Source organism: Vulpes lagopus, chromosome 2 (genome assembly GCF_018345385.1).
Source record: "Vulpes lagopus strain Blue_001 chromosome 2, ASM1834538v1, whole genome shotgun sequence".
Taxonomy (NCBI): domain Eukaryota; kingdom Metazoa; phylum Chordata; class Mammalia; order Carnivora; family Canidae; genus Vulpes; species Vulpes lagopus.
Window position 1 is genome coordinate 55,469,895 of NC_054825.1, and position 1,065,340 is coordinate 56,535,234.

The 1,065,340-nt window shown below is 41.0% G+C and overlaps 2 protein-coding genes and 1 pseudogene across 6 annotated transcripts; 2 read left to right on the forward strand and 1 right to left on the reverse strand.

The window, feature by feature from the left end:
* Positions 1–149,808: 149,808 nt before the first annotated feature.
* On the reverse strand, positions 149,809–150,943 carry LOC121485553 (annotated as a pseudogene).
* Positions 150,944–263,851: 112,908 nt separating this feature from the next.
* On the forward strand, positions 263,852–966,048 carry RORA (RAR related orphan receptor A). Of its 2 annotated transcripts, XM_041741549.1 has the most exons (11): positions 263,852–264,090; positions 791,153–791,182; positions 930,778–930,863; positions 949,118–949,259; positions 952,440–952,835; positions 958,778–958,899; positions 960,268–960,400; positions 961,071–961,178; positions 962,894–963,004; positions 963,934–964,046; positions 965,687–966,048. In XM_041741549.1, the coding sequence occupies exons 1-11, from the start codon at positions 263,925–263,927 to the stop codon at positions 965,849–965,851; spliced, it is 1,572 nt and encodes a 523-aa protein (XP_041597483.1). In that variant the 5' UTR covers positions 263,852–263,924; the 3' UTR covers positions 965,852–966,048. The 2 variants fall into 2 exon arrangements, with proteins under 2 accessions (XP_041597483.1, XP_041597491.1); XM_041741557.1 differs by lacking the exons at positions 263,852–264,090; positions 791,153–791,182 and adding an exon at positions 875,147–875,349.
* Positions 966,049–981,589: 15,541 nt separating this feature from the next.
* Positions 981,590–1,044,617, forward strand: ICE2 (interactor of little elongation complex ELL subunit 2). 4 transcript variants are annotated; one of them, XM_041744810.1, is made up of 17 exons: positions 981,599–981,714; positions 982,281–982,380; positions 982,727–982,852; positions 984,611–984,715; positions 991,067–991,328; positions 992,473–992,592; positions 1,004,664–1,004,801; positions 1,005,373–1,005,489; positions 1,005,654–1,005,813; positions 1,006,671–1,006,852; positions 1,014,582–1,015,572; positions 1,016,281–1,016,456; positions 1,021,097–1,021,226; positions 1,034,582–1,034,666; positions 1,035,923–1,035,973; positions 1,039,247–1,039,505; positions 1,043,470–1,044,617. In XM_041744810.1, exons 3-17 carry the CDS (start codon positions 982,812–982,814, stop codon positions 1,043,590–1,043,592), a joined length of 2,940 nt encoding a protein of 979 aa, XP_041600744.1. In that variant the 5' UTR covers positions 981,599–981,714; positions 982,281–982,380; positions 982,727–982,811; the 3' UTR covers positions 1,043,593–1,044,617. The 4 variants fall into 4 exon arrangements, with proteins under 4 accessions (XP_041600745.1, XP_041600744.1, XP_041600746.1 ...); XM_041744811.1 differs by lacking the exon at positions 982,281–982,380 and having other exon boundaries at positions 981,590–981,714; XM_041744812.1 differs by lacking the exon at positions 984,611–984,715 and having other exon boundaries at positions 991,227–991,328.
* Positions 1,044,618–1,065,340: the final 20,723 nt, after the last annotated feature.

Consider the following 1,065,340-nt stretch of genomic DNA (forward strand, 5'->3'; position numbering starts at 1 on the left):
CTTATTGACGCGATCTATCACGTTGATTGTTTTACGAGCATTGAACCAGCCTTGCATCCTGGGGATAAATCCCACTTGGTCATGGTGAATAATCCTCTTAATGCACTGTTGGATCCTATTGGCTAGTATCTAGGTAAGAATTTTTGTATCCATGTTCATCAGGGATATTGGTCTATAATTATCCTTTTTGGTGGGGTCTTTGTCTGGTTTTGGAATCAAGATAATACTGGCCTCATAAAACGAGTTTGGAAGTATTCCCTCCCTTTCTATCCTTTGAAACAGCTGTAGTAGAATAGATATTATTTCTTCTTTAAATGTTTGGTAGTATTCCCTATTTTGATCTTTCATCTTGGGATTTCTGAATATTTAGAATGTTATTCTGATGGTGGCGTGCTAGGCCCAAAATGTGTCCAATGAAAAGTCAGGAAACAAAGATGTGGTTTCCTACCAGTCAGATTCCAAAGAGAAGGCTGACTGGCTGTGAGTGTTCTCTAAAATTCCTCTACATCCTGGAGGTTTATGGTAAATAGCCAAGACCGTGATAGAAGGAGGTGAGTGATAGAAGGAGGCTGAGACTGACTTCTGGTGTTTCCAACCAAGCACCATGGGAACTGCATTTTCTGTCCCTCTTTTGCCTGCTTCCAAACAATAAGTGTCTCAAGGTCAAGTTGTTTTCTTTATTTATTGTGCTAATATTTAATTGAGCCCTTACCATATATCAGATACAGCTTCACTTTCATTATCTTACCCTCAACCCTACAACAAGGTAGATACTATTATTATTATTATTATTCCCATCTTACAGGTGAGTAAAATGAAGCTCAGAAGGATCAAACAGTCTCAAGGACACACAGCTCCTTTGAGTCAAAGCAGGATTGGAAAGTGGTGTGTTGCTCCAGCATCCTTTGCCTAATCAGTAAACTAAGTGACCTCCCAATTAAAGACCCAACTCCTCCTAAAGCCCCTTGTAACAACCCCATCCACAGTTCGGTCTCTGTCCTCTGGGTTTCTTTTAAGTTACTGTCTGCAGCACCTATCTGGAAACTTTCTATTGTCAAGTTAAGTATTGTATAATTTTGACAGTTTTTCTTGTTATCTTTAATTACTATTTAACTCTTGTGTTTTATTTGTGAATTTTCTTCTAAAATATATTTTAAATTATGGTAAGTGCAGACTGTATCTTCAGTAGCTTTATACTTGTCATAGCCATTCAAATAACATAAGAACCCAGGGGTGACATGCAGATGGCAGGCCTTCCTTATTATCAGCAGCAGCTGGTCACTTGCTATAGTGAAACCATGTGGCCATGTTGAAGCTAAGCTCATGTGGAGTCTAGCTCCTGAAGTCCTTCCCTCCACTTGGGGAGTGTGGGAATGGGTGCTCTGAAACATCGCAGTTCTGCTCAGAAATGTGAGGCTCTGAGTTAGGGGTGAGATTTACCCACTCCTTCATAATAGCTGGAACACTGGACAAGTTTGGAAGGCTGGAGACATTTTTTTGACTTGAATGTTGGCATCTTAGTAAGACCTCCCTCCCTGGAGTGTTAAGTGGGGGCCCGAGAAGTGGGTAGGCAGCCAGTGTACAAGTGTATAAGACTTCTTTTCTGGAGATTACACAGAAAATGCAAGCAAAACTTGCAAAGTGGTTTCTATGTTCTTGGAGTTGTCATTTTTGTCACTTTATTTGGCTGTGAAGCTGATTTTCACACAGGCCTGGTGGTTGTTAAAGTACACACAAGTATAGTATTAATATCCCCTGCATATATTTAGGTAAAATTGACATCCAGTTGAAGTCAGGAACTGGTTTGCTTACTCATGGTTCTTGGAAACTGTACACATACTGATTTAATACTTATGTTCTCCACATATACTTCCTGACTAACAGTATCTTCTCCTCAACTTTTACAAAATTTTACAAATTTAAGCATACAAAATATGCTTAAAATATCAAGTGAGTATTTTGCAGCCACTATACTTTGAGAATCTGCCAGGCCTACACTCAGAACATGATTCTGAAATATTTTGCTTTGAAGCTTTGGGAATTCATTCATTTCTTTGGATTCATAAGTTATTGACTGCTATTAAGTAGACATATATTTCTTCTATTAGTCACTCCTATTTTGCAAGAATCCTCATTGGACAATGGAACTGACCTCAGCTCCTTGTCAGCTCTAGCATATGTTAGGAATGAGGTGATGTGTCAGCCAATGTGATATTCAGGAGTAATTGGTCTAGCTAAGAAAAGGCTTCTTCTAACCTGGAACTATTGTTGGCATGCAGATTGCTCTGGTGGCCCCCAAGTCTGGCTTCCTTAACTGTGACTAATGGTATTTTATTTTATTCTATAGTGATGCTCTAATGACCCTTTTGTGATCTATCTCTGTATCACTGCCCAGTTCCCCATAGTTGACTACTGTGCATTAAGCATTCAGTTCAAAGCTATATAGACCTAGTCTTTGGCTTCAGAGAGTTTACAATCTATTTGGGAGAGAATAATTAAAGACCCAGTAATGTAAATTAACTAAAAATTCAATGTAAAATAGACCTGCCAAAAACCTACAGTAACTGCCAAATGAATGATAATTATAGGAATTAAAGGAAGACAGATCACCATAGTCTGAAGCATCAGAATTTTGCTGAGCAGCAAGAGAAAGTGAGCTAGCATTTATTAAGCACCTACTGTATGCCAAGCTCCAGACTGTTTATTTTCTCGCATTTAGTCTTCAAATAGACTTCAAATCGTTTCATTAAAAAAATTCAGTAGTATTTTTTATTGGGATTGCATTAAGCCTAATCTGGAGCACTTCTCAAATTATGATATTCAGCCCATTCTTCTAGAACAGTTGTGTTTCTCCATATATTGAACTCTTCTTTTATATCACCTAGTAAAGTATTTGACTTTTCTTCATGTAGATCGCACTTCTTACAAGGTTGTTTACAGGTGCTTTATATGTTTAGCATTACTATGTATTTATTTATTTTTCCTACCATATTTACTGCAATAGATATTGCTGAAAAGTTTATTTCTATATATTGATCTTGTGTCTGACCACTATCCTGAGCCCTCTTCTTGAATCTAGGAGGCCTGTTTCTGAGGAAATGTTTTGATTTTCTTCCCTTTTCTATGTTAACGAAAGGTCACATGCAAATAGTTAATTTATCTCATTTATCTATAGTTACACCTCTCACTTCTGATTCATGACTATTGCATTACCTATATCTTTCAGAACAATAGTCAACAATTTAGTGATACTTTATATTCTATTAATTCTAATTTTACAAGGAGCATCTCTCATTTAATGATTTTAACATTTGATATATGTTAGAATGACCTGGGAGAAAACCCCCAGGCATGTGTATTTGAGGTGTAGCAGAGAATAATCTCCATAAGTAAATTTGGAAGTACATCAATTTTACTACTATCCTTACTATTACATATTATCATCATCCTGGAATTTGGTATACAAATTTTATTACAAATTTACTGACTATTACTAAGTTCCAAGTACTACACTACACACTTAACATGTACACTTTAATTATACTCACACCAATCCTATGAGGTACAAAATTATTATGCCCATTTTACAGACAGAACTGAAGCAAAAAGAGTAAATAATTTACTGAAAGCTTAGCAGGCATAAAATGATATAGCCAGAATTTAACCTAAGTCAGAATGATTTCAGAGCACATTACTCATAACCAACATTTTATATAGCTAGGTGTAATGATCAATGATCATATTAAGGACCTTTTTTTCTCTAGTTTTATGAAATATACTTTAAAAATTTTACCTACTCCTCGTTTAGTACTCACTAAGATGTTTTTTCTCCTTTGCCCTATTGGTGTTATTCATTACAGTGATAGTTTTCCTAATATTAAATCACTTTTTCATTCCTAGGATAATTTTCTAATTATAGAAAACAATTCTTTGAGATGCTAATGAATTTGATTGAGTAGTATCTTATTTAATATTTTTCTGCCTATGTTGATTAGTGTCATTGATCTGTAGATGGTGTGTGTGTGTGTGTGTGTGTGTGTGTGTGTGTATTCACCAGGTTTGTGTTTCAGGGTTATGCTTCCTTCATTAAAAAACAAAACTGTAGCTTTTCAGCTTTTCCTATCCTCTGGAGCAAATTAGGTGGCAGCAGAATGATGTGATGTAGTTCCTGCAGCATTTGAAGGAATTTACCGATAAAGCCTTCTGGCCTCTTGACATGGTTTGTAGATAATTCTTTAATAACTTATAACATTTCTTCCATGGTGATTGATCTGTTGGAAAGCATTCCTTACAGGTGAAAAAGGTGTCATTGTTATTTTCTGCAACCTGCTCGTTACTGAAAACTTAGAAAACGCAAAAAGTCGAGAGAAGCAGAAAAATAATCACCAGAGTCTCATACCCGGGATTCACTGCATTATCATTAAATGGATTTCCTTCCACGTTTTTCAAACTCACAATTTTTGAATTTATGCTGCACACAAAATTTTGTATCCTGCTCTTCTCAATTACAGTGATAGCATAAACATTTTACTTTTATTATAAAGATTGTGTGAAGTCACTTAATAATATTTTGTCACTTTCAAGGTGCTCTATCCTGATTTAAGTTCTGCACACTTAGTTAATGATTGCATTCCAACTCAGCTAGCTGTAGAACAAAGGAACAAAGGAAAGAGAATATACAAATGAATTATCATTAAAAATGATCCTGAACATTAAAAACCATGTTCCCTGGCAGTCAAGTGCAAGAGAAAGCCAGGGTAAATTTCTATGCCCTCCAGTTTAACTCATTTTTAATCTTAAATATTCAGTTACTTGATAGTTGTAGCACTCTATACTAGGAAACAGCAATAATCAGAGTGGTAAATGACTCCATTGGTGTAGGGGAATGAGGTAAGAGTATTACTGGAAGAAGGGACAGCTTTAATATGTTTTTGAGGGATAAATAGAAATTTCTAGGACAGTAGCAAATAGAAAAGTCAAAGATGTAGAGGTATGAAACAAGGAGGTGAAAAAAAAAAAAAAAAAAAAAAGGGATCCCTGGGTGGCGCAGCGGTTTGGCGCCTGCCTTTGGCCCAGGGCGCGATCCTGGAGACCCGGGATCGAATCCCACATCAGGCTCCCGGTGCATGGAGCCTGCTTCTCCCTCCGCCTGTGTCTCTGCCTCTCTCTCTCTCTCTGTGACTATCATAAATAAATAAAAAATTAAAAAAAAAAAAAAAAGAAACAAGGAGGTGTGTTGAGGAAATTATAAGTATTGTCTGAAACACCAAGAGTGGAGGACAGGTGGCAGAAAGTAGGCCCAGAGAGGTGGGTGCAGTTGAGATCCACGAGCAGCAATGCTCAATAGCTGGTGATCTGGAAGCCAATGGCAGTTAGACACTCTAATTTAGCCGTGCCTATTGGTATCATTCCAGCCTGCAGGTGCTGTCAGATTGCCAAGTTTTAAAAAATATTTTTACATAGATGCTTTTTTTAATCCTGATTTCATCAAACTTTGATTTATTAGGTAATTATTTTCTGCTTAGTTGGCAATAATCGGAATCTTAGTTTGTGTTCTCCCAGAGGCAGACCCTAAGACAAGGCTTTGAGTACAAGTAATTTGTTTGTGAAATGAGCCCTACCTAGGAAGTATGAGTAGGAGAGTGGGGAAGGGAAAAGGGGTAGCAAAGACAGTCAATATAATTATTATTGTGAAAAACCAGAGATTCATTCCACATGGGAATTCCAGGAGTATAAAACATGCCCCCTAGGGGGCAAGGGAGCCATTGTACATACACACCAACTCCTGTTGATCAGTGGTCAAGGATTGCCGGGGGACAGCAGGTAGTTAGTTCCCTGCCTATCTGTCCTGCTATGGATGCAAGCAGAGTGTGCTCTGGAGGCCAGACGAAGGCCTCAGATAAAGAGGTGCAGATGGAATTTAGGCCATTATGCACGAAATAAGACTCAAGGGGGTAGGGGTGGGTGTGGATGCTGACAGTTTCTGCTACTGCTGGACATTTTGTACTCTAGACATAATATAATGAGATATTTCAAAGCTGCTTTGTATCTATAGGCACTTCTTTCTTTTGACAAATTCCATAGAATCATAAAAATTGCAGAGTCCAACAACCATTCTTACACAAACCTTTAAGATTTCATGCTTACAAACTGTTCTTGGAGCCCCATTTGAAACTCCCAATGATGCAGTACTCCCTCCCTTCTTCCCAAGACAGCCCATTGAATCTCCTGACTCTTCTGTGTATTAAAATGCATCTCCTAATAGTCTGCAAAGACCTGTCTCCTATCCATTGGCTCTTGGCTGCATGCTGAAAAAATCTAATTTCTCATTTATGTGGGGCTTCTCAACTCTGGTTGTGTGTCAGAATCACCAAGGGGACCTTTTAAATGTACAGATTTAGGGAGGGAGAGTTCCCTCCAGGGCACCTTGAATAAGAATCTCTTGGGAGTGGGACTGAGGAATACATAGAATGATCTCAGGACATTCATACAGAGCCAGTCTAGCCCCTGTCTATGGGTTAGAGTTTGGGACCATTGCTGTATATATTATCTTTCAGTAAACTGTCACAGCCATCACAGCCATCTCAAGAGTTCCCCTCCCCACAGAAAAGCTTCCCGTTCCCTGCAAACATCCCTAATACGACATGGCTTACAGTCCCTTAAACATCCTCTCCCCTCTTCTGACTATAATTGTATCTATTTTTACATTAAAATATGCTACCAAGAACCAAATATAATTGTGATCTGAGAGTGTAGAACACAGCAAAATTATCCCCTCTTGTCTTCTGAACAGTATAATTTAATTAATACAGCCTCAGGTCACATTAACACTTTTTGAGGCCAATTAAACTATGGATTCATGATGCACTCACCATTGACTGAAGCCTCTAAATCTGCCTTCTTTACCTTGGAAGTTGGAGTTTTAGTTTAATTTGGTTTTGACTCCATTGTTTTCCCTTTTCTTCAGTGTTTTTTTTTTTCTTTTTATATAATAGACATTAAGGGAATGGAGTCAATAAGATTTGGTGATAAAGTATATGTTTAAGTGTAATTAAAATAAAGGGCCAAGGAAGCCTCCAAGAATTCTAGCTTTCGAAGCTACCATTTATTAAGAATTTTGGAGGTGAAGTAGTTAAGCATGGAGTAGAGATGAGAAATTTGGCTTTAGCCATGTTGAGTTTTGGGTGCATCAGGCAGGGATGTCTAATGAATATGAAACTCAGACTGCAGGCTAGACACATGAGTTTGGATCCCATATGTTTCTAGGTGTTAGAGCTGTAAAACTATTTTTCTTAGCATGGGTTATTATTCACAAATTTTATCAATCTGTTTTTGTTACAATACAGTATTGAAAAAATAAAGGACTGCAATATGGTTCTAAAGACCTTCCTTTCACCACCACTGATCACCCAGAACATACCTCTATATTAAACCTAGTTGGACACTGTAAGAAATCTTGTCAAATCTCTAAACGAAGTTCAGATATATTATGTCTTTGTCATTTCCTTGGTGCCCCAGATCAGTAACCAGGTAAAGGGAGTGAGGTCTGACTTCAGGAAGGAGCCATTAGCAAATTGTTTCTGCTTGCAATTCTGGTCACAAAGTTACTTGTTCATTGCGTAAGTAATGCTTTTTGGCTTGATCAAAAGTCTTTGCATAAGAACTGAATTCCAGGCCTGGCTCTCTTTAAATTTTTGTAAATTGTTTAAAAATATTTGACGAACCAAACATAGTTTCAATTAATGAACACTCTTTCTCCAACGAGAAACTTTTAGGAAAAAAAAAAAAAAAAACCAATGGATTAATTTAGAAAGTAAAAGTAAGCCAAAATGATCTTAACAAAGGTGCGAACTGTTTCTCAGCAGTCAGGTCTCAGGTTGTGAAATGGTTAAAACAAAAAGCATTTTGGGGTTTTGTTGGAGAAACGGTCCCTGGGATTAAATTCTCCTTTGACTTGACTTCAAACAAAACAGACAACAGGATGGGGGTTCTTCGTGCTTTCGGTATGTATGTGATCACTTCCTTGTTATGAATTGCTTTTAAATTATTCCCTTTGCTCCTGTTTACCTCATTATTCTTTGAGCATAAATCTTACCCTCAAATAATTTATGCGTAAAGGAATCTGATAGAGGAACAGAACAGGCTCACCAAGTGTCTCCTGCTCATTACAAGTGAATAAATAAATAGGAATACCAAACAATCATTCTCATCAAAAGAACGTGGTTGGTTTTTTTTTTTTTTTCCTAGACATCTCTAATAATTACTGAGGGATTAGGGGAATCTATCCACTGTGAAACTTAGCAGAGGCATATGAAATCAACACAGTCGAATATCTGGGATTCAGCCTTGGTGTCATTATTTTCTGCCATGATAAGCCTCTTCATGATTAATCAGAGATTTTTATGCTGTTGGGAGCCCAATTCCCTGTGGAATAGTGTGGGCTTAGGGGTAAGGTGTGTTTTATTGGGAGAAGGGGTGGTTGAAGTAAAACACTTTTCTTTTAAAATGATACAATTCAGGGAATTGATATAATCTCTTGCCTCAGATTATCTGCTAATGTATACTAACCGTGAGTTAATCGTGAACAAAGGAATAAATCTCTTTGGCCCACATGGGTGTTATGTATACACTTTTGTTCTCATTAGCACACCACACCAACCAATTATTCTTACTTCTTACTTCTTCTCTTTCACCTTCCTCTTCTATCAAATCTAGGAGTCAAACGTCCGGTCCAGTGTCACCCTTTATGACCACATATAAGTTGTTCACTTAAGGTCTCTTAGATTGGAAAAGCTACCCTCCTGACTCTTCTTTGGCATCCAAGAGCTCATACTAATAGTGAGTTTATGGAGGGCAAACGATGCTGAATTTCATCCTAGACTAGAAATAAATGAATCCCATCTGAAGTTTAACCCCACTGTGGTGGATGCTGGGCCCTTCTGCCCAGATTCCCTTGGGCAGAATAAAGGACTTCTCGCTCCAAGTGCTAGGAGTGCTCATCAGCTGTAGGCCCTATTTTGGCCTTTCCTTTACTGATGGAAACTGCTTCACCAAAGGTCACATGTCTCTGCATGGCAGCCCACATTCAATTCAATGACTGACTGATAAAAGGGTACAGCTCCCTGTAGTGACTCAGGACAACTTTAGAGGACCATCCCAGCTCTGGAGCTCCCCGTTGGGTCCCATGGAGCTTGCAGTGAGACTTCATCACAGCTGGCATCTCCTTCTGCCCAGTCCAGATTGTTTCCACTCCCTTCCACAGGTACTTTCCCCAGGAATTTTCCCTGATAAAAGCCCTGCATGCTAATTTCCATCTCAGAATCTGTTCCCGGGAAACCATTCAATTTTGATGCATGTAAATTCAGTGTATCTTATGTTATTTCATTGGTTATACCCCAGATTGTTCTAAAAAGAGTTTAATTTAGATCAAGAAAGAATCTGAGTAGGCAAAATTCAGTGGCTATTGGGGCTACTTTGGGAACTGGGCTTTTGGCTGATATATAAATGGTAGGGCATGCGAATGATTGAGGGTGATGAGTAAGGGTTTTACTGTAGAGGTTCCCAAGCTGTCTTCCTTAATAGAACTCTCCAGGAGTGAGACCTGGGGAACTCATATTTGTTCAAAGATCTCCTGGGATTCTGAAACGCAGTCTTGTTTCACAATCATGGCTTTAGGCCATCCTGGAATCCTGACTTATTACAAAGAACTCAAAGTACCAAGCCCCCAAAGTGGCACTTCCGTTGCCCTGACAGAAATGTGGCAGTTATTAATAAGTTCAAAATGGATCACTTGTGTTTTCTTCTTGGCTCTGGGAAAAATGTATCTCTGGGAAAGTTTCCAGGGTGTCTTTAGGTCTGCTGTCTACCAGATATTTAGGTCTAGCCAACAACTGATACATACTACAGACCTAGGAGCCCAAGTATCCAGCTTGACTCTGCTGTACTTGCAGGAGAACACAATAATTCGGCCCCTAGAGACTGACAAGCTCAAAGCTTTGTGTCCAGGTTTTCCAGCAATTGACTCAGTGAGCTAAAGGACACACATAAGCTCTTGGAAACTTTGTGCCACTTTGGGGAGGTCTTACCAAACTTTGCCAACATGAAGCTGTCCCTGGGAGACCACTGGAGAGAATGCCTGGACACCTTCTTAGGTCTTAAAAGCATACTTCTTCCCCTGTCAAAGACATGTCTTTTTTTGGTGAAGATTAGTCAATTTCTCACTCTGGTACTCTTTTGGGAAAAGCAATGGAGTTTGCAGCTGTCTTTTTAGGGCTCACGCAGGGGTCTTTCTCCATATGACTGTATTCCCATCCTATAATACCACCCCCACTACCGTCACCACTTCACCCACCCTCCCATCTTGATCTGGTGCTCAGTTGCATAAGTTCTTTATCTTGGAAGCTATGAAATTAATCCTTTCCTAAGAAGACTATGAAGACCTTTGGAGAGAAATTCCCAATGGTAGAATTTTGGTCATTTTGGCAGGACACGGGGAGGTGTTTTTGCGCACACGAATTCCATGTTCACCTTCAAGTCATAGAAGAAAAGAGAAGATTGCCTCCTGTGTTTAATTCTGAAGTTGTCCCAAGGAGGGCAAGAGGTTGTGCAAGAGACTGACTTGAGATAGCCAAGAGAATTCATCTGACAAGTCTCTAGTACAGGGGTGCAATTGCGTAAGGGCCAAGCTGCACCATTTTGAAAGCCTTCCCTGCATTTGCATTGATGCCATGCCTTTTATGTGTTTCTCTCAGTCATGGCTTAGGGAGGATACTTAGGCAGGCATATCTGGAAGACCAAATTCTACGGACAGCCAGCTTTGGCAAAGTACCCCCAACAGCCTTATAGAACCTCCCCTAACCCACACGTCAGTCTGGGATGCTTCCACCCAATCTCTCTCTCTCCTTTTCACAAAGTAACCAGATGTGCATGGCAGTCTGACAGATCTTCCAGATCTTCCACCTTTGCCCCATTTTATCTCACAGGCATATTCTATAATAAAATTCTCATACATTTAACTCCTTCTTGCTTTCTACTTCTCTGATACCAAGATCAATGAACTAGGCTTCTATCTTAGCTGCAATATTTGACTATTTACTAATTGACTTTTTCCACCACTACCATCCCCCATATCAAAAAAGGTAGAAAAGCCCCTTTCCATTAGGACAAAGAGTTGTAGATTCAGGGGACCTTAGAGAAAACTAAGAGAAAGGAATCACAACCAAATAATAAAAGTAATAATAACAACAATAATACCTTTAAAGATTAAAAAGAACATTTCTATCATTAATTTAATCTCCCTAACTACTCCATAAGAGAAAAGGTAAGTATAACTACTGTTTATGTTTATTGAGTGCCTACTACATGCCATGCATTTGCTCCAAACTTTCATAAGAGGAATATGAATATCAACCCAGGTGAACAGATGAGGACTCCAAGGCATGGAAAGGCAACGCAATTAATCCATGATACCAGTGTTAGCAGGAGATGAGTCGGTATTCAAACATAGCATTGTAGGACCTCAGAATCTCTGTAGTGCCAAACAAGTGCTCATTTGGTGTGAGTAAAATAAGGATTTCTACTCTAGCCTTTTGACTGTAGGATAGAGAAATGGAGTTGGCTGCCTTTGCTGCTAACAGGCACTAGGGTGATTTCATGGTTGTGTTGATAAGCCAGGACTAATGGCAAAGCCTAGGGGAGAAATAAGGAATATGAAGAACTGCCTTATATACCAGGAAAGTCCAAGACAAAGAAACAACAAAACATTTCCCTGGGAGGCAAAGCAGAGGTGCATCTTCAGTAATAATCACAACATCCTACAGCAGTTCCCTCATCCTATCCCTCCTGGTCTTTTGTCAGCCACTTTCCTCTTATGTTTACTCAGATGCTAATTTGAATTTGATTCAAAAAGTTTGAGGTAGGGGGAATTTGGGAAGAGGTATACAATTTTAATTGTCCCAGGCCCTACTCTACCAGGGGATGGCTCTGGCTTTCCATTGGGCTGCTCATTTAACCCAATGGAAAATTTGGTTCCCTGGAGAAACTGGCTTCCAGAGATTTGGAGAAAGTTTAAATTTCCTTATCCAGTTCAATCCAATTCAAGAAGTGAAGGCACTTTTATAAAAAAAAAAAAAAAAAAAAAAAGTGAAGGCACTTAGGAATGACTTAGGAATGTCTTCTACCTTCTTTATAGAGCCAAAAATTGTTCTGTAACAACAAAATTATGATATAGAAACTCTTAGGAAGGTTCTACTTTTGCTATTACTAGAGAGAGCTTAGAATGAGAAGGAAATTATAGCAATGTCTTTTGCATCCTGGAATCCTTCCAATTCCCAGGATATCATATCAGTCTAGTCTTTGGAACAGGGATAGGAATATGTATCTCCCAAAGTTAAGCAAATTGAACGATGATCCACAATTTTATTTCTCTACTTATATGTATATATATTTGTAAATTATATGAATATACTATTCTCATTTGCTAATATTTCAGGACACAACATATATAACTGCATTAAGGCTTATACTTCATGAGAGTAGATACAAATCTATATTTCAGATAGTCTTTTATCATTTCTCATTTTCTTATTCTAATTGGATCATCATTGTTTATATCTTTTATAAAAGGCCTGGCTCCTTCTTGGACTAGAAGTATAAGCTTGGATATTTTCCTATTTTCTTTTGTACTTCATTGATTCATAATATCTTCGGTGAGATCCATCTTCATGGATCTCTCACTTTTTCTGTGTGTCTTGAGAGCAGAAGCTCTGACAGCTTTCATTCTGGGCTGTCTTTCCAAGGATGTTTGTATGGCAAACAGCCTTGAAACATAAAAATAGTGGCTCCCACTGGAGCAGAGAGCAAGTTTGTTTTCTGTCCAGTATTACAAAGATAATGTCTTTCTCTGGGGCAAGGTTTGGGCAGGTTTTCTAGCAGTCCCATTATAAAATATTTGGGTTTCCTTCACTCAGGTTTTTCAGCTAAGATACAAGCACACTGAATGTGCAATATCTACCCAGGCTGTCTGTGTTGGCCCTTTGGGACTTGAGGGCCAAAGGTAGCCTGAACAAACACGAGGTTCCTGCTGCCTGTCATACCATGAGTAATAAAGTGCTTTATCTCTGACACAGTAGTCTTGCATCTTCCGACAGCATCTATGACATGTGGCAGACAAGTTTGTTGGCTTGCAAGTGGGTTAAAACCTCAGATCCTCCACAATTATTACAATATCTTTATATTACTTCTTTTAAGTAAAGCAGGAATTTTTTTAGTCATTTGTCTATTTTATGAGGGCTAATTTTGTGAAAACTACAATTCCTTGAATAACAGGTTTGAACTATGCAGGTCCCCATATATGCAGATAGTTTGGTAAATGCAGTACAGTTATTGTAAATTGATTTTATTTTCTATTTTATTTTATTTTATTTTTTAAGTATTTTTTTAATTTTTATTTATTTATGATAGTCAGAGAGAGAGAGAGAGAGAGAGAGAGAGAGAGTCAGAGACATAGGCAGAGGGAGAAGCAGGCTCCATGCACCGGGAGCCCAACGTGGGATTCGATCCCGGGTCTCTAGGATCACGCCCTGCACCAAAGGCAGGCGCTAAACCGCTGCGCCACCCAGGGATCCCCTCCATTTGATTTTAATTATATTTTCTTTCTTCTACCTTATTTTATTATGAGGATTCAATATATAAACATATATCATACAAGATAGGTGACAATTCAGTATATAAACATATAACATACAAGGTATGTTATCAGTTAGGCTTCCAGTCAATTGTAGGTTGACTATTGCCAATTAAGTATTTGGGGAGTCAAAAGTGATAACAGATTTTTGACTGCATGGGGTGGGGTTGACCCTCCTAACACCTGTGTTGTTCAAGGGTCAACTATATATATATATAGTTATATATATATATATATATATAGTTATATTATTGTATATATTATTATATATATGTATATAATATTATTGTATATAAGTTTATATATTGTATATATTATTATATATGTATATATGTATATAATATTATTGTATATATATTATATATATAATATACATAATTTTGTCAAACTCACTCAACTACACACACCCTAATTCATCTCGACACACTAACATGAAGATGAGTGCCAGGCCCCCACTATCCATTTGTCCTTGTTCTGACAAGCCCACTTCTTCCTTAGGGTAGCTTGTCTGCCAACAATGTTATGTTGCTTGGACACTCTGACACATAGACTGAGGGAAGTTACAGGTTGACTCATATCTTAAGCATTAATGAAGCTACTATCTTTCCTTTGTAGATAAAATACAAGTATCAAAAGAAATAAAATCTTTTTTTAAAGCTCATGAATCTTTTTTATTCATGAGAGAGAGAGAGAGAGAGAGAGAGAGAGAGAGAGAGGCAGAGACACAGGCAGAGGGAGAAGCAGGCTCCATGCAGGGATCCTGACGTGGGACTCGATCCCGGGTCTCCAGGATCATGCCCTGGGCTGAAGGTGGCACTAAATCCAATCTTTTTATGCTCCCAAAGGATGACCTTGGTACTTCCTTTGGAGACCACTGCCTCTAAATGTGTCTTCCTTAACCTTACATTAGTAAAATTAAGGAATATCTATTGTGCCCATAATATCTATTGAGCACTTTTGGTGGACCAGTCCCTGAGCTAAGCATTTCAAATGAATTGTTTTATCTACTTCATTTTATATCTGAGCCCTATCATATCTGTTTTACATGTGAGTTACCTATGGCTTAGATACAGGAAGTAACTTTTACATAAACTTTTGGGTAAAAGCCTCTGTGGCTACAGCCTGAGCTCCAGTACTGTCTCTCTCTATTACCAAGATTGAAAGCTGAGGTGACAGACTGCCTAGTTCCTACCCAGCACCACTTTATACTATGCTGGTGCCTTCCTTGTTTAGATGGTATAGGATCGGGTCTGTCTTTGTTAAATGACTTGTGATTATGAGTAAAACTTGATTATTTTCCGTTAAATGAATTCAATCTTGTTCTGAAATAATATTAGAAGAAGGCATTTAAGTATTGCTCCTTGTTTGTGTTTTGAACATACAGACTAAAATTTTTACCTTGTGGATTTGGGGGGGAAAGAGATTAGGTGGATTTAAGGTAAAAAAGATTCATTTTGGAAACAAAAGGAGAGAATGGCCTGCAAATGACTCTGTCATACTCAGGGACATATGCAGGATCAAATACACACATGCATGGGAAACGATTAATTCTACTGGTTCCACGGTTAAGATATGATAAATTATCCTCCTCAAACAGAGACTCCAGCAAGTCAGACACATTGGATCTGAGCACTTGAGCATGTCACACTTCATGCCCGCTGGTCTTTAAAAAGATTGATTATCCTTGACATGCTCTGAGAAGACCACCACCATCCTCCACCAGTATTTTCTGTCTTCTGAAAACAGTATTTCAATTTAATGGAAAGTTTCAAAAACCGCCAGGATAACTCCACTTCTGAAGTTTTAGAGGGAAAGTCATTCGAGCTTCCAGAAGTAGTAAGAGTGCTGGCATTTGTGGACATGGGGAAACAGGGAAATAAGGAGGAAGGCTGAAAGGGGGGGAGGAGGAGCTACGTGTTTCCACAGGACTGTAAACAGTGTGGCAGTTTGTTGTACTACCTTACCATAAAACCCTGCTCAGGTGCCCCATTTGTATTCTGTGGAAACCTTTCTGGGAATTACTAAATATGTATCTGTTAGAGGCTGCAAAGGCATGTGGCAGGAAAAGTTTCTGAGGGTGGATAATGGTTGAGGAAAGAGGGTGAGCAAGAGGCAGGACATGGGCTGGGCAGTGGCAGTCCGATTACTTGAGGTGCAAGTTTTTCTTTCCTGTCTTTGGAAAGCTCTGTTATAGTCACTGGCTAAACCTGTCTTTGCCATCCTCTAGATGATTCTGGTTCACAATCATTTTCTGGCTCATGATAGTCTTATAAATGAAAAAGCAGTAGATACTCGTTTGTCTCCTGAGACTGTGTTTCAAAAGGGGATACTGCATATTTCTGGGCCTTTTGTGGAGAAGGAAGCAGAACATGAAAAAAAGATATCAAGATAAATAAACCAATTTACCTGTAATCTAGGGAAGTATGTCAACAGTTTTTCTTAGCAACTGATTAGGAAATTTTGAAATTAGTGAATAGAGTAGCTAGGAATTTTGAAAATTTTTTGTCCTTAGGATAAAGTATTTTTTTATTTTTTAGATCCCTGATTATATATCAAAATGTTCCAGTCTTAAATTAGAGACAGGCATAATGAGATCATAGGACTGGCATCTAGCCCATCCTTCTCATTTTACAGAAGAAGAAATTTACGCTCAGAGACATGAAGGGACTTATCTGAGGTCACATGGCATGCCAGTGTTGAAACTAGGTCTGGAACCCAGGGGCCAGGATGAACCATCAGCCCTTCTTCTAAAATGCAAAATTTCCTGGAAGGATCAGGAATAATTCTCTAATATCTCACTTCACAGATGAGTTTTCCCCTCAGAAGAAGAAGATGGATGGCTGAAAATCTTTGGGTTCTAAAGAGGTGGAGAACATGGACATGGTCAGCAAAAATCCTAAAGACAAACTATTATTTAATATCATTGTCCAGAAGCATTCCACCCACAAAGTTATTTTCTTAAAATCCTGCTGTCATCTGGTCATTCTTCTGTTCCAACATCTTCCATAGGCTCTATCATCATCTATAGAATAAAAACCAAACTTTTAATCTGCACAAAAACAGCTCCAGCTTGGGGCACCTGGGTGGCTCAGTCAGTTAAGTGTTTGGCTCTTGATTTTGGCTCAGGTCATGATCTCAGGGCCATGAGATAGAGCCCTGCATAGGGCTCTGTGCTGAGAGCTAAGAGCTGAGTGCTGGGCATGGAGCGTGCTTAAGATTCTCTCTCCCTCTGCCCTACCCCCATCCCTGTGCATGTGCACATACTTTTTCTCTAAAAACAAAACAAAACAGCTCCAGCTTTCACAGCCATTCCTCTCCTGTAATGACTCCATACCTGAACAGGTACCTACTTGGTGTACCACATTGTGAAGACATGGGAGACACAATAGTAATGGCAAAACAAGATCCTTTTCCTCACAGGGCTTATATTCAATAGGGAAGATAGTGACCAAATAGAGAAATGAATGAACAAAATAATTATGGCTTATGTTGAATTTTGAGGACAGCAAACAGGGGAAGTGGTAAAGCGTAGTTGGTGGTAGTGAGGGAGGGAAGGGATAAGTGATTGCCTAACTCCTTTATCTGGAAATGACATGTGACTTGAGATCTGAAGGTATTGATGAGCCAGCCTTTTGAAGAGCTAAGGAAAGAACTATCTAGAGAGAGGGAATTGTAGTTGCCCCAACTCAATGGCCAGCTAGTACCTGCCTTCATTTCTTCATTAATGCCATTTCTGCTACTGGAAATGCCTTTCTCCCACTGGCCTATCTTGGCTAATCCCATTTGAACCAGTACCAAATAGTGCTTACAAGTGCGGGTTCTGAGTTAGAGGTGGGTTTGGTTCTCTCTTCACCACCTGTAAGCCTCGTGACATTGGGCAAGTCACCTCATCTTTATGAGCCTCATTTTCCTTATCTTTAAAGTGGAGATGGTGATAAAACCTATGTTGAGGGATTAATATGAAGATTAAGTGAAATATTTCATATAAAACACTTAACATAGTAAAACTCAATAATCAAGAAATCAATAAATGTTGGTTATTGTCTACTCTTCAAGACCCAGTTCAAACCATAGCTTCCCTGTAAACTTTGTGGACGACAGCAGCCTAAGTAGTATTTGTTTCATTGGGCTTCTTATGTTTCTGGACCTGAATTCCCTCCGACCCCTGTGGGGGTTTTTGTAGCAACCTTCTCTTTTTATCTATTTTGTGTATCTCTTTTATTCATCTTCCCTAGTAGATTGTGTGCTCCTTCTCTGTGATCATGGTGTATTTTCACATTGTCCTGCTTATAATAAGTTGCACTGCATGATAAATTACTACTGTTCAGAGTGCATATGTATGGATGGCCAAGGAGGAGGAAGAATGGAGAGGCAATGCTTACGTAGTTATGTAAGTTAGGATAAATGGGTTGTAGTTCTACTTTTACCCTCTTGATTATGGTGGCTCACCTCTAAGACAGCCCCCCAATGATGTGCTCCTGCTGTTCATCTCTTGCATAAACTTCCTCACTTCAGTGCAGGTAAGACTTGTGATCTGCTTCTATTCCAAAGAATATGGATAAGCTGATGGGATGTTGCTTTCATGATTAGGTTGTGTAAGAGTGTGACTTCCATCTTCCTAGAAGACTCTCCATTTGATAAAGCAAGTGACCATATTTTGGAGAGGCCTGTGTGCAAGGAACTGAGGGTGGGCCTCTGGCCAATAGTATGCAGAAAACTAAATCCTGCTAACAAGCAAGTAGGAGAACTTGGAAGAGGGTCTTTCCCTAAGTGAACCTTCAGATGAGATGCAGCCCTAGCTGATACCTTGATTTTAGCTTGTGGGAGACTCTAGAACAGAGAACCCAGGTAAGTTGTACTTGTATTTCTGATTCACAGAATCTATGGGGTAATAAATGTGTGTTGTTCTGAGCTCTTGTGGTAATTTTTAATGACATGGTAGTAATTTGTTCTGTAGCAACAGACAACAAATACACTTGATGAGTTCTCTGGGAAAGGTAACTTCACCTCCCCGAACTGTTCCTCATTAGAGATCTTTGTGTCAAGTACTAGAGTGGGCACCTGGTCTACAGTAGCAACCAGGACAGGCAGCATCCTGCCCATGGGGCCGCTCTTCTAGCTGCAGCCCCCATGGGATATTGCTTTCACCCTGCTGGTTGCCCAGGGAGCATAGCAGCTTCAGGCCTTTCCATTAGAAGGTCAACCCAACTACTAGATAGAGACAAAAGGCAGCCATTCTGGAAGCCCTTTAAAAGGAAAATCAAATTAAACAAATGGGAACTTTCAACATAAGCAGATGCATTTAGGCTTTTCTTTGTTTTGTTTTTGTTTTTTTTTTTAAATTACTAAGCTTTTAAAATGATGGCAAATGTGGAGCTCCTTCTAAGAAATAAGTATGTGACATGGAAAGCCATGCTGTAACCGAAGCACATTCTGTTTACTTCCAGTTCAGACCAAAGCCTTCCTACTTTTTCACAGAGAGAAACATGATTACCAGTATCATTCGATGCAAGGAATACTAAGACATTACTGGGTGATAGGGTCAATTCTGGGCTAGAAAAATGTGTCCCTGTAAGAGGCTTTGTTCCTTTCAACTATCTCCACATAGACCCTGAGACACCTGTCAAAAAGGAAGGCCCAACGTCCCAACCTCTGGACTCCTGAGCCACCCCCTCACCACCATCCTTCAAATCTCTTGCCCCAGCCTCCTCCTCTAAGCAACATTCTCTCTACCCCATTTCTGTAGGCACAACTTTTAAACTTACCCACAATTCTGAAGTCTACCTCTTAATTTCTTCATTACTACTCAATGGCCTATGTGAAATCACTCTCTGAAAGGATTCTTAGCCCTTAAAGAAACAAAATGTGGTTTATCTTCTTAAGCCTAAGTGAAGTCCTCAAAAATAAATGCCTGTTGGCCCTCCCTGGATAAAAGCATTCAAGTGCTTTCTCTCTTTGTTAAGATACACATCCACATGTGCTCTTCACCCTTATAAACAATGGGCAGAACGTTGTCTTTAAGAGTAAAACTCATTTACTGGGTTCAGTATATTAGCTCAGCCACTTAGAGCTGTGTGGCCTATGGCAAATTATTTAACCTCTCTGGTCTGTTTTTTAAATGGAGACAATAATACACATACCTCACAGATAGGGTGTGAAGTGCTTAGAATGATGCCTGGTACAGGGCAAGCACTCAGTAACTGTTAGCTGTTGCTATTAAGGTAGCAAAAAGAACAAACAAAACAGTTTTCATTTCTGATTATATTGAGTTTGATCAGGATACAACTAGAAAAAAACTAGAAAGATAGGCAATATTTGTCCTCAGAGCTTTTACACTTTTGTGTAAAAGCTCTACCCCTGTCTTTTCTCGGCTCCCCTCCTCTGTTCCCTTCTTGGCCAGACCCCCTCGAGGTGGGACCACCTCCCCCAAGCTTCAGATTTTGCTGTCCCACTTCCTTCTTCATCACATCTCTCCTTTCCTCTGTCCTTGTCCTTAGGCCTTTTGCTAGCATCTGATCAACTAATTTGTGCCAAAATGTTAATCACTCTTGGTTTAAATCAATCGTTCTGAGTTTTTTTTTTTTTTAATATCCCCACACCATGCACATGAAATGCATAATAAATCCCCCTTTGTAATAACATCCTTCACCTCCCCAGTGACTTCAGCTCAATGCAGGAAGGGAGGATGTCCTCTGGAAGCATCCCCACCACCACAGGGTCTCCCCACAACCCCTCATGATGCTAAGAATCACAGCAAGTGCTGCCTCCCAGATTTGTCTTTTGGCAGATACCTACAATGACTTAACCCAAGTAATACATGATAATGAAAGTTTTCACCAGCAGAACCATATTTAAGGCTTGGGAGGGGTTGCTGGGTGGACTGGGAGAAGGCATATTTGATCACTTTTCTAATCACTCATGTAACTGTCCTCTCCATCTGTCTCCAAAAAACCAAGTAACTGTGGGCTCTTCACCTCATTTTCCTCTGGCTTGCAAATAAACTGTTAGACTAGTTCTTCAAGGCCATCCTCTACTAGTGTCTTCAGAGCTGGCCCTAGGAAAAGGGCAACATCTTTGTTTAGAAGTAGGAATGATATAGAAATTTGGCTCTGTGCTTATTCAAAGTAATGTATTAACTGTTTAATAGGGGAAGCCTTCTTAATGCTGAAGGTTCTGGCTGGTCTGGAGGACAAGATTGGCTGGGAAAAACTAGCTGGGCTCTGCTTCTATTCCTTAGGCCAGCCAGGCCATAGTAACTATGTACACCTTGATACTGGTGTCCCAGTCCAGGAAGTCCTTGATGTCAACAAATCCCAGTCCTCATCAGATGGTCCTAAAAATGCAAGTTTCTCCAGGAGGAGATACACTTCATGCTATTGTCCCCATCTAGGTTGAATTGGGAAAAAACATCATCAGAGTTGTATCTCACTGTTTGAAATGAGTAAAAATCACCATATCAGATATACCTTCAAGTATTTAAATCTCTTTCCATAAAACCAACTAAGATATTTAATATTTTATCATCCAAACAAAATCTTCGAATTTGATCTGGGTGATGGTTGCATGGGTTTCGCTTTAAAATATCCTATAAATGGTATAAATTTTGTGTATGTATATATATGTTTACATGTTTGGATGGATCTAGTAGAACAGTGGTTCTCAGACATTGCTGTATATCAGAATCAGGTTTATCCTGGGCCAATTACATGACACTCCCTCGGGCATTAGTATTTTCCAAGTTTCCCAGCTGATTTCAATGTGCTCAAAGAAAGGGATCCATTGAAAACAAAACAAAACAAAAAAAGATTTCTTCCCAAATGAAGGCTTATCTGTAAGATCCTTTTCAGCTCTAAGTTTCTCAGATTAAATAAATATTTGTTGCTTTACAAAAGGAAAAGTACTGCCAGACTATCTCCTGCACCTGGCAGTTGCAGGAGTGTGAACAAACAAAAAAAAAATTTGGTTCAGAAAACCTAGTCCCTAGACTGGAAACTTTGAGACTTGCCAAATAGAAGTTCTGAGAATTTCCCAGTTTTCCAATGAGCTGGCCCTATCTAGTCTCATGAAGGCATTCTTAGATGTACGTTTGATTCCTCCTGGGAAAGATGCCCTGACATGGACAAGTGAAGACTAAAAATCTAGAGGTTAGTTGGAAACCAAGTTCCCTGGCTAAGTGTTGAGTCCTGCCTGTTGGGTTTGTGTAGATGGAGGTCTAGGGACTCTATCTAGGCTGCTGGAGACATCATTAATTTCAATTAGGTGGAAAGTCTTTGGAGTGGATTGCTCCAGTGACAGTCATTTCAGGGTGTCCTGCTAGCATGCATGTTTTGGTTTTGTTTTTTGTTTTTTGTTTTCCCCCAAGGATACTGCTAATGGAGTTAGCAGTATCCTTGGGATACTTTCATCTCTACAGAGGCTTTATTAAGTCTCCTCACGTCTGTGAGTACCTGTAGCTGCCCCGTTCCCTCTTAATTCATTTTCTGTGCTGCATTCAAGAGTATTTGGAATCTCTGCAAGAACAAATAAACCTCTGAACTCTGATACACGTGTAATCTGCCAAGGTCCACCCCACAACTCCAGACTGTCCCCAAGCACCACTGAAACAATATCAAAAAGCATCAGTGTTCTCTGTAATCCATTTGCCAAAGACAATGCACCAGACGTGTCACCTTTCCTATTTCAGCTGTGCCTGGCATTGCGTTCCCTCCGGTAACTGGGGCAAGGGGTCAGGGGAGACTCTCAAGGTGACAGATTTGTTAAAGAAAAAAATGCAGTCACTTTAGCTCCCAGGGCTCAGCATTAACCACTTCTTATCTACTTTCCTTGTTCTTCTTTTGTTTTACTCAATGGATGAGTGAAGACCTTGTGTACGATGGGAAGCACAACTGAAAATTCTTACATGAACCAGCTGTGTGACCTTGGGCCTCAGAGACTGCCTTTGTGAAATAAAAAGTCCTCTGCATGCTCTCAATTTCCCTGTTTCTATCCTAATAAGCAGAGGAAATAAAAATGGGGTTATTTTTATGATCACAGGCACTCTTCAGGCTCAACTACCTCTTGACAGCAAGGTTATGGTCCTCAAGACATGTAGACAGCCTTCCAAACACTGGACAGAGGACTTAGCCAGCCTTACCAGGGAGCCTAGAAGCCAGCCCTACCAGGGACTCAGTAGATGGGTACAATGCCGTCCTCCCAGTTTCTGTATAAAACCATCAGGAACCAGAAACACTGGGGACACTTCTCCCTCTCGTAATTACTTGGGAAGGAATGTCATAGCCTCAAGCGTAATTAACAGCATTTTAATTCATTCTCTCTTTTTAGGCTGTTCACATTCTTGCTGTTGCTAGAATGAACACCGCATTATGGTGTGTTAACTGTTTAAAATGAGGCCACAGATGCTGAACTATGGCCATCCTCATAAGGAACCTCGCTCTCTCAGCTTAAACACAGGTTGGGAAAAAGCATTGTGTGGCTGCCGAGAAACACACACAGGCCTGCAGTGGTCCTGTGCTCCCCAAATGAGCTACAAACAGCATTTAGCTCTGCTTATCCAAGGGAGCGCCCGCTCATTATCTGGCCAGCAGGGAAAGATTCCACAAATACACCGCCCACTGACAAGTTACACAATTAGCCACAAGACTGTGATGGTGCATCTGCGGGCTTGCCCTCCCTCTCCACATCCTCCTTATCACTAGGCCAGCATACCTCCCTAGCTGCCACCGCAGCCATACTCACCCTCTTCAGCCCAAATTTTAATGAAGAGAAAGGTTCCTGTGTATTTGCTTGGGAAAGACAGTGCATGTTGTCTCATCAAGTGGGGTGTGATGATCTCCTTTCTCGAAATGTTTTCAACTCTCGTGGGTATCTTTCCTTACTTTGACACACACCAAGACACAAACCTATCCACGCATATATGCACACCGACTTCACCAAAGTGACTAGTTCTGCCCATCTTTTAATTTCATACTTAATGGTAATGAGTTCTTTCAAACAGAACCAGTAAAATGTGAAGCTGACATTGGTTGAAATTTAGGGCATCCTGCTTTCCTATACATTATTCCTTGCTTCTAAAATATTCATAACCACTTAAAGATGATTTATAGATGCATATCTAGAATTGTATCCTGATAATAAGAGCTTTACATATTTTTATTTCTCAGAGTATGGATATGTTTGGTAGCAATTGGAGACCAAAATGCAGTAAAATATTTGTATGTGTTTAATTATGTAATATAAATATACATGTAATACATGTACATATATATTGGCCAAAGCTCTACAATGAGAGATACCATGTCAAAAAGCAGTAAACTGTCAGGAATCTATGAATATAAATAGTTTTTAGCAATAGCATATTATCAAGGCATTCTTAACTACATTTGGCATTTTTGGAGCAAGAAAAATGCTGGGGTTTCATTAAACTGCAGTGCAAAGGAAATAGAGAATTTGGATCCTATACGGGAATGTCCTTGAAATGAATAGATTGCATAGAAAAGCGGAAAGATTTGTTCATGCAAAAGCACTCCCACCCCCCACAAAGGAAATCTCAATTCATTTTTAAGTGACCAGAAATTAACAGAAAAAAATGTAGTAAATAATTAAGAGTATGTTTAAATGTCATATACGACATTATTCATGATGAAAATGAAGTTCATAAAAGATTCATTTGTTTTCTTATTCATGTAAGAGAGCAAAATCAAAGAGAGTGAAAAACTATATTTTTGTGATCCATCTCAATTGTGTACATTCTTATTTGATTCTGAGAAAATTGCAGATGATGTTTAGTGATTTACTGCTAGGAAAATATGGTTTTTTTCTTGTGATGTATGCTAAGGGTAAATAGCGAATTGAAGTTATAAATGATTCTTAGTATGAAACACCCAGGCGATATTTTTACTGTATTTTGGGTGCCAGGATATCACCCCAGGTACCTCGTTTAAGCCATCCAATCTGTGCTGTTCTCAGAAAAGAAGAATGCATTTCTGGGAAATTCGCCATTTGAAATTCCAATGGTTGCTTATCCCCTTCTGAGGCTAATGGTGCCAGTTGCTAAGAAAACAGGGCTTCTTGGCTGGCCAGAGGAACATAGCTCTTTCTCTGTGTTGCTGCAGGATCAGGGATCAACTCTGAGACACTCATTGTCCTGGAAAATTAGTGTATTGTGAGCCTCCTCAAACTTGGCATCCAAGAGTGTAATCCATATTGCTTGTTTTTTGATCCCAGGGAAGGCACTGATAACAATTTTGAAGTCAATGTGTGCTTGCTCCCAAGATGCTCATATTGTAAAGAACTTGAGGTCTGGCTGGCTTGTGGAAAAGACTTAGGGGAAGAATTTCTTAAGGCAGAGCCAAAGAAGAGGGGCTGGCTTTTAGTTATATTTTAAATCCCTAGCCTTCTTTCTCTCCCAACCACAGTGATAAGGTACATTAGTTTTGGGGTATGCTCTCTATCTCTTTATGTTCTGTTGGGCTCAGTGCTGGGCCCCTGATGACGCTGCTGGAAATGCGCTCTTAAGGAGGGGAACCTTAGTTTCTGTGCCTGCACGGCATGCTGAATTAGGCCAGAAACAAAATGGCTTACTCTCTCAAGATGAGACTCCATTATATGTAACAGTCAGGCTGCCAGAAGTAGTAGTCAGAACTGTAGACAGCATCTTGAATCAAATTTTCTCTAGAACCCAAGACCTCATTTTCATGTATGAGCTAGATTTTTTTCTCCAGATCCTTCTGAATGTGAAATTCAAAGCCTATCTATATACCTAGAATTACTTGAAGTAGAGAATATGCTAACTGGCGGAAGTTCAGTTGGAGGGAGAAAGGTTTTAGAGGAAAGCAATGATTTAGAAAGATCTGTGGAGTGAATAGTGAAGGAAAGCAGTGTTGACCAACCTTCCCCCCCTCCCCGAAGATTGGTATCTATTCCCTGACAGTAAACTCTAACCTACTCCATGACCGCCACTAACGTCTCCCTTCCTCTGGCAGTGATGTTTCTCCTTTACCCTTTGTCCCCCTTCATGAAATAATACAAATGTTTTGACTACTACTAACCATTTATTATCTAGTATGTTCCAGGCCACATATGTATGCTATCAATAATCCTTACATAGACGGCTCAAGGGAAATTAAATTTTCATCATTTTACAGATAAAAAAACAGACTGAGAGAAGTTATGAAATGTACCTAAGACCACAGAGCTGGTAGGTGGCATAACTGGTTTCAAATCAAGTTGGTTTTAAATCCAGCCTGTCAGAAGCCAGCCTGCTCTTTTACCTACTGTACCACACTCATGCCACTCTAGTGGTGTACATGGAACCTTCTTTATTTTTGCTTCCTCTGTCTAGCTCTGCTCAATAGCAGCAGCTTAGGTTCCCTCCCGAACCTGAGACCCCAAATCCAAATCTATCTGATGCCAGAGCCTCACCATTTTCCACTAAATCTGCACTGTGCAATACTGTGGCCACTAACTGTATGTGGCTATTAAGTTATTAATAACTTAGAATGTAGCTACTCCAAATTGAGATGTGGTCTATGTATAAAATACACACAGATCTTGAAGACTCCTACTGAGACTCATACTAAAAAACAATGAATTTAAAATATCTCATTAATAATTTTTATATTGAGTGCATGTTGAAATGAAAATATTTTAAATATATTGGGTTAAATAAAATACCTTATTTAAATGAATATTACCTGCTTCTTTTACATTTTATCATGTGACTCCTAGACAATTTAAAATTAATATGGTTCTCAGCATTTTTTCTATTGGGTGGCATAAGATAGGATCAGATAGTGTCTGTATGGAACTGTATAGTGAGAAGCTGCTGCCAACCTGATCAGGAACTTTACTATTTCCACTTTTCCAAGCCCTCAGCTCCCTGCCTCAATATCTTGTAAGTAACTGCTTCCCATAGAAACACTGGTGAATCCTGGAATAACAGAATTTTAAGGTTAGAGGGAAACTTACAAGTCATCTAGCCTAAACCACCAAAGCAGTACTTTTATCACCTCTCCTTATGGCACCGACATCGTAGTAGATTATGTCGCTGTTCCAGAGGTTTGCTGCCTTTCATACTTCTTCACCCCATTGATGTGAAGGTTGGCCAGAGGATTTACTATGCCCCTTCCTGGTGGAGGACTATATCTCTCCCCTCTTTCTAATGTGGGAGTAGCTTGTCACTTGTTTTAGTCAATGAAATATGGATAGCAATGTCACTTCTGAGCCAAGACTTTAAGAAACAATTCAGGATTTGCCATGACTCTTTTTCCTCTGACATGAGACCTACAATGTCCCAGGTAGGGGCTGCTTTGTCAGCCTTGGCCTCCAAGGGAGGAGGATACAGAAGAGATTCATGGGAACCATGATGGATGTGTAACCTGAGTGACAAGTTAAGTGAATTGTTGCAAGCCCCTGAGGTTTTGGGAGTCTTTGTTACTGCATCAAAACTTAGGTATAGATGCTATCTCCACCACCAAATTGTCAAACAATTACATTTGAATCCCTCCAGTGGCAGAAATCATTGCGTCTTTGGATGGTCCTAACTACTAGAAAGATCTTCCTCATATTGTACCGTAATCTGCTTCCTGGGACAAGCCTTTTCTTGTACAACAGATTGGGCTCCCTTCTAGCTGTCAGCACAAGTGAAGGAGTAACAAGCCAAATCCAGAAGTTGGCTGGGGTCAGACATCAACAAAAGCAGAGGAGGTCACTGCAGCTTCCTTTAAGAGAAAGAAGAAGAGGAGGGTGAGCCAGGGGACCATATTTATAGCTGGAGGGGAGAACAAGAAAAGCTGAGCCCAAGATACAGATGAGCTCAGATCCATGGAGCAGATGAAGAGGAAAAGCAGGGGGAAGCAGGAAATTCATTCACAGCTGGTCTGCTGGAAGTTGTCAGGAGGCCTGTAGCACGACAGGCTCTTAGGAACACTCTGCCCCATTGCACATGCTCTGGTAATGTAAGAGACTGGAACTCTGAACTTGACATTGGCACCCTCAGTCATTTGCCTACTTGTTTCACCCTTAGAATAAAGTTTTCTTCTGCCACAGGACAGTCCTCTGTCTATTCATAGACATAGGTACATTTGTGGCCTGAGCAGACTAACATCAATATTTTGTAATTCAGCTAGAAGTGTGGTGAAGTTTAGAACTTGCATTTCAGAGTCAAATTGGATCCTTTTTTAAAAAGATTTTATTTATTTATTCATGATAGACATAGAGGGAGAGAGAGAGAGAGAGAGAGGCAGAGACACAGGCAGAGGGAGAAGCAGGCTCCACACAGGGAGCCCGACACGGGACTTGATCCCGTGACTCCAGGATCACGCCTGGGCCAAAGGCAGGCGCTAAACTGCTGAACCACCCAGGGATCCCCAGTCAAATTGGATCTAATTCTTAATCTTGACCCCCATTAGTTGATAATGGCATGGCTTTCAGCAATTTTTAACCGCAGTAAGCTTCATTTATCTGTTAAATGGGAATACTTCCAGGTTTGAAGGGCTATTGCTCTAAGGATTAAATGAAATAATATAAACTACATGCTACTATATCTGTATCTGCTCTTCAGTAAATGGCAGTTATATATTTTCCTCTGGTAAAGCCAAAGGAAATGCTTTTTAAAAGATCCACTATAAGGTAGTAGCCACATTGATAACGCATTATACCTTTAGGGACTCATTTAGAGTCTTGCAAATTGCTCAGTAACTATATCGGTCCTTATATTTTAGGACAGAATCATCTGCTATTGAAGTTTTGCCACATGACCCCTTGAAGGTTCATTTGAGGTAATTCAGAAAAAGGATGCATTCCTTATTTCTATTTGCGTCCTATTTTCTGTTGTATTTCCTTATCTAATTTCTCCCTTCATTGAAGTCAATGCTGAGAACCAGCACCTTACAGGAGCATTACAACAAGGAAGTGTAGGAATTCCACAGCCAATTTTATATAAATATTTGAAAGCACAAGAGAAGAAAAAGGTGAAGAGAACACTTATCATGCACCGTGCAGTCACAAAAGCTTCAGAAATATTGCAACAGAACTGGTCTAGCCGTCCAGCCAGCTCAAGATACTATTCCTTGCACCCAAGGTGTCCTTCCCCAAGTCACCTTAAGGAGTTTGAGTCTGCCACAAACAACTTTGCTTTACCTTTATATCCTAGTAAACCCATTAATGAAGCATAATACATGGTTTTTAAAAATTCCTACTTCAAAAAAAAATTCCTACTTCAGTGTGTGTGTGTGTGTGTATGGAGAGAGACAGAGAAGGAGGGACAGTGGGACAGAGGATGGGGGATAAGGAGAGAGGAGGAATGAATGAATGAATGAATGAATGAGAATATACTTTGGCCCGCTTGAAATCACTATGTGTCATTAGAACTTACCATCCCTTTTCACCAGGTCTTCCCCAATCCCGTGAGCAGGAGGTCTGGTTGTCTCTTCTTTCAGTCACTTCACATGTCCTTCTCCAACCTTTTTCAGGGTGCTGACATTTTAGTGAGGCCCAGTGACCAGAACTGCTTTGGGTAATGGGACACATTGTGGTACCTGATTTTCCCTGTCAAACTTTGATGCCCTGTTGATGATATTCAGGATGCAGACCTCCTTTGGGGTGCTAGTGTATCCATCTTATGACTCTAGTCTACAATAATTTGTATACAAATTACACAAATATTATAGCTTATAAATAATACAAACTTGAGTCCTATAGTTCTAGAAATACTCTGAGGATCTTATATTTACATAACCCATCTGAGGGTCTTATATTTATGTGATCAATTTGTAGTTTATTTCCAAATTTCTAACCTGATTTAAACTGTTATAGCTATTCTCCATCTGTTAACGGAACTTAGTCCTCAATTACATTGTGCTTACTTACCTTCGGGGGCTACAATAAAATAAAGTGCCTACATTTTTGTACAATTAGGGTTTTTAATTCCCTTGTACCATCTTCAATTAGCCCATTTTCTGTCTTTATTCATTACAGACTTTAAACTCTGATACACGTATATTATATATGTGAGATTTTGAAAATGTACTTATGACTCTCAACTTCTGAGTCGTCATAGTGGTAAATTGGATGTGCCCTGTAAACCTTCCCCCAATTTCCTATTAAAATGCTCCAAAAAACATGTGAAAAGATAGATACTAGTAAAAGAATTATCAACTAAACTTGCCATGGTCAGAGATTTACATTAACTGAGTCATTGGTGAAAATGGATTGAGAAGCCTACTGTGGGACCAGATACCACAAACTACACATCCCACCCTGTGAACTAAAGCAAGGTGGGTACTTAGCAAGAAGGCTGTGCTCATACCCACTGTCCAGGCTCACTGCCCTGCCCTTGAAATAAGGGAGGTGCAACCCTATTCAACACTGGCCTCTTAGCCCAGAGCGCTACTCTGCCCCACCCCGATGAGTTGTTTTCCTACATACATTCAGTTACTGTAACTCAAAGCTTACAACATGAAGTAAAGTGAAGTAATAGCACTTAGTTATCTAAGGAAAAATCTCACAGGAGTAATGACAGAAGGAGATTTGTGGATGCTGGATGTTGTTTCAAACTGCACTATTGTCTAGGTCATGTCCAAAAAGCAAATATCAGATCAAGGTTCAACTGAACATACCCTTACACTAGAAGAAGCCTGTCTGTGGCAAACTGAGCAAGGGCACTGCATATCAAACTGAACTGAGGAGCAGGAACTGCCAAGTGAGCAGCAGGGAGAGCTAAGGGCACCCTCTTTTTTGGTGATGAGACACTAGCCCGAGAGAGCATTTTCTCTGTGTGGATGAATAAAGAAAGATGGATGAAAGGATAGATGGAGGGATGGAAAATGGAGGGAAGGGAGGGAGAGAGGGAGGAAAAAAACAAGGGAGAGATGGAGACAAATGGAGGTATAGATATAGGTGTAGACATAGACACAGATATGAATATATGTATTATGAACTGATAGTAAGACATAAAAGGACATTTTCTGAAGACTTGGAGGAAGAGATTATCTTTAAAAACAGAACAAGAACAGGCTGTCACAACAGAAAATGACTAAGGTGGGGATAAATATGCCAAAAGGATCCAGTCGAAACAAGAAATAACTACAAAGCAATACAAATTTCAAGATTAGCTTAAAAATTCTTATGGGAAGACACCAAGCACGGCAGACTATACAACATTCTGGTACTACGCAAATAAATGGAATCAGCGGTGTAGAGACAAATACAAATAAATAAACCATCCCAAATACATATGGAAAGTTCAAGATAAAAATCAATGACTGAGAAGCTGTTCAAGAGGAGGTCAGAAACTGACTTTACAGTAAAAGAACTATAAGTGATTTTGAGGGTTAAACCCAAACAATAGAAACAGAGATAGTAATCCGAGATATGATAGAAGGTAATTTTTCTGTGCTAAGTAATGAATTGAAAGAACATAAATCAACAAATAAAAAGAAATTCACACATTTGGCTTATCTAGTTAGCTAGCTAGCTAGCTAGCTTAACCTCCTAGCAATGTTTCCAAATTTTGAACAAAAAGACCTCACACACATCAAGGAAGTAAAACAAGATTACCTTTAAGTTAGGTTTACCTCAGACTCCACCTTCAAATAAATTTTTTTTTTTAATTTTTATTTATTTATGATAGTCACAGAGAGAGAGAGAGAGGCAGAGACATAGGCAGAGGGAGAAGCAGGCTCCATGCACCGGGAGCCTGATGTGGGATTCGATCCCGGGTCTCCAGGATCGCGCCCTGGGCCAAAGACAAGCGCCAAACCGCTGCGCCACCCAGGGATCCCTCCACCTTCAAATAAAGCAAAACAAGTGAAAAGCCAGAAAACAATGGGGAAATGCCTATAGATTTTTAAAAAGGAAATTTTGTGGTACATTCAGAACTCTTAACATTTATAAATGAAAGCATATAAAGAAAATTCTAGAGATACCTCAACAAATAAAATATACCATTTTCATCAAAATGAAACCAAGAATTGGGAAGTTATAAGACGTAATTGTGCTGGGCATTGAAACCCCTGAAAAATAAGGGGAATAAGTGATCTCACTATGAGTCTATCTTTTTGAAATTGTTAAACAGGTTCTTGCTCTCACTTCTCATCTCCTAAAGCAGAATCTTTGAGAGATGGAATCTAGACATTTGTGTTTTCTAAGGGCTTCACAAAAGATTGAGATATGCAGGCAAATTCGGGAATCCTTGTAGTAAAGAGGCAATATTTTTGCTTGGACTTCCCTTCTTAACCAGTAATAAAGTTATACTTGTAAGTATTTATTAGCTATTTTCATTGCTTCTTTTGTGAATTATTTGTGTCTTTGACAATGTTTCTTCGAGCATGTCAATATTTTTTCTTACTATTTTGAATTTTTTATTGTATATTAAGAAAATTAAGCATTTGCCATAAAAGGTGCAGATGTTTTTCACAGTTTATCATTGCCTTTGAACTTTTGCTTGAAAGTATGTCTGGTCATTCACTTCATAATCATGGATTTTAACTATTCTACAGTCTCTGGATCTGTATAACATTTTTAAGTTCTTACACATCTTTTTTGAGTGCCTGGCATTCTACATCAAGAAAAATAAGTACAGAAAACATGTGCTTCTATCAGAGAGCCATAGCACTATATGTAGAGGAAGGGCAGTAAGTAGCAGAGATTTTTAGAAGTAATTGTAACAACAGGAAAATCTCTGCACACATTTGGCCTTTTAAGGCCATTCCATGTTGAGGAATCCTAGTTCAAACATAGAAAGAAGAAGAGGTAATGACTTTTCAGGCCATGATTTCACACAACTCACTCAGTTCTAATTAAGAACGTTTTTTCTAAACCCTCAGAGGAAGACCGTCTTGTCTTTTCCTCTTTGCTTTTTTTCTTTGTTGCATGTTTAGAAAAGCCTATCCCACCTAAAGGTTTTTTTTTTTTTAATTGACCTATACTTCTTCTAGCCTTATGGATTCACTTTTCACCTTTAACTTATAAAAAATGTGCAATTGGTGGATTATTTCCCATTTTTTAGGTGACAATATGAAAGCTCAGAAGTGATTTTAAAAACTTGGCTCAGAGTCAGGTCTTCTGATTCTATATCGGTTTATTTTCAGCAACCCTAGGATGTGAACTTGATTTTCAACCATGATAGTCTCATACAACTCCTGCCATCGTAGGAACTGTGTTAAAGAACATGATCTAGAATGGGCCAAAGACACAGGTGGAATAATGTCTGGCTCATCAAGCCCCTACCCCATTCAGTGCAATAAGAGTGATGGGAGAGATGCCTTGATAGTGCACAAGGCAATGAGGTGTCATTGACTGGTCTTTGGACCAAGTGGGAGCCACCATCATGAGTGTTCAAAGTTCAGCCATCAGAGCCTTTTCCAGAAGGGACCTCTGGAGCCTTCTTATATTTTGGCCCTATTATTTTTCTCCATATCTTTTCAAGAAACTATAGGACTAGGGTTTTCTTTAAATATTTTTTTATTGAAGTTCTCTTTGGGGACTACTGTTTTTTTAATGATAAAAACAAAATTGCTTCTCTATATAGTAGGTACAAATCAATCAGTCTCAGTGGTATGAGTTGAACATTTTATCCCAGTGTTTGTTTTAGCCTATTAAATGAAAAATAATTACTGTGATCTTTCAGAAATGTGCTTGTTTCAGCTTGGGGAATTATTGAGAAACATTATAACATCGGAGAAAAATATGCTAGATAGTATCACAAATTTACTTCTACTTTTCTGACACCTCTTCAGTTACTCTAACTCTGAAATGTAGGCACCCACTCAAGTCATTTTGAGCTAAGGTTAAATATTAAATACATTAGTTTATTAATACAGAGATTTACAAAAGGACTGAGAAAGAATTTCTGTATATTGTTTGAAAAGTAAAATTCAAGATTCTAGTTAATAAATCCCTACTTAGTAGAATGGATTTTTTATTGAGAAGAAAAGTAATGCCAATGTACAGTCTTAATTAAAACTCAGTTTGGCAATTGTTCTTTCTTTAGAAAGACAATGAGAAGTAATTTAATAAAAAGATTCTGGTTTATGAACATCCATGTCTTTTATTGATATCTCATTGATAAGAATACATGGTTTTCAGAGTATAAACTACTCACCTTTCCTTTCCTTGTTTTTATTTTTTTATGGTAGGGATAAATTGCAAGCACACTTTTCTGAGATTGCTAAGATAATTAAATGAGTTAAATGTAATTTAACACACCATGGCCAGTGTGGCATAAATACTTAGATAAGTTGGGCGTTCTACTAGATACTTGGAACACAAAATGAGGACCTCAAAGAGCTCACAGGCTAAAAGGGACTCTGGTGAGTGACATCATTGCAATATGATGTGATAAATGCTAAACAGAAGCATGTGTAAAGTATTAATGCAGAATAGAGGAGGAAGAGGCCAATCACCCATAGGAATTAGGGAAGGCTTCACAGAGATGGTAATATTTGGATTGAGTCTTAAAGAAAGGAAGTTTGCCACACAAACAATGTGCTCAGAAATAAGTGATCCTAAAGAACAATGAATGTTATGTGTAGAATATAGTTAAGAAAATCAGTCTGGGGACGCCTGGGTGGCTCAGTGGTTGAGTGTCTGCCTTCGGCTCGGGACATGATCCTGGAGTCCCAGGATCGAGTCCCACATCAGGCTCCCTGCATGGAGCCTGCTTCTCCCTCTGCCTCTCTCTCTCTCTCTCTCTCTCTGTATCTCTCATGAATAAATAAATAAAATCTTAAAAAAGAAAAGAAAATCAGTCTGATTTTAGAATATGGGGAAATAATGTTGGGGGCAGTTAGGAAAGGAAACCGAAAAACTGGCTTGAGGCCTAGATCTGAGTCAGCAGTTTCTTTTGTAAATATAGTAAACATTTACGGCTTAGGGGAGACTTACTCAACTCTATTCTTGTCATGTGAATGCAATTGTAGACAATATGTAAATGAACGGGCATGGCTATGTCCCCATAAAACCTTACCTGTACTTACAAAAAGAGTTGGTGGACAAGATTTGGCCCAGGGGCCATACTTTGACAACCCATAGACTAACATGTGAAGGGTATTTTAATGTCATATTATAGATTTGAACCCCATGCAATTGGCATCTTTAGGCATGGCATGATCAGACTTTTTCCAGGGAGGCTGTTTTGTCATCATACAGCACAGTGGGAGTAGAGATGGACATTTGGAAAATGGTCTGGGTGCTGAGGGAGAAAAAGAAGGGCCAGATATTTGAAGTAGTTCCAAAGTCAGATGGACAGGAACTTAAAGGTAGAGTGGGAGGGAGAGGCTGGAATTAACTTTACTCTGAAGTCTCCCCTATGAGTCTTGATAATCAATACAGAAAAGATGGGATTTTCCACTTCTGTAGCCCAGATATCCTTTTGTCTGTTTTGAAAATGAAACTAGAAGATAAGACAAAAAGATCTGTATCTAAGGTAGGAATTGTCTTATTTTAGGTCTCAGGTCTCCAGTTCTCAAACTCTAAGTAATAAAATTCTTAGAATTGGCCTCAGACCTGGCTATACCCAAGATCAGCAGATCAGTTCTCCCACTGAATGCCTGATAGTAAATGCCGTTTTTTTTTTTTTTCTAAAGAATCCTTGGAGATCTTAAAATCTAAATATGCAGTACAAGGAATAAACAGAATGATGAAAAATGCATTTTTTTTTATTTACATCTTGTTTTACATTCTCTTCATGGATGTTAAATGTTCCAAATGGTTGTATCTTGACTATGAAATGTCCAAAGTGCATTGGAACTTAAAAATAAATCACTGCCATGACTCAGAATTGAAATAACCATATCATAAATTTCTTAGTAATCTGTCTATCCCTGGGCACCTGGCCTTGTCATCATGTGTTTAAATCCTGTGATTTACTCCTCACCCCTCCTTTGCTCTCCCACCCCCATGTTGGCTGTAATAGACCAGAGTCAACTCTTCTAGACAGAACATTATTGCTCACCATTAGTGGTTTGGCTTAGCCTTATAGACATAGATCAAGTCAGAGGTCTCCTGAAGCAGCTTTTAAAAACTGAGATACTTGACTTTGTTTGGTCATTGTATTTAAAGCATGACTTATCAGTGAAGCTCATTTGAACACTTTTTTTCTATATCCTTATGACTGATTGCTGGCTTTCAGAACTCAGTCTTCCCTTGTGCTGGGTTGCATTGTGGGGCCATCTTGCTTTGTGGGATTGTTGAGAACCCAAGACTTCTCTGCCTCCTCAAAGTATTGCCTGGTAACCCTGAAATTTCCATTGCTGCAGGTGGATGTGTTTGACTGGCTTGTCTTTTGTTCCTTGGGAAGTATAGGTAATCTCACATCTCCAACATAAGTTAAAAACACAAAGTGATAAATGAATATGGGTAGAATTTCTACTCCAGAGATATTCCTTCTGAACATTGTCTGCATGTTAATAAGGAAATCGCAGCTCATTTTAACGTGTGTTCTGGTTTCCTGATTGGACATATGGGCAAGCCAAGTACTTTTTTCCCAGGGATTTTGCTTTTAAAATGAAGGAAAAAATCAAACACATTCTAGGCTTTTTAAAATTTTTTTAAAGGATTTTATTTATTTATTCATGAGAGACACAGAAAGAGAGAGAGGCAGAGACACAAGCAGAGGGAGAAGCAGGCTCCATGCAGGGAGCCTAACATGAGACTTGATTCCAGGTCTCCAGGATCAGACCCTGGGCTGAAGGTGGCACTAAACCACTGAGCCACCAGAGCTGCCCCATTCTAGGCTTTTAAAAAATAGTTTAGCTTGGGCAGCCCAGGTGGCTCAGCAGTTTAGCGCCATTTTCGGCCCAGGGTGTGATCCTGGAGACCTGGGATCGAGTCCCACGTCGGGCTCCCTGTGGGCAGCCTGCTTCTCCCTCTGCCTGTGTCTCTGCCTCTCTCTCTCTCTCTCTGTCTCTCATGAATATATAAATTAAAAAAATTTTTAAAAATAGTGTAACTTGATTCAAAATAGTATGTATTAGGATGACTTTTAGAATGCCATATATTAAAAATATTTTCTAGAGAAAGAGCCTTATGTAATTAAAGCCCAGTTAAGACTTAAGTAGGTTCTTGTTTGGATCACAACCAGTAATTGTGTGCTATGACCAATTAAGTGATTATTTATTTATTTATTTATTTATTCATGAGAGACACACAGAGAGAGGCAGAGACATAGGCAGAGGGAGAAGCAGGCTCCCTACAGGGAGCCCGATGTGGGACTCAATCCCAAGACCCCAGGATTAAGACCTGAGCCAAAGCAGACACTCAACCACTGAGCCACCCAGGTGCCGCCAATTAAGTAATTTCTTATTTATAAAATAATGAAGTTGTATTAGGTGCTTCATGTCCCAATCAACTTTAAAAACATTGTATGTGCTTCTTTTGGCTCAAAATGAGATGCTTGACAGTTTGGCATACCTCTTATGACACTATGTCATCTTTCTAAAGAAGGAGCTCTGTCTGGGAATTGGGATATAGCTTCTGAGGCTGGCTCCGCCATTATGTTATTGTATGCAGGGATAGGATTGCTGTTCTCTCCCATCTGTGGAAAGGAGAAGATGAGCCCTAATGCCCTCAGAGAATCTTTACTTCCCTTTCTTTGCTGGATCTAGAGTGGAGAGCACACAGGAAATTCTGGATTATGCCAACTCTTTCCCTGTTCTCACTTTCTTCTCCTTCATCTGGAAACAAGAGAGATGGATGCTGTGGTCTCTTGGGCCTTTTCAAGTCCTGAAGTTGAAAGCTAGCATATAATTTACTGGTTTTGAATCATAACGTTTAAAAACTTAGAGATAAGATTTGCATGACATTCAGTGACATACGATCTCTGTGGAAACTGGTGAAGCAGAGAGAATCAGAATGATTTGGGAATATTGGAAAATAACATCCAGTTTTGTAGATCAGCAAGCCTCATTTCAGTCCGCATGTTTCAGCTGGCCTAAAATACTGTTGTGACAATATGACTAGATATAGCTGTGTTGTGCCATATAATAATACAGCAATGCCAGGGAATGGTTTGGGGTTTTGGTGGGAGGAGGTTGTTTGTTTTTCTTAGCAATAATTTAGTCAGGGAACTTGACATTGAGATTTGTTCAATGTTTTGGGTTGGGGCTCCCTAGAAGCAGGTTCAGAGATGTGGTTTCTTGTCAAAGTGATTTATTGAGGAGGATTGCTCTCACTTGAAACTTGCAAGTGAGTGAGAGGATCAGCAGAGGGCAGGGGAAGCAGTGAGGCAAAGATATGGACTGAGCTGACACCTAGCCACAGTCTGATGCCACCAGGATCTCTGGAAAATACTGGCACCTTCCAGTTGTCCTGCCTAGATGCAACATGGCCTGCCTTTTCTAAAGATCAGTCAGTCAGTCATTAGCTATGGGTCACCATCCCTGTCCCCACCCTTGTCTTATTCTTGACCTAAAAGTATTTCATCACTAAAATGTTTGCACTACGTTGTTTTTTTTTTTTTAAGATTTAATTAATTAATTAATTTATTTTAATTAATTAATTTATTTATTTATTAGAGAGAGAGGGGTATAGAGGGGCAAAGGGAGAGGGAGAAGCACATTCCCTGCTGAGCAAGGAGCCCAACATGGACTCCATCCTAGGATGTTACGATCATGACCTGTGCCAAAGGCAGATGCTTAGCTGACTGAGCTACCCAAGTGCCCCTGCCCTACGTTTTTGATAACTTTTTAAAGTTGATGGTATTTTTCCTTTGTTCCTACTTTCCTAAGAATTTTATCACTAAGTATTCAGAATTTTATAAAATGCATTTTTATACATATTAAGACAATTACATATCTTTTTTCCTTTAAGCTGTTAATGGAAATTAATAGTTTTTCTCCTACTAAACCACCCTTGCATTTTAAAAATAATCCCTTCTTAGGTAGAGTATATTATTTTAAATCATACATGGTTGTATTCAGGATGCTTATATTCTGTTTGGTATTTATGTATCTATTGTCATAACTGAATTTAGCTTATTTGTTATCAAAGTTTTACCAGGTTCATACAATGAACTGCAAGCTTCCTCTTTTTTTCTCTATCATTTAGAATGTTTTTCATAATATTGGGATTGTCTATGTATTAGTTTCTTGAGGCTACTATTATTGGGTACTACAAATTTGGTGAGTTAAAACAACAGAAATTTGTCCTCTTATAGTTCTAGAAGCTGGAAGTCTAACATCAGGTTGTCAGCAGGGCCATACTCCTGCCAGAGACCCTAGGAAAGACTCTTGTCTCTTCCAGCTTCTGCTGGCTATTGCTCTATTACTCCAATCTGCTTCTGTGGTCACATGTCCTCCTCCTATTCTGTGTGTCCCTCCTCCTTGTGTCTTTTGTAAGGACACATCATTGGATTTAGGGCCCATCTAATCTAGAACAATCTTCTCATTTCAGGATCTTTAATTATACCTATAAAGGACCTTTGTTTTCACATTCCCAGGTGCCAGTGATTTGATGTAGGCATACCTTGGAGGGAGGCTACCATTCAACCTGCTACTATCCATTTCTTAAAAGTTTAGTAGATTTCATCTCTAAAATAATTTGCCTCAGGAGAGGGATTTGGGGTTAAATTTTTAAATACCATTTCAACTTCTTTAATGATTTTAGGCCTATTCATTATTTCTTCTTGAGTCTTTTTGGGCACTTACTTTTTTTTTTTTTCTAAAAACATATCACTTTGACTGTTTTCAGATTTACTGGCATGAAGTTGTACATTGAATTCTCTTAAGATTTTCTAATCAAAATATATTGTAATGTACTTATGTACCAGAAGCTGGAACAGACAAGAAAGAATCTTTCCTAGAGCCTCTGGCAGGAGTGTGACCCTGCTGATATCTTGATGTTAGATTTCCAGCTCCTAAAATTATAAAAGGATAAATTTCTGTGCTTTCCCAATATTGTTTATAGCTTATTACCATGAATATATATTCACAGAGATATAATCTATTTTATTACTATATAAATACTTATCTATTATAGTGCTAATATTATTTCAGTGTGCTCTGTTGCTCTCCTTTTATTAATTTTTGATCATATTTTCTAGCGGTATCTAGTTCCATTCATTTTTAAAAGAACAGAAGGCATTTTCTTTGAGATTTTCTGGAGCCATCCCCTCTAAGATTTTTACCTCTTAGGCCCCATGCAATTTCATATTTTTTAAAGATTTATTTATTTATTTGAGAGAGACAGAGAACATGGGAAGGAGTAGAGGGAGAGAGAGAGCCAAAATCTCAAGCAGACTCCCCGCTGAGCAGGGAGCCTGATGCAGAGTTTGATCTCAGGACCCCAAGATCATGACCCCAGCTGAAATCAAGTGTTGGATGCTCCACCTACTGAGCCATTCAGGCACACCCATCCCCCCATGCAATTACTGTGTACAGCTTCCTTTCTTTATTTTTTCTCCTTAATACACATCACCATCTAGCATACTATACATTTTGTTTGTTCACTTTGTTTATTGTCTATCTGCCAAGTAGAATATAATTTCTATATGAGCAGAGATTTTTATCCATTTGGATCACTACTGAATCCTTAATATCTATAATAGTTAATAAATGTTCTTTGAATGAATGAGCAAAAACTTAAGTGTGTTAATCTCTGTCATTGCTTTGTTTTCTGGTCATTAATTTCTGCTCTTTATCAGTTATCCTTTTTCCTCCTTATGTTTCAATACTTTTTATTTGTTCTTATTCCAACTTCTTGAGTTGAATATGTAGATCATTAATTTTTTATCTTTCTTCTTTTCTAATTAAGCACTGAGGATAGGGATTTTTTTTCTCTTGGTACCTCCCTTAGCAGTATGCTAGAGTTTTTATTTGGAGTATTTTCATTGCCATTCAGTTCTATATGTTTTATTGTTTCTTTATGATTTCCTCTTTCACCCATGAATAATTTAATAAACTGTGGGTTATTTTGAAGGCTCTTAAAGAGAAACAGCTCTCTCCTTTTTAAATATTTTATTTATTTAGAGAGAGAAAGAGAAAGAGATAGTATGTGAGTGGACAGACAGCAGAGGGAGAGAAAGCATCTCAAGCAGACTCTGAGCTGAGCAGGGAACCTGTCATGGGGCTCAATCTCTCTACCCTGAGATCATGAGCTGAGCCGAAATTGAGTCTGACACATAACCAACTGAGCCTCCCAGGTGCCCCCCAAAAAATAGCTCTTATTCTGTTATTAATTTATAATTTTATTGTACTTCGGTGGAAAAAAATACTCCTTGTAATATGAATTCACTGAAATTTGCTGAGATTTGCCATATGGCCTACAAACATAGAAATTTTTGTGAATGTGCCATTTGTGTTTGTGATATTACAGATATGATAAATTCTTCTATTACTTTTACACTTCCTTGACCTCAGGCATATGATTCTCCTTAGTAAAAAGTCTTGAACTTCAAACCCTATGAACACTTCCATTAACTCATAGATTTGTCTTCCTGACACTCTGGTCACTGTGTTGCAACTATCAAAATCCATTTCCTTTAATAAAAACAATATTTTTTGCAAATACACAAAGGGAAGTTAAGTTGTAGTTGGACATTGCTCATCTGATTATTAAAATCAGCAGTATTATATATTACTCCAAAGTGTCAGACTTAAATTTCAGGACAAAAGTGTCTTAACATTTTTCAAAAAATAATGTGAAATATCCACATTGGCTTTCCTTACTATATCAATTGGAAACATTCTCATAAACTTTATTTCCTCTATTCTGTAAAACCAGGAACTGAAATTTTTTTTTAAATTGGCTCTTCCTGTATGTACATAGTTCCCTACCTTTTAAAAAGTTTGTTTTCAACAGAGTCCACTTTTTTTTTTACATTAAAAAGTTTATTCTTTTCTGGGAGAAAGATATTGTCATGCCAAAATGAGAATTTTTAAACTTAAAGAATGTCTCCTTCAACTTGAAAAATATTTTTGTCAGTGTAAGAGTTAAAATGAAATGTCAAAAAAATTAAACATCAAAATGTCACCAGCATCTCCTGACCCAAAATGTGGGTATTTGAATATATATGTCATGTATTATAATATCCAAGATAGTATAGGAAGCCTCAGCTCACACTAAAAGGTACCTTATAAAAATGTTCCTTTATAAGTCAGTTTTTGGAACTTGAACCACAGTGGTCCTCAAGTAGTGTTAAAGGAAAAGAATGAAATCCTAGCCTACCCCCATTCCTAATGATTTACTAAATCCAAATGTACTAGGAATACGGTATAATATCACTTAATCGCTGATGAAATAATGTTCTCCCCCAAAAAACAAAAACATGTTTAGGGTTCTAGCTTAGTGGGTCAGGCACCCATTCTGCTATTCAGTAAAGAGTAAAGACTCCCCTTCTCCTGCCCCCCTCAGCCTCAAGCAGCCAGTGAGGGACTGATGAAAATGCTTACAGGATCAGAGTTTGCTTGGGAGCTTCGGCACATTGCTGGTAAAATGAATTAATGCAAAAGCACAAGACTGAAAATAGTAGTAAAGACCAGGAGAAGTGCAACATTGCCTCGTGATTGGAATCTTTCCTCTGCTCCTTGCCTTTTGTCCAATCTTGGTTTTCAGTGCTTGCTCTGAAGCCAGCTTTCTCTTTGAACAGACTGCTGCACTATACTTGGATCAGATGCTTTCCGGGCCTATACTAGCTCTTTGAACCGTAATTCTCTTCCCATGACTCCACTTCTACCAGCTTGTTTTTGTGAGCCCTTGATTGCCAGATTTGTGAGATTCAGATTTCATCCAATTCCTGATGCCCTTGACTCTTGGATCTAACCAAATACGAGCAGCTAGTAGTCCGTACATTAGTCAAGGCACTGAAATAATACTGTTTTGTTCAACTTTGAATGAAAATTTCTTTTTTTAAAAAGATTTTATTTATTTATTTGATGGAGAGAGAGAGAATGAGAGAACGAGCAGGGGGAGAGATAGGTAGAGGAAGAGAGAGAGGGAGAAGCAGGCTCTCTGTGGAGTGGAATGGGGAGCTGGATCCCAGGACCTCAGGATCATGACCTGAGCCAGAGGCAGATGCTTAACCGACTGAATCATCCAGGTGCCCTGAATGAAAATGTCTTAACTATAGACCACATCAAGACTCAGAACAAAGCAGAGATTTCTAGATTCTCCTAATACCAGTGCCTGACACAAAATAGTGGTTGCATCAGTTGACAATGTGTTGGCCTCTAGTAATAGAAAATCTGACTGCAGTTGCTTTCACAAATAGGGGTTTATTTTTCTCAGATAAGCAGTCCAGGGGTAAGCATCTGTCTGTGTTGATTCAGCTGCTCACCATTGGGAATCCAAGCTTTCTTTCCTCCATTTTCCATAGCATATTGGAGTTTTGTCCTCATGCTTAACCACGTTTGCAAATGCCACCCCCCGCAAAGCCCAGGTATATCAAGGCAACATGATTGTCCAAGTTCACCCTCATCTCCCTCCTGATATGTTGCCACAATCTCCAACCCATCTCTCTGCTTTCACTCTGCCATTACCCCCAAACCCATTTGCAATGTAACAGCCAAGATGATCTTTTTGAAAATAAAATTAGGTTGTATTTTTCCCCCTTACTTAAAACACTCTTATGTTCCTAAGAGATTTAAAGGAAACTCCAGACTTGTGCCCTCGGCCTGCAAGGTTCTAGTGATCCAACCACTGCCCCCCTTTGCACCTCATCTGCTGCCATTAGACCTCTCTGTCATTATACTTGACTGCGCTGCATTCTTGTTGTTCCTCAGAAGTATGCTTACTCTAGGCCCTCTGCACTTGCTCTTCATGGAATGGAATGTTTTGCTGCTTCTTTTTATCTGCATCTCAGCTCAAAGGCCATATATTCAGTGAAACCTTCTCTGACCATACACAGTAAATAGCCCTGCCCTCTGCTTTACACCTCCCCCCTTTCCCAGGCAGTCCCTTTTTCTGTTATACCATGGCTACTTGGCAGTTCCCACTCCAGACTGCATGTCTGAATCACCTGGAATACTTTTTCAAAATATTGCATTGCATTCAGCTCCTATTCCATAGATTCAAATTTAATTGATCTGGGATGGGCCCCAAGCACTGGTATTACCTTTAAAACACTCTGTATGATTGTGTTGTATAGCTAATATTGAGAACTACTGAAATACATGGTTAGAGGTAAGAAACCAGGAACAATAATTTTGGATAATCCTATAACACTGACTTTTTTTTTCTTGATATGATTTAACTTGATAAGGAGTCATTAAGAAGATATTCATTCTCAGTATATATTCCCTACAGCATCTAGTGGGTATTTGTGTTAAATCAAAACTTATAGTAAAGAATGATTTTCTTAGAAGAAGGTGATCCAAATGAGATAACAGTGTTTGCTGTGTATGTGTGTGTTCCCAGACAGAACATGGTTTCTTGGGGTGCCTGGGTGGCTCAACAGTTGAGCATCTGCCTTTGGTTCAGGGTATGATCCCACGATCCTGGGATCAAGTCCCACATCGGGTTCCCGGTGGGGAGTCTGCTTCTCTCTCTGTCTATGTTTCCATTTCTCTCTCTGTCTCTCATGAATAAATAAATAAAATTTAAAAAAAAACAACAAAAAACCATGGTTTCTCAGTTTAGCTCACCCTCTGCACCCCTCTAGTCTGATTGCGTGGGAGTTGTCAGTTTTAGGGAGAGGGACTGTGGAGGCAGGGACCTCAGGGGGCTCTCAGCAAGCCTGGAGCTGGCCCGAGTGGTCTGTGAGAGGGAAAGCACGGGTCAGAGCCTGACAGATGGTCTTTCTGCCACACGGACTGCAGGCAGATGGCTCTGACAGTTTGGACAAGGCCACAACTTTGGGTCGCTAAGGCAGAGCTCTGAAAAGATGCTTGAAGAAGCTTCCGATGACATCCCTCTTTCTTGCCCTGAGGTTGAAGATGCAGAAGAGGTGGGGAGGAGGAGGAGAAGCAGGAGGAATAGGAGAATGAGGAAGAGAGAGAGATAGAGAGAGGGAGACCCTGCCACTTGCTTGCTCAATGGACGCAACTCTTCCACTCACCCTCTCCCTCCATGCTGCAGAAAGCCAGGGGAGAGCCAAGCACCCAGGCTGGGAGGCGGGAAGAGTAGTGGTTAAGTTCATGGGCTATCACCATGCACAGCTGCCCTACCTTCCAACTCTGCTGCTCACTGTACAACTTTCAGAGGTTATCCCAACATCTTGTAATTCCAGTTTCCTCTTAATAATTGAATCTAACTCAAGGAATTGTTTTGTGGAGGCAACATTTGTAAAATACTTGGCATAGGGCCCACATGAACTACTCCTGGCCAGTGGGCTCTGACTTGGGTGCCCCAAGGCCTAAAAGAAAGTAAACCCAAATGGTGGCCTTAGTATTAACACATCCAACATTTTTTCTTCTGCTATGTGACACCAGCCTTCTCTTTTCCTACCATATGCTCTTGTTTTAATTTACCAATAAGGTCCATTTTTACTGAAAGCAGGGAGATGAAGTGTAATTAGAAAGGAGCTCCATGAGGAGAAGGAAGCCTAATCTCACTTCTATCTCTTTTTAGCAGGAGGCCCAGGCACCTTACTTAATCCTGTGCAACAATTGTTGCCATCTTGTAGGATTACTTTGATTCCAGTCATCTCTTTCAAAGTTCAGGTGAAGGTTTTTATGACTCTCCCACTTTGGTCTGTAGACATCTGGGCCCTGCGGTAATCACGCCTGTCCTCTTTTCCCCATGCACCAGATTTTGCAAAGCCTCCTGGCACAGAACTACAGTAGACATTTAATTAACATAAAACACTCTATAACACCATTAAGACAGCTAGATTGGGAAGCTGGCAATTCCCCAACCCCATGCAGCCAAGTTCCCAGACACAGGTATGTCCTTCAGCTTGCTCACAGTAGTTGAAGTTGCAGGACGTCTTTCCCATTCCAGATCTATCACCTCTGAAGCTTCACCACCAACATTTTCTGGTGTACCCATTTGGGGCGGCAGTTAGGGGGCACTGCTTCATCCCCTTCTCCCATCTATCTTTTGGGATCATTCCTTTGTGGTCATTGGGTCACCACAGCTGTATGCTGAATAACCTCTGAAAACCCACAACTCCAATTCAGGACACTTGGGGAATTCAGAGTCCCATCATTTTTCCTTGCTTATGCCAATTTGCCTTCTTCACAGCTCGTTCCCAAGACCCCACCTTACAGCTTCCACCCATAATGTGACCAGGGCCTTGAGGTCCCCTGGGAGGCTTTTATCTCTCACCTAACTTTGTGCCACACCTTCTTCTCCAATTAATTGTATCATCCTCATTTTAACTCCTGTCACGTGTAAAAAAAAGGAATTTGTCCAACTGCTCAACAAACTGTAATTGAGCCCTTGCTGTGTGTCCAGCAACTAAAAGCATAAGGCTGAATAAGATGTGTCCCTTGACACTGAGAGGGCGTGTGGTCTGATGGCTAGGGCCACACATGCATCTCACTTTAACGTGATGTGAGAACGAAACGCTGCTGAAGGGGAGACAAAGGACAGTCAGACTAACCCCCAAGGCTGGAGTGGCATGGAGAAGTCAGAAGACACCAAAGGATTTGTTTTAGCCAAGTTTCTATGATGGCCACACCCAGCCTTCTTCCTTGTTCCAGGCACAGCTCTCAGGTCTTACAAACACATCCAGTTGGATGATTAGGGATGTCAGAAGACCTCCCTCTGGGGCCTGGTCTACATCTGAGATGTCAGTGTTGGAGATTTTTTTTTGTTAATTGACATCCTTTAGGGAGCAAACACTCCTTGAAGAGGGAGCACATCAAGCCTAGAAGATGCTGTCCTTTTGAATTAATTGAGCCTACTTTTCTTATTTTGTTCCTCTTTGGTTATTCTTTATTCCTAGAAGGAGAGAGTGACAACATGTGATTGGAAGGTAGAAGTGTGCGTAGAGGTTCCCTTAGGGTTGGGCCTTCAGGTGGGTAAGTTTCCTCTTCTTAGTGTAGCCAAGAACACTATATGATTTTCCAAAAGTTACTTTCTGAGGAATTGGGTGACTGGGATGGGGGAGGCAGTGGTGCATAAGGGAGGAAACAGCAGATGAAAGCATATAGCCCAAACCAGAAATAGTAGCATTTACAAAGACAATCTGATGTGGTAGGGCACTGGTGGTTTGTGTGTTAGGAGGCCTGGACTCAGGTCCGAGGGTAACTACTTTTTGGTTTGCAACTATCTTTGAACTTTAGTTTCCTCCCCTACACTTGTCTACCTTTCAGGTTTATTTTGCATGTCACATTCCACACTGTTACGTGAGTGGCCACAGCATGGTTGGATAGGCACAGCTTATTTCACATGGATCCCCTTCAAAGTGTGTTCCTTGAACCAACAGTATCAGCCTTACCTGGATACTTGCAAGAAATGCAGACTTTTAGGCCCCGGCCCCAACCTAATGACTTAGAATCTGTATTTTAACAAGATTCCCCAGTGATTCATTTTCATACAATAAAGTTTGAAAAGTCCTGGTCTAGACCACTAGTTCTCAAATGTGGTTTCACATTAGAATCACGTAGGGAACTTTAAAAATACTGGAGGTTGAAGTGTCTTTCTCAGAGATCTTCATGTAACTGGTATAGCAGCCAGCCTGGCCCTAGAGGTTTCTAAAAGCTCCCCAAGGTGATTTTAACATGAAATGGTTTTTGAGGACCACTGTTCTCAACCAGTGTTTCTCAAACCATCTCTGGGAAATGATCATTTTGCTTGTACATTTCCAGTCCATCTGGTTGTAAAATTAAAAAGTGCTACCAGCTTTGCATATTGCAGTAAAGTCAAATTGGTATAAAGGTTAATAAATAATTACTCTCAATTTGTTCTTCTGCCTGTCATAAACTTGTAACAAAAAGTTCTCAGACCAACAACGGTCCTTGGGGAACACTTGAATTGAGTTGCACTATAGTGCAGGGCACCTGTCACCCCAACCAGGAAACCAGTCCCACCCCACCTCATCCCCATTGGCTCCCCTCTTCTAGGTCAGAAGTTAGAGTAGACTTTATTTTACTGAACACACACTTACATAGCACCTATCTTCTATCAGTGCTGTTCTAAGTGTTTTACAAGTCTTTACTAATACTAGTATTAAACTGATATATCATTACCCCTTTCTTTTTATGGGAGCAGAAATGGAGGTCCCAAGAAGTTAAGTTACTGGCCCAAAGTCAGAGTATGTGGCAGAGGCAGGATTCTGAACCTAGGTCATCTGGCTCTTAAACAATAAATAGGCTGCCTTACCCACTAGTGCTTGTGGGAGAAAGGACTAGTCTCCCACATACGCTACATCTATTTTTTTTTCAAGATTTATTTATATATTTGATAAAGAAAGAAATAGAGAGAGTAGGCAAGGGCAGAGGGAAACGGAGATAGTCTTAAGCAGACTCAATGCTGAGTACAAGGTCTGACACGGGGCTCAGTCCCACAACCCTGAGATCACAACCTAGGCTGAAACCCAGAGTCAGTCACTTAAATGACTGTGCCACCCAAGTGCCCTTGCTGTATCTCTTTTACCCCTAAATGTTTCTCAGTGCAATCCCTCCATCTCCATCCCTTTGTCCTCTTCCCACCTGCTGCCTCCATCCAGGCAGTCTCCCATTGTTTCCTGAACCATTGCAATAATCTCATCTCTCCCTTCTAATATACCTTTTGAAACTTTATCAGTATGATCTTTTTAAAATGCAAAGCAGGCCAGGTTCTAAATCCTTTAATGGCTCTAAATCAGTAATATTCCTTAGCACTGCAGAGCAGCCTCTGTGCAATGGAGCTTTACCTTTCTTGTTCCTTCTCCTCCCCTCCAGCCATACAGAACCAACCACACCTGCCATGGACTTTGCCTCAGCCACTCTTGCATCATATCCTTTGTGCATGAGGCTTCCTGGATGATGGAGGTCCTCCGGCTAAAGTGAAGCTTTAACTCAAGCACTGCCTCCTTCACAAAGTCTTTCCTGAATACCCTCTACTGAACCCACATCTACTGATAGCCTACTGGCTTCTCATTCCTGCTTAAGCTTCTCCCATTGCATTTGCAATGCTGCTTCACGGTTTCTAGTTTCTGTGTTAGAATCTCTCTTGACTGTGAGCTCCTTGCAGCAGTGACAATGTTTTAATCAACTTTATATCCTTAAAACTAGTACAAATCCAGGATCATAGCAATTATTCGCTATTTATTTGGAAAGATTGAGTGAGTGAATGAATGCAAGCAGACTATTATACCACTTTAGAGACACAGTAGATGCCTTGTTGCTTTCTTCCTTCCCTCGCCCCATTCCCTTAAAACCCCTGCCACCCACTGCCTTTGAACAGGATACCTATGTGTCATCTTTTGACTGTGCTGAAGCTCTTTAACTGTCAGGTTAGGGAATGTACCCCTTTCCCCTAAGAGTGTCAACTGTTAGGCAGCCAGCACCAAACAGTGGTCTAGCTTCCTCTTATCACTTCCTTGCTCTGTGTGCCCTGGAGAGAATATTAAATGTGTCCACAAAGTACATGCTAAAATATTCATGAATATATTCAGAAGGTTTTTACTTAAGCCCCCTTTGTCTGAAAATAGAGCAGAAGAGACAAATAGGCAAACGTGACACACACAAGCGTGGAGAGAAATATATAATAAGCAGTTTTGCAACCGATCACTTTGCACTAGGCTACCTAAAGGCCAGTCTTGAAACATACTTGAACATCAAAGGAGAGATATCCCCCCATTGTTGGAAGAATATGCTTTTTTTTAAAATGCATGCCTTCTTTCTGTCTTTATGACCCTGTGATCTGTCACAGTATTGTTCTGCCTCCCCCACCCCCCAGCTTTTTAACATCTGCTCCATTTCTTGAGACCAAGCCCTAATGAGCATGGAGAATTGGATCGGTCTGGATGGCCTTGCCTCAACTTGCCTGGAGTTGTGCAGGGATGGACTGGGGAGAGACCTTGGGGTAGGCAGCCGGATGGTGATCCTGGGTGGTGACTACAGCTGGTGTTGTCAAGTAATCTTAGACAGAAGCAAGAATGAGTAGCCTTACTGGAATGTGGGGTCGAGGGCTCTCTGTCCTTAAAGGTCTCACACCTGTGTTCCCATCTCACTGGTTTGTATAGAGAGGCCCAGTTCCTTCACCAATGCCTTGCCAATCAGCCTTGTCCCTGGGCATGTCCCACACTCTGATGTATAATGTTTTACCATTACCCTTTTACCATTCATTTTCTTCCATTTCTCTTTCCTTTCCTCCTTCCCTTCTTTCCCTTCCTTCCTTTTCATTTTTTCCTACTTTCCTCTGGCTCTCTTTTCCTCTGAAGAATCATCTTCCTGTCACTACCAAACCTGGAACAGTAGATATTTAGTAAGTGCTATTTTAACATTTAGTACATGATTTGGAAGTTAAGCTTCAGCAAAGAGTCTCAAAGCCCACTGTCCACTAAGATACAGCTTCTTTTAGGGGCTAATATGATGGTACTTGTATAAAAAGATGACTGTGCTAACATCAGACTCAGGCTTTGGGAAATGCCTGGTGTCAGACTTAGACTGAGCAAGTGGCCAGGGTGTGAGAGAAAGGCCAAACTCTAGGAGTGGAGAAATAAATGTGTTTCGTTATTGTTGTTGTTGTTGTTGTTATTGTTGTTATTGTTTTTCCCCAAAGAGCATGAATTTTTTTCTATGTCACTTCCTGGAAGGACAGTGCTAAGGTGGGAAATGAGAACTTGAGAGACTGGACTCAGGCTGAAATAAAAGAAGATCAAAAATGTCCCCTTTGCCTAGCACAGGGGTTGGCTCAGCCCTTAGGCCTAGGGTGGTTTTGCACTGGGAAGCTATCCTCCTGGCCTGGGGAAGCAAGCAGTAGGTCCCATGAGAAGTCTCAATGTTTGTGATACTGCTTTGTGTTCAGTATATCTGTTTTCCTAATCTTTTGTTCAATTCTCACTTGAGCTACTGTTTGTGGTGTGTGGGGAGCTAGGGAGAAACTAGTGTCCACCCCTGTGGAAAAGGAGTATTGTGGGAACAGGGTCCTCTCCCTGAGGCCAGGAGTGGGGGTAAAGCAGCTTCATCATGCTCAGGCAGGGCCAGGTCTCAGCAGGGCCATGGGAAGCCGGTTGGTGGGTGGTGAGGTGTCATAACCAGGAGATCCAGATAAAGAATTTAAGTGCTTACATCCTGAGCAATGAGAGGTGGGGGCCTGGACTAAACTCTTCAATACAGCTGAAGGCTTTTGAGAGTGCTGACTTCCAGCCTAGTGTCAGCAGGGGCTGTGCCTCCATCATTGGTGGCCAGTGTCAATTTGAACTCGGATAACAATAGCTCCAGCTTAAAGGAAGACAGAGCCTGATCTGCTGAATGAAACGAGGGTCTTTATGTTAGACAAAGCAGGGTTGGAATTCCAGGTCCACTACCTTAACTTAAATTCTAATACCTTAATAACAATTTCTACCATTTTCAAAGTGCCTCTCAGAGCCAGTATATTATCAGTAACAATAGGGATTAGTCAATGAGTCTGCTTGGAACTCACAAAAATAAAATCAAAGTGGAATAACCACAGTGCCTTGTGTGTATTGTTAGATGATCTAGATTATCATGAAAGGTTCTTTTCCCCTATATCTAGGGTTTTTATCAGCATTTTCACTTGACAGTGGGAGCTTGCACAGCTACTGGTAACCTGGCACTTTCATTCTCATTCTGTTCTTGTATCATGTGTGAATAACATTCTCAGGGTAGGGAGTGAAGGAAAGTGGGGAAGATTGATTATTGGGAAAGGATATAATTGTTCCTGGGTCTCTGGTAAAAAATCACATTGTAGTGGACAAAACTCTATTGTAATGCTTAATGATTATAAAAAGGAAATTGATCCAAGTAAGGATGAAGACCACTGTGGAAACTTGATCTAGACCTGAGATTTAGGGTTCCAACTTTCCTTTCGGATCAGAGACTATAACCCTTCTTCGTATGTTCAGTTATTTATCATTCTCACCTTGGCCTGTGAAGTCCCAGGTCGTATGCTGCCCAATACTGTGTTCTACCTTGAAACCATTTTATTCAAAGGAATTATGTTGGGGGGCCAGATGTGATGGCCAATCCTAACTATTTTGTTAGGGCCTAAGGTTAATACAAGTTATGTTCTGCTCAAATCCTTTGAGGGAAAGAAAGCAGTAAACTATGTATGAGTAAAATGGGGTGTTTGATGTTCAAGGGAAAAAAGAATTATTGGAAATTATTGCACATTGCAAGGCACCATGCTGATGTCAAGTACTCCGATTACAGTAGAGGGGAAAGCATGGGTTCTAGTGGGAAAGACTCAAGTTTAAATCCCAGCTCTGTCCCTACCAGTGATGCAACCTTGAGCCACTTCCTCTTCTTTCTGGATATCTGCATCTTCATACATAAAAAACAAAACAGGGAATGACTGTATCCATCATGCCTGAGATAATATATGGAAAAGAATTTTATAAACCAGATCACAACGAGGCATTTTAGAACACAGACAATGTTAATTGAGGGTCCTATGTATGTTTGTTGTTGGGGATTGGACTTGCCCTGTGAACTGACATGTGGAGAAGGGGTCCATGAGGAGAGCCCACACAGAACTATGAAAACAGCAGGGTCCTCAGATGATTCCTCTAAGTGTTTTCAACTGTAAGTGAGTGCCCTGGCTTCTAAGCTCCAGATTTTGCTAAGTCATTTAGAAGTTACATGCCTGCCAAGGTGCCAGAAGAGCGTAACTTGCTACACTGCTCTTGTGAGTGTGAACTACACTTCTCAGGTACGACAGGGCTGGCAGGACTATTATAATATTTGGTGTGATGTTGCCTTCTATTATCACCACCTTATCCTCTCCTCTTTTCCCAAGCTGTGAGAATGGGAGAGGTGCTATATGGTTCATATGACTGGGCTGTATTTGGGGGTTTGGAGAAAAGATCTACACATGCATTGTACCTCAAAAAAATTATTATTCATGCTGTTAGGGTCCTTTACATAGAATTTGGTGGTACTGGGACCACCCACAATTTACCAGAAACTTGAATATATATTTGTTTGGGATTTTTTTTCTCACCTCAAGACAAGTACTATATCTTTTCTCTTCAATAGATATTCAATAAATGTTGACTAAGTTATCTCTCAGTTGGACTTAGCCAGTTCACAATTGAAACAGCTATTCAAATGCTTAAGAACTGAACCCACCGTCATAGAAAATCACCAGTAGGTATTGGCAATACTGAGTGTGGTGGTCAATATCAATAGAAGGCCTAAAACCAGTGGTTCTCATCCCTATAAACACATTTGAATATTCATTCCAGAAGATTCTTGTTTAATTGGTCTAGAAAGGACTGTAACTAAGCCTTGACATTTCTAGTAATCCACTGATACTGAGGTTTGGTTTTACTTTCAGTAGAGGATCTCAACATTGACTATATGTTAGAATCACCTGGGAAACTTTAAAAAGTGCTGATGACCACCAGGGTTTGACTATCAGAGATTCTGATTTGATTGGACTTGTATGGCCTGGGCATCAAGACTTTATAAAGCTCTGTACATACTTCATGGAGCCATGATTGAGAAACAATGACTTAGAGGGAGAAGCAACTATGTCTTTTTCTGACAAAATTACAACTCATACTTAAAACAGCCAAATTTAAATAATAAGATGTATAGGACTACCATTACACTGTTGTTCCTTATTCAGTGTTCACTCAAGTACATTTTACAGAAAACATTTTAAAAAGTCAAATACCTTAACCTTTTTGCATAAATCTTAGCTGTGAATATAACCTGAGACTTGAATAAATTACCTCTTTCTTAAATCTTGGTTCAGACTCCTGCTGAGATGACTCATGACGTTTAGGCCAGTTTGTTGTCAAAAATTTCTGGGAATTTATTCTCAACCTCCTGGCCCCTTTCTCTCACCTTAGCCATAAAGAGACTACTGCCCTCTAACCAAATGGATTTATAGAGTTATTCAAAGGCACCACTTTCTGTCTGAGCAACAGTTAGGAAAATCACCTACTCCTCTGACTTCCCAGAGTTCCCATACTCTGTACAGCTAGAACACAGTTGCCAACCATATACATTGTAGTATCAACTTTAAAGTTCAACCCCAAATCCTGTCTGGATTTCAATTGGGAGGCATTGAATATATTGATCAAAATGGGAGAGGATTAATATATTTGTTGTATTAAGTGTTCCAATATATGGAGACCATTTTTTATTTAGGTATTCTTCAGTGTCATTCAATAAAGTTTTATAATCTTCTCTGAAGGATCTTGATATATATTTTCATCATGTATATTCCTAAGTTGTTGAGGCATTAATTGTATCTTTTAAAAATTTATTTGTTGCTAGTATATGATTTTGGAATATTGATTTTTTTTAATCTGGCAAACTTACTGTACTCTCTTATGAATTCATATAAATTTTCCATGGATTTTTTTGGGATTTTCCAAATATAGAATCACATGATCTACAACAATGACAAAAAATTTTATTTCTTCTTTACCAAAAACTGTGTTTGTTGTTTCTTTTTCTTCTCTAACTCCGTTAGCTAAGATCTCTGGTGTCTCTGGTGATATTTGAAAATATCAAATGAAAGTGGTCATGGAGGCATCTTTATGTCCTCCAGTCTTAAAGGGAAAATGTTTTCATGTTATAGTTAATATGGTATGTTCTGTAGGTTTCTGTTAATTTTTTGAACACATCTTTCATCTGTTAAAAAAATCCCTTTTTTTTTCTAATGTGATAAGCTGCATTATTATTCCTAATTTTCCACTTTTCCCTGCATCCATGCTTTCTGTCATGTGACATTGCAGTTCTTCCCACTTAAAATGGCATCTGTTTCCCTACCCCCATTGATAATTGGGCTTGCCAATGACCGTGACCAACAGAATGGTGATAGAAATGACTGCTAGTTCCATACCTAGGCATGAAGTGATATCCTATGTTTCCACTCACTCTTTTGTTGTTTCTGCTGTGACCACAAGAAAAACACATCCCTAATGCCCTATCCTAATCTCCAAATATGGACAGACTTGAACTTAACCTAAAATTTCAAACCAAGCCCAGACAAAACTGAAGTAGATCAGCCAACCACGAACTGACCTGGCATTGCGTTACATTGCATTATTGCGTCATTAGCTCACAAATACATCTAATTTGCTAATAATGTCTTTAATCATGAATGAATTTTTTGTTGTTGTTTTGTTTTTGTTTTTGTTTTTGTTTTTAAATTATATCAAATGTCATCACCTCCTCTATTGAGATGAGCATTTTCTCCTTTTAATCTGTTAATATGATGATTACATTAATTTAATTTGTTTTCCTGATGTAAATAAGTCTTGCTTTTCTAGAATAAATCCTACTTGGTTATGATGCATTCTCGTTTTTATAAATTACTTTATTTGGTTGGTTAATTTTGTTTTGGACTTTTACATCAATGTTTATGACTGAAATTCCTTGCCATTTTCTTTTCTTGAATTGTCCTTATCAAGCTGGGTAGCAAGGCTATGGTAGTCTTATACAATAAAAAATGAGGATCACTCCCTTTTATTCTGTTATTTGGAAGAGATCACATAAAACTTGTATTTATTTTCTCCTTGAATATTTTTAGAACTTGCCAATAAAGAAACTAGACCTAAAATTTTCTTTTTGGGAAAATTTTTTTTTACTTCTGCTTTACTTTTATTTATGGCTCTGAAATAGTCAGGTTTTATGCTTATTCTTAAATCAGTTTTAATATAGTTTTTCTAGGAATTTGCCTATTTTATAAAAATTATTAATAATATCTACTATTATTTATTTAATGTCTGCAGTGATTATTATGTTCTCCATTTCATTCCAGATAATGGTTATTTGTGCCTTCTCTCTCTTTCAGTAAATATTGATCAATCTCACCAGTTTTAAAGTTTTTAAAATCATCATCTTTTTAAAGAACTAACTTTTGGTCTTGTCGGTATTCTCATTTTTTCTCAGTTTTATTAATTTCTATTCATCTTATTTCTTTCCTTCTACTATAGCTACATAATTTCAGTACTTTGAAATCAGCTGGGAATTGCTTTGTGGCTCAAAATAGAGTAAACTGTTAATATTTTACCTGTCTTTAAGGAATGTATGGTATGCAGTGGTTGGGTGTTGTGTTCTCTCTTTGTCAATTAGACCAAGTCTGTCAATCACATCATTCAAATCTCTTCTGTCTTTACCCATAATTTTGTTGTTGCTTTTGCCACCAGTTACTTTTACAAGGACTGTAGATTTTTCCCTTTCTTCTGGTAGTTCTGTCAATTTTTGCTTTACATAGACACAAGTTTCACATTGTTGTTCCTTCCTGGTCAATGGAATCTTTATCATTATGAAAATTTCCTCTGTCTTCAGCATTTTTCTTCTTGACTTTAGGTTCATTTGGTCTAATGTTAATATGGTTACACCAGCTGTCTTTCAGTTAGAATTTACTTGGTCTATCATTTTCTATCCTTTTACTTTTAACCATTCATTAGTTATATGGTATAGATGCAATTATAAGTTGTTAGCTTTTTAAAACTCATTCTGACACTTTTATCTTTTATTTGGAACATTTATCCACTTATATTTAACGCAGTTGCATATATATATATGTATATATTTTACCATCATATTTTGTACTTTATGTTTGACTCTTGTTTATGACCTTCTCTTCCATTAGTTATTTATATTTTATTCAAGTTTTCTCTACTACTCTTTTGGATTTGTGTTCTGTTTCTATCTTCTGTGACTACCTGGGATATTACAGTGTATTTGTGTTATCTCTCAGAAGCTAAAAATAATACCTGTATCTTTCCCCAAGACAAGAAAAGAAACTAAGAAAAGTTAAACTTCCTATCTACCCACTCCCCAATTTATATGCTATCTCTGTAGTGTGTTCTAATTCAACCTTTTTAAAATAAAGCCCTTAGTAAAGATATTAGTTACATAGCGCTAAGCATTATAACAAATAAATCCAGGGATCTTAGTGATTGTACTATGAAAGTTTATTTCATACTCATATTCCAGTCCCATAGGGGATGTTTCTGATGGGACATTCTTCCATGGAGTCATTCAAGGATCTAGGTTCCTTCCATTCTGTGGCTCCACCCTCCTTTTAGTTTTTGGACCATTCTCCATTAAGCCACCAAATGGGGAAAGAGACTTTGGGAGAAGATATGGTGATTTCCTTACCAGTTTATTCTAGAAGTTACCCATATCACTTTTACTCAAGCACTAACAGCCAAAATGCAGCCACATGCCCATACGTAATTGCACTTAACTCAGATTCCTCATGATGAAATGGAGAGAACAGTGGTAACTACCTGACAGCATTTTATGAGCGTGCAGGTGAGCATATGGATGAGTATCTAGTTAAGCGCTCACCATGTGGCAGGTACTGGGCTAAGCACATAATCTTGTGTAATCTTCACAACTTGCAATTGAGGAGAGTTTATCTCCATCCTCAGAGAAGGCAATCAAGGCTTCAGGTGAAGGGACTCTCCCATCTAGAAAGTGGTCTGTAGCTACTTCTCTCCTATGGCAGTCTCCTCACAGCAGGAGAATCCTTCAAGGCTGAGTACTCCAGGAAGCCTCTTCTGATTCCTCCAGACCTTATGTATTTTCTCCTCTTTTCACATCTCAACTATGCCATTTGTATTTACATGAGCCACCATGCGTGATTCTATTGGTTCTGTGTCAATCAATGTTGTTTCCTCAATTAAATGGTAACTTCGTTGATGACATGTACCATGTTTAATGTCTCATTTATCATCTCCAAAACTGAAAGCACAGAACCCTGCACATAGTAGGGTCTTAATGCCTGTTGTTGATAATGCCTAACACCCTTTTTTAAAAATCCTTTACAATTCTTAACACAGTACTGAGCACATAAAGGCTACTACATAAATTGTGTTGATTGACAGATATGTGTATCTTTAAGGGCAGGATTATAAATGTCAAGGTGGCCACAAATAGAATGGACTAGAAGCCATTAACTAACTGTGTGATTTTGGATTTTAATTCCCTGGGCTTCACCTTTCTAATTTGTGAAATCAGGTATCTGAGCTCAATATCATAAGTTTAACTCTAAGATTCCATAATTTTGTGGCATTTGGGGATGACAAAATTTTTAAGTTCTTACATAATTAATTCATTTAATACTCACAACAAATCTATATGGCAAATAATAATTATCCCAGCTTTATAGATGGAGAAACTAAGCCCAGAGAAGCTGAATAACTTGCCTAAGGTCACACAGTCACCAAGTAGAAGACTAAGGATTCATGCCTGAGTCCCACAGAAAGCAAAGCACACATTCTCCCTACTTCACCACTCAGCCACCTAAAAACTTCTGCCTTAGCAGTAATGGAAGATTTTTATCAAATTTCCTTTAACTGCTTTTCCTCTAAACAGACTGTCTCAAGCTTAACTATGTCAGAGAAAATCCTAAGCCTATTAGATCAGCAATCAGTCTCTGGAAGCCCCTCCTTGCAAGATGCATGTTTGGCTCACTTCAATTTGTCATTCATTAGGCCTGGAGGAATGGAAGGAGAGACATCTTTGACTTTGCAGGAGCCAGAAGAACAAAGTTATTACCCAAACTCAACATAAGCACTTGGGTATCATTTGGGTTTGAGATTTTGGCAAAGGTTCAGAGCTTTCCATTTCCTATGAAGCCATTGCCCATTCCTGTCAGGAGATCAGTAAATTTTGAAAGAGATTCCAGAGCTGACGGATGAGTCACAGACGTCCAGACTCCATACAGCCTTGCTTGCACAAATGAAATGACCAGATAAGGCTTCTTTGTGTTGCATGGACATTTGCCATCAAACATGATATAGGACTGGATTTGTAATGCCAGTGGACGAGAGGACAGAAAATTATAAATGGCCACTTAGAGGAGTGTCCAGAGGATCTCCTGAGACTTCAGTCTGATTATATCTTAAGATACTGTCAAGTGCTGTAGAATCATCAAAGGTGCATCAGGTACAGTGCAGAGCAGTGGGTGAAGATGTGGAATTTGGAATGGGCTGGCCTGGAGTTGAATGCCAACTCTGCCAAATATTCTGGAACTTGACAAGTTACCTCACCTCTCTGAGCCTCCGCTTTCTCATCTACGAAATAGGAATGATATCAGTAGAATGAGCTATTGTACAAATAACAAGAAATAACGTATATGAAGAAGTTAGCACAATCCCCAGCACACAGTAAGTACTCTAGAAGTTGTAGTGTCTTTGACATTAAAATATCAGGTGTGCAAAGGCTTAGAGACCATGTGGTTCACTATCTTTTTGGAGAACCAAGGAAACTGAGGCCCAGACAGATGAAACAAACAGCACTTCACTTAATCAGTCATGCAGAGGCAGGGTGAGAACCTATGTTTCTTGACATAGAAAGTATTTCCCCCTATTGCTTGACTGAGCTACCTGGAGAAAGCTTCTGGAATGTCTTCTTTACCAGTTCATCTGGCCCAAGGTGAGCAGGGAGCAGGAGGGTAAGAAAAGCAGGACAGCCCTGGGTGTCTATGAGTGTTTGGAGGTCTCTATCAGGCTAGGCAGGTCAGACTCTGTGCTTATTATACTCAGCAGGACTTCAGTTTCCAACTTCATACTGTTCATTTGTTATTGCTTGATCCATGTAGAAAGCTGGGCTCTAAAAAAGTCTCAGAGGACATTTTGGAAGAGAAAAAGTCTCTTTCTGGTCGGGCCTTAGCCTTTAGCGGTCTGGCTAGGACCTTCAGGTGCCTGACATTTTCAACCTGGGATAGAGCTGAAAGGCAGGTTGCATTTGCATTGGGAGAAATTGGCTTCCATTGTCAAGGCTTCCCAGAAAACTGGAAACTGAATCAACGTTTCATCTAAGTAGCAGAGAAAATGTCATTGGAATCCAAATCCTAAGATAATAATAATGAAGAAATCTCATGTGTTGGATTTGTTTTCAGACTTTTTCATTACAGCCTGGGGCATCAGCTGAGTAGATGTCCATGGCTAGAAGTACTAGCTCTTTGACCTCAAGTTTCACTGCAAAGAAGGGTACCACTGATAGCCATAAAGAAATTCCGTCTTCTCATAAAAGACCTCTCACGTCAGTACCCCCTTCATCTTACACTCAGTGTCCAGGATGCCCAATAACTATAACAATAGAACTAGGCGGTTTATAAATTTGATCAGTCAAAACATTTTCCCCATGAACTAGAAGAAATGCAGTGACGATCTATATTACAACTTGTATTTTATATTAGATTTAGAGGGTTTTTATTGGTTGTTATATCCCTGTGTGTATATGTTTGTACCACAATGTTCACTTCAAATTGATGCATTATGCATTCAATAAATATGTATTGAAGGCTTACTATATGCCAGGCACTCTTCTATTCCATTTTGTTGCTGTCTTTGTTTTATAGATAATCGTGACCCTAAAATTTCTTCCACACCATTAATTGACAGAGAAATTGAGAATATTAAACTCATTTTAAATAAATGTGGTAGAAGTAAAGTCTGCTGAAAGCTAATATTTCTATTTCTCAAGATATGTTCCTTCAGATGATAAGAACAGTATGTCCGGGGCACCTGGGTGGCTTAGTCAGTTAAGTGGCTGCCTTAGGCTCAGTCCTGATCCTATAGTACCTAGATGGAGCTCTGCGTCAGGCTCCCTGCTCAGCAAGGAGTCTGCTTCTCCTTCTCCCTCAGCCTCTTACTATACTGGCTCACTCTCTGTCTCTCAAATAAATAAATACAATCTTTAAAAAATATAAATAAAGTTATTTTTTTAAAAAAAGAACATTATGTCCAAAGCCTGATCCTTCATAAAGAGGGATTTCTTAAAAAATCTAACTGTTCAAGGGAGCAACTACTAGATTTCTAATGATTAGTCAAAAGGTATTCAGGTCATGATACTGTAATTTCTTCAAAGAAAATCACTTCTCCAAATATCTGAAGCTTCTATGAATTCATTTAGTTTTAAGGGGACTTGACCAACAAAATGAAGTGATAAATAGTTCTTTTTAATGCAACTATAACTTATATACCAAAATATGTATCCACTACTAAAATAACCCCCAAACCACAACATTTTTATGCTCAATTAAATTTAAGTTTTTTTTTTTTTTTTAAAGAAAACTACCAAACATTCTTGACCTTAAAAGAACACTATGGGATAAAAGATACATAGAGGATACTGGTTTATGTGCTTTCAAAAGTATATTAATAGGGACGTCTGGGTGGCTCAGCAGTTGAGCACCTGCCTTTGGCGCAGTGTGTGATCTCCGTCCCGGGATCGAGTCCCACGTTGGGCTCCCTGCATGGAGTCTGCTTCTCCCTCTGCCTACGTTTCTGCCTCTCTCTCTGTGTCACTCATGAATAAATAACTAAAATCTTTAAAAAAATAAAAGTATATTAATAGTTATTAAAATTTTTGAGCACTTATTATGTGCCAGGCACTGTCTGGAATTCCTTGCATCCACTACTTCGTTTGTTTAATCCTCACAAATCACAATGAAATAGATTCTATTCTTACTCCTTTTTAGCAGATGAGGAAAATAAGAGTAGAGAAGATAAGTAACTTGCCCAGGGTCATGGAGCTTATCAAGTGATAAAGCCAGGCAGTCTGTCTCCTGAGCCTGCCCTCCTTAGAAGCCACAATAGAGCAGAGGAACATGGACCTTGAAGATAGAGACTACCTGGGGATAAAATCTAGACTCTACCACTAACAGACTGTGTCACCTTGGGCCACACTATGTATTCAGAATTGCTATGTTGCAGACTGCTTGGCTGGTAGACAACACTATATTGATTAGGAATTATGCCAACTGAGTCACTGTGTGTTGCTGCATATCAGATACCTATAATAACTCATCAATAAGGCCAGGGATGTTCTGGTAAATGTTTAATTCAGGCCCTGCAAAGGAAAAGATTTTCCTGATTGATAATGTTTGCTGATTTCCGTGGTGTAAATTCTACTCCCATGGCTGATTTCAGTGTGCTGTAACTAAATACTGATTTGGAAAGATATGCACTTAATCAGCTTTTCCAAGCTGACCTAGCTGGCTCCAGCACACCACCAAGGAGACTCATTCTCATATTCAGCAAGTGAGTATCTTGAGTGGATAGTTCAGGTCTTGAGGGCTAGATAGAACATCTGGACATCAGTCAAGTTACTCTGTGATTGTGATCCAATTTACTTATAAACTGACTAGGATATTCATCACAATGTTGCTCAAAATAGCAACAAAGCAAAACAAAACCCTTAGACACAATTTAGTCACACAAAGTATGGGATTAGGAGGTACTACATACAATGCAATGTAGAAGTGCTTAAAATATTCATGAGAGTGTTGTCAAATTTAGATCAATGCATACAGTTATATTTCTGATGCAATTGAGGGAAATACTATTATGGATACATTCAACAGCTGGAATGTTGTATTGGATGGCCACCTGAAATAGGAATAGAAAGGTACAACAAGGGATGCCTACATGGCTCAGTGGTTGAGCCTCTCTGCCTTTGGCTTAGTCATGATCTTGGGGTCCAGGCATCAAGTCCCAAATTGGGCTCCCTACAGGGAGGCTGCTTCTCCCTCTGCCTGTGTTTCTGCCTCTGTGTGTCTCTCGTGAATAAATAAATAAAATATTTAAAAAGGGTGGGGGGGGGGGATGCCTGGGTAGCTCAGCAGTTAAGCATCTGCCCTTGGCTCAGGGCATGAGCCCGGGGTCCTAGGATCGAGTCCCACATCGAGCTTTCTGCATGGAGCCTGCTTCTCCCTCTGCCTACATCTCTGCCTCTCTTTCTCTCTCTGTGTCTCTCATGGATACATACATAAAATCTTTAAATAATAAAATAAAATAAATAAAAATAAATTTAAAAATAGGTACAATTTTAGGTAGGAGGTAGGAGGAGTAGCATAATGCCAAACTGATGCCAAAGAAAGACTTAGAGTTCACTGTAAAATATGAAAACTTGGTCTGTTGGCAATATAAAAGAATGTTGTAATGGCAATTGATATTGTTAAGTACTTTCAAAGTGATGAAGGCTGACCAATTCCCTTCATCATTAATGCAAAGCTCTTAGCACAGTGCCTGGTACATAATAACTGTTTGACATACATTGGCTGTGATTATTATTGTAAAAAACAACAGCATCCCATATGATCTAATGGTCATTAGATATATTTTATAGAAGATATATTAACATGAAAAGAAATTCACAATGCATTTTAAGATAAAAAATAAATTTTATTCTATTTTTATAAAATATGCATGCCCAGTTTTGGTAAAAGAAAAATATCCAAACTATCTAATGTGGTTTTTTATGGATGGCATGATATTGGGTAATTTAAATTTCTTTGTTGTGTTTATGAAGCTATCCAAGTTTTTCTACAATGAATATGTATCATTTTTATTATTCAAAACAATTTTTTAAATTAAATACAAACACCTATATAAATATTTCCTTATTTTCCTGGAAGGAGATTCATGACCTGTTTATATGGTTCAACACCAGACAGCTAGCAAGCCTTGTCTTTGTTAATTTTGTTGAAAAAGAGAGACTGAATTATATTTTAAATGTTGTACTACCCCATGAACCTGGATGACTAAAATCCACAGCAGGCCCAGAGAATGGGAAATGAAGCTAGAAAAAAAAATAAAGAACACATCAAGAGTAACCTCATATCTTTTTTCCTTTCTTTAAACTTTAAACTATATCTTTATATTTAAAGTAGATTTCTTTAGACCACACATAATTGCTCATTTATCCAGTATGTCAATCTCTGTCTTTCATTTGGAATGTTAAGAGCATTTTCATTTAATAAAATTATTAGTATGTTTAGGTATAAATATATTATCTTGCTATTTCATTTCTGTTTGTCCTATTTGTTCTTTGTACCTTTTTACTTTTTCTACCTTCTTTTGCACTGAATAGTTTAATAATCTATTTTGTGTCCGCTATTGGCTGATTAGCTATACCTCTTTTTCTATTTTTTTATTTTAGTGGTTGCTCTAGGATTTACAATACACATTTTAACTTACCAATGTAATTTATTCTTCATTAAAGCTGGAAGCAAACACCTCATCACTTTTGTAGCATAGGTAGTATATAAGTCAACTAAAATTAAGGAGTAAGACATGTAAGACAGTAAGACATGTAACAGTAAGACAATTAAAAATACAATCATGAATCTGATATAGATTGTAGGAGTACCTATATTGTCTGTGAGTAGATTTTATGCACAGTTTGAGTTTTCCTCCTTTGCCTCTTTCTACAGGGTTCTAAAGATGCAGCACAATGTAATAGAAAGAGCATGTGCTTTGGAATTAGGATATCTAAAGTTAGATACTCTGTGTTACCACTTTGTTTTGTGACTTTAGATTACTTAAAATCCTGAGCCTCATTTATAAAAAGGACATAATAATATTTATTCTTCAGGGGCTTTATGAAAATAAAATGGTATTATGTATGTAAGCATTTTGGGAAGGGAGAACACATACTTAGTGAATGACAGTAGTTTTCAAATAGCAAGATAGGTACATCCTCATTTCATAATTTTTAAATAACTTCTTTTAATCAAACTTATCTTGGAGTCATAATGAATTTTTATTTTTCTGCAGCTCAACCCTATCACCTCCCTGCCCCCTGCCAAAAAAAAAAAAAAAAAAAAAAAAAAAAGGCAGGCTTTTTTTTTTTTTTTTTTCACATCTATTTATTTTATTTTTTTTTTAATTAACTTTTATTGGTGTTCAATTTACCAACATACAGAAAAACACCCAGTGCTCATCCCGTCAAGTGTCCACCTCAGTGCCCGTCACCCATTCCCCTCCAACACCCGCCCTCCTCCCCTTCCACCACCCCTAGTTCGTTTCCCCGAGTTAGGAGTCTTTATGTTCTGTCTCCCTTCCTGGCTTTAAATCTTGGCTCTCACACTTACTATATGAAGCTCGGTAAATGACAAACTTTCAAATTTTTGCTTCCTTCTCCATAAAATGGAGATTATTTTGTCATAACTTTTTCAAAAAAGCAAGTGTTAGATTGACTAGGACTCTCTTTTATAAATAATCCTACCACCAATAGTATGTTACTATCCAAATGTATAGTAATAATTGCTAATAATGCTTTTAATAAAGATGATAGTGATAATAAATACTGGAGTTTTTTTTACCACGAATTTATCCAAAACATATGACATGGGTTCTTTTCCCAGTGAACTTGCAGTCTAGCTGGAGGGAGATGGATGACAATTCATGAGATCATGTTAAGCATAATGGGTAGTGTGTCATCACCAAATGAGTAGTGGAAACACCAATGCTAAAACATTTCAGGGAAAGGAGAGTTCATGGACCCAAAAGATAAGAAAAGACTTGCATCTTAGGGAAGGGGAACATGAGTAATCATAAAAATGGGGAGGAGTCATATGAGTGTGGGGGGGAGGGGAAGGCCAGATGGAGGACATGAGACACACCAAAGGGTCAGGATGAGAAACACAAAGGCTGATGTGCTTACACCCAAAACAGAATATCCACTGTGAAATGGTTTTGTGGTGGTAACTAGAGCCAGACAGGGATACCAAGGTCTTGAATTTATCTGTGAGGAATCTAAACATTTTTCTGTAAGCCAAATGCATTAGGAAGGGAGTAGGCTGGAGTGGTATTGGGACTATATATGGAAAGAGGTCTTAAATTTAGTCAGACCCTATATTTGCTATTCTGTCAAACTAACATCTAGCGATCTACAAACATACTTTTCTAAATGTAGAAATTTGTCAAGAATATTGCAAAACAATTTTATATAACCCTATTTATCTGGAATAGTCAACTAGTTTCAAAACTAAGTGTGCATATTTTATATAAAATAAGACAAGAGAATGTTTATGCAGAAAACAATATTTGTTCCACTTCATGGAAACCTTATGTAAGGGCCACACACTCTTTCGAGTTAGAATATGGAAGCTGAGGAAACTTTACAGGCTGCTCTCTGTAAATGATCCACTTTGGAAGCAGATTACTTTAGGACAGGATTTGAACTTGATTTAAAAGACAATGTGCAGACTTTCTTTTCGACTTTTTCCTTTCCACAGCTTTTTTGTCCATTCTTTATTGACTAGTTTTTTCTTCATAAGGGAAAATGTGGGTAGCAAAGTTTTGCAGGTGAAGTAAAAGTTATTTTTAGCCTTTTTTTTTTTATATATAAGCTACTGTGGGAAATTGCATTTCATTTACCATATGTCATAATGGCTCTAGATAGAATGAAAAACGGTTAGACCTGAGCAATTGGAAGATCCAGGCCAGTAATACACATTTTGTCGATTCAAAAAAACTCTAGGATAGTACTCACTAGAATAACTATTTTACTTAGGCTATAACTAGTTCAGTTAACTTGGCAGGCTTGGATTCAGTTGAAATCCAATTCGGTTTTAAAAACACTCAGGCTGGCTGATGGAATTAACTAATTATTTGACTAAATTGACTCACAGTGTGAAATGACTAGTCAGTTTAATCAAAAATGTTCCTACTAGTTGTGCATGTTGATGTAAAAGTAGACATTTCAACATTCTCTCCCGGCTATTCTTTATTCAACAAAATGACAAATGTACAGAGTTTTATTAAGTATAACATGAATAGCAGATTATGCAAAATGGTCCAGAAAGCCAGCAGTTTTTGCCCTGGGATTAGCAGTCAGCAATCTCACAGAGTTTGGATCCTCTATGTGCTGGATTCCTGCTTAAACTCACATCCCATTCTCAGCTTTCCTTACTATCCCTATGATACTTCTGTTCATTCTCTGGACAAATAAAATGTTTTGAGGATCTGTTCTGTTCTTTATACACTGTTATACTTTACTCTTTATGCATACAAAAATTACATTTTCTATTTGAGCGGAAAAAACAGATCAAATCATCTATAACATGTTCTAACAATGGACCAAAACATTTTCTGCCTGGGATGTGTAATTGCCAAATTGCGTGTCACAGGAAGAAAGACAAGTAGGGAAGAAAGAAGGGAGAGATGGAGGGAGAATGGAAGGAAGGAAGGAAAAAGAAAATTCATTGCATATTAGAGAAAAAATATTAAATGGAGTCAACATATAAAATGGGTAAGTAATTGAACCAAATTAAAGTATGGAATCAACTACCTTCTAACTCTAAGAACCTCTCGGTCTTTAAAACAAAATCATTCCTTAGCACAATTCATCCTTTTTGCCAATATTTTATTAAGATGCAGTGGTGCTTCTTTTTAAAGAAAAGGACAGATTTTAAAGATACAGCATATATTCAACAGCATGCAGGACTCTGGAAATTGGAGTTCTGAGTGCTGAGCCTGAATGTTACTGTCTTTTGGGAAATGGGTTCAGTAGATAAGTCCTCCTTATTGTGGAGAAAGAAAAGTTGAACAGTTTGAACACTTCTTAGCAGTGAAACCTCACTCTGAAGAGCCTTTGAGGTGAGTGAAATGAATCAGAAACATATGGATTACATTTTGCTTCAAGTGCCTCAGGGCTCAGAGTGTTTGGCTAAGTACATTTTAGGTTTTTCCCATTACAGAATTGAAAAAAATACTATTGCCTGAAGCACTTTCCCAAGCCCAACTTGTACTAGGATTCAGCTGAAGGAACGTCCTGCCCCTCTTCCATTAGAAATGCAAATGAGCCCAAAGCTTGAGTTTTTTCAGAATGCTCTCCGGGAATGCAAGCCTGATCTATAGGAGGCATCTGCATAGATGGCATTATTTATGAGGGAAAAAAGGGAAGGGCGGGGAGAAAGAGAAGGAAAAGGAAAAGAAAAGAAAAGGGAAAAGAAAAAAAAAAAAAGACCTCAGATCCTCCCAAAGAGGGGTGAGTAGTACTTTTGCTAAAATGGATATAAACATATATATTACCTTCCTACTGCAAGGGCAGTAATCTTTTGGTAGTAGATTTCACTTGATTCACCTAAGATTCAAATAATAAAGGTTAAAATGATGCCAGATATTTATTTTATATGGATAATCTTATTTCAACAAATTTTGTGATCCCATCTCTAAATTCTGTTTTAATTTTCTGGGATAGAGTATGGATATTTAGTGTCCAACAGAGAACATGTGCACCAGGAAATGTGTTTCAAGACTGGAGTAGTATTCTTTCTGTAATTGAAAGAACAAAAAACCTGAAAACAGCCCAAATGTTCCTTAAACAGCAATATGGAAAAATAAACTACTCTATTGCCACACAATGGAAATTCTCTACAGCTGTACAATAGACTATGGACAAAAGCTTTGAACACATAAACATGGCAACATCTTAGAAGCACATGGAGGGGACACTCCCACTGGAGCAGCCACTCCTCTTGACGCTGAAGACCAGATGTGGCTGCCATTGCTGCCACCTCCCATTGTCAACACAGATGTTTGCTGTCCCTGGGGGTGATGGTATCTGACTGGCACACCTGGCCACTGCTTCCAAGACAGCCTGGTATAGCAAGTATCTGTTACTTTCTAATTCTTTAGTGGTACGTAGATTAAGGTCTAAATCATCAGGTAGGAAATTTCTAAAATAGAGGAAGAGAGATTGGATAGGCAGCTGAAAAAAATAGGAAACATTATTATAAACCTCACGAAAAAAATATTAGATACAAGAAGCAGGAGTGAATCAAGAAACCAAATTCATAACTCTTTATTAAGTCTAAATAAGCTGTACTTAGTAAAATTTAAAAACGCTAACAATAATCTAGAGTTTAACTCCCAGATAGTATCTAATGGGAGATGAAGACATAGGGAATTAAACATATGCTAAGCTTTTTGTTCACTGATTTGGAGAATAATATAGATAATAATTAACTCTAGGCATTCACAGAAAAATATGTTTAAATAATTACACTAAAAATATAAGGACGGGGGAGAGGGATGAATAGGTGGAACACAGAGGATTTTTAGTGCAGTGAAAATAGTATAATACTAAAATGATGGATACATGTCATTATACATGTGTCGAAACCTATAGCATGTACAGCACCAAGTGTAAACTGTCATGTGTCATGGACTTTGAGTGATAATGATGTGTCAGTGTAGGTTCATCAGTTATAACAAATGTATCACTCTAGCAGGGGATATTGATAGTGAGGGAGGCTATGTATGTGTAGGGGGGACAGGGGACATATGGGAAATCTCTGCATCTTCCTAAGTTTTCTGTGACCTTGCAACTGTTCTAAAATAAAAAGTCTTCTAAAAATTGTAAGGGTAAAGTCTTGGGCAGTAATAATTGGAGTGGACTGCAAGAAGGATTTCAGAGGTACTGGTAATGTTATTTATGGGATTATATCAGTGTGAAAATATAGCATGCTGTACATTTGTGACATATGCACTTTTCATATCTATATTATACTTCAATAAAAAGCTTTTCAGATTTTATGGGTTCATCCTAAAAAAAACTTTTTTGGAAAGTATAGAAAGACATAGAGTAAATAGTAGGTCTCCCTCATACTTCACACCCACAATCTCCTGATTCCTACCTAGAAGCAATACTGTAATAATTTCTTCTAAATCCTTCCAGAGATATTTTAGGATTATATATTGATGTTTATGTGTGTTTACATTTATGAAAAAATGTATAGACATATATATTTACATATATATGCACACATATATGTTCATGTATATTCCCCCTTTATTACATAATCAGTATGCCAGTACACTATCCATATTGTTCTGCATCTTGCTGATTATGTTGTCTCTTCCTTTTCAAGGGCTACACAGAAATCAGGGGTTCTATTGTATAATTACTACACCACAGTTTATTTAGTCTATGGCTACTCAAAGTAGTGCAGCAAAAAATATCTGTTTAAGGATTTCATTGCATAATACATGTATGAATGTATTTTATATAAATTATACATGAAGGTATGAATATATATACATGAACATATGGAATTTCTAGGACAAATGGCATATGCCTTTCTAATTTTGATAGATATCACTGAATTGCTCTCTGAAAAGACTGTACCCTTTATGTTCCACCAATAGTGAATGAAAGTACTATTCCTCCTTGTCTTTACCAGCACAATATGTTAACAAACTTTTTTAATATGGATAGTCTGATAGGTGAAAAGTGCCACTTGTTCATTTTAATTTGCATTTCTCTAGTCAGCTGATTTATTTATTAGGATTCCTTTCATATGTTTAATATCCATTTGTATTCATTTTTCTGTATGTTCTTGTTTTGCTCATTTTTATAGCGAGTTGACATTTCTTTATTATTTCTATTGTGGCAAAATATACATAATATAACATTTACCATTTTAACTATTTTTAAGTGTACAATTCAGTGATATTGTAATTTCACATTGTTATGGAACCAGTGGCACTACCCAGCTTCAGAACTCTGTCCTCATCTTAAATTAAAACTGTACCTGCTTTAGTTATTCCTTATTAGTTTTATGAGCTCTTAATGTGATTTTTTAAAAAGATTTTATTTATTCATGGGAGACAGAGAGAGGCGGAGACATAAGCAGAGAGAGAAGCAGGCTCCTCGCAGGGAGCCCAATGTGGGACTCGATCCCAGGACCCTGGGATTACACTCTGAGCCGAAGGTAGATGCTCAACCACTGAGCCACATAGGTGTCCCTGAGCTCTTAATGTATTAATGTAATTCATGATTTTGTTACTTAAATCCTGACAGTAATCCTGTGAAATAGGCAATCCTTTTATGATTCACTCTAGTTGGACTTTACCCTCAGCACTCAACTAAAACTGCTCTTGCCGTGGTTATCAATGACCTACATATTGCTAAATCCAATCATCCATTGCAGTTTTCATCTTATTTGCCATATCAGCAGAATTTGATAAAATTTATAATTTCTTTTTTGGATCCTTTCTTATAGTGCAACTTTTTCCATCTCAGTCTCCTTTGTCAACTCTTCTTCAAGTTTCCTAAACTTTGGAGAGATCCAAGTCTCTGTACTTGCATTACTTTTCTTCTTTTTCTATACTCCTTTGATGATTTCTTCCAGCCTTACAGCTTTAAATAGTATCTATATGCTAAGGACTACCAAATTCATAACTCTAGCCCAGATCCCTCCCCTGAACTCCACACTTGTGTAACACTTGTGTTTTTAACTGCCTCTTCAATGTTTTCACATAAATATGTAATAAATATATCAAGACTAACAATTTCAAAATTTATTTCCTGGATTACATCTTCTAGTAATAGTAAAACAATTTGGTTGTACTGTCCCTCTTATGAAAGGCAACTATAAAATATGGGAAAATATTTTAAAACACACTTGAAAACAAATGAAGAAAGAAACTGTAGAGAGATTGATCCTTAAAGATAGGAATTATACATGGCAATGTGTGCATTCTTGTGGCATTTGCCTGAAGGCACTCACTGAATAACATGAGGCAGAGCTAGAGAAAATCATAGATTTATGGAATTGAGGTGTCAGAAGGCAGGCACATGAGCTGGCAGAGTTACCTGAAAATAAAAGAAGGGGAGTAATACCAGAGATGAGGGAGCTACAGAGGGGTCAGACCCCAAAATTATGAATATGACTCTTTAAACTATTGAGTAATCATTGAATTGTGTATGTTCTGGAGATATCCCAGAAGTCATCCAGAAATGGCATATGGAAAGTTCAAAGAACTGAGAGGGAATCTCAGCTGCTTCCCACTGCAAGAAAGACAGAGTTTTGAGTTTTGTCAATATTCTTCATGGTTAGATAATGGACTCAAGAGTCTCTACAACATATTTCATAATGTCTAGCATTTAGTAAAAAATTACTAGATAGATGAAGAAACAGAAAAGAGATCTAACTCAAGAAAAAAAACTATCAATAGAAATGACCCAAAGATTTTTCAGATGTTAGAATCGGCAGATAATAACCTTAAAGCTGCTTTGTATACAGTGTAAGGAATTAAAGGAATAATGAATAATGATGAAAAATCTGGCAAAGTAATGAAAACTATTAAAAAGAATACAATAAGTGAAATAAAAATTTTATGAGTTTAGAAGCATATTGTAGATGGCAGAAAAAGAGCCAGTGAACCTGATGATGGATCAATAGAAATTAACCAACTTTAAAAATGGAGGAAAAATATGTAAGTATTATGCTCATCAACCTATGAGAATATTTTAAGCAGTTTACTATACTTACAAACTGAGTTCCCAAAGTGAAATAGAGAATAGTGCAGAAAAAACAATTTTTGGAAGAAACAATAGCAGAAAATTTCCAAAATGTGGTGAAAAATACTAAATTTTCAGATCCAATAAGCTTAGTAAACCTCATGATAAACACTATACCCAAACACATTATAGGAAAACTGCTGAAAGACAAAGAAAAATATTGAAGTCAGGAATAATTAAACAATACATTACAAATGACAAACTGATTTTAAATAAAAAATAAGACAAAGAAGATGATGGGATAATATTTTTAAGAAAAGGGCTATCAATTCAAATTTTTATATTCAGCAAAGCTACTCTTTGCAATGAACACAACAGAAATACACTTTTAGAGTAATGAAAACTGAATTTGTTGTCAGCAGCTTTGCCACTATAGGAAATGTTAACGAAAATTCTTCTAAATGGAGAGAAATGACACCTGATGGATAATGGGTAGAAAGGAAGAACATCATAAATGATAGACATGAGAGTAAATATATAAATATAAATATGGAGTAATTACATACCTATATATATGGTGTTTTTATTTTTAAGAGATATATGACAATTTAAAAGAAACAGCTATTTAAAACAAAAATTATGATACTATATAACGAAATTCACAATAAATATAGATGTTTTATATATTATAGCAATAATGCAAAGGATGGGGGATAAATGAAACTACACTATTGCAAAATTTATATATTTCATGTGAGGTAGTACATTATAAACTCTAACACTTTCCTAAATTAAAGATACATATTATGTTTCCTGAAGGAACTATTAAAAATAATGCAAAAAGGTATAGTTGAAATTTTAATAGAAGAATTAAAATGGAATACTAATACAATTCTATTAATCTAAACAAAGACAGAAAAAGAGAAGAAACAAAATTAGATAGAACAAATGAAAAATACATGACAAAATGGTAGACCTAAATCTAACTATATTGATAATTATATTACAGGTAAATTGGTAAAACACTACGATTAAGAAGCAACACTACGATTGTTGCATTGTTTTTTTTAAAAGCAGGACCTAGTTGTATGATGTCTACAAATGATACACTTTAGGTACGAAGATACATATGATTTGAGAGTGAAAAGAAAGAAAAAGACATAACTTGCAACAAAATAGACTTCAAGATAAGGGGCATTATTAATGATAAAGAGGAACATTTTACAATAATAAAATGATTAGCTTATTAAGATGACATAACAATTATGAATATACTGTAGTGACAAATATACACTTTGGTGCTTCAAAACATATGAAGCAAAAAGTGACAAAAGTAAAAGGACAAATAGATTAATGCTCAATCACAATCATAATTAGAGATTCTCTCAGCAATTGAGAGAACAAGGGAAAAAACCCAGTTATTAGTATATAAAAGATCTTTACAACAGAATTAAACACATTGACATCATTGATATTTATATAGTAACTACATTCAACAACTATAGAATACATTATTTTTTCAAATGTACACTCAACATTCATCAAAAAAGACAATATGCTAAGACATAAATAATATTTCAAAAGATTTCCAAAGTATGTCATGTGATCACAGAGGAATTAAATTAGAAATCAACAATAAGATGTTGAGAAAAGCCCCCAAATATTTGCAAATTAAACAATATAGTTTTAAATATTGCATGAGTCAAAGAAGAAAATAAAAATGAAAGTTAGAAAATATTTTGAAGTTAATGTTCATAAAAATACAACATGCAAAATTTGTGAGATGCAGTTAAAACAGTGATTGGAGGGTAATCTAGAGCTTTAAATGTTTATATATTTTTAAAGTGTTTAAAATCAGTGATCTGAGTTTACACTTTAATAAGCTACAAAAATAAAAGCAAATTAAACCCAATAGAGTAGAATGAAGGAAATAATGAAGAGCAGAGATTAATGAATTGATAAACAGAGAAAAGATTTGAAGTCAGTTGTGTTTCTGTATAGTAGCAACAAATTAGCATTATTCATTTAGAATATCTTCAAAAATAACATATTCAAGAATATTTTTGTTTATGTAAGACTAATATCCTGAAGACTACAGAACACAGCAGAGAGAAATTATGGAAGATCAAAATTAGTGGTGAGATAGTTATGCCATGTTTATCGATCAGAAGACTCAATATTGTAAAAATGTCCATTCTCCCCTCTCCGTATTGATCTACATAGATATAAGAATTCCAGGCATAATTCCACCAGGCTTTCTTATAGGAATTAAGAAGCTAATCTTAAAATTTATATGACAATGAAAAGAACAGAGATTAGTCAAAGTAAAGGAAGACCTGACCTCAAGACATTTTATAAAGCTACAGTAATCGAGACAATGTGATGTTTAAGTATAGATTAGCAAATAGGTCTATTAAAAAAAGAGAGAATCCAGGGATCCCTGGGTGGCGCAGCGGTTTGGCGCCTGCCTTTGGCCCAGGGCGCGATCCTGGAGACCCGGGATCGAATCCCACGTCGGGCTCCCTGCATGGAGCCTGCTTCTCCCTCTGCCTGTGTCTCTGCCTTGTCTCTGCCTCTCTCTGTATGACTATCATAAATAAATAATAATAAAAAAAATTAAAAAAAAAAAAGAGAGAATCCTAAACATTTTCTCATATCAAACACAAAGATCCATTTGAGAAAGATTATTAGCCAAAATAGAAAAGCTAAAAACTATGAAGACTTAGACTAAATTATGGGAGAATATGTTTGTTACTTAGGATTAGTCAAAGATTCCTTAGAAAAGGTGAGAAAGGAAGTTTACCATAAAACAAACAGAAAGATAAATTAGACCTCATCAGAATTTAAAACATTTGATAATCATGAAGTAATATTAAGAAAATTAGTAAATAAGCCAGAGATTGAGAAAATACTTGTAAAAATATATATGATAAAAAGAACTCTATAATCAAAAGACAAACTAATTCAAGTATGTAAAAGACTTGATTAGACAATACACTAAAGACAATATAGGAATGGTAAAACACACAAAAAAGTGATTAACACCATTAATCATTAAGAAAACGCAAATCCACATGACTTAAGCATTTCAGACCATTAACATGGCAAAACATGGCAAGGTTAAAAAGATTGTCACTCTTCTTGTTGAGAATATAAATTGATATGCCACTTTAAAAAAATCTGATAATTTCTTATAAAAGTAAACATATGTGACCTTGACCTGGCAATTCCTCTCCTAATACTTACCTAAGAACCAAAAGTCTCCTAGAGACTTGTGGAAGAATGTTTACAGCATCTTCATTTATTATAGCTCCAAACTAGAAACAGCCCCATTTTTCGTAGGCCGAATAATGATATACCAAGTGTGATATGTTTACACAGTGAAACACTACAGAGCAATAAAATGTGGTATATTCATATCATGGAATACTATTTAGCAATAAAATGGAACAAATTAATGATTGATGTAACAGCATGGATGATTCTCAAAAGCATTATGCTGAATGAAAGAAGCCTTGCACAAAAGAGTACATAGTGTATGAATCTCACAGATATCATGCTGAGCAAATGAAGCCAGACAAAAAAAGAGAGACACAAATGATTCCATTCATGCAAGCAAAATAAATCTATTCTGGAAAAAAAAATGCAGAGAAATGGTTGCCTGTGGTAACTGAGAAGGGACAGGGGGACTCTTGGGTGATGGAAATGTTTCATGTCTTGACAGGAATGTAGTTTAACAGGTGTGTTCTTTTGTCACATCTCATCAAGTTGTAGAGTTTAGATTTATGCATTTGAGTGTATGTAAATTTTAGATTAAGAAAAAACTGTAAACTAATAATTGAACTCAAATTAGTAGATTTCCTTTTTCACTGCCTTTTGTGTATTTCAGGCTTCAGCAAATGAGGAAATATGTAAAGGATGAAGAAAGTCAGGTTTCTCACTGTTTGGGAAAGGAGTTACAATAAAAGGAGGGAAAGGCAAGAACGTACCCAGTGCTTCTGGATGGAATTGGAGATACCAGTATGAACTCATGGATATTAAGGTAGGTAGGCAGACGAATAGATGGAGAGATGAAGAGAGAAGGAGAAAGATTTTATATATGCCATATGAAACATATGGTATATAGACACATTGGTACTTATGTGTGTATACACACATGTATATACAGTTAATGTTTGTATATCATACACACACATATCTATATGCCATAGCTATGTGATCCATATTATCAGGCATTGTTTGCTGCAGGGCTCAGAAGCAATGACATGCCCATAGGAATAAATAGGAATAAAGGTACCTAGGGTCCAGATCGTGGTTTATGCCTGGACTATATCCATATGGCTTATCCCCTTAAACCCTTCAAGTATTTTCTTAAATGTCGTCTCAGTGATGCCTAGGCTAATCTATTTGATTTAAAATTACAACCCTTCACCCAATCTGTACCCATCAGCCATTTTTGCTTTTTGTCCCTGGTGCTTATATCACTTTCTATCATGCTATATAGTTAATTATTTATATATTTTCTCTCTCCCTGCTAGGGAGTGAGTTTTTGGAGGGCAGAGATTTTTGATTCATTGATGATTTGTCAGCCCTTAGAACAGGGTCTGGTGCATAATAGGTACTCAGTATAAGTATTTGTTGAATAAATGAGTGACTGACATTGTTATAGATAAGGAAACTGAGGTTTGAATTCATGGCAAGTAAGTGACACAGGTGGGGTGTATACCCATCTCCTGAACTCCAAAATTCATTTCACAAAATGCCTTTATAATGTGAAAGATTGTGATGTGGGACCAAACCTGACTCCAGAACCTAAGCACTACACCCTCTATGACAGTGAAGATAAATTTTGCTGGCTTCCTAGATGGGCCCAGGCTAAGTCAAGGCCAGTGCAGTGATTATACTCAAGGTCCCTTTGTCTGGAATGCCCATCAGACCAGGCCTTTGAAGTAGGTATGGTGGTGCCTACCAAGTGAGCCCACCCTGGGGACAATGCTTTTCTCAGCTCCAGAATTTCCTGGGGCCTCAGGTCACATGTATCCTGTCTCTTTATTCTCACTCTCACCCAATAGCCTTGTAAGAGTATGCATGTAAATTCCTAAGAATTTGTCTATCTAGGGGGAAAAGGAATTGAAAATAAGAAAGATGTCACATTTAGAGAGTTATCTGTCAAGAGAAACAAAAATTAACATCAGAAGAAGCAGCTATTAGAGGCTAAAGGGTAACTGTTCAAGAGAAAGAAAAGACTGGGTTTCTCCTTAGTAGAACCACAAAGCTAAAGTCAACAATAAGCAGCTAAACCAACAAAACAGGGAAAGCTATGTCTGGAAATTTTGGTTCAGAGCAATTGGAGGCTGGAAGAGGAAAAAGAGAATATGACCATTTAAGCATCATTCAAGTTTGTGGAATTGCGAATACAGATCTAAAGGTGCAGTTACCTTAGGTTTGGTTCCTCAGCCTGTTGGGTTCTGAAGGGGCTGCTAATTACATGATTTACCCCTTTGGTCATAGGGAAAAAACCATATTATTCTTGCCTGGTTGATCTTAATACCTAGAATCCTTGGTCGTGGTGATTGGCTGAGAAATGATCTTATGCCTACATAGGCAGGATTTTTTTTTTCCAGATTTCATGTAGAAACTGAGATAAGGGGATCCCTGGGTGGCGCAGCGGTTTGACGCCTGCCTTTGGCCCAGGGCGCGATCCTGGAGACCCGGGATCGAATCCCACATCGGGCTCCCTGCATGGAGCCTGCTTCTCCCTCTGCCTATGTCTCTGCTTCTCTCTCTCTCTGTGTGACTATCATGAATAAATAAATAAAATCTTTAAAAAAAAAAAAAAAAGAAACTGAGATAAGCCCTCACTTTCTCCTGGGTTTTCTAAGGTGGAATGGTAGAAACTTGACCTTGTTAGTGTCCCTGCTTCACTTCTCATGCCAATAGAAAAGTCCATGGACAGGAAAAAACAAATGAAGCCAAAACCCAGTACTAACAAGACAGAGGGAATAAGAGAAGCATGGTTAGCACTGTCTGAATTCCTGGTAGCCTTCATAACTAATCCTATTCCTGGACTTTCCAGTTGTTTGAGTTGTTTCTAGCTACTTCCAGCAAAGAGAGTCCTGGCCAACAAACACACCCCTCAAAAATCTCATTTGTCTTTTTGTCAAATGTTTCATGATACCATTCTAAGCAGTGTAAAGAGGGGAAAACTGCCATGAAGCCAGTACTCTGAAAGTTGAAAATATAAAGCATGCAGTAATGGCTATTTGGATTCTAACAGTCCCTCATTGTGCTTTAGTAAAAATCAGATGGGCTCACAGGGATCTAAGCAGCATTGATGAGGGGGACATTTTGATGAGACCAAGTTCAAGAGGGACTTATGTAACAATAGGATGGACTGTGAGGAAAGCACTCAGAAGATCATATAAGAGCTAGATTTGGGCCAGTCTCAACATCAAGGGAGATCCAATATAGGAGTGAGACAAATGGACAGAAGCATAAATAGTGGATGAATCTGTGAGTCAGAAGAGATAGGAGAATTGTGGTTCCAGGCAATTAATCAACGGGAGGGAGAGATAGTGTTAGCCAGAGGCTGGAAGTGTGAGAGGTGGTGCCAAGATCCAATTGGCCAGAATTCAGCAGAGTGCCAAATAGGCTGTAGTTCTTTGGAGATTTGTTTTGCCTTTTCTGTGTGGACAAGACACTAGCCAAGTAGTCAAATTTCATTGTGAGAACTGAGAGCTTAGAATTCATAGAGGGCTCTGAGTCTTCACTGTAGGGGGTGAACCAATGATGAGTATGCACAATCATCGAAAGGGTCAAAGCATGAGCCAGAAACTGAAGTTGGACATTCGTATCCAACGGCTTGTGAAAAATCTAGAACTGGAAATGAGAGACCAAGCAAAGTGGTCCAAAGCTAAAGAACCAAAGGAACAGAGCATGAGGCAAGAGAAGGGATGAGAACAAAGTGAATGCTTCTAAAAATTTTTCCCAAAGGAGATTGAGGTTCACCCAGCATGTTTTTATTAAAGGACTGCTAGGTGAGATGTGGGTAGGTCAGCCTGTTTTAAAAGTGTAAGGGCTGGTGGACATCAAAGGATAAGGAGATCGAAGGTAGATGTCAATGATGCAGAATGAGCAAACAGTGAGGCTCTGGGAAAGGCAGCATATCAGTAGGTATGCCGGATGCCTGGCTTCTTCCCTGGACAGTATTGGGGTGGAATAGTGACATTATTTACTGGATTCTGAGTCGGGGTCCCAACAATGGCAGAGTCCTGCTCTGCCATCCACCCCGTTCGCTCCAATAGAAGAGCATAGTATAATCTGCACGAGCAGACTGCTTGAGTTCAAAGGCAAGGTTTGCTATTAACTACCTCTGTGACCTTTAACAGGCTATGTATTACCCTAGTCTTCGTTTTCCTCATCTGTATAAAGGAGAATGTTTTGGTACCACCACATAAGATTATTAAAATAGTAACATTAATAAATACACATGAAGCACTCAGCACTGTCCCTAGCAAGTATTAAGCGCTCAGTGTTAGCAATTAATACTGTCTCTCAAGAGAGAAATACAGGGGAACAGTAAGCATATAGGAAACAAAGGACCACTTTGCTGTTAGCTTTCAAGAGTGCCTAAGAAGCCCAATGCAGAGCTCTTTAAAAAAAAAAAAAAAAAGATTTTATTTATTTATTATGAGAGACACACAGAGAGAGAGACAGAGACATGGGCAGAGGAGAAGCAGGCTCCATGCAGGAGCCCCATATGGGACTCGTTTCTGGATCCCGGGATCCCGACCTGAGCCGAAGGCAGCCCCCCAACTGTTGAGCCACCCAGGGGTCTCTCAGTGTAGAGGTCTTAAGAACAAATGACTTGGCTCAAAGTCAAGGGATTTTCACCGTTCTCTAAAGCTTCAATCCAAATCTTGGATCTTAAACAGTGTCTGGCCTGGCTCATTATTAAAAACTAAAGGAATGAGCATCGTATTTGGGAATATGTGAGAAGAAAAAGGGCAAAACCTAAGTCTACTTATTCACCAGTTGAAGTAAAGAGAGGACAGCAAAACAGGAAGTGAGCCTGGGGTTATAACACTGAGTGACAATGCTCCTAGTAAATGCAGTCCAGCAAATTCCCCAGGCAGCTACACAATCATATTAGCAGCCTATTTTCCTATTTAGGCAGAGGTAGTAGGAAATGGGAGTGGGGTGAATGCAGGCAGTAGAACCAGGTCTCTGTCAAGAGAATAGAAGTATATACATCTACTTTCATAGGTAGACATCTAGCCAATTGTAATAAAGCTACTTCCAGAATCCACAGTCTGGTGGGTCTGAGCTAATTTCAAAAAATCCTTTCATTTTTAGGATTTGCTCAAGACCGGCCTCATAAGAAGCAACTCATCATAGGCCAAATGGGCACTCTGGCAATTCACGGAAACTCTACCCTTGACCATACATGTCTAATTTCTAATGAAGAGTGTACAAACTAGGATTGATACTTTCTATAATGATGAGTTCATATTTACAACATTCTCTCCCCCATCTTTTAAAAAAGCTTTTTTTTTTTTTTTTTTTTTTTTTTTTTTACTACTAATTGGCTCAGTTAAAGCAATTGAAGAAGTGGGCTCTTTCAGTGAGTGTCCTGCAGTGCTCTCCAACTCTTTTATAGCCTATAGCACTACTGCAGGCTGCTTTCAAATTTATGGTTCCTGATTCTGAGGGCAGCCCCCAAAGCAAAAACCATACAGAGATAAGACACCTCCTTGGTGTGCACCCCAATTGGAAAGGATGAATACACACAGGAGGAAATCTGTAAGAGAATATTAAGAAATGTATACAATTAATATTTCTGTCATTATGAGACAAGGGCATCTACTAGAATGTGATGATTGCATCTGAGCAGGGTAGTTACCTTCAAATCCAAGTCTCTCTTCATTTTTGGTAGATTGGATTCTATAGAGAAGATTTGTGGCAAACCTCCTACAGTGAAATATTGTTGCTAAATCTAGAAGAGCAGAAATTTTATTTTCCCTCTATTGCTTTTTTCTTACTCCAAAATAGTCTCTTTTGATTAGGTACAGACAGATTTCACAGAATCACATAGTCTTTCAGATCTGGAAGCAATTTCTTTGGTCATTGTTTTTTTTTTTTTTTTTGGATACATATATCCTTTCCAGGATCATCTTTCTTTTACTTAAAGTACATGCTTTAAATATTCCTTGAGGATAAATCTGTTGTTGGTAAACTCCAAGTTTGCTTATCTGAAAATGTTTTGTTTCATCTTCATTTTGAAAAGATATTTCCCCTCGGTAAATAGAGGCAGTTATTTTTCCTCATAATTTTGAAAGTAATATTTTCCTGAATTTTGATTTTCATGTTGCGATAAGGAACCTGATATGGATAGAATTGTTATTTCTTTGAAGGTAATCTTTTTTAAAAAACTACTTTTGGTGTTTTTATTTATCTTCCTTATCCTATGACTTTATTTAGAGATACATATTTCTTTTGTGTTTCATATTTGTTATGGTTCCTGAATGAGACTGTGATTTTCGTTATTTCTGGAAGTTTTTCATTATTTTTTCAAATGTTACTTTTTCTACTTTTTCTAGTCTTTTCTTCTGGAACTATTAAAAAGTGTTTCCTAGATTTTTTTTCTCTTTTGATCTTCCATGTTTCTTTAAATTATCCCAGCACATTTTCATCTTTTTCTGTAAACATTAATTGTTTCAGTATACAGCAAAGTATGTAAGTGATTTCTTTAGTGCTATTTTCGAGTTGAATAATTCTTCCTTTAACTCTATCTATTCTGCTCTCTAGTCCATCCACTGAGTTTTTAATTTTAAGAGTTATAGAACTTTTTTATTCCTAGGTGTCTATTTGTTTGTTTTTTCAAGATTTCCTGGTGTTTTTTGCAAAACACATTGTTCCTTGATCATATTTTCAATTCTTTTTATTTCTTTTACAAGTTTTAAACATACCAATTGTTTATTATTTTTTTCTGAGAGTTTTTCCCTAAATTCCATAGGAATGTAAATCTTTGTAGTTTGGGTTTGTTAGTGATTTTGTTTGTGGTTCTTACTCATTTTGGTTTGATTCTCAAAATTTTATACTCTTGCTATGTGAATTCTACAAAGTCCACTTTGAGAGTGGTGCTTTATAGGAAGAATTTACTTTTGTTTCTGCCCAGAACTTGTTACATGATCATTGTAAATTAATATTTTTGGCTTAGGCTTCCTAGATCACCTAAAGGTATAGGAATAAACCTGAAACCCATGTGAGCACAGACCTGTGTTCACAAATTCTCAAAAGAGACATTTTTTCCTCTCAAGAGCTTACACCCAGATTAACAAGTTTATCATCTTGCCAGTAGGCTAGTGTTGACTACCTTTCCCTAAAATTAGACTGCTTTTAAAGCTCTTTATTCTGTATAGGAGTTTTAAATTTAATTCTATACCTTGCACAGTCCCAGGACTTATCTCTTGTCCTCATATGCAGCCATTAAACCCCACTGTGTTCCAAGGACAAGCAAAGGCCAATAGCCTAAGCTTCAGTCATTCTTGATTTCTTTTCCCTTTGAGGGTTTGACCCCTTAGGATTTCCCTTACTTTGTTATAAACTTAGCCAAACCTATAAAAAGTCTTTATAAAACTTATATTTTATCCTATTTTTCTAGGTATTATTAAGCAGGTAGGGTTTTTCAAGATATTTAACTAAAAATTCCCTGATATGGATCATAAGTTTAATTAACCTAGGTCTGTTTGTTTGTATCTTTGTTTTAACAACACCGGAACTCTGACTTCAAATGATTTGCAGAACCTCAATATGTTAAGATAAACAACAAACTAGAATAGAATAGAATACTAGAGAATGGAGTCAGTGTTTCTCTGGCTATAGCTGGGCAAGCCCAGAATTCTGTTTATTTGGAGTTTTTCTTGTTCTTCATGACAGCACCCAAGATACCTGCTGGGACCTGTAGGACTATACAGGTCATACCTTGAGGAAAAGTTCAATGTTGACCAAAGCCCTGATTTTCAAAAGAAAAAAATCCCATATTCATATAGCTTGCCATAGGCCAACTTCTCTCCGGACTGAGTCCATCCACAGATGGAAATGAGGAAAGATGATAAATTCAGGATAGCATCTCTGCTATTGAGGCATTTGTTTTCCTATTTGGTTTTTTTTATTTTTTTAATTTTTATTTATTTATTATAGTCACAGAGAGAGAGAGAGAGAGAGAGGCAGAGACACAGGCAGAGGGAGAAGCAGGCTCCATGCACCGGGAGCCCGACGTGGGACTTGATCCCAGGTCTCCAGGATCGTGCCCTGGGCCAAAGGCAGGCACTAAACCGCTGCACCACTGAGGGATCCCTTGTTTTCCTATTTGTAAATACAAATAAGGCCTAAACATAACCTTAAGGCTGATGTATTTATATAGCTCTCTTGTTTAAATGCACAGTAACCTTGATTTCTAAAATAGCTACACTCTTGGGAGCCTGGGTGGCTCAGTTGGTTAAGTGACCAATCCTTGATTTTGGCTTATGTCATGATCTCAGGGTTGTGAGATCAAGCCCTGTATCAGGCTCTGCACTGGACATGGAGCCTGCTTAAGATTCTTTCCCTCTACCTCTGTCCTTCCCTACATTCTCTCTCTCTCTTAAAACAAACAAACAAATAAAAACAAAAAACCAAAACAAAATAACTAAATAAAATAAATAATAAAAAGTAAAATAGCTGCACCCATGAAACATTCAATATAAACCAAATCCTGTTTTCCTACTTACTTTCATTGTAGTATCAGAGCTCTCTTCCTGTGAGAAAAACAGTATGGCCCCAGGATGCAAAATTACCTTAAAGAATGCAGAAAATCTAATATAAGTGCATGTTAATTTCTATAAATCCCTTATTATAAAATATTATCTCTTAATAAAATATTAAGCAAAAAAAGGAACATTGTAAATTAGATTATAAATGAAATATAGAAGAAAGAAGCCTCATTTCATTAATCAAGCACTCCAGTCTTTAAAATATTTTATTTATTATATCCACCAACCCCATCACACTCAAAGATGGCTGCACTGAGCATATCTTGTCTGATTGTTCACTGAGAGTTTCTGGTTCATGCTTTTCCAAGTGTGTTTGGACAGATGAAAATGTAGTAGAGTAAAAAGCTGATCGTAGACACTTAGTCTTGGATTTCTGCAACAAGAACCTTTATCATTGTGAAGCCTTCACCCTTTTTTTTCTGGCCACAGATACAAGCCAATACCTTGTAGTAGCTCATTTCAGAAGTCAGAGCCAGAAAGATTTGTGATTGAAAAGTTTGGAAAAGTGGGATTGGGTAAAATGGCCACATGGTTTAGAGGTTGGTTTGTTTCCTCAGCAGGATAACAAGAACAAAAACAAAAACATAAAAGTGAGGGGGATCCCTGGGTGGCTCAGGCACCTGGTTTGGCACTTGCCTTTGGCCCAGGGTGTGATCCTGGAGTCCAGGGATCGAGTCCCACATCAGGCTTCCTGCATGGAGACTGCTTCTCCTCTGTCTGTGTCTCTGCCTCTCTTTCTCTCCACCACCCCCCCCCCCGTCTCTCATGAATAAATAAATAAAATCTGAAAACAAAAACAAAAACAAAAACAAAAACAAAAAACAAAGAAAAAACATAAAAGTGAGGCAGAAAAGGAGGAAGAAAGACCAAAGGAAAACACAAAGCGAGAAACAAAAAAGAGTGCCTTTCCTCAGATGAGCAGAGTCAGATTAAAGAAAGGGCATTTGCACCCTTCAGCTCCTCTCAAATCCCTCACTCAGTGGCCAGTATTCTCCACATTTTGTGGTATGGCTTGTTTTCTTGACTTTAAATTTCTTAAGAGCAGGGCATAAATAATAATTATTATATTTTTGTAACACTTCAAAGTTTATAATGAGATTGCCTCTTATATCATCTCACTTATTCAAATTAGGAAGGCATTTATTAAGATTATCTGCATTTTACAACTAAGAAAATTGAGTTTTAAAAAGTTAGGACATTTGCCAAGGGTCACATATCTAGTAAATAACAAAGCCAGGAGTTGCACAAAGTTCTTGACCAATGTTCCTGTGTTCTTCCTACCAAAGCAATACCTATGTTATATTTCTGTGTCAATCATCACATCTTCCATAGGATTTTAAGCATAGCAGATGTTTATTGGGTGAAGGAATAAATATTTTTGGAAGATAACAAACTTCACATTGAAGAGTCTTATAGGAATCATTTCAAGTGAGTCATGATAAACACTGTCCTATCCAATTTGACTCTCCATTTATACTTCATCTAATGTGTTATATGTGGTTAATCTGTGTCACATTGATTTTCCAAATGTTTCCAGACCTTTCTCCCATATAGTTGGAGCCAATTATAGGAGTAGAGCCTTTATATAATAGCTTACATTTCATGGTCTCTTCTAGAGGCTGGAGTAGGCTTCTGCCATTGAGAGTGATGGTCAAACTGCTAGAACTAACTAACATTTGTAAGCCATCCATCAGAGGCCAGGACAGTGGTTAGCATTTTGATTCTATCATATAATTTAATCCACTTAAATATGATTTTGTGAGATAGGATTATAACCAACAAGACTTAGAGGCATTTCTCAGATTAAGTAACTTTCCTGAGATGATTGTGCTGGTAAGTGGGAGAGTAGGGATGCAAATTGAGGTTGATGTCATTCAGCAACATCTATACCAAACCCACTCTGTTCCAGTGAATTTTTAATTGAGCAGAGGAAGCAGATAGGCAAGATTGTAATCCTGTGTGATAAGGGCTATTTGAGAACCAAAAGCAATGTACCATAGCAGAGGATTTTAAGGAATAGCAAAATGAGATTTGGGGGTCAGAAGGCTTCTGGGAGAAAATGACCTTGAACTGAGTCTCTAGGGATGTTTGGAATTTAATCATATGCAAAAAGGGAACTAAACACATTAAAGACGGGTGCTGTATTATGCATTAGATATAGGAAAGCAAAACATTGTAGGTCTTTGGACATGATGAATAGTCAATAGTAATTTCATAAAAGAATGAGCAAGTGAATAGATGGATGGTTGGTCTTCTCAGAGAACTGTCAAAAAGCCAAAACTGAGAGTGTGCAATGGAACTTTGGAAGTAATGAAAGTTTTGCATCAAGCTAAATAGTTTGAACTTTGTCCTGGAGGTAATAGGAAAACCACAGGAAAATTTTGAGCAGGGTAGTGATATGATATTTATGTTTGGGAAACACCACTCTTGCAACAGGTAGTGTATATTGTGAAAGTGAAGCGAGCCCAAACTCTTTGCAAAGAAAAGAGAGAGGAAGCTCCCATGATAATACAAGATGTTGTAAGAGGTTAGACTAAAGCAGTAATGGTGGAAAGGGATGGAACAAGACTAACTTGAGGAGACTCTTAGGACAAAGAACCTATAGGACTTGGGAATGATTGGATTTGCAGATGACTTGGCAGTGCTATTTCCTTTTAATGATGATGATAGTGACAGTAGAAAATTTGTGTAAGGGGAGTAGATAGTGTTAAATTTGGTGAACACCTTGAATTTGAGACCCCTATGAAAACATTGGAGGACACCTAGTTGACTATGCAAGCTTGCAGTTCATGAGAGAAATAGACTCAGAAAATGGACTTGGGAGTTACCAGCTTATAAGTGGAATTTTAATCATGAATTAGAATAAGATCACCAGGAGATAAGAAAGGGGAATCCAAGGATACAACCCCAAAGAACACTGAATATAAGAGGCAAAAAGAAGAAGAGCCCAAAATGAGCCTGTGAAGGATAACCCAAAAGAGGAAGAAAACCAGGAATATAGGAGGGGAAAGTTGATATGGACACCAAGACTAAGAGGCAATGGTCACTTTTCCCAAAGGTCAGAGAGAAGACACTTGAAATAAGGACAAAAAGTTGTTCCGTGGATTTCATAACAAGGAGACCCTGGAAGGAATGATATCTGGGTGGAGTCATGAACCACAGTGTGAGGGCTGTAAGACTGTGTGAGGAGTGAGACAACAGTACACATTCTTTCAAGAAGCATGTCTGTGGAGGGACGAACTGAGATAGGACAGTACCTGAAGAATGATCAGATAAATGTGTCGGGAATATTTTCTCCTAACCTGAGGATTACTAGTTAATATTTGTATAAGCATGTCTCTTAATGAACATTGTTTTGTTTTTGTTTTTTTAATGATTTTAGTTATTTAGAAAGAATGGCCATAAGGGGCAGAGGGAGAAGGACAAGCAAATTTCCCACTGAGCAGGGAGCCTGACATAGGGCTCAATCCTAGGACCCTTCGTTCATGATCAGAGCCAAAGGCAGATGCTTAACTGACTGAGCCATCCAGCCACCCTAAGCAGTTTTTTAAAATTTTGATGGAGTTCAGTTCATCTTTCCTTTATGGTCAGGGCTTTCTGTGACTGCTCACTGAAATCACTACCAACCTCTTAGGTCATGAAGATATTCTCCTATGTTTACTTCTAGAAGCTTTCTAGTTTTAGCCCGATGTTTAAATCTATCATCCATCATAAATTAATTTTTGTATATAGTGTGAGTGAGGAGTTGAGGTTCATTTTTCATATGGATGGCTATCCAGTGGTTCTAGCACCATATTTGGAAATACTTTCCTCATTGGGTTTCTTTGGTCAAAGCAAAAATTATCAAAAATTATTTGACTGCCTAAATGTGGGGTTTTCTTTCTAGCTTCTAAATTCTCTTCTGTTATTCTATTTGCTTACCCATTTGTCCATACTTTATTGTCTTGATGACTGCAGCCATTCTAACATGGTTCCAATTATTCAGTTTTTAAGTAACTAGTAGTTCAATTGACTCACCATAATTATAGAGACATTTGCCATTGTTTCATTCATTCATTTTTTCATTTATTCAATACATGTTTATTGAATGCCAGCCTTATGATAGATGCTGTGGTTGGTACTGGGAAATAGCAATGGATAAGGTAAATGTAATTCCTATCTTAAGGAGCTACCATAGTAAGGGACACACTCACACAAACAAGTAACTATTATACAATGTGCTAAAAGAGATCGCTCAGTCAATAAATATTTATTGAGCATATGCTATCAGCTTGGCAATGTGGAATCCTGAGCCCATGTCAAATTTCAGCTTTGCTAACACAAGTGTGAGCTTCTCTTCCTAACCTCAGGTCGCCCACATAATATGTTTTCTAAGCTACACACTCTCTGCTAATTAGTTAGATCCTTCTCTTTTGAACATTTCCCACCACAAAAGCACAATAATATGAATAATAATACCTTGTATTAGCATACTGCTTTCAACTTTTCAAAGTGGTTTTACATCCATTATCTTGTTTTTTCTTTTCACATTTCTCCTGTGCATTAGGAAAAGCAAACATTATTATTTTTATTTGACAGAGACAAGTAGATCACAGAAGCGGTAAGTGATTTGCTCACTGTCACACAGCGAGGGCCCCAGCCTTCCCCTTTCCCGCCCCTCACCCCAACTCCCTTCCATCTTCCTTGCCCATTATTCTCTCTCTTCGGCATCTTATCAGTACATACTGTACCTGGAAGGCTTCCAATTTCAGGTACCACTCCTGGGCTCCCAGTTAAGCTGCCACAATGGTACCTTATGTTGAAAGACTACAATAGATTGTCAGTGTTATCTTCAAGTGCTGACGGAGATTTATGAATGGGGATGGAGAAAAGAATCATGATCATTTTCACCATTACAACTGCCTGCAGAAGATTCATAAAATTTCTGACACTTTCTTCATCCTTTTTGCCAGGCATCAGCTGTCAGGGGAAGGTCGCCCCTTCCCATCCAGCTTTGGAATGAAGTGATAAATGTGTCAGAAAGCTCATGCCGGGTGCAATTCTCTGCCTTGTAAACAGTTTTCATTGATACATACATTAAAGTTTGCTTTCTTTTTTTAAGCCTCCATAAAAGTGCTTGGAAAAGGGAGTGCTGTCACTGATAAATGTCTCGCTTATTGTGGGACTTTTAAGGATGTGGGTTTGTTTAAAAAATATAAAGATGTGTAAGTGGCTGGATATCTGGAGTCTTGTTTGACAGCAGGCCAACCGGGGTGTCAAGGTTGGTGCTTTTACATGAGGAAATTTATACCAGAGTTCTGAATTTTCATGAGCTCATTCTCTTCTGCTAGCCCCTCTTTTCCACCTCCAATATCTTACAAAAAAAAAAAAAAACCTTATCAAGTCTCTAAAGACATGGAAATATTGAATGCATTTTTTAAAAGGATTTGTAGGTCAGTTTTTTTTTTTTTCAGTGTTTAATGCAGAAAAGGGCCCCATTTTGCATTCCCATAGGCAATGTAGACAGAGTGAGGAGTGTGTAATTGGGATCACGGCAGGAAGTGTGCTAGGGACTGAGAGAAAGTTTTGCAAAATTAGACTATCAAGAGGGTACAGTGGGGAAAAAGGAAGAATATCTCTTTGGGCAGAATACAGGATATAGCATGTGCCCATTTTTCAACAGAAGATGAAAGGGATGTGCTGTCCCTACCAAGTCAGAAAACAAATAAAGCTAGCAAAAACAGAACATGAAAATGATCCGTCTAGCTCCTAGGTCTTCAACTCCTATTATTCTTGTTATTATTAAATCATATATTACCCAACCAAGCTTCAAGGTAAAGAGAATAAAGTCAAAATTGGATCAGAATGTTTGATCAAGGGACGCCTGGGTGGCTCAGTGGTTTGGCGCCTGGCTTCAGCCCGGAGCGTGATCCTGAAGTCCTGTGATTGGGTCCTGCATCGGGCTCCCTGAGAGGAGTCTGCTTCTCCCTCTACCTGTATCTCTCCTGTCTCTCCCTCTCTGTGTCTCTCATGAATAAATAAATAAATAAATAACTTAAAAAAAAAAAAAGAATGTTGGATCAAGCATACATCTACAGGACTCTCCTTTTCTTAGTCACCCAAACTCATCATCTTGGGCCCCACTGATGGATGAAGTCAAGAGAAACAGAGAGACTAAATGGTTTTCCTAAGGTCACACAGCTAGGACACCATTCCAGCAAGAAACTGAGTCTTTTTGAGTTAGTCCTCCTCTTCCCCATTCTTACCCAGTCTGTTAGAGTGCCCTGATGGTTTTTCTGCTTTTCTCCTTTCATGTCATTTCTGCTGCCTCCCTGGTCACCCAGTCTCTCAGCACTTTATCAAAGGTCCTTCACTCCAGGCTCCTCCTGTCTTACATGTCTTAGACTCTGACCTTCAGAAGCATGGCTGTCACCATGTCATTCCCAGGCAGGTCTGCTCTCCTTCAGCTTTCTCAGTGCCCGTCAGAATCCCTCTAACCCATGCCCTTCTGTATTCATTTCCTACAACTGCCATAACAAAGTACTAAAAGCTGAGGGGTTGAAAACAACAGAAATGTATTGGCTTACAGTTCTGGAGGCTGCATGTCCAAAAATAAAGATGCCAGTACGGCCATGTTTCCTCTGACTCTTTCCTTGACTCTTCTTGGCATTTGGTGACTTACCATCAATCTTCGGTGTCCCTTGGCTTGCACCTACATAGTTCTAATCTCTGCCTTCTTCATCATTTGGTGCTCTTCCTATATGTCTCTGTCTTCACATGGCCCTCTTCTTATAAGGATAGCAGTTATGTTGGATTAGGGGCTCACCCAACTCCAACAGGACCTCATCTTGACTAAGAGATCTGCAATAACTCTATATCCAAATAAGGTCTCATTCTTACGTACCAGGAGTTACAACGTCATCATATCGTTTTTTTGCAGGGGTGTACTTATCAGCTTCTAAGATCTTCCTAAAGTGACCACACCTGACCTAGCTAATTTTAAATCCCAAGCTTCCAACATGTAGCTTCAGTCTGGTTCTACCTGTGCAAGCCCAGAGATAGCATCACCGTGAAGAAGGGCTCAGTCCGGAGAAGCAGGTCTACTTGGGAAGGAGGTTTATGCAAGACTCCTAAGGTGTAACAGCTAAAGGGAATTATGGTCAAGGTGAGCATAAAAGTTGCTGGGTAGGACTCCATACTCTGCCTTGTCCAGAACCCACCATATTCATTCCCATTTCTGGGGCTCAAGTTATTTTGTTTCTTCCCACCCCCAGAAAACATCCACTCTGCTTATTCTTCTAAGTCCTGCCATTCTGTGAAGTAATTTGAACAGAATGAATAGCAATTTGAATAGAATTCCCTATTTTCTGGGAATCTTCTAGACAACTATACAACTTGCATTGTTTTCATTGGACAACTATCCAGTTTTCATTGTTTTCATTCTCCAACCCTAATGATATCTACAGCTTGCATACCACAACTTTGCACTTACTTGTGTACTGCCCACCCTCTCTGCACCAGATGTGACCATTCATTCTCTGTCCCCAGAGGGTAAAGACCTAGATGAACAGTTGGATTGCTGGAGTTCTTTAGAGCTAGATGGAGCTTAGACACCATCTATTACATGATTTCTTAAAGTATGCTCAGGGGAGCCATGTGGATGAGCACAGTGAGAGGGGATGTGAGCCTGGAAGTGAGAGGGGATGGAGCTTTGAGCTTCAAAGCCAGCAACCCCTCTGCAATCAGAGGGGACCTGTATAAAACATCATTTGGGTTTTAAAGAGTTCTTCGGCTAAAGAAAAGTTTGAAAACACTAATCTAATTTAGTTTCCTCATTTTACAGACAGCTAAACTGCAACGCAGGCAGGCTAAATGTCTCATTCACCACGACACAGCTAGTTTGAGAACCAGAGCATATTTTCCACATCTTCTGCTTTCTACTTTCTTCTAGAAGTATATCTATTTCATCTTGTATAATTCTCTTGACAAATTTTTAGAACAGGCACTCTTATTTCTCTTTTAAAATTATCAAAGTTTAATGCAAAATAAAATTCACATGGTTTGCTTGAGCTATGCCAGTTAGCAGGGGTGAGAATGCATCCTAAATTGCCTGCTTATTCTCCTGGACCACACTGAATCAGAAGAATCCGAAACTCTTGGAGCTAAAGCATGGAGATAATTTAGTTGAACTACTCTCATGATGTTTGTGGTAGGAAAAGAACCCGGACCTCTAATCAGAAACTCATTCCACATTGGCCATCTCATGGCAGGTGATACACATTAGGGGTTCGGTGAAAATTGATTTCAATAAGGCTGTCATTTGGTCATATTTTAAATATAGACTCCCCCTGAAATTCATGTATTCAACTTTGTAATAAAAGTAGTATTCTGTTTCTCTATACCCCCAGTAAGATTGAGATATAATAGATTCTTATTTAATGTATGCTCCTGCTGAAATTGCATCATAGGGAGGCATTTACTCTATTGGTATCTTCTTTAGTGCATTATACGGTAAGACTTTAGTTTTCCTTCATATTCCCTCTCCTTTGTGCCTCTTTTCATTTCCAGACAGGCTGACTTCTTCTAGAAGCACAGCCATAACTGCTTTTGGAAAAGTACTTCAGTTCTTCTGTGAAAGCCCACTTACAATCCACAGAGACTGAGTGAGGCCATATTAAACTGAGAGTCTACAAAGGTCCTGGTTTTTTTTCTGGCCTCGGGCAAGAGGTCTTCTTTGAAAACAAATAAGGATTTCTAAACTCTCCCCCTGAAACCAAGGTGCTATAGAAAGTTAGTATATAAGAAAGCTGAGGAAGATATCTTTCAAGTTTCAAATAGTTGTTCAATATTTTATTTTTGCACACCTTTAAAGTTGCCACAGCAGTGACTAGTGTCTCTCTGTGTTAGTTATGGGGGACACAGAACTGGCCAATGAAAATTTAAAAAGGATACTTTCACTCTTGTCTGCTCTAGATGGTATTTCTTCTCAGGAGGGTAGGCATAGTGGAATTTCTGAATTCCGATGATATGTTGTGGTATTTTAATATAGGGAGAGTTAGAAAATTGTCCCCAAAGTAAGCATCCATTTAGAAAAAGAGTTAAGAGTAAGATGGGCCCTATAGTGTTGTTGGATTATAATGAGAGGTATCAGTATGAACTCATGGTTTTATCATATATACACAAAATGATAGATATGGATATAATTATAGATGTGTACGTATGTATATATACATGACTATATACAAATACATATACATATATGTATTTCCTGGCTCTGTCCAGTGAGAGGATCTAGAAGAAATGGCATTCCAGCAGGAACAAGCACACCTGGTGCCCAGATCTTGGTTTCTAAATACCATTCCCCAATAAAAGGAAGAACTTGGACTCCTTGGAAAAGTGGTTGAGTATAGAATTGGGGCAGGGAAGACACAAGAAGAGCCTGGAGTATCTGGGGTGCCAAAAAGTAAGTGTTAAAAACAGGATGGGGATGTGCTGAAAGGTCAAGAAGTTCTCAGTGGCCAAAGTCAGAATAATTTGAACAATAAAAAATAATGATAATATTGAATGATAGCCCATAAAATGAAATAAATATTCATAAGTCTATGCTACTGTAAATGAATAATTGAATAAATAAATACATGGAAAAGAAGGGACAATTTCTCCTTACAAAGGAGTTCCAATTAATCATTGTAAATGAAATATGCAAAAGACAAAATCAACATTAGAACACCATAGTAATAATTGTTTCAGACAGGATATACCAGTGGATGCTAAAATTAGTGGGCAGAAGTTTGAGATGGAGTAGGATATTTGCATAGTCTAAGAGTATCTCTCTCAGGATTTTTATTTATTAGAGAAGGGATAATGATAATAATTTTACAGTAGTGAAATCCTGCAGGGCACCATCTTCACCCAAGTGATCGAGGTCAGCTTTGATGTCATGCAGCTATGATGCATGGTGATGCACTTGCCAAGTTGGCAAGTTTTAGCATTTTTTGCCAGAAATGTATGACCCCAGTCTCATCACGATAGAACATCAAAAAAAAAAAAATCCAATTTGAGAGACAGTCTACACACTAGCTGACCACTACCCTTTACAAGTGTCAAAGTTGTGAAAGACAAGGATAGTCTGAGGAATTGTCATAGATGGAGGGAGGCTAAGAAGGCATGATAACTAAAAGCAACGTGGGATCCTGGGCTGGATTCTGAAACAGAGAAAGGTTATTAGAGGAAATACTGGTGAAATTTGAATGAAGTCTGGAGTTAGTTAAAAGTACTCTGCCAGTGTTAATTTCCTAGGTTCAATCATTGTACAGTAATTATTTAAGATGTTAACATTATAAAACTGGGTGAAGTGTATACGGGAGCTCCCTGTACTATTTTTGCAAATGCTCTGAAAATATATAATTATTTCAAAATAAAAAAAATTAATTGTAAGTAAGCATCCAGCTAGGACATTTTCTTTCACAGTGGAATTTGATTAATTGCAACTCAACTAACTGGAACCTGAAAGCATTGGAAATGTTTTTCTCTATACTTCTGCATTAAACAGAAAACCTTGCAAATAAGCTGTTACGTGGGATTTATTCAGAAATTTCATTTCTAAGGGGAAGTCTGGGGTTAGTGTAGATCCAGTATAGTCCACAGTTCAAAATTCTGAGGTGAGCCCCACCCAACCTGTCTGTCCAGCATCTTCATACCTGGGTAGCATACTCTCCAACTGGTTTCTGAACCGAGCAGGCACTTCCACATCCCTGTATTGTCCACGGTCTTTCTTCAGCCAGAAAGTGATTTTTCCTTCATCTATGCACTGGCTTTGGAATCAGCCAGGGCATGGTTTAAATGATGGGTTGTCCTGCTGGCAAAAATTAGTTATATGAGTGTAAGTGAGTGACTTTATTCTCTGAATCTCGGTTTCCTTGTCTGTAAAAAACAGGCACTAATCTTTACCCTACATAAGTTTTGAGGCATTTAGCACAGTGGCTGATCCACATAGACACTCTGTAAATGGTAGCTCTGCAGTTGGTATTCATTAATGATGGAAAGCTCAGCTGTGCCACCTTTTCTGAGAAATCCTTAATTGACTAATTCATTTACGTATTAATTCAACAAAAGTCTACTGAAATCTTCCTTGGGCCAGGCTCTGTGCTAGAGCTTAGAAATACAGCAGTCGGCAATGCAGACTCGTTCCTGCCCTGGCACAGCTTACAAAGGTTAATACAGGACATAGGTATTAAGTCATTCCCAATGAGAGCAGTGCTGGAAAAGGGGAAATGTTGGTTTTGAAACCCGGTATACTCTAACTGATTAGAATCAATTACTCCTCCCTCTGCTTTCAGATAGCAAAGACAAATTCCTGATATTCACTGATTTCCTCTGGTTAAACAGGAGGAAGAGCAGGCAAAATTAAGATTATTTATGACTAGATATAAGAAATATCGAGTTTTGGGGAAAACTTCATTTAAATAGAAAGTGCCACTTTCCATTCACTGAGTGTCCTAGTTAACTGCAAATTAAGTCTAATTCTTTATCAGTGCTACTCCATCTATGCATTCAGGTGAAATCTGCAAGGACTTAGTTTTGGCCAAGTATTTTGTCAGACTTTGGCTTCACTGGAGACATCAGGATACCTAAATATTATAATGCAGTGTTAAAACCCAAAGGTGGGAGCATTAAAATCTGTCTTGAGGGAGAGGTCAGCGAAAACTTAACTAAGGAGGTGATAATTCATCAGGGTCTAAAGGAAAACAAGAGCACTTTTTTGAGAAGGACAGTGATATCCTTATACAGAAGAGCAGAGAAGAATAAAATAATTTATTAACTACACAGTAGTATGTTCCCAGATCAAAAAGCTAGTTATGTTGTTTCTGCCCCACTGGATTTTCTAGGCTAGGAGGCAAGGACCAGTTAGAACTCTGAGAAGGAATACACTTGATGCTCTTTGCTGACTGTCCTGAGTGCCAAACTTGGGCTAGGTTTGGTTATGTTCACCGAGCTGGCACCAGTTCTGGGTGATTTTGTTCTTTTTTCAAGTGTTAAAATTCTTTTGATTAATATCTGCATATGAGTCACTCCCTAAGCTCTATCTTTCATACTCGTCATACCTCTTGCAGTCATTTTCAGACACCTCCCCTCCTCTCAAACGCTTCTCTGCTGTGGGTGTTTTTGCAGAGAGCAGATCCTCCCCCAGAAGCCCCGGGCTCCCATGTCTGTCACCAAATATACCAGCAGTCTATCCACAGTGAAGGTGGAAATTCCTGTCCTGGAGGGCACCATCTAACCCTCAGGGATGTTTGCCAGAGGTTCCATAAACTTGGTTTCTCAGAAGAGTCAGGCAATGAGATGTGCCAGAATGGGCATGCATATACTGCACCTGGAATCTTCTTCAGAGTCTACTTTTATTTTCAGAGCATACAATGGGGATGCTACAGCTGGGGTTATAGAAAGAGCTTTAACCTAGGAGTCGGGTGATTTGGATTCAGCTCCAGTTGTATCTCTTATGAGCCACTGTGAGTAAGCTTTAACCTCTCTAAATTTTAATGTCCTTTTCTGTTAAATGGGGAGAATGATAATCGAACATGCCCATCTTCTTGTGAAAGCCATACGAGATAATGAACAGGAGAGTGCTCCATAAACTATAAAGAACTGTACAAATTTGAGCAAGGTATTATTAATTTTGATGATAACCTTAAATAATCCTGAATATGATGAAATTATTCTCTGTTGACATTTTCAGATTTTTAAATTAATCAGCACCATTTTCCTAAGACAGATTATTATGATTATCACACATTATTAGAAGAAATAAGTTGTCATTTATCTGAGCTTTTCTAGATACATCACTTTTTACTACGTATGTTCAGTTTGTCATATACTTCTAAACTCTTACCAAACTGCAAAGTTTTAGCATGAGGTGATGCATTTGGACAATATCCCTCCCACCAGAGTTTGCCTGTGAGGTCAGAGGGAGAAAAAGACTGAGAAAGCATATCCAGTGCTAAGAGCTCAAGCAGGGGGGTGACCAGACACCTAAAGTTTGGGTCCTGGCTCAGCTGGGTCAGAGCTGGCTGACCTGGGCACCTTACTTGACTTCTCTGAGCTTCAGCTCCTCGCAGGAATAATTACACATCCTTGTTAGGTTAGAATAAATATTAAATAAGAGAATGCATGTGAAGAATTCTTTGTAAACTCTTCAGTGCTTCAGAGAAATTGTAGTTCCTGTCATTAGGTGAGAGATCTTGTATTCTTCTCTAGCTTGACACAAATCAGTCATGCCTCTGGGCAGCCATGCGTGTGGAACAGTGCTCCACATAATAATGCATTAGAAGGTAATGGAGAAGATGGTAAACAACAGTCAGTCTTCTTGAGTTCAAATCCTATCTGGCTCTACTCTGACCAGCTCAGTGACTTGGGGCAAGTTCTTGAACCTGTCTGTGCCACAGCTTCTCTTTTCTAAAATGGAAATGACAACTGCTTTGGCTTCATAGGGGTCTTAGGCAGAGAAAATGAGCAAGAGAATGAATGAAGGGCTTGGCATGTAACGGTGAATTCTTTTTAAGACTACGTTTTTTGTCTGTCTAGTATTTCAAAAAAGCCTCTTCTTTCATGTTCAGAGTACAGACCTGCCAAAGGAAACACTTAAATACTGTCAGTGGGCAGCAGCCCTTCTATCTCAGAAGTCATTTTTCCATCAGCTAGTTTATTTATGCAGGGTTTCCATTTGAGAAGACCTGTTTTTCCTCATCTTTCTGCCTATGCCCTAACTGGCTGCAATATCCAAAAGCAAGATTGGCATTTTCTTGGAAACCTGCTGTCATGGGGTGCATCCTCAACTCAAAAGGCTTGTTTGGGTTTTGCTTATCATGATTTAGATGCTGCTGTGTGGGAGATGGGACGCTGGTCGGGGAGCTGCCATGTTCTGACCCCAGCTCTGCCACCAACTTGCTGTGGCCTTGAGCAAGTTGTTTCAACTCTGTAGCTCCCTGTGTCCTCCTGTGTGCACTGAAGAAGAGATACTCCATTTACAGAAATGCTCTAGTTACCAAAATACCTTCTGTCTACACTTGTGTAAAAAATATGTTATTATTATTATTTTTATTTCCAAAACAACACACACAAAAAAAGATGGTGGGGGCAGTTGAGTTATTTGGAGATTGTTTATTTTTTCCTTCAAGTTTTTTATTTAAATTCCAGTTAGCATACAGTGTAATATTAGTTTCAGGTTTAGAATTTAGTGATTCATCACTTACATGCAACACCTGGTGTTTATCACAAGTGCTCTCCTTAATACCCATCATGCATTTCACCAACCCCCCCCCCCACTACTTCCCGTCCAGTAACCATCAGTATATTTTCTACAGTTAAGAGTCTGTTTCTTGGCTTTCATCTTTTTTTCCCCTATGTCTTTGTCTTGTTTCTTACATTCCACATATTAGTGAAAGTGTATGGTATTTGGCTTTCTCTTACTGACTTATTTCGCTTAGCATAGTACTTCTAGCTCCATGTCATTGGAAATGGCAAAGTTTCATTCTTTTTCATAGCTGAGTAATATTCCATCGTGTGTTTATACCACGTCTTCTTTATCCATTCATCAGTAAATGTACATTTAAGCTCTCTCCATAGTTTGGCTGTTGTAAATAATGCTGCAAAAAACATTAGGGTGCATGTATCCTTTGAAAAGATTGTTTTTATGACCATTTTGAGGCAGAAGTAAAGCTGGTAATTCTCCATTGCTATGCATATGTACTTTTTAAACCCCAATTTGAAAGCAACTGCACTAGTTTAGTTTTGGAGGCCTGCACTAGTCCCTCAGTGCTGACTGCCTGATAACTGAGCCCCTGCTTCCTCACCTTGCCCACTGGAAGGAAAGACTTTGGGCGTTCCACCTTCCCATCATTCATTAGGAATAATGGGCTACACTCCTGAGTGTGTTTCAGAGTTATTATTCCCTGGGAGCAAAGTAAACAAGTACAAGGTGTTTAATGAACAGTCACAAGAATGGATAGTCACTTTCCATTTTTCTTTTTCGTTTCTCCCAGCACCATATCCCTCATCATCTCCTAGTGCATTAATCTGTCTCCTCTTTCTCCTCTTTAGACCAGAAGCACCTTCCTTTGTGGAGGGTTTTTTTTTTTAAATCTTATTCTTCTTTGTGTCTTTGGTGACTAGGACCTGACTCCACACATCCTAAACACTTAATAAACATTAGTTAAATGAATGAGTGATAAATGATGGGTGTGTGATTTCTAAGGTCCTCCCAGCTTGCACATTTTGATACCTAAACTAAAATAGTGGCTAGTTTATTTCAAACAGTCTTTTCCCATTATTTCTAGCATAGCCCCCTTGTCTATGAGGACAGCACTAAAGTATAATTTATTAAATATGGAAGCATGTCCTTTCTCCTTGCCTTCCTTTGATCTATAACAAACACTGTTAAGTACAATTGAACGGACATAATCCCTGCCTTCACAGACCTTACAGTCTTATAGTTAAGGAGATGATTGTTAAACAGATAACCCCAAAATAGAGAATCAATTACAGTTGAGGATGATAGGAAAGCAGAGGAGAAGGCATGAGGGCAAGGGAAAGTGCATGCTTCCTAAAGTAGAAAACTCTGGAAATCCAGCTGAGATCTTTCTGTTGGCATTTCAAGAGTTAAAGTAAGCTATGTCATAGATTGACTAAAGTGCTTCTCCTGAGACCATCCCTACTTAAATTCATCTCTGCCAATCATAATGTCCTACTTACACGAGCTTGCTCGGGTATTATCTCTGTCTGAGTAACGTAATCTTTTACCCTCTCCTACCTACCTGTGCTGCCATCTTATTTTTATCCTAATGGATCACATTTCCTTCTCTGTGTGACTCAACATAATATTGTTTAACTCCTTCACTGGTCAACACTCTCATTTCCCTCTCTCTGTTTTCCAGTGTTGATATTATCTGCTTTGTAGCTAGTCTTTCTACTACTTGCCCTATTAGCTAATGGGAAGTGAAGGATTATAGAGAAGAGAGTCTAGAGTCTGGGCTTTGAAGGCAGACAGACTTGAGTTCAAAGTCCAGCTTTACTAATTAGCAGTTATGTAACCTTGGGCAAGTGGTCAGTAGTTCCAAATGCTCAGAGATGTCAAGTAAGATGAGGAAATTCAAAAAAATGTCTCCCTAATAATTTCATTTAATCTTGATTGGCTGAATGCCTTTTATAATAATACTTCTAATGGTGTGTTAGGCACTTTTATAAATGCCTTACACATATTCATTCATAAACCCTTCATAATGCTCCTAGGAGATGAAATAATAAACCAATAAAAACCTTCAATCTCATCTCTATTCCCATGTTACACACAGAACACAGAAACACAGGAAGTTGAGGTGTGTGCCCAAGCTGTGACAGCTATGAATATCAGAAGTCTGCTCTCAACACTGACATCTCAGTTCACACCCATGCACTGTGGTGCCTCTCTGTCCCTAGTACACCTCTCAGTTCTCTCATCTGTAAAGTGAGACTAATAACATACACCTCTTGGAATTGTCATGAGAATTAAACAAGATAATGTATAAAAAACCCCTAATGCTCTGCTTGCCATTTCGTAGACAGTAGACAAATGTCCATTCTGCCTCCCTCCTTTATTAAAAACAAATACATTCTGTGATTTTCCATTTGTCTTCATTTTGTTAACATGTGCTCACTATGTGTTACCTATTCTTCATTCTGCATAGAAATGTATCATGATTTTTCTTTTATAAATATTATCTTTTATATATTCATCCATTATTAAATTTTCTGACATTCTATAGCCTTTATTTAACAAAAATTATCTGTATCAATGTAACCACGTATGTAGTTCAAAAAGGCAAACAGTAATAAAAGATTTATCCTGAATGATATCAGTGCTCTAACCACTGATATCATACCAAGTTCTGTTCTTAAGAGGTAGTTACTTTCATCTCTTTTAGCCTATTTATAGAGTTTAATTTTATATTTTTAAGAAACATACATATGCTATGTATCTTGGCTCTTCAATTTTTTTGAAAAATAACTTTTCTATTGACATCTTACCATGGGGGTTAAAGAGCCACCATTCTTGGCCATATGCACAACAGCCACCATTCCTAGCCATATGCACAACTGCCCCACAACATCCTTGTCTTTAAATGTTATCACAATTTTGAAAAAAAGTAATGTTTTATCTCTGTGTCATTATAAATACAGTTAAATATATTAATGTATGTATATACATAGGTGGAAAATGTGTGTACGTGTATACATATATATTGTTTATAGCCTAATATAGTAGGTTACTATGATTACATTTAATTTATCATTCATATTTTCGTTTTTCTTAGAGTTAATAACTACCTTTAGTTTTCTGAGTCCTATCATTAAATAATCTGACATAAGGGAGATGCCAAACTTCTGACAGAAAGGAATATTTACTCTTAGCAGACCCAGGGCAAGAGTACAAATGGAAGCCCACATACCGTATGTTTATATAGTTAAGAGTTATCAATAAAGCTAGTAAACTGTCACATAATTTCCTATGACCTCCTGCATTGAAAAATAATAAAAACAAAATATGTGTAACACAGCCAGTTTGTTTCAAATACTTGAAAAACAGTAACAAATTAGTTTAATTTTCTGTCCAAGAGCAGCAGAGGTGGCCATTCCAAGGTTAAAGGAGGGAATAGAAAGAATTTCTTCTCACTTGCTGCTTTTCTTGAGCTGGCATCGCACATGTCCTCTTCCAACCCTTGAGAAATCTATAGGGTCAGTACACACTTTTTTTTTCTTTTTCTCCTGTTGGAGGCTCAGTGGCTTGCCCATCCATCTCTCCTTGGGCAGCTTCCCCATCCTGAACAGAGAAAGAGAGCTGGGATTCTGTATGTAGACCTCCTCTCCCGTCTTGCTTTCAGTAAAGTGCCTCACCCCTCCCTTTTCAGTGCTTCCTGTTCCCAGGTCTGGGGCTTTTCTGTTCCACAATATTCATAGAATAAACCTCTAGTTCCTTTTTGGGTAGAAAACAATAGAGTGCCCCTAAAGGGATGTTTGGCAACATCTAGAGACATTTTTAGTTGTCACAACTGGAAAGGGAGGACTATTAACATCTGGGGCATAGCGGCCAGGGATGCTGCTAAATCTACAGTGCCAGATATCGCCCCACACAGAGAATTCTCCTGTCCAAAATGTCAGTAGGGACAAGGTTGAGAAACTCTGCTTTAGACAGAATTTCCAGCAGTCATCCTGTTTGCAGTCCCTCTGTTGTCTCCAGAGGAACCTGGCATCTCTGATCCCTAAGCTTTTCCAAAGCACTAAAGCGTGAATCAGCTGGCTTTACACGAGTACCTCTCTATGCAGGCATTCATGTCCCAATTATCCTTCATCCACAACTTTTCTACCTTCCAAAATACTTTTTAGCATCTCTGGTCCATTGTTATCTCCTGTCCTATTCTTCTTGTCCTTGTAGGCTTAAAACAGTTTTATTCTTTTACTATCTTTTAACTGAGTTTTGATAGAGAGCCAATATATATATATATATATATATATATATATATATATATATATTCAATCTGTCAGGTTTGACCGGCAGTCTAGAACCTTCCCAAAACTCCAAGAACTATTTTCTTACTTTTTCTTTACAATCCAGTGTCATGAACTACAAATTGTTCCTGTGTTTATCAAATAAAGATTCTTGGAGCCATAGAGCCAGGTGAATTGTCATATAAGGAGGATGGATGAGAGATGTCTAGTTCTTCTCTGTAAATGTGTCTGCATTATCAATGGAAACAGCCTTCAGTGGGCTGGGTGAGAATGCCCAGATTCGAGTGCTGCAGAAGCTGTTGGTGGCATCAGACTAGGGTTTTCTACCTCCAGTCATTCTGTCTATATCTATTTGCCTCTTGTATGAATAAAAATACTCATTAGACATACTTCTAAAATGTAAAATTTTATTTATTTTCAAAGAAAGCATTGTGTTACTAATATTACCAGAATACCAGGATTACCTGCCATCATTAGAAAGTGACTTCAAATTCAAATACCATTGGCAGGAGCAGAGGGGCTATGATATTTAAACTCTAGCTAGATATTGCTGCCTGCCAAAGGTTCTGAGCTTTGGGTTTGTTTTGAAAGAAAGAAAGAAAGAAAGAAAGAAAGAAAGAAAGAAAGAGAAAATAGGTAATTTGGTAAAAAATCAGAGAAGTGTTAAAGATATATCAGCACCAAACTGAGGTCTTCTCCATGATGTAATGCAAAAAAGAAAAAAAAATACTGAAAGAAAGTTACAAAAGAGATTAACATTTTTATTACGTAATGCAACATTACCAAATGTCACCCCAATCCCAGATCAGCTGTGTTAGGCCTCTGCTCCATTGGGAAGCCCTGGCCTAGTCTAATCATTCTCTTCATTCCTCAGATGATGAGGGGGAAACACCCTTCACCAAGGTCCCCAGCTAGGTGACAATAGTGCTGGGACTCAGGTCCAGGACTTCAGACTCCCTAGCCTGTGTTCTCTTTCCTGTATACCACCAATTTCCTGCGGAAGTATAAATGTGAATGAGGCAGTGTGGAAAGAACTGAGTGACAAAATAAGAAATCAGAAAAAGTGAGGCCTGTGTCTCTTCCCCCCTCTTTCTGTCAAATAAGGATGGTTAAATTTACGTGAATATGTCACGAAAGCTCTCTTTGTTCCCCTCTTCCTTTGGATCATTTTTCAGTTAAGGATTGTTTTTCTTTTGAAAATATGTTTTAGCTACTCTTTCACAACATTACCCACACTCTACAGAAAGGAAGCTTATTAAAAGTTAAAAAGGAGCACAGAAAATAGCACCTACGTTTCCGCTGAACAAAAGAATGCATATGGCGGAAAACTGAAAACTCCTGCCTTTATTAATTAAATGACAGGATCACAAGTTCTGTTTTCATATACATTTTTAACCAGACAGATTTAGAAATAGATATTGAACAGTCATGGTCCTGAAAATATGAATCATATTTTGACTTGGAGTTTTAAGACATGTAAAGAGAGGAAGGCAGATATTGGGCATAATTAATCTGCAATAGAGTTTCTTACAAAGAAACAAAGTAATTCCCACAGATTCCTGGGCTCTTTTATTTCTCCAGTCTTTATTCCTAGATGCATTTCAAAGCCGACTTTCCCTTCCAATTAAGCTATTTTTGCCCTCTTAGAATGCCCCCGTAATATGGGATGCTGGGGAATCTAACAATTGCTGAACACAGTTTTGTGTAATGCAGGGGGGCATTTTTTGTAATGAGGTGGGGTTCATCTAAACATATTACCCCCTACATGTTTTACATGTCTTATTTTATTTGCTACCATCATAACAGCATAATATCAACCCTAATAGATAAAGTATTGGCATGTTAGTCTTTTCCTCCCTGGAACCCTTTTTATCTTAACACATGGAGCCCCCTCTGGCCAGGAAAGCAGGGTTGTGCTGCTCTTTGTACAGAAGTGGTCCTTGACTGAGGCAAGATAGTCACTTGACCCAAGAAAGGCCTCCAGTAGTGGTCAGCAACCAAAGACCTGGTAGGAAAAGCTTTCTCCAAATGCGTTGACAATAATGAGATAATCCAACCAGACTATCTCCTTTCTCAGGTTGACACTGATAAAACAGAACTGCAGTCAACACACGGCAATGGAAATGCTATGCAAAAGAAATAATTTGGATCATAGAAAAGTGCAAAGATCTGTAGGCTTCATTCTGAACAGCTTCCTACTTTCAGATTAATCTGCTTGCATTTTTGCAATAATTTCTTTTTTCTTAAGGTGGTTCAAGGGAAGTCTATTGCCTCACTCGCAGAAGTAGGTAATAATAGGCCCACTTTATAGATGAGGATGCTAAGGCTATGAGATAGTCTATAAAAATCACTCCTATAGTTCAAAGTCAGGCCTGCCTTTGTCTCAAGCCAATTTACCATGCCATGCCACTTCCCTAGAATCAGCATCAAAGATCCTCTTATCCTAGGATCTCACACAAGTCCAGGAACATTCAGAAGAAATGAAAGGAGTCATTGTCAGACATACCATTAAAATACATCCCCCATTCTTCTACTTTGCTTCCTCTCCTCTTTTTACTCCCTCAGTTAGGACCTGGCTCCATCATCTTGCAGTTGAAACAGGTGGACCTAAATGGACTCTTACCTCTGGCTTTTGCCTGCCAAACCCCTCTCCACTAGTTGCCAGTGATTTGCCTAAAATATCAATTGATGTTCAACTGATGTTCTGCTTCAAGATGGTGGATTGAGTATACCTCTTAAACTACCTGTCACCTACCCCACTTTCTAAATCCACTGGGTTTAGGCCAGATTGGCCTACCAATGGCCAATGGCCTAACCATTGGCTAGAATGAAGCACATTTTTTCAAGTGTTGAGAATGGGAAGTTGGGGAGATATATCTATAGTAGAGATTTTTATAAACTTCTGGAGGCTATAAGGGGGATGGAATTGTGTTTACTGGTAAACTGGTGAGAAGGGTGATCCAAGTCAGAAAGGCTGCAGGGAAGGCAAGAGTGCTCTTTGTGTGGAGTCCCCCAAAGTGGCTCTGGGATAGGAGGCAGCAGGCCAGAATTCTTCCTGAGGACAGAAGCCCAGAGAGAACATTGTTCCTAATAAGTCAGTGTTTAGTGCTGTTTCAGGTCAGATGCTCAGCATGATCCTTCATTTGTAAATATGGAAGAATGACCAAAGGCCACCAGACAGCTGAGGCAATACAAAAGCAAGAAGGTCAACATTCGCAACAAATCACCTAGGAGGTAGGTACAGAGAGAATCCACGGAAGACAAAGAGCCTTTTAAAAAATTCTTATTAGAAAAAAATAATAATAAAAAAAATTTAAAAAGTTCTTATTAGTATCCTCAAAGAGACTTAAGAATATATTTCCCCTATAAAGCAAAAAACAGGCCATTATGAAGAAGAAGCAGTCAAAAAACAAGAAAGAATTCATGGAAAGGAAAAATACATATGCTTGCCAACAAATTCATTTAAAGAGCTACTAGAAAACACTTATGAATTTCCCTACATGTGGAACAAAAACCACAAAAATAGAAAAAGAGAAGGGGAAAAAGGTTGAGACACAGAAAATCAATCTATAAGGGCCAACATCTATCAAAGAAAGAACAGAGAAATGGAAGATAAATAATAAAAGAATAATAGGAAAATCTTCCCAGTACTAGAAAAACTCAAGTCTTCAGAATGAAAGACTTCACTGAGTGTCAATCAGAAAGAGTAAAAAAAGAACCCCACCTAGACTCATCCTCATGCAATTTCAGAACATTAAGAATAAAAAGGAGATCCAAAAAAGGGGTAAAGACTTTCAAGAAAAAAATATAAACATATAATACACACAGGAAGATGATAGGTAGGTAGGTGGATGGATAGATTGATGGGTAGATGGATGGTTGGATGAATAGATAGGAATCTAGTTATAAGATTCTAAGTACTTTCAAATGGAAATATGAATACAGCCAGGCATACATCTGTGCTCACACACACAAAAAAAGAAATATCGGATTAGCATCAGACTTATTAGCAACATTTAGTCTCATCTGGCCCTTATTATAACTGTGAGTTATAAATGAATATAAAAAGCTAACTCCCTAACAAGGTAACCTGTATCTCTAATTACAGTGACAATGGAAAATCACATCTGAGTAATACTTTCTTCTCCAGATACATACCTTTAACAAATACAGTTGAAAATCAAGAAATTAAAAGGTCAGGGCTGGATTAGAGAATTCAGTGTTTCTGTGAACCAGAAACAGAAGAGAAAATCCAAGTGACGATCAGAGAGTGAGGCTGAGACTAAATTACTCCATGTCAAGAAGGGGACCAATGCCAATTTCCCTTCTTGAAGCCTGATTAGCAGCTGCCCTACTCATGATGATCCTGAAAAAAAATGCTTTTGACCACCAGCTAGGGCTTTTTTGCCTTTAACAAGCTACAAGTTTTTGAAAGCAGGATGGCATGGAGATTGTTAACAAACAGGATCCGACCCAAGTATCTCCATCACTTGATCTGTAGTGACCTGAATAGCACCTTGAGAAAGGAGCCCTAAAATGTCATAAAACAAGTCTAAACTGAGGCACACAGTGTTCTAAGAATGAGCCATAGGATAAAAAGAAATGTGCACAGAGGGAGAAAGAGGAAGAAGAAATATATGAACTAGAAACCCCATTTAAACTGAGCCTACCCACTTAAGTTCAAAAACCAACAAAGAAATGTAAGAGTCAACAAGATCAGTAGCCAGCTATCAAAATACTTCATTCTGTATAGAATTAATCATATAATCCGCCAAGACTTTTTAAAAAAGGGATATTTAGAATGCCCAAAGACAAAGCAGAAATTTTTAAGAAAGAAAATTAAAACTCAATAGATGAGATAAATTTTAGATTGAACGGTTTAAGGAAGAATTAACAAAAGAGAATAACAAAAGGGCACTAAGATTAAAAGATGCTCAACTTCTGTAGTTATCAGGGATTCACAAATTAAGGCAATGGGATACTATTTCATATCCATTCTGTTGGCAAAAATCTTAAAGTCTTAAAACACTAAATATGGTTGAAGATATGAATATAAATGGGAAATCTCATATACTGCTGAAGAGTATAGATTAGCACCACCCAGCTATTAAATATTTAGCAAGATCTAGTAATGATAAAGATGCACACATCCAACAAACTAGCAGTTCCACTAGTTAGTATCCTAGAGGGAATTTCACACATGAACATATTTGTAAGGAGATATTTGTAAGGTCTATTGCAGCCCTGTTCATGGTAACTAAAAATTGAAAACAACTTTAATATACATCAACATAAGAGATAAATTTAGATAGGGCTATGCTATTGAATACTTCATATTACCTAAAAAATAATGAACTACAGTATCCATGTATCAACATGAATAAATCTCAAAAATTCTGTTGAAATATGCATTATGATACTATTTATATAAATTTGGAAAAAATGTGCAAACCAATTCTATATATTGTTTTGGACATATATGTGTACTAAAACTACAAAGTTTTGGAAGAGAGTGGAAAACACAATATTCAGAATGGCAGCTACCATTCTAGGGAGGAAGAGAGGAAGATGGGATTAGAGAAAGTTACATCGGAAGCTTCAACGATATCTACAGTTTAAAAAGATATTATAGAAAATCTCAAATATACACAAAAGTAGAAAAAACTGTAAAATGTACGTCCACATACCTAATATTCAACTTCAATAATTAGCAAACACTTTGCTAATCATATTTCATGTATTTTCCCTCTACACATATCTACTTATTTTTCTGGAATTGTTTTCTTTTTTCTTCTTTTTTTTTCTGGAATTGTAAAGGCAAATATCAGACATCGTATTATTTCATCCATAAATATTTCGGCAAACATTTGTAACAAATGAAACCATTTAAAAAACAATAAATGTACTATCATCATATTTACCAAAATTATCAGTGACTTGTGGTGAGCTGAATGATGGTCCCCCGTCCAAACCCCTGAACCTGTGTATCTGTTACCTTATATGGTAAAAGGAACTTTGCAAGTGTAATTAAGCCAAGGATCTTGAGATGGAGAGATTATCCTGCATCAGCCAGTACAAGAGTACTTAAACAGGGTAGGCAGGAGTTCAGAGTAGGAGGTGTGATGAGGAGAGTCAAGTGAATTTTGAAGACAGAGGAAGGGACTGCAGGGAATTCAGGTCACCTCTAGACCTGGAATGATCAAGGACACAGATTCTCTCCTAGAGCCTCTAGGAGGAACAGAGTCCTTGCTGACATCTTGATTTTAGCCAACTGAAATCCATTTCAGACTTCCAAGTTCTAGAAATGTAAGAAAATAAATCCATGTTGTTTTAAGCCACTGAATTTGTGGTAATTTGTTATAGCAGAAATAGGAAAATAATATAATTCTTTACTACCATCTGATGTATAATGAATACTTAAATTTTCTCATTTGTCTCATAAGTATCTCTTTACAGTGCTTGTGCCTACTCTTTCAACAGAAGTAAATTAGATATCAGAGGCTAAGATTTCTTATTATTTGACTTTGGGCAATTTGCTTGCCCTCAGTGCTGTTTCTGGGGTGTTCTTTTTAAGTTGTGTAATGGAAGTTTTTTAATTAGCATCCCTGTCACAGGGAATGAATTAGCAAGTGTAAACATTTTTAAAGAGGTTAAAATACTATGCAACAATAAGGTAATTGGTTTATAATCCCAATTGACCAAATATTTATTGAGCAACTTTTTTTTTTAAGATTTTATTTATTTATTTATTTATTTATTTATTTATTTATTTATTTATTTATGGGAGACACAGAAAGGCAGAGACACAGGCAGAGGGAGAAGCAGGCTTCCCGCAGGGAGCCCAATGTGGGACTCAATCCTGGAACCCAGGGATCATGCCCCGAGCCAAAGGCAGAGGCTCAACTATTGAGCTACCCAGGCGTCCCTATTGAGCAACTATTATGTGCAGGACATTTCCAAGCAGAGAAGGGACCTGATTCCTGACCACAAGAGGCTTGCCATTTAATTGTGAGAAGCATCCTAATGTTAGAGAAGGCAGTATACATAGTAGGAACACCAAGGTGTGAGAATCAAACAGAGCTGGGTCCAAGCCAAGTCACATTTCAAGCTTGACCAAGCCAGGAACTCTTTGAAAAGTTATTTATGTTCCAAGAGTTGTTGGGTCCTTTATAGGGTTGATAGGATGAGTAAAGGTGTAAAAGCCTTATAGAGCTATGGACAGATAAAATGTGTTCCAGGTGAGCTGATTTCCCTTCCAGGTGTTTTAGCAGTAGATAAACGTTACTCAGTCTAGATTCATGACTTAGCAGGATGACATTATTTAAAGGATGTACAAACCCAAGGTGTTACCAGTGCAGAGAGGGTGGGGCCACTGTCAGGTAGAGACTGAGGAAGCCAGTGGCTTAAAGGAGACAGTAGGCTTTGAGCCAAGCCTTGCCAAGTGTGGCCTAGGTGGGTTGGGAGAAAGCAGAGAGGAAGATATCCCAGGTGGGAAAGGACAGGGAAGGAAGAGTGGACCGGTGTTAGCTGTCAGACAGCAAGGAGATGGTCTTAGTGGCAGGGAAGGTTCCCAAAGGGCAATAGCAGAAGAGACGATGAGGATGGAAGCTCACAGCCAGATCATAGGAAGTTCTTTATTAAATATTCCTCATTTGTTACGTGTAAGTCCTAGCACCTCCATGTGCCATTATGACTCCTTCCCTTTCTGGCTGCTACAGCTTCTACAGAGAACCTTGAACCCCTGGTTTGTCTTGTCTTTTGGAATTCTGTAGCTTAAAAAAGAAATAAATAAGCCCAGTACAAGCAAAATTCATAAATCCCAGACAATGGCATCATGACAGAGAGCAGAGTATCTTGAGGCTGCTGCCAGGAGCCATTTCACAATTTCTGCTCTGAACCTTTCATTAATCCTTACTGTTTCATTTAATTTGAAGGCCTGAACAGAATGTCCCACACAGAATTGCTTGCTGTCTTTTTCACCTTCATCTCTGAGTTCCTGTTTGACCCTTACATTAGCATATATTACCAGTCCCATACCCTTCATGGTTTTCCATTTGAGGGACTGACTCTGAGTAAAGCCCTTCCTGGGACATGTGCCCAAAAGGAGTCGAGTGGGCAAATGTAGGAAGGGGGAATTGCCTCAATGTTAAATACATGTTTCCTTTCCCCTTGCTGGCTGTAGGTTAGGAGGCTGGATAGGGAGTAGGCCCCCTAGTATTGAGAACAGCAAGCAGAAATTCCCTATGTATTTCCAGCAGAACAAAATTCAATAGAGGGAATTGACTTAGAGTTGAGAGGGTGGGAGGAGTGGACTCTAGGCTGACTCCTCCCTGCCAATGACTCCCAGAACATGGCAGAAGTGACCCACCAGGGTGCCACCTTCTCTGCTCCAATCAGGAGGCTGCGTCTGGAGCTGAGAACCACTCCAAGATCACTGAGATCCAGGGATAGAAAGCCACTGCCACCACCACTGAAATTTGAAGCCCCTCAACAATCTAGGATGGACTGCACATCCTCTATCGTTGTTTATCAGTAGAAAGCACCCAAACTGCCTCACTTCCTCCTTCTAAATCTTTTACAAATGTGAACAATTGATAGAACTAGGCAAAACCCTAGCTGCAAAGGATCTGAATATTGTACTACAGTTTCCAGCCTCTGTAGTGCAGAAAGATATATCAGAAGAAGGTGGGAATGGGTACTACAGGCCATTCAACTTGATCTGATATGAGAAGGGGTCCAGAAAATGTCCTCAGTCAGAGATAGTGAAATAGGCAAAGGTTAAGGTCTGGATGTCTAAGTCTGTAACTAATTCGCAGCTCAACTCCTAGCCAGTGTGTGATGCTGGGCAACATACATAGTTCTCTGAGCCTCCATTTTTCTCCTCTGAAAGATGTATATAAAAATCCAATCAGGATGGTGTTGGGAAACTGGACCTCTTTCTTATACTATATACAAAAATGAACTCAAAATGGGTAGAGGACCTAAATGTGAAACTTGAAATGATAAAAATCCTAGAAGAGAGTACAGGCAATAATTAATTTCTCTGGCATTGGCCATGGCAACACTTTTCTAGATATGTCTCCTGAGGCAAGGAAAATAAAAGCAATAATAAACTATTGGGACTGACCTGGGAGCCAAAAGGTCAGGATGAGGGGCAGGGACATAACCATCTGAACAACAGCAAGTTTCCTGACACCCAGAAATGGTGCCATCAGCACACTTAGACCAGAAAGATTCAGGTGCAGCTCAGTGGACAACAGAGCAGGAGCCCGAAGCACAACATGCAATGTCACATGTCCTCTCATGGGGGAATCAGGGTAGAGAATCCAGAAAAGCAGGTGCACTACCTCCTGTATTCTGGTGCCATAGAAGAAGGAGATTGGGACAGTCTGTTTGAAAGGAGGGAAAAGTACAGATAGGGAGTTTGAACTTTGAACATTTATCAAATGAGAAGCTATTTTAAGTCATAGAGTCACTTAAGTGGGAATGCAAAGTTTTTTTTGTTTTTTTGTTTTTTTATCACCATCACTTGGAATCAAGGCTCCAGAGCAAGGTAAAGACAGTTATAGTAGGTTTTGAAATTTCTGTATTAGCAGAACATCTTATTTGTGAGCATAGATTTTATACCCATTACAGATATAAATATAACTATAGATTTGGGTAAGAATGGAAAGAAATTGACCTAAATGTCAATACTAGATATCCCTGTTTTGTGAGAGTAAATATTTTAACTTAATTTTTTGAAATTTTCTCTCTTCCAATTTTTCAACAATGAGCATATATGACTTAGAATAACACAGTTAACATTTTTTGAGAGTTCAGGAGTCTCTTCATCTGATTCCAAAGGCAAGCCCTAAGAGCTCCTTTCCTGCTTTCCCATTACCCATGGCCCCCTTAGAGCACTTTCCATGCTGTATTCTAATTATCTGGCTTCCTCACAAGGCCAAGAACTCTTCAGAACAGGGGCAGTGTCTTTTCATCTATATATTCTCAGTGCCAGCCCAAGACATATAACCACTGGAATAAAAGATTAAGAATCTTGAATGAGAGAGTCATTCTTTCAGCTTCAGACATTGTATTTTAAGGACACTTTTGCTCAGTTGCTAATTTCCAAGAGGAGAACAAATCCTTTGTCAGCAATTAACATGCAGTATGGATTAACTGAATAGAGCCTAGAAAAACAACACAGCAGTTAGTAAATTGGAATTGTCAAGGAGGAAACAGAGACCGAGTCATGGGCCAGTATGCCTGGTGAAATGATACAAGGTGGGGTGATGGCAAGACAAGGACAGGGTGAATCACTGGCCTTGAGTGCACAATTTCAGAGGGCTCAGAAAACTCAGTGATCAAGATAAATCATATTTTAGTATAACATTTTAAAAAATGGAATTTTTGCAAAAAAATCCATGATGAACAAAATATCAAAATTTTTTAATAAAAATAGGATCAGTATACTAATTTTTCTTTTTGCCTCAGGCTCCAGTGTGGCTCAGCAGAGCACTGCCACTGATCTTGTCTATGCTGAAAAATTTGGTATTTTGTTCATCCTGGATTTTTTTCATTAACTTTAATATTTTTTTTCAGTATTGCATGGGAATATTTATCTTGATGACTGAGTTTTTGTCACCACCTTAAATTTCTCACACTCTTCCCCTTGTCCCAGCCCTAAGTACTACCAGCTATGGGGAATATATGAGCAGGTCCACACTCTAGGGCAGAAGAAGGGATCTTGCCTGGCTCAACACTAAATGTCTTAGTCTGCTGAGGCTGCCACAACAAGATATCACAAACTGAAAGGCTTCAACAACAGAAGTGTATTTCTCACAGTTCTGGAGGCTGGAAGTCTGAAATCAGGGTACCAACATGATCAGTAAGGACTGTTTTCCAGGCTGGCAGACAGCTGCCTTCCCCTGTGTCCTCACATGGTGGACACAGAGAAAGAGCAAACTCTCTGACGTCTCTTCTTATAAGGGCACTAACCAATGTGGGGGAGCACCCTCCTGATCTTATCTAACTAACCTTCATTATCTTCCAAAGGCCCCTTCTCCAAATACCATCCCATTGGTGCCAGGGTTCAATGTATAGATTTGGGGCAATACAAACATTCCATCCATGGCATTAAGGATCAGCATTGCTTCTGATAATAGTGCCTATAACAACAATAAGACGATTAAGAATATTAGTAATGTCTAACTTAAACCATATCCCAGGTTTGCTTCCATTGTCCACTGATCTTCACAAGAAGTCTGTGAAGGGTGAGACATTGTCCACACACTTACAGAATGAGGGAACTGAACAAAGGCAAATTGTACATCAATAACAGAGGTGTTATTTGAAGCACAAGTTCTGGTTCCAAAGGAATATTCTTCTTAGCACTACAGTATCCTCTCCCTCTTCTGTGACCTGTGAAGGACATTTTATTTACCATGGAATTTAACCTCTATTGACTCCTTAATGATTCTAAGAACAACTCTGTGAAGTAGGCAGGATGGAGATTCTTATCCCCACTTTACAGATGAGTGTGCTGAGTCCAAAAAGTACTGTGCTGGTTTAAACCATATAGCACCTAAATAGGAGAGTCAGCTTTCAACCTCAGGTTCTCCGACCATGCCTCCTCCCTGGTGGGGAAGCACTCACGCCCCCACCCTTTCCCATTATGAGGTATGGGATCTCACCTGCTTGCTGAGCCCAATCTTACTCTAATAACAGAGGGCCTTGCAAACCCACTAAGTCTTCCTGCTAAGGCATCATGCAATAGCATCTGGCTTCCTGGGATAATGGAATGTGTGGGTACACAGGCAAGTTGTTCACATACCACTCCAGCATTTACTGGAGGTCCTGCCAGTGCCTGTGATCTTCACAATCATCCTGCGGATGATGGCAGGTCCCAGACTCACAATATGCAGAAGATCCCCAGAGCAGACTGTGAGGGGCGGGAGAGGAGCCAGACTTGGGTCCCTCAGTTCAGCAGCACTGGTCAACAAGTAGGATAGGGGCTTCTAGGGGCTTCCACAAACCATAGTTTCCTTAAAACAGGAGGCAGAACAAAGACCTAGAGCCCAGTTAAGGACTGTAAAAATACCATCCCCTGGCAAGTAGACCACAAATCTTAAACTTCAATTACAGTGACAGGAGAAAAATACTGGGAAGAGAAATTTGATCCCAGAGAAAGACATTGAATCAAAGAGGAACAAAAGGAAACCTCCTTAGGAAGAACTCAAGGGGTACCCTATACAAAACCCAGCTCTTTGAAACCCAGGGAATCAATCACCAAAGACCATCATGAGCTTAGTGGATTGATGATGAGTCTTTAAAAAGAAGGATGTGAAATTAATGTGTTTGTGACTCAGAATTAAGAATTAATAAGTGTCCAAAGGTCCAGTGGCCATAACATTAAATATGAATGATTGAGAATAAAAATGTCAGAGGCTGGTGGTGTGTTGGAAGCTGCCAATGGGACCAGAACCCAAGGAAATTTTTATCTTCCTTAGAAAGCATCTATCATGTAAGAATCTAGAGTAGACATGTTTAATCTGAAAACACCAGGTGTTTGCCTCTTCCTCCTCCTCTCAATTCCTCCTCCTCCTCCTCCTCCTCCTCTTCTCTTTCTCTTCTCTTTCCTTCTTCTTCACTTTCTCTTTTCCCTTTCTCATCTTCTTTCTCCCTTCCTTCTCTTTTTCCTTCCTCTCTCCCTTTATCTCTCCTTCCCTCTTCTTTTAATCTTTCTCTTTCATTATTTATTCCTTTTCCCACTTTGACTTTTTCCATCCTTTTCAGGAAGATTATTCTGCTCCCAGATGCCTTTGTCTATGTGATCTGGGGCCACCTGAAAAATTTAGAAATCCTCCTGGAAATAAAAAGGCTATACAAGAGGCTTCTTGGCACAAGAATGGAGAGCATGTGTGTTGCTTGTAAGTTTTCCAAACTGGAATGTTATACAGCCATTAAAAATGATGGCCCCAGAAACTATGAAATGGCATGAAAACCGCTTATCCATTATATTTAAATGAAAAATTCAGGATGCAAAATTGTATGTGTAGCATGATTATGATTTTGTTCAAAAACGAGCCAAAATCTATGCACAGGCAAAGCCTAGAAGGAAATATGCCAAAACGTTAAGAGCCATTTTCTTGTAGTAGGGAGACTGTAGTAGGATTGTTTTCCATTTTTTACTCCTTTCCAGGTTTTATTTAGTAAGCACATATTGTCTTTATAATGATAAAATAAGCACTAAAATGGTCTTGCCAGACACTTGCTGTCAAGGCACAGCCATTCTGCAGCTTGAGGCTACACTCTGTAATGGGCAGTGCTTGGTGCCAACTGAGTGAGAGGCAGCTATTAACAAAACTTCATACCAACCCCCTCACATTGAAAATTCATGGAACCCCTACTTGGCTTTTCAGCCTTGGGACAGGAAGCTCATATTCATTGGTTCCCTCTACTAAGGAGCAGGCATTGTTTTGGAAGCTTCACATGCTGTGTCATAGCTCACTATAGCCCTAAGGGAGAGGGGCTACCATCATTCCCATTGTACAGATGAGAATGGGATTTCCCATTCCCAAAACTTAGAAATGGTAAGTGATTCATTCGGCATCACACAGACAATCATAAAATAAGTTTTACCTCAGTTTGGTCTGAATTCTCCATGACCCAAAATGATTATTCCCCAGGGAGTTCAAGGTTCCGAAAGAACCAGAGGAGAAAGCATCGAGAAAAGCATCTAGAAAGTGAAAAATTATAGAAACCAGTAAGGTTTGGGTTGAGAAAGGAGCTAGCTCAGACTCCAGAGCTCCTTGGCCCTGAGTATTAAATGTTAACAACCTGTGTCAGTTGTTATCACTACTGGCTTCTGAAAATATCTTTTCTCTTGACATCTTAGCTCAAAATGTTTCTATATGTGACCACACTATTTATATTAAGGACCCTAAGAGTTCTGCATTCAGTGCACATTTCCATGTACTACAAAAGGTAGATTTTAAAAATATTTTTCAGTCGGTGTCATTAGTTATTTTCACTTACTCTCAAGACAACTTTACAATATTCAAAAAGAAAAATTAGGATATAATCTGGCCACCCACTGCATTAACTATTCACATTTTTCATTGATTTATATAGCTTTTCATACATTATATGTGTTTATGTAGTTGCAATTATACTTGAATACAGTTTTTGCCTCAGTTTTTTCCCTAACATTTCATATGCTCTTTTCTGTATTCTATACCTAGTCCTTTCTTTATTGAGGTATAATTGATACTATATTAGTTTCAGGTGTGCGAGGTAATGATTCAATATTTGTATACATTGCAAAATGTATTTTCCCCACACTACATCCAGTTAACACCCATAATGTGCTTAGTCTTGATCATTTTCAGTATGTCTCTAGTGTTCTTGGAATGAACATGCCACAATTATCTTAATTCCCCTATCATTGGGCATTCAGGTTTTTTTTAACCATTACAAATAATGCTGCTATAAATATGTTTTACATACCACTTTTTTTTCATCTGAGTTATTACCTTAGGACAAATTCCCAAGAGTCAGATTAGTGGTACAAAACATGTAAAAATAGTAATGACTCTAAATATGTACTGCTGAATTATAATCCAAAAGGATAGGCCAATATATAGTACCCAGATCTCAGTAGGTACTTAATAAATGTTTAATGAATACATGAACAAATGCCATCAGCAACATATGTAAATCTTCTTTTGAATATATAAACTGTTTGAGAAAAAAAGACTTAGCCTTACTTTATTAAATGCATGTATTCTAGTCACAATGAAACCAGAATTTCTGAGAAACAAATATTCTTCTCATTTATTTTAGTTTTTCTAACTGCAAATTTTCAAGAAAGGAGGGTCCTTCAGGACACTAACTTGGAGACCTCTGTTAGGGAAAGGGGGAAGGTAAGCCCCATCATTGTGACCACTGAGAGTCTGGATCTCAATGGGAAACATCTGGTTTCCATGGTCCCTCCACTCTCCAACCTTTTCCACATCCCCTTAGGCTCCCAGATCTGTGAATATTTCTTCTACCTCTTAGCATCTCTTGAGTCTAAAGCCCCAGTGTTTTCAGTTCTCCTTTTTTGATTCTCAACTCGAGCACAGTCTTAAAGAGTAAATATACCACAATCCGCCCACATGAAGACACATGAAATGAAGAAATGCACCAAACAGAATGCAGAATCTAAGCCCTGAAACCAATGTGTAAATTTGTGGAAAGTAGGAAGCAGTCTTTGATGAAGCAAACTCATATTACAACTCCAGAGAGGAATAGAAAGCCAACAAGAACACATAGAAGACACCAAGGATGGCAGAGTCTCCCTAAAGGCAGCAACAAACATCTGATCATAGCCCCTTTGATAGATAATAGGAAAAAGAAAAACTGCAAGTGGAAGCTTGCAGGAATAGCAAAAGACAGAACTGAACTTGTAAATGTGATAACAGAACCAAGGGCATCTATGGAGACCTTCCCATTGGAGTAAAGTATTGGCTGTAGAACCCTACACATACCCAACCAAAATGTCACACAATGTACAGACATTTGATGCACTGCAGGTGAATGAGAGACCTGGGCAAAAGAATGAGGAGAGTTATAGCAAATGGATTAAAAAAAAACCCAAGACCAAAAGGGCCCATGATGAAGAATGTAAAAGCTGGGGGCTGGGGGTGAGTTCAAGCAAAATGTCTGGTATGTGTGCTAAGAGAGTATCTCTCAACAGCTATCCTTAAAGATAGATTCCCCAGAAAGTGACCTGTCAGAATTGAAACTGAAGGACAAAGGCAAGCTCTATTAAGTAATCAGATGCAAAAATAAGAATTATGTCACACTTCACCCATCCACATTTGGCCCAGAGCGAGGGCCCTTGGAGGGACATCCACCCGGAGCTAAGAGAAATCACGCTAGTACACACACAGCTTCTTGCCAAGATTATTGTTCTCCTTGTAAGCACAAAGAGAATGTTCCAAGACCCACCCACAGGACGTGAAATGATTTGTTAACAAAGTCTCACAGACACAAAGATCACTTCGGGAGGTAATGAAGATTTAAAGCTCAGCAGAGTATAACTTTTTTTTCCCTTAAAGTTATCTACTAGCAATTAATATTCATTTTACCAAAATTTGCTATCTCGTGAGTGATGTTCTGTAGCAAAAGTGCTTCTTGAGTTTACAGCTCTGGTTAACACACAAAGAAGTGTTGACCCTTCTTTTTCAACTTATCTTGTAAGGTCAAAGCTTTGAACTTCATAAGATGAATTTATTTTAAATGATGCTTTCTTCCAACTTTAGAAGCAGTACTTAATGCACTGCTCTGCAAATTTTGTACATTTTGTGAGTGTTAGTAATAATAAAATGACCTGTGTCAAAGCTGGGAAAAAATTGTTTTCAAAGGGGTTGTATCATCTTGCTCACTGAACTTGGATTTTTTAAATTAATATTTATTTTATCAAAATAATACATGCACATACTTTAAAATTCAAAAAGTCTTTAAAAGCTTAAACAATTTCTTAATAATTCCCTGTCCCATCATTCCACAATCTTTCCAGTCTTCCTCTTCAGAGGCAACTATTTTGTTTCTTTTAGTTTTATTTCTGGCATTTAAGCATAAGCAATAAGCATTTTTAAATTATACACATATATTACTCTCTTTGGATTAATGAGTTTTAAACATTTTCTTCTGATTTTCTGTTATCGTAGATAAGGTCTTAGCTCTTTCTTCTCTGTTTCTCCTTCCCCATCATATTTGTTTAAATCAATAGTCAGTCATTATCACAGATTCCTATGCAAATATTTCCAGCATTATACTGTGGAGTACTGTTTGCTTTCTTCCTTATCTTTTTTTTCTGAAGTGGATTGGTGTGTGTGTGTGTTTTCATATTATTAGTCATCTTTTTATATAATGCTAATTTTCCCTACAATTTTCTTTCTTTACTCCCACAATATTCAAAAGTTTTTCAATATAGTTTTCTACAAGTCAACTACATCAAAAAAATTATCTTTTTCATTTCTTTTTCTTTGGTATATCCATATGGAAAACCTCCATCCTTCTTCTATCTCAGCTGAGTGCTATCGAAACCAGTGGAACAGTGCCATGCTGGAATTTTCCATTGGTTTTCTCCTAGTTTGGATTCCCTGCTCTCTAGTTTTTTGTGATGCTGTTTAGAAATCTGAACTTATTCTGCTTCTTCTTTTTGTGCACCTGTTCATTCTTATTGTCAGCTTGTAGTATTTTTTTCTTTCAGCCAAGCACTCTGAAATTTCATAATATTGATGATAGACTGTTTTCTCCCCCTGCACCCTCAATGGGCCCTTTCAATCTGGAAACTCAACGTTCTTCAATTGTAGGAAACATGCTTGAATCATCTTATTGATTATTTCCTCTCTTACACTTATTCTATTCTCTCTAGAACCACTATGTTTTTTAGATGTTGAGAAAAGTTATTTCAGTCTCTGATCTGAAATCTTTTTAAAAATACTTTTACTGAGATTTTTATTTCTGCTATCATATTTTAACTTCCTTAAGTATGGTGTGTGTGTGTGTGTGTGTGTGTGTGTGTGTGTGTGTGTTCTGTTCCTTTTTCGCTGCGTTCTACTTTAGTTTAATGGATATACTGTCTTTCCTTATTTCTGAGCATAATGATGGCTGATTATATATTTGTTTTTCTATTTTACCTGTAGAATCCCCATCACCTCTTATTTGCATGTTCTGCTTCTTTCTTTTGGCCTCTATCTCCCGTGGTAGAGGCAGTCCTCAGATATCAGGCAATCCTTATTTCATGATTAAAGAGAATGGGATAGTTGATTAAATTTGAGACCCATGAGAGTATTTTTGGGGTGAGCTGTTTGACCTTGTATGTGATTATTTTTATGCCTCTTTCCTTGGGCTTTTCATGTACCCATGGAGTAGTCTTCTAATACCCAGCCCGGAGGGCAGAAATCTGGCTGCCAGCATCCTGGAAGCTGAAGTACAAAAATTGGTTGGAAGTTCTTAGCATTGGGTATGTGATTAACCATTCAGTGCCATCAATTATACCTATCTACTCCGTGTTCAAAAGCCCTTTCTTATCTTCTCTAAAGTATAAAGCTCCAAACTTTTCATGAGATGGGGAAGGGACAGTCATCCAAGAATGAATGGGGGTGGAGAACTCCTTCAAAGGAGTCCTTTTACCAATCATTTTGATTTTTACTTTGCTACTTCTTCATTCCCAGTTCCAGAAGTTCTTCTGCTGATAGCTCCTGAGCCTTTTGAAGACTATGCAGTGCAACTTTGGTCGATCCTCAGATTTCTTCACTTCATTTTATAGTTTTATCCCACTTGCTAGATTTGTTATCACTTACCTGCCTGCTTTTGAGCTTCCAACATTTTGTAATTGTTGTTGCCTCTCCTGTTTTCCTTTCTTTGTAGGCTTATATTTTTAAAACAATCTGTTTTCCTTGTTTTAGCAGGATTTTAGGAGTGAGTAGAATTACTATAGGTGTTCAAGTATTTGCTTTTTTAGATTTGAACCACATAAAGCTGCCATCTTTTATAGGCTAAAAATTGATTGGAAATCAATAATTTCATATAATTCACATTATGTATGCTTCTTTTCTGTGCCCATTTGAAGACTTCTTTTCATTGGATGAGAGAAATCACAGTGTATTTATTTTTAAGTGTTGCTACACAAGCATAGGATCACACTGAGAAATCAACCTGAGTATTTTTGACTGAGTAATACCTGCCCACATTCTTACCCCTCACATTAATTGCTCTTTTTCCAGCTAGATAATTTCAGTGTACCTTGCCAGGGCAAAATAAGCCAAGCTTTGATATATTGAAATGAGCAATGGTGTTGACATTAAAAGGCCCATTTCTTACCTCCAGTATTTATTCTCTGTGTAATATGGGATTCTCTGACCCTCAGTGTTTTCTTTAATAAAGTCCTCTGTTTTTGGCATTAGACAGCACTGGTTTTAGAAATTGATTAGCTAGGTGATCTTGGAGAAACTTGTTAGTTAGGTGGCCTTCATCTCTAAATGAGAATGATTGCATACATCTTAGGAGAACTAAATGAGATAATGAAAGTAAAGGTCTTAGCATGGTACCTGACATGCAATAAAGGTCTCAATAAATGTTAGTATTATCATTATTAATTATTACCAATACTAACAACAGTGTTACTTATATGACAGCTGTTAAGTTATAAAAATCAAATATATGTTCATTTCCTCTAGATCACTGCTCTGTAAGATGTAAGAATCAAGTGAAACAACTTTCTGCTATCTTTAGTGTGCTTTATTTGCAGACCACTGATCAATACCTTCCTTTGAACTGGATAATCAAAGGAAGCTGCACAATGTGGAAGGGGACTGCCTAGTGCCCCTGCCCATCAGACAGATATATCTTCTGTTGCTCTTGTGCCTCTCTGCAGTGGCCCCCCAAACCACTGAGATCCAAATGGCAGAAGTGACAAAAGTCAGGCAAACCAAATCCTTTCTACATCCAAATATATTTTAGTTTTCAAAATTTAAATTGGTCTCAAAGAATAATCCTTTCAACTAAAACTTTCAAGAAATGTAATAATTAAGGGAAAAATAAAGATTAGGCTTTCTTTTCCAAATGTGATCTTTCCTCTTTGTTTTTGATATGAGACCTATATGACTGACCAAAGCATGACTGCTTAGTGTGGCTTTTAGTTACACTCTGTGAAACCTACTGTGATCTTGTACAATTTCATGAGACGTGAGTACATGAAGAAACTGTAGAGGGATCAAAGAACTAAAAAAAATTCCAAGGTTATCTTCCCATTGGTTCGATATGATTTCTCTGGAAATGTCTCCAAAAAGGATATAAGTCTTTGGACAATTTGAAAGACTGGAGTATGAGAGGGGGAAAGTCATAAAACAAATTGATTTATGATTGCTAGTGACTTGTTAGGAGGAAATGACTTACAGAATAAAAGGATTGTTCAAATCATTCAGTAGTCTAGTTTTTGGAATTATGGAATACTATGGTTACAAAACAATAAAAATGGAGGAGCAAATTAAGTTATTGAGCACCCACTTGGTCCTCTGGAGAAGGAAAGGTGGAGATTATTAGCTCTCTACTAAAAATATGAGTAAACACAGGCTCAGTAAGATTAAATAATATGCCCAAGAACTCCCAGCTCTTTATATTGATGCATAACTAGAACTCAGGACTGTCCTGTTCTAAAGTATTAGCTTTTTATTCTCTACTTGACAGATGAGAAAGCTAAGATTCAGAAAGGGGAAGTAGTAAGGTTGAGGTTTCACTGCTATCACAAAATGATGAGCAAAACACAGGTCTCTCAACTCAGTTCAGTTCACCATCCCCTACTGTGTATTGCCTTTTTCACAAGTCACCCACAGACTGTTTTTGGATAAATAATTCTCTCATGTTAAGAAGTGATAATGGATTTTCCATGGTCTCAGACTTTAACAGAAGGTTAGTAGAGAGAATAGAGATGAGACTTGCTGTACCTAATGATGGTACTGAGTCCCACCTTGGGAAGAATTCATAGATGGCCAGGGGCCTGATCAGCAGAGACTCTTCGTAGTTTCTTGACTTGGTCAGATAGTGGCTGTTGAGATTAATTGTCTCATTACTTCTCAGAAGATGTCTAAGTAATTGAGAACTAGTAAGACCCCTTTACAAGAATGATAGTGGGGCAAAATTATGAGAACTTACTTTGTTTGACTTTGCATAAGGGAAAGTTCATTTGTCTACAGGAATAATCCCTTTAAGCATGATGATTCAGGCCATCATTTCTCTAAATCCACTCTAGTAATTACAGATCCCACAGGCCTGGTGTGGCAGAAGGACTTTAAATGAACCCTCTGGAAATGTTTTAAAGGGATATCTTGATAGCTAATTTCTGTACTTAATGCTAGGATGTTAGAAAATTTTGTTTTAAGTAATAGAATGTTTTCATGCAGTGAAAGAATTGCCTTACTAATGAGCTCCATGTTAAAATATATTGAATACCAACTCTAGATGTATGATATATATATGTATATATATATCATATATATATGACAAGAAAAATTATCATCATAAAAGCTACTGTCAACCTAGAATATTATAAAGGCAAAGAATAAATGAAAGAATATATTGAAGAGATCTGTGGAGATTATTAGCAAATAGTAACATGCAATGAAATTAGGATTGTTTTTCATTTTCACTTTTAACTTTATTGAATTATTAAAGTATTTGTCAAATATAACATATGTTTGCATGTATACTCTGTATAAAGATTAACAGGAATGCAGGAGGATATTTTGGTGAATTCTGATCTCATGACAGAATGATGTCAGATTTGAAACCACACAGACCCTTAGTAAGAGATGTAAATATTTTGAACTGTCTATAGAATCAAGATAACAATTCCTACCCATTAAGCATAAAGCTCTTAGATGAGTGCTTAGCACATTTTATAGATTGCATTATTGCCTCAAATTCTTCAACCTTTCCTGTGTTCACACTCTTTGCTATGTGCCTTTATACTGCTCTGAGTAGGAGATGACTAGACGGGATGAGCTAGATGAGCTAGATGACTAGATGACTTGACGGGATGAGCACTGGGTGTTTTTCTGTATGTTGGTAAATTGAACACCAATAAAAATTAATTTAAAAAAATCTTTTCTAATAAAATCTATAGTTGAAAAAACATAACACATGAATCTCTCAGCCACATTGCCTGTTTGTACCAGTTTGGTTTCTTAACACAGCTCTTTGTGCATCCATGACTAAGGCTATAGGCACCCCAAAAAAGAAGTGTTTGAAGATTCCCTCTAGCAACTCAGAGTTGATCTCTAGTCCTCCTTTTATCTGATAAAATATCCTCAGATTCCATTATTTAGTACCTAGATTCTTGCTCTTGGCCCAGGTAAGCAGATTTTCATCGTGGTCATTCCAACAACTTCACTTTTTTTTTTCTTCACTTTTTATTTTGATTGCAGCTGGATACTCTGTCATCTGATACTCAGTTTTATGCCTGTAGCTCAAGGTGTCTGTCTTACCACATCTCCATACTCAGCCCAAACCCTGAGAAATGAGTTCTAACTTTCCTTAAAGGAAAGTTAGTTAGTTTTTCTTCTAGGAAGAAAAACTAAGCAAGAATTACCCAATATGATAATGGCTTAAGCAGCACTCTCATTGTAACCTTTTTTGGATTCAGTTGGCTAAACAATTCTTATTGTAGTGTGAGAGCAAAATAAGGTGTTTAGCTGAATTTTGTCAAAATTCTCCTCTCAGATAAGTGGGAATCCCGAACACTGGAATCCCAGAAGCCTGCTCTAGGCAGAGGGTTTAGGGAACCAATATTTGGGTCCATAGAGAATAGAAATAAACAAAGCCCAAGAGACAACATCCACAATTAAAATCAATATCAAAAGCCAAGTAGACAGTTCAACCAAAGTGCCAGTACAAAGGACTTATACAAAGAGGAATAATAATAATCAATACACAAAGGAATAATAATAATTCTTATACAAAGAACAATAATAATCAGAATAATAATCTGTGAGGCAACAGATCAGAAACCAGGAACCCTAGTCCATGTGCAAGTGAAATGATTTCCACTAGAGAAGGAAAGGGGTCCTGGAGAACATCCATAAACTTTTCAGAGAGTACCTGAGAGGTCAACAATGGCAGGGGATAAAGCTCTCCATGTCACCTGCCAACTCCAACAGCACCCTCAATGAACTATAAACCAACTAATCATTACTGTCAGAAGACCTCTAGTGGTTCTTGGACTGTGTATACAATACACATTCAAAAAGTGAGTCTCAGCCAACCATCTTTCTCCCAATTGCTCTCAATCATTCCACAATAGGAAAGGGAACAAAACAATTGCCCTCACCCACCACACCCTGGAGACAGTTCAACTTTCTTATTTCCCAGGAATCCCATCGGTGCAGGGAGGTGTAGTTGACAGAGGGGAGAACTGCTGTCTGTATATGAAGGAAATTGTTCATATCTGTCCATGGGCCATGGACACGTTAGATTAATAGAATTTTAACAAAAAAGTAGGGAGAAAAAAAAAAAAAAAAGAAAGCTATACAACCAGGAAGGGATCAATCTCTCAATAGCTTGAATTAGTGGAGACCTAGGTATGAATGTAATTTCAAATGTCTAGTAAATCCTATTGCCCTTCAAAAATATCTCTGCCTGAAACTGTGTCATTAGAGATTCATTTCCTGGGTTAAAAGAATACCTTAAATATTTCTCCCATCATACTCTTTTATAATATAGTGGTCCTTGGGAGAAGTAAGAATCCACTAGTCATTTAAGCCCTAGTAGCAATTAGCTTAATAAAAGGAGGTTGGGGATAAGCAGGCAGATCTATTGGAATTCCACAGTGGCTATTGTAAGACCCTGATCACCTGGCTGTGAAAGTGATGGTAGGGTAGGGATAGGAGACAAAGAATAGAAAAGTAAGAAGAAACACAAGAAATGAGTAAAACTTCACACATTATAATAATTAAAATGTTGGGAACAAATAGAAAGAAAAAGGACAAGCCAGTGTTCTAATGTTAGCATCTTCCTCAGGGGACTGTCTGGAGGACCAGCCAAAATAATGCATGTAAAACATCTAGCATAATACTTGATATACACCAGGCACCCAAAAAGCAACAACTATCATACTGTTATTTTAAGTTTCATTTCCCTAAGGAGATGTCTGTGTTCTTAAAACAAGTGCCAGTCTTTGAGGTCAGATCCTGAATCTCATAACCTCATCCACACCCACTCTTCAATCCTTATTCAATGCAATTCTCCTACTAACATATCAGCTACTCGGTTCCCATATAAGCCTTTCCCTTCCCTTCCATTTGGATGTACCATCTGGTCCCATGGTCCTTCCTTCTTACCTATTCTCCTTTTACTTCCTTGTTCAGTGTTTACATGGACCTAACTTCCTTTCTAGAGTAAACCATTCTCCAGATTCTCCTCCTATATACTGTTCCCCTTATGAAGAGCTTTCTAGTCTGTCTTGGATTCATAGACACAACCTTATAGAAATAAACTAATACTTTTAGTAAACCTGAATGTCAGACCTAGTGTTGCCCTTGGTCACTGTGTGACTGTGAAAAAGTTATTTATCATCTCTGAGCCTCAATTTTCTTATCTAAAAAACATTTCTTCTCCTTTCTATTCATTTGGTATTCGACCCACATATACTGAACAGTGAAATAAGTACACTGTAGTGAATGAAAAATAGACATGGTCATTCTCTCCACAGAGCTTATAGTCCAGAATATGAGGAAACTATTTCAGACATTCAAATAATGTAAATAAATATAAAATAATAAATGAGATTTTAAATAAAAGTAAAATAGGAACTGCAGCAGGTGCTATAAATAAAGGATGTTGGGCATATAAGAGAAGAATTTTACATAGTTATGGGATCAGGGAAGATTGACTTTCCCTGAAGAAGTGAATCTTCAGCTAGGGTTTAAAGAACTAGTATGAGTAAACTAGACAAAAAGAATAGAAATTATTCTGGAAAAATGGAACAGCGTTTTGAAAGGTTCTTTATTTATGTGGCACATTGATAAGACTTGGTATTGGATTATATAAAAAGTTGGAGGAAATGAAAATTTGATAATGGCCTCTTTGCTTTCTAGTGGACAAATGGCAGCCATGTGACTGTCAAAAACTTAAATCCTTAAAACTTCTAAGATTTTACCCTACCGGAAGCTAACAAGTTAGTCTACTACAGCATCTTTTTTTGGAGGCTGGCGGCAGACATAAGGCTCCTGGGTCAGAGACAAAGGACTTTCCTCTCATGGAATAGGCAGTTTCATGTTTGCATCAGTTTCCCTTGCCTCTAAATGCCATGGGGGTACATGGAGTGGCCCAGGTGAGTGCTGAGCACACCTTGATTCCTATCCCAGCTGAGGACCTCAAAGCCTAAGAAATGCAAATCCTTCATAATAGGTTGACACAAATCTTCCCTTTGCCCTGAGAAGAGACATTCTTTATTTTACTGGATAATAAGCGAATCTGCTCTTTGTTCTGGAGGTTGACACTCAGTATAGAAACATCCTTAATAAGACTGTCCACAAAAAGGACTGCAGTGCCCCTGCTCACAAGATGTGCAAAAACACAAGAGACCCAGAGGGAATTGCTTTCCTACAGTGGTAAACCCTGGAAAAGAACTTGAGGTTCTATGGCTGAGGTTTTCTGAGGATCAAACAACACCACGTAAGCTAAACTGACCGCAAAACTACAAAGAAAGAAGCCACCCACTGAGCCACCCAGGCGTCCCCAACCCCAGGTCTTGACTACACTCACATAATATGCCATTTTGCTACATTGATCTTCACACAGACTTTATAGGGTTGGATTATCATCTTCATCTTTCACAAAAGAAATCTGAGAGCTTGAGATGTTGAGTAATTACCTTGACTTCACATTTGGTGAGATGCAAAGATCTGATGGGCCCACCTTCCTGAGTCTCACCGATAAAAGTGCCAGTAAGCAAAGAAGGGTCATGGTAGGGGCTGCCTGTCCTCTGTCAATAAAGGCAGAATTGGCATCTGTATTGGTTCATTATCGGCTACTTTTTAATCTATGATAGTCCTGTGTAAGTTTTAAGTGAGTCTACTAGAAATGATGCTTTCCCTGATATTCTTGGAAAATAGATAGAAAAGTCTTTCTTAGGATTTTTGTTACAATAAAGCATTGTAAATACGTCAAATATCATCATTAAGGTACTAGCTAAACAAACTACGGGATATCCATGCTATGGGATACTATGTTTTTTTTTTTTTTAAGATTTTATTTATTTATTCACGAGAGACACAGAGACACAGGCAGAGGGAGAAGTAGGCTCCCTGCAGGGAGCCCGATGTGAGACTCGATCCCAGGACTCCAGGATTATGCCCTGGGCCAAAGATAGGTGATAAACCGCTGAGCCACCCAGGGATATGTTAACATATGAGATACTATGTTAGCCTCGTATGTATGTATGTTATGGCATCCATAGGGATCTTTACATTTCATTTTTTAGACTTTAGTACTGTTTGAATCTTCTACAGTAAGAATGCTTTTCTATGTCACTTACACAACTGAATGTAAAGAAGAAAAAATCTCAATCACCACTTATATTTGTCACTTCCAAGTGTCTTCCTAGTACACAGTTTGTGTCACAAAGACACATTTCCATTTATTACCACATGATCTACATTTAAACCAAGTGCCTGAATTTTGCATGGCCCAAGTACTTTTTAACATTGCCCATGGAAGGATTGTCATTTAAAATATGTTTTGTACTGCTTTTGAAACACATTTAATCTTTTCTCCATTAATCTGCTTTCCCTAAACCTTTCCCTAATTCTTCTCAAGGATTTCCCACCTGCTGTGCAGGATATACAACAGAGTGACTCTAATCATGTTTGGAATTATTTTTATCAATTTAATCCATATTTGGCAGTTATTTTCATTCTAAAGTCTTAGACATTTTAGGCTGTATGCTGATCAATTTCTCAGTGTTACGTGACATTGGCAACAGATAAGATAATAAATGGATAATTATCTTCTGAAAAATATGTTAGCTCTTCACATAGGCTAAGCTAAGCTTAGATCTATCCACTGAATATGTTTTCAACCTTCCAGTTGTGGAGGTTCTCTACAACCCAAAATAATATCTTTTCACCAGTTATATACAGACTGCATATGTTTTGAAGTCTTTTTTCATGCAGGCTTACAGGTTCATTTTTTGCTGGTTTATGGGTTACTTTCTGATGCAAAATCCAGTTTGAGACTTTAAATAGAGTCGGAAGGTCAGATGGATCATTTGAGACTCCACCTCCTTAGATTTGGCCAGGATTCTCTTTTGTCTTTGAAGGAAGACACAGTCAGTTTCTCCTGGGATGGCCACCCCTATTAGCTGCAGATGCTGGGTCTTCCTCCTAACATTGCATTCTATTGGTGGCATGCCCCTCACTATCTTTTCATTTTCACAGAATAGCAGCCTTTGGGAATGTGTGGGTAAAGCAATGAGACTGGCATCAGAGAACACAGCCACTGGGCACCAGGTGAGCACAGAGCTGCCAGGGGACAAAGCAGGCACCATTGGATTCATTGTTTGATTTTGTTTGTTTGTTTATTGTTCTTTTGTCATGAGTGGAAACCCATGAAATGATACCTGGTAGCTGTGATAGGAAGGTCTGTGTTTTGAGCTATTACAGGCTTCATTTCCAATATTCTGACCTTCATAAAATGGAAATTATACCCATATACGGTTCAAATGGTGTCATAAAACATGAAAAAATCCTTTACAAAAGTGAAATCTCACCAAATTATAGTATTTAGTTACTTTCTGTACCTAAGGCTTTATGAGTTTGACCCTGGCTCTGCTACTTATCAGCTTGTATGACAAATGACTTAACCCCCCCAAAGCCTCAGCTTTTCCATGGATATGCCCTGGACTTCCCTCGTGAAATTTTCATGAGAATTAAGTGAAATAAAAGTAATCAACCTTGAACCCACCCTACTTCTGGACTTCTCAGCATGTGAAATAATTAATGTCATTACTGTTTAAGACACATTACCTGGGGATTCTTCTGCTCAAAATCAAGAGCATCCTACTCAGTGTGCCACACTTGATTTTGCTGCTTCCAGCCCCTAGAGTTAGTTATATACTTCAACAGCTGCTGCCTTGTCCTCAGGATTCTCCTGTGGCACAGTGGCCATCCATGGGTCCTTGTTCCCTTATATCCTTATGATAAAACATCTAGCAGAAACTGGAACTTTTCTTTTTTAAATTTTTCCTTTAATCACCCAGTGCTCATCACAGCGAGTACACTCCTTAATCCCCGTCATCTATTTCACCCATCCCTCATCCCCCCTTCTTTGTCATAACCATCAGTCTGTTCTCTACAGTAAAAAGTGTTTCTCAGTTGGTTTTCCTCTCTCTCTCTTTCATTTTTTTTCACTTTACTCGTTTGTTTTGTTTCTTAATCTCCACATATGAGTGAAATTATATGTCATTCTCTGACTGACTTATTTCATTAGCATTATACTCTCTAGCTCCATCCACATCATTGCAAATGGCAGGATTTCATTCCTTGTATGGCTGAGTAATGTTCCATCGTGTATACATACCACTTCTTTATGTGTTCATCAATTGATGGACACTTTGGGCTGCTTCTATATCTTGGCCATTGTAAATAATGCTGCTATAAACATAGGAGTGCATGTATCCCTTTAAATTAGAATTTAAGTTAGAAATTAAATTTTGTATTCTTTGGGTAAATCCCGGTAACGTGATTACTGGATTGTAAGGTATTTCTATTTTTAACTTTTTGAGGAAGCTGTATACTGTTTTCTAGAGTGGCTGCGCAAATTTGCATCCCCACCATAGTGCACAACAGTTCCCTTTTCTGCACATCCTCTCCAACCCCTATTGTTTCTTGTGAGTTTGATTTTAGCCATGATGATAGGTGTGTGGTGTTATCTCATTGTAGCTTGATTTGCATTTCCCTGATGGTTAGTGATGATGAGCATCTTTTCATGTGTCTGTTGGCCATCTGTATATCTTCTTTGGAGAAATTTCTGTTGACATCTTCTGCTCATTTTTATTTTTTTAAAGATTTTATTTATTTATTCATGAGAGACACAGAGAGAGAACAGTAGAGACCTAGGCAGAGAGAGAAGCAGGCTCCATGCAGGGAGCCCAAAGTGGGACTCGATCCTGGGACCCCAGGATTATGCCCTGGGCCGAAGGCAGATGCTCAACTGCTGAGCCACCCAGGCGTCCCTTCTGCTCATTGTTAAATTGGATTATTTGTGTTGAGATGTTGAGTTTTTTTAAGTTCTTTATATAATCCGGAACTTTTCTTTCTAATTCTTAGATATTAATTTCCTGAATTCTTACCCTATATTCTTTTTAATTGCCCCAAAGAGGCAAGTCCTTGGCTCCTTTCTCTTAACTATTCCACTTGGAATCTGAATCCTGGGGCCGAGTGCCTACCTTATGTTTGTCTCAGACCTGCCATTAGCATGAAGTTTCTGTCCCGTGATTTCCATCATACCTGCTGCTGGTTGACTTTCCTGGTGAAGATCCTCTGCCTGCTACACTTCCTTTCTCAGCAAATAGGACAAAGCCTCTAAATGCCAAGTTTTACAATTTCTCCAGAAAGGTGCATATACCCAGGGAAAAATTTATTTATTTATTTATTTATTTATTTATTTATTTATTTATTTATAGATTTTATTTATTCATGAGAGACAGAGAGAGAGACAGGCAGAGACATAGGCAGAGGGAGAAGCAGACTCCTTGCAAGGAGCCCAATGTGGGCCTTGATCCCAGGACCCTGGGATCATTCCCTGAGCCAAAGGCATATGCTGAACCACTGAGCCACCCAGGTGCCCCACAGGGAAAAATTTAACAAACGATTATTTTTCCTTTCCAGTTTCTTTTTCTTATATTCTTTTTCTCTTTCCAGTTATATATTAATACAATAACATTGATATATATGAAACACCTAGACTTCAATTTTCTCAGATTTCAAAGCTATTTTGTTGAATTTCTTCAAAGTTGCACTCCTTTATCATCAATACCTCATTCACCTGGATATTGTGTGAAATTGTCTTATCCTGATGAATATGCTCTAAACCACTATATTTACTTAGAGCAAGACTAGGTTTCCTGACTATTGAATAGATGAGTACATTTCTTTTGCCTGATATGATAGCTACAGCCACATGTGATTTTTAAATATAAATTCACTGAAACTAGACACAATTTAAAATTCAGTTCCTCAGGGGTGCCTGGGTGGCTCAGTTGGTTAAGTGTCCAACTCTTGATTTTTGGCTCAGGTCATGATCTCAGGGTCATGAGATGAGCCCTGTGTTTGGCTCTGCACTGGGCATAGAGCCTACTTAAGATTTTCTCTCTCTTTTTCTTCCTCTCCTACTCTCTGCCCCTCTCCTACTCTCTCTATAAAACAAATAAATAAATACATAAATAAATAAAATTCAGTTCTTCAGTCACACTAGCCACTTTGCAAATGCTCAGTAGCCACATGTGGCTAGTGGCCACCATATTGGACAGTACAGGTTATAGAATATTACCATCATTACAGAGTTCAGTTATATAGCACTGCTCTAGGTTATAAAGTGTCAAATTTTAAAAGCTGAGTGTCAATATTCCAATTTTGGAAGGGATATAAGCTTAAATATGGTGGTTAATTATTGACCCTCAGATTCATACCTCTGCTCTACCACCTAACTAACCATGTGACTCTGGACAAATTAGTTTACTTCCCTGAAATGTATTTATTTCAGATCTATAAAATGTATTACCCATTTCCCTCAGCTATTGTATATGAAAGTGCTTTGTAACTAAAAAAGTCACATTGAGTTTGGTTGGAGATTACAGGTAGGGCATGTTAGTACAAGTGATCACCATGTGTCTATTGCCAACACAATAAAATGGGGGAAAGTATTTCAGGGTTGACCTTCATGACAGGTAAGAAAAGAGATATGGTAGTGGCAACAGCTCCACCAACCCCTGGTATTGGCCACATGCTGTTCTTGGCAGGTATATCAAACTCTTCTCACGACCCAGCTTCACTCAGGAACATATACTGATTGCTTGACTGTGTTTGGCATATTTCATCCAGGGCCCACAGCCTTTAGGGACAATTCCCACCCACCTTTTCACCAGTGAGGATCTTATTAACACAAAGCGGCTCTGGTTCTAATTGGTGGCTGTCATTGACCTTCTTGAGACCAAGTGTAGAGATTCCATTCTACTTTTTGATGCAAGTGCAGAGGTCTACCACTCACCCTATGATATTGCTGTTGTATAGCATTACTGAGATTACTCAAATAATCTCATCACAAACAATGTGTAAGCCATTTGCAAACTCCCACATTTTAAGCCATTTTCCCATAGAGGAGGACATTAGAAACTCAGCCCCATCTCATTATCCATTTGAATAACTTTTTCAATTTTGAGTTTGCTGCCTAACCATGAAGGCCGAATTATGACTAGATTCTCCTTTTCTCTCTCTCTCCCTCTCTCTTTCTCTCTTCCTTGCCTGTTGAGAGCACTAAATAGATAAATAAAAATCTCTGCAGATTAATTGTAGGTACTGTGGGCTAGAAGCCAGACTGGGCTGATCTGCAGCGTCTGAGCTTTGTCTGTCTGTGTCTTTTTTTTTTTTGGCTCGTCATTATAGGGGATTCAATTATAATCTTTCTCCATAAGCACAGTAGAGGTTTGCATACACCAGCCCTGGGGCATTATTCATCATAATGCATTTTGAGAGTGAAAGAAAAAGAAGATGTCTCTGGTTTCCCCTAAAGCTGTATTTTTCATTTGGAGACTTGGTCAAATTTTAGTATTTTTATCCCTCCCATAAGTCCCTTTCTCAAGCATAAGCTATTCTCAGAGTATTCTCATGAAAATGCTAGAGGATACTTAAGTATAAAGGCAGGGCTTGTTGGCATTTGCTTGGGAGGTCTCTCAAAAAAAAAAAAAAAGACAAAGAAGTATAAAGAAATTTAAGCTTGGAAATTTGTCTCCTTCCTTCCATGCAGACTTTTGAGACTTGGGATAATCTTGGGGAAGTTTCCACTGAAAGAGAATCAACCAGACCTATAAGAGTCTGTTTTCTGTGACCCACAGCCTCTCCTGATAATGACAGCTACCGCTGAATGCTTCCTCTGGGCCAGGCACTATTCTGAGTGCTCTACAGGCATTAACCCATTTAAAATCTACAGAACTCCTTTGAGGAATATAGCATAATTATTCTCATTTTGCAGAGACAAATGTAGAGAATTTTTTTTTCTTTTGAAAACTTAGTTCTGTTCACAGAACCAGTAAATGGCAGAGATGGGATTCAAAATCTAGATAGCCAGAGCCTATGCTTTTAGCCTTTTATGTACACAAATAGTTTAATTTCAAAATAAGGAAAAAATACTCAAAACTACTACAGTCTTCACATAGTCAGGTGGCTGTGGCTGCTATTTATAACTATTTTCTTCATTAATCATTCTGTATTACATTCAGCAATTGTGTTGACTGGCATGGTTCCTTGCCTGGTGGAGTGACCCAAACCTCTGTTCCTGAGGGATGTTGACCATAATCAGTCCTGTCTATATTGGGTTGTTATAGTTTTTTTTTAAATTAATTTTTATTGGTGTTCAATTTACCAACATACAGAATAGTTTTAATCATAGGACTGGGGAGTGTTAAAACGCTCCAGAGGATTTCTTGCATTACAAACATATTCCTCCTTTCCCTCAGGTGGCAGCAAACCAATTTCCCCCCAGAAATTAGGTTCAGTCACCCTAGTTAGTAGGAATAAAACCTCTTTTTTGCCTCTTCATTCAGTGACTTGAAGATCCCCAAATGACCAGGTGGAAGTTTCAGCTTCCATTTTCAGAGAACTATTGCTGTGTCCCATGGTAGAAGCATTCCTCCTTTGGAAAGTGTAACCTCTAGCAGAGTATATCCCACAGTTGTGGGGATTGATGAAAAAATATTTCTAGTGGATATCTAATGAGAGGAGTCTCTGCATTTTCATTCCTGATCACAATGCCATGAAACCTATCTATGGGAAAAGCAGCACTACATATCATTTGCTGATTTAAAGCACATACTGTCTCCTGGAATACAGTGTCCCAAACCTACAAGGTCTTGTTACCCATATGTCAGTGCATCTGTGCCTTAAAAAGCCATGCCACCATTCTATCAGGCCAGCCATTTTAGGGGCCCATTGGGCCCATTGTTATACTGCACTTGCTATATACTGCACATTCTATGTGTTCTTTGATCAGAAGCTAGGCTATGTAAGTTATTATATTAGTGAGTGTGGCATTCACCAGTCAATGGGTGGTGGGTTTGCCAGAAATATTACAGATATGGGAAACAAATCTATATTCAGCATAAGTGTCTATTCCAGTGAGAATAAAGCTCTCTGTTCCTTCCATGGTGGAAGTGTTCCAGTGTAAACAACCTGCCACCAGGTAGTTGGATGATACCCTTCGGGAATGATGCCATATCAGGAGCTCAGCAGGTTGTTGGCAGATTAGGCACTCTGTAAGTGTAAAAGCCAGCTTGGACCTCATGAATAGTCTGTGTGAAGGAGCTCATGCTTATCCTCTATCTATGTCGCCATGGCTACTTTGTAAGTTCAGTGGGCAAGAATAGGGGTGGCTGAGGAAGGAGATTCCCTGAGGTCCACATGGCACTTCATCTTATCCACCTGATTAAGTTTATGATAATCCACAGTTATTCTAAGATATATATATCTTCTGCATTGGTGAATGAAAATGTGGTAGGAATCATCTTCAAGTCCTCGATGGTGTCACTAATCTCTATAATCCATTTAGAAATATGGTTTTGCTTTTGACTCACTATTTTGATAGATAGAGACAGTTTTAGTGGCTTCTACTTGGCTTTTAGTGGCTTCCTACCATATCTCTCATTTAATGGGTCAATGAGCCAACATGGAAATTCTCCCAGTTTCTTAGTATTTTTATTCCAGTTATGCATTCTAGGTCTCCTTTAGTACTCAATATTATTAATGGCCTTTAGAGAACAACCACCACAGATCTCTTAGAGGAAGATGAAGCCTACTAACCTGGCAAATGTATTTTTCATAGCCTTAACAAATAGAGTGTATTTATAACTCTGCAAGGGACATGATGGGGGAGTGGGTGAGCATGTCTTACCTTAACATGATAAATCCATTCTGGCATTCCAGTCCAAGACTTTAGACACTTTCCTCTACAACATACTAAGGAAGTTCTGGCATTCCAACTTCATTTAGTGTTGGCTGCCTTAACATCCAGTTTTCATTTAACCAATTAAGCAAATTGTTAAAGCTATCCACAGTGACCCAATCCTGCACTTGTACAACTCTGAAGTTTTATGTCTAGGTGCCTTGCTTAACTCACCCTAGTCCTGAACCCAGTAGAACTGAAGAACAAAAAGAATTTTTCAGTAATCTAAAAAGGTGTGTGCAAAGGTGTGGGCTACTAAGCAAAGGTGCAAAGGTGTGGGCTGCTAAGCAAAGAAATGCTTCTTTAGAAGTATTCAGAAAGCTGGAATGTTGGATGTAAAGCATAAAGAGCTCATCAGAAAGCTGGAACTTTATAAAGCATAGGCCAGAAACTCTAGGCCTTGCTGAAAGGAAACTCCTGGTTTTGCTCTCAAAATAATGCTGGTGGTAATCTGAATCTAACTAATGCTGTATCAAATTATAGAGCCATATAAACTACTTAAGAGATTAAAGAAGTTTCCTCAACTAGTAGTTTTAATGGAAAAGAGGCATGCTCTTTTCTGAGAGTAAATATTGTTTAATTAATTCTCTATAGGGTTTTTATATACAATATCTGGCATATGATAATAATAATAAAGATACTGGCAAAGAAGCAACGAAGTGTGAGCTAGGATAAAAAGAGGAGATGGTCAAAAAAACATTGCTAGAGATGGTCAAAATGTTGGAATTCTCAACAAGGACAATAAAATAACTACAATAAATATATTAAAGGAAAATATTGGCAATACATATTAACAGATGAGAAGTCTTTGCAGAAATGTGAAAACTTAGAAAGAAACAATATGGAAATATTAAAAATAAACATGATACAAGAAAAGAAGAATTTTTTTTCATTTGATTATTTTATTAAAAAATTTTTTAATAATAAATTTATTTTTTATTGGTGTTCAATTTCCCAACATACAGAATAACACCCAGTGCTCATCCCATCAAGTGCCCCCCTCAGTGCTCGTCACCCAGTCACCCCCACCCCCCGCCCTCCTCCCCTTCCACCACCCCTAGTTCGTTTCCCAGAGTTAGGAGTCTTCATGTTCTGTCTCCCTTTCTGATATTTCCTACCCATTTCTTCTCCCTTCCCTTCTATTCCCTGTTTATAGCAACTGGAAAATCAGAGGTAGTAATCAGTAAACTTGAAGAGAGGTCAGTAGAAATTAACCAAACTGAAATGTAGAGAGAAAAAAAAGAATGAAAAAAAAAGAGAAAGAAACAAAGCAAATAAGAACTAAGAAACAGTATCAAATGATCTATACATCTGTATTTAAGATTCTAGAAGTGAATGAGATAGAGGACAGAGAAGTATGTGAAGAGACAATGGCTGACGAACTAAATTGTCCCAAATTGATGCTTTATAAAGCACAAGCAAGAGAAAGAATTACAGCAAACCTAAACACATCATACTCAAACTGATATAAACTAACATTAAAAAGAAAATCTTTAAAATGACCAAATTGGAAATACACACACACACACACACACACACACACACACACCACAACACATTACATCCTCAAGAACAATTATAACACTTATGACTGACTTCCCATCAGAAATAGTAGAGGCCAAAAAACAATGGGGAGACATCTTTGAAAGTGCTGAAAGGGGGGAAAATCTGTCAAACTAGAATCTCATATCCCACAAATAATACATACCTTAAAAATAAAGACAAAATAAAGACATTTTTAAGTATACAAAAGATGAGAGAAATAACTACAGCATACCTACATTACAAGAAGTGCTAAAATAAGTTCATCAAGCTAAATGAGAAATTATGCCATATGGAAGCTCAGATCTACAGGAAGGAATGAAAACCATCATAGGGGATAAATATAAATTTCTTAATTTATATTTGTACGTGTATTTTCATATCTTTAAAAGGCCATTAACATTTAAGCAAAAATAACAGCAGTGCTTTGTGGCATTCATAGTATATGAATAAAGTAAAATATATGATGAGACCATAAAGAATAGTAAGACAGTAACATGAATTATACTGTATTAATAGTCTTATATTGTTTGGAAAGAAGTGTAGGTACATTGTTATGAATTAAAGATGCATATTGAATCTCTAGAGAAGCAACGAAAAAAAAACCACAAAGAGATATATCTAAAAAAATTAATAAAGAAGATAAATTGGAATACCTAGAGTCATTCAGTATACTCAAAGTAGGCAGGAAAGACCTAACAAAGGAAAAGAGGAACAGAAAAGACAAATAGAAAATATATACTGATATGATAGGCTTACCCAACCCTATCAGCAATTAAATTAAATGTAAATATACTAAACACTTCACTAAAAGGTAGAGACTGTCATACTAAATTAAAACACAAGACCAAATTTATGTCTTTTGTATGGATTAAAATCAAGCAAAAGAAAATAAAAAATAAAATAATAAGAAATAAATTGGATAAATATTAACCATCAAAAAGCTTTAGCAGTTACATTAATATATGGCAAATATTAATAAAAGTATTATTATAGATAGAGACATATAATAATCATAAAAGGATAAATTCATCAAGAAGACATAATAATCTTACATGTGTTGGTCCCTAATAACTGTGTTTCAAAATACATAAGGAAAAATTTTATTACTAAACAGAGAAGTAGATTAAATCTCTTTCATAGTTGGAAGTTTCAACATTCCTTCTCAGTAATTAATAGAATAAGTAGTCAAATTATAAGTAAGTCTGTAGAAGATTTGACAATATTAATCATCCAATCGACCTAGTTGATATTATAGAATAACATATTCAACAACTGTATAGTACACATCCTTTTCAAAGGTTGATCAATAAAATAAGTTTCAATATATTTCAAAGGATATAAATCATAATATGTTTTCTGACCATAAGAATATTAAATTAAAAGTCAACAATTACACGATATCTAAAATTTGGAATATTTACAAATAGAGCAACACTTTTAAATGCCTTATGGATTAAAAAAAGACAGCACAAAAGAAATTAGAATTGCAAAATGAATTATAATGAAAATATAATATATCAAAATTTATGACATGCTGCTAAAGTAGTGTTGAGAGGAAAATTATGGGTTTAAGTGGATATATTAGAACTGGAGAAAGGTATAAAAACAACAATCTAAGTTTCCTCCTTAGAAAGCAAGAAAAGAAAAGGCAAATTAAAACAAAATAAATAGAAGAAACTAAAAATTCCCCAAAACAAATGAAATATAAAACAAATAATAGAGAAAATCAACAAAGTTTAGGCTTGTAAATGACTGTGCATAGTACCTTTATTCATAATAGCCAAAAATTGGAAGCAATGTCAATTTCCATCAACAGATAAATAAACAAATTGTGTTATATTCATACAATGACATATGGAGTGAACTACTGATACATGCAACAATATAGATAAATCCCCAAAACATTATGCTGAATGATAAAATCAAAACAAAAGAGAAAATATTGTATGATTTCATTTATATGAGCTTTAGAATAGGGAAAACCAATCAATTGGGGTTTGCCTAAACCAGAGGATGAATAGGGATTGACTAGGAAGGAACACAACGGAGCTTTCAGGAGTGAGGAAAATGCCTATATCATGATCTGTTTATTCACTTTTAACTATTTCATTGAAGTGGAAATACCATATAGTTCTTCCGTTAGCAATGTTAACATGTTGTCATTTACAATTTGAAAATTTTGTTTTTATTTATTCATGACAGAGAGAGAGAGAGAGAGACAGAGACAGAGACACAGGCAGAGGGAGATGCAGGCTCCACGCAGGGAGCCTGACCCAGGACCCGATCCCGGGACCCCAGGACTGCGCCCTGGGCCAAAGGCAGGCGCTGAACCGCTGAGCCATCCAGGGAACCGGTCATTTACAGTTTGATAATTTTTAGTAAATTGAACAGCTATGCAACCATCATCACAATCCAGTTTTAGAACAATTCCATCACCCTAAAAGAATTCCCTTTCCTATTTGTAGTTTTTCCCCACTTACATCCCTATCCCTCGTAAGTTACTGATCAGATTTTTATTTCTACAGTTTCGCCTTTTCTTGAAATGCCCTATCAATGCAATCATAGAATACATAGTCTTTTATACCTGACTTCTTTTAATCATCATATTTTTGAGGTTCATCCATGTTTTTGTACATATTAGTAGTACCTACCTTTTTACTGCTAAGTAGTATTCTATTACATGAATACACTACATTTTACTTATCTCTTCATCTAATGATTGACATTTGAAATGTTTCCACATCTTGACTATAACAAATCAGCTGCTGTTAATATTTGTATGTAAGCCTTCATGTGAATATGTGCTTTCTCTTGGGTATATAGGAGAGGAATTGGTGAGTCACAGAATGACTCCACATTTAACTTCCATTTGCAAACTTCTTAAGAGACATTTTAAGAAACTGCTTTTTGGGGCTCCTGCATGCTTCAGTCAGTTCAGTCAGTTGAACATCTGCCTTTGGCTCAGGTCATGATCCCAAGGTCTTGCTTCTCCCTCTCCCTTTTTGCCTCCCTCCCCACAACTCATGCTCTCTCTCGCAAATAAATCAATAAAATCTTTTTAAAAAGAAAGAAATTGCTTTTAAAGAAGCATCATTGAATTGGAAAATGTTTAGATTAGAGGCCAATAAACTTGCACTAACATCCTGTCCCTGGTTTGTAGCAGCTGAGTGACTATGGATAAGTCATTTAAGCCCTGTGTTTCCTCATACTCCAAATAGTAGTAGGAGATAATGCCTCAAATACTTTGTTATTTGGGGAATTGAGTTAGCATAAGCAAAGTCCACTGATCATTCTCAAACTTCCAACCAGATCAAACAACAGGTATATGTTGTTTGAAGTATTTGCAGATATTTATTTTCATTCTTCCTTCTTTTTCTAAGCTTCACTTGGCATAGGATCAGTAAACCCACCCAAATGCAAGGCAGCAGATAATGTTGTTGACAGGAGAGAAACTAGAAGGCAGGAGAGTACAAACCAGAAAAACATTAGTAATCTTCTAATTGTGGCTAAGAAAAACTTTCTCAGTGGCTCAAGACCTCAAGGGCTATCATACAGGAGAAATGAGGCTGAAGAAAGACTGTTTCTTTACCTAAATCTGTGCAGTGCAAAAAATTTGTCTCTCTACCTAATGTGTGCTTAGCAATAGGTTGTTAGGGGCTCATGGCATTTGGAGGAATACAAACATTCTTTGGCTTCAAGAAAATTGCCATCTAGTTAAGAGAATAAGGCCAACATCCAAGAAAGAGTCAAAAAGTGTAATGAGTTGCTCTGTCATGTGGTCCAGATTCACTTACTATGGGAGTCAGGAAGGGAAAGAGATTTACACAGATATGATGGAAATCTTCTTGAATGATATAGGGTTTGAGATGGGTGCAAATCTTTCCTCTTTTAAGTTACAGAACTTTAATAAGGATTCAGAAAAAAAGTAAATACAGAAACTATAGGCAGATGTTTGGAGGACAAAAGGTAGATGAAATGGACATACTGTGAAATGGCCACTCAATTCATATAAACTGACACTTCTGAGACAGATGGATACTAATATGGCCATTAAAATTTAATGTTCATAAATCAAATAGAAATGCCCCTTACATTCAACAATTTTGAGGTGAAGTACCCAGGAAATAGTCATCTTGCAAAAGAGAAGATGGCAAAATATCTTATTACAGTTATATACAATCTACAGAATTTCACAATTATGTCCAATTTACCATAGGATATATCCTGATCATGTGGTAAATGCAGTGTGCACTCTGGGAACTTTGAAAGACACAGACACATACACATACACAAACATACAAAGGAAACTCATTTGGCCACAATCCAACCCTCCAGAGAATCTCCTTGCTAACATGTTGTCATTATCTTTTCACAACTGTCTATATGTGTGATTGAAAGTGTGCAGTCTCACAGAGCACATTAAAGCTCACTCATCCTCCCCCTCAGATAAAAACCAAGTCACCTCAGATAAAGAGAAGTCCTTCAGTCACTCTAGGTCACAGAACAGTTTAGGTCAGTAATTAATGTCCATCCCAGAGTAATAATATAAACTTCAATCTTCACTTAAAGGCCAAGCCCCTCCCACATTCTTTGCCTTTTAGTTGATCCACTACCTGCAGTGGTTAGGGGGCCCTTTCTTCTTCTTTCATCTTTCCTTCTTTCTGCACTTCTACTTCTCCTCTGACCTGCCCACTTGGTTTCTGATCCCACATAGCTGGAGTGTTAGGAGTGAGAAGGGGAGGGGGACACAGCAGAATTCTTACTTGACTGATGCTGGTAAGTTGGCCTCAGCTCTATCTGGTCCTGGCAAGTATTTAAGCTCATTCTTTCAGTCATAGAGCATTTCTATGGGTTATTTGGATATCCCCATACCGTCCTTTTGTTGGGAGTATCTCACTTGGTACAGGTGGATGCATTCTTCTGGCCGGTCACTTAAGATGCTTCTCTGAGCCTCTAAGATCTGACAGCCATCTCCAGCTTGCTTCGCTGCAAGTCTCGTGTTTGGACAGCATCTGAGACAACTGCTCACCAGTTCTCCCTGGCATATGGCCCTCAAACCTCACCCACAAGAAACAAATCTTTTTGTGGAGGGAGTGAAGTTACTCCCTATGCTGTAACCCCAGCCCTCCTTTGTCAGCTCCTTACTCCAGTGTTTTTCTTTTTAGGCTTCTCAAGCATGAGTCAGACACATTCAGGAGGACATAAATTAAGTTCTCCAAGTTGTCTCATTGGAATCTCTTTCCTAAGCTTAAAATTGGGGAGGAGAGGGATGGGCCTCAGAGAACATCAATAGCTCTCTTCTGTCTCAATAAATCCTCTTTGCATCTGTAACTTAAGATTCTTTTTATACGAGAGGTTGAGTTGCAAGATTGTTTTGTGAACCCTTTCTTTGCAGATTCTACATGGTGCTTTCACCTCTGCTGTCTTAGGGTGATGGCTTAAATTGAGACTAATCTAGTTTTGTTTGTTTATGTGTGTGTGTGGATGTATATAAAGGAAATTTGGCTCCTATAAGACATGTCATTTGACTGTGACAGAGACTAGATACATGTTCACCAACCATTTCCTCTTTTTCCTAGACACACAGCTATATAATATTTTTAGTTTCCTTGCACTTAATTATTCCCACGTGAGCATGACTTAGTTTTAACCAACAGAATATAAGTAAACATGACATGTGTTCTTTCAGGCCAGGCCTACAAAAACTCCCATACATGAACCCTCTAGATTTTGCCTCTTCCATTGGTTGGTACCCTGGAATGCAACGATCTTGGAAGCCACGTGTTGAAAATAACAGAGCCACAAGTGGAAAAAACTTGGGCTCTGAGTCTTTACAGGGAGAAAAGCTTTCCACCAATGAGGAATATTTACATGTGTTAGACTTTATGAGAGTAAGGAAGAATTTCTATTGTAATAAGCCACCGATATTTTGCTGTTCCGACTGCGAGCATTACCCTAATTAATATAACTTTGTTAGGTTAGAGTATTGGATTTTTCTTATTGATTTGTAAGATCCCTGTATTTATTATTTAATATATAATCTGCAATCTTGTCATGAATTTTGCAAAAAAAAATTCCCAGCTTTAGTTTACATTTTACAGTTGTTTTCACGGCATTTTTACTACAAAATAATGAAGTTTTTCACAGTGAGATCTGGCAGTCATTACTTTGATGGCTTGATTTTTTTTCCCTCATGTTTTAGAAAGGTATTTTTGGTATGTTGATAATTATAAATTTTGTTGCCAACCTCTCCACTGATAGATATGCTGGTATAGTCAATAGCTCTTAATTCCTGGTTTGGAGGCTTCTCATCTAGATTCTACACTAAGATTTTGAAAGGGTCATTTGAAACTTACTTTGAGATACTGAGTGGAAGGATCCTCAACCAAAGAGGAAAAAATATATATGTAATAAGTCCTGGTGAATAAGATCAATCACAATGAAGAAAAACATCGTCAAAATTCACATTAATTCAGCTTTAGAGTTTTGCTAGTCCATCTCCTGCCTGACACTCAACACTCCCAGGATAATTCCTCGCTGGTTAGGAATCTTTAAGAAATCTTTTGTTATTCCTAGCCTTTGAGCCATGATTCATTCACCCAAGTTTTATGATGCCACCCTCTACTTTGTCTCCCACATAAAAGCTGTTTTGACCTATAATCTATTTCTTAGGGCAATGGAAAACAGAATCTGATTTAATATGAGCTCAAATTATGCACATTAACATTACATATACCACAACCAAAGCAGAGAATGGGAGAACTCATGCAGCCTTAGGGAAAGAATCTCCAAAATCCTGCTACTTTAGGCATTGCCACTCCATTTAGGAGTAGTGCTGACCTTAAGTCAGACAGTGATCAATATAATTATTTAGCCTCTGATTTGGTCACATACAAAACACCTCCAGTGTTTAATAATCTGATTTCCAGCATTAGTTTACTCATGATTTCAGTGAAATACAAGGTGTTATTAGGGAAAAATTACATGTCAAATGTGTCTTTCTTCCCAGAACTTAATCCAGTACCTGGAATATAAATCATCCAAAACATATGTATTGAATGTGTGAAAACTTTTGTCATCCTAGGACACAGAAATGGTTTGAAGGTATGATGCACAAGTGTACCTAAGAAACAAGAGAAACTGGAGGAAGAAAAATCGTGCTTTGCCATTATTTATATCTATTGTCCGAGGGCATGGGAACCTGAAGAGAATGTAAGCCCCAAGAAGAAGAAATAGTGAGCCCTGGGTGTGATCAGGAATTTCTTTTTTTTTTTTTAACTTAAGTTTTCAGTACTTAGCATACAATGCAATATTGGTTTCTGGAGTAGAATTAAATGATTCATTACTTATATACAACACACAGTGATCATCGTAACAAATGCCCATCACCCATCTAGCCCATCCCCCACCCACATCCTTCTATCAACCCTCAGTTTGTTCTCTATGATTGAATCTCTTATGGCTTGTTTCCCTCTATCCTTTTTTCTTTCCCCCTTCCCATATGTTCATCTGTTTTCTTTCTTAAATTCCACATATGAGTGAGATCATATGGTATTTCTTTCCCTGACTGACTTCACTTAGCATAATACACTCTTGCTCCATCCATGTCATTGCAAATGACAGGATTTTATTCTTTTTGATTGCTGTGTGGGGTATATATCTATCTATATCTATATCTATATCTATATCTATATCTATCTTTATATATATATATATCTTCCTTATCCATTCATTAGTCTATGGACATTTGGGCTCCATCCATAGTTTGGCTATGTTGATAATGCTGCTGTAATCACCAGGACACATGTATCCCTTTTTTAAATGTGTATTTTTGTATCTTTTGGGTAAATACCCAGTAGTACAATTAATTGCTGGATTGTAGGGTAGTACTATTTTTTAACATATTGAGGACCTCCATACTGTTCTCCAGGGTAGCTACACCAATTTGTATTCCCACCAATAGTGCAAGAATGTTCTCCTTTCTCTGTATTCTCACCAGAGAATCTGTTGCTTCTTGTGTTGTTAATTTTAGCCATCCTGACAGGTATGAGATGGTATCTCATCATGCTTTTATGATTTGTATTTCCCTGATGATGAGTGATGTTGAGCATCTTTTCATGTGTCTGCTGGCCATCTGAATGTCTTTTTTGGAAAAGTGTCTATTCATGTCTTCTACCCATTTTTAACTGGGTTATTTGTTTCTTGGGTATTGAGTTTGAAAAGTTCTTTGTAGATTTTGGATACTAACCCTTTATCAGATATGCCATTTGCAAATATCTTCTCCCATTCTGTAGGATGCCTGTGATCAGGAATTTCTATATGTACAAGGGGACAAGGGCTGTCCAAGAAAATGGCACCAATTTGGAGAACTCCCATGTGTGAGAAACCAAGAGAAAGTTCCAAGGGAGAAAGAACCTAGGAGAGAAGCATATGGCAGAGAGCCATTCCAGAAGCCTCATAGAACAGAGACAGGAAGATCCCCACCCCCTCTTTATTTCAGGGACTGAGTACCTTGTTGGTGAGCTACATGAAGAGAATGTGAAAGTATTATTTTATAGCTGAGTTCAGCCTTTGACAGAATGGAATGACGGGCCCTATATTTGGGAAGAAAAGGAAAGCCCCTAGCATTGTCATTTGTCAGTAGACTTTTGCTGTCTTAATGGAGGCAATGAGAAGTTGAGGAGTCATCCAGGAGGGAGAACAGGAGACAACATACTTACTTGCTCTTAATTCCTTAGGCAAATAAGGAATTAAGAGGCAATACTTACTTGCCTCTCCAACTTTTTCAAAGAACCACAGAGCATCACTACTATTATAGAGAGCTTTACACAGACAACTGTGGTTTGTCCTCTAAAATAGAGCTTCTCAGACTGTAATATGCATATAAATTGCCTCACAAGCTTGTTAAAATGCAGATTCTGACTCAGTGCATCTGGAGTGGGGCCCTAGATTCTCATTTTTATCCAGCTTCCAGTGATATTGCAGGTCAGTCAGCCGTTGAAAAGCAAGGATCCAGAAGATGTGTTCAGGATATGACACTAAATTGGCTTAATGTTGAGTGGAAGGTGGAGCTGTTTAAAAAAGTGAGGAACACCTGGAACTAATTGAACAATAATGACAAATGGAGGCATCAAAAGCACAGAAGGAGAAAATATATTAGCTATAATTAGCAAACTGTAACCTGTCACCTGTTTTTGTAAATAAAGTTGTATTGGAATACATGCCCATTCATTTGCTCTGTGTAAAACTTTATTGGAAACAGAGATCTCATGGTCTACTATCTGGCTTTTTGTAGAAAAAGTGTATTAACCCCTGAGCTAGAGACATCTGCTTCACTCCCCTGGATCATAAGATACTCTTAAAAGAAAGAGGCCTGTTTGTTTCTTCATTGATGTTCAGTCCTACACTATGTAAGAATTAGAACCAGGGCCAAGGAAGATGAATAGAGTGTGCATTTGATAATCATAGTTGTGTTTACTGTGTGCCCAGTCCAAGTTAGGCTCTTTTGGAAGTGTAAAAAAAGTCAGAGCAATATCTTAGTTTTAGGAAGCTTAACATCTCATTGAAGGTGATTTTCCCTTCCTCCTTTTGAGTTTTCTGTAGATCCTTTTTCAGAAGTTCAGGCATACCAAGCAATTTGACTAAATGGCCAATCCCCAGGTACTCATGAAAAAATAGTTCCTCCATTATTTTACCATTTAAATAGGATGCATTTTATCATGTTTATTTAAACTTTCTTTTAATATAAACATTTTAAAATCAGTAACAAAGCATATATGTAATTTGGTATTATAATATGTACCATAAATATTTCTCCATGTTACTCTGCAGCTTTTATAATCTTCACTTTTATGGCTGCATAATATTTTACTAATTGAATATCATAAATTTACTTAAACTTTGATGTATTATTGGTAACATATGATATCTCTAAGAGCTTACACATTTAATACCTGAAATAATTTTTGGATATATAGCTTTTTCTAAGTTTTGGACTTTTCTCTTAGGATAATTTCTCAGAAGAACAGTTATGATACCAAAAAATATAAATACCTTTAAGGCATGCTATATGTATTTCTGAATTACTTTCTAGAAGGATTATATCAATTTACATTTCTATCAGCAGTGAAAAAGCCTTCTAGTTTGCCCATACACTTACTAGAATAGGATATCATTATTTTTGGCTAGTTTGGCAAGTATTACAGGACAATTATGGTACAAATACAGAGGTAATTTAATCCTCATGCCTGAACAGAAATTTCTATTATCTCTTCCTTCCTTGTACTTGAAAATAGAAAAAGAGTTGACATTGCTCATTCCCTTCATGGAACTAGAGACTGGAACCTTCTTATGATACTATTTGCTCAGGAGTCTGAATAAACCATCTCTGATTTGAATCACGTCTAAGAGTTTAGTTAATTTGGTTCTAAAAAGAACTCTTAATAACAACACCACATAGAAGGTGCTATCAAGGTATGATCCCTGAAGTGTTAAATTGAGGTTTCAATATGAAAAGAAGAAAAGAAATAAGAAAAGATAGAGTAAGCCACGTTCAGTGTTTATAATTGCTCATATTTATATAAGCTTTTTTACTAAGAACTTTTACATTAATTATTTCATTGATGTAAAAGCATCATAAATTCATCTATAGGTAGAATAAGCACTGTTACTCTAAGTGTGAAAAAGCTAAATAAAACAAATCTTAGGAAGCTTAAGTGACTTGCCTAAGGTTACAGAACTACTTATGACAGAGATTAGCCAAAACCTAGAATATCTATTCATTAACCCATCCATCCATTTATTAATTAAATACTTATTGAGCATGCTGTATTTTAGTGCTAAGCCATAACATGAGAAAATTGACCAAAATAGAATAGTTCTTGCCCACACAGAGGTTATTGTCAGACAACAGGAAACAGACAGGAAAGTACTTACTGACATAACACCTAAATCCACCAACTGTATAAATTAAATTGTAGTCAATATTATAGAGGAAGGAAACAGGGAGAGAATAATGGAAAGCTATTTTTTTAATTTTTTTTAAATAAAACCAAACATTTATTTACACCAAAGAATTCTAACACTGGATATTTCTTTTTTTTTTTTTAAGATTTTTATTTATTTATTCTTAAGAGAGAGAGAGAGAGAGAGAGTCAGTCACAGACACAGGCAGAGGGAGAAGCAGGCTCCATCCTGGGAGCCCGACGCAGGACTCGATCCCAGGTCCCCAGGATCATGTCCCGGGCCGAAGGCAGGCGCCAAACCACTGAGCAACCCCGGGATCCCCCTGGATCTTTCATATACAAAGGACAAAGTATTATATATGTATATACACACACAGCAAGGGGTGGCAGGGCTGTAACAATAGAGTTTATAGTTTTCCCACAATTACAGGTCTACCATTTCAGTTCCACTGGAGATAGTGGCTCTGCTCCTACCTCTCAGATACATTTACAAGACTGAACGGCAGGTCTTCTCACTGGATGGCATGTGAAGGAAGGGGAAGAAAGGAAGAAAAGAAGGTAGAAAGCTTGAGATGAAATTCAGTGTGGCCATATCTTCCATTAGCTCTTATTAAAGAGTTGCTAACATGAAACCTATATAGACAATGTTTTTCTTTTGTAAAAAGCAGTAAGTTAAGCCCAGTAAATAACTGAATTCAAAATGGCCAAGTCAAAGAAAACTCAAAAAAGATTTTCGCTCCCTCCCCTTCCTCACCAGCCCAAGGAATAGAGCATGTGGGGAGATGAAAGGGGAGAGAACCAAGGTAAGGAGCCTGGGAAGGAAGGTGTTCTAATTTTAAACTGAACTGAAACTAAAAGTAGAAGTGAGCTGGGTTAGGGTTAGTTCAGTAAGACATGATTCATATTGAACAGAAGTTTTTAGGACCTGTCTGCACTTTGGGTAGATTTTCAGCATCTCAATGAAACTAAGACATATTTCCACTATTTCAACAGAACAACCCCACTGAAGCACTTGGCATAAAGTGAGAAAAGTGACCAGCAGTACACTACTCTTATAGGTTGGGTCCTCCTTCCTCCCTCCTTTCCACCTTCTTGAAGAAGCTACATTTTTATAATTTATGGAGAAGAGCATAAGATATAAACCCCACAAAGTGCGTGATGGTGGGGGAGCAGTGGTGCACATGGGAAGGTATCTCTACCCAAATGCAGCAGCCAGGATTGAGGCTGGTTCTTTGGTTCATCTTTGTTCTTTAGTGATGAGAAACTGGATTTGAAAGGGGGGAAAGTTATGTCCTTGAAATATTCCACCTGCAGGTAATTTTACAGGGAATCCCCAAGTTGTGAAAAGTTTGAGTTAAAAGAAAAAAATCAGCCCCACTATAAATTTTTTTTTATGACTGAACTACTATAAATCCACAAGCAATGGTTCCAACATGGTACTTCTAAGTATTTCAACTAACCCTGCCAGGCACAAGCTGCATCAAGGAGGGTGCAGACTCCCCCACCTCTGCTTAGGCATCAGGAGACAGAAGAGGCCATTACTGCTGAGCACCAGCAGCAGCTGGAACAGGCATCCCAAGGGGATTGGCAGCAGCAATCACTGGTGAGCTGCCAGAGGTCCAAGGGGTGATGGGGTTGGCACTGGTGCCGCTGACATACTGCCCCCTGGCATATTAGATGAGCCCATTTGAGACTAGTCCTTCACAACAGTATAGAAATAGGGGTATTTCATGGCCTCTGTTGCAGCAAGTCGTGACTGGTGATCATATTGCAGCAACTTATCCATGAAATCCAAGGCTTCAGGGCTGACAAGGTGCAGGTTTTCACTGTGGACAAAGTGTTCCCATTGCTTCTGGGAGTGTCTGCCCAAGATACAGTTGAAATGTGGATCTAATTCAATGTTGTATTTGTCAGTAGAGTCCTATAAATCTTCTGTTCCCGAACCTTGGCTATCCACACCAATTGATCATAATTGTCATGTCCGTGGAAAAATGGCTCTTTCCAGAAGATCATACTTGCCAGCATACAACCCAATTTCCACATATCCAAACTATAATCATACATCTGATAGTCTACAAGTAGCTCAGGACCTCTGACGTATGGTGAAGCAACTCTGACATTATATTCTTGGCCATGATGGTAAAACTCAGCCATATCCCAATCTTTTAGTCATAGCTTTCTGTGCTCATGATCAATCATGATGACATTACGGGACTTCACATCTCTGTGCAAAATTCCTATGCTGTGACAATAATCCCGGGCCTTCAGAATCTCATACATGTAAAATAGAATATCATAGCCTGTTAACATCCGGTACAATTGCTCAAAGTCTGTGTTGTTTATGTGTTCAAAAACCAAGGTGAGAGTTCATGACACAGGTCTTTAACAATATCTGCCATTGTGATGATATTGGGACTGCCTCGTAAATTCTCCAAAATCTTTATTTCACCTTTCTTTAACTGGCTTGTGAATTTTAACAACTTTTTCATTATTTGTGATGTTGATGGCTTCAAATACTTCCTTGTATTTATCCCAGCTGAATTTTCGAACCAGCTAGTAGTTATCCTGATTACCCTACTCCACCACATGTGACTCATAGTCCCAGTACTCTCGGAGTCTATGTGTGTTAATATCTATTTTAATGCTGGTCCTGCTTGGCACAGATCCTGACATGTCAAACAGGTTGGCGAATGAAGGTGGACTTGATATTTGGAGATGTGGTGGTCACTGGGTTCAAAAGTGTTTGTGGGTAAGACCTTGTTTCAGACCTGTTTCCTTTAAACTGTAGTGGAAGCAGCAATGACAGCAGCTATCCTCTCTCCTCACACAGAAAATACAGTGTTGGCAGAAGAGACGCAGGGTTCAGCAGCCTGGAAAGCTATTTTATTTAGTTAAGATGGTCAGAGAAAGGGACACCTTGGTGGCTCAGTAGTTGAGTGTCTGCCTGTGGCTCAGGGTGTGATCCTAGGATCTGGGATCTGGGATCGAGTCCCACATCGGGCTCCCTGCGAGGAGTCCACTTCTCCCTCTGCCTGTGTCTCTGCCTCTCTCTCTCTCTCTGTGTCTCTCATGAATAAACAAACAAATAAATAAATAAATATGGTCAGAGAAAGCCTCTATGAAGAAGTGCTATATAAGCCAAGATCTAAAGGCTAAGAAGGCTTCAGATGAGAGTGTGTGTGTGTGCATTCTAAATAGATCCTGATGTCCAGAGCTTCTGAGATGGAAAAGATCTTGACAGATAGCAGGAATTGAAAAAAAAAAAAAAAAGTCAGGCTGTTGCAAGTTGTAACAAAATACACCAACTGATAAGCCCCGCCAAGCTCACAGAGCTTACAAACAGCTTTTATGAACTGTCTTTTGAGTATAAATAAGCAAAAAAAAGCAGACATCTTAGTAACATCTCCAAAATGAAAGAAAAGAACAATTTTTTTTTTAAAAAGGAGAAGGTGGAAAAATACCCCCAAAGTCAAATGATAATATTCTTAGAATGGTAAGAAGTGATACGATATCCATAAAACAAGGACAGGATGTTATGAAAAAGGAACAGGAAATCAAGAAGAATTTTTGAAGATTATAATCTAACAATCAAATTTTTAAAAACAATAGAACAGTTGGAGGATGAAATAGGGCAATCTTATAGATCGTATAAAAGCAATACTAAAGATAGATAATAAACAAGAAAAGATAATCAGAAGATTAATACAAGAAACAACCATCCAACTAATCTGTTTCAATAAAAAAAACAAATTAAAAGACACATTTCTTCATTTCTTAAAAAGATTTTATTCATTTATTCATGAGAGATACAGAGAGAGGGGCAGAGACATGGGCAGAAGGAGAAGCAGGCTCCCCATGGGGAGCTCACTATGGGACTCAATCCCAGGACTCTGGGATCATGCCCTGAGCTGAAAGCTCAACCACCGAGCCACCAGGCGTCCCCACATTTCTTTATTTTAAAAGGGATCATCGTGTGTTCAGCACAATGAATGAAAGAAGACCTGGTACTTTCCATTGTGAAATTTAGAGCCCATATATAGAAGATCCTAAAAGTTTCTAGGTAGAAAGGAAAAATGACACACAAAGTAAAAATAATCAAGGTGACATCAGACTTTTCAACAGCAACACTGAAAATTAGAAGAAAATGGGCCACTGGTTCAAAATTCTGATTGGATGTGATTTTTAACGTAGAATTATATTCTATGTAAATTGTGAACCAAAAGAATAAAGATACAATAAGTATATTTTCATAATTGCAAGGACTCAAATGGGTGTACTCTTCCTTAAAAAGGTATTGTATGTTGTCAACTACACTTCAGTAAAAGAAAAAAAAGCTATTGAAGAATGGTCCTCAGCAAAGTAAGATTGTAAACCAAGAAAGAGAAAGGGATCCAGTCAGGAAAGATTTCACATAGCACAGGAGAGTGGTGAAGGGGAGTCATGAGATGTCAGTGGTGCTGGAGAACCAGGTTGAATTGATGCAGTAGGGCAGACATTAAGGAGGTAAAGACTCCAGTAAAAGATATGGAACTGTCAGGTTTTCTGATATGTTTGATTTGGGGAGAATAATGCCACTAGACATTTACCAGTGTTCTTTGATTTTAAAACTCTGTGCTTAGGCTTCTTTGATAAAAATGAAAACCAGTTTTAAAAAACCACAAGCCACTGGACTGGATGAGATTGTTCAGGACAAGAGAAGAGCAGCTAAGATTGAATTCTGAGAACAGTGTAACTAAGAGGCCAGAGAAAGGGAAGAACGAGAATCATGTGAGTCAGAGAGAGAACATAGGAAGGGGTGCTGCTACAGAGAAACTGAACGACAGGAGGATTGAAGGTTGTCCATCTGATTTGGCATCCTATAGGTCTTTGGAAACTTTGGCATGCATGTTTCCAGTGGAAATCATTGGTGTGGGGATAGGGTCAAAAGCCAAGTTCAAGTGGGGAAAGTTAGCGTGAGGCCAATGTGTGGACAACTATATTTATGAAGCATTTGGCTCTGGACTCAAGAAATGAGGTTATTCATTAAAAGCACTATGGGACAGCAGAGACTTTTTCTTTTGTTTTGCTTTTCATAAAACACAATAAAGCATGTTTGTTTTTTGGTAGGGCTGATCCAGTCAAGAGAGAGAAAGACTGACAATGTGCAAAGGGGGAACAACCAAAGGGACGGTATTTGAGGGGATGAAATCCAGGCTGTGTGTAGATGAGATTGGACTTTGGGAGGCTGAAAGGCACCTTTTCCATTTTAACCAGAGCAAAGAAAGAGAAAATGGGCTCCAGTGAAGATTGCAGGTTTGGTGAAAGGAAGATGATTTTTCAATTTTATCCATGAAATGAGAAGTCATCACCGGAGAGTAGAGAGGAAGGAATGTAGGAGGCTTCAGGAGAGAAAAGAAGGTATAAAATAGCCCTCTCAGGGAAGAGGTAAGTAAGCCAACAAGAGAAAAATATAAGGCCTGCTGGGCAGTTTTGAGTGCCCATTTGAAGCTGGAGATCATGTATTTAAATTGAATCTTCGAGCTCCATTGCACTTTTCTATGCACTTTCAGCAATCGGGAATCAGATGGGGGAAGGAGAAAGTAGAGCTCACCAGGAGCTGAGGTTTTATCTGATGAATAAGGTGGAGGGAGTGAGAAGTGGAAGGTTTTGCAAAAGAAAAGGAATACTGAGGGAATAGTGGAAGGCAGATGGCCAAAGGGCAAGAACTGACCCAGTGAGAAAACCCTATGCAGGAAACCTCTCGCCCTGGGGATGTGGTCTTGAGGGAAAGTAGGTATTTGCACAATGTAATTATTTTTTCTGGGGTAGTAATTAGTAGAACAGGGTTGCATGCTTGTCAAGAGAAACTGTGGGGCTTTCTTTAAGACTGATGTTCCAGGGCAAGACTAAAAGTGCCAACATCTGAGTTACTGCCATCTTCCTTCTTCAGACCCCCCAAGGGAAATAATTCATTTTAATAAGAGTTGATTTAAAGCTGACCCCTCCCCCAGTATTTTCCAGTTCTAATACTCCATGTGCTGTAGAAGGAAAGGTCTAGGCTATGGAAAAACTGGTGTTTCAAATTCTGCAGCTTCCACTTCAAAGGCTTTGGCTTCAGAGACTATTTGCCAGAATATCTGTTGTTTTTCATGTATTTCTTAGAGATCTGATATCCATTCTGAATAAGCAGAATGCACGTGTCCTGCTATAGCAAAGAGAAAGTCATGCATCATCTTAAGCATAAATGATAGGGTTTTATTATGTCAAACGAGGAGTGTCCAACTGGCCTTGCTGAATAATTATTGTAAAGAGGAAGAGCTATGGATCAATTACTCTGAAATCAATTATTTTGGTTGACATTTCTAGGCATAACTGCATGGTAAATACCGAACCCATAAGATGTGACCATTTTAGTTGCGTATCGCCTGTTCTTCTAACTAGCATGCGTTCTCTAGCTTTAAGAATTTCGTGTTCAGAATGCTCTTTCCCTGATCCACCCATATTTAGAGCTTCTCATCCTGTTGATCTCATTTGAATCCCACCTTTTTGAAGACACCTTCCCTGACCTTGTATACCATCCCCATCCTTATTCTCTATCATAGATACACTCTGTTACCTTCCTCCTGGCACTTAGCACCTTTTATAACTATGTATTTTTGTGTGTGTCATTCAGTATCATATCCCCTATATGGAAACCACAAATTTATATGGAATGTTTGAAAAAAACTGGAGAAGGATGCCTGGGTGGTTCAGTAGGTTAAATGTCCAACCCTTGGTTTCGGCTCAGGTCACGATCTTAGGGTGGTGAAGTCGAGCCCCACGTTCAGCTCAGTGCTGGGAGTGGAGCCTGCTTAAGATTCTCTCTCTCTCTTCCACTGCCCCACCCACACTCTAAAAGAAAAAGAAAAAGCTGCAGAATCTTAGTATCTTGGGCATGAAGACTTGTTGTGGGATCAGGTGGTTATGCGATTGTTCGGTCTCCCATACTGGTCTTCCACCTCCATTTGGACAGTGACTTCATTTTTCTCTCAAAAGGATACCCAGTATATGACAGGTGTCCTTAAATATGCATTCGTCCAATAAATGAATGGATGGGCAGACAAATGGTATATGTTTCACAATTTTTTAGAAGAAATAAGTGCCCTAATATAAGTATTCTGTAGATGTCTTATTGAGATTTTCTTTTAACTGAGTGAAGGCAAGTTACAATGGCCTTAAAACTTTTCCAAGTAAAAATATTTTATCCTTTTTATGGCTGGATAATATTTGATTGTATGTATATATACCACATCTTTATCCGCTCATCTATCCATGGACACTATGGCTGCTTCCTTGCTATGTGAAGTATAACTTAAGGCCTCAATCATTCATCTATCTGGATTCAGAAGAGCATTTTTGGAAAAGAATCCTGTTCCTACTCAGAATGTTCCCTGAGGTTTACTCATCCCATACCGGGGTTGGGGTGGATTTTATTCAAGTTGTGTCCTTGTTATGCAACTGTGCCCAGTTTTGTTAACTTATTTGGGTCTACACTCAACCGCTATTCCCTGCCATTTGAACAATGTGTAACTCACTATTACTTAGCATCTTCTATAACTGAGCTAGGAAAATGACACTAAAGGATGACAATGGAGAAGGGGGACTTATTGAAATATACAGCACTTCCATTTCTCCAAGTTTTCCAAGCTGTGGTTCTGAACCAAACTGGAGCAGCCAGATGCTAGGTACTAGACCATGTCACATTTGTCCCAAAAAGACTGCATTTCTGAATATGCTTGGTTTTGATGCATCAGCCTCCACTGGGGACCATTGTAAACACAACCTGGGAAAAGCCATCCTTAAGTCCATTGTGAGTAATTGTTGAGAAAGTCATTCATTACCAGAGCATACCATATCTTCTGTAGGAAAGGCCACAGGAGATATCCTCATATGCTCTGGGTGTGAACAGAGGTTTGAAAATTGATTTTATAATTACATTAACATTGTGAATTGCTCACCTGATCAGATTCCTCTTTTCTTCTTGGCTTCTGGAAAGTTGATAACTAAGTATGGCTTGCCCCTGCAGGCATGCAGTCCTTGGATGCTCATTGAGAACCACATTCCTGGCTTGACTTTGTCTGCACCCAGATTTTTCTTCTTGTGCCTGCATTTAAACCCATGCCTTCGTGTCCTATGTTAGATATTCTTGGACATTGCTTTAGATTATTTTATTGGAAAGTAGAATATGTATATAACAAAGTATTTATAATCCCTTTCTTGCTGAACTTCTTTAAGAATTACCTATAAGGTGTATGCAGAACTTAAAATATAAAAGGTACTCAATTATTGATTCTACTGCTGCAGCTCCATGATGGCACCTTAAATATTCTTACCTTGCCAGCCAAGTGTTGTCTGTAGCTTTAAATAGACCCTGGTTAGATTATTGTTTTAGCTTCAACTCTCAGCTCTCCCACACAATTACCCTAATGGCACATCCTGGATAACAGCTGGAGAGTATTAGAGATGTCAGTCTGGTTTTAATTTCATTAAGAATTACTTGGGACTGCTTCGCAGATCTGGCTACTAACTACTTACTGAGAGAAGGGAAGGTACTGAGCTTTGGAAAGAGGTCCTATTCATAACCCAGTGAGTAATTTGGAAGGGCCAGGTGTCAGCTAGGATTTTGCTACTCCAAGTGTGGTCAGCAAACCAGCAGCATCGGCAGTACCTGAGCACTCGTTTCTCAGGCCCCACTGCCCACCTCCTGAATAAGCCTCTGCAATTTAACAATAGCCCCAGGTGATTTGTATGCGCTTTGATGTTTGAGAGGCACTGAACTGGGACAAACTGTGAGGACAGCGGTGCAGGCAGCCTGCAGTAGCTGAGGGAGAAGTGCCTTGCTGCCAGCTCACTTGGCAGAATTTCCATGGGATTATGGGAAGAGGATGCACGCTGTAATCTGATGAGTGGTTCAGATCCCAGCTCCACTACTTGTGTGTCGTGTGACCTTGGACAGTTTGCCTCACCTTTCACAACCTTAGTTTCTTCATTTGGTAAGTAATCACACACCCCTCAAAAGATTGCTCTGAGGATGGAATGAAATGATGTATGATAAAATGACCCACAAAGAAATACAACAAAGTCTGGCAATTTCTAAGCAATGACTTATGACAACTGGCTGTAGTCTTTGCCTGAAGGACACCGGTTGTCATGGACATCTCTAGATCACAGGGCCTGGAGGGTGGATATCTATGGACCAGATGCCAGAGTCACCACACACTCTGTCTCTAAGAGCCCATGGCTCTCCAAAATGTGAACATCTACCACTGAAACTTCTCTACAAGCAAAAAGGAGCCAGGACTTCCTTGCCTGATTCTACCTCGGGGGAAACCAACTGGGAGACAGTAGCCCATCCTATAGAGTAGGAATTATGAGTTAGGGATCCCTGGGTGGCGCAGCGGTTTGGCGCCTGCCTTTGGCCCAGGGCGCGATCCTGGAGACCCGGGATCGAATCCCACGTCGGGCTCCCGGTGCATGGAGCCTGCTTCTCCCTCTGCCTGTGTCTCTGCTTCTCTCTCTCTCACTGTGTGCCTATCATAAAATAAATAAAATTAAAAAAAAAAATCTTTAAAAAAAAAAAAAAAAAAAAAAGGAATTATGAGTTAGACAAAGAAAGGGGAATTAATTGACTCATAGCCCACAGCTGACATTCATGGACTTGGTGTTTGGACACAGCTCTTTCAAATCTGTGCTTCTTTTTTTTTCTATATGGTAGTTATTGAGGATACATTAAGATACCCATCATTGTAATTAGGAGTTTAATGATACAAATCTAATAATATCAATCCTGGGGTGAGGTACCCTCCTATTTAATGCATATCTAGGTCCATTCACCAAAATAGGGAGTTTCTTGTTTAAGCATTTTTGTAAATATAAATGATGTCTCCTTAATTACAACTCCCTTCTATGCCACTGGCCTTGGGGCTCTAATATGGTTTTATGATCCTGCTCATTGCAATTAGGATCTCATCTCACATTGAATGATCTTTTTTCCTTAAGGACAGTGACCAGTGGCTTACTCTACATGATTAACTTGGTAGTATTTCACCCACATCTTCCTGGGCTAGAAAGTGTCAACATTTCACATCAGGACCTTGATTTACTAGCCATCTGCTTAGAAGTCTGTCATCCACAGGGATGATTTCTTACTCCCTCCAGACTGCAAGACTTTGCCAAGGTTCTAGTGAGTCAAGGCCTGACCTTGAAGGCAAAAGGCATACCGTCCCTCACTCTTTAATTGGTTTAATTGTCTGCCTGTAAAGGTAGGCAGCACGCCACTGGTTTTTCTTGCCAAAATTTTTACACATTGGAGATGTGACTTAAAGGAAACCTCATATGGGATCTCTGAGGAATTTCTTTATTGAGACTTCAGTGTTAGGATCTTTGAAACAGTAATCTTTTAGTTGGAAGAAACAGAGATTTGTTCAGGTGCCTCTGGGAGGAAAAAATAAGAGATTAAATGGAAAGATACAGGTGTATGCTAACACAGGAAAAGTTGGAGAACTGGGCAATAGCAAAGTCACGAACTGTGCTATTTTGGGGAATAGCGTTTCTTCACCATTCAATGACTCTTTCATGAGGATGCCCACTGTTTTTATTGCCATCACGTTTAGTTGTGACTTCTTTTTTTTTTTTTAATTTATGATAGTCACACAGAGAGAGAGAGACAGAGAGAGGCAGAGACACAGGCAGAGGGAGAAGCAGGCTCCATGCACCGGGAGCCCGACGTGGGATTCGATCCCTGGTCTCCAGGATCGCGCCCTGGGCCAAAGGCAGGCGCCAAACCGCTGCGCCACCCAGGGATCCCTAGTTGTGACTTCTTAATAATTTTATCCCACTTGCTACATCAAAGGCTGACAGGTCCCTCCACTCTGTGGAAAATCTTTTATACTCAGGCCTCATTAACAGTCTCTCAGTCTCTAAATGGTAGACCTATTGAAGAATAACTCTGATTGGCCCAGTTTGTTTTTTAAAGATCATGTATTAAATTGGTTTTAGGTCAAGTGCCCACCCTCGGTCCATTCTGATCATGACTCCCAGTCTTTTTCTTTCAGGAGGGACCATGGGTGTCTCCCCTGGGAGATGTCATGGGCAGGGCATGAATTTGTAATTCCAGGGCACATCCTAATAATTCCAGTTCTCTGACCCATGCTTTAAGCAGGACAGAACAAATAGTTACTGGAGTCATAAGAACCACCAGTTAAACAACCCCACCCCCTGGTGACCTCAGGAGCACCCAAACATAGCAAGACGACTGAATGAGAGAAAGATAGCAAACACCCTCTCCAGAAGGATGTCTAACCGTATAAGTTTGCCTTCGCTGAATCACTAGGGCATTCCAGGCCCCTTTTTGACCCTCTGGGTCTTGTGTATTCCTCACTTCCTGGCTCTCAGGCTTTCCCTGCCTCTAGTTAGCCCTAGACTCTGACTCTGTAGACTCAGCCCAGAATTCTTGGTGCCCAGGTTTTGATCTGCAATTGCTGGCCTCTGAAGTTTGCCCTTTTACCTAATTTGTTTTCCTTTTCATCTTCTCATTTTGAAAATCCAACATGAGGACAAGATGCTATAGTGTCTCCCTCCATTATGAGCATCTAGCACAAGTATAGTTAATAAAATAGTGTGCATTTAATACGGTGACTCTCCTCTAGAAACAATGTGATTGGGCCATCAACTGTGTGGAGTATAAAGTAGCCATTAACACTGAGATAAAAATTATAATTTTTGAATAAAATTAAATTATAATCTTCATAATCTATGAAGAAAGATTCTAAAACAGAATACTAAATAGAAATAGTGTAAAATTATTCTTACATTATGAGTATTCTTATATAAAATATGAGATAATATGGATAAAGAGAGTCAGAAAATTTTTTAAATGGAAACCTAGGGTGCTCACTTTGCACTTTTTCTAAAAATGATTTTGAGTTTTGGTTGCTATGTTTTTACATTTAATTTTACATTTAGTTTAAAAAGGCTGGGGGAATGAAAATGGTGTGAACCTAAAAAAATAAGGAATCAGGAGAAGGAGGTTCATTTTAATTAGCCAGGCCCAACTGGTCATGCAGAGAGGCCCTGCTGCTCCCTCTCTCTGTCTTGAAAACAGTAGAAATGTTTTAAGGTGCATTGCCAAAAGTGATCAATAATTCTTCTTTCAAATCTTCTTTGCTGGGCTGATCTGAATAGTGGAGAGTGCTGACCAGAAGCATAGAGGCAGAATGGGAGAAAATGGAGTTTGGGACTTGACTTAAAAGGACAGAAGCACGCATTCTGGGCTAAAAGCACCAATAGGACGAAGCAGAATGGTCTCCCAGGATGATGTGTTTGGTGGTTACTGAGATACCCAGAGAAAATCAGAAGATCTCAGTTGATTTTCATTAGTGCAAGGGACTGACATCACAGAGGCCTATGTGTTACCCAAGATTCCAAGGCCCAGGTGACTAAATGCTGGGGGACACTCGGGATGGGGAAATCAACTTTCTCAAGCTAATGTCTGTGCAGCTACTAGAGTTATTAAAGCAGAATTGTCCATCTGTTTGTGGCACCAGGTCTCATTACATCAGCATCTCCACACATGAGCTGTGGCTTCTGGTGGTCTGGCTGCACTGCACTGAATAGGAGTTAACACAGGGACACTTGTGTTTAGTTTTGTGTTTAGAGATGAAACTGGCCTTTATCATATGTAAGTGACATTAGGCTTCCAAATAGGCAGCCTTTCTGTTGATGAATGTCATTTGTCAGAATCCCAGGGAGCATGCTTATATCACTAGGGATTTCAGATGGAACGTTCTAGATCTTGAGTGTATTCCTTTGCATTGGAAGCCCAATAGGCGATAGATAGTGGCTCTTAGGAAGAGGATCTTAGTAAATCTAAATGAGTTCCATTATTCCATAGATGCCAAAGAAGCATGGATGGAAAGTAGTGTGCTAGAGTAGCAAGCGTGTTGAGATAAATGTCCAGGAACGGTATTCTCTTAGCAGCTCCACAGCTCACTTGTACACCTTTGGAAAGGTCTTCTAGGAGCTGAGTTTCTCTTCTATCATATGAGAATAGAGCTATTTCAAATTTGTTTTAAGTTATCTTAATTATTACCTGATTCAGTCCTATTACTCTACACCAGTCAACCCATTCCAGGTTTCTGAGCCAGAACCCAAAAATAATAAAACCCTGAGTCTTTTGTCTAACTCAGAGTCACATCCCGAACTGTTTCATTTTGTCCAAGCTTGCTTCTTAGCTGCTCACAGCTCAGGACCTCTTAGCTGAAGTGTCTTATCAACAGTGAGATGAGCTTCCTGGGGAAGAAGCCTATGACTCCAGTCTGCCCCTTCCCACACACTCTCTTCTTGGACTTGACATTCTTCTAGACCCTCCCATAACAGGCTGGCCCACTGGACCCTCCCTGGAAACATTCCACTGCATCTCCCTGCCCCCAGCAGTAAGAACTACATAGTCATTGCTTAGTGCTCTGTGATTTTATTCTGAGCCCTGCACTTAATCAGATAAAGCATGTTAGTATAAGATAGGGGATGGGCCTTGCTTCTTCTTCTCTTGCTGATTGAGAAATATTTAATATTTCATATAGTTGTCCTGACTTGGGAGCTGAGTATATTTTTAAAATATAGGTGACAGTAACAACCAAAAACATGCAAACAAGCAAAAAAAAAATCTTGAATAAACCTGAGAATACTCTGTTCCAGAGTTCATTACATATAAAATGAGCCCTGAGAGTCATGAAAAGGTACCTTATAAATGAAAGAATTTTATGAACAATAAGTTTAGAAGATCCTGTACCATGCATGAAAGTATATTAAAAGCTCTGAGAAGTCCTATGTTAAAGAAACGTATTTAAATTTGCCCAACTCAATATTTGCCACATTAATTCAAACCAGAATCCTTTGTTAATGGGTGCATATGCATATATATCATGGCATTGGAGTTACATGGAGTACATTTAGGGAAACACCCCTTTAGAGAATCAAGATATCTGTAATGTTCTCTATCTATCTTCACCTCTATCTCTCTCTTATCATCATAGTTATTATCATTTAATAAATCTCCAGTTGCCTGCAGGTTATAACACACTAATGATCAGAAAAACAGCTGATGCAGTGCTGTACAAATATTGTGTTTATATACTGAGAGTAGCTTTATGGTGATACATTCCTTGTGTCACTTAGAAATAACTTAGTAGTTACCTGCAGGCATCAAGTTCTAGATATGTGAAATGTATTAGATACTCTGGGAAAATGATCAAAGCAAAAAAGAAAAGACTTTAACAGCCTTATAATCAAGTTGGAAGAAAATCTATCATATTACATACGAAATAATTTGAAAATAACTTTGAAGAAACCCATTAATACCTGAAAAATAGTAAAATAAGGTCTATGGAGCTATCTAAGAAAATAATGGTTAGAGTAAAGTGAAATTGATATCAAAAGTAACCTGGAGACAAATACAGGGGTGAATAATCAGAGAGCAATAGAATTCTGGAAGCTGGAAAACTCTTAAGCAAGGCATAAAAAACACCAGATCTGAGAAAACTCATTCTAAAATTGAAAAGGAAATGGCCAAAAATCTTTCCGATTTCACAGAATCTCAAAAAGACTCAAGCACTGATCCCATCAGTAGCCTCAGGAAGTGAGGATAGAGAGGTTAAAATTAAGGACGTTGGGTTGGAAGTCTAAGGAACATATGATCTCCAGATCTCCTTCCTTACTTCTGACAGCCCAGTAACTGCCCTTCCTTCCCCCCCAGTAAAAGATTTAAAAAGGTGAAACATTCTCTGGTTTGGAGGAAGTCAGCACAGTTGAGAATAGGACTACTGAACTGAAACTGGGGCAATTAAGAAAACAGACATAGGGACGCCTGGGTAGTAGTCAGTTAAGCATCTGACTGTTGACTTCGGCATAGGTCCCGTTCTCAAGGTTGTAAGATCGAGCCCTGCATCATGCTCTGTGCTCAGTAAGTCTGCCTAAGACTCTCTCTCCTTCTCCCTCTGCCCCTCCCCCACTAAAATAAATAAATAAATCTTTTAAAAGAAAAAAAAGCAGACATATTCAATGCCAAGAACTCTAATACTCCCACCTGTACTGCAGTCTTTTCCCAAAACAGTGGAGGGCAGTCAGGCAGGTATAATCTAGACAGAGATTAGAAAAGTCAATTCTCAAGGATCTGAACTACCCAAGAGGAAACATGTAAACATAAAAGCAAGATGACAACAAAGATGAAAGATGTCTTGGGAAAGCCTCTAAAATGGAAGATGAAGACCCAAATAAACAGAAATTAGCAACTTGAAGGAAATAGAGACTAAACAGGAAGAAGGAACTTCCAGAATATCATCATCACTGTCCTAAGAGATTTTAGAATATCCTTCAACCATAAAACAAGAACAGTGTACTATTAAAGGATCATTCAAAGAACAACCACCACCATCACTACCTCTTGGAAATTCACATTGAATAGAAAAAAAAACAAAACAATTGATAAGAATTTTCAAAGATAAATACAGGAAAATTCCTAGAAACATAGGCAAAAACAAAGAGAAGAGAAAAATTTGAAAATTAGATAGCCAGCTCAAGAGGTGCAACATCTAAAAATTTTAGAAAGATGGAATAGTAAAAAGGCATGGAAAGAAATAATCAAAGAAGATTTCCTGGAGATGAAAAACCTGAGTTGTCTGTTCAAAAAAGGTTATCAAGTGCCCAGAAGAGTGGATATAAATACACCCAATACAAAGAAACATCATTCTGAAATTCCAGAACACACTCAGCTTAAAAAGAAAAACGTGTAAACTTCTAGGATGGAAAAAACAGGTCACATAGGAAGGGTTAGGAATCAGAATAGCTTCAGATCTTTCAGAATTAACGTTGGAAAATATTAGGTAATTGAGCAAAATTCTAAGGAAATGTTTCAAATCTGGAATTCTATAATAAGCCAAATTAGCATTCAAGGAATAGATGTGAGATGTAATATCTCAAAACATTTGTTCACTACGAGAAGTAGAAAATGTGAGATACAGGAAATGGTAACTCCAATAGAGCAAAGGAGCAAAGGAAATCTCCAAGATGATGGAGAAGGAAAATCCCAGCATAAAAGCTGTCTACAGGGTATGGAGAGCAACCAGTCTACTGTGGAGTGGGTCAGGAGTCTACCAAGAGACTTCTTCGGAAGATAAAATTGGTAGAATGCCTACTGCATCTGAGTGTCCTGAAAAGAGATGTAGACAATTGATAAGGAGTTTAGTTTGTGGCTGAAGTAGTGACAAAACATAGAAACTAAGCAAAGAAGCAAAACAAATAAGAACACAATCATTTATTTTAGGCAAAACAAACATGATGCAGGAAAGGAAAAATGTCTCCGTATTGAATAGCACTTACACAGTTTGCATAATAAAACACTGGTGAGGTCACTTCTAACCAAAATTATAACGTGACTCCATTGGAAAGTGGATGGAGAGGAGGAGTATCTATGTCTGTAGGAGCAGAAGAAGTAAAGAAAGATAAATCCTTATCTTTCATAGTGGGAAATCAATACTTATTACTAAAACTGAAGAATCAAGAGGTAGCAATGCAAGTGTATTTTCCAAAAATCTTGATCTAAATATCAAGATAGCTAAAAGATTTTGGACCTAGGGAGAGAAAAATGATAAGGGGAACATGCAAAAGGTGAGGGAAGTCTTTTTTGGGTTCTGTGTTTTTTGTCATGGTTTTTGTAGCAAACCTTAAAGAAATTATTTTACTCTTTAAGATGTGCATTTATAACTTTGATATAAAGCAAAAAAAATCTGGAAGCAAAGAAATCTATGAAAGAAAAAATGAGGGAAGCTTTTACAACTCATTTTTAAGGTTATTATAACCTTGATCTATATGAAAATGAATTTATAAACCAATCTCAAACATAGGTGCAGGAATCTTGTATAAAATATTAACACATATTAACACATCTAATTTAGCAGCATCTAAAAAAATAATATGCCAACCCAAATGGATTTAGTCCCATAAGTTCAAAGATCAAACAAGCATTTAAAAATTGATCAATTTAACACACTGAACTAGCTAATTAAAGGGAAAAACATCATCATCTTAATAGATTAGGAAAATAATTTGATAAAATTTGATATCTATTCAGGAAATAGATCCTTAGAAAACCAAATTTTGGAGACAACTTCCTTCATTTGATGATAGGTATCTATTAAAAATCTATGTTATACTTTGTATTTAATGAGATATTTTAGATGCAGTTCCACTAAATTAAGAAACATAATAAGAATACCCATTATCACCACTTCTAAAAGTCCAGCTACTGCATTAAGAAAAATAATTGTAAGCATTATACAGGAAAGAGAAATGTCCTTATTTATTAGGATTGTTTTTATAGGAAGTCCACCAAAATTGATCAAAAGTTTTCATAATTAATAAGAAAATTCAATATGAGAGCTGGTATCATTTTACTATTAAAAATCAATAGTGAAAAATAAAAATAAAAAATAAAATAAAAAAATCAATAGTGGCGCAGCCCAGGTGGCTCAGCGGTTTAGCGCCGACTTTGGCCCAGGGTCTGATCCTGGAGACCCGGGATCAAGTCCCACGTCGGGCTCCCTGCATGGAGCCTGCTTCTCCCTCTGCCTCTGTCTCTGCCTCTCTCTCTCTCTCTCTGTGTCTCTCATGAATAAATAAATAAAATCTTTTAAAAATAAAAAAAATCCGTAGTAAAAATATATTTTTATATATATCAAGAATAAACTATTTCAAACTGAAATGGAAATAAAACTTTTATTCACAAAATAACTATAAATGTCTCAGGTAATTAGTACTATATATTAAATGCGTATTGCTCTGGAGAAGATTTTAAAACATTATTGAATAACATAAAAAGTATCTGAATTAGTAGAAAAATATACTGTGATCATCAACTGGGAAAGTCAGTATCACGTATATGTCAGTGCTCTCCACATTAATCTATAAATGCAATTTATAAATGCAAAGAGTGTCAATCAAAATCCCAAGGAAGTTCTTAGAACTTGACAAGCTGATCCTAAATTTCATGTGTACAAGAAAAAAAGGCTAAAGTGGCCAATTCAGTTTTGGAAAAAAAAGAACAGGATTGAGGTTATCAGTGCTGCTTGCCCTGTCAGATACTAAGATTTTTTATAAAGGTATACTAAATAAAACAAGCATTACAGACATAAAGATAAGAAAATAAACCAATAAAACAAACAGGAACAGCTATCAAAATGGATGACTGATATATAACAAAAATGGTATTACTAAGTAGGGGAAAGCAAATGGACTATTAAAACATAATATGTGGGGACAATTGGCTATCTATATGGAAAAAGATAAAATTAGATCCCTATCTCATTCCATACATACATAAGTTCCAAGTGAATTAAAGACTTAAGTATGGGGGCAGGGCACCTGACTGGCTTAGAGGTTAAATGTCTGCCTTCGGCTTTGAGATTTGTTATCCCAGCGTCCTGGGATAGAGCCACATTCAGGCTCCCTGCTCAGTGGGGAGTCTGCTTCTCCCTCTCCATCTGCCCAGCCCCCCTCCCACTCACATCATGCACACACACTATCTTTCTCAAATAAATAAAAAAAATTAAAAATATGTCTTTAAAAAAGACTTAAATATGGAGGAAAACTTTAGGTCTTCTATAAGAAAATATAGAAGAACATCATTATGACTTAGGGTAGAGAAGGATTATATGAACAAGACACAAAATATGACTACACAAAAATCATAATATTCTGTTCAACTACAGACACAATAAAAAAAATTAAGAAAATAAATCCTAGGCTGAGAGATGGTACTCATCATGCACATACTTAACAAAGGATTGATTTCCAGAATCTATAAAGAACTCTAGAAATAATATGGAGCACAACCCAAGGTGAAAAATGGCAAAAAAAAAAAAAAAAGAAGTTCAGAGAAGAGAAACCTCAAATGAGAAACAAGCAAATGTAATCATGTTAGCCCTACTACTAATCAGAGAAATATGAAACAGGACAGTTTGGAGACCACTTCACACCAACCAGATTGGCAAACATTAAAGGGACTGACAACATCAAATGTTAATAAAAATGTGGAGATATGGGGCTCCCAAGAACTGCTGGCAATGGTATAAATGAATACTGCCTTCGTAGAGGGCAATTTGAAAATACCTAGAAAAGTTGAAACATGCGCCTTACAATTCAGCTCTTCTATGTTTAGTATGAACCCTAGGGAAACAACAACAAATGTGCACAAAGAGCCATACAGAAAAATGTACAGTAGCATTGTTTGTAATGGAAAAAAAAACCTTGAAATATGATCACAGCTAACAATGAGTATTACCCTTTGGACAGAAACATTAATACTGTAACGTACGCTATGTAGCTGCATTAAATCTCATCAGTGTAGCAGGTCAGAAGTTTTCCGGCCAGCCATTTCAGGTCCAGTACCATGTAAGCTACATACATTCGGGGAAAAAAAGAAAAAACCTTCCCACTCTGTGTCACATGATCAAAAGGGCAAAGGTGTATCATTATTTAGAATAGAGTTCAGATGCCTTGGTAGGGACTAGTCCAAAGTTCTTCTTTTTTTTTTTTTTTTTTTCCTGATTTAAGAGAATACAAATGTAATATTTTGGAATATGAACTAGCAAAGATTGACAGCTACGCTAATCAAATATTTATTTGTCAGTTGTAAAAATGCCTTTTAATTTTGTGCATTTGCACTTAGTGAAAGCTACAGGTTCTACAAGTGTAAATGTGGTTGGAAAGAATCGATATAAGCCAATTCCCTGATGATTAGTGGGCTCCCCTGAGTGGTCCCTAGTGACACATTCTCCTTTGAACACTCAGTACTTTTGGCAAGAGCCACCACTTGGACTGGGCAGCTGTGATTTCCAGAGGCTCTGAACATCTGTCCAAATTGTGGCACAAAACCTTCCTGTCCCAAATTGACCTCATTACTCATTTATAAACATACAAATAGATGATGGGGGAAAATCATCTTTGTGCTCCACAAGGGACTGCTCATTATACTCCTCTTCAGCTCTGCTGCTGGCTTGCATTTCTGGGGAGACCTGGAGAGCCTTTCAAAGGGCAGTCTTAACAAACACCACATTACCACTTTGGATGCAGCATGGACATAACAAGCCTGGAAAGAAAGCACAGTCTTTGTCCCTCCTATTCAGAGATGATTCATGTATGTAACGTGAACACATCGTCCAGAGAGCTCATTCTTTGATGCTTATTTCCTGTTTCCTCTTTTAATGAGCAGCCCAGGTTTCCCTGTGTACTGTGGGCTTTGTGAGCCCCTAAATGGTTTCTAGGGAGCTGCCAGTAGCATTAGCTGGTTTGGTAAAGCATTTGGATACTCTCCCAGTTTCCACTTCACCTTTAGATGAGGAAGAACCCAGTTGAAAGCCCTGATCAGACTCTGTGCTCCCTGCAGTTTTTGTAAAAGCCCAAGGGCAGCTCGAGAAGGATGAATCTTTTCAATTTTCAGATCCAACCCAAGTAAGAGGAAATTAGTAATATTCCCTATTAAGCGCGAGCTCCTTTTTTGTGCGGAAGATTCTTTATTTTAGAGTTATTTTTTTTGTTCTGTTTAAGACAAAGTCAATCGACCCATTAATAAGTGTTAAAACATTTATAGATTACCTAGCACGGACCACTTACAGTCAGTGGTCAAGTGTGTGGACAAGCCTGCGTTTGAACCCTACCCCTCATACCTCCTAGCTGTGTGGTCTTGAGCAAAACCCTGAGTCTCCCTAAGCCTTGCTTTGCTCTTCTGTAGACTAAGGATAACAGTAGCAGCTACCTCACAGGGTAGTTGTGAGGATTAAATGGGTTAATACACACAAAGAGCTTAGAATAGTGCCAAGTATGTGACAAATGTTCAATAAATGTTGGCTACTGTGAAAACCTAGCACTATGTTACACATTTGGGGATAAAGGAAATTATACAGCACTGTTGCTTCCCTCAAAGGTATTTAATTGAAAGAGACAAGTACTATTCATATGAGATAATTAGGGTACAAAACATTTTCTTTGTCAGCAGCATATGCTGAGGTCAATTCCTAAGCAGAGTGATGCAGACTATTAGGAAATTGATGGCATCCATTCTGCCAGTTCCGAAAGAGTTAACAGGGTGACTAGATGGAAGAGCAAGAGAAACATGAAAGGAGCCTCCCAGAAAAGGGAGAACTTGAGCTGGCCCTTGAAGGGCCAGCAACATAGAGATCTCTGGAAGGCCATTTTAGAAGTAAGAGCCATGTGAGAGAAGAGACAGATGATGTAAATGTGGCATGGAAGGAAATGGGAAGGCAACCCCAAAAATGGGCACCTCTGACTCTTTGCAGCATCGCTTCTGAACTGTGCACCTGTGGTGACCTCGTTCATTGCTTTTCCAAACAGACACCCTAGTTTCTGTCCATGTTATGTTTTCCCCTTAGCCCCTTTCCTTTACCCAGCAGTTCAGACAACTTCCCCTCATGACTACTGGTGGAACCTTCCCTCAGCTGAACTGCCTCTGGACATTCTTGTGGAAGTGTCTCCCACCTCAACATGGGGCCTGGTATCTATTCCCCAGGATAGTAGTCTTGTTGGATTAGATCCAGATGAATGTACAGTAAATAGACATGCTAATCAATGAGATTTGTTGTCAGCTGCTTTGTGAATGCATTTTTTCATGTGAAACCTATCAAAAGTCTTTGTAGTCTTCCATTTAGCTGGAGATATAGCCAAATTATTGCTTAGAATCAGTATTACAAAAAAAGAATCAGTATTACAAAATCTCTTACGGAATTGATAGATATTATTTTGTAATTTCCTCACCAAATCTCCAGGTAAAAGGTTAAAGAAATTATCTAGAATACTTTTCTCCCCAAAATGCTTTATCTGAACAAAACTAACCTGAGCTTCCTTCAAAGTTTTCTCCCCCTGCCCTCCTATTGTCCTTTAATTGGAAATTTCATGTTCATTATCCATCTTAAGTGAAAACAAAAACCAGCTCGATGCATGCATGCAAGGAGAGAAAATGGTACAACAAAGGAGTGAAAGACTTGCTGGTACTCTAAGAAATGAGCTGGACGTTTGGTTCTTGGTAAGCCTAAGAATGATTCTCCATCTCTAAGTGGGGCTTTTCAACACTTGCCTCACATCTCTCTTTAGAGATTTCCAGGAGAATCACAAATCTTGAGCCCTCTGACACTCACCAACAGTAAGACCTCCATGTAATAGGCCCATTGCACTTGGTCTGCAGCTGAGTGAGGTAGACTGCATTCCTAGAGCCTGTTCATATTGGAGCATGTTCCTTCCAGACTGGTCCACAGCTTCTGAGCTCCAGGATTATGCTTTCATAGGAAAGGGTGCTGGGGAGAGAAAATTCTCATAGGGGAGATTTCCTATCCAAAGCCCAAGCTTTTCTCAACCCTTGACAAGGTAATCTCTTAAACAGTGCTCCTTCCCCCTCTAAAATGCCAGCATCTAGCAAGAGACCTTTGAATCAGAACACAATAATTCTGCACAATTGTATGGCAATTGCTGGCTTACTCTTTGGGAATCCACTGGCATACAATGCACTGGTGACTGGCCCAGAAAAGAAACACAGTCAAGGCAACAATAAAAGGGAAGAAATTTTGCCTTTCTATGTTACAAGTCAAAGAATTTGATATATTGGGTGAAGCAAACCACAAACATGGCTTTAAGCTAAATGTGCATGTGAAGCATCTAGATGATGGAAATAACTCTGAACTGGTCAGAACACCTCAGACGTACTAGATGGAATCTCCTCCAGTCCATAGATCTTTTATCAGTGTCTTACTACCTGCTAGGATTCGTGCGGTGCCTGGCACAGGTAAGTATTTAATAAGTGAACAAAAACTACACATTAATGACTCAGAGCATCTCAACAGAATCAATCAGAAGAGTGAGAGATTGGGGAATCAGGTAGGTTAATGGGGTTATGATTGTTTGTCTAGTCCGTAGGGGAGAAGACCTGAAGCATTCATGATTTAACAGGTCAGTTTCATCTATGCAGGAGAGAGCTCAGTGGTCCACGGTGTAGGGAATTTTCATTTTACTCTGGCACTAATTTGTATTGCACGTGCTGGTGGGTTAATGTGTGTGATCCCATCAGATGGCTCCTGAGTGAGCCTAGCAGACAGCTGGAATCTACACTTGAAACAGATTTTTGTTCTCTACTAGCATCTATGCGTGCGTTTTATGGGAGAAATTGTGTGGGCAAATTTAAAATTTCAAAGTCCTCAAGGGTCTCCTGGGATTAAAGACTTGTCATACAGAAGAGGAAAGAGCATCAAATCTAATAAATGGGCCGATGAGGACCAAAGGGCAAAAAACATAGGGAGGAAATTTCAATACTAGAATAAGTTTCCTTCCAGGGCAGCTTAATGACTTCTAGGGAGTCTTAAATAGCCAGTTTCTCCATGGTTTTGTGGTCAAGGGAACTGAGGACATTTATCTTCATATATCCAGTACTCAGCACAGTAGCTGGCACATTAAAAGGTTCTTGTGAAATCACAGAACATTAGAGCTTTCTCATCCAAGCACACCACTAACTGGCGAGGAAAACAAGCCCCAAAAGGCTAACTGACTTGCTCAGCATCTCACACTACAAAATGGCAGAGCTGGTACTAGGGCCCAGGTCTTTTAGTACCATTTCGGTGCTATTCCTGATAGAGAAACACTTCACATTTATGTTCATCAAAATACTCTTGAGTGCTAGATATGCTACACATATTAAGTGGTTTCTCAAGCTATTTCTAGAATTTCCTTGAAAGGAAAGGTTGTTTGAGGACATGGGGAATTGAGCTTTCCCTTCACCCCAGCTTCATCATTGTTCCACCATCTCCTCCCCCACAGAGAATTATTGGGAAGGACACAATAAAGGAGCACAGGGAATTCACAGCTTCTGAAGGGTTAGACTCTCATCTAAGAATTAAAACTTCAATATCTCAGTTGAGGGAGGGTCACTTCTCAATTCACCCTCCTTTGTTTGACTCTGGCAATGGAGGAACCTCAACCATTCATTCAACAGGCATTGATAGCTTCATTTATGTTCCAGGCACGGGACACTGTGTTGGGTGCTGGACGGATGCAGAGAAATGCTGAATACTAGTCCAAAGGAGACATGAGACCACTGCTTTCAGGCATGGTACATGTATGGAGGGACAAATGAAGTGCTGGGGATGCTCCAGAGAAGGAAAGACCTCATCTCTTGGGAGGTAATCAGAAGTCTTTCTGGTCTTTGAAGGAGTAGGATTTGCAGATGTGATTAAAAGGTCATTCTAGGCAGAGGGAACCAAGTGGGTGGAGCATAGAAGCTGGAAAATATGTATGTATGTATGTATGGAAAATACTAAATCAGTCTGCCAGAAATGGCAAGCATGGGTAAGCGGTTGGTGCTAAATTACTGAGACTTTGATGTAGTTAAAGAGCTTAGAGACTTTTGGAAGTCATTAATGGTTGCTAAGTAAAGGATGATTGAGTAGTAATATGGCAGTATTTTGCTGGCAGTATAGTGGAAGTCAGTGTAGTGGACACTGTCAATGCTCTGGCAAGTGCCCATGTCCCCTCAGATCCCTTTTACTATTTCTTGTGCCCCTCTTCCCAGCTTGTGTGTGCTTCTAACAGCTCACACCTGTGACTTTATTCAGCTGCCTGCCTGCCTGCCTGCCTGCCTTTGGGCAACAAGAAGCACTTTGACAAAACAAGCAGAGTGCTGAGAATGCTAGGGAATTGACATCCCTTGGGGAGCCCTTAGCCAGTGATAGACAGTGTGGAGATATGAAAACCCAGCTCCCCCCCACCCTCCAGTTGGTACAAACTTAGAGGTGTGATTTATACTCCTGAGTTCCCTGTATGATCAGGCGGGAGCTGGGATTTTGTGAGAAAGCTCATCTTGTCTTCTTTTCTTCTCCTTCCCTATCCTGCTTCCTGGAATCCTACCAGTTTCTCCCAGAAGCACTTCTGGAACACAGTAGTTGCTCATTAATCCTTATATCAGGATCTGCTTCTGACAAATGGGTTGTAGCCAGTTAGGAAGCTACTGCAAAATCCAGGCAAGAAATCACAGAGCCCAGTGCCAAGACAGTAGTGATGTGACAAAGGCAGGGAAGGGACAGGTAAAATATTCCAGAAACAAATAGACAAAACTTTTAGAGCATATGGGGAGGAAGAAGTAAGAGTCAAACAAGATTCTTTAATTTCAAGCTAGATAACATGATTCTGTGAAAGAGTTGGAGAACCCAAAAGGAAGAGTGTATTTAGGCAGGGAGACAGATTCAGTTTGGAGATGTTGCTTTGCAGTAATAGGAGAAGAATGCCATATGAATGCTGAACAGCTTGCAGAAGGGGTCAGGATTAGGGATCTCCTTTTGGCAGTCATTAAGCATTGAACTATTCAAAGAAACCATGATTTAGAGGAAAAACATCCAGAGAGAATCTGGGCTTTGTGTTCACCTGTGGGAGTCCCCAAAGAGGATATCACTGTAAAGGTCTTAGCCTTTGGGAAAAAAAAAAACAAGTCCTATCCTGCAGTGGGCATGACAAGGTCTGGGATGGATCTGACTTCAATACCAATGTCTACTTATAAAAACACTCCCAGTGAGAACTCTGCCTAAGTACTAACCTCTACTCTCAAAGCTTCTTCTTCAGAAAGGTGTCTGGAAGGCATGCCTTGATGCCCACTGGAGAATAAACTGTGACAGTTCTTGAGGATGCCTTTCTAAAGCAACATTGCCTTTGAAGAGTTAATTGGGGAATTGTTGATGAATCTGTTATTTTCACCTAAAGACCTTCTCACAGAATTTTAAAGCTGGAAGAGACTTGAGGGTCTCATTTGACAGATACAAAAACTTGAGCCTAACAGTTGTGTGGTCAGTCATGGTGGGATCATGACCAAAGAACCCATGCCTCCTAAGTCTACCTCTGGGCTCTTTCTTCACCCAATGTAGTGCCCAACCTCCTACCATGCTCTCCCTCCCTGTCCTGGACTGCCATTTCACATCCTGGTCATGTGCAAAAGGCTTTCTGTATGGAATCATTCTTTCTTGTGAAATAATGAGTTATACATATATATTGCAGCTCCTTAGTATGTCACTGTATTATTTTTAAGGATTTACTATGGTAAGGATGTGAAAATGTTTTTACATAGAAGAATACTATTCAAATGTACAACAATGTGAAATGTATCTATTCTCTGGTGTGGTTCCTCTATAATGAGTATAGATGTATATTGGGATCCTGGCATAAAATGAAGCCACTAGACCTATGTTGGACTAAACACCTTTCTATCATTTTCACTCGCACTGGCCTCCAAGCAACCAAATGAACATCATTTGTATCCATTAGAGGGAATTCATGTTTAAACCCAAGCTTCTCATTAATTAAGTCAAGAAAATGTCCCTGCTATGAAATAATGAATCTCACAGATATATACTGATTAGCAAACATGGGCCAGATATGATATGAGGTTCTAGAGTTAGAGAAATGCAGCACATTATATGCCCTCCAGAAGTAAGGTCTACCAGAGGGAAGAAATAGAAAGTTGGTGCTTGACACTGAACAGGGATGAGTTGGAAGTGAGCCAGACCGGAAAGGCAGGAATGGAGGACATTATTTCAGAAAAGTCAATGATAGCAAAGGCAAGGAAGTAGATAGGAGGGCTTTGTTGCTTTCAAGAACTATAAGCGATTTAGTATCAGGCACATATGTGCTAATTGAGTAAAGGAATGAAAGACTGAGTGAATGTCAGTATATGATAGCAATAGATTAAAAGGATGGGACAGGAGGAAAGGGCCAAATGTTTAAGGGCATTCTACGGACATCTAGGGGCTCAGTCAATTAAGCATCTGACTCTTGATTGTGGCTTAGGTCATGATCTCAGGCCTGTGAGATGGAGCCCCACATTGGGCTCCGTGCTGGGCATGGAGCCTACTTAGGATTCTCTCTCTCCCTCTCCCATTACTACTCCATCCCTCTTAAAAAAAAAAAAAAAAAAAGCATTCTATACCATCATGGCTTGTCTGGCTTTATATACTCCAGCCCAGTGGCTCTCATAGTGTGTATCTGGACCAGCAGCAACATCATCTCTTGGGAAATTGTTAGCTGCAAATCATTATGTCTAACCCAGGCTTATTGAATCAGGAACCCTGGAGATAGGACCCAAGAATCTGTGTTTTTAAAAGACTGTCCATTCTGATGGATGCTGAACCACTGCTCTAGGCATAGGGAGAAAGTAAAAGTTGAAGGAATATTTTATGGGACAAAGAACCACATTTATTTATTGGGACTAAAAGGGAAAATGAAAGCATTTGCTTCTCTCTACAAAAATGCTAGCTTAATCCTCCAGAAGTGCTCAGCCAGAGTCATCTGGGGTCCTGCCTGGGTCTTTTCAATTGAGTCCTCCTGTCTCATCAGGTAAGTAATCTTGTAGAAACAGCACCTCATTACCCTCCATCAAATGAGCAGTGAGGAAGCACTTTTCATTTGAGAGCAAGATGACTGAAAAGATTTGTCTGGGGCAATCGCAGTAGATGGCAGTGATTTAAGCTAAATTCAGTGCTGGAAGACAGCTGAGCTATGGGACAACTTGTGTAAAGTTTAGGCTAAGGTATCAGCAGGAATGTCTAACAGAGCACTCAAACCCAAAATAGCAAGAATTAAATTCACTCATGGATACTCTTTCAAACCAATTTATATATTGAATAAAATGGAAGTTTGCACCTGGCCTCTGATCTGTAAGTGAAGTCAGACAGCCCACGGCTTGGTTGACTGAAAAAGCAAGCAATCAACCATCACTATCACCCTCCCCCAATAAAACTAATGAAAGAGAATGGAAAAATCAGTAGAGAAGCCAAATGATTCATAAAAATCAATTTTAAGCAGCATGAGATAAGCAGAAAGCTTAAATTTTTAAAAATGCAGTTAGGGCATCAGACAATTCCAAATGAAAATAAATATCTTTAAACAGAATTCTGAATAATTTTGGTAATTGTATTGAGCAGGATTTGACTGCAAAATCCATGGTTTAAATCCAGAGCAGTACCCTTGGCAAGGGAGGGACACATAATAGACCAAAGAAAAGGTAAAAGAAGCAGTTTGAGGATCAGCAGTCTAAACAAGGGTGTAGGAATAATGGACTAATGGACAGAGAGGCTCAGAAGCTAGTTGTATGTACGTGTTGGGAGCTTCCCGTTTCACCATGACATGAGCTGCCCACCACCACTCCCTATCCCGACCGCTGGAGCTGGTGTGGAAGCCGGCAGAGCACATAGTCAATAGGCAATTACAGTAATCGAATCTTGGAGGAAGTGACACAAGTGTAAATAGCCTACTCCCAGTTGGCCTGTGATTAACGTGACAACAGCTTGGATGTGATTCCCTCCATGGAAGCAAGGACAGCCTAGTCACTTGGAGTAAAATTGATAAAAGAGTATCCTACTCTATCCATTATGCCCAAACTCTGTATCAACTAGAAAGGAAGCCTTTGATGAAAGGAATAGGTGGGTGCACTTAAAATAAGAGAAGCATGTTTTGAAAGTACCAAATTTTTACAAGACCTCATATGTCCATTAATTCATTCAATTATTTATGAAGCAGGTGTTAGAATGAGCCCTATTTTATCCCTTTCTGACAAGGACTTGGATGCAGGATAGTAAAACAATCCTTCTAAACCAAGTGGCAGCACTCCGATTTGAACTCAAGGGCTTTCTGAATCTAGATCCTAAGCTCTTCCAACCATAAGAAGAATGAGATAATTAACTGGGGCTGTGGGTGAGGCAGTGGGATGCAAGGGTGTATAACAGAGGAGATCAATGAAAATCTTAGTAGATCCAACCTTAGGTGTTACATGGCCCCAAAGTCAACAACACCAACTCAATTGCTATGGCTGTGTGCTCATGTGGGTACTCAAAAACATCCAGACCCTTCAGACCTTGGCTGTTAATGTACCCTCAGAGAGAAAAAGACCTTTGCCTTCATTTTGAGATTCAAGAGACAGTAGCACCGGGGAGGGGCAAGACGGCGGAAGAGCAGGGTCTCCAGGTCACCTGTCCTCAACAAATTACCTAGAAAACATTCAAATCATCCTGAAAATCTACGAATTCGGCCTGAGATTTAAAGAGAGACCAGCTGGAACGCTGCAGTGAGAAGAGTTCGCGCTTCTATCAAGGTAGGAAGACGGGGAAAAAGAAATAAAGGAACAAAAGGCCTCCAAGGGGGAGGGGCCCCGCGAGGAGCCGGGCTGAGGCCGGGGCGAGTGTCCCCAGGACAGGAGAGCCCCGTCCCGGAGGAGCAGGAGCTGCACCGACCTTCCCGGGTGGAAAGGGGCTCCCGGGGACTTGGAGCAGGATCCCCAGAAAGGCGGGGACGCCCTCGGGCTCCCTGGGACAGTAACAGAGGAACTGCGCCCCGGGGAGATGCGCCGAGCTCCCTAAGGGCTGCAGCGCTCGGCGGGACCCGGAGCAGCTCGGAGGGGCTGGGGCGGCGGCTCCGTGGAGGGGGTGGCGCGGCTCCGGGAACAGCTCAGAGGGGCTCGGGCGGCGGCTCCGCGGAGGGGGCTGCGGGGCTCCGGAAACAGCGCGGCGGCGGCTCGGGCGGAGGAAGAAGCTCCACGGAGGGGGCGGCGCAGCTCCGGGAACAGCTCGGAGGGGCTCGGGCGGCGGCTCCGCGGAGGGGGCTGCACCGCCCCAGAGCACAGGGCGCCGGGACACAGCCCAGGATCCGGCCTCCCCCGGGACAGGCAGAGGCCGGGAGGGCCCAGGACAGCGAGGACGCTCCTGCCCCGAGCTGAGCAGATCAGCGGCCCCGCCCGGGAGCCCCCAGGCCCTGCAGACGGAGAGCCCTGGAGCTACTGCGGGAGCTGACTCCAGGGTCCCAGAGCTGCCCCGGCCACTGTGGCTTCCTCCCGGGGCCTCACGGGGTGAACAACCCCCACCGAGCCCTGCACCAGGCGGGGGCAGAGCAGCTCCCCCAAGTGCTAACACCTGAGAATCAGCACAGCAGGCCCCTCCCCCAGAAGACCAAGGAGACGGACCAGTTCCAGGGGAAGTCAAGGGACTTAAAGTATACAGAATCGGAAGATACTCCCCTGTGTTTTTTCTGTTTTTTTGTTTTTGTTTTTTTTCTGTTTTTGTTTTGTTTTGTGCTTTTTTTTCTTTCTTCTTGATTTCGGATTGCTTCCCCCACCCCACCCCACCCCACCCTTTTTTTTCTCCTTTCTTTCTTTTTCTTTCTCTTTTTCTTCCTTTTCCCCTTTTTTTTTCTTCTTTCTCTTTTTTCTTTTTCTCTTTTCTTTCCTTCTCTCTCTTTTTCTCCTTTTCCCAATACAACTTGTTTTTGGCCACTCTGCACTGAGCAAAATGACTAGAAGGAAAACCTCACCTCAAAAAAAAGAATCAGAAACAGCCCTCTCTCCCACAGAGTTACAAAATCTGGATTACAATTCAATGTCAGAAAGCCAATTCAGAAGCACTATTTTACAGCTACTGGTGGCTCTAGAAAAAACCATAAAGGACTCAAGAGACTTCATGACTGCAGAATTTAGATCCAATCAGGCAGAAATTAAAAATCAATTAAATGAGATACAATCCAAGCTAGAAGTCCTAACGACGAGGCTTGACGAGGTGGAAGAACGAGTGAGTGACATAGAAGACAAGTTGATGGCAAAGAGGGAAACTGAGGAAAAAAGAGACAGGCAATTAAAAGACCATGAGGATAGATTAAGGGAAATAAATGACAGCCTGAGGAAGAAAAACCTACGTTTAATTGGGGTTCCCGAGGGCGCCGAAAGGGCCAGAGGGCCAGAATATGTATTTGAACAAATCCTAGCTGAAAACTTTCCGAATCTGGGAAGGGAAACAGGCATTCAGATCCAGGAAATAGAGAGATCCCCCCCTAAAATCAACAAAACCCGATCAACACCTCGACATTTAATAGTGAAGCTTGCAAATTCCAAAGATAAGGAGAAGATCCTTAAAGCAGCAAGAGAAAAAAAGTCCCTGACTTTTATGGGGAGGAATATTAGGGTAACAGCAGACCTCTCCCCAGAGACCTGGCAGGCCAGAAAGGGCTGGCAGGATATATTCAGGGTCCTAAATGAGAAGAACATGCAACCAAGAATACTCTATCCAGCAAGGCTCTCATTCAAAATGGAAGGAGAGATAAAGAGCTTCCAAGACAGGCAGGAACTGAAAGAATATGTAACCTCCAAACCAGCTCTGCAAGAAATTTTAAGGGGCCTCTTAAAATTCCCCTTTAAGAAGAAGTTCAGTGGAACAATCCACAAAAACAAGGACTGAATAGATATGATGACACTAAACTCATATCTCTCAATAGTAACTCTGAACGTGAACGGGCTTAATGACCCCATCAAAAGGCGCAGGGTTTCAGACTGGATAAAAAAGCAGGACCCATCTATTTGCTGTCTACAAGAGACTCATTTTAGACAGAAGGACACCTACAACCTGAAAATAAAAGGTTGGAGGACCATTTACCATTCAAATGGTCCTCAAAAGAAAGCAGGGGTAGCCATCCTTATATCAGATAAATTAAAATTTACCCTGAAGACTATAGTGAGAGATGAAGAGGGACACTATCTCATACTCAAAGGATCTATCCAACAAGAGGACTTAACAATCCTCAATATATATGCCCCGAATGCGGGAGCTGCCAAATATTTAAACCAATTAATAACCAAACTGAAGAAATACTTTGATAATAATACACTTATACTTGGTGACTTCAATCTAGCTCTTTCTATATTAGATAGGTCTTCTAAGCACAACATATCCAAAGAAACGAGAGCTTTAAATGATACACTGGACCAGATGGATTTCACAGATATCTACAGAACTCCATCCAAACTCCATCCAAACTCAACTGAATACACATTCTTCTCAAGTGCACATGGAACTTTCTCCAGAATAGACCACATACTGGGTCACAAATCGGGTCTGAACCGATACCAAAAGATCGGGATAGTCCCCTGTATATTCTCAGACCATAATGCCTTGAAATTAGAACTTAATCACAACAAGAAGTTTGGAAGGACCACAAACACATGGAGGTTAAGGACCATCCTGCTAAAAGATGAAAAGGTCAACCAGGAAATTAAGGAAGAATTGAGAAGATTCATGGAAACTAATGAGAATGAAGATACAACCGTTCAAAATCTTTGGGACGCAGCAAAAGCAGTCCTGAGGGGGAAATACATCGCAATACAAGCATCCATTCAAAAACTGGAAAGAACTCAAATTCAAAAGCTCACCTTACACATAAAGGAACTAGAGAAAAAGCAACAAATGGACCCCACCCCCAGCAGAAGAAGACAGTTAATTAAAATTCGAGCAGAACTAAATGATATCGAGACCAAAAGAACTGTGGAACAGATCAACAGAACCAGGAGTTGGTTCTTTGAAAGAATTAATAAGATAGATAAACCATTAGCGAACCTTATTAAAAAGAAGAGAGAGAAGACTCAAATTAATAAAATCATGAATGAGAAAGGAGAGATCACTACCAACACCAAGGAAATACAAACGATTCTAAAAACATGTTATGAACAGCTGTATGCCAATAAATTAGGAAATCTAGAAGAAATGGATGCATTCCTGGAAAGCCACAAACTACCAAAACTGGAGCAGGAAGAAATAGAAAACCTGAACAGGCCAATAACCAGGGAGGAAATTGAAGCAGTCATCAAAAACCTCCCAAGACACAAGAGTCCAGGGCCAGATGGCTTCCCAGGGGAATTCTATCAAACGTTTAAAGAAGAAATCATACCTATTCTACTAAAGCTGTTTGGAAAGATAGAAAGAGATGGAGTACTTCCAAATTCATTCTATGAGGCCAGCATCACCTTAATTCCGAAACCAGACAAAGACCCCACCAAAAAGGAGAATTACAGACCAATATCCCTGATGAACATGGATGCAAAAATTCTCAACAAGATACTAGCCAATAGGATCCAACAACACATTAAGAAAATTATTCACCATGACCAAGTAGGATTCATCCCTGGGACACAAGGCTGGTTCAACACTCGTAAAACAATCAATGTGATTCATCATATCACCAAGAGAAAAACCAAGAACCATATGATCCTCTCATTGGATGCAGAGAAAGCATTTGACAAAATACAGCATCCATTCCTGATCAAAACACTTCAGAGTGTTGGGATAGAGGGAACTTTCCTCGACATCTTAAAAGCCATCTACGAAAAGCCCACAGCAAATATCATTCTCAATGGGGAAGCACTGGGAGCCTTTCCCCTAAGATCAGGAACAAGATAGGGATGTCCACTCTCACCACTGCTGTTCAACATAGTTCTGGAAGTCCTCGCCTTAGCAATCAGACAACAAAGAGACATTAAAGGCATTCAAATTGGCAAAGAAGAAGTCAAACTCTCCCTCTTCGCCGATGACATGATACTCTACATAGAAAACCCAAAAGCCTCCACCCCAAGATTGCTAGAACTCATACAGCAATTTGGTAACGTGGCAGGATACAAAATCAATGCCCAGAAATCAATGGCATTTCTATACACTAACAATGAGACTGAAGAAAGAGAAATTAAGGAGTCAATCCCATTTACAATTGCACCCAAAAGCATAAGATACCTAGGAATAAACCTAACCAAAGAGGTGAAGGATCTATACCCTAAAAACTATAGAACACTTCTGAAAGAAATTGAGGAAGACACAAAGAGATGGAAAAATATTCCATGCTCATGGATTGGCAGAATTAATATTGTGAAAATGTCAATGTTACCCAGGGCAATTTACACGTTTAATGCAATCCCTATCAAAATACCATGGACTTTCTTCAGAGAGTTAGAACAAATTATTTTAAGATTTGTGTGGAATCAGAAAAGACCCCGAATAGCCAGGGGAATTTTAAAAAAGAAAACCATAGCTGGGGGCATCACAATGCCAGATTTCAGGTTGTACTACAAAGCTGTGGTCATTAAGACAGTGTGGTACTGGCACAAAAACAGACACATAGATCAATGGAACAGAATAGAGAACCCAGAAGTGGACCCTGAAATGTATGGTCATCTAATATTCGATAAAGGAGGAAAGACTATCCATTGGAAGAAAGACAGTCTCTTCAATAAATGGTGTTGGGAAAATTGGACATCCACATGCAGAAGAATGAAACTGGACCACTCTCTTTCACCATACACAAAGATAAACTCAAAATGGATGAGAGATCTAAATGTGAGACAAGATTCCATCAAAATCCTAGAGGAGAACACAGGCAACACCCTTTTTGAACTCGGCCACAGTAACTTCTTGCAAGATACATCCACAAAGGCAAAAGAAACAAAAGCAAAAATGAACTATTGGGACTTCATCAAGATAAGAAGCTTTTGCACAGCAAAGGATACAGTCAACAACAACAACAACAAAAAAAAAAGGATACAGTCAACAAAACTAAAAGACAACCTACAGAATGGGAGAAGATATTTGCAAACGACATATCAGATAAAGGGCTAGTTTCCAAAATCTATAAAGAACTTATTAAACTCAACACCAAAGAAACAAACAATCCAATCATGAAATGGGCAAAAGACATGAAGAGAAATCTCACAGAGGAAGACATGGACATGGCCAACATGCACATGAGAAAATGCTCTGCATCACTTGCCATCAGGGAAATACAAATCAAAACCACAATGAGATACCACCTCACACCAGTGAGAATGGGGAAAATTAACAAGGCAGGAAACAACAAATGTTGGAGAGGATGCGGAGAAAAGGGAACCCTCTTACACTGTTGGTGGGAATGTGAACTGGTGCAGCCACTCTGGAAAACTGTGTGGAGGTTCCTCAAAGAGTTAAAAATAGACCTGCCCTACGACCCAGCAATTGCACTGTTGGGGATTACCCCAAAGATTCAGATGCAATGAAACGTCGGGACACCTGCACCCCGATGTTTCTAGCAGCAATGGCCACAATAGCCAAACTGTGGAAGGAGCCTCGGTGTCCATCAAAAGATGAATGGATAAAGAAGATGTGGTTTATGTATACAATGGAATATTACTCAGCCATTAGAAACGACAAATACCCACCATTTGCTTCAACGTGGATGGAACTGGAGGGTATTATGCTGAGTGAAATAAGTCAATCGGAGAAGGACAAGCAGTGTATGTTCTCATTCATTTGGGGAATATAAATAATAGTGAAAGGGAATATAAAGGAAGGGAGAAGAAATGTGTGGGAAATATCAGGAAGGGAGACAGAACATAAAGACTCCTAATTCGGGGAAACGAACTAGGGGTGGTGGAAGGGGGGAGGAGGGCGGGTGTGGGAGGGGAATGGGTGACGGGCACTGAGGTGGACACTTGACGGGATGAGCACTGGGTGTTTTTCTGTATGTTGGTAAATTGAACACCAATAAAAATTAATTAAAAAAAAAAAAGAGACAGTAGCACCAAATGAAGAGACATGGAGACTTTATTTATTTATTTATTTATTTATTTATTTATTTATTTATTTATTTTTGACATGGAGACTTTAATTGTGGTTTGAACAATGAGGTTTGGTGGAGTAAGTTAGAAGGCAAGCTGTTGATGACAAACATGTCACTTCCCAGTGGGGTGGGGATCAGGAACTCCCAAGGTCTTGCTTTTAGTAGAGCTGACTTTAAAGAGAAAAGGGAACGTGATAATGAGAGCTCTCAGAGGATAAGATCAAGTGTAGTGGAACCAGAGATCCATATCAGATAAAAGGGAAAGGATAGAAAATCAAGCTATTCTAAGGGGTGGGGGGATGTCTTGGTAGGCAGGAGAATCTCATTTTCTTGATAGAGGATGAGGTACTAGAGAGACATAAGCATTTTCTTGGCACAGGGATAAGAGACCCAGGGGTGGGCTCTAGTTCTGTGGGAGAGGGAACGTAGGAGAAGCCTGACTGGTGGTGGGTTCAATCTTCCAGGAGGGAGTTTGCAATAGTACCATGGGAAGCCCAAAATGCCACTCAGTTCTGCAGCAGGTGATCTGTTGACGCCTAAATGTTTGACAGGGTTGGAGGTGTCAGCAAGAAAGGTGAAGGCCACTCTTCACCCATAAGCAATCAGATCCAGGGAGAAATATCTCAAAAGAAGTGTCAGAAGCAGATGCTTTCAGATCCCTTAGGAGAAGATAGGGGAGGCTGTGCTTGAGTCTGAGGAGACCTGGGTGCCACTGCTTATTTTGCCTCTTTCGTAAACCATCACTGCCTTGAGAGAACAGTCATATAATAGTTTGGAAGGGAACAAGGAAGACATTTTATTCTTTTCATTGAGATGGGGAGGCACTCTAATAAGCGGCTCATGATGCAGGCTAAGAGACCAAAAGCAAGCTTGAGAGACAAGGGTGCTCCTACTTAGAAGCCCTTGGTTTACAAGTATCATGGCAGGTTTGGGCATGAACATGCAGGGAGAATTGAGACAAGAGTCCAATGACACTTGTGAACTACATAATATCTGGGTTGAGGATAAAAGGACATGGCCAAGAAGCCAAAGGGATGTTGGGAGAGCAGCAATGTTGAAGGAGGGATTTCACAGTGTTGCCCATAGGGTGATGTAATCCTCCTCTTCTGTGTCCTGTACAAAATCTTTACTAGACTGTAGTTGTTTATTGATGCTTTTCCACAAGTGAATTATTATTGGGGGTCAAGGTCATCTAGAAAATGAGCTAGGTCTGCCATTTGCAGAAACAAAGGAGCTTGAAGATTAGGAAAACAGCCTCTTGGGCTATACATGGATGTCTCATTTAACATTTTCAGTGACTCTGTGAAATAGATATTATCATCATTTGGAAGTAAGGAAGTTGAACCTCCCAGAAGTCTAGTAATTTGTCAAGAAGCTGAGCCAAAGTTGCACCAAAATCCTAGTGATGTTAAAGCTAACTTACTTTACTTCCGTATTAATGGTTCTCAAAGTGTGGTTCTCTCAGCCAGCAGCATTAGCATCACCTGGTAACTTGTTAGAAATGCAGTCTCAGACCCACCCTTAGATCTACTGAACCAGAAACTGGAGAGGGAAGAGGGGGGTGGGGACCAGCGTCTGTGCTTTAATAGACCTTCCAGATGATTCCAATGCATGCCAAAGTTTGAGGACCATTGATTTCCACTATAGTGTCTCTCAGAAAGCATGCATAGCATTTCAGGTCTGATGGCTCTGTGACTCACTGCCAGGAGATGACATGCCACTTGACAGTTCGAGGTGCCTGGATGAGCAAAACTTGCAGAGACACAAAATTCAGTCACTTGGCTATCAAATGAGATACAACCCAAAACCTCAGAGGAACTGAAGGGATCCCATGGGTGGGGATTGTGTAGACATAATTATAGCCAGTTTGAAAGTCAAGGCAATGATGTTAAAAGGAAATTTAACCAGCTTGCTCCAACATCACTGTGCCTTGAGGCCACCTTTGCAGGATCTATCTTTGGGCATGATTGTCTACTTTTTGTTTTGTCATGTCTATAAACCATCTTGGAAACTGGGGGAAATGGGTCTGTCAATTTTTTTTCATAAAATATATATATGGTCTAGGAAAACTGAACTGTGTGCTGAGCCATAGAGGTTGGGAATGTGCCTGTGGGAGGTGAGGGCACCTGTCCTGGGCAGTGACAATGAGCAAGCCTCTCCCCTTGGTGCTGATGCAGGCTATTCTTCTGCACCATTTGTATGTGACCAAAACCTACTCCTGGACAGAGCTTTTCCTAATTATATTGTATGGCCAAAGAGTCTGCTGGAGTACAAGTCAATATAGGGCCAGGGAGGAAAATAGATATTCAAGAGAAAGAAATATTTGAATGCAGTGTGTTTAGAATATATTTATAATTTCTGAGAGGAATAGCATGGTGGTAGAAAGAGTGCTGGCCACAGAAAAATGAAGAAAGTATGGATTTAAATATGATTCATAACAATACTACTACTAGTTAATTGACACTTGTTGGGTTCTTACCAAGTAGTGGGTATTATGCTATCGCCTTGTATGGATTATCTCATTTTGTCCTTCAAAGAATTCAGTGGATTTGATAGGAATATCATCCCCATTTCAAAGGTGAGAACACTGAAGCATGGTTATGTGATTTGCCCAAGGTCAGATGCATTTGAGAGAAATCAAACAGTCAAACTCCAGAGCTTGAAACTATTTTGCTCAGTTCGCTGTGCCATCTGCAACAGCCATTCCTTACAAGCTGGGTGACATGGGCCGAATTACTCATCTCCCTGACTGTCATCTGAAAACGTTCAAATCATAATAAGCCAGCAGGCCTCACAGAGTTGTTATGAAGACCAAAAAAAAAAAAAAAAGAAAGAAAATCAAAAAGCACTTTAACATACTACACATAAAACTAATTACTATTATTGCTAGCTTACTTACAAAAAGAACAAAGTACACATTTATTGTAGGGCAATTAAAATGGGAATAAGAGCAGTACCACAAGGCTAGGCTAATGTGAGTTACTGCAACTGAGCCCTGAATGCATTAGCTTGGAGCTTCCCATAAGTCAAGGCAAGAAAAACCAAAAAAAGAAAGAAAACAATACCTTTCATAGTTCTCACCAGCTTTTATCAAAGGAGGAATATGCCATATTATCAGGAAAGACCAACTTCTTGCCCTAATTCTGAGGACGATTCATTCCCTTATTATCCTATAAAGGATAGTTAAGAACACAGTAGAGGTTGCTTATGTGATGATTTTTTTAAAACTTCAGGGAAATTTTTTGAGTGACCTTCCTTGTAAAAACTGAGGGCTTACCTGTCATTCTTGGAATGTGTTGCAATGAGTTAAAACAATACAGTCAATGCATATTTTGGCTTTCTGCTGCCTTCTTAGAGAAATAGTATCCACCTGATGAAGAGTTTATTTATTCTCAGCAACAGGGAAGGATTTTAAATATAGAGTCTTTTCCTTTGGGGAATAGGAGTCCAAAATTTCTCTAAGATTATTCCTCCTGCTGCCTTCCACTGTGTAAATAGAAAAGGACTCCTCACCCAAAGAGCTGCCAAGTGGAAGAGGGCACAGGCATGGTTTCTGCATCCCTGTGGAGCAGACCTAAGATGAGTGTGGAAACTGTCCACAGATCCACTGATTCTATCACAGCATACAGTAGCAGTTATCCCTGCCTGACATGGAACTCTTAGGTGTAGCCTCGGAGGAGTTAACCTGTGCTGATTTTCATGGCTGTGACATCTCTGGGAGTTGGAGGTAGGAGGGGAAGAGGAAATGGAATATTTTCTCCCCTTTCCACCTTCAGTGTGAAATGCCTTTGGAAAGCAGCATAGCATGGTGTTGGAGGAAGGACTTCTGCTACGAAATTCTCTGGGTTCAAATCTAGCTGCTGCTATTTACTGAGGATGCTGGTGATAATACTTAGCTCTTGAGATTGAACTGGCTGTTCATCTACCATGTGAGATCCATTTTCACCCCTCTTTGCTCTGACCAGTACCCAAGAGGTTAAAATGTGTGGACTGTATCACCCAGCTCCCAGGCCCTCTGACTTCCACTAGTCTTTGGCCAACAGAAGGTGGGAAGAGAAGGGTCAGGGTACTTACTACTTTCTAGTCCCTCCACATACTCTGCATTCCCTGAGATCTTAATTTGGGCAGTGGATGCCCTCAACACCCAGACAGCCATGGCTCCTATGGGGAGGCCACAGGTCTCAGCTCTAGATTCTAAGTACACTGTTACTGCCCCTTGTCCTTTCTCATTGCTATGATGGGCACTAAGGATTCCCATTATCTGTAGCCTGTGGGCACAGCACTATCCCTAGTTGGTTCTCTTAATCCAAACTACACATCTAGAAGAGTAAATAACTCTTTTACTAAACTCTCTTCAATTAGACCCTTTGGACTATGACATTGTTTTGGCAGGGACACTGACTGATCCAGATTTGTAGGGAAGTTAATGTGCTTAGCACCTGACACATAGTAAGTGCTCAATAAATGCTGGGGATTGTTCTGAGCAGCAGCAGTGGTTGTGGTAATGGTGGTAGTATAGGCGGGACCCTCCTTAGCCCCAGGGGAAGTAGACAAGCTTTCTTTCCTTTTTTTTTTTTTTTTTTTTTTAAAGAGAGAGAAAAGGAAAGGGGGGTGCAGGGTGAAAGAAGGACAGAGGGAGAGGGGGAGAGAGAGAATCTTAAGCAGGCTCCACACCCAGCTTGGAGCTCCATGCAGTGCTCTATCTCCCAACCCTGAGATCATGACCTGAGCCTAAATCAAGAGTGGGATGCTTAACCAGTTGAGCCACTCAGGTACCCTGATAAGCTTGCTTGCTTTTATTAACTGATTGATTGATTGATTCATTCATTCATTCATTCATTCATTCATTTTAATCTCTATTGTCTGAGCCATTCCAGAGCATGAAGCTCTGCCTAATGAACCACTGGGTTCTCTGGTGGGAACAGACAGGCTGAAAACACTCATTTGATTTGGAGGAACCCAGAAATGAGGGAGCTGATTTTGAAGGGAGAAAAAGGACAGCTCAGAGTGGAAATCTCCTAAGATGGGGGCCGCCACCCTACAGCAAGTGCTGGAGCCAGAGGATGGGGAGAAGGCTGCTCAGAGGGAGCCCTCTGGATCAGTGGCTCTGAAAGGAGCCATCCCAGACCCAGACAGAGGAGACTCCCTGGGCAGCCGCCTATGCTTCGGGATGTGATTTGTCCACCATGGATTCAAGGGCAGCACGAATCCACCTCAGAACACCCTAGGTCACTTATGAGGAAAGACTTCTAATGGGGGAGGGAGGAGTTCAAGTATCTGTACTTTGGAAGCAAACTGGGTGCAAGGTGGAAGAACCAGGAAGAGGAATGCCTATTACTTGTGGAAGAACCTCTGTTGGAATCTGCCCAGGAGTAACTGCTTCTGTGGAGATGGTCCCCTCTCATTTTAAGTGTTTAAGTACACAACTCCCCCCATTTCAGAGGGTTGTGTCAACCAAGGTCCTGAGAGGAAGCAGATGACCCAGTGAAAATGGATCAAGTGCAGAATTGAATATGGAAGCTATTTACAAAGGTGTGGGTAGCCTGCAGAAAAAGCAGTGGTGCACTCAGAGTGACCTATGACAGTTGATTGTGTGTGCCCCCTCCCAGCTCCATCTGCCGTGGGCGACCACGCTGGGAGCTGAAAATTGGCCGTGATGGAGTATTTGTGTAATGTAAACCAGCAAACATGACAAATCAGGCTTTTGTTTTCGTTACATGTTTTGTGTTTTTGTTTTTTGGAGGGCCAGTTTATCAGCACATCATGGAAAAGAAGCATCCCAGGGCTATTAAGAGGGTTCGAAGGAACTAGGGGAGACAGAAGTTACCAAAACCTCTAGGCAAAGAGTTTCATGGTTAGGCCTCCCGAGAGGAGCCTGGTCTTTGTTGAAGAGACTGGCATAACCCATGGCAACTCTACAGGGAAGAAGCCAGAGGAGCATTTACCAAACTTCACCTTCTTTCCTGCAGGGCTCCCATTGGCCAAACCCAATGAATGAGAACCACAAGGCCAGGAAGCCAGTGTATAGAATTATAGAGGCCAGCTCCTGGGCCTAAGGATAAGGGCTAGAGGGCAGACCCAGAGAGCAAGCAGCAGTCGTGCAACTCCCATGCTAGAGAAAATTCAAGCATTGTGAAGGAGAGGGGAATTTTGAACCTCTGGCAACTCAGTCTAGAATAACAGGGCAGACTTTTCAAGGGTCTAAGCAGATGTTTAGATGTTTGAGGTGAAAGGCATGTTATCATGAAAGACAATTAGGGACTCTGGTTGTATGGAGACCACTTTGCCTCCTTGGTTTGGTCTAGTCCAGCCCAGCATCCAAACTGGAATTTGACTAAGGACTTTTCCAGAAACCTGGCCCTTGAGCCCTTGGAATTCATCATGAATCCCTTTTCTTTGGTTTCTGTTATTTAGCACATTTCAGACTAGAAAAGAAACACAAACATTTCCATGCCACATCTAATACAATTATAAGGTCATTACACATTCTGTAGCACAAAACAGCTGTTTCAAAGATCCTTATTAGAATTTAACAGAGTTTTATTTGTTTGGGGCAGAAAAAGCAATCTTTTAAATTATGATTTAATGAGACTGTTAAATGTTCATCACTAAGTGGTTACTTATTAAAGCTGCATGGAGCTTGGCTATTTGGGTTCATAGGAGGTTAACTGAACCTTTCTTCTGACCCCAGTCCTGTACACACACACACACAACAACAACAACAACAACAACAACAACAAATCAACATGTTTTTTTTTTTTTTAGATTTTATTTATTTATTCATGAGAGACACAGAGAGAGAGAGAGAGAGAGAGAGAGGCAGAGACACAGAAAGAGAGAGAAGCATGCTCCATGCAGGGAGCCTGATGTGGGACTCGATCCCAAGACTCCAGGACTTAGCCCTGGGCCAAAGGCAGGCGCTAAACCGCTGAGCCATCCAGGGATCCCCAAATCTACATGTTTTTATCTAAACCCTCTTTTCTCCCAAATTATGGCCTGTTCTTTCAAAGACAAACTTCATAAAGTTAAATGGGTCTAAGCCCCAAATTTTTATAGCTGAGTTGGCTTTTATGTTGAATTTATGAGTCTGTATAAAGATAACCTTGCCTTCTAAAAATCTTCCCAGCACCTTTGAAGAGGGAAATGTTTGCATTGGAACTCACCCAATGAAAGGCACCTGGGAGGCTCAATCAGTTAAGCATCCAACTCTTAGTTTTGGCTCAGGTCACAATCTCATGGGTTTTGAGATTGAGCCCTCATGTTGGGCTCTGTGCTCGGGGGGGGGGGGGGAGTCTGCTTGAGATTCTCTTCCTCTGCCTCTCTCCCAAGTAAATAAGTCTCTCTTTCTTTCAAGTAAATAAGTCCTTCTCTCAAGTAAATCTTTAAAAAGAAAAAAAATGGGAAGTCGTTTAATGATAAAATGTCTGTGATCAGCACCAATATTTGGGGTTCTACAAATACAGGTTCTTGTGAGTTTTACATTATTTCTTACTGGATTAAGAAACTTTTCTCATGGGCCTATTTTCCAGGGTGAGAGTTGGGGTGTAGGAGGAGGAAGGATTATGCTTGATGACCTACCAGTGATCTAATACAGATGTGTCATTTTGTCAGGCTGCAATGCTGGAGCAGTTAATCCACCAGCATTTCTAATAATTGTGGTATCCTGAGAAGTCGTACTGCGACACAATGTATCCCTGGAATTCATAAGTAGGTTGTTTAAATGCAAAATAATTATTAAGCACTCATTCTTGGAATTCATCCTGAGATAAGTAGCCCTTAAGAAAATGTCTAATACAAAATGACATTTGGGTTTTAGAATATATAACCTTTTGTATTAATGGTATCCCAAGGTGTTTTACATAGTAATTGGATGGTAGTGTGGTAAGTATTTCAGTAAATGAAATGGCTCTTGGGACTGAAGTAGAGGTTTAGCTATTCTTGGATTTCAAGTTGGATTTCATTGACTATGGGGAGGTGAGGTGGAATGCCAGGCTGTTTAAAAGTAGCCCAAGGCCTTCTTAAAACTTCACTGAAAACATCAGGAAAGAGAAGTGGTCTCAGAGGTAAAGAGTACAAACCCCTCTGGGATAGATGAAGGACCTGGGTATAAACGTGAGTTAGTAACCTGCACAGGGCTTGGACACCGGGTCTCCTAACTAAGAGGACCTGCAGTGTGATACTCATTCAGTGTTCATATTTCAGCTCTCCCAGGTCCTAGCTGGTTAACTTAGAGCAAGGTACTTAATACTGCTAGGCCTCCATTTTGACATCTGCAAAATGAAAAATAATAATATCTTCCAGAGTCAGGGGAGAGATAAAAATAATATACATATAAACTAACAAGTACAGTTCCTGGAACATAATAGGTGCTTCCTAAATGACGATTATTATTATAAATCCATGTTGCCATAAATCTTTCCTGCTTGAACATTTGCAGTATCGATTTGCATCACTTATTGTATTAATGCTGTTCTGTTTTACAATTACAAGTTATAATTAGGCAAATATGACTCATCCAGCTTTCCGTGTCCAATTCTCAGCACTCCACCCGCACATCAAGAAACAAATCAAAATGCAATTAGATGCCGACTGGATGCTAAATAGAAAGTTTATAATGTATTGTCTCATAGAAGATTACATTGTGAAAGTGAATTGATCTCATGTCAGTAACGGAAGGGTTGAGACTAGATCTGTGTCAAGCATGAAGAAGATTAATGTAGATGCCGACTTGACATGTTTTGTGGGGGAATGTCTTAAATTGCAATGGATGGGTGTTAAAAAGTACAACCACACAGCAACAGGCTGAGAGGGAGACTCTGTCTGGCATATTTGAACGGATAATATTCTGCATTTTCTCTATGTGATAATACGTATAAATGACCTTGAGTGTAGACCACTGCCACCCAATTCAGATCCATAGTTCATATCTAAACCCTCCAGAAAATTAAGAGTAATTATTAATTTTACCAAAGGAGTCACAACCAGAGGGTTCTTGAAAGTGGCTCATCTCCCTAGTGTGAGTAAAGTATGATTTGACTCGTTTTAAAATCAATTTACAAGTAAAATTTTCAGGAACACATCTGCTAGGTAAAGCAAGTTCTGCCAGTATCCTGCAATGAAAGTGACAGTGATATGTTCAGTTTTTTTAATGGATAAAATTATGTGAGCAGAGAACATAATTATATATTTTAGAAAGAGCTTAGAAATACTTATAAACCTGGTCTTTTAGAAAAATCACTTTTTAAATTTCTAAACCAGTATATGAAACTGTTCAGCATTTACCAGTTTCTCCAGATAGGCCATCCTTGAGACACAGGGTAGGTCAGTCCACAAATAATATGAAAAACCTACTAACGGCTAAACCCTGGGAGCTATTAGATAAGGTGCAGCATTTGCACACTAGTAACAAAATTTAATCCCTTGACAAGCTGTGGCCAGGAATGTTCTTATTCCCATTCTGTGGCCAGGAATGTTCTTATTCCCATTCTACAGATGAGGAACTTAAGGCTCAGAAAATGAACCAATTTATACAAGCTGACAAGGTCAATAATACATGGCAAAGCTGGAATTCTGGGCTGACCTTCTATGTATTTCTTAAAACTCGTCACTCCCCCCCCTTCTCCTCCCACTTCCCAGTTCATCACAGCACCATGGCTCACCCCAACCATCACGCAGCCTCCTCTTCCTTGTCTCTGCCTCTAGCCTTGTTCCCATCCACATATCACAAGTCTGACCTTACCATACTCTCTGCTCAAAACCATCAGGGGCTTCTCATTACCAGTGGGTAGAGTCCACAGTCTCTACCATCTGCTCTCCATATATGTCTCTACTTTATTTTCATTCTTCCCTGATTTACGTGTTTTAATTCCAGCCACGTGGTCTGATTGCAGGTCTCTACAAATGGTACATATGTCACCTCCACTAGCTTGCTCACGCTCTCTTCTCTCTGAAATGCCTTCTTCCCTTCTTCACCTGGCTCCTCCTTACCTTTCAAGAATTTGTTTGGATATCACTTCCAAGGACCTTTCTCTGCCCACTTGCATCTCACCTTGGCTGGCCTTCTGGGCCTCCCCAGAGCTTTCCTAATCCTCCATTATTGCCCTTGATATATCATCTCATGAAAATGTGATTGACTGGACATGTCACCAGTCAATGGTTCCTTCACAGCAGAAACTCTGTTACCATCTTTGTCCCCCCAGAGCCTAGCTTGGAGCCTCATTCACATTAGGTACTTGATAAACATTTGCTGGGTTGATAGATGTATACTTGAATAAGTAATAAACACAGTGCAATACTCTTAAATTTAAGTCCAATTCTCTTTCCAATATACCAAAGTTCAGTAACAAAAAAAGATAACAAGGCCTCTGGACTTCATGCTCAAGAAACTCAGACCAAACAGGCCTAGACACACAGATCTAGAGTTTGTGGGGCATGGCAGCAAATGGTGCTGCACTGAATGTTCAGGGATTCTGTGCGGCACTGTTCCCCCCAAAGGCCCCCCTGGTCTCTTCCTCGTTCCTGGGGGCTCCCAGAAATCCTTGGTTTGTGGCTGCATCATTGCAGTCTCTGCATCACTGCAGTCTCTGCCTCTATCACCATGTGGTCTTCTCTGTGTCTTCATGTTGCCTTCTTTTTATAAGGACACTAGCAATTTAATATAGGCCCAACCCTAATCCAGTATGACCTTACCTTAGCTAATTATATCAGCAAAGACCCTTATTTCCAAATAAGGTTACATTCTGATGTTCTAGTAGACTTGAATTTGGAAGGGGGAACACCATTCAACCCAGTATAATAAATATCTCTCAATCTTTTCTATAGATAGTATAGTTTACAAAGCAGTTACCAAGACCCATCCTTACCCTCTTCCCCAGGCTAGGTTGGAATGTCTGTAGAACTTAGACTGGATGTCTTATCCTTGGACCTCCAGTTTTCCCATGATTTGGATCCCAGTAACCAGTGCCAGACTTCCTTGTTATCAGCCTCTCCTTTGCTGGACCCCAGTCAACTTCTGTTGGTTGATAACGCTGAACCAGAATAGGCTCACTCTGGGCTTTTGTCTAATGGCACTCTGCATCCTTCTGATATTCCTCTCACAGACTGGCTCCCATATTCAGAGCAACCACAGACTCCTATCTCTCCGTGTGTGCTCCCAAGCCCTGCCCTAGCTTCCACACTCTGACTTCTGGCCTTGCCTAGGCCTGCAGCTATGATGGATTCCCGGTCCTGACATTCTGGGCTGGCCCATCTCACCCCTCACAAAGACTTGATTCTAACAAAGAAATATCTTTTCCCTGAAATAATTTTTCTCTTCCTAAAATCCCCTGTGACTGTTGCAGCTCTCATTTATAAACTGAAATAGTCCAGATGACAAGTTCCAAATGTACTAACACTTTAGCATCATAACCTGTTACAAGGGAAAATATCCTCGGTTGTCTTCCTCTCTTTAAGATGTTTTCTGTTGATCAATCTGCATGCTTCCCTCTAGGGCACCTCTTTAAAATACCTATGAAGGCAAAAGCAGAGTATACAGCTATATTTGGCCAAACATTGCTGGCGTGCTATATGGGAGACAGATGTGAATTTCATCTTTTATTAGCACAGTACCTATAGTCTTTTAAAAATGGACTTGCTTATGAATGTGAGGTATGAAATCCATCTGAATATACTCTTCACCTTAAAAAAAAAAACAGCAAATTTCACACCAGTAACTTCCTCCTGTATCAGGCAATGGGGTGAGATGAGGTTTTGACAAAAATGGTAGGTATTACATAACACTCCCGTCTCCTTACAGATGCGTGCGCAGCTTTAAAATAGAAACGGGAAAGCGGTGCATTGTCTGCAGAAGCAAACTATTTGAGGGAGGATAGCAACTTTCCCATTGCCCATAATATGAACAAATTAGAAGGGGAGAAAGAAGATCCCCTGCTGGGCATCTTGGAGTGATCTCAGAGAAATGATGTTGGTTAGACATTATTCAAGAGAGTTTCAGTGGTCACAGGAAGGATTTCCATCCCCTTGAGGGGCCAGCTGTCTTTGTATCAGCAGAATCTGTCCCTGTGTCGGGAAGCAGGGTCTTGGTAGCCGCTCTGTAAATTGTGCCATTGATAGGATGTACTAAGTTAAATAATGTCCTAAAAAGTCATGTCCACCTGGAACCTCAGGATGTGACCTTATTTGGAAATAGAGTCTTTGCAGATGTAAGTGGTTAAGATGAGGTCATAGTGGGTAGAATAGGTCCTAAAGCTGGCCAGTCGTGTCCTTATATGAAGAGAAGCTGTGTGAAGACACACAGGGAAGGCCATGGGATGACAAGAAAGAGATCAGAGTGAGGTAGCTACAAACCAAGAAACACCAAGGATCACTGGGAGCCACTGGATGCTGGGGAGGGACCAGGAAGGATGCTCTGGTGTTCTAAGCGCCCAGCTGATGATAATTTGTTACTGCAACCCTGAGGAAACAAACACACCACCCCATCCAGTTTCACAACAAGAAGGAACAGTCGCTCTGTCTTGCTCCTACCCCTCATGAAGATACCGCCCAAGTTACACAAGTACCTTCTCTGTCCACCAGTCCGCCTTGCTTGTTCCTGCCTTTAGGCTTCAGCTTGTGCTCTTGAAATTGCCTTTTCTCCACACCCACCACCAAGCTTGTTCCCTCAAGACCTCACTCCAGGCTCCAGACCTCATAAGACTCAAACTAATTATTTTGGGGTATCCTTCTGCTCCATTAGTTATATAGGTCAATTATTTGGGTCCACCTCTGTCACCTTGAGTCCTCTTCAAATTCCATGCTCCTGTCATTCCTCCAGACATCCCCAGCCCTGGAAGGCCCTGCATATACAAGAGACAGTCACTAAATTGGTGCTGAAGGTGTGTTATGTGCCAGGTGGGTCGATACCCCAACAAGAAATTGTGTAGCTTTTCATATGGGGCTTGCTCCAGCGCTGCACTGCAGATCCAAACATGCTGCGCATGTTAAGCTAGATTTCAAGGGTGCTTCGGCATGGCAGAAAGAGAAGTCCCCTTGAAGACGTAAGGTGGAAACCCAAAGCCTTTGCTGCTTATTAGGTATTTTCAACAAATTAGAAGGCAAGCGACTTCATCCACAAATTGGCAGTTCTTTGTTTGAGGCCCTCTTTGTGCTCAGATCCCCAGTTAGAGCACAGGCTCCATCCGGTGCACACACTGCATGAGCAAGGGGAGGGTCAGACGTGCAGCTGAGGCTCACCTCTGGGATGTTTTCCAGTGGAAGCGTGGAGGAGGGAGCGCAGCACAGGGCACAGAACCTGTGAAGCTGATCAGGGAGTGATGTTCTCTGCCTGCCATGGGGTGCCCTGTCACGTGTCTCAGATCCAGTTCCCCACGAGCCCTGCTCCGGCCCAGAGGCTCCCCACCCTCAACCAGTGCTGCCTGCCAAGAGAGAGGAGGGGACGTACAGAAAGTCAGCAGCCTGGCTGCTCCCACTAACCAGCCTGCTGGCATTCCTGGGCCCCAGCTAGGGCACCACCATGCCCAGAGATAGAGCACTCCACATCCCAGACCTTCATCAGAGAGCTCTACCAGAGGACTTACTCTTCAGTCAAGATTCTACTGCTTTCTTTCTAGTATTTCTCATCATTTCTTCTAGTCTGTCATTAGTTTCAAAATGTTGCTATGATTTGTTCTTTTTCTTTTTAAAGCTTTTTCTTTCATTTCTAAGGGTTTAGTCAGGAAGGGGAGTCCATAGGGTGTGATCAATCTACCGCCTTGAACAGGAAGCTCCCAGCAAATTATTTAACTTCTCTATGCTTTGTTATTTCTATCTATAAAATTAGAAAAACAATAGTAGCTATCTCATAAACTTGCTACATGGATTAAAAGAAGTAAAATGCACAGAAAGTACTTAGGGCAATGCCCGCACACAGAAGGGGCATAGACATTATGTATAAATGCATGACCTTTGATGAATCACCTAACTTCTCTGAGCCTCAGGTTCCTCCTCTATAAAATGGAGTCACAATAATGACTTCATATCTGACACCAGTCAATGTTTTTGTTCTACTTTCCTCCTGAAAAGCCTATGCTCCAGCCACAGGGGCCCATTTGAAATTTCCCACATGATTCATTGTTTCCGGGCTTCTGTGCTTTTATTGAATTATTCTTTTTGCCTCCAGTATTCATACTGGGCCACACTTCTCTGTCAATGGAAACACTACTCGTCGTCAGGCTTACTCAATTCTCACTTTCTCTGGTAAACCTTCTCCTTAATTCAGGCAGAGGTCCTTCAGTCCTTTCAATAATTATTTACAGAGCATCACACTAGGCTAAGAGCAAAGTATTCATCAAGATAAACAAGGCCGCTGCTCTCACGAAGCTAAATTTTTTTTATTAGACTTTATTTTGGGAGGCACCTGAGTGGCTCAATCGGTTAAGTGTCTGACTCTTGGTTTCAGCTCAAATCTCAGGGTTGTGGGATTGAGCCCCACATCGGGCTCTGCATGGAGTCTGCTTGTCCTTCTTCCTCTGTTCATCCCCATTCTCTCTCTCTCTCTCTCTCTATACAATAATAAATAAATAAAATCTTTTTTTAAATAGACTTTATTTTGTACAGCTATCCCAGGTTCACATAAAAATTGAGAGCAGAATTACAAAGATTTCCAATATATGTCACCTGCACCCACACAGAAATAGCCTCCCGATTTTCAGTGTCTCCCACCAGAGCATTAAATTTGTTGCAGTTGATGAACCTATACTAATGTTCCTTACCACTCCAAGTCCTTAGTTTGCGTTAGGGTTCACTCTTGGTGTTACACATTCTATAGATTTCAATAAGAGTATAATGCATGTATCCATTATGGTAACATACTAGTATTTTTCACTGCTCTAAAAATCCTCTGTGCTCTACCTATTTATTCCTTCCTCCCCACTAACCCTTGGTAACCATTGATCTTTTCCCTGTCTGCACAGTTTTACCTTTTCCAGATGTCATATTGTTGGAATCACACAGTATGTAGCCTTTTCAGATGGGCTTCTTTCACTTAGCAATATGCATTTAAGGTTCCTTCATGTCTTTCTGTGGCTCAATAGCTCATTTCTTTTTAGCATTGAATACTATTCCATTGTCTGGATGTACCACAATTTGTCTCTTCACTGACTGAAGGACATCTTGGTCGCTTCAAAGTCTTATAAATAAAGCTGCTGTATAAGCCTCCTCCCATGTGCAGGTTTTCATGTGGAAACAAAATTTCAACTCCTCTGAGTAAATATCAAAGGCCATAATTGCCAGAATGTATGGTAAGAATATGTTTAGTTTTGTAAGAAACTTCGGAACCATCTTCCCATGTGGCTATACCAGTTTGCATTACCAGCAAACAATGAATGAGAATTCCTGTTGCTCCACATCCTTTCCAGCATTTGGTGTTGTCAGTGTTCTGGATTTCGGCCATTCTAATAGGTGTGTGGTGGTATGTCACTGTTGTTTTAACTTGCAAGTCCCTAATGAGGTGTGAGGTGGAGCGTCTTCTCAGGTCAGCTAATACTGTAAGCCCGGCAACTTAGACTCTCCTCTCTGTAGCCCCCAGCTCCAGAGCACAGCTCTCTCCAGAAGCACCCATCTGCCACTATGTCATTGCTATCTCCTGCATCCTGGGAGGCTTTAAATAAGCAGGCCCCGTTAACTCTCATTTGTTTTATTTCCCAGAACATTTGACACATGGTAGGTGCTCAACAAATGTATGTGAGATATCTACATGTTGTATGACTAGTTGAAAATTTGAGCCATAGACTGATTTAGAGAACTTATGGCTCTGGGAAAGAGTAAAAAGACATGTAGCAGCATTTACAAAGTAATATGCAACAGGCATGTTCTGTCAGCGTCCAAATCAAGTGCTGCTCTCAAAAATTGCAAATTGACTTCTGGCCAGAGCCCTCTTGGAAGTTTCCTTATTTTGCAAGTGCAGCTCTTTTCCTCTGCTTGACAAGGGAATGTATTGAACACTCCCAGATGGGCCTTTCCCCAAGCAGGGCCCACTGGGGCCCAAATGAATCAAGCTGAAAGAGAGTGAGCAGAGTCAGCAGTGAGAGAAAGACTTAGCACAAGGTCAAACCCCATCTGAAAATAGGCATGATGGAAGACAGAAAGATTTTCTTGGATCATTGTACAAGGAAAAGGGATGTTTCATTACTTTGCTGGTGAATACCTTCTCCCTGTATGACTAAATAATGCTGTCATGATTGATTCGGTATCTCTTACCTAAGATGAGACCAGGAGAACTGTGGCAAATCCCAGTGTTAGAAGACCCGGGTTCCAGCTCTCGCACCACCCTAGACAACTGGAGTGATCTGGACTCCTCACTGCTGTACATCTCAGTTTCCAGAAAAAAAATACAATAGGTATGGTGAAAGTACAACAGTTAATATAAAATATATTGAAAAATTATAAAGCACTCTACAAAAGCAAAGCATTTATATTTCCCTCTTAGAAGCAAGTTCTTAAAGTAACTCCTTGCCTAATCAACATCCTTTTCTCTGTACCTACTATAGGAAGCAGCATCTAAAAAATAGAGAAAAGAGCAGAGAATGCAGAATTCAGAGAACCGATGGCTTCTAAGCAAGGAAATAAGCAGAGACCAAAGCAGCCAGCAGTGGATACAAGGGCACCAAGTCATAGCTGGCTTCTTTATGATGCTTTGCATTATTCAAAACACATTTACTATCTTATTCTGTTCTCACAACAGCTGGTTGAGTCTGTCCAAGTAGGATAGATATTCTGTTCCATTTGAGTAATAAGCAAACTGAGGCCTACAGAGAGTAGGTGACTTGTTTGAAGTTCATGGAAGTTCAGAGTATGGCCAGAACTAGAATAAACGTCTCCTAAATCCCAGCCTGACACTTTTTCCAATATAGCACACTATGCCGCAGGATCAGACACAGATGAGTGCACCTTGGTGCTGTTGTCCCTGAACCGAAAATGATCCAGAAGACAGGTATTAGCTTCTTGAGTCTTAAGAAACTGCTTTGATATTCTGATTAATAGCTCAGTAAAATTAGCTTCCAGGAAAATGCATGCACCTCACTTGTGATTTTAGAACACAAGTTCAAGGGCTTGCTTGAAGCCAGTTTGCAGATCTGGAATCGAATCCCTCTTCTAGGGTATACTTAGAAGCATGTTCTAGGGTTGCCTGGGTGGCTCAATCGATTAAGCAACTGGCTCTTATTTCAGCTCAGGTCACGTTCTCAGGGTCTGGGATCAAGCCCCTCGTAAAGCCCCGTGTGGGGCTCTGTGCACGCTGGGGAGTGAGGAGTCTGCTTGTCCCTCTCCCCTTACTTCTCCCCGTCTCCCCAACCCCAACTTGCATGAGCACTCTCTTGCTCTTGCTCTCTTTAAATAAATAAATAAATAAAATATTTTTAAAAGAAGCATGTTTTAGGCAAAGGGGTAAAACATTACTGAATATTTAGGGGATAACTGATATGTCATTTGTTTTTGGTTTTGTTTTACACATAATACCTAAATAACTCACAAAGTTTCCAAAAGGAGTTGAGTTTGAAAACATGAAAATAAAAGTAGACTAAGCATCCGTTGAATCCAAGCACCTATTCCAAGAACTGCCAAAACTTTAGAGATACAATCCAGCCTTTAAAAGGCTTCAAGGAGGCCCACTAGGTTATTACCTTTAGAAATGACTGCTGTGTTACTGTTGTTTTTTAAAATTATTCTTACCGTTTCTGCAGTTCTAGTCATTTTTCCCTCCAGATCAAAGATGTTACCGAAGTAATACTAGATAGGGAAGCTAAATGTGCAACACTGAAATTTTCAAACCTCTGCTCAGGAAAGCATCAGCAGGTGGCTCAGAAGGTCAGCAAGTACTAACAAGAATAGTTGAGTCTCCTGTTTGTAAATGGAAATCATGACAAGTTTGGAAAAAACTACAGTTGAGGCATTTTTTTTTTCTACAATGCAGTGTCAATTCCCACAGCAATCCCTTTAAGCCTTGAGTCTCATTTCTGTATCATTTTTTTGTGTGTATATCCTAAAATCTTAGTTCTGTGGGGTTTGAGCTCCATAATCAAAGTGCTTGGTTCTATCCAAATGTGAGATGGTTTCACTGATCAGAAATTCTTCAAAAACCAGCTATTTAAGACAATCTCATCCAAGGCAAGCTCAACTGCTCTCACTGCTAATACACAGCCCCTCTAGAGTCTTGCCAGGGCGTGGGTCCTTCTACATATTCCCTTGAACCCTGGAAGTGCCCTCGAATTCCTCATTGAAAATATTTGAGGCTCAAGTGTCTTTTCCTCTTGAGACGTTCCTCCTCTCCCAATTCCCCTGGCAAGGGGGTGGTGCATGATCCCCCTGGTACGCAGGCCAGAGACCGCAAAGCCACCTGGGCTGCTCCCGTGCCTGTTCCCCATGCATCCCATTCATTTCAGCCAGGTGCCCGGTCCTGAGTTGTCTATCTTCACAGCAGCTCCCAGCTGCTTCTCTGTCTTCCTTCTCTCACAGGTTGCCTTCTTGCCACCTCTCTGGATAGAGCTTGCTCATTTTGCCCCAACTAACGTCGATGTGCTCCTTCTCACTGCTGGGCTTTCAAGAAAGCCAAGAACTACACAAACACACAAAACAGCTCTAACCAAGTCATTCCTGTGCTCAAAACCTCCAAAGGCTTTCCAGAATATGTCCAAATGACTTAGTATGGGATTTGGAAGCTCTCCAGGACCTGGCTTTTACTAATCTTTCTAGACTTCTCTTCTCTTCCCAACCCAAATTACACTGTCTAGACTCCAGCCAGAGCTCACTATTCTCTACTCCTTGCTTCTGCTTTGCTTCATAAGAGAAAGAGAGTTCTGGAGCTTCACTGCTTGGTTTCCTCCACTCAGCCCATCACAGCTGTTGTGCTGGGAAAGACACATGACTTCTCCATGCCCCTTGGTTGTCAGGGGATAGTAACACAGGCACTGTGAGGGTGACATGATTTAAGTATGGAAAATGCTTAGCAAAACACGGGGAGATAGAAATAATTGTCAAGTATTGGGATTATTGTGTCTAAAACGCAGTTTTTTCTGATTTATTTCTATCCAAATTCTTGTCATTTTTCAAGGCCAAATACAGATGTCACCAATTGTTTGAAGTCTTCTCTTGTCCTCTCAATTCAAAGGACAACTTTTCTCCTATAAGCCGTCCCACTGCATCCACCTCCACCTTCTTATGATATATACCATTTTCTAACAGTTATTTGTGTTTATTGTCTCTGTTACCACATTACAAACTCCTTTTTAAAGCAGGATGTATTCATTCAGTTAGTAGCATTCCAGAGCCTGCTATGTGCCAGGCACTGTGCTGAGCATAAGATGTATCTTTTCCCTCTTTCTTTGCTTGCCAGCATCCAGCACAGAGAGACATGTTAAGCTGGCACTTACCAAACATTTCTGTCAAAATAAATGGATTATTATTCCCATTCCATTTATGATTTGGCAAGAACATAAATCATCTCTTTTCCCCAAAATTGGGAGGGTGTTTAAGGCCCAATATGGTGAAATTAGCAACCTCAGACTATTTTAAGTGAACACTTAAAAATCCTACAATCTTGAGAGCTTTCACCTCTTAAAAAATATTTTAAAAGTCAATATTTTTAGGGGCACCTGGGTGGCTCAGTTGGTTAAGCATCTGGCTCTTGATCTCAGCTTGGGTCTTGATCCCAGGGTCTTGAATTCAGGCCCTGCATTGTGCTGGGAGTAGGGCCTACTTTATTTAAAAAAAAAAAAAAAAAAAGCTAATATTTTATTTGACAAAATTCCTAGCTTTTCTTCAAATTAAGAAACATGTGCCAGTTTATGGAATAATACTTAGCTATAAAAACAAATGAACTGATAATACATGCAACACCTGGGCTGGATCTCAAGGCCATCATGCTAAGTGAAAGAGCCAGATCTGAAAAGGCAACATTCTTTATGATTCCATTTATACAGCATTCTCAAACTGACAAAATTATTAGGATGGGAGGAGATCAGTGTCCATCAGGGGTTAGGTATGGTGAGGGGAGGGAGCGTGTGTTGTGTGACTCTATGAAGGGTGGCAGCAGGGAGATCTCTGTGGTGATGAGACGGTTCTGCATCTGCCTGGAGTGGTGAGTGCAGGAATGTATACATGTACTAAAATGACAGAACTATACACACACACTGCAGCCTTGTCGGTTTCCAGGTTTTACTATTCTGCTATCGTTACATAAAAGTATGAGCGCTGGAGGGAAGCGTTTGCCACTTGCTGTGAATCTGTAATTATTTCAAGATTAAGAGGTGAAACTTGAGGCACCTGGATGGCTCAGTTTGTTAAATGTCTGACTTCAGCTGAGGTCATGACCTCAGGGTCTTGGGATTGAACTCCATCCACATTGGGTTCCACACTCAGCAGAGAGTCTGCTTCTCCCTCTCCGTCTGCCCCTCCCCCTGCTTGTGTAGGTTCTCCCTCTCTCAAATAAATAAATAAAATCTTTTTTTTAAAAAAAAAAGGTAAAAACTTCACAGCTCTCACTTAGGAAATGATCTGAGCTCTTCTAATAAATGGAAAGGAATCACCAAATTTACCAGAAATTCATAAGGGCTGGTACTTGCTTGGAAGTATAGGCAACTTCATAGTAGACTCCTCTTGTGGGTCCTGGTGTCCCTGTTCATCAGGGTCTTGTCATCAAGCAATATCCCTCTTTCTCCCGGTCGCTGCTTCCTTCTGGCACATACTTGCCTGCTATATGCATTTTCTTTATCCTTTAATTTTCAACCTTGTGTTTCAGGTGTTTCTCATCAAGAGCAGTTTTATTTGATCTTAATGCAAGTTTGAGGATTTATGCATGTGAATATTGAGTTGAAGCCATTTACATAGTGTATGTACCAGTGAGCATTCAACTGGAGAAATAAGACCAGTAGGAGATAGAGATTTGTTGCAAGGCATTGGATCATACTAACCAGTGCTGGCTGGGCAAGTCTGAAACTGTAGGGCAGACCATCAGAAACGTCAGTCTGAACCTCTCAGGCATGGACTGAAGCTGCTGTCCATGGCCTGATTTCCTCCTCTTCAAGGGAAGACTCAGCTCTGCTTTTAAGACCTTTCTCTGATTGACTCAGACCCTCGCAGATTTTTCTAGGATCATCTCCGTTACTTAAAGTCAACTGATTATGGGCTTTAATCACACCTACAAAATACCTTCACAGCAACATCTCCATTACTGTTTGAGTAACCGGGTACTGTAGCCTAGTCAAGTGGGTAAATAAAACTGACCGTCACAAATCGTATATTGTTACCATTAACATATTTGGATCAATTCCTATCAATTTACCTGGATTTTCATTTTACTGTTTTTCAGTTGATGTTCCTGCTACTTCTCTCCTTCCCATCTCCCCCACCTCCCTTCCTTCTTTCTTAATTTCCTGCCTTCTGTTGAACTAGGAGTTTCTCAGTTACCTTTTAGCGATTTTCTAGTTTGCAAGTTATGAGTTTCCCTCTTGACTCTTTATGTGATTGCCCTTAAACTTTTTAAGTCTCTGTTTTTCCAGCAAAGTCTAAAGTTAATCACCTTCATTTACCCAGACAGCACAGGAAAATCAAATTTTCTAATCCTATCTGAACTACTCCCCACTAACAAAATAATTCATTTTGCATATTTTAACTCTGACATCACTTATTATTTTTTCACTTCAACCCTTGTTTTTATGTAGGAACTTGCTTACTAATGTTTTCTCATCACTGCTACTTGGTTTCTATTCCTTCCTTCTAGATTCCATTTCCCTCATCAGAAAGTTCTTTCAATGAATAATAAACTCTCTTTGAATATCTTAAAATACTTTTATTTCATCCTCATTTTGTTTAAAGAAGGCTCCATGGAGCCCAATGTGGGGCTTGAACTCACGATCCTGAGATCAAGACTGAGCTGAGATCAAGAGTCTGATACTTAGCCAACTGAGCCACCCAGGTGCCCCAATTTCACCCTCATTCTTGAGTGATAATTTGGCTTAGCACAGGATTCTGGATTGGGTGTTATATTTGACTCTTCAGACTATGAAGGCATTATTACATTTTCTTTTAGAATACTTCCTTACTGATGAGAATTCCATTATCAATCTAATTGTTTTTACTCACAGGTTATCTATCTTATCACTTCTAGTGGTTTTTAAAATTTCTTCCTTGGATCGGATAGACTATAGTCTCTCATTCTCTGTCTCTATGTTTTCTTCAGCTGGGATTTGGTGTGTAGCCTTTCAATCTGAGAATTCATATCATATTAGAAGATTCCCATCAGGGAGCCGAGTGACTTGGTGGGTTGAGTGTCTGACTTCGTTTCCACTCAGGTCATGTCTCAGGGATGTGAAATCGAGTCCCAAGTTGAGCTCCATGCTCTGCAGGGAGTCTGCTTGGGATTCTCTCCCTCTACTCCTGCCCCGTGCACAATGCTCAGACTCTCTCTCAAATTAATTAATTAATTAATTAATTAATTAATTAATTTCTTCATCAACATATTTCCATGTTACTACTCCCACATTCTTTCCCCTTCTGGAATTCTTTTAGACACATTTGAGTTTTTAATTCTATTCTTCACATCTCTCATTGACTTTCTTATATATCTTTTTAGATCTCTAGTTGTATTTTTAAGTTCACCTTCCAATTTATTAATTCTTGCTTTGGTTTACTTTGACATGTTATGTTGAATTTTACAATTGTGACAGCAGTATTTTTCATTTCTAGAATATATATCTGTTTTCAAGTCTGCTTACTCCGTTTTTACAATGTCTTCTTCTGACATGAGTTCAGTTGATTCCTTTATGTCTTTGAATGTTTTTGAAACCACTTATTTTGAAGCTTTTTTGGAAACTGCTCTATTTTCTTTAGTTTCTCAACTGGAAATTCTCTCATTTGTTGTGTCTGCTGACTCTCTCTTAGGGGAATGGATTTCCTGATGTGCTTCATATCTCTTTACTATTAGCTTACTTTCAACAGTGGTCTTCCATGGTAGTTTCTCAGTGGTGTCCTGGATTGTGGAGGTGATCTCTTCCAGCAGGTTAGTGTTTGCTTCTGACAGTGCCTTCTACATTTACCAATTCTGGACCCCTTCAAAATTGTTTTATATTAAAATATTTCAGAAATACAAAAAAGTATAAAGAATAGTATAGTGGATACCTCTGTAACCATTAACCAGTTTAAAAAAATAAAATGTTACAAGTACTTTTGAGGCCTCTGTGTATCTTTTTTCATTTGCAATTTCTTCTTGCCTCCCACCTCCAGAGATAAACACTGTGCTGAATTTGGTGGGATTTGTATTTTTTTGCTACTGTCATTTTTAATTAAAATTTTTATTTAGTCATGTTAATACAGAAGTCTCTATTTTCAATTTGGTATTATATTCAGTGGCATGAATATATTATAATTTCATTATAGATTCTGTTTATACATATTTAGTTTTTCCTAGTTTTTGTAACTACCAAAAATGCTGCTGACCACTTTCTTCTGTTTGCCAATTTGTGCACATGTGCAAGAATTTTTCTAGAGAAAATCTCCAGGAAAGGAATCATTAGACAATAGGGAATCTGTGTAGCTAAATTAATAAGTTTTGTCAAACTGCTCTCCAAGTTGCAAACAATTTACCTCCCACAAGTTACAAAAGTCACCTGCCTTTTCTTCAATTCCTAGAATTATCTGCATTTTGATAGTTGTCATTCTAATGGATTTAAAATCATATTTTCTTGTGATTTCCATTTGTGTTTTATTTCTGTGGTCCCCAGTAAGATGAAGCATCTTTTCATGCACTGACCCTTTGCCATTTGAGTTTCCTCCCTTTTATCCCTATTCTTTTTCAAGTTCCTTTTCTTCTTGATGTGTGGAGTGCTTTAAAATTAGCAGAATGCTAATTCCCAGGAGGATGTATTTTCCCAGTCTGACTTATCTTTCACTTTTTTAAATGATGACTCTTGGTTTACAGAAGTTTTCATTGTAATAGAATCAAAGCTTTCAAACTATTACTTTAACATTTGTGCTTATTTGCTTTGTTAAAAGAATCCTTCCATTAATTACCAAAACAAAACAAAAAATCCGTTCACACTGAGTCCTAAAAATATTTTCCTATTTTTTTTTAATTTTAAAGTTTTGCTACCTAAATTAGCACTTAAACCCACCTGGAATTTATTTTGAGTATGCTATAAGATAGGATTCAATTTTATTTTTGTACACGAATAATTAATTAGACCTGTAACTTTTATTAAATTTTCTTTTTTCTAATTACTCTACAATTTCACCTCTATTCCATATCAATTTAGTATTCATGTATAGGTCTGCTTCTTGTCTTTTATTCTGTCCCATTGCTTTATCTTTACACCCTGTGCTAAGTCCACACCATTTTGATTATTAAAGTTTTATAAAAAGACTTGACTTTCAATAGGGTAAACCCCATTTAGACTTACTCTTCTTCAAAGTTGCCTTAGCTATTTGTAGCACATTACTTTTCTCTATAAATTTTAGGATCAATTTGTCAAGTCCCACCAAAGAACTGTCCACTTTACTTAGAATTGTATTGAGATATCAGTGTAAATTATGCATTTTACACTAGTTATATTATGTAATTTTGTAAATTAATGTAAATTATTATATTGAATCTTCTAAATTTGTGATGCTCAAAGTGTGATTTGTGGACCAGCATCGTGTGGGAGCTTATTAGAAATCCAGAATCTAAAGAGTACCTAGCTAGCTCAGTCCAAAGAGTATGTGACTCTTGATCTTGGGGTCATGAGTTTGAGCCCTATGTTAGGTGTGGAGATTATTTAAATTTTTTTGAAAACGTTTTAAAAAGTAATATATAGAAATGCGGAATCTAGAACTCCACTCCAGGCTTACTAAATCAGAATCTGCATTTGAGCAAGATCCCAGAGCCTTCATAATCACATTAAAGTTTGGGATGTCCTGGTGGAATCCATAAACACAGAAGCCATCTACAATTATTTAAATCTTTATAAATTTGTTTGTAGAGGTCTTGTACCTCTTTTATTAGATTTATTGATAGATACTGTGTTATTAACCATGCTTTATATTCTGTAGGTATTATAGATATATAGAAATGTAGTTTGTGTTTGTATATTGAACTTACATGAGTTTTTTTTTTACCGACATCTTACAATTCACTAATCTTTTCTCCTACTGTGTCTAATCCACTATTAATCTATTAAATTCTTAATATTTGTCGTTATACTTTAATGTGTAAGTTTTCTATTTGATTGTTTTTTAGAGTCTCTGATGCATCCTCTAAGGAAACACTCCATCTTTCCTTCCATTTTCTTGAGTGTATAATGGTATTATGATCACCCATGAGACAGTTTCTATTTTCTTATATTTATAACTTTGCTTTTGGTCATTTGATTCTCTTTCTGCCTCTTTATGCTAGTTTTTACTGAATGTTGAACAATGTGTTTAACAATAGAGAACTGTAAAGGCTCTGGATGGTGTTCAGAGAGGATGTATATTTTTTCTGGCATGTGCACAGAGTGCAGACAGATCACACTGATGCAGTCAAGGCAGGTTTCTGGCTTTTTTCGGGACAGGGGTCTCTATTTTCAGCTTGCCTTTGCTCCAGGATACAGTCCTGATGCCTAGGGCATCTGCTTCAGATGTCTCATGTGAAGACCTGGGATGTTAACCAAGGCTTCTCCTCTTTGGTCAGTCCCAGCTCCAACCTCTTTCTCTCCAACCAAAGCCTCTCATCAAGCTCTTTAGCCTCACAGAAGCTGCTTTCCACTTATATTGTTGTCACCTTGCCCTGTGGTTATGGACCTTAGGGGCTGAAAAAAAGCTTTAAGGAGAAGTACACATCAAATTTGAAGCTCGCTTTTTAGCATCTCCCTATTCTCTGAGACCTGGGCCTCTCAGGTCAAGCGGCCTTGGCTACCTGAACTCTAGCTTCTATCTCTCCAGCTCAGTGAGACTACTGCAGACCTCATGCTGCTTATTTTTTCTTCTCTTCCTTGTTCCATAAATTGGCAAAACCCCTCAGGGAAACAAATGGAGGCAAATGTGATGTTGCCCTCAGTGGACTTTACCTACTCTCTAAGATCTTGGATTCTTAAGTCCTGTTTACTTGGGTTGATCTCTGATGCCTTCAAACAGTTCTTTTTAAAATTTTACCCAGTTTGTATAGTTATTCTCGGTAGTGTGGTTAGTGTTATGTAATCTTTTTCATCATAGACAAGAATAGAAGTCACTTTATACATAATTTTAGTTTATTCTATTTTCCAGATTTTGAGTGGATCCTTGGCTCATTGGTTCTCAATTTTTTTTAATAGAAGCATTTAAGGCATGATGTTCTTTATACACCATTGTAGCTGCACCCAACAAGTTTGTATATATCATGGTTCCATTAGTATTTGGTTCTGAATATTTTTAATTGTCCACTATGATTTATTATTTGACCTATGAGTTATTTGGAAGTGGGGTTTTAAGTTCTCAAATATTTGGGCTTGTTTGGTTTTCTTTTCCTTATTGATTTCTAAGTTACTTACCCTTTGTCCAGAAATGTGATCTGTATGATATCATTTCTTTGGAATTTCCTGGGACTCACTTTATGGCCTTGCTTTACAGAGCAAGCTTCATGGTCAGTTTTTACTGAAGATCTACAAATGCCTGAGAAGAATGTGTATTCTCCTGTTGTTGGGCACAAGATTATATCTCCATCCATGATGTCCAGCATGTTGATTGTATTGTTCAAATATTCCATATTCTTACCAATTTCTAATTTTTGGAGTTATTATAGTGAGTTGTATATTAAAACCTCCAGCAAAGATTATGAATAATTCAGTTTTTCTGTGTAATTCTGTCAGTTTTTGCTTTTCTTTATTTTTGGGTATTCAAATTTAGAATTACTATATCTTTCTGGCGAATTACATTTTTTATCATTATGTAGATAGCATCTTTATCTCTGATAATGCTTTTTGGTTTTAACATATCTTCTTTTTGTTTTTAATAAAATTTTTATTAAGGTTTTATTAGGTCAGTGTTTTCTTTATAAATAAACTTTTATTGCATGTACTATATGTATTATGTTATTACATATATATTATTATATCATATCAAATAATATAAATTATATATTAAATATATTTATTTCTATTAATATGTATTACTTTTTATTTTTATTCTTTGATTTTCAACTTTTTAGTACTTATAGGTTTTAGATATACTCAGTTTTTATTTTCTTAACTAATCTGGCAATCACTATGTTGTTTTTCTTTTTAAAGACATTATTTATTCATGAGAGATACAGAGAGAGGCAGAGACATAGGCTGAGGGAGAAACAGGCTCCATGCAAGGAGCCTGGTGTGGGTCTCTATCCCGGGACCCCGGGATCACAACCTGAGCCAAAGGCAGACGCTCAACCACTGAGCCACCAGCCAGGTGTCCCAATCACTATGTTTAACTACTGTATTTAGACCATTTATAGTTATAACACATATATTTGGACAGATTTATTATTACGTATTTTATTTACCTTTTCTTTTTGTCTGTTTCCTGTGAATTTTTTAATTGGTCAAGGTTTCAGAGTTTTTGTTTTTTTTTTCCCTCTCCCATTTTTCCCTCTACTGTTTGGGAAATTATATGTTCTATATTCTTTTAGCGATTCCCTTACAATTTTAGTAATGGAACATTTTAATTTTGAATTCTCAAAAGAGGGATCCCTGGGTGGTGCAGCGGCTTAGCGCCTGCCTATGGCCCAGGGCGCGATCCTGGGGACCTGGGATCGAATCCCACGTCGGGCTCCCGGTGCATGGAGCCTGCTTCTCCCTCTGCCTGTGTCTCTGCCTCTCTCTTTCTCTCTCTCTCTCTCTCTCTCTCTGTGACTATCATAAATAAATTTTAAAAAAATTGAATTCTCAAAAGAGATACCCTCCAATAATTTTAAGTGTAGGCCCCCATGACTCCTGGTTATATGAATTTGGCCACCATGGGCATATTGCACATAGCACCTTACATGGGATTCCAGTTTCTTTCTTGGGCAATTGTGTTATCACTAATAGCCCAACATGATTTGCGTGCCACCATGTCACTTCTCAGGCTACTGATCTGAGTTTTTCAGAACAGCATCCACTTGCCCCGTACCAGCTTCCTGAGTCTCAGACTCTGCCCTAAGTCAGACATTTTATTCCCTGTCTGAAGGCACTTTGCAGGTTCTGCTAATTTAGTTGTATGGCCTTTCGTCAAGTTCTCGTGGCTTTAGTTTTGAGTGTCCTCCTTATTTATGCCATCTTGACATTTTCATTTCTTGCTTTCATACTTAGTTACATATTTTAATTTTAAAAATCCTATTTATAATTTATTATTTTTGGGGATCCCTGGGTGGCGCAGCGGTTTAGCGCCTGCCTTTGGCCCAGGGCGCGATCCTGGAGACCCGGGATCGAGTCCCACATCGGGCTCCCGGTGCATGGAGCCTGCTTCTCCCTCTGCCTGTGTCTCTGCCTCTCTCTCTCTCTCTGTGTGTGACTATCATAAAAAAAAAAATTTATAATTTATTATTTTTGGAGTGGAATGGTGGCAACCAAGTTTAGTTCATTATACCCAGTTCAATTTGCTCTATATATTGAGAAAACTTGTAAAATATAGAAAATTTTCTATTCTAGTTTGAAAGATCCTAAGATCTGAATCTCCTTACCATTACAGAACATTTCTACTACCAGATGGGGGAGGTGGCAGTGTGATATACTAGAAATTCAGTTAGTAGGTAGACTGCTTTATTATGTGTCAAGAAGTTCATGTCTGAGTTCTGGTTCTACATCTAACATTGTGACAGATTTAAATTCTTAAATCTCTCTGAGATAAACTTTTTGCCATTGTATAATGTAGATTATAATGTTTCCATCTACCACCTACCTCAAAGAATTGCCCTTAATATTAAATGGAAGAATAAAAGAGTATTACATAAATTAAAGTCCTTAATTTTTTTTTAGAAATGTCTATAGACAGGTAATTATTTCTGTTACTGTCATAATCAATAACTAGCTAATACCATAAAGGATAAAAGAGTTGAAACTTCTGGAGGGTGGAAACTATATTTCAGCTACCCTTTGCTTTGAGCATAGTGCCCTGAACAGAATAGATACTTAGGCATTATGGATGGATCAATGTCCAGCAGAGAATCCAGTGAAATTTATAGTCTTTTTATTTGTGTTTGAAAGTTAATACATGTAGCTTTAGCTCCTATGCCATAATTTGAGGTATTAGGTCAGGAAACACTGTCAGAGTATTGCTCCCTAGAGTAGAATTGAAGCAAATCCAAACATACTTTCAGTTATTGGTAAACACTTAAGCTTTTAATAATGAGCCAAAAAAAAAAAAAAAAAAAAAAAGAAAGAAAAAGAAAACATTTTACTCAGAAAGAATGATTGCCCTTGATAGTTGAAGTGTAGTAAAGTCTTAAATAATACATTAAGTAATTGCTTGTTCTCTCTGCTGTTTGCTGTTAATGTTTTTTAATTGTAACATATGAATTTTAATTAATTTTCTCCCAGAAACTGGAAAAAAAGTGAAGGTAAACATGGTGACTGCTACCCCCTCCCAGGAGCTAGTTAGGTACACTCCATGTTTCACCTATTTGGATGATATAAATTGAATTCTCTGCATGAGTCCTTCAGACAAGTTCTTTACGATGGAAACCCAAAGTGAGAAAGTTGATTGCACCAGCCACCCTGGGCAGAGTCTTTCTGAACAAGCTATTGCCCACCATTGTCAAAAAATGTACTTGTCAATCTCGGTGTGGCTTTGGTCCCAGTGGGATATCATAGGTACAAGGTTTGCCAGCAGTACAGGAGGACAATATTAAGATCCCTCCATTATATTTATAGATCGACCAAATGTGGGAAGCCATCAGGATGGCGGAGTCTCTAGCCATAGCTAGTTTGAGTTCACCAGTCACTCCTGGATAGGGATGGCAGCATTGCCATTGCCTGGAGAGTGAAGGAGTGTGTTTACTCACCTCTTGCCTTACTCCATTTGTTTAAGCTCCCTCTGGTGAGGCTTAGCTTAATTCACTTAGCTTAATTTTCTGGACTGAAAAGGTCCAGCAAATCTTGCTAGTTATCCTCTGCCTTGGTGTTAGAACACCATCTTTTCGTACGAATCTCCTACTCAAACATATGCAATGCCTCCCCATTGTTGAGCCTCTAAATTCTCTTTTCTGCATTCAGAGCCATCTGCAGAGCCATCCATTGCATGGTTTTGGTTCTGGTTTGGGTTCTGATTCTGGTTCATCTCTCCCTTTATCTACTACTGCAGGCCCTTGCTCTGACAGCCTAATTTATACAGGGGTTTCTATATGTTCTACTCATTCCCTCTGTGTGCCTGGACTCCTGTAGCAAAAGAAGCTTCTCTCACACCTCCATTTATCTGAATCCTATTTTCTGACTAAAGACAGGTGCTCCTCTATTTGGAAGGCTTTCCCTTTTGACCAAATTCTCAGCTTTTGAAGGGCTCTACTTGGAACAATGTGAGATGAAGGACACCCGTTAGCCATCCAGGTGAGCCAAATCAATCTAGAATCACCTGGTTGGGGAGTGTTGTAGCCAGATGTCACTCACATTCTGAATTCTGCATCTTTTTCAAAGCTAGTCCAAATTCCACCTTTCCCAGCCCATCTTAATGGGATCTCCTTTTCCTCTCAGTGGTTATAAATCTTGTAGATTTAAGATAAAACACATAAAAGATAAAAACTTGCCTGTATCAGTATTTTTCCAAACCTGAAAACCGTATCAACCCCTCAGGTGGAAAAAAATCCTTTCATATCCCTAATGTTAACTTAAATTATTTTTATGATGATACTTAAAATACCCAGTCATAAAGTAAGGCACAAATCTTTTATAATTTTATATCTTATAAAAAGTTATAAATTAAATAAAACAAAACTTCATAACCAAAATCAAGTTCACAGCATGTCATAGACAATGTCCTTTTGCTGAAATTAATTCTGACAGATGATGTCATTTTGCTGAAATTAATCAGCAACAAAAAAAATGAATGTGGTTCTGAGTACCGTAGTGCAAGTTCTTCTGGCTTCAGCCAGTCTGTTACTTTTTAGCAGTTGTAACCATGAGCATATAACCTCTCTGAGCCTCAGTTTCCTCATCTGTAAAATAGATCAGTGGCTGCATTGTAAAGTTATTATGAGGTTGAATATATCTGGAAAGTGTTTAACCATAGGACAATTATGAAGAATTAAGTTAAACATGCAAGTAAATTAAAAATTAAGTAAATTCCTCTGCAGAGTGTCTAACACATGATAGGCATTCACAACTTGTTACTGTTTATTATTATCATTGTTGTAGTTATACCACTGATCTCATTTTTAATGAAAAATAAAAACAGATTCTAATCAATTAAGTAACTTTCCATAGGCAACACAAGATTCTTGCTCTCAAGATGCTCTGGTAAGAGCATGCAATATAGAGAGGAGACATTACAAACTTAAACTTCGTTCTGGTCATAGATTGAGTCAATTTGAACAAAATTCCAAATACTCCAGAGCATAATGTCAGTGTTACAAGAGTATTTCATTTCATGCTATTAATTAATTTACTCTCAACCTTGTTCCTGAAAGGATTTGAGGCAACCTTTGTATGTGTAATGCAAAAACATGATAAAATAATCTGGAAGAGAAAACAAAAAGTAAATAGAGTAACTAGTAAGAAAGTCAGGCTTAATATCAGTTGGACATGTTATATGTTTCAATAAAGTCGCTATAGGTAATGCAAAAGTTTCCAGCTTTTTCAGGAACCAAAGCATGAGGGATTTTTCCTCCTATGAGTTCTCAAACAAGAATGCTATTTGACAAAGAGGCTTTAATTTCTTTCTTTCTTTTTCTTTTCTTTTCTTCTTTTTTTTTTTTTTTGAGTGGCTTTAATTTCAACACTACTTTTGCTTAAACTCATTTGTGAGTTTCATGGAAGTGGTAGCTGCCGTGTTCCCCAATACAACTGAATAATGTAATACCAAAGATATAGGCAGTAAAAATCTACTTTCACTCTAGGATGGCCCACTGTCACTCTTCATGAAACTTTTCATAGGCATTACTTCTTTCAACTTGGTCTTTGGCAAATATTGAGTAACAGATATTTTTAGGCTGATAAAGATTAAAGTAGCTATATTTTGAGTGACTCCTATGGTAAAATCATCAAAAGTTTTGTATTACTTATCTCTTAATAGTAATGGCTGCCATGTATTTGGTGCTTTCTATGTGGCAGGTTCTGTGAGACTATGACTAGTTATTGATTTGTATCTTACAAGTATCCTGTATTACCTTGAGGAAAACAAGGTTCAGAGAAGTTATTTAACTTGTCTAAAGTCACAGAGCTCCCAAATAACAAAGCCAGGATTCCAATCCAGGTTTGTTTGAGCACAAAGTCAATGTTCTTTAATCACCATCTTGTGGCTACAGAGTACAAGCTCTTTTCAGAGCTGCTGAGAGAAGACAGGAGGCAGGACCAGGCAGTTCAGTCCTGTTTTTGTATCTTTGTCTGCTGGATCATATTATAGTAATAATTGCAAACATTTACTGAGCCCATTATGCACCGCACTTTAATTGCAATAGCTTATATAATCGACTACACCTGTAAATTAGGTACCAATATTATTATCTCCATTTATAGATCAAGAAACCGGATTTGAAAGATTAAGTGACTTAGAGTCACAGAGGTGGCAGTGCCAGAGTTTAAACCCAGGCCTAGCTGTTTTCAGGGCTAGTCCTATTATGTTGTACCACTGCTCAGAAATGTGCAGAAGGCCGTGGGAAGGTATTATCATTATAGATCTTCCTATCTATATCTCAGATCATACGGCCATGCAGCTGTGGGTACTCAGAAACCATTCACTGACTGGCTGAGCTGCCAGGAACACCATCCCGCAGGAGTTGCTTGCTGATGGCTCTATACTAATGATGTACGTAGAAGGAGGTAAAAAGCCATGGATGCAATGATGCCCGGTGATAGATGATACATAGATAGATTTTCCAGTACATCTTGATGCAGAGATCCTGTTCACAGGTGTGTCATCTTCTAAAAATTTGCCCATCATAACTCTAGCCCAATGTGCCAAAACAGGATGCTCTTGTGGTAAAGCTAAAGAGTCCGAATTTTATGTCAGTGATTTTGAACTGGGGCCTTTTTCTTTTCCCTGAATAATATAATTTTTTAACCCAATATTTTTAAACAATGAAGTCAGATGGTAAAAAATTACGTTTGGTGCTCATTTTATCAGGAAATGAGTCCCAATTCTCCACTTCTCTTAGTAAGTATAGACCTGGCCAAGTTGTCCTCAAACATCCTTTCCCAGCCCTGAATGCTAGCCAAGCTCCAGGGCAGAAGGTAACAGATTTCCAGAATGAAACCTTTCAGCACCAGCAGCCAATCATGTGGGAGTGAAGGAGGCTGTCTCCTACAACTGAAACCACAAGGGAGTTAGAACAGGAGGCAAGATAATTACCTACCTGGACAGCAGCCAGGGAAGCAGCCCGGGCCTCTTGTGAAAATGCCATGGGAAATGTAATGACCACATGTGGTAAGAAGGACCTGGGTTTCCTACCTGATCTGATAAGCAAGGTCAAGGCAGGACGCTGATCCCAGGAACAGAAGGGACTGGTATTTATTATTTATCCAACACTAGCAGCCGGGCAAGCTCTGCACAATTTGAAGATCAGTCTGAGCACCTACCGTAGGGCTTAACATTTTTCTCTGGGGACCTAAGTTTCTGGAGTCCTAACGTTCCCCAATTTCTGAAGCCTAACCCTTGAAGTCCAGGGGTCCTCAGTGATGTGCATCAGAGCCGGGGGCGGGGGTGGCTTCACAGATACTAGAAATTCACCCTGTATCCTCACATGTCAATTCCCTGGGCTTCTATTCCTCTCTCCCTCCCATCTTTCTGTTGCTCATCCTTCAGGACATGGCTTAAGTGTCCCTTTCCTGATCCCGCAAGAGTGGGTAGGGCACTACCTTGGGGGGATGGGTCTTTTGCTCTAGCACTCATGGCACTGAACTGTGAACTGTCTCCCCCAGACTGGAAGTTTTTTACAGTCAGAGACTGTTTAGTACTTTATTCAAAGGTGGTATCCCCAGTACAATCTGTCTTCTACAACACGTGGCTTCCGTGATACAAATTAACTTGTACACAAGTCCTAGGTAGGGATACGATGCCTGCATAATGTGCAAGTCTCACTGTTTTGCAGACAGTTTTCTCTAACACTTTACTCTCTTGTTTCACCAAAAAGCAGCTGATGCAGACTAACACAGCACTTGAGCAAGTCACGAAGGAAGACAGTACTGAACCCAAGGCCCAGTACCATCCCCATTTACCCACTCACAGACCTTTAGGTTCCTGCCCCGATCCTTTCAGCCCACCCACTTCTATTGGGGTTGCTTGCAGAAGATTTCAGGACCTGTCAGTCACTTTCTACCTCTTTCTGACTGAGGGTATTCTCTGGCTTCCAAGAAAAAGGTTGCTTGGTTTGCATACAAGCAAGAAGTGCCAAGGAATTAGAGGCCCAGGAATAATCTGCAACCTGATTTTTTTTTAAGATTTTATTTATTTATTCATGAGAGACACACACAGAGAGAGAGAGAGAGAGAGAGAGAGAGAGAGAGAGAGAGAGAGAAGGGCAGAGACACAGGCAGAGAGAGAAGCAGGCTCCATGCAGGGAGCCCGATGTGGGACTTGACCCTGGGACTCCAGGATCAGGCCTTGGACTGAAGGCAGCGCTAAACCGCTGAGCCACCAGGGCTGCCCTGCAACCTGATATTTAACCCCAATCTCACTTGGAGTTAAATCCCAGTTACGCAGGGTGGTTCTGCTCATTGATGCTACTGAGTAAGGTGAAGTGACTTTCCTCTCTCCCTTGTCTCACTATTCTGCTCCCTCATTGTGCTTCCTGGGATCACCTCCTCATAAACAACTTGCACCAAAATCCTGATCTCAAGGTCCGTTTTGCGGGAAAGTTAAATGAATACATCTCACTCTTTCTTTTGATTTTTTTTCTTCGTGCTATCTTGGAAGTGCTCCAGTTCCAAAACTGCCTAGGTTTTGAGTGGTCTGATCCAGCATTATTTTACCTCCAAGTCCTGTTATCCTTTTAGTTATGAGTTTACAGAATATTGAGGTTTTTTGGGAATACAAATATTGTACTGTGCCATAATCATCTGTGTTTAGCAATGTATTTGACATTCATAAGTTGATCAATAAATATTTGGTGAATTAATGAATAGCTAAGTTGCTGAATAAGAATTCTAGTTGTCCCACTTCACTTTAGAGAAGCCTCAATTTTCCATGTGACATTTGTAACTAAAACACCAATTCCTATGTCCATCAGAATTTAACAATGTTTTCATTACAATGCTTACCCATCTTCCTGGATTTAATTATGTATCATCAAGATATTGGGAGAAACTTTTAAATGCTTAAGGAGGGAAAATATTCAAACATAAACTTCTCCAGAATTTAAATCTGTGAATTCGTTATCTCTAGCTACATATTTATTTCTGTAGAAGTACCACAACCTATAAATTAGATGGCAACTATTTTGCTGTCTGCATGTAAGTTGTCCTTATTCCTGCTATTTCTAAATTTTAAAGATGTCATTCAATGATGACATGCTATTATAAAGAGTATGATCAATTTATTCAACTTAAAAAATAAATTTCAGCCAACAAGATTAAAATGAGCCACTTAAGTCCATGGCATAGTCAGTTAATCAGCACGAATGGAACTGACCAAACACATTTTACATGGAAAGGACTATGCTATAAATCAAGGAAAGATACAGAAAAGTAGAAAAGAATTGTAATTTAGGTTTTTCATGGTGACCTTCAAATATTCTGCTCTCTTGTGCCCAGAAGTACATGAGCCCTATTTTGGGGTTTGAATGATGTGGTTGAATGATGTGATTGAATAATAATAATAATTTAATAATAATATATAATATTCTCTACTTTCAAAGGGCTTTCATTTACTTGGGAAGATGGACACATATGGGAAGAAAACAAACTGATATGATGATAGAAGTGGGACAGATCAGTTCCCTTCCAAACCCTGTGCCCTGTGTGTTCTAAAGGTTTTTTGGGAGAGAGGAGGAGTGCCGAATGTGGAGGCATAGGACATCCCAGAGTTCCATTTGTTTTTTCAAATTGGATTTATACATAATTACATAATATTTATTTTTCTTTTCTTTCTTTCTTTTTTTTTTAGGGTCCACTTCTTGCAGAAATGTTGAGAACCACAGACAGAATCAATAGGTCAATAGGAACAGTGAATTGTGTGGAGGGACTGGGGCCGGGGCATCTCTGTGAGCTATGATTATGTAGGAAAACCTTTCAAGGAGGAACAAGGAGAGTCTTGGGTGGGTCTTGAAAGAAGAGTGAAATTAAGACAAGTGAAGAGCAGGGAAATGATAGGCCATTAATGAGGCACATCCTTATATATACTCACAAGGACAAGGGCATGGAATTGCAATTAGTAAGTTAATGCTTCCCCCCTCGAAAATACCACACCAAACCAAAACAAAACTACCTGCCAACTGAAATATCTAGAGATCCAAGGCCAAGTGTGCTTAACCTGAATTTTCCAAAAGTTTTCAAAAATTACAAATCATTTCACTCAGCTTATAATCACTGCGTACTTGAAGGCAGAGGGCAAAAAGCATAGGTTTGGGGAGTTAGACGTTCCTGGGTTGAAATCCTTACCTTTGAAACTTACAAGTCTTTCAACCTTTTAAGACATTAGTTTCCTCATTTGCAAAATGCAGAAATACCATCTAATGTGTGCTATACTTATGCATATAAGGGATGTGAGTCCCTGCACAATAAATACCAGCTTTTCAAACATGAGTGAAAGTAAGTTAGTATGTTGTAGCTTTTATGTCTCTAAAGTTTTAACCATTCTTCAGTATGTAATTCCTGCTAAGTGAAAGTGATGCAGGCCTTCACGCTTTCTGTAATGGGGAGAAAAATAAAAATATATGCAAAAAATAAAGTGCGAGGTAGTGTTAATGCTATGTGTAAGAGAGGATCAAACGAGTGATTGATTTTTCATAAGGAGCCCGCCATTCTATTTTGGGTCACTGTGCATTTATTTGCACTTGCCATTTCTTTTATTTGCTCTTCTCTTTTCCACCTAGACCAGGGCTTCTCAGATGTTAATGTGCATATGAATCACTGGAAATCTTGTTAAAATGCAGATTCTGGTTCTGTAGGTCTGGATAGTGCCCTACCTTCTGAATTTCCAGCAAGCTCCCACATGATGCCATGTTATTGGTCTGTAAATCACACTCTGAATAACTAGGACCTAGGTACTAATTTCCAGACCTCCTTTTAAGAGGGTTTCTAACTTGGCATTATCTCAATCTTGGGTAAAACACTAAACAGTTAAAACTTCAAGACAAGTCCTCTACCACTAGGGTCGCCAAGTCAAATCTAAGATCCTCAGGTACATTTGAATTTCAGATAAATAGCCAAAAACTTTTAGTATATTGCATGGAACATACTTATGCTAAAAGAATATTTGCTGTTTATCTGAAATTCAAATTTATCTTGATATCCTTTAGTTTTATTTGCTAAATCTGGCAACCCTACAGGTACCCTACCAGGTACCCTGGCAACCCTACCTCTCCCACCCCACTCCAGCGCTTGCAATTGGATTGTTACTCCTCCACTTCTTTTAAACAGAAATCCCAGAGCAGGTATTGCTTTACAGTCCCTTGTCCATGCCACCATGGTAACTTGGGGGTACTTCTAAGTTTTCAATTAGTGCACAAAGATAAGCCCAGTGTTCCTGTACATTCGTCTTCCTGCAAGCCCCTTAAGCATAAATAGATCTTCACCTGTTTCTCCCCAGTTTCTGGCAAGATGAAAGATGCACAATAAATACTTGCCAAATTTAAGTGAGCTGAATGAACTCAGTTCCTGATTAAACTGCTTTGGTTGATGGTAGAAAATGGTTTTGGCAGAGGTTAGAGGGCTCTGAGGATTTGGGGTCAGCGCAGGGCCATGGTTCAAAAAGAAACACATCAATCCTCTTTTTAACAAATATCTCTGTTCCCCTGCCCCCCCAAAAACCAATCTTGATTAATTCAATCAAAGAATATCTGTCTACATATTAGAACCAAGCTTTCTCTTAATTCCAACTAGACTATGTACACACTCTACCACACCCAAAATAAATTGTCCCCACCTCTCCACTTCACCTTTCTCCTGAAGGCCCCTCTGCTCATCATCCCCTTACTCCCTCTTTACTTGCTGGATGGATAAAATCACACTCACTTGTATAATTATTGTATGACACTTATTTTTTGCCCCCTTAGTGATCTGCAGTGGAGATCGGCCCGGCCTTATCAAATTGAACCAAATTGAAGGATGAGGGACCTTTGAGCACCTTCTGATGGATATTGGCTAACGTGGCTTTCCCAGACCCGTTCCACATGTGCGTCTGAAAGCTTCTTTGCTAAATACGAAAAGCCCTTGAGTGTGTCCGAAGAGATGTAACCATTTCCAATCTGTGCTGTCAGCATTCAGCAGCTATGCCTCCCAGATCTGAGCGTACCTCTGAGGACCTTGTCCTTGTGACAGCTTCTCCCATCCCAGGGCCACAATTTGGACAGCCCATGTCTGCAGGAAGGGAAAGCTCGGAAAGGAATAGTCACTGCTTATCTCTAGGGCTGTCTCTGTCCCCCCACCAAATGGGGCTGTGACGATTGGTGCTCTGTGGCGATTCTGGCCTTCTTCACATAAGTTGACACAGTGACCATTTGCCTCCAAAACCACACGAAGCCACGGAAAGCCCGTCACAAGCAGCAATTTCATTTTAATTCATTATTCAACATTTACACAAGCTTAGGTTCATTTGGTATATATAATAGCTAGCAAGCCAAGTTTCTTTTATGAAAACCGGGAATCCAAACACAGAGTAATTACTCTGAGGAGGGAAAAACCACCGCCAGTCAAATAGTGCCACTCTAAATATTGACACTATATACTTTCTGCTCCAGGTTAACCATTTGGATCCCACTGGCCTCCACGTGTAACACCAGCCCTGTGTGCAGAAGAGAAAGGCATTACATGTAGGGAAATGATAAGGTGAAGGTTGGAAGTCTGAGCAGTGACTCAGGAGGCAGGAATGAAATGTTCAGGATGGTAAGTGGGAAGAAAAAATAATGTAGATCGCATTTACAAGCTACCATGGTCATAGCCACCGTTTACTGAGAATAGGAAATACCCTCTGGTTATCAGTTCCTATGCTATGTGCTTTATATATGTTCACTTCTTCACTACTCACAAAAAGTCTTCTGGAAAATTGTACTGTACCCATTTTACCCATCACCCCTGATGTCTACATGAGCAGACCATGCAAGCTACTGTGACAGAGTAGAACACTTTATGTCCTAGGGAATGAACTTCTAACATCCCCTTGCTCTGGACATCTCTATCAGCCCATCTCCTAAAGTGAATCTCTGTTAACATTTGCTTTGTATCTTGTTTTTCCCTCATAACAATTTATGTTGAGTGTCTCTCAAGTCAAGAATGTTCATGTGAGAACTTCAGACCCTGGCTGAACCCTGGGTGGAAGTACTGGTTGCCTGTTCTTAAGGCAGGAATGCTTTCTGATCCCAGAGAGGCAGTGACTTTGGGTGAAAACAGTCATCTTCTAAAACAATCAGTTCTGCTTTTTTTGCTTTAAGAAGTCAGATCCCCAAGGGGACATCACAGTTGAAAGAGAATCTCAAAAACATTTATTCCAAGAAAAAACTCAGTGATCACATCCCCTCATTATATCAATGAAAATTCAGGCTCGGAGTTGTGAAAAGCAAGCCCAAGTCCACATAATCAGTTAGCCTGAAACCTAACCTGTCCTGTGCTCCACCAGTCTGCTACCTGGCTTCTCTCCTGAAGCCAGTGGTAAGTGGAGAACCAAACTAATTTGAGTCTCAAGACCCAGTGATTATATATTAGTCCTACCCTGGGAAGAACCGAAGACTTAGCATGCTCTGCACTTAATCCCATACAGATGTGAAAACCCAAACAACAGCCTCAGAGCCTGAGTGCTGTCTGCTTCCTACTGAACAAATATATATATATATATCTTTCTCCTCATTACTTAATTTCAGGGTTACCCGTCCATAAAGATGTAGTGTCCCCCATTGCCAGCCACGTGGGGCTATTGATTTCTTTTTCTTAATTTTTATTTATTTATGATAGTCAGAGAGAGGAGAGAGAGAGAGAGAGAGAGAGAGAGAGAGAGAGAGGCAGAGACACAGGCAGAGGGAGAAGCAGGCTCCATGCACCGGGAGCCTGATGTGGGATTCGATCTCGGGTCTCCAGGATCGCGCCCTGGGCCAAAGGCAGGCGCCAAACCACTGCGCCACTCAGGGATCCCTCACGTGGGGCTATTGAAACGTGTGACATTGATATAGAGAAAATAAGAGTGTTTCTTTTTTCATCTACCAGCATAAACTTTTATTGGAAGACATGGATGGTTATTATCTAAATTAAGAAGATAAGGATAGTAAAATAAAATTTAAAGACATCAAATTCTTACCACTCAGAGACCAGTACTGTCAATATTTTATCTATCTTCCTAAGTATTTTTCTTTGGATATTTGTGCGTATCTATGCTTCTCTGTACTTAAATATATTTCTCCTATATTAGTAATAAAACCCCAAGATAGTGTTTTATTTACTATTTAATCATTTTTCAGTTAATAATAGCAAATGTATCCCCATGTCAAGAAATACATTTCTATAACCTGTTTTGATGACTTTAGAACATTTTATTACTATTATTATCATTATTATCATCATTATGTGTTAAGTTCATGTGGTAATCATTTACTGAGTGCCTACTTTGCCCCAAATACTATCCTGGGTACCAGGGACACACAGGTGAATAAGGCAGTCAGCCTCCCAGCCCTATTGAAGTCACATCCTACACAATACTCCCAGCTTGCTTCCTACACCAGTTGGAGTTCGAAGGACTGAATTCTTAGACCTGTGGAGTAGGGACAGTAGCTGGCACCTAAGATGCTGTGACAGAAGCCTGAGGGCACAGTTACCAAAGGCCCAGAGATCTTTAGAATTGGTTTCCAGAAAACATAAGACTGTCTCACGCCTCACCTCCTCTTATGATCCTTTTCTTACCATAAAATCTGATGCAGAGCAAGTACCCAGTAAATTTTGTAGATTGATTGAATGCCAATTATTGTTATTTGATACATAAATCTGCAATCTGCTTTTTAAAAGTGTATTTTAAAATATCTTACTCCCCAGCAGTTTCATGTCAGCAAGCAGAGAACACTACAGAGATTTCCTTATTATATTTTATACTATACTAGTCTATTCTATACTGTGCTATGCTATAATTGGAACCATGTGAATAGCTTGTCACATAATTGGTATACTTTTGCCCCAGCATCAGGTCTACAAAAAAATGTTTTTCTATTCACTACCCTGGGTGGGTAAGATAGCATTAGTCCCCTTTTAAATATGGGAAAGCCAAGTCCAGAAGCATAAGGCAACGCGATGATTATCCCAAACTAGTAGTGTTAGATTAGAGCCTGAGCCAGAATACAGGCTACTGCTTTGCTTGTTACTTTAGCTACAAAGCATGAGCAACAAAGCAGTTAAATTAAATAAAAACAAAGCAAACATGCTAAAGTGGAAAAATGAGTGATAGCAGAACTTTCTCAGTTCAGAGTGTGACAGAAAGAATGGGAGTTTCATTTTTTTTTTAAATTTTTACTTATTTACTTATTTATTTAGAGAGAACACTTGAGCAGGGGGAGGGGCAAAGGGAGAGGGAGAGAGGGAATCTGAAATAGACACCCCACTGACCGGGGAGCCTAATGGGAGCTCAATCCCACGACCCTGAGATCATGACCAGAGCTGAAATCAAGAGTCAGACACCTAATGGACTGAGCTGCTCAGATGCCCCAAAGTAAGAGTTTTAGAATCATAGGGAAATGGGTTCAGCTGCACCACTTACAAGCTCTGTTACTGTAATAAATCTTAACTTCTGGGACTCAGTTTCATCATCTGTAAGTAGGGACTTGCAAAGTTACGGTGAGGATTAAAGATAATGTATGTAAAAGTGACTTACATGGGGCCTGTGCATAATAATGCTCAAAAAGAAGATGGTATTGTTGATAGCATCTGCATCATTATTGCTGTTATTAATAATTTCCAAAGAGGGAAGATATTCCCTTCCACAATCCTTTATTAGAATATTCAGAAGCTGAAGAAGTTTAGTACTGCTCATCTGCCATGGGGCTCTGTTTACATCTTGAATTACTCAAATGAAATGTAAAAACAGCTTCACTGCATCTTAAAGTGCTCATTACTTTAATTCAAATAGCACAGAGTTCCCCTCAAAATAAATGACTCTGTCCATCTGTTTATTTCCCTCTGCTAAACTGATTTCCTGCTTTTCTTGGGCTGGTGAGAAACACTTTCAAAGACAGCTGATGTAAACTAAGTAGGGAAGTCTACAGCCCACATCCCTGGGCTCTGGAGAGCCTCAGCCAGCCTGAGAGGCGCAGGCGTCAGCACATTACCCAGTCTGTGCATGTCACGATGTCCACAGTCCAGGGGCTGTGTCACCCTGAAGGTCCACTTTAGGGAAAAATTTGTTTGGATGCCAGTTTTGCCAGCTTTTGCATCAATTTCATTTTGTATGCTTGAATGTAATTTTGTTTTATTTTTGTAATCCTTTACATTATTAGTGGCACAGGACACAATTTAAATCAGAATCTCTATGGTAACACATGATTAAATGATTTTGTATGAAGGCCAGAAAAATAAATTTTATGAAATTGATGCATAATAATTTATGGAATGTGTGTGTCAATATTTTATTACTCTTCTGAGCCCTGAAAGCCCATCAACAGATCACATAAACATGTACAATAATTAAATTAGTTGTCTTCAGTAATTTTCTTATTTTTAGACATATGAAACCATACATTTTCATATATTTTTAAGTGATGTCATTATTTGTCAAAATGTACTTGATTTAACTGTTTGTTAAACAAATTGATCCCTTTCATTTTTTTTTTTTTTTGAAGATTTTATTTTTTTTCGAGAGAGAGAGAGAGAACAAGCAGGGGTAGTGGGAGACGCAGGCTCCTCAATGAGCAGGGAGCCTGACATGGGGCAGGATCCCAGGACCCTGGGATCATGACCTGAGCCAAAGGCAGACATTTAACCAACTGAACCGCCCAGGCACCCCACAATTGATTTCTTTAAATACAGATAGTCCCCAGCTTTAGCCATGGTTCAAGTTATAATTTTTTGACTTGACTATAGTGCGAAAGTGAGACATATTCAGCAAAAACCATACTTCAGATTTTGAATTTGGATCCTTTCCTGAGTTGGTAAGATATGTAGGATCCTCTTGGTGATGTTGGGTGGGGTGGCCACAGTTTTCCAGCAGCCATGCTCTCACAAGGATCAACAACCCTTACACTTAAAACCATTCTGTCCTCAGACAACTACTCTGTTTTTAATTTCAGTACAGTATTCAGTAAATGACAGGAGACATTCAACATGTTCTTATCATAGGCTTGTATTGGAGGATTTTGCCCAACTGTAGGCTAAACTAAGTGTTCTGTTTCACGCAGGTGAGGCGAAAGCTATGATGTCCAGTAAGTTAGATGTACTAAAGGCATTTTGACTTAAAATATTTCAACTTAAAATGTGTTTATCAGGAGGTAACTCCATCTAAGTTGAGGAATATCTGTATTTAAGCTTGTTATATATGGGCTTCTAGTTGTATTTTTGCCCCAGTCCCAGCAAATGTTAGGGACTGGTGTCTAACAGTGATGACAGTGATTATATAAGTCCAAGAGTCTGATGAGGCAAGGGTTTGACTGACCAGGAAGACTGAGAGGTTCTGACAGATTAATTGCTTCTTTTCTGATTTTTACAGAGAATTGGCTCTTTTATTCTGAATTGTAAATCTCAGTAAAAAGTACACGGTTCTCATACTGCTAAATTCTTAAGTGTGGCATTGCTCTATTTGATTTTTAGGCAACCTTAAGTTCACTATCATCCTGGGTCATTCCTAAACACTTTTATAACATGTAGATTTTCCTGTTTGAATTAGGATAATAATTACCTAAAATCATACCATATCTACAAGTTACTTATTTTTATTTTTTTGTTATGCTACCTTACTCCGTATCATTTGCATTACTGAAAATAATAGTACATTTTAAATTCTCACCTAGTTAGAATTTTTATATTCTTTTTTCTGCTTAACATTAGGTGTAAGTAATTTTTCATGTTGTTACACAATCACAAGTGACTACAGAAATTTTATCAACTGGTAGATTCTATTTTATTCAATCCTTTTCCTACTGCAAGTTTTAGTTGTTTCAAATCTTTGCAATTAAAAAGCGTTGCGATATATTATTCTCCCTTTCTTTGGCTTGCTCTATTTTGGGGATTACTTAGTAGAACTGGTAGTAACGTAGTAGTAGAAGAAGTATTCCACAATCCATCATAGAGAACCTTGCAATCATTACTTTCTGGAATTCAGAATCACTTAGATTTTAGAAAGGTCATATGGTGAGTGCACCACATATCATGTTTCAGTGTCTGAAAGCAACACCCCGTAACCAATCCCCTTGATATTTCAATAGTGAGATGTATGAATATTTGCTCTAAGTAGGAGAAATAAAAACTATAAATAGCCTCTCATCAGTGTAGTCAGGTTTTGCTATCAAATGAGTTCAGATCAGGCCAGTTATTGCTACCAGATGAGTTACAGAAAAACTTTTCAGAGCTTTTTGGATTTGGAGTTGATATAAGAGGTTGGAGAATAATAGTAACTACAATCCACACTAACTACTATGAATTTAGAATTTATTATTAAGAACCAGGTGCTATGTGAACCTCCTTTAAAACACCGTAGACTTGGATTTTACTTCATGTGAAAATTTGTAAACCTTTTTCTATTAATTAGCAAGAAAAGTCTACTCATATTTATTTTTATGAATGTAGCTTTTGGTCTCAGTGCTATGATATCATCTTATTTGTAATTATTGGGTGTATTTTGTTGTAGTTACTAAGTTCCTCTTATAGAGGTATCCTCTTTGTTTTTTTTTTCAAAAATTTTATTCTAGTATTTCAGAAGGACAATATATTACTATATTTTTAAAGAGTATTTATTTGATAGAGAGTGTGTGAGGATAAGTGGGGGGGTTGGGCAATGGAAGAGGGAGAAGGAGATACAATGTTTGCATCATATTCTTCAACCTATGATGCCATTCTCCTTCCAGTCTTAGATCTACAGCTAGCTATGTGAAACATTCACCATCCGTTCCTCTGCAACGTTTTCTATTTATCATTTGGGTTGGATGATATGCATCTTTAAAATCAGATGTTAGTAGAAATTTTCTATATGTTATGGACAGAGAGTAAATATTTTAGGCTTTTTAAGCCCTATAGTCTCTGTCATAACTACTAAACTATGCCAATGTGTCACAAAAGCAGCCATGGATGATATATAGATAAATGGGTATGGCTGTGCCCCAGTACAACTTTATTTTTAAAAATGGGTGGTGGGCTGAATTTGGCCCATAGGCTATAGTTTGACCTCTGTTCTGAATACACAGGAACAAAATATGTGTCCAGTATTCTGAGCACTGGCACATTGAAAACTATTTTCATATGGCCTTGATATTAGAAGGACAGCATAGCTGGATACAATAGCCTTGGTTTGAACTTTCTTCCTCATGCTTAGAGAAAATGTTGATTTACTGTTGCCCAGGCTCATAGTTTTACGAAATATGATAGCATCCTGTTACTCTTGCCTTTGTAATTTATTTTATATTTTTGCCTGAAGGCCTTAAAGAATTGTTTTTATCTTTACAACCTAATAGTTTTACTGAGGTCTTTCTCAGACCTGTAAATCATTCTCCAAGGTACTCAATGAACCCTGATTCAGGTCTTCTTTTACTTATGGAAGTTTTCTTGGGTTTTAGTATTAAATATTACATCTGATCTATTGTTTCAAGTTTCTTCTTCAGGGACACTAGTTATGCTTACATTCAACCTCCGTTGCCTGATCTATTTCAACCACTTCCTCTCTTTACTATTTCACTTCTTAATCTTATTTTCATCCTCATTGTTCTTTACCAGATTATTTCATTGCCCTTTATTAAGTTCTTATTTTTGGTTAGTTTTTGCTTTTTTTTCTCCTATTTCTTTCCTGCATTGCAATAATTCATATTTCATTCTTCCTCTTTCTGTCCATTTGTGTTCCTAGTTTTTGTATTTTGGATTCAAGTTGGGCTATTTTTTTTCATATCTCTGAATCTTGTGTGATGTTACTTAATTCCATTTAGAATGATGTGTTAAAGTTTTATTCAGCTTCATGGCTCATTGAGGGAAAGAAGTTTCATCAACAGCAGTTTTATTCACATCATCTGACTTTTTGCAGTAAATCTGTGTAGATGTGGTATGATTTTTGGTTGGTCATATGAATATCACTGACAGAGTTCCTACTTTGAGAAAAATTCTTCCTGTTAGTTTTGTCTTCTTTGAAGTAGGTTGATTTAATGATGATTTTGTTGTTGGTCAGAGGAAGGACAGGAGTTGTGTGTTTTGTTTCTCTTTTATTTCATCAGAATCCTTAACTTTCCTCTCTTCCTTCTTTCTCTTCACTGCACTATCACCAAGGGATACCATCTTTTCTCTGTTTATCTGATTCTCCCCCAGAAGCACCATTTCTCCAAGTCTGATACTTCTGGTCCTCCGCTTTAAGTCCCTTCCCTGTAGCCAGGGCTGTGAACAACCAATTCCTGACCTATGTTCATGTTGTTATGCTCTCTTTTTCTGCAAATGATTTTGTCAGACCTTCCCAGAAATCATTCACTCCCTCTGCTTTTATGACCATGTCTTTTAAGTCTCTCCTCCCCCACTCTGCATCTACAGACTTGAAGCAGTGGATGGGCACCAAAATCCCTGTTGGAATTTCTTTGTTTTTCTAATCACAATTCATTTGAAATTTGTAGAGTTCTCTTTTTCCTACTAATGCAGAAGATGCGTTTTTGTGTATTTTTGTTTCTTCTCTTTGTTGATTTTCTGTTTGAGGCTGAAGAAGGAAAAGAAGATTTATAATCAGGTATTTAACATTGTTCTGCAAACCTCCAAGTCCTACCTACTCATTAGGACACTCTTGAAAGTGTAACACATTTTTAATTCACCCAACAATGAAGCTCAGAGAGGTTCTTAAAGAGATAATTCTGTATATCCTGGGTTCATAGTTATGGATATTTTCTTAAATATTCATTCCCAATGATATGAAACACCTACTAGCCAACCCTATTTTCCTTTAGATAGAGTTGCTGGCATGATTTAACATAAATTTGTTTATGATGTAATGGAGTATCATACTCCATTCTTGTTTGCTTTTGTTATTCAGCTAAATACATTAATTTCTAATTTACTAGCTTTATAAGGACTTACTGGATTTTTATACTTGAATATATTTGTGCAAGTTACAAAATCACAGTGTTACCCTAGCAATTCAGAGGAAGAGCAAACAATCTGATGGAGTTGCTTCAATTCTTATAGGCTCCAAATTTCCCCCATGCTGCCTCACCAATAATTAATGGTATTAAAGGTTAATGTTCTTAATTTTTTATATTAATGATATTAAATATATCTGTTATAAATATATTATCAGGAGAAGAGGCACCATAAGTTATTAATATCAGTAAACACTCCAACTCCCAAGCAAAGCCTCAAGAAAAATGAGGCTCAGGACTAGTAAGGCTGTTCTGCTAAAAGGAAAACATTGAAGGGACTAAAACCAATAGCAAAACAATGGCAAATAGCAGTAGCAACAGCAATAGTATTGGCTGACTGCATTAGGTACCTACTAGAGGCAGAAGCTATATTAACCACTTTATAGAATCCCATCCCTTTGACATTCCTATGAGGTAATTAGTATCATTCCTATTTTACATATATGAAAACAGAACTTTAAAGAAACAAAATCACTTTTCTAAGACATAAAAGAAATGTAGAATTGATGGCTATAAATTATCTCATTTAAAGGTCCCTGGGTAGTTCACTCAGTTAAGCATCTGACTCGATTTCAGCTAAGGTTATGATCTCAGAGTCCTGAGATTGAGCCCCGTGTCAGGCTCCATGCTGGGTGTGCAGCCTGCTTGAGATTCTCTCTCTCCTTTGCCCTCTGTCCTGGCCCCCCACTCACACCCTCATACTCTCTTTCTCTCTCTCTCACAAAAATATCTCATTTAGTTCTCATAATACTACTATGAAGAAATTACTATTATTATTCCCATTTTACAGATTAAAAAATGGAAACTCAGATGATAAAATGTCCAATTTGAGAAATTTTAGAGTTAATTAAAAACACAACAAAACAAATAGCACAAAGGCATGTTATAAAAGGAAAATTTTTAAATCACTCATATTTCCACCATCCCGTGGTTACTATTGTCAATATTTTGCTGTCTCTCCATCCAGTAAATACACAAATGTGCACATGGGACCATACTAAAGGCAGTTCGTAGACTGTTATAAAAACTATGTGAAAATTATATGTGCATGGGTTAGTCCTACAGTCTTCCATTGTTGATCACTCAGGTTGTTTCTTTTCTATTTGTTTGTTTTTAAATAATTCTGCAATGAATATCATAGGAGACAAAATTTTTACACATTCCTAATTATCTCCCCTGGATTTCATCCTGAAAGTTTCTTTCTTATTCAAAAACTATTGCAGCATTTAAGATATTTATTATCTAATACTTAAATTGCCTTTCTAATAATCTAACATGTTCCAGATCAGGATGATGCCACTTTATATCAAAGTTTTGAACTTCACCCAATATATTGAGATGTGTTGTTATCAGAGAAATCTATATATGCTTGCACATTCTTATTCCAAATGCATAACAGTGGTTGATAATATATTTCCATTGAAATAATTTAAAAAGACCTACCACTTAAAAATTAGACCAACATTTCTGTAGATCAGAAACATCCAAAGGCAAATGGGAGCTGAAACCGTAGTCCTATTGGACTTCCAGAATAGAAGCAGACAAAGGGAGCCTAGGATCTGTTGCAGGAGAAAGGAATCAAACACACCATTCATGGTGATAGATCATATTTGGACTCATTTTATGAAAAAGATTCTAGGATAAGGCTTTCCCAGTGAACTGAGATTGAAAGGGGTTTAAACTCCTACCTGCATCTGCTAAAGGCTAAGTAATTAAGGATATAGTCCCATGGAATTAAGGGGTTCCAACTATGAGATCTGTTTCTGAACTAGGAACTCTATGTTGGGGACACCTATGAGGGCAACCAAAAAAAACTTCCAGTAGAGTAGGTTGAGTGCAGAGAGAGACGTAACAAAACTGCCACACAAAACAAACTTGCTTGGAGAATGTCAAAGATAATGTGGTAGGTTGAGGTGTGAAGGGTGCCTCATCAACCAGAAATGATTTAACTTCAAGGAGATGGATGCAATAAAGGATTCTGAAAGCAATTTCCAAATAAATATGTGTAAGGTCTATGAAAAGATTAAGGAAGCACAACGATCATAAATATAGTAAATAAGTCACAGAGGACTGTAAAAGACCCAACTAGAAATCCTGGAAATGAAAAATACAGCCACGGAAAGGAAGAACACACAAGGTAGAATAAACACCACACTCACAGAAAAGAGAATTAATGACTGGAAAGAGAATACTGGGAAATTAGTCCAGACTGCGGAGAGGAAAGATAAAGAAAAGAAAAATAAATGAAAGAAAACTTAGGAGTCACAGATAACAAAAAAGGAGGCTGTAATATACATGAGCAGTTCAAGAAATAAAGGACAGAATCACAGAAAGGCGGTGCTGACAGATGTTAACTGAGATTTTGTAGAATTAAAGGAAAACTTCACTTATCAGATAAAGATTACTAAACTGTACTGAGGACAAATAAAAATATGATGGACACATTGGTGGGAAACTAAGGAACTTGAGGTTTTATATTATATTGTGGAGTATTTATTTTATGACAAATTTACATGCTTTATTCTAATACCTTGATTACTATGATTAGTGTTGCTTCTCTTGAAACAATTATAAAGTTTACATGGCTAAATAATGCGGGGGCGGGGAGGGAGTGCCTTGTGATACTCCCAATACAACGAACTATATGATGTAGAAATTTTTCCTCATGAAACATCAAGAACTTCAGCATTTGGCTTAATTTCTCCAATTTTTGGCCATCAAGTACCACTTAAAGGCTATTTTTCATATATAAAGACAATCAATGTGGGGATGAGCACTGGCTGCTGTATGGAAGTGTTAAATCACTATATTGTACCCCTGAAACTAATATTACACTATATGTTAACTAACTGGAATTTAAATAAAAACGTTTAAGAAAACAACCAATGTTAAGTTAATTTTTAAAAGATTTACCATAAATTTTATAATAAAATATTAACATTTACAATTAAAACAGTAATGATATTTTTATGTCTGTCCACTTTATGTCAACTGTGTATTTACAATATATCAACAACTTATCTGTATCAGGCTCACCACAAACTTTCCCAGATCTATCCATTCCCACTTACAGTGGCCACTTGCCTTCCCTCCTGGCCAAAGCTGCTCTATCCACACCATATTCTGCTCCCAAGATTTTAAAGCCTAGCTTCTGCCGCCAAGTCCACAATTAAGGGCACAATTAATTATGCCCTATGTATGGTATCAACTGAGAAAGAGAGGACTGCATATCCATATACTGGCCTGAGTGGAGCCATGAAGACTTTGGCTAAGGCAAAGTTTCCATCTTTCACGTGGACTTTTTGGAGAGACAAAGGGAACCAGAAGCTAAATTTGTCAACATCTCTCCCCACTCCATTCCTCTTGACCTCCTTCCACCCAGCGTTGCTCTGAAACACCAAAGTTTCATATGGCCTCAATGATACCTCTCTAAGAACAGTGTTCTGGAATTCAGTCATCTCAGTTATATATTCCTTTGTATTGGATCTCTTGCCTTCTCTTAATTAATTCCCCTTTTCCCTCATTGTTAATTCCTTGGAATTGTACTTCCCAATAAAATGTTAGCAGATAATCTTTTGCCTTGGGCTCTTTTTCCTAGGGAACCTGGGCTAAGACCGTTAATTAATATCTGACAGATAACTAGATAACTTGAGCCATAAGCCATGTTCTGTAACCAGTCGATTTCTCTCTTTGCTTTCTATTCACTATATTAGAAACTCCAAATGTACAGTCACAGGTTGTCAGGAATGGCAGCAAGTTTTTGGTGGCTCTGACAAATGGTTCTGGATTGAATATGGACATAGAAATTATGAAGAGATTTCCCACTGAAGACTACTTTTATCATTCAGTCGGATGCTAAATCAATGAGCATATCCTATTCAAAAGCTAGAAGGTTGAATATTTCAACTTGAGACATAGCAGCAAATGGATTCCCAATTTTGCTCTTACTGCATTTGATTTTGGAGAGTATTTCTGCACATCCTTATGGTTCTCATTCTCTGATGAATGAGAAATTCATTTGATTTGTAGAAAATCAAATGATGGGAAATGTCAAATTCTTGGTGATTCTGTTATTTGCACCACCCTCTGGTTTTTGTAACATATCATCCTAACTTTTATCCTTGACATTAAAAAGCATTTTTTTAAAACCCTGAAATAATATGTTTCTCTTATTTAAAAAACTTAAATTAGTGCTAAGAAATGCCACATTATTAAACACCTGAAATCATAGAAATGGGTCTCTTTTTTTAAGATGGATTTATTTTTGAAAGAGAGAGAGAGTGGGAGTGAGTGGAGTGGGGGGAAGAGCAGAGGCAGAAGGAAAGAGAGAATCTCCAACAGATTCCTGCTAAGTGCAGAACGCATTGAGGAGCTCACTGCCAAGACCCTGAGATCATGACCTGAACTGAAAGCGAGAGCCAGACACTTAACCAACCGAGCCACTCAGCTTCTCCAAAAACAGTCTTTATAAGCATTATGAAAACAATTATTTTATTTATTTTATGACATATTTTTAATATTTTATCATGAAAATTTTCATACAGAGAAGTTGCAGATTGTACTGTGAGTACTCATATATTACCTAGATTCTATAGTTAAACATTTTACTGTATCTGCTTTATCGTCTATCTTCCCATCTACCCATACTTCTATCCATCCACTAATTCATCTCATTTTTGATACATTTCAAGGTAAATTACAACATGCTTATCATTAACTAGAGTTCAAAATATTTTACAGTCCCTTGTAAAAATCAAATGCATCATATATACCAAATGCAAAAATCTTAAGTGTACTGCTCTATGAGCTTTGACAACTTTAAACATTTATGCTACTCAAACTCCTATTGCTATTTAGGAAAGAACCATCATCCTAAGAAATTCCTTCATATCTCTTTCTGACAATTCCATCCCTATCTTCCAGAGATAATCGCATTCTGATTTTTTTAAAGATATTATTTATTTATTTATTCATGAGAGAGAGAGAGAGAGGCAGGGACATAGGCAGAGGGAGAAGCAGGCTCCATGCAGGGAGCCCTATGTGGGACCCAATCCTGGGACTCCAGGGTCACGCCCAGGGAGAAAGACAGGCACTAAACCATTGAGCCACCCGGGCGTCCCTCATTGTGACTTTTTTTTCACTATATGTGAACTTTGCCTGTTCTAGAACTTCATATAAGTGGAATCATAGAGTATATACTATGATTTTTTTGTAAGAACTTTTTCACTCAGCATAATGTTTTAAATATTCATCCCAACCATTGGGTATATCAGTAGTCCATTTCTTCATATTACTGTGCTCTATTACATTACACAAGTATACCACAGTTTAATTAGTTATTCTTCTGTTGATGAACACCTGTGCTGTTTCCAGTTTCCGAGTATTATGAACAAAGCTACTATGAAAAATTTTGTATAAGTCTTTTTGTGGGCGTGTATTTTTGCTTTTCTTGGGTAAATACCCAGGAATAGAATTTCTGAGACGTAAGGTCAATGTATATTTACTTTTATAAGAAACTGCCAGACTATTTTCCCAAATGATAAAAGCCCTTTACAGTCCATCAACAATACATGAGGGTTTCTGTTGCTTCACAGCCTTGCCAATATTTTGTGTTGTCAGTCCCTTTAGTTTTAGCCATGTTAGTTGGTGTGCAGTGGTATTTCATTATGACTTTAATTTGCATTTACCTGATGATGGTGAGCATATTTTCATGTGCTTATTAGACATTTAATATATATATCTTCCTATGTGGAATATTTGCTCAAATATTTTACTCATTTTATACTGAGTGGATTGTCCTTTTTTTATGAGGTTGTGGAAGTTCTTTCTATTTACTGACTACCGATTTTCTGACAGATATATTTGTGAATATTTTATCCTAGTTTATGTCTTATCTATTCATTTTCTTTATAGTGTCTATTGTGGAACAGAATTATTTTTATTGCAATCAAATCTAATATATCCTTTTTTTTTCTTTTATGGTTATTACGTTCTGTGACTTTCCTAAGAGAATTTTGCCAATCCCCAAGTAACAAAAATACCATTTTATATTTTCTACTATAACTTTTAAAGTTTTAGCTTTTACATGAAGCTTATGATCTACCTTGAATTAATTTTCATGTATTGTGTAAGGGAGAGATAGAAATTCATCTTTTCTGTATGAATATCTAATTTTTCTACCATCATTTGTTGAAAAGACTTTGTTTTCTTTATTGAGTCACTTTGGTACCTTTGTAAAAAATCATTGTAACCTCTATAGAGCATTCCATCCAACAGTAGCAATATACATTTTTCTCTACTGCACGTGGAATATTTTCCAGGATAGACCATATGTTAAACCACTACTAGTCTCCGTAAATGTTAAAATGTGAAAATCATACAAAGTAAAGTCTCTAATAACAGTGTAATTAAATCATAAGTCAATTTAAAAAGGAAATTTGGAGAGTTTACAAATATGTGGAAATCAAACACAATTCTAAACAACCAGTGGATCAGCGAAAGAAACTATGAGAAAAATTAGAAGATACTTTGATACAATTTAAAACAAAAACACAGCATACCAAAACTTATGAGATGTAGTAAAAACAGTACTCAGAGGGAAATTTATAGCTATAAAGGCCTATATTAAAATAAGATCTCAAGTCAATAATCTGCTTTCCATTTTAGGAAGTAGGAAAAGAAGAGCAAACTAAACCCAGAGCAATAAAAAGGAATGAATAGTCAAGATTAAAGATAAACAAAATAGAAAACAGAAAAAAAATTTTCAGAAAATCAACAAAGCCAAAAGCTGGCTCTTTGAAAATATCAACAAGATTGGCAAACCCTTAGCTACACTTCATTAGACGGAAAGAAATTACTAAAATTAGGACCAAAAGAGGGATCCTACTGCTGAACTTACAGAAATAAAAAGGCTTCAAAAAAATCACTATGAACAACTGTATGCCAACATACTAGATAACCTAGATGAAATGGACAAGTTCCTAGAGACATACAAACTACCAAAGCTAACTTTAAAAAAAGAGGAAGGGGAAGAAAACTTGATTAGACCAATAAGTACAGAGATTGGCTTAGTAACAAAAAAATTTCCAACAAAGAAAAGTCTTTGACCAGATGCTTTCACTGGTGAATTCAAATTCAACCAAACATTTACAGAGGAACAAACACCAATTCTTCTCAAACTCTACTACAAAAACAGAAGAGGAAGGAATACTTCCCAATTTGTTCTGTGAGGCCAGTACTATCTTAACATCAAACCCAGACAAACACATCATATTAACAGAAAACTAAAGACCATTATCCTTTGTGAATGTAAATGGAAAATCTTCAACAAAAATATTAGGAAACTGAATCCAGCAGCATATTTTTAAAATTTTATTTATTTATTTATTCATGAGAGGCAGAGAGAGAGAGAGAGAGAGAGAGAGAGAGGCAGAGACACAGGCAGAGGGAGAAGCAGGCTCCCTACAGGGAGCCTGACTCCGGACTTGATCCCTGGGTCTCCAGGATCAGGCCCTGGGCAGAAGGTAGGCACTAAATTGCTGAGCCACCCAGGCTGCCCAATCCAGGAGCATATTAAAAGGATTATACACCATGAGCATGCAGGATTTATCCTAGGAATACATGGTTGATTCAACATACAAAAATCAATCAGTATAATTCATCATATAAAAGAATAAAGAAAAAAAGATCATCTCATTAGATGCGGGAAAAAGCACTTGAGAAAATGCAATTCCCTTTCATGACAAAACACTGAACAAACTGGGAATAGAAGGGAACTTCCTCAATCTGACAAAAGCTTACAAAGAAAGATCCACAGCTAACATCATACTTAATGCTGAAAGACGTAACATTTCCCTCTAATAAAAATAATACAAGGATGTCAGCTCTTGATATTTCTATCTGAAATTATACTGGAAGTTCTAGCCCAAGCAATTAAGTAAGAAAAGGCAATAAAAGGCATCCATATTAGAAAGGAAGAAGTAAAATGATTTTTAATTGTAAATGGCAAGATCTTATATATAGAAAAGCCCAAAGAATCCACTAAAAAATATACTAGCACTAATGAATAAGTTCAGCAAAGTTGCAGGCTACAAGATCCATATAAAATATCAGTTGTTTTTCTATATGCTTGCAGTAAACAATAAAAAAATGAAGTCAAGAAACAATTTCATTTACAATGCCATCAAAAATAATGTAATACTTAGGAATAAGTTGAACCAAGGAGATACAAAACTTGTACGCTGAGAACTACAAAACATTGCTCAAAGAAGTTGTAGAAGACCAAAATAAATGGAATTATAACCTATATTCATGAATTGGAAGGCTTAATATTGTTAACATGGCAATATTTCCCCAAACTGATCTGAAAATTCAATGCAATCTCTTATCAAAATTCCAACTACATTTTTTTGCACGAATGGATAGGCTGATTTTAAAATTCATATAGAAATGCAAGGAATCCCAAATGACCAAAATAATCCTGAAAAAGATTAGAGGACTCATTAGAGGATTCACATTATCTGGTTTCAAAATTTCCTTGAAAGCTACAGTAAACAAGACAGTGCATTATTGGCAGAAGGATAGATAAATAGATCAATGGATAAAAGCGAGAGTCAAAAACTAAACCCAGATATCTATGGCCAGTTGGTATTTGACAAGAGTGTCAAGATCATTCAAATAGCCTTTTTAACTAATGGTGTTAAGACAATTGGACATCGGCATGCAAAGATGACTTTGGACCTCAACCTCACACGATAATAAAAAATTATCTCAAAAAATCAGAAGACCTGAAGAGCTAAAATAATACAATTCTTAAAAGGAAACATAGATGAAATCCTTGAAATCCTTGGATTAGGCAATAGTTTCTTAGGTGACACTAACAGTATAAACAACCAAACTAAAAATAGAAATTAGACTTCATCAAAATTTAAAACTTTGTGCATCAAAAGACACTATCCCAAAAATTAAAGATGCCTACAAAACAGAAGTATTTGTAACTCATGTATCTGATAAGGGTTTAATATCTAGAACATTTAAAGAATCCTTATAACTCAACAATAAAGAGACAAATAACCTAATTAAAAATGATCAAAGAACTTGAATAGACATTTCTTCACAGGAATAGCCAACAGTCACATGAAAATATGCTCAATGTCACTAGCCATTAGGGAAATGAGTATCAAACCTATAATGACATGCCTCTTTATGCCCACTAGGATGGCTGTAATCATAATAATTTTTTAATGGAAAATGAGAAGTATCAGCAAGGATTTGGAGAAATTGGAGCTCTTATACCTTGCTACTGGAAATGTAAAATGGTACAGCTGGAAACGGAAAATGGAAAACAGTTTGGCAGGTCCTCAAAATGTTAAACTTAGAGTTCCCATATGATCCAGGAATTTTCTCCTTAGGTATGTAACACAAGAAAATTGAAAACATATGTTCATATAAAAACAAATGTTTATAGCACCATTATTCATAATAACCACATGATGGAAACAACCCAAATGTCCATCACTAGATGAACAGATTAAACAAGCATGGTACGTCCATAAAGTGGAATATTATCAGCCATAAAAAAGGAATGGAGAAGCACTAATATATGCTAAAACATGAATCAGCTTGGAGGACATTACACTAATTGAAAGAAGCCAGGCACTAAAGTCCACGTATTATATGATTCCATTTATATGAAATATACAGAATAGGCAAATCCTTGGAGATAGAGCCTAGATTAGTGGTTACTAGGGGGTGAAGGAGAAGGGAATGAGTAGTGACTGCTAACAGGTTAAATTTTGTTTTGGAATGATGGAAATGTTCTGGAATTAGGTAATGGAGATAGTTGCACAACATTGCAAATATACCCCCCCCCAAAAAAATCATACGTGTTAAATTGTACCCTTTAAAACAACGAATTTTATATTACATAAATGTTACCTCAATACAAAAATGTTTTTTAAAACATCAGTTGATGGCATAAGAGTGAGTCTATTTCTGGGCTTTCTAGTCTGCCCCACTGATCTATTTGTTCCTTACTACAGCACCACGCTGTCTTGATTATTGTAGCTTTATTGTAAGCTTTGAAGTCAGAGTAAGCCCTCTCCCTTTACTCTTCTTTTTCAAGAGTGCTTTGGATAGTGTAAGTTATACCCTTTGCTTTTAAAAACATGGGTGCATGCCTTTTCCTTTAACATCAAGCATACATCAGCATAGAAGAGCATTCTTTTACCTACTGCCATGTCTTAACATAGCAAATTGGAAGACTGAAATAGGCAGAATGGGCATTGATGGCTCTGATTTGCTTATATTCACAGAAGTCAATATTTCCTTCAGGATTTAATCAAGGTCAAAAGGAATAGTGTTTGTTCCTAATTGCCTTTTTAAAATAAATTGGTCTCTGGATTGGTGTTCAGATAACATGTCATTGTGTGTATATAGGAGTGCCTTTTTTGGTTATTTCCATGTGTGGTCCTCCGTCAGTATTTATCATACTGCACCTTTTCCATATTTATCATAGTTCAAAAATGCTATGATCTAAATTCCTATGTGCATTTTTTAGTGATCAACAAGCAAAAGCTCATCAAGCACTTGTCCCTCCTACATATACCATAACATTGGCAAGCCCTGATCTGTGCACTACATATTGCCAGTTTTTTTCCAATCGTAAGCCTGACTGTGGGAGTGATTGCTTTTTCACCTTGTATGCTATAGTTGTTAGGCTATGTCCATCCATATCATTTGGTAAAGGAATTTTACCAAGAGCTGTTCTTGATATTTTTTATATTGAGGATCATTTTACAAGGTTTTTGGGAGTGACATTTTTTTTTACGTGTAAGGAATGTGACTTGAAGGAGTTTCTATGGTTTTTGCCTCTTCCTGGCCCTTAGCAACAGTGTTATCAATTTTGTGCCAGAAAACATCATTTTGTGTTTATTATGGAGAATCTAAATGTATTGACTAGAGAAGTCACTGTATTGAAAGAGATTTTTTTTTTTAATGTGGTGGTTTCATACCACTATTTGACAGTTTCTTATCAGGAAAACACTTAGAATTGAGAGTGAATGACTGGCTGGCTCAATAAAATTTAATTTTCAGATTTATCACAATTCCTTCTATCACCTTTTTTCTTTTTTGACCGTGAAAAATCATCGCACTTGTACCTACATGTGTCCTAGCACACAGAGACTCACAGTTTGTGTTTGCACTGGAGCTGCTCACTCTTGATCTTTTAGACATTATTTTGAATTATGTCATTTTATCAACACTCATATACTTTAGTCAGTGACTTCTGATTTAGTGACCCTTTCAATTTATTGAGAATATAATCTAACAATAGAGTGACAACAATAAATGCAAATTTCTCAAACAAAAATAACATACAAGAGACATAAACATTTTAGCCGACATTAACTACACTGGTTATCTGAGATTAGCCAAGACGGAATAACTAATTCTAGTACTGAACAACCAGCATTTAAGAATATAAAGATTATCAAGATTACAACCAGATTTCTCAAAAATGATAACTCAGCTCCTATTTCAAACATGTATAAACAGGATTGTTTTTGAATGTTTTCCTCTGAAACCATGAAAAGACTAGGAGAATATTTGATAGATTATCAGAGACTGCCAATATACCCAAGACCAATTAGGGGAAATTCTGGTTTATAATCCTCTTTGTTGAGATACATAACCAAAATGTTTAAATATAGCCAACTAACAAGCCTATCTTCTTGAAATGCTTCACTAATTTGTTACCCAACTTTGCCAACAATCTGTCCCCTTGCTTGTTGAACAAGCTACAGTTCTCAAACACCTCCTGGGCTGTCGAACTTCATGCATTGCCAAATTACCATCAAGAAAGCTTTTATCAACTTATATTTCCCACCAGCTGTGTGTGAGAAAGTCTGTCTCCCAAGCTCCTCATCAGTTCTGAATAAAGAGAAGTTGCATTGCATATGATGTTTAGATTTTAAAGATAGCACTTAGAGCAGAAAATCAGATAGGACCCTGACTCTGGCAAATCCCTTACATTGTCCACGAAGTACAGAGAGATAGGTCCATGTGTCTTAAGCGCAGTCTCGGGTTCAGGCTCACTGAGTGGGCTGGTGGACAAAATCACCCCAACTGTTTTCATTGTCATTTTTCTCTCACTTTACATTTGTTTATTTCTTTTTGTCTGAATTATGTTTGAACTCATGTAAATTAAATATAATTGCTCTGCAAATTACCTTTGTCATTTTTAGTTTTTTTAATTTTTATTTTTTAAAGATTTTATTTATTCAGGAGAGACAGAGAAAAAGGCAGAGACACAGTAGAGGGAGAAACGGGCTCTCCACAGGAGCCCAATATGGGACTCCATCCTGGACCCCGGGATCACTCCCTGAGTCAAAGGCAGACGCTCGACCACTGAGCCACCCAGGCGTCCCAGTCTTTGTCATTTTTTAATTTGGAGTGGTCATCTTTCTTTTTTTTGTTTTCATTAAGGGTATGATTAAAAAGAAGGGGGGATATGATTATATTTTATTATATATATTTTTTAAATATTATATTAAAAATTATATATTTTAAAAATATGTTTTCTAATATGCCATCTTTGTGCTGTTGTATGTGTTTGTGTGTGTGCGTGTGTGTGTTCTCTTTACGGCCCTCCCCACTCGATTAAGTATGTGACATCTTAAATTAATTGTAGAATACTTCCTGATTTTATGTTTGAATTTTTAATCTTTATGGAAGTCCTTTTTATATACTGCATGAAGTAAGCATCTGAGTTTATTTTTCCTCAAGAGCTTGACAATTAGCTCCTGGAGGGACATCCTTGAAAGTTCTCTGATATGTTTATGTTTTCCCATTCTGGTTTTCATACAAGACTTTCAGCTGTTAGTAATCTGAAAGACAGGAAGAAAATTGAGACAACTTTTTCCTGTCACACACTTGTGCCCAGGGCTTTTCCTTCCTCTTGGAAAAGAACGGTGCTACTTCAGTGATTTGGTTATAAATAAGGCAATGGAAAACGCAAGCCAGCTCCTTAATCCTGTGGCAAAAGCTGCTAATTGTACCTCAATATCATTTTTTGCTTTCCTCCTTAGAAACACAACCCTCACTTCTTAGTTGGGTACAGGATCAACCAGAATAAAGACTATATAATTATGAGCTTCCTTGAAGCTGGGAAGTATCTGGTTCTTGTGAAATGTCCTCAGAGGAGGAAGGCATGATCTTTCTTTCCTTACTTTTTTTGTGTGTGGCTCAGCTGTGGAACACGTAGCCAGAGCTAACACAGCCATTGTGGACTATATAGCATTATGTTAAAGAGGCTAGAGCAACGAGACAGATGTCCTTGATTTTGTTGGGCTGGCATGCCAGTTGTGGACTTACATGTAACTGAGCTTGATTGATACAGAGGCACAGGGAGGGCTTATGTTTTATTCAGCATTATATTCACAGGACTTGACACTGGACCTAGAACGTGGTACATTTTCAATACGTATTTGTAGGAGGCATGTATTTCCATTTCTAGGTGAGATGGTGGTAATTCTGAGAATTTCAGGCACATGCACATTGATACTTATTCATTCCACATCTCATCTTTTGACTTTGGACCTGTGAGCTGGAAACCTTAAACAACGAACACATCATACCTTCTCAATTATGTTTTCCATAGCTATCATCTTTCATAGGCAACTCTTTTGACGGACCTCTTTTACTTGACTTTCATTTGTTAAGAATACACAAATCTGAGAACGCTCCTCATCATTTTGATGCACGTTCCCCTGGACCACACCGTGAGTGGGGGATGGTGACTTATCTAGAATAGGTCCCAGCCAAGCTCTGCCCCTGAGGTGACAGCTCTCTGCAAGGTTTATGCTCCTATTTAATTGCAGTTACATCCTTCTCCATCCCCTGGGGGCCCATCTTTATGGAGAAATAGGCAGTTGGCTGAGAATGTTGGAACTGAACATTCCTTGCTAATTATTTAATTTTCATCTGGCACAAAGTGAATCCTCTTAAGTTTAGTGGAACTGTAAGTCAATTACCTTCCTTTGCTACCAAGGAGCTTACCACGTATCACTAAAAACAAACACATAGCTCTATTCTTGCCCTCGTCCTCAACCCTGGCCAGTAAAACTGCTTTTCTCTTCCACTTGCTGTTCATGGAGTAATGACAGCAAGCATCTCATTCTTCCCATTATAAAACTGAGGCATCGGTAAAAATGGAGTACAGACAAAAGCCCTGGCATCTCGCACCCCTATTCCTTGCACGTGCTCTGAGCCTTCCTTTATTTCATTTACAATTTATCGAGTCCTGGCTTGGAATGCAATACCCAGCACAACCCAATGAAGAAGGTGTCAGAAAACCGGGGCCTGGCAAGGTAAAGCTACTCCCCCAAGGCCACACAGCAAACAAAGGGCAAAGCGGAGGTTTGAACCCAGCTCTGCCCTGGTTATGATTTAGGTCCCAGACTATAGGTATTAGCTTTACTGCTAAGAGGGTCTTTAACCTTCTTGCTTCTTTAATGAACTGCTATTCACCTTTCATACGCAGTGCAGTTGCCATTTTCTCAGGAAATGATCTCTACTGCCCTGCACCGAGGCCCCTCTGGGTTCCTGCAACATTCTGCTTCCTTATTCCAATAAAATGTTTATTTTGAGTATTGCATTTACTATGTGCTATAAATGTTTTACATGGATTACCTACTTCAGTGCCCACAAGCCTTCCCAGGGAAGCTGCTATGATTAGGGACAGTCTGTGGAGAGGGACCTTGAGTAAATAGAACCCGGGGTGCAAATTCAGTTTTTTGGCTGCTGAAGGCCCCACACCTAATCATTATGGCATAATGCATTCCAATGCCTTTCTTTTTTAATTGGACGGTGTCCTTCTTAGACTCCAAATTCTTCAATACCAGAGAGTTTCAGACTCATTTCATACTCTCAGCAGGTAGTACAGGATGACACATAACAAGTACCCATTCATCTGATTTAAATCTCCCTTCCCCTCTGTTGGTCCTTGCATGGGTTACTGCCACGTGAGATGGGAATATTAATTTTTTGGAATGGACACAGTTCCAAAAAAATACACATATTATCAACTTGACAACTGTAGATTCATCTCCGTGTGGCATACACAGGACTCACAATTGGACTGAACTTTTTTTCCGGAGACTTCCAAATATATAATGTGTAATGAAAAATATCTTTCAAAGAAGTTAACACCCAGGAATGTTCTTTATGATATGGTCATCATTAGTGCTGATTTACCATGTTCCCTTCTGGGAACGTGTTAGGATTTCCTTTCTCTGCCCCCTTGAGTCAGGTAAGACCATGACTTGCTTTGGCTCATGCAGTGTGGGCACAGTGGCAAATGGTACCTCCAGGTAGAAGCTGTAAGCATGATTTCTCACTGGTCCAGTGACAAACAGGGTTTGAAATATAAATATGGCTGTGAAGACAGAGCCCCCACTTCTGACCTGCAATGAGCAGCAAAGTAAATAGGACACAAAGGTTAGTTATTCTAAGCTACTAAGACTGGGTGGTTGATTGTTAGCACAGTATAACAGTCTATCCTGCCTGAGATGCTCCTGACAGTCTCCGGTGGACTGATTCTTGGCATTTTTCTTTTCTTTTACCCCGCAAAATGAGGAGAGTCATTAAACTGAGGCTTAACCTCAAAAGCTCTAAACCCACTAGAAGCTTAATAACTATCATCACACTTAAGAAAGTTCTGATTGGGACGGTGCTACTGATTGTCCTCCATCCCCACTGGAGACAGAGAAGGTTGAAATGAGCCCCAATGAGCACTGAAGGGACTTAATTAGATGCTCAAAAATATTCTGAAGGTCAAAGAGTGGGATGGCATTCCAGAATCTCCCTCCTGATGTTCTTTTGAAATCAGCAGAGCTGTCACACTTGCCTGAGACTGTGTAGTGAGAGTGTGCCAGGAGGGTGGGAGTGAACCTGTTGCTCCCAGGGAGTGCCTTCTGGCTTTATGATTTTATATCTTCAATCTTGGCTGGTTAGAAGATTCATTTATACACTTAACCAGATTTTCCCAGGGTGTAAATTCCCCCCAGAGATAAATTAAACACTTTTAGGGATACAATCAGTCTGTGAGGCCACCAGGGTACCATTCACTGCTTCGCGGCAGCAATTTACCAAATGGTACCCTGGTGACTTAGGGAGTGAGCGCACATCTGTAAAAGGACTTCCTTCGCATCCAGGGATGCACTCTCAGAATTCTCCCTGCAATGCATGGACAGCCAAGGGTGGAAAATGGAGAGAGTGAGGCCCCTAGTTGCTCCTCTGTTCCCATCATGCTCTCAGCTGAGCTGCTGTGTCAGTGGAAGAGAAGGCACGGTAAATTAGTGAGGGAGGGGAACTTAGCTCCTGAGCACATGCCATTTCCCCTTGGTTAGAGCCAGCTCCCTTGGGGATGCCCACCTCCCTCCCCCACTCCCCGCCCACCCCTGGGGGCCTGCTGTGTTGCCCAGGATGCCAAGTGTCAAGGGCTTTTCCTGGACCACCTTTCCATGCTTTAGTCCTCCCTTGTCTCGCTTGCCTCATCAACATATAATTTATTTTTTCTTCTTTTAGGGTATTAAATGTATTCATCCATTCACTCAAAAAACAATTAGCAACCACTTATATTCAGGATCAAGGTTTTGTTAATCACACCAGTTCTTGGCTTAGATGGATCTGAGTTCAAATCTAGCTCCACTATTTGTTGGCCTTCTGCCTCTATGCCTCACTTTATCCATCTGTATAATAGAGGTAATAAAAGTCCCTCCCTCATAGTGTTACAGTAAGAATTAAATGAATATATGTAGCAGGTTTAATTAAAGTGCTGAGCACACAATAAATATTAGCTAGTATTCTTTACCAGCTACTGTATATTCCAGGCACTAAAGTGCTAGAAATATAAGTAAGACCTGGTTCTTATCCTTAAGACATTCATAGTCTAGAGCAGTGATTCTCAAAATGTGGTTCCTGATCACCATCAGCAGCGTTACCTGGGAACTTGTTAGATGAATTCTCACCCTCCACCCAGACTTCCTGCATCAGAAACTCTGGAGCCTACCAGTCTGTGTTAACAAGCCCTCCAGGGAACTCTGACCCTCACTCAGTTTGAGAGCCTCTGCTTTACAGTAGAGGAATACTGGCATCTTACCTCTGCAGGAGACCTAAAGTGTACAAAATATTGCTATATGATTTTATTTCTTACAGTAGCCCTGGGAAGAAGGAACAGTTATTTCCTTCATTGGAAATGGAAAGATTTGTAGGAAGGAATGGAAGACTTTGTAGCATAAATGGCTTATTCACCAACAGGACTGCTCTTGTGCTTGGGTATTCACCTCCTCAGGGAAAGTGACCATCCAATAATTTAAAATAGGTCTCACTTAGTGTAAACCAATTCTGGTCATCCCAATCCCTTCTTAAGTGGTTGGTTTAGGAGTGGACTTGTGACTCAGTCTGACCAACAGGCATGAAGAAGATCTGTTGAGGTATTTCTAGGAATTTTCTCTCTTAAAAAAAATCGAGAAAGAGCACACAGACAAGATGGCCTTCTCTTGCTGGACATGATACCAAGAGCAGCAGCAGCCACCTTGTCACCATGAGGAAGGAAGCACAGGCCCAGGCCGACATTCAGAGAATGTGGAGTAGGGAGTTCAGAAGGCCCTTGCTGAGATCATTGAAACGTGGTATCAGGCAACCCCAGTACCATCCTATCATAGGACCTCCTGTTTTATAACAAATTCTCCTTTTTGTTTAAGCCACTTTGAGTTGGGTTTTCAGTTCCTTGAAATGAAACATAACCACATGACAAAAGATAATAGAGCTAGCCATGTGAACTCATGTTCTGAGGTTCTGAACTCCTGTTCTTTTCACAATGTAACTTTCTGATTGATGATGGTTCTGATGGATGGGGCAAACTAAATACCTCATAATATCCCACACCCCTTCTACCACCTACTCTATATGCTATTTTCTTGAAAGAAAACTCTAGGCTATCACATCTTTATCCCCAGTACCTAGCAACATGCCTAGACCATATTAAGTGGTAACTAATATTACTTTTACAATAAAAATAGAAAGAAATAAATACAGATTTTTAAATGTTTGTTAATGGATGGAACGACCACATAATTGCATGAATACTGAGGGGTTGATGGCATATATACATTTAATGTACTCCCACTCTATAAAAGTTTCACGGTAGTCTTACATGCCTTAAATCAGACTGTAAAATGTCAGAGTTCAGGGGAAGCCATATGGGAGAGGAGAGAGGCCTAAAGTTTCCACAGAATCTCTTTCTGTAAGACTAGTAAGGGACTTTGTGGTTACTGAGACTATTATTTTAGAAATAAGGAAACCGAGAAACTCCTCTTCCTCTCCTTTCCCTTCTTACTCTAGTTTCTTTCCACTTATACATTTTCTTCAGTCTTCCTTTCTCGCACTGAATCAGCAGATTTTAGATTTGGGAAGGACCCTATGAATCATCTGGTCTAGCCTCCTTGTTTGATTGATGCAGAAGCTGATGTCCAGAGAGAGGAAGGTGACTATCTAAAGACTCTGAACAGTTCTAGCAGATTGCACTGGCAGGTGATGGACAGGTTTGGAAGTGGGGAGTGTTGTCCCTTATCGGCTCTGCCATCATCATAAGTTGCATGATCTTGGCCATGTTACATATTCTCTCTCCATGCTTCAGTTTCCTCAACCAGAACATGAGAATGCTAGCAGTAGCTGCTCATTGCGTTGTCACAGGAAATACGTGTACCATTCAGGAAGTATGTTTAAAGTACTTGAAGTGTATGTGCTCGGTAGCTGTTGATTATATAATATCTAATATGTGCTAATGAGGAGAATGGGATGATGACCAAAAAGAAAGACCTGGAATTTGGACTCAAATTTCCCAATTCCTATGTATTTCTACTAGCCTGTCCCTCTTTTTTCCCCCTTTTCTCTTCTCCCTAGCCAGAAATTTAAGTTTCATTTTTGTTTTCCACTTTATTACTGTCTGCAATAGAGAGGAAATGTGTCATAGAAAGAATATGGTCCCTGGAACTAGACCTCAGTTGAGAGCTTGTATTTGCTGGATGTTAATATAGAGCTTTGGTCAAACCCCTTACTAATCTGGGCTACGTTTAGAGATGCCATCACCCAGTTCCTAGCACTGTGATAAAGTAATACTCCATACGTATAGTTCAAGACCAAGACATGTTGACTTTTTCCCAAAACCCACAACCCAGTAAGCATGTAAAAGTTCCAAGTCTTAACTGTATCTCCTCTGGGACACTCCCCAAATTGAATAGTGACACTATTTACCCAAATGAGCCAAGTCCCAATTAAGTCGAGTCCAGCCTGATCCTTCGGTTTAGGCTGAGGCTGATTGCTGACCATGCAGAATCATGTGGTTAAGGTGTGGCTGACAATGAATATCAAATATTGACCACACTTGGGGCCACATTCATTGGGGTAGTATTGTCTCCCATCTTAAAGACTAGGTTTGTCCCCAAAGATCCTTTTGGTCACACTAAAACAAATAGTGCTTTAAAGTGACCTTTCTGTCAGCCAAATGAGGAGAGCTGCCAGTAAAGTTCCGGGCTGCTAAACTTGGTCCAGTGAAACAGCCTGGGGCAGAGGAAGGGCACTAAATGGGGAGTTGGGAGTCCCGGGTCCTTCTTTCATTCCGCTGCCAACTCTCTGAGTGACTTTGGCCAAGTCTTCACTGACCTCTCTAGTTGCCTCATGATGGCTAAGGCCCTTCCGGTTCTCTGAGTCCACAGTGTTGTTTCTCTGTTTAATGAACTTCAGCAACAGAAGGCTACTATACATCATCCATGCTGGACATCTGCTTTTTATCCAGCTCTTGTAACACAAGCTCCCTCCAACACCATGTCCTTTGTAGTGACAAGTTTTCTTTTTCTTCTTTCTTTCTTTCTTTCTTTCTTTCTTTCTTTCTTTCTTTCTTTCTTTCTTTTTCTTTCTTTCTTTCTTCTTCTTTCTTTCTTTCCTTCTTTCTTCTTTTTTTTTCTTTTTCTTTCTTCTAGTAGGCTCCACACCCAGCATGGAAGCCAATGAGGGGCTCAAAACCAAGACCCTGAGATCAAGACCTGAGCCAAGATCAAGAGTCGAACAGTCAACCTACTGAGCCACTCAGGTGCCCCATTGTGCCAAGTATTCTTTAGGCACTTAAATGGAATTGCAGAGGGACCTTGAAAATGATTTGGTTATCAGATGAGAAAACTGAAACCCAGAGAGGATAAGCAACCTCTCCAAAGTCACACAGCTTTTTTGGCAGCTGTCCTAAGACTCCTGCCTTCTGCCCTTGCAATGAAACGGTGGTTGCTGCATGATGATGCATCCTTTTTGGTCATATTATCATGGAATAAATGTTAAGAGTAACAGCTGTGTAGACCCAAGGCTTTATTTTCTTTATTATGACAACATGTCCCTGGGAAGAAAATATTTGTAGATCTAACGTTTGGATGTGAAGTAAGTGTCAAACCGAAATGTTATTGACTCAATGATGCTTCCTACTCTGATAAATGTATCCAATATGTTCCCAGTGACTCATCTGCAAGGGCGAATGTATCTTTTTTCCTTCTTCCACACTGACATTTTTGTTCTTCTACACAATGCTGCCCCTAAAATCTGCATATGCAGCATTATACAATTTCACCCCAAAATTAATAATCTTATTGGTTATTCAAAATCTCAAGCATCCTGACAACCAGCATTCGAGGGGGGAATAATATGCAAACTGATGATTTATCTTTGTCCTTTCCCCAACAGATGAGCTCTCTCTAAGCCAGACAACTTACTGGAAAATCATGAGAGGATGTTTTACTTAAGCACTAGATCTAGAAGATCTCTAAAAGAAATGAAGGATTTTCTAAAACATAGGTAGGTCCTTGAAATATTATCTTTTTTACAGAAAAATAAATCAGAAAGGGGCCTACAATGCAATAGCTTTATTTTCACAGTATCAAAAGAGATTTAGAAAGTTTCAAAAATGAACACTGTGAAATAAAATTAGTGATGGAATAAATGAAATGAGAGTTTTAAGATTAAAAGTATGCTGAGATGGAGTGCTTGGGTGACACTGTTAGTTGCGCAGTTGAGTGATTGACTCTTGATTTCAGCTCAGGTCATGATCTCAGAGCTCAGGGTGGTGTGATTGAGCCCTGCTTTGGGCTCTGCATTCAGAATGGAGTCTGCTTAAGATTCTCACTGCCTCTCCCTCTGCCCTCTCCCCCAACATGTGCATGTGCTCTCTCTCTCTCTCTCTCTCTCTCTCAAATCAATCATCAATCAATCAATCTTAAAAAAAAATCTGAGACACTTAAGTGGAAAACTCTATGCTGGGAAGAAACATGGTGTACAAAAAAAGTAGGGTTGCTGATTTTATTTTATTTTATTTTATTTTATTTTATTTTATTTTATTTATTTTATTATTTTTTGGCTGCTGATTTTAAATAGCCTCAGGTATCCTTTTCCCAAAGTGTATGACAGAAAAGAAATCCCCTAGAACAGATCTTTGTAAGAACCATTATAAGGTCCTTTATAACTTCTATGTATTTATAGAACATTTCAAGGGGGGAAATAGTATGCAAACTGATGATTTATCTTTGTCCTTTCCCCAACAGATGAGCTCTTTCTGAGCCAGACAAGTTATTGGAAAATCATGAGAGGATGTTTTACTTAAGCTCTGGATCTAGAAGATCTCTAAAAGAAATGAAGGATTTTCTAAAACATAGGTAGGTCCTTGAAATATTATCTTTCTTACAGAAAAAAAAAAATCAAAAAGGGGGCCAGAAGGCACACACACACACACACACACACACACACACAAAACAGGAACTCTTTCTTGATGTACATATATACAGAAAATATGAAAATAAATGAAATGCAAAATAAATATGTACATTATCTTTGCAAGTGTCCTATGCCTTGAGACAGTAGATCTTAACTTCTAATAACACCAGAATTCTATACCCCTAATACACAGGTTCTCCAGAAATGCAGACATTTTGCAATTAGCACATATGCCAGTGTTTTTACTTTAATGATAGATAAGTAACAAACAGAATCACCAGCAATTCATTAGCTTTCAACACTACAAAAATCTCTGATGATACCTTTTTATGAATTTGACCTGAGGCTGCTCACTGGAGGGAACAGAAATTGCATCTGACACAGTAATGGGCTTTAACTATAAAAGGTCTTAAAAGATAGGGAGTTCCCAAAATGAATAGGAAAAGGACCTCCCCAAAACAGTGGTCAAAATTTTGTGCATGCTTAATCAATGGCATTTGGTTTAACATCAGTAGTTCTAAGACTTGGAGGCTCATTAGAATCACCTGGAGAGCTTTTACTGCTCCCAGCCTGGGCTGTACCCCAAACCAATTAAACCAGAATCTCTAGGGGTGGGACTCAGGCATCTGTCTGGGAGATGACGATGCACAGCCAAGCTTGAGAACCTTTGGTCTACAGATAAACCACCCCTGATGACTGTATTAATGGTGTCAATTGTTCACCCTCTTGTGTTAGAGCTACACATTCACATCCTTGAGCTACTCACTTAGTGGGCAAGGGTGCTTACCCACACCTTGACTTTGGATTTGGTCACATGACTTGTTGACATGCCAATGTCAACAACACATTGACATGCCAATGGGATGTTAGCACATGTGATATGTGCAAAGGCTTGACATGTTCTTGTTTGATGGGCTTGCTCCCTTGTGCACCTATCTGCCTTTGGCTGTGAGCAGAGTAGGCCTCAGTCAACTCCTGTCTCAAGAAGAATAGGGCACTCAGCTACCTGGAGCCAAGACCAGCTGAATCCTCACTTGCTTACAGACATAAAAATTGGAGAGAAATGTTTGTTGTATACACCACTGATTTTTGGGATGGTCTGTTAGGCAGCATTTTTGTATAGTAGGTAACGAGTTATGTAAAATAGAAAAATGTTTAGTGAGGCCAACTACATTTGGGGGCCACCTGTGTTTCTTCTGGCATGAGAGAGAGGGACAACTCAGAACTATTTCTAAAGGTAAAGTTTGACCCATAATATCTACTATGATGTAGCTTTTTGGAACAGCACTACTGTCTTTGTCACCCTTCTGATCTGCTAAGCATAAAATATTTCCTGCTGATTTCTTACTCAGTTTCACACAGCCCTTCCATCTAAATATCTATCTTCACCAGGGCAGAACTGGCACTCTGAATCATCAGTGCCCCAGGCTAGTTTGACAGCATTTTTTTTTTATTTTGCTTTTTCTTTTTTCTTATGTTTAATTTTTAAATTTAAGCTCTATCCAAGTTTTTATGGAAGAACAGAAAAACACTCCATGTAACTACCACCCAAATAGTGAGACAAGCATAGACTTAGGTATGGTAAGGTTCCTTAGTTGGGGCTGGGAACCCAACCACTGGGTTGGGTTGTACTGGAGTCATAGGCCAGGTTAGGCACACAGGGGTCTGGGTCTCTTCTCCCATAAGAAGAGTCCTCCTTTAAGATTCATAGTTGTTCATCTCTGTGCATTCATAAATTAGTTGGGCTTGAATTTAGGACAGTGGTCCTCAAGTTGAGAGTGTATCAGAATCACAAGGAAGGCTTGTTATAACACAAATTGCTGGACTGTACTCCCGAAGATTCTGACTGCATGTGAGACCAGAGATTTGTAGTTCTAACAAGTTCCCAGTGATGCTATGCTTATAATCTGGGTACCACACTTTGAGAATCACTGACTACAATGAAAAGTATGTATGTGTGAGATGTCTTCCATCTGGGACATTGCCTTGCATCAGGAAGATTCTTATGTTCTTCCTTAGTGGAAAAATGTCTGCACACAACATTAAGAATAGGTCTACCTGGACAATATAAATGTAGTCAGGGACCTTATCTCTCTTGCAAAAAGCTCGCCTACTCTCACAACCACTTCCCAAATGTGTATCTTTATTCCTAACTGCAGGAAAAACAACTCATGAAATACCTTTTTTTTTGTGTGAAGCTTTCCTTGATTTCTCCAACACTGGCTCTTTTCTCTGAAGTTCTAGAACTTTATCTGAACCTGTCCTAAGGCATTCGACACTTAATATCTAAAGTATAGGTACTGGGGATCCCTGGGTGGCTCAGCGGTTCAGCGCCTGCCTTCGGCCCAGGGCGCGATCCTGGAGTCCTGGGATCGAGTCTCACGTCGGGCTCCCTGCATGGAGCCTGCTTTTCCCTCTGCTTGTGTCTCTGCCTCTCTGTCTCTCTATGTCTATCATGAATAAATAAGTAAAATCTTAAATAAAATAAAGTATAGGTACTGATGGATTTGTCTCAGCTCCTTACAGAGGATGTACAATCTATCTGATTCATCTTAGAATCTCTTGCAGCATTTTTCCTAGCAGGAAAATAAATATTTGTAGAATCAAATCAGATCTCTGTGTGAATATCATGTGAGGGTCTCTTGGAAGTTCAAAAGATTAAAATTTGAAATGAAAAGCCTACACCATCAACATGATAACCATTAGCTACACATGGCTATTTCAGTTAATTGATGTTAAATAAAATTAAAAATCCAGTCCCAAGTTATAGTAATCAGGACAGTGTGGTATTGGCAAAAGAGCAGACAAATAGATCAATGGAACAGAACAGAGAACCCAGAAATAGACCCACATAAATTTCAACTGATCCTTAACAAAGGAGCAAAGGCAATACAATGGAGAAAACATAGTCTTTTCAATAAATGGTGCTGGAACAGTTGGTTTTTACACAGACCTTACAACCTTTCACAAAAATTAACTCAAAATGGATCATATGCCTAAATGTATAACATAAAACTATCAAAGTCCTATAGTATAACAAGAGAAAATCTAGATGACTTTCAGCATGGCAATGTCTTTTTAGATACATCATAGGCATGATCCATGAAAGAAATAATTGACAAGCTGGATTTGATTAAAATTGAACATTTCTGCTTCGCAAAAGATAGTATCAAGAGAATGAGAAGACAAGCCACAGATTGGAAGAAAATACTTACAAAAGACGTATCAGATAAAGAACTGTTATCCAAAATATAAAAATAATACTTCAAAATCAATAATCAGAAAACAAATGACCCAATTTAAAAATGGGCAAAAGACCTGAACAGACACCTCACCAAAGAAGATATACAGATAGCAAATAAGCATATGAAAAGGTGTTCCACATCAGATGCCATTAGGGAAATGCATGTTAAAACAATATTGAGATACTACTATACATCTATTGGAATGGGCAAAATTCAAAACACCAACATAACCAAATGCTGGCAAGGAAGTGGAGTAATGGGAATCCTCATTCACTGCTGGTGGGAATGCAAAATGGCACAGCCTCTTTGGAGGGAGTTTGGTAGTTTCTTATAAAACTCAACATACTCTTACTATGTAACCCAGCAATTAGGCTCCCTGGTATTTATGCGAAGGAATTGGAAACTAATGTCCATGCAAAAACCTGCACATGGTTATTTATAGCAGCTTTATTAATAACTGCCAAAACTTGAAAACAACCAAGATGTCCTTCAGCTGATGAATAGATAAACTGTGGAATATCCAGACAATGGAATATTATTTTATGCTAAAAAGAAATGAGCTATTAAGTTATGAAACTACTTGGAGGAAATTTACATGCATATTAATTACCAAGTGAAAGAAGGCCACCTGAAAGGGCTACATTCTGTGTGTTGTTCTGGAAAAGGCAAAACTATGGAGCCAGTGAAAAGATCAGTGGTCGCTAGAGGTTAAGGAGAGGGAGAGATGAGTAGGAGAAGCACAGAGTACTTTTAGGGCAGTGAAACTCCTCTGTTTGGTAATATAAAGATGACTATATGTCTTTTATACATTATCAGAACCCAAAGAATGTACAACACCAAGAGTGAACCTTAATGTAAACTACGGACTTTGTGTGTGTCAATGTAAGTGCATCAGTTGTAACAAATGTACCACTCTGGTGGGGGATGTCATGGCAGGGGAGGTAGTGAACATGTAGGGGGGGGGGAGGAGATATATGGGAAATCCCTGTACCTCCTGCTCAATTTTGCTGAAGCTGCTCTAAAAAGATAAAGTCTACCTAAAAGGGAAAAACACAGTTTTGTAATCACATTAGCCATATCTCAAGTGTTCAGTAGTCACATGTGGCTAGTGGAAATCATATTGGACAACACAAATATGATTCTCAGGGAGACTCTCCTAAGAATTTCCATGTCACTTTAGTCTATGTGATCTGATCTTCACCAACTCTCCTGTGAAGTAAGTAGTTGAAAATAAAAAGGTCATCATGTCCATTCTACTTAACTTTAAGGAAGTGAAGTAAGTTGTTTCACGGCAATGTAGAGGAATCTAATCTGTAAAATAGCCATGAGACAAGAGAAAGTATCTAGAATCTAACAATAAATTGTACTCCTTTCTTTGTTGATGTATTCAGTTTCCTTTTTTTTTTCTGAGCCATGTCTCATCCATTTAATTGACAAAAATTGCATTTATCGTGTTGCTGGACACAGTGCTTGCATAGATGAACAAGTGCCACAGAGTTGCTGCTTTCAAACAAGCTTACAATCTAGCCTTCTTTACCCTTATGTTTGTCAAAGCCAGCCAAAAATATTTGTGAGCCCAGTATCAGTAGGATCATGATGGTTCCGTGAAGGACATGGAGCCCAGCACATCACCTCTCTTCACCCAGGCGAATCTTACATGTTTCAGGATGAAAACACTGGGCTGCAGGAGACCTGTTCCATAGACATTTGCATGTTGTCAAATGCCTTCCTCTGATTGGAGTCCACAGACTCAGTCTGTTATGTCAGAAGCTAACAAAGGGACCAGCAGCTGCCCAGGGCAGGGCCCCCTGCCTTCCCTTCCCTGAGAAAGACTTTTAGCAACTTAGATACTGGTCTCTATGGCAGTTGAAGGCTTATCACTGAATGCCACTTGGTTTTGATGTGTACTTCTTACTTTCTCCTGAGGGATAATAGTTTTTTGTCTCTATTTTCCCTAGAATGCAGCTCAATACCATGCAAATAATAGGAGCACAATTAAGATTTTGTAAAATGGTGAGATAGATGTTATTTAACTCATGACCCAGTGGTACCCTGGATGAATCCTCGCAATTACTCTAATTAAATCGTCATAATACCAACTATGTGCCATATATGTTCTATGTTAACACTATGCAATAGATGTATTAAGTAAAGCACATACTAAATTTATATCTTCAGTTGTCAGATTTTCTTAAAGTTAAATGAGATGAAATTAACTTTCACAGTATATTTTATTTAACTCAGTAGATACGAACTATTGTCATTTCAACATGCAATCAGTATAAGATTATTAATAAGACACTACATGTTTGTTGTGTACTGTCTTTGAAGTCTAATGTGCGTTTTAATGTATGTCATATATTTCAGTTTGGATTAGCCATAGTCCAAGTACTCAATAGCCACCTGTAGCTAGTGGTTACTGTACTGGACAGGGCAGTTCTATACAGTTTTTTATTAAACCCTACAAGATGATTAAGAATAATAGCAAAATTCTGGGTGGCAAGCATTCTAGAGGAATCATCGCATCTACCCTCCTATCAGCCCTCATCTATAGATGAGGAAACAGACCTAGAATTGATTAGCGACTTATTGTCGACCCCCTGCTCTTATGCGGCAGAGCTGGGTCTGGAATCCTTGCTCTGAGGCTACCAGGACAGGCCCCTGATTAACTGGGTGGTCTTGAGCAAGGCAGTTCTCTGCATTTTAGTTTCCTCCTTCACAAAATGGGAAGAGAGTCGCAATGGATCATCCAAAGTGAATCTTCCTCCTTATTTCCTGGCGTCCAACAAACCTGGCTCTCCTGTTCCCACCCAAGAGGACCTTGGGTTTACATGGTTCCTGCTCTGATCTCAACAGCAGGCTCTTCCTGGCCTGGACTTTCCTGGCTGGGGCTGGCCTGATGCCGAACCTATAAACCTTGCAGCAGGTTGGAGCCCCTCCCATACCCAAAGCAGTGCTGCGTTTTCATTGGAGTTTCTTCTATTTCCAGCGTAGAGTTCAGCTTCAGCTTCTGGATGTTTTTGTGAAAGAAAAGAAACTTGTTGTCTGGGCACTCGGTTTTAATTTTCTGTCCTCTTTGTTCTTAGGCATGTTGTAGATAGCTCCCCTCTCCCAAGGATATTCTACTATACATTTCCATAATTTTCCTGCTTTCCCTCTCCACGAAATGCAAAGAAAATAACTGTCAACTTTTTTGCATATATAAATTTTAACAGCCCATACATGTCAACTAATCTTTTATCCAGGAAGGAAAGGCTTATTTCAAGTGATTGAAAGTTGAAATGCTTAGGTTTTTATTCTTGTTGTGTAATGGAACACTGTGTGGACATGCCACGTTATGATTAGTTTATCAGTTCCATTCTCCAAATCCACTAACTCTAGTGAGTGCCTACTATGTGCAAGGGAAGAATCCCTACTTTCAAGAAATGTATCTTTTACCAGGAAGAGTAAGGCAAATGTTCAACCAAGGACAGCACAAAGTAGATAAAGTATGCCAAGGGCCTTAAGAGGGGTACCAAGTACAGCTGACCCTTGAACAACACAGGTTTCAACAACACAGGTCCACTTATCTGTGGATTTTTTTTTTTGATAAATGTAGTACAGTACTCTAAATATATTTTCTCTTCCTTATGATTTTCTTAATAACGTTTTCTCTAGCATGCTTTATTCTAAGAACACAGCATATGAAACATATACAGATTAAGTGTTAATTGACTGCTTATGTTATCGGTAAGGCTTCCAGTCAACAGTGGGCTATCAGTAAAGTTTTTGGGGAGTCAAAAGTTATACGTGGATTTTCGACTGCACGGTGGGTCAGTGCCCCTAACCTTTGAGTTGTTCAAGGGTCAACAGTACTAAGTTCAAATATTTGGTTTGGGGTAAATCAGAGAAGGTTCTACAGAAGAGTTGCCTTTTAGAATGGACCTTGAAAGAAAGGTAGGGTTTCAGTAAACAGAGAAGGCAAGAAGAGCATTTTGGGAGACGAGGCAGAGGCGACTGTCCCTGTCTCCTGCACGACAAGCAGGAGGAAGCGTAGGAAGCAGCACGTGGCATGGTCTGAGGATTACACATGGATTGCAGGGATTATGTAAGGATGTAAGGCAGTTTGGCAAACTCTGCATGAGTGTCACACTCCCAATCCTCCACCCATGGAAGACAGCATTAATTAATCACAGCCCACACCTTTCCAACCAACCTCAGGAGTTCCTTCATGAGATGAGATCGATTTGCCATCCCTGGTGCAGGAGTGCAGAGATAAGTGAGGTAGAGCCTTGAATACCGTGTTGACTAGTTAGTAGTTAATTGGATAGGCAATGGGGAGCCATTAAAGTCTTGTAAGCAGGGGAGTGACATGGTGGGAAATGAGAGCTGTAGTTCAGGGTAATTAACTTGGCAGTGTTATCTGGGATGGATGAGAACGGTTGTAAGACTGAGGGCCAGTTATTTGGAAGGTTACTTTAATGGTGTAGGTGAGCCATGCTGTCTGGAATTGGAGTGGTGGCTGGAGAAAGGAGGGGCACAGGTCACAGAGTAGAACTTAAAGCCCTTGGCAAGTAGGTGAAGATGTGGAGAGCTAGGGCCAGTGGTGAGAGTCAAAGCTCACTCTGAGGTTCCCAGTAATTACCTTGGACTAAGAGAACACCAACTAGTGTTACCATCAACAGGGGAGCCTGGGACTGGCAAGAAGGTAGGGAGAGTCCTGGCCAAATTGGGGAGGGAGAGAACAGTCTGCAAAAAGTGGATTTAGGCTTGTCTCTTCTACATAGCAGAGATTTTCCAAGCCATCCTTTGACAGAGAACTCAGTAGTGCAAAAGTAAAATAACCATTTTTAAGCAAACACTGTTGCCCTTTGTCAACCAGCAGATCTAAAGAAGGCTTCCATCTTTCCAAATATTTGAAAAATTGGAAAGCCTTAATTAGTAAGCAGGCAAGGGGCACGAGGGAAGGAAAATATATAAGCCTAATCACTGTGCTTTCCAGGTTTCAAATGCTTCCCCAATCCGGGTAATTTACACTTTAGTAACAGTGATTGACAGTCAAGGAATGTATCTAACTCACTTTTATTTTTCCCTTGGGGAAAGCACTTTCGGTCCCAATTGTTTTAAATTGCAGAAGCAGTAATTGTTTTAGAGAGTTGGGAGGAATGGCTTTTTGGAGCTGGAATTTACCGCTGAAGGGAATATGGATTCTACCTTAATTGACTAAGGTCACTAGGGCCATTTTCAGGAAGGTCTTCCCAGGGTGAACAAATACCAGCTCAGTCAAAGGAGAACAGCAAAGGAACCAATTGAAGGCAGGCTCAGGGGACTAGACCTAAGCAGAAAAATGTTAATGCGTTACTACTGGTACCTGAGAAGGAGCCAGGGGTATTTTTTTTAGAGGCACTTGTATCCCAAATAGAACTGTTGGTGAAATTAATACGAAAAATTGCTGTAAAATGTTTTAGAATAAATATGGAGCAGTGGATATATTTTGAGATACTCACTTCCCCAGAGGCACTCGCTTATTTATTAAACTATGCACTTTGATATATTTGTTTACTTAGGAAAGTCAAGAGTGACAAGCTAGGTCAATTGCATCAAGAACATTATTAACAGGCTAACCAATTGTAAATGGTGTGAAGGCTGTTCTGGAAATCTGTGCTTTGATGTATGGGGAGACCCACACATCTGATTTGGGATGGAGGAGACAATCGTGGCATTGTTTGTAGGCGCCAACAGACAGGCTAAAGCCAGGGATCCTTGCAGAGACTGGATTAAGGTATCAGAACCGTTCACATCTCATTTACATCACTCCGAAGAGTGGACCACAGGTTTTGCTGATTAACACGCAGACCATGGCAAATAGCATTGTGTATTTGAAATCAGACCAAGATCAGTAACATTAACACAAACCATGTGTGAAGTTTGGCATATGGAGGTTCCACTTAAGCAATTATCTAACTAGGTTCTCCCCCACCCTTGTTTTCAAAAAGCATTTTTCCAAACTAGGAAGGTAGAGAAAGCAAAACGTTCCCTACTTCTTTTTCCCATCCCAACCCCCTAAATACACATATTTATGCCACCTTCTGGTATGTAATAATATTTTTTATTGTCAAAATTTGTGAGCTTTCTGAAAGGAAGGTGGGAGTGTGTGTTACAAATGTACTGATTTCATCGGTGTCTGGGCAGGCAAAAAGAACTGGTGAGTTGAGTACCGAGGCAGAGGAGGCAGGCTACTACCCCCGGAATGTTTTCCACTCACCCAATTTTTTGTCCCTTCATACTGGAGTTTGGGGTCAAGGTAACAGGGATGCAACTCTCTACTGTCCCTGGGTTTCATTAAACACCTACTATGTGATGGTTGTCTTTCCATGGAAGGGAGGTGTAGAATGACGTCTACAACGATGTCACTTATTAGGAGCTGTTAATTATCTGGATTTTATCGTCGAGGCATTATTAATGCCTCTGCAGCGTATCTTTTTACGGACGAGACTGTACATTTAGTAGCAAAATTACCGGTGGGAATTGACAATTAGCAGCCGCACATGAACTAGCTGCCGAGTGGCATATTTCAACCCGCTTAGACAGTCACCAACCCAACGGGCCAAAGTTTTCTTGGGTGGAAACTGCCCTGCCAAGTGGTTTCTGGATCCTTCTCCGAGGAAACAGCGAAGAAAGCGGAGAGCCACCTCTTTCAACCACACCAGAAATTGCCCGTCCAAGGCGGTTCTAGTCCCCAAATGGGTTTCAGACACAGAAGTCTCTCAAAGCACGTCTGGAAACCCGCTGGCCGTCCCAATCCCCGAAGTAAGAAGTGCCACGTCCCCCGTCCCCCCTCCCCCCTCCCCCTGCACCTCCCCCTGCACCTCCACCTGCACCTGCACCTCCACCCCACTCCATCCTCCTCTTCCTTCGTGTACCGGCCCAGGTCGGATTCCTTTTTAGGCTCATCCTCAGTCCCGGGCGGGCCGGCAGGGAGCTCCCTGCGGTTCCCCCAACGTGGATGATCCCAGGCGGCTGTTCCCGGGCTGGCTGCGTGCGGAGGGGCGCGAGTTCTGTTCCCGAGAGAGAGTCTCAGAAGTAGGCACGCAATCAGCTCGCCGGTCTCCATCTCGGTCCCGGGCCCGGGGCGGGGGCCGGGGCGGGGGCCGGGAGGACCGGGGCCCGGGAGGACCGGGGCAGCGAGCGGAGCCTCTCCCGCGCTGCGCCCTCCCCCCTGGCAGCCAGTCTGCGGCTCCCGCCTGGGGTCCGGAGGGTGGGGGCGTGGGTGTGGGGGCCGGCCGGGGAGGCTCTCGCTAGCGCTGCCTGTGGCCAGACCCGCCTCCCAGCCCCTCGCGGGCGCACACGGCCGCCCGCCCGGACACACTCCGCGCGCTCCCCCGCGCTCCCGCCGCCGCCGCCGCCGCCGCCGCCGCCGCCGGCTCTCTCGCTCCTGCTCTCCCCGGTCTCTTTCTCCCCCCTCTTTTTTTTTTTTTTTTTTTTGGTACCATAGAGTTGCTCTGAAAACAGAAGATAGAGGGAGTCTCGGAGCTCGCCATCTCCAGCGATCTCTACATTGGGAAAAAACATGGAGTCAGCTCCGGCAGCCCCCGACCCCGCCGCCAGCGAGCCGGGCAGCAGCGGCGCGGACGCGGCCGCCGGCGCCAGGGAGACCCCGCTGAACCAGGAATCCGCCCGCAAGAGCGAGCCGCCCGCCCCGGTGCGCAGACAGAGCTATTCCAGCACCAGCAGAGGTAGGCGGCTGCGAGAGGGGCTGGGGAGGGGGCGGCGGGCGCCCGGAGCGGAGCGGGGGCCGGCCGGGAGCGGGCGCCCGGAGCGCGGGGGCCGGGGCCGCGCGCGAGCCTGCGGCGGCGCCCCGAGCGCGGGGAGCCCCCCTCCCCTCCCCCCTCCGCCCCCCGAAAATGTTGCAAACTTTTGCAGCCCGTCCTCGGGTCTGCGGGAGCAGAGGGGGGCGGGGGCGGCGGCCAGGAGCGTTGACAGCCGGCGGGCTCACCCCCTGGCTCGGATTTTTCTGCAAAGAGAGGAGGAAAGCCGCGTAGCCCGAATGAAACACGCTCCCCCGAAATACGGAGGACCGGGGAGCGGGGGCCCGGGAAAGAAACTTTTAAAGCGGCAGTGTCCTTTTAAGAAGGAAGGAGGCAAAAAAAAAAAAAAAAAAGAAAGGAAAAGAAAAAAAAAATGCGTTCATGGCCACCCTCCTCCCGCTTTACCTCTTCTCCTCTTGACAGTTTCGGCCCCGGCTGCCCCAGACCGGGTGTGTTTTGGGCGCCCCCCGCCCCCCGCCCGCCGCGGAGCTGGGGGTGCGGGGGGAGGGAGCGACCCGGGGAGTCCCGAGGGTGGAGAGGGGGCGCTCCTGGATCTGGGGGCGACGAGGGCACCTCCTCCGGGACGCGGCGGGTTTGGGTGGGTTTGGGGTTGGGAGGAAGGGCCGGAGAAGGCGGGGAGCGGGCGCGTGAGGCGCTCGCCCAAGTTGTCCGGCGGGCGCGGCGAGGGCAGATGCGCGAGTTTGCAGCCCCCGGGGTCCGCAGCCCCGCGCCCGGGCCGGCGGGGGGCGTGTGCGCGGCAGCGCGCGGAGGGCGGCGGCGCCGAGGGGCGCTCCACGCGCCTCCCGAGTGAGCGTCTGCAAAAGCAAACAAGCAGACACGGAAAGACCGAAATGCACCCAAACTTATTTCTGCCCTGGGAATCCTTCCCTCTCCGAGGTTCCAGCGTTTCTGCAAGAACCTGGGAATGGTCAGCGGAGAGTTGAACGCTGGTTGGATAGATAGTGCGAGAGATGCGCCCCCCCTCGCCTCCCCCCCCCCAGCCTCGCCTCCCAGCGAGCTTTACACTTCATTTTGGAGAGTATGAGCCGGGGTAGGGGTGGGGTGGAGGGGGGGCTCCACTGCCCCCTCCTTGCTTTTTCCTAAAGTCGAGTTACTGGGGGGGGGAAAGCTCACTCTCTGTCTTTCTTAAAGGTGTCAGAACCTGATGTAGGGTTTTTTTTTTCTTCTTTTTTTTCTTGGAGGTGGCGGTGGGGGATTATTTATTTGATTGCGCCTGGAAGTTTGCAAAGAACAGGAGGAAGCTACGGCTTTAATTACTGTTGTAAATAATGTATAAATCACGCCTGTCACTCCGGAGGAAGCGGGCCCGCGCGAGCAGCCCGGGGCTGGGGATCCGGGGATGGAGGATCTCCGGCCCGGGCTTGGGCACCGGCCCCGCGCGCCCCCTGCTCCTGCCTCTCGGCTCCTGGCGGCGATGGGGGGGGGGGGGGCCGGGGAGCCGCTCCCTGCCTCTCGGCGTTACCGTTGGAGGTAGGAATATGGCTGATCATGTGCTGGCTGTTTTACAGTATTCCCCCCCCCCTTTAGCCACACCCCCTGTCCGGGCGCTTTCCCATTCACGGAATTCGAGTACAGTAAAAGCCATCAGGATGACACACACGAAAAACATTTAATTAAAGGCGATTTCCGAGGAGTGAACACGCCGAACCGGGCTTCAGCGGGAGGGGGTGCAGTCAGGGCCGGGAAGGGAGGAAGGGGGGGATCAAGGCTGGGGGCCGGGTCCTGCCGCCAGCTCGGTGAGTTTGTGTGTGGAGAGCTTTTGGCTGCAAAGAGTATATTTAGACCCTGAGACGGTGGATTTGGAATGCGAGCGGGTTATGTAACAGGGTTAATCAGAAACACTGGAGAAAATCCCCTTCATGTGTTTTCTGAGTTTTTTTTTTTTTAAAGGGGGGGGTAACATAGTATATAGGAAGCCACATTAATTTCTAGTTTGTGCTGTCACCCCCCTCTCTCTTAACCTCCCCCTTCCTGTGTGTTATTAGCATCTTCAGGTGTCATTCTTGCCAGGAGGTGTTCTTGCAAGAGATCAGGGTGGCAGGCTGCAGAACCGACTAACAAATCCGTAACTTGCTGTTCTTGCAAATTATGTAACGCTGGGGCATTCAGTACCACTAGCCCCCTAGGCTTAGCAAAAAGGGGAGAGGGACAAAGTAGAGGTGGAATGCATCTTGCCCAGCTGACCTGTTGACCTTTGTCCCCTTGCCCCCTACAGAGTCACCCTCCACTCACTCTTCTTTGAACCAACCCGTGCCCCATCTCTCCAGAGATTTACTAGGGGGAGGGAGAAGAGGTAAGGCCCAAACACTCAACTCACATCCTGCACGCAGGCAGTAGGTTATGTAACAGTCTGAATGGAAAAAGGAAGGTCAGAGATGGAGGCATCCTTTAGCTAACACAGCAGTAGTAATAGCTTCCAGAAATTATGTGCATTTGCAGACTTTAACCTCAGATGTAGTGTCTGCTCCTCAGGGATACCAATCTGTGCGTGTGTGTGTGTGTGTGTGTGTGTGTGTGTGTGTGTGAGTGACCTAGGGAGAAGAAGAGAGAATGTGTAAGTATGCCTGGTAGATGAGAGTGATTTGAAAATGGGAAATGTTTGGGTTTTCAGATGATGTAATGGTGTTGGCAGAAAGTCGGCTCCCAGAGTGTAAGCAGCAAGAAAATTGGAGCTGGCATCCAGTATTAATGTCGCATAAATTACAATATCGGAAAGAAATTAACCTACACACTAGGTGATTACGCCTTTTTAATACTTAAAACATAAAGGCACACAACTCAAAAGGAAAAGCAAACATCATCACCTCATAATTAGCATTTTCAACCTCAAGGAGGATTGAATGGAGTTCTTGGCATTGGGTGAAGTGGGAAGCTTTTGGATTTGGGAGATGCTTTCCAGAGAGGTAGAGGGGTTAGCTTCCAGCCAGCCGGTGTTTGCAGTCCGCAGAAATTGTGGTCTGGATTCTCATGACATTGAGGTGACCTCATGAGACATTACCTGGGTAGACTCGAAGCTGTTATCGAATGCCAGACTCCTGGGAATCCCCGTGTGAATGGGCCGCGTACCCTTAGTGCCTGCGTTGCCAAAAATCAGTTGCGAGACTTTGTGATCTGAAAGACACGCCTTCCTTCCCCCTGTCCTTAAGGCTAGCAGGGAATGGTTAGCGGTGGTCAGGAAACCGTCCCGTTTTCTAGGTGGTATTAATGATGGCTGGTGTCATTCAGTACCAACTTTACAGCACAATGAAAGGCAAGAAAGGCAGGAGGCAACACGGGAAGTAAGAATGAAACGGAAAAAAACCACAGCGAATCTTTAATTTAACAAGGCTTACAGGGACTTCAGGGAGCCATAAGCATTGTGACATAACTGTTGTTAAAAACCCTTTTCCAGAATCTCGTTATTATATGCATGCCAGAAGCTTACATATTTCACTTCCCTAAAGTTATCCTCACAGGGCTGCGTGGCACGCAGTTGGCTTGGAACACCAGGGTTGTAGGTTGAAGGCTTTTAGGGCAGGCCGACCTCAGGGAAAAATCGAATCCAAAAGATGGGATTAACACTGAAAAGCTCGGCTGGGTTGAGATTGAACCCCCTGGAAGCTCAGTTTAGATTGACTTAAAATCAGTTAACAAGGCCTGTAGTTTTTTGTTGCCCTGTGAGGACTTCTAGAGTCACGTAACCAAAGTGCTTTGCCTCCACGCCCCCCCTTCCAGTCTTGGCTGATTCGCTTTCTGGTAGGTACCCTTCTTGCCTGGCAATTTGTAGCCTTTTCTAGAGATTGATTCTCAGATCAACTTTTCTAACATAGGCCTGGCTCTCCACAGTGAACAAGTGATGCCCCATAGTTTGAAAAGAGCTACTGGCTGGGATAAAATCCTTTGCCAGAGGAACTGAATAATTATTTTTTAAACTGAGGGACTTTAATTTTCCGGTAAATTGCTCATAAAAACATTTGTAATTATACCCTCAAAAAAATGTAATGGAATAATTTTAGGAAATGCATTTGGTGATAGTTATGATAACCTCTTCTGTTGCTTCCCCCTTATTTCTTAAGAAGAATTGTGTTCTTAATCCAGAAGTCAAATCCTGAGTAGCTAAAAACATGTACAGCAGACTCCTTATATGTTAGTCACCTGCTGGAATTTTCCAGAACCTACTAGCGTCATGAGGAGCCTTGGCTTTAGAGAATGTCTCCATTTCCAAAACTGAAATATGGAGTCTTCATGGAAGCCCTCACCATGAGACCCTTCAGCATGTGTTTTCAAGGCAGCAGAGGTGGTGGTGTTGGTAAGGGGTGTAGCACACGCTGCTAGTTCCACACCAGGCTCCTAAGTGGGATGTAGGGAGGTGTGAGGACATTATTTGTTGTAGTTGTGCCTCCAGGTGAAACGTTCTGGGGATTTTTGGTGACAGCCCAATTGCTTTTGGAAGCCATCTGACCCCTGTCCAGAGCTAACCTTTGGAATGCAAGTGAGACAAGTCCGTGGGTGCTTCTCCTTGGGCTATACTCTTGTCACTTCTGACTTAAGATGCACATTTTTCTCTACATTTTCCCATTTCTGATTCCAGAAAGTTGTGTGTTGTTGGAAGGGCAGACTGAGTTGGATGTCACTGGAAATTCTGTTTGTGTGGTCTCTTACAGCAGATGCCATTTTTTCTTTTCTTTTCTTTTTTCTTTTCTTTTCTTTTCTTTTCTTTTCTTTTCTTTTCTTTTCTTTTCTTTTCTTTTCTTCTCTTCTCTTCTCTTCTCTTCTCTTCTCTTCTCTCTCTTCTTTCTCTTCTCTTTCTTTCTTTCTTTCTTCTTTCTTTCTTTCTTTCTTTCTTTCTTTCAAGATTTTATTTATTTATTCATGAGACACACACACACACACACACAGAGGCAGAGACACAGACAGGGGGAGAAGCAGGCTCCATGTGGGGAGCTTAATGTGGAACTCAAACCTAGGACTCCAGGATTGCGTCCTGGGCTGAAGGCGGCACTAAACCGCTGAGCCGCCCAGGGATCCCCAGATGCCACTTTTTCTGAGAGCACTCTTCCTCTCTGCCCTCATCTTCTTAGTCTACTTGATGAATTGTGCTTCTTAGGTTACATGTGTCCTTATGTGTTTATGGAAGCGAAATACATAATGACATTTCAGGTGTCTGGGGACGGATTGTAATGTGACCGCCATGTGTGCAGAAGACTAAATTTGGTAGAAAATCCAGCTCTCTTCATATGACTTAACGTGCTGCTGCTTCCCCTCTTTGTCTTCCGTGAGCCATTGTTCAGGTACTTTGAGGTAGACGTCATCTACTCCCTTGAGGAGATTCCTGACCAGTTATCCCAGATTAGTGATAGATTCTTCTAGAGCAACAAGAGTCTGCTTTGAAAGGCCTTCAGGTACCAGAGTGAATACTAACCTAGAATGTAGAATATCTTTCTGAATGTGAAGACTGTCATCCTGTTGAGAATATTAGAAACAGTCTCTCTCTCTCTCTTTCTTTTTCTCTATATGGTTCTCTCTTCTACCATTAAAAAAAAAAAATGTTTTGTTTTTTTTAGGGGAGGTGCTGATTGTGTGTGTGTGTGTGTGTGTGTGAGATTCATAATCGGAAATGTTGGTTTGGAAACGAGCTGTTCCATTTTTCACCCACCTTACTAAACCGTATGTTAAGAGAAATAAAAGTGAATCATTTTGAATTAATGCTTTGAAAAAAATTCTCCAGATAATCAGTGTTCAAGTGTTGATTAATATACAGTAAATCATGATTTTTCTATAAGGGTACCAAGGCATTACTAATGAATTAGTTTTTCTGGCTAACAGTAGATTAACCAGAAATCTCTTCTGTCTTTCTCTTTTTGAATTTTTTTTTATTAATGTGCTAGTCCCCTTTCCTACCCTAGAAAGAACATTGGGAATGTAATTGAATCTTTCTTTGAGGTTTGAGGATCTTACAGTGCCACAGGGTCACTGTTCTGAGGATGAATTCTGATTGTACATTATAGAACTGTGAATGGAGACAGTGCCAGAGATTGGACTAAATCTGCCCTGATCCCAGCTTGGAAATTGTTTTCTTTTTCTGTTAAATCCTCGATGTCAGTATGTTTTGTTAGTTGCCTTCCTTGGCCTCTGACTTGCAAGGAGCAAGGCAGACATTCACTTTTAATTAGTTGACTCTAGTTACTTGAGGTTTGTACTTTCTAGGAAAATTTCAACCTGAATCGAGAACCTTAATTTTTTCCCTGCAGTTATGGTGGATGTAAAATCACTCTCAGATGTTTAGGAAGGCTGTTTTATTTACAAAGAAGTTATGTAAGGTATTACCGTAGCATTATGTAACTTCTCCCCCTACTTGTAATAATGGCAAATAGAAATATCGGCTAATTTTGCCTCTTCCTTAGATATGTTGAGAGGGTATCACAAATCCTAAAAACTAACATATTCTAGGGTTTGAGGGAAGACTTTCAAGAATATCAATAAAGAACGTTTAAATTCCCCCAAAGGAAATTCTCCTTTCAAGTTTGGGCCTTTGTTCACTGGGCCAGTGTGGGAAGCATGCCCAGGAGGGCACCATCAGAGGCTGACTTTCTCAGGGCCCTCCCACTTGACTTAATGATAGTCTGCGGTTATCTTCTGGCATCTTTGATGTCACAGCATTGCAAATTCATCTTAGGAGTCGTGGCGTTCTTTTGTGACAGCCCAGTTATTATTATTATGATTATTTTGTTTTTGGAGTAAGGACATCAAGGAGATTGTCTAGAGAAGTCCATAGGAGAGGAGGACGGGGCGTGATGAGGAATAAATGTGCCACGTCTTGTGGCTCGCTTTTTGCTCCCCCTTTAAATGCCGATGTGAAAAGGAGTCACAGGTACCAATTTCCATGTGTTGGTAGAAGAACGGTCTCTTGTTGTTTTTTCCTAACAGACGTTTATGACCTGCATTGACAGGTCATTATTACAGACTGTCCTAGCACCTTCCGTGCTATGGCACATTGACAGTGGCGTGGCCCTGTGGTTTCCTGGTGATTGTCTCGTCCACAGAAGTGAGGCCCTCGTGGCCAGCTGCAGGGCCCTCTGCAGTGTCCACCACCAGTGGAGAGTACAGGTCTCCCACGCCCTGAAAGGTGCCAGAGGACTGCAGGCTGTGCCAGGAAGTTTCTGTACCAGCACCATTTGCCCTGAAGCTCAATCAGAGGCTGGAACTGAGTAGGAACCCTTATGGCATAGAGGATTTATAGTCTCCCAGCCTCGAATCATCTCTAGCAACATTATTGGGCATTTGAGTTTTGATTATGAACTATCTTAAAGTTGTTGTTGTTGTTGTTGTTGTTTTTTGAATAATCAGGAAGTTCCTCCATCCATGAACGGACCGTAATAGATGAAACTCTTCTGGGGTGCAAGGAAGGGTGCCACTTAGTACAGGATCCTCAAGCCTGTGAAAGAGGCAGCGCACTGTTAAAAATACCTAGCTTACTTCGGGGGAGGATTTGGCTGAATGCTGATGAAGTTTATGAAATATGAATGTAGTGAAGTTGCTGTACGTAAGTGGTAGGCGTGTGTGAAAGAAGTAAGAAGAAATAAAATTGTGTATAAATGACACTCTGAAACTTGATGGAATTGTATACGTGACAGGAATGGTGACGTTTGGGTCTGTGCTTAATGGGGGAAAATAAACTGGCTTGAAGTCTATATGTCAAACTAGATGGGGGGCTAAAAATTATAGAAGATAAAATTATTGGACTTATTTTATGAGCAAAGGATGCTACCAAGGATAAATAGGCAGATTGCAAGTGGTAGAGGTGAAGCAGAATAGGGGGAAAAAATGAGGAATCAACACTGGAATTTATAACGAGCTATGGTAATCACCGTTTTAAATAATCCCAACCATTAACTACTGTGCTGCTAGGTAGAGAATTAGTTATAGCCAAACAAAAGGCATAAATATGAGTTTTAGGTTGTGTGGGAGAAATCCTCTTGATCCCCAAAGCATAAATGCATGTACTGAGAAGCAAAGCTACACACGATGTAATTTTTTCTGTCTTATCCCAATTAATTGACAGGCAACTGTATGCCTCTTTCCTGAAGGTGACTTTACAATCTCCAGACACAGACATTTCTCTCAGAAGTGGAGTGAAGGAAGGAGAACCACAAGCTAAAGTGTGTGTCACTGGGTGAAGTATTTTGGGGGGGGAGAGATAAGAAGGGTACAGTAGGGGATCGGAGCAGTGCATACAGGGATGAAGAATGCCTGTTTGGGGCTGGGGAGTGGGGGCTGTGAACGAGGAAGGGAATCTCTAGAGGGAAGGAGACTTCTGTGCAAAGGAAAATGAAATTAGCATTGACTCTGAAATGGCTCGGAATGTGACTTTCTAATTTTAAATTATCTTTAACAAGGGCAATGAAAAGAGGAAAAGTTGACACTTTGAGAAGTTATGACGAACTTGTCGAGAATGCCAATTGACAAAGGCAGGTAAGGGAATACTTGGAAAAACAGAACAAGAACAGGTCTGAAGGGCATGATGATCTGCTTCCTAGCGTGTTAAGGGAATTGGCGGGCATGTTTATTGACTCTTCCAATTAGTTTTAAAGAAACCTGAAGAAATGGACAAAGACGGAGAAAAGACAACCAGATGTGATTCTGCTCTTCCAGAAGCAGAGAAGCTTTTCTCATCCCATATGATCGATGCCAGTCCTGGGGAAGACTCACTGTATAGCAGTTAATGGATTTTCAACATACCAATCACAGAAGAAACAAGGGTATATTTAGCAAGTCTAAAAACTCTTCAATAAACTGCATTGCTTTTCATTTTCACTGTACAGTCATAAAGCCAGGGGATGGTAAGAAGGCCATGGTAATGATACAGCGTGTACTCCCAGGAACGTTTGTATGATGGGGATATTACGTCTGAAAGGACAGGGCATCTGGGAGGATGAACTGCCCATAACTCTCAATTGTCCAGGTAATGAAGCATTGGAAAGCAAACGCAAATGAAATACTTTGATAATCAAAAGTGATTCTTCTTTTAGTGATCATATTAGTTGACTGATGGTGACAGGTATGAAATTGCGAGTTGCGTGTAGCCATTTCTGGCACTCGTGGTCCACTTCTGATGAGCATGTTGATGTGGAAAGTGGGAACCTGGACGGTTTCTATAGACCGGGCTGTGAACCCAGAAGATGTAAAATTTCACAGCGTGAAGGACAAAGGTTGAAGATTAGTGAGGCCCTAAAATTTCTTGAGGCCTTACAGAGAATCAGTTGGAGAACTGACGCTACACTGAGAGGCTCTAGCAAGTCCTAAAGCTCGTTTTTCTCACCTCGAGCTTGAGGGTGTGTGCTAGGTGTGTGCTACGAGTGTGGTGCTCACTCACCATGCTGGTGCCAGTGCTGTTTTATTAGCCCAAGACCTGTTAGACACAGAAGCGGCCTTCTAAATCATCTAGGCTGGCCCTTCTCCTTTAAACTGACGCTCACAGAGATCTAATAATGTGCCTGAGTTCCCATTCCTAGTAAGTGGCAAGACTGTGACAAGAGTACGGGTCATCTACTTTGTAGAAGTGTTCCAGTGTTCCTTGCCTTTGTGTGCTGTGCCGAGATACTCGGAAATTCCAGCAGGTACAGAATCAATTTCCTGAACCCCTCTCCCTGTCCTGCCAGGTAACCCCCCTGAGGATATTATGATGCATACACAGGTTAATCCAGTATGAGGTAGCTGACATCTCTGAAACTCAATGCATGTGACGTTGGTTGTGCGTCAGTAATGGAGCATTATCAGTAATTGTTATGTTTTCATATCCCACTTTGAATATTATATAAAAATTAGCTCATGAACTGGTGGCCGTGTCAGTAAAAGCATTCTGAAGCATAGTAAAAATAGTGCCTGTATCTTATGCACTGCTGATTCTGTAGAAAGTAAAATAGAGGCTCTGGAAGGGAGCGTCTTGTCATCGGTGCCAGCCTGAGCGGTTATGCTCGCTAGAGCTGGATGCAGCCAGAGGGTGGAATGGAGAGGCTGGCTCTCAGCAACTGCCCTTTTTCCTCAAGGCAGAGGAAAGGCTGTGTCTTTTATAAGAGATGCTCAAGAGGAAGTCCACCTGTGGAATACTATGTAGCTAGTAAAAATCCTATTCCAGTAGAAAAGTATCTCTTGATAGGGGAAAATGTTTGTCATCTATTAGTGAAAAGTAATAATCTTCATAGCAGTGTGCCCAGAATGACATCATTTCTGTAAAAAACTATAGTGTGTGTATTAATATGGACCCACGTACACCTTAATAATGAAATGATAAAATGGTTATTTTTAGTGTGAGTTTCTTTTTTTTTTTTTGTGCCCTTCTGTATTTTTGACTTTCCTGCATTATACATGTATTACTTTTGTAACTAGAAAAAAATAAATCTTATTTTTTTTCTAAAAAAAGATTGTTTGTATGTTGTGAAACTGGGGGTGCATTGAAGGAACTAATTCTGGGCTTCGTATGTCCCACAGAATTGCTCAGTATTTCAGGATGGGCCAAGTTTACTGGCCCCAAGAGCAGTACCTCTGACAGTCGCATTCAGCCAGGATCGTCAGGAAAACAAGGTTCATTTAGCTTGCGTGTGAAAAGAAGCGTCCAATATTGGAATTTATTGCCCTTTAGGACAATATCTTTGAGGTGTTTATACTGTGATCTACAATGAGAAAAACATACTACATTGTGACCCAGTACACACACACGTGTGCACACACACATGCATGCGCATACATACCACAAGTGCATGCGATAAACTTTTCATGTAAAATATTTATCCTTTACTTGTGATGCACTGTTATTTTTGCTCTATTATTTAAAGACAAGATATAAATCATGAGCCACCAAATTGGTTTCATGATCTATTTATGGGCTGTCTCTCACAGTTTTAAAAACCCCGTTGTGGACATGAGGTAGAAGCAGCCTTTTTGTGAGCCATGGCCTGGTGGTAGGAGGGAGGGAGGGGAGGGGGAGAACGGGAGGTAGAGGGGGGATGGAGTGTTTCCACAGTAACTGATGTTGGACTCCAGGTGTTACTCATTATGATTTCAGGGAGGAGGTGGGGGATGGAAAATAATGTAAATACTTATTATTTGTAATCATACGGTATCTTTATACTACTTTTAGCACATGCTCATTAATACCCTGTTACCTTTAGACATGCATCTGCCAAGACTGGCTCAGAATGTAGATTCTGGGATCCCCATTGCTTGGATTTGATGTCACTGTGTAAAAGCCCAAGGATGGCGTTCTGGACAGAGGTTTGCCGAGCACTTTGTGTGTGAACACAGCAAACGAGATTGAGGGCCGATCCCTGCCTTCCTGGATCTTGCATTCTAGGGGTAGCATCTCTCAATGAAGCCCACGGTCTGGAGGTTCTCTTCTAAGTGCCTGTTGGACGTGGCCATCCTTAGCCGTCTTCCTCATACATGCTTTCACCCTTCCCCTCTTCTTCTTTCCAACCCAGTGCTCCCATCTTCTGTCCCAATCTCTCTTTGCTTCTTGAAAGCGTGCAGTGGCTTTAGATAAGGCTACGAGATAAGACTCACCCTCTCCCTCCTGCAGTTCTCGTGATCCCTGTCTTCTTCAGTTGTCAGGTGGGCCTGGCTCATGCAGTAAGCACGTAACCTCTTCCTTTGCCGGGTTGCTTTATACTGTCTTACAGTGTTATTTCCTGGCTAGGTGTCTAGTCTCCCCAAGAGGACTGGCACCGTGGTTTATCCTGTTACTCCTGCGCAGTGCTTTGCGAAAAGTCAGTGCTCATTAACTGTGTAGAGCATCTCTTTCACATTGCCCTGCCAAGCCGGTCACTTTTTCAGTAGATTCAGCGCTCTACTTCCCAACTCTGCAAGCACAGCTTCTACTCACTCAGACTTCCAGCTGGGCCTTGGGTATGGACCCAGCTGCCCTTCTTTGTCCCATTTCTGTCTCTCTCAGATCTACCAGTCGTCCCCTCCATGGCAGGTTCAGGCCTGCTCCAGTCTTGAGCAACTCAGATGAAGGCCAAACATGTTGGGAAACAGCATGTATGCGTGTTATGAGCCAGCCGGGAGTCAGGCAGACCTGGGCCAGAGGCCCAGGTGTGCTGGGTGCTGGCTGTGTGACTTAGGTAAGTGCATTCATCACTCATTCTGTTTCTTTCATCACCTGAAAACTAGAGATGTGTATGATGCTGGCTTCCCAAGATGGTTGAGGGTGACCTGTGATTAGGCACGCATGGCACCTCGCAGGGTGCCCATTAGGCCTAGACTGTAGCTCCAGTGATGGTGGTGATTATGGAGCACATACAGATACAGGAGCTTCTGTTGCCTGTCTCCTCCTCAGGTCTGTGACTCCCTTTCCTCAGATCATTCCTCTCTGGTTCTGATTGGTTGCTCTATGGAACAAGCCAGGCTATCTGAAGGCATTGGAAGCCTTACCTTTTACTGCTAGTTCCCTTTCCTGACTGGATCTGCCCTAGTCACTCAGCTCAGCCACCATGGGCTGAATCTTTGTGAAGACAAATCACTTAAGCTCAACCTCATCACTCACTTGGGCTTCCTGAACTTCCACCTCACACCTTCCACTGAACCTGAACAGGGCCCATTTCTGCCTGTCTCCTCCCCCCACTTTTACTCTTCCTTTTGCCCTGCTGGCTACCCCCTCCAGCTATTGAGGCTGTGGAGTGCCCTCCTTCCCACTGAGCTCCAGAGCTCTCTCTCCCGCCTCATTTTTCAGCAACCCATCATCATTCCTTGCCCTCCCTTCCCCTTTACTCACTTTCTCCTCCCTGCCAAAAATCACATTGGAGAAGCTTGTCTGCGAGGGTTCCATTCAACTTGTTCTACATTAATGCTCCACTACGGTGACCCACTGCTGAGTCTTTCACTTGTAATGTAATCTAATAATTTACATGCACTTTGCAAGCAATACTCTCAGAGACTCACAACCTGCTTGAAATTGCTCTGCTGTTACAGTAGTTGAGCTGATGAGAGAGAGCAGTGTGAGAAAGAGTAGTTATGGGTACCACAGTGGTACTGGGTAAACCCAGGAAAATAATGTTAGCATAAGGTGAGAGTGTGCTGATGGATTATAATATCCTTTCTTAGAGAATCAATTAAGCTTGCTGAGGGTCTTGTATTGATTTTGGCTTATAATTGGACGAGGCTGGGTCAAAGTATAGTAGGTAGAAGCATTAGCAAGGAAGAGGAAATGAAGCAAGAGTGGAAACCTGTCTTTCTGGGATGCTGTGAAAATATTTTAGTTTCAATATCTTATATGACTTTTACAGAATTAATTGACACTCTGATTAGGTTGTTTTATTTCTTTACTCAGAGATGTTGGAAGCCAGTTCTAATATCCAGTAGTCATGAAAATAGAGTAATGCTGTAGTAATAGTGCCATTGTAAAGTGAATTACACCATTAATTACGCATCTATTTTGTCTAATTTGTATTGTGATTGTGTGGGTAATACACACATTTACAGGCATAGAGTAGCTGGTTTTTAAGAAACAGACTCTAGCTGAGAAGCCCCAATCCTATAATATTGAACAGTTAGTGAAAATAAGCCATTGTTCAGTGAAGAAGTTCATCTTTATATATATATTTTTAAAGATTTTATTTATTCATGAGAGAGAGAAAGAGGCAGAGACACAGGTAGAGGGAGGAGCAGGCTCCATGCAGGGAGCCCAATGTGGGACACGATCTTGGGACCCCAGGATCACACCCTAAGCCAAGGGCAGACACTCAACCACCCAGGTGTCCCGACATCTTTATATATTTAAATGTGAATGTATGTCTATGTATATACACACACATACACACGTGTCCATATACATATATGCACAGGCACACACATATATTGTGCCAGTCAAGCAAATCAAGAAAATACATGATAGGGGATCCCTGGGTGGCTCAGCAGTTCAGCGCCTGTCTTTGGCCCCAGGTGTGATCCTGGGGTCCCGGGATCTAGTTCCGCGTTGGGCTCCTGGCATCATGGAGCCTGCTTCTCCCTCTGCCTGTGTCTCTGCCTCTCTCTCTCTCTATCTCTCTCTCTGTCTATCATGGATAAATAAAATCTTAAAAAAAAAAAAGAAAATACATGATGACTGTGGCATAAAAATGTTTGCCTTCATTTGTCTTTTAGCAAGTTGACTAGCCTGCATGGGGAGAGATGTCAGTTATGGCAGGCCAAGTCTATGGTATCAAGGACAGGGTTTGAAAACAAGGGTTTGTGCATTTGTTTCAAAATCTTGGTCGTTATTACCATGCCCAAGAACCTCTGTTAATTGATATCTCTCAGGTTAGGGGAAGAACCATTAAAATCCAGGAATTAGAGTCATTTTATTTTGTCACTTGTCTCCCAGGGAAGGATACTGGAAGGATACAAAGGACTTCTTCCACAGCACAAAGATAGAGACATATTTTTATTCCTCAAGTCATTAGCTAACCCTAGAGCAGAGACAGGATCTAAGAAGGCAGCATTCAGTGTGGGTGCTCCCAGTGGAACATGTAAATTAGAAAGTCCATGACTCTGTTACACTTTGCCATGGTACCAGTGACTTTATCCCTTCACTCCTGGAAGCGCTGATATGGGGTGGGGTTGTTTGGCATTATGTGTGAGTTTCTAACTATTAGAGTAGTATTTCCAGGGAACTTCTGAAGACTTAACCTGGGGCATCTCAGGCTGAATTGCTGCCTCCAAGACTTTGTTCCCATATTTTTATGCAGTGGCCATCTGGAAGGGATTTTATTGTAGTCTCCATGTCTCCCCTCCCCCTGCTCCAAAGTTTTGCTTTTGTAGCATTGTCAATTAGTACCACCATCTGGTAATCTAGAACCTTGGAAGGACTTCATCCAAAGAGGTGAGATTATATTAAGTTTAGAATATATTTAACTTTCATATATATAATGCTTCCTCTGATGACTAAAATGTTGAAAGTAAATCTGCGTCATAAACAACTGTGCCCTGCTGTAGTATAGATCAACAAAATTGTCTTTAAACTTTGAGTGAGCATTTGAAGAGAGAGCACACAGTGTCAATGCCTGCCATGTGGATTAAGAATATATTTAGTGAAAAAAAAAAGAATATATTTAGTGGAGAAATTTTATTGCAAACCTCAATGAAAAAAAAATCAGTATCATATTGTGCCTAAAAATATGTTACAGTGAAAATTACCATGGTGTTTGACAACATGCCTTTATTAATTAGTTTTTTCTATTATTTTTTAGTAGCAAACACACTCTGGTTTGATCACTCATTAGTTACAGTCCTTACTGAATTCATATTTTGCCACTTCGGTGTATTTATCTTTCCACTGGTCTTCAGTTCCTGGAGGGACGTTGTCGTAGATTGTCTTGAGTCTTTTGTCCCATTTCTCTGTCACTTGGGCATTCAGCGAGTGCCCTCGGGATGCTAGTGACCGTGCAGTTTAGAATCAATATGTGGAAGACGAGCCAGCTGAGCAAAGACTGGGATAAGGTAAGAAAATCTAATATTCTTTGAAAGCTTCAGATGTTTAAAGGTGAAGCAGTACATTGCCTCCTTTCATTCATTCATCAAGTATTTATTGAGCACTTGCTGTGTGCCAGGTCATGTGCTGATCAGTGGAGGAACAAACTGAGTTAGGGAATTGATAGGCAGGAGAGATGCAGTAATTTCAGAAAATGTGGAGAGTGCTGTAACAGAGATGCTTACAAAATATATAGCGCACAGAAGAAGGAGAACACTCCTTGTGAGGAGGCAGGGAAGGCTCACTGAGGAAGATAGCCTTGCCTAGTTTTGGGGAAAATGAGGAGAGACTTACCTAGAAGACAAAAAGTGAGAGAGAGGGTGTTGTGGGCCAGGATACACGAGATGGGAGTTCACAGCACATTCAGGTAGGGTGAATGAGGTGTAGCTCGGCTGAGGCATGAAGTCTGTTGGCAAGGCCCAGGAGATGAAGCTGGACAAAGCAGGCAGGGACCAGGTGAGCCCTTTGGACACTTTTCCTCTGCAAAATTTTGAGCAAGTAAAAAATACCTGATTTCTTTGCAATAAGGTCCTTAAGCATAAGAATGTTTGAAGGTTGGGGTGGAAAATTGACAGTGTAGGTAAGGGGCGGAGTTAGGAGAGCTCTGTGACAACTTTGAAGAGGGACTGCGGGCCAGGACTGGGGTTGAGGAAGGGGTGGCCTCTGAGGTAGCATTTCCCAAGAGGTGAAATGGAAGGCTCACAAGGGAGGTAATGGCAGGAGTCCCTATCTGAGGTGGGTGCAATTATTGGCTGGGACAGACTGGAGTGGGATGTAAAAGGGGAGGGGATCTGGGTCCCTGAACTTAGTTCAAGGTCCTGGGGAAGTGTGTCAGGGGCAGCTGGAAATCTGGGGCCGGCAGTGAGCATGTTAGCCAGGGAATCAGGAGAAACAGTATTTGAACAAGGGCCTGAAGCTCAGGGGGTACAGCTGGGCTGGAGGCGTTATGGAACAGTGTTTTTAACAGGGGATTGGAAGGTGAAATTTTTATACCAGGACATGTGTACATGTTTACATCAAGAGAAGTTATGGGGATCCCTGGGTGGCTCAGCGGTTTGGCACCTGCCTTCAGCGGGATCGAGTCCTGCGTCAGGCTCCATGCATGGAGCCTGCTTCTCCCTCTGTGTCTCTGCCTCTCTCTTTCTCTCTCTCATAAATGAATAAATAAAATCTTAAAAAAGAAAAAAAGATATTAAGCCTAAGGTCCAAGTGGGTGTAGCTGAGAAAGGAAAAGGGATGTATTAATCGATGCTGCGACAGAGAAGAGTATCTCAAAAAACTGGCTTTAGACTTGGAGATTTTACATTTACTAAAGGCATTTAAAACAACAACAACAATCCACCAAGAACATCTCTAAAGTCAGAGTGAGGTTCTAATGCACCCTGCTGCTGCAGGTTGCATTTGAGTTTTATCTGCCTTGATGGTGGTCTCCTTCCCATCATGTCTAATTGATGATTGTAGAGTTGTTGCCCACCCCCCCTCCCCCGCCTTTTTTTTTTTTTTTTTAACTTTCTACACAGCTCAGCATTGATTTATCCTGTCTAAAGGGAATCTGCCTCACACTTGGCAGAACCTCAAGGTTGGGAGAAATGGAATGAATAGTAGCTGTGGAGAGGTCTCCACATTACCCTGGGAGAAAGGCTTCGTGGGAGAGAAAGTTGAAAGAGGGTCTTGAGAAAGGGTGTGGGATCCTCAAAGGATGGGTCTGGCCATGGAAAACTAAATGGGAGATTTTTCCCCCCTTGTAGTTGAGCAAGACCCAGAAAGGCACAAGTGTTTGTTGGCGGGGCAGACGATGGTGTCGATTATGGTGACAGTGGGACAGCCGCCCTGTGTGTATGGCGCTTGGTGTTTCCAGGGGGGCTTGCACACAGGGCACACGCCCCTGGAGGTCCTGGAAAGGGAATGAGTCGATGATGTCTCCGGCTGAGGAGGGACTAGAGAAGTGCTGGGTAATTAGGGAGACCTGTTGACTTAAAACAACTCGGGTGCTAATAGGCTGAACTTACCTTTGACTCCCTTGAATGTGACTGCGGGGGGGGGGTGTTGCTCTGCCTGTTGAAAGGGTCATTCCTTCGCCTTCTGAGGTGGTCGCTGGGCTCCACATTGTCTTCCATGAGCTCTGACTAAATGCTTTGCCTGTAGAAATTCCACTAATATGTCATATGAATTATTTGTGTTATCTCTGTGCTGTGAAATTAGAGGCCTTCACCCACAGTGTGGTAAGTAGATTAAAATGAAAGCCTGTTTTTTATGGTATGGGGGAAACTGGGCAAATATCAGGGAGCCATTTTGTGCGTGTTTGATCTGACAGTGGGGAGGCCTTGGGATGCCAGCGCCTTCTAAAATCTGAAAGCTGAGCTCCGGCTGGAGTTTTCTTCAAAGAGGTTTATATTTTATCCGTTGGCACTTCTAAGGGAGAAGGAGGGTTTGGAGTGGGTGATTTTGTGATGATTCTTTTCTTGCTGCTGTTTTTTTTTTTTTTTTCTTCTCCGTCTTTTTAACTTTTCAGAAAGCCCTTCCAGTTCTACGGTCAGACCCCGTTCAGGACGTTGGTGGCCAAACAGTCCCCTTTTGTTAAACGAGCGTCCTATTTTTGTTTCTCTTGAAAGGTGCCCTTCAGGACAGCAGAGCCTTTATTTGGGCTGTTTAGTACTGAGCCCTGAAGAAACCTAAACAGAAATCGTTCGAAGCCCAGGCCAAGTGCCTCCTTTTGCTAGCGAGGCAAAGCTGACCCCACAAGATGAAATCTAACCAGCCGGTTACCTGAGAACCACCGTGGGGAGTTCTCCAGCTTGACTTCTCTTGCTCTGGCCTCCATCCCAAGAGTGAAAGTGGAGGGTCAGGGCTTTTCTGCACAGAGATGCAAGAAGAGAGTTCTGGCCCTTGGTGAGGCTAATGTTTTCAGGGGCCCCGTGTCTGCCTGCAAAACATTGAGGATTAACGTTGATTCAATGAACGTTTGTTTATTTGTTTGTTTTTCTTTTTCCAAAGGGAAAGGTATCTGTAGCTTTATTTAGCCTACTGCAGGTAGTTCTGTGATTGCCGGTTCTGCCTTTTTCTTCCACAGATGAGGTAAACTGAGTTATTTGAGAAAATTGAGGTCTGTGTGGGATTTGATCATTTAGAGGTTGTGCATATGAAGTGATTTTATTCTCTTCTAACAGTCACGGGCTTAATTAACCTCTGCAATTTGAAACAGAGTATTTGTTTCTTAACCAAACCGAAGATCCTCTGGCTGAGAGCTCAGACAGGCCTCACTGCACATGTATTGCCTTCAGTTGTGAAATTTTTCTACCCACTTTAGATATCACCTGGGTCATTCAGGTGGACCGGAGAAGAGTGTTGGTCTTTGTTAGAGAAAGAAAGACTGGCTGGACAAGTTTGATCCCTAGAGGCATTTTGGAGCCTCTTGAGTGTGAGGTCATCGGTATATTTAAATTTTGAGCTTCCACACACATTGGTCAGTGAAGCTCTGCCCCTCCTCGTTAACTGCATGTTTTCCCCTGTGCTTCCAGAGGAAGAGACTTTTGCCTGTTGGGGAACCCCCAGCCTCCTGGGAGTGTCCGTGGGACTGGCCCCTGTATATACAGACAACTAAAAAGTGAAGCGGTTCAGAGCTAGGCGTCATTTTAAGGCTAAAGTCATACATTTTAGAAAGTTGAGGGCTGGTTCTGTGACAGGGAAGTTGAGCTAAATATGCAGTTCTATTTTAATTTTCACTTTATGCCAAGGCAAAAGCATTGGGAGATAGGCTATAAATGTATAAGTAAGTCACTGCAAGAATAGCCCTTGCAAAATGCAGATTTAGGAAGGCTAAATATTTTCTCACATACTTTAATGCACACGAATAACTAACCCCTGATCCAGTTCCTGAGAAAGGGATGTTGTATAACCACTTAACCTTGATCGCTGTAATGAATAGTACAGAAGTCTGCATAACTGTAACGTAAGTATTTGATTGTCTTCCCTCCAGCTGCAATAACAAAATACCATAGGCTGGGTAGATGAAGCGGCAGAACTTTATTTTCGCATGGTTCTAGAGATTGGAAATTTCTAGATTCATGTGCTGGCAGATTTGATGCTTGGTGAGGGGACCTCTTCCTAGCTTGCTGGTAGCCGGCTTTTTATTATATCCTCACATGGCAGAAAGAAGAAGTTTTGGCGTCTCTTCCTCTTCTGAGGGCACTAATCTCATCGAGGGGACCCCAACCTCCTGATCTCATGTAAATTTAATTACCTTCCAAATGGCATCACGTTGGGGCTAAGGGCTTCAATGTATGAATTTTTATGAATACGTAAAAACAGCAGGGAACACCATACACACAATCCATAAAATCAGTTGATGCTTAAAGCCTACTAAAAATTTTTCAGGGTGGTCAACTTATCTCTGAAAAGTTGTTTAAAATCCTTAACTTGTTCATTTGTTTGTTTAAGTAGAATCCTATTTTTCTTTGTATGTTTTATCTTAGGCATGGCTGTGTCTCCTCATATTCCGGTACTGTTTGAAAGCTACAGTAGTAAAAACCCAAGGTAATTAAGGCTATGGTATCATTGTTTTAAATTAGTGTGTGATTTTTTTTTTTTAATTCAACAAGTTCCTTCAGATTCTGCATAATTGGATCACATTTTAATTTTGTGGCAAATAAAGATCTATTTTACATTTCTATTAGAAAGACAAGCCCCTGTGGCTAGGTCTGAATTAGAATGTTTGCTGTTGGTTGTACTGAAGCAGTAAGACTTTCAGAGTTGATTCAGCTTCTGAAAAACTCATCTATGCATCTTTTGGGTAAGAAAAGAATCTTTGATTTAAAGATATACACAGGCATAGAGTTCAGGTAAAAGACAAATACTAGGACAACAAGAAAATGAAATATATAAGCATTAAATGCAGGCAAAGAATAACTAAATCATGGATTATCCAGTGTGGTATATACTCCCAGAAACATATCAATCTTTGACTCAAGGACACGTGTTCATGAATACATTTTATTATCTGTGTGGTTAATACCCTGGGAGTTTGCATAGAACACAATAATAAAGATCTCAAACCAGAGAGTGCACTGGACAAGTAATTAAGAGGCCTAGGTTCTGATCCTAGTTCCACTATTAATTATGTAAGCAGCTTTGAGGAACTGGCTGTGGCTCACCCCCCACACCTTGCCTCACCTTTTTCAGGTGAACTCCAGGTGTAGTTCAGGGACACACTGAGCTACAAGGTCCTACCATCTCTGTCATTCTGTGACCTTATGACAAAGACCGAACTTTCTAAAGGAGCTAGCAAGGAATACACTTTCCTTAGTGTTTCTACCATTTTTAAAAGTTGAGGCATAATTGACATCTCATAAAATTCACCCTTCTTGTACAATTCAGTGATTTTAGTAAATTTATGGAGTTGTACAACCAACATCACAATCTAGTCATAACGCATTTCTGTCATTCCAAAAGAAGCTCTCATGCCCGTTTGCTGTTACTGCCCCTTCCATCTGCTAGTCTAAGATAGCCATTAATCTACTCCCTGTCTCTGCAGACTTGCCTTTTCCGGACATTTATTTAAATAAATCGTATAATATATGGTCTTTTGTGTCTGTGTTCTTTCGCTTAGAATCATGTCTTTGAGGTTCATCAAAGTTGGGGCAGGTTTGGTACCTCAGTCCTTTTTTTTTATTGCTGAGTACCTTTCTATTGTATGGATATACCCTATTTTGTTGATCTGATCATCAGCTGATGGGCTCCTTTTTCTTTCACTCTTATTTTTTTTCCCTGCGGGGTACTTCTCATGGTAGCCTACTCCATATGGGGGAAAAAAACGGGTCTTTTTTTAGAGAAATGCTAATTCTTTATCTCATGCCTTTCTTTGTCGAGGAGGCTGGAGTCTTGTGTTTTAAACCATTTGAAACCTCCCAAGTCAGTGGACTTAGCTTCTGGGTCAGTGAACGTGTGGTTAAGCAGTATGGAGTAACTATCAGTAAATGTGAAAGCACTCGCCATACAGCCTGTTCTGTGATATATAACTACCATAAATGTGAGGCTGCCCCATTAGGGAGCTCAACTCAAGAGCTTTCCCAATGATGGCAGGCTTGTTGTTTTGCATTTGTTTTACGCATTGGGTGATGAACTACTTGGAAGCAAGAGTTAAGGATACTGGCTCTTAGCCAGACTTTAGTAGTGTTACTTTCAGCGTTTTCCTCTGGAAGTCATCAGAACCCTTATGGGTGGCAACAAATCCAGAGAGGGAAATACTTGCAGAGAAGTCTGTGCTTTGCTTTTCAGCTGTGTATCAAAAAGACTACTAAATATTATTGTGAAGAAAAGGTAGGTAGCAGGAGGAGAGGACTAATCTAAGTGTTCAGGCTGTTGACTTCTTAAAAGAGATGCCATAGGCTACACAACTCTAGTAATTTCGCTATTTGCTGTTCTTTTTTGTGTGGGGAGTGAAGATGGGCTGTGCATTTCCATTTGGTAAGCTCTCAGCTAATGGAGGGTAGCAACTTAGTGTTCTGGATGCTCCTCAAATGGTTCTCCAGTTTAGATTTTACTCTGGAAATGTGGTGAACCTGCAATATGTTTCCATCTTCATCTGCTCCCAGGTCCATTCAATTTCCTGGAATTTGTCCTTGGCTAGTGTGTTATGCAGAGTGAAGGAGAAAGGCTATTCTTTTTGCCTTCCTCATCTACGTGTGGTAAACGTGTTTTGTAACTGTGCTCTATTCTACATTTTGGAAAGGTTTGAATCACAAGAAATGTGTGTGTGCTTGTGCGTATGTACATATGTGTCTACACATACGCATGTACACACACACACACACACACACACAGATTCTTCCAACTGCATAATAGGGGTGGACCTATGAAAGCCAGCAAGTTGACTCGTTTTATTTAGCATGAAAATTATAAATGGCATCAGTAATATCTTTTGGAATTTAGATGTTAGACTGACTGTTTCCTATTCCCAGTGATGGAAGTTATGTTTAGAGCATCACACCCCGCCTCTTGGGTCCTGGGAAAGCTTTGCCTTGGTTGAATCCATATTGTAGGCTGTTGTACAGAAAGATAAACTAGGACATTCTGTAGTAGACCCCAGACTCTCCTTTGTTCAGAGCTTCAGATATGGTAGCTGTAGGCAGAGAGGGCTGCCCAGGGCTCTGCCTCCAGGCCTTTCAGAAAATGAGCAAGCTGCATCCAGATGTGCCCACATTCTCATCCTTCTCTCCCATAGCTTTAAAGAGGGAAGATTTTCCTTTTCTCAGTCAAGAAGAAACCAGTTTGGAAAAAAGCATCCTGTTTCTTTCTTTGGTGGTGTGATGGGGCAGGCAGGGAAGACCAGCCTTCCTTACTTGGAACTGTGTTACAGTATGATCATGTTGATCATTACTACGATGTTTACATATGAGTCTTCATCTAACTTGTGAAATCCTTGAGAATGGGATGCAGTGGAGTAAGTTTTGTGTTTACAGGAAACTCAGCACAGTGGTTTGCATGCAACAAGCCCTCAACCATAGTTTTGTGAATAAGCAGATGACGAATAAATACTTTCTGTACAGTGAGCAGTATTTGTGAATATGTTGGTATTCCCAATAAGTGCCTAGCACGGTTGCTAGGTGCCAAAGACAGAAATGAAAGACAGAGCCCCTGACTCTTTCCCACTCTGCCTCCCTTGCTCCCCCATCCCTTCCTTACACAACCACATATTCCGTTCCTGTGCTTGCCAGGCACTGTGCTAGGGGCTGAGGTTAACAAAATAATAAAAATAGCATGTGTATCTTCCATGCCTTTGCAAGAACTGTTCTCCTGGAAAGTGGGATGTAATTTGAGAGGAGTTCACAGTAGTTAGAAGCTTCTACTTACTTACGCCGTTCCAGGCACTAGACACATTGACCTCATCCTTAAAATTCTCTGCATCCCTAGGAGGTCAAGAGTTATGACCCCGTGTTGCAGATGATAAGACTGAGGCCCCAAATAGTCAGTTAGTCAGAGTCTAGAATGCTGTACCACACCGATCACCACAGCCTCCCCTCCCGTCCCCTCCTCCTAACCTAGATAAGTGTGTCTACCTAACAGCCCTCGTGCCCTGGGGTCCCTTCCTATCTCTGTTTGTGCTCTTCTCCATTTGCGGAGGCGGGTGATTGTACTAGGCAAAGGCAGCTCCGTGGAGTTGTGCAGTGTTCAGCCAAGTCAGCTGACTACGGCTGCCCCTGGAGACTGCCTGTTTGTTTTGTTGTGTGTGTACGTGTGTGTGTGTGTGTGTGTGTGTGTGTGTGTATTTTAACTTTCTTTTGCCCCCTGTAGCAGCTTCTTTATCCTTCCGGTTGCAAGCTTTCCTTTCATTCCTTAGGTATCCTGTTGCCCTTCCCAGTCCTGAGATGGTCATGCCAGAGAACTCCTTGAGATTTCACAGTCTTCCTTACTGTCTTAGCTGACTTCCGGCTGACTAGACAAAGTGAAACCCCGATCTTGCTGGAGGAACTCCTGCGTGCAACTCTGACAAGTAACTTTAACCGATTGTTGAAAGAAAAGCAACCTGTGCTTGCAGCTTGGCAGATGTGTGTGCCGTGGATGATGAGTATTAAAGATGTGGATTTTGCCACACGGCAGAACCATGAACACAAGGTCGACACATCCTCAGAGCTTCCCCAGCTCCCCGGTGTTTTGTAGCCCTAATAGGAGCTGCCAGCAGAGAAGTTGCTGAACTTGGCATTGGCTGGGGCATTGGTTTTATTCAGCCAAACTCTTATGGGCTTGCTGCCCCTTTTAGGAGACCGTCCTCACGGGGAGAGTCATAATTATTACCATGGACACTTCTCTGGTTCATTGACTTTTTTCTGCAAGAAGTGGGGAAACTCTAACTTCATAAAAGTTAGTAAGCCTTGCCTAGGCCCACATGTGACATGTAGATATTTTGGGGCAAGGCTTGGCCCAGTGTAGGGCAAACAACACGAAACAGCCACGGTGCCGACCAACACACTGAAGTTTTCAGATTGAAAAGCCTGAACAGAATGTTCAGCTGGAGCTGGGGACATATTCCTTTCCTATTTTATCTCTGCCATAAGCCTCGGGGCTGATTGGAAAACACACCCACTGCAGGATTTGGATAGCCAGGATTTTATGTTTATTTCTTAGACCTGCTCACGCAGTCTCTCTCCTTCCCTCCCTCTGTTCCTTCTCTCTCTCTCTCTCTCTCTCTCTCTCTCTCTCTCCCTCTCTCCCCCACCTCCTTCCTCCCTACCTCTCTCTCCAGCTCTTTTGAGTAGAAATCTGAAAGCTGCTCATCATATTACTGGCGAGGAAGTATTCTTTCTCTTTATAGAACAGTGCTAACTTCTCTGACATTGACACTAGGACCCAAGTGATTTTTGCAAATGCAAATCTAATATATCTCTTCCTTGCTTAAATCCTTCATTGAATTCTTAGTGCTCTTAGAAAGAAAAGCAGCCCCTTTAATGTAGCCTAAATTGGCCCTTGTCGAGCTTTCCAGCCTTATCTTTCACCTGTCCTCTCCGGGCTTACCTGCATACTCTGTCCTCTAGCCATATGAACTGCGCTGCTCAAACACACTGTGCTTCCCCTCCACCTCCACATGTGTTCTCTTACACCTATGTTCTAGCCACTCCATTCATTCATTCATTCACTCATTCAGCATTGATCAAGCACCTCCTGGGTGTCAGCTACTGTTCTGAATCTTAGGGATACAGTTGTGCACAGACAAGCCCCTGCTGTCCCAGGGAGTTTACAGTCTCAACTTGCTAATCCTGTTCATCTGACAGATCTCCGCTTGGATTTTCTTCCTCCTGGAAGCTTTCCCTGACCTCTCTCCTCTGGGGTAGACACCTTTCCTCTGCCTCCTGGAGCTTCTATATTTCCCCCTTACACAGCACTTAGAGTTTACCGGGATTCAGCCTTTGGGGCTTTTAAAGAACAGGAAAGTTCCTTCACCAGGCTGGCACACAGTGGGTGCTCAGGAAAGACCTGTTGAGGATTGAAAGATGGTGCATTTAACAGAGAAGGCCTTAGTGGAAAAAAAAAATAACATTCTGTATGCAATCATTTCAAACAAAACCCATTCTCCACATTTTCAACAGCTTTGCAGTGGCCTTTGACCAATAGGAGGCACTGAGTGTGCAGATGATAAGTTTGCTGTCAGCACATCACTGCTCCTTTATAGGTAATTTGTCTTCCTGGTTGCTTTTAAGATTTTCTTTCTCTGGTGTTCTGCAGGGTCATTATGATATGTTTAGGTGTGGATTTATGTATGCATTCTGCTCAGGATTTGGTGTGCTTATTCATTCTGATAACTCATGCTTCCCTTTCGTTCTAGAAAATTCTCTGATGTTGTCTTTTAATCTCTCTTTTTGAAACTCCTTATGGATATATGAGTGTTCTTATTTTATTTTCTATTTCTCGTCTCTGTCATAGCTATTCTGTTTCTGTCTGTTCAACATTCTGGACGATTTCTTTGTTTTTTTTCTTCAAGTTCACTCACGAATCCTCTCCATCTAATTTGCTACATAAACTTCCCATTGAATTTTAAAAATAGTGGTTTAGTATACATGCAGTGCAGTAATGATGGCTTTTCATGTGAACACACTTGTGAAACCATCACCCGAGTGAAGACAGAGGACATTGCCTGCTCCCCCGAACAGTCCCTCCCAGGTGGTACCCTACCAGAGCTAAATGCTTTTCTGACTTCCGATATCATGGACTAGTTTTGCCTCTTATTGGATTTCATATGAATGAAAACATACTAAATGCATTCTTTTGTGTCACACCCTTAATTTTAAATGACTAATATGTGTCTTTTATAGGATTTTTTCCCCAAATTTGCCTATTTTTTCCATAGTGTTCTGATACTCTATTATGTATCCTTATTGCTTCTTTATTTTAATCTCTTTAATAATTTTAGAGTTGCTTATTTTATAGAGCCTTCCATAATATTGTACTGTGTATCAAGATCGTGTGGTGCTGATTTTTGTTATTTGTGCCCTGTTATATTGGTCTTTTCCTTATGTGACTCTAATTTTTGACTGCAAATTAGTCTTCATCAGGATCGTTTTTCCCCAGGGAGTCCTGTACAGCTTGAATTTGGAAGTGTCTTCATCCTGCAGCACAAGGATAGTGTAAATTCAGAACCTGGATACATTTGAACGTTGCATAGGTTCAGGATTTCAACTTCCTAGGGGAGACTTTTTTCTTTTGTCCTTATCTGGAATTCTAGGTAGATGATAAGTTTCTTTGTTGTTTATTTCCTCTAGTAAAGAATAGAGGTTTTTTGGTGTTGCTTTCACGAAGGGGGCAGCCTTTGGTGGATCTCCATTTCAGTAGGGATCTTGATTCTAGCTTCTGGCCTAGCAAACATGCATCTCACATCTCTGTTCCCTGTGAGGGGTATTAGCACCCCAGCCCCACCACGCCCCTCCCCTGGGTATGGACAGTTAGGGTGTGTTCCCCTCTGCCCCCAGGTCATTTTTGCATCATGAAGCCATCACTTTTCTGACTCTCACGTTTTTGCTTTGCTTCGGGCCTCTGTGTTTTATCCTCAGCTTTGGCCTCCATGAGTTTGTGCAAAAGAATAGATTACTGCGGCGCAGCCTCAACCTACTAAATTTAAGACTCTACAAGAAAGAACCTAAAACCCAGTGTGTTTACGAAACAGGTAGCTATTGAAATGAGGCAAGTTTGAGAAATATCACATATGGTAAACCTTTGAGGTTCCATTTCGGCCGTGATGTTGTGAGGACCTAGTGGTTCTTTCTCTGTTCCTGTCTCTCTTCCTTTATCCTACCTCTCACATCACATCCCTACAAAAGTGGGCATTGAAATGTCTAATCTGGCCATTCAGGCAAAAATGAGTTGGTCTCATTCTATTCTGAGTTCCATTAATCTTCCCTGGCCCGTGGCTGGAGGAGGCCCTCTGAGACAGTGGCTCGCTACTTTCTGTCTCTGTCTCATCAGAAATCCAGTGATAACCAAGTGGTGTGCAAATTTCTGAAGAACAATAGAAAGAATTACTGAACACTTTAGTTAATCCAGAAATATTTCTTGGAAAATTTCGAGTTAACGTGCAGCGTTTGGGAAATCTTGCACAGTTAAGTACCCATGGGACCGAATCTGACTGGAGGAATGTCACCCAGTTATTGGCAGGGATTGAAATCGTGTTTACAGAGATTCCTTCAGAATCCCACCTGCCTCTATTTCATTTCTTTACCTCTTTTTTTGTTTGCAGCATGACTGTGTTGCTTTTGGGGCCCGGTTCCAGATTTCTCTCTCTGTAGATGGTTTCACTTGCCTCCCTACGCCCAGCCTTTCCAACAACCATGACTACCGTGGGATACAAAAACTGCCTGTGATTCTTTCCCTTTATTTTGAATAAGCAGCAGGTTCATGGTTGTGCCAACAAATTCACAGGGACTTTGACATTCACAACATTTAATAAGATTGGTCAACCCAGTCTGACCTTGCGTGGGTACATGGGTCTGAAAACGGTAGCTACCCATCCCTTGGGTTTGTGTGAGGTGTTTCTGCAAGATGCCTCAACTTTCAGAACAAAAACCCAAATGTAAATTTTGAGGGTGGCATGGAAGATAATAATTGTTGTGAAGCCTAATTTAGAAAAATCATTTACTGAGCCACTCTATCACTGTGAAAATATATGTAGTCTCTTGCATTTGTTAAAACAAGTTGGCTTCTGCTTTCTGGGCTCAAAACACACTTTGCATTTTTTTTTCCCTGGGACCGTCAATTTAATTCAGGAATGATCTAATTATGAGGAAGTGAATCCAGTCCTCTGGATGATAAGTGTTGACTACCCCGGGAGAAGCCCTGGCAGATGGTTAGTTCAGAGTGAATTTACCCTGGGATTGGGGCTTTAGACTGACAGCTTTTTTCACTCAATTAAGTGCAACAACTGCCAAAAGGACAGCATTGTACATGATGCAAATCACTACTGTCGCTGGCGTTGATAAAGTTTAAGCCTGGGCCCTGAGTCAGCCAAGAACTTGTGAGGGTGTTTCGAGGCACCACACTGTGAACGGAGAAACAAAACCCAGTGATGCACAGAGGACTATGAGGCCCCGCCTTTAAAATGCAGGTATTTATTTCCTTTTCCAGGTCAGTTGCTTTATTTAGGGCCTCTATTTTGGTGTCCTGTCTGTCAGTGATTCATGAGGTATCTCCAGCAGTTTGCTTTTTGCTCTGGGCCCCACGGATCCTGCAGTGACTCTACGTTCCAAAAAGTTAATTTATTACTCTTTTATTTGGGGTACAGAATGACCCCACTCCGCATGCCCTGCCTACCTATCCTGGATGGCCAGCAAAACAGAGCTGGCCTGAGAGCTCAGGAAGCCCTACATCGCTTTCTGGGCCACTCCTCAGAAAGTCACTTTACACCAGAAACTGTGCAGGGCACCTCTTCCCTGACTCTTCTCCTGGGGTAGAGTTCTGATCATCTCCAGTCCTCACCGCAACGTGCAACTTTGACTCTGGTCTGTCTCTTTCTGCTCCCAGAAGATTCTCCTGCCTTAGTGCTATATTTCTGTGGTGTCCGAGGTCAGGACCCATTAAGATGTTTTTGAATGATGTAATGAGAAATGGCTTCTTGCAAAACAAGGTCCGCGAGGCAGGCCTTTCAGAGAGGCTCCTTCACTCTCCCCTGTGCCAGGCTTTCCTCACCCTCCATCCTTGGCCCCAGAGGCGCCCAGGTGCCTGGCGGTGCTGCGTGGCTTGTTCTGGGTTGTTATTTCTGTTTTACAAGCCTGGGGAATCTGAGCCTGAAATTTCTCAGTCAGGTATATGCCGTTGTCAGCCTGTTATCAGTTTCCTGATTTACTGTGTAAGCAGTTTTGATAATCCCTGTCATATGTGATTACATTTCCCCCCCTTCCCAGAACATCTCGGTGTAATTGGTTTGATAAACTCGACCTCAGTCCAGTAGTTTGCTTGGAATATACTTTCACCTTGTATCTGTGTGACTAAGATGGTTTTGAATTGCTCTGCTCTGGGAAAATCAGAGTGCTCTGCCTTGAGCACCAGGCCCTTAGCGGCAGAAGCAAATCACCCTGGGCAGGCGGCACAGGCCTGGGAGAGCTGGGGGCTCCAGTTAAGGTTCTGGAGTAGAAATGAAGTATTTTTTTCCTCCCTGCATGGGCCAAGGAGTGGCGTGTGTTTCCATGTGTGCGTTCTTCAGGATCCAGAGAATATTCATCTTGGATCTATATCTGGGGCTGTTGGATGGACCTACTTTCCATGCTTGGTCTTTATTGGAAGTTGGATGTGTTTATTTATTCTTTTATGGAATGCCTACTTTGTCCCAGGAAGAGTCTGTGAGCAAAAGGAGCTTTAATTGTGCCAATGTTTCCTTTCCTTCCCTTCTTTCAATGTCACTGCTCCTGAGGACAGTCAAGGGTTAATCAGTGTTTGACATGGGGATATCTTTTGGTAAATTCACTGTTTTGGTTAATTTGGGGTTAAACTGAAATGTTAAAGCCACTTAGAGCCATTTCTTAACATTAATTTGTCCTATAATTTAGTACCCAACAGAGCTCCGAGGCTTTGTGGAGAAGGCAGTTTTAGAATGGAGACTGGAAGAATGAGAAAGATTTGGAAGAGGAGAGATGAGTTGGGACATATGGGAGAAGAGCCTTCCTTCTCTTAGCAGGAGGAGCAGCCTCAGCAAAGGCAGGAGATCTGGAAAGCCCAACTGGGGGTGGGGTGTGGGGGAAAGCCTGCTGGCATGTGAGTGGAGGAAGAGGAAATAAAGCAGACCTGGCTTAGTGCAGAGAGCAAGGCTCCTCGTTGCTGGGCTTTGGAATTTGAATTCAAGTCTGTAGGCAGTCAGGAGCCACATAAGGTTTTTGAAGCGAGGGGTGGCATTGTCCCTCCAGAAAATAGACATATGGTAGTACCTAGAATCATCTTTTTAGAGGAAAATATGATGTAGGCCAAGGCTTTATCACTACTCACATTGTAATTATTTTAAAGAATACATTCTAGAATTAAAAAAATCTTTTTTCAGACAATATTTCCTTCTAGGAAACGAACTTTTCTGAGGGTATCCCTCAGAAACTCTGCCCAGATTGGTCTTTGAAGATGGAAACCAGACATACTCCCATTGGCCTGTCCCACTGTGGGATTCCACAGTGGTAGTGCACTCTCCTGAATATCCACGACTGAGATGTTTAACAAGTGCAGATGTGAATGTGACCAGGATGAGAACATGGATAAGTCTTCCACATGAACTTATCCTGGTTATTTTCCTAGATCTAAATTTAAAGTGGGATCAGAAGATATTCTGATGGTTTACTTCACACAAAACAGACCTACTCTTTTGAAAGCACCAAGCTGTCTGGTCATTCCCAAACTGCAGCTCTTTCTCTTTAAAATTTTGATATTTTACTGATCATGGCTTTTTTTGCATTAACATTAACTTTTGAAATATTGTATTAAAATATGATTTATCTTGATTACTGAATTTTGGGGCACCTTTAATTATGTGCCTAAGCTGAGTGCCTTTTTTGCCTTGTACAGTCTAGTCCTGTTGAGTTCAAAACAGAGTGGAAAATCTTCTTGATGGGGTAGGTTTTTTTTTTTTAAATTCCTCCTTCCAATCTACTTGCATCCTTGTAAAATATGTCTCTCACACCACACAAGACAAACAGCAAACAAGCCGAAGCAACTCTCAAGCCTCCCTTGAGCTCACTGGGGGTGTCTTGCCTGCACATGTGGTGGTGGGCTCTTCCCGGGATGTACCCCTTACCATAAGGTTTTGAGCTGTGCATGGTGAGCACATCTTATGAATGGGAACCTCCTTGTCGAGTCTGACTTCACCAAGTTTTGTTTGGATGGGGTCCAGGACAAACCTGCTTCATAATGAGTTCTGCTGGGGAGTGAAAAGGATTGGAAACATGGTCCAGTGGATTTATGTTTTTTGACATCTTGACAGTTCCCAGTGAATGTCCTTCTCTTAGCCTCACCTGACATAGCCCAGTTTAGAATGAGAGGTTCCCTGCAGAGTTATTCCTTGTCTGTAATGAATAAAGATCTGCCGATAAATGCAGAAGGAGAAATGATGGATTTGGAAGGGCCTCTCGGAGAGTTAACCCTTGTCCCTTATTTTGCACCAGGCACATCTGAGGCACAGGGAGATGAGGGGTCCTGAGCCTTGGGGTCTGCCGTGCAGGGGCAGGCCTAGAACCCAGGACACAGCCCTGCTCTCTGCAGGCTGTACCACGCCAGGGCACGTTAGAGCCCTCGCCTCGAGAACACTGGCATCCGCTCTGTCCCCACCATAAAGTGGCCTGTTACTAAAGCCTCCCTCTGATTCTAGGCTTCAGCGCCTTCCCTTCAGAGCCACATTAGGCCCCCGAAGTGCCTTTATTGCCATGTAGGGAGAGGGGAAATGCAGACAGCTCTGTAATTGAACAACCATGCTCTTGTCAGTACCCATTGTTTTCAAACCAGCTCTTACAGGGGGCTGATGCCCTGGCCCGCTGCACAGGCAAGCCGAGGTGGCCGTCTCCACCTCTCTGTCTGAAACAAGCTCCCAGACCACTTTCTTCCTGTGGTCCGTGGGGCGATGTGTCTTTAAATTTTCGTTGTTTCCTAAGTTCTGCTCTGGCAAGCCAGCTCTGCCTTAAACCTGCAGAGTTAAATTTACCCAGACTGACAACTGTATATGCAGGGTTGAGTTACATAACGGCAGTTGCTGCTTTTCACTTTGTGCTAATCCAAACACCGTGCTCAAAGAGACCATGAAAAGGCAACCTTCCGTTTGGTACGCTACATGGGTGACTGGATTGTGTGTCTTTAATTTTTTTTTTTTAAACACTGTAACAATTATCCCATTATCCTGACTTTGGTGCCATTAGGTGACTTTTTAAATATCTTAATTATTGGGTTAGCAGATGCTGCGTGCACATGTGCAATTTGTTAATTTATGCCGTTTGAAATGAAATCCAGTTGTTTTCGATGTATTTCATAATATTATGGCTAGCTGAATCGTAGTGCTACTGGAATTGTGAAGCTGTTAGCAGGGAAAATGTGCGGGTGAGCCTGCACACTCTCACTGGTAGTCGTCTTGCGTGCAGCTCATGTAACTTCTATCATTGTTGCCTCCCCAGTGTTCATCTGGGAAGATCTTCAGATTCTTGTGAGCTGCAGTGGCCTGACTGGCCAGGCCTAGTGGATTCAGAGCTGCCTCAGCTGGGAAAAGGCTTTTCCGTCTTTAAGGAGCCCTACCTTGTTGGGTGGACTGCTGAGCTGCCCAAGGTGTCACACAGAGAATCAGGGGATCTGAGGATTAGTGACACATGTAGCTGGTTGGTTGATGGTCTAATATTGCAGATGATCAGTGCAAACTGCCCCTTAACTATTCAAGCAATACTTTAAAACCTATTGAAGAGGTAGTACATGTGATGTTAAATAGATAGGCTTTAATGGGGTAAAAATCCATGATCTTTGTGGTCTGACTTGGTTTTGAATTCTGGCTTTTGGTTTATCCGCAGTTAGGCCTTGGCTCGATAATCTTATATCCTTAAGGCTCAATTTCTACAAATGGAGAAGTAACCAACTAATAGGACTATTGATGGAGATTATAAAGTGAACAGCTATGTGCTTGACACATATCAGATGCTCAGTAAATGGTCAGGGCTCCCTTTTATCCATCTTGTATACTCCTATGGGACAGAAACATATAAGTAGCTTCAGGAGACCACAGTGTAAATGGAGAGGCAAAACATCAGTAAGTGCTGAGTCAAAGAAAGATACAAAGTGATAATGCGAAATATGTCACAATCAGTCTGGAACTCATTGACTAGTTATTGGTACAGATGTAAAATTCAATGAGTTCAGAAGAAGAGCTGGATTACTAGTAAGGTTGAAATGCAGACAGTGCTTTGTACAAAGGAGGACTTTGAGCAGTCTTCGAAAGATGGAAGGAATTTAGGTAGATACAAAGACTGTTGGAGAGTGTGTGCATGTTTGTGTGCGTGTGCAAGTGCATGTGTGCAGGAGGTGTCAGTTGCTTATCAGCGGGGGCAAATTATGGAAAGGCACAGAGATAAAGAGGCTGACGGCCCATTTAGGTAACAATAAGAATACGTTTTTGTTTGAGACTGATGGTTTGTGTATGGTAAATGGTGGAATACGAGGTTCTAAATATAGATCTGAACCCCACTGTAGAGAGCTTGGAGTACCAGGTTAAGGAAATCATTGAGTTATGTCATGTGGTTTGGTTTATTAAAACATGGAGCTCTGGAGAGACCAGCAGGCTTCTGGGCAGCCCCACACAGCAGTGAACCCATGAATGAGCGGTAGACCTCTGGTGGTGGAGAGAGTTACTGCAAAGCTCAATGGTATGAGTCTTGTTTAATGCATAATTCTCACGAGCTTGGCTATATTATAATTGGAAGCAGAATGTAAATAATGTCCAGGCTGACAGCAGTAATGGCTCACAGCCGGAAAACTTAGAGTCAAAGGAGCTACAGAAAGCAGGAAAAAATGGTGAAACAGCCTGGGGCCGGTTAGGGATAGAGTAAACCTCTGCATACCACTTTAGATCCCAAAGAAGTCACTGTCTTACAAAACAATAATTGATGACCTGAAAATAGCAACACTAACAGTATTATGTATAACAACAAAAAGAGCACTAATATTTTTTGGCCCACGCAGTGCTAAGCATTTTATATCATTATCTTATTTAATTCTCACAGCACTTCCATGAGAACTGTCTTGTTCAATTGTCCCTGTACACAGATGTAGAAAATGTAGCTTAAAGAGGTTAACTTGCCCAAGTCACAACAGTTGCAAAATCGTATGACTGGGGATACAAATCCAAGCAGCATGGCTCTGCCTTTTAAAAAATACTCCATATTCCCTAATAATCCTCTTGCCTTAGGTTATGATGAGCTAATGTTCAGGAAACCCTTTGACAACACACTGAAATGTCCAGTGTTTCATTCAAAATTACTTACAGTGAAAAAAATAAACAGTTCTTGTTATCTGTGAAATCACTTATGTGGAATACCGCCTTCTCCAACAACATGGTTGAAGTGAAAAATTATTGCACATTTATGTCAATAGAAAGAATACGTGTTGGCTTGTGCCTAACCTCCCCCCTCACTGCTCTGCCCTGCCCTGCCCTGTGTGTTTTCTTTCTTCTCTGGGACCTTGGAAGAGCATAGAGTCACACATCTCTGGAAGGCATTCAGTTTACCTTCTGCTCTAGAACTTGAAGCAATTTCATTAGTGCTTTCATTGATTCACATTGGACTTTAGCGCACTTCCCACTGGCCATTCATTATGAGTCTTGGTCTTGCTGCAAGGGTGCATGAAGGGCAGCGAGAGGTACATTTTGTAGAGGTGCGCTTCTCTGGGCTATAGGAAAGAATTATATCCGTTCTTGAATATGGGGCCATTGTAAGACCAGCAAGTCTTCTTCCTACATGGCCCCCAAAACCATCCACTAAGGTTAGTGTCTCTGGGTGGCTTAGAGTGGAAATGAAGTATTAAGCTGGGGGTCTTGACACTTGACATTGTCACTAGTTGTGTGACCCTGGGAAAATTCTTGAACCTATCTGGGTCTCAATAGACTTACAACCGTAGAAGTGAAGAATTGAAAAATGTTATATATATAAAGCAATTAACATAATGTAATTCATACTCAAATGGAATTGCCATTAATATTGGTATTGGTTATAATTATTTGGTGTTCAAATGAGAAAAACAAACTCAACCAGCAAAAACAAAAATGGGAATTAATGGGCTTACATAGCTAGAAAGCTTCAGGGGAAGAGCAAGAGAGCCAGAGAGTTTCTGAGTTGGCCTTTCTTCTCAGGCAGCTCCTCCCCAGCAAGAGATCCAAGGGCCTCTCCCCTGGGCCCTAGATGAATCCTGTGACCCCCCACACCACCTTGCACTCTTAACCATGTGAAGGAGGGGGCATCTGGTACCCAGTGGCCAGCTTGGGGCTTGTGCCAGTCCTTGTGGAGCACATAGTAGAGTGTAAAAATATATTATTGGTTTTCAAGTGAATAGAATTTAGATAGGCCAAGCTGAGATGAAAACAGGGGTATTTCAGAATGATATAAATACAAGCTTAAGGGGTGGGAATTGGCATAATGTGTTCAAGGGTGAGTAAAAAGTGTATGTTTGGAATGGATGGTTCATCCTGGGAGGCAGGAAGACGGGAGGGAATATGGGCTGGGGTGGGTTCTGATAGCAGGGCTTGAGTCTGGTCGTTATTCTCTTGGCAATAGAGAGTTGTTGAAGGTTTCAGTGCTAAGAGGTTATAAGATGATAGTAATAACAAGTAACTGATATTTGGGAAACCTGTTCCATTTGCCAGTCACTGCCGTAGATACCTTGTCTGCTTGATCTCACAGCAGCCCTGGGAGGCGGGTGTTAGCTCTTTTACAGACATGAAAATACGTACTCTGAGGTTTTAAGGGGCTTGCTGGAGCTCTCTGATAGGCAGAGTCGCAGAGCTGAGAGGTGGACTGGTCTCTGCTCACCAGATCACACACTCTGGGTGGGAACATGGTGGGTTTGGATGCGAACTGGCAGCTGGGCATCAATCATTGATTCATTCCCTAAATCACTGAGTGCTAAGCACTAGACTCATTGCCTGACTGTCTTTGGGTCTCAGGCAGGTGAAGAGCCACTTTACATCATGGCAGACACCTGTATTTGGGGTGCTTCCAGGTAGATGAGGTTGGGCCTAGCATTGAGCCGCAGACGAGGCCCCGGGAACTGGGCATGTTTCCCCTTACTCTGTAGCAGGTTTGCCTTTGGTGGTAAATGGGATACGAGGGCCTCAGAAAAGGATGGTAGATTTTTTTTTTCATTTTTGTGTTACCCATTTAGATTTTCTCCTCTCTCTTGGGTGGAGCAGGCTGGATCCCTCGTAATGGGTTGGGAAGCCAGCTGTCCAGAGTCGTTCCCCTTACAGCACAAGCCAGTACAGCATGTCACTTTTAAAATAAAACACACTAATTTACAGAATGACTGTTTTATGGTGAAGAGCAGCCTGTCTAAATGAGAGGAATTAAAGGCCAGTGGTCAAGTCCTCCACATTATTCACACCACCCTCCTCAATAAATCACAATTGCTAAAACTGCAGGTTAGCACTCAAACAGCAATGTGTTAGTTAAGGACAACGTGTGCTGACATGACCTCCGTTTGCACACGACACCGCTCTGTGGCAAGCGAACCCCCCAAGGTCCCCGTGCATCCCTTGGCCATCAAAGGTAGTACCTTGTACACCATTAAGCAAGGTTTAGATTGGGCCTGGGCCGCAGCTGAAATCTTCATTCTAGGCAGCCTTTTCTGAGAGAAGCGAAGCTTGAATGGCAATAGTGTTTGGCATTCAGACCTTATAGTGCTGTGCAGACCTGATTTTTAAATATTCCTGTTGCCACTAGGTTTTCAGAGCAGATGCAGGATTGCAGAATGTGGGGAAGTAGAATTCATAGACCACCATCTCTCCCCCACCCCCTAACCCCATTGGCACCTTGGGTCTTGCCGAAGCTGCCTTGATGGACCTGGTTGTACTTGAGTTAGCAGGGTGCATCCTTGGGTTACTGCGTGTGTAATGTCTGCCTGAGTGGCACTTTATTGTTTTTATTGTTTAGAGAAAGCCCAGATAAGCAGTCACCCTGTCAGTACCACTGGAAGGGAGGATGGAAGGGGAAGATGAATATTTTAAGGGCTGACAGTGTGTTCATCTGCAAAGCGTAGGTTTCTACTAAAATGGTTTGGACACAGCCTCAGAAATACAGTAGCCCGCCTTTTAGTCCTCCTCGGACACATCTAAATGAAAGAGGAAGGGGCGGCCTCGTGGCATCATCTTCCCCTTTCACTTTTCACGTTCGACTACGAGGTGTGTCCTTGATCAGAACTGATTTCTGTGTTTTTGCTACGGTGAGAAAGATGCAGAACCGATGTGCTTTCCTTTAAGAAATTTCAATTTGTGAAATCATAATGTAGGTGGCAATTACCGTGTGCGTGCTCTGTGCCCAGGGTTGTACCAGAGGCTTCTCGTATAGGGTTTGCATCCTGCATGGTGATTGTGCAAAGCAAGTGCTGCTGTGCCTATTTTTAGATGAAGAAACAGAGGTTCAGAGCTTTGCCCAGAGCCACAGCAGTAGAGCCAGCTTTTCCACAAAGGTCTCTGCGACTCTAAAGATTATGTTCTTTCTACTACGCAACACTGCTTCCCAAATGAAAACCCGGACATACAGGATATTTCCCCGATGCATTTAGTCTTTGTTTATAGACCATTAATTTATCAGCTGAAAGGCTAAGAATCTCAAAACCACACTGTTATAAGCTATCAGGTGTTGTTGTTTTTTTAAGGGAGCCAGTGAGGAAAAAAAAGATTCCTATGTACAAATGAAAGTATTTATAATTGGGGCACCTGGCTGGCTCAGTGGTTCAGCGTCTGCCTTCGGCTCAGGGCGTGATCTCAGGATCCGGGATCAAGTCCCATACAGGGCTCCCTGCGGGGAGGCTGCTTCTCCCTCTGCCTGTGTCTCCGCCTCTTTCTGTTTCTCTTCATGAATAAATAAATAAAATCATAGAAAAGCAAAACAAAAAAAGTATTTATACTTTATATAAACTATATATAAAATTATGTACACACAAACATATATATGCAAGCATTCTGCAATATACCCATTGGGTGATGTACAGGTTCTAACTTGAATTGTTTATTTAAACTATCTTTCATGGTTTTATTTTGCAGTGAAAGCATCTTCTGATATTTAAAGGTGAGCTTCACTGTGTGCAGACAATGTCTCTGTAAAGTTTGTGTCCGTTTAGTTTCCATGAGGAGATATCATGCTTCCCACATCCTCTGTAAAACATTCCATTTCAGGGAATCCATTGGTGTCCTTTCTGTGGATGGGAAAGCACTCTTTGTAAAGTAAGGAGTTACAGCTAGTTTTTTGTCTGTGTCTCCTAATTTTAGGTCTGAGTATACCAATGTTCTAAAAGCAGGGCACACTAATTTGTTTTTTCTGGACCCAAGTACTAAGTGATGCAGAAAATAATTTTTATTGATGTGTGAGAATTTGCCTTAACAGGCTTTTGGGGTGAGGAACAGATAAACTTTAGAATGTATCACCGAGGGTGCTTGGGTGGATCAGTCAGGTAATTATCTGACTTTGGCTCTGGTCATGATCCTGGGGTTCTGGGATGGAGCCTCACTTGGGCTCCCTGCTCAGTGGGGAGTTTGCTTCTCCCTCTCTCTCAGCCCCTCCCCCGCTTATGCTCTCTCTCAAAGAAATAAATAAAATCTTTTTTTTTTTAAGTAAAATCTTAAGTAAAATGTATCATAGACTTCAAGTCAAGATATAAATCTAATTTATTCGTTTTAGTAAGAATTGCAAAATTTCCCATGGTATGGACATACATTAATTTATTCATCTCTATTGATGAATATGTACATGGTTTACAGTGGTTTTTTTTAGTACAAACAATGCTGGAGTAATTATAGATATCAATTCTATCTTTAGTGTCTGGGGCCCCTTTAAGGCAGTAGCTCTTCTTACTGGGTCATTGACATTGTGCTGGCCCCATATGGCTCTATCTTCCACCGTCCTTTTTTCCAACCTTTTTTTTTTTCTTTTTTTATTTACTTAAGAGAATTAAGAGAGAGAGAGAGTATGAGTGTGAGTGGGGAAAGGGACAGAGGGAGAGAATCTCAAGCAGACTCCCTGCTGAGCAGAGAGCTGATGGGGCTCAATCTCATGATGCATGAGATCATGACCTGAGCTGAAACCACAAGTCTGCTGCTTAACTGACTGAGCCACCCAGACTTTATTTTTATTTTTAAAAAAGATTTTATTTATTTATTTGAGTGAGTGAACTAAGAGAGAGAAAGAGAGAGAGAGTGTGCATGAGCAGGAGGGAGGGGGAGAGGGAGAGGGGGAAGCAGACTTCCTGCTGAGCAGAGAGCCTGACACAGTGCTCCCTTCTATGGGGCTCCATCCCAGGACCCTGAGATCATGACCTAAGCAGAAGACAGACACTTGACTGACCGAGCCACCCAGGCGCCCCTCCAGCAGCCTTTAAAACCATGTACTACAGATCTGTTAGGAGCTGGAACACCAGATAAGCAAACTGGCGAGGATCCTTGAGAGGCCATGGATGCTGAGTGGGAACCTGCCAATAGAGTGGCTGCATATAAATGCTGTGTATTATTTATGTCTTTGTCCTTTTATGTTCCCCATTATTAGGCCATTAACCCTAGGAAAGCAAAGATCATCTTATATTCATTTTTAATCTTTTATAACATCAGGCATGGATGTAAAAATTCATTTAGTCAAGAAACATTTAAGTACTACTGTGTTAACACTATAAAGACAAAGATGAAGAAGATAGAGTTTTTAGAGCCTGTGGTTTGCCACCTGTCACCCAGCAAGTCACCCAGAGAACCAAAGTGTCCTTGCTTTTGTTTTCTTTCCCCAGGGCTGTGCATTTTTTTTTTTTTTTAAATCTTGTTCTGGAAAATCTGAGACTGGGTTCGTAGTGCCTTTAGTTCTGAGGGGTTTGTAAAATATTTCCCTTCCCAGTGAGTACTTCAAATATTAGTTCTTAATAGTGATAATAATGGTAAGGCTTTTTCACACTGACTTATGTTACTCATGTGTTGGGAGATGATGTCCTACTTCATTAAAAAGTATTTTGAGCTACTTGAGGGAGTCTTCTATAGAAACACGGGATGCTTTTGAGACGCACTGTTAGCTCACAAATAGGAAGGTCATTTTTATTACTTGCCATCTCCCCATCATGGACCTCATGTTTTCAAAGATTTTGATCATCCAGCTGTATTTGTTAATGATTATTTCCCAATTTTTGTTACTCAGACAATATGAGGTAGTTCCTGTCAAAACAAGTAGCTGATACGATTCCTGCTGAGAGATTTGGGTTAACCTGTGCTAGTGTAGTAAAAGCAAATGCACCTTTTCTGTCAGAATTTTTGAAATATTTCATGCAGTTTTACAGAACTCATTAGTACTTGGGATCTTGGATTGGGCAAAGCTGCATTAGAATAAGAGTCAGCTGACTACAACCCAGTGGTCAAACCTGCCTACCTACTGCCTGAAGTTTTCTGGAGAGAGAAAGTTCTCTTAAAACAGTCACACCCATTTGTTTACATATTGCCCATGGCTGCTTTCCAACTACAAGGGCCCAGTTAAATAGTTGCCTCAGGGACCTTAGGGCCTATGGAAGCCTAAAATATTTACTCTCTGGCCCTTGGCAGAAAGCATTCCCCCATCTCTGGTCTGGTCTAGAGGAATGCCGCTATGGTACGTGGAATGGGAAACCCTCTTCAAAGCAAAACAGCTTGGGGTTGGGTTATAGTGGAGTTGGGGGGCACCACAGGGAATGTGCTGAAAGCTACTGAAAGGTGTAGGAAGTCAGGCTTCGCCCAGAGCCTGCCAGGATCTTTGCAAGGGGCAAAGGAGGAAGGTCTGCTAGGCCTTAAGGCAAGGAGTAGGGCTGAGTTAGTAGAGCCTTGTGAGAGAGGATGTTGGGGAATTTCCTTTGAATTCTTTCCTTAGGACCAGCGTGAAAAGAAGCAGAAACATTGACAAAGTGAGACATTGGGCAGTTCTGTCTTCTTCCTCACAGAATGTTCTCCGGAGCCCCCCAGGGTGCTTCTGGGGAAGCAACCAGATAAACAGCGGCTCTTGCCAACAGCGCAGGCTTGTAAACTTTTTTCCCCCCTTCCTTTTTATGCCTGTGGTGACAAACATATGCTTTGAAGCATGAGATTTGATTATCCTGTCTTAGCGCTTATAAATACAAATGTGATTAATGGTCATAAAAAAACAGGTTGACAGTGTAAGACTAATTCTCAGCAAAGTAGCCCTGTGCTGCTCTCTTGAAGTGCCCATTACTGGCAGAGGCCTGTTGATCTGTGTGGGCAATGCCTGGCCCCCTCGCTATCCCCACCGTCTCTTCCCCTCCTGTTCTTGGGTCTTCCTCTGCTCTTCCCATCCTCCCCTCCCTGATAATTAAAATTGGTGGATTTTCCCCTAGAGAGCTACCTGAGGTAAGAATCCTAGTCTCTTTGTCATACCATTAAATAGTCCGGAACTCTGCAGAAAGGCGTTTGGCTGCAGCCTCCATTCCCCACTTGGGCCTGGCGGGCCGCCTGTACATGTTGGGGAACAACACAACCTAAATCCGGACAATTTGTATTTTAGTAGTGACGGGGATATTCGCTCTCTCCCTCTGTCATTTTGCATTAAAGACCTGCCACTAATAAAACTAATTAATAACTGCTGGCTCGGTGTGGAATAGTTGGACTTCTTAAACCTGGCAGGCTGCCACTGCTGCTTTTGAAAGAAGCACTTCATCTCTGTCATGGACAGGATGAATATTTCTCCACACTTCTAATTGGACAAAGTGCCTTTCAAACTCACTGGCATTTCGGAGAGAGCAGATAAGTAGTTTGTGTGCTCTCTAGATACAATCACCTCTCAGCTGCCTCCGACATGGGAAGCCTGCTTGGAGGACCTTGAACTTTCTCTTGCTTAGCGATCACTTCTGATTTTACCTCTGACCTCTGACCCCAGGAGGAGAGGGCAGGGAAGGGCACACCCAGGACCAGAGTGTCTCAAGCCCTCAGTGTGTGGGAGCAGGTCTCATGTTTGGGAGCAGGACAGTTAATGGACAAGAGTGGGGAAACTTAGTGGAAAATACAGATTTCTAGAACTCTCTCCAGTCCTTTGAGTCCAAATCAGCAGGGGCAGAGGTAGGGCATCTGCGTTTTTAACAGTCTTCCCAACAGATTCTGATGCACACCAGGGACTAAGAACCATGGATAGAATCTGGGTGCTTAAAAAAAAAAAAAAGAATCTGGGTGCTTTCATTTTCTGGAATAGGGCAGATTTTCTCTTCAGCCATTCACCAAGACATCTTTTTAAATGACCCAAGTATGCAGGGAGCTGTGCTAGGAGAGAGGAGGGAGGGTGGAGCTTGTAGTACAGTGAAAGACGCAACACAAACGCACGTGAAAACTTAGATGGTAAGAGTTCAACAAACAAATTATGCTCTGCAGAGGGGTCATGTGTGGACAGTTCTCCCCCTTCTAGTAGGCACCAGCCCTAGGGAGAACTTTAGTATTGAGTACTAAGCAATGTAGTATATTTGTCTTTCCTCTGGGGAAGGTTAACCTGTGCACTTTAAAGCTGGGAGATGAAGGATGTGTAGGAGTTTACTGGGTGGAGAAAGAGAATGGGCATGTCCAGGTGCTTGTGTGGTAAGAGATCAGAGGGAGGGAGTGACTGCAGACCACCCTCTTTGGTGGGGCCATCAGAGCTGCGATGAGGAACGGAGTTGCAGATCCGGATGGCCCAGAGCTAGGACAGCCATCAAGACCTTTGTCCCAGCCTAGGCAGGAGATGGCAAAGGCTGGGTTTTGGGTCCTGCTGCAGTCTGGACAGGAGCATTAGTTTTGGTTATTTCAGTTGCTCATCATGCCATTTTCACTTGGGTATATGGGCTGAGAGAGGGAGAAGCAAGGACAACTGTAAGGTTTCTAGTTTGGGGACCAGAGAGATAGTAGTGCAGCAGCCAAAACATAGGAGCTATCATAACACATGCCAACAGGGGAATAGAGGAGAACCACTCTGAGCACAGACTTGGCTGATATAGAGTTTCTGATGAGAACATTCTGGGCAGATTTCACTTCTTTATACCACAGCTGCCCTGGTTTCATGAGAGACCCTTCCGGTCTGGTTGCCCCAACTCCTTTCCTATGAAGTGTTAATGCTCATAGGGAAATAAAGATCAGATCAGCAGGTCAGGAGGCTCACTACCATTCCGTTTGCTGCAGAGTGTCAGTGAAGTGTTGGTAGTGATGATGACTTTATGGTTCCTTGGAGCCTGCGAGCTCACTGCAGGGACCAAAAGACGTGTGGAATGTTTTTGCAACCTGTGTTTGCTTGTTGCAGGTAATGCTTGCATGTTCCCTGTGGCTGCCACCTCAGTAAGTTCCTGAGCAGTAGGAGCCAGAGAGTGAGAACACTCATTCTTTGATTTAGCAAACATCCATTGTATCACTGACTACGTGCCAAGTACTGTCCTTTGGGCTAAGGATACATAAAGCAAAGTTACTGCTCTCAGGGAGCTCCTGTTACATGGTTGGATCGGGAGATGGATTTGTAAATAGATAATTAAAATAGAGTGTTACAAGTACTGAAGCAGAATTATGTACCAGGGACATGGGTACAACAGAGCAGGAAGTGATTAAGCCTGAGGAGGAGGTTTGTCAAAGGAAGAGGCTGAGGGGTGTCCAGGGTAGGCTTCCTGGAGGAGGTGATATAATTTATGAAGTTTGGAAGGATGACTGAACACTTGGTCTAGTCAAAGAGCACAGGGAATACTGAACGGCATGCGCTTCTTAAGTGTTTAGTGGGTGAGGGCAGCATGCTGTGTTAGATGCTGTGAAGACACCGAAAAGTGACTTTGAATACAGCTGGTATGTTTTCACTTACAGAATGGGCAATTTGAGGCAAAATCATGAGATGCAACAGAATACATATAACATATCCGTGGGAAGCAGGTGCATTCTAACATCACCTGTTCAGAGATGTGTTTGTGAGTTCTGTGGAGGTGGGGATGGGGCTTTAGTAGGAGATGCTCTGTGTCTGTTCTACCCCAGAGGAGAGTCATTGTGTCAGGGAGAGCGGTGTGGGAGCACCGGAATCCTTCCCTTCTCCGTGAATTCCAAGGATAGGCAGGTTTATTTATTTATTTTTATTTTTAAAAAAGACTTTAGTTATTTCTTCATGAGAGACACACAGAGAGAGGCAGAGACATAGGCAGAGGTTGAAGCAGACTCCCTGCAGGGAGCTTGATGCAGGACTTGATCCCAGGACCCTGAGATCACGAACTGAGCCAAAGGCAAATGCTCAGCCGCTGAGCCACCCAGGTATCCCAGATAGACGTGGGTCTGACATGCATGCAAGGAGAGGTATGGAAAGAGAGCATGGGTTATTGAGTATCTCTTATTCATGTAGCTGACTCCCCCCACCCCCAGTCTAATTGAGATGTATTTGACTTATAGCCCTGTGTAAGTGTAAGGTGTGCAGCCTAATGACTTATATTTATTGTGCAATGACTAACACAATAAGTTTAGATAACATCCATCAGTTCATATAGATGGAAAAAAAGAAAAAAAAAGCCCATTTCCTTGTAATGAGAACTCTCTTAACAACTTTCAGATAGACCAAATGGCAGTGTTACCTGCAGTCACTGTGCTGTACCTTACATCCCTAGCAGTACTAATTTATCTTATAACTAGAAGTTTGTACCTTTTGACCATCTTCCTCCAACCCCTCCCCCTGATAACCACAAATCTGATCTCTTTTTCTGTGACTATGTTTTATTTATTTTTAGATTCCACTTCTAAATGAGATCATACAGTATTTATCTTTTTCTGTCAGCATAATGCCATCAAGGTCTATCCATATTGGTGCAAATGGCAGGATTTCTTTCTTTTTTATGGCTGAATAATATTCCAGTGTATATGTACAACTTATTTATCCATTTGTCCATCAGTGGACACTTAGATTGTTTCCATGTCTTGGTATTGCCCACTTTTTAAGTGAGGACTTATTTTGTGAATAACATAGGATGAGGTCCTCTTAGCAGTGATGAAGATTCTTTCTGGTCTCTGCCCTTCAAACTGTCATTTTTAAAAGACACACAAATAATCAGAATAAGTGAGAAACAAAAGAGCTTGTGTCATGTGCTTTTGAAAGGAAGAGGGAAAAGTTGATTTTAACAAGGAGCTGAACAGGGACTAGAAAGTCTTCAGCTATATGACTCCTGCCCACCATGAGCCACTTAAATTTTTTTTAAGTTTTGAAATAATTGTAGACTTGGAGAACCATGGCAAAGATAGTACAAAGAGCTCCTGCTCACTCCTCAACCAGCTCACTCAAGTTAATCTTCCACACAGTATCCCCATGGGACAGTTATCAAAACCAAGAAATCAACATTGGCACAATGTTGCCACCCAGACTATAGAACTCATTCAGATTTTATCTGTCTTCCCATCAGTATCCTTTTTCTGTCCAAAATCCGGTCTAGGATCCCACATTACATTTGGTGGCCTTATCTCCTGGTCTCCTCCAACCTGTGATAGTTCCTTGATTGTTCTTTGTTTTCGTGATCTTGACCTTGGGAAGAGCACTAGTCAGGTGCTTCACGGACTGTCCCTCAGCGTGGGTTAGCTGGTGTTTTCTCATGGCTAAATGGAGGCCAGGACTTGGAGGAAGACCAAGAGGTGAAGTGCCCTCTGTAGCATATTATGTCAGGGGGATGGGATGTCGATTTGTCCCGTTTCCGGGGATGTGAACCTTGATCCCCTAGGTAAGGTGGTGTCTGCCAGCCTCTCCACTATAGAGTCACTGTTCTTTTCCTTTGTAAACAACTGATACTTTGGGGAAACACTTGGAGGTGAGGCGAGGATCCTGTTTCTCCTTAGACTTCAGCAGGGGCCACTTTCAAGTCTGTGCCTTGGCTCCCTCCAACTCCTCTCCTTCCAGAGTCAGCAGTGCTGCTTCATGGCAATGCTCTTTCATCTTCCCACGGTCAGCTGGAGGGAATAAACATGCACACCATGGATGTTCCCGGGGTGACGGTGGCAGGTGGAAAGCATTGCTTTTATTTATGTAGGGAGGAAATGGTGCTCAGGGCTAGCAATTTGTCCAAATGCACTTTTCCAAATGAGCATCTATATTTCTTTGCTTTGGTATCGTGGAAACAGCACTGAACTGGAGGAAGGAAGACTGAGGCCCTGTCTGCTTCGAACAGTCCTTGGCTGTGTGACCCCAGGCAAGGAACTTCAGTTCTCTGGGCCTCGGTTTTCCTAAAGGTGAGGGGGTTATATTAGACAGTTCCTGGCATCACTGTCAGCTCTAACATTCTGCGGTCCCATAGTGGGATTTCCCCCTGGGCTAAGACTCTAGCTCTAATGAGGAAAACGGAGTTATAATAGAATCAAGAAAACAGATATGGAGAGCATCTGGGTGTTATATGACCTTGGAGTCTCTGATAATTGAGACATCTGATAAGGGTGGTTTGAAATCAGACTAATGAATGAGAAATAAATTGCTATTTTCAAAGTCTAACAAAAGGATACACATCCAATTATATTGGATGGTTGTAAGAATAGACAAGCCCTTTATGCTTCAAGACCTTTGCTTTCTGTAGCTTTTCGGAAGATTAGATTGCCTGTAGCTACCCAATCTCAAATTTTCACTTCATTGCTACTTGTGATGTTCCCTTCCTTTGGAGGTGTGTAGATACCTCTTCCATAGCAGATTCTGGGCAACATGTTCATCCCTATCATATGGCCATATTCTTAAAGCTAAATATGGAAACGACTTACTTTACCTATTTCTTTGCCAAAGCTAACCCAAGGCATACAAATTCTTTCTTTGCTCTGCTAATGAAAATGTATGTTCTTTGCTGATGGGCATGTCACTTGAAAGATGGCAACAAAGTCTGATTGATTTTAGAGCATGACTTTCCAACCTTCTTTGATGTCGTCTAAGTATTATGAGGTTGTTAGCTTTTCCCTTTTCCAGTCCTTTTCTTGTAATTTACTGCTTTTCACTTTAGTGTTACTTTTGGCCTTGTGAGTTTTTACCTTGGTTTAATTTATTATTCAATAGTACTTGCCTATATCATTTGCAATTTGTATCATTTCAGAAGGACGAAAAGAGCTAAATGTTCCTACAGGTTTTCTTGTTTTGTTTTTCCTTTGAGAGGGCTCTCTTTAAATGGGCTGCTCTTCATTCTCAAACAGGGCAAGACTAATTCACCATCACTAAGAGACAGGTGCTGGGTTGCTAGCCAGGCTGGAAACAAATGAAATTTCACCACTTGCTTATTATTCTTTGGCATTTTATTTAATTCTGGTAATTCTCCTATGTGCCTGTTAGATGACTGGCTGGAGTTCGAGTGGGTTTTTGAAGTGGCTCCCATATTTTGGCACTGCAGTGGGTACTGGAACAGAAAGGGAGACAGTGCACGGAACTTCCATCCTCCAGGTGCTCACATTCTACCAAGGAAGACAGTGCAAATAAAGAATTTCAATAGCCACGTGCTACATGCTGCCACAGCCATAGGCACAAAATACAGAGGTAAGACAGAGGGAACCTTCTCTGGGAAAGAACTCGAAGATTTCTGGAGGATGTATTATCCAAGAATTGGATTTTGTATGATAAAGATAATATCACCAGTGTTCTTAAAATCATGCTGTAAGCAAGTGCAGAGGACCTGAAGAAAGTCATCCAAGGGTGTATTATCCAAGAATTGGATTTTGTATGATAAAGATAATATCACCAGTGTTCTTAAAATCATGCTGTAAGCAAGTGCAGAGGACCTGAAGAAAGTCATCCAAGGGTCTTTACTGGCTATATCCATTTATTGAACTCTTGACATCTCTTGCACATTTAAAAATCATCATTAAATCCCGTTAATCAGACAGTTCACCCACATGCATTGAACATTTACTGTATGTCAGGCATTGTGCTAAATCACTTGTCAAACTTCCTGGTTTCAGTTCTTAAAAATTATTGAGGCCCTTCAAGAGCTTTTGTTTGTGTAAATTATATTTATTGATATTTGCCATATTAGAACTGAAAATGGAGAAAAACACTTAAAATATATTTATTTTAAAAATAATAATAAATCCCTCACATTCTTACACAAATAACATATTGTAATGAAAACAATAACTGTTTTCCAAGATGAAAACAAAAGAGCAGCATTCTTTTTTCTTTTCTTTCTTTCTTTTTTTTTTTTTGCATATAATCTCTTTTATGTCGGCTTAATAGAAGACAGCTGGATCCTCAGCTCTGCTTCTGCATTGGGTATGTTGCCATACCACACATCATGAAGCCTCTGGAAAACTCTGCTTCTTGTGATAAGTATTATTATGAAAATAGTTTTGACCTCCTAGATTTCCTTGCGAGAGTCATGGGGGCTGCCAGGGGTCCAGAGGCCATACTTCCGGGAACTGCTGTGCTCTCCCCCCACCATAGAATGGAGATGCTAAAACACCAGGGATGGCTTGAAAGGAGCCCGAGGATGCAGAACTGCAGACTGCTGACCTCCCGTCAACGTTGCACTCCAGAAGATCAGTACACAGATGTTTCACGTGGCTATGTTTCTTTAGGTTTGAGTCCACATAAGAAGAGAGACTGCCTATGTGTAGGTTTTCTTCTGCCAAAGGAAAAAGTATGTGGATGAGGGAGGGTCATGGAAAAACACTAAATGATGGGAGATACCAATGTATTTTTGTCCCATCTAAAGATATTTCAAAAGTTGTATGTATTCTATACAGTTAGACATTCAAGGACTGTGTTGGTGTGATGTTTCTGTTTAACAGATTATCTCTTGGTAGTTCTTTGTCAGCTATATGAAGGCTTGTTTTCTATTTTTACCAACTCATAAACTGTTTTTTCCTGTTTCTTTGTGTGTGTGTGTGTGTGTGTGTGTGTGTGTGTGTGTATGTGTGTGTCTGTGTGTTGGTAAAGTGTTGTCACTGTTTGTAGTTTCTTCATAGAGAGTGCCTGTTATCTTTAAGAAGTATTTTGGGGTAATGATTATAAATTCTAGAGTTAAACTAATCAAATGATCAAAAAGCTCTTTCCAGTGGTACTTCACAAGCATTTCAGTAGACACTGTACTGTCATTATTTAACCAATATGTATGAGAAAAATGGGTATGAGTATTCTAGATAAAATTGATATATTTATCTGTACTCTCTAGCTCATAAAGTGGAATTTGATCACTCTTGGATTATATTTTAAAATATTTAGGGCAAGGTATTTAAAATGTTTTAAAAGTTAACTAGGGAGAAAAGATGAAAGACTTAATTTCCTTGGACTGAATAATTCAAGTTGAAAGCCTCTGTATTCAATTTTCCTTGACTTCTGTTGGTTAGTTTGGGGTTTTTCTTGGCTTGGGACTGAATATTCTACGTCACTTTAGGAAAGTCAGGATGTATCTAGTTTTTGAAGTAATAACCCAGATTTATAGTTGAATGGATTTAGAATCAAAGGATTTTGAAAAACACACATTAGGTCTGTTGCTCTTTTTTTCTTTTCTTTTCTTCTTTTTTTAAAAATACCATTAGCAGAGAATCAGAGTATTCTAAACACACTTTCCAGTGGAGCTCTTGGAAGTCCTCCTTAAGGCTATAAATAAGAAAATGAGGGGAAGATTTTTTTTCCACCCTTACTCTTTCCCCTCCCGTCTTCCTTCTTTCTCTCACTTTCTTATTCCTTCCTTGTTTTTTCTTTTTAAATTTCTTCACGCTTTCCCTGTCAGATTTGCAATAATCAAATGCCCATTAAAATGCAAAAGCAATGATGTGATGGAAAGCGGGCCCTGGTGCTGACAGCAGTATTTTTCACATGGTTGTGAACATGTGTGCAACCACAAATTAGTCTTTGGCTCAACTATCTGTAGTAATGATACAGTGATTTATACAGTTCCCCTTTCAAAACAAAGTCTGGAGTGTGCTGACCACAAAAATGACAAACATATTCAAAGATGTAGGGTGAAAAACCCAAGCCTATCAGCATTTTTAAAGACATATTTCTGGAAACACGTGTCTCCACTTACCTGCTTTTCTAAGTACTTTTTCCTCGAAGCCCTCTTGTGCTGTCTTAGAGCAGCAAATCTTCTTCCTCTGCTGGAAGGAGCAGTATTGGTGGCTGCTGAAATGTTCTAGACATAAACATCAAAGCTCCTTCCATCATTTCACAGAAGGTGGGTTATAAACACTGAATGGTCATGTGGGGATTATCTCTAAAGTGTCTTTTAAATTTTCAACTGCCAAGATCCATCTAAGGCCTACCAACCAACCCTCTGCCCCCTCACCTGAGGCAACAGGCATTCCATAGATACAGGGTGATGACTATTCCAGATGCTGGTAACACGTTAACAGGTCAAGACCTATAAAGCATGTGCCGTCCTATCAAAACCTGTGTTCTCTTTTGACCATTTGTGGATGCCAGCCATCATTTCAGAAATAGCAGTAATAATAGTAGCCATTGCTACTGAATGCTGTTGTGTGCCAGACATCATGTTAGCCACTGTATATTAGCTCATTTAATTATGAATTGCACAAGTCCATGAGGTAAGTACTGTCATTTTTCCATTGTACAGATGAAGAAACATCAGCTTGCCCAAGTTCATGGCACCGAGCAGGTAAAAATATTTCATTTTCATAGACTGGTTTACTTGAAGTGTTAGCCTTCTGATGTGCTAGGGAATGGAACCAACTCTCTGAAAACCAATTATTTCCCTAGTCACTCCATTTAGACTGGGTTTTCATTTTGATCCAAGTGAAACTAAATGAGTAAGAGTCCCCCCACCACCCTAGTATTGGCAGAGCTCATTACTTAAACGGGATTAGGGTGCTGAGCAGAAGGCGAGCCTGGCAGTCAGACCATCCACCAATAAGGGAACGTGTGAGTATAATTGTGCAGCCTCTAGACCGTGGGGCCTTGGGCCTCACTGACCTGGGAATGTATTCAGCATATGTTAAGTGCCAAAAGTTTCAGAAATGGGTAAGTGTGTGTGTTTATTCCATTTTTGTTAAAGAGTGTGTGTATGTGTGTGTGTGTGTGTGTGTGAGAGAGAGAGAGAGAGAGAGAGAGAGAGAGACAGAGAAACAGAGATATTAGGAAATACTGTGATGACATACGACTTGTACAAACCCAGACATTAACATTGGTGGTCTCTGGAAGGCAGGGCCTAGGGTCAGAGCGAGACAAGAGGACAGTTTTTTCTTTGTGTAAGCCTTTGTTTTACTGCTACAGTGATTCTGTTTTCTTTTGTGATTGAAAAACCAATTAAGGAGGGGTGCCTGGTTGGCTCAGTTGGTTAAACAGGTAAGCATCTGCCTTTGGCTCAGGTCATGATCCCAGGACCCTGGGATGGAGCCCCACATCTCTGGCTCTCTGCTCAGCAGGGAGCCTGCTTCTCCCTCTCCTTCTGCTCCTTCCCCTGCTTGTGTATTTTCTCTCAAATAAATAAATAAAATCTTAAAAAACAAAAAAACAAGTTGAGGAAAAAAAGACAAGCCTGACTCAGCAAGTAATGTGGGTTTAAGCCTCCACATCGTGGCCAATGGACTGTAGGACCTGGATGACACTTAATTCCTGTGGGTTTTGGTTTCCTCATCTTAAAAATGAGAGAATGAGACCAGGGGTGTCCCAAGTCTCCCTGGCCCTTCTGTTTTGTGAAACCCCATGAGATGCTGTGCTGGCGAAGCAGCCAGGCACCTGTGCTCACTGAGGCCTAGGCATCCGGTTCCCATGAGCCCAGCATTCTCAGGACTGAGGGGACGGCTCTGCTGGTGCCTCCAGTTAGAAGTGCCCCCTTAAGGCAGGCTCCAGCTTTTGCCCCGTGAGCAAAACAGTACAGATCTTATTAAAAAATTAACAGAGTAGTTAAGAACATGGGCTTTGCAGTCAGGGCCATTTGAATTCAAATTCTGGCATTGCTGTGTCACTGTAGACAAGTTATTTAACCTCTCTAGGCTCAGTTTTCTCATCTACAAAATGGCGATAATCATACCTCAGGGGGCTATTGGGAGAATTAGATATTATGTGTAAAAATAGAGGCTTCAGGGATCCCTGGGTGGCGCAGCGGTTTGGCGCCTGCCTTTGGCCCAGGGCGCGATCCTGGAGACCCGGGATCGAATCCCACATCAGGCTCCCGGTGCATGGAGCCTGCTTCTCCCTCTGTCTGTGTCTCTGCCTCTCTCTCTCTCTCTCTGTGACTATCATAAATAAATAAAAAATTAAAAAAAAATAAAAAAGAAAATATCTCTAAGTATTGCAAAGCTGCAAAAAAAAAAAAAAAAAATAGAGGCTTCAGTGCCTGAACATAGTAGGTGCTCAATGAACATTAGCCATTCATCAGTAAAATTCTATTCTCCTGGGGAATTGATGCAACTAGAAAATGTGGAGTAGGGTGGCTGAGGCTTACCTGGGAAAGTACAGTCAAGTACAGGAAATAGTTGCTCCATTTCTGGTGTGGTTGAAGTTGGTTGATAATGATGATAGATGCAAATATTAACACTTTATGTCAGAGTTTATTACAGAAATTTTTGATCATCAGTAAAATACTGGTTCCTAAGAATCATTTGTGGATTCTTAACTCTGGCTCATTTAAGGGAAAAATGAACCATCATTTGTTTTTCTTTGTTTTGTTCTTATATGAGCACCTCTTTCCTTTCCCTCCCCCCACCTCCTTCCAGCCAGTGAGGGGGAGAAGTCTGTTTCCAGTACAGTAGCTACTCCTGGTCTCTTCTGGCAAATGAGACCTGCTAATCCTTATTAAGAACCTTCTATGGCCAGTGCCTGTATTAAGAGCAAGGGGAGCAAAGAAGGTCAGTCTGAACTTGTCCTCTTCTTCTTTTTTTTTTTTTAAGATTTTATTTATTTATTCATGAGAGACACACACACACAGAGTGAGAGAGAGAGAGAGAGGCAGAGACACAGGCAGAGGGAGAAGCAGGCTCCATGCAGGGAGCCTGACTTGGAACTTGATCCCAGGTCTCCAGGATCACGCCCTGGGCCGAAGGCAGGCGCTAAACTGCTGAGCCACCGAGGCTGCCCAACTTGTCCTCTTCTTAAAGAACTTACTGTCTACTGGGTCAGACAAGGGGACAGCTCAGCTCACCACAAGAGAAGGAAGAATGTAAGCAGGGGGCCGTGGGGGCGTCCGAGACATGACAAATCCTAACAGTAGACAGCCAGCACGGCTTCCCAGAGGAGGCCTTTGAGTTGGGCCTGGGGGAAAGGGTGAGATCTGCATTGCAGGCTGGGAATAGTCAGGAGCAAATAGCACAAGGGCTGAGAGAGTAGGTCGTGTGCTTAGTAAGCGGTGAGTTGCCCTAGATGATTAGAGTTACCAGGTCTGAAGAGCCATGATTAGGACGGAAATCATTTTCAGTCTTACCTGCCGATGAAGATCTCTAGGAGAGCTTGCTAACGGTTTGGATTCCCTGGCCTCCCACCTATTGACTCAGATTCAATGAGAATAATGCAGTTCTGGAGGATGGATTTGAAAAGCTCCGGAGGGCCAGTTTAAGAAGAGCCTTGAATGTCATTTAGAGTTTTGATTGTATCTGACTTTGTATCCCAGGGCATCCGACAATATTTTTAACTAACTATTTTTGTGCAGACCTAGAAGGTTCACATTGCAAATGCTATCCGGGTGGTTCTAGGTCAGTGGTTCCTAATGTGAGGTCTGGAATAGTTTGGGGTCCATGAAGACTCTAATGGATCTCTTCAAGCTATCTTGGGTGTTTCTTAAAACTCAGTGCAGGGGGATCCCTGGGTGGCTCAGAGGTTTAGCGCCTGCTTTCAGCCCAGGGCGTGATCCTGGAGTCCCGGGATCGAGTCCCACGTGGCTCCCTGCATGGAACCTGCTTCTCCCTCTGCCTCTCTCTCTCTCTCTCTCATGAATAAATAAATAAATAAAATCTTTAAAAAAAAACCCTCAGTGCAAGTTATGCATTGATCTATTCTTCCTAAGTTCATAACTGGCTGAACTAGTCCTTTTTTTGGTGTGAAACTGTATTAACATAGTGTGGTAACATGGATAAGGTAAGATAGCACAGTGCACTAGTTAAAAGCATGGATTTGGGAGGCAAATCTGAATTTTTAGATTTATGTCATGCCCTTTCAACTGTAAAATCTCAAGTGACTTCACCTGTGTGATCCTGTTTCCCGTATGTAAATGAGGATAATACTAGTACCCAACTCACAGGATTGTGTTGAGGATTCCAGGGGAGATACATGTACAGTGCCTGACATGAATAAAATGCTCAAGACATGTCATTCTCATTAAGCTGTTTCGTGGAAAAATAATCATATATCACTATGTTTAATTTTGCTTGGGAGCAAGACTCAGAGGAATAGTAATAACAATAAAGGAGGCTTGCAAGTGAAATCTTGGAAAGCTTCTCAAAGGGCTTCTTTTGGACATGCATCTAGAGCAGAGAGCAGACATGCCTTTCCTTAGCTTCCCCTAGTCTAGAATAGATGCTCCTTGGAGGACTCTCACGCTTAAGCTCTGCCTCTGGAGTGTGATTTATCCTGGAAATGGTTCTAATGGAAAATAATAGAAAATTACTTGCCAGGAGAAGAATCAAATGAGACTGTGTATTTACTTTGGGCGATTTTCCCATTGCACTGTGTTAGACTGCCAGGAAGTTAAAAATAGTGGTGATAAGCAATCTGTGAATCAGTCCCTCTTGGGGTGGCAAGGGTCAACTGAAAGTAGAATTGTTCCTCCGGGCCCCTGAGAACTCCACTTTATCCCCCTTTAACTGTTCCAGAGCCCCTCTTACGGCTTCTGTTGGCTGCTCTCCTGCGATCCACATATCCTGCCCAGCTTCCCCCACCGGGCCCATCCATTCCTCAGACTTGTGCTAGGCAGCCTATGCTAAACTGACTGGTTTTGGATGGCCTCATGCTTTATATACACTATTTATAACCAGTAATTTATGTTTTCATGATGCTTCATGTGGCAGCTGGTCTTTGTGGCACTGTAATAAGGGAATAATGAAATACATGGTATTTATACCGGTTGCTGTAGTGTTTGTCACTTTGTCTACGGATTGCAATTGTAGGAAGCATGTAAAATTCCAAAGGGTATTTTTTTTTCTCTTAAAGATAAGCCCTGGTGTATTAAATATTCATCTCCCGTGTAAGAACACTATACTATCTTTTTGTTTCCTTCATCCTTATTTTCTCATGGAAATATATTCAGATGTCTACAATATGTATTGTTCTCATAAAATGCTCCTCATTACAACTAGTCCCCTGAGCAAAACTTAAAAATCCTCATCAACAGCTGTTCTAAAAATACGCTAATAGGCGTGCCCTTCAGCCTATGGGGTCATGTCTAAAGAATACCACAGAAGCACAGTTGTGCACCTGAATTCCTTGAACCCTGGTAAAATTCATGACTTGGGGCTATGGGTGAGGTCTTGAGGACTGGAGGCCTGAGGAACTACTCTTTTAAAGATTTGATCTTCTTCCCGGCTGCCTTACTTCCAAAGATGATGTTTGGTGTCTTGTGTTGTTTCTCATTGTTCGGCCCAGGTGCAGAGACTGGGAGGACAGGTGATCCAGGCCTCTCTTCTGAAGACATGATAAAGCCAAGGCTTCTGTTGGAGGTCACCAGGAGGAGCAGTGGGGGAAAGTGAGCCATGAGTTGTAGCTTTCGTGAAGAGGTCCCCTCTACCTTCTGCTCTACTGGGCAGTGTTAGTCAAATGACCCAAGCAGCTCTGTGGAAATCAGAAAGTGGGAAGCGTGGGTGGGGACCACTGAACACTGATACCACACATCTGAGCAATGTGTTGTGTTCTCATAAATTTGCCTATGTATTGCTTTAGAATAATGGTTCTCAAAGTGTGGGCCCAGATAAGCAGCAGCAGGAACTCCTGGGTGCTTCCTCGAAATGCAAATTAAGACCTCCTGAAGTCTGGGGCCTAGGGTGAGTTCTTTGGCCTTGCAGGTGATTCTGATTTTTGCTCAGGGTTGAGAGGCACTTACTAATCTCGACTGGGCTCTCTGGTTCCTTGCAAAATAACAAGGGCATCATGGCCTACGTCCTGCATGCCCACCGATGGGTGTGGAGCTCTGGTGGATAAAGAGAGTCACGATCCTGCTTCCTGTCCTGAGAGGGTGTGCTGCTGACAGTGGGGCAGCGTTGGTACGGTTCTGATGGCCTGGGTGCAGAGGAACTGGTATGTTGCTGTGTCCTGGTGCTTGGAAGGAGGATTGGCTCTTGAGTTGGACAGAAGTGGGATCAAATCTTGCCCTTGCTTGTCACTAGCTGTATGAGCCAAATGAACTGTGTAACCTAAGTCTTACTATGAGGAATGAAAAGTAGTGCCTAGGGGCTGCCCCAGTGTTTTAAAAAATATTGAGGGTATAAAACTATGAAGGATGTCTCTGGGTTTTAGCCCCAGTAATACTTTCTTTTGCTCCCATTAAAATGTGAACCACATGACCTCAGTTTACCTCAGTAAGCATTACCATCCACTCCTCTTACCATTGCCAGTGCTACTATACTGCTGTAATCATGTCCGATATATCTTGAGCTTTTTCAGTGTGCCAGGCAGTGTTCTGAGGACTATACCTGTGCTCTTCTTATACTTTCATAACTCCGGGTGGTATGGCAAAATTATGCCCTTCTATGTCCCCACCCTAATCCTGGAACCTGTAAATATGTTACTTCCAGATGGGGTAAACTAAAGTCAAGATGGGAGATTATCCTAGATGATCTGGGTGGGCCCAGTGTAACATGGACCTTATAAGGAGGAGGCCTCTCAGAGGTAGTGGAGAGTTCTCCTGGGGGAAGCAGAGGGCAGGTTGGGGGGAAGAGGTGGCTGAGTAAGAAACTTGAAGCTGCTGCCCTACTGACTTTGAGGATAGAAGGAAGGGCCATGAGGCACGGATTGCAGGTAGCCTCAGAAAGCTGGGAAGGGAAGAAGATGCATTTTCTCCAGAGCCTCTGGAAGGAACACGGCCGGCCAACACCTTGATTTGAGGGCTTCTGATCTCCAGAACTGTAAGTAATACATCTATGCTGATTTAAGCCACTGAGTTTGTGGCGATTTGTTTCACTGGCATTGAAAAGTGATATAGAAAGTCTTAGACTGTCCCCATTTGACAGGTGGGGGAACTGGTGTTTGGAAAGACCGGAGCCACTCCCCTAAGGTCACTCACTCAGCTAGGAAGAGGCACCACAGGGAACCTGCCCAAGTCTGGCTCCACAGCCCGGCTTGGAATTATTATGATACTCAGCACCTTTCCAGGAGTAGTGTCTGGCTTAGTACACTGCCTTCCGGACTTTTCTGTTTTACTGTCCTAGCAGAGTCGGCAGAAAGGTTCACATCAGACTGAATGTTGTGGTGAAATCAGGTGAATTTTTCTTCCCAAGGGTACTGTATCCTTAATGTGAGCTGTTTGCGGTTTTTTTTTTTTTTCTTTAAGAGAGGGCGAGGGGGAGAGAGAGAGAATCTTTTTTTTTTTTTTAATTTTTATTTATTTATGATAGAGAGAGAGAGAGAGAGAGGCAGAGACACAGGCAGAGGGAGAAGCAGGCTCCATGCACCGGGAGCCCGACGTGGGATTCGATCCCGGGTCTCCAGAATCGCGCCCTGGGCCAAAGGCAGGCGCCAAACCACTGTGCCACCCAGGGATCCCGAGAGAGAGTATCTTAAGCTGGCTCCACGCCCAGCACAGAACCCAACACGGGGCTCGATCTCACGACCCTGAGATCATGACCTGAGCTGAAATCAAGAGTGGGACGCTTAGCCAACTGAACCACCCAGGCTCCTCTGTTTACTTTTCTCAAAGGCAGTTTGTAAGAAAGGCAGTTTCTAGGGGTGGTGTTGAGGGGAAAACAGGAAGTGGTTTTAGTATCCAATACAGATCCATCAGCTGATTGAAAAAGAGCCAAAAAGAAAGTGTGTTTTCATGAAAAGGGGGTGGAAAAAACAATAAGAAACACTGAGGTCAAGAAAGCCTTACAAGGCTGAAGAAAGCCTTAGAGTGGTTTAGCTCCCTACCAAAGTTTCCTGGTGCAAGAGCCAGGCAGAGAGGAGATGCTGTTCTCCCTCTCACTTTGCAGGCCTGTCCTCTGGGATCAGAGAGACTAGGAGTCTTGAGAAGAGGCAGCAGGACTGGCTGCCAGGAGAGAAGCTGCTGGGCTGGTGGGGGGAGGATGATGCCCAGCATGGAGGCACTGTCAGGAGCCAAGCACCAGACTGTTTTAATATTAAGTCAAGGCCAGGCCCCAAAGAATCCCAGTCGTTCTTTGAAGGTTTGCTTGGAAATGTAAGAGGGAAGAGCCTAGAATGGTGGTATTTAAGGTAAAACAAGACCCAGTGCAGGGAACACCTACAGGGTATGAGCTTTGTGCTAGGGGTTACAGGAGCCAGTGGAGGAATCTAACCAGGCCCACCCTCAAGAATTGTCTTATGCCGTGGTAGGAGGGTACAGCATGTTCAAATTTCTTCTACAGTAAGAACCAGGAAGATAGAGTCCCAGGGAGGCATAAAGAATAGTGGAAGTTGGAAGTATAACGAAATCACACTAAGGGATGCCTAGGTGGCTCGGTGGTTGAGCATCTGCCTTCAGCCCAGGTCATGATCCCAGGGTCCTGGGATGGAGTCCTGCATCAGGCTCTCCTCGAGGAGCCTGCTTCTCCCCCTGCCTAGGTCTCTGCCTCTCTCTGTCTGTATGTCTCATGAATAAAAAGGATCTTTAAAAAAAATCACACTAAGGTGAAGAGGAAAAAAATGAATAATTGAGGGTCACTCTGAGGCTGGTTCCCTGCTAGACATAGTCACATAAATTCTCTCCTATAGGCAGCCAGAGACTGAGGTAAACATTGCGTTGTCATGTAGGAGGCGGCTCAGAGAGGTTAAATAACTTGCCCAAACACCGCAAGTACATGTCAAAACCAGCACTGAAACTCCGTGTGTTGGTTTCAAGCCCAGCGTACTTTCCACCACTCTGCATTGCCTCCTGGGGAGAAGGAATCCTAACATGCCTCATGTGTTTTTAATGACATGGAAAGATGTTCAAAAGATATAGCTAAGTGGATAAAGCAGGTTAGGTGACCCAGTTCTTATTAACACACACACGCTTACCTTAAAATGCCAAGATAAATAGATAATATACCCTAATACCATCAAGTGGCTATCTCTGAGTCTTGAAGCTGCAGGCATTTTGTTAAAATTCTTTTGGCTAATCTATAGTTTACAAATTATCTACAGAGAACAACGCTTAATGTATTCACAAAGCTAACAGAACGCTGGGCTTTACCATCCGTTTGGAGGAGTTTTGTCTAAGCCAAGATTTCGGAGTACTTTCTTGGTGCCTGAAAGGATGGGGTGGCTGTCAGGGCACTTGTGAACACTTGAGAAGAGCAAGAGCAAATGCATAGAAGCACGAAGTGTTAGGAACGTTCTTGAGTCTGTGTGTATGCACAGCAGCCTGGACTCAGGCATGGCTGTGATAGGAAGACTCTGTAGGAAAGTAGTGGGGGCTGAGTGTGGTGTGGGCGGCGTCACTTTGGAGTATCCAGAGTGCCAGGCTTAAGACTTGATGCTGAATTCTACAGATGGAGGAACCTAATGCAGAGGTGGATTTTTGAAATGCTGTACTCAGAGAAGTAACACTTCAAATGTGGTAGGGGATTGGGCGCCTGGATGCCTCAGTGGTTGAGCATCTGCCTTCGGCTCAGGGCATGATCCCGGGGTCCTGGGATCAAGTCCTGCATCATGCTCCCCGCAGGGAGCCCATTTCTTCCTCTGCCTAGGTCTCTACCTCTGTGCGTGTGTGTCTCATGTAGAAATAAATAAAATCTAGAATGAATGAATCAATGAACAAATGTGGTAGGGGATTCCTGAGGACTTTAAGAGGTGGTTTTTGTTTGGATACTGGAAACCAGGAAACTACTGAGCCTAGCTGGGTTCATTCTGGGTTGTGGCACACTATCGCCACCTAGTGCTCCCCCAGCCAAATTGTAGGGCTAGTTGACTGGGAGTCTTGGTTGTAGACTTTCAACTTTCCAAGCTAAAAAAGATAGCTGAGTAATCTACGCCTCCAAAGACCTCTAAAGGTTTATAAATATCTGGAAAAGGAAGTGAATATCTTTGTGTTAAACTAGACCTCTCAAATGATGTGGACACTGCTTCTTTGAGTACCTCAAAATTGTGAAAATCCTGTAGACTGAGAAAGAACATTTATAGCCTCTGGAATACACAAATACCTGGTTTCAGCTGGAGATTGAGAGCACTCATAGCTTTGAGACTTGTAATGAAGAAGAAAATTTTCTTAATTCCTACCAGGTTGGCATTTAAGAGACTTAACTGCTGAGTACGGAATGAGCAGTGATTTTTACAGAAGCCCACATTTCAGCTGATTCCACAGCCTGATTAGATGTCATTATAACAAAGACTGGATTTTGAATGGAAGAAGAGTTGGAGATGGAGCCGATTCTGTGTGTGTGTGTGTGTGTGTGTGTGTGTGTGTGTGTGTTGAGGGGGGGTTGGCTAAGGTGATCCCTGCAGCCAATTCGAGACATCTTCTGGCAAATAAGACTTTTTCATTCTCTGTAATTCTAAGGAGGGCTTAGAAGAGGTGAACATACCTTGGCTCAGATAACTGTTGGTAAGGAGGGTGTGGGGGAATCAATCTGGTCATGGAGATGTGAGAGAAAACATCCTTTATGACTGTGTTAGCTTTTGGCAGACAGTAACTGTGGATAACAACTTCTCCAAGTTTTAATCTTGTGTTTTCACTCTCAGGGTTCTGTACCTCTGTGGCTAGTGATCCATAGAACCCTAGGGTTCTCCAAGGTCGGGGCTGTTGGTGGGATCCCAGTCCCAGCTCTGCTCTAATCAAGCAGCCTGCCTTTGATCTGTTTTGAATATTGGAGTTGGGAATGGTATTTCCCTGGGGTCAGGGTTGTTTTAGAAAAGAGAATTTGGAAACACCAGCCATTCGCCTTGGTTTAGGATAAAAACATCAAATCAAAAGAATGAATGAGACAGAGATCTAGACTCTGAGCGGTAGCAGCTATAAAATCACAGAAGTGCTCTGAGAATAAGAGTAGACCTAGATACACACAGCTGGTTTTGAACTGTTTGAGAAGATGAGGCTATAATTCCCGCAAGAAATAACCCTAAAGGATGACCATTGGAGTTACATCCATAATCAGTTTGTGATTGAAAGCCCTCCCGAAGCTGGTGGAAAACTGACTGCTATCCCTGGGTGCCTGGGGTGGTGTTGACATGGGGATGCTGCTCTCTTCCACCCCCCCTCACCCCTGCCCCCGCAGAAGCAGCAGGAAGGTGAAAAGAAATGAAACTGTGCTTTCTACCACACACAAATGCTGTGTTCACAATTAAATACCGTTACTCTTTGGGGTTTGTGAGGAGGACCTGGGAAGAGAAAGAGAAATGGGAAGCCTATCTCTCTGTGGGAGCTTGGGGGTGGATGTGAAGGCACTGTGGGAGGTGGAGGCCGTACAGAGTGCAGGGTGACATGGGGCAGGGCTCCGAGTCTGTCTTGGAAAAGCTTCTCTGCTGTACAGGAAGTAGCACAGTAGTCTTTATATTGAGCACTCAGGACTTTGTGGTGCTTCTTTGGAAAGCACTTCATAATTGCCTGCAACAATGGTATTTTTCTGTTACCCCTCCATACCTCTGCTCATTTTTCAGGAATCAGTCTTTCAGCTTCCAGATCTTTAGCCCTTAACAGGAAACCTCTATATAATCTGCAGATCTGGTAAGGGGGGAAAAATGTGTGAATTGAGGCTTTACTGATGCAGAATTGGTGATAACTGTGTGAGAGGTAGAGCCAAGTGTCACTAGCTCTGCTCAAGAGGAAAGCGCCCCCCCCCCCCCCCACCAAAGCAGGTGCACGGGAGCAAAGTGCTAGCAGGTATTTAAGTGTGTGCAAAGTGATGTGCTAATTACAAATCCTTCTTGCCTTTTCATTAAAGCAGGACCTCTGCAAGGCAAGGCTGTGTTATCTGGGTTTGTATTCTTGATAAAAAGAGTGACACCTGATGGTTCAGGAAAAAGCAAACTTTTTTTTTTCTTGTAATCTGCTGATCTTCCACCCCCTTACTGCCTAATTAGTCTAAAGTAGAGAGGATTTACTCCATATGAAAATCAGCGGCCTGCCAGCAACTCTGGCAATTTCTGGGTTTGGAGACTACAGAAAGACAACAAATGTGGGGAATATCTTTAAGATGCTGAGGAAACCTTCTACTCTGTCAGGAAAAAGCACATGTTAATATATTAATGATAATTAAGAATGTACTTTCCACATGTTTCTGATCTGAGAAAGGTCACTGAGCCACGGCAAGCACATCGGCTGTTGCAGTAACAGGGACATCTGTACTTTCTTGAGAGATGAGATCTCCCATCGTAAGAATTTTTTTGGGGGGGTGGGGGGGCTTACTTTGGTATCTATGTACTTAGATAATATAGCAGTTAATTGAGCCCAGCCTCTAATCCTACTCATTTGGATCAAGTTAGTCTGTGTCACCTTGAACAAGTCATTTTTCTCTCCATATAAATGGAGAGAAATTTCTCGATATAAATCATGAGATAGCAACGCCTTTTTGGAAAGAGCCGATCTGTAAGGAGCTCAGGGCAGTCCTTTGCATATCAAAGGTTGTCCATTAATGTTAGATATGGTGGTAGGCCAGCTGTGTGAGGTTTTGAGACGAGATGAGGACAACCGATTTCCTGTGAGAAACTCTGTAGAAGTCATCTTTGCTTCAGATCAAACGAGTAGCTGTGATTGCTCTACTTCCTTGCCAGCTGCCATTGCTTTCATGTCTCACCTGTGTATCCTGCTTGCCACACATTTGGTCCCTATTTCCTCCTGTCTCTTCCCTTAGTCTCCCTTCTCTAGCAGGAAGTGCAAAGGACGAGTTGCTTTCACTTGAACGTTAGGCTTGTGTCTATGTGTTGGTTGCTGGTGCCATTTTCTTTCTTTGTATATTGTCAGATTGTACAGCCTTCTGCATGTCCTGCTCTTCCTGGCTTTTGGAATGCTGACTTGCCTCCGAACAGAGTCTTAAGTGCCCTGTCCTGTCATGGCACTGGTCTTCAGCCTCTGACAGCCTGACCAGCTGGTGTGTCCTGGAACACTAATCCCCGTGGTTTCTCTTCGAGGACCCAGGACCCTGGACTGTTGAATTCCTAGGTAGCCTTCCATGCTTTGGTATACTGATATTGAAGCAATGGATATATATGAACATACAAATAAATGGAGAAACAGATAATTGGAAAACATTAAGTAGAATTTTGATAAAACCATTGGACTAGAAGAAATCACGAAGTGGAACTACGTTGAATGTGTTTCTCGAGCTATCTGCAGTCATTTGTTCATTGGCTGACCATCATCTGTTGGGTCCGTGCACTCTAGGAGTATTCCACTGGGTGTATTAAGTGACACATAGATTGGAAGGCCTGTTCAGACCCTATTGAATGAAGCATAAGACCATTCTGTGTTCTGTCATATTCCTCAATAATAGTGGCCTTGTTTCTGGTGTTAGGTTGAAGAATTGGAAGGTAGATTTCAATAGCTGGAAACTAGCAACAGAAAGCCCAGCTATGGAGCTGGCCAGAGTAGCCTGTATGCAGCTGAAGAAGGACTGGATTATGTGTCTGGAGACCTTGTTTATGGTTTCTGCTCTTTCACTAATGGTGGGACCATAGATAAAACACTTAACTTTCATCTTGGACCTCTGTTTCTTAAGCCATAAAAACGGTACCTGGCCTAGGTGAGCCAACCCTTGAATTCTGTTCATTTAAAAAATTTTGAGAGGTGCTTGGGTGGCTCAGTTGGTTAAGCGTTGGACTCTTGACTTCAGCTCAGGTCATGATCTCAGGGTCATGAGATCGAGCCCTGTGTCGGGCTCCACGCTCATAGTGGAGTCTGCTTGAGATTGTCTCTTTCCCTCTGTCCTTCCCGCCCCCTCCAGCTCATGCTAGCACTCTTACAATAAACAAATAAAATCTTTTTAAAAAGCCATCCTTAATTTCTTTCTGCTTATAGATAAATCATATTCTCATCTTGGAATATAACAAAATATCCTAGCAATGAGCACTTCTAATATTTGTATATATAAATATATGCATTTCTGTGTTTGTGTATTTATATTCTGCCCTTTGCATTACATATTCTAGCTTAAGCATTTCCCATATAGTTAAAAATAGGTCAAAAGAATGATTTTTCACTGGCTGTGTATACAATCCATACTGGTGGTACTATAATCTTAGTGTTACCACAGTTTATCACTGTGGTCTTATTCGGACCTCAGGAGTTGTTTCTTGTTTTCAAGTGGCCTTAGTAGGTTGGAGAGCCGAATTTGTCTTTGGACTAACAGATTTGAAGTTCATATTTGGTTGTGAGAAAAGAATCCTATCTAATTTGCGTATTCAGTTTTTCTATTCTAGCCACAATCTAAGATGTTTAATGTTTAAAGATTCAAGTAATACTTACGGACTTCTTTTGGAGATTCTATTTTTGTACTTTTGTGTGACCAAACCCAATAGTAGAGACCAAAAACCGTTAAAACAATGAAACGTGAAGAGAAGACAGGAAAGGATGGAAACTGATATTTATGGAGCACATGCTATGTGAATTCACATACATTATCTCATTAAGGTCTCAAAACCAATCTGCGAGATAAATGTTACTTATCCTTACTTCACAAAAGGCAAGCTGAGCTCAGAGAGGTTTTTGTACTTGCCCAGGGTAATCTAGCTGGAAATTGGCAGGCCCAACTTCTGAACCCAGATCTGTTAAATTCAGAAATCCAATTTCTTCTTCTGTTATACCATGCTGCCTAAATACAATTAAATGCTGGTTTGAGGTAGTTGCTGCCTGCCTCTCTGCACCTTATCACTATAAATCAGTAAGAGAAATTCAGAAAGATAACCGTTGCTCTTGCAGATTTCTTATTCCCTGGAACTACTAAGGGCCTGGGAGGGTGGGGGTTCCTAGGAAATCCACAGTCCCCTTAGTCCTTAGCACCTACTCTCTTGCTTCAGCCAGAACAACTCCTCTTTTCCCAGTTATACAGATTGGACTTCCGAGTAAGAAGTTGACCCCCATGTTTGCAGCCCCCCAATATAGCAAAATGTATACCTTGTTGTTTCTTTGGAATGCACTGGCTTTTTGTAGGAACTTGGTTCAAAGCAGATCTGTGCTTTCCCCAGTACAAAGTGCCTTGTTAGCTTGGTATATTTCCCAGAAACGTCCTTTCCAGATTTCCAGTGGAAATATTCACTCATTGAACAACTCATTGCTCTGGTTGGGCCTCAATGAAAAAATAATTTTCTTTGTACTAACTGACTTTTATGTCTTCATTTATGATGACCATTCTCTTCATAACCCCCTAAGACTTCTCACTCAGAATTGTCTTTGCTATGATCAATTATGATAGCTCTAAAATAGCATGCAGTTCTGAAATTCTCCATTTGCCACTGTTTCTTATCACCTCTGCAGTGCATGCACTCATCCATTTATTCATCAAGCCGTCACTGAGTACCAGCAGTGGACCAAGCACGAGGCCTCTGCATCCTCTCCAGTGTGCCTTTCTCAGCATTTGTAGAATGCCGGGGCTTTTTTGCAGAGACTTTTGTTTTCTTTTTTTTTTTTTTTACATTTGTTTGAAGTACTAAGAACAAGCTTATTTACTGAATATTAAAGCTCATAAAGATACTATAGTGTGAAATCTGGTTCAGTATTAAAACAACAATGCTGTGAAAATATGTAATGTAACATGAACTTGTAAATTATAAAAAAGTTATCTTTCTCACCTCCTAGTTACTTTACATATGTTACCTTAGGCTAAAGACCTAACAAGCTAATGTCTATAAACAGGGAACAGTTTTTCCTCGCATTGGTAATTGGAGGCAGGTTTGTTACTTGGCTGTTGTTTTTTGTTTGTTTGAAGTAGGTTTTGTCTCTTCTTGGATAAGTGAGCCCTATCAGTAAGAGTAGAGCATATGCTTTGAGAGAGCACTTTCACTTCTTTTTTTAAAAAAAGATCTTCCCAACAACCTTCTGATGTAGGTCCGTATTTGTTCGCATTTCATAATTAAGCTGAAGAGAAGGGATAGAACAAATAATTTTGAGTCCATTACATCATTGTTTGATCTCTCCCCTTCCCCTAGAATTATGTAGGAATTGTGTCTTTTATCATTTGGGTGTACCCATCCTCAGAGCCTGAAATGAAAATGGAAAATTCTGTGAACATAGTACGTATTCCTGCACTTTTCATTGACAATAGAAAACAGCCTCACAAAATGAATTTGGTAATAGCTGGTCCCTGCTTATGGCCTGCTGCCCAAATAGGTAAAACACCCATAATGTATACACCTTATTGTCATGACACATTCAAAATGCATTAGGATTGATGTGAAGGTGCATTATTATCCTGTCAATATGTTGCCTAAATGTATGGATGCAATACAGCGTGGTATTTTGGAACACAACGTTAGGTTTCCTGATTGGAAGTGTTCTTGAACTAAAATATCCTCTGTGAAAAAGCTTTTTTTTTTTTTTCCTGTGGTTATAAAAAGAGATCAGCATCTCGCAGGTTCCCCGATTTGCTAATTACTTAGAATTCAGATCAGGTATTTGTGGGGAAATTAGCATGCAATAGCTATCAGCTTTTGACAAGGGCTTCTGATGGAAGAAAGGGATGGCTCTAGGTGATAAAGGGATCAGAAAGTAGCAAGTAGATTTTCAGGGTTAAATTTGATCACCTCAGTTAGATGATGGCTTAATGTTTTAATGTTCAGCAAGAGTGGCTGGATAAATAGAAAAAAGGCAAAGCCACCTTTGAGGAGATGTGTCACAAAAGGTGTGGCCTTTTCTTCGAAAAGGCTAATAACTGGAACTCTTAATGTGAGCTGAGTTACCCCCCTCTCATTCTGCGTAGGAGGACCTGTAAGAGCTGGTTATTTTCCAATTAACGAAAGGTAGGAGGTTCTTAATAGATCAAACAGGGCCTCTGTGTAAATATATCTATTTCTATCTATATATCTCTCTGCCTATTCGTATATCTATCTGTTCCTCTATGCTCGCAGCATACCAAGGTCTACTTCTGGAATGACTTAGGCTGAATCAGCCAAGAACCCCTACTATGTTTGGGTCCCGTGCTTGCCTTTGTATCCTCTGTCCTCGGCTAAAGATGCTGATAATAATGCAAATACAATATTAACAATGTACTTTATTCCTGTGGTCCTCCCCTGTCCAGCCCTGCCACCATCCTCTAAATGCCATAGAGAATTTCAGAATGACTCACCCCTAAACAGAAATGGAGCTATTTTATTCTCCAGACTTGAATCAAACATTGCTTCAGCTGACACGGCAGTTCCCACCACCATCCAGACCATGAGCTGTTCCTTAGCCTCTTTGGGCCTCAGTTATTGTGTCTGCCCACTGGGAGAAGCAGTAGTACCTACCTCAAAGGATTGGATGAGGAGTAAGTAAGTGGATATGTGTACAGCCCTAGAAAAGTGGTTGGTACATAGCAAAGGTCCAAAAAGTGTTGATTTAATAAAGGCAAAGATTGTTGCCCAGGAAGTAATGAGGGACCTAGCCATCAAGTAGGTCAGAAAAAGGTGCCTTTGAGAAGTATTGGCTACCCTCAAGAAGGAATGCAGACCTAATGTCCCGGTCTGCAGCTTGTCCATCCCCCACCAGTTCTAGAAAGTGGAGGACCCAGGACTGGCAAAAACATCCTGGCTCATCTCCAGTAGAGATGACCCTGCCAGGGAAGAGACTGTCAGACCTTCCTTTAAGCCAGGTCATCTCAGCACGTATTTTCCTGCTGTCTAGAGGAGTGGAAAAGTCCACACTGTCACTTGAAGCACTCTGGAGATCACATCTGTCAGGATGGGATTGCTCATCCCACACTCCCGTGGACAAGGACTTGGCGTCCAAGTCTGACATGTGATCAACACCCCATTAGGGAGAGTAGTCATGGCAAACTCTTTTTTGGAAGGGGACTGGGTGAGTTTTCCTACAAGTCGATGTGCAGCTGGGTTAGGGCTTTGGCATGGCCTCCCACGAATTGAACTGTGGCTCTCCTGCTCTCCAGGGGATGGGATTTGGCTCCAGGCAAGGAACATACACATGCCTCCGAGGCCTGACATTGTTGTTCTCTGCAGCTCCACGGATCATGGAATTTTACTGATGTGGGTGTGAGGCATGGGGTGACTGGCCCAGTGCTGCTTTCATTTTCATCTATTCTTCCATGCATGCCTTTCTAGGTCCACTTATTCAAGAGCTGTTTAAGCATGGCCCAGCATGTGGCAGTCATTAGGCTAAGGCTACTCGCTGTATACACCAGTGGCACAGATCTATGTAAAATCAGTCACAAAGACCTCTTATTTCGTGTGGGGATGCCTAATGCCCATAGTGCATAGCATGTGGTCTGGAGAGGGGGATCCCTTCTGTCCTGGCTATTTGAGAATGACGGGGTAAGTGGTAAAATGAAGCTGGTACAAAGTGCCAGGAGAACCAAATGGTATTTGTGTAGCACAGATACCTAGTTCTTTCTGGTATTCATTTTACAATTTGTTTTCATAATCACCAATTGCTTAGTTGCCACATATAACATTAAAAATACTTTTCGTATTGATAGGTAAAACAGAGTGGTGTCAATTCCCCAGCATCACACAATTCTTTAACTGTGCCCATCATGGAACTTCTCTGAACTCGTCTCTTTCTATATTCACGGCATTGCCTGGATCCTCTGATGCCAAAGGGGCGCTTCCCCCTCCCCCCCAGAGGTGGTTAAAACCTGATGTTTCAGATGATATAATGTATTGCCTTCTGACCAAAGCATTTGGTTTTGGTCATTTATCACACCAACGTAATGAGCACCTACCATGTACCAGGCCCTAACTTAAGTATTCTGTTTAAGATTTACTATGTGTGTTCTATGGAGTTTTTGTTTGTTTGTTGTTTTTCTGAAGCCTGAGAAAAAGGATCAATTTTACCTTGAAACTGTATTGATCATACTATTGGTCGGGTGATTTAGAAGGGACTTGAAGCTCTGACAGTCCCTGGATTCCTCACTATGAATGTCCTTCTTATCGTTTATTACAAAAGATGGATGGTGTTGGACTCAATATGCACTGGTGGTATTTTACGTTCTGGAAAAATCCTTCTCTTAAAAAGCAAAGCCTTGATAAGGGCCAGTGCAAAATCCTCGAAATGTGATCTTGAACAAGCTTATTTAATCTCTTTTCATCTCCTCCTTAGCATCCTATGTAAAGTGGACAAATCTGGAGAAGTTGATCCCTGAGGGTCTTCACAGTTCCAAGCCTCAGCCATATTTCCTGGCCCTAATATAAACGATAGCCTCTTAGAATGCCATCGTTACCCAGATTTTCCTCCTTCCCAGACCCGCCTCTACCTCCTGGGGGCTCAGGCTTCCTGTTTGCCTTTCACGCCCACAGATTCCTGCTGGGCTGTTCTCTGGCGCCACCTCTCCCGTCTCTGGGGAAGATAATAGAGAAGAGCTGAGGAGACTTCATGGAGCTGCCTCTTCCATGAAGCTATTTTATGACTCATGTACTGTAGGGGGTGCTGGCCTGTGATGAGTAGGGGGGAAGAAGGCAAACTTCCCCTTGATTTCTTTTGCATTAAAGAAACACTCAAGGAACCTATTTTCTCCAGCCAACTCCTCTTCCCCATATAGTATTGGGTCATTCTCAAGAATAACAAAACTCTAGAATTATCTTAAAAATGGTAACAGATATTTAAATGTTAATACCTCTCTTCTGACTCCTTACCCCCCTCACCTTGTTTTATCCTGTTTCCTTTGCTTCATACTCTTAACAAAAAACAAAAACAAAACAAAACCCCAGGAAACTGGCTTCTCACCCAATAAAGAGTAGGAACAGCCCTTTGGCTTTTGAGTAGCTTATGAGATTTTTAAAAATCAAATGTTTAAGGGAATTTGTTCCAAAAAAGTCATAGGTAAGGAGGGTGAATAGTTGCAACTGGATTAACACCCTGCCTGTTGGGTTCTAAGGCATCAATAGCGTCTTTCTCTGTATAATTAACCTCAGTTTCCAGAAAAACGAAGCCCAGAAGGCACGCTTGCCCATTTGTACTTTGCCTTGATGGAAATGCTAGGGTCTCCCTTCGCCTTGAGTACGAGAAGAAGAAACAGCTGCTTTTGTGAGGTGTTTGAATCCTTGAAGCTGTGCCCAGTGATTCACTACATTTGCTGTATCTAAACACATCATCAACCTTTGTCAAGTTTCTGCTGTGGTTGGGCAATTAATGTTATTGGAGGAAACTAGGAATTTTTCCCTTCATAGCTGAAGAGGAGACAAATTGTCAGGAATCCTACACAAGTGTATTTTGTTTCATCTTACCCATTGGAATGATTTCAGTCACCTTGTAGCCCAAGGACTGCCTCCAAAGCTAAATTGCCAGGATCCATTTAAAGAAAAACTATTGTGGCTTTGATCTTTACCTTCTCTCTCTCTCTCTCTCTCTCTCTCTCTCTCTCTGCCTCTCAATGTGGAAACACTTGGTACCTTCATTTGAATTTGGGTGTGTTAGAGGCCTAAAATATTTCTTCCAACATTTTGAACCAGGGAAGTGATAGTGTCTGCATCATTGATTTGCCCAAAGATCTCTGTGCCTAGGGTGGATACTCCCTTCATAATACGTAAAGCAGGACCATCATTTTTCACATTTCTCAGATCACTCTCTACTTCCAGCCAGCCAAAGGTCTCAACATGTATTTTCTGCTGTAATACATGGCAGACATAAGAACATAACCAATGACCTTTTCATGTTGCATACTCATGCACATGGAGGCCTAGATACAGTGGGTGACCTAGCTCTAAAACCACCATTTTCTTTCCCATTTGAGGAAACCTAACAGAATATAGGACTGAGAAGAGCTTTATTAGGTAATGACCTTCAATCCCTCTAATTTATTTTGGAATCTTTAATTATTTGAAAACTTTAGAAGGCATACTATTTCTAGCCATGAATGACTCATGACATGCCTGGAATGACCAGTCTTCTAGAGTCACTGAGAACCACTTCTTTCCATTCCAGATACTGTCCATAGACCTTTTGCACAGAGGTTTGGTTAGTAATGGAGTACTGTGGTTTGCAGTTTCTTGTTAATGGGATTTTTTTCACCTGGAAAACTAGGGGGTGAGAAGGCTTATGGGTCTGACAGAGGAGCAACCTGTTTGGTTGCAGATGGTCTTAGGGATAGGGATGTCTGGTATATAACTATTAAAACAGCTTATTTGTGGGTCCTACCTGTATTTCCTTTTCCTTTTGTACCCCTTCCCATTCTATAAACAGGATATGCTAAGAGGAAGAGTATCCTTCAAAGACTCCAAAGAATAAAGCCAAATGTTTGCAGGGAGCAATATCTTCAAAATTAGTTATGGGCTTTGGGGAAGTGGAAGGGTAAGTTGGGTGAGAGAGGGGGCAGGCTAAGGCCTTAGTATTGGGAAAGGTGGGAGAAATGGAGAGTCTTATTTAGCAACTGTAGGATGTAAGCATTTGAAATCTGCCTATTGAGCAGAACTACCTGCTTTCTGTCAATAGATTATATGAGTGAGCCCACTATGGGCAAGATGTCCAAGTGGCTGGAAGTGGCTTGGTCCTACAAAATCTCCTCTACTATGAAGAGACCACTAAATGTTAGCCAACCTGAGTGATAAAGGCTGAGTCCCACTCCAGCCTAGGCCTCCATGTCATTGTGTGTCCTTGTATACCATGTTACTCCTGAGGGTTCTGAGCAATTGAAGAGGGAGCCCATGCATGAAGAAAACTGCAATTCAGAATACCCAAGGTCATTACTGATGCGTGTAGCCATAGAGCAGAGTCATGGAGTTTAGAGCCAGAAGAAAATTTAGAGTATGACATGCCCAAATCCCCTCATGAAAATCAATTAACAAAAATTATATAGCCAAACATTCACATCGGTGCCCTGTAATTAGTAACTGGAGTTTGAGGTACTCAACAAGGTAATAAAGCCTATTAACAGCCGTCAGATCCATGGAGTCTCTCTGGCACAGCTAGTGAGTTAGCAGCTGCTCACTGGGTGAAGTGGTTGAAAGGAAGGAAATACTGTGGCTCTGAGTCTGTTGGGCCCCATCCAGCCTGGGCCAGTCACACCCACATTTCCCTTTCTGGTAAAATTGAGCAGAATTTCTCTCATTCATCTGGGGATTGAAGGAGAATCAAATATTGAGGGACAAATCACCCCATTCCATTTAAGAAGTAAGAGCATAAGCTTATTTGAATATTAACCAGAGATGGGTTCATCATGCCATTCGCCCAGATTAGTGAGCAAACCACCTGGACATAGCATTGAGACCCAGCCCTTTGAAACTTCAGGCTGTCTTCCAGAATCCTTTCCTCCAGATTTCCACCCATGCCCCAGTGGGTCTTCCAACCCTCTCTGTGCTCAGGAACTCTTTTTCTGATGTGGTTCTCTGTCAGGAAGCCTTTTTTCTGTAGTCTACTACTTCCATAGTATATTCTATTCATCCTTCAAAAGCCAGTTCAGCAGGGACTTGTTTTCTAAAATACAAGGAACATTGATCACTCCTTTGCCCATAGTTCTGTTAAAGCAGCCCATTATTCTGTAGTGAATTGCTTGTTTATCTGTAAGTGCGTGCATGTTAGGATCTCGTGGGGGGTTTTGGGGTTTTTTTGGGGGGGGGAGGGGGTTTCCTCCCACCTTCACATAGAGCCTGGTATGAAGTAGTTACCTAACAAATATCCCTGAGTATATGGATAGACAGATGCATAGACAGATGTCCCAAAAAGCTGCTCTCCTGGTCTTTTATGTAAATGTAAACTCTGTAAGGGCAGAGATGTTAGTCTGTTTTGTTCACTGCTGAATGCCCTAGCACCTTGAATAGTACTTAGCACATAATAGGTTTCAATAAATACTTGAATGAAACACAATTTTTTCAAAGTTTTAGGAAGCTATTGGACTTGTGCTCACCAAGTGTGGTTAAGAAGAAAGTAACCCTTCACATCCATGATGATTCTTTACTTTGCAGTGGGTTGGCAACGTTGTCACCTTCAGAACTTGCCTATTGTGACTTTCTTCTGGTCCCTTCTTATCAGTGAGAGTTGGTAGGAGCTCAGTTATTTCTCCAGTTCAAGAAATAGGGAATTTTTAAGCGAATGTGAGTTTTAGGTGTCAACATCAGAACAGATGTCAGTTTAAAATGTGTTTATAGGGGCTCCTACATGGCTCAGTTAATCATGATCCCAGGGTCCTAGGATGGAGCCTCACACTGGGCTCCTTGTTCAAGGTGAGACTGCTTCTCTCTCTCCCTCTCCTGTGGCTTGTGCATGTGCTGTCTCTGCGTCTCTCTCTGTGTCTCTAATCTTAAAACTTAAAAAATATAAAATTTGTCGATAGCATTTACTTTTCCTCAGCTGTCTTTCCTGGTGTATCATTCGCTACCAGGAAATTGTGGCGAGGGGCGAGGAGGTGCAGTTGTTTGTTTTTAGTTTGCACAGAAAGGAGAGAAACTGTTGAGTTGCAGAGAGTGTTTGAAATAGTACTGGGATTTTTCCCAAGCTACTCTGACTGACAGCTTGATGGAGAAAGATGAACAGTTCTTTTTGCCAACTCCAAAGCAAACCAGGCCTTGTTTACGATGAGTGTGGCAAGTGGCAGGACAAAGCTTGTGCTAATAGTGGACACAAGAAATGGAGGGGAGTGTCCCTGTTTTGTTTAATGATCTTTGCCTTGTACCTATCAGCGCTCTGCTTACAGTAGGCTATTAAATGCTGGTGGTGCATTTAAATGTTTAAATGTTTGATGAATTGTATCATCAAAAAAGGTGGTAGAGACCAGATCTTTGAACCTCTCCATTTAACACTGAAAATGACAGTTCCTGGAAGGGGAACATTCAGCTTCAGGTGCCTATAGTAGCAATGTCCGGACTGGTGTGCAATGTGGATCCTGTGGGGTTTAACTTGTGGGATATTGGGATTGGTCATCATGAGATGTGTTAAAGTGGGATTTTCAGTATTTTTGAATCCAGGAGTAGGTTTTAGTACTTATTGTTTGTCTACTGAGCTTCATTTGGTACCCAAATATATGACTTAATAACAATTAGGATTATTGGTCCATACATGTCTTCTGAAAGAAAAGTGGAAGGCACTAAAGAACACAAGGGACATGTTGATTTATTCACTTGTTCCACTTAGAGATTGCATATTAAGCGTACAGTGCTGCACTTGGTGTCTAGTGGAAGAGCACTGTGTAAAAAATATAGCATTTGGAGTATAATCCTGGCTCCTTGCTTAACTACTCTGCATTTAATGAACTAGGAGTTTTGTGTCTTCACCTCAACATTAGACTTGGAGAACATCACAGAATGCAGAAAGCATTCACCTAGTGTGCTATTGATATTAACTGCCTGAAGTGCTCTGTTGAGAAGAAATGAAGCCACATTGAAGGCATAGAGTAGATCAGTGCTATCTGTGATTGGCTGTTGATGTCTGTTATTGGACAATGGGTTGAAGGTTATGGTGTGTGTGCAATTTAATTGCCATCCTGGGCCAGATGATCTGGGAAGTTCCACTGCCTGTATACTATTGCTCCATAAGGTTGAGTCTTTGCCTTCTAAGAAGTTAAAACTTCTGCAGATGGGTATTCTGTGTCATTTAATTTAAAAAACATTGAATGGCAACTGAAGCAACATAATGATTTTGGATCCCTCTTTAAGTGGAGAAATGGCAGATTTCCTGCAAGCACCTCCCCTCCCCCAGGTCACTGGCCTTAAACAGAACAAAACAAAGGTATGGTTCTCCTAATCAATCTTGTTTCCATGTATTTTGATGAAGGGTACTGACACTAATCCCAGCGCACCAGTAAGATTCTTCCTGAGTTACTATTTAGCCTAAATGGAAGTTTAGTCATCTATGCCTCATTTCAGTGAAAACCTTGAATCTTTAAATAAGTCACATGAAGTTTAAAAATATAAGCAAGAGCCTTTTTGTATATTTTGGTCTAGGAGACAGATTTAACTCTAATTTGAAATTGTGTTTCATTAGGGATGTTTTCTTTTGACTGTGGGGTTTAAATTAAGGTTGTTATACATAATAGTGTTAGCCTAGGGAGGGCTGGGAAAGGTCGTTAAATATGGACCAAATTTATAAGATGATCTGTTTGTATGCATATATGCAATCAAATGATGGCTCTAGAATAATTATTTTTAAATTGTGCATTCCATTTTAAAGAATGGCAATTGATACAGAGCTTTAGAAGCCTAAACAGAATCAACCAAATGAGGCCAGTGGATGCTTAACAAGTGATTCTCTAAAGTGTTTTACTTCTAATAAATGTGATAGAATGCCCCTTGTCACATGTGCCTTATTGTGACCCAGAAGTACACTCTTAAGTCATATGATACCTCTAAAAACATAAAAGCGGGGTTAATTGAAGAGGGGAATTTAGTCCTGTTTCTCCACATATAGAGGGGTTTCACCATGTGTGATATTCCTAAACTCTCTAAAAACAAATGATAAAAAACCATGTCCAATTGGAACTAGAAAGTTTCTATGTGGTTCTTGCCTCTTGTTTTATACTGGAAAGGTGAGGCTGTTTGTCGTAAGGATCCCTGGTGAGTCATGGCAGAACTAGGCATCCCATCAGGAACTCTTGACTCTTAGTCAAATGCCTGTTCTTTCCCCAGATAATTAAGAGAGTAGTATATAAAACAGGATGAAGTCATGTGAATGTCACAGAAGAAATGGGAGTTCTTAATGATTTGGCTTTTGGAGTCCATGTCCTTTTAAAGCTGTTGTGAAATCTTCTCTGGGATATTGATATGTTGCATCATTTCTGACCCTAAGAAATAGATGATTTTTCCCTTCTAGTTCTTTCCCTTCTGTTGCGGCTACCCAAAAGCTCCTGGCTAATGCTCATGTGGAGTCTCTACAGTTGTATTGATCAGTATGGGTTCAGTATATTGGCTTCCTCTTTTCTTCAGAACTGACTTTTTTTTTTATGGCATATCTGCCCTTTGCTGTAAGTTTCTTCAAATCCTCTCTGGAGGAAAGTAGGAGAAATTAATAAGCACAAACATATTATTTTAGAGCAAACAGTATCTTCCTAGCAGCTGGAATAACTTCTTATCTAGAGGTGGTGGTGGCATTCTTTCAATGAACTTCATCTGATGAGCTCTCTAGATGAGAGGATGAACCCTTTGGAGGACCCAGGGTTCAAACTGAAGATAAGATCTCTGTGTAGATGAAGTGGGACAAGGAGGACCATAAGATAATTAAGCTGAGCACAGATGGGGGAGGAGGTGGTCTAATGGGGACTCTTCCCTCTGGCTCCACAGATTGTCTATAATATGAATGATCAAGAGAGAGTGAGGATGGTAGAATTTCTCATGGAAGTCAGTGAGAAATTGGGGCTGGTGAAAATAGGGCTGTCTTTTCTGTAGGTGATAGCACAGGAACAGAGTCAGCTGACTAGATGAAGTCCCAAACACTGGAGTTACACGTGCTTAACAAACCACACCTCAGCATTTGGAAACCCCAGATGGAGCTTCTGTTCATGTGTTGGAAGCATCAAGGGGAACAGAGCAAGTTACCTAATGTAAATCCCAGCAGAGCTAGCAAGGGGGAAGTCTCCATCTAACAAGCCCTTCCGAAAGATCATCCAGGCCTCTTTCCCTCTTGGACTAGTCAGACTATGTGCTTGCCATCATAATCTGATTTTAAGTTAACTACTGAGTAGAGTTATAAGGACCTTTTAATGATACTGAACATTGGGTTCAGGGTATTATCTATTCCACTTTCTGACCTGAATGAATCGGCCATGAAATTGCAAGAATACTATAAGATATTTAGGCTATGCCTCCCCATCCTGTTTCTCTTGTTCTCTTTTCATTTTTGGGAGAGGAGAGGTGGTTTTAAATAGTTTCTTAGGTCTTTGAACAATGTTCCATAGGAGCGGATCCACTGTATTTCATGCCTTGGATGTGTTTACAGAGGCTAGTGACCAGCTTCCTGATAGTGAGCAGAGTGATTTGATAACTAGGTAACAGATCACCCTTGTTTGCCTTTGTAGTTGAGTGGACTATATAGTATCTGGGAAAGTCAAACTAGGAGCCAGAAGCCCAGCACTGGCTTCCAAACACTTGTGTTTGGATGTACGTTAGGCACGTGAAACCCAACGCGTGCAAAGCAGAGCTTGTGACTCCCCTCAGGTCTCCTCCCCCCACCCCCTCTACTCTTCTGTTTACCCCCAACCCTTAGAGACCAGCGTCCTCTTCTCCCATGCTGTCATGGCCTGATCACTTCAAACCTTGGTCCTCCCCTCGCCGGTCACTTCACTCCATCCCCACTGCTATAGCCTTGGGCCACACCTTTGGCTCTTCTCATCTAGATTGATGTGACCTCCTTGTGCATCTCCATCCCATTCATATCACCTTGTTGCCAGAGTGATGGCTCCAGGAAGCAGATCAGACCCTGTCTCTCTTTGTTTGAAGTCCCTCGGCAGCTTTCCTTAACCTTCCTGATAAACTGCATATTTCTTAGGGTGATGGTGAATGAACTGCCCTTGTTTCTGCCCTGTCCTTGTTCTCATCATATCCTCCACATGATTCCCAGGCTGGAAGCAGGATGAGCTTAAAATGAAGCAGGCAGCTTATTAAAAAAAAAAAAAAAAGTGGAGACACACACTTGCTACTGACTAGGAACTCCTATGTGAGAACTGAAATTGTGGGTGCCTCCCTCACTTGGGCTTAGGAATAGGAAAGGGGGGTCACCTGGTTAAGAAAGCCTCCCTGTCTCTTTACTCTCAGTACCTTCCTTTCTAATAGAATAAGAAGTTACTAATAGAAGGCCCCTTTTTTCAAATAATTTCATCTTTTTTCTTGATATCCAACTGTTCTGTTTTCTGGGAGGCTAGAGCCAGGATTTCCTGATCCAGAATCTTCCAGCTTCTAGCCAGGGCTAGAAACTTCCATGCTCTGTGTCTAGTGTCCTTTTGTTCCTGTCAGGTGTAACCTTCCTCTCTCTTCCTGGAACACTAGGGAGGGTGGCTACGACTTGCTGTACCTGAGCAACTTGGTGTCCAGGAGGACCTGGAAGAGGCAAGCTCAGGTGGTCTGGTCAAATACCATGGAGGGCCAGAGTCCTAGCTACCCAGCTCGTGGGCTCCTTAAGTGCCCCTCCCCCCCATTTCCCTCAGGTGGTGAAAATGTCTGCTTCAGGCCATGGCTTTGTGGTTGACTCATCTGAAAGTTCTGGGGAATAAAATAAGACAGCCTGAAAATGGCCAGAATGCATGAGGCATCTGCCAAGATTGGACCTATTGTGATGTTTGGCCTGGTTGCCTCTCTCGAGTGCTCAGGGGTGGTAGAGGAAATGGAATCCATTTAGTTCCCCCGTGACTGCCCCCCACCATGAATAGCCTGAAGAGGGTTTTCTTGTGAAAATGTCTGCTTCAACCTTCTGTTTCCAGCTCGTGTTTTATTGTCTCCCCCCTCTTCTGCTGCTGCTATTTTACTGCCTCTACCCTGACAAAGCACCAGGTTTATTCTCTCGCTCTGTGTGTTGGCCCGCTTGGGTGTCTAACCAATGTATCAGCCTCAGCTAATACATTAGAATTTGAATAAATGTATAACAGCAGGTAGCAAGTGACTGGTGACAGGGTGACATATTGACTTAATATCTTGTGTAATGTGATATGAAGGATGTGCCTTTTGGTGTGTATTTTCATTTTAATTATTTTTTGTTGCTTTTCTTAGGCAGACACTTGTAGGCAGTTTTGAGTAATTGTCTGAAATCATTAACATGTTTATTAAATAAGGAAGCAGAGTGCATTATCTAGCGAATCAATTATGTAAATGCACAAAAAGCATAAGAAATTAGTCTTTAACTGTTGCTGAACTGCATCCATTTTCTAAATTATAGATGAAAGTTGCTGTGTGCCTGTGCCCGCATTGGGGCGGGGGGTGGCAGTGAGAAGGGAAGGATATTTAGATGCATTCCCCTTTCTCCAAGTTTTAAAGCCTCAACAATTATGTTTTTTTGGTTTTGTATTTTTTTTTTTTTTTGAGAGGGGGTATTCCTGAGGTACAACAACTAGTAGGGATTTATGTAGATCCTTGGTGTAGATGACAACAGATGGTCGACAGTGAGAAACAGAGCAGTCTCCATTGAAGGGTCTGGGTGAAATGATAAAAACAGTGAAGCAGAAGCAATAGCATCGTTCCTCTGGATAACAACAAAACTATCTAGGTTCAGAATTCTCAATATATTTTTGTAAGACAAACCATTGTTCATTCTGAAGACTTATAATTAAAATCTTTAAAAAAAAATTCCTGTTTTCTCAAGTCAAATGTTTGGTAGCATTGGCATTTTTCATTAGGGAAGCAGTTGCCCCAGATAATTGGGAACACACTCAAAGTACCCCCTCGCCCCCTAACTCAGACAAATAAATTATCTCAACATTTAAGAGAAGCATCATCCTTTACTTTATCTTTTTATTATATGGTTTTCTTTTTTTTCTTCTTTCTTTCTTTCTTTTTTTTTTGTCTCACAATTTTGTCTCTCCCCCTGACAGAGTCAAATAGTCACCCAAACATACACAGGCTTCCATTTTTTTGATCTTGAGTTTAAATGACTAAAACAAAAGTACTGAACTCCTACCTCTGCTCTTGGCTGAACAGATTTCTTCTGAGACTCATGATGGAAATCCAAAGAGGAAGACTGGCGCAGAGATCTCACCTGCTTTGAATTCTTTGGGAAAGGTTTAGGATCAGATTAAAGCCTCCTCAAAAGGAGATGGTAGGTAGATGAAGGCTAGAGTATCTAGTATGTGAGACTTTAGCTTTCTGAGCTAGGGAGAGACATTTGCCTGTTACTATTACTGTGTCGACTTTAAAATGGAAATCAGGGCACGTGGCTGGCTTGGTCAGTGGAGCTTGCTACTCTTGATTTTGGGGTTGTGAATTTGAGCCCCATGTTGGGTATAGAGATTATTTAAAAATAAAATCTTAAAAAAATAATAAAAGGAAATCCTACCACTTAGACTTAATTACACCAGCCATTTAGGTTACCAGGCGTTGCTGACAAAATACTTTGGAAGCCAAAAGAAATATAATGGGAGGCAGAAGGATCTTTTAGAAAGAGGTAAACACAGATAATGGACTGGCCATGGCTACTTTTAAGTAGTATTACATATTACTGGTCATTTAACCTTTGTGTACTCTGTTGGCATATTGGTAATCTGGAATAAGACGTAACTCCTAGGGTTTTGGAATTAAATTAGAATCTATATCAGGGTCTCTATGAGCCCTCAATATAATTCATACAACAGTAATTCAGTAGTTCAGTTTCCTTTCCAAAAATGTTAATAACTGCTAGGATTTAAGTTAAATTGGTGTAGTCTTCTCTGCAGAAGACATACATCTAGAGACTTGATACAGATTTATGCATGTAGGAGTATGTTTATGATACTATAAGAGAATCCAGAAGATAGTCTAGCGATAGTAGAATGCAAACAAGAAAGTTCTTCTCAATACAGAAAATATCTTAAGGCATAGGCTATAAACCTAACGTTATGGGGAGATATTTTGACTTCAGGTTTTCTTTTCGGCCACTATTAAAAAGTAATACATATACATGGTAAAAAAAAAATCATCACAGTTTTTAAAAGGATGAATGAATGACAATGAAACATGTGACCTATCCATTCACTTCCAGATTGACTCCAAAGAAATAACTGGTGGTAATAGGCTTTGTGACTATTTTGGGTATGCATAAGAATTATTCCTATAGATTCAGGATGTAACGGATGCTGGGCCAAAGGGTATAGGCACTTTCAATTTAGAAATATAAGCAAATTGTCTTCCAAAGAGGTCTTAAGGATTGGAATTCCTCAACAATGTATGAGTATCAATATTAACAATGCTGTGAGAAAAAAAAAAGAACAATGCTGCGTTGGCAATCATTTTTATCTAACAGGACAAATGGTACTTACTGTTGTTTTTAATTTGGGTTTTGTAAATTGCAAATGGAGTTGAACATCTTTTGTGTGTGTTCATTAGCCATTTGCTTTTCTTTTTCTCTGAATCTGGTCTTACTAACCACTGAGGCTGCTAAGCTGTGCTACCCAGATTCCCTTCAAGAAAGAAGTTCCCTTGGGAAGCCTGGTGGCTCAGTGGTTTAGCACCACCTTTGGCTCAGGGCATGATCCTGGAGACCTGGGATCGAGTCCCACATTGGGCTCCCTGCATGGAGCCTGCTTCTCCCTCTGCCTGTCTCTGCCTCTCTCTCTCTGTGTCTCACGAATAAATAAAATCTTAAAAAAAGAAAGAAAGAAGTTCCCATTCCCTATGCTGCTGCATAGTCTCTAGCAGAAGGAGCTCCATGACCAGAGCCCCTTTTGGGATCTTCAGCTGAAGAGAACCTGCTGCCCTCAAGTCTTGCTCCTTTCCAGAGAATATCCTTGTGCAACTATTAGGCCATTTGGGACTCTAAGGGCTCATCTCCTTGCTACCAGTGTGTCAATGCCTGTCTCTGCCCCAATTCCTGAACTCTTTGTTGTGATTTCATTGCTGTGTCCCCAATTTTGTGCAGCCCTGGCTCTTTCTCTCCCCATGGGGCTTGACCCTCAGAAACTCCTGCCCCCCCTCTCCTGCATCTCTAATTCTGTTTCCTGGAGAGCCTCATGTGCAAAACCAACCTCGCTCATTTTGACACCAGGGTTTTTTGGTCCTTTCCTAAATGACTTGAAGGCCTCTGTTTGAGAGAAATTCACCTTTTGTCTCACTTAGGAACTGCAAATATTTTTCCCCTTTCTCATTTGTTTTTCACTTTGTCATTGGTACTCTTTGCCTTTCAAATGTTTCAACGGCGAAAGCGAATTTATCAGCTCTCCTTCCTTGTATTTTATATTTTAATTTATGGCATTTGGTTTTTGTCCCTTGCCTTGTAGGGCCTTCCTTTTGGGAAGATTTTTTGTTTCCTTTTTCTTTTTTTTTTTTTTTTTTTGTTCTAACAACTTTATTTTTTACATTTAAATTTTTGAGCCATCTGGGATTTATTTTGATGTAGGACATGAGAATAGAACCCGCATTATTTCCCCCCCTCATAACTGGCCAATTGTACCAACATATTTATTAGACAATCCATCATCCTCCCACATCTGAAATGCCAACTTTTATTATATAATAAATTTCTGTGTGTATTATGTCTATTTCTGAAATAAATTACCCCATTTTTCTCACTATTCTTTTGATAGTAACAAACTGTTTTAATTACCTTAGCTTTATAATATGATTTTATATCATATATAACATATGTTCTATATATATATGTTTAACAACCCCATATTTCTTGACCATTCCCAAAGGTTAATTTCCCAGGCACATTTTAATTTTTTTTTTCATACACGTTTTAGAATTAACTTCCCCAGTTTCAAAAATACTCTAGTTGGCATTTTTATTGGGATCACACTAAATTTACAAAGTATTGTGGTGGGGGATAACCTGTTTAGTTTGTCTGATCTGTGAACAAAGTGCATCATTCCATTAATTTGTCACTTTTTATGGCTCACTGTAGAATCTTAAGGTTTTTTAATTCTATATGCTTTAAAATTTTTCTTGAAAAATGTATGTCCTTCTGCTCTTGTGAATTGTACCTTCCCTATACTTAGTTGGCTTTGGTTTGTATAAGTAAAGCTATTGCAGAGGAGTTTTGTGACCCTCTACTTCAAATTTCTTAGTGTTTTCATTCATTTAATAGTTGATTCTTTTTGGTTTCCTAGGTTGATACAGGTATCCTCTGCAAAAAATAATAATTTTGCCTTTCCCCAATTTTTTAATTTGTGACTGTATGGACTCCTTGGGCTGCCATAACAAAATACGATAGACCGGGGAAGGGCTTCATAACAGAAATTTATTTCTCAGTTTTGGAGGCTGGGAGTCCTAGCTGAGGTGGGGGAGACAAGGGAAAGTAGGAACTCTTCCTTATCCTTCTGTGTGGACTATTCTTGTAAGGGCAGGGCCTCACCCTTATGACCTCTTTTAATTTTAATTACTTTCTTCAAACACAGCCACACTGGGAGGGTTAGGGCTTCAATGTATGAATTTTGGGGGTGGCGGGGCACAAATACTCAGTTCATAACAAAGACTTTCTCCTAACTGCATTGGCTGGTGCTAATCGGAAGGTGTAAAATTGTAGTGTTGGTAGCACCCACTCTTGTCCTGATGACAGTGCTGCTTATGTGGTACCATGAAGCCTGATTCTGGCTTTTGAGCTAAGATCCAGATATATCAATATATTTGCCATAGTTAGCAGTATTCATAGATTTCTATTTTAACACATTAAATCATAGTAGACTTTATCAGTTGCTTTTTTAGCATATATGAAGATCATAATGTCTTTCTTATTTAGCCTATTAATGTTATGAGTCATAGAAGTAGAATTTCTGTTTTCAAATGATCATGGTATCCCTGAAATTAGTCCTGGTTTGTTGCTGTATCTTAATGCTCTTAATGTGCTGCCGGATTATTTGTTAACGTTTGAGTTAATATTTTTACATCATTGTTTATAAGCTAGATGGATCTGAATTTTCTTTCTTGAGTTATTTTTGTCAGGTTTGAAATCAGTGTTAAAGCTGTTTCAAAAAAATAACTTGGAAGTTTTATTTCCTGAATACATATATAAGCATTTCAATGTGAATCAGTATAAAACAGCTTATTGTCGGTGTCTTTCTTGGTGTTGCCCTAAATGTTTTTGGAGGAAAATATTTGAATTAACAATAATTTTCAGGGTTGGGCCTGCCCTCTTGGAGCTGAAAAAGAAAGATGGAGAGAATAATAGATATATTCCCGAGGAACTGAGAATTGTGCCTGCAGGTGCTATGAGAAGGTGGGGAGCTGTAGACTTCAGCTAGAACACTGGGAATCCACAGAAAAATCTTGGAGATATTTAGGGTAAGAACAAAAACAAAAATCCTTTATAAATTCGTCTATATTGTATGTAGTCTGAGATGATGAATCTGGATGTATTCACACAGTTATCCTGTAGCACAACATGAGAAGGGTAAATGCTGTCCTAGTTCCTTGTGCTTCCCTCTTTGAATCTTATGTTCCTTGGTCTTAGCTTCCTGTCCCTGCACCTTCCCCACAGAGCCCAGGCAGGATCCACCTGTTGGCACTTACTGGCTGAGCACCAGGACTCTTATTTCTCCTTCCCTCAAAGGCCCACCCTTGGTACGGCAGCTCCTTGCTAAGAAAGTGTTAGGTTGATCCGAGCTCAAGTGGAAATAGGTGATGATGGTTTGTTTCTCTGCCTCCAGAAGGGGATCCATTTGTATTTTTCAGGGTGATTTGACCACCCTTAAAGCAAAGGAGTGGGTGGTGGTGACCTACTAGGCAGGCCTGCACAGTCTGTGTGTGTGTCTGATGGAGCCACACTTCTAGCTTTGGCTGTTATGGGTAGGGTTGATTTTATACTAAAGACATGAAGCCATGATACTACCTGATTCAGCCTTAGCAGTCTTAATCTTTAAAGGCGTCTGCTTTTGTAAAGTCTTTTTCTGGTTTCTCCTTTGGTAATTTTTTTTTAAAGATTTATGTATGTGAGAGTGAGAGCAGTAATGTGTGCCTATGTGGGCACGGGGAGGGGCAGAGGGGGGCAGGCAGAGAGAATCTCAGGTCATCTCTGTTCTGAGCACAGAGCCCAATGCTGTGGATTCCACAACCCTGAAATCATGACCTGAGCTGAAACCAAGAGTTGGACGCTTAACTGACTGAGCCACCCAGGCACCTCACCTCTAGTAGATTTCTAAAATTGAAGGCCTTTTTTTTTTTTTTTTCCTAGTTTCTCTTTCCCTCTTTCCCATGCTGGACAGTGAGATTAAATTGGATCATTCTTCTGCCTCCCCCCCCCCCCCTTCTCTTTCTGGGTCTCTCTCTGCTAGTCCTGAGCAATTTTGTTAGAATTTTTAAAAGGGTGGAAGATTATGTAATATGTGTATTGGTTTAAAACCATCCCAGTCACAAATTACTGTGATTAAATTCTTCCAAATTCTACATTCATTTCCAACTTGTCTGAAAAATTTACTTCTAATGACCTAGACTGAAGAACATTGTGCATAAGACCAATCTGTGAATACTGCTTCGACCCTGGAAGTCAATATGCCTCTCCTTTCTAAAATATATATAAGTCTCTAAAATATGAATATAGCCTTGTGAAGTATGGACGGAAGTACTTGATCAGTTTTTTGGCTTTAAAAATAGGGTTTTTTTGGGTCCAATTTCCACTTTCCCGTTGCGATACTAACAGATAAGAGGACTGCAAATAGAAGGAAGTTCGTAGGATTTAGGGTTCTGAAAGGAGGTTTCTTGTGTGAAAAACAGCTTTTCTTGACAAGCTGCTTGTCAAGGTTTTCAGCAGCCTCTCTTCTCATTTATTTATTTGGTTTGAGGGAGTTAGGAAGGTGTTTGGTGTATTTTGTGCTGGCAGCTCACACGTCAAAAACACAAGACTAAAATTATCCTCCACATATGAATATACAGTAGTTTCTTCTTCCTTTCCCCCTCCCCCTAGAGCACCAGTGCTAAGCCCTAGAAAAAGGACTGACCCCTGGGAAAACTGCCCTGAGGTGAACCCCTGTGCTTCTGCTCTGGATTTCCTGTGCTCCTGCTGGCTATTCCTTAGGAGATTGCCCATGGGGGTTCCCTGCCTCACCAGCCCCCTCCCCAGTGGTTTCTCACCTCTGCTGTCAGCCATTGGAACTTCTCTTTCCTGGTTCCATTGCTTTCTAGCATTGAAAGAGTTTGGGCAAAAATTGTTTTGCGTCTGGCAGTGCTAAACTGGAAGTAGTTAGGAGCTCCTGGTTGATGGGAACTAGGATGAAGACCTATAGAGAAAGTGTGGAAATAGAGAAAGAAAACTCCAGTTGGCTGTCACTTAAAGCCTAATGGTCTATTGGTGATTGGTTGTCCTTATTATTGGTGGCTTTAAAAAAAAATATATTTGAGAGAGTGTACATGAGCTGGGGGAGGGGCAACGAGAGACAGACTCTCAAGCAGACTTCCTGCTGAGGGGTAGAGCCTGGTATAGAGCTCTGTCTCATGATCCTGAGGTCATGACCTGAGCCAAAACCAAGAGTCAGACACTTCACCAACTGAGCCACCCAGGCACCCCTAGCATTTTCATTTCTTAACCTTGAGGCATTTACACACTTAGATGTTGGTTTGTTTAGTAGACTGACCACTGCATTAAAGCGATGTCAGTCTAATGGCCTCTTTATTTAACTTAACACTTTCAGGGCATTGTCTGGGAGTTCTAGCAGAGAACCATTAGAGCATAAAGTGTTAGAGATGACACTTAAGCAGGATCTTTAAGAGGAGTAGAATTTTGACAGGAAGTTATCAGGCACGCACACCTATTTGTGCTGGTCAGTTAAGTTACCTACCAGGTAACAGAATTCTTAATTTACTTGAAAAGCACCTATACACACAGGCCTTAAAGGAATCACGGTATTGCTGAAAATTTTAGGCACTGTGGCCTTTTCCCAAAACCTAAAGCAAGTGAAGTCAAAATTGACGCCCCCCCCCCCGCCGTCTTTGCATTTTTGGAAGTGAACAGACATGAGCAAAATGAGACAATTGACATGTCAGGGAGAAATTTTTTCTCAAAAAATAAGTTCAACATTGTACATTCAGTGTACTGTGAATGTATATGCATACCAGTGGTTTCATTTATAGCAATACAACTGAAAATGTGCAAATGAAATCTGGGAAGTGCTAAATGGTGTCCTCTAGCATCTAGCAGAACTTTTCTGGTCTGAGAAACTTCCATTCAGGTAACTGTTCCATTTGGTCCAATTTATCTAACTATATTTTTAAAGAAAATGTAGGAAAAGAAGCTAAAATGATGGGAAAACAAAATGAAAAGCTTCTGAGAAAACATGTTTGTATTTTTTTGTGATTTATTTTTAGATTATTTTTTCCCCATCAGATCTTAGGCTCACTCTGTCCCATCTGGCCCCTGGCACCAGCCACTGAGGGTAGGACAGAAGGTGAGTGCTGTCCTGTGGTCGGGTTTCTGGATTTCATCAGAGATTGAGGAACAAGGGGATTCACCTGAAATCTCCTTGCAGACTCCTCTGCAAAGTGCTCTGCTTCTGCTAACAAGAATGCAGTCCCTTAAAAGCCACAGGGTTACTGTCCAGCTATGACGTTAGGTGGCCCCTGGGTTGACTTGATCACACTTTCCCCTGAAAATCAGAAACCTTTCTGTGAATCTATCCACAAGTTGACATCCTCAGATCCTCCTCATACCTTTGTCCCGGTCTGACTTGTATTGAATAGATTGTTCATATGTTGGCATGTTTCTGTTTAAGAAAGTAAACAGGAATTTGGGTCTTTGTAGGCAAAATGTTCTAATATAGACTATTTTTTTAAAAGATTTTATTTATTCATGAGAGAGAGAGAGAGAGAGAGAGAGAAAGGCAGAGACACAGGCAGAGGGAGAAGCAGGCTCCTTGCAGGGAGCCCGACGTGGGACTTGATCCTGGGACTAGAGGATCATGACCCGAGCCGTAGGCAGACGCCCAACCTCTGAGCCACCCAGGCGTCCCTAATCTATATTACTTCTTATCTGTTAAGTTAGACAAGTGTTTCCAAACTGATCTCTGTGGAACATTGCTGATTGGTGAGGGCGTTGTAGTTGTTCTGTAGAAAATCTTGCCCTGGTCAGTTGAGTTTGGCAAAACACTACCTGCTGTATCTGCCCTTGGTTGCTTTCCTGTGAACACTGGCATATTAAAGACCAAGAAATGTATCCTTAGAACAAAGTTTTTAACTTGTCTGCAAAAACTTTTTCTGCTTAGAATGACTTCCCCACCCCCTCAGTACCTCTTAACATCTGAGGGACACGGGTATTCCACAGAACAGTCTAGACGATGCAAAACCCGGCCTTCCCCTGCTTCTTGTAGGAGTTTCTCTTTCTGTGGCTCATGAGCTTTTTGCTGATGGTAGTAGTTTGATCTTGAGTCATGAGGGGACTGGGATTTCTTGCTGTAGAAAAGCTCACACATTTTGCAGAAGGGTTTCCAAAGATCTGTGCTTAAAACAAGCAACTGTTGCAATTGGAGCATTTTCAGAGTGGTCTTCTTTGCCCCAGGGGAGTAATGACAGCCAACCTGAAGCAGTAAGTTTTCATATTGTGTAAAGTCTGCTCTCTGAATATTTTTATTCATACATCACTCAGCATACACAGAACCATCTAGCTCCATCCCACGTCTACGTGAGTCACTTTTTTTAAGTACTTCTTTTTTAAAAAGTGTCTCATGCACATAGATAATTAGAGAAGAAAAAAATGAGTAAAAATAAATCATGTTGTTTAATTTTAAAAACTCAAATGGAGCTTAAGAACTGAATACATATGTTTCTCACTTTCTTGGATTACCAAGAATTACCACCTTTGTTCTGGTCCTATTCCAAGCTTGGGAGTTAGCTTTTTTTTTTTTTTTTTACCATAAAAATGAATGATAGGAAAACAGCATGTCAAAATAGAGGCGATACTGTATTAAAATCTCTTGAACAACTCAATATAAATAAAGCATGTAAAAGTGTGTTACAACCATATGCTTCAGGTTAACGGCCCCTTGTATTTCTCTTTCCAGGGTAATTATGTTGTCTGGATGGACAATAACTTTTCAGTTTATATGCTCCTCTTTCAAGATTGTTGCCCAGGAAATGGAATGTTTAAAGTTATTCATTATTGTTGAGTGGATTTACTGATTGTGTGATATTTGTTAGAATTGTAACTTGTTACCAATTATTTCATCATTAAATTTAATACACGAAATGTGTAATTTTATAGCTGTCCATTACTGCATTAATTTAATCAGCAAGAGTGGCACTCATCTATGCACACATTTTATATGATAAAATGCTAAATGTAGTTTAGCACTGTTCTGAGTGCTGAGAGAGGAGGTGCATTTTGTGAATTTGGAGAATGTCTGTATTTGGGAAGACCCAGCCCGCTAACTGAAGCACAGTGATTCACGGCTGCATGCTTATGCCACTTTAACTGTGAACTCTATCTAGCTTCGGGCATACGGTGCCTAGGAAGGGGACGTGTTACAAATGAGGACAAGTGTGTGTGATGAATTAATGTGACAGGAAAGAGCTTAAGATCTATTTAAGAAAGGTTAAAATTCAAAAACACAAAAGACAATTGACCCTCAATGTCCAAGTACGGGCTTGCTTTATCTATTGAGAGAGAACATCTTTGACAGACCAGTAACTGCTGTAGTTGATATTTTGTGTTGTATGTGCTGAACATTAATGAATGATGATGGGCAGCCCAGGTGGTTCAGTGGTTGGTTTAGCGCCGCCTTCAGCCCAGGGTGTGATCCTGGAGACCCAGGATCGAGTCCCACGTTGGGCTCCCTGCATGGAGCCTGCTTCTCCCTCTGCCTGTGTCTCTGCCTCTCTCTCTCTCTCTCTCTGTCTCTCTGTCTCTCATGAATAAATAAATCTTTTTTTTTAAATGAATGAAGAAGAGTCTGCAGAGAAATGAAACCTGTTGGGAGTCCGTAGTATTCGGAAGTTTTAGAGTAAATCTAGATTTTGCTAGAATCTTACATTTTATTTGTATTAGGAAATGTTGGTCTTGTTTATTTGGTTCTAGAGAGAGAACTGCTCCTCCTTCATTGACTCTTGGTCACTTTGGTCTCCAGTCATTGGATATTGGACCATGCCTCCTTGGAATAGGGTAGATGCCGACATGGCATATCCTAAGAACTATCATATGCAAAGCGGAGGCCATCTTATCTTTGGACTTAAAATTCATAAATACCACATTTATTTTAATAGCACAAACTTGAGGAAGGGTTGATAACCTGTATGTGAAAGCACTGAACAAAGTTTCAAGTACTTTATAGGGACATTGGGTTAAAATTGCCATTATTGTGATCACCATCCTCAGCGTCAGTCTTGGGTTGGTTCATCATTCCTAGTTGTCTCTGAATTGTGTTATTTGGAAGTCATTAATTTAGAGAAATGCTCTGTTCCATGCCATGAGTGATTTATTTATTTTCTGTTTTATTGAGCTATAATTGACATACAGCATTGTTTAAGGTATACATGTAATGATTCACATATGTTGTGAAAGGTCTAATGCAGTAAGTTCAGTTAACATGTATCATCTCCTATAGATACAAAAAAGGAAAACTTTTTCCTTGTGATGAGAATCCTCTGGATTAAGTTAGCAATTTTTGGATATACCATACAGCAATGTTAACTATAGTCATCAGTTGGGACATTACATCTCCAGTATCTACTTCTCTTGTAACTAGGAATTTGTACCTTCTGAACACCATCCTATTTCCCTCTTTCTTCTGCCTCTGGTAACCACAAATCTGAACTCTTTTTAAAATAGGTTTATTTATTTTTAAATTTCACATAATGTGAGAGCATAAAGTATTTGATTTATTTCACCTAGCATAATGCCTTCAAGGTCCATCCATGTTGTTGTAAATGGCAGGATTTCCTTTTTTTATAGTTGAATAATCATTATATATGTGTGTACACAAACCCACAACTTCTTTATCTTGTCATCCATCAATATACGCTTAGGTTGTTTTCATGTCTTGGCTCTTGTAAATAATGCTGCTATGAATGTAGGAGTGCAGATACCTCTTCAACATAATGTTTTTGTTTCTTCCTGATGTATTCCCAGAAGTAGAATTGCTGGATGAAATGCTAGTTCTATTTTTAATTTTTTGAGACCTCTCCTTACTGTTTTCCATGGTGGCTGCATAGCTTACATTCTCACCAACAAGGTGTACAAGGGTTCTCTTTTTTCTACATTCTTGCTGGCATATTATCTCCTCTCTTTTTTGAGAATAGACACTCTAACAGGTATGATATGATATCTCAAGGTGGTTTTGATTTTCTTTTTCCTGATTCATGATGATCATGTTTCCAGGTACCTGTTGGCCATCATCAGTATGTCATTCTTCAGAAAAAACGTCTATTCAGAATCTGTGCTCATTTTTTTAAAGATTTTTATTTATTCACGAGAGACACAGAGAGAGGCAGAGGGAGAAGCAGGCTCCATGCAGGGAACCCCATACGGGACTCGATCCCGGAACTCGGATCATGCCTTGAGCCAAAGGCAGAAGTGTTCAACCGCTAAGCCACCCAGGCATCCCTCTGTGCTCATTTTTTTTTAATTTATTTTTTTAAAAGATTTTATTTATTCATGAGAGAGAGAGAGGCAGAGACACAGGCAGAGGGAGAAGCAGGCTCCATGCAGGGAGCCCAATGTGGGACTTGATCCCTGGTCTCCAGGATCACACCCTGGGCTGAAGGCCGTGCTAAACTGCTGAGCCACCTGGGCTGCCCTCTGCTCATTTTTTGTTTTGTTTTGGTTTTGCTGTTGACTTGCATGAATTTTTGATGTATTTTAGATGTTTACTCTGTATCAGATATATGGTTTCCAAATATTTCCTCCCATTCAGTAAGTTCCTTTTCATTTATGCTTTCCGAAAGCTTTTTAGTGGATGTAGTTACATTTATTTATTTATTTATTTATTTATTTATTTATTTATTTATTTATTTATTTTATTGCTTATGCTTTGGCTGTCCTATCTTTTAAAAAAAATTGTTCCTGGGATCCCTGGGTGGCGCAGTGGTTTGGCGCTTGCCTTTGGCCCAGGGCGCGATCCTGGAGACCCGGGATCGAATCCCACATCAGGCTCCCGGTGCATGGAGCCTGCTTCTCCCTCTGCCTATGTCTCTGCCTCTCTCTCTCTCTCTCTCTCTGTGACTATCATAAATAAATAAAAATTAAAAAAAAATTAAAAAAAATTGTTCCTAAGACCCATGTCAAGAAGCTTTTTTTCCTATGTTTTCTTCTGGGAGTCTTACGGTTTTAGTTCTTATATTTAAGTAATCCATTTCAAGTTGATTTGTGTGAGTGATATAATGTGGACTAGTTTCATTGTTGTACATGTGAATATCCAATATCCCTGGTACCATTTATGGAAGAGACTGTCTTTTCTCCATTGAGTATTCCTGGCTCCCTTGTCAAATATTAGTTGACCATATGTGCATTGGTTTATTTTGGAGCTCTCAGTTCTGTTCCGTTGATCAGTGTGTCTGGTTGTATCCCATACCATACCCTTTTGATTATATAACTTTATAATATAACCTGAAATCAGAGGAATGATGCCTCTTGCTTCGTTCTTTTTCAGTATTGCTTTGGCTTTTTAGCATCTTGCGTCGTTCCATATAAATTTTGAGATTGTTTTCTACTGTGAAAAATGCCATTGGAATCCTGGTAAGGATTGCATTGAATCTATTGATGGCCTTGGGTAATATGAACATCTTAATATTCCCCAGTCCATACACATGGGATACCAATGATTTGTGTCATCTTGGATTTCTTTCATTAGTATCTCACAGCTTTCAGTGTAGAGATCTTTTACCTTCTTGGTTAAATTTATTCCTAAGTATTTTTTTTTTGATGCTGTTATAAGTGAGAATGCTTTATTTCTTTTTCAGATAATTTATTGGGGGAACTGCCCTTTTACTGTGTGTTCATTTATTGTTTATAAGAAATAAAATCTCTTTGCATCCCCAAATCTGCATTGTGATGACAAGGTCTCATTCTTTTGTCTCCTTTTAGTCTATTGCATGCTTTTCCCCCTTAAACTAGTAACCACATTTAAGAAAAGTACTTAAATAATGTTGCTTGAATTGTTGATCATAACTGTGATTGAACCTCAAGCATTAGATACTGGCTATACATTTACTCAACTATGAGCTTTACAATCACCAAAATTGGTCATGTCTAGTGTCAAGTGTTAGAGCTGGTTAACAGTGCCCATCAGCATCACATAACCATCTAAGGAAGTGGAGGGGAGTTGGGGAATGGTATACTGGAGCGTGACAGGGAGAGTAGGATTTCTTAGAATGGTGTTGTGGACAAATCTTTCTGGAGGGAGTCAGATTCTGGGGAGAGGGAAACAATAATGAGCCATAAACTCTGAGCTTGTTTGACTAGGAAATACACAGTACTCCTTCAAAAATAGTCGAGGGGAAAAAAAAGAATCGGGAGAATAAATTCTGCAAGTGGTACACTACATTGAAGTCCTAAAAAGGATGACCGGTGCATAAGTTCGAAACAAATACTACTCAGACCATATGGTGGTCTTTTTCCTTGAACTTTTGAGGACCTAACAGCTAGTCCCCTCTTTCCTGTTCTAGCTTTCAGTTGGTCACTTCTTCACTCAACCTGTATACACACAACCATGGGATGGCTTTGCTGATGTTTCAGAGGTAGCTGATCGGGTCAAGATCACGATACTGGTTTATCTTCTTGGCTCTATTATTTAATCAGAGCTGATGTATTGGGTCTGGCTCCCAATGTCTTGGCATCTGAGGTTTTCCAGTGGACCAGTTAATCACTTTCACCTGCCTCTTAGTTTACCACCTGTTGTTGTAATTGCCCTGTTCTGTGTTCCTGGTGCTTGGCAAAGCAGTAGGGCCTAGAGATATACTGGTATTTTGTAGCTACATGGTTTTAGGATTTGGTGGTAGGCTTTAATTTATTTTTTGAAATGTGGAAATACATTGACGTTACAAATGTGAGAATAACATCAAAGTGTGAGAAAAGCTCTCACATTTAGATATTACTCTCACACTCTAGAGAACAAAATAGGCTTTATTGGTAGGTTGTGTCTGCACTTGCTGTATGTGGAATATATCTTATCCCTCCAAAGTTATGATATAAACAGATAACACCAAAGTTTGGTTAAAGCAAACAGTTAACTATTAACATCTGCCAGGAACAAAACATTGTAAGGAAGGAAATGAACTTGTTACTGTAGGCGCGGGGAAGGGGGCTGGGAGGCGGATTGGGTACTTTTTGGGGATTGATGAGACATTCTTAGGCTGAAGCAATGGGAGGCACTGTCGTAAATTCTGACTGAACTAAGGAAGTAGTGACTTAGATCAAGGTGCTCTCAATGTGGTTCATTCCAGATTAAAAAGGAATGAAGATACTAATTTTGTTTATGTCTTTAAAAGTTGGGTATTAAGTTTGAAGAAATGACTTTAGGCTCATTTCACAAATGGATGCGTATCTCCTCGCCAATTTACTTTCTCATCTGATTACCAGTTTTGGTGTCCATATTTCTGTTCATATGAAGGGTTCCCATCTTTATAAGGAAGCTAATGGCTGATGGAATATTTTACTTTCATGTGTAGCCTCCAAAGCCAAGGAGGGAATTAAATAATTATACAGATACCTAAGAATGAAAACACATCCACCCTGATAGAACCAGGTAGTTAAAACCAAAAGAAGAATCATTTTTATGTGCTTTTTCTTATAGACCAAATAATTGTTTAAATTTTCAACTTTATTACCCTAGGAAAAAAATAACCCTACATAGTGAGTTTTCCTGAAATCTTGCAGGACAGCGCTACATTGGCAGGGGCCATGTTTCTTGAGGCAATCATCAGTGAGGGATAGGGTTTGGTGGAGTAAGATACTGATGAAGGAAAAATGCCTGCTTTCCAGAAGGCCCGTAGAACTCTGAAAAGTCTCAAGGTGTGACCACACCCGTCAGACACTTATGTTTTGTTTGTTGGGTCAAGGACAATCAGAACAGGTCTGAATTAGTTTGAAAATTGTGTGTGTGTGGTAATCCGAAATGAGATGTACAGTGACGTTTTTATAAATCAAACTTGGGCCATGGCATAGTTTTGTATTATTTCTACCCAAGGGTTTAAAATAGGTATTTTTGCTGAATTCCTTATTGGTTAATTATAAAAGCCAGTATTTACTGAGCACCTGCTCTGTTCTGGCACTCTTCTAAGTGCTTTACATGTATTCTTTTGGTCTTATAGAGTGTTTGAGGTACTACTTACTATCCTCTGGTCTTGTAGAGGAGAAACTGAGGCACAGGAAGTTATTCACACAGGATGCTGGGAATAAAACCCTGGTGCTAGGCTGCAGAATCCATGCTCTTTCCTAACAAGAGACTAGCTATTCTTATGGGGAAAGGAAATCTGTTTTGTTTTTAAGACAAACTGATCAAGAAACTGTACATAGGGTGTACTGATGATTAATAGTGTTCAACATACTTACAGCCCAACAGACCATGCTGCATTTTCAGACTGACTCAGTCAAGCCAATTCTCAGACTTTGGAAGGTATTTAAGGGCAGGATGTAAAACTTCAATGAGGTATCAATGGTTAAGTAAGGGTGGTTAAATCATTTAAATGAGGGTGCCAAGTAGGAGTTCTGTTGCTGAAGGAAAGAGCCCCATTGCTGCTTACTTAGCCACCTGGGGTTCCAGCAATCCATGACCAACCTGCCTGAGCCTGCAAGAAATCAGACCTGTTACAAAAGAAACCAGACAATGGGTTCAAAAAAACCACCCTAGCTTTTCCTCTCTGTTGCATTTTGGTAAGATGTTTTGGAGAATATGCCTTCCTGTGAGGGAACTGAGGTCTATTTTCCTGGAGTCAGAGAATTATTTTCATTGAATGTAATGATGCAGTAGGAAGAAGGGTGGGTGTAGAAAAGATGGAGGGGGCGGGGGTGGCATCAAGGCAAATGTTCCCAGATTCCTGGAACTAAAAGGGAACCTTAAATATGATGCCAGAGCACCCAGTCCATTTCAACAAAAGCCTGGTTTATTTCAGGTTGGAGAAGAGCAGAGACTGTAAGTTTACAGAGGGAATGTGGCTGTAGATGAAGTCATGGCCCAAGTACCTCCCTGGGAGCTGAGGAGCTGTTTGTGTGTCGGGGCTCTCCTTGGCCACTCTGACTTTGAGTCCACCCCTTGCCTGGCTGGCAGGGCCTCCCTGTCTGCTGGCCCTCTCTTCCTCTCATCACTCAGCATGCTTCAGCTTTTTGGTTTCTCGATCTTCACATAGGCTGCTCAGAGTCTTTTTGTTCTGTCATTCTTGTTTGAGTTTGTTTTTCACAATAAGATTGTAATAAAAACCGGCCGAGAGAGTACATTTAACTTATCTTGCTGTTACTACAATGATTACCTTAAGTCTTGTGAGAATTATGCAATGCAAGTGTGTGGCTATCTATTGTGAAAAGATTCAGGATGATGTTCAAACTGCTACCTCTTTATACTCTGAGAGTTCATAGTCACTGTGCAGAGCCTTACATATTCTCTGGTTGATTTTAGGTAATGGATCCGTTCATCACTTGGCGAGTACTTCCTTTAAAAAGAGAACTTTTGGGACTCCTGGGTGGCTCAGTGGTTGAGCGTCTGCCTTTGGCTCAGGGCGTGATCCTGGGATCCAGGAGCGAGTCCTGCATTGGGCTCTTTGCCGGGAGCCTGCTTCTTCTGCCCCAACCCTCACTTCTCTCTCTTTCTCTCTCTTGAATAAATAAATAAATAAAATCTAAAAATAAATAATAAAAATAGAACTTTTGTTTGGAGATGAGAAACAAAGCTATGGTTTCTTCTGTACATCTTCTAGTATTGACTGACTTGTGAAGAGTTTACCTTTGGAAGCATACTTAGTTACTATTAAACTGTTCTGTTTCCATAGTTGGAGGAATCTAATAAAAAGCAGGTTATTTTTATTAACTGCCAGATTTCACAACAGTGGAGTGTTCCGTTTTGATACAGAAAGATATATAACAGGATTTATTCAGCAAGTTCTTTATATTTATAAAAGTGTCGACAGTGAAAACAGTATACATTTATATGGGTCAGTCATATAAATGTACCAAACAAATGGTGGTACCAAGCTTCTGGGCTGTGTCTCCCCGGCTACCAGTACAGTTTGACCTTATTTATAGAACAGTAGGTAAAGTCGGTGTGTGTTCTTTCACTTGTTTGCGTTTCTGACAGCAGTACTGTTACAACAGAATGTACCCAAAAGCCAAAGGAAATTCTATTTATGTTTATAATTGCTAAAGAACAAGCCCTTAATTATTGCACTTCATTTTTTTAGAATTATAATTATAGCACATTGAAATTTACATTTTCATTATTCATCTTTGACATTATTTATTGCAGTCTCATGAGATTATTAAGGATAACATTGGAAAGAAGGAAAAAGGTCGGAACTAGGATATCCGATGCCTATAAAATAGGAACAAGAATGATTATAGTTCATTGTGGGGGGAGGGGAATTTTAAACAGTGATAACTATCTAACCTGAGATACTTGGCTGAATCGTCTTTGTTTGCCATGATAGAGGTCATGGTTTACTGATCATGGAAACATGGGTTAAGATCTAAAATAATAATATTAATTTTTCTGTTGACATATATGCTAGCATGTAATGTGGTTATACTTTGGGAAAATTAAGATGAATTGAATTTATTTCTCCAGAATGGCATGGTTTCTGTAAACCAGTCTGAATTATGCATTTCAATGTATTTTTACTTCTATTTTATATTGAGAATAGATAGATTAATGGCAAATTGCTTCTTTTTTTAAGGACTTGAATGCAAATCTGATTTCTCTCTTAAGAAGAGGAGAGAGGGCAGAAAGGAGAAAGAAAGGGAGGTGATGAGGAATGCCCAGAGGGACAGAAGGCTACAAATGTTCCAGATCCCCAAGGAATCTGGGTCTCTGCGTCCAAACCCAGTGCCAGTTGAGTGCTATTTTCCTAATGGCATTTTCTTGATTTGCCAATGATGAAACTTTACAAAAGAAAAGTGACTGGCCTAGAAACTTTTGGTGGCAGAGCTGAGGAGTCAGTTCTCCGGTTTTTTTCACTCCTTCTCCTTGACTCCCTTGCCAGGACTGGGACCTCTGCTCGATGTGTTTCCACTGTACCAAATCAGTGTTCAGATTTTATTTTTTCTAAGGATATTATTTTCATGAGAGGCTCAGAGAGAAGGCAGAGACATAGGCAGAGGGAGAAGCAGGCTCCCTGCAGGGAACGTGGTAGGACTCAATTCCAGCACCCCGGGATCAAGCCCTGAGCCGAAGGCAGACGCTCAACCATTGAGCCACCTAGGCGTCCCCAGTGTTCAGATTTTAGACTGTTAGCTTTCATATTTTATGAATTGATACATGAAAAGTGCTTTGGATACCAACACTAAATAGTAGAGCACATTTGCCATTAGTAATATTATTTTACTAATATATTCTTATATATACTATATAGTATATTATTCAAAGTGTATATTACTTTGAATAGAAGTAATTTGATTCTAGTTTCTCCAGCTTTCCAGTGAGTGGCTACTGTGCCCGTAATCTCCCTCCAGCCTTGCTCAGTAAGCTCTCAGCCCCACTGCACCCAACATATTCACAGCTTCCAAAGATACTGGCCCTGTGTTGTCTGCAAAGTGCTGCTTAAGACTGTACAAGTCTCTTGGACAAAGAGTCTAGTCTCCTTTTTTTCCACAGATGAATCAAAAACTTTCAAGACATGTATTTATTTTTAATGGGTAAATATGCAAATAGCAGAAATATTTTGCTGAGACATGAGCAAGATTGGCTCATTGGGAGAGTTACTGAAATTGGCCCCGGTAAAAGCAAGGATAGGAGTGTTCGTCATTGTCATATTAACACCTGATGTTCAAAAATGGTATGACCTTGCTGACCGAGCATAGCATATTAATTCTTCACTCAAACACAGTAGTGAACTAGCTCTTTAGTGATGTGTGTTTTTACCTCATTGGATACTACAGAAGGGGTAAATGGTGGGCACATCCTAGGAACTAAATACATATACTCAGGTTATTGTTATCTATGGCATATTGGGGAAACGTGTATTTTTGAGGTCAGGATATGTGGGTTTCAGCTACTACTGATGAACTGAGCCTCAGTGATACCATAATTATATTGTGAAGATGACCAGCTTTCTCTGCTTTGTTTCTTCTTGAAGCCCTGACTTGTTTTTGTTTGTTTGCTTGTTTAAGCATTTCCTGACATTTCATTATGAACTGGTTGAAACGCACAAAGTAGTTGAAAGAGATTTATAAGGAAAACCTATAGAAATCTATAGCCTAGATTGGATTTCAATAGTTTGCATGGCTTGACAACTATCACATACTGAGTACTTAGGTCCAAGTTCTGTGCTAAACGTTTCACCTGTAGTGTCTTCATTTAATCCTCTCAGTGACATTACAGGTGAATAGACTTATCTCTGTTTTATAGATGAGGAAATAACGGCCAAAAGAGAAGAAATGATTATTCCTAGTACTTTCCTCTATTAAGCGGCAAAAGCAATTTGAACCCAAGTCTGGTAACTATAAATTCTAAGTGTCTAGCCACCACCCTGTTGCCAAAACCTCTTATGCTGCTAAGGACAAAGCTTTTACTTGATTCTTGCATTTTTACAGAATCGAAATTTTCAAAGCCCACCATAATTTACTGTCTTTTCAGATTTTCAGGGGCCTTACTTTATCTCCCTGGGCTCTTTTTCCACCTGTGAGATGAGAGGATCACAGAGGGTTTTGAAGCCCCTTCCAGCTCTAAGATCACGTGTTAAGATCAACGACCATTACCAGTAATCAGATGTGTCTATAGGTCATCCCTTCCAAAACAAATCGAGCTACTTCCTTTTTATGGATGGAAAGCCCAGTACAATGTTGTTATAACCAATATCATTAGATCTCTTCACATCAGTGAAAAAATATTAGTCACTCAGGGTTCAAGAGAAGATTTCTACAGATGACGTCCTCTCTTCTCCTCTCCATCATCTTTCTGCTTCTTTTGCTCCCTTCGTGTTGTTCTCCTTCCTTCTTGATGAGGGAGATAGGATCAGGATGTAACTGTCCAGAGCATTTTGGAGTTGATAAGCCGTCATCTTTAATTTCCTATTGTTTGCAGATACTCTTAAGAGACAATACTTCTGAAACTTTGTTAGCTGACTGTGGGTTGATCATCTGCTTAGTTGGACTCTGCTTATCACTTGGACTGTTTGTCCAAGAGGGGAGGGGAAATAATCTGTCTCCTCTTCACTCTTCTCTCAGTCCTGCTTCTTTTGGATGCAGGCAGACCTCAGGATGAGGAGTTTAGAGCAGGGAAGCAGGTAGATGGAGGCCTTTCCTTCTGGAACCCTTCATGAAGACAGGTGAGCAAAGTGCCCGCAGTGTCTGATCCTTCAATTCATTTGACATTCGTTTAACCCACATTTCAAATTTTACCACATAAGACCTCAATTTTTAAATTTGTTACCATGAAATTTTACCTATTTATCCATTTACATACCTGTAATTTGGTGGTATTAGGTACACCCAAAGTGTTGTGTGAGACGCTACAGTCTAGTTGCCGAACTTTTTCACCTACCCAGATAGAAACCTTGTGCCCAGTGGCTGTCACTCCCCGTAAACCCCTTCCCCTCCACTACCTAAGCCCCTGGCAACCACCAGTTGCACTATTTTCTATGTGCTTTGGACGTTTCACATAAATGGAATTACACAGTATGTGGCTATTTCCATTTAACCTATCTTTTCAAGAAAACATTGACCTTTTAAGTCATCAGGTATTTTATTTATTTTTTGCCCTCAAATCACAAATGGTACCTGACTTTTTCTTAGCTTCTTCAAATACCTTCTGTAACGGACAGTGAAGGAAAATCTCTAGAAGTGAAGATTATCTAGAAATAGGAGATCAAATAAAGAGTAGACATATTTCCATAATGACTTGTAAAACTGCCAAATACAGATTTTGATTTTCTGCCCAGCTGGAAAGTCATTTACTGTTAACGAGACATGTGAATTCTTAAATTATTCATTTTAAAAAAAAATTATTTTCAGCTATTTTAATTCGTGATACTAAATTATTCTAAAGGGTTGGGGGCATTCACAAAGGGAATGGGACTTAGGCAGAGACATAGTCCAGGCCAGTGTTTCTTCTTTGGTGGCATGTAAGTTATTGTGTAGGACTACCTGGGTTGGTCTCATTCCTGGGGTCATGGTGTGCTCATGCCAATTGGACTCTGCTTATCACTTGATTTCCTTTCTCTCTGAATACACGCTCGATGATGTTGGATACTGCCCTGAGAGAATAGGTCCCTTGTGATCTTTTACGACCCTGGGAGGAAATTCAGAAGTAGTTTCCCTCTCTCCTTCCCTGACAGATATCACAACATTCATATGTGTTCCTGGCAGTTGAGAAGGAGAGAAAGAACATTTCAACCCTTCCGTAAAGCTGGAAAGGCCAAGGGAGTATATGTGACAAAATCGATTGCACACCCCAGGATTTCTCTCTCCCTGTATCCCTCAGTTATCTAACATAATCAACAGCTTCATAGGTCTGTGCTCATGGTATCTGTAATTATATTCATTTGTACAGGTGCCCAGGGAATTCCAGTGATGAGCCCTGTGAGTGGTTAACTACAAACAGGAACCTGCTGGAATTATAGCATCATTTGGGGTCTTGCACATTTCATGTGATGAATCTTAAGTTTAGGTAGTATTTGGGTTTATTTTTTTCTTTTTTTTTCAATTGAGAAAATAAAGGTAGGTCAGTCATTCTCAGGTCAGTTTATCGTTTTTTTTCTTAGTGCTTTTTAAGTATACCGCTGGAGGTGGGTGTGTGTGTGGGAACTCATAGCAATTGGGATATAGGGGAAATAGAGGAATCAATCCAACTTAAGCAGAAATGACAAGTAAGCTGACTCCTGAAATTGTTTCAGTGTGAAACCAAAAACATTTTCCCTCTGTTCCCCTTCCCTTTTTTCTTCCAGATTTAGAATCCTATGGGTAAGCCTTTTCTACTGATTGCATAATTAGGTAGATTAATTAGCACCTGTCCGATAGCTGGTGCATACAGTGTAGACTTGTAGTCTCTGCCAGACCACTTAAAAAGAAACCGGTGGGGGGGGGGGGGTCTGATGTCTGGCCCTTAGACATTTTCATAAATTAAAAATATGGAGAACCAGCCCTAGTCCTGTCTTCTTATGGAGAGCCGGAGGGATGAGTGGAGTTGTGCTGGGTGACCTGTCTGAATGGCCCATGTTAACGATGACAAATGAACTTAAAGCCAACTGTTGAAAAATACTGGAAGCCTGAGTTCTGTAGCTGAAATGTTCTGTCAAATTAAAGAAAATCAGCTTAAACGCCAGCAGTGTGAATCTTGTAGAAAGCAACTGGGAGGAAATTCCTGGATCATCAGATATTCAGCATATTTGACATTGCCATTAATTAGGTTTGTGAATCATGAGATAAGAAAATCTTGGGTAGTGGGGAAATGACTACCCATTCCTTTGGATAAATATTTGCTAAATATTGCAAGTCAGTGAAATAACAAGTTGTTTAAACAAAGGGCTTAAAGGGTGTGAAGGTCACACGTGGACCATTTGTAGTGGCCCTGTTCCCTGACCTCACACAAATTCCATCTCTTGAATCCCACCAATTTAAGTGCTGTGTTTAATTTGTTTAATAATCTGCATGGGGAAAGACTTAATATTCCTCACTTGTCATCCTCGGAAATAAATTGGTAATAATGTTGTTATTAAAGTTACTCCATCATGAGAAAGAAACCAAGTCCTTTTCTTCTCAGAGAAAGGCTGCTAGGCATTGTTCAACACACACTCAAGGTCAGAGGGCACAGTCAGAAGTACACATGGCAGCAGTTTGAAGATTGTGACACACTGCCTTTCAGAGAAGGTCCCCTGCTGGATCTTTCCTGGGTAGGTGTCTAATATCGTAATATATTTATAATTGGATTTTAATTGCAATCTGATTTTCACGTCTGTGTTTCAGTTTGCTGCTACAGAAGGACAGTGCTCCAAATGAAATTACACAATACCTCTCCCAGGGCAATTTATTCTCCGCCAAAAATATATCGGAAGAATAAAATGAACGCAGTGTTGTTTGCCTTCGTTTATTGACTTAACAACCTAAGCGCCTTTATTCTTGGGTGTTTTATCTTGCTTTGTGGTTCAGCCCAGCAGCAGCGTGGCATGGTGTTGGGAGCATGGCTGTGCGGTTCCGGTAGTGACTCTGCCCTTTCCTTGTCTTAAGTCCCTGCACGAGTTACTTGGCCTCCTGAAGTTTCCATTTGCTCATCTGTAAGATGGGAATACAGTCTTTACCAGGTGTGTGTGCTGGCCAGGGGGGTGTTGAGTAAATCAGATAAGGCATGTGAAGAGGATCTGGCATCTAGAATAGAAGGTGACTTTTCTTAACAAGTAGTAACTTGTTAATAACAACTGGATAATTTCTCATTTAATATTCTTCACTGTCCCCATGTGTTAATCATGAAAAAATTCTCCTGAGAGCCTTTGTTGATTCAGTGGATATGGAGAATCAGGGTCTGATTGTTGACCAGAGGAGTGGCTAATGATAGCCAAAGATAATTTTTTAGGGCCTCAGAAGAGAAACTCTCTGAAGGAAAGTGACCAGAAATCCTCCCAACTCTATTTAGCTGCAAAACTATAATTTAAGGTAATTTGAGACTTCAGAAGGATCATAATATTAATACTTGGGTCAACTGATAGTGTAGTATGGCTTCTCAACGTGAAATTTAGCTTTTCTGGCTCCTCTACCACAGTTCCTGTGGCTCTAATAGTGCTCACAGTAAACATGACAGTTTTTCACTACCTTCTAGCTAGTTGACTTCTAAAAATTTACTAATGGCACTGGTTTTATTCAAATAAAGAGCATTTGATAGCACAGTTTCGGTGGAAAATAGAAATTTTAAGTTCAACCTTGTAGGCAGTTTTGATTCAGTTGGGAAGAGAAATGGGGAAGGAGTGAAAACAAGCAAAATTGTAACAAACACATTTGCCAAACAAAGGAAATTAGAAGCTTTGCCAATTTAAAAAAAAATGCGTTCACAGAAAGATCACTGAAATAGTATACTAAAGATACTTTGATCTAACCTAATTTTTAGAATATTTGGGATCAATAATACTGTCTCACATTCCTGATATCCTAACCAACAGAATGATTCGATATCATTAAAATAAGCATGAATTCAAACGAAACTAGTAGACCTTCTGTGCCCTGTTGTTTGAACACCATTCAGAATAGTAGAGCGTACATATTTTGTGATCTGATAGTACCAATAAAACAACTGTTCTGCAAGTAAACAATAGCAGAGGTCCCCTATTGTGTAAATTGATAAAGCCTGTCTTCCTGCAATATCAAGAATACACCAAGCTCCATTAGTTTACATAAATATACATACGGTGTCAAATGTCACATTTTATAGTATTCCTCATCCCCTTTTGTCCTCAAAAGGTGTGCTTTTTTTGCAATAATGGGATAATTGGCTTTTGATATGAATACTAATGGTAACAGATGTAAAATAGGACATTTAGTGTGGGAAAAGGCAGTGTTATATTTTATAGCTAATTTATTTTCATGCCACCAGTGTTGCAATAGTAGGAAGCGTTGATAATGATTTTTTTTTAATTTTTGAAATATTTTGATCCTTTCTCTCCCACCAACACAAGCAGATACCATTTTTCAAGGATGGGCAGGGATGGAAAGATAATAATGCTAATGCTTGCTATGGATTAGATGCTGGAAAGACCTAAAGATTAGAAAGGAATAAAAAGGGATGACAGTCTTAGAGTCACATGAGGTCAGAATGAAGATGAGCAATCCTCTAATGAAGTGTGATCTCCTTACTGCATAGGAAGACTTGAGAAATTCAGGGTTACTCAGTTATGAGGCTCATTAGCAGCAGGTCCTGGGTTAGGATCGAGGTTTTCCTGTAGTCAGGCTAGATTTGAAAAGTTAGGAGCATTAGGGGGAAATGGTGCTGAGGAAAAACAAAAGTTTAAAAACTGGTCCAATACAGACAAGGCCTTGCTTTCAACTTGCGTCAGCTGAAGGGTTATTCTTGAGATGGTCCAACCAAAAAGCCATGTTCAGGTTCGGCCTTGTGCTGTTGCTCCTTCTGAGCTGCCTTGTGAGAAGCCAGACCTGTGAGGCCGGTCCACGCTCTGCTCTTAATGGGACAGAGGGTGCTGGATGGGCATTGAGCACCAGCAGGAGCCTCTGGCTGCCTCCAGCTGTATCCGTTTTGTTCCTGCCTGGAGGTAGACTGCAGTCGGGACCCGAATACACGGGAAACAAAACCTACCAGCATGAATTATTATAAGCTGCACCCGCTAGAATATAGAAACAGCATTTTCCTAGTGATTGCATTATCCCTGAGCCCAGATAAGAGAATGGCTTAAAGGAAAAGAAGCCGATACCTTAATGGTGTTGGGGAGGGGGGCGGGTGTGCCAGGCTGCATCATGGGCCAGGAGGCGGGAGGCTGGCCTTGGGGAGCAGTGAGGGAGCTGTGCTTTGAAGGGAGTCAGCAGAGGCCGCCTGCTGCTGGGCTCCTGGAGGTGAGGAGCCTCCAGAGGCCTCCTACGGTTTTTGCCTGTACTCAGGGGAGTCTGAAGCCTGATAAGCATTTTAGTTAGTACAATGAGAGACTTGGAGGACTTTGAAGCAGTCATGAGTACGTTGTTCCGGGTTGCTCCTCAGCATCCTACTTGGAGCCTTCCAGTGCCCGGAAAGGTTGGGAGGAGGGGGAGACAGGCTTCCCTCTTCCGTGGTAGGGGTGGATGTGGATGGAGGGAAGACATGTGAGGTCCTCAGCAAGCCGGGAGATCTCCCTTAGGTCCAGGCTGGAGCTGTGCTTCTCAAACCTGCCTGTGTATTACAACCTCCAGGAAGGAGAGGAAGGGGCACTTAGCATCCCAAAGCCTAGGGGCCCCCTGGGTGGCTCAGTAGTTTAAGTGTCTGATTCTGGATTTTTGCTCAGGTCATGATCTCAAGGTTATGAGATGGAGCACTGCATGGGGCTCCACGCTTAGCAGGGAGTCTGCTTGAGGGTTCTTTTTCCACCTCTCTCTGCCCCCCTGCTCCCCCACCCCCCAGCCCAGCTTCGCTTCCCCCTTCCTGTGCTTGCTCTTGCACATGCATATTTTCTCTTTCTCTCTCTCTCTCTCTCAAAAAAAAAAAAAAAAAAAAAAAACACCCAACCCCTAAACTGCACCCCAGACCAACCCCATCAGACTCTGGTAGGACTAGGGAAGTTCAACCTATTTTGTTTTTGTTTTTGTTTTTGTTTTTGACTACCAGGGTGCTTTTAGTATGGATCTAAGTTTAAGAATCACGGTAACTCGGGCAGCCTGGGTGGCTCAGAGGTTTAGCATCGCCTTTGGCCCAGGGCATGATCCTGGAGACCTGAGATCGAGTCCCATGTCGGGCTCCCTGCATGGAGCTTGCTTCTTCCTCTGCATGTGTCTCTGACCTCCCCTCCCCCCTCTCTCTGTGTCTCTCATAAATAAATAATAAAATCTTTTAAAAAAAGAATCAGGGTGATTGGGAGGGGGGCGCTGGACGGGATGAGCACTGAATGTTATACTATACATTGGCAAATTGAACTCCAATAAAAATATATATATATATATACAGGGAAAAAAAGAATCAGGGTGGGTTGAACATTCCCAATCTGTAAATAGTTCTGAGGAGGGAGTTTTGGGGAGATTCATTGTCTGGGTCTACAGGAAACTCCTTAAAGGCTCTGCATATGCCCCCCACATTGGATTAGACACCCTGATTTAGCCCAGGGGAAGGAAGAGGAGGAAGAGACAGACGAGAGGACACCTGCTTTTGTATTATTTGGGATGATGCATTAGCTGCTTTGTTTTGACATAACTGGGCTGTGAGTCAGTGAAAGCTTTGTCTCTACCCGAAGCTCTGTGTACACACGCGCGCACACACATCCCAACAGTTAAGTCAGCCTCTGGTGTATTAAGAAAAATCCTCACTATCTGTGCAGGGAGCACCATCCCCCGTGAGAATAGGGCAGGGCCGAGACAGAGGAGTGGAGCCCCAGGAAAGAAGCCTCATCATGAGTCGATTAAAACCCCAGCCTCCTGACCTCCAATCATAAGTTCCTGGCCCTGGGAAATAGCTCTCTAATGGGCTTTAGGCGATAAAGCAACAAGGTTGAAATTGAGGTTACATTAAAGCCTAATTTTCTTATGAGGAAAAATGTGCAAATGAATATGAAAGTGATGTACCTTTGTAATACAGCTTCTTGCCGGCGCCCAAACACCCGTAGCCTTTGTCTCCGTTTTCTCAGTACAGCATGTGCCTGCAGCTGCCCGAATAGATTTTACCCAATCATGCAGTCTCCCTTAAGTGGGCTGTGAGCAGAGGACAGTGGCTCGGCTCCATTTGGGGTGAATCAGGACTAACAAAGCCTGGTATGGGGATGGACGTCTGCCTGCAGCCTTACCCCTCACAGGCAGCCCTCTGGGTATCAGAGGTGCCACACACCTGGCTTGAAGAAACAGCCCTTACTAGTTGTATAAGCTCAGGCAAAACTCATATTTCCTTCACCTCAGTTTTTCAATTAGGGGAAAAAAAGGGGTATGTTCATGAGATCCTATCTGGGAAAGGGCTTGAAGAATTCTGGAACCATATATTAAATGTATGTTAGGGCTTTATTAGTCCCAGTTCTGCCAGACGAGCTCCGTAACCTCAGGCAAATCCCTTTGGTGCCCTAAGCTTGGTTTCTTCCTTTTTCAGATCAGTCTGGAGCGGACACCTTAAATATACCCCAGTTCTGTAATTCCCATGTTGGCACATACCTCCTTTCCTTAGTATGCACTTGGCCAAAAGCACCTCTTTGCAAGTGCTTCTCTTAGCTCCCAACCCCTCTTCCCCACTCTGTTACCCATTGTGAGATCTTAGAATAGGGAGGGAAGGAATAACGGGGAACAGACCACCAGAACTTCTCGGCTCGACAGCAGAGCTTGGTTTGAGAGAGGAGTGGTGTGAGTGCCAAGAACTGCTGAGGTGCCATCCGGAAACCCTGTTTACTCCCTTGCAAGCACCGAGAAAGGTGATCAAGAAACTCCAAGTGAATATTTTTCTTCTTACGTGCAGTTCTTATTTCCCTGGTGTTTCTAGGCAGTATTAGCCTTTATGCTTAAGCAACCCATCTTATATTGTCCGGGATTTCATACACACTAGGTGACATTACGCTCTCACCACTTTTAATGCTGCAGTAATTTTCATCGCATGCAGTACGTATATGGAGCCTTATTATAACTTCTGCTTGGGCCCTTTTTTTTTAATAAGGAGTCATTTTTTCTTTTGGCAGCTACATTGCTAAGGGCTTTGAGGATTTCCTTAATGCCGTCACTCTATGGGTGTGTGTTCTGAATAGTCCATTTTTGCTTCTGTGCAGATTTTTTCTGTTGTTATCTGCTCACGAAGAATATGGCTCTTAGGAAGTTGGGGAAGGCAGGCAGCCCTAGTGATGCTCAGAGTGTTGGGAGGGCATTTCTTCTTGCCCTTGGCATACAGATCTGAGATTCTGGTATAGACTGAAGCTGAAATGAATTACTAAATACTACAAAGACCAAGAGATGCAAGTGGCACGGGGCTTTAAGGGGGCAGCATAATCATTGCTGACTTCAGGCTTGCTGGTTTGCAGAAATCATTCTGGTAGCAAAAAGCTCTGACTTTGAGAAATTGTTAGAGATTGAGCAAGAGAGGTAGTGGGCTCTCAGAGTCATTGGGTGGTATTTAGTAATTCCCTTCTGAAAGGATGCGTGGGTTACTCAGGAGAAACATGCATCCCTGCACTACCCACACCTGCAGTGTTCGGCTTCTTACTAGCTGTGTAGAATAACCTTGGGCTAGAGAACAACCTCTCTGCCTCTGTTTCCATGTCTGTAAAATGGGCATCCTAGAACCTAGTTTATTTTACCAGGTGGTGCTAAAGGATTAGAGATAATGCTTGTTCCAATAAAGGTCAATAACAGGTCCCCTGTAAACTTATTTTTATTAAATTTTCCCTGGCAGATACTGGAATATAAAGCTTTGATTCTTGTTAAAAAAAATTTTTTTTTGGCTTTAAGTGGAGCATTTTTTTTTTTTTAATGCTCTGCATAGGACAATGGTCTTTAGTCTTCCTTATTAGATTGACTTAGTTGGTCTGGAGTGGGGCCTGAGGACTAATATTTTAACTTTTTTGAGGTGTAATTTAAGACAGTTAAGTACACATAACATTGGTGTATGGTTTAATTTTTTACGTAGGAATATATTCCTATAATCACCACCCCTGTCAACATGTAGGATATTTGGCATCTGGGTGTGTGGGTGTGTTTTCTCCAGGTGTTTCAAATGGGTAGCCAGGGCTGATAACCACAGCCCTATCAGGTGGGCACCCACCCAGGATCTGACACTGGCTTTTCCTCCTTCCTTCAAATGTACAGGGTGTTTACATAGCCCTGTGCCATGTTCTCTCCTACCATCAGCTCTTGTTCCTAAATCTCTTGTCCCTGCCCAGTGGCATGCCCCCCAGCATGTGTACTTACCTCTTGTTGCCTTGGCACTGCAGAGGGAGTGGGTTAGGTGTCCATCTTGGTGCTAGGAACTTCTCCAGTACCAAGACCACATTTCTCTGGCTTCTCATATTCCCAGGGTGAGCACATTGAGCATGCATAGAATAAATGAGTCCTTTCTGGGGCATGTCTACCACCTATTGCCTTTTGCTTCATTCATAAGAATGAATTATGAGAGGAATACAGGAAACGGGTGTGCTTAAGTCTTTTTTTTTTTTTTTTTTTTTTTGCTTGTGGCCATTGTGGCCAACCTGTGGAGCAGTCTCGGGGCAAGCTGATTGCACATTATCTTCAAGGACGTCTCTAGGAAGTTGTCCTTTCTCCAAGCAGGCCCGTGACTGTCCCTGCACCCTATCTCCTATCTGTTCTCCCTTGTGGTTATCCTTCCTCATCTGTGGATGGGATCTTCCCAGACCTCAACAGGCAGTTTGTGCCGACATTGCTTCTTTACAGTGTCTTCCAAGGATGCCAAGCCCCATAGGACTCCTTTTTAAAATTTTTCTCTTTATTTTTCTCTTGTGCTTAAAGTCCTTAGAATCACTCATGACAAGCTTTGTCAGTACCACCCTCAGTTCACGTGAGAGATGAATTGAGCCTTAATACCTGCTCTGTCTGCGTTGGAAAGAAGTGGAGAAAAAAATGTTTTGAAAATATTTTGAAAGTTTTAAATGTTGATTTTGTTTCCTTACTGACTTGTTTTTATGAAGGAAAAAAAAAATCACCAAGAGAAAATCAATGCTTCTGTTTATGGCAGGAGGAGAGTGTAATGGAAAGAAAATACTCTCCCACCATCCGGACACTGGGTGAGCTTCTCTGGGATCTCTAGCTGAGGCTTCCCCCCCCCCCCACCCCCACCCCCGCACAGGAGAGTCTTCTCTGTCTGGGCCCTATGTCTAAATCTTCCTCATCTGTGAAATGGAGATCTACACCCCTTTCATTTTAAGACCTCTGTAAATACAAATAAGCTTGAGAAAATAAGCTGAAACTGTTTTTTTTTTTTTTAAGATTTTATTTACTCACAAGAGACAGAGAGAGGCAGAGACACAGGCAGAGGGAGAAGTGGGCTCCCTGTGGGGAGCCTGATGTAGGACTCGATCCCAGAACCCTGGGATCATGACATGAGCCCAAGGCAGACGCTCAACCACTGAGCCACCCAGGTGACCCTGAAACTGGGTTCTCAAAAACCCTCCTCCAAATCATGTTTGGATGTTTTTCTCCGTAACCAGAGATGCAGAAGAACTCGCTTTGTGCTGCAGCTTCCTTCTCACTGTGGAAAATCACTCCAGGCCATCTCCTGGTGCTTTCATTCATGAGGTCCTTTTCCAAACTCGACCTTAGGAGAGCCCCATAACTGGTCCGTGAAACCAAGACAGGTGCTAAGACTCTGGAGAGGCATCACCTTCTTTAAGAAACCTTGAAACCCTGACCTTGCCCCCCATCACCCTCACCCGTTTTTATTCCTAATGCTCTTTGTCAGCACACTCCTGGTGTTGGATTATCTACCACTGTGGATCTTTCTCCCCTGATCTGTGGGCTCTGTGAGAGCAGAAACTGTCTTCTACCACCGGTCTGTAACCAGTGCTCAGCACAGTACCTTGCTGTCAAATTCACTATGTCCTTTATGGAATTAAACAATGAATAAAAGAATCAGTAAGATTACCAGGTAATGGAGTGGAAGAGGGACTAGACTACTGTGTCCTGAGTCCACTCAATTTGAGGGCATTGAACCTAATTCTTTTATGATCTTCTGTTGTGAACTTTTGAAATCTTAATTTTTTATGTTAATCTCTGTGATGGTATAATATCAGTAACTAAGAATACATATATTCTTATTTTGAGGGGTTATAGGATGCCTCAAAATAGAAAATAAGAATTTTGGAAGCCACCAGTACAGTAGATGAACTGAAATTACTGACTCGATTTCTTTTGTCAGGGAATGACTTTGAAAGATTCAGGCAGTTTCAAAACCCAGGTTCCCGATATCGGAGACAAAATATTTCAAACATGTTTGACAGTCAAAACAATTCTATAGGGTTTAAGAGATGAAATAATAGTATTTCTATTTCAAAGTAAAGTTTGTTAATTCTATGAATGAGGAAAACCTGGGTAACTGGTAGCAAAGTCTTTTCAGCAGGAAGGCATTTACCTTGGGAGGTAGTTAGGCATATTGTACTAATATTAATGTACAACAAATTCAGCAACTCCTAGGAAAAGAAAGGATGTGAATTAAAGCAAACAAAAATTTTTTCCTCTATTAATACCTACATGTTAAAGAGAAGGAAAATCTGTGAATATGAACTTAACCAAATCATGGTAGATAAACAGTTATGAGAATAGAATCACTGAACGGTTTTATTTTTGGATTTACTTACTGCCATTAACAGAATCTTTGTGCCTGCAACCCAGTGGAGTTTTATTTTGTTTTAATCGGATTTGTTGACTGAGGCAGTTATGTTGTTAAAAAGAAAATGTAACTTTTAACATCCAGCTGCTTTTCTGAGAATTACCCATCTATGAAAAAAAAAAGTGGCACCATTAACATTTATGAGAAACAGATTTAACATTATCATAAATTATACAGTAAACTATCTTGGCCTTGGATTGAAAGGTGTGTGTTTGTCTTTGAAGCTGATGTATTTTGACAGCACACCAGGAGGCAGCTCACTCTGAATAATGGGCAAGATGAGAGCCTCAGAGGAAAGAAATCACTCCCTTAAGTGAGCGTAAACCAGATAGGGGGTAAATGAACTTCCCCACCTGGACACATCGCAATTTTAGAAGCATTGATCACACAAGAAGTTAGTGCTAGCAGGGACCTAGAAGCCATTTAGTTATATCTTTTCTATTTACAATGCAGAATCTGGGGCTCAGGAAAAAAATAAATTCTCTTAGCTTTATCCAGTGTTTCAGCAGAAAAGCCAGGAATGGAGCTCACTGAGCATCACTGGATCCAGCTCTCAGGGACTGGGGAAACCATAGCCGCTTGCTCAGCTTCTGCCTCAGCCTCCATAAAATGAGCACATTGTTTGAGCTTTACATCCTCTCCAATTTGAAAATCTCATGTTTCAGTGATACTGGTAATTATCTGGGTGATTTGACTATTTTACTACCTTGTCCTATCAGTTCACCTTCAAGGAGTAACTGCTTGGTATGAGATGAGATGTCCGGGGATAGCTGATTGGGCTGTGAGGTCATTAGGAGAAGGAAAGTGAGGGTCCTCCACCTGCCCCTCTACTCTAATTTTAGGGTACCAGTAGGTCCAATTTCAGGCCAGTGGTGCACATGATCAACCTGTGTCCTGTTTAGTCTATACCTAAATTCTGAAATTGTACCCCCCCCCAGTTGACCAGTAGACCAGTTCGCCAGTAGGAGACCATCCCTCAGCTGCTTCCATTAATTTACATCTCCTTTCTAATGCCATATCTGCATCACACTTGAAAGATTACCACCAGTTTATATGTAGGCATCTTGCCTTCTCAGTTCCCCTTTCCCATCATTGCTAAAATGGCTCATCCTCCATCCATCATGATGGCTTTTTGAGAAAGTATTGAAGGACCCACAGTGGATTCTTGTGAGTCGCCTCTACATTGCCTGCACTATAAAAGGCTATTTCTCTAGCGTTGGGTCTTTGAGCCCACCAGGGTACCTTGTATCCCAGACATGTGGCTCGCTATTTCCCACCCTACCCAAGTAACTTCCCTCTGCTACTGAGAACTTCCCTCGGCTTCCCTTAGAATTGAGCTTATGATGCCTACCATCAAGGAAGCCCACCTGTTCATTGGCTACATCCTAGATTTCTGGCCCTTGGGTGCTCCTTGTAGAACAATGACTAGATTGTTCAGTTTTGTACCCCAGTTGTCCAGGTCTTCCTGGCTTCAGGAAAGTTGGGGCCCTGAAATGGTTTCTTCTTTCCTAACGCTCTTGGGGGTCAACTTAAGTGTCCCAAACCAAGTGGTACCTTAACACAGGCACTTCCCTTCCTGATGTGTTTCTATGGGGAGGCTGACTGAGACTGGCATTCTACGAGGGGAAAAGGAGTCCAATGCCATCTCTCTCTAATAAAGAGAAACCTCACCTCACTCTGAAGCCACAAAAATGTACTCTTGGCTTTGTTGGAGAGAGTCTGTTTTGGAAATTCCATGGTCAGAACCAGCAGGACTGTGGTGGGGGGCCGTGTGGAGCAGCATGTCCAGGATCAAGTGTCCTGTCTCTCAAGTCAGCCAAGCTCCCTTTAAAATTTTAAAACCAGTGGTTTGCTGAGAGATCTTGTGTGGGTTTTCATTTTAAATGGTGCCCTTGAGGGTGGCTTGTATTTGCATTTCGTTGAATATCCGTTACAAAGCCTTCATAGTGGAGCACCTCCCAGTAAAAGGGACAAAATTAAAAGACTTGAAAGCCAGCTCCTTCGTGCTTTCTGGAGATATGAAAGAGAGCAGTGTCTTCATTGGGCCAGACCCAAGATTCCAAACCTGTGGGTGCTGGATCCCCACGGACCTCTGACTCTTCTGTTGGGGTGTGGAATCCACATACCTCCCACCATCAAATATCGCCTGGCCGTTTTACACGTAATGTCTTCTATACTGCTCTTTTGCAAATAAATTTAGATGACTTTGGGACTTAGAAACAAATATTTGTTTTAAAACACTGCTAAATAATTTTTTATTAATGGGCTCAAATTGTAAGTTGAGTAATGTGGGAGTTGACATATTTTTTTGTTACAAAGGAGTTCTCACACCCTCCAGGCAAAGAGCCAGTGCACAAAGACCCTGGGGCTTGTCTATGGCCATGTGTGTGGACAAATATTGGCCAGGACTCTCTATCAGAAGGGGTGAGGAAGCTTTGGGGGATTTTCATGACAAGGGCAAGGTGTAGGGATAGCTGTCCTCACCGAAAAGCCAGTTATGTAAGTAGCTTCTGACCCGAAGCTTGTGAAATCATTTTGCAGGTGTAGCATTTGTCTATAGGATTTTTTGCTGGTGGAAACACAGGTAAGTTCTGTCAGGCAACAGAAGTAAATGTCAATGCCCAATTTCATTTAGTCCACAGCAACAGACACTTCGGTAAATAGACCTAGTTCTTCTCAAATTTCTTACTGCACTCCTAACAGTGGATTTTTTTTTCTGCTAAAAATCATATTAATTTCCTCCCTTTCATGGAATGGATGCTGAAGGAACAAGTGGTCTAACCTTTATTTTTATAAATTTTTTTAAAGCTGAAACTCACCTAAGTATTAAATGCTTTGAAGCATGTGCCACCCGTGTTGTTAAAGCTGAAATTTAAGCCCTTTGTTACTTTCTCCAGAGTTCCTTTGGGTTTCAGGGAGAGGGAAGTAGCTACATGGGATAGAGCAATGACATCAGTCTCCAGGGTTGCTGGTTGTTTGTTTGTTTGTGTGTTTTAAGTCTCTCCAGTCGTCTCTGTGGTGAGCCAAATTTTGAGTCTCACAGTTAAGTTTAAACCCAAAGCTGTGTTGGCTGAAATAAGAACTTTTTGGAGTGACATTTCTGTTTTAAGAGCTTCTGTTGAGACTTTATTGCTGGCATAGGAATTCAGCTTCATGGGGCAGGAAACAGTTTTCAGGCCCTAGTGAGTAATGTTCCCCTATTTTGAATGGAAAAACATTGAAAATCTTGATTTTTTTTTTTTTTTTGGCCCTCAAAGAACAGCTCTTCGTGGCTGCCATGGTGAACTCTGTCTCCAGTTTGGCTTTGGCAATGTCAGCCAATTTACCAGGAAAACGGGGACTTTGATTTTACGGTGCTTGACATCTTAAAAGTTGTCGAAGTGCCTCACCAACTAGTAAATAGACAAGACCAAATATGCCTCCTCGTGTGCAGGATCTTAAGGATAGTCCACCTCCAGCTGGAGTTGTATTTATGTGTGCTTATGTGTGTATATATTTTTAATATTACAAATTATATATTATAAAATATACAATGCATAAATTTTTAAAAGTTTCAGGAGCTCTCTAGCTAGACGTTTTAAGACCCTGCCTGTATGATGTGGACTTGGGTTTAACTGGAGATCCTGTAGGCACCTGGTTTAGAAAGAGCTGACTTGGTTATTTCAGCACCCCCTCTCCTTTTTTTTTTTTCCCCTCAAGAGGATCAGTGACTTAGGTCCACTTGAATAACTTTCTCATTTGCTGTAGTATCTTCCTGTTAAGCCAAAGAATGTTCTCTGGGAAGGTAAAGAGCCTCCCATAGGATTTTTATGCCCCATCCATCTGCATTAGCCCACTACTGTCTTTCGGCTCCAAGCCCACATCCCGAGCCCAGAGCTGGGCCTCCAGGTGTCTGTTGGCCTCCACCCACCATGCCAGCTTTACTTCCTGCCTCCCCAGAGGCAGCCAGGCCTGAGTTCGAGTCATCTGTATAAATCACATTACACTTAAAAGCAAATGCAGAGGGATCCCTGGGTGGCTCAGCGGTTTGGTGCGTGCCTTCAGCTCAGGGCATGGTCCTGGAGTCCCGAGATCAAGTCCCACATTGGGCTCTCTGCATGGAGCCTGCTTCTCCCTCCGCCTGTGTCTCTGACTCACTCTTTCTCTTTCTGTGTCTCTCATGAATAAATAAATAAAAAATCTTAAAAAAAAAAAAAAGCAAATGCAGAATTTCTGTACCAACTGGTAAGAGCAGAACACACATCTCCTAAGATGAGATGAAGGTCTATATTTAATTATAAAATCTTACCAAGTCCAGGTGGCAGGAACCAGATGTACCCAGCTCAGTGGGACTCTCCCTAGTGCACTCAAAAGGGATGTGCAGCAAAGGGGGCCTTTTCAGACCTAAGAAGCTCATGCTTGTTGCTCACCTGCTCATTCTTCCTTTGGCTCACATCACCATTCTAAACCTCCAGGACCCCTTTCAGTCTTCAATTTAAATAGATTATTTATAAGCCCGCCTCAGTCCCACACCCTCATCCTGGAGGAGACAGTCAGTGCCGCTCTTTCTGTGAATGACATTTGTTTCCTGCCTTCCCTGGGTGCACCCTCACCTCTGATTTGAGAGCCACATCTGTCTGGGAACTGTGTTCACAAATCCATGTCCCTGCAGATAGTTGGAAGAAACCAATAATTTCCACCATCTTCTCAGCACAGAGCCAGGCTTACAGTAAGTATCAGATGTTAGTCACATTGTTACTCGCCTGCCCCTTTGCTTTACAGACACTGAAACAATGCTATAGCCTATCTGACCCTTTCTTTCTGGCCTCCTCGATTCCCTTGGCCTCCAAAGGCCCTTTCTCCTGTCCTTGCCTCCAGATTCTGCTCTCTTACCTGTTTTTGTGTAAATGCCACTCCCTCCAAGAAACCTTTTTGGACTATTCCCTACTTCCCTTTTCTGCTTGAAATGCACTTGCTCCCTGGCTCGCTAGCTCTCCTGGGCTTTATGCTGCTTTTTTCTTGCTTCTGGTGAGGCTCCTCAGACTCCCTTTGTGTTTGAGTCCACTGTGGATGAATACTTTCATAAGATACAATGAAAAAGAAAAAAGCAACTTAAAAATACAAGCCCTCATTTTTTTTAAAATTGAAGTTGAGACCTAAAATAATAATGTCAAGTATACCTGAGAGGTTTTAAAGGCTTACTCTTAGTTCCTGAACTTCTCTTGCTCCACACCAGTAATGACCAGTTGAGGATCATCTTGGTCCACGAAGTGTGCTCTGAAAAGCACAGGGTTATGTCACCCCGTTTGGCACAGTTGCTTGGGTACATGTTGATGCCAGTGACCTCAATCTTATATACCTGGCAGGAGACTTACACAGAGAGGGTTCTTGATAAATTAGTTGAGCTGAATGAATGAATAAATGGATGCACAACAAATATTAGTTGAATTGAGTGAATGAATACATGATTGAATGTGCAGAGCATATTTAAAACTCATAATCCCTAGGAAGAATTTTCTTAATGAATGGCATGCCAAAGGGATTATAATTTTTTATCTTTGGCTTTTATAAAATTTACTCATTTGCATTGCATATTAAGACTCATTCTTTTTCCTTAGTTTTTAAAATTTTCCATCTCCAATAGCTAAATCAAGATAAGGTTTATGCCTTCCCCAGAATATGGGCATCCTTGATCATATCCTGAGAAGTTAAGACAGATGCGACTCCATAGAGACCGCATACTTATGCTTCAGTGAGAATCAGAATTTCTGAATTTAATAATTGCTAATTAGAGAGCAGAAGGAGGAGAGTATATATACTTCTAGGTATATGAACTTGACAAGAGAAGTTAGGACTCAAGAACCATATATGAAATACCAGAGGTAAAAGTTTATTTTGTAGTACTGCTTCCAATCACCAAATCAACATTGAAAAGATGAAAAGCAAATCTCCTTACCAACGTTTTCTTCCTTCTTGAGGAATGCACTCTGGTAGTTCTCAGAGACATTAAAAGGAACCAGTGAACAAGCTAGCAGGATGCTTTCCAGTAATCTCTGCTTCTGTCTGAACAGAGACAAACCCAACTTGACCTCCTCCATAACCACTTAAAGGAGGTTTTGAGATTTGAGGATAAGCTGTATACATCCTTCTCTAGATATAACATCTCATTGTTGTTTCTTACCTTAAAATATATATATATGTATATATATATATATATATATATATATATATATATATATATATATATAAAGACCTGCAAACCATTCAGCTTTCTTCATTTTATTCCTGCACTACCTCTGGTCTTAGACTTTTCAAGGCCATAGAAATCTCTCCTTTACTCAGGGCCCACACTGTGTGATCATTCAGTCCACAGACATGTATGGAGGTCTCCTATGTATAAGGCAGAGAAGCAAACAGCTACACACAGGTAGTTGACGTTCTGTTGCATAAGTGATTCCAGGAGTGATGCTATCTATAGATAGGAAATACAGAGTATAGGACGTATGGTGTTTGTACAGTGGATCCTGACCCAGTGGGAGAAGGGATTGATCAGGGAAGTAGCATTTAAGTTCAGACATGAAAAGGCATGAAAGATGGGTAGAAATTAACCAAGAAATGTATTGGGGGAACAGTATTCTAGGACTTAGATGATTCTTTTCTCTGACCATCAGCCCTGGCAACACATTGGGTTATAAAATAGGATATTGTGTTTCTCACTCATAAGACCATTTCTTATTTTTTCCAATCATAGAATTGAATAAATATGTCACTGTGTGTATGTCTATATATAAAAAGTACTCACCATGTGACAAGTACCATAACTGCAGCTGCCCTCTCCGCTAGATACTATGGTCATCTTCATTTACAGACAGAGAAACTGAGGCAACCAGAAGGTTAAATGCCAAACTTCACATAGCCAATAAGTGATTGAGTCAGGATGTGAACATTGGGAAGTCTTTCAGCGCGCATGCTTTTAACACTTGCACCATTCCGCATGTGCCACAGGCAAAATGCGTCTTCTGTTTCTTTTTTGAGATTTGTGATTTCTAATACAGTACTAAGTTAATCACCCCCCCATAAGTGCTTACCATTTAATCAGGTTAGATTTAGTTACCCCTTTGCCAAAGGGTCTTTTATATAATTTGAAAAGGAGATGGGCTGGAGGAGGGCTTGCTTATTGAACCACGTATTAACAGGAGTGGTGAGGTATTAAGAGATTGAGGCCACCTGGTTTCAAATCTCTCTTTTGCTACTTGGCCTAATACGGGACGAACCCTGTGGCATTTTTATGAGGACTGCCTTGCCTTCATTCCTCAAATATTTATTGGGTAACTCTAAAATGCTCCTCACTGTTCTGAGCATAGAGGATTCAGCAGTGAATGAACAAACAAAACTCAGTCCTTGCAGAGCTTACATCCTGGTTACATGATAATGTGTGTAACATGCTTAGCACAGGGCTGTGGTATCGGTTAATTCTATTATATGGTGCTGCTGTTTAGTGCTTTTTATGGGCAGTATTGGGCACATTCCTAATCTGATGAGGCACGTCGAATGAGATGGTAAGAACAGGATTTGTAGATGCTGATGGCAAACTGGATCGTAGGACAAGGTGATTATGGAGGTCTGCTAATGATCACTGTTGACTTAATCATATAGCCATTGGCCTCAGTTTTTGAGATAAGCAAAGTGTTCTTTTGGGGTATTAGACTAGTGTTTTTGATACTGTGCATTGTGGCTGTACTGTTTTGATGGTAACAAAGGTGTTACCTTTGTTAGTAACAAAGAATATATGTAAATGGTTGGATAGTGAACATTATAGGATTTATGGGCAATGTGGTCTTTGTTACAGCTACTCAGCTCTGCTGCCCCTGCAGGAAGAACGCAGCCACGATGATATGTCAAGGAATAGGCATAGCTGTGTTCCAGTGCAGCGTTATTTATAAAAGCAGGCATTCAGCCCATAGGTCATAGTTAGCCAACCTCTGTTCTGGAAGACAGTAGAAATTCTGTTACTAAGAACACAGCACACAGCACTAGCATTTTAAGAGACAAGAAAATGTGAACTGATGCAGCAAAATGGCATTGACTCACTTCACACCTTAGGCACTTTGAAGTTTGCACTGGATTTTTCTTGATGATTTAAATTTCCCATTTTGTATGACCTTTCCTGATTGGTTCAAGACCAGTGCAGAGAAGTTTCAAGAACTTGGAAAGGGCATCTTTCCTTGAATAGAATCAGAGTTAAATTGTCCCATGGGATTTATGTTGGGTGCAAGGAAGACTTTTCAGCAGTGAGGGCTTAGCACTATCGAAATAGATTACTGAGGAGGGTTCTTGCTGAAAAAGCACCTTCCATCTTCTAGGCATTTTAAATTCTACATAGGACTCACTCTGGCGGCTAATCAGTCATTGAGGTGCTCAGTTCCTGAACCGGACAGAAGGCTGAGGGTGGATGAACTTAATGGACTGTATGCTCTCCCTGGGTTTGGGTGATCAGCTTTACAATATTAGCCAACTGGAATGAAGCCTCACCAAATTACAGTAAAGGGAGAAGAAGCCACTCTGAAATAGAGAAAAAGAAGCATTTCCAATGTCTTTCAAGAATGAAATTTGATTCAAGAGGCCAAAAAGAAAAAAAAAGAAACCAGTTTGAGTCATGTGACCAGGACTCAAAAACACCTATCCTAGATAAAAGTAAAGCTAATTAACATATCAATAGTTTGTAGATCTTAGGTGCTTCCAAAGTGCTTGAGGGTGTTTGACAACTTTTTCTTCCCTTAAGCTCTTTTGCTTTCTCTTTGAAGAATTATTTTAAACAAAGAGAACCCCTGTTCGGATCTATTTTAATCTCAAGGATGTCTGATTTAATATAATTTTTTCACGTTCCTATCAACTTGCCAAGGTGAGGAATAATTTACTTTGCTCGAGCAAAAGAACAAAGAACTTTGGGGGAATTGGAGAAGAGTGGACTTCCTTAAAAAAAAAAAAAAGTACTGTATTTCAGTCCATTCGGACAAAACTGCCACTCATTTTTAAACCTCTACATTTTTAGATGGTCTTGTGTTGCGAGGCCTCTGTGAATTCATTCACATAGGCAGTCATGCAAAAATAGCTGTGTTCTCCATCCCTGGTCTCCAATGTATTTCGACGTGGTTGATGGGTATATTAGGAACAAGCAGAGCAGAGGTGATTCCAGCTCATTGGATACAGCAAATAATTACTTCTGTGATTCTGGAAACCATTAAGTACACGCCCACCCGAGAAATGAATGTTGCCAGGGCCAAGGTGGTCAGGTGCTGGCTGTTCAGTGACCATGCTCAGGAAGATGTGTGTAGGAGTGAAAGAACGGTTCTGGGAAGACTCAGTACTCTCTCCTAGGATTATTAAGTCTTAAATGAGTCTGAGGAAAGGACCCAGCATATAGCTAGTTTTCCAGAGAGGTTGCCTGACATTCTCACTCCCTCTCCACTTTCATTTGCTTTCAGAAAGACATACTGTAATTCAAATAAAAATATATTTGTTGTAAATCTGCAGAAGATGGAACGGCCACGGCCTCCTAGAGTTAATAACCAGATGGAGGAAAGAGATGCTGAGAAAAAGTGCAACGAGAGCCATGCTATAAAAGATGGCCGGTGGACAACACAGACCTTGCCAATATTGAGTTGTAAAATCGAATCCAGTATAGAAAATTCTTTTAAAGGGGTAGATGGAGTGCTCGCTTTCACAGCACATATAAAGGGGTAGATGGAGGAAAGTGAAATGGGTCTAGAATGGTTAAAGAAGGCTTCATAGGGGAGGTGTGATTTGACCAAGGCCTTGATGGGTGAGCCTGGATTTGGATGGATGGGGAGGAAGGGATCACAGGTTGTGAGAGTCTCCCCCCGCCCCCCCCCGGATATACTTAGTCCTAGTGGGAGTGAAGCTCTATATTTGTTATTAGGGTCTCCATGCCACTTAATGGAAATAACCCTTGAGTTTCCTGGCAACTAATTCTGCGTTTGAACTTGACCCAAGCTATTTCTACAGTAGGGATGTGTACTTTGGTTTACAGTGGTCTAACTTGAAGAATGGAAGTGTTCTCTTCATACTGTATAGGGAGCTAATTATTACCTAGTCTCTACCATGTGCTGGGAGACATGTTCAGTGCTTGAACATACCATTTTATTGAATTTCCACAATGGCCTTGGAGATAGTGCTTTTCCATTTTGAGAGAAGCTCAGAGCTCTGACGTGGCTTGGCCATGGTTATGCAAACAGTAAACAGTGAAGGTTGAATTTGAATCTAGGACTCTAGTTCAGAGTTATATGCTTCCCACTGGATTATGCTGCTTTCTGTGTAACTACACTTTCATGGGTGATTAGGTGTGAAGAGGTGGAGGGGAGAGAAGAGATCATTTCAGATGAGGTGCAGTGATCGAGGCTGTGACCTTGGCAGGAGAGAAGAATACTTGGGGTGGAGGGGAGTGAATAATAAATAATCTTGAATTATTAAAAATTGGCAGGATGACAGAGGATTCTGAAAAGCTTAAGACTTCATGAAATGTCCTGGAAACCACTGGAAAATTTTTTACTAGAGGAATGACATGATAAAATAACCACTTACTGAACACGTATTATGTGCCATGTTCTGTGTTGAAGCAAATTATACATTGTTTCTGCTCTCATGAAACTTTTAATCTGGGGGGAGAAGATTAGACCTTAAATAACCCTATAATGCTATATATAATTACCAACTGTGGAACATGCCTCAAAATGTGTAAGAGCTATGAGAGGGTAAATGGGAGGTCTTCAGGTGACACTTGAGTTGAGACCCAAAGGGATCAGAAAGGGTTAACTAAGTGAGAAAGAGGGCTCCATGCAGAGGAATAGTATATGCAAAGGCCCTGTGGCAGATGGAACTTGAGAGTTTGAAGAATTGAGGAGACATCCTTTGGTGGGGCAGAGTAGAATGAGGGAGGGAGAGTGGGGGGAGGATATGGATGGAGAAGCAGACAGAGCTAAATGTGTTCAGGATCTTACAGGTAATTGAAAGATGCCAGTATTAAAAAAAAAAAAAAAGAAAGATGCCAGTATTTATTCAGTAAGGTGGCAGCATGCTCCTTAGGTGGCAGTGGGTGATATGCAGGGAGACGAAGATAAATGTGAAAGCGGCTAGCAACCGGAATGCTGATACTTCATCTATTTCCAAAGAACAGGTAAAACTCAGAGGCGCCCTCCTCCTGTTGTGTTTGCAAGCTGTTGACACACCTGGAAAGGTGAAGAGTTTTCTGCAGACTTGTCAGAGTTTGTGTTCTATGGAAACTGACAGAGCCTACAGGCTGAGGGGCTAATTTTAATAGAAATAACCTACGTGGGTTTGTTAATTTTCTTCATTCCCTCGATGACCTGTCTGCATAGCGTGAAGGTGCTTTGATGTGACTAGGAGAACAGAAGGATATTTTGTGCATAGCCAACCGTGAGAGGAGTGCTGGTTTTGCAACAAGGAAGTGCATGATGATGACAGGTGAGTTATGTGGAAGGGGGAGATCCGAACAGGTGTGGCTTTTCCCACCTTCCCAAATGCAACCTTGTTTATCAGAGATTCATCTTTCTTCCAGCACAGAATTAACTTTTACGAACTTGGAGTGTTCAGAGTTCCAAGGAAATGAAACAACCTGGCAAATTATTGGGTAACTGGCACAGCACGAACATCAGAGGAGGGGAAGAAGCCCCGCCCTTTTGCTGTCACTGCCTGAGTTTGTTGTTGTTCCCCTGGGGTTCCATAAAAGTTGTGGTGCTTGTAGAGAGCCTTTTAGGTTCAAGGCCCAGGGCACATTCTGCCTGTGTAAATGGCCGGGGCTGGGGGTAGCCTCTCCCTTGCATGCAAATGATCTTGGTGTTGCCTTTGTGGAGTTCTTGGCTGCCTCTGGGATCTGTTCTGGGGGACGAGTTGCCAGGCCAGTGTGAATGCCATGGGAATTAGAATGGATCCCTGAGCCATCTGTACCCACTGCCTTTGGGTATTTGAACAGTGGCAGGCAGTCTCCATAGGGTGGACAGGGCCAGACACTGAGGGAGATATAGGTGCTGACAGCCGCCTTGGTGGTCCTTCTTGCAGTCCTGGTGTCTGTGTTGTAGAGGTGATCAGCTGGAAATGGAGAGGACTGTGCTTCTGGGTGTACCATCCTCCCTTTGAGGGCTTGGACAGAGCCCTCCACCTATGGTTTGTGTCCTACGAGTACAAGTCCTTGGAGTCTCAGCCCTCAGTGTACAGGGATTGAGGGAGGGGATGGGACAGAACAGGGCCTGGATAGCGCCAAGTTGGCATGCAGTTAACTCTGAGTTGTCAGGCTGCTGATTACCCATGCAATCATGGTTCTGCCCCCCTGCTGTGATGCTCACTGCTGGTCCCATACTGCCAGATTACCCAGCCCTGCCCCCAAGGGGAGGGCAGCTCACATCCTTCTGTGCCTGCCTGTGGTTAGCCAGCATGCTGCTTACTCCTGCTCCAGAGCGTGCTGTCACAAGTTAACCACCTAAAATCAGGGGGAGGACTTCAGAGAACAGACTGGATCGGAAATAGAGGAATGGGGTCTTACCCTGAAGCTTCGAAAAGTGACTGGTGGTCCCTCCTAGGAAAGCATCTGGTCCGTTCACCGGAAGTATCTCCTTGTGTAGAACCCTGCCATGGAGGGGAGCTAGTGGTCCAGCAAGGAGAGAGAGAGAGAGAGAGAGAGAGAGAGAGAGAGAGAGGGAGAGAGAGAGGGAGAGAGAGAGAGAACTGTTTGGCATTAACAGAAGGAAAAGTGGATGCGTCTTACGCAGTAGGAGGTGGCCCTGGGGAAAGAGCAGTTTGGAGGACTTGGGTGTGGGGAAGTAGGAGCAGAACCAAGCAGAGGTGGTGCACAGCCAAAGAATTTGGATTGGTCCTCTGGTGAGAAAACAAAACTGTGCTTTTGACAGTAGGGGCCGTATAAAAGGGAAATTGGATATGAAAGGATGTTTTAAGAAGAGCTTTGGATGTCAGGGGGATGGAGCAGAGGGAATACAGAGCAGAAACGAAAAGCCTGGGAGGCCAGAGGTCCTCAGCTATGGCCCTGACAGTTGGGGCAGCCGGGGCCAGAGCTCACAGTGGGAAGCAGAGCTTTTATTTTGTTATTTTAAAGGAAGGATGTTTACAGGCCGCTGAAGGAAGAGGAGAGATGCGATTTCACCGCCTGTGTGACATTTCATAGTCTGTCAGGGCAACACTGAGCATGTCAGGTTTGGTCGGGTTGAGGAGGGGGCTTCTCCTGTGGAAACCCCAGGCATCGAGTTGGGCACCCTCCTTCACAACTATTGACAAGGATGAGTGGTTCTTTCAAGCAGCCATTCTTCAATGAGGTCAGGACCTGGACCAGAGTCTAGAACCTTGTGACGAAGCCTGGGAAACATGTGTATGGGCAGACTGTGCCAGGACTGAGATCCAAGAGGACGATCTGGGGCTTGTTGTTTGTTATGGAGCATTCTCAGCTGAAGCTCCTCTCCCAGATGTGTGTCTGGGAGATGGTTTGAGAGTTGGGCCTGCTACCACTTGCCTGGTGGGCTAGGTTAGCTGTGAGAATGCGTAAACCCAGAGACACACATTGCCCTTCTGTCTCACTGCCATTTCAAATCTGTCACCCAAGACTTTGAGGGTTACCTCCAACATACCTAGTGAGCCTGTCCATCATCTCCAGTCTGGCCCAGACCCCAAGGACTTCCGTGACCCTCTGGCCAGCCTCTTGCTGTTGCTCTTACTCCCTACCTTTTCTTCCACTGAGACGAACAGCAGGGAGAATGTTCTTTTTGGAAATGCTGATCTGGTTCTATCACTTTCCTGCTTGGAAGGCTTGCTTTTAATCTGAAGATAAAATTTAAAACCATTAACAGGTCTGCAAAAGCTGTGTGGTTTTGTTAGTTTAAAGAAAGAATACATACTGGACACTAAGGAAAAGGGAAAGAGGACATTTCCAGTTAGTCCTGCGTTACCTTTTTATCGCTAAATTTTAGCCACATTGATCTATCCATTTCTTGAATGCGTCAAGCTCTTTCCCACCCCTGGGTCTTTGCACATGTTGTTCCCACTGCCGAGAAAATGGTCGTCTCGTTCTTTCTACTTTCTCCCTCCTCTCTTCCCCTGGCTAATTCGTAGTCATCTCTCCAGTCTCAGAGTAAATAGGATTCTTTCCTCAGTTGTCTCAGTCTCTCATGACTCTTACTTACCCTTCCATTCTCTCTGTTGCATTTTGCAATTGACTGTTCATTTGCATAGTTACTCAGTGTGTCTTTTCCATTAAGTATAAACATCCTGAGAGCAGGGGCCTACAGGTTTTTGTCATCTCAGATGCATCTAGTGCACTTTAAATACTGATTGAATAAAAGAATGATTGAAGGGATACATTACAGCATGTTACTGTGTTCCTGTTTGTGCTTCCATGTAGACAAATTGAAACTTTTATTCATTATCTACTTAATTTTTTCATACTGCCAGCATTTAATGTGTGGTGAGTAAGGTGCAAGCCCAGGATAAGGCATTTTTCCTGTCTTCAAGGAGACTGGTGGAAGTAACAGTCTTAAAATAAGCTGGTATCCCACACTGTAGAGATTTCTAGGGATGCTAGGAGACTTATAGATGAGGCTTGGGTTCACAGTCTTTGTCCTGATATTCCAGGTGGGTTATTAAGTATAATTTTCTGGAATTAAAGCTGGTACTGACTTGTACCAGAAAAGTGATCAACCACTGCCACATCTCTTCAGAAAGACATTAGCCTAAACTGTAAGGAGTGTAAGATAAGCTGTGATATAGTTAGTTGTAACATGAAGGCATGTACTGGTGACAGATTACATGGTGGCTGATAAGGAATATTGAAAACCAGAGCCTGGGAGAGCAGGAATGTGTCCTTGACCTCTCACCCTCTGGAGAGGTGGAGACTCTCCCTCCAAGTGAATGGTGCCCCACTCTCTGGGTATAGATAGCCCTGGAGTAGAGAAGGACAAGCCATTCTGCTTCCTTCACATGGAACCTCAGTTCTTTTTTTTTTTAAAGATTTTATTTATTTATTCATGAGAGACAGAGAGAGAGAGAGGGGGGGGGGGTAGAGGGAGAAATAGGTTCTACGCAGGGAGCCCGACGTGGGACTCAGTCCTGGGTCTCTAGGATCACACCCTGGGCCGAAGACGGCGCTAAACCACTGAGCCACCCGGGCTGCCCGAACCTTGGTTCTTTGAGCTTTTCAAAATGCTGTTACAAATTGGGAGACATTTAAAAACTAACCACTCATAACATATGATGGGGAGAAGAAAGAGCGTGGCTTCTGGCTCTTTTGAATTTTGCCTGTAACTTAACAGGCAAAATTCTGGTCTGATTGATGACTTTATTGGAGTTCGTAAATGCAATGTGATTCTTCTTTTTAAGTCATGTATGGCAAGAGATAATAGTACTGAATCCAAGTTTACTATTTCTAGAATTCTGTTCACTAACTCTAGAAAAATGACCTTGAGATAGTTAACCTGAGAGTGTCCTCCAAACAAGTTCCCTTCACCTAAGGGTAGAAGGCTTTGAACTTTATTTCCTGACTTGATGAGTATTTCATGATAAACCAGTTCTGGCCCATTAACTTCATTTCTCAAAACACAGGTTTTAAAAGACTGTTTCCTAAAGGAGTTGCCACTGAAAAGGGAATGAATCAGACTTGATGGAAATAAGAACGGTCAGAGCCGAACATGGTACACAATCTTGATGAAAAAAAAATTTTTTTTCCTTGTAGGAAAAAAATTTTTTTTCCAGGAGTGTGTTTTGGTTTTCAATAACATTATATAAATAACAGGCAACATATGTCTGATTAACAGCCCAATGTCCAATAACTATTAAGAATTCCTGTTAAGTACGAGCCTGCCCTCCTGTTCTCCTTGTATCTTTTCTAATTTATCTAGAAAATTAAACTAGCGAGGTAATGTTCCAAGAAAGCTGTCCCCTCCCTGCTGGGGATTTAGTGGAGGACATGATAGACTGTCCTTTTGGAGAAAACTGTAACTCACACTTACAGGGGCCTATGTGCAGACAGTCCCCAACTTCTGATGGTTCAACTTAGCATTTTCCACTACCGTGGTGTGAAAATGATACACATTCAGTAGAAACTCAATTTTGAGTTCTGTTCTTCATTTTCAGTACAGCCTTTAATAAATTACATGAGATACTCAACAGTTTGTTGTAGAACAGGCATTGTGTTAGATATTTGCCCCAACTGTAGGCTAAAGTAAGTGTCTTTATGTTCTGTCTCCCTTCCTGATATTTCCCAACATTTCTTTTCCCTTCCCTTATATTCCCTTTCACTATTATTCATATTCCCCAAATGAATGAGAACATACACTGTTTGTCCTTCTCCGATTGACTCCTAACTCGGGGAAACGAACTAGGGGTGGTGGAAGGGGAGGAGGGCGGGTGTTGGAGGGGAATGGGTGATGGGCACTGAGGTGGACACTTGATGGGATGAGCACTGGTTGTTTTTCTGTATGTTGGTAAATTGAACACCAATAAAAATTAATTAAAAAAAAAATAAAGTAAGTGTGGTGAGCACCTTTGGGACAGGCTAGGCTAAGCTATCATGTTCAGTAGGTTACGTGCCTTAAATGCATTTTTGACTTGAGATACTTTCAGCTTACTGTGAGTTTGTGGGGATATAAGCCATCATAAGTTGAGGAAGATCTGTATGGATACATGTATGTAAAATGAATATGCCCAAACCCAGAGCTGGCAGGTTATGAACTAGATCTACATCATGGCATTTCCTGTTGTGGGGCATGATCTCATTCAAGGAATGTTTGTAGCTCCCACTTCCATTTGAGTAAACAGGCAAAGATGAGTAGTCACTTGAGTAAATCACAGTTAGGTGTGTTCTTGAGAGTTTTGGAGAGATCCTTTCAGACCTTTTTAAAATCCACAATATATGAAAGATAAATTCTCCCCGCAGTTGTTTCAGCTAATTGTTCCTTCTAGGTAAAGAATGGCCCCATTTCTTGGTCTGATGATGACTTTTCATTTTCTGCCATAAACTAACCTAATTTGCAAATGAAAAATTTCACCAAAGCACAGGTTGCCTGCAAGGGAATTATAGCCCTGCACCTTTGGAAGTGTTCAGAAGAATACACGATTGCATTTTAAACAAAAGACTTATGATCTTAATTCACAATTAAAATAACAATTGCTCCTAAGTGGTACTTAGTATTTTAAAAAGTTTAGACATTCCAATAACAGTAATCAAGTGGAGTTATGTTCACTTAAAAGCAAAGCAAATGAGGAGTAATTGAGAAAACTTGCTTAGTATTTCCTGTTTGTAGGAGGGAGGTTTTCCTCAAGTCACGCCATATTCCTTCCTTGATACATTTCACTGATGTTTTTTTTAGATCGTTGGTGATTGGAAGCACAGGAGTACCAATGGTCTTCCAAGTCCAGCGTGTCCATGGGGCTAAGTGAAAGCAAATAGGATTTACACCAAAGGACTTGCGTTTGAGTGTTAATTTTTGTATTTACTGACTTTGTGACTACCTAGAAGGTTGTTTGCTTTTTGTGGATCATTTTTCTCAACTGTGAAGAACTAAATGTGGTGGCTTTGGGGTGCTTGGGTGGCTCAGTCAGTTAAGCATCTGCCTTCAGCTCAGGTATTAATCTCAGGATTCTGGGATCCGGCTCTCCCCTCAGGCGGGTGTCTGCTGCTGCTGCTTCCTCTCCCTCTGCCCCTAACCCCACTCATGCTTGCTCACACACTCTCTCAGATAAATGAATAAAATCTTTAAAAAATGTGGAGGCTTTTTGTGTGGATTCCAGGGCCACAACAGAACCAGACAAATGAAAGGTAATGGTGTATTATGCTTAATACTTATTAAAGCCCTTGTGGTTTAGGGCAAGTGAAATGATTAATAGCCCAGATAGATTTATTTAAAATGAAAAAAAAAATCCAAGTGAGTTATACAAAGAGAGCTTCTACTTTTGTTGGCTCTTTTCTACTTTAGAACTTTATTTTCTCTATTTATTCCAAAGGTATTTATGGAACTCTGATTTATTGACTGCCTGTGTGCTGGGCACTGAGGATAAAGTGTAAAGGAAGAGACAGAGGCTCTGCTGAAGGAGTTCACTGTCAGATCAGAGGGGAAGACAGTGTGTGGGAAGTCTTGGAGAAGCTGGGAGGGCTGGGTGGCCTTAGTGGAGGGGGAGTGGGTGGTCAGCTCTGAGGTCTGAGAAAGAGAGAACAAGCGGGCCTTACGATTTAGCCAAAAGTGTTTGGATTTTTTTTTTTTTTTTTTTAGATTTTATTTATTTGACAGAGAAAGAGAAAACAAGCAGGGGGAGGAGCAGAGGGAGAGGGGACAATCAGACATCACGCTCAGCACGGAGCCCAATGTGGGGGCTCAATCCCACATCCCTGAGATCATGACCGAGCCAAAATCGAGGCTCAGATGCCCAACCGACTGGGCCACTCAGGCGCCTCAAGGGTTTGGATTTTATTCCCAGTCTGTGGCATTTGCTTTTATTTACTTAGCATGCAGAAAGTCCTTTGCAATGGTATTGAGATGCAACTCCAGTGTGCCTGAGCAGCGTACAGCACAAGGCAGGAGCCTCTCTCATTCGTTTCCTGTCTGTCCCCACTTCCGAGTTTTGCCCATCTTTCTGGACCCTGACCCAGACCAGAGGATCCACCAGGCTTTTCTGTAACATTCTCCCTCCTGTATGCCTTTGACTTTGTGTTGCTTCTTACATTCCTCCTTGCTTTACATTCTTAGTGTTGGCCCCCTCTGGTAGAGGAGCAGCCTTGGGATGCTGGGGCCTTATGTTACTCACGTGTTCTCTTGCATCTATTGCCACGCACAGGTGCCTTCTACATGGGAGATGCCCAATAAATATTTATTGAGTTGAGATAACTCAAATCCGGATGTGAGGCTAGCAGGGAATGGTTTTCCAAAGCATTGCATGGGAGAGAGGCTGATCTGAGAGCACGATGGGAAACGTGTCATCAGCACTGGCAAAGTGGTTTCGTTCTTTTATTTGTTTTCACTTTCCAAGGAACTTAATGGGTCCACTATAGATTGTTTCATTTACTTAGATGGATTGGATTGAGAGGATTGTCAACCTGTACACTTTTAGAATTAAATTCCACTTCAAAGGAGGGCGTTTTACTCATTTAAAAAAATTCTACATAAAGCATGATTACAAAAATTCAAACAATTAAGAAAATAGTTAAAGTAAAAAAAAAAAAAAAAAGTAAAAGCCTCTCGTCCTCCCAGTAGCACTTTCCCTTAGAGGTAATTATTGCTAATTATTCCTTGTTTATTCAAGAATTTCTCATCTGATCCATTTCCCTTTGTCCATGTCTGTATCTATAGATCTGCTGCCTTTTATTAATGATTGCATAGTCTTCCCTAATGTGGTATTTCATCTACATTTCCCTTTTTGAGATCTGTTGAGATTGTTTCCAGTTTCTTGCTATTACAGTGATCTGTGTACATCATTACACCACCCAAATGGCACGTTTAGCTTAGTCCAAATATGAGCGCCTTCTCCATTTTTAATGTTTCTGACTACCTACTGTTTGTCTGGTACTTAGCTTCCATGGTTTTCTAGATGACACAAAACTAGATATTGCCTGTGCTGTCAAGGAGCTCATAGTCTGGTGGGGACAGCTGACTCTACATACCTAACTATTCACAGTAGTGGAAGCTAGACTTGAGAGATGTGTGAGGTATCATGGTTACCAAGTGAGAATCTGAGATGGGCTGGTAAGTGTCAGAAAAGGCTTGGTCAAAGAGTGGCTGGGCTTGAAGACCGGGCTAGTGGTCAAGAGAAGGGCCTCCCGGGACAGAGGAAAGCACCAGCCAGTTTGTAGGATGGAGCAGCCAGTACAGAGGATCTTGAGAGAGAGGGGGGAAAGAGGAGAAGATGGGTCCAGTGTTGGGCCAGGACCAAATCACAAAGGCCTTTGTGCTATACAAACGGATTGAAAGAAACCTCTGCATAGGAAAGAGTTGGAAATCACTTTCCTGAGTGGCTTTCTCACTCTGCTGCATTTAATGCAAGTATGCGAGACATGCTGCATATTCAAATCCATGGCATAATGAGCTGTTTTGAGAAAGAGTTCCTTGGTATTTCAAAGAAGCCCTGCTAATAAGCCATTTGGAAAGTAGAGTTGCGTGCAGTATACTGTGCTTTTCAGCAGGACAGCCCCTGGGTTCTGGTGACCTTGCAGCTGGGCTAACATCTTTCTTGCTCTCTCCCCACTCCCGCCTTCCTCTACCTCTGTGTGGAGACTGTGCAGAAGGGCCGAGCATCTTTTGTGGATTCTGCACATAAATGGATAGGATTGGTCCCCAAGGATGTCAGCCTGGCAACCTTTAGAGTGTGAAATCCATTTAAAAAGGGATCAGGAAAAGAAAATCAGAAAGAACGGGAGAAGACTGTTTAGATGGGGTGGTTTATACAGTTAGTGGGTTTAATTTTTATTTCCTGGAAAGGGTTTGAGAGAAAGACATGTAAGGTAAATTCTCCTGTGAAGTGCTTATAGAATTGCTCCTCCATCAGCAAGGAAACCGCAGACCAGGGCATAAGTACTGTGAATTTAAAGCAACCTTGGATTAAATTCCTCAGGTAAGCCTGCTAGTCATGTCTCCCCAGTGCATATTTATCCAGATGTCCTTTTGGGATGGGACAGGACCGATTGCTAATGACTCTGAACCGCCTTCCCCAGGCACTGGAGGCTGCGTTTTGCTGAGTGTGAAAGCTCTTTGTGTGAGCTCACAGGCTGCTGTGTGTAAGAAAGAGTCTGCTCTCCCCTTGTCCCTGTGAGCTTGCATATGTCAGTTTCTCCATCTCTGAAATGGGGATTAGAACCTCGCACCAGGCCTTTGTTGCAACAGATAATTTTGTTAAGAAAAATAAAGATTTATGGTTTTAAAATATGCATGTCTAAAATAGCTTCTGGTGCTATTTGGCTGTCTTTGCCTGAATTTCTCTATGCCTGTAAGTGAGATTCAGCATTTTCTTGTGGACTGTGAATTGTTGCTACTAAATGAGCTTGTCAGTCTCTGCTAAAGAACAAAATGTCCTTGGATTTACCCCACACTGCATTGCTTTGTGCACTTATACCGGAGTGCTAAATACGGAATGTGCCCAATTCTGATTTTTCCCCAGAAGGCTGCATCCATTAGGGACACTGGTATACACAGCCACTCCCCAGAGCCCTGTAGAAGCCTGGGGAGCCTTGGGACCTGGCTCTGCTGCTTCAGACTCCCCCCGACCCCCCAACTTGAGTGTGGGCCTGGGCGAGATGCTGCCCACTGGTCTTGCTTTCTCAGCTGTAAAATCTCAGCTCTGGGACTCGTCAAGAAGAGCCGATCTTTTGCTGTTACCTTCTCTCACTTGGCATTGCATTTTTGGAGTTTTTCTTTGCGGCTCGTGATTCATAATTCCAGACCTTCTGGTTATTATAAAATAGGCAGCAGGGACAATCTAGATGCCTTTGGGGTATAACTCCTCATTCTGAGGAATAGATCTTTTGGTATGAAAGGTGGAAGTTCCCCTGACTTTTGGATAATACTTTGTGTCCCAGAAACTACTGGGGGTTCAGGACCTCGCTGGGCTGCCTTCAGGAATGAGGAAGAGACAGAAAATAATAGACCCTGGGTCCCCGAGCCCCTAAAACTTCATTCAAGCAAGCACCCTTATTTGTTAACTGATTTGCTTGCAGGATTTTGCATATGATTTAAGAAAAGTGCTCTGCTGCCTAAAAAAAAAAAAAGTTTAAAACTTCTAGATCATGCACTCTGGGGTTTCATATCCTTGCACAGCCTTGACCCAGTCTTATCTCATTCTTCATGAAATTGGAAAAAGCATTTGTCACCGGGGCCTGGACTGAGTTGATATTTACAAAGTTGCCAGGATTCCATAGATGGGTAGCCATTGTGTTGTTTAGTTGTGTGCAAAGTCTTTTTATGAGCGGTTTTGTTTATGGCCTCCTTTAAAATTATTAGTATATGTCATTAAAAGCTCTTTTCAGAAAATAAGGCTTTAAAAGGTGTTCTCTTTTTTTAAAAAAAACAATTTATGAAAAGTGTTTTCATGGTAAACAAATTCCTATTACAAGTGTCTAATAATAGCTATTGCTTGGAAACTGCCTCTTAGGATGATCTCTGCATACCCAGGTCTTCCCTGCTCTTTAGATCCGTACAGCATTCTTCTACTGGGCACTCTGACAGATCCTTGGGTAAGCCAGTTCAGTTCCCTTCTCCAGACTCCTGGAAAAAAATCATCTGGCAATGAGGAGCTGACCATTGACTCCCCTGATCAGAGCTTCATGCCAAAAGGGCCGTCTGTCCATGCTCTGAATTCTCTGTTTCCTTCAGTAACCTTTATTCAATGCCTGTAGTGTTCAGGCATTGTGCTAGGCCCTCAAGAATCAAGGTTCATGGAGGAAAAAAAATAAGAGTGCCAAGGGGCACGTAGTGCCTTCTCCCTGGAATCCACTTCTCTGCTTGGAGAAATATGAGCTCATTATTCAATAACCAGCTCAAATAGTACCTCTTGTGAATTCTTCACTTAGGCAAAGGAGCACCTTTTTCTTGTCTGGCAGATTCTTTACCCATTTCTCCATTCCTCTACATCAGGATTATGGTAGCTAGTTGTCTATTGGTGAACTGTGCCCCCACAGGGCATCAGCAGCATCCTACTGGTCATTGTATCCCCAGCATCTGGTCTAGCTCCAGATACCTCCTCGTTGTTCAAAGAATATTTCCTTTTTCTTCCTGAATCTTTTCTATTTGTGCTGGAAACGATTTATTCCTCCTCTTATGACATTTATTTCTTTTAAACTAGCTGTTTATGTAGCAGTCTTCTCTTTCTCACTGGAGTGTGAGCTCCCAGAGCCTGGTCTCTCGTCTGATTCACCTCTGTCTTCCTCACAGACCCATAAACCTAAACTGTGCTTGGTATGTTTTATGGGCCTGGGCACATCTTGTTTCAGAGAGCTGGTGTGACTGCGGGGGAGGCTCCTTCTCTGCAAATGTGAGCTACATTCTTGATTTGTCCTATCTCCAGTGGATGGACATCATCTGAGGATGAAGCAGAGAAAAAGCTTGACCCTGTCCTGGTGACTCTTAGACTAGGTGCTGGCAGCTGGAATATCTGCTATATGATTCTGCTTGTTTATATCTTGTGGGCATATTTGATTAGAGTGGGTCAAAGGAAAATACCACTCTGAGGTCAATTTAGTGGTCTAGATCTTCCTATAACTGAAGGGTGAATATCTGACTCATAAATCTGTAGGTGTTTTGCGGGGGGGGGGCAAGAATTCTCAGTATCCTGAGATCTCCTTGGAATCTGTAGAAATCTCAGTATTTTTGTGCACTGACTTAAAACAGTAATCACCCTAGGAATGGATGTCTCTTGATTCTTTAACCTTAGGAGAAAAGGCTAGGTCTTTTTAATGAATATCATACGGTGACCTGCCAAGTTCATCAGCATGAGGCTTTCTGCTGTGCCCAAGCCCCACAGGTGAGAGGCATGGCCCTGGGCCATGGTGAACTGTGGTAAGGATCTCAGGCCACTATGTGCGTCATAGGACTTGGCAGTGGAACCAGGGAAGTGTGTTGTTCTCCTCCTGAAACAATCTCTGTCCTCTGTCGGCCCGTGAGTGTGATAGACATGGTTTCACTTTCATTTAGTGCCTCTCTGCTCAAACCCCATTTCATGGAGCTCTGCATTTCTGTCGACTGTGAGTGAAGGATAACCATACACAGACTGCTTGTAAACCTTGTGGAAAAGAGAAGGATAATGCCTTGCTCCTTCCTTGCCTTCTGAGTCTGTTAGCTCCAGAGATGGCTGTCAGGTTATTGGTCATGACGAGAATAGCTTTGCTATAGCCACTACCTCCCGGAGGTTGATAGGAAATGTGCTTTCCTCCAGAAAAGCCCCAAGTCCAAATGAGCACTCTGCCTTACTGTCGACCCACCGGTCATCACCACCATATCATGGATTTTGTTATGTGTGGATCACTCTCCCACATGGTTCTCTATGTCCCCACTGTCCAAGAGAAACTCTGGTCATAAGAACAACAAAAAAATCAACAGCTTGGCCATTGGTGGAGAGAGAGAATTGTGTTGTTTGCCTGCATCTCCAGGCTTAGGGGATAATGTCCAGATAATCTGTCATGTGGCTTCGTGCCTACATCATTTGTTTGACTGATGCCCTTGGCAAACCCATATGTGATGGACGCCTAGTGCAGTACCTGAAGCCATGTTTGAGGAAGCGCTCAGTCCAGACTGGGCTCCAGTGGCACCCTTTGTATTCATACTGAAAGGAACCTAGTCATGGGAAAGGAAGCTTTTCTGTCTAATTGGAATTTAAGAAGAACCAGAGAGTCAAAGAAAAAAGCAAGAGTAGTATATCCTTGGAAAGGTGTCTAAGAGAATTAGGCAGCAGTGTTCACAGCAAGCGAAGGAGGAGGCAGAGAGGGGTGGATCTGAAGGTGGAGAGTGCTTAAACAGCAAGGGGGTTGGGGGTAAATGTTCCAGTAGATCTGCACCTACTTCATTCACCTACACAGTCACTTAGTTTCGTCTGTAGTCTATCTGGAGAGAAGAGCTGTGGAGAAGCCCCCAAATCTCTAGTTTGAATTCCCTTAGCACATTGATTCCAAACCTCAGATGGTATCTGTTGACTGGAAGGAAAGGAGGTTTTGACTGTGGTTAGTACTCACCATTCTTTGCTCGGTGCCAGCACCACCCAGGACGATTCGTGACGTTTTACTTGCCACCTAAAATGTGCTTTGATTTCATTTTGCAATATATAAGCTCATCTGACTGTAGAGATTTAAGTAAATGGGGAATGTTACTTAAGTGGAATCTCATGAAAGACACACCCAGAGATCCCTTTCATTCATATTTTTTCATTTCTTTTGGCAGCAGCAATGCAGTATTTCTGTGTTTCATTATTGTGTAGTGTTATGGGGCATATTCTTTGTGGGTTTAGATTCCAGAGTAGCATAACTGATTTCTACTTGATAAAGCAAGTGTTTGCCAAGTAATTTTGCTGAAAAGCAGCCGCTTCAGAAGAAAGGGAAAAGCCTCCTGTAAAAAGAACAGAGCATATTATTAAGCTGCCCTGGAGTTCTTTGGGACCAAGAGATGTTGGCTACCAAGGGTCTGGAGACTAAAAGTTTACTTGATTTAAGTTTCAATTTGATTTCACTTTCTTTTTGGGACAGCTCTCAAACTTTGAGTTTCATGTTTGCTCATCACCAAGACATTTGATCCCTTCTTCCCTGTAGGACTGGCCACACCGAGCTAAACTGTATAGGTGACTGTGTATCATAACCATGGAAACTGTTGTTGATGACTTACTAAGCATTCTTTCCCCTGATCCCAAACACTACACTGTATTGGCCCAAGTTCCCTGGAGGGTTGGCTTTTCCCTTACAATATAGACCAAATTTAGCCTTATTTTCTCTCTTGGTCATTTCTATTGTTGGACAATGCTGTTGGCTTCTTGAACCATAAAAGCCAGTCTTGGGACCACCATTAAATGTTTAGAAGTCTTTTAAAAATGAGTTTCAAAGACCATTTTAATATGTGCCATTTTATTACAAATCACGAAAAACTGAATTTTCCTCGAGTCCTTTTTTTCTTTCTATTGAATATGGATCCATAGAAACAGTGCCTGCATTTCTAATGACAGATGGGTCTGGTGGCCCTCAGCAGTCCAGGGTACCACTAGACACTCAGCAAGGGTGTGTCGACTTGTCCTGGTGGTGGTTTCTTCATGTGAAGTTGCTGGTAGGTCAGCAGAGAACATCTTAGGAATGCTTCCAATAGTTAGTTTTAAGGCTGTCAGACTGAAGAAGCTGGCTGGGGGTAAGTGTCTCAGTCTGGGTACCCTCCCAGGGAGCTTTGTGGTGTCCTTTGTTGGAGTATCATATGCAGGCCTGCCCCTGGGCAGAGGAAGTCTTTGTGCAAGGAGCCCAGCGGCCTTGGGCCTCCTTCATTCAGCAAGCCCTTGAATCGGGCTCAGGCAGCGGCAGTTGTAGCGGTGCTAACGGACGCCCATTTTGATGGCAATTTGGCAGGGAGTCAAACTTTGGCCTCGAAGCAGAGGTGGTGCAATTAGACAGCTGAGATGCATTCTCTAAACGCACACTTTTAATTGATTTCAGCTTGTTCGGTTCACAAAGATAGAGCTCTGACACACAGCAGCCGCCTTAGAGAGGCTTATTTTTACTTTTCCTTTATTCAGCAGCGTAATTCAACAGCAACAGAAGCAACAATAATACAGAAGCTCTAAAGAGTGCGTATTTGGCATGGCTGGGATACAAAAAGTATTATTAAGAACTAATGAGTGAGATAGTTAGATGTTAACCGGAAAAGCATTAATGAGCAGAAGAGAATTCTGGCATAAACATCTGTTTCTGAAGCAGATGTTTGTTACCTTGTAAATCTGCTGCAGAAAAGCAGTAAATGGAACAGTGGACTGTTTTAGGTAATAGGAGGGACCGAAGGATACTGTGAGGTTTGCAGATGCTGTTTGTGGCTATTCTGAAACTCACAGATGACTGTGTTGAGGCAGTGAATTTGGGGGGGGGGCACGCACCATGGGGTGACAAAAGATATCAGACAGAGATGAATGATAGTAGTTGATGACAATGAGCAGGACGGATTCCTGCTTCACAGGGAGAGATTTTGGATTCTCAGTGAATAGCTTGACTCCTGTTCCATCTCGTCTAGGGCTCCATAGTCATTTCAGTACATATGGACTGTGGCTGTTGTCATCTTCTTGGGCTAGAGATTTAAGATCTGTTCTGGCCCTAACAAAAATTATCTAACCTTTGGCTGACTTACTGGTAGTTTAATTTATGTAAATGATGAAATGGCTGGTAATGAGTTAATGGTCACATATTCCAAGATTACACAATGAGTATGCTTCAGCAGCTTTCAATCCTTCATCCAAGAGTCACTAGTTGGCAAGATTTTCAGGGATCCCCAACGGAGGCTTGGGTATTTTTTCAGAGCCTTCAAATGATCTGTTGGCAACTGCCTCATTCACATCTACACAGGGATAACTTGATACGGGTTATGTTCACTTAGTATCATAGAACAAATATTGAGCTGAAAGGAAGCTTTAGGATTGCCTAGTTGCCCAAACCCCCCAGGGATCAGACTGAAAAAAATGGGAGGCCCTAAAAGTGATTCCACCAGCATCATTCAGCAGTTGGTGAGAGGGTTGGTTCCCAGAACCCAGGGTCATGTCTAGAGCTTGTTCCACTGTACCTCATTCTAGAACAAAACTCCTTCATCCTTCTCTCGCCTACTTAAGGTCAACCATGGAGGCAGTTTCTTTAGGGGGAAAAGTCTCTTGGGAGAAAACCCTGGCTTGTTCCATTTGATAGTTTGAAAGAAGTAGGGGCTAGAGCTGAAGTGAATTCTAATCCTCAGACCATATAGTTGGGGTTGCCTTTCTGAGGCCTCAGAATGGTCATAGGCATGGATGTTGTTGTTGTTGTTCTGTTAAATTTGAGAAAGCTGTGTTGACCAGCAGTGTGACAAGGCAATTTGCTCCCTCAGTGGCATTCTTGGAGCCCATTGTGGGCTGCAGAGGAACCCAGCAAACCAATCCCAATGTCAGGAACCCAGAGCCTGCAGTAGTGGTTTTGTTGCTGATGGATGGTTCTACTTTCTGCCATGAAAAAGGGTAGCTCTAAAGTTTTTCCGGAGAATTTCTTACTTAGGGGGATCTTACCCATTTGCGGCTGTCCTGGGACTCCCTTCCTGAGGCCCAGGGGCTTCTGCCTAAAGACTGTTTATTTGTAAGAACTCTACAAGGATGGCCTGCATCCCTTTTACCATGTTATCATCTTTATGAGAGAGATAGGCCTCAAATATGCATATGTGAGGATTCCTTTCTCCCCCCTGTGGGATGTGTGTGTGTGTATGTTGCTCATGCAAGGAAAAGCATGAACAAAGCCATAATGGCATGAAACGGGATGATTTCCCAAGTTAGCAAGGCCTGTATTTTTCCGTGGAATTCCCTCTCACACAGAATTAAAGAAGACCCTAGTGAAGAATAGTCACTAATACATGACTTTTTCCCAGAGCACAAGCATTTACTCCTCATTGTCAGGGGCTTTTTATCCTCCCAAGGAGGAACCAAAAAAGCCCCTGTTCACAGGATATTCTAAATTAATTCCTTTTGTTAGGCTTGAGGTGCTGATTCATTTCTCTTGAAAGAACCTTTGCATCTGTCATGTAGCTCCTGGCAAGTCAGAAGTGGATTTTGTGTTACTTCAAGGGGAAGTCTGTTTGACACCTCGGATGGTCTGGGGGACACATGACGCGAGCAGAGCTTGTGTTGAGCTGACATTGCGAGGGTGCTCATGGGGCTGCCATTTTGAACAGCGTCAGTTGTATTGGTGATTCATCGTCTCCCTGACAGCATTTCTTTCACCTGCATGACGGTGACACAGGAAAATGGGAGATGTGAGCAGTGTTGCTGCACCTTTGAGTTCCTCTCTTGAATGACTCTTCCCATCATTATTCAGTGCTGAGGGAAGAGGCCACGGATAGAATACCTTAAGAAAAAAAAAAGAAGAAAAGAAAAAAAATCTTTTCCTGTTCTTGAGCATGGGTGTGCTTCCTCTGGTGGTTTTGTTGTTCATTAGTTTACTAGCTCCCTTGCTCCCAGCACCTAGCCATTACCTCCCTTGATCCTCATATCAACCACTGAGGTATGTATTACTAATGAGTACTTGGAAGGGGAAATTCTAGAAGGTACCCAAGGTCACACTGCTAGTCAGTGATACATTACAACCCGAACCAAACTCCAGCCTCTGCCCAAGCCCATACTCTTTTCACACTCCACAGTTGTGTCCCTCAACCCCCACCACATGAGGCTTGACCTGTGGAAAGCTTTGTGAACATTCCGGAACAAATCATCTTGGCTCTTGCAACTGTGGCTTTGTTCATGCTTTTCTCTCATGAACAACACACGTGCTTACACAGAGGCACATACACAAACCCATAGAGCTTGCTTTGCTTAGATTCCTTGTACTGATCTTTCAATTCTTGGCTCATGCATGACCTCCTGCAAGCAAGCTTCTATGAGCTGCCCTCTTTACCCCTACTGTTCTTCTATGGCACTCTGCATAGCTCTGTTCCAGCACTTAGCATGTCCTGTTGTGTGTAGGGCCTGTCACCCTGGCCAACATGTGAGTGCCTGCAGGTCAAGGGCCTTGTCTCAGATCCTAGCCCGGAACTTGGTACATGTAGGCCTTGCTAACTCTCTGTATATCTGAAGTGAACCAAGTCAATAGTGGGAGGTTTCAAACCTATGTGGCATTGATAATACAGATAACCTGAACTTGAGGAAGTGGCATAGCCTGTATACTTGAGCAGGTCTAGAAATGGCGGCCTAACAGCAGACATCTGTGTCTTTCTACTTTCCAAGCAGTGTGAAAATCTCCACAAGCAAAAGGTTTGAAGAACTATAACATTTATGGCTCCCTAGCCATAAATTCACTGAAGAACACATAAAAAACGCCATTCCCACAGGGTTATGGCAAAGATTCAGTATTGCAAACATCTGCATGTGAGCAGTAAAGCTAACCTCTGGTGTGCAGTGCTCGACTGTTATCAACATATATTAACATTAGTGACAATCAGATGTGATTATCTGAGATGGCATTTTATCTGCCAAGTGCAGACTTATGGCTTCTAAAAACCCAATTTGCCCCCTTTCTCATATGTTGTTTTTATTTGACTCAAATCACATGCAGAAATTCGTGATTAGTGTGGCTCTGCTTTTATTTTGAATATGGGGTGTGTACAAATTTTCAGTATTTAAATTGATTTTTTAGCATCCTGGATCAAATAGGCTCTCAAAAGTTTGTTAAACAGCTCAGTAAATTTTAAAGCATTATTACCTTACATTTGAAGATACTACTGAGAGCCAGGACAAAAGAGATGGATGCTGATAGGGTTTTGGATGCAACAGGTTTGTAATTTACAAGGTAATTGGTTGGAGAATATACATTACAAACACATCTTAAGGTTTCAATCATTGTTATTTTTTTCCTCTTTATTATTTAAAGCAGGGTTTGGCAGAATTTTTCTGTTGAGACCTAGATAGTAAATATTTTAGGCTTTGAGAATCCTGTGTTCTCTGTAATAACTACCATCTCTGCCATTGTAAGGTGAGCATAGACAATGCATAAACAAATGAGGGTAGCTTTGGTCCAGCAACATTTACTGATTAAAAATAGGCAATGAGCTATAGTCTGCTAACCTCTGCTTCAAACAGTATTTTTTTCTAGAAGCTATTGGGTTAGGAAAAAAAACATTTTAGACCTTTGGCAAATGGACCTTTTATCTGGCTCCCTCCATTTGGCAATGTCTAATGTGGCCAAATTAGATTTTAAGTTTAAATATAAAACTTGAAATCAAAAATTTATTCTCCATGCTAGCACAATGATTCTTAATACTTATTTGATTTTAGTTCATCTAATGCATATAATGCATTTCTAGTAACAATGACTCACTATAGCAAATGTCTTCAGAGGAGAAGGGCTAAGAAACACTGGTTTGGTGGCAATGCTCTAAGTTCTTTTCTCTAAATTCCCTTTTAAAACGGTTTTGCATGAACCGGTAGCATTCAAATAAGTAGAATTTCAGATGGGAAGAAACATTTAGGTGTCAGAAAGCAAGAGCTTAGACGCAGAATTCCTTCTGAGACATAATCCCAGCATCACTGACGAAGTGCTTTCTCCATTTCACACCGAGCCACGGAACTCCCTGAATAGACGTAGGTAGGCAAGAGCTTGCAAATATCTCCTAGGTGATGGTCAGATTTCTGGATGGCAGAAAGGTTTCTGGTTTCACAGTTGGGAAAGGATTATAGAGGTAGGAGCAAGGGAAATATCTGAGAGTGTACCTTATAATACTTGTGTTTCTCTTGGTTTGAGGTTATTGTTTTATGCCTCTCCAAACAGTGCACGAGACCATCAAATGTGCGTGGCACTATTCCAGGTCACTTCGGGAGTTGGCAAAACTGTGTCCCAGGGTCACAACCTAGGCAAGTGGAGTCTATGTCAATAGTTCTTACTCCTTATTTGTTACTTCAAAGCAGCATTTCCACTTCGTAATTTGGAGTGGTTTTCAAGACATCCTCACAGGTGTAGCAACTGCTGACAGCTGAAAGTTAAGCCACTGGCCCTCCCCACCAGATCTTTGCTGCCTGTCTTTGCAAATGGGTGAGCAGAAGTTGGGGCCAAGAGAAACACTCTGTGATTGTGGGAGAGGCCTGTGATTTGTGTAGCCCTTTATGGAATTCTTCATATGGTCAGGGCCAGGCAGTTGACTTGTCATGTGATCAGTGTGGGGCTGCAGCAGAGGGATATTTGGAGTGGAAGATACCTTCTGCTAGTGGTTTTCCACGTGTAGCCCTCACATATGCAGCATCAGCTTTTTAGAGATGCGATTTCTCGGGCCCTATGGCCATCCTACTAAATGCAGAATCTTTGCACGGGGGCCTAGGAATCTGTTTTAACCCTGCCTCGAGTTGATTCTCCTGACTAGTAAAGTTCGAGAAGCACTGCTTGATTTACCAGCCAGTTAGCTCTAATACGTTTTTATGGTTGTGAAAACTGAGGGCAAGTGACTTGTCCAACATCAACCAGCCTCTTGGGGGTAGGGACCCGGTGGTCTGACTCCCAGCCCAGAGTCCCGTGGGACCAGTGTCTGTGCACTCTGTCATTCATGCTGTGGTGGGGAGGCCTGGTTGGAGGAAAAATGGAAGAGCCTGTGGCTGCCAGTTCTCCTCCTACCCTGGGCAGCCTGTCTCCATTGAAAAGCCTGGTGACCCTGCTGTTGAACTTCCTCTTTTCAATAAACAGCTCCCTAGAGCATCTTTGGCTGAGCTTAGCAACAGGGGAGGAGGGAGCGAGGAGGGGCGGGCGTAGAACAGGCTCCCCCGTTATCATCATGTCCGTGCAATCACTGGGAATTACGGTTGAGGATTAAGAGTCACTTGGGGATAATTCAGCCAGGCTGGAGAGAAATACACACGCACACACCCGCACAAACACACACACACACACACACACACACACACCCCGTAAACATATTGCTAAAACTCATGGCAGAAAACAAACAGCATAGGAAAACAAGTATGGGCAGAACTGAAAGGGCCTGAATTTTGAATAGGTGGTATAGGCTCCAGAATGATCTGTTTCCCAAACACTTTTGGTGAAGTTGTATACACAGTGACTAGAGCAGAGCAGCTGCTTCCCCAGCTCTGTGCATTGCTCTGTTTCAGAACTAGCATCCCTCTCCTCCGGGCATCTGTTCCTGAGAACACTTGAAGGTTCTGCCAAGAGAACTCAAACTGGCAATAGAATCCTTGAAATGTAGAAAATGAGAGACACACACACACACACACACACACACACACACTCTTCTAAAAAGATACAGCAAGTACCAAGGGGAAGTATTGCCTATTTCCCACTATCTAGATACCTCTGAAAAAGGTCAAATACACCATTCATCTCTTGGGATTATCCTTGGGCTTGACCAGGAGACCTCAGCAAATTAGTGTTTGGCTTTTCCCAGAGAGGCAGTAGAATCTGCTCGCACTTTCTGACTGGGTCTATATGACTAGTACCTAGAACGTCTTTTCTCTCCCTGTAAGGCGAATGTCCAGCCTGATGGGATTTCCCAAGCATGGTTAATGGAATCTAGAAGAATCCTGTGCTTTTCCAATCAACCTTGAAAGAGCTAAATAGACCAGAGCAATCTAAAGTAGCAAGGGGAAATAATTTGTTCCTGCTCACTGAGAGGCTTGACAGAAAATTCCAGTGAGGGGCATGGCCTGGACCTCATGGGGCCCACTTAAGATGAGAGCTCCCTTCAACCCTTGGGTGGGTTTCTTCAGGTTGCCTGCAGGGTAATTATCTCCAAGGTAGAGGCCTCTTACCTCTTTTGCCCAACTAAGTCCTGGGCCATCAACACGGATTAAACCAGGAAGGAAACAGCCCCACCCCAAGCTTTCCATGTGTGGGTGCTCTCAGTATCACTCTGAGCCAAATAGGAGTGATTCTTAAGTTATTCCTTATTTTTGTATTATTTCTCCAGTCATCTTTATGCTTTTGGACTCGACCACTGAGAGAGATCTGGGTACTCCCATCTTCTATTTGTGCATAATGAGACTGCATTTTATTTCCTGGGGAGAAGTGAGAGGGTGAGGGGAGTTGCAGGCCAAGGGGGCTTCCTCTCTCTTTCCAAATTCTCTGTTAGCGTGAGAGCACTACAGGATCCCTTTGCAGATGAACAAACGCTGCAACAGATGTGTCAGCAGCCACGTATTCTGGGATTATTTGGGTTTGTTTTAGATTGAGCTTTCCCTGCACCAAAGGATTTTGTGGAAATAATGTTGTGGTTTTTGGACACGGAGAGATTTTCAGCCTCAGATGTGAAGGGGCTAAGAGATTAACGACCCCATTCCAGAATGTCCTCAGCAAGTTAGTGTTGCAATGTCCGAGACCGTGCATGGCTTTGTCTTGGGGAATTACTGCTTCAAGGCCAAAAAAGCTAAAGGAACACCTCTCCTCTTTTCTTTGATACCTACTGGCACTAGGCATCATGTAATCTTGATCTTCTTGCTCAGGATTCTGTGTGGGGTCTTACTGACACAGTCACCATCAGTGAGGCTAATGTGACCCATTCAGATGTTCTCAGAGTTGGGGGGGGGCGGCGTGTTGGGCCTTGGGAAAGGGGCACCTGTCGCATCTTCTTGTTGTGGGAGGTACAGAGGAAGGACCCTGCAGTGAAGAGTCAGGCATCACCCTCAACTACCAGACGCTGCTTTCACAGCAATTCCCTACCTCTGTGACAGGAATGCTTTTGTGGTCTCAGATGCTGGCTCCACGTGGAAAGCTGAAAAGGAAGGGTTTTGTGGCACGTGGAGCACTAAAGATTTGGAGCACTGTAGGAGTCAGGATACCTTCCATCTAAACCTGGTTCTGAAGGGTACCTGGGTGGCTCAGTGGTTGAGCACCTGCCTTTGGCCCAGGGCATTATCCTGGAGTCCCAGGATCGAGTCCCACATCTGGGTCCCTACATGGGAGCCTCCCTCTGTGTCTCTCATGAATAAATAAAATCTTTAAAAAAAAAACAACAACAACAACCTGGTTCTGGGATTCTCTGTGTCATCTTAAAGAATTCCTTCAGCCTTTCTCCGCTTCCCTTTTCTCCATTAATGAGATTGGATTAGGGTGAGATGCTCTGTCAGCATCTGCTGATGACAACACCTTCTAATTGTTTGACTCCCTATTACACTGTTCAAGTGCAGGATTCATACTCTGCCCTCTCTTAGGATCCTCGAAGGTCCTCGCCAGAAGAAACCAAAGAAATAATTGATGGAAATTGACTTATAAATGGGATTTAACATTAGACAGAGATCTTGTCATTCTTGCCCTGCAAGAGCAACCCCATTGGCATATGCCCTTCAGCCTTGATGAGGAGCTAGAAAGACCTCAGTTACTAGGGAGAAGTACAGCACTTGACAAAATTCTTTGACCTATGATCCTCACAGCTAACCTGTGAAGTGTCTGTGTGTTATCCCGTGTTTTGGGAAATGTAGTAAGTGGTAAAGCTGAAACCCAAATACGGTTCTTCTGTCTCCCAGTTTTCATTTTATTTTAAAGATTTTATCTATTCATGAGAGAAAGAGGCAGAGGCACAGGCAGAGGGAGAAAAGCAGGCTCCATGCAGGGAGCCCAATTTTGGATTCAATCCCTGGACCCCGGGATCCCACCCTGAACCAAAGGCAGGTGCTCAACCGCTGAGACACCCCGGTGCCCCTATCTCCCAATTTTCTAGAATTCTAGTTATCCTAGATTATATCCAGTGCTAATTCTAACTAATTACAGATGATAAATCCTGGTTACTCTACTAATAGAGTAAGTTTTTAGCACCTGCTATGGACTCCCGCCTCCCTCCACCCCCTGCTCAGTTTTCTTTGGAAAGTAAAATATAACCGGGGAAAGATATATATGGTGAGAAATGATTAATAAGACTGGTTTATATTCAGTGTCTGCAAATATATATATTTTTTGGTCCCGAGCTTGTAAATAATTTTATAAATGAGTCACTCTCTTGCCTTTTTATAAGCTTTATCTAGTTCATTTCCCTCTTCCAAATATAAATCCCTAAAGGTTAAGAGTACTCTTATTTTTAAGGCAATAAGGAACAGACAAAGTTAGCCTTTTCAGGTATTTTCATGTAGTCAGGGAAGCTCGCCAAGGGAGTGAGGCTAAGATGGCCCAGTGCCCTTGGGCCTTTAGAAACTGTCTCATGGGGGTAGATGCTTTGATTCCCAGCAGTGCAGGAGGTAACAGATGTGAGGCTCTCCATGGTGCTTACCAGAAATATGTATGTACTGTGGGACAGAACAAGGTACTTTGAAGATTGGAGAATTTGTCGGCCGTGTGACTGTTCACTTTATTGCTTTCTTCCTGTGCAAAATGTCTCCAGACCCAGAGGGAGAGGCACCATCCAGACAGTGAGTCAAATGACAAGTTGACAAAATGGTTGTAATTCTAGAAGCTGCAGTCCCATCCCACTCTTTTTATGTAGGGGTGGGATGAAGCCAAAATCTGAAACAGCTCCCAGGAGAGCAAGAAGATATTGTTACTAATGGTTGGACTGACCTGAATTCTTCCCACATTTATTTATGCCAGTCGTTGGAATAAACATCTGAATCGCATTCACATTGACACCCTTATCTAGCAACCATGTTCTTATTAAGAGAGAGTCAGCCAAGCCTCGCAACATACTCTACCCACTGTGTGCAGGACAAGCAGTTGATGTCATGGTAGAAAGGCCTCAGAGTGACACCATAAATATCTCTGCTCCTTATCCAGAGATTTAATGACACCAGGAGCAAGATGGGACAGCAGAATTTGATGCCCCATTTGAGCCATGTACTTTTTATTAAGGGCAGATTTGTGCAGGTTTAGACATGGTATCTATTTGTGTTCATTCATTCCTCTTCTAAACAAATAGGTACTGAACACCTGCTACTATCCATTATTGTACTAGAAGCTATGGGGAGAGCACTGGCACATGGTCCTGCCTTCCTCTTTCTTACACTCTGGTAGGAAGTATAGATTTTTTTTTTTTTAAAGGACTTTGAAATGGAGCGGCAGGTCTGAGCTAGAGGTAACCTTAGGTGTTTTGGGAGCATGTGGGATGAATCCTCAGTCTTTTTTGGGGGGGATTGGGGTATGGAAGAAATGGGAATGGAGAATTAGGTTAGGTAAAGGTGATAGAGGTGCACCAGGTAAAGTTTGCACAGAGTTCAGAGGTAGAGAAGTGGAAGTTGCAGCCAAGTGAAGGAGTGCAAAGACCTGGGAGGTAAGAGGGGGAAATTGTGAAGAGCTGATGGCTTCCCGAGCTGCCTGTCATGTGAGAGAGCAAGCTAGCCCCCTCTTGCACAGCAGCCTGCTGTCTGTGACTCTACTCATTCTTATTTGGTGCTGGTCACGTGCTTGCCTCATGATAGACAGGATTTGTTTACTCCTTGCCTATAAGAAGTATTACTGCCTCCATTTAAAAATACAAAACCGGAGTCCTCAGGAGGTTAAATAATGTGCTCATAGTTGCACAGTAAATGAAGCAATAGAGCCAGGTTTCAAACCAGGCCTAATTGAAAACATGAGCACTTCACCACCGCCACCCAGGGGTGTGCAGGCCAGAGAGTGCAGTTTATGGAACCTGATAATCAGTTTTGTCTTCTCTGGGTATCTCCCTGCCTCAGCTCCCTGCCAGCTCTTTGAAGATGAGCAAGGTGGTTCAGGTAGCACTATGGTGCCTGTGACCGAGCAGGTATATTGTACTGTCTCAGCAAACACTTGCTAACTCAAGCACCACTCGACCACGTACTCCCTTTCCATCCTTGTAAGAGTTTAGAAGGAATTCAGTGCCCACCAACATTTGGACTTAGGTACTTCTTACACAATTCTTTGAAACTGGGTAGGTGACTTAGCAGAAGATGAACTCATGGACGTATGAGAGATTTAGCTATTATTAAGGGACCCTTGAAATCCTCACATGCTCCTTGGTTATGCATGTGGGATTATTACTGCTCAAGAGGAAGAGAGCATATCCTGCCTGCTAGCAGAGAAATAAAGTCAGGCTTATGGCATGGAGAAAGTTTTATAAACTGGATGAGCAATGTAGAACTGCATCAAAGATCTGCTAATGAAATCAGTCATTTAGATCTCTTTAAATGATATATTAACATGTTTCAATTTTATTGCTTTTTTTTTTAAGTGAGCACTTTTTAAATAACTTGAAGATAATGTCTCAATGAACTGGTGCCATCATTTCTTATGCTCAGATTATATAAAATCTTCAAGGATATGGTTTTAGAATAGTATGAATTAAAGTTAGTATTTTTTTTTACTGGTTAGAAGGAGGATAATAACAATTGCTTAATAAGGGGATATGGACAAATGGTGCCAGTAAGGCAGAATGGGAAGCATGTGGGCTTTTTAATTCAATCTCCTGTACCTACCTATGGAAATGGAGGTGAGTTAGTCTCCTGAATACTAGGTTTTCTTGTTAAGTGAGGACAAAATAGCTTGCCTTTTAGAGTTATTATAAGGTTTTGGAGTAGTACATAAAGAACAATCAGTTCATTACTCAACCCGTAGTAGAGATTAAAGCCCCTAATTCTATGAAGTAAGTGCAAACCCTTGCCTTCCTTCAGTTTATCCCTGTGTAGGATATGGCCTGATTGTAGCATGGCTTCAGACCATAAATAGAGCAGAAGAACTTGGGCACTGAACTCAGAAAGATGGGTGCTCAAATGGCTTTAATACTATCGCTTTGACTTGTGCAACTTTTTCTCTATGCATCATTTTTTTTGTCCTCTGTAAAATGTGGAACATGATAGTATCTACCTAGCAGGGTTATTGTTGGGATTGAATGAGAGGAGCTGTTGAAAGCCCTTAATATGGACTTGGTGCATAATAAATACTCAACAGATGCTAATTATCATCAGCTACCTATTATCCAGTGTTGCTTTACTAGGAAGTGGGTATCAGGCTCCCCCTAGAAAAGGGCTTGCTCTCTTCACTGAGGCTTGCTCTACAAATAAGCTTGCAGTTCAGTATTACTGAGGGTGTGAAAGCTACTCTGGGAGGGGAACAGAAGTGGGAGCCTTGCTCTACACCCCTCCCCCCCCATTCAGAGGCTGTAGGGCACTAAGAGAAGAGGCCAGATCTGCATGGGAGGTTATAGAAATGGAAGAATTATCCACCTAGGGCACTACCACAAATGGGGGTTAAAGAAGAGATTCCTCCATATGGAGTGGGATTGGAGACTTCAGAGAAGTGCTGGGCATTTATTTTTATTTCAGGGGCCTGAAATAATAGCACAGAATTAAGAAAGCACATTTGTGAAAAGGAGATCTCTTTGGAAGACCTGCATCCTTCTTAAATGCAGAGAGAAGTGTTGACAGAAAACACGTAGCTGGCAGTACACTTCCCAGAGCAGAGCAGGTATCCCTTTCTTATGCCAGTGCTGCCCAGGATAGAGGTGGCCATGACTTAGCACAGAATAGCTGGGGCATCGAGCAGTATGGGCAGTTTCTGCCTCCCACAGTCTGTAACCCTTCCCAGGTACAGGCAGCCTAGACTGAAGGAAATGATTCAGCCTTCCAAGAGGTAATCATTTACCTGGGATGTGGATGTAGAAAGATGATAGGTAGCAGTTGACCAAATATAGAATTCTTCAGTGTCTTCAAACGGGATCCTCTTCATGAGGAATGTGAATCAGCTATGTCATCCATAGAGGGCTATCCTTCTGAGATGAGTTCTTACTCTCCATTTGTTACTCCCTCTCACCTCCTCCCCACTTAAAAAAAATAGATCCCCCTTGATCACACCTGGTATCATCTACAATTAAAGATTACTTTAAATGCTGACAATGCCCCAAGCTGTTCTTCAAGACGATCTCATTCTACTTAGCAGTGCCCTGTGCCTGCTGATCCCACCGCAGTGTTTTCTCCGTTGAAGACATTGCCTCAACAAAAATCTGTTTTAGAGTTTTCCTTGCTTCTCCATGCTGAATTACAGTCACAGTCAATGGCCCACTTGTGTGTAGTTCAAGAAGCAATTAAGGGCTCTTTTCTTCGAACAAGCAAGGGAGGGGGTAGAGAGAAAAATGATCATTACCCTGATGAGTCCTCTGCACAACTGAACAGTTCACAGATCTTTGATAGCACGAGTTCCCCCACGCTGAAACCCATCTCTGTAACTGCCTTCTGCAGCCTCTCTTGCTGTCAGATACTCAAGGGTGGGTCAAGAACTCATATGTCATACAGTTGGAGCAGCCCAGCCTGACTTAGGATTCTGATGAAATACAGTTGTACCAGCTTCACAGTAATCCACAGCAGGATGATGGTGTCATTGGAAACTTAAAAAGTGGCAACTTCAGAGACCCCCCAAGTAACCTTGCAGCCTCTATTGTAAGCCTTTTGTTTTATCCCAGGGAATTTATTATAATCAGAATATGGTTGTCTTAACTTTCTGTGCTTGTCTATGTGAATTGTGTCTATCTTTAGCTTGTGTGTTCGTAGAGGGCAGAGATCTTTATCTATTTTCTATCATACCATGTCTAACATAGAGCTGAATATAGATATTTTTGTTAAGGTGATCAGTGGATCCCCTCCTTGATGTTTCTTAACAAATATCTGCTATGTGTGGAATAGTATGCCAGGCCCTGGGAAAAGACAAGCCATCACGTGTCAGTGGTTTTTGAAGAACAGGCACCACTCAGCTAGTAGCATTATCATCACTTGGTAATGTGTTTGAAATGTATGTCTCTTGGCCCTCCTCTCAGAAACTCTAGAGGTCACACCCAGCAACTGGTGCTTGCATAAGCCTTCAGGCACATTCTGACATGTGTTCATGTTTGAGAAACACTGATCTAATAAACCCCTTCTGGTCCTCTGGCACCTATGAAGACTGTTCAATGAAGAGGAGACCTTGGGTCCTAGCAAGACTACAGAAGTGGGGACTGAGCTGCTTTGAGGTGAGGATAGGCTTTAACACAACCTCCCAGCTGCCTCCACAGGGTAACAATATGGCAATTTCCTGCCTTCAAGGAGCCAAAGAGTTCACACAATCTCATGATGTGATAGAGCCATTCTTGCCTTGAAGAGCATATCTCCCTCTTCTGTTAAGATAGAAGGGCACTGACTCTTGATCAAAATCTAAGCAGCTATGGTATGAAGAGAAGTTTAGATATGGAAGACTTGGGTCAAGGCACAGGTCTGTTGCAGTAGCTTTGGGACTCTGGGAAAATCCATTAACCTCGCTAAACTTAGATGGACCTGAGTTTCCCCATCTCAAAAACTGAGTTAATTATATTTGCCCTATCTATTTCATAGGACGTTCTGCTCAGTGGAGATAGGGGTCAAGATAGGATTTTGCCCAAACTCACTTCTCCACTCAGATTTCTGGATGAAGGTGCCCTACCAACAAGACTATCTCAATAGGGACATAGTATAGTTACTCTATTAATCCGATGCATTTATATTTGTGTGTGTACAAGTGCACATGCACTAGATTGCTTCTCTGATAAGGGAAGATAAAACATAAGGCCAAGCCATGTCAACCTAAATGAGACCTTCCATCTCCACCTGTGGCCAGACTCTATGTCCAGGCATGAGCAGCTGGGTCCCCAAGCATGACAAAGGTCAGAGTGTGATGACCACAGGAACCCGAATTGAGCCTGCCCTCTACAAATGCCAGAACAAGAGAGGGTTGGGAATCTAGAAGCCTGCATGAGAGGAAAGTAATTCTGTCAGCTGTGATCATGATCCAGAGATGGTCGGGCTACAGTGTATTGAGCATGCTCCCTCCTGTGGGAGGAGCTAGCAAGGAGTGGAAGGTAGAGATGCAGGTCTGAACTAATCCCTACAAGACTCCCCTCAAACATGAGCATGCTCAAACTCTACTTTCTAGGGTAGGAATTCTTCCTTAAAGTACAAACACTGGGAGAAAACAGAAGTTCTCTTCTTCCTCATTAGCTAAACAATCATTCTGAAAATGTTAGCAATTCATATGTGTGAGATACTGTATTTATTAATTCTTTTCTCCAGTTCCCCTGTGCCATGACACCCAGTGGACCCTGAGGACCGTCATTAGCAGGTTTGGCCCTTCGCTGCTTAGTGGGCAGTGATGGAGATTGGTGGCAGGAGTAGGTAGAAAGCTAGCTCAGCTTGATTGGACTCTTGCTGCTGAGGGAATTCAATGGATTGGGCAGAAAGGAAGATAGAGTGGAAAGACTGGAGGTCAAGAGGAGATTTAAGTCATAGGAAAAGACTCCATCAGTACAAGATGGGAGGGAGCCTATGAATGAATGCTTCAAACAGTGGCTGGTATTTGTGACTTATGTTGTAGACTCAGGTCTGTTGAATGGGTAGATTTGCTAATTCTAAGATGTGGAGATAGGACACATTTTGGCCTAACCCTGTAGCACATCAGAAACCCTAATGCCACCACTACTATGTGGGACCTGATTGTGTGTCTTCATGCTACCCTGTCCCTCCTCTTCCTCCCCAGCCTGCAAACTGTAGCCACCCAACGCTATGTATGTGCCCGGTCCCCACAACCACCCTTTTTAAAAAAACTCTAGTGCTCTGCCACCTGCCAGGGCTGGAGCTTCCTCCACCCCAACATACCAGAGCGAGATCCTGAGAGCCCTTTCCCATGGTGGTTAAACTCTCTGTTCTCTCATTGCATATTACATTTTTATAATTTCTCCAGTGCTAACACTCACCCATTAATAAACATAACCTTTGACTGGAGACGCTCATCACTCTGTTCCATCTATTGACAGAATTATAGGTATTCTGAGCAGGGCAGCAGCATCAGGTTGTACAGATATTGCGTCTAGACAACTTGAAAGGGTGCCTTCTACATGGTGATCTATGCATGTAATATGTGAACACACCTGACAGCCCTGAGTTCCATGGATACGATATTATTTGGTCACACTTATTTGCTTATTGTAACTTAGACTGACAAATTCAACTTTGCTCAGCTCCATGGCTCCTTGCAACAATTGGCTTTTAGGGTGAAAGTGAGAAAAGAATAAGTTCAGACATAGTGCATAGTTTAAGTCAACAACTAAGTCTGGGTGGAGTTCATAATGACAACCATTACTCTCCCATCCCACCTCACACCACTAATACTTGCTTATTGAGCACCTGCTATATGCTGGTCACATACATGGTTGAAGGACATTCCAAGACTTTCTCTAACTGCAATTTGGCAGGACCGTTGCTTTTTTCTAAATTCAAAGTGACATGTTACACAAAGATGAAATCTAAGCAGCTCCCTTAAAGGTGGCCTTGAGGAGTAGACTTAGGCCTGCTGAGGACATTAAGATCTAATAGAGAAAGCCCCCCCCCCCAATTTCTAAGGTTCCCACACTTGCTCAGCTCACAGTACCTTTGTGCATCAGTAAATTTTTCACCCCCTAGGCCAAGAAAAATACCTAACATTTATTAATAGTTCCAAAAACTCAGTATTTGTAGTCTGTGCTCCCTAACAGAGGTCACTGTGTGACCCTGGAAATTTAAAAATACCTGTGGCTTTCTAAGAGTTTGCCACAGCCCACAGTTTGGGAACCAAGACTTTAAGCACACCTGAGACAAAGGAGGTGGAGCTTAAACACTTGAGTCTACCAGAAGTCTGCCACTGTCATGACATTTTCCCCTGGAGTAGTCCAGTAAAATAATGAAAAAAACTTTTATCCAGTCCATTGGGAAGGAAGACAGTTTTGGGGAAAGAAGGTGATTTTGATAAGTTTTAGGGAACTGGTAGACATTGTCTGTTTCCTTACAAGCATTTCAGTATCAGGATCAATTTCGGGCCGGGAGACAGAGTTTCTGGCTAAGAATCCCTTTGTGCCTCCTTGCAGATGTGTTGCCTACAATTCAGTTTAGAAGCAATATTCTCTATTCTGGAACAACAGAATCATTGCCAAGTCTGTTTCTGAGTCTGTATCACTCAGTAGACCTTTGGCTACTTTAGGTTAGGGTCCAATATACAGTAAGTGTTTAATGTATGACCTTGAATCATATAACTCCTTTATGGCTTCTGTATATTTTTATTCCTCAAGTGGTTTCCCTAATGAACATCACTACTATCATTCTTTGGTCTTGTTTTTCTAGGGTTGAAGATAAAAGGTAGCATGAATACATCAAGCCTTGCAGTTAAGGCTGCATTTAAAGGCACAGGCTTATTCTTTCAAGAGCTCCCAAAGAGAAGTGGCATCAAGTGTACTGGCATGGCTGTGAAGGTCCTGATGTTCCTCATGATAAATAGCAAGCACACCATTCCTAAAATGTCCCTAGGCTCTGTTCTGTAATTACCATTGTTCTAGAGTAGGAAGTCTTTTAAGACTTAATGGCATCCTACATTTTATAGTTAAGTTCAATTCTGAGTAGAAAGGCAAAGTTTTGGTTTAGGAAACCAAGAAACAGTATCTTGTGTTCATTGAAATGGACTGCTTGATATTTTGGAAAATGAGTGCATTGTATACCATTGAAATTTAGCAATGAACTTAGCAACAGTTGTCATTTGTGGTGGGAAAACACAGTTGGGAAATTGAGGAACTCTAGCAAACCCCTCTTCTTTTAAAGTAGGTCTACCATGGAATGTCTGTCCCTAATCTAAAGATGGGTGAAGCATAATTATATTGACGTAGGAGGTAGCTTGAGGAGGCAATACAGGACAGCTTCTATTTAATATTTACTGTAAGTCTGTACCTGATGAGATGAGAACTTCAGCTTTGGGATTTTTTTTTTTTTCCTGATTCTCTCCACAAGTCCATTTCTCTTTATCCCCTAGGCCAACATCATCAAAAATCCTTTGGGCTGAGGCAAGTCACAGCCCTGCAATATAAGCAGTGGTGCTATTGCTAGGCAGTTCATGCCATCTGAGAAATTGGAACCACTGAGCAATGAGTGATAGTGCTGAGAGGAAGTCGGCCCGGACAACCTTTAATAACCATTCCAACCCTGAGAGAGTCCATGCTTTTGAGATGTGAGCTGTTAATAATCCCACAGGGTCGTTGAGTGTCTTGGTTTTAAATAAAACAGGAGCAGTAAGGCAGCTTGTTGTGACAAATAGTACACCTGCTCACTGCCCTCTACCTTGCCTCACAATCAAACAAAAGCCCTTTAGCATATGAATCTTACCAAGCTGCTCAGAGGAGCCATTTATAGCACAGACGCAAGAGAGAAAAGAGCATTTCCAAGCCTTTGCCAGTTGTAGTTCAGAGCAGATATGGACTCTCTACTCTAGGTCTACTTCTTTTTTGCAATGAGTTGAGAAAAGATGCATATGGTGATAGTAAGGAGTGGATAGGAAGCCATACCTTTATAAGAGTCTTTTCCTTATTTGCTATAAACCACCTTGGGTCTGTCCAGACCGAAATACCTGGAACTCCCTTTTCCTTGAACTCTGAAATGAAAACACTGACTTTGAACACTTACCACTGTCCCAACACTTCTATGATCTGTGTCCTGTTCTGAATGCTTTCCTTGTAGTAAAAATTCATTTAATCCTCAAAAACAGTATTAGAACTGAGAAAGGGGCAGCCCAGGTGGCTCAGCGGTTTAGCGCCACCTTCAGCCCAGGGCCTGATCCTGGAGACCAGGGATCAAGTCCCACGTCGGGCTCTCTGCACAGAGCCTGCTTCTCCCTTTGCCTGTGTCTGTGCCTCTCTCTCTGTGTGTGTGTCTCTCATGAATAAATAAATTAAATCTTTAAAAAAAAAAAAAAAACCTGAGGAAATTACCGTCATTGTGATCCCTCAGTCCTCATTAGGGTCATATGATAGCCTGAGATGTCTATCTTGATCATTAGTTCACAAAAATGCTATTCCCAGGGGGCGGGGGAGCTAGGCTTTATAAGGTAGAAATTGTTTATAAAAAGATAAAATATAGCTTACATGACTTCCTAAAGATTTTATTTTAGAAAGAGGAAGAGGGAGGAGCAGAGGGGGAGAGGGACAAACTGACTCTGTGCTGATTGGAGCCAGACTCGGGGGCTCAATTTCACAACCCCAAGATAATGACCTGAGCAGAAATCAAGAGTGGGACATCAGCTGACTGAGCCACCCAGGCACCCCACAGTGACTTTTTTAAATAAAAATGTGCAGAGAACAGACCCCACCTTACACAAAACATCATTTAGGTACCTGTAAGGTTGAGTTTTTTTGTTAAATGGTAGACCTTTTAAGATAGATTTATTTGAAGGTCATAGATGTATATAGTTCTTGGGACAGATAATCTCTCCATTCAGCACTTAGTTATAATCTTTCTACTCTGATTCTTAGAGTAGTTTGAAATATGGAAATGTGAGTGATTTTTGCTTTTTTCACTCTGGGTATTATTCGATCATGACATAAAAATAGAAAGTACTGTATTTCTTGTAGGTTTATGCCAATGTACACAGTGGGGACTGAGAAAAGGGGGCAGGATGCAGGTAATACTATCTTTTCAAGAAAGAAAAAATTGAAAGTGTTTTGGCTTTCTTTCAGTAACCTATCATTTGTAACTTCTTCCCCTCATTTACAATCATGTCCATTTATAAACAGTAATTTGCTCTTACAAACATGTACTGTAGTTAGAGTTCTTTTGGGAGCAATTGGTGCTCTTTCTCTGTGACATCATGAGCATTTAAAAAACTATAATTATAAATATCCTCTCGAGTAACAAAAAATAGTAAAAAGAAAGACTTGGGGAATCTGTCTAGAGACTAATTGTTTCTTATTGCTTTGTCTCTGTATCTCCTGCTCTCACCCTAATCTTGGTAAATGGAGACACCTCCAAGATTCTTCAAAACTCAGTGTAAATGTTGCCTACTACAAATCTCTGAAAATATTCCTACTGTTTTGAGAACAGTATTTAGTATCAGTATGCTATTAATGTTGACCTTCCAATTCTGAAATCCAAAGAGTAAGCTTGGATTCCTTTGTCTAACACGGTGAATTGTGGGTTGTAGGCTTTTTTTTTTTTTCCTTCCCAAGTCCAAAGATATATCAACAGAATCAAGGTTTGTATCTCTCTGAGTGGTTTGAATTAGAAACTACTGGTCCTGGTGATACTGATTAGTGGTAGAAGACATAAGCATTAAGTATTTGGAGGAAAAGGATCAATATATCAAAGACCTACTCCAGTTTCATAACACTTGCAGTTACAGAGTGGCATTTCAACAGAGGAGACCATTAGATTACTAATGGGGTATTTAGAGAGGAAGGAGCAAAAGTAGAGTGTAATCTGAATATATAAACCGCTTATGTTCTTAAAGTCCAATTTGTACCTAGTTTTTTTTTGTAACTCGGAATGTATTTCCCCATAGGAACTATATTTTGCATGCTTTTGGACTCCCCGGCTAGCTTATAGAAATCTATGTCAAACATAATGTAGTTTTCTTCCAAAAGAGCACAGAATTAGTTATCATGTGGCCCTGGGTTTGAGTCCGAACTGTAGGATGTACTAGTTGTTTGGCCCTAGGCAGGTCACTAAAGCTTTCAGAGCTTCGGTTTATTCATACACAGAATTGACATGCTGAGACCCAGTGTTTGATATGGAGTAGATGTTCAATGAATGTTTGCTGACTGAATGAACAAAGGAATAAGCACATATTTTATTTCTGTGGGCAAAGTCCATACAAAGGATCAGAGACTTCTACAAATTCTGCTGCCTCATGGTGGCAATTTCAGGCCAGAATCTACAGAAACAAGGCTTCTCAAGGAGCCTTTCATGACAATTTATATGGTGGGGTTTTCTGTGAAGCACCTAGTAGCTGAATGTCTAGCTCCAGTAGCTTTAGAGGCAAGACCAAGGCTTCACATGCACCTCTGCAGGCTCCTGTCCAACTAGAAGGCACATTGATGGGATATGGTGGCCATCTGTATGTTTGACTCAACACAAGTCACATGTTAGCAAATAAAGAACTTTGTGCATACATCTCCCTCTGGGAAATGTGACAAAGGGTATTAAAAAGATATCTTTGTTAGAAAATATATTACCTGTATTTTGAGTGGCCCAAAGGAGGTAGGTGAATACATTTAAAATAATGAGATGGGGAAAAAATAGAAATGCATAATGTTATTCCCAGAAAGGAGCAGAAAGACACAGGGTATTACAGACTTTGAGGCAATTGTGCTCTGATTTGAGGAATGGACTCTGGATTTATCTTAATATGACCCCTGCTTTTCTAATTACAGTCAGTCCCCAAAACAGAGGGGAGGAGCAGTTGTGAATTTATCTTCTATTTCAGTGAGCACACCTCTGGAAAAAAAAAATTCTTAAAATTTCAAGAGGAAGAACTTTCTTTTTCTTTTTTTCATTTATTTATTTGTTTGTTTGTTTATTTATTTATTTATATTTTTTCTTAAGGAATTGCTATATTTTGAGCTCCAAGGGCTGACAGCTGTTCTAGTTTTGCTTGGGGACTTTTTCACAATGTGGATTAATCAATGTTATGAACTGGGTCCGTGGGGTTTTGGGAATGTAATTGGTTTCAGATGACACTTTGCTAGTCAATCTGTGAAACAGCCGAATGTTGACACAGCTGAACAATTCCAGCTGTTTCCACTCGCCCCTTCCTCTTTCCCTGGACGCTACATCCTTTGCCTTTATTTTGTCTGCCCTCTCTCATTGTGACTTTGCTAAACTAATTTGTTATCCTTTCTGAAATTCTGTCTTGCTTTTCTCTCCTTCGGGATATCCTGGCTCCCCGTTTATTATATTCACCACCCAGTTTGATTTTGCAAAACTTTTTTCTTGGCTTGTATAGTTCTTAAGGAAATCATAGTTTTACCATGTAAGTTCCCTTTTTTTTTTTAATGTGGTGATCACCGTGGCTGTTTGTTGAAGGGTACACAGCAACAAATTTAGGTTTTACACAAGTGCTTAGATTCCCTGAATCTGTGGTTTCACAACTGCTTGATTAACCTTTTTATTTTTTTAATTACCAGAGGCATTCCATTGAATAAACAATACAAGCCATTAACTTCATTCAATGTGTAGCTGTATTTGTTACTGTATGTCCTTCTGAAACAGTGAAAAAGAGATTCAGGTGTCAGTATTGCTGCTAGAAAGACATATGATTAGAAGGAAGGAATAAAAAAAAGACCAACCCTGACTTATGTACGGTATATTAAGTGTTTATATACTGTCAGGGGAATGGTTTGCAAATGGCTTTCAGTGGTTTTTCATTACTGGACTAATTTCTCTTTGTTTTTTCAAGATTACTTGTTTCTACATCTTACCCAGAGACGAATGGCTTAACTGCTTCTGTGTGCAATAAAAATTTGCTATTTTGTTGGAGGATGGGTTGCAGATCTAGAGCTAAATGAGCTAAAACCAAAGGATAGGACACCCAGATAGATACATTGGTCAATGTGATCATTCCCAGTAGCTGAGACTCTTGATACAAGCAAAGTAATCCCGTTGTGCCCAAAATGGTCTGTATTGACTAAGTGGTTGGCTCATATTCACAGTACAATTATGCAGCCACCTACTCTGCCTTGCTTGTGTAGATTTAGATGCACAGCACAATGATACATTCTGAAGTCAGAGGCAAGCCTAAGATGTCAAAGAATGTGGAACAATTGAGCAATTATCATGAGAATTTGGCAAATAAAAGCAATTGACATAGTGAATTTTTTCACATGTTTCCTCTCGCTACAGTTGTTAATGAATATGGTATCAGAGGAAACACTCTCAGGGGTGGAGACTATCTTACAGACAGGAAACAATAGGTAGATAGATGATGTCCTTTCTCTGGATGGAGAGCCATAAATAGTACAGGCACTTAGGCATTGCTGAGGAATGATCCAGGTTAACTCTTACCTAATTGTATGTGTAGTGAAACTTCCAGATCTTTTTAGCAGAGAAATACTAAAGTATTATGGCCCAAGTGTGCTGAAAAGAGGCAGAAGAGATCTGTATCAACAAAGCAAATGAAAAAAAATAAAAGAAAGTGCACTTGGGGATAAGCTGCCAGAATTTTAGGTGCTAACCCAGGAAATGGGTTTCTAAGTCATTCCAAACAATTCTTGGAAGACTGACCAAAAGCTGGTTATGGCCAAAAAGACAGAACAAGTGCTGAATGTCATCATGGAGGTCTCTAGAATCAAAAGCATGTCTGTGGCTGTGCATAATGTAATTTATAGCTGGACCAGTACACCTTAAGAACGCTGAGCAAACCAAGGGAAGTTCTAAGAGGGATAATTAAAGTAACTAAGGGACTTGAGGCAAATAAATATACTTTATTTAAGAAGTGGCGAATGAATGGGGAGATTTCTAAGATTAGAGTGTGAACCCAGGCTCTCCAAACATGGCAGCAGTACATACTCTGAGGGTAAAACCAGAGTGTATTGGATTAAGAACACCAGTGTTCACATCCTTGTTCTACCATTCATTTGCCTGACCATAGGCATTTCTAATCATTCTGATTGATTTTTCTTATCTGAAAAAGGAAGAAGTCACAATCTTGAAATAGTTTTACGATTATCAAATAAGATGTATATGTGGAACGCTTGCCATAATTCTTGAAATTCATTGAGGCTGCCATCACCCCCCTGGTCATCAATCACATCATTGGTGTTTTATTTTTAATAAAAAATAAATTTATTATTTGGTTAAATAAAGTTGGTTAGAAGTCTATCTAAATGCTATTGTACAGGTTAAAAATTAGAGTTTACAAGTTTGAGATTAATGTACACGTGTCAATAATGGTTAACTAGGGAGAGCTGGAAGTATGGTGGCTAAATCTTTGGCCTTTTGATACTGAAATAGAGTGTGGACTCATTCCCTTCTACAACTGTACCTTAATGTGAATGCCAGAAATGACCATGCCTCAGTGGAGTAAAGGTCTGTCCTAGCCACCATTTTTTCCTGGTCTTATTACCTCCCCCCCCCCCTTTTTTTTCCGTGGCATGTAGATCTAGGAGAAGGAAGTTTGGACTTCTTGTCTTGAGAAACCATGCTTTTACCTACTTGGATCTAAACAAAACAACAACATAAAACAGAAAGGGTTTTCTATATTCTTGAGAAGTATGCCACCTTTTCTCACTATCCTATAGGTCCTAGGCTGTTTAGATCTTTATCATTTGCTCCAAAACAAAACCCCAAACCGTTTCTTCTGGTGAAACCCTAATTTTGTAGTAAATACTTAACATTCTCAAGTTTTTGTCCTGAAATGTTTTTAGGGCTAAATAACTCCTGTCTCTTTCTGTTTCCATAGTGCCTGTCTACCACTTTGGAATCATTAACCTCTTTTAAAAACTGATAGATGGCTTGGAATGTAGATGAGAGCCAGTGAAGTCCTGCAAAATGAGTGCTTACAATAAAAAAAAAAACAATATTAGACTTAGTAAATTTCTCAGACAAGTAAGCACAAGAGAAAGGCCCAAATCCTACTCCAGAAGTGGAGCATTGATTCAATCCACTGCTTTCTACTAGGATACTTCAACCAAGTTGCAACCAACCTTGAAGGGAATACCAGCCATGGTAGAAAAATTCTTTGCTTCCTGGGTAGAACAGAGAAGCCATTGGAGAATATGAAATATAATCAGACTAAACTCTGAGCAGAATCTTGCATGAAGGAAATGGATTATGCAGGCATACCATTCTTGCTCTGAGATCCTTTGTCACCCAATTTTATAGTCAGACTTGTACCAGCATGAGGTATATGTTAGATTTCTTGAATGGAAGAGCAGGAAGCCTCTAAGATCAAAAAAGACTGTCAGAGGTGGCACTGTCCAGATATCCAGCTCTTACCAGCTTCCACAAGGGCAACCTTATCGACCTCTAAATCCTTTCATTCATTCAGAAGATGGTTTTTGAGTATTTTCTTTATGTCAGTCCCCTTTGTTGCCCTCATGGAACTTGTAGAGGACCAAGACCTTGATCAACCAGTCACTAGAACACTGGGAAATGGCAGCTGCATTGAGTGTTGCAGAGGAGAGGAGGGTGATGCCCTGAGCAATAGTGAGGAGCATTGACTTGGGTCAGGGCAGACTCTCTTGGGGAAATTGCAGTGAAACCCAGATCATTAAAAGTGAAACCTGGCTAGGCAGAGGGGAGCTGAAGATGTAAAGTTTATATGGTGCCTACCAGCAAGGAGCTCCCAGTCTAAAGCAGTTGTGGTTCATTAGGGTACCTGCTACCTTTGTTTCAGGTTTTCCTAGGGATATTTTGTTAGCCCCTAGAAGGGAGATGAAAAACAGTATGGGGGGAGGAGTTATCTCCAAGGGCAGTGACATCTGAATGGAGCTTTGAATGATAGCACTACAGATAGTTTGTGAAACATCCTGGAGCCTTAAATACAACTTTAACAAAATTGCTTTGGACTCTGATTCTCCAAGCTTGATCTACTCCCGAACACTGAGTGATTCTTTTTTAGTATCTACGGGGGCAGATAGGGAAGAGTGAGTGAGTAACTAGCTCAGGGCAAGCAGTGAAGCAGTTTAAGGATGAGGGGCCATGGGATGAGGTGGAGAACTTGTGGAGTGCTAATTGCTCCCACGTCAGATTGCATCTTAAATTCTAGAATTGTACTTCAGTGTTAGGAAAGGGATGAGCAGATTGTGCAATGGTTTTTCTTGCTGCCTGATGACTAGGGGAAGCCTTAGTGCAGGTAAGGGTGGTCACTCAGCCATCTGCATGGTCTCTCCACCACTATCCATGATGAATCCTGAAGAATCTTTTTCCCACTGTGCACCACTGACATCAGAGGAATCTGGGGAGGCTGTTAAAATGACACTCCCTTGGATGCCACCTTAGACTTGCAGAGTCATTATGAAGAGAGAAGTGTCTGCATTTTTAACAAGCTCCCTACGCACACTCTCACATAGTCTCAAATTTGTGAACCCTAAAATTTGCACTGGGATTTTAGGCTATGTGTGAATACTGGGTTATAGCCCAAATATGATGGCACGTAGCTCACTAATATAAAGCCAATAAGATTGGGCCATGCAAACATGCCCTCTGTATTGCAAAAATAAAAGGAGTTGTTCAAAAGGTTGGTGCTAAGAAAGTCCAGACTGAAATTACCTAGACAGCCTTCTTAGGTAGAAACAGTGGCTCAGGGGGAATCAAAGTTGTTCTCAAGGATGTGATGTGAGTCCGCACCTGTCCCTTCAGAATGCGATTGCATAACTGCACACAGGCACTCCCTCCCTCCAGCCAGAAGGCTCATTACGTAATGCTGCCAATAGGCCCCTATCACTTTGTCTTCTGATTCCGTTCATAAAATGTGCTGTGTCGACCTTTGCCATCACAGTTGCCCTCGAGGTCGACTCCAGAATGCTGGCTGAGAGATTTGAGACATCACCAACACTACAAGTACTAACACTTTGTATGGAAGCAAGAGGGAGGTGCAGCAAGGTAAAGAGATGGGCCCAAGGTGTCAGAGAAATGGAGTTCAGGTCCAGGTCCAGAACTGGGCCATGTTTTTCCATTTACAAGAGAGCTAGGCCAAACCTGCTCTCCTTTTATTTTGTAACACTGGTTCATTTTTCAGTTTTCACAGGAATCCTGATCTGAAATGACCTGGGATTTTTAAGGTGAAAAGCTGCCAATTAGTGTTCTTACTATTCTATAACCACAGTAGTTAATATTTACTGAGCACATACCATGAGGGAGGCAGTGTGTTCAACTTTATATACGTTAGCCATCTGATCCTCTAAGCAGACCTATGGAAGTAACTATCCCTATTTTAAAGATAAGGAGACTTGGGCTTGAGAAATTTCCAAGAACCCTTCCAAGGAGATACAACTGGCAAGTAGAAGACCAAGGATACCAGCCAGGCCAGCCTGACTCCAGGATATCATTTTATATCTTATTACACTGTTGATCATGTTGATAAACCACAAAAATTCCTTCTGTACAGATACAAGTTCAGGTAAACCTTATCTGAATTCCTCTTTACATTTTGCATTTAGATGATAAAAGATATTAAGCATTTACTTGACACTAGGTTCTAGATTAAATAACTTGTTGCTTCATTAAGTTTTATTAATAGAGTATAAATACTCCAGTGTGTTCTCCCTCTATGCCTCCTCTTGCCCCCCCCCCCCCCCCCCGCTGCCATGTTTTTTATAAGCTTGTTTTTTTTGGTAAAAGAACCTAAGATGAAGAGAATCTGTGTTTTCTGCGGAGCCAGATTTTTTCAGTTAGGAACAACAGCAACTCCACAAAGACATTGAATATTAGTTAGTCTCTAAAGGGAAGCTGCGTTGGTGGTGGTGCCATTCTTTGGTGTGCCTTGATTTATGGACTTCTCGAGGCCAGCTGGTGCGTCCTGCAGGTCAGCAAGCACACTGTTCAATACATCTGACTTGATTCCTCACTCTTCACACCTTACATTACTATCCTCTTGTGCTCTGGGTCTCAGTCTCACATAATCTACTCAAGCTCTGTAAATTCTTTTTCAGATGATTCTAGTAAGTTAGAAAAAGTATGGAAAAAGAGCTGACATGAAGTGGAATGTCTTACTCTACCACATATTTCCTCCTAGGTTTTTTTTTGTGTGTGTGTGTGTGGGAGCATCTCCCTAAACCTCGAAAGTCAGCGTGTAAATACCCTCACTCAGAGATGGAAACCGTATTTCCCTGCAGACACAGAGCTCCTGTCTGTCCCCATGCATTTGGGAAGGAGTGTAATCACTGTCATCACTCCAGATAGGAATGCCATGTGGACACTGAATGCATAAATTATTATACACATGAAATGCAAATCCTGCCCAGGGACTCCTTGAGGCTGCTCATCTGAGAAGCAGTAGTTACAAACATGCTGAGCCTTTATCCAAGCTGTTCCCTCTGCTCGAAACACCCTCCCCAGCTCTGCTCTGCTGGGCTCACTGCTCCTGATTTTCGACATTCCACTTGAGCGCCCTCCTCTGAGACCTCTACCCTGATTCCATCCTAGCTGGATGGGGGATTCCATCCTCAGCCCCCAACTGCTCTTCTGACCTCGGGCAGCTTCCATACTGGACTTGGTTATCAATTTTTATTTGGCCAGATGTGGTTTTCAGGGTTCCCAGAAGCCTCTCCAGAGAAACACCAGTCCAGAGGAATGCCCCTTTCCAGCCAAGGGAGCAGAGATAGATCCCTTGCTGCTGCTTCTCATTAGCATCTGCATCACTTGCTTGGGGTGTGGGGACTGGGATCACCAGCATGACTGGCCAGGAGCCACTATGTGGCACTCCTGGAGTTCATCACCTAAATGGGGAAGGGGCATACTCTAAGTGGGGCCAAAGGGGCTGCTTGCTCTACCTGGGAAGTTGCAAATGAAATGCAAATCAACTAGCAGTGCAGCTTTGCAGTTAAGGGGAAGGTAGCTGAAAGCAGGGGGCTCTGAGAAGAACCCGAGCTGTATCTTAAGTACAAGGCTAAGAAAGAGACAAGGAATGGGAAGCACGGCCCAGTGCCGCCTCCTCAGTTCCACACAGAACAGTCAAAGCCCTGAGTGTGGGCACATGCCTTTGTCCCTGCTGAAGATGTGCCATTGGCCTTGTCCACAGTCACATATTCAGAGCAGGGAAGACCTTGTGAAGAGGAGGCAGTGTCCCCTCTGATGCACTTACTCTATGCAAGAGCCTGATACAGTGATTCATAATAGCCTATCTTTTTGCAGGCCTCCTCTGCCCAGCAACTAAAGCAGTGGCTTAAATTTCCTTTTAATACTTGCAATTAGAGAAAGGCTATGTAAAGCTGAATTATTTTCACTATATCCAGGGATGGATAAATCACAAAGGGCTTCAGGGCTGGTACGTAAGAAAACTTAAAATCTGGGAATTACGCTGTAGAATGAGGGATGAGGCCAGAAGCTTGTCCGCCTTGTGCCAGCAGCACCCCCACTAACACCATCCATGCCTCACATCTGCACAGGACACCTGTGTGCCTGCCGTCTATACCAGCATTACCCTAATAACACTTCCTTCCCTGTCCTTTAAGGCCAAACTCCAGGGGGAGGAAAGATAGCTCCTCCTTCTTAAAGACTTGGGGGATATTCGCTTTTAGATTCAGGCAGGGTATTTTAAATTATCTTCGATGTTGAATTCTAGCCTTTTACTTGTTTTAAAAAGTGCTAGAGGGGGCGCCTGTGTGGCTCAGTCAGTTGGGTGTCTAACTCTTGGTTTTGGCTCAGGTGGTGATCTCAGGGTCGTGGAATCGAGCCCCAAGTTGTGCTAGACAATCAATGGGGAGTCTGCTTCAGATTCTCTGTCTCCCTCTATTCTTCTCCCAGTTTGGGTACTTACTCTCTTTTTCTCTCAAATGAATAAATAAAGTCTTAAAAAATAAAAAATTTTAAGAGGTGCTGAGGATGTGACTACTGACTTCCAAACTACTTTGGTCATGGGCTCTTTGGGTGGGGAAAGCCTAAAATTCTGGTGATGGAGTCCCCAGTTTGAGCAGCCAGTGGTGGTCTATGGCCAAGAAAGGGGTTGTCAACTCTGGTTGGAATCTCCTCACTTCATTCCCTACTATGGGCCTCTCAGAGTCTGCCACACTCCCTCCTGCCCTGGCATGTCCAGGGAAGGCCCTTGTCAAGTGCCTGCTCTTAGGGTGTGTTGTCATGGCAACCACCTGGGACCAGGCCAGGGAGAAGCAGGCTGCTACAATGCATCAGCTCTAGCTGAGCAGAATGTGGAGGGGAAGGTGAGCCAAGAGGGTGCGTGAAACGGGAGTCTGGACACCAGAGGACCAGGGAGCATCGTTGTCAGGTGCTCACTTTTATATCATGGGATGCCAGGTGTTGCTGGGGGGAGCCTAAGAAAAGGTGAAAACTGCAAGAAGGTAGTTTCCAATCCATTCCCTTAACAAGCATTAACTGAGTAACTTTCTGGAAACACATCCTGCAGTAGAAGATGAGTATTAGTCAGATAATATGGTCATACCTCTGCCTCTAGAACTAATAATCAGATGGCACTAATCAGAATGACATATATTGTTTTTTTTTTTCAAATACGGAACTGTGGTGTTTTGATTCCATCTTTTATATTTTATGAATTACATCATTATTGAAAGTAAACCCCCCCGCTTTTTTTTTCCGTGACTAGACCTGTTGGTTGCCAAAACTGGATCTTAGAACCTACTGATTTTTCTCCTCAATACCATTTGGCTTGTCCCAGCTTTTTGCTTAATTCCTATTTAGGGACAGGAGAGGTAAAGAAAATTGAGAAGCCCATAAATAGCAGGAAATTCTGAGCTCTAATTTCCCCATGGGAGGAAAGATTCTGTTGAGGTAAATTACAATAACGTATCTCAAAGCAGATTTTGAATGGAGTAATGGAAGATTTCCACAAACCTCTGTCCTTCCAGAAGAGAGAGTAATTGCTCATACAATGTCTTGTAATAAATAGGTGCATTGAGAAAACTTTTTGATAGGCAGGGAACTTAAGATGAACTATCCTTCACGTGACAATTAGATATGACTTACTGTTGGTAAACATCACTGTAAGGTATGCAGTGAACATCTAACTGGACTCGTTTGCCAACAGTTCAGATGCCCTGCATGTTAGGTGTTGTTTAGTGGGCAGGGATTGTGGTGGTTCTGACTCAATGAAAGCAACTGGGAATTCTTCCCCCAACCTCCCCCCCCCCCTTGCTGCCAAGATGTAGACATCCCCTGAGATTCAGTTACTGGCTTTGTTTTTCCTCTGCTCTTTCTTTAGGACACTGTTATGTCCTCATAGCCATAACCTTCATCTGCCCATCAGAAAAGCAAGGATGTAACTAACAGACATTAGGAAGGAAGATGCAGGAATAACTATGTATTACTGGGGTGTGGTGGACATAGTAATTAAGAAATCAAAATTGGGACGCCTGAGTGGCTCAGCGGTTGGGCTGAGGTCAATGATATGACCAAAAGCAGCACCTTTGGCTCAGGCCATGATCCTGGGTTCTGGGATCGACCCACATCGGGCTCCTGTGAAGAGCCTGCTCCTCCCTCTGCCTATGTCCCTGTGTCTCTCTCGCTCTCTCTGTGTCTCTCATGAATAAATAAATAAATCTTTAAAAAAAAATCAACGATGAGGGGCACCTGGGTGGCTTAGTTGTAGGTGTCTGACTTTTGATTTCGGCTCAGATCATCGTCTCAGGATTGTGAAACTGAACCCCAAATCAGTCTCCCCGCTCAGTGTGGAGCTTGCTTGAGATTCTCTCTCCCTCTGTACCTCCCCTTGCATACACACTTTGCTCTCTAAAAAGAAAGAAAGAAGACCTCTGTTTCTTAAATTTCAACGTGAATCACCTCTATGGGAATGCTTTAATCACTACACATTCACTTGCTTTTCCAAACGACTGTCTCATCTTCCTCCAAACTGGAGTGTGCCCTGTACCAACAGGTTACTTATTGAGCATTTCTTTTGTGCTAGACATTGTGCTTCAGGAGCTTAGAACAAAGACCCATTAGATGCAGTTTGTCTTTGCCTAGTTGACACTACAGTGGACCACCCTGACTAATCATAATACAGTGTATATTATCTGGTTAAAGTATGAGTGCTGAGTCCTGGAAGTAGAGACAAAGTGCCTCAGGATTCCTTGTGTCACTATTGGCATCATTCTGCTGGTCACCCCAGTGTAAAATCTAGTTTATCATTTATTTCTTCCTCTGGTCCCCAGCTCACTCTGTGCTCTTCAGTGAGTCTGAAACCTTCCTGAAGTTCCTCATGTTACTCTCTCACCTGTTTCTGCCACTGTTTACATCCCTGGCTTTCCGACCACTTCCCTATGTACTGTCTTCCTTGCTTCCTAAGTTGATTTCTTTGAACTGCCTCTTCCTGGTCCATCCTGGACCCCTGTAGCACAGTAGTGTTTCTTAAAACATTTCCTTCCTCCCCAGCTGGCATCTCATGTATAGTCACTCATTTCAGCAATTGCTGAAGGGGTGCTTAGAATCACTAGATGCTCCCCATGCCTTTGGGGATGAACTCCCATCCCCAGCCTGATTTCCAGTCTGGCTGCACTCTTCTTTCTGACCTATATCTCCCTCCACTGTAAGCATGACGTTCCAGCCAGCACTTTTTTCTCATGGACTCATGCCATGCCTTGAATGTTCCTGTCTGGTTTGTTCTTATTCTTCTTCCTTCTAGGCCATCCAGATGCCCTATCAAGGTCTAGGTGAAATCCATCATCCTTGAAGCCCCCCCTGACTCCTCTAGCCATAAAAGAATAGCACTTTATCCAGTCAGTAGCAAACCATATTCCTGCAAGGATGGCCCATATAACCCCTAGTCCCCTTAATCCGTTATCGAATCTCTTCTTGAACTTTGTTAAGAACTAACCAGCCATCATTGAGCTTCCCTAGTCATAGTGGGTATGTTTTTTCATAAAAATGGATCCCTGAATGAAGAGAGAAATTGGGGGAACACTTGAGTTCCAAGTACCTGTTAGAACAGTGGGTGACTCAAGTTAGTGATGGGTCCAGTAGGAGGCCTCGGACAAAGACAGATATTTGTTGTGTGCTTTCTCATCCCCAGAATTCCCTGTTGTAAGAAAAGTAGAAGGGGCAAAGAAACTGAGGTTTCTACAGATGTCTGTGCCTCCGAGGTGGCCATTGTACACTATAAGTGGGGTGCCTTAAAGATGAGCATAATTGTTGTTACTTTCATTATTATATGCCAGTGTTTTGAGTAGACTCCAAATATCATGTGTTTCCAATTTAAAAATGCTTCATGTCATCTAAAGAAATGCTGAAGGCAGTTACCCTCCCCACCCGCCCCCAGCCGAAAACACTAAACATGATCATTCTGAGAAATGCTGGTGGAAAGATCAAGATGGAGGTGTGTGCAGGGGCTAGAAGTCACATGTTCATGAATTTCTGCTGTTGGGGGCTTGGCAGTCACATAATATTCTTGGGTTTTTCTTTTATACTTGAATATTAGAAAGGCAGGCCTAATGAAGTGCATAAAGCTGAATTAGAAGTGGGTTAAAATACCTTCATTTTATGGAAAGTATCCAGTGTAGAGTACCTTGCTTGTGCTTCCTTACTCTGTCTTCATCTGGCTGTCGAGTCTAAGGAGACGTGGCAGCCTGAGATCCCCTTGGGTGCTCAGGAAGATCGGTGGAGGCAGACGCCTTTGATGTGCTCACCTACCAAAAATGTCACATCGTCACTGCTTCTGTTGTTTCACATTGAATGTGAATTATTCACTAAAAGGTTAATTTCAAGTCTTGTCAAGTGTAGATCATTAAAGGCCTTGCCTTTTCATGGCACACCAAAAAAACGTCAGGGGGCATGAAGGAAGGCAGATACAAAGGTTGAACAGGCCGGATGCTGTCAGAAGCCCTTTGGACAACCACGTTCGGAGTATTTTTATCTCGAGTCAGCAGAAGTAGTGATTGGTGACTTTTTTGCAATCGGAAACTGAATGGGTGTCTGCCTCTTTTAATGGTAAAACAGGCCCAGTCTACTCTAGGACTGACTTTAGTAATTGTTTTTTCGTTCTTTGCCTTTATTCTAGGGCAGAGAAGGCCCATATTTTTTTTTTTAAATGTTTTTTATGTTTCTATTTGTTTTGATTTCTAGGACCGTGTTTAGATGACAAAAACACCAGATTGAAAGACAGTCCATCTGGTATCTTTGGCTTTCATAAAAGCCAGTTTGAATCACATCATAGTTGATCCAATGGCAGGAAAACACATATTTACTCAAAATATGGTTAATTTGATGTCTCTGAAGAGTCCTGGATATTGTCGCCTTGGACAGGTTAAGCTTTAATTTCTCCCCTTTTTAATTTCTTCGATGTGAGAAGCCTCATGAGCAGTGGAAGGAACTTGGGATTCAGAGAGACCCAGGTAGGAGTTCCAGGTTTTCCACTTTAGAGCTTTTGTCCTCGGGCAAGATGCTCAACCTCTGTGAACCCTAGTTTCTTCTATTGATGTCAGGATGTTAATACCTACCCTAGGATTGAGGGGAGGGCTAACTCAGCAAATCTACTCCTACCTGGTTTGGGAGCCAGCAAAGCAATAGTACACAGCCTCAAACTGGTGTCTGCCATTGATGTTGTTTCTTATTTTTTTAGTTTTGTTTTTCCTTGTTTTCGTTCAATATTTTCCTTTTCCTTTGCTTTAAAAAATAATGGAAGAAGGATATGGCTCTTCTTACGCATTCGCATTGAACACAGAAAATTGAATATTTAAGAGTTGTTGATTGCTTGTAAATAGCATGATTTTCTAAGACAAGTATTAAAGTGTGCTTTCCCATAACAGTACAGTTATGTTAAACAACTTGGAGTTATGGCCTCAGATAAAGGAATGTTACCTGTCAGGAGACATTTTACTCTACTGGATGAAGGGAGGAGAGTGCCACGATGTTAATTATTTAAAGCTACTTTTCCTGAAAACATCTTTCAGACCCTTGTGATTCTGTTTGTTGCCTACAGACATTGCCGATGCTATTGTACACTTCCATTGAGATGGTTCTAAAAATATATAAAAGGAAATTTTTGATCAGTGATAAAAGTTCAGGATGATCAGCCTTCTCTGCCTCTGCACTTTCGTTCAATATTGCTTTCAGACACCAGCTGGAGTATTTATTTGAAGCAGCCTTTTTCTCTCCCAAGTTATTTTGCACAGTGGACCTAAGAATGGCCCAGCAGATGACCTGAACGTCCAAAACACCTGCACGGGCTTTGCCAGGGAGGTGGCATGAGAGGTAAGTAGGCACAGATGTTTTCTTTGGGAACTGAAGTGATTTTCTGCCAAACAGTTTAAGGTACTCTGTAAACATTAGCCACAAAATAAATATTAATCCCCAACGTGGCCCTGCTCACTCAGGGAAGCCATGCTAACATTAGGAACATCTGTAATGAAGGGGGAGGAGAAATCTGAAGGACAACCAACCCCTACAACATAGTGAAACCTACAGTATTAAGCTCCAATGTAGAAAGAATGAATTCAGACTTCAAATCAAACAAGAGAAACCAAGAAAGAGAAGAGGAGGCCTAGCCTGGGCAAGGGGGCAGTGTTTGTCATCCTGTGCCAGAGCTCAGATGAGGATTTGATATGTGACATAGTTAAAGGGAGAGCCAGCCATGACTTCAGTGGCACAGCATGGCGAATTTGGCCTTTTTTCATAAACCGTGTGTGGTTTGATGGTGTCATTTACCCCTCGTGTTCATATGCCTCAAGCTCCTCAAAAATGCAGTATTGAAATAATACAGTTAATAACAGGAGATATGCAAATACTCACTGAAGGGACTTTGTTGGGCTGCTGAGTCTTACTTGGAGCAGAAATCAGAGGGCCACGTGTTGTGCCTTGGTGGAATGAGAAGAAATGCAGCTGGAGTCCTGATGCTGTGTGCCCCCCACCTCATTGTCCACATTACCCTGATTTCCTTCTCAAAGGGGAGACTCCAGATACTGATGGATGGAGACATTTTAGAAATAGAGGACGGCTGAGGGGAGAAATGATGAGGTACTCTTCTGTATATACGGGAGAACACTTGGCTGGAAAATGAAAGTTCAAGTGTCTTGAGTGGCCATGGGAGACACCACAGCCAATGGTTATTTCTGCTTCCTGCCTTATTGCTTCTTGTGACAGTTCCTGTTGTCTTCAGGAGAAACTGCATACATGTAAACAGACAGCCACGTGTGATGATGCTGGCTGAGTCCATCTTTAAACCTTTCCATCTGCCCATCACCATGCCTTTCGCTTTATTTTTTGCCTTTCTTGCGCAACTCACATGGGTTTGCTTAAAAACAGACTAGCGATTTCCAGGTCCCATCTACCACCCAGCAGCTTTGTGTTAAAATGTAATAAGGTTCATTTTACTTTGAAAGTGTTCCTCTTAAAGAAAAAAAAAAAAAAAGCTTGGCAGGAAACAAAGAAAATAAAAGTCAGCTGTCTCCCACTCCCCCTTTTCCTTAGGTGTTGAATTTTCTGAAGGAAACCCTCCCCTGAGGATGCAATAGGTGCATGATGCTCCAGGAGTGTTAAAGGAACAAATGAAGTCCAAGCCTGCCTCACTATTGTATAGATTCCGACAAGTGCCTTCCAGGAGAAGCATTTGTCTGAATACACGCCCAACTCTTACTTGCTTGTTTTCTGGCTACAAAAATAACCATCAGCTGTGTTGTCTCCCTGGAACCCCTAAAAAAGGGAGAAGCAAGAATTTTGTTTTTGAGAGGCGTTCTCAAAGACTCTGCTGCCCAAGCTTTGTTATCCAAGTCAGCCTGCCCCGTCTCAGTGCCTCCCTGGACACCAGCTTCAGGACCAGCAGTGACGGGGGAATAAGGGTCACCCTGGCGTCTGTCCATTTGTTACTGCCCAGAGCCTGCGTGGTGGCTGCCGTGGAGCTGTGTCCCTAGCAGTGAACCCTGTCCTTGAGCTCTCTCTGTTGCCAGGAGGTCACCTGTGCAAGGCCTAATTACGTCTGGATGGAGAGGGAGCCAAGGAAGCCTTTTGTTCTTTTTTGTCAGTGTGAGTCAGTCGACCACCATTGAGTCTCGGGGGAAGAGGGGCAAAAGCCAGATTTTTGTTTTTTTTTTTTTTTTTAAAAAAACTGTTTTCACAGCTGACAGCTGTATGCAAACAGTAATAGTACATCACGATGAGCATTTTAAAATATGAGGAGTCAAGATTATTGGCTTTGGGTGAAAACCAAGTGATGTGGGACCAAGTGATGGAGTAGGTCCAATCACATCCGTCTCCCTCTTACAGCACGGACATTGGTCATTACAGGGACAAGAGCAGAAGCGATGTAGTTGGTTACATCTTTAATCATATGAAGTGATGAGCAAGAGTTTGAGATTTATTTTTCTTTAGGACACTGTATTTATGACACATTGCCATTTATCCCCCAAACGCACATATAGTGACTTAGGAAAAGATGTCCCCTTTGTAATCCTGTAACAGATACACAGCTAGGTAAGTAGGATGCAGACTGGACACTTGTGCAGGACGCAACTTAAGCAGCTATCTGTGGCATGCTGCCTGAAGTTTCATCTGAGCCTCTGTTTTCCCTGTGGGCTCTTTGTATGTATCTTTTGTGCTTTGGTCTTCCTTACGAACTGTATAAAGACAGGAGCGCATGGAAATATACTGTGACCTAGAAGAGAAATAATCAGGGAACCAACCCGGTCAGAAAACATACACTCAGAATATCTGGAATGGTTCCTACAGAATTGGCGATGATGTGTAGAAATGGGCTGTCTTTGATCTAGTGAAGCAAATCCATTTTCAGAAACTACAATCTGATAAATGTCACTTACCCTCCATTTCTCTCCTGGACTGATGTTTTCCTTCCTTACAGAAAACACACAGCCATAGTTTATTATAATAGCCTTGGATCATACTAGAACCACTTCTGGAAAGCACCGTTAGTGGCACCACTATCGTTAGCTGTATTTTGAAGGATGAAAAGCATTACGCATGTGGCTTTGCCGTCCCGACTTCTAGAATCCTAGCTCTTCAGTGGGCCTCTTGCAAGGAATCTGAAAGAAGAGGGGAAAAAAATAGTGTAATTTGACCCTCGTGTTTTCTCCAAAGCCGTGGTGAGGCTTAAAAGACCGTCCCCTCCACCACTGTGCTTGGTGGAGGAATGGTCCCATTTAATGAAAACACGGATGGTCTCTGTGTGCATAAACTACACCCACATGGCACTACTGTTTAGCACCTCTAACTCTTGCCACTGTGGGATGAGGAACAGATCCTCACCACCCATCTTGTGTCTTTTCTGTTTCTGACTGCAGATGATAGCATTTCTGTTTAGTTGAGAAAGCAGCAGATGCTGCATGCATAAGACTTCCAGGATGTACCATAAAGGAAACAGGTTATTGCATCCACATAAGGCTGTGGGAGAAGACATTTCTTCCATCACTGCTGAAAGGTGGGACGGGTGAGTGGGTGCCTGCTGTATATTCTTTCGTAATTAGTGCTCCTGGTTTGGGCTGCTCCCTTTAAGCACAGCGTCACTCATATCCTCTGAGCCTCTTGGGGACTGGCTACTGCAGCTACAAGGAATGTCTCAAAGCCAAGACAGAGACTTCAGACTCTCTTTGAATGTGGAAGTGTTGGCCAGGAAAAGCAAATGCCAGGCCTCCCAAGCCTCGCCTGCTCTCTTCAGGATGAGGACAGTACATGCAAGCATCACTAGGTGGCATAGCTGCCCTGGTGTATTATTCTTGTGGAGCCAAGCTTGTAACTGCTATGGGATGCTTTGATGATATACCTGATAGGATTCCTATCCAGAGGCACCGATACAATTCATTCTGATCAAGTTGAAGATTCCATTAGCAGTGGATCATTGGATTGACTCCAGGAGAAAAAAGAAGGCATGTGTGGAGGATCTGTCACCACAAACACCTGCGCAGCACAATTCATCTTGCCCAGGCTGCGGCTGAGACAGAGCTGCTGAGCAGAGCTCAGGCTTTCAAGTTCATGAATCAATATGCCCCACCCGCACCAGCCCCTACCTCCGCCCCCCAAATACACACACACACACACACACACACACACACACACACACACACACACACAACTCCTCCTCAACTTGGGAGGAATCAGGAAGGTTTTGAGAAAAGAGAATACATAAATATGTATATGTGTGTATATATTTGATAATGAGTACTGTGACAATGAAAGACTCTAATCAGAATAACAAACTCATTTGATGTGTCCCACAACTCATTTCCCTGAACCACACTTTCTATCATCGCTATAGCTAGAGTCAGATCTGGCCCCTGCCTGTTAAGTTTTACTGGAACAGAACCAGCCTTGTCCATTTCTTCGTTGATTGTCAATGGCTGCTTTCACACAGCAGCAGAGCTGAGTAATGAGACAGATACTGCATGGCTCATAAAGCCTAAAATACTTACTCTCTGGCCCTTTACCGGAAAAACTTGCCAACTCCTGCCCTCTAGAATACAATTTGGGGAACCTTTATCCCTAACATCAATATTTCTAAAAAATTTCTAAGTCTATATTGAGACACTTACCATGAATAATAGAATTTTTATAATAACGATAGTAAATACCTTTCTCATTGACCATAAAGCATTTTGGCAATAACATAGGAAGACACTGTGACATTTATATATGCTGTCTGTCTTCAGGGAGCTCACAAGCTAGTATGAGATGCATATTCATGAAAAAGAGCGCACAAGCCCCTGCAGAGTGGAAAGCATGCAGGAGTATGGGAGGGAGAAACATGGAATTTAGAGCCAACGGAGTTAGGGTTTAGTCTTGGCTGTGATGCAGTCTGCTGTGATAACCGTAAAACCTATCTTTTGCTGAGCACCTACTATGTGCCAGACCCCATCCCAATTGCTTTACATGATGAATTTCTTCTAGGCACAGTGAGGTAGGTACGATTACTATCCCGATTTATTGGTGAGGGAAGGAAGTCTCAGGTTAACTACTTGTCAAAATAAAGCACACATTTAGGAAGTGATAAACATAGAGGAAAACAGGTATCTGCTGGCAGGTAACCACCGTGTTAATAATGACCCCTCCGTAGGGATATCCCTTAACCTCTGCATTTCCCCATAGGTGGCAGGATGCCACAGCACACCCTGCTCCCAGATATAGTGCAGAATGTCCTGTTCTCAAAGCTGTGACACTCATGTTCATTGATGGAGCAACCATCCAGTGAGCAGCAAGACCTGTAGGTGGTGGGAAGGTTACTTGGGTTGGACTCATCACACAGAGGCCTGCCTCTGAGCTGGGTTTAGGAGAGGTGGGAAGCAAGGAGGAACACAACCCTTTCAGGATAGATAGAAAATGTGATAGGGCCACATCCTTGATTTTGAAGGAATCAGGAAGGTTTGTAGGAAAAATACATTAAAAAAACGTAATTTGAGCCTTTTAATTTCACAGTACTTACTCCTTGGCATATTAAAAGCTCTGAGCAGTCCTGCAATTAAGCACTTTTTACTACAGTTTTCCTGCTCCTGGGGTGTGCTTTTCATAGCATATCAATGATGATTTTCCTACCAGTATTCTTTACTTTACCAGTTAGAAATGCTGGATTTTTAAATTTCCACTCACAACCATCAAACCTGTACTCTTAAAAAGATTTTATTCATTAGAGAGAGAGAGAGAGAGAGAGAGTGAGAACACGAGCAGGTGAAGCTGCAGAGAAAGAGGGAGAAGCAGACTCCCCCCTGAGCAAGGAGCCCGACACAGGACTCGATCCCAGGACCCTGAGATCATGACCTGAGCCGCAGGCAGATGCTTAACCAACTGAGCCACCCAGGCACCCCTCAAATCTGTATTTTTTTTTAATGGTAGGCTGTTTGCATTTAAGCAAGCTTTACTTTGGTTTGAGGATGCAGGCTGGTATGCTGACCCATTCTCGTGCAGTTCCGTGTGTGTCCACTGAAGGAGTTGAGCCCCTCATCGAAACTGAGCCGTGTGTGCTGAATCCACGTGGGAGGATGTTGGAGAAGGGTGTATCGCAGTGCTCATCTCTGTGTTGAGCTCCAGCATAAGTGGGAGTTCTTAGAAGCCGTGTGGTTTAATACATCTGTCTCCTTGGCGGCTGTGCCAGCTTTTCATGACAGTGCTTTTCATCATCTGAAACATGTAATTGCTTTTGACGACAACAAGAGAATTATGGCGAGACAACTCTCTACAGTTTCCGAAAACACTGAGCTGCCAGTGCTTTTCAGGCCCAGTCAAGTTCAGCCAACGTGGTGTTGGGACAAGGGAGTTTGCAGACCCAGAGGGGCACCCGGCAGGGGCACGATCTGGAGTGACTACCTCCATGGGTGTGTTCTTCAGGGTAAGGGCTGTCGATGGAGTTTCCCTCACCACCCAAAGGCACGAGGGGAAGTTGAAGTGATCCTGTGTATTCGGCGGGATGGCCTCTGGCTGCATTTGGGGCCAGAAGTGGGTCTTGCCTCCCAATAAGCTCTGGGGTATGGTGTGTGCTCCAAGAGCCAAGTCTGAAGTGGAAAGACTGTAAGCAGGAAGCCCAAACCCCACCCTCCACCAGCAGCCCCCATTTCAGCTCCCCTTAGGCTTCCCACACACACAGGAATTGTTTGAGGGGACCCTACGGGCCTTCCTGGGATTGACGTCAAAGTCTTCTTGTGTCCTGAGCTTCAGAAACGTCTGCAACTACACGAGCCAGAGGATCCTCTCCATCAAGCAGAATAATGAGAAACAGGCCAGCTGCTGGGCCATGATGCTCTGTGGGTGAGGCCCATCACCAGCAGATTTGGGGTGTGGGGCCAGGCGAACCCACCCCCCAGGGGAAGAGTCATGGGTATATTTTCACAGAGGACAGAGAGCCTGTAGCAAGGACAGGTCTGGGTCTTCTCACTTCCTGGTCTCGGTGAGCTGCTAGCCTCTCTGGAGGCTCATGGGAAAGAGGAATGCAGGATGCGGTGCTCAGCTATCGTTTCCTGGGGGAAAGTGGGCACTCAGGTAAGTGCAAGCAGTTAGCTTAGGAACAAATTACCAAAGGCTTATGGATGAGAAGTTGCAGAGTAGACCTGTATATAATTTAACCAGCGATGCTGGCATCCTCTCATTTCAGGTGTTGCGGTCGTCATTTGGCTTTAATATAAAGAGAAGAAGCCACGAAAGATGCTGATTTAAAGTGCATGTCTGTCAGATGAATCTCTGAGCAGCTTAGAGCCCACGGGACACACCCTTTATTAAGAGGCCAGTAGTCCCTTGTAGGCCTGTGCTCTTTTCCAAAGCCCTATCTAAAGCCCTGGTTACATAAACACATGAATCACGTCTGCCTTCTGGGGAGTTTTAAAGTTACTCATTTTATCACTGTGGGAGCAAGTATCTTGGTTTGGATGGTCTGTCCTGGAAAATAGGTCTGCAAGAAAGGCTTGCCGAGTCAGTGACTATCCTCTTTTTTTAACTGGGGAAACCAAGGCAAAAAAAAGTTGCGACTAGAGGGACCCATGTTTCCTCTGCTTTTCTTTCCAAGTCGATTCAGGATACAAACGGTTACGGGCAGCAAAGAAGTGAGGTGTTCTATATACTGTCAGACATGGAAAAAAAGGAAAAATGTCAAATGGGCAGTTTTTATTTTTATTTTTGTGCAAGGAACAATGCAGCCAAAAAGAGGCCTCTGATTTTTCATTGAATTTTTTTCTTGACCACTCTCAACACACTCATTCTGATTTATTTCTCAAGAACAAGGCGAGAGACACTCCAAGCAGAAGTTCCAATTGCCCTTTTGAGAAGGCAGAGATGCGTTGGAGGCTGCTATTACCAGGCCCTCTAGAGGCACTTCTGTGGTCTTAATGCATTTTCTTCCTTCCTACTTGTGAAAACCTAAAGCCTGTTGTTTTCCTCTTTAGGAAAAATGTGGGTAATGGCATAAGAAAAGTGGTCTTCCGTTTGCAGTCCTTCAAAAGCCAGGGGACACGGGTTGGTCCCCTGATAAAACCTCCCTTATTTCCTAGTCCTGTGCAGAGGAGGATTCTGCGGGGGGACCCAGGCCATATATCAGCTGATGGCAAGAGAGGTGATTCAGATCCTGGGCATGAGGACAGATAGAATGCACTGACTCATGACATCAAAGACCCTCTGTGCTGCCCGGACAAGGTCATGTGGTGCCACTTCTCAGCAGGCTAAAGAACCCCCACCCCTTCTAGAATAAAAAGAGAAAATCTTTGTAGGTTCACACCACAGTTGGCTACAGTATGGCTAGCTGCCCCATTCAAAGTAAGAAGTTAATTAAGGACTGTGTGTGTTCTGGGCAGAGTTGTCTAAAATGAGCACGTCAGGCTGTCCCAATAGATTCACTGAAACTGAGACGACCATTTTGAGCAAAAGATGCTCTCAAAGAAAGGCCTTGAGCTTGAAAATACACTTCCACCTTCACAAGATGTGCCTTCTGGCAGGAGGCTGGCTCTGAGTACCAAAGAGGGTCTTTGGGGGTTTTTTGGGGTTTTTTTGGCTTTGGGTTTTTGTTTTGTTTTGTTTTGTTTTATGGCTGTTGTGTGTGTGTGGTTTTTTTGTTTGTTTTCTTTTGTTTTAATCAGATCAGCCTCAAAGTCAGAAAAACTTGGTAGAGTTCTTACCAGATGAGACTATTCCTTTCCTCTCTGTTGAAGACCTTTTGGAGTTTATGCTGAGAGCCATACTGGCTCTGTTTCTCCTGTACTGGTCCTACTACATAACACCCCACCCAGTCCAGCTGGAGTTTGTTGATTTTTTAAAATATTGAGCAATAGCTGGCAAAGGAGTCTTGCTGCTTGCTGTGAGGGTCTGGGGAGAAACCACCTCCCACCCCTGGTTGGATCTGAATATGTCTGTGATGATCTCTCTGGCTTACCGCTGGCTCGTTCAGGTGGAACTCTAAGCTGCCCCAAGTATGGCGACAAGCAGGGTGGCTGTGACACCCATTCTGTGTGCCCAAGTCCACCTTCCCCTTCATAAGAGGCTTATCACTAATTGAAACCTACTGACTTTATCCCACTGCCTCTCCTGAGGGATTGTGTCCCCTAGGACAACTGTCAGAATAAAGAAAGAGCTGGTAATGTTTTGCCAAAATGGAATGGAGGAACGATGAGCTTGCATAAGGGTCATTGCTATTTTGTACAGCCCTCTGGCCACAGAGGACACCTCTTCTTTCTCATGCTAATAAAAGGGAGTTTTAAGACACGCCTTCACATTCTCCTCCCTCCATCTGTCCTCCCCTCCTGCACACCCAGCTTCCGACGGAATTTCCAGTGCCTGACTTGTTCTCCTCAATTCTTCTTCATCCTTTCCCTGTTCCTTGAATTCCCAGACTCTGTGGTCTCTTCTCTCCTCTACCACCGACCCTCTAGCCCTCTGTTTATCGGGTGTGAGGTTGGCTGGGTGGGGTTGTGCACGTCTGGGGGAGAGTGCCAGGAGACAGAGACAGTGGTTTGTGCCTGTTGTTCTCTGCATGCCATGACATCCTTTCCCCTGAGCATTTGCTTCTCATTAAAAGGAAGAAAATGAGCTTTATGAATTTGTTTTATAGCTAATGCCATCAGACATTCCATTTGTGTCAAGGATTTTAGGTCTAGAAAGACAGAAAATGGAGGGTTGAGACAATAGTCCTTTGTCCAATCTTTGTTTGCCAAATGGTTTGCTGTGGTGCCCAACGTGGTCCCTTTGTTCCCTCAACCCTAGGGACTCCTCCTCCCCCCGTGTTTGTTGCTAGATGGTCTGGGTACCTTGAGAGCCCAGCAGAAAATATTCGCCCCAGCTTGGACTGCTCAAAGTCCTCACTTGCCCAATCTGCCCACAATGCTTCTCTTAACTTCTTGAGAGTCCCTGTTCCTTTTGCTCCAGCCTTTCACTCATGAACATGCTTATGTCTCACCCCGGGGGTCTATTTATAATCCAGATTCCAAATCAGTAGGTCTGGAAAGGATCCAGTGTTCTATATTTCTGACCAGATCCTAGGATTTTTGGACTGCGCTTTCCAAGGACCACATTGGGCCTGATTCTGGGGTCATGCTAAAGTGAAAGGTGATTAATCTGATGAGCACATCCGTATTAATGAACTAAAGAAAAAGCCACGGAAGGGCCTTCCCCTTTCTCCAAGTGTCCTGTGTGCGGAAGCTTCCTGGAGCGAACTCCTTTATGCATTCTACAAGCATTTCTCAAACTCCTGTAGAGGGCCAAGTAACATTCCAGGCCCTAGGGCAGTGCCTCTCAAACTTGAATGTGCAGTGCAGGTTACCTGGGGATCTTGTTCAAATGCAGATTTCTGATTCAGTAGGTCAGAGGTGGGACCTGAGAGTCTTCCTTTTTAACAAGGTCCCTGTCGATGCCAACACTGCTGGTCTGTGGAGCACATTGTAGCAGGGAAGAATCTAGACTGAAGCCGCCCCGTGGAAGTCAGGTGTGAGCCAGATACAATAACCTCATCTACATCTTAATTTTTTCATGGCCACTCAGAAAAGTAAAAAGAGGTGAAATTAATTTTGAAGAAGTATTATTTAACCGAACATGTGCTAAATGTCACTTCAACATGTACTGAATATAAAAATTATGGAAGTATACGCATTGCTTTCAATACCAGGTGTGTATTTTGCACTTAAAGCCCATTTCAGTTTGGACTAGCCACAGTCTGAGGGCTCAAAGGCCACATGTGGCTGATGGCTACTGTTTTAGATAGCGCAGGTCCACATGATGCTCTCATCTCTGGGTGGCTCAGCAAAGTGACTCTGAGAAGAGCAGAAGGTGCCACCACGGGGCCTGGGACTTCCATAGCAGAGCCACATGGTCTTCTCTTGTGAGAAGTGGCATCAAGGACGTCAATCTTGGACTAGCTCGCTTCCCCCCCCCACCCACCCCTCAGTCTTTTGGGGAAAAAATGAAATCAAAATCTCTCCAGTCAAGTGGTTTCTTTCTACCAGAGGAAACGAACTGCTTTTGGGTGGGTCAGATTTCCTTTCCATCCCAAATGTGGTCCTCCTGCTTCATTGCAATGGAATCTCCTTCATCCCCACTCATGAGCTAGGGAGGAGGGTGCAAGAGAGCCAGCTCCACTTCAGCAGCGGCTCTCACCAGGTTTGTTTTTGACGTCAAACCCTTTGAGCACAGCTTTGCTCTAGGAACCAAATTCTGCCTTTGCATTACTGCAGATTCTCTTGTCACTCTAGCCTGCTCTCAAAACCGGGAGCTGAGAGCAGGGTGCGTGGTGCTTATGAGTCACTACCTCCACCTGTCCTACCAGCTGATCAGATGAAAGGGGCCAGGTTGGAGGGTTTGGGAGACATTTAAAAAATAAACTCCTTTGGCTTTCTTGACTTCTGCCCTCTGCTGTATTCCTCATGCCCTGCGCTCTTCATAGTGTTTCAGAGGCACCTTATCCTGGAGCAAATTGGGACGTGGCAAATGTGGCTGCCTGAAAGATAATGTGTGACAGGCATTGCCCAGAATGCTGTGCGTTTCCATGGAGCTTGGGGTTCGTCTAGGCCCTGGGCCTGATGTCCAAGGATTAAATGGCTCTATTAGAGGAAAATAACTCTGAAGTAGGGTTTTAAGGGCTCGTGCAGTGATAGTGGTTAACATTTGTATAGCACTTCTTAGTTCATGTAGCTTTTTGACCTTCTCTCATTTCATTTTTACAAAGTTCTTGAAAGGTAAATATTTTCTGAAGAGGAAAAAGGACAAAGCTGGGGTCCTCATCTTTGAGGTGAAGTGGTAGGAGGCTGGATCTCTCAAGTTCCATTTGACTCTGATATTCTGTTATCTGGGGTCAATTTGTGCATTTGAATGGTTAGACCCTGTGGTTGAGTGTTCACTCTGGGGTCAGGCTGCCTAGATTGGATGTTGTGCAGAATTTTTCACCTAAGTCTCAGTTTCTCCGTTGCTAAAATGGGAATGATAATTGCACCTGCCACACAGCATTAGGTGAGATAATCAACATAAAGGACTGGGTAAGTCAGTGGACTGTGTAAGGTATAGACAATCCCTGCCCCCCTAGGCCTAGTCTCCACATCTGACTACAAACCTTTCCTGTTAACCAGGAGAAGGATCTAGGTACCCTTGTTCTTGCTCACTCCTCTGCCACCTTTGCAAGCCATGCACTTTGATACCCTGATTCTACTCTGCATTGTCTCAAAATGGGAGAGTCCGGGTGTCTTTGCTAATATTTCCATTTCCACAAGAAAAAATGGCTCATGAGGAAATTTAAAACCATAAGTCAGAATTCCTCTAGGTAGGCCAAATGAGGTGAGTAAAGGGCTTGGCCAGCAGTTCCTAAAGGAGTGGGCTTGGGAGGGATGGAGTGAAGCACAGGTAGGAACACTTACATGGAGAAGCTGCTGGTCCCCACACTGCCACCATCTGCTATTGAGATATCACTGTGTCTGCTCAGCCAGCTAAGTACAAATTAATCTCTCGTGGGTGACCAATTACGCACAGTCTTTTGTGAGAAAACAAGTTAAAAGAAATGCGTTAGGGATCCCTGGGTGGCGCAGCGGTTTGGCGCCTGCCTTTGGCCCAGGGCGCGATCCTGGAGACCCGGGATCGAATCCCACGTCGGGCTCCCGGTGCATGGAGCCTGCTTCTCCCTCTGCCTGTGTCTCTGCCTCTCTCTCTCTCTCTGTGACTATCATAAATAAATAAAAATTTAAAAAAAAAAAAAAAAAAGAAATGCGTTAGGTTAAAAAAGGGCTAGCCAAAAAGAAAAAAAAAAAAAAAAAAAAAAAAAAAAGGGCTAGCCGCTCTTAGAGTGGGAAGAGGGAGAGGCTTGCAGTCAGAAGGCATTTAATTTCCAGCTGTAGTCCAGCTAATCTTATCAGAAGGTGTCGGAAAGTGACTATCTCTAATCGTGTGTGTATGAACACATATTCATGAGCAGGCTAGCCAGGCACCCTGTACACCTGGGTCAGTTCCAGATTATAATTGCAGTCCTTGGGTATTTTTTTTTCTCTTTTGTTTTTGTTTTGTTTTAGAAAGGAAAAGAAGGGAGGGGCAGAGGGAGAGAGAGATGAAGAATCTTAAGCAGGCTCTACACCCAGCATGGAGCCTGGCATGGGGCTCGATCTCTCAACCCTGAGATGATCACCTGAGCCAAAACCAAGAGGCAGAGGCTTAACTGACTGAGCCACCCACGTGCCCCTTGAGTAATTATTAGTAGCATCCATTTTCATTCTTGGATGGGTATTGGTTTGGACAGTAAAGTATATGGTTGCCTTAATTATAACCACAAAGTATGTCTGTATATATAATAAAAACACGTGATTTATAGTGCTGGAAGAGTCTAACAGACTATTGTTCAGATATGCCTTTTTTTTGTTTTCTCTAGAAATATCAGAATTGTATCCTAGAAGGAAGTTGGGCTTTGGAAAAGGGTCAACCCAGACCCTATTAGAGAGAAAGGTTGGATATGGTAGTTAGGAGAGTAGAGTCCAAACCTGACCCTCTGGGTTCCAGCTCTAGCTCTGCCACTTACCAGCTATGACTCCTTGGGCAAGTTACTTAACCTCTCTGTGTTTGTTCTATGACCTCTAAGAAGGACACAGAAGTACCTACCGTATAGGGTGAAATGAGTAGTAAGTGAAGCTAATAGTTAATGCACATGAAACAATGACTGACATTGAGTAAGCCCTCTGTAAATATTTATTATTACTTTAGTCCTAGCTTTACTGTTTTTCGGCTGCTTGGCCATGGGGGATGGAGCTCTCTGAGCCCCGATTCCCTATAAACTAAACATACTGCTTTGTACCTCCTGGAAATGTAAGAAATGTCTAATGGGGTCATGCACGTGAATAATTTTGTGCAGCACCAGGTAGTCAATGGATTTTCAACAGATGTTAATTTCTCCTCCCTCCCCCCCCTTTTCCTTAATAAGATGGGAAAGGTCTCTGATAGCTCATAGAGCTCATCTCTCCTCTTGTTTGTTTATTGTATAGGAAATTTGAAGTTGTCTTCTGTGATGTCCCTAGCATGAGGCTGTGAAGCCCACCAGTGAGATAAGTAAATTTCCCCCGGCTTGCCTCTTTCGTCTGAGTGATGCACGGAGGCTGTGAGCCTGGGATAACTGTAGTGATGATAGCAAAGAGAGTAGTTGAAAGATGTCTGTGTTTTTATAGGCTTCTAGAATACCCTTCACTACATACTCTGGTGAGGTGTGGCTTGTTTTTCTTTTAATATTCCTTCTCCCATCACTCCCCCAAGGTCTGAGTTATTTTGATTTCTAATAATATTTCTGTTGAAGTGATAGCAAATTGAAATGAGCTGAAGACTGCAAAGAAAAATCTGTATGGGAGCTGGTATTACAAAGGAAGGTATATTCATATATACTATATTTGGTTTTGGTTTCTGTGGGCTAAAGAGTACCTAATCAAGAGGGTTTTTTTTTTTTTAAGATTTTACTTATTTATTCATGAGAGACATGGGGTGGGGGGGCGGGTGGCAGAGACACAGGCAGGGGGAGAAGTAGGCTCCATGCAGGGAGTCCGACCAGGGACTTGATCCTAGGTCTCCAGGATCAGGCCCTGGGCTGAAGGCGGCACTAAACCACTGAGCCACCCGGGCTGCCCAGAGTTTTATCAATAAGGACAATCTTTGAAAAAATAGGTAGTCAGTGGTTAATGCTATAAACTATGGATCTTCCAAACCAGCTTGATTTATTCAGACATTATTCAGATAGGTGAGTTTCTGTCTGTCATTCAGCCATCCTTCCATTTATATTTTCAGTGAACATTTATTGAGTACTTAATACATGCCAGCCAGTGTGCCATGTTCAGGGTATGCAGCAGTGGAAAACCAAGAAACAAAAAGCTTGTCTTCAGAGTAGAAGATCTACATAGTGTTTCTACAATATGCTTTTTATCATTCAAACACATTCCAAGGCCCATCAAATGTCCTAAAACACATAAGTAAAAGACACCAGTATTACTAGTCTAGAAATAAACAAGCAAAAGCCTTTCATCAGTGTTTTGCAGGAAGATAAAGTGGGTAGCTTGGGCTGAGGTCATGCAAGCTGACTAGACCAGAGAAGTGAAGCAGCCATTTCACATTAAAGCTTTCAAATAGTTCTTGCTGCAATTACTGGTCTCGTCTGAGGGCTGAACCTATATCCCCTTTGCTTTTCCACCTCATTTGCCCTAGACAAATGTAGATGGGTATATTAGAGTGTCCCACATGCCTTCCACCTGTTTAAGATAAAACCTACTTATAGCTAATAAGAAATGGTATATACGTATAAAAGCTTGTGACCATAGCCATTAAAACCGTGTTCTTGTGATACAGGTGATAGAAGTCATGAAGTTGAAAGTGGCTTGGAAAAATGTGACTGAAAAACGATGATCAAAAAATGACGCAAATCCTTTACCAAATATCGTTAGTCACCAAAGTTTTCTAAGGTGGTTGGCAGACAGAGTGCCTCAGAAATACCTGGGCACCTTGCTAAAGAGGCATATGCTCAGTGAAGATTTTTAGAGGAAAGGTCTGGGGATCTGCATTTGTTTTAACAGCTTTGGGTAGGTTTTCATGCACATAGAGCTTTGAGACCCATCAGGTTAATCCATTTTACCAAGAAAGAATGTAAGCATCAAACTCAGAAAACTGTCTGAGAAATGGGCAAAGCAGTAAAGCAGTACAAAAGAAAAAAAAACTAATAAAGCAGCATTTGAGGAAATACAGAGGAATCTTGGAATATTTGGAATTTCCAGAACTGAACCTATATTTATAAAGGATTGTTGAACCAAATGCCTTTCAGTTTCTTTAGAAGTCCAAAATGACTTTTCTAATGTTTGAGGTTAACGGGAACCCAAATATATTTGCCAGAAGCAGATATTCCTCCTCAGATTTTATCTCCCCCTCCCATGCATTTTTAGGGAAATACAATCCATGTGTTCTTGAGAGCTTGCCCTAAATTGATCAAAATATCATTTTTGTAACGATTATTTGGTAGCCCTGTAGTATTTCAAAGTCCTTTGTTCCCCCTCAGAAACCGGAAGTTGCCTTTGGCCAAAGACAAACTACCCCAAACAGACAGAAGTTTGCATTGGCTCCGAAACACAAGCCCCACAAGTATCCTGTGAGTCTCCCACAGGCTCTGGGCACTCTGCTTAGAACTGGAACCTAACCTTCAAATAGCTTTCTTGCTTCAAAAAAGAAGGCCTTTAGTAATGGCAGCATGACATTCTGGAAGAGCAGTGGGCTTGGAGGAAGCTCATACTTTAGTCTTGGGTTTTCCACCAATTAGCTGTGTGGCTTTGGGCACATACTCTAACATCTCCAGTTCTCTTTTTTCATGTTTAAATGAGAGTATTAAATTACAGACGGTACTTGACTTTGGATGGTTGGATTTGATTTTTCGACTTTAGGATGGTGCGAAAGCAATGCACTCAGTAGAAACCAGGCTTGAAATTCTGAATTTTAAATCTTTTTCCAGACCAGCAGTAGGCCATAGAACGCGCTCTCATGATGCTGAATGGTAGCAAGTGAGCCTCAGCTTCTAGGAAGCCATGTGACCACGAGAGTCAACAAGTGATACACTTAAAACTGCTCTGTACCAGGGATCCCTGGGTGGCTCAACGGTTTGGCACCTGCCTTTGGCCCAGGGCACGATCCTGGAGTCCTGGGATCGAGTCCCACATTGGGCTCCCGACGAGGAGCCTGCTTCTCCCTCTGCCTGTGTCTCTGCCTTTCTCTCTCTCTCTCTCTCTCTCTCAAATAAATAAATAAATAAATAAATAAATAAATAAATAAATCTTAAAAAAAAAAACTGTTCTGTACCCCTACAATCATTCGGCTTTTCACTTTCAGTACACAATTCAGTAAGTTACATGAGATATTCAACACTTTTTATGAAACAGGCTTTGTATTAGACAATTTTGCCCAACTATGGTCTAATGTGAGCGTTCTGAGCATATTTAAGGCAGGCTATCCAAAGCTCTCATGTTCAGTAGGTTAGGTGTATTCAGTGCATTTTTGACTTAAGATATTGTCAACTTATGCACTATTGGGACATAACCCATCGGAAGACACAGAAGATCTGTACGTGTCTCAAGTATCATAACAATTATTGAAATTGCTCCTTCGATTCTTCCACAACTAGGGTGTATTTTGGTTGGCCTCTCTGTTTATTGCCTTTGCAAACAATGCATTGCTGTGTCTCTCTGGCTTCTTGCCAGGAAAGACGAGCCAATTTGATGGTGTTGCTTCTGGATGTCAAAACATTCTCGTCTGCCCATGCCACAGAAGAAGTTTGTCGAAAGTGTGACTGATGACATAATGACTGATTGGCTGATAACAGCGGCTGACAGTGATTGATTGAGTGTAAAATTATCTGCTCTCATTACTTCTGAAATTGAATTCAGATTGGTTCTATTGGAGGGTTTCCATGGAGACCATAACCCGCTGTAGCAGGTGTTTGTGGATGCAGTGGCTTATTGTGATCAATACCTGTTTCCTGTGCCGGTCTGAAGAAATTATTAGTGATTGTAGTGGAAAGAGGCAGCCCTACATCAGGGAGGAAAAGCTCATGTTTTGTCTAACTGCAACATAAAATGTAGGCCTTCTCGGGGTTCTGCTTCGGCCAACTAGTCCATCACACCTTCACTAATTTGCCATTCTCATTTTATTGGGAACTTGGAGGCTTTGCATTCACAGAAGAAAAGTATTCTAGGATTTTTTTTTCTGCTTTGAAGAAGATCAGAACAGTAGATAAATGTTCATACTTGGTTTAAAAAATGTGATAGATTACAGTAACAACAAACATTTAATCAAGTCTGAAGCACACACATGTTAATGCAGAGACAAGGATGGTCCCTCAGGCTTTTTCTGGGTTGTTTCCATGAATGAAGAAGTCATTAAACAATTTCGTAGGCTTGCTTATTGATCTCCTTCAATGGCGTGCTATGTCTGCTCTTCAGGGAAGCTTTTCCTGACTGCCCCCATCAGAGTTAATTACTCCTTCCTCTGTGCTCCAGGGGCATTCTCCATCTCCTGTACTATCTCCTGTTATAGCCTTCATCTCAGATGACCTTGCCTTTAAATTGCTTGCATCTCTCTTGCCCTCTAGATTATGACCTCCTTGAGGACAGGCTCACTTTCTTTTTTCTCTCACTATCATCCTCAGCATCGAGTGGAGTTCCTGAGACATCACAGAGGTTCAATAAATGCTAGTTGAATTGAATTAACTGGTTTGCATTGTGAAGTCATCTCTTCTGAGACTGGTGTTTAATGGGATTCCCACAAAGTGAGGCAGTGGAGCATGTGCCTTGTGGTTCAGTTGCTTTGTTTCCTGCCCCATAGCTATGTGTGTGCCCGTGAGGGTTGTTAGGGAATATTGTGATACGGGAGGTTCATATTATAGAGGAAGTCTGTATAGTTTCTAGAGCAGCAGTCACCTGACCCTGCTGAGGTGATGGTGATTCAGTTTTATGCTGAGCTGCGTTCATTCATTGGTTCAGTTGGACTCTGCTGCAGCTGACCCTTTTCTTCCCAAATTTGGCTCATTAAGTTGGAAGCACTTCTGGATGAATCCACCATTAGTAGCAACTAACATTTAGGGGGCACTTATTACCATGTGCCTGGTACTATGCTAAGTACTTTATGTATTTTTCAATTCTTTTGCATTGCTACCATTATCCCATTTTGAAGATAAGGGAACTGCATGCAGCACAGAGTGGGTAAGGAATTTCTCTAAGATCACACAGGAAGTGGTAGAGCCTATTCTCTAGCTCCAAACCCTACTCCTAAACCATTTATCACGTTGCATCTTGGCAAAATGTGTGTCAGAATTTGTTTCTTAACCACCTGCATGGAAGGATGCAGGATCACATAGAGAAATTCTGTTAAAAATCACAATCAAAGCCACCTTGCGTGTTTATTAAAAATACAGATATCCCCATACCTACTAACTCAGATTCTTATGATGAGACTGGTGGATCCGCACCAAGATGACTTATTCTGTTCTGCACTTCAGGCTCTTTGATGTTGGTTAATTTTCCTGTTTTGTGAGAGGGGTAAGGGATCTCAATATCACAACTCTGTGAATCTCTGCTCTAAGGTAGACCCACTCCTTGAGACTTCCAAATGAAAGTCAAGGCTTTAGGACTTTTGTTTCTTTGTATTGCCTAACTTTATACATAAGTGGCGCTGGGAACGTGAAAACATTTTTAAAGGAAATTGTTGGGCCTTTATTTTGAAAGAGAATGAGTGTTTAGTGGAACAGTCCAGAGAAGTCATCAAGTGCAACCAAGGGTGTGAGCCGCAAAGAGACTGTTTAGGGGGCATCCTCCATAGGATCCTCCTGACTACAGGCACTTTGTTGGTGGCTTATCCATGAACTTGATGGCCTTATCCTTGTGCTTCCTGAAGTATACATCCTGTTTTGTATTTTCCTCTCTGTAGTAAATGCAAACCAGTGGAGATTTGAAGCAACCTCATGTCAGCAAGGTAAATCTCTACTTCGTCTGGAGGATTGTTTCTTCTTGCTTTGTCTTTGCCGATGCTCTCCCATGGCCCATCTTTATTATATCTTCCTCCCTGTCTTTTTAACAGAATCTGCCTGCACTGATCCCTGCTCATTCTTGCAGGAATTTGTCAGGTGCAGCCTCCAGGGAGAGGCTCCCCACCTGAAAGTTTTAAGAGGCTTATGCCTCTGGGGTTAAATCTGTCCTTGCTCTTACCTTGCTGACTCTTGTTCCTTATCTTCCTCTGACTTGTTTCCTGAACTCCTGAGGGGTAGAGGGAGTGGGGGCAGAGACTGTTGAAAGTCTACTAGTTCTTACCCCTCTTCCTCACCCCAGTGACAACCACACCATCTCCATATACCAGGGCTGCCATTACCTCTTAGAATTTCTTTCGTTCCCCACACCCTGGATTGATTGAGCTATAATTGATGTATAGCATGGTAGAAGTTGACGGTATACAATGTAATGATTTGATAATGTGTATATTACAAAATGATTCCCACAGTAAATTGAGTGGACATCCATCACCTTGTATAATTAGAGCATGTATTTCTTTTTCATGTTGTTGGTTTATTTTCTGCCTTCCACAATTAGAATATTTATGGAACCAATGAATGCTTATGAAGGTTAATGGATTTTCTCCATGTCCCCTCCCCCCAACTTTGCCTCTGTCTCTCCAGTCTCTTAGAAGGGCTTCTGTTCTTGTATGTAGCCACCGTCCACAGAAAGAGTTGCAATCCTCGTCTTCATGCTGACCGTGGTATTACAATTTGTTATGTAGCGTAAAAAAATGTTTGTTATATAAAAAAAAAAAATGCCTTTTCTTACATGGTATTTATTAGTGATTCAGATACCTGTCATTCATTTTACCTACTGTGGCCTTTCAAGGTGAGCAGGAGACCTCTGTTTTGTTCTAGAAGCCAATCATAGTTGAAAAGCCTCCAGGTGGCTTTGCCCCGGGGGTCCAGTGACCTCCCTGCAGTCCCAGAACGGTTCTTGTGACCCCAGCTGTGTGGTTCAGGCAGGATTCTTAGGACTCTTACGTGAAATGGAACAGAAAATTGCTTGATGTATTTTGCCACGTGAAGTACCTTTAACAGCCGCTTGGTTCTTTATACTCTTTCGAATAAGAACTCTACTAACATTGTGTGGGTAAGTAAAAGATTCTTTTTATTTTTATCCTGTTAAAAAAAAAAAAAAGGAAGAAAAAAAATCCAGGCATTGTCAAAATATTTGCTTAATCTTGCAGAATCGGGAAGTTGTGTAGCTGCTTGCTCTGACAGACCAGAACAATGGTCATTAAATGAGAAGCAGATGTAACGAAGTCCGCGGTAAAAGCCTTCTATTCCGGGCTGTAAGGGGGAAAAAATTAGTTGTTAGCAGAACACAGTAAACGTTATGGAATAAATCAGAACAAAACCATTCCCAATTACTGTACAAAGATAATTAAAGTCTACAACGCTAATTAAGGTCTGTTTATATCTATTTCTGTTTGTGTACAAACATATGCACACAGCTAAATATTTTCTATTGTTTTTTTATGCGATGCTAACTTCAGAGTCGAGTCTCTCTGAATTTAACTTTTGTTTTTATATCACCAGGAAGTACAATCTCCAGAAATTGAAACTCCAGCTTTTCCTCCTTGATTTTACTTTGTTTTTCTTGGCTAACTTCAAAAAAATTTTCAAGTATGTAACGCTCCTTCCTTGAGTGGACTTTTTTGGTCTACTATGTTTTCAGTGGGATCAACCAGATTTTCCCCTGCCATTGTACAAAGGAAAAAGAGGTTTTCTTTGAACTTGACCAATATGCCAAATTATATTCACACATTAGTGCTACATAGTATTACATAATGTCCTTTGGATATGAATCTCAAGAAAATTGAAACTTGAAGAAAGAGAAATTGATAAATAATCCTCCCTCCTGGCAGTTCCACAGGGTTTTCTTCACAGGCTATAAATATCACATAAATATTCTCTAACTGTAAGCTATAATTTTTTGGATGGATGTCAATGGTTTTTAAGAGGAAACAACAATGAGCTATAATTATCATTCGAAAGTGATTAGCTAAACAAGTGGAAAGGCAGTATCTTTCAGCTAAGGTCCAGGAATAGCCTCTGCATATACTGTACTTGGCTCAACTTTGTGAATTAGGAAGGAACTTCATTCTAACTTGCTATTGATCTTCTTTTGAAAATGACTTTAGGGCACCACACAGAATCAGCAATTTCATTTTTTTTTTAAAGTACATGGTTCTCCTTTGACTTCTTTCTCTTTCTTTCCTTCTTTTCTCCAAACCCACCTATGCTGATTGTTCTCTTAGTCTCTATCCACCATAGATTTAATACGGCTGCAATTTTACTACAGTTCTTCCTTCTAGGATTAAACTAAAACAAAAATCTGTATATGATTCAGAACTCCAGGAGTCTTTAAACAGCATTGGTGAGACTTCATTCCAGACTGGCATTGTCCAAAAGAACTGTAATGCAAGTGGCATATGTAATTTTAAGTCTTATTTTTTTAAATGATTTTATTTATTCAAGAGAGACACACAGAGAGAGGCAGAGATATTATTGAAGGGAGAAGCAGGTTCCCCACAGGGAGCATTGATGGCGGGACTCAATCCCTGGGATCATGCCTTGAGCCGAAAGGCAGAGGTCAACTACTGAGCCACCCAGGTGTCCGTGTAATTTTAAATGTCCTAATAGCTATATTTTTAAAAGTAAAAAGAAACTGTTAAAGTTAATTTGGATAAAACATTTTGGATATGTTAGGTTAAAAATACATTAATTTTCAGATGTTACCAATATAAAGTAATTGTTAATAAGATATTTCACATTCTTTTTTTTTCATACTAGGTGTATATTTTACATTTGCGGCACACTTCAACTTGGATAGCCACATTTTACCCGCTCAATAACTACATGGGTTGGTGGTGACCCAACTGGACAACACAGCTGTAAATAACAGTGGGAGAGGACCTGGTATGACATTAACCAAGCCTAGGGGCTTGAGTGTCTTATTTATATGGAGCTACTTAACTAGGTCAGTTTGGAGATGAAGGAAGAAATCACCCTGTTTCTCACTTGGGTGGTGATGGATTTGGAGAAAGGAAGTGTTAGGGGGTCATGGAAATGTGAAGGGTGTGATTGATACAGAATGACTTGATTTTAGAGCAGAAAGCTACAAATGTGGAGCTGAGTTTTACTTGCATGAGAACTGTTTCCTTGGGCTTGACATTGTTATAAGCCAGCTAGGACCTAACTAGACGGATCATGAGAAAGAATTAGTTCTCTCTGAACAATTTCAGAATAGAAAGATCATTTGAATTGAAGGAAGGCTCAGCACTCCTCTCTGCTGCTTGCCTAAGGCAGCTCCTGCTGCCCTGAAGACTCACATTGTCTCTTCTGTCTTATATTATACCCGTAGACTGGAGCCTAAACTCATTCCCAGCTTAGTGATAAACACACAGATTCTTTGAGGTGTAGCCAAAGAGAGAGTGGACTTTTAAAATCTGATAGCCCTCCATTTGAACAGCTCCATGATTTGAAGCAAATTGCAGATCTGAATCTGTTTCCAGCTGTAAAACAGGAAAGATAATGCCTACCTTACAGAGTTGTTTGAGAAATAAATACCATGAAGTGTAGAAAGCGCTTGGCACAGTGCCTGACACATAGTAGGCAGTCAATAAAAGATAGCTATCGTCATAATATAAACATAAGTATGCAGTGTTTATATACACATAAATAACCTACCGTATTTAAATACCATCTCACGCTGCTGTCATGTTCCTATGTAGAAAGAGCTCTTTGTATTGCTCTCAAGTCCACGACTGAAAACAATGTTCTCTAGCTTATGATCTGCCTGAAGATAATTTTTGGTGGAGCTGTGGTAGGAATCTTCAGTTATCTAGGCTGTTAGAAAACTCCTAAGTATGTGTCAAAGTAAGCTCTTGCCTCTTAGTTTTTTTCACAATGACTTTAAGTGTGAACGCAAAGTGTTTCCAACATCCATACGTGGTCCAGCCTGAGTATATTACTGCGTGATGCATATCCTTATGGTTGTCATCCGAAAAGATGGAGCATGCTTTGGTCTACTCTGTTGACCAAATACAGATAAAATTCTTGGTTTTTACACTTTAGGGGCTTTTCGTGTTCTTGGAAACCAATTTTTTATTATTTCTGTTCTCTCATTAACTTTCAAGGTTGAGAGTTCAGCAAAAACCTCACACTGACTCATTTTTAGGGCCAGAAAGGCACTATGTGCAGGATTCTCTTTCATTTGTGGTGAAGAAGGTGGTGGGGATCTTTGTTCTTTTGTTCAAAACTCTTTGCTTTAGATTATGTTTGGGCCACATTTTATAGCTTATTTTATGATCCATCAAAGTGGTAACCATAATTGGTTAAATGTGAGGTGAGCCACTTCGAAGGATTTTCTTTGTTATTCTGCATAGTTTCAAGTGGTCTGTATGTAATTTTGCTAACCAGCCAATTAACTGAAGAGTTCTTTAAGAGCATGCGCACTGAATTTGATGTACATGTTTTGTGTAAAATGTATCCCTTTCGCAGTATACTTCTCCTGCAACACAAGACACTCTTTGAAAGGCAGACCTTTTCAGGAGATCAGTGATAAAGTGACCATTCTTGGCAGGACCAGTCAGAGGAACAAATATCCTCCAATTCTTCAGAAGGGAAGTCAGTAATACTGAGAACAAAATTAAGAACATCTTTATCTGTTATATAGAAACGTCTACATTTAATATTTTGTTTTTTTTTTTAATTTATTTATGATAGGCACACAGTGAGAGAGAGAGAGAGGCAGAGACACAGGCAGAGGGAGAAGCAGGCTCCATGCACCGGGAGCCCGATGTGGGACTCGATCCCGGGTCTCCAGGATCGCGCCCTGGGCCAAAGGCAGGCGCCAAACCGCTGCGCCACCCAGGGATCCCTACATTTAATATTTTGCATCAAAAGTTTCTCTAACCATTTTTGTGATTTTTGCCCTTGTGCCCTTGCCCCCCGTATCATGATGGAACAAGCGGTAACAGACTGTTATCCTTTCACTCCTTTTCTCCTTGCTAATACAAATGTGTATTTGCCTGGATTTATAGTTATAGGGGAGTTATATTGTTGGGAGGCTACTTTATAAATAAATTCAGTTTTGTGCAGAAACTATATAGTAAACAGTTACTAAAGCAAATTAACTATTGATCTTGAAGTAAGTGTTAGGATGATAATTTAAACAACCTTAGGTGGTATTTTGTTAAAATGAAATATACATTGTGTGTATACATATGTATACACACACAAAATTTAACTGTTTTGAGTTTTAGATACATTTTTCTAATATCTTTCAAAACTGTTTTTCTGAAAGGAAATTGAAGAAATGACATAAAATATAGTTTTAGACACAACATGTTTACTGAGGTGTGTGTGTGTGTGTGTGTGTGTGTGTGTGTATATCAAGCCAAGGAATATATATCAGTCAAGGAATCATTTTTAAATGCTACATTTTTTAAGTCCTTGAATGGAATTCAAAGGCATGGATGGCTTTTTGTCCATAATCATTATCTTGATATGAGCTCCAAACTTTCCTGACAGTCTGATTCTACCTCTCTGAATAACTCATTGTCCCATATAATACAACAACCATTTTGTCTTTCCTCAAACTTATTTCTGCACCACTGCATCATTGATTATTCCCCTCTTTTATATCTTATTCCCCCAAATGAGTCATGCCCACTGAAAAAGTAGCAAGACTAATGCAAAGAACCTAATTTTCTTCTGAACCATTTGAGACTAAGTTTCCAACCTCTTGCCCTACCTATCACCCTGGAATACTTAGTATATAATCCCTGCATACAAGGATACTTTCCTTGCATATCCATGATATAACCATCAAAAATCAGGAAATAGTCACTGATATATGACACTTAATATATCACTCATATATGACCCTTGTCAGTTTTTGACCCTGTTCAAGTTTTACTAGTTTCCCCAATCTTTATATGCATATCTGTGTATGTGTGTATATGTGTATACATATATACATGTATATTTAATTTTTTAAATGAATATTTTTATAAATAAATTTTAATGAATGTAAATATATATTTATATTCCCATATATGCATATATATAATGTCCTTTTATAGTAAATATTTCTGTTTAGAATTACATATTATGTTTAGTTGTCATGTGCCTTTGGTTTTCTTTCATATGGAGCAATTTCGCAGTCTTCCCTTAACATAGTTGAAGATTATAGGCCAGTTATTTCATAGAATGACTCTCAGTATGGGTTTTAGGATTAGGTTCCATTTATGCAGTATTAGACTATTTGGTGTGGGAATTCCTCACAGTCCAGTTGCCTTCTGCTTGCCCCCTTGCTGAGCCAAGTTCACGCACACCCAGGGTTCCACTTACCTATCTTTAGGTGATTTGCAAATTCATATCTCAAGTTCAGGTCTCTCCAGGGAGTTCTAGGATCACACAACCAATGGTCTCCCTTGCTTCTGCTCTTAGATAGTGAATACTGATCAGTCACCTTGTTCTGTTGATATAACATCTTACACATCCTAATCTGTCCATCTCTGTCCCTCAGTGCTACCCTGATCCTTGCCTTGGACTCTCCCAGCCCCTTAACTGGTCTGTAATATACTCTCTCATCTCCTCTGGTATATTCTGTTATTTCAGCTACAGTGATCTTTTCAAACTAGACATTTGGTTGTCATTTCCCCCTTGATACTTAAAACCCTCCAGTGGTATTCCCGTATGCTTTGGACAAACATAATGTTAACATGGCCACTTGGGGTCCTGTATGGACTGGGCGCTGACTCCCTTTTCAGCCTGATCTCATGCCAGACCTTCCCATTTTGGGCCATACTGGCCATCTTTCTGTCTTTCCAATTGTGTGTACTGTGCTTCCTCCAACCACAGAACCCCTGCTCCCCTCAGTTCATCAACTTCCCAGCCTCCTAGTATTTTTAAATAGCTATTGAGATGTGATTCATATACCACTTAAAGTGTGCATTTCTGTGCTTTTTGATATATTTAGAGCTGTGCAACCATCACCGCTATCTAATTTCAGAGTAATTTTCACCATTGCAAAAAGAAATCCCCTACTCATTAGTCACCACTCCTCATTCACACCTATTAGCAGTTACTTTTCATCCCACCCACCCCTACCTGCACAGCCCTAGGCAGCCACAATCTACTTTCTGTATAGATTTTTCTGTTCTGGACATTTTAATAAATGAAGTAGACAATATGTAGCATTTTTTGACTGCTTTCATTTAGCATAATGTTTCATTTGGCATAAAGTTCACACGTGCTGTAGCATGAATCAGTACTTCATTTTTTCTTATGACCAAATAATATTTCACTCTGTGAATATATCATATTTATTCACTCATAAGTTGATGTTCATTTGGGCCAACTTTCAAATCTTGAATCAAGTATTCTGTCCTCAGAGAATTTTCCTTATCAGCATAGCCAGTGTAGATCCTGCTAGATGGGGTTTTGTGGTTCTGTGGTTCTGTTTGTGGGTTTGTTTTTGTCTGTCTGTCTGTCTTTCTCTCTCTGGTAGCATTTCTCAGAGCTCCAATTTGTGTCTGCATATTTCTTGGTCTAAATAAATGCTGGTCATTTCCACTATTACTGTAAAATAGAGAAGGTGAGGACCATATCTGTTTTGACTTACATGGTATGCCAACAGCTAACATGGGGACATGCACACAGTAGGAACTGATTAGATATTTGTTAAATGAATAAATCCTAATTCTGTTCATTGAAACAAGATTGTTTCTGGCACTCTGGATATTTGAACCATTTGTATGAATTTCCTTGGCATAACTTCTATTATGCCTTAGATCAGAAGGGACCTCCATAAACCATTCATTTCTTCCTCTTGCTTCCAGCACGCCTTTACTCAATTGTATTTCTTAATAGAATTCAGCATTTATTGTACATATTTATTTGAGTTAAGTTGCAAAAATACAGAATGACTGTAAGAGGCAAAAACAGAGAAGCTTGGGGAAGTGAATGTGTTGTAAGTCAGTAGCAGAGCTGGAAAGGTCTGGGTGACTGTCAGCTGTGAAGAGTAACGGGATTCCAGGGACAAGCTTCTGTAAGCATCTGGGGAAAAACTTTTTTTGGCGAGTTTCCTTTTTGTCCATAAAGTACAGGAAATAGTTCATGCTAAACATTTTTTGCTTCAACAAGTGGTTAGCTGGAATGACTAGGTTCTCTTCCTGAATCACTTACCTTGGGTTAGGCATGGTGCTATGAATTTTAGATGTGGAGGTTCATTTAATCCTGCCAGCCACCTCATGCTCTAGGCATTACTGTCACCATTTTACAGATGAGTAAACTGAGGATTTGATTTTTTTTTTTAATTTTTATTTATTTATGATAGTCACACAGTGAGAGAGAGAGGCAGAGACACAGGCAGAGGGAGAAGCAGGCTCCACGCACCAGGAGCCCGACGTGGGATTTGATCCCGGGTCTCCAGGATCACGCCCTGGGCCAAAGGCAGGCGCTAAACCGCTGCGCCACCCAGGGATCCCTAAACTGAGGATTTGAGAGGAAAAAGTAACTTGGCCTTTATCCCATAGTTTTTCTATTTCTAAATCTTAGGTTAACTCCTAAAGTTTTAGATATTGCCTGTTCATTTTAGCAAATGTGGTGGGTTCTCTTTTTAACTGGAAGATTTAAAGTAGAGAATTAAACTAGAAAATCACAAGCTACTGATGATTGTGTCTCAATTAAAAAAAATCTGTTAGAAATCTATCCTCTGGAGTTGGATAGATCTGGATTCTATACCTACCTCTACTGTTCACTAGTTGAGGGCATTACTTACTGTCTCTGGACCCCAGTTTTTAAATTTTATAAGTGGAGATAATTATATCAGTCTCAGTGGTTAGTGAGGGTTTTTAAATGACAAATCTCCAAGCCAATGCCTGGCACAAAATATGTGCTTTAAAAGAAGAGTCCTCCTCTCCTTTTCCTTTCTTCCTCTTCTATGATATGCAAATGAATGGCTTCGGTATGAAGTCTTGAGCAGGCTCACCCCAGCTAACACTTTTTTTTAGGCCCAGATGTGGAAGAAATTAGGTACTAAACAGTTAACCCGGTTGTTGGGAGAAGAAACTTCCCTTCTCACCTGAGATAGTCTTCTCTTCTTCATCGAGTGAATGTCCATTCAACAAGTACTATTTAGGCACAGAAATGAATATGATACTAATGGTCCTTTGCCCACATTGGGCTCAAGTTCCAATGGAAGAGAGACGAACAAACAGGCTTTTACAATTCAACCAAATACAGCTCACTTACTACGACAACGGATGGCTTTGAAGCAGCATGGGGAAATTTGACAACATTTTTTGCCAGCTAGGAGGCTTTCTAAGCTTACTTCTGATACAGTTAAGACTCAAAGGCCTCTGGGAGCCTGTGAAAGTCATCCCCCCTTACTGCAGTGTAATTACAAGGGAGAGAAAATGCAGCGTGTTTAATGAGGCCGAGTCTCCCATTAGGTGCTAAAGGACAGCATTGTTCACGTGTCCCACCTAACAACTCGTGCAGGAGCAAAAGGTCCTCAGCCACAGGTACTTCTGTGTCTAGTTTTTAAGCGTTTAAAACAGAAATAGGCTGAGGACAAATTTGGAGGCCGACTTGAAAAGTTTAATTCTATTGATAACACATTTCTAATTGCTTTATTGCGAAATAGAACTTGGGAGGCCAGCAAGTGGTTTATTTCACCATTTATGAGGCAAGCATATTAAATATGACAGGGACCAACTGGACTCGTGGATGGTATTTCACACAGTAGTGTTAAATATTGGGGGCAGGGCAGATCGGGAGACGAAGTATACTTGATTTTTTTTTTTTCTGGAGTCACTTTGTTCTTAAATGCCCAAATACCCGATATTTAAACACATTTTCATGTTTCCTTTGAATAAAAAGCAAACAGAATGGCTACCATTGTAATTCTGCTGCTTCTAGCAATTCGCCAACAGAATACATCCCGAAATAGATATACAATGCAGCATATGCTTTGGTGAATCTAATAATCTCGTGAACTCCTTCGCTACTGGGTTAGTAATCTACATAGCTTTAACGGTGAACTTTATAAAATTTGGAGCCTCATGAATCAGAAGGGGAAAAACAAAAGTGGACAGTTTTAACAATGATGGATGAGTTGCTAAGGAGTAAAATTAAATGGTTGATAATAATTGTGGTAGCTCACAAAGACTGATGTTATTTACAAAAGCTCCATTTTGCATGTAATCAGATGTCTATTCCCATGAGCCGGGTCATAATTCATATTCCACTTTAATGTTCGTGGAAAATGTGCTTCTCTCTGTGTATGTATTATTTTTAGGATGTTATGTTTCCTTGGTGCATACACAATGAGCCTGAAATCCTTTAGGAATGTGTTTAATTTGAAAGTTTTATCCTCTGGGTCTGGTTAATTCAAATACACAGCTAGGAACATTACGGTGGGGTCTGAAAGAATGTAGGCATGGCAAATTATGTGCACAAAGGCAACCCCAGCCAGTGTTGCCAGTGCTCATTTGGTGAAAGGATGCAGGGAGAATTTTCTTCCCCAAACTTTTTCTCCGTCTATTCATTTAATATTTCTGAACTAATTCCTTATCTTAATCAGCTTGATTTATGCTGGACCATATTTCTTCACTTTTAAACTCAGAACCATCTCTGGTGAATCTTCTGAATCAAAATATGAAGCCCAGAGACCTTTTATAAATTTATGTCTTCTACCCAATAGCTCCAAGGTGTCCTGCTGTCTCTCTTCAAGTCTCTCCCGGCCTTGGTCACAAAGATGGTCTGAGCTGCATTTTAATTTCTAGAAGTTGGGAAAAGTCCTAAGAGTATGACTTAAGGATCACAGCTCTCAAAAATAAGATTTGTCCCACCATCTCAGAGATGATATTTCTGAATCACTTCATTGTGTCATGGAAGAACAGTGGGGGCCTGGGAATTTGGCCCAGAAGCCTTCCAAGGGGATGAGTGGCTCTCTGGGAGCTGCAAGGTCTCTCAGGAGAGAATTTTCACAGGGCTCTGTGATATTCAGTCTTACATATGGACAGAGACACCCGTCTTATGATTTGAGAGGTCTGAGGAGAAATTGTCTTGTCCCAGTGTGTAGTGTTCTGCCGAGAGAGTGGTCAGAACATTCCAGAGCATCTCAGGACTGATAAGGATTCTATACATGGTGGGGCTTAGGAGTGGCACAGACTCAGGTGTGAGTCCTGGCTACTCAACTCATTCCATGTGTGATCTGGGCCTGGACTGAAAATTTGGACATCTTCAACACCAAAAAATTGTGATGCAAAAATATGTAATTCAACCATGTTATGCAAAAACATAGTTAAACCAGAAAGTGAGTATAAGGAGATCCAAGACATTGTTACTTTCCCCTCCCAAGAGAAATGCAATTTGATTTTTTTTTGACTTTCAAATTACCCCCCAAATCTGCTCTTGCTCTGCTGGTATCCTCAGCCTAAGTTTTGTGTAAAAACCCAGCTCGTGGGATTGCCACCTCCCTCTCAGGGGGTAAGCATTTTTCTTTCCTAAAAAAGATCCGAGCACATACGCAAGAGCTGGGGTAGGGTGTGGGAGGGTCAGAGGGAGGGAGAATCTTAAATAGTCTCCATACCCAGTGCAGAGCCAGACCCAGGGATCAATCTCAAAACCCCAAGATCATGACCTGAACCAAAATCAAGAATGGAATGCTTAAGCCACTGAGCCACCCAGATGCTTTTGGGGTTATGCATATTAAATACACAGAAATGTGTCATGAGCCTTGTATGGTGCCTTGCATGTAATCAACTCTCAGTGTAGGTTACTTTTTAAAAAAAATCATTTCTCATCTCCCTTTACCTTCCATAGACTCTTTAGAGACCAGTTTAAAGGTCCCCCGGGGCAATGCAACTGGGCTTGATCCAAATAGGTAGGAGAGTACCATGGTTATATATCAGTGTGTACTTTCATCTTTTTTCTCTAGCCACAGGGAGTTAACTATTGATGAAGACTACACATGGAATGAGATTTCCCATCCCATGTAAAATCGTGAATGGGAAAGAGTCAAGTTTGTGACTGTGACCAGTTAAGTTGCATCTTCCATAGATTGTTCATTTGTTTTAGTGTCTTCCCACTCAAGGGAATTTACTTAGACAAAAATTGGCAGAGCTCTTCAGTGGAATAATGTAGGGATACCGGTAGCAAATCTGCCATCTCTAAAGTTCAGAGCTGATCCTGTGGTCCTGACTCTTCATAGCCCTATAAACATGGAGCATCTAGTTCTGTCATTTATTAAGTATTGGTTACCGGGAATCCCTGGGTGGCTCAGTGGTTTAGCGCCTGCCTCTGGCCCAGGACGTGATCCTGGAGTCCCGGGATTGAGTCCCGTGTCAGGCTCCCTGCATGGAGCCTGTTTCTCCCTCTGCCTGTGTCTCTGCCTCTCTCTGTGTCTCTCATGAATAAATAAATAAAATCTTAAAAAAAGAAAAATTGGTTACCACCAGAAGGACTGCTGCCTCCCTACATCTCTTCCCTGAGGAGCCAAAGATAATTTGCAAACTCAGGCTCCTGTTCAAGACCCCATCTTCTACTGCCCTTATCTAGACAGCTAAACCACAAACAAGGCTTAGAATGGAATTAACCAGTTAATCTTCAATTAATCGTGTCACTGAAATCTGAATGGTCCTTGCTGTGATGCATTTGAGGGGTTGTAGTTTTACCCGGCTTTAAAATAAGAAAACACAAAATTACAGGGAGGTGTCTTACTTAACCAGGCAGGACTCTGAATGTGACCCTATCTCCCAATTCTTCGTGCTGAGCCCTATCAGTTTTATTGTGGCTTTTTGTTCAGTTCATTTTGAAGGCCTCTTGAAATGGAATGCATTAAGTGTATTGTGTTTATGCCTTGCTGAGTCTGTAGCAGATGTCACATTAACACAGTGTGTCTGTGTGGGCACCATTGACAATACTGGCACGAAAACAAAGATGGCACTCTGAAATCTGATCTCTGTTCTTAAAAGTATGGGGAAAATGCTGTTGCCCTTCAGACCAAGCTCAGTGGCCACACATCTGATCCAGACTTCTCTTCCTGCAACATCTTATCCTGGAACACAATTGCCATGCACGTTTCTACTCATACACATTTGTTCACACAAATTAACATCTTTTAATTAATGGTTCCTAAGATTTTGAATGCTTCTGTGTCAGGCATTTTACATGTACTAGCTCACACAGTGCTTCTGACCACGTTATAGACTGAGTGCCTTTGCCATCATGATTTTAAGATAGGGAAACCAGGGCAGCAAACATTGGTACGTTGTCCCAAATCATAGATCCTGCAAGCAACTGACCTGGTATTTGAATACATGCACTCTGACTGCAGGGCTTGGACTTCACCCACTCCTTGTAAATGCCACTCTGTGGTTCATTGCCTAAGCAAGCACTACCCCCCTTCTAAGGCACTTCCTCAGCACAGCACATAGTTCATGGACCAAGAACACTCACTCTGAGCAGGGTACCACGTGAAGCATACCAGGGGACCCGCACACACCATTCACCTCTGGTATCTGCCCACACGACTGCCTTGTACAAGTTAGTTGTGATGTGGTGTTTCTGTGAGCACTCTGCTGGAGGTTAAACATCCACAGGGAGGATGTTCCCACTTTCTCCTTTGCCTGGGGATATCATGTTTTCTTGGTGTAATTATTAAACGTGCTTCCGTTCACTCTCAGATGTGCCCTGCTTTGGATAGCATCATTGCTCTGGCCACAGAAGTACATCCATGGTGTTTAAGGAAGGAGAAGGGTCAGGCGACTGCATACAAGGCACTCTTTATGGAGAAGGCTGTACTTTAGCTATTTCTTGCAAGGCGGTGTTCTGTTGTGTTGTGCCTAAGAGAATAGATCTAGAGGCAGGCTGCCTGTTTTCAATTCCGTTTGACCTCCATGTCCTCACCTGGGAGATGGGTAGAGTTATGCTCTTACCTCAGGGTTATTGTGAAGAGTGAAAGCTAATAACCATAAAGCATTTGAACACTGCCTAGCCTAGAGCAAGTGCTTGCTAAATGCATACTGTCATTATTTAGGTAGAAGGAAGGATGTTCCAAGTTTAGGCAGTGACATCTAGAGTGCATTTAGGGAACTCTCACAGCCATTCACAAAACTGCCTTCTGCCTCTCCAGTAGAGTCCAAACAATAAAAACCACTTTGCCAGCCTCTCTTGCAGCCGTGTGACCCAGTTGCAGCCAATGAGTCAAGAGAGAGGGGCCCTTGTGGAGAAGCTCTGCGTGCAGGCCCCTCTTACTTCCTGCATTGGAATGTTGGGTGGACTGGATGCCTCAAGGTGCCTCTGTCATCTCTCCTTGAGGGGAAGACCAAAAGAATTCCTGGCTGTAGCCTGGAGTCTTGACCTTGTATGACCTCTAATGCACAGTATGAAGTCTGCTGCCTCCAGACTTTGTGTTGTATGAAGATAAATGCTTATTTGTTTAAGCCACTGTCAGTTGGGTTTCTGGTACTTGTAACTAAATTCATCATAACTGATAGGGAATGGGAACCTAATTTGGCACGAGGATCAGTTGGCATTTGGGAAATAGAGAAGGTAGCTGGGGGTAGAAGGGGGGGGGGAGTGTCCTCAGAAAATGATAGCAAGCCCTTAAAGATTTCTTAGCTTGGGAATACTATGACTTGAGTTATGCTTTAGGAAGATAATTCTGTCTTCAAGGTCTATGATGGATTAGAACAGAGTCTCCAAAATCTAATTGTGCACCAAGATCCCCTGAGAAACTTTTCAAAATACAGATCTGAGGGGCCTTTTGTCAATATTCTAAATCAGAATCTTGGAGGGTGAAGGTGTAGGGGACATCTGCATTGGGGGAGGGAAATCTAGGTGGTCGTAACAGCAGCCAGGCATCTTTATTTTCAATAAGCCATAGGAAAGGAGCCTCATTCATATTGTAGAGATGGGAAGGTTGAGCCTGAACAGGATTAAGTCAGTGTCCAGAGTTAATCTGTGAAGAGGCAGCTATTGTGAATTAGATTCCTGGCTCATCTTTGTGCAGTGTGTGCCTTCCCTTGTAGGATGCTCCCTTCTGAAATGAAGAGCTCTCTTATTTTGGGCTTCACGTGGGAAGGTCTGAAGGTGAATGGTGGGAGAGAGGGTGGCATATAAGTAACAGATGTGAGGAGCTGTGTGGAGGTGATTCTTGGAAGCTGACTTAACATAGGAGCCAAAAGTGGAGGAAACAGACGCACAGAAGGCATTTCACACTTGTAGAACTCTGGCAGTGGTAGCCCCCTGACAGTGGATCTGGAAGGAAGATGCAGCATTCGGAGCTGGTTTACTGACATTTTACGAGGGGACATGCCTTAGTGATGTCCAGCAGACACTTGAGGATGTAAAACCGGTGCTCCCACGAGAAGGTGGCAGATCCCTTGATGGTAGTGCCATTGGGAGGGGTAGTGAGGGACACAGGGAGAAGAGAGCGGGTCAGGGGTGCCCCATGTGAGTACACTCACAGCCAGAACAGGAACCAGAAGGGGATGTTTGAGATGTGGAGAAGGAGCCAGGAGCGTGCTTTCTGTGGGGGTACAAGGTGGGTTATAGGCTCAGGGTGATGGACAGACCATCGGAGAGGGCAGTGAGGCCAGGATCAGGAACCTCATCAAGAGGGTTAGTCGACATTAGTGGAGTGGAAAAGAGGCAAAGTAGGGTGTATGAAGTTAAGGAGAGTATTCCAGGAGACTTAAAGCTGCAGAATGATTTTCCCTGTTGAGAGCAATGCTCAAAAAGGTGGGGGCGGGGGGCCGTTTCCTCCCTAACCACTCCTGCCCCGAACGACCACTATGTTTTCTGAGCATCAGTAGTGGTTCCCATCTGAACCACCGTTGAACCACCGTCTTGAACGCTAAATACTATGTCTCCCGTTGGCTTGTGATTGTCTGAGGTGTGAGTCTTCCCTCTTCAGGTCTGAGAGCTAGCTAGTTAGTGGCCAGCGGTGTTTACTATATACTCGATACCTGCTTGACAAACAGTGCAGGGAATTACTGCACAAGGTGGAGGAGGAGCCCAGGGGACACTGTTTCCTCTCTCTAAAGAAAGGGCATGATGAAGGACAGACATGGGGAATATTCTTGTTACTTTAAAATGTGGGAAGCACAGCCTGAGAACAAATGGGGTTATCATGACAATGTTAGAAATTTGGGGCGAGTGATGCCGGCAATATCAATTTCAGAGGAGCTGTGTGGAGCGGTGTGTAATGTATTCCGCTGGGCATGTTCTGTGGAGCTGTGAAGCCAGTGCAATTCTTGTGCCTCGCAGCAACTGGGTCCTTTTGTATTAGAGAGCTTTGGAGATGTTAAGAGCATTTGGGGATCTTAGCAGAACTAAAAAAGATCTTTCCTTTCAGAGGGTGTATTAGATAAGATGGAAGAAAACTCAGGGGGGAACAGAGCTGGATAGGCTGTGCTTGCTTTAAGCTCTTCAGCCTGAGCACATAGGTCTAGATTTAGTCGTGGGTCATCTCAGGTAGCCTCTTGTTGCAAAGGGCACAGGCTAAGTGGCTCAGATACGTCCACGTTAATGTGTGTATTGGCACATACAGACATATATGTACGTGAGTATGTTTTCGCGAGCTTATATGTGTATGATGAGTACATATATATGAGTACATCCTATATGCACAGGCTCATATGTGTTACAAATGTATCTTTGAGGTCACCATGTATTCATGTATACATCTGTACTTGTCCCTGGGTCCCTATACGTATATGTGGTATGCACCGGTATATACATGCATGCAGAGATAGATAGCTAGCTAGCTAGCTAGCTAGCTAGCTATAGAGATATAGAGATAGATATAGAGATATAGAGATATAGAGATAGATATACACGCACACACACAAGTGTATATAAGTGCTATAGAATACTCATTTACTCCACCTTACGCATATCTTCTCATCATTTGGAGACCTGTGACATCTTGCACTTACAAAGTACTTTAGATACTTGTCCAGATTGTTTTGGCATCCTTTTCTCCCTCTTTTGATTTCCCAAAGCAGTCCTGGAATGTTAATGGGGCGAGAAAGAAGGAAGAAATGCCCTGAGGCTTGTGGCCTCTGAGCTGTTGGAGTATAAGGAGCAAGTTGCAGCTAGCACCAGACGGGAGAGGCCCCAGGAACTTGTGACCTGAAGCCCACTGCGCTTTGCGGAGGACTCAGAAGGCGAGGCCCCTCGGAGTTAAAGAGACTGGACTATAGGCACTTAGAACGATATGCAGTTTTATGACTTTTGTGCTAGGCATAGTGAAATATCATGAAACAGACCAATAAAGTATTCCATAGGAGAGTTCTTTGGGGGAATCCATTGTAATAAATAGAAAAGGCAGTTGAACAGCCTGACCTGCTTTCTATATCAACAATGCTCCTAAGTGCTTGAGAAGAGCCTATTTAGGCTGAGTATGCCTGCTTCAGGACTTGTTACGATACTCACTTGCTTTGTCAACCCTTTCACCCATCGGATAAAAGTCGACTTCTCCCCTACCCCCGTCGAAATGATCAACATGGAGAATTAGTGAAACTGGAATCCATAAGGTTTAACTGTAACAGCAATTAGGAAGGAATGCACATGTGCTTGTCTCTGGGAAGGTTAGGAATGGAAATAAATGCAAAAATATGCTTTTCTGGCAAGTCATCATTTTTAATACGAAGACGGAAAGCACAAGACAGCTTTGTTTTGCCTTTTTTTCGAGGGTTGTGGTTGATTTTCTTTTCTTGCTTCCTGGTTTTTGCTAGAAAGAAACTTGTTTATTTCCCACCCACTCCACACCCCCTCTCCCAAGCTAAAATATCTGTCCAAGATCAGCCTTTTAAGTGCACAGTCTTAGAGACGAGAGAAGAAAAAGAACTGTGATTTAAAATATATATGTACATCTTTTTTTTAAGCTTGCAAACTGGGATTTCTAGACTCAATTTGTGTTCTTGAGACATTGGAGTCAAGTTTATATATAGTTTTTGATGTAGGACCTAATTAGGCTCTCAGCATATCTTAATACTTTCTGCTACATCTGCATTAAAGATAACGTTGCATACATTTGCATTTCATTTACATAAAAAAGTTAGCCATGCTGTATGTAACAATCACTTTAACCAAGTACCGTTGACAGCAAATATTTTGAATAAGCATGTGAAAATCCATGGCTACACAAAGCCTGTCCTGGTTTCTATTGCATTTCTCTCATTTGGAACTTGTGTGTGTCTAACACATTCCAGTGGAGCCCTGGAGGCTAAGTAAGCCAGCAAATAAGGACATAGGAATCAAAGAGGGTCTGATGTATGTGATATACTTGTGCCGGGAAAGAAAGGCTCAATTGACACTCTGATGCTTTTATAATTTATTAACAATGTCGATCAGTAGTAATAATGCCACGATTTTTGTGATATGTTTTAAAAGAGAGGGGATAACCTTCAAATAAAAGTATTCATTCATTTCTTTATTCATTCATGTGTATTTGGATAAGTCTATATGGGGCAATCTTATTTCTAGGTCTCTCATTTAATGAATCTCAGGTTTATCTGGGCCAATTTACTGTAAAAGTGAGCTTTTGCCAGGGGACTGCCCCACTATTTTTTTTTTTTTTCAGAATGACGAAAGCTGCTTGCCTTGTGTCCTGTGTCCACCAGACACGTGTGCTGTGTTCTGACCTGCCCAGCCATTCATTCAACTCCCAAGTTTGTCACACCAAACTCTTCTTTCCCGCTTAAGGAGGAAACTCTGGGCTGACTCTCTGGGGTGTGGTTTTTGGACATCAGATGATGACAGGCATAGCTTGGGATGTGTGGGCTCCTCTATAGTCATGGAATCTGAAGCTTGTTTTTAAAAAAAACACACTCTTTCCAGGAAATATTCTTTAAAAATGGTTCTAACCAAACCCATCTGGGAATTGTTACATACTTTTATCTCTTCTTGGAGGATCGCAATGTCGAAAGTAAAAATCTTGCTTAATTTTCTCTCAGTTGGTATTTCCCAAACTTTTGGGACCATGGAAACCTTTGTTGGCACACCATTTATTTACCCTGGGAGATGAGTTCGTACTGTCGTTTTGGAATCACTGTTCTATTTTAAGGACAACAAGGATAGCGACAATAATAGTAGTTGCTAGCTTTTGCTAAGAGCTTCTCGAGTGCCTCGTACTAGGGTAAGTGCCGTACTTACATTATCTCAGCTGATTCCCTCAAGAACCCTAGAAGGTTAAAGTGCCTTATTAGTGCTATCTGAGAGATGAGAAGACTGAGACCAGGGAAGTCAAATAACTTACTCTACGTTGTGCCATTAAGAGAAAAAGGTGAGACTTGAACCCAGGGCTGTTCTCTTATTTGCTAGGCTTTTTGTGAGCTCTCACAAAACCTGGTACTCTTCTTTTCCAGGAGGCCACTACTTGTCCCTTCAGTTATTTCCTCACATGTCCTGACTCAAGTCCCCCCTTCCCCATGTCAGCCATTTTGCCCCTGGTTTATCCATATCCCACATAAACTTTGCTCGATTTACTGAACATACAGCCCCAGGTGGATGCTCAGGTCCGAGGAGTCAGGCAAAGCCATCGCCTCCCTTATCCTGGACTCTACTTCATGTAATGCACCTAAGACTTTAGTGGCTCTTTTTACAAGGATATAATTCTTTTGTATCATTTGGAGTATGTTCCCAAAATTGTTCAGTGAATTTTCCCATACATGTCGCTGTTTTTTAACAACTGAGATTTGTGATCTAAGGCAAGTTGTCACCCTCTTTGAAAAGGCTCCAGTTTTCTGGTGAGTAAAACGGAAAGAATAATGGTCCCGACCTCCGAAACTTGTGGGTGCAACAGATGAACAGGTGCAGTCCTCAGTACATTGTCTTACACGTAGTAACTATTCAATAAGTATTAACTTGAGTATAATTGTGGTGGTGGTTGTTAGAAAATTAGAAATTTGTTGAGGAATTTTTTGGTGTAATTTTAATGTAATTAAATTCTCTTTACTTTAAAATTTTTGAATTAATACCTCTATTTGTAAAAGCAGCTTTGTCAGTATATTTGAAATGATTCCCACAATGCTGATTTAGGCATTTCACATTTTTACATGCATTTTAGCTGGTTTTCAAAGTGTAAGACTCTAAGGGGGTGGGGGGAAGGGAGCCCTAATCCTTAGTTGGCAGGAAAGTCCCCTCCCCAAATCCTTGGATTAAAATAGAATCTGCCACCAGGGCTTTCCTTGTCTCCTGTGATTGAGATCTGTCTGAGGCAAGGAGGCATCTAGTACCTGTGCATAGCTAGTACATTCTTTAGAGGTAGAATTTGCGACTTTAATATTTATCGAAAGGCACACTAATTCTCTTGATGATGGTAATTAATGAAGTGCTTATATCTTATTTTGTGGTAGTTTAACAAGCTTCGGGCTAGCAGGGAGATCTGGTGCTTGCTGTAAATGCTAAGAATCAAAGATGCTGGAGGAAAATGCAGAAAATGGAGCAGAAAAATTAAGGTCTTAGTAGATAAAATGTCTCAGATTAAAACAATCTTAAACCTTGTTTAAGGAAGCAGCATTTAGAAATCAGTGAGAACCTTCTGGGGAGAAAAGTCATATGTTTGCCATTCGTTTTTCTCCAACCATGCTGTTAATTTTGACCACCCATTTGTCTTTCTACCCGTTAGGTCTGGTCTGTGTTAGCAGTGTGCAGTGAAAAATTGAGAGGAAAACATACTTTGCTTCTTAAGGCTTAGATAGTTGCAGCCAAAACAGTTTGTTGTATTGTGTTTTGAATAATTGCTCCAAATCTACACTTAATTTTGCCATAGACAGTTAGCCCTATAACCCTAGTTAACCTGTGTTTTCTCTTGCTCTTTCATCCTTTAGAAATGAGGTCCACAGAATACAAATTCAGAAAGGCATAAATTCCAACTCCTCAGAAGACAGGAATAGAAGTCAAAGTGACCTCAATAAATCAAAAGCAAGTTGAAGTTCAATAGGGACAAATGTAAGGTAGGATACTTAGGTCCAATAAATGGACTCACAAATTTAAAATTGAGCCCATTGTGGCAGAAAAATGTCTTGGTCAGCAATGCGTGGAGGGCCTTTGTAGCCTTGTTTTAGGACCTACTGTGTGCTGGCTGTTCTGCATAAGTCAACTTCTTCACAGATAGACTGTTGTAATCTCCCTCCACAAGCTCTCTAAGCTCCACATAATTTGTTCTCTCGTTTTATACATGTGGAAGCTGAGGTTGAGGGAGGTTAAATAATTTGCCCACGTATTCACAGTTAGTAAATGCTCTATCTGGTTTTGGACTGTGTTTTTTCTACTTGACCAAGAACACTTCATTACAGAGCTGTTATTTAAAAAGCCAACCCAGTTCTTGGCTGTATTAACTTGGATTTCACTAGAGAGCCAGATAATAACCTTTCCAGTATACTATACATTAATTAAAAATTTAAAAGAAAAATGAACAGGAGAAACTGGAGCAGGTCCAAAAATACCCCACCCAGCAACAAAGGCGGGGAAAGAAATTTAAAACTGGCCTTGTAGGAAAAGACTCAAGGTGTTAGGGATTGCTTAGCTGGGAAGAATGCAGCTGTGGGGTAAGTGGCATGCTAATTGCCTATAAACATCGAAAAGGCAGTAATAAAGATTTATTTGCATTTTACATAAATATTGCAGTTTACAAAGCACTTCCAGATCAGTCATTTTATTGGTCTCTCACAACAGTCTTCGAGAGCCGGAGTTGGCAGACTTTTTCTATAAAGGGTCAGAGGGTTAAATATGTTTGGCTTTGCAGACCGTGTGGTCTCAGTCGCAACCACTCAACTCTCCTGTCACCCCACGGAAAAGCAGCCCAGATGCTTCCTATGTAAGTGGGTGTGGCTGTGATCCAATAAAACTTTATTTGCCATAAGAAGTGGCAGGCCGGATTTGGCTGTTGGGCTATAGTAATTGACTACACATTATTGTTCCTGTAGTATAGGCAAGGAAATTGAGGCTCAGAGAAGTAAAGTAACTTGTCTGATGCAACTCCATGAATAACCAATAGCTCTGGAGCTAGAATCCAGGTTCCCTGGTTCAGAGTTTGGTGCTTAATGCACTCAATAGAATACGTGTCCCCAGAAAGATTTCAGAGAAGGTCATCAGCCCAAGGTACCATTTGCCTGTGATGGTTATTGAAATTTGGAGCCAATTAATCAGGAAGCCAAATGCCTACCTGGTGTGATGAAATGTTACTTGCCAAGCACTTGAGAAGGGGTATCTCATCAAAAAACATTTCCCACCATGCCTCAAATTTCCATTATTAAAGCAATTACTTAAGGATCTTCCTAAGACATGTGAATTTCCAGTGGATTACAACATTCCTGTACCTGGGAGAGAAATTAGTTTAGATGGGCTAATGGATTAATTTATCTAGTTGTCATATTGATGCTGGTTTTTAGCTAGTAAACAGTGGGATTGTGAAGGAATATGGCATGAAAATAAGTTAGCATTTATAGGGTTTGGGGTAGGGAATAAGACTGTAAGCAAAGATTTCTATGCTAGTGTGGGTGTTTTGTATGAGCAAATGGGGAAAATATTGCTGCAGTTGGCTGGACCAGGTGATCCTCTAGCTGTTTCTGTTTCTTTGATAGAGATGTAAATTGAGGTAAGCTATGGAGAAAACAGAGGGCACATTCTCTGGAAGTCAATGCATCATTCCTGGCCAGGCTGGATGGCCTGAACTATGGCTGAAGAATGTTTCCTCTTGTTTGCTGAAAGAATCCTTAAGTGGGCACTTGTAGCAAGCTTGGCTAATCTCTACCCCACTCAGGGGTAAACCCTCATAAATCAGAATAGCTCAAGTGACCTTAGTAGATGCCAGGTACGGAGCAATGGATGGAGTAATTCAGTCTACTTATAAGTATCAAGGAGCATAATATTTTTTAAACATTTTTGTGTATGGATATGTGTGTAGGAAAACTTTTCCAGATAACACTTTCAGTAAGAGTTTTTTCCCCAATATCTGCTTTGAGAAAACAGAATAACACTTATTTCCTCTTTAGAATACATTTTTTTTTCAAACCATTCTTCTAACATACTTTAAATAGATGAGATTTATGGATTTAAAAATAAACAATGCAAAACCTTTTATCATTTTTTAGGTCTTGACGTCATTAATTTTAAGACATTATTTTCAGAACTTACCAAATATCTATTCTTCTCTTAGGTTTCAGGAACTTTAATACCCATACAATAGAGAAACAGATTGAGTAATGAGATCCTAGATGCTTATTATAGAGGAAGAAATAGAGGAAGAGAATGTGAGAGATACAAATTGTAGGAAAGGAAGGAAAGAAATACAAAGTGGAGATGGGAAGGAAAGGTAAACCAGATGTGTGCATAATGGAATGAAGAAGCAGGAAGGAACACTGGATTTAGAATCATGGAATCAGCAGATTTGAGTTCAGTTCCCAGCTCTGCCCCTTGCCTGCTGACCTTTGACTTGTCATTTGACCTTCATCACATTCCTATTTTATATCATGTGGAATAACCATGTAAGCTCTAAGGGATGTTTAAGTGACATGATATGAATGAAGTCACTTGGCTTAAGAGAGTGTTTGGACTCTACGTGTCTTGTAATTACAGCAAAACAGAACAAAGGGACCAAGCTCATGATGGTAAGATAATGGGAAAGAATCATCTCAGGAAATAAATTCACTTGGGTGTTCCCAACCAACAATCTTCATTTCCAAGTTCTGAAAAGTCATGGAACAGTTATTGTCTACTGTGCATTACACAGCACCCCTTTGCCATAGAGTCTTATCACCAGGTCACAAACTTTGACCAGAATCTTACAAGACAAAGGCAGGAATAGGATCTAGAATGTGTACCATCTAATAGATGGATATCTTAAGGGCTGATATTGGTATTTCATGGACCTTGGGAGGAGCTCAAGATGACTCTACTTGAAACAGAACCTGTTTGTGACAGTGTTAGATTCCAGTTCGCCTTGAACAATTCTACATAGAAAAGTATCCCCAATTTTCTCAAGGATAGGTTGTTTTCTCCCCAAAGCCAGGGATTTTCATAAGCTAGATTTAAATTTAATTCTTCTCTCCCAATGTCTTTTCTTTTTAACTCACCATCTGACAGGGAATAGTTAGTATATAACCCAAAGCATATGTGGTAAGTTTGTTCCTCTCTGCCTAAATATGAGTTTAATAAAAAAAAATAACAGTTAAACATATGTTAAAAATGAAGCAGTACAGTTGGGGGCAAAGACTAAAAGGCGACACAACTGTTTATTAGTTGTGTTTTTCATTTTCATGTTCAGAGATTTTTAAAACCTGATTTTTTTTCCCCCAAGCTGCAGCCAGATCTGCACAGTTATGTATCCTATTTTGGTCTTTATTTCCTACAGATAAACACTAGACAGTGTTGAAGTGCATGTCCAAAGCAGTGAACATCAGTTACCAAATTAATGAGTTAGGACTCTTTTATGTGTCAATTGTCCAGGTTAATAATTTCAGGGCTTGTACTGTTTTACCGCAAGAGAGAGCTTTGGGATTATGCATAGAAATCAGCGTAAGGGATTGTTAAGTGATCTTGGCTTCCTGGATTGCTGTTCAAGATTTGTGAGATCTAACCAGAGTGAGGACAAATCAGATGGTTCCTTTTCTCATTGTCATTGACAGCTTTATTGAGACAGTCTATCCGACTTAAAATCAGTGATTAGTCTTGACCTTGTAGGCTAAAGTTAATTTGCCAGTTTTTCTTTCCTGTGTCACAAGGATGAATCCAGGTAGAGACATCTTTTATCTTGGTGTAATTGCCTCTACCAAACTGTGGTTCTTAAAGAATAGAACTGTGACCAGAGTCCTGGCTGTTTGTTTTATTATCATGAAACCAGGGCTGCGAGCCCTGACTTTTCATTGCAAGATGAATTCTCCCTATAATAAATCTTTTACTCTATGTGCATGGTATCAGTGATTCTCTACACCCATCCTTCTACCTAACTGGGCTGCTTTATAGGAAAAGAGAGGTGACATCAGGACAGAGACTAGGATGGAGAACACCAAGCCAAGGTTCTTCTTCCAATAGTGTTGGCATAGAAAAGCTTTTTGGACTCAAAGTGATGAATCAGTAATGGTGTCTAATGAACTTTGGATTCATACTGTAATTTGCTACTGACAGAAGTTTTGTGAAGTGGTAGGCAAGGTGTCTATTTCGAACTCCACTTTAAAGAGAAGGAAACTGAGGCCCTCATGGTGAAAAAGTTGTTTGAGATGGAGAGTCATAGGACCTGGTTCCTTCTACACCCTAGTCTTTCTCATTGTGTTGAGTGGGTAACTTCCCATTCCTAATGTTGCCCCTGGTCAGAGTTGACAGAGAGGAGGAACGATAGTAGGTGTGTCCCCCGTAATTCTTCTGTGTCATTTATTTCAAGTCTTTTTCATTGTTTGGGTGTGGCTGTATGCATGCACCTTTCTAAATACCAGAGTGTACACAAGTTGTGAATTTTTTGCCTAATGCAATCGATAAAGCATTCAAAGGTGATAAATAGCATGGACAAAAGAAAATTCCATCTGTGTGCTAATTTTTTCATAGGATTTCTTCCATTCTTGCAAATGATAAACATAAATTACTTGATTGTAGCAGTAAGTCACAGTGGGAGACTTAGTTTTCCTTTTCTTTCTGGGAGTCAGGTGTATTCGAGCCATCAGGGAACCACCCCCAGTGTTAGACATCACCCTTGTACTCAGAGCTGGTCCACGCTCATGCCTGTTGATGTGCTCTGAGCACCTGCTTGGTGAGAGAACCACCCAACACATGGCCTATGGCTGCAGGTAGAGCATGGCCAGATCTCTTGAGAGGACTAAATCAAATATTTTCTTTAGTCTCCTTAAACCCAGTAACATGAATATCATTTCCTCGGATCTCAGAAGTGAAAAAATGTAGCCTTGAGATGTAGTAGACTGTAAATTTCAGTTTTTGGTCATTTACCAGCGCCCCCCCCCCAAAAAAAGAATTTTGAAATTTGTTTTAGCCCTTTGCACATGCTTTCCTAAAATTTGACATTTAAAATTTTTCATCGTAAGTTTAAGTAGTTGCAAAGGATATAAATTCCTGGCAAATTATATTGACATTTTAAAATAAAACTGTTTGATCACTTTTGAAAATGCATGCAGTGAAATCTGAATGCTATTTTGAGTGAATATCCACCATCACTCTTTTTTTTAAATACATGAACAAGCTGTTCTTTAACACTCAAAAATTGTGTATCTTTTTTTCTTTGAACTGTATTTTTATTATATTTCCCCTGTGTAAATTTTATACTAATGTTATATAATTTAATGCTTAAAAGTCTTTTTATTGATTTTGCTGTCATAATCCTTTGCAATAAAAATATGTGTAAAAATAAATTTAAATTTTAAATCCAATGATCATAAAACCCTAATAAAAAGTCTTCTAGGTTGATCTATCATTACAGTGATTTTTTTAGTACGGAGTTGATCAAAACAACATAACTGAAACATTTTAATTAATAATTATTAAATGTAACAAGCAAAAATTTATTGGAAATGTGCTTCTTAATGAGATGAATGGGGCTTTATTTCCAGTTAGTTCAATCCGTGGATGAATGTTATTTATTGCTAAGGGTTCAACGCCAATTCCATCTCTGGTTTTAGTTTCTGTTATATAGATGGTGAATATAATACATATAAATATAAATTCCCTCCATATTATGTGATGGGAACAGATGGAGTCCTGTTAGAGCAGTACCATTTCTGTCTCTAAACTTCTGAATTATAAGCCAAAACAAACAACCACCCGCAGCAATATTTAGTGAGCTCTTGGTAAATCAATTTAGATCCTCCTTTGATTTTGTGAAAAGCAAACAATTGGTTACAGACTCCAAAAGCATTTGTAACCATTCATTAAAGTCATCTCCTTTCTTAATGTATGCTAAACAGTATATCACATTTGCTTTGTCAAGATTTCAAATGACTAAAAATTATATGTATTCTTTCACTTGGTGACATGCTGCTTGACCTGATCTATTTAGAAAGTGTTGGTAATTAGGAATATTGGAAATTTCAATATACCTTTGCCTGCCAAACAACATTTTTTATGCAATAATGGTAAAAATGCTTTTATCACATCCTTGAGATGCATATTCATCAAACCTTGGACCTGCAGATTTAGCTCGTTCAGTGCATAGGTAATATACCCTAATCGTGCTCATTGTTTAATCAACCAGCCAAGTCAGATTTACTTTGTTGTCAGAAAAAAAGTCTGACTTCATTTTCCAATGAACGTATTTTCATTGTTAGTATGCATCCCTGTGACAACCGTATCACTTCTGTATTGGAATTTTAACATAGAATTTTAACTAAAATGTAGCTCTACAGGGACAGGGTTTTTAAAAATATATATTTGGGGGGTAATTGCACAGTAATTATCTGTGGAGGGGAGGGGTGGGAGAGGGAAAGAAGGAGGAAAATTGAGAAGCCACAAGCCTGGGTGTGATAAGGCTGCACAATCTTCTCCAGTTCTTACTGACCCTCTTTGTTCTACAGGGGTCTGTCCTAATAGTCTAGGGGTAGAGGAGAGGTGGTGAACTGCAATCATCATCATCCTCACCACCCCACTCCACCTATCTGAATCTCAAAAGAGGTCAAAATACACTACTTCTGACTCTTTACAAAGGACCCAAAGACCTACTCACCTTGATTACAGGAGGCTGACTTTTCACCCACATATCAAGTTGGCCCTTTCTGAGCCATGCCAGTGCTGTTCATAGCTCCAGGCAGTGGGACACAGAGACTCTGCAAGGAGTAAAAGATCTTTTCTGCTGCGAAGTAGGAGAGAAGCATGATTGTAGGAGGCAGAGGAGTAAACCAGAAGGCACCCTTGAACACAGATGCGTTCTCAGACAAGCTTAAGAAAGAACCTTAGGCAAATGGAAATTTGCAAGTTTATTCCCTTGAAGTTACCTGTGTCTATGTATTTCTTAGAAGGATTTTTGTGATTCTTTGGGTATATACATTCCCTAGTTTGAAGACCACTCTAGTAGAGAGATAATCTTTAACACCACCACCACCACCCCCACACACAAGAACTATAATTCAAGTTTAAATTTTTTTTTAAATTTTTATTTATTTATGATAGTCACAGAGAGAGAGAGAGAGAGAGAGGCAGAGACACAGGCAGAGGAAGAAGCAGGCTCCATGCACCGGGAGCCTAACGTGGGATTCGATCCCGGGTCTCCAGGATCGCGCCCTGGGCCAAAGGCAGGCGCCGAACCGCTGCGCCACCCAGGGATCCCCAAGAACTTTAATTCAGAAGCCACTATCACTTGGGAGGGGAGGGACAGGACACACATGTAAAGAGCACCCATAAGGCATTCTTCAGGCAGAAAATATTTCCCTTTGATTTGAATCAATGGCCTTCCCTAAGACAGTGAAAACCATGTGTTAGGCAGAACCTGGAGAAAGGCTACTCCTGGAATTGGTGTGTTCCAGAAAACTGGCAAGAGAAAGGGAAAACAGCAGTTACTGAACAGGTATTATTGGGGGAGGAGGTTGTATACCTTAACCCATTTATTTTTCACTTGCGCTGGAGAGTTTGAATTACCTTTCCCAGGGCATGTGGTCCGTAAGTGGTCATGCCTAGCTCCAGGGTCCTTCTGGGAAAAAGAGTTTGTTAGCTACTTTCTGCCTCCTCTTGAATCTACCTGAGTCCCAAAGAGTCAGGTGCTTAGAGTATCATCTCAAAAGAAGAGCTACTTTAATTTTTTTCTTAGTTGCAAAAGAAATACATGCTCATTGTAGAAATCACAAAATATACAGAAAAGCATGAAGCAGTAAGCAAAAATCCTCTCTGAGACTACCATGCAGATAACTATGAACTTCTTAGAGTGTATATATTCATGGGGAAGGACACATGTACACAAGCATACATTTCACAGCAGAGACAGAAAGTGTGTGTGCTTTAGGCCACCCCCACCTGGGTTTAAATTTACACTTAGGCATTTACCAGGCTCTGTATCTGTGGAAAGGCAATAATATATACTTCAGGGGGGAATTGTGTTGCATGAGATAATGGAAGTATGCTTAGCTAAATGCTTTGCACACAGTAAGCCAGATGGATGGGTGGATGGACGGATGATAGATCCTAGACTTTTTTTTTTTTGTAAACATTTCCTGAACATTTATCCATCTCATTAGTTATGTATTGCTGTAAGCATGACTTTTAATCACACACATTGTATGAATATAACACAATTGACTTAACTAATTATCTTATTGTTGGGCTCCCACATTATTCCCAACAATTTGCTGTTCTAAACAGTGTTGCCTCAAACATCTTGCTGCATGGGACTCATGCAATAAACTGCTAAGAGTGTAAGTGGTGCATTGGAATACACAGATTTAAGACATTTCCAGCACGTTGCCTAATTTAACTTCAGAAAACTCTACTCATTTATATTCCATTTCTACATAGATGTGAGAGTGCCTGTTTGCATAAACCCTCGCCAACATAGGTATTACCTTCCTTTTTCATCTTTGCTAATTGGATAAGTTTTAAAAAGTGTACACGTTTTAGTTTGCATTTCTTTGATTATAAGTGAGGTTTGACGTTCTCTGTTATTTGGACGGGCGGGGTGGGGGGGGGGCTGCTCAAGAAACAATCTAATAGTGAGAATGTGTGCAGGTGTTTGTTCTTAGGATGCTTAGCGTTATTTCCTCCCAGCCTGTATCCACCTCTTTTCTGGAGGAGGCATAAAATTAAAGTTCAACTTTCCTGGGACAGGTGTGTATGCCTAAGAGGCTTAATCAATAACTGACAGAAGAAGTGGGGGCTCAGAGTGCCCTCCCAGGTCTCTGTGGATTCTTCCTCTTTCAATCTGGCTGCTGCTTCTCTGACAGGTGTACTTCTTAGCTCCGGGGACCTGGACCAGACAGCCCTCAGCTCTTCACTCTGCCCAGTGGTGCCTTGGGACCCGGGATGTTGCAGAAATACACATGGTCTGGAGAATGCAAAAGGTCACAGGCTTATTTTTAGATGGGAAAAATGAGACTCCATTTTAAGCATAAAGAATCCTATAATAGGATGTGTCCTCTTGCTGTGTCATTTATATTCTAGTATTTCTCTCTGTCTCTGTCTCTGTCTCTGTCTGTCTCTCTTTCACTCCCTTTCTCCCTGCCTCTCTCTGGCAAATTATACTTTTCCATGACAAGACGTACTGTCAATAAAGAAAGCAAATGTATAACAAGGAATTTAAATGATAGAAGAAAATGTCCTAAACCCAGAACACCTTGTTTGCAAATTGACAGGGTGAGAAGGATGTTTCTCACTTTGCAAGGAGTTGAAACCCTCTCTTGTCTGAGCTCCCTTCGCTCTGGGATCTGAAGGCTGTGACAGAGCTCCCTGTTGCTTTTGTTCTAACCCATTGGGATTTGGAAGGTGTATTTTCCCCCCTTAAAAAATTTGTTTTGTGACCCTGAGAAGAGATTTCTCATCGAAAGAGAAACACTGGGGGAGAGTCTGTGTGTGAGAGAGACAGATGGGAAAGGATCTTCTTCGAAAGGTGGTCTGGGATAAGCATAATTTCTTCCTAAGAGCTGGCTCTGTTTCCACCACCACCACTAACACCACCTCCCATGCTTGACCTTGTTTGGCCTTTTTGTCAAAAGGACAGGAAATAAACTTTCAGACTTGCCTGATGAAATAGATGTACACAGGCCTTGCAGATACCGCCCCCCGCCACCCCCGCCAAACCCACACGGTCTGTGTGACCACGCCAAGCAGGGGGAGGCACCAAAGATGCAATCTAGTTTGTCTTTGAGTTTCAAAAGTTTGCATCTCCCAGCTGGAACCCTCAAGTGGGCTGCATTCATATATATTCAATACGAGCATAAACGGGATCCTAATTAATGAGTTTGTTAATTCTGCTTGCCAGCTGGGAACAAAAAACATTGTTCCAGTCTCCAGCCATTGTGTGTGTGTGTGAATTTGGAATCTCCAGATTTCAAATCACTAGATCAGCAGATCAGATAGTCTCTTCCATCCCTCAAGATTTTTTAAAAACATAGACATTCTTTCTTATAATGTCTAATAATCAAAAACAACCCATTTCTTTTAGGCTACATACTAGATAGCTTATAATGGATGAACAGAGTGATAGATGTTAGATAGTTATGTCCTTGTATTTTCAAGTGATTTACAGAAAACCAGTTTTGTGACATTGGTAAGCACGAGGTATTTATATTCCCTGGCTGGGTGCATCCAATAACTCCTTTTCAAATTGGAGCATCAGCTCCAAGGATGAAAGGATCACTTCTCGGAGTTTAAACCCTAAAGCAGCATCATTCATGAGAATGATTTGCTTGCGGAGATTAGCTCCCTGACTAGATGATGCTTTGGATAAAGTCAGAAGTGGGCTGACTAGTTCCTAAATTACAGGTAGGCTATGTTCAGAAACACCAAGGTATTTTTTCAATATGATACAAGCCCTTTAATCTCTCTGCCTGGCATTGTTTTAGCACTGAGCACGGCTCCTCAAAGCCCAAGATTAAATTAGGAGAAATCCCCCTGCTGCTTCTATTGAATTGAGTTAATATAATGAGTTTATTGTTAAATTAAACAAAATGAAACTTGCCATGTGGAAGAAATACGACAGAGATCGCAGTGGGATGTTGTTTTTTTTCCCTTCCTACCTTGCTTCTGTGCCACTGAGAGGTGGCTCGTTGGCTCAGATGCTGCAACTCCAACACACTCGCTCAACTTGCCCTGGGAGGTGGGAGCTGGGACTTCAGGTTGGTTCATGCAGGAAGCATAAAGGAACTTACTAAACCTTTGTGGGGTGGTAAGATGGTATGATGCCCAGCCTTCCTGCAGCAGCACCTTCGGAGACATGGTGCTCATGCAACATGAACATGGCTTCTGCTTCCCTCCCATTGCTTCTGTTAAGACACAAGGTTGAGACCAGCCAGCCCACCTCAACAGGCAGCAGAGAGAGAAGCTTATTAGGGAACAGCCATCTTCCCAGCTGCCCCTTCTGTCCATCAGTTGCCTCTTCTGGCTCCTTTCTCTCTGATATCTGCTGTCTCCACGGCATAACCGGCATCCTTTCCTCTTGCTTCCTCAATCTGACTCTTGCCCATATCTCCACATGGTTGGGTCCTTTACGTTCTTCTGTTCTTGGTTTAAATGTCACCTCAGAGAGCTCTCTTTTCCCTTCACCACATAGAAGTAGGCCCTCAGTCACTCTCTGTCGTATTTCTAGATTTTATTTTTGTCACATTGTATATCCCCATTTATTTCCTCTCTGTTACCTTATGTGTTTATAGCTGCTCACCTCTCCCTCCCACAGTAAGTAAACTCCGTCAAGGCAGGTGCCATATGGGCTTCTCCCATTGTATTCCACAATGTCTAGAACAGAGCAAGCACTCGGTAGACATTGGATGAAAAGGTGTCTCCTCAGTGTCCCACATGACCCAGAGTAGGCTTCTTGACCTCTCTGAACTTACGACGAGGAGATAATAAATGCCCATCTTCCTGTGGCACATGAGAATTAAATCCATTACAAGCAACCTAGCCCAGAACAATGAAACATGGTAGTTTCCTTCTTTGGTCTCTCAGACTTCAGCTTCAGATGCTTGCTCTTGCTTCTTGGGGCCCATACCTGAGCCACCCAGCAAGCATACTGTTACGTGGTCAATGTTCCCAAGCGGGAAGCTGAGCTCTAAGTTATTAATGACTTTTCTATAGCATGCTCTTCCTATTCCACAAAGATTTGTAATTCATTTTTCAAAAGCATCGTTTCCTCAAAAAAAACCATGGATCAGTAAGTATCATCTGTGTCCCAGGTGTGACTGATACAGTGAGGAACCAGCAACTCAGTGAAACAGCAGGCTTGAACCAGAACGTTGTGAGGACCCTCCAGAAACCATTCGGTCAGGGCTTTGTCTTTTATTAAGGAAATGGAGTATCCTCAGCAACCTCCTTGATAATTTATCAACCTTCTCATTTGAGACAGAGGTTGTTTGTTGTTTGCTTTTTTTTTTTTAAGTTTATTTTTCGGGGCACCTGGGTGGCTCAGTGGTTGAGTGTCTGCCTTTGGCTCAGGTCATGATCCCAGGGTCCTGGGATCAAGTCCCGCATTAGGCTCCCCATTGAGAGCCTGCTTTTCCCTCTGCCTAAGTTTCTGCCTCTCTCTCTCTCTCTCTGTGTGTGTCTCTTACGAGTAAATAAAATCTTTTAAAAACAGTAAAGTTTTTTTTTCATGAAAAGATCCTCTTGAGCTGGGCAGAATCTTAGAAGCTATTTGCTGCATCCTCCTGTTACAGATGTGGAAACTGAGGCCTGTAGCAGTTAAAATGCTTGCCCAGGGCCGCCTCACTTATTAGCAATAAACAGGTCCACCCAGGCTCCTACTTCCCTGGCTGAACCCTTCCCTCTGGGCCAGCCTCCCTCCCATGATGCCCACCTGAATTTTTCTCACTGTCACCTAATTTCCCTAAATCCTCTTTTCAAAAGATGCCCTATTTCTTCTGAAGTCCACTCTTCCCACTGATCTTGCCTCACTAGGTCTGTTTCCTACCTGGTTAGCAGCATTCTTACCTGTTTTCACCCCTCCCTGGACGGCAGTGGCCAGCCATCTCTTCTCCCTGTGCTCCCAAACATTCTCTCTGAGCAGGATCCTCCTTGCCTCTAAACCTATGGCCATGGGCATCCCTTGACTTCAGAGTTCTCTGACCAGCATAATTATTATTTCTAGTTATGAAAGGGCCACTTTGCATCTAATGTCACTTCTTTCCTGATGCCTCTCATCTTTTACATTGGTTGCTGCCCAGTAGGACAATCTATTCCCCAACCTTAAACTGTCTGTATTTAGCATCCTAAAATGTCCAGTGACTCTTAGGTGAATCTCAGTTTTGCATTAAGCTGATTAAAGTAAGATTGAGTATAATGAACATTTTAAAATTTCTTGCCATCATCATCAAGAAGTACTAAACATCAAATGTATTTTCCAAAGAGATCTTTTTTAGCTAATAATAAAAAAAAACCCTAAATGCTAAGTATATCCTATAATTTTACATCTGTTAAGTGATTTGAACTGTGAAATGTTCACACTAAAGAACAGTTTGCCTTTCCAGCTGTTGATCTGCTCCGAACACTGAGCATTACTGTACAGGAAGTCTTCCTTGCAGGCTCGAAGTAGTTCTGTATGGATGCCTTTGAGTGGGGAGTGAGGAGCAGATTAATTTTTTGTCTGCAGTTCAGCTGTTTTCATTTTTCTTTTAACATATAAAGTCTGCTTAGAACTTGCCCCTAAAATTGGATGCACTAAATAAGCCAGTTTTTATGGCCCTCTATTCGGAAAGGGTTAAAGCCAGCAGAAAAACAAGAATCTGGCAGCAAATCCCTTCTTTCCCATCTTGTCCACATGCAAAGTCAAAGACAGTCTGGGTCCTTTTGAAGGCTAAGCCCCCAGAGTCCACATGTACAGGAAACCTTAGTAAGACTTGCAGTAGGGTCCAGAGGTGGTTTAAGCTTGAACACCTGGGTGACAGGGGACGTGTACACAGCTATCTAATGAAGGGCATGTCAAAAATACAACATACCTGTTGCCTCTGATTATGTGAAAGGCTCTCCATGTGAAATGGGGATATGTTATTTTATTGGGCCTCTAAAGGGTAGTTAACATCCATGAGTATGAGCTACCATGTTATAGACTTCAGCTCTGCGCAGGGGAGAAATCCTTTGAGGGTCTAGGCTATCTGTGGGGGAATGGCCCCAGTGGTAGGAATCTCCCTGTCATTATTCTTTTGAGAACCTCCCTGGGCACTTGTGCTCTGGGAAGCATCCCAAAGCAGTGTTGGAGGGCCGCATAAGCAATGAGCTGAACCTTTCCATCAAACAGTAAGGAATTTTAACTATCCAACCTGTTCCTCAATTTTCATTGTTTTCTATACCAACAGTCCTTGTAGATTTAATTTCAAAAGGAACTATACCTAAAATAATAATAATTGACTTGAAAAGCACCACACTTCATGCTTTTTCAGCTCCCTTCTAGCTTTGGGGTGCTATTGCTATAGCAGAATCCAGGATGGTTGGTCATCAGGTTCTAGCCCCAAGCAGCACCCTGGATTCATGGTCCTCAACTTTTCCTAGAAGTTTACCTCCCTGTTGACTGGAGGGTTAATAATTCTGCTACATTGACCGTTTTTTCTCTGAGCCTCCTTTCATAGCTCCTTGTCTGGTTTTGACTCTGTCAAATGAACATGATCACATCTGTCTCCTGGGAAGGGGGGTGTCCAAGGTGTTGAGACCCACAGGAGGGTTTGCACATGGATGAATGGTTGGGGCCCGGCCAGACTCAGAGAGATGTGTGGGATCTATTGAGAATATTACAGTGATCAGCCTTCAAAATCCACTGTCAGCAATACCCACAGTGAAGGTAGTGTTGGCTAAGAGGAATTGATAGAGCAAAGGAAACCCGCATGGAATTCTGAACTTTCCTCTAAGGCTTTGAAGGCCATGCCAGGGCCACACCAGTTTCGAGTCTCTTGAATGGGTTCAGTTCTGCTCAAGGGCAGTAAGTCACCATGTTCAGTGTGGCTGGTGGGGGCACAGGCACATCCTATTAGCTTCTGTTCATGTGGCTCACTCTCTTCATGAACAATGTGTTGAAGACATGAACAAGAGTGTTTTGTCTTCTCTATTAAACATAATAATTGGTTTCCATGGGATTATGGCTCTTTTACCTTATCACTGCCAATTCTTACAGCTCCAGAGAGAAGGATGACTTGCCCAATCACGGCAGCAAAGTTAAAAGAAACATTAAGGTCCAAGCAGGAGAAAATGTGAGTTTGCAGTGATAAAATGCCTTTGAGAATCCTTTATTCTAGGGATGGGATATCACTAAATGTCAGTAAATGTTTTTAAAAGCTGTAACTATTGTAGGGAAGATATACGCAAGTACTTTATACGAAGTTAAACATGAGTAATGGAGTATAACATCAGACTATCTAATTTTTCTAGATCCTTTGAGAAGGAATCATTCTGTGGGGGGTGCTGGGGACATATTTCTGAAGATGCTTTACAGTATTATTTAGTAACAATATTATATCATAGGAAGTCGATGATACAGAAAATTTCATACTTGCTTTAAAATACTAATAGGGGATGGCATTTACTATGAGAATAAGGAAAACTGGAAGGAGAAACAGACTTGAGAGCCAGAAAACTTGTGTTTGGCAGAAAATGGCTGTGTGTTCTTTGGAAAATTGCTTTTCCTCTCCGAGCCTCAGTATTTATATTGGTTCCATGAGGGGGTTAGACCATGTGATCCCATGCCTTTTCACTTCTGAAGATCTGTCATTCTCTTCCTGAATTGATCACATGTTCCCAGTTCATCTGCGAAGCAGTATAAACAAACCAATTTTGTTGCCCTCCCTTCCAATTTCCCAGTCAGAACACCCCACATTGAAATGTTTGAGGCTGGATGATTCAAGCACCCAGTGTATTTTACTTGCAGATTTACCTGGCCAACCTGTAGGTAACACAAACCAGTATCCTCTCTCCCTTCAGAAAAATCTTTTTGAGCTACTCTGGATTATTATAGGCTCCTAAAATGTAATTATGGATCATGTAGGGATTACTTTGGGATCTTTTGAAATTACTCCATATGTACTGGATAGCTAATGAAGTATCACAGTGTATGTTTTATTTCCTTTGCGTTTTCCCAGTAGTCAGCTGGTGTGGATGCTGTGATAGATGATATGAGTGTTACTGGAACATAAACGCTTGAACTTCAAGTTTTTATTCAGAAAGAGTTATCACACAACAAAACCCACAGTTCTTAGCGTGTTCGGCTCAATGAGTTTTGGCAGTTGTACACGCTCATGTAACCAGCACTTGAAACAAGATACAGAACACTTCCATTCCTCTAGAAACCCCCTTGAAGCACTTCTTTTAGTACCTTCATTTCTCATTTTTGTCGTTTTTCTTTAATTACCAGCTAGTCTGTGAATGAGAATCAGAGGAAAAGTGGGTAAGTTCACAGAAAGGGAACTTTTCTGAAACTGAGTGGCCAGATGTGCACTCTTTCATCCATGTACCTGCTCTGTGTGTAAACATAGCCATGAACAAATAAAGCTGTGTGCCATAGTAGTCAGTGTTGGTGAACACTTACAGAGAAGCCTTCCCTGCCGTGTGGGGAGCACCAGGCTATCCTGACAAGGTGTCCACAGGGATCTGCACAGGAATCCCCAGGAGGCATTTTCTAGGGGTTGAGGTGAGCCATCAGATGTGTGCTCGGATACTTGGGGACAAGAGTCATGTGCTACAGGCTTTTCAGTGAGTGGGCAGGAGGAAACCCCATGACATGGAAGGAAGAAGGAGAGATTGTCAGTCGGGAAGATGTTGGGGGAAGGAGGAGGAACAGATAGAGGGAGAACCCTCTTCCAAGGTCACCTTTCCAGGAGCACAGAGCCAGGAGGTAGAAGGGGGCGCTGGTGAGATCCTCAGGGCCAGAAGGCCACCACTGGTGAGACTGAGCAACAGCTCCGGAAGATTTGCCACCACACCTGAGGCAGCCCCTCATTTATCTGCGCCTCTGTGCCGGGACTGCTAACAACCAGCTCAAATTGGCTGATTTTTCCACATTTGTCAGGGAGCCAGCTGCACTGGCTCAGCTGCGCATCTGCAGAAAGGGAAGCAGAGAACCAGAAAAAAAAAGGCTTTTAAGTCATTATTCTTATTCATTTCCCTATTCTCTGCCCCTCCCCCTCGCAGTCTCCACTGCCATGCCTCTTTCTTCTTCTTCTTTCTTTTTTTAAAAAATCTTTTTATAACCATCTTTTCCTTTATGTGGCGAGAGCCCTTGGCATCCTTCCAGTGACCTGTCTATAGAGAGATACTCCTCCCTTATAATTAAGCCTTTGTTACCCCACTTCCTGATTTTCCTCTCTTTCTTTCCCTTTTTAAAGCTTCTGGCCCCTGACACCCCAGTGCCCCGATGGAATAACCACACTTGTTAAAACGAAGGGTCTTCAAAAGGGTGATAAAGTTGGCTTCCTCAAGGATGCCCGTGAGTTCATTCAGGCCTGTGGTGACAATGGACCGGGGCATGGAAGGACCCAGAATAAGACGTGTGTTGAGATGTCTTCATTCTAATCACAGCCTCACCTGCTGAGCTCCCTCTGACCACCCTTCTGAGAGCCCTGGGAGAATGGGGTCTTCGTGTGTGCATCTCTGGCTCGCCCTGTGTTTCAGGGGTTTGTGCTTTCAGGAGTGTTTGACAGTATGGAATCCCATCCTTCTGCCTGGGAAACCTGTATGATTATAGCCTAGGAATGGTGGAATGTGGAAACTGTGATCCGGATGTGAAGATTAAGATTAAGGAGTGGCGAGCAAAGATGTCCTCACATAGACTGAAGTGTTGCAGTCACTGAAGTCATCAGAATATAAAGAAGAAATTACGAGAGACCTTAGTTCTTCCCTGTCACGACTGATGTTCCGTTCATGCAGGCTAGATAACCACTCTTAGTGACGTCTCTTTCTCTCATGTGGCTTTTAGAGATCAAACTGTTTGTCCAGTCCAAACTTGCCCAAAATGTTGGATTTTTTTCCTCCTCATATTGACTACCTCATTAACCCAAAGTGTTACCAGGTGATTCTGGTAGGCTCAAAAAAGATGAGGGTAACACTCAAGTGTTGTCCCCAGTTTTAGAGATTTGGGGACTTTTAGATATTGTATTTCATTTCCTTTTGAAAATTTTATATCTAGAGGAATATTACAGGCCAAAGTGTTTTTATCATTTTTGCTGTTGTCGTTAAATGGAGATCCAGCCTCAAAGTTGTCATTGTAACCAGCCTACGGGTAGTGCTGTTCATCGGTTCCTGGTTAAGAATACCAAAGGCTCTTCATAGTGGTTTACAAGATTGAAGTTAGGTCCCATGGAAAACACTTGAACTAGGTTGAATGAAAATTAAATGGGTTATTGATTTAATGGCTTGCCTAAAATACTGAAGCTAGATTTCAGGTTTATAACTTGTTTTATAAGTTATTTAGCTAGTCTGTGAAAGAGGATCATTAATACCTTCCTCACGATAATGTGTAGATTAATGAGATCCTGGATATGAAGTGCCTGGTAGGACATTTGGCATATGGTACATGCTAGAGGTATGCATAGATCAGCCATTTTCATAGACCTGCAGTGTGATTTTTCAACTAAGAAAAGTTATTGTTATGCAAGAGCTGAGCTTAACTAAGAGTATTGTAGGGAACTAAATACTTGATTGTATGCCAAGGATAGGTAAGTGTTGCCAGAGAGCTTGACCAGAATCTCATGCCTTCCATTTTATACTAGTTCAGTAACTAGAGGAGATAGTGGGTGGGACACCTCCCATTTAAGGACCAATTTCTGCCACAGCAACTGAAAGTTTTTGGTTTTAGTCCAAGAAAGCTTTTTCTTGTCAGGACAGTGGAACAATATTTAAGTATTAGTTAATACCCAGGGGCATCTGGGTGGTTCCATCAGCTGAGCTTCCGACTCTTGATTTCGACTCAGGTCATGGTCTCAGGGTTGTGAGGTCTGCCCACATCAGGCTCCTCCCCCTGCCCCTCCAAGCTCACTCTCACTCTCTCTCCATCTCTCAAAATAAATAAATAAATCTTTAAAAAAAAAAAAAAAGAGTATTAGTTAGGCACCCAAGCAGCCCAGAGTAGTCTGTAGACTTTTCTAGCAGCACAGATTGAGTTTTGACTTGCTTAGTACCTACCGTATTTTTTTCTGTGAAACACTACATTCTGATATCCAGACACACATCATCCCTCTACATTTCCACAGCCTGTGTGAGTGGTTGTTTGACCAATCCTATGGTGTCATAGACTCTAATTGTGGGACAAGATATGACAACGTATGGGTGGGTGCTGGTGAGATAAACTTATACCTTCTCAATCCCTATGGTTGCAACGGGGGAGCAAAACCATTCCACAGTAGCTCCCCTTCTAGATCTAAACCTAGTCTTTCACTCTCCCTTGGTAAACAGAAGAAGAGCCCTACTTACAGGGACTCTTACAGGGCAGACAGATCTGGTCCTGACTATTCTGTGTTCCTGTTCTTACATATGAGTCATATATATGTTGAAAGTGTGTTGTGTCCATCAGGACCCACTTGACCTGAGTTGGAATGGCAGATTTATAATGCAGAGGTTGGATAGATCTTTTACCTATGTCAGAAATTCTCGTCGTAGAACCCAGCCCTCCAAGGATTCCAGTGGATACTAGAGTTTGAGGATTACTGGTTTAAGCATTAAATGGCATTCCTGTCTATACTGCAGGTGTTGGGGCAAGGGATGCTTGTGGAAAATGGGGTGAGGAGAGTCCCATGGACAAGATAGGGGCTCAATAAACGTTTATGGCTTTCTTTTTTGGGAAGATTTACTTCTGAAAGTAGAGCTGCCAGATGAAACAGACATGTCCCATTTAAATAAAAAAGTAATTTTTTATTATCGGTATGTCTCATTTGATGTCCTGTGTTTTTATTTGCTGGACCTGGCAACTCTGTGTGACAGTAAAATTAGGTTGTGTAGAAACTTGGCAGACACCACCTTACACAAGGGATCAAGGTTAACATCACCAGTGATCAGCTGTGTTAATATTATGTGCCGCCTGATAAGATGTGGTAAGAAGGGCACTTCACCTCTGAGCTACATTTTTTTTCAAAATTAATAACCTCAGTCTGATCATTAGGGAACATCAGACAAACCCAAACTGAGAGACTCTTCAAGTGCCAAGGTCATGCAAAATAAGGAGAGACTGAGAAACTGTCCCTGATTGAAAAAAAGAATTAGGATACACGAATAATTGAAAGCAATGCGAGAGCCTTGATGAGACCTTGGAAAGAAAAAGCCACATTTGTGGAAAAACTGGCAAAATTGGAATCAAGTCTGAAGCTTAGTTAATGGTAATGTACTAACATTAATTCCTTAGTTTTAATAACTACTGTGGTTATATGTGATGCTAATAATAGGTCAAGCTGGCTAAAGGGTATATAGGAACTCCGTACTATCTTTGCAATTCTTTTATAGGTCTAAAACTCCTGTAAAATGTATGTTTTCAAATAAGCAGGTTGGGTCCACCTTAGCAGCTTTGCGAGTGCCACCTACCTTCGTTTTCTTATGGGAAAAGATATTTTACTTAATTGCTGAATTGTGTGAGAACATGCAGATAAATTATGAACACATGCAACATAGCTCTTCCAACATGATAGGGGCCAGAAATGTTGCAGTGAATTTAAAATCTGCTGTGGTCAAAGAGAGTCTTTTCCATGCGCATGTATTGTGTTGTACCTGGAGATGATGGGAATCCATATTTGCTGTTATGGCTAATTCGCCCCAGAGCTGATTGAGACAGATTTTTAAGAAGGAAGAGAGGTCAGCAGTGGGGTAGCCTTGTACAAGGATGGCTGATCAGAATGGCTTCATCGTGTCAGGAAAATTCTGTTGTGTTTCCCCTGTTTATATTATCTGCAGAGTTTGGTCTATGTGAGCCCACGAACTTAGAGGATGCAACAGCAGCTTCTCAGCCAAAAAGATTTTTCCACAGCACCAGTTTGCAGATGGTTGACCAATTTGTTCTGGAATTAGTGGTTTCAGATAAAAATCTTTTAGCAGGGCTTCTCCTTTTAGGCATTTAGAATCAGGCTGTGAGTTTAGATCATTCCCAGCCCACCCCCTACTATATCTCCTCTCTTGCCTTGCCGTGGGGATGCCTCTTAAATTGTGAAGATTCCAAACCTTAGGGACTGTGGTGGCTTCTTCCTGGGGACTGAAGCTCTCTCCACAGCAAAAGGTCTGAGGATTGCAGTTAGCTTCCCTGTGGAGGCTTAGGTTAACTTCAGCTCAGCTCAGCTCTTAGCCAGAAATGAGTGTGGCTAAATCCCAGTCAGAAGGATCTCTGTCTCATTCAAGTTTCTTTTGTCTTCACTCTCCTTTCTGTCATTCCGTGGGCCTCCTAGGCTCCATTTCTCCCAGCAGGAATCCATTTTCCTTCCTGGTATGAACTCTTGGGTTTACTAAGAAAATAATATTTAAAAGCAAACATCAGAATACTTAAATATTTTTTATACTCCTTTTTTTCACTGAACATGGCATCGTATCTGCTTCTCCTTGAGTCCAAAGACTTGATTTTATTTACTTCTCACAATTTTCTTCCAGTTTTTAGATTATAATTTATTAATATTTATATCAGATGTTTAATATTTAGTAATAATTTCAGTTATTTTTATTGTTAAGTTCTTTCTAATGTTTTACTGGTTTAAATGACAGTGGGTATTTATATTTTTAAAAATTTTACTATTAACTTTTTTCATCTTTTGAGTCATTTTCATTAGGAAAAACTCATAGTATTACTGGAATGCAAAAACTCTTAAAACTTCTGGACTTTTGATATGCATTGCTTGTCAGTTTAATTTTTACATGTCTAAAATGACCAGAAATGTCCTTTCTTATCCTAACACATGCCTACAATCTCATGGAAAGCCCACATTGAAACACCCCTCACCCAATCCATAGTTTTGAAATAAATTCTATCTACTTCTCTATTCTGTCTGTGGTCTTTCTTGCATCCAGCCAGCCAGCCAGCCAGCCAGCCAACAGTTTCTATTTTATTGGTGTTATTAGTTTTGTTCTTTGGTCTTTGGCTAGAAGTCAACTTGTACAGGAAGTTCTACTCTCTTCCCACTTTCTTTTGGGAAGAATGAGGTGGTTATTATCTCCTGGGTTTAACTGATGTCTTCTTAGCAGGCACTAGGATTTCCATTCATTTACAAAATTTATATTTTTACAGTGAACATCTAGTAGTTACTGAATAAATGAAAATAAATAAGGTTGTTTTTCACTCACTTGAAAAGATTTCCTTATTCAGTAGACATAACATGGACAAGGATCACCTGAACTTTGGTGACACAGAGAAATTTTACATAGTCATCTGAAACTCACTTTAGCTAAGTAGATCTTAGGCTTGTAATTTAATTTCTACTGGCATCGTATTTTGAGATTTGTTTTAACTCCGTTATGACGTCTAGTGTTTACTACTTTCAGGTGTTGAGAGTAAAGGCATGTTAGAATAATGGTCCATGTGTTTTTGCTTTGGGGGGAGCGTGGGAAACCTCATGTTGTTGGTGGATATTCAAAGTATGGGTGGGTGTATGTTCACATGCAGGTTTGTAAGGAAATAACTTCGTATACATATTCAAAGGTATTTGTTACCTATTCAGAGAACCCAAAATCTTCCAGAATTCACTGTTTCGCCAGTTTACACTCTTGATGATTTTTTTCAGGATAAATGTGTTGGCTATTTTAGTCAGCCATTTCTTATACAGGAACAATGAGGAATTTGAAGGAATTCGAACCACTTCTTAACAGTGCATCAACTCACCATAATATTTTACTTTTTATTTTCACAATTAACTACAAAAAGTACAGGAGTAGAAATTCACTCACTTTCTACCTTTTAATAACTGAATTACTGCCCAATCGTAGTATGAGACAAGTATATCTTAAAATAGCGGCTAATAAAAAAAAAAGAGAAAATCACACACAAGCTGTACTAACTCCAAAGTATCCTAACACTTTTATACTATTAATTGTCAAATTAAAATTTCGTTTATTATTTCATTAAGCCCTCTGAGTACATAAACTCTGCATTAGGGCATAATTGGAGCTTTTTAAAATAAAAGTTATATTTGATCCAACAAGATAAAGTCTGTTGCTATTGATTTGTCTGGGAAACAAAAAGCTCAGATCTCAGCATGAGCCAAATGAAACTTCTGGTTCCATGAGTTCAAATTAGTGTTATTAATCATATGACCTCCGGGTGTTTGAGTTGAGCTTAAAAGCAGTAACACTTTACCAAATAATTATTCGGTGAATTTTTAGCCCAAGTAACTCTAGGTTTAGTGGCTGGGCTAGAACCGGGTAGACTTGGATCCCAATCCTGGCTCTGCCATTAATGAGCTGAATGACCCTGGGAAGGGTGCAGGGTGCCTTCCCTCTTAGGCTTAGTTTCCCCATCTTACAGCAGGCTTAAAGCAGCAGTTCTACTCCTGTGTGTATACCCAAGAGAAACAAAAACATTTCTACACAAAAAACTTATGCATGAATGTTTGTAGCAGCATCATTCATAATAGCCAGATACCAATCCATTGACTGATAAATGGATAAACAAAGTGTGGCATGTATGTACAATGGAATATTATTCAACCATAAAAGAATGAAGTCCTCATGCTTGCTGCCACTTGGATTTATGTCAAATGAAGGAAGAAGCCATACCCAGAAGTTCATATATTACGTGATTTCTTTCATATGAATCTAGAACAGGCCAACCCCTAGTCAAAGAAAGCAGATATGTGACAAGGAGGTAGGACAATGGACATGATTTCTTCACTTAGAGAAGGGATATTTTTCGGGGATGATGAAAATGTTTTGAGACTAGAGAGAGAGTGGTTGCCCAACATTGTGAATCTGGTAAATGCCACTGAGCTGTATATTTTAAAATGCTTAATTGTACAGTATGGGGGTTGTACCTTGATAAAAAATAGTACAATGAGAATACCTCACCCTGAAGGTTTTTAGCATTGAATTTGGATGACGTGCGCATAGTAGGCATTCAAACAATACCCTTTCATTTCTTTATTCTGCCTTTATCACTCGTCTCTTTCCAGATGATTCCTTCATCTCTTGAATGTTAAAAGAGTGAGATAATAGCATTTTTGAATAGAGAAGTGAGTGGAAGTGTCACGGGAGGGGTGCAGATCCCAATTTCTGTGCATCTGGAATACATCAATCTAGGACAGCCCTTAAGGTGTTAATGTCTGTTAAACCACGTTGTGTACCTTGCTTAGAGTGTTTCAGGGGTCCTTAACCATCCGAGAGGGATGGGAGGGAACAGAGACAGCTGCAGTGTCTGGAGCACTTCATCTAGGGCAGGCATTTGCCAAAGAAGCAGCGAGTCGTAATTCTAATAGTTTAGCAACAGAGGATTTGCCATGGTCGGTAGGCTGTTTGTCAGTGAGGCAAGTGTTCTGCCTTTGGCTATGACTTTTATATATTCTTTCCAACAGAGGCAGAACAACAAAAGTCCCCAAACAGTACATTCACTGGTTGAAAAATAGGCGTTTCCTGAGCTGAGTGAAAGTAATTGCCTTCTGACCTATGAGGTTATCAGTTCATTTCCAGAAGCATCAAATGTGCCTCCCCTGATATTAGCATGCTGTGACTGATGGCCAGTGTATTTGCTCCTGATTTCCCACTCCCAGGGGAATTAATATTTCCACTTGATTCTAGAAATAGGTAATCTGTCATTGGCCCCTCGTATTGTTTCTCTCCAAGGCCCCCTTTCAACCTCCCCAAACAGGCTTGGGAGTTCTGCTTGCCACCAGTTTCTGACTCTTAGCACTCAGTTGTCCCCGGAAGGATGGTTTGCTGACTGCATGGGTCCTTAGAGCTGTACCGCATTGTGCTGATGCTCAGTGTAATGGCAGGTATGGAAGCGGAGCCAGAGTGGGTGGGCGCACCTCAACAGGACAGAAGACCGCAGGTAAAGATGCCATGGAGAGAAGGCTGCGATCCCAGGTGGTCTGAGTAGAGTCCAGGTAATCAGTCAGTGTTTGCCCTTGAGCACCTACTACATTGTATTGTTTGGAGAGCACTTGGTGCACTTGAAGAGGATGTGAGTTCAAGGCCAGGAGTGCTAGTTACTAACTGAATGGCCTCCGAAGTAACCAATGACTCTGGACCTCAGTTAACTGATCCGTAAGCAGGAGGTAAAAGTCTCCTCAGGGACAGTTTGAGAATTAAGTGAAAGCAGCCTGGTACCTCTCAGAAAGCAAGTGTTCCATAAGCAGACACTCGACATAACTGAATCTCTGCTTCAGAATGTGGGAGACCTTCACTGCCCTCAAGGATTCTTAGGGCAATAGGCCAGAAGTCCTGAATTGTTGCACAAGTCACGCAAGTGCTAAAGGAGGTAGGTCTGATTCTTATGTTTTTGATTTTCATGAGAGAAGGGCTCCAGCCAAAAAAGAGAATTGGAGTAACAAAGGTTTTAATACTCACCAGGTTTTTTGTTGTTGTTGTTTGTTTTTTTTTTTTTTTATCCTCCATCCTCACAATGACCCAGGATTTTACAGTATAGAATCTGTGGCTCAGGGTAGGTACTTTTCCCACCTTAGGTCTGGTCACCCTTAAAGCCCGTGGTTTTCTTACCACTCAGTACTGTTTTGGAAGGAAGCCTTTGTAGAAGGAGTAGAATTTGAGTTGGACCTTGAAGAATGATCAGACTTGGATAGATCGTGAGTCTCTCTTGAGTAACCATAATTGGATGGACCATCCTCCAGGCAAGGAGGAGCAGTTGGGACAGAGGCAAAGAAGAGGAGAGTTACATTGGCCAACATAAGGAAACACAGTCCGAGTGGAATGGGAGGAAATAATGAGCCCTCACAACCCAAGTCTTCAGTCTTTAAATCTGTTCTGAGCATTTTCCCCAGCTGACCACAGCATGTTGCCAGCATCATCCTGTCCCTTTTCGTGTGATTACAGTCTTTCCATGGAGAGGCTACGTTAGCATCCACTAAAGGAACATTGGGCATTTCTGAACATTAGAAGTAGCCGAATTCTAAGTGCTTTAATCAGGCAGTCTGAGGATTGTGCTCAATGAGAGTCTGAATGATTTGAGGCACTTCTGTGTCCCCCTATGCTGAGAACAGATGTTTCAAGGGAAACTAGAAATCGAACTGTGCTTATGTAACCCTTCTGGCTCCAGCAGACCTGCCTGTACCCGGCTTTGAGAATGTTGTCCTGCATTTTGAGGCCAATATACATCAGTAACGATGACCATGGCGTGTGATCTGCTTGATGATCCAAGCACTTTGAGAGCCTTTCAAAGACTCCAAGTTTGTGTGTTGCTGGGCAGAGCGAGCTCGAACAGAAGTCTTCACTGGGCCCCTAAGAGCTGTGGATTGCCCCTAGTGAGCCTGTCTCTTAAAGACCTAGTGAGCCCATGTTTTAATTTAAAGCTTTAAGTAAATTCTTGATTTTGAAGAGCCCCTTGATTTGAGTAAAACATAGCAAGGTAAGCTCCTTGCTTAGTCTCAGCAGTAAGATTAATTTTTCACATATGAGAATAATATCTTTACCCATTTCCAAACAGAATTATGGCTTTTGAAAATACAGGTACTAAAGTTCAAGAAGGATTTAGTTTTTCTCAATTTGATCAAATATTCTGATTTCTCTGAGTGCCAAACATTTTAATTTAGTTCTTCTTTCTCTTAGGCAAGCTTTTCTAATTTTGAAAATGAGAAGACACTTAATTTACGTTTTCTCCTTCACTGGAAGAGTCTACCAATCATGCTATTTAAATTCTAAATCCTTTCTTTAAGGAACTTCAGAGTCAAGAGGAAATTAAAAGATTTTAATCCATTTTCTGATTTTGCCCATCATAAAAGAAAGAGATGCCTATATTAGACAAGAGAGATATAAAGCCTTAGGAAAATTTACACACATTTTATTTCCAAACCTCAGGAAACCTGATTCTGGGGGTTTCCTCCCATTTCTCACCTATAATCTATAACAATGTAACTCCTGTTCCATAAATCCTGCTCAAACCACTGTAGCCCATCATGATCCCTCTGTTCCTCTAAATCTGAATTTACATAAATGTCTCCCCGACCTGTCATTTCCCAAACCAAATAGCATAGGTTGTCTAAACTAGCACTTCTCAAGCTATCTGTAGTGAAGGGCTAGTTCCTCCGCCTTCTAGTTTATTGCAGACAGATGCTTTTGTTTAAAAAAGAACACAAAAATGAATTGGAAAAAAATGAAATAATACAAAAAGACATACAAAATACAAAACCACATTCATTATGAAATTTTACAGACAAGACTTCATTTTGGAGGGGATGCACCCCATTTTCAAAGTGCTTTAAGTTTCTAAATAGTACTCTCAATTTCTATACTTGTCTCAAACCAGTAACAAGTTTGCATATCATCTCTAGCCAGGGGACTGTACTTTGAGTAGCATTCAATATTATGTGCAGTGCCTCATTTTTGCAAGTGTTACTTTGCAAACATAAAATAGAGAAATATGAAACTATTCCACTTAAAATAGCATCAAAGGATAATACTTAGAATAAATTTAAACAAGATAATATATGTCCCGTATACTGGGAATTATAAAAAATGGTTTTGAAATAAGATATCCTATATTCATGGATCAGAAGATAGAATATTATTAAGATAGCAATACTCCCTAAATCTATAGATTCAGTGCAATCCATCAAATTCCAACTAATTTTTTTTTTCACAGAAATGGACACATTGATCCTAAAATTCACATGGAACTGTAAGGGACATAGCCAGAACATTCTTGGGAAAAAAAGAACAAATTTGGAAGACTAAGACTTCCAATTTTAAAACTTGTTATATGGGCATCTGGCTCACTCAGTTGGTTAAGCATCCTGATCTTGGTTTCAGCTCAGATCATGATCTCAGGGTTGTAAGATCAAGCCCCGAGTGGGGCTCCATGCTCAGTAAGGAGTCTGCTTAAGATTCTCTCTCCGTCTCCCTCTGCCCCTCCCTTCATTTATTCATGCTCTGTTTCTCTCTTTCTAAAATAATGAGAGACATACAGAGAGAGAGGCAGAGACATAGGCAGAGGGAGAAACAGGCTCCCTGTGGGGAGCCTGATGCAGAACTCGATCCCAGGATCATGACCTGAGCCAAAGGCACACACAGGTACCCCAGCATAAAATCTTTTTTTTTTAAATTAAAATTAAAATTTTTTTTTAAAGCCTGTACAAATCTGAGGTAATCAAAACAGGGTGATCCTGGCATATAAACCAATGAAATAGAGTTGAGGGTCCAGAAATAAATTTTACATGCGTGGTCAATTGATTTGCAGCAAGGTGCCAAAGAGAATTTGGTGAAGAGACGATAGTCTGAACAAGTGTTTCTGGGGTAACTGGACAGCCACATGCAAGGGAATGGAGTTGGACCTTTACCTTATGCTACATATAAAAAAATTAGTTGAAAATGGATCAACACTTAGATGTAATAAATAAAACTATAAAACTCTTAGAAAGGAGGATAGGCATAAATCTTATGACGTAGGATCAGGCAATGGTTTCTTAAATATGACACCAAAAGGACAAGCAACAGAAGGTAAAAATTGGTAACACTTGATGAAAAAGGACCCAAAGTTTAAGATAATTTTTGCAAATTATATGTCTCCTTAGGACCTGGTATCCAAAATATATAAGAACTCCTACTGCTCAACAACAAAAGACAACCAAATAAATCAAATGGGCAAAGGATACAAAGAGACATTCCTCCGAAGAAGATACACAAATGAGCACTGTGAAAAGATGCTCAATATCCACTAGGGAAGAAAACCACTTCACACTTACTAGGTTAATGCTCTGCTGCTGTCGGCAACAAATGGAAAATAACAACTGTTAAAGAGGATATGGAGTAATTGGAACCCTTACACATTGCTGGGAGAATGGGAAGTGGTCTAACCTCTGTGGGAGGGTTTGGCCATACCCTGAAAGTTAAACACAGAGTTCCCATTTGACCCAGTAGTTCCACTCCTAGGTATGTATGTAAGAGAATTGAAAATGTGTTCACACAAAAACTTGAATGTGAATATTCACAGCAGTATCATTCATAATAGCAAAGAAATAGAAACAAACCCAATGTCCATCAACTAATGATGGATAAACAAATGGTGAAATATCCATACAATGAAATACTACCCAGCTAGTAATTCCTAGGAAAAGGAATGAGGTACTTCTGCATGCTACTTCAAAACATTATGCTCAAAGAAAGAAACTGTACATGAGATGTCACATAACCTAGGATTCCACTTATATGAAATGTCCAGAAAGTAAATAAGTGGTTACCACAGATTGGGACAATCTGCTAACAGATATGGGGCTTCTTGTTGGGGTCATGGAAATGTTCTGGAATGAGTCTCGATGATTTCACAAAACTTCTGAATGGTGCTTTTTAAAATATGAATTTTTATTCATGGAAAAATATTTTTTAAAGATTTATTTATTAACTCATGAGAGACACAGAGAGAAAGAGAGGCAGAGACACAGGCAGAGGGAGAAGCAGGCTCCATGCAGTGAGCCCGATGCAGGACTTGATCCTGGATCCTGGGATCGCGCCCTGAGCCAAAGGCAGGCACTCAACCACTGAGCCACCCAGGCATCCTGGAAAAATAGTTTTAAATGAGCATGAATGAACATTAACTTACTTTTATTTATTTTTTATTTTTTTATTTTTTTACTTAATTATGATAGTCACACACAGAGAGAGAGAGGCAGAGACACAGGCAGAGGGAGAAGCAGGCTCCATGCACCGGGAGCCTGACGTGGGATTCGATCCCGGGTCTCCAGGATCGCGCCCTGGGCCAAAGGCAGGCGCCAAACCGCTGCGCCACCCAGGGATCCCTTAACTTACTTTTAATACAAAATTTTATTGTTAAGCTGTTTTGTTAACCTGACAACTGACATCTGTTTTATAAAAAGGCTACAGGATATTGTTCTTGCTTGTATAATCTTAAAACAGCAAGTTGCATTTCCTATTGTCCCCTCTCAACCCATACCTCCAACTAAATATATAATAATGGCGATGGGCAAAAATCTTTAGTCTTCATGATACTGGAAAAGTAATTTTACAATTTATTTATGGTTTTGTAGGGTTTTTTTCTTCCCTCTAACAAATTTTGAAAGTAACTTGGTGGAGCCTCAGTAACCAGATTATTTATTGTCCAAATAGGACATTTTTGAACATGGCACTAACCATATGGGATGCTGGCACAACCAGCATAAACCAGACTGTCTTGGGCCAGCCAGGACATATGGCCACCTAAGCAGAGGTGACATTAAATTCCAAGCACAGACTTATGGCTGGATACTCAACAGAAAATACTTGGGGTGGGTGTGAGAACTGCTTCCAAATAATAGCTGTGCTGCAGGTGGTGGTGGTTAGCTGTGAGGCGTCTTCCCTCTGAAGCAGAAAGGACTGGCTCCAGTGGGCGCCGCTGTCATCCCAGCTCACTGGGGCCAGGATTTCAGTGGAGGAGGGGGAGGGTGGGGATCTGCCTTGTAGATAGATGCCTGTTTGGGGTCTCTTCCTGAGATTATCACCTCCTCTCCTGTTTTGCATCTAAATAAAGACTTCAGATCTGCCGGGGCTGCTGTGCTAACATTATCAGCAGGTGTATGTGAGTGAGAACAGCCATGGGGTCAGGTCAAATGGCAAGTTTGAACTCTGGCTGTGGATGTTGGCAGTCCTGGGCCATTCAGACACAAGCAGAATGGGCAGGTATCAAAGAATCCATCTTTAAGCTCTGTTCTGATCTGCATTGGCCTGAAGACATTTGGGGATATTTAATTTGATTCCTCGTTGTTTCAAAGGAGAAAGCTGAAGCTCAGAAATGGTTCGGGTTTCTCTATCAAACACCACCTCTTCTGGGGTAGGAATTGTTTCCTATCTATTCAGCTTCCATTTTCTGGGGATGGGAATTTGGAGGGGGGGTGGGGGGGGCTCTTGAAAGAGGTTTGTGGAAGTGCTGGGTGAGAATTCAGAGGCTCCAAGGCATTCTTCCTGCAGGGGTGTTGCTGTGCCATCTGCTGGCTGGGAGGTGGGGGGTGTGTATGGAGGGAGCACGGGGGTGCTGCGTGCTGAGTGTTCTGCTGCCCATCCTGCCAGCACCTGCCCTGCCCTGGCCCAGCCCACTGACCCCCAGCTACAACTCAGCAATCTCACTAGGGAAATGGTGACCTGCTGTCTGCCTCCCTGGGCTAGCTTGTGGATTAATTGCTTCATGTTCAGAAGTATTTTAAAGGAGTGGTTACCTGAGCCCTTCTAACATATGTCATCCCTCAGGCCTGGGCCCTGCTTTAGGTGGGGAGAAGAAGTGGGGTGGGTTTTGTGGGATCCAAGGCCCGCAGCCCCAGAAAACCTCCCAGATGGCCGATCCTCCTCACTGAGGATGTGGGTACACGAGTGCGTTTATCTGTGGTGTTGGCCGCCGTAAAGTAACAGGGGACACATCCCAGACACATGAGAATCAGGGAGGCGAGCTACGGATGTCACCATTTTCTGTGCCTCATTTTGCACCGGATCAGTTCTTTTATGCCCATTCACTCTTGTAACCCTCGGAGTCCTCAGATATGTGCGTGGACGAGCATGAGCGAGCTCCCAGATGGGGTGGGGGTTTCAGCAGAGGCAGCCCAGATTCCACACAAAAGCAAACCCCGTGCCCAGGGTACGATCCCACATGTGTATTTCAAAGCCTTTCATAATGAGCTGTGGGGGTCAGCTTTTCTTACTGTCTTTGGAGTTTGGCAAACCAGCAAAGGACTCCCTCCAGAAGGTCTGTAAGAACCTGTTTGACAAAAATCCAGGAAGATGTCCTGCTGGTGGCAGGACTTACAAAGCCTGGGAAGGCACTTGGCAGGCCGTGGCGACTTAGGAACAGGAATCCAGTGTTTGGTTTGCCCGATTTCTGTCTTCAGACCTCACTGGTGAACTCTGCCTGTCTTTGCACTCTGTGGCATGATAGATTGGAATTTGCTTTATCACTGCAGTAGCTTCCAAGGGGCCTCCCCAGGGCATCTGCACTGTCCTGCCTTGTCCCCTTCTTCCCTCTGCTTTCCCGCCAGAGTGACCTCCTCACACCCCTCTTCTGACTAAGCCTGGGAGTCCTCCCACCTGCCCTCATTCCCCTTCAGGCTCTCTGCAGCCTGGCTCTGGCCCACCTTTCTGGCCTTCTGTCTCCAGGCTCCTTCTTGCTTACCAAGTCCAGCCAGACGTGCAAGCCTTTCCCATCCTCTTAATGCCTAGGATAGCCACCCACTTTTCACTGGCTGAGTCCTGGCGAATCTCAAACTAGCTCCAAGCTTCTCCTCCTCCAAGAAACTGTCAGATGCCTTGACCCCCTGACCCCCAGACTAGGAGTGGAGATTGTCCTATGGTAAGACCTTGCCCTGGCATTTAAGTTACATAGTGCTGCCCCTAATCTATAGGCTCCACGGGGGCCTTGTTTGGGATTTCTCTCTACCCATCACCTGAACAGAGCCTGGAACAGAGAAGAGAGACTCAGTACGTGTGGCACAAATGAAGGCTTTCAGAGGGCTGAGCCCCAGAATATCTTTCTCTGTATTTTGACTCTTATGGGGACTGAGAACTTGAGAGTCACCAAAGTAAAGCACAGAGTGAATAACATCCTTGCTATCCAAGAGGGTAATAGATTTTCCTTAGTAAGGCATAGAGCTCTAGGCCAGAATCACCTGGTGACTGTAAAGGGAAGAGGTATGTGAGGCAGAGATTTCCCCCAATTTATAGACCAGGAACTTGAGAGGTACAGCACCCTGATTATAAGGAGCTGGCCAGGCTGGCAAAGGGAGATGCTTGGGGGTTCAGGTACAGGGACAGTCTCTGTACTTCCTACCACACCTCCCTTAATAGCCTGGAAGGAGGTGAAATAACCCAAGCTCATTATAGGATTCAGGAGGTGACTAATGGCGAATCCATGCTTCCTTACAGGGGCCAGCTCCATGGGGGCCAGGGTGGAAGCTGGAGCACTGGTCCTCCCACGTCGTGCAGACTTCCTTCCAAAGGGTCTTCATCTGGGTAACTTTCCCCTAGGACTCAAGGAGCAGCTATCAGGGATAGCTAAATGAAATCCATTTTAAAAGAAGTTTGAAATGCAATGTCTTGCAACACTCGTACGGAATGCTAAAAATAAGTCCCCATGTAAGATGACCCCTATCAGCTAATTGTCGATAGGGATCCCATGCAGAAGAGTCTCACATCTCCAATGTGGAGTTACAGAAGGGAGAGGTTGCGGGAAGCTGGATTGAGCTGCTGGCGGTTCCCAGGCCCTCGGAGCCAAGGTGACTTTTCTCTTTGTTCTTCGCGAGGCCCAACCCTGGCAGCATCACCTCCTCCCTGGGCCTGGCTACAAGGGTCTTGAGGGCAACTTCTGTTGTAAGCAGAATAATGTTAACAGCTGGGACGTGCCAGTCTGTCAGAGGTCACTGCTGTTACAAGTTTCAGAGTGAACATTTTTAGTAGAAGGTGAGACAGGAGAACTGCAGGCTACGCTTTGAGGCTGCAGACTTGAAAAATCAGAGCATTTTCAGAGCAGCGGGCTAAGGCTGCCCAGCCACCCTGTTCGTACCTCATAGGCCCTGGAAGTTCAGACAGAGCCTGCTCTAAGGGAAATTGGACAGGTGGTAGGGAAAAGTCAGTGGACCCTGAAAAACGGGAGACAGAAGCTTTAATCTTGCTCTTCTACCAATGAGCTGGGTCACCTTAGACAAGTAACGTAACCTCTCTGGCCTGCACCACCTGTAGACTGGGGTTCTCATAGATCTTGTTTTGCCGTTCAGTGAACCTATGAATCCAGAATCTTCTGGAATCTTCCATATTCCTTTGCATGACTCTCTCGACCTCTTCTTTGATGTCCCCACCCACTGAGACATAGAGGGCTTTAATTTGTGTCCTCCCATGCCCAGCTGCCCAGAGTGCCTCCCTTTTCATCCTAATCCCAGATTTCCCGTGAGTCATGGGATGATTTAGCAAAGCTGCCTGTTTTTGATGCTTCTTCATCAATTAAAACAAGTCCTCATCTATTATCTGAAGAGAGACAGAGGTAATGGAGTGCATGCTGGTCAGCTGTGTCGGGACATCCTCAGATCAGAAAATAATACCGGAACAACAATAGCAGCAGCTACGAGGAGGATTCATTCAGTGCCCGGCTCTGTGCCGAGGGGATTAACGTGGCTTACTGCATGTAAATCTCCCACCAAAACACTACAAGGTAAATAATAATATTCTTCTCATGATGAGGAAACTGAGTTTAGAGAGGTTAAATGATTTCCCTGGAGTCCCACACCCAGTAAGCGTTGGAGCAGTGTTTAAATCCAGACTCAACACTGTGAAGCACAGTGTTTCCCCTGAAGACTACCTAGAGGAATGCTGGACTTTGATTTTAAAGCAGCAAGACCGAACACACACATACATACACACGCATGCGCACACACACACACACACACACACACACACAGCTAGACTCCAACCCACAGGAGAATTTATGCACACGAGTGAGCTCCAGACTTCAACACCATCGCCTTATAAGTTCGGTTTATGTGCTGCTTCCAGCAACATCACGCATGTGAGGTGAGGGCTCCTCGTTTCCCCTTCACGCACTACACACACGTACAGTACTTTTATCTCATGTCTCTAGTCTACATTTGACTCTGTTATTATCTTTGTTTTATCTTCCCATGGCATTCCATGTGCTCAGATAGCTTTTCACCGGTCTGGGCTCCAAGTGGTCTTTGGCCCTTTCCAAGATGCAAATCCAATATGCCCTTAAAGAAAAGATTTGTGACCATTCAGCCATTCCAACTGGCTCTCGGTTTCCCCACCATTTCAGGGGCTCACTAAATGTTTTAGCCATGGAACCTTTTGATTTCTGCTGGAATTTCTTAGAGTAGCCCAACTTGGAAGGCAGATAAAAGTAGAGCTTCTGTGTTTGAAGCATAAACTGAGGCGTGACCCTCTTCCACTCTTCTCCTCCTTGGCCTAAAGGGTACTACCAAGGAAGCTTTGAGTTCCAGGGGACCCGGTTTGAAAACCACTGCCCCGGCCCAGGCTGCCCGGTGACAGGAGGAGCAGTGTCAGGAGCCATGTGCCCTCTTGCTGGTCCAGGGGCAGCAAGGCCTGTCTGTGAACTGAAGGAATATATTGGTGTCTCCTTAATGTTCTCACTGGCTTCAGGGAAGGCGAACCTGACTCCTAGGTGGACACCTCCTTGGAGTCTTTAATCCACCATTCATATTTGTAGAAGAGCTTTAAGAGGTTTGCAGAAATGCTTTAAGGAAGGAAGAAGAGGGAGCTTGGTGGCTATAAATAGAAAGGCTAGTTCTGAGGTCAAGAATGATAAAAGAGGAGAGAAAAAATTTAAGGGCTGCAATGGAATGAGGAAAGAATCATAAAGATATTAAGAAAAAGCGTACAAAGTGGGGATTTCCAGCAGAAAGCAAAAAGCACAGTGTGTCTGAATCCCAGACTGAATGCTGGACGTCTGATGTGTCCAGCCTCCCACTGCAGTTAGGGGCACGCGGACCCGGGAGGGATCCCCGCTCCGTGCCAGGTCCTGGGGCTGCCAGCAAGGATCCCTCTCTTAACGAGCTCACTGTCTAGTAGGGGACTTACTCAAAAACTCGAAATCCAAAAGGAGATCCGGAATAGCAGTAAGGGAGATACGAATGGAGGTGAAGGGAGGTCAGAGGAGGGGTCCTCTGTGAAAATACCCAAGCCCCAGTGAGCTTCCTCTCATGCGTGGTATTCCTTTCAATGCTGAAGTATGAACTTTGGGTGAAATTTTGGCTCTTCAAATTATATCTTACCAAACTTATTTTGACTCCTTCATCCTAACTTCATTGTCCACCCCTTCCCCCGCCCAAAGAAAGAAATGGCTTGTTTCTACCCTCAGAAGAGGTGTAAAGTCATAATCCTGTTTCTTCCAACATGAGTCAGTTGGACCCTTGCTCTCAGTGGTGATTGCAGGTGGCTCAGGAATTATTCTGTCCTCCTGACTGAATTTCACTGGAGCAGAGCAAGGCCCTTCCACTTCTTGCCTAATTGCTCTCAAGTCGCTTTCACTTAAAAGCATTATCTAGTACCTCAAACCAACATGGAGGGCAAAAAAAATCTCTGACCATCAAGGGGAAATTAAAGAATACCTCAGTTTGTTTGGAGGACCCCAGCCAATCACTGGTGCGCTGGGAGAAGCCATCGTTACCAGACGAATGTCATAAAGCTCAGGGGGGAGCGTGGAGGGCTGTTGGATCTAATCCTGTGATTTACTCATTTTCGCAGCAGCCCAATTCTGGGGAAGGCATTCCAAACTGAGTTCCGATTTCTTTTGTGAACTGGAACTTTACCAGTGGAACTTGAAACTGTGAACTTTACCAGTGGAACTTGAAACAATGTCTAACCTAGGCCAGCGGCTGGCGGCACCTTCGCTCTTGGCTTTGGACGTGAGGCAAGGCTGTGTCACACTGTCTACTCCCAGGGCCTAGGACAGCGCCTGGCACACAGTAGGGACCCACCAGATGCTACCTGTGAAAACTGGACTGTTTATGACAAAGGCAGGGCAATGGGAGGGCACAGGCTGTGTTCATGAGGAAGAGAGATACCTAACACTTAGCAAGCATTTACTGAGGGCCGGTAGTACCATGCTCAGTACTTTGTTTTCTTCTCCTTTGACCTTCTGCAGATCTCCAGGAGCTGTTTCCCAGGCGGGAAACAGATAAACAATGCCTTAGTTTGTGAGGGCCACCATAAAAGGTGCCACAGACTGGATCACTTACCACATACTTATTTCTCACAGTTCTAGAGGCTGAGAAGTCCAAGAGATCAAGGTGCCAGCAGGATGGGTTTTATCCTGAGGCCTCTTCTTTTGCCTGGTAGATGGTGACCATCTTGCTTTGTGCTCCCATGACTTCTTTGTGCATGCTCTTGGAGGATGGAGAGATCTGGTGTCTCTTCTCAACAGGACAGCATCCTCAGGATCAGGGCCTCCATCCCCCTGGGACTACATTTCATTTTACTTCTCTAGAAGCTCCCTGTGTAAACACAGCCATGCTAGGGGTTAAAGCCCCAGTATACAAGTTTTGGGGTAGGGAGGCACAAACATTCAGTTCATAACATGTAACCGGCTCAAGTATGCACAGCTAGGAAATGTTGGAACAGGAATCTGAACCCCCTTACCGAGAAGCCTCTTCTTTTCCACTTCAAGGCATCATTTCCATGACATGTGGAGTTTCAGTCTAGTGTTGTTGGAGATGAGAATGAGGAGGGAGTCTTGACTTGGAGGAACCCTAAAAATGGAATCTTGTGCCACCTCATCTATACTCTGCCCACCACCCATACTGAAAACCATGCAGTTCCCTGAGCCTTCTGCTCAGTGACTCACTGAATATGATGCTTTGCTCTGCCTTACAGAAGGGGTCCTCAAACTCAACTGGCCGTTAGAGCCACCTAGCCGACTTTAGAGAAACCAAGAGTCCGATCCATGCTGAAGGGCTCCTACGAGCCTCAAACACACCATGAGAGTGACAGATTATACGCTAGGGGTTCAATGAACAAAATAAGATAGGTTGACTTCATACTTATATAAATTACCTAGTGTGAATAGATCAAAAGTCTGAGATAAATGGGATATTTATCTGAATTTCAAGCACCTTTCCAAACAGGACTTATAAAATGCAAAAGGAAAATGAGTGAATTTACAGTGGAGAAGAAGCCTGCCAGTCACCACCTTAATCGAGTGACCAAAGCAGACATCATCAGTATTGGGACAAATAGAAACCATGTGCCATTTCACAGGTGACAATAAGAAGGCACCGGGCACTGCTGTGGCAGCCCTATCAAAGATGCATAACCTGAATCTCATCATGATGAAATCAGATGAACCAAAACTGAGCAACATCTCCACAGAGTTACTGGCTTATCCTCTTCAAAAGTGTCAAAGTCATGAAAGCTAGGGGTAAGCTAAGAAAGCTTTCCAGAATCAAGGCAGCTAAAGACACATGACAACTAAAAGTGATTTGTAATTTTGAACTAGAGCCTCTTACTATTAAAAAAACAACACGATCTAACATTTGGCAAAACTTGAACAATCATAAGGTATCAATATTGATTTCCTGATTTTAATGGTTGCATGGTAATTATGTGGAAGAAGCTTCTTGTTTGGGAGAAAACCCCCTCTGCAAAGGGAGTGATGGGACACCTAGTTAAATGACTTCCAAATGGTTCGGTTTAAAAAAAAATGTTATTTATACTGTAACTTTTCTGTAAGTTTGAAATTCTTAAAATACACACAAAATATGTCGTGTCCAGTTTGTGCATCAAACCAATTAAAACAGAATCTTCAAGGAGGAGACCAAGGGTTCAGTCAGTAGCTGTGGAAATTCCCAGGTGATTCCACTGTGAGCCTGGGCTGAGATTCTCAAAATATGATCCCCAAACCGGTGGAGTTAGAATCAGTGGGATACTTGTTAGAAGGACAGGTTCTCTGGCCCTACTCTAGAACTCTTGAATCAGAAAATCTGAGGATAGGGCCCAGCAATCTGTATTTTAACAAGCCTTCCAACCGGTTTTGGTTCATGCTTCAGAACCATTCATCTAGAAATTTCCTCATGTTTCTCTCCACTTTTGCTCCCAGTTATCCTTCCAGAGTCCATTCAGACCCCCTTCAGACCCATCTCTGCAGCTACCTCCCTATCTTAGTGTAGTCTCAGGGTTTTGAAATGACCTACTTACACATTGGGTCACCCCCACCAGAGCTGGTCCAAGTGTTTTCAGCCAGTACGCAGCACAGAGTGGGCACGGATGCATACCTGTCTAATTAATGCTTATCAGATGAATGGAGGGACATTCAGTGGTGTCCCCTATGCCACATTTACTTCCATTTGCATGCCCTTTAGAGGCACGCAGTGATGCGTCTCAAGTCGTTCTGTGATGGGAATAGGATAAGGGGCTCTATGGAAGCAGAGAAGATGACAAACATTTGAAACCACATTCAGAAGTACCCCCACCCTTAGGGGAGTTGGTTCTGAAACCTTTTACTAAAAGGTGCCTGCGAACTGCTGGGCTCTCTAATTAAACCAGATGGACTGGATGATAGCTGATTAGATTCCTGACTTACCGATCCTCCTTCTATTTACTCACATAAATACGTTGATGAGCCAGAAACCATCTCATTCAGGGAAAGCACCTCGCTGAATATTTTTAGAAAATTAAACTTTTATGGATGACCCAGTCTGTGAGCAGCTAAAATGCCAAAGCCTGTTTCCTATAGCACTCAGATGGTTGAGCTTTCAGCAGGGGAACCATGAACGAGTTTGTTTCCACAAACGTATGCCAAAACAACAGCAACAACAAATTACAGACCCATCAGTCATCTTGGATGAAGAGAGCAGCATGTCACAGAAACCGACACAACCAGGGACTTGGGCGTTTCTTTGCTGGAACTGCTGCTGCCTCTCCTAGCTCTGTTTGGTAGCATCACATTTGTTGATGCTGACTCCCGATCCACTTGGCTATCTTGATTGGTAGCATTTGGGGGTGCGGTTGACGAAGTGAATACTAAAAAGGACACACACTACTTTGAAACATACATTTATAAACACATGTAAATACAGCTACATCTCCATGCATAAATACATATGCATTTGTGTATCAATAATTATTTGTCACACTCTTTGAAAAAATCTACTCCAGAGAGAGTTACTCAAGTAGCAAGGATCTTAAGCAACCGTGGGATTGAGAGAGTCTTTACTTCAGGTCCTGCCACTGATTTGAATCCATATCCATGCCCTGTAGAAGATATGGAGGTGGCCCAGATCGAACCCAAGGAAGATCATTTTGTGAACTGCATTGCTTTAGGATATTTCCAAGACAGTTCTGCTGAGACAACAGAAGAATGAGTAGAACATTCTAAAGGTATGCCACGAGATGCATGGCCTTGCAGAAATATCACTGCACTTGAGAGAGGACAAATCTCAGTCCCAAGTGCTGACATTGGCTCTGACCCATGAAAATTGGTGCTGGTCTTCCTTAGCTGAACTGTATAATCAGAATTCTGTTCAATCACATTCAAAGAGTATTTTTGACTGTCTGATGGATTGCTAGCGGGTGTTTACTTCCATGACTGATGCAACATATTTAGAACATATCAGGTTTACCAAAAATATAGAAGCATCCCCTCTTGAAGTAAAAACCAAGATCAGATTGTTCTCTAAAGGCATGGCAGGTCTCTGGAAGGTCAGATGGATATAATCCCAGTGTGTAACTTTCTGCTCATTTATTTATTAATCTAGTATTCAATACATTCCTACCATGTGCCAGATGTTATTCTAGGAGTAAATAGTGGTTAATAAGACAGACATAATATCTTCTTTCATGGAACTTAAATTTTGTGTTCACCATTAAGTTTGGTGAAAATAGAAGTGAATGGGATAGGTAGAACTTGCAGAGTAGCTGGGAATAAGACTCATCTTCCAGAAAGCCATCTCCACCGAATATTGTTATAGAATGAATTGTGTACCCTCAAAAATCCATCATCCTCAGTACTTCCAAGTGACACCTTATCCGGAGATAGGCTCTGTAAAGAGATAATGAAGTTTAAAATGAGGTGATTAGAATAGGCCCTAATCCAACATGACTAGTGTCCTTATAAGAAGAAAACCAGCAGGTCTCTTTGCAAATAGCTTCATCAGTGTGAAAGAGGCTTCCACCCTCTTCAGAGAACACATTCCCCTTGATGTCATGTTTATTGATTTATTTTGTTTTTCAACAAAGCAAAATGGCTTCAGGTTGGGCTGGTTCTTTCTTCTGTCCAGATATGTTGAGTTCTTCCATTGTAAGACTCTCTTTGTCCTTTGTAGTTAGAGACTTGGATATTTCCTTGATATTGGGATTTAGAGCTGAGGCCCAAGGGTCAGAAATCATCCCTAATTCTGCATTTTGATTGTGTCCAACCACCAATGGCCCTGAGGACATCAGGACACATACTAGGCAAGAGAAGCAATAGAATTGAGAAGAGGGTGATGCTTTTCAGTGTTGTCCTATTACTGGTATGCTCAGTGATAGTGTGTTGACAGTTAAGCTGTGGAGGAAGACTGGGGCTTGAGCTCAGAGACTTGAAGTCAAACATTAAAAACACTTATGTATGATATGGTACAGTCCTGGTGCTCAGAAGGCATAGAAATGGCCATGATAGCTGAGGTCCCTGCATTGGTCCTGCCAGCCCAGAAAGCTGTCTTCATGGAGGGCTCTAAAATGTTGTGGAAGGGGCTGATGACCTTAGCACTAGGTGGAAGTCCATTGTCCCTCACCACATAATGCCACAGCTCCTATTCCTTCTGTGTTTTGAACCTCTGTCCCACTGGTCCCCAGAAAGACCTGCCCAAAGGTAGGTGGAGTTACTCCAGCCTCTGAAAGGGATGCATGCTGGTAGGAGCAAAGGGGCCTGTCACCACTTACTCCCGTGCAACATTGGCTCATCACCTGTCAATCTCTCCTCGGGTGGAAGACACTCACTGACAGGGACCATCCTGTAGTTGTCTCAGTATTCTCAGAACCTATTCTATGCTTACTTTATAGCTGGCACTTAGTTAATGCTGGCTACAGGGAGAAAAGGAAGAAAAGAAACATTATTTTTGGTCTGAGCAACACCCCTATGTGGCATAATGTGGCATAGTTCAGTGTAATTTATGTAACTTATGGATTCCAAGAATCTCAAATAGGATCTCTCTCTACCCCCGGCCCCCTTGAAACTGCTTCACCCAGAATGTGACTCTGGTGTGCTTCTGAAGCCAGTCCTCCCGGCTGCCACTTGTAGGCCACCAACATCTGGGGTGGCCCTTGCAGCTAGGGCTGCAGTGCCTGGAGACAGAGACCAGTGCTCTACCCCAGTTTCCCCTGGTCCTTTGGGAGTTTGTCTGGCAGAGTGCTCAGGCCACTGTATTCTCCACCAGCAGGACACTCACTGCACCCCAGCTCCTGCTGGGTGCACGTGCTTTCACTTGCCAGGAGGCAGCTGCCTTCCTTACACTTCATGGGCCCCAGAAGTCTGTACTAGTTCCCTTTTTCTCCTTTCAGACATAGGTATGAGGTCACAGTGTATGGGACTGAGTAAAAACGTAGTAAAAGTAAAAACTCTCTCCCCTCTGACCCTGACCCTCATCCTTAATACTCTGGCTATCTACGCCCAATCCCTTGGGTTGGGGGCTTTCCCTGGAAGCTCCACAGAGCCTCCTGCAATCAGAAAGCCTCCTCACCCCACCCTCCACCAGCCAAACCTGAATCCCAGGGTGAGTTCCAGTTAGGCTTCCTACGCTGGCTAGCCCAAGGGTATCCTCCTTGGCTAGAGGCCACACCTCATCTTACCCAGATAGGCATATTAAGGTTTTAGTTACCAAAAATAATCCATATGGCTCCAGAAAGGCTTCAGCAGAGCATGAAAGCTCTACGGGGGTGGGAGTCAGATGGACTTCTGTTTCAAACCAGACTGTACCACTTACTAGCTGTGTGACTGTAGACAAGTTACTAAGACTTCATGGGCTACGTTAAATGGGATAATTCCTATTTCACGAGACTCTAAGAAGTTTACAGGAGTGGAGATACGAAATGACGGAAGGGCATTTCTGGCAAATAGTAGGTACTGAATCTACCTTGCTTTTCCTGTCTTCCTCTTCCCTTAAGTTAAGAGTAAGGAATAGCTCGATATAAATCTTTGACTTTAAACCACCCACTGGTGAACCTCCCCTTGAATATCCTAGCAGGAGAGCCCCATCAAGGGATCCCTGTCCCTGCAGTTGGAATGCATAAGTATCTGAGCTGCTTCATACTAACCAGGGCTGAAATCCACAACTGCCCACCGAGCCTCCCAGGATGTGCTTGCGGAGCTAACTGGGCCATTCCTGCTGAGTTCTGTAGCATTCGGTAGAAGTCTTTCATTACGATGCTCAGAAAGGGCTTCAGACGAAGCTGAGGGAGGTACCAGAGGCAAAGTGAGCTGAGCAGGGAGCAGAGGAATGGAAGGGAAACCTCACACATAAGTACAACCTCTTTGCCAAGAGGGCCACAAACCAGAGGAGGCCAACTTCCTTTCCAGCACCTCCCAGAAGTGGTTCGTTGCTCTAGGTCTAAGGGAAATTAACGTCAACCTCTTTAGGTCTCTTCCAAGCTTGGCAGTTTTCAACCATTTGCTCCCACTGCCTCCCTTCTCCATTCCTCATCCCTGCTATTCCTGTGAGAGATCTTTGCATTGTGGACGGTGCCTTGTGACCCATGTCCCCTGCCTGCAGTCCTGATGAACAGAGGCCCTCCTGTACCATCAGCACTTGCAAAGGACAAGCACACTCTAGTCTCTGACTGCCATGCCATAGGGCTGAACAGCATAAACTTCAGAATAAGAGCCAATCTCCCCTGTTGGCTGTTCAACATGGGGGCAAGTCATTTACCCTCTGAAAGCTTCCATTTCTAATAAGTGAAAATAGAGCTCATTATAGCCTCCTCAGAAGTAGAGATGGTACAGGTAGGCATCTTATTGTCTGACACATGGTACGGTCGCTGTTTATAGGTGTCCTTGGCAGTGGGAGGCATGGCAGGTGTGAGATGCATTTACTCATACCAGGAATACTCTCCCCACCTTTTAAAACCGTACCTATGCTTCGTGCCTGTGAATGGCATCATCTCCATATTGTCTTCACCATCTCCTGCAACCATCTAATTTCCTTTAGATGCTTGGCACACCTACATTCTTCCGTTTCTTGGCCTCTTGTTCCCAGGTCTTCTGAGCAAGTCTTATATTTCCCCAGGGTGACTATAGGCTCTTTCAGACCCAAATCACCCTTTCTAGTGAGTGTTTCAGTAATGGCTCATGGGAGCTGTGAATGTCAGTGAAAACCCACATTTGAGCAGGTGGACGTATTAAGGTTGCCAACATTCATGTCATGGTGTCCGAGACAGTGTACTCGTGTGTTGAGGATAGCTCAGAAACAGCTAAGATAAAGTGGGAGAGGAAGAAACCATATAGCCTGAAATAGAACTCCCAGTGCCATGTCCAGGGGCGATACTCAGAAAAGGCCAGCTTTGATTTGCACCTTCCCTCTGGAGGCAAGGTGCCAGGTGATTATAGCTTAAGGTAGGTTTGGGAATTTCCATGCTGCTGGAGACATCATATGAAAACCTTCCTAGTATTTGGGTCTGACAGCAAATGCTGAGACAGAAAAAATATTTCCATCCATCTGCACTAATCTCTTGTTTCCCTAGCAGTTAGAAAGAGAGAGAGGGGACGAAAAAATAAATTAAAGGCTGCATCAGAAAAAAAAAAAAAAAAGCTACAGAGCCAGGCTTATGCTCAGTCTGCTGCCAGGTCATTTTCTCGTCGGTACAGGAAATGCCAAACTTCTGCGGCTATTGGGCGGAGGTGCTGGGAATATAATCATTTGAACTGTGATAATTGAAGGCATTAAAGAAGAAAGCCCAACTGAAAAACTTCCAGAAAAGCACAGGCACTCAGAATTCAAAGCAGGCCCCTCACACCCCCCAGCCTGTGGCCACACGCGGAAGAAAGCTGCACTCGGTGAGGGTTGGGTCTCCTTCCATGTCCCGAGAGAATCCACCCATCTGCAGCGGGTGCTCCATGCCAAGCAAAATCCAAACTTCAGCACCTTTCCACATATTTATGTGCAGACCTTCCGTGTTTGGATGTGTAAATCTGCCCACGTGGTGCCTGTATCAGGTACTGTGTTTAGGTTGGGACCCCAGGGAACACAAACCCGATGAGGGCTTTGCACTTTCCTTCAGTTTTACAATCTACGTCTTGTTACGCTGCCTGTCGGCTTAGCATGTGCTCGCAGTTGGCTGGAGCTGGCGGTTCTCAGTGCTCCTGGAGACAGGCCAGGCTGACAACATACATCCGTGGATTAAACCATTAAAGCCATAATGGCTTCTTCCCCTTCCTCCCTCCTCCTTTCTTTGGCCCATTCCTAGCCAGAGACATCTCTCCAAAGGAAGGGACCTCTGCCTGTATGTATCCTAGGCCAGATCTGACGTAGCAGATCTGACACTTCATGTCACCCCAAGTGTGGTTGCTTCGTACAATCGGTCTTATAGATCATTGGGTGATAAACATTTTCTTGGTAGCTTAGATTTTTTTTTTCCTTGTGGATCTTGGCTTCCAGGACCAGGTGGTAGGACTGGGAAGGTTGAGAATGGTCCAGTGCCTTCACAAGGCCATCAGAGAACTCACCTGTGAACAGGGTTCTGTTGAGCACAATGTGCTGTGCGCTTCATACTCTGCCAGGCATTGTAGCAGAGGTAGAAGTAATATTTGATCCCTGACTTCAGGAGGCTCACAGTTGGATTAAGAAGCCATACACAAACTGGAATTAAAATTTAAAAAACTTAAAAAAAAAAAAAGAAACTAATACAACACTGTATGTTAACTGACTGGAATTAAAATAAAAACTTAATTAAAAAAAAAAAAAAAGCCAGGGACACCAAAATCAACATGACACAACTTGAGGCAGAGAAGGGAAGAAAGAGTAACAAAGGGGGGGAAAGGGGACAGGGGTATAGGGCTAAGAACGCTGAGAAAGTGCTTTCTGAAGGAGGTGACATTTGCACTTGACCTTGATGACAAGGTGAATGAAGCTTCTATAACCTAGCAGTTAAGAGTAAAGACTGAAGAGAGAAGGCTTGGTCTTAAATCCCATCTCGGCTTCTCCCTAGCTGTGTGATCTTGAGCAGGTTCCTTAATCTCTTTGTTCCTCAGTTTCTCTACTTGTAAAAGGATAATAATAGTGTTTGTCTCACCAGGGTGCCCTGAGGATTCTCTAAAATAAAATAAGACCTAAAATGGGGTGATGGTGGTGGTGGTGTAAAGCTCATGGGAGAGCAAAGAGCAAAATTGGCCGGATGTGCACTTTAACATGGTGAAAATGATTTTGAGGGGAATCTAGTGGGTCAGTGATTCATCTTTCCTGGCCATTTGAATCTGCAGTCTCTACCCCTTTTATTAGATCAGGGGGGCGGACATCTAATCAGCCATCCGAATGGGCCAAAGCATCAGTTGGACAACTTTTGGAGTGGGTGTTTTATTTTTAATCAGATGGGTAAATGTGTGACCTAAATTGGTACATAAAGTGCCATGACAACTCCAGCACCTACTTCCTAAGAGGATCAGTCAATGTTGTGGCTGATAGGCTTTAGGAAAACAGGGGAAACAACGTGTGTATTTGCTTCTGGCAGCTCTTTTAGTCAGAGGGATTTCATAAGAGCAACATGTTTGTTAAATGCATCAGCCATAAACTGATGATTTTATGATAAAGTAAAAAAAAATTAAAAATAAAACTTTCTTTAACTTGTCTCTATGGAGTCATGTAATTTTGGAGTGGGGAGGAATCGCCCAACTAATCTAGTCTTTGTAGCAGTGAGAGAAATATGGAGCCAGGTGGCTCCGTAAACTGGGAAGAAGTGTCTAGAATCTCAGATCCTAGTTTCAGAAAATTTCTTCCTCATTCCACAGAAAGTCTTATTTCCCTTTACTTTGGGGACTTAGGAAAATTGTTACGATCCTCATTGGCTGCGGGAAAGTAGAGAGGGCAGCCTGTCATATGGCAAGCCCCACAACCCCCATTTCTAAGCCAGTGGGTAATGATGAGGTCTTAAGTGCTGGATGGGAGAGGAATTAAGAAAGATGTTCACAGGTGTGTCTCTATCATTAACATATATGGCAAAATGAAACCCTCCTCGGGGGATCATGGAGGTAGAAGGCATCTTCAGGATCACTTAGTATTTCTAAAAGTACGTTCTCCGTTTCTCAAGCTGTTCAAAGGTGTTGCATACACAGTCCACTAAATTCAGAAATGATGACTCGAGCAACAATAATAGATCTGTTTGCCACAGGAATTTCAGAATCCGTAGTATGTTTCCATTAGCATTGTGGCTTTCAAGAAAGGGATGTAAGCATGAGCCCAATTTTGTGGTGTTTTGTTGTTGTTGTTGTTGCTGTTGTGTTTGTTTGTTTTTAATTTTTAAAAACAAATTGGCCCAAAGTGAAGAACCCTTTTTGTTATGGCTTCTGGCGATCTCACTCAGCATTTGTGTTCTCTGGAGCTTCAGGACATTGCGATTTTGTCTAATACCTAAGTTTACAGATGAGGTTATTGGAACTAAGTCACTACCAAGTTCATGGTTGAAGTAGGACCCAAGCCCAGGTCTCCTGAGCCTCTCCTTGACAGTTGCAGAACTCAAGGTAGGCAGACCAAACTGCCCACTTTACCTGCAGTTATCCGAATGTTTCAGGAAAACAGTTTTAAAAAAATACTTCCCTTGGGCACCTGAGTGGCTGAGTGGTTGAGCATCTGCCTTTGGCTCAAATTGTGATCCCGAGGTCCTGGGATCAAGTCCGGCTCTGCCTCTCTCTGTGTGTCTCTCATGAATGAATAAGTGAAATCTTAAAAATAAAAAAACAAAAACAAAAACAAAAACAAAAAAAACCTCATCTTAACTTCTTTGGATCTGTATTTCTCTTTGTCCCTCTGTCATACAGAGCAGGAAGTCATAGAATATATAATACAATCCTCTGTCCAATAGAAAGAAAAGGAACACTTAATTTCTATTCCTTTTTCACAAAAGTGCCCAATAGGATTGGCTCTGCGATGGAGGCTGGTAATCCTGGTTTTCGTAGTTTCCAAAATCCTTTCATAATTAACCTGGGAATGTGTCCATACCGATCTATTAGCAGGCACAGTTTTAATGGGTGTGCCCATTTGCAAACTTCAGCAGTATCTGAAGGGTTTTGATATTTGGTTTGTTGGCAGAGAATTGGGCCCCTGTGGCTCAGAATGCTAAGGGTCCTTGCTTCCTCGTGTTGCCAGCCACCCAAGAATGTGCCTGAGACAAGTTGCTGTGCAAATCTGCTGAGCAGACAGCTAGGATGGTGTTGTATTGTAACCAACAATCAGGAGGGCTCTTCATACACAGTACATTTTCCGAGTGATACATTTTGTAGACATTAGCAGAGTTTGATTTTTCCTAATGAAGGCAATGGCCATCATTATTGCTTAGCTATAAGTTACCATGCTAGTCATTTTACATATGTTTTATCTCATTTCTCACGACAACCATTCCTAAGTCCTACTTACCTGCCCTTGAATAAGACATTTTAATCCCTTTGTGCTTCGGTTTCCTTGGGGGAGCTTGGGAAGGTTGAGTACAATGAGGTATGATTAAATGAGTATCTACCTCATGTTTGCATATACTAGGCACTTTATTGTCCTTTACTGGGGCAAAATTTATATTATGTATGATATTATAACATCCCACTTTCCTCTTTCTATACCTCTAGCTAAGACAATTAGACCATAGTAATATTTTAAATAATCCAAAGTTTTGGTAAAGAGGCTGTAGACCATGCTAGGCTGCTAAATCCAGAATGACTCTTCTTACTAGGATGAAACAGAATTTGATTTGCCAAACATGCAAAGGCTCAGGTAATATGAGTGTGATGTTTAATCCAGTAAGAACATCCTTTGTATTAAATCACTGCCATCACCACTTTAAGAAAATTAATATTTATATCAAACATCTTCTGTAATGAGATACGAACCTTTGACCATCAGAAATCTAGCTCAGATTTTTAGATTTGCATGCTCTTGCAGTCAGGTTTCTGAATGATTTATTTATCCAATTGGAGAAATAAAGTAGATGCACTCTTTCAAAGGAGACATTGAATCAAAGCAGATCACTAATTATTCCCTTCTTAAGGTATTCTGGTTGAGGAAAATAAAAGAAGACTCTGAAGTCAAACATACTGCACAGATAATTTTGAATATTAGTTATGTTTCTAAAGCTCCTTTTAAGACAGACCATGAAAGGTAGGTGACATAATGTGATTATATTTTGAGACCAAGTATTTATATTTGAGAAGAAAATAAATCCTTTTACTAGAATAAATGGTTAACTCTTTCAGAGTAGTCTCTACTTTCTGTTGACGCTTCTCCTTTTTCTGTCAACCTCCTCTTTTTCCCCATCGAATGAACTCTTACCATCTGCAACTAAGATAAAGTGTCACCTTCTCCAGGAAGCCTTCCCTGGTCTCCCTTTCTCCATTTTAATGTTGAGCCCTTTGCCTGCCTAGATCTCAGTCATGAGCACCTTATTCTGGAATAATGAGTATGTGAGTCTGTCTGGTCCACTGAACTGCAGCCCCCCGCAGGGCCTCAACAAAATGTCCTTTCTGTCTTTGCCAAAATAACTGGCACAAAGTAGGTATTCAGTAAGTGTCTGTTTATAAGAACTAGAGGGGCATGAGGGTGGCTCAGTCAGTTAAGTGTCCAACTCTTGGTTTCAGCTCAGGTCATGATCTCAGGGTCCTGGAATTGAGCCCTGTGTTATCAGGCTCCTTGCTCAGTGGAGAGTCTGCTTCTCCCTCTCCTTCTGCCCCTGCCCCTGCTCATGCTCTCTCACGTTTGTGCTCTCTCTTGCTTTCTCTCTCTCTCTCTCTCAAATAACTGTATCTTAAAAAATAATAATAATAACTACAACACATCCCAGACAGTGGCCTGACCATTGTATTGCTGGGAAAAAAGAGCCAAGGTGTTAAATAGTGTCATGGAACTCATGGAACCATAGCTAAAAAGGCTTCTGGATTTACATTCTTCCATGCTGGAAGAAAGATGACAGGCACAGTGCAGTCCTCACCTGCCTTCCCTGGCAAAGTTCCCAAATGTGGGTGTTGAGAGGATGTTAGTCTTCTCTCCAACAGGATTGTAGGCTGTGTTCACATTTTTAAGTGCTCCTCTAACCCCCATGGTATCTATTTCAGTAATAGGCACGTTGTAATAATACCTTACTTGAATCCAGTCATACTATGTAGTCAGTCATTTATCACCTTACATGTCTGTCTCCCCTGCTATCCTACCTCATTTTTTAATCACTGCTGTTTAGTACAGTACCAGGCACTTGGCAAGGATGCTAACAGTCTGTAAATGAATGAATGAATGAATGAATGAATGAATGGTAAATGAAGTCATTCGCATCGCATCATACCTTATAGACTTCATGATACTTTCTCTTCAGATCTCACTTGATTTAATCTGCACCGCAACACTATAGGGCTCATATGACTAGGGTTATTGTCCCATTTCATAGATGAAGGAATTGGCCATCAGCAAGATTAGACAACTTGCTCATGACTTCATATCTGATAAAAGAACCAGGGCTTATGCCCATGACTTCCAGTGCTTGAGCCACAGACTCATGCTCCTAACCCAGAGCTTCCTATACAATTTCTAATAGGTAGGGTATGTGTTTGATGGTTGAAAAAAATGATAAGACCTGCTAAGATACTTTTCCCAGGATAGAAGGTGTAATCATAATAACAGCAGTTACTATTTATTGAGTCCTTAAGATGGGTACCCAGTAGATGCCAAGCACTTGACACAGCCATCCTAACTAACACACCCCAAGATACCTACTGGTATTACTATCGATTCTCACAGGAGGAGACAAAAATACAGAATGCTTACATATCATCTGCATGGTCACAGAACTGGTCCATAGTAGAGGCAAGATTGGAAGCCAGACAGTTTGAGTTCAGAACCCTGACTCTTAACCCTCTGCATACATCTTCCCCTGAAAGGCCTCAGTTTTCTTCTAAATTGTCATTGTTTTCCTAAAGGGCCAACACTTTGGGAATAATTTTGACCTTGGAAAGATTATCCAACTTACCAGGGCCTCTGATTCCTCCTTTGTAAAATGAAGAAATTAATATCTACCTTTTGGAATTGCTGTGAGAATAAAATGGTAATACATGAAGAATGTGCTTTGTAAGCTGTAAAGCATTATACAAATGAAAGGTATTGCTTAGTGAAAAATAAAAGGCAACAAGCTATTGTAATAATAATTTGATTGAACAAGTGTTTATCGAGTTCATACTGTGGGCAAGGCATGATCAAAATAAGAGAAATACTTCTATTCATCACTGAACATAATGCTATCAAATTTCCAGCAAGAGAATCTACTTTCCCTGCTTCTTTTTGTTAGAAACCTGCTGGTGAAAATATCTAACAAGAAAGAAAACAAAACCAGGGAAAGCAACCTTGTTTAAAATTGTGCCAGTGATTAAATGTGCTTTATAATTTTGTTTTCAATAATGCACCATCCTACTTAAAAGTTTGCCTATCCTTCTTGTAATTTCAAACATCATCTGGCCCCTTTGGAGAGTATATGTATGTAAACTGTTCTGTTCTCAGTGGAACAAACAAAATGGATAAATTAGGAACAGTGCCTCAAGGAAGAACTAGAGAGGCATTGGGACTGTCAGGATTGAAAGTCAGTATTCTTGGTTGGATCTGATTCCTCCTTCAGATCCATCCTGGCCTCGTGGCCTTGAGTAAGACAGGTACGCTGGCTGAGCCTCCATTGCTTTCCTAGGAAAATACGGCATCTGAAACTTTTTAAGAATGGTTTATGAAATCTTTCTCACTGTAAAATGTGGGTTCTTGTTTTATGTTGAATTCACAAAAATAATTAGCACCTTTTTAAAAATATTTACATGATAGTAGTAGGGATTTTAAAGGCATAAAGTCAATGTCTGGTTAAAGTTATATATGATAAGAGTTCAACAGTTCAACAGAGAACATTGAGCATCTACCATATAACCAATATATGCTTTACGCATTGTTCAATAATGTTGATATTTCCTAATCTGAAATCCCAGCACTCTGAAATAACACATACATATAAAGATTTTCTTTAAAGAATGTAAAACCCACATAAACATGGCAAGTTAATGCGAGAAAAAATTGAAGAGAAATGTCCAGTTTTTTTCAATAATTACCAACCGAACTAAAATCGACCAGTTACTAAATGGTTGCAGGGAGAAACGAAACTGGTCCTTGCCTTCGAGGAGCTCACCATTCCACTCAGAATATGATAAGAGCTGAATAAGACTCATAAAGTACTTGAGGATCCCAATATAAAATAGTTAGTTCTGCTGGGGGAGTCATAGAAGAAGTTCCAGAAGAGGTGACATTTCTCCTGAAACCTAGAGGTCAAATAGGAGCTCCCCTTGAATTTTTTGGCAGCAGTCTGCTTGTTCACTTCTATTAAACCTATATAAGTCAGTAAGTATGGATAGCAGATCCAGCAGGGACCAAATCAGGACCCTTCTCACGAAACATATTTCAACAGAGTAGAAGCTTTCATCATTCATGAATGAGGAGGATGAGAGTCCAACCCTTAGGTGTAAATAGAAAGTCTCCCCTTTGAGTATGTTCAGATACTCTGAGTCAAGATATTTATCTTCTACTCTCTTATAGAGCTTGAATCTATCCTGAGAGTTCCCATAGTCTTAAAAGATTCTTCTCATGCCTTTTGCAAAACCAGTTTTTGTGGCACATAATAGCTGGTATGAAATGGAAGCTTTATCAGTCTGTTTTACTTATAAACTAAGTTCACAAAAAGATATAAGGAGCTGCTGAGTGGGAAATTTAATGCTGATGATTTGTAGGAGCATGTCAGTACTGTTTCTCATATCCCAACGCAGGATCTGTGGCAACTACGGCATGGCACTAGGCGACAAGAAGGTTAAAAAGCACCCCTTCAGGGCACCTGGATGGTGCAGTCATTTGAGCGTTGACCTCTTGCTTTCAGCTCAGATCATGATCTCAAGGTTGTGAGATTGAGGCCTACATTAGGCTCTGCGCTCATTGTGGAGTCTGCTTGAGATTCTCTCTTCCTCTCTCTCTGCCCCTCCTGCTTGTGCTTGCTCACTCTCTCAATCAGTCAATCAATCAAATAAATAAATACATCTCTAAAAAAATAAAAAATAAAATATAAAGCACCCCCTCAACCTGTCCCTTATATCCTGCAGTGGAGTGTCCAGCTCCAGAGTTCAGATGAGGCTGCAGCAATTAGAACAGAAGTGGAGGGGTCTCTGTGTTGCTGCTTTGTGTCCCCACACTTCACAGCTGCTCTGTGATCAAGTCCAGAGTGGCGTGGCTTTCTCTTGTGTGTAGTAATACTGGATGCCAAATGGACTGGTGAGGGAACACTATTTGGGCAGTTTATTTTTACATGCTGAGCTCTTTCCCCTTTAGCTCTATATTGAGAGGTTTTATCTCTGTGAGGCAGTCCTGATCAACAGCCTAATTGGAGAAGCCAAGCAAGACTTGGACTGGCAACTTGCAGCGTTTTCATCATAGATGGTACGAGACAATTTGGCTGGCCTGGGAATCATGTGGGGTTCAGCTGCCTCACCACAGTAGGCTAGGAGCATCTCAACGAGAGACCATGACCTACGTATGTGTACAAAGTGATTGGCACATGCTAGGTGCTTTGGAGATGTTTGTAAGAAAATAAATGACTGGACAGCACCATCATCCTGTATTCCATCGTGCCTCTTCTGCTTAGAAAGACTGTTCATGTTTCTTCTCATTCACTGCTCAGAATACACTTCAACTCAACCTTGCCTGTTCTCTACTTGCCTATTAAAATTCTCATATCTCACCTTCTCTAGAACAACTCTCTGACAACCACAGGCTTTATTGATCTCTTCCTGCCTGAATTATGGTATCATTCCCTTCAGCATCCATCTGTTGGAACTAGGGGAAAATACAACCAAGTTCTAGTTTCTAATTGTTTATATTGAGTTTGAGTCTCATGACTTCTTTTTTTATTGAAGTAGAGTTGAACAATATTACATTAGTTTCCGGTGTACAGCATTGCGATTTGACAATTATATACATTGTGAAACGTCACTATAGTGAACATAGTTAGCATCTGTCACTACACAGAGTTGTTACAATACTACTGACTATATTCCCAGGGCTATGCTTTACATCCCCATGACTTTTTATTTTATTATTGGAAGTCTGTACTCTTAATGCCCTTCACCTATCCCCCAACCACCTCCCTCTTAGCCACTAGCAGTTTACTCTCCGTATTTGAATCTCTCTCTGGTTTTGTTTGTTCATTTCTTTTGGTTTTAGATTCTGTATATAAGTGAAATCATATGGTATTTATCTTTCTCAGTCTGACTTACTTCACTTAGCATAATACCCCGTAGGTCCAGCCATGTCATCCTGAATAGCAGGATATCTTTTCTTTTTGTGTCTAAGTAATATTCCTCTGTGTGTGTCTGTGTGTGTGTGTGTGTGTGTGTGCACGTTGCATATCTTCTTTATCCTTTCATCTTCCAATGGACACTTAGCTTGCTTCCATAATTTGGCTATTGCAAATAATGCTGCAATAAACATAGGAGTGCATACATCTTTTCAAAGTAGTGTTTTTGTTTTCTTCAGATAACTACCCAGTAGTGGAATATCTGGATTATATGGTATTTCTATTTTTAATTTTGGGGGGAATCTCCATTCTGTTGTCCATACTAGCTATACCAACTTGCATTCCCACCAACAGTGCACAAAGGTTTCCTTTTCTACACATCCTCACTAACACTTGTTATTTCTTATATTTTTAATACTAGCCTTTCTGACTGATATGTTATCTCATTGTGGTTTTAATTTGCATTTCCCTATGCTTAAAATGTTGAGCATCTTTGCATGTGTTTCTTGGGCCTCTGTATGTCTTCTTTGGAAAAAAAATGTCTATTCAGGTTCTCTGCCCATTTTTAATTGGATTATTTATTGTGTTATTGTTTTTTTTTAAATTTTTTATTTATTTATGATAGTCACAGAGAGAGAGAGAGAGGCAGAGACACAGGCGGAGGGAGAAGCAGGCTCCATGCACCGGGAGCCTGATGTGGGACTCGATCCCGGGTCTCCAGGATCGCGCCCTGGGCCAAAGGCAGGCGCCAAACCGCTGCGCCACCCAGGGATCCCTATTGTGTTATTGTTGAGTTGTATGAGTTCTTTATATATTTTGGATATTAACCCCAGTATGGTATGGCAGTAGCACAAAAATAGACACATAGATCAATGGAACAGGGTAGAGACCATAGAAATAAACCCACTCTTATGTAGTCAATTAATCTACAACAAAGGAGACAGAATATTACAATGGCAAAAAGATAGTCTTTTCAATAAATGGCCTTGGGAAAACCAGACAGCTATGTGCAAAAGAATGAAACTGAGCCACTTTCTTACAGCATACACAAAAATACACTCAAAATGAATTAAAGACCTAAATGTAAGACCTAAGACCATAAACATTCTTAAAAAAAAACACACACACACAACAAAAAAACCTGGGAAGTAATGTCTTAGACATCAGCCTTAGCAATATTTTTCTGAATCTGTCTCCTCAGGCAAGGGAAACAAAAGCAAAAATAAACTACTGGGACTACATCAAACTAAAAAGCTTTTCCACAGCAAAGGAAACCATCAACAAAATGAAAAGGCAACCACTGAGTGAAAGAAAGTATTTGCAAATGATATATCCAACAAGGGGTTAAAAGCATGGTTTCTTGAAAGCAGGGAGTAAGTAGGACCATACCTTTGTACTCCACATGGGGGAATGGTTGTAGGGGATGAAAAGAATCTGGAACTAGAATTGGATCCAAGTGTGTGACCTGGTTCTGTCCCTTGATATTTGGATGATCTTAGCCAAGCCACTTAACTGCTCTAAGCCTCGATTTTCCCATCTTTAAAGTAGGAATAAATAGAGCTTGTCACAGTGGGGTCATAAGGATTAAATGAGGTTGCTTGTGCTAAAATGTCTGGCATAAATTGTTTTGTTACTTATCCCTGACAGAGGCTAGCGCTAGCTGGGAACTTCATCTATTTTTAGTGACTATTAGTTTAGCGACTGAGGAAATGAACCATGGAGAGTATTTTGCCTTCCAGAAGTGACTCCTATAACTCATTTGTAAATGTTGGCATTTTGGAGTGGAAAGAAAAAAATGAATTTTGTTTCTTTTAAATGGATGATGCCTTGCATTTGCATCACAAGCAGAAGGAGAGACATGTTTTCATTCAGTTTTATTTTTCTTCTTTAACACCAGTGACTTGTATTTCTTGGGTCATATTTGCCTGGGAGTAAAAAATAGGGTAGCCAGATAGTTTTGTTCCCATCCATTCTGGACAGAACTGGAATCCCTCCCCTTCCCTCAAATCTTTGAACTCTCAGGGCATATTTCAGGTGACCTGGGCATTTTGCCTGCCTTCACAGTTCCCTGTGGCTCCCATGGTGACATCTTCTGAAGCTGCTGATGCTGAAAACAGCAGCGTGGACCTAATATCCACTACCAGAGATGCCCATGGGGGGGCGGGGTGGGGGTATTGCTGCTGCTGCCTGCTGACTCACGATGCCCACGGATGGCTGCCCCAGAGGCCCTGAGACTCTGTGCCCTGGCATTCAAAGCGCCATCACCACTGCACTTCCTGCCAGTCCCCTTGCTTGGGTACCAGCTCCCACTAAGGCTGCCGGCAGCAAAGCAGACAGGATACCCTTGTTTTCACTAGGTGCCGCTCTTGGTTTGGGGGAAGTTGCTCTTTTTTTATTCCAGTTGTACTCAACCATGCAATTGTGGCTGTTCTCCCATGAGGCACAGGACAGCTAGGGCAAAGAATGTGCTGCTCCACTCAGAATCAACCCTCCTTCTGATTCTGGCCCATTCTCCAAAGGTGCATTTTGATTCACTCTCTCTTTGGAAAATACATCTCCTTCCTGGAGCCTCCTTGACTCCTCCTGCATATAACCCTCACTAAGTGTCACTTCCCCTCTACACCTGCCTGAATCTGGGGTGAGCCCTACTTGAACTCAGAGTGGGAGACCCTGTTACACCCCTGATTCTTCATGTCCAACGGCGCGGAGAACCCCCGACCACCACTTCCTGGGTGGAAAGGGGCAGGAAGCAAACCCAGTTCATCTCACGGATTGGAAACTGGGTTGACAAGCAGGTTTGTGTCTAGCTCTTTTGGCCAATGGGGTGACTTAGGTGGCCTTGGCTTCCCCACGAACTGAGGTGACCTCCCAGTTTCAGGGCTCACCACGTGCACTGTCATGGATGAGCACATGTACCAGTGTGAATTGTCTTCATTTGCCCCTCACCTGAACCACTCATTTTCCTTTCTCCCAAATACAGTTTTGACTGTATCCCTTTATATCTGCTAACACATCTTGATGGAACATCTTTTTGTGTATGTGGCCAGGGAGTGGGGGAGGGATATGGATTAAAGGGAAAGAATTTGAAGAAAGAGCCCCTTTTCTCCCTGAACAGTGAGGAGCCTTATTTCTTCTAAGTAGCTCTGTTTTTGGCAGTCGTCGCCTGGAGAGCCTCATTCTTTCCCTTACCTTCTCATCTGCAGCAGCCACGATATAACAACGTTTCCCCTGACAGGAGCTCAGGCAAGCCACTGTCTCCTGGAGGCAAGCCAGCCCCATGTGCTGGCCAGTTGGCACTACTTGCCTGCGTGCAGGAAGCCAACGTTCTTCTCTGTCCCCAGAGATGTCAATCCTGCGGTGCCAGCTCCCTCCAACAGGAACCGTGGAATCATGGAATACTTACTTCCCTTGAAAAAGAGAGATGAGAATTCCTATTCCTCCCCACCCCACCCCACCCCCGCCCCATGACATATAGTTTTATATGATGATGAGCTTGGATTTTTCAAGAGAGAGTTTAGGGGAGAGAAATGCTATTTTTTGGTTGTCTCTCCATCCCAGCCCAAATTGCTGGATTTGCTGCATTTATTCAGCAGTAATCTTTCTCCCCTCTGCCCAAAAGCTGACCTGCTGTTGGCGTTTTTCATTCTAAAACCAGAGTGGGCTGTTGGCTTTTGTTGGTGTCCCATCCTCTACATCGTGCTCATCTCGAGCATCTGTTAGATCTCTGAGCTGTGGACCCTCTGGAAGGTCTGACATGTCTGCATTTTGCTAAACCCAGGTCACTGTTGCTGGGGGGGAGGGGGGTGTTCTGCCCACGCTGGGCATGGAGCATCCTCGGCTGTGAGGTCTGGCGTGTGGTTTTAAGTGTTACTCCTGTGGCTGACATATTTCTAGCCTTATGCAGAGAGACCCATTGGAAAGGGTTTCCTGCCCTCTGGAAATAACGGGATTCAAGAAACCTAGGTCGTGCTGTTTACCATGCACAGCGCTGGGATTTTTGCCACCAACAGCTGTGTCCATTAAAGCAGGTTGTGCTGAGTCCCTCGTGTGGCAGTCACTGAGGCTGGCTGGATCTAGAGCAGGGGGCCTCGTTCTAGTTGCACATGAGAATCTCTGGGGGGTGGGGGTGCCTTTTAAAGAATACTGATGCCCAAGCCCCATTTCAGACCAGTTAAATCAGACTCCTGGGGAATGGGAGCAGGATGGGCTGGGCTTCAGGAAGTTTTAAAGCTCCCCAGGTGCTTCTTATGTTCAGCCTGTGTTGCAGTTCTTTGGTTTATAGGATTTCCCTGACAGCTAGATGACCTTGTGTGAGTGTATGTGTGTGCACGTGTGTGTGGTTTTCCTTTCACCCTGATGGTCGGCCAACCGACCGTGGCAAACGCCTCTGTTTTATGGTTTGTTTAGCGAGCAGCAGTGATATATTTATCCTCGTGTTACAGAGGCACTTGCTGGATCCCCGAGATAGCTGGCCTTGGTTAAAGATGTCATACATGGAGAATAGGGACTGCAGCCGGGCAGAGGCTCTCTCCAGTCTTCCCCTCTTTAGCCTTGTCTTCTAAAACACTGGCGGAACCTTCACACTGAAATCAGAATCATGTCAGAACCCTGATCAAGAAATAACATCCCCTTTTAAGTATGACCTTGATTAGAACAGAGAACAAGAACTCCTCGGAAAAGTGACTACAAGAGCCAGAACGAGATGGAATAGATCAGAAATGATGCTCTTAAGCTAATTTAAAATGCGAAAAACATAAGAAACGTGAAAAACTAAATTTCAGCCCTGGCAGTCAGTCCACTTTCAAAGTATCCTACAGAACCTGCCAGTCCGGGGTTTTCTCCTGCAATACTGTAGCGAAGTCACCTTATTTCTTAACCTCTAGCAACTCTCAAAATCAGAAGATGCTGCTGTGCATAGCTCTGTGCCTTGGATTTGGGCATGAGGCCAGCAAACAGGGATACGCGTACCCTGTCTCTGGTTTTCTCGATTTGGGTGGAACAGTCTCAAGTGTGTGCTAAGAACAGAAAGTTGTTATTCATCTATGCTACAAGAAAGTCTAATCAATTTGACCTTCAGTGAGCTGCTACTTAAACCCTAACAAGGCTCTGTAGGCTTGATGGTATTATTAGCCTTCTTTACAACATAATGTGTAAGGGCAGCGGGGGCTGGTCTTGGAGTTGTGAGTTTTTGTGTCTTTTCTTCTCTCCTTATGCTCAGTTTCCTTTGTCCTCCTCCTGCCTGCCCCCCAGTGTATGTCTGTTATCACTTTTGCACATAAATGTAAAGATGAAAGACAGCGTTTTGAAGGAGGGTAAGGAGACCCGGCCTAAAGAGAGAACATGCTTGTGTGTATGTGCACATAAGGTGTACACGGTATTCTTAACAGTTCAGCGCTAAGCATCATCCGTAACGGGAAAATTCTTTTAACAGATAATCTTAGGAACTGATTGCAGGTCACTGCTCACATGAATGTATGCCTGAGGCCACATCACTAATGTGAAGCAAAGTACGAGACATGAGAAACCTAAACACATACCTTTTTATTTATGGGCAAATAATTGCAGAACATCTTACTTAACATACATAATGAGCCTTGTGAATAGAAATGTAAACAGAAGCCTGGTTCTCAAATTTGAAAATAAGCAGTAGAAGAAAGAGCGTTGACTTTGGATTTGGTCTGAACAGCTCTGCTGTTCACAAGCTGGGTGGCCTTAGGCTTGTGACATGAACTCACTACGACGCCGTTTCCACATCCACTTGTAAGGTGTGAAAAAAACCTACCTTGCGCTGAGTGCCTGGCTATTACGAGGGGCTCCATAAAGAGTTGTTTTTACTATTAGCTCTGGCTTTTCCTGGTATTTTTAGTTTTCAGCCAGATCCATCAAACAAAATCAGTGCTACTGGCAAATTAAGAAGGGTCTTCCCAAGATATTATAGATTGTTTTCTTTTTTTTTAAATAATAAATTTATTTTTTATTGGTGTTCAATTTGCCAACATACAGAATAACACCCAGTGCTCATCCCATCAAGTGCCCCCCTCAGTGCCCGTCACCCATTCATCCCCCCCCCCCCAGATTAAGTTTTCATTCAGCCATTTAGGAAAGGAGGGTTTGCTTGAAAGCCTTAGCAGATTTTATACATAGGACATAGCCTGCTCACTGGACTGGTGAATGATGCAAAAATCAATGATTAACTTTGTAGAAACTCTGCTTTGGTAATAACTGCAATGCTAGTCCCCAGTATTGGGGTCTCCCATCTTTAATTTTTTTTTCAAGGGCAAGCATTTAAAGCCCTTCCTTACTTCCGGGATCTTAGAAGAGAAAAAGGTAAATCAGTGATGAGAGGGGCATCTTGGGATTACAAATGTTAATGTGCTGAATGACTTATAATTGCACTTTAAAAAGTGAGATAAAAAATCCTCATCTTAAGATCTGAACATTTTCTTGGGCTCCAAAGTAAGTACTCACCAAGGAACTAAAATAAAGCAGAGAAATCACTGGAGATCTTCCAAGAGTACCTGTGGATGAGAACATAATAGAAACTGGCTACTGTGTCCAGGTAGGAACATCAGCCTGGGAAGTATCACATCATGAGGGTCCACTGTTGACTACAGGTACCTGGTAATCTTCCCTCCAAGTGTCTTTGAGCCCCTTACCCCATTTTATAAAACTGATATTCAAACCAGTTACGTGTAGCTTGGGGGTGGCGTGGAGGATCCCAATTGCTAAATGGAATCATAAGGTGCTAACTCATTAAAGAATTTGCAGAGATCAAAGTATAGCACGATTGTACCACTTAAAAGCTTTAGCAGTCCAACTCCATTCACTTTTAAGGACAAAAATTCTTGAAGTCCAGGGAGGTGAAGCCACTTCCCTGAGATCCCACCCCTGGTGAGTTCTATACTCCGACATTTTAGGGCCTTTTAGACCTACCTCACTGGAATTAACCAGAAGTTGCGCTGAAACTGGCAGGTCTTTTCTATCACAGTGGTGGTGCATATAGTTGATCACCAGACTGCAGAGATTAGGAAGCATTTGGTCTCTGCAAGATCAGGGTCACACGGTTGGCTTGTTCCTTTTTACATGGTGAGTATAGCTCGTTTTCCTATGTCCTATCATTTCTGTCTTATAGAGCTGTCACAGAGGAAGAAAAGTCAGGGCAGTTCCCCTCAGTCAACAATCTGTGCCCTTCTGATTTTTTGTTTTTTAATTATTTATTCAGATAGTGTTTATGTACAATAAAATAAACAGCTTTAAGTGTACAGTTTGATGAATTTTGGTAATTGTGTACAATCCTATAACCACCACCAATCAATATATAGAACAGTTTCCTCATCCTAAAAAGTTCCCTCGGGCCCATTTGCTCTCAATTCTCTCCCGCTGGCCTCTGGCAACCACAGACCTGCTTTCCATCACTAGAGTTTTGCTTTTTTTTTTTTCTAGAATTTCATACAAATGAAATCATGTAATCCATGGTCTTTTGTGTTCAGCTTTTTTTCTCTTAATGTTTTAGAGACTCATCCATGTCGTTGTGTGTATTAATACTTCTTCTTGCCAGAGTCGTATGGAGTCGTTTTCCACGGTGTACAGGATATAGGCCAATTTGTTCATCCGTTCACCAACTGATGGCCATTGGCTGATTTCCAGTTGGGGGCCATCGGGAATCATCTTAGCTAATCGGCATCTCCTTGATTTATCCGAGCCACTCAATATCTTGACCCGGTCTCTAATGTTTTTGGTCTTAGATTGTCATCACCAGTGTGGTGAAGCCTTTTCCAAAAGTGCTGACAGGGTGGAGGTGTCCTCATCCTCCCATCTGTGACTCTGGAAGTGATCCCCTCATCTGCAAGCAGCAACCCAGGGCCGGAAGCTGACATGATGGCCTCTTTAGTGTGCGAGAATGTAATTTACCATCAATGACAGGCCTGCAGGGACACGGCAGAGAGCAACAAAACGCAGTATCCAATATTTATAGTAAATAGAGTGGAGTGGCTTTTTATCCTGCCGTGTGGAGAAGCGCACACAGTCTGTTTCCCACCCATGCTCGGTGCTGGGGGAGGCCGGAGAGGGAAGCCCGGTGGTGGACACTGCCCCACGCCAGTGCAGCTGACTTGGAACAACCCGGGGTGAGTTAGCGCTTAGATCTAGCAGGAGAGACTCTCCTGAAAAATGTGCTGTCCCCTGTTATAATTCACCGTAATGAGCGGGGAACAAAAGGTGGTGAAGGAGAGTGGTGACGGATGGCCGACACGCCGCCCCGTGCTGCAGCTGGCCCGGCTCCCGCTGGCGAAAGGCGTAATATATTATTGCTCCAGGTCGCATAGTGGTAAATGAACACTTAGGGCCGCCGTGGCAGCCGGATTGATGATTGCAGCTACCTGGGGACCAGCCCGGCCCCCGTGTACAAGCGAGCACGTGCGCCCCTGCCGTGCTCCCGGCCGAGGGCTGCCTCAAAGGCAATTTGTACAAACGGAGATCTCTGATGACTGCGAAGCCCCTCGCCTCCAGCTCCCCCACCCACTGGGGCATTTGGGCGACGCCGGCCCTGGATCGTGGGGCCTCTCAGACTAGAGAGAGTTGGGGCCACCCTGTTAATAGACTGTCTTGTTGGTCCATTGGGATCGTAGGCTAACTGTCACATACCATCAAATGGTTGAACTGAGTGGATCCATGGGTGGGATGCCCAGCCATCCCTGAGAGGGTGCCAGGGGCAAGGTGGGAGGTCAGACTGGGTGTCAGGATCTGGAATGCCCACCAGCAGGTCTGACAGAGCGACAAGAGGGAATCTCCTTGATTTATCCGAGCCACTAGCCATGTAACAGGCCTAGCAAGTTGAAATGGACCTAGGGGCAGCGGCCTGAGTGAATCAGATTGGCCAAGACACTCCCAGGCAACTAGACTTCTACATGTTTCTGAAAGCATGCTCTTCGTTTAAGAAGTGTAGGATGGGCCAGTTCCTTTCCTTTTAATCCACAGATAGGGGCTGGGATTGAAACATAAGTCTCCAGTTTTTCCAGGAGCCAAGGGAGAAGGAGCCATCCACATCTCCTCATTGGAAGTTTTAGGCCGAGTTCTAATAATGTTCTAAATACCCTCCATTATTATTTTTATTTTTTCCCAATATTTTACTTAAAAATGTGTAAATGAGTTTTTCTCTCATCTTGTTTGCGTAAATTGATCTAAATATGTATCATCGAGGGTAAAGGGTGGTTTGCATTCGTGGTGCATTTAACTCTCATTTTGGTTGGTAGAAGATTTATCCCGTGTAATATAAGTGTGGAGGTATTTTAATTCTTTGCACATGATCTCTAAGCTAGACTATCCACAATGGCAACTAAAGTGGCCACCACCTTCTTGGGGACTGTGTTTGAACATGGCATGCAGCCTTTCCCTGTAGGAGCCTGGTGGCATGGTATGATTAATAAACTTTATTAATTATGGGAAATAGGAATGATAGAGTGAAGTTAGACCAGTATTTCTCAAATTTCTCATCACTGCTACCTTTTAAGGAAACTTTTGAGGTATTATTTTTTCTAGTTGTCATCCCCATGAAATTTTAGTATCACAGATGTATCATGTATTTACTTATGTGTTTGTGTACATCTGCACTTTTTATATAGAAAGATATTTTTTTTGGCTCCCAAGAATCAGTTTTCACCCCCTTGGGGGTGATATCAACTCTGCTGAAAATGTATGAGTTAGAAAAACCTGGGTTCATATTCTCCTTGTGCCAGTTCTCAGCATCACTTTCTTCCTCACTAGAGAGAAAAATAATTCATATCCACTTAATGGGATTCTGGGGCACCTAAGAGGCAATTAAGAGATGTTTGTTATCATCACTGTAATTGTTATTTTTACTCATCTATGTTTTCACATAGAGTATCTTGATTGGTTCTAATTATGAACCTCTGAGGTTTGTGGGTTGATGTCACATTATTACAGATACCATCCCCACTTTACGGATAAGATCACAGATGGTCATAGTGGTTCAGTGATTTGCTCAAGGTCATGCAAATAGTAACATTGGTTGAACTGAGACTTGAACTCGGATTCAAGTTGGAGTTCAGAACTCTCTCGTTTGGCGCTCCCTTGGCTTCATTTTGCTGCCTGTGGAGGTACTGGGTTTAACTGTGTTATGAAGATCCACGTTGGAATGTGGGGAATTAAAGAAATCACCCATGAAAATAGGCCGTAAGGACCAATCATACATTTTCTGTCCCCAATGTGTAGAGGCAGGATTATCAAGGCTTGGAACCAAATGGTCACACCCAGTTTCAGGAAATCTGTGATAAGCTTTTCCTGTGTTGCCTGGTAACTCTTTGGTTTAATGAAGCAGAATTTCCCCAAGCTTGGAAGAACTTGGCTTTCAAGCTGGATGAGGGTGAGTCCTTGCTCACCAAGATAAAGCCCTTATGAAATGAACAATAATAATCACTCAGAGAGGAAATACTCTTGAGCAACTACCATGTTCAGGCTCAGTGCTGACTATCTGGAAGCAGTCAGAGAGTGCCTGTGCTGGGCATAGTGTTCCTCTGAGCTCAATGCAAGGCTACGCAGCAGAAGGGGGCAGTTCAGGGCTTTAATTTAAGCTAGGCCATTTGACAGCTGGTGCCTCAGCTTCCTTATCTGTAATCTAACATAAAAGCACTCCATACGCTGTCTGGCACATGATAAGTAAATGCTTGCAATTGTTATTATTATAACATAAGACATACACCCCTCCCGTTACAAAGTATAAGATCTAATGCTACTCCTGTCTAGTCCTTATACTTACCTCAACACTGCGTTTTAATCTTTATTGAAGTAGTTTTAACTTGAATGATTCCAGAGACAGAGCCCTTGGCATCTGGAGATTCCTACCATCTTTCCCTGCCCCATCAAGGCGCCTGTCTTATACATTTCATCATTATCAACTACCCATTGTTCCAGCTCGCTAAGAGATATTCAATTCTTGGCATGTGAAAAAAAAAAAAAGGGGGCATGTTGAGAACAAGGACTTGTTTTTTGAGCACTGTGTGGTCAAGGGCAGTGCCTGTTGCTAAGGCAGAGCCATCCATATTGGTCACTCCGCACAGTTGGTCTCAGCGGTAACAGAACTGCTGCGATCTGCATTCGAGGTGCTAGATGGTAGTGATGGTGACGGGAGAACGCTGAGGCAGACGTTCTCACTTCTGTGGCTACAGAGGCTGAAGGCTTGACAGGTGCATAAGGAATGCCCTCTGCTTCTTCATCCAGGCTGTTTCTGGAAACATACCCCTGTGCTGCTAATAACACCAGATCCCTCCAACAGAGCCACTCCATGGGTTGCCTAGCACCAGGCTAAGCCAAGAACTGGATGAGAGTAACTTCGTGTGTTCCAGCTAAGAGAGGGCTGTTGTGAGCAGCCAAAGGAAAAACTGTAAGGATCCAGGCAAGTGATGTTGCTCCCAGAGATGGGTCTATCCTTTCCCCAAAGGGCTTCCTGCAGGGCCATAGATACATGGGGACATCAGCTAGGCTTGAATCTGGCGTTGCTTTCTTTCTGCTGGAACTTTGCATGGTTGTTCTGATGATGACTTGCTCATATGTAGACTTCCACATGGCTAGTTTTACCGTGGTGAACCCTCAGGCTGGCGAACTACAGGGCAGGCCATGTGGGGAAGCCCTTGGAGGTGACCCAGAAACTTGAGCTGTGACAAATGCACCCAGATAGGTTTACCCAACTCAAAGAGAGTTGGGTTCAAACTCCCTTTGCCATCACTGTCTTTCTTTCACAGCAAACAAGAGTATTTCCAAAAAGGGCAAAGCTGAGGATCTTCTGGGAAGACTACACCGCTTGCCCCCAGTCTCAAAGGGTCGCATTTTGCTGATCATTTGTGCAAAATCTGGCTGGTGAAGTCCACTCTCTCCAAAGCAGTGAAGGATGAAGCTACCAGTTTGAGTCTGATGTTTTATTTATCTGTCCTGGTAGCTTTATGTATGGTGTGTTTTCTCTGTTTGGGCCTCAAGGCTGGTTAAGCAAAAGGCAGGAAACATAAATAAGTAATAGACAGAGAGGGCTGTCCATTTATAGACTTTCAAAGATGACCTGGTTTTCTGTTCCAATGTAAGCATTAGTGTTGCATTAGAGTAATATGCATTCGAGATGTTTTTGCCGGTGCATTGGTGGTGATAATCAGGAGAGACATATTCATGTTCTATTTTTATAATAAAAATTAAGAAACCTCAGGCTGCTCCAGGGGCCCTTGTTGGCAGCGTGAGACCATGAGCTTGAGCAGTCCATTTTCCTCGGGTTGTGTGGGATCATCGTGTTCCTTTCTGCTCGTCTCCAGTTTCTGGTTATTATTAAACAACCCTTTGTGAAGGATTAACTCTGGCTTTCCTCCCAGCTAGGAGATGTCTACACAAAGCCAGAATATCCAGCCAATTGCAGGCAAACGGGTTATTTGGTGTAGTACAGGAACAAATAACTGGTTGGCAAGCCAATTCTTCACTTTTTGATGGCTTCCCTTGGCATGGAAACAGCCTTCTGTAGTACATGGTGTAAATGCTTATGAGCATCCCTTTAGCCATTCATTCAGAAAATATTTCCTGAGGGCTCACTGTGGGATTCATTATTTCTGAAATAGGGATAATAATAGTACCTACTGCATAGAATTATGTGGATTAAATGAGTTAATATGTGTAAAGGGTTTAAAACAGTACCTGGCACACAGTTGAGGATTAGTCAATATGAGTTTGGCTGTGGAGGTTTGAGTGTTATTTTATAGGCAAGGAAGAGGCAGTGAAGCCAATGATATAGACAGATGTGTCCTTCTAAGAGGTGGTTTTGGTGGCAAAATAGAGGGCAGATCTTAATGGAGCAGAGCCTAGAGACAGGGAGAGAGGCACATGTATCTAGTCCAGCCTCTTCTGGCTTTCATTTACCTTTCTTGGGATCACCTAGACCAGTGCTTCTCAAAGTGAGGTCCCTAAACTGGTAACATCACAGAGGACCTTGTTAGAAATGCGGATTCTAGGGCCCTGTCCCAGAGCGACTGAATCAGACTACCGAGTTTTGGTCCAGCAATCTGTTGCTTTAACAAGCTCCCCAGGTAATTCTGTCCTTGCTGAAGTTTAAGAACATTGATCTAGTCTCTGGAGGGAAAGTGGGAAGGAGAGCCCTATTTAGAAACTCCCCCCCGCCACACATTAAGACACCACAGAGTCAGCATGGGGCAGGCGCACAAGCTTTGGGGAGGGTCTCCACGCACAAGGCATGCCAGGTGGCAGTCTCCTTGTTAGCTGGTCATACAGAAGCAGAAGCCTTGTTAACACAAATCAAGGCCACCTGTTGAGCACAGCAAACCCCAAACCTCAACTCTCTGCCTGGCTCACTGCCAAGCAAGCACTGTGACCCACCCCTGTAGATACATATGGCGCAGAGCTGAAGTGGTGCTATGCTAAGTAGGTGTTCTGTTACCAGAAAGACTGTCAGCTGCAAGACTCCAGTGTGCCTCTCATCACATTGAGAAATGGGGGAGCGCAGGTGCTCTAGGCCCTTGCGAAGCACATGCTGCATCCGGTCCCTGGGAGTCCATGCGCACACACCCAAAGACATTGCATGGTCAACAGAAAGGACCACACCGAATGTTTCTGACTGCTCCTGTATGAGAAGCTTGTGTCTGGGTGAGTTTTTATTACTGACATGCAGCCACCTGTGGGATGAAATACCACAGCTGTAGATAATTCTAGAACATCCATTGTGATCGTAAAAATTCATTCATCTTTTTTTCATTAGTACAAGTTCACACATCCTGGCACGATGGGAAATAAACCAAGAATAAGACATCCTCCCTCCTCACCCCCACGCTGTCTTAGGGAGTATGCCATCCAGGAGGAGATAGAAGTTCTCCACACAAGTGCCAGCAATTCAGAATAATGTGATTTGTCAATAGGAAGGTATGAATGGTGTGTGATAGTAGAAATCAGGGAAATCTTTTTATTTATTTATTTTTTATTGGTGTTCAATTTGCCAACATATAGAATAACACCCAGTGCTCATCCCATCAAGTGCCCCCCTCAGTGCCTGTCACCCAGTCACCCCCACCCCCTGCCCACCTCCCTTTCTACCACCCTTGTTCGTTTTGCAGAGTTAGGAGTCTCTCATTTTCTGTCTCCCTTTCTGATATTTCCCACTCATTTTTTTCTCCTTTCCCCTTTATTCCCTTTCACTATTATTTATATTCCCCAAATGAATGAGACCATATAATGTTTGTCCTTTTCCGATTGACTTATTTCACTCAGCATCATACCCTCCAGTTCCATCCACATCGAAGCAAATGGTGGGTATTTGTCGTTTCTAATGGCTGAGTAATATTCCATTGTATACATAGACCACATCTTCTTTATCCATTCCTTAGAGTGAGCTGGGGAAGCTGCATGTGAGAGGAGGTAGCATTTGATCTGGGCACAATTTCAAGAGATAGAGAGCAGGGATCTCAAGTAAAGGGAACTGCGAGAGCATGGGGTGTGGGAAACACACATACACAAGGGAGGAGCAAGGGCTCCAGTTTGCCCAGGACATATGCTGCAAGTAGTGTACTAGAGGAAGATGGGACTTCCAATACCAAACCCCAGGCTAGGACGTGGACCTGACTGCATAGGTGAGGGAGCCTGTGGAGGATTTAGGTTAGGAGGTTGGTGTGAGCATCATGGCACTAGAAGGCAATAGGGCTGAGAGTGAAATTGGGATGGGAAGGATTTGAGGTGACTTTCTCACTGATCTAGTTATAGGAAGCAGCTGACTCTAGATTGGACCTGAGTATTCTGCATTCACAAGTTCATGGCTGTGGGAAGCCAGCTGGATGCTCCTGGAAGAAGGAGGAGTGAGCTTTTAAATTAAAGGTTACCTATGTAGAAAGCCATCAAAACTCTCCAGGGATTGGGAGGAAGAAAGAAGAGCCACTGAGTGATGTCAGCTGCTTTTCTGGTCCATCCTTTTTGGTCACCTGTCAGGGAAAACATTCTTCCCTTTATAGATGAACACCAGAGGTCCTCAAGATCTCATGCCAGCCAAGCCCAGAGCATCTCAACAATGCCACGGAGCCTTGGCAAGGGGCTGAGTCACGGGCTTGGTTCTGACTCAGAGGAGTCGGAACCACCTACTGAGTCATTTGCAGGAGCCGTGGTTTCCTGGGAGGCTTCCCAACCAGCTACCCACCCTGCCAAATGGCTGGTAGCATGCAAGATCTGAAGGGAGCCGCACATTCACTGTGCCATGGCTTCAGGCAAACGCAAGTTGCGCATCTCAAACTGTTGCATGGAAATTATTTCCTTGCTCTGCATAGAGAAACTTGGCACTTGGTGGTAACAGATAAACAGATGAAACTTCTTTTTACTCCCTGTTAGTTATTTGATCTCAAGGAGGTCTCCGTTCCCCCGGCTATGAATGAATAACTACTCATACACAGTTGTGATTTCTGAAAGAATTGTTGGTTCCTAATGGTTTCTCTTTAGGAAGGTCCAGAATGTTCTAAATTTTGCAAGAATTTTGCATGCTAGTTGCCTGAGGGTTCTGGTGGAAGTGGAATTTAGTTCATGTTTGTGTACGGCACCGCCATTTCTCATACCTTTATTTACTGCCACTCAAGCAGCTTTGCCTTCTCAGGTCTCTCCACAGTTAGTAATCTAAGAAATTTCAATTACTGTGAAATCTCCCCACTCAGAGGGATACTATAGTTTGTTTTAAAGAGTGATTCAAAGATATTGGTATTGCTGTATTCTTCCAAATAGAAGTTGCCGCACTACCCAGGGCCACTGGATCTTTGTTTTTATGAAAGTATCTCTTGATTCAACATTCTTCTAGAGATCGCTTTTAGAATTCAGGGTTAGAACAGGTCCCATTGGTAAATTCCAGTCCCTAACTTCCAGCATGTAAGCATGAATTTCTAGCACATAGGAAGAGGGAGTGCCGTGCTAATACAGTGGTTAACATGGCTCCCTAATATTGAGCTCATGCTGATCTAATGAATATTTAGCTGGAGATCTCAGCCCACTGTTTGAGGTCGACGCTCTTATCATTATAAGGCGGAAAAGCTTGGAAAGAAGGTTGAGATTTTTGCCAGACCACGTCCCTTCTTTTCCTGCCCTTACATACTTGGTTATGAGGAACTCACAGTGCCCTGTGACTTGTAAGGAATTCTCTTGTAGATTCCCTCTCTCTCTCTCTCTCTCTCTCTCTCTCTCTGTGTGTGTGTGTGTGTATTTGGTTCTGTGCAAGATACTTCTGGAGCATTAAATCTTGGCATCAGCCACACAACTTTTGATTACCAATGCCTGTTTCCTGGAGGCAAAATAAGGCCACTTGATGAAAAGAAAGGAGAATCGAATGTCGGAGACTTATAAAGCTCCAGGAGCCTGGGAGATTGGCAGAGCTATCCCTCTGGAAGCTGTAGCCAGATGTCTCCTCTCTAGCTGTACCTACAGCTCTGAACTGGGGTTCTGGTTCCCCAGGAAGCCAGGGGAGTGAGTTAGGAAAAGAGATTGGATAGGGACAGGATGTCTAAGGGGTGTCCAGTGAAGGCTGGTGGGCTGCCCCTTCCTTTCTAGAGAGGGGTCTGTATGCCTCGGGTCTGGGGGCAGCCCGTCTCCCAAGGCCTCACACCTCCAGGGCCTCTCTGGCCCACGTGAACATTTCTGCTGCCGTGGTCAGGCACACCTTTCACATTCTCAAGCTGGATTTCCTTACAGATGGGGAATTTCACCTCAGATCTTGATCAGTCACCCTTACATATGGCTTTCCCCCCCTACCCTTTAAAATCTATGGGTCCCTCTCACAATACTGTCGAGGGAGAGCACCAGTGTCCTTTTATCACCAAAGAACAGAATACTTTCTGCTTCTCGGGGGCCACTTGGCCATCTGCTTGCAGCCTTAAGGAAAATCTAAAGGCCCTCACGGAGGCAAATGTGAGGCCATTTGATTTTAGTTCTTAATGTGGTGCCTTATCAGTGTCTGCCCCTGGGCTAAGCCTTGGGGCTCAGAGACGAATGAATCCTTGTCCTCACGGATCTGTCTCTAGGATAGCAGGAGAGCAGGGGTGTATTATGGTTGCACCTGCTAAGCGTGACCAGAGAAGTGGGTCCCATCTTCACGTGGCAGAGATAGTGGGGAGTCTACCTTAGGCACTTAAGGAAGGAATTTAGAAGTCTTATTCTCTCAGTGAATTGGAGATAATTAACTACAAAGCTGACTCCAAAGTAGGGAAGGAACATCTCAGGTCCGGAGTGTTCACAGCATTAGCTAGGGGAGGAGAGTCCTGGCCCCTGGCATCTTTAGGTAATTACTGTTACAGTCCTGGGGCTTTCTTAGAGCACTTATCACATTGTGCCCTCTGACATTGGGTCACTTACGTATTTATCTTCTCTCCTAGTCTTGGAAAGGAAGGGGCCTCATCCTGAAGGACCAGGCCATATCTTGATCTCAGAGATCCCTCACAGCCCCACATAGAAGGTACTTAAGGAATTGACTCTCTGTCTCTTCATTTGTGTAGACCTTGGGAACAGAGGTGAGAGAATATGCTTCTCCCTCCTCCTGTTCCAACATGACTAAATGGGGCACACCTCCAGGGGTTTACAGTATTTATTCACTGCAAAATAATGGGGAGCGGGAGGAGACTGATATATCAGGTCTTGTGCACAGATTGAATTGAACTTTTTAGGCTGTAAACGCTATCCAGAATTCAAATATTCAGTGATTTCTCGAAGCTGTGTTGTCCAATATGGCAGCCACTGGCTACATGTGATGACACTTACAGTTCAATTAAATGAAATTAAGAAATTCAGTTCCTCTCTCACACCAGCCACATTTCAAGTGCTCAGTAGCCACAAGTGATAATTAGCTATGGTATTGGTCAGCACAGAGCATTTCCATTATTGTAGAATGTTTACATGGACAGTACATGGGGGTGCAGCATTTCTCCCAAGCAGCATGTCTTGATCCAAAGTGTACACCATGAACCCTATCCATCTGAATTACTTGATGGCAGGTAGAGAAATGAGTTTATCAAAATGCCCATTCCCAGGTTCCTTTCTAGGTCTCCTGAATCAGGATTTCTGGGAAGGAAGAGGTTGGGAAAACTGGGAATCTTTTATCATATATCCCCAGATGGCTAGTAGGCAAACTCACATTTCAGTCTCAGCACTCCAAGGGAAGCCAGAAGTTGAATAGCAAAAGTGGAAAACCTCTTGGTACAGCAATTCTGAGCATCTGAGATGTCTTATAGCACTTTCCATTCCAGTGTAAGATTTCCCAACCCACCATTTCCAAGAGTGTGCGACTGGAGCTCCCAGATTGCAGCTAAGGGCACAGTCTCAGTAAAGTCCTGGCTGTGCTTCCACCGAGCAGTAAATAATGAAGAAAGAGGCTGTCCTAGCATTATCTCCCTTTCTCCTCTTGCAGAAACAGGAGGATGGAAATAACCTCGCTGCTCCCCTTGAGCATGTTTGAATCACAAGCACCTTCCTCTAAAATAAATTTATTTCCTGCTGCCTTCATCCCAACAAAGACCAGCCAGTGATGAATACCAGACTTCATAGCTTATTTGTCAAAGCAGCACACCTGTGAGGATTCCTGTGGAAGATAAATTTTGGTTTGGGGGAGGGGGACTTGGAAGAGGAGGGACCTGGCCAGGAATAAATCTTAACATGTTGCACCAGACGGTGAATGAGCGTTTGCCTCACAAGGCTCGCCCTCCTGACAAGGTATGATAAATTACCCTCTATGTTGACACCTTCATTGGGTTATTTATGGCTCATTAATTGAACCGAAAAGGGGCCTTGTAGACACAGCAGGGGCACCTTACAATGCTTCTCCAGTGGACCCAGCTCAAAGAGAAGAACAAAGGAGAGCAGAGGGGGAGGGGGACACACAAATGTGTCTGCTCCTTGGCTTGAGACCCTCTTCACCAAAGATTTCAAGATGTGTTTCAAGAAGGAAGGAAGGAAGGAAGGAGAGAGAGAAAGAAGAAAAAGAAAGAAGAGAGAGAGAGAGAGAGAAAGAGAGAGAAAGAAAAAAGAAAGAAAGAAGAAAGAAAGAAAGAAAGAAAGAAAGAAAGAAAGAAAGAAAGAAAGAAAGAAAGAAAGAAAGAAAAATAAATAAATCTTGGGAAGCATAGATGAACTTCTCTGTCCGGATGATGAGCTACTTACCCACTGCCTGTGCTGTTGTCTGGTCCCTTCTAGAGAAACCTGTGTCTAGAGCTCCGTGTATGATCACCACTGATGCTTTAGACTTGCCCAGAAAGTCAGTACTACACAGTGGAGACCACCAGAGGACCCAGACATGGCCCTGGGTCATTCAGGAACTTGCTGTGAGACATTGGGGTGGGGGGCACTTGATCTCTTTGAGCTTCAAATTCTTCCCTTGTGAAGTGCACATACCAGACTGGATGGTCTCAGAGTCTTTTTTTATTCTAAACAGCTTAAGAAAACAAAGAACAGTTTTCTCTTTGCCCATTGTATTGCCCACCTTCATGTCTGGTTATTAATGATTAGCTTATTCATTTGGCAAGTAGTATTTCCAGAGATCCTGCCATGTATCAGGTTCCCAGAGCAGGTGCTGTAGGCATATTGGGTATGTATGGTCTTGTTTTCAAGAGTTGGTTAGTACTTAAGAAGGGATTTAATCCTTAAATTACATACTCAGAAGATAGCCCCTTATAATAAACTCTCCTTTATTTGACAGTAACATGCAGTATTTCTAGCTATTGTGTGTGAACGGCTGTTTCTCCAGGGTGCCACTGTGGTCCATGACTAAGTTGAAAAGGCTCTCTCTTAAAATGCCAGGTGTTTTCCCTGCTGCTGTTGCTTTCTAGAAGGTTTCATCCTTTGGAAAGAACTTCTGGATGAAAGAAATGGCGGCATGGTTTCACTCATGTATCTATCCATTCATGCATTTAGTCATTTTTCTCATTCCACCAAATTTTACTGAGCACATACTCTTCATCTTTATGTCAAGATCTGTGTTCACAAGGTGACACAAAACTCAAGAATTCCAGTAAGTTAACCTCTGGTGGGAAGCAAAATGCCCTCTGGAATCAGAGTCATTCCCTTGGAATCTATGTATGGGAGAATATGAGAGGAAGCAAAACTGTGCTGGGGGTTTAGGGAAGGCTTCCAGGATAGTTAAGTTGGGTTTTGAAGGAAAATCAGGAGTTTTCTGGGCAAACCAGTTGTAGAAGATTATTACATAGAACAAAGAGCATGTGTAAAAAACACAAATGTGTATCAGCTGTTTCAGAAATTACAAATAGTTTAGTCTGATTGGAGTAGAGCATTAATTTAGAAGATGGGAGGCAGAGTGTGCAAGATGGGGCTGGAGCAAGACGAGATCTTGAAGAAGCTAATGTGAAATGTTGAGGAGACTGGGCTTTGTCCTGAAGGCCATGAGAAAGATTTGATGAGATTTATTCAGAGGAAAGGTAGAGTAGGCAATGTTTTAGGGAGACCTTCTGGTGCCAGGGTGGAGCAAGGTTTCTTGTGTAGGAGATTGGGGGAGGAAAAACCTGCTAGATTACTATTGTAATAGTCCAAGCAAGAGAAAATAAATGGGCCCAAAGCAAGGATATGGCTGTGAAGAAGATGGAGAGAATACAGGACTGGCAGCTGGAAGGCCTTGATTCTCATCCAGGCTCTGGCAATATCTACCATAAATTATTTATTTTCTCTAGTATGTGTGGCCTGCTCTGCAAAGTTGAGGACATGTGACTGGGTGTTCTCTAATCTGACTCTGACATTCTAGAAGGATTGGGTTTCTTATCTGTAGTTAGAAGCGGGGAGAGGGAGGAAGATATCGGGTCAGTGTTTAAAATTGAGAGATGTTTTATTTAATGATGGCTAGCATGCCATCAGCTACACCCTGCTAAGGATATGGATGGGCCATGGTAGGTGAATGACAGATGCCCGACAGCTGGCAGTCGGGCATCCCAATAATTCTTTTTCTGGTATTGAAAAAAAGAACATGCTCATTGTGAAGAGTCCAAACTCTTCTTTTCTTTAAAAAAAATTAGAGAATAAAATTTACCTGGGGGCACCTGGGTGGCTCAGTTGGTTAAGCGTCTGTCTTTAGCTCAGGTCATGATCCCAATCTCCTGGGATCAAGCCCTGTGTCAGGCTCCCTGGTTGCAGAGAACCTGCTTCTCCCTCTCCTTTTCACTCCTGCTTTTTCTCACCATCCTTGTCTCTCTCTCTCAAATAAATGAGTAAATTTTTAAAAATAAATAAATAAAATTTACCTGAAATCTCAAGATCCAGGTAATAAGTTAATATGACTATAAGGATCCTTCCAGTCATCTTCTCTGTGTGCAGTAAATAATCTGGATATATTGACATGCATGGGCTACATCACATAAACTGTTTAATTCAGGCAATAAGATCTTGTGGATATCTTTTGTGATATATTTCTGCATCACCATTTTTATGATACACAGTATTTCATTCATCAGTAAGTCATAATGTATTCAACTGATATGTCAGTATTAATGGACATGCAGGTTGTTTCCAATTTTTCTTTTATAAACAAGACTAAGAAATACCATTGTATGTATATATTTGTGCATTTGTCAATTTATTCCCCTCAAATGAAGCTACAAGGGCAAAGTTTATGTACATTTTTAAGTTTTGCTACATATTACCCAACATGCCCTCTGGAAAGATTTACCATCATACCTAAAATGTAATTTAATGTTTTCTTTCATTGAAAAGCCAGAGTACCAGGGATTGGAGTTGGGGCAGGATTGAGGTGAGGGAAACTCCTGAAACTCTCTTCACCAAGCACTGCTGAGTCCACAGACCCAGTGGGGATGTGAGACTTTGCCAAGGGCTCATGGAAAGCTATAGAGAGTCAGGGTGCCAGCTTATGCCAGGTCAAATAGAGTCCCTTCCATACTCTTCTCCAGGATGGCTAACCCTAGATCTAGGATGTATGGCTTCAGAATAGCAATGTGTCACTAGATGCACAAGCTGCACGAAATGCAAATGCAGAAGAGCTTTTGTGACAATTGGTGTGAACCTGTCTGAAATATTACCTTCTCCAGGCCCTACTGCAGTGTTTTCTGGTCTCCAATATGGTGACCATCTGTCTTTGGTGTTCAAGAGTGGTTCCAGGACAACATACCTCATCCTGCTGCCTCATGCAGGTCAGGCCATGCTGGCCAGATATGGCTTCAGCAGTTTTGCTCATCCCCTGGTACCATCTGATGATTCCTCAACCGTTTTGTCTCCATACATGACGAGAACATACAGACACAGCGTTGTTAGTCCTGTGGGACCCAGGGGGTCTATGGCAAATGGAGCAGTGCTTTGTGACCCCTGACAATGTGTGTCACCCGACATCTCTCTGCTGGCCTTGCTGGTCCGGCCATCTCCTTTAGTTTTGAATGTGGGAGCATTTAAAATGCTCCTTTGGAAGTCAGTTCTACGTAGAGAGGATAGATGGTCTGAAGGTGACAAACTCTGAGCGGGGAAATGTTCCAGTGGAGAGGAGCTGACAACTGGCCAGAACTGCTATTGTGGGAACATCCTACAACTATGGTTGCAGCTAGGATCCAGCTGCCAAGATGTGATGCGGAAGAGCTTTCTCGATTGTTAAATGACCATCAACTCCTCGAAAAAGGTAACACATCTTATCAATTACCAGTCCTCAAATCTCTAAGATCAATAGAGCTTACAAAATTTTTTCACCATGTTAATGCTGGGTACTTCCATACACCACCCTGTGTATGAGTGTTTCCTTAATTTATTGTGCATCTGTGCCATACTCATCAGTGAGGAATCTGAAAACAGATCCAGTGATCTGTCCGAGAGCTAGCAAGAGATGGAGTTGCGTTTGTAACCAGATTTTCTTGCTTCCATTTCCTTTCTTCTCCCAGACCTGTTTTGTTGGCTCTGGGCTTGTCCACTGAGCAGCCACATGAATGGCCAGCAGAGTGGGTCAGCAGGCAAAGAGGCCTCTCTGCCTGGAGACTGGAAGGTGGGCTAGGAAAGACCCTCTGCCTTAACAATTTGTCCTTACCATAAAACATTCATTCCTTTGTATCTTAGAAGTTTTCAGTAAATGAGAGATGCCACCATATTAGAATTAAAACATAATTTGGGTAGAAGTGTGATTGTAGACACGTAAGAAATATACTCACTTATAAGTGTGTGAAAAAAATCTACAGTATGCGGTAACTTTAGTTTTCTTCTTTATTCCCATCTGTATTTTTATATTCTTATGCCACGAGCATGTATTAGTGGTAGTGGCACAATAAGATAGTTTTTAAAAGTTAAGAGACTATTCATTTCAGTTGTGTGCTTCATTTTCAGTGAGTAAAAAAGGATGGAGTAAATGGAGCTTAATGCCTCTGTTCCATTCTCCTGGCACCCATGTTGATCACACCTTAAGCCTCAGAGAAGTCATCATCTAACACTCTCAGAAGATGAGTTGTCAACAAGGGCGCCTGGGTGGCTTAATCAGTTAAGCAGCCAACTCTCGGTTTGGCTCAGGTCATAATATCAGGGTTGTGAGATCGAGCTCCACGATGGCCTCTGTGCTCAGCATGGAGTCTGCTTAAGATTCTCTCTCTGTCTTTCCCCCCACTCGCTCACTCTCTCTCAATGAGTAAATTTAAAAACTTAAAAAAAAAAGTTGTCAACAAGCTAAGAGCCAGAGTTTTCTTCTGGAGTGGGATAGTGCACAGCGGGTATAGGGTGAGAGAAAGGAGAAAAAATACCAAGGTGAGTGTCACCTGGTGGGCCGACTCTGGCTGTCTTCACCTCTACTTGTGCCTGCATCCTGAAACACAGCACCCTGTGCCCTCACAAAGTAATGGCCAATCATCTGCTCTGTTCAGAGCGGAATCAGATATGGACTAAGGGGCAAGACAAGCCTTATTAGTCCCTGCTCACTCCAGCTTCCAAGGCAACTTAGTAGAACCGTGTCTAGCACACGGCATGCTGTTGGGTGAGTTAGATGGGAGGGTTCCTTCTAGCCATTCTGGGTGCGGTTGCTGCTGCTGTGATTTGTGGTGGGAACACAGTAGGCACAGAAGGTATAGGGCAACCAGCTAAACAAAGTTTTGTTGCTATGGAGTGTTCGAAAGGCGTCAGTGCTTTCTCCAGTGCTTAGTGTTTAGATGTAAATTAATAGATGGATCAACACAGCAACATGGTAAGTAAAGTAAATACATTCTAGAATTGGGGACTCTCAAAAGAGTTGGAAGAGATCCTAGAAATTGCTGGAAACCCATGGAAGTTAGTGGCTTGACTCAGGTCACCCCAAAGGTCAGAGACAAGACCAGATTTCAGGCCTCCAGCACCTAATCCAGGGCTTTTCCCACAAGCTCTGTTCTCCTTCATTCACTAATATATCCCATGCACATTTATTTGGGGACCTACTGTGTACTGGGTGCTGAGCTGGGAAGGGGATCTACAGAAGAATAAAATGAGGGCCCTTTCCTCTCAGTGCTCATAATCTGATTGGGAGGAAGACATTAGCTGGTTACTTAATAAAATGAGTAAGGGGCACCTGGGTGGCACCGTCCACCTGGCATGTCTGACTCTTGGTTTTGGCTCAGGTCATGATATCAGCGTCAAGAGATCGAGTCCTGCATCCCACTCCATGCCCAGCACAGAGTCTGCTTAGGTTTCTCTCGCCCTCTCCCACCTACCTCAGACTAATAAATAAATCTTTAAAAATAAATTAATTAAATAAAGTGCAGTCAGGTGCCTTCCTGAAAGGAAGAAACACGACTCATGCAATCTGGAAGGCCATCTGTTTTTACAGAATCAGCACAGGGTAGAACCCTGCTTGGGAGTGTGATGCTGCCTCTACGCAGACCCCAGAGGTAGGCATCTGGGCTCTGAGATGGTGAGAGAAGTTAACACAAATGAAGATGAAAGAGCAAAGAGGAAAGATACAGCGGGCAGTTTTCCCCATAATCTGGGCAGTGTGTTCATTTCAGGAGCTCATAACTTGTTTCATCCAAACTGTTGAAGCTGGATAACACACCTTGTGTCTTCCAGGGAATGCCCACCACAGGGTTTCCTTTGTTATGTGACCATGCTAGCTGCTCTCCCACCTGTGTCCATAGTCTGCATCGAAGGGTCTTTCCTTTATCACGTTAGATCCAGTTTTGACCATGATAGCAGCCATCGTGGTTCTAAAGGATTCAGAACTGTGCTATAGACAGAGACTCTGGGTGTTTCCAGGAGGCCTCCTCATGGCACCCCTTTCCCTTCTCCCCAAAGGATTCTGTGACTGGTAGAAAATGTCACAGACAGCCTCACCACCCATTGCCCTTATAGTCTGCTAAGACACTGAACACAATTAAGAATAAAGACGTACCCATCCGTGTACCTTGTCTGGATCTTAATTTGAGCAAACTAGGTGTAAGAAGACATTTTGGGGAGTAATCAGGGAAACTTGATTAATAGCAGTAGTATTTAATGATAATGTATTGTGATTATGGTTTTAAAACTTATGTCTTAGAGATACAAACTGATATATATGTATCTATCTTTAAAATATACTCTTATTTTTTAACAGTTGGGGAGGCAGGTTTGGATAAAACAAGATTGCCCATAGATTGATAATTATTGAAGCTGGGTCATAGGTCCATGGGGATGTGTTATATGCTTCTCTTCAGTTTTGTGTATATTCAGTAATTTCCATATTAAAAACATTTAAATAATGAATGACTTATGTCAAGCAACTACCATGTGTCAGGTTCAGGGCTGGATGTTTTATATGCGGGGTCTTATTATGTTCTAACAGTATCCTACTTATGTGGTGGGTTGGTTTCTCAGATGCAGAAGCTCTGGCATAAAGCTGAAGTGGATTCCAAGTCACACAGTGAGAGCTGGGAATTGAACCCTGATCTTTTTAACTTTTGATTGAAGTATAACACATACAGAAATGTGCACAAATCACATTTGTACAACCCAGTGAATTTTTGTGTGACCACTTCAAATAACCTAGACCCACATCAAAAATGGAATAGTACCAGCATCCCTGAAGCCACCTCATGCCCTTCCTTGTCACAGTCCCTTCTCAGAGGTAACTACTATCTTACCTTCTAGCACCCTAGATGAGCTTTGCATATATTTTGAACTTTGTATAAATTGAATAAAATAAATAAATAAATTGAATCATATTCTTTTAAGTATGGGTTTTTCCCCCTAACATTATGTGTGTAGAATTCTTCCATGTTTTCATTGCTATACATTTCATGATAGGGATATGCCACAATGAATCTATCCTGTCATTGATGGAATTGGGAGTAGTTCCACTTTGGGGTTATTATGGGTAGTGGATTCGTGAACATTCTGACACACGTTGTTGGGTAGACAGAAGTACGGATTTCTGTTGCATGTATTTCTAGGAGTGGAACGACAGGGGCACAGGATGGGCACGTGTGAACCCAAAGCTCCACTTTTATTGTGGTTTTTTTTTTTCCTGTTCTGTCACCCATTTCTCTCTAACAGATTAAGAAATCAACTACGTGAATTCCACTAGACTAGGAAGTAACATAGGGCCCTGGAAGGTTGTGAGGTAGAACCAAGATTGGGGTTTGAGCCTAGAATATTCTGGTTCAATGTTGATGTATCCCAAGTCCAAACCCAGGCTTCATTGCTTTATGCAATCTTTCTTGAAATAAGTTTAGTGCAAGGAAAACACTGCTCTGAAGTGTCCTGCATCTGTGATTTAATATCATAGCATATCATTCCAAGACAACATAAATCATATTACATAACATCAGTAAAGGAAAACATTTCATAAAGTGTGAATTTTAATAAAATCTATCTTAGCCTTTGGCATATTTGAAGGTTTGTCAATATTATAACAGTGGTCCCGTAACAATCTCCTTTTGAGAGACAAAGAGTAGCTATGGGAATAGCCCATGATTAACTGGGAACCCAAGGAAATGGGTTTCTCAACCCTTGGTTAGGTGGTCATCCTCATCCTTCATACCTGTAGCCCCCAACCTGTTCTTCCTGAGAGTCCAGTTTGGGTGCTGGTGAAGCCTGGTGGCCTTCGGCTCAAGAGGGACCTAAAGTAGGTGGCCTACTCATGACAGCTTCAGATGACAGGGATTGTCCAACAATGCAAAGGTAATATGGCAGAAAAAAGTGTGGGCTTCAGACACGAATGGGAATGGGTTCAAATTCTATGTCTACTTATTATTTGACCTTGAAGATAGGACTTAATTTTGAACCTCTGCTTCCTTATCTGTAAGCATAAGGATGATGAAATCAGTTTTGGAGAAAAATTAGAAAAAGGTTACCCAGAAGGGTGAGAGAGGTAGATGATAAAATAAGATAGAGACACAGAGAGGGAGGCACCACATACAGCACTAGATACACTGTACCCCTCCAGGAAATGTCAGTTGCCTTTCTTTGCCATTTATCAGATGTGCTCCAGGTTATTATCATAGTTCTCTCCCCAAATTGCACCACTCCAAGGTCTCCAGAAGCCTTAAAAAAAAAAAAAAGATGTATTTGTTTATTTTAGAAGTGGGGATGGGTGAGAGGGAGAGAGAAAATCTCAAGCAGACTCCCCACTGAGTGCAGAGCCCAATCCTACAACTCTGAGATCATGACCTGAGCTGAAATCAAGAGTCAGAAGCCAACCAACTGAGCCACCCAGGCGCTGCCCCTCCAGAAACCTTTTTATTCTGCTTCCAACTCTTCTGAATGTAGTGGTTGATGGGGCGCGGTAGTGCTTCTGAGGCTGGGGTGGTGCCAGTAAAGGAACTGGCCTTGTGTGTCTGCTCTTCTTTTTCACAAAAACCGAGCCTCTTCCCCCTTGCAGTATGAGTGTGCACAGAAGGCTGTGGCATCCTTCCCAACTTGTCTGTAACTTCTCTAAGATTTTACTTCTTCCATGGTTGAACCCTAAGGTTTAAGATTACTATTTGTTTTTGTGTATTGATTGGTTGGTAGTCCCACCTCCATCCAAGAGATTTTATAATAAAAACATAGGTACAGAAAGAGCAAAATAATCCACCTAATGCAAAAAAGCAGGTTTCGAGCAAATGAGAGGGAAAGAAGACTTTAATGAAAATGCCTGCCTGAGGAAATCTGAACAAAGGAGCACAGAATGAGGCTGCAGCCTCCTAGCAGCTGGGGAGGACAGGGGAATCACTGGAGGGTGGAATTCTCCTTATCTTCCAGTAGGAGGCAGTTCAGGTCAGGACCACCAAATGTCTGCTTGCTCTTGACCACGAAAAGCAATTTGTTGCAAGAGTCTTCATATAAGATTATTTAAAAAGGCAAAGAAACAGTCCCAGAGTACCTTTACTGTTGGATGGAGAGACACCCCGCCTGTGGTTGTTGTTTATCTCAGCCTCCTCTCGATTTGAGAGCCTGGGCGCCCTCTCCCTCAGGATGGAGTTGCATTATGGAAAATCACTTGGAGGCGATGGATGTGCCTTCCAGGCCTGCCTCTGACAGGTGTTGGTTGTGTGACTTTGGACCACATGTTCACCCTTCCTGGTCCCTGGGTTTGTCCTCTGTTAAATGAGGAGCCCCTTGCAGATCTAAGAGCCAACAATGCTCTTATTCTGTGTGTGCCAAGCAAGCATGAAGCCCCTGGAGGGCTGAGAACCCATCATATCACCTGAGGTTCTTCTCTGCATATCTGCTGATACCAGTGAAAATAAGCAGCAAGAACAACCTGAGAAAACAGCTTGGGATGCAGAAGAAGGGACTAGGAGGACACCGTTGCCTAGAAACAGCCTGGGCACCAGGTTTTATGCCCCACATGTGTTACACGAGCCAATGCCTCTTCAGAGCACCTCTGCTCCTATGTATGGAATCTGCCATCCCCTCTCCTCTGGGGTGACTTTCTGTGACTTCCATTCTCCTGGTGCCCACACTACAGCTGAGCAAACAGCCTCCTGACTTCTGTGCCCCTTAGCCCCAAAGCATGGGTTCTCAGAGTGTCCTCGCCTGATATGCGACGAGTTGGTAATTCCTCCCTTTGCCCTGGGCCAGCAGCTATGGAGATGAGCCTGCTAGAATTGAGTGCTTGCACCCTTTGCCAAAGCGCACACATCTCTTTCCGCCCCCTCCCTGTCACCAGGGCACCCCAGACATGCCCAGAAACAGGACAAACCTGCACAACTGCATCCTGTCCTGCCAGAAGAAGAAATTTTTTTTTAAAAGATGTTCCTGGTGTCTCCAAGGCTCCTGGTTTTTTTCTATTAATTGGAGATGAAAAGATAAAAGTCCCTTACCTATCCGCCTGCCTTGCACGGCCACAGCTAATCGTGTCATTAATGGATAATTCCAAGGTAGCCGTTGTTGGTAAACACGCACCTCCAACGTGCCTAGTTTCTACCTGGCAATTCCAATCATAATTACCATGAAATTATATAACTGCAAATTACCCTGCCATGCGAGTGGTGTAAATAAGTACATTCCTGCTCCGTGATAATAAATTTGAATGACATGGCTAGTTAATTAGTAGTCACTGGAAATTTACTGATGGGCTACCCAACCAATAACTTTCTCCTGAAGAGGGAGGAAGAAGGTTGGAGTTTATTCAGCTTGGTTTTATCAAAGCCTGAGTGAAGGCACTGATAGCACCTGTTCTGTCTCTTCTCTTGGTACCTGCCGTTTGAATCTGGAAAGTGAGGGGAGGACCCCCTAGAATGAGAACAGAACTTGAAGACCAAAGGTGATGAATCCCAGCTTAGCTATTGGCTGATTGTGTGACCGACCAGGAGACAGCACCTAATCCCTCTGAGTCTCAATTTCCTCTGTAAAATGAGAGTGATGCCAGCGACGATGATGATGAGTACTTCCTTCCTAGGGTTGTCAGGAGGATTAGATGGCTTGTGCGTAGGCAAGGGGCGGCTCATCCTAGCCCTCTCTGGGGTTAGCTGCTATCATTGACCAAGGACGGGAGGAAAGCCCGGCTTCACAGGCCGTCCACCCCCTGTACTCGGACGGCTGGGTCTGGTTCAGTTGGTTGTGAAACACTGTCAGAGCAGAGACACTGTCACGCTTTGTCAGTTGAGGGTGGCCGATTGAACTCAGCTCTGAACCTCTGCTGTTTTCTAAAGGGAGATTATAATTCCATTTCCATCAGGAAATAAGGGGTGATGCTTCAGATGCGTGAGAGGAAAGGATTACACCCAAAGAAATTTAACTCCCGAGAGATTATGTTCTCAGCCCTTGCCTTTAGCTGGGAAAGAGTCAGCCGAGAGTCAACAGTCTAGTAACAGCTCCAGTTGTGCAACAGGAGGGCCCTGACCTGGCAGCCAGAGCTGCCCCACAGCCAACTTTTCTGACTTTCTCCCAGGTAGCTCTCCTCCTGGGTGCCCCGCTCAGGCAGGAAAACGCCAGAAGGGAGAAAGGGGGGCAGCACTGAGCAGTTTCCGAGGAGCCTCCACACTAGGCTCCGAGGACTTTCAAATACAATTAGACTGAGAAAGGCCACTTTCCTTAGGACAGAAAACTAATGCCACTACTCAGCTTGCTTTTTTGATGCACGTCGGGGCTGCATCTTGACAAATAGAAAGCTACTCTTGGGGATGATAGATTTATATTTCAGAGGACTGTTAAACGTGTAACCATAGTAACAAACAAAGCTATTACATAAAATGGCTTCACCATGTGAAAGCAATAATTATATTAACCAGATGGGAGGAAAAAGGAGAAGGAAGTCTGATCAACGTGGAAGGTACCAGTAAATTGGATTGAAAATGCGTAACATTTTCCTAAATTGCACCTATTTGGGGGAGGGGGCAGGAGCCCAAAGATGAGGAGCAGAGACAAAGTTGGGACCAGCCCCCACCAGGTGGCAGTATGCAGAAGTTGTTGAAGCCACTCTTCGGCCTTTCAGCTCCTCCGGAAGCCTCCTTAATATTAACTTCTTGGAAGCTTGATTGAGAGCACCACCCGCCTGCCCATCTCCAGTTCAGTGGGGAATTTCCCTGTCAACACTAACAATGTGGAAATGGCCCAAATTAGACTTTATTAAAGAGGATGTTGGTTGAGAAATTTTCTAGTGGCGAGAAGCAGTGTGTGCTAAGCGAAAGATGAGCTGAGTGATCCAGTTCAGAACTCCCCATGTGCTTAACTCCTGAGCTGCTCCCCAGATTGTTCCCTCTAGACACTCGGTGGTTCTCAAACCTTTGAATGCCTTCCAATCATCCAGGAGGCTTTAAAAAACAGCTGACATGCGGGTACCACCCTCACTCTTTCTGACTTAATTGTATGTGGTATGGGCTGGGCATTGGGATGAGTTTTTTTTAATCCTCCAGGTGATTTAAATGATGTTTTTGGGGTGGGGGGTGATTGGAGAGGTTAGAAGCCATTTATTAAAATGGAACTGAGGAGAATTATTCAGAGGTGACATCTTTGAAGACAAAAAGAGCTGGGGAACTGACTTTCTCATCAACTGCTTTCTCTTTTAGGCTAGTTCTCTGTTTAATACTTCTAACCAGAAGATACCAGCTGACCAGGAGATAGGGCCATCCTGATGTGGCAGGCTGTCTGCGCATTTGTCTTAGAATGTCAAGGACCCTTCCTTTGTTTCTCTTCATCTATGAATCTCAGTAATGATGCCTCCTGTCGCATCCCCGGCCGGTCAGATCTGTTCCTTTACAAGGCCAGGAGGATTGCACAATACAGACGCATCTGAGGGAATCTGAATATCTAGCTAGATCTTGTGTAATTTGACCCAATCAGAGAACCTTGCAGGGACAGCCCTGGGAAAAATGTAAAGTAGGCAAAACTGCCTTTCCTTCCCTCACCCCTCCCTCCCCTGCCACCCCAATCCCCAGGGCCCTGCCCAGTGGATTTTAAACCTCTCTCTCCTTTTGCTCAGTTTTACATGTAAAGTGTTGGTGAAGGAAATAATGGATTAGTCAGATTCCATAACCCCTTCATGTAGGGAGCCCCCATCATGTAACAGACAAAACACCAAGAGCCTTATCGCCTTCACTTACCCCGGAGCATTTGTGGAAACTATTATTATGTTCATTCTCAGTTTATAGAAGAGGAAACAGGCTTGAGGAGGGTAAATGTCTTGGGTTTGGCCTCATAGCTAGTGAGTGCCAGAATAGGATTTGAACCTACGTCCATGAGAACTGGACCTCTTACTCCTACCGTACACTGCTTACTTCTCAGCTTCTTGGGCTGAAGCTTCCTGCCTTCACTAATATAGGAGCCACGAGCCAAGTGTTGCTATTTAAATGTAAATCTCATTAACTAAAATCATATCAGATTAAAAATGCAGTTTCTCATTCACACTAACCACATTTCAAGTAGTTAGTAGGTAGATATGGCAGTCACTCTTGCATTGGGCAGTGCAGAAAACGGGGTATTTACATCATCGTAGAAAAGTGCTGAGGTGCTTAGAAATCATCCGTCAAGTCTTTTCAATTTATGAATGAGGAACTAAGGGTCAAGTAAGAAAAGTGATTTGCTCAAACCCATACCATCTTCCACCTGGTGATAAAGGAGGGGCTGTAACCAGGACTTCCTTACGCTGACTTCTTGCAACCTTTACACTAGACTATACCTCCCACTCAAAACCATTCTTGAATGTTGAACAAAGGAAGACTGAGACACAGATCGGGGAGGCTGTGTCTCATCTGGGCTGAGCAGCTAAGATAGCCATAGGGAGGAGACTTTAAATGCTCCTACTGAGGGACGCCTGGGTGGCTCAGCAGTTGGGCGGCAGCCTTTGGCTCAGGCGGTGATTCCAGGATCCAGGATCGAGTCCCGCATCAGGCTCCTGTGAAGAGCCTGCTTCTCCCTCTGCCTACGTCTCTGTCTCTCTCTATGTGTCTCTCATGAGTAAATAAATCTTAAAAAAATAATAAATGTTTCTACTTATAGCTCCAGGAGGCCTTCTCTAAGCCGCTAGGATTGTTGCTGCTTAGGGTGGGTGGCAAGGGTCTGCAGAGAAGCTCATGCTCCACCAGTGGAATCAGTGCAGCCCCGGCACTTCCCCCAAGGCCGACAGATGGTAGGTGTGTGCCTTCCTTCAGGTGATATCTGGGCTGTGGTCACACTACTTACTGGTAAAGAAGTGTCAGTGCTTGTGATCTGGAATGCAGCTTAAGAAACATGGATTAGTCCTTCTTCAGGACCATACCAAGGAGAGAAGGCTATAGAAATGGAAGAAGACTTCTTTATCTCTGCCCTGTGGGACTCCAAATCCAGAGGAATACTAGGGGCCAGATACACGGTGGCCTGGAGAGAGCTTTGTCTTCAGAGTTAGATGGATCTGTGTTCAGGTTCTGGCAGGGCCGCTTTCTAGCTGGACAACCTTGGCTATGACCCTCCCCTCCTCCATTGTAAAGTTCTGATTGTCATAGCCATCTAGTAGGTTCCCTGGTCAGAACTGAAATGGGACGTGGGTATAGTTGGCCTGGTATCTGGCTCAGAGCAGATTCCAAAGAAACCTTAGTTCCCTTCCTTCTTGTCATTCCTACTTCTCCCTGGATGTCCCATCTGCCCCCAGAGCCCTCTGACTTTCCGGGGGTCACTCAGAAGGTGGATAATCACTTGAGGACATCTCATATGTTGAGTCTTCACTGCATTTATTTTTGGAGCAGTGGAATTCCCAGGCTTGGGTTCCCATGGATTTCCCTTATTTTCCATTCGCAAATCATGTTCACAGATTGCTTCCTGGACAAGTTGAGATGTCCAGTGGAAAATTCAGGAAATTTGTGTTTTTAGAGCATGGGGCAAAATACATATTTTCTGAAAAAAAGAAAGAAGCCAGCCAGACTCGGAAATAATCATTCACATCACAAGTATTTACTGAGTGCTTAACTGTGCTCTGAGTACTGTGGTACACACTGGGGATACAAGAGTGGACAGGATAGGCAGAATTAACATTGTGAAAGGCATTTCCATAAACCACAAGTTGAAAGCACGCATTTGCGTTTCTTGTTGTAGATCCAGCTCTGATGGTAGATGTTTGTGAGGACGAGTGATTGCTTATCCTCACAAAGCATGGCTGTGGAGTTACAGATTTCTTCTCTTGGGAGCTGCAGTCCCCCACCCCCACCCCCACCACCGCCTTCTCAATGGGTAGATACTTGGAAAAGCCCCTTCCCCCGAAGCCTCCAGCCCTTTCTCCCGCAATCCCTCATTGCAGTTTACATTTGATGCTTCTTGAGTCCAAAACAATTTAATTCAACAAATTATCACAAATCACTCCCTGGCCATGTAAAGTCTGGCAAATGAGCACAGCTGCCTGCAGAAGGAGATGTTTGTTCTGCGAGTGAGTCCCTCTCTTATTTTTATGGTCCTTTCCTAGTCGATTGAGTACATATCATCTCTTGGGCATCCTCTCTCTGCCAGATGTGGTTTTAGACATCAGGGTCACAAACAAAAATAAGACATGGTCCCCTTCCTACAAGATGTACAGCATGGGAGGGAGATAGACATGAAACAGAAAGACCTGGCCCAGTAGACTAGGTTCCACAGGAAAGAGTAACATGGGAAAAAGGAGCAGTCAGGTGTTTGGGTTTGAAGAACTCTGATATGGAGGGACAGACAAGGAAAGAGGATTCTCAAAAGTGAGAATAGCATGTAGAAGGACATATACATCATCTGTTCAGGTTCTCCCTAATAGACTCTAACTCCATAATTGTTACTTTGACCCTAAACAGTAAATCCAGAGTGTTTAAGTGGATTCTATGCCCAACCAAATATTTGCTCATACCCATTCTTTACCCATGTGTGCTACTAACAAATGCCATCAAAGCACAGCAGAGTCTTTGTTCTAGCATTTGCTTTAAAATAGGGCTGCCTTTCTGTCTTCCACTTGACTCACAGTGAAACAGAAAGACCTAGAATGAGGTAAGTCATTTGGTGCCCAGAGATAAAGGACAGAGTAGCCTATCAGGTGGCAGTCAGTGGGGGTGGAAGGGACGCCATGCTGACAGTTTCTGAGAAATGCACAAACTGTAAGGGGGCTTGGTAACCCAAATGGAATGCCAAGTTGTTAGCCAATTTCCTCCACGCTTTCCAAGGAGAGATGGGTGTAGGAGTCTGGGGTGGAAGAGCTGATCACACTCTTGTTCTCCTGGTTCTGGAAATTGGAGGTGTGGCCAGGAGCTCTCTGTAACTTTCTAAGTAGTGGTCATGGAGGCTATAGAAGTGATGGTGGACCTTCCCGTCAACACCAGGAGTCCCTCCTTTAGTCTAAATACTGGGTGGCTGGGCTCTCAGCTCACCGCCATATCCCAGCTTGCAACTACTTAGAAACCAAGAAAAGGAGGCAGATCTTCCAAAGCATGGTTGTCCTTATGCCTTATTGTCATGGAGCCTAATTGAGGCAAATGTTGATAAGAAGAAATCCTGCGACATGCTGTGATGGGCAAACAGTATTACCTTTTCAAAGTATTATTCTTCAAGTGTAACTTCTAAAACTAAATTGTGATGATGGTTATACTGTGCTGAGAATTTACTAAAAATCACTAAATTGTATACTTAAAATGTGTGGATTTCATGGTATGTAAATCTTAATAAAGCTACTTTAAAAAAAATTTTTTAATCCAACCCACTAAAGGATCCTCAGAGCATTTCTCTAGAGCCTAGAACATTTAACAGGCATTGCCTTAAGCAAAATAATACAGCCAGTGGACTGTCTTCAGGGATCCCAGTATGCTTGTTCACTCCCTTTCCAACCTCTGTGACCTTCCCAACATCAATGTCCTATACCCTCCTCTTCTCTCTCAGCCCCTCCTGGTCCCCAGAAGAATTGCTTCCTATTTTACTTATTCACTAATGAATGAATCCATTGCCCTGAATTGATTCTTTAATATATTTGCACTTTCAACTTGTCTCTCATTGTAGAATGATTATTTTTAAATCCCGCTCAGGGGATTTAAAACCTTAAAGGAGGGGATAGAAGAGAACTGAAGGAAGAGATGCTTTCCCCTAAGAACCTGGAAATCACAACAGGAAGGGAGCCATCTGTTTTGTCTACAGATAAAATCAACTCACCAAGTATGATGAAAGATTGCGTTGGTCTGATGTTCTCAGAACCTGGCCATGTAAATGGCCTTGGGAACAGAGGGTATGTTGGGAGCCTGGCCCAGCCATTCCACCTATTCATCAGTGAATCAGACACAGCCAGGTGCCTCCAGAGCCTGCTGTGGTCATAAAGACAGCTGGAGACTTACAGAGACAATTTATGTCCATGGAGAAGAGCATGGACTCCTAATATTGACATGACTGGCAGGTTGGGGATAAATTTAGTTAGTTATTATAGGGTCGCTCTTTTCAACTTTGAAAAAACCTCTTGCATACACCAAGAAGAAAGCATTGTGTTTCCATGGAGAGAGAAGAGGATGTGGAACTAGCCGGTCTAGGCTTGTCCCTTCTCTGTTGCTGTCCGGCTGCATGAATTTAGATGAGCCACCTAAGCAGCCCTCTGAGCCTCCGTTCTCTCATCTCTAAAATGGGACTGTTACCCACCAGCTGCACAGGGTTGCTTGGAGGTAGGTGCTGTTCACCTGGTTACAGATATTGCAGGGAGTAATTCAGATGGACTAAAGGAAGGGGTTTTTATAAGCTAAAGTGCTCTACAAAGGAGAGTAGTAGTATTCACTTGAACTTCCCAACAAATTTCAGAAGAAAGATAATGCAGATGGTTATTATCCGTCTACTCTCTGGCGTAGAAAGGCACTGAGATCTAAGTGACTTGCCTGCCCTGGATTAATATTTGCATCTTCTGATAGAAACATGGGTCTTTGTGGAAGGCAACATTTTCAAATTCAGGGTTAGTTTCCACTGTGGTTCATGGAATCTAGACAGGGAACGTCGACGCTGACATTTCGGAACCCTTCCAATTAGTCTCAAGAGTTCAAATATCTCTCTGTTCGATACAACCCAGAGTGTAATCGTTTGTTGGTAATAACCTAGGCCTTGTTTGGCTTCATAGATCTGACTCTGAACCCGGACATCCCATGGACAAAAACACCACTTGCTTTTTATTGGCATGTTGGGTGGAATGGCTCCACACAGCTAGGAAACAATTTTATTTTTCCCCTTTGCAACTCAATTATAAGGCTGAAGGGCACGTATAGATTTTTCTGCAGGAAGCAAAGGGCTTTCAGGCTTACTTTATTGGCAGATTTCTGCATCACCTCCATGGTGAAGGGTTAGGTGCTTTTAAGAGGCAGAAATGCCCAGACTGAAGGGGGAAAAAAAAAAGGGAAAAAATAATAATACATTCCAGATGGCCTTGTAAAAAGGAGGGAGGTGTTCTAAATCTTGGCCTTTCGCTCCTGTCCCACCGGAGGCCGCTCTCTTCCCAGAGACTCTGTGAATCAAACAAGAAACAAGACAAGTGTGGTGTTAAGAACCCAGAATTAGAAGCCAGCTGCCCAGGCTGGGGCTCCGTCCCCAACTCTGACACGTGCTGGAATTTATGGATATTCTGTGACTCAGTTTCTATAGGTTTTCTCACCGGACATCTTTCTCCATTTATTGGCACATACAGGGATTAAATATTGCAGGAAGGCTCCATCTGAGAGATGGAAAGGGAAGATTAAACTTTGATGCTGGATTGACTGCTTTGACGTTTCCTATTGGCCCACCTCGGTGCTAAGGAGCCAGACTCTGAAGCATCACCACCACTTGGGCCTTGGCAAGGCACTCTTCTTGTTTTCCTGTTCAAATCACAGAAATTCCCCGATGGCTCAGAATAGCTCATCTGGGCGTCTGTGCCTGACTGAGGCTGGCAGATGTGTCCGGCACGGCATCTGGAAAAGAACCCAAAGCAGGTAGGATATTGGGAGCCCGTGTCCTTGCAGTCTGAATATTTGCAATCATTGTTCTAATCCAGTAGAGCTGTCAATGACTCACATGGCTTCCTGGGACACGTTTCAACTTGCCCTGAGATGAGTGGTGTGAGCAGACCCGTCCACCCTCCCAGCCGCCCTGAGGTAACGATGTCAGGGAGGTTCACGCAGTGAGGGCACCCCACACTGTGCAGCTCGCCAGGCTCTACTGATGACAGACTCCTTGAGTCTGAGGGGACATCCTTTCTCTCCAGCGCTGGGTGGCTTGTCTACGGTAACCTTAGAATTCTTGGTAAAAAAGAAAATGAAAATAAAGGAAAATAACTCCCATCTTCAGGATACCAAGCAGCAAGCAGGGCATAATCGCCCCAGTGCTATGGCATCTGGCACAATATTCGGTTGGCAAAGCCACGCTGTCTTGTATGTGTAATAAGCTCAATACTCAGCCTGCATTACTGGGACCCTGGTGAGGAGAGGGTCGGGCGGGGAGACAAAATGGGAGAGAGAGACTGCTATAGGAATGAATATTGAATCCAAAGTATTATTGTTAGAATCTCTGGAGAAAATGGCTCCCGGACATACAGGATTTTCAATACAGTTTAAAAAAGGAATGGCTCTTCTGGTTTTTCCATTTATTGTAGCTTCCCAAAGCTTATTTTTAGTAGCACTAATAGTGCCGCCTACCCCTGTACTCATTTTCTACAGATTTTAAATTTTTGTATTATCCTGTCCCTCCAGAGGTGCCTTCTATTTCTAAAACATTAGTACCATGGAGGGGGGAAAATAGGGCATTTCTGAGAGAAAGGAGCCTTGGATATTTGCATTCCGATTCGATTAGTATTTTTGCTTCTCCGGGTTCATTCTGAATCAAGGGAAAACGCATTTAAATGGAAATAGATTGATGCCAAGGATCTCTGGCCACTAAAGGCCCCCCCCCGCCCCCGACATACAAACACAACATGGTGAGCTCGGGCACCAGTGTCCCCTCGGAGCTCGGCTAACAAAGGGCCTGGCACAGGAGCCTCACCCAGATGGACCAGCTATAAACTACACCATGGAAGGCACCCCCGGCCCGGAGTAAGCTACGGGCAGGACAGAAACCACCTGAGCATGTGTTTCTGGGTGGAGGTGGGAGTTCTGAGCAATCAGATCCCCTGCACAGGCTCAGAGGCCAGAACTTGGCGTCTACGAATGAAGGAGTCAAGAAACTGCCATCATAGGAGGACCCTCGGTGTTGATTGTGCACCTGCAAGGAAAAATCTGATGGCAGAGTCCACTGCCGAAGAATTACAGTTCCTGGGTTCTCACTGGGGCTCCAGACCTCACCGACTTTGCACCGACCTCCTCACAAACTGGGCCACGTTGGCAAGTCGCACGCGGGAACTAGATGGAGTGTAGCACAGGCTATCTTTACCTGTGGGCTCCTGCAGTGGCTGAGGATTCCTGAACGAAAGCTAAATGTGGGCATCCACGTGCCCATCACCGCTTTTGTAAAGTGATGGCTCTGTAACAACACGGTTATCCGGGTCCTAACAGGGACATTGCAAGTCAAGTTCTGAGAAAATAATGCTATGTTAGGTTTCCACCTATGGTCTCTTGTAGCTCCAAGAATTCACAGTCAGCTTAAAGTGTTAGATCTGGAAGGGACTTAAGAGATGTTTTATCTAACTCATTGTTACCTAGTTGCGGTCCTTGAACCCAGAGAGGGCACGTCACTGGCTGAATGTCACTGAGCAGGTGTCTTATACAGGTTCACAGATGATGTCTCTGGACTCTTCTATTGTTCTTTCCAGTGACCCTTGAAAAGGACAGAAGGTTACTGTGACGTAATGTACATTTAGGGAGTCAGAGATGCCACTAACCACTCCTGTGACTGCCTCTTAGATCTTTTTGCCTGACTCTTCCCTGCTGGGCAGCCCCGAGCAAATTGCTTTCTCTCTCTGTGCCTTGTTTACCACACGTATATAACGCAGATGCCGCTCACAGTACTGGTGATGATGACCATACCTCCCTCGCAAAGTGATCAAGGGGTCTAGAATGAGCTGTAGAGTCAGGGAATCGGATTCAAGTCCTGATGCTCCTTCATTTAGTGCTTGGAGCACTTGGATCACTTACTCTCTCTGAGCCTCAGTTTCCTTAATTTTAAAAAGAGATAAGAATTCCTAACTCATAAAGTTGTTCCAAGGATTAAATGATAAAATATCTATATAAACCTCTTAGCCCAAGTGCTCAATAAATGGCCACTGCTCCTACTGTAATTACCAACAATGAGTTAGAAAAATATAGGTAAACGTCCTAAAAAAAAAAAATCCTAAAGTGTGATAAAAGTATCAGCTATTATTAACTAAAGGGGCCATAGTATCCATCCCAAGCTGTTGTTAAGATTCCTACATTACTGGCAGCCGGATCGGCTCGGAGCTGGGTACTTGATTTGCTTGCTAAATCAGCTTAAATCACTTGTTTGCCTCTGATACAGTCTGGCTCTTTCTGACATGGCCAAAGAGACCACAGAGGGCATTAAGCTGCAGCAGAGGCACTACAAACAAGATTTCAGAGAGGGAGAGATTTCCCATAATTGCTGGGACCACCTCCCCGCCAGCTTGATTTCCTGTGCTGATGAGTGTGTTGAAAAGATTGATGTGGGCATGACCTTCAGACCCTGTTTGGAAATTATACATACACGTGGTGCTTTAATGGTACGAGTGGCAGTTGGGGGGGTGGTGTTAATTACATTTGAATAGAGAGCTGGTGATAACTCACTAGCTCAGCCCCTGGTAGTTAATTTTGTTACATCCAGGGGAAAATTCTGTTGGGGTCTATGAGTAGCTGTGGTGCAATTAGGCGGCAAGAAGGTTTTTGTTGGTACAGTTGCTATTGATTAGTATTTACTTTAAAAAGAGTAAAAACTATTCCCTCGTGCTGGAGCTGCCTAATCTGTCAGGGCTGAGGCGGCACGGTTTGGAGATGCATAGCAGGCTTTCTCATAGATCCTGAAACCCCCCGAAAGAGAGTCCAGTATAAAAATCTCCCCAACTGGTTTTAATGATGCTCGAATAAAAGGCATATACCACAGCCAAGATCTCATTAAAAAAAGGGAAGTCTTTTTGTAGATTTGCTTATTTATTTATGAAACGCCTCTGAAATATTTATAAATGCTTCCCTGATATTTGTCTGAAAATACATTTTAGGGCTTCTTTGGTGGAAGGCAGGGGGAGGGGGAGCATGGAGGAGAGAGGATGCGAGTGGAAGAAAAAGAGGTGAGTTGGGCACAGTTTCTTTCTGCTGCAGTGAGGTGGCTGTGCTGGGGTATACACGTGTGTCACTAGGGGGTGCCCCGAGAACCAGGCAGGCTCTAACCTGCTCAGCACAGGTGACCCAACTTGCTTGGATCCCTTAAACAGAAGCAGTGGCAATCACAAGTGCTCTGTTTAATTTTCCTGACAGAACCAGGGCAGATACAGACGCTCTCGAGGCCTTTATCACTTCCTTCACTTTTAGAGCTATTTATTAATTGAAATAATAGTTATGCTACCCCTTGCCTCAGACCTACTTTCATCTGTTTAGCAACTGCTTTCTACGAAACACAAAAGAGCTCAGCAATGACACTGGTGTCTTAATTAACCATTGAATACCTTATAGAGCAGCTGTCATAACTCTTGTCACTTGAAAGAAAGCACAGTGGTCCCTGTTTTTTAAAAAAACAACAGATACACAGAAAAAAAAAAAAAGTTGATCTAATGAGCTGTCTTTGATGTGTCTTAAGAATTTTACTTTTTATCCTCGTGCTTTGCACTCACTTAACAATGTAAAGTAGGGAATCTCAGGCCAAGCTGGAGGAGATCAATGAATTTACTTTTCTTCTCACCTTTCAGAGAACTTGGTTGCACAGTGGCTCAGAGAAGTGGTCCAAGATCAGAGATGATGACACAGCTAAGGCTGCTTGTCAGTTAAAAGAAGAGGAGGGGTTGATGTAAGCTTATGTACCCAAAATATTTCTAAACCTTTCCAGCCTGTGGGGCTGAATAAGTCTCGTTAATATTATAAGACCAGAACCTCAAGCCCTTACCTGTTAATGCCAGTGATAGAGCCCCTTACAAAGCCCATTCCAAACTCAACGTTCCTTTGAGATCCCAACGTGGCATTTTATGTGTGTTTAGGTGTTAGTCTGGGCTTTTACTGATCACTGGATTCTGCTTGCTTTTAGGAGTTCTACTAGTGCCATCAGTGTTGGAGCCAAACCACACCACCCTTATTATTTTTTTTAAAATTTTTTTATTGGAGTTCAATTTGCCAATATATAGTATAACACCCAGTGCTCATCCCACCAAGTGCCCCCCTCAGTGCCCGTCACCCAGTCACCCCAACCTCCCACCCACCTCCCTTTCCAGACCCCAACTCCCCGCCCACCTCCCTACCCCTTGTTTGTTTCCCAGAGTTAGGTGTCTCTCATGTCTTGTCACCCTCGCTGATATTTTCACTCGTTTTCTCTCCTTTCCCTTTATTCCCTTTCACTAATTTTTATATTCCCCAAATGAATGAGACCATATAATGTTTGTCCTTTATGGACTCTGTCTCTTCACATGGTTGATTGCTGGCTCTCGCCACCAACACTCTCAAATCCTTCATTATCAGGACAGAAGAGTACCCTATGAGGAAGTGAGGAGAAATGTTTTCTGTCTCTGGGCTCATTTAGGAATGTTTCATCTGAGTAAAACAGTTTGAACCCGAATGTATTCTAGAATAGGATGAGGGAGTTTTTTTTATTTGTTGTGTACAGCCCCATCTCCCCAAGGTATATATGAGCCCTGACAGCTTACGGCTGGATGGGTTCAACCTCCAGCCAGCATAGTGAAGGAGAACAGCCAACACATCTGAACATCTTCCCTTCTGACTCTCAGACTTGTGGCTGCATCTCACTGGCGCTGCCAGATTCTCCCATGGTGATCCTTGTTTTTCAGCCTAAGGCAGCTCCTCAGCACCCCCGTGCAAATAAATATTTAGGGAAAAGATTACTCTGACTCCACCCACCATGTATCTGAAGCTCCACTCTGCCCCAGTAAGGACCTCCAAATCATAAACGTGAACCTAGTTAAAGAGGAGGCCTTTAATCACATGAACATAAATCTTGAGGAGGGTGAATGTGCAGATGGCATAATGATTAGCTCGTCTCAAATAAATTTCTACAGTTATATGGTATTAGAAACATGACAAAGAACACGGATGCCTTGTAACTAGTGTGCAGACCCCCTCAAGCACAAAACACATGCCGTCACCAACACTGAGCTTACGGTCCAGAATTAGCAGGCACTCGATAGAAATAATAGGGAAATGATAGCAGCCCAAGGATTGTTAGTACTGACCTTTAAGTTTTCAAAGCAAACAAGATACTTTATATATCACTATATAAGAATGCAAAAGGTACCCCTGCGGGATTATCACATCGATGGGACAGTAAAGCATTTTATAACAGGGGTTTACCATGGAAATCTTAACACCTTAGGAGACAATCTACTCATTGCTGCCTCATTTAAGTCACTGTTAAGTGAACTCTTAGACCAGCCTCCTGTTTTGCATAATTCTAAATCCAGGGTCCCTGGGAAGGCAGTCACCCCTGTAATAACTATTGTGTTTCTATGTATTTATTTCTGTGTGCACTCATCTGTGAACATGCGTTGGGAGAGCGTGGTACCTTCTCAATGGTGAGTCTCTGAATTGCACAGCACGTGGGGGGAAGAGTGGATATAGTAGTTTTGCCACTTGAACTTCAAAAATGAAGCAGAGCTTTGAGTCATTGCCAGATGACGTGGCTGAGGCCTAGCAAAACTGAGGAGGCCTGATACAAAGTCTGTGTATGAGACTCTGAGGCTGCTGACTCCCCCTGGGGCAGAATGATTCCAGAAGATGTTTATATGAAGCTTCTTGCCAAACGAGCAAATAGGGCCCATAAATATGTCCAGCAGTGGACAGAGTGGACCCTGTGGGTCTGTGCCAAGTGCGCCCTGGGGAAGACAGTGTCACTTGACGTACTCAAAATTTGCAGTGAGTAGAGGCCGGAGCTGGGTTTGCTTGCTTCATGTGTAAAGAGCATCCTCTCCCTCAGTGCAGAGTCTCCATGGTCTTCTCCTGGCACCTTCCAAAACCGCTCATACAAATATTGGGCCCCTGATTGGAGCCTGATGAATACCTGTTGACTTGATTCCCCCGAGCGGGCAAGCTTAGCCAGCAAGGTCAGGATAGCCTCCCCATCCCCAGGAGGGTGTCTGAATTCATCCCCTGCATAAAATGCTTCATATTAGCCTGTTTTCTCTCCAAAGTACCCGGTTTTTTTTTTCCTTTCAGCTTTATTTATTGCGTCTGAGAGAAATCCTCAATTAGGAGAACACAAACTCGAACATTTACATATCTTCCTTTTAGCAAAGAGTATGTCCCTCAATTCAGAGCATTCTGCAGGCAGCTCTAGAAGAGAAGAAACCCAGAGCTGATGGCATGCGTCTCATCCCGACTCTGAACTCTGGTGACCTTACTCCTCTATGGTGGGGGGTTTGTAACCTAGAAACCAGCCAACACTGCAAAGCAGGGTTTTTTCCTCTCAGGGAGCCGTTGTGAAGTGTGTCGCATATACCCTCTGCCCTACCCTACCTCTCCTCACTGCCGTCCTGAGCAAGGTTTTTTTTTGTTTTGTTTTGTTTTGTTTTTTAAATTTTTATTTATTTATGATAGTCACAGAGAGAGAGAGAGAGGCAGAGACACAGGCAGAGGGAGAAGCAGGCTCCATGCACCGGGAGCCCGACGTGGGATTCGATCCCGGGTCTCCAGGATCGCGCCCTGGGCCAAAGGCAGGTGCCAAACCGCTGCGCCACCCAGGGATCCCCGTGAGCAAGGTTTTTATCATCTTTTAGCTTTGCACATATGCCTATAAAACAAGATAGAATAGAGTCTAAACAGGAGCAGTGGTGAGTCCTGGTGCCTCCCCGGACCTGGGTTCTAGATGCCAAACAGCAAATATACAAGCAGAGCTCTTAGGTGATGAGCTCTTCTCACATGTAAAGGGAGAGGAAGGCCCTTCTTTCATCTCAAATGAACCCATAGGAAGCTGATCCACAGCCCACAAATTCCTATGAATGAGAAAGATCACCTGGTAAACTTTGCACTACTCTATGGTTTTTGAGGTAAGTAAACATTTGATATTGAGATAAGTAGATGTTTATCTGTTCGAATTCCCAGAAGCGTCACTGCAGAATTTATCTGGTGGCCATGTGACATTACGAGGACATCTTTTAATAAGTGACATATTAAAGGCTAAAAAGCGAAATAGAAATACAGCTAGAACTTCGTTAGAGCAAGCCTTGTTATTCTTCAGATGTGTCTATGATGTTGTCCCATTCCTAATACTCTGATACAGTTGGAGAGAAGAAGAATCTGATTTGATATGGGCTTGATAGTCTTCTGGTTCCCAGACAGTGAGCCAAGGCACCCTAGACATTGCAGGGAACCCAAGAGTGCCAGGAAATATTTTAAATAGTTGGGTAAAGTGTATCAGTTCTTGACATGTGTCAGACATCGTGTGAACTACTAGTTCAAGTCAATTCACAGTTTCATTACTGGAATGCACGACATTCTTTTCAGTGATGTCACACCTTTGCGAAGCTAGGTTTTTGGCAGTTGGTATGATATAAAGCACTGCCACGTGGTGCAATGTGGAACAGGAAATGAGGGCGGGGCTTTCCCATCTAATGCCAAGGTTTCAGAAGTTGTGAAGTCAGTAATTGTGATTACTGAACAATGAAGTGAAAATCTTATTTTTATTTTTCTTTATACATGGAAGTCTTTTTAAAAAAGACTAAATTGGTAAAACATGTTAGGTTATTTGGGCCTAATTAATTAATAAACAGAACCGTAAGATAATTTCTTTTGGCCTAAGAATGCTAAATAAAAAAATTACTGATACATTAATCATGAAACAAGAATGTTTGGGAACTTCTGGGTTAGACAGTGGAGAAGATACATAATCAATGTTTGCTATCGAATAAATGCCAAGAAGTATTTCTTGTGTGCTTATTATATATAGGCATAATTTCAAAACTATAGAGACATACACGTAAGATCTCCCCGCCCAAAGTTGGGGGAAGGCAGTAATAATATGAAGGATGTAGCATGTGCCAGGGCCCGATACTTTACGTGTAATCTTATTATACCTGTGTAAAAACCTACGAGGAAGGTCATATGGTTCTCATTTTATAGAATATAAGACGGTTTCAGAAATAAGACATTTGCCCCAAACCACACATTGGTAGTAAGCGAACAGGCTAGTTAGTATCTGACCCAGCTCTCTTTGGTTCCGAAGCATATTCAGCCTTGTGCTATCAGTCAGCATCTGGGACTGTTGTAACAGCAATATCGAAATAGCAGTCCATGTGTTTAAGTATAAATCAGGAAGATGCCATTTTAGGACTCCCGTGACAATCCAAGTAACTGAGGGCTCTTGGGCTACTTACTATGTTTATATTTTCCTGTATTGATCAGTTTGTGAGCATACTTAATTCTGTATGTGAGTGAATATTTTAATTTTCTTTTTTTTCCCCCTAATTATGTGGCTGAACCATTTCACTTTGTAGCCTTCCATTTGGCAGACAATAAAAATGACCCTTTTAATCTTGGTCTTTGTAACTTATACCCGACAAAAGTTAAAAAGCACCAAATGATGCCAGTTGTGCTGTGATTGTCACGTTGTGTGATGTGCAAGCTTAACCCATAGCAATTAAAGCAGCTCAGAGAAGGAATTTTCCATTTAGACTAAGGGGGAAAGGCTATCTGGCTCTTTCCAGGAAACAACTAAAATAATTCTGCAGAAAATCTGCTTTCCTGATCTTTGCATAAGGAAAGACAGGCTGTTGGGTGGAAGCTAGCATGACTCTGGGCTTCCCTCACTGTGCTGTATTGGCTGGATTAAGGAGTCCTCAATAGCATCTCAAAAAAGAGTTTGACTTTGTGGTCTGACATTTGTATAATGGATATTCTGTACACACATTCCCCAGATTTTGTTGATTCAGAGATTACTCAAACTCCATCCTGATAAAGCTGTATTTAATCTGGGTTTACTTAGTCGTTTGTTTAGTTTAAAGGGTGGAGAGTTGTTTTGGAAAGTGGGCTGCTACTTGCGCTGAAAAGGCTTTTTGCTGACGTCCCTACCTGGTGAAATGGCAAGAGGTGGTTTCAGTAGATGGTCAAGCATGTCAGATATCTATCAACCTAACCTTAAGAGAACACCATGAAAGAAGTGTGGCTGAAAACTGCTGGGTTCTGCTTGCCTCAGGAAACTCCCTGTCTGGGTTACTTACCTTTCATTACTAACATTTTACCCAGTCATTATACTGGATTTCCCCCTTTCCCCTCAGAAAATTAGTAATCATGTCATTTCCAATCCATATTTGTGCATTCGATCAGTTAAGAGCTGTGAAGGTACCATGTCCATATTGGGACATAGACTTTAGTGTATCACATGATAATCTGCTTTTGATCTGTCCAGGTGGTCTGTGCTCTGTGTTGAGGACTTTTGGAAATGATGTATGCCTATTTACTTACTTCTCTGAGGTTTTGTCTGGGAGATCCTAAAGCAGGATAGAAGAAGATGAGGTTGGAAAATGGCGTGTGTAAAACATGTTTGCATTTTGGCTGCCCAAGGCTCAGCCGTAGTTTCAGAGGCAACGCTGACAACCCCTGGTGGCGTGGGGATGAAACGCTGCTGCTTGTTTCCTCCCCTAAGTAGGATGTGGACGGCTCCTGACCCCAACGCTGGCTTACACATGGCATGAAGGTCAGTTGCTGCCCATGGAACTCCTCGCTAGATGTTTTCTGCAAGTTCCAGGAAATATCTACCATGCTCTCATCCATCAGTAAGCCCTAGATCATAACTTGTTCCCCACCGCATCCCCCCATGCCCTCCTATCAGATCCCTGAAAACTGTGTACTACACAGAACTTCTTCACAGAAACTTGGAATAGCTGTTCCTCGGAGCGCCTCGCCATCCAACCCCATGTGATGTTTCCCAAAAAGCATTGCCTCATTTTTTGAAGAGTTCTCCCCCATTTGCCCTCCTGCCTCCATTTTAACCCTAGAGGACCTATACAGAGATTTATCAGTTCTGATTATTTCTCTTCCTTGAGCCTAGAACGAAACCCATCCCTGTAGTAAACAGAAGGCCTCCAAAGCCTCAAGGTCATCCCGGCTCTGCCCCATACATGCTCTAGAGTTACCAGAACCGGGTTCAAATATTAGTTCTGTCACTTACTGATCTGCAGCTTGACCAGCCTGAGTCTCTCCTTCTTTGACCTATAGAAAAGATAATTCTATTTCATTGTGCTATTATGACTAATGTTAGATGCGTCATTGCAGGTCAAATGCCTAGCATCCAGTAGACACTCAAGAATTACCACTTCCTTTTCTAAACTTACAGTTTCTTGACAACTACTTAGGATCCATCCCAACATTGGCTCCTGTGGGACGAGGATAGAAGGAGGCAGGAGTGTTAGGAAGCAGGAAATCTTTTCTCTGACTCAGAGAAAAGGCGGCAGTCTTGCCTATTCTTTTTACAGAGTCTTCCTTTCTTTATTGTGGGCACAGTTTTGCTCTCCCCGTTGCATGACTCTGTGTCTAAGAGGTAGCATAAGAAGACTGAAGTGAAATGAATTAAGATGCAGGACTACAGCTGTCAAGTCTTAGGGGATCTGGTAAGCATTACGTGTGCAAGCATTATCTGATCTATGGGCAGACGTCGTAAAATGTCCAGGTTCGTCTCTTTCATTTAAGTTGCTTTTTTTTTCAGTGAAAGGGCAGTTTCGTAAGAACTTCCACAGAAATAAAATCCACAGCTCACTTGGAAAACAAGGGGCTCATTTGGGGGCTCAAAATAATCTCTTCAGCCACCGCAGATCTAGCCAGTGGACGTGGAACACGAAAACACAGTGTGGCAGTTAATCACACCGAGGGAAACTTATCCTCACCCCATGAAAATAGGCTCCCAGACATGTTGCAAAGATCATTAGCTCATGCTCTCCTCTGCCTATTCATCTAGCATTCACACCCCCTCCACTATAGGAACAAGATTTGAGGCACACTGATTAATGTAATCTCTACCGAGGTGGAGACTATTGTAGACATCCTGATTACTCATTAATCCCACAGGCAGAGATCTGGAGATGTCATTTTTGAGATAATGAGTGCAAAGCCCTGATACGTAGTCAAGTTAGGGCAGAACTGGGGGTGAGCGGGGGGTGGAGGGAGGGCTTGTAGGACAGTGAGTAGAGCTGCCTTATCAGCCTTATTGGCTGATGGATAGAGGAAGCAAATGGCTATCCTTATGGGCCTCCTCTGGGCCTCTCTCTCCTTTTTATGACTATAGCTCACCTCTGCAGGCCTCACCCCTAAGTGACTGGTGTTGTCCTCGTTCCCACTGCTGCCACCAAACAACACACACACATGTGCACGCAGCAACCCCTTCCCAAAATTGCCTTTCCCATGAGGTCCCCTGTTTCTTCATCTCTTCTCAACCTGAGGAAGATACTATATCCTGACCTCATTCTTCGTGACCAGCCAGCCTGCGAGAAGGGGAATTCATGTTACTGAGCTCTGTCCAGTTGGCAAACCTCACACAGTGTGCTCTTCCTGTTTCTCTGTCCACTCCTCATGGGTAGATACTCTTATTCCTCTTTTGTAAATGACACAGCCGAACGTCTAGAGGTGACATGACTTGCCCAAGTTCACAGTCCTAGGAAAGCATGGCTCTTGGATTCCAACTTGGGTCTGTATAACCCCAGGGGTAAATTCTCTCAGCGATGCAACCAAAATAAGACTTGCTAAATTCTCTAGAGTCTTGCTGATTAAGTAGACTTAAGGGCCTTCCTCTTGTAATAATTTAATGTGCAAAGGGTACTCCTGGACTTAAAATATCATAAGGATTTTTTTAGTGGTGGAGTTTTAGGCATAAAGTAGATTGGGAAGAGGAATATTTGGGGGTTGGAATTTTCGGTCACTTCCTCATATCACACTGTGAAAAAGAATAAATAGCCTAAAACCAGGTCTGTAGCTAAGGCGCTGTATGCGTATCAGGAGAAGTATTTTTGTCTGGCAATGGATTTTTTTTTGATGGCCTAATGGTGGAAATGGGAAATTTAGAAATGCAGTGTGTATCCAAGGGGGTAAAATCAATCCTTATTCACACATGGAGCATTTTGCAAGTATGTTAGCTTTCCATTGATTGGCATTGGTGATTTCCAGGGTGCGTTAGCTTTGAGATCTGAGAACAAACGTTTGGGCAGATATGAAAATGGGAGGCAGATATGAAAATGGCCTTGCTGGATCACCCTCTCGTGGGAATAAATGCCAGTGTCTCTAAGTGCTTACAGTGTGAGTGAGTCTTTTCTACATGCAAGCCTAATGAACAGAGACAGACCTCCCTAATCCGGTGATAAGGAATTCCAGAGACTGCTCAGAACTATAACACAAGTCCTGATTGATGGTTTTAAGAGACTAAAAAAGATCACCCTTTACTGACAGAATTAAATGTGTACTCTTGGGACTCCTGGGTGGCTCAGTGGTTGAGCGTCTGCCTTTGGCTCAGGGCGTGATCCTGGGGTCCCGGGATCAAGTCCCACATCAGGCTCCCTGCGTGGAGCCTGCCTCTGCCTCTCTCTCTCTCTCTCTCTCTCTCTCTCTCTCTCTCATGAATAAATAAATAAATAAAATCTAAAACCAAAAAAATGTGTACTCTGAGAAGGTTGCCAGTTAAAAAGTTCGATATGATCAATGTTTACCTTTTCCTAATTAAAAAAGGTACCACCTACACATGTTTAAGGAAGAAGTTTAAGCTCTTATCCTCACCAAATGAAGGAATCGAGCAGCTGAATCTTAAGGAAAGAGACCAAGTGGAAAGAGCTGGAAAGCTGAGGTGGGAGTACTAGCTTACAAGAGCCATATATTAATTGTTCTCAGGAAAATTGCTGAGGGAGGAGAGGGCAGTACTTGAACACGTGTGCTGTATGGGCAAGCGTCTGGACCACGCACAAGGTGCTTGTAATGATTTATTTCCAGCCACTGACTTTGCTGTGAATGACAGAGTTTATTTTATTTTATTTTTTAAAGAAGAAGCCTCAGCCTAAGGAAACACTGTGCTTCCACGAGATGCCAAGCTATTGAAAGAGCTGTTCCGGGAGGAGGGTGGGGGCAGGGCAAGTATATTTTCTAAGATTTTCCGATACTAAAACCCATTTACGACTGTTGAGGAAAATCTCTCTGACGGAGGATTTAGCTCTCACTAATCCTTAAGTGACTTGTTTTGACAGAGCCTTTATAGGAGATTTTCTCAGTAACTTTGGTGTGCTCTAAAGGAGCAATTACTGATTTGTCCTCCAGCACCTTCTTCTTTAATTCTTTTATTTTCACCCATTTAATGTATGCCAGTTAATGAACTTCATGTAGGATCCAAAATAGCAAGAGAATCCGAGCAGGACTGTTTACTGTAGAAAGTCAGGAACGTTTGGATTTTCTTGGATCTTCCATTCTCTTTCTTGCCTCCGGGTATCAAGGACCTGGATTTCATTTCGTGTGTCATGTGGCCTTCTCAGCAGATTCTTTGACTCAAGCTTGTGGAAATCGAGCCCTACTTCTTATTTACACTGCACTTTCTCTGCATAAAGACATTTTCTCCTGCTTGAGGAACGAGCATGGGGACCCCGGGTTTTTAAGCCTCCCGGTGTTTGCTTTTGCTCACATAGGCGTTATCTTTCTAGGTGACTAAAGGAGCTGGAGCACACTGCTCGCCTCCCCGTTCAAGGGACCGCTCGATGCTGGTGCCATGACAACGGGGCCCTCACATCTGGCGCTTCGATCTCCCACCCTGCCTGCTGCTACGAAGGGATTTTTCAATTCCACCTCACATGCCCTCTCCCAAAGTGTCATTAAACCACACCAAAAAAAAAAAGGGGGGGGGGGCAGCTTGGATGGCTCAGCAGTTTAGCGCCTCCTTCAACCTGGGATGTGATCCTGGAGACCTGGGATGGAGTCCCACGTCAGGCTCCCTGCATGGAGCCTGCTTCTCCCTCTGCCTCTCTCTCTCTCTCTGTCCCTAATAAATAAATAAAATCTTTAAAAAAAAAAAAAAATCTCACACCAGCAGAGGCCTCAGTGGGTTCTTCCAGCCCACAGGTTCTCAGAGTATAGGCCCCAGCCAGACCAGTGGCATGGGTACCGCCTGAGAACTCCTTAGAAATGCAGATTCGAGGGGCCCAGCAACCTGGGCGATTCTGAGGCAAGCTAAGGGTTGAAAAGCTACTATATTCTCGTCCCTTGCCTGTCTTGCTTACAGGAAGGACTGCAAAGGAACTACCCTCCCAAAGAACTGCTGCCTAGCCCCTCAGAAACCCCCAGATTCGTGACTCCACGAATGCTCAATTTTGGTCTGTGACTTTGAAAGCTTCCTCGGCACAGTGAGGTTTCTGGTCCTAATTTATGACTGGTTTCACTCTTTTTTTTTTTTTCTCTTAATGTCATTAAGCCATGCCAGTGACAGGATGGCTGCTAGGGTGTGGCAGGAGAGAGTTATGAGTTTTCACGAAAGTGTACAAAACTCTAGGCAAGCATTAACATATTGAGTTTTAAATCATTCTTGAGACTTTTTTGAAAGCCGCCTGCTTTAATCCTCTTGTCAGGGAGCTGCCAAGGTTAAAAAAAATGATCGCCGAAGCAGCTTTGCCAGCTTTGCAAAGTCAAGCCATGAGAAGTCTTCACTGGAAGAACTGTCCCTTGTGCCCATTTGGCCAACGGAGATGGTTTTTAAGAAAGAAAGAAGCCATGACATTGGTTTTGAGGAGAGGAGCATTCTGGGAGGCCTCTTGGGGGCGGGCATGGGGTCACCCTGTAGGCACTTAAGTGTTCACGTTGCTGCTTGACGGGGTGACGGCAGCCCAGTCTCTGTGGACTGGAGGAGAGGACCTGGACTGGGGACCTGGGAAGGCAGGATTCGGGTCCTGGTTCTCTCTTCACAAGTAGCGTGACCTTGGGCATTAGTGTTTCTGACATTTGATTTCTTCATTTATAATATAGAGGAGGTTATACCAGGTGACCTCTAAGGGTCCTTTCAACTTTACAATTTATGATTCTGGGATTCCTTCTCCCATCTGACTCCCTGCACCATCCTTCCCCTTGTGTACAGAAACAGCCGAATTTATTGATCTCTCAGAGGCTCCGTCACCCACTTCTCCTTCCTCCACGTCCCCTCGCCCCTTAAGAGCCTCTCCCTTATAGGGCTTGAAACAATAAAAACACATACAGGGGACTCTTGTCTTTTCAGCTGCTTAGAGTTCACCTGCTAATTGGCTTCTTTCATTTCTTATGGAGGGTGAGGCGGGCCCTGGAAGATGACAGAGTCTGCGTCAGGCAGGGCAGGGGTTTCGTTACCCAGAAATCCTTCGGCGGGTCTTGAAATGAAAACGTGTAATAATACTTTCTTTCCTCAGAAAATCAGGACTCCCAGCCCTAATCCCATTCCCACTTGCCCTGTCCTCTGAAGAAACCAAGCTGCTAAAAACACAGCAGAGGTGAGACAAAGGACATGGTTGCTAATTGCTGTTGAGCATTCTGGGAGAGGGGGTTGAGGGAATGTCCTATCATCTTCTCGCATTTGCCTCCAGTTCTGGGAATTCTCTCCCATCTTTGGTTCGAGCTGTGTCCTTGGGTAACCTGGCCAGGCAGGCCCTTTGCTGTTGAAGTGCATAAAGGCAGACATCAGATGATTCTCTTCAGCCCATTTCACTCAACTGGAGTTTAAAGGTTAGACGACCCTCTGCTAGCTCGGGCCATGCTTGGAGAATTCATCTGGGCCCAAAGTCTCCCAGAAGCCTAGGATGGTGGGAGAGAGGGTCAGCAAGCACGCATCTCACGTCACCACTGAATGTCTCAGGAAAGCACCTTGTAGACTCCACTACATCTCCACTAAGATGTTCCAGGTAAACATGAGTACAGTGGTCACATAACCGCTTCTTGCAGGCCGAGAGCATGCCAACTTTCCTCCTCCTCTTTATACCTTGTAACCTCTGAAACTGGAACCCACTAGAAGATTCCCTTTACCCCGTGACAGGGAACGAGTTCATGTCATAAAAGGATTCTGAGTATATTTCTTTTTTTTTTTTTGAGTATATTTCCTTCTCAGGAAAGTTTCCAATTCAGTGAGGAGTGAACCACAAAGTCAGGAATGGTAGCTTTGTCTTCCTTTCTGCTCTTCCCTGACACGGAGGAGCCTATCTGTGATATGCAGAGAGTCAGCTCAGAAGTCTTCATTTTTATCTTGGGTCATAGGCACTGGCAGTGCCAGCAGCGCCAACTGGAGAAGAGCAGAAAGGCAGTGACTTGGGGAGGATTAGGGAGGAGGAAACCTTTTAAGACACAGGCGTTCAGGTGGGTGGCGTCCAAGCACCATCACCGAACTCTGTTTCCCTTCACTGGCTCCATCCCTATATAATTACTCTCCTCTTTGAAAAAGCTAAGTATCTGTTATGAGTGTTAATATTCCAGGTTTGGCATCTTTGAGAATCGTATCATTTAAAAGGAGCAATTGGGGGACACCTGGGTGGCCCAGTGGTTAAGCATCTGCCTTTGGCTCAGGTCGTGATCCTGGGGTCCTGGGATCGAGTCTTGCTTTGGGCTCCCAGCAGGGAGCCTGCTTCTCCCTCTGCCTGTGTCTCTGCTTCTCTCTCTGATTGTGTCTTGTGAATAAATAAATAAAATCTTAAAACAAAAACCACAATGATATACCATTTGAAAAAAATAAAAGGAGCACTGGGTTAGGAATCTCAAGACCTGGTTTCCTATTCCAATTTTGCTGTCAGCTAGCCTTGTGATGCTGGGCAGACATTTCCTGCCTTTCAGCCTCGGGTTCCTCACCCTACTAAGGAGGACTTTGGTCAAAAGCAGAGATGGCAAACCATGGTCCATGCACTGAAGAGGGCCCTTCACTGACGCCTACACCCTTTCCTAGAAATTCCAGATGAGGTCTCAGAATCCTTCTCCACACAGTGCCTTCAAGCAGCCATGACCCCTTCAGAGTTCAGAGTTGACCATTTGTATAAAAATTCTCTGCCAATCTTTCTTAGATGGAAGCATGGAAATTGGCACGTGTCATCAGGGCATGTAGGAGTGGTACTTAACCCAGCCTCGAAGTCTGGGGAGCAAGGAAGGCTTCTAGGAGGAGGTGACTCCAAAGTTAAATCTTGGAAAATGAGAGATCAGGGGATGGGAGAAAGGGTTGCCTGGGTACAGAGAACAGAAGGAACAAAGGCAAGAATGGAGAACAACACAGAGTCTGCTGCATTTTTATTTTGATGGCATGTAAGGTGTCAAATGTGGGACAGCAGGAGATGAGGCTGGGAAGACCGGCCAAGACCAGATCAAGGAGGGTCTTGGAGACCAGGCTTTGGAGGTGTGGTTTCGCTTGACCTGTCTCTTGTCCTTCATGCCCCCGCCTTGTCCCCTCGTGCTGGCTGGTGGTTTCTGAGCCTGTACCTCTCTGCTTCTGTCTTTTGTTGCTCATTTGACCTTGCAGTTGTCCCTGGCTCTGACTCTCTCTGCAGCTAATACTGTTCCTCTCATGACCTCTGTCCATGTGACCTGGCCAAGTGCTGACCCTTGACCAGAGACCCATCCTAGATGCTCGTCTGTTCTTCCACATTCTGAGCAGCTCCCCATCCAATTTCTCTACTTTCTGTGTGTATCTTATTCTTCGCTGACCCCTTACCCTCTCCCACTGCACACACGCACACACATACACAGGCGCACGCACACACCAGATCTGAAGCTTACATCAAGGGCACTTGCGAAATATTACATAATGACACCTTCCTTCAGATAGAGTTTGGGCCAGTTAGAAAAGGAAAAATGGGCTCATTTGCAGGATCATATCAGCTCACACATGGAAGAGGGTCTTTTGAGGCTCTAATGGGCAGGCAGCTGATTCTGACAGCAGAATTCTCGGTCCTTGATCTTCCCAAGACATCTCCCCCCTGTTTTGAACATTAGCTGTGGTGTGGGTCCTTCCCACGGAGAACTGTGAATCCTATTCAGCCGCCTCCTTGTGATTTGGACATGAACAGGGAGCTTTCTCTGTCTACTTAATTCCCTTTGAAAGCTTTCTCGTCCCACTATTGGGCACTTCAGAGAGAGCACTGCATTAATATCTTCTGCTCTGGTTTCAACTTGGTATGGTTTTGTGATCTTAAAATAGATGGAATTACCACGGCAAGCATTGTTCTGCCTTGAACTTAAAGTCTCAAGAGCAAGTACTTCTGAAAAAGTTAATCCTTTTCTTATTTGCAAGGATTCTGGACTGCAGTTTACAAAGAAATATGCTAAATTATTTATAATCCAGGATTATTACAATACCAAAGATTTCCTTGCATAACATCCCAGCTCCACTAAAATGGCACAAACAGAACAGCTCTTGGCCACACCTTATCTCAGTTGCTCTCTGCAGGCCCCACAAAGGGTCCCTGAGGCTGATGCCCTGGCCACAGGAACCCACATTCTCCGAAGCATCACCCTCCTTGGCTCATGTGCTCACGATTGTGCTGCTGGGACCTCTGGTGTGGACAGGCAGAGTATTTCTTAATAGCGGGCATGTTATTTCCTAAAATTTGTACCCTGCATTCTTCTGAGAGGAGTTGGGATGGTCAATAGTTAAAAGGTGGTATTAATGAGACATTTTAGAAACCTGCAGTTTTCTCAGCCCATTGCTACAATTAGCTTTGAGAAAACTCATTGTGCTCCCATTTTGCACAAATGTCAGGGGGTTAGAAGAAATGATCATGAAAGCACCTTCAGTTCTAACATCAGGTAACTTTAAACGAGGACTGGAATAATGCAGGGATGCTTACGTGGATGGTGAAGATCATTGGAAAAGAAGACGGTGACATCTGAGTTATTGTGGAAAGATAGAGCCTGAGAATCCTAATCCCTTCCACGAGTAGTGAAACTTCCGGAGTATATGTAGCTATGTATAATACATTTTCCTCTTTTTCCAAAATTAGGAAATTACTTGATGCTATTTTATAATCTCTTGCTCTGAGAAAGAGCAAGAGATTATAAAATGTGTTTTCCTGGTTTGGCTCCACTGCTCTTTGACATTTTAGCTTTGGAGATTCTGTATCTTTGCCTGCAAGGGAGGCCAGATCTAAATCCCAGTGGGACATGGGACCTCTCAAGCACCCTCCCTGCATGGCGCTGCTCCCATTTCAGCTCACCACGAGGCTTCAGACCCTCGTCTATGCCACAGTCATTCTCCCCAACTCTCTTGCCTTTGACTGTGTAGAACCGTGCATTTTGTTCTCTGCCAAATACGGATGTGTCTCAGCACTCACTAGCCAGTCTGCCTTGTTAGGCAGGGAAGCCTGTTCACTGGGGCGCTGGGAGGAAAAAGAACTAACAACTGTCAAATGCTAAGGTGCTTGCCGGTCTGTGGGTATTGCAGAAAGATTGATTTCTCACTCGCTTTCTTCTTAGCACCCTTTCCTACCTCTGCCAAAGGAGGCTGGACTAAACAGTCAGTCGTTCAGCAAACATTTAGTGACATCCCTCTCTACCCAGAACTGTGCAAGGTGCTAGATGCACAGGGCTGGGGCACCTAGTTCCTGCCATCGAGGAGTCCAGAGTGAAGTGGGAAATAGCCAGCTCCTTCCAGGATGATGGTGGGGCAAGCATAGGATGCTCACGGGACCATGGGAGGCAGACTTCACTCCAAGTACAGGGCTGGGGGTATAACAAGGGTCAGGAAAGGTGCCTAGGAAGTGGTCCTCTTATTCCTAAGCACATCTTCCATGTGACCGTCTTCTGGGTTCCAGTGACTGTCTGTACATTGACAACACACTTGTCTTTCTTTCCATGATGAAGGTTCATTCTCTGCTGCCACCCTGCTGTTCCTCTGCACAGAAGGGATGTGCAGTCTGATATCTCTGCCCCAGGCCCTTGTTGCCATCTCAGGAAGGACTGGCCAAGTGACAGGCTCCTGTCACACAGGGCAGGGACAGCTTTGCTCTCTGCTGCTCTCTCGAATCGACAAACACCTGCCTGACATCTTAAAGGGAAAGAAAATCTTGAGGTGAGCCAGAAAGGCACCTAGAGTTAACAGAGCAAGAGGACAGGTGAAACAAGAAAACAGCAAAACCAGAGAACACTTGCTCAGAGGAAGTGTTGTGAATCAAGCCAGGGAAACCAATGTGTGGCTGGGTGTCTATGAGGCCAGGAGAGCCTGGTTGATGAGGTGAGGGTCTCAGAGCAAGACGGGGATGGAGAGAAGCCATCCTGGACCACCTCTAAGTATAACCTTTCTTGGCGGAGTAGAGCTAATTTTTAGGATTTCTTCATGTTGAGTTCTCACTAGCTGCCTTTTTCGATGCTTGTGATTAGACTCCATGAAGTATTAGACTGTGTGGAGGAAGCTCTGAGGAGTCTGGCTGTTCTTAGGTGAAACAGAATGTCACTGCTGAAGCCTGAGCTTCACCTCCTGCTCATCACCACAGCCAGGCACAGGCGAGGCAGTGGTGTGGCACTTGTGTGGGGACAGCTTGAAGCCTGCCTTAGTACTTCGGAACGACCAGCCTTTCAAGCTACCACTGTCTTGTGCCGAAGAGAGTGGGCTATTTTTAAAAGCTCCTTCTGTACCCTCTGCCCACCCAAATACCAAATAACCACGAGCGTGCAACCCCAAAGAAAGAAATAGATGCCCCTGAAGTCACATCAAACATGCCTATAAAGATACTTTTTTTCTACCTATTTGATACTCCTGCTTCTTTGCCTTTTCCTTCTCTTTCTGCTCCTCTGCTCTTGTCTATAATATGTAGAACACTTTGGTTTGCCGAGCTTGGGTTTAATCCTGGCAAGGGTCTTCAATAATGCTGAGACTTCTGAAATTCCTATAAAACCCCAGTTTGGCTGCCTTTTATCATGAACCAGGCATGCACCCTAGTGACAGCATGATAGTCAGAGTAGGAACAAGAGAATGTCTTCACAACTGACCAAATAACTAGATCCCTTCAGGCCACGAAGGGTTGCAAATCTGATATGCTTAACATCTCTGTGAAAAGATCATAGAGGCACCTGAAACCTTTTTACTAATTCCAGCTCACTCTCGTGCTCCCTTGCTCTCTCATTTTTTCTCTCTCAGCTCTGGCACAGGAAAGTATCTTGCTGACAAAGAAGACAGCTTTCTTCTGACCTGTCTTGATTTTTATTTGCAACAACCTGATGAAGAGCAAATCACTTCCAGAAGCAATACAAACTATTGAGGAATGCAATTTTGTGCTCCAGGGGCGGAAGAGAGATAGTCACAGATGATGCCATTCTAGGTTTAAGTGTGGTGACCACAAGTCTCATCTGGTCTTCACAAATGGTAGGGGTTTTAGAGTTTTTAGCTGTCTTCCAAGTCTGTGCCACAAACACTTAGCAAGTGTGCCAGACCATTCCAGAAGGGACCCAGTTGTCTAGGAAGAAGTCATAGCCGTAAAACACATTCATTGCAAAACCTAGATGATGGCGTACTAATTTTAGTAATGGCTTAAGTTGTTCTTGAAGAGTTTTAAGCCTTTCATCGCCCTTACATTGTTTATGCAAGGAAATTTGTTATTTTCATTACTGTAGACCCACCTCAGGTGGAGATCAAAGTGGTCTATATTGACTAAGCAAATGGGTTGAAATATTTTGCAGGAGGCATTGAAATCCATCGTTATAACTGGGTGGCCCTTGGCAGGCTGACTCTATAAGGAGTTTAACATAAGCAAGTGTAAGGAAAGGTTCCACAGGAACCACCCAGGCATGGAATTTGGGCCTTTCATGTGGGATATTCCTTCACTTGGTTGTAGGCAAAAACGTTGCAGTGAAAAGCCTTTGAGACCTACTTATGCCTCAATCCTCATGAGGCTGTGGGATGAGACGGAGTAATTGATACAGAAGAGTCCCAGCCTCACTCATCTGTGTCTGGTCATGCAACTAGATCCCATTAGAACCTTCTAGTTATTTTTTCTTATCTCCATTCTCAGGGACCCTCTCCATCTTCTGGGTTTTTTTTAATGTCTATATTATGGATGTTTAAATGGTCCACCTCCTGTCAAATCGTGCTGTCTGATTTGGTTGGGGAAATGCTGTCTCCAAATGTAACAAGGTCTTGTCTGCCTTTCCCTTTAAGGACCTTCTGCATACCAGATGGGATTCTTTTAAAGATGCCCTCTATTTGGTGAAGTTCTAACAGTGAGGAGGGTTGAGATCTAAACAGGACAAAGAGTGAGGCCATTGTTCGCCTGGAAAAATCAGAGTGTCCAGGAAATGAGGTGACAGAGAAACTAGCTGAGTTTTGGAAATAGGAGGCGAGGCTGGGTGAGATGGTGTGGGGATCACGGACCGTGGGAGCCTCCGCCAGTAAACCAGGCACTGTGCTCCATGCTTCACATCTACTTTCTCATGTGACAATCATAACAACCCCGTCAAGTAGGTGGTGTTATCCCTGTTTTACAGATGAGGAAGTTGAGACTCAAAGAGCATAATAATTGCCTGAGTCATCTACTAGCCAAGTGACGATGCTGCAGTTTGAGCCAGGACAGTTTCTACTTGCATTGCATTGCACTGCTTTCCAGCAAGAGCACCAACTCTATTTTATCTCTTTTTTCAGGTAGACAGGCAGGCAGGCAGATTCTGAGGCAAAGCTAATGTTGAAAATGGACAGTCATAGCCCTCTTGTCTAGACCAGACTATTACTGTATAACATGCTACCCCAAAACTTTGGAGCTTAGAGATAAAGCTATTTTATTCTATCTCACATTAGTTATGGGTTAGGAATCCAGGGAAAGCTAACCTGGCAATTCTGCTATATCACGTGATATCAACTGTAGTCATTTGTTGGTATTCAGCTGTAGCCAGGCTAGTCTCAAGGGGCTACAATGACTTTACTTGTGTGTCTGGTAGCTTGGCAGGGGCAGCTGGAAGTTGGGGGCTCAGCACCCCCACCCCGTACCGCCTTAATGTGTTCTTGAGTCATCTCTACCTGACCCGACCACACAGTAGCTAGAGTCAGTTCAGGGCTCCAAGAGAAGATGGTGGAAGCCACCAGTCTTCTTAAAGGATGAGCCCCAAACACATATTGCTTCATTTCTGCTGTACTGTATTGATGAAAGCTTCACAGGCCAACCGAGATTCAAGAAGAGAAGAAATCAACCTCACTTTTTACTGGAGGGACTGCCAGGGAATTTACAGCCATCTTTCTTCTACCACAGTCATATAGGCTCTTTGCATGCAATCAAGTGCAAAGACTGCTTTTAAGCACCGAGCTATGAAGAAAGCCACATTCGTTTTGGTGGCCTATTAACCTTCAGTGGCTCCCACCTTTGTCTCAACCTCCCCTAAGTCCCTAAAACCTATGTTCAAGAAAGATGAGATAGCTAAGACTCACATGCCCTTTGGGGAGGGGGGCATTTTCATTGTGAGCTGTATTTCTAATTAGAGAATGGAAGGATTTTTCTCTTGTTAAAGGAACGTGTTGCTTCTCAAAGTTCTAGGGAGATAAAGAAGGCAAGAGAGAATGGGTTTGGGCAAATGGTCCTTGACAGAGTCAGTACTAACTCCAGACTATTCCAGCAACTGCTCATTCTACCCCAAGACTGATTGCTTGGGTCCACTCCTTCCAGTAAGCTCTGCACACACTCCCTCTCTTTCTATATTCCTCTCTTCTTTTCTTCTATGACTCTTCTACTCTCTCTCTCTCCATACACATATTTGGGTTTATATTTAGATTTGTTTATTTTCTTCGTTCACCCTACCAGGATGACCACAAGTAGTCAAATATATAAAATCATCACACATTTTTTTTTCCTACTTAGGTGACATAAGGATCTAACCATTCCAGGAAAAGGGCAGATGACATTTTTCAGGGTTGCAGTCCCAACGAGGCATTTGTGAAAAGGGGGAAAAAAAAAAGTTCTACAAAGGCTGTGAGAATTATATTCATGGGTCTGGGTTAACACTGGTCTTTTTAGGTTGTTCCAAAAGCTAGCCTCTCATGTCTGTGTCATTTTCTTCTTCTTCTCTCTCTCTCTCTTTGGGATACTTTTTTCTGTTCTATTTTGAGCACCACAGCATAGCTCTTTTATTCCATTTGTCAGCTGCAGACGCACATCCAGTTGAAAAGCACCCCCAGCCTCCACTGCCACAATGCCTCTGATCTTGTGGCCACTGGAGCCTCTGACCACATGAGTCTGTTGATTTGTGGCTTCTCTCTTGTTTTAGCTCTTGGTGTTACCAGTGGGAGAAAAGCTCAAGTGAGGGAAGAATGCTGAAAGAGTAAACCAGTTATAACAAAGCACTGTGGCCAGGCCGGTGGGTTATCATAATCCCCATATTTTGAATCCATGGCAGCTGTATCATTGCATCCCTCAATTGCGTCATGGAATGGGCTTCCCAAGCACCAAATGCCCTTTCATATGCCCTTGCGTCTGGCATCTTTTTCCTCCTTTACTTAGGTTCTACTATGTTCTTTTATTTTTTTGCAACAGCAGAATAATCTACGTATTATTTTCTGGTTATAAAAGTAACACAAATTCATTGGAGAATCTTCAAAAAATAGAGAAAAATAAAAAGATACTGATTATTATGTCATTCATTGGTAACCATATTCATTCATTCATTTCATTCATTCAACAATAATTCTTATGGACCTACCAGGAACACATAAATGCAGAAGGAATCAAAAGGACAAGATGCTTAGACTCACAGACTTTAGTTTAATGGGGAAACCAACACTAAAATAATAAAAAACATGATTTTTAGCAGCTGCATAGCATTCCATCATTTGCATATATGTGGGGTTCGATTAGCCCTGTCTTTTTATATAATTTATTAAACCAAGCTTGAATTTGTTACACTAATCATTGTTAGATATTTTGATTATTTTCAAGGCTTTGTTATTATAGAGCTTCACTTCACATTATGGTATGTAAACCTATGAAATTCTCAGTGAACGCTTTTAAGACTCTGAATATATGTTATCAATTTGTTTTCTAGAAGCGTACCCATTTTTGCCATTTACCCAGTTTCACCCTACCACCTCATAATGCTGGTCTTGCCATACTCTTGCCAGCAGGAGATATTAACTAGTCAAGCTAAATTTCACTATATTCAGTCTTTCAAAGTGAAGCAGTGTGTTGTTTTCTGCTTATAAAAGCAATAAATGTTCATTGTGAAAGCAAAACAAAAATAACAAACCAAATAAATCCAGGCTGGACATATCAGAACAAAGGAGAAAAATCAGTGCAATCCACTCCTCACAGATTATCGCAGATTACATTTAGGTGTGTATCCTTTTTTTTCTGAGGTTAGGTGCCATTTTCAGAGCAATTCCTTTTATACTTGCCTTGGGGAAGACCTATAGGACCAGCTAACCTGGATGCCATGCTTGGCCTCTGCTATTACCTGGCCAAATTCTCCAATTCTGACTTTCCCTCCCCCTAGGCTTTAGTATCTTCGTCTGCGAAATGAGGGTTGGCCTAACAGATTCTTATTACTGTGTTCCTTTGAGGCCAGGGTTTCTCAACCAGCACCTCAAACTTGACCTTTGGGGCAGGACAATTCTTTGTTGGGGGGTTAATGTATGCATCGGAGGGTAACTTAGCAGCATCCCTGGACTTTGCCTATTGGATGCCAGTAGCCACTATCACCCCCGGATGTATCAATCAAACATGTCACTAGACATTGCCAAACGTACCCTGGGGGCAAAATCACCCGCGTTGAAAAGCACTGTTTTGAGAAAAAAAAAAATTCTATAATTCCGCATCTAGTGAATTTTAATGGCTACTGCAAAGCAAAACTTTGGGTGATAGCCAGCATGCTTTGTGTGAGGAGGCAGAAGAGGTGGTAGCTATAAGAACAGCAGGGCTAATTGAAGAGGAAGCACCACCTGGGTACTGGCCTGGATAGCATGCTGGGGACAGTTCTGGAACCCGTACACATGAGGACAATGCTCTGAGCCATATTTACGTCTCAGGTGCCCATTCATGGTCAGTGGGTAGGAAAACAAATTTCTTTTGTAATAGTTATATTGTACGCCAGCAAGGTGATGAATTATTGAATGGGTTCTTTTTTATATAAACATATTTATCATCTTTCCTTTTCATCAGTCCTGTGGTGAACAAGGGAAGGCAGAAGCAGGGAAACATTTTGCAAAGAGCTTCAAATGTTACCTCCCTTTGGTGAATGGCCCCCCTGGTTTGAGGGGTTATTTCCTTCTCCAATGGTTCCTCTGCCTCAAGGACACTTTTTCATGTCACCATTGTTCAGCCTAAGAGCGACCCTGTTTTCTAACCCTTTCTCTTTCACTCACTCCCTTTTTTTTTTATTTTGGTGGTGAAAGGAAGCCTGGGGGGTTATTTAAAAATGTGATGATGGTGGCAAAGTGGCCATTTTGTGTTTTGCGATGTGCTTTGAGCCTGAGCTCCAATGGCCAGCCAGTAGTGTAAGCAGGGTCTTAGGTTTTTTAGCAATGGTGTTGAAAACGATTGAATGTTAAAATGGTTGTTTCTTCCAATGGGTGAGATAAGGGACTTCAAGAGAGTGGAATATGTCGAGAGCACCCTCCTGGAGCTATGATGGGCCAGTGGTGGGGCTCCTCAGCGTGTGTCTGCCTGGGCCCCTGTCCTGGTAAGACCTCTCTCCAGCAGTGACAGTTGCGATGGGTGTGGTGTGCTCAGGAGGGGTGCTGTGCAGGAGGCCAGGGGAGCTCAGGGGAAATTCGACAAGCAAGTGCATCCATAAAAGCAGAGGCCAGGCTGACAGTAATAAAGATAGATCAAGGGTCCAAAGGTCAAAGGTCATGATGAAGAGTCAGTAAGACTCACTGTAGGAAAGGGGAGTGCTGGTCATTGTTTCCACCTCTCTCCTATTTAATGTTTGTTCCTTTAGGCCATTGCTTTTCAAAAGATACTTTGAGAAGCCCTTAGGAAGTGGAGTGTTAAAAGGGACCATAAGAGAAGGGGGGAAACTGAGTGGGGAACAATTAGAGAGGAAGACAAATCTTGAGAGACTCCTAACCCTGGGAAACAAAGGGTTGCAGAAGGGGAGGTGGTTGGAGGGATGGAGTAACTGGGTGCTGGACATTAAGGAGGGCACATCATGAGATGAACACTGGATGTTATACTATATGTTAACAGATTGAATTTAAATTTAAAATAAATAAATATTAAAAATGGAGATGGACAACAGTGGCTGAAGTGTTCAATGAGCAGGTGAACAGCAAAATTTTTATATTTTTACCTGCCTCAGTTTTCATCTAAGGAAAGGAATCCTGTAATTAAGGGGGGGGAGGGGGAGTTAACCGCATTGGCAATGTTTTTTGTATTTCTGATTTTGTCAAAGCAGGAATATATGAAATTTAATCTTTTGTTTCATCATTTTAATTCCTGTAGACATCAGACCATATTTTATTTTTATTATTTTATTTTATATTTTATTTTATTTATACCTTATCGCCTTTTACAGAGGTTTTGAGCTGGCCTACAACATAGTTATAAACTAAAAAATGGTAAAGATAGGGGACACCTAGGTGTCTCAGTGGTTGAGCGTCTGTCTTGGCTCAGGGCGTACGTAATCCCAGGGTCCTGGGATCAAGTCATGTCAGGCTCCCCGTGGGGAGCCTGCTTCGGTCTCTGCCTGTGTCTCTGCCTCTCTCTCTGTGTCTCTTGTAAATAAATAAATGGAATCTTTTTAAAAATGGTAAAAATAGGTTGAATCAAATGAAGTTGTTGAAATTCAGTAGGTTTTAATCTATAAAAAAGGCAACATCTCTAGCCTCATAGAGATGGTCGTTTGAATTAGGACCAAGGAAAAGTTAGAATGAAGAGAAGAATGTCAAAAAAAGAAAAAAAGAAGAGAAGAATGTCTAACCAGTTCCAGGGAGAGGGTTGGGTGGGAGAAGAGAAATATATAGGCCCATGGACCTGCAGGGTTGCTAGTAATTGAGCCTTAAATATTCCTGGAAACTGAAGAGTAAAATGAGATGTAATTGGTCAGAAGAAAGCATTTTGATCTCAGAGGGAGGCAAATCCGCTTCTTATACTTTTATCTAAAAGAAATTCTGTGTGCAGGCCCTCTTAGGGGACCCATGGGTGACAGTGTAGGTTCTTTCCTCAAGCACACTAAGAGGAAATGCAGTCACAGATTTCATAAATCTCCTTCTTATAGCGGCCCACATGACAATACCACAATCATGATGATGTATATTTGTTTTTAAAGGAAATAGAATTCTAAAATGGCACAGAGAGGTGGAAGGTTTATGTCTGCGTCTTATTTCACAAGTGGTGAAAAAGGAAATTATTTGTTTCTGCCAAATAACATTCCAAAGCATTTCCCCTTAGTCTGTGAGGCATTTCCAGGGCCTGACCTTAAACCCCAGTTCTATCAGCCTGTCAGAGAGAGATTTTACTGATCTCTTCTTATGTCTGGTGTCCACTGACATCGCTTCACATTGTCTTAAAGTGAGTCCTCGCTACTCATTTCCGTGATCTAAATAATTGATCAGAGACTCTGAATGCCCTTTTTGGGAAAATGCTATATAAATAGTGCTTTTTAAAAGATGATCAGGTTGTAGCTAATTAGTTGTTTGATGTGTTATCTTATTGACTTTTGAGAGTTGTTTGCTTTTGCTTCTCCAAATAACACCAACGGCTGATATTTCGGAACATTCGCTGTCATCAGGCTCCATTCTAAGGGCTTTTTACAGACATCATCTCACATACTCTTACCTGGTGGTCCTGTGAAGTAAGTCCTTTACTTATTCTTATGTTACCAATAAACAAACCAAGGCTCAGAAAAGCTATAAAGAAAACAAATAACTTGCCCGAGACTACCTGGCTGACAACTAGCAAAGCCAGGATTCAGAGTCAGTGCCGTGGGCCCTGTGAATTTTGTTCTTGATCATGGTATACTCCAAAGCACAGGCGGTTATTCTCTGCTGCTAGTTAGTGGAGATGAAGCATGTGCTTCTAACACATGGGAACAGTCCAGCTTTGCCACACAGGAACATGGGTTGTAGAGGGACTGACTAGATAGCCAAGAGGGCCAAGGGCACCTGGATCTCAAAAAGCATGACTCCAAGAGCTAGAGGATCATTGGAGGTCTTTGAGTCCTGTTCTAAAACCTGCTCAAGCTAACAGGTGAGTGGCAGAGTTGGGCTTGAAAGAGCAGATAGATACACAGTGGAGGTCTGGAGTTCTGGAATTCAAGGAGCTCAAATTAAGAAAACAAAGACTAAAGATGTTAGGACAAGGTCCCAGTTCTGAATATGTGGGGAAAGGCCTGCATAATGAGAATTTTCTTTTACCTAATCCGCTATAGTTACTTGGGACCTTACCTCTGGATACAAGTTATTTCATCTGGAAAAATAAGCATGGTAGGTCACCATAGTAATGTTGCTTCTGATAGCTGCTGTTTCTGGGGGGGCCCAGGTTTTCAGAGAGAGGTCTGAGCAATGACAGGAAGTTGGGATTGAGCCATAGAGCTAAACAAAGTACTTGTAGAGGAATAGAGCTTTCTTCTAAGCAAAGCCTTTCAGGGACCAGGACTGGCCACAGAGAATGACCCAGACTTGGCCACTGTAGGACAAGTAGGTGGACCCACAAGGGAGCAAGGCTATTTCGATACATTTTAGTTTCTCAGCTCCAGTTTTCCTTCCTTCTGAGTTATACCAGCCACCAACAAAGCAATGCCAAATCTGCAGCTCTGGTTGCATCTCAAGAGGGTGAGTGCCAGTGAGGAGAAAGTCACTCCATCCTCCTTAACATTGGAAAATTTTATTAACTTAATTTAGGCTCCACACTTGGTTCTTCAGCAGCCCAAACTTATTTCAATGGAATCCATTTTTAAGGTTTGTGTACTACAGTGAACCATTAGAAGTAGGGCATTTTACACATTTAGTTTGCCTTGAATAGAAATGAACCCAAATCAGGTCTCATTAGAGCACTGCTGGTGTATGATTTAGGCAATTTTACCATTATCTGCAAGGAGAAGAAATCATGGGTACATTCAGATGTAATTCTGTAGCATCAAAGTGAAATCTCCCTTTTCTTGCCTTGACTTCTGGATTTTAGTTGTTTAGTCATGTTGGTTAGTTGTGCTTCTCAAGTAGTGAGCATGAGTGAGTGTGATCTCAAATTGTTCATTAAATTTTAGGCCTTGGAATGGATTCATGAGTTTTAGGGTGCATTTTTGTGTTTTGTTAAAAATACTTGGTTACTTCTTGAAGAAAAGACAGCAGCTTTTTGGTAGTAGTCAAAAATTGTTTACCGAATTCTACTCTGGACCAAGGCCAAAGAGATAGAAGACAAAGGCTGCCCTAAAACAAAGTCCTCATGGGCTAAAGTTTCAAAAGAAAAATCCAACCAGCAGTTATTTTGTAAAGTCTTCAGCTGGCATGAGTAACTGCTTTGTAGCATTCACCACTGTGATGGTAACAGTGATAGTAACTATGAGGAGACAACATCTACCATGATTATTTTTTTAAAAGATTTATTTATTTATTTATTTATTTATTTATGATAGACACACACGGGGGGGGGGGGGGGGCCGAGAGGCAGAGAGGCAGAGACACAGGAGGAGGGAGAAGCAGGCTCCATGCTTGGAGCCCGATGCAGGACTCGATCCTGGGACCAGGATCGCGCCCTGGGCCAAAGGCAGGAGCTAAACTGCCGAGCCACCCAGGGATCCCCCATGATTATTTTTAAATAGCAGCTTTATTGATATATAATTCATATATCATAAAATTCATTCTTTTAAAGTTCACAATTAAATGGTATGCATCCAGGGTGTGGAGTTATCACCACCATCTAATTTCAGAGTATTCCCATCATTCCAAACAGAAACCCTGTTTCCAGTAGCAGTAACTCCCCTCACTTCCCTCCCTTAAGCTCCTAGGCAATGACTAATCTACTTTCTGAGTCTATGGACTTGCCTTTTCTGGATGTTTCACATAAATGGAACCATACAATATGTGCTCCTTTGTAACTGAATTCTTTCACTTAGCCTGTTTTTGAGGTTCATTCATTTTGTTATATGTATGACTACTTCATTCCTTTTTTATTGCCCAATAATATTCTATTATATAGATATGCCATCTTTTGTTTAGCTAATCATCTGTTGATGGACATTTGGATTGTTTCAGTTTTTTACTATTATAAATAATGTTACTATGGATATTCACGTACAAGCTTTTGCATGGACATGTTTTTTCAGTTCTCTTGGGTAGATACCTACAAATGGAATTGCTGCATTATACAGTAACTTTATGTTTAACATTTTCAGAAACTGCCAGATTATTTTCTGAAGTGGCCATACCATGTTACAATCTTGCCAGCAGTGTATAAGGGTTTCAACTTCTTCATATTCTCTCTGGCACTTGTTATTATCTCTCATTTTGATTTTAGTCAATCCTAGTGGATATGACATGGTAATTTATTATGGTTTGATTTGCATCATCACTAATGATATCGAGTATCTTTATATGCGTATTGGCCTTTTATATATCTTCTTTGGAGACATGTCTATTTAAATCCTTTACCCATTTTTAAATTGAGTTGTCTTCATATTATGGAGTTATAAGAGTTCTTTATATATGCTGGATACAAATCCCTTATCTGATATTTGACTTGTCAAAATTTCTCCCCTTCTGTGGGTTGTCTTTTCCTTTCTCAGTTATGCTCCTTAAAGCAAAAATATTTTTAATTTTGTAGAATTTCAATTTATCTATATTTTTGTTTGTCACTTTTGCTTTTGGTGTCTAAGAAACCAATGTCTTATCCAAAGTCACAAAGATTTACTCTTATGTTTTCTTCTAAGGCTTTTATAAGTTTTAACCTTCACAATTAGGTCTGTGATTCATTTTGGGTTAATTTTTGTATGCAGTGCAAGGTGAGGGTCCAGCTTAATTCTTTTCCATGTAGACTCACAGTTGTCACAGAACCATTTCAAAATTCTTCTTTGTCCATTGAGTTGGCTTGTAATCCTTGCCTAAACCTTGATTGTTTTTTAAATTACCAACTAAATCAACTAGATCCTAAGATATCTTAGAATCATGTAAAAGAGTCCCAGTCCCTAGCCCCAGAGAACTTGCTATCTCTTAGGGAGAAATGCTTGCCAAAAACAGGTGCAGTAACATCATTCATTCATTTATTCATTCATTCATGCAACATTATTTAATAGTATCCTTAAAAAATATCAGGCACAATGGTAGGCCCTGGGGAGACTGGGATGTGTAAGGATAAATAAGTACCACACTGAAGCAGGTAAAGGAGACAGCATTGGGTTTTTAATAAGACTGCATTAGGTCTCAAGGAGTTTTAGCATTTATATTTGTGCTTGTACATGCTCATTCTTCTCCATGTAGTTGTCTTGGAGAACAACTTCTCACCCTGGATTCAATGGCATTTCTTCTAAAAGAGCTTCGCCATAATCCTAAATTGTATATACCTCTGTAATAACTCTTAGCATATTGAATTGTAACTGGGTGTCTATCTCACTTACCCTTGAGGAAAGAACTGTATTTTCATGACATCACATACCTAATAATTTTGTGACATAGAAGATGTCCCATACATGTATATTAAATTAATATTTGAATCAAGAGTGCTAGATGGAGTTAGTTGCTCTTTGAAAACTTCCTGGAAGTGGTAATATGCAAATCTTCCAAATGATTTCAGGAAGGAACATCAACAGACATCTCAATAGTACATTGTGTTTCAGGTTGACTGAAGTCATGTGACTCTCTCATGTTGCCTTGATCTGATAACAAAAGTTTTAAAAGTGGGTGAGGGGATGGTGCCTGTGGGCACCACTGAGGTGATGTATATGACTTCTAAAGAAACCGTTGTCTTTGGCTTGGGAAGAAAGACCTTAAAATCGAAATCAAGGTCAGCGTGACCCACTTGTCTCTGGTAAGCTAAACAATTTGTCAGAAGGATAATTCTACTCACTCTAACTGTGTGGTGGTCTTTTCACCCTCCCACTTCCTGTCAGAACCCACAAATAGTAGATCCCAGAAAACACCAACCTCAGGAAAAACACTTCTGTGGGGAGGACCAATCTCAAGAAACTAGTTTTCTGTGCTCTTGCTGTCACACTCACAATTAGTTAGCCTAAAGTTCCCTGAGAGAACCGTTATGCTGTTGTGGATTGATTTGCTTGAAATAATAGAAATATGTAGGCCTTCAGAAGAGTGTGGTGTATGACAATATAAAACTCTTGGCTCTCACAGGTCTGGCTTTTCTCTTTCCCTGAGGATAACTTTCATTAAATATACTGAACAACTTGGTCTTCAAAAGAGTTTTTAGAGAACCTGATCCTTAAGTGAAACAAGCAAAAGGTTGAAAATAATTACCATGAAAAATAATATTTCAAAGGGCTCATTGGGTGGTCTCTTGGAGCATACTGCCAGGCAGAAGAAGCCAAAACGTTTAACCTCACCCAGGCATTCTGGTTTACAGTGAATCTACTGAAGTCCTGGCTTCATTTGTGCATGGAGGAATTGGGTTCTTTCATCCACCTTAGGCCTTTACTAAGGAATTTATTCTCTGGATGAGAATATTTTTCTTAAGGGTAATGTCCACTAGTAGCCTTACTATTGAACATATTGATGGGACAACAGTTCTATCTAAAGGTTTGGGATAAATCTATTTTCCCCAAGTCCCTCTCCATACATCAGAAGGCAGCCCTAATATTTCTTGGAGAATTAAGCTAAGTCTTGCTACCAGTTGTAGACATATTTAGTTTTTATTAATCCTGGATCCTGTGGTTTAGACAGGACCTAGACTTAGGAGACAGTACCTGGGTTCCTGTCAGGACTCTGGTACTCACATACAAGTCATATCTCCTCTCTGAGCCTCCTGTTTTGTTGTTACTGTTATTACTATCATTGTTGTCATGAAAACTAGAATTTGTTGTGGGTTTCCTGAAATTCGTATGCCCTGATAAATATTTATCTGGGTTATCTTAAGAGTCTTCTGAGATGTAGATATTATTATTACTTTCCTCTTATCAATGATAAAAATTAAGCATAGAGAGATTAAGTAGCTTGCCCCAAATCACCTTTGGTAAGTGGAAAAGACCATGATTTGAACCCTGGCAGGCTGACCCTAAAGGCCACGTTGTCAACCTTGATGCTGCTGCATGAAGGGAAAGTAGTGTTAAAATTAAGTGAATGTCCTTTTCCAATACTAAATTTCTGTAATTCTACAAGCCATTCCATTCAGTACTGCTACTGTTTCATACCAGTGATTTATAAAGAATTTCATGGACTGGAACAGAAGTTGGCAAACAATCACCTATGAGGCCAAATCAGGCCCCTGCCTATTTATATCAATAAAGTTTTATTGGAATAGAGCCACATTCACTTCTTTACATATTGTCTATGGCTGCATTTTTACTACAATGGCAAAGTTGAGTACTGCAAAAGACAGTCTAGGTGCAAAGCCAAAACTACTTACTTTCCTGACTCTTTGTGAAAGAAATTTGCCAACATCTAAGCGAGACTATAAGACTGTAGTGCTGGGAAGTTTATTCTGTTTACTACTGTGTTTCCAGCATCTAGAACAATGTTTAGTACATAGTAGGTGCTTGATACATAGTTTTGGGGAAAAAAAAGATAAAAAGAGGTTTGTAACTTCATCAACTATGCCATGGTAGACACAGCTGCAGTCTGTAAATAAGCAGAATTTTAGAATAAGCTATCACCCCCACACACACAAAACCCATAAAATGTGATGTTCAAATACAAAAGTTTTTGAGCAGTCAATTCACAGAATGAGATCTTTATCAATTTTCTTGAGCCTTTACCAAAGGTGGGGTAGGATACTAACTATAAAATAAATAATTGGTTTAGGTTTTTCTCCACCCATCCTCCTTTAGGACCTGATGCCTTCACTTGGTAAAATTAATATTGACATTGAAAACTAGCGTATTTGTTTTAGGTGGAGTCCCTATAAAGCTAATAGACAAATATGCCTAGAAAGATAGGGAGACTGCTTTGCCTTCTGCCTTTGCCCCTTCTTTCATGAATTATTATGCAAAGATCAATTCCCTAGTATTTTACACCTGGCAGCTACCTACAAAATTTGCCTTTTGCTCCAAAATGTATGATTTGGGGATGTTTAAAACAGCATCTGAGCATCTCTAGTTGTATCCCAATTTAATAGAGCTAATACAGATAATTGGATGTGAGAGTTGCTCAGTAGAAGCTACTTTATATTCCAGAACCAACTTGGAAACATAATAGCTATGGTGGGGTTTTTTTTTTTTCAGAGTTCTTATAGTCATTTATCTTAGCAGTGCATTAATTAATTTTCTTTCATTATCTGGTACTTAGTCATAAAATGTTGTCATTCTCATTATGTCATTCTGCAAACTGCTGTTTACATATTGTTAGTACTACTGAAATGTGTGAGCTCACTGCTAGTCATTTGAGTGTATTTGGAAATTAATCTGGTAGAAATAACATTTATATTTAATACTAAGTTCTCCGAAAAACAATTATCAAATGATTTCACTCATATATGGAATATAAGAAATACTGAAAGAGACTATAAGGGAAAGGAGGGAAACTGAGTGGGGAAAAATTAGAAGGAAGACAAACCATGAGAGACTCCTAACTCTGGGAAACAAACAAAGGGTTGCAGAAGGAGAGGAGAGTAAGGGGATGAGGTGACTAGGTGATGGGCACTTGATGGGATGAGCACTGGGTGTTATGCTATATGTTGGCAAATTGAATTTAAATAAAATATTAAAAAAAATACAAAGTTCTCCTGGCCCTAAAAGTACATGCATACTTCTGGAATAGCTGAGTGGCATGACAATTTTATTCATTAATTCATTTCTTTCTGCCTATAACCCACTTTGTACTGAATACTTGGTTAAATGATTAGGATGTTGGAAAACACACACACACACACACACACACACACACACACACACAGCCTTTACCCATAAAAGACCACCATCTGGTGCAAAGGATGTTAGGGTGACAGTATATGGAATGAACAATTTGATCATGAGATAAACATTTTGGTCATGGATGGGGAAGAGGAACCAGCTGAGGTGGGGAGAGGGGAAAGATTAGAGAAGAATCTTTAAGAACTTGACACATGAAACCTGGAAACCAAGAAGGAGGAAAACTGGAGAAAGATGTGAGGCCATAAATAAAGGATTGGGAAAAATAGAAAAGAAGAGTAGGGATTACCCTGGTGAGAAAGATATAAAAAGGTATTCAGAGAGGACAAGAGCAGGTGAAAGACATATAGCATTGAACAATATGTGTGCTTGTGAAACAGCAAATAGAAGAACGTAGGAGAAGAATGTAGGAGATGAGCAAAGGTTAAGGACCTGTGTGCCACACTAAGGAGTTGAATTTGATAGTCTAGGTGCAGCGGAGCCACAGAACAATGATCAGATGTTCCGCAGCAGGAGGAAACTAATTGGAATGACAATTCAACAAGCAGTGATGCTAGCATTTGGGGCAGCAAGAGTTCCTCTGCCTGTGAATAAACCACATCTTCAGTTACTAGATATTGAGGTGATTCTATGCTGGGGCTCAGACATGGAGCTCCTCCTATACTAGTGTTGTCTTTGTCACACTCCTAGTAGGGAGATTTCCTTGGAGCACTGCCAGTGGGTTACTCTCCAAAGCATAAGTTCATCCATAAAGTTTTTTAATAAACTGTTTACTTTGGAATAATTTTAGATTTACAGAGAGTTGCAAAGATGATACAGAGTTCCCATATGCACTTCACCCAGTTTCCCCTAACATTAATCTCTTACATAACTGTGATTCATTTGCCAAACTTCAGAAATTAACATTGGCACATTACTATTAAGTAAAGTTCAGACTTGATTTGGATTTCATCAGTTTTTACATTAATGTCCCTTTTCCATTCCAGGATCCAATCCAGGATATCACATTGCATTTACACGCCTATTTTTCTGCATTGCATCCTTAAAGTTGTTAATTACACATGATTGTGGTTTATAGAAACTGACTACATAAGAGGCTTTGAACCTGGTAAGACTGGAAAGGAGAGAGCCATTTATGTAAAAGGGGAAGGCTTTCCTTTTTTAGTGGAAAAACCAGCCAGCCTGTGGGATATAGATATAATGTTCCCCTCATCAACTCTCCAAGGCTGAATGGTTTTAACAAGGTAGAAAAGAATTGGATGAGTCAAAATCTGACGTGGCGATATTTATTTGATGAGTGGCATGATGGGTAATCTGGCTGGCCATGACCTCTTGAAACAAATGGTGCTCATAAAATACTTCAAACCTCATATAGATAGAGTCCTCTGGTCCTAAAAGCAATGCTTTGTTTGCTAGGGCAGTGGTTCAGTGAAGGTCATTATATAGTACACCTTGGGCTTATAAGCTGAACTCCAAATTTAACAGGAAAGTTACCAAATACTTAAGTGACCTTGAAGAGTTTGGCCTCCAAATATGTGCTTTGGTGTGGTTTGAGGGGGGAAAAACAACTTTGACCTGCCACAGGAGTGTAATTTGGGAAAATGTACAAAACTCCAGTTGCCTGGATCTCCAGCCCATCTCTCTTCCTAGACCTGAGCAGTCGTGCTCAGAAGTCCATCATAATCACCGTTCCCCATGCTTGTTGTTCTGATGTGCTGTTTCCAAAAGTTCTCACTTTGGAGGAAAGAGAATCTGGCTGAACCTTCCCAGATTGAATTTTCTGGCAGACCAGTCAGCTCTGGTGTGTCTTCATGACAGGACTGGTGGAGTAAACAAAAGAACTAAAACGTTGTCTAAAAAAATATTTCCTTGCAGAAGATGGCATTGATTATCTTGGAAAAGAATAAAATGTTAGGACTTGCCCCCCACAAGAACCAGAGGCAGGCGTGTTCTAATGTCATAGGATAGTTAATCAACTCTACAATAACTCATCTGTGACAAGTGATGGTAAGGGTTGAGCTAGCCTAAACTGTCTGTAACCATCGAGAACCAGAATGTTCACTGGTGGAAAACTTGGGTCCATTGGCCAGGTCTTAGGCTTTTCTGATATCACGCAGGTTTCTGTGCAAGAGTGAGCATCACACATACACACACACACACACACACACACACACAAACACACACACACAGAGTCATAAGCCGACTGCACCATGGGATAGCAAAGTGCTTCCTTAGCCTGAGTCAGCAACACAGACGTTTGCTGGCTAACAACCACTCTGCCCTGTTATTGCTGCCATTTGTCATGTATTACTACCTTCTCAGGTCCAGGTTGTTTTTATCCATCAAGGGCGAGCATAGAACTGGCCTTTTCATGCATTCTGGGAGCTACCTGTATGAAAAAGACATCAGTGCTTCTGCTAAAATCCCGCCAAATCTCTGCCTATGGCTCTTAGGTGTACTTCTCGCCCTCTCATTATCTAAGTAAGTATCTAGTCTCTCCTCATTTAGGACAATTAATTTGAGCACAGGATTTACATTTAATTCACCTTTATATATCCTGAGAGTGCTTAGGATGCTGCTTGGCCCATAACAGTAATTCAATAAATATCTCAGTAAATAGCACCTGGTTACTCAGCCTACCCCTAGCCTTGCTCATCACCTTATCAGTGAAATTACAAATAATAAGAAGTCCTGGCCAGATGTCCAATTGAATGCTTATGGCACTGTTACAGAGACCATTTCATATAGATCTTTTCTTTGGCCTAATCAACCATGATAAGCTTTTCACCCCAAGTAAGGAAAGACAAGCAGGCAACTGAAGAAGATAGACAGCCTCACAGTCCCTTCTTCTTGACACTGCTACAAATTCAGAGTTGCACACTGTATCCTAGCCAAGTGGCTTCCTCTCTCTGGGATGTAGTGTGGGGAGTGTGCAAGGAGGAAAGGCAGCACAAAAAAAGCTGGAGGGGACCAGAGGATGATAACGCAGGTGTCATGGGCCAGCATTCTCCTTGGGACCAGCATCACTTATTCAAATTATTGCCCATTTTATGATTTTCCAGGGAGGAAAGAGAGCAATAAGTTGCCTGATTGCCCTCTAATGGTTCTCTCTCTGCCCCCCAAAAGGCTGGAGAATGTCCCACATAAGAGCTTTGGAAAGCCCTAACCTGAGACCAACTGAGGCAACTTGAAATTCTTAAATATTTACAGCACTTATTATGTGACTGGCCATGTACTGGACACTGTTTGCCTCTGTTTGCCACCAGTCCTGCCCACTCACAGTCCAAGAGGCCCCACCAACAAGAGATTGCCAGTCCTGTGTCCAACCAAAGTATTGAATGACCCAGGAGTATTAAATTGAAACCTGTTCTTCACTACAGAGACTGCTATTTCATCTCTGTGTAGACGCTGGTGCCCCTTGACCATCTGCATTGTGGACCACCTGGGGTGACAGCTACTGCCCCAACCTCTATTACAAAATATGCCCCATCTGGGATTTTCATGAAAAAGAAAACCCCATCTTTAAAATCATAAAATCAATCTATGGCCTCTGTATCTCTGGAGAATTTCCCACCTCTTAAGTCTGTCCCATTCAGATGCCTGTCAACTCTTAGACAAAGGTCAGTGGAAGATGGTTACCATGATTGCATTGGGGACCTGTGATTTTAGGATCATTCCACCCAAAATGTAGAGAGCTGATGTGGGTTTCTTTTTTCCTTGGATGTGGCACATTTTCTGAAGGACACCACCATCAAAAGACTGTAAAATAATGGGGGTGCATAATAAAGTGATTCGGTGTGAGGTTGACAGTAATGAAACTTGAATGTCCATCACATTTGGCATGCGTTCTAGACAGCTTCATTATTTGAAGTGTGCTGTCTATGCCTTAGTGGAAATAATCCCCACCTGTTTTTTGGCAAGCCATGGAGGTAGCAACTCTTTACTTGCAGATAGATAGCAGGGCATGAAGCACTCTCTGACATTTTCTCAAGTCTCCCCTCCCTGGGTGTTTTTCCCTGGAAAATGCTTTAATAACCGATTGATAAGGTCCCAAATGAAATGTACACATGAAGTAAGGGAGAACTTCTAATAAAATGACATTACAATCTTTCTTTTCCCCAATACCCTTATGCCACCTCTGACTAAATGGATTTGAAACCCAAGTATCATTCACTGGGGTTGAAAGGAAGCCTAAAGGTGACCTCATCCAGCCCCTCATCAGCTATTTAAATCCCCCTCACAATAGCCACTCAAGCAGGATTGGTTGCTGGCTGGGAGTCTCTGAGGCCTCTGATGACTTAGAGCTCACTAACCCGACAGGACAGTCAGGTTTGGAAGTTAATCTTAAACTAACAAGATAGCTTTCAATGCCTGAATCCTCTTCAATAAGAATGGCTACTTTTTTTTTTTTTTTCAAATGCTCACTGTGTGTGTTAAGAGCTTCAGTCCTTGACGTGCACCAGCTCATATACTATTCAAAACCACCTCAAAGGGAGATATTATTATTCTTATTTTATAGTTAAAGACACTGAGGTTGAGTTGGCCAAAGTGCTTATTCAGTTTATTCACAGAACCCCTAGTGACAGGAACCACATAGCTGTTCTTGAAGCAGCTCTGACTCTCAGAAACTGCTTCTTTTTAAGGTGAAACGTGTTTCCCTATAAAGCAAGCAGTAGGCATTTATTGAGAACCTGCCGAATTTCAGGCACGATGCTAGGCATTTCACATTCAAAGAAATAATGGGTTTTATTTATGCCTATACCCGTATTTTACCTCATTTTAAGAAATATTTGGGGCAAATTAAAAGGAAACGTCTGATATACAATGGTGGAATATAAATAGGACTAGAGAACCGTGATCAGAGAAAGCATAAGTAAAACAGAGGGCTACCATGACTAAATGAAAAATACACTACACACATCAAATGGAATAAGATCAATTTGTTTATATTTGACCTGGGCTTCCCTGAAGCCAGAATGAAAGGGGAGACACTGTCAATTCACAAGTCTTATTAACAAAATGATGGTCAAAATGGGGCAGCTATTTTCCTGAAATTAAATGATGAAAAGAAATCTCTCTCAGAGGACTCCATACTGGGCGCATTTAGCAGTCAACTTAGCTGTAGCCTTAGCAGAATTTCTACAGGAGATGCATAAAAATACTTAGCGCAGTTATTCTTGGAGCAGAACATTAAAATAAACTTGGCGAACAGGGCAATATAGGTCAAATAGGTAGCCTATGGCCTTCCATCTTTATCCTCCCCAAAGCGTAAAACATTGATCCTGGCACAAAGGATCTTCATTACAGATCTCAGATATTGAAATGTATAGACATGCCTGAGTCCCAGACTATGAATGTGGAGAACAGAAAGTTTTCAGAGAACTAACTCATCACCGTGGGCTGAGTTTCTAGGGGCCATTTCTAGGAAGGAATGACCTTTGAGCCAAGCTGCATTGAACAAGCATCTGAAGGAGGATGAAAGATGAGTCAGGCTAAACGTGACTGATCTGATTTATTCCTTTCACTTACGCTGTGTTGTGCCTCAATTTCATGTGTCTGCAGAGGACACTCACCCTTGGCACCGACTAGAAAGTGAAACTGCAGGGCATTCATGGGCTCTGGCCAAGGAGCCATCAGCAATCCCATTACCAATGCTTACAGTGAGTCTCATAAGACAGATTTGGCTCCAAGCAGCGACCACGGCTCGGTTTTCATAAAGTAATTTCACTTGTTTGTCCCAGTTAATATTAATAAGCCCAGGGCTACATGCGTCTACTTATCAGAGCACAAAGATAATAGAATAATGGAATGTTCAAGCTGAAACGGACCTTGGAGATCTTCTAGTCCAACTTCCTCATTTGATAGATGAGGAAATGGAGATGGGATGAAGCGAAGGGCCAGGTTGCAGATAGTCAGATTCACAGACTGGCTGAGCTGGAACCCAGCTCCAATAGCCAGCCCGCTGTGTGGTCCATCAGAGCTGTCTGGCATCCTCCTACCTCATCCCTGAGAACTGGAGCGTGCTAGAAAGAACCTTAGATTGGGCACTGGGAGAACCAGGGCTTAAGCGTACCTTCATTCATTTTTATCTCGAGTTTCTCTAGACTCTTACTTTCTCCTCATGACATCAACTTCATTGTAAAAAATGGATGCCCAACACTATTCCCCAAAGGAGGAGGCGAGATAAAGTAAAGTCTCTGCGACACTGGCAATGCCACAGTCCCTTCAGTTTAGCCCAAACTTGGCACAAACCCAGTACTGGTGATACTGGGTGCTTTGTGACTTTGAACATGCTTTCTAATCTCATGGAACCTAAGCTTCACTGGACTCTTGTCATTATGATGTGAATCAATGCATATAAACCATATAGGACAAGGCCTGGCACTGACATGCTCAAACAGGCTCATTCTCTTGATTGTGCTCCTGCCTTCCTCCTTTCTGGTAGATCGTATGTAAGTCCACGTGTATCTCCAGGGGATGTGAATCATCCAGAACTCCATGTAGTCAGAATGTAGAGTGATATAATGTTCCTAAGTTACTTACCTCTTTCTGCTAAATAAGTCAGCCTGCAGAGTCTCATTTCCATTTCTCTTCAACTAGCCCAACATCCATTTTCACCTACATGGAACCTTCTACTGGCCCAGCAACAAATAAATCACATTTCAAGTGGTCCCAGGACAATTCAGCTTTAAAGAAAAAGAAAGGATGGCAACATGAAGGACGTTTGCTGTGTTGGGCTGTCACCAGGTCCCCATCGGAATCATGAAAAATTATGGCCAATAAAATAACATTTTTCAAAATGTGACACTACTCTTAAATTTATCTTGGGCAGTAAATGGATTTTGAAGAGAATATTTGAGGGCAGTTCATTTTTCAAGTGCTCAATAACACATCATAAATGAATCGCATTATTAATTTATAATAGAATAATTGTTTTGTTCAGCCATTTTCACAAGCTCTGGCATTAATTTTCTCTTTCTTTTTAATCATCTCAAAATATTAGCACACACACCACCCCAGCATGCCACCCAGTCCTCTCCAATTCCTCCTACGAAGACAGAAATGATTCAGACTGGTTAGCTACAGAGTCGTCCGACCATCCTTTTGTGACAATGAGAAAGAATGAGAACAAAAGCCACTAGCACTGATTGAGATTGTCTGCCAAATAGTATGCTAAACAGTGTAACTGTTATTTTCTTGAGTCTCCCCACAGGTGCCATTATTGTGCCCATTTTACATTTGAGGAAACTGAGGCAGAGAATCTTTTTCTCAAGCAACAAAATAAACACCATTTCCATTTATGAGGTTTCATGAATACAGGTTTCACAAACCAGGTTTGCTTAAACCAGGGTGCATTGGAGTGCTATCGCTTTTATGTAACAGAGCATGTAATATCATCTTTAACTGTACCCAAGTCAAAGTAGTGAAAGGCAGGAGAAAGTTAAGTAAAGTACCTAGCAAGTTAAGACCAACAGAACAAAGTCTTGGGGAAGGGATTTCTTTTTTTAATGAATGATCCAGTTGGGTTGCTTGTAGATGTTGTAATGTTAGTCTAACTCTGACATGTACCAGTGTTCCGGCTGTTTTACTCCTGGAGCCTCAGGACACCCAGGTACCAGCCCCAGCTCTATCACTAACCATTCCTGCCATTTCAGATAGGTCACTACATCTTTCTGAATCTTAGTTTCCCCCATTGTGAAAGATTTGCCCTCCCATTTTGACATTCCCAGAGGTTGTATTGACCACAAGGTAGATCCAAGCAACTGTTTACATACTGACCGTGAAGATGATGAGGGAAAAACAGGCCATCTTTAATGCCCGGCATTCGACATACAAAGATTCAGCCTTATATTTCAACCTGTCTGAAGGGAAAGCTATATAATTGGACTTCAGAGAGGAAAAAGCCCATATGAAAGCTTAATAATAACAATAACCCAAAAAAAGACAGTCTTAAAGCATCACGACGCTAAAAGCTCATTAAGATCTCTGTCCCAGCTATTACACTCCTAATTGAACAGTTACACAAATAGACGTACAATACAATCGTGACTCTAATTAAGGCTCCGACCTCAGAATCTCGTAGAAGCTTGTACAGTTCCTGCTCCCCCCCTTTAAATAGCTGTTCCGGGCAAGCTTTGGGAAGAGAAACTGTCCTATTATGGCTTCACTGAAATAACATGAAAACTCATACAAGTGCCTCTTTCTGTTTCTTTTCCTAGCCCATAGCACAGCCCCCACTCCCCATTTCTTCCCTTTTACTACTGCGAATGTATTCTTTGGTGGGAGAGGACACAGTTTGCCAACTCCAAGTGTATGTGTCTTCCCTATCACTGTCCACCTTTTTCTGCAGTGCCCTCCATCAGTATCTTGATCCATAGGGCTATGGGTCTAAGACGTGCCAGATACTCTAAGCAAGGCTCTCTCCCTATTGGATAATTGGCTTTCTTCCCCATATATTAATTTTACTTTCTCTTGCCCACTTTTTTCCCCCCATCTATACATCCCAGCTAAGAATCTTAACAGATAGAAAGTTTTGAGTTTTCTTTACTTTTCCCTCTTCCTTCTTTTCCTGACCTTTGCAGAGAAGAGGGATGCCAAGACCCACAGGAGGTAACCTTGGGAGAGGGGTAAAAATCAAGGTCTGCTTTTGAATAATGAAGAGTCCACAGGCTTAGAATAATTCTAAAGGGAGTTAAAGATTTGTATATAGAAGACATTCCTAAAGTCCCCCAGTTCCTGTCCCCCTGAGCTGATCGCCTTCGATGTTAGTGGAGGTTGGCATATTCATCAACTGGAGCTATGACAAAATCTGGAGTGAAAATAATTTGAACTTAAAGTTGACCAACTCCATGAATTAATTTCTTTCTGTCCTAAAACTAAGGACCTATTTCAAGGGCAGCTTAGTATACCTATTGAGGAGAGCCCAGTGACCTAGAATTCCTTTGGATCCTTTCGTCTTCTGATATCTGAGTGGTGTGGCCTTCTGCAGGGCCACTGAAATGAAAGGGAGTCTAAGACACCAGGATACTTTGTGTCAAGTTACATAAAGAGAGAGGCAGTTTAGGGAGACCCTTCATTTCATGGAATTTAAAAAGAAATATTTCTAACACTTAATAAATAAGAAGTAGCTGCCTTTTGCTTAACTATGAATGCAGTGTAAAAAGAGTCCTCATCTCAATGCTGCACATACTGGTCATGTCACATTGTGACAAGCCACCAACTACCCCCAGGGTGACTCTGAGAGCCCAGTGAGCAAACATTGATGAAGGTGGTTTTAAACAGAAAGGTGGGGATCCCTGGGTGGCGCAGCGGTTTGGCGCCTGCCTTTGGCCCAGGGCGCGATCCTGGAGACCCGGGATCGAATCCCACATCGGGCTCCCGATGCATGGAGCCTGCTTCTCCCTCTGCCTATGTCTCTGCCTCTCTCTCTCTCTCTCTCTGTGACTATCATAAATAAATAAAAAATAAAAAATAAAAAATAAATAAACAGAAAGGTGCCTTAACTAGTATAAGTGGTTGAGTCTACAGACAGACCCATTCCTCTAGTGGGAATCGATTTATAAAAATTAAGAGGTTAGCACATTTTTCTGAGACATGTGATTGACCTTAAGCCACCTCTGCTATGGATGGTTGACCTCTTTATCAACTGCAATATGCATGTGATTCCCTCATGCATTTTTATTCCAAAAAGGATATAGCATTGTCAGGGGAGTCTTTGAGGATCTAGTTTTATTGTTGACATCCTCAGGAACAGCCCAAAAGTCTTTCCCAGGGGCTCAAGCTGGAACATGATTGTGAAGGATGTCCCTCCCTAAGGGCCATGTACACATCATTATTGAAAGACTTTTCCTGCCCCATAATTGGTTGATACATCTGTTGCTCCCAGCTGGGACATTAGGGGCTCAAGTACAGAAAAATCTCCCATTCCAGGCCCAGCACAGTTTTTAGTACCCAGTGGATGGTCACTAAATACTTGAAAAGAGAAAGGCAGTGGGAGGTAAGAAAAGGGGAGTTCTACATTGAATTCTAGATACTCAGTACTTCCCCTAGCACACAGTCAGTGCCCAATAAATTATACATTTAGTCAATAGTTTTGCTATGCAGCAAACAGTTTAGAATTTTGTACTCAGGTAACATACTTATTTAGTGTGTCACAATTTAGGGAATTTAGGAGTTAAGGCTGAGGACTTTGGTTTCACTTCTGAGATTTCAGTAATATCTCCATACCTTACTGGCCATGGCTACAGGTTGCTGTTTCATGAATGGTTCGTGGGCTTTAGCCTTCCAGGGACAGAAGGCACAACTTAGATGGTGGTTGTCCTTAAGGCTCTAGCAAAGAGTTCAGCCATTTTTAAGGGACAGCATAGCTCATACCTGTCTATGCTGAACATTGGGTCAAATGGCCTCTATTTTCCTCTGAAGGCTTGACTGAGAGCCTTTGTTATTGGAAGCTTGAGGTTTGGCACAGTCTCAAAGGTGTCAAGTTTCTTGCAACTTTTGACCTTTGATGCTACACTTAGATTTTCCACTGCTGAGCAAATTATGCATCTGCTATTAGAGAAATGAGTCTGTGCTCTTGGATTGTGTTATACGGCAAACCAGAACCAGCGATCAACACATTTAGAATGGTTTGAGAACACAGATTTGGTTTCAGTCTCCATCTAAAAGGTTTGGATGGTTATCTGAACTTGACTCATCCGATCTCAATCTGGACCATTGAATTTGCAACACAAAGCTCAAAACCTCAATAGGAAGACTCCTGATATTTCTGGTCATGCCAGCTTCCCATCAGGCCAGCCACATTTCGGTGAAATGTCCTCAGGCATTTTGGCACGTCCGGTTCTGTTCTAGGTCCAGGTTGTGGTTTCTTTGAAAGTAGTAGGTGTAGGTGGTAGATACATGGAAACAGGCCCCCGAGCTCTGCAGAGTTCACGTATAGGATCTCCTGCAGGGCTAAGGAGAGAGGAAGGTTGAAGATTTAGTGTTCCCTTAACTCTGTGCCCTCTTGGAGGAGAGAGGACTGTAGCAGGACTAACTGGATTCTTCACAAACTCTGATTAAGTGTTCCACACCCCACCTTGTCTAGTGTCTTAAACTTGAATGTGGCCACAAAGTACCTGGGCATCTTGTTAAATTGAAAATTGAGATGCAAGAGGGCTGGGTGGAGTCTGAGACTCTGCACTTCTCACAGGCTCCAAGTGGTGTCATGCTGCTGGTTCCTAAACCACCAATATTCTGAGCAAATGCCCCATGTGCAAAGCATTGGACCAAAGGAACACAGAGGTGAATCGATGAGGAAGACAAGGCTGTTGCCCTTAGGGAACTGCTTTATGATGGGGAGACCGACAGGTAAACAGTACCCATTCCCCAAGGGCTCAGGGCAGAGACTGAGGTGAGGAGAGCCCAGTGGGAGCCCTGCCCTGGGCCTTGGAGGTGAGCAGGAAGTGAGCAGGCAGGAAGCCAGGGAAGAGTATTTAAGGCAGAAGCAAGGGTCTGGGTAAGAAGGGAGACCACATATAAGTTTGTGATCTTTCTGCAAGAGCAGACACCTCAAAATTGCCCTGTTCATTCCCAAGCCCTGGGAGGGGGAAGGAGGGCGGGGGAGTGGGGGGAGAAGCATATGAAAGCACAGAACATTCCTGTGGCAAGTAAGCAATTGCTCGCATCCAAGGGCACAGGCCGCCTTTCTGCTGCACAACGTAATTAGAGCGTTGGAGATGTGGGATCGGGAGAAGCACCAAGCTGCGGGGATTGTAAGCCAGCCGAAGCTGCGAAAAAGTCGGGCGTTCCCGTTCTCGGCACCATCAGCAGCCTTGTTGTTATTTCTCGTGGATTGACCAAACTGGGATTATGCTTTTTGCTATTTGGAGGGGGGGGGGGGGGGCTTTTTTTTTTCTTTCTTTTTAGTGAATCTGAAAACTCAGAGTGAAACTCAGGCAGGCTGCTGCATTTCTCCCAGGATTTTTCATCTCCTTCCAATTGTCCCCCTGCTTCCCTCCATCCCCACCATCCCTTGGGATTCCACCCAGAAATGAGACTGGTTTGCGTTCCCGTGCTACAGACCTGTTCTCCCTCTTGAGCTCCAAGCTGGCCTGTGAAAACTTTCTGATCCTGGCTGGCAAAGTCCAAGCATTGCAATCCAACAGTGGCCCAGGGGAAAAAACAACAACAACAACAAAAAAGCAAAAAAACTCCCAAACCTCAGCTGGTCTTTCTCTTTCACTGTGTATGTTCCCTCTTGACCCTGCTGCTCACCGGTAGGGAGGCCCAGAACATGTCTTGCCGTCATAGTAAAACAATAGGAACCACTTGCTTAGAAATTTACACAGCTCTCCTGGCAAGTAAGAGGGCGGATACTAGCATTCTTATTCCCATTTGACAGATGGGGAAACTGAGGCCCAGGGAGCCACAGCTCATAAGTGGTGGACCAAGGATGCGAATCTAGCATTCTGACTCAATGCAGGAACGTGAAGTATTCACCATGAATACATGGGCCCTGGGCCAGGCAGTCAGTTCTCACAGCAATCCGTGTTCCAAACAGGAAACTGAGGCCGGGGGAGGCTAAAGAACTTTCCCGAAGTCCGTGAATTACAGCCTTGGATGCAGACTCCCAGATGCCTGACCTCAGAGTCCTCGCTCTTCCCTTGATGGGGGGGTGGGGGAGCTTCCTTGATTCCGCCTTCGCCCACCCTCTCTGGGCTTTATTTTCTCATCTGTGAAACTGGGGACTCTGTGGTCCGTGAGACCTCTTCCCAGCTGTACGATGCGGTGATCCTGTCATTTCGCCTGAGAGACCGGAGTTCTTCACTGCCAGCTTCCATTCAGTGCTAATCATTTTGCTTAATTATGTTTAACTCTGAGTGTGTTTTACTGCAGCTGTCAACACACTTCAGTTCGTTTTGCTGCTGAAGTTGATAGCTAGATGATAGCACCTGTGTGCCATTTTGCAGAGCGCCGGTTGCAGCCAGGCAGGCCTTCAGGTTGGCGGCACGCTCCCGTGTTCTGTCTCGGTGCCAGCTTTAGTTCTTCTGTTTGCACTGGAGCGAAGCAGGCATACCTTCAACTACAAACACCCGGAAAGCTCAAGGTACACTACTGGCTGTAGTCCAGTGGGGTGTTCAAGGCGAAGAACGCAAAGACTCTCCCATGCGACACGTTTACTTCCATGTCGTGTGCATGAGCAAGAGGGGATGTCAGTCTCAGGCTTCTCCCTGATACCTCCACTTCCTGGGCCTCTTCCCCTGTGATTGAAATCTCTGCTCACTGTTTCCCTTCAAGCCTCATGAGGCGCCACGTTATCTAGAAAGCTCTCCCTGACCTGTTTCGTCTGCACTCATGCTTTGCCCACATGTCCCTGAACTTCCATCCATCATAGCCTTGCCCCACCATAATGAAAATGTCTCTCATTATTCTCCTGGCTGAGGGCACCAGCCATATGTCATTCATCCCTGGATGCTCTCCCCCTAAATGTTTATTGAATGAAGAATGGACAGATGAATGAAACCATTTTCTACGTGTTCACCCTTGCAGTGTTCTGTGTGCAGAATTGGAGCAAGAGTTTCCTTTGTCTTTCTGATACTCTGCCGTTAGGCCTCCTCCTTTCTCTTCTGACAGATTTACTCAAAGTTTACCCAGTTGCCTTTTATCTCCTCTGCGCCTTTTCCCAAGCTCATCTTGATCCCAAACAGCATCCTTTCTCCCTCTCTTTCCTTCTCATACACTCTTCTGAGGGGCCAGTTTCTGTCCTCCACCTCTGAAATGGCACCTGAAACTCTGCTCATTCTCCAATGTTCTCTGGCCACCACTCTCTCCGTTGCCCTATTTGAAATAAACATGCCATTTCCAGAACTAGTCTGTCTTCACACTTTCCAGAATATTCTTTTCTTTCCCTTTGATCCGTACATAATATAATAGTGTGTGTGTGTGTGTGTTTTGTTTGTTTTGTTCTGTTTTTCAAGTTGTAAAAGTATCATTTCATTTGCACCAGTGACTTCTAAAATCTGGCTTGTCCAGCTAATATTTTGATACTATCTGAGGATACTTCCAGTTCTACAACAGATTTAAAGTCAGTAATTCTATAAATCACAGATGGACCTCACCCCCAAGAGATTCCATTCAGGAGATCTACTATCAGAGCCTAAATCTTAACAGATGACTTGTTGGTCAAAGGGAGACCTACCCAAGGTGAATACTGGTGGGTGTTCTTACTAGGGAGAAAACTGGCAGGGAAATAAGACGTGGAGTGGTGGGAAGCATTTGGAGGACTTCCTCCTTGAGAGACAGAACCTATAATGCTACTTACTAGTGGCCTCAAGTATGCTAGGAAGGGAGTTTCACCCAAGCTTTTCTCATTATGTCCCATATTTTCTTCTCCACTGGATCTGTTTTCTGGGTTGATCGAGGATCTGCCGACCTATTAAGGGCCATGATTGGTGGGGAGGGATCAGCACAGCCATCTTTAACTTCAGTGGGTTTGAGGATCACTTGATATTGCTAAAAGTTTAGGTTTCCAAGACCATCATCAGGATTCCTGATTCATCATATACAGAATAAGCCCAGAAATCTGTGTTTTTAGTTCAAATTTAACACAAGCTTTTTTTTTAATAAGCAAACATTGCAAAAGAAAAAAAAACTACAAAATCTAAGACACCACATATTTGCCCTCTAAGATAGAGTCAAATCTGCCCAATGGGAGAAGCATGGGAGAGGATGCTCAAACATAGCTGTGCTTCTGTTTCTGCTCTTGTCCTCCTTTATGATCCTAACACTAAATCTGACCAGTTCCACCGAGTGGAATTCTCTGCTTAACTTTTAAGGGGAAGTTTGCGGGGGGAAGTTTGGTGAAGAGTGTCACAAACCCCTTGCAAAATCTGGTGAAAGCACAACAATCTTTTTTTTTTTTTTCTAGAAAGCACAATGATCTTACACCCATGGATGGATTCCTTTGACAAAGGAGAGAGGGAAGATAGGCAATCCTAGTCAGCAGTCTTGTAGTCTTCTCACATCTTAAGTGAGAAATCTTGCCTGTGACAAGAATTGCTCAGGCTCCTCAATATGGCTCCTTGTAGCTATAGAGAGTAGAAGCCCCTAGGGGATGAGTCAGAATTTATGCAGGCGCCTATACAATCTGTCATGTGGTTTCTATATTATCATAAAAGTTGATCCTAAGTTTTAGCTGCCCTGCTAGGCTGTGTCTTTCTCTCTAGTTTGCAACATGAAAGGCCAAGAGGCACTTCATTCCTTTGATACCCGGAGCTCCAGGAAACTTTAAAGAACAGATCTCTCCCACATCTTACCAAATAGCTTGTGTCTACCAATGAGTTATATGCAGGCCAATAAAGCAGACAGTGCCAGGAGCATCGTCAGTGTGGTCAGCCGCACAGAGGAACATGATCTTAAGCTCTGCCCCAGACCCTGAGCCTGAGTCAGCTACTTTTGGAGGACTAAACTATGCTTGAAACTACTACAAGCATCTTTTCCAGACCTTTTTGCCAGGGTCAGGTACAGAGCCTTAGAAAGAAAATCCTTATTGCTACGTTGGGTGATTCTCTGTGTTTTAGAGTCCTGCAGATACCAAAATCAGTTTCCTTCTGGTAAGAAATGAGACACGTATTTTGAACTATCAAACTCATTCCTGCTCATCCTCTGTATTCGGCAGGTTTAAACATCAGATTCTCTAGTACTGATATCACTGATGAATTGAAACATGTCCAATGCCTTTAGCTAGAGCACACTTGGAGGGAGTAATATCACATCCTAATGTTACAGTGTTTTTAGGATAATCATCATAAGTGTTGTTATTTATATATCTCTGTTGCTAGGAAGCTTAGCTGAAGTACCACAAGTTACTAATTTTGTTTCTGATAGCCACCCATCAAAGGCCACATTCAGCCATATGCTCATGCATGTGCTATGTGCCTGGGTTTATTTCTCTTGTGTGTTTTCGGATTATCCCACCTAAATAGCTGTGCGTAGCATTTCCCAGATTCCATTTTATCATCAACAGCAGAAAGTCTTTTCTCCCAGGAGGGTCTAATACAGAAAAGCAGCATTACCTCAGAGTATATACGGATAACCTCAGATTTGATGTTATCGCTAACTAATAACTATTATTATTTGTACTTATATTGTACATGATCATTTAAAATGGACTTCTCTATTTTTTTCTCACATTTGGTCTTTAATTAAGCTTCTACCAGAAGCTGTAGATAATCCTATCATTCCAACTTTCCAGATGCCAAAACTATGGACTCACAATACAGCAATGATGAAAGATGATATAAACTGTACATCCAATGTGGACAAGCATTGGGGGCACCTGGGCGGCTCAGTTGGTTAAGTGTCCAGCCATTGGTCTCAGCTCAGGTCTTGTTCTCAGGGCTGTGAGTTCAAGTCCCACAGTGGGCTCCATACTAGGTGTGGAGCCTACTTAAAAAATGTATCTATATGGACAATCGTTGAGATTTGAATGCGGGTCTGTCTGACTCCAAGTCCAGTTCGTTCCATGTTTAAATTTCCTGAAATTCTGTAAATTAAACAGTGGTGTTGTTGCTCATGGTAAGCCACAGTGATTGGACAATTCATAGAACCACGTGGCTAACGCCCTGTACTGTCATATTAAGACCTGGCCACATATACTGTGAGCTCGCTTCCATACCAAGCTGATGTCATGAGATGTTTTAATCACTACTTTCTTCTTCTTTGATGTCTTCTTGTTGGCAATGGTATAGCCATTTGTTACGCACCCAATTAAGTCAGCAGTCTTGTAGTCTTTTGTAGAATGTGGAAACTTCTCGTTTTATGTCTTGTGACTCTGCTTCATGGAGCCGACAAGAGATATGGTGGAAAAGGTTACAGTCACTCCATTTCTCTATTAGCATCTTCTCCTGAGAGCTTATCACTAATTTTGGTGTCAGAGCAATAGTCATTTTGAGGCTTCATGAAAGCCTACATACTCCCCAGAAATGCAGACAGCCCCCCTGACCTTTGCAGCTGGAGATAATGGCCAAGGCTGAGGCACAGTGACCTTTAGGCCAAGAGTGGGTGGCAGCACTTTTCTTTTCTGTGACATTATGCTTTTCCCTGTCTGTATTTTTAATTGGAAGCATGGACCATGTGAATCTGCCTGGTTCCCCCATACAGACGCCCTGAACTCTGAATCGAAAGATTGTGTCTGGCTGGCTCTTGTCATAAAGGAGCACTCTCACGGCTAGGCTGGGGGCCGTTACTAATTGCCACAGTTATAGACACAAAGGATATTACGGGTGACCTTTCAAGGCGGTGATGCTGTTAGCAGAACAGGGCCTTCGTACCACCTGGCCCAGCCCATGCTCTGCCTCATACTCATTTTACCCCCATGATCTCATGAGATGAATCTGGCACTCAGCTTTTTTTTTTTTTCCCAAACGGCATTTTGTATAGTTATTTTTATTTATTTGTATGGAGAACTCTTACTCTTCAAGGGGAACCACCGCCACTGAAGCCATTTCTTTAAGTTCCCTCACAGATTGGTTTCCTCCATGAAACTGTTTGCCACAGGTTCATCCGGCACCTTCGGTTAACCCCCTGCACTGTGGGCAGCTCCAGCCCACGCCAGTGATCTTGTCATTTATTCTCTTTAGCTCCCTATCATTTGAGAACTCTCTAATGTCCCCAGATTACCTTCCACGTGCTCATTTCATTCCCTCAGATAGATTTTTGTGTGCCTCCTTACCAAGCAGAAGCTGGCCACCAGAACCTCCTGAGCACCCCCTCTGTGTTGGGGCCTGTGGTGCTTTTCACAGAGTTTCATTTAATCCTCACAACACACCTGGGAGGGAGGCATTGCCCTCCTTGTTTTACACCCGAGAGACTGGAACTTACTTAACACCATGCACGTTATAAACTTGCTAAGCGTCACCTGAGACTAGTAAGTGGGGGAGCCATGCTGCTGTGCAGGTCTCATGTGCCAAGGCAGGATGCCAGCCACGGACACCGGTGGGGGACAGCTGGGGAGAGGACGCCCCCAAACACAGATCGCATTGCTTGTGTAGCGTGCTCTCCGCAGCACCGGGCACATGGTTGGTGTTCCTTAAGAACGCCCATGATGGTGTTCTTAAACTCTTCTGCTGAATTATACAGGGACAAGCTCCCAGCCCCCCTGACTGAGGCTTAAGCACTAGTGTATAGCCAGGGCAGGGGTCCCTCTGACAAAGCCTGATGGGAATTGTGAGGTGGGAAAACATGTCACAATGATGTTGCTCCCTCATTGGTTCACTCAGTACCTCACCAGAGCCCACGGGAAATATGGCAGGGTCTTGGCCCTCAAGAGTTGACACATTATCAAGAAACAATTCCTCCTCCTTCAGAACCATCCAGTGATCCAGAACAAGACTTCTCAGAACTTAGATCTGGTTGGCACCATGACATTTTGACTAAAAAGGAAGGAGAGAGGAAAACAGTAGTGAGGGGGAAAAACACACACACACACACACACACACACACACACACACAGAGCCATAAACCAAAGCCACTGAATGTCCTTAATAAGGGAAAACTTACAGAATGCCAAGATTTATTTCCTCCCCCTATTTGAAATTGCTTTTTATGTTCAGAAAATTCAGAGTAGGAGACAGTGGTTTTCTCTTACTTTGAGCTGTGTGCTTTGGATAGCCTGGGACCCAGACCACCCCAATCGTTGGTACCTCGAACTTTCCCCACCGTCCAGGTGCGTGGCTGCTCCAGGCTCAGGCCGCTGAGGCCTTTCACACACACATGTGAAGGGGCCCTGGTGTGTCAGGTACAGAACGTCATGCCTTCTTCCTGGGGGGGAAGGGGTGGTGTATAAGGGGGACGGCACTTCCCTGGTGGTAGGATTGGCACCTAAAATTGTCGAAGGGTGTGACAAGTCACCAACTTCTTCGAAGAACACTGTGCTTTTATACTCTATCAGTTTTTGAAATCTGGCTCCTGCTCGTAAATCGTTGCGTAACCACATCAAGGATTAGGTAGGAGGGTTTTTGTATTTATATGTATGTGGGCATTGTTGTTCCGAGGAGTCCAGCAGTGGACTAGTGGGGAAGCTCGGTCCACTGTGCAGAGCACTTAGGAGACCTGACAACAGCAATATGTTACCTCTTTTGTTTGTACTGCAACTTCACACCCACTCGCTCAGCAACAGACTGAATGAAATGTGCTCCGGTGCTTTGTGTGTGTGGGGGGGGGGAGAATGAAAATAATGGCCATTCAGGCAAAATAAAGCTTTCTAGTGCTTTTCAGGAAGCAGCCTTGTCTTCACTGTTGTCCTGGCGTTCACGTAATCGCCTGATCTTTGTCCTTCATTGAAACACACCCAAAGCAAAGAAGACATCTCACCCTGCACCCCAACAGGTGCATGCTCTTAAAGTCATCAACAGGGAAGGCATGGAGGGGTCTGGGAGAGCTGCTGGACCAGGTATCCAGAGGGTGTATGAGGAGAGGGCTTCCTGCTGGGAGCGAAGACAGTGGACAGGTGACGTAGGTGACAGGAAGGGGCTTGTTAGGAAATTAGCTTTGGAAATTAGGTTCTGGGGCCCCTGGGTGGCTCAGTGATTGAGCATCTGCTTTTGGCTCAGGTCATGACCCCAGGGTCCAGGATCGAGTCCCTCATTGAGCTCTCTGAAGGGAGCCTGCTTCTCCATCTGCCTATGTCTCTACCTCTGTGTGTCTCTCATGAATAAATAAATAAAATCTTTAAAAAAGAAAAACTAGGTTCTGACAAGATCTTGAGAAGGGGAAAACATGCTTTTCACTGTTAGCCCTGTCACTGGGCCCGCTGATCAGATATGTAACTACGGCCTAGGTGTGACACTAAAGTGTCTCTTATATATTATGTAATCCTCACAAAAACCTCTAAGGAAAACATTGTCATAACATTTTAGATATGAGGAACCTAGAGTCTAGAGCAATCAGGTCACCTCCCCAGAGACATTCACCTGGGAAGCGGTGGGGTCAGGATTCAGATCCCAATACCATCTGACCCCACACACCAACATTTTAAACACCACCCTAGGATCCTCAGAATCAAATTGTTCAGGCTTATAAATGAGAGGAAATGACACCTGCATGAAGATGGGAATTTCAGGGAGGGTTACTTTGAGAACCTTTTGTGGGTCGTCCCAAGTTCATTTGACAGCTCGTCTTTATGATAGGACTGTGGGGGGGGGGGCTGCATGTTATATCAATTAATCCACATGTGAGGGGCAGAATGAATGAGGTCATCAGCCTGGGTTCAGGGCAAAATATCCTCTAAACCAGCTCAGGAAATACAGACTGTTCCCTGTTCCACCCTGGGTGTTGCTAACTTGAGTGCTTAGCTCTACACCATGCTCATTAAAATCAGTGCTGGGCTGGAAAGGTCATCGAGGTCCTCCCAACAATAAGATTTTCTGTTCCCACGTCTCTCTAGTCACCAGCCCTCTGCATGGTGACTTCTAGTGAGCCTCTTATTTCTATTTGTCTCAATGACAGGAAACCCACTGGAGCCACAGAGGCTATTGGTACCCCACTTCACCTGCCCTAAAAATATTCCTGCCTTTGTGTGTACCATGCCTCCTGCCCTCTTCTGAGTCTGTCCCCATCCCACTGACTCTTCTAGGTTCAGTTGAAATCTGAAGATCCCACTTGACTCTTAGGAGTGCCATACTCAGAGACGTTGCAATGGTAGCTGGAAGGCAGTCATGTAGGAGTATGTACACAAGATTGGCAAGCACTCCAAATCAGGCTATTGTGGTTGTTGTTTTGAGAGCTAGTGTACCCAGCACATCACTGCTCATATCCAATGCCCTACCACCCATTTGACCTCAGCTATTTAATACCCCACACACCATTGTTTTGTCATGTGTCCATGCATGCCTCTCTACAGAGACTGTAGGGTCATCGAATTCTTTTTTTTTTTTTTAAGATTTTATTTATTCATGAGAGAAAGGTAGAGACACAGGCAGAGGGAGAAACAGGCTCCCTACAGGGAGCCTGATGCAAAACTCGATCCCTGGACCCCGGGATCACAACCTGAGCCAAAGGCAGACGCTCAACCACTGAGCCACCCAGGCGCACCAGGTCATCAAATCCTTTGTAGCTCTGCAGCACCATCATGGTACCTTATGAGTCCCAGGTAGTAAGCACTGTCTAGTATCTATCAGTGTTGTTTATTTCATTCCTTGGGTATACTTTTTTCTATCCAATTGGTTGAATGTAGATCTTTTAAATAGCCAATTGCCATTTGTTCTTGTAAACCATTCATTCATACCAAGGAGCATTTGCTGTGTGCTAGACTCGAGTTCAAAAGGCAGAATCTTTAGTGGTAAGTGCGATAGGAGGTCTCTGCCCCACAGGGAGCTCACATTTTAGTGAAGAGAGATTGAAAATAAACAAGCAGACAATTTAATAAATAAATTAGATGCTGTCTGGTAGCAATAAAAGGATAACCTAGGGGTACCTGGGTGGCTCAGTCAATTAAGCATCCCACTCTTGATTTTGGCTCAGGTCATGATCTCAGGGTCATGGGCTGGAGGCCCATATCAGGTTCCATAAGCAGCAGGCGGGGGTCAGGGGGTGGGGGTGGTCTGCCCAAGTTTCTCCCACTCCCTCTACCTCATCTCCAAATAAACAAATAAATCTTAAAAAAAAAATAAATAACCTAGAAGGTTGGAATAGAGAAACTGGGAATTGGGTGGTATGTAGTCTCAGATTGGGACATGTATTAGTTTCCTATTGCTGCTGTAAGAAATTATCACAAGTTTTTGGCTTAAAACAATACAAATTTTTTATCTTAACAGTTTTAGAGATCAAAAGTCTAAAATGAGTTGGGAGGACTGTGTTCCTTCTGGAGGCTCATTTCTTGCCTATTGCAGCTTTTGGAGTCTGTGTGCACTCCTTGGCTCTTGGCCCTACCTTTCTTTGCCTTCTGCTTGTGTCGTCACATCTCTGACTTTGTCTTTTTTGCGCCCTTCTTTTCCTTATAAAGACCCTCACCTGCCTGGATAATCTGGGATAATCTGCCCGTCTTAAAATCCTTAACTTAATCATATCTATAAAGTCCCCTTTGCTATGTAAGGTGGATAATCTAACAGATTCCAGGGATAGGCTGTAGACATTATTAGAGGACATCATTGTGCCTGCTGAGGGAAGCCTCCTTGAGGAGGTTACATTTGAGATGACACCCAAATAACAAAAACATATGAGGGAAAAGTATTCCAGAGAGAGAGAACAACAGCCTCCAAAGATCATGAGTCTGACCTGAGCCTGGAGTTTCTGAAGAAGGTTCCAGCTCACTGGAGTGAGCAACCAGAAGGAGGCCAGAGAGGTAGGCAGGCCCCAGGTACCTCAGCATCATGGGGGCAAGAATGGGAGCATGAATTTCATTCTGAGCGTGATGGAGAACTGTCAGAGGACTCAGGAGTTGTGTTGTTCACTGGGTTGATCCATATTTCAATGGAAATGACTTCTCTGGCAGTTGTCTAAAGCAATACTGGCCAGTAGAAATATAATGCAATCCACATTTGTCATTTTAAATGTTCTGGTAGCTACATTTTAAAAAGTAAAAAGAAACAGGGAAAGTTAATAAGACATTTAATTAGCCTCATATATCCGAAATATTATCGTTTCAACATGTAATCAATATAAATAACATAATAATGAGATATTTTACCTTATTTTTTTTTAAGTAGCATGTCTTCAACATCTGATGTGTGTTTTATGCTTAAAGCACATCTCAGTTGTTACTAGCCACATTTCAAACGCTCTATAGCCGCCTGTGATCTGTGGCCACCATTTTGGACACTACACATCCGGACATGGTCCTCAGAGTCCAGTGCAAAGTCTACTCAGGGAATGTTTGAAAAAGCAATCAACAGTGGGGTGTCACAGAGCACATGTCACTGCCATTAGCCATTCCCAACTTCAGAGGCTCTGAGTAGGCCACAGGAAGTGAAGAAAAGAATAGATACTAGAAAGGATTGTGTCCCCTGGTAGGGCCGGTGGGGCTAGGTCCATTCTGAGTGGACTCTTGCCTGGCTGGAACCTCCAAGGAACAGAAATCTCTATCCATTTGATTGGTCCTTAGGTGTGCCTCTTTGTCTACCCTTCATTACTTTAATCCCCTGAGGACATTTTAGCCAAAACCAGACTTTTCCCATTTCTTTATAGACAGAGCCATTTATTCAACTCATTATACCAATATTACTGAAAACAAGGGCAGAGGTCAAGAACAGAAAAAATTCAATGAAGCAATGAGAGAGTATCAGTTGCTAGGGCAAGCTATACCAGGCACTCCCATGCTCTCTTGTGCTCTCGCAGTGACCAACCAGTCCCTGATATTAACCATAAAAGTCTAGCCCAAAAAGCTTAGTACAAAAAGAACACTATGTATATCCATTTAGATTTTTTACAGTGATATTAAATTAAAAGGGTTTATGAAACAGAAAATAAAGATCTGAATTAAAAATGTAGGTCATGGTAGTTACATAAAGGCCAGCTTATGAGAAGCTTATTCAACACTGCACAAGACAGTAAAAATAACAGCAACATTTATTAGAATATCCTACTTAGAGCCAGTGATCTGTACAACACTGCTTTCAGGAAAAAGGATGGCACTGAGTTCCCTTCTGATGGTGGATTCAGTGGGCAAGTACCTCGACCCTGACATCCAGGCTCTGGGTACCAGCAGCACCATCAAAAGACGGTTTGGCCATTTTGACACATAGGGACAAAAGCTCTCATGTGCAAGGACAAAGGTGCCTTCAGTGAGTACTTTGGGACTTCAGTGCAGCAGTCAAATTACCAGTGGCTCTAATTAGTGCGCATGCAATCTGGAGCAATCTATATCTGCATTCCAAAAAGAGGTGGGATGTTTCCCTGTGATATCACATTAGCACAAGCCCTTCTTGGATGAGTTTTTCAAAATCCTAAGGACATGATGGTGTGGGGGAGAAGCCACCATGACAGGAGCCTGTTGCCTTGAAAATTGGCGGTGATCTTCACAATCAGTTGATCAACGAATATTTATGTAATGCCTATAAAGTACTATAATCCAGAGGGACTTAAGCAGCACGAGGTGCCTAGTTTCCAGGGGCTTAAGACCTAGTGGAAGAAAAGATAGCTGTGAGATAATAAATAAGAGTCCGTGGCACCAATGTGGTACCCAGGATCAGGTTCTGGCCTGAGAATCAGTAGGTCTGACTTCTACGATTAACTCAGCCCCTTTTGAGTGCTACTATCTTCAGACTAGTCAACACCTTGCAGGGGCAATGGCTACTAGATCACTCAAGACCCATTTCCTTGGGACAAGCCACCTTACCTCTTTGGACCTCGGATCTTCTAGAAATCAAGAGGGTTTGAATGGATTACAATGGTGGCAATAATAGTAATAGCTCCACAGAGTAAGGTCTAACTTTGTGCTCATAATTGTGCTCTGTAGTTTACGTAAATTAACTAGGGGATGGGTTCTGCTTTTTCTCAACTTAAAGATGAGAATACTGAGACTTAGCTTAAGGAACTTACCCCAAGCCAAAGAGCACTGACTAATGCAGAACTGAGATTCAATACCAAGCCTTTGAGTCTGTCATGTTTGGAATCTAAATGCCCTGCAGGCCACCACAGTCATCACATTCTGTAGTCCTGGGACCTGAAAGAATCATGGGAAGATTACTTGGGGGACTTACAAAGGGAAAACTGATGGAAGAAACCATGTTGTGGTAAAACATGGACCAGATATAAGCAGAGCTTCAGATGGAGACAGCCACCCCCTACCCCATTATCTGTGGATTGGAGAATTCAGACCCCCTTGCCCCAGAACACCATGATGCTGGAATTCTCTCTCTCTCTCTCTCGGATATACTCATCAACCAGTGCTGCTGTCTCAGTTTGCATGGAGGCAATACCGGTCCATTCAGCAGGACAGGCCCACAGCAGGTAGGGTCACCAGAAAAGGACTCCAGGGCTGCTACACAAAAACAAGTGTCACCTTTGCAACCTTTTCATTTCACACAAGCTCAGCCACAGGTGGAGGAGCTGTGAATTTCACTTTAGCCGTCATGTTTAGTGAGGACACATGTGCACGCACACACATATACACACACACAGATTGGCACCCACAAAGGCTTCACTTTGAGACAAGGGTGGGTTCGGTTTCCTTCTCTTACACAACTGATGCCGCCCAGGGACACTTTGGTTTAGATGGCTCATTAGCCACAAACTGTTTCGTTATGTGTTGCCCAGTTACGTTGGCTTCCTGCACATTCTCTTGAGCAGATAGTTTATCTCCTTATCTCAGAGAATTGTTTCCCCAAGTAGCCCCTGAGTCCGTAACTTTGATACCATCAAGGCAAGAAGGCATTAAACCACCCTTTTTGTAATTATTTCAGTCGTACCTTTTCATGTCTGCTTCATGAAAAGATGATGTGGTTAGATTCCAGCTGGGCCTTGCTGAGTGTATCATGTATGCCTGGGGTTACCCGCACGGTCACGTGGCTTACCTTCCTCTGCAGCGGGGTGATCTTATCTTCCTTGCTGCACCTCACCAGAGAGCATCCAGCTCCTTTCAGCTTCTGTGTGTGTGTGTGTCTGTGCACACTCATGTGCATTCAGGTGTACATGGAGGTCTGTTCATAGCAGCAGCTTGTAAAGTGACACTTCACCATCCATCTGTAACGAGGCCTTGGATCTCCTCTTAGAAAGGAACACCTTTGATGGCTGTCCACTTGGGAATTTGGAACAAAGTTTTCCTTAAGCAGACCTATTTCTATTTGATTTAAGCTGGTACTTCTGTTTTTCCCCTCTGTGTGCCAGGACCCGAGCTAGCTACTTTGGGTACAAAGGTGAATATGATTGAGCCACTGTCCTGGAGAGATTTTCAGTGTAGCCATAGAGAAAACATGATCCCAGATAGCTAGGATTTAACACAGGAAGGGCCAAGAAGTGCAATAAGTAGTTCTGAGGGAAAACTGGTAAGGGGGTCCGGTAGGAAAGGGCCAGGGGAGGCTGTGAAAAGAAGCAGGCATATAAAATCCATATTTAAAGTCAGGTGCAAGTTTTCTAGTTAAAGAGGGAAAAATATTCCCAGCAGAGGGAATAGCAAAAGAATGAAGATGTGGACATGTAGGCTATGTTTAGTATGGCTTGAGTAGAGCAGATATCTAAGGGTGAGGCTATAGAAAGGTGGGCTGACCCGGTGAGGGCAGGACTGTGCATTGTCCTGGGATGCTTAGCACTTGGGATAGCATCCTGGGATCTTGAGCGTTAAGCGTTTTTAGCACTTAGTGTCATGAGATCATTAGCCTTAAGATTTAAAACCCAATGAGTGCACCGGAAACCCCAGGAAAATCAGGAGGAGCCCTTCCAGGACCTTACCAAAATGAAGACCTTGGCCTTCCCCGCAGACGGGGCCATTCCTGTGAGTCTCTCCCTGGGTCTGACTCAGCCTGTGGCTTTCCTTTCACAGGTGATTTAACCTTCCCAGTACCTGGCTTGCCATGGCCAGAACATGACTCTTCGAAGTGTCCTTGACTCCTGCTGACACCTTGAAAGACACATGGGGAGAATTGCTTTTATATCTCAGGTGGCTCTTGGGAAGCCAATGGACGCTTACCATGACCCCCTCAGGGACAGTAGGAACAGTTGTCAGTTTGGGTGGTGGCAGTACAGTGTTGCCAGGCGGGAGGAAGTGCTCTGTGCCTGGGAGACTTAGAACTCGTGGTCTTGCACGAGCTCTGCCCCTCCCAGGCTGAGTGACCTTGCACACATGCTTTCTGTCTAGCTTCCAACAGACTCGTCTATAAAATGAAGAGCTGGACTCCATGGCTTCCTGCCTTGTCTGATTGTGCCTTATCTCTTTAATTTTTAAGAACTCAGGAGTGTTCTATGATGGAAGAGTCTGACCAGGATGTGTTTCATCTTAATAAGGGGCCTCTGGGAGTTTCAGGCCTTGGACAAGGGGAAAGAAAAATCACCCAGAGGCCCAGTGAGGATGCTGCTTCTTCCATCTGCTAGCAGTGAAACAGAGACGGAGGGAATCCGAACCCACCTTCCTGCCTGAGTAGTCCTTGGGTGCAGAGGTTTGGAGCATACACCTGGGAACGGGGCTCCCGGAGCAAAGCAGTAGCAGCAGGCAGAGTGACAGGGAGGTGGCTGCAGCATGCAGTTAAAGAACCCATGGCTCAGGGACGCCTGGGTGGCTCAGCAGCTGAGCGTCTGCCTTTGGCTCAGGACAAGTAATAGGACTTTGCATGGCTCTCAGAGGAACCAACTCAGATCAAGTGTTTAGCACTCTGCCTGACGTGTAGTAGGTACCCCATAAATGACAGCTTTAAAAAAAAATCTAGTATTATTAATGTCTAGAAAAGTCAGTTAGGGCCAGAACGTCAAGGCTCCTTTCTGCCAACGCAAGGAATTTGGACTTTGTCCTGCAGCCAGCAGGCAGCCGTTGACAGTACTCCAGCTGGGAATAGCATTAAAGAAATAGATGTTTGGGGAAATGTCCACCTGTCGTCAATTTGGGGTGCATCGGAAGGAAGAAAGAATGTTGGTGTGCAGGCTCCAGTGGTGTCCAGGCGAAATGGATGAGGGCCCAGAGAGGTAGCGGAGAGAATGGGGTGGAAAAACAGAATCAGGAAGATGGCTGAGGAGCATGGAATGGACGCTGGGCTGGGAGGCAGTGGACAAAATGAAGGAGGATACACCAAAGCCGGCATTGGCCCAAAGTGGGGTGTGCTGGCCTCTGTCCTGGGGGTCTGAGGTGATCTTTTTCCGGGGCCCTGAAACTGTTGCTTTTTTGGCACATTGATGGGTTTGCACATTTGTATCCTGCTCTGCCCACAGAGGGTTCCAGATGGTTTTGTACCTGACAGAGGGTGTGGTATCAGGAAAAATGAACTGAAACAATAATGACTGAAGGAAGGAGGAGAGAGAAAATAGAGTAGCAGAGTGAAGAATGAGGAAAAAAAATGACTGACAAAACGGGGATGGTGGTTGGGGGCATCAGTCCCACAGCATGGACTCTCCGCCTTAGAATTCAGATTCTGTTTTTTCCGATCCACCCCCTTTCTGAGGGAAGACTCCCTCCCAAAGGGACAGAAAAACCAGGTTCTTTGACCTCTTTTCTAACTTCCAGAATAACAGTGGGGTATTTCTCAATGGTATTTTTAATCTTCCTTTTCTTTGTAATGGAAGAAGCAAGGGCAGGTGCCTCCTTCTCCAGAAGCAGTACAAGTCCCAGGAAAGGATGAGAAAGAGGGAGGGAATGAGGGAGGGAAAGAGAGCAAGAGAGACCAAGGGGAAAGGGAGAGAACCCATCGCCTAGGCACTGCCAGGTGACCTGCTGGTAGATGGCGGTGGCAGCGGCTGCCACAGAACCATCCAGCTTGTGGCTTTGCTTCCTCTTTCTTTTTCCCCTGTAGCACAGAGTCACTCAGCCCCAGATTCCTCAGGGTTTCAGAACCGAGAGGTCTATGAGGGCATCTTGCGATGCCTGAGGTCCCTGAGAGCGTTCACAACTGCCGCAGAATGTGGCATCTCTGGGCCAGCATTCTGGCTGCAGACAGGGTCAGCTGCTGGGTGGCACAGGGAGCAAACAAGAAAAAAGTTGTTTCCTGCAGGTCTCTGCTGAAAATGCTAACGGAGAGTCACTCAACACTCGGTAAGTGCAGGGGACATTCTTGTTCTCAATGCCCAAATTTCTCTCTGGCTTCCGTAAGGTATTGTTATCGAGGAAGAAGGTGGTATTATCGCCACCTCCCTCCCCGTGTGGTGTGACAGCACAGAGATACTTATCTCTACACCTAAGTCAACATTGCTTTTTTTGGGGTAACAGCTTTCAAAAAACCATCGACTGGGCTCCAGCTGGTCAGGGCAGTTACCACAGAGCGAAAAGGCAGGATGCTTTGTCAGGCAGGCAGGCTGCAGGCCACCGATGCAGGCTTCGGGAGATAGTGAACGCATCGTCTCTTTGTCACAGACCAGAATCTATACCCACCCATTCCTGGGAGTGGAGAGAGAGGGGCTGGGTGAGAAGTGTGCTGGTTAACCCAGAGCTCCTTTCATGCTCTCCTCTGCCAGGCTGGCAATGAGTGGCCACGCGCAGGGTCCCTTTAGGGAGAAGAAAACAGCTTAGCAAACATCTAGCTGTCATGATCTTCTTCCTAATGGGAACCCTGAGGCTGAACGAACTTGCCCAAGGTCAAACCCCACTGCAGCTTAAAGCTACAACAGGATTCAAGGTGTCATGGCTCTGAGGTGTTCAGGGACTTCTTGGTTAAATGCAAAAGAGCCTGGCTTTGCAGCCAAATGGCCCTGGACCAAAACCAGCCTAAGGACCTGGGAGATTCTGTTTTTACCCAACCCTGTGCCAGGCCCTCAGTGCCCCAAGGGCTGCTACAGAGCCCCCTGAGACGGATGTTGAGGACTTCTAGATGAGAGAGCAAGACACTTGGAGCCAATGAATTGCAGAGACAGGCACCTTTTCCTTCCCCCAATAAGTACACTCTCTTAGGCTTAAATGGACTGCCCCACAGTGGGACTGCCAAAAGAAACTAAGCCCCCCATATTATGGCAACAGTTGGCAACAGCAATCCCCAGTGAGTAGGGTTTACCTTGGAAACAGTTCTAATTGCTGCTGCAGACTGGGCCTTCCTCTACCTACAGGGAGCCATCTCAGGGCAGGCTCTACATGCTCAGCCCCCTTCCCACTGTCACAGGTCCCATCCCTTGGATGGCCCCCCGCAGGGAGGACTCTCCCGCCCGACCCTGTGCCAGCCTGCTAACCACAACAGACTCTTAGTTCACCTTCTTCCAGTCTAGGAATCTTCCTTCTTTATTTACTTTATAAATAAAGTAAATTTCATTTAATCAGTCAAGCAGCAAAAATGTCAGAGTACTTCTTGGATGCCAGCCTCCATATAAACCACTGCCAGCGATATAAAGATATATGTAGTCATCCCTGTATGGGATTTTTTCCTCCTGTACTTCTAGTACTTCTAAGAGCCCAGGACAGAGTCACTTCGTTTCATAGCACCAGGAGGGCATCCTTTTCCTTGTCTCCTATGGAGCTGTGCCCCCAACAGGTACCAATTTCATGGAATACCATGAATGGTGCTCTCTGGCATTGTGAAATCACTGTACAGACAAAGAGTCCTCTCTGCCACACGTGCTGTGTAGATGTTTGAGGATATAATGGTGGGTAAATGGGTAAATGTGCAATCACCAAAGTCAGGCAGATCAGATTCAAATTTGGGCTCTGGTATCTATCAACTATGTGGCTTTGGGTCATAAGATTTCTATGAGCTCCTGATGAGATAGTAATTGTATTAATTTTTAGGGTGGCTTGATAAATTAAATTAAAAATACAAGTAGATTTTTCATTGAGGCACATAAAGGGTCAATACATATTAGCAATTATTATTATCATTATCATTAATATAATTATTACTTAGTCTTACTGTCATTGTGTTCATTAAAGGTAGGTACACTATGCTGACAATGCCCAACAACATAAGCACTTAATAAATATGTGCTGGATGAATGTTTTCAAGGATGATCAGGTGGGGAACCAAATGCTCTCTTGCAAGAAAAAAGGAAGAAAAATTGTCTGGGGAAACTGAATTAGAACCAGAAGACACTGAGCTTTTTAATGTGGTTTTGGTTAAAACGTGTTCTCTGGGAACTGAAAGCAGAGAGGGAAATCTTGACCTGGCCACACTTTTGACACCTTCAAATATGAGGCTGTTGTATCTGGTGTGAGTGGGGTTATTTATAAACAGACTTCTTGCTGTTCCCCCCTCTACTTGGCCCCCATGCTTCTTTTCTAAAGAAAAACTCCAGAAGGACAGGCTTTAGGTCTGTAGTCTTCAGGCCAAATTTCATCCTGCACAGATAAGGTCTCCGTGACCAACACAGGGCAACTGGTCAGCCAGGCCCTGGGCCCTGCCACCTTTCTGCTTGGACAGCACACCCTGGTGGTGGGGCAGGTGTCAGGATGTTCCCTCTTTCCCAAGACAGACATCTGGGTGTTTAGAAACAGCTGAATAGCTTTCTCTTTTTTCTCGTGATGTTCCAGATGCTTGATGCTGTGCAGTTATAGCCAGGGTAAAATCTCACACCCAGACCCTGTCTTGGCCAGCCTATGTTCAATTGTTAAGGGCAAGATGAAGGTCTAGGACTCTACAGGTCAGGCCAGTCTTAAATTAATAGGTAGGGATCCAGGGTGAGTTGACGGGAAATGAAAATAGCCCCTTTGTGTTCTAGGGTTGTTGGTAGATTACTCAAACAGAGGGCTGTGGTCCCAGAGGAACAGTGTGCTAGGGAGATAGATTGCATCAGAGGAGATAGCAGGGTAGCAAACCCAGATCATCCCATAGCTTAGGAAGATCTACTCAGATCTTTGAGTAGAGAAGAAAATCTCTATTCAGGGAAGAGCCAGGAAGCCAAATCTTGAAAAATTTGGAGGGTTAGCTGTGTTCCACTTCACATTATATGGCCTAGGATTTTTTATCATAAGGTCCGTTCTGGAGCATTCATAGACATTTCTTCTGCCAACCCCTGTGCTAGGAAACAAGGTCAGAAAGATGAGGCATCCTTGTCCTTCAGGATGTACCTTCACAATGCCAAATGCCTGAATATAAAGTGAGCAGCTGGTTGCTTCCAAATGTTTCCAGATATCTCAGTTTTCGGCATCATGAGAGGAAACCATCAGATGCTGGTTTGTTTGATAGGACCCTCTGTGATTTTAAAGCATTACAATGAGGGCTATACCCCTAGTTAGCTCTTTAGAGGAGTAAATGGTGTTCTGTTCCTAACTCTGTGGTCAACTGGAAACCATGGGCAAAGGTACAGGCCAGCATGAGATACGACGTAGGGTGGGTGCACCTCTACACTCCAGACAGGCTCCCCACGGAAGCCAAGGAATGAGGTCACTGTTTTCTGCTTTGTTTTTCCCATGTTAAACTTGTAGTACCTGCTACCAAGCCTATGTTGATGTGTGGCTACCAAGCCTGTGTTGACGTGTACAAGGAGGGATGGGGCTGGCAGAGTGTAGTGCCCATTGATTGATATATGTGCATCCTCGCTGTTGTGTAACTAATATAGCCCCACCTGGAGAGGAGTGTGTTAGCCAAGCTTCATCCCACATCTGGAATCACCTCCATCAGACAGGTTCATTTTTTTCCCCCCTGGTTACTTCATTTTCATATTTCCATGCATTGACCAATAAATAGGACATACATGTTAGAAAAAGAACAAGGCATATATAGTTTTTGTGATACTAATTCAAGCTGGAAAAATAAGATTGCTGGGCTCTGGCCCAGGATCTGCTCTGAACCTGCCATGTCCCTTAATTGCCCATTCAGGGAGCCTGGGGAAGAGGCAAAGACAAGGTTCTAGAGGGTCTGAGAAGTCAAGGTAAGGACTTTGTACTTGATCATGAGCACAGGGAGCCATAGAAGGATTCATTCAGTAGGGAAGATCCTGGTCAGATTTACCTTTTAGAAGCATCATTGGCTGTGGTACATGCAAGGTTTTGAGGTGTTGACTAAGTGGACCACATGGAGGGCCTGGCTGAGGTGAGTGGGGCTGAGAGGGCAGAGGAGGGGAGTCACTGGAGAGTCTATAGGAAATAAACCCTTGAGAACTTAGTGATTGATGAACGTGAGCTATGATAGAGAGGATGGGAGACAGAAGGAGCCCCAGCTTTCCTGCTGGGGTTGGATGGAGTGTTTCCAGATAAATGGATTACCCAGGAGTCAGTACATTAGGCAAGAAGGCCATGAATTTTATTCTGAAAATGCTACATCTAAAGTGCCTACTGGACACGGGGGTGGAAATATTCAGGGAGCCAAAGGAGAGCGAGTCTAAAACTGGGAGGAGAGCTCTGGTTTAGAGATTGACACTGGGGGGTGGGGAGGTTCCTGATTGCCCAGGGGGAGTGTGGAGCTTGGGCCTACCAGCTTGCTGTTGAATGAAACCTGTGGGACTATCATCACGGGCAGGTGGACCTGGGGGGCCTGTGGCAAAGATGACAAAACAATGGTCAGGGAGGTTCAAGGACAGCCAGTGTAAGCTTTCAAGTCTTGTCATTGTGTCAGTGTGTGAAAAACCAAGAGCAAGACTAAAGTTTCTGTGTTTTGTCTCCTCTCTCAGTCTGCACATAAAGCAAAATGGGCCCGCACAAATTTTTAAGTGGTGTTTCAAGCCACCTGGTAGTGCTCTACACGAGTGTGCCTTTCCCATGGGTTGGCATTGATATGAGCATGATCTGCCTAAATAAACATCACACCATGTCAACTGTATCTTCAGCTGAATGCCATTTATTTAAAAAAAATTTTTTAAACCAATCTTGCCTATCAACAGTTATGACCAACATTCAACCATGAGAAATGTACCTATTGATGAACATTTTAAAGAGGTCGGTGTAATGGAATAAATAAGTGATTAAACAACACCGTGGGTATTGGACTGTGCCTTGAGTACCACAGAACTTGACAATCCTTTAGACAAAAATAGATAAGTAGCAGGGAAGCTGTTTGCTTTTTTTAAAAAAGCAAGTTTGCATTTCAATGCCAATTTTTGGAGGTAAAAAAAGGATAAGTGAATTTTTTCCTACCTTTGGAGGTGAATCAAATGATGCAGACCAGCCATCTTCTAGGTTGTATCTGAGGATAGTAAACTGAACCAGAGCATCATAGAGCTTAAACAGACAGTTCGAGTTTAAGTAAACTACTGAGGAATCTGTGGAAGGAAGTAAGAGTCAGAAGACCTGGGATCAGGTCCCCCCATCACCACCTCTCTCATTCTCAGGCTCTTCATCTTTGGAGGACAGGGGGATGGTAATCACAGATAGTCATCGATAGGTTATCATGACAATTGTGTATGGAAATTGTTTTGTTATGGGACATGTGTTGGGCACAGGTGGTTTTATTGGCATCTTATCTTGTGGGAAAGACTTCACTTTCTGGTATGTCTCAGGTCCCCAAGGGAGTCTTTCTGCAGAGTACATTTTTGAAACCTTCTTTGGCCTGCACAGTTTTTGCTTACCCTCTTCACTTTACGAATGTCAGAAAGATTATATGATTGACTGATAGAACACCAGCAACCCGGAGAGATATTGTACCACGGCCCAGGGCTATACTTTCCATTTTTATTAAAATTCTTATTAACTCATAGCCCAAGAGCTTTTAAGCCAAGCCTGATCTCCTTTAGGGGCCCTTGATTTGATCAGAAAAATTTGTGTGCAGTGTTCTGGTCCTGCTTTTGTGGAAAGGCAGCAAGACAGCAGCCAAATGTTTTTCTAAAGATAGTAGGGTCCTCTCTGCCTCCCAAACCATTTGCCTTACAACCCTGGCCATGGAGAGATGCACTTGAGGTCTACAATGACAAGCCCACTTCCTGAGTTTAAGGCCTTCCACTCCTTTGAAATTCTACATCTTTCTAGGAAAAATAATTATCAGTTCTTTGTAGCCCAGTGGTGATGAGTTGGTTGGCTCCTCTTCTGAATACAAACATAGTTCTTTTGGGGGAAATTATCCTGCAACGAGTCCTGAGGGAAAATATACCTTCATGAGGTGCAAGGGGAAAAGGGGAACACGAAGGGGACCTTGCCACCAGGGGCTGACTGATAGCATGGTGGAGTAGGCGCCGTCTGGGATGCTGTGCCACTCTTTGCTGTGAACAAAATGACGTTCTCTCAACAAATGCACGGTAGCTCTACATGCGTGATAGGATCGAGTCCATTGTCTGAGCTCTTGGGTAAGGCTGCATCTCTGTTCTTCCCCCATGGGCTTCATGGTGATTTTTATCCTTCAATTGGTGTTTGCTTAAGTGGCCTCCCTGAATTACTCACATTTATCCTTCCATTAATAGGTAGTCTTAAACTTAATGTCATCACCTTGGTAATCTGCTAAGCTAGAGAGCACCTGAAAATAGCAACTCTCTTAGCAGCTTGCTGAGTAGAAGCCATTTCTTTCCTGACATAAAATGTATCCAGAGCCTTTTTAATTTTCCCTCGTGTTCTTGTTGAGATACGGAACACACGGTATGGAGGCTGAGATGGGTGATGCCCAGTTCGAAACTAACCTCCTATTTCCAGCATTGCTGACTTAGATTTTATTGCCAAGAATTAATTGGTAATGTGGCTCTGAAAAGCCACTCATGAATGAAAACTTAAATCTGAGGCCTCATTTTGTAATCTGCCCAGTATTTTGTACCTTCTTTATGCCTGGAGGAGTAGATATCCAGGCAGAGCCACCTTCTTTGCAATTTCATAAAGTTTAAGGAACTGTTTTTATCCTCTTCTTTCTTTCCTTTATTTATTCTACAAAGGTTCATGGAGCTGTCATTCACTGTGTCCCTGGCACGGTGGTAAGCCTGCTAGAGATAACCAGTGAATATTAGAGAGGGGAACGATCCTCAAGAACAATTAACATGGTTATGGTGCTTGAGGGTTGATGAAGTAGCCCCATAATATCTAATCTTACAAAGCACAGGGCAGTAGGCAGAGGAGGGATTATAATCACTGCCACCTTATAAATGATGAAACTGTTACTCAGGATCATGGGAGCCGCAAATGCTGAAATTCAGACTCAAACCCAAATCTGCTAAACCCCAAGGCATGTTCTGTCAACCACCCTGCCTCCCTGGATCTTAGAATTCTCCCAGAGGATGAGACTTAAACATGTAGTCAGATAGATGACCATGTAATCACATGTCTGTGATTAAATATCAAATGCATGGTAAAGACAGTTGTTGCCAGATTCCAGAAATGGACAAAATCATGGTAGACAAAAAAATAATGGAGTAAAAGAGATAGGGCTTGATGGGCCAGTTAGCTAGAGAGAAAGAAGAGGCCTTTAACAAAACAGAAGCTGGTTTATCTTTCATGTAAAAGTCTGAGCCTATATGGCAGCTTGGCTACACGAAGCTGGCATGACCCCAGGCTTCTTCTGCAATTCCTGGGCTTTCCCTTCCCCTGCATGCCCAAGAGGGCTCACCATCTTTTCCATATTCCAGGAAATAGGCTGAAGAGATAGTGACCAAACATCCCATTTTTACCCAGAAGTAGGGGGTTTTCCAGGACATGAGACTCTCAATGCTAAGATCAGGAAAGTCCCTGGCAAACAAAAAGGGGAGGAGGGGGTATTGTCATGCCAGTTCTTCTAGGGCCCCACCTGAAAGTTGTATGCTTCCCTTGTAGTTACATCCCATTTGCTAGAACTTAGTCACATGGTCACACCTGGCTGCAAGAGAAGCTAGGAAAAATAATCTTTATTCTGGGTGGCCATGTGCCCCACTCAAGCCTTCCTGTGGAAGAAGGGGTAATAGCAATTGGGCCATAACTAGCTATCTCTGCCATAAGACAGAAATATTTTTGTTGGTAAAATAGTATTCACAAAAGTTAACAAGCATTTGTGTGACTGCTGGTGCTGTGACAGTAATTGTAGCTCTGCAAATACTGACCCAAAAAGTCAGACTGTGTGCTCTGCGCACAAGCTACTCTATAAGCTGCAAATTCACTCTTTTCCCAACCTGGGATGCATATCTGAGAGTTTTATACGAATGACCCTACCAGCTTATTTAAAAAGTATTAATCAGCCACAAATGCTTCTTGTGACATCCTCACAATTGAGTGCGACCCAGCAATGTGTCCAGACATGGAAATTCAGGTGCGTTCCAGGAGGTCATCGGAATGGTTTTGAGTTTAGGAGTCATGAAATGGCACAATGAAAAAGGACTTGAGAAAGATTCATCTGGAGAGGTGAGGTCTTTCACTACTGTATCCCAAAATACCTAATTGAGGGGAGGACACATGTATAGGTTTAGAGTTTAGATATTTAACATTTAGATATTTAAATATTATCAGAGACACGTAACTGTGGGCTTTGAGACCCAGCTGTAGAAGTTAGGAACTCGCCTCAACCCTGTCTTCTGGCAAAGATTATCCATTTAAGTTGCTAATTAGCACCCTAGAGTGGCTTTCAAAAAAAGGTCTGCTGTGTAATATCAACCATCAAGCTGATGTGTCATGGTGGAGTGGGGGTGGGGAACCAGTATATATAGGTGTGGGCAGAGTGGTGAGGGTAATTAATTCTGCACTGCCAGATGTGCCATCCTGCCTCGTTCTGGCTGTGCTGGAGTGAGTATCCCATACAGACCGCTCCTAAGTAGAGTTTCAAATTCACCTTATCAAATGCTCCAGCTTCAAGGAAAGGAAGACTGAATTGGGGTAAGAAAGGACCCAAGGAGTGAGAGAAGATATGGCAATGTTTGGAAACCAGTTGTCCAATAGAAGAGAGCCCAGGACACAACTTATTTAACATTTCCCAGTCTGGTAAAGACCCTTCATCACCTCCTCTATCATCCTAGTCTCGCGGGTATTCCCCATCTCCACACTGATGTTACAAGCGTGTGACCATGTGTCGACTTTGAATTATTGTTTCTCTTCTTGATGGCCTAAGATCATTATTATTATTTTTTTAGCAAAATAACTTTACTGTAGGGAATTAATAGATCTCTGTTCCTAAATTGAGGTGTGGTCCCTCATGCCCAAGTAAATCTCAAGTGTTTCGTGAATCAACTAGACTTTTGCCATGTGTTTCTCATCACACTCTAATGCCTCTTTTCTTGTGTACCCTGGAGCTTCCAACTTGAAGAGAATAAACATTCCAAAGGCATTAACATGCTTGTATGAATTAGTAACTTTGAGGAGGGAAAAGCTAAAATGAGATCCAGGCATACTTGCAACAGCTTTACTTGCCTGGAAGTATTTATTTGTCATTTTTGTAAAGGTTTTCAGTCAGCATCAGCCACTGTGATGGTTTCAGAAGCCTGGGAACAATTTTGATTGTGCAGTGATTCAGGGAGTTATTAAGGACAATAAATCTGCATTAGTTAAGAATTGAAGAGCTATAATGTAATATTATGCAGCCATTAAGTGTAACATTTTCAAAGAATATTTAATGGCATGGTAAAATGCTCATGATATAATGTTCAGTAGAAGAACGAAGATCTCATACTGCATAGACAGCATGTTTCTGACTTTGTGAATGTATGTATATATAGAAAAAAGACTAGAAGGAAGGGGCACCTGGGTGGCTCAGCGGTTCAGTGCCTTTGGGTCAGGGCATGATCCCAGGTCCAGGGATCAAGTCCCACATCAGGCTCCCTGCGAGGAACCTATTTCTCCCTCTGTCTGTGTCTCTGCCTCTCTCTCTGTCTCTCTCTCTCTCTCTCTCTGTATCTCTCATGAATAAATAAATCTAAAGAGAGAGAGAGAGACTAGAAGGAAATTCTCCAGAACATTAACTGTGTTGGCGAGATTATGGACAATTTGGTGTTGTCCTTAAAACCATGGAACTTTTCTGCATTTTTTAAACAAACAACTATTCCTTCTGTTTTAATGCAAATACCTACTGCATTTATAATTACAGAAAGCTATTTATTTTTAGGAGAATATAGACAAAAATGCCCTCTTCTGAATATGTGGTAATGTTGATGAAATAGGCAGTTTTCTGCAAAATGCCATGGGAAGTGCCCTAACTCATCACCCTTGAAAGAGCTCTGACACAGTCATGTGTGTGCTCAGCGGAATCACTTCAGATTAGGGTGTTTGCTCCTTTGTTGATGCATTTGCCCGGACACAGTGCGACACTGGCTAAGATCTGGGTCCCCACCTTAACACTGCACCACAGTCAGGAGACCTTAATGAGGCAATATATTAATTGTGGGAATAAAGTATGTGCTTATTGAATGAATTGAAAGATGGATCAGTCAGTGGGTGAACAGAAGCAAGAGCTGGTCACCAGTACTGACCTTTCCTGCCAGAGTTTTCTGGCGCCCTGTGAGAGATTTCTCCCATCTCCTTCCGGGGATCTCAAGTATCTGGGCGCTACCCTTTCAGTTGATTGCTTCATAAAATGACAAAGGCAAATGGAAGAACTGACAAGCTCTTTCCATGTGTTGTCCTGGCGAGATTGTACCGATTAGGGAATGGATGACTCTGGAAGGAGTCAGAGTTGGAGGCCTCCAGCTGTGCACAATTTCTCCCTAGTTAATGCAGGCTTCCTATGGGACAAAAAACTCAAGCTAGAGGCATGAACAGACCACTATTTGGGGGCAGAATTGTACCCTGTGGGATATAGAGAAGGCCCTCTGTCTCCCCAGTGTCCACCCCCACCTCAACCCCCATCACTGATGCAGGAACTGAGGACAGAGGTCTTCCACTCCAGTGAGAGAGTTTAACAGGTCAGCACTCCAGGGAACAGCAACCCACTGAATTCCAGTAGCCCTAAGGTAAAAATAAACGCCAAAGGAGACTAACACTTCCTGCTGTAAAACTCCCTGGGGCATATCCTGTCTCCAGATTGGCAATAATCCAGGTGAGCAAAGGTGAGGTGAGAACCAGGTTGGACCTGAGAAAAGACATCTCCCTAGTAGCTTCTTACTAAATGCTCTGACAGTCTCTCTCTCACTCTCTGGGACACACCACCTCCCCCTAGTGGGGCTTGCAATTCTCCTGAAAGTCCTGTGGGGAGGAGGACTTTAAGGTCTTTTTTGCAGGACTTCTGGAAATCCTTAAGTGATCTAAGTAAATGAGTAACTCTTTGGATATTGCAAGATGAAAGTAAATGAGCTGCCCTGAGACCATAATGAATGCAAATGAATTCTGCACCTTTACATAGGTTTGAGAGAGACTAGCAGAACTACTGGTGGCGAGACGTTGTCTGAACATGAGAGAGACTCAAAATCAATGGGAATCTGGAAGAAGAGAGGGAAGGAAAATGCAAAGTGGTAGTCCTTGGAGAAGCCATTAGCCAAGACTTGGCTTTTATTACTTTCTTCTTAAGAAATACCCTGGGTGGTTTCTCCCCAGTGATTCCCTGGAGCTTTTTCTTAGAGGTTCCTACATCCCCGGGGGGCTGTGCCAAGGTTGGAGCTGGGGGGAGAGGAATGGGGTGCATCCATTCCCCGCGCAGGGCAGGGTGTGCAGAGGCTGTGGCTGCCCCATGGTCAGTGGGCTCCAGTCAGTAGCTGCCTGAAGGTGCCCAGAACTGAATAGATCACTGGGGCGACTGAACCCAGACTTGACAGACACAGAAGAGTAAGTATCTCCTTTGCCTTCCCTTCCTTTGTCCTCCTCTCAGACTTCCATCCGGGAATCTCTTGATGCCCTCTGGGCCCTATCCGCAGCCTTCCTTTACCTGGAACTGATCACTAGATTGGCAGGACCACGTTCCTCACCTGCCTGCCTCTCTTCCCCTTCCTGCTCCAGGCTCAGGTTCCAAGGCAAGGCTGAGAGGGTGGGGGAAGTGAATCTTTTAGGAGCATCACTCCCCGCTCCTCGCATTTGCCACTGCCTCTCCAGCTTTGCTTCCTCCTCCTTCATACCTTCTTCAGGAAGCCTCTTCAGTCTGCCCCTCTTCCCCTGATGCTCCCAGCATTGCCTGGCCTTCACCCTAGCAATCCTTCATCACGAAATGCCTCATATAGTTAGTACTGGGTTGTTTCTGAAACATGCTGGAATCTTCCTTACTTCATCTGGTTCTCACTGAGCACCTAACACATACATCCACTAGCAGAGGTTTAGATCATGAACATGAAGGGGCTGTATCTGACTGCCTGTAAGACAATAGCTAGAATATACTTTTCCAGCTGTTATAATGGTCCTGAATCCTACCTGGAGGCAGCAATAATAAGGAGCAACTGCCCCCCAGGTCCTGGGGGGCAGACACCATGGATGAAACTGGCTCGTTCTCAGGGACCCACACAGGCAGCTCCTTCCTACACCCCATTCCTTCAAAGACCCCCCTCTCTCCCAGGAAGCAGATCCACATCCCCATAGCCCTGCACCAGGAAAAAGGATATTGGCCTCCTAGCTGGTTCCTGAACACGTGTTCCTCTGGAAACCTTGCCATGAAGGGTGGTTTGGGGATATCCTTAGGATTACACTTGAAGTACATTATGGTTAAAACATACTTTTTTAGACTGTCCTCTGGGAACATAACCACCCTTTATAATTTGCATTTCTGGGGGGAAAGCTTCCAAATAGCAAATGAACAAATGAGTTCGTTTTGGATTTTATATACGCCAGCCATTTTCTTACCAGCCCTAAACCCCTCAAATCTGCCATGCTCTCGAGGCTCCATTTCTACAAGCTCACTCATCTTTCAAAGTCATTTATGTCAAAGTATTATTTGGTTAAAAATGTCACACTCATAAGTAATATGTATTTTGGCAGAGGATTCTGATAGACTGATGCCTTAACTCTCAAAAAAAAAAAAAAAGAAAGAAAAGAAAAGATGTTTTTCATTCCAGGATTTCTTTCCATAGCTCTGGTGGAAAGGAGCTCACATAGATCTTAAGGCAAGTCCGTAATAGAAACATTTGGGACGAGGGGATTGGGGGCACCCTGAAATCACAGACTTTGGGTCTCGTACCCAATATACATAAACACAGCCTTGATATCGTTCTCCAATTAGGCTTATTGTTATACCCCTTCAAGGTGCTTGACATGTTACCTGCATTGTAGGCAGGGGAAGGGGGGGGTGTCAGTCTACCCAATGAGATGCGTCTAGTTCTGAAATGTAATTGACGGTTGTGGAGTCACTGAACTGAGAGTGCACACCTTTTCCTTACTGTGGTTGCGTGAGGGCTTGGAAACTAAAGCAAAAGACAATAAATATCTTAAGTTTGAAATCTGGTGGGAAGAAAAAAAAAAGAGTTATATCTTTAAAAAAAAAAAAAAAGCAGGTAGAATAATGTCCCCAGGCCAGGAAAGTACCAGTCATTTTCAGATAAATTATACCCTCCTCCTCCTCCATGGGAAAAAAAAATCATACTCAGACTTAACTGTCCCTTTGGCACTTTTGTCAAATGAGTTTTAGTAGCAGGAGCTGCTAAAAATATAAGCCAATTTCTTTCTTCATTTAAATCAAGTGCTTAAAAAAAGTGTAGCGCCTAGAACTGGTGCAGGGCTCAGCATAGCAGCAGCTGGTCTGCCTGAATCCCTGAATAGTCCTCAGTGACAGCCCGGCGCCCTCTCAGAGCTGAGGGAAGTCAGCAGTGAGGCTGGAAATTGCCCCTGGAGAGCGGGGGCTGATTTTAGCACCTGAGACCCAAGTTGAAAAGGTGTCCTTGGGTACATACTGACCAGGTTGGATGCAGGAGGTGCTCTCGAGAGTGTTTCTTTTTGTTTGTTTGGACATTCACTAATCTGTCCTTCCTTCCTTCCTTCCTTCCTTCCCTCCCTCCCTCCCTCCTTCCTTCCTCCCTTCTAGAAAAGCAAAAACAAGGAGATCTGGGTAGCTTGGTCAGTTAAGTATCTGGCTCTTGATTTCAGATCAGGTCATGGTCTCAGGACTGTGAGATGGAGACCTGAGTGGGGCTCCGCACTCAAGAGAGAGTCTGCTTGAGATTCTCTCTCTCTCCCTCTGCCCTTCCCTCTGTGCATTCTCTCACACATGCTCTCTCTATTCCTCTCTCTTTCAAATAAATCTTTTTTTAAAATGAAATTTAAAAATTTAAAAATCAAAAACAAACACATTTGAAAATACCAAGCATATGCCAATATCTGTATAGAAACATAGCCCTAAGTCTATGAATGAGACATAATCCCCACTCTCAGGTAGAGTGGGATTTGCTCCATCCTGTCCGATGTTTCATTGCCATGGGGGCTTTCTCTTTGTCGTGTTTGGGAAGCAGTCTGACCAACTGACCCTGCCTATAAGGTGAGAACTAGTAAAGGTTCGTGTTGCTTTCAGAGTTACCTGCCTTTTCATAGAAGACTCTTGAGAATTTAAAAGCCTTTGACGTCCAAAAGAGTATATTTATAATGGTAAAATGTCAGGAACTGTGATAGGGAGAAGGGGAGATATTTTGGGCAAGAGGCTCCTCATGTTATCTTATGTGGAAGCTGTTTGTTCTCAAGAATTGTGTAAGTTATATCTAAATTATGTATATCAAATACCATCTTAGATTCAAATTTTATGAGTGGAAAGGTCTTAGGAATTAGCTAATCTAACACCCGTATTTTTACAGATGAGGAAATTCTGGAAAAGTCAAGCTCCTGTTGTGCAGTGTGCTGCCCTTCCTCCCTGCCATGCTTTGTGCTAGAGGGAAAGCGGCAGCACACCACTTCGAGAATGGAGATGTAAGATGGGGAAGTGGGCCTACTCAGAGCTGACTGTGTATTATGCTAGGATTTCACCATAATGCCTTCAGTACTTAGCCTTGAGACTTATAAATGAGGCCACCTTGAATCAAACCCCCTGTGGAACTTCAGTGATTCAAACAAACCTCCTGAATGAGACTCTGAGATAGCTTTGCCATAGTTCAAATTCTGGTCTCTAATGAATAGTGAACATAGTTATTAATGTCACAGTGACTTCTACAGAATAGCTACGTTTTTACCACTGTATCAAACCTGACTTTTCTATACAATAATTGCATTAATGCCTTCTGTGTGTATGTATGGTGAAGACACAGAAGTACCTAACTGTGTGCTAGAAATAGTGATGGACTATAGCAAGTATCCCCACTATGCTTTCTTCCAGTTATACTTGATAACGGTGGCACAGAATTTGGAAGGCTGCCAGATATCCCCACTACCATGGCACAGGAAGGAAGTCAGCTGATTCCAAGCAGGATTAACTCTGTAACCCCTTCTTCTTTGTAACAATGCTCTAATCACCTGAGTTAATCTTGATGTATCAGCACTTGACAACTCTGGAAATTCTTGGATACATGATCCAACTTTAACCTGCTTGGACTCTCTTTATTTATGATGTTTTATATTCCACCACTGAAGTCACCTCAGTGATCTTTTTCGTAAGTGTCGGATTATTTTGTCCTTTGCCAGCTGCTGTCCTGTCCCTCAACAGAGTTGCAGTTTATTTGGGGTGGTCTTTTGGGTAAACAAATAGATCTTAACAGCAGATTGCACGGGTTTGAGATTGGGTTTGGTTTCTAAATAATGACTGCCTGCTCTTTTGTAGCATTTCTTATGTGTCAGGCACCGCTCTGAAACTTTACATAAATTACCTCACTTTCTCCTCATAACAACAATCCTACTAGCAAAGAATTATTATTAGCCCCATTTTACAGATGGAGAAACTGAGGCAAGAGGAGGCTATTTAATTTGTCCAAGGTCACACAACTATTAAATGGAAGAAGCTGAGATTTGAACCCAGCCAGTCTGGTTTAATCATTATAGTGTATGGTCACTAGCACACTATGTTTTGAAACATGGATTTTTACCATTAAATGTTAACACCCGTTGCTGGCACTTTAGGATTCCGTTTACAAGGGAAGATGTCTATGAAAAGAGCTGGTGGGCCTCTGTCAGCAAAACTATATTTAAAGCTCACATTGCTTCTCTTCATGTGAACTCCCAAATCACATCCAAGAACAAAGTTTGCCTTGACTTCACAGATTAGGCCTGTTTTCCACACAAAACTAGGGAGAAATGTTGACTCTATTAGCTTCCAAAAGCCTAGTTGAGTCCAGAATGTTTCTAAGTCCCAGACCTTTTCGTCTTCCATAAAGGCCCTCCTGATTACGCCAACACATCATGTGTTCTCCCTCTGGATCTCTTCCTTGGATTTCCCTTGAACCTAAATTAGGACAGCTGATCTGACCAGCACACATGTATGTAAGCAGTCAACAGACCTGCATATTGGAAATAACACTTCCTACTTACTGACTTAATGTTATCCTTCTCATAATTCCACATCAGTAAGCTCTGTCTTCATAACTTAAAGGCCATGAACCATGTCTTAAGCTTCATTATTTCTCACAAAGTGTTTATTAATATACTAGCCACTCCTAGCTACATTTAATAAATATTTAGGGATCTGATCTAAAGAAGCAGCAGTGTTTTAGGCAAAGCTATGCTTTTTGCCAAAGTCATTACATAGATTTTGTTTTCTTGTCAGTAATGTTTGTTTGTTTATTGTCTTTTCCTTTTCCTGAAATTCCTACTTACCTGTTACATTGAGTTAAACTTTATTTCTAGGGGAGGTAAAGTATGTATTACGTTTGTGTTCTGTCTCTATAAGGCTCTAGCAGTAAATTCTGAAAAATGAGAAGTGCAATACATACCTAACAGTCATTCATCCATTCATTCATTCGACCTATGTTTATTGAGTGTACCAAGTGCTTTGAATAACACAACAGACCCAATTGGAACTTATATTCATGAAGCCTACCCTGTGGGTAGGAGAGGGGATGGTAAGCAAAGGACAGTATATGCATAAATGTATAACTTCACATCTTGCTGAGTGTTAATGAAAAGTAACAATGGAGTGCTATGAGAAAAAAAAAAATGATAGAGGGGAGGGTACCTAATGCAGAATTTGGATTTCTAACAAGTTCCCAGGTGATGCTGATGGTTTGGGGAGCACACTCTGAGAACCATTGCCCTAGGTTATAACGGGTGGAGGACATTTCATGTGCCTTGTGGGTTAGCTCAGTATACATTTGAATCGTTTGGAAGCCTTAAAAAATACTAATGCCTGGCCCTGTCCCAAGAGATTCTGTTATGGTTGGATTGGGCTGGTGCCTGGTCATCAGCATTTTCAAAGGTACCTAATGCAAATGGAAGATAAAGAACACTGATGCTAGATGGCACCAGGAAGGGTGGGTGTTGTTTGCTGAGCACTGGCTAGTGTATATATCCCAGAGTAGTTTGCAACACAAATGCTGACTCACGTACCCACCAGTCAGCCTAGTGGTAAGGAACTCTGCCTCTTTCCAGTGCGGATCTCACAAATCCCCAGTTGCAATGTGATGCTGTAATTCTACCCACCTGTCATATGAAAGAACTGGATCTTGATGGGCTTGCTTGCTGTGAATTTGAGCTCCAGCATGGAGTGTTTCTAATAAACCCAAGTCATAGCCAGTTGGACTCTCTGTTCCTGAGCTGAGAAGCCCAGGGAAAGAGAGTGGTGGGGACTGGGCTGGCTAGCAGGCCAACGGTGGTGTAGCTAGAATCAGGGGACCCAGGTTTACTCCCAGTGAACTCTGATGGGGTAGAGATTTTGGCAAGTCATCCAACTCCTTGGCCTACAGCTTCCTACAGTAGCCTAAATGCCCTACAAAATGAGGGCATGGAACTAAGAGATCACCATACTTCTTTTAAATGGTCAAATTCTAGTTGTGGAAGTAAATATGAAACTGAACAGTTTCTTCCCTGATAAAATAAGAGTTGGACTCATTGCTTCTAAGACCACTGTCATCCCCAGGTGCTGTGATTCTACTAACAATGACAATAGCTAACATTCAAAGTGTGTGTGTGTCTGTGTGTGTGTGTCTGTGTGTGTGTCAGGCACTGTTCTGAGAGATGTGCATTATCTCATTGCATCCTTACAACAAAACAATGAGATAAATTCTGTTATCATCCCCATTTTATAGATTGAGGAAGCTGAAGAACAAAGAGGCTAAGTGACTGGCGCAGACTCACAGACATAGTGGGTGACAGAGCTGTATTCTGACCTAGCCATCTCTTCCATAGTGGGGGCCCCTAACCACCACACTGTTGTACCTCAGACCCTTTGTTTCACTGCTGTGACCCTCAGTTTCTCCAGCAATAAAACCAGGGTTTGGACTAAATTGGTCTCTAGGTCAATTTTAACTCCAAAATGCACTGCTTCTGTGAATATTTCCAATTGTTTGTTTGTTCATATTACCTTTGTTTATTCAGCAAACTTTGAATGAGCTCTTAATTGGGGACTTGGGAGTCAGATTGGTTGGATTCCAATCCTAAACTGACCATGTATTAGCTATATGACTTTTGTGAAGTTACCTAAACTCTCTGGCCTCACAAATCTCATTTACTTAAATGAGATTAATAATAGTGTCAATCGTGTGGGGTGTTCCAAGAGTAAAATGGCATATTGCCTCAAAGCACCTAGCATGCTGCCTGCCAAATAGTAAGCGCTCAAAAAATGTTTTGTTACCAGTATCATGAGGCCCCATACTAGTTGCTAGAGGTGCAAGGATGAGTAAGACACAGTCCTTGGTGTCACAGAGTGTATAGCCTAGGCAGGGAGGCAAGATGGATACAAATAATTAGAATATGATGTGAACCCTAGGAGAAGTGTGTCTGAAACCTTTGGGGAAATGCAGAGGAGGGAGTGATTATTTTGGGAACGGGGGGCCTTTTAACATGAGCCCCACTTTCTAGAGGACCAGAGGCTTTGAGAACCACCAGCACTAGGACATGGGCAGCTCATGGAGTGGATCCAGCATGAAACACAGAGTCCCGGCGCCTCTGATCCAAATAGCTAAAGAGACAGAGAGCACCACGCTGATCAGAGGAGCAAGGCAAGAGGCAGCCCGAAAGAGATGGGTAGGCAGCTTGGAGCAGGGAGACAGAAAGGGGCCACAGTGAGGGGGAGTTGGCTAGAAGTGGAGCACACACCACAAGCAATGATCAGAGAGCCTGCAAGCACTGAAGGCATCTTCAGTGGAAGATAAATCCCTTTAACACCCAACTGGCCCTGCATCTGGGTTTTCCTTTAGGGCTGATGTGAAGAACCAGTCTTGGCCAAGGCCCTTGGCCCAACAGGGGGGCCCAGTAATTACCCAGCAGAGGTGAGGTGTACTCTGGCAGTGGGGTAGCTGCAGTTCCAGGTGAGGCTCCTTTCCTAAGAGTCTGGGGTTGTCGACTAGCAGAGGAAGGGTGGCTTGGGGTGGGGTGTAGGGATTCCCTATCATACGTGGCACCTACCAGGGCACAACCTGGTAATCTGCATTTTAATAAGTTTCCCTGGTAGTTCTCACATCTGTGGTCTAGGACTGACTGTACCTTGAGAGACCCGTGGTAGAGGGGAGCTCAGTGATGAAACATGGAGGCCAGGCCGACTGACATATACATTGGGACCTCCCGATTTGCAGTTTTCACAACTTAGGGGAAGCCTGTGTCGTTTTCCTGCACGTTTCCTGTAAGACCCAGGCACCTGCCCCCCACTACCCCACTTTCTGTCTTCATTCTCAGTGTGAAAGCTACAGGCCAAAAGGATAACCTTGGAGCTTACAAATAATTTTTAGAAGTTTTACAGGAAAGAGAATGTACCTTTTTGACCTCAAGTCTTAAACCCCTTGACACAGTACAGGCCTGGTTCTCACCAGCCCTTTGCCACATGTGCAATGTTTGATCAAGGGTACGCTTTCTATAAGACCTCCAGCAAGCCAAGAGCAAGGCCTCTGTCTCTTCTCTCCTTTTCTCAACCCCTTGAAAGCGAGCTGCTGATATTGTCTATTCTTTTAAAACTTAAGGGAACTGCCATATAGCTTTGATCAGCAGTGTTTACCCATCTCTGGGAAGAAAAAAAAAAAAAGCCTACTTTCAAAACACATGCTAGGACCTGTACTAAGCAAGGAGAAACCCTATAAATTCCCTGAGCCACCCTCAGGTTGCTGGGAGGCAGCGAGGAGAGTCTTCACTTGGCAGCATCACTTGTCAGCTTGTCCCAAACTACTAGTTTCCCAATCACAAGGTGGCAGGCTGGCTTCAGACCACTGTGGCTCAGGGGAGGACCCGACTGTGAAATGCATACAGATGTGCACACACACACACACACACACACACACACGCACTTTTAGTTTAGGTTGTCAGGGAGGAGAGGGTTGTGTGACAGACTTCCTTACAGGTTACCCTGAGGCATTCACAGGGGTGGAGTCACCGGTCCCACAGCAGACCTGGCACCTCTAAGGTCCCTTCTCCTTGGAGCTTCCCTGCTGCCTCATTTGGGGTGCAGGGTCCTCACTCTGAGAGAGGCCCTGAGCTCCACCCACAAAAAGGCAACCTTTTCATGTGTGTGTCTGGGTTTGACCTCAGTTCCTGGATGACATTCTCAAAGCTCTGGGAAGTTCCTCGTTGGAATTTCAGTACCAAAGGTCCGAGGGAAGAAGGAGGGAGCCAGCAGTGCCTTCCTTTCACTCCATAGACAGGCCCCAGCCTCTGAAGGGCGCAGGCAGCAGCCTAGACCCTGTGGAAATTTCTCTAGGGAAATCTCACAAGCCTGTAAGAAACTTGACCTCATTTGCATTTTCTGATTGAATCACAGATAGGTTTTGGTTCTCTCCCTCCCCTCTACAAAGAAAGGCCCAGGAATGAAGAAAGGCTAAGTTACCCAGTATTTTCAGGAGAAATGTGTTATTATTGATTATAAACTTGGTTCTCTTCCCAATGGTATTTCTGGGCCTTGACTAATTCCATGGTGGATGTGTGTCTGTATCATGCTGTTTAAAAATCTTTCTTCCCTTCTTGTACATCATTGTTTAATGAAAAGTTCAACAGCATCAGAGCACACTCCTGAAGGATTTATTAGTTAACTGAATCTTCGCCCTCATTATGGTGGTGATAGAATTGCTTTCCAGGACCGCAGTTCCAGTAATAGCATAAATCAAAGACAAGCCAGTTGCTTGCTCTGCGCGGGACTCTTGTTTTTAATCTCTTTCCCCAAAGGGAGGGGAAATTTAGATGTAGAAAACCAGAGAGTGAGACCAAGTTATTTAGATGTCAGCACGCATCTGGACTGCTGGAATCTATTAGTGGGTGTTACAGAGTCTTTTAGAGAGGCCCACGATGGTGTGGAACTTGTTCTTCTGTGTGACTGTTGGGCCTCGTCGCGCTGGTTTTGCAAAAGTCCATAAGCGCAGTTCTGTCTGCCAGGCCCAAACTGTGCAGGGAAATACTGCTGGGATGAGGAGTTAACATTTGTGCTGGGCTTATATACACAGAAGGACTTGGAAACATGTATGGTGGTACCAGGAAAGATAAACTGAGAGCCAAGGAAAATCAATTTCCAGTCCCTTCTGATGAAAGAAAATAGGAAATCTTTCTTTTTTTTCCTGCAAAAGTAAGACACCACTCTTCAAAATATATCAGTTAACACCCAGCTGGGTGCTGAGTTCCTTTTTCTTCTTAGTTACTAGTTACCGCCTTTCTCTTCTGCATCTCGAAGAGAAAGGATGCTTGAGGACTCCAGAGACCCAAGGAAAAACATCCCATTAGTGGAGTGGACATCTTGCTTTTCCAAATGGGCCAGGTGGGATTCAGACATAGTTGCATGGCTAGTTAGACTTTGTAGTTTATTAGCTGTGTGACCTTGAGCAAGGCACTCTACCTCTCTGAGCTTCCCTCTCTCCGTCCAATGGGGCCCTCACTACCATCTCATAGGGTGGGTGTGGCAGTAAGGGAGATGATATATATATAAAAAATCCCAACATTTCCTCCTGCCTTCTTCTCTTAGATGGACAATTCCTGGAAAAGAAAACTTAAGGATGATTTTAATCTAAACGTATTAAAATCCTTGTACCTGTTCCTGACTTTTATTTCAGGTTCCCAAATATTCCTCTTTCTTTCTCATTTTGCCTTGTTCCAGGCACTGTTTTTAAGGACTCTGTTGAGGATTTAAACCCACCTGCGCTATTTCTCTCCTTTCGGGAATCTACTCCTTTCTCTCCTTCTCTCCTTTCTTAATCCTTTCTACTTGCCTGTGATGGGTATCGGGAAGGATGGGAAATGATTGTTAGGGTAGAGCATAGACTATGAGAGAATGGGATATAAGAAAAAAAGGGTGAGGAACTGTATGCTTTCATGCATGCAACAGACACTGATTAAGCTCCCACTGGGCCCGGGCTCAGTGCACAGGATCGGCACACTTCATGCTCCCATGGCCTGTCATGGGCAAACCTGGAAGACAAGAGGCAAGTACGATTCTCTCTGCCAGGTGCTTTGGCCCAAGCAACAAAGGACATTACGACACCTAAGCAGGGCTCGGGAAGGAGGGGGCATCTACCTGGGAACTGAAGGGGAAGACAAGAAGGAAAAGCATATGCAAAGGCCATGAACAGCATGCAGAGAGGCCCAAGAGAGGGAGAACCTGGTGTGTGTAAAGAAATAAAAGATCAGGAGGGAGGAACATGGTGTGTAAGGAGAGCTTGTAAAGATGAGGTGGGAGGGGTGAAGGGGGTGTCTTGGGCAGGAGTTCGGATGTCAAGAACTAGAGGAAACCAGTGGAAATAACAGGGGGCAATGGCAATCAGGCTGGTGATATAGGCACCCTGCTCTGGCTGTGGCATGGGGAGGGAGCCTCATCTTGGCCCTGTGCCTATCTTCACACAGTGGTAGTTTGGGCCATTACAATTGCCAAGTCCTCAGCTTTGAAAACAAGCCGCCTTGCTGAAGCAAAGTGCTTTCAGTGGTCCAGTGAATTGAGATCAAAAGAGCTCCCCTTGGCCAGGCGCTGTTTTAAGGACTCTGCTGAGGATTTAAACCGACTGGTTTTGAAATGTAAGACAAACCATAATCACTGGGCAATGCTCCCTTGTTTTGCCAGGGAGAGACATTTATAGGTATTAAACTAGATCCAGAAGGCCTCTAATACAGTTCCTTAAATGTAATAATAACACAGAATTATTAGGGGAAACTATTATTATTATTCCAAGTAATAACATAATTTTGTGCCCATGGAGGACATCCAAAGTGCTGAGAGAAATGAGCATTGGTTAATTAAGCCTCACCACTCCTCCCTGAGTTAGACGAAGTATCATTAGACTCATTTATAGAGAAGTAAACTGAAACGCTGTTGGGTTAGTTGACTTCCTTAAGGTCAAACCGTGGGAAGAGAAACTGGGGATTTTTACGTTTTATCAACCCCTTTTGCTTCATGCATCCGCTTCTGAATGTAGATTCAGATTTTCCCAGTGCCTAAGCAAAGAATTCACCTCAAAGGTTGGGACAGGCCTTTGGGGAGAAAAGAAGAAGCACTGAGAACCTGTCCTGGCAATGGTGCCCTCTGCTCCTCTGCCCTCTCATGGGCCCGGATGCGTACAGAGAAGATGATTCACTGCCATGCCCAAGGCAGCCCTTGGGGGAAGGACCAGAGCATCAGTCAGATATGGCAAACAAAGCCACATCGCATGGGAAGGCGGTGTAAGAATGGAGGTCATAGTTGTCGGGGGCTTCCTGTGCTGGCAGCAGGAATTCTTCAGCATCTGCTGGTGCAGCTGCTTGCTTCTCTTCCCACCCACTTCCTTCAGCTCTGTGCTCCTGCCTCCAAATTTCCAGGATCTGAGTTTGGGAAAGACACCTTATGGGATGATTTGGGGCACCTCAGCAAGCCATGTCCTCTCTTCCAGATCATGTATGTCTTCACCCCCTGGACCTTTCATATCAGGAACCACACAGGACCCTGGAGATAGAAAGCAGAAAAGCCTTGATTCCTACCCTCAGGAAATCAATGATTTATTTGGGGGAGAAGAAGATGCCATGCACTTACCACCCCTCACCCCCAAATCAACAACCTTCACAAATATATGATCTGTGCTCCAGGATGGAGAAGACACATGCAGGGCATCTTGGAGAAGGCAGACTGACTAATTCTACCTGGGGAGTTTGGAGAAGATTTTGGGGGAGGGAGTGGCATGTCAGCCAGCAGTAGAAATATGAGATTGTTGGGTCAAAACAAAGAGAAAGTCCTCTGTGCCAAAGTAACATCTCAAGCAAGGACATGAAGACATGTTGCTGTCTGAGATTTGGGGGCCATTTAACAACTTGTGTCTTCGTTGTGTAAACTTTTTCCCTTGGATGGGAAGAGCTAAATTAGTCCCTAATTATATAGTCTCTCCTAATTCTTATAGATTGGTCTATAAAATAAATGTATATAAAAGGCCTCCTTATCTGATAGATTATAAATTACTTAAGTTTAGGGACCTTGTATTCCCCCCCACTACACAAAACTGAACAGTACTATCTAACATCTAACTAAGACCTACAAAGGAAAAATCAAAGTTAGACACAACTTGAAAGACCCAACCTGAAGGGTCACTTGAAGCGCCATCTCAGAGTGATCTCAAATCTGATGCTTCCATTTCCTGAGCCTCAATTTTCTCGTATGTAAAATTATGATAACTCTGCTACTTCCCAGATTATTTCAGTGATAAAATAAGGCAACCAAGATAAAACTACTTGGTAAACTATATTATAGAAAATATTATCATTGTTAAGTCAAATCTAATAAATAATTGTAATAAAGATACAAGATTCTCAAGACACCTGGGTGGTGCAGTCTGTTAAGCCTTAACTCTTGATTTCAGCTCAGGTTACGATCTCAGGGTCATGAGATTGAGCCTTGTGTTGGGCTCCCCGCTCAGCTCGGAGTCTGCTTGAGAGTCTCTCTCCCTCTCCCTCTGCCCCTCCTGCTTGTGTTCTCTCTCTCTCTCTCTCTAAAATAAATAAATCTTTTTAAAGGAGATATAATATTCTAGAGTAATTTCTTTTCTTTCAATCCCCTCTGCTGTCACCAATTAGAATCTCTAACTTCAACTATAAGACAGAACTGTTGGGAAGACAGGCAAAGGATACAGTTGGGCTCATTTTTAAGACCAAGTTTCAGTCAACAGATTTCAGAGTCCACTCACCACTAGAGGTGGAGCTCCTGCCACATTATCTGCCTAAATTCTCACTGCTTTGAAGAGTGGGAGAGCTCAGAACACAGGTTTTAAGTCTTGGCCACCTCTGGATTCCATGGGGGCTTAAGGAAAGAAAGACTGGCAGCCTACCATGCACTGGGGGTGCTCAGTGAAGAGAAAGTGTTTTCAGAAGAAAGCAGCTGGCTGTCCAGGTAGATCTCCACAAAGGGGATGGCCCACATTATGTTTCATACTCTCCACTTTGTCTGTTCTTCTTAAGCACACAGGGTTTGACATTTCCCCATCTCCTTGCAGTTAGGTTGGGACCATGATACTGAATTCTGGCAAATGAAATATTAAGGTGGTACAAATCTAGGGCAAGGAATTTGAAAACTGATGTGCCTTTTCCATTTCCCTTTCCCTTCTGTGGGGACTTTGGAGATGATGTGTTCTGGGTGGCAGGAAAACAAGATGGAGAAGGACCATGGATCCACATCAGACTTGGGGGAAATCAAGAAATCTTTTTATGTTAATCTACTGGTATGTAGGGATTTCTCTTGTTACAACAGAGCCCAATCTTTTCTGGTCAGTCCAGTGGGATTGCCTTGGTATTATCACCATAGTTCAGACTCTTAGCAGTATCCTTTTTTAATGTAATAGCAGACCATGCCCCTGGATGATGTTCATCCATCCAGTGTGCACATTCCATCAGTCACACCACACTAGGGCTCTCTGGTGAGATCTCCTTCTCCCTGACTTTGTATAGTTTTACTCAGATCCACTTGGTGCTGAATTTACAGTTTAACTGTCAGATGACACTCTTATTTTTCTTATATCACTTGAGGGGTGAGGGAGTGTCTCATTATCAAGCCACACTTACATTTACTACATATCTATTAACTTTATTCCTAAGTCCTTCAAAATATGAGATAATAATGAATAGCACTAGCTAACATCTACTGAGCTCTTTTTGTGTGTCATTCACTGGAAGAGGTGCTTTATCCATATATTATTTCATTTTCACCATAAATTTATAGGGTAGGTACTATTGTTGCCTCCATTTTATAGCTGGGGAAACCAAAGCACAGAGGTTCATCAGTTTTCTCAGGGTCAAACAGAGGGAAGCAAGGATTCAGATGTAGGCAGTGTGACGCTAGAGGTCATGCTTGTCAACACACTGTGCTTCTCCAGTGTGCACAATTCATCAAGATTAAAGAATGCTATCACTGGATTCAACTTTGGGGTTTAGGGGTTTTTAGACAAGTGGGGAATAGCCATTTCAGCATTAAAATAATGAATATGCAAATGATTCAACTTTCATAAATAACCTGAGGTGGAAAATAGTTCGCTGCCCAAGAGGCAGTAAATGAAATTGACATAGTTTGGTCCTTGGCTGGCTTTGCACATTGCTCACCATGGATTGATGCTCAAATAGATATTTAAAAGGCTCAGATTGCAAATGCATTGGGCAGAACCAGGCCTACAGATATGTAAGTAGGCAGAAATGAGAATTGAGATGTAGGCACTAATAAGTGACATAAATTAACTGTCAGTTTTCTAGAGGATTAAGATTTCTTTTCAGACAATGTTATTATATTGTCAGTCCGAAGTATATTTGACTATCTTACTATGTTGGAGATGGAATGAAGGAGTTTAGACAAAATGATTAGAGATAGCAGATTAAACACACATAGTTAATTCTGTTTTCCCCTCAAAATCTACCAATATGACTCGTAAAGAGTGTTTTTAAGGGACAACCCAGAGGCTACATATGAGATTACATCAACAATATTTGGAAACTAGGAAGTCATTGGAAGAAAAATGACTGACTTACCAGATACGAAATCTGAATTCCAAGCCAGTATAGGAGAAAACCCAGAACATCACAGAACCAACCCATCAAGAATTAATGGCACCATGGGGCATCTGGATGGTGCAGTTGGTTAAGTGAATAACTATTGGTTTCTGCTTGGGTCATGATCTCAGGGTCATGGGATGAACCCCATGACCATAACTGGCTCCACACTCAGCACAAAGCCTGCTTGACATTTTCTCTCTCTCTCTCTGCCCCTCCACCCTCCACTAAAGAATAATGGTACCAGTTACCTCTGAAAGTGAGGTACAAGGTGGGCTAATAATAATAGTGAATAGAATCTATTTAAGTAGCAATTTATTCCCAAGTTCCCTCTGGGAAACTGTTCTACATCTTATCTGACTGGAATTATTCTTTGGATAATGTAAACCAATGGTCCCTCTGCTTGGTACACGATGTGCAAATGGTGGGGTTAAGGATATGCATTCATATATTTAATTGAAGACTCCCTGCTTTCTTCCTCCAACTTGGCTCCCACACAATGGCAGCCAGATGTATACCTCTTAGCAGGAGTTGGAATCTTTACTGCAATATTTGATCAGTCTGAGAGGAATAAAATACTAAAAAACTCATGTTGGAATTCCCCAAGGAAATTGCCTAATCAGTTATTCTAATAGTGAATGAACTCCTCTCATGCACTCAAAAATCTTACTCAGACTTCCCATGCCCCATTCTTTTTTTTTTTTTTTTTTTTTAGATTTTATTTATTTAATCATGAGAGAGGCAGAGGCACAGGCAGAGGGAGAAGCAGACTCCATGTAGGGAGCCCGATGCGGCACTCAACCCCAGATTTCCAGGAGCACGCCCTGGGCTGAAGGCGGCGCTAAACCGCTGAGCCCCCCAGGCTGCCCCCCATACCCCATTCTTAAACCAAGAATTCTCAGGCATCTGAGGAAAGCATCTAATATGAAAGAAAGAGATTTTTTTTTTTTAAGTAGCAAGTTAGAGGAAACAGAAACTGTGAAGGGAGAAAAAAAAATGGCAGAGAAGGAAACACCCCTGTTTTTAACAAACACAGAAAGATAAATGGAGATGTGACCTCCATGAAAGGATAGGATGCTCTTAAAAAAAAAAACCCACAAAAACAAAAATGAGCTATAACAAATAAAACTCTAAGCGTACAAATGAAAAATAAGAGAAAGGAGACTGCAGAGGGTGGAAAGGATAAAATAATTCAAGAGATGATTCAGGAAACTTGGCAAGTGAAAGACATGAGTCTCCCATTGACTCTATCAAATGCTTAGTATAGTGAATGAGATTAGATCCATACTAAGGCAGGATCATTATGAAATTGCACAACACCAAAGACAAGAAGATCCTTGATGTCCAAAGAGAAACAACAGGTTTCACATTAAAGACCATGAATGGGGTGGCTATTAAGCTTTGGAGCAGCAACAATAGAAACTAGAAGGTGATGGAGCAAGGTTTTCATAAGTCTGAGAGAAAATGACTGGCAGTGTAGAATTCTGTATCTAAACCAAACCAACAATTACACATGAGGTTAGAATAAAAACATTTGCAGATATGTGAGTCTCCAAAATATTACCTCACACACATCCTTTCTCAAGAGACTACCGAGGGAAGCTCCATCAAATGAGGACATAAACCAAGAAAGACACAAGCTCTAACAACAAGGAAGCCAACAAAATAGAGTGAAAAGAATCCCCAGGATCGTGAGAAAGAGAAATCACAGGATCACAGCTGTGCAACATCCCAGAGAAGAACAAGTCCACATTGGAGCTGGTCAGAAGGCTCCTGAAGAAATTGCTTTCAAGAAGGTGAAATTAGCAGAATAATTGAAGTGTTTCAGTATATTGAAACTTAACTAGGGGAGAATTTGAGGTTGAATAAGGGATCAGGAGAGATAGAAAATTAAGCAAGCAAAAACAGTTCATTATTAACTCCAGGAGAAACCTAATATTGTACAAAAAAGGAAGCATACTTATTGGCTACAACGTGATCTAGCAGTGAATTGCTTTTTTGTTGTCATTAAAACAGAAGCACAGAGTATCGATCCAACCAAATTGTGAGAGAACTTCATTGGCAGGATGGGGGACAGGAAATGTGCATGTGTGGTGAGGGTGGGAGATCTTGAAAGAAATCAAAAACCTCATCTTCCGTAGTGGAAGGTCAATAGATAAAGCCTAGAACTAAGAAGTCAAGAAGTAGTTACATAAACATGTTATTTAGAGATACGGACGTAAATATCGAAAGAAATCAGCTAAAGGAGTTGAAAGTGGTTGGGCATGGGAAATGGAGGGGACTGTCGGTTTTTCTACAAAACTTTCTAGAATTGTGTCTTTAAATAAGATTCAGGTATACTTTTTAGATATGAATTTATTTAAAGAATTGGAGTTAGCTGTGCCTATTTCCACCAACTGTTGCATTTCAGGCGGCTATGACCAATGACCATCAAACTGACCAATCCAAATCTGATGTCAGTGTGGCCATTCCAAGGAGGTATAAAATTAGTTACTTTGGAGCTGAGGGACTTGTTTTGTAGAAAAGAACTGCCCTACAAAGAAGGCAAGGACCTCAACTCAATTACAGCACAATCAGAACTGGAAACCAGGGCCTTTCCCACTTGGCCCAGTATTCTTTCCTTGACACCCTCAAGACTACACTTTCCTCCTTTTCCCATCTGCCAGTGTGCTCCTCATAGCGGAAGGGACACGTGATGGTAGTGGAGGAAGTCAGCCGTGACTCCAGGCCTAGCTCTCCTCCTGACCTGCTGCTCCTTAACCTCACTGAACAGGTTGGTTGTTTTTCCATCTGTGAAATGGGCATCATAATGCCCTTGTTGCCTACGCAGTAGCATTGTTGTGGGGATCAAAGAAGAGTATAGAGATGAAACTATTTTATGAAACCATAAAGCCTTTACAGATACCAGAAGGTGCTATTATTTTCATTAGCATTGCAACTCCCTGGGAGAGACGGCAGTGAAAACAATCTAGAAGTTCCCGTTAGTAATGCCGATGAGAGCTTTTGGGTAGTATTCAAATAATGGTATTTCAGAAGGCATGGCAAGAGATATTTGACCTATTCTCTTGTGGTCTGGCCTCAAATTTGTCCGACGCTGCTGCTGTCTACGTGTGGGTGGATGTATAGACCCCTTCACGCAGGGGCCGGCTTGTATTCAGAGCGTGTGCCACACTGGATGTTTTTTGGTCAGGGACACAGATCGGCCATCCACTGGACCATGGACTTTCCTCTGTCCCTGTAGTTGTTGATTTTGTTTCCTAACCCCCTTGCAATTTTTCCCTCTTGGGTTCTTACCAGGAAACCAAAAGCAGAAGAATTAGACTCCTTCTGACAGTTCTGACTTTCCTACTGAAAGGAAAAATTTCAAAGCAGCACGTCACTGCCTAAAGTGCTTATTAGAGATGCTGTGGAATTGGCTGGAGCACTCCAGAGGGAGGCTTTACAAACAATTCCCAGGCACTGATGCCTGCCCAGTCCACCCTCGGCATTCCTGAGGGAAGGGCAGCCTTGGAGAGAAGAGGACTCTGTGTCCAAAGGACAGTACTCCTGGACACCACAAATATAAACTTCTGCCTCTCGTGTGTGACATTTCGGTGTTGGACAATGAGTAGAAGAAACGATTCCATGTAAGAGACAATGGCATTCTTATTTGGCAGAATTGGAAACTGATACCAACTTAGGTGATTGCCTCAAGTCCCTGGTCAGAGGCAAAACCAGGACTGGAATCCAGGCCTCTTTCACATCCTGCTTAACAGTGTGGCAAACAGTTTGCCAGAGTGAGAGGGGTGCTGTGGGTTCTAGAATGTTCACTAATGCATAGGGAAGGCAGACCTACCATATAATCCTATATTAATAATACAATAATATAAGTCAGCTAACACAAATTGAGTGTTATGTGCTATGTGTTTTACATAAATATGCAGAATCTTAGAACAACAGCCCTATGAGTTGGGCGCTGTTGCTTTTCCATCCTACAAATAAGAGAGGGCAAGTAACTTTTCCAAGGTTGCATGCCCAGTAAGCGGAAGTACTGGGCTCAAACCCAGTTCTTTCAGACTCCTTACTCCTCCCTCTAGTTGCGCCGCCGTCTCCCCGAATTTCCTAAGCCCATACATGGGTGACTGCGTTTTAATTGTTTGTAGCAACAGCACTCCCTTGCACTCTGCCTCTCTCCCTCGCTCGCTCTCTGCCTCTCTTTCCTTTTCTGTGACGCTGAGTTCCCCAGCCTCCTTGGATTGTTGTTTGTGGTTTAAATGACACCGTTTTATTTGGGCTGTTGTCAGAGTGATTGGTACAGTGAAGTCACCCCTGGCAGGTATTCCCATGCCTGTCAGAGGAGAGTGGCGTCATGGTCATGGTGAGAGGGGACGGCTGCATATGGGGGGAGGGGGGAGCAGAGAGGACCTTGGGACAACTTGGGCTGCATACTGGGCAAGTGGCTGGTGGAAGCAGTGATTCATCACCCTGGATGTGCTCAGGACTGGATCCATGGGATTCTCATAATTTTCACACCCCGAACAAAACTGGTGCATTTAAAAACTGTGGCTGGGAAGTCATTTTCCTTCGATTTACTTGGGTGATGAGGAAATCATTTTTGAAACTGCACATATAAAGAGGCTATTAAAAAAGAACAATGAACAAATTTGGATTTTAGGTTTCTTCTGTTGAAAGGGAGAAACTTTTAATTTAAGAGCTGTGATCACAGGCTTATAAAGAGGAGTAAACTGAGCCAGGATCTCTGAATCTGCAATTCAAATATATAAACCCTGGCCAAAAGGCAAGGAGACTAGTTTTTGTGTGGCTCCTGCAATCAGTTGTTTAATCGCGGACATATGTAATTTCATAGTCACACCTCTCTCATTTGTGGAAATTCAAAAATATTTGTAATCCCCCTTAGCTACAGGTGATCTTAATCACCAGTGGAACTTAAGCAATCAGACTTACTAAATCACATTTTAAGGGACTGTGATTCATGGACTTGCTTGCTTCTGCACTGTGGAAATAGCACCCATTTGGCAGTCAGATGGCCCTGGGTTCAGGTTCTGGTTCTGACATTCCCTTGTGCAGCGTAGCTCTCTGCCTCAGTTTTCTTCTCTGTCAAACAGGAGAAGGGGGTCCTAATTTCCCTGTCAGTTTTCTTCTCTGTCAAACAGGAGTAGGGGGTCCTAATTTCCCTGTCAACTGTGCGTCCCCTTCATAAAGTCAGATCATCTTTCTGGGCCTCGGTTTCCTTAGCAGTAAAATAAAAGATCTGAGAGATCTTCTTCCTTCTTCCACATTCCATGACTCTCATTCAAGAGGAGGGAGATAATTATCAATTACTACCTATAACCCCTATGATGTAACTACTTTCTCCAGCACCTCCAAGAGACGGGAGTAGGGAGCGATGAATATAAGTTTCTGACCCGGGATCAGGATATAAGTTTCTGACCCGGGAACCTTTCCTAGGTTCTTTGGAGTATGAAGTGAAATAGTTGTAGTCAAAAAATTATGATATAATACCTAACACAGAGCAAGCCCTTCTTGAATGTTTGTTAATATGAATGCTGGTTCTGGATAGTATTTTGTCTATTCCTGAGATATATGGAAAAGGAAACAGTGAAGCAGAGAGAGAGAGAGAACAGAGAAAAAACAGAGTAGAGACAGAAAAGGAGAGGCTCGAATGCAGGTTTTCCCACCCAAATGCATAAAGACCAGTTCTCCACGTTATGGGTCAGAAACTTTTTTCTTTTCTTTTTTTTTTAAAGTTTTTTAGGGTTTTTTTTTTTTTTTATGATAGGCACACAGTGAGAGAGAGAGAGAGAGGCAGAGACACAGGCAGAGGGAGAAGCAGGCTCCATGCACCGGGAGCCTGACGTGGGATTCGATCCCGAGTCTCCAGGATCGCGCCCTGGGCCAAAGGCAGGCGCCAAACCACTGCACCACCCAGGGATCCCGGGTCAGAAACTTATACTCATCGCTCCCTACTCCCGTCTCTTGGAGGTGCTGGAGAAAGTAGTTACATCATAGGGGTTATAGGTAGTAATTGATAATTATCTCCCTCCTCTTGAATGAGAGTCATAGAATGTGGAAGAAGGAAGAAGATCTCTCAGATCTTTTATTTTACTACTAAGGAAACCGAGGCCCAGAAAGATGATCTGACTTTATGAAGGGGACGCACAGTTGACAGGGAAATTAGGATCCCCTACTCCCAACAGCCACTCTGGCATCCTTTGCGCTCTGAGATTCTCCTTTGGGGGTTTCGTATCTCTCCCACTCCTTTTCAAGTTCTTGTCTTAGGGAAAGAAACACTGACACCCATGTTGCCTGCGTGTTCTTCCTCTCTGGGCTCGAATTGTTGAACATTTCATAATAGGTTCCTTCTGTAGACAATGAACATGAAGAGATTGAACTAGAGAGTTCTTTTTAGGCCTCACCTTTCTTTCCACCTTTCCTCCACCCCGAGAATGAAGAATCTCGTTGGTTCTTCCCAGCCCTGGGCTGTGCGCAGAGGTCCTAAGGGGCTGCCGCTCAGCATATGCAGTTGGGAGGGAAGACTTCAGCCAACCAGAATTCTAATTTGAGGCATAAATTAACGCACACCTGAACAGGTGACATTATCCAAATGATAAATTGCTATAGGCACAGGCCATTGTGTTCATAAGGGTGATTTATGGCCCAGGTTTGGAAAGAACAGAGAAAAAATATTTAAATGTAGCCATTTAAAAACCCAGCTGTTGGGTTTAGGGCTGTCTTTAAAAAATTGAGGTGTCTTTCCTCTGTCAGAGTTGTCCATATTAATCAAAACCGAGTGGAATAACTTTGTAAATTTTTTTTTCAAAAAAACAGGAAACAATTGTTTCAAATCGGACATGTAAGGCTGTTTGTTCTTTTTTATCCCCCCAGAACATATTGCCCAGAATGAAACCTGCAGGAATCTGTACACATTTTCTTTATGTAGGCCTTCCCTTCATCCTCTTGTCTTTTGAGGCTGAGCAGAAAATGGAAACTTTAATTGATTTCCTGCCTTATTGAATCTGGGCAAAGATTTTTATCTCTGTAGACTCAGAAATATTTGAAAAAAACAAAGATGGTTTGTCAACAACAGGTGAATATCATTTCAAAAGTAGAGTGGAAGAAATCAGCTGGGCTCATCAACACACACACACACGCATACAATGCCTTGACAGGCATGGTTTTTCCTTCTGAACACGGAAGCCAGATACTTGAGCTGTCCCTCACTTGCTAAAACCCTCATGGAAGAAAAGAGAGATGGACCTTATGAAATATTTAGAAGAATTCCCACCGAGCAGAGTCACAAAGAACAAGTTAAATTAGCCCCTTCATGGGCCCAAGAGCCCTCTGTAAAGCTAGCAATGATGATAGGTCCTCAAAACTACCATTTGATCCCTACCATGAACTGATCTCTGCCCCCCCCCCCACCACCACCATTTGACCCTCAAAACAGTCTTTGATTTGGAAGATTGTTGTTGACATTTTCAGATGAGGAAACCGTGGTCAGAGGGATCATAGTTGACACATGATCAAGGGGCCTAACCTTCGGAGCGCTGTGAGGTCTCTCTGACTGCAGCACACGTGCTCGTCCAGATTGTCTCCACTTAAGGACTTAATGGCGGTGCCCCTTCTTAGGGGACTCCCAGCCCATCACACTCCTGCCAGGCATCCTGGAAGAGCTCTGTGTTTTGTTGCAAGACCATCCATCCCCCAGCAAAGTAGACCGTGATACCTCTCTCAGCCTTCATTTTCCACATCTCTAATATCAGTGATTTATTCCCTACCTAGCTGATGTGGTTTCTGTGTTAAATAAAATGGGAGAAAATCTATATGAAAACAGCTTCTTACACTGAGATACACCACCACCACCATCATCATCCTCTTACGCTGTAAGACAGTTCTATTACCCCACACCCGCATGCTTCTATTTTATTAGGAAACACTAAAAAGCCCATGAACGACTATGAAAGTCATCTGAAATGATGAGTTTTCTTTGCAAGGGTCTGCTCACAAATTCCACACTGTGGCGAGCTGCCTCTCCTGGGCTCTTGGGCGGCTGCGTCAGGGGCATTTGAGGCCAGAGAGCTTCATGTCTTTATAACATTATGCATTAAAGTCATCTGTAAAATGAAGAGACATTCCAAATAGCCCTTATGTTTTTCATTTTTTCATTTTGGCACGGGGACACGGAGCAATTTTCCAGAATGTTTTAAATAGGAAAAAAACGGTCATTCTCAAGACAGCCGTTCTGTATTCCTGAGCCTCTGGGTCATATTCACATTCTGAAATATCTGAACCACTAAAGTCTGTGTTCCTTTAAATGGGCTGTTTCTTTTATTAAAACAAATGAAGGCAACATTCATTCCTTATATAATATTCTTACCTCTGAGCCCTGTGGGCAGGGAGGGTTCAGAATCCTGGAATAAAGCAGTTGGAACACAGTGAGAGAAGGAGGAGTGAGAAGAGGCCACAATTAGAAGAATGCTTTCTGTAGTTCCTAACTGATCCTTTCCACCCAAGGCCTCCAGGTGTTCACGAATTTTGTCTAGCAGCTATGCGATTAAGTGCTTTTATAGGGTCTGTGCAGGCCAAGGCTATTCCTAAGGGTTGGCAGTAGCGTGCTCCCTTTTTTGTGGTCAGCTCTTGATGATAACTCTTTACACTGTAGGTATTGTGATCACAGCTTAAAAGCTCCTTCACGTCCAGTTTTCAGCAGTTCACTTTAATAAACATGCAGTCATCAACTACTGGTCACCACGGAGAGTACTGGCAATGCACCCTGAGTGTGGCCCCTGCCCTTGCAGAGGTCACAGAGTGACAGAGGTCGGGGCCACCGCGTCTGTAAGCAGCTACACGCAGCATCATCCGTGGCTGGACTTGAGACAGGAGAGATGTGCCGAGGGACCCTTATGCCAACAAGCAGGCCCTGTTCTTCTCAAGGAGGCGGACTGGACTGGCTTTGTAAAAGCAGCAGAGAGAACAGAAGCATAGGAACTGGGTTTTAGAGAATGAATAGGAGCTCAGCTTGGGGAGAGTGTGGGATGCTGCAGGGCACGGGGTGGGGGAGGTGGGTGGTAGGCTGCAGAGGTCACCCAGTAGGTTAGGCAGAGGAAGTGTTACTTACTAGTCAATAACAAGGAAACCTGCACCCAGAGAAAGTCACTCCCCATCTTGAGGTCGCAAAGAGTGAAGAGGAGGCTGCCCTACGTGACTGCTGCACCGAGCCTGGCATGCTCCCTCTCACAGCTCCGTCCCAGTGTTCAATACTGTTCTCTTCTGAACATCAAAAGAAATGAGAAACGATGTGAAATCTTCACCTCTTCCTTGTGGGTTTATAAGGTTGATACTTTCCACCAGAGCTGAGTCAGAGACGCTGTTACCAAAGAGAAATTTTGTTTTAAATTAGTCTTCCTGGCATCTCTTTCTCTGCTTCATAAGTAAATCCTAAGGCTTGTCATCTTGTTGTTGAAAAGAATTTACAGGGGGTTTGTGATGAGTAGAGCCAGAGAGGTGTTGGAAGTGGCTAAATTGAATGGGACAGCTCATCATTCTTCCTTTGTTTATTTAGTAAATATTTATGGAATGCCTGTTATCAGTGATGAGCTGATAAAGGTTTAACAACTGGCTCTCTAGAAAAAAAAAATGTTTAAAGGCTCTGATTTGTAGTGTTTACCGACTTCTATGTTGTAAATGTTCCCATGACAGACAGTCTCAGGAGACCCGTCAAAATGTCTCTGAAGGCAAGGTGGAGAGGAGACACAGCATTGGCACAGATGCCAGGGGAGGCATTGGATGTAGACTCGTGATGCCTGCCCTCCGTGAGAAATCAGGACCCCCATCGTGGGGCAGGTGAAATCCTAGCATTATTTCTGTTATTGGTTTAAAAAGAAAGCCAGAGATAGGGGCCCAGAGAGACAGGGACAGAGAGCTAGAGAGAAAGAGAGAAATAGAGAGAAAGAAGAGCCTGGGACATTCCAATACACACATCTTGATAAGAGCTATAAAATGCCTCAGCCATCTCTTCTGTGCCCCTCCCCACCTTATCTCCCTCTCTGCTATGGCAGGCTCCAGCACACAGGTGTTTAAAAGAACATCAGATTGCAGAGGAAAACAAGAGAAGGAAAAAGAAACGAGGCTACTTCTCCATGTTTTCACAGGAAAGCATAATGATAAACTTGGTATTTTTACGGTGGGATCTCATTGGCCTAAGACCTTGTTTTCCTTCATGACTCAGCATTCCCCTCCCCAATATTTTTGGACCAATGCAGAATATAAAAAAATACCTGTGAATCACCCGGATGGGGGGTGGGGGGTGGCGGTGATGATGCTCTGAATGGATACCTGTCAACCTCCGACTCTGACAAGGAACACCAGGTATCTTCAGCAGCCCACGCGCAGGCCCTGTTCGTGCCCTGGGCTCCTGACAGTGTAATTTCAGGCTGGCCATGCAGAAGGATCTGCTTGCAAGGTGTGATTAAGAGGACACTCCTTTGCTGAAAATATCACTATTAGAGAAGTATTCCTTTCCTTTTTTTCTTTTTAAGAGTTATTTATTTATTTGAGGGGGGAGGGACAGAGGGAGAGGGGGCGAGGATCTCAAGCAGAGTCCACACTGAGGGCAGAGCAGGAGGACATGGGGCTCAAGTCCATGACCCTGAGATCATGACCTGAGCCAAAACCAAGTCAGATGCTTAACCAACTGAGCCACCCAGGCGCCCCAAAGCATTCCTTTCATTGATGGCAGTCCCTCTTGCGAACTGATAGCCTCCAAATTTTGGTTTGCTATTTTCAAGCATTGGCACCTTAAGATAAAACAGTTTATCCAGAGAAGTTATAGAAGAATAGTTAGCTATGGACACCTGGGTGGCTCAGTGGTTGAGTGTCTGCCTTCGGCTCAGAGTGTGATCCCAGAGTCCTGGGATCAAGTCCCACATCGGGCTCCCTGCGAGGGGCCTGCTTCTCCCTCTGTCTCTCTCTCTCTCTCTCTCTCTCTCTCTCTCTCTCTGTGTGTCTCTCATGAATAAATAAATAAAATATTTTAAAAAGAAGAAGAATAGTTAGCTAAAAGTAGGTTTTATAGAGAGAAGGAGAGAGTCTGAGCAGGGCCTCAGAGATGGGAAAGGGGTGGAGGCCTGAGGTTTCAGGGGTCCTAGGGGAGGAAGGCAGATGAAGAACTTATTGGAGGGAAGGTCCCTGCCTTTTCCCTGAGAACATGCAGACTACATGTTAGCCCTCTCTGGATGACTCATCACAAACATGAATAACCAGACCACACCATGACACCCTGATGTCCTCAGGTCTTAAAAAAAAAAAAAAAGTTTTTTATTGAGCAATAACTAAGTGCCTTTGTTAGCTCATTACGTAATTACCTCATTTTCACAATAACCCTATAAGTTTGATAAGCCTATTCCCACTCTAAAGTGAGGATGTATCATTGTTTTATAGGAGGAAACTAGGGTCAGAGGTGGGAAGTAATTTACCCAAGACTGCACAGCAATTAGGTTGCAAGTTCTGGCCTTGAAACATGGGTCTGTCTGATTCCTAAATCTGTGCTCCCCACACCCTATTGTGTTGCCTCTTAGGATGGGTATGGTTTGCTGATACTTCACGTGGCTTCGGGCTATTTGATTGTGTATTACTTCCCTTTGCTTTCACTTCTTTTAGATCTTCCTACTTGGGAGGTCAGTAATCACATGTAGTGGCAGTCAGGGTGCCTTGCCTTCCGTCTACCCCTTCTAAAGAGCCAGTGTTTCCGTTTAAGGACCAGATAACAGCTTGTTGCTTCTTTTTAGAAAAAGGCCAAGGATTTAAGTAGAGTCCTAACAGCTTCTCCAAGTTTGAGTGCTTAATCTTTGACACTTGCCTGGAGCAGGTGTCATCTGATTTGTTTTTTTAATTCTTTGCTATTTTCTAAATAAATGAAATTATGAAGTATTACATTTTATTGGTAAAATATTCCATATATATTTTGATTTATTTTTTTAGGTACGCTGCAGGTGAAATGTGTGTGTGTGTGTGTGTGTGTGTGTGTGTGTGTGTCTATGGGAAGAAGAGAAGGAAGAGAGAGCTCATAAGCTTAGCAACTTGTTTAGGTTCATGCATTAAATAAAGTGGATTTCTTTTCCCCAGATATAATAATTGGCTTAATGACTATTGCCAGGTGAAAACTTTTGTAGTATGTGTCTCCTTAATGCTAGAATTCAAGCTCAGTTTTTTTTTTAAGATTTTATTTATTTATTCATGAGAGACACAGAGAGAGGCAGAGACATTGGCAGAGGGAGAAGCAGGCTCCCCTTGGTGAGCCTGATGTGGAACTTGATCCCAGGACCCTGGGATCATGACCTGAGCTGAAGGCAGACACTCAACACTGAGCCACCCCAGTGCCCCTCCAGCTCAGTTGATCAAACTAGTCATCTTCCTTATTGGGCTGGTCCTGTGGCACAGCTATAGAGCAGCAATGATCTTATAAATGTTTAGAGATCTGGCTAATTTTAAAGACTTCAGTACAGCATGTCAAAGTGTCACCCTAGCTCCTGGAAATTTTACTAAAGCCAATTTGCATGGGCAAGACCCCTCGCCTGTCTGGGGGCCTCCAAGACCTCATGCGGAGAGGGAGAACCTGACTTGATGGGCCTGTCTAGATGCACGTCCAGAGAACTGCTTCTTCCCATCAACCACGTGTTGGTCTTGATGAAAAACCAGAGCGTGCTGTTACTTTATAAATGACTCCGGCGTCCTTAGCAGTGCTAGTAAGGAGTTAACATATGCAGAGTGTGAGGAGCCTTACATAACTCATTCAGTCTCATCTCATGGGTGTTTTTCTGTAAACTCTGCCAGAACTAATTTCACGGTTTTAAAACAACTCATGGTACCAAAAGAATGCGTAATGAGCTGCCATGAGATATGATCGTTTCCCGTTTATAAGGAAAAGACCTGTAGCTCCTTGGGACTTATTAGGAATAATTTCTCAATTAAGCCAACAACCCAGGCCCTTGGAAGGGCAGGCACAGTGCAGCACAGATAGTTTTGGAAGGTCTTCCCTCTACTGGAGCTCCAGAGTGTTCCCTTCCTTTCACCTCATCCCCACCTTTGTCTGGCTTTCTCTTTCTTTTACTTTTCTTTTCTGTTTTTTTTTTTTTTAATTCTTGTGGTATCAAACATATAAGATTCACCACTTTAGCTGTTAGAAACCGTCTGATTTAGTGGTATTCAGCACCTTTACAAAGTTGTGTAACCATCACCACTATCTAGTTTCAGAACATATTCATCAGCTCCAAAAGAAACTCCTTCCCAGGAAACAGTCATTCCCTGTTCCCAGCCCCCAGCAACCACTAACCTGCTTTCAGTGACTATATATTTATCTATTTTGAGTATTTATGTAAATGGAATCATCTGTTAATATGGCCTTCTGGTTCTAGCTCCTTTCACTTAGCATCATGCTTCCAGGGTCCATCTACGATGTAGCCTGTGTCAGGCCTTCATTCCTTTTTTGTGGCTGAATGATATTCTGTTGCGTGGATATACCAGATTATGTTTATTCATTTGGGAGTTGAGAGACACTTGAGGTTGTGTTAGCCTTTTGCTGATTGTGAATAGGGGGTCTATGAAGGTTTATATACAGGTTTTTATTGAACACCTGTTTTCACTTCTTTGGGGCATATCGCTAGGAGTGAAATTGCTGGGTTATATGCTAATTCTATGTTTAAAAATACTATGGAACTACCAAAATGTTTCCAAAGTGGCTGCACTGTTTTACTTTCCCACCAGCACTGTATGACAGTTCCAATTTCTCCACATCTTTGCCAAGTACTTGCTGTTTTCCTTTTTCCTATTTAATTGCCATCTTAGTGGGTATGAAATGGTATGTGTCTGGCTTTCTTTTGGAGGGATTTGCTTCTGAAAACCATTTATGTCATTTCCAGGGGCAGAAAGCTCATACAGGCCAAATCACCGCTAGAGCTTAGCTCAGCCTTCCCCCTGCCCCACCTCTAGATTTAGAAATGGGTTCCTGCGTTTAGGAACACCCAAAAGGTCACCTCCAGGATTGCAGGGCACCTCAGAAACTATCCAGGACTCACCTAGCTTCCTGAGCTTGTGCATCTCTTGGAGTCTCTTCCAGTGTAGGTGGCTTGTGGGTCCCACCACAGCTAAACTCCTAGCCTCTCCCTGATGCAGAGTCATAGACAGGAGCACACAGAGTGATGGAGTAGCAGAGCCACCGCCAGACCCTGGCTTACTGCTACTCCAGGCTTGTTTCCACTCTGTCATGAACCACAGCTTCATTTCACACTTCCTGTTTTGAGGATGCAGAGGTTAGAAAAATATTGTGATGATGATGATGATGATGATATTTACATAAGCTCTAAACATTTTGAGACTCACAATAGTCCTACGATGTAGGCCAGACATCAGGTAGTACCGCCCCCATTTTAAAGCTGAAGAAAGCAAGGCACGGAGCCATTGAGGCGTTTGCCCAGAGCTTTTTCCACTATAATATATTGTTCCAAATAATGTTCCATGGTGGTATCATGCCATACAGCCTACGGGGCATCTTCACATCAAGTAGGCTGGAGGAGAGGGAAGGATGGGGGTCTGAGTGAAACGAATTAGCATATGTGTTCAGGTGGGGGGTCATTAGGAAGGTTTCTTCTGCTAGTCTGAGGATGACAAACCAGTTGTTTCTGCTGGCTCACTGCAGAGAGAAGGTAGGGAGGAAGCTGGTTGAAGTTGTGATCTTAACAGCTCAGTAACTGCTCCAGAACATTCCCTCACATGTGGACCATGTGAATAGATGTTCATGCACCACTGTGGTGTCATACTGTGCCCCGCATCAATAAAGTCAAAGGGTTGAGCCTTCTCTCAGGGAGCTTTAAGTCTAAACAGTTGTCAACTTTTTAACTCAAAAAATACTGTCCTTGGGTTTGGCCACCTTTTCTGGAGCAGATCATAAGAAGAAGAATGTGGAAGCAAATTTTGTGTCTCAAGCAACCTATCTAAGGGCTAAGGTATTATTGTTGCCACTGCCGTTGCTTTGTGGTGAGTACAGGAATAAAGTGGCAAGTTGCTGCCAGCCTGCAGATGGTGAATAGCTCACACTGAGCAGTGGGCTTGGGGCGCCATTTTGAATTCTCTCTATACTTGTCCCCACTATCAGCTACAGAATCCAGGTTGGCTCCTTAGAGGTAAGCATGCTCTGATTCCTGAGCTGGAAGATACCTAGTGGGTAGGGATTTTGGATACCTGCCAACAGCCCAAGATATGTAGGCCAAAATGGTGATAGGCTGTAAATTCTGATGCTTATGGCAGGGTCTTCTTGAGGCTTTTATGTGGTTGGCAAGCAGTGAAGAGAGTGTCACGTTTTAAAAGCTAAGGTTTTAGACAAACCCCTCTGAGAACAGTCCTTCATTTCTACCTCCCATTTCCCACATTTGCTTGGTTGAAGGACTTGAGGTGGAAAAGCAGACTCCACATGTAAGCTTCTCTTGAGCGATGAACTCAAAGATATGGCAGATGGGCCGAAGTGCCCATCTAAACAGAAAGCGGGGAGGGAAGCCAGGTGCTTTGTACTTGGGCTCTAATTAAATGACAGCTCTGCACTGTCCGAAGTTCTTTTATTCGACATCCAGTGGCCAATGGCTTAGAAGGTTCTGGTTGTCATTTTGAAAAAATATTGAATTTTTCTGTCAGATGCCCACAGATAGCTCTCAGAGATATCAGTGACTCAATTGCCTCTGATGTCATTGAATAGTTGGATATTAGAAAGGAGGCTTTGGCTCACTGATTATGTACCTAGAATTTATCCCTGGGGCTTTGTTACTGTTTTTCCCCAAAGGGCAGCATAAAAGCAGGTGCGATGGTCTTGAGGTGGCAGGGTTCAAATCTAAGAGTCATTCAAAAACACCAATGAGGGGGCGCCTGGGCGGCTCAGTGGTTGAGCCCCTGCCTTTGGCCCGGGGCGTGATCCTGGGGGCCTGGGATGGAGTCCCGCGTCGGGCTCCCTGCATGGAGCCTGCTTCTCCCTCTGCCTGTGTCTCTGCCTCTCTCTCTCTCTCTCTCTCTCTCTCATGAATAAATAAATAAAATATTTAAAACACACACACACATAAATGATGCGTATTCCACATTGTGAGCTACAAGTTGGGAAGTAGGAGCAAATATTTAAAAAGAAATTTAACCTGGGACTTGTGACTAGGAAGCAAAAAAAAAAAAAAAGGTTTCTCAAGAATGGTGTGAAAGAAGCAAAAAATTATTCAGCATTTCTCTGCTCTGTTCGTTAAAGTAATGGTGTTAGGTTTTGAAATTTTCTGTTTTAGTCAGACCTTTATTTCATTTATGGCAGTATTTGTAAATAATTATATTAACATGACATTTTAAGTAGACCTGTTTCCAAACACCATGTTATTCACTGTGGCTGTTTTCTGGGGAGCAAAGAAACAATGGAACACACCGCGCTCGGCAGCATCATAAGGCTACTGCCAGTGGGATCGAATAATCCCACCTTTCCCTGCCACCTCAGAGAGGCCGCTGGGACCCATGTCCTCAAAGAGCTGTTCTAGAATACACTGAGTCAGTCAAGAACCTCCCAGGCCTTGCTTCATGCAGCAGAGTCTCAGAAGTATTGAGGCAGGATGGAAAGGCTCCCCAGCTCAAATGTCACAGAGCATGATAACTGAGGAAGGCCACCCTAGGGGCCACCTCCTGGAACATGGTAGCCTAGCTTTAGAGTCTGGCCTGGCTTCAGTCCATCTCTGTGGCAGATCACCAGAAAGCTCTTTGAACTACCACAGATTCTCCCCCCCAGTGAAACATGGACACACTGAATATTTAATTAACTGTTCCCAGTCCTTGGGGCCTCCTGGCTTCCCTACTCTCTGCTTCTCACACAGGCAGGACTTGTGCAGTGAACTTTCGCGCTTGGCTAAGCACATTCTGATGTGGTTTAATGTAGTTCCTCAGTGTTCAGGATGACTCAGAAACGGCATCCAGCATCAAGAGACTGCAAATGTGAAAGGAAATCTGACAGTTGGGATAATAAAACCACCTTACCTTGATCTGCTTAGGGCTTTACAGTTCACAAAGCGTATGCAACCGTGACTTGCCTCATGTTACCACTTTAGCAATGGGAGTATGTTTGGGGTTACTTTTTGAATTATGAGGCATGAAAGGATTTGGTATGTCTCAAACGCTTCTGAGGCTCATTTGTTCTTAGATGCATTTTCTGAGTTTGTTTGTTAATAAGACTCAGTTGCCTTCACCATAATAATGGGACTATAAATAATAATCATAAAAATTAAAGGGAGAATATTACTAATATACAGCTCCAATTTAGTCATACAGCTAAAGTATCTTCGGGCCAAAAGGAACTTTTGAGATTACTTATTCCTTCTCACTTTAGAAATAGAGAAACAAATGCACAGATAAGCTAACTTGGAGCCTAAGTTCACACACCTAGATAATAAAAACAAAGTTTTGTTTTTGTTTTTTTGGCAGGGGGGTTGGAGTTTTAGGGAGGAAGCCAAAAGAAACAGAATTTATAGTATTTATGGGTTCTATTTAGAGGTCATGTGTCATTTAGTCCATGCGGGATATATTTGCTACCTCCTGGAAAAATTAATAACTGGTTACTCATAAAATCTTAAAAAAAAAAAAAAAGAAGAAGAAAGAAAGAATTTTGGGATGCCTGTGTGGCTCAGTGGTTGAGCATCTGCCTTAGGCTCAGTGCGTGATCTCACGGTGCCAGGATCAAGTCCCACATCACACTCCCTGCAGGGAGCCTGCTTCTCCCTCTGCCTGTGTCTCTGCCTCTCTCTCTCTGTGTCTCTCATGAATAAATAAATAAAATCCTTAAAAAAATAAATAAATAATAACTGTTTCCTCAAAAAAAATTTTTTTAGTGATTCCCATCCTTTTTATAGATCTGAATTGCCATTTGGTGGTGTTTCCCTTCAAACTGAGGAATTTCTTTCATCATTGCTTTTAGTGCAGATCTCCAGGTAATGAATCTCTCAGTTTTAGTTTATCTGAAAATGACTTTATTTTGCCTTTATCTCTAACTGTAGACTTCTGGATTGACAATGTTTTCCTTTCTGTGCTTTTTTTAAATTAATAATAGATTTATTTTTTATTGGTGTTCAATTTGCCACCATACAGAATAACACCCAGTGCTCATCCCGTCAAGTGCCCCCCTCAGTGCCTGTCACCCATTGACCCCCACCCACCCCCTCCTCCCCTTCCACCATCCCTAGTTCGTTTACCAGAGTTAGGAGTCTTCATGTTCTGTCTCCCTTTCTGATATTTCCTACCCATTTCTTTTCCACTTCATCATCTTCTGGCTTTTGCTGGTTTTTGAAGGCCGTTAGCTGTCTTTCACATTGTTGCTTCTCCTATAAGGAGTATGGTTTTTTTTCTGGCCACTTTCAGGATTTTTCTCTTTATCCTTTTAGAAAATTGAATATGGTCAGCCTAGGTATGATTTCATTTGTATTTATCCTGCCTGAGGTGTGCCGAGCTTCTTGGATCTGTAAATTAATGTCTTTCACCACACTTAGGAAGTTTCTCAGTCATTCCTCCAGATGTATTTTGTGCTCATCCTCTCTCCCTTGTCCTTCTGAGACTTCAGTTTCATGTATGTTAGACTGATGGTCTACAGTGCTCAGGTCTCAGAGGCTCTGTTCACTTTTATTCATCTTTTTTCTCTGTTTTTAAGATTGGATACTTTCTATTGATCCATCTTAAAGTCCACAGACTCTCTTCTGTCATCTCTAAGCTACTGTTAAGCTCATACAGTATATTTTTTTTCATTGTAGTCATTTTTTCTTTTTAACTCTAGGATTTCCAGCTGGTTCATTTTTATAGTTTCTGTTTCCCACTGAGATTCCATATGTGTTCACTTATTATGGATTGTTCTTTCAGTTCCTCTAATGAAATAATAGTACCTTCTTTAAAGTTCTTATCTGCTAAATCATCTTCTGAGTATTCTTGGAATTAATCTCTATTGACTGCTTTTCTTTTCCTGAGTATGGATTAAGTTTTACTTCACATATCTAGAAATTTGGTTGGATGATAGATAATATTAATAACTGTTGCTGATACTCTAGATTCTGTTATGTTCCTCTGAAGATAAGTTATTTTAATAGCCAGTTAACGTGGCTGGACTCAAACTCTAGCTCCATCTTCAGGGTGGTCAGCAGCAGCTAAAGTCTCTTCTGTTGTGTCATCTGTCAGCTGGAGCTTTGCATCTGGCCCCCAGAGATCTTCTTCATGTGTGTATAGTTAGCAGTCAGTCAAAAATAATGGGCAGATTTTATATACTGATTTGTGACTCATTCCCCCTTCTGTTCCCAGTCTTCTAGACTTTCTCCTCCAACTTGCTTATTCCTCTTCCAACCCTGACTTTATTCTCTGTCAGCTTAAGATATCCAGAGCCAAAAACTGACTGGAGAGTAGTCTTGGGCAAAATTTCATAAATCCACAAATTTCATCAAATGGAAGCCCTATCTTTGGAGGTAAAGACTGTATTCCAATTTTCTGTCTGCTTCTGATTATACTCCATTGTTTTTAAATCATTTTTTAAAACTGATTTTGTGTAGACATTTTCACTGTTATCTGCAGGAGGATTAGTGGACTATTACCAAAAGCTAATACTCTATATATTTACATTTAGGTTTTTCAAAACCTGTTGGTTCCATATCACAGCTCAGGGACATAAAACTAGTATTACAGATAAGGAAATAGACTTGGGGGGGGGGGTTAAGTGACTTGCCAAAATTCATCCAGCTTTGTACTAGCTGAACTAGCCATGGAACCTAGAGCCTATGACTTTGGCCCACAGTCAGTTCCACAGTTGGTATTATTCACATTTGATTCTAAACGAGCCAGATTTTTCCGGTGCCAAAGCTATTGCATTCTCTTCCTACTAAACAAACAAACAAACAAACAAACAAATGACAATCTTGGCTTTTTGAAGTTTTTTGGTCCAAAAGAAGGATCTGGGGCCTCCATGGGTCACCAAGATCTCCAAGAAGACTGAGCCATGCTAGTGTTGGAAGCAAAATACCTGTGGCAATCCTAGAGCCAAATGATACCTGCAAGCCCTGGCATGTGTGATTGTGAAATCAAAGCCAGTCCAGAAATTTCTTTTTGGGGAAGACATATACAACCATGTCAGGAGTGTTACGTGTTACCTATCCAGGAACTGAAAACTCAACCTGCATTGGCCCTTGTCGTTGGGGAGGGTGTTTTGCTCCCTTCTTCATGGGGACTTAGTGCAAAATATCTGCAGGTTGACATTCACGGGAAGGCAAGAATTGTTCTCAAGCTGAGGTCTGCAGAGATATTTCCAGGAAAATCTACAACTTCTCCACTCCTCAGGTTCTAGATACATGTTTTTCTACACCTCTGTCAGTCCTGGATCCTCATCAGGCCATGATGCTACCTCCAGTTTAAGTTGTCTTCCAGCTTCTTGAGGGAAATCTCATTCTCTACTAGCCCTCTCAATCAGCTCCCACCCAATTCCTCCCTTGACATCAACATTTGCATTTAGTCAAGGTTTCTCAAAGTGTGGTCTTAGAAAACTGCAGCAAGATCACAAGTGGTTCTGGGGATCAATGGCAAAGCACAAGAGTGTTTTATATAACTATGGCAACTATGGCAACTATAGTTAATAACCCTGTGTGTATACTTGAAAGTTGCTATGAGAATGGAGCTTTAACCTTCTCACCATAACAGCAACAACAAAATGGTAATTATGTGAGGGGAGGGATGTATTAACTAACCTTATTGCGCTAAGCCTTTATGATATGTATGCGTATCAAATCACCATTTTGTACCACTTAAACTTCCACAATGTTGTATGTCGATTACTACTCAATAAAGCTGGAGGGAGGGGCGCCTGGGTGGTGCAATTGATTGAGCGCCGTCTCTTAGTTTTAGCTCAGGTTGTAATCTCAGAGTCCTGAGATTGAGCCCCACATTGGGCTCCATGCTGAGCAGTCTGCTTGAGAATCTCTCTCCCTCTTCCCCTTCTGCTCACTCTCTCTTTCTCTCTCAAACAAATACATAAGTCTTTTTTAAAAAATAAAAAAGCTAGAAGGAAAGATCATGGGTGGGCACACATATTTAAAATGCAGGTTCTCAGGCACCACTCCAATGATAAGAAATTAAAATCAAACACTCTGGTGTTTGTGCCTGGGAATGCGCCATGTGGCAAGTGATCCAAGAGATTTCAGTGCTCACTGATCTGGGTGAAATGAGGAATGCTAAGAGCAATCTAAATTCTAAAGACTGACACGTAGGAGCCATGTGTCTTCTTACTTGAGGGCATTTCTTTCTTTCTTTCTTTCTTTCTTTCTTTCTTTCTTTCTTTCTTTCTTCTTTCTTTCTTTCTTTCTCTTTCTTTCTTTCTTTTCTTTTCTTTTCTTCTTTCTTCCTTTTTCTTTTCTTTCTCTTTCTTTCTTTCTCTCTTTCTTTCTTTCTATTTTTCATTTATTTTATTTTTTGGTCACAGGTTCTCAGATGGAAAAACATGATTCTTAGAAATTACTTCTATCTCCAGCCCTAATCAGCTCCTCATCTGGGCTGCTGTGATACTCAAGGAGACTACCATTATCCTTTCTTTGGCTGAGCCTGTCAGACTGTATACTCAGAAGAAGCTCCTTTTCCTATAGTTTCTCAGTTTATGTTACCCACATTTATGAAAGTCTGGGTTACCTACAAGGAACTATGTCTGAGGGGCCAGAAGCACATACCTCAAAGCTAATAAAGCTTAAACCTCCAAACTCCTCACTTGCACAGGTTTCTGCCGAGGTCCTGGGAGGGATCCTTGCAATGTGTTCTCATGGCTATATGTTTTTGTAATATTTAAAAAGTTACAGTTTTAATTTATTTTTCTTAAAGAAACTACCCCAACTTGGATAAGCTTCAACCACCATCCCGAATGTATATTTGCCCCTATAAAGAGTTTATAAGTAAGTGGTGAGAGAAGGAGACATACAACATGGATTACTAAAATGCAATATGGTAGGTGCATCATGGACCCTCTTCTGGGTATTCTGAGAACATACCTGTGAGAAGGAAGGTGATCAGGGAAGACTTCCTGGAGGAGATGGTGCCTGATGTTGGCCATGTAGTAGGGGAAGGAAGACTCTTCCAAAGAAATAGCTTGAGCAGAGTTACAGAGCTGAGATATATCATGGGGGAGAGGGGGTGAGATATTAAAACACTTTGTTATTTGAAGGCATTTACTTTGGGTGAGGGGGACCTCTGATAGCAGAATGATGAAGAGATTCCATTTCCAGTAAACTATATAGACCATGAGGTGACGTTTCCCAAAGCACACCCAAACCTCACATCCTGGAGCCCAGCTGGCCCCTCTACTTGACCTTTAGGAGACCTATTAGTTGGCTACATTAGTAATTGTTCTTCAAGGAAAAATAACCCTTTTACTCTTCACATCTCCCACAACCCTCCAACCCTTCTTTACTGTCAGCCTTGCAAATCAATATTTCATTTTGAAGAGCCTTGTTTGATGCCAGTTCTGCTTATTTGCTTCCCAGCCACTGTGGGTAATGCTTTGTAGGTCTGTCAGTATGTAAATTAAACCAAGCATAGATAGCTTTGTGTTGCTTAATGTTCAACTGATAAAAATTAATGTGGTGTGAAATGAGCATTTTATCTGACTGCAGATACAGTGACGGAGTTAATTAGACAGGCAGAGGGAAAATGTTATTAAGCAAGATGGGGGCTTTCTCCTAGAAGGGGGCCCCAACCCCCAGACAGAAGGTTCTGAAGGGCCGCGGGTGTGGCCAGGGTGCCTGGGCTCAGGCAGGCTTAGAGCAATAAGGCAGGGAGGGTGCTCTCGCTGAGCAGTCAGCCCCATGTTGCTGATGACTGAGTGGATCCTGCCTGGGGAGGAGGGGAGGGATGCACAAGCCAAGCCAGGCCGGCCACTTCCAGCTCACTGCAAAATACACGTATCAGCATTTGCTGAGGCGGCTTCTTCTCAGTGCAACATCACTGCCATTGGTAGAGAAAGTAGTTTCGTTCTTAAGCAAGGAAGAGCAAGATGACAGGCCCAGCAGCACTCCACACAACAGTCAACCCGGGGAGCTAGGAACCCCAGTCTTAGTCTCTAAGATGTCTTGAGCTTAAAGCATTCCCCCTGCCCAGCCATGATCTGCCTCCTCCACTCAACTGCACACTTCTTGGGGTCACAGATGTCTTTCTCATCATGCTGACCACAGTGTTGAGCACACAGGTGCTTCATAAATGTCAGTGGAATGAATGAATGCACGTGAAGCTCCCTCTGAGGTCTCTTCCTGCCCTCATTCTAGCCCCTTGACCTCATACGCTGCTGAGGGTCTTTCCCATCTCAGCTCAAATGTCACATCTTGGCCAGAGCTTCTCCTGCCTCCCTGATAAGAGCAGGCCCCAGACAGACTCTGGAGACACCTTATACTTTTCTTTCGCAGTACTTCCCAAATTTATGATGAACTGTTTGTGTACCTACCACCCTCACCAAATTGTGAACTCTGTGAGAATAGGGACCGAGCTGTTTTGCCACAGTTTCCCCAGCACCTGATAGGGTGCCCAGCATAACTAAATGTGGATGGATGGATGGATGGATGGATGGGTGGTCTTTCTGATGCCTGGTGGATTCCTATTCTTTCATCAATACCTTGTTTCAGAAAGGTCTCCTAGGCACCCCAGCAGAGTTTCTCCTTCCTCTGTTCCCATAGCACCTTGTGTATTATAGTGACAGGCTTGCCAAAGGGCAGCCCTAATTTTGGTTTATATGCTGTTCTAACCTCTTAGGATATAGCTCCTTGAGAGCAGTCATGGTGTCTCACTCAGCTTTATATCCTCAGTGCTTAGCACAGGCTCTGGTTTTTGTAAGTGCTCCATATGGGACTGCAGAATTAGTAAAAACTAAACAAACAATTATAGGTATCCCTGGGTTAAGCAGTATTTCAATTAAATGAACAAATTCTTTGCCACTAACAGGCTCTCCCACTCCATACCTCACAAAAGGACACCCAGAAAAGACAACAGGATGTATCTATCCACCTTTTCTGTTGACCACAGCTGAAGGGGAAGGGCTATGAGGAAATGCCATGTTTACTGGATCCTTCATGACTCCTGTTATCATCTGATGAAGGTATAACCTTTGCAGATGGTAAGAAAGGGACCTGTGCAGTGTTTAATCCCATGCCTGCTCCATCCATCTCTCAGCTCCCAAACTTTGTAGCAGCTGCTTGAGCAACAGCATGGCCTGCTGTTTTGATAGCTCCATGTGGTTACCCAGCACTACTACCCAGTTACCCTGCTAGGTCTCCTTTGATGAACCTGCCTCTACCTTTAGAGCATTGCATGACTTACTAGAGACTTGCTCTCCACTCATTTGCAAAGTGGCACACAGAGACTGCCATTGAGTTTTGAGAGAGGTAGACTAGAAGGCTTGAGTATCGTCAGAATATACTGGTGAGGTTCTGCTCACACCCCACCCAGTGGTTCCCAAGTCACCCTATCCTGAGAAAGGCCATGGTTCTCACTCTGATTATGCAGGACTCTCCACACCTCTGCTCATAAGGTTGCTAAATAATTGTCACATGCTGAGACTTCCAAGAGGGAGCTGCCCCTAAGTGAGGGCTGGATCCGGTCAGGTAAGCATCGGGTAGGAGGAGACATCCTGTTTGTTTGCCAAACCCAGGTGAGACAGGGCCCCAGAACTATTAGAGAAACAACCAAACTCAGGGCAGATAGTTTTACAGATGAATCTGCCCCTTTACCCCTTCCCCCTGGTCCTCTGCCATCAGAAAGCTGTTCAATATTCCTGTTTCAGGGTGGCCATCCTCTGGGTGCCCCTGATGGCAGAAGGATGCTCTTCCCCCACCCCACCACCCTTGAATAGATCCCTTCTCTGTCTGCCTGCCACTGGACTGGCCTCTAAATTGGTCCAACCCACTCCTGCTGTATAAGTTCCATCTCACCTAAAAGGATTGCCTCCATCATGTTTTTCTAGGAAGGCCCAAGACCTTTTATAGAGGTGGCCAGCGAGGTGGTTCCTTGTTGGTAAAAAGTAATACCAGTATTTACCTTTTTAAGGCATTTTCCTTTATGTTATCTGGTTTTATCTTCTGACCATTTAGCAAAAGGCACACTGATGGTATCACATTTGAGAAATGGGGCAATGCAGGGACAAAAAGGTTTAGTGATTTGTCCAAGGCAGGATGTGCCATCTGGAAGTCACTTGGATTCACCGAAGCTATGAACAGCCCAGCTCTCCACCTCAGTGATGTCCTTTAGTGTGAAAATGATATCTCCAGCTGATGAAAGCCTCAGAGGCCATGCCTTTTACCTTGGTCCACAGGATGCCTTGCAAAGGCAGATCATTAACAAGAGATTTTGGCGAGGTTAATTGACAAGGATTCATTCACTCCACTCAGGTAGTGCTTAAATAGTTACTGAGCACCTGCCATGCAAGGTGCTGGGGATAAGATGGGAAGCAAACACAGACGCAGTGCCTGTTCTGAGGAGCGAATAGTCTTGTGGGGGAGATGGAGTTCATCAAATTGTCACCAGATAAATGTAAAATAACAGAAGTGAATAAGTGTGATGAAGGCTATGTCCTCTGAGAATACATAGTAGGGGATTTGTCTCACATGAAACGGACCAAAGTTCCTCCGAGGAAGGAATAGTCAGAAACATAAATAGGACTGAGCCAGGCAAAGGGAATGTCACATGCAAAGGCCCTGTGGAGAGATGGAGAAATACGTGTTTGAGGAACTGGGTGAAGCTATAAGGACGAAGCCCAGAAACATGGGAAACGCAGCATGAGATGCAGCTGGAAAGTAGACGAGGGGTCTATGTAAGCTTTCTGCACAGTAACAGACGGAACATCTGATGTTTCTTTGTGCCACATGTGACATAATTTGCAAGTTAATTTGCTTAAAAGAATACACGGGATCATCCCGGCAGTTACAAATCTCTCTTTACCCCTTCATGCCTCACTTGCTAACAGTTAAAATTCAAGTCCCTTCTCCATTTACCTCTTCATTTATTTAAAATATTTATCACTGGAAAGGGGAGGCTGAAAGTTGCCCGTCTTTGTTTGCATCAGTGACCACAGAAGAAAAGCACACGGGTTTCAAGCCCACACGGGTCCCCCTGCTGGAGTCTCTGGTAAACCATTTGAGGGTATGGATCAAGCCTGTTAGAAAGATGCTTGCTGATGTTTATGTTTCAAGTGCATGAAACCAGACATTGAAACTGTTCATTAAAAATTCCTGTGCTCAAGCAGACAAAGAAAAATCATTTCAGAAGCTCGGTAATGAATGTACAAGCGGGTACAGGTTATCTCGTCAAACACAATAATCATGAGTAAATGTAAACGGATGCTGCTTGTATTTGATTTTTTTACTTCCACTGAAGCACGCTGACAGCTGCCTCTGGCCCTCCACCTCCCTGGGTGGGAGGACCTGGCCTTTTGCTCTGTGATCCCCTCTGGCCGGGGCTGAGGTGGGGGCAGCATGTAAATAGGAGAAGCACCCAGTCGGGGAGTAAGATGGAGAGAATGAGGTGAAATTAACACACACGCAGGCCCTTTCACAGGCCCCGTACACAATGACACAGCGAGGGTGCCAGGGAGGGTGTGAGAAGTATTGCTGTGCTCTTAGCACTGGAGCAGGCAAGTAGCTGCTCAAGTCCCACAGCTACTACCTGGCGGAGCCAGGATTTTAATCCGGTCTTCTGAACCCACATCGAGAGCTTTCTTCTCAATTCTGGCCTTCAGATTTTACTCCACTTTGTCCAGCTACAGACTAGAGTGTAGCAACAGCACACTCGATGCTGTGTTAGTCACCAAAAACACGAGGACGAATAAGGCAGTGCTTTCTGGGCAAAGACGTTCACAACTCAGTAGGGCAGGCAGACACATACAGTGAGGGAAGTAAAGCTTTATAATAATCGCACAGCACATTTGAAGAGTCAATGGGACCAGAACTTTCTGTCAAGCTGTTTGGTGTGGCCCACTGAGAATGTGCGGAATTACCCTCTTTCTGTTGAATAGGACTCTAAGGCTAATATGTATAGTAAAGTAGTTTAATTTCACCAACATTTTGGAAGCCAATATACTGTTCCTACATTTTATTGCAAAAAAAAAAAAACAAAAACAAAAACAAAAAAACAACCAGGAACAAAATAAAACCCCCATCTAGTTTCAATCTAGTTTCACCATCTTTTCCCAAAAGGATGGAGTTTCAACATCAAAAAAACTAAAAAGGACATTACCTTAGAGTAAGGAATAATTTTTTACAGTGAAAATATTTAACTTCATGAAAACCCATTATGTTATCCTTATTTTACCCAGCTGAACTCAGAGAATACCAAAACACAGACCTGCCCTCACTGTTTACTAACAGGCCTGGGGAAGTGACTGTTGGGTAGCAAAGAATGGCCACCCTTCATTTCACTGGAAATCATGGAGTTAAACCAGTTGTGCAACTGGTTCATTATCATGACTAAAGATTTACTTCTTTGCTAGTCCTTGAAGGATGATCAGTCACATGGACCCAAGATTCCTTAATTTCAGGCTGGATAGGAGACAGATTGTTGATCTGGAATGTTCTGAAGTCCTGCACTGAGAGTTTTCTCAGGCTCCCTCTGGAGGCGCTTCTAGTGCCTGAGTGGATGTGAACTAATATGGCCGGTGTGGAAGGACAGCCCCATTTTAGCACCTTTCCAAGCCATCCCATTTGGAAAAATTAAGAGGTTCTCTCAGAGGTAAGAGTCAAAGGCCAAGGACCTGGCTCAGACCACAATCAGGATGCAACATTTTAAGCCCTCTCCCAGCATATTTTGGTGACCCTCTGTATATTTCACTATTTTTGTTTGGAAAATCCTTAATAAAAGCCCCTTTGCACAGATGATCTGAGCAGGAAAATAACTGTCCGATGAGCCTCCTGGTACATTCTCTATAATACTCTTAATTTCTTTTATATATTAAAACAGATCAAGAAAAACATTCAAGTAAATCCTATCATCCAAGTGATATTAGATCTTAAATGTCCCCCTCATGTCTTCTGGAGTTTAATAGTTGCATAATACTCCATTGTCATTCTATGTTCACTTGTTATGCCATCCTCAATTACAGAACTCTAGGCTCCTTCTGAAATTTTGTGGTATGTGTGTGATTAGATTTGATCATTAGCGACAGTGCTATAGCTGTGTGGCTTTTTTGCTTTTGTCAGATTATTTCTTGGTATAAATTCCCAGGAGAAGGATTACTGGGTCAGAGTAAGCACATCTTTATTATTCTCGTTACACATTGCCTTATTTCTTTCGAGAGGAATTATGCTGATTTAACTTAGTGCCCACAGCATTTGAGTCTATCAGTCTTACTGCAGCCTGACCAGCATTAGGGTATTATTTAGTATGACTAAAATGCTACCTTTTCAAAGTTACTTTAATTTGCATTTTTTATTACTAGCAGGATGAATATTTCCCACATGTTTACGTATTTAGCATTATTCATTAAAGATGTTTCAAGGACACCTGTGGGGCAGGGAGTCTGGATGGGCTCTTAGCTGGAGGGGCAGGTGACAGCTGTGGATGAGTTTAGATGAATAAACCTTGAGGTGACTTCTGTGTTGTGAAGTGCCTGCATATCACATGACCACCTTCACAGTTGAGAAAGTGGATGGCTATAACTCTTATGGGCAGAAGAAACAGACCTCCCCACCCTCCCAAAGTAAACAGCCAAAGGGAGCACTCATTCATTTACCCTGTTGTCCTCATTGAAAGGTCTCAAGGAACTTCTGGAAGGCCATCAGTCCACAGTAAGACTTTAGAAGCAAATGAATAGTGGCCAAACCTATGACGAAGTATACTTCCTTCACTGTAATGGGCATTAACCCTCACCTGCTCCTCATCATCAAGTTGGGTCTACTGAAAACTCTTGTACAACAGGCATATTTTAAAGCTAAATAAACTCACTTCCTGAAAGAGTCTGAGCCCTGTTCCCTCTACTGGCCTCCCCACCCACAGCTGACCAGGCTAGAATGCGTGGGATTTGAAGATTGTGGAACTAAATGGGAAACACACGGTGCCAAACTCTCAATTCTCTGAAGATTTCAAAGTCTGTTTTCTTAACATTATGCTAATAGTGTCTTTCCTGCTCACCAACTCCCCACCCCCACCCCTATCTCCCCCTCCAGGGAGGCACTCAGCCCAGTGGTTATATAACTGTGACTTGACGCCACAGCCAAGGTACGGGAGCTCAGTTCACTGAACTGTGGCAAGGCTTACATTCTCCTCCCTGCACTTGCCAGGGAGGAGTACAGTTAGAGGATAAATAGATGACTTCAGGTTACAGCTCAGCTGTCCCTGACTCCGTGGTCTGGCTGGGCCACTTCGTGCTGCCCAAAAGTTGGTAAGCAGGTTAAGCGGAGTCCCGTCCTGGGGACCTGAAATAAATGGCTCTCAGGTACCACATTAAACCCCAGCATGAGGAATCTGGGCTGGTTAAGTTTTTTCCCCTTCAAGAGAGTGGCCTCAAAAGGCACCGCTGCCCATACAGCTCTTCGGGCTGCTTGGGTGTGCAAGTTCAAGGGGGGGAGATTCCTTAACACCTATTTTGAGAGCTGCAGCACCTGTGATGCCAAGTCTACTCTCATTTGGTAGAGTGTTGACCTATCAAGAGGAAGGGCTGCACTCAACTTCCCTACCTATTCCACCCCAGCACAGCCAGCCAAACTGAGCACCCTATAAGCTGGAACCCCCACATACCTCTGGTGTCCTTAAGAAGCAGAATAAGACAGGTATGTAAATTTGGCATGCTGAATCAGAAAGGCCCAATTCTTATAGGTTTTGAGACCTTTGAGAAGTTAGTTTAGCCATCGAAATCTCAGATTCCCCATCTGTAAAATGGGTATCATAACACAATCCGTCTGATAAAGCTGTTGCAAGGATGAAAGGAGGTATAGATCAGAAAGCTCTTGAAATATTGCATGACCTGTGGAAAGAGGCAAGTAAAGATCACTTTTAATCATAGCACTTTTTTTATTTTAACCTATCCCTTGCTAGACTGGATGACCCTAGAATGCAAGGACTGTATCTGCTCAGATTAAGCACAGTTCCCGACACAGTGGATCCTAAGTGGGTTGGGTGCATGCATGGCTGTGTGGATACAAGCTGTGTGAGGAGACTCAGACCCAGGGATCATGGATGCAGCAGGATGGGTTTGTTTCATTTCGGTTTTTTTTAGAATGCTTTTTTCGTTTTAAGTTATTTTGGGGTCAGTGTCATAATCCCCAGTCCTGCTCTTCTATCAAATGAATTGTTTCTTTTGAGCCCATTTAAATAAAAATAAGAATAAAGGATTTCTTGTTTTAAAATAGTTCCTCTGTGACTATTGACCTTGGGACTGTGAGTTCGAGCCCCACGTTGTGGGCATAGAGATTACTTAAAAATAAAATAGTTGCTCATGTGAAATATCAAGTAAAAATAAATTACTAATTGAACAGTGATGCTGGTTGGAAGCAATTACCTGAAGAGCCCGTGTCCTATTCTTTTTAAAGAAATATCTCTCTTGTATGTTCCCTGACAGGTAATGTAACTCACATGTCAGTGTTCACAGTCTACACTGTGCTCTTGAGACCAGCCCAGTGGGTCCCAGACCTATCTACACAGCAGAATTACAAATGGAGCTTTTTTTTTTTTTTTTTTTTTTTTTTAATACTCCTGTCTCACCCTACTCCTGGGGAGGCAATCTTAGGACTGACATAGACATGAGAATTTTCAAAAGTTCCCCAAATGGTTCTGGTAAGCATCCAGAGTTGAGATCCACTAGACTAAACTTTTCCACACCCAGCATGGAAATAAATCTCAATTTTTCTTTAAATTCATATTCATTATGGCTCAGCTGGAACTCCTCCTCCTACTATCTCCTCACCTAACAGACACATTTAACGTGTATCCTATGAAGTATGACTATTGTTGTTACTTCTTTTTTTTAATTAATTTATTTTTTTAATTGTTGTTACTTCTAAAAGCCCTTAGATGTCTAAAAATTTGCTGAAAAACCCCAAGTACTTTGGAAAACATGTATCCACATGTTTTCTTGATAAGGGAAAGCTGAAATCTGAGTGTCCCCACCCTCTCAACAGAGGCAAACTTCCTTAGTGCATTTAACCACACAGATAAGCCCCCCACCCTACCTCCCTTGGGTCTGGGTCTCACTTGACCATGCCACAGCAATAGGAAGAATATCAGTGTTCATCAGTTCAAGGCAAGTTGTGGAGAAAATGTAGAACCAGTTCACGGTTGTCAGAAACTCCATTGCTAGAACTGTTTTGAGAAAAAACTTGTACGGCTTCCTACCAAACCTCCACCAGTTTGGTCTTTGTAAAAGATTAGCCAATGGGTTTATATAATGAAAGGTTACAGGTGTGTTGCCCTGTTCATCTTTCTCTTTATCATCTGTCTACTTAGGCCAACCAGCATTCTCCTTACATAGTCCTCCCACTTACATCTCCCGTGGCTGCAGGTGCAAGGTGTAGTGAGCAGTCTGGATTGAAGACAACTTCCATGGCAGAGCCAGCCTAGTAAAACTCAGGCCTGTGGTTCACGGAGTCTTATTAGAAGGTGTCAGACAGGCTCAGGCATTTAAATGACCTGCAGGTGAGCCTTTGATCTGAGCTCCTTTCAGTTGTGCTGGAGGAAGGCAATCCCCAAACTGAGCATGGAAATAGGTGGAAGGTGTACCAAGCTGAGAGATACTGCTCTGACCACTGCAGAGAGACGTCTAAGCTGGGCTCAGGTCCGTGATCATGAAACAGGGTTTTCATCAGTTTTTGTGAAGGAGAAGAGTCATAGGAGTCCTTACTGTACATGGGAATCCAGATGGTTCATTTCTTTCACCGGCTGAAGTCCATCTGGGCTTGAACACTAGTCATTCATGCTCCCACCTAAATTTTCTCATCTATAAAATGGGGCTAGTTCATACCTCACACAGTGTTGAGAGGGGGAATTGATTAATTAACGTTTACAATCTGCTTTGAACTTGAAAAGGATTCCCTAGAAGTTGTTATTAAGCCTGTATCATTTTTACTTTGAGTTCTGGGGTGTGTCTAAGCCTGAAATTCAAAGGAAACTTCACAGTTTGTGGCACCCCCCAAAGGGGAGATAAAATGCAATAAGATTAATGCCAATTCCCTGGAAATAGCTACCCTTTAACCAGTACACAGTGTGTTCTCTCTGGTGCTCTAGAGGGATCCTGAAAACAAAAAGGAAAGAAGGGGGTAGCCATCTTCCAGGCGAAGGAGCAGGAAGCAGTTCTTCGAACTGAGAGGGGTAAGGTGGGGAGGCCTTTGTTCTTTGGTAAAGGGAACCATCAGTTCTCAGAAAATTTAGTTTTTGGCTGGCCCCTCCACCTTCCTTAAGTCCCTAAAGAAGCCAAACAGAGAGTCTATGGGCAGAAGGGATTGGACGTAAGGTATTGAAGCATACTCAACCTAATTTAGTTTGTAGCTGTCTTAATTTATCCTGTTGTCACTCAGCAGCAAACCTCCATATACAGACACTTGCCTGCAACCCAGTAATTGGGCTGTGTTATGAGGCAAGATTCAATGCCAAAGGAATGCATGGCAGGGAGCATGTTAATAGGGACTGGCTCTTGGGAGCCAGGGTCTTTAACCCTTCTGTTTGAACAGGGAGAGAAAGATGAGTCCTTGTGTGTAGGAAAAACAAAATAGTGATAACCTAATCCTATTAGAGAAACTTTGTAAACTGTAAAGATAGCAAGCCTGTGCCCAGCTCCTCAGTAAGCCAGATCAAAAATTATTAACCACATTGATTCCTTAGCACTGACCATTCCCACCAAATGTAGTCTGGGATAATTGTTTCTTACCGAAGAAACAACAACCTGTGATATGTATCAATACCAGGCCTACGTGGTTCCATTAGATTTTTCTTGCCAGAGGCTGTGGCTTGAGTTTTAAGTCAATTGAGTCTATACAACAGAAGCTCGTATTGACTATTGGATTAAACAGTAAGTCAATTTATTTTCCTGGATTCGATATTCAAGGATGCAAGAGAGCAAAGAGATCCTCCAGATGTGCTTTTGTGCAGCAGTTGTAACCCACTCACATTGTTGTGATGCTTTTTAAGCCATTTGAAATAGCATTTGCACACCCCTTGCTCAGCAGTTCAATACACACCTTGGCTATCAGTGTTTTACTCATTTGCTGCGCTGGTTAGGTGGCGAAGTTTGATTCTCACTTCTCCAAAGTGCCTATTAGAGGTGAGCCCCCGGACTCTGCTGCCCCAGAGACTCTCAGCACCTCACCTTTCAGAGTAAATGCCTGCTCTGCTGAGTAAGGATGTCTAAATGAAGGTGTAATCCACTTGGGAGCTGCAGCCCACAGCGACGAGGGGAGGGGATGCAACTTTAATTTCTTTCCCGTGAATGATCAAATATAGCATCTTAATATCGAGTGGGACTAGGTAGGGTTATGCCATCTTAGGGCTAGAAGTGATGCAGTGGGCACTCATTAAATATTTGAATCTAATCAAGCTTAACTTGGATGGAGAAGCTGAGCCCCAGAAGGGAAGGGTGATTTGTCCAGCATCACACAGCTGAGTAAGCAAAACAGTCTTTAACCAGGGTCTCCTTGGATATACTTAGGGCCAGTGAATTTTCCATGATACCATGAGGCTTCTCCTTATGAAGAGAAGGAGTACCTGTATTTATTAGCTCAGGAGGAAACAGACATAGGTTTGCTTTTAAGTTAATGTTTCAGGTTTGTTTTTCTGGTTTTTTTCAGTTATTCACTTAACTAATGGGACACTTTCTTAGGAGTGAACTATGTAGATGCTTATACTTTTGTTTCATTTTCACTACAGTCTCAAAGGGTCCCCAGTTTGTAGCATAGGAGAACTGCTTTTTTTTTTTTTTTAAGGTTTTTACATTTATTTTAGAGAGAGAGTATGATGGGGAGGGGCAGAAGAAGAGGAAGAAGAGAGAATCTCAAGCAGAATCCCCTGCTGAGCACAGAGCCCAACACAGGGCTCAGTCTCACTACCCTAAGATCATGACCTGAGAGGAAACCAAAAATCAGATGCTCAACCGACTAAGCCACCCAGGCGCCCCAAGAACTGCTTTTAATAACTAACATTAATTCTTTCGTTTGGTAAATATCTATTCAGCAGCACCTACTTTTAACCGGGCATGGTTCTGAGTACTAAGAACACATTAGCAAACATAAACAAATATCCATGACGTTGAGGTGTTTATTTTCCTGCAGGGAGAGGACAATTAGCAATAAATACAAGAAATAATTAAATTACATAGTGTGTTAGAAAGTGATAAATGCTAAAAAGGAAAAAGTAGAACAGGTAGGTGAGGCAGATCACAGGTTTTAATAGGGTGATTGGGATAAGACTGCATCCAGAGATAGTAATTGCACTGTTATTGATAAAGTGTCTAGACGCAGATTGGTGCAGATAAAGATTCAGGCTCTTTACAATAACTCCCCTCCCTCAATCAGATCTGGATCCCAGACTAAGGGACTCCACACCTCATCTCCGCTTTCTATATCCACGACTCGATCCTACCCCTTTGGGCTGGAGATCTGTGCTCTGCTGTCTCAGTTCAGCTTGCATAATTGAAAAGCAGAAGAAAAGGCACATGTATTTCAGTGAAGTCCATTTGTGAAGTCTTTGGTGGCTCCCTTCTTTCTTTCTTTTAGGCCGTGCCCCTAGTTCCCAGCCCTTTGCTCCCCACCAAGCAGCTTCTGGCATCTCCAAAGACCTGCATAACGTTGCCCTGTTCTTTTTTCCTTTGCCTGAAAACTTTTCTAGGCAATTGTAGCCATCTGGTAGACTAATGCTAAATGAAGGGAAGTGGCTAATATGCTGCACCACATCCCTCCTGGGTGACATTTGCATTTGAACTGTAATAACAATAGCAAACTCATATGTCTCTTTTGATGCAGGCCAGGTACCGTTCTCATCATTTGATAATACTAACTCATTTAACACAACAGCCATATGATACTGTACTTATCCTCATTTTACCGTTAATGAAACTGAGGCACAGAGTATCTTCCCCAGAGTCACATTGCTTTTAAGTGGTGGGGCTGGGATTCAAAGCCTCATAGTCTAGGCTTGCTCAGTGCCTGAACCCTGGAAAAGATAGAATTCAGCTCTCACATGGACTCCAGTTGATTGGTAGTGACTGCTTGAAGTACTATAGTAAAAAAGATTTGGGATTGTGTTTAGAATTGATGGGAAAGAATTCTATGATTGATTAGCACTGTCTGCCATGGGTTCAGGACAAGAGAATGGACAACTTCCTTGTCTTAAGAGAGTCAGGCTTGTGGCATGGCCAATGAGGGCGATATTTGGAGGCTGGTCCCTATTAAATCATATGTAAAGTCAACTGCCAATCTACCAGTAGAATCCGATTCTTATTTTCTTACTGTGATCTTCCCTCCCACCCCCACAAGTTTGAGAAGTGTAAATATGCACTCTGAAGTGTATCCATGGCAAATGGTAGAGGCTCGCTCCTGCAAGCTGGCCATGAGTCCCTTCACCTCAAACCGGTTGATGATCATAATATCCTGGGTGCTGTCTAAACTCAATTCTAACTGAGCTAGCAAAATACCTTCCCCTTCAAAAAGTTTCAGGTTCCCGTAAAATTACCGATAAGGCCTAAGCTACAGAATTTGAGGTTGAACTAGTTCACACAGAGGCGTGCTGACCTGTGCAGATCTGACACTACCGTGGGGGCGCTTAGGGATGAAGAAGATGGAGTCAGAGGGTTGGAGTCGAAGCCCAATGTAGGGGACTTTACCCCTGCCACATTGTCTTCCATAATGTCCCAGCCGTGATAGCAAGGGGGTGCTGTACAAGATAATTCTTCTATGTCAGTAATTTTAAACCTAAAGAGGTTTGATGTCCCAAAAGCATATTCATCTTTCCATGTTTATTAAATTAAGCCCTCCATGAATCTGCAACAACATACTGTTCATTAATAGGAAAAGAGACCATCTTTTCCCCCCAGGGAACATGTTGGCTCAGATCTGTTCCAAGGTAGGTATAAATGAAGTGTGTGTGTGTGTGTGTGTGTGTGTGTGTGTGTGTGTGTATACCTTAAGTAGAGATGGTAAGGTAGGACAAAGCAAAGAGGAAAAGAAGGAAACGAAGTCTTAGAGTAGATATATCCAAGAAGAGTTTTTATCAGAACAAAATCTAAGTATTCCTGGCAGAGTGCCTAGCGAGATATTAGTTTTTATAAGGAGAAAACTGAGCGTGTAATTGTAGTGTCTCCATAGGAAGGAAACTGCAGATCTGTTCAGGAGAACCCCCCACGCAAATTTGAAAACAGCTTACATATAGGAAAGTCAGTTTTTTCCTTCTAGCAACATTAACATAGTCAAACGACTGAAGAGAGAATTCTATTAACGAAGTCAGTCCCATCAAGTTAAAGCCTAGTAATACTGCCATTGGGGCTCGGTAGGGAATCTAGTCATTTGCAGCTTGGACCAGAATAACATGGAAATCCCATTCGTTTAGAGTCGTGTTACTACTGAGGCTGAAGGCAAATCCAGGAAGTCCAATACGAGTGTAGGGAGCTTAAAGGAGAAGTGTTGAAAGAAGAAAGAAGAGGGTAAAGATCTTCTAGTAGCCATGTGATTCACAGGTGAGAAACCCTATAGGTGTGGGGTGTCTGAGACCCTACTGATAGCTTGTTTCAAGACAACATGCTTTATTCAGACAATGTTACAGTAATACACTCAAAATATCAGTCACAAAGGAAGTTGAGGAAATGTGTTGAGTAATCATGAATTGATACTACAATTACCCTAAATTTTCAAGTTTCCAGTTAAAGCCAAAGGTTGTTTTGTAATAGAATCTGAGGAACATGGTAATAATGTGGGTTCAGCAAAGAGAAAGCTTTCGTCCTCAATTCTTATGTTCTGCTTCAGGAAAATAAGATGACCGTGGGAGGGGGCAGGCTAGAACATTTAGAAAGAGGCTGCAAATGAATTCTGCGCGTTCAGAAAGACTAGCGACAAATGTGTATTTCAGGACTTCAGTGTGAGGAAAGACAAAGACTAAGGCACTTCCGTGGCCTAGATGTGGGCACATCTGTTGAGTCTCTCAAGGGCTACTAAGACTGGTGGCTACTCAGGGCAGTTCGTGGGATAAGGAAATAAGAGAGGGGCTTTTTCTCTTTTCTCGGGGTAAACTCTCCCAGTAGATGCAGTAGTAGCAATTGCCATATGTGAAAGGCATGTGGAAAGGCAAGTCTGGTAGAGGATCTAAGGAGACTAGGGCCTCCATGAGCTTTCCATGATCTCTGATAAGAGCCTCTGAAGAGGAGGCAGTTTCCAGTGATGGTTCCTGGATTAGGGCAGAGTCTCAACTGAAGGACATCATGAAACGTGGCAGCATATTTGAAGATAAGTATGAAGACTGGCCTTGACATTGACATTGATAAACACTACACTGACTCATCTGATCCAGAGCCTCTGGTAAAAGCTCATCCTTCCAGAGCCTGAACAGGATTAGGTTCTCTGGGGCAGAGAGCAGGGAACTGCCCCATTAGGAGTCTCCAGAATCCAGGATGCCTGGGGTGGCTCAGTGGTTGAGCATCTGCCTTTGGCTCAGGTCATGATACAAAGTCCTGGGATCAAGTCCCACATCAGGCTTCCCACATCTCCCTCTGCCTATGTTTCTACCTCTCTCTGTGTGTCTCTCATGAATAAATAAATAATCTTAAAAAAAAAAAGAATCCCCAGAATCCACAACTATGGGGGTCAGTTAGATCTTTGAATCTGAGTCAGGCCCAAGCCACATAGAGTCTTCAAAGGGCCTTTCAGCTATGAGATCTTCATTGTCTTCACATTGCTGCTGAATGATCCTGATTTAAGCCTGCCCACAGAGCCACCCAAGATTTCATAAGAAATTTGAGTCTTAAATCTGAGAGAAAAGACGTATCTCAATGAATAGCTCTTTACTATAAGTCTTTATTACGTATTACATGAATACTAAACATGGGCCTTGTGGGGGGGAGGGGAACCTTGAGGAAGACCCTGTAGCGGGGTCAGGGTAGTGTCAGGTCTGCTTAGGCAGATAGCTCTCAATGTTTGGGTCAAGACTGACGTGGCCTTCCTTGAGTCTTCATGTGCTTATGAGTTCAGTGACCAGAAATTGGCTTTGTTGTCCTTTTATTTAACTACATTTGCTCCTCAAGACCAGTTTTGAAACGATTTTTCTTTCAATCAAAAATATTCAATGGAATATTTTTCTTCAAAATACAGAGCCAATGGATAGGAGAAGACTGCAGCCACGATGATCCCACCCCCCACCCTCTGCATTCTGTGACCTTGGGGTTCCGAAGGACACTGTTGAGAACCCCTAGCAGGATAGGCAAGCTGGCTACCTGAGTTCTGGAGTTTGTCTTGATGCTGCTGCCAACATATAGTTAGTTTGATTTTTCTGGGTCTCATTTCTCTGTCTCCAAAATGGAGAGTTCTCTTATTCCTTCCTGAAAAGGTTATTTTGTCCTCCTGGTTCCACCCCTCTTTTGTAACCAGGTACCCAGGGTGTTATTTAGTGATGTAGATTTCAGAGTAAAACCAGTATTGGTAGATACAATTATCGTAGCACTGTAAATATATGAAGTTGGTAACTCAGTTGTGGTTATGTAAGAGAATATCCCTATTCTTAGGAAACACATATGGAAGTATCTAGGGCCAAATGATCATGCTGTATATACCTCATCCTCAAACAGTTCAGAAAACAAATTATGTATATCCATCCAGAAAGAGAGAGAGGGAGAGAGAAAAGGAAATTTTACATCAGTCATTATGAAGCATAAAGCCAACACTGAGTGTATCAAGAATATTACCCGTCAGGTCAGAGTGTACCATAGATATTTAAAACAAAGAGTCCACCTGAAAGCCCAAAAGCCTGTGGCTCCACGTGCTGCAGCTTTCATAGACTTGTCAAGATGGATCAAGGTTTCATCCCTGACCCTGGAGCCTTCAGGTGCAAATGAGCTGTCAAGAGAGGTTTTCAGAGAGCAATAAAGAGCCTCTTCCTTAGAGGCCAGGAGAGCCTGGGTCTACCATTTTAGTCAAAGGAAGCTAAATGGAACTTGCAACCCAAAATATGTAATGATTCACCCCATGGTAATAAAGCAGCCCTGGAGAACTCCCTAGAGGGATTAATCTTAATCGGCAATTAAGATAAAGTCAGGGCACATGCTAATCCAGGGCTTAATCGGAGACATTTTAATGTGCTGCTGCTGTGTGGATATAAGACTGGGATTCCACTAATTGAGCCTGGAATGTGGGTGTGAGGAGGAGGAGGAACCACAGTGTGCAGATGGCCTGCACATCCAGCGGCTAAATGAAGCTTTGCAAGGGTGCTGGGCAGTCTTGGCTAGCACGGTTACCATGTGTGGCTCGCCCTGCTATTAAGGCTCACAGGTAAATGAGCAAAAAGGCAAAGCAGGTTCCTGACGACGTCTGGGACACTTAGTGCCCCACCAGCCTGTTGTGAAAGCCCTGGTTCATGAGATTATCAATGACATTCTTGCAAGGTGTGGGAACCAATATGAATATAAGCAAAGGCAAAATATAAAAATGAAAAGAATTTAAAAGTTTTCAAAGAAAGTTAAAGCCAATATTGTTGCTGCATTTTTCTCCCTGGAATTCCCTTTTCTGTGTATTTCTGATGTCCCAACAATAGTTTGTAAGTGTTGACTCCCGGGAACCATAACTTCCTACTCTCCAGCTGGTTTCATCTCTGGTTGTGTCATTCTTAAGTCCCACCTTGTCAACCATGGTTTGAAGATTTGATGCCGGCATTAGCTCTGAAACCTTCATGAGGAACCCAAGCATCCAGTTTCAGTGGGATACTTTAGAGACCTTTATTCCACGTTTTTATCCTCGTATCTACATGCTACTTCTGTTTTTCCAAGTTCAGATGGATCCTCATTACCCTGGGAAGTAGGTGGGTACCAGGCCCTTCTCCCAGATGAGACAAAGGTTTTGAATTATTTACTCACGTGTCCATGAGAAATGGATCTGGCCGTGAAACCTGGAATCTTATATATAATCAAGTGTGTGTATGTAGGAACTCCCACATGCCAACAGGTTCATGCGGGCCTAAGCCTTCTCTCAATGCGAGAAATAGTAAGGACAAGTTGAAGCTACAGAGGAAGGAAGCTCAACCTTCCATAGCTGTCTTTTAAATGAGTAGGTATCCTGGAGCAGCAACTATGTGACAGGCCAGCACAGGCATCTGGGAAGTATGCAAAGTGGTGTAAGGCAAAGCCACCTCCACGCAAGGGCTTGTGCCTCCTTGGGAAAAAAAAATACAATATACAGGTGAGGTGATAACCCAAGCTTCGAGATGGTATGAAAGGCATCAGATAGGAAGAGCTCTCTGATCTAAATGGAGAGCAAGATGACTTTGGGTGTTTGGGGAAGGGTTCCCTAAGGAGGTGTGTTTGAGTAATCCAGGGAGAGAGAAGTAAAGGAGGCATTCCAGTTGGGAAAATAACCCAAACTCAGAGGCTGCTAGATGGCACACAGGATTGAAGTGGGGAGGAGAGGATACCCCCAGATATCCTAGGAAAGAAGGCGGAAAGAAAAGGGTCAGAGTCAGTATTTGGGGGAACCCAGAAGTCCTGGCTTGAGAGTTAAGGCTGGTCCCTTTATACAGTGCAGATAGGGTTGCCAGGTTTAGCAAAAACTGACAGAAAAACAAAACCAATGACAACAAAAGGACGCCTAGTTAGATTTGAATTTCAGTTAACAAAATAATTTTTGACAGGTGGATGTCCCAAATATTGCATGGGACATACTTATACCAAAAAGGTATTCACTGTTTTTCTGAAATTCAAATGTAACTAGTTATCCTGTATTTTATCCATAGAACTCATGAAGGTTATGGAGTAGAAGAGTCCCATGAAGATAAATCTCTTCCAAAAAGAAGCCTAAGGATCAAATATTAAGAACTGTAAAACTTAATTCATCATATGCTTTTCTTTATGAGAAAGCTCAGTGAAAATCTCGTGCCCCATGTCAGGGGTTCCCTGTAGCTGGAAATGCATGAATTACCTGGTCATAAGACATGAGCTTAACAGGAGCTGTGAATTCAACAATGTCACCAGTGAAACAGTTGTCCCTAGGAAGACTGATTAGTGTATAGCTGAATTGGGCTTTGGAAACATCATTTCTTACAAACCCCTGACTCCTGGGCTTTCTATACCTGCCTGTATGTGCGGGACAGTTAAAAAACACAAAGGGAGATCAAACATAATAAGCATGACATAAAAAGCATAATAGGAAAATCATATTGGGCCACTACAATTTTCATTAAAATCTTTTTTCTCCAAGAAAATAAGTAATGTAGTTTTTGAACATTTGTCGTTTCTAGAATTTAAACGGGCAGCATTCAGAAACAAAGGCCTTTTAACGAAGGTGTAAATTGTGCCTTTTAAAATGACTTTTCTTCCCTACCCTGGTACCCACAGTAATGAACACTCCTACCCAATCAAAATATGAAAACAAAATTGGAGCTGTGTCAGCATCTTGGCTGCAAATAAAACTCAAAACAGGTTATAGCACATGCTAGGAATACAAAATAAGGTTAGAAATAATGCTTCAGCTGTGAGTTCTTCAGGCTGTGGAAATAATAGAGCATAATTTAGTAGAGGGGGAACTAGGGAGTCAGCATACACAGGAAAAATGAAAAAAGCAAGAAAAACACAAGGGGTGGGAAACAGGGTTGAAAGAAATTTGTGGAGGACAACTGGGTGACTGACTAATCATTAAAGAAGATAGGGCTGGCCTGGTCAGAGAAGGTCAAGAAACAGAGACCAAACTGGTTGAGTTTTGTGTAAACTGCTCCTATTGGGTTTTTGAGGTGGTTTTAAATGGACTCCCAACAAGACCAGAATGGAGGAATCCACTTTTCTTACCTAGTAACTAGAATATTCAAAGGGTGTTTATTTTATTAAGTCTGAGACCATCCCCTGAACCCTAAATAACCAAATTTGCAGAGCCACTCTGTAATTATCTTGGTTTAGAGATTCAGATGTCAGGTCGCACTGTTCAACCAAACGGATTTTTTTTTTCTTTTCTTTTTGCATCTCTGTCAAGATATTACTAGTCCAGATCTCTCGCCCCTGACCCCATCAGAGCACCTGACCCTGCTGAATAGAAACAAAAATAGTTAACAGGTCTTCTGCTTCACATTGTACTTGCAAGAGGCTTATCAAGACAGTTATCTTCAATTGCAGTTGGTACGTTCACTTCCGTTCTAACTCAGTGAAAAAGTATTTTTCATAATAAATATTGATCATGGAAGTTAATTTCCCTTTGTACTTTACTTCCTGATGCTAACAGTTAAGAGTCTGTGTACATGGAAAGGGGCGGCCTTCCTTTGCTCTCTTGTCACACTAGGAAAGATAATTCAAAAAGTGTGATCTCTACCATCCGCCGATCTTGAATCGGGTACCAGATGCCTGATTATGATGATGATGATGCCCGAAGCTTTGCAAGCTCATTCGCCACTCACATTTTAGAAACAACTGCACATGCAGTGCACAGTCAGTGAAGGTTTGTTTGGGATGAGAAACCAAAACATGCCAATTAAAACTCCCCTAAATGTACAACAAGCTCTACTCCCTATTCTCTCTTGAAATAATCATTTCAGGAGAAGACACATTTCTCACCTTTAGTGATTCATTGCCAAAGTCAACTCCTCCCTCCTTCCTGGTCAGTGCTTTCTCATTGCCTACATGTGATGAGTTCATTAGAAATGATAAAAATTCATCTTATCTGGCCAGTCTTCTACCTTTGTCAGTACACCTGTCCTTAATTTTATCACTTATTTATGATACTGGTGTGGGATAGAGTTTAAGCTTTGGCCTCTGGTTTGGTTTATTCCACATGTATGCTGTTCTATATTAATTTTTTTTATTTTAATGAGGCCTTTAGTGGTTAGCTGTAGTCGCAATTATTTTGTGCTTTCAAAAATAGTATGAGGGTAGAGAATAAAAAAAGGGGAGTTCATTTGAGGCCTAGCCAATGATTTGGAGGGAAATCAGTCTTATATTCAGTTTCCAGAACCCTGTGTGAGAAAAAGACATTCACTCAGCCCTCGGCTCACACCTGGGCAAATCTGCCATCCTTTCAGGTATTTACACACACTTTCTTTGTGATTGGTCATTTCCCAATTGGTTTCACAGCCATGTCATGATCCTGCAGTGCCCATATGCCAGTTCTCCCTCACCCCTGCAGTGTCCAGCAAGTTTCTGATGTGTTTCAAATTTGAAGCCACTTGATGAACTTATCTGGGTATTCAAAGTAGTGAGTTTGTTCAACCATCTGGCAACAGAAGAGTGAGTTGCAAAGGCTTGTTAAGTGAAGAGTGTGGAACATATGTGAGGGTCTGGTAATGGCTCTGAGGAAACAGAAAAAAACATGAATGGAATTGGCCCTTCTCAAGTAATTTCACATCCTGGAGGAGACCTTGAGAGGTGCATGGCCCAGATTCCTCCGCCCCATTGACCACCCTTTGCTGAATTTTTATTGCATGTCAGACACCTGTGTTGGGCATGGGAGATACATCAATGAATGAGATGTGGCCGTGACCTTATGGAACCAACAGTCGCATGAGAGGAAACATGTATGTGGACTTTCTACCATAGGACACTTGAGTAAGAATGGAGGTGACAGGGGCTCTAAGGTCAGAATAACTGACTGGTGTTCATGAAGATCTTCATGAGGGAGCTGGCAGTTAAGCTGGGTCTTATAGGATCCAAATGAGTTGCCAGGTACTAAAGGAAAGAGCATTCAAGGTAGAGGGAAGAGAATATGCAAAGGCACGAAGTGATAAATCTAGAATATCTGGTGTGGCTAGACTAGAGCAGAGCTAAATGAGAGCACAAGAGTGTGGGGTCCAGTAGCGTGTAGTGTACCCTCCCCAGGGACCTTGTCGCATTGTAATTGGAAAGAGGGATGCTTCAAAGCCAGTAGCTCTAGTTCTGACACGCAAGCCTTAGCACAAGGTACTTAGAAGCAGAGAGCCTCAATTTGCAAAATGGGTATTATTAGAATCCTTGTAGGGATCCCTGAGTGGTGCAGCGGTTTAGCGCCTGCCTTTGGCCCAGGGCGTGATCCTGGAGACCCGGGATCGAATCCCACATCGGTGCATGGAGCCTGCTTCTCCCTCTGCCTGTGTCTCTGCCTCTCTCTCTCTCACTGTGTGCCTATCATAAATAAATAAAAATTTTTTTAAAAAAATAGCATCCTTGTAGATGTGTTGGAATGATCAAATGAGATGACATAGCTCAAGTACCTGCCAGTATCCCCTAAATGTTCCAGTTATCATCATTTGCCTTTGTATGTGTCCTTATCATGGGTCATAAACCCAAAAGGCCAGTGGCCCAACAGGTAACACAAAGATGTCAAGAGAGCCAACTCTAAAGTGTCTACTGGAGTCTGTCGCTCAACCTCTATTGAGAAAGAACATATGTCCCATCTGAAACAGACCCATAAAGGAAGCCCTCCCTTCATGATCACATCTTCTAGTTTTCTAGGTGAAGCTGGAAATCCAGATTTCTAAGCAAAAGTTCCCAACATTTCTGTGTTGGCTACGAATTCAAATTTAAGACACAGTAAGGCAAAACAGCATATGTCTCTGGGCCATACACCACCTGTGGGCTGCCAGCTTCGGGCCTTTGATCTCTATCTTCTCTCTCCCACCACATTACAGGTTCTTATGGGGCAAGGGCTGTGGTTGCTAATGATTCGAATCAGGGCTGGCTCATGGCAGATGCTGCGTGGTTGGAGGGCACTGACTTTAGCCACATAGAGACATCGGCACCAGGAGCAAGGCAAAGCCAGCCAACAAGTGAGGTGTTCAAAAATGCAGGATTCAAAGAGTGACCCAGCGCCATAGCACAAGCCCAGGAATGAAAACTTTTAAAACTCAGCCCCAGCAAGAAGCTCCTGGGGGAGGAGCAGATCCTTGGGGGAAAAAAAAAAAATGTGCAGTCTGTGAAGGGCAAAGTTTGGCAGTCTATTAAACATCAAGTTACAATAGGCAAGTGCAGAGATCACAGAGGCTAGGATTCATGTACACACATCTATACAGGAGACTTTGATGCTTTCAAATGCCTGCTCGCCATCTGAAAATCAGGCAGCAGGCATCGCCTACATACCTCCCAGCAGGTCTACCTGTCTGGGTGTTTGGGCTTGACAGCGGGAAGCTCTTTGAAATGAGGCTGAGGCATTTCAAACACTTCTGCTTGAATATCCAGTTTGTATATTCTGCTGATGCCTTTTTAAAAATTTCTATTTTATTTTATTTTTTTCCCTAATTTTGGAACCGTTTACGAAGTCGGAAGTCTGCAAAAGAGCAAGTTACAAAGCTAAGATGCCTTTGACAATCTCAAGTCAATAATCAAATACAGACTCGCATGCTCACACGCAATCCCATGTAACGAGGAAGGAAAGAAGTTTTATTCACAGATCAGGACTATTTTCAACAACAGTCTAGTAGAAAGTGCCAAATGTTTGAACCATCTGACTCCTGCCCAGATAATTTCATAATGGTTTAGGGAGGGATGTTTATGGCTTTCTGTGAGTAATAAATAATTTAGAAGCCATTCATTAAAACCTTCTAAATTACAGACACTGCAGGCAAATTCCTTCTTTTAAGAAGAAAAGGATGACCTGAAAATTGGTCCCCTGTCTCTAGCCTTCTTCCCTTTGATTCTCTTTTGTCCTTATTTTCCTTACTAGCTAAGTGAGTAAAATAACCAACATTAGAGGGTTCACACCACCACGGTGCAGGTAAAACTGAAGCTGAGCCACACTGGCCTGGTGAAATTCAGGGTGGAAGTTAGATGACCTTAAATTTCATTCTCAGGTACACAGATTCCTCTTCATCCATCTCTCTGCTCGTTTTTGAAAGGAGGTGCCAGTGCCCTGGCTATAAGAAGGAGAACGTAAGGATTTGCATAAGGGAGGTTCTGTGACTCAGGTTTTCAAAGCTACCATATACGAGGCAAAAAACATTATCCTCGTCTGCATCGTGATGGAGGTGTGGTAGCTTGGCTATCTCTTCTGACACCACATTGCAAGGCCTTGATTGTGGGGTGTGGAGTCTTACACAAGACCTAACCAAACCACAGAGGATTAGTTCTAATTTCATTCAAAAGATTTAAGTCAGAGGTTGTCAGTACCTCAGGCAATACTGAGAAGCAGGTAGACATGGTGAGACTGTCCTGAGAGTGACAGGAAGACCGTGACTCTGAGTTGACTCAAGCACTCCCAGGCCAAACTCGGTGGGCACACACAGAGCTTATTTTTATTTGGTTTGGTGGTGGGTCCTGGGAGCAAGGAGTCCTAGATCAGCCCATAGATATGAAGGGTAAGAAACCAAACTGTTGACTTGAGCCAGAGTTCTCCCGTTTTGCAAGTAGCCTGTGTCAGCAAGGCAGAGAGAGGAATGAGAAATGTGTTGTGGGTTCTAGGATCTTCCCGATGTAAAGCCACCCCTCCCCCAACACGTAGACATATCTGATCCCCGTTGCATGGTCACTTCCCTTGAAATTTGGCACCAATGTTCCCACTCAAATAGAATCAGGGCAATACCAGACACTAGCTTTTGTGGTAACAACCTCTAGGCTGTCCTGCTATGGTTGAGGCAGGCCCCTGGGAGGGCGAGCTTCTGGTTCCAGGCACAGACGCCATCTCCAGCTACATAATGAACACATTTTTTAAGATGTCCTTTTTATGGCTCCTTAAATGACAAGGCATTTTAAGCGCAAAGTGATAAAGGGGCACGATCATAAAGTAACGTGGATGGAAAGGAAGGTATTTTATGTGAGCAGGAGTGTCAAAGCAGAGCTTTATCAATGAGTGGAAGGAATTTCCTGTAAGTAGAAAGATAAATGAATTAGTAACTCAGAGTAATTTTTTAAAAATACATATCCAGATGAAAGCTTGGATAAGTTTGATCCCTTTTAGCCAATGAAGTATGATCTCTAATTAGGTTTCCATGCAGACGGTGCAGGCTTGGAGTACATTTCTGAATCTAGTTGACCTTTTCAGCTGGAGAAGCCAAATGATTTCCATTCCATGCTCTTTAATTCTGGAGGAATTTCTAATTTGTTGCCAGAGATAAAAACTCACTCCAAACAGGAAAAAAAAAGTTTTAAATAGTTCAGAGTCCCATTTATAGAATATTAAAATTGTAGAGTTGGAGAACCCTCAGAGACCGTTTTATTCACTCCCCTTATTTTCCTGATAATAAAACTGAGGACCAGAGAAAATCTAAGACTGGCCCAAGGTCACTCGGGGACCGAGGACCCAGGACTAGAACCCACGTCTCCTGCTTCGCACCCGAGGCTCCCTGTGTGGCTGCTTTCTCATTTGCCTGCCAGGTTTTTTGGAGTTGTTGTCCATATGTTGCCAAACCGAAGGTCCCTCGCTGAACTCCGGTATCAGGCCTGCTTTGGGGAAACTTCCACAGGCCAACACCTACCCTCTTGCCTTTCTTAATTTCTTTTGGAAATTCTCTATTCTCTCACCTTATTAATGTTAAAACAAAACGGGTTCTTTTATTGCCACAGGCAGCAGGAAAGTGAACTTCTTGATGGAGGAAAGTGTCTTCCCTAGTGAGAGCAAGTAAATTAGTTCTGAGGTTCTCTCACTCACTGTAACTGTAATGAGAGAGACACCAGCCCTTCCTCATTAATGAGATGCCAATCACAGAGGGAGCAGCCTCAGAGAGCCTTTGGGGAGGGGGTGGCAGGGGGACGGCGGTGATTGGCACTGTAGCAAGAAGACAGGCAGCAGAAGAGAAGGCCTCCAGAGGTGGGGGACACACGTGGCTGATCTAGAATCAGAGGGCCAGGTCCAGTGGGAGCTTGTGGTCCTCCTGAATGGGCATGTCAGTGTGGTTTACGGGAAGCATCTTTGAAATGGAGCAGGAGAGTGGGGAGCTCTCGTCTGGCACATTTGCCTCACACATGCTTCCCGAGGCCAGGTTGTGATCATGCTAAGCGTGTCCCACATGGGGCCCCAGATGTTTGGTGACAGTCAGGGCTGGTGAACAATCTGGGCCCTCTTGGAGTGTTGGCAGCCGCCTATCTCGTCTCTCTGCCTTGGAACTTGTCAAGAGTCTAACGTACTGTGTAACCTCCTAAACTTTGAAAAGGAAACTTTCCACAAAGTTCAGGAGAAGGAGTTTGATATGGAGGGAGTGGATTAATTTCCTAGGTTGGGAATCCTGGATCTAAATTTGCCCAAGGACCAGTTAGCTGAGGGCAGTGGAAGCATCGAAGTCACATCTGTTCAGTAATCGCTATCGAAAATGGTTTGAGAGTCCTGCCCCTGGCAAGACGATGCTGTCTTTCCCCCAGAGCTGCCCAAAACAGCATTTACCACGTTGTCGAGAACATTTGGGGAAAATATCCGTCCAAGTGGTCTAACTCAGTTTTCAACATGTGCAGCCTGCCTTTGCTTTAGTAAATTGGTAAAATTCTGTGCATCTTGGAAATGAATAGAACTTCCATTTGGAATTAAATGCCCCTTTCCTCTGGTTGTTTTTTCCCCTAAAACATTTATTTTTTATGAATATGGGTCTCTATGAAGGTTAAGAGACTTTCAGCACTCAAAACAACTTAATAAAATGTCTGAGAACACAATTAGGCAGGCTGATGTCCTTCAAGAACCAGGTAGCAGAAGTTCTAATTGGCAAAGCAGCATCTTGAATGTCATTTTCCAAACCTATTAGACCATGTCTGACAGAGAAAGAGGAAGAAGCAGCAGCAGTTTACAAAATACCAGGAGTCTCCCTCTCAGGGACATAATTTTAGGGCAGCAGTTAAGACGGTACTGAACTTGTAGATGTTACAGAATTTTGTAGCTGCAAAGCCACACTCCCTTTGAGCAAAATGATATTTGCCAAGATCGTGTGTAGGCTTACCTATTCATAGTAACAGTAGTAAGTGTGTGTGCACGCAACCAAGATGCTTCTGCATTCTGTGTGAGTGTGTGTTTCACATGTTTCCTTCAAGACACAGAGTCGACCACAAGTGCAGGAACGTGACCTCCTTTCTCTGCTCCTTGGCGATCCTTCTATACAGATTGGGTAAGACTGAAGCTTGTCATCTGATAGAAAGACAACACACATGTTTTCAGTTATTCAAGCCTGATACAATAACCTTGATGCCTGACTGCTCTGGGTTTACCACCATTCAAATTTAAGTTAAGAAGAACCGGAATTTTTAAATAAATCCAGAAGAGAGAACCTCCAGGAGACATGATTTGGCCTGGAATCTTTACATTTAGGTTAGCCCTTTGGAAAATCTGAAGAGCCTCACCTAGGAATTGCATTCTCTGTGGAAGGCCAGGAGGAGGAATCATCACGGAAAATAAAGATTCATAAAGCCAATTGCGTTTTATTTTTGGCGTTGTGTTGCTGCTAGAAACCTGTTTTTCAAAAACTTGTTTGGCAAAGCCTCATTTGTGTATTTTTCCCCTCAAGTTTTAGACACCTGAGTTTTTTAAAGATAAAATTCTTGCAGATGTTTTGGATTAATTTGTTTTCAAAGGTGCCCAAGAACTTGGTTTCCAAGGACTAGATGTTTTTTCTTCATTACCAACCACTGTGGTTTGCAGGGAGGGAGAAGCTCCACTTGTGGTTGGCTTGAGTACACTGGAGCCACCTCCTCCTGGTTTTTGGGAGCATTTGAAACTAAACAAAGCACAAGTGTGCCACCTGACTCTGATTTCTTAAAAAAATAATAATAATTTTGTTGACTTTGTCAAACCAGCTTCTTATCTAGTGATTTGAATTTACTTAGAAGCATCTGTTAGTGGTTAAGGGAGGATAGAAGTTCCCCCTAAAAACGGTTCATGGGAAAATGAGGGGTTTTCAGTTTTACCTACTCAGGCATGCTGTAGAATAGGTCTTTCTCCAAACTGATAAATGAGCCTTGTTTTTTTGTTTTTTGGTGGGTTTTTTTTTTTGGAGGGGGGGGGGTTGGTTGTATCTGGGCAAGAGCTTGAAAGCAGAGAAGACCTGAGACAGGACAGTATTTAACAAAAATATTATAAGAGGGCTGCCCAGCACTTTCTTAACTAGTACTTCTAGTGAACTGGCTCTTCCACAGATTTACCATAAAATAATTGATGTTTGTTATGCTGACCTGAAGGCACTACAGCATCCCAAAGTGCCTTTTGAATCATCAAAGAATGATTCATTGCATTCTGGGTGGTTTTCTTGTTGAGTTATTTTATCGTATTCTAATCCCTTTGAAAATTGGTAACACACCTATGACAGGTACCAGAGGTTTGCAATCAAGTGCACATAGCCACAAACTGGTGAGTGGGAAGTTTCTTTGGTGTATGGCTCGTCGCCACCTCTATATCCTCCATCCCGCTGCCTCGGAAGAGGCAGGAGGTGCTGCCCAGGGAATCTGCAGAAATTGGTCTCTATTTGGGTTTCCATTCAGCTCCTCTCCTTTCTTTCCTGCTCAGCTGGCTAGCTGGACCCCACATGTAAACAGAATTCCATATTCCCGCCCCATCCCTCTGCCCAAAGAGCAAACAGCCAGAAACTCGGAGTAGCATTAATTAGGTTGAACTATGTGAAAATTCTTTGATTTCTAGCTTTCAATCTACAAAAGCAGCAATTTCATATGACCAGTTTCAATGATTACAAATATCAGGTGGCTGTGTGTGTGTGTGTGTGTGCGCGCCTATGCATGCAGATATGCATATATCATTGAATTACTCAGAAGACTCAGTTAACGAGAATACCAAAGCTCCTCCCGACTACTCAATGTGCTGCCCCCTCGTTTGTTAAGCAAATGATTTTTCCTTCTGTGATGATCTTTAGCCATTCCAGGAATGGCACCCCAGCGTGTCACAGCACTGCTATGTATTAGGTGAAAATGGCCTTCCTATTTCTTGGTGAGCTCTGTTTATATTTTAATGCTGTTTACAGATGGAATATTCTATAAATATTCATCTAGCGCCTGTTACTGAAAGGCTCCAAAGAGTGCTTTATTCACAAGCTCCCTCAAGTTAGGGTAACTGTGAGAGAGAGAGGGGGCTTTAATCCGTCCTCGTGAAGATCTCGCACAAAAACTGCTCTACCCTCTTTACACATAATGTTGGGGTGACCTGGGATTTACCAGCTAAATTCACAGCTGAAAGTGTCAGCTAATGAATTATTCCAAGTCAATTAACAGACGTAGGGAATCCTTTTGCAGTCCCACACCAATGCTGCTTTCGTTAGCAAGTATTCTTAATGTAGGAGACAAATCAACTGGATGCGCAGAGAATGTTCAGCCTGCATGTAGCCACCCCACACACACTTTCCCCATGCCAACAAATTTTCTGTTTTATTTTAGCACCATTATTGAATTGACATTTGTTAGAAGAGTGTTTTATTCTTCCAAAGGAAGGCTGGGAACATTAGAAAATTTGAGAGAGAGAGAGGGGGGGGGGGGGAAGGAAAGAAAGAAAAGAAAAAAAAAAAAAGAAAAGAAAAGAAAAAAAGAAAAGAGAAAAGAAAAGAAGGAAAGAAATAAAGAAAGAAAGAAAGAAAGAAAGAAAGAAAGAAAGAAAGAAAGGAGAGGGAAAAAAAAGAAAAAGAAAGCAAGCCAAGGGAGAACGTCTAATGAAGCAATATTGAAACAATATTTTTAAAAACTCACAAATTTTCTGTGCTTGAAATGTAAAACTATTAAACAGTCCCAGGTTATACATTACAGATTTTTAAATACTGAGTTATTGAGTGACTTAGCAAGTGACTTAGCAAAACACTGTCAGGCTGACCTTTGTATCAAAGAAATTGAAGTAAAAATAACAAATGATTTGATATCTCCTTGAATGGGGGTGGGGGTATGGGGATGGGGTAGATAAAACATCAAGTGGCACCTTTCCCTAATTTTTGTAGCAAAGATCATGAAGTACTCCTTTCTGTTCAACCAGCCCAGCTTCACTGGCAAGGTCATATCTGGGGTAAAAGTAGGTGGAAGGAAGAATGAAAGCAGCAGCCCCCGGGGCTCCGCGGGGCACAATTTGGCACTCACTTCTTTGAGACCTCCCCAGAAGTGGTTAATCAGAGAGCAAGGATGATGTCAGGTTACACCAGAGGCGGGTTCCTCCACGCGCATGGACAAATCCAAGACCGCCGCTCTTTCAGGTCTGAAGCTGCGGTTGCATGCAAAATGTGATCCAAAAACAAAACGCCAGTATTTAATCCTTCCAGCTACTCAGCTTCCCCATGATTCCCTTTTGGGAATTATGGTTGCTACTGACTCAAAGCTGTTCCCTCTCCCTTCTGTTTGGTGATGTATTCATTGCAGGAGATGGCCCCAGCGCTCACCTCAGCCTGGATTCCAGGTGAGGGTCCTATAATGAGAATTCAGTTAATCTCTAGGTACAAACCAGCAGCAAGGACTTTTAAGCCTTGAAATGCACGATTCCATGAACGTATTTACGTGTGATGGGATAGTCACTCTCACACAATCTGGACAGGCCTCTGTGGATCAGGACTCTCAGTATATTCTCTCAAGCATTCCTTGGGGAATATTTCTTGGCAGAGCACATTTTTGTTATATGAGGTCATAGCTACATGTGGCCACTGAATCAACCATTTTGACGTCAGTTAGTTCTTTCCAGTTGTCCTAATGACCGTTCTTTGAACATTTGATTGGATTAGGATAGGTTGATAGGGTTCAAGTGAATCTAGGTGTAGGAGGGAGGAAAAAGCACTGGACTGTAAATGCAAAGGATTGTTGCAGCCTCAGCTCAGCTGCTAACTTGCTATGTGACATTCAAAGCTCTTGGCCTCTCTGAACCTCAGTTTCTTTGTCTATAACATGATAATCTGTCTAGCCTCTCTTATCCATCTTTCAGCATTTTTATGAAGATTAAATGAGTTGGTGGATGTGAAAGCTCTTAATCCATATGAGTTATCAGCCTGAATTTTATATAGTTAGTTGGCATAGAGGCTGCAGAAGATGACTTGAGCGTGGCTCTGCAGAAAACTTCTGTGCCACTCAGAAAACATTCTTGCATGAGTGTCAGAAAATGAGGGAGAAAATGAGGGAGTCATTTGGGTCATGGGGACCCACTTGGTCATCACTACTTTAAGGTTGAGAGAGTCACAGCAGATTCTTTGGGTTAGCTGTTCCTAAAGAAACAAAAAGAAAACTATTCACTCCCTACTTGTATCTGAAAACAGAAAAGTCTAAAGCATTAGAACAAGTTGTGGTGAATGGACAGGATGTCCTAGAATGACACTCCAGGTGTAAATAAATCACTGGAACTCATGGCATCCACCCAAGAGTTTTGAAGGAACTCAAGGGTAAAATTGTGGAACCGTTGGCCAAAATGTGTAACTTGTTACAAATGGGTACTGTGCTCCAGACCTGGCAAATGGTCACGGCAATGCTGAAAGAAGAGAAGTGCAAATAGTGAGTCTCACTTGTGTACCTGGCAAGCTAGTTAGAGACTATCTGAGTGGATAGTGTCACTGAATATGTGCTTATCATTACACAAAGCGTTTATTGAGTGCATTCACCGTGCCTCAGGCTAGATGAGAGACATGAACAAATGGAAGTATCTAGGAGGCAGTTCTAAGAGAGGGTCTGAAAACTCCAGTGTTCCAAAAATAGATTTGGGGAGATGTTGACATGGAGGTCAGAGAAAGAGCTTTCGTCTGGAGTGCTAAGGCCTTTCAATTGGCAGAGCCTGCCTGGAGCACCACACATACCAGGTCTAGACTGTTTTGAGAAGACAGCTGAACTCCTCTAGTAATGTCTGTCCTGGGCAGTACCATGCTCTGCATTTGCCATCTCCATATATCTAGATGAGTGCTCAGATTCTGAGGGCAGCTGTGATAACCCAGGGAAAATGTGAGAACGGAGAAAGGAAGAGGTTGAAAGGCAGACCCTTACACTCAGCAAACAATTAAGGAGTAAGCACAGAAAAAAGAAACCAGCAAAGGAGGCTGAAACAGATCATCATGTATTCATCAGTTCATTTATCCAATAAATATTGGGCATTTTGTAGGTGCTAGGCACCATTTCACACACTGGAGTCATATCCGGGAAGGAGGCAATGCTCTCTCTTTTGGAATTGTTCCAAAAATATCAGATGATAATAGATACTCAGAATTGGAAGAGGGTCACGTGGTGGACAGGGGTTGGACGGGCACTGGAGCCAGACTGGTCAGCTCTTGTAGACGTTGAGACCTAAATGGCAGGACTCAGCCAGCTATGCAGAAAAACAAACTAGGTGAAGAGCATTCCTGGCAGAAGAAACAGCTAGTGCAAAGGTCCTGAGGCAGAGGAGATAGCAGAAAAATAGGCTTCCCTGAAGTTCATCTGTGTAAGGTGGCACTGTGAGGAGAAGACAGGGCTGAGGAGGTTTCCTGATGCTTATAGTTTAGAACGGATAGACTTGATAATGTTTGCACATTGAGGAGAAGGAGAAAGACTGTACTGGAGAGAGAAAGGATGACAGGTGGTGTTGAGAAGGACATTCCTCTTGGAGAAGGAGCATAGATGGTAAGAGCAGGGACAGATAAACAGTTTAGAACAGCACTTTCCAACCATTTTTAAACTTGTAAACTCATTTCTTAGTAATATATATTACTTGGAAAAATTTTTAATCATCTGATCATCTCGCATGCAAAGCAAAATGAAGTGATTTAATGTTTTAAAATATATGTATCATTTTAGATCAGTGTATATTGAAGATTTTATTACAAAATTAATTGAATACAATATTTACTAATATTCATGGATTATAATAATAAATTCTGAATGAGTTCCATCTAACAAGTGATGCACATGGCTTAATTTACTTTAATTATGTAAGAAATGACAATTTATAAAACATACATTAAAATGACATTGAATAGTGTGCTTAGTTTGAAAACCAAATAAATATTATTAAGCTGAGGCTTGAAATTTAACTGTGTATCACAGCATCAAATACAGACAAAAACAGAACAAATCTGCTTTCATAAGTAATGTTAGGAAATCTTATGTTCTGGGTTAAAAAAATCGGATTTATTTTTATCCTTTGTGTGTTTTATTTCTACACAGTGAAATTTTAAAAAAGTAGATTTCTGGCCATTATTTATAAACGTTTCTATACAGATAATTAAAAACCAAATTGGATATTGGCAACATCAACTTTTCTGTTATTAATATTGGTTTTTGAAATGATGGTGAGATCTCAGTGGGTTATAGGAGAGGTCAATCTATTATATGGAGTTCTGAAACCTAGTAAAGAGCGACTTGCAGAATTACTATCATGTGTACAGTCTTCATAAACTTTTCAGCATTTTACTGCAGAATTCTGCTATTGCCTTTACCCAAAGGCCCATTATGGGTAAAAATTAGACAGCTTAATCAAGTAAGCAACTAACAAAAAATGAACATGAAAATTATATGACAGTGAGGTGGCCACGGCAGTTGGTGATATTCAACTCACCACCCAGTATTGGAGAATGCCCGAGTGATGAACACCGGTGCCTAGTCCCAAACTCTTCTCTCTTAAATGGAAAACACATTTAATTAATCATGATCTTTATTCATGAATTGAACACTGAATATCGGTACATTGAAATGTGTGCCATTCTGATTTCCTTCAAGTTGAGAATCGTTACTCAGGAGAGGAAGATGCAGACATTGAGGGATAATAAACACCATGAGGGCAGAAGTCAAGGCAAAAAGTAATTTTGCTTACTGCGGCATCTCCAAACCCAAGACGGTGCCTGGCACAGATATTTGCTGAACAAGTGAATGAACAGATGAATGAATGCATGGTGAAGCAGAAGGCCAAGTCCTCTGTGGGGATGTAGCATGGAGTGGAGGAGGAGATGGATTGAAGAGAAGGGAGGAACAAGACAGGGAAGGAACAGGGGACGGGTTCGCAAACACCATTAGAGATGAAAAGACCAACTTCCACAGGGGACGTGGTGTCCTTTATGGACACCCCCAGACTATTTCTAAAACAATTACTATGTGTTTGGGCTTGTGAAAGATACTATACTATTCAGAGATGAAAAAGACTCAACCCTGGCCTTCAGAAGAAGGCCACTCACCAAGTCAGTCTATGGGAATAAGGAGATAAATATCCATTCTAGATCATGTACACACTCTGCTATCTAATGCCTCTAATGAGGCATTAGAGGAGAAGCGGGGGGTGGGGGGCATCTCACAGAGAGTTGGCAGTGCTGACCTCAGAAATCAGGAGAGTGGGATACTTGGTCTGGCTTCAGCATCAACCAAAAAGGCATCTGGCTTCTCTGGACTCTGGTGTCCTAGTCTATGTTAGAAGTGATTAGGCCTGGATCTTTTCAAACGTTCCTGCCCAGTAAACCTCTGAGCGTCCAGGGGCTTGGGAGATTCAGAGAGGGATGCTGGTGTTGGCAAGGGTGTTGTGGAAATGCATCCTCAAGGACATGGAACTTGAGTGGGCCTTGGAGAATGGAAGAGGATAGTCGAAGTTGGGGCTGAGCATTTCAGGCAGGACTAGCAATGAATTGAGTCATGAGGGTAAAACTGTACGATATTTTTTTTTCTGACAACCATTTTATAAGTTAGTTAGGAGAAAAGAGGTGTGAACAAGCAGGGTGAAGTGATATGATGGATTGCATGCTAAGGCTGGAATTAGCATGACTCTCTTCGTTGTCATGTTTTATCACCTACATACAGGACACAGAGGGTTGGGGGTGCCTGGGTGGCTCAGTTAAGCATCCAACTCTTGATTTTGGCTCAGGTCATGATCTCAGGGTTGTGAGGTTGAGCCTGTGTCGGGCTCCATGCTTGGTGGGGAGTTTGCTTGTCTTTCTGTCACTACTCTTACCCCCTCTCCCTCCTCCACTCACCCACCCCCGCTCAGTCTTGCTCTCTCTGTCAAACAAATAGATAAATAAAATCTTTTTTTTTCTTTTTAAGACACAGAGGGTTAAAACGGTCTAATTGGTAGTACCAGCTTTGGGAACCCCATATATTGACGTTAAGAGCAATCTTACAAAACAGCTAAATGAGAGAATACACCGTGAAATCTCCATGCTAGGGAATGATGATGATGTTAATAAAAGGTGATGGGGAAATGCTACAGCTTCTTATAAGGTAGAATGGCAGCAACTGATTCTCAAAGTGGACAGGTGTAAAAATAGCCCCTGCTGTATCTCTAATGTGGATTTCTACCTAACAAGTGATGTCAGTGAAACCCAAAAGTGTGACACAGGTAGGCAGCATCCAGAAAGCTATTGAAGCCCAAACTGGAAACATCAACCTGCACTTGCACAGATGCACTGAGTCTGGAGGCTGGCAGAGGGGTGCCCGTGGTCCAGGTCCACGTCCGGTTCTGGCAAATTGCTTCACCTTGGCATCTGCATCTGTACAATGGGCATAATAATAACACCTTCTCCCTTTGTGTCGCAACACTGTTACAAGGATCAAATGAGATAATGGGAATGAATTTGCTTTAAAAAGAATCAAGTGCTATAATTGCTGGAATGAGGCAACAGAAATTTGTGCATTTTTGATGTCTGTCTGGTATATGAACAGCTTGTGCAAACACACTTAAAATAATTCCTTGTATTTGCAGAATGTTTTAGAGTTTATCGGGTTCCAAAAAAAGATAAAGGGACTTGGTGTGGCTTTCAATCCAGAAAAAAAAAAAAAAAACCACCCTGGGTTTGAATTGCAATCTTGTCACTTGCTAATGGGGTTTGGCATACAGATCTTTAAAGCATGTAGGCTCAATTTCCTCATTTGTAAAATAGGGACAGCGCTACTTCCCTGGTAGGGCGGTTGTGAGACTTGAATGTAATAATGGATGAAGCTTAGCGCCTGTCCACATAGGCCCTTCGTGCACGGTGGCTGGCTCCGTTCTCACGCTGCATTAGGACGGGAGCTCCTGGGCTGAGCCCCCATCAGCTGGCTGGTATGCCCAGTGGCCGGCAAAGTCCCTGAGATGGAACTGGTGTTCAATAAATATTTGTCGAATGGATGGGTGAACACCAACTCTGTAATAGAGATGAAAGAAGGTAACATCTGCCTCCCTGGGTAAGAAAACCAAGGCTCGGAGAGTTTAGATGTCTGTCTAAGGTTTAGTGTCAGAGCTGAACACTGCAGGCAGGATTCTTGTCGTGAGCCCCTTCCCCAAGCCATCCACGTGCTGCCCTCTGTTGTAAATCTCTGGCCTTTGGCGAGCTCACAGGCTACGGTTTTCTGAGCTTTTATTGTCCTCTCTTCTAGAAAAACAGAAGCAATGCTATTTGTACCAATAGCATTGCTTCTGCTTCCCCTCCTCTTGGTGTGGGTTTTTTTTTTTTTTTTCCCGAATCAAGGCTCAGAGAGTAAAAAATCCAAGTCAACTTCTAAATTGTTTTTCTTGAAAAGGGGCCAAAAGGAAAAGAAAAGAGAAAAAAAAAAAAACCCATGAGCAGAATCTCAAATGTCTTGGGTTTTGACAGTCCTCTGTTGGCTGGACTAGCTCAAGAAAATACTCTTCACTGAAAGGTACAGTTTGTTTCTTTCTCCAGCAGACGGAAATGGGTGTTTGGGAGGCTGATTCATCCCAGGGCCCTTGCACCAGGCCTGGGACCAGCACTTTTCATTATTTGCTCTGTTCCCTCTTTGGTTTACAAGGTCAGAGTCGATGTTTTGGTTGTTTTCCAGCAGTGCTCCACTGACCGACTTCGCTCTAATCCCTTGATGTCACTTAAATAAACTCGAGGCGGGTGGGGGAGGGGAGTGATTTGAGGACTCCAATGATTTTCTGCCGCTGTTGTTCTCGGCGGCAAATTAATTTGATGCCGTTATGTAAGTGTAATCATCCTCTCTAATCACATCACAGGATTGGGAACTGCCAGAAATAACAGAAGGGAACATTCGCGGTATCAAAGGGGAGCCACTAAAATAGATTGTTTATTTAGGTACCAAATTGAGACGCTATTATTGGGATATGGAAAACAACCCCCGCCACACTCCCCTTTCACACGTCCCTGCGTTTTACATACTGTATTTGTCCGTGTGCATCAGCCAGAAGTAAAAGGGGGTATGAATTCGGAGCCTCCAGTGGTGCCATCGGGGAAGGAAGGCAGGGAGTCGGAGGTGTCTGAGCGTCAGCAGGTTTTGGTGGATGCCTGGAATTTTGGAGGTGTTATGCTCTTCTAAGAGGCTTCTCTCCTGGCCTGATGTTCTTTCCTTATGTCTGCCTCCCTCTCTTCCCTGTTCCCCCCCAAACTGCCCCTTTGCCCTCTCTCTCCCCATGTTTTTCTAGCAAGTCGGAGAAACCTCAGCCTAACTCGGGTGGCTCTCTGCAAATCCTTAAGGTCTCCTCCCCCAGCTGAGGGATCACAGGACATATGCTAGATGGTTTCAGCTTCCCTGTCTTCTCCCACATTCTGTCTGGTTCTTTTTTCTTCCTCCCAAATTCTTGTGCTCTCCTTCCTGGTCAGAGAGTCCTGGATGTGAGAAATGGAGTCCCACCCTTCCCTGAGAATGAGTTGCGCAGAGTGGTCTATGGGGCAGGGGATGAGTGGCTTGGAGCCCAACTCTGCTCTTCATCCCGGGCAGGTTATCTTTTCTGTGTGTCAGTTCCCTTATCTGTAAGAGGGGACAGCTCAGGGGACCTGAGCTTGTTGCTACAAGGATTCAGATAGGAATCCCTATGAAAGCCCAGCACGTGGTGGCCAAGAATATGGGCTCTAGGGTCAGAATCTGTAGCCAGGCTTTGGGGTTTGGGTGCCTGTACTACCACTCACCCGCCCAGTGATATTGGTCAAGATGCTGACATCTTCATACCTGGTGTCCTCATCTGTGAAGTAGGATCATGATCATACTGATCAGAAGAACAGAGAGTTAAATAAGATTGCATATTTTAAATGTTTGGCATAGTGCCTGGCTTACTAAATGTTAGCTTCTCAGCATTATTATCATTCTCATTATTGTTATTTATTGTCATAATAGCAAAACCTAATTAAACAAAAATAATAATCATAATGATGATCCATTTCCAACTCTCTCCACCTCTTATTCCCACCACTCGTCTCTGCGCAACTGCCAATAGCCCCTGGTATTATTTGCCATAAGTAATCAAGACATTACGCAGGGCTGAAGGAGGCAGAACTACTTAAAATATGGACAGGTGGTAAGGAGGGACACCCACCATGGGGACAGAGAGGACACTCGACTGAAGGATCTTAGGAGACTCTCTCCTTGGAGCCTCGGTTGGAGGCCTCCTCAGGCTCCCCTGGTCTCCAAGAGCCTCTGCCGTGTTCCATATTTGGTCGCCTCCTGCCTCTCTTCTCTGCTCTGATCACCGCCTGCTTTGAAATACCTTCCACCAACCAAGTCCCCACGTCAGAACCAAGTAATCCCTTTTTCATGGTGTAACGAGAGGCACCCAGCCTGGGGATTAGGAGGCTTGCATCCTTTCCTGCCCATCACCTCTTAGGAGACTTTTGTCCATGGGCCTTGTTGGTTTTGTCTGTGGACAAAACCCCTGATGGCAGGGGTATGGCTCATGTCACCTGGAGTGCCAGCCAATCCCCAGTTTCTGAAACATCTATAGGATATGGAGTGCTGCTTTTCCTTGCCTTCCTTGGATGGAAATAATTTTTTAAGCAAAACATAAAAATTCACCTCTAAGACTATTCTCTGCATGCCGATAACAGAAAGGAATAGATTTCTCTCCATAGTCACCTTTCACTATTTTTTCTCTAATCTCATTTTGATTCTTCCCACCCCCACTCCACTAAAGTTTTTCTCTGTGGGGGAGTCTAATGAACAGGCTGCCCAAAGCAGCTGTTGTACCTGGAAGGAATGCTAACAGAGCTGGGCTCTGTGGCAACCAGGCCGAACTGTGTTTGCAAAACTGTATCAGAAGTAAAAGTTTAAAGGGATTTTGTCCTTTTTCCTAAAGAAAATGATCTGGACAGTTATTTTCTGTGCACTACTTCGTTCTCCATCAGCTCTTCAAGCTGCACACTTTAGCCAGCTGGTTTGTGCCTCCCGTGAAGGTACCACTGGTGGAGGAGACCAGCAGGAAGAGAGTGGATTCTTTCTCAAGTACAGACAGACTCAGCTGCAGTCTCTTGGGCTTCAGAGTCAGACTCTAGCTGTGTCACTTTCTAGCTGTGGGACTTTGAGCAATTGAATCTGAATTTCTTCATCTGTAAACTGGTTGATATAGGATCCAGCTATAGGAATGTTGTGAAGACAGTCTGAAATAAGGCACACAAAGTACTTGGCACCTAGAAAGGCCTTGACTGATATTAGCTATTATCATTATTGTCGTTGTTTAGATTTGGATGTTCGGATGCCTGAAATCAGGAAGCAGATTTTGTTTTTGTCATATCCCTGGTAAAAGAGATGCCATCTGAATGTGCTCATGGGCATCCTGAAGCACTCATCTGGTCAGTTCTAGTTCATATCCACTTTCTTCTGCTGAACTTGGTCCACTAGGGCAAAGGTTACTAAAGTGATTGTCAACTCTTCTCCTTCTCTTAGCTACTGTGAAAATAGCCTTTAAGTTAACATGCTAAAATAACTAAAACAGTTAAATATTTGACTATATATCATAACTGACTACCATAGAATATTAGGAAAAAAACAAGCATTTACAGAAATCCCATTAATTCGCATTTCATCCATTCTTAGAGCAATTTGCAGTAATTCAGTCTGGATCAGGCTACATTAACTTTTACATCTATGTTTTATAGAAATAATTTACTAGAAGAATTAATGGTGTAAATGAGATGGTAGTGGTTATACTAAACTTTTTTAAGGCAGCAAGTATTTTTCTAACAATGATGCTCCGTATGAAAATAAAACTTAAAATTCATACATTGGTGTGGTTCAATGAATGCCTATAGCAACATTTTCAACATTTTCAACATTCCCTCAAAGAGAATTATGGGGAGAGAGAGTCCAAGATTCCTGAGCTATACCCCAAAACTTCTGAATCAGGATCCCTGGGGGTGGAACCTAGGAATGTGTATTTTATAGCAAGATTTCTGGGGATTCATGAGTTTACTAAAGTTTAAGAATAGCTATTGCACCTAATATTGGCATATATATGTATATATAAATATATATAAATTAAATTTTGTTTTATATATATATATATATTTTTTTTTTTTTTGCAATCACATATGCCTTAATTGAAGTAACCCAGCAAAGTCTCCTTAGCAGTTGCCCAGGCCCAGACTTTCTCTGTGTACTAAAAAACACTGAGGCCTCTTCTCTTTAAAATATTCCAGAATTCACTCTTCTATTAGTGCAGACTGATCTTACCCCATAATGGAGAGCTGTCACTAAAACATACTCCAGCTTCCCATGATCACTGGCAAGCTTCCTACACTATAACCCTCTAACAGTCAGAAGACCTCATACCTTCAAAATTATGGTAAGATTCGGATTCAAGAAGATTATGAGGAAACGAAAGGGCAGGCTGGGATCCTGGGAGGCCTAGAAAGAGAACCAAGATAGAACATGACAGGGACTCGGTTACCGAACAAGGAGAGGCTTGGTCAAAAGGGACAGGTCAGGAGCCCAGGCATAGGAACAAAGCTCACAACAGGTTGGCTGCCTTGATTTCGAGCCTCTGTATGTACAATCCACCCCTGAGTTGACACATAAGCAAAGGTGACATGAACCCTTAACACCTCTGAGAATATGAGAAAGAATCTCTTACTCTGTTTGATTTTGACTTTTCACAAGTGGATGGCTTGTTCAGTATTTGTACCCATTCCCTTGTTAATAAAATAATCCCTATGTCTGAAGTTGCTGGTTTATATTTCCTTAGATGTTTGTTTCCCTAACTCTGCCAATCTGGGGTTAGGACCACGTTTTCCACCCATTTCTGTATACAGGATATCATATAGATGTGCACATGTGCACATGCACACACCCACACACATTTCAGACCAGCATGTGTATGTATATACTTAAAATATTTTAAGCTGGGCTTTGATTCAAAACCGGATCTTTGTATCTTATTTTATAATGGCAAAGAATGTGCAGCAAATACAAAATTGACCTAGAGGTCAGTTTATGCCACTGTTTGCCAGAGATTAAAACCACAGGGTGAGCAAGTTTGCTTGTAACTAAAGCACAGACTCTTGGCTATTTGCAGCATTTTAAACTTTAACAAGTGGGTGATGCAATATAAATGATGCTTTAAACATTTATGCATTGGGTGGGAATCCATATTAATTATAAAACAAAGAGCCAAGTCCTAGAAACAAAGAAGTATTCTTTTTTTCTTCCTGAGTTGCTTTACTAAGAATTAGATCTCTAAAGTAAAGGCAAGGAAACAAGAAAGGTTCTACATACTTACCAACACTTGATTTGTGGCTTACCTGGGAGCCTGAGACAACTCATCCAGGAACTTCCCGTGGTCTGTTTACTTTCTACCCTGTGCCTTGCTTGTGTCCTGCAGCCACCACACACTGTGTGTCTGAAGAATGCCTCCGCTCGTGCACAGCGCTCCTTCTCATGGTCCGTTTGGTAAAGCCTCACCTGTTCTAAGGTCCTGAGAGGGTGGAGGCAAACCTGAGCTATAGGATGTTTTATAAAGTGTCTCTGGAAGGTGACTGGGGGCATGTCCGCATTTTTTTTCTCTCTGTGTAAAATGCTCCTGTATTTCTCTAACAGGCCAAGATTAAATAAAGAAATGTCAATTATTTTAAGCCTGTGCCTTTATGTTTGCTCTACTTCCAGGTACCAGAACTCTACACCACAGAGTAAAAGCCAGTTCAACCTTATGCTTCTCTGTCTCTCAGGGAATGTTCTACTCCTCCCCTGAAGCTGATGGATGAGAAGGGTTGAACATGACCATCTCTCAATTAAAAATATCTCTCACCAGCTTGCTTTGGTCCCAAGGATTCTGACTTTCTTTGGAATCTCCCTTAGGGGCCATACCTAGCTGTTCTCACCTCAACAGAAATTTCTTTGTTGGTATCTTAGAGAAGAAGAGAACTCCTGGATAGGTTTTAATTTGAGCAAGGGGCTAGTCCCAGCCTGGGATGCTGCCAAGTTTTACTGAAGGGTCCTTACTGTTAGGGTACAAGGAGTGCAAGCAGGGAGGCCACGGGCTGTGAAAATAAATGGTCACCAGTTCACAGTTCAGCCTGAGGCTGACACTAACCAGAGTCGATTGGCAAGGGTGTGTTCACTATTTTATTCAGCATCATTTGATATGGAATTCATCTCTTCCTTACTGGGAAGGAAGTCCCTAATTCCACAGGTTTGACTAAAGTGGGCAACCTGCCACGTAAAGTTAAAATAAGAATGTTGAGTATTTTTTTCAAAGCCACCAAGGGAAAAATATTTTTAAAGATCACACATCTGAGATGGTCAGTGCAGGTTTAAGCGTCCAGTTAATTGTACTGCCCTCCACTTCATCTCGTCTGTCCACACATAGACTTAGCAAGAAATAATCCCGCACATTGAGCCCAGGCCTGGAATCTTTACCTCTTCTGGAAAGTCAGTAGAGGCTTCTGTCTCCTTGAGTTTCTTTTTCAAAAGGTTTCAGTTTTCTCTTGGGAAAGGCTAGCGGGAGTCTGGATCATTGATCACAGGTAGTTTAAGGTCAGAATGTTTTCGCTCTCTCCCTTTCCAAGCTTTAACCATGTTTATACAGAGAGTTCTAAAGACTAGAATTTATGAATCTCAAGGCTCATAAACCACTCTCCACCCACCATATAGTCATAAGCTTTGGCTGCACACATCTGCAAGGCATACCTGGCATGTTCGGCATCCGAAAAGCTACAACCGGGCAGCAAGCTGGAAAAAATCAAACCTCCATTCATTAAAAATAAAATAAAATAAAATAAAATAAATGCACATGGCCCACCACCCCTGACAGCTGGCAGCCTACATTTTTCCAGCTGGGTTTTAGCTTAACACCTTTTGGGATGTTGTCTTCCAAGAGGATGTATTTGTGCTTTTCAAATCTGACATTTGGATTAAAAAATGGAGCCCAGAGACTGTGTTGGACACATATTTATAAATCCATGAAGGCTTAGCCTACAGAAGCCACAGGAAATACTATGATATTTTGGAAAAGGTCGAGTTTCATAGATTCTGTAAGGCACTCAGCAGGTTGTAATTATTTCTTTTATTTAAAAGCCCTCCAGATATTTTTTTCCAGAGGGTCTCTGCAATTGAGGGTAGCAGACATTTTTTTCATACTGTACATTCTTTTTGGCCAAGCGCTGGAAATACACAGGAAATAAAGTGGTTTTGGAAGATCCAGCAGCGGCCAGGCCAAGGCATGAAGTCACTGAGACAAAATGGGAAATCTCCAAATCAGCAGCATCAGGTTTTGGCTGCCTTTGTCCCCCTCCTTGTGCAGGAGGGAAAAAATGAAGCAGGTGAACACACTGATCTGTTGTGTTCTAACAGAAACCAAATGTCGCCGTGTCCGCAGGCCCCGGCGCGGCAGCTGGAATCGCTCAAGAGGTTTAGACATAGGCCGACAAGACAGATGCGTCGAGGCGGCCAGGAAAGTGGAATGAGCTGCCTGTGTCTTCCTTCAAGGTCTTCGCGCCACCTTGGGCCTTGATTTGTGCCGGCCGGGCTCAGGGCGAGGCCAGGGAAGGCAGGCCAGCTCCCTGTTGCTCTCGCCCGTGGGCGGCCACGCAGGAAAACCGGGTGCGAGGACTCTCACCTCAAACCAGAGGGAGAATGGGCCGGCCTTCTGGTCTGGGCTCCTGGAAACAGAAAGGCAGGATCTGCTTGTGAGGCAGCAGGGAGCCGCGCCTGGCTTCCTTTCCGTGGGGAGGTGCAGCTCCTGGCAGGCGCGGGGCCCACGCGGGGCCCACGCGGGGAGAGACCTCCACGGAGGGCGAGCGGGCGCTGCAGCCAAGCCCCGGCCGCTGCGGTTCGATGGGCTTCTGTGGGAATCCTGGAAAGCAGCAACAGCTCCCCAGGAGACAAACTGGGAACGTGCGAGGCCTCCGCTTGCCGCCGGTTCACTGAGATCCTTTTGGGATGCTTTGGGCCGGGTAGGGTTAACTTGGAGCGAACAGGGAGAGAACTGCAGCCAGCATGAATGAAGTGCTCCCAGGACGAGTCACAAAATGGCCTTTCAGAGAGAGCCATCCATTGAGATGGGAGCCAGCCGGTGAAGTCACCCTCGGGACAGGGTGCGGTGGCCAGGCATCGGCTGGATTCAACAGAACCCTGGCCCGGGCCCATCACACCCTCCAGCATTTCCATTTAATCAGTGGCAGAGGCCCTGGGTGAAATGAGGTAGGGAAGTTGTGTAGTTCCCAGTAGGTTTCCGAGGACTCCACTTATTCCTTCCTGGCTCCCCACATGGAGGAGATACCAGGAAGGGGCAGAGAGGACTCGCCGATAGCCCTGGGCAGAACCAGTTCTGGGGCCTTGCAGCACCGTGGTTATCATCAGTTACGGTAAACTTCCTGAACAGACGTCTTGCTGTCCAAGAGACCATACCGAGTGACGATCTGAGTAGGTCTTCGTGGTTCACGGAGCAAGCTCGTATACACTGGACTCAGTTGACCCTCATGGGAGCCCAAGGTGCACACAGGCGCCACCATCATTGCTCCCCGTGTACTTGTGAGGACACTGAGCTCAGGGAGGTTGAGTGATGTGTCCTGGGCCACACAGCTAGTAAGAGGGTGAACCGGAACTCAGACTCAGAGCTTTTAGAACTACGACAAGATGCCACCTGGGATATGCTCCGTTCAGCTACATGGCAATGGGACCCTGCCCTCCAGACACTGCAGATGCAAAGCAAACAGCAGAGGGGGATATATATATATATATAGGAGATATATATATATATATATGTCTATCTCCCCCATTAAATGGAGCTGCCTTGTGTTCCCAGTGTCGGCCCAATGTCACTTCCAGAGAAGCACACATTGACTTCCAAAAAAAATTTAAAAGCAATTTGTATCTTCATTATAGTTTCTCAGAAAATGCTAAAGGAAGGGTTCCAGATACAACTTACAGCAGATTTTCTGACATATCTCTTTATCCATGTATCTCCCCAAAACCCCACTCGTCACAATATGACAGCTGCTTTATCACTCCCCGCTCTGCACATGTACAAAAGTTCCCTCACTCCCTCACCCTTTTCCTCAAACCTAGTGCCTTCTGATTGTTAACTTTTTCACACCTACCCCTTACCTTCCAAATCTGTTCTTTCCTCTTCTTTGAGTCTGGTTTCTCCAGTGTAAACCAGTCGGTCTTGGTTCCTTTAATTCTTCTCCTTCAGCCTGAATCCATTACTCTGATCGGAACGACAAGACCCATGATCAAACTGGACTGAAGCTCTCTTCTCTCTGGAGGGTGGGAGAGAGGGGGAAGCTGGGAGTCTTGCATCTTTCCGGTTACAAATGCATGTGACATGTATGCGACCTAGCAAGCGTGGCCTCCAACCTTGAAACCAAGGCAAGCAGTGCGTCAGATGTGACTAGCAGAGCCTCACACTGAATTTGGGCTTAGAATCAGATTCATGCTTTCTTATGGTGGGCAGAAAGATTGGCAGGCTCACTCATCAGGCCTTGTTTACACTTTTGTCAACCTCGATGATTCTTCTCCCCAAACTAATGCTTCCCTCCTTTGTTAGACTCCCCATTGTCTGTGGCAAAATGACAATGGGATTGAACTTCAACATCCTCATCTTCTGCTTCACAGTAGATACATCTACATGGATAGCTATCTGAATCTACAGAGAGATTCAGCTGGGGCCATGAGAATCGTTTGCATTTCTCTCTAATCAATCTAGAATGGCTTCCTGGAGGAGGTCAGATTTCAGAAGTTACATAAATGCTGTGAGAGAAACTTTTGTTCAGCTGGGAGGGAAGGAGCTGGAAGGCAGCATTCTGAGGAAGCTTGGCAAGGGATGGCATATTGGTTCCCAAGGAGATTTGTGTGGTTGGTCTGAGGCATGTGGGGGATGGGGGTCAGCTGTGGCCATGGAGGAAGTGGAGAAAAAAAACAAGGAAAGTGAGATTGCTGAGGCCTCCCACGTGAATAAGGAAGAGGTGAAGAGAGTGAGAAGGGCCCCGAGGCTCTAACGATGAGATTCAAGGCTAGGTCCTCATAGCCAAGTCCCTGGAGTCCCTTAGATCATAGTGGCTGTGCCTCTCCCCCACCTGAGTATCTGCACTGAGTAGAGGCGCCCGCACCTGCTGTAGGGAATTATGGGCATTTGCTCAATGCCCTAGGTGTAAGCTTCCATATTTCCAGGCCCAGACAGGGCAGAAGCAGCAGCAGTCTTGGCCCTGGAACGCTGCCCTCTGAGTAGTGTCGATGAGCATTTTTATAGCTGCTCCGACTCTACCCTCTGCCCTGTTCCATTTCTCTGGGAGCTCTCACCCCAAGGAGGCATTTTCCCATCTTACTGTGCTCTGATCCTGATTATTGTAGCCTCCAGAAAGCAAGCCTGAAGTCTGCGGCCTGCTAGAAGCCATCTTATCAGAGGTCATGTGGACAGAGAGTAAACAGTCTTGACTCCTTTGGGGGAGGGAGATGCGAAGCGTGGGAGTGGATGCAGTTCCTCCAAGGTAAAGAAAAGCTCAAGGTCATATTAGACCGAAACCACTGTTCATCAGGACACTGTCCTCCAAGATCTGTACAGTGTTGCACGAAGGTACTGGCTGGGAATTGAATTCGCTCCCTGAACCTTCTCTTCCTGTCCCACGTGATTTGCTGATGGTTGGTGTTATATATGGTTAGTCAGCCGAGGTATTTGGAGAGGACTTTGGGATACCTCTAGCCGTTTATCGTACGCTGACCCAGAGCCTAGAATGTCCATTCATTCTCAACCACTCCATTTCTGCTATAGTTGCAGTTGCTGAACACCAGGCAGGAAATATAGATGATCTGAGTGTCTAGCCTCAAAGAGTACCACACTTTCTTTTTCACCCAGGGTTTGCTCAAATGTTGGGTATGTATGTAGCAAAATCATTTCTTTCTTTCTTCTTTCTTTCTTTCTTTCTTTCTTTCTTTCTTTCTTCTTTAACTAGGATCTAAGAGACTTACAGTTCAGAATAACCACTATTATTATTTTTATTATAGCGTGTGCAGAAAAAAAAAAAAGCCTTCTTGGGGTGGTTTCAGCTGCTCGTCCACGCAAACATCAAGTGCTTCGTTTTTGGCACACACACCCTGAAAGCCATTACTGTTATTTATCCCGGCCCTCTGGAAGAGAACTATTTCACCGGGACAGTTCAGCTTTCAACATAGCCTAACTGGCATTGTCATTGGTGCCTTTAACGATGTCTTAGGCTCCTGTTCACATCCAGGGCTGTGAATGGTATTGCCAGACCCAATTGTGTGTCTGGGAATGAGCTGGAGCTTTTGCAATTTAAATGGACAGGCAAAGTTCATGTACTGTTTCAGTTCTTACTTTATGGGCCCCCTTGGGCTGTGCTGCTTTATTTGGCTGTTTTTGTGGGAGGTGATTTTTCTTCTGAATGTCTGTCGGGGGCCAGGGCAGAAGGTTCGAGGAGGATAGCCACACTTTGTCTGGGTTTATAGAATTCCTATGGGAATCAAACCATTGAACCATTGATAAAGAATTTGGGGTCCTTTGTTGCAATGAGCAATAAAAATTGAAGCAAAACAAGGGAGTGATAATCTCAGGTATCCTTTCCAGTCTCCCTCACTCTTTATCTATCTTTTCCAATAAAGAAGAGGGGAAAACATTGGTGTCTGGGAGCAGTGGGCAAATCTGTCTCTTCAGAGCGAGCCTCTCCTCAGAGCAAACCTCTTGTCCCCCTCTGTTCTGGGTCATCAACCAAGACCTAGGGGCAAATTAGGGGCGCCTGGGTGGCTCAGTCGGTTAAGCATCTGCCTTCGACTCAGGTCATGATCCCAGGGCCCTGGGATTGAGCCCTGAGCCCCACATCACATAGGGCTCCTTGCTCAGTGGGGAGCCCGCTTCTCTCTCTCTCTCTCTCTCTCTCCTTCAGCCCCTCCCCCCTGCTTGTGCTCTCTCGCTCACTCTCTCTCTCTCTCTCAAATAAATAAATACAATCTTTTTTTTTTAATTAGAAAACATTTTTTAAAGAAAAGACTTGGGAGCAAGTTGAATGTTTATTGCAGGGGAAGCGAAAAGACTAATATGGGGGGAAAGATCATGAGAAGTATATTGCCTCAGTGAAAATCAGATTTAAAAGAAAAACGAAATTATATCCTTCCTCAATTCCTAAGAGGGCTCAGCTCCAAGAAAGGAGCAGCAAATGTACAGGATGGCAACCTCCCAGTGGAGGAAGGTTTGCTCCTGGTATGGAGGCCGGCTGCTTACTCCTGGAGCTGACACAGGGTGAAGGTTCACCCTGCGCTTGGAAGTGGGGCATTAAAAAAGTTCACTTTTGTCCAGGTTGAGTTGATCCATAGAAACTTTTCCTTGAAGAGTTTTTGAATCTTGAAGTATTTCCTTTCAAAACACGGTAAAACAGAAAACACGTCCTTCTCCCCCCACCGTTGGTGCTTCTCTCCTTCCTGATACTTTGGAGACTGTAATCTTGCAGCTCACTTTCAGAATCCCAGAGAAGGCTTTGCAGGGATGATCTCTCCATTAGACACAGGACCTAGGCTCCTCTTATGGGTTGCTCTGTGTCCCCTCAAAATTCATATGCTGAAATCCTAAATCCCCAGTACCTCGGCTGTGACTTTATTTGGAAATAGGGTCATCCCGGGTTAATTAGTTAAGATGAGGTCATTCTGGTGTGGGTGGGCCCCTAATGCAACAGGACTGGTGTCCTTTTAAAAAAAAAGGGGGTGGGGGGAATCTGGAGACAGACATGCACACAAGGAGAACTCCAAGTGAAGGCTGGAGTTCTGCCCCCACAAGCCAAAGAACTAGCAAAAGCTGGGGGAGAAATCAAGGGCAGGCCCTGCCAACACCTTGATCTCAGACTTCTGGCCTCCAGATCTGAGACAGTACATTTCTGTTTTTTAAGCCACTCAGTGTATGGTACTCTGTTACAGCAGCCCTAGAAAGCTGCTCCAGGCCCGGGGTACTTTTAGGGACCCACCATAATGTTTCCATTTTAATTCCTTTTAAAATCCGAAGGAGACATGATGATAAGAATAGTGAATATATAATTAAAAATCCAGCCTGGGGCAGCCCGGGTGGCTCAGCGGTTTAGCACCTGCCTTCGGTCCAGGGCGTGATCCTGGAGTCCTGGGATCGAGTCCCACGTCGGGCTCCCTGCATGGAGCCTGCTTCTCCCTCTGCCTGTGCCTCTGCCTCTCTCTCTCTCTCTCTCTCTCTGTCTCTCAAGAATAAATAAATAAAATCTTTAAAAATAAAATCCAGCCTGCATTATATTTGTGTTTATACCAATGCAGCCATAAAATAAGAGTTTTAAATTTTTTTTTTAATCAAGGAAGGGGTCTGTGAAGGCAAAAGTGCTCAGGACCCACAAAGGTTAAGCTCCAGCCCTGAGGCCCGAGGTTGATTCAGGACCTGTAACAGGCCTCTCCATCGCTAGAGAATCCCAGGTACCACCCCCCACCTCCCACCGAAAGATAAACCACTCAATACCTTGTGTAACTATGATACAAAATATTCCTCAAGCTTTGCTCCTCAACCTGCCTCTTTACCTCCACCAGATTGAGTTGTTTTCACATCTGATTTCTGTGGGAGGAGAGGCTCACGAATGTCTCCATTTGGTAGGTGATCTGCCTGCCGATGTAGCTGAAGCACAAAGTGGAACAGAATCCACCACCGTCTCTGCGTGTCCCCTGTGGAACCGCTCGCTTCACTAAAATGAGAAGGTAGAGCTTCAAATTAAGTCTGGCCTCCCTCATCCAGCTCCCAATAGGTCTTTCTTTTCCACCGTCTCTTCCCATTCACTTTCAAAAGCTCTATTACTTATTTATGACCCAATCCAGTAGAAATAATATGCACTTAACTTGCACTTGTAACTGTTATCCTATTAATTACTCAGTTAAAATCCATGAGAGTGGACGGCTGTCACCGATGTCTCTGCTAAAATCCTCATAAAGGGGAGCAGCTCTTGACACATTCATTAATTAGGATCTGGTATGTAGTTCTTCGAAGTCAAATAGTCTGAGTTTCCAGGAGCCCAGTGGCCTGTGAAGATTGTTTCTTGTCCTCTCTTGTTGACAGTTCACAGAGACTATGGAATGAAAGCAAATCCCTTTTCCTGACAAGCAGCAATAAACAGAGGAAACTTATGTCAAACAAATAGGTGATTTCTACATTGACAAGTGATGTGTACCCATGACCCTCACATCCCTCCATCGATAGCCCAGTGGTTCTCAAATTGCAGTAAGCATCATAGTCACCTGAGGGCAGATTGCTGGGCTCCCACTCCCACAATTTCTGATTCAGTACGTCTGGTATGGAGGCCAAGAATTTGCATTTCTACCTAGTTCCCAGGTGATACTGATGCTGATGGTACAGGGGCCACACTTTGAGAACCACTGGTCTGGGCACTAGCCTTCAATTGGTCTTTATCACTAATAGGTGGAAAAGGACACCATCCTACAGTTACCAGGGGATGTAATGAATTTTTAACATAGGAAAGGGCAACCCAAAGTTATAGATTCTTCTTCTCTGGAAATAGGTAGAAGTAGACACTATCGATTTTCCAGAAGGGTTTATGCAGTTTGGCTACAAACCTGTGCAACAGGAATAACATATGGTTGATCCCGCTACCCTCTCTAGCTACCTCCAGTGATGTGTAGATAGATACTCACTGGTGGTAGCAGGATGGCCCAGGGAAAAGGAACTGCAGGGCTAGAGCCATGAAAGCACACTTGGGTGCTGGGGCACTTAGGAAAAGCTGCACAAGGCTGGGAGGGGAGTCCAAGAAAAGGTGCAGAGGGTGGGGAAGGAATAGTTAGTAAAGGCTTAGCAAGACCTTAGTCTTCTGAGAAGTAGAAGTATGGGAACAACCTGATTTCTCTCTGCTTTGTTCCTTTAGCCAAGGTATATTTATTGAATGCTGTCTTTGTGCAAATATCTGAGCTGGGCAAGAGGAGAGAGTGCCAAGGGGATTCGTCCATGGGAGTGAATGTTCTAGTGGAGACAGCGAGGCAGGCACACAGATCATTCTATATGGTGAGACAATGCCACAAAAGCAAACTTATAAGTGTCAGAAATGCTCCAGAAATCATTGTACCTCCAATGTAGTTATCTCCCAGGAGGGAAAAAAAGAATCAGAGTTTGTTCAAATCAGATGATACCACATCAGAATTCATGAACTGAGACACTGAAGCCAAAAGTATTAAACAGAATGCTGGCATGTGCAAAGGTCCTCCTCTGGGTGCAGGAGTCCTTTTCCTAATAGTCCTAAATGCCAAAGGTCCCAGGCTATCGGTGCTGTTGGAAGAGAGAGACAAAAAGTTATGGTTTTTGAGATGTCCATAATGACTCTTACCTCCTGCCGTGTTGCTACCTGTCATCTTCCCAAAGAACCTGTACCAGCTGAGATTGCTACCATCCAGAAAGTACCTTTCCAGCATACTTTGGGACCAGGGTAAAGCAGAAGATTGAACGTGGCTACATTTAGCCGGCAGCCTGCCAATGTCCCTATTCACGCTCACCTGCCCCCGCCACAGCCTGCTCAAGGCCTGCTCCAGACTCAGCCCCTGCTTCTGAAAGCATCTGCTTGTGCCCTCAATGACTTCTTAGAGGTGACATGCAAAGAAGATAATTAGGAGAGGTGACAGCTGAAATGCAATAGGTAATACCCTGTTGTGAAGGGCATGGATACACTTAATCTACTATGTGTTTAGAATTGGGAATGGGGGATTAAATCGGGCTTGGCCTGTCCAGTCAATACATCTTTCTCTGATGGTGAATCACCCTTCCCATTGGTGACTTTGCTGCTTCCCAGTATTTCATCCCAAACTGAAGTGAGGAATTGCATTTTATCTTAAAAGCACTGAGCCTTGACTTTGTTGTTCTGCTTTGCTTATATTTCCTGCCAAACATCCTTGTGAAATTTTAGCCACTAAGCAAAGCTCATCTTTTCCACAGAGGTTTTTCCTGCCACGTTCCCATTCACATGGACTTCTCTAAACACAAACATTTCGATGCTGAACTTCTGTTTACCTGTCTCTTCTGGAGACCAAAGTGGTACCTGTCTTTTTCTTTTTCTCTTTTTCCTTAGGATGCTTAGCATAGTTCTGAAGATGGTAGGCCCTCATTAGTATAACTGTTTTGTTTTGTTTAATTAAGTAGCATTCATTTCTATCCCTAAATAGCAAATTAGGCAGGTAGGGTATAGGTGTGATATGCTCTCCCAGACACAGATTAGAATGATGTCTGCCACAGATTCAATATCACTAACTGGTCTCTCTCTTCTTAAAAGAGCTACAGAAATAGTGTTTGGCAATATTATATAAAAAACAACCTTTTATAAAGCAAGCTATGTTTAGTTAGGGGTCAGATGATGCTTTGTTCAGTATGTCTTGTCACAGATGTCTTTTATCATAAGCAACAAATCTTTCTGTGTTGGTGAACATCTCTGAAGCAGATGTCCTGTGACCCAGGGTGGAGGTTTATCCTTTGTTCTGTGATATATTTGCCTTCTCTTGAATTGCAGGCTCAGTGACTCAGCTTCTTTCTCTCCTCCAAAGAGATGTCAGCGACTGTTGTTTTGCTCTCTGATGCTTTATACCTCACAGGGATTTGCTTTTGTAAACTGCATGGTTAAGGTGCACACCTTAAATAACACCATTAAATAACTCTCTTTTATACCCAACTGTGCTGCCCACAGTTGTCTACAAGTCAAGTCTGAGTGCACACAACAGAGAAAATGAAACAATAAAAACAGTATAGAAACAAACACCAGATCGATGTTTTGGATTGCAGGAAAGGGATTTTGTTAGCCATTGCCAAAAGCATTACAGAAGTTTCTAGCCCCATCTCTCATTGCCAAGTGGCTACATGATTACCATGACATTATATACAGAACTTTTAGAAGAGTGCACTGGACCTTTCTGAAGCATGGTACCAAGGTGTGGGTCTCTTTCCAAACCTGGAAACCTACTTTTCTGTCAGTGTTTAAAAATCAAGAAGGACCCACCCAGAACATGGAGAAGTCAGGTGTCCCAAGAAGCCTAATAGGGGGCCATTACCTCTGACTCTCTCCTGTTTGTAGAAACCAGCTTTCAATCGCAAAGACTCAAAGACTTGTCTCTGCAATGTTCAGAAAGATGAGGACGGATTCAAATACCACAAGCTCCCATAACTGATGTGTAAAACCAGAATGTTCCTTTGTTTATTTAAATGCAAGGTTTCTTAAGCTGTTTCTTTAGTGGAGTTCTAGAAACAGTGGTTGCCCCATGTTTGGGGCAGTGGTTCTCAAACTTTATCAGGCATCAGAATCCCTAAAAGAACTTTAAAAATACAAATTGCTGGGCCCACCCCCAGAATTTCTTATTTCCTTGGACTGGAGTGGTCCCAAGTTTGCATTTCTAAAGGATTTCTAGGTGATGCTGATGCTGCTGGCACAAGGACCACACTTGGAGAACACTGGCCATGGGGAATGAATACTATAATTAAATCCTAAAAATCATCTCCAGCACAAAAAGATGTTCACAGGCTCAAGAACTGGGGCTGATTGGAGGATGTGCAGAGTCACGTTTCCTGTATTCATCTCACTCCTCTTCCCCCTCTCCTCCCCTCTGCTTTTCTCTCCTCTTAATTCTCTCTCCCTCCTACTCCCTCCCATCTTCTTTCCCCTTCTCCCTTTCCTGCTCCCTACTCCAACACCTCACCTGTGTGTAGATAGTTAGACACACATAAATTCTGCAACTCAACTTTCCTGCCACTGAGAACAACTGATTGGATCCTTTGGCCTGAAAAACCCCTAGAAGGGCATTGCCCTGTTTGCCCCAGTGACCTTCCTTTCTTTCTGCTTCCTTGGCCAGACTTGATTGCCATACATTCTTTTCATGTATTTAGAAGTTCAAGCAGACTCCAAAATTTGTCTTCCAGAAAGCTCCGTAAGGGAACTATGTATCTCTGCCATGACTTTTTATGCAAGATAATGTGATTTAACTTTCCAGCCATGGTCTTTTCCTTCCCCAGAACTCTGTGATCCCCAAAAACTGACACCATTAATACTTTCAGTTGAAGTATAAAGATCCCCTATGTGAAATGTATTCTTTTCTCATAGTAACACGGTTTACTCTTCAGTAGAATTCAGCACTGAAGTGACTCTGTGTGGCCCATACAAGGACTCACTGGCTCACAGGGCCTCAGCCATGTACTGGTCACGCTCAGATTATCTAAGCGTGACGTTTGTTTTTCCCTTGTCCTCCTTTTCATCCCAGTGTGGCACTTTGTTTGTGGTTGCTACAGTTGGTTGTGTTACTAATTCAAAGAAATCACCCCAAGAAAGCAGCAGAAAGGAAAAAAAAAAGATTGAGAAATGAAGAGGGGAGGAGGTTGAGAAGGACATTGACTAATGTATTTCCTTATTTAGCTCCATTTCCAAATTTAGGGAACTCATAAGAAGCATAATTGAGTCTCCTACTTATAAAAGTTCTGAGCCAGAATTCCTCCAGAGGAACAAGCTAATACCATCTCGGTGATAAAGGGGCCAGCAGCAGAGCAGGTGTGCGTTTATATTCCACACAGTCCCCGGGGCTTGGTGTTTATGAGAGTGTCCCTTGACAAGAAGATTTCTATCCAGAGGGAGTTGTTTTTGTCTAGAGGAAATGGTCTGATGGGGAGGGGGAAATACTGAGTCTGCTTCACAGGGGGTTGATAACAGGACAGCGTGAGTAGGTGCGTTGAGTGTATGTGTACGTTAATATGTGTGTCTGATGTGAGGGTAGGTGTATATGTGTGTGAGCATATATGAGTGAATAAGTGTATGTGTGTACATTTTCATGTGTGTGTGTGAACATACGTGGGTGGGTGGGTGTGTATGTGAGTGAGAGAGAAGATAGATGATTATTGCATCTCAGATAAGCTGGATGGGCTTGCTTGATCTCTCCCTGATGCAGTGGAACAAAGCTGGCTAAATGAAGTAAAGGCTTATTTTATTTGCTTACTTTTTTTGATTGAGACAGCTTCTTCAGGAAGGCTTCCTGAAATGTGGTAGTAGAATCTTCAGTGTGCCCCGGGCGCAGGAAGCCAGTTGCTTCCTGAAGGTTCACCGCAGGGAGAAAATCTTTGGCCTCACTTCTGTGCAAACAGCCTGACTTCGCCACCTTGCAGGAATCTGGACGGTGCTGGCTTGCCCTTACTTACCTTTCCATTTTATATAACCCACCAATTTGACAATCACATCCTCTTCCTATTAGATTCATTCCTGTTTTCCCTGATGGTGACTATATTTCATATTTTTACGTAAAAAGTTCTTTTAAAGATATCTAATTTGGGTACATATGCAGAGACTACACTATCCAAACAAGATGCTTTAAGGCAAACTTTGCCTTTTTTTAATTCTCAAGAGCTCTATATACTGAATGTCTGCTAGAGATGCATCCCATTCCGTTGTACAGTTTAGACAGTCGTTCAACTTGGCACATGCTCTAAGTTGCAAGTTCTCTCGGGCTTTTTATGGGGAAAAAAAAGCCCTAACCCACATGGAACCTACAGTCTGGTATGGAAGGATCCTAATTTCTTAGCTAAGAGAGACCTCCTGTTTTCTCTATGACATATCTTCCACAGACAGTTGACTGAAGAAGAATCTCACCAGCAAATTTAAGCTTATACAATTCATGTCTGCCTGTGAAATTCAAACATTGTGGTTGGTCACAATGGAGATGATGCTTCCCTCGACAGACTGGTTTGCCAAACTGGTTTCATTTTGGGTGCCAACCACAGTCAATTGGTAGTGGCTGCCTGGAGTGCTGAGTACCGAAGAAATCTGAGGCCCAGTCCTGGTTCAGCAGGAAAGAAGACCACAATAGATAAGTGATGTCTGCCAGAAGCAGGAGTGGGGGTGTTAGCGTGCTTGCTGTACTTGCCCCCTCTCTTCTGCTTAACAAAAGAAAGACACCACCGTTATAAAATCCTATTTTTATTTGCTTGATAGTTAACTTTTAAAAGTTAGGGCCACCTCTAGACAGGTGAATGACATTTCAGCAAATTTGGAACTCTTAATTTTTTTTTTTCTACTGTTTTCTTCTCCTAGCATATCTCTCTTGTCTTTTGCCTCCCCCTCCCCAGTGTTAGAATCATTTGCCACCAGGAACACTGAACATTTTCTGATTGAGTTGTGCTTTCTGGGAAGGAAAGTACCCAGCAAACTCAGTGGTTGTTTATTCCTAAAACATATATATGTTTTAGGATCATTCCTTATATATGTTTATAGGGAATAAAATATTTATAGGGAATGATCAGAGCTGGCCATACTTAGACCAAAGGAATGAATTTCTAATGGTGAAACTCAGGTATACTGTCTGGAGGTTTGAGACATGGCCCTTTTCTTGACATCACTCAAATTACCATATTCACCACTGCTGCGAGTTGTTCACCCCAAATGACCCATCAGAGATCTCAAATCTCTTGAGGTAAAATGATGGGCTTTTTCACTGCTTACTGGGTTAGCCTCAGTCTATGCCAGACTATTATCAAAAAGCAATAAAGGGGTACCTGGGTGGTTCAGTGGGTTGAGTGTCCGACAGACAATGTAAATACTCTTCTTCCTCTGTTTTATCTATCAAAAGAAGCATCCGTTTTCCACATAAAAGTAGCTAACTGTTGAGACATAAAAATTCAGACTGTAATATACCTTTTTATTTATTCCATATAATACTACTCAACAGTTAGAAAGAAAGATGCAAACATAGATACAGTGACTTGGAAACCGATTCATGGTGTATTAAGTAAAGTAAAATAATCATAGAATAATGTACAAAGAAAAATGTAAGTCAACACACACACACACACACACGCATATTTTTTTTTTACACACGCATATTTTAAGCCTATATTTAAGGCATATAAAGTAACCTAGAAGAAGCTATATTAAAAAGTTGTACCTCAGAGGAAAGCAGAGGGATTAAGGAATGTGGGGGCTGGGGATGGGGAGTGAATGGGATCTTTTGATTTTTATTCCACATTCAAATGCATTTTTTAGCTTTTTATAGCCAGTGAATATTACTTCTATCATTTAAAAAAAGAAAGGTTTAAATTATTTGGAGACAACAGCAAAAGCCATCAGGCCATAAAAGTTTAAGGCCACTTAACCACATACAATTATTCAGAGTGAGAAGAATGGCATTTCCTACTGTCCTTGATAACCTCAGAGTTTCCAGCTGCTAACAATCATCTCCAAGCGTCCCATGAACACATGAAATGTGCAAGGAAGGCCTCTTCCCCTATAGTGAGGAAGACCTTCCAGCACCTTCACTTTAGGCCCTCCCTTGTGGTCACCTAAAGGAAGATAAGCTGCTAGGAGCCTCATGTGCAACTGCTAACTATTTAAATATGATCCCAAGGTCTACTTTTTAAAAATTGCTTCCCAGATGTTAGCTGTTTATTCTTGTTTAAGGCTTTGTTGATGTTAGTATGACAAGAGAAAAATGTAAAGAGTGACAGATCACAAGGGCCACTTCAATTCAATGCTTATTAGTGTTGCCACTTCCAGAGATGGAACTAGACAAGAAGGTATCTAGCAATTTTTTTTAATGTTGAAGCCAAGTCTACTGTCAGCAACTAGCCTTAAAGCAGAGGTCAGATATTAGAAAATACTGCATTATTGGCCCTACTCCTTGACTGTATAAAGTGCAAGTTGGATTAGATTTTACATTTTAGATTTAAAGCAGTCAGAGAACAAGTGAACAAGGGAGTGCATTAAACTGTTATGATCCAGTTGGGATGAATTCTATGCCATTTGTTGGGACAGTAGGCCAAACCAAGGTGCTATAGACAAGGCTCTTGTCAAAAAGATTCCCTATACCTGGCTAAAATTTCCATCCACCACTGGATTAAAACATATTTATATAATTCATGAGAGTTTTGTATTACATATTCTATACAACCTTAAGAGTGTCTGTCGTTGTCGAATTTTAACAATAATGAAAATGGAAATCTCAGATAAGTAAATGGGTTTGTCCAAGGTTACAAGACCAAGTGACTAATCTGGGAATGGAATTCCAGAATCCTGACTCTATTCTCTTTAACCTGGCTAATATGGCATTTCTTTTGGCTCAGGACTCATCCCCAGAAGACCTTGTTAAAACATATATCATTGGAGTTTGGCATTAGCCAAGACCCAGAAGACCTTGTTAAAACATATATCATTGGAGTTTGGCATTAGCCAAGAGACTGAGCCTTTCCAGTTAATGTGTTGCCCTCCTAAATGGCAACTCTGGGACTCTTTGGCAATAAAGTTTTGATAAAGCAGAATAGAGGTGGAGGCATCCAGAATATGGGGTGGGATAAAGGGATCTGGATGAGAGCCCAGTGTAGGGACCTGCATCCCAAAGGAAAGACACCAAAACATGGGAGATAAGGATTAGCCTCAGCCTCACCTCTTCTCATTGGCTTCCAGTTCCTATCTACTAATATTAATATAACCTAGAATAAAGGACCCATCAAAGGAAGTTGTAAGTACCCACCTATGGAGATACTAAATTGTCACTTTGTGTTCAAATGGGTTAAATTAAGGGGAGACCCCTGCCAGATGAAATGAATAATAACTTAACATTCATATAGCAACTTTATAATTTTATAAAGTTTTTTTTTCTAATCTGTACCTCTCTTATGGCACGGTTTATACTTTAACCTTTTTGAGGGTGGGATCTGTGTCTGCTTCATCTTTAGCTATGGAGAAATGAATAGCACTCAACATGTTCTTGCATTAATGCATGGATCGGGGATGTTAACACGGATCTTTTTAATTCTCTTTAGTGTATTATACTTATAAATGCATTGTACCTGTAAAGTTTAAAAGTGGGAGACTCATAGTCTATTCTTCATTTTTAATCTCTTTGTTCAATTTTATAAATGAATTGTGTGTCTTTAAAGGTGTTTTGAGATGAAAAGAATGATAGTACTGATATTTTAAAGTTCAAATGTGCCAACATCCTAGGTTTGTCTGTGTTGATGAACTACATTTTGCTGTTCAACTAAATATAACATTGAATAGGTACAGCCTAGTCCCTACACAAGTAGGGACAATATAATCTATTACATTTTGCCTAGGACCAAGGGGGTGAGCATACTGGAGACCATTAATCAATAGTGTTGAATGATTTCTCTCAGTCATGGTTTTTTTCTCTCGGTTATGGTTTCTGATTTATTTTGTTATTAAGTTTTTAATTTTGATTCCAGTATAGTTAACATACAGTGTTGGATTCTGATTTAAAAAAAAAAACAAAAGAGGAAGCATTTTCTTATCTTGGTAAATTCTACATAAATTCAGATGGGAAGTAGAAGTAAGGTCTGAGTTCCAGTAGCCTGCAAGGCAAAAAAAAAAAAAGGAAAAATTCCTTTGGCGTGGCCTTCTCTTTTTTTTTTTTTTTTTTTTTTTTTTAATTAACTTTTATTGGTGTTTAATTTACCAACATACAGAAAAACACCCAGTGCTCATCCCGTCAAGTGTCCACCTCAGTGGGCGTGGCCTTCTCTTGAGGCAGAGGAAAAACACTGGGCTCCGTGTCTCACAGACCTTGGTTTCCCCATCTCCCATCTCCAGTTAAAGTGGGGATGCAGCCCATTGTGAGCCAGCAAACCTTTCAAATGCATTCGCTGTGTCTTTGTAGAAAGGAGATGAAGCCAGGCCCAGGAGTACATTCAAAGAGGGACGAATATCTTCCTGAGGCCTGTGAATGTCAGAAGCCCTGTGAACCTCTCCTAAGGTTTCACTTGGCAGGCAGGTGCTCCATTGAAACTATCTCCCCGGGGATCTCATGGGATCTGAGATCCTGCTCCTTCTCTTACTGGGTGGGATGAGAGCAATGGCCAGTTCATGTGAGGACAGGGACAGGTTCTTTTCATTTTAATGCCATTTAAAAAAGTTCCAAACAGCCTATATTCTAGGCGTTTCTCCCTTCATAGGGCTGGTCCCAGGTGCCTTTCCTTTGCATCTCTCTTCCCAGCGATGCCCAGACACCTGAAGCATACAACTGTCTGCATTCTTTTCCTGCTCTGTTTTGCTCCTGAACTTCTCCAGTGGACAATTAGAAGCTTTGGTTCGTAAGGGATCAGCTGTCAGGGTGAGGAATGTGAGGCTCTTGTTTTGGACGAGATTGGGCAGTCTGTCTGAATCCTGGCTTTTGTCTGGAAACGTTGAGAACGATTAGAGCAATGTGTGCCCAGTGGCCAAGGAGCACAGGTAAATCTAAGCAGGGGCCTGTGAGGGAAGGAAGGTATGCTGGGAATCTAGTGGCTTTGCAACCAATGGAGAGAGTCCGAGGCGCAGTAAAAGCTAACAACCAGCATAGGGAAGCAATTACAGAGAAGTGAAAGGAAGCACAAGGATGGTTAGATTCCAGGCTATTCCTGCCAACAAAATTTTTAAAAAATAAAAAAAAAAAAGGCGGGGCGTCTGGGTGGCTCAGTGGGTGAGCGTCTGCCTTTGAGTCAGGTGGTGATCCCAAGATCCTGGGATCCAGTCCTGCTTCTGGCTCCCAGTTGGGAGTCTGCTTCTCCCTCTGCCTATGTCTCTGCCTCTCTCTCTGGGTCTCATGAATAAATAAATAAAATCTAAAAAAATAAAAATAAAAATAAAAATGAATAAAAAATTAAAAGGCAATGGGCTGAGCTGAGCGGAGCCGTGGAGTGAGCTGGGGGCAGGAATATTTGTCTTCTTCTGGCTGTGACCGGCCGGTGTCATCCCTGGTGGCTTGCTGGGGAGGAGAACTGGCCAACCGGGGCGGGCTCCTGTTTGTGAGCCGTTCACAGGAGTTTGCGATCAAAACGATTGTGAATGTGAAAGTTATTACCGCTCAAAAAAAAACACTTTATATCAGGGTTAATTATAAGGAGATTCTGGAGTATAATTAGTGTTCTTTCTATGGAGGATTAAGGGGCTCTCCTAAATGGCCTTTTTGATTGCCTTCTTCCCTTTTTTAATTTCCTCCTTGTCCTTTTTTGATTATCTACCCCACGACCCTCAGGGCTCCTCAATGTAATACAATTAAAATAACATTTTTGTGTTAGAGGGTTTTATTTTATGAGCTATTAACCCCCTGCTTGCCTGCAGTCTGGTTCCGTCTCCCCGCACAGCTACCCCCCCCCCAGACAACGGGGAGCATCTGCAGCCCCCTCCCCACGGGGGGTGAGGGTGGAGTAGCGTCTATACCGCAGGCCCCACGGGGCTGGAGACTGCCATTGCTGGGTTGTGCCATTGCTGGGTTGCTGAAGACCCGATCCATAGGATGCTGGCGTTCAAGCAGGAATGCAAGGTCAGAGGAACCCTCCTGGCTCAGCTGGCTTTGGTGTAAGTCACTGGCTGGATGCTAAGATTTTGTCCCAACTCTTTTCCTCCCCACTTTACTGTCTTTGCACCCTGGTAGATTGTCCTTCACACAGTAGGTGCTCAAAATGGTCTGTTAATGACCTGCTTAGAACCATTTGCCATCTTAGTTTTTCCATTTGGACTATAATCAGGAACTGGACGTTTCAGCCTCCCTTCCCTGTCCGTTCTGTACCCATTCATTTATTACACTTGCCAGCTAGGCATCCTATTAACCTTTATCTCCTTCATTCTGAGCCTAAAAGTAGGTTCTAGCCAATGCATGCATGAAAGTGATGCTGGGAAATAATATAAAGAAAAGAGTGTAATTTTGAAGTTAGATAAACCAGTTCCACTCCAGCTTTACCACCTAAGTAGTTGTGTGACCTTGGCTTAGTCACTTAAATTCTCTGAGCTTCATTTTAATCATGGGCAGAAGAGGTGGGGACATTCTATTAACATCTAAGTTTGTTGTGATAATTAGATGGATTCAAGTGTGTGAAAAATTTAGCCCAGTACCTGGCCTGTGAGTTTATTTAAGAAGTGAATTCACCCCCCAATCCCTTCCACCATTTACCTGACCCACTACCACCATCCTCCCCACATTCCTCGCTATTCACATTTGACCAGAACTTCTGCCTGGAGACTGCTCTGTAGAACCCGCCTCACTTCACATATGAATGGCCCAGTAGTGGAGGACATTTATAGTCACTTTATTTGAGGGATATAACCTTTTATGGTATTCATGGCCTTTCCTGAAGTACATGGAACAAATAACTTTAGTGTCTAGATTCTAGGAAGGATTCCAAGAGGCACAAGTCACAATGGCCTCTTGAACATGGGGACCTTGGGGATCCCTGGGTGGCTCAGCAGTTTGGTGCCTGCCTTTGGCCCAGGGTGTGATCCTGGAGTCCCGGGATCGAGTCCCATGCCGGGCTCCCTGCATGGAGCCTGCTTCTCCCTCTGCCTGTATCTCTGCCTCTCTCTCTCTCTCTCTCTCTCTCTCTCTCTCTCTCCCTGTGTGTGTGTGTATGTGTGTGTCTCTCATGAATAAATAAATTAAAATTTAAAAAAAAAGAACATGGGGACCTTGAATGAAGGTCCTAGGAGCACCTGAGTGGTTCAGTCAGTTCCATGACCAGCTCTTGGTTTTGGCTCAGGTCATGGTCTCAGGGTCATGGAACCGAGCCCCACATTGGGTTCCACACTCAGCACAGAGTCTGCTTGTCCTTCTCCTCCTCCCCCAGTTCACACACTGTCTCTCTCTCTCTCTCTCTCTCTCAAATAAATAAATCTTTTTTAAAAATGCAAGAGCCAAATAATAATTGGATATAATAATATATATCTCTAAGCTAAACATAATGAATTGTCAAATAAGTAGCCCAGGTAATAAAAGCATAGAGGAAGAGAGAAAAGACCATGTCAAAGTAGAAAAGAGAGAGAAGGCTCTGGTGCTGGTGGCATCACTCTAAGGCAAATTGGGGGGAAAAGATAGCATTGAAATGCTTGAATTCATAAGATAATTAAAAGTGTCCATTCCAATTTCAAGTGTGGCACTTTTTGAATATACTTAAATTGAAACCGAGTCCATTTTATAAATCACTAATCCAGAAGACCTTTTTTCTTGCAAAGTATATTCTCTCTGTTTGATAAAACCTGATGCCTGTGCTTTACAACTCACAGATTGATATTTAATTTTAGAAGCATCACCCAGCCATGTAGAATTCTCCAAATACAAGTGGGTGAAGCTGCAGGACCATCATGAAGGTTCCAGGATCTGGACACGCATCTCTGGGAGAGCATTCATGGTCATGAAAAAGGGGGAGCCCTCATTTGTTCAGTCAAGCCACACCAACTTTTAGTAGATATCTACTGTGGCTCATGTATGCTACCAGCGCTGACAGCTTGAAATTGAGGAAGACACAGCCACTGTTCTGAAGAAGCTCACCCTCCAGAGATACAGGGGCTCAGATGAGGGAGCTTCTACTAACCCATCCATGGGGTCAGGCAACACAGAGAAGACAGGGCCAAAATTCAGAAAGACCCCCAAGACTAGGTGAGATACAATATAAGGTCCTGAAGTCAAACAGCAGAGGAAACTTGGTGAGTCAGACCGGTAAGCAAAGGGCTTCTATCCCATCAAGAGACCTAGAGAGCTCAAGTATGTGGATAAACCACAAGGAATTCTTCTACAAGCAGACTGTGGGTTCAAGTTCTGGCTGTACTACTTACTAGCAGTTACATTACTCTCTGAGCTTTGTTTCCCTCTTCTATGAAATCGGGTTAATAATCCAAATAGTCACAAAATGTTATTTTGCAGACCTAAGAAAATTATTGTAAAGTGCTTAGTACGGTTCCTGACACCACATAGGAGTTCTCAGTGAAAGTCACGTGTAATAATGAAAATGATTATCTTTGTTATTGTTATGGGATGTAGTAGGGTAATTGTATTTATTTATTTGGGGGAGGGGATTTAGACCTCTTTATTTCCCAAGAAGATATGAGGTGGTGTATACTGATACAGTATACAAGGTAAAAATTCAGTGAATAAGTCATGGTGGAAAGAAAACTCAGGTAGAGATAATAAAATGAAGCCAGGGGTAAAGTAAGTATACAAATTGCATGTTGTCAGTTTTGTACATCTGCTAAGCCTTAAGAGAATTAATACGTCGTGGGGCAGGCAACTAGGTGGCTCAGTCGGTTGAGCATCTAAAAAAAGAGAGGGAGAGAATTAACACCTTGGGAGAGAATCAGCTGTACTCAAATTTCAAAAAAAATTAAAAAGAGAGAATTAAAACCTTTACCTAAGTACATATTCTAAGATAAAGTTAAGCCTCCAGAGTTAGTTGTGCTGCGTGGAAAGATCCATCTTGTCTCTGGTGTGGCTGAGGAGAGCCCTGCTTGTGTGCACATAATCTGTTACTTTCTCTCGCCCTCCTTGAGCACTAAGGGCTTGCCTTGGTCTTTCTTGTAACCCCCAAACCCCAAGAACAGAACTTTTCACATAATAAGCACTCAATAAATACTTCTTGATTTGTTGGACAAATGGATGCATGGGTGCATGGGTGCGTGGATGGATGGAATCAGATACAGTCCTGTCTAGAATTATAACTCTGACCCTAGGAGTTCATATCCGACTTGTTTTAGCTGTGAAAACCTCTAGAAAGAATTGTGTTTCGAGTCTTTCATTTATTTTTTTCATTCAAATCATTTCTCAAATAATTTCACCAAGGAAGTGCTCACCTAGTCCCACTTACCTTCTTTGCTTTTTTCTTCTCCTGACCTGAAGAGGGTGTCTTTCCAAAACCATTCAAAGAAAATGGCCATCCCTGGGTGTAAATGGTTTGATAGGGTCACGTTGGTCAAATTCAGGTTTGAGGTAAAAATAAGGTCTTTATTTTTCTCTTTTTTCAGGAAACCTTTCAACCTCTATGTTCATCTAAACCAAGGATAGCTGCTTTTACTCAAGCCAAATGTCACCTATTAATCTATGCATGACTATTAGGCTTTTGATAAAATCTAGTCTCGGCATCATCTTCCTTGGTTTTCTTCCTTGAGTAAGGAGTTCTGTAACCTAAGAAAATGTCTGTGTTTTGCCATAATATAGTTCTTGAAAAAAAGTGAAGTTCCATTATATCCACACCCTTCAAGACCTTGGTGACCTAAGGACAGATAATTCAGGGAACCCAGGGCTTCTTGCACACTAATCTTATCCCGTTTTTGCAAAGATCTGGCGGGATGTTAAACTCTGTGGTCCGTGGCGACATGTTCCCATGCAGGATTCCTGTGGCTCCTGTCTCACGGTACCCTGACCACTTCCCTGGGAGGTATTCTCTTTGCTTGTCAGACACAAAGAGGGATGAGGAATGAGGAATGGGAAGAAGGTGCCTCGTGTCTGATGTTGGAAACGTTCATCAGAACCAGAAGGTCTGCATCCACCAAGAATGTGGTCCTCCTTTCTTACATTCTTCCTGGGTGACTGCAGGACAGGACTGCCCGGGAAGGACTAGAGTCCAGCCTCTCTCAAGGATTAGGCAGACAAGACAGTCCCACGTCAAGAGGAAATCAGTCCAGGGAAGTCAGCTGAAACAGGAAGAAGAGAGTGGAGGTAAGACCCTAGGTGGGCAGGGCCTAAAGTCCAGGAGGTCAGATAGGTGACAAGAGCAGCAGGAGTGAGCCAAGAACTCTCATTCTTCCGAAAGGGTGCTTTCTGCTGGTGTCACCAGCCTATTGCGTGTGGGTACCAGGGTCCCCTTGGGGTTAATCAGAGCTTTTAAAAGAAGTCCAGAAAGCTTCAGGTAAGTCCTATACATGAATAAGGCAGGACAGAAACACCCTGTTTATTTGCACATGTGTAAAAGATAAACATTGGAAGAAATAGTGTGGTTAGTGGGTTGTGGCTGATGGGAGGGGGCAACTATTTGAACTGCACCTCGGTTTGCTAGGTTACCTTTGTGATTTTGTTTCCTCTTCAGTTTGCTAACGGCAACATGAGCTCAGTTCTTTAATGGTATGTAGATAATTTCCTGCACTTATGTTAATGATATACATTACGTTGACAACACATAGAGCTTTCCTTGGAATTCTGAACTTAAGAAAAAAAATTTATTTGGAAAACTGAAAGGGAAGAGAATGGAGTCAAGCAAAGAAAACGGTCAACAATAAATAGCGATAATGTGAGCTAATTTTATTTCTTTGGTAGGGTCTCCATAGAAAAGACATGGTATAATGTCATCAGTGGTGATCATTTAGACTTTGGCTGGGCAAATCCATAACAAAACGATTTGCTAAGCGAATGAATACAGGTGTTGTTTGTTTAAGCAATGGTGCCTTTCTGAAGAGCCATTTGTAATCTTCTATGAAGAATCCCTCAGGAAAATCACCAGCCTATAAGGTATGGCCCCCAAAGACTGAGGCTCTTTAGAGGGATCTGGTGCATCTTGTTGGAGATGTCCCACTGCAGAAATGATCTTTGCTCAAACTGCAAAGGGTTTTGTCATTTAATGCAGAAGACTGATCCCCTGTTCGCCATATTTCATGTATCTGGTCTGTTGAAATGCCCTTGTATATAGAGACAGTGAAAATAAGGTTTCCAGCAATTGTTTTTTCCTACTAGAAGAGCAACTTGTTTGCCAGCACTTAAGAAATAGCTATTACCAAGCTCTTCAAGAATACCCATATCTGCCTTCCCCATAGCACTTATCATGAACTGCACACACTGGTACTCAACAAATCTGGTTTGTATGAGTAAATAAATATATACTTAAAAATGTATAGAAGAATACATAAATAAGAATACTATTGCAATGGAAGCCCAGCCTCGGTCTCCTCAGAGAGGTACTTGGCTATTGTGGTTTCAATTTCCTCTTATCTGTTTGTGAATCAAAACCTACAGCAGGCAAATTTATTTGTGTAGCTCTTGAGACTGTATATACGATAACAAAACAGTATTTTGATCATTCAACATTTTTTTTAAATTTCGTCTGTCCCCTCGCTGACAATTAGTCCTGCTTTTAATGAGGTGATTCTTCTGGATAAAGCTGATGTCTCTGAGACACAGAGTCAAAGAACCCATGGCCTCTTTTGCTCTCCTCTACCCCTGACTCATTCTGTGACCTTCAAATTGAAGACAGCGCTACCCCAGGGAAGGTGGTTGTATTGAGAACCTCAGTTGAGAACTGAGGTTTCTGTGTTTCTCTCATTTGATTGATGATGTGTGATGCAGGGAAAGCAGCCTTCAGGGAGACTCTCAGGTGTGGGGGTGGAGGTAGTAAGTTCAAGAGTACCACAAAGTTCTGCCGGCTAAAGCAAGAGCTGGCCGGGGGTTTTGGTTACGTTGTGTTTGAAAGCCCTCACAAGCCCCCAGACGACATATGGCAAAATCAAACGCAAGGAACACTGTAGAAGTCATACCCACAAACTCTGGGAAATTACAGCCGACAGTTATTAGTCATTCTTACGGGCAATGGAGAGTGTTGTTTAAAAAAAAATTCAAATCTGATGCTATGAGTAAAGAGGTGTTCTTTCCTGGACTGGATAATAATATTGCCAGGATTGATTCAAGAAATTAATAGGAGACCTCGCTCTGTGCAAGCTTCGTTTCTTGTCAAGCTCAGCCTGTGCACAGGTGTCTTTAAGTTCATGGGGGAGTCATTAATATATAGAATCCCAAGCCACTCATTTATTTAGGCAAAAATGTGGTTCCTGAGGGAAGAGGGAAGAGGGTAAACGTGTCGTGAGTGGAGGCAACCATAGAGGGGGACTGTTAAATTTACTACTGATAAAAGGTGATTGGGTCCATTCTGATACTGTTAAGTGGAGAGTCTGGATTTTTAAATTGTTGACTTAGATTGTGTTCGTTGTCTCCTGCACTTTTCTGCTCACATTAAACTTTGCACCCCACATAGGACTCCTGTTTGCCATCTAGTTCTCCGGGAGGAGGAATCTGGGTGGTTGGGGTGGGGGCGGACATTGGACCAGCTCTCCTACAAATCACAGCACATGCGCTTCAGAAGGGACCCAAGAGATGTTCATGAGTTGAAATATTGTGCCCATGTCCCAGAGGAGGCACCCATGGCAGAGTCATCCCTTAAGGTTTGCATTAGCATGTAGCAATAGGGGGACTAATTAAGACTCCTACTTGCAGATTAGCACTTCTTCCACCTTTAAGATGCTGGCTCTCTCCTTTTTTTTTTTTTCTTTTGACAGTCCCTGGGAGAGGAACAACAAAGGGTAGGGGGAGGCTTTATAGACTCTAAATGCCTCTCGCAGAGGTGTTATATCTTGCATTACTATAAGGTACTGTGGTAGTGTAGCCATGCCTGTATATTCTGAGCCTTCTTGCTACTCCTTCTTAAACATACAACACATTTATTTTACCTGTGAACACCCACTCCAGCCCCCAAATCAGTTTTGCCTCAACCCAGCACCTCAACCAATCCTTGAAGCAGGAGTCTGCAAGGTGAATTTCCTAACAAGCTGACTTTTCAAAGGTTTTTCAGCTCTCAAAAACATGAAAGCTGTGTTTAAAAATTTAAGGGTCTGATATGTACCAGTTCTGTGGAACAGCAGCAGGATGTCGCTTTTTTGCAGTGCCATGATTCCCCAAACCCCAACTCTTTAAATTAAGATGTTTATGACAGCTGCTTGGGCTTAATGGAATGCACATAGGATTGGCCATTAATTATTGCTCTTGGGTTTTTGCACGTATTCCCTGAATTTCACCACAAAAAGTCAGTATTGTTGTATAAACCATTTTTAGTGCTTTTTAAAGTAACCCTCTTTATTTTGGGGCTGAATCTTTTTTTTAAACTTTTAGTGTAAAATTTCCAAGCATACTGAAGAGTTAGGAAAAAAACACACACACACACACACACACACAACCACCCACAATCCTCCAGTGGACCTGTCATTCAGCTTCAACAACCATCAACATTTTACCATGGTTGTTTTTCCTATTCTCTCCTTCCCACACACTCATACACTTTTTGAGTACACTTTCATCCATTTTGCTGGAATATTTTAATGAAGACCTGACATCACATCATTTCACCATTAAATATTTCAAGCTACACATTTTAGAAATATTTTTATATAAGCATAATTCCATTATCAAAATGAAAGAAAATGAAGAATTCCTTAATACTGTATAATATTGAGTCCATTTTCAAATTATAGTTGGTTTGACCAAATAAAAGATCCAGACAAAGAAAAGCATTAAGTTGTAACTGAAGAGATTGCATGAGGTCTTTTAGCAGCTTTCACTGGGTTCACTATCACCTGGAAATTACAGACACACACACTCACTCTGGTTTTGGTTTTTTTTGTTGTTGTTGTTGTTGTTTTTAGCTTAAGAAAGGTCAGTCCTTGAACTCTGATCTCTGCACTTAACTTTCAGAATGGATCTGGAGCCCATCCTAAACAGAAAGTGTACCTTGGTAATGATATAGTGCCTGGTGTCAATTGTGGGAATACCTCAGCTTTGTGATAGAACTGATTATATTCTTGCAGTAAATATTTGTACAATTCCTCTTGATTTTCATCAGTGAAAAGCACTCAATGTTGGTGTGCCTTTGAGAGAGCCCCTTTCCACATATTAATGACTTCCTCGCCTGCTTTCTGCCAAGTTCTGTACTTTGGACTAGAAGGAGGTCAAGACGTGGATGCTTAAATGAATGTCCTGCTCCCCCAGCTTTGTGTATTAAGTTCTCAGTATTCCTCTCTGACTCTAGTTATCTATTTAAGGTCTATTTGCAACATTATGACAATTTTGACAGGAAAGTCAAACTTCGCAAATAAGCATTATTTGAATGTGATTAAACCAAAGATGTTCATTCATACCTAGCCAGAAACCCTTCTTCTACAGTGTTTTTTTCCTATTCAGTTTGTAAATCTATCTTTTTTTCATTTACGGACCTGTTTATGAAAGTGAGATCACCTTCTTCTAGGTGAATGTCTTTACTTCCCTGCTGTCACATTCACCTTGAATTCTACAATAGGAGAAAAATGGTTAGGAGGCTGTCAGGTAAGGTGGCTTCATTTGAATGTAGCATCAGCGATGAAGTGAGAAACTTGAACATTCTGGAAAGATTCTCCCATCAGTGACTGATGGATGCGCAGAAGGATAAATCTCTGCCTACTGATACTCTGACCACCATTTATTTTTGTGTGCATGTCAAAGTATTTTCATTGTGGCACCTTCACCTTGTTGACATATCTTCATTGCTATGAAGGCCCCATCTATAGAACACCAAATACTAGAATGGAAATGCAACATTCTGATCAATTACTCACAGTTTTTCTGCATAAAATCCAACAAATCTGTAGGCTGGTTATATTTGGAGGCTTCATCTGGGTATCTGATTCAGTGTCTGGCACGTAATGGCAGCTTCATATTTTTATATGTTACCTAAGTAATTGATGAGGCCAAAAGATGCCAATTTAGGAGTGATGACAGAAGATAACAAAGCAAGACAGGAGTTTTATAAGTTGCTGCCAAGAGTGGAAGATTATACCTGTACTCCCACCCATCTTGCCTTCTAGCTTCCAACATCATGGGCGGACTAAATCCGCCCATGTATTAACATGCTTTAGGTATGATAGACCCCACCCCGTTTAAGTCTGTGCTCATCAGGCCATCCATGATGCCCTGATTCTGGGCATAATACTTTAAAGAAAAGAGGAAAAGGCCCTGATACTTGCTGAACTTCTCCAGTATGCAAGACACTGCACTGGGTTCTGTACCTTCTCTCGTTTATCCACAGTAACAAGCATATAGGGTATGTGTTAGCCTCCTATTACAGATGTGGCTCAGGGATGAGAATTGCCTAGCTACCAAGTGGTGTTGCTGAAATGGAAACATGAGATTGCATGCTCTTCTCCTTCTGCCAGTACAATAGACTGCCTCCTTTAGGTAAGCAACCACCAAGTGTATTCAGAAAGGAAGGAAGAGGGACTCAAGGGAGGTATCTAAATGAAGGAAGATCCACAAGGAACATAGTAACTCCTAGAAGCCTGCTTATACTATAACTGTCTACGGCCCATTTCTTGACCTGGTGAGAACAACTTTAAGAGGACTTGGTCTAGAATTTTGCTACTCAAAGTTTTGTCTGTGGACTGGGAGTTTTGGTATCACCTGGGAACTCATAAGAATTATAGAATCTTATAAGACCTACTGAATCAGAATCAGCATTTTTAACGAGATCTCCAGGCGATTCGTATGCACATTAAACTTTGAGAAGCACTGGCCTAGAGGCTTGTGGGAAATGATAATTAAAGATGCTGACTGAGTAGTTCTAGTGTAGAGCAAGATCATTTCTGGGTATAGGCAATTCTCCTGCATTAGGCTCAAAGGAAGAATCATAATTTTTTTACTTAAAAAAAAAGATAACAGAATTTCTTCCAATGTGAATCTCAAGATTGGGTTTCAACCAGGAAAATTGGATCTCTCTCTCCTCCGCCATTTTAGACTGCTTCTTGACTACTAAACCAAGAATGTGTACACACACACACACACACAAACAGAAAAAAAGCTAGCCTGTGAATTTATTAGAAACCATTGTTGAGCACTGTTTGGAAGTTTAATGGAAACTCAATTGTGTTTTCATTATATTCTCTTTCTAAAAATATTATTTTGGTTTTGTTGTTTTTCAACATGCAGAAAAATTCACTCAATTTATGCAAATGCAAACCTTAAGGAATGAATAAAGTTGTGGTTTTCACAGCTTTGTTCACCCAGGCTTCTTCTGGTCTCCTTAGACAAGCCCCAAGGAAGCTCTTTCAGTCAGCCAGGAGACACCATGTAAAGATCTTTGGAAAAACAGCTTGAGAATTTATCACCTACCAGTTGCCAGGAAGCTTTACAAGAAAGTTAGCAAAAGAGGAAGATATTTTATAGCTGATTGCTCCATCAGTTTGACAGGAGGGTCTCAGTGTTTTCAAAATTACCCCACAACTGAGATTCTATTTTGCCCCTTATTTGCACCTTCCCTTTTCACTGTGTCCTTGTGCATTGGATTCCTGCTCCTTGGAGGGCTTCCTATGGAAATGGAGGCACCATATCTACTGGGAGGTGTGGCCAAGAGCCTGTATCACAGAGCCTGCTAGAGAAGGAATGGAGTGTTTGATTTACTTGTTAAAGCTGCCCTCTCTCACAAGAAAGAGCTAGAACTGGAAAGTCTTGCAAGGCCTCAATAGCACAAGCCAGCCAAATACTGGAGAAAGCCTGACAGGAAGTCACAAGAGTTCTGATCCCACCCTTGCCCCTAACTGGTTAAGAGAGTTTGATCTTATCTCCTCAACTCTTGAGGGTTGGATGGCACTTTTACAAAATGAGGGTCACAGGTGGCCACTTCTGGCTTTCGAATTAAGGATTCCACTATTTAGTCTACCAGATAATAAGCCCATATTTTGAGGGCAGTGCTGGGCTCATTAGATGTTCTCCTTTTCTATCTGGTCACCCCTCACATCAGCACATCATCACACTGGGACAGCAGAAGCCCATTTTAACATCCCAGGTTTTCCATAAACACAAATTTTCTATCTGGGAAGAAAATCCTTCTTTCAAGAAGAAAGAAAATTTAAAAGGTGCTGATTTAAAAAAAAAGAAAAACTTTAAAAGTTGCTCTTGGGTTTCTGCAGGGCCCAGTTTTGCCAAGCAAAAGCACCTCACCCATTTGAGATGGTTGCAGAGCTTTACTTGATTGCAATATGAAATCTTAGCTTGAGATGCTTGGAGTCAGTGGTTTGCCAGCCGGCAGCTAATATTCCACTTTGTAAATCCTGTTGTAAGGTATGTGTCTTAGAAATTGGGTGCTTTCCAGGACACCTGGGTAGCTCAGTCAGTTAAGCGTCTGCCTTCAGCTCAGGTCATGTTCTCGGAGATCAGAGTCCTGGGATCGAGCCCTGAGTCAGGCTCCCTGCTCAGCTGGGAGTCTGCTTCTCCCTCTGCCCCTTCCCAAGCTTGTGCACTCGCTTGCTCTCTCTCTCTCTCTCTCAAATAAATAAAATCTTTAAAAAAAAGAAAATGGGTAACTTCCATAGAAAACTAAAATGATAATTGTAGCTGACATATGTTGAGCCCTTCCTATGTGGCAGGTAGTAGAACTAGGGACTGATATTAACCTCACTTTACTGATGTGGAAGTTGTGGCACAGAGATGTTAGGTTATTTACCGCAGGCGACACAGCTAGTTAGGGGATGGGAATTTGAACACAGACCACATGGGAATATTCATCACTCCCCTCCTATGGGAATATTCTTGAGGGCTTAATTCAAATTAATTAATTAATTAATTAATTGGTTGGGCAGGGAAAGGCAGAGAAAGTGGAATGTTCATGGGGTATATTTTAAATCATTCTTTTGATTTGAAATTTTCTCCTCATTGCTGCTGTTCAGTTTCAGTTTCACAAAACCCTACAAATATCTGTGCAGTGTTGTCTGAGAACTAAGAATGCTGACGGTAGGAACCAAGAATTCTAAGGCAGAATTAAGCATTCCCTTTGTCCTTATGCCAAACTGATAGAAGGCGCCACTGGTTTTCTTAGTGGGTGAAGAGGGGTAGGAAGAAGCAGGGAGCCATTTCCTCAAACCAGATTACCTCCTTCTTCAGCCTCGTTTGTGGTCTGAGTAATGGCTTGCATGCTCCCAGGGAGGCTGGACACCCAAATAAGAGGTACACTTCCTAGGCTAACTCTGGCATGGATTCCTGGCATTAGCACATTTGTTTTCTTATGGAAGATGATTGTATTAATGACTATAATCTTCCTACATAATTTAGCACAATTTAGTGTGATCTTTTATTGCCAGTAGAAGCCCTGGCCACAGTCTGAAAAAAGTAAAAGAAATGAGAATCTGTTTGCCTTGCTGATTAACGTAACCTAAATTGTGTTTTTTATTTTGTTTTGTTTTGTTTTGAGGCTTAATCCATGTTCAAAGTATCCAGCCTGAGTGAAGAGGGTGTAAGTCTCGTAGCCATGAGCAGAGAGATTTCAGGCTTTCTAGTCTGAGAGATAGGATTTCCATCTTCAAGACTTTCCTCCCTCAGAGGAGAACAGTCTGCCCTCAGTGAAGCAAATGGAAGACAATGCAAATTCTAATCCTAAATAGTGTGTTGTTAACTCTAGTAGTGGGATATCCCAAATCAGGGAAAGAGGCTGGGTGCCAGTAGTCAGAAGGGGCATCACAGAAGCACTGTGGAATTGAGGCTAGCCTTCAAGCTTCTGGAATTGCCAAAGCTTAAATTGGCCCCATCCAGCACAAAATGCCCTGCAACAGATGGGGATCCTAAATACAAATGAGCATTGAGGTTAGGTGGATACCTTAAGCTAGCTTAAAGTATTTGTCTTTGTTTGAAAAGACAAACCAAAATGAATCTAAACCATGGTGCAAACCTAATCATAAATGGTAACTGACCCATGACCTCACTTCCACTAGCAGTAGGAAATTGTATGGATTATGTCAACTAGAGAACTTGTGCTAAAGGCAACCATATATTGAGATCCATCATAATTGTATAATACTAGAATAAAGGCTTTGGGTCACCATATTTTCTTTTTTCAAGAAAGGACATATATATATATATATATATAAAGTATATATGTATATATATATAAAGTATATATGTATATTTATGTATATTAAATATATGTATATATGGATATACATATATCTCTCTTAAAGATTAAATATCTGGATATTTAAATATTAAAATATAATTCAATATATTTTAAAGTGCTAGACAACCATGTGTAATCCAAATAGAACATGTAGGGAACCACCCATATGTCACCTCTGAGGTAAGTCTTCATCTCTAAATCAACACAATGATATTTTCAGCACATTGTATTTAGGGTATGAGTTCTATTTGAAAATATCAGCCGCTCTTTCTAAGATAAGAAACCTCACTTCTAATATTCATAGAAGAAAAATATACTGTCATTGACATTTCAGATTTCATTTCTAAAAAAAAAGTTCTATGTATTATTAGATTACATATCACAAAATAGTTTTATTGTACTGTAGCAGGAAAAAAGAAAATTGAAACCATTGCTATTATAATTTATAGCATCTTGAGATGGAGCGTGGGAAGGCTAAGGAATTTGGCATTTTATTATCATATAATTTGTTTCAATAAAGGTGTTTTAAATTTTGGATTTTCCTAGTAAGTCATGAATATGAAGATGTGTTGCTAGAAGCTTTCAAAAAACCTAGAGGACTAATCTGAGGTTAAATCATCTGCCCTAACGTATCATCTCCCCACAGCCCTTGAACTAGAGGGTATAAGGACCAAAGGAGACAGTAGAGTCCGAAAACACTGGGAAAGAACAAACAGTGAATGGGTGCAGAACAAATCTATCATTAGGGATGCTTCTTACAATATAGGCCACCTTCAATCTAGCTTCTTCTACCATAGAACAGCACCCTAAAAATAAGCCCTTCTGGTTCATGATGTGTGTGTTCATGGAAGGCAGGGCACAATAATGGGGAAGGAAAGTCCCCTTCTGTCACCCCTTCTGTAAGCACGTGAATTCTAATTAACCACTGCCTCAAGCTGTCCATCTTCTTGAGTATAGTAGGCAACTTTTGCCATTTATTCATTATGCAGTCGTTTATTTAATAAACATCTATTGATTACTTGCTCTGTGCTGGCAGCTATTTGGGCAAAAAGAGGCTGGCAGTGAAGAAAGAGATATGGGTAGTGCCAGGCCCACTGATGTGTGCATTTAGAAGTTAGGGGTGAGAAATGTATGTCGGTGGTAAAGTAAAACATGAACATAGCCTGGAAGGCCCAGAGGCTGTTTGAGGAGCTGCACGTGGGAAGGGCAGGAGTGACCCATCCTTATGAAGCCTTATAGAGGCAAAACCTACTCTGGGATAAATTGGCCTAAATGCGGCTGCTGAGGAAGAGTAAGGCTGGAAAGGTCCTGACACTGTAGGGTAAAAGGAGCTCCGGAATTCTGGGCTCAGCATACCACTTTTTAGCAGTGTGACCGGCTCAGCAAGGAGTTTGCTTTTGTGTTGCCTCGGTCTCCCACCTGCAAGTGATGGAGTTGAGGGAATCATCCTGGAAGCCCCGTTCTGCTGAAAGGACTACAGGTCCTGCCTGTACAGGTGCTCTGTAGCATAGAGGGTCAAGGGTTTGCTTGGATTCTTTTTTTTTTTTTTTCATTTATTTATTTTTTTAATAAATGTATTTTTTATTGGTGTTCAATTTGCCAACATATAGAATAACACCAAGTGCTCATCCCGTCAAGTGCCCACCTCAGTGCCCGTCACCCAGTCACCTCCATCCCCCCGCCCACCTCCCCATCCACCACCCTGAGTTCGTTTCCCAGAGTTAGGAGTCTTTCATGTTCTGTCTCCCTTTCTGATATTTCCCACTTATTTTTTCTCCTTTCCCCTTTATTCCCTTTCACTATTTTTTATATTCCCCAAATGAATGAGACCATATAATGTTTGTCCTTCTCCGATTGACTTATTTCACTCAGCATAATACCCTCCAGTTCCATCCACGTCGAAGCAAATGGTGGGTATTTGTCATTTCTAATGGCTGAGTAATATTCCATTGTATACATAGACCACATCTTCTTTATCCATTCATCTTTCGATGGACACCGAGGCTCCTTCCACAGTTTGGCTATTGTGGACATTGCTGCTATAAACATCGGGGTGCAGCTGTCCCAGCGTTTCATTGCATCTATATCTTTGGGGTAAATCCCCAGCAGTGCAATTGCTGGGTGGTAGGGCAGATCTATTTTTAACTCTTTGAGGAACCTCCACACAGTTTTCCAGAGTGGCTGCACCAGTTCACATTCCCACCAACAGTGTAAGAGAGTTCCCTTTTCTCCGCATCCTCTCCAACATTTGTGGTTTCCTGCTTTGTTAATTTTCCCCATTCTCACTGGTGTGAGGTGGTATCTCATTGTGGTTTTGATTTGTATTTCCCTGATGGCAAGTGATGCGGAGCATTTTCTCATGTGCATGTTGGCCATGTCTATGTCTTCCTCTGTGAGATTTCTCTTCATGTCTTTTGCCCATTTCGTGATTGGATTGTTTGTTTCTTTGGTGTTGAGTTTAATAAGTTCTTTATAGATCTTGGAAACTAGCCCTTTATCTCATACATCATTTGCAAACATCTTCTCCCATTCTGTAGGTTGTCTTTGAGTTTTGTTGATGGTATCTTTTGCTTTGCAAAAGCTTCTTATCTTGATGAAGTCCCAATAGTTCATTTTGCTTTTGTTTCTCTTGCCTTCATAGATGAATCTTGCAAGAAGTTACTGTGGTCGAGTTCAAAAAGGGTGTTGCCTGTGTTCTCCTCTAGGATTTTGATAGAATCTTGTCTCACATTAAGATCTTTCATCCATTTTGAGTTTATCTTTGTGTATGGGGCAAGAGAGTGGTCTAGTTTCATTCTTCTGCATGTGGATGTCCAATTTTCCCAGCACCATTAATTGAAGAGACTGTCTCTTTTCCAGTGGATAGTCTTTCCCCCTTTGTCAAATATTAGTTGACCATAAAGTTGAGGGTCCACTTCTGGATTCTCTATTCTGTTCCATTGATCTATGTGTCTGTTTTTGTGCCAGTACCACACTGTCTTGATGACCACAGCTTTGTAGTACAACCTGAAATCTGGCATTGTGATGCCCCCAGCTATGGTTTTTCTTTTTTAAAATTCCCCTGGCTATTCGGGGTCTTTTCTGATTCCATACAAATCTTAAAATAATTTGTTCCAACTCTCTGAAGAAAGCCCATGGTATTTTGATAGGGATTGCATTAAACGTGTAAATTGCCCTGGGTAACATTGACATTTTCACTATATTAATTCTTCCAATCCATGAGCATGGAATATTTTTCCATCTCTTTGTGTCTTCCTCAATTTCACAGCTTGGCTTCCCTCTTTTCTGACCTGAGACCAGTGCAATGAGAAGAGCCTTGCTTGCCAGGGGCACCATGGAGTCATCCAGAAGGGCCATTGTGGTCTTCCCACTGCTCAGGAGGAAATTGGGCTTCAGCAATGAGAACATGAGTGAAAGTCTAAGTGAAGGCCAACCAGCCATTAACTGCCAACTCTTCATCTCATAGTTCTTGCCTTTATTAAACACCTCTTATACACATCCTAGATGGATTTTATCTATGATCTATTTGAACACTTGCCATGGAAGGCCTATGTGTTCTGTTTGTCTTTGGGTAATCCTCAGGAGGGAACTATCTCCCCAAGTTCAAGTGCAAGACAAGATAGGGCTTTGTCCAAAATGACAGAGCCTGGATCAGAATCCAGTCTCCACCCTACTAAGCTTCCAATGCCAAAGTATTCCTGAGACAGGAAAGTCAAAGTAAAAACTCTGATCAAACAAACACTTGATATCTAAGTTACTTCTTTCCTCCATACCATAACCCTCACTATCCGCTGGAAATGGTCATGGCCTAATCTGCAGCATGCAAAGACACGGTGGTCCAGAGAAGACTGATAGGTTTTGGAATCAATGGTCCTGAATTTGAATCCCCGGTCTGTTACTTAATAGCTGTGGGATTTCAGGACATTACCTTGCCTCTCTGTCCTTCAGGAGGTTACTTGCCTCTTTGAACTTCTTTATCAGTGAAACAATTTCTCAGTGTTGGAGAATTAAATGAGATCTGTGTGTAAAATACTTCATACACAGTAGAAAGTCAGTGAATGGTCGTAGCTATTAATTATTGCTACTTAAGAAGCTTACATATAATTAGTTAAAGAGGAGTTTACATGAAGTTCATCGAGCTAGGGGAGGAAATATTAAGGTATGTTATCTCATAAAATCCCACAACTGATCTTCCTGAAGCAAGTTTTGGGGTGGAGAGTCCTCAAGGGAGTAGCTGAAAGCTCAGTGGTTTCTTGAAGGCCTCTGATTCTCCCCATTCCCATGGACCTTCAGAAATGGCCCTGAGAGGATCATGCCTCCCTGCTCACATACCCTTTGCTAACTGCACTGGCCCTACATCAAGGCCTTTCCTCGCATGCCGTGTGTTGTTTGAGGTCTGTAGTGAGACCTACTATACAGCATGGGGTTTTACCTTATATCAGTTCTTGTTTTCAGCCTGACCCCTGGATGCCCTGCTAGGGGATAGATTTCTTGATTCACTTCCTTCTCAGAATTCTGCTGCATAAACAAGCCTAAGCTCTAAGATATAAATAATTCTAACTCTGATACCAAACAGACTGAGCCACAGTATTGCTGCTATGCCCTGGGAACAGGGAGGGAGAAAGTGTGGTGAATTGAAAGGAGAATATGCCCTGGGAGGGAGTGGAGGATGTTGGAATTACTATGGAGCGTCTGGGGAGCTAAATGAAAGAATTTTTGTGCAGATAGTATGGAAAATTCCTTCATGGCCCTTTACATAATAGAAGCTATTTCTAAGTATTTCTCCCACCCACCTTGGGACACACACAGGCATAAAATGACAAAGAAGCTCAACTTTTAAGCCCCAGTTGAATGCCACTTGGATGGGAAGTTAGTGATATTCTGGTTTTGGAGAGAAGGCAGGTGACTAGGAAAGTCCTGGTTGGGCCACACACATGCACAATACAAACAGATCTTCTGTGGCCAGAGTGCTGTGGGGAAGTACAAAGGACAATCTCCCTACCCTCAAGAAGCCTCAAGTTTAAGCCTCAGTCTGAGGAGTTGAGGGTTTCTCAGTTTCAGAAACCTCAGAAACTGAGGTTTCTCAGTTCAGAAGAAGCAGGCTGAGCAAACATCCATAACAAATTATGCAAATGGTTGGCAAACATGAAATCACATAGGAATGCAACTAGTTTCATGTGCATCCAAAGGGCTGTGGAGACGATGGGGATGAAGACCAAGTCTGGGGGAAAGTAGTGTGAGCTCCTAGCGCGAACAAGGGGAAAGACTCAGCTTGGGTGGACAGAGTGGAATTGTAGGCTTTGAACACACCAGCTACCAGCTGGGGCCCTATGGGAATTTAATGAGAGAAAAGTGATGGTCAAGGAAGGACCAAAGAAGAAACTTCCAGGAGGATTTATGTGGGAGTAAGGAAAGGAGGAAGTCTTAGGGACTAAGTGACTCTCGAATCACTTCAAGAAAGTGAGGATCATGATGCTTCAAGGGAATTACTCCTGTTCGTTTGAGGAGCCCCCAGAATCAGACAGTTAGTTGAGGGATTGGGGGAGAGGTCTCCCTTTTGCAATAGCCAGCAGCCAACTCGCCTGCCATTCGGAAGAACTTCAGTAGATGCCCACCTTCCCAGTAGCAGACCAAGAGCCACAGCCTCCAGTGACCAAGTGAGGGCCACTCTGACATATTACGTTTCAAGGTTGAGCAAAGTGGTATCTTCCCTCAGAACACACCGTATACCTCCATTTGCTAAACAAATGACATTATTAGTGTATTTTTAAAAAATTAAAATAAAAAAAAAGTAACACCTTCTCCTGAGCTAGGTAAAGAAGAATCAGAAACTATTTATTATCACAACGTGTCAAGAAATGTAGTTCACATCAGAGGCACATCAGTTTATTAATTTGACTGAATTTTCTCTTGGGGGGTTTTTCCTTTTTGGGAAGTGATTTGAGCTGAGCCCTAATTCCCCAGAGATCCTGGCATGAAAAGAGCTTGAAGCTTCGGAAGTGCTACTTCGGCTGTTATTTTAAGGCAGAAGCATCCTCTCCGGTCCATCAGTTATTGATCAAGACTCTGGTATAGGCTTCTGTCTTGAGAGAGGGTGTGCAACAATGGGAAGCTGATGTCTGTCCAGGGAATGCTTAAAAATGAAATGGAGCAGGACCAGAGGCAGCAGGGCAAACCCTTCCCTCCCTCCAGACTCCCGGGCTCACACCTCTCCCGATACGAGAGGTGTAGACTTGTGGCATTCTCCTATCAATGTAATAGATAGAGACCACCAAAAAGATCATTCAAGCCCTCTGACCCCTTCTTACCACACTGCCAGTCCCCGAAATACCATCCACAAACCCACTTTGCAAAAGACGGTGGCATGAGAAACACAATCACGGCTGCTTGGCTGACGGGCTATTTTAAGGGTACTGTGTCAAGTGGCAAATGGCAAATTCGAGTAATCCACACCATCAGTATTATTGAAGTTTGACCTCTGAAGAGACCACCAGGCTAACAGGAAATACAGGTTCTTTCATTGGCACTTGCACTAAAGCTCATGCCCCATGAGCACACCTGGGGGGCACTGGCAAAGCAAGCAAATGATCTTGTCCTATTATTCGTTTGTCAACCGGTATCAAACTTGATTGGTTCTTCTGTTCAATGAGTTGCTTGGGTGCTTTGAGGTCATGCAGGCCTGGCCTAAATTATAAGGCGTGCACCCTTTTACTACCATTTCCTCACCTGAGACGTGTTGATGGTGGCAATGAACCTTCATAATACCTGCCACTTCCCTCCCACCTGGGGACCCTAGGAGGATTAATTAGATAGCATCTATAATACACTTTGCACTCCTTAGAGAAAGATTCTACATAAAAGCAAAGTATTATTATTTCTAAGAGGGATGATACTTATTAGCTCCTTGTAGGATCATTAAGCAAATAGATTATGCTTCCCTTTAGAGAAATTATCTCTCAGTTTCCTAATTCTTACAACTTACAGTCTATAGAACTGAATACACACTCTAAAAGGCGGAGGGATGGGGTGCAGTTTGGTTGATGAAAGAGAACAGGGTGGATTTCTAACCATAACTTGAGACATCGTTTTTTAAGGACTTCGTCACTAAAGAAAATGGACAGTACTATCCCCTTCCTTCTGATTTTATAAAATGGCCCCATCTCCTCAATAATAATTACATAATAAAGATGGCTCCGTATCTCTTAAGTTTGATCATTTCAAGGCCTTATGAGCCTACAGTTGTTGAATCCTCTGATTAAATCACAACGTAGTTAAGTAGCTGTTCAGGAATCACAGAGTCATCATTGCACACATACTTGTGGTGATATTTTACGAATGGATAATGTAAGTTATGGGTGGAAAATTTTAAATCTGAACTCCGGCCCAACAGAAATTTCAGGGAAAACTCAAACCAGTGTTTATCGTATAGTTGCCCCTGTTTCCAGATTGTGTCAAAATTCCTCATTCGGCATTTCATAGAAGCCCAGTCTTCAAATAAAAGTTGAAGTTGAAATAAAAGTTGAAAAGGCACACCAGTTCGGCGGTGTGCCCTGTGTTGGGATACCTTAACTACAGTAAGCCACAGACTGCCTCAGTTGTTTCACTGGGTTGGTAGAGAACTGCTCACCTTCTATTTTTCTTTTTCTTTTTCTTTTGTTTTCTTTTCTTTCTTTTTTTTTTTTTTTTTTTTTTTGCTGGCCCCAAAATACCATGTTGAGAGTGATCATCTTGCTGGAGGCAAGCCAAACAAAACACAAAGCAAAAATTAAAACCATGAGCCCTTTGAAGTGAGTTTAGAGTGAGTTTTAGAGGCGAAGACAGGGCAGACGTCTGCAGGGCCCCTGCAGGCACACGAAGAGCGGTGCCAGCCCCCAGCCGTCACATGTGGGAGCTCACAGGAATCAGATTTTCATCCATTAAACTCATTCACAGGAAAATGTAATGTAGGTCAGCGGGGAGAGCAGTGCGGTGTGGCGGGCAAGCTCATTCACCGTCCCAAGAACCAGGAGGCAGGGGTGTTCTACCTGGAAGGCTGGAAGCCCGTGAGGGAGAAGAAGGACCAACAGGTAACATTGGCAGGAACCGAATACATGGGCCCGAGACCCTGTGTCTGTGTCTGTGGCCCAGGGCTCTGCGGATTAGCGCTCAGCTGACCTAGATTATGCATCCCAGGTGACCGCTGCTTCCTCCCTGTCTCCTTTGCTCATCTTTGTCAAGCTCTTACCTTTTCCAGGTGATTTATTGTATGTTGTGGGAAGGGTTGTGCCTCTCTGAGGGATTTAAACAAAACCACGTGTCAGCCTGTGTGGACAGTAGGGGCAGGGAGAGGAGGGAGAGGACAGCACCCTGAGCTGGAGAGGGCCTTTGGTGGTTGTTTTGTCACCCTTCCTGTCTCAGGCTCCCCCGCCCCACCCGCTGAGAGTGGCCTCCAGCGACTCCGGGGAGCCACCCAGTCGGTATGACAACAGGGTTCCTGGGCTGTGTTTGCTTCTAGGATGGGTGTGATGAAAGCACGGTGGCAACACCCTGCTTTCCTCGTAACCACACGCTGATAGTGGCCCCTCCCACGACTCGGGCTCCAGCCTGAAACCAGGAAAAAGCCCCAGAAAGGAGCCAACATGTAAGCACTTAAAAAGAAAAAAAGAAAAAAAACCCTCTTGGTTTTGTAGTTTGTCCATTCAAGTTTGGAGTCCCACATCTTTGTCACAGCTGTGTCGCCTGAAGTTAGAGGTACAATTCCTTGAGGGAAATGAGGCCTTTTAAAGTCTATTTCATTAGAATTGACCTGTGCTTTTTGTTTTTGTTTTTTTCCAAGAGCTTTTAATAAATTAGCAAAACCAAGTCTATTGTAACGTCCCCTCCATAAAAGTGAAACAATAGTCATTATAAAAAAAATTGGAAAAGATACAAAGGCAGAAAGGAGGGGAATTGCTAGATGCAATCACAGTTAAAATTTAGATATATTTCCTTGTAGTCCTTTTTTCCTTTCTTTCCTGTTTTCTGTCCTGTTCTTTTCCTTTCTCTTCTTTCTTTATTTTTTTCTTTCTTTCTTTCTCTCTCTTTCTTTTCTTTTCCTTCTTTCTTGTGCTCAAATTTTTCTGACATCCCAATGCCGTGTTTCCAGGCTCACATTTGTGATATTTGGAAATATACTGCTTTAATCAAAACACAGGGCTGTGCAAGGATGAAATTAAGTGACCCCTTAGCACTCCTCCAGCACCTTCTCCATTCATACTGGACAGAGAGGATATGTGATGTGAGCTGGCATCTTCTCCATCCCTGAAGCAACTGGAAAAAAATGTTAGGATGGCATCAACCTAATTGCCCTTAAGCAGATTAAGCCTCCTAGTTCTCGTGGTAAGACCTGCTGGTGACTGTCCTTATCTGCCCCCCCTCCATAGCCTCTGCGAATTTGCATGCTTCAAGACAGAGAGGTGAATACTTGGGGCTCCTTGGTGTTCTCTGTGCATTTTATGTTCATCAAAGAGAATGGAACCAAATGGGAATGTGGCCAGCAATGCAACTGGCTTTCAGATGCATGTCTCTGTAACACATCTTAGTGCTATATTTGTCAATGGACTTAGGGCCTCAGAGAACTTTCCAAGGTGAAAACCTAACATTGCTTCCATGGACATTGAGGGTAAAGCCCTTAACCCTGCGACTTAATGAGAACAAAATTAAGTGCTTCTTTAAGCAGCTTAGATTTATCTTGTCAATATAAGTGATGGGAGGTTTCTTTGTGTGCTTTAGAAAAGAGATTGTGTGTGTGTGTGTGTGTGTGTGTGTGTGTGTGTGTGTTAATCTAAAGCATCGTCTCTTTGCTTCATTATGTCACCATCCACACTGTTCCTTTATGATAGACAGGGTTCATCTATTCCCCTGCTCTAAACTTAATTACTTTGCAATTAATTCTTTGTTGAAAATAGCAAGGCTCCTAAACTCAGAACATCTCATTGTGAGAAAGGCTGTTTATGGATAGAGGTCAAGAGGACGAATTGGAATATTCCACAGCACTGCCACAGATATTTTGAATGAAAATGGTAAGACAGAAAAGGCCCATTCCAAACAAGGTTGCCACAGTATAGGTGAGGGCTTCCTCCCAAACTGAGTTAAGAATTTCAAACATAGCACCATAGAAAAATCTCATTCTAATAATCTGCATGAATTGACATTTTTTTATGACCTACTGTATGGCAGCCACTTGGACATGCATTGTTTGAGCTATTCCTTATAAAAAATCTTCCCAGCTATGTAATATTCATCCTATCTTATAAGTGATATCATTTCTTAAGATTATGCAAATAGTATAACACAGGTAACTCCCTGACATCTGTCCTGCATGTTCAATGCTGAGTGGTTTGCAAACTTAAAATCATTGAGTTCGTTATGCCAGTTCTACAGATGAGAAAACTGAAGCTTTGAGGGGGAGGTGGCTTGCCTGGTGTTCCATAGCGGCTAAGTGCTGATCCCAGCCTCAGACTCAGTCATCTGCGTGTGCTCTCAGCCATGATCCTAGACTACCTCCCTCACACAGCCCTCATCCTGATCCTCTGCCAGCTTGGAAAGACAGTCTTTCAGGGGGTGTCCTTCATGTCAGTTGGTAGAGTGAGTGTTCCTCAGAAGGGACTCAGAGGAAACTATGGAAGTGTACTTGGTGAAAGATTCTGGGGCCCATGAAAAGTCCAAAAATGAAGAAGTGGTCCCTGCTAACTTCTCAGCCCTCAGCTGATTCACCAGATTTTGGAGGTCGGTGGTAAGCACATTAGTGTTACAGACAGAGGAGGGTATCATCTTGCTATTATATGGAAGTCAGTACATAAGGACAAGGTTAGGAAAAACCAGAGCCCGCTGAGTCAGGGTCATGGACGACAGTGGAGGGTCTGAGCACTGCCAGAGTTTTGCATGCAGTAAGTAACAGATAAACATTGCTGAGTGAGTGAATGAATTCTCACACTTGGGATCCCTGGGTGGCGCAGCGGTTTGGCGCCTGCCTTTGGCCCAGGGCACGATCCTGGAGACCCGGGATCGAATCCCACATCGGGCTCCCGGTGCATGGAGCCTGCTTCTCCCTCTGCCTGTGTCTCTGCCTCTCTCTCCCTCTCTCTCTCTGTGACTATCATAAATTAAAAAAATAAATAAAACAGAATTCTCACACTTGGAAGGGCAGAGGAGAAGCAGTACATTGGTGAGTTCTGAAATTTTTGCCACTTTGCCAAATGTACAGAAATTAAATCTCCTATTAGAAGTTTCTCTGTGAGACCCTGCAAGTCAATAGTATCTGCTCACCTCCTCTGTGGAAGTTCCGCTAACGTCTTCAGACCCCTCTGATCTTTGGTGGATCCTGTCTCAGCCCCTTTTCAGAAACTTAACATATGAGTCATTATTTTATGTGATACGATGCTTACAGGAAGATAAGGCACTCACTTAGAGCTACATGCTTCTTGAAGGCATTCACTCATTTTTTCCTTTTACTATGTTTTTATCGAGGTATAGTTGACAGAAGGCATTCACCTTTGATTCATTAAGTATTCAAAAGCTATTTTCTAGGGAGCTACAATGTGCTAGGCATAATGACAGGAGCTTAGGATTCAGAAATAAAAGATACTGTCCTTATACATAATTGGGAAGAGTATCTGTGTGAGGGAGGATGGTGGCAATAGAATGTGCATGGGGCATGAGTATAGACAGATAGGCAGACAAAAATAATGTGGCACAATAGCTATGAAAATGGTAAGCACAGAGAGCAGAAGGCCGCTCTGGGGGCACGGGTGGGGGTTTAGAAAGGATGCCTCTTCCTGGAGGTGAATGCAGATCCGCACCTGGGCTCAGCCACAGGTGAAGGAAATATATCCCTGCCCATTTCCTTCGCTATTTCCCTTGAGCTGGATGGAGGGTACACTGAGGAGAGACCATCAGCATCGCCTGGATGTGATGATGAAGTGAAGACAGCACTGAGTCTGGAAAGTTTAGTGGGCATTAGCCCAGGAAAGAGAAAAGGAATAGCATTCCTGGTAGAGAAAAAAGACCAAAACGCTCAGAGGTCTTTAAGAACATGGGATCTGTGGGGAGCTGTAAGGCTGAGAAACCAGGTGCCTCTCTTCATTAAGTAACCTCCTTGATGCCTCAAATACAGCGCTGTATTGGAAAAACACTTCTGGCGAATGAAATACGAATGAATTGAAAAGATTCCTGACTTTTTTTTTTCTTGCTTTGTCTACTGGGCTGTTCTTTTCCCCATGCTAAGCAGAAGATGACGAGTTCATACTCAGTTCCCACTTTGGGAGTGACTTGAAAGTATCCCTTGACTTCCTGTTCTCTGTGAGTAGAATGAAAGGTTTCCCTTAAGCATCATTGCATTGATTCGGCTTCCTCCAGTTTCTACAAAGCTCAAGAACTCCAGGATTGGGGCTTTGGCCAGACAGAACCAAGGTCAACCACCCCTCTCTTCTTCTCTTTTTTTTTTTAAAGATTTTATTTATTTATTCATGAGAGACACAGAGAGAGAGGCAGAGACACAGGCAGAGGGAGAAGCAGGCTCCCTGTGGGGAGCCCGATGTGGGACTCAATCCCAGGACCTCAGGATCACGCCCTGAGCCAAAGGCAGATGCTTAACCGCTGAGCCACTCAGGCATCCCAACCCCTCTCTTCTTCTCTTACAGTGGGTTTTACCTTCCCTTAAGGAACCCATTGCTGCTGGAAATCATGTTCTGCCATTATATCTCTGGCAAGTGCCATGGCAAAAGGATATAAAGAGGAAGGGTTGATATATTTTAGATGCTCTTGAATAGAGTGTGAAATTGTTATTCAGATCCCACATGATGGTCAGTAGGCACATTATTCTTCCCATGCTGTAGTGTTTTCATAAAATCTGTACCTCCCCTGCCCATCCACCTTCCCCTGCCCCCAAATCCCTGTTTCTCCTAATGAGCACAGTTCCCATATCTGGGCAGGCCAGCGCTCTCTGCAAGGTCCTTCCTGTCTCTATGACCTCCCAGCTTTCCTTCTGGACAAAAAGCAAATCAGCTAGTGGAATTGCACCAGGAGCATCATATCATGTCCTATCTGTGTACTTTGTGTGAAATCTGTGAATGGAGCCCTCTTAGCTTCTGGAACATAATTCTGATCTAAACAGACTTTGATCAATAGCACACAGAGCTTTATTTGTAGAATCACCCTTATTTGAAAAACTATTGGTAAGTATTAAATTGTCACCAGTAATTTTCATTGTGAGTAAATACTAAATATACTAAAGATAAAAGTGAAATTTCAGTGATGCCAGTGATACCTATAGAAAATGCTAAGCATTATGCTTCACTGCATAATCCCCATTTTACATAGAAATCAGGAAACATGCTCAGGTTTCAGTAAAAACAAATTTAAGAAACAGATGCTCCATATCTTAATGTTGCCCTCATTTTCTAAAGAAAGAGCGAGTCAACTCAAATTCTATACATAAAATTTGGGGACTAGAATTTGGCTCAGACCTTTTGATATTCCTGATTTTTATTCTTACATGACTGACACAGGGACATACCTTACTTGGGAGAAGAACAAAGACATGAGGCAGTTTGTATATTATTTGGACTCAAATCACAAGAAGGAGAGTGGAATAATGTACTATTAACTAAGCTAAAGAAAGATAAAAATATATCTAGATCAGTTCATTTGTATTTTTAAATTAAATAAAAAGAATAAAATAATTAAAATATTTTTAATGTTTTTTTATTTGTGTACAGTTGACACACAGTATTCCATTAGTTTCAGGTGATTCAACCACTCTACATTATGCTATGCTCACCACAAGTGTAACCGTCTGTCACCAGGCAACACAATTATAATATCATTGACTATATTCCTTATGTTGTACCTTTTATTATCATAACTTCTTTATTCCATAACTGGAAGCCTGTATCTCCCACTCCCCTTCACCCATTTTTCCCATCCCTCCAGCCCCCTTCCCTCTGACAACTATCAATTTTTTTTCTGTATTTATAGGTCTGATTCTCCTTTTTGTTTATTTATTTATTTTGTTTTTTAAATTCCACCAATAAATAAAATCCTATGGTATTTGTCTTTCTCAGTCTAACTTATTTCACTTAGCATAATATCCTATAGGTTCATCCATATTGTCATAAATGACAAGATCTCATCTCTTTTATGGCTGCCTAATATTCATCTGTGTGTGTCTGTGTGTGTGTGTGTGTACCATATCTTTATCCATTTGTGGACACTCTGGTTACCTTCTATATCTTGGCTATTATAAATAATGCTGCAATAAATCTAGGGGTTATATCTTCTTAAATAATTGTTTTTGTTCCTTTGGGTAAATACCCAGTAATAGAATTATTGGATGACATGGTATTTTTATTTTTAATTTTTTGAGGAACCTCCATACTTTTTTCCACAGTGACTATACCAATTTGCATTCCCACCAACAGTGAGCAAGGTTCCTTTTTCTTCACATCCTCACCAACACTTGTTATTTCTTGTCTTGATTGTAGCCATTCTGACAGGTATAAGATGATATCTCATTGTGGTTTTGATTTGCATTTCCCTAGTGACTAGTGATGTTGTGTATCTTTTCATGTGTCTGTTGGCCATCTGTATGTCTTCTTTGGAAAAATGTCTATAGGGTCCTCTGCCCTCGTAAAAATACTTTTCAAAAATGTAAGTGAATATGTTTTTGGAACAAAGTCTTTATAGACATACAAGCAAAGGCAGAAACTATAAATGAAAGACTACTAGGTTAGATCCCATTCCTTTAAATAAAACAAAATATTTTTTAATTTGCCCATGTGGACAAAACCTACATAAAATTTAGAAAGAAAACAGCAACCTATGATTAACTTTACAGAATTATGACAAAATGGTAAGTAAAAGGCTAATACCACATACAAAAATGAGCAGAGATATGAACAGGCAATTAACAAAAAAGGAAATACAAAAATGAGCAAACTTAGGTAAAACAATCTTATAAGTAAACAGACATGTAAATTCAAAGAAGAAACCTTTGAGTGAACTAAGTATCAAGATTTATTTTTCAGGATAATGTTCATGTTGGTGAGGATATATACTAGTTCAGGAATTATAAATTGATAAACACTTTCTATAGGTCACTGTTAATGATATATATTAAATTCTTTTTAAAAGTTAAACTTTCAAGAATGTACTTTAAAAAACACAAATGTCAACAGAGATATATGTAGCAAGAATATTTATAGTAGAATTATTTTTAATAACCAAAAAAAATGATTAAAAGGCTACAATTACTAGTATGTGGTAGAGTTCATGGAAATTTTAACTCTCATAAAATTCATCCCAATGTTCTACAGTAAATATATATTACTTTCATTTTTTTTAATGGTGATATATCTTTCTTAAAGATATTGATAAAGGGTGCCTGGTTGTCTCAGCCAGGTAAGCATCGGACTCTTGATTTCAGCCAGGTCATGATCTCAGGGTTATTAGATCAAGCCTGGCATCAGCTCTGCACTGGGCATAGAGCCTGCTTAAGATTCTCTCTCTCCTTCTCCCTCTGCCCACCCCCCCCTCCTGGAAGGAAGGAAGGATAGAAGGAAGAACAAAGAGACAAACAAACTGGAATACTTTCACAATGGTCTATCAAACGGGTTTGGCGGTGGGAGTGACTGTTCCTGGGGGAAGGAATATTTTATCACTGACATTGCTTCAGGTTGTCAGCCCATGGTAATAATCAGAAGCAAACCAGGTTTTATCAGGCTTTTTATTGTTTTTAAATCATCGCCCGCACACTGGGTGGGCAACTGCTCCCCCATCATTTCCCCTCCTTGACACATGACTGTGACTACAGGCGCTTCTAGAAAGAAAGAGGAAGGGCAGACACCTTCACTTCAGCATCTAGTATGTAAAAATCACTCGAAATCGGTACTTACACCAGTTTCTACAATAAAATATATAATCACTTCACGGCTACAAACACCGAAGTATTTTTCCAGCTTACCTAGGTGATCCTACTTCAGGAGTGGAGTGGCATCATTTTCACTTTGTAGGCTTTTATATTCTGCGTGCGTGTGGAATCCCACAGGAGCCTCGTTTGTCCTCTCACACAGGAACTTCACAAGTGAGAGTCGCTGGCTGACTGAGCAGCATAACTCCCCATTTCTATCCCGGAGGAACCATGAATGAGATACCATATAATATGAATGGATATCCCCCTAGGCACCCTATAAATTTATTATAAAGCACTGGATTTTGCAATAACAAAAAATAACTTACGGAATTTGAGGAAAATCTAAAAATGAGAAATTTATGTCTCTTCAGGGTCACACTAGACCACAGATTCTACTAACAGGCCTGATTTCACTAACACAAGAGCAGGCCTTATTTTATCCCAAGCAGGGAGAAATACTCCGGTGTGTGGCTCTGAAGCTTCCCATGTTTGGGGACGGAAAGTAGATATAAGTCAACCCACTTTTCTGGAAGGAAATAGCAAATGTAGACAGCTCTGTAGGTTGAGGCAATAAAAACATCTGGTTAGATACTTTGTTTGCTTTTAACATCCACTTTGTAAAAGATCTTTAGAAAGGTAAGATTTGGGGGCACCTGGGTGGCTCAGTGGTTAAGTGTCTGCCTTTGGCTCAAGGTGTGATCCCACGGTCCTGGGATCGAGTTCCACATCAGGCTCCCCTCAGGGAGCCTGTTTCTCCCTCTGCTTTTGCCTCTGCCTCTCTCTCTCTCTCTCTCTCTGTGTCTCTCATGAATACATAAAAATAAAATCATTAAAAAAGAAAGAAAGATAAGATTTGGGTCTGGAACTGTACTTGAAATATTAGGGTGAGGGAAGGCCTCATTTGGGCAGCTATGTGGGGCATATAGCATCTCACTTGGGCTTGTGGTTTTTGGAAAAAAGCAGTATGTTGGGGTTTAGGTAGCTCTTTAAGTGTTTATTGTTCCCACTAGCCTGGCATTCAGTTATCTTTTAAGAAAGTCGTGAGTAGAGCTAAAATTTATAATGCGGAAATTACTCAGAATCCTACGAAAAACTATCCATACCAATTGGAGTTGTTTTTAGTTCAAGAGAGCTGAAAAACCTCTCAGCATTTATCTTGCCAGCCAGTGAAGAGTGATGGCAAGACGGAAAGCCTCCTTCAAAAGTCAGGCCCTCAGTTTTGCTCTGGTTAAAAACCCTTTAGAATCTCAGGAAATGGGTTCTCTCTTTCAATTGCCCCCCCTAAATGCAGGCACTATTTATCTATTCTATCAGTTTAATGAGAGGACCATCTCACGCTCATTAAGTTGATTTGAAAAATGATCAGAAGCATTGAGACTGTGTCCTTGGAGAATATAAATGCCTCTAAGGCTATATCCATTTTAGGAAAATCAGGTCTTTTACCTTTGCTCTTGCTTCACCTCAGCATTTTCTTCCACAGCAGAAATAATACGTTTAGTCATTTCGGAACAACGGTTTAATACATTAATGATTTCAGGTGCTGTTCCTAGAATTTTGGCTCTGCAGATGTTAGTGGTGAGTGGGTCCAAGGCAGCCAGCAAGGGTCGCCTAAAGTGAGAATTTTATGAAGCCAGGGTACACCGCGGTGTAAACAGAAGCACCCCACATAATTAAAACAGATGAGGAATACCTGCTACATGGACTGTCAGAGACACACGTGGCTGGGCAGTGGGCTGGGCGTAGGGAAGGGGGGGAACAGAAGGGGCGTTCAAAAGATACAAAATCAGAGACGTGCAGGCCTCCTGTTCCATGGCTTCTGGAATGAAGGAGTTGTTATATAATCCATGCCAGCAGCTTGAAGGGATTTGGCTAATAGTTCACTTAATTTTCCTGCAATGTCCTTTTTTTTTTTTCCCTTTTTTTTTTTTTTCCTGTAAGTCAGCCTGAGTGGAAAGAAAGTGGAGCTCTCGTCAATGAATCAAATGGCGGGAGGGGCTGGCTGGGAGAACTGATTCCCCCTGGATCCTGTACATATTACTCCGCTCCTTGGCTGTACTTCGAGTGCAGGTTAAATGAATTGTTCCCATTAGCAGGCTGATAGGACAGCTCCTCTAGATGAAGGAGACTCTGTACTTTGAATGTCACCGTGAGGGAAAGGTAGCCCTTCTAGAAAAGTTGACAGCACCACTTGTGGCAGTATTTTACTGTCATGGCTAAAAGTCTATAAAGTGATGACTTACAGGAAGGCTCAGTATAATATATAATAATAAGAAGAAGTGATGTCAGAATTCTCTGCAGCTCATTGGTTGATCTGAGGGATGGTGGTCGTGGAAGCAGTACCTGGTCCCAGACTTGCTGTTTGAGGCTGATCCACCCTGATGTGGATGGTCTTGAAGCAGTCACTCACATCCACTCTGAGTAGTCACTTCTGCCTTCATTTGCTGCAGCTAAAATCCTGAAAGTTTACTTGTTTCAGCTGTGTATCTTTTATAGCAATATTTAAAGCATTCCTCAGTAAGTGACACCAAATATGACTATTGGAGGGAAAATATTAAAAATCAGGAGGATGTTGAGTTGGCTGAAAGGTTCCTGATGTCTGAGCTCAAAGCTGTCCGACCTTTACCATATTGGCAGCAGGGAGATGGCTTGTTTTATTTGTTCTGTTACCTTGGAAACTGAGGCACAGGTTTCATTTGTGCAGAGACAAAGTAACAGAATCTGTTATCTTCATCATATAGTAGGTGTAGGAATTATCTGGAATATTTAAATCATCCATAAGGATCTTTCAAAATGCAAAAAAATTCTCAAGATATCTAAAGGAGGGGGGAAAAGATGTCTGTAGGGGAAAATATATAAGCAGGAAGAGAGGAAGAGGTCCCTGTCACATGCATTTCTTTGTAAACATAGGCACCTGAAAAAAGTCAGCAGGACCTCAAGTGACCAAGGATGGAAAGAGAATGTGCCAAGAGTTAGGCTGAATTAACATAAGCCTGCATTTTTTTTTCAGTGCCTCCCAAAATCCTTTTTGCTCTTGAAACTCTTGGATGCGATGAACACTGTTTGAGCTTCATGAAGGAATAGAGATGACTGCTAGGAACGTGGATGGGGCTCATGCAGAATGGATGGTCAGGTGAATTTAGATCAGGGGTTGAGGCTTTGACAGATACTCCTACTCACCATGAGTACAGGGACCACTGCTATCTTCTGGCCATCCGCATCACCTAGCACAGTGCTTGACAACACAGGGTAAGGACAGAACAAACAAGCATACAGCCAACCAGGGGCAGGATAGATGGCACGTCTGTGTTTTCCTATTTGAACAAATTCTACTTTGAGCTGAAAGATTATTCATACATTGTTCATTAGTGAGCTGTCCAAATAGTTTCAAGCTGTCTTTCGACTCTGGGACTAAATTAAGTGACAGCTTCGAAATGAGAGGTAACTAAAGCTACCTCCACTAGACGTGGTTGATTTCTGAATTCATAAAGGCATTGAGAGTGCTGTTTTTAATGTTGTGTGAGAGAAAGCAAGAGGGTAGAAGCCATAGCTGTGTGTGACAGAGTTGATCCACATGTGTTTGGATGATATACTGTCATAGGAAGTCCAGTCTCTGACAGTAGCAGCGAGGAGTGAGAGGCTTGGCCAAGGCTCCCCTGGTCTCTTGTTTGCAAATACAGGAGGCAGAACAGAGGGGCACTGGCACTGCTGTACACCACCTAAACACACTGGTTTACCAACTGCAAACTGCACAAAATGAGAAAGGACAACCAGAATGTAGAGCTCAAAGAGCCTGTTAGTAAAAAAAAAAAGTTATTGCTGGTGGAAGGGAGGGGAGACTAAGGGAACTCTTTGACCCAGGGATACAGATGTTTGTCTCTGATGCTTTTTGGTAGATGCCTTTGGCTCTTGGTGTGGGCACAGGAGGAGCACTTAAAGGATCTGCCAATGTAAGAAATAACTACGATGACCACTGAAAATGTCCCATGACTGAGCTTTGGCCCCAGCTCTGTCACACAGGAGCCTCTTGACCTTGAGCATACCCCTCCACCCTTCTGACACTCAGTTTCCTCCCTGAGAAATGGTTCAGCAGTATCTTCACTACTTACTTCACAGAGTGAGGAAATCAGAAGGTGTGTTGAAAATACGTAGGTGGGTTGAAAATACAACTACCAGACCATGAATATGTTGCTACAATGGCACACTGCAAGTTGACCTTGGATGATCTTCAAGGGACTTTGAAAATGTCAAACTCAAAAACAAAAACAAAAAAACAAACACCCTGATGGGGAAATGGTACATCTTGTTTGAATGAGAATCAGATTGCTAGTCTGAATGATGAATTGAAAAGTACCTGCAAAGGGACTCAATTATAAGTTTAAAACAACCATCTGCCTTCACATAACCACCCAAGAAAGTAGCCAGGATTTCTCGGGTCTTGTTTGGAATCATTAACCAAGGAACTTTTGATTTAGTTAAGTTTCTATATAGTAGAAGTGGCCCGCTTTTAAGCGTGGATGCTATTATACGTCACTGATGGGACTTTCGTCCAACCAACAAAACATGAGCTGCTGAGAACAAAGGGAACCATGCAGAAGATTGTTCAAGAGGGTAGACTCATCCAAGTAGAGTAAAAAGATGGCAGAGGGACGCCTGGGTGGCTCAGCGGTTGAGCGTCTGCCTTTGACCCAGGGCGTGATCCCGGAGTCCCAGGATCGAGTCCCACGTCAAGCTCCCTGCGTGGAGCCTGCTTCTCCCTCTGCCTGTGTCTCTGCCTCTCTCTCTGTGCCTCTCATGAATAAATAAATAAAATCTTAAAAAAAAAAGAAAAAAAGATGGCAGAGAGCCAGGGGAGGGGAAGAGGGGATTCACAGCCAGGTCTTCTGATTTATTTTCCACTGCATATTCCCTTCACATGGCCATGACAAATTCCAGTACTTTCTCATCAACCAGTGAGGTTATGTTCCTAAAATGTATCATAGTTGACAAAACCACCATTGGTGAGATTAAGACCCCATCGAAAACAAGAATTTAGGGAGGAGGAATAAAAGGCATTAAATGTTTCTTTTTATAAATAAAATAAAAATTAAAATAACATAACATAATAAAATAAAATAAAATAATAAAATAAAATAAATAAAATAAAATAAAATAAAATAAAATAAAATAAAATAAAATACTAAACAAGTACCTATTCTGAAGGTATCTGCTCTCCAAAGCATTCAAACCTGCTCTAGGGAGTAACACTTCCTTCAGCAGTTGAGAAGCTATGACTGGCGCCTATTCACAGGCTCAGCAGAACCTCTCACACCGCTTTCTGCAAGCGACACTGGGCCTCTTTTTAAAGTTTTCCAGCGGGTAAGGGCCTTTTATTATGAAAATTTCAGACATACACACAAAGAGATGCAACAGTGCAGTGAGCTCTTGTCTACCAAACACCCAGCTCAAACACTTATCAAGATTGTGTCCCACATGCTTCATCCATCCCTTGTTGCTTTGCTGAAGCTTTTTTAAAGCAGATCTCAGACATTGTATCATTTCATCCCTCCATGTTTCAGATTTCAGTCTGCTGCTAAATGCCTGATAAACTCACATTCTCCCCCGTGTTCTTTTCAAGGCCACTCAGAAGCGGTTTTGTGATGGTTATTTTGTTTTGTCTTCTGGACCTGCTATGTAGCTTAAACTGATTTTTCCCTCTCTACTCTAACTCCCACCGACATGATCTGGACCAGGTGGTCCAGGAAATAACGCTGCATTTCCCTACTGAAGAAGAATGACCCCAAATCATATATTCAATAATCATCATCATCCAAGGATTTCGTCTGCAGTATACAAATATAGAACAGAGCTATCTGAAGAAATAAATAAATAAAAATCCTGACTTTTATTTTTAAATCACTTGGAATTGAAGGAGATGGCTAAACCCAAGTTAACCTCTAAGCTCTTATATCTAAGAACCCTCAGTACTAAAATCATTTCTAAAACTGCTTTCTCAGTCTCAGAAATGGGAAAGTTAAACTATTCTGAATTGCCATAGGAGAAGTCACGCAAGCTCTTCTTCTTGCTCTAACATATGGTTAAGTGGGAATTTTTTTGTCGGTTCTTTATTATCCCGGAGCCAATATGAGATTAGCTTTACAAGTTGGGTTATAACCTTTGCAGCTTCTGTGTCGGGGATCCGTTAACAAGATCATAAAGATCTTTCTAACAGATGAGGCCTACATGCCCTGTGTTCAGCTGTGGTAATGACCAAATTGATTTTATCAGAAGTGTTTAAGAGCACCATTTTAACTTTTCTATTGATTGCCTGACCTCTGCTTTGGGCTCTGGGGTTACTATGCATTCTCTCCCCCCTCTCTTTGTATATAGCTTTCCGATTTCTCTTCACCCACGCAGACTTGTCCTTCTGAGCGCCCAGACCATCTCATTTAGCCCCTGCCTCATCATTTCTGTTCTCCTGTGGTGTCTATACATTCCCAGAGGACTAGGTTTTGCAGTCACAATTAGTAAACTAGCCTTGTGACTTTGGGAACCATTTTTATTCATGCATTCGACAGATTTTTTTGAGCTCCTACTATGCGCCAGGCACGGTTTTCAGCATTCAAAAATACAGTGAGAATCCAGGAACATGAAATCCCTGCCTTTAAGAGTTGGCATTGTTAGAAAGGCATACAATAGCTATTTAATAGAATATCAGTTTGGGGGGGGAGGGTGTAGACACTTATGAAGAGTAAAGCAAAGTAGAGAATGTGACAGGAACACAATTTTAGAGGAGCTGGTGAGGAGCGTTCCACCTTAGAGATCTGAGTGGCTGTGAGGAAGGCCTGGGGAGATGTACAGAAAAATTGAACTAGGCAAAGGGAATTCCAAACAGGAAGGACTCCTGACCACAGCTAGCTTAGGGCTTTACAGAAAATTCAAGAAGTCCATGGAGGAAAGCAAGAGAGACGAGGCAGAGAAGAGGCTGTAAGCTGGAGAACCAGGGAGGCTTGTGGAAGACCTCCTGAGCCATGGAAGGAACTTGAGCAGGAGACTGATGCTAACTGATTAACAGTTCAAAAAGTCACTCTGGCCTGAATAACACTTGTAAATGATGCTGGTGAAACCTTGGGTCCAGCTGAGATGTCCTGTAGGATAACAGGGAGGCTTGAACATACCAGGCCTCAGAGCCAACAGAGCTGAGTGCTGTTCTCTGCTGTGCCTCTAGTTGGCTGGCTGACTGGGACTCAGTCACCTAGACCCTACTAGGCCCAGTTTTCTGTCCTTTTCCAGGGAGAGATACAATTTCTTGTCTCTAGATCTAACATTTCGTGATTCAAAGCTACAAACTAGAGTTGTTTCTTAACCCTATGTATTTGTTAGGGTAGTAACAGAGACCCAAGAACACAGTAGCTTATATGAGGTAGAAGTTTGCTTCTTTCTCCTGTGGTGTTTGAAGCAGGCAGGCTTACAAGATCTAGGGTCCTGTCTCCAAAGGCCCAGTCCTCACTGTTTGAGCGGGGACATGGCCTTCTCATCTGTGAGAAGAGAGACACAGGATATTCCAGGCAAGCATTCCTCTTAAGTGACATGGAATTTCCACATACCCCTTCTAGTCACATTTCTTGATGAGAACCTAATATTATGGCTATACCCAGCCCCAAGGGACCCTGGGAAATGCAGTCTCTAACTGGACTGCTTTGTGCCCACCAAAAAGATGCCTGCCATGGAAAAATGGGAGAATGGATTTGGAGGGGAAACAAGAAAACTGCCACACCATATTTTTGAAAGATCCCAGGGTATTGTCAAGATTCCATAAGCTCATAAAATTTCCTGGAGCTTTGTAATCAATTTCCTAGGGCTGCTGTAACAAACTGCCACCAATGAGTAGCTTAAAACAACGGAAATGTATTCTCTCACAGTTCTGGATGCTGAAAAGTCCAAAACCACGGTGTCAACAGGGCCATGCTCCCTCTGAAGGCTCTAGAGAAGAATTTCTAGAAGCCTCTCTCCTAACTTCTAGTAGTTGCTGGCTGGCCTTCCTTGGCTTATTGCCACGTAACTCCAATTTCTGCCTCCATCGTCACATGACCTTCTCTTTGTATCTTCTGTGTCTCTGCATCCAAATCTTCCTGTCCTTTCTCTTATAAAGACAGCAGTCACTGGATTTAAGGCCCACTCTAATCCAGTATGACCTCACCTTGATTGCATCCATAAAGACCAACTTTCCAAATAAGGCATATTCACAGGTACCAGGAGTTAGGACTTGAACATATCTTTTTGAGGGATGTAATCCAAGCCATTAACAACCCTCTTAAGACAGACAGACAGAAAGAAAGAAAGAAAGAAAGAAAGAAAGAAAGAAAGAAAGAAGAAAGAAAGAAAAAGAAAGAAAGAAAGAAGAAAAGAAAGAAAAAAGAGAAAGAAAAGAAAGAAAAAAGAGAAAAAAACCTAGAAGAGGGGAGTTGTATTAGTTGAAATCAAATTATGACAAGGAACATCAATGTCAAAACAAGGCATATTTTGTTCTGAAGTTCAGTGTGCCACTTCAGTTGCCCAACCCAAGGACATACGGGCCTTTTCCTTTCTCTTTTATAGAGAAGCATTCCAGTCATTGCTGTGAAATATATTGCTCAATTAATGGAATTCAATGACCATCTGCAACTTTTGACCTTACAGTCTATACCATTTGATGATCACAGCAACCCCAAGAAGAAAGTATTCTTTCTTTAATATTTATTTATTTTTATTTATTTATGATAGACAGAGAGAGAGAGAGAGAGAGAGGCAGAGACACAGGAGGAGGGAGAAGCAGGCTCCATGCCTGAAGCCCGATGCGGGACTCGATCCCGGGACCCCAGGATCACACCCTGGGTGTAAGACAGGCGCTAAACCACTGAGCCACCAGGGATCCCCGAGAAGAAAGTATTCTTACCTCTCTCCTATAGAAATTGAAACTCAGGCTAAGTTACTTGCCTAAAGAGAAATGACTCCAGTGATGGTCACTTAGTGATGGCGATGAAGTCAGGCTTACAGCCGGGGTCTTCCTGTCTCCAAAATCCTGCTTTTACATTCCGTGGCATTAAGTCCCAGAGACTTCTCAGGGGGTACTGACCAAGGGGGTCACTCTTGCCTTGAGGGATTTGTGATCAGTCTCTGAGGCTGCACCTACTCTGCAGAGGTCTCCTCAGACACAGGGTACAGAATCCCTGTAGTCATCGACATAAACTGAATTTCTATTTGGTAACTAAAAGATCATTGTTTTCCTAGGAGTCAAGAGTCATCTAACATCAGAGTCCAGGTTTCTTACTGCATTCTGGAACATTATGTAAAACACACTGAACTAGACAAGGCTTATTTTTCAGACCTTTTTCAGCACATGGATTAGTGGTTTGATTACTATTTTGTCAAGTCCTGTCAGACTGTCCATCACCATGGGGCCCTCCTGAAAGATGCCAGCCATGCCGTCACACTTACACTTCAGACTCAGGGTTCCCTGGAAACCGTAATGCAATTGGTAGTTGCCATAGGAAACCAGGCCTCCTAATGGTCACAGAGAGATGACGTTTGGGATAATAAAGAAAAAACAAAATTAAATCAACATTTCCATTCATTGTTTCATTTCATCCTCACAGTAACCCTGGGAGGTTAGTATTTTTTAACTTTTCTTTCTCTTAGTCTTAAAATTTTATTCACACAGCTTTTTATTACAGAAAATTTAGAAAGTGGAGACAAAAAAGGAAATGAAAAATCATCCATAATTCCTCCACTCAGAGATAAACACTCATTTATTTGGTGCATATTTTTTAGTCTTTTTTCTATATAGTTTTATTTTTTTCTTCTTTTCGCAGAAATGAAGTCATGCTGTACTTTGGGGGTTTGGGATTTTGGTTTATCTGAAGACAGCTAGAATGTCTTTCTATGCAATCGAGCTTTCATTTGTGTACTGATGGCAGAGTATTTCATTACATATACCATGGCTTATTTAACTCATCCTCTGTACTATTGACATTTGGGTGGTTCCTCCCTAACCTTTTGCTGTTGGCAGCAATGCTGCCATCAAAACTCTTGTACATCCATAATTACTCCTTAAAGCCTATATTTCTAGTGGTCACATTACCAGGTGGAAGAAGAAAACATTTTCCCCCTTATTGAAGAGATGAGGAAACTAAGAATCAGAAAGATTAAGTATCTTGGCCAAATTCTCATAGCTGGCAAGTGACTGAGCTAAGACTGGAATTGAAGCTTCCTGACTCTAAACCTCATGTGGGAAAACAGTTTATTCATCTTATCTAGTAATTATCATATTCAATAAATTCTGTGAATGCAAAGGAAATACCTTGGTGGCTACTTTCTTTCTGGAATTATCACCCAGAAGCAGCCAATCCAGACAAACTGCTTAAAATTCTGTCATCAGAGGAGAGTCTACAAAATACATATTTAATTGGAGTTATCTTTTTCTTTCAAGATGATTAATGTTGGCACTTTTAGAAGTCCTTTACAGACCTTTAAATAGTATCCTAAATGTTCAGCAATAATTGAAGACCCCTCTCCACTAAAAATAAATATCAATATTTGATATCCCATTGGATCCTGTGGCTTTTTTTTTTTAAGATTTATTTATTTATTTATTTTGGAGAGAGAGAAAATGCATGCTGGGAGAGGGGAAGACTCCCTGCTGAATGGGGAGCCCAACATGATGCCTTGGGACTCAGTCTCATGATCCTGAGATCACAACATAAACTAAAACCGAGTGTCAGATGTTTAACCAACTGAGCCACCCAGATGCCCCATGATTCAAGACATGAGTGAACCTATGGAATTATCTCCTGTTTTGCCACAACCAGTATGCCTGTGCCACCAGGAGCAGAATTTGGTTTTGGGGTGGCTGCAGACTAGATTTCTTCAGTAATCATTTGCCTTACCTTGATATGTGGACTAGGATCCATGCTCCATGAAGTATGATTTAGGATGTCTATATAAGGGTAAATATGTGAAAAGTGTATAGAAGTACTTGACTTGCTCTGGGGCCACAACTCTGTAATCTTCAGGTCATCCTCATCCAACCAGTTCTGGTAGCTTTGAGTTTGGGGATTGCAACTATAGTCATGTGTTTGACAGCATCCAGGCAATTCAAGTCAGTACCTGTCCATATTAGTGTCAAAGATAAACAATTTCAATAGATTTCAGAGGTACATAAAGCATTTCCTGGAAAAGCATGGTAAGAGCTGTTGACTTTTACCTGAATTGAATTATTCACTTAGAAAACTACATAATTCCAGGAGGCCAAGCTGGAAGTGTTTGATGGTTGTCAGTTCACATCTCTGCTCAGAGCTCCAAAAGCAAATTTAAGTCAACCGAATAATATTTAATGGGTAGCTTCATTTTCAATATAGAGACTCGATAAAAGGAAATCAATTTGAAAGAACAAGGATTCTCATTATTCTTACTGTCCTTAATGCTAATCATGGATTTGGCACCAGCAAGCCATAATAGGAGAAATTACCTTCCTCAGGTATGGACTTTTCATAATGCATAGATAGTGATCTGTAAGGGCCGGAGGTTTCCCAAATAAGTTTCATCTCAAAATTTCTTTCTAGGATAGACTGATGGTGTCTTTATGTTGCTTTTGCTGAGGGACCGTGAATGAGGTTTTGTTCTGGGAACTGTTTTGTCAAAGATAAAGGCTAAGCTAGAGGGAAGGTATAGCTCTGGCCTTCCTGCTCAAAATTAGAAGATATTTCTGGACACAAATGTCAGGAAATGTGACCTAGAGATATGACCTAGAATTATGACCTAGGCAGCCACACACACACAATTTTTTTAATTCAAAAAAACAGGGGGGAAAAGTCCTCTTATCAATGTTTTTTACATAAAAATGGAAATTTTTTCATGTTGCCCAAAGCACCTTGATTAGTAAAAGAGCTGAAATATTATTACTGAAGCTCAACCTAGGCTCAAATCAACACAAAAGAAAGCTCACATTAAAGTATTATTTATCTTCATAATTAGTATTTCTAAATGATTTTTAAAGGCTTTTTAAGCAATTACAAAATGTTTGATTGTCGTAACATTGCTAATGCTTTGATGCCTTCCGAGTGTTGTCCTTGGTCCCTGCAACCCTGGCACATAATTTATTTCTCTTTTGAGTGAACTCTAAGCATTAGTGTCCATTAAGAATTTTTGAAACAAAGTCCAGAGATTACGTGGAGCACTTTCAGTAATATGTACTGATTATCATTAATAGCTCTTTTGTCCTAGACAAGGACATTGTTTTGTAACATCACTCTGTTTGGTGAGGCCACACTTGGGCTGTGCTCCTGCTCTGCCTCCTGCATAGATTCTCTCCTTGACTGCTTATGGAATGGAGCAAGCGCATAGGACAGCTCAGGATTGGGGGAGGGAGGGCATAGGGCCAGCACAGAGTGATTTTTTTTTTCTTTATGAAACAATTGTTAGCCATTCAAAAACAAAAACAAAACGCCTAAATGCTGGGCTTTGTTTCTTATCTAGCGTTCATTCACTGCATATAAATTGCTGTTTTAACCACAAGCTCTCTCCAATGAGGAAGTCAAAAAGAAGTACAGGAGGGAGCAGAGAGACCCAGCAAACTGCAACCTTTGCACTATGCTTGTTGATAATATGGCAGGAAGGAGGTTACATGTTCCAGATTTTATTTTGAAAGTTCTGCCTGAGTGCTCAAACACTCATTTGCCAGATTATACGTCTTTTTAATGACCTCATTGCCCTGGTGGGTATGCCTGCGTCTACCCAAGGGATATCTCTTGTCCCATGCAAAGTGTCTGCGAGGAGAAATGTCTTGAGTAGAAAAGAGGTACTCTGCTACATGCCCCAGGTGAATTCTTTTACTGAAACCTTATTTTATACCCAACCCTGAGAATTTTGCCCCATTTTATGGGTAAGAAAAATGGAGACTTAGCGCTTAGGCCATCCACCCAAGACCTCATGGCTTGAATAACCGGCATTTTATTTAATTCGTTCACCTTTTCTAGAAATTAAACTGAGAGTTAATGGGTTGATGGGTGTAGTGTAGATGCAAGAGGTAGCCAATTAAATATTTTGTTATTATCATTTAGCACATCTCTTCCTCCCTGCCACACAAAGTCACTGAAATATGGAAACATTGACATATTTATTTTTAAAAGACTTTATTTATTTATTTGAGAAAGATAGACAGCATGAGCAGTGGGGAGGGGCAGAGGGAGAGGAAGATGCATACTCCACACTGAGCAGGAGCCCAATGATGCAGGGCTCAATCCCAGGACCCTGAGATCATGACCTGAACCCAAGGCAGACACTTAACTGACTGAGCCACCCAGGTGCCCAAAGAAACAGCGACATATTTAAAAACAAAAGGAAGAAAAAAGAAAACTTCACTGCATCTTATTTTAGGTATTCTTTGTTGTGTTTATTTGTTTTTCTTTTCTTTATTCTAACGCTAGAGCTTACTCATGTGGAAAATACCTGGATCTCAACTGTTATCTCATTATGAAAGAGAATAAGAGAAGGCACACAGGCTGTATAATGGCAAAGTGGCAAAGGGACACCTCTGTAGTTAGGGATTTGTCTAGAATGCAGGGCCTGGGAAATGCTAGTTTAGTAATTGGCATGTCTGACATAGAGGAAAGATGCCATTTCTTAGCAAAAAAAAAAAAAAAAAAAAAAGGTTAACATAAACTTGGTACCCAGACAATTGCCTGGAAACCAAGAGACAATAAGAAGTCCATCAAGGAAGTTAATTGGTCCAAGATTTGGCACTGATTGGAAGTATCAGATTACATTCCTAAAGTGCTCTGCTCTGTGATAGCTATAACTCCGAAACTACTGATAACTGTGACAGTGATAAATTTGTGGTATTTTCATGACATTTCCTTTGTTTTACTTTGAAGCATGGTTGGCTAAATAGAGTCAGGCACTCTTGCTGTATTAGAAGTCCTACTTTGAGTAGAGTATTTGTGGAGATTTTTTCTCTTAATTTTAAGTGTATTAATTGACAATTTAAAACTGATGTTACGTTGTTAAATTAGAAATTACTCTTAAAGTGTCACTTGGAAATGTTTCTCTTTTCTTTCATGCTCCCATTCTCTCTCTCTCTCTCTCTCTCTCTCTCTCTATATATATATATATATATATATATATATATATATATATATATGATCTGGGTGAAATACAAGGAGTCTTGCAACTTTATCAAAAGGTACCATTTTTCTCTAGCCCAGATAATTTTAAAATATCACCCAAAAGAAGTGTAGCTTTTACTTATATAACCTTTTGTGGGTACTGCCTTCTTTCTTCTTTGGTTTTTAAAGGCAAAAAGAAAAAAGTTTCAGGGGGTTACCTTTGATTGTGAGCTACATTAGATTTTGTACAGTGAGAAATAGATCTGGAAGCCTGTTGCTTAGAAAGAAGAGGTTTGGTCTGATAGCTAGAAAGCAGGGCAAGGAGCCATTGATCGAGGAGCTAGAAGGGAAATTAAGAAACCATGCAGTTCAACTATCTCATTCTACAGATGAGAAAACTAAGGCCCAGAGAAGTTAAGTGACTTGCCCTAGTCGACCGAGGAGTTCACCGTTGGCTCAGGCTACTGAGGGCTTGGGCACCACCCCATCGCTCTCCCACGGCTCCTGCCATTGCTGTCTCTGCAGAGAGCAGTATTCTGCTTGGTGGCCTGTTTGCAAATCTCAGTAGAAGGATCTTGATGTTCTTCCCAGTTACTTGGAAGGGAATCAAAACCTTCACAACAGCTGGACTCAGTTTGACACCCTTTGGTGGTAGTGATCAAAGTCCTTTGCCCATGCTAAACAGCAGCCCACTTAGCACACTTGCCAATGAGCAAGTATCTTCCCTGGATTTCAGAGAGTGAAGATGCCAGTTGAGTTCAGGGTCTCGAAGAGGACAGACTTACTTTTAGGAACTTGGTTCTGTCTCCTGCTCTCCTCCAGCAACTAGGAATTTCCAAGTCAGAGCACTTGGTCTGATAACTAGAGTCCTGGGCCCCAGGCAAATGTGATATCCAGAGACATCAGGAGTAGCTATGACATGGCTTTCAGTAGAACATTCTAATTCAACTTCACGAAAATAATACTAGCGCATGTTGTCCATCCTTTTGACATCTATATCACACTTCCCGGTTTATTTTTTTATTTTTTTTTCACTTCCCAGTTTAGAAAGCTCTTTACACATCCTTATTTCATCTTACTTTTCACAATAAGCTTTTGAATATTATTATGATTATTTACAGTTGTAAATTCAGGCCCAGAGAAGGTAAGTCACTTGCCCAAGGTCTCTCAGCCAAGAGATAGGAAGCGAATGTGCCACTAATGCAAACCCAGGTCAGCCTGGCTCCAAATCCAGCTATCTTGAGCTACTTTTAAAAAGTGTCTTCTTTTCTACTTCTGGGTAGAATTAGAGCTATTTGCCCCTACTATACACTCATGATAATCTATCTTTAGAAAAACCAGTTTTCCAACAATTCATTATGCAGAGCTGCTTCTCCTGGCACTGCTGGTAACATTAGGTTTGGATCTGCTTAGGGATGAAAATGGGCAATGTATGACTGCTGTGGTCTCATTAAGGAAGCATCCTGGCGAGAAAGACAGGAAGTTTGCAACCTCTCTCAGAAACAGAAAAGAGAAGACCCACTCCACCCCCAAAGAAGGGTGAAGAAATGGCTGCTCATTCACCCAATCCCTGGTGGGGCTCTCTGGTTGGGATAAGACTGGGGACAGGGCCCCATAGGTTTAAATTATTTGCAGAGCTGACTGCTGAGTGATATGGTCCTGGAACTAAATCTTTTTTGAACATTTACTCTTTTGAGAGGTACTATCTATACTAGGGGTTTTTTTGGGGGGGCGGATAATTTTTATTTATTTATTCATGAGAGACACACAGAGAGAGCCAGAGACATGGGCAGAGGGAGAAGCAGGCTCCCTGCAGGAGCCTGATGCAGGACTCAATCCCAGGACCCTGGAATCACAACCTGAGCCAAAGGCAGACACTCAACCACTAGCTGCCCAGGTGCCCCTATACAAGGGTTTTTAAATATGCACTATGGATGCACTTCCAGAAGGGTATTAATTTTCCACAGAAAGCTTTCATTGTGCTAATTAAACTTCCCTGAGCCTCTTTGTTGTATTGACCCATCTGTGAAATAAAGATGGTTTTGCTTTCTTTCTTTTTCTTTTTGAGAGAGAGAGAGAGAGAGATCAGGGAGCTGGGTAGGAAGGGACAGAGGGAGAGGGAGTGAGAGAATCCTAAGCAGGTTCCACGCCCAACATGGAGCCCAACGTGGGGCTCGATCTCATGACCCTGAGCTGATGACCTGAGCTGAAATCATGAGTCAGACACTTAGCCAACTGAGCCATCCAGGTGCCCCTGCTTTTGTTGTTGTTTTGTTTTGCTTTTTGTTTTTTGCTTTCTTTAACACTTCTATGGAGTCAGTTACTATGAAGTACTAGGGCTTCTATAGAGAAAGGAGTCTTATTTTGATCACAAGTCTTATTTTTCAGGATAGGAGAAGGAAGGGAGTTCCAAATAAACTTCCTGATCATTCCATTAAATTTTTCTTTTGTGTGTTCATATTGTTTTCATTTGTTTGCTTCTTTTGGGTAATAGAATTTTGTCTTCATAATGGCAATTAAGTAAAAACAATAATTAAATATTATGCATAGTCCCATCTCAATAATTAGAAGTAATGCTCTTTTTATAAAAATACTGTTTTGAGGAAAGGGGTGTGTTTTTTAAAGCTTTCTACATAAAAACGTGCTATTAATTTATTGTTATATTCTTCATCGTATACGATAGATATGATTTACATTTTATTTGTATGGGTTAGGGTTGCCAGATAAAATACTGGATGCTCAGTTAAATTTGAATTTTGGATACACAACAGAGTAATATCCGGAATTCCAGTTTAACTGGCATCCTACATTTTTCTCTGCGATTGGCAACTTTTATGTGGGTATATCCTCCAGTTCTTTCTATCGATCACTAAGTGGCAGCTAAACACGATTGAGGGACTGAGTTGGTGCTGATGCTGGGGCCATGCTTACTCCTGGAGACGGATGTGGGTGGTTTTAGCTCTGTGCTACTGTGATCTCAAAGATCAGGTGGCTTACCTGGAAAGATTTTCAGAATCTATTATCAATGTAATCATCATGAAAATATTTGATGAGAACACCGCATCACGCTGTATAATAAATTTAAGTAGAAAAGTCAAAGCAGTAGTATTTTCATCAGGGCTTTGGATGTCAGGAGAAAATAGTTCCACACTCAGCGAATATAGATAGGTCTGTTTTGGGCTGTGTTAAATCCAATTGTGTGGAGGTTCTGAATAATCAGGAGTGACAGCATAAGCACTTTCTCTTCAAAGTGATTTTACAGAAAGCATTATTTCCTAAGGAAAGTACACATATAGCCCTCATAATGCTGAAAGAGCACTAATGTATCAATTTATTGGTGCTGTTGTCATGAGCTGGAGTTGCAAATTGTATTCAGATATTAAACTTTACTCACAGTTGCTGTTGGGGGGACGTTCCCTTCCTAAGATAAAGCTTATTTCAAAAAATTCTAGGCCAGTTTTGTAGTTCCCATGTGAGAGAGCTTTCAAGGCTCTTTGCAGAAGGTTCTAACTTCGCTTGGAGAAGCCAACTCAAACATGATGAAAAACAATAGTTTAGTTTTCCTCAATAAAAAGGGGAAAAAGGAGAATTTGAGTTGGGCCTATGTAATTTCAGCTTCCCTAAATAAGCCCTTTGGAAAGTTGTGGGGGGAGCAAGCGTGTGATTTTGGTCTTGGCACACAACTTTGGAACTAACTTTTCTTTTTTTTTTTTTAATGTCTACCATGGATTTTCATCATGGATTTCTTCCCTGTATGATTTGTTCCATAGCTAAGTAATGGGTCTGATGTGGGCGCCAAATTTTTCAACAACTTTGACTTTCCAGAGGAGGGTTAAATAGCTCTCTTAATAACTTGAAAGAGAAAAATTTCAAGGTTTACCACAGTTCTTAGTCACAGGCTAAATGTTTTCGAGACTTGTGTTACTTTGAGCCTACTGAGTCTCAAGACTCTCCCCCAAGGAGAACAGAGCATAAAGAGTTCAAAAAGGAGTCCTTCCGAAACCAAGATCACACTGTTGGCCCTGAAGCATGCGTTCGTGTTATCTTCATGTGGCCGTGTGTGCCGAATCTTGCTTAGTCCCGTTCATCTGTCACCTGCTCTCCGTAAATCATCCTGGAAGCAGCAGCAAGGGTGCTGACTCATGAATCCCTCCTGTTTTTGTACAGTCTGTGTTCCTCCTGGTACTGTTCGCGGCAAGTAGCAGCCATACACCTTCTGGCTGTAATGAGTGTGGACAGATAGGTACATTTGTGGCTGTGTTTTCTGTCACCATAAAAAGTTATGCTTCGTGTGAGCAAGCAGAGTCGTTTTCATTAAAAAGTGAACACAGAATCAGTGGCCATAGCAAATGAATTGCTCCGTTGCTCCGCTCGCTCTTGTCTGAGTAGGTTGGCATCACTCTCTTGTGCCTTAAATCTTCCCCACTCTGCCTATAAACGTGATCATCTCCCCTATTTAAAAGGAAAACTGAGAGTCTTCCCTCACCCTGGCTAATTACTGTCCATGCTGCTGTTTTTTTTTACCACAGAACCTCTTAAACCAGTAGGCCGTTCTTGTCCCTGTCATTCACGGTTCTGTTGTTCTGGGGTAGGTCCAGGGACGCCACCGGGTATGATTAAGACTAACCTGGCCTTGGCATCGCCATCTGAACAAATGCATTCCTGAGTGTGCTGTGAATAAGGGGCATTCCAAGAAGTACACCCAGGATGTTTTCTTACCTCTGTCCTTATTTCTTCTCTTCTAGGTATCTCAGTAACGAAGAAGACACATACATGTAAGTAATGCATTTTTTTTTATCCAAAGTTTTCTGAAGAGTTGGAATTCGCATATGTCTGGCTGCTGTGACCCTTCAAGTATAAACTAATGTTTCAGCTGTGATCCATGGTCAACAGAGGTCATACTTCTCTACCTGTAGTGGTCGGAAGTGGTACATCTCCACCTGTTTGTACTGAGTGTGTGTTAAAGAGAGTCTAGACATAGTCTGATGAATTCTAGTGATTCAAGTCATTAGTCTTTAGAAAAAATCATAAAATCTAGTCAGGAGGATCAATTAATTACTTACTGATCACCCCTATTCTGGATCCTTCTTAGAAGAGCTGGTATGTTTCTAGGAAACATCACCTTGATTTCTTTTAAACTTTGGTCTCCTTTTCCTCACCACTAGTTCACGATTTAGGCCGTTTTGTACTTGTGTCTGTGGAGCAGAGATACTGATTGGGAATATAGGTGCTGTCGCTCGACCATGAGTGTGGCCCACGAGGGCCCCGGTAAATGGCATCGGTAGTTTGATGTGGAAATGTGCGCTGGATTTACACTCTGTATTCATTCCCACTTCTCAGGTTCAACTGCTTTCATCAGTTGCCTTCATTCGAACTACACCATAAGTTTACAAACTCACGTCAACGTAAAGTGTTGTGATTTTGCAATCCGAGCAATAATGTTTGACTGTGCTTTGAACCTCGGGATGAAACTAATCCGTCATTGATGCAGGCAGTCAACCTTCACTGTACTTGACCAGCATATTTAGACTTTGAATTAATAGTGTCATTAGAATTCGCTATTTTACACCACAGATATGTGCTACCCACCAGAAGTGTTTGGGCATCCTTCTAACGTAAGCAGTGGAGATATTTATGGCACAATTTAGGGCCGACAACAATGTATCCCCAAATTTTTCCTAATTATGCTTTTAAAAGTTCTGGTTTCATGTGAAACATTTGGGGGAAAAAATGTGTGTAACATCAAAGTAGTTTATCTTGTGCCTCAGTTGATTCTTGAAATCTGCTCTCGGGCTTGTCTGTCTGTCTATCTGTATTTGTAGCAAACAAAAAAAAAGCAAAAAAAAAACCCAAAAAACAAAAACCCAAAAAACAAAAAAACCCAAACCCACCAAATTCGATGGTTGCCTGACTTTTAGGACCCCGTCCTGCAGTCTCTCCACCTGGCTCTCCTTGTGTGAGGAAAGATGACAGGTCAGGCCCGTAATGGACACATGATCAGGACAGCACCTCCATCTCCGGATGCACAGTTCCCGTTGGCTGTCCCTCCTTCACGGTAGTCTGTGGCCCTTAGCTTTTTGGGGGTTGTTTTGTCGTCGTCGTTGTTGTTGTTCTTGCTGTTGTCGGTGCATAATTGAGCTCATGATGACTGAGAGATTGACAGTGCAGGAGACTGAAGTCCTCTGTATATCCGCAGGGCAGGCATGGTACAGAGCGCTTCCTTGCACAGCCTTGCCCATGAGCTCGTCCCTGGCCTGGAGGGACCCACTCTAGAGGTGGTAAGTAATTCAGTCTTTCTGCTAGCTCAGTCCTGGGCCTCTCCCGAACAGGAGCGGATGATTGTGCCTACTGTTTATGGCGGTTTGGGGGTACGGACTCCTGGCCACCTGGCAACACACAGAAAGCCACTGAGTATTTGCATTATGACTTGGCTCTTGGATGAGTGGATAAAACCACTAGCTCAACTCCATTGGATACAAAGAGTGCCCCTCAACTAATAAGACAGGGACCATAGATGTCAGTAAATATATAGACCATCCATCCATGAGGACCTTCAAGGAATTGTCATCCCCGAGAATAATTTCATTGGTCTATTGCAGAAACAATAACTTGTGGTCAGATTTAAATTCATAGAAGGATTTGGATGGCCACATGAGAGTGGTAGCTAGTGAAGAAAAGCTGGTGTTCCAGTAAGAGGCCATATAACCAGGTTGGCCTTGCAGCAAAGGCTTAACTAACTCCATCAGATATACCAGCTTTAAAACAAAATCAAGACACAGCCAGAGTGGGTAGATTTTTGATTGCCTCTCTAACTATGGAAATCAGCAGGAAAATTCTTAGACGTTAAGCATAAAGTCAGGGTAGACAGACTTAAGATAAAGCTCGCTTTAGGTAATTCACATATTAAATTGACAAAAGGAGATCAGAAATCACCTTGGTTTTTTGGTTGATGTTTACTTTCATGATTTAGGATAGAGGGCCCATGATAACACAGACCAATGACAAGTTGGGAAGAATAGCAACAGAGAGTTGGCACAAAACTTTGCACATGCCCAGGAGAAATTGAATTGTCCAAGTTACGTGTTAGTGAAAGTCTTCTATACCACTTACATGTGGAGATTGTTTTTGTCACCCAACTCAGCAGACAACCCATCATACTTCTGATCTTAGCATCTCTACAGGGCCTACACTTGTGAGGAGGAAGAAAATCAATCAGTTCTTTCTCCAATAACAGTCACCCAAATGACTTCTTCTTTAGCATCTGTCGGATTTTTCTTGAAAACGGAACTGTCCTAACTTACCTATAAGTTTTCTTAAGATGTTAAATTCCAGCTCCTCTTAAAGCATCTTGACATCTGTTCTTCAGAAAGTTTCACTATCAAGTGAAGTGTGTGAATTCATTTTTGTACTGTCTCAAGACTTCCATTTTTAGCCAGAGTTCTGGAAACCTTGGTCAAGGCTTGACTACATAATCATCGACAGCTGAAGTCACCCCACATTAGCAATTTCAATCTGGGTTTCCTAACTGCCCTCACCGAGACATGGTTCAACTTACAAATTAACATGTACACTTGCAGAATATATTATCAGACCGGAGTGTCAGCTCACAGGTACACCAGTCAGAGGTGCAAGAACTACAAAATGAACCTGAATAGATGTGACACCTGATAATATTTTAGGCCACCTTGTTATCTGGAAAGCATAGGTATTGCTTCTGTAAAAAAATAAAATAAAACAAAAATAAAAATGCTTTGGGTGAGCGGAGCCAGAAATTCCCAGGAAAGGAGATCTGATTATTAGCTTCAGAGGAATTCATAAGCATGGTCTTTGGAGAACTCAGATTCTCCTGTGTTCCTGAGAAAAGGCACTGGTGGTGTTTGTCATTAACTTTACTTGGCTGGTGGGGGAAGGCAGAGCTTTGAGGCTTCTTGTACAAAGTCATCATGACCAAATTGGTCAAAGAATGCTTTCATTTGTGATATTCTTCAATTGTTGATAGGAAATGTTGCTGTTGGTTTTGGCATGTGAACAGAAAAGGAAGTTTTTACTTGTAGGATAGGGACATATCAGATCAATTTCACACCGTGGTGTAGAATTTCAATTTAATCTTTGTGATGATTATATAGCACCTGTATTTGGTTGGACACTTCAAAGATTGCTTTTACTTGGGGTTTCGCAAGTTTGTTCTGGTCTCTTTCCTGCTGAAATGGTACCCTGTTGGATAAGTATCTTTTTCGTGGTATCAGCTGCTGTTTGGGTTTTTATTATTTGCCAAGGACAACTGGTCACTTGTCCCCCACCCCCCACCCCCGGCTTTTTAATCTAATTCTACTTGGATAGTTCTGCATGCACTAAAACGTTAGAATATGACAGATTTGGAGGTGAAAAAGCAAAGAATGCAACAGATCATCTTAGCTATTTCCAGCTACTCGGAAGTTTTGCATCATGGAGTCATAACCTTAGGGAATATATCAGCCACCCACCGCAACAAAGACCCAGAAGATGCCAGGTAGGCTCCTGGATAGTTTCCAGAGGCAACAGATCATTGTCACTTCCTTTTCATTCATCCATGTTCCTATTCTTTATTTTTCCTGGATAAGTCTGTTCTGCTTTCTTTCTTACACACTGAGGAATAGGCACTTAGGAGTGAAAATTGCAAGTGACTCAGTAAGCAGCCAGGAAAATGTTAAATTTTCCTGGAAAATTAAAATCAATTTAATCCAATTTAATGTCTGTTTCCCCCAATAAATAACAAAGTAAAATATGCTTCTGGGTCTTCTGCAATATTTTAATTTTCACATGAATGGCTATTAAAGGCAATTTAGTACATTTTCAAATGTTTGGTTGCAGTAGGCTAATACCGAACCTATAAAATTAAAGCACTGTGTTATTTATCAAGTGGTTTTAGTTCTCAATAGTGAAAATACTTTCGTAAAATCAGAATATTTCCTTGAGAAATAATACTTTGTATCTGTAAAAAGAGAAAGTGTTTATTGCAGTCATTTAAAGTGGAAGAGGTTAATGTATTCACTTTTCACCCCTAGAGACTTGGCTTTGAATTTGACTTAGAGAAAATTAGTTTTGAGGCCTCAACCTCCTCTCCTTAGGCATTTGTTGATATCACAAAACCAACCCAACAATTTGTCACGATTGTAGCCATTTACTCAGGAGGTCCAAGAACTAAAATAACCCTATTTTCTCGTTTTCTTTTCTTGTCCTTGAGGCCATTCCTTTTGATCGTGGACTCTTAATACAACACCAAACTTGGGGCTCACCCACATTATTTTCACAGTCCAGGAAAACTCAGGAACCATTCTTGGCAAAGCTAATGGAAGGTGCTTTGGTTATATAGTTAATAGGTTGCCGTGACAACCCATGTGACTCACGGTATGACTCACGGCAACTATAATTTCAATTGCTGCTGGCAGGATGTATCATTAGAAAAGGCCTGAGAAGAAGCCACACTGAACTTCTCTTAGTAGGTTTTCATCCAGATTGCATCTACCCATTGAGAAACAGAAAAGGGGATAACCCAGTGCTCACAAAGTAGCCAGAGGATTCATTTCTTCCTGAGGCTTCCCAAGGCTCCTGTCCATCCCAGACATAAAGCTTGCCACTGATGGTACATGACCAAAAATAAATGCTGGCCTCTTAGAGGGCTAGCCAATGGACAACTGTTTCCTGAGGACCTACTGTGTGCTGACAGGTTCTTTTTCCTCAAGGACCTTACCAATAAGGTTGAAGGTGGGGGGTGAAGTGAGTGGGGTTATATAGTCACTGAAAACACAAATGCCTACTGTACCATTTCTAGAAGATTCAGCTCACAACTGGAAAAAGCAGACTAAGCTGGAAGTGTGAGAGAGGATAAAAAAATTAAACAATCCAGAATTCTGGTACTGTGATCCAAGCACACAGCAGGATGAAGGGAAAGGGAAAGCTCTCCCTGCTGCATATCGCCCATTCTCACCCAGAGAATTTAGGGCCTTTAAGATCAACCAGTCCAAGGAATAAAAATCTCTTGTACTGCCTGAAAATGTTTGCCTTGTTTAGACTCAGCCTGTCTGACTACCGCCAAACCCTGCCTGAGCTTAACAGGATTTCTGTCTCATCATATTAAGATATAAATGGACTGCACTTGGCCCTGCCACTCAGTTCTTCCAAGGTAGAAGATTTGCATAGCCTGTAAACCCATAGTTCGTTCCATTAAAAAAAAAAAAGCCACCCAGAATATGTAGCTAGGCATTTCCATTGGAACATCCAGTTGATTCAATTTTGCTCTGTGAGTAGATATCAGATCCATGAATTGAATTTGGAAAAGCATTTGGGTTCCCATTTCATAACACAGGGTCAAAAGGGTGTATTGAGATGGTAAGGGCTCTTTAAAAATCCATGATCACAAGTAGGGAGAAAACACAAGTGCCTAGCCTATCAGGTGCTGGAGTGTACTTGATAGATTATATATTTAGTTAAACTCTTACATGTGATTGGGTCAATCTCTAAAGAAGGCTGGGTGTCTATCACAAGTTTTGCATCACTTTTGATTCAGTAATGGCAATAATCTAGGATAGGAGTAGAAGTACCAGTAGATGAGGTAGCAGCAGCATAAGAACTGTCACCCCTGAGTGATTAATTCTAATAGTCCAGGTGCTCTGTGTAGTGCTTTACCTGCATTATCTCATTTAATCATTTCATCAGCAGCATGAGCCTTGTGCTACTTTCGTCCCCATTTTGGATGAGAAAATTTATCTGAGAGATCAGCAACTTAAAGAAGTAAAAAAAAAAAAAAGCAACAAACTCATCCAGCTGGTGATGGGCAGAGCCAGGACTCAGAGTAGATTGACTCCTGGCACGCACAGAAGTGCCACACCATTATCTCCAATATCAACATGAGGCAATGCCATGGAGCATTTACAAAGTGCTAAGTGCTTTTCTAAGCACTTTGTAAGTGTTGATTCATCTAATCTTTACCGCAATCTTGTGAGGTAGGTCTTGCTGCTCCCCACTCTCCAGGTAAAAACTGAGGCCCAGGAGTCTACAAGTATCTAGAAGGTGATGCAGCCAGGATCGGAAGCCACTCCACAGAGCCTAAATGCTGCCACAGTAACAAATGCCATTCCTTCAGTGGTCCTTCCACCGTAAACTATAGGAAAAAAGTCAAGTGTAACATTCATTCCTACAACTGATTCAGATTCTTTAAAGTTATGACTGTTTTACCAATAAAGGCTTCTAAGCTTGGTGAGCAAAGTGATTATAAAAAAGGGGGATGTTATTCCTACGAGAGGAAAAAATTCATTTAAACAGAGTCATCTACAGAAAACCGTGCAGCCTTCTGACTTTAAAATGAGCGTTGCAAAATAAATAAATAAATAAATAAATAAATAAATAAATAAATAAATAAATAAAATAAGCGTTGCTTCTCTTTTTAACAATCTAAGCGAATTTACCAAAGAACTGGCATCCATTTAATATTGTTGTTCATACAACTCAATGGATTCCATAATAAAATAGTTCAAAATGGTTGGTTTTTTAAATTATTTAAAGACTTTTATTTATTTATTCATGAGAGACACAGAGAGAGAGGCAGAGGGAGAAGCAGGCTCCCTGCGGGGAGCCTGATGCAGGACTGGATCCCAGGACTCTGGGATCACGCCCTAAGCTTAAGGCAGACGCTCAACCACTGAGATACCCAGGTGTCCCCCAAATGGTTACTTTTGCTTTTGAGATAGTCATGTACCCCACACTAGTGGTAATGTCTATTACTTATAGCATGCATCTGTTTTCTACTGCAACAAAGTCTTTAATGGACCTTAATGACATTTGTAATAAATTTGTGCCTTATTCTTTTGTCAGACCAACTTGATAATTTGTGTATAACTTTCATTGCCACTAAGAGGTAGTATGATTCAGGATACTGTGGTTTCTCTGAACCCTAACCAAAAACAAACAAAACCATGAAAGCAAAAAGAATGCCTAGGGAGTTGAATTATGTAGCAAAAGCATACATAAGAGAATTAAACATCTAGGCTTTGCGTATGCTTATGCATACCTGAATTTAGACATGGATTTACAGTTATATCAGCTTCTGTCTTTACTGGGATCTGTGTCCAAAGGCATAAAAACTAGGAAAAACATAGACACCATTGTGTTTGAAATATGAAAAAAGTTATTGTTCTACGTTAACTTTCTTTGTAAATGCCACACGTTTTTTTATATAGTACCTCTGTCAACTACACTGCCAGGAAGTTAGTGTATTTGTAGTCACATGGTCCCCTTCGATTACAATTGATGTCCATCTCTGCATATTAGGGTAACTGAGGTTTTCATTTTCAAGCTATTTGATTACTCTCTTTCCTGACTGCCCAAGATCCCCCACAGTGGAATGTTCCCCACCCACTTCACCACTGCGTCTGAGTAAACATTTTTCTTATGCAAAAGCAATAGCTTTTCCCCTTGTTTTACTTGGTTGACCTCTTAGGCATTCACTATCTCTCCTAATGTTTTAAGTAGTTAACAACCCAGCATAATGATTAGAAGGCATATTGAAGAATAGAAAATGCTAGGATGTCCAGGATTAGGCTTTAGACTCCGTGAAAGAGACCTAGTCCATAAATTTTTTATTTTAAATATTATGTTTGTGGGAGAGCGGGGGCGGATTGTGTAGTAGGGAATCCAGATCCCTGTAATGCTGAGACCAAAGGAAGGAAAAGCTGGAAGGCAGACCACAGCCACTCCCTGGAGGAAGAGCATGCAGCAGGTAGTCAGATCTTCACTTGGTATTTCTTTTTCTTTTTTTTTTTTTTAAGATTTTATTTATTTATTCATGAGAGACACAGAGAGAGAGGCAGAGACACAGGCAGAGGGAGAAGCAGGCTCCATGCAGGGAGCTTCATGTGGGATTCGATCCTGGGACTCCAGGATCAGGCCCTGGGCCAAAGGCAGGTGCTAAACCACCGAGCTACCCAGGGATCCCTCACTTGGTATTTCTAACCCCTACTCTGTGTCCGGCACTGTGTTAGGCACGGTGTAGGCAAGAAAGTGTAACTCATTACCCTCACTCCCAATAGCTAAGTCCACACCTGAGGAGAAAGGGCCAAAGAACCCCTTGAGGAAATTTCAGTAATGAGGGAATCGCTGGAAAACGCAGGTTTGATGCAAGTTGGATTATCTGTATGAGTTGGGGATGCTAGTGGTGAGCTGAGCTTAGCCTTGAAGGGTAGCAAGGATTAATTAGGTGGATCAAAGCGTGTTTGAGGGATGATTGTGTAGACCTGTCTGACTAGAATAGCGTATTAACAAGGAAAAGGAAGGACAAGAAGAAGAGATAAGATTTGGGCTTTATCTGAGAACCAATGGGGAGCCACAGAATGTGTGTGAAAAATACACTGATCTTTAAATAATGCTTTTATTGCCACGGCCATTTAGGCAGTGTTACATAAAGCAGGTGTTCCATACTTCAGTCCCTTCTCCAAAATCAGACAGGATTCTTATCCTTAAATAGGGGTTCTTCTCTGGCCTTTCCTCTGATCAACTATGTAGCCAAAGTGCTTGTGGAGCAGGAAAGATCTAGTCCAAAAAAAAAAAAAAAGAGAGAGAGAAGGCTGTTCTGATTATTAAAGAAAAAGAGTGTTTTACCTTTTCTCCATCTTCCCAGTTTTAAGGTCTAATTGTAAGACCAGTTCTTGCCGCCTCGTCGAAATCAGAAGAATGAAATGAGCTTGAAAGATAACATGTGCACTTTGAATTGCGTGGCTCATGGTTCTCCTTGCTCTTTCATTCCTGCTGCGAATTGGCTGGAAGCTCCCGTAATACCCCCGGAGCCTCCGTCTTTCCATCCCTTTTTAACTCGGCCACACGGAGCTTTGCAAAAATTTGAGCCCCAAATTCCGAATCATGCTCACCTCTTCGGTAGGCAAAGTAAACTGTGCGGACTATTATTTTTTCCACCAGCGCCAAGAACCATTTCGCCCACACAGCTGGACAGTAAGGGGGAATAATTCGACTTCCTTTTGTCTTTGTTGCTATTTCTTGATTTTCCAAGGACGGGTCTCTCTCGTTGCACGTGAAGAACACTAAGATCCAGATGAGGCATTTTCATCGGCTGCATGTTCACAAAAGTCTTCGGTATATAATGAACTATATCGCGCTAACTTATCTGTCTCCCTTACATGGTGTCTTTTTTTGTGTCGACAAAACTGAAAATTCACTTTCCCTCACCAAGTCGGGGCGTCGGGATAATTGATTGTTACCAGCCTGTGCTGTTAGTAGACAAGATAACACCGGTGCCTCTGGAGGACGGGTGAAAACTAAACTCTGTCCCCCGAGGCCAATGAAATAGCTGTTTGGTCCCTTGTGTGAAACTTCCTAATAACTTAACTGGGCAGCCTCTGGGTCCCTGGAGGGTTTCTCCACAAGAGTATTCCCTCTCTTTGTTAAGATTGCTTATTAAAAATGATTTTATAATGAAGTTGCCTCAAATAGCAGCTCTTTTCCTGGTTGTCCTTGAAGCCGTGGTGAAGAATCTTAGAGACAACTGTCTAGGGTTTTCCTCCTTGTTAAAAACTTCTCTCTTAACCACTGTTACTCTTGATTTTTAAGGAGACAAAGTAACTGACACAAGTCCCTCTCCGGTTGATTATGTCGCTTAAAACTCTGTGCAAGGCATTATTGGTAGTTTAGCTTGTCATTCGGGCTCAGGAATCGAATTGATCTACATGGATGGAGGACATTTAAGTCTGCAGTGAGAACAAGGCTGTCGGGCTTCCCCAGAAGAGTGGCGGCTGGGGAATGCTATTGCTAACTCTGCCCCTGACTCCATCAAAACAGTGATTTCCAATTATTTTCTCTCTTTGGCCCTAGATTTCTCCTATCTGCAAACTAACCAGTTTCCTGCCGTGAGGGACTGTCCTGAAGAGGAATCAAATAATAATAATAATAAAAAAAATAGTATTGCTTTCTTTGCTCTCCAGGCACTGTATAAATTCAGACTTCTAATAAATGTGGGCAAGTAGGAGAAAAATCAGGTTTGTTTTTTTTTTTAATTGTCCACATCACCAGCTTGGCTTTGGGCTTAAAGAGGCTTCAATATGCTAGTGTATTTAATATAGAGAATCAGAAAGCAGATGTCAATAGGGCTTACCATTGGAAACATCTACTTCAGACTTGGTGTCCCAATAGCCAGATGATTTAGGAAAGAGCAAAACGTATAAAGTTGTTAGTGACAGATCGGGCTTGAAATATTTTTCTAACTTTAAAGCTCTTCAGACAGTAAATCTACAGAGCAGAGTATTCAAGATGCAGTTTGGCACTGCTTTTGCTTCGCAGTGTGCAAGGGACCACTGTGAATCTTTTAGTGGAGACACCAGCGTGATCTAGTTGTGCTAAGAATTATTGCGTGCAAAGTTGTGCTAAGAACATGCCTTGGCTAAACTCTATTCTCTAAGACCAGGTATATTAGAAAACACTACCTTTATATTCAGCAATTCCTGCTCTTTCTTTTCTCAGAGAAAAGAAAAAGAAAAGAAATCCTGAAATCCTGAAATCCCACTGCCAACAGGATCTTCTTATTCTCCCTCCTTGATAACCTTCCAGTCCTTTCCAATACCCAAAGAGTCTATACTTCTTAATGTGGCACTCAAGGGCCTTTCCAACAGTTTGGAAAGTAGATGTTTTGATAATCCAAGATTACTTCCTGAGTCGTGAGGTAAATTTTGGAAATAAATGACCTTTATTTGTTCAAAGTCAGAGCACGTGACATTGCTATGCTATGGTTGTCTGGTCTGGAATACAAGTGTGTTTCCTTAACTTAGCAGCGACCAATGATTTCAAAACTCTGGCCCACTTCAGAAGTAGCTGCACACGACCACAATCTTGATCTTTCTACTGCTCATTCCTTGATTTCTATGCTGGCAATTTCTGCCATCCTCAATGACCAGTTTCTACAAGATTGTACATTGGCATACCTCAGTGCCTTTGCTTCTGCTATATTTTGTTTGTCCTGAAATGTCCTTCATCAACTCCTGTACCTGTAGAATTCTTACTGCTCCACCAAAGGCCAACACAAATAGCATCTGCCACCAAAGCCTTCTCCAGCCACCTTCCCCTTGTTAAGCTATTACCACAGCTCCTCGGCCCCCACAGTACATTGTTAAGGTGACAGTACAGAAAGTATATTGTGGAATAGTTGTTGTTTATGTAGCTCTGCCCTAGATATGCTTTAATTATCTTTCTATCCCTTAGGCTTAGCAAAATGATTGGTATCTACTATGTGTTCAATTAATATCTGTAGATTTTAAATAAGAGTGTTGTGTGTGTGTGTACACACACAATTTTATGACCTTGCATCCTTCTTGCAAATTTGAGTCTAGGGAAAAGCAATAATAGTTTCATTGTTAACAGCTAAAAGGAAGAACAGATATTTAATATTTGAAATTGTCTTGTGAGATTTGTTCTATATTATTCTGCAAACCAATACTACAATTCAAAGGGCTTCTTAATGTCAGGCAGCTTCCCCTATGTACCTGGAGTCTCAGTTTTAGGACTGATGGCTTTAAAGTTTCTTTTTGCAGATTTAAGACTGAACCTCATCCAGAAGGCTTAAGAATACTTACTTTTATTCTAAGATGAAGAACGTGTTCTTTTGCTAAGTGACTTCTTAAATAGCATTTGTTTGCATTATCAACAAGATTTTATAAACTAGATAATCAAATCTACACAGTGAAAAAGAAAGAGACATTTTCAGTTACCGCTGGCATCTATTTAAAGGCAAAGGAGAGGGCTCCTGGGTGGCTCAGTCAGTAAAGCATTAAGCATCCAACTTGTGATTTCAGCTCAGGTCATGATCTCATGTGTCCTGGGATCCAACCCCGCATCTGGCTCTGCGCTCAATAGGGATTTGACTTGAGATTCTCCCTTCTCCCTCTGCCCCTTCCCCCCACACACTTGTGCTCTCTTTTTCTCTCTCTCTAAAATAAATAAATAAATCTTAAAAAAAAAATAAAGGCAAAGGAGAAAACCACCTACTAGAGGAAAGAATTGGCCAATCTCTCCTCAAGTAGAGAGTATATTCTATCAAGGAAAATATCCTATATTTGTCTAGTCTGTAATGGGCAAAGTGATCCGAATATGTTAAACAGTTTGGAAAGTAGATGTTTTGATAATCCTAGATTACTTCCTGAGTCTTAAGGTAAATTTTGGAAATAAATGACCTTTATTTGTTCAGTCAGAGCGTGTGACATTGTTATGCTATGGTTGTCTGGTCTGGAATACAAGTGTGTTTCCTTAACTTAGCAGGGACCAATGATTTCAAAACTCTGGCCCACTTCAGAAGTAGCTGCACACAACCATGATTTCTGTCTGTTTTTCCTTGGAATCCTCTGCCTTTTAAGCTTTATGAGCAGTTTCCTCCCTTTTCTTGTTTGTAACTTTTTCTTGAGTCAAAACAAGAGGAGCCAAATTATCCCCTGCAGTATCAATTCCTTGAGTGGAAACCTTGCTTATAAATGAGAGGATGAGATGTGACCCAATAAAAGAATCTATTTTTATTTTAATTTTAATTTATTTCCTGGTGGCCCTTTATGCCTCCTTAGGCGATGACCTAACCAATTCTATCTTAACACTGACTTTTTTTTTCCTTCCAAGGTCAAAAAGCACTTTGGAATTATTATAATAGGAAAGTAAATGTTTTCTTGCCTCTAATGGAAAGTCCATCTCTTCATAGGAAATGTAAAGTCTGGCTTTCTCAGCTTCACACTCATTCTCTCGTGAGGCTTCTATCACTGAGCTAAAGGAGAACAGGAGGAAGGAAGATCTTTGATTCCTGATGAAACACCATCTCTTGTAGCCTCTTTCATCCCTCTCCTTTCTCAGATGGGAGTCTTTAATAACGAAGTGAGAGGAGCTGTCTTCATTTTGTGCTGCAGTTTCGCACAGAAAAGTGCAATCAAAGTCGAAACTGTCCTAGAAGACACTCAGTCTGTGCTTTTCCAGGTTGGAAAAGCGAAAACTGTCAACCCATCACACATAAATCCATGGCCCCTCACTCCTTCCCCTGCCACACATACTCACACAAAAGAGTTCTGATATCTCTAAATCAAAGAACTTTCTGTGGCCTGATTTGTGGAAGTTACCTAATCCTGCCTATAATTGGGGTGATTTGAGAGATGGAAAAATGTTCTCATTTTCATTATGGGAGTCACTGGGGGACAGTATCATTGAGAAGAATACATGTTGATTGCCCTAAATTGCTTTACCTGAGATACTACTGGTATGTTTCACTTGGTAGTTAGATTTCTAATGAACAAAATGACCAATGTGGGTCCCATTCTCAGAGATTCTCCTAGTGCTTAAGCTACTCTTTAATGGTCAGTGAATTCTTCATTCCATCCCAGAGTTTTACTTATAAGGAAAAATCCTAGAGTGTTGAGTTAATTCGCCCCTGAAACACAGAAGAGGCAATTTCTAACATTCTGCATATGGTCAAAGGATCTACACACTGTCCATGATTCATCTATAGTAATACAATAGTAAAACTTCATCATAAAGTTCCTCACGTTGTGTGATCACCATTAAATGGGCTCACCTTGTAATGCCAGACTTAAAAAACTTGGAACCAACCCTCTTGGCATAAAGGCCAGGCTGGGTCTACCTCACACCAAATAAAGTTCTACCATATTGTCATCTAAAATTCATCATCATTCTCAACTTGTCACCCCTACCTTTAAATAAATGCGTTGATTGGGTTCCCCAGAGAACAGACTCTGAGATTTGCATATAGAAAGTTGATTGGAGTGTGCTCTATGGAACACACCTGTAAGGGGTGAAGGAAGGGGATTGGGCAGTAGAAACTGAATTGTCATGCATTTGCAGCCTGAGGTCAGCAGATGCCACAGGGAGATGAGAAGCAGTAACCCTTGAGAGATGTCTTGAGTCGGGGCAAATATCCAGTTGAGACTGGATATTTTACCCTGCACCAACCAGCCACTGAATGCCAGCTCTCCACAGGGAGGGGCATGATATTGGGCAAGGCAAGCTCCCCTTAGCCAAAGGCAAGTCTCAGGTGTGAGCCATTGGCAGTCAACACTCCAGGTCCCAAGGATAATAAGAGCCTCGATTCTGGAGGGAGGAATCTGGGTGGCACACCACAGAGTCACTAAAGTGGGGGAGGGGGGGCAAAATAGACATTAAATGTAACTTTTGTGAAAAACATGTTTTCTGTATTTGAAATGACACACATTTTATTGCTTAGCTAGGGTGTAAACTAATAAAATATATGCTTGGCCTCAGCATTATGGTATACCAGAATTGCAAATGCTAAAGAAAAAAAATGTGTTTTTTTTTTTTCTGTTGAATAAGGTTCTTCGTTAGAATTTCTGGTCCTGGATATGTGCTTTATAAATCATATGTTTGTGCAATTCCATGTAATGTTTTATTTTTCCACACATGGACATTCCAGAGCGTTAACACATTTTTCTCAATTATAAAAATAAATAACACATTTCCAACTCATGTAAAATGTATTCATAGAGTAACAAAGAGAATGCCTGCAAAGAGCCAGTTAAACATATTACATGTTACTTTTCAGATTTTGACAGTCTCCACCTGTCTTACATTTGAGATATAGTATCTGAAATATTTTCCAGGACCTATTTGTGTATATGATGTCTCTTTTTAGTGGTTTATGGAGCTCTACCCTCTTTTTGCCTGTTAGCAACTATTTGCAAATGAATTCAGGATTAAGCTGGAGATTACTGGCTGTCAAAGATGAGAGCCATCATGAGCCAATAATCCCATCCCCTAACTGTTGTCTTATAAGAAAAAGCTTCTCAGGGGTAATTAGGGAAAAGGTACAGAATGAATTTTAGTTTGATTCCTCAAAAAATTTGACATAAACTCTGATTTAGTGAAATTTTACTTCAATTTCACTTCTAAGAATGAGAGTTCTTAATATAGAAAAATCAACCCAAACTGTTTTCATGTAGTATTTTATCTGGAGAGAAAGAACTGTTTCAACACACACTTTCCTCCTTGGTCCAGAATACATCTCCCAACACCAGTCCAACATTCTAAAGCCCCAGGTTTTTCTTCATGTAATTGTCACAGTTCAGAATATCCCCTATTCCTTCCAGAGTCAGAAGCTCGAGGCACCTTGCATATTTGAACAAGGGCTTTCCAAGTTTCACAGATCCCCAAGGTTCAGACAAATATCTGAACCTGTGGAGTTCAGATGGAGTCAGTGTTTATCTAAATGGAATTCAATCTGTATTGCTTTGCTGGGTTTGGTTTCTGCACCTCTGCCTTGGAAAAGAGGGGCCCTTTCAGGTTGATAGTGAAGTTAATTCAGATTATTTCTTTCCCTTATTCAAAGAGAATCAATAGATGGAGAAACTCTTTACCTGATCTGAAAGCTTCCATGGTTCCAACAGTTCCTACCTGGGAACATCCCCAGCCATTCTTTTGGAGATCCCTGTGTCTGAACTCTGTGAAGGGGATTCTGATGGTGCATGTGGACGTCAGTGGCAGCCTGATCAGTCTGGCCTGGGTATTATCATAATAATCACAAGGTCCTGTCAGCAGCTTTTCAAGTAGCAAAATTATTGGGAGGTCCGTCTCCTGTAACTTACTCTTAGGAGAGGAATCCCCCGTATGCTCTACCAAGTAACCCAATTAAATTTGCCATTTCACAGATGTCTGACCCAACCCGTCCGATTACATGCATTGTGTAATCACTCTACTTCTTTACGAGACATCCTGATAGTGTAAATTACAGTGATTTTTTAATATAAAGGTAGCTAACAAGCTGAAATGTAATATAATTGCTGTTTTCAATGGACAGGATGAATGTGCTTCTTAATTTTTTCCTGAAAAAAAAAACTCCATATATATATATATACATATATATGTATATACATGTGCATGTGTGTGTACATATACATATATATGGAGTATACACACACACACACATATAATAATTTTTTTTTTGCCAGAATTTCAGTGAGTGATTCACATTACTGTCAATTACACGCCCTTATTATGTATTACAGCCACCAGGCAGCTGTCCAGGAAAACACAAGTCTGAAAATGCTTCTGTTTTAAGAAAATTAAATTCATCATTGCTCCTCCTATGGGCATGTGCAGCAGGCAGGAAGCATCCACTTTCTTGCCAAAGAAAAGGATAAGGCCTTGCCTACTTTATCTGGATTAAATAGCCACTCTGACATCCTGAGATCTTTGATATCAATGCCCAGATGCAGGGATTGGTTTTGGTTTCTAAATATTCTTCTTCTTCTTCTTCTTCTTCTTCTTCTTTTTTTTTTTTTTGTTTCCGCGTGTGTTACAAAACACAGATCGGTGTTATAAAACAGTATTTCTAGTTATGAGTCACAGCAATGCCTGTGTGTTACCAGAGAGGCTACATGAAGGCTGAATGTAGAAACTGTTCACTTTCCTCCTTCCCAACAGCCAGTCTATGACAGCTTGGGGCTCTTAGCCCTATTTACAAAGCTGGCCTCACTGTCGCTGTATTCAGTCAGATGTCTCTTTTTTGAATTTAGGTAAAACTGCAGCTGAAAATGCTACATCTGGTGCTGGGCTGCTCCCCAGTCTAGGAAATTCAGCTTTTATATGAGCAAAATGAGGACTGCTGTGCTTTCTAGATGTATTCTTTTTGAGAATCTTACAAAGTTTGACAAAACATGTTTAAGACAGGCAAGTAAAGTTGCCTAAATAGTTCATGCATTTGAGAAAATTATGAGAATTAGTTGATATATCTCCAGTTTAGAGACTTTAACTACATTTGAATCTGATTCATAGAATCAGACATTTCAAATAATGAAATATTTAGTAACTTTGAAGCTGGGCTTCACATTATCTGTGTTCCAGATACATTGTGTCTAACTAATGGTGGAATCTAAATAAATATTTAAAAGACAAAGGATTTTGAATTGAGTGAAATCAGTTTCATCTCTGCATCTTACTTAGATGCAGATGCAAGCCAAAAGTTGGGGTGGGGGGGAACCTTTTTTTTTTTTTTTTTTTTGGATGATTGATGGAATGTGGATATGGACTGGTATTCTAGATGCTATTTAAGGAATTATTTCTTTAATGTTGTCAGGTGTAGTAATGGCATGGTCGTTGTTTTTTAAAAAATCTGTATCAGAGATGAAGACTGAAGTAGTTAGGCATGAAATGGCTAACTGATATCTGAGATTTACTTTAAAATGCTCCAGAAAAAAAAAAAAAAAAAAGAAAGAAAAAATATATTGAGGTGGAGCTGAGTATAGGTGAAACAAGAGTGGCAAAACATTTGTTTTATCAGGAGGGAATACATGGAGCTGTATTATACTATTCAAGTTTTGTGTAAACCTGAAAAAAATGTTAATAGAGTAACCCTTTCTCATCTTCTGGTCTGTGATTTCTAATATGTTTATATTTATTTAGGAGGTTTGACCACCATGGGTAATTGGTGACACCAATGAGCATATCAAGTTCAGAAAGTTGATCATGAACTCTTCAACTACATAAATCCCTGCATATCTATAAAAACTATGTGTTAGTTATTAGCATATATTTTAATAAAAATGACTTTTCAGAATCAAGTTTCCTCACCTTTGCTTCAGATTGGATAAGGTCTGAGTGTTCACGGCTCTTGTATTTAAGTTCTTTCCAATGTTCTGGTCATGAAGACCCAAATTTGAGAGTGGAACAGAGAGTTAAGCTGGTGGTCTCCACCTCCCATATTCGAGATGGGGACATTTTCTCTGGGAGGTAGAAAGCATCTTATTCAGAGGCAGTTCCACTTGCCTTTTGCAGAAGTAGAAGCAAGACTGGAACCCTTCGACTCTATCATACCACCTCGATCTTGTCCTTTAAAATACTCATTAACAAGCTACTCTCTGGGGATCAAAGCAGTTTTCTAAATCCAGACCAGTGACTGCGTGCGAGATGTTCATTCCACGAGTGTGGCCCCAAATTATCTTTTCCTTTATTGAACGCCATTTCAAGTTGTGTGATAAGTCCCAGAAGTGATGGTTTTTAATTGTGTTCTTGTTAATGCTCTGCAGCAGGTTTACAGCGTGTTCCTCCTCCTCTGGCTTTCATAGACTTTCCATCAGGGAGGGTCAATATACTCAGATGACAGTCTGGGCTGACAGGAGGACACACTTGGCCAAGTGATTCTACAAGGACCGTCAGCCATTTCAATAATGCCTTTCCAAAGACCTTTTATAATTGAAGCTGAAATTCCAAGCATCACAATGGAAGTAGGGATGTTTTTCTTCGAATGGAAAAATGAATTCTGGCTTACATTTGTGGCCAAATCTTTTAAGTTCAGATTTCTCTGCTAAATTTTGTCTCCTTTGCATTGTACTTAATAATAGCTTATTGGGATCAAGTTGAGGATCTGATTGGCTTTTTTTTAAAGATTTTATTTATTTATTCATGAGAGACACAGAGACTGAGAGGCAGAGACACAGGCAGAGGGAGAAGCAGGCTCTTCGCAGGGAGCCCAACATGGGACTCAATCCCGGACCCCAGGATCACACCCTGAGCCAAAGGCAGATGCTCAACCACTGAGTCACCCAGGCGTCCCCTGATTGGCATTTATAAAATAATTGTTACCTAGTCTTTTCAAGACTTTAGCAAAGAGAAACCCTTTGATTCTTAAAAACATAAGTACAAATAGGTGGGGAAACAGAAATAGAGACAGGAGGACTTTGCCTTGTTGATATGGTCTGTGAGGAGACCAGCCATGGGGTTTGGTCCTTTCTCCTATCCATTACTTAGAAGTCTGGATTCTCTTGTCTATTGGAGGCCCAGGAAATACAGATTTCATGTATTATTCAAGAATCATCCTGACCTTTACAAACTCCTAATACATAGAAGGCAATGGGGATATAGAAAGAAAATATGGGGGCACCTGGGTGGCTCAGACAGTTAAGCGTCTGACTTTTGATTTCGGTTCAGGTCATGATCTCCAGGTTGTAAGATTGAGCCCCAAATCCCGCTCCTCACTGGGCATGGAGCCTACTCAAGATTCTCTCTCTATTTCTCCTTCTGCACCTCTCCCCACCTCGTACTTGCATGCTCGGTCTCTCTCTAAAAAGAAAAAAATAATGAAATAAAATTTTAAAAAGAAAGAAAATTTTGACTCTCTACCCACCACCACCCCATTTTCTTGGAGGAGACAGGAAATGGAAATGGAAAAGTACACAAGCGCACAATCTAAGTGCTTTGGATACAAGTGCTAAGCTAAGGAGAGAGATGGTATAGGATCTGCCCCCCACAGGGGGCTCCTGAAAATCATATTGAAGATCTAACCAAATAATATTTCAGAGCATGAAGGAAGGCGAAGGAATAGTTAGCTGAGAGAGCATTCCAGGCAGAGGTTAATGGAAGTGTGGTGTGAACACCTGGCTATTTGTCTGTGTCCAAGGTGTACTTAATCCTAAGGATTTGAAAACTCATTTCATCTTTTACTTTTTTTTCAAGAAGACATTTACTTAATTTATTTAGAACTCCTATAGAAGAGTCTACAATTAAACAGATAGAAACAGGGAAATACTTGATTTCCATTTCAGGCTCCCAAGAGGAAGTTTTGAAGAGGTCCCCACTCTGGGGAAGTTTTGAAGAGGTCCCCATTCTTCTCAATAATTGGCTTTGTTGTCAATACAGAGAGGTTTTTTTTTTTCCTTTTTTGGACCTTCAACTGCAGTATATTCTAACAGGGGAGTAACTCCTTCTAGTCGTCCAGGGGCAAAAGAATCTGCTTCCCTGGGTTTTGTTCATGGAAATATGCTTTGTCCCATTGTCCAGAGATGCTCCTGGTTTCCTAATTGGTCATTGACATGGAGAGGGCTGGTTTTCTCCGGCAGGTTGATGGAAGCATCATAAGCCACAGTTAGACCCACTAAGGTACATGTATCCAAAATAAGAGGGGAAGAAGGGGGAAATGGGAGGGTAAAGGCAGAGGCAGGGGTGGAGGAGGTAGAGAAAGAAAAGTAGGAAATGCATAGGTAGCTTTGGAGCTCACACAGAGACTTCTTACATGAGCTGACCTCCAAGCTGTCAATCTCTAGACAAGGCCTTTTACTTTGTTGGGGAAACTCTGGAGATTTGTGGTTTCTAATATTCACGGTGCTATGTGCCAACCCACATAGCCAATTTTGCAAGCAAGTAGCGCTGCCGACACATGACCCATATTTCTCACAAATCCCACTATTCAGTGGTCTTTTTATTCTTCTAATTATACCAAAAAGAGAGTCTCTAGTGGGTAATAATCTCTCTTTGCTAATACTTTGTAGTTGGGTTCCAAACCAAGACCTTTCCTCTATCACAGCTTGAGTATGTTATTTTTATTTTAGAGCCAGTCACGACTAATGGAGGTTGGGCGAGAGAGTCTCTTGGCCTCCTGGGGTGGTGGTCAATGGATTTATCCTTTACTCTTCCTTCCTTTTCGACCCAGTGCCTCATTTGGTTTGGCTTGCCTGGGCAGACGGGAAGATACCTGCCCAGAAGATCTCATTCAATGTGCATTGTGTGGTCTGACTTGGTTGTTTATTTGTTTTCAAATCAGATACTCAAATAGGATACGTTGTGAAATCCTTTAAATAAATTATAGTGCAAATACTTAGTTTCAAGGAATCTTGAAAGACAGGAATAATTTCACTATTTAACAAGTTTGATTACCATTATAAAAAAATGAAAAAAAGAAATCTCAAGGGTCAGTGATTTAAAGATTCCTTTTTCATCTATAATTCTGATGTCCAACTTATCACTGTTGACTTTGTGTCATAATTTTTTATGGACTATCTCTGCTAGATTGTAAACACCTTGCCAGCAAGATTGGTGTCTGTTTAGTTTTGTGTGCCTCCCGACTCTCTATACCATCATCTAATGCAGCAAGGCAGTTGGGGATGCACACTGAATCTGGGACTCAGAACCTGGGTCTGCTGTCTACCAGCTAGCCGGACCTCATCTGCAAAGTGAGGAAACAGGACTAGGTGATCCCCAAGGTCTCTGCCTTCTGAAATTATGATTCAGAGTCAATTAGACCCTGAATGGGGAGAACTGGAGTTATTTTCGGTCTTTATCATTAATTTTTCTTTGTTCCTGAATCTCAGAGATGAATCACCTAAATTTCTCCACTTTGGAGAAGGTATTGATTTTACCTCTACGATGAGTCGAAAAGAATCCTGAATGAGAAGTTACTGTAAATCACTAATATAGCCATTAAGTGTTAATATGTTCCTCGGGGAAACTATTCTTCAATCAGCCAGAACAGCTTAATTTCTTTTTTCTTTAAATTAAAAGACCCATAAGGACTGAACAAGTGAGGGAATCCCAGAAAAGGTGAGGCATATTGTCACGGTCTGCAGTCTCTGTAGCCAAAATATGTGTGGTGGATGCGTCTGTGTCTGAGGTTGGAGGGTTCTCTCCTTTGTGCCTGTTTAGTTTATTTGAGTAAAATCTGATTGAAATTAACATCCAGGGAGGCACAGAATGCAGAGGTGATAGGAGACTGACTTCCACTGTGGAAGGCTTGGGGAAGGGGGTGTGGTGTGGGGGGTGGTCACATTTCCACACCGGCTCTGAATGTCAGTCATTCTACCGTTTACTTGTTGAGTGCCTGCTATATTCCAGGCATTCTTCAATGTGCTGGTATTTGCTTGTGTTGCACGGTATGGACACCACCTCTTCTTCCTTCCCACCTCCCTAGTGTTTGAGTCCCTGAAAGCACTAAATAGGTATTCATAAAGGAATTGGCCTCTAAATGCTTTTTATCATGCCCTCTGGTCTCTTCCACCTGCTGCCGGGAAAGAGCTCGCTAGCCCTGAAGAGCTAATACAAAGCTGCCTAAATTCTGGGGCCAAGTCAGGGATAACTGGGCAATCGTACACTCAGCTGAGCCTTAAAAAGAAAAAAAAAAAGTTTTCTCGTCCTTGGAAATCAGTTTTTTTAAACCCACAAATGTTGCCATGAATTGGGTACATTATATTTTCATGACATTCGTCCTTTATATTTTCAGTCCATTCAGTAAATATTAATTTATGGGTCCATATTATATGCCAAGCACTATGCTGGTCATGAAAGCTGCAATAAATAGGAAGCAAGTTATTTAATTTCCTAGTGCCTCTATAATAAATTATCACAAACATGAGGCTCTAAACAACACAAATTTATTCTCTTGAAGTTCTGGAGTTCAAAAGCCCCAAATCAGTTTTACTGGGCTAAAATCTGGATGTTGGTAGGGCTAGTTCCTTTGAGAGGCTCTACTACTTCCTAACTCCTAGCTGTAGATCCACCTGTATGTGTTTCCTCGTGGTGCCTCTCTCCATCCCCAAAGCCAGCAACGTAGCATCTTCCAGCCTCTCTCTCTGTCCCTTTGCTTCCATAATCACTTTGCCTCTGTGTCTCTGACCCTCCTGCCTCTCTCTTCTAAGGACCCTTGTGATTACATTGGACCCACCAGGATAATCCAGAATAATCTGTCCATCCCAAGGTCCTTAACTTAATCACATCTGCAGAGTCCCTCTTGCCATCTAAAATAACATAATGACAGGTTCCGGGGATTAGGATGTGGCCATCTTAGGGGGAGGAGGAGCCATTTTTCAGCCTACTGTAACAAAGCACACAGCCTTTGTCACCTCAGAGAGCATAGGTTCTAGCTACATGGGCAAGAAAAACTGGGGTAGGTTTTTTTTGTTCACTCGTTTGCCTGCCTGCTTCTTTGTTTTTTGATGCTTGATTCTAGCCATAAAGTTTCAGTGGAAATAAATATGGAGAAAATGTGTTTGTTAAATTCAAATTGTGTCAAGGGTAAAAATAAATCTTCCTCTTACAAAATGGTACCTTCGAAACAGAACATTAACTATACCATCAGACATGTAAATCTAAAGTGTTGTATTATCCAAATTTCAGTGTGAAATGATTGGAATCTTTATTTGCAAAGGGAAGAAATAAGACTTCTCTGTCTTTAGCCTGTGAGAAACCTTGATCAACAAGTCTGCATTCAGTAGCTACTTTGATTAAAATGATAAGCATTCTAAATCCCAACTATGAAAGGCAGCTTTCATAGGAGAAGACGGGAAGCCACTTCTTCATCTTAAGTGTTGGCTGCCGACCTCAGGGTTCTCCTGGTAGAACTCATGCTCTCATTAGGACTTTAACTGTCCCTCAAGTTCTTTGTAGTTTTGAAAATTTGAACATGGGGCACCTGGGTGGCTCAGTGGTTGAGCATCTGCCTTTGGCTCAGGTCAAGATCCTGGGGTCCTGGGATCGAGTCCTGCATCAGGCTCCCCGCAGGGAGCCTGCCTGTCCCTCTGCCTGGGTCTCTGCCTCTCTTTCTCTGTGTCTCTCATGAATAAATAAATAGAATCTTAAAAAAAAAAGTTGAACATGAAAAGTATTGCCCTAGGGTATTTGAAACATAAATTACATTTATTAGGCAAAAAAGAGAGCCAATTTGGAAAGGGAGGATCTGGCTACAAATAGCAAGAAATATACTATCAGAGGCAAAAAAGGGGGAAAAAATGAGACCAGGTAGATAAAACATGGCCTGATAGGCAGATAGAGTCAGACCCTGCACCAAAAGAATTAGGGTGTAATGAAAAATCCAGAGGCCGAAGAGCATCATCATGGGGTCACATTCTGTCACAGTAATGTGACTGTGAGCAGGCTACTTAAACTTTCTGAGCTTCCTCTGTAAAATGGGGATAACAGTACCTAGTTGAATAAGTAAGATCTGTGGGTGCAAGCCTCTGCTTCCCCAGAATGTGACTGATCAATGGGCAGACAGCGACGACAGTCATTTTGTAAGCAGGGTGAGGATGGCAGTCCCGGCCTTGGCACTCCCGTCCCTTCCTATGCATGATGGCCTTCATCTTCTGGGGCCCTCCTCTGATGTAAGGCTGCCCTTATGTTCACTTTGGCCAAACAGAAGTTACTGTTTGCAGGGTACGCTTATGATTTGCTTCATGTGCCAGGCATGTTCAAATACACACACACACACACACACACACACACAGAGTCTTCCAAAGGTCGACCCTGTGTCTATGACTCATACGTGGCAGCCAATTTTCCAAGCAAACTCAAGCACTCTAACAAGGGTTTGGGCTTTGCCCAATCAGTTGGGATTTGTCTGCAGGCTCATAGGTCATTGCCCCTAGCAAGCTAAAAAATTCACTTTCAAAGTGGTTCATAACCTGTAGAAATGAAAGCCCACAGTGTAACATCTCAGGTAAAAAATCCAATGTCACTCAGATCAGGCTTACCAGCTGAACTCTGGTGATTATGAAGTGAACTCTGTTGTTGGAAACCTGCGTGAACATTAAAGTCTGTCATCACTTTTATTGGCAGGTGCCACGGGCTCAGACAGCAAGAGGGCAGGATGGGAGAGTACTGCCGAGCTGGTCAAACAGAAACAATGGAGAGAAGGAGAGCAAGAGGCAGCAGAGAGAATTTTGATTTTTCTAAAAATGGAACTATTTGTGTAGTGGGAAGTAATGAAAACTTATGGCCATGTGGTTTGTGTTAAATGTTAAGTGTTTCACAATGGTTAAAGGTGTTCTGTGCGCTCAGTGGAAATGAGATTCTGTACCAACTAATTGAATGGAGAGAAAAAACATGGGAAGGATTAGTTTTCTAGAAGGAAAATGAATTTGAGAAAAAATAATGTCACTTTACTTTTATTCTCTATTGGGGATTTTGAGAAGATTTATCATGGCTTTTCTGGAAGGACACATATGCAAATCATAGAATCATCGAATTTCAAGATTAGCAGGGAAATTTCAAGAAGTAGCCAGGCTAGATTCCCTTGTATTCCCAGGACCCTCTACCCAGCGTCCAGTTTAGGCACAAAGCCTGAAATGGGGGGTATTAACTTCTTCTTCATTGCTTTTCAGTGCAGCCCAACTGGTTTTTAGAAAGTTCTTCAGTCTACTAAGCAGGAATTCTAGCTCCCTATAATCTCTCCCCATTGACCATCTCCCTATAATCTCTTCCTAGTAACCCTACTTATACCTTTTTTATGCTATTAACTATCTTTAATAATTTTACAATTGAAAAAACTGAAGCTAAAGTGGGTTAAGTAACTTGTGCATCATTTCATAGCTACAAATGGAAAAACAGACATTTTCAATCCAGGTCTGCCTCCCTGCAAACCTCCTGTTCTTTCCGTACGTCACCTCGCCTTTCAGTCTAGGCAAGAGAAAGGCGGCCTGCTTTCTAGCAGGGGGGACAAGTCTAAAGACCTAACAAGAAACGAGTGCAGAGGAGGGAGGGGAAAATTGGTGAGCGGAGAGATGGAGGCGGGCAGAAAGACACCCCTCTCTGATCAGGGTTCCACTTTCTTAAGCCAGGCCGACTGTGGTTATCTGAGTATAACTCACATCCAGCTATTGACAGCTTTCCACCTGGTGACATGCTTAATGGCCCATGAAATTCTAGCCCTCAGGGCTCAAGCCTGATATTTATGGTTCCCCACATAAACCTAAAGTGGATTGTAAATTTATCTCTCTCAGATTTAGGTGACTAAAATGGCTGTTCAAAACTCTGGAAGGGAGACTCGACTTCATGGACATGTTGTACCAACTTTAAAAAAGATTAGGGTGGGAGGAGTGTTCAGAAAGCTGCTGCTCCCAGAAGCCTCCTGGAGTGGAAGCGTTCTCATGTGCCTGAGGCTATTGATGTTATGGGGGAAGGAAGGGGGGGGGGTAGGGAGGACGCACATCAGTGTTGTGCCATAGAATAGTTGCACGTTTTGTACAGTCAGAATCTGTCCTATCATAATGAAAAAAGGGAGGCTGTTCCACACAGGTTAGGAGGCTTTTCCTAAGCTCCAGAGGAAGCCAAGTAGATATCTGTGTAGCTAGGCTTGTACGTAGTAGGAAATAGCTAAATAGGAAGACTTGTTCTCGCTGAAGTGCAGATGACCTTCCTGAGACTCTCTCCAGGTGCAGGTGTCATGCGGCGTTTATGTGTTTAGGCGTGAGCATCTTTCAGACTTGACACTCCTAGAACCAGCAGCTTCCTCCTCTTTGGCTTCTCTGACGTGAGCTTGCACCATATGCAGGATGTGACCTTGCTGGTCTTAAATTTGACCAGCAAGTTCCAACATGCAGGTTTTAAGAGGAAACCTCTGTATAGTCTCATGAAAGGATGAGGGCAGGGTAACAACAACCAAAGCGATGACATTTCCCTCTACCGTGGGCCCACTCTCTCACTGAAATTCTTTAGTATTCTTCTCCAAAAATCTCTCTCCCTTCTCACCAAATAATAATATGGGTTATTAGGAAGGATGAGGTTAGGAGCCGATGTGGCATGTTGGAACTCAGATATTAAGGGGCTCAAAGACCCAGGTTTGAATCTCAGCTTTTCTTGTTTTCTTTTTGAAGATTTTTTTTTTATTTATTTATTTGACAGAGAGAGGGAGAGAGAGCACAAGCAGGGGCAGCAGCAGAGGGAGAGGGAGAAGCAGGCTCACTGCTGAGCAGGAAGCCAGACTCAGGGCTGGATCCTGAGCCAAAGGCAGGTGCTTAACCACCCAGGCATCCCAGATCCCAGCTTTTCCGTGTCCTATATTTGTTGTGTCCCTTGGGACTTAAGCTCTGGGCCTCAATTTTCTCATCTACCAAATGGGGCTTAAAAACACCAACCAAAACATTGTGATAAGTGACTGACACTAAGACCCGAAAAGAAACAGGTTTATAAAACAAGACTATCGTTTGCAAAGAGTTGGCGTAGTTCCTCCTTTGTTCTGGAAGCCAACTGGCTTGAGCATTCAACAGTGTCCCAAATCCTCCTCCCCAGGGGCTGGCAGAAAATTGAGCTCCTTCTGAGTGGAAACCTTCGCTAGGGCTCCACAAATAGACTCTCTCGTCTCCTGGTTTCACTCACAAGAGAAGGCATTCTCCTCACAGGCATGTTCACACCATGAGAAATCTTTCTCACCCCCTGTCTGTGGAATTCCTCTCCGATTTTTGAGATCTCCTCGCCTCAAGGACAGAGCTGTGGTCTGGAAGCAAGCTCCAGTTGAGTGCTTCCCCTCCCCACGCCGGGGCTGGGATTTCCAGGCTTCCTTTTCTGAAGAGACTTTGTGAGTAACCTGAAGTTGGAATGCCCTCCTGAGGTCGATGTATAAAAGCCGGCAGCATAAATAGGAACTAAGGCTGAAGTAAGCATAAATGTTCCCCAACAACTTCAATCGAGAAAGGCTCGTTTGATCCTCTCCAAACTTCCTGAAACTGAGCTGAATATTTGTTTGTTTTGCGGTAGCTCCACTTTTTTTCAAGCCTTGTAGTGCGCGGCTGTTGGTTTCTCTGTTTAAAAGGAAAGCGCTCTTTCTCAGTAATGATGCTCCGTTCTGCACTTGGTCATACCCACTTCTAAAGGCCATTTCATCACAAAGACCAAGTTCTGCTAACTCTTAGGACTCCACAGATAAAGGATGTGGCCAGGTACCATGACTTGTGCTTACCTCCCAAAGTGTGTCACTTGGAAGACACAACCCCGAAAGTGTGTGGCGGAAAGTGTCTACATTGATTTGTTCTCCCCATTTGAAGAGATTGAACCCCGCGAGGGGATGAAAGGTCAACACACGTGATGCCACAAAAAAGGACGCTAGCATTTCTGACCTTTCAATCGCCAAAGAAACAAGCAAAGGCCAAGCAAAGGTGAGTTTGCTCATTTATTGCTTTTTGAGGAGCTATTGGTAATTAGCACTGTTGTCTATTATTTCAATTTTTAAAAAGTTATTCATGAGAGAGGCAGAGAGAGACATAGGCTGAGGGGGAAGCATGATGTAGGACTTGATCTCAGGATCCCCGGAATCACCACCTGAGCCAAAGGCAGATGCTCAACCACTGAGCCTCCACCCAGGTGCCCTATTATTTGAATATTCGTGGAACTTCAGCTCAGTCCAAATCAGACAGCCCAAGAACAACACATGGAGAAAATGCCGAGGGGCAAAGCAGGGGAGAGGCATTTACAGGAGACAGCAGTTGGTGGTGAGTCCTTCCTTTTGGACTCCTTTCTGGTACATGTGTATCAACACCATAAAACCAGCATATGATGTGGAGTTGACTGACAGTGCCTAAGACAGAATGTTCTGAAGTTGGAAGAGCTAAGAAATGGCATGTCAGGACTGAGATGCTTGGCAAAGTTTTCAGATAGGCGTAGAGTGTTTTCCTATACCTAGTCTCCAACATGATAATGTCCCCAGGTGTCTGGGTCTTGAGGCCCCCTCAAAGTGTGGGAGGCAGCGCTTAAGGCTGTGACAGCAATGGTCAGATCCTGTCTTTGTGGCCTGTGAATACAGGGGAAATTTGCCAGGTGTCGGGTGCAAGAATCGTATATGCCATGGATTTTTTTTTTTCCTGGAAGCAATTGGAAACCAACTTAGTGACACTTAAGTCCTTCACCTGCTGCATCACTGTAGCCAGTGGGTGTGAGCCAGAGTGGTACCAAGAAGGGACCTCATCAGAACAGCCGCTGGAGTTACGGGCTCTGGCTTGGAGTGGAATGTTAAACTATGTTCAGAGTCATGGCAACTTGAACTTGGCAGCCCTCTCTGCTTCTGATATTACAAGTGCCTCATAGCCAAGTGCACCTGTGATGAGAGTTGACCTCAGAGTGGGATGTGGATTGAGAAACTTCTCTTTTGTAGCTAACGATTCATTTGGACTCCTTTAACAGCTGGGTGGTTGAGTACCAGGTTATGTGTTAGAATTACTTGACACTGCTTTTCATCTCCCATGTGTTAAATATAAGATACACATGCAATCACTGAAAGCTCCCCTGCCCCCCCAAAAAAAGGGAGTGCTTAGAATTAAAGGGATATTTCCATATTATCTTTTGTTTCCATCATCAACATGTATAAAATTAACCCCATTTGAAACTGAGAGGTTTCATTAGTAAGAGGTTCTCTTTCCAAAAGGCTATTTTTGAAAGGATTATTAAGTCCATAATTCATGATAGACAGATTCCAATGTATTTGCACCACTCAAAACACACTACATGTGCTTTCTTTTTTATTATTTATTTATTTATTTATTTATTTATTTATTTATTTATTTATTCATGAGAGAGGCAGAGGGACTTCCCCGTGGGGGGTCTAATATGGGACTCGATCCAATCCTGGGACTCCAGGATCACACCCTGAGCTGAAGGCAGATGCTCAACCACTGAGCCACCCAAGCGTCCCTACATTCGCTTTCATGTGTTGTGATTAGCTGGTCCCTGCATTCAATCCTTAGCATGTGGCATTTTTCTACAATAGTGCTTCTATAGAAAATTTTACTCTAGGCATGTGGGAGACAAGTTATAATGCTTTGATTTAAAAAAAAAAAATCTGTCCAACGTTTCCAATAGCCACATTTTCCTGTGAAAGTGACCTGTGGGCACCTAAGGTTAAAGTTGCAAAAATTATTTTTGCATTTTCTTCAAGTGATTTTTAAATGAAGTTGAGTAATGGTTTTAACAGCGCATCTAACTTTGATGTAATTAGGATAGATATCATATTCTACTAATAGCAGCCTTCTTTAATGTTTGTAAATGTTTAAAGTAGCATGTGGTTTTTCACATTTTCCATTCATCCCCACACTTTTCAGTGTTCTATCTGGAAGGCACCTTTGTACTGCATACAAGTGAGACCTTGTCATGCTTTCAAAGTCGGTCCTCCCGCCCCACCTCAGTGGGCCTCATGCTAAGTTAGCCAATCAAAGTCAACATTACATCTTCCCCTTTGGCCCATGTTCTCTCTCCTCCTTATATAAGCCCTGGTGGCCCCACACCTTTCCACAGCCATCGCCACACCTGGCCAGGCAACCTGCAATAACTGCCTCACACTTCCTCCTCCTCATCTGATCCACGTGGCTGGACTGACTGACTGCCTCTGGGGTGTGATGCCAGGGATTCTGAAGACAGCTGGGGCAGGATGAGGGTACAGAGGAGGTGCTGTGTCAATAATGGGCACCTTGTGGCCTGTATTCCTCACTCAGCAACGAACACAGCACATGCATTTGTTTTCTCTGTCTCAACAGTTTTGGTCTTGGAACATCCCTAGTGTAGGGACAGCCTCTAAAAGGTAACAGTAATAATAGGGCTTTTTAAGGCAGTATCAAACCACTTGTTGGATTTGCTTCTCTCTCTCTCTCTCTCTCTCTCTCTCTCTCTCTCTCTCTCTCTCACCTTCTCACTCTCGCCTCAGGATCAGTTGTCCTTTTGCTCAATTGTTCAGCCATCGGATCGCAACAAAGCTGAAGCTCTGGTGGTGAAGGAAACCCTGAACCTGCCCGGGTCTCCAGGTGCTGAGGACAGGGGTGGGCATCACGGAGCCCAGCCAAGTTGGGAGGTCACTTGTGCAGGGCTTCGAAGTCCCTGTGTTTGTGCTCAGGGAACCCTCCCCTGTGAGTTTGCTCGCAAACTTTTGCGTCCCATCTGTGAACCTCATTTCACAGGTTTGAGAGTATAGAGACTGGGGTAAAAGCTGACAGCATCACAACCCATCTGAGCATAAAGGAATCAGGGAGAAAGTCCTTGTAGTTAAGGTAGCAAGCTGTACACAGAAACTTGCCACAGAATATACTAGAATAAAAGAAATAAATGTATGGTCCATGTGCCCATTGGTACCAAGGGAACCATTTTAGAATGAGAAGAGTAGTTACATTTTTGTTGTTGTTGTTGTTGTTGGGCTCTTCTTCTAGGTCATACATACTTCCTACCACAGGTTCCTGAGCCCAAAAATAAATATGAGAAGAAAATTCTTTGCGTGTATGAAGCACTTTGTATTTTCTGCCTCCTTCTCAATCCTTAATTAAGCTTTGCAGCCACCCTGTGAAGCCAGTCATTACCACTGGGTGAGGAAACAGAGTCCCACAGGAGCTATGTGACTTGCCCAAGCATACGAGCCAGACAGGCCGGGCAGGGTGAGACTCCCAGTTTCTGATGCCCACGCCCCATGTGCAATCCAGACTTGTCACTCTGGGTCTTGGCGTGAGGAAGAAATAAACAAACAAATGACTATTACACTGCTTTTACTTCTGGGGAGCACCGGGTTCTTATTCAAAATAGGTAAAAGGGGCAAAACAAATGGTAACCAATAGCAAAGCTGTTGGGGGAGACTGGTGCCACCATTGGGGGGCTTGGAGTTCTGCTCTTTCTGAAGCTATATGTCCACTTCTAAGTTTCCCTCTATTACTCACATACTCAGGATTTATTCAGCAAAGGAGCCATCCATATATCTTGCAGATCAGTGGGGATTCAAAAGTGATACCAAGAGGTCTACTTGGTTGTATTCCGGTTCAGTGCCATGTAAGACCATGAGATATGTGATGTAATAGAGATATTATCTGGAGAGAGATCAAGGTCCAGGAGAAAAAAATGATCCTCCCTGGTGGTCAGAGAAGACTCCACAGATAAAGTGACATTTAAATAGAATCTAAAGAAAGGAGTAGGAGTTTGCTAGTTGGAAATAAGGGAAAAGAGCATCGGGACAACTTTGGTGGAGGTGTGATAAACTATGGCTTCAGAATCCACCCCCGCATGCAAATCATGTGCTGTATAACCTGTAGTGTAAAACCAAAACACATAAACTCAGCTCTCAGCTCTGATGTCAGATTAGCTCCCTCTGTCCTTTGAGATGCCTTTCAATGCACTTTCCCCACACCATATGGAAAGGCTAGGACCTTGCCTGGATTTTTTAGAGCTCCAGGGTTTGAGAGTATAAGGGGAAGGCACCCAGGCTGTGTGTCCAGTCACCCCTGGCTCTGAAATTCTGCACTCTACTGATTCATTTCAGTTCATCTGATGTCTTTTATACAGTAGGTACATGTTTCTACGTATGTATACACATATATGCACATATACATATATATGTATATACGTATATGTGCACACATACACATGTATGTGAAATGCATCTCTTACTTGATTTTTAAAAATCTCTCTTTTTTTAAGATTTTATTTATTTATTCATGAGAGAGAGGCAGAGACATAGGCAGAGGGAGAAGCAGGCTCCATGCAGGGAGCCCGATGCAGGACTCATCCCGGGACTCCAGGATCACGCCCTGAGCCAAAGGCAGATGTTCAACCGCTGAGCCACCCAGGTGTCCCTAAAAATCTCTTTCACTGAACATTTTATTGCATGGAGGGGAAGAGGACTGGGAAAGAAACAATGGGTTTCTCTCATAGAAACACAAACTTTACATGGATCCTTGGAGATCCATGCATCTTTCTCTCTCTCTTATTTTTAAGGTTTATTTATTTATTTGAGAGAGAGAAAGAGAGAGAGAGAGAGAGAACAAGCAGGGGGAGGGACAAGGGTTGGGGAGAAAGAGAATCCCCAAGAGACTACCCAGTGAGCATGGAGCCTGATGCAGGGTGTTTGACTAGGGGTTGGCTAGTCCTTGGCAATAAGTGGGCAGTCAGTATTATCTGTTCTATGAATTAATCAATTAAATAGTGCTTTAAAAAAAATAGTGCCTTAAAAAGCTCTGTCTCATCTTGGTGTTTGACCATACCATCATTCTGCTCTGAATGCTAGAAATAAAGAGGCTTTTAAGCACCTGAATAAGCCAGGCCCAGTGACTCCCCATGGCACAGTGATGCCCACCAGTCACAAAAGCCGGGTTGCCTGAATACTCCAAAGGCCACATTTGTTAAGCCAAGCTGCTACATGGCCTGCATAAAGGCCAAGGATGGAAAGACACATAAGTGGCAGATCAGAGTTTGCCTGTTGAGAAACTGGTGGAAAGAAGCTGAGACCAGGCACAACCATAACATTTCATTTCTTTTAAAAAGAGCCCAAACAGTGATGGTAAAATCTTTGAAATAGTGATGTGCATTGACCAAGTCTCTGCATTTTTATGTGCTTTGAGTATTTTGTAGGTTAAAAAAGATGACAAAAATAAGTAAATACATAAGGAAAAAGAGAAAACTGTATCAAAGATGCCCATGGAAAATGAAGTTGCACCTGCTAGTGAAGAGATATTTCAAAATATGATGCTCTTCCAAGAAGACAAGTACCTGGGGTCCCCAGCGCCCCCAAACAGGAGGTAGCTCCCAACCACTGTTATCAGCATTAGGCCAAAACCTCAAGATTCACGAGAAGTCTTTGTTGTTGGAGGTCTTTGTCTCTTACCACTGTTAGGTGATTAAATTGTTAAAGTCCTGTAGTGACTTAAATGCATGTCCAAAGAAGCGTTCTGTGGGTGTCCCCAGTTCTTAGAAAAGCTTAGTGAATTGTCTCCTCTTCTTCCCTCATTCTCCCCGCACAGGGAATGTTACAAAGGGCTTTATGGAATTTTTTCAAACTAGTCCCATGCTTATGTACTTTTCAAAGCAACACGGAAATAGGATTTCACAATATAGCCATAAGAAAAAAAAAATCCCAGTGGCTTCCCTGCTATTCTAGTAAGTTTCTGGGAAGGTGAGAGAAATGCACAGACATTCCTGCAGCCACTTTGGTTACTAATAAGTCTCAGAGAAGCCCGTCATGAGGTTCTGTCCAAGTTGCCACACTGTCCTGAACCTTCCTTCTCAGTTTATTTATTTATTTGTTCCCATTCTCAGAACAGCCAGCAAATGATTTCACACCTTTTTGTTTAGCTGCTAAAAGCAACACAATAACTCCCCTCAGGGCTGCCTCTGTGGGTTCCAAAAATAAAATGGGCTCATTTTCATGCTAAGCATGCAAAGGCTCATAGGGATTCTAAAGAAAGGCAAAGGAAGGAAAGAAGGGGGAAAAAAAGAGAGGTCAGACTGGGGGTGTTGCTGAGGAGGGTCAGCCTCTGCCTGGAGTTACCAGCCACCCCTGCCAGAAGGGATAGGTAAAAATAACAGAGAGTTCTTGGGCTACAAAGTGGAAGTGAGCTCATTCAACCCCAAACTCTCCAGTCCTATTGTCTATCCCTAAACCCAGAGTTATTTTTGGAATACAACCTGTCGTTTATCAGGAAGACAAGAAGAGTAAGTAGTAGCCTGCTTCAGCCTTCCAGATAAGAAGTCTCTTGGGCAGAAATAGCTAGTAACTTGCTGCCAGGTCAGAATATAAAATCATGGATCTATGAGACTCTAGGTTAACTTCTGAAGTTCCAAGCGTTCTGGGCCTGAGTCATTATTTAAACAGCACTCATCATATCCCATATGCTACTTATTAGAAAGAACGCTATGTGATGCAAATCACATAGTATTAGTCCCTGCTAGCCAGGCTAGAATGTGTGAAGAGAATTCCGTGAGAGCTTGCTAGAAGCGTACATGCTGCCCACCTACAGTAAGGAATCCTTGCTCCTCTGCCTGCCCCAAATTTAATCCTCCAGTGATGGCACCTGCTCGGTATATTTCCAGGCAGGCTTTTGCTTTACATAGAAGGCCAGACTGTTAGAAAGTCTCATGTACTGAGTCAAAATCTGCTTCCCCGTAGCTTCTATTCATGGGTTCTAGATTTGCCCCATGACCCATGCTGCCCAGAATCCGCCTTTTTATGAGGAACTTTTGAATATTTGACTATCAGCCATTACAATCCCCTCTCTTCTTTTATTTGGGCCTTTCCACTTTCTTCTCCAGAACACGGTTTCCAGTTCCTTCCCGAGGATGTGATCCGGTTTGCATACTGCCCCTCTTACAGCATAGACCCGGAAGGGGCCTGCCCTGCACAGAGCACAATTGAATGACTACCTCCCTGAGCTGAAGAAATGCAAGTCACACAGCCTGAGCTTACTGGAGCCATTTCTTTTAGCAGATGTGTTATGCTGTGGGATCACATTCCCTTTCAAGATCTGTGAAGAAAGGATGCGCTAAGCCAACTGTAAATAGGATTGTTCAGAAAAATCTAAATGCTGCTTAAAGGAACACACTTTTTAAATAGTTTAAAAGGATCCCTTTACATACAAATACTCTACATGTAAATTATAAGTCCTTCTTATTTTTTTTTCATTAAAGAAGATACCCAGGGGTGCCTGGGTAGCTCATTTGGTTCAGCGCCTGCCTTTGGCTCAGATCATGATCCCAAGGTCCTGGGATGGAGTCCTGCATCAGGCTTCCTGCTCAGTGGGGAGCCTGCTTCTCCCTCCTCCTGTGCTACTCCCCTGCCTCATTCTTACCCTCTCAAATAAGTACATAAAATGTTGTTTTTTATTTTTTTTTTAAAGCAGATACCTAGATACCTAGAGTGCCTCAATCTGGTAAACCTAATATATATTTTTCTATGTTAAGTATTTGAAAATTTTCTAACTGCATTTCTTTAAAATTATTCTAGTATTCAGAATTTCTGTTCAAGGAATCATAGAATCTTAGAAATGGAGATGACATAGAAAGTTTTTCAAATTCAGTCACAAACCTTCAGGAAAATATTATTACCTTATTTTACATATTCATTTAGAATTCATTCACCAAGTGATTTCTGAGTACCTACGCTGCACCATGCATTGTTCTATGCTTATTCGGGGGTAAAAATACATAGTCCTCCACCTTCATGGAGTTTACATTCCCATGGGGAAAACAGACAAGCAAAATTTGAAATAATTTTAGGTATGGATAAGTGCTATGAGAAAATAAAATAGGCTACAATAGACACCAGGTCAGGGAAGATAAATTTTAGGAGGGACCATTTGACCGAGCAGTTGGAAAGGTTTCAACCACTGCAGAATCTGGAAGAAATTTCTTCCAAGCTATGGAAACAGCAAAAGCAAAGTCCCCAAGGTAGAAATAAACTTGATGTGTTCTGGGAAGTGAAATTAGGCCAGTACGGTTGGAAAATATTAATAGAAGAAGAAAATGATAGCAGATGGAGTCAAAGAAGAAAAAGATAAGCAGGGGCTAGATCGCATGAGCATCAAAGTCGGTGGTGAGAAGCTTGGATTTTATTCTAAGTGCAGTGAGAAGGCACTTGGAGGGTTTTAGATAGGAGAGTGGCAAGATTTAACTTACTTTTTTGGGTTTTTTTTAGGTTCTCTCTACCTGCTGGGCAGAGACAGACTGTACAATGTTTAAAAACAGAGGGAGAGGGGCACCTAGGTGGTGCAGTCGGTTACTTGGCCGGCTCTTGATTTCAGCTCAGGTCACGATCTCACAGTCCTGACATGAAGCCCTGCGGCAGACTCCACTGTCCACAGGGAGTCTGCTTGAGATTTTCCCTCTCCCTCTGTACCTCCCTTGCTCATGCTCTCTCTCTCTCAAAATAAAGAAATAAAATATTTTTAAAAAATAAAATAAAAAGAGGGAGTGGCATCTGGGTAGCTTAGTGTTTAAGCATCCAACTCTTGATTTCAGCTCAGGTCCTGATCTCAGGGTCAAGACATCAAGCCCTGCCTCTGGCTCAGCGCCACACAGAGTGTGGAATCGGCTTGAGGTCTTCTCTCTCCTGCTGCCCCTCTCCTTACCTGCTCTCTGTCTCTAAAAAAAATAATAATAAATAAAAATCTTGTTAAAAATAAAATAAAAAGGGATCCCTGGGTGGCTCAGCGGTTTGGCACCTGCCTTCAGCCCAGAGCGTGATCCTGGGGTCCCAGGATCGAGTCCCGTGTCGGGCTCCCTGCATGGAGCCTGCTTCTCCCTCTGCCTGCATCTCTGCCTCTCTCTCTCTCTCTCTCTCTCTCTCTCTCTCTCATATATAAATAAAATATTTTTAAAAAATAAATAATAAAATAAAAATGATAAATAAAAATCTTTAAATTAAAGCAACACACACACACACACACACAACCAGAGGGAGAGAAACCAGTCAGGAAGCTCTTACAGTGGCCTGGCAAGAGATGACAATGGCTTGTATTGGCCTGGTAGCAGTGGAAATAGAACTGGCTAAGTTCTGGTTATATTTTAGAGGTACGACCCATAGGACTTGCTAAGAGAGAAACAACTGGAGTTCAGGGAAGCTTAAATAACTTGCCTGAAAGGGAAGAAGGAGAAGAATACCAAGAAAGGGATGAGTACTGAGTATTAATAGTGCCATGTACTTCAGTCCCAATATTCATCCTAGTAATCCTGCAAGAGGGATATTATTTTACCTACATCTTATGCATAAGGACGCTGAGGCTCAGAGCACTGAAGTAACTCCAGATCAAACACAGGGTCAAAAAAAAAAAAAAAAAAAAAAAACCACAGGGTCAGCTTAAGGTGGGATCCAAACTCAGGACTCTGTGTATCTCACAGTCTCTTCTCACTGTTGTTTTCCCGAAGTGATAGTGGAAGGGGAGCCCTGAGTGCAGACTCAGGTAGAGCTCCTACTACGTACCTTTTCTTCAAAGTTATTGATGCTTAATGAGAACCTATACCATCCCTTGCTGCAGATCCCCCAGTAAACCATTATTTTTAACCAAAGCTAAGATACCTTTCTCCGATTTCCTTTCTGGCCCCTTCCTTTACGCCTCATAATCTCTGAGTCAGGGTCCACTCCTCTTTATGCAGTTTAACTGCCAGAGACATGAGCCCCAGTGCCTGCCTCCCTTCCTGAGGAGCTGTAGCTGGAAATTGCTTGTGCAACCCGATGACAACTTATCTATATTTAGCAGAAAAAGTGGTGGCAAGGATCTGTCCAGCTCAATTTTTTTTACAGTTTCAATGTTCAGAATCTCACAGACAATCTCCTGAAAGGCACATTGGTCCTGACAGTATCTGAGCGAAAGGAAGTTTCCTCCATCTCACGGGGTTATCCACTGGAAGCCTTGTTCCAAGAAATTATGTGGACATCCATCGTAGAGCAAAGATGTGATGTCCCCAGTGCTCCCCCCAACCCCGACATGAAGGGCTGCTGGTACTGTAGGCACTTTGATGACTTTTAAGTGTTATTCTAAGACAGGAAAACAAGCATGAAAGGTTTAAGGGGGAAATGGACTATGATGTAATTGTTTATGCATTTAAATGATATGTATAGCACTTGATTTTTATTTCTTTTCAATGTGGCATGGAAAAGAAATGCAAAGTGCTGCTGATGGTTTCAGAGCAAAGATAAACTTGCTTGGGTGGGGAGGTGAAAAAATTGCAGCAGGTATTCTCAAGCGCTTCATATGATGAAATCATTGCCATGGAGGCTGATTATCGCTTATACTAAAAGTAACTAATTCGAGGATGAGACACAGTTTAGCTTTTCTGGAGCCAGACTAAACCAGATTTAGTATATAGTCCATGACTCTGACCCTCCTCACTGTTGGTCAGCCAGAGAGAATGATCTACTAATGAAAAGCAAATCAATTAAGAAGAGCTAAGAAAACAGGAAAGTAGAGACCATTAAATAAAAATGGGAATTTTCAAGACAGTAAAATAGCACCAATTGTATTGCAAAAAGGGAATTTAGAAGGGGAAAAAACTGTATCCGGTGAGTACTTACTTACTTATAGTCCTCTACTTTTTAATGTGCAAGATGTGTCAATCCTCGGTTGTCAGGGGAGGAAAAACCTACCATAAAAGAATTTTTTATTTGCTTTAGAAATAGAAATTATAAAAAATAATTTTTTCATACCTTCTTCCAGTCCCCAACTTCATTTTGGGTTAAATCTTATTCGGAGGAAAAGCACTTGGTTTAGAAATGTCCTGTCTCATTTTCACAAAATCTCCTCTAATGAGATGAGTTTTAATGTTGCTGTGTCTATTAAGGAAAAAAGATGAAGAAATAGAAAATCTACTTTTTGTACCATTGCATTTCTTGGTACTAAAGCTTCCAACACAGTATTCCAGAAGTTAATTAACAGATCATTATTAAGAGGGGAAAAACATATGCAATTTGGGGGAAAAATGAAAACATAATTTTTTTAAAGGAAGGAAAAAGGACACCCAAAAACCCCATACCCTAAGATTTCACTGTTAACAAGCCTTAAAAAACAAAACAAAGTTATTCGGCACATCCCTTGTTGAACCTAATAGGATGGTTGTAATTCAGACTTTCTCTCGTTTATCATTTTGTGACCATTTCCGGCAATTTCCTACAGATTTATGAGTTGGTACCTTTCCTGGTGCCTTAGAAGCCCAAACAGAAATAATCTTCCAGCACTAAATGTCTTAATCTCCTCCCTGAAAGTTTTCTCTGCTTGAGATGAACAAAAAGATGTATAATCCTTCTTTTTTATATTCCTGTTCCCATGACTATCAAGAAAATGAGAAAGTCCTTCCTGATTTTCTGTGTCATAGCATGAGACCCATCTTCATAGACACCTGAAGAACTAACACTATCTTTTTCACCTAAGACCTGAAACTTTAAAGGCAGGCATTCTCTTTAAACAATTTTCTCTGTATATCATCTTGGCCAGCTTTTAAGTTGAAGGAATTCAGTATAAGATCTAAAAGAACGTCTAAAAAATAATTAGGGGCGATGAATCTGCTGGTAAAAGAATAAGCAAAGAAATCAGTAGAAAACCCCTAAATATAATCTTGCATATGTAAGAATAACCTGAAACATGTATATATGGAATACATATAAAAACTGTGGGGAAAAGTAGTCAGGAAGTGATACCATGATCGTTGTTAGCTTACCAGGGAAAGAATCATTTTTTCTCATACCATATAACAAATTCTAGATAAAGAAATATTATTTTTGAAAAGCTAAATAATTGAAAGAATATGTTTCTGCATATTGATCTAGTGTAGGGGGGTGAAGATTTTCAATACTTTAAAGCAGTGGAAGAGATGATTGAGTAAAAGGTCAGTAAGTTGAAATGTAGAGAAATATAAAATATCCATATGTCAAAAATAATCATAACAAAATCAGAAGTCAAGAAGCAAATTGGTAAGAAATGACCAAGTTAATGACCTAATTTATAAAGTGTTACTATAAATCAATGAGAAAATAGACAAAGGTCATGAACAGACAATTCATAGAAAAGAAAATACAAATAGCTAATTATAACAGTAAACAATTTTCAGCCTCACCAGTGAATACAAAGTTAAATAATAAGAACCTAAAAAAATAGGAAACATTTTAAAAATAACGTTAATCAATGCAGTGAGAGCTTCAGGAAGACACTGATATATTGTGCTAATATAAATTAATGCAACCTTCCTGGTAATATGTATTAAAGATCTGAAAAATGGGGGCACTTGGGTGGTTCAGTGGTTGAACATCTGCCTTTGGCTCAGGTCGTGATCCCAGGGTCCTGGGATCGAGTCCCACATCAGGCTCCCCACAGGGAGCCTGCTTCTCCCTCTGCCTATGTGTCTGCTTCTCTCTCTATGTGTCTCTCAGAATAAATAAGTAAAATCTTAAAAAAAAAAAGACTTAAAAATGATTATACTCTTTTTTTATTATTATTATACTCTTTGATCTGGTGTTTCTCCTTCTGTTAGACTATCATAAAGAAATAATTTGAAATGCTAAGATTTAGCAGTCACATAAAACATTAATTTAAAAACATCCTAAATATCCAATATTAGAAAAATTATTAACAAGTTATAGTATCATCATATGATGAAAAATTTTGCTGCCATTAAAATAATAGTTAAAGAATTAATAATGGCACTAGAAAATATTTTTGATTGATTGAAGGAAAGCATGGTATGTGAAATTCTGTGTACAGAATGATCTCTGTTACATGAAGATAAAGAAATTCTAGGAAAGAATACTGGTACCATTCTGAACTGTGGTTGCATTTGACTAACAAGGTAAGGTTTAGTGATGTTTTGCATGCTTCTTTTAACTTCTTTCAAAATGCCAATTTTTCTACCATGTATATGTATTATTTTAGAATATTATGAAAAGAAGAAAAGTTAATCTTTGAAGAGATTCTAAACCCTGGAACATGCCAATCTGGCATAAAGCTTATTTTGAGCTGAAGACAACTGGGGAGAAAAAGACACAGGACAAACTCTCTGACCTCCCCCTCTCTACCAGAAAGGGCAGGAGGATTCTTAACCACCAGAAACAACCCTAGACTCTTAACAGCCCAGAGTCTGCATCAGGGGAATCTATGTAACAAACCTTGCTAAAACAATCCTTATCTTCCACTGGCTTCTCCCATATATTTATCTTCCTACAGTTTGCCACCCTTGGAAGTCTAAAACCCTTTTCCTGTGTCTTGTCACTTCTCTTCAAATTTATCTTTCTTGGCTAAGATGCCCTAGAAGCCCAAGTTCTAACCACTTCTTTGAGTTACTCCTCACTAAGTATTCCATGTGTTGTGGACTGCATGAATCAACAAACTTGCTTGCTTTTCTCTCCTTTATCTGTTCTTTGTCAACCTAATTTGCAGGACCCCAGCAATGAACCCAATACAGGTAGAGGAAAAATCTTCCTCCTCTATAAACTACTATAGTAAAAAAAAACAAAAACAACAAAACACCACCAACAACAATGGTAGGCATCCTTCTTCTCCAGCAATCTTAAACTGCATTCTACTTGATAGTAGGTATCATTGGATACTTCCAAGCCCATGGAGGAACTACTGTCCACTGTGAGTCAGCTTACTCAAAGAGGCAGATTGCCAGGTGTTTTCAGGGAGGGAGTGGATAGCTGTTTTCCTCTCTTCTTCTTTCTCCAGGTTTAGTTTCCCCTTCTTTCTTCCTTTCTCCCACACTTGATCCAAGTAAAAGGCAGGGAATATGAGCACCATACCTCATTTCCTTTCTAAAAGTGGTGAGATAGGGTTGCTTTCATCTCATCTGCCAAACCTGCTAAGATAGACCCAAAAAGGAGGATAACATGGATTTCCTATATGATGAGAAGGAATGTTCTCCATAAGAACCTGGCCGAGCCTCTCCAAACCTCTTCTTGTAGACGGTGCCTGGATATGCAAAGAACACACTTCCTAAAAGAGTTCATTTCAGAAAGAGAGGGAATGTTTAACCTAAAAAATATATTTTGGTGTTTTAAAATGGTATCTCTTAGAGTGACAAACCTCATCTCTGCTACCGCCACAACCTCTGAGTGAGCCAGATCTGAAAATAAAGGAATGAAAAAGGCAATCATTCTTGCCTGGGGTTGACTAGGACAGAGGATGGAAGATGAAAAGGCTCAGAACGCATCTCCAGCCAAGTCCAAGGTTTTATTTTGTTCTGTTGAAATTAAAAGCAAAATGCAAAGTGTACTTTGCCTAACTCATTTACTCTAACAATCTTAAGCACATTTCTGTTGCTGAGGAAATGGAGGGCTAAGTCTCTGATTCAGTTCCGTGATGCCACATAGCATCCTTCGATGAAAGCATTGCTGTCTTTTGTGTGTTTGGAAAACTCTTCCAAATACTCTTTCCCCTTTAAGTGTCATAGTTGTGTTCTGATTGCCGAAGGCATATTTTAAGTCAGTAGGTGCAAATGTAATTGAAATCTATCAAGAAATACCTTTTTAAGGATTATCATGTTATTAATTGTGGTTATCTTTTTCTTTACACCTAGAACCCAGAAACCAGGAAAATCTAGCTTTTTTGACTTTTTTAGGGGGAGGGATTTGAAGGCCTCTTTTCTTCCCTCACTCCAATAAAAAAAGTATAATGTATTCTAGTCAGACTAAAACACATAATTCAGCAATATGCCACCATCACCCTAAGGTTTAATATTCTTTCCACTGAAAATAAGTAAAAATAGTGCACTATTCTCAAACTTGATGGTTAGGAAGAGAAGCATATGGGAAGAGTATAACCTAACAGCTATCTTTAAATTGCAATTTGAGGGCCACAGTCATTTGCATTCTTCCACTTTCCCTGAGGCAGTACCCCATGTGCAGAGTCATGGTGGTAAGAGCCTAGCCCCAGTGACAGAAACCATTAAAGATTAGAAGCAGAGGGCCAGGTCTTACTTCATGACTTTTCATTAGCTGGCTTGTGTAGGAAGTAAGGGCTCCAGTCTTTGCTAACCAAAATGTTAATGGCTTATAGACAGCAAGAAATTAGTGAGATATTTATCAAGTACCTGGAACAAAAGTTGACTTTCTGTGAAACATCACTCTAGAATCAAAGCCAAAATCTCTCTCTTCTCTTCAGATGAGTCTGAAAAAATAATCATGTCAGAATTAGTAAGGCAAACAACACAAGGAGAAGAGTGAAAACAAGCCCATATTAAATAGGACTGAGGGGAAAATACTTGAGCTTCATAATAACAGAAGAGGTGGTATTTAAGAAGTTAAAAAAAAAAAAAATAGTAGCACTGCTTCTTTCAGGAATGCAAATGTCTGGGATCCCTAAGTCATTTGTCCTGAATCTCTCAGGCAGGTTGGGGTCAGACAATGGGGAGGTACAGTTGGGAGATGTTAAGTGGCCTCCTAAAAATTCAGGTTAAAGTGTTTATTCATTGAGAGTGTATGTGTTTTTACTTATTAGAAAAGTAATAAACAATTACATTTAAAAATGCTGTCATTACAGAAAAATATAATGTTAAGAAACTGCCCCCCACTGCCCTAATACAGAGATGATCACTTGTTAAAAATTGGCAGTAAAAGTATACTTTCATATGATTCATATGCTATGTCCTTTAAAATAAAGTTATGAATAGTTATAACAGTATGAGAAATATGTATATAATAATATTAAACTGAAAAAGTGAAAAAGATTGGGTACATAACTGAATCAAAAGACATCAAATAAGCCTATGACTGGAAAAAGACAGAATTATGTCAAAATATTTTAAAAGTTAGGGTGGTCTATATAGTTGTTTAAGTACATACTAACATATTTTTAAAAGTGTGTGTGTGTGTGTGTGTGTGTGTGTGTGTGTGTTTGATGACTACCTCTTTGCTTCAAAGAGCCCCTTTTCAAAGAAAAGGATACTGAGTTCCCACTTGACAGCCTTGGAGTGAAGGAAAGAATATTTGGAGATGATTGGTAAATAATGCTTTGAATCTCTCTTTGGCATATGAAGCTGGATTTCAATCCTATTTAAAGGTCCCCTGGTAAAAAGTCTTTATATGTTTCTTGGGCAAGAGAAGGATAGAAGAAACACTATATACAAGACTTGGGTCGGGCAATTGATTTTAATTGTGATTTCTGTTCATGACTCAGCAATTTCAGGCAATTCTCTGCTTTTACCCCAGAGTTATCCCTTGTGTAAAATGGGAAGGATGATAGAAAGTCTGAACTTGGGGACATGGTCTCCCAGCACTGCTATCAACTACACCTGCCTTTTGGCAAATATCCAGCTCTTCTCTGCCGGGGTCACACGTCCTATCCGTTCATGAGAGCCAGGAGGCTTAATTACCTGGAGTTTCAAAGACCTCTGGACTCTCTGACGAAGAGGCTGTTTAAGTTCAATGTCGTATTATCCAATTCCTGAAGTGTTCATTTTACAGAGATGGAGAGGAAGAGTACAGAGATCAAGCTGTGTGCCCAAGGAAGTTTAGGAAAATTTGGGGAAAGGTTTTCTATGTCTTTTAAGTGGAGGAAATGCTTCAAAGTTTGAGAAAAGTCACATAATACTTCCACACACATAAAATGCTTCTTGGATATAAAATAAATTAGAGAGTAACTTAAAGTCATCAAAATTCAAACTGGCTGTGCTCATCTTCTCTTTCCTTTACATGAAAGTGCTCTGTGGTTCTCTCCTAGCAGCACCAACTTGGATGATGGATGACATTGGTCCTGTCATCTTACAGGGCCTACCGTGACATATCCTGGGCTGAGTGTTCTCAGATTCCAGGGCCAGCGCAACATTGTGGAGGAGTTTTCACAAAACTGAGGACTGTACGTTGGAAGGCTGCCGACTTTGTTTAAGAAGTATTGTTCTTCGTTCTAAGAGAGTGTCCTTCCTTCTTGGGGATATTCAAATGTCACTTTCTTTTATGAATTAATGATAATTGAAGACGGCAATTGTGGTATCTTTAACATTTTTATTCGATCAGATTTAAACTTGGCAACAGTATATTGATCTTCCACAATGTCAGAATTTCTTTTTCTTTTCTTTTTACATTTTACTGTTCTGTAAAATCCAAACTTGAAAACATCAGTCTGTGGCTAGTTCTGTCTCTATGGTAATAGGGAAAATGCAGAGAATCACCATTTTTAACCCAGGATATCAAATTCTTCTCCTAGTTAAAATGTGTGTCCCAGCTAATAAGTAGGACACCCAACGTGGTTGAACTGTATTTCTCTGTCCACCCTCTATTAAAGGTTCCTAAAATTAAGTTGCTGAAAGATCAGAAAAGAAGGAGGCAGGGGAAAGAAAAATCTGGATAATAAACTGGCTAGTTAATGGACTCCATGTAGATTGACGAGAATAAAAGCATGTCCTGGGATGCCTGGGTGGCTCAGTGGTTAAGCATCCGCCTTCAGCCCAGGGCGTGATCCTGGAGACCTGGGATCGAGTCCTGCATCAGGCTTCCTGCCTGGAGCCTGCTTCTCTCTCTGCCTCTCTCTCTGTGTGTCTTTCATGAATAAATAAATAAAATCTTTAAAAATATATATATAAATAAATAAAAGTATGTCCCATGCAATATTTCCAGCACACTTAGACTAAAGAATCGTTGTTTATTTTTAATTTAAATTTAATTTAAATGTATTTTATCTGGCAATCCTACATCCAAGACTATCTGATCCTCTAGAAAACATATAGGCAATAAAACATGAATTAAAGTAGCCCCTATAATATACACAGTTATTCATGAAACACACGTTAAGTGGCTATTACTGAAACACTCTTTTGGTTGTCTTTATGTTGTCTGGTTTTCTTATCTAAATGTGAAATGTTTAGATGATAGTGTTCTTATAAAAGCACAATCACTGCCAATTAAATCCAGAGAAGAGTAAAATGAGTTACCTGGCCCCCATTCGGCTTACCTTATGAATGAGCTGATAAGCAGTGTTTACAAGTCAGTCCCGCCGAGTCACTCAGCTGCCCACCTCTGAGCTGGCTGCTCAGGTGCTGCAGAGAATGGTTTCCTCCAACCCACTCTGATGTTTCAGGATCAGAAAGGATGTGGGTGGGAAGTAAGGAGGAAAGCCAGGATCCTGTGACACATTCTTAGACATATTCAGCGTGTGCAACCAGCACATTTGTTCTTTGTTTCTCACTTTGCCCTCTGACTAACACAAAGTTTAAAAGTCTACGTTATTTTTTCATCATGCTACCTGGCAAATGTAGATTTCCTCACCTTAGCTTGAAACAAAAGTAATAATAAAACTGTCAAGTAGCACTAGTAACCTCTCTGATAATATTTGCAGGGAAATTACTTTCTGACTGCAAAGTTGACACCTATTTTCTGTTAGGGAAATGAATTTATGTGAGCTGGAGATTGGCAGGGAAGTGGGAGTCTAGGTCAGATACCTGGTGTGCATTTCATTACAATGAGTGCGATTGTGCTTGGTCTTTTGTTTTGTTTTTTTCCTTGGCCCCCTCAAGGTTGTTGCAAAAGTAATATGAGGGGAAAAAAATATGGTGAACAGTGTTCATATGTCCAAATAAATGGAAAATGAAGATCAAAATGTAGAATTGGAGCCGATTGTGTGGTCAGCCCTCAGATGGGCTGCTCAGGGTTGTAAAGGGAAGCTCGGTGAGAAGGTCTCATCCTACTTCAGGCTCTGTCTCCCTGAGGGACCTCTGGACATCAGGTTTTTTCCTTCTCAAATAAAGGGATTACATAGGCTAATATGATTCCTTACAGTTCTGATCTAAGGAGGTACAGAGGAGAGAAGGAATTTTGGAGTTCCAAGTTAGTGAACAGAGCTCATCCACTTACCTTCTGGAGGTTTGAAGGCTAGATTTTTAAAATAACAAACTTGCTCCCTGATCTCATGTTCTGACCTTCCAATGTAGAAGAGCGATCATTCTTTAAACCTTCCTCTGCCAACCCTGGCCTTGACAGAGGAAAATCACTTGGACCATGTTCTTGGTCCTCCTGGGGACCAGCTCTGTCACAGACTGTCCCTCTGGACTCCCATATGCACAGGTCACTGTTATTGTTCTTTTCCAAGCAGTTACTTTGGTTGGATGAAAAATAAGCAGAGTTCAACGGTCATAATTATTTATATGGGTACACAAAGACAACATGTCCCATGTTTTTTGTTTCTAAATCACATTCTGGATTCTTAGAGTTTCTTTGCCATATGTTTTCCAGCCCTTTTCCCACTGGGCTTGTTCCAGTCAGAATCTGTATGAAATGCAGCTCCTTTTGGTCCATGTTTTAAAATTGAATTTGGAGGGGAAAACACATACGTTTCAAGGTAGGCGGTATATACATTGATTCTGTCTTTTGTGACCATGTAGGAAAGATGGTGGAAAATAAAGATTTCTCTGGGGTGCTCTCCACTCTGAGCCCAGAAGCACATTATTGCATTGTTCCAGATTTCCCCATGCTTTCAAAGATGGCTGTCCTTTCCTGGTACGAAATGCTATCGCAAAATCACAAGCTTTCAACTTCCATTTTATCCAGAGTGCCCTTTTTTTTCTTGGGTTTGTGCCAACACCAGAGAATTTAAACAAGGTACCTCCCCAAATTCTCAGGAGCTCTTGTATTGGTGTCATTTGTGGGACACGTTCTCAATTTATGCAGACATGCCTCTGGCCCCTGCCCTCTGCTGGGCCCTAGTTATTCCTTATCCCTCATTCTTTGTCCTGTAAGCCCTTGTTGCCCTTCCCAAGGTGGAAAATCACTGGGCAGCCTCTACCTCTGTGCAGCCCACACCTAGAACATTGCTGGCCTTTGCCCAAATTGTGCCACCCCACTTGGGATCACCTGACACCACTGTGATCAGTCTTATGACCTGGCAACATCCCACCTGCCTACCCAGTTCACTCTTGCTCCATTCCAGTGCCTCTTACAAGCGATTGCTCATATGTCTTCTTGTCACTGTCCCATGTCTTGTCAGGCTCATCCAACCCCTTTATTCACTCAGCAAGGTAATTTGAGTACCGCCATGTGCTGCTGGGTAATGTCTCCTGTCAGAGTAAATAAAGATCCAATACTTACCTTCAAGATGCTTAGACTCCAGGGAGGGAAACTGATGATAAAGAAATAAACAATCAACCATTATAAACATTGAGAAAAGCTGTGAAGAAAACAGATGCAGTCTCTGGAAAGAGTGGCAAGGGGAGCCTCTTTTGCGTAATGTCCCCTGTAGAATGCACATTTAGCCCTATACCTAAACAATGAGAAGACACCAACCAAGAGGAAAAGAGGGGTTGGATGTGCCTCCCAGAGTTTGGGCTCAGCCTATGAGCAGACCCTAAGGCAAGAGAGAATTTGGTGTGCTTGAAAGCTGGAAAAAAAAAGAAGCCTCTCTAAATCCTCCCCACTTTTCTAGTCCCTTCTTTCACATAGACCTGGCTGACTGCACCCACTCACACTCATTAGTCTGTCTCCTGAGCTGTCCTAGGTCATTCTCTTGGTTCCCCTTACTTAATACTCGGTTGCAAGCTGTCTTGTATCATTCAGCTATGTGGAAGATCTTTACAGGATTTGAGTTCCACGCTTCATCTCTCCCAGAGCATCAGTCAGGGTTCTATTTATATAGGAGGTGCCAAAGCAACACTTGAATTCAAGTCAATTCAATAACCATGAATCAAATGCCTGGTCTATACTAGGTGGTACGTGTTAGGTATTTAGCTCAGAGGTGGTGTTTAAAAATAAACAACCCCCAGTCTAGCCATGAAAGGAAACATCAGATAAACCCAAACCAAGGAATATTCTACAATGTATCTGATCAGTATGCCTCAAAACTGTCAAAGTCATCAAAAACAGGTAAAGTTCAAGAAACTGTCACTGACCAGAGGAGGCTAAGGAGACATGACTACTAAATATAATGTGGCACCTGAATGGCATCCTAGGAACAGGAAAAAGACATTAAGGAAAAACGAGCAAGGTCTGAATGAACTATGAAATTTAGTCAGGAATCACATACCAGTGTCAATTTCTTAGTTGTAAAATACATACAACAGTAAAACAGGATGTTAACAATAGGGGAAGCCGTGAGAACTCTATTTTTTTTTTGCAACTTTTCTATAAATCTGAAATTATCCTAAAATAGTTTGTTTAGATTAAAAATAAACGAGAGGGACCTGGATGGCACAGTTGGTTAAGCATCCGGCTTTTGGTTGCGGCTCAGGTCATGATCTCAGGGTGGTGGGATTGAGTCCCATGTCAGACACCACACTCAGTGTGGAGTCTGCTTGAGATTCTCTCTCCCTCGCCTTCTGCCCCTCCTTCTCATGCTGTCTCCCTCTAAAATAAATAAATAAATCCTTTTTAAAAATTAAAAGTAAATAAATAAGTTATCAAGACATGGTCCCTACCCTCTGTGAGTTTACACTCTGGTAAAGGAAACACATCTAAGTAAATATATGCAGTACAGCATGGTAAAGGCAACAACAAAATTGCATACCAAGTACAAAAGTAGCTCAAATGAGGGCATGATCACCTCAGAGCATTTTTTCTCCTTTTTTTAAGGCCTCAGAGCATTTAGAGAAGGATTCACTGAGGAGAGAGGCACCTGGCACTAGGTTTTGAAGGATCACTAGGAATTTAAAGAATGTAGAAGACAAGTCTAGAAAAGACTGATTCAGGCCCTTGACACCTTTGACAAGGCATGCAATCCTTTCAAGCAGTTTAGCTTTGACAAAAGGGAAGAAAGAAAGAAAGAAAGAAAGAAAGAAAGAAAGAAAGAAAGAAAGAAAGAAAGAAAGAAAGAAAGAAGAAAGAAAGAAAGAAAGAAAGAAAGAAAGAAAGAAAGAAAGAAAGAAAGAAAGAAAGAAAAGAGGAGATAAGCTTGAGTATTTGCTGACAAATTATGGCACAATTGCTAGCAATCTCATTGTTTGTGGCTGGAACTCAACTGCTGACAGCAGCTGACCCACAGGGCCTCTGAGTAGTGCCCACCAGGTCTCCTTCCCATCACTCTCCACCCAGCTGTTGAGGCCATCTGTTTGGTCACTGTGGACTCCATAGTACATTGGGCAAGGCACACCCCCAGTTTCCGGAGGTGGCTGGATAACCAGGAAAGGACATGAATGCAGAGCACCACAGGAGGTGGTGACTTGGGGACTGAGGCAAGAGCTCAGTGGTCAATCATGGGCCATTGTCTCCAAACTGGACAGGCCAGACTGTCTGCCACACCCATAACTGCAGGTAAAGGAGGTGGAAGGCAAGTCCATTGAGAGCAAGGGCATTGCTCTTTTGGTGCTATATCCCCAGCATCCCACTGGTTGGCTCAAGGTCAGTTCTTCAAAAAGAAAATTGTTGAGTGAAGAACAAGACTAACCCCAAGAGACCCAGTGGCTCTCACCACAGATAAATGAAAACACATGGGAACCCGATCTGGGGAGGTGACCCACGGTTAGGAAGTGGCCGTCCTGCAGTGGAAGAAGGATCTCTCAAATTTTCTCTCATGGGAATTTGAACAGTTCTGAAGTGGAGGAAGCAGTTAAGAGGCAGATGAAAAGCAGAGGGGACCTTGAGGTAGAAGAGCACCTCAAAGGACCCTGTGGAAGCTTATGTTGTAAAGGAGCAAAATCAGCGAGTGAGTCCAATAGTGAATAAGCCAACTGCTGTCAGAACAGAGAAGCAAGAATACAGAGAAAAGCAGCATCCCTAAGAGAGAGAGGTCCCTTGCTGCCACAAAGCACTTAGCATAGTGCTGGCACCTAAGTGCTCCATAATTGTTATTTTGAAGTTGTTTTATTCTTATGGGATTCCCATGAGAACTATGCTATTCTTATTACTCCACGAGTATCCTTACAGGAAGCATCCCCTAGCTTAGTAGGTTTTTGTACCTTGCAACCAACAACAACAACGACAACGACAATGAAACCACACACAAAACAATTCCAAATTATCACTGGTCAGAATTGTAGCAAATGTTTGGCATAGCCCAGTGGGGGCCCTAATCCTTAGGGATCATTTTCTCTATCACTGGTACAGGGAAGGTCCCTGCATCCTGTGACCTCTGTCTGATAGATCTGCTGCAGATCAGGGATTTCCTGGTGTGGGGAGAGTTAGGCCCCAGGCACCAAGCTGACTCACCCTGGATTGAGCTGTAGGCAACTGGAGAAGTCAGAGGCTGGGAAGCTGATGTTGAGAGGAATATTGAAGCGTTCTGAAGACATACCTCATCCAGCTCCACCCCCAGAAAATGGTACAGAGTTCATATTTTTACTTTATCACTTAATCGAGGGTTTCACACACATGAGTATTATTTATTTATTTTTGAATAGGTCACCATGGGTACGTGGTGCAGTATTCAAAAGGATATAAAAGTAGGGGTGCCTGGGTGGCTCAGCCGGTTGAGCATCTGACTCTTGATTTTGGCTCAGCTCGTGATCTCAGGGTCATAGGATTGAGCCCTGTGTCCAGGCTTCATGCTCAGTGGGGAGCCTGCTAGAGATTATCTCCCCCCCCTTCCTCTGCACCCCCTCCTTCTTACACACACAAACTCCTCTCTCTCTTTCTAAAATAAATAAACAAATCTTTTTAAAATGGGATATAAAGTAGAGGTAAGCCCTGTACTCTAGCCAGTAACTGCTTTCTAATGCTGCCTTCCAGAAATAATACATTCTGTGGATATAGGAGCATGATGAATCCAAACATACATCGTGGCATCTACACATACATGCACGTTTAGATACACACACACTGTTCTGCACGTTGATTTTTTTTCGATTCCCAGTGGCTCTTTAGAGCTAAATCCATATCAGAGCATGCAGAGTTGCCTTAATCTTTTTAACAACAGCATGATACTCCAATTTATGGATACAGCAGCAGTTATTTAATCCCTTACTAGTCAATTCTGAGTTGTTCTCAGACTTCACTAATACAAACAGTGCTACAATGAATATCCTCAAACATGTACCAGTTTGCACATACGCAGATAGATGGGCAGGACAAATTCCTAGATGTGGAACCGTTGGGACTAAAGGAAAGTATATTCGCCATGTCATTGCATATTATAAAGTGGGCTTCCACAGAGAATTTACCAGTTTACGTGTCCACCAGTAATGTATGTGATTACACCCACACAGAATGCATAGCTTTTTTATAAAAAAAAAAAGATTTTATATTTTTGTAGCAAATATAAACATATGAGTGAAAACCTTTTGCATAGCTTTTTTTTCTGATGCCCCGTCTTTCCCTCTAAATGTCTCTCTCGCCTCATCCCCTGTGAGGGTTTGTGCACCCACACAATGGCTTGCCCTCTCCCCAGTGGAGATTGATTTTTAAAGGCTTTCATTCTTTCTTTCTCATACTGCAGTGGGTTTTCATCTTTGGTGATTTTCATTTGCAAAAAAAAAAAAAAACGAAAAAGAAAGAAAGAAAGTTTTCACTGAGTTTTACATTCCCCAACGTAGAGGGTCTCTTAATCTTTCCAGAAGCAATTGCTGCTGCCTCTATGCCAGGACCTATTTCTTCATTAATTTTTCCAAAGCCCTTATAATACTGGGGGGACCAATACCGGGGCCGATAATGCCCAGTAATTCTCGGTATTTACAGAGCTTCTTTGTCTGAGATCTCAAAGCACTTGACAGCATTAAATCATCATTCCCTTGGCTTTCTCAAAAGCATCTTTGAACCTAGAGGGATGATGCACAGAAATGAAATCTCTGCTTTCTATCCAGATTGTCTGAAAGGTGACCAGGGAGAGAATACAAACCAACCAATGTAGTTTCTAGCTAGAGTAGCATGTCCCTTTGGTTATTCCAATCTTTTTACCTTTTGTGGGTGCATTTCCAGTGAATAATCAATCTTCTGTGTATAAGCAGCAAATAGAAATGTGGCCAAAGGATTCAACGATGTCGGGGCTTGAGTGCCTAGACGCAAAAAGAGGCATGTTCAGGCCTTCAAGCCACTTATGTGCTCTCTGGTCTGAGTGTCTGCCAGTCTTCTCTATCCAAGAAAATGTATAGACAAAATGCCACTTCCTCTGGCCCAGAAAAAAAAAAAGAAGAAAGGGAAAGAAGGAGGAGGGGAAAAAGCAAGAAGACAAGGGGAGGGGGGTGCCTAATTCAGATCTGATATTTCCTTCCCATGTTGGACAGAACCCTATGAGCAGAAAGCCCAGCCCAGCCCAGCCACATGCATAATGTCTGATTCCACCAGTGAGTAATTGCCCTTTTTTATAAAGAGCTTTTCACCCTCACCCATGCTACTCCTCCAACCTTTTCCCATCCCCTAGTCTCCACACCCTCCATATCCTACATACACCATACACAGACTGTCAACCATAGGGCAAGTATCTAGTGGGGAAATGTTAGCAAACATTATCTTATATTTCAGATACAGAAACCGAGAGACAGGGAAGCTGTAATTTACTTAGTGGCAAAGATTCTGTGTTAGGCACACATATCAAAAACTTCATCAGCTGGGTCAGGAATTACCAATCAATAGAGTGGATATTTTTAAATTTTTAAATTGTTTATTCCAGAAATGACACTGAGGATCAAAACACAAGTAAACAGCACTGCAGTCTCCCCACCCCAACTAAACATACTCCTTTCCTCCCTGTTGCATGTCCTTTGAAATTCATAATCCATATGCACACACGGTAGTAACCAGAGACTACCGAAGTATAATGTTTTGAGCAAGAGCCCAGGTAGTGGGGCCAGGCAACTTGCACTTATATCCAATTCTACCATTGACTAGCCGGGCCTTAGATTCTCCATCTGTAAAATGAGAATATTAATAGTTTACACCTCATAGAAATGTTATGAGGAATCAAGGAGTTATCCATGTCACATAGTTAGCCAAGAATATAGTACATACCTGGTACATGTCAGCTGCTACTAATATTATTAAATTTTGCTTTCTGCTTTTTAAAATGCATCTAAAGCAAATATGACAAAATCATCTGATAGATCCCAAATCCTTGCTAAGCTGACTGCCCAATCCTAGTGGCATCACTTCTTCTGGGTTCTTGGAGGGCTGGGAGAGAGTCCTTCCTGCAGAGAGCCAAGCAGTAACTTTTAGCTCCTCTCAGGGCCTGTACAGACTGCCCCTGTTATGGGCTTCACTACTGTCTTGACCCTATTAACCTACAAATCTCAAGATTTCAGGAAAAAAAAAAAGTGGGGGAAATGAGAACCATAGAAGACACTTCACTCCTCAGGGTTCCCAGGGCCTTGAGTAGCTGTATCCATCTGGCCAAATTATGTTCTGATTATTGCTGATCCTTTTCAAAATAATGGTAAAAGAAGAGGCATTGTCATTTTGGTAATTTTAAAACTAACTTAGCGGTTTTTGTTCTTTTAAAGTTTGTTCATGTATATTGGTATCATTTCAACAGAAATTTGCAAGCATAGTACAAGTAGGTCCCATAGGCCCTTTATTGTTCTCATGTGTATATATATATGTGTGTGTGGGTGGGTGTACATAGACATACATGTGTACATCTATGTCTATGTATGTGTGAGAGAGAAAGAAAAGGTTTTTCTCTACCTCTTTTCAGGGTAGATTTCCTAAGAATACGGTCTTCTCCTCCAGGACCACAGTACAGTGATCATAATCAGGGAATGGAATGTTGATACAACACTATTCCCCACCCCACGAGCTGTTTCTGTATTTTTAAAGCCTCACTTGAAAAAGCAGGTGTGGGACAAAGATGATAAATGTACATCAGAGCCTAATTAGGCCACTCGTTCACCTGGTGACCTTCTCACTGGAGTCGTTCTTCAAAGCCCTGCGCTAACAAGACTCCCCTGCAAGCCTGCGCGGGCTGCTCTCCCACTTGGCAGAAATCATTTCTCTGCCGGGCAGCCCTCTGTTGCAGGCCCCAGTGATCATCACCCTTCATGGGGCATAGCAACAATTGACTGCCTTGCCTCCACACTGGACTTCGGGCGCTCCTAGGGCCCACCCGGGGTAACTGACACATCACTGGTGCTTAGGAAACGTTTGCCAAAAAACGAATGAGCCAACAGACACGTGCAAGCCTCCGGTGAGCGTTGCACTTGATCAAGAGTTGCGTGGTTTTGTTCAAAGCGTTAACATCGGTCAGATGCAAGTTCCCGGGCACACAATACAGGGAGGTGGGTAGAGACGTGCTAGTCTTAGGGCAGGCAAGAGGGAAAAAAAAAAATCAGACGTGGGATCTTGGCTCATGCCTTGCTGCCACTCCCTCGAACTTTTTTTTTTTCTCCTCCCTCTGCCCCAAAATATAGTAACTGCTGAAAGAAGACAGTTATGTGCAGGAGACGTGTAGAGACTAGATTCTCAGAAGAGCCGTGCCTGTGAGCGTAAGAAACGCAGCCCAGGATTTCAGCACTTGGCAGCCCCGGGCTCCCCATCGTTCCTGCCACGTTAGCACGCAGTAACTTTCCGCGCTGACTCCGGGCTGCGGGGCCCGGCCGGGGGCGGGGCTCGGCGCTGTCCCCCCACCCCCACCCCCACCCGCACCCCCACCCCCACCCCCAGCAGCCACGCCTTTGGGTGCCCGGCAACTGCTCCTCCTCCTCCTCCCGCTGACCGAAAAGCCACGCGTCCCAGCCCTGGGAGCGCGCCCGCGGAGCCGAGCCGAGCCGGTGCAGGAACCTGGTACCTTGCAGGGCCCTTGAACTGGAGCCCCGCGCTCGCTCGCTGCGGCCCCAAGGGCTTGGCCTCCTGCAAGCGCTGTCACCAAGCAGCCCCGTGGGTCCTGGGCGGCCGCTCCCTGCCGGGCCCAGCTGGTTCGAGTGTCACCAAACAAAGAGGGTGGTTGAGTCCTGCCTTATGGTGGGACTGCGCTGCGGTAGATTTTGGCACCGTGATGTTATTTCACTTTTATTTTCGCTTAACAAGTGCCTATGTGGCAATTGCTGCTGCAAGGCCTGGCACTGACTGTGCTGAGCGCTTTGCAAATAGGAACTCGTTAAATCCTCGTGGCAGCCTCTGAAGCAGGTACTGTTATTATTTTGACTTTTTGGCCGAGGAAACGAGACACACACACCAAGAGGTTAAGTAACATATACGGGGGAGACTGGGTCCCTGCCCTCGTGTGAACGAATGCCATCACACTCCACATTTTCTTTTTTTTTTTTAATAATAAATTTATTTTTTATTGGTGTTCAATTTGCCAACATACAGAATAACACCCAGTGCTCCTCCCGTCAAGTGCCCCCCTCAGTGCCCGTCACCCATTCACCCCATTTTCTACATTATTTTCACTTACTTAATTTTCCAATGGACAGTTTTGTCGATCAACAATGTTACTTGGATCATTGTGTAAATATGCGCTAATATTTGCAGTGCATCCCATACCCTGGGGGCTCCGGGGCAAGGCTAAGGCGGATCCTCACTCCAGGAATAGTGGAGTGTGGTCAGGGGGGATGAAACAGGGACAGTCTCGCAACAGAGGGAGATGCTGAGAGATGCTGACCATGGGAGCTCCTGGAGTTGAAAGGAAGGCAGAGGAGAGTTACTGGGCAGGAATGGTTGGGGAAGGCCTCCAAGAAGGTGGATGGAACTCTGTGAAATAGAAGCCACTTTGGATAAATGAAACAGAGAGGATCAGGATCAGCCTCATGTGGACAATGGCTTCCTGTGCCTAGGCCCAGAAATGCACGCAAAGCTATGCATCTTCTTCAGAAAGCGCCCCAAGCAATGTCTGTGGTTCTACACCTTAGAAATCATAGAGCCCTAAAATCTTGGGCAGTTGGGTTTGTCCTGCCAGTTCCTTGAGCCCCAGTGAAGTGGTCAGAATGGCTGGTGCTTGTGCTACAATCCGTCATGATTCATTATGTTGAAGTAATGATACAAAGAAGCATGGGGGCCAGACAGCTTGCATGCTACAGATGTGGAGGCTGTGAGAGTGAGGAAGAAGGAAAGCAGTGTGCTTAAGGTTCAAGGGTTATGAGTAAGTTTCAGGGTTCCCTTATGGGTTATGATATTCTTCTGCAATAAAATTCACATATTTAAGCAAACAAAGCAAAACCAAACATCCCACAACCCCACTGATGATGAATGTACCCAAAAGGAATCATCATAATACATCATCTGTGAAGATGGGTGGCCATATTTGTAGCCCCAAGATATTTTATAACACAGAGGATCAAATCAAACTGGAATGGCTGCTGACAGTGTCTAAAACTAAATTTGATCCTCAACAGTTGGAGGAATCAGAACTTGCCTTTGTCCCCAAAGAAAGATGAGCTACTGAAGAAGATGTGTCCATTTGCGTAGTGGTTTTATTACCATAATCATGCTTTAAATCAAAGAAGCCATTACTGGGTATTGGATTCTGGAGAGTGCACTTTTCATTATAAAACATTACGGTAAGCAGCTTATGTCCAACATAATTGCAATTAGAATTTAGTGAACCACAGGAAGGGACAGTCCATGTAGGATACCTCAGTGTAAACTCGTTTGCCAAGAACAAGTTTTAACCTTTGTACAGCTGGTGAGAGAAAGGTTCCAGTATTCCCTGTGAGAATACCTGTCAAGTTTTCATTTGATCAGGGAACACCTAGTTTATGTTTTTGAAGACCACTCCCTTTTTAAGCTGAGCACCTTTGGGCATGTGTCAGCAGGAGGTGTTGGGACAAATGTATATTAAAAAAAATTGCATGAGCTTCAAATCCAGAAGATTAGCAAGATTTGAGAAATGGTAACACAAGAAAAATGCCAAAGAAATTGTCTGTTTGGGGAAGCAACATTTGAAGAGTAATTGGGGGAAGGGGGGTTTGAGGAAGAGACTGCCTTTAAAAGATAAGACTCAGAAGACAGGTACCTTGCCTGACTTGTGATAGAGCATGTGACTCTTGATCTTGGGGTCATGACTTCAAACCTCATATTGGACATAGAGTTTACTTAAAAAAAAAAAAAAACACCTCACAAGAAAGATGACTTTCTGCTATCTTGAAATGAGAAAATAAATTATTTTTACCTTTGTCACCAAAGTATAAAGAAAGAACATACTATCTATGCATCCTGATTCTCACAAAGTTCCGTTAGGGAGAATAAATACATGGAAAAAAGTTGTGTCCACATAATTTTATGGTGAGTTGAGGTTTGGTAGGAGCAAATGTAGCATGGAGTAGGTATTCTGCTTCTTAATATTTTAATCCAGTCATTCAACATTTGACATATTTATTGGGCACTGCTGTATGCCAGGTACCTGGAATGCACACAAAAGAATAGGTTTCAAGATGCGTGTGTGTGTGTGTGTGTGTGTGTAAGGGCTCTGTGTCAGTGTGTACTCCACACTTGGTCAAAGTTGAGAGAGGATTAAGTCCTGCTACTCAAGCATTGTTCCATTACTGTTTCTGAGCATGGTGCTGCCATCAGATTCTTAGAGTCCCTAGTTAGTTCTGCCAACACCTCGGGAACACAAGAGGAGAAAACCAGCCAAGCTAAGTGTTAATGGCCAAGAAAAGAAAAATACATAGTAATAGAAGACTGTTGAACAGCTTATCTGTGGTCTATAAGGGTCGTGTCATTGAATGATTATTCATTCAAAATTCATTCAAAATTCATTCAAAATTGCCCTCAGCTATAAGCTCCAGTCACTTCTCTGTGACTTAATAGTTTTGAGAACCAGAGTCCAGAGTTTGACTTCCCATTATCACTCTCGAGAGCACAACACCCTTTTTAAGCATCTCAGTCTCAGCTTCCTCGCTTCCCCCCCTCCATGCGCACAGGGCCACCCCAGTCCCTAACACAGTAGGACCCTACCCCTGAAACAGCCCTGCTCCAGCTCCGGCTTAACACCTGTTGTCAAGGATCAGAGGCAGCCAGGCCCTCTCTGGGGCAAATCTGCCCCATCCCCAGTTTTGCAGACCTAATAAAGACTGGACTTAATGAAGCTCACTGTTAGAGGTTTTTCTATCTGTATATATGTTTTTGCTTTATTCTTTCTTCGTGATTAATATGCCTCATCATCCACTGCATTATGAAACTCACAGGCATTGAAATTGGCCCGTGACAGCTCTGCCTATAATCCCTCTGAGGGAGCCTGTGGACAGGGTGTCCACTGAGCCAGATTCTCACTCACTTTTCTGCCTCTTGCTGAGTCGTTATCTCAAATCTTGCTGCCTTTCAAGACTCAGTACAGAGTTCACCTTTTGCTCCTGTATTTTTGAGGTAAAAATAGAGGCCCCAAATTTCACTGGCACGGGTATCACCTTTTTGTTTCAATTAGTGGACAAGCGCTGACAGAGGACCAACTAGGTCCTCCACCCTGCATGACTTCTTTATTTATTCAAGTAATCTGAAAAATAAAAAGGCCAACTGTGGTGTGCCAAGCACTGTAGTGGGCTCTGAGACCATAACACTGAGCCCGAAAAAGACTGAACCCATTGGGTTCACCAGCAGAGAATATCTATCAACCTTGCCTTTGATAACTTCCTCTCAGATAGAAAGGAAAAATCATGGGGCTGCCGGGGGGTTTGTTTTTGATGTTGTTTTGAAACACTTTGATACTGTGGAAGTCTTCCTCAAAATGCAGCATCTTTTTATATGAAGCCCATCTCACACGGGGAGACCTTTTCCATCCAATCTTCTCCAAGTTATTTTCTTGGAGATCTGCTTCAGAGTTATGTGTGACACTGGGCTGGGAGCAAGGGGCTTTCCTACAGCCTTGTCACTGACTCAGCAAACCTTTGAGCTAATCGTGCCAAACCTGGATTTGCCCCAACCATGGAACGGAGGCGTGGTCATTCTTATTTGTGCAAAGTGTGAGATTATTCAAGGAAAATCAGTTTATTTTTACCTGACAAGCTTCCTTTTCCAAACTCTTTTCCTGGAACGAGGTTCTGACATATTTGGGGTCTGTTTTGGTTCCAAGATTAGAATCTCTTAAACTCTGTGACCACTGGAATTCCTTGAGACTTCCCCTAAACACGCCTTTGGTGCTCTTCCAAACTCTTGATTTCTTTCTGAACCTTTCTAAGGACTACAAGGGATAGTCTAACTTTTAGTTAACAACAGATACCAGCAAAACAACAAACAGAAGTCAAAATTTCTCAATCCTTGCCAACCAGTGACAGTCCTCGTGCAACTGGGAGGGTGCCCAGCAAGTGTGGGAGACAGATTTTAATAGACAACGAGGTGAGAGGAGAGAGAGCGGGTGCATGTGCTGGCACTAGTCTCATACACGCCGGAGACACGTCATCATACCAGCCTGGAGAAACACACACCCTTATGGGGTTTGATCAACACTTCTATTTTTAATTTTTTAACACTATCGGTTCACATGTTCTCAAGTTTACCTTGCCCTTGTGAATACCCAAACCACAAATACATGTGTGTGTCTGTATGTATGCATACATACATTAAACAGGATGTAAAGTGTCATATGTATGTGAGTGGATTTGTACCTACCAAGTCGTGTGTTTCTAAAACTCTTTATATTGAGAATCAGGAGTCTTCTGGAGATGCATTTGCTTTCCCGCATAGCATTGGCACTTTTTGGATGAAATGAATGTGGAATATAAGAAATAGTGAAAGAGGGAAACCGAGTGGGGGAAAATTAGAGAGGAAGACAAACCATAAGAGACTCCTAACTCAAGGGACACAAACAAAAGGTTGCAGAAGGGAAGGTGGGTGGGAGGATGGGGTAACTGGGTGACGGGCATTAAGGAGGGCACATGATAAGATGAGCACTGGATGCTATACTGTATGTTGGCAAATTGAATTTAAATAAAATATCTTTTAAAAAATTAAAATTAAAAAATAAATGAATGCAGCTCACCCAAATGAGATCTATCCATAACAATGCTCATGGGTTGCCGGATGTGAAGGAGCAGCATGGAGTGAGGAAACAAGACTTCTTTCCAAAGCAGCCCCCTTCAACCTTGGTCCACGGGACTCCAGGCAGCTAAGGGTTCTCATAGCAGCCGGGCCTCGTCAGTCATTCCTTGCTCATTAACAAAAGGACTTGTCATCTGGAGAACTGGTTGCCATGTGTTTATTGTTAGGAGTTCAGGACAAACAGGTTCCAGCAATGCACAAAGGTTTTTCTGGCAAACAGAAAACACAAACAGTTTCCTTATGAACTAGCTGTATTAGAGGAGGGCAGTTTTCCCAAACCCTGGCTCCCAGGGTCTCACATTGTTCCTCTACCTACCAGACATTGTCTGTCGTGGGTTTTGCTGGGTAAACTCAAGTCCCACGATTAGCCTTCTCCTCCCTGCTGCTGGAGCCCCAGGTACAGAGTTATCTGCCTGTGCCTGGTAAGTGCTTGGAGCCCCATCTCATGAGACTTTGGGGGTGAATCTTCCCTCCCTTTTTCATGATATACGTGTTGCTGGTTAGAGAGATACTGGCTGGGGTGTTATTCTTTTCTGTTACCAGCTTCCCAGATGAGATAGGCACATCTTCGGGACTTAGAAACAGTCTCTCCAAGGGCTCAGTAGAGAACAGAAGCTGCCCTATGCCCCTTTATCTGTATCCCCTGACCCCAAGCATGGGGTATTATAGGATTCAAAATACAGGTATCAAGCCATCAGCTCAGCCAAGTGCTCCAGCCCTGAGATGAAGAAACATGAGAGAGCATGAGGATTTCTGACTGCGGGTAATGGCAGCTAATCCACCACCACATTCTGGGAAGCAGAGTGGGGGCCTGTAGGGTAGTGCTGTCTGTTTTCACCGGCAGCTGTTAAACCCATGGCTCCCGGAGAAGGATGTTCTGATCCCTCCCTGGGCACATAAATCTAGATGGAGCCACATCCTGGACTTTGTTAATTTTCTTATTGTGTTGAGATGGGAGTTCTTATCTCTTCTGCTCCTTGAGCAAGAAGAGATATATTATTTGAGAGCCTACTACGTTGCAGTCATTTTATATGCATGTAGTTATGTGCGTATGTGTGTATAATCTCATTTAAACCTCATGATACCATGACTAGGAGGTGTAACCGTGAGTGTTAATTGAAGAAACCAAGTTTTAGATTTTCAGCAACCTGCTCAACCCACACAGCTGGTGATCCACAGAGGTGGGTTTGAACTTCATGCTGTCACACCCCAGGGTCCCTGCCCTTCCTACTGGGCCCTGCTGTCCCCTTCCCCTCAAGGCTCACAGAACCAAAGGCAGAGGCGACATCTTTATGAGTTAGAGTGTCAGTGAGCTATCCTCTAAACTCTCGAGGAGTTTCTTAAGAAACTTGGGACTTTCTTAAGAAATTTTGAGCTCATTGGTGCACCTTATGGATGCCTCTTGACTTCAAAAATAAACACATACCAACACATACCAATGCACACACAGAGCAAAAGAATCAACCCCTTACTGCCCACCCACCCCCCCTACATTACTTGCCTCGCCCCTGCAACTTTCTCATTTCTATTTTTTCTCCCATCTCCACCTCTTCAAGCTCCTGTATGGAGCTGGCTCCCTCCAAGTCTGCTCCCCTCAGCTGATGGCCATCCTCCAAAATGGTCCTTCCTTCCTCTTCCTCAACGTGATCAACATTTGTGTTCCTTCTGTGCAGTTGGGAGAGAAGTATTCCATTAAAGTCAAATCGTTTTTGAGTTCCATTCCTTAGATATTTACCTCTTGACTAGATAGCCTGTCAACTAAATGGATGAACCCCCATAAGATTCTCTGTTTTCCACCTACATGTCTAACCTCATTTTAAGAATGAGAAAGGATATTACAGAAGAGGAGAACCATATGCCCATTTTTCTCACTAATCTACCAAAAAGATGTTCCAGTGTTCTGTTCTCATCTCTTATCATATCCATGTCACCTCTATGTTCTTGTAATTATAGTATGGACTCAGTGTGGTATTCTTTTTTTCCCCACATCAGATGTCACCTGTTCGGTCTGAAGGACAAGCTTACTGAAGGCCCAGCAGCAAATTTATTGTGCCCTAGATCTGCCTTCTCATGAGTTATCTACATGAGAATCTGAGGGTCCCCCCTTTAATTAACAGTAAAGATCAAGGGTGATGCTCCTTTTTCAGGGGACTTTGGTGACCCTAATCCTAACACAAAACCTAGATATCAAATTTGAAATGTTATGATTATTATCCTCTCTTAGATATTAATAACTTCTGGACTTGGAAAGGAGACCAAAAGGAGACAATGATTGAACACCATGTGCCTGGCATTCTGGCAGGACTGCTGCAGGGGTTGTACTTAAATCACACAACAACCCCATGGTGAAAGTACTGTGACCCTCATGTGCAGATAAGGAAACCAAGGCTCAGTGGGATGAAGCTCCTTGCCCAGCTGAGAAGTGACCAAACAAGGTTCAAAGTTAGATCCGCCTGGCTCCCTAGCTCCTTCCAACTTACCAGCTGACTTTCTCTCCTCTCGGAGAAACCTTCTCTAAATTAGGGCTAGTCCAAGGCATACCAGAGCAAATGTAACAAAGAAAAGGGAATGGAGAAGGTTCTCTGGTCAGGGACACACATGTACATTACAGGCACACAGAGAATATGAAACAAATGTAAATTTATTCAAAAATTATGAGAGAGACGGTTGTAGTGATACATGTTAACAGGAGACCTATTACTCATAATTGATTTTACTAATATTTTAGCATCTGACCTGTTTCTCTTAATTGAATTGAAATGACTTATGCAACACATTTGTTTTACTGACTTTGGAAAGATATAATCACCTTCACCTACACTTTTAATTTTAAAATAGAAGGGTTTATTTTGGTTGTTTTTTTTTTTTTTTAATTCCTGAACGGTGGCCTTAAAGATAAGTAAAATGCAATTAGTTTTCTTCCCTAGGAAATGTCTAGAAAATTGTGGCTATTTTGTTTTAAGGGAAAAAAAATAAAAGAAACAACAAAGAAAGGGCATTTTGCACAAAGATTGGTGAGGTCACCCTGAACGAAAATAAAATGTCCATTAAACTCTTCCCAAGAATCACAGATCGAGTCACTTGGGAGTCACTACACTGCCCTGTTTAACTTAGTTGAAATTAGTCATTCCAAAGCCCTTAAAATATAACTAATTTCATGTTTGCAGAAAATACTTTACCATCGGGAACAGGGTAAATCAGAGAGACAGAGAGAGATCCTTGTGGGAGCAGAAGCATCTCACATCTCAGCTTCTCAGGACAGATGACTTGCTCTGCCAAACTGCAGAGAATACAAGTCTGCTGGGTTTGCTAATGCCTGGGCCTGCAATATACCAAGGATGAGAATCCAAGAACATATCAGGAGAGTGTTCGCTAAAGCAGGTAAAAATTATGGCTCTAACCTAAGGCTCCCACTGGGCACAGGTCCACCAGTCTCTGCCCGGGGTTAGTTGAGGCTTGGAGAAACCTGCCAAAATTAGGGGAGGTTCATTTTTGTTTTTCAAGTTGTCAGGTCTCGTCTTGGAAGAGAGACAGAATTGGTATACCAGCTTGAATGGATTATAAGATGATTGGGCGTGGGGTGAGAGCAGGGGGTGGGGGGAAGGCCAGCAAAAAGAAAAAAAATATATTTTTGAGAACTTGCAAGAAATAGGTGTTGCTGGCCAACAGTGGCCCTGGGTTGACATCTGTTGTATGTTAGTTTAGAATGTGTCTGTTTCTTAATAAATGATCTCATAACTTTAGTGATAGTATCCAAAGGGAAATTGCAAAATGAGCTTGAGGAAACATTTTTCTGGGTTCCTTCTCCCCGTGCCCAACAGGGAAAGAGCCGATAGAAGCCCTGCCTAGTCTGACTTGAGGCCACCCATTGGCTGGTAGGACTAGGATGAAACATTAGCACCTTTAATGTGGGGTTGAAACACGGAATGCCAGGAAGTTAAAAGGACTTAGGGGAAAATGTCCTTTGGCCTTCCGCTGCGTGACAGGATTCTGAAGTGGCAGCTAGTGAGCAGAGTAGACTCAGTTAGTCCAGTCAGAGGAAAAAAGCAGCAAAACCAGAGGACCAACATCAGTAATATCTTTGAGTGCAGTGATGAAAGAGTGAGATGGCTCTGCCAGAAAGGCGGGTCTCTTCATCAGGCTTCCCAAAGCAGTTTGCGCCTCTGGCCAGCTGTCAGAGGAAACGAGCCCTGCCCGATTGGCCGGTATTTATTGAGCACCTACTAGGTGCTCAGAGTCCTCCAGACCCTTCATGCAAAGAGGACTCCATCCTTCTCAATTTTTGCCAAACTTAAGATTGTTTGAGATGGACGTGGATGGTGATTTTGTTTTCTACCAGGACAAAGAAAGTAAAATGTGGGGATAGGATAATGAAACAAACCTACTTATTTTCACATTGATAGGAATCCAGGCATGTACAGACCCTGAAGACTTTGAGAAGGGTTAAAGCCAAGGCGGACTAAATCCCTCTCCTCACCCTCCCCCCTCCATGTCCTGTTCTCACACTGACTCAGTGCTGGACACCTGGTGGGGTACGGAATGAACACCAAGGGTGAGAGACAGAAGGAAATCAAGAACAAGGTTCCGGCCACTTCCATTCTGGAGACTCGTGGAGATCTTTTGAGATCTGAGAGATTGAACGTATTCAAGAGTGAAGAATTTTCTGTTCCCCACTGCCTATGTAATTAATAATATCCAGCCCAACAGAGGGAAGATAATCAAGTGGGAAGAGAAATTCTCTTTTCCTTCCTATGCAAACTCCCATTGCTGTATAGGAACTAAGGAATACCTCCTCCCTCTGCTTTGTCCTAAATTAGGTTAGCACAGGAAAGACCACTGGCACATAAACTTTACATGATATGACTTCTTAGCTTTACTACAAATACAGGCACCAACTTTTGGTCATCTGATGATTTTATACCTTACATGAACCCAAACACTCTAAATGCAGACATGTTATGGACAATCACCTGTATGAAAACAATAATTTTTAAAAGACTATATATTTTATCTCCACAATGCAATTTACTGGCGTCATACTTGGGTGAAATTGAAAGTTTTATTCAGGTGATTGCCCTGGATTGGATAGGTTCTTAAGGAGCCTCTCTGATCCTTTAATTTTCTCCTTCACTCAGTCTTTCTCTCTGATCTGGGTGCTATGGCTCAATTGTGCTGTTTCTATCATTACCTACTTAGTAGCAGCAATGGGAAATAAGCCTTAAAAGTGATAACCCATCATATGTTTTTTTATTCTGCTGGTCTCATAAAAAAAACTACCAGTCGTTTATTTCATCTCACTTATTGTCGATCAGTCCCGCATTTTTTACCTCCTTACCGCGGTTTTCTTTGTGCTGTGGTTCCCAGCCACGGCCCGCTTCCTGCTGAATTAAACTGCAACCCAGACAAAACCAAAGAGCACATCTCTCCCAAAGTTCACTCGGAAGGTCGCCCCTGGTGAGATGGACATTGCAGATGTGCTAGAAAGATTAGAAGCTGCTTTGATAAAACCTGCGTCTGTTCTTTGCTTCGGGTCCTCAGAGTGGAAGATCGGATGGATTGCCATTGCCTTGCATTATTTAAGAGTTTTGATGAGCAGCTCCCATCAAAATTCCCCACAGACTCCAGACCATGTGTGTGTGTATGCGTGTGTGTGTGCGTGCGCGTGTGTTTTAAACAGCACTTTAGAATGATTGAGATGTTCAAAAGGACGTTGCCAAGTGAGCTCTCTTTGCAGGGTTCACATTCCATTAGGTTGTCCTTCCTTAAGGTCTCTTGGTGGCCCTTCTATTCTATTTGATGGCAAATTCTGTTCATTCCAGATTGTGTTAAATCCCTTTAGCGGCTTCAAACAGCTCTCCCGTGCTGCAGTTTTAGCATGTGGGTGCTGATCAAATCAGTCCCCGGACTTTTGTTATTTTTCACTCCTTTGATGGTTTTCCTCCGTTCTTCTGTTTTCGTTGGCTTCCACTTTCATGTCGACTGTCTGTTCTTCGATGGTGTTATCTATTCATTCGAGAGAGTCCAGCCATTCAGCCCTCTGAAGAAAGGGCCGTTCCCTCACTTCTCTGGCCTGGCAGCCCCAGTGGGTAGTCCATGATTTGTGCCTTTTATCCTGAAGCCGTGGAGGCCCCTCTTTGGGCAACACTTTGGTGATGGGATAAGGATTAGTGTATCACGATTTCGTTTTCATCAACCTCGTCTGCGTCTTCCCGTTTTTAGTTGAGATGCGGTGGTGTCTGTTATGGCAGGTATTTATATCTATATAAACGGCTTCGTTTCTGATCATTGCAGATGATGAAAGTTAGGCCACCTCATTTCCATGTCAGGGACTTTCCACAGATAGATACCTATTGTCATCTCCTCGAGTGTGGCCGAAAAGTCAGAACACTGAATAGAAGCGAGACCTTGAGGACTTTATCCTGGGTCTTCTGGTGTCTCTACCTGAGACTTTATGTAAGTTGTTTACTCCCATGGCTACCGCATTTTTGTTCTATCTAAATTCCTTGCCGGAAATATTGCATGCTATTTTGCCCAATTAAATATTTCATGTTTTATTTCAAAAGCCCTAGTACCAAATAATATAATTTTTAAAGGTGATATAACCTATTATGATTCCTTTTTAAGCTAGTTCAGTATTTCATACCAAGCAAAGGGTAGTAAGAGCAAAGTTTTGTGGGGTAAAGATGCTAAATGATCATTCCTTAAGCGTGGAAGACAGTCAGTGTTAGAATTAATCGTAGGAATCACTACCTTATGCTATTGGAAAATACATGTGATACTGCCTGCGTGGACTGCCATTCCCACCCACCCTCCACCCATTTGAATGGATAACATATTGGAAGGTACAAGGAAAGTTTAAATAAGTTAAATGAAAAATAAATAAGTCAATGAAAAAGATAACCTTAAAAAAGAGAGAGAACTCTTCAAAATATATTCCTTACTTCTGAGGATGGTGTCATGACGGGTACCAGGCTCTTACAAGCACTCTGTGTATTACTATCACACTAAAGGACTAGAGATTTTGAGACAACTGTCATATGACCCATTTTGGTTTATGCTCTGCATCCTAGGAGTTTGTTTTCTGTAGACTGTCTTATTAATTAACAATTAACTGGTGATTTATTGGTGGCATACTATTGAAGAACTCTGTGGTAGGAATGAACAGATAATATAAAAATGTATGAGCAGAAAAAAAAGATAGAATTAGTCACAAAAATTTTCTGAAAAAGTATAAGCTTTCTGTTTCACTTTCAAATATCCTTTTATGGAAAACTTTCCTTAAACTTGCTAATCTGAGTCCCTCAGTATATAAATTCTTAACTGGAAATCGGTTTTCAATATTGAGCATGTGCTAACGTTTATCACACACTAGATTAGGGAATCAGAAACCCTGGTTGAAGTCCCAGCTCTACTGTTAGCAGCATGACCCAAGCTGAGCTGAGAAATCTCTCCAAGCTTTATTTACCCCACTTGTGAGTGGGGTTAACGAGCCCTGCCTGCTTGTTCTTCTTCCTGGACATTTGTCAGGTGTCAAATGGTAGCCTTTAAACTCCGTTTTCATTAACAGCCACATTCTACTGCTAATGATGATGATAAATGTAATAGCAAAATCATGGTAATTTTAATACAAAACGTGTTACTCTGGAGTTGGGACAATATGTGGAGTGAAAGTGATGATAATCCGCAGGTATGGCCCAGAACAGTCACAGCGGTGGCTTCCCCTTGCTCCGTCTAGCCTGGAGCGAAGAGAATTCATCTCAGGACCTTCGGTTCCTGCATCGTAGAGTCTGCACAATGTGGATCTAGCCTGGTAGGTGTAGAGGCAGCAGTTTCCATGACTCCAATAAATTAACTAGTGTTCACGGATGTTTTGCAGCTGCCCTGGAAACAGGCTAGCAGTTTTGAAAAAGAATTGTTGCAGCCATGAAAAAGGTGTTGGTATCATGTGTGTGCATGTATAAAGCGTACTTTGAAAAACCTACCACTTCACCTGCACTGAATGCAACAATGCTAAGTTGTGCTCAGGTTTTTCTTTCTTTTTTTTCCATGTTGAACTTACTTTAACTGCTAACCTTTGCTTCTTCAGAATTCCGGCAGGTTAAACATTATTGTATAAATAGCGATGGCTTCTATATAAATAGCAAGTATCTTAATATAATGATACATATTTAAACCTCAGCCCCGAAAACTCAAAATTCAAGTAAACATTTACAAAAACACCGTAGCCTTAAAAGGAGAGGGTATTTGAACAGTTTTTATTTTATTGGTATTTGGCTAATATTAGAATTGAATGAAATTCCACTGTATAAAACAGTTATTCCTACTGTGGAAACCTCTTTATTTTTCCACAAGTCCTCAGAGTATTGCTTACTGAAATAACTAAGACCCTAATTGTAAGGTTTTAAGTAATTAGAGTTATTATTTGAATTATACATAGCAATACTGCACTCACAGACATTATTAGAAAATAAGATATCCCATATAAATTAATTTTCTGCAGTATGTCTCTATAAGTGCCTAAGCTACTTCACTATATTTGGGGGTGAGGGAGGCCTTTTGAAATATATTATGTAAGTCCCTGTCTACTTATTTCAGGGTTAATCCATTCTTAATGTTTCAAAATCATTATAAACATTAATTATTATGGTGTGTACAGTATGCTGTAATACAGGATGTCCTCAGAGTCTCTCTGCAGGTGTGGCAGGTTGTTTGCCCCTATGCTAAATGGCCCCGTGCTGCCATACTTTTTATCATTCTTTATCTCTTCTTTTAGAATTTATTGTTTCTTCTTGCACCTAAGAGCAAAACTCTGAACTCCTTTCTGCTGTGCTTTTTAAAATATATTTTATATACTGGAAAATCAGATATAAAGGTTTGCAAAATTGAGTCTTACGTAAGAGTAAATAGTCTCTGAGTGAACACCCGAGAGACTTTTTAAGAACAGATACGAACTTTTAGTTTTTAAAATTTTAGTGGTATCTTTGCAGATCTTTCTTTCTGTTTTGTTTTCTTCCATGTTCCATGTCATAATGCTTTTGAATGAGAGGTCTCTAATTATGAAAAGTGGTATAGCAATTATTTATACTTCTTCAATAGTTCTAATTCAGTATTACTTAGATAACCATTTGCCTTGTGGATATACTGGAACCTGCATACCTTCTACTAATCCTAATGATTATTTTTTGGTGTGTAAGCAAGGGTAAGATTTTTTTAACTTCCTTTTTCAAATATCTCACATGGTGCCTCACCCACAGTCTGTTCCCAGAAAATATCTGATGATTAACTGAGATTTAAAAATAATTATCATGCACAAGCTACATACAAATGAAACTTTCTAAGAACTATACTTGTCTCTCATGTTCTAGAAAATGCTTATGTGCTTTTCACACTTTGGTTTAAAAAAAAAAAAACCAAGAAAGACCAAGTTGAGCATAGATGATAAAAAAAAATTGTAAAGGAGCCGAAAATTGAATTCTTCATAGATATGAATTCCAAGTACATCGCAGCTTTCCTATGGGATTATTTTGTTGATGGAGGAATTTGTAACTCATAATTAGAATCCCTTTAATTCATTCATTCATTCCAACAATAGCATTTATTGAATGCCTGCTGAGCCCCACCAGGAATGCACAGGCTTATCAGACACAATCTCAGGAAACAGACATTTTGGCCAGAATTTGAAGGTTGCTATGAGTCAGAGCCCAGCTGCCATATGTTAGAAGCATTCCCCCAGCTAAAACTGAAAGCTTTAAAGTGAAGCTTAACTTGTTCTTAAACTAGCTTTGATTCCATTAGAACGATCCCAAATATTTCATGTTGTGGGAAGAAATCTGGAGAAGTGGTGTCATAATGTTTTCCTGTTCCCTGACAAGTCATTCAGTAGCCCTGTCCAAGATCATTTAAAATAGCCTGGAAATAATCGGAAGTGATGTGCCTCTGTGGAAAACACTTGCAGGATGCCTGTCGGCAAATGGTGTTTTAAACCTAGGTTTAATTTAGACGTGTTGTTAGGTTCCCTATAAGAATCCATGTGTTTAAAAAATGTCGTCTCAAGAAAAATTAATATAAATGTGAGTTAGGAAACAAGAAGGTTCCACATAAAATAATGATTCTTGATTTTACCTACCTGTTCTGCTGTGTAATCAAATGCACAAATGTAACATCTCTCCCTCCCTACCATTAGCTTCCTTTGTCAGTGAATCACCATGTTTTGCATGTACTGAAGACCAATAATCTTATATAGTGTCACTTAATCATATCTGATCATCATAATTTTGTAAGGCAATCATATGTATACATTTTCGGTGATGTAACCACTGCATTATTTATACAGCTTCTTTTCCACTGTATTTTACCATTTGTATTGTATCATTACCCTTAGTTGCACGCAGGAGGATTGTGATAATTTTATAGAAATTATTGATCTGAGGGGTGCCCGGCTGGCTTAGCACATGACTCTAGATCTTGGGGTTGTGAGGTTGAACCCCACGTTGGGTGTAAAGATTATCTAAAAATAAAATCTTAAAAAAAAGAAATTATTGATTTTTATTCCCTGAAAACCTTAAGGGACATAATAGATCTTTTCAAGAAAATATTTCAGGTGGAATCATCACGCATTTATTAATTGCATTTAATTTTTTGTTTTATCAGGAATATTTGAAAGAGAAAATCTTGTTTTCAGAGAACACAAACTCTAATTTTGTTATTGAAAAATCACTTTCAAATATCCAGAAAATATTTTTGAAGTGGAACAGATAAATCATCAGTTCTTGTGAAGACATTTCATAGAATATGTGATGTATATAACCTTTGATCCTGAAGAGTGGAGTTAGATTGATAGAGTGAGAAAACATCTGCTTCTAAAGTGAATAATTCTCCAAACTATTTGGGTTTCCTAAGTACATACGACTAAATCCATGAAGAGTTGGTACTATCCAGATGGCTGAATAAACTCACTGTTCACACTGTTCATCGGTATATTTTGTGTTGCTCATCAACATCTAGTTTGTCTCATAAACCATTCCAATCTAATGACTATCGGACATTGCCAATGTGCCAGATACTAATGGTTTTAATGTTTCCTGTCCAACCTTTAAGGTCTTTAAAAATCTTGAAAGGTAGATAGATATTTTTTAAAGATTTTATTTATTTATTTGAGAGAGAGAGAGAGAGGCGGAGAGAGAGAGAGAGAGAACACAAGCAGGTGGAGGGGCAGAGGGAGAGGGAGAAGCAGACTCACCACTGAACAGGGAGCCAAACGCCAGGCTCAGTTCCAGGACCCTGAAACGATGACCTGAGTTGAAGTCAGATGCTAACTGACTGAGCCACCCAAGGTGCCCCAATAGGTATTTTTTTTATAAATTTATTTTTTATTGGTGTTCAATTTGCCAACATATAGAACAGCACCAGTGCTCATTCCGTCAAGTGCCCACCTCAGTGCCCGTCACCCAGTCACCCCCACCCCCCGCCCACCTCCCCCTCCACCACCCCGAGTTCGTTTCCCAGAGTTAGGAGCCTTTCATGTTCTGTCTCCCTTTCTGATATTTCCCGCTCACTTTTTCTCCTTTCCCCTTTATTCCCTTTCACTATTTTTTTATATTCCCCAAATGAATGAGATCATATAATGTTTGTCCTTCTCCGATTGACTTATTTCACTCAGCGTAATACCCTCCAGTTCCATCCATGTCAAAGCAAATGGTGGGTATTTGTCGTTTCTAATGGCTCAGTAATATTCCATTGTATACATAAACCACATCTTCTTTATCCATTCATCTTTCGATGGACACCGAGGCTCCTTCCACAGTTTGGCTATTGTGGACATTGCTGCTATAAACATCGGGGTACAGGTGTCCCGGCGTTTCATTGCATCTGTATCTTTGGGGTAACCAATAGGTAGTGTTTTTCTAAATTTACAGAAAGGAAACCGAGGCTCAAGAACTCTAAGTAACTTGTTACCAGTCACATAGCCACCAGGTATTAGAACCAGGATAAGAAATAAGATTTTCCAACTCCAATTCCAGTTCTCTTTCCACCACACATACTGGTTTCAAAAGAAGTATTTATTTATTCAACAAATCTTTATCCATCAAATAATATATGCCAGGCACTGCTAAACCTTAGTGTTACTAGAGATGCAAAGGTGAGAAGATATATGAGTTCCCTGCCTCTTAGAGTCTGTAGTAAAGAAGACGTAAAAGAAAACAAATGATTACCGGGGAGAAAAATGGTATAAAGAATCAGGTTTACAGAAAGGGAAGAACAGAATGCCAGTGGGAACCCAAAGCTCATCTGATGGAGGCTGGCAGTTTGTCCAGGACTTCCTGAAGGCAGTGACATTTAAACTGATATTGTAGGATGGCAAAAAATGATAAATAGATAGATACATACATAGAGTTGATTCTCATTATTGGCAGATTCTGTATTTGCAAATTTGCTCACTTACTAAAATTTGTTTATAATCCCCAAATCAATACTGGCTGCCATTTTCAGACTTGTTCACAGGGTGGAGTGTCCTGAGACACATCCCCAGCTAAGGTCTGATGAGGCGCTGCTCTGTCTTCTTGTCTCAGCTCTCATACTATAAATAAGTGTCCTTCTCACAGTTTACTTAGTGCTACGTTTTCCTGTTTTTTGTGCTTTTTGTTAGTGATCTTGCTATGTAAAATGGCCCTCAAGCATACTGCTGAAGTGCTGGCTAGTGTTCTCAAGTACAAGAAGGCTGTGACGTGCCTTACAAAGAAAATACATGTGAAATAAGTGTCATTCAGTGATGCTGGCTGTGAGTTCAATGTTCGTGAATGAACAGTATATCTCATATAACGTATCTTTAAACAAATACACAGAAAACAAGGTTATATATTGATGAGATGATAAAAAGGTTATGAGCATAGACTCACAGGAGTCTAACCCTATATTTCCCCTAGGGGCAAATGGTTCAATATTGGCTGCTTCAGTGGTCCTAGTGACTTTATAAAACCTAACTATGTCAAATAACAAAAACCGACAACATGTAGATAAATATCTGTCAACACCAAGTGCTGGTGTGGGTTTGGGACAACTAGAACTCAGACATTGCTAATAGGAATGCAAAATTGCACAGCTACTCTGGAAAACCATTTGGCATTTCTTATCATTGAACTTCTATATTCCATACACACTAGCAGTTCTATTCCTAGATGCTTATCCAGGTGAAATAAAAACTTACATTTACACAAAAATCTGTACATGAATGTTAGCAACTTTATTTGTGAATGCTAAAAAGTGAAAACAGCCTAACTAACTATCCTTCAGTTAGGAAATGAATAAATTGGGAAGGAATATTACTGAATAATAGAAATAACAAATTATTGATATGTTCAACAACATGGGATGTATCTGAAATGCACCATGCCAAGTAGAAGAAACCAGAGGTAAAAAGCTACATAATATATTATTCCATTTAAGTGATATTAGAGGCAAAACTATAGGGATACAAAACAGTTATGTGGTTGCCAGGGTTTGGGGAAGGGGAATACGTTGGCTATAGGGGAGTACAGGGGAACCTGGAGGAAAGGAGATGGAGCTTTTCTATATATCGATGGAGTTGGTGGTAATACAATCAATACCTTTATCAAACCTCAAAGAACTGTATGCTAAAAAGAACGTGTATTACGCTATGTAAATTATACTTTAAAAAGAGATGTAAAAGCTGAGATTTGAATCTTGGATCAAAATACAATTCTTCTAGTTTGCCACAATAATATCAGAAAATACTATTTTGTACAGCATAGGGAATGTAGTCAATAAGATGGTAAAAACTTTGTTTGGTGGCAGATGGTGACTACACTTACCGTGGTGAGCCCTGAGTACTATATGGAATTCTTAAATCATTATGTTGTACACCTGAAACTAACATACCACTGTATGTTAATTATATTTCAATGAAGAAGAAAAAAGAAAGAAAATGCCATTAAAACAGAGAGTACTCCACGTGTTTTGCTATAGTTCTAGTTGATAAAACACTGTTTTATAAAATAAACACTGTGTAATTCATGTTACACTATGAATTGAGCAGTGGATGCTATGAACATATAAAAAAATGTTTTCTGGGATGCCTGAGTGGCTCAGCGGTTGAGCGTTTGCCTTTGGCCCAGGGCGTGATCCCGGGATCCGGGATCGAGCCCTGCATCGGGCTCCTTGCAAAGAGCCTGCTTCTCTCTCTGCCTGTGTCTCTGCCTCTCTCTCTCTCTCTCTCTCTCTCTCTCTCATGAATAAATAAATAAAATCTTTAAATTTTTTTTTCTTTTCTCTTGTTTTTTAGTGCTTAAATTTAATCTAGTTCTTACTGGTTACAGGAAACAGTTTCTTACTGTTTCACAAACAGTGAAACCTGCGATCTAGGCTATAGTTCTAATATATGTAGTATTCATACTATGGCAAAGCTTTTGTATGATTTGAAATACTCAGTAAGATGGCATTTGACCTTAGAATAATAGAGAAGAAAATAAGACAATAGAAAAAACATGATAATGTCACTTGTCTTGCTTATATGTGATTATTTAATGGCAGGCAACTGTGAGACATAAATGGCTTATCTGCTCACATCCTTGGCAGTAGGAAGACCTACCCCCTGACCTCTTTGAGTGTCTTCCAATTCTGGTATTTCTCTATTTCACTCTTCCTTGTTTATAATGGCTTTGCCACATTCCCTCCATTGTATTTCAAGGAGCAAAGATGTAAATCAAGTCACCATTACATTCTAGCTTATAAAAGTCACCTTCACCATAAAATATGTACCTAGCCTTTGGAAGAATGAGCAAGTTGGAGTTTCTGAGGCTATTATTGTACTTAAGACTTTACAACAAATCGAATAATATATATCAGTAGCTTCTCAATAATGTGTACCATCACTTAAACAAGTCACTCTTTCTTGTATTATGACATTTTAAAAATTACTTTTATCTATATTTAAGATGTGTTCTCAAAATATCTGAAGACCGTATATGTACTATGTCTTTCTATAAATAAAAGGGTCATGCATGACTATAGTCAATAAATGTGGACAAAAATGTATTCAAATTTATTGAAAATTAAGTGACTGTGCTTAAGATTATTATACTATCAAGGCCATTTGTTAGGTGATTAAATAGGTGAAAGAAATGCTATACAATATATGTTGCAAAAACCATGAAAAGAGTAGCAATGATATGATTTAGAAAAGTGAAACCAGGAAATATCTCTATCTTATGCTTTTTAAGTAGAATAAGGTGAAATACAAAATTACCATTTTTTTTTTGTTTTCAACAGATCTTTTCTTTTGTTTGAAGTCTCTTAAAAGTGCAGTGTTGGCTCTTGTACTTTTTAGTTTCCTTGCAGCCCTATTGAACACTCCATTACCAATATTTGGAGTTGTTTAATTAACCCAAAACAAGAAAGAATTCCCCTTAAGAGTTAATGTGTAGCAAGTGTTTCTTAAATATACAAATGGCAACATTGTTTTCAAACAAGATAATTACCACTGTGTATAGTATGCTTCTTCATTAGTAAGTAATTAAATAATTTACTAAATTGTGCAATAATTCATAATGACACATGCTAACCCTGCTCAATTATAGAAGCTAGGGATTAAAGAATTTCTTGCACACATGCCTAAAATTTACTAGAGTGGTAATTTTTGATTCCTGAAGAAGTCAGCTTGCTGCTTTCAAAATACTGAGTAATGCTCAATTCAAGGAAAATTTTTTTTTAAATTTTGAGAGTCATAACATAATGGTTCAGAGTGCATACCCTAGAATCGGCTTACAAAGGTTGTTCTTAAGGTTGCTTTTTGTTCCTGGCAAGTTACTTAATTTATTAGCCTTTTGTTCCTGGCAAGTTACTTAATTTCTCTATGCTCCAGTTTCCTCATCTGTAAAAAGAGAGTTTGGGGTGAATTAAGTGTTAAAAAGAGCATCAAATAAGTGCCTGTGACAGAGTAAGTCCCAAGGAATCGTTAACCCAATAAGAGAGGTAAAAGAAGCAAGTTGTATAATTATTAGAAAGCCCTTTTGATTTTGGAAAGTTATCTTTGGGGACATAAGGCTTAACTGGATACTCAAAATCTAATGTCGATTTTAGAGTCTTCTGATTTGAATGCCTAATTTAATCTACCTCCATCTTACAAAATGGAAGAGAAGAGCACTGAGGTTTTTTTTAAATGTGAATCGAACATAGAAGAATTTTCACATTTTTTATTAAAACAGAAGAACAAACCCAAATCTTTTCTTGTTTCAGTGCTCAAAGCATACTTCCCCAGTGCAGGACTGGACATAAATAATAGGTGTACTTCTGAGAGCAGAGACTTTTCTGATCAAACGCTGTCAGCCAAATGAATCCCATCCTATAAGCTGGAGCTTAAATGTGAGCATCAGAACCACTATTGACATGTGGCACAACTGTCTGAAATGTCAATAGTTATAAAATGAGTATTTCATAATGCAGAATAATTGATTACTCTGCTTGACTGAACAGAAACATATTTTCTCTGCGAAAGCAAAATAATGCCAGCATTTGCTCCTGGAACGCTCCTAGCTGCGAGACTCGGATTTCCCAATGAAGCCCACGTACTCTGCAGCCCTTGATCATGCATGACAAAAATAGAGGGAACCATCTGTAACTGCTTATCTTCTCTCCATTATTTGAAAATATATTTTTAAGATACTTCTTAAAAAATAAAATATGGCCTGTATACAAAGCATCTATATTAGAACTGTTGCAGATAATTTTCAGAACTTAAATGGGTGAGATACAAAATCAAATAACATTCAATTTATCTTGTTCATCCTGAAATGCCCTGCTTAGCTTTCACTCTGATGAAATAATACCCATTTCCAGTTTTATTCTTCCTCTGTGTGCTGTGATGTGGAACTCTTTTGCTCTATGTGTTTTATTAAGTGTAATTTAACTTTATGACTATCAAACCAACTATTAATCCTTACAATAAGACTATGAAATGGGTGAGCAGCAAAGAGATTTATTTTCTAGAGCACAATTCTCTTCTTCTGCCCTCAATTATGTTTTCAAAACTCATTCTTTGAGTGTATATATTTTGCAAAGGTCTGAGCTAGGCACTTTGAGGAAAAGCAGAAGAAATAGTAACAACCTACATTTTGAGCTTTCTCTACTCCTTGTCTTTATGTACTTTCTGTTGCTAGGAACCTTCACTACTAGTTTTGTAAAATAAGAAAGGCATTTTCTTTCTCTGTACTTTCATCCATGTTCTGCCCTCCTGTTATGATGTTCTGTATTCTTTTTCCTATCCACTAGATTCGATTTGTCTTTCAATGTTTAGATCAAATGGTAGCTCCTCCATGAAGTCCTCCTTCTCATCAAATTTAAGATGAACCCTGTACAAAGTTGCCCCTCGTACTCTTGGCTTGCATAGCACCTTATTTCTGGAACACTTACTCTGCTTTACATCGTAGGTATGGCATTCATTTGCCTGCTGGAGGGCAAACTCCTTGAGGGAAGGTCTGACATCTTAATCTTTTTCCTTCCCTCTCAATGTCCTGGCACACATTCTTTATAACACACAGATGTTTACATGCTTCATTGGATGGGAGCTTCTGCTTTTACAGGAGATGAGACATAAGAAGGTGAGACCATGAGGCCCCTTAGACCAAGGGGTAATTTAATTTGTATTTACTTTGTATTCCCAATACTTAGGTACTTAATAAATGCTGGTTTAATACATACAAATACACACAGAGACACATGGTTTCAAAAGTGTAAAAAGCTTAGCAAAAGTGCATTCTAATAGTCATTTCAGCACGTCTTTATTAAGGTCAATAATTTATGCCAACCACAGGCTCTGTGTGTACCACAATGTAGGGGCTGGTGGGGACAGTGATGGTATTTCCACTCATAAGCCCTCCAAACATGTTGTCACTCTATCCTTTCTTTAAAGTGTTTGATCCTCCCAGTAGCCCTTCAAGGTTATATTTGCCTTATTTCACATAAGAGGAAACATAGGTTTATTCAAATAAGTCAGCTAGGGAGTGGGATAAAGGTTGGTTCGGGACCTAGCTTTGTCTGATGTGAGAGCTCATTCGGCCATACCAGAGTTTGATGACACAGTGAAGGCCCCTTGGAGAGGTAAGTCGATGTAGTGCAGCAGAGAGAAAGGGATGCTGTTCCTAAGAAGTGGATAAGACGAGATCCTGCAAGTAGTTGTGGAGTGTGTGAGTTGCAGGAGTCCTGCAAGCTCTGTTCCCATTCTTTCATTTTATAGATGAGAGACCTGAGAGGTGGAATGACTTGCCCAAGGTGGCAAATTAAGTGTGAAACTTGAACCCAAGCTCCAGGTTCTGAGTTTGCTTCTATCGTTCATGTTCCTTTGACTAAAATATTATTTTCCAAATGGCCTGCTCTGTGCCATCTGCGGGAAGTGGGGTGAGCCTACCCCACGGGAACACAAGGGGCGGAGGTCCTTCTGGCCTCTGTTGTGCATCTCCTTCCTTGCTGCCTTGGCAGGTGTGTGTGTGTGTGTGTGTGTGTGTGTAGTGAGGCACCTGCTACCTACCTATTGTGTGGAGGTTGCTCACATCTGTATGCCTGTGAACTTCACCCTTCCCCTCATTGTGATCGTTACAAAACATCTTCCAGTTCTTGAATTTCCCAATAGATATATGAGAAATATGTGGTTCCAGAAATCTCAGAATCCCTTCACGATTGTCTCAATCCAGCCAAATCTTTCGCCTCCAACATCCCATTACACTAATAGTCACACTAATGATTTGGAGCCGTCTGTCAACTGTGAGGGGCAGAGTGCTGTGTAAACATCTTTTCAATGGACAACCAGACACTGCCTTCCTTTAGGGTTGCTCAGATGACTCAGGGAGCTGACTTCTCTATAGTTTTCAGAGCCAAAGTCAACTGATTAGTGAGGTTGTTCTTGTTTGATTCTTAGGACAATACCAGGAATACAATATGCATTCAGTGAATGTGCTTGATAATGTGAAATGTGTGTGTGTGTGTGTGTGTGTGTGTGTGTGTGTGTGTAAGAATGAGTGTGTAAAATTGAAGATGTCTCTTGCCACCAAAGAACAGTGTATTTCACCATATTTCATGGGCTATGTATATGTATACACATGTACATTTACATCTACATCTATATTTGTTTTAAAATCATGGGTAGTGGGACACCTGGGTGGGCTCAGCAGTTTAGCGCCTGCCTTTGGCCCAGGGCATGATCCTGGAGTCCCGGGATCGAATCCCACATCGGGCTCCCTGCATGGACCCTGCTTTTCTCTCTGCCTGTGTCTCTGCCTCTCTCTGTGTGTCTCTCATGAATGAATAAATAAACAAAATTTAAAATAAAATAAAATTATGAGTGACAAGCAAGCTATATTAATCTGTCCATCCTCTCTCCCTTCCACTCATAAATAAGGGGGGCCTCTCTGTCACCCCTGGTTTCCAGATCTCACCAATATTATTCCATTTTATAAATGCTCCTTTATGAGGCACTGGCTCTTTCCAGAAAAACTAAGCAAGTCTGTGAAGTATTATAGGTAAGTTTGTGCCTTCTCTGTGGCTTTCCAAGTAATCTTAGTTAGAACTCTCTGGGTCTGACTCTATCTGGTCTATAGGAGACCTGCTTCTCTGGCTCTATGTCAGTCAGAATGGCCCAAGTCCTACAGATCACAGTGCAGTGGTGGCTAAGAATTCAGTTGAATCAAGCTGCCTAGGACCACATTAACCTTTCACTGATCCCTTTCTTGTTCAGCTAGAAAGAAATTAATTGAATTAGCAAGCTGCCACACTAGAGAGGGAAAATCAGGGCCTGGGTGAGACACAGAGCCAAAATGCTCTCTCATGTGCAGCAGCAGCAAACTTCAAAATCATCTTTGTGCTAGGAGCTCCTTGCCCACTCAGGATAAATCTGTTAATCCATTGGTTTGCCATTCTCCCCAATAGCAGCACTGTAGTGTGATTCAGGGTGGTATACCCCATTTGGTGGTATATTTCCACCATTTCCACCCCATTTTGTGGAAAACCGAATATACCCTCATAAAGTATCATTTCCTTAATCTCTGAAAGTGGGAAGATTGGCACCAATTTTCTGATTACATGCCAGTCTAGATATCCTGTAGAAATACAGCAAGCTTTCCTCATAGACATTTGGGAACAACCTGGCATCAGAAGTGTCTCTCCACTTTCTTGCTAAGTGACAGATCAAATGTGAAACCCAGTATATAGGGACCCCATGTGGGGCTATTACCTTCTCTAAAGAACTCTGAATTCAATTACATGTGTTTATAAGTGTGCAGGGTGCCTTCCTTTTCTGAGATTAGCCAACAGAAATATTTGAATCAAAAAGTAATATATAACATAGTTCTACCCATGGTAAAGAATTCCCATCCTGTTTAATTATCCTCATGTGAGCAGTATTCTTTTTCTATTTTCTTTTCAGAACACTTGGTAAAAAAAAAAATTAATGGAAAGAATATATTGCTTAACACTGTTTTCCCCTATAGTAGGTACTCCATAAACATTTCCTACATGCTAATAATTATTCCTACATGTAAATATATAGTTGGTAAAGGTTTGCACTGAAATGTGCATCATTTATGGCTCAAATTTGGTAGTATTGGAGGGGGGATATGGATCCTTTCATTCCTGAATGGTTTATTTGGTGCAGGATTTATAATTCCATAGAAAGTTTGTATTTCAACGTTGTTTGGTTTGGTTTGGTTTTTTTTTTAAGCAGCCTCTCATTTTTACTTTCAAAGTTTCATAAGAGCTTTGTGTTAATATAAAGAACAATATTATACCCTGGGTTAAAAGCTGAAGACATTTAATAGAGGCATGTATTACAAATAGCATCTAGCCACACAGGAAGGTTAAGACTTAATATCTGAAATTCGGTCGCTCATTATTTGTAGAACCAGAATGAAATACATTTCCAAGGGCTAAGGTCAGTATTACATTATCCTGGAAATGTCTTTGTTGAATAAATGTGTAAATATTTCAAATAAGTATTATGAGATTACATTTCTATTGGGGACATTATCTATAGGATGACTGATTCTACTACTTGTAATTGCAGGAGCACACATGTCACGTTACATGTCATTCCCGATTACCGATTTCATTTGAAATGGTCTGGAAATAAATACCGATTACTAGTAATGTAAGACTATTTACCTTGGAGTCAGATGTCTGACAGGCACGCTAGAGCTAATGGATTTGGTCATTTTCAAAGCATTGTTTTCTCAAACAGGATATTGTTTTAAAGCAACATTGTGATTTTTCAAGGATTGTGTTATCTGGATTCATTTGCAATGAGTATGAAGAACATAACCTATTAACATGCAGTCCCTGACATCTTTCCATCCCTCAGTGGTACAAAGGAAATAAAGTTGGACCTCGGACCTACCTACTGGATAGCTTGGCTTTGCTCTTCCTTGTCATGAAGTGCTTAGGACAAGGGAAATCAAGAATCAAATATGAAGGATGGTGTCAATGTAACTGAGGGGCGTTGCCTCATTGGGAGATACAGTTGCATCATGGGAAGGTGGTGTGATTTAATTTCATAATTGTAAACATCACAGTGGGTATGGTTGATTCATTTGAAACTCTTGTCCATTTTGCTATGGCTGGACAGCTGAATTAACATGGGTAGGTCTTGGCTTCCCACTTTCATAATTTCTTGTTTTTGTGGTTTTATTTGAAAAAAATCTAAAGGAAAAACTCTGTTAGGATGGCTTTAGCTGAAATCAAACTCTTATTAAGCTAGGGATTGATTTAAATTAGGATGAATTTTTCTGACCTTCTAAGTCAGGACTGTGTAAATTTTGCCTTGAAAAGGAGGCTGGGGAAGGTGGGGAGTTATATGAATCCTAGTTTTCTACAGAGCTGATTGTCTGCCTGCGTTTTTAAATCATAGCTCAACTCAGGGGCCAGGACAACTCAGTTATATGGGGGGAAACATGCTAAGACTCTCCTTATTTAATCAGCATGAAGGCATCAGCTAATAACTAATATTTTAAGTTGTAAATGGAAATACAGACCATCAGAAAAGAAAGCGGAACTGAAGCTGTGTGAAGGAACAGTAGCAGGTATGCAAACTGGGCTTTTGAGATTTTTGTGCCATTATAGTCAATGTTATGGACATCCTGGCAAAATTTTAAATAATGCAAACTCTGGGTATGAAGCATCTGAAATTCGTCCTGAAGAGATTCGTCTGATAATACTGTCAACACTTAAGTTCCCATAGGCCAGGAAAAAAGGGATTTAAGCTTCGAAGTCCAGAGGGAATTAAATTTCAATCTTAAAATTTACAAAGTCTGCCTTTGAGAGGTATTTATGTTTTCCTGCCCAAGGTGCCACGACGTTCTTGAGTGTGAAAACCAGAATCTTTCCCACCTGTAGATGGGTTCTCTGGCGAGAGTGATGGATGCGGAAGAGCCTGGGAATTTGGTGGCTCAAACCAGCTGGCGATTGGATTGTCGTTGAGGTGACTCACAGAGCGTTAGTTTTCTGCTCTCCTTCCAGGTGACAGTGTTCCTGGGGGAAGGAAGGGGAGAGGGGAAGCTGGTGTGATGGAGAGGACCAGCATCCGTGTGCGCGGAGTCCCCCTGCCCAGGCCCAGTCCCCCGGGGACGCTGCGCCCCCCGGGAAGGTCCGGGCGACGGCGACCTCCGCGGCCCCGCAGGCGACCCCCCTACCTTCCCAACTGGGCGCCGGGGCGCTCTGGGAAATGAGGGTGGCCGCGGTCCCCCCACCCCACCCCCGGGCCAGGCCCCTCTTTTCCACCGACGAGCTGGAGTATTCGACGCCCCGGCAGCTCGGGAAGGGGAGCGGGAGGGCGGGAGGGCGGGGTGGGCTGGCGCGCCCCCTGCCCCGCGGCGTGGGCGCGGGAGGTGGCGGGGCGCGCGCCCAGGGGGCCTGCGCGCGTAGAGCCCCCCGGCGCCCACGGGTGCCCTGCGAGGCGAGGAGAAGGCTGGGGGCCTGCCTGGGCGCGGGCCGGGGGCGCGGCAGGGCAGCGCAGGGCCGGGGCGCGCCCGCCCGGCCGCCGCCGCTCACCTGCCCGCGGGGGCGGGGCGGGGCGCGGCGCCGGGGCGCGCCCGCCTCGCGCCTCCCGCCTCCCGCCTCCCGCCTCGCGCCTCCCGCCTCCCGCCTCCCGCCTCCCGCCTCCCGCCTCCCGCCCGGGGAGGAAGCGGAGGGGCGCGGTGTAAACAGAGCGGCGGCCGTGATGTCAGCCGGTCACATGGAGCCTCTTATGGCTCGGGATGGCTCTCGGCGGGCGGGCAGCTGCGGCAGCTGCTGCTGTGGCTCGGGCGGCGGCGGCGCGGCGGCGGCAGAGGGGGCTCCGGGGTCGGACCGTCGGCTCTCCCTGCGCTCTCCGCACCGCGGCTTAAATGATGTATTTTGTGATCGCAGCGATGAAAGGTGAGCCGGAGCCCCGCCGGGGCCGGGTGGGCTGGCTGCTCGGGGGGCGGGGAGGAGGGCGCGCAGGGGGAGGGGTGGGCGCGCCTGCCCGAGCGCACGTACCGCCCGGGGCTGGGCGCGGGAGCCCCGCCAGGGCCTCCTGGGCCTCGGCGGCGGCGCCACCTGAGCCGGGCCGCGGGCCCCGCCTGCCTCCTGGAGGGGGCGAGGGGGCGAGGGGGCGAGGGGGCGAGGGGGCGAGGGCGCGCGGGCTGGACCCCCTCGCCCGCCCCCTCCGGCCGCTGTCAGCCGCCCGGGTCCGCCTGGCACCCGGCGGGGCCCTCGGAACAAAGTTTGCAGGGAGCCGCGGCGCTCCTGGGAGGCGGGGGCGGCCGGGGAGCTCGGGGGCGGCCGGGGGCGCACCCCGGACAGCTCCGGCCTACGCGGGAGGGCGCAGCGGCCGGGCGGGGAGGTGCGCGCGCGCCGACGCTAGGTCACCCCGGGGGCCGGGCAGCGCCCCGGGCCGTGCGCCCTGCCCCCCGGCGGCGGCAGGCCCCGAGCGCCCGGGCCCGTCCGGCTCCGCGTCCCGCCGCGGCTACTTCTGAAAGCGCCGGGGCCCGGGCGCCTCGGGCTCTCGGAGCGCGCCGGGACTCCCGGGCTGCCGCCCGCAGCCGCAGCGCCCCCCCCGCGCCCCCGTACTTGGGGCCGCGGAGGGACGTGGGGAGGCCTCGCCCGCAGGAGCCTCGGCCGCGGTGGGAGTGCGACGGCGGCGAGGGCCCACGCGCGCGGGTGGGTCGCGCCCCGGGTCCCCCCGCCCGGGCCTCCGCCCGCGTCGGGCCGGTGGGGAGGGGCCCAGCCGGGGAGGGGCCCAGCCGCGGAGGGGGCCGACTCGAGGCCTTGTCTGGGGAGCGGAGAGAGGCCGAGGCAAGTCAGGGAAGTTTCTCGTGGGAAAGCCAAAGTTGGGAGGTGTGCAGCAAGTCGCCGGTGCGGCCCGGAGCTGGCGGGCCCCGCTCCTCGGACTCCTGCGCACAGCCCCGGAGGAGCTGGCCCGGCCGCTCGTGCCGCCCGCGCGCCCGCAGGTGCCCCCCGGGAGGTGGTCGGCGCGCGCGGCCGCGGGGAGCGGGGGCAGCGGGGGCAGCGCGGGCAGCGCGGGCAGCCGGCTTCGAGCCCCGGGAGCCTGCGGCGCGCCGGGCCCCCTGGTGCGCAGCGGTTTTGCAGCCCCAGAGCGACCTGCGGCGCTGCCCGTCGGCGCGGGCCGGGAGCTCGGAGGCCGCTGGGGAGCCCGAGGCTTGGCTGCAGCCCGCGACGAGGGACCCCACTTCGGGGTCCGAGCTGCGTTTACTTTCGGTTCACCGAGCTTTGCCTCTCTCCGCGGGAGCTTGGGTGGCATCTCTTGTGTCAATCATTAACAGGCCGAACCGTGCCGGACGCTCGGATGAGCTGCTTGAGACCGAATCTTTCTGTACGACGTACCGACGGGCTAACATTTTCTGTCTTCCCCTCGTGGCTTTCGGAAAACGAGATTCAATCATTTTTAGAATAAGCGACTGATGGAGGGGGAAAACCTCCTTGTGATGCACGTTCTTAAAGCACTTAACATCCTTCTGTAAGGGAAAAAATGTTTTTCCTACCGACTTTTTTTTTTTTTTTTTTTTGGTAAAAGAAATCTATGCTCCCCTCTTCCCCTCAAAAAACTTTTATGCTATTTCCTGCGTTTTATTAATGCTGCAAGAGTAAAACGACTCAAATAGCCTTTGTAGTCAAGACATCTTCTTCTGGCTTTTTTTTTTTTTTTCTTACCCCCCTTTAAGTTATAAAATAGGTTTTGCTACTTGGAAGATGTCAGTGCCAGTCTTTTATCCATTTTACGTAATATGATTTGTGTTGATTGGGGGGAAAGGTGAAAATCTAAAACTGTTTCCCCCAATAAACAGTAACCACCAAACAATAAGGAAAAAATATTTTTAATGCTTTAATCTAATGTTGATGCTCCCCAGTACGTAGGATTTTGCTTTTGTAGCTCTAGCACAAAGTTAGGTACTATCCCTTACTAATAGAGTCATGAGAATCACACAAACACCAACATCCCCCAAAAGCTGTAGCCCACACATTTGTCTTGGAGTGACCTCTGGCTGCCATTAGATAATAGATTCATAGTAATGTGCTTTGAGAAAAGTAGCTCAGAAGTACTGGCAATGCAGCTTTTCTATAAGCATGAGAGAGAGAGAGAGAGAGAGAGAGAGAGAAATAGAATGCATCTGGACAATTAGAATATTTCATTTCCAATATCATAACATCCTGTGTTTTAATGGGATTATCTCGCTTTGGTGCAAATTTAAACTGAAGAAAAATAGTTTGTGGGAAAATGAGGAATGCTGTAAATGTTTCCATATCAGATTTAAGGGGAAAAAAACTGGCCCAGAATCATATTAAATACTTCCCTACTGCCTCTTATTTTTAATAGTTAAATTGGTTCCATATGTAAGAGAGTTTGTATAATTAGATTTTTCATGCAAAACAGAAATACTCTTTATAAAATAGCTTTTTCGTACATGTATGCATGTGGATGGGGGAGGAGGGAACAAGCGACCATAAAAGAGAAACATTCTCTTTGTTGGCTGATTACTTATGTTTTTTAAACATCATTAAATCAGGCCTTTTGAACTCACCAAAGAAGAAAATCCTTCCTCTGTGTTAGTTGTCAAATAAGTTTAGGCTTAAAGTGGTTTCATGCTTAGAAGTAATAAATCTTCATTTAAGCAACTCTAGTCTCATCCTTCAGTTTTGTTTTTGTTTAATTAACAACAAAATTCCGATACCATTTGGATTGCTTCTTGGGCAAACGGAGAGAGCCAAGCGATAACATTTATGATCAGGGGAGCACTTGTTCTGCTCATCATAAAAGTGCATTGCCCGAATGTCAGGCGGCAGCCGAGCGCTGAAAGGAAATGCAAGGGCTTCATCAGTTTCCGTAGATTATATGCCCCTTTCTTCATGAGTGCTCAGCCTATGCTCATGTAAATGGAGTTAGAGTGAAGAGAGGCTTACAGAGAATTTCTGTCCCATAATAGATTCTTTCCCCCAGCACAATTCATGTGCAAATGCAAAACCTCACCTTCCTGCTTTGAAAAATACTTTATGTGTTGGTGATTAGTAGTATTTCCAACTCGCATAAATTTGATTTTATACTTTTGAAAAATTTGGCCTTTCTTTTTTACCCAATGAAATGTGAATTTTATCCCTGGTCTTATTTCAAGCACCCCGTCCATGGTGTCCGTGAGCAGGGATATTTGTCCCATTTTTGTGACCTTTGGTGGATAGGATTGGGAGAAGGGTGATGGCTGGATCTTGGAAGGAGAAAACCCAAAGGGCTGTGCCACCAGACAGAGTTCATCGGGCAAGGAGGGGTCAGTTCTTTTAAAGACAAAGAGGATCTCTGAATCCATCTGTCCATGGGAGGAGAGGGGAGCTCAGACCCTCTGTGAAGTAGAGAATATTTTTAAAGCACCGTTTTCTTGAGTAGCTCCTTAAATTTATAAATTTGAATCACATCATGTGAAATGCAAAAGCAGCACCCTACTCGAATAGACCACTTTGCCCTCAATTTGCATTGAGTACCATATAGTTTCTTTGATGCTGCCCAGTTATAAAATAATACAATTTCTAAATGGAAGTAGTTTGATAGATGGACGGACGGACAGACTGACGGATGGATGGATAGATAGAATGAATATGATTTATATCTTAGGGGTTATTTTATAACTAGTAGATAAATTAGTAAATATATGTTAATAGTTCTCACTACACTCCTTTTTCTCTCACCTTTCCCTTCCAGCCAAATGAATCACAATGAAATGGATGAGATCAGCAAGTAGATAATTGCAAAGTACCTGCAATAGCACCCAGCCACTTTGTAATTTGCTCAGGGGCCTCTAAGAAAATAATATTTACAAATGACCATTTACAAAGAGAAAAAGTTACTGGAGAGAGGGATAGATCGATCTGCAGAGGTAGAGTTGGGAGTTCAGTTTCCTTAAAATTCCCTTAAATTATTTTAGTCATCAATAAAACACATTACATGGAACAAATCTAAATACTTCGTCATGGAAGTGTTTTCTGATGCGTTCTAAATATTCATAGTGCTTATTAGTAAGAAATCAAGGCTGCTTTAATCTACATATTTCATATTTAGTAAGTATTAAAACCATAATTAGACTCTCAGAATCAGCAGCTACACCATGTGTGTGTTTCTCTGCTTTAAAAAAAAGAAAAAAGGATAATTTGGAAAGATCCACCAATGACAACAAAACAAGTATGAATTGACATTTGACGTTATCTCAAAAGACGACCACATTATGGGGAACGGAGAAGTTTCCTCTCTCCCCTTCTAGATCCTCCACTGAGGATACCTCCCTTCCACCCCAGCCTCTGAGTCATGGACTTAGAGATTCATAGTCAAGAGTTTTTTGTATTTGTTAGTATGCATGCTTTTTCCGTAAATTGTCAGAGTAGTATGTCTAGAGATAAGAGATCTAAATAGGCCAATAATAGCATCATATTAGCCCATGGACAAAACTGCAAGAAAGCAGTTGAAAACTTTTATTTCTGGGTTTTCTTTTTAAAGTGATATTTGTTAGCCCTCATCATACTATTAGGAGGTAATGTGATAATTTTAAAACCTTTGTTCCTGTGAGTATGAAAAGCCATGTCCATCTTATTTCCTAGGTTTGCCAGGGATTTCATTTTTTGATTTTTATTTTATTGCCTCTGAAGTTTACTAGGCATTTCGTAAATACATAGATGGATGAGTTAATCTATATTTGTTTTGTGCTTTATGTTTTACAAACATTCTTATCTCATTTAATCCTGTGGAGAGTCACTGATACTCTCATGGGTTTTTGTTGGACAAAAGTGAAGCTCATAGTGGGCATTGCTGTGTAGCCAAGCTCTTCCAGCTGATAAATAGTGAAGCAAGGACTTGAGCCCTAATTTCTACTATTTTCATGCTGCCTCCCCTGGAGGAAGCTGTGAAAATGTCCCGGATATAACTTTGTCTCTAGTTACTGAAAATTATAACTCTGGCATTTATAAGAGAAAAAAATAGATTCAATTATGTAATGCTTTGCTGAGCCTAATATCTTTAAATTACTATTTAATAAAATCAATTTGGTACAAATGGGGTTATTCTTATTTGCTCATCATTAGCTTTCTTCATCCATGATTTTCATTAAGTCTGCTTGTTAAAAGAGGGTGAAATGTAAGCATTACTTTCCTAAAGAACACAGATTACTATGAAGTGCAGCTAACCTGTATAACCTATCTCCATTATGACAGAATTGAGCTGGTGATTTATCTGTATGTGTTCCACTTATCTTTAGGCAAAGGGAGCATTCACAATTGCATCTTCTAATTTTAATACGCCTTTATGTAGAAAGCTGATGAATCCTTGGGCTTTTGAGTGCTGATCTGGTTGTTTCCATGACACCTAAGGGGCATGATTGTGGATGTACTCTTGAGAAATCTGTTGTCTTTTAGAAAATCACACGAGAGTGAAAGTTTCCAAGTAGATAGATCTGCAAAAGCTCATTTCTTGATGGGTGTTTACTTTTCTGGGGACTGGCTTGAGATGTGTTTGCCTGAAAGCAAATCAACATTATTTCACAGAGTCTTGGGGAGAGAAGAAACCTTAAAAGTCACTTGGATAGATCTCAGACCCTTGAGATAGCACTCAAAAGTCTTATTGGCATTTGGTTCTCCACGGCATTCCTGCCAAATGGCTGTCTGGTTATATACTTGAACACCTCTTATGATGGGAAACTCACTATTGTAGCTTATTCCGTCTTGAATTAGAGAATTCATATATCAAGCATAAATCTCTTCTTTATATTTTTAATCCCTCGATTCTTATCCTTTCTTTTGGGGCTGTGTAGAACATATTTCATCCATCTTTCAAGTGAAAGATTGCAGATATTTGAAGACTACCAGTATGAAACACACACAGCTCTAACCTTAATCTTTGCTGTCCCTCTCTACTGCAGTGGTTCCTGGCCAGCCTTCCTGCAATCTTGGTCAGTTCTTCCTCAGGCATGCTTACTACGTTTGTCTAGAACCTCTGGAAATTTTGTGCCCAAGAGTGGAACCCGAGTACTAGGGTATGATATGACTGACTCAGCACTTAACCTGCCACGTAGTAAAGAGTAAAGATTTTCCAATTTTGTTTTCAATGTTTACAGATACAGAGGCTAGGCTGTGTCTTTCGGCCATCGCATGACCCATCTGTGTGATATCATTGTCATTTGTGAAAGTGGACTTTCGGCCTATTTAGAAATGCTTTTAGGTGAACTGACGTTGGCTGTTACATATCTAGGAAAATCAGAGATATTCCAAAAATAATTAATGGAACATGAGAAGCATTTATGAGGTGTTTTCCTCCAGTGTACTCTCAGATCTGAGATAAGGCTGCCCTCTAGTGGTTCCTTATTATTTGGGGAAAGCTAAAAGCCTTAATGGTGCCAGTGAATTTCCCATCAGGCTAGTGGAGCGGGTCAAAGGTTGAAATTATTTTCTCACTTGCTGTGGGGCATTCTTCATCAGATTCCAAAGTGTAATGCATTGCTTTAAATGGCTCTTAGCAGTGTAACTGTGGTGGAGATAATGAGTCTCAAAAGTTTGCTTGGAAGATAGTAAGGGAAGTTTTGAAGCTGAATCATAAAATTCTGTTTGGCTGCATATTAAATTTTAAAATATAAATGAGACTTGGTTTGTGAGTAGACAATTATTGTGACGTCTATGGTGATCATTGTAATTTTTTCTTTTAGTTTCAATCGTAATTCTTTCCCCCAGCCCTCAAATAAAATTTAAAAAGAGATTGTCACTTTGATCAGCATTTTCCCTTTTTAAATCTAGAGCTATTTTTTTCCAAAAAAAAAAAAAAAAGATAAACACTTAGGAAGAAACTATTTTAGCTTTTTTTGGCAATAAAATAATTGTAAGCATAGATGCAAAACTATTAAGCACTTGATTTAAGAAGACTTATGGTTAGATCATTTGATTCATCTAACTGTAGGCAGTTTGCCCAAAATGTACAGAATATGTTACATAGGTTTTTAGAACACTGTATAGAGTTTATGCTTAAACACTGCACAAAAATAGAAATAAGAATATGTTTCTGTAATTTTTAGGATTAATAGGTAATACAAATGAATTGTAGGCTCAAATTTTGGTGCTGTATCAAGTGTGAAACAATCATAAAACAATCTGATTTCTGTATTGGAATCAGAGAAATAGGTATTGATCCTTAAATGTCATTTAAGGAAATGATGCCTTGCAGAAGAATGAGAATACAGGTTTATATGATTTTTTTTCATTGCTCAAGAAGTCAAGGCTTCAGAGCTGGGCAGGAGTAACCAGGATAATAATAATGATAGGTAATCACCAAGATTTTAAAGGATGACAGTGTTCACTTGTTCCTACTGGAAAGGTGAAATTGCATCTTTATGTGAAAAACAAGGAGAGGGGGAGAAAGCAAGGAAAACCTGCTGTTTAAACTTTTCCATCATAGAAATAAGATAGTGGTTCAGAAGTGAAGACTTGTGGTTAAGTTTCAGATCAGTTATTGAAGCAAACCGTTTTTTAAACTACGCCACCCAGAAGTGTGATTCTTTCACCACATGACAAATACTCTTTTTCATAGAATGTTATTTTCATTTTTCAGTTGTTGGGGTTCCCCCCCATTCTTTTATTTGTTTATTTCATGGCAAATCTTGTGCAGAACATGGGGCATAAATAATTTGTTTCAGCAAATACTTATTAATTGCCTACTGTGTGCTAGATTATACAGGTGCCACCTGCATGCTTTTAAAAAGCTGAGACACCTTCCTCCCAGTTGTGTCTCTTAAGCCGTGAATCAGCGTCTCAAAAATCCACTGAGAGATTGGCAGCCACACTTAGCTAGAGAAGGCTGCTTTAAGACAGTTGCTCTTACAGGTTTGCAGCTTCTGTGAACTATATGCCATTTAAAATAAAAGAGAATTTGTGACACACACGATGAAATGTTACTGTAACTAGATAAAGCCAATCATTATACTTACATGTGGACAGGATTTCCCTCCAAATAAGCCATAGGTTAGTTCTAAAATCCTGCCTAAAGTAGTAGTTCTGAAACCTTAGAGTACAATTCCTACCCCAGAGAGTCTGTCCAAAAGGCAGATTCTTAGGTCCCAGCTAGAGAGAACCTGACTCTGTCAGTTTAATTCTCCTGGCCCAGGAAGGCGTGTGTTTAAAAGTGTCTCAGGTGTTTTCGATTCAAAGGGTCCTTTCGCTTTGTGAAGCCTTGTCCTCACCTTCCAGAGCTGGGATGGACACCGGGTCCTCTAGCCCTTCAGCGGTTCCTGAATATTATTGATTTTCACAGTCAACTGGGAAACATTTAAAAAATAAACTCCCATGTTCCATCACCACCTGTGTGCATACTGCTTCCAATTGTCTGGGGTGAGACCAAAGAACTTAACTGTAAAGACTTTTCTTGTAAAAGATCGAGAATCTGGCAAGTTTGGGAAGCATTGCTCTGGTCTTATCCAATGCAGAGAGTGAAGCTCAGAAAGGTAAATGGTATTAGGATAAGCACAAGCTTTCCTTTAGTCCACCAAATCTCCTTCCAGGATGCAAGAGATGCCCAACATGAGCCATTTCTGCCATTCTTTGGATGTTGTTAACACACTAGAGATACTCTTCTGATTATCTTGGCCCTTCTATACCAGCGTGTGGGACAAAGTGAGCATACTCCAAATCTGCTACCCCAAGTGGCCCAAACAGGCAAAACACCCTGAGACTGGTATGGGAGGTGCCAGTGATACTTTCCAAACACTGTATGCCTTTTCTGCATAAATCTTCCTGGGGAGCTCTGGCCTTCTGGCATTTAGTGAACCCCGGGGCTGGGTCTTGCCACCATTTTGACCACTCAGTAGGGGTAGGCTGGGGATTGTGTGACAGGGGTCAAGGCCAACTCCAGTGGAAACAGCAATGTGTTTTCTATGTTGCTTTTTCCAGCAATAAAGTTTTTAACACTCTTGCAGCCTCATCAGTGCTTCCTATTTACAAGTGTTTCTCAGATCCTGTGCACCTGGCCACCTGGCAGTTCTCCCCACTTCCAGGCACTGGAGGTAGCTAAATATGAATGAGGCAGATACAACACTGCCTTCAGACAGCTTAGATTTCTAGTCTGGTGAAACAGATAAAAGCAGAACTGCTCTGGTTGATGCAGAGGGAAGCCTACCCCCTTCCTCACCACAACTGCAGATACTCCTCTTTCTTTGGAAAATGGTAGTGTGAAATCTCACTCTTGTGGCAGGTATGATGCTGTGGACTCTAGGAGCCGCAGTGAACACAGTGGGCTTTGTCTCCGGCTTTTGCAAGTATACATCCTGGTGGGAAGAGGTAGATAAAACCTAAGTAAACACATAGATGAACTAGATAAGAACAGACAGTGACAACAGGTACGCTAACAGGCAAACAGTGTGTGATGGCTTAGAAATGTGTATGGCCTCATGGATGAATGTCTGGGAACACAATCCAAGAATTTTTTCCAATGAATGGTGAATGACTCGAGGGAGTTTAGAGGTCTTCTGGTCCCTTAATTCTCAACCTTGTCTGCACAGTAGGCTGTCTAGAGAGTTTTTTAAAGATACTCAAGCCCAGGCTGCACTCTTAGAGGCTCTGATTTTATTGCTTTGAGGTGGGGCTCAAGTATTGTTAATTTTTTAAGCTGCCCATGATTCTGATTTAGAAACCTCTGAAGTCCAACACCCTTACTTTACACATGAGTCACTTGCCCCCAGTGCAAGGAACCAACATTGGATGGTGGAAACCACCCTGCTTCGTGTGGAGTGGGGGCAGATGTGGGTTCTTCTCCCAGATCTAGTACTCAAATAACTGTCAGATTACCTCAGTTGCTTGCTTCCCCCATTTATTAGATTAGACTTGATAGCCATTGAGGTCTTTTCCAGATCTCCCATTTGATGAAATCTTTCTGTTAAAACTGAAAGATGGTCTGGTTTCTTGTTCAAGACTTGGAGGAAACAGATAAATGCCTTCTAGTTTCCTTATCCCTCGTCTCAACCCTTAATTGCTATAGATGCCTCAATCAGCTAGTCAGTTCATTTCAGAAGTGACAATTTAAGGTAGAAAAAAATGATTACTTTTAGCCAACTCTTTAAATAAATTTAAGAACAAACTAGCTTCCATTAATATTAATAATAAATATGCCCAGATTTAGTTCCGGTAAATTACAAAAATACCTTATTTATCAAATTCTATCCGAGAGCCTTTTCCATTTTTGATGGTTGAGTTAAAACCAAGGAGGTTAGGGGCAAGGAGGTTGCGTAAAAATGGAAACCCTGGAAGAGTCTTGACTATTGCATACCACAGTAATTTTATTCCTTACCAAATATTCCAGGCCAGAAACCCAACAAAATTGAGTCTTTCCTAATGTAATGTTTGCAGTTTATTAGCAATCAGAAACAGTGTATCTCCTATATTGCCAGCTTACAAAGGGAAAATAACAGAACTCCGCTCTATCATGAAAAACAAACTCATTGTGCTTCCTCATTAGAGATCCAGTATCTCTAAGAACTTGGGTTTCATTGAAACATTTATTCAGAAAGGTAGCAGTTCATTATAAACCAGGCTGGCGTGATGTAAGCACCTTAACTTTATTTCCTTTTTGTGTGGAATGTCCCAGTAGGTTTTGATAATATTCAGCAGTTCCAGAAGTGATAAAGGAGCTTGAGAAGTAAATCTGATGGGAGCTGGTAAATGAAATTAGAACCGTGTCTTTTTCAATAGAGCATTTTAAAGATGAGCATACTGCCTATTTTGTGTGTATATATCTAAGAAATTGTACACACATCGTATACTAAGCCATATGTTTGCCCCAGACATTAAATTATGAAAAATCATCTTCTAACTTACATTGCATCCCTAATCAGAAGCAAGCAGCTTCTGAAAACGATACTGTTTAATAAAATAATTGGTTTGGGAGAAATCTATTTCAAAAGCAGTATTTCTATCACAAGCAAAATCATGCGGAACAGAAGTGTTTTGTTTCCACCATTGCAGAGAAACAAAGTTGTTTAAGATGAGTTAAGATGTCTCTAAGTTTTGGCCGACTTTCTGAGCCTCCTGCTGCTGTCGCATTCAGAATCCCTTTTAAAGTGGCTTGGAAGTTTCTCTGTGATTTCAATGGCCGCTTAGGGGAAATATTGGCTAAACTACTCATTTTGACTTGTTAAGATGGCTTGAGCGTTTTCAGAATGTTTTCATTTGCTAGAAATATGTTTTGTGCTCAGGCTTCTCTTGTTGAAGGAGGTTGGTTACCAGCCATCTGATGACGCCTCGGGGTGTTTACAGAAAATGTGGGTGCTGTAGTTATATTTGAGCACAGCCCTCCCCCCCCCCCACAAAGATAGTGTGGTAATCAGCAGGAATGAGAAAACATGTATTTAAGGATTGATGCTTGTAAAAGGGGTGCTGTAAAGAAACATGGTTGTTCAGATGTAAGAAATGACTGACAGCTCTCCTTGTAGGCATGCTAGTAACAATAAAGTCTAGAAGTTCAACATCAAAGCGATCACAGCTTACTCCACCAGTGACTTGCACATCAAAGAGGGGAGTGCAAGACAAAGGAAGTGCACTGAGGTATGTTTCTGCCTCATAGCCAGATGCTCAGGGGGAGCTCCCGTAGCTCCTTTCATGAATGCAAAGTGATTTTTTGCAGATCAGCGTCTTCATTACATAAATGACCGGGAATATATATATAAAAAAAGCAGGACAAACGAATGCCACAATTGCTCCCCATCACTTTAAGTTTGGTTAGGAAAGACTCATTGCCCAAGAAATTGGTCTGATTTCCTTAAGCAATGAATTCTATAGCGGTGTGGGCAGCTCTGACTTCACCTAATAGAATACAGGCAATTATTCACAAAATAAGAGAGTACAAATTGGATACATTTCCAGTCGGTTGTTTTGAATTATGCTTGAGAACATAAAACAGACCTAAGTTTGTGGAGTTACTCTCTCTTGTTTGCTTTTTACTTTTTTTTTTTTTAAATTAACCTTGTGGGTGGATTTTTGCTGAATCAGGTGTGCATTACTTAACAGGTGTGTGTGATAATGAAATTTGGACCTGTTAAACCGGCTCTTAATTAATCACCAGATCTGTACCTCAGTTTTATAAATCAAATGGCTTCTACTACAAAATCCAAAATGCCAAAAGTAGAACAAGAGTCTAGATGTGACTCCCCCCACCACCACCACACACACTTAATATTAAATTGAAAATAAAACTAACCATGCAAGTATTATGGGTGATTTAAAATAATGTGCCTTTTTTTTTTTTGCTTGCCTTTGAAATTTGAAGTTCTTTTATAGTTCATCTTCAGTAATTTACTCATTTTTAAATGCTATTGAAAAATAGTAGTGCTCTGTGTAGTCATTAATAAATACAAAGCAGCTCTCTCAAGGCTCTGGGGAGACCTAATAAACACAACTGTGTTACTAATTGATGCTATACAGAGCTGACAAAAGTAGTGCATCGGTAAACAGAAGTTAGAAAGCAAAAAGTTAAAGAACTATAGGGGATTATGTAGACATCAAGGGTTGGAAATTCTAATAAGGCCTCTTTAGGGGAGCGTTAATTTGCATGTGGCTGAATTAGGACACCCAATTATTTCTAAGGACACTACCAAGAGCTCATCCGAAATACCCCTGAAGTAAAAGGTTTGGGAGGGTTGGGTGTTACATAGCATAGAGGGGGGACCGAACAGGTCGTATTTCCTGCAACTCATGATCGTTTTCCCAGTAGCTTGTTGGAGCAGCTTTCTTTGTTAGGGAGGAAAATGCTGATGAAATCAAGAGTACTGCAATTTCTTTGTTCTATACACACGATTTATGTTGAATTGCCACAATGGAATTTTTTTTTTAAGCAGGGAGGGCAGGAGGGTGGAGACAGAAATAAACCTTTTAAATCTTCTTTATGTGAAGCCCACAAGGACATAAGCACTGAGCAGATTAGAGAGTGGATTTATACTGTTAGTATCCTCTGTGGCAGTGGTCCTCAGCATGGGAACCAGGCACCCCTGGGGGCCCCAAGGCCCTTTGAGGGATTCCTAGAGATAAAAACTATTTGTATAATAACACTGAGATATTATTTGCCCTTTTCACTTTACTGACCATTTGTCATTAATAGCGCCAAAGCCTTGGTGGGTAAAACGGGCACATTTGTAGGAATCAAGGCAGGGCCACCAACATGTACAAGTAATCATATTTGTTATTACTCTGGACTTGCTGTTAACAAAACATTGCCAGGTTCATTGGAGAATGTGCTTGATGAAGCAGTAAAAATTATTAAGTGTATTAAATTTCGACCCTTGAGTACAAGTCTTTTTAATATTCCTTATGACAAAATGGGAAGTACACATAAAGCGCTTCTGCTACATGCTGAAGGAAGATGTTTGTCTCCAGGGATAAGAACTGTGCCGATGTTTGAGTTAATAGCTGAACTAACTGCTTTTGGATGGAATGCCATTTTACTTACCAGAACCACTGACTCTAGCTATTCAAACTTAGGTGTAGGTCATATATTTTCTCAAAAATGAACCAAGTGAGCCCGTCATTTCAAGAAAAATAGTTGGCAGTGTTTATTGCCAATACATTCAAGCTTTTAGGCAAATAGAATTTTGCAATACTTGTATCCAACACCATGCGTTTGATTACTTCTCAATATTTAATAACTCTTTTGATGATGTAGGTGGTGATATTAATAAATGTGATTGCCTGATATAATCTCATTGAGTAATGAAATATGTCGACATCTGGAAGAGCTGCATAACTCAGTGAACTAATAGTTTCCAAGTGACCAACACATGGTTAGAAGATTCAGTCAACATACGAGGTATACCAATCTATTTGAATTTAACAGAGTACAAGAGATAATGATAGGGTGTCAAGTTTCATATTCCAACCAACCTTTAAGAAACCACCACTTGGGGAGTTTTGGTATAGTATCAAAGAAGGCTCTCCAGAATTATCTGAGAAGGCTATAAAATACCCCTCCTTTTTCCAGCTACATGTCTGTGCAAAGAAGATTTTCTATACGTACTTCAACCAGAAGTACACAACAGTTAGAATGCAGAAGCAAATATGAGAATCCACCTGTCTTCCATTAAGCTAGAGATTAAAGACATGGGCAAAAATGTAAATTTTTTTTAAAAGGCACTTTTCTGAGTAACCATTTTTGGGAAAATAATATTTTTCATAAAAATACTTTGTGTTAATTAACCTGTAATGAGCTTATTACTATTATTTTTAAATTATAAGTAAATATTTTTAAATTTTCTCCATTTTAATTTCTTATACAGTCATTATTGATGTGTAACCCATACAAACAAAAGCTCTTTGGGACCTTTAAATATATAAAGGGATCCAGACACTAGACACCAGAAAGTTTAAGAACCAAAGAAAAGGGGGAGGGGGAGCTGGCTCGGTTGGTTAAGCGTCCAACTCTTGATTTTGGTTCAGATCATGATCTCAGCGTTGTGAGATGAAGCCTGCTTAAGATTCTCTCTCCCTCTGCCTCTGCCTCCCTCATCCCTCTCACATGTGCACACTCTGTCTCTTTAAAAAAATTTTTTTTGAGAATCACTGCTGTACAGTTTAGCCTAGGAGATGGAAGATTTCGTGACAAAGCACAAGGTAACAATAGGAAGGGCTTTAAATTTAGGCAAATTTAACAGATAAGCTGTGAATTCTGTATTAAAGCCCTTTCAAACATGAATTCAAAAACAAATTCCCTAATCTCTATTTTCTTTATAATGTCTTTCCCTTTAATGGCCATGGAAGACTAAAATCATTGCTGATGTTACATTTTCAGAGTTTTTGTTGTTTTCTTTTCTCATACAATAGAGATTTGGCATAAAATTGTGGTTTATAGAGGCTTTACAATTTATCTTTAATCATCTGCAAACTACATTAGCAAAAACTATAGTAAATAACTGCTATTTGTCTTTTCAGTTTGGACTTCTACCGAGGAAAAAATATTTTGTACCATTAGTGTGACTTCCAGAGCTGTTCCAAATCCTGGTTGATATGAGACTTTTCCACTACTGTGGGCCCTTTGGGGAATTTTATTGTGTATAGTGATGGAAAGAAAACCATCCCAGGTCCTGCCACTACACAAATGAAGGATACCATCACCTGCCTTCCATTGCCCTCCCTTCTCTAGGAGGAAAAAGTTCTGCCCAGGTATCTGTTGGCACTGAGACCATGGCAGGAAGGCTGAGCCCTCGACTAACTTCAGATGTGCTTGGGCAGAATCGGTTCCATTAAACTAATTAAATGTATGAAAGTCCAACCTTCCCTGAAATTTCCTGTGAAAAATAATGGGCAGTTGGAAAGCCATGCTGAAATACTTGTTAATTTTATAATCACTTCGTTGGCATCTAGCATATAGGCATTTACATTGTCCTCTGTAGCTGGCCCATCAGCCTCTTTGTTATTATCAAATAAAGGGCACGTAGGTCTTGGTTCCATTTGGTTTTCTATCAACAGGCTGTCAGTTGAATGAGAGCTAATGTGTTTTTGGCACATTCTGTTTTTCCAGGGTCTTGATCCTGACTCCTGTAACTCAGAGAGGAGTTGGTGCCCCTAGAGCCAGATGAGTGTCAGAATATGGGGATATCTCTCTCCTGGCTTGGTTTTAGTAGCCAATTAAAGGTAGAAGCTGAAACACACTCTGTAAATGGGGGTTGTGCAGTGGCCCACTACTAGCCTGGCTATGGGAAAAAGCACCTCATTTCCTCTTGGATCTGCCCAGAATGAGGAGGGCTAAGGGGAGTGAGATGGCCTAGTTTCAGAACAGCTCGAGATGACAATGTGGGGGAAGGACAGGAGTGGAGAGGAAGGAAATGAAGACTGCATCCTCTCTCCTTAGGCTGTTGAAGCTCTAACCTTTGCAAAATGGGTGAGAGAAAGAGCCACATGCCCACTCACAGTGAAAAAGAAAACAAAACTTCCTCCCAATGCCCAAGATAATTATCCTCTTTGAAGTAAAATGGCTCTTTTGAAGGTAGTGCATTTTATTAAATTTCAGGCATTTTCCTGCTAACTGAACTTAAAATAATAAATTTTACACATTAAGTTTGGCGTTATTCAGTGGTTTTGACCCAGGCATGGGGAACAATTTAAAAGCCAAAAGGCATTTTTTTTTTCTTGATCTGAGAATGCTTGTTCTGTGAAAACTCATCAGGCTTCCATTTGTGATGCCTGTTTCTGGAGGTATGCTACACTTTAAAAAGCTTACTAAAAGGCTAGGGCATTCTAGTACATTTGGAATATAAATAATACACTCACAGTACCGAAAATATTCTCTAGACTCAAGGCTTTGGAATTTTTCACTGTTGTTTAACACACGTTTTGTTTATTCTCAATTCCTTTGTACCACCAATTCACAAACATAAAATTGAATCTATGACTTTATGGAAGGGAAACTAAAGGCATTTATATATGTCAGGTATGTATGCAAGTCGTAACTGTGTGTATCACAGAGGCCTGATAGCAACCTTTATGTTTTCCCTTCCCTCCCTCCCTCTTCCCCCTCCTCCCTGCTCCTCTCTCCCTCTCTCCCTCTCTCCCTGCCTCCCTCCTTCCTTCCAGCATTGGCTCTAGAATGACCTATAAGGAAGGTAAGGGGAGAAAGTGAATCAAAAGGCACTGTGATATTATAGGAATATGAAGTTCATCTAAGACTTAATGCTGCCTGTGCATTCTTTGTGCTAAAGGTTCTGGTCCTCAGTAAGGATGGCCTCAGACAAACAGACTGTGTTTTCACACTCCAGCATCCCCCTTTTCAGTGCTTTCCTGGCTTAGCAACCTAGGGCAGAGTTGCCCTCCTTCCACATAAAGACAGAGTAGGGCACCTCTCTCTCCAAGTCTGCCCCCCATTTCCCTCTCTCCTAACTCACCATTTTGGCCCTGTGTCCCCTTCTCTCATGGCTCTTCCAGGTGACATGACAGAAATGAATAGGAAGGAATGTGGGGCATTTGGCATAGGTGAAAGAACATGTATAGCTTTGGAATTTTCCCCAAATATAAGGTTAAAGTCCCGGAAATGCTCCATACTAGCTGAAGGTTTTTGGGGAAGTCACATACCTCTCTAAACCTCAGGGTCATCAATTGTAAAACAATAATCAAATTGTTTGATTGAAATCAATCAAAGTTTACTTTATAGGGATTTTAGAAAGTAGGAAGTAACATATAAAAGGTACTTAATACAATCTCTCAGTCATAACAGGTACTTTGGGACACAATAGACCCTGAATAAGTGTTGTGGTTAAATAATGATATTATTATGTTCCTGTGGGGAGTGGTACGTATCATGTACAGAAGTCTGCAGTAAGGGCAATGACGTCACCTAATCTCAGTTCAGTTGGTACACCTTGGCACTTTAATAAGGGTCTTCGCTGGTGCCCAAAGATGGGAGTTACGTGATCTGATCAGATGGAAGTTAATAAAAGGGGCACTTGGGTGATATTTCTCATCATATAACATGGGAGGCTTCTAATGCTGCATTATCCAAGCCTTCCCACCATAAAGAGTAATACATACCCTAACCCTACCATGTAGGCTGCCTCTGTATCAAGCACTGTGAAATGCACTATTACCACGTTGAGTATTCATGTGAGCCTTTCATCCCCATTATTACAGAGCTGAGGCTCAGAGACAGAACACCTACCCAGGATCACAGAGTTAGTAGCACTTGGGGAGGCCAAGCCTGTCTGGCTCTCAAGGCTGGGTTTCTAACCTCCTTGCTCTTCTGACCTAAGATCACAGAGCCACAGGACTCTCACAGAAATACCTTGTTCCAGACTCTGAGATTAGGTCATCATACAAATTGGGGTTGGGGGCCCTTTCACAACACTTTGGTGGAGTGAGAGTAGACAACAGAGAAACATATTTATTGAGCATCTGCTATGTGCCAGGCACTCTACCAAGTGCTAGACCAGACAGATGAAAAGAGATAGTACCGGCTGCAAGGAGCTCACGGCCATTTCATAGCACAGTGAAAGTGCCAGATTAGAGCAAGGGGAGATGCCCTCATCACACCTGAAGCAGGAACAGCCCTCTGGAGGAGGAGGAGGTAGAGGAGGGAAAGGCCTGGCTGAGCTTTGAAGTGAAGGAAGGTATTCCCAACAAAGAGTAGAGGTTGCAAAAATTCTCAAAGGCTGGACTGGGGGAGTAGGGTGAGTTGGGGGATGACAGAGAATTGAGTATGGCCTGTAGGGACCACAGAAGACCAGACCAGTGCACTTCAGACCACAAAGGCTCTGACTGTCATTTCAAGGGGGTGGTGGTTCTTTATATAGAGGCAGGTGGAAAGCCACTGAAGGAGGGTTGCCAAACATTTTAAGGCACATGGAATCATTAGAGGAGCAATTACATGTTCTCAGTATCTTCTTTTCCCCCTTAGTCATTTCGGGGAAGGGGAAGCTTTTTAGATGTAGCCAAAGACCCTCCTAAGACATGATTTGGGTTTCTGTGTGGACACGTTGCCTCTCCTGTGCTCCTGAGAGGTATATGAAAGGCATCCGCCCCAAGACTCCTTCAATGAATGTCTGCACTTTACTTGTTATAAATTGATTCAGGGACTTCATTATGATGTCGCTCAGATGAATGGGGCAGTGGTGTTTTGGCTTGCGCTGTCAGGAGGAGGGAAAACAAGTTTCTGTGGTGCCTCAGTTCAATCCTGCTGCTCGCAGAAGTAGGGCCATGAAAGGATGGAGGAATGTGTCTTTGATACTAGAAACCCCGTAGCCCTGTTGGTGCTACAAGCGAATGCTTAAATTAAAGCTTGCAGCCAGCTTTCAAGTGTTGACTGCCGAGCAAAAAGCTCAGCCCACACTCGTGCACTTACTCAAGCTTGTTAAAATAAAAATACACTCTCGGCAAGGCTCGTGTCACAGCTAGTGTAATTATTACATTGAAGATTGTTGTTTGCATTTGAGTTGCTGTAGCACCCGTTTATTTAAAGATATGCTCAGTAATTTAATACATTAGTCAGGACTTATGCCCACACCGTGATGAAGTAAATATCGTTGCCAGCTGCCTCTCGGGTTGTTTCTCCTTCATGTATTCGAGGTAAACACTGGCACTTGGCAGATTGATCCAGAGTGGAGGTGATTTAACTTCCCCACCGTAGCCCGGTTGTGTAACTGACTCACCTCTCATCTGCCAACCAGGATGATGACAGCATCGCCCTCAGTGGATTCTTTTGAGGATTAAATGAGATAATACATTTAAGGGGTTTGGCCCATCAGTAAGTGCTTCATAATGTCATCTTATTATTGGTATTATTTATCGATTTTTTTTTTTTTAGAGCATGGGATGGAGTATGACTTCAGTGCCACTCTTTTTGCCTGGCTACCAATGATAAAAGCAGGACAGTCTAGCTAATCTGTAATAGCTGTGGGCTCATTAACCCAAGCATTAAGGCTCCCTGCATTTCTTGTGGTTGGATATGCCCAAAGTGTTCAAGTGTTTGGGAAAGTTGTCCAAGACTATGCAAATATGAGGCATCGTTCTGTGATTGGTTTCTCATGGGTTTCTTCCCCTTGACATACAGATTTCTAAGTCATTCTCTCTCTTTGCCCTATATTGGCCTTGTGAAATATGGGACATCTTCTCCAACAAATGAATCCACTTTAGATGCATTTATTGAGCGGCTTTCTACATTTAAAGCTGCTCAGTTTGCTATGTTGTTTGAAGGGCCTGAAATTCAAATCAGTTAGGGGGTTATACCCCATATCTTCTTTTTTTTTTTAATATGGGTGGAAGGGCAGAGAAAGAGAATCTTAAGTGGGCTCCACACCCAGGGTGAAGGCTGACATGGGGCTCCATCTCATAACCCTGAGATTATGACCTGAGCCAAAATCAAGAGTCGGACACTTAACCAATTGAGACACCCAAGCATGCCTACCCAGTGTCTTTTCTGCAGATCTGTGGAGTCTCATACATGGAACTTAGAGATCAAGCCTCTCTCTCTCCCCCCATCTCAGAGTGCTAGAATTGATGGTCTTTGCAGAATGTCTCCTTATGTTTACGTCAGGATATTGTTTTTTTTTAATATATAAATCACCCCCTAAATATATATATATATATATATATATATATATATATATATATATATATATATATATATATATATAAATCACCCTTACACCCCACACTTCTGCGTGGATGATTACTTTTTTAAGAAGTAACAAAATAGTGGTGAGGTCAGTTTATGTCTTGGCACTATGTTTTGATGAGTGAATTTTGATAACTTCCTAGCGGAGAGCAGAATTTTGATTGTGGAAGGTGATGTAGCTAAAACATCAGCCCCTTAGCTAGTGGGCATTTTATTGAATGTTAGACCTTTAAGCGACTTCAGAGGCCATCTAAGTATGTTTACTTCACAAATTAGGGAGTTGGGAGATTAAATGCCATGCCCAGGATAAACTTGTGACAGGTTAAGAGCTAAAATCAGAGTCTCCTACTCCTCTGCCACAATTGTTTCACTGTTCATGCTTCATCTGAGTGCCACAAAGCGCTTACATGTGATATCATTATATCAAAAAGGGCTGTAAGTGATGCATGAGGCCTGTCCCACTCTTTAGTGACAAGGCCATACATTTTTATCAAAAGGTTCAATTGCATAATTATTTGTATTTTCATAGAAAAGGGTGAAAAATTAATTCCAGCCAAGAGTGACAGCACAAAGGACCATATGCACCCAGGCTTTAATGTCGGCTTTAAAAGCACAGAAAAACACAGGAAACCACTTCAAATATACCATCACAAGGAATTCAAACTGTGTCAGAGAAGCCAGCAGAACGGTGTCCCTTCTTGCTGAGTATTGTGAAAATCTATCCTTGTTGTTTGCTGTGGTCTCCCTGTGAGAGACACATCGAAATTCCCCGCCACCCCCCTGCCCACCCCAAGAAAAAAAATAGCAGGAACAGTAAATAATAAGCCTCAGATAATACAGATGGGTAAACATTTCTAGAATTGATTATATAAAGTACTGTTGACAAGCCACTAGCAGGCAAAATGAGGGGGGGGCGGGGAGAGAAAGAACTTTTATCTACCATTCAACTCTAGGCATCCAAGGCAAGAGAGAGATACAGAGCACAATCCGTGATTAACATGATAATGGCCTTCGTTGCATGCGTGGGATCCTAAGAGGGTCCTGAGAATTATCTAGTCCTGGCTACTCCTGGTACTCCAGAGGAAATGAGAAACTCAGAAAGGTTAAGTGGCTGGCCTAGCATCACACACTTCAAAGCAAAGCCAATTTTGAGATCCTGGTCTCTTGACTCTCAGTCCAGTGCTCTCTCTACTATAGTCTGACCCCCTAATTGAATCTATGACACAACCAGCGTCAGGGGTACCAGAGGAAGTTCAAAGAAATTTCTCTAAATGGATCGCTGTTTTAAAATCATCATTAGGGCAGCCCAGGTGGCTCAGCGATTTAGCGCCTTCAGCCCAGGGTGTGATCCTAGAGTCCCAGGATCGAGTCCCACATCGGGCTCCCTGCATGGAGCCTGCTTCTCCCTCTGCCTGTGTCTCTGCCTCTCTCTCTCTCTCTCTCTCTCTCTCTCTCTGTCTGTGTGTATGTGTGTCTCTCATGAATAAATAAATAAAATCTTTAAAAAATAAAAATAAAAGAAATAAAATCATCATTAAAGCTGTTGATGATTTTGAGCTTCTCCAAAGCGCAAAAACTTAATCTGGTGTCATGTAACATTTTACGTTATTACCAAACCTAGGAAGGAAGGAACTTTTCATGTGTATTTAGTTATTCAATAAATATTTGCTAAATGCCTGTGCATGTATTTGTGTGGCCCATGATCAATTCTCCTGTCTTTTCTCTGAGACCAATAAGCGGAGGGATCCTAGGTTCTGTCCCCTTCACTCCTCAGTCTGAGGATGTCATGAGCACATCCTCTTACTCTTCTCTGGTTTTTCCTATCCTTTCCATCTGGTCTTTAAATGTCAGTCTCTGTTCTCGGCTCCTTTTTTTAGCCCGTGTGGGTTTCTCCTGTCTGTCTTGCTCTCCTTTCACTGACGTATTTGCATCTCTGTATTTGCGCTTAATATCTGCTAAATCAAACCATATTGGCTTGAATAGCTTCCATTGATTTGTGAATAAAAGGATGCTTCAGCTGCCCAGCCCTGCTCTTTGTCCGTTCTTTGTCACCATTAGGTTCAACTTACTCAAACCCTCCTTGTCCTTGTCCCTCTTTTACCCCTGTATTGTTCATGCTCCCCCTGTTCAAGCCGGCTCATCCTTTTGAGCTGTCCTTACTATAAACACAGTCTCTGTTTTGGAGGGGGGGGGGGGTTGTCACTGCTATTTCATTTACTCATTATTTAGTGAATGAGGCAACTGATTGTCATTTTATCTTTGCTGTTGTCCTGTTTTCACTTTTAACCACCACTCTACCCCAAATTATCCTGATGACCAGAATTGCTGTTGTCATTAGCTAAACCGCATTGAGCATCTACTACGTACTTGCTAAGCAGCATTCAGAAGACTTGAATTTTGTAAAAATGGAGTCTTTGGCTTCTTTTGAGGAGGGATGGAAAATGAACAAGCCAGTTTCGTTGATTATTTTAATTCAACCAGTTTTCTATATACAATAGTCTCACCGCAGAGAAATGATTAGATACTATGTGCCAGAAAAAAAGAAGTGTGAAAAGGCACTAACCACAAAAATAAGATTTTGTAAGTCATATCACCAGCCTATTTTACACTCCAGGAAATGCCATCGTATTTATATTTACTTTTTCTTAGCTCAAAACCAATCCAACCTGAAATCCATATGAAAAATGTCAGATGCCTGGGGATGCCTGCGTGGCTCAGGGGTTGAGTGTCTGTCTTCGGCCCAGGATGTGATCTTAGAGTCCTGGGATCAAGTCCCGCGTCGGGCTCCCTGCGTGGAGCCTGCTTCTCCCTCTGCCTGTGTCTCTGCCTCTCTCTCTCTCTCTCTCTCTCTCTCATGAATAAATAAATAAAATCTTTTAAAAAAAAAAGGAAAAATATCAGAACCTTCCAGCCAACTCTTACCTACTACTTGGCTTTGTCATTCAACAACGGCCCACTCATCCCCCACAAAAGAAGCTCGCCTTTTCTTACTAAGAAAACATATAAAATCATAATGATGGCTTGCTAACCTAACAATAATAATGCTTAGATTCAGGATAAATTTCATGACAGGAAACATGAAAGAAACTTTCAGATATGTGAGCTCAGGGGCTGTGTTGCTGGTGGACGGGGAAGCCTGGGAACATTGTCTGAGGTGTTCTGAGATCTTAGCCTGGCCTGCCTCCATCCAGCAGGTGCTCGTGGCAGCAAGTCCTGCTCTCTCAATGACACCTAGACCAGACCTTACCACTGCCTGGTTGGAGAGAAATGGCTTCTCCTGTCTCCAAAGGCATTCTGGTACCACACTTGGCCAGAGTGTACAAATGGGCAAGTTTGGGTCTTGAGAGTAAACCATACAAGTTTCCATCTTCTGTAACTATATCAGTAAGAGAGAGCATTAAAATGAGGAGGCTTCACTGCTGTGCTGCCTCCTGGGTACACTTAAAGGTTCTCACAGATAGAAAGGCCTTTGGGGACTATTTGACATCATTAGCTGAGACTGACCAACTATTCCATCTCTCCTTGTTTGGATCAGCCCTTGTTTTGTCATAATAGAAAGGTGCCCAGTGTAGAAGTAACAGCAGGAAGTATAAAGCATTATCCTGTCCATTTTTCAGCAAAGCACTGTTCTCTACCCAGAGCTTATATTCCTGGACACCTTCCTTTCTGTATAGCCATGGTTCTTAATCAGAGACATTTGTCAATATTTGGAGACATTTTTGATTATCACTATTGGAGATAGAATGCAACTAGTATCTGGTGGGTAGAGGTAAGGGATACTGCTAAACATTCTATATAGTGTCCAGGACAACTGTCCAAAATAATGAATTATCTAGACCAAAATATCAGTAGTGCTGAAGCTGAGGAATCCTGTCATAAAATATGTTCTTTCCCTCATGTTCTTCATGGGCCCCTCACACATAACTCCTGCATTTTCAACCTAAAGACATTATATTTAAAAGCACTTACTTTCACCTTTAAATAAAGGAAAACTCATTGACTTGAGAGAGATGAATAAAGGTGGGGGAGTAATGCATTAGCAAAAAAGAAAGAAAGAAAGAAAAGAAAGAAAGAAAGAAAGAAAGAAAGAAAGAAAGAAAGAAAGAAAGAAAGAAAGAAAGAAAGAAAGAAAGAAAAAAAAAAAAGCCAGAGGTAATCATTATAAATTAACTCATTAAGTTAATTTATGCTGCTTGCGATGGTAGAAAGACTGTTGAAGAAGACATCTCTTTAGAAGAGAAAGCACACACCTTAATGCTTAATGTTGTGAAGCAGGTGATATGAGTGTGGCAGGTAGAAGAGGCACCTGGACCTCTGGACAGCATGTCTGCCATTTGGAAGGAGCCACCTCCTTTGGCTCTAACCAACTGTCGCCATTTAGAGTAACTGATCCACCATTGCCAGGTCTTTTGATTTTTCAAGAGAATCTGGAAGTCTGAACTTTAATGTAAAAGTTCCTGGTTATTAATTGTTAGAAACAAATTTTAAAACTGAAGCTTTGTGTAGGTGAATATTGGGCAGATAAAATCTTTGGTGTAATAAATGGGTTTAAATAGGTTCCCCTGGGGATCCCTGGGTGGCGCAGTGGTTTGGCGCTTGCCTTTGGCCCAGGGCGCGATCCTGGAGACCCGGGATCGAATCCCACATCGGGCTCCCGGTGCATGGAGCCTGCTTCTCCCTCTGCCTATGTCTCTGCCTCTCTCTCTCTCTCTCTGTGACTATCATAAATAAATAAAAATTAAAATAAATAAATAAATAAATAGGTTCCCCTGTTTCAAAAACTTTAAGTGATTTGGAAAATAAGTCTAAACTCCTTACCAGAGTATTCAAGACCCTTTAAGATTAGGACTCACCAACCTAGCTACCTACTTTCCATCTATTGTCTCTTGTCCACCCTTCCTTTGAGACACGGTGTGGCTTTCTTTGAACAAACCATGCGTGCTCATACTGGGACTTCTGCTTGGCTTTCTTTCCTTCCCATCCCAACTTCCACTGCCTATTGAAATGTTAGTCATTCTTCATGGCTCAGATCACATAACAAATGATCTTCCTGAACTCCCTCAAAAAGTCTGGTTTTCTAATTATGTTATGATCCTTACAACTTACCACCACACATTCATCTAATCATCTCCCCACCTCAAGTAATATGTAAGATTTGGAGGCTACGAACCCACTTTATTTATTATTCTCTCATCCATGTAAATTTAGCTTTTCGTACATTTAAATCACATTCTCCTTAATCATCCACCAGCATGCACTGTCATTAACATGGCAGTTCCTCTCACCAAAATTTCTCTCTTCCCTCCCTACAATCAAATTGTCTCCCCAAATTAAAGTAACATTAAAATAGTGTTATTAATGGCAATAATGGAATTACATTTTTTTCTATCATCACACTCTTATTAAGAGGGAAAAAGTGGGACACCTGGGTGGCTTAGCGCCTTCGACTCAGAACATGATCCCAGAGTTCTGGGATCTAGTCCCACATCGGGCTCCTGCATGGAGCCTGCTTCTCCCTCTGCCTGTGTTTCTGCCTCCCTCTGTGTCTCTCATGAATAAATAAACAAATACTTTTTTTAAAAAAGAGGGAAAAAGTAAAACTTGAGAGATGAGTAATACTTATTAAGTATTTGGAATAGCATTAAAATAAGTATCTTTAAACAGTTAAGTATTTGCGTCTATACTTAGATGTATAAATCAGTATTTCTTTGAACTTGAAGTGGATTTTGAACTGTGCTCTCCATAATTATAATAATCATACATTTTATTTATATATAGTTGGACTATATAGACATTAACCAATTAATTCTTGATCACATTGCCTAATAAGAAGACTTTCCTCAGTACCCTATTTTTAGAGTACATATATGAGTGTGTGTTAATTATAGACCTCTGTTATTAACTTTGCATCCTATTACCCAAATGCTTATTTAACAATTTACCAACATCAAGGGGTAGGTGGACAAGAAACTTGTATCAGAATTAACTTCAGTTTTCAAGCCAGGAGGCAAGTGATATTTATTAATCCATCAAATACCTGGCCTGAGTTCAAGGACAATTCATTTTCCTTAAGTGTTTGAGTGGTTATTCAAGGGGATGTGTTGACTTTCTCAATTCAGGTCACATCATAATTAGCTAACTTAAAAAAAAACACACATATATATATGTTTGAGCCAAATTGAGTTTTATTATAATCCTGGTTCTATGTAGGTGATATAGCTAATAATTAAGTTATCCCCATTAGATTATGCTTTCAGAAGTTGCTATGGCCTACTGCCTATCCCATTAAAAAACTACCTTTATCACTAATTTTAACATGAAACAGATCCATTTAGAGAAAATGCATTATGAATGAGATAGAGTAGGTTGTTGAATAACAGAGGTTTAGGCTGAAGGCTGAATATAAATGTGATATAAATGGGAAAATATTGAACAAATGCTATTTATCTCATTATTCAGCAGTGAGGTGTTCCAAATGGTTCTGCTAATGAATACGTAAAAATAGATTACATATAACATGCACACTGTGAGTTGCCTTTGCAGAATTATTCTTGTGGCCTCTACTATGCCTGAAACCAATCCTGTTTGAATAGCACCTGTACTTGAGCTTCTGCTTACAAGAAACAGGTCCTTTAAAATTTAGACTAAAAAAAAAAAAAAAGGAAGGAAGGAAAGGAAAGGAAAGTCAGTGTCGTATGTGTGGAATTTACCTTTATGGTAAATTAGAAATGCACCAATTTTATCTAAATCTGCTTGTGTTGTCTTCTGTTAATCCTTGATTGTCCCTTGAAATCAACCCACATGAAAAGAAGGCAGTGTTCTTCCTCAGAGCTCTGATGGGCCAATGCAGAGACTGAGGTTTCAGGAACACTGTCTTTTTGCTGAGATGCTGGTTGAACACAATAGATAATATTCACCGAGCTCACAGGGCAATTATGCTTGCCCATAGGAGTTTGTAAACTGTTGGTTGTGACATTGAATTTAAAAGCCCCAAAGAGTGGGGGGAAGAAAAAGTATAATGATAGTATTATTGCAGTGGTGACAGGGTTTGAACTAGGGTATTATTAGGATCTTGAGTTATTTAAATATCTGTTTTCTGCTCTCCTAGGATTTTCTTAGAATTAATCATTAGTTTATACTGAGAAAATAGTTTAAACTAGAATTCTCTCTGATTCCCCCCATCCCAAATATATTGGAACAACAGACTTGTCAAGAGTTCAACAAGTCAAAAATGATTTGATTTTACCAGCCGCATCATTTTGGGTGAGAGGATTGTCACAAAGAGACCCAAAGGGTCAGCTATATTCTAGCACGGGAGGCTTCAACACAAGGAAAGCAGTATTCTGTAGTCCTTGCTTATTACCCCTGACCCTAGCTAGCTCTCCTAGAAGTGAAGGTAAAAGTAATTGAATGAGAGTGTGGGTGATTCTTTACAAATTATCATCACTACAAGAAAAACAAAAAACAAAAGCAAAAAGAACAGCTCCAAAAGAAGGTCTTAGTTGGTGAGCCAGATATGAAGAGCACCAGATTAGGATAAAGTCTGCAATCGTAACAACACAAGCTGACATTTATTGAATTGTTTGTAATTAATTTGCATTTTCTATATTTAAAAAATACAAATTAAAACTTCCCAGGTATAGAAATACTTATGTTATAGAACATCATCACCAATATGTGTGTGTGTGTGTGTGTGTGTGTGTGCGCTCATGTTTGTAAAGATGTGTATGGACAAGTGGGTATGTTGTTAAAGCCTTGCCTATCTCTAAGAATGAAGACTATGAATACATTATTTTCTTTATACTTTTCTGTATTTTCTAAATTCTGTTCAATAAGCCCGTGTAACTTTTAAATAGGGGGAAAATGTAGCCTAAAATTATAGTTAAATATTAGCAGCTGCTGCTAAGGGCAGATGGACACATTGCCCAAGCAGCCACATTAGAGGGAGGATAAGCCCTTGAATACACATATTAAGCATAAACATAACAAAAATGGAATGGCAGCTCAGTTCCTGTGTTAATGAAATATTAAGGGTGTGACGGGGCAAGCTGACCCTGATTATGTCACATGAATTTGACCATTTCAGAAAACACTCTTGAAAACAAAAATAAAGAAAACAAAAAATTTTTACAAAAGCAATGCTGTCACTTGGTGTTTTTTAAAGTGACATGATTTTAATGTATAGCCAGACTGCATTTTGTGGCTGTAAGATCATTTTCAACTGAATCTCCTTAAGAAGTGAGTCAGAATCTCTAGAGAAATCTAAATTTAATACAGTCTCATAGGGAACATAAGCAGAAGTCACTCTGATAAACTTTTTGCTTTGCCAGATATGGATTACACATGATTGGTTGACGTGATCCAAAAATGAAATAAAACCACAAATTCAAATCATTCACAGACTTCTTGTTATAACTTAAATTGGTTCCTTAAGAAAAAACAACCATAGTAACTTTGGACTATCTGTCATAAAAGGAAAAACACCAGCTAAAATTTATAAAGTATAGATATTTGGCTTAGATTATTTGGGGAGATAAAAAAAATTATTTAGGGAGGAGCATAAAATCTGTCTTGATTAAAGTAACATTAAGTTAATTTGCCGTTTCTTTTTTTAAAAAAAATTTTATTTAAATTCAATTTGCCAACATATAGTAAAACACCCAGTGCTCATCCCATCAAGTGCCTTCATCAGTCCCGTCACCCAATCACTCAATTTGCCATTTCTTTCTTTTTTTTTTTTTTAAGATTTTATTTATTCATGAGCAACACAGAGAGAGAGGTAGAGAGACACAGACGAGGGAGGAGCAGGCTCCTCACAGGGAGCCCAATGCGGGACTCGATCCCGGGACCTGAGATCACGGCCTGAGCTGAAGGGAGCCAGGCAGCCGCTCAAACACTGGCCACCCAGGTGTCCCCCGATTTGCTATTTGTTAAAACATATCTACTTGAAGTCTTTGGGAAGAGAACAAGAAACTTTCTCAGACTAAATGTGCTTTCAGTAATTATCAAACTGTAATGGAAATAATGGAGAGGTGATTGCTGTATTGTGTGCACCACATTTTGTCAGGGTAAGTTAAAGAATGTGTTCTTTCAGTTACCTTTTTTTGCCTTCTGCTACAGCAGTATTTCACTTATGATGGATCTGTCCTCTTGCAACCTCTTCTATCAGGAACCACGTGAGAATTTAGGAAGTAAGCAAATAGGCCTGTGGGCTGCCAAAACAGAGTCCCAAAGTTCAAGCACTATAGCTCATGCACTTGACTCAGAGGAAATCCCTTTGGACCCAATACATCCTACTTATAATTGGTTTTTACACAGGTCCTCTGACAAGTTTGGCTCTCTGGTTACATTCCAAGTACATAACAAATTCCAAGCTGAAATATTAATTACAACTAGAAGGAGGGCCTCATAAGATCTAGTATATGACTACAGACGGAGAGACAATAACTGGTAAAGGAGAAAATAACTGAAGAAGGAGAAAATAACTGTAAGAAGTATAACAGACTGGGGTGTTTAGTTTTGGGGCAAAATGTCCTATAAATCTTAGAAGGCCTTAAAATCATTATAGTATATGGAATAATTTTGTATTTTTCTGGTAAATTACTAATATGTTTAAAAACAAGCTTAACAATGACACTTCATCAAGAAAAAGCAAATTGTGTTCATAGTTACCCTAAAAAGAAGAGATACGTCATGCTTTTAGAAATACTCCATTAAAAGGATTTAGGATAACTACCCTCTTTGTTTTGTTGTGCTTTCTTGGATAAAATTCCAGCTATTTGAAAATTCAGCTCTCCCAGATTATTTATGAGGGCTTTCATCAGCTGGAAATCACTGCTGTGTGCTTTGGTGATCCTCTAAAATACATAATATTCACGAAGTTTTCGGAGTCAGGAGAATTTACTTCATTGAGTTCTTTGAGAGAATCATCTAGAAAATGAATTGTTTGTTTCCAGTTTGCAAGATGTTTCTCTGGTAGCCTAAAGGAATGTGCTCTTGATGAATGGCGAGCTTGACTAACTAGAGGACCAAGGACAGAATTTCCTGTGTTTATCCTCCCATCCCAGAGTTTGTAACAGTTGACTCTGGTTATTTAAACTCCAGCAAGGCTAAGCTTGTATCTCATTATATAATAGTACAAAGTAATTTAGCCAAAACACACTGTTCACTACACTGGCCCTTTCTGTCATGTAGCCACGACCTCTGTGATTTTTGCCCCTTCCAAATGAGGGCTAAACCCTCTGTGTCATCTTGCACATCCTCTCCTAGGCCAGAAAGCCCCACTCTAGTTTCCAGGTAACTGTAATAACTGTGCATTTTAGATCGTAAAAAAGTGGGCTAATTTTAGGTATGACTATAGAGGGATAATGCAGATTCCTCCATGGCAACTTGAAGCTCAGCCTTCACAGAATCAGAGTACTAAGCAGAAAGAAAATGCAGGTAGCAGAAAATTCTTCCTGCCAGCAAATAGGAGGAAGAGAAATTTCTTTAGAACAATAGGAGTAAAAGGCATATTCAGTGACAGATTAAACTAGTCAGGGTTGGCTATGTAAAGAGTGTTTACTGGGTCCTTATTGCTGGCTAAACATTTGGGGATGTTCCAACATTTGAGGACAATGCAGCAATATATACTCCAATAAATCTGTTCCTAGTCATTTATCTCTGAGTTGGGGTGGACAGACAAATGTTCTTGGAGGGATAATGGCAAGGCAACATATTCACAAAAGGAAGATAAGGAAGTTCAAACTGGACACATGAATGGTCAAAAGAAACATCTATTATAATGTGTGAGGTTTCTTCGTTTTAGAAGGCTTTAAGGAGGAAGTGAGGTTTGAAGCAAAGATGAGGTCTCCAGTGGAACCTGAAATGATGAAGAGAGGGGAGGCGATGAACTTCCAGGCATAGAGGACTTCCGTTATGGCCAATGGACTCCAGATGCTGATTTTGGCTTTAGGCACATTCGCTCAAAGCATCTTCTCAGAACTGCAGGAAGCCATCAATGGCAACATCTTTACCTGCGGAGTAAATAGAACTAAGAAAATAACCTAGATTCTCAGAGCAGGAAACATATTTCCCTAAGATATTTAGAGAGGTAATACAAAACTTATTTTCAGATAAGTGCTTTAGGTCTCTACTTTTATGTGATGGGTTCATAAAAGAGAAGGGGCATCGGAGGAAGTAAAAATAAATGGTTTAAATGCAGAAGTTGTTGGAGCGCTTGGGTGGCTTGGTGGGTTGAGCATCCAACTCTTGGTTTCGGCTCCAGTCATGATCTCCCAGTCATTGGATCGAGCCCTACGTGGGATTGAACTCCACACACAGTGTGGAGTCTGCTTCAGATTCTCTCTCCCTCTGGCTCTCTCTCTCTCTCTCTCTCTCTCTCTCTCTCTCATTCATATAAATAAATAAATAAACTAACTAAAAAAAAGAAGTTACTGCTCTGGTCGGATTTTCCTCCTCCCTGTTCCAATTTATGAAACAATCCACAGTATTTTCAGCTTTGAGGGTAAATTTCATTTGGGAGAGAATAGAGAACATGAAGCCCTTGCTCTGCAATTGAGTGGGTCTAGAGGAAGGAGAGTATAAAATCAAAATGAGAGGGACATCTAGGATGGATCCCATTTTTTTTCACATGAAACTCACCTGAAATGCTGGTTACTCCAAAAGCTTTCAATTTCAGGTAACTTGAAATGCCTCTGCTGTCTGTGCTTCATTGGCAAATAGAAGACCACTCTTTCAAGCAGGAGAAATTTGTGTAACAGAAGGAAAACGCAGAAAATAGGTCAACAAAGTCAAGTGACCTACACAGATGGGTGTTTCAAGATGTATAAGCTGCGGTTCTAGAATCACTACCCAGATTCACTTATGAATATTGGGAGTCAAGGCCGGAAGTGGAAAAATATTTTCTGGGCAGGTGGGAGTGAAGAAGAGAGAGAAGTAGGTTATCATTCTTCTTTCAAAAACTACCACATGAAACTTTTTTTTTTAAAGTTTCCTTAAAGTCATTTTGCTCCACAGATGACAGTATTTCTTAGAAAAGAAGTTAAAAAAAAAGAAGAACTTCAAACAACATCAGTGCCCTCCTAACCACCACCTTCTTTCTCTTCCCACCTGTGAATCAAGACAATTTCCTTTTCCTTTCCTTTCCTTGGCCCCGTTCTGCTTAAATATCGAGACATCGTGCACTCACTTCTTCTTTCAAACAGTAACCTAATACCAAACAGCATTTTAACATAGCCACTAATTCTTTTGAACAAGGCTGTGTTGGCAATTATGAAACAGGGTAGACGTTGGCAAGCGCTTTCAGAATAATTATAGGGTTCCTCGAGTAGTACAGTATAAATAATTGCTGGTTTAAAAGCGTTATTGTGAGCAGCAATTTATACTAAAATTTATATTTGCTCCTTGAAACCAATATACGTCAAGAGTGCCTCACTTCCACCCCCACATCCCCACACAGAGCTCTCAAGGGCTTTGGAACCTTTTGATTCCATTACACGTTTAACTTAGCAAGGCAACTACAAGGCACGTCTGGGCTGTAGTAAATAAGGTTAAGAGTGATGCATTTAATAAATGGGCATGAATGAAGTAATGAAACTATTCCAGCTCTGGCCACCCGGTGTGCTCCCAGGATACTGACGTCCAGAAAGGCCATTTTGGTACAGAGAGAAGCTAAGAACTGCAGTGGTATCACTTTTGCCTGGCAAGTAGGGCATGCCGAAGAACATTATCACCTCCTCTTTGGCTTATGATGGTGTGGATGGGAGGCACAGAGGACCGAGACACAGGAAACTCATGGAGATAATGCAGCTCTAAAATAGCCACAGAGACTTATTAAAATATATGTTTTTCCTCTCTCAGGAAATTTTCATTTTATCCTACAGCATTAAAAATGGGTAGGTATATCAGAAAAGCAGGGGGGGTGGGAGAAAGCCTAGAGGGGTTGGGGCTATTTGTGACAGGGCTTCCCGAGAGGGGTGAATGCTAAATAGAGGCCCTTCTTTTCCAAGCAGGTGACTGACTGTGTCATCTTCTTGTCTTTCTGTTGATCCTAGTGGCTTCTCTTACCCAGTGTGAGAACTCCCCTGAGATTTTCACATCCTGAATGTTTCTCACCAAAAGTAGCTAGTGTTCTAGGATAATGTGTTTTTTGTTTCAACTGCTGTTCCTGGTTTCTGTTCTCTAAAACCCTTTTAAGCCATATTTTCCATGATTGTTCAGTGCTGGCTTTGGTATTTAAATAAGCCTTTCAATGGGTCATTAGCTCTGTAATTAATTCCAGCTATTTTTAAATGGTGCCTTGGTTATTAAAGAGCTGCCATATTCTCAACAGCCTTGTCTTTCTTGGAGCATCCCTAAGCATTAGCTGATTTTTTTTTTTTTAGTGCCAAAAATATTGTAATTTTTTTCTTTTGAAATATATTCTTCACTGGGAGGAAGAGTCAAAGTTTTTGAATGAGGCCAGAAAATATTTAACTGTTACATTTCTGTTTGATAGCCTTGGACTTTTATTTTTCTTTCAAACGATCTCAACAAGTAACCATTAAGGACTTCCTGTAGACCAGGCCCTGCCCCCTTTCACTTTTACTTACATTTTAAAAAATCGGTATTGGCAAATCATGGGATTTGAATAGGAAGTGACCCTATGAAGAACTGACTCAAAATCACTTAGCCAATTGGTTGCAGAGCTTAGAATTAGAACCCAGAGCACTTGACTCTTTGCCCATTCTTTCCATTTCTTTGTGCTTTACTGCATAATATTAACATAGCTATTAGTCTCTGTGACACTGGAAGAGGCTTACCAATTCTAATATTAGAACCAGCAAGCCTGGCCCCACACCCTTGGCAGACGTCACAATCAATCACAGCACAATGCACCTCAGCCAGCATCCAAAGCATTCATGAGAAATCCTTCTGACTTAGGAAATGAGCTGAAACCCACTTGCCACCTTGACCTTATAGTAATCCCAGGATAAAGCAGTAATTCTTGGTTCAGAAAAGCAGATGGAGATTAACTTTGATTATTGAGTATTATCTGAGACTAGATAAAAATACCGATAACTCATATAATAATAGTAATAGTGGCTACCCCTGGGGGCCAGGCACTGAGCTAATCGCTTAGATGTATTCTCACATCTGAGCCCCTTAACAACCCTGTGAAATAGTTACTGCCATCTCTGGTACAGAGACAAGGAATTGAGGATTGGAAAGGGTAAATAACTTCCCCATGATTACTGAGCTAGTAAGTAGCTGACTTAGCAGTTGAGCTCGAATTTATCTCTAAAGCTGCTCTTTGACACCGAACAGTACACATGGGGTGTCCAGGTGCTGACCACTGTGGACCAGCCCTTGATGTCAGAAGAGCAGTTACTACTTTTCTCTCTATGATAGTTCCCCTTCTCCCTCACCTCCAGCCCCTGAACTTTTTTTCTTTTTTTAATCCTGTGAACTCCTTTGGCATCTTTTGAGTTATAGGTTCTAGTAAATATAGTTCAGAAAAGGATGCTTGCCCAATTGATTTTTTTGTTTCATCTTTTGATAGATGGGGTATCCTTTAACTTACTTTGGTTCTTGCCATAGTTTCCATGCTGGAAGGAAATGCCTAGGGCTGTCTCGTATATCTTTAGCAACCTTCTTATTCCTCTCTAGAGTAATAGAGATTACGTGCCAAAAGCAGGTGATGGGGTTCCCTAATTTAATCGTTCCTTTGGAGCACCTGCCCTGTGTCAGGCACTGAGCTAGATGCTTGGAATACAGGATGAGGAAGACAAGTTCCTGTTCCTTATACTGTCCTTTCTAAATATGTGGAGACAGCCAATGAATAGGAACCATTCTAGGGCGTGATAATTGCTAGGAAGAATGAATCCAGGTATTACAGTAGCGGATGACTTGTGGGGAGAGGGTAGGGATGCCTTTGATTTATTTCCTGTGGTCCCTAGGACAGACATTAAGGGGGACTTTAAAGTCAAGTTTAGCTTCTGTACTTCTAGATACATCTATAGCCCGCTTGTGACTAGGATTGGGGCTGGGGGGGTGGGAATTCAAGTGGACACAACTTTATTTCAATGTAATCTTCCTCTTTGGCACCCCCAGCCATTTTCCCAATCTGTTAGGGTTTTCTCTCCTGATACCTCTCCCACCCCCAGCTGCCCAGCATTCTACCTCCGGTGCCAAAGCTTGGTGTCTCTCCCTACCACCACCACCACAACCCCACCTCCCTGTGACCCATGAATAGTCCTCTGTTTCGTGTCCTCAAGGTCAGGCCCTCTGGGGCTGCCCAGGCCTCAACTAGCCATCCTGATAAACTCCTCCCACATTGAATGATCTGTGTTAATCCTAATTCTGTTTTTTTCATCTGTGATATGGGGAGGTGGGATAAACTAGCTGAAAGATGGCAAGAGAGTGAGCAGATGTGGGTGGTGGTTTCTCCTGGGTCTCACCCCAGCTTGGTAATCTGGGGATAGTCACTTCGCCTATCTGAGCTTCGGTTGCCGTGGCTGAAAAGTATTGGGTCCGATTGGGTCATCTCAGAGGTCTTTACAGGTCTGAAATTCTGTAATTCCGTTTAGTTGAGCTCTTTAGAGCAAACTAAACAAAACAGAAACTATGATTCCTGAGAGGGAGCACCTCTACCTTGATTGTCTAAGCCAGGGAGGGTCTTCTGACAAGAAAGGAGGCCAGCAAGTTCTCACTGCAGGACAGTAGGAGAAATTATTCAAGGCCTTTTAACTTCCCTTCCTGAGGACAGTTCTTGTGGGGAAGGGACTTTTACTGTGATTATTAATGAGATGAGAACAGAGATGACTCTTCATATGCCCAAACTATGTTTCATATCTTAAACCTTAGAAATAGCAGGTTTTAATGAAGTCAGCCACATCCCCTGACCTATGTGTGGGAACTGAGCAGGGCCCAGAATGAGCCAAAGCATCAAAATCACCTATTTGTGTAAGTGACTAGCTTCTATTTCCTTGTTATTTGTCATTTTACTCCATATTGAGGTCAGAATGGTAAAGCTATTATGCAGTATACATTTACATTAGATTATCAAGAAGACAACGGGCAAGGGTGCTGAATCACTCTCATTAGTAATTTCTAAATGCTGAAAATAAATGTGCATGATATATTCTATTCTACATGGATGCATTGTGTTGTATATTCCCTGTCTAGCCATAGCTTTTACTTAATTGATTTCATGTAGGGAATCCTGTGAAATCTCCTTGTAGAAATCTGAAAGATGAAGAAATAATACTTACTTCATTACTAGCTTGTCTTTTTTTTTTTAATTTTATTTATTTATTTATTTGAGAGAGAGAACGAGGGGGAGGGAGAGACAGGGAGAGAGATAAGCAGACCCCCTCCACTGACCAGGGAACCCAATGCAGGGCTGAATTCTGGGATCATGACCTGAGCCACCCAGGTGACCCTCGCTCATCTTCTTCTAAAGGTGTTTGTATGGTGTGATGAGGAGCAAGTGGTCCACACAGTGAATCTTCTGTACAAACTAAAGTAGCAGAGCAGCATGGTTCTGCAAAATGCTTTTGTTTTCTATCAATGTGGTAATGATTCCACACAATTGAAAACTTATTTTTGTAAGCTGGTATTTGGTGTCATTTTGAGGTATATTTTCAGCCATTAATTGTTTGAACTTTTATTATTTCAGAATTAAGGTAGCCTTATTTAGATTCCTTCCTCATCTCCTTTGAGAGTCAACATTTACATGATAATCTGTACATCCATTTACATCTTTTTCTGACTGTCCTTGAGGAAAACAAACAACATCAAAAAGGATTAATTATTTTCCAGTGAAAGCTTATTGTGTGCTGACAATAACTTTATTCCCTTTAATGTCCAAATGAGGAAGATTGATAACTGATAACACTTCTATTGATATTTTCCTGATATGATTCTGTAGCCAAAAAAAACAAAACTTTAATGTCTTTTAGTAAACACTAAAGGGGGAAACCATAGATACATAGAATACAAAGAATTTGGTCTATGTAATGCAAATATATTTCCCATTGTCATTTCTTTTTCTTTTTTTTTTTTTTTTAAGATTTTATTTGTGTATTCATGAGAGACACACAGAGAGAGGCAGACACATAGGCAGAGGGAGAAGCAGGCTTGATCTCAGGACCCCAGGATTACTACCTGAGCCGAAGGCAGACTCTCAACCACTGAACCACCCAAGCGTCGAATATGAACAGTTTAAAACATTAATACTTCCATCCAGACTTTAAGTCTTAGACATTCTTCTATACATTTTACTAGGTCAAAAGCAGCTCAAATATAAACAATTATAATCTTTGGCCATGTAATTGTCAAATGTCACTTATATCTTATTTTATAAAATAAGCTATGTTGTCCTTGTGATTTACTTGATGGCTGGAAGAAAATCAGACATTTTATATACAGCAGGATTTAATGAACCCCTGGAGGCCTAGTTGTGGCTATTTCATAATACAAGTTAAAAATACATTTTTGTTTGTTTTGTAAATTAGAAAGGAGGTGAGAAGATGGAGAGAGACATTATAGTTTGAATTTATAATTAAAAAGCACGGAAGATGATTGAAATAAAGAGATTATTACCAGATGCCCCACCCCACCCCCCAACACCTAGGCAATCTCTTTGTGAGAATTTACCTTGGGTAAATTTGCAATAAAAAAGTGATATTAAAAAGGCATGTAACCACTGTAGCAAGCACAACAACCTTGTGACATCCTGAGAGATTGCAAAAATATTTTCTTTTCCCAAGTTTGCTCCCTTTCTCTTAGAGTGTTTGAAACCAAGGAATATAGCAAATACTGTTATATATTTAGCCTATTCCTTTATGCCTTGCTCGTTTCTTAAATTAATTCATGGGCAATGAATGAGGAGAGGAAAATAAGAGCAACCACAAAACACCCAGGCGATATGATAGTGAATACCACTTCCTAATGCTTACTCCCTACCTAAGAAAATAGCTTTATTTTCTTCTCTCTTGTGCCAAACTTGATTGCATTGAGCAAGAAAGTGGATAGCAAGTCTTTTTTAATGTTGTACTATTAATTTCACCCAACACAACAGGTTCCATTCCTCATTCTTTATAACTTTGGGAGTAAGTGTAGTGTTTTGCTGCTTGTTTACAATATAGTCAGGCAGCAGACACCGTACATAAAAGGTGCTACCTATCACCAAACACATCAAGAATGCCGGAGATTTTTCTACTTTCATCGATAAGACTTTGTTTAGCTGCATACCAAGAAGTTCAATAGGAGCGATGTAAAGCTACCCTGATATTTTTGTATTTTTATCCACTGCATTATTTTGAACCAACACTATATACCTTTAAATGTAGTGTTCATACTTCTTGCTTTACAAGGTCCAAGGATGTCATTGTTAGCTGTCATTAGCTTTGTGTTTCTCGGAAAGGAACATGGTCTCCCGTGGAAATTCTTGACCATCTCTAGCAAATGGAGACCACCTATTCGTTATAAAGAGTGTTATATGTGTTTGATTACCTAGAATGACTTGCCCAGAGATACTCTTTTGGAGAAGTACCAGCACAATGCCCAAAATGCCAGAGGGTGGAAAGTCATGGTCTCGGCAGGGGGAATGACTGGAGTGTTCCTGGAGACAGTGTTTTCGCATGGCTGACATTAATGACAACCCAATGCTACACACTCACTAAATGTTTTCATTTCAGAAGAGCATCAAAACCACGGAGTCCTTTCAAGTCGTCTTCTTTTACTGCGAAACCAGAAACCATGCGAACAACTACTTTCAGTAATAACCTGTGTCCCAGCTACAGGCTGTATTAAACTCCTTGTCGTATAATTTTCTAATTTGTGTGTAGGTAGTTGTAGCAAACAACTTAGTTTATTTCAGAGCATGACATCAGAGAGCATATTTTAATGCAGCGGTGATGGGTAATGAAATCAGAATTTCCACAAAGTATTGTGAGGAGAAATAAAATAGGAGACTCAGAGTTTCCTCCCGAAGTCATTTACGTTATTAGGTAATGAGGCTGATTTTATTTTAACAAATGTACTAGAAGGTATGCTCCCATGTGGACGTTGCCCCTTCAAAGCAATCCACTGGGGAGGCTAAACATCTGTGCCAAAAGTGCTGTCACTGCCAAAAACTAATATGTAATCTCTCTTCTGGAATGGCTTTCCACTCCTTTAGCAATGTTTTAGTGATCTCCATTGTGGCCATTGTTCTTCTGGAAAAGTGACTTTGATTTTTGAAGATAACCAATGGTTAATATGCTGAGTAAGGTAAGAGAAGAAACCAGGGCAAGCTGTTTTTCTTTAAGAACATTCAACAAAGATGACTACAGAGTCACCAACTTGTCTTTATCGGCATGCTGGCCCTGAGCGTGGTTGCCTAAGAAGCCATTCAAAGAAGTTTGTGACAACGACAGCATCGCTACTTTGAAGACCAGTCCTCATTTGGGGTGAGAGAGGCTGGTGCCAGTAATTTTGTGGAAAGAAAATACTGCCATTAATTCTCTTCTTCCGGGTGTACGATAGCCACAAAGAAAACAGAGGACATTCAGAGGCCATCACTGGCGTACACAATGGGTGTCCCCTACCCAGATGCCACCTGCCTCCTGAGAGTGCTTGGTTGCGGCTCTGTCGAATTACTACTAACAAAACCGTAGAGCAAGCAGTGAGTGTGGGAAGCTGGAAGGAGAGAGAAAGAAGGGAAACTCCTAGAATGGTGACTTTCATTGTCATAACCTGATAGTGATCACCGGAGAATTCTGACTTCAGTCCCCAGTTCAGAAATCACTAAGATGCCACCCAGTCTGGTTGTAGGGCAGCTCAGTGCTTTGGCTGCTGGCAACACAGGGGTGGCTGTTTCTGGGCTGGGCAGGCCTCACTGACTCAGCCTTGGGGTTCAGGACTGGGGCATGCCTGGGATTCAATGGAAGCCTTAGTGGGGGTACTGAGGCTTTCCTGGTGAGAAGTGCTTTGGAGAACTAGCTGTGTTTTATCCCATTGTGCGGTTTTGTGTTTTTGCAGCTATAAAAATGGGTCTTCTCTAGGTTTTACTTTTGAAGGATCATGAGATGCTGCTGAAGAATGAGTGCTGCTACCTATTTCCTTATCCCTGTGCCTTTCTCCTAGGGATTGTTTTGACTGCTGCAGTTGGCAGGATAAACAGCCACACGGAGGGAAGCAAGTGGCAGCGTTCCTGGGGAAGCCATTCCTGGATCTGCCATTCATGACCTCAGCAGACCCCTTGGCCTGCTGGCCACTTTTACCCATTGCTGAAGTCTTTGCGATCAATTTCCTCCAGTTTAAACAATTTCTCTCTCTCACTAGACAGACCAACTATTAATTCAAATAACAGTTAATATGAATTTAAGTTCCTAGAGTGTTAACATGCACCGTTGGTTTAGGAAATTTGTTTGTTGGCCCCTGGGGCATTCCATGTTCTCCTTTCTTATTCTCCATTTTTTAAGTTGTCGCTGAATAAAATGTGGATCCTGGCAAAGTCAGCAGGGGTAGAGATGCCACGGGGGCTATCTCTCAGGTTAGGAGGAGAGTGAGAGATTGGGATCCCATGGAACTGAGGGCTCCCCAGCCTCCTGACTCCCGATGGAGATTAGACCGAGGTTGCCAGATTGCCGCTTTCAAGTTTTGATTTTTCTCTAGTTTCTCTTCCTTAAAACCCCATTGAGGAAAGCTCCTGGAATGACACATGTAAAAATCAGAGACCGTTTGAAATCATTTTTATCATTGTTCCTGAGAACCCCCTGCCTTACTGAGGACATTATGTTTTACAAAGTGCCTTGAACTTTCATATAGGTTCTCAAGGAATATTTGTAAAATGATGCCCAAAGAAAACATTCTTTGAAATTAATTGCTAATGTCCAAGTCAAGAAAGACAAATAATAGATGCACTCTAAATGAACTGTACTGTCTAACTGGGCAATGAAATGTGTCCCCCGTGAACACCATTTAGTTCCTCAGACCAGAATTGGGGAAAGGATTGCCCTGTCATAGATGGGAGTAATTCACTCTCAGGAAACATTTTAAAATGGATTGATACTTGTCTGGTAGAGTTACCTGCCTTGCTATTGACAATGATAAATTTTGTGGTAATCAGCTCATCTTGGCTAACTGACAACTCAAGAAGCTGATTCCAAGAACAGGAAACTGGTTTCAATAGAAATATTTGTTTATTTTAGAGGGTGGGGATGGGTAAGGACCGGTCAAACTTATGATTATGTTTTAAAGGATGTTTTGAATGAATAATTCCTCAGAGGTGTTAGCCGTCTTTCTGATTATTGGCAAGTGTGTTTGAGGCATGGCTGGCTTTTTAAACAACATACTAAGTTTATGCGCCTGAAAAAAATCTTGTCCCATTCAGAATTTTCAGTTTGGAAGCCTGCACACTTATTCACATGATTTCTTTCTAAGCCTTAATTCTCTTTTTTGCGCACCCTGTTTCTTGAATTTGCTTTCAGTGACTGCATTGGGTTTCTTTGAATAACAGTGAATTCGGGATCCCTGGGTGGCACAGCAGTTTAGCGCCTGCCTTTGGCCGAGGGCATGATCCTGGAGACCCGGGATCGAATCCCACATCGGGCTCCCAGTGCATGGAGCCTGCTTCTCCCTCTGCCTGTGTCTCTGCCTCTCTCTCTCTCTCTCTCTCTGTGTGACTATCGTAAATAAATAAATAAATTAATTAATTAATTAATTAAAAAAAACCAGTGAATTAAAAATAAAGCGAGGTCTAGGTGAGTAGTTAGGTTGATTTTCCTGGAGCACCTGGGCAGACTCCAGCCACCCCTCTGGGCATGGGTTCCTCAACATCTCACAGGGAAGGCACCTGTATGATGAGATGAAAACACTTTTGTGCTGCCACCAGGACCTGCCTCAGAAGTTTACTTCTGTGTGTCTTAATGGTCCTTGACATGACCTTGAACTTGGCCCTTGCCAATGCCTTCTAATGCCTTTAGACACTTGTTGCTGGGAACCACATTGCTTGAGGTTCTAAAATGCTTTGCTGTTGGAGGTTTTGTTTTGAAAAATAACTGACGGGCAGCCCTGGTGGTGCAGTGGTTTAGTGCTGCCTGCAGCCTGGGGTGTGGTCCTGGAGACCCGGGATCGAGTCCCACGTCGGGCTCCCTGCATGGAGCCTGCTTCTCCCTCTGCCTGTGTCTCTGCCTCTCTCTCTGTGTCTCTCATGAATAAATAAATAAAGTCTTTAAAAAAAAAAAGAAATGACAATGGGAAATATATTTGCATTACTGATGCTCCTAGCCAAGGGCTTTGGTGCTATGGATTTAAAGCAAAAGCACACAATTACTGGTGTTGGGGGGGATATAAACAACCTCCCTCTCTTCCAGGGCTTTCTATGGAAATTGTTTACCATGAAGGGAAAATAATACTTTACTTTCCATCAATACCATGTTAGCATTGTGTTGTTTTGTCTCTTCTATAATGGCATGGTATTGCAAGGAATGCTCTTTGATTGAGAGTAGTAAACATTTGTTTTTAAATAAGGCAAAAAAAAGGAGGGGGCGGGTGGGTAGAAATAAAGTGTTCTAGCTGTGGTAGGAGCTCTGGCAGGACTTTTATTCTGGACTTTGACGAGAACATTTCATTATGTTCCCTTTCCTAAACCAAAATGAGATGAAATAGACAACTTGGTTGCCAGGCAGGCTTCTCTTCCACTTTCTATTACTACTTTTTCCCTGACTAGATGACACCTGCCGAGTTTTGCCATTAAAAAGACGTCCCCCCTGTTGGAGAAATGACAGGTCAACTCGCCCTTAACCATCAAATCACAGTATCATCTAGCAAGACTGAATCGGGGAGACTGTCTGGTGCAACAGTGTACCTAAGCACAGACAAGGGAAGCTGAGCCCAGGAGAAAGATGCTCACAGAGGTTCTCGGGGGTTAGGTAGATTGCACTCACTGACATGTAGTTTTAGAAGCTTCCTAACCCTGTAGCTCAGTCTTTTTGCTATCTCACCACACAGCTCTTAGAAACCTCTCCCACTTCCTCTGCTTACCACCTCTCGAAGATGCCAGGCTTGCCATGGGCTTTACCTAGAAAGTGGGTCGCTGGCATAATATGCACTGGTCTCTTTCAAATCTGCTTTATATCTGTTTACTGTTACTTCTCATCTTAGGCCTTTGCATTAAGAATAAAGCTGCTAGGGGTGCCTGGGTGTCTCAGTCAGTTAAGCATCTGACTCTTGGTTTCTGCTTGGGTCATGATCTCAGGGTCATGGGGCTGAGCCCCTGTGTTGGGCTCTGTGCTCAGCAGGGCGTCTGCTGGAGATTCTCTATCTCTCTCTTCTCTCTCTCTCTGTCTCTCCCTCTGTCTCTCTGTCTTCCCCTCCCTCCCCTTCTGCCCCTCCCCTCTAAACTAAATAAGTAAATCTTAAAAAAAGAAAACACAGAAAGCTGCTGAGGTTTACCATGTCTTTATTTAAAAGGAGTATAATGACCTATCCTTCATTCTTCTGCTAGCTCCCTCAATTCCAGTTACAGCCCTTGCCAGATACTACTGTCCTTAAAACATGCATGGTGATGATGAGGAGGAGTTTACCTTCAAGGTTATACTCAACTCTTTACTTTCTTCTCCTTTTAAAACAGTTTTCACTTTCATCCTTAATTTGTATACCCTGAAGCTAATGTAACAAGATGAAGTGTGCTAGTGGGTTCTGTGTACCCCTTTTGCGTCCCTGGTGGCTAACCATGAGGTTCTCAGCAAGGAATGGTAGGACTTGCAGCTGGATGGACCTGTGTGTGAGCATGTGGCATGTGGCATATGGTGTGTGTGTGTGATGATTTAAGATGGTAGCAGTCATGGGCATTAAAAAGGACCTGCTATTCTGAGCCCAGGCTGTGACAGTAAGATATGCCTGCAGCAGCTGTTAGCAATCAGAGTGTGTTTCCATCTGATGTGAAATGTGCTGCCATCACTTGTGAAGTGGATTTCAAAACCTTGCCACACTGAAGTACCACAGTGTGTGAATGGTGCATTTTTACTGCAAATGAGAAGAATTCACTTATTCCCATGATAATGTCACCCTCACTCACTCAAGCTATCTTAAGTGGCAAAAGCGCACGTGGCCAAATCCTGGGTAGCTGATAGGAGTCTGTGTAAGACAGTCATAGAATATCATCTGAAACATTTGTCTGCAGGCAGAAGCAGCTCCTTGGACTTGGACTACAGGAGCAGAAACTGAAAGTGGAATAAGGACAGTGCCGTGAATCTTCCTATGATAGCGCCACATGATAGCGTCTCATGGCTTTCTTACCTCATCTCTAGTACATGGCTCACATACAAATAGGCAGCTTCAAAATAAACACCCATGATACACTTTTCCTTTTGTTAGGAAAAATGACATTTATTAGGTATTATAGTCTGTAAATTGATGCTTAGTCTGATGTTCAAACCTTCTTAAAATCATTCTGACAATCTCTTAACTTGGTCAGAACATTCCTTCTCCTCCTGCCTCACAACTATGAAATATCCCCAAGGCTCTGCTGCCTTTTACTGTATCTCCCTTTGCTACAAAGCAATAGCTACCAGCTCCTGCTTTCTCCCCATGGGAACAGACATGGAAAAAAGTGTGCTTCAGCTATCAGCAGATATTGTTAACTGTTCTCCAGTTGATTTTATGTAATTAAGAATGGAAATGTTTCTTTAAAAAGCAAGTTTAAAGAGCATACATTTAGAGAGGGAGAAAAAAGTCCTCAGGTCACTTGTCTGGTCATTCCTATGCCTGGCTGAACTGGGTATCTAAGAAAAGCATCATAAAAGATAATTTTTAAAAATACTATTGAACTGCCATTCAGAAATATCTGTGATGTATTTGAAGGCTTAGAACTTGACATATCGGCTATTTAGATGTCGTTGGCTATATCCTGGAAATTAGAGGTAGAGAACCCAGCAGCATCTTTCTTGCAGGAGTTGATCACTAATCCTTCAAGATCTTACAGTCTTAATATGATTAATATGACAATATCTATACTTCTGCTTCTGGCAAGTCTGAATAATTTGCTTATGACTTTTAATAAAAAACAGACCTTTCCCTGGCTTATTGTCCAAAGCTCCATTCTCCCTATTAATTCTATGGAGATTTTGTAAAGTGGGAAATAGCACAGAGGTGAAGGGGGTGATCTGGGCTGTGGAGTAATCCTTTTGACCATAGTCACCCTAGATCTTTGGACCAAGAAAGTTCTGGTGTCACTGACCTATGTTCTCATGACTATGGATGTATTGTCATTTTAGTCCTCTATGGCTTACTATGGAGGGATGTAAATGTATTTCCAAGGCTTAAAGTTAAAAGTTATTTTCAATCTTCTGCCATGAATCCAGACTTGATTTGGTTAGAGAATATTCCTTAAATGACATAATCTACTATTCAATGAATTGTAACTGATCAAAAAACAAAACAAAACAACAATCCAAGCTAATGGAAAGAAGGCAATGGATTCCTTGGCCTGATGAACTTTGATGATGTAACCTGGATTCTTGTTATTTTGACCCACTTCTACACATCTTCATCCAACTGATTTTTGTGATAGCACCATTGGGTGGTGGGGGAGGGGGGGTCATAGCAATTGTACAGTTGGAACTAGCAATCAGTGGCTGACTTCTTAGGTAGGAGATTTTAGCTCTTTAAGGAGTGTTCTGAGGCAAATAGAATGTTTTGATTGATTTATTCAGTAAACTGTGATGCCATACACTAAGCATACAATGGATGAGATTCACATGAAGCCATAGAACCAATAGATTTAAACAAATGTCCTGTTCGTTATAAGATCCATTTCTATGTCAACAGATTGTTCTATCCATGGACTTGAGATTCAATCACCCGGTCTGTTTATTTTTGTAACATTATATGTACCTATTAAGAAAAATAAAAACTTCTAAATTGAAATACCAAGATTGTACAATGAGGATAGCCTGTAGTATGCATAAGCAGGTGTGAAGTTAAGAGAACTGCCAAGTGGAGTGTTAGGTGTGAGAATTGGGGGATAGTTGTGTTAAATAAGATTAATTCATAAAATGCACTAATTCTAATGTTTTTGGTTAAGCAGAAACTAGATAAGATCTTCAGATTTGGTTTGGTTTTAAAGATGTTTTTTCTGTTGTGAACAACAGACTTTGAATGATGAAAGCAAAGAGCTGACCCCATTGCTCTCAAGTGCAAGCGGAGGAAGATTTCACCTAAGTGGGGTGCAGTTGTTCTTGTTTAGGGGAAAAAAGGAATTGGTATCTAGAGTGAGGTTGATCGCTAGAAAAGATTAGATGCAGTTCTGTGCGTCAGTTGACATTTTTTGGCCTAGTATTATCCAGGAGAATGTAGGGGACATACATCTATTGTTGGAAAATAAGTTGTTAGAGGTTTGCCTTGATCATAGTCTAACCACTTAGATCCTTTTTCCTGCTGATGCAAAATGACAGTTAACGTACACTGAGATTCAAGAGAAGAATTTTTATTAGCTATTTCTGATCTCAAGGCCCTAGAAAATCTTAAAGAATTAAGTATTGAAAAAAAAATGTAGTTAATTCTAGAATCTTGGAGGAACCTTACCCCAATTGAGATTAATTGGCCAAATGGCAGTTGCCTTTGTCTTGCTCCCTGATTGCATATAACCCCACACATTCTCAACAAGAAATATGTCTCGCTATTTACAAAGGCAATAGAGAAGTTAGGTTAGGGAAGACAAAACAGAGAAGGCTGTCTGTATTGATAATATTAATGGTATCATCTTTTATTGCATGAGAATTTATTCAGTGTTTGCCTGCTGGATGAATAAAGTGAAGGATTAGGAAGCTACTTCTCTTGCCATTCAAGTATTTTATTCAAGGTTAAGTTGGCTATCAGATAGTTAACCAAAAAGAGGTAAAAAGTCAATTACCTTGATTTAGGTGTTTTGTACATTACTGTGTAGTAGAGGGTTCTAGGTAGAACTGGCTCTAAAAATCAAAGCCATCCACTATTCCTTTCTATAAAAAATCTGTTTCCTTTCTGATTTGATAGAACTTCCCTGTCTAGGGACAGAAGTGCTCTTTTGGATTGGGCTTTTAGCAAAGATATGTATGCATCAGGGAATGTGAGTCAGTTTCTCTGGAAAGCTTAATCTAGTAAGGATAGAAACATATTACAAAGGATTAATATTCAGTTCCCATTGTCAGCACTACCTGTATATTCACAGAAAGCCACATGAGAAGATATGCCTGTCTTCCTTATTCTTCAGAGATTTCCTAGGTACACAGCTAAGCTCTCTCTGAATTCATATAGGGGATTCTGGCCCAGTGTTTTAACTCTTCTTTACCTAAGTTATACATGTATAAAGTCTGAAGGAAATAGCCAAAGTTCCAAAATTCCACTTTTGTCTTATTTTAGATTTAGTTTGCAAATGCTTACTCTCTTAAACTGTTTGAGGTGTGTTTATGTGTATGTATTTTGACAGGTATATGCAATACTTTTTATTAAAAAATCAGTTTTTAAAAAGCTGTTAAATTCTCAGCAGAAACCACAATCAAGTTAAAGACATAGATTTAAATAGTAGGTAAGATACAGGAGTTTTTTGTGGGGATCAGAATAAGGGGCAGGACTTTTTTTTCTTTTAATAGCTGTGATTTGACAAGTTCCTTTGAGTCAGACATCACCTTAATACCAAAACTCAGAGTGTCACCGTGTGAGATGTATGTTTATGGTTTAGCATGTGGGAATCATGCAGTTTCCATGATGCCTCTGCAATACTGCCCAAGCCCTGGTGAAAAGTTTAATTTCCATGACTTTGCTGGTGACAGCTGCTACAGAGAGGTGACTTCTCCATCCATGTGTTCTCTTTTTCTTCAGTTGAGACTAAGATAGTAACATCTGGACCTATTAGTCCCTCAGGAAGGCATTTTGGGAACCAACAATTAAAAAAAAAAAAACTAAGTCTAGCTAGCAGATGAAAATTACAGTTCTGTGTATTTTCTTTATTCTCTTTGTGGAGGAGCCTGTTGTGGGTAGTGAGGGCACAGCGTCCTGGTCCTTGCCAAGAATGATATGCCAAGCTTCCTAAAGCTTCCCATTTATATAAGTCTTTTCATCTTCAAAGAGCTTTGCGAGCATTCATTTACCACCACCTGCCTGGGAGGTAAGAATTATTCCCATTTTATAGACGGAGGAAGTGGAGGTGTAAGTGACTTGCTTGAGGCCACCCAGCGAGTTGAGGGTCAGAGGGAGACTTGGAAGGATTGCCGACTCCACTTCTTAGCTAAATCAGCCTGCAGCTCTTTCTCTCTTGTGTCATTTCCCCTTGGGAGCCTCAGATCGATGATAGCATAAATCTAAAGGCATCAAATAATCCTGAATAGGAAAGAGACACCAAGTCTGTCTTATTTGTGGCTGCCTCTACAATTGAAACTCTGGGAAATCCAGACATAGAGAAGCCATTTCACTCTCCTGAGATTCACTGTCTGCATCTGTAGAATGGGGTTGATAATACCCAATGGCTCACTTCAGAGTTGTTGTGAGCACCAAAATCAAAACAAGCTAACGAGAACAAACACTTTAAAGACTCTTACAGAACTCTGCAAATACCAGACATTATTTGTTGCCAGAAATGACCACCCGGCTGTTGTATCAAAGGGGTAGGGCTTTTCTAATTAGGTGGCTACTTGCTTTGGTGATGTTCAGCGAGGATTACTGAGGATTACGTACTGTTAAGAAAGAATCCAAAATCAGTAGAAGGAAAGACTCTATCAGAGAAACATACTAGTGTTCTGTTTAGTGTATATTCAGTAGACAAAATGGTGGAACAAGTTGATTGTTAATTTGGATAGTATGCAGCTGGAACTCCACCCTCCCCGCCTGTGAGGGTCATTGAACATGCCTGGGCCGTGGAACTTACCTGTGCTGTACACCGAGCCATGCGTCTGGGACAACTGTATGTGCCAGACTGTTCAAAGCCCACAGTCTATGCCCCTCCTACCATGGAGATGTAACGAGAGCTCTCTGCAAAACCTATGGTGGCCTGTGACCTCCAGCAGCAGCCCTGAGAGTGGAGAAAAAGTATGTTGCTCCCTGAATTGTTCACCGCTTGTACACACAGTACCTTTGCACATTACAAAGAAGGCACCACCCCTGCAGATGGTTTGTAAAAGAGGTGCTTATCTGGGCAAATTGAAGCAAGGCTCCCTTACCCTGGGCTGTTAGAGCCACTCTGCAGCCCACTCAACAGCCAGGTGAATTTCAGCCCCTTCTTCTGTCCCCTCAGCTGGAGCCCCAGTTACAGGGCACAGTGCCCTTGAAACTAGGAGGTGGCCAGACCCCGAGGGGGCAGAGAAATCCAGAAGCCAGGAGCTTTGAAAGCCCCTCCAGGTAAGCAGGTGAAGCCTATGCCACTCTCTCCCAGCCGGCCTTGACATGCAGGCTCGGCGACCGTCCAGGCAGCTGGAGAAGGCTTTAATACCCCAGCAGTTTTAAACTGGGGATAAAATAAAGTGACTAATCCATAAAAGTCTCAAGCCATTTTGCTGAAAATAAAATCAAATGCCTTAGGGTTTTTCTTTTTAATCTTTATTGGTTTTTCTGCTTGCAAAAGTAATACATGCTGGTTGTAAAAAAACTCCAACATTGGAGGAATATGTAACATAGCAAGTGAAAAGTCTTCCATATTCTCAGCCCTCCAGAAGAAAGACTGTCAACAGATTGGTGTAAAAAATAGTTGTTTCAGGGTTTTGGTTTTTTTTGTTTGTTTGTTTGTTTAAAGCAGTAGTTCTCGACAGTTTTTGCAAGACACACAAATTGCATAACATTCATCTGTGTCACATACTCTCATGGGTGTACCCAAGGTTTGGCCATTTCCTGGCAAGCTAACAGTAACCCTGCCCTGTTTGGTCCAATTCAAGAAAGTATATGGTTATGCAAGTGAGCTAGGATGAAAGATATTATTGGGGTAACTGTAGGTCCCTATTAGTTTATTTTTTATATGAACCAATAAAAATTTTATATTTTTTTTACTATTATTAGTAACAAATTCCTTGGGACATATACCACAGCTGATCGCAATATACTGCTGGGGTGTAGCAGTTAAGTGCCAATGTTGTAAAGGATTGCAGTGGTAGCTGGTATGAACTGCCTGTCATATTATTTGGAGGATAAGCAGCTTTTCTCTATCCCCACTTTGGAAAGAGCTTAAAGTCTGGAGAAAAGAATTTCATTCCGCTATAAGGCAGGATTTCTTATCAACAATAACAATAATAATAACTACTATTTATTGAGTGCCAAATATTTCTAAGAACTTTGTGATGTGCATATATATATATATATATACAGAGAATACATATATAAAACAATCATTTATGTGCTACATTTATACACGTATCACTGAATCTTCAAATATGAAATGGAGCCTCAGAGAGGTTAAGTAACTTGCCCAGGCCTTAAGAATTGTTACATGTTGGTGTCAGTCATCCTAAGATCAGAAACTGTACTTGGAATTTTATAAAATGGAGAAGAATGGTCTAGAAGGTCGATGATTGCTTGCAGTTATAAAGTACTAATAAGGTAACTCCCAGAAAGATATCTTGACATCAGTTCTGTAGTTCTGCAAGTTTAAACAAATTATTTGTGTTGTGTCCTGTGCATCCTTGGTTAATGGTGGCATACCAATAGCAGTCTGTTCCTGGTGTTCTTGATGTTGTTATTGGAGCAATTTAGCTCAGCTGTGTGAAGTAAGGTGGGAAAAGGGAAAAAGAGCTATTGAACTAAACAAAAAGACAATGTGTCCAAATCCCAGCCTTACCTCATCCTAGCTCTCTGACTTTGGGGAAGTTGTATAGGCTCTCTGAGCTTCCATTTCGTCTTCTGAAAAATGCAGATGATGATAATGATGGTACCACGTACCTCACTGGGTGTCAGAGGAATGGATATAATGCCTAACACATTATAGACCCAAATACGTGTTGCATATTATTGGTTATGATAAATCCATTAGATTATCATGATATCACCTTTCATGCATAAAATGGGTACAACTCTTGTACAATTGTATTTTTTAATTCTCTGGGAGAATGGGTATTTTTCTCTGGACCAAGATATCTCCCCAAAAGTCCTAAGGAATAAATGAGGTGTTAAGAATGCCATTGTCCATTTTCTTGTCCCTTTTATATTTAGAAGTAAAAACCCAACCTTTTATAGAAGTACAATGCTAAATGACAGCCCAGCCCAAGGACCACTTGGCTAATTAGCACACTTGCATTCCAGGATTTCCTGACTCCCCGCTGCCACTTGTTGTCGGCTCCTTGAAACTGCAGAAATTTGCCTCTGCAGGTGTGGAGAGCGTGCTTGAATTACTTAGGGTGCATGAGAGAGCAAATTATTTAGGCAATAGAGCTGAAAATGTGGGCAAATTAGAATTTTTCATAGCAAGATTGTGCATTGTTAAGCCAATTCATGATTATATGTGTGCATCTTGCTTCAGATATTCTGCTACACAATAAACCTCTTTGCTGCAATGAATATGTATGTGGACTAATTTAATCAATATACTTGTGACAGTAGTGATGTCTGACAGAACTCATCCTTTGAAATTCTGGCTGAGTTAATGTGTGCAGTATATATATGGGCCAAGACTCATAATTTGTGTTAAAAGAAGATTATTTTGAAAAGACACAACACTGCCTGTTAGAAAATGAAAAAGCCCGAGGGATAGAAAGCAAAGGGCAAAGGGATTTTTGTCCTCTTCTCTCTTCTTGGTCTGAAAACTCAAATTTAAGGAACTAAACTGCTTTCCTTTTGAAAAAAAATATTGCAAGGCCTTTTTTTCCTCATTGATACATTTGAATTCTGTAAATTGACTAAAAGGTGGAGGGAAGTGGCTTTAATGCATTGTTGGATTAAATGGAAGGTTGAGTAAGTGCCCTGGTCCAGTCTGCAAATGTTTGCTTTCTGGAAATATCAACACATGTGATCAGATCACATTCAGAGAGTTTGCTTTTCAGAGCAGGTGGGTTTTAATCATTTCCTAAAGAGCACTTGCAACTGAAATTGTCTTTGGAGATAAGAGAGCCAACCCAGAGGGTAGGCTAGTAGAATAGTTTGATCTGACCAATCAGAATACTTGAACTTTGCTTTGGAGAACCCTCCTATCACTGTACCATGAGATTCCTGGTGAAGCTTTTCTAATTCCCAGTCTTTAGCCAACACTGTCCACTGGAACTAAGCACAAACACAGTGAGGGTCAAAGATCTAGGCAAATGGCCCCTATTTGAAAATACAGATCAATCTACAGTGAGTCCATTCATACTAAGCAAATTGGCCTCCATAAATCATGTGAAATATGTCTCAGCTTGAGTGCCCTCCAGATCTGAAGCCCCTGGAAGCTGATGCAAGGCTGAGTTTGGGAGCCTGACTCAGGCCAACAGTCCTATGCGGTAGTTGGCACTAAACTCTAGGTCTGTGCTACAGTGACTCTCCTGCCTTCCCCTCCACCCCCACCCCCTGCCCCTGCAGCCGGGCCATGAGTCATTCCAAGGGTCAGAATGCCAGGCCAGGATCCCAGGGCCACCCCCATCATGACGAGACTCCTCCATGCCAGACCTCCATATCACTTGCAGGATTACAAGGAGCCATTGGCAAACATTTTGGTCCTGCCTTAAATATCATCATTTCACTTCTCATGCATAATCCACTATGAACCCAGGCAGAATGAACAGCAATACATTACTCTCCATTTGATCTGGATAGTTTTATTCAGCGTTCCCGATATGGTCTGCCCAGGGCCTTCATACCGTATAAAAAACTAAACAGATGTACTTGATCTCTCCATTGTTAAGCTGGAAGGAAGGTAACTCTTGAAAGTCCCAGGTTCAGCACTGAGGTTGCTTTAATTACCTCAGGTCGTTTTGATGCCGAGTTGAACTACAAGGATTTAGTGAAGTTTGTGTCTGATTTCTGTGATTACGGCTTGAGGTAAGACATAAGCAGAAGCTGCTCGGTGTCGGTCTTTTTATTTCACGTATAAATTTTGTTTAATAGATGGCCCAGGTACTTTGTGTTGCCTAATTATTCTATTCCTTAGGGGTTGGGGTGGGAGAGGCTGGTTCTCATTACAGACTAGTTAATTCCTGTGGGAAAATCCAGGCCATCACTCTCAGTTGATATCACCTTTCAGAATGTCTGTACCGCCACTTGGGTTTTGTGTCTCAAAAATGTTGGCTGTAACTCTCTCTCAAGCTGCAGACAACATGTGACACAAAACTTGGCCTTGACTATATTAAAAATATTGGAGGGGCCATAAATACGAAGCGTGATTAGAGTTTGGATTTCATAAAGAATTTCCTTGAAGGAATCAAGCCACTAAGGTGAGGCAGACTTAGAAATTATCGTCTTTGTTAAATGTGACCTTATAACACATTAAACTGCATAACTCAGAATAGACAGTATACAAAGACACCATTACTGAGGTATTGGAAAATTTATCCATTACAGAAAATATATTGGATGTAAGATTTTGAACAGTCTCTAACTCTGGACAATGAAGCTCAGTATGTCAACACTAAAAGTGATTGACATGAGGGGTGCCTGGGTGGCATAGTTGGTTAAGCATCTGACTCTTGGTTTCCACTCAGGTCATGTTCCCAGGGTCATGAGGTCAAGCCCCGCATCAGGCTTGGTGCTCAGGGTAGTCTGCTTAAGTCTCTTTCTTTCTCTCCCCTTCCCCACTGCACTTACTCACACACACACATACACACACACACACACACTCTCTCCCTCTCCCCCTGCCACTCTCTAAAATAAATAAATAAATCTTAAAAGAAAAAGTGATTGATGTGTAAAGGACTCTTCCTCTAGAATAGTTTGCACTCCCAAAAAGTCACTGCAGTACTTGTACTAGTCCTCTTGAAAGGAAGTTAGCAGGTACACATGGTTTATAATGAGGTCAAATCCAGTAATTTATTATATGCTATTTCTGAGTATTGAATGCAAGTGTCATATCAAATCCAAAGTAAGTGGTGGTGGAAATTATTCCAGGATATGGGATTACGCTGGAAGAAAGAGCAGGCTGTGTGTATGTGTGTCTTACTTATATTGTGCAACATATTCCTTGAATAAGTCATTGCTTTGTATAAAGCATGTGGCCTAGGGAGGGGCCATATGAAAATGAAGTATATTTTTGCTCTTACAATTGTGTTTGTGTGTGTGATTTAGCAATCTGACATGATATCCATTGTGAAAACCATGGAAAATAAAACTTAGCATAATAGAACATTCCGTATAAACTGGTGAACATTGCTATTCTGTATATACAGCTCAGTATTGGTCTTTATTTCATATATAAATTCTATTTAATAAGTGGGCCAAGAACTCTGTTTCACCGAATTACTCCTTAGGTTATTTTTTAAATCCTTAATTATGTTCTTTCCAACCAACCATACTCAAGGTATATTGTGTTTGCTGAGAAATGTGCTTTGTCATATTTGAGAACATGGGTATAATATTTATTAGTCATTGGGTGGTCTTCCATATGAGGCATCTTCATGGAAATCAGTGGAATAGAAGCATATGCATGGTGTACAAGGCAATCAGTTTCCAACATCAAGAACTCAGAAGCTACATATACTATTCATTAGGATTCACCATTATTAAATTCAGATAGGATATTAACTTTATGGTTGAAAGGTTTTGATCATACACAAATGGACTAATTTTTTAACACATGGAAACTACATTAATTAAAAAAGATTAAGGCATTCTTAACTTGCCATCCTATGTAACTTATTAATATTTTGAATTGAATCATTTTCCTAAGTAGTCTTGACTTTCTGGAGTATGTTTTTTTTCCCTACCAGTGGAGCTACAATGCTCAGCCAAGACAGATTTATGACCTTTTAAAAATAATGATGGAAAATGAGATCGGAGGAAACATTTTAGTATCTGCTTTGCTCTGAGGCCTAAACTGCGAGCTCTCCAGTTCTTGAAGGCTTTGAAATGCTGATTCCAGTCTTCTTGTGGGTTCTTAAACACCTTCTCAAATGACCCATTTTAATAACCCGAAAGCTATTATATAACGAGCAGCCATAATTTAGTCCAGGGCTCTAGGGGGACCCTCACAGTTCAGCAATGAATAGTTAATGCAGTATAATGTTTAGCAGGTTATTAGTTTTCACTATACAAATGCTGATCAGGGAACGCTTTTATAAGGTGTTTAAAAGAAAATGTAATTAACTGGTTGCGTGCTTCTGTTGCAGCTCAAATTGAAATTATTCCTTGCAAGATCTGTGGAGACAAATCATCAGGAATCCATTATGGTGTCATTACATGTGAAGGCTGCAAGGTAAGCCTTTTTAATTGTTGTTGTTGTTTCTGTTAATGTTAGAACGTATCTTTGTGATGTTACTTCTACTATGTCTAAAGATTCAACTTCTCAGCATTTTGAGTGATGACAAATGATAGAACAGAATAAACATTTCGGTGTTAAATTTCAATTAAGAAAGTCATATGTATTTTCATGTCTTCCATCAAAATAACAGGAGGCTAGAGAAAAGTATTTGAGCATTTTCCTGAGTTGTCACTTCCAATCCTAGAATTGATTGAACTGATGAAAAATCCCTTTGGTTATCTTTTTTAAAAGAGAAGTGACTCTGGATTTCTGTGGTGTCCCTGTTTGAAGCTTTGTAAGAAGGTATTTCCAATAGTTTAATCGGGATGTGATTGAAAGTCCTTATTGTTGGCACACGTATGTTGATACATCTGGCTAAATTCTGGCAAAGCCGTTGGAAAGAACTGGGTTCTGGTTCCAGTGCCACCACGTGTCCCTCTTGTTGTAGGCTTGTCTTAATCTTTTAGTGACTCAGTGTCTTGATCTGTAAAGTGGGTGTGACACCTTTTCTTCCTACCCCTTAGAACTATTCTCAGGATAGAATTAAAACCTGTAAGTAAAAGTGCTTATAAACTGTAAAGTGCTATTTAAATCTAAATATCATCATTCCTCTGGCTGTTGTTACTATTTTGATTATTACTGATCCTGATCGAGGGTAATATGTGCACGCACATGGATAACGTGGGAATGGGAATAGAGATGTTTATCCTAATCATTCTAGGCCTCCAAACCCAGATTGCCTCTGTTATTCAGATTTCAATTTATTAAGATTTAAATCCTCCTGCTTATATTGGAAGGGCCTTGAGACAGCTTACAGGATAAAACAGTGCAAAATAAACAGGCGAGAAGCTATTTAAACATGCAGACAGCCTCTGAGACCGTTGATTGCCACGGAACCAGGCCTGAATCAGCCCTGAGGCATTTTTGAGGCCGAGGCAAAAAAATAAAATCCACGAATGTGGTTAGCTTTCCTTCAGTGAAATTAGAAAATATAATGACATAAAATACAAAATCACCTTCAGACACAAATAACTACTGAGAGACTTCAGGGAAATTTGCCTTGTAATTTCCTTAAGTCTTTGTTTGACTGTTAATCATTGTAACATGTGCTGCTTTGTACATGTACAGATGCTTCATATTGATCCCATCTTGGTGACGCCTGAGCTTTCTGCATACCGCCAAACACACTTTTTTCTTGGTAATCACCTGCCTTTTAGGAATAGGGGCTTTCTGCTCAAAGGGGATTTTGAATTCTTCATCTTTAGAACAACCCTCAAGTCCTCAGGTTCTAGATTACCAAGAAAAAAAAAAATATGTCCTCTTACTTCCCTCAGTTTGCCCTCCCTCAAAATTAATCAATTAAGTAAATAAAAGTAAACAAAATGAAATCAACTGCCTGGCTAATGCCATCCCAGGATTTAAGGGAGCGTGATCTGCCTGTGACACCTGTCATCCCATTGACTTTCAGAGTTAATTCAGCTGAAGTGGCTGGGCACCTGTCACACTTGACCCTCACCCGCTCTGTGTTCAAACGTTCTCGTCCCAGTTCAAGATGACACAGCCTTTCTTGGTGAAGGATATACAGGCAGCAGTGCCCTCCTACCAGAAGTTCCAAGCAAACTTGACTCTGTACATGTATATCACCTACTTATTTTCTTCCTTTTTTAAAAGATCTTATTTATTTGAGAGAGAATGAAAGCATGAGCAGAGATCCAGGGCAGAAGGAGAAGCAGACTCAGTGCTGAGCAGGGAACCCAACTCGGGGCTCCATCCTTGGACCCTGGGATCATGACCTGAGCTGAAGGCAGACGCTTAACTGACTGAGCCATATAGTCACCCCTCACCTAGTTATTTTCTTAAGTGGACAGTGTCCTGGGCATTAGCTACGTGTGCTTTCATTCTGCCTGAGAAATTGGCCACTCTCTGAGTCTTTTAGTAATACCATGCGTGGTTTTACGTGCCAACTAAAGTGAGCATCTCAGAACAGCATCTGAGGCAGGACCAGGGTGGAGGTGAGGGCTACTTCCCGTGAAATACACAACAGTTCAGAAGGTTCATGAACAACATGCTGTTCAATAAAATCTGAATTGTCTGAGAACCACTGGCTTTACATAGGCAGAAACAATGTGTGTTTTCTTTTACCCCCACTGTTTATTTATGACGAAAATTAAAGCAATGAGAAAATAAAGGGCAGCTATTATTTTATCGTTGTTATTTTTCTAGATTCCCTCCCAGATCTTGTATAGCCTCGATGCCAAAGTGTATTTTGGCTATCTGTGGTTCTGTTCTTCTGTCCTATTGACTTTACACAATGGAAATCACAAAACAAACAATTAAAACTTAATTTTATTAACATATTGGGCCTAGGCCCAGCCTGGGACCTATACAATGGTATGTGTTTATATTTGATGCATATAGTATTTGCTCTGCAATTACAGTTTCCCTCTGCTATAATTAATAGTTTCACTTCTGGCTGTGGTGAAGTCAAGAGATTTCTGTTTTTGCCGTTGATGTTAATGATTTGTCATGCTCTAACCAGGTGAGGGTGGTTATAGCATCATAAATTATAAATAATTTATCTCTGTGATAGGATCACTAGACATACGGAAAATTTCTAATTACATATATAAATAGATATCTGATGGAAAGAAAGTGACTCAGTCATTTTCTGAGCTAATCATTTTGTGAAGGTATTTTAAATTGCATTTTAAAGTCAGCCACCTGAAACCATAAGAAACAAAAGGACGTATTTCATTGCTGAAATGATTATTTTACCACATATTTGTTCAGGTAAGCATTGTACATAAATAGCAAAAATGATGCAAGTTTGGTAGCTCTTTTCTCTAGTTCCTGGATATTCCCAGCCCACCCTCACCAAGTCTCCTTTGCTACCTGTAGAGAGACAGTACTGCAGCATGCTTATGCTCTGACTTTGGAACCAGACTGCCTGGATTTGGATCCTAGTTCTGCCTTACCAGCTCAACCACCTGCCCAACCTCTCTGTACCTCTGTTTCACCATCTGTAAAATGAGGATAGAAATTGTAGTTACTTCCTGGGGTTATCACATGCATTTAGGTAACGCCCTGAGAAAAGTGCCAGGCATTTAACAATCACTCAGTGAGTGTTGGCTGTTGTTACAATCATTTCTAGCCAAATTCCGTATGCCTGAGTCATGATGCTCTAGTCAGATATCATTTCCAGAACATGTATGGGTCCAGTCTTGATTTTTTGTGATCATTTGCTATTTGTTATGTACACTCTGCTACTAAAAACAAAAATATGAGCACCCCTTTGGGGACAGGCACTATATAAGTACTAAGAGATCCAAAGACAAAGAAGACCTGATCCTTACCTCAGGTGGCTTACGGTCTAGTTGTAGAGATGAGGTCTGCAAAAGAGCAATGCAAGAACTAAATCCTAGATTTAATAAACTGGAAAAAATTTTGAAAGGGAGGGTTGGGCGGGTTCAAAAAGAGATCCATGCATATAAGGTCAATTGGATTTTGACGAAGATGCCAATTGAATTCAATGAAGAAAAGATGGTCGTTTCAAATAATATTGCTGGAACAACTAGGCATTCATATGAAAAAAAATTAACTTCACATTTATACCTCTCACTGAAAGCAAATATTAGTTTAAAGAGTATCCTAAGCGTAAAACATAACTCTATAATATTTCTGGAAGAAATCATATATTTGTGTAACAATAGACATACCAATATTTCTCAGACCACACACCGAAGTTCTTACCTTATTTTTAAAAATAACAAACTACAGGACACCTGGGTGGCTCAGCAGTTGAGTGTGTCCGCCTTTGGTTCAGGGTGTGATCCTGGAGTCCTGCATCGGGCTCCCCACAGGAAGCCTACTTCTCCCTCTCCCTATGTCTCTGCCTCTCTCTGTCTCTCATGAATAAATAAATAAAATATTTAAAAAAAATAAAAAATAACAAACTGGACTTAATCAAAATTAAAAAAGTGTACATATCATTAGTAAAATGAAGAGGCAAGCCATATCCTGGAAGAAATAAAAGAAAAAAAATGCAGATACATTTTAAAATAAAAAGACCGGGATCCCTGGGTGGCACAGTGGTTTGGCGCCTGCCTTTGGCCCGGGGTGCCATCCTGGAGACCCGGGATCGAGTCCCACGTGGGGCTTCCGGTGCGTGGAGCCTGCTTCTCCCTCTGCCTGTGTCTCTGCCTCTCTGTCTCTCTCTGTGTGACTATCATGAATAAATAAATAAAATCTTTAAAAAAAATAAAATAAAAAGACCAAGATAAAAATTAAAATGAGCAATAACTTGAACAATCTCTTCATAAAAGCTGGACAAGGAACCAGGAAACACGTGGATATATTCGCAGCATCTTTAATCATTAGGGAAATGTAAATAAAATCACAGCGAAATACCATGACAAGGCACCTGGGTGGCTCGGTGGTTGAGCACCTGCCTTCGGCTCAGGTCGTGATCTCCAGGTCCTGGGATGGAGTCCTGCATGGGGTTCCCTGCAGGGAGCCTGCTCCTCCCTCTGCCTGTGTCTCTGCCTCTCTCTCAGTGTCTCTCATAAATAAAGAAAGAAAATCTTTTAAAATATATACCATGACATACTTATCTGAAAGGCTAAAATTAAAATAGAACAAAACAAGAACACTTCCAGTAACAAACATGATGAAGATGCAGAGAAACTGGGGAATTTTCCAGTCTTATACATCATTGGGGGGGGAGGGGGCACTGTGATGTGGTACGGCCCTTCTGAAAAAAGGTGGCAATATGATAAGCATCAACCTAACATATGACCTAATGACCTAGGTATTTACCCAAACGAAACAAAAGCACTTGTCATGTAAAGATTTTTATATGAATATTTGTAGCACTTTTATTCATAATGGCCACAAGCTGGAAACAACCCAGATGCCCATCACCTGAAAAATGGTTAAAAGTGTGTGGTGGATGAATGAATAAGATCCATAAGTTGGAATGCCTGCCTAGCAATAAGACAGAATGTACTATATATACACAAAACAACATTATGGTAAATGAAAGAAGCCGGAAACAAAAGAATAATTACTGTATAGCTGCATTTATATGTCATTCTAGAAGAAACAAAAACTTTAAATCTATAATGGCAGGAAGCAAATGTGGTAACCTGGAACCCAAGTAAGGAATGACGGCTGAAGGAAGGACACTTTTGTGGCTTGTGGCAATGTCCTATCTTAATCGTGGTGGTAGTTCCACAGGTTAGACATTGTCAAAATTCATCAAGGTGGACTCTTCACAATGGTGTGGGGGTTTTTTGTTTTTTTTGTTTTTTTAAGATTTTACTTATTTATTTATGAGAGACACACAGAGAAAGAGAGAGAGAGAGAGAGGCAGAGACACAGGCAGAGGGAGAAACAGGCTCCATGCAGGGAGCCTGATGTGGGACTCGATCCCGGGTCTCCAGGATCACGCCCTGGGCTGAAGGCAGCACTAAACCACTGAGCCACCCGGGCTGCCCACAATGGTGTGTTTTTGTATTTAATTTATGCCTCAATGAAGTCTATTTAAAATATACATTTAAAAAGAACTAAATCCCAGAGTAAGGCTATAATCTGTGATGTGACACAAGCAGTACATACCCACGAGGCAGCAGGAACCTAGAGAAGGAGAAGTCTTGGTTGTCTTTTGGGGACAACATATAACCCAGTCTGACTGGAGCAAAGGGTCATTTTCTGTGGATAGTGGAAAATAAGGAAAGGTATGCCATTCCCAAATTTTTAAAGGCTCTATTTTACCAAGGTTTTTATTATGAAGGTACGTTACTTGTTCTCTCTCTCTCTCTTTTTTTAAAGATTTATTTATTTATTTGTGAGAGAGAATGTGCACCCGCCTGCAGGTGCACATGTGAGCATGCGGGGAGGGGCAGAGGGAGAAGGAAAGAGTCACAAGCAGACTCCATGCTGAACACAGAGCCCTGGAGAATGGGGAGGGGTTTTGATCCCACAACCTGAGCCAAGAGTCAGAGGCTTGACCAACTATGCCATCCAGGCACACCCACTTGTTTTTTTTTTAAATAATGAGGGAACAGTAAGTATATCAGTTTTGGTCATGCCTTGAATATTGTATTTCATAAAAACATAAAGTCTAGGCCTGCAGGGGCTTAGGTCTGTCATTAAAGATGTTTCTTAGCTCTAGGAACAGAATTTAGTTCCAGCCCTGGGTGAGCAGTAGGAGGAGGTGTGGGGTAAGCTGAGGCAGGCCTGCCTAGGAGGAGGGGCCAGGCCGTGGAATGGGGAAGCAGAGCGAAGGCCAGAAATAAACAAGAGGCTGTGGATGTTAGGGTTGAGGTTCAGTCTTCAAAGTGAGTGTAAATACTGAAGTGTTTGTAGAAAAATGACATCGATTGAGATACCCTTTGAGAAATGGTCTTATTTACCGTTCTAGTTCCATTCCTAACTTCACCCTTAGATACAGTGGCTGCTCAAAGGATGATGATGAAAAATTTATCTCACAATAAAAACACTTTATTATCTGTATCCTTTACACTTTTGGGATCTACAATTTCAGTTATAACTTTTTAAATGATAGTGTACAATCAAGTATTAAGATTGATAGGATTGATTTCTGACTAAGACCTTTTGCTCTTGATTGGGTAAGAACAGAGTAGCATTTGTTTGTCAAATAATTATTCATCAATTAATACATTTAAGATGATGTCTTATGCAAAGTTTCCTTTTCCACCCAGTGAAGGGAGAATTTGGAGTAGTTTCTTTGTGTTAACATTATACAAGACTCTTAACTCTAGGGAACAAATTGAGGGTTGCTAGAGGGGAGGTGGGTGGGGGGATGGGCTAAATGGGTGATGGGCATTAAGGAGGGCACTTGATGCAATGAGCACTGTTATATGCAAATGATGAATCTTTAAATTCTACCCCTGAAACTAATAATATACTATGAATAAAAAACAAAAAAAAAAAACAATATGCTGAGATTAACAATGAAAACCCTTCTCAAAGATAATCCAGAATGTTGGGCAGCCCGGGTGGCTCAGCGGTTTAGCACCACCTTCAGCCCAGGGCATGATCCTGGAGACCCGGATTGAGTCCCACATGGGGCTCCCTGCAGGGAGCCTGCTTCTACCTCTGCCTGTGTCTCTCCCTCTCTCTCTGTGTCTCTCATGAATAAATAAATAAAATCTTTAAAAAAAAAAAAAAAAGATATCCAAAACGCAAAATTGGTTCTTCCACCCTTTTTTCTTAAAAGAGTTAAAGCAATTTCTGGAGCTTTATATGTATTAGGCTAAAAAGAAATGTCTATAAATATTCCATTTAGGCTCAAGTTGTTTTTTAGAGAATTCTAATATTTTTATTTCAGTCATGAAATGTAACTAGCTTTGGACCAATTTTGTCCACTTTTCAGCATTGATATATTCATGTCCAACATTTTTATTTTATTTTTTTCCAACCTTTTTATTTTAATGTCTTATAACACTTGGCCCCAGTATTAGAGCTAACCATTTAAAATGAAAATTAGACTTGGCTGTTACTGCATCCTGTAGCATCAGAGTTTCAGTTCTGTTATATACCAGGTGATAAGAAAAAAATTTCATTAAGCTCACTCACTCCTCCAATCCTGTGATGAAATGTATATGTAGTAGTAGGATGTGTGAAACCCCAATGTGCATCAAGATGATTTGGTTTTTTTTTTTTTCTTTTTCTGTATTTTTTGTTTTTTTGTTTTGGTCTTAATTATGTCTCAGTAACTGCTGTCCTTCCTCAGTTCATAGACAATGCTGGGCTTATGGCTTATGGCCTTGTCGTCAATATATAGTGTCTGGCTCAAGGCAGGGTTCCTCATGCTTGCCTGGCGATCACTGCTGTTGAATGTGTTCATTTGGATTGAGTCTGAGTGTAGCAGATCACAGTATGGCAAAGCAGACATCTACACTTACCAAATATGACACATGAGGTCAGCTTTAATCAGAGATCATTTGCACATACAATTCTACAGGGAGGCCAGTCATTATTGAAGGGGAAAGTAGTTCAGGAGATCTATGATTCCATGATTTATTGCTGCCAGATGTAGGGGTGTAGAGCTGTACCAGCAAACTTTTGCAAAGGAGGTTGCCTATTCTTTCCTAAAGAACAAATTCCCTTCCTTGAGGACTATTGTTCCTGCCCCCCCGCCCACACACACACACATACACATTTTAATTCTATCATTTCCTCTACCTCTTTCTGTCTCTGATTTTAGTCTATTCATGTCCTCTCCTTACCCCTCAGTAAAATTAAATCGACAGTTATTTTCTTTCTTAACTTTAAATACTTCACTCTGCCCGTGTTTATCCAAAGATACTTCTTCCTTTCCCCCATCATACTTCTGAATATTCTCAACAGAAAATTCCCCAGAGGAATAAAATTGTAACAGTTCATCTTTTACAGAAGGGATTCTCTGCTGTGAGAGGGAGACATATATCTACTTCAACAGTCCCCCCAAATTCCAATTTTTTAGTTGTATTGGAAAATACAATAATTCAGGCAAGCATAGGAACATTCATAATAAATCATAGAGTTATGAATAAATCTTGGTTGTCAAAAGCAAATGTGTAGCCGTTCCAAAGCGTCTGCCATTAGAATTCAGCAAGGCAGCTGTCAGCTGTTTTCTTGTAATTAAACAGCCAATGAACAGCTAATTAAGACATATGTGTATACAGAAGTGGAAGTGGGTATGTTAATGAACTGTAGGAATCAATTCATTAAGTGAAAATTGTCAAAAGACCAAACATCAGATCAGCATTTCAGCCTATGCCTTACTGAGAAGGAGCCCCAAACTGGAGGGGAGCCCCCCTCAGAGCAAGACCCTCTGAACACCTTCCCAGCCACACCCATAGTACTTCATCCAGGCAACCCACAATTTTGGGCAAAACTATTAATAACTCCAGTAGGAAATGCCATGTATATTTCAGAGCTTTTTATTAAGTAGATCCAGCAAATGAAAATGTTTTCCTACCCATATATAAACATGGTATTCAATATCCTATGAAATGTCACCTCCCTCTCCTGTGTCTAAACCATTATATGGAACTTGGACTACAGAACTGAAAAATGGGTGTTTGGGGCTTGTTTGGTTTTGTTGTTTGTCTTGTTTTGTTATGTTTGATCTGCCCTACATGTTTGTCTTGATGCTTTTTTGGGTACTATATTAAGAAGTCTGTAGCATTTGGAATAAGATGCACTCAGTGTTCAGCAATTCAAATCCTGGCTCTTACCCTTACCTGCTGTGTGACTTCAAACACATGACTTAACCTCTCTGCACTTGAATCTTCTCATTGTAAATCATATAGAAATAACTACTTTGCAAGGTTGATGTGAATTACAGATCAATAATGTTTACCAAGTGTCCTACATGGTGCCTGGTATTGAGCAGGTGTGCAGCATATGATTGTCACCACAGTTTTTAATCAGCACCATCATTTTTCCCTCTGGTCGTTCATTCAGCAAGTATTTGTTGACTTCTCTAAGTACTGGATTAGCTCCTGGGAACAGAAACAAAGCAATCAGTGAGGGGAGACCTGGCTATAAGGGTGCACATGGAGGGAGCCCCTCCACTAGCCTTGGGAGGAGCAAAGTCAGAGAAGGTAATTATCTCCATGAATCCTGAAGAGAAAGGGAGAGCTTCTAGAAGTGGAGGCAGCTGGGGGAGTTGCCCCTGAAGAAACTGTGAACCAGGAATTCAGGCTTGGCCAGAGTATGACTTTGAGAAGAATGTCGGAGAGAGTTGTCTGGACAGGTGGTCATGGCCTGGTCATCAGCAGGGATCCATTGAGGACTTAGACGCAGGGAAGTGACCCCATCAGGTTGATGTTTGAGGAAAGGTCTCTGGTAACTATTCGAAAAGGAATTGGAGGGAGTTTGAATGTAAGCAGGGAAACCAATTGGGAGGCTATATAATAACCAATTTGGGCTGGGACACCTGGGTGCTCAGTGGTTGGGTGTCTGCCTTCAGCTGAGGCTGTGGTCCTGCGGTCCTCAGATCGAGTCCTGTATTAGGCTCCCCTCGGGGAGCCTGCTTCTCCCTCTGCCTGTGTCTCTGCCTCTCTCTCTCTCTCTCTCTCTCTCTCTCTGTGTGTGTGTGTGTGTGTGTGTGTGTGTGTGTGTCTCATGAACAAATAAGTAAAATCTTTTAAAAAATAACCAGTTTGGGCAGTGGTGGGTACATAAACATGAGAAAATTGCAGTAAAGATGGAGAACAGTGGAAGGATTTGAGAAATAGGAAGATGGCAAGAACAGCCTAATGTGGTAACTGCATGGGTGTGGGAGGGGAGGAGGCAGGGATGAAATGAATCCTGTCATTCTGCCTTGAGTAACTTGGATGAAGGTGGTCCCTTGACTGAGCAAGCAAACACTGGAGGAGATGTGGGCCAGGAATTGGGCAGTGGGCTGGAATATGTCCTATTCTAGAATGAAGACAAAACCATTCTGTCCAAGTGACTGAAGAATGTGTGTACAGACATAAGGATGACAGGGCTATAGAAAGCCAAGCCACAGCTTTGGGTAGAGGTCCGCCTGAAGTAGGGAGGGTTCATTCAGACGATGGAAAGCTGGGGAAGGGCTGTGCTGTGTCCAGTCACGTGCTAGTCAGTTTTTAACAATTGACTTTGGAAAACAGTGTCTAATTGTATGGACATAACTTCAGTGTATATTTCACTGATGTATGCCACACAATTAAAATCTATGATATTGTGCACTCTGAACTTCATATCGATATATATATAAACTTCATATCGATAAATGTTCTCAGTAATTTTTGCTGAACTCCTGCATCCATATCTGTGGTTGCCGTTGATGAGAGACTGTAATGCCAACATGAATGTTGATATTTTCATTTACATTAATGAATAAGAGGAAAGTGAAATAAGGAAGACATGTTTTGGAATTTCACTCATGCATCAATGATGACATGAGCAACCTCTTTCCTGAATCGGATAATAGCTTTTAAATACTGGAAGAAGGGCAGCCCAGGTGGCTCAGCAGTTTAGCACCGCCTTCGGCCCAGGGTGTGATCTTGGAGACCCGGGATCGAGTCCCATATCGGGTCTCTGTCTCTCTCTCTCTCTCCTCTCTGTGTATTCTCATGAATAAATAAATAAAATCCTTTAAATAAATACATACATACATACATACTGGAAGAAGAGAGACTCCCAACTCTGGAAAACAAAGGGTTGTAGAAGGGAAAGTGGTTGGGGGGGATGCTGTAATAGGTGACCGGCACTAAGGAGGGCACATGATAAGATTAGCCCTGGGTGTTATATTGTATGCTGGCAAATTGAATTTAAATAAAATAAAGAATTTGAAAAAAAAATAATGGAGCTTGTTTTTAACATTAACTATGCTGGAGTTAAAATTTAAAAATAAAAAATAAATACATAAATAAATTAAAAATCAATCAATCAATAAATACTTGAAGAATATTCAAATTTGTTGTGATGTTCACAGTGTGATGGCTTTAGACATTATATACTTTTACCTTTAACCCACATTATTGTTTCCTTTATCACTTTTTAAATCTGGACAACAAGCAGCACAATAAATCAAGCCCTAATGTAGAGCTTTTGCCAGTTTCCGTGGTATAAATACTCTCAGCACATGGTCAGTTTCAGGCCTCCCAAAATGACATCTTACTGAATGCAGAGCAGGGAAGACATAGCACTCCATTACGTAATATCTCCACCATCCAGTAAATATCCTCAGGAACATGGATAATAGCAAAATAAAAAAATAATAAGTTAATTTTTAATAATGGTTATGTTTAACAATTGGTTCACAAAACTCCTGAAATTTTCCCATACACTGTGGCCTCAGTCCCAGTCCTAGGGAATTCCAAACTACTAGTATTGAGGAACAATTTCAGCGTTAAGCCAAAAGTTAGGCATCAGAATTTTCCAGAGCACAGAGGGCAGAAACTGGAAATAAAACTCAACAAAAGGCACTTTGAAAGACAAGGTAAAATAAGGGAGGAACATTGGGGAGTTCTCTTTGAGTCTGTGGAAATCAATACAGATGGTGTGTATGAGCAAGTCGGGATTGTGTGATGTCACTTTTCTTAGCCCAACACTTAAGGAGAGATACTTAAGTGAGAGGGTGCTGTACTTAAAATTAGGATACTGGACTCTGAGTGTCAGCACTAATACTTAACAGGTGTGGGACAACCTTAGACAAGTCACTAAGCAATCCTGAGTTTCATTTTTATTATCTACAAAATAAGAATGCTAGAGTAGATCTGTGATTCCCACAAGGGGAAGGCAGTGGAGTCTTCAGAAAGCTTTGTTAAAATATTTATCATATAAATTGATATCTTTTTTTTTCTTTTTGTCTGCAAAAATGGCATCTTCATGGAATGCCTGGATGGTTCAGTGGTTGAGCATCTGCCTTCAGTTCAGGGTGTGATCCCAGAGTCCTGGGATGGAGTCCCACATCGGGCTCCCCACTGGGAGCCTGCTTCTCCCTCTGCCTATGTCTCTGCCTCTATTTATGAATAAATAAATAAAATCTTTGTTTAAAAATGGCACCTTCATATTGTTCAGGACTATATCCCCAAAAGCTCTGGTTCAATAGATTTCAAGTGTATTTTTTTTTTAAAGCTTCATGGGTGATGCTGATACACCATCTGTTGGAGAATCACTGAACCTGATAATCTCTCAACTTCTTCCAGTTCTGAGGGCCTGTTTGTATTATTCTGATGAACTCTTTGCAGTAACTGCATGTTGGTATGCTGCCACTAGGTGGTGGTAGTGTGCCACAGTCTTACCAAGTTCTGCCACCCGGAAATGCATCATGGCGGCCCTCTGCTGGAGCCCACCAGGTTCACAGTGGCACATCTGCATGTATTTTGACATCCATAAAAAGTGAACTTTTACGAAAGCCGAAGAAATAATTCATTAGCTCATATTTTGGCAATAAAACTCCAAAATTGTGAACTTCTCAGTAGTTTCTCTCTTCTTTATACATACCTCTTCAGTTCATACCCCAAAACTCCATGGACTGGCCTGTGCAGTCCCGGCTCTCTGTATGGCCTCAATCACCCCACCCCCTAGCACTTGTGTCTGAGCTCACTCATCTCTCACTGAGACCCTTTCCAGGATTGCTCCCCAGTCAGTAAAGACCCTGCTTCTATTTATGAGCATGTTTCTACCTTTAGGTGGGAAGATACCTACCATATCTTCTACCTTTCTTCCTCATCCTTCTTGTTTCTCTAATCCTCCTCCCTCTTAGGTGTTCATAAGCTTTAGATATTTTTCAGTTTAACTTCCCAAATCCTTAAGCCCCTGAGAAATCCCCAAGAACGCTGAAATGAAAAGAACAAAAGGAAGGAAAGAAGGAAGGAGGAGGAGGGAGAGAGAGAGACAAAGAAAGAAAGAAAGAAAGAAAGAAAGAAAGAAAGAAAGAAAGAAAGAAAGAAAGAAAGAAAGAAAGAAAGACCAAGCCCTCATTATGTCTGAAATGCCAAGTTCAGGGTTTATCTGAGTCACACAGGCTTACCCTCTTCCTCCCTTCGTAGCTCTCACCTTATAACCCTACATGACCCATCCAATATGGTATGTGATAGCTCTCTTTTGGGCATGATTCTGTTGCCTCAGTCCAAAAGCAAGATCTCTTCTCTGGCTGCCTGCCACTCCCAGAACTTTAAGGAGGCATTTGCTCGACTGACTCAGTGTAGAATAAATGGTGTTGTGAAGAGCAAGGTGTGCCTATTTGCTCACCTACTTTCCCCCAAACCCTTCAAAGCTGAGACATCTAAAGAAGTATAGTTCTTTTCCAAGTTGTTAGCTTGGAACCTAGACATTAGTTCCAGCCTCAGTGCTCAAAGCACATGTGGAATGCTTCCCATGAAGCCTTGCAATTTATGGCATAATTAGACATCTTTAATGATAGAGGTCTTTAATGACTCAGTGTCCTTGAAGTAAGTTTGTTGTTGTTATTGTTTTATTTGCTTTCCAAATGAGCCAAAATAATTTAGAAGTAAGTAAGGTAAATAAAAAAGACATAATCCTCTGGTCAGAGATGAGGGAAAATTGTGACATCACGAGACTGGTTTTCTCATGTGACGTTCCCCCACATTAGGAGGTGGCTGTAGAAGAGGAAACTGTAAAATGCCTGGGCAGTGGCCTTTAGCCTGCTAAAAGGGCTCACCTGAAGGAAAACAGCAATTTCAGAGTAGATCAGTCTTGCTACTTTATTCATACCTGTTTCTTTGCCTAATTTAATGGTTGCCCTCTATGAGAACAACCAAGTGGGAATCCTTTTGACACGCAAGGGCAGCAGAAAAATAAAAAGGATAAAAGTGTGAGTTCTGGAATTAAGCCACAGGAATTCATATCCTGCCTTTACCTCATGCCAGAGGTGGGGCTCTGAGAAAGTCGTTGTACCTAAAACCGAGGAAATGATAGTGCCTTCCTCATACTGCCCTTGTCAAAATTAAGTGATGTCATCCACATAAAGCACAGGGTACCTAGCACATAATAAGCACTGTTTTAATGATAACTGGGATTTGTTTTAATCAGGTAGGTAAGATACAGACACAAAAATGTCATGAAGGAAGAAGATTTTATACTCATGGGTCCCTAGAAACAGGGGGTACAGCATGGTGTGCAGGAGGAGCCACAGTGGGAAACACCCAGGTCAGGAGGACGTAGAAGGAACAAGGGGAAAATATGGACAACAGCCTTTGTTGTGATTTCCTGTAGGAAGGTATGGACAAGGAGGGTAAGCACGTTTAAGATTGGCTAGTTCTAGCCAGCTCTGGAGTCTAAAGGGATGCCCTAGTTGTCTCTTACCTGGTCCTGGGATAAAATGGGCAGGACAGTAGTGGCCCAGAGTATGAGGACCTTACAGAGGAGGTGGTTGGGTATACAGGCTCTGGATTGGTTGGTTTGCCTATGAAAAGTGTGCTCCCAGGCATGTTATCTGTGATCTCTAGGAATTAGCTAGCCCTGGGAAATGTAATATCTCCTAGGTCACAAAGCCCCAAGACATCAAAGCATCAAAAATATGGAATAAAAATATATGTCATTATCATCATCATCATCATCATCATCATCATCATGCCTTCTCAGCATTCCCTGGTAGCAGAACAAACTGATGGTTTTATATGGCTTCTTTGCCAGCATTCTGGAACTTACTAGTGATGGTTGATGTTAATTGGAGTTTAATAAGTAGGAACTAAAAAGTAGCATCCCTTTTGTTAATGACCCAACCATTACTCAAGAGCTGTATCTAGTTCTGGATTTCAAAGTGGAAAAACCAGAGAGGATTCTGAGAAGAAATACTTTATGGGGTGAAAGAACCTGAAAGGAAAGGTGATAGATGCTGTGATTTGGTCTACAGGTAAGGTATTGGGAGATAGCATGGCAGCCTACAAGTACTGCTTCCCTTCAAATAAAAAGAGATCACTTAGACGTTCTCCATATTTGCTGATCATAGAACAAAATGGAGCAGGTTCATTGTGAAGCAAGCAAAATTCAGCCTTAACTAAAGGCGAAGGAAATAATTCCTGACCATAGGCACCTGTAGGAATAACAAACACAGAGGGTCTCAATGGTGGTAGAGCCTCAAGAAAGAAATAGATAACCTTTCAGCTTTGACAGAGATGATGTATCTCAGACAAATTGACAGGTGACCTCTGAGTACCTCTTTCTAAGGATTATCTGCCTCTGTTACCATCTATATTTTCTTGAATTCTCTCCATTAAACTCCAAGGAAAGCTTTATTTCTTCTCACTTCCTTTTCACAGAGGGAAAAAACACAAAACAAACAAAAAAGCCCACAGCTTTAGATATTTTGAGAAAAGTGAGATTGCTTCACAGACTTGATATAAAGGAGATTCAAAGCACATCAGACAGCCGGTCTGAGACCCCAGGTCCCCAGCCCTACTTATGTTTAGGCTAGTGAGTAGTTTGGCAGACAGCCAAAAGTAGGTGATAGGTCAGTGCCTTGCCCCTCCTGTTCTAGGTTGGTTTCCAAAACAAAGAAGTGGGTACTGAGGTTATATCCATCATAGCCATTGACTTAATCCACAGTCACTGACCCAACACAAAAGAAAGCAGATGTACTACATTGTTCCTCCCAAGTAGTTCACATACCTTTTCACCAACATATTGTAGAAAAATCAGAAAGCACAGATAAACAGGAATGTGTTCATTTTTATCACGTTTTTATGTCAATAATTACATTTCTGAAATACCATTTTTACTGGTTTCCGAATGTATAGACCCAATATGACTCTTGTAATTCACTAATGTAGGACATATAGCATCTTTCTAAATTGTCTTTATATTACAGACAGTGCTTAAGATGAACATCCTTGTAGACAAGTCTTTATACCATTCTTAATATTCTTTTAAAATATATTCCCTAAAGGATAATTAACAATATCTGATTCAATAAACAGACATATTTTTAAGGATTTTGATACAACTGCCACGTTGATCTCCAGGAAAATCTTTTGGTGAAGGGGCGCCTGGGTGACTCAGTTGGTTAACTGCTGCCTTTGGCTCAGGTCATGATCCCAGGGTCCCGGGTGGAGCCCTGAATCGGATCCCCTACTCAACAGGGAGTCTGCTTCTCCTTCTGCTCCTGCCCCTGCTCTCACATGCATGCGCTCTTGCTGTCTCTCTAACAAATAAATAAAATCTTAAAAAAAATTTTTTTTGTGTGAAAAAGTACCTTTGTCAAGTGTGCCTTCCATTCTGTCAATTCTTCAGGATATTACCTCTCCGTTCTCCACTAGTGTCCCCTTTATTGGGGTCATGTCTCTTTACCATTAAGGATTTGAAGATAATAATGCTCTTTTGTGCCCATCATGGCTCTGTGTCATGGAAAGGACTCTGGTTACCTTCCTTTTCTTCAATACCTCCCTAGCTTGCAAAACCACTAAGAGATGAGTCATTAATAAAAACGACAACCAGCCCCCCATATGCTTAGAAATTAGTAAATGAGCTTCTAAATAACATATTAAGGAAAAAATGTATTGAAAATTAGAACATATTAAATGAATGGTAATGCAAATACTACATAGCAAAATTTGTTGGTTACTTCTAAAAGATAACCAAAAGGAAAATGTGTAGCTTTAGGAAAAGAACACTGAAAATTAATGATGTAGTAAGGATCCAGCTCAAGAAGTTAGCAAGAATGAAGGAACGAATAAGTGAATGAATAAATGAAATCCTTGAGGACAGGAGCTCCTTAGGCATCTTTGCAAACCTTCTTATTTCCAAAACAGTGCTTAACAACTAAGTGAAGGGGTGGGCTGCACCTGGGTGGCAGCCAGTTAAGCATCAGACTCCTGGTTTCAGCTCAGGTGACGATCTCATGGAACCTGAGATCAAGCCCTGCTAGGGCTCTGCACTCATCAAGGAGTCTGCTTAAGATTATCTCTCCCTTTCCCCCTGCCCCTTCGGCCCATGTGCTCTCTCGCTCTCTCTCACTCGCTCTGACTCTCTCTCATTCTCTCTCTCAAATAATAAATCTTTAAAAAAAAAAAAAAAAAGCAAGTAAGTAGAACTCAATGAGCATCAGATTGGATTTGTTAAATAAAGGCCATGACTCTGAACACATGGTATTTCCAGAGTCTCAGGGGTTGAGGAGTATTTCCATTCTGATTTATATGCCAAGATAATCCATCCAAGTGTCATTTAAGTTCTTGGAGCAGGAGATTCTGTCTTAGGGAATGCAAGATGCCTGGAATGTGGTGGAGTTAAACGCACTAGAAGAGATAACCCAAGGTAGCAGGATTACAGCCACCATGAGTTACACTAAGGTAGCCATTGTCCTTATCTCTGGACATCCCAGAGAAGAGTTTTATGTTTATTCCACTAAAAATATTTTGGAGATAAAGGTTAAAGATAAGTGCATTTGTACCAATCCATCAAGCAGATGGTTTTTGGTCATCAGAAGTCAAGAACAGGGCCTGATGCTGTGCCTTTGACATAGGCAGCCATCTGTTGGAGTTCAAGAAAGTTTCGCATGTGTAAGGGACAGAGGATTAGGCTCTAGAGACCAATTTTACCCAAGAAAAAGTAGTGATTTTAATGTCATTAATGGTCTCCTGGATGATCTGCTATAACTTTAATTCTCCATTAAACATTTATGCAGCTCAGTGCTTAGTATACTGCCTTTAGTATCATATGGTTCAAACTGACACTAACCTGTTTTATATTTTATAACTGAATCACAGGGCTTTTTCAGGAGAAGTCAGCAAAGCAATGCCACCTACTCCTGTCCTCGTCAGAAGAACTGTTTGATTGATCGAACCAGTAGAAACCGCTGCCAACACTGTCGATTACAGAAATGCCTTGCCGTAGGGATGTCTCGAGATGGTGAGCACTCAGTTTGAGTTGTACAGTAGCGTGGGCTTGGGAAGGAGCCTTTTGAGACTTGGACCCAGACCTGCCCCTCCCCACCCCATCCTACCTCCTCTGGAGGCTTTGCAGATTCCACAACAGCTACTTTCTCCTCCATAAGGCATTGGAGTCAGCTGGGGGTGAGGGTGGCATGGAGGAGGAGCATCTGTGTGGTCAGAACACCTTTGGATTTTTGACATTCAAGACATTACAGGTTAATAAGTTGATTGATGGTACCTGTCATCTGAGGGCCTTAATAAATATACCTCTTACAGGCATTTTCCCCAGTAAGAAATACAAGCCAGAGCTAATTGTTAAGGCTAATTGTTAGTGCTTTACAGTAATTAGTAAAGCTTATTGGCAGTTGGAATGAATTAGCTTTTATGTTAACTGAATATTTTGAATCACATATCAAAGTCCTATATTTGGGGGGGTTTAAATTTTTAAATTAAGTTTTTTAAATTTTAATTCCAGTGTAGTTAACATACAGTGTAATATTAATTTCAGGTGTACAATATGATGATTTAACATTTCCATACACTCCTTAATCCCTCATCAGCTCTTTCACCCTGCCTCCAGACTCCCTCCCCCCTGGTATGCTATATTTTAAAAGAGTATCCTCAGTTAAAGTTATTATTTCTTTTTCCAACAAGAACATTTTTTACTTAGGGCATATTTCAGAATACATGCTTCTATAGGATATATGTAAGATATTCCATCCAAGAAAAATAGAATACACGTTTTCTTTAAGTACATAAGGAATAATCTCCTGGCTAAGTCACATAAAAAGAGACATAACAAATATTATAAATTGAAGAAGCTCGAAATCACAGCATGTATATTTTCCAACCACAATGGTACAAAACAAAAGATCAACAATAAAACAAAGCTGGAAAATCTACAATGTAAATATTTAATACATAAAAACTAACAACACACTACTCCACAAGCAGTGGGCCAAATAAGAAATCAAACAGCAAATCAAAATGTGTCTCAAAACAAAAGGACAAGTCATGTATTTGTACCTACAGAATGTGTGAAAATAGTGCAAAGCATGGCTCAATGACAAATGTTCTTTTCCTTAAAAGAAGCTATTTTAAGAAATAGAGGCCATCTATCATTCATTTGCAAAACATTTCAAGATCTTCCTGGAAAACTATCTTAAGTGCACTGAATAATCAACACCAGATTTCAAGACAGTTATTCTTATACAAGGAAACTGGGCAGAAAGTATAGCGGGTACATTTTAGGGACTTTTACGAATATACAGGCTGGCTGGCTCTCCTAAGAGATCCCCTTGAAAGAAATATCTCTTCCAATGGAATTTCAGCCTGTGGAAATATTTCAGAAGGCTGGGCAGGCATTCCAAAAGCCTGCCTTCCCCATAATCAGATGTTCTTGGGGCCTGCAGACCAGCCCAGGCACGAGTTGTGATGTACGTCAGTAGTGGTGCACAGGATGGCCACTTAAAATAGGTATGAACAAAAATAAAGTTTGGGGCATTGGGAAGATGCAAGTCACGGAACTTAAATACTCAGAAATTCCGGTGATATGCAGCTCTGCAGATATCATCTTTCTGTGGCACTACACTCACAAAGCCAGGTATATCTCTTGCGAACTTGTAAGCTAAGATCACAAATTGCATGTGCATTTTCTCAACAACTGATCCTTTCATTTCACTTACAGGATAGTATAATTACTCTTGTTAATGTTAAGGCAAAAGTTAAAACACAATTCAGAGTCACAGCAAAATGAGTTTCACTTATGGTTATTAATCCCTCTGGGTATTCTGGGGTATTCTTTAAAAAAAAAATAGTATCCCTTCAGTATGCCTCTTGGAGATTTTGCACAGAAGTGGCCACACATGTGTTATGGGCTTGATGCGAATACTGGGGCTCATACAATGACAGGCCTGGAACCCAGAGATCAGAGCAGCCTGATTGCTGCCTAACCAGCCCCAGGTTTGTTTCCAGCCATGGAAACTGGAAATTGACCAGACTCCCAGCCACTTGTTCCCTCTGTGTAAAGGGACAGCACGTCATCCTTGGCAGGAAACAAATCTATCAGCTGACCCAGGTGGTTGGTTGGTCCTGGTTCCCAACTTCACTTCCATCTATCTTGCCTCCTGCCCCTAGATTCATAGAATTATAATGATGGTCAAATGGATGAATTCATCCACCTAGTCAGCTGTAAGTGTAACCATAATCAATTAGGAGAATTCAGTCCCTCCAGTAGAGGCTTCATCTGCTTACACAGAACTGGGCTGAGAAAAATGGGCTAGTGGGAGAGTTGAGACCAGGAAATCAAAAGGTTCTTTTGTCAATTATCTGGTGTTTTAGGAAAGATCATTTGGGATTCTGAGTGAACTGGAAAGTTAGTACACTCCCTGTTCTACTCTAAATATGGGGATACATCACAAGGAGAAACACTGCAAACACAAATTTGCCCAACAGGGATCTTACACAATGTTTGCCCTTCCAAAAATTCTGATAACTCTTTTTATTTGAGGGTAAAGCAGAAAGTCACTTAAAGGTGGGCCCAAGGGTTCCATGGAAATCACTGTGACTCAGAGGAAGGGAGGGAGCTTCTGAGGTCAGGTAGACTCCGATATAATTGAGGGAATTGCAAAGGGGCCTCCTCCAGTCTCAGCTGTTGAGGTCTCGGCAAAGCCCCAGATTCGGCTGCTTGACTGGGAGAAACAAATGAATGAGTGAGTGAAATGAATGAAAGGTGAGATTTGGCTGCTTGTGCCTCGATGTACCCCCGTGAGTCTGCATCCCTGCACATCGGTCTGAACCCTGGGAAGAGAAAGAGGTGGTCCAGGCAAGTGGCATGGGCGGAGAATGAACAAGCCCATTAAGTCATACATCAGTGGTTCCCACTGAGCGTAGGGTTATGTGACAGCAGGAAAACATAAGTGGTCATTGCCCTTCCTCCAGTCCTCGGTCTGTTTCTGAAACTTAGCTCCTCTGGGCTGTGGAGCAAGCCTGTGTGGGGTGTGGGACCATTTTCACCTCTGGATCACGTCCTTATTTTGCAGTGATGTAGTTTTTGATTGAGATTATCTGAGACTTAAAAGGAGCCCCTAAAGCATGCTGGACAGAATAATAAAGAAAAGCATATTGTATATGGTATGGTCTGGCTTTTCTCTTCCAGCTGTAAAATTTGGCCGAATGTCAAAAAAGCAAAGAGACAGCTTGTACGCAGAAGTACAAAAGCACCGGATGCAGCAGCAGCAGCGAGATCACCAACAGCAGCCTGGAGAGGCCGAGCCGCTGACTCCCACCTACAACATCTCGGCCAACGGGCTCACCGAGCTTCACGAGGACCTCAGCAACTACATCGACGGGCACACCCCCGAGGGCAGCAAGGCGGACTCCGCCGTCAGCAGCTTCTACCTGGACATACAGCCTTCCCCAGACCAGTCAGGTCTTGATATCAATGGAATCAAACCAGAACCAATATGTGACTACACACCAGCATCAGGCTTCTTTCCCTACTGTTCTTTCACCAATGGAGAGACTTCCCCAACTGTGTCCATGGCAGAATTAGGTAAAGGCCTCCTTGTGTCCATTGCAATGCTTTACTCGTGCCCTTTCAAGTAAATGGAATATGTTTGACTACCTTCTAATGAGTTATTATTAAAATGATGCTAGAAGAACAATTCACCTTGACTATTTGGGCCACTTCAAAGTTCCACCCTGCCCCCTGGCTTGTGGTTCTCCACTGCTTCCCATCACATATCCAAAAAATACATTGACCTGTTAATAGCACAGATGGGCAGAGTGAACTTGAAGCCGTCTTTAAATTCCACAGAAACTGTAAACTCAGGGAATGGCCCCATTGGCTTCGTTCATTATTTCCTTTCATTATATTCCAGATGTTGCTTTACATCTAAAGTTGTAAAACTGGCAGCCCACACACTGTGCTCGTCCATACGCATTTTTTTGACCAGCGCAGACTTTTTAAAAAGTTTCAAATTGGTTGCTAAAATTTTAAACCTAGACAATCCTGCCTCAGAGTTCAGATTTTCAGCTTCTTGTGAGAGTGGAGAAAATGATCTAGTTATGCTGAACCAGCATTTGTGATTGGCCACAACTAATTGGTACCAGTTCGGCCCTAACACCTTTATATGTTTTCCCATTTGATATCACTCCCCAGCTCCTGTAGGCATCGAGGTTTTGCAACCCTGATGTATTCTATGAATGTTAAAGGGAAATTGACTTCATTTGCCAAAATGGTTTGGTGATGGATATTGGTGATCAAACTGATATATTTCATAGAAAACTCACCATGTAAAAACAAATAGACCAACAAGCAAATTTGTCATCTCCTCATTCCCGTGTGACATTGTTGCTTTTTGGGAGATGTGACCTAGAAATGTTGATAACACAGACACCGGAGGACTTGCCATTTCGAGGAAGTTGTGTTAACAACCCCTGTTAAAGTATTTCATCGATTTTCAGGTGCAACGCTATTCTTAGAGAAACTTTGATAAGAAACTTTGTGGTTTTAGAGTCTGATGTGCTCCTCCCTGTGATTCCTCACACAAAGTCCTTTGGGATATTTCAATTAGTTGCTGTGGAGGTGACTAACTTAACATGAGGAGAGAATGAAGACTTCAGATGGAAAAGAACCAGCAGGTTCTGACTTGAGCACAGACATCCTTAGTTCACAGAAATAACGGTTGTGTTCTTTAGATGGTTTCTCCACCTCTGTACCCCATAAAACATTTTTAAGTGAAATTTATATTTCCAGTAAAATCTTTCTCCAAATAGAACAAATTGAATGTTCTTTACGGTTTTTACACAAGCACCTCTTTATGGGTCTAAATTTAAATCCTCAAGAGCAGGGACATTTTAAGCTAGGTCTTTAACCACTGAACAGCATTAAAGGTGTATTGCAGCTCTTTTGATTAACAGAGGAACCTCTGAACTAGAAGCCAAGCTGAGCAGAGGTAGGTTTGATATTTTTTTCTTGAACTAGAACAAAAACCTTCCGTTTTTTGTCGTGAAATCTTGGTTGGCTGAGACTTAAGCAGAACTGTAATGAAAGTAAAATTTTCAGAAATGAATAAGGATTTGATTGAAAGCTGACATGATATCATGAAAAATGACCTGGCTCACTTTCAGTTTGCTTCTACCTTATCATAAATACTAGTCAATCTGTCCTGTTTGCTTGTCAAACGTTCAACCCTAAAATAAATCCATAGGGTTTCGCCAAAGCATTGCCCTTAAATATGACACTTTGGCTAAACACACAATAATACCTGAGGGGCACCAGAAATGACAAAGCAAGTGACCCCTGTGTCCCCTCATCAGTGTCCTCTTCCACAGCTGTCACCTTCCACTGCAGCCTGGAAGCCCCATGCCCTCGTATGTGTTCCATGCTCTCTTAAATTAGGGGCTTTTCACATGCATTCTGGCATTTTTTTTTTCCAGGATAAGTAAAATTAACTCATCACTAGGATTAGTCCCAAACCAAAAACTAAATTAAGAATTTGCTGGAAAAGAATATAATTGGGTTCTGATCTCCTTTCCCATTTACATGTACAAAATAATTGGAAGAATTTTTTTTTTATTTTTATTTTATTTTTTTTTTTTTTAGTTGGAAGAATTGAGTAACATAGAAGTGGACAAAGACTTCGGTGTTCTTTCTTCAAAACTATCTGGGATTCCTTGATATTTCCTTTGGGGCCTTAAGTCCTGCTATCTTTTTTTCTTTAATTCCAGTATAGTTAACATACAGTGTTTTATTAGATTCAGATGTACAATATAGTGATTCTAGTCTTACTACCTTTTCAGCTAACACCCTTGACTTCATTGTAGTCAGATTTTAGACAAATGAAACCAATTATATAGTTCAAAAATGAATTGGAAAGTGACATATCCTAACCTCAACTGTATCTTTCAATAATGGTATCTACAATCCATTATTTTTAGTGGAAATATATCTGCATTCCTGGCTAGGATATTTTGTCCTTGATATACAATTAGTACCTGAATTATACATTCCAGATAAACAACCTTGTTTCACTTAAAAAAAAAAAAAAAAAAAGCCAGACTGCACATGTCACTATAATTGATGACTAAAGCAAAAGAGACAAAGCACTAGTCAAGAAGTCAGCTTATATGTTTTGTGTTACTAGTTTTGCTATAGGTTGTACAACCCAGTGTAAGTCTGCTAGCTGCAGTTTCCCTACTCATAGACTATAAAGATTAAGAGCACAGACTGGCACCAAACTGTGTGTATTTGAATCACTTGCCAGCTATGATACCTTGGAAAAGTCACTTAACCTCATTTGGTTTCATCATCTGTAAAAGGGAGATAATACCGGCACCTTCCTCCTAGGATTGTTATGAAGATTAAAAAACATATGTATTGAGAATATATGTGTATAGATAAGTTAGATGGAGCTAGCACATAGTAAATGCTATTCACCATTATCATCATTATTAATGGTGTTATTATCTATAAACTGAGGAAAAATTGGACCAGATGATGTCTAAAGGTCCTTCCCACTATGAAAATCTATGGCTAACTCAGAAGTCAGCATTTTCCATATGAAGTTCTTAGACCTTAGCTGTGTTGAAGAAACAGTCATGGGTGAGAAGGTAACTGACTTGCCCGTCACAAAGTGAGTTATCTGCTGAGCCCAGACCAGAAACCAGGTCTCCTAACTCCTAGTTCCATGGTATTTCCCTATTCCAGAGTGTTTCTCTGAGAGACCACACTAACTTAACTTTTACTCAGTCTGACCATATTGTCCTTTGCTGAAATGGAGATTTAAAAATAGTAAAGTGTCTGAAATCTTACACTTGCCAAATCAACTGTGAATCGTAATCAAAGGCAGTTGGTGAGAATGCAGCCACTGCCCTCTACTGGTTCAATATGTACATTACGCCATTCCTTGTCCGGGTTCGGAATGCTGGGCCTGGATAGGTAGGGATGGGTGGAAACAATTTTTAGGATGAAGTGAAGCAAGATGCTGACCTATTAATTGGAAAAGAAGCATGATCTGGAAGGGAATACTATGAGCCTCTTCCCATTCGCCACCTCATAGGATCTCCAGCTTCCCTGGCAAGCACTTCATCTTCATTTTTTTACCGTATCTGAGAGATTTGGCTCACTGTTTACACACTTATTTTTTTGTTTCTGACTCCTCGTTGTTTTTGTCTTTACTCCCCTCTTCTCTTCACAAGCATCAATGATCCTAAGTCACATAATTTACTGGCTTCTCCCTCTTTTGGTGGCTCACTGTTTCTTTCTCCCCTTGAATTTTTTTCTTCTGTTTATGTTTTATTTTCATGGTATTTATTTATGTTGTGTTCATGTCTGTGTTGCCAAATAGAGCTGTTAAGATTTATTGTGTTCCAGTGTCTCTAGGGAGATTCTAGTTTCAAGCTTCATTTTGGTGGTGAACTCACTCTATTTTTACACAAACAAGTCTGATGCTGTTTGCTAAGAGCACTAACACATTTCCACAGACCCTCTTATTCGTGTTGCCAAGTTTTCATTCAGCACCTTCCTTTTAAATGGCTTTCCTGGGGATCCCTGGGTGGCGCAGCGGTTTGGCGCCTGTCTTTGGCCCAGGGCGCGATCCTGGAGACCCGGGATCGAATCCCACATCGGGCTCCCGGTGCATGGAGCCTGCTTCTGTCTCTGCCTCTCTCTCTCTCTCTCTCTCTCTGTGACTATCATAAATAAAATAAAAAAATTAAAAAAAAAAGAAAAAAAAAAAAAAAGGAAAGGGATCCCTGGGTGGCGCAGCGGTTTGGCGCCTGCCTTTGGCCCAGGGCGCGATCCTGGAGACCCGGGATCGAATCCCACATCAGGCTCTCGGTGCATGGAGCCTGCTTCTCCCTCTGCCTGTGTCTCTGCCTCTCTTTCTCTCTGTATGACTATCATAAATTTAAAAATAAATAAATAAATAAATAAAAAATAAATGGCTTTCCTGTTATATAACCAAGACCCTGGCAAGAGATCACTTTTGGACATGGTTTCATATTCATAGAATCTTGTCAGTCCCCTTAAATGCTTCCATTGCCCTTCCCTTCCGTATTGTTTATGACCAACCTACTTCAGGCTTCGTAGTCCCTCAGGTGTGGCCAGCAGCAGCCTTTCACTGCTGCCTTGGGCTCCAGCCTCTGCTCCAGTTCACCAGTCATGACACCAATCACGACCCTCCCTCGATGTGTCAGCTCCCCCTTGAGAATTCCACTGACTCCTTTTGTTAAGCGGGTCCAAACCCTTAATCCTAATATTTGAAATTCTCCAGAATGTAGACCTTAACCTACTCACGTTTCTGTTTTGATACTATCACTTTATTGCATCTGCCTGTCCTCTGTAAATGCCATCATTTGCTCCTTCATCTGTCATCCCTTGAATGTGGAACCAGCTCACCTCTTCACACCACTGGCCTCTGCCTGCCAAATCCTCCCCTGCCTTCAGGGTCCACTCCAGGTGGTCCTCTCCTGCCAAGAAGCATCCTCTAATTCTTTTCATCTCTCCCTTCCATGAGAGGACCTCTCTTTCCTCTCTGTTTCTCTTTCTCTCCTTTTTTCTCTTCTGATATAATCCAACCTGATGCTTTATTGTCTAAGATCTTGAGTTGTCCTTTGTTGGCATGTCCATACATGTTCACCAGATTATGAGTTCCTAGAGAAACTTCTTTGGCATCTATTTCTTTTAATATCCTCAAACTACCTACTCTCCAGTACAAGAAGAACAAATGTTTATTAAAAAAATTCAAAAAGAACAAATGTTTATGTAGTGCATACTATGTAATCCTCCCTGCTCTGAGTGTTGAACTCACTTAATTCTCACAAGCCCTGTGAAGTAGATACTGTTTTCCTCACTTACCAAATGTAGAAATCAAAGCACAGAGAGGTTGATTAACTTACCCGAGATCATACAGCTAGTAGGCAATAAGAGCTGAGTTTCAAACACAGGCAGTCTGGTGCCAGAGTCCACCTCTTAACCACCACCCTATATTTAGTGACATAATAGGCTCTCAGTAATGCTTTTTGTGCTATTTGCTGGAAAAATAAAAGAAATAAGTAACCATTTTCACAAAAGCATACCATTGCCTAATTTTGGGAGAGTAATCCTCTCCAGGCAATGTATACAGCAGATGTGTCTTCATAAAAATGCCAAGAAGAAGCTGTGTCAGTCATTTCCCACACCTACCCAGGCTTATAATTGTTCATTCCCAGATATTGGTGTAAAGCCACAGGAGAAGGTCAAGGTCAGGAGGGTCTCTGAGGTCACCAAGATTTATTGCTAAGTATTGGCTTTGCCTGTTCTCCATCTATATGTTCCAAAGTACAGAATAGTTCCAAATTGCTTATTTAAAAATCTAAGATAAATAAAACTGGCTCAGTGTGTTGCTTTGTACTTGTTACTTTTTAAACCAAATATTAGGCAGAGAAAACCCTGATCATCTGGAGAAGAGCTTGGCTTTTCATGTATGTGATCTCCTGTTTTCTCTTTAGAACACCTTGCACAGAATATATCTAAATCACATCTGGAAACTTGCCAATACTTGAGAGAAGAGCTCCAGCAGATAACGTGGCAGACCTTTCTGCAGGAGGAGATAGAGAGCTACCAAAACAAGGTACACTCTGAAGAATTTTACCCAGGATTGAGGCAATAGTGGGAAGGGTGTTTATGCAGGAGATCTGATTAAGAATACAGACTAGAGAATGAATGTCTTTCAGTAGATATCAGATTTCTCTTTAAAATCTTTCTTCTAGAGATGATCATATACTTGGGGCTTTGTTGTCTTACTGAGGTGCAAGTGTGTGAAATTCTAGCAATAACAAATTCTATTATACCTATGACTATACACATATCTCCTATCATTTGTCAGTGGGGGCTGGATGAAGCAGTGTCCAAAAGCCTGAATGAGTTGAGATTTGTCCTGATATCACAGTGGAAGATTTCCCACCAGAATGGGAGGGCAAAGCCGGAAAAGGGGAAGCTTCAGTTACCCATTCTGCTTTAGTAAAGGGAAATGCTGTGGTTTTCCCCAATAATTATAGAGATGTAGGCCTAGGAAGGACGACAGAGATTATCCAGGCTAATCCTCCCTTTCATTTTACATATGAGGAAATTCATATCCCTTGGCAGAATGAGTAAAAATATTGGGACTAGACCATGACTCCTACCTCCTAATTCAGTGTTTCCTTCACCCCCTCATATCGGTGAAAACAGTCAAACTAAGATTGAGGGAACAAGTGAGCAATGTAACAGATCTAGGTTACCCTAAAACTAAATTAGGAAGTGGGTATGTAGAAGCAATTAAACAGAATAGGTTAGAGAATAGCAACACATCACGTTATTTACCTTTAAGAAAGCAGGTAACAACACCAGCAGCCAGCCAGTGTTGCAAAGGGAAAACAGAAAGCAGTAAGAAATCGCAAGGCATGCGAAATAGGATTCAGAGTCAGAGATGCTGGTATTTGAATCCCAGCTCCAACACCTCCTAGCTGTGAAACCTCTATGAGAATTTATGTCCTTTTATGGAAAATGGGGAGATGAAACAAGACAATGATGTCATAAAGCATCTAGCTCAAAGCAGGTGCACGATAAATGATTGACTCCCCTTTTCTTCCCTCCCCCCAGTAAAGTAGTGTTAAATTCCCCCAAGGTAAAATGATTGCTCAAAAGAAGTTCCTACTTTGCTACTCTCCGAGGCCCAAGGGTAGAGAGTGGCATGTGTTGCTTTCCTGACTCATGTTTTCACCTGCTCATAATATCTTTTCCCTGTCCCTTTGCCACCAAAATGGTAAAAAGAAAAATTGGAGGAGACAGGAAGGGACTTGGAAGCAATCATTATCACCCAAGTGTTCATTTTTAATCCTCTAGCTTTTTTAAATCCATTTCCAAAGAAGGATTTTTTTATAAAATAGGAACAGTTAAAACAAACTGTGTCTGGGGCATGGGTAACCGTGTCTGCTAATGTGCTTCACTCCTCTTACAGCAGCGGGAGGTGATGTGGCAATTGTGTGCCATTAAAATTACGGAAGCTATACAGTATGTGGTGGAGTTTGCCAAACGCATTGATGGATTTATGGAACTGTGTCAAAATGATCAAATTGTGCTTCTCAAAGCAGGTATGTGCTTTGCAAGTGAATTTTGAGATCTCTTCCTAACCTGCTTTCACCCGCTTATTAAAGAAATGCTTGGTAAGGAAGGTGTCGGGAACAGTTTTTCTCCAATGATAATAGCTTGGGTTTCTTTTAGCAGAAACAGAGTCCTTTTAAAGGTTTTTGAGCTATCTATGGGGAAACATTCCCTCCATTTTGCTTCTCTAAGTGAAACGATTAATTTGAAGGGCACTCACATTCTCCCATCTTACCATCACCTGTGTTTGTTTCTACTGCACCAGACTCTCGGGAGGGAACAGCGAGTTGTTAGGAATGTTATTTGTGGAACTCAAAGGGACACCCCTGGTGTTTTGGTTTGTTTTAATAAATGTGAATCCATACGTTTTCCTGGCAACTTAGATAGATTCTGTTTGCAAGACAGAAGATTGCCAGAGAAGTAATTTGTAACTCCATCTCTCTTCAGGACTACAGCCTCCATTAGCTTCAGCATGAATCTTTAATTACTCTGGTCAACTGGGTCCCTTTAAATAGAGAGCTGGTGTGACAGAAAGCCACTGGCTCCACTGCATACAGCCCTGCTGTGCTGAATCAGAAAGGGGTCCCTACATTAGTGCCTTCACAATAGATTAATATTCACCACGAGAAGATAATCCACACCATTTCTGCCTTCACTTAGGTTCTCTAGAGGTGGTGTTTATCAGAATGTGCCGTGCCTTCGACTCTCAGAACAACACCGTGTACTTTGATGGGAAATATGCTAGCCCCGACGTCTTCAAATCCTTGGGTAAGGAAATCTGGGTACTCTTTTACATCAGGGCTGTAGGAAAATGTGGGAGCCCCGCCAAAGAGCTCACTGAACAGAAGGGAAGCTGTTATTTGGAAACAAAAATTAAAGGATTTTATACTTCTGTTACTTTATAGTCACTGCATAAAATTCACACAGCTCAAATGCTCTTTGTCTATATTACATTTAAAAGTTTAGCATTTTCGTTGGATCTAGTCAGTGATCGAAGAAATTTATATGGTCTAACCTTCCAGTTCCCTTCCAGGTTTTAAGAACCAGATTTTCCTAGGATAAGTTTTTCAGATAAACTAGAAGATGTGATTTGATACATAAAATCAAGCAAAGAGCTAAATGTCTGCCCTTCTGTACTTCTCAATAACAACCATTAGTAAGAATGAAATGTGGATATCAGAGAAATAAAGCATAGCTAAGTGAAAGTGACATATACTATTAAAATTATTTTGGATTTCTAGAATTTAAATAAAGTGGAATATAATCAAGAAGAACAAAACAGTATCCAAGATAAAGTTGTTAGGTGATTTTAAAAACAGTTAAGTGACCAAAGGCCTATATACTTTAGGAAAGCCCATTGAAATTTAAATACATATACATAATATGCAAATCTGAAAGAGTGGATACCAAACTTAACCATTTTTTTAAAAAGATTTTATTTATTTATTTGAGACAAATAAAGTGAGCATAAGCAAGAGGGAGGAACAGAAGGAAAGGGAGAAGCAGACTCCCCACTGAGCAGGGAGCCCCAACTTGGGGCTGGATCCCAGGATCCTAAGATCCTGACCTGAGCTGAAGGCAGACACTTAACCGACTGAGCCACCCAGGCACCCCCAAACTTAACCAATCTTTTGAGGATGGATTATGGATTATGTTATGAGACTTTCACGTTCAGAAAAGTGTTTTCAGTTTTGTAAAAGCTATAATGATTTTACCATCAGAATGTGTGATTTGTTATCATTTTTAAGAGTGGTTTAGATCAAATAGAGTAGAAAACAAAAAATCAGTGAATGTAACATCTCAGTTGGATTGTAGCCATTTAATTCTTTTAATTCTGTTGGTTAAGATTGTGGGTTCTGAATTCAGGCAGCCTGGTTTTGAATTTCAGGCTGTTACTTCCTACCTGTATAACCTTAAGTACATAATTTTTCTGTTTCCTCACCTCTAAAATGGGGGTAATAATAATAATAATACCTCCCTCATAGAGCTGTTGTGAAGAAATAAGTTACCCAAAGAAAACCTCTTAGAGTGGTACCTGATAATATACTAACCATGCAACAAAAGTCCACTCTCGTTATTTTAAATGGTAAGGATTATAGTGAAGGTGATGATAGCTAAACGGATTCTTCTTTTTTTAAGATTTTAAACTGTTAAGTTGTAGAAATGTTACTATCCCCTTGTTTTATTTTGTTTTTAAGATTTATTTATCCATTTATTCATGATAGACATAGAGAGAGAGAGAGAGAGAGAGAGGCAAAGACACAGGCAGAGGGAGAAACAGGCTCCATGCCAGGAGCCCGACGCGGGACTCGATCCCGGGACTCCAGGATCGCGCCCTGGGCCAAAGGCAGGCACCAAACCGCTGAGCCACCCAGGGATCCCTATCCCCTTGGTTCTTAAATTATTAGATCCCTCCTCGCCTTATTCCATATTTTTCTCCTAGGGTAATAACCAAAATCCCAAACTGTCTTTAACTTTGGCAGGTTGTGAAGACTTTATTAGCTTTGTATTTGAATTTGGAAAGAGTTTATGTTCTATGCACCTGACTGAAGATGAAATTGCATTATTTTCCGCATTTGTACTAATGTCGGCAGGTAAGATAATCAAATAACAATGAAATGGTTTAAAAATTGTCCAGGTAAAGAATTCTTACAAGATACATAACTTTTAATGACTGTAGACTTCTCAGGTGTTACCAAGAGAGGTTGCCACCTTATTAAATCTAAGTTTTATCAAATAGCAACCTTCTCCCACACACACACATACATGCACATGTTTAAGAAGACCTCATGCCATTCTGATAAAATCTTAATAAATGAGAACTGAGTAAAACCCAGTCCATAATTAACCTCCTGATATCATGAGAAGTGCTCTGGTAGAATAGGGTTGCCCTTCTTAACACAAATCTCCCAAGATAACATGGTTTTTAAGATATCCTACTTTTTCTTAAGATTCATTTGGATGTCATCCACAAGTTTATCTGAATTTAATCTATGTTTTCAACTAGTACTGCCTCTTGAGGATAATCTGTTTTGCAAATTTACTGTCTTCTGTTTGGAACTTTTACACATAAAGACTAAATTAACAACACTTAAGTCATTTGGAATTCTCTTGACAATTTTAGTCGCCTTGGATTAAAAGCAATTTTCATATTTGCCAGAAAGGCTAGCAGGATTGCTCTGAGTATTTTATCCAGAAATGTAATTATTAGAAAGATTTGAATGTCCAAGGTGGTTTCATTTGCCCTTGTATATGCCTTAGGTTTAAATAGCTATCCTTTTGGAAGGGGAGGACTCTTCCCTTTCCTTAAGCATCAGCAAAAATGGAAAGCTTTATCACTGTACTGTTGTAGATCAGTGTTCCACTGCTTTAGGAGCAGATTTTGAACAAGGATTAAAACTGGCCTATTGTTCTCTAACTCTGAGTTGTGGTATAATAATCTGTGTATAAGAGTCCTAAGGAACTGGGGTGTCCTGAAACCACGTAGGAGGAATACTAAGAAATAATCATTCTTCGTGTGTAGATCGCTCGTGGCTGCAGGAAAAGGTAAAAATTGAAAAACTGCAACAGAAAATTCAGCTAGCTCTTCAACACGTCCTGCAGAAGAATCACCGAGAAGATGGAATACTTACAAAGGTAAGAGGGAAAGGTGTCCAGCTGGCATAGCCTAATCTATCCCTCACCACAGATCTTGCTGTCAGCCACCGTTATAAGTCATCTTACCAGCCCCTGAAAGCATCCATAAGCAATTAGGCTACTGAAAGATAAAGAAATATCTCCATTTCAAAAAATTTGGTTGAGCCAAAATTCAGGTTATGTTCTACTTACCATCACTGGTTGTGAAGTGTCTTGCAATAACAGGGCAATGATGGAATTTTTTTTTTGTTAAAGCATTGACACATTCTGGAAGTCCTCCTAAGTTGTGTATAGAGCAGAGTTAATGTTCTGCACTGATATAAATTAGAGAGGAATCTTTGAATTTAGAAGGAAGAAGTTTTAAAGGACTAAACAAGCAGGATAATCACATCTTCTAATATTAGTTCTATTTCCATTACATTCATTAGTAATCAACAGAAAGTGACTTTTGTAATTTCTTCATCAATTTCCCATTACTACCCTGTATTCAAAGCATAAGGCCTCATTTTTGCTAATTATTACCTTTTGCAATAAAAATATAATTAGGATGTCAATTTAAAGTATGCTAATATTCCTCAGTGCTAGTGCTGGAAATATGTATTTGGTCTTTGAAAAATCAGCCCTATTATTTTTTAGACTATTTCATGTGTTTTATTGTTCAGGAAGATGGATTTGAGAGGTTTGGGTTTTTCTTCCTGCTTTCTTTTCTTTTATCCTGATAGCTAGGGTTAGGTCAGAGAGGGGAAGTTGGGGGTTAATTGCTGTTTTGTTTTTATTTTGCACCCATTCAATGAGAGATTGAGGCAGGAATGGAAAATAGAAGAACTCTCCAGACCCTTACCTTCTTCTCCATCTTCTTGCCCCAATGCAAGGATACAATGAGGCTCTTTCATTATAGAGAGCACCTAACCCATGGACAAGATCTATCAAATATGTTTCTTAGGATTATTCTGGTAGAGATAATATATCATTTGCACAGTACTTTTGGAGTATAAAAAGCATCGTTTCAAGCTGTTGTATTGTCTTCAACTGGGAAATGGTCAATGCAGAGACTTCCACCCAGGTCTTCTGATGATTCTTTCTTCTGAGCCTTATACTCAGACCCAAAATTGCTTTGTACAGGCAAAGGTCTTTCCAAAAGAAACTTGTTTTCATTGGACTTGGCTAGTACTGGTTCTGCAAAAAATATGTAGGGGATGCCATCATCTCTAGTTGCAGTGACCTCGCCTGCCCATGACTGCCTCCATGTCTTCTTCTCTGGCACCAGATGTCTTTTTTCTCCAGAGCTGTAGAGAGCAGGGGTGGGGATGGGAGAGCAGAGAGCATGTTGGAATAAGAGAAGGAGGTGAGAGGCTTGGCTTCTTATCTCAACTTTGCCACTTCTGCTCATGAACATCCTCTCAGGTCATTCTATTATTTGTCTTCAAAATTGTCCCAAAAAATTGTATTTAATCTATACCTGGTATTCTATGATATGCCTAACACTTGTTTTTAACCAGTCTTCCTATTGGAAGAACATGTAAGTTGCTTCCAGTGTGTTTCACCTTTGTAAGCAACGGGCTAAAGATCTTCCAGATTCCCTGAATTTTGATGCTTGTGTCTGTTCTCTCCTCACAACGTGTCTTTTCTTCCACTTACAGTTAATATGCAAGGTGTCTACATTAAGAGCCTTATGTGGACGACATACAGAAAAGCTAATGGCATTTAAAGCAATATACCCAGACATTGTGCGACTTCATTTTCCTCCATTATACAAGGAGTTGTTCACTTCAGAATTTGAGCCAGCAATGCAAATTGATGGGTAAATGTGTCACCTAAGCACTTCTAGAATGTCTGAAGTACAAACATGAAAAACCACCACAACAAAATTAACCGAGACACTTTATATGGCCCTGCACAGACCTGGAGCGCCAACACACTGCACATCTTTTGGTGATCGGGGTCAGGCAAAGGAGGGGAAACAATGAAAACAAATAAAAGTTGAACTTGTTTTTCTCATGCATATGATTTCCATTATGCCTACAGAAATGGACCCTTTTTCTGTCTCTACTTCTTGATCATTGACCTCTGTTTACAACTGGAGGAGGGTACTAAAGTCGGAGCATTTCCTTTTCTCGTAGCTCACTGCCCACAGACTTTCCGCAGAGTCACCAAGCGGTCATAACCACAGAGAGTCCAGCAATAATCGGTGACTGGTGTGCATAATGGAGGTGGCGGCGTGACTTTGCACAACTTGCTCTTTGTCTCATGAAGGAAGTTTTTATTTTTTCTCACCGATCATTGCCAGTCAGCAGGATGGCATGAAAAGGGTCCATAGCACTAGCAAACAATAGCATTATAATATATTACAGGGTAAATGGGCATGAAGACTATATATAGCTAAAAGAGATATTGTTTATATATTGTTTTAATTAATATAAAATGTAGTTACTGGTGTAGCTTTTCCTGTTGAATTGATAAGGCACTTTCATTTTGCACCTTTTTCTTTAAATTAAATGCTAGCGTGTTCACTGTCGCGTCGCATGTGCACCAGAAACACAAGTTTAACTGAGAAGGCTTGGAAAGTACGTCGGGAGGTATTTATGCTGCTGTTTACAAATTACTCTTAAAAGACTGGCTGGTCATATCTAGAAATCACGATACGGATTCTTTTTTTTTTTTTCTTCTACACTTTATTCGGAATTAGAAACGGAACTCTCCCTAAATTATACTTTGCTTTTGGGTAAGTTTAAGGATAGATGTGTTTATGCTTCATACAAAGTGGAATGATCGATTGGTGCTATGGACTCATACCATCATGCACATTTTTTTTTCTAAGTTTTTTAAATGTCACCTCAAGGAGGCAAGGGGAGGAAGGAGGGGAGGCTCATTTCACAAATTCAGTAGCTATATGGACTCCGTCTCAACTTGTAATTCTTATGCTTGGAGAACAAATCAGTAAGCCAAATATTCATTGGAAATTCAGCTTTTATTATAAGAAGGACCCAAAGATCATATCTGGAGCCAACACACACTCCCCATGTGAGGACAATGAAGCATTTAATTATGAATGGTTATGTTCTTGGTATAATCTAGGAATTCTAAGAGTGTATCTCAGAGTGAACTAGTTCTAGACGAGCTGCTTCTAGATGCTATAGTTCTAGAATATTGCTCTCCATATTTCACAGACAGTGGATAGAAGGACAAGGGGAGATATGCAACACTGAACTGGTTTCTCTTATTTAAATATTAAATATTTTAAGCATTCAAAGTGAAGTTGATGCTAGCCGCAAACATTTACTCTTGTATTTATCTTCACTAGAAAACTGTGGACTGTAATTTATTTTATTAAATATTTAGAAGATTGTTTGGCTTTTGTGTTCAGGTGAGAAATATTGAATGTTTTTGTTTTATTTCATGTTTGGGGGGCTTTTTTATTTTAATAATTCCCAATGGAATTATTAGAAGGGAAAATGAACAATCTGATACACAAGTGTGCATGTTTTAAAAATAAGTGCCCTTTGGAAATGTAGGCATTTCGAAGATGATTTTCATCAGTTGGGGTGGGACTCAGACTTTGGGTCTGAAAGACCATGTTTATACAGGAAAGGGAACATCTTCCCATAGTGCAAAGGTGGGAGTTTCCAGGCAGCCCTTTATAGCAAAGAAAGTGTCTCTACCACCAGGGTCCTCTTGAATCTTCCCTAGGAACTATGGCTCCTAATGTCATGTGGATCACAGCACGGGCTTCCCAGAGCCCTCTACTCTGGCTTTAACTCCACTGATTTTCTGATTTGTTTCCTGAGGGACTTGGAAAAGAGGAAGGAATTATTCACACATAAGTGTGTATGAAGCCTAAATAACATCTTAATTTTTTTTTCAAAAACATTGTAAAAGGGTTTAACCATAAATAGAAGACGAGAGTAATATTTACTTAAATTTCTTACAAGTATATTAAACTTTATGTGAGTGTTTATATAGAGAGGTTAACTATCAGCATATAGTATTTATATTTGGGCAGGAAGGGTTAAATCAAATTTTTAATTTAAATAAGCATAGTTCCTTTAATGATCAATAGTATTTATACTCTGAAAAGAGTACCAAGCTTAGTTATTTATTTGTCCATTTTTTTTCCCTATTGTTTCTCCTGGTGGGAGGGTGGTGGTGTGTTTTTATTTTGGTCTGATTTTTGTTTTTTGTCATTCTGATTCACTAAATTTGGGGATGGTTTTATTAAAGTATATTAACTTCTTTTTAACCAAAGCTTTCTGAATATGACCAGCCTCAGGTGCTAGCGCATTAAAGAGCAACTAAACCTAATTCCAGTGTCCATTTGTGAAACGATTAAGAACTAATTGAACTTCTCTAAGGGTGAGAGAGAGCATAATGTTGAGCTTAAAAGAAATTCCTTTTCCCAGAAAGAATTTTGCATGTACCAAATGAAAAAAAAAAGATGCTTAATCCCAGTAGTAGTCACACCATGGTGACATTGCTTTTAGAACAAACCAATATACATTGACATGATGCTGCTATCAGGTCTTTCTGAAAGAAAAGCAAGGTGAGGACTTTAAGAGCAAAATACATCGACAGTGTAGGAACAGAGCAGGAAGGGTGTGCTCGGTGCACAGAGGGAACAACTATTATTTGGATCAAAGTTGGGATCTGAAGTTAAACAATAAATTCAGTTTAAAAAATGAAGTATAGAAAAGGATGTGAAAAACTTTGCATTTTTATTCTGTTATAGTAACTCTTGTGTAATGACACAAACTACTTGGTGATACAGAACAATTATGCTTAAGATTTCTTATAATTAAAGTTTCCTATACTTAAATATCCAATAGTCTTTCAAAGATTGGAATCACATCATTGTTATCCCGGCTGCTATAATGCCTTTTATACAGTTTTTTTCACATAGGGTACATAAGGCTTTTGTACAAAGCCTGAATACCTTTGGTTACAATGGTGTCAGATGGTTGTATTGTATTCTGAAGAACCTGGCCTTGTTCACAATGAAAACAAAAGTGCAGATGAAAGTGCTTTTTTGGACAGTTTGCAAATTGTGTTAAAGCTATGGATTTTTTTTAAGTGTTCAGCATCCTAATTTGCGTTAAAGCTATGGATTTTTTAAAAAGTCTTCAGCATCCTAATTCACCCTTCCTAACTTAAGGAAAATATAACAAGACACTGCTTCTAAGTTTGGTTGTTCTTTATAGTGTGGATACCCAGATCTCTGTGAGCGTATGGGGGTGGGCTGAGGGCCAGGTGAGGAGGGAGTGTGTGTGTATGTGTGTGTGTGTGGTTTTTGTGTGTATGATGTGCGTGTGTCAGACCGCTTCTAGGCTACTAAGTGTCAATGGAAAAGAAAATGTATTCAAAATACTTAAATCAAAACTAGAAGATGGGGAAAAAAAGATTTATTCTATACAAAGCCTTGTCTGGACCACTTTAGAGAGACTTCTATTTTTTTAACCCTTCTATAAATATTTGATGGCACTTGAAATATTCCTGCAATAAAATGTGATTTGTGTAAAGAAAAAAAAAAGATTTTGTAATGTGAAACAAAGAAAGAAAGTAATGTAATTTTCTAAAAAAAAAAATACAAACAAACAAACTTTGTATTATTTTCTTGATGGAATTTGTCTATCTGTCTTTGGAAAACTTTTTATTTCATTGAATGTGCCATAGTAGAAATATGTGTTTTTAGTTTTAGACTAAGGAATAGCTGTTTGTGTTCCGACATTCCAAAATGCAAAACAACGTAGTAGAATCTTTAATGAAAAGGTTTAAGTAGGATGTAAGCTTCTCTCATTGTTGCTTTTTTGCACATGTTCTTCATTCCTCTCTAGTGCAATATGTACATAGAGCACTTGCGGGTGTACCTTGATCCCTCAGGGAAAAAAATACATATTTGTACAGTTTTGGTTTTTTGGTTTTTGTTTTTGTTTTTGGTTTTTTTGCCTTTTGTTTTTGGCTAAGGAATGTCGATTGAATCACTTGTTATTGTTGAGGGGCAGCCAGATAATAATCCTAAAGCCACTGTTTTCAAACATTGATTGTTTAAATCATGTGTCCTTCCAGTGCTATTATTTTAAGATAATAATAATAATAAAAAGTTATTTTCTGACAGTTCTTTGTGCTGATTGGTGAAAAAAAAAAGGGTAAATAAGCACCTTATGATTGACTTACTGTGAATGACAATCCATCTTGATATCAACAATAGAAGCCCTATCACTTTGGAGTCGGGGTTAAGAGTCAGAAACAATGTGCTCAGGGATCTTCTAAAACTCTTCAAACAGGGTGGCCAGTATTACTGGGACAAATTGTGTTTTTTATTATTAATAATAGTGATAATAATACTATCCCTCAAGGCACAAGTGAACTGTGTAGAACTCTGTGTGTGTGTGTAAACTCTTCACTATTGTCTCATTTTGTTGAGTTCAAAATATATGTGTTCTTCAGTCTTGTGTGGTTAAAAGTGTTGAATAGCTTCCAAAGCAGTATAAAGTTATGCCAGTATGTTCACAAGATAAATTAATAGGCAGTGTACCGACAGAGAGCATCACTTCATGTGCAATCCTACATACTCCATTGACCTTCCTCTGATAATTAAAATATTCATGATAAATTCATAGCATTATATATTAGAAACTTTCAAATTCTACATAGTATGCAAAAAATTGTCTAAGACTATAATGAGATGAGAGCTCTGCCTATCAGTGCAGTGAAAGAGGTGAAAATTAGAACACATTTTTTTCAAATGCCAACAAATAACTGTTATTTTCATTGTGTTCTCCTCTAAAAGCAAACCCCCAAATCCCTTTATGTTTCACAGCTCTTTTACTTCTACTTTTATAGTTTTCATCTGTTGAATTAATACAAGAGCTAATGTTTAAAGACAGACAAAACCCACCTATATAACAGCGCCATGAATCAGCTTTTAGGGTTATATTTGACATTTTTGCAATATAGTTTCATTCTCATGTTTCCATGTATTTTCATAATGTCAGCGAACCTCAGTATATTGTTGGCTTTGATTCTTCCTTACTTGGAATACACATTCAGAAGGAGCTTTCCATAATTTCTTACAACCATAGCGGAGTATAATTTGGGGAAACTTTCCATGTCGTTTAGATGAAAAAGAAATTTTGACCTTCTTGCTTTTTTGATAATGAAGACTATGGAAAATGGCAGAAACCCCTCTCTCCTTCTCTCTCAACATATATATATACATACACACACACCTCTACATATATACACCATACATATACATACATGCACATATACATATATACACACATGTACATACATACACAGACACAGGTTATTAACATTTTCACATACTATAACGTGATTGCCATGTCTTACTTATAAAGATATGATACAACAGAACCCTATAGAAACAACTTTATACTGTGGATCAGATTAACAGAAATGTAATTGCAATAGTAAGTCTTGACCTATTGCCAACAGTCTACGATATGAGTTTTCATTCTATCCCTAAACACTAGTATTAGGAAAGTGGTTCCACCAGATTCAATTCAAGAGGCCTTCCTATTTTTGTTTATTCTTAAGACATGAGGAGGCTGAAGAAAATGTCTTTCCAAAGCAATCGGTTTCACTTCCGGAGAGGTTGCTTGTTTCTGTAAGTATGACCGACCAGTTTTGTCAGGCTCTCAGAATAATTTTTAAAATAATCCAAAAGCCTGGCTTTATACTAAGAAGATGTCATAGATGGAGGGATCTCTGTGTTTAACCAGACCCTCCAATCTTAGAGCAATAAATACATTCATTCAGTCATTTACTTATTTACAAACCAATGACAAAATATTCAATCCAAATAAAAACAATGCTTTTTCAGCAATGCAATATAACATGGAGTCTTGTGTTAAAAAAGCGACTATGAATATTTTAAATAGATGCCTACAGAATCCGTGTTCGCCGTTTACATGTAGTGTGTTCGCCACATTTTCTTTGGCTTTTTTCCTTCTAAGAACTAATGAAAGCTTGCTGTGAGCTTTGACACACTGCATACGCCCTCACGTTCCGTGCTGTTGTTCTCTAAGAGCAACTGAATTCTCTCCAGTGTCTGTGTGTTTCCCTTCTCACTCATTATGACTTTAATGTGGATGAAAACTATTTCTAGGAACTGGTTATTATTGAACAGATTGCATATGTAAATGCAGATAATTCTTGAGCAATATAGTGAATATGATTTCACAAAAAAAAAAATTCGTATGTACTGTACACATCTTCCTGAATCCAAAATTCTCTTCTTATATCCACAGTGGTTTGAAATCTCATATAAAACAGTGGTAAATTTTTAAACATTAGGACATTAGCTGGCTGCTTCTTTAAATGTACCTGTTCTGTCTGCTTGCTCCTTTTGTGGAGATGTGTTTTTGTATTGGATGTTTGGGCCAATGGGAGGCTTCAAGCTACAACATATTTTCCCAGTTTAAATATATTTAACATATGACAAACCCCAGACAAGGCTTTTAATATGTATAAAGAACTGCAGTGTTAGGTGGTTTATTTGCAAACCGTTTTCAATGTTGTCCATTTTTATGGCACCTTTAACAATATTCTTGTTTCCAAAGTACAAAAAAAATAGGTTAAATAATCTAGCCATAACTGAATGTCAAGCAATAAAACAAATGACTTTTGTGCATAGACTTAAAAAAATACAAATTTTAGACATCTGCATGTAAATGCAATCTCTTGTTTACTGCTTTCTTCAACTTGAGCAATTGATTCCTTATTTACTATTAACTTAAGAACTTGTAATGGCCTGTAAACATTTTCTCTCTTACTCTTCTTTCAAATTTACCTTGGTCCCTGCTTTTAAGTCATAATATTTAATGTTGTTCTGCACATCTCTATACAGTTAACTTTTTGGCTTTCATTCTGTATAGATAAGAAAATGTTATATTATAAACAGCCTACTCAGTGCAAATATTTATCTGTTTATCAAATCCACAATATGCTGTATAATACTGGTTTTACTATATAATCTATTTTAGACATAGCTGTTTAGAACTAGAGTGTGCTATTTTTGTGTTTTTCTGATGTGTGGTGCTAGATAAGTTACTTTTGTGAACAACAACAAAAAAATCCCTTTTATTCCTAGACAATACCACCTTTGGGTCTTGTTAATTTCACTGAGTATAACTATATATTTGTATATATATACATATATATATATATCTACCTGTTCCCAACTGGCAGCTGTATCAGAGTGCTGGATTTGGGACACGCTTTTCTCTTTAAATACATAATATCATTATATAAATTATTCTAGAGTGTATTTAATTAGGATAAAATTACTTCCTTAGTATGGATATTTGACATCTATAGGGTGAATTTGTTTATAAATATGGATACATGAAAACTTCTTAGCATTTACTTTATGTTTGCTACTTGGCTTTATACCATATCTCCTGAGCTGAAAAAATAATTTTCCAGGCCTTCAAGATCCTAAAAAAACACTCTAGTTTAATGGAGTAATACTTCTTTTTTTCTTACTAAGGAATCATGTTATTGGCACCTGACTGAGTTGTGTACTTAGCTCCTATTTAGGCATTTATATAAAATATCCTTGGTGGCTTGATGGCAGAATAAGTGTTTCCCCTCCTACCTGAGCCATGAGAAGCTTGGAGATATCCAGTATCATGGCAGAGCACGGGCCATAGAGCAAATTTGACAAGGGATGTTCTGTTTTAATCTGACCTCAACCAGTTCCATGAACTGTGAGTAAAAGACCTTCATTTTACAAGTTATCTAACAATGAGCTTAGTTAAACTCTTTCACCTATTCTCCCAAGACCTATTGGCATTGTTAAAAACAAAAGTATATCAAATATCTAACTAAGGATGTAGTTAACCTTATTAAATATTGATTAGAATTGTTCTGTAATATTACTGAATTTGTAAGATCTTTAGCAAAGATTTTTGAGCAATTTATAAATATAGAGCAAATGTTTCTGTTTACTGCACTTTTTGTAATTGAAGGTGATAAATTCTCAAGCCATGGTTATTGGCTTCCATGCACTGCATATTTACCCACAATTCTAGACATTTTCCATTTTTATGGAAGAGTTGCTGTTACCTTAATTATAAATGCAATCATGTGGTTAATGAGAGCGAATGCTAATAGTTAACCTTTTAAAGAGAATTGGCTACAGTTTAGGGAGAAATCTCTTTAATACAAATCATGTCATTCCTTATTGCTTCACTTAGAGATTGATACCTGTTTTGTTTTTGTTTTTGTTTTTTAAGCACCACTTAGTATCCTAAACTTCCTGAAAGTAGAGATTGTATCTCTTTGTGTCTACACAATGGCCAGCACATGTCAGCATTTGATAATTGTTAAATGACAAGTGTGCCCAAATTAAAATTTTTTCTTGGGATTTTTTTGGGGGTAAATTTATAAAGTACGTCAAGCCTTATGGTTAACACTTTCTTCTACAACCAAGTATTAAAGCCACATTTAAAACGACCACATGAAATGCTGATTCTAATTGTGTGTAGGTCTTGAAGATTAAGCACACAAATTTCACAAAACTCTGTGAGTAACAAACTCAGCCTTCTGTAAATATACATGCAAGTTTGGAAACAGTAATACTGTACCTATAAATATATGCTGTCTGTTTTGTGTACAGTATGTAAAAACTCCTTTTCTGCCACACTAAAAATGCAAGCCATTTATGGAAATCCTAAAAATAGTATTGTACTAAAACTTTGCTAATGATCTTTATTAGAGGATCATCCAACTTTTCACTTACATTGGGTTTTCTTTTCAATTCACTCTTACAGTAGTCTGCTTATTTCCAGCTGTTTGTTATTTTATTGAGTCCTCAATTTAAAAAAAAAATATTTTGATTCATTTTGTAAATACAAGCTGTAAAAAAAAAGAGAGATTTAATGTTGTCTTTTAAATACTCCAATTTTCATTCTAATATGAATGTTGTTATATTGTACTTAGAAACTGTACCTTTAATATTACATTACCTTTATTAAAAGTGCATTGAACACATCAATTTTAGATGTGCTTTATGTACTGTTATCCTATAATAAAACTTCAGCTTCTAATGGAACACTTGCCTTGTTTTTATTCTTTTTTCTTGGGTATTGAGTTTCCTTGTACATAGTTTTCTAGCTCACATTTTGTCTCCAAAAAATGGGCTAGTAGAATCTTGCTACTCAAAGTGTGGTCCACGGGTCAGTAGCCCTGCCATCACCTGCAACCTTGACCTTATTAGAAATGCAGAATTCTGGGCACCTTCCCAGACCTACTATATTAGAATCTGAATTTTTACAAGATCTTCAAGTGATTGGTTTGCATACTAAAGTCTGGGAAGTACTGGTCTGTAGTACAGTACTTTTAAAAAAATAATTCATTTCCATTTGCTGAGGGAAAAGTATATAGAAGGCTCAAGATACCCTTTGGATCTGAGAAGCTAAAGAAAGAAGTTTTAACTTGTGAGATAATATCTATTGATTGGTCATAGCCGCTAGAAATACAGTTGAGGATTCTCAGGCTGCTGGCTGTCTCAAAGAAGAATGCCATGACTGATTAGTGGTATCTGCCCTGATGTGCAGGAGGGGAGAAATCCTGAATGCACACCATACTTTGTCATCTTTGCTTTAGAAATCATTAAAATGGAGTGTCAGAAATGATGCCAAAGATGTTAAAAAAATCTAACTTTCTGAGATGTCTTTGCCCTACCTCAGCCCAACCACCTCTTGAGTAGATTATATAGGAGTAAACTAATAAATTTAATATCAGCTAAGTATCACACTATTTTAATGATGCAAAACATCTCAGCATAAATTATTTTGAAAGTAATAAAAAGATTTTAAAAATTATTTTGAAAGTAACATCAAGGACATCCAAATTATAAAATATGCTGAGGTCAGAATAAATGCAACTGAGTTGGCATTTTCCTTCACACGCACATACTACAATACCTAAGTGTCTCTTGCACTCAGTACAATAAATGTTTGAACTGATCCCCAAAGTTTTTCATGTGACAGTCCTTAATCCTGCTTTTATTTCCAACTGCTTCTGAGAAGAGGAAGAATGAGATTACGCATGTGAAATATTTGTAGACTGTCAAGTTCTATATAATTATAAATATTCACCACCTTCCAGTATCTCAGGAAATTAAGAATTAATGGAAAAAATGGAATTCATGTAATGAAATCTGTCACCTCCAGGCCTTTGGCCAAACCCATGCCTAAACTCTTTCTGATAAAAACAATGGTTTACACTCACCTCTCCATGGATTAGCTTGCCCAGCTTCAAAGAGATACCAGAACGAGAGTGTAAGAAGGATTTCTTACCATTCTGTATATAATGATCTCATGGGAGATTTAGAAAGGAAAACAAATGTCAGATTAATAAACTCTTGGAGAAAAAGCAAAAACAATAATAGTAAGATCTGACCACAGTGTATCTTGGTTGGTACTGTTACTACTAAGGGGTTAACTGCTGATGGGCTGAGATGTAGCTCAGCACCTTCTCTTCCCCCTTTTGAACAAGAAACTGGAGATGGGACCCAGTAATATTCAAAGCCATGTTCTAAAAGAGATTGTTAATATTCTATAAGTCGCCAGAAACAAGAAGAATAAATACAGTCTTGCCTAAGAAATTTCAGGAACATGGGAGGAAGCAGGGAATTTTTGTCAAGAGAACACTCCTGGATCCCAGAAGAATCTCATTGTTGGGTACTCAATGTTTCTTATGGCAAGCCTAGACTCTCCTATTGGCAGAAGCCTATTGCAAAATTAACAGGCACACTATAATTTCACTGTACCACTACTTGTGAGGTGGAGAAAAATCCTTTTTTAATTTTCTAATGTCATTTATCTCTGATGTTGGAAAGAGATAAACTAGTCTTAACAGATTGACTCTGCCTCTGGATTTTTTTTCTCCTCAGGAGGGGGACTATTGACTCCAGTAAAATACAGTCATGTCTCAGCAATCCATTTATTGCTTATCCACTTGATAGGCTTCTCAAACAATATATTTAATTCCAGGATCACTTCCTCTCTGCGGGGGAGAAGTTGCTTCAACTTCTTGATTGTTCTGTGCTTAGAGAACAAAAATTAATTTTAAGATTAGCCTCACCCCAAATTATGATAGTAACCTCCTAGCAAATCACACATCCACCTTTTCTACCATTCTTTCTTTATCCTGCCAATAAATACATAATGTATTCTAAAGATAAATATAAATAACTGCTTAATTATCTTACTTGAAATTATCTCTTCTGTCTTCAGCCTCTCTCCATGGGAGAGTTAGAGGCTCCCTATAAAAGACCAGCATTCAGATGAACAGTTAGTTCTGGTTTGTTTTGTTGTTTTTAGTGCAGGGACCATGTTAATATAGAACACTACAAACTATATTTCAAAACGTATTATCTTCTGAGTGGAAAATTTTGACCATGTTAGCCATTCTCCTCTGAAACAGGATATCCTAAGCCAGAGCATTATGCTGGTTTTCAGGACTAATGATAATTCCGCCCCCCCTTGAAATACATTAATTGCTGAAAAGTCAGGTTTGAACAAGTTACTACTGGCAACAGTATTTCCCCCAATAGCTCTGAATCAATTCGTAGATCAAAAACTCTTTCCTAGAGAACTATTTATGAATTCTCATTTTGAAAGAATATTATGGATGATTGTTAAGTTCATGAAGTAATTCCCTGAGTGAAGTTGTTACCACACAATAAACTCTCCAAGGCTAAGTTCATCCCAAATCAAGCAGAAGAAGCTCATTAGCTGAATGATAGGAAAATGACTTGTTACTAATAAAAAAAATAGATGATCATGCATGTGCCTCTGTCTTGACTTGGTCCACAAGAAGAAATACACATCTAGAAGCAACTGCAATAACTTCACTTAGCCAAGTGGTTGCCATTTTAAGAAATTCTTTTTGAAATTTAGTCCAATGAAACATTTTATAAACTCAAAAAAAGTCTACTGTTACAAATTCTTTTAAAATGATATTCACTTCTCATTCAATGTCTGAGTTTGGTTTTCAGTTTAGCAAGAATGGAAAACCAAATATTTCCTCTGCATAAAAATCCACAGAATAAAATGATACAATCACTTTGGAAAACAGCTTGGTAGGCTCTTAAAAAGTTAAATTTACGTACAGTCCAGCAATTCCACTCCTTGGTATCTGCCCAAAAGAAATGAAAATACAAAGTTCACACAGTGATTGGTATACAAACTCTCATAACAACATGACTCATAATAGCCAGAAAGGTGGTAACCATCTAATGTCTGTTAACTGTTGCATGCACAAACAAAATGGGGCATACCAATAAATTCACTACAATTCAGCAACAAAACTATTAATACCTACTGCAACATGGATGGTCTTAAAAAATATTCTTCCAAGAGAAAGAATCCATATTGCATGATTTTATTTATATGAAACATCCAAAAAAGGCAAATCTATAGAGATGGAAAGCAGATTTGTGTTTGCCTGGGGCTAGAGGGCAGGAAGAAAGATTAATTGCAAAGAAGCACAAAGGATTTTTCAGAGTAATGGAATGTTTTAAAACTTGCCAGTTGACTGTGGGCTGCAAAACTCCATACATTTACTAAAAATCAGTGAATGATACAAATAAAATGGGTGAATTTTATGGCACATAGATTATACCTCAATAAAGCTATTTTAGATGTACAGACACAGAGACACACATACACACTGGTTTCCCCATCGCCCAGAGAATTAAGTCCAATGTCCAAATTCTCTAATATAACATGAAGACCATCTCTGGTTCCTTCTCCCTTTCCAGTCCAATGGCCTTCATGCCCCCAACCCCAGCCCACAACAATGCAGTAGCTTTTTCCCTTCCCCGGAACATGCAGTGCTGTTTCAAATTTCTGCACTTTCTCCACACCTGAAAACCCATAGCCCCTTTTTTACCCAGGGAACTCCTACTCATCTTTCAAGATGCAATATAAATTAAACTTCTCTGAAGTGGTCTCTAAGCTGTCTCAGTCAGAATAAGTTCCTTCCTCATCATGTTCCCATAGAATCAATATGTGGTGTGTATATGTATGTACCATTTCTTATTTGTATTATAATCATTTGCTTACAATGCTACCTCCACTGTGGGTTTTTGTGGTTTGGGAAGGGCAGAAGAAGTATGTACTAATGGTTATTTTATGTTGAACTCTTTGCGATGTACTTTTTATATGTTACTTCTAATCCTTACAACAACTCTGTGAGATATTACTGTCTTGATTACCCAAATAAGGAAACCAAGGCTCAAAGAGGAGATGCAACATGTGTAGGATTACACTGCCTATAAGCAGGAAAACTGAGATGAAACCCATATCAGCTAGACTCCAAAAACCCATGATCTTTTCACTAAAGTGCTTCTGGTTTACAAGTAGAGCATAAAGAAGAAAGGATACATATATTTAATGTATTGTAATGGCGAAAGTTGTTAAGACCTGATTTTTAGTAGCCACTTTGTCACTGATCATTTAATGTTGGAAAAGTCACTTGACAACCTAGGCCCCAGTTTCTTTATGAGGAAAATAAGAGGTTGGATTAGATAATCTCCAAAGTTCCTTCCAGCTCTAAAAATTCTGATTCAGGATCCCTGGGTGGCGCAGCGGTTTGGCGCCTGCCTTTGGCCCAGGGCGCGATCCTGGAGACCCGGGATCGAATCCCACGTCGGGCTCCTGGTGCATGGAGCCTGCTTCTCCCTCTGCCTGTGTCTCTGCCTCTCTATCTCTCTGTGACTATCATAAATAAATAAAAAATTTAAAAAATAAAAATAAAAATTCTGATTCTATGTGCTATCTTGTAACCACCGGAAATCAAAAACACCAAACCAGAGCATGCTTTTGATAATAATCTGTAATCTCAACACAGGCCATGACTGGTGATGTTACCACCCCGCACTACTATGGGCCAATCCCAGCAGCATATGTGCTTGAACAATTCTTGTGCCCTTTTTCAAGCAGCTGCTGAAGAGTAAGATAGGAGTCCCAATTCTCTCTGCATGCTTTATGAGATAGTACCCCCTAAAATTCTACACTGCCTTGATATCCATCTCTGTCCTAGCACAGGCTGTGAATATCACTCACCAAATAGATGCTACCTGCACAGTGCCACTCCCTTGCTCCAGCTGATCTGCAAGTATTCACAAGCACCGTCTCCTCTAGCATTCCTCTGCTGATAAGCAACCCCCACTCCCTAGACCAACATTTCATTTCTTACACAATAAAGTCAAAGAATCCTTAGTCTAGTTTATATGTTCTTCTGTGGCTTAGTCCCAATCTGTTTTTCAAACTCTTCCTCTACTACTCTTTATAGTCCTTGCATTCTCAGCAAAACAAATTACCTAAGGGTCCCTGTATTCAAGGGGGACTTTTAATAGAAGTATAATTTCTGTGTAAACATAGTTTTTTTTTTTGTTTTTGTTTTTTTTTTTATGATAGGAACACAGTGAGAGAGAGAGAGGCAGAGACACAGGCAGAGGGAGAAGCAGGCTCCATGCACCGGGAGCCTGATGTGGGATTCGATCCCGGATCTCCAGGATCGCGCCCTGGGCCAAAGGCAGGCGCCAAACCGCTGCGCCACCCAGGGATCCCTGTAAACATAGTTTTAAACAATATCATAAATCATGGCAAAATTTAGAACATGCCTTCCTGCTAGCATACAAACTGGACTCTGTTCACGCAATAGGTTTGTGCACTTCCTTGTGCTGATCCCTTTCTAGAATGCCCTTTCCCATCACCCATGTATTTCAGATTCTTCAAATGAGCTGACATGTCAAATGCCCAATGTAGTAACTGACATGCAAGGATTCAATAGCTGTTTTCCGTCCCTCTCACGAGTGATTTCTGTCCTCTCTGAATTTACAAAATCTCTCTCCCGTAGCTTCCTACTTTGTTGTTTTATCATTATTTAATGTGAATGAGAGTCCCAGTGATCAAAAGCTCTTGGGAAAACGGGTATTGCGTCTTAGTCCTCTGTGTCCCCAGCACCCAACACACATCGTAGACGCTCAATAAATCTTCCTTTTAATGAATGAAAATAAGATTAGCGGGGCCCACCAGGGTCGCTGCAGGTAGAAGGGGACATCCGGAAATGGAGTGGGGATGGAGTGGAGGTGCTAGTATGTGCCAGGTGGCGGGCTGAGCTCAGCTTTATCCATTACCTCATTTAATCCTTTCAAAAACCCTAAGTAAAAACAAAACAAAACAAAACAAAAAACCCTAAGTGCGTGCCGCTGGTAACTCCATTTCACAGATGAGATAACAAGATTAGGAAAACTAAAGATATTTTGCCCCAGGTCACAACCAGCTCTGCTGGGGTCTTAGGACTGTACTTGTCGCGCGTCCCTCTTTTGACCCATCATTATTCCCTCGAGGTCGGGGACTTTCTAGGACGACACAAGCCTCGATCTCTTCCGCGGAGCAAGTCCCGGCAAGGCGGCCCTCGCGCTTTCCAGGCAAAGCACCCGGAGCGTCCGAGGGAAGGGAGCAGGGGCCCCGCCCGCGGCGTCGCCCGTGACGTCATTACGCAGGGCCGAGGCGGCGCGGCCACGTCCTTTAAATACGGCCTTCCGCGGACGCGCGCGACAGTGTGAGGAGTGGGGTGGAGCATGTGTGGAGCGGGGGCCGCGGCCCAGGCCAGAGCCGCCGCGGACCACGAGGTGGGCGGAAAGGCTGCTCTGCAGCCCAGACGCGGAAGGGAGGGCGCTTCCTCGCAGGCGGGCACGCTCGTGACGGGCGGGAGGAGGGAACATGGCGGCCCCCGCGGCCGGGCCAGCACCCTCCGCGCCTGGTTTTGGCGCGTACCCCTCCCCCCCTTTACTTACCTTGCTGGAACCTTATTTCTCCTTCCGCCCCCTTTCCCTCAGCCACATCCCTTTTGTCTTCATCAGCTCTCCCTCCCCACCCAGCCCCAGAGGGTCCTAATGCGACAGAGGTGGCTTGGGCGGGGGGCGGGGGTGAGGGGGCGGCGGGGACCGAGAGACCGACTTGCAAATTGGACTGTTCGTTTCTCACGTGGCGCTTCACCAGTCCGCTCGCGGTGACCGGGGCAGCACAGAACCGTGGAGGAGGGGTCAAGTCAGACGTGCAGCCCCGGCGACCTCCTCTGTTGGAGTCTGTGTAATTGTCATTTAAGTCCCCTGGACCTCAGTGTCCTCAAAAGTGGCTTTTTATTTATTTATTTATTTATTTATTTATATTTTATTTATTTGTTTGTTTGTTTAAGATTCTTGATATCCAGGGCGTCTCTGTCCAGGATTGCTGGGCGGAATCTGCCCCGTAACCGCGTATGGCTGGGAAACCAGAAGCAAGGTTTATTTGGGCCAGTAAGTGAATGGAGGGGAGCAGGGTCAAGACTTAGAGCCCCGTCCCCTTGAGTGATCTAGTTCTGTAAGCAGTGAGAACACCATTCTGTTTGGACTCCCTTTTCCACAATGAGTGTCCTGAGACTTAGGTTATTACTGGAGTTAAGTTCGAAGGAGACGAAGGGCTCCTACATCAGCATTGCTCTTCTGGTACAAAGAACCTTGGGAATAGCCCTCCGCGTGCTGCCCTCTGTGTTAGGTGTCCCTGTCAGTGGAGGGCACGTGTTCCAGGTTCACACCTGGCCCCTGGCCCAGCCAGCCCCCTGCTTTTGATCTTGACCTTCTGTTTTTCCTCACTTGAGTGTAGATTCTGGAGAAATCCTGCATCCCTCTGGAGCCCGCACTGCCAGGCAGCAGAACTGTGAGCTAGAGTGAAGCAGAAATCTAGGAATATGAGCTCCATGATGGCCATGGGGGAACCAAGGCTGAACTGGTGAGTCACATCTGTTGGTAATCTAAAAAGGAGTGAAGTGGGACTGGTGGCTGGATTATGAAAGGAGAGTTTCCGGCCTGGAGAGGTTTGGAAGAAATAGAAAGGTAACAAATTTGATGGCTCAGAACATAACCCCAGTCTTACCTTCACATACTGAACACTTTTGAGGTCTAGCTGATTGCAGTTACCCTCCTAAAATGACAATAATCCATCACCCAGCTGGCTACTAGGTATAACTCCATCATGTATTTATTATTTATTTTTGGTGTCTTAGTGAAGAAGAGAAGCTGGAATTTTCTTGTGCCTGATAACCTTGCCCATTTCTGTACAAGTAATAGAAAAGCCCTCTTCAAGAATAGACAAGCTTCATTTTGTTATATTAGAATCTATATCGAGTGATATTATAAATGCATAGACTGTGTTTTAGAAATGTATGACTTGTTAAGTGTGGTTTTGTAGGAATCTAATACATGTGCTGCTTTAGGTCAATTTAATACAAATTTACTGAGCATCCACCCTTTGCTAGCCAAAGAGAATACTAAAGTTAGGAGAGATTACAGAGATGATTTAAATAGTACCTGACTCATAAGATTCAAGCAGTATGAGCTCCATAAGTATTTTTTTATTGCAAGCAGTGCTTCCCAAGTTGCTCACTGTCCTGGAGTCCATGAGTTTGTTTTTGTATTACAAGCAAAAACCTTACAATTTAATGAGCTTTGACAGATACAGTACAGTAATAAGAAATTATACTGGTGCATAGCAAGTAAGACATCCTAATTTTTACCATTTATACTTTAATTGTAGTTGTTTTTGTTTTATTTATTTATGTTTTCTATAAGTACTTTTAAAAACAGTAAGAAATGAGTATGGGGCAAAAGCTAAGATTTCATATTTTGGGAATGGGGCATCCAGAAGTTATTTAACAGATTGTTCTATTTTAAGTTTTAGAAGGTGTATACATTTATGCTCATTGTCATAAAGAAGGTGTTCAGATACAGCACAGATGCTCTTAAACGCCATTGACATTGTGAAACCAAATGTAGTTTACAGCTTTTGCACAGTAGTGTTGCCCTTGGAACTACCTTTTCCCATAGAATCCTAATAATGTTTGTCCTTTCTAGATTATGGTTCTCACTGTTTTTAATTCCTTCAACCAGCATTTATTGGATCCTTACTATATGGAAAGTGTGACTGTAATATCTTAGTCTCTAATTATGATGTTGTGGAAAATCATATAAGACCTTTGAAGTGGTTTTAGCAGAGGCACACCATTTGGCACATTTGCCAAGTTAATGAAAATAGGTAGGATATTCAGTCTTTGTAGTGTCTTGTGGCCTGGTGCAATAATGCATAGAACAAAACTAAGTTGAGAAGCATTTTCTCTCAGCAACCAAACATCTTCATGTTATGCCACAGAGCCTGAGGTGAGCCCTGATCCTGGCAGACTCTTATTGTACTTCAGTCTGTTCCATCTTTAACTCTTAAGTATCTCTGACATTTAATCAAATATTAAAAGAAAAAGCAAGGCTGATTATTTGAGCTGGGGAATTTCAGAAAGAGCCTAGGCTAAAAGCCAGTCAAGTAAAACATCTAAACTCAGACATCTGATATGTGAAATTAAAATTATTAAGAGGTGATTGTCTGGGAAAGGGGCTGTAAGGGGCATGTAGTTGTAAACTACAATTGTACCATTACGGCTACTTAGTCTAGCATGAGATTTTGAATTGTCAAATGTAAATAAATAACTTTGTTTCACAGGGATGTTTCCCCCCAAAATGGCCTTAAGACATTTTTCTCTCAAGAAAATTATAAAGACCATTCCATGGCTCCAAGTTTAAAAGAACTATATGTTTTATCTAACAGGTAATATATTTATTTATTTGGTTATTTATTTTCACATTTGATTGTTATTTTTCTGGCAGTTGAAGTTTTATATCTGTATCCACTATTAAACGTTCAAATTATAAAAATGTAAGAATTAGAAAATGGAAGAACCCAGTACCCAAGGATGACTAGTCTTTGATGTATGTGCATGTGTGTGTATAAATCTTTTTGGACCTTTCTCCACACCAATATAAAGACAAAAATGGGAGGTAGTGCCTGAGTGGCTCAGTCAGTTAAGCATCTGCCTTCAGCTCAGGTCAGGATTTCAAGGTCCTAGGATCCAGCCCTGCATTGGGCTCCTTGTTCAGCAGGGAGCTTGCTTCTCCCTCTCCTCCCTGCTTGTACCTTCTGTTGCTATATGTCTCTCTCTTTCTCTCAAATAAATAAATAAAAATTTAAAAAGAAAAAAAAAGGGATCATATTATAAATAACGTAAAATACTATAAAACTGTTTTGCAGTTCATTTTTTTCATTTAAAATAATATTTCACGTATCTTTCCATGCCTCTATATGTTTTAATCTTAACTGTTGCATAGTACTTCATATTTATACTTTTAATTAATTTAGCTAGTCCAACATTGCCAAATGTGGTCCTCTTTTTTTGTAATTATAAACAATACATTGATGAAATTCTTGTAATAATGTTTATAATATTATTGAATTGTTTGGTTAGATGGCATATGCCTTTTATATCTTAATAGATACTGCCAAATTGCTGGAGAGTTTTTTCCTTTCTGGTATGAACATGCCTATTCAGTGATAATTGTCCCTTCCTACTGTTTGCCTGCCCATAACAGCTCTTCTTTCTTTTGTGATTGGCTATTTCTATTCTGTTGTGGATGAGTCTTCAAACCAAGTAATTGAGTTTACTAGAATGGACTGTAAATATGCCAAGTGAGGAATTGGGGAGCTTCTCCAGAGGAGCCCAATATTTACTTTCATCCTTTCTCCACTTATTTTGCAATTGAGGAAGAATATTTCCAGCCTCTGTATGGAATGGGTCCGTATCTGTTCCTGCTTTCCTCAGTATCCTGTCCATTAGCATCTCTTCCTACTCCTATATTTTTATTTTCTCTTAATCAGTGTTTAAAGGTACTCAAGTTTTTCCTGTCACAATCCCTGGACTCCATGTTACTTTCTTACCTTTTGTATTGTTTGTACTTAGATTTCTTTAAAAACTTATATATCTGGGAGGAAGTGAGGGACAAAAAATTATGACATATAAAAAAACGTTTAACAAAATGACAATAATAATAAGTCCTTCCTTGTCAGTAATTACTTTAAATGAATTAAACTCTCTAGTCAAAAGATAACTTGGGAGAATGGATTAATAAAACAGGATAAAACACTTCCCACTGCATTTGCTTTCACTGAACCCCACTCCAATCTGGTCTCCATCCTCACTGGTCTATTAAAACAACTCCTCTTGGGATCCCTGGGTGGCTCAGCAGTTTAGCACTTGCCTTCGGAGACTTGGGATCAAGTCCTACATCAGGCTCCCAGCATGGAGCCTGTTTCTCCCTCTGCCTTTGTCTCTGCCTCTCTCTCTCTCTCTCTCTCTCTCATGAATAAATAAATAAAATCTTAAAAAAAAAAAAAACTGCTCCTCTTAAGATCATCAGTGACTTCTCAACTATGAAGATCTCTTACTCTTCTAGTTTTCTGGTTATGGTGGTATTTCTCAGTCTCTTGTGCCATCTTCATTTTCAGGCTTACCATTCTGGCTCATTATACTCTTTGGAGCTTTTAAGAAATACTGATTTTGTACTTTCAACCCATACTTTTGAATCTGAACCTTTAAGGATGTCTGTGGAATCAATTAAATGACCCCATTGATATTCATTTAGGTTGTTTCCATTCCTTTCCTATTATAAACATTGAGTATCCTTTTTATACATATGCTGATATAAGTATGATAAATTCCTATAAGAGAAGGTATGCATATGTTTTTTGATAGATACTGCCAGATTACCATTAAAAACATTTTTTGAAGTGTTTTGATTCATCAGATGAATAAATAAGTTCATATAAAAGCAAGCAGAGAGGAAAAAAAAAAAAAACAAGCAGAGGTCGTAGTAAAGAGGCAATTTTAAAAGGAACATTCTTGCCTGTGAGCATATAATGTTTTTGCTAATATCACCTATAGAAAGTTGAGTAGATCCCATATAAATGCATCTATGGATTTTTAAGGTAATTTTGTTATTCGAATGTACCATTTCATGAGGATAACTTCATTTCTTTTTTTGATTTCTTAAAACTTATTATCAAATAAAGAATTGCCATTGTTTATTTGAATTAAAGAATGCCTACCAAAGCTAGTCTCCTGAAAAAGGAGGACAAAGATGTATATCTTTACGTTTTTCTAAAGGTAAAATGAACATGTATCTTAAAAGCTTCTCACCATTTTATGTACTTTTATCTCAGCCGTCATCTTTTTGGACTAAAATTTTTTAATATTACTCTTCATCCTGCCACTGCTTCTTAATTATTTTAATGGTTCTTTTCAAGTTTAGTTCTAGTCAGCATGTCCTATGTGGGTTATAGTCTGAATTATGTAAGGGAGAGGGCATCTTGCTGGCAATTGAGTACAACTTCTGAAATATTTTCTTCTTAGAATATGCTTGTTTAAAAAAAAAAAAAAGAATATGCTTGTTTTTCTTTAGATTTCTGCATAACACAAAATAATTTATTAGTATAATTTACCTTTTGGCATAAAAAAATAAAGACATGACGCATTGATTTCATGTATTTCTGTCTTTTTTGCTCACGTTAAATTTTATGAAGTTTTATTACAATAAGGAATGGATTTTCAGACTATTAATTTACAAATATTTTCTTGATGGAAAAATTAGGAAAAGTGAAAATTTTTGATTAACCCTAATTTTGTGGGTTTTGTGTCCTCTAACATATTTGGGAAAATATTGATACTTCTGATTACTCTGCTTTCTACAGTAGGAAGTTTTTATTCAACCCTTCTCCCTCTACTGGAAGGTAAACATTTACCTTTTTTTTTTTAATTTTAATTTTTATTTTTTTAATTTTTATTTATTTATGATAGTCACAGAGAGAGAGAGAGAGGCAGAGATACAGGCAGAGGGAGAAGCAGGCTCCATGCACCGGGAGCCTGACGTGGGATTCGATCCCGGGTCTCCAGGATCGCGCCCTGGGCCAAAGGCAGGCTCCAAACCGCTGCGCCACCCAGGGATCCCTACCTTTTTTTAAATTAAAGTTTCGGTTGTGGGGGATCCCTGGGTGGGTCAGCGGTTTAGCCCCTGCCTTTGGCCTAGGGCATGATCCTGGAGTCCCAGGATCGAGTCCCACATTGGGCTCCCTCCATGGAGTCTGCTTCTCCCTCTGCCTGTGTCTCTGCCTCTCTCTCCTTGTGTCTCTCATGAATAAATAAATAAAAATCTTTAAAAAAATAAAATAAAAAAATTAAGTTTCTGTTGTATATACTTCTAACTGGGTTTTAAGCCCACAAGGGGGAAAATACTTCAAATAAAAATTATGAAATTTTAACATGTTTAATAAAGAAAAGTATAAGTCGAATTCAGGAGGTACAGGTAGACTTTAGACGGAGGCTAGAAGTACCATTTCCAAATACTACTTGAAGCCACCCAAACCAGTAGACTTAAAGCATTGGAAACTAAAAGTTTGAAATACGCTTTTTTTTTTTTAGAAACTTTAAAAAAGGAGAATGGGTGGTTGACAAAATGAAGGGGGAAAACTTCAAACCATCAACTAAAATAAAATATAATGCTGTAAATGTGGATAGAGAAACCCTGTCAGATGCTTTTGGCTTGCACCCTGATGAAGATTTTGACAGCACTGCACACGGAAATGATCTTGATGTGCTGCCATTTCATTCTTTGCTGAATGTAGCCAATTTAAACTACTAGAATTTCTTGACATTCCTACTCTGGCATATCTGAGTCAGCATCTTGTTGCTGCAGCAGCTTAATTAAATTTGCCAGTTTGTGCCACAAGGACAGACATGTTCTCATATTCAGAGAGACAGCTGTGAAGCAGTATTGTTAAGAGTTGCGGACACAATACTGTTAGGTTTGAATAGCTCTCAAGACATTTTCTAGTGAGAAATCAATTTGCTGTAATACATTTCTCTCAAGATCAGCAGTTAATATTCATTTTGTTAACCTAAAATATGCTTATTTTTATACAGTTATTGGAGAAACTTTAGTAGCTAAGTATGTCTTCTTTCACCTGTATTATTTTCAGAGCCACCTAAACATCCTTATTTTAATTTCCAGAGTTATTTTCCCATTCACTAACGAGGTCTCTTGATTAGTTTTCCATTTTTAGTTCAGCTCTAAAAGAGTGGGTTTGGATATTTTGCCTTATTTTGGGGCCCTAAGTTTTTTTCTAAGAATTTTGGCATTTTTAACATAATTATTCTAGCATTATAAAGCTGATCTAAAACAAATTTTCAGTAGTTTTGAGTGAGACTCGCTTTGTCCAGACACTGATCTAAATTGATAATTCTCAGCCTGATCAGGCTTTTTCATAACAAATATTTATGAAAAATAAGATACTTCCTTTACTACCTGAATTAAAATTCATAGCTAAAAATAGCCACAGACAATATATTTTCAAAGTGTCTTAGATATATAAATGTGAAATCAAAGGAAATAATTTATATAATTGGATATGTAAGTGCATGGATACTGCTACACTAGAAGATATAATGAAGTAGTCAGATGCACCAGCTAAAATGAACAAGATTGGATTTAAGAGAGGTTAATGTAAACTGTGCCATAGAAGAATCGTAAAACTAAAAGAGAATAAAATGTATTGTTAGGATAAATGATAAGACACCAGATATATTTGTATATGGTAAGAGAAAGCCTAAAGGGACCTTTGAAAGTTGGGCAGTATATTTTCATACATTACAATCCAGGCAGCTAGTATTCCTCACCTCTACGAGCCTTTAATTATCCCCTTCTTTCATGACAACCCAGATGCTGCCATATTTTTCTCAAATTCCCCGAAGAAATTAATGCTGTCATGATTGAGAACCGCGGCTCTGAATATTTCTTGCCCCTCCCCAGTCTCCCTCTTAATCCCTGATCAGGTTATCCATAGGATTTATGGTCACCTATTCAGTAAGTTCAGTTTGGAAACCTGAGGTTGCCGTAGTTAACAAGGTATGAATATACATACTTACTTTCTTCCCCATTCATTTGTTTGATCCACCTAATTGTAAAGTTTTAGAGAATAGAGACTATATTGTTCCCCAGTTTCTGGCATAAGGCTGGCACAAGGTAGTCACTTAGTAAATATTAACAAATGGGGAGATGAATGAATGAACACCTCCATCCTTCTCGTTAGTTTCCCTTCTACTTGTGCTACTGTTGTTTAATTTGGAACTAAATGAGAGGGAACAATTACTGTGGTGGTAATTAGACTTGTGAAGGCTAAGGAAGTATAGTTGTGTTCGGGTATGTATTTGTATACTTTAAAATTCCCTTTTAAAAATGTAGATTACTATAACTGAATACTAGGAATAGCAACAGATTATGAACAAGATAAGAACTTTGTATTCATGTATTTCACTGGTGCAGAAAGGTTTTTTTTTTTTTTTAAAGAAATTGGGGTATCGTTTCATAAACAACTATGTTAACAAGTTCTCTAGTTATTACTTTCCCCTATAGTGCATTTCATTATGATATGCCAGATTTCCTCTTTTGCATTCATTCAAAGCATAAAGGCATCTCCATGGTCTCAGCCATGTATGAGTGATAGAGGATTCTACAACTTTTCTAAAACCACTATTGCTTCCGTAAAACATGGCATGCAGTGTTGGAATTTTCTTTTTAAATTTTGAGATAATTAAAGGAAACTAGAAAATTTAGAATCTCAGTTTGTGAACCTGTGACCTAAGCATATCCTGCTTTTAGTGGCTTTTGTTCAACATATTAACTGACATAGCTTACTGAATTTAAGCTTTTGAAAACAACTTGCATTATAATAAAGGTGAACAGGAAATACCTGCATCTATAATTGGCAAGAACAGTTTTCCCTTGTTGAATAAAGGGGGAAAAGTTCCAAATTGAATAACATGTCTAAGGATTTTGCCTCTCCCTCTCTGTCAGATAATTGAAGGTAAACTTGTAATGTGATCCTATCCTGCAGAATACTTAATTTACACCAAATGGCTAAACATCAAAATGCAGGTGGCAGAGTTAGATAATAATCTAGAATTTACTATGTTAATCACGCTATATTCTCCCTGGTGATTGAGAATCATGAAGTTCCATGATAGTAATCTTCATGTGAAAAGCACATATTTGTAAATTGTATTTTTTTTTCCAGACGTATAGGAGAAAATTTGAATGCCTCAGCAAGTTCTGTAGAAAATGAGCCGGCAGTTAGTTCAGCAACTCAAGCAAAGGAAAAAGTTAAAACCACAGTTGGAATGATTCTTCTTCCAAAACCAAGAGTTCCTTATCCTCGTTTCTCTCGTTTCTCACAGAGAGAGCAGAGGAGTTATGTGGACTTGTTGGTTAAATACGCAAAAATTCCTGCAAATTCCAAAGCTGTTGGAATAAATAAAAATGACTACTTGCAGTACTTGGTATGTATTCTATTCTTCAGTTTCAGTAAACAGTATTTATTTTTTTTAGAAATTTTTTCTTTTATATGTATATTTTTTTATTGGAGTTCTGTTTGCCAATATATAACACCCAGTGCTCAAATATTTTAACTTTGCTTTTATGTTTTTAGGTGCACTGTATTAACAAAAATGAAAAATTTAAGTTTAATTGACAAAGCATTGGTGCTTCATTCTTTTGTTGGTTCTGTTATACTTCAGGCATTTTTCTCTGGCTCTGAGCATATTTCACTCCAGTTCATCTTATGTACTAGCAGAACAATTTTACATTGATCATTGAGCCAATTTTAAGTTTTTGTTTAATTAGTAGTTTCAAGTACTCAGTTATATAAATAATGCTGGGTTGAACATCTTGGTTGCAAACTCTTTGTTCACATCTATAATTGTTTCCTTAAGATAAACTTTTAAAAATATAATTGCCAGATCAAAAACTATACATGTTTTTAAGCCTTTGATATGCACTTACACAGTTAATTGTTGTGTAATAAGTGTAAGCCAATTTGTATATACCACTATTGCATGAAGGTTTTCTTTAAAAAAATAATATCTTCACTACCACTGCATATTACCTTTTAGCGTCTATTTTGATATAGAAAAAAATGGTGATGCCTTGTTTTATATTAATTCACAGTATTTACTAATGAAAATAAGCCTTTTCTATGTGTTTTTAAGCCACTTTTATTTCTTTTGTAACTTGCCTATTCATGTTCTTTGCACATTTTTTCCATCTGAATGTTTGTCTTTTTTATGTTAATTGAGAGCATTTTATGAAAAAGTGTATTAATTCCTAAATAGGTAGTATAATATTAGTCATTTGCTCTTCTATTTTTACAGAGTTTAGGATTTTTTTTTTTAAATCGAAGTGTAGCTGATATGAAATGTTGTATTAGTTTCAAATGTTACACATAGTGATTTGAGATTTATATACATTGTGGAGTTTTTAATGACGAGTTTGTCATTATTATATAATAATGTTTACTATTTCTCTGATTTGCTTTGGATATGATATTTTAGTCTTTAAATACAAATTATTAGAACAGTGACTGAGAAGTGATTGTTTTCAATCACACTTCTTATTCCAAGATATGTCTACTTTTTTAAAAATCAGGATATGAAAAAACATGTGAATGAAGAAGTTACTGAATTCCTAAAGTTTTTGCAGAATTCTGCAAAGAAATGTGCACAGGATTATAATCTGCTTTCTGATGATGCTCGTCTCTTCACAGAGGTAAAAAAAAAAAAAATCATTTATTTAAACTGCCAAGTAGTAGGCAATAACAGCATTTTAAAACATGTGATGATCCTGTGAAAATTATATAAAAATATCAGTATTTTCAATTCAGAGACCAAATTGTGTGTGGGTCATTTATTCATCGTGTATTTTAATAATGGAAATTCTAGCACCTCAAAATCATATACTGTAATGTATTAACATTTGATGTCTTTTTTTTTTTTTTTTAAACTGATCCAGCTACCAAATTTGAATTAGATTTTTCTCAAATGGATGGTTTGATCTGATGCACTGATTTCCCTTGTGAGAGAATGAATGTTTAAGGAGTTACCTTGGTCATTAAAAATCTGAATGGTCATTTCGTATTTAGTCACATAAATTTGTTTTCATTATATTCATGGTAACTAGCCATAAATAAGAATTTCTAAACTGTGAGTTCATTTTCTGGTACTTAGATTATTCATGCAAATGTATAAGTAAAGCATGTAAATCACAATACTTTGTGCCCTACCATCATTCAGTGGGTCTATGAGAGATTCAGAATACACTACTTAAATAATAAATACTAATATATATTATTGTATTAGTTTATCTACAAACACCAACACCAGTCTGAATTTTTTTTAGTTTTTAAAATTAGTTATTATATACAACAGTGTGATACTTAACAGTGTTGAACTCTCCATGTAAAAATTAAGGTAGTAAGTTTATGTGTATTTTACCACAATTAAGACAAAACAAAACAAAACTGCTGGTCACTATAATTGGGCGCAAGAAAGGATATTAGTTTTACCATTTTTAAAATACTTTTTAAGGTAAAATTTTGCTATTAATATGAACCAGAAGAGTGATTCTTCTAAATAAAAGGAAGTATTGCATTTTTATTTTCTCTGAACCTACATATGATACTTAAACCAAGTGTCATATTTTTCCCTATGGAGAAGTAATTGTAGCTATTCTTATTTTAATAGTGGCTTTGAAGGGACCAGAATGATGGTTTTAAAACATAAACCAGGGATGCCTGGATGGCTCAGCGGTTGAGCGTCTTGCCTTTGGCTCCTGGTATCGAGTCCCACATTGGGCTCCCTGCATGGAGCCTGCTTCTCCCTCTGCCTATGTCTCTGCCTCTTTCTCTCTGTGTCTCTCATGAATAAATAAATAAAATCTTTAAAAATAAATAAAACATAAATCACATCCCCTCATGTCATTGATTTAAAATGTTTTCTCAGTTTACTCAGAAAGAGAGGGTCTTTACAAAATTGTACAATGCCCTACATGATCTCACTCCCTCAACTCCTCCCTTCCCCCAGCCTCTTTCATCTTCTACATATCTTCCTCAGTTGTTCTGTTCCAGCCTACTGACCTTTTTGTGCAACTTGAATACTCCAAGCATGATCCTGCCTTAAGGTCCTTGGCTCTTCCCATCTTTCTGGCAAGCTGTTCCCCAGATAAACACATGGATTAGTTCCTTGATTTCTATAAGTCTCTCTTCAGATACGAACTATCAAGATATCCCTAATTATCCTAAAACAAATAGCGTCACTTTCAGGGTTCCTTTTACCATGTTTTATTTTACTATTTTTTATTGTCCTTCGCAACACCTATACATAAATAGGTGCACTGCTTTGTTCCTAATAACTGAATAATGCTTGACATGCAGTTAAGTTCTCAAGTGCTCATTGCAATTATTTAGTGAATATAAAAGTGTTTATTTATTAGCAAAGTACACAATTTGATAGCCAGCAATCAGCATTAAGTCTTGTTTTTTAGTCAGATTGACTCGGCAGCCTATTTTGTCTAATTTACATTTTACATCTCTACCCTAAAGGTTCACTGATATATTTCTGATTTTTTTAGTGTTTTAAAATTTCAGTTTTATATTGTGAAATGCAATATGTTTATGGAAAAGTGTGTGTGTGTGTGTGTGTATATATATGGCTTAACAAATAATTATATAGTGAATACCCATGTAACTCTCCTCCTTTTTTTTTTTTAACATTTAAAAATATATATATATTATTTATTTATTCCTGAGAGAGAGAGGCAGAGGCACAGGCAGAGGGAGAAGCAGGCTCCATGCAGTGAGCCCGACGTGAGACTCGATCCCGGGTTTCCAGGATCAGGCCCTGGGCTGAAGACAGCGCTAAACCGCTGAGCCACCAGGGCTGCCCGTAACTCTCTTCCAAGTCAAGAAATAAAACATTACCACTATCCTAGAAGCTCCCTGTGTATCCCTCCTAATAGAACATTCTCTCTCCTTGAAGAACTAATCACTGTCACAAGTTTGGTGTTGGTAATTTCCATTTCCTTTATTTTGGTAGTTCTCTGAGCTCACTTTTGCCTGTTTTTGAGTTTTATGTGAACAGAATTATTCCTTCACTCATGTTTGTAAGATTCATATGCATGTATGTGTGTAGTTATAGTTCATTCATTTTTCATTTCTGTGCATTATTATATGAATAAACTATAATTCCTCAATTCCTTCCTTTCCCTTAAACTTTATCTTTTCAAGACTTGGGTCATTTGACTTGTAAAGTTTCCCACAGTCTAGATTTTGATGATTGCTTATTCAAATGGTGATATTCAACATGTTCCTCATTTCTCTGTATTTTTTACAAATTATTGATGGGATCTGGAAGCTTGATCAGAATTAGTCTTTGCCAAATGGATTCAACACATAGATGTTGTTTTCTTTATCAGGTGGCACATAACGTCTGATTGTTTCTTTTTTGTGGTGGTTGCAGGTGTTCATGTTCGATGCCTAGGTGTATTCATTCACTCGGGCTTACAAAATTGTAGGGTTCTAGTTGCATCATTTATTTGTATTTATTGGAAAAATTTTATTAAGATATGTTTTCACTCATCTATGTGGTTTCCTAATTCATGTAGTAGAAAAAAATGCTAGATTCTTTCCCTTTATATGCCAGTTTTGAAAAAAAATTGATTCCAATATTGATCAGTGTTTTCTTTTTTAAAAATAATGGGTTTTAATCCACTGTAATTACCCTTTTTGAAGCTCAGATAATACCAGCTTTAGCCAATGACAGCTCTTCATAAGGCTTTTGAGTCTTTTTGAGACTTTGTGGTAGTCTTTGAGGCTTGTTTTGTACATTTCCTGTTTCAACTCTGGAATCAGCCATTTCCCAGAGCCTTTGTTTCTTCCAGTGGGAAGTGGTATTTCAAAACTACAGTTTGGGTACTGGGGATGCTCATTGTTCCTGGATTGGTCATTGTTTTGGGAATATTTCAGTAGATGAAGCTAGGAAATATTTATTTAGAGAAAAAAAATATCACATGTGTCTCACTTTATACCACATGCAACAACCTTAGAATAACAGAGCTATCAGTCAATAGGATACTGAAAGCCGGGACGCCTGGGTTGTCTCAGCAGTTGAATGTCTGCTTTTGACTCAGGGTGTGATCCCAGAGTTCTGGGATCAAGTCCCATATTAGGCTCCCTGCATGGAGCCTGCTTCTCCCTCTGCCTGTGTCTCTGCCTCTTTCTCTCCCTGTCTCTTATGAATAAGTAAAATCTTAAAAAAAAAAAAAAAAAAAAAACTGAAAAGTATTTGAAAAAAAATTTTTAGATGTTCTCCTTATTCTCCCTTTTTAAAAAAAGGTGGTTCTTTATGTTGTTAGAGCATACAGTTATTATACACTAAATAAGCTCTTCCTGTTTAAGCCATATTTAATAAGGATCCATTTTAAGTGCATGTCACTGAGTTTTCACAAGTGCATATACCTGTGTAACCATGACCACAGTCATGACATAGTATATTTCGGTCACACTAGACAGATCTCTATGTCTCTTTGTATCCATGGTCTAGGAAACCACCAGTATGCTTTTCTGTCTCCATGGATTAGATTTTCCTTTTCTAAAGTTTCAAAACTGAGTCACACACAGTGTATTCTTGTGTCTGACGTCTTTGATTCAGCATTTTTTTGAGATTCATCTATAGTGACACAAATATGCATAATGTGCTCCTTTTTATTCCTTTTTGTTTTATTGTACAATTATACCAAATCGGTTTATCAGTTCAGCGCTTGATGGGCATTTGTGTTATTTTCAGTTTGGGGCAATTATGAATAAAGCTACTATGAGCATTCTTACACAGGTTTTTTTTTTTTTTTTTTTTTGGAACATGTGTTTTTATTCTTCTTGGGTAAAGAACTAGAATTAGAATTTCCAGATCATATGGCAATGTTATTAGAACTGCCAGACGTTTTTGTAATGGATGTACCATTTTACACTCATCAGCAATATATGAGTTCCAGTTGCTCTGTACTTTTGCTAGCACTTAGTATTGGTAATTTTTTTTTGAAAAGTAAAAAGTAAAGTTTTGACCTCCAGTTTCATCTTTTTCCCCATTGATGACCTTGGTCAAACCCATGTAATTCTTTTTTTCTTTCTTTTTCAAAATTTTATTTGAATTCTAGTTAGTTAACTAATAGTGTGATACTGGTTTCAGGAGTAGATTTTAGGAATTCATCACTTACATATAGCATCCAGTGCTCATCATAACAAGTTCCCTCCTTAATACTCATCACTCATTTAACTCATCCCCCACCTACGTCCCTCCATCAACCCTCAGTTTGTTCTCTATCATTAAGAGTTTCTTGTGGTTTGTTTCCCTTCCTTTTTCTTTTCCCTTTCCTATAGGCTCACCTGTTTTTGTTTCTTAAATTCCACATATAAGTGAAATCATATGATATTTGTCTTTCTCTGACTGACTTATTTCGCTTAGCATAGTACACTCTAGCTCCATCCACATCATTGCAAATGGCACAATCTCATTCTGATGACTAAGTAGTATTCTATATATATATATATATATATATATTCCTATACATATATATATGTACACACACATATACACATATATTACACACAGACCACATCTTCTTTATCCATTCATCAGTCAATAGACCCTTGGGCTCTTTCCACAGTTTGCCTATTGTTGATGATGCTGCTGTAAACATCAGGTTGCATGTACCTTTTTGAATATGTATTTTTGTATCTTTCGGGTAAATATTTGGTAGTGCAGTTGCTGGGGCCTAAGGGTAGTTCTGTTTTAACTTTTTGAGGAACCTCTATACTGTTTTCCAGAGTGGCTGTACCAGTTTGCATTCCCAACTATTGGTAATCTTTTTACATTTTAACAACCTCATAGGTGTATAGTGGTGTCTCATTATGGTTCTAGTTTGCATTTCCCTAATGAGCAGTGATGTTTTAAAATCTCTTACTGATTTTATTGGTTTTTATTTTTATTGAATCTTGAAAGTTCTTTATATATTCTGAATACAAGTCTATTATATATGTAGTTTTCTCCTAGTTTATGACATGTTTTTAAGAGTGTTTCTCAAAGAACAGAATTTTAATTTTAATGCTCATTTTTGAAAATGTTTTATGGTTGGTGCTTTCATGTGTTGTAGCATAGAAATTTTTGCTGACCCCAACTGTTTCTCATCTGGGATCACTTTTACTTCTTTACCCCTGCCCCATAGATTTTTAAATGTCTGGAGACTTTTTTGGTTGTCTCAAGTGGCAGAAAGCTACTGGTATCTATTGGCTAGAGGCCAGGAATGCTACTAAGCATCCTACAATGCACATGACATCTCCCACAACAAAGAATTATCCAGCCCAAAATGTCAGTAATCCTGTGTTGAGAAACCCTGATTGAGGTGTTTTATGGTTTAACAATAATGTGAATGCACATTTCAAGTTTTTATGGTGCAAGATGTGAGGTTTGCATCAAAATTCATTCTTCTTTCATATGGATAGCTAGTTCTATTTTTTTTTTTAATTTTTATTTATTTATGATAGTCACACACAGAGAGAGAGAGAGGCAGAGACACAGGCAGAGGGAGAAGCAGGCTCCATGCACCGGGAGCCCGACGTGGGATTCGATCCCGGGTCTCCAGGATCACGCCCTGGGCCAAAGGCAGGCGCCAAACCGCTGCGCCACCCAGGGATCCCGATAGCTAGTTCTAGAATAATGATTCTCACCTGAGAGCGATTTTGCCTCCCCAGAGGACATTCAGTAATGTCTGGAGACATTTTTCATTGTCAAAACTGAGGAAGGCGTACTTCTGGCATCTAGTGGGTAGAACCAAGGATGTTGCTAAATATCCTTCAGTGTATAGGATGTCTGTGCCCCACCCCCCTCGCCAAGAACTATCTGGTCCACAATGTGAAAAGTGCTAAAGTTGAGAAACTCTGCCTAGCACTGCGGTTTGAAAAAGCTGTTTGTTCCCTCACTGAATTGCCTTGGCACCATTGATATGTGTATGGGTTGATTTCCTGACTCTGGTTTATTTCATTGTTCTATAAATCTCTCTTTATTCCACTACCACCTGGTCTTGTTTCTTTTTTTTTTTTTTTGTCTTGTAAGTTTCAAAACCATGTGAGGGAAGTCCTGCAACTTTGTTCTTTTTAAAAATTGTTTTGGCTCTTTTTAGTCCTTTACATGGAAATGTAAATTTTGATATCCTCTTGTCAGTTTCTACAAGAGAGCTAGGTGGAATTTCAATAGGATTTCTTTGAATCTGTAGGCTTGTATTTTACAAATATCTTTTAAAATTGTATTTAACTAGATTGCTTTTTTCCTTTTCTTTTTAAATAAAATTTGATATTTCTTGTCTTTTAGCTAGAAAGGTTAGTTATTTACATTCATTACGATAACTGATGTAAATGGGCTTGTTTATGATTTCTTTTGTCTTTTTATAAAGTTCTTTCTAATTTTACTTCTTTTGAGGGGATTGACTTTTTTTCCTCCTCCTTTTCCTCTCCTTATTGATTTGAAATTTATTCTTTGTTTTTCAGTTCTCTTAATGGTTACCCTTGAAAAAATTTTTTTAAGATTTTATTTATTTATGAGAGACAGAGAGAGAGAGAGAGGCAGAGACATAGCAAGAGGGAGAAGCAGGTTCCATGCAGGGAGCCTGATGTGGAACTCGATCCCGATCCCTGATCTCCAGGATCACGCCCTGGGCTGAAGGCGGCACTAAACTGCTGAGCCACGGGAGCTGCCCTACCTTTGGATTTTATAGTGATTTTCCCCCCTCATTGAATTGCCTTGTCATTATTGATGTGTGGGTCAATTTCTTGCTTCTATTCTGTTAGTCTATATATCTACAGAGACCATAGATCATTCTGACTTTCATCATATCCCTCCTGACATTTACTGCTGTCTCTTTTTAAAACTTACATTAATTATTTTATATGAACAGTGTTTATTTTATTTTACCTACAAATTTTGACTATTTTTGGCTTTCCATTTCTTCTTCTCATGTATACATTCTGAGATCCACTTCAGAGGATCTTCATTGTTCCTGAAATGCTTTGTGTTCTAGGTGTTCCTTTGGTGATGGTCTCTTGGTGATGAACAATCTTTTGTTTTTTTTATCGGAAAATATTTTTATTTTGTTCTCTTTCTTATATGATAGTTTTACTCCTTACATAACTCTAACTTGACTGTTTTGTTTTTTACTCTGAAGATATAATTTTACCTTTTTTGGCTCCAGTTACTGTTTTTGAAAAGTGTGTTATCTGTTTCTCCTGCCTTTTTTTTTTTTTTTTCTCCTGCCTTTTAGAGAGTCTACCCTTTCTCTCTGACTGCTCCTTATTTTTGGTGTTTCACAGTTTCATTACTGTGTGTATGTTTAAATCATCCTTGTTTTATTTGTTTTGTTTTGTTTTTTTAAAAAAACAAGTCCCTCCTGGTCTTTATTACTTTTTACATTGACAAAGCAATTCTCCAGCTCTCAAGTGGGAGTGGGGTGGTGGGTACTATGAGGCCATCTGCTGGCACCACACACCGCTGGATTTCCCTCCTTCTTGGTCACTGGGTATTTCCTCCAAACCCAGACGCAGGAGTGTCATCCTTGGTTTATTACGTTTCTTGTATCTGTATATTCCTGTCCTTTATCAGTTCTGGAAAATTCTCAGCGATTTTCAGTTACTGCTTCTCCTTTATTTTCTCAACTCTGTCTTTCTAGGATTCCTCTATTCCCTAGGTTAGACCTCAGTCAGTCTTCCATTTCTCTCCCCCTGCCCTCCCCCTTTTCCTCTCTCTCTCTTTCCCTGTTTACGTGGTAAAACATACATAACATAAAAGCTACTATTTTAACCATTTTTTTAAATTTTTTTTTAATTTTTATTTATTTATGATAGTCACAGAGAGAGAGAGAGAGAGAGGCAGAGACACAGGCGGAGGAAGAAGCAGGCCCCATGCACCGGGAGCCCGATGTGGGATTCGATCCCGGGTCTCCAGGATCGCGCCCTGGGCCAAAGGCAGGCGCCAAACCGCTGCACCACCCAGGGATCCCTATTTTAACCATTTTTAAGGACAGTTGACTAGCATAAAATACTTTTATACTGTTGTGAGTATAATTCTATCCACCTCTAGAACTTCCGTATCTTCCCAAGCCGAAACTCTATACCAGTTAAATGACTCATCATTCCCTCTTCTCCCCAGTCCCTGGCAACCACCATTCTACTTTCTAGCTCTATGAATTTGACTTTTCTAGGTACCTCACATAGTGGAATATTTATCCCTTTGTGATTTTTATTTCACTTAGCATAATGTGTTCTTCAAGATTCAACCATGTTGTAGAATGTGTCAATTTCTTCCCGTTTTAAAATTTTTATTTGTAGTAAAATACACATAAACCTAAAATTTATTATCTTCATTATCTTTAGTGTGGAGTTCAGTAATATTAAATACATTCAGATTGTTATATAGCCAGTCTCCTGAATTATTTTCACCTTGCAGTATGGACTCTACCCATTTCTGATCTGTTTCTGCTAACAACGCTTCTCATACCAAATACGTGCTTGCTTTTCCCCACACCAACCAGTCCTCCAACTCTCTGAAGGGCAGCTATTTTCACCATTGTCCACCAATACAAGTTCTCCAACTCTCTGGACAGTAGGCCTAGGGTTCCCCTGACCTCTTCCTCTGGTTGAGTAATTTGCTTCAGAACTCTGGAAACACTTTGCTTGCTTAAAAGATACAACTCAGGAACAGCCAAATGAAAGAGAGATGCATATAGCAAGAAATGAGGGAAGGGACAGAGAACTTCTATGCCCTCTCCAGGCATATCACCTTCCTAGTACCCGTTTGTTCATTAAGTTTTGGAGCTCTCTGAACCCCATAGTTTAGAGGTTTTTATGGAAGCTTTGTTTCCTAGGTATAATTGATTGACTTATTGGCTCTTGGAGATTAGGTCAATCTCCAGCCCTCTGATCGTCCCCTGGATTTACTGGCAACCATCCCCCATCCTGAAGTTGTATAGAAGCCATGATTCATCTCAATAGCATACAAAAGACATTCATTCTTGTCACTCAGGAAATTCCTAGAGTTTTAGTGCCCTGTGTCAGGAACCAAAGACAAAGACCAAATACATATTTATTTTATCACATGTATTATACAATAACTCTCAGTTCCCACCCTTCTCAGTTGTAGCAACCTTCATTCTTCCTGTCTGAATTTGATCATATCTAGGTAACCACATATAAGTGGAATTTATGGTATTTGTCTTTTTTATGACTTACTTTACTTAGTGTAATGTCTTTAAGATTCACGCATGTTCTAGCATGTTTCTAAATTTCCTTCCTTTTTAAGGCTGAATACATACTCCATTGTATGTATCTGGGCATTTTGCTTATCCATTCATCCATTGATGGACACTTTAGTTACTTCTGCCTTTTGGCAATTATGAATAATGCTGCTGTGGACATGCATTTACAAATATCAGTTCAAATCTCTGTTTTGTCAGGCTTTAATGTTTGAGTCTTATGTTCAGCTCTTCACCTGATCTTGCCACTGGTGGAAGCATTTGCCCTCAAGGCATCTCATCTTTCATAGGTTTTCTTACTGCTCACTGCTCCTGTTTCTTCCCACTCTATGGGTCCAGGGTTTGCTTATTTACTTATGGTCCTTGAGATTCTCTTTGCTTTTTACCAAGTCCAAGAATGCATGAAATTGTTAGCTGTAATTTGTCCAGTATCTAGTGGGATTTGGATAAAAGAGCTCTCTCTTCAAAGCATACCTACTCTACCATACTGCCAGAAGTAGGGTCCATTATTTTTAAATTTTGCACATCTGTGATACCATATTTTTCCTTTCTAGCTCAAAATAAAATTTAGGGAGCAGAGTCATTTTCTTTTTTTTTTTTTTTTTTTTTTTGAGCAGAGTCATTTTCACCTTTCTTTGTTATGATAGATCAATATTATGCACATGCATGTGCTTGTGGTGTAGTTCTCAGGATATCTTGAATGTTAAATAACATTTGGTGGTTGGGTGATGGGAAACAACCTAAATCTCTTTGTAAATCTAAATTTTTGTAAAAATTTTTGTAAAGCTAAATCTTTGTAGCTCTTTTTCAAAGACAAATTATGGGCAGCCTGCGTGGCTCAGTGGTTTAGCGCCGCCTTCACTCCAGGGCCAGATCCTGGAGACCTGGGATCGAGTCCCGCGTTGGGCTCACTGCGTGGATCCTGCTTCTCCCTCTGCCTGTGTCTCTGCCTCTCTCTCTCTCCCTTTCAGTGTGTCTGTCATGAATGAATAAATAAAATCTTTAAAAAATTAAAATTAAAAAAATAAAAAAAGACAAATTGTTAGTTAGAAACCTTTAAGTATATCAAATAATGATCCTTTAGTTGCTTAATACCTACCAGTTGTGAAATACCTTTAATAATATATAGTGACGTACCTGAATATAGGAGTAAACCTGTGTTAGATTTTCCTGTGACTTTCTCTTTCCCTAATTACTAAATTAAATGAAACTCTGTTACAAGCACTGTAATATCTGACAGTTGTTACCAAGATGTGTGAGCAAATATCTAACTAGAATAGTCTCTGTATCATATAGTTCTTATATATTGCTTTCTTTTGCACATATGTTCAAATTCTTTTAATGACTGCCACAGGATGGGAATGTTAGAGGTGGAAGTTAACTAGTGTAAATGAGGAGCAAAGATACTATGCAGATCTGACTTTGCAACTGACGAGGATTTTTAAAAACAAACAAAACCTTCCCATGTTAACGCCTATCTGCCTCAGTTGCAAGTAATATCCTGAATAAAATACCAGTGTCAGCAGTGAAAAGCATGGTTGGAGGGGGAAAAATGTAAAAGTTAGCAGGAAGTGAGGATTAAGGAAAGGGAGAAGGAGATATGAAGTTAGATGAAAAGAGACTGGAGTAAAATTATTAATTTGTAATAACAAATTTTATAAATTTCTGAAGGAAACAGGATATAACGATTACAAAGATATGCTTATTGCTAATTACTTTTGTGATATAAAGTATATTCTAAAAGGTTCGTATTAGATTCATTGACAGAAGAGGAAAAAATGCATTTCTTAGAAGATGAAGTACATGTGTTTTTTATAACCTGACTCCACCCAAAACCACTGTGCATTTTTGAGTTATTTACATGTTATCACAAGTGTCATATATTCTACTTGAGTAAAGCTGTGAATTTTATTTCCTTCTTGATTATATTTCCTGATGAGTTATAGTATTTTTGAAAAGTTTAGAGAGAAGAAAATACTAAATACTCCATCATTTAATTAGTTTTAAAATTGATATTTTTTTTTAGGTTATAGATTAGAATGATTTGTAATACAACTACTTTGTTAATCCATTGTGCTTGGGAATCTTTTTAATGTATTAAACTTACTTATTTCTAATTAGTCATGTAACTACTTTTGTTGCAGGAAAGTATGTTGAAATTTTCATGTGGCTTTATTTCCTTGACAGTTTCTTATATTTAAGAAAATATGATGCATCTTTTCTATTTAATTTTAAATTTTAATACAATTGCTAATTTTAGTATTCTTACATATCAATTTTTTAAGAAATTAGGTTAAAAGGAATTATGAAAATGAGAGAGTAACTCACATAAGGAATATACATTATGCTTGGATTATTAGAAGTTTGATTAATGAAATAAGGCTAATACTTTTCAGTGAATAATTATATAGTCATATGTAGCTAAATTATTTTTCTTGTATTTAGAGAAGTGTGATAAAAATGAATTTCTCTTAATTTTTATTTCCCAGCAAATTTTAAGAGCTTGCACTGAACAAGTGAAAAAGTATCCAGAGTTCTATACTCTCCATGAAGTCACTAGCTTAATGGGATTCTTCCCCTTCAGAATAGAGATGGGATTAAAGTTAGAAAAAACTCTTCTTGCATTGGTAAGGTTTACCAACGAAGATATAACTTTCTTTTGTCTGAAACATCACCTATATTTCACATAGATGATATTTATGTTTTAAGTTTTGAACAATGAGATACAACTTCTAAAATATGCAAATGTATCTTTTATTTTGTGGATTTCAATACTTGATTTTTTTTTTAATGTCACTGTCAACTTTGTTTCTTGATTTTCTTTTCTTCATTCTCATCTTTCTTAATGTTTCAGAATACAAGCAGGGGACCTTTTTCTTTTAAATGATTTTACTCACAATCATAGGAAATAAGTATGTATAGAGAGGATATTTTAAAGTTTCTGTTATATTTGTACCTCATTAAATGAGAGGTTAGAATGTAAAGTGATAAGGAAAATTCCATGGCACCCTTGTTTTGGATGTTTTTGAAAAAAATATGTAGGTCGTCTAACAAGATCATAGAAATCTTGGCTTTAAGAAGACTAAAGTAGAGTGGAGAATTTTAAGTTAAGAGTCTCATATGATGAAAAGATACTTTTCTTAGGGGAAAAAATACATATGATACTTGCAATAAGACATTCCATTTTTTCTTACTTAGGGCAGTGTAAAATATGTGAAAACAGTATTTCCCTCAATGCCTGTGAAGTTACAGCTCTCAAAAGATGACATAGCTACCACTGAGACACCAGAAAAAACAGCTGCAGCTATGCATTATGTAAGTAGGAAAGTGCTTTTCCCAAGTAATCTTCTACATCATAAAGTACATATAATCTTACTGTTACAAGGTCCCTTTCTTGAATTTCTCCCTTCTTTTTGGCATTTCATCAAAGAAATTTCCAATAAATATAATGAAGTAACAAGTTATATGTTGTTTTTCAGGATATTAGTAAAGATCCAAATGCAGAGAAGCTTGTTTCAAGATATCACCCTCAGATAGCTCTAACTAGTCAATCATTATTTACATTATTAAATAATCATGGACCAAACTACAAGGAACAGTGGGAAATTCCTGTGTGTATTCAAGTAATACCTGTTGCAGGTTTGTGATTTGCCATATAAAGTAATGCTCTCAAAAGAGGAGTTGGAACAGTTCTATTTCAGCTGTCTAAACATAGGTGGTCATTTGTCAAATAAAATCTTAAGTTTTGATTTAAGGTGGATGTGTATTTTACATTTACATTTTGTAGAACTTTAAATGTATAGTGCTACTATAGAATTGATACTCATGCATGAGTTATTAGATCTATGGAACCTGTACTCATGTTGGGGGGTGAGAGAGAAATAGTTATGTTATAGGGTAGCCAAAAAATACATGAAAGAAATACATGAAAGAAATTCTCCGTCTTTCATTGAAATGAAAGGAATGCAATACCTTATTAGTCTCAAATGGGTGAGTTTCCAAGACTTGTCTGGTACTGGAACTCAGAATTAAAATAGGTCTATACTTGTAAGCACTGGATAGGTTTTCTTTGGACTGAGAAGTTAATATCTTCTAAAATAATATTATATGTAATGATTTTAGTAGATATAGGACTGTGTCTAATGAAACAAAACTATAGAGTTATATGTAATCTATTCTCTGTGGTAAAATTTCATCACTTTTTGAAAGTCCTATAAGAACTGAATAATAATGACAATAAAAGTATAAGAAATAAAAAAGCAGAAGCTCTCTTTTAAAAATTTCTTAGAGAACATATTTTTCTTGCCAAAATCTCCCCCCTTTTATCTGTAACGCACTTTAAAGATCACAAGTTCAAGGGTGGAAAATACATGAGACATGTGCTGCACTTTCCTGTGCTATATTTCTTTGTTTGGTAATCTTTCTGTCCTATATCCTGTTTGTTTTAAAATATAACTTCTGGAAACTAATCACTCTCTTTATTTTTCTGTTTTAAGGTTCAAAACCGGTTAAAGTAATTTATATTAATTCACCACTTCCCCAAAAGAAAATGACAATGAGAGAGAGAAATCAAATCTTCCATGAAGTTCCATTAAAATTCATGATGTCCAAAAACACATCTGTTCCAGTCTCTGCAGTATTTATGGACAAACCAGAAGATTATATGTCTGAAATGGATGTATGTAATGCTTGCTTTTTTTTTTTTTTTTTAAGGGAATGCACTTTATCTTTTTGAAGCATAAAGTTTTATTGCAAGGCTTTAAATCTAGTAGTTAAAAATAAAGGCTTTAGATTTAAAGTTAAAATTGAACCCCCGGTCAAGCTAGACTTTAAGCAACGAAATTAACCTCTTTCAGCCTCAGTTTTCTCCTTTTGTAAAAGAAAAATGATAATACCTACTTCACAAGGATAAGTTAGTTATTATATGTAAAATGCTGAGTACAGTCTTTAGTATATATGAAAAAACTTAGTGGTGGTGGTAATCATGATAGTGGTTTTATTTAATTGGCCTCATTCATATTCAAGAGTTTTTAAGTATGAAAAGGAATAGATGAGTTTGATTGGTGCAGAAAAGTATTTGGCCAGATTGTTAATTCTTTTTAGTATACTCAGTAGCTGCATGACCTTAGGCAAGCTTTGTAATTTCTGTCTCTGGTTTGCTCATCTGTAAAATGGGTTTTAAGATAGTACCTAATTCAGGATTATTTGGGATTAAATGAGTTAATACAAGTAAAGCATTTAGGACAATGCTTGGCATTCCATAAATACTATTTCTATTATTTTGTGTATTTAAAAAATATTTTTCCATGATTCTTAAAGTTAAGACATTCTGTTTTGGGCAAAACTTTATCCGTTCGTTTTACAAATCCTTTGCATTGAGGATACAGCAGTGAATAAAAATAGTCTCTTTTTTCTCTCACAGCTTACATTAGTGATAGAGGATGCAGATAATTAAACCATAGCAAACAAGCAGGTAGTGGTAAGTGCTATGCAGAAAAATAGAGTAGGTTATTGGTAAATTGGTGGGAATTGGATTGTTTTAGATTGATGATCAAGAAGGCTTTTCCAACAGGAGATATGAACAGAGACTTGAATAAAGTGAAGGAGCAAACAAAATTAGAAAATAAAATAGAAACACATTTTTTTTTATTTTATTTATACCGAAGAGCTCATACTATTTAAAGAATATTGGCCTTTTGTCTTTCATATTCGTTTATGTTTTTCTCTACCATTTGCCTTTAATATATATATATATGGTATAATGTCATAAAGTACTTTCAATTGTTCCTTAAGTTTTCTTTTTTTACTTTTTTTTTTTTTAATTTTTATTTATTTATGATAGTCACAGAGAGAGAGAGAGAGAGGCAGAGACATAGGCAGAGGGAGAAGCAGGCTCCATGTACCGGGAGCCCGATGTGGGATTTGATCCCGGGTCTCCAGGATCGCGCCCTGGGCCAAAGGCAGGTGCCAAACCGCTGCGCCACCCAGGGATCCCCTTTTTTTACATTTTTAAATCTATCTTATACTTGGTATGAGGTGAATGTCAGGAAATAACAAGCACTATGAAGAAACATGAAGTAGGTTGAAAGGGATAAAAAGTGACAGAGTAATTTCTTTCTGTAATGGCAAACCAAGTAATTTGGATCTTTACCATTACTTGATTACAACTAAAAAGTGGGACAAAATATAAAAATTTCTTTCTTAGAGTCATCAAAGAGCTAACAAGGTAGTGAGGAAATTATAGGGCTGAGATACTAGAGGAGACCAGAATCCAGAAAGGTAAGTCTTTCATTCAGAGTCATGTTTGCCCTGAATGATATTTGCCATTTCTGAAGGGGCAGCAAAAAATGAACTCTGTTTTTGGCAGCATCACAGGACTAGAGGGACAGAAGTCAGAGTTTACTAAGTGCTTGAACCCTACAGGGCTGCACCCCAGGAGTAAGGGTGAACTAGAGATAAGTCCACTTTCTCAGAATTTGTAGTGTGAGTTTTCAGGACTTGAACTTGGATTGAGATGCTTTTGGCTTGCTAGTGTCTCTAGACACCCAGTAAGAGTGAATAAAAATAATTCTTAGAGGAATACAATGTCATTTTGAGTCTTAAATTATTTCTACAATTAACTTTTTAAATAAAACATCTAGAAAGCATAAGGATAACCAAACCCACGAGGAAACTAGATACTGTGAGCAAGAACCATCAGAAACAATGACCAAAGAAATAGACTCACGAAAATAGATCCTGCAATTATCTATCAGAAACTATTAACCATCTCTGTTTTATTATACAGCTTTCAAGGAAATTAAAGCCATACTGAAAATTTCAATGAGGAACTAGAAATTTTATTTTATTTATTTATTTTTTTTTTTTGGAACTAGAAATTTTAAAAGCGATAGTAGATTTGAAAAAGAACTAAAGAAAAAATTTTTAAGTGAAAAATATAATAAGTTAAGGATTTTATAAATGGGGTTAATAGCACCTTAGATAAAGCTGAAAAGAGAATTGATAAACTGGAATGAGTCTGAAAAGACCATCCATAATGAAATACAGGCAAAATAGTTAGAACAAGGTAAGAGATATAGAGGATATAGTGATAATATCTAACATGTTATCCAGAAGGATAGTGTAAAAGAGATAATCAGACCAATAGGTGGAAACAAAAAACAAACTCTTAAAAGCCACCAGAAACCGGCACCTAGGTGGCATAGTCAGTTAAGTATCCAATTCATAATTTCAGCTCAGATAGTGATCTTAGTCATAAGATTAAGCCCAGCATTTGGCTCCTCGCTCAGCATGGAGTCAGCTTGAGACTCTGTCTCCCCCACTCCCTACATGCTCTCTCTCCCTCTTTCTGTCTCTCAAATACATAAATAAATCTTAAAAAAGAAAAAAGCCACCAGAAAAACAAAATGCACATTACCATTATAGGACTGTAAGAATGAGAGTTAGACTGGCAAGGAATGTGTCAACAATAGCAGTGGAAGCCAGAAGACACTGGAACAATATACTGTACTAAAAATAACCCCTACACTAAAAGTCTTTAACCAGTGAAAATATTCTTAAATAAAAAATTAAATATATTTTTATATAAAAACTGGGTTTACTACCAGAAAACTGCCTCTGTTGTTTGTTCTTTAGGCACAAGGAAAATAATTCCAGACAGAAGGAGCATGATACACAGATGCAAGAAGGAATGAAGAAAAACAAGTGAAAATAATGTGGATAGGCTATAATTTGTAGATGAGTCCAGGGGCACTCAGGAAATTAAGAGAGTTCTAAAATAACCTGGGCCTTTAAAACTCTAGAAACTAGCCAAAGTCCCTTCCAAAACAAAGCCTTCACTCAGACTAGTAGTAGAATTCATATTGAGCAGAACAAGGACATTAAAGGTAAAGAAAAGAGAAGTTTTCGTATAACTGAGGAAGAGGGGAATAGAGAAAGCAGATTTCAGAATGTACTTAAGATTTTATACACTCAGACAAACTTATATGCATACAAACACACCTACCTACATACATATGTAAATACATACTTTTTGGTAACAGTGGAGCATAAGCTTAGAGCCATGAAGTTCAGAAAGCTATCATGCCATACCCTTACACGGGATTGTCCTCCATAGGAGCAGAACCCATCTAATTTAAAGATGAGAAATTGAAGGGTAATGATGATAGAAGCTCATACAAAAATATTAGAGGAAAAAAGATAATTGCTGTAACATTTCCATAGTCAAATGAAGAAAGATGTACCCATAAAATATGAAATGGGTTCATCCTTTGCCCTAGAAATCTCAATTCGAGATATATAGCTCAGAGGTACACTAGGGAGGGGCGCCTGACTGGCTCTAACAGTAGAGCATGTGACTCTTGATTTTGGGATTGTAAATTTGAACCCTGCTTTGGGTGTAGAGATTACTTAAAATCTTATAAAAAAACAAAAAACAAAAAAGTATACTAGGAAAAGAGCAAAACGTATGTGCAGAGTATTCATTGCAGCACTATTTATAGTAGCCAAAGACTGGAAACAAACCACATGTCCCTTAATAGGGCATTGATTAAATAAACTGTACATCCTTAGTACCATAGAATGCAGCTATTAAAAGGAATGAGGAAGCCATAGACAGGTCGTTGTAGAGTGATACCTAAGATATACTGTTAAATGAAAAAGGCAAGGAAGAAAATATCTTGTGTAATATGCTACTTTTTATTTATGAAAGGTGAAGTACAAATATATATACTTATTTGCTTATCTATGCTTATATTAAAAAGAATAAAAACCCTACATAATAAAAAATAAACCTAAAATTAATTTAAAAATTTGTTAATTAAATTAACATAAAATTGTTAATTTAATGTGGGGGAAGGATAAAACAAAGTCAAGAAAGCAGGGATGTGGGATCCCTGGGTGGCGCAGCGGTTTGGTGCCTGCCTTTGGCCCAGGGCGCGATCCTGGAGACAAATTTTTTCCACGTCTATAAAAAATTTTTTTGAAATGGTATAAAAGCCAACCTAAGCTGAAAGGAAACAAATCAATCCATTGTATATTAAGCTAGTGGTTTAACCACTCAGTGAATTTTTTTAAATGATTAGAAACTTACTAATTTGACTATACATCCCTAAAGATGTATATCCTAAGTACAAAAAGAACTGCCAAAAAAAAATCTTAAACTGCATTTAGCAACTATATTGTCATTAATAATATTACTTTTGTATTTTGAGCACATTAGATAGTATGATAAAACAAACAAGTAATTATGTGTATATGAGGAACGAAGAATTTCGGAGATAGAAGAGATATAAATGCCAATCAAGAAGTTAAGTAAAAGCCCTATAATAATACTGGAATAGTATCAAAAAGATGCCAGAGACAGTTGAAGGATTTCCTGTTGACCAGAGATGTGTCAGTTTGACATGACAAAGAATGACCACAATGGATTAAAACATATGAAATATGTTAAAACCCCTGAACCCATAATGATACTTCAAAAAAAAAAAAAAAAGTACTGGTCACTTTTGGAGGGTGCTAGGACATAAAGTCATTCTAAAAACCAATAAAAAGAAAAAATACCAGACAATTATCTTGCCTGTCCAGTGCAAAGTATATTATAGGGTAGTGATAGAATATGACTGTCACCATTTTGCAGCTCCTAATGAAATAGTAAACCTAAGCAATAATCTTCAGTGCTGGCTACTAAAATCATTAGATCAATGAGGAATTTCATAATGGATAGATTAACTTGAGAACACTCAATGAACCAACAGAGTAATTATAATATCACAAGAAGAAAGACAACCAGAAAATTGTAGCCTCCTGGTTGAAGTAGGAAGTACACAGTACCACCATAGCCAGGTTAAAAAACAACAACAAACTACCTGAATCTAATCAAGCTACTACATTATTTTAATAGGAAACTTAGGGAATAAAAGAATGTGTTAAATGACATCAGAGGGATGCGGAAGTTAAAATCCAGAATTGGAAATTTTTGCAAGATAACTTGTTTTTTTCCTGCAAATATCTGGTATGTGGGAGTTGCCAGAGTTTGGAGGAGAAACATTTGACAAATTAAAAATTGAAAGAGATGTCAACCAAATACAGTGTGGGGATCTTGATTGGATCCTGATTCCAATAAACAATTGTAAAAAAAAACATCAGACTGAGAAATTTTAACACTTATTACATATTTTATGACATTAAGGAATTATTAATTTTTATTGATATAGTTAATGACATGTAGAGAAGAATCCTTTTACCGCTGCATACTGAAACATTTACAGATAAATGATATTTATTTTATTTTTTTTTTTTTTGATAAATGATATTTAAAATTTTATCTAAGTTCTGTTAGACCGTTGTTTTTCAATTAATTTTTGGTTTTATAGTTATTAAATTTCTTAATTTTATTATTATGATTATGTTAGTATTTTCTTATTTCTTGAAAAGGCTGTGAATGATACTTCTGATTTTTAATGTCTAATATTCTATTTTTTGTTGCTTTTTAACTATTCTGCAGTTACTTTATTTCTTTTTTATCCAACAATTTGGAGTATATTTTAATGTCCAAATGTTTGGGATTATGGTTGTTTGTTTACATTTTTTTCTTAATGATTTCTAATTTTATTTCCTTCTAAATAGGGAATAAGATCTTAGCAGATTTTGCTTTGTACTATATTGATGTTTTCTTTGTATGTTAATTTATAGTCCATCTTTGGAAATGCCCCTTGGATTCTTGGGAGGGAAAAGGTATATCTTTGCAGTCTGTATGTATGTTTTCAGTCATTCATATATATTGGTTTCATTTAATAGTATAGTGCTTTTATGTCCCTATTTTTACTTAGAGGTAGTATATTGTTGACCAAGTACAATTGTGTTTCTGTCAAATTTTCCTTTTGTTTTTCAATTTTGACTACATATTTTGACTAAATATTTTGAAGTTATTTGGCATGTCACAATTCATTCTCTAATCATGGATTTCATCTTTTTTCAATATAGGATCCCTTTTTGTATCAGATGTTTTCTATATTGAATTCTGCTTTGTCTAACACTTAATATTGCTCTCTCATCTCTCCATTTCTTGATGTTATGTCCCATTGTTTTGTTTTTAACCTTTCTGTATAAGAATGCCTCATGTAAACAGCATATGGTTTACTTTTATTTTTACTAAATCCGGTGATCTATTTTATAAGAGATACTGTTTATTGAGAAATTTCTTACTATGTGCCAGAGAGTATGCTAAGAAACTTTCTATATACAAGTTCTCATTTAATCTTTAGAACAAATCCAAGAAGATGACTCTATTGTCATTATTTAAAGATGAAGAAATTGAGGTTCAGAGAGGTTGAATAATTTACATAGGTTGTTCTTTCTCTCTATGTGATTGCTGGTAGAATATTCCTCCTTCAAATCCTAAATTGTATGGCTAGTGGATGTGTATAGCAGATGTAACCAGACTTTTATGGTATTTATCTAAAGTCCTTTGCTAGATTGAGGAAGAGTCTGTTGCTGCTTGGGAAAAGGACAATTTATTCTTGAATAAATTAAAACTGTCTATAGTTCTTCCATTACTAAAACACTGCCTGGAAAACTACAACCTCAATGGCTTCATGTCCCAGAATACAATAAAATCATTTCCGGTCCATATTACTAGGAGTTGTTTTCTCTGAGTAGGTGTAAAAAATCACTATTGATGTCAGGGATACATCAGAGGCTGGTGACCCTTCCCCAGCTGCATTAGAAAGCAGCTTCCTCACAGTGGCAAAGAGGCCTTCCTCCTGGTCAACTAAGTACAGGTGTATCTACAAGAGATTATGGAGTCGGTATCAGTGAAAATATACTGCCTTCCTATTTGGCCCACATTTGTTCTTTATGGTTCTGGTTTTTGATGGAGATTTCTTTGTGGAAATTCCTTGCGGGATATGGAGGTTCACAAGTATTCCGTATTTCCTGTGCTGTTACAGTTTGGCAAATTTGTCTGTGTTTCATCAACATTTCAATGGGAAGGCTGGAGGGGAGGGGGTGTGGGGCTGGCACTACCAGATGACAGGCATTAAGGAGGGCATGTGATGTAATAAACACTGGGTGTTTATACAACTGATGAATCACTGAGCTCTACCTCTGAAACCAATAATATACTCTGTTAATTAATTGAATTTAAATTTTTAAAATTTTGAAAAAAAAAGAAATCAGTGATCCATTAAACTCTTGAATTCTAAAAAAAAAAAAATTCAGTGGGAAGATAAGATTGAATAAATTAGTTGCTAGTAGTTTATCTTAAGCAAGAAACTTTCAAAGCCATTAGACATTTCTTTCTGCTTTCAAAGAGCACGAACTATCTATGTGAAGGGTAGTGACATTAAGAGATAGGTGAGGGGTGTCCTGGAATACCTGCTAATAGTTTACCAATATATTTTCTTAAGATGTCTTATGAAGTTAATGAGTGCCGAAAGATTGAGTCCCTTGAAAATTTGGACCTGGATTTTGATGGTGATGTCACAGAACTTGAAACTTTTGGAGTAAACACCACCAAACCATCAAAGTCACCAAGTCCAGCAAGTATTTCCACAGTACCCAAAACAACAGATACTCCCACAGCTCCCAGCACAGCAACCACATCTGTGGTACCAACTGCACCAGACATTTCTGCTCATTCTAGAAGTTTATCTCAGATTCTGATGGAACAGTTGCAAAAGGAGAAACAGCTGGTGACTGGTATGGACGGTGGCCCTGAAGAGTGCAGAAATAAAGATGATCAGGGATTTGTACCATGTGGTGAAAAGCCATCAAATTCTGACAACTTTTTGGCGCAGGATAATAACTTGAAAATGTCTGATTCTTTACAGTTAGAAAGTTCTACAGAAATTGAAACTTCTCATAAAAATGATTTGACTACTGATAAGGTATATGCCCCTGAAAAACTGAATGTTCTAGAGAACACAGACAATTCAAAGGAAAAGACTATTACCTCAGAACCAGTAAGAAGTGAAGATGTAATTCTTTGCAATAGTGATACAGATGAAGACTGTTTAATCATTGATACAGAATGTCAAAATAATAGTAATGGAAAGACAACTGATAAGAATTCTAATTTAAGTTCTAAACCAGCTAGCCCCAATTCTTCCTCAGCACAGGCCTCTGTAGGAAACCAGACTAATGCTACTTGTAGTCTTGAAGAGTCATGTGTTTTAAAAAAACCTATTAAACGAGTATATAAAAAATTTGATCCAGTTGGAGAAATTTTAAAAATGCAGGATGAACTCCTGAAACCAATTTCCAGAAAAATACCTGAAGTGCCCTTAATGAATTTGGAAAATTCTAAACAACCTCCTGCTTCTGAGCAATCTGCTCCTTCAGATGCCTCTAGTTGGCCAAAATCTGTATGGCCTTCTGCATTTCAGAAGCCAAAAGGACGTAAGTAAATATTTACAAAGACCTTATATATTAACTGTTTGCCTCTTCCTTATCCTTAGTTTTTTCTCCCTCAGTCCCTCACTTTCTCTTTGTTAGACCTGCCTTATAATATTACATGGTCATTGATACTTCATTTTTCAATCTAGTGTGTCAGCTTCCAAAATCTTCTCTTTAAATATGTACACAAAGTTGTATGGATTTTTGTAATTTTTAAACTTGTGTTTATCCAACATGTACAGTGGCTACTGTAACTGCAGGTAATGTTGCTCACTGAACTGATGAAGGGGAGATGATCAAAAATAACCATAAACATTTATGAATCCAAAATTTACTAATTCATGATGTTGGACTATAGTTTTATACCTTTCACTTTCTGAGATAATATAATGCTGTAGCTCAGCTCTGCCTGGTTTAGACAAAACATCACTTTTTTAAAATTTCTTTTCTTCTTCATATGTTGTCTCACTAATTTAAACTTGGCTAGGGTTAATGAAAGTGGTAGTTAAAGCTTTGTCCTAAGCTCTTGACTACATTTCCAGTAAAAGTAAACAGAAATGGTAATAGTTTAAGTGTTCAACTGAGGAAATGGAAAGTTAAAAATAGTTAATAAAAACTCAAAAATAGATAATTGAATTGTTTTATCTTGAATTATGTGTAAAGAGCTAATGTATTTTAAAATAAAAATGAGAAATATAATTATTTTTAAAGGATTGCCATATGAACTTCAGGACTATGTTGAAGATACATCAGAATATGTAGCTCCCCAGGAAGGAAATTTTGTTTACAAGTTATTTAGCCTGCAAGACCTGTTGTTACTTGTGCGATGCAGTGTCCAGAGGATAGAGACCAGACCACGTTCTAAAAAACGGAAGAAAATCAGAAGAGTAAGTTGTTACTTGGGGAGTTAGGATGTGGTAATATAAGTGGATAATCAAATATTTCACATGCCATTATTACGAAGTTTAATTTTAAACTGTTGATCACTATTGGAATTATTCCAGAATGAGCTGGGGTGTTTTGTTGGTTTTGTGTGTGTGTGTGGTTTTTTTTGTTTTTTGTTTTTTTTTTTAGTAAAATACTGAAAACACTTTTAATAAGGGAAAGTGGAAAGTGTTAAATATAAAATTCTTGGATGCCAGTAACATTCTAACATAGAATTTATAAACTTAATGAAAAATTGCACCATCACAGATTTGACCTAGCCAGGTACATATATTCCTGCTTTCTGTTAATTTGGAATTCCTTGTGATATTTTAGCCCCTTTTTCTCTTACTTTGGGGATCTTCTTTACTCATTTTAGAAGTCCCACATTTTGAAAGGGGGACTTACAGACATCTTTGAAGTCTTTGCAGAATTGTTAGAAGACCAGGCATATTCTTTTTCCCCTGTTGGTCTTTTGGGGGGGAGGGGGTTGATATAAAAAAATTTTTTTTTCAGTTAAAAAGTTCTTGCTACAGTTTGAGTAATTGGTTCTTTAAACAGTTTTCCATACTTGATGTTTGAAGTTCACATTCAGATTAGTTTGATTTTTGTGTGTGTGGGACCACTGAATTTGCTAAATAAAGAAGACCCTCTATATTATAGCTGATTATAATGATGTCTTTCATTTTTACTTAAGAGAATTTTTTCTGTTGAGTATATTTGTCATTGTGTGTGTATATTTATGTTTTTTATTTAAAAAGTTACTTGTTTTAATTTTGCTGTCTCATCTTCTCTCTAACCTACCACTGATAAGTATCCTCAATGACCACTTTAGAAGTCATTATGTTTGGGGCTAGGAGTCAAGTGATCAAAAATAGTGATGTTCTAGCCTTGACCCTTGTGGATCAAGTCACTGATTACTGCTTTGTCACATTAAGGAATAATTTGGAAAATAAAGGAAGGAAAGGAGGGAGAGCAGATGGTCCAACCTTTCTAAACTGCTAATAGCAGAATCTGTCACGAAAAAACTCTAAAGCTAAACCATCAGGATCTAGGATCTTTGTCCCCTAGAATCCAATAGACTTGGAGGATCTTTTGCTTGATGATACTGTTACCTTTGTCAAATAGAAGGGAGATTGTGAATACATTTTAAAATTCTTAATTCTCATAATTTGGTTTTTTATCATTGGTTCAGACTTTAAATTTTAAAAACCAAATAATTTTGAATTAAATGTATGAGGTAGTATTTTTTAGAAGAGAAAGTCAAGGAATGACAAAATACTAAAGATTTTGTATTAGTCTGCTCCTAAATACATGCTAATATTTTCTGAATTAAGAGATTTTAGGGATCCCTGGGTGGCGCAGCGGTTTGGCGCCTGCCTTTGGCCCAGGGCGCGATCCTGGAGACCCGGGATCGAATCCCACATCGGGCTCCCGGTGCATGGAGCCTGCTTCTCCCTCTACCTGTGTCTCTGCCTCTCTCTCTCTCTCTCTCTCTCTCTCTCTCTCTGTGACTATCATAAATAAAAAAAAAAAAAAAAAAAAAAAACGAAATAATTTTAAAAAAAAGAGAGAGATTTTACTTTATTTACTGATTTTCCTATCTTATTTATATTTAATTATGATCAGTTTAATGGCTGTAGCATGAACATCTTGAATATATGTAGTATCAGTGCTGTGTATTATATTTTCAGTGTTTTATTTCTTTAATTTTTACTTGATACCTCTCTTATTTATTTGGAAGCTAACCTGATTTCTTTTACTTTTTACCCTTTGAACCCATACCACTTTGTATTGATGTGCCAGCTCACAGCAGTTAGGAACTATTGATGGGCCAGTATTTCTTAAGAACAGCTTAGGGATATATGGGATACTGAGTTAATTCTTGAAACAGACAGCCTGTTAAGGACATTGTCATTCTGTTGATTAAAGGCAATTTGTAAGTGTTGGGACAAAACCTTATAGATGTGAATTCACTCTTCATCAAAATATATCAAACCAGTTGAACCCCAAAGAATATCTAAATAGAAGCCTTATGTTTTTGATGATGTCAAACCCAGAGTAAAATTTTAAATTTTTCAGTGAATGTTTATCATACTGTACCTTTTTATTACTTGTAATCATTTAGTACACATGATTTAAATCCCTTGTAGAATGAATTTCCCTTGGAATCAGGTCCTATTTACCTGTTTCTCCCAAATGTTTTATATCCTAGAAACACAATAAACAGGTATTAAGTAAATGAGAAGAATTGAGGGGTGAAGAAAGAGGAGGATGGAAGGGAACTTTAGGATAATTTAAGCACTAGTTTGAGAAGTTTTGAAGTAGCACTATTTAAACTCTAGGTAAGAAAGCATTCTTATTAAGTACTTAAAAACTGACTTGTTTAGATAAAGCTTTAAAACACTTAGAAGTAAAAAAAAAAAAAAAAAAAAAAACACTTAGAAGTCTCTTCAACCCCTGATACTAGCTATGAAATATCTATTTAGGAATGTATGGAAAAATTTAAAAGGTCTATGTGAAAAATTGGAAGACAGAACCAAGAAAAGCTTTCAGCTGGGGAAAATAAGAGTTACTATTCAAAGAAGAAAGGAATAGTAAATTTAATTTTTATAGTTTGAAACTTTGATTGGAATTAAAATTTCACTCTAATTTTAGAATACTACCATAAAATATTCAGACTTTTCTTTTCCCTTGGCTTCCTGGAGGTGGCAGTAGAATACATACAGAAATTAAAACCAGATTCAGGACTTAGTTTTATAGATATAAGGCAGTATTATCATGGAAAAATCAACTCATGATCCAAAAAGGGTATATCTTCTATATCAATTATTCAACTCTGCTATAAACTGGCTCTGTCTCTGAGCAAATTTCTTAACCCTCTTGACCTCCATTTCTTTTTTTTTTTTTTTTTTTTTGACCTCCATTTCTTTAGCTTATGGTAGTTAAATGCAGATTACCAATTGCTGAAGAATTATTATATAATAAAAAGCTTTTACCAGTAAAATTATCTTAATCACAATTTAATTTTTTTAATTGAGACGACACCATAGAGTCCTTATACTTGAGGTTTGGCCCCTGGAACAACAGCTTACTTACCAAATACACAAAACCTACTATATAGAATTGTTAAATTAGGGCAGCCCCGGTGGCGCAGCGGTTTAGCGCCGCCTACAGCCCGGGGCATGATCCTGGAGACCCAGGATCGAGTCCCACACCCGACTCCCAGCGAGGAGCCTGCTTCTCCCTCTGCCTGTGTCTCTGCCTTTCTCTCTCTCTCTCTCCCTCTCTCTCTCTCTCTTTCTTTCTATCTCTTTCTCTTTCTGTGTGTGTCTCAATAAATAAAATCTTTAAAAAAAAAAGAATTGTCAAATTATTATAATGTATACTCAAAACTAATATTAAACTGTGTGTTAATTATACTTCAATTTTTAAGAAAGCAAAACATTGTTCTTCATCTCAGACTCTACATTTTAACAAAGTTATTCACCAGGTTATTCATATACACATTAAAATAAAAGAAACACTACTTTAAGGTTTTACAACATTCACAGGTAATCATTTGAACCAACCCTACTGTTAACAAAAATTTTACTGGATTTGAATTATTCTTAACCACCATCATTGTTCCAAGCTCACTAAATTTGCCACTTTGTGAAAATCAGGAATTCTGAAACATTTGTGAAATATTTTCAAGTATATGAATAGTGGCAGCTTAGTATAATTTCAAAAGTACTAACTAGTTATATCACTTTGAATATATTTGTTAAATCTTCTATTTCTCCTTCAGCTGGAAATGAAGAGACTACTATTAAGAGTAGAATATTCTTTGACAGAAATGAACTAACGTGAGCACAGTGAACATAACATGACATTATTTCACAAGCATGTATTTCCTTGCATATTCTACTTTATACTAGTAATGGCCACAGTTACTTTACTTAATCTATTTAGTGTCCTGACCATTAAACTCTAAGTGGATAATTTACCAGGTACTTAGTGTTTGAAACAAGCTTTTGTATTAATCAAGATAAAGACACTCACAGGTGTTAATGTAGGTTTTAATGCTTATACACTTCATTCTTAGAATGAAAACAAGCTGCCCAGTGTATTTGACCCTGAGATCATTTGTCTCATGCATTAAAGGGGCCAAAAATTCTTACCTTTTTTATCCTCTGAGAATTACTAGTGTAACAGTCTTTCTGGTATCCAGATTTGAACCTCTGAGAATTACTAGTATAACAGTCTTTCTGGTATCCAGATTTGAACCTTTGGGCAATTATGTATCATAGGCTCTGTTCCAAGGTTGCTACTGTCAGTTGCATTCCCTGATAAAATGTGTAGATAGGGAGGTACAGGGATCTTAGGTGGAGATGAGGGAGAGCTGTTGGTTCAGGATCTCTTATTTATCTATCTACCTCTGTGTGTTGCCCACATCTAACAAGGGTTCTTTTCATCTTTCTGTCTGAATTCTGCTGTATTTGAAAGTATGAAATAAGATTACCTGAAAGCATTTTGAAAGTGGCAAAACTATATAGGCAAATGTATTTGCTATTAAGCATAAATTAATGGAGCTTTGAAAAAGTATAACCTTGCATTTCAGCAATTTCCAGTTTATGTACTACCAAAAGTGGAATATCAAGCTTGTTATGGTGTTGAAGCTCTAACTGAAAGTGAACTTTGCCGCCTGTGGACTGAAAGTTTATTGCATTCCAACTGCTCATTTTATGTTGGTAAGTTATACACCAGGCTTTGTTCTCCTTTTTAATGCCATTGTAAATATATACTTTTAATCAATTATAAAGACTTCCATTCTGTACTTTCTGCAGCTCTCTTATTGTGTTAACATTCCTTTCTACTACAACACCATTCCTACTGCAGTGGGGTGGGGTGAGACTAGTAAGATCAGATGTTCCATTTCCCTCTTATTCAATGTTTAGTTGTGTTTGAATGTCAACATAATTGTTTTATTTTTGAAATATTTTATTTTACAGTGTAATAAGCTAAAACTATAGAAGTGTTTTCTAACAAGCTTCTTTTAAACTATTGATTGAGCCACTCCAGGCACCCCAAGAAAGAATTTCTTAGCTAAAAATTAAAAGTGGACTAAAACAAAAGGAGCAATAACTTTTCTATATTTATACATAATTTTTTTTTTTTTTTTATGATAGTCACAGAGAGAGAGAGAGAGAGAGAGAGAGAGAGGCAGAGACACAGGCTCCATGCACCAGGAGCCCGACGTGGGACTCGATCCCGGGTCTCCAGGATCGCGCCCTGGGCCAAAGGCAGGCGCCAAACCACTGCGCCACCCAGGGATCCCTATACATAATTTTTAAGTGTCCACATGGTACTCTTTCTGAGATAATAGAATAGTTGTAAAGTACACCATTGATTTGATATTTTTTTCTCTTCCATTTTTAACTTTTTTTTTTTTAAGGTATATTTATTTTAGAATGGGAAGGGTTAGAGAAGAGTAGAGGGAGAAGGAGTGTTAAGCAGATTCTGCACTGAGCCCAACGTGGCTAGATCTCACCACCCTGAGATCACAACCTGAGCTGAAACCAAGAGTCAGATGTCCATCTGTGCCAGTCACTCACCCTTTCCATTTTTAACTTTTAAGTACATTTTTAGAAATGAAAAGAATATAAATATACAGCTCAGGGAATTATAACAAAGCCAGCACCTCTGTAACTACTATCCAGATCAAGAAGCTGAAAATTTACCAGTGCCCCAGAAGACCCACAAGTGACCTTGCCAGTCATTGCCTTTTTCCTCTTTTCCAATGGCAATCATTATTCTGATAGTTTTGTTTTGCCACTTGATACAAATGGAATCATAAAATAGTAATCTTTTGTTTATGCTTCCTTTCAATTAACATAGTTTTTGAAATTTATCCATGCTTTGTGTAGCAGTTGTTTACTTCTTATTGTTTTGATATTCCTTTGTAAGAATATACTACAATTTATCCATTTAACTTCTATTTTTTAAAAAAGTATTTTATTTGAGAGAACACACACACACACACACACACACACACACGCAGGGGGGAGGGGCAGAGGGAGAGGAAAATGCAGTCTCCCTGCTCAGCAGGGAGCCTGACATGGGGCTTGATCCCAGGACAGACACTTAACTGACTGAGACATCTGGGTACCCCTCTACCCCTTAACTTTTTGATACACGGTTTATGTGGTATTTAACTTTACATGGAATATCAAGATTTTGTTTTCCATTTTTAACACTATTTATTGAAAAGACCACCCTTTCTCTGCTACTCTTCAATGCTACTTGTATTATAAATCATATCTGTGAGTCTAATTCTAGACTATGTATCCTTCAGGCAGTACCTGTTTTAATTACTCTAACTAGAGTAATTACTTAATTTTTCTAGGTACTCTAGCTGGACAATTAACATTGTAAATTACTTTATAAAATGTTCTACTCTGTAAAGTGAATCTTGTCAACTTATTTTTCTTCCAGATTCTTGGCTATTCTTGGCCATTTGTATGTACATTTTGGAATCAGCTTGTCAGTTTCTATCAACAACAACAAAATTGGGATTTTTGTTAGCAAGTACATTGACTCACTGTAGAGTAAATCGATAGCTTCACAATAACATATCTTCCAATTTGTGGACTTTATAAAATCCTTTATATATATCTTTAATTTCTATTAGTATTTTTAGGATTTTCTATGTAGAGATCTTGTATAACTTTTGTTAAGTGTATTTTGGTATTTGATATTTTAAGTTATAAATGATATTTCTGACATTTTATTTTCTTGTGGTTTATTACTAAAATATAAAATTTATTTACATATTCATTTTTTAAAATATTTTTATTTATTTATTCATGAGAGACACAGAGAGAGAGGGAGAAGCAGGCGCCATGTTGGGAGCCTGACGTGGGACTCGATCCTGGGTCTCCAGGATCATGCCCTGGGCCGAAGGCAGGTGCTAAACCACTGAGCCACCCGGGCTGCCCACATATTCATTTTCTATATTGATCTTATACCTAGCAACTTTGCTAAACTCATTTTAATAATTCAGGTTTTTTAATTAACCAGTCCTGTCTTCTGCACATAATGGCCATTTTATTTCTTCTTTCCAATCTTTATACCTTTTTATTTTTCTTGCCTTCATTGGCTCACACTTGAATACAAGGTAAATACAGGGGCTTTTTCCTCATTTCTCATCTTAAAAGGGAATGTTTTGTTGTTTTTTAAAGATTTTATTTATTTATTCATGAGAGATGCAGAGGGAGAAGCAGGCTCCCTTTGGGGAGCCTGATGTGGGACTCCATCCCAGGTCCCTGGGATCACAACCTGAGCCACCCAGGTGCCCCAAAAGGGAATGTTTTTAACAATTCACCACGTGTTTTGAAATTTTGTATAGGTTTTTGTAGATACCTTTAATTAGAATAAAGAAGTTCTGGGGATCCCTGGGTGGCTCAGCGGTTTAACGCTTGCCTTTGGCCCAGGGTGTGATCCTGGAGTCCTGAGATCGAGTCCTGCATGGGGCTCCCGGCATGGAGCTTGCTTCTCCCTCTGCCTGTGTCTCTGCCTCTCTCTCTCTCTGTCTCTCTATCATAACTAAATAAATGAATAAATAAATAAATCTTTTTTAAAAAAGTTCCTTTCTGTACCTAGTTTAAGAATTTTTTAAAGATTTATTTATTTATTTATTCATGATAGATATATATAGAGAGAGAGAGAGAAAGAGAGAGGCAGAGACACAGGAGAAGAAAGAGAAGCAGGCTCCATGCCGGGAGCCCAACGCAGGACTCAATCCCGGACTCCAGGATCACGCCCTGGGCCAAAGGCAGGTGCCAAACCACTGAGCCACCCAGGGATCCCCGTAGTTTAAGAATTTTAATCATGAATTGGTTAAAAAAAAAAACTTATCAGATATTTTCTTTGCTTTTATTGATATGATGGTATGACTTTTATTCTACTAATGTGATGACTCCTGTTGATTCATTTAAAAATATTAATCCAACGTTGTGTTTCTGCAATAAACCCAGCTTAATCATAATATATTACTCTTTTTACATATTGGTAGATTTAGTTTAATATTAATTTTTTTTATTTTTTAAAAGTGCTGTATATATTTATTTACCCATAATACTTGAGCTCAAAGACTTCATTGAGCTCAGTGTATAGTAGCAAAGAAGTATGAAGTAGGTATCTTATAGAATCTTTTTACTTTGCAGTGTTTAATATTTTGGGTGATTTCTTTTTTTTTAATAATAAATTTATTTTTTATTGGTGTTCAGTTTGCCAACATACAGAATAACACCCAGTGCTCATCCCGTCAAGTGCCCCTCTCAGTGCCCGTCACCCATTCACCCCCACCCCCCACCCTCCTCCCCTTCCACCACCCCTAGTTCATTTCCCAGAGTTAGAAGTCTTTTAATATTAATTCTGCCATCTGTGTTTATGAGTGAGATTGGCCTATAACATCTTGCCGAGGTATTCGTATTAAGGTTATGTTTATACTGTAAAATGAGTTGGTATTATATTCCTTCTTCTTCTCTTATCTGGTAGAATTTCTATAAAATTGGTATTATTTCTCCTACAAATAAATGTTTGGTACAAGTTACCTAGGAAGCAATGGGCCTAAAGTTTTCCTTTTTGAGAAGCTTCTAATTATCAATTCTGTTTTTAAATTAATTTTAGAGCCATTCACATGTTTAATTTCTTGCATCAGTTTTGTAACTTGTGTATGTTTTTAAGAAATTTGTTCAGTTTTTTTTAATTTTCAAAATTATTGGTGTAAAAGTCTTTATCATATCCTCTTACGATCTTTTAATGTCTGTAGTACCTGTAGTAAATTACTACACATCACTAATAAATTTGAGTTTATATCTACCCATTTTAATATGTTTTCTATTTAACTCATAGTTTTAAGGGCTTTTTTTGTCCTAGTGCGATAATGTGAATTGCATATTTTTTATTCCATTTTTCCCCTTTATTAACAGCATAGTTCTATATTAATGTAATTAATGTATTCTTTTACTATTCTTTTAAGGGTTACTCTAGAGGTGTCCTAACATAGTAACTCCTAGCCATAGGTGACTATTTTAAATTTATTAAAATTAAATAAAACTTAAAATTCAGTTTCTCAGTCATACTGACCATATTTCAGATACTAGAAAGCTACACCTGGTTACCATATTGGACAGTGCAGTTTATTTCCATCATCACAAAAAAGTTCAGTTGGACAGTGCTACTCTAATAATTATAACATGTATCCCTAACTTATCCTCATTAAATAGTGTTTTATTTTTCTGTACATTATTTGTGTACATTTGATATTTATTTACATTTATTATATATTTACCCTTTTAATGCTTTTCATCTCATATCTCTAAGATTCTAATATCATTTTTCTGTACCTGAAGAGAAATAATTCATATCTTTTAGTATTATCTTTATTATAGATATCTTAGTGACAAAGACTCCTTTTTATTTATCGAAAAGTTGTTTTTTTTTTATTTTCACCTTTATTCTGGAAGGATAGATATTTCATCATTTTCTGGCTTTCATTTCTGTTGAAAGATAAGTCAGCTGTCCATCCTTTCCCTACCCCCCCGCCCCCCGGTAGATTTAAATTTTTCTTTCTCCCTGCTTTTCAACAATTTTCCTATGATATACTTAGGTTTTCCTTGTAAATATTCCTTTTGGGGTTTATATTGTTCCTTGAATATGTGACTTGATAGCTTTTAGCAATTTTGGAGAATTCTCAGTTATTATGTCACTAAACACCACTTCTTCCCCATTCTTCTCTCTTTCTCCTCTAGGATTTTATTCACATTATGTTATATCTGACTATAACCCTAACGTCCTTTGCATTCTTTTCCTTATTTACCTTTCCTTTTGGCTCTTCATGCATCATTTTTGATATTTTTTCTAATTCATTAATTCCCTCTTCACCTGTCTCTAACACTATTTAACCCATGACTTGAGTCCTTAATTTCAATTACTGTATTCTTCAGTTCTGCATTTTCCTTTTGGTTCTTTTTTATGGATAATAATTTTCTACAGAAAGTCTCTATCTTTCCTTAAGCCTATTAGGCAAAACTCTTTTAAAGTCTGTGTTCAGTACTTTTATCTAGATTTCCTATGTGTCTTTTCTGTTATCTTTTGTTTATTTCTTTCTTAGGGCTGGTGTAACAAAGTACCACAAACTAAATGGCTTAAAACAGAAATTTCTTGTTTCGTAGTTCTAGAGGCGAAAAATACAAAACCAAGGTGTTATTGGGCCATGTTCCCTCTGAAACCTGTAGGAGGGAATCCTTCATTGCCTTTTCTATCTTCTGGTATCTGCCAGTAATTTTTGCCATCTTTGGCTTTTAGATGCATCACCCTCTTCTCTGGTTCCCTCATCATATGGCATCTTTTTCTTGTGTGTCTCTCTCCTCTTCTTAGGACACTAGTCATAATGGATTAAGGGTCCACCCTGCTGCAGTATGACTTCATGTTAATCTTTGTTATATCTACTATGATCATATTTCCAAGGGAGGTCATGTTCTGAGGTACTGTGGGTCCTTTGCAAAGCACACAATTCTCATCTCATAACATGTTTCATTTTTTTTAATTGTTATTTTATGTTTCATCGTATGCCAGGTTCTTCTTTATCAAAGGCCAGCTCTTATATATGAAAAATTGTGGAGATAATGAGAAAGTTAAAATGTTATCTTTCCCTAGACAGGATTACTTTTGATTCACCTTAATTCCATTGCAGGAATTTAGATAATTTGAAGCTTGACTTTGGACCCTAGAAAGACCAGTCTGTTTCCCACTTATTGCTAGGGTATTGCTATTCAGGATCTGTGCATATGTAACCGGACTGACACTGCCAATCATTGAAAAGACCTGTTTGCAAGGCTGACCCTTAGCTGGTATCTAGGAACATGCCTAGTAAACTGTTCCTGTACTGATAATAAGACTTTCTTTAGCTGATAAGGATGGCTCATAGTACCTGTACTATACAAACAACGTGTGTTTATTCAGCTTATTCTGAACATCTGCTTTCCTTTGAGAGTCTAATTTTGGTATGTGCTAGGCAGAGGGCACCTACATGATGAGCCCCCCAACTAAAAACCTTGAGTGCTGAATTGCTAATGAACTTTCAAAAAAACGGTTTCTGGAAGAATTAAGTGCACCCTTTGTGACTTCAGTGGGAAGGGACTTTTTTTTTTTTAATTGTGATAAACTATACATATTTTAGAATAACATTGAATTTACCATTTCAGCCATTTTAGTGTACAGTTCAGCAAAGATTTTTAGTACAATTCAGTGATATTAAGTAGATTCACAGAGTTGTGCAGCCGTCACCACTATCCACTTCCAGAACTTTTTCATCATCCCAGACAGAAACTCAAAAGAGACTCCGAGATTTCACCTGGTTTCCTCTGGATTTCACTCTGCACACCTTTTCCATTCGCTTCTTCTTCTTTCTTCTTCCTCTCCTCCTCATTCTCCTCTTTCTCCTCTTTCTCCTCCTCCTCCTCCTCCTCCTCTTCCTTTTCCTCCTTTTCTTCCTCCTCTTCTTCCTCCTCCTTCTCCTTCTTTTATATCCTTTTGCTATAAGTCTTAACCATGAGTACAACTGTATGTTGAATCCTATGATCTTTTAGAGATTCACCAAACCCAGGGGACTGCTTCATATACAAGGTCCCAACTCAGAGCTTAGATGTTCAGTTCGTTGATAGATCCTGAAATCCAGTTTTTGTTCCTCTGATCCTTAGAGACTCTTGAAAGCCCTGGTCCATTTCTTAGCCTTTGTTGCTTTTTCCAGAGAAAAGCAACCCCAGCGGCCAGGTTGACATCTCTGGGTCTCTTTCTTCTTCTATTTGTTGATTTCTTTACCCTTCACCCACACAAATGTATATCCAATCCCTTTCCTGTATATCCAATCCCTTTTATATAACAAATTATATACTTTAATTGCTTATGATATCTATTGCCTGTCTCTGTGTTTCTTGTTTACTGTTAGTATCTTAAGCTCCTAGAACAGTATCTGACACATGGAGATACTCAATTATGTTTAGAATGAGTGAAGTTGCCTTTGATAATTGGTTAAAGGAACAGTAAAAGTCAAGGAGAGTGGAAGTGGTAGAAGACAAACCACTGAATTCAATTACTTTATTCTTTTTACTGTCTTTAGCTGTGCATAAGAAGCCACTTGGATATAGGAAGAGAATGTTATAACTAACTTATTTTTTTTCTCCAAATAACAAACATTATTCATATTAAGTATGTGGATTGGTAAGTGGTACTGTCTCTTTATGTTGTCATACAATCCTCTCACATAAAATATTGAAAAAATCTTCACCATCTTCATATAGTACACCCCTAGGGAGACAGTTCCATATGAATGGCCACCCCCAGAGCTATGCCATACAGCATCCTTGGGTATATTATGTATGATTTTGTTGCCAAAAATAAAAGATGTCACTTATTATAAACAAAAACCTTGTACATCTGTATACTTCAAAAACTTGGAATCAGATTAAGGGGGGAAAAAACCCTTTTAAAATCCTCCAGAGAACCTTAAGAATAGGAATGTAGCCCCTATCTTAACATTTATAAGAAAAACTGGTTAACATCAGGGAAGATGGACTTTTTACTAATAGAAATTAGAGAAAAAGCTTTGTGTTATTGGTGTATGATGTTAAAAACAATCGGTGTCACTCTAGTAAGCCCAGCAATAAGGCATTTGTTTTATGTGGATCTTTGTATCATTGTATCGTTTTTAGCTATGGCAGCCATTAAAACCTATAGCAAAATGAATTGGACTTTAAATCCATCCTAGTTGTATCACGCAGTTTTATTCTTTTTTTAAAGATTTTATTTATTTATTTATTTATGAAAGAGAGAGGTACAGGCAAAGGAAGAAGCAGGCTCCCTGCAGGGAGCCCAATGCGGGACTGAATCCCAGGACCCTAGGATCACGACCTGAGCCCAAGGCAGACGCTCAACCTCTGAATCACCCAGGTGTCCTATCACACAGTTTTAAACCAAGATTTCTCAAAACAAGAAAGCCTAGCCAACTATGCTTTGTATATTATTTTCATTTTTCAAAAAATTTTTGGTCTAAGTGTTACTGATGAACAGTTTTTAATGTGTGTAGACCACCACAGCTATATGCAAAAAAGAAAAGTTCAGAATAATTAAATAACTTACACATAGATACAGAGTTTATCAGTTGGCAGGACCAGAATTGAATGACATTTTTTAAGTGTTATTAACTTTGCCATAAAACTGAAAAGGCTAGGAAAGAATTGAGGGAGGGGCGAGGAGGTATCAGCTGTAACAAAAATGAAGCATTCTGTGTGACAGTACTAATCAATGTAAATTAAAACAAATGACTTTGCTGTTTAGAAACTAAATTCTTAAAGTCTTGACCAGAAACTTTCCAAGTGCTTATATTTTCTTTCCCATGCACTCATACACCATGATCCTTCCTCAACTGTGGCCTGAGTTTTCCTCCCAACCATTGCTAGCCACTCCTCCATTTAACTTAAGTATTTGTCATTTTTTTCCCTATCCAGCCCTATGAGCTCAAGATTTCAAGGAAATTTGGTTAATTTCTCCTCAAAAAATCATATTTAAGGGTAGTACATTAGATCCTTTGGAGTAAACAGTGAGAGTAGAGTTTATCTGCATGATTGAGTGATTCAAACATGTCTTACCTGACAAAGTGATGTAAGATCTCAATTACTTTAACTGAAGAGCAGCACATTGGTTTGTAGGACATGGTTCAGTAATTCTCAAATTTGGTGGTTCATCAGAATCACTTGTAGGGCTTGTTAAAGTAGATTGCTGGCCCTGACCCTATAGTGTCTGATTCATTGGTCTGGATCGAGACCCAAGACTTAGCCTTTCTAGCATGTTCTCAGGTACTGCTGATGCTGCTAGTTTGAAGACAACTAATTATTGTAGCTCATAGTCTCTTTTTCATGTAGAATAAATGTACTTTTTTTAAAAAACGTTGCTTTGCTTTACTGTGAACATGTTCTCTTCCCCTTGATTGTGGCATTTTTTTATCTTCATGTCCCATAAAAACATTAAGAGATACTCCTTAAAGAAAACTCCCGAAGTAATCTTTCACAATAAAACAACCTTCTAATCCTTTAATTATATCAATTCTACATAGTTGACATAAGGTAGGCCTTGCTTTTGCACAGTTCTGAAATACACCAATTTCAGTTACTACAGTCTATTAACTATAACAAATTTCATAAAGTACAGACTTCACTGCTGTCTTTTCAGTCTACATGTCACTACAAAAATAACAGATGCACATCATGACCAGTGACCAGTCATGTCACATTTTCCAAACTCTGTCAGTGGTCACTGTGCACCTCTTACTGAGTTCGTACACAGAAAACAGTCTGTGTATTTGTGTTCCCTCCTTATGCCCCAGTGATAAACTCGTAATTTTATAAAAGTGAATAATCAAAGAATTAGCCAACAATAATTAAAGCACAGCAAGGAAAAAGTGATACCACTGGAAGCAAAATTCAAATTGAACATAAATGGAGTTAGGAAACAGCTGACAGTGGGAATGTTGACACCACTGATGTTCAAGAGACTCTAGATATGCCACCACAGGAATTTAGTGAAGGCAAACTTATGGACATAAATGAGGAAAGTGGTTGTGACATGAGTGATACCAGCATAAGATTTTACATGAAAGGAACTCTGGGAGATATTTCTTGGCATGTGAAGCACAAGGATACAATGTTGGCATCTGATCCTAACTCAGAAAGGAGTATGACTATCCACGGCATAGGAAAGATTTTTTGCTTCCTATCATAAGTTGTTCCAGAAGAAGTGACAAGCAGTGTTCAAACTGCTCTTGAGTTTTTTATAAATAATTTTCAGTGCTTTTTAATGTATTAAATTACAGTGTACTAAATAAATATTAGTTTTGCTTTTTTTTATTTCCCTATATCTTTATAATTGATCAGGAATTCATATTTGGATCATGAATCTAAAATTTTTTTTTAAGATTAATTTATTTATTTTAGAATAAGGGGAGGAGCAGCAGAGGAGAGAAAGTGTTAAGCAGACTCCACCCTGAGTGCAGAGCCCAATAGAGGGCTCCATCTTACAACCCTGAGATCAGGACCTGAGCCGAAACCAAGTGCCCCAACAACAACAAAAAAGTTTTTAAAGATTTATTTATTTATGTGAGAGAGAAGGAGAGAGTGTGCATGCACCTGCATAAGTAGGGGAAGGGGCAGAAGGAGAGGAAGAAAGAAGCAGACTCTCCACTGAATATAGAGCGTGATGAGGGCTTGATCTCATGACCATGAGATCATGACCTGAGCTGAAATCAAGAATCAGATGCTTAACTAAGCCACTCAGGCACCCTTTGACAATTTTTTTTAAGTTTTGGAACAATTGTAACTTTTCCCATGGATCATTAAAATTGCCTGCATGGTTTCAGCTTGTATGATTATTTTTATCATCCCATACTACATACAAAGCAAGGAATGTATGTATGTGTGTATGTATAAATGTATGATTGGATGCATATATATATATAGTCTTTAATTGTATTATATAAAGGTTTTATTTGTACTCTGTAAAGAGTGTTTCCCAACCTTGATACACACACAAAAAAAATACTTGGATAGCTCACTGTGATATACAAAAGAGCTCCTGGCTGAAGGGCAGTGGCCAGGAAACTTTCCATCCCAAGCCTTGCTTAGCTGCCCCAAGGGCCAGGGAAATAAATATTTCAACCACATGTATGAGTCATTTAAGGCCCACAGGTGAAAATACTCCAATATTGAAAGAATTGTTAACTCCTTGAGGAAGTAGGCATCATAGCACTTAGTATGGTGTTCTCTACATAGTTATTTTTGGCTGACCATGTTTGACATACTATAATACATATTTTTTAATTGAAATTTCTTTAAAAAGCTAAGACTTGTTAATCTGCTCAAGGCATATTTAGTAAACGTCTAAATATGTTTTATTGTATTTAATATTCTCTTTCTACAGTTATTAAAGCATTAAAATGTGTCTTACTAGAAATGTCACTGTATAGTGAGTATTAGAAATGCTGAGGTGAAACTGAAACTTGGCATAGGAAATAACAAGTAGGCATTGCAAAAATAGATTCATTGTTTTAAGGAAAAACATCTAGTGAAAATATTTCCAATTCTTTCTATGAATACAAAGTAATCGAAAGGAGGCTTTATATGAAAATGAGATACGTGCTTTTTTTGGTCCCAGTGATTAACATCAGCTTCCCCGATAATGTGTTTTGATAACTAAATACTACAAGTTCAAAATAAAAACAAAAAATGCTATTATTTTCAGCATGAGTTTTACATTCTTTTCATACTAATTGATGTTTTTTAACTCTAGTACACTAGCATGATTTTCGTATTGACTTGATTATATAACATTTAACTCACTGCTGTCTTTCATATCATTCTTCCTTGATACATTTCAAGGCCTAAGTGTCCTATCTTAACTTATTTTGTTGTAGAACATACACATTACTTTTTAAAATTGAAGTGTCCTCTTTTGCTACTTTGTTTCTTGAATTCTGGAATTATGTTATGTTTGTAAGAAAGTAGACTTTAAGCAGACTTCTTCTTGTAACCATGTAGAATCTTATGGTGTGCTCTAATTAAAAGCCAGATTTGTTTTTGAGCTTTATTGTGGTATAATTGACAAATTAAATTGTAAAATATTTAAAGTCTACATCATGACGATTTACTATATATACACATTGTGAAGTGATTCCTCTCATCCAGTTAATTTATACCTCTATCCCCACATATTTATAGTTTTGATTTTTCTTTTTTGAGAACATTTAAGTGCTACTCTTTTAGCAAATTTCAGTTGTGCAATATAGTGTTATCTATAGTCACCATATTATACTTTTTAGATTCTCAGACTCTATGTGGCTGAAAGTTTGTACCCTTTTTACCACCTCTCCCTATTCCTTCCTCCCTCAGCCTCTGGGAACCACTTTTCTCCTCTGTTTCTGTGAGTTTAACTTTTATTTTTAGAGTCCGTATATAATTGATATCATGTGGTATTTTCTTTCTCTTATTTCACTTAGCATAATGCCCTTAAGTTTATCTTTGTTGTTATTAATAGCATAATTTCCTTCTTTCTCTTGACTGAATAATATTTTTAGTGTGTGTGTGTGTGTGTGTGTGTGTGTCTCACATCTTCTTTATCCATTCATCCGTTGATGGACACTTAAGTTGTTGCCTTGTCTTGGCTATTATAAATAATTAAACTGGATTTTTATAATCTAATCTTTATCTTAACAAAGTGTGTAGGGGATCCCTGGGTGGCTCAGCAGTTTAGCGCCTGCCTTTGGCCCAGGGCGCGATCCTGGAGTCCTGGGATCGAGTCCCGCATTGGGCTCCCAGCATGGAGCCTGCTTCTCCCTCTGCCTGTGTCTCAGCCTCTCTCTCTCTCTCTCTGTGTCTGTCATGAATAAATAAATAAAATCTTTAAAAAAAAAAAAAAAAGTGTGGAGGCTCCTGGGTGGCTAAGTTGGTTAAGTGGCTGACTCTTGATTTCAGCTCAGGTCATGATCTCGGGGTTCTGAGATTCAGCCCCACATCAGGCTCTGCTCAGCACAGAGTCTGCTTGAAATTCTCTCCCCCTCTCCCTCTGCCCCTTACCTCATTCTCTCTCTCTCTCAAATAAATAAAATCTTTTAGAAAAATAAACACTTTACTTAATAAACTTAATAAAATTTATAATTCTCCTCTTTTTAGAATGTAAAGTTCCTTTACAGTTGTTACAATTTTGTAAAAACTTCTCTAAGGACCCTGGATAACTTTTGCTTTTTAAATACTGCAACTGGGGATCCCTGGGTGGCGCAGCGGTTTGGCGCCTGCCTTTGGCCCAGGGCGTGATCCTGGAGACCCGGGATCGAATCCCACATCGGGTTCCCGGTGCATCGAGCCTGCTTGTGTCTCTGCCTCTCTCTCTCTCTCTCTCTCTCTCTCTCTCTCTGTGACTATCATAAATAAATAAAAAATTTTTTAAAATTTAAATACTGCAACTGTTCTTTTTGAAGTTTGATATTTTATTTTAGGGCACATCGATGCATTTACTTCAAAACTTTTTCTGTTAGAAGAAATTACCTCAGAAGAATTAAAAGAAAAACTTTCAGCACTCAAGTAAGAAAGTTTACTTTGTGGTGGGATTTTTAAAACTTATTAATATAATGACTAATTTTTGTTTATTTCTAAATATTGGGTAAGTTTAAATCATTTATTTTCAAGACTTTTAATCTTTTTCTGCATTTAGGCTTCCCCTGGCCCAGTTTGTGATCCATCTATATTAATCATATCCCTTTTCAAATTAAATCAAATGCCAGTGGCACCAGCCTTTCTACTTCAGACAAAGAAGGCTAGAAAAAGAGTAATAGCCCACCATCTGAGAGGTGCATGGGAGTACCACTTTCAGAGATGGGAAAGAACAGGAGAGTCATAGACTCTTAGCTCTAAAGGTTATATACATTTATTTAGACATCCTAACTTCTTAAAGTTTCCCCTGTGCCACATATTATTGTACATCATATAAATGAGTTTATTGTGCTCAGGACCCCAAATACGTAAATGCAAAGGAAAATAACTTAGGAATATAATTTAATTTATATCTCACAGCTTTCTAGGAAGGACTGGTATTATCCCCATTTTGTGTGTGGGGAAACTGGAACTTAGAGTCACTTATTCCAGAGCACACAGGTGAACTAGAGTGACAATCTTGGAAGTTAATGTTTGATTGACCATTAGGATGGGAAATTGTCCTGACTTAGACTGGTCGCAGAGTTTCTGCTTTGGAGTTTGACACATTTTTTGAAGGGTCTCAGATTCAATCTTGAATTCTTTGCTTATTCTTAAAAATGTCCACTTCTATTATAAGGACTGCCCCCTTTGAGGAATAACTTTTTCTTTACACGAATAAGAAGGCTTTTCCATACATTACTCACTGCCCGCCCCACCATTCCAATGAAACCCATTTTTAAATAAATACTAGGGGAAATAAATGTAAGTCTAGAATAGATACTAAAGAAATAACTATCCTGCTGCCACTCGGTGGCTTCTCTGGCATCACACATTTAAAAGACTTCTCAGTTTCTTTGGAAGCTAATTCACCACCATCTCTAAAAGGCAAACTCTTTTGCAGATTAGTTCTGAATATAAAATAGTGAGCTCTTTGCAACTGCTCTGATTCACACAGGCCAACTACTTTATAATTTTGAAGAGAAATCAGAAAATGGCAAAAATTAAAGATTATAATTTAATCAAATAATGTTATTCTGTGTTTTCTATTTTTTTCTTTGTTAGTGAAGGTATTTCTCTTTCTGAGGAGCTATAATTGTTAAGAATACTTTTTTTTAAATTTTACATTAATTTCTTCTGTTTAATAGGATTTCAAGTTTATTTAACATCCTCCAACACATTCTAAAGAAATTGAGTAGGTAAGTAGTTTTTGGACATTTTGCATTGATATGTGTGATTTTCTTGGGTGAAAATTCAGAGAAAGTTTGAATATATGCTATTAGGGATCATAGAATGTAACCCAGAAATGTGAAATTTGTTCTATTTTGTCAAGGTTGCAATTGTGAAAATAAAAATAAAAAATAGAATATGATAGTATCTGACTTGCTTGCGGTTAAACATTTCTCTGTAAGACTCTGTTGTATTGGTTCCCATATGCCACTGTAACATATTACCACAAATTTACTGGCTTAAAACAGCACAAACTTATTTTATAGTTTTGGAGGTCAGAAACCCAAAATCACTTTTACTGGACTAAATTTGTATCAGCAGGGCTGATTCTTTTTGGAGGCTCTAAGGGAGCAATCATTTCCTTGTCTTGATTTTCACCTTTTAGTGGCTGCCTGTATTCCTTGACTATGGCCTCTTTCTCCATCTTCCAAACACATCACTTAAATTTCTGCTTCCTTTGTCTCATTGCACCTTAATCACATTTAGGAAGCCATTAAAGGTAATATACAAAAGTTCTGGAGCTTAGGATATGGATATTATGGAGCCTACATAGCTATGTTGTTTATATTTTCAGGATAAGGAAGCAACATAGAGCTAGTGTTCAAAAAATCATCAAGTCTGTGAGAAATCTCAGAATATGAATTTTCCACCTGGTTATTTATCAGACTGTTTTATTATGTGAACTTTTGTTCTCCTTCTGTTATGCCCTTACCAAAAGATAAACTGGAAAACAATTCAAGAATCTGAAATAAAAGTGAAAAATCTCAAAGTTCTCAATCTCTACTTATTATGCCTATTAGTTTCCTGATTTATAAAATGATGGTGTTGAGTTCAGTGATGCCCTAGATATTTTTCAGTTCTGTGGCAGAAATTTTGTCTATTGTGTTCTTCATATGAAGCACAATACTTATACATGAAATTTGTCAAATGCTCTTTGAGATCTTATCAATATCTTAGTCTGTATATTTGTTTTCTACTGTAACTAAGGCAGATTACCACAGAATTGGTGTTTTAAAACAACACAAATTTATTATCTTTCAATTCTGTAAGTGTACCAGGTCTTCTGGGTCAAAATCCATGTGTCAGCAGGACTGAATTTTTCTGTAGGCTCTGGGTGATGGTCTCTTTCCTTTACTTCTGTGAATTCTAGAGGCCATTTGCATTCCTTGGTTTGTGGCCCTTTTCCTTTTTCAGAGTTTCAAAGGCAGGTTGAGTCCTCACATCACATTGTTCTGACTCCTTTCATGGTTGTAATCTCCCCTCTGAGTCCCTCCTGCTTCGTTAGTTTACATTGAAGGACTCTTGATTACAGTGGACCCACTAAGATAATCCAGGAAAATCTTAAGCATTTTAAAATCAACAGGTTAGGAATTCCAATTCCATCTTATTCCCTCTTTGCTGTGTAATTTAACATATTTATAGCTTCTAGGGTTTAAGATGTAGGCATCTTTGGAAGGTCATTATTCTGCTACCATAATCAGTATCCATCCATGTACATTACAACGTGTAGCATTTCTAAAATACTCTTCCCTGAAGTTTCTCATTCTCCATGAATTCTCTGTAAACCAAAACTTTCTTCATTTTTAGTGAAGGTAGTTAAGATATATGATTTTGATCAATAAAACCTCAATCTTTGAAATGTTATTTATTCCTACTACCAAATCAGTTATTATTCATTGCCTTATATAAAAATAAGAAAGTGATTGTTTCTGAAGAAAAATTCTCCAGGGGGTAAGAATACTTCTGAACCTCCTTTTTTTTTTTTTTTTTTTTTTTTTTTTTCTGAACCTCCTTTTTAAGCAGAAAAGCCATTACTTTTCTGCTTAAAAAAATTAATGGAAACATAACTTATCAGGTTTGTAGGCAGATGCATATAACTAAAGTATAATTAATTCTTATTTTAAATGATATGGGAAAGAACTGATGTTCTCTTTAGCACCTTTGAGCTATGTAAAATAGGAATGTAAAATCCTTAGAAAGCTCTTTATGTTGATACACTAAATTCCTTAAGCTTTCTAAGGAGAAAAGGAAAATGTAGATTTGATATTTGACAGAAGTGATTATTTTAACAGTAGAGGATCATGATTAAGGGTATGGCCTATGGATTGAACTACTTGGGTTTATATCTCCCTGCAATCAGAATTTGGGCAGATTGCTTAGTATTTTTAATTTATATTTTTCTGTGATACGGAGTGAATTATTAATATTATGCCTTGAAGATTTGTTGTGGAGGATTTAATAATAAAATGGATATAAGCAGTATAACAGTAGTTATTTAGCTCATGATAAACATTCAGAAAAAAAAACATTCAGTACCTATCAGCTGCTATGGTTGCTATTCTCAGCACCTCATATTGTATTATGATTATTCCTTTTTTACTTCCACTTTATTTTTTTTTAAGATTTATTTATTTATTTATTTATGATAGACACACAGACAGAGAGAGAGAGAGAGGGGCAGAGACACAGGCAGAGGGAGAAGCAGGCTCCATGCTAGGAGCCTGATGTGGGACTCGATCCCAGGACTCCAGGATCGCGCCCTGGGCCAAAGGCAGGCGCCAAACCGCCGAGCCACCTAGGGATCCCCTACTTCCACTTTATTTTTAAGCTAAGTTCCTTTTTTACTTCTACTTTATTTTTATATCTCTTAAGCTTTGTGTTACTGGGTACAAAGCAAGAGCTGTGTTTGTTGAATGAATTAAAATGGTCTCTGTAGGGACACCTGGGTGCTCAGCGGTTAAACACCTGCCTTCAGCCCACAGGGCGTGATCCTGGAGTCCCAGGATCGAGTCCCACATCAGGCTCCCTGCATGGAGCCTGCTTCTCTCTGCCTGTGTTTCTGCCTCTCTCTCTCTCTCAGTCTCTCATGAATAAATAAATAAAATATTTTTTTAAATGGTCTCTGTATAGGAATATTGTGTATGTACACTCATGAAATACTCTTCAGTATATGTTGTGCGTGGATTAGAGAATTAGGCAGACTGTTTCACATTAAATTATTGAATATTTTGAAAAAAGAAACTATGTATCCTGAACTTTGTAGTAACAATTAAAATTAGTTTCCTAAAAATCATGAAAATATTACTAAAAATAAGATTTCTTAAATCTTACTTGGTCATAAAATATTTTTAGAGGCAGTATTCCATTCCCATAATTGTTGTCAATTCTTAAATCACGATTAAGAAAATGCTGTTGAGATTGACACCATGAACCAGTGAGTTGAATTTCCTTGTATGATTTAGCTTGCAGGAGGGTTCCTACTTGTTGTCTCATGCAGCAGAAGATTCTTCTCTCCTGATCTACAAGACCTCTGATGGAAAAGTTACTAGGACAGCCTACAATTTGCACAAAACACATTGTGGCCTTCCCAGTGTGCCTTCCAGTCTGTCAGTTCCCTGGGTCCCTTTAGATCCCAGTCTGTTATTACCATATCATATCCATCACGGAAGAATACCTTGTACTTTTCCACCTAAATCACTAGGTCCCACACCACAGCAAAAGGTATGATTTTTTTTTTTTTTTTGCAGTTAAATGTTCCATGAGGTTATTTATTCATGTATTTCATTGATGATACAATATTTCAACTTCATGTCCACATAAATCACAAGATCATCTAGAAACTGTATCTGTAAGAAGGGTAGATAAAGTTGTATGCTTTACTGAATCCAGTCATTGTCAGTGGAAGTTTCTGTTTCTGTAATGTTTGTAAGTCAACTAAAGAAAATTCTATGGCTTGCCCAGTGGGAATAAGCTAACTCCCTGTGTTCTTGTGAAAAACAAAGTTATATTTTTTTGTGATTCTTATTTATATATGCTGATTCATTTTATTAAATATTTGAAGCAATTTGCAGAGGAATACTTACAATAAAATTATGATGATACAATTAAAAATTGATAAGTAGGATATAGAAAAATTAAAAAGTGTTAGTAATTAGTGAATGCAATATCTTATTAAATGTACAATAAACTGTTAAGGACTAAATTATTTGCTAAGTATTGTGTAACTCAGTATTTATTGAGTTATAATTAACTTTACTCTGTGTATAGAATCCTTCCCAGAAATACCAGTTGAATGATTTTTCTGACTGAGACTTTTATAAAGCCATGGCTAGAGATACTCTTCACCATGTCACTCATTCTTTATATCATGTAAAATATTCCAATCTGGGTTTAGCTGTAGGAAAAGTTTTGTTCTATACAAATGAATCTGATGTTCAGGAAATAAAAACCAAGTGTATTTTCCTTCCATGCTGCCAAAAACCTTGGAGTCAAAATTATTATTTGACTTGTATAATCTTCTCAATATGTGTTCTCAGAACATCTATCAATTGTGTATCCTGTGGATATCTTCTGTTCTCTTTTGTTTCTATGTTATATTAATCTGTAAATGTTTTCAAGGCCTTTTAGAAATAGCTAGAATGCAAAAACTGAGGACTTTTAAATAATTTACAGTGAATGAGGTTTATGTTTTTCAGTGTTTTACCCTAATATTACTGTTTGGGAGGATCTTTTTAGGAAGGAGAACTCCTTGTACATTCTTAGCTAACTTCGGCCATGGATATGTATAAATATGGTTAATTAGTTGCGACAAATGAAAGAATGGATGAAGGGATCCCTGGGTGGCGCAGCGGTTTGGCGCCTGCCTTTGGCCCGGGGCGCGATCCTGGAGACCCGGGATCGAATCCCACGTCGGGCTCCCGGTGCATGGAGCCTGCTTCTCCCTCTGCCTATGTCTCTGCTTCTCTCTCTCTCACTGTGTGCCTATCATAAATAAATAAAATTTAAAAAAAAAAAAAAAAAAGAAAGAAAGAATGGATGAAGTTGTTGATATTTTAAACCATCTTATCTACAGTTCTGGTTGGTTATTTCCAGTTTAAATTTCATTTGAGTAATGATTTTTATAACTTATTAAGGTAAAATTTTCTTCGCTAACTTAAATATAATAATTGAAAACTTTTCTTGAAAGATTTATATTTTTTCAAGTATAATGGTCTCCTTTTAATTTAGAAATTATGATTATAGTCTATCACCTGTGACATATAATTATATATGAGTATGACTTACTCCTTTTTGGCGTAATACTCTGATACAATACCATATGTTCAAGATTTGGGCACATCAATCCAAAATTAAGCAATTCAGTTATATGTATACCACTGAGCAGTTGCTGATTTATATTTTTTAAGGTACTTCATGTATTCAGTGCCAGGAACAAATCCTTAGTGAAATGATCTAAGACCCAGCTGTTAGGTACAATAGATAGGTAGATAATTAATGCTTGGTTTGGTATGTTTTCAATCCCTTGAAAATTTTTGGTGATTTCCTACACATCTCCCTACAGTCTAGCCCTATGTTTGTTGAGCATTATTCAGCCTTCCTCCCTTACTTTCTCCTAGCCAGGCCATGGGAATGGGACTTTCTAAACCAGTCAAGGTAAGTGCAGTTAGGGTTTCTAGCTTTAGCAGCAATGGGAAAAGACTAAAGCTTCAGGAAACCTGAGGAAGTAAGACCCTATATGAAACAAAAATCATGCACACATTTCATGGTGTAAAAACTTACATAACAAATTTTTTCTTTTTTTTAAAAGATTTTATTTATTTGAGAGGGTGAACGAGAGAGGGCATGAATGGGGCACATGGGAAGCAGAGGGAGAGAGAAGCAGACTCTCAACTGAGTAGGGAGCCCAACACAGGCTCCATCCTGGGACTCCAGGATCATGGCCTGAGCCGAAGGCAAATGCTTGACCTACTGAGCCACCCAGGCTCCCTGATACCAAATATTTCTGTCTTTGATACAGTCCTTTAGTTTCTGTCCACTTGAACTCACTTCTCATATTTGTGTAGTGCCTTAGGTACTAACCCTGAGAGATACCCCCCAGTAGAGTTTGTGTCTGCCTCCTACTTCATGGAGAAGAGATTAATAGGAGAATCCCATTTGCTCCCTATGCTACTCCTGACGACTTCTACTTCCAGTCCTTTTGCAAAGGCTCTGTGACCATCCCTTTTCTCCTTCTACAACTTCTGTAATAAACAGTCATTTTATACACACACACACAATCTTACAATGGAAGTTTCCAAATACTTTCCTCCACAATGTAGTAGATGCAGTCAGGGTGGTCAGTATAGTCTTACAGTAAATACTAGCTGAGTGGGCAGTAGTGTAGATAATCTAAAAATCAGAGCTCTATTCTAATAAATGTGTTAGAAAAGTTCATAGGATTCAGACAAATACACTAGCAGACTCCAATCCCAAATGGAGCTTTTCCTTTCTGGTTATCTGACAGTAAACCAAAAAATGCCCGTGAAGAGATAACATATTAGGTTAGGGAAGCTGGAGTCTGATTCATTCTTAGTGAGCCAGTAACCCCTTGGAGTAATGCTAATATATCAGATATATTAGGAATATGACTGTGCTGCAGTAACCATATCACCCATCACCATCAGATCTGTAATTCACTGAATAAGATGTGAAGAAACAAAGGGTGCAAGATGGCCAGGGAAAATGGAGGCAGAGATGGACAGGCTCTGGGCATATGATTTTAGGTTTCCAGCTTTGGCCATTTTCTCCAAGGGCTGACTTTCTCCATCGCCCCTTTTAAAAACTGTGCTCTCTCAGTAGATGGCCACGTAGATGACAGGATTTCCAGATCTCACCTTCGGCAGGACTACAGTTAGCAAAGGATTGTGTCCTAAGAATACGCCTTCTCATATCTGTAGTCTGTGTGGTGGGCTAGAAGGTGAGAATGGGCAGCTCCTTGTGTGCTGAGGAGGAGTCGATATTAAGGTAGAACCAGCAGCACCCCAACAAACTATTCCTCCCATTCTCTTTCTTCCTTTTTTTTTTCCTCTGGAGTCTCCTCCCAGGTGTTTCTTCCCACTTCTTTTTCTTTCTTGCAGGAATCTTCTCTTTTAGTCCCTCATCTTTTCCTTTTTACTGGGGTTCTTTTCTCTTTTGCCTCCCTGTTTTTCACATTTATTTTTCCCCCTTTTTCTATATAGACTGTTTTTCTTACTCATTGTCCCTTTCTCCATTTTGTAATTTTTTTCTCCCTCTTTACCACCTCAGACCTTTTCCTTGTATTTTCTTCCTCTCCCTTTGTATTTTTCATTCCTTCCTTTTTCCTGACCTACGTCATTATTGCAAATACATCGCTCAAAAAGGTCCTGTTGTTCCACCATTTTCTAATTTAACATTTCAGCCTCTTCCAGATTTAACAGAGAATGGTTTTCCCCTTCACTTCTCTCCATTCTCCTCTGACCTATTCCCTCTCTGATTGCTATTTGAAAGTTTAGCACCTTAAACTGTGTCAGATTAAAGCTTGTTTAGAAGCATCCAGGGGGCTGGAGATTAAAAACGTATAAAGGACCATTTGCAAAGTAATTAGTACATGTATAAATAATACATAGTTGACTGTATATAAATACTTGGTAAACATGTTAAAACTATTCTTTACTTCATCTCTTAGGTTGGTGGAACAAGAATGCCTACACGCAGCCGCAGGAATCCAGTTTCTATGGAAACCAACAGTCTGCCTCCTCAGCAAGTTGAAAATGAAGGAGAAGCTCCAAATAAAAGAAAAATAACTTAAGGACTCTACCATGGAAAATGAAGAAAAACTAGTTGTAACAACATTCAATTTAGAAAAGTTTGAGGGGGAAATATGCCTAGAAGATCAGTGGATAAGATGAACATTTTTCTTTTAGTGTCCTTGAGAGTTCTTGGAGTGCCTTGAAAAAAATATACTGGCTACGTGAAGGAGTGTTTCAGCTAAAATGGAATGTTACATCCTTAACACTTGATGTTTGAGGAGAATCTAGATATGTTTTAACATTATCATGGCAGGGAAACAGAGAAGAGAAGTATTTTTATAGTAGACCTTTTCCAAAAACTGTAAATAGGAAAATAATCTACTTTTTTCAAGAGCAATATTTATCATTGTTATGTTAATAATATGAATTATCACATTGGCTCAGAAAGTTGAATCTTGCCACTGTCAGAATTCTGAGCCAATATAAACCTTGCTTCTGACCCATTGTGACAGTTTTTATATACTATTTCAAAATGATGATTGTTGCAAGTTAATAAAGTTAACATCTTTAAATACTTGATGAAATTCCGTTGCACAAGCCAAATATTAAAATTAAAAAATAAACAAGTCCATGTCTCTGAAAAGTCACAAGTTAATGATTTCTTTTTGGGCAATCATCAGTTGAGAAAAAAACCAACCTTCCATGTGTGTTATAGGTTTGGCGATGGATCCCTCTCTCTTGGCACAAGTTTCATCCTAGTGTTGAAATATGCTGCTGAAAGCAGAGATGATTGTGTTTCCCAGAAAAATTTAATTATTTCAACTGACAAGGTTAATGTATGGTAAAATGTAAGCTATTTTTTCTCATCTATACTGATTAAATGTCCTAGGACCACAAAGATGAATTTGGCAAAGCTCGTGAGCACCTGGTGTTACTATAGCCAGTTTGGACTTAAGAAGGAATGGACTTATTCAATTTTTGTATCTTTGTCCATTAATGTGCATTAAAGTTTCAGAAATATGTGCATCATTTGTAAAATACAAGTTTTGTAATCCAAAGTAATATATCTACTTTGTTTTTGGAATTTTTTTATGTGTTTTATATTAATATAAGGAACTGGTCTGAGAAATCTTCTCAACTATTATTATAAGCAACAGTTGAATATTTTTATCTTCAACTACCAAGTTTTATTTTTGATTTTTATAGTCTGTTATAAAATATTTTTAAATTAATTAGTAAATATTAAGATTTTTAAAATATATTTTAACATATAATTTCCTCCTGCCACTCCCTTTTTAAAACCATGAGTTTTTTTTTTAATGGACACGATTTTTTTTTTGAACTTTGTCCCATATTGCCATATCCCAGAAATATTTTAGTTGTGACTCATTTGGCAGTGAACCAAGGGAGAGGCAGGGAATCCCCTTGGAATTTGCTCTTTTAAAAAAGCTACACAGTGATTTCTTCCGACTCCTGAATACCAGAAAGATTTGACTTTTGACTTTTAACATTACTTTTTACTTAATAAAATGTGTGGCCTTGCAAGTAACTATTTTGAAATTATCTTAGCCATACATTTGAATAACCCTGATAATATATATAAATCTAGTCTTAGTTTTTCACTTGTACTTAACCAAGCCTCTTTTATAACATGTAGTTGATTATGTTTGTGTTTTTTTCCTTAATTTTTAGTACAGGCATACCTCATTTTATTGTACTTTGTTGCACTTTGCACATACTACAGTTTTTACTAATTGAAGATTTGTGGCAACAAAGCGAGTCAGTGTTGGCAAGGATGTGATGAACCTGGTCCACTTATACCTATGGTAAAGACACAATTTATACATACCTCTTGGGAAAAATTAGTCCAGTAAATGTTTGCTTTGGATGCCACACAATCTAAAGTAGGTCCCGGTTGTTACTCTCATAATATTCTTTTTTGCCTATATTGCAGTAGTTTATCTGACTTACTATCTTTCTTCTTGAATAGACTATAAACTATGCAAGGTCAGGAACATATTTGTTTTGTTCACAATTATGTAACAAACACCTAACTTGGTACTGCTGTCTTATAATTGCTTAGTAAATATAAGTTGGATGTATGAATAAATGAATATCTGGTTATCAAGGATAGATTTTATTTTTTCCAGGAGCTTACATTCTAGTGCAGGACACGATACTAATCTATGGGTAAGTGCTCTGGCAAAGTAATATAAGAAAGTCATATAACCTGAACCTGATAATTAGGGAAAGTTGTCTGAGATGAAGCTTGAGGTGAGTCTTTTCAAAGTAAGAGTTGTAAAGAATGAAAGATCTTATACATAGAAAGAAGCAAATGCATAGGTGAAAGATGGCCAGATTGTAGGCTCTGAACTTGGGATTTGAGAGAAAAAGTGATAGGACAGGGACAGACATGCCATACTATTACATTTGAATGTTATCCTGTGCAATGTGGGAACCAGTAGTGACTTTAAATTAAAAAACAAATAAACATGATGACGTAGGTTTTTGAAAAAGCTCTTGTTAGCGTTAATCTAGAGAATGAAATAGAGCTGGGAAAGACTGTAGGGAAGGAGAAAATTTGGAAACCTGGGTTACAATAATTTAAAAATGGTGAAGGCCCAGAATTGAAGCAATATAGAGGGATGGGCTCAAGGGACAGGAGAAAAAAATAACTTAGTGAAGCAGTTGGTAGGAAGAATTAAATATGGCTTACAGAGAAATCCCAATATCTCACTTGGGATATTGGGTAAATAGTGATATTACTCATTGAGAAAGTAAAAGGATGAGTGTGGATATAGAGTAGAAAGGGTTCAGGTAACATGTTCATTTCCTGGAGCACCTGAATGGCTCAGTCTGTTAAGCGTCTGCCTTCAGCTCAGGTCATGATCCCAGGGTCCTGAGATTTAGTCCTGCATCAGGCTCTCTCCTCAGCAGGGAGTGTGGTTCACCTTCTAACTCTGTCCTCCCCTCCCCGTGTTTTCTCTGTCTCAAATAAATAAAATCTTTTTTAAAACAAATTTAAAAATAAAAATTAAATGTTCATTTTCTTTTACCATATTCTTTGGATTCTAGGTTTGGATGCAATGTAAGCTATATATTGCTACATAATAAATTACCCCAAAATTCAGTTAAAACATTTATTATCTTTTTTTTTTTAAAGATTTTAATTTATTCATGAGAATACACAGAGAGGAGAGAGAGAGAGAGAGAGGCAGAGACACAGGCAGAGGAAGAAGCAGGCTCCATGCAAGGAGCCTGACGTGGGACTCGATCCCAGGTCTCCAGGATCAGGCCCTGGGCCCAAGGCAACACCAAACCGCTGAGCCACCCGGGCTGCCCAAAACATTATCTTAAGAGTTTCTGTGGATCAGGCGATGCAGCTTAGCTGGGTGTGTCTTGCTGGGGTCTTTGATAAAGTTACAGACAACCTTTTGGCTGGGGCTGCATTCATCTCAAGGTTTGCCTGGGGCTAGAGAATCTACTTCCAAAAAGGTGGAGCCAGTCTTTCATTGGCTGCTGCCAGGAAGCCTTATCCTCACTGCTTATACCTCTTCATGGGTCTGCTTGAGTCGTCCTGACGACAGCAGCTAGCTTACCCCAAAGTGAGCTATCCAGGAGAAAAAGCGAAGAGGAAAGAAACCACAATGTCTTTTTGTCTTGAAAGTCAAATGCTGTTACTTCTCCCATATTTTTCTCATTAGATACAAGTCAGTAAGTGTACACTCAAGCTCCACCTCTTGAAAGGAGGAATATGAAAAGAATTTGTTAACATTTTTTTAACTACTACAAATGCCATGAGCATTTTATGGATATAGAAAAATTAGGTTTAGAGTAGAGAGAAAAGAAAGGACACTGTTTCAGTGTCTTACTACCAATATGCTGAATCTAATAGAGATAGTTGATATCAAAGATGGTTGATAATTTGAGTTTTGAACTCAGAAGTCTGATATCAGTACAGATTGGGAATTGTTGATATATCTGTGGTGATTGAAAGAAGTGGATAAGGTAATAGAGCAAAAATGAGTAGAATGAGAGAAGGATCATGGATGGAACCCCATAGAAAACCATATAACTTAAGTAAAAGGAGAAGTTTCATTTAAGTGGCCAGTATGGAAATCAGGTTTATACACATTTAGGACTAAGTAGAAATAAGGTAGAAACTAATTCGTCTGCCAATTGATCAGCAAAACTTACAGTTTTACTATTTGGATCTTCTTTTGTAACTGCAAAAGAGTTAACATGTTCCTTTGCATTTCTACTTGGGTTCTGGCTTTGGACACCATAAACATTTTAGACCTATTACAAGGAGGCATGGGTTTAGGGTAAAGAGGGGAGAAAACACTTTAATGTGTCATTATGAACATGCTAAATAAGTTTCTGACACGCATATTAAGATGTTCATTATGTGTTATAGGTATGTGGTACCTTTTAATCAAAGCGTAAGAGTATTTGGTACCAAGATTTATTGAGTTTCTCATTGAGATGTAGGAATAAAGAAGATGTATTTCGTTGGTCCTTCCACTCTTGTCATGCTCCCTTTGGCTAACACCTAGCCTTATAATCAAGATATGTAGGGGCAGACACACAAAGCATCTATCTGGGGATTAGGTCTGATCTGCCAAGTAAAACTTACTGAAGGAGTTGAGGCCCCGATGTCTCTTTCTAGGATGGGACTCTTAGATCATCTCATCAAATAGGAAGGTTCAAACAGTATAGTACAGGCATACTATACTATGCTATGCTATGCTATGCTATGCTATGCTATACTATTGCCTTGGCATACGTGTTTGCTTTCAATTTATGAACTACTGTTACAAAGTGATGAAGGAGCTACAAATGGGTTGTGTTTTATTCCTGTACATGCATAGTGTATAGCTTGGTTAATTCTCTAAGGAATGGGAGGAAAAGCCATTGTGTGAATTAATTGCTGTTTTGAAAGTGAAAAACCTAGAGTCTGTGATTAGTGGGTTGAATTCCTCCTTCCTTTTTCTTAAGAATATGTATTTCTTGGAGGGGATAAGGGGGAAATCTTTTCTATAGTCCCTGTCCTAGGTTTGGCTTGCCCAAAAATGAACAACACAGGACAGTATGTGCATGGCGATCTTAAGAGTCACCGTATAGCAAGGCAATGCTCACTGATTCCATGGGTTCCACCTCTCTTCCAAGAACTATGTTAATGCAACATCTGCTCCACCCAGGCTCTACCAACACATAGATTAGCCATCCTAGGCCCTACCTGCATGTTTTTGCTCATAAAGCTATATCTGCTTGGATTTATTATCCCCTATCAAAAGTTTCATTAAAAGTGGCTAGTATGGAAATCACATTCATAAAAATTAAGGACTAAGGAGAAGGTGAGGTAGAAACAATGAAATACTCCATTGCCAATTGATCTGCAAAACTTGGAAATGAATTAATGTTTTCTGAGCATTTACTGGGTATAACATGTCAATTTCTTGGGATTTAAAGATAAGACTGGTTTCTGTCTTAAGGGTATTATGTGATCTAGTTGGAGAAATATGTACAATTAGGTATTATATATACATACACACTATGTATACATAATACAGGTATATATAATACAGAGCAGAATTTAAGGGGCACAATAGTGCATAGGAGCAAGAAAAGGGGGTGCTTGGAAAAAAGAGAAACACATGGTAAAAATGACCTTTAAGCTTGGTTTGAAAGACAAGTAAGGTAATATGAGCGAAAAGGCAGAGCATTAATTACAACATGAGGGAAAAATTCTATTAAAATTGCTGATTTTCAAAAATAGCAAATATGCCCATGTTGCAAGCATGGGGGTAAAAGAAAATAAATGAGAGATGAAGTTGAAGAGGTAAGTTGAAACTTGATAGTGGAAAGTATTGATTATTATTCCCAGATTGATTTTATTCTGAAAGCAGTGAGGAGACATTTAAGGCTTTTCTAGCAAAGTGACATCAATTTTTAGGAAACTTACAGTATAAATGATTATTTAGAGAGAGGAACAGGAGGTGGTAACTACAAATAGCAGAGGGATGGAAAAGGTGTAGATTGGAAAGCCAGTTAGTTAGCAGCTATCAGATTTGATCCTGTCCCCCAAATGAATGTTTACCTCACGTAACATAGAGTCACAAGTAGATAACAGACCTAGGTGTCGAGAATACAAAGATGAACTAAAGGTCATGGCACATGAAGTAGCTTCTGTGTGTGGAGTTGCGAAGTAGAGGTTCCAAAGACAAATGAAATTTTTCGCCTGAGTGCTGCCACTGACTTAAATGAAAATATCAGAGGCAGAATATAGATGGCATAAAAAGACAACTAGCTGTATTTGCAACCAAATGTGAGCAGTACAATTCAGGTGATGTCCTATGGAATCTGTTAACAAAATGAGAGAAAGTGTGTTCTACCTTTGGGCTGATAAACCAGGAAATTGGAGCTGTCATGTCTGGGACCACACTGTCCTTTTCTTTCTTTCTTTGTTTTTAAAAGATTTTATTTACTTATTCATGAAGACACACACAGAGGCAGAGACACAGGCAGAGGGAGAAACAGGTTCCCTGTAGGGAGCCCGATCTGGGACTCGATCTCAGGACCAAAGATCACGCTCTGAGCCACCCAAGTGTCCCCACACTGGCCTTTTCTTTCCTCAACCTCCTTTTAGTTGGACCAAGGGACTGAGAGTTTGGTTACATACCATATTAACTGAGCAAATAGATAAATTGAGAATAATGGGAAAGAGGAAAGCAAGAATAAACCCTGTGGTATTGGATAGGAATTGGAAGTATCAGAGTGAATTTGTTGTACTATATGTATGGGGGGGGGGAGGAAGAAGCATACAACCGTGTGTATGTGTACGTATACATACATAATTCCTAATTCTGTAGATAGGGTCTAGAAGCAGTAGCGCTCTCATAACAAGGAACACACCTAGCACTCAGATCTTGGCTTCTAAATTTCATTCTTCACTAAAAGAAGTCAGTGTTCCCTGGAGAAAATTTTCCAAGTCTGGGGCTTAGAAAATACAAGATGAACCTGGAACATCGTCTTGTGCCAGAAAGTAAGAAAGTGTCAAAGAGCGATGGATGTACGTTAAAAGAACATAGGAACTAGCTTAAAGGAGTTCTTAGGTCTGGGAAATTTGAACATGAAATAATGATAGTAACGTATTATAATGCTTTAAGTAAAACAGTAATCCACAAGCGCATGCTGGCATACGTGGATAAATGAATGGGGAAGAAGGAAATACTCTGTTCTACGGTAGATTGCCAACCAATAAATCCAGAGGGAGTGATGGAATTAGAAGAATCAACTTGCAGTTATTAAAGTTATCTAAGAATCCTCAAAGGATGCTAAATATGATGGTTGAAAATTTGATGGCAAATAGGAATATTCACATCATCTTAAAGAATCTCCCTAGATAGATAGATAGATAGATAGATAGATAGATAGATAGATAGATATTATTAGGTATAACATACTTATTTGTTTACTTAATCCAGAAGAAATCTGGCAGAAACTATCTTAACTAAGTGGTTAAAATTAGTATCACCAGTAATGAGACAAATCAACAATGTGTGTTTCTTGCTATGCAGCAAGAAGAGCATGTGACTTAGGTGGCATATTACTACTGTCTGACTCACCCAGTGTTACTCTACTTCATTTTAGAACAACAAAGGACATACAAATTCAGATCAAACAATTTGAAAGATACCATATTTCAAAACCTCTTGAAACATTCTACCTGCAGCCAAAAGTTGTCTGGACAAACCTGTTCTTCCTGCTGCAGGTAAAAAGAAAGAGGGAGGAGGAAGGGAGGGAGGAACGGAGAGAAGAGGAGAGTGGAAGGAGGGGAGAGGGAAAGGAGAGGAGAGAGAAAGGAGAAAATAAAAGGAAAAAAACTTCTGTTTTACACAACTTTTGAGGCCTCATCATCTGCAGGGAATGTTCTCTGATGCCAAGTAAACATAAGTCATCCACAGTTTTTCAAGTTGGTCTTTCAACAAACCTCTGCCCAACTTAGGCTCCGGAAATAAACTGTAAGGTTTTTTGGTTTAACCTGTTAGAGAGACTCCAAATAAAGAGGATACTGTGCCCAGAGATAGTCTTACTGACTGCATTATTCTCTATGGGATATTCTTTAAATTTGCTCCTGAAGTTTTCAACTCAAAGTGAGGAATGAGTCCAGAATAAAGGAACAAGTGATGGCAGTCTGTTTAAAAGCTCACATTTCAAAAAACACAAAACAAAAAACACAAAACAAAAAATAACACAAAAAACAACAAAACAGAAATAAAGCTGACATTTCTAGATGACTAAGACATAGACGTATTTTACGCAGTTTGTATTTAGTCATGGGTCCTAACAATATGAAAACAGCAGCTTCACTAATGTGAAAAATAAATAATGGGATACATTTTGTAAGTATAATGTCTGCCCTCTGTCCCACGAAAAGTGATGCAGATTATAGTTTCCCAAGTGCCACAACAGGCAGCTGGAAGTAGTCTGTCCAATTCCAAAATGTGACCTCACAGATTTGCACAATGAGTTCTTCTGAATTCAGGAAGAGGGTGAGGGAAACCGAAATCACAGTGAATGAGTCTTGAAGGTCTCCATGTATGTGTGCATGTTGGGAGGCTAATAAAGTGGTGGGTCAGTCCCTAATTCAGTTTGGCTTTTTTTAATGCTACACCCTAGCGCCTGAAAACTTTTACTCTTAAGGAGCAAGGGCTGTGTAACTTACTAAGTGCCTAAGGCCAAAATGTCATTTTGCATATAAGGGAGTGCTGAGTTTGCTGTCAGCAAGCCTTCTGCCTCCCAGGAGCCTGTGCTCGAGTTAATTCACATCCAGCAGTTAGGGAAGTCTTTAGAATGTTAAGAATGTCAGCTTACAGCTTGAAGAGAAGTATGAGAAGTTGAGTCTCAGAAGTAGGCAGCCCCGAGTTGGAGTTTGTTGGAAGAAGCATGGGGACTGGGAAGGGGAACACGGAGTTAGAGTCTCAACTCCTCCCCTTGCTAAGTCCGTATCTCTCCCCTCTTTGAACTTTGGTCTTTTCATCTGTGAAATTCGGATATTTATACCTTGCCAGCACAGTCCACAGGCTCTAGTGGCCTTCCAGTAAATAATGGATATAAAAGTTTTTTAAACTGCAAGTCACTGTGTAAGTGTGAAGTATTATTGTCAGATCAAATCAATGAGCAATGTTATCTGAGCTAAAACTTGGAAGGGGGGCAGCCCCGGTGGCTCAGCGGTTTAGCACCTGCCTTCCGCCCACGGCGTGATCCTGGAGACCCAGGATCAAGTCCCACATCAGGTTCCCTGCATGGAGCCTGCTCCTCCCTCTGCCTGTGTCTCTGCCCCTCTCTCTCTCTCTCTATCATGAATAAATAAATAAATGAAATCTTTAAAAAATAAAATAAAACTCGGAAGGAATTTGCCAGACTGGAAGGGAAATTTCAAGCTTAGGGACAAAGTATAGTCAATGTTCAGTGGTGCGAACATCCATAACATGTTGGAAGGGCGGGTCGTTAGTGTGGCTAAGACATGACCAGGTTGCCTGTAAGGTACACAAACGATCTAAAGACAGTGGAGAGAACTTGTCACTAAAAAGCTGTGACTAATTTAGAGACTGTGGCATTGTCTTGAGGTGGGGAATGAGGAGAAGCTTCTTAATGGGGAGTGGCAGTAGAGGGCAACACAGTTAAACTTCCATAATGGAAACTATGGCAAAATATAATATGTAGGATAGATTGGGGGAAGGTGTAGAATGGAAACTAGGGAAGTCTGAAGGTAGAGAAATCAGGAGAGGCTCTTTTTCAATCTAAACCAGAGGTTTAGGGCACCTGGGCGGCTCAGTTGTTGAGCATCTGCCTTTGGCTCAGGCCGTGATGCTGGGGTCCTGGGATCAAGTCCCGCATCAGACTCCCCCCACCCCCACCCCCGGGGCCTGCTTCTCCCTCTGCCTATGTCTCTGCCTCTCTCTCTTATGAATAAATAAATAAAATCTTTAAAAATAAATAAGCCAAAGGTTCTAGTGATCCATCTTACTTGGCCATCTGTCACCTCTGTTTTTGCAGTACCAAATAATGCCTGCCACATTTGTGAGAATGTGGTCAAACCCATGAGATAGAAGGTGTTGATCTTAAATCTGCTGGAGTTGGACAAGTCAGAAATGGAGTGATAAGTATTGCAGACCCTCAAAGAAGCTGGGTCATGTGCCTCTCCTTCCCCCACAGCTCAAAGTTAAATGGAGTAAGGGTGCCTTTGCAAAAATTACTCTTTGGGGAATTAAACTCTAATTATATCATTTGGAAGTACACTCTAAATCTGGAAAAAAGGTTGGTATCCTCCCAAGCAAGTTACTTAAAAAGGGATGGTTAACTCTTTAAATGTCACTTTTACCTAGTTGGTCTCTTTCCTAACCTTTTAAAACTTGGACTCTGGGGTATAAGAAGGAAAAATAAAATGAGCCAAGTAGCTGAGCCCAGAAACTCAAACTGAAACCTAAGTTGCCCTCCCTTCAGAAACTTGAAGGGTCAGACTAATTTATGCCAAGAGCTCCTCCCCAGAATGTTTTAATGTTTGTGTGATGATTACGTTAATGTTTAAAAGTTTGAATACTACAGCTTTGAATGATAAAACTGGCTTACCCAGTTAAAACCAAATATTTAGACCAGCATTGCCAGCCCATGTGGGTCTCAGGCCATACCGCCTGCCCCTCCTTCCCTCTCAATTTGACATCTGAAAAGGGCATGATGGCTTCGTGTATTTTTTTTTTTTTCACAAGACAAGGCAGGTAATTTTATTATGTACATAACTTACTAGCAGACTAATTTATTAAAAGACTAACAGAAGTAACAGAAGTAATGTTAGGGATGCCTGGGTGGCAGAGTGGTTGAGCATCTACCTTGAGCTCAAGTCATAATCCTTGATTATGCCGGGATCAAGCCCTGCATTGGGCTCCCCACAGGGAGCCTGCCTCTCTCTCTGTCTCTCATGAGTGAAAAAATAAAATCTTAAAAAAAAAAAAAAGGTAATGATCCTGAGAATGGATTTCTGTTTATGAAAGAAGAATAACGACCCCTCTAGGAGAATGGTCAACCTTTCTGAGGAGTAGCTGGCAAGGGTCTCTAGAGAGACTGCATCCACTCACTCTGTGCCTTTTCTTTTTTCCTCTTCAGCTGTCTGGGGACATGTCTAAGTTTGTCCCACCTATCCAGAATACTCAACAATGCCACTGGCTCTGGAAGAAGAGGGACTGATGGTGTTAACTGAATCCATTTTGATAGAGACTTACATGATGCTGATGTCATTCATTGGAAACTGTAACCAACTTGTTTTGGATTTCTTGCACATGGAGTATTTGTTTTTGAAACTTTTAAGTTTGTCATTATTGAAGATTACGTTTCAGTTCACTGTATTTTTGGATATTTTTGCCAAAAAAGTACCATTTAAATTGTATTACATGATTGTGAATATTTAGTATCTTAGGAGCTCTGAAAATTTTATTTAACTGATAGATATCCACTTTAGACATCATATCAGAATGATCAGACTTCCTTAAAACCAGAAAATCAATATTGCTGATTCCATCAAACAATATAATCAAATGAGGGCCTAATCATGGCTTCATGTATTTAAACCTCGGCTGACATTCCTACTATCCTCTGCCCACTTAGTCATGAGCCTTGGCTCAGAATGACCCTTAGCTGTTGTTTAGAACTCCTCTCAGTTGACCAGGATTTACCTTATGCTCTGAGGGAAATAAGTAGAGGAGTTCCAAAAATATTTTCAAAATTTCACACAAGTGGGTTTAACCAAATAAATATATATATATATATTTTTTTTCTCCAGCGACTATTCCTCTTTACCTGTTTTTTTTTTTTTAATTTATTCATGAGAGACATACACAGAGAGAGAGGCAGAGACACAGGCAGAGGGAGAAGTAGGCTCCATGCAGGGAGCCCCACATGGGACTTGATCCCGGGTCTCCAGGATCAGGCCATGGGCTGAAGGCGGCGCTAAACCGCTGAACCACCGGGGCTGCCCTCTTTACCTGTTTTTATACCAGAATCGCTTAAAAAAACACAGACACAGTCATGCCTCTACATTGACACTGTCCACAGATACAGGATACATTGGTATATGTTACATTTCCTCCCCACAATGACTTCAAATAACTATGAGTAACTGTGAATGCATTAGCCAAGCAGAATTTCTTACTTCCTTTCTCTGGTGGTTAACTGCCCTTGACAGAATTAGTCATTCTTTTATTGGGCTCTCTTGCACTTTGATTTCTGATACATTGTGGAATTATAATTATTTATTTAACTCTCTTAGACCTTGAGGTCAGTGTTTCCATGTTTTTGCCTTTTAGGCATCTGCTATACAGTCCTACCCGGGTACCTGGCATATGGTGAATATTCAATGTTTGTTAAATTGAGTGTATTTGTCTTGAGAGTTCCTTGATTTTTATAATTATACTGCCAGCTTTTTCAGAGACATAGGTGATAAAAACCAACTAGGCATTTATCTGTACTACATTAGGCAATTTTACCAATTTCATAGAAAAAGATGTGTAAAACATTTGATGAACAAAAATGTTCATGTAATTGATATTTAAAGAGGAAAGACAAGGACACTGGATGTAGAGACACCTCCTGGGAACAATTTCTGAGTTAGGAGTGAGGCATATTTTTTTCATTCTCTTACAATCTTAACAGTTTTTCTCAGATTCCTTCCTTTTGAGCTACAACATAACCTGAATATTAGAATTGTTTTCTTTACCCCACCCTAGTTGCTATAGCTGGTGAATCATAGAAACCAGAGAAGGGAAAGACCAGTGAAGTCATCTGGTTCATCTCCAAATTAGGGAGTGGAGCCTTGGGATTTGGGGAAGACTAACCTCTCATTTAAAAAGAGAAAAGGAAAAATTGCAACTAGAGCTGATTAGTGCAGCTGACCCATCTGTTTGTCTTTTGCTTCTAACAGCATCCTGAACTCTACCCTATTAGGACACAATCAGGAATTCTTTTCAAGGTCCCCAGGAACACCAGAAGCCAAAGTATGAAGGAGCTGAACTAGGATTGTACTGCCCGAGTAATATAGTTGGATTATGAATGTCCCAAAGATTGTTTTAATGGAGTCTGAAAAAAACTCTGTTTTAGCAAGACGTTACAAATTTAAGAGCTAGCAAAGAACTTACAGATGATCTGGGCTAACACGTGCAGTTCCGAGATGCAGAAACTGGGATGGAGTTGGTAAGAGATTACAGATATGCCCAGGTCAGGAGTAGAGGCCTCTGGATCCTTTTCTTTCTGTGTCATGATCACCCAGTGTCCTCCCTCACAGTGCTGTCTTCTGTTGTCTTCCTCTCTTCCTCCTCCTCCTCCTCCTCCTCTCTTGTGTTGTTTGAAGAAATGGCACAGATGATTTACCATCAGTGCCTGCTCTTCATGTCAGCCAAGCCTGACCTTCAGGTACCACATGTCCTTGGACCACAAAGGTAGGCAGATGCCACTTCAGCCCCACCTGCAGCCTGTCTACCACACTCCTTGATTCTCTTCTGCTTGCTTCTGTGTGGTTCCAGCTGCCAAACATTGGCTTCATCTCCTGTCTAGAGTCTGCTCTTGTCCTTTGGAGTTCTGGTGTCCTTTGCCCTTCCCTTGGTATCTAGCTTAGATCTCCCCCACTTCTGATGTCCTCGCATAGCATCCTGCACCACTGCTACCTCTTGGGGTACAAAACTGGCCCCATACTGCTTGCTCTTTGCTAATGTCCTCTTACAGAATGGAGAATATTTGTACCCTATCAATAGTGACAGCATCTGCATACATGTGTCCCCAGTGTAAATCCTCTTATCTAGTTACCTGAGTATATCACAGGTTCACTTATTAGAAATATAAATTCCTTTGCAGCATTTGAAAAATCAACAGTTTTCTATTTTTATGTTGATAATATTCTACATAGACTCATTTATTTTTTCTTCATTTTATTGTTATTTAAATTTTGTTAGTTAACATATAGTGCAATATTGGTTTCTGGAGTAGAATTCAATGATCCATCACTTACATACAACACACAGTGCTCATCTCGAGAAGTGCCCTTTTAATACCCATTCGCCCATCTAGCCCATCCTCCACCCACCATCCTTCATCAACTCTAAGTTTGTTCTCTGTCATTAAGAGCCACTTATGGCTTCTTTCCCTCTCTCCTTTTTTACTTTCCCCCTACCCATATGTTCATTTGTTTTCTTTCTTAAATTCCACATATGAGTGAGATCATATGGTATTTGTCTTTCTCTGACTTACTTATTTCACTTAGCATAATACACTCTAGCTCCATTCTCGTTGTTGCAAATGGCAAGATTTCATTCTTTTAGATGACTATATATATATATATATATATATATATATATATATATATATATAATGTATCTATATATATAATGTATATGTATATATATTGTATTGTATATATATAATGTATATATAATTATAATGTATAATGTATATATGATATATAATGTATCATATATATATCACATTTTCTTTTTTAAAAGATTATATTTACTTACTTGACAGAGAAAGAACATAAGCAGGGAGAACAGCGGGGAGAGGGAGAGGGAGAAGTAAGCTCCCTGTTCAGCAGGGCTTGATCCCAGGACACTGGGATTATGACCTGAGCCGAAGGCAGACACTTAATTGACTGAGCCACCCAGGCACCCTACTACATCTTCTTTATCCATTCAGTCAGTGGACATTTGGGCTCTTTCCATAGTTTTGGCTATTGTTGATAAAACAACAGGGTGCATGTACCCCTTTGAATTTGTATTTTTGTATCCTTTGGGTTAATACCTAGTAGTGCAATTGCTAGATCACAGGGTAGTTCTATTTTAACTTTTTGAGGAACCTTCAAACTCTTCTCCAGGGTGGCTGCACCAATTTATATTCCCACCAACAGTGCAAGAGGGTTTCCCCTTTCTCTCTATTCTTGCCAACACCTGTTGTTTCTTGTGTTGTTAATTTTAACCATGCTGACAGGTGTGAGGGGATAGCTCATTGTGGTTTTGATTTGTGTTTCCCTGATCATGAGTGACGTTGAGCATCTTTTCCTGTGTCTGTTAGCTATCTGGATGTTTTCTTTGGAAAAGTGTATATTCATGTCTTCTGCCCATTTCTTAACTGGACTATTTGGTTTTTGGGTGTTGATATTGGTAAAATCTTTGTGGATTTTGGATATTAACCCTTTATCATATATATCATTTGCAAATATCTTCTCCCATTCTGTAGGCTGCCTTTTAGTTTTGTTGACTATTTCCTTTGCTGCACAGAAGCTTTTTAACTTGATGAAGTCCCAAGTTCATTTTTGCCTTTGTTTCTCTTGTCTCCAATGACATGTTTAATAAGAAATAAGAATATGGCTGAGGTCAAAGAGGTTGCTGCCTGTGTTCTCCTCTAGGATTTTGATGGTTTCTTGTCTCACATTTAGGTGTTTCATCCATTTTGAATTTATTTTTGGTATTATATAAGAAAGGGATCAAGTTTCATTCTTCTTCATGTGGCTAATTTTCACAATACCATTTGTTGAAGAGACTTTTTTCCATTGGATATTCTTTCCTGCTTTGTTGAAGATGAGTTGACCATATAGTTGTGGGTCCATTTCTGGGTTCTCTATTCTGTTCCATTGATTCATGTGTCTGCTTTGTGTACATGTACCATACTATCTTGATGCCTACAGCTTTGTAATATACCTTGAAATCCAGATTCATGAGGCTTCCAGTTTCGTTTTTCTTTTTCAGAATTGCTTTGGCTATATGGGGTCTTTTGTGGTTCCATACAAATTTTAGCATTTTTTGTTCTAGCTCTGAAAAATGCTGGTGGTATTTTGGTATGGATTGAATTAAATGTGTAGATTGCTAAAAAAAAAAAAAATGTATAGATTGCTTTGGGTAGTATAGACATTTTACTTTAAAGTGATATTTCTTGGGAGGCCTGGGTGGCTCAGCAGTTTAGCGCCTGCCTTCGGCCCAGGGCGTGATCCTGGAGTCCCTGGAGTCCTGAGATTGAGTCCCACATCGGGCTCCCTGCATGGAGCCTGCTTCTCCCCCTGCCTGTGTCTTTGCCTCTCTCTTTCTCTCTCTCTATGTCTCTCATGAATAAATATAATAAAATCTATTTAAAAAATAAATAAAGAGATATTTCTCAATCATAGTTCTACATTTCCCTAGATTACTAGGGACTAAAAGCTTGCTGGGATCCCATGATCCAAAGAGTATGAACTAAAGCAACAACATTATATGGATATATGCAGTTACACAAGGAGTACTATTCCCAATTTGGACAAAAATAGAAAGTAGAGAAAGAAGAAAGTCAATCATATTTGATAAAAATGACCTACTGAGGGGGAGCCCGAGTGGCTCAGCGGTTTAGTGCCGCCTTCAGCCCAGGGTGTGATCCTGGAGAGTCAGGCTTCCTGCATGGAGCCTGCTTCCCCCTCTGCCTCTGTCTGTGCCTCTCTCTCTCTGTCTCTCTCTCTCTCTCTCTCTCTGTGTCTCATGAATAAATAAAATCTTTTAAAAAAATAATCTACTGATCTACTTGTAGAGAGAGAATATTTTGTTAAAGTACTTCCATTTAGAAAATCTATTATGCCTGCTTTATTTTTTTAAGAATTTATTTATTTATTTATTTATTTGAGAAAGAGTGAGAGAAAGAGGAGGAAAGAGAAGCAGATTCCCTACTGAGCCCAACCTGGAGCTCCATCTCAGGACCCTGGGATCATGACCTGAGCAGAAGGCAGGCACTTAACCGACTGAGCCATCAGTTTCCCCTACTAAACCTGTTTTAATGCGTAGATAAAACCTGTATATGTCTAGTAATATCCATGTGTTTATACACAATTAATGTTAATTAATTGGTTAATTAAAGCTACATTTGCTTATCAAGGATTTTTAGACCTAAAAGAGAATTTGAAGATTTTCTAGTCAAAGTCCCTCATTATCTTGCATTTTGGGGATGGCTTGTCTCTGTGCCACACAGCGTCAGCTGAGATGGCTCAACTGGAGACTGGATGGTCCACTCTCAAGAGAGCTTGCATAGCTGGCAAGTTGGTACTTTCAGCTGTTCATCTTCACATGAAACTCTATAGGTTACTTCTTGGGCTTCTTCATGGCATGATGGCTTGATTCCAAGGCAAGCATCTCAAGTAAAAAATGTAGAAATGCATTCATGATCTAGCCTCAGAAGTCACACAGAGTGATTCCCATAGTAGTATATTGGCCAAATAGTTCACAAGGAGTCATGGGATGTGGGGATACACTCTTCCTCTTGATGGAGAAGTAGCAAGGTTCTAACAGAGCATATGGGATCGGAAATATTATTGTGATTATTTATAGAGAATATAATATGTTTTAGTTCACGCTGCTACAACAGACTACCATATATTGCATGGCTTATAAAACAACAGAAATTTATTTATTTTTAATTTTTTAAAAAAGATTTTATTTATTTATTTATTCATGAGACACACACACACACACACAGAGGCAGAGACACAGGCAGAGGGAGAAGCGGGCTTCATGCAGTGAGCCTGATGTGACATTTGATCCCAGGATCACGTCCTGGGTCTAAGGCAGGTGCTAAACCGCTGAGCCACCCAGGGATCCCCTTAAACAACAGAATTTTTTTTTCTCACAGTTCCAGAGACTAGAAAGTCCAGGATCAAGGTCTGGTGAGAACCCACTTCCTAGTTCATACATAGCTGTCTTTTCACTGTAACTTCACATGGAGGAAGGGTGAGGGAGCCCTGTGCAGCCTATTTTATAAGGACACTGATCCTATGAGAGGGCTCTGCTTTCACTTCCTAATCATTTCTCAAATACCCCACCTCCAAATACCTTCACATGGAAGATTAGGTATCAATATATGAGTTTTGAGGTGAGGAAGACATTCAATAAAATACAATTGTTTTTTGTTTTCCCAGAGCTTTTCATTTGATAGTTTTTTTTCTTGACGCTCTAATTCATTCCCAAACCATTCAGTAAAGCTGTTCATTTCTTCTCAATGCCTTCAAACACATGAATTACTTGCTTCCTCTAACTCCTTTGAGGCATTCTTCCTAGAGCCATCAGCTATCCTCTCCAACCTAGACCGGGTGCTCTCTGTACCTGCCGCACAGCTGTTCTCCGTTCTCTCTCCCCCATCTTTCCGAGAATTCTGTTTACTTATTGTTGTATCAAATCCTCAGTTTTCTACATCCAGTGCTTCCTATTTTTGCTTTATTCTCTAGTTTTGGTGGAGCCTATCATTCAAGAGCCTCCTTAAAAAGGGTGTGGGATGTGTAATGGGATGAGTGGTGATGCTCAAATTATGTGTCCACGTCCTAAGCCTCAGAATCTCTGATTATTTCCTCATCTTGAAAAAAGAGTCTTTGCAGATGTAATTAAGTTGCAGATCTCAAAATGAAGGCATCCTCAATTTGGAACCAGGTTGGTCCAAAATCCAATGACAAGTGTTCTTATAAGAGATGGAAGAAAAGAAGGCATAAAAACAGAGAAGAAGGCCATGTGAAGATTGGGAAAGATTGGAATGATGCTGCCACAAGGAACATTGATAGTTACTAGAAACTGGAAGGGACAAGAAAGGGCTTTTCTCTAAGAGCCTCTGGAGGGAGTATGGCCTTGCTGATGCTTTGATTTCATACTTCTGGCCTCTAGAATTATAAGAGAATACATTTTTCTTGTATTAAGTCATGAGGATTATGGTAATTTGCTATGGCAGCCTTAGGAAACTCAGAGTGTGTAGGGATACACTACATTTTTGAAAAATGTTTATTCATACATCCTTGATTTATAGTTTGGATGGGGATGGAATTCAACTTGCAAAATAATGACTTTATATTTCTTTCTTGATACATTTATAAGTTGGCATTCCTCTGTAAATAAGAGCTCTCCTTATCCCATCTTTTGTGTATTTTTTAAACTAGCAGTTTAGACAATTCAGTGTAATATAATCAATTCCTATCATTATTCAATGTGATGCTCAGATTATCCCAAAATTTAACCAGGAGAGGCCCCTTCAAATTGGCTTTGTGTCTTTTGATAAGTTGTTTAGCACAGAGCTCACCATGTATTTCCTCTCCCTCCATTTCTGGAACCAACCTTTTCTCCTAGGAGAACTGTTCCATTTACTGGAGAATGGCATTTAGAAACTAAGATCTGAGTGTTGAGTATAATGCCATTCTTATTTCTTACCCTTCATGTATGACCTTTTAAAATCTCTGGAATCTTTTAGGAACTCCCTGTTTGCGTCCAGTGTTTTGAAATTTCATGGTTATGTGCCTTGGGTTGGTTTGTTGGTTCTATCGTGGATTTTTCAATCTAAAAACTCATGGCCGTCAGTTCTAGAAAATTGTCTTCAGTTATTTCTTGATGATTTTATTCCCCTAGTTTTGCCTATGTTTTTCTTTCTAGAGGTCCTATTATTTGGATGTTGGATTTTATAAATAGTCTTTTGTCCTCTTCTGGCCAAATCTTCAAATACAAGACATATCAAGGCTCAAAGATGTAACAGCTTTATGGCTAGAAAGAGTGTAAACCATATAATGTAGAGGAGTTGGGGCCATCCTGTATCTCACCAAACCAAAGATGGTATGTGAAAAATATGGTGTGATGGAAAAAGCAGTGATTTGAGGCAGAAAAATATATTCCAGCCTCAGATGTGTAACTTACTAGTTTAAGGATTGTGTGGTAGATTGTACAAGTGGTTGCCAACAATTCCTTCCACTCATGTCAATATATGTCACTTCCTTTATGAACAAGTGGAATCTATTTCCCGTTCTCTTGAATCTAGGTTAAATGACTTGCTTTGACCAGTAGAATACAGAGAACTAATAATGTTCCAGTTCTGGACCTGGCAGCTTCCATTTTCATTCCTGAAAACTATCAACCACCTTGCTACAGAGAGGACCTTTTGGCTCTTCCAGACTCTATTTGGGTATCCCTAGCCAATGCTAAATAGACCAGAGATGAGCTGACCCAGTGAACTCTCCCCTTTGTAGAATCATGAACAACTGGTAGTTGTTGTTTTAAGCCTCTAAGATTTGGAGGTAGTTTATTTCCTAATAATAGTAACTGAAACAAATTAGTACCCAGATGTGGATTGTTGCTCTAATGAAAACCCTAAAATATGTGACATTGACTCAACTGTAGGCAGTAACCAGAGAGTGGATGGATGGTAAGTGGAGGTTGAAAGGGTGGTGAGGAAATTGCTGTAGGAGGTTGGAGAAGCGGCAACCTAGGTTATGTATTGGCAAAATGTTTGACATTACCGTTGCCTGTGGTAACATGAATGACAGAAAATATGCCCAGTGAACTCTGAATCTAGCCAAGGAAATTTCTAGGCAGAATCCTGAAAATGCCAATGGTCTTTAACTGCTTATGATAAAGTATAAGAGGAGAAAAATGCACTAAAGAAAGCTGTTTGGTTTTCAAGCAGAATTGTTAGGCAGTAAGATTTACAAAGTAAGAAATGGCCTCAGAATAAAGATCAATTCATGTGTGACTACAAAACCTTTTTTTATTTTTAAGATTCGAGAGAGGGGCGCCTGGGTGGCTTAGTAGGTTAAGCATCTGACTCTTGATTTTGGCGGGGTAAGTGATCTCACGGGTTGTGAGGTCCAGCCCAGTGTTGTTTGTCTCCAGGCTCAGCACAGGGTCTGCTAGAGACTTTCTTTCCCTCTCCCTCTGCCCCTCCCCCACACTTGTGAGCTTTCTCTCTCTCAAATAAATAAATCTTAAAAAAAAAAAAAAAGATTCCAGAGAGATTTAGTGTGGTACTCTGAACCCATCTCAGGTCTTCGAGGAATCTTAGGTGCATTGTTCTAGCCTAATAAGCACAAAGTAGAGAAGTCTGTTTTTAGAAAGAATAATACCTGTGAATCTTGGAGCATGGAGTTAAACATCATTAAGATTTACAGAAAACCCGTGATGTTTTTGAGAAAATTGTATTGGTTATAAATTATTGGAGCACAGAATGAACCCCAAAAAGATTTACAGAAAATCCACATAGTTTTAAAGATAATTGTATTTTTAAAAAAGATAACTGTTGGCAAGTAATGCAGAGCATTTTCTCATGTGCGTGTTGGCCATGTCTAAGTCTTCTTCTGTGAGATTTCTGTTCATGTCTTTTGCCCATTTCATGATTGGATTGTTTGTTTCTTTGGTGTTTTTTTTTTTAAATTTTTATTTATTTATGATAGTCACAGAGAGAGAGAGAGAGAGAGAGAGAGAGAGAGAGAGAGGCAGAGACAGAAACAGGCTCCATGCACCGGGAGCCTGACGTGGGATTCGATCCCAGGTCTCCAGGATCGCGCCCTGGGTCAAAGGCAGGCGCCAAACCGCTGCGCCACCCAGGGATCCCTCTTTGGTGTTGAGTTTAATAAGTTCTTTATGGATCTTGGAAACTAGCCCTTTATCTGATACGTCATTTGCAAATATTTTCTCCCATTCTGTAGGTTGTCTTTGAGTTTTGTTGACTGTATCCTTTGCTGTACAAAAGCTTCTTATCTTGATGAAGTCCCAATTTGCCATCAGGGAAATACAAATCAAAACCACAATGAGATACCACCTCACACCAGTGAGAATGGGGAAAATTAACAAGGCAGGAAACCACAAATGGAGAGGATGTGGAGAAAAGGGAACCCTCTTACACTGTTGGTGGGAATGTGAACTGGTGCAGCCACTCTGGAAAACTGTGTGGAGGTTCCTCAAAGAGTTAAAAATAGAGCTGCCCTACGACCCAGCAATTGCACTGTTGGGGATT

Coding starts and splice junctions, on each gene's coding strand:
- RORA (XM_041741549.1), top strand. CDS start 263,925: ATGGAGTCAGCTCCGGCAGCCCCCGACCCCGCCGCCAGCGAGCCGGGC. Junction 791,183..930,777: donor AACGAAGAAGACACATACAT/GTAAGTAATGCA, acceptor CTTCTGTTGCAG/CTCAAATTGAAATTATTCCT. Junction 958,900..960,267: donor TAGAGAGCTACCAAAACAAG/GTACACTCTGAA, acceptor CTCCTCTTACAG/CAGCGGGAGGTGATGTGGCA.
- ICE2 (XM_041744811.1), top strand. CDS start 982,812: ATGAGCTCCATGATGGCCATGGGGGAACCAAGGCTGAACTG. Junction 1,006,853..1,014,581: donor ATTATATGTCTGAAATGGAT/GTATGTAATGCT, acceptor TATTTTCTTAAG/ATGTCTTATGAAGTTAATGA. Junction 1,015,573..1,016,280: donor ATTTCAGAAGCCAAAAGGAC/GTAAGTAAATAT, acceptor TTATTTTTAAAG/GATTGCCATATGAACTTCAG.